We start from the raw sequence: 1,153,433 nt of genomic DNA, 5'->3' as shown, positions 1-1,153,433 counted from the left end.
CAACTGTGCTTAGACAGCAAATCCAGTAGTTGGGAAGTAAGGCTAGTGCCGCCCTTTCTTTCTTTCTTTCTTTCTTTCTTTCTTTCTTTCTTTCTTTCTTTCTTTCTTTCTTTCTTTCTTTCTTTCTTTCTTTCTTTCTTTCTTTCTTTCTTTCTTTCCTGTCAGTATCTATCTTGGTGAAAGCAAGTTCTGCGTGTGCTGAAACTGACAGCTGCTACCTCTAATTTTCTAACACTTGCCCTGCTTTACTACATATGAACATAAGAATAGCCATACTGGGTCAGACCAGTGGGTCCATTTAGCACAGTATCCTGCCTCCAGCAGTGACCAATCCAGGACACAAGTACCTGGCAGAAACCCAAATAGCAGCAGCATTCCATGCCACTAAACCCAGGGCAAGCAGTGGCGTCCCCCATGTCTATCTCAATAGCAGACTGTGGACTTTCCCTCCAGGAACTTGTCCAAACCTTTTTTAAACCCAACTATGTTAACTGCTGTTAACAAATCCTCCGGCAATGAGTTCCAGAGCTTAACTATTCTTTGTGTGAAAAAATATTTCCTCCTATTTGTTTTAAGTATCTCCATATAATTTCACTGAGTGTCCCCTACCCCCCTGTTTAGCAAAGTGACGCTAGCAGCTGCTGGTGCAATAATGTCAACACAGCCCATTCAGGGGGCTAGACTTTGTACTTTTTGAAAGAGTGAAAAATCAATTACTTTTACCCATTCTACACCACTCAGGATTTTATAGACCTCAATCATATTCCCCCTTCAGCCATTTAAAGGCTACATGTTAAAGGTGGTACACCTTTTTGCTCAAGTTGTAGGTCCTAAGCATGATCTTTACGCCAGCCCCTTGCCAAACATGCTTACCTCCGCTCTTCAACCTATCACTCTAGTCTCTCCATCATAAAATGGAGCATTTTACATCCTAAGTTGCACATATAGATAGGTGAATATATAAATAACTAAAAAAGAGTCAGGAGGATCAAGATGGTGTCCATGTGAGGGAGCGTTGCATGTGAGCTCCCGAACGCCAGGCTCCGCTCCAGCAGTGTTTACTTTCTTTCACCTGGGATGGTGAAAAGAAAGGGAAAAGTTGGGGCAAAAGCTGCTGCGAGCCCTGGCGATACTCCAATGCTCTGGCAGCCAACCCTGGAAACGTTTGGTCTCCACGCACGAGGAGCCAGGCCCTAGCCCTGGTTGGATCCCCAGGACAGCAGGGGGATCTTAGCGTAGAGGCGACATTTTTAAGTCCACTTTACCAGGCTGCCCCGCCGAGACCGAGCAGGGGGACGGAAACGATCGGAGAAACCCAGCCGGAGTCCTTAGAGGTTAGCGGCGGCCCAATCAGATCCTCTGACCCCTGGAGGATTGTCATCTGGAGATAGGGCGGGAGGTATTTCCTCCTGCCCTCCCCCACCCAGGAGGCCCTGCTCAGTGAACTCGGAGTGAGAAATAGACCGGCAGCTGTTACCCTTGAGGCCCTCTGGGAGGTGATCCAGACTATTAATTCGTCCCTACTTCAACTGACAAATTCCTTCAATTCTGAAGTAAAGGATTTAAAAACATTTCAGCAGACAATGGAATCGAAAGCCAAGGAGCAGGAAGAAAAATGTGAGTCAAATTTGCATGAAATAAAAAAGTTACAGACTGTAGTTGGTAACATGGGGACTGAGAAGAATTGACACAAAGGAAAATTGAATTTTTTGATAATCAACTCAGGAGTAACAACCTGAGATTTCCAAACTTTCCCAAGACTCCTTTGATATCTGTACGGAAATGTTGAAAAAATATTTTTTCGAAGTACTTGCTATTCCTAAGGAAACTATGCCTCCAGTATACAAGCTTATTACATTACAGGAGCTAACATAGCTCCGGAATTGAACTTATCACAATTTCTAGAAACATCTTCAGAACGATTACGGAACGTACAACTTTGCTAGCCTCTTTTGCATTCGAGGTCGGATAAAATCATGTATTCAGACTTTACTTCAGACATATTCAGCCCAATTTCTGGGATCAAAAATACAAATTTTTCCTGATCTTAGTAAAACTACTCAGAGAAGGAGAAGAGAATTTCTGGGACTTAGATCTCGGGTTCTCTCTCTAGGTGGCACTTTCAAGTTGAAATATGCTTGTAGATGTATTATTTCCTTAAATACAGTATTCTATGTATTTTTTGACTCAGAAAATTGAAGCAGTTTATAATTGCCAAAGAAAGTGGTGGCGAAAGAGATCTGGATATCCCAGAGGGGAGCTGAAACCGCTGGCAGGGAATGGTCTCTATCCTCACAAATGTTTTCTTTAAAGAGTTAATTCTAGAATCTGTATTTCCTTGTATCTTGATCAAATATATTGTGGACTAAGTAACAATGTAATTTCTAATATGTTCCTTGATGTAAAGGACATGACGTTTTCATTTAGATTTTTCCTGATTACCTACATTTATTTATGTAAATGTTTATTTTGAAAATGATAAATAAATTAAAAAAAGAGTCAGTCTCCTCCTGCCTATGATACAGCCTATAAGCAATGCATCCAATTTATAGAGAACAAGAGAACACGGAAGTGTGTGTAGCAGAGCAGAAAAGAGGGGAAATGCCGTGAACTGAAGAGGGTAATCAGATAGGCATGGAGGAGGAAAGTCCTTATCATAATCTTCCACAGTCAAACCTAAGCAACAACCAGAGCCAAAGGGATCTTATGGAAGACTCAGAACCCGAAGACAGTGCAGAACCTAGAGCTCCAGTAAAAGTGCTGCTGCAGGACTCATTAAAGGATAGTGACATTGAAAGGATAGTAGAGAGGAGCCAAACCTATATTTATTTATTTGTAACGCTTACACCCCGCACTTTCCCACTCATTAGCAGGTCAATGCAGTTTACATGGTACAACTGGTCTACAAATAAGTAACATAGAATGGATACAGCTGTAATAAAGTGAATAAAGAGGTGTTCGTTTTAGAAGTGGGTAGGTAAGAAGGGTAAGGAAGGAGAATGGTAGAGGTAGGGGATTGGGAGAGGGGTGGTTATGGGATTAGTGTATTGTTTAGTATGGGAGAGTATATTAGAAAGGTTATGAGGAGGGATGTACTTAGAAAGAATAAATAAGGGAGCAAATTCCAGGTTCTGTCGTCATAGTCTGATCTGGATAGCTCAGAAGGGCTCATAACCTTAAGTCGGGTCATTTGAGTAGGCTTGCTTGAAGAGGTAAGTTTTTAGTAGCTTCCGGAAGAGTAGATGGTCATTGACCATTCAAATGGATCTGGTAAGGTGTTCCAGATTTGGCTGCCTATAACGGAGAAGTGGATGCGTAATATGTTTTGTATTTAAGTCCTTTACAATTGGGAAGATGTAAGTTGAGATAAGTTCGAGAAGATTTTGAGTTGTTTCTGGCTGGAAGGTCAATCAGATTGTACATGTAGCCTGGGGTTTCTCCGTAGATATGTTGTGAATCAGCATGTGGACTTTGAAGTATATTCGTTCAGTAATAGGGAGCCAATGGAGTTTTTCACGGGAGGAGTTGTGCTCTCAAATCCCGACTTACCGAAAGTAAGTCTGGCTGCCGTGTTTTGGGCGGATTGAAGTTTTTTCAGGATTTGGGCCTTGCATCCAATGAAAATACTATTGCAGTAGTCAATGTGGGTAAGTACAGTAGATTGAACCAAGTTGTGGAAGGTTATTAGGGGAAGATTTCACGCGTTTCAGCATCCACATCATGTTATACATTTTCTTTGTCGTAGCTTTTGCGTGATTTTCCAGAGTTAGATGGTTGTCTAATACTACTCCTAAAATTTTTAGGTTGTCAGATATGAAAATATTGACGTCTGGGGTGGTGAGTGTAGTTGGAAGAAGTGTAGAGTATTGGGATGAGAGGATTAGACATTGTGTTTTCTCCTTATTCAATTTAATCTTAAAAGCGTTGGCCCAGGAGGCCCATTTATTATTTTCTCAGAGATTTCTGCTAAATTGGATTTGAAGGGGATGAATATAGTGACGTCATCTGCGTAGATGAAGGGATTGAGGCCATATTTAGATAGGGACTTGGCCAAAGGGGTCATCATGAGGTTTGAAGAGGATCGGGGATAGAGGCGATCCTTGGGGTACCCGCATATTGATGGCCAGGGAGATGAGGTGATGAGATTGATTTGACTCAATAGGATCTTGTGGTGATAAAACCTTTTATCCATTTAATGATGTTTTCCACCAATCCCTAGTTTATCCAGTAATTTTGTAAGAATATCATGGTTTACTGTCATGGGGAATTGTGTTGCATAGGTTGATCATTTTGTCTTTGAAGTATTTGACTAGTTGGTCAGCAGATGGACAGTTAGAAGATGAAATTGTGATTGGGTCGGAGTTGAGAAGATTTTTTATAAGTTGATATTGTTTTCTTATGTCTGTTCCGGTGGTTGTTATCTTCTTTGTGTAATAGGATCTTTTGGCTTGTTTGATGGCCTTCTTCTAGTTTTTTTGTGTCTGTTTCCATGCATGAAGGTGAGGTTGTTTTTTTGATTTACTCCAAATTTTTTTCAAGTTTCCTGGTTTGTGACTTGAGGTTTGTAGTACATTGGGCCTGGCAGATGTTTGGCGTGTGCTGCATCTGGGGGAAAGAGATTTACTCATATGTCTAGGGCACATCAGACACAATCTCGTATAGATTACATTTTGATAGTGGAAATCCTCTTTTCCAAAGTACGGTTGGCCTCCATTGGACTTACCGCTATATTGGATCATGCTCACACGTGTGTTGAGCTGGGAAGTGGGTTAATGGACTCTTCCTGTCGATGGTGGAGATTTCCTTTGGATCTCTATCATGAGGTTGATTTTAAAACCTATTTTAAAAACAAATGGCAGGATTACAGGGAATTCAATGCTCAACATAAGGATGATATTGTTTTGTTTTGGGAAGCTGCTAAAGCGGTTATGAGAGGGATATTATTGCATTTAGTGTGCAAAAGAAAAGAAGAAGAGATACGGCTATTCTGCAGTTGGAAAAACAGGTTGGTTCCGACAGCAATTTGGGTGGGTTCCCACGGTGGAAAATAGAGACAGATTTCTGGCGGCCCAGAATTCCATTAATGAGCTGCTTCATCAGAGAGCCAAGAAATCGTGCTCTGTATTATCAATTTCAACTTTATAAGTATGGCAATAAGGCAGGCAAACTGCTGGCGCGTTTGGTGCATTAGTCCATGGGTTCTAAAGGGTGTTAGCTGTACATAATGAATCAAGGTGTATGGTCAATACGGATGCGGAAATTGTCCAGGTGTTTCGTAATTATTATCAGTCCTTATATAGTTCTGATTTGACCCAGGAAATGGATTCCAATATTTACTTACGTAGTTTAGATTTACCTAGAATCTCCGATAATCAAACTCGCAGTCTTAATGTGCCCATAGGAATTGACGAAGTTGTTTGGGTAGTGGAGCAGAGTTTGCTTTGTAAGGCTCTGGGTACAGATGGTTACAGAGCTGAATTTTACAAATTATTATTATCTGACATTCAAACAGTTTTGGCTCGTCTATTCAATAGAGTTATAGAGAGTCAGCGATTGCCTGATTCTCTGAACTTGGCAGAGATTGTGGTGTTTTTAAAACTGGGAAAAGATCCAGAATTTCCTGAGTCTTATAGACCTATCTCGTTGATTGGCTATGAAGCGAAGTTATTAGCAAGGATCTTGGCAAATCGTTTGGCTCGTGTGTTGCCGACAGTGATTGTGGAACCGCAGGTAGGGTTTATACGTGGGAGGCAGGAGGTTAAGAATATTAGGACTTTATTGGCCACAATGGAGAAGGTTCATGAATTACAAATCCGTTGCTTATTATTAGCTTGATGCAGAAAAAGCTTTTGATAGGGTAACTTGGAATTTTTTGTTTGCGGTGTTATGTCAGTATGGCATAGAGGAATTTTTTGCGAAGGCTATTCAGACACTTTATGCTAAACCAATGGCTATAGTGATGGTTAGTACATTTGTCTTCACCAGTGAGCTCCTTATCCGCTCTGTTGGAGAGCTTTAGTGAGTATGGTTCTTTCTTGGGATTTCGACTTAATATGCAAAAGTCTGAAGGCATGCCGACTAGTCCAGCAGTTTCCTCTAGTTGGGAGGGTGAGTTTCCCTTGAAGTGGGCGTCGGGGTCTTTTCATTATTTGGGTCTTGACATATGATTCTTTGTATTGTACATTACTTTGTTCAATGTTTAAAGTCAATAAAAATTTTAAACATAATATGTCGTTTAAACCATGGAGAAGGGTTGCTTCTGCGTAAAGTTTTGGAGTGTAAAGGGGCTATTTCATCCAGAATGAGTTTGCACCTGTTATCCCATTCTGTGAGAAAATGATTTGAGTTGGGATGTGTTGACCAGTTGTTATTATAAATTTGGTGCCAGAATGTAAATGAATAGTGTAAATAGGTCACCGATATTCTGGTACACTGGGGTCTAGGAAAGTATAAGAGGAAAAATTCAGATTTTGACAGGCTTAAGCATCTAGCTTTGGGACCACACTATTATAAATTTGGCTCTCTCACCCACCCACCCACTCATATGAGTGGACAAGTGGCCTAGTGGTTAGGGTGGTGGACTTTGGTCCTGGGGAACTGAGAAACTGAGTTTGATTCCCGGCACAGGCAGCTCCTTATGACTCTGGGCAAGTCACTTAACCTTCCATTGCCGCCATGAGTGGGATAGTGCGGGATACAAATGTAACAAAAAATATATATATCAGTTTGTTAAAAGGGGTATAGAACAACTCTTTCGCTGTACCCCAATGGAAATATTTAGAACCATTTCACCTCTGCCCAATGATACATTAGAAAAGTTTGCATACAGAGTGTGGATGATGGAAGCAGTACTTAGAGAGCAGAAGTGTTGACCCAGTAGAGAACATCATGGCCAGAGACAGCATAAGGAATTACTGTCCTTTGAGGCTAAACACCTCCTTTTTTTTCAGAGGACCCTAAAGCAATCCATTTTGACACATTAATGCTCAGGATTTGGTCTGTGTGGAAGACCCAGCCATCACAGATAATTACAGTGTTAGAAGCAAGGAAGTGGCAAGCTGAGGGATCATCCAAATCCACAGAAAACCCAGACAAAAGAAACAGAGGACAGGCACCATGGAGAGGGCATCGCAGAGGTGATTTTAGAAATTCCTCAAGTTATATTCCTTTTCATGAGCTCAAACCATAGAGAAATGAATTAGAAAAGGAGAAAATTAAATGAGAACAGGACAAACACACTGTAAGTGGTATTATACAGATTAAAACATAACTTAAAAGTGGCTCAGGAACACAAGGCTAATGAATAGGGATGTCCTGACCTTCTGTGTCCAACTACAAAAATGTTTCAGCATGTCAGCATGACATTGTGCTGTTCAGGGTCTAACCTGAAAGTTCTCCGAAGACAAGCAGGCTGATATTCTCACAAGTGGGTGACGTCACGTCGGCCCCGGAGGATTTCAAAGCAAAATCTAAAATCTCTTTTACGGCGTTCCGTCGCGCGAGCGATCGCACTGCGCATGTGCGCACACATCTTCCCGCTCGCTGTGCGGACACGCCCCTCAGTTCTTCTTTTTCCGCGTCTGAGGAGACACGGAGTTCGTTAGTGCTTCGTGTTTTCTTCAGGTCCTCGGAGTTAAATCTCTTTTTATTTTACCCTTTTGGGTGTTCTTTTTTTATTTTACCCTGTTGGGTGTTCTTTATTTTTTCATTTGTACTTTCTCATGGCAGACTCATTGTGGCTTACATATACAGGTACTTTTTGTACCTGGGGCAAGGAAAGGTTAAGTAATTGCCAGAGTCACAAGGGGCTGTGCCTGAAATGAGAATCAAAACTTATAAGTTTTTCTTTATAAGTTTCTTTTTTTCTTTTTTCTTATTAAACAAGAGTGTGCTGGTAAATTGTTATCTGTGGGCTCTCTCTCGCCAGCAAAGTAAAACAAGCCCACATTTTAGGATCCATTTGTTAAAGTCCCAAAATTCTTTAAAACTTAACAAATGGCTCTCGAGAGCTGTGAGAGCCTGTTCCAGCACACCACTGTCTTTAAGCCTTGTACCCGCTGCAACCGGATGCGAGTGAGTCTCCACCCGCCTCGGCGCCTCCTCATTCGGGCGCATCAGCGGATGTGTCTTGGGCCGGATCATCTCCCTGAGAAGTGCAAGTAGTGTCTCAAAGACGAGACGTATGCTACTTGCCAGGGATGCCCAAAGGAGATCAATTTTTGAGTCCGATAGAGACCGATGCACGCTGGGTACAGTGATGCATCGAGTGGGTCTCCACCTGCCTAGGCGCCTCCTGCTTGGCAGGTCATTCGGGCGCATCAGCGGGTGTCGGTACCATCGGTGCCCAGAGCTTTGCTCCCTCTGTTATGGAGGTATCCTGGCATCGGACGTCGGTACCATCGGTACCAGGTATCATCGGTACCATGGGTCCCATCGGTACCAGGTATCATCGGTGCCATCGGTACCAGGTATCATGGGCACCATCGGTACCGGGTATCATGGGTACCATCGGTACCAGGTATCATCGGTACCAGGTATCATTGGTACCATGGGTACCATGGGTACCAGGTATCATGGGCACCATCGGTACCAGGTATCATGGGCACCATCTGTACCGGGTATCATGGGTACCATCGGTACCAGGTATCATCGGTACCATGGGTACCATCAGTATCAGGTATCATGGATACCATCGGTACATGGGTACCATCGATACCAGATATCATGACTATCATCGGTACCAGGTACCATCAGTACCATGGGTTCCATTGGTACCAGGTATCATGGGCACCATCGGTACCGGGTATCATGGGTACCATCGGTGCCGTCGGTGCCATCGGTACCGGGTATCATGGGTACCATCGGTACCATGGGTACCGTTGGTGCCAGGTATCATGGGTACCATTGGTACCGGGGGTCATCGGTACCATGTGTACCATGGGTATTATCGGTACCATCGGTCCCATCTTTGTTATGGACACGCAAGTCATCTGGCAGTCTGGTTTCGATTCCCCAGCATTTCCAGATTCTGCCCTCGGCTTCGGTACCATGGGTACCATCGGATGCCATTGGTGCTAGCGCCTTCTGCGGCATCTAGCTTTTCACCTGGGATTAGATCTCCTCACCGATGCTGCCTCCGGTATTGGTGTTCGCAGCCTACTGGGTCGATTCTCCTTCACTGGAGTCGTCTGGAGAGTCAACGTCTCGACCCCATCGTAGAGGTAACCGCGCCTCCATGTCGGACCGGGTTTGGATCTGAGCTGCTCTGTTTGAGTAGTTAGCTCAATTCAATGATGGCTCATCTGATGAACATGAAGGTCATGGGGTTTTCTCTGCTGAGAATTCTCTAGATCTTCTATCTGTCTCGACACATTACAGTGGAGATTGTGAATCAGCCCAAGGCCCCAGATGCTCGAGGTCCTGACTATCCATCTTCACCTAAGTCTTCTGCCACAAGAATCCCTCTATCGGATCCACGGGGAACCCAGTTTCATTAGGCCTGAGTTACTCATGATTCTGCGGTGTTGGATTCTGCTCTCAGAACAGATAGGAGTTCTAAGAACTTGCTTCGGCGCCCCAGGGGCCAGAGCATACATCCTTAGCCTCTTTTGGGAGAATGGCGTACCAGGCTGGCATGATCGCGTCCAAAATCAAGTCCTGCCAGATCTTAACATTCCCACCGGAGTAGGCTAAACCTTTTCACCAGATGGTCAGGTAGCACACGGTGTGTCGCAGGTTCCTGTCCAGGGGCATTTTCGACACTTGTAATGTAAATCTAGATTTCTGCTCTGGGTTATAGTGATGCGCAGACTCTCATGACTGTGTGCCTCTCACCTGGAGGAGGGGACTCAGCAGAAAATTGTAGATATTCTGTGTATACACTTCCTCATCTCGGAAGTTCTTTAAAGAGAAGAGTAGTTTCCTTGTGCCTTAAGGGATCGTACGTATACTCCTACTTCTCGACAGCCGGTTCAGGCTATGCCACAGCACGCTCGTTCTAGTCAACGGCGTGCACCTAATCAGGCCCCCTGCAGCTATTCCGCAAAACCAGGGAGGGGTTTTTGACTGGCTCCAATTCAGCATAGCCACCATAAAAAAAAATTAAAAAAATGTCCGTACCGGCCAATCTGCCTGTCGGGGGGAAGTTTAAATTTTCTCCACCAAAGGTGACTTCTTGTAACCTCCAACCGGTGGGTTTTTCAAATAGTCCGGTTAGGATACATTCTCAATCTGGAATCAAACCCTCCACATTGTCCATTGAGAGTTTAATCCTTAGCTTCCATCACAAGTGGGTACTTGCAGAAGAACTCTCTGCCTTTCTCAGCGCCAATGCAGTCGAGCCGTTCCACCAGGGCAAGAAGGGTTGAGATTCTATTCCAGGTGCTTCCTTGTGGGTTGCGTCCCATCCTAGACATAAGGGGCCTAAACAGATATTTGGTTCAGGATGCTTTCCCTGGGCATCCTTCTTCCCATACTTCAGGAAAACGATGGTTATGCTCTCTGGACTTATAGGATACTTATACCCAGTTTGCGTCCACAGTATGTTTTTCCTAGTGCCTGGATGTTGTTGCAGCGTATCTTCATGGTCTGGGAGTGCATGTGTTCCCTTAACATGATGATTGCCCGTCTCAACAGATTACAGCACAGTAAATATTGAGACTTCTAGGCACATGGCTTCCACAGTTCACGTAACTTCCATAGCACTTTTACACATGACATCTGCTCAGTGCATCCTAGCTTCCCAGTGGTATCAAGTTCAGGGTATCTAGAGGATGTGACCCAACTGTTCACCAGTTTTCGGAATTCCCTCAGAGGTGGTCAATTCTCTCCATTTTGATTCTGAGGCGTCCCGTCCAACTTCGTCAGTCACAAAAGCTGCTGATGAAGGTTGCATCCCTCCTGGCTATCCAACCAAATTATTTTAATTCAACCAAACAATCGGTTGTGATGTACTCAATAACAAAGGAGTACTGGATCTTGCCCTCTGAGTCAGGATGCCATGCAGATGTAGCGGTGGGGCCCATCAACGCGGCATGTTTTCTCCAAGCCACTTATCTAGTTGGCGTAAACAGCAGTCTGGCCGACAGGCTGAGCAGGATAATGCTACAGTCATGGTTGTGAGCATGGCTGTAGCTCGAGAGATCTTCCGGAAGTGAGATACCCCCTCAGTGGATCTTTTTGCTACTAGTCCAATCACAAAGTCCCTCAGTTCTGTTCCAGGCTGCAGGTTCACGGCAGGCTAGCATCGGATGCCTTTCTCCTTCATTGGGGGACAAGCTTTCTGTATGCGTATCCTCCCATACCTCTGGTGGGAAAGACTTTGCTGATTCTCAAGCAAGATTGTAGAGCCATGATTCTGATCGCTCCCTTCTAGCCGCGTCAGATATGGTTCCCTCTTCTTCTGGAGTTGGAATGTTTTCCAGCTCTCATTACGCAGAACGAGGGGGCACTTCTACATCTCAACCTCCAATCTCTGGCTCTCACGGTCTGGATGTTGAGAGTGTGGATTTCGTTGAGTCTTCCAGAGAGTGTCTCCCGAGTCTTGCTTGCTTCCAGAAAAGATTCCACAAAGAGGTGTTATTCTTTTCATGGAAGAAGAGGTTTGCCGTCTGGTGTGACAGCAAGGCCCTAGATCCTGCCTCTTGTCTTATACAGACCTTGCTTGAGTTCTTTCTACACCTGTCTGAGTCTGGTCTCAAGACCAACTCTGTCAGTGTTCATCTTCGTGCAATAAGAGCTTATCATCAATGTGTAGAAAGGTTAGCCTTTAGCTTGTCCACTTCATGAGAGGTTTACTTCTTCCCCAATATTGAGAGAATTCCTTGTATGTGTCTAGGGGGGGGGGTATTTCTGTTGGGCTTAGCACCCCCAATAATTTTGAAAGTTGGATCTTATGCTTCGGTCAAGGCCCCTATCACTCCTTATCCAGTATCTTGGGGTCTCAATGTCGTTTTCATCCAGCTGCTGCAAGCTCAATTCGGGCCACTGGATTCCTGCCATCTGAAGTATTGGACCTGGAAGGTCGTTTTCCTTGGTGGCTGTTCCTTCAACTCGTAAGGTCGGTGAGCTTCAGACTCTAGTAGCTCAAGCGCCTTACCTTACTTCTCATCTTAACAGAGTAGTTCTCCGCATGCAGCCAAAGTTCTTACTGGCGCTGGTATCAGAGTACCATCTGATCCAGTCAATTGTCTTGTCAACATTCTTTCTCCCTCATTTTACAAGCCCTGGCGAAAGCAAGCTGCGCACCTTTTACGTGGAGCGGACGAGCTCCCTCAGACAGTCCGCCCAGTTGTTTATTTCTTTTAATGCCAGTTGCTGTCGGAAACCGCACCATTTCTTCTTGGCTAGTAGATTGCATCTCCTTCGTTTTTGTCCAAGCTGGACTGACTCTAGAGGGCCATGTCACGGCTCACAAAATTAGAGCCATGGCTGAGTCGGTGGCTCATCTAAGATCAGTCACTATTGAAGAGATCTGCAAGGCTGCAGTGTGGTCATCAGTCCACACATTCACATTTCACTACTGCCTTCAGCAGGATAGCCGACGCGACAGTCGGTTTGGGCAGTCGGGCTGCAGAACTTATTTGGGGTTTAGAATCCAACCTCCAACCCTCCTAGGGCCCATTTTTGTTCTGTTCCAGGCTACACTCATTTAGATGTTTCTTCTTTTCAGGTCAATTTTTTATTCTGGCTCGCCGTTGCGAGACTCAATGACCACTGTTTGTTGTGTTGTGTAAGCCTGGAAGTTAGGGGATACCCCACTTGTGAGAATATCAGCCTGCTTGTCTTCAGAGAAAGAGTAGTTACTTACCTGTAACAGGTGTTCTCCGAGGACAGCAGGCTGCATATTCTCACAAACCCTCCACCTTCCCCTTTTGGAGTTGTCTCCTTCATCTTTGGATTTAACTGAGGGGCGTGTCCGCCCAGCGAGCTGGAAGATGTGGTGCGCACATGCGCAGTGCGATCGCTCGCGCGACGGAACGCCGTAAAAGAGATTTTTAGATTTTGCTTTGAAATCCTCCGGGGCCGACGTGACGTCACCCACTTATGCGAATATGCAGCCTGCTGTCCTCGGAGAACATCTGTTACAGGTAAGTAAACTACTCTTTATCCTAACTATGATCAGGGGCCTACACAGAGAGTTAGCCAAAGGCCTCTGGGAGATACTGTAGGCAGCTCTGAAACTTTCTTGATGCCCACCGTTTAGTCCTCCTATCCCCCAAACAGGCTCACTGTCTTTTCATTGTTTGAATCATTCGCAACATGGTTTTCAAAAGTGAAATTATTGTTAAGCCAGAAAATGTCATCAGTATTATTTAAATTTGACATTTTGGGAGCTTTTGATATAGATGATCATTCTTTGCTATTAAACAGATTTTCAGAATTGGGTATTTCTGGAAAAGTATATGCGTGGATTGGAGGGTTCCTTCAACATAGGGAATATTGTATTAAAAAGAATAATGCTTTTTCTAGCTGCTGGAGTTCAGTTTACAGGCTTCCTCAGGGCTCTCTGTTATTGCCAATTTTGTTTAATATTTTTTTTGAGCACATGTGATCTTTGTTGGAATCTTCTAATATTTTTTATTTTCCTACACTGATACTATTTTTATTTTAGTTCCATTGAATTTGAATACTGAGGTCTCTAATATTTTGATTTTGGAATGCATTGAGAAAGTGCAGGCTTGGGGAATTAGTAATTTACTAAAACTCAATACCAAAAATACTAGTTTATTATAATTTTAGTCATTCTCTGTTAGAGGTTCTTAAATACCTAAGGCTAAAATTGGGTAAATAAAATTGATTATGTGACATCAGCTAAAGTATTAGGGTTATTTTGGACTGTTAATAAAGAATGTTTTTTTTACATTCCGTCAACTAAGATCTATAAGATCCTTTTTTTATCCAGAGCACTTCCCACTGTTAGTTCAGGCAATATTGGTGTCTCAGGTGGACTACTGCAATGTTTTGTATATGGGTATTGTGAAGAAGGGGATAAGGGAACAGAGAGGGGGGGTAGTGGCGGAGGAGAAGATAAGGCCCAGAGGAGGGGACCAACCCAGATTCTTAGCTCAGGGAGTCCACATGTCAGGAGAAGGCATAGATCATTTTCCCCAGAGGGCTGGAGGCAGGGTAAAAACTATGATTCCCAGCAGCCCTTGAGGAGGTCTTACAACAGAATCAAAGACTTCCTATCCCAGCAACCCCAGTGGAGCCCAAGGGAAAGGCAGGTAAAGGTGAAACCCAAGACACAGTCGGGAGCCAGGAATGGAGGGGGAGCCTCTAAGCAGAACTGATCAGGGGAGGAGGATCAGCTGGAGAATGGGTGGGCAAGGAGCCCATGGAATGGAAGGGGGAAGAAAAGGAGGAGGAAGTGAGGCAGGAGGAGCCGATGGATATTGCAGCTCTGGCAAGATCCAAAGGTGGAAAGTTCAAACAGCAGGTAACTGCTTGGTGCGGGGTCTGGGTAAAAAGGGGAAGGCAGTGGCTATCGTGGAGGAGCCAGGAAGTCACGGGTCAATGGGAGGAAGTCAGGAGATAGAGTGGCCAGAGAAGGGTGGGACCCCTGGAGGCTCTCTCCCTCTGAACTGCTGGGGGGATTTTTTAAACTGCTTGTTTTGAACTGCCTGTTTGGAAGTGCTTGTTTTATTTGAACTGCTTGTTTTTTGGAATGGTTTTAGTGTTTGGGAATTGCTTATTTTGAATTGCACTCATTGTGACTGCTGAGATTCATGAGCTGTTTGTGTTGAACTGCATTATTGAAATGATGGGGGATTTCTGAGCTGGGTGTTTAGGAACTGCATTTTTGAAGCTGTTGAGATTCCTGACTGTTTTGCTTTTGGAACTGCATTATTAAAACCACTGGGGTTTTTTTTTGAACTGTTTGTTTTGGGATTACATTCTTAAAACTTGGGCCGGAGGCCAGAGGTTTCCTTAAAGGAGCGGAGGGATCCTTCACAGTATTGCTCATAAGAACAGAGCTGCAAGAATGATTTTTGGTTGTAAAAAATTTGACCATTTGACCCAGTTATTGAGGGATTTGCATTGGCTGCCAATTGATGCTTGTATTGAATTAAAGGTAGCATTATGTGTCTTTAAAATAATTAATGCTTGTTGCCCTCAAGTTCTTGTTCAGTTAGTTACTTTTCTATTATTCATTCTACTTCTCGCTTTAGATCTTTATTAAGACTGTGCAGTCCTTCTGTATCTCAGGTTCATTATAAATGCATTCATGAAAGCTCTTTTAACTATCAATCTAGTAGGACTTGGAATTCTATTCCAATTCAAATATGGATACTTCCTAATTACATGATGTTTAGGAAAGCGCTGAAAACCTTTCTCTTTAACAAATATATGGAAGATTAGTAGTATGCTTGGTATTATATTAGTTGTTGTTTTTCTGGATGTAATCCACTTCGATTCCAGGTTGATTTAGGTGGGATAAAAAAAACAACCCAGAAATAAATAGAAATCCACCAGATCCTCTGCATTCTTCTTTCTCGCCCCCAAACTTTAGAACAACTCCCATCGTACATCAGATTGTTACTTTCTCTGTCTAAGTTCAAGTTGCTCAAGAAAACTATTTCTTTATACTTGCTTTCAATTTGCCATTAGATTGATTTCTTGCTGTATGGTCTTTGTGAATGGGTTCTTTCCTGTTTTAATGGATTTCTTTTCTGAATTCCTTGAGTCTTAAATATTGCTTTATGTAACCCACTGCATAGCGAGGGCAGCTGACACCCGGGGCGGGTCGCTGCTGTGCACCCCCCCCTCGGGTGCAGCATGGAGCACCCCTCCCCTCGGCGCGCAAGCCCCCCCGGAGTTCATTCTTACCAGAGTGCACGTCGTCGCTGGGAGCTGCATTGGCTCCGCTGGTTCCTTGCTGTCTCTGCCCCGGAACAGGAAGTAACCCTGTTACGGGGCAGAGAGAGCAGTGAACCGCGGAGCCGACACCCCCCCCCAGCGGCATGCACCCGGGACGGACCGCCGCTGTGCACCTCCCCCCCTGGTGCAGCACGGAGCACCCCTCCCCTCGGCGCGCCCCCCCCCCAGAGTTCATTCTTACCACTGGCGCTCTGCCCGGAGTGCACGTCGTCGCTGGGAGCTGCGTCGGTTCCGCTGGTTTCTTACTGTCTCTGCCCAGAACAGGAAGTAACCTGTTCGAGGGCAGAGAGAGCAGTGAAACCAGCGGAGCCGACACCCCCCCAGCGGCGTGCACTTGGGCGGACCGCCCCCACTGCCCCCCCCCTTCCTATGCCACTAATGTAATCCACTTTGACCTTGTTTTAAGTGAAGATGGTATATCAAACTCTGAAATAAACATAAACACATAGTCAGGATGTCTCCCTACTTATACATAGGACTAAGTGCTCAAGGGTAGACAGACAGGCTAGCTCTTAGAACTGGGCCTTGGTTGTAAAAAATTTGATCATGTGACCCAGTTATTGAGGGATTTGCATTGCTGCCAATTGAGAATTGTATTGAATTTAAGGTAGCATGTTGTGCCTTTAAATAATTAATGGTTGTTGCCCCGTTTCCCCATAGTTTTTAAAGTTGAATTTTCTGCACACAGCATTAACAAATAGACTCCAGAAGGCATAGCAGAGCCTAGTTCAGTCTTAGAAAATTTAAATTAAAAAAGAGAGAAGCAGGCATTATTAACTAGTTTCCATAATGTACACCCCTTTTCCCCATAGTTTTAAACTGAAACTGTTTCTAGAAGTAGAAACTTAACAACTGAAGAACTTTAAAAGGATAGTAGGAAGGCTCAAATCTTTTTCTATAAGACAGTTATTTTCTGTTCTTTGGTTGCTGGAGAAGTAGCACTGCTACTGACCTTAATTGGTATAATTAAGGTGTGAGGAAGTAGAATATTTGCAAAGGTTACTAAAGGCAATCTGATTGCTTCAAAGGATTTGTTTGAAGCAGTATCTTTAGAATACAAACTATATAGGAGAGGAAAGGTCCCACTTAGATTTCTTTCTGAGAAGTTTTGAGAGAAGCAGACATTTCTCTGGGTAAGTGACATTCCGTGCTTGGTAACTTTAAAAGAGGAATTGTAGGATATTGATAAACACAGAATAAGAAAAAAAAAGAAGCAAACTTTATTAGCTAGTCTCCATACCCCTTTTCCCTATAGTTTTAAAACTTGAATTTTCTGCCACAGCATTAAGATAGACTCTAGAAGGCACAGGCAGGGCCTACTTCAGTCTTAGAAAAAAAATAAAATTAAAAGAGAGGAAGCAAGCATTATTACTAGTTTCCAAAGTGTATAACCCTTTCCCATAGTTTTAAGCTGAAACGTTCTCTAGAGGTAGAAATTTAACAGCACAAGAGTATAAAAAGGATAGTAGCAAGGCTCAAACTGTCCTACAAGAAAGTTATTTTCTGTTCTTTGCCTGCTGGGGAGGTAGCACTGACCTGAATTAGGTGTTAATTAAGGTTGAGGAAGTAGAATATTTACAAAGGTTATTAAGGGCAACCTGATTATTGGGTTAGTTGCAAACCGTTTGTTTGAAGCAGTCTCCTTAGAATCCAAACTATATAGAGAGGAAAGGTTCCACTTAGCTTTCTTTCTGAGAAGTCTGAGAGAAGAGGACATTTCTCTGGGTAGTAAGTGATTATTTTCCTCGTGGCTTGGTAACTTGAAGATTGGGTTTAAAAGAGTAATTATAGGATATTGATAAACAGAATTAAAAAAACAAAAGCAAACTTATTAGCTAGTCTCCATAAAAGTTTTCCTATAGTTTTAAAACTTGAATTTTCGGCCACAGCATTTAACAGTTAAGTCCTCATAACTGCCAGGAGGGAAGGGTAGGACAGCTGTTGTAGTTGGTGATTTGATTATTAGGCATGTAGATAGCTAGGTAGATGGTGGACGTGAGGATCGTCTGGTCACTTGCCCCCCTGGTGCGAAGGTGGTGGACCTCACGTGTCACCTAGATAGGATTTTAGATAGTGCTGGGGAGCAGCCGGCTGCCTTGGTACATGTGGTACCATGACATAGGAAAATATGGGAGAGAGGTTCTGGAAGCCAAATTTAGGTAGAAAGCTCAACTCTAGAACCTATAGGGTAGCATTTTACGAAGTGCCTACCTGTTCCACGAGCAGGGCCCAAGAGACAGGCAGAACTCCGGAGTCTCAATACATGGATGAGGTGATGGTACAGGGAGGAGATGGTAAAATTATGTCTTACCTAATAATTTTCTTTCCTTTATCTGCAGCAGATGAATCCATCAACTGGTGGGTTGTATCCATCTACCAGCAGGTGGAGATAGAGATCACTGACTTCAGCAAGTGGTGTACCAAGGGGTGGGGGCGGTTCCGCCCCGGGTGCATGCCGCTGAGGGGGTGCCGCGCGGCCTGTCAGCTCTTCGTTTTCATGCTCCCTCTGCCCTGGAACAGGTTACTTTCTGTTCCGGGGCAGAGGGAGCATGGAAACGAAGAGCCGACAGGCGCGCAGCACCCCCCCCCAGCGGCGTGCACCCGGGGGTTCTTTTGCCGGGGGGGTCACGCTGCACCCGGGGGGTTATTTCACCGGGGGGGGGGGCGCTGTTCCGGGGGGGGGGGCGCTGCACCCGGGGGTGGGGCGCATCGGGTGTCAGCGCCCCTAGGAACGCCACTTGACTTCAGTGAGTAGTATTGGACAACCAGCCCCTCTGTACGTTAGTATATGTCTCATGACAAAGCCAAATAGGTCCATACAAACAGGAACCTTCCTCACCATTAGAGAAACTTCAACAGAACAAAAATTGTAACTGAAGCTCTTTCCAAACTTTAAAATTCATATGCAAAACTGTCAGAAACAACCAGGAACAACAAACTCACAGATCAAATAGAATTCAGAAAAGCAACGGAAAAACCAGGGAGGGATGCTGGATTCATCTGCTGTAGCTAAAGGAAAGAAAATTATCAGTTAAGTCATAACTTTACCTTCCTTAGCGCAGGCAGCAGATGAATCCATCAACTGGTGGGATGTACCAAAGCAGTCTTTAGATAGGGCAGGAAACCGTGGCCCCTCTAGACAATACTGCCGTGCCAAACGAAGCATCAGATCTGGCAGCCACATTCCACTCTGTAATGCTTACAAAAGGAAGGTGGACAGAAGCCCAAGTAGCCGCACGACAATTTCTTGCAAGGTCAGAACTGAAGACTCTGCCCACGAAGTCAATTGTACTCTAGTCGAATGAGCCCGTAAAGGTGCTGGCTCTACCCTACCAGCCAACAAATACGCCGAAGAAAATAGAATCTTTCAACCATCGAGCAATCGTTTAGGAAGCTGCATGACCATGACGAGAACCTGACAGAAGCACAAATAAGTGGTCTGGCTGACGAAAGTCATTAGACATCGCCAAATAGCGAAGGTGAACCCAGCGTACATCCAAAGATGAAGACTTCGAAAGGACCCAAGAAAATCCTCTTTCCGAAAAGAAGGAAGAAAAGTGGCTCATTGAGATGAAATCCGAGACAACCTTCGGCAAGAAAGAAGGTACCATTCGCAAAGTGAAACTGCAAAAAAAGAGTCCCGACAAGAAAGGGCCTGAATTTCAGAAACTCTCCACACAGAAGCAATAGCCACCAAAAAATACTGTCTTCAGAGTGAGATCCTTCTCAGAAGCCTCAAGCAAGGGCTCAAAAAGGAGAACCCTGTAATGCTTTCAGAACCAGATTAAGAGGTCCAAGCCGGACAAGGTTGTCGCAATGGAGGGCAAAGATGAAGCGCCCCCCGTAAAAAAACAAACGATGTCCGGATGCATGGCCAAAGAGGATCCTAACACTTGTCCCTGAAAGCACGCCAGGGCTGCAACCTGAACTCGAAGAGAGTTATAAACCAAACTCTTCTGTAAACTGTCCTGCAAAAAGTCCAACAGTTGAGGCACCGAAGCCTGAAAAGGTGACCACGCACGGGCGCCACACCAAGCCACGAACGTGCGCCAAACATGGCATACGCATTAGAAGTAGACCACTTATGAGCTGCAAAAGAGTAGCTATGACAACATCAGAATAGCCCTTTTTCCTCAAACGTGTCCTCTCAATAGCTAAGCCGTAAGACCAAAGTGGGAGGGATCCTCCATGTTTACCGGTACCCTGATGAAGGAGATCGGTCAGCACTGGAAAAAGACGCAGTAGATCCTCATACCAAGGCCGGCGAGGCCAATCTGGAGCCACCAGAACTACCTGGCCCGGATGCCGAGCAATCCTGAGAAGAACTCGGCCTATCAAAGGCCAAGGAGGGAAAACACATAAAGAAGCACGTCCTTCGGCCACAGCTGAAGAAGAGCATCTAGACCCGCCATTTTTGGTTCTTTTCTTCTGCTGAAGAAAACTGGCACCTTGGCGTTGCTCTGGGTCACCCAGAGGTCTACCGACGGAATTCCCCACTTCTGACAGATCGAGAGAAACACCTCTGCCAAGAGCTCCCACTCGGCTGGGTCGATGCTGTGCCGACTGAGAAAGTCCGCATGAACATTGTTGATACCCACAATGTGGGCAGCAGACAGGACTTCCAGATGACTCTCCGCCCATAGGAGGAGACGCTCCACTTCCATTGCCAGAGCTGAACTGCGAGTGCGCCCTGACGATTGATATAAGCTCTACCGTTGTGTTGTCCGAGAAAACACGGACTTCCTTCCCCTCCAAAAGGGACTGAAACGGAAGGAAGGCAATGAATACTGCTCTGAGTTTCAGGCGATTGATCGGCCAACCGGCCTCGGTCAGCGACCAAGTCCCTTGGGCATACCGTTGATGACAAAGAGCTCCCCAACCCAAGAGGACTGGCCTCCATGACTACTACCACCCACTGCTTCTCCGCAAGTGGGGACTATGCAGCCACCAAGTCAGATTGCGCTTCACACTGTCGAACCAAGGAAGTCTGCACTGATAATCCTGAGAGCTCGGGACCATCTGCACAGAAGTGACGATTAAAGTGGTCTCATGTGAGCTCTGGCCCAAGGGACAACATCCAAGGACGCTGCCATGGAACCCAGGACCTGAACATAGTCCCAAGCCGGGGACTGGCCACCCGAAGGAGGCCGGCGATCTGAGACTTGCAGCTTGAGCACACGCTCCGCTGGCAGGAAGACTCGTCCAGCGCCGTGTCGAATCAAACTCCCAGATAATCTAACTGCTGAGACGGAATCAGATGACTCTTGGGGAAGTTGATCACCCAGCCCAACGACTGCAACAGACAAATGACTCAGTCGGTAGCCCTGTGATACTCTAGTGCAGAATCTGCCTGCAATCAACCAGTCGTCTAGGTAAGGATGAACTCTGATCCCTTCTTTCCATAGGAACGCTGCCACAACCACCATAACTTTGGAGAAAGTCCGAGGACCTGTAGCCAGACCAAAGGGGAGGGCTCGAAACTGGAAATGACGTCCCAGAACAGCAAAACGCAGGAAACGCAGATGTTGCTGCCAAATGGGAATATGAAGATATGCCTCCTTGAGATCGAGAGCCAAAATGCCCCTACACTCAACTGGCTAGCCCAAAACTAGCCCAGGAGAAGTCCCAAGTAGAAGAATCCAGGAGCTGGTAAGGAGACGTCCATAACCTGCTGGAGACAGAGATATACTAATGTACAGAGGGGCTGGTTGTCCAATACTACTCACTGAAGACAGTGATCTCTATCTCCACCTGCTGGTAGATGGATACAACCCACCAGTTGATGGATTCATCTGCTGTCTGCGCTATGGAATTTAGATTTGTTAGGAACTGGGCAACATTCTGGGGAAGGGGGAGCCTATTCAAGAAGGATGGGATCCACCTTAACCAGGGTGGACCAGGCTGCTGGCATCAGCATTTAAAAAGGATATATAGCAGTTTTTAATCTAGAACCTGGGGAAGTCTGACAGTTCAGAACAAGGTAGCTTTCAAAGATATCACCAAAAGAGGGAAGATAGGGTATCCCATTAGCAAGGTTGCAACAGAGTCCATAGTAGACCAGGTGTCTTTAAATAAAAAGCAGACAAAAGATTGCAAATTAAAACTGTCAACTGCTGAGCAGATGTAATAGGGACAACAAACATAGTTTGACAAAATCTATATGCGAATGCCAGGAGCCTAAGAAATAAGATGGGAGGAGGTTAGAATATATTGCACTAAATGAAAAATTAGATATAATAGGCATCTCTACTACTACTACTATTTAGCATTTCTATAGCACTACAAGGCGTACGCAGTGGGCAAACTTACAAAATCAGCAAGGGATCAAATACTTATTTCCACCACTGTAAATCAAAGAGTTCATGGTAAAGATGGTGAAGGGTGTGATTAAGTCCTCAACCAAATCAAGTATATGCAGAATCCTGGCTTGTAAGTAGGGGATGCGCACCTCTACTATTACTACTACTATAGCATTTCTATAGCGCTACAAGGCGTACGCAGCGCTGCACAAACATAGAAGAAAGACAGTCCCTGCTCAAAGAGCTTACAATCTAATAGACAAAAAATAAAGTAAGCAAATCAAATCAATAATGTATACAGGAAGGAGGAGAGGAGGGTAGGTGGAGGCGAGTGGTACAAGTGGTTACGATTCAAAAGCAATGTTAAAGAGCTGGGCTTTCAGTCTAGATTTAAAGTGGCCAAGGATGGGGCAAGACATAGGGGCACAGGAAATTTACTCCAGGCGTAGGGTGCAGCGAGACAGAAGGCGCGAAGTCTGGAGTTGGCAGTAGTGGAGAAGGGAACAGATAAGAAGGATTTTATCCATGGAGCGGAGTGCACGGGAAGGGGTGTAGGGAAGGACGAGTGTGGAGAGATACTGGGGAGAAGCAGCAGAGTGAGTACATTTATAGGTTAGTAGAAGAAGTTTGAACGGATGCGAAAACGGATAGGGAGCCAGTGAAGGCGACTGAGGAGAGGGGTAGTGTGAGTAAAGCGACCCCTGGCGGAAGACGAGACGGGCAGCAGAGTTTTGAACCGATTGGAGAGGGGAGAGGTGACTAAGTTGGAGGCAGCAAGAAGCAGATTGCAGTAGTCTAAACGAGAGGTGACAAGGGTGTGAATGAGGGTTTTGGTAGAGTGCTCGGAAAGAAATGGGCGGAGTTTACGGATGTTGTAAAGAAAGAAACGACAAGTCTTGGCGACTTCTGCTGGATATGAGCAGAGAAGGGAGGAGAGAAGAGTCAAAGATGACCCCAAGGTTTCGCGCTGAGAGACAGGGAGAATGAGAGAGCCATCAAACAGAAATAGAAACGGGGGGAGTGGGAGGGGGTCTCTGAGACCTGGTGGAAGGATGATAACCAGTGGGACAAATATCGTAGTGATAGGGTGGAATGAATTGGTGGAGGGGTAGCATTGTATGTTAAGGAGGGCCTTGAATAAAATAGATTGAAAATTCTGCAGGAAACAAAACACATCTTGGAATTCCTATGGATGAAATTCCATGTCTAAAGAGGAATAGGAGTGTACTACCATCCACCTGGCCAGGAAGAACAGACGGATGTAGAAAAGGTGTCAGAAATTAGGGAGGTTAACAAACTGGGCAACACAATAATAATGAGTGATTTCAATTAACCCTGATATTGACTGGGTAAATGTAACAGTGCATGCTAGGGAGGTAAACTTCCTTGATGAAATCAAGGACTGCTTATAGAGCAGCTGGTAAAGGAGCTAACTTTCACAGACTCAGGGAAAAACATGAGCTCTTGGGCCACTGCCAAGAACGGCAGCAGGCAGGCGAACCTTCCAACCAGGACTGGACTAAACAGGCAGGCTGGAACAGACTAGAAGTGCAATAAGCACACAGACAGGAATGGGGTACTGTAATATATGGTAACATATATTAAATGTTTTTTTCCTGGGGCTCTGGGGGGGGGGGGGGGTTGTTCCAGGGTTTTGGTGGATGCTGCTGGCTTGGAAAGGTTTAAAGTTAGTTGGCAATTTTTAATAGAGTTAGGTGAAGAAAGTGTGAGATGTTTCTTAAATATGGTTTTATTTTTCAAGGAATAAACCAGATTAAGTGGGGATTGTACTATAAAATGTTCCTGCTGTTTTGGGTACAAGTCAGGTTCAAATTTGACTTTAAAATTCTCTATATAGGAAGTTTGCAGTAACTTCTAGGGGGGAAGGGACAGCCTAGATTCTAAAACAAACAGCTCAGAGAACAAAAAACCTGTCTTAGCTGACAAGCTGATTGGTTGAGTGATGTCAGATGTTCCTCTAGGGGGGGCTGAGTTGCCAGGGAGACTGCTGAGTGAACTGAAGATGAGAGCAGGGAATGACTGGGAGAGAAAACGTATGCTGAGTGTGTGAAATGTAAGAAATAAAAGTATATTTTATGAGTTTAAAGTGAAATAAAAGTGACATTGAAAAAGGGTACTTTGATATTGAAAGTGAGCTGAGTGAGTGTGAATGTTCCCGTATAGCACTGAATTCCAGAGATAAGTGATTTACCATTTTAGGGTAACAGAGGCTTTGATTTGTGGTGGGAATTGTACTACACGAGAAAGCCTATAGGGTGTCAGGAAAAAAAATGTGTAAGGATTTTGGAAGGACTGAGAGGTGAATCTGATATTTGGAGAAAGTTGCTAGTAGGCAATGTCTGTTGTGGAAAGTGTGTTGTTTGTGAGTGCTCTGAGTTCAGTGCAAGGTTTGTCAGGTGGCAGAATTAAGCACTGCTTTTGTATGAGTGTGGCTGTATTTTCAGATTGATCTGATAGCTGTGCAGGGAAATGTTATGTTTTTATGTGAAGTCTGTGAGTGGAATGTTGTATTTACTATTTGAATATGGAATAGGTACTGTGTGAGATCCCTGAATGCAGTGCCAAAAGCCTTCTTCTGCAACAGTTTATATAGGGAATTAACAGTGAGAAATAGGCTGTGAAGTGAGTACTCCTTTAACTTATTTTATTTCAATTAGACAGTTTGGCCACAGTATTGAGAACTGATTAATTGTCACCAGGTGGAGTCATTCCTGGACAAGCAGGGAGTTTAAGGTTTTGCTTCCCTAATTATTTTCTTTATAAGTGAGGTTTAGGGAGAAGAGATCGGTGAATTATCCTCTGAAGGGTTCCGGCTGAGCTCCACCGCAAGAAAGACCTCACCTAAATAAATTCAAACACAGCTAAGTGAAATTGGCAAGGGTGTTGAAGGACATATATGTTTTTTGGTTTACAAACATTTTAAGGGAAAACTAAGAACAGAACAACATCAAATATAAAAAAAATCCATGTTTTCCTGACTTGCCTAAGTTTTCTGGGTTCAAGTGAGATCCCTCACAAACATCCATAATACCCATAAAGACTCAAATTCTGACATCAATAGCAAGGAAAGAGTATTAAAACAAATATCTGATTTTGATTAAAAGACAATTTAAATATTTATCGGAAAAGGTTCTTTTTCTGCCTTTTAGGTGATTTGTTGAAAGAAACAGAAAAGTTAAGGGTATACATGTAAAACTACATTTGAATGTTGAATATGTTATTTCAGTTCTATTAAGCCACACACTAATTGTGAATTTGAGTTTATTTGAATGAAAATTTGTTTACATTTGTATTCAATAAAGAAAAAGATAATTTACAAATCTGAAGGTGCGGTTCTTCCAGTTCAGAAACAAATCCTAAATTTAGCTTCTTTTTCTCCTTTATTCTTTGAGAGTAAAGGACAAGGTTAGTTTATTTGTTCCACTCCCTCGGCTGTGAGTGTGTGTTCCCTGGTTATTCACCACAACTACAACAATCAGGTATCTGGGAGCACATCACTACAGTCCAGCCGAGAGGGGTGGTAACAGTACACAGGAATTGAGCTTGACTAGAAGTGCAAGAAGCGCACAGACAGGAGTGGGGTACATGAGAACTGAGCTTGGCTAGGCAGGACTTGAACAGACTAGAAGTGCAATGAGCACACGGGTAGGGAACGGGGTACACAGGAACTGAGCCAAGTAAAGCTAGAGGAATTGCACTCAAGGCTAAACTGGAACTCGTGCACATCAGAACCCTCTCATATAGGCTACAAGGCTGAACTGGAACCCATGCGCAACAGCAGAAGGCAAAAGAGAAGGCACGTACACACAGGCAAGAGCAGACTAGGCAGAACACTAGGCAAGGCAGACTAGGCAGAGCACTAGACAAGGCAGAGCACTAGGCAAGGCAGACTAGGCAGAGCTCACGGCTGGGCCACACAGCCACAAGGGTAGAGGGAAGCCACACAGAAGAGCAAGGCTGTGCCACACAGCCACTCAGAATCAAGAACAGAGCAAACAGACAATAACCAAGACAGAAGTGCCACACAGGCACACTAACTAATAAAAGAAACTAGGCAGAAGTGCCCCAGCTGGCACACAGGCTAGGAAACTAGGCAGAAGTGCTACACAGCACACCGACAAACCTGGAGACCTTTGCGTTGCAAAGGCCCTGAATAAATGTCCTCACCTTCCTTATGAGGGCCTTCACTGATGATGTCATGAATACAGGAAAGAGGCTTGAACACACAGAATACCAGAGTGGAGGCTTGAAATACAGAAGAAGTGGTAGCAGAGGCAACAATGCAAGGAAAATATAGACTGGAGTCTTCTCTGAGCTGACCACCGGAAGACAGGATGAGACTGAAAGTGGAGTCACAACCACAGTCGTGATACTAACAAGAGAAGGCCTCACCGGCAGACCAAGGACAAGCGACAGCAGACTTCTTCCGACTGCCCTCCCTGGGCGGGCCGACGCCGGAGACGGTTTCCTCCCAGCTGGGATCGTGTGCAGCTCGGACAACGGCGGTGCGGCTCGGGCGGGGCGGCGGTGCGACTAGGACAACGACGCACATCCTCTGCCCCCGATATCGCGGCCACAGGCGGCGCCCCTGCACACATTGTGAGGCGAGGGAGCGTTGAGCAGCCGACCACCCACCATGATTACGTGGAGCATCGAAGACCACTACAATTCCATACCGATCGTGGAGGCTGTGGAGTGGGAGGCCCACTCTGGGTGGTCAGGGCCCCTGTACCTGCCTGCTTGAACCATTCTTAACCCTGCACTGAGGCCGTCTCACAGAGATCCCCACCTCCGAACAGTGACTCAACTCTCAGAATTATGGAACCTCAGTGCCCTGAGGAGATCCCTACCCCCAACCAATGACACAACTATGGAGCCTCTGCACCCTGGGGCAATCCTTCTGAACATCTAACCTTGAGTACCCATCTAACACGGCATACCAGCAGCCCTAAGCAAATTGATCCCATAATGAACACCGGCAAACTGATCCTAACAATCTACTCCTTATCCTTGATCCACCTAACACTAACCACCCCACTTGCTGAAAGCAACATCATACCCATATTACATAACCATCAAGTCTGACCAGACACACCACACCTCACCAAACTGACAACCACCAAAACAAAGGAAGAACAACAACATGCGGACAACCTCAACACAAGGGAAAGAAAGGTCATATCAAACCCATACCAACAAAGAATCGACAACTGACAAAAATCCACATAGTGTAGCATGATATAAGTTTAATTCTCAGAGTTATTGGGTTTTCCTGGATCAGATCCAAATCATATAAAATATACAGCTGCAAGAGACTTTACTTCCCCCCTCTCCTCTGGAAAACTACTAGCCTGGGTGGTTACCTAAGCCCATCAACACCTATCCAAAGAATCAATCACAGAGGCTACAGGCAACAAAAGACAGTGAAACTCCACCTATTACTCAGACTCAGAAGCCCATCTATCAGACAAAAGAAGCTCAATCACCCTCAGACAATGGACCAGCAGATGTTCCTTTCAAAAGACAGGTATCTCAGAGACTGCAGTACAAAAGACTACACCTCCACCTATTTTCAGACAAAGACTAAGCCCATCTAAGCTCAATCACTCTCAGACAATGGACTAGCAGATGTCCAGGCAGGAAGTCTTGTGATGTCATTGAGCATGTGACCTGTTGCCATGCTCCATCTCAAAGCCAGATGCCCAGAATTCAGCTACACAGGAGCTTTCTAATTGGACCAAGGGCAACCACCTGACCGATAAATGCCCAGTTCAGACACTTTAAAAGCAGGGGCTCTTTCTTTAGAAAGTTAGTTCTTCCTGTTCCTGGCTGTTCCTGATGCTCATGCTCCTGTCCTAGTCGCTGCTGCCCTGAAGTGATTAAATCTAAAAGCAAGCTAGAATCTCCTGGAATCCTGACTTCCCAAGCTGGACATCACATCCACCTAAAAGAAACTGCTTCAAGCTCATCAGACAGCAAATCTACGAAGAAACTTCCTGTTCCAGCAAGGATTCCTGCATCACTCCATAGCAGCCTCCATCAATGTGAGTTATCCAGCTTAATTTACAATCAAACCTGTTATTTTGTAGCATACTTCCATTGGTAAAAGATCCTCTCTAAAGCTGCCTTTCTATTGTAAACTTATTACCTTGACTGTACTAGAAATAAACATTTTCTTTTAAAGTTAACTATCTGGCCTTTATATTCACATGTGCAAGCTCCAAATGCTCTAAGCACATGTTACCTTTTAAAGTTACACTGATAGCACATGGTCGCTTTTTAAACTTAGTGCCATGCTTTGAGCACATGTTCCAAAACGTACAGTGCAGGTTAATGTAATTAATTCAAATTTAGTGTATTTACTTCCCCTTTTCCTTACCTTATAGGTAATTGGGGAATAATAAAACAGAATAGAATCAAAATATAAATACAGCACATGTTGCGATCACATGCTCTGAGCGATCCCCTCTATTCTTAAACATCATTTTGGAACTGTTAACATTTCCTGTAACAATAGCACCGAACATAGATGACCCTTACCTAAAAATTCAAGTGGGTTACATCAATGCCAGAACTGTAGTAAATAAAGCAGCAATAATAACAGACTGGATCATGTCAGAAAACCTCGACCTGCTTTGACAAAAATCCACATAACACAGAACATAGATGACCCTTACCTAAAACTTCAAGTGGGTTACATCAATGCCAGATCCGTAGTAAATAAAGCAGCAATAATAACAGACTGGATCATGTCAGAAAACCTCGACCTGCTTTCATCAATGAAACATGGATCCATGATCAAAAGGACCCATAATCCTAGACCTATGCCCCCCGGGATACAAAATCACTCACTGGACCAGAAAGGAAAAGAGGCTGAGGCCAGCACTAATCCATCAATCACACTTCACCACCGTAACCACTGCCGAGTCCATAACACTGTAACTTGAAATCGCCTCAATTAGAATCCACCACACTACCCTGCTCGACCACCTAAACTGTGTCTTGTTTTACAGACCACCAGGTAACTGGAACGAATGCCAATCACGCTTCATGGACTTCATATCAAACACCTGTGTAACCAACCCCAATATACTAGTACTGGAGACATCAACCTCCACCTAGAAGACCCAAACTCTACCAACGCACGTGAATGCAAGGATTCCTCCATTTATGGGACCTCAAATGGCCACACATTCAGGCAACACACACTTGATCTTATCTCACACAAACTGTCCACAGACCAGAGCCTAATAGTATTAGATATCAAATGGATAACACACCATGGTCAGACCACTACAAACTAAACCTATCCCTACTTTGGCGGAAAAAGGGTTCACACCGTATACAAGAACGCACAACCTACAGCACAAGAGGCCAAACAGATTCAGAAACATTCTGGCAACAGATGTACAATAATGAATGGACAGCACAAACAAACTCTACATACTATCTCTCAGAATGGGATAAAAGATGCAAAAACATATTAGATGAAATAGCACCCTTACAAACAAGAACCTCACGTAGGCATAACTCGATACCATGGTACAACGAAGAACTAAAAAAACTAAAACACAATCCAGGAAACTCGAATGAGCATGGAAAAAAATAAAAAGATACACAAACACTCAATGCATGGAAACAAACTCAAAGAAATACAAATATGCAATAAGACAAGCCAAAAGGTTATATTACAAAACCAAAATAGGGTATGACTACAAAGACACAAAAAAATTGTACCAACTCGTGAACAAACTACTAGACATCACCTTGGTCACCACAACCAACACAGATATCCCATCTGCAGACAAACTTGCCAAATACTTCAATGAAAAAAATTGTAAACCTATGCAACACGTTACCTCAGAACATCACCGCATCGAAAACTTCATCAAGTGTTTGGACCCAATCCTCGGTGAATACCCAGCGGGCAGACTCTGGACAAGGTTTGCTCCCCTCACCGCTAAAATAGTCAACCAAGCGATTAATAGGTTCGCCAAGACTCACTGTAAATTGGATACCTGCCCCAGTTACCTATTAAAATCCGCTCCCCACCGCTTCATAACAGACCTCACATCCCACTTAAACTACTGTAACCTAGAGGTTAATAAAATAAATAAAATTACCTGAGTTGTCCCTAGAGTTCCGTTGTGGCCAGCAGCGCAGGTCCTTGGAATTTCTGAGAGCTGAGCTTCTGTTGGCTTGGCAACAGCAGCTGGTAGTTAACAGAGGAAGCTGAGCACTAAGAGGGAGGTGTTTTGAAGGAGCATTGAGAGAAACAGGCAAAAGTGGCAAAGTGATTTGGGAAAAGTTTAGTATATGAGGGAATAATTGAGAATTAAACAGAGAGAGACTTGGAAGGAAGTTTGCTTGTGTCTCAGGATTGTAAGTACTCTGAGTGAGGAATTGTTAAGATTGATGAGTGGTGAGTAAAAGAGTAATGGTTTCTGAATGAAGACAGAGGAAAGTGTGAGAGTGTGAGTGTAAATTGAAAAGGAGGAAAACTGTTATTGAACCAGGTTTAAGTGTTGGTGAGTCTGAGGGTATGAGAGATCTAACCATAGTCTTATAAGTTTAGTGAGTGATGGAACGTTGGGTGTCAGACTGGGAATGGAATGTTACACTGTAAGTGAATCTCAACTGCTGTGCCAGAAGCTCTTCCAGCACCTTAGAATAGGGATTACCCAGTGAAGTATAGATTGAACAGTAGAAATATTTAGATTAATTTTGTTTAAATTAATTAGCAGGCCACAGTCTAAGTAATACTTTAAAGTCCCTATAACAGAATTCCTGAAAAAAAAAGAAAGGAAGTCAGGGTTTTGCCTCCCAAATTTGGTTTGTTATTAGAGAGGTTAGGAGGAAGAAAAGAGCTGCAAAGGAGCACCAGTGCCGAATCCAGTTCACTCAAGGGCCCCCACGCAAAGAAAGAGATTACTTCACTGAAATCTCAACGTCTGCTAAGTGAAAATGGACAAAAGAAACTGAACGTTACCAATGAGTGTGTATGTATTAAAGCAAAGAAAAGAATTGAAAATACTTACCTAAGCTGAAAGTTGAGGAGAAGTCTGTGCACTGAAAGAAAAGAATTACACACAAAGTATCAAATTCTTGTTACAACCTATAAAGAGGTGAAGCAAATATAGAGGCTAAATAGAAGGTGTTGGAAATAAATGTTGAACTTATCTGAGATTAGCCTTTGATGTAAAAAAGCGATCTTCCTGTTCTTAAATACAAATGAAACAAGTTAATAAAAAAGGGTTTTGCAGGTTAAACTTATATGTTCTGTCTAAGGAAGGAGAAACATTTATTGTAGGATTTGTTTAAACACAACTTATTTTGAGAGTGCAAAAACAATAAAAGAATTAATTCATTCAATTGCAGTTTGATCTTTTGGAATCTGGGGACAAATCCTGATATTAGTTTCTTTTCCTCTTCCATTTTCAGAAAGTGGGAGACGTGGTTAGTGTATTTGTTCCCTCACCACTCCTGAGTACTGGGTTTCTGGGAGCCACGACTACTAACAACAGGCGAACCAGGGGCCCAGTGCTTACCATACACCATACCCCGGAGCGGGAGAGGGGTAAAACTACATGCTCCAACATGGTCTCTTCCCTAAGGAAAACAGCAACATCCTACTCACCCCAATACCAAAAGATACCAAGAAAAAAACAGACGATATCACCAACTACCCGCCCAGTAGCATCAATCCCACTGGTAGTCAAACTGATGGAAAGCATGGTAAACCAAACAACTTACTGACTACATAAACAAATTCACAATACTACACGAATCACAATCAGGATTTCACTCCATCCACAGCACCAAAACAGTACTTATTACTCTCTTAGCATGGGCGTAGACTGGGGGGGGGGCGAGGGGGGGCATTGCCCCCCAAACGAAATGACTGACGTGATGTCACGAAGGCGGGGTGGTGGATGGGGGGGGGGGGGGTGCTTCCGCTGGCCCTGCAGTCAGCCGTCGTCTCCTGCCACCACCCTGATTTAAAGAAAAAGCTATGAAGCGGCGTGGAGGCAGCGCCTTGCTTCTGCCCTGCTTGTAAATGAAGTAAATCTCCACTCTCCTCATTGTCATCGGGCCTTCACTCACTGGGTCCCGCCCTCCTCTGAGGTAACTTCCTATTTACGCGAGGGCGGGACCCAGTGAGTGAAGGCCCGACGACGACGAGATTTACTTCGTTAAGGTATTTTTTGACTCTTGTGAGGGTTTTTCCTCTGATTTTTCTTCTCTGCCTATGGACTTCTTAGGTTCATTGTGGGTACTCCACACTAAGCACTGCTCTAGATTGATCAGCTCCCCTTTGTCCTTCTTAGCAGCCTTTCTCCCACCCCTGATATCACCCTGGGTCATCACCTACTGCACAAAGCTGAACACACCTGGTGCAGGTTTCCCTCTACTGTAGCTTTTATAGCATTTCAGAACATTTCCATTCTTTTTTTTTCTATTTGAATTATTTTATTTATTCATTTTATATTACATTATGTCCAATACATCATAGGCGTAGACTGGGGGGGGGGCGAGGGGGGGCAATGCCCCCCAACGACGATGAGGCGCCGCCGCGCCATTAGTTAAAAAAAAAAAAAAAAAAAAAACACATGCACGACGCGCTCCTCTCCGTCCGCTTGGCTTCCCTGCTCTCTGTCTGCGTCCGGCCTTCCTCTGACGTCAGAGGAAGGCGGGACGCAGACAGAGAGGGCAGGGAAGCAAGCGGAGTAGCGGACGGAGAGGGCGTGTCCATCTACCCCTCTCTCTTCCTCCTCCCTCACTCCCTCCCTCCGCCGCAGGCAGCAGTCTTTTCCAGCGTTCCTGGCAGCGGTAGCGTTGTACACGCTGCCTTCGGTCTGCCTGAAGCCTTCTCTTCAAGTTCCTGTTCCCGCATAGGTGGGACAGGAAACTTGAAGAGAAGACTTCCGGGCAGACCGAAGGCAGCGTGTACATCGCTACCGCTGCCAGGAACGCTGAAAAAGCTGAAGACTGTTGCCTGCACGGAGGGAGGGAGGGAGGAAGAGAGGGGGTAAACGGAGTCACCATCTTGGACCTCGCGGGGGGGGGGGGGGGGAGCAGAGGAAGATGGATGGGACTGGGAGGGGGGGGGAGCAGAGGGAAGGAGCAACAGATGGATGGGACTGGGAGGGGGGGGGAAGGCAGAGGGAAGGAGCAGGAGATGAATGGGACTGGGAGGGGTGGGGAGGCAGAGGGAAGGAGCAGGAGATGAATGGGACTGGGAGGGGTGGGAAGCAGAGGGAAGGAGCAGGGAGATGGATGGGACTGGGAGGGTGGGAAGCAGAGGGAAGGAGCAGGAGATGAATGGGACTGGAGGGGTGGGAAGCAGAGGGAAGGAGCAACAGATGGATGGGACTGGGAGGGATAGGGACTGGAGGGGGGTGGGAAGCAGGAGGGAAGGAGCAGGAGATGAATGGGACTGGGAGGGGTGGGAAGCAGAGGGAAGGAGCAAAGAGATGGATGGGACTGGGAGGGGTGGGAAGCAGAGGGAAGGAGCAGGAGATGAATGGGGAGGGGAGGGATGGGACTGGGAGGGGTGGGGAGCAGAGGGAAGGAGCAACAGATGGATGGGACTGGGAGGGGTGGGAAGCAGAGGGAAGGCGCAGGAGATGGATGGGACTGGGAGGGGTGGGAAGCAGAGGGAAGGAGCAACAGATGGATGGGACTGGGAGGGGTGGGAAGCAGAGGGAAGGAGCAGGAGATGAATGGGACTGGGAGGGTGGGAAGCAGAGTGAAGGAGCAACAGATGGATGGGACTGGGAGGGGTGGGAAGCAGAGGGAAGGAGCAACAGATGGATGGGACTGGAGAGGTGGGAAGCAGAGGGAAGGAGCAGGAGATGAATGGGACTGGGAGGGGTGGGAAGCAGAGGGAAGGAGCAGGAGATGAATGGGACTGGAGGGGTGGGAAGCAGAGGGAAGGAGTAACAGATGGATGGGACTGGGAGGGGTGGGAAGCAGAGGGAAGGAGCAGGAGATGGATGGGACTGCGAGGGGTGGGGAGCAGAGGGAAGGAGCAGGAGATGAATGGGACTGGGAGGGGTGGGAAGCAGAGGGAAGGAGCAAGAGATGGATGGACTGGGAGGGGTGGGAAGCAGAGGGAAGGAGCAGGAGATGGATGGGACCTGGGAGGGGTGGGAAGCAGAGGGAAAGGAGCAGGAGATGGATGGGACTGCGAGGGGTGGGGAGCAGAAGGAAGGAGCAAGAGATGATGGGACTGCGAGGGGTGGGGAGCAGAGGGAAGCCTACTGGAAAGAAGACACTGAAGTAAAACAGAAGACACTGGGACCAAAGCGAATAGAAAAACTAAATGATCAGACAACAAAGGTAGATAAAAGTATTTTATTCATAATTTATTAATTGAAATGTGTCAGCTTTTTGAAATGTGATCTGTGATATTTTGCCTGTAAATTCAATTCCTTCCTCCACATTAGCATATTCATTTGCATATGTATATATGCAAATGATATGCTAATATGCTCGCCATTCTTTGCCCCCCCCAAATGAAACAGTCAAACTACGCCTATGCCAATACATAAATGGGAAAGAAAAGAGAAAATATCAATTAAAACAAACATTAAGGAAAATATTATCTTTGTTAGTCCACATTATTGTCCACAATTGGGGGATCCAAGATCAGAAAAACAATCTCAAAGAAATAAGAAAAACCACGGCATGGTTATCTTACAATTCATATTTTCTGAGGGAGGAAGGTTAATCGGTAATTGCAGCCGGTACAGTGGTAACTTAAAGGAAGTTGCTGCAGAGGGTTCTTCATCTGTTCTTTTAACTCCACAAACTCTTGTAATTCCTGGGTTCAACAAATAAGTAATCAGGAAATAAAACACTTACAAGGGAATCGCTCTAGGAAGGTCTCACCTAGGGCAATGATTCTTGGCTTAAAAGCCAGAGTTCACACCTCCTAGTCTGCAATTCCCTTGATATGTCAGGAAATATATGTATCTTTGAACCCAAAAAAACTATCAGCCATATGTCGGAAATACAATTCAAAACATTGTTCCTATCTAAATCAAAGGCAAAAGTCACTAATAATATAACTCTATATACAGGGTATTTTAGGAAAATTTATCTTTCTCAAGTTATTTTTCCTTAATAGGTTCTCCAGAAGTTCCAATTTTTTATAAGAAACATAAATTGTCCTTCATTACCAGATTAACTGATTTTCATAGAGAAATCATTTCCGAAATCAAAGTCTTTATTTTTTTATCTTGGACTTCCACTTTGTTAGATAAGTATTGATATAATCACTATTTATTCCTAAAAAATTTTTGACATCTGAAGAAGAGAGTTATTCACACTCTGCAGCACTTCCCATAGTGCGTCCATTGTGACATTGTTTGGCTTCACCAGGTCCAATTTCTCCACAGAAACTGCTCCAGATATCTTCGGGGGCAGAGCTCACTCTCCATCCCCCAGTTGGTTTATTATCCGGAGTCAATGCTGTGCCAGGACCTCCTCGGATCGCGTGAAAATCCTAACCCACTTCGGGCATTTCCACTGTCGACCTCCATAGCGAAGCGTTACTGTTTCCGGGTCTTGGAGAGGTCATGCCAATAGGGGGACTCAAAATCACTCCCTCTCCACTGAGATTCGGCAATAAAGCCTTGCTGTTCCCCGAAGCAGGAACTGATATCCCCAACGTTATGACCCCGAATCTCTCCAAAGTAGACTGAGAAGTGGTGGGAACCCCAGCCGTGTTCGAGGAGGGCAACACCACGGCTTTGCCTTTCTTCTTCCCCATTCTCTGGAGAGCGCGCCTACTTCTTCAGGTATTCTGGTGTAAAACAGGAACTCAACTAACGTACATCCTCCCTCGATGCCATCTTGGATCCTCCAGTTTGGGACACTCTTTGTCTGGTTTCTCCTTCAGCATAGCCCTCTGAGTCATTGAAACACGGAAGCCCCTCCACCACTTACAAGGTGGTGTCCCTTCGGAGGGGAGAACATTTCCCATTCTTACTCACTTCGTTTATGCCAGGCAAAAAGATCGTATATATCTAGCCTTCTTTGTAGGATCAGACTTCCTCTCAACTCTTTCTTTCACTTACTTAATTAGCTTGCAAATTCCCCGGCTCCTGCACCTCCATCTTCATTGACTGCTGATGACTTTGCCTCTGGTTTCCATGATAAGATTGTCCTACTTCGGCAATTTTCCCCATCACTTGCAGCTGTCACTTTACTCTCCCCTCTGTTTTTTCCTTGCTTAGGATCTCCTGCTTCTACTGATTCCCTCACCTCATTTCAGTCTCCTATCCCTGCTCTTCTTCAGAAGACAGTTTCTTCTTTCGCTCGTCCTCCCCATTCACTGATTTATTCCAGCATTTCTTCTTAAGAAGCTTCTCAGTGCTCTTCTCTCTTTTCTGCTCTCTATGGTCTCTCTTAGTCTCTCTTCTGGTGTTTTCCCTTCTTCTTGGAAGCAGGCTTAAGGATTCTAAACTCAATTGCTCTATTGTGCAGAACTATCGGCCAATATCTAACCTTCCTTTTTATCTCAGGTTGTTGTGTTTTTTTCAGCTTTCCGATTATCTCACATTAACGCTCTTCGCCCCCATCAAACTGTGATATTATTGCATTTAAGGTTCAGTTTCTCTAGTATTGTTGCATGCCGAGTCAGACTACTAAGGTAGAAAAAAGTGTTTTATTCAGAATGTATTAATTGGAATATGTCAGCTTTTGGAAATGTGCATCTGTGATATTTTGCATTTAAGTTTAAATTCTCTAGTATTGCTGCATGCAGAGTCTGACTTCTTGAGGTAACTTTCCAATTCAGTATTTTGCCTTCATATTTTCTGATTTCTAGTTCCTTGTGTCATGTGTTTTTCATGTGTGATCAAGGTGCAGTATTCTGCTAGTGTGTAGTATTTGCAGCCCTTTTTGTTTTGTTTTTTTTCACGATGTAGTGTATTGGTGTTTCAGAGCCTGGTGTAATTACTGTTCTGCTTTTTTCACGCATAAGGTTGTAGCTCGTCCTATCCTTGCAATTAGTGCTGTCATGTTGGTAAGGTTACGAGTGTGTTTTTGTGTATAGTGTTTTGCAGTGGAGAGATTGTGTGTTGGCCTTACTGAGGTGGCACCAAAACATCAGAAAGGGTTTTAGAGCCTAAATCATGACATACTACCTCTTGAATGATCTACATAAAGAGCCTATGCATTTCTAAGGTCAACACTGGCATGGTATGGGAAAGGGGGTGGGAAAATACTACTGGAGAGGAAGAGGGAGTGCTGGGTAAGGAGGAAAAGGAAGGAAGGAAGGGAGAAAGAGCTGGCTTGATATCTCATACATATTTATTATGGTTATTCCCAAAAAAGCCAGCTCTTTTTCCCTTCCTTCCTCCATATTAGCATATTCATTTGTGTGTGTGTGTATATATATATATATATATATATATATGCAAATGAATATGTTAATATGCTCCGCCCCATCCTTTGCCCCCCCAAATGAAACAGTCAAACTACGCCCATGTCTCTTAGCCAAATTCAAACAAGAAATTGCAGCAGGCAAAAGCGTACTTCTCCTACAATTCGACATGTCTAGTGCGTTCGACATGATAAATCATAATATACTACTAAGCATCCTAGAATACTTCGGGGATTGGTGGAAGTGTACTTAGCTGGATCAAGGATTTCCTAACTACTAGAACATATAAAGTGAAATCGAATTCGAACATATCATCACCATGGAAAGTAGACTGTGGAGTACCTCAAGGATCGTCCATGCGTCATTGTTGTCCACATGGTGACCCATCATATATAGGGCCAGGACGTCCACGTGCTGAGCCATCCATATATGGGATGGTCGTCCATATATGGAACTGTGCACATAAGGATGTCCATCACGCAGGGGCGTCCATATAAGGCGATGCACATTTTCCAATGGTTATTCACTGAGAAACATGGCTTTAAGGTGCAAGCCAAATTTCAGCGAGGCTGAAAATTTGTGCCTAGTGCACCTGTGCATGAAGCACAGGCGCATTCTTTTTCACCACCACCACCACCACATGCCCCCCAGGACTGTCTCCATCCAAGCCTGGTGTGAAATAAGGGACAGGTTGGAAAGGTAAGTGTTTGCTTCCCTCCCCCCTCCTAGGCTATCAGGGCCCCCTCCTGTAGCTACACATATAAGAGCTCCCTCAGCAATGTAAGCACAAACTGTAGTCTGCATTCAAAGATAATCAGTGTTCTCCGAGGACAAGCAGGCTGGATATCATCACTGATGGGTCGTCGTCCACGACGGCCCAGTAGACCGGAAGTCTAACAACAAAGTTTTAGAAAGTTCGGGAGCAACGCGGCACGCGCGGTGACAAATGCACTGCGCATAGCGCAAGTGACTTCCTGCCAACGACATCCACGCACTTCCCTCAGTTTCTTTTTCTCCGCGACTGCGAACGGTGGTGTTTTTTGCTGCTCCTCGTCTGTTTTGCCCAGGATTTATTTATTTATTTATTGCATTTGTATCCCACATTTTCCCACCTCTTTGCAGGCTCAATGTGGCTTACAATACATCATGAATGGTGGACATAAATTAGAAAATAGACATTTAGTGATACAGAAGGATCTTGGGTAACATGATAATGATAGAACATGATAGTAGTATAACAAGCAACTATTATAAGACAGTTCTGAATAAGTGTGGAGGAGTTACGTGAATTCACATTGGTTGATCTTTGTGGTATGCCTTGTTAAAGAGATGGGTCTTCAGTAGTTTGTGGAAGTTCATTAGTTTGTATATCGTTTTTATGTTGTGCGGCAGTGCATTCCATAGCTGTGTGCTCAAGTAAGTAAAGTTAGACGCGTGCATCGCTTTTTTGCGTGTATTGCATCCTTTTTTCTTTTGTTTTCGATTACTTCAAATTTTTAAAAAAAGTAGTTTTTTCCCTTAATTTTTAGATTTTTCTCATTTTTCAAAGTTTCCTTTCTTTTCATTGCGGCCGCCTTTAGGCCGCTCGGCTGCGTCTTTTTTTTACCTTTTTTTGTGCCTTTTTAAGTGGCACCATCGAGCCGTTTGATTTCACGGATGTTATTTTCTCGCTTATGTCAATGAGGACTCCCAGCAGCTTCAAGCGCTGTACTCGCTGCAACCGGATCATCTCGTCTACCGACCCTCACGCCTCCAGTGCCCTCCAGTGCCTCGGGGCCGATCATCTTCCAGCTGCTTGCAAGCTGTGTAAATTAATGAACAAAAGGACCCAGGTGGCTCGGTTGGGCCGCTGGATGACCGAGGGGTAAAAGGGGCAATCAAGGAAGATAAAGACGTAGTGGAGAGATTGAATGAATTCTTTGCTCCGTTCTTCACTGAGGAAGATTTGGGTGGGATACCGGTGTCAGAAATGGTATTTCAAGCGGATGAGTCGGAGAAACTTACTGACTTCATGGTAAACCTGGAGGACGTAATGGGGCAGTTCAGCAAACCTCCTGGACCGGATGGTATTCATCCTAGAGTACTGATAGAACTGAAAAATGAGCTTGCGGAGCTACTGTTAGTGATATGCAATTTATCCTTAAAATCGAGCGTGGTACTGGAAGATTGGAGGGTGGCCAATGTAACGCCGATTTTTAAAAAAGGTTCCAGGGGAGATCCAGAAAATTACAGACCGGTGAGTCTGACGTCGGTGCCAGGGAAAATGGTAGAGGCTATTATCAAAAACAAAATTATAGAGCACATCCAAGGACATGGATTACTGAGACCAAGTCAGCACAGCTTTTGTGTGGGGAAATCTTGCCTGACCAATTTACTTCAATTCTTTGAAGGAGTAAACAAACATGTGGACAAAGGGAGCCAGTTGATATTGTGTATCTGGATTTTCAAAAGGCGGGTGACAAGGTACCTCATGAAAGGCTGCGGAGGAAATTAGAGGGTCATGGGATAGGAGGAAATGTCCTATTGTGGATTAAAAACTGGTTGAAGGATAAGAAACAGAGATTGGGGTTAAATGAGCAGTATTCACAATGGAGAAGGGTAGTTAGTGGGGTTCATCAGGGGTCTGTGCTAGGACCACTGCTTTTTAATATATTTATAAATGATTTAGAGATGGGAGTAACTAGCGAGGTAATTAAATTTACTGATGACACAAAGTTATTAAAAGTCGTTAACTCGCGACAGGATTGTGAAAAATTACAGAAGGACCTTACGAGACTGGGAGACTGGGCGCTAAATGGCAGATGATGTTTAATGTGAGCATGTGGGAAAAAAGAACCCGAATTATAGCTACATCATGCAAGGTTCCACGTTAGGAGTTACGGACCAAGAAAGGGATCTGGGAGTCGTCGTCGATAATACGCTGAACCCTTCTGCTCAGTGTGCTGCTGCGGCTAGGAAAGCGAATAGAAAGTTGGGTATTATTAGGAAAGGTATGGAAAACAGGTGTGAGGATGTTATAATGCTGTTGTATCACTCCATGGTGCGACCGCACCTTGAGTATTGTGTTCAATTCTGGTCGCCGCATCTCAAGAAAGATATATTAGAATTGGAAAAGGTGCAGCGAAGGGCGACTAAAATGATAGCGGGGATGGGACGACGTCCCTATGAAGAAAGACTAAAGAGGCTAGGGCTTTTCAGCTTAGAAAAGAGACGGCTGGGGGAGGCATGATAGAGGTATATAAAATAATGAGTGGAGTGGAACAGGTGGATGTGAAGCATCTGTTCACGCCTTCCAAAAACACTAGAACTAGGGGGTATGTGATGAATCTACAGTGTAGTAAATTTAAAACAAATCAGAGAAGATGTTTCTTCACCCAACGCATAATTAAACTCTGGAATTAATTGCCGGAGAACGTGGTGAAGGCGGTTAGCTTGGCAGAGTTTTAAAAAGGGGTTAGACGGTTTCCTAAAGGACAAGTCCATAAACCACTACTAAATGGACTTGGGAAAAATCCACAATTCCAGGAATAACATGTATAGAATGTGTGTACGTTTGGGAAGCTTGCCAGGTGCCCTTGGCCTGGATTGGCCGCTGTCATGGACAAGATGCTGGGCTCGATGGACCCTTGGTCTTTTCCCAGTGTGGCATTACTTATGTACTTATGTATGTACTTATGAGAGGCTCAAAGCGAGAGACTTTTTTCGGATCGGTCCAGTCCTTCGACGTCGGCATCGGCATCGTTAGCGAGGTTGGCGGCATCGGCGTCGACATCAAGGGAAGCAGCACCGAGAGTCCAGGTAATGGCTGCTGTATTTAATTTGCGTGTTCCCACCACCTATTCTGATCTCCTACTCCCCCAGACTGCTCTTACACAGTCCAGGAATTAACAAACTCCATAAGCAGAAGGACTCACTGGGATATAAGAAGATAGTTTATTACAATCTCACCAAATGTAGTACAAGCAGTTCAGTCACTCATATGGTTGAGCAGCAGTTCAGGACACATCTATCACCCGCCTTCTCTTGTAGCCTTCCTTGTGTTCTAATACCCTTCTGACTCCCATTTTTATACTATTCCAACCCCATTCATTCCAATGGACCCCAGCTTTGTCACCAGGGTTCTTGGCCCTTATCAGTTGATCAAAATGACTTCACATATTCTCAAGCTCTAAGTATAAACAAGTTCAGAGTGCATCTTGTTAGATGACTTTGCATGTTCCCCAAACTTTCCCCTAGCCCCCTCCTTTGGATGTTCTCACCCGGGATGCAGCTGACCCAGTACTATCTCTATGTAACCACAACAATCTTGTTCATGATGTCTTGTAGGTGCCAGTCTCCTCATTATCTACAGAGTAGATTCCCTCCACCCTCTTGCAGCTCTCTGAGCACTTACTTCAGCATTTGCTACAGTAAAATGTAACTGTGTCAAAGGTGATCTCTGATTCTTACAGAGGCCTAGCTCTCTGGGAACTCATTTCAGCTTGAGCTGCAGTGAAATATATTTTGTATCAGAGATGATTTTTGATTTTAAGAAGCCTAGCTCTTATTATGAGCCATTGGCCTGTATTTTACTGAGAGCTAAGGCTAGCATAACTCTTCATTCCCCTCTTGCCGGACCTCCAAAGGGCCGGCACACATGACTACTAGTGTGTGGCCATTCTTTCCAGAGGGCTCTTAGAGTCCTGTGTGGGGGGGGGGGGGGGAAGGTATAGCTTTGAGGTGACAGGGGTGCTCTGACATAGTGAGACAAGGCCATAGCATATATGCTGGATGAAATGCAGCGTTGGGATTCCCCCTTTATCATAACCAACCCAACCAACCCATAGTTCTAACTATCCTAGAACTACCCCTCTAGGGCGGAGCGAGACTTGGAAACATGAGCAGTCAATTAAGTCTAGGTACCATACAATGGAATCAATAAGGTCGAGTGTATATGATTGCAATTAACTAATATATCTTGATTACAAAGCTGATGTTGGTAGGCGGGGGAAAGAAAATTTTCAATCTAAGTTTGGCTAATGATAAGCTTTGATTGTATAAATATAGCTGAAACTGGTGTTAATAGGGAACAAATATTTCATTTTAGCATTTAAAAAGGATTAATATTGGCCAAATAATGAATAACTACCGCAAACTCAGGAGCATTATAATTATGAGTGTTGCACTGTTTAACCTGCAGTAGTTTTATAATTATGAGCAAGATAATAGTTTTGCCATTATCTTACTGCTGGGTATAATAGATCTAGATCATATATTGTATATATTGTATTATAGTGTTTTTGGAAAACACATAGGAACATGATCTTCTTCTTCCTTTGTACAGGAAATGAAGCAAATATATGTTAAAGAAATGAACTGATTTGCTTCATTTTTTCTTGAGGATAGAGTAATCATCAATAATAGAAAACAGTCTGCTTAGTTACTATTTGAGGTCCAGTGATGAAAGTTACAACAGTTTAAAAATGGAGAGAAAACAATCTAAACCTGTCTATACAAATTGGCAAAATATAACAAACTAAAAAGAAACGTATGATAGTTCAATTAAACAGCATAAGCAGAATAAATGTCTTCCTTAATAAAAGAGGTACACTTGCGTTACAGGCATTAATAGGTAAAATAAAAAAAACAAATAGCAGTGGTCCTACATTTATGGTGGAAATGTAGTTTGTCTTGTACTGAGAGTATTAACAAGGAGGCTTAAAACAAACCTCTGAACATAGGGAATAATGCACCAGACAACAGTATCAACACCTGATTTAGTAGCTAATTTTGCTGACTAAGGCAAAAAGATCTTGTAATGCCTTTATAATGGAATCATCAGTGTCAGTATTATTGGGAATGTAAATATAACAATGATTTCTGGCTTTAAATTAATCAAGTACCTCTCTTGACACTCCTATAGCATCTATAGTGATAATAGAGGTACGGCACCTGTCAATCCATATGCGGAGTAAAGTTTATAAATGTCAACATATATATTTCCAGTTTTCCGGACAAAGAACCAAGGATGCCACCCACTTTGACCAATGCTGTAAGTGACATACCAAAAATATACAGGTTCTCTGGTGGAAGGTCTGATTATTGGATGTGTGGTCTGTTCAACTTTAATTTGTTCACATCCCTGGAAAATTTCAAAGTTATCCAACACGGACCTATTAGATCCAGTAGCCCATGCATCAAATAAAGGATAACACAAAATATCAAATCTGGTTAAAGGGCCCCAGTCAGGATCATCATCCATTCCAGGGTCCCAATTTAGGGGATGAGTGGGACAGGCACCGTTCAGGAGCTCATTGGAGTGAGCACCAGCCATTTGATAGCCAGTCAGGTGTAATGCAAGAGGTATGGGATGTCAAGTCAAAAGGAAAATAATAAAACAAAACAAATGACGATTCGTATTGTCAGGAATAATAGAATTAAATAGAATTAAAAAGGGCAAGTAATGATTAGATACAGGATTTCAATTAAAACAGGGTAAGTCTACTGTTGGGGTACCTAGGGTGGATTCCTATGATTATTACTATGTACACTGAAGAAACCTGTGAGTCTTTTCAAACGTATAGTAGGTTAGTCACAAATAATATAGGTACAACAAGTCCCAACACAGTTTTTTTTTTAGTACAGAGTACAGTGTCCTCTTGTGGGTAGTTGGACTTGTGTCACCCGGTTCCACTGGAAAGATGGCAAGTACAGCGGTGGGCTTGCTTTGATGGGCAATGTTCCATTCAGGTGAGGTGATTTCTTCCTGTAAAGTAATATCTGTAGTTGTTATAGGACAGAATGTTTTAGTCCATCAGCATTAAATGGTAGTCAAAAAGACTGTATACAGTGGTGGAAATAAGTATTTGATCCCTTGCTGATTTTGTAAGTTTGCCCACTGACAAAGACATGAGCAGCCCATAATTGAAGGGTAGGTTATTGGTAACAGTGAGAGATAGCACATCACAAATTAAATCCGGAAAATCACATTGTGGAAAGTATATGAATTTATTTGCATTCTGCAGAGGGAAATAAGTATTTAATCCCTCTGGCAAACAAGACCTAATACTTGGTGGCAAAACCCTTGTTGGCAAGCACAGCGGTCAGACGTCTTCTGTAGTTGATGATGAGGTTTGCACACATGTCAGGAGGAATTTTGGTCCACTCCTCTTTGCAGATCATCTCTAAATCATTAAGAGTTCTGGGCTGTCGCTTGGCAACTCGCAGCTTCAGCTCCCTCCATAAGTTTTCAATGGGATTAAGGTCTGGTGACTGGCTAGGCCACTCCATGACCCTAATGTGCTTCTTCCTGAGCCACTCCTTTGTTGCCTTGGCTGTATGTTTTGGGTCATTGTCGTGTTGGAAGACCCAGCCACGACCCATTTTTAAGGCCCTGGCGGAGGGAAGGAGGTTGTCACTCAGAATTGTACGGTACATGGCCCCATCCATTCTCCCATTGATGCGGTGAAGTAGTCCTGTGCCCTTAGCAGAGAAACACCCCCAAAACATAACATTTCCACCTCCATGCTTGACAGTGGGGACGGTGTTCTTTGGGTCATAGGCAGCATTTCTCTTCCTCCAAACACGGCGAGTTGAGTTCATGCCAAAGAGCTCAATTTTTGTCTCATCTGACCACAGCACCTTCTCCCAATCACTCTCGGCATCATCCAGGTGTTCACTGGCAAACTTCAGACGGGCCGTCACATGTGCCTTCCGGAGCAGGGGGACCTTGCGGGCACTGCAGGATTGCAATCCGTTATGTCGTAATGTGTTACCAATGGTTTTCGTGGTGACAGTGGTCCCAGCTGCCTTGAGATCATTGACAAGTTCCCCCCTTGTAGTTGTAGGCTGATTTCTAACCTTCCTCATGATCAAGGATACCCCACGAGGTGAGATTTTGCGTGGAGCCCCAGATCTTTGTCGATTGACAGTCATTTTGTACTTCTTCCATTTTCTTACTATGGCACCAACAGTTGTCTCCTTCTCGCCCAGCGTCTTACTGATGGTTTTGTAGCCCATTCCAGCCTTGTGCAGGTGTATGATCTTGTCCCTGACATCCTTAGACAGCTCCTTGCTCTTGGCCATTTTGTAGAGGTTAGAGTCTGACTGATTCACTGAGTCTGTGGACAGGTGTCTTTCATACAGGTGACCATTGCCGACAGCTGTCTGTCATGCAGGTAACGAGTTGATTTGGAGCATCTACCTGGTCTGTAGGGGCCAGATCTCTTACTGGTTGGTGGGGGATCAAATACTTATTTCCCTCTGCAGAATGCAAATAAATTCATATACTTTCCACAATGTGATTTTCCGGATTTAATTTGTGATGTGCTATCTCTCACTGTTACCAATAACCTACCCTTCAATTATGGGCTGCTCATGTCTTTGTCAGTGGGCAAACTTACAAAATCAGCAAGGGATCAAATACTTATTTCCACCACTGTAAATCAAAGAGTTCATGGTAAAGATGGTGAAGGTGTTATTAAGTCCTCAACCAAATCAAGTATATGCAGAATCCTGGCTTGTAAGTAGGGGATGCGCACCTCTACTATTACTACTACTATAGCATTTCTATAGCGCTACAAGGCGTACGCAGCGCTGCACAAACATAGAAGAAAGACAGTCCCTGCTCAAAGAGCTTACAATCTAATAGACAAAAAATAAATAAAGTAAGCAAATCAAATCAATTAATGTGAACAGGAAGGAAGAGAGGAGGGTAGGTGGAGGCGAGTGGTTACAAGTGGTTACGAGTCAAAAGCAATGTTAAAGAGGTGGGCTTTCAGTCTAGATTTAAAGGTGGCCAAGGATGGGGCAAGACGTAGGGGCTCAGGAAGTTTATTCCAGACGTAGGGTGCAGCGAGACAGAAGGCGCGAAGTCTGGAGTTGGCAGTAGTGGAGAAGGGAACAGATAAGAAGGATTTATCCATGGAGCGGAGTGCACGGGAAGGGGTGTAGGGAAGGACGAGTGTGGAGAGATACTGGGGAGCAGCAGAGTGAGTACATTTATAGGTTAGTAGAAGAAGTTTGAACAGGATGCGAAAACGGATAGGGAGCCAGTGAAGGGTCTTGAGGAGAGGGGTAGTATGAGTAAAGCGACCCTGGCGGAAGATGAGACGGGCAGCAGAGTTTTGAACCGACTGGAGAGGGGAGAGGTGACTAAGTGGGAGGCCAGCAAGAAGCAGATTGCAGTAGTCTAAACGAGAGGTGACAAGGGTGTGGATGAGGGTTTTGGTAGAGTGCTCGGAAAGAAAGGGGCGGATTTTACGGATGTTGTAAACAAAGAAACGACAGGTCTTGGCAATCTGCTGGATATGAGCAGAGAAGGAGAGAGAAGAGTCAAAGATGACCCCAAGGTTTCGAGCTGAGGAGACAGGGAGAATGAGAGAGCCATCAACAGAAATAGAAAACGGGGGGAGCGGGGAGGTGGGTTTGGGGGGAAAATGAGAAGCTCGGTTTTGGTCATATTTAATTTCAGGTGGCGTTGAGACATCCAGACAGCAATGTCAGACAAGCACGCTGAAACTTTGGTTTGGATGCAAGGTGAGATATCAGGGGTATAGGAACCAGGTGGAGCAGTAGTGGTGGCGGCGGCTGCAGGGATGGCACCTGTGGAACTGGTGGGGGTGGCTGGTTTATTTGTGGTGATGGGTCTGGAATCATCAAGTGGCTTGAAAGGGTCTGAATCAGGAGCCTTGTAGATGCGAATGTCTTTTAGGTGGACCCAGGAAGTGTGGTCTTGCAACTTGACTAATTTGGAAGGGTCCTACGTAAATAAGGATGTAGTACTTCCGGTGAACCAAATCTCCAACTGTGAGAGCTTTTGGATGACCGGTGGCAGGGGAAGAGCTATCATTACCCTCCCCTCTTCTGACTGAGATTGCCTGTGAAATCAAAGACAGAAAAGTAATGATATTTGGTAACACATCCTAATATACAGAATATTGGTCAGGCAAATATGGGAATAATCCCTTTGATGCAAGGATAAGCTTCTATTCATTATTATTATTTTGTTTTAATTTTTTAGAAAGCATCCACGCAGACAAGCAGGTACCTTTTAACTTTGATAGGTATCTACATATCTGTAAAATCAGTGTAGGCCTGGCATTAGAGGAACTTTCTCTTGTTTTAATCAAATATGGTACCAGAAATTCTTATATACTGCCTAATAAAACATAAAAGCAAAGGAAGCAAATCTGGTCTCCCTAAACAGAAAAGCAGGAACGGAGCCACAGAGCTACTTTGAAATCTGGGCAACCAGCCAGGTCTGTAGAAAGAGAGAGATAGCTCGCTGTTATGATAAATTAGAGCAAGGACACAAGACCAATCCTGTTCATTTTAAAAAGAATAACTTGCACAATATATTTAAAAATTTAGCAAAAAACAAATCTATTACAGGGATTTCAGGAGTTGAAGAGCCTGATGAACTGGGACCATTTTATTCCTAGGTAAATACCAGATAAAGTAACGGCATTAAACCATGGCATGTTAGCATAAGATGTTAAAACAAAACCATACATGGATATATAATAATACAAGACAGTGTAGGACGTAACCACTATTTAGAATTAAGTCAGAAATAGCACAGAAAGTAGAATTTCCTAATCTTTAATCTAATAGCTAAGGTTCTTCAAATAGTACAGTTGAGCAAAGTGATTATAGGGTCCAAATAATAGTTACTGAGAACGGCGTCATTCCGGGTTCCACAAGGGGAACGATTGCTGGACAGGGGGATTATTATGCTGGGCATGCTTATGAAAGGACTGTCGACATATGGCAGCAAAATGACCCAGCCTATGACAGCGCCCACACCTAATATGCTCGCCACAATCTAGGCTGGCAACTTCTGGTTGTCGCAAGACATTGGGAGCCTTGTCTATTTTGTCAAGGGTAGTCACAGCGTTAATTTGTGACTGACCTGGATTAGCATTGTCTGAAGGGATAGGGAGTGACAGGGGGTTCATTGATTTAGAGGGCTGTTTAAATTTCACTGTTTTGGAGGGTTGTTTAAAGGTTACAGATTTTGGGACTGAAGGGCGGGTCTGGAGCCAGGATTCTGGTCCAGAGCTAGAAGGGATTGCAGTAGTAGGGACACTTGGCAGGGGTACAAGTTGAGGAAGAATGGGAGGAGGAACAGGTATAACAGCACCTGGGATGACAGGTTAAAGGATAATAGGGATAGCAGCACCTGCAACCTTGGTGGCGGCACCTGGAACAATGGTTGGAGGAATGGCAGGGATGGCAGCACTTGGATCAGTGGGCTGGGGGATGGCAGGGGCAACAGCACCTGGACTCATGGGTCCTGGACCGGAAGGAACAGGGACAGGGACAGGTGACAGATCTACCATACCGGAGATCTATACCAATGGCTTGTCCAGAGTGATGGGATGGGTGGGGGGAAGTGGAGGTGTGGGATTCAGAAGGTGGGGTGGTATGGGCATATAACCAAATGCAATGACACAATTTAAAAGTTTGTTGGAAAAACCTGGCTCATATGAAGGCAGAGTCCCCTCATATGAAGGTACAGCCATGGTGCAGTGTCATCCAAAGGTGGATGTGCTGGGCTTTGGGAGTTGAGCAGAGGATTAGAATTACCTTCTTGCTCCCCAATAAGAATAAATTTGTTTATGGCATTGAGATGTTTATCTCTGGACTTCCCTGTCTTATGGGAGTCGTTGTAGGCAAACAAGGAACGTAATGTAGCAATCAAGGAACGTAATTTGGCAGGTTCAAAGGAACCGGATGCAGGCCAAGCAAGGGTCTTATCATTGGCATTCCAGACTTTAAACCATTTCTCACAAATACGGGTGAGGGACTTCTTTTCATTAGGGAAGAACTTCAGAATTGTGTCTAAGGGCTTGGTCATGGTCAGAAAAGTATATGGCACAAAGTGTACTACAAATGGTGTTGTGTAATTAAGTGCTTAACTTTATTACAGTGTGAAAGGGGTTTAATAGAGTAGGTAACAGGTTTAATAGAGTAGGCAACAGTAAAGGAAAATGCAACAAGGCTGGCACTATGGCTAGATCTGCATTTAAAATTGATCCAAACAAAAATGAAATGAATTTTATACTTACCTGTCTTCAGAACCGTCCAGTGTTCAGGGATACTTCACAAAAGGAAGGAAACCTGTGAATAAGTCTATGTATATGTATGAGTCAAGGTACTTAGCAGACCCCACAGTCCAAACCTGAGTTATTAATTGATGCGTCCATCAACTATAACCTTTCGCAGCAGGAACCATTACAGGACACTAAAGACGCAGTCGCTAAAAAATACCTGTATCATTTAAAAAACGCGGTTCTCCTTGAACCGGACCCTCGGCACTCTAGACTGGACTAAACCCTTGGCGAATCTTTACACCACCAAAACACTCGGTCACTCTTTTAGATCGGAAAAAGAACCCTTGGTTAAAATTTAAACCGGACAACCCCTCAGTTAATCTTTACACTGGACAACAACAAAAAAAAACCCTTGCAGGTTGATCACTGCAAAACCTTTAAAAAAAAATTGTCAGCTAAAATTATAGTACCTGAATGAGGGCAAACCCAAAAAACCAGAGGGTCGTAACAGTTCTCTATAACAAGAGGAACTGGTAGACCCCAAGAGAAACCCACAGCTATGTACAAGGGCAGTAGGTAACAGGAAAGTAAGCCAAATTTTTACAGGTCTGTCAGGACAGAGCCGAAAACACACAGAAAATGATTTTTAAACTCAGTGTGACAATTCTGCTTCTGTAATCTCCGTGAACGGAGCATGCAGGGTAAATTGTGTAAACAATTTTACTATGGCAATTGTCCCAGAAACCTTGAGTTAGTTAGATTAGATTGCCTGCTGTTCATGTAACTGAAACAGTCAGAACGAAAAGGAAAAAAATTTTTTTTTGTTTTTTAAAAAGGAAAGCAAAGAAGGAGTTTCCCAGCAGATAGATACTGATTATATCCCAGCGTAGATCAGCAAAGGTGGGCTGCTTAAGGCACACATTCGGGATTCACCAAAATGTTATTATTATGCGTGTTCCCACCACCTATTCTGATCTCCTACTCCCCCAGACTGCTCTTACACAGTCCAGGAATTAACAAACTTCATAAGCAGAAGGACTCACTGGGATTTAAGAAGATAGTTTATTACAATCTCACCAAATGTAGTACAAGCAGTTCAGTCACTCATATGGTTGAGCAGCAGTTCAGGACACATCTATCACCCGCCTTCTCTTGTAGCCTTCCTTGTGTTCTAATACCCTTCTGACTCCCATTTTTATACTATTCCAACCCCATTCATTCCAATGGACCCCAGCTATGTCACCAGGGTTCTTGGCCCTTATCAGTTGATCAAAATGACTTCACATATTCTCAAGCTCTAAGTATAAACAAGTTCAGAGTGCATCTTGTTAAATGACTTTGCATGTTCCCCAAACATTCCCCTAGCCCCCTCCTTTGGATGTTCTCACCCAGGGTGCAGCTGACCCAGTACTATCTCTATATAACCACAACAATCTTGTTCATGACGTCTTGTAGGTGCCAGTCTCCTCATTATCTACACAGTAGATTCCCTCCACCCTCTGTCAGCTCTCTGAGCACTTACTTCAGCATTTGCTACAGTAAAATGTAACTGTGTCAAACGTTATCTCTGATTCTTACAGAGGCCTAGTTCTCTGGGAACTCATTTCAGCTTGAGCTGCAGTGAAATATATTTTGTATCAGAGATGATTTTTGATTTTAAGAAGCCTAGCTCTTATTATGAGCCAATGGCCTGTATTTTACTGAGAGCTGAGAGCTAAGGCTAGCATAACTCTTCACTGCCGAGAGACCACTTCGAGCTGGGAGCAGCGAGGCATCGAGTGGGTCTCCACCCGTCTGAAGGCCTACTGCTATGCAGGCCCCCCCCCCCGGGACCAACCTGAGTCGGACCCGGCCCAGAGGAGGCGTGAGGATTCCACATCCTCCTCATTGGTACCGAGGAGTGTCGATGACAGGCGTCGGGCAAAGGCTAAGAAGCATCGCCATTGAGCTCCTTCCAGACACGGTACTGAGAGCTCCTGGGAGCCGAAGGAGTTGGCACCCGAGAAGCGTCGGCACCGGGAGGACTGCTCACCCTCCATTCAGGAGGTGCCAATGCGTCGGTCATCCGGCAGCCTGCTACCGGCTCTCGAGCCCCCTCAGATTCTGGCACCGACTCCTGCACCGGCCCCACAGCCTTTTTCGATGGCAGCTCTCAATGAGCGTCTCCGGGCCATTCTTCCAGAAATTCTGGAAGGACTTCTCTATCCATCTGCTTCGGTACTAGAGGTGCTTGCGCCTCCCGTTCCTACTGCTGAGTCGGCGTCTGGCCCATCTCCTGTGAGGAGGTCCCCGCCCTCCGTACCGCTTGCGGTACCACAGCCGGTTGCCACCCGGGTCGAATCTCCCTTGACGTTGGTGGAGGAAGCTTCGCCGGAGTCCAGGCAGGGGTCGACTTCTCGACATCCCCCACGAGGACGTTGATCCTCGAAGTCGAGACAGGCTAGGGTTCGGGCTGCTGTTCGAGAGCTTCTGTCCGATGGGGAGAAGAGGAAGACCCCAGGTATTTTTCGGAGGAAGACTCCTGTGGGCTTCCTTCTGATCCTACTCCACCTATTGAAGTTAGTCTCCACCTGAGATTCTTACTTTTTCATCTTTTGTGCGGGAAATGTCTAAGGACATTCCATTTCCCATGGAGGTTGTGGATGAGCCCAGGGCTGAGATGCTCAAGGTCCTGGATTATCCTTTTCCACCTGCAAAGGTTGCAACGGCCCCCCTGCACAATACGCTCAGGGAAGCGATGTTACGGAATTGGTCTTGCCCTCTCTCTAATTCAGTTGTCAACAAGAAGTCCGAGTCCCAGTACAGAGTCCACGGTGAGCCTGTGATGGTGAAGGCCCAACTTCCTCACAGTTCTATGGTGGTGGACTCTGCTCTCAGAAGAGCCAAGAGTACTACAGACTATGCCTTGGCACCCCCGGGCAGAGAGTCTAGGACCTTGGATTCTTTTGGGAGGCGTATGTATCAGGCTGGAATGCTCGCCGCCAAGATCCAAACATACCAGCTATACACGAGCATTCACTTATGGAACTCAGTGAGGCAACTGTCCAGTTTAGTTGAAGCTCTCCCTCCGGAGCTTGCTGAACCTTTTCACCAGGTGGTCAGCCAGCAGAAGGCATGTCGCAAATTCCTGGCCAGGGGGGCTTACGACACTTTTGATGCCGCATCCCCGAGTAGCTGCTCAGGGTATCGTGATGCGCAGACTCTCATGGCTGCATGTGTCGGACCTGGATCAGAAGACCCAGCAGCGAATGGCGGATGTTCCTTGCCGGGAGGACAATCTTTTTGGAGAGAAGGTTGAGGATATGGTCGATACCCTCAAGAAGCATCATGATGCAATGGATTCTCTCTCCCGCCGGATGCCTTCTGCTATTACCTCCTCTACTAGGAGGTTTTTTGGAGGGAAAAGGAGTGCTCCCTTTTCCTATAATAGGCGTAGGTACACTCCTACCTCTCGACAGCCTGTTCAAGCTCGCTCCCAGCAGGCTCGCTCTCGTCAGCGGCGTGCGCCTAAGGCCCTTCCGGCTCCCCTGCAAAAGCAAGGGACAGGCTTTTGACTGGCTCCAGAGCAGCATAGTCGCGGTAAAAGTATCCGTGCTGGACGATCTACCTGTTGGGGGGAGGTTGATATTTTTTCACCAAAGGTGGCCTCTTATAAGCTCCGACAGGTGGGTTCTTCAAATAGTCCGGTTAGGATACGCTCTCAATCTGGTATCCAAACCTCCAAATTGCCCACCGGGAGCTCAATCCTTCAGCTCCCAGCACAAGCAGGTACTTGCAGAGGAACTCTCCGCCCTTCTAAAGGCCAATGCGGTTGAACCTGTACCACTAGGGGAAGAAGGGCTGGGATTCTATTCCAGGTACTTCCTTGTACAAAAGAAAACAGGAGGGATGCGTCCCATCCTAGACCTAAGGGCCCTGAACAAATTCCTGCTCTGAGAAAAGTTCAGGATGCTTTCCCTGGGCACCCTTCTTCCCATGACTCAAGAAAATGATTGGCTATGCTCTCTGGACTTAAAGGACGCCTATACTCACATCTCGGTGCTCCCAACTCACAGGAAGTACCTTTGATTCCGCTTGGGAACTCAGCTATTTTAGTACTGTGTACTACCCTTCGGTCTAGCATCTGCGCCCTGGGTCTTTACAAAGTGCTTGGCAGTTTTCGCAGCATCGCTACGCAGCCTGGGAGTGCATGTGTTCCCTTATATCGACGATTGGCTGGTGAAGAACACCTCGGAGGCAGGAGTTCTACGATCTATGCAGATTACTATTCAACTACTAAAGCTGCTGGGGTTTGTCATAAATTATTCCAAGTCCCATCTGATTCCAGTACAGAAGTTGGAATTCATAGGAGCTCTGTTGAACACACGGACGCCTCGAGCTTATCTCCCCCAGGTGAGGGCAGACAATCTTCTGGCCTTAGTGTCCTCAGCTTGAACATCTCAACAGATCACAGCTTGGCAAATGTTGAGGCTTCTGGGCCACATGGAGGGGAATAATCGAACGGCGCCGGCGAAATAGATTGCTGGCGATGTATGTTGGCGCCGCCGCAAACAGCTGGCCAAACCGTATTATCGAAAAAGATAGCCGGCCATCTTTTCTTTCGATAATACGGTTTGGCCCAGCCAAATGCCAGAGTTCGCTGGGTTTGAGATGGCCGGTTTTGTTTTTCTTTTTTTTTTTTAATCTTTTATTTATTTGCATTTACATTATATTCAAGTACATACTCTTGAAACAGAAAAGATGATTACAAGTCAATATATATATTAGGAAATTAATATCAACAATATTAAGTCTTAATTTGATCTATTTACTCATCTATTTACTCAACGAGTATATACAAAAATTCTCCATCCTTCATGAATCTCAATCGTGGTTCCGTCCTACCCATAGTACGGAAACAGTATTGCTTACTTTAATATCCAGATTCAAGCAAGTTTGATATTTGACATCGTTGACCATTGTATTCTTACTAGACTTCTGGATAAGTTGGGAATTGATGGCAATGTTATAAAATGGATTGAAGGCTTTATTACCTCTAGATCCTATCAAGTCAAATCATCTACTGCAATTTCATCTCCCTGGTCATCAGATTGCGGTGTACCTCAGGGTTCTCCTCTATCCCCAATTCTATTCAACCTTATGATGATTCCTCTGGCTAAATCCCTTTCCAAACCTGGTCTCAACCCTTTTATCTATACTGACGACGTTACCATATTTATTCCCTTCAAATCTAACCTGGCAGAAATTTCCGACAAAATAACTAATGGTATGAATATCCTAACTTCTTGGGCCAACGCTTTCAAAATGAAATTGAACAAAGACAAAACTCAATGCTTAATCCTCTCCTCCCAATATTCCACATTCCATCCAACTACTCTCACCACTCCTGATTTCACAATTCCTATATCCAACAATCTGAAAATCCTTGGAGTTACATTGGATAAATACTTATCCCTTGAAGACCACGCAACATCCATCACCAAGAAAATGTTCAACATGATGTGGATGTTGAAACGTGTGAAACTTTATCTCCCCTTGAATACCTTCCGCAATTTGGTACAATCCACGGTACTCACCCAAGCTGATTACTGCAATAGTATCTTCGTTGGATGTAAGGCCCAAATCATGACGAAACTTCAGACTGCCCAGAACACGTCAGCTAGACTTAGTTAAGGGAAGCCTAGATTCGAAAGTGCAACACCCTTCCGTATGAAACTTCATTGGCTCCCTATTAGAGAGCGAGTCAAATTTAAGGCCATCACACTAATACACAAGATCATCCATGGAATATCACCAAGTTACATGGTCAATCTATTAGATCTTCCATCCAGAAACAGGTCAACATCTTCACGGACATACCTTAACCTGCACCTTCCCAATTGCAAAGGACTAAAGTATAAAACATATCATGCATCTAACTTCCCCTACCTGGGATCCCAACTCTGGAATGCTCTACCCAGACACATTCAATCAACTAGTGAATACCTTCCCTTTAGGAAACTATTGAAAACCCATCTATTCAAACAGATTTACCCAAATGACTTGACTTACCATAAGCAAACATAAGCAACCCATCCATTTACTGGTTCATCTAATCATTAACAACAATGGCTCAGAAATTACCTCCTACCAATCTTCTTACCCTCCATGCTCTTCCCCTACCTCTTCTTCATCGCTCCACTTCCTTACTTATCCCTATCCTTTCTCTCATACCTCTTTTATCCCATTTACCCTTGTTCATTTGTCCTACCATACCTCCTTTGTTGATTCAGATACTACAGATTACATAGTAACATAGTAGATGACGGCAGAAAAAGACCTGCACGGTCCATCCAGTCTGCCCAAGAAGATAAATTCCTATGTGCTACTTTTTTATTTGTACTGTCCTCTTCAGGGCACAGACTGTATAAGTCTGGCCAGCCATATCCCTGCCTCCCAACCACCAACCTCGCCTCCCACCACCAGCTCTGGCACTCTCTAAAGTCTGTAATGACCTGTTCCTTGCCAAATCCAGAGGCCACTACTCCATCCTCATCCTCCTTGATCTATCCGCTGCTTTTGATACTGTCAATCATGATTTACTTCTTGCCACACTGTCCTCATTTGGGTTCCAGGGTTCTGTCCTCTCCTGGTTCTCCTCCTATCTCTCCCACCGCACCTTCAAAGTACACTCTCATGGATCTTCCTCCACCCCCATCCTGCTCTCTGTTGGAGTTCCCCAGGGATCTGTCCTTGAACTCCTTCTTTTTTCAATCTACACCTCTTCCCTGGGCTCACTGATCTCATCTCATGGTTTCCAGTATCATCTTTATGCTGATGACACCCAGCTATATCTCTCCACACCAGACATCACCGCGGAGACCCAGGCCAAGGTATCGGCCTGCTTATCCGTCATTGCCTGTATGGATGTCCAACCGCCACCTGAAACTGAACATGTCCAAGACCGAGCTTATCGTCTTTCCACCAAAACCCACTTCTCCTCTTCCTCCACTCTCTATCTCAGTTGATGGCACCCTCATCCTCCCCGTTTCATCTGCCCGCAACCTTGGAGTCATCTTCAACTCCTCCCTCTCCTTCTCTGCGCATATCCTCAGATAGCCAAGACCTGTCGCTTCTTTCTCTTTAACATCAGCAAAATTCGCCCTTTCCTCTCTGAGCACACCACCCGTACTCTCGTCCACGCTCTCATTACCTCTCGCCTTGACTACTGCAACCTACTCCTTACTGGCCTCCCACTTAGCCATCTATCCTCCCTTCAATCTGTTCAGAACTCTGCTGCACGCCTTATATTCCGCCTGAACCGATATACTCATATCACCCCTCTTCTCAGGTCACTTCACTGGCTTCCAATCAGATACCGCATACAGTTCAAGCTTCTCCTTCTTACCTACAAATGCACTCAGTCTGCAGCCCCTCATTACCTCTCTACCCTCATTTCCCCTTACGTTCCCATCCGTAACCTCCGCTCACAAGACAAATCCCTCCTCTCAGTACTCTTCTCCACCACCGCCAACTCCAGGCTCCGCTCATTCTGCCTCGCCTCACCCTATGCTTGGAATAAACTTCCTGAGCCCTTACGCCAAGCCCCCTCCCTACCCATCTTCAAATCCCTGCTCAAAGCCCACCTCTTCAATGTTGCTTTCGGCACCTAACCTTTATACCTTTCAGGAAATCTAGACTGCCCCTATTTGACTGACTGTACATTTGTCCTTTAGATTGTAAGCTCCTTTGAGCAGGGACTGTCCTTCTATGTTGAAATTGTACAGCGCTGCGTAACTTTAGTAGCGCTTTAGAAATGTCAAGTAGTAGTAGTAGTAGTAGTAGACTGTATAAATCTGCCCAGCACTATCCTCGCCTCCCAACTACCAGTCCCGCCTCCCATCACCAGCTATGGCACAGACCGTATAAGTCTGCCCAGCACTATCCCTGCCTCCCACCACTGGCTCTGGCACAGACCGTATAAGTCTGCCCAGCACTATCCCCGCCGCCCAACCACCAGCCCCGGCACAGACAGTATAAGTCTGCCCAGCACTAGTCCCGCCTCCCAACCAGCTCTGCCACTCATTCTAGGCTAAGTTCCTGAGGATCCCTTCTTTCTGCACAGGATTCCTTTATGTTTATCCCACGCATGTTTGAATTCTGTTACCGTTTTCATCTCCACCACCTCCCGCAGGAGGGCGTTCCAAGCATCCACCACCCTCTCCGTGAAAAAATACTTCCTGACATTCTTCTTGAGTCTGCCCCCCTTCAATCTAATTTCATGTCCTCTCGTTCTATACCGCCTTCCCATCTCCGGAAAAGGTTCGTTTGCGGATTAATACCTTTCAAATATTTGAACATCTGTATCATATCACCCCTGTTTCTCCTTTCCTCCAGGGTATACATGTTCAGGTCCGCAAGTCTCTCCTCATACGTCTTGTAACGCAAATCCCATACCATCCTCGTAGCTTTTCTTGTATCCTCTTGTTACTATGTAAGCCGCATTGAGCCTGTGATGAGCGGGAAAGTGCGGGATACAAATGTAATAAATAAATAATTCTTTAGCCCACAATAAGGAGGCATTACACAATTACAAAGGAAGCCTTCAAAAAATCCCTAAAAATAGAGAAAAAAAATAAGAAAAAGGCGGAAGAAAAGAGGTGTGAGTGATAAATACTTATTATGGCGTAGAAGTTATCACATTCCTTGATTGTGGCATAGGTGAGCTAACTAGCTTAGCTTCCAAAAAAGAATTCAATTGTTTAGCATCAAAGAAAATATATTTAACAGAATTAAGTTTTAAGACACATTTACAGGGAAATTTTAGCCAAAATAATGCGCCAAATTGTAATTTAAGAAACTCTTGTCTTTTCTTTTGTGTAGCTTTAGAGACATTTGGGTACATTCTTATTTTACAATCAAGACATTTTTTCTCTGTTTAAGAAATATTGCTTAAGTATCCAGTCTCTATCAGGTTGTAGAATGAAAGTTACTTTGAGTGTTGCTGTTGTCAATCCCACATTATCATCTTCTAATATTTGTGTTAAGTTCATATCCAAAGTTTCCACTGGCATTTCTGCTCTATGTTCTTGATGTAGATCTTTCTTCAGGAAAGGCGTTATATAGTAACTTTTTGATATAGGTGGATGTGACAGCTCTGGAATTTTCAAAGTCTCAGTTAAATATTTTTTGAAAGTGATAAGAGATGAGATTGAGAATTGCTTCGGAAAATTTATTAATCTAAGGGTACTCGAATGTTGATAATTTTCCAAAATTTCAATTCTATTGTGTAGAAAAAGATTTTCTTTAATCATATTAACTTGCACCTGTTGGCACTTTTGTATAATCTTAGAGTTATTTTCAATTTCTTTCTCCATTGTTGCAATCTTAATATCTAATATTTGTATTTTTCTCAGAGACAGAGTGGAATTGTTGATTTAAAGACATAACGTTTTGTAGGAAAAAAAGCTTCAAGGCCACTAGGGCTTCCCATATTGTGTCTAGTGTTATAGTCTCAGGTTTCGTGGGAAGAAAGGACTTACTTAATAAGCCTGGCAGCAAATTTGGATCCTCCGGTAGTTGTTTCTCCACGGCCACAGATTTTCCTCCAAGGAAGATTCTTCCCTCCTTCACCCGCTACTTCCAATGCAGGGATAGTCGGCGTCTCAACTTCCGAGATGGCGCCCGTGCCCGGAGACCCCGTCGCCGTCGAAGCATCCGGGTCTTCTGGAGCCACACTCAATGATTTCGCCGGCATAGGAGGAGGAATACGCGTCTCGGGGCTTAGTGATGTCTCAGCTTCTAGGTGGAGACTGGCTGACCTCTCCCTAGACCTCTCAGCAGCGAAGAAGAAGCTCCCGCTGATGCACTCATCAAGAAGCGATCCAAAGTCCCCACAGAGGGCAAAGGCAGCGCCGCAGGGCTAGCGTGTTGCCTGCCTCTCCTTTTGGGCATCAGGAAATAACAAGTTCAATAAAGTGTAAAGGTAAGTCCGGAGCAGCTTCCCTTACCTCTCATTCAGCCGCCATCTTGCCTCCAGGAATCCAGTTTGTTTTTCAGCGATAATGGAAACTAAAAGCAGCCATCTCAACCCTGGCTAAATCCAAGGCATTTGCTCGTGGGAGGAGCCAGCATTTGTAGTGCACTGGTCCCCCTGACATGCCAGGACACCAACCGGGCACCCTAGGGGGCACTTCTAAAAATTAAAACAAATATATACAAATACTTCCCAGGTACATAGCTCCCTTACCTTGGGTGCTGAGCCCCCAAATCCCACCCAAACCCACTCCCCACAACTCAACACCACTACCATAGCCCTTATGGGTGAAGGGGGGCACCTACATGTGGGTACAGTGGGTTTTGGGGGGGTTTGGAGGGCTCAACACTTACCACCACAAGTGTAACAGGTGGGGGGGGGGCTGGGTCTGCCTGCCTGATGTCCACTGCAACCAACAAAAACTGTTCCAGGGACCTGCATACTGCTGTCAGGGAGCTGGGCATGACATTTGAGGTTGGCATACAAGCTGGCAAAAAAGGTTTTTATTTTATTTTTTTTAGTGTGGGAGGGGGTTGGTGACCACTGGGGGAGTACGGGGAGGTCATCCCCCATTCCCTCCGGTGGTCATCTGGTCAGTTGGGGCACCTTTTGGAGGCTTGGTTGTGAAAATAAAAGAACCAAGTAAACCCGGCAAAATACTGATTAATGCTGCTTTTGTTTTTTCCATTATGCGCTGAAGCTGGCCATCTGGTAGCCATGCCCATGCCCGGCCATGTCCTGCCTTCGCTATGCTGCCGACATGCCCCCTTGAACTTTCGCCGGCTCGGCGACAGGAAAGCGGCGATGGTGTCAAAAAAGCAGCTTTCGATTATACCGATTTCGCTGCTTTTGAGAGATCGCTGGCCATCTCTCGATTTATGTTGGAAGATGGCTGGCGATCACTTTCGAAAATAAGCCCGATGGCCTCCACAGTTCATGTGATTCCCATGGCACTTCTACATATGAGATCAGCTCAATGGACCCTAGCTTCCCAATGGTGTCAGGCTACAGGGATCTAAAGGATGTCATCCATCTTTCCACCGATTTTTGCAGTTCCCTACAGTGGTGGACCATTCACTCCAATCTGACCTTGGGACGTCCATTCCAAATTCCTCAGCCACAAAAAGTGCTGATGACGGATGCATCCCTCCTAGGGTGGGGTCGCACTCAAGGAGTTTGATCTTTTCAGGAAACATGTCTTCAGATCAAACCTCCTGGAATTAAGAGCGATCTGGAATGCTAAAGGCTTTCAGAGACTCGCTGTCCAATCATGTTATCTAATTCAGACAGACAATCAGGTTGTGATGTATTACACCAACAAGCAGGGGGGCACCGGATCTCGCCCTCTGTGTCAGGAAGCCGTCAGGATGTGGCTTTGGGCGCATTAGCATGGCATGCTTCTCCAACCCACGTATCTGGCAGGCGTAAAAAACAGTCTGGCCGACAGGTTGAGCAGGATAATGCAACCTCACGAGTGGTCACTGAACATGGACGTTGTCCGCAAGATCTTCCGAGCGTGGGGCACCCCCTCGGTGGATCTTTTTGCCACTCAGACCAACCACAAGGTCCCTCAGTTCTGTTTCCAGGCTTCAGGCCCATGACTGACTAGCATCAGTTGCTTTTCTCCTACATTGGGGGACAGGCCTTCTGTATGCGTATCTTCCCATACCTTTAGTAGGGAAGACTCTGCTGAAACTCAGGCAAGACTGCGGAACCATGATTCTGATAGCGCCTTTCTGGCCCCGTCAGATCTGGTTTCCTCTTCTTCTGGACTTGTCCTCCTAAGAACCGTGGAGATTGGACTGTTTTCCGACTCTCATCACTCAGAACGAAGGGTCGCTTCTACATCCCAACCTCCAGTCTCTGGCTCTCATGGCCTGGATGGCATATTATATGCTGTTATATGTTTTTATAAATATGTTGCTTTAAAATCAATAAATAAAGTAAAAAAAAAAAGAAGTTGCCCTCTTTAGGCTTTTCAGAGGGTTGTCTCACGAGTCTTGCTCGCTTCCAGGAAAGATTCCACAAAAAAGAGTTATTCTTTTAAATGGAGGAGGTTCGCCGTCTGCTGTGACAGCAAGGCACTAGATTCCTTTTCTTGTCCTACACGGACCCTGCTTGAATACCTTCTACACTTATCAGAGTCTGGTCTTAAGACTAACTCAGTAAGGGTTCATCTTAGTGCAATCAGTGCTTATCATCAATGTGTAGAGGGTAAGCCTATCTCTGGACAGCCTTTAGTTGTTCGCTTCATGCGAGGTTTGCTTTTGTCAAAGCCCCCTGTCAAAACCTCCACCAGTGTCAATGGGATCTCAACGTCGTTCTCGCCCAGCTGATGAAAGCTCCTTTTGAGCCACTGAATTCCTGCCATCTGAAGTATTTGACCTGGAAGGTCATTTCTTGGTGGCTGTTACTTCAGCTCGTAGAGTCAGTGAGCTCCAAGCCCTGGCAGTCCATGCTCCTTATATTAAATTTCATCATAACAGAGTAGTCCTCTGCCCTCATCCTAAGTTCTTGCCAAAGGTGGTGTCAGAGTTTAATCTGAATCAGTCAATTGTCTTGCCAACATTTTTTCCCCGTTCACATACCTGCCCTGGTGAGGACAAGTTGCACACCTTGGACTGTAAGAGAGCATTGGCCTTTACGTGGAGCGGACAAAGCTCTATCGACAGTCTGCCCACCTGTTTGTTTCTTTTAATCCCAATCGGATGGGAGTTGCCATCAGGAAACGCACCATCTCCAATTGGCTAGCAGATTGCATCTCCTTCACTTTTGCCCAAGCTGGGTTGACTTTAGAGGGTCATGTCACGGCTCACAATGTGACACACGGCTCACAAAGTCAGCCTCTATTGAAGAGATTTGCAAGGCTGCAACATGGTCATCTGTCCACACATTCACATCTCACTACTGCCTACAGCAGGATACCCGACGCGACAGTCGGTTTGGGCAGTCGTGTTACAGAATCTGTTTGGGGTTTAGAATCCAACTCCACCCTCCTAGGTCCATTTCTGTTCTGTTCCAGGCTACACTCTCACTTAGTTGTGTTTGTTTTCAGGTCAATCTCAGTTATGTCCTCGCCGTTGCGAGGCCCAATTGACCAATGTTCATTGTTTTGAGTGAGCCTGGGTGCTAGGGATACCCCATCAGTGATGATATCCAGCCTGCTTGTCCTCGGGGAAAAATGAAGATACATACCTGTAGCAGGTATTCTCCAAGGACAGCAGGCTAGATATCATCACAACCCACCCTCCTCCCCTTTGGAGTTGTTCTTATCTTTTTGCTTTTTGTATACTGAGGGAAGTGCGCGGGTGTCGCCGGTGGGAAGTCACTTGCGCATGCACAGTGCGTTTGTCGCCGCACTTGCCGCGTTGCTCCCAAACTTTCTGAAACTTTATTGTTAGACTTCCGGTCTCCTGGGCCGTCGTGGACGACGACCCATCAGTGATGATATCCAGCCTGCTGTCCTCGAAGGATACCTGCTACAGGTATGTATCTTCATTATATGTGCACATTCATTAATAGAATCTATGCACTAGAAAGGAAAAACATTCCCACATCCTACAATACTGCACACGGTACTCTCTGTCCTCATGTCCACCTCAATGACATCATCTGTACCAATGTAATGTCCCCCCCCCCCCCCCCCAAAATCAGTGGTGTGAGCTCTCCTATTTGATTTCCAAATGATTTGTGTGCTGAAGGCAAGAATGACCATCCCCTGACTCCTGGTGTACAAACTTATATCTTGTAGAAGATTTGGCATTCGGAGGGACATCGGGTCCCTCCAGCGGAGGTTCCGCCAAATCAAGAGGGAGAGCTCTGACATGATCAGGGCACTGAGACGGCGCCTCAGTGCTCGACGTAAGTATTATAAACAGGGCCACCTGTACTCATTTGTAAATGTATTTATTAAATAATGCAAATGTCCTGTACAATATCAGTTTCCATGTGGCTAATAGGCAACTAGTAAGTCATAACACCTCTGTCCCGGATCAAGGCCTGAGGTTGCAGCTACCCTCCCATGAGTGTGGCTGCAACTTCCAACCTCCTCTGAGATGGATGAGATGACATGCCTCACTTCTGTATTCCCCTTTCTGGGGTGGATACTGTTTCATGGTATTCCTGCCTGAGATCCTACTCTTAGTGGATGTCATTGCCTCATATTAAAGTTATGTGCTTTTTTGTACATGTTTGTTTATGAAAATATATTATGATGTTACACTTTCTACCACCAGGGTCTGTGTGTGTACTTTGTGCACTACATGTGGTATTATCAAATACTTAGCGCATTCCCGCCCAGACTGGTAGTATAAATACCTTTGACAGCTCAGAATAGTCAGTTTTAATTTTTCCGCGTTGACGGAATGACCCGCAGTTGATTATCTGACTCAGTCAGTCAGTCAGTCATCTTTGTTTTCCTTCACTATTGTGATGTCTCACAGAAAAACGGCTTTAAAACCGTGTGCGACTTGTCCTCGTAACTTTCCCTCACGGATCCTCATTTTAGATGTGTGCGCTGTTTAGGGGAGTCACACGATACTAAAAATTGTTTTGCCTGTTAGAAGTATGTCCCAAAAGTCTTTGGACATCAGAGCATTTAAGCTGCAACAATATTTAACTTCAGCAGTACAATCGGAGTCGTCTTCTGTAAGTTCTCATAAGAATTCTGTAATGTCTGTGTCAGTGTCGGATGCACCAGCTCCGGTGGAAGAGAATATTACCCCTGCTCTCCCCCTTGCCTGGTGCCTGGGGATCAGGTGCCTTCCACTCCTGCTCTCCCCCTTGCCTTAACGGCCCGGGGATCAGGTTAAAGCTGTGTCTATGGGCACAAACAGAGCATGATGCTCGTCAGGAAGCTGTCAGCTCCAGAGCTCGACGTCGATATCGATGTTCTTCGAAATCAGCTGATCATCACAGTTGAGGTGGGAGGAGCCGATCTCGTTCACATTCTTCTGACTCAACTTCGAGCAGTGGACTCGATCGACACCGATGATTTTCTCGCATGGCCGATTACCTCCCGATGCCGTCATGATTCCAGACATAGCAATTTTTCAAGGCAAGTCTTTCTTCTTGTACTTCTCACAGAAATCGTCCGTAGGAGATCACCTTCCATTTCACATCATCAGATGTGCCTTTGAGGATACGTTCTAAATTACATTCTCATTCAGATCACAGCTCTTTAAGCATAGAGCTCTCGGCACTCAGTCTCTCATACTTCTCAAGAGCTCAATCAACCTCTTCTTCTGCTGCACAGTTGAAGATTTGGAGTTACTTACAAAACTGCTACATAATCAGCAGCAGTACAAGAGACTAACCAGGTGCAGTCACTTCAGACAGCACCAGTTCAAACAAATTCTATGACTCATTACAGATCACAGACAACGTTCATGGTCTGTGTCTCCATCTAGTTCAATACAAGAGTGTGCTTCAAATAAATCTTGTATAATTCTCCAGTACCTTCTTGTCTCACTCATTACATGTTGATGATCAGACTCAGTTAGATCAGGAATTCCTCTACTCCGCTCTTTCCAACCTATACATCAGGAAGAAAATTTATCTGTACAAGATGAGTCTTACCATAAATTTTTACAAAAGTTGGTGACGGTTTTGAACATAACTGTCTCTCCTCAGACTGATAGTGCTGTGGACAAACGCTCAGTCACGAAATACTTGAATGTATCTAAGCAATTAGTAGCTTACCATACCTCCAGTGCTTCAAGAACATCACAAATTAATTTGGAACACCCCTTATTCTATTATATCTACGCAAAGGTCATTAGAAAATAAGTACAGGGTGCCGGAACATGTTGGGTCATGGTATGACTCAGCTTCCGCATGTATCTTTAGTGGTAAAATCGGCCATTGAGACGACATAAGTTGCAGAAAGATATTACCAATCATCCACCAACTAAAGATTTAAAATTCATGGACTTATTAGCAAGAAAGAATTTTCAGTCCTCAATGCTCTCAATTCGTATAGCAATCCATATGTTTCATCAAATGGAATATTTGTATACCATCTTGGATGACTTGTCTAAATTACAGTCGTATTTCCTCAGCAGGAGGTTTCAAATTTTCAACAGATTCTTACCAAATTGGAAGAGAGTTCTAAACAAATGATTCGTACCACACATGACCAATTTGATACATCACTTAGAAACGCAGCTACTGCAATTGCATCTAGACGTTTCTCATGGTTACGGGCATCTGCATTAGGTGAAGATGTTCACGAAAAGGTGGCTGATGCTCCTTGTGTGGGTGACTCTTTATTTGGAGATCGAGTAAAACAGCTGATTGAAGGTCTTAAAGAGGACTGTACAACTTTGGACACTCTAGAGCAAGATAAACAGCAGCCTCCTAAATTGAATTATAAAAGATTACCATATTTTAATGCAAGGAATAGATTTCAACAACGAAAATCTTTTGGCCATCAGCGGTCTAGTTTTCCATTTAAATCTCAGCCTCAACGTTATAATTTTCAGGCTAGATCAGGTAGAGACCAGCGATCACAAAGACCTGCTCAAACAAACCAGCAACAAAAACTCAATCCGTCTTTTTGACCAGTCCTTGTCTCCGATTCCGGTGGGGGGCAGAGTTCAACATTTTTTCAACTCTTGGATGTCTATAACAACAGACAAATGGATTTTGGACATCATTCAACATGGATATTTTCTCAGATTTTCACAGCCCCCACCTATTCGATCACCTACACGTCTTCATGTTCCAAACTCGCAGATTCCATTTTTGCAACAAGAGGTCTCCAGACTCCTCAATCTCAATGCTTTAGAGATTGTACCTGCTCACGACATAAACAAAGGGTTTTATTCCCGATTTTTTCTCATAACCAAAAAGGATGGGGGTTACAGGGCAATCCTGGATTTACGACAACTCAACAAATTTCTTCCAAAACAACGTTTTCGGATGTCATCTTTACAAACGATACTTCCTCTGTTAAAACAAGGGGTATGGTTTTCAGCCATAGATCTGCAGGATGCTTACCTGCATATTCCTATTCATCAATCATCAAGACGATTTCTTCGATTTGTGTGCCAAGATCGACATTACCAATTCAAGGTTCTGCCTTTTGGTCTAACATCAGCTCCCAGAATATTCTCCAAGTGTGTCATATCTCCTGTGGCACACTTACATCGTCAGGGTATAATTCTTTTCCCATATCTCGATGATTGGTTGATTGTAGCACACTCTCCTCAGCAGAATCTTCTTCATTTGCAGAAGACCATGCTTCTTCTCGAAGAGTTAGGTTTAGTGATCAATTACAAGAAATCTCATTTGACCCCCACTCAGAGATTGACGTTTATAGGAGCAGATCTAGTCTCCTATCAAGCTTTAGCGAAACTGCCACTCAATCGGGCCCAAGTTCTGAATCAATTAATACAGTATTTTCTGTCAGCAAAGATCATCTCTGCTCGCAAAATTCTAGTACTTTTAGGCCATATGGCTTCAACAGTTGCTGTTCTACTCTCTTGCACGTCTACATATGCGACCCCTGCAGTGATATTTAAAGAGACGATGGAGTCCTATTCGACACTCCCTTCATTCAAGGATACGTCTGTCAATCGGATCAAACTACACATGTTGTGGTGGACACATCAACAACATCTGTTGGTGGGAGCTCCATTCCAATTACCACGTCCAACCAAATACTTACCACAGATGCATCCAAGATTGGTTGGGGAGCCCATTTGGATCACTTCTCACGCAAGGTCAGTGGACAATTCAAGAGAGTTGTTTTTCCATAAATCTTCTGGAATTGAGGGCAGTCAGATTAGCTGTTCAGGCTTTCCAACATTTCCTTCAGTCTCAGGTGATTCAAGTTTGTGTGGACAACCAAGTGGCAATGTTTTACATAACAAGGAGGTATGGGTCTCTAAGTCTGTGTCGAGAAGCAGTCAGACTCTGGTCAATAGTCCTGTCTCTACATTCGGTGATTCGAGCAGTGTATCTACCAGGACGACAAAATCACATTGCAGATGTCTTGAGCAGACAGCTTCAACCTCACGAATGGTCTCTCAAGATCACAGTTACTCACGCTCTTTTCGAAGATGGGGTTGGCCTCAGATAGATCTATTCGCATCCCCCAGACAACAAATGTCGCAAATACTGCTCAAGGTGGCCTTCAACTCAAAGGATAGCGACAGATGCTTTTGCCCTACCTTGGACAATTATCTGTTTTACTTGTTTCCTCCAATTCCCTCTAATTCCAAAAGTCTTGCAGAAAATTATTCAGGACAGAGGCGTCCATAATACTATAACACCTTATTGGCCGAGACAAACCTGGTTTCCGGTGCTCACACAGTTAGCTCTGTTCCAGCCTCATTTTCTTCCTCTCATTCCAGATCTCATATCTCAGAACAATGGTCAACTCCTGCATCCAAATCTCAACAACTTCATCTCACTGCTTGGTTTGTGTTCAAGTAAAACATTAGATTTTTCATTCTTTTTCTCAACCAGTTTTGGGATGTATTATTCTTCCAGAAAGCAATCAACTAGATTGGTTTATGCAGCTAAATGGAAAAGATTTCAATGTTGGTGTAGATCACATCATGTAAATCCTATTTCTTTGTCCTATTTCTGTATTATTGGAGTATTTTCCTTCATTTGTCTGAATCAGGCATGCCGTTCTTCAGGTAAAGTTCATGTGGCAGCTATTACTGTTTTTCATGATCCGGTTGATGAATGTACAGTGATGGCTCATCCTATCACTAAAAGATTTTGAAAGGTTTAATGAATCTTCACCCACTCACATACCTCCAGTAGCGTGGGATCTGAATCTGGTTTTGGAAAAACTTATGGATCCTCCATTTGAACCACTTACGTCAGTTTCCTTACAATTTTTGACTTGGAAAACTTTGTTCCTTATTGCAATTGCATCAGCTAAAGAATTGGAGAACTCCAAGCATTGGTTTATTATTCTCCGTATACTCAAATTTTACATGATAAAGCATATTACGACCTCATCCAAAATTTCTTCCAAAGGTTGTGTCGTCTTTTCATGTCATCAATCCATTATTTACCAGTCTTTTTCCACCTCCACTCATCATCTACTCTGCATAGTAGGTTACATACATTAGATTGTACCAGAGCACTATCAATCTTACAGAGAACGTGAACTATTCATAGACCATCACAGCTGTTCCTCTTCTTATCTACGAAGGACAGGCAACCAGTGTCTAAGAGAACACTTTCTTCTTATGTTCTACGGTATAAATTTTTGCTATCACAGCAAGAATCACATCCTCATGTAACAGCCCCCAATTTAAGAGCAAAGGCTTCTTCAACTGCATTTTTACATAGTGCACCTCTTTTAGATATTTGCAGAGCGGCTACTTGGTCATCTCTACACACTTTTTCTAAGCATTACTGTCTTGATACAGCATCTCGAGCAGATTCTCTGTTTGGGCTGTCGATCCTACAAGGCAATGTCGACACCTTCCTCCTCCCCTATCACAGGTAACATGTTATTAAATTAGGTTGGTGGGTGCTTCATATTGTAATTTATCACGTAAGATTACCTATGTATGCTTGGGAGTCTTCAGAAGGTGTGGCTAGAAGATCCTGTCCATGGAAAAAATCATAGTTTCTTACCTGTAACGGTAGTTTTCCGTGGACAAGGATCTTCTAGCCACACAATCCCTCCCTACCCTCCCTGGCTGTCATAGCTATTTTATGATATGACTATTCTGAGGCTGTCAAAGGTATTTATACTACCGTCTGGGCGGGAATGCGCTAATGCTATGTGTTTTTACTTTTAAAGCATTCCTATTGGATTCCGGTCTCGCACGTCACCGTGACGAATATTCAGAAGGTGTGGCTAGAAGATCCCTTTGTCCACGAAAAGTGAATGATACATACCTGTAGCAGGTGTTCTCCGAGGACAGCAGGCTGATTGTTCTCACGACTGGGTGACGTCCGCGGCAGCCCCCACCAACCGGAAGAAGCTTCGCGGGCTCCGCCGCACGCAGGGCACGCCCACCGCGCATGCGCGGCGTCTTCCCGCCCCTGCGTGACCGTTCCCGCCAGTTGAATGACAAGCAAAAATGATGAAACGCAACTCCAAAGAGGAGGAGGGTAGTGAGAACAATCAGCCTGCTGTCTCGGAGAACACCTGCTACAGGTATGTATCATTCACTTTCTCCAGGACAAGCAGGCTGCTTGTTCTCACAACTGGGTATCCCTAGCTCTCAGGCTCACTCAAAAAACAAGAACCCAGTCAATTGATTCTCGCAACGGCGAGGGTACAACAGAAAATTGACCTACGAAGACAACTAACTGAGAGTGCAGCCTGACCAGAATAAATTCGGGTCCTGGAGGGTGGAGTTGGATTACACCCCAAACAGATTCTGCAGCACCGACTGCCCAAACCGACTGTCGCGTCGGGTATCCTGCTGGAGGCAGTAATGTGATGTGAATGTGTGGACAGATGACCCGTCACAGCTTTGCAAATCTCTTCAATAGTGGCTGACTTCAAGTGGGCCACCGACGCTGCCATGGCTCTGACACTATGAGCCGTGACATGACCTCAAGAGTCAGCCCAGCCTGGGCGTAAGTGAAGGAAATGCAATCTGCTAGCCAATTGGAGATGGTGCGTTTCCCGACAGCGAACCCTAGCCTGTTAGGGTCGAAAGAAATAAACAATTGGGCGGACTGTCTGTGGGGCTGTGTCCGCTCCAAATAGAAGGCCAATGCTCTCTTGCAGTCCAATGTGCAACTGACGTTCAGCAGGGCGGGTATGCGGTCTGGGAAAGAATGTTGGCAAGACAATTGACTGGTTAAGATGGAACTCCGACACCACCTTCGGTAGGAACTTTGGGTGGTGCGGAGCACTACTCTGTTGTGATGAAATTTTGCATATGGAGCATGAGCTACCAGGGCTTGAAGCTCACTGACCCTACGAGCTGAAGTAACTGCCACCAAGAAAATGACCTTCCAGGTCAAGTTCTTCAGATGGCAGGTATTCAGTGGCTCAAAAGGAGGTTTCATCAGCTGGTGAGGACGACGTTGAGATCCCATGACACTGTAGGAGGCTTGATAGGGGGCTTTGACAAAAGCAAGCCTCTCATGAATCGAACGACTAAAGGCTCTCCAGAGATGGCTTTACCTTCCACACGATAATGGTAAGCACTAATCGCACTAAGGTGATTCCTTACTGAGTTGGTCTTGAGGCCAAGACTCTGATAAGTGCAGAAGGTATTCAAGCAGGTTCTGTGCAGGGCAAGAACGAGGTTTAGGGCCTTGCTCTCACACCAAACGAAAACCTCCTCCACTTGAAAAAGTAACTTTTTAGTGGAATCCTTCCTAGAGGCAAGCAAGACACGGGAGACACCCTCAGACAGACCCAACGCAGTGAAGTCTACGCCCTCAACATCTAGGCCGTGAGAGCCAGGGACTGAAGGTTGGGGTGCAGCAACGCTCCGTCGTTCTGCGAAATGAGAGTAGGAAACACTCCAATCTCCACGCTCTTCGGAGGACAACTCCAGAAGAAGAGGGAACCAGATCTGACTGGGCCAAAAGGGCGCTATCAGAATCATGGTGCCGCGGTCTTGCTTGAGCTTCAGTAAGGTCTTCCCCACCAAAGGTATGGGAGGATAAGCATACAGGAGGCCGGTCCCCCAATGGAGGAGAAAGGCATCCGACGCTAGTCTGCCGTGTGCCTGTAGTCTGGAACAGAACAGAGGCAGCTTGTGGTTGGCCTGAGAGGCGAAAAGGTCCACAGGGGGTGCCCCACTCTCGGAAGATCCTGCGTACCACTCTGGAATGGAGCGACCACTCGTGCGGTTGCATGACTCTGCTCAGTCTGTCGGCCAGACTGTTGTTTACACCTGCCAGGTATGTGGCTTGGAGGAGCATGCCGAACTGGCAAGCCCAACGCCACATCCCGACGGCTTCCTGACACAGGGGGCGAGATCGGGTGCCCCCCTGCTTGTTGGTGTAATACATTGCAACCTGATTGTCTGTCTGAATTTGAACAATTTGGCAGGACAGCCGATCTCTGAAAGCCTTCAGTGCGTTCCAGATCGCTCGGAGCTCCAGGAGGTTGATCTGCAGATCTTTTTCCTGGAGGGACCACAGACCCTGGGTGTGAAGCCCATCGACATGAGCTCCCACCCCAGGCGAGATGCATCCGTCGTCAGCACTTTCATGGGCTGCGGATTTGGAATGGACGTCCCAGGGTCAAATTGGTCCGAATGGTCCACCAGAGCAGTGAAGTGCGGCAACAGGTGGAGAGGCGGATGACATCTTCTAGATTCCCGGTGGCTTGAAACCACTGGGAAGCTAGGGTCCATTGAGCAGATGTCATGTGAAGACGAGCCATGGGAGTCACATGGACTGTGGAGGCCATATGACCCAGAAGTCTCAACATCTGCCGAGCTGTGACCTGCTGAGACGCTCTGGTCTGCGAAGCCAGGGACAGGTTTGGCTCTCGCTTCGGGAAGGAAGGCCCGAGCCGTCTGGGTATTCAGCAGAGCTCCTATGAATTCCAGAGACTGTGTTGGCTGGAGATGGGACTTTGGGTAATTTATCACAAACCCAGCAGCTCCAGGAGTTGAATAGTGCACTGCATAGACCGGAGGGCTCCCGCCTCCGAGGTGTTCTTGACCAGCCAATCGTCGAGATATGGGAACACGTGCACTCCCAGCTTGCGTAGATACGCCGCTACCACCACGAGGCACTTTGTAAACACTCGTGGGGCAGAGGCGAGCCCAAAGGGCAGCACACAATACTGAAAGTCCGTGCGCCCAGGTGGAATCTGAGATACTGTCTGTGAGCTGGCAGTATCGGGTGAGTGTATGCATCCTTTAAATCCAGGGAACATAGCCAATCGTTTTTCTGAATCATTGGCAGAAGGGTGCCCAAGGAAAGCATCCTGAATTTTTCTTTGACCAGGAATTTGTTCAGGCCTCTCAGGTCTAGGATGGGACGCATCCCCCCTGTTTTCTTTTCCACAAGGAAGTACCTGGAATAGAATCCCTGCCCTTCTTGCCGGGTGGTACGGGCTCGGCCGCATTGGCGCTGAGAAGGGCAGAGTTCCTCTGCAAGTACCTGCTTGTGATGGGAGCTGAAGGATTGAGCTCCGGAGGACAATTTGGTGGCAGGGGGCCAAATTCAGGGCGTATCCGCACCGCACTATTTGGAGAACCCTGGTCGGAGGTTATGAGAGGCCACCTTTGGTGAAAAAATTTTAACCTCCCTCCGACCGCGCAGATCGTCCGGTACGGACACTTTGAGGGCGGCTATGTTCCCGTGGATCCAGTCAAAAGCCCGTCCCCGGCTTTTGCTGTGGAGGCGCAGGGGGCTGCTTAGGCGCATGCTGTTGACGAGAACGAGCGCGCTGGGGCTGTCCCTGTGCCTGACGAGGCCTTCGGGCCGGCTGGGTGTACCTACGCTTGGCAAAAGGGCACAGCCTGCCGGGCCCGGGAAAAACGTCCACCTGCTGAGGTGGATGCTTAAGGCGCCCGGTGGGAGAGCTTGTCGAGGGCGGTTTCCCGCTGATGCAGTTGGTCCACCAGCTGCTCGACCTTCTCGCCAAAAATTATCCCCCCGGCAAGGGACGTCGGCCAGTCTCTGCTGGGTGCGGTTGTCCAGGTCAGAGGCACGCAGCCATGAGAGCCTGCGCATCACTATACCTTGGGCCGCAGCAGAGATGCCATGTCACAGGTGTCATAGATACCTCTGGACAGGAACTTTCTGCACGCCTTCAGCTGCCTGACCACCTCCTGATAAGGCCTGGACTGCTCCGGCGGGAGCTTGTCAACCAGGTCTGCCAGTTGCTTCACATTGTTCCTCATGTGTGCCTGTGTAGAGCTGGTAAGATTGGATGCGGGTCACGAGCATGGAAGATTGGTAGGCCTTCCTCCCAAACGAGTCCAGAGTGCGAGACTCCCGCCCCGGGGGCGCCGAGGCGGTATCCCTCGAACTCCGTGCCCTCTTGAGAGCAGAATCCACGACCGCCGAGTCATGAGGCAATTGGGGCCGCATTAACTCTGGGTCCGAGTGAATTCTGTACTGGGACTCTGCTTTCTTGGGGATGGTGGGATTAGATAATGGTCGCATCCAGTTCCGAAGCAGTGTCTCCTTAAGGACATGTGCAACGGCACCGTGGAGGACTCTCTAGGTGGTGATGGATAGTCGAGGAACTCAAGCATCTCAGCCCTCGGCTCATCCACAGAGACCACGGGGAAGGGAATGCAAATAGACATGTCCCTGACAAAGGAGGCAAAGGAGAGGCTCTCAGGAGGCGAGAGCTTCCTCTCTGGTGAAGGCGTGGGGTCAGAGGGAAGGCCCACAGACTCCTCTGAGGAGAAATATCTGGGGTCCTCCTCTTCCCCCCACGAGGCCTCTTCCTCGGTATCGGACATAAGCTCTTGCAGCTGAGTCCTCAACCGGGCCCGGCTCGATGTCGAGGCACCGAGGCCTCGGTGTCGTCGAGCGGTGGACTCCCGCGCCGGCGGGGACGAAGCTCCCTCCATCGATGTCGACGGGGACTCCACCTGCGTGGCGGTCAAGACCGGCCCGCAAGCGGCGGCGGTGTCGAAGGCCTCGGCACCGGGCTAGAGCTTGCCGGCGCCACAGTCAACGGCGCCGAGGGCACAAGCACCCCCGGCGCCGGCACAGCCTGACGCATCAGCCCTTCCAGGATCCCCGGAAGGATGGCTCGGAGGCACTCGTCCAGGCCCGCTGTCGGGAAAGACGGGGGCCGGTAGAGGCGTCGGTGCCGGAAGCTGCTCGGGTCCAGGAGACTGCATCGAAGTGCTGGGACCCTGATGCGTCGGTACCTCCACTACCGAGGGGGACCTTTCCTCTCGACGTTGACGCTTCGGCGTCGACTCCTCTCCGGCACCAAGGGCCGGGCGCACCGATGGGGACCGATGACGGTGCTTCTTCTGATTTTTGCGGTGCCCGTCATCGGCGCCAGGTGGAAAGGAGGAGGAGGAGGTCGATCCCCCGATCTCGAGGAGCCGGGTCAGACAAGGTTCGGTCCCGAGGGCCATGAGCAGAGGGAGTGACCGGGGCCGATTGCCCACGCGGCCTCTCACCCCTACCGTCACCGGAGGACCGGCGGGCCGACGGGACCTGTACTCCTGGGGTCGATGCCATCAGTGCCGATTTCGCGGACATCGATACCGGTACCGAAGAACCGGCCGTTGATACCGATGCCGTCGAGTTCCAAAAAGACGGTCCCGAAGAACTTGCCTCGCAACCTGAGTCCGTTTCCGGAGACCAAGACACAAAGAACACGACTTGATATCGTGCTCCGGCCCGAGGCACTGGAGGCACCAAGCATGGGTGTCGGTCTGCGAGATAGGCCGGCCGCACCGACTACACTTCTTAAATCCACTCGGGACCTTCGAGGACATCGACGGAAAAATCGCGTCGGCGAAGTTAAAGTCGTCGATGGTGGCGGTAAATCACACCTCGAAAAATAAATCGACCGCGCGGCCACAAGGCCGCAACACGATGCCCCCGCTAGAAAACGAGGGAAAATTCAGCGCGTTCTCTTCTTTTTTTTTTTTTTTTAAGAAAAAAAGTTTTGAAGGCGCGCTACAACAAAAAACAGAAAATAAGCGAAGATTCGCGGACAACGCGACAGTTTTCCGGGGCTGACTAAGAGAGAGCTGCGACGCACGACTCTCTCCAGCGCGGAAAAGAAAAGACTGGCGGGAACGGTCACGCACGGGCGGGAAGACGGCCGCGCATACGCGGTGGGCGTGCCCTGCGTGCGGACCGCCCGCGAAGCTTCTTCTGGTTGGTGGGGGCTGCCGCGGACGTCACCCAGTCGTGAGAACAAGCAGCCTGCTTATCCTCGGAGAACTACCGTTACAGGTAAGAAACTATGATTTTCTGATCTGAGAAGCAGGAAGTTCCAATACCATATATGGGAAGGAGGAGTGGGGGGGGGGCTTTGGGCTGTCAGTTCCATCAAATTAGTGTTCAAGATACAGAGAGCTAAGTGAAAGATAGCAAGCTGGAACGCAAGTATCCCAAGTGTTCCAGCAGAAAAGATGAGAGACAGTATGAGAGTTACAAAATTAAGCAGGCAGGCCTAGGGGTAACTTATGAAAGTAAAAGAATAGGACACACAAAATAGGGAGAAGAAGGAAGGAGGGAGAGAATTGAGAGGAGAAAACAGCCTGCACAATTATGTAGCCTGCAATGGTGAAGGGCCATATATGTAGGTCATAGATCAGAAATGCTGTTCTTTATAAGAGAACAGACTGGGAGAGATAGGCAAACAGTTGCCCTCTGCTGGGGCAGTAGGTAAGTAAGTGACGTATAACAACATACACACAACCCAGAAAAAGTTCAAAAGAGAAAAACACAAAACAAGACCTGGATCTCACTGAACCCAAGATCAACAAATCATGAGAGATAGGGGTGAGGTCGAATAATACAATAAGAGGGTTACGAGAATAGATAGCCAGTTGCCGGTGTTGACGCCGCAGAGCGGAGCAACAGGTAAGCGCTGGCCAAGAGGTGATATATATAGAGAAGAGACGGTAGGCAAGACACAGTTATTCAACGGTACTTCATGGTAATGAGGGCCACTTTGTATAGAGAAAAGCTGGTCTTATGGAGGGCCAGACTAGAGAGATAGAGAATACCTGCTAACGGGTTGTTACATCCTAGAGGATGAGCATAAGACCAAGTCCAAGAACAGGTGTAGAACCCATAGTGTTCAGAGTAGAAGACAGTATCAGTTAAAGGACTGGGAGCAGTCAACCCACTTTTCCAGCCTGGCGAGTGCAGGTTTCCCCACTTCAAACCAGAAGGGATATAAAAAGAAATAAAGTGTAATACCGGAAGACTGGAGGGTAGCCAATGTTACTCCGATTTTTAAGAAAGGTTCCAGAGGAGATCCGGGAAATTATAGACCGGTGAGTCTGACGTCGGTGCCGGGCAAGATGGTGGAGGCTATTATTAAGAATAAAATTGCAGAGCATATACAAAAACATGGACTGATGAGACAAAGTCAGCACGGATTTAGTGAAGGGAAGTCTTGCCTCACCAATCTAATGCATTTTTTTGAGGGGGTAAGCAAACATGTGGACAATGGGGAGCCGGTTGATATTGTATATCTGGATTTTCAGAAGGCGTTTGACAAAGTGCCGCACGAAAGACTCCTGAAGAAATTGCAGAGTCATGGAATCGGAGGTAGGGTATTATTGGATTAAGAACTGGTTGAAAGATAGGAAGCGAGAGTAGGATTGCGTGGCCAGTATTCTCAGTGGAGGAGGGTAGTAGTGGGGTCCCGCAGGGGCTGTGCTGGGTCCGTTGCTTTTTAATGTATTTATAAATGACCTAGAGATGGGAATAACTAGTGAGGTAATTAAATTCGCCGATGACACAAAATTATTCAGGGTCGTCAAGTCGCAGGAGGAATGTGAACGATTACAGGAGGACCTTGCGAGACTGGGAGAATGGGCGTGCAAGTGGCAGATGAAGTTCAATGTTGACAAGTGCAAAGTGATGCATGTGGGTAAGAGGAACCCGAATTATAGCTACGTCTTGCAAGGTTCCGCGTTAGGAGTTACGGATCAAGAAGGGATCTGGGTGTCGTCGTCGATGATACGCTGAAACCTTCTGCTCAGTGTGCTGCTGCGGCTAGGAAAGCGAATAGAATGTTGGGTGTTATTAAGAAGGGTATGGAGTCCAGGTGTGCGGATGTTATAATGCCGTTGTATCGCTCCATGGTGCGACCGCACCTGGAGTATTGTGTTCAGTACTGGTCTCCGTATCTCAAAAAGATATAGTAGAATTGGAAAAGGTACAGCGAAGGGCGACGAAAATGATAGTGGGGATGGGACGACTTTCCTATGAAGAGAGGCTGAGAAGGCTAGGGCTTTTCAGCTTGGAGAAGAGACGGCTGAGGGGAGTATGATAGAAGTGTATAAAATAATGAGTGGAATGGATCGGGTGGATGTGAAGCGACTGTTCACGCTATCCAAAAATACTAGGACTAGAGGGCATGAGTTGAAGCTACAGTGTGGTAAATTTAAAACGAATCGGAGAAAATTTTTCTTCACCCAACGTGTAATTAGACTCTGGAATTCATTGCCGGAGAACGTGGGAGGGGCGGTTAGCTTGACGGAGTTTAAAAAGGGGTTAGATAGATTCCTAAAGGACAAGTCCATAGACCGCTATTAAATGGACTGGAAAAATTCCTCATTTTTAGGTATAACTTGTCTGGAATGTTTTTACGTTTGGGGAGCGTGCCAGGTGCCCTTGACCTGGATTGGCCACTGTCGGTGACAGGATGCTGGGCTAGATGGACCTTTGGTCTTTCCCAGTATGGCACTACTTATGTACTTATGTACTTATCAGTAAGACAGGGAAAGATATGAGGTGTTTGTTTAACTTGTACCAGGTACCTTTAAAATAATACACGTAGAGCAATAGGATTAGTGTTACACGGGATTAGTGTCATTATGGATTAGAAACAACGTAAGCATGGGAAGCACCAGACAACCTCTGTTGGGCAGCAAAATCATCCACATTTCCTTGAGCTGGTATGGGGGGGGGGGGGGGGTAATAGAACCACATGTATTTTGGAAAAGCTTTGTTTTATGAAGAACGAAGGTTTGGGATTATAGTTGAAAAGGTATGAATAGTATCCTATATAATAAAACTCACCCTCAACGTTCTGAGGACACTGACGTCACTGTCAGGTCCTCCGGGCACTTCCTTCCGGTTCGAAGCCTTCGTGGTGGTGAAGCCACTGAAAACACTGTGTTGGGGCCCTGCCCTGGCGTCAAACGTGATGACGTTGAAGGCGGAGCAATGACAGCAGATTGAAAGTGGTGTGCAAGCTCAGCAACAATGGCGGACGAACGCCGACGGAGTGAGTACGGAGGGGGGGGGGGGGGGGGGTCCGGAAGGAAACAGTGCTAGCGCCCGTTTTATTGCTGCAAGAAACGGGCATGTTTTACTAGTAGTAGTATAACCAGAAAAGGGTGCAGAGATCAGACGAATCTGAACATATCAGAGGTGAAAAATGGAGGATAGAGTGAGGGGGTTAAGAAAAGAAGACAGGAAAAGAAAACAGTAAGCACTGCAGGCCGACTAGAAATACACGTTAGTAGAAATGGCATGAAAATCCAGGGCGTTAAGCCAGAAAGGTTAGCATCAGACCGCCCCATGGAGCACATACCGAAGAGAAACGCATCAACAGCGGCTAGGGCTCGGTCTCCCAGCCTAGAACCTCGCTGCCAGTCATACTCTTACACACACCAGGCGAATCAAAAGGACAGGAAATAGGTAAGTTGAAGGACAGGAAAAAACCATACAATTTCAGCAGGTTAGCGCAAGAGGTGCGCAGCATTAGACTGCATGCCGAAACGTATAGCTGAAAACAAAGAATACCCTCCCCATGTAGAAGGGGGTGGAAGTTTGGTGGTGAATATATAGTAAGAGATGGTTAGAAAGGAATTGAAAATTGATATATATAACAAGTAATGCCCGTGGGCAGGAGGTTGTTAAGGTACCAACAAACAGTATGACAGACAGTATGCCAAGCACCGTGAACAAGAGCTAGAGGGAAGGTGAAATTGGAGTAACAGGTAGACCAGAGAAGGGGTTAGAAAAGGGGCGGGCTGAATACCAGTTCTGGCTTCCATGAAATGGGCACGTTTCACCAAGGTATATGCCAATCCAGAGAAAAGAAGGAAAATGCATGTATAGGGACTGTTTTAACTTTACCAGCAGAATGTAACGCAGCACACCTGTATAGCAAGGAAAACAAAACACAAGTTAAAAGCAAAAACGAAGCCACAAATCAAGCGAGAGGACAGGGAAGCACCTGCATCTGGGCGACAAATTTAAAAGGAGAGATTGAAAAGAAAGCCAGAGAGACGAGGCAATAAACTAGAAGTGAGACGCAAGGCAAAAGGAGGAAGGAACTATTTCACATCAATTTTTTTGTTTTTTTTTTAAAAATCCAACTACAGAGCCCAAGAAAATAGTTTTAGAGAGCTAGCGTGAAAGAGAGTATGGAAAGACGAAGCCCAACAGAGCAGGGAGCCAAAAAGAGAGATTGATATGGTAGGGAAAATAGAAGGAAAAGTTAGTAAAGAAAAGAACAGAAAAAGAAGAAGGGAAAAGAAAGAGAGAATTTGAGAATAGGAAAGAAGACGAATGTGGCCGCATAATCCATGCAGACATATTCAGGGTTCGAAAGTCAGCAGACGGGCCGTCACCAATGAATTGATGTACCGTAGACTGTCCATAAAGTCCCTGGTGTTGAGGGGACATATGACCAGTCATCGGTACGATTGACAAGAAGGCTTTGTCTTTAAGATACCTATGGCCATCTGACTCCTTGTCACTGAGGGGATATCTGGACTCTTACTAGCAGGGGCGTATCTGACCTGCGGCGGTAGGGGGGGCCAGGGCCAGAGTGAGGGGGCACATTATAGCCCCCCCCCCCCGCCGCCGCCGCCGCCGCCGCCGCCATTGCCGATCCCCTACCCCCAGCCGCTGCCATTGCCAACCCTCCCCCTCCGTTGCTCGCCTACCTTCGCTGGCGGGGGACCCCAACCCCCGCCGCCAGGTCCGCGTCCTCCTGCCGCTGCCGGCTGCCTTTGGTCCTTTCATTTTTCCATTGAAGCTGGCGCCGCCGCCGACGAAAAAGTTTCTTTTGAATCTGACGTCGCTGCACGTTGCACGTTGTACGTGCAGGACGTCAGACTCAGAAACAATTTCTGAGTCTGACGTCCTGCACGTACAACGTGCAGTGACGTCAGATTCAAAAGAAACTTTTTCGGCGGCGGCGGCGCCGGCGCCAGCTTCAAAGGAAAAATGAAAGGACCAAAGGCAGCCGGCAGCGGCAGGAGGACGCGGACCTCGGCTGGCGGGGGTTGGGGTCCCCCCCAGCGAAGGTAGGCGAGCAACGGAGGGGGAGGGTTGGCAGCGGTAGGGGGGCCAGGGCGAAATCTGCGGGGGCCCAGGCCCCTGAGGCCCCACGCAGATACGCCCCTGCTTACTAGTACTCATGTCTGTCATAGGGTTACCATAAAATCTTAGATTTTCTACAGGAATGAGAGAAGACAGAGGGTAAAGATATATATTTTTTTGCTTACCAATACAAGGCAATGCAATCAGAGACATCAATTGACAAAGCGACAGCACCTCTGGCAGCATCTGGTCTTCTGCCAGCCACTCCCAGATTTAGCCCTGTTTTTATACCCTCTCTCTCCATTGAATGTAATGAGGCCCATAGACTGCTATGATAAACTTGTTTTTCAGAAACTTAGTCAATCGCAAATCCCCCTCTCACCCGCCTTTCTTCTATTTTAAGTTCCTTAATTTTGCACCTGGCATGATAAACAATTTTTTCTAACTGACACGTAGCCTTACAGTTTCCATTTCATAACTCATGTTGCAATTCATCTTCCATTTTGTATCTTCAGACTACAACTGAACTTCCATTTAATTACAGTCTCCTTGGTCTAACTTTTCCATTTCCAGTCATCTAGACCTCCTTTTAGGCTTAATTACTAGGCCATGCTTTTCCAACAAGGCCTCAATTATACCAGCCATTGATTTTTAATATTACCAGTTGTTTTTAAGAGTCTAAACTCCAAGGTTTTGCCTTCCACCATTCCAGTGGAGGCCCAAGGAGGGCTCCTAGCTGTACCATATCTCTACACACCTTATACAATTTTTAGACAGCAACCATGCTTTTTATTCTCTTGGATGCAGCCTGCTTATAATCTTGTACCATTCCTTTCACATTTATGGTTCTCTTCCGTTCCATGGTTTTGAGTAGTTTCCCTAATAATCTAATCTTTTCTCAGTTGAGAATGCTACTCTTCCAATTTTCTTAGCTAGCTTTTGCTCTTGTGACGCAATGTATAAAGATTCCATAATGTAAGCAAGTTTTTACCTTTTGTTTCATCTGAATTATTACTTGATGCCTCCTAATGACAGTGCACCTACTGCTGTTCCACTCTAATTTCTCGAGAAAGCAGTCATGCTGTTCTTTCCAACTACAATACCATGCTTCCACATAATCATTTTTGCTGTTGTGCTTCATTTCAACTACAGTTCTTTGCATCAACGATCAGGTAAGTTTCACATCCTTTATGGTAGGAGCAACTTTTATGTCCTGGAGAAGCAGGCCCTTGCTAGCTCATTCTGTAGCTTTTGATGTATTTACTATACGCTTATCTCTCTCTCTCTCTCTCTCTCTCCTCTCTCCAGTCATCTGTTAAGGGTTCGGCAACCTTTCTTTAAAAGGCAGTTTCTTTGGTTCTAGGTCATTTCCTATCTACCAATTCCCATCTGGACAATTCCCACTGAACCAATTCCCACCACACCAGGGAGGACAAGTCCCACCTATAACCTCTCAAAAATATACAAAACACTAGGAAAAGTAACTTCCCTCCCTTTTCTCTTCCAGATCATTTTTTTGAGGGGGCAGTACCCCCTCACCCCCCCCCCCCCCCCACAACATTATCATTTACATGGTTTCAACCTGATTCATGTTTAATCCGGGATCTAAATGTCATAAATAAATAGATAATACTGTGACAAGGTAGTAGCCAGGGCTTGTCACAAGAGCGGGGGAAAAAGCCTACTACACATCTCAGAAGAAACTGAGAACATCATCTCAAAACACTAGAGTGGGTGCCCTTAGGAATAAGACTCCAACCAAGGAGAAGTTAGATGGGGGAAAGCTACCCATTTGGACAGCCAGGGGGAGTCCTAGGGATATGTGCTAGTTCCCATAGGGGGAGAAAACCATAACTGGAAGCTCTCACAGAAGAGGGTGGGGTGTGGCCATTCTTAGCCATCTGAAGTATGCTGACTCTGAGCTGAGCAACAGGAGAGAAAAGAGCCCCAGAAAACTCTCACACAGAGAGAAAAGGACCCCAAAGCAAGGAGCTGTGCCAGGAGACTCTGAAAAGGAAATGTAGTTTGAGCACATAGAATCAGCCGAGGCTGGTGAACTGGAGTGAAGAGGAAACTCCCTTTTTTTTTTATACTAATCCCAAAAGGCACTGAGATAAGGTCCCTAAATAATATTGCATTGTTTGGGGTAGCAGTGCATAGGGCTAGCCACAGTGTACTATTTTCTCCTATGGTAGCTGGGGTGGGCAGTGTCTATGGAACACTGCAAGGAAGGTGGCTGCCCCAGCTCTGGTGGCAGAGGTAGGAAAGCCAGAGTTGGATATTTTCTGTTACTAATTTTGTTTGCAAAGAGTGGAAAGATAGTTTGGGGACTTTAATAGTGCTAAGACATGTTTGTGCTAGATGCAGTTGGACTGTAATAAACCCTTAAGAAGCCATGTAGGAGACCTTTTAAGAGCTGAGTACTGCCCGGTGAATCGGCTCCAGAAAGCTGTGCCTGTGTTTTGTTGGAACATTATTAATGCACTGCCAGGGCAGTGAGAAGCTACAAGACTGTGCTGGTGGAAGGTAGAGCTGGGAAAGGGGGCCCACATGAGCAAATTGTGGAAGCCTCGGGTAGGATACTGCAGAGCTAGAGGTTCATGAGAAGAAGGTGTTTTGTATGGGACACTGCAGTAAAATTTATGTTGAGCACTGAGAAAAGTGACTTCATACTTGTGCCGGGGGCGATTAGGTGGAGCAGGACGATGGCCCAAGGGGCCCATCACAATACAAACTGTACTTCATGTGGGGGAAGCAATGCCCTCCACACCCCCAAACTAGGTTTCAACCTAATTCAGCCCCCCTCAAAATGACACATTACGATTTATAACAAATTACTACTCCTACCTATGAAAAGTTATTCCATTATGATGATATGTCCTCTGTGTACATCCATATGCTGCTCTAACCTTCTTGTTCCAGATGCTGTAAGAAAAATAAAACACCGGGGGGGTGGGGGGGGGGGGGGGGGGGTGAATTGTCCCTAGGTGGGAATTGTCTCGGGGGGAATTGGTGGGTGGGAACTCGCCTGATACCGTTTCTTATACAGGGCCCATTGATTAGGTGCCTTGATATATATTAATATGATAAATTTCTATCTTGACACATCTTGATGACAATATGGAGCTCCCTCAGCTCTTAACGTTCTTTGCAGATGAATAGCCTGACTTTGGATCATAAAAACATAAACATTGCCATACTGGGAAATTAAAAAAAAAAAACATTGCCATACTGGGACAGACTGAAGATCCATCAAGCCCAGTATTCTGTTTCTAGCAGTGTCCAATCCAGGTCAGAAGTACCTGGCAAGATCCCAAAAGAATAAACAGATTTTGCGCTACTTATTCCAGGAACAAGCAGTAGATTTTCCCAAGTGCATCTTAATAATGGCTTATGGACTTCTGTTAGGAAGTTGTCCCAACCTTTTTATAAACCTTACTATGCTAACTGCAATGATTTCTAGAGTTTAATTATATATCTTTAATTTATTGCTTGTGCTTAGAATTAGAGAAGTGTTTTATCTCTTCAGTGGCTTTCTTATTGTTTTTTCTCTGGAGCATGTTATCTTGACAATTACCTGCCATCAGGCTGTCTCCTGGACTCAGATGGTACAGTGGTGACTGATTCTAATTCATGTAGTTCTAACTCCTTTCTTCTTTTCTTCGGTTTCCAATTTCTAAGAGGTAGAGTAGCTCTTCTTGGTTGGAGCCTGACTTCTATCATAGAGGTCACATGTTCAAGATAGTCTATGATTCCTTTTAATGCTGGAAATAGAATGCTGAACCTAAGGGACAAAGAGGTTTCTTAAGGCGTAGGTATATCCTACCAGTTTAGAGTGTCTGCTGGTGTATTTGGTTGGGCCTGGACATAATTGGCAAGTTTATTCAGCTATGTGAGCACATTCTGGTTTCTGTGTGTCTTCTAGTATGGCTGAGTATCACTTACTTACTGTGGGAAGGTTATAGCAATTCACTGCATTTTCTGATGTTTTTAGCCTAGCCTGAGAACAGACAATTAAAAACAATTCTCTATGACATCACGAAACATAGCTCCATAAAATAATATAAATGTTGGGTATAAAGGGTGAGACTTCTTTTGAAGACATCCATACCCGCGCACCTGTTCTAAGAATTGTATTAACTAAAATATTGTTCAGTTTTAATAAAAAAAGGTTTAAAGTAAATGTTACACTTTATAGGCGAAAGGGGAAAGATGGGGGGGGGGGGGGAAGGGGAGGTTGGCTGGGAGAAAATTGAAAACCACTTGACACTGGAGTAACACAAACAGTTGTTTGTTGTATTAGTTATGTAATCAATATTATTGACTGAAAGGTGGAAATTATATCTTAACCTGCATAATATGTCAATAAACAGATTTAAACAATAAAAACAATTCTCTTCTCTCCTCTCCTTCCAGGAATTATATGAATATAGGAGCCTGACACACCTGCGCCTAAGTTATGTCAGTTCATCAGGTTAAGTTAGTGCATTTTCCTCTATCTTTATTTATTTTCTCTATATTTATTATCTCAGCATAATAAATATAAACCTACCACTTTAAATATCCCCAACTACTCCCCTCCCCCATTTCGGATAGCCTAAAACTACTCGGAGTCACAATCGATCGGCACCTAACCCTGGAAACCCAAGTAAACTGCAACCACAAAGTAAATGTTCTATTCGATGTGGAGACTTAAATGTATAAAACCTTTCTTTCCACGAGATGTTTCCGCAATCTAATACAATCAATGGTATTAAGCCACTTAGATTACTGCAATGGAATCTATGCAGGATACAAAGAACATTTAATCAAGAAACTTCAGACTGCCCAGAACACTAGTGGCGAGACTGATCTTTGGAAAATCAACATTAGAATCTGCTAATCCCCTTCATGAAAAATTACACTGGCTTCCCATTAAAGAATGCATCGCCTTTAAGGTCTGTACCCTGATTCATAGGATCATCTACGGAGAAGTTCCCAAACACTGCTAGATCTAGTGAATCTACACCCAGAAACAGTTCCAGTTTCTCCCGATCCTACCTAAATTTACATTATCCAGATGCAGTGGCCTTAAATACAAATCTACCTACGCATCCAACTTCTCCTTCATAGGCACACAAACTATGGAATGCACTACCCAGAACCTTAAAATCAACTCAGAATTATTTAAATTTCAGAAAATTATTGAAGACCACCATGTTCAAAAAGGCATACCTTCCAGACTCAACCTAATCTTAATTTTTCCTGTTTTCAGCAAAATCCATGGACCTTATTATCTTGTATTACCCTGTACTATCTTTTGTTATCTCTGTTGTTTTATATGATACCTATACGCTTAATAACCTACTATTACATTGTTCATTTATACTGTCTGTATTGTAGCCTACCCTATGGTTTATGTGTAAGCCACATTGAGCCTACAACTAGTGGGAAAATGTGGGATATAAATGTATTAAATAACTACATAAATCTTAGTGTGCATGTCTAAAGCATAGCCACCACAGGTTTTCCTGTTGTGCTGTGTCCCGTAGGTTCTACATGGAGTTACACGGGTTTCTAGTGGAGGAGTGGCCTAGTGGTTAGGGTGGTGGAATTTGGTCCTGAGGAACTGAGTTCAATTCCCACTTCAGGCACAGGAAGCTCCTTGTAACTCCGGGCAAGTCACTTAACCTTCCATTGCCCCATGTAAGCCACATGAGCCTGCCATGAGTGGGAAAGCGCAGGGTACAAATGTAACAAAATAAATAATTTCACCAACCTTTCCTATTTCCACTATGTGTACAACTAACCATGCCTGCACCTTTAGCTCCCTTATTTTCCAACTGTTAGGGAAAGGAAGGTTCATGAAACTATATCCATTTTTGACTAGAATTTCGTAGCTCCAGTTTTCTACAAACTTAATAGGTCAGAGAGTGATATTACATTGATTCACAGCTCCTTCTTTTTTCCCCACCTTTGCTGTTTCAGGTACCTAGTGGAAATGGCCTACAAACCTAATTTTCAATCCCTCTCTCAGGACCTTTTCAACTTTTGTGCATGAAATTTTCTCTGGTATTTTTAGATGATTAATATAGGGTGCCACATAGCCTTTCCTTCATAGTGTCTCTAAACTTTATACTCCTGAGCTGCTAGCATAAGTCTTAAACACCTGTGTAGATGTGCATGAACTAGCATGCATTTTTAAGTCCCACCCAATTTTGGACCGATTTGCTACATTCCGGGTGTTTCTGGACTGGTCTGGTATGAGGCCGCTTTCAGTGGTATAAAGCGGGGTATAAATGTTCTGCATAAATAAATAAATAGTAAGGAAGGAATATATAGCACATTTAAAACCAACAAGGAGACTTCGTAAAGTGTAAAAATCAGGAAATATCTACAGTGATTGTTATTAAATGATGAGCTACTATCATAAATATTCCCTGATCTTCCAGCAGCTGTGTTATCTAAATCAAAGACTTGCAGTTCAATCTAGATTCGGGTACAGGAAAAGTAAGTGACTTTCTCAAGATCAAACATTAAATGATGAGGAGGGATTGGAATCTGGATCTGTAGGTTGCAGAAATATTTTCCTCATTTCAGCAGTGTCAGCTCTGCTAATTACATTTGAAAAACAACAGGTGTCCCAGTGAATTCCCTGACCAAAACCAGATGTTCTTGTTTTTTTTTTTTTTTTTAATTCCTTCTTGGTAGTTCATTAAACTTCCTTAATATTGATAAGGTGCTTTGGTATATATTGATGTGACACATTTCTATCTTGACACTTGATTTCTTGATGACAGCATGGAGCTCCCTTTGCTCTTAACGTTCTTTGCAGCTGCAGGTGAATATCCTGACTTTGGATCATAAGAATATAAACATTGCCATACTGGGACAGACTGAAGGTCCATCAAGCCTGGTATTCTGTTTCCAGCAGTATCCGATCCAGGTCAGAAGTACCTGGCAAGATCCTAAAAGAATAAAACAGATTGTGTGCTACTTATTCCAGGAACAAGCAGTAGAGTTTCCCAAGTGCATCCTAATAATGGCTTATGGATTTCTTTTAGGAAGTTGGCCCAACCTTTTTTTTAAACCCTGCTATGCTAACTGCAATAATTTTCAGAGTTTAATTGTAGATCTTTAAGTTTATTGCTTGGTGTTAGGATTAAGAGAAATGTGTATCTCTTCCAGTGGCTTTACCATTTGAAGATAAGATTGTTGGGGGTATGACTGTAAGCCCCATTCCCAGCCCTGGCAGGTATACTTTACTTACAATGGGAAACGCTGGTGTGGAGGATCTCTGATCAATGAGTGGTGGATCTTATCTGCGCTCATTGTTACAAACAGTAAGTAAATGTCATTGGACATATCATTATGATTGACGCTATGTGACTTCAAATGTTCCTTCTAAAATAGAAATAGAAATAGTCATTGTGTCGAAGCTTCCTTACATTGTTCAGTTTGACCTCACCAACTTTTTTCAAATCCTATGCAAAATTTAACTTGTTTGCACATAATTATGGAATCTAATCCTAGTATATGGGTAGCCACAGTGATGGATCGTTTGACTTTTGTTTTTTATTGTGACAGGAAAGCTTAATGAGATATTGTATTGTTTGATATTTGTATGATATCTTTCCTGCTATAAAACAATCTGTTTTATGGGGTTCTGAAATAAAAAAACATATGATAGTGTGATTTTTGTCTTGTTTGATGTTATATTCTTTCTATTGAATCTCTGATATATCATTTCTATCAATTCTGCAGACCCCAACTCTAGTGGCTCACCTTGGAGAGTATGATACCACTAAAGAGGAAGGGACTGAACAACACATTCAAGTGGATAAGGCGTATCAGCATTTCTACTATAACCCAGCCTATATTGACAATGACATCATGCTGGTGAAACTCTCCAAGCCTGCAAGTTCAATCAATATGTTCAACCCATCAAGATAGCCAGAAGTTGCCCCACTCATGATTCAGTGTTTGGTATCTGGATGGGGAAACCTCCTGTCCTCTGGAGTAAGAGCTTAAGCTAATTGCATCAGATAATGCACAGTGTTTCAATGTTTTGTACTATTGATTGATGGTAATGTCTTTCCTTTCTACAATGGATCTATGCTGGTAGACTTCTTTTATTACATATTTGCATATATTGGGGCAAATATTCAGCTGGCAGTGGCCACCGTTCAGCATTATGCCTGGATATTCAATGCTGGGCCATGTCTGGGCATCTGGGTTTATGCAGCAGCTACTCTTATCTGGCTAAGTGCGACATTCAGCACTAACCACCTAAGCAAAATCAGATAAAGATAGGACTGTCTTAAGCAGTCCAATTTGTCCAGTTACTTAGGCTTTCATAAATTCATATACAATCTTGGTCTCCACCACCTCCACCAGGAGGCCATTCCATGCATCCACCACTCTTCCATAAAGAAATAATTCCTTAGATTACCGAGTCTATCCCCTTTCATCTTCATCCTATGCCCCCTCATTCCCAAGATTCCTTTCACTTAAGAGACTCGCCTCCTTCATTTATGCCACAGAAGTATTTAAACATATCTCCCCATGTTCAATTAAGGTGTTTTATCAATACATTTCTTGTTTTGAACTGTGAGACTTCTCTTGGCTCCTTGTGGATTTCTATTGTCCTACCCTACTCCTCTTCTTTTTTTTTGATTTTTTTTTTTTTTATTTTTCTTTCCAAAGTATACAAACATCTTTAAGTCTGTCCCCATATGCTTTATAGTGCAAAGGATGTAGATCATATACAACTGGTCTCAAAAATGTGCCGTTATTGTCAAATACCCAACATTGTGTAATAAAAAGGCTTGCACCAAATTTGATAGAAACATCTCTCTAGTCTGTTGCTGCATGGAGTAGAGAAGTAGCTTAAAGATAAGTGCAGCAGCCTAAGAACCAGGTGGACTGGGTTCAATTCCCACTGCAGCTCTTTGTGATTCTGGGCAAATAACTTAACCCTCCATTGCCCCAGGTACAAAATAAGTACCTGTACATACATAATACATAAACCATTTTAATTGTAGTCACATAAAGGTGGTATATCAATCCTATCCCCTTAAATAAATTCTGTACCCAATATTGTGTCAGAGGACTTCCTTGAAACAAAGATATACAAGTGCAGTATTTAAAAAGAGCTGATGCAGAAACAGTGTTGGTACAGAGGAAGAGAGATGTTCCTAACAGATTTAGTGCAAGCCTTTTTATTACATCAGTAGTACTATTGACCCCCCTGAGGCAGCCCAAGAAGGATGTTATTGATAATAAATGGTGATTTGGACTTGTCTGATCATTGGTTTGCTCCCCTTTCTGCCAGTCTGGATTTTGCAGACTAACTGCCTACTTGTTATGTGGAAATACTGAACGTGACCACGTTTTGTCCAATACTGGGCTGCATCAAGGATAGACTGTAACATATATACTAAATCAATAAATATCATAATACACAATCAAAGTACAATAAAAACAACTGAAAAATGAAACAAATATAAGATATAATCAAATAATATAGCACATACATAGTGGACAGGTTCTAGTTATGGAATGTGGATAAACATGCTGTTATGTGTACAAAATGCTATGCATATAAATAAATGAGAAATAAATCACCATATCTGATGTTTAGGCATGCTCCAAGGTTCATAACACAATAAAGATATACCTCCCGATACTCAAAACCAGGAACAGCACCTGACAGGTTAAATGGTACTTAGCCGGCTATCCATGAATTTTCAGGGGGGACATGACCTGCTGAAAATTCATGGTTCAGCTAGTGGATAACCAGTTATATTGCATAATATAACCGGCTATCTGCCAATTTTCAGCATGAGTTTAGCAGCCATGTTTGGCTGCTTGCATACCAGGTATATCTTTGGCCAGTTTGAACTTGACCAGCCAGCGCCGAATATAGGCTTGGCCAGTTAAGTTCAAACTGGCCATAAATAACCCGGCTAACTCCCACAGTCCGTGGTGATGCCGGATATTCAATACCGGGCTGTTTCAGGTGACCAGCATTGAATATCTGGTTTAACTCCTGTGGTCTGAATATCGGCCCGAAAATGAAGAATCGTTATAGTCAGAATAAATATAGTGCTTATGCGTTCCTAATTAAAAAGAGCAAATATACTCTAAAAACTTACCATCCATATTCAAAGCAATTAGCTCCTGCCCAGTTAAATTGCTTACTGCCACCCAAGTAGTGATATTCTGCAGCACTTAACCGGACGGTGCCATTGAATATCACCATAGACCGCCCAGTAAAAAAATGGGCAGATCAGGGGTGGCACAAGGGTTGGCACTGGGGAAGAGCCAGGGGTAATGTGGAAGATCCCAAAAGAGTACATCCCTCTGATTTCCCCCCCCCCCTCCTATTCCCAGGATACTCCCAGGATAGGTCAATGCAGCCATTTTCATGAATCCGCTGCTAGGGGCAGGAGCAAGGGGTTCACTCATGTCCCCATCACCCACTGGACCATCATGGAAGTTGGGCTGGCCCAGAAGGACCTATCCTGACTGGGAGGTGGGGGTGAGTTTGTGAGGGGGTTATGCATGCCAAAAACTTTGTTGCCCTTAAAAGAGCTCCTTTCAGTTTTGTTCACTGCTTTTCTGCTTCCCCTAGATTTTCCCATCCAGCTAACAACCCCTTGAGTTATTCCCACTTTGAATAAACCCTCTCCACATGTGTCTTAATATTGAAGCAAACCTCTAGTGATCATTGGATCATTTCATAAACTGCTGCTCAGTTGGCTTCTAATGCATATACATTTGATAGTGACCCTTTTGCTGAAAGAGCTACATTGGCTCTCAGTGAAAGTTATGTATATTAATTTTTCAGATTTTATCAGGATTAACCCCAAGTTATATGGCATCTCTGATTGTTTGGCCTTCCTCAAATAGACCTCTGTGATGTTTATGTCTATGTTTATTGGTCACTTGATTAACTGCCTTTCACAATAAGCAAAGCAGTTTACAATACAAAATTAAAAAACAGGAAATAGAAAGGAATTACAAATTACACAAAGCAAAGAAGAGTAGAAGAAGAGAGAAAAAGTCACTTCATTTATATTTTCCTTCAGTGCCTAGGATAATATCCAAAATTAAATTGAATTCTTTGTTTTCTTTGCATATGGAACTAGGTAACCTATGAAGGTGTGCTTGAAAATTCTTTTTAAATCAAGCCTGTGGCATCCAAAATGATGGGAAATATTTCTGTAATTTTTGCCATATTTTCTTGGCCTCCAACTGCATTTCTTGACTTGAAGATCTTCTCTCTCTCTACACAATTCACAGAATAATCACTTGGCACTGACACCTGCTCTATTACAGATGTAGTATTTGTGTTTTTCTCCTTCACCACTGTCCAATTTTTTTTGCATCCAGCCTTTTTTATCATTTGGAATGGGGAGGACCAAAGTGATCATACACCCTCATTCTTTATAAATCTCTTCAGTTGAGGTCACGTGATGTGTTGAGAGCAGTACCTGTGTCTTAGCTGTGCTCCGGGGTCCCTGCTTCGTCTTTCACATTGCTGGTCCTCCTTAATTATCTCTAGAAAGAGTCCGGATCAAGAGTGGTTTTGGAAGAGTGCATGGACCAATATTTGGTTGCAATGCCGTCAGGAACATCAAAAAAGAACGTAAAAACCGAAAAGGAAAAATCTCCATCGATCGATGCGGAACCTAAGATGGCGGACAAACAGTCGGGGCTGGTCCGGAGTTCACCAAAAAGAAGCTGGCTCAGATCACAGCTGCAGTGGGAGCCGCATTGAAACCACGGTTGGACTCACTGGCGGGTCAACTTGGGAAATTAGATGCAGCACTAGCGGAGGCAGTGAAACGCACATCAGATTTGGAAAAATGTATGTTGGAAATGGAGGACACATGGAACCGAAGTGAGCCTACACTCACGAGTTTGAAAGAGAAATTGAGAGTCCAAAACGATAAAATAGAAGACTTAGAGAACAGAGCACAGCGCAGCAATTTAAGGATTGTTGGCCTTCTGGAATCAATGCCAGAAAGAAGTTTGGGCCTTCTCTTGGAAAATGGCTGACAAAGGAATTTGCGCTCTCAGATAGTAGTGGGCCTTTTTGCATTGAGCAGGCACACAGGATTGGCAGATTGCAAGCAGGAAAGCCTAAATCAAGAGTGGTGATTATAAAAATTCATAACTACATTCACAAAGAAGAGATTATACAGGGCTATAGAATGAAGAGGGACTCACTTAATTATGAAGGAGACCCGATCAAGATTTTTCCGGATTACTCAGCAAGTGTACAGGAGAAACAGCGGAGATTTCACCCGATATGCTCCACCCTCGTGGAAAAGAAGACCTGATTCATATTGATATACCCAGCGCTATTAACGATACAATTCGAAGGAAAGTGGAACTCTTTAGACTCGGCAACGACGGGAGGAACTATCTCTACATTCTGAAGTGAAACGACCTATTGTGGAGCGTGAATGAGAGGTCACACAGAGGAAAAGATGGACTCTCAGGGTTTGGAGGTAGCGGGGACACAGGTTTGAGGGCACGGGAGAGGAGTGGGTACCCCAGCATGTTTGTGATATCCCACGATGGCAAAAGGTCCATCGGGTAACATAGGTTCATGTTTGGGCAAAGGGATGGGAGGGAGGGAAGGGTTAGAGGGAGAGTGTTTTGACGGGATGCGGGGTGGGGGGAGGGTGGTTTCTCTGTGTTGGTTGGGACAGGGGAGGCTGGGGGAGAGGAGGAGGGTGGTTCTGTTAGGGGGGGGATTTACGCGAGCTGTAAAGACTTGAAACGGGAGGGCAGGGTCATCTCACTATTTCTTATTAAAACAGGTTGTCGGGAATTGGCATGGGAAAAAGAGAGTTATGTGTTGGAAATCTGGGGGATGGGCTGGGACCCCTGGATTTGGCATACGGAGAAATATATACTGATTCAAATAAATCTGCGGGGTGTCTCAATGTAAAATAATAACTTGGAACGTGGGTGCAATCACCTCTCCAGTGAAACGCAAGAAGATATTGACTCATTTAAATAGGCTCAAGGTAGACATTGCCTGTCTTCAAGAGACTAGACTTTCAGACACAGAACACAGTAAACTTAAGAAGGCATGGGTGGGTCAAGTTATTTATGCGTTGTTTAACGGGGCGACCTCTATGAACCCCAGACTCCAAGCTATCTGCCCTCCTTCATATATCAGAATACAAGTAATTTCATCATATCTAAGTGTCCACCACAGTAGTATGTAGAATTCCCATTACATCCCGCAAAGAAGGAGAGACAGAGACAGAAGGCTGTTTTCTAATAATGAGAAAAAGTATATTTTATTATAGGCTTACCAATGAGTGCAGTACAGCTAATCAAGGCAAATAATTCTTTGTAGGCCGCAGGCTTTTTCTCAGAGAGATGACACAGGTCTTCTAACAATGAATACACCGTAGAACATCTCTGAATCTAATCAATTTGACTGGATCTTATATATGTTTTTCATTCTATTGAAGTCTATGGAGGTCGCGTCATTTTACCTCACAAAGACCACCCCTTTAAAGTTCCTTTTTCCTTACTTTCGGCCTGTCTCTCAGGTTCTCTCTTTTACCATCTGGCTTCCTTTCATTAATGCTGATTTATGTGTATTTGCAATAAATCATCACTTTTCTGTGTAATCAAGGTCAGTAACATTTACATGGCTTAACCACAAGTTTCGTTTACCATGTCACTTCTGCATTCTTTTTACCGTTATCTGATTAAATGTCCATTTATTCTTCATGAAATATGCTATTGTACTCTAATTACCTATCTCTGTATTTAGCAAGCATGCTCAGTAGCTACATCAATCATGCTTCTATCTAATGAAAGTATCCAGCATTTTGCTGTTGTTAAGCAGAGTCTAATTTCAAACTTCTGCTTTCATGCATTACACAATGTTGAGCGCTGTGCAAGCAATATTCCCTTATACTTTGCAGTGCTAAAGCCTAGTTACACAGACATGCAAGCTGTTTCATCTTTCATATAAGGTTTCAGGTCATGGCCAGTATCAAACCTGGAGCCATTATATTAACAGTCCCCCCTTGAAGGCAGGCGAAAGCCGGGCCTTCACATGCAAATCAGGTGAGACTACAATGAGGTGCATTGCGTCGTGTTCCTGAGCTCAGGGGTGTGCATGTCTCTATAATAACCAGCCAAGGCAACTTACAAAGCCAGAGGAATAAATGGTAAAAGCTAGGCATGATTAATATATCTATAGCATAGCAAGTTATATAAAGCACCAAGGTTATATATATTTTGAAGGAGAGTACTGGATATTACACTGTACTTTCCTGAGTGACAACATTGTTATTGGGGTTCAATGAGAGCATTGACCTCAGTGGAGGCTGGGTTTTCTGTGGCAACATGAGTGGGACATAGTTCAGTCGCCTCATCTGGTGGTGTATCAGAATCCTGTGGTTTATCAGATCCAGTAGATATAGGAGACTTAATTGCAACCATTCGTTCATACATTACATATTGTCCTTGAGGGTCTCTCTTACTTACATAAATAATTCATTGTTATATATATATAGGGGGTAGTATCTGCATTTATTGTAAATCAAATTGATTCCATTCACAGGAATTCATATTCACCTTTATGCATTCATCCAGTATTATCTTTTAAGGGTGATGTTTTATTTTATGTTCACTCTGTTTATGTTGTGAGCTAAGCACAGTTAGTTTCCTCGGCTGGCACGACTACAATCCAGAGGCATTTTGATACTGTGTTGATGATACGTTGAAAACTTCGGCTCAATGTGCTGCCGCAGCTAAGAAAGCAAATAGAATGTTGGATATTATTAGGAAAGGGATTGAACACAAAAATGAGGATATTATTCTGCCATTGTATCGCTCCATGGTGCGACCGCACCTCGAGTAGTGTGTTCAGTTCTGGTTGCTGCACCTCAAAAAAGACATAGTGGAATTGGAAAAGGTGCAGAGAAGGGTGACAAAGATGATACAGGGGATGGGACGACTTCCCTATCAGGATAGGCTGAAGAGGCTGGGGCTCTTCAGCTTGGAGAAAATGCGGCCGAGGGGAGACATTATCTATAAGATAATGAGTGGAACGGAACGGGTTGATGTGGAACGTCTGTTTATGCTTTCCAAAAACACAAGGACAAGGACCCTTGCATGCGATGAAGCTGCAGTGTGGTAAATTTAAAACGAATCAGAGGAAAGTTTTATTCACTCAACACGTAGTTAAACTCTGGAATTCGCTGCCAGAAAAGGTGGTTAAGCCATAGAATGTTATTGAATGGACAAGGGAATAATACAGTATTTTTAGGATGGGCGGGACAAATTGATTGTTCTTTTGGCCGCTGTCGGTGACAGGGTGTTAAGCTTGATGGACCCTTGCCAGCTTATTTTCGAAGGAGATCGCCGGCCATCTTTCGACACAAATCAGGAGGTGGCTGGCGATCTCCTGAAGCCGGCCAAATCGGTATAATCGAAAGCTGATTTTGGCTGTCTTCAACTGCTTTCAGTTGCGGAGCTGGCCAAACTTCAAGGGGGCGTGTCGGTTGGGTAGTGAAGGCGGGACAGGGGCGGGATGGGGGCGTGCTCACGAGACGGCCGGCTTCACCTGAAAATGGAAAAAAGAAAGCCGGCCTTGACGAGCATTTCGCCAGCTTTACTTGGTCCCTTTTTTTTCACGACCAAGCTTCAAAAATGAACCCCAACTGACCAAATGACCACCTGAGGGAATCAGGGATGACCTCCCCTTACTCCCCCAGTGGTCACCAACCCCCTCCCACCCAAAATAAAATTAAAAAAAATATTTTTTTGCCAGCCTTAAATGTCATACCCAGCTCCATGACAGCAGTATGCAGGTCCCTGGAGCAGTGTTTAGTGGGTGCAGTGCACTTCAGTTAGGCGGACCAGGCCCATCCCCCCTACCTGTTACACTTGTGGTGGTAAATATTGAGCTCTCCAAACCCCCCCAAAACCCACTGTACCCACATCTAGGTGCCCCCCTTCATCCCTAAGGGCTATGGTAGTGGTGTACAGTTGTGGGGAGTGGGTTTTGGGTGGGATTTGGGGGGCTCAGCACACTAGGTAAGGGTGCTATGCACCTGGGAGCTATTTTTGAAGTCCACTGCAGTGCCCCCTAAGGTGCCCGGTTGGTGTCCTGGCATGTCAGGGGGACCAGTGCATTACAAATGCTGGCCCCTCCCACAACCAAGTGGCTTGGATTTGGCTGAGTCTGAGATGGCCAGCTTCGGTTTCCATTATAGGTGAAAACCATCTCAAACCCGGCGATCTCAACATTTATGTCGAGATTAAGCCGGCCCCAACCGTATTATCGAAAACAAAGATGGCTGGCCATCTTTTCCGAAAATACGGTTGGCTCCGCCCATTTACGGAGCCGGCCCCGGAGATGGCCGCCCATAGAGATGGCTGGCCCCATTCGAATATGCCCCTCTTGGTCTGTCCCAGCATGGCGATGCTTATGTAGTGTGTTTTGGGTGGGTTTTGGAGGGCTCAACAGACAAGATAAGGGAACAACAATGAGATGTGTACCTGAGAGCATTCATACAAGGTCCACAGCAGGGTGCCCCATTCCTGTCCTGAGATGTCTAGGGGACCAGTGTGCTAAAAATGCTGGCCCCTCTGTTTTTTAATTTGACTTTTTTTTTAATGGCCTGAAAAAATAAACACACAGAGCACAAAACCTTGTTACAAATGGTATTTTAAAAAAAGAAAAAAAATCGATGTCCACCAGGCCACTTCATTCATCTGATGACTGTCGACCTGGCCCTTCAGTGCTTGCCAGAGGCCTCAAGAGGCATTGAGGTATAGTCCAGGGTGGGTTCAATCATCGCCATTGTGCTACTTTCAGTGCTCCAAAGGCTGTTATTGCGAGACAAGGGCAATGTGGGCAGTTGACTTTGTGTAGGCTTTATATAAGGATAAGCAGGAGAAGTACCAGGAAGGAGACATGAGGCCCCCCTTTCCCACCCGCCTCTGCAGCTGGGATCTAGAAGGCTTGTCCAGCCTATTTCTAATGAGCAGACCATCTTCAAGGTTTTTCAGATGCTTTGCACGATGTCCTAGCCTTTTGCTATGACTAGAGTTGATGAACAATTTGTAAACCAATGCGTCCATTGCAGTGTAGTATACACTGAATGTGAAACATTAAAAAAAAATTGATGCTTATTATTGAACAGTACTGACCTTGCTGCATAGGGAGGTCAGATGCAGGAGCTCATGGGACCTCCCTGCATAATTGGGAGGTCATATTGAAGAGGTTGCTTATGCCTCCAGATTCATTGCATGCCATTTTGATGTGGTCTTTTGCTCCTACTTCCACAAAACTTTGTCTCTATTGGGAGGCCAGATGGTTATTATTAAAATGCTTCTCACAAAGGTGTCTATTTAGTGTTGTTTTACAGAACATTCCTTAGGCCATGAGAGCAGCGCCAACTTTGCGCTCCCAGTCATTGCATCGTGCGAAGGAACACCACATTGTCACAGAAAGCACCAACTAATGTCCTCCCATGTCTACAAGACAGATACCTAGCTTCATCTTCCTCTGCTAGATCACAGGTTACATTACATTACACTCTGGCTTATATCCCATTAACACCATCAAGTTCTAAGTGGGTTACATATAACAAGAGAACCAGAACATACTCCTGGGATATTAAATTAAGCTCATAAAACAGTAATTAAGAAACAAATTTTCTGAATAGAATGGTTTTCATATTATTCCTAAAGGAGAGATATGATTGGGAAAGCAAAAATTTCCCTGAAATGGAACAATCTAGATAAACTCCCAAGATTTTAATAATTGGAGAAAGTATAAAATCTACATTATCGATGGTGATCATCCAAGGATTTTATTTTGGATTACAATTAAAACATATGGATGCCTCCTTGTTTAACAATGCCTCTGGTTTACTTTTTGCCATATGCCATTAGGAAGGTAAGCAAGGCCTGCACAGTTCTGACTTGGTTGGCAATACTAATATAAGTCAGTCCAGGAGCACTTAATGTAGGGATTCCAAGCATAATAGCATCATGCTTCCTAAATCCCAAGCATATTTGTTTTGCTACCACAGATCCAACTTTATGGAATCATACTGAGCAGGACAAGTATCTGCCATGTCTATAGCAGCCTCTGATGCAAAAGGGGAAAATCTTATTCACATGCATCACAGTGTATTTTCACTAGAGAGCTGCACGGGAACGGGGTTTGCGGGAATCCCGCGGAACCCGCAGGATTCCCGCAAGGACGGAAGCAGTTCTGTGGGGTTCCCGCAGGGACGGAAGCAGTTCTGCGGGGTTCCCGTGGAAGTGTAAGCTACACCTGCACCAGCCTCTCATCTACCGAGTACCAGTGGCGTAGCAAGGGCGGGGCGGTGGGGGCGGTCTGCCCCAGGTGTCATTGGGTGGGGGGGTGCTCCGCTCCCACTGCTCCGCCTTAAAAAAAATTTTTCGAAGCGCCGGAGAGTGGCAGGCAGCGCGCCTCGCGTCTGTCTGCCCTGCTAGTAAAGAAGATCTCGCTGACGTCGTCGCCCTTCCCACATTGAGACCCGCCCCCCTCTGAGGCAACTTCCTATTACCGCGAGGGCGGGCGGGACTCAGTGTGGGAAGGATGACGATGTCGACGAGATCTTCTTTACTAGCAGGGCAGACGCGAGGCGCGCTGCCTGCCACTCTCCGGCGCTTCGAAAAAATTTTTTTTTAAGGCAGGACGGGGTAGGAGTAGCAGGAGAACGGATCTCAGCTGTGGGGTCGGCGGGGGGACTCAGGGGGGAGAAGGGGATTGGGGAGGGGTGGGGGAGCTCAGAGGGGTGCTTAAAGGGGATTAGGGAGGGTGGGGGAGTTCAGAGAGGGGAGAAGGGGATTGTGGAAGGGTGGGGGAGCTCAGAGGGGTGCTTAAAGGGGATTAGGGAGGGTGGGGGAGTTCAGAGAGGGGAGAAGGGGATTGGGGAGGGGTGGGGGAGCTCAGAGGGGTGCTTAAAGGGGTTTAGGGAGGGTGGGAGAGCATCAAGGAGGGGAGAAGGGAATTGGGGAGGGGTGGGGGAGCTCAGAGGGGTGCTTAAAGGGGATTAGGGAGGGTGGGGGAGCTCAGATGGGTGCTCAGAGAGGAGAGAAGGGGAGGGGAGTGCTCAGATGGGAGAAGGGGTCTGAAGCTGGAACTGGGGTCTGACAAGGGGGCAGGAGGGAAAATGGGTCCATGCCTGGGGCAGGTGGGAGAATGGGTCTGGGGCTGAAAAGGGGGGAAGCAAGGCATGTGGTGGATGAAGGGGGCTGAAATTGTGGGGACTAGGGGCTTTAAAGGGGACAGGGAGAACTGGCTGGGGCTGAAGCTCGGGACTGGTGAGAGAAAAGGGCTGGGGTTGAAACTAGGGGCTGAAAAGAGGACAGGGAGAAGTGGCTGGGGGCTGAAGCTCGGGACTGATGGGAGAAAAGGGCTGGGGACTGGTGGGATAGTGGGGCTGAAAAGGGGGGCAGGTGGGAGATGTGGGCTGGGGCTGGAACTAGGGGCAAGTGGAATAAGGGGGCTGGAACTGGGGGCTGAAAAGAGGGGGCAGACCCTGGATGGAAGTGGGGAGCGTGAGGGAGGGCAGACCCTGGATGGATGGTAGAGGGAGGGCAGACGGATTGAAGGGGCAGAGAGAAAGGGCAGATGGTGGGTGGAAGGGGAGAGAGAAAGAGGGCAGACTGGGACAAGTGGTGGATGGAAGGGGCAGAGATAGAGGGCAGATGTTGATGGAAGGGGGAGAGAGAGATGGCAGACTGGGGCAGATGGTGCATGGAATGGGCAGAAGTGGATGGAAGGGAGAGAGGGCAGACAGTGGATGCAAGGGGCAGAGAGAGAGGGCAGACACTGGATGGAAGGGGCAGAGAGAGAGGGCAGACACTGGATGGCAGAGAGAGAGCGAAGACAGGATAGAAGGAAGACAGTGAAAAGATGAGGAAAGCAGAAACCAGAGACAACGAACTGTAAATATATATTTTTATTGTTTTGCTTTAGGATAAAGTAGTATTGTAGCTGTGTTAATAAATGTTTATAATAGAACATGTAAATAAGGTAATGTTTTTATTGGACTAATTTTAATACATTTTACTTTTGGAGAACAAAACCCCCTTCCTCAGGTCAGGATAGGACACTGTAACAGTACTATACTGAATTGACCTGAGGAAGGAGGTTTTGGCCTCTGAAAGCTAAATGTATTAGTCCAATAAAATGATATTATTTGTTTTATTTCTATTTGTTAATTTGTAAAGTGGTGATTGGTATTTGTTAGTTTTTTTCAAATTTACATCTGCTGGGGGGGTGTGGCTAAGATGGCGATCTAACACACGGTAACGCTCCTGCTGCTCTCCGAAACTTTTGCTCGCTAACTATTGTTTCTTACCATGCCACACACAAAGAGAAAGGGGATAACTAAGGGCCAGCTGCCGGCGGCCAAGACGTCTTCCCCAGTGCAGCAGACTTTGGAGAGCTTCGGTGTGACTCAAACCCGCGATACCGGAATGGCGCGGCCTGAATTAGACGCCGTAGCAGGAGAGTTGGCGTCGGCGTCTCAGGGCCTTGATATTACACTCTCGCCCCCGGGGATTATTCCACCTCCATGCCTGGCCAACCTAAGGAGAATGCAAGGAGAGGTCGACGCAACGGAAGTCGTTAGCGGAACCACCCAGCCTGGCAGTGCAGCTCCTGTTCGGTTGACAGAGGAAAGCGTGGAGGAAGCTACTCCTACAGAGATAACGTTGACCTTAATCTGGAAAACTCTTCAAGAGCTAAAACAAACTGTTTCTCAATCCGCTCGAGAAACCACTTCAATTATGACTAAAATGGTTTCCTTGACAGAATCACTGGAAAAGGTACGAATTGACACTTTGGAAAAAATATCACAGAATCATGAAGAAATAAAAACTATACAGAATACGACAAACTCTTTGGTAAAGGACAAACTTATGGTTCACAAAAAAAAATTGAACAACTAGAAAACTATAATCGAAGATTAACATTGAGATTATTACATTTTCCCATTGTACCGGGGATAGTTCCTAATGACTTATTTAAAAAGTACTTAATGGAGAATTTGAATATATCCCCTCAAGCTATACCGCCTTGCAATAGAGTTTACTTCTTAAAATTGCCTTCAAAGAAAAATATACCAGCACAAGAGGGAAATGAAATAGATCTTCAAAACTTACCTGCTATTTTGGAAGATTCAATTACTGAAGTGGAGACTCGCGGTACGTTAATTGTTTCCTTAGTATTTGAGCAAGATTTAAGCTCATTGATGAGACTATACTTTAAGAACTCTAAGAAATTATTTTATGGTCAAAAAATTTGGATCTATCCTGATGTTACTAGAATAACGCAGGAAAGAAGGAGGAAATTTTTGTTGCTGAGGGAAAAAGTGAGAGGGATGGGGGCTACATTCCTACTCGCTTATCCCTGTAAATGTATAGTTAAATATTTGAGTAATAAGTATATTTTCTTTGAGCCAGAGCAGTTGCAGATTTTTGTTGATAGGAAAAGCTTAAACAAGGAATAATGGTAAATAGACTTAGACGGGTCAACATCAGAAGTTAAGCCACTTATTATATGTATATCATATATATGATGTTTTTCTTTTGTAATTTTTATTTATTACCTTTATCACCCTCCTCACCATCAATAGTAGTGGTCTGAGGAAGAGATAGAGTGTTTCATGAAAAACCTGTTTGGTTAGATTTATATTTTCATTGATTGTAATATGCTCTCTGTGTCTCAACAAGTGTGTTATTGCAACTTGTAAAATAATGAATAAATGAATAAAAAATAAAAAAATAAAAAAAATTTACATCTGCTGTCTTTATATTTTGCACAGTACTAGAGGACATTTTCTGTTTCTGTGGTGTTGCATTGTATGCAGAGTCTGGCATCGGGGGTTCAGTTTAATTTTTGTCTAAATAGAAAGTTTATGATTACTTATTCTATAGTGGATTAGGGTGTATCTGTATTTGTGAAAAAGACATTGCTTTCGGTTGGCATTGACTGTGCAGGATCGACGATCTGTACTAATCTGTCTGTTTTCATTTTATAATAGGTGAATTGATGTTCTAGTGCTCACTGTAGTGTTTAAGATGCTTTCCTTTTCCTTGTGTGACTCGTACAAATTACTGCTTATGGTGTGGTAGAATTGCTCTATAGGTCCTGAGTGTTTTGTATTCTCGGTATGCCTCGAATTGGGGGGGGGGGGGGGGGGGTTTAAAAAATGACCGGCCCCGGGTGTCAACTACCCTAGCTACGCCACTGCCGAGTACCAAGTTCTTTGAGTGCTGTCTCCTCCTCCTCCTCTTCCTCTTTGCTTTAACAGCACAAATGTGGAAAATTTTCCATTAAGGAGGTGGCAGAGACACAAATGTTGATGGAATTCAAAAAGGCGTGGGATGAACACAGAGGATCTTTAATTAGAAAATGGAAGTTATAAAAAACCTAACCTTAAATGGCTGCATGTGTGTGGATGTGTGAAGTAATGCTTAGATGGTGACTCTGGCTGTGATTAACTAGGGCCAATACCGGGCAGACTTTTATGGTCTATGTCTAATATATGGAAGTCTGGTTTAGGATGGTCTGGAAAGGGCTTAGACAGCAACTTCAGTGGCTGGAACATAAGGGCAGTTCTGGACAGATTTTTACGATCTGTGTCCCACAAATGAGAAGATGAATAGCCTGGAGTGGGCTTCAACGACAACTCTAGCAGTTGGAACATAAGGATAGGGCCAGATAGACTTCTATGGTCTATGTTCCAGAAACACAAAAGAAAGACCATAATCAGATATATAATATCACACTCATTGATTTAATCATGAATTGATAATGAGTGTGACTATTGGGCAGACTGGATGGACCATTCAGGTCTTTATTTGCTGTCACTTACTATGTTACAATTAATCCTCTTTGCTCCTGGGCTGATGAGCAGACCTCAGCTCTGACACAGGCATGAGCATCAGATGTCGCCTGATCTACTGGCACGTGCATGTGGTGACCTCTCAGCACACAGTGCCAGAAAATCAGAGACAAATCTTACATGTGCACACCTGAGTGTTCCAAGTTTCAGCTTCCATTCCTTCCTTGCCTACAGTGCTGTAGCTCAAATCCAGAGAGAGACTGAGGGAGCTGACTGGAATTTTCTTTTATGCACCATTAAAATCTTACCATGATGGGTGGGGATGGGTTAAATTCTTGCGGGGACGGGTGGGGATGGGTTACATTTTTGCGGGGATGGATGGGGATGGGTAAGATTCCAGTGGGGACGGGTGGGGATGGGTAAGATTCCAGCAGGGAGGGGCGGGGATGGGTAAGATTTCTGGCCCCGTGCAACTCTCTGATTTCCACTAACCAGCTTTCGTTTCTGTCCGCTCACAGACAAGCGTCACAGGGGCTTTATGCAATCACCTTATGCATTGTGCATTTACATCAGGTTTTTCCACCAAGACATCAATTTTCCACCAAGGCATCATTTTTCCCCAGACTATAAACACTGCTGTGTCAGATTGTTCATGGTAGAGATGCATGCGGACATATTGACTGCATTGCCTCAGGACTGTAGGCTAGGGAGCAAGGGAGCTTGAGAACCTTAAAGGTGAATAAGTAGCTCTCTCAATTGCTTCTGGGAGAATTACTCCATCAGTTACTTTCACTTACCTACTTTCATTCTAGGGTATTTGAGATAGAACTATACATAAAGGTTGTTTTATTGCATTTAAGCAGTGTTAACAGGCATTTTGTACTGGTTGTTCCTTACAGAAAGGCACAATAAAGTGGTGGATGTGCATCTACCTCAAGGAATTAGGTTAAGAGATTTGGCAGACATTGACTCAGCTATATCAGGGCAGAGCTCAATTTTGGAGTGGTGGCACAAACCTGCTGATTGTGTATGATGACAGATGCAGTGAATTTGGATGGCAAATTTGGATGGTGTACTTGTATCAGCAAAGTTGTTCAAGTTGGTAGTTACAGCAAAGAAGTAAACATCTCAAGTGTAAGTTGCAAGTCACGTTTGGAGTCTCAGTCTAGAAAGTAAGTGTTAATCATACTTTACGTTGTTAAAGATTTGCCTGGGGACAGAGTAAGCTAAAATACTATAGGAGACAAACAGCATCACAAGTGCTAGAATACACTCTCATGTGACTCCTTGGTAATGATGTTATATGATGCATGTAATAACAATACTGCACGCCCACTCATGCGTGCTCTTGCCATGCTAAGGTTGGAACAAAAAGACAGTTGTCGTGAAGGATTTTCAAAATAGTAGCATGCGATCCCACTACATCATAATGTGATACTAGGTTTGTCCTGTAACAATATCAAACATACAGTGGGGGAAATAAGTATTTGATCCCTTGCTGATTTTGTAAGTTTGCCCACTGACAAAGACATGAGCAGCCCATAATTGAAGGGTAGGTTATTGGTAACAGTGAGAGATAGCACATCACAAATTAAATCCGGAAAATCACATTGTGGAAAGTATATGAATTTATTTGCATTCTGCAGAGGGAAATAAGTATTTGATCCCTCTGGCAAACAAGACCTAATACTTGGTGGCAAAACCCTTGTTGGCAAGCACAGCGGTCAGACGTCTTCTGTAGTTGATGATGAGGTTTGCACACATGTCAGGAGGAATTTTGGTCCACTCCTCTTTGCAGATCATCTCTAAATCATTAAGAGTTCTGGGCTGTCGCTTGGCAACTCGCAGCTTCAGCTCCCTCCATAAGTTTTCAATGGGATTAAGGTCTGGTGACTGGCTAGGCCACTCCATGACCCTAATGTGCTTCTTCCTGAGCCACTCCTTTGTTGCCTTGGCTGTATGTTTTGGGTCATTGTCGTGCTGGAAGACCCAGCCACGACCCATTTTTAAGGCCCTGGCGGAGGGAAGGAGGTTGTCACTCAGAATTGTACGGTACATGGCCCCATCCATTCTCCCATTGATGCGGTGAAGTAGTCCTGTGCCCTTAGCAGAGAAACACCCCCAAAACATAACATTTCCACCTCCATGCTTGACAGTGGGGACGGTGTTCTTTGGGTCATAGGCAGCATTTCTCTTCCTCCAAACACGGCGAGTTGAGTTCATGCCAAAGAGCTCAATTTTTGTCTCATCTGACCACAGCACCTTCTCCCAATCACTCTCGGCATCATCCAGGTGTTCACTGGCAAACTTCAGACGGGCCGTCACATGTGCCTTCCGGAGCAGGGGGACCTTGCGGGCACTGCAGGATTGCAATCCGTTATGTCGTAATGTGTTACCAATGGTTTTCGTGGTGACAGTGGTCCCAGCTGCCTTGAGATCATTGACAAGTTCCCCCCTTGTAGTTGTAGGCTGATTTCTAACCTTCCTCATGATCAAGGATACCCCACGAGGTGAGATTTTGCGTGGAGCCCCAGATCTTTGTCGATTGACAGTCATTTTGTACTTCTTCCATTTTCTTACTATGGCACCAACAGTTGTCTCCTTCTTGCCCAGCGTCTTACTGATGGTTTTGTAGCCCATTCCAGCCTTGTGCAGGTGTATGATCTTGTCCCTGACATCCTTAGACAGCTCCTTGCTCTTGGCCATTTTGTAGAGGTTAGAGTCTGACTGATTCACTGAGTCTGTGGACAGGTGTCTTTCATACAGGTGACCATTGCCGACAGCTGTCTGTCATGCAGGTAACGAGTTGATTTGGAGCATCTACCTGGTCTGTAGGGGCCAGATCTCTTACTGGTTGGTGGGGGATCAAATACTTATTTCCCTCTGCAGAATGCAAATAAATTCATATACTTTCCACAATGTGATTTTCCGGATTTAATTTGTGATGTGCTATCTCTCACTGTTACCAATAACCTACCCTTCAATTATGGGCTGCTCATGTCTTTGTCAGTGGGCAAACTTACAAAATCAGCAAGGGATCAAATACTTATTTCCCCCACTGTATAAACGGCGAGTGACCGACTCACTCGCAAATGCGCAGTAGAGACTTCCCTCTCTGTCCCGCCCCCGCGTCAATACGTGATGACGATGGTGGGACAGAGAGGGAAACTGCGCCGCCGAGGTTGATACCACTCCCCCCCACCCGTCCACCCGAGGTCGCCGCTACCGTTACCCCCCCCCCCCCCCACCCGGCCCGGGCCCTCTCTCCGCTACTGAACTTACACATCCATTCGCCAGAACGCAGCACGCACATCAGCTGAGCTGCCGTCGGCCTTCCTTCCCTGCCTGTATCCCGCCCTCACAGGAGGGCGGGACACAGGCAGAAAAGGAAGGGCCGACGGCAGCTCAGCTGATGTGCGTGCTGCGTTCCGGCAAATGGATGTGTAAGTTTAGTAGCGGAGAGAGAGAGGGCTCGGGCCGGGTGGAGGGATGGCGGCGACTCCGGGGGGGGGGGGGGGGTAGCGGTGGCGACCTCGCGGGGAGGGGGGAGGGAGGGGGAAGGAAGGAAAACCCCAATACCAGCCCGTTTCTACGGGCTCAACTGCTAGTAAGTACATAAGTACATAAGCATCGCCATGCTGGGACAGACCAAGGGTCCATCGAGCCCAGCACCCTGTCACCGACAGCGGCCAAAAGAACAAGCAATTTGTCCCGCCCATCCTGGAAATACTATATTCCCTTGTCCATTCAATAACATTCTATGACTTTTTCCTCCAGGAAGCCGTCCAACCCTTTTTTGAAGTCTCCTACATTAACCGTCTTAACCACCTTTTCCGGCAGCGAATTCCAAAGTTTAACTACGCGTTGAGTGAAGAAAACTTTCCTCTGATTCGTTTTAAATTTACCACACTGCAGCTTCATTGCATGCCCCCATGTCCTAGTATTTTTGGAAAGCGTAAACAGACGCTCCACATCGACCCGTTCCATTCCACTCATTATCTTATAGACCTCTATCATGCCTCCTCTCAGCCACCTTTTCTCCAAGCTGAAGAGCCCCAGCCTCTTCAGCCTATCCTGATAGGGAAGTCGTCCCATCCCCTGTATCATCTTTGTCGCCCTTCTCTGCACCTTTTCCAATTCCACTATGTCTTTTTTGAGATGCGGCAACCAGAATTGAACACACTACTCAAGGTGCGGTCGCACCATGGAGCGATACAACGACAGAATAATATCCTTATTTTTGTTTTCCATCCTTTTCCTAATGATACCCAACATTCTATTTGCTTTCCTAGCCACAGCAGCACATTGAGCAGATGTTTTCAACGTATCATCAACGACGACACCTAGATCCCTTTCTCGGTCTGTGACTCCCAACGCTGAACCTTGCATGATATAGTTATAGTTTGGGTTCCTCTTTCCCACATGCATCACTTTGCACTTGTTCACATTAAACGTCATCTGCCATTTAGACGCCCAGTCTCCCAGTCTCGTAAGGTCCTCTTGTAATTTTTCACAATCCTCCCACGATTTAACGACTTTGAATAACTTTGTGTCATCAGCAAATTTAATTACCTGACTAGTTACTCCCATCTCTAGGTCATTTATAAATATGTTAAAAGCAGCGGTCCCAGCACAGAGCCCTGGGGAACCCCACTAACTACCCTTCTCTATTGAGAATACTGACCATTTAACCCTACTCTCTGTTTTCTATCTTTTAACCAGTTTTTAATCCACAATAGAACACTACCTCCTATCCCATAGGAGCCAATATCATGTTAAATAGTGCGATGCGACCCCATAATGAAATTGGTAGTGTTTGCCACAATGCCAACTTGTGCCTCGTCTGTTCTATTAGCGGATTTATGTTGACTGCATACAAAGAAGTTAAATCTTTTGGGATACATAGGCCCAAGTATTTCAAGGCCTTGTCTTCCCATCTAAGCGGGAATTCCCCTTTCCAGGAATGCCTCAAGCTGTCATCGATTGCCAAAGTGCAGGATTTTTTTTACATTTAATGAAAACCCCGATAAATTACCATACTGTCTCACCAGATCTAGCGCATACTGTAATGAAACCTGTGGTTCAGATAGAACAAGTAAAATACCAACTGCATAAGCTAGGGTCTTCACTTCCTCTGCTCCTATGTTCACACCCCGAATCTCTCTCAAATTATTCAGCAGCCACCCTCCAAGGAGAGATCAAACAAGAGGGGAGACAAAGGACAACTCTGCCTTGTTCCTCGTTGCACTGTAAACCACTCTGATCTACCTCCTTTTGCCACAATTTGTGCCCTAAGACCTGCATATAACACTTTTATCACCCGTAAAAAACACTCAGGTAGACCCAGCCATTCAAGTACATAAAAGAAATATCTCCACTCCACATGATCAAATGCCTTGTCTGCGTCTAAACTGGCCAACATGATAGGTTCTTTATTATATGTACTTTGTGCCATGGACAAGAGGATCCGCCGGACATGTAGAACTGAATGGCGTTTAGGTATAAACCCTACCTGTGCAGCACTTATCAATCCCGAGAGGTGCACTATCAATCTGCTAGCCAAAATCTTTGCCAGAAGCTTAATGTCCACATTAATCAGAGAAATAGGGCGATATGAATCTGGGTCTTCAGGAGGTTTACCCGGTTTAAGGAGTAAGGTTATCAATGCGGTATTTTCGTGCTCCGGGAACCCACCCTCCTTAACTGCTGCTTGATAATACTCAAGTAAGGGCCCCACCAGGGATATCTGCTAAATTTTATAAAATTCCCCAGAAAATCCATCAATTCCGGGCGCTGAGTATTGTCACCCTGTCTTTTGTAAGATCCCTTTCTCGGTCCGTGACTCCCAACGCTGAACTTTGCATGATATAGTTATAGTTTGGGTTCCTCTTTCCCACATGCATCACTTTGCACTTGTTCACATTAAACGTCATCTGCCATTCAGATGCCCAGTCTCCCAGTCTCGTAAGGTCCTCTTGTAGTTTTTCACAATCTTCTTGCGATTTGACTACTTTGAATAACTTTGTGTCATCATCAAATTTGATTACCTCACTAGTTACCCCTGTCATTTACGAATATGTTAAAAAGCAGAGGTCCAGCACCGATCCCTGAGGGACCCCGCTAACTACCCTTCTCCATTGTGAATATTGACCTTTTAATCCTACTCTCTGTTTCCTATATTTCAACCAGTTTTTAATCCACAGTAAGACACTACCTCCAATCCCATGTCCCTCTAATTTCCTCTGTAGTCTTTCATGAGGGACCTTATCAAATACCTTCTGAAAATCTAGATGCTCAATATCTACCCCCAACTGTACACCTGTCTTAGCAAAAAGCATGGGCATTAAGGAACAGAAGAGGAACCAGTAATCCAACTGGCTACTGTTTTATCAGAATTGAGAACTAGATAATGCTAATAGTGAATCTCGCCGGAATGCGTCAAAGCTAATTTGCATATTTTTGGCATGTGTCCATGCCCACTTCCAGTCCCAACAGCCAAGAAGGACATACCCAAGCCCCACCCACTTCGTCTAAGCTTCGCCCCTCCCTGCCCTGCCCCACCCCCTTTGGTGACATCACTGGATGTGAAATAGCCCCACCTTTTTGCATAACCCAACCTCTAACCCTGCCTTACTTGTTTAGCCCTACCCCAAACTCTGCCTCTTTTTGCATAACCCCACTGCTTTTGATGATATCACAGGAAGTGATATCATAGCCATGCCCCATTTCCATGATGGCGATCACCACTGGTCGCACTACATCACTTCCTGTTTCTACTACTGGTCATCATCTTGGATGGAGTCATGTGATGGGAAGTGATGTAAAAAACAAAAACCCTGACACCACCCACTACAGCGCTATTTTTCGTATGTTTACCGGTCATTTGTACCAGCAGCATGTATTCTTTCACGCAATGACTGTGTTTAAAGTCCAACTGAATAGGTTTTCATGGCACTTGTTCACCATCCACGTACAGAGCGGCAAAGTTGATGTTGTAATATTGAAAATTAAAAGGATTTTTACCATAGGGCCCACTGTAAGTGTCATCTACAAACCCCAGAACGAGTGGGGTGTGAGAGGTTTTTTGAGAAACAAGCTCTGCAGGGCATGATCTCATACAAATGTCTTAAACACAGGAGGGGTGTGACAAGGTATAGATGTGCACACTGGTAGGCTCTGTGTTCTATAAACAGCTGCCTGTAGGAAAAAAAAAGAAGAAGTTGTGGGTAGGGGTTTGTAGATTCTCTAACTCCATACTGTGTTGTAGGTTTGCTTTACATATTTAACACTGTTTTTGTTTTTTTTATTTCCTTTCAAATTGGCTACAGAGAAAACCAGCTGTTGCAGGTGGGGCTCGGCTCACGGGGCTTCTGCCTGTGTGAACGGATCTAAAAGCCTAAGGAATCAGACCCCCTACGGTTTCTTATCTATGTTAATCTTAAAACAGCTTAGCTTTTGTCTATATGTGCCCTTTAAAGCAAAGAGAAGGAGGGGTCAATCCTTTTGTTTTAAAACCTAAAACGGCTGTCATTCGGTAATCAGCCTATTGTTCTTAAAAGCAGCTATTCAGCTTCAAAAAATAAGCACAACGTATCCTTTTGAAAGAAAATATTATAAGAAAAAGAACACAAAATGTCTATTTTCTTTCCTGTGAGAAAAAAAAAAAGGTTAAACTGTGCATGCGCACACTTCTCAATGGCTGTATGGGGTGGTGTTGGGGTTTTTCTCTTGTCACATGACCCTATCTAAGATGGTGACCAGCAGTAGAAACAAGAAGTGATGTAGCTTGACCAGTGGTGGCTGTCATCTTTAAAAAGGGTGTGTGGCTATAACATCACTTTCTGTGATGCCACCAGAAGGGGTGGGGTTAGGGGTGAGAATATATAAAATGGGTGGGGCTATGCAAATAAGTCAGGGTTAGGGTTAGGGTTGGGTTATAGAAAAGGCAGGGCTATGGGCTCATATCTGGTGATGTGGGTATGGGTGGGGAGTTGGCAGGGCTTATACCAGAAATAGGTAGGGCTTGGGTTTGTCCTCACTTCTGATTGGCTGTTGGGACTGGACGTGGGCATGGCCGCCTATCAAAAATATGCAAATTAGCTTTGATGAATGCTGGTGAGTTTCACTACTGATGCTTATCTAGCCAGACTGCAACCTCCTGCAAACAATCCTGAAGGGTATGCAGATTGATAGACAATGAATCAGTATAATGAACTAAAAGGAAATTGTCAGCATAGTAACATTGTAAATGACAGCAAATAAAGACCTGTACAGTCCATCCAGTCTGCCCAACAAGATAAACTCATTTTACATGGTATGTGATACTTTATATGTATACCTGAGTTTGATTAGTCCATGCCATTCTCAGGGCACAGACCGTAGAAGTCTGTCCAGCACTGTTCTTGTACTAAGTTCTGAAGCTAACGTTGAAACCCCTTAAATTTTACACTCTAGCCCATCTATATGTATTCAGTCTCAATCATGGCGTAGACCGTAGAAGTCTGCCCAATTACTGGCATTGCCACCTAATCTCTGCTAAGATTCCGTGGATCTATTCTTTCTAAACAGCATTCTTTTGTGTTTGATTTCCAGTGGCGTACCTAGGGTAACTAGGCCGGTCATTTTTTAACACCCCCCCCCCCCCCCCCAAATCCAGTACTAGGCCTACCGAGAATACAAAACACTCAGGACCTATATAGAGAGCAATTCTACCATACCATAAGCAGTAATTTGTACGAGTCACACAAGGAAAAGGAAAGCATCTTAAACACTACAGTGAACACTAGAACATCAATTCACCTATTGTAAAACGAAAACAGACAGATTAGTACAGATCGTCGATCCTGCACAGTCAATACCAACCGAAAGCCATGTCTTTTTCACAAACACAGATACACCCTAATCCATTATAGAATAAGTAATCATATACTTTCTATTTAGACAAAAATTAAACTGAACCCCCGATGCCAGACTCTGCATACAATGCAACACCACAGAAACAGAAAATGTCCCCTAGTACTGTGCAAAATATAAAGACAGCAGATGTAAATTTGAAAAAAACTAACAAATACCAATCACCACTTTACAAATTAACAAATAGAAATAAAACAAATACAGAAAATAAAATAATACCATTTTACTGGACTAATACATTTAGCTTCCAGAGGCCAAAATCTCCTTCCTCAGGTCAGTACAGTATAGTGCTGTTACAGTATCTTATCCTGACCTGAGGAAGGGGGTTTTGTTCTCTGAAAGTTAAGTCAAAATGTATTAAAATTAGTCCAATAAAAAGATTACCTTATTTACATGTTCTATTTATAAACAACACAGTTACAATACTATATCCTAAAGCAAAATAATAAAAATATATATTTACAGTTTGTTGTCTCTGGTTTCTGCTTTCCTCATTTTCTTTTCACTGTCTTCCTTCCATCCAGGATCTGTCTTTGCTCTCTCTCTCTGCCATCCAATGTCTGCCCTCTCTAATGTCCCTTCCATCCACTGTCTGCCCTCTCTCTCCCTTCCATCCACCATTTGCCCCAGTCTGCCCTCTTTCTCTCTCCCCCTTCCACCCACCATCTGCCCTTTCTCTCTGCCCCTTCAATCCGTCTGCCTTCCCTCTCCCATCCATCCAGGGTCTGCCCTCCCTCACGCTCCCCACTTCCATCCAGGGTCTGTCCCCTCTCTCTCTGCCCCCCTTTTCAGCCCCCAGTTCCACCTGCCCCTAGTTCCAGCCCCAGCCCACATCTCCCACCTGCCCCCCTTTTCAGCCCCACTATCCCATCAGTCCCCAGCCCTTTTCTCCCATCAGTCCTGGGCTTCAGCCCCCAGCCACTTCTCCCTGTCCCCTTTTCAGCCCCTAGTTTCAACCCCAGCCCTTTTCTCTCACCAGTCCTAAGCTTCAGCCCCAGCCAGTTCTCCCTGTCCCCTTTAAAACCCCCAGTTTCAGCCCCTGCCCTGTTTCAGCCCACAGTTCCAGCACTAGCCCCCTTATCCCAAATACCCCAAGCCCACGTGCTTTGCATCCCCCCTTTTCAGCCCCAGACCCATTCTCCCACCTGCCCCAGGCATGGACCCATTCTCCCTCCTGCCCCCTTGTCAGACCCCAGTTCCAGCTTCAGACCCCTTCTCCCCTCTGAGCACCCCCACCCCTCCCCAATCTCCTTCTCCCTGTGAGCACCCCTCTCAGCTCCCCCACCCCTCCCCAATTCCCTTCTCCCCTCTGAGAACCCCTCTCAGCTCCCCCACCCCTCCAGATCCCTTCTCCCCTCTGAGAACCTCCCACCCCTCCCCGATTCCCTTCTCCCCTCTGCGAACCCCTCTGAGCTCCCCCACCCCTCCCCAGTTTCCTTCTCCCCTCTGTGAACCCCTCTGAGCTCCCCCACCCCTCCCCAGTTCCCTTCTCCCCTCTGTGAACCCCTCTGAGCTCCCCACCCCTCCCCCACCCGTTCCCTTCTCCCTTCTGCAAACCCCTCTGAGCTCCCCCCACCCCTCCCCAGTTCCCTTCTCCCCTCTGCGAACCCCTCTGAGCTCCCCCCTACCCCTCCCCAGTTCCCTTCTCCCCTCTGCGAACCCCTCTGAGCTCCCCCACCCCTCCCCAGTTCCCTTCTCCCTTCTGAGAACCCCACTGAGCTCCCCCACCCCTCCCCAATTCCCTTCTCCCCTCTGAGCTCCCCCACCTCCTTCTCCCATCTGAGCCCCCCCCCTCCGTGGAGAGCGACAGAGCCCTCTTCTCCTGCCACCACCCTGCGTTTTTTTTTTAATCCATGCAGCGACGCAGGCAGCGCCTCGTGTCTGCCCTGCTGTGAAAAAAGAAAATCACTTCCCTGGCGTCGGGCCATCTCTCGCTATGTCCCGCCCTCAAGGAAATAGGAAGTTACCTCAAAAGTGGGCGGGACATAACGAGAGAAGGCCCGACGCCAGGGAAGCGATTTTCTTTTTTCACAGCAGGGCAGACAAGAGGCGCTGCCTGCGTCGCTGCATGGATTTTTTAAAAAAACGTAGGGTGGTGGCAGGAGACGACGGAGCACCTCCCCACCCGCCGACACCTGGGGCGGACCGCCCCCACCGCCCCCCCCCTTGGTACGCCACTGTTCCTGCAGGAGGGCATTCCACATATCCACCACCCTCTCTGTGAAAAAATACTTCCTGGCATTTCTCCTGAGTCTGCCCCCCTTCAACCTCAATTCATGTCCTCTAGTTCTACTGCCTACCCATTTCCGAAAAAAGGTTTGTTTGCAGATTAACATCTTTCAAATATTTGAACATCTGTATCATGCCACCCCTGATTCTCCTTTCCTCCAAGGTATGCATGTTCAGATCAGCAAGTCTCTTCTCGTACGGTTTGCAACGCAAATCCCACACCATTTTTGTAGCTTTTCTTTGCATTGCTTCTAGTCTTTTTATATCTTTAGCAAAATATGGCCTCCAAAACTGAACACAATACTCCAAGTGGGGCCTCACCAACAACTTGTAGAGGGGCAGCAACATCTCCTTCCTTCTGCTTGAAATACCCCTCTCTATGCAGCCTAGCATCCTTCTGGCCACAGCCGTCACCTTGTCGCATTGTTTCTTCACCTTTAGATCCTCGGACACAAACACCCCAAGGTCTCTCTCCTGAGTCGAGCTTACTAATCTCTCCCCTCCTATCCAGTATCTGTCTTTTGGGTTTCTGCACCTCAAGTACATCACTCTACGCTTCTTGGCATTAAATTTTAACTTATCACAATAAGACTCCCACTGTAAATTTTTACAAAAACTCCTTTTATTACATTTACGTGCCCTTACAAAACCCTTGACACAAACAATCCACAAAAACATTCATTCATCATCATTCATCCACCACTTGACCATTACACCTACTTTGTTGACTTAACTATAAATAATCATCTTACATCTGCTGGAACACATAATAAACATGAAAACCCAACACTGTACTTGTTATGGGTCACTAATCAAAGTGTTTATTATGTATTCCAGCAGATATAAGATGATTATTTATACTTAAATCAATGAAGTAGGTGTAATGGTCGAGTGGTGGATGAATGAATGTTTTTGTGGATTATTTGTGTCAAGGGTTTGTAAGGGCACATAAATGTAATAAAAGGAGTTTTTGTAAAACTTTAAGTGGGAGTCTTATTGTGATAGGTTATAACTGTGTGACTTCGGTTTTTCAGTATTATCCCCTATTAGTAAGTTTATTAAATTTTAACTGCCAGACCCTCGACCATTCTTCTAACTTTTGGAGATCCCTTCTCATCGTTTCAGCTCCCTCCAGGGTATCCACTCTATTGACTATTTTCGTGTCATCTGCAAAAAGGCAGACCTTTTCTTCCAACTCTTCAGCAATATTTACCACAAATATATTAAACAGAATAGGCCCCAGCACCGACCCCTGAGGAACTCCATTGCTCACCTTCCTTTCCTCCAAGTGGATTCCATTAACCACCACTCTCTGCCACCTGTTGGTCAACTGGTTTCCTATCCAGTTCACCATTTTCGGTCCAAAGTTCAACCCTTTCAGCTTATTCACGAGTCTTCTGTAGGGGACCGTATCAAAGACTTTGCTGAAATTTGCTAAGGAGTGCAGTAATGACTGTTTCAGTGCTGTAGCTAGCTCTGAAACCTGATTGATGGGAGTATAAAGCATTTATTGGAGTTGCTGAAGGACTATAGGCTCAAGAATCTTTGACAAAAAGGGAGATTATTTGGTTGTAGCAGATCTAGACAAGACTTTTTCAAAAGAGGTTTAATAAGAGTATGTTTAAGTGATGTTGGAACTATACCTGAGATCAGACTGTGAGATATAATTTGGATCTGAAATACAAGGCCAAAATTTCAGAAGTGAGATAAACCGTTGTGCGACCAATGAATGCAGGGGAAATGAGAGAATTAAAAATCTTGAAAAGCTGCTTAGTGGAGATTCCTGCATCTTGAATCTGCTTAGAAAATAATTTTTTTTTTAGCTGTGTAGATCTGATCAATATAATATCGCTGAGTCTGTCGGCACCGTCTAAGCTAAGGGATTCATCTGACTTATGCTTGTGTCATAGGTGCTCAGCACTTCTCGCCTGATGTTTGCACAGATGTAGATTAGATGAAACCTAGGCAGATGGTATTTTTGTACGCTACTGAACAAATATTAAGTGTGCTAGCTGAACAAAAACCTGTTGTAACAAAGAGTTCAGGTGGAGACCTAATCATCAAAGTCTGCCAGGAAGGAGTCTTGGAGTGGCAGAACAGAGAACGGATCAATACAACCCAGATGCCTAGACCTGTAGAATTTGGGGAGGAAGAATTAAGAAAATCTGGAACAATAGACAAAGATGATCTGACCATGAGAGCAGAAGAGTCCTTAATGAAGAGACCCGAATAGAAGTACTAGGATCTGACATAACTAGATCAAGAATATGACCAGCAGAATGAGTTGTGACCTTGACAGTCAATGTCAGTAAAAAAAAAAAAGTAACACATCTGGCATGCGGATCAGATGGATTGTCTACATGAGTATTGAAGTCTCCAAGAATAAAGATTTGGAAATTTCATTGAAGCATCTGCTAAAGACTGGTAGACCTTATCCCGGTCTTCAGATTTTAGAGAAGGAGAACAATAGAAGAGAAGAATATGGACACATGAACTGGCAACTACCTCTAATAAAAGAAGTTCAGAGAAAGGTAAACCATAAGAGAGTGTCTCTTTGACTTGTAAGGATATGGGAAAGTAAACCACCAGGCCTCCCCCATATTTACCTACCCAAGATGAAAAATGAACAGAGTATTTTACAGGAAGGCTTGACAATAAATGGGCTTCTTCTCCAGGGAGGAGCCAGATTTCTGTTAGACAAAGAAAATCAAGATGGTTCAAATGAAGTCCTGAATGACAGCAGATTTGTAATCCATCGAGCAACAATTAAGAAGAGTAAAGGAAAATTCCTGAGCAGAACTGTTTACCACAGAAGAGTTAAGATAAAGAATAAGATTTCTAACCTGGGTGTGGCAAACAAATTCTAGGGAGGAGACGGTGGCCCCACCAAACAGGAATTGGGAGCGCATTAGGTGACATAAAGGGAACAGGGACCAACAGGCCTGCAGGAATAAAGAAAACTATAAGACACTTACAGTAGAACAGAGTAGATAAGAAACAGAAGGATTATACTAAGAGTTCCCAGCATTAAGATCGCAACAATAGGGGAGAATAGCTTACCAAACTGGTCAGAAAGCAATCTCCCGCCACTCGCCCCTCATCGCTCACCCCAAAGAGCTTGCTCAGGAGCAGGACCTGCTCCTTATTAGCTCTCCTTCGGCGCACACCACCATGGTACGAATGCTGCTAGAGGATAGATTTAAATAGCACTTGCTTTTTGAGGCAATTTGGGGATGCATGGATCCCCACGTACAGGAGCACGTCACTGAGAAAAGTTTCTGGTGAGCTCCTGCAACGAGAAGAAAAACCATAGAAAGTTCAAACAAATATAAGTACATAAGTACATAAGTAATGCCATACTGGGAAAAGACCAAGGGTCCATCGAGCCCAGCATCCTGTCCACGACAGCGGCCAATCCAGGCCAAGGGCACCTGGCAAGCTTCCCAAACGTACAAACATTCTATACATGTTATTCCTGGAATTTGGGAGTTTTCCAAGTCCGTTTAGTAGCGGTTTATGGACTTGTCCTTTAGGAAACCGTCCAACCCCTTTTTAAACTCTGCTAAGCTAACCGCCTTCACCACTTTCTCTGGCAACGAATTCCAGAGTTTAATTACACGTTGGGTGAAGAAAAATTTTCTCCGATTTGTTTTAAATTTACTACACAGTAGTTTCATCGCATGCCCCCTAGTCCTAGTATTTTTGGAAAGCGTGAACAGACGCTTCACATCCACCTGTTCCACTCCACTCATTATTTTATATACCTCTATCATGTCTCCCTCAGCCGTCTCTTGAAGTCGTCCCATCCCCGCTATCATTTTAGTCGCCCTTCGCTGCACCTTTTCCAATTCTACTATATCTTTCTTGAGATGCAGCGACCAGAATTGAACACAATACTCAAGGTGCGGTCGCACCATGGAGCGATACAACGGCATTATAACATCCTCACACCTGTTTTCCATACCTTTCCTGATAATACCCAACATTCTATTCGCTTTCTTAGCCGCAGCAGCACACTGAGCAGAAGGTTTCAGTGTGTTATCGACGACGACACCCAGATCCCTTCTTGGTCCGTAACTCCTAACGTGGAACCTTGCATGACGTAGCTATAATTCGGGTTCTTTTTTCCCACATGCATCACCTTGCACTTGCTCACATTAAACATCATCTGCCATTTAGCCGCCCAGTCTCCCAGTCTCGTAAGGTCCTCTTGTAATTTTTCACAATCCTGTCGCGATTTAACGACTTTGAATAACTTTGTGTCATCAGCAAATTTAATTACCTCGCTAGTTACTCCCAACTCTAAATCATTTATAAATATATTAAAAAGCAGCGGTCCTAGCACGGACCCCTGAGGAACCCCACTAACTACCCTTCTCCATTGTGAATACTGCCCATTTAACCCCACTCTCTGTTTCCTATCCTTCAACCAGTTTTTAATCCACAATAGGACATTTCCTCCTATCCCATGACCCTCCAATTTCCTCTGTAGCCTTTCATGAGGTACCTTGTCAAACGCCTTTTGAAAATCCAGATACACAATATCAACCGACTCCCCTTTGTCCACATGTTTGTTCACTCCTTCAAAGAATTGAAGTAAATTGGTCAGGCAAGATTTCCCCACACAAAAGCCATGCTGACTTGGACTCAGTAATCCATGTCCTCGGATGTGCTCTGTAATTTTGTTTTTGATAATAGCCTCTACCATTTTCCCCGGCACCGACGTCAGACTCACCGGTCTATAATTTCCCGGATCTCCCCTGGAGCCTTTTTTAAAAATGGGCGTTACATTGGCCACCCTCCAATCTTCCGGTACCACGCTCGATTTTAAGGATAAGTTGCATATCACTAGCAGTAGCTCCGCAAGCTCGTTTTTCAGTTCTATCAGTACTCTAGGATGAATACCATCCGGTCCAGGAGATTTGCTACTCTTCAGTTTGCCGAACTGCCCCATTACGTCCTCCAGGTTTACCGTGAAGTCAGTAAGTTTGTCCGACTCATCCGCTTGAAATACCATTTCCGACACCGGTATCCCACCCAAATCTTCCTCGGTGAAGACCGAAGCAAGAATTCATTCAGTCTCTCCGCTACGTCTTTGTCTTCCTTGATCGCCCCTTTTACCCCTCGGTCATCCAGCGGCCCAACCGATTCTTTTGCCGGCTTCCTGCTTTTAATATACCGAAAAAAAGTTTTACTATGTTTTTTTGCCTCTAATGCTATCTTTTTTTCATACTCCCTCTTGGCCTTCTTAATCTGCGCCTGCATTTGCTTTGACACTCCTTATGCTGCTTCTTGTTATTTTCAGACGGTTTCTTCTTCCATTTTCTGAAGGCGTTTCTTTTAGCCCTAATAGCTTCCTTCACCTCACTTTTCAACCAGGCCGGGTGTCTTTTGGACTTCCGTCTTTCTTTTCTAATTCGCGGAATATATATGGCCTGGGCCTCCAGGATGGTATTTTTGAACAGCGTCCATGCCTGTTGTACAGTTTTTACTCTCTCAGTTGCCCCCCTAAGTTTTTTTTTTACCGTTCTTCTCATTTTACACTTGCTCAGGCTATAGGTTAGTAAAAGTTACAGATGCCGCTAGAGGACAGCTTTAAATAGCACTTGCTTTTTCAGGCAATTGGAGATGCACAGGTCACGTGACCCCACATACAGGAGCACATCACTGAGAAAAGTTTCCGGTGAGATCTTTTGGGGGCAATTTGGGGATGCACGGTCAAGGAAGCACCAATATGTGGGTACAGTGGGTTTCTGGTGAGGTTTGGAGGGCTCATAGTTTCCACCACAAGTGTAACAGATAGGGGGAGGTATAGGTCCACCTGTCTACAGTGCACTGCACCCACCACTATGTTACTCCAGGGAACTGCATACTGCTCTATTGGACCTTGCTATAACTGTCATAGAGGCTGGCGAGAAGTATTTTTTTTTATACACATTTTTTGAGGGGGTAGAAGGGGCTCAGTGACCACTGGGGAAGTAAGGGGGTCATCCCTGAATCCCTCCAGTGGTCATCTGGTCATTTAGGGCACCTTTTTGTGTCTAGACCAAAACATTGAAGTGTTTGAACTAGACATTTTTGTTTTGTTCCATTATGGCTGTAAAACATCCAAGTATTAGGCACACCCTAAGCCCACCCTAATCTCGCCTTCAAAACACCCTCAGCATGCCCCCTTTGGAGGCACTGCAGACAAAATACAGAGAGACATCTGCAAAACAGGTTTTGAAAATACCGATTTGGACATTTTGAGAAGAAATTCATTCAAATTGTGCATTATGACACTTGGATGTTTTTATCTTTTGAAAATGAGCCCCAGAGTCAGCCTCCAAGGAAAATACTGCCACTCTGATTTTCTGTCTACTGCAATGTACTACCTTCCAGCAGCCGAATCTGGAATAAAGGAAGAGGTTAAGTGTTTCCTAGGATGTTCAGACACTTCCACAAACAGCTTGCTTGAATTTCCAAAAGTGGCAAAAGTTTTTTATCAAGTTTAATGCTGCACTTCCCAGCAGTACAGCAGTAGAACAGTTATTTAGTTGCTCAGGACAAATTTTAGTGCCACAACGATGCTTTCTTAGTGATGATAACTTTGGGAAACTGACTTTTCTGCGGTATAAGCTGAAGTAGCATATTGAGAATTCCGAGACTTTAAACATAAAGCAGAGTATTAAAGTATAGGGGGCGCTAGTGAGCTGCCGACTAAGATGGATGCCTGATTCCTCTCCTCCCACCAACAGGACAAGAAAATCGTATACACTTAACGGAAATTTCTTCGTTTTTTGGCTTTGGCGTCACAAATCAACTATGTCAGGCTCTAAAGCACCAAAATCAGACCCCTGTTCCTTTGCTGCATCAGGATAAAAAAGATCAAAACTGGACCCTCCGATGCCGGAGAAAATGGCGCCATGGAAACACTCTCCAGCATTAACGGAAGCAGCATTAGAGGAGCTTCAAGCACTGCGAGAACTTTCCTGAAAGCACTACGAAACCACTTGTGATCTGAAGATTGAAATTACAGCTATCACTAGCTCCTTGTCTGCTTTTCAAACTCGAGTGGAAGAATTAGAAAAACGATATGATCAAACAGCTTTGCAACTGACTCAATTGCAAGAAACAACAGCGACACGGTTCAGGAAAATAGAGCTGGAAATGGAAGATTTAGCTAATAGATCGAGGTGGAACAACATCAGAATCATGGGTCTGAAGGAAGGTTTAGAAGGAACTAACACTTTAGAATTCCTCAGTAAATGGATCCCGTCTGTACTCAATATTACCTTTGATCCTCCATTAGAGATTGAATGTGCGCACCGTGTGCCTTCATTTAAAAAACTTAATCAGCCTCATCCCAGACCCATCATAGCAAAACTTCTAAGATTTCAGCAAGCCTTGCAAATCTCATCTACTGCTCGTAATCATCCTGCCATTTACATCGATGGTAAGTCAATCCTCATCGTTCCGGATCTTGCTAATACAACAGCAAGGAAAGGAAAAGCTTTCTTGGATATGAGACCTAAGCTCAAATCGCTTGGAGCCAGATTCGGGCTGCAATACCCAGCTCGACTGACAGTCACATTGCATAACAATACTAAAACCTTTGACTCTACAGAACAACTGCAGGCTCATCTCGATCAACTTCAAACGCAAGGAATGTCATGATAAGTTTGATAAAAATGAAAGTTCTCTCCTCTTATGCCTTAATTAGCTACAGCAGTATATTCCAAAAGCTATACTGAGTTAACAAAATATGCTTTGATTTAACGTCTGATTACTCTATTAAGCTATTCATTGTCATCCTTATATTTTAGATGCTTATTTCTTGATGTTATAGGCTGAGGTTTTATAAATGTGTTATTCTAGCTTTTTTTTTAATGTTAAGCATTTCATGTTGGTAGGAAATACTACCTATGTTATTCCTTCACTTATCTTTCTTGGTCGGAGACATTGGCACCATTTAATAGGTCTGTTTAACTTGACTGAGCTACATTCTGTAGCCCTACATGTCTTTTGGTTTAACTATGCATAGAGAAGAGATTCCTTCCCATTTCTGCTTTTGTTACTATCATTAGTAGACCTTCCTGCTAGATTCATTAGGCATCACAATGGCTGATAATCCATCCAATACAGCTCTTAGGATTGTCTTCTGGAATGTTAATGGTTTAAAACATCCAGTTAAATGTAAGAAAATAGTCACACACCTTAGGAAATTTAGACCATCAATTATTTTTTTTGCAGGAAACTCACATTCCCAGTTTAAACAAAATGATCTCCCCTTACAAATGCTTATCGCAATCTATAGATGCCCCTTTAATAGGTAGAAGGAATGGAGTTTCGATACTCTTTCATAAAGATCTTTAACCTAACATAATTGAGCATATGGTTGATGTCGAAGGACGCTGGTTAATTGTAAGAGTAGAATTCGCCTCACAACAGCTCCTCTTGGTAAACATATATGCACCTAACATTGACTCTCCAGACTTTTTTCACACACTGTTCCATACAATCTCCTCTTTTGATTCAATTCCTCTACTTATATCCGGAGAGTTTAATTTCCCACTTGACAGATGGCTAGATAAATGTTCTCAGGCTACTATTACGCTGCATTCTGTAATGACTCAGTTTAATTTGATAGACCCTTGGAGGACAAAATTCCCTGACACAAGAGATTATACCTATTTCTCCTCAGCTCACAGCAGTTTCTCCAAAATTGATTACTTCCTTCTTTCTGCCATCCTGCTCCCTTCAGTCACAGATGCTTTAATACATCCAATTGTTATCTCTGATCATGCCCCCATTTCTTTAAGTATATCCTCTATACGTCAGTCCTCTACTAAGTCTCCTATTTGGCGCCTTAACACTAACCTCTTGCAGGACGATAATGTTAAGGCTCAAATTACATCCTTTATCTCTGAATTTTTCCATAATAATACAACAGAAGCTTTACCACTACTTACTATCTGGGAAGCCTTCAAAGCAACATTAAGAGGAGAAATAATCTCTAGAGCAGCCTTTAAAAAGAAAGAACAAAGTATTCTACTTGATAGTCTAGAAAAGTAAATTAAAGATTATTAAAACAAATTTATTGTTTCGCAAGATAAGCAGTTTTTAAACAAACTCTGTCAGCTCAAATATGAGTATAATAAAAGTGTAAGTTAATCGGCCTTGCAAGAGATCTTCCAAACCAAAACTCAATATTATATTGGAGGTAATAAAAGTGGCAAGATTGTAGCTAACTATCTTAAACATAAAAAAACTAAAATCCAAATTCCTTCTGTTAGGAATTACAAAAACAAAATGTCACCTTGGCCACTGAAATTCTAAATCATTTCATCAATTCTATAACGAATTGTACACATCAGAAATAGACACAGATTCTGGAAAAATAAGTAACTTTCTGTCTCAGCTTATACATCCACAATGGTCCCTCTCAGATAGGAAATTCCTTTCGGACCCATTCAGTGTGCAAGAAATTATGCAGGCTCTCAAAGATCTTCCTTCCCATAAAACACCTGGCCCAGATGGCATTCCCACTGAGTTTTATAAAATATTCTTAAATTCTCTCTCTCTCTGACTCACGCAATTATTTAGTTCACTAGCAGGCTTATTTTCAAAAGTCATCGCTGGCCATCTTCCGAAATAAATCGGGAGATAGCCAGCGATCTCTCAAAAGCGGTGAAATCGGTATAATCGAAAGCGGCTTTTTTGACACCATCGCCGCTTTCCCGTCGCTGCGCTGGCAAAAGTTCAAGGGGGCATGTCGGCAGCACAGTGAAGGCGGGACATGGGCGGGCATGGGCGTGGCTACCAGATGGCCGGCTTTCATGGATAATGGGAAAAAAAAGCAGTATTTCGCCGGGTTTACTTGGTCCTTTTATTTTCACGACCAAGCCTCAAAAAGGTGCCCCAACTGACCAGATGACCACCGGAGGGAATGGGGGATGACCTCCCCGTACTCCCCCAGTGGTCACCAACCCCCTCCCACACTAAAAAAATAAAAATAAAAACCTTTTTTGCCAGCCTGTATGCCAGCCTCAAATGTCATACCCAGCTTCCTCACAGCAGTATGCAGGTCCCTGGAACAGTTTTTGTTGGTTGCAGTGGACTTCAGGCAGGCGGACCCAGCCTTTCCCCCCCCCCCCCCCACCTGTTACACTTGTGGTGGTAAGTGTTGAGCCCTCCAAACCCCCTCCCCAAAACCCACTGTACCCACATGTAGGTGCCCCCCCTTCACCCATAAGGGTATAGAGTTGTGGGGAGTGGGTTTTGGGGGGATTTGGGGGCTCAGCACCCAAGGTAAGGGAGCTATGCACCTGGGAGGTATTTGTATATATTTGTTTTAATTTTTAGAAGTGCCCCCTAGGGTGCCCGGTTGGTATCCTGGCATGTCAGGGGGACCAGTGCACTACAAATGCTGGGTCCTCTCATGAGCAAATGCCTTGGATTTAGCCGGGGTTGAGATGGCCGGCATTTTTTTCCATTATCGCTGAAAAACAAAACCGGCGATCTCAAACCCGGCGAACTCTGGCATTTGGCCAGGCTAAACCGTATTATCGAAAAAAAAAAGATAGACGGCCATCTTTTTCTATAATACGGTTCCGGCCAGCTGTTGCGCCGCTGCCAAAATAGATCACCAGCAATCTATTTCGCTGGCGACGTTCAATTATGCCCCTCTAGATCCCTTCACTGTTTTGTCCAGTAGATTTACAGTAGCTATCATTACAATTTTTTTTTTTGTTACATTTGTACCCCATGCTTTCCCACTCATGGCAAGCTCAATGTGGCTTATATGGGGCAATGGAGGGTTAAGTGACTTGCCCAGAGTCACAAGGAGCTGCCTGTGCCGGGAATCAAACTCAGTTCCTCAGGACCAAAGTCCATCACCCTAACCACTAGGCCACTCCTCAACCTAATAAAGATCCTCAACTAGTACAAAACTATAGACCTATTTCTCTCCTTAACTCAGATTACAAAATTTATGCAAAATGACTAGCTAACAGACTGAAGAAAATTATCAGTAAGGTGATTTCTCCAAACCAAATTGGCTTTATGCCAAATAGATTAATATCAGACAATTCTAGATTATTCTTTCAGTTATTGCATATTGCTAAATCTCAAGATTGCCCTATCATAGCTAAGTCCCTAGATGCAGAGAAGGCTTTTGATAGGGTAGAATGGCATTACCCTAAAAAAACTCAATACCATGGTTCAATGAAGAACTGAAAAAACTCAAAACACAAGTTAGAACGTGCGTGGAACAAAAAGAAAGACGATCCCACTCTTAACGCTTGGAAACAACTCCGATGGAAATACAAATATACCATAAGACAAACCAAAAGACAATACTACAAAACTGAAGTTGGGCCAAACTACAAAGACACACACAAACTCTTCCAACTCGTGAATAAATTATTAGACACTACCCCAGTCACCAACAACAGCAAAGACACTCCAGGAGCCGACGACTTGGCGAAATACTTCAAGGAGAAAATCATACAACTGCGACTCAAAATACCAGCCAGCCCAATCGAATACACTACACTCCTAGAGTGCCTAGACCCAGACCCTGGAGTCTACCCATCAGACAGGATCTGGACTGAATTCTCTATACTACCAGAAGATCTTATCTCACAAACACTTAAAAGATTCGCCAAATCTCACTGCAAATTAGATATATGCCCAAACAACCTCATGAAGTCGGCCCCCCAACAATTTATAATGGACCTAACTAACCATGTGAACTTTATGTTACAAAATGGACTCTTCTCAGGGGAGAAAGGCAACATTTTACTCACCCCCATACCCAAGGATGCAAAGAAAAATGCCAATGAACTAACGAACTATAGACCAGTAGCATCTATTCCCTTAATCACCAAAATAACAGAAGGTATGGTGACCAAACAACTTACAGAGTATCTAAACAAGTTCTCAATACTACACGATTCCCAGTCAGGATTTCGCTCTAATCATAGTACGGAAACCGTACTAGTCACGCTTATTACCAAACTCAAACAATTGATAGCAAACGGCAACAACATACTACTGTTACAATTCGACATGTCAAGCGCATTTGACATGGTTGACCATGGAATTTTATTACACATCCTTGAATACTTCGGAATCGGAGGCAACGTTCTCAATTGGTTTAAAGGGTTCTTAACCACCCGCTCATATCAAGTGACTTCAAATTCGACTACATCAGCTACTTGGACACCTGAATGCGGAGTTCCACAGGGATCTCCCCTCTCACCGACCATATTCAACCTGATGATGACACCCTTGGCTAAACTACTATCGAATCAGAATCTAAACCCATATATATACGCTGATGATGTAACGATCTTTATCCCATTCAAACATGATCTAAGAGAAATCTCCTATGAAATCAACCAAAGCCTACATATTATGAATTCCTGGGCAGATGCATTTCAACTGAAACTAAATGCAGAAAAAACCCAATGCCTAGTACTCGCCTCGCAATACAACAAGAAGGAATTTACCACCATCAACACACCTAAGTCTACCAGTTTCGGACACCCTAAAAATTCTCGGAGTCACCATTGACCGACACCTAACACTCAAGAATCATGCGAAAAACATAACTAAAAAGATGTTTCACTCAATGTGGAAACTAAAAAGAGTCAGACCATTTTTTCCAAGGAATGTCTTCCGCAACCTGGTACAATCATTGGTACTTAGTCATCTGGACTATTGTAACTCACTCTATGCTGGCTGCAAAGAGCAAATACTCAAAAAACTCCAGACAGCCCAGAACACAGCAGCCAGACTTATATTCGGCAAATCAAAATACGAAAGCGCAAAACCCCTACGCGAAAAACTACACTGGCTCTCACTCAAAGAACGCATCACGTTCAAACTCTGTACCTTGGTCCATAAATTATCCATGGTGACGCCCCAGCCTACATGTCAGACCTAATAGAACTACCACCCAGAAACACGAAAAAATCCTCTCGCACATTCCTCAATCTTCATCCTCCCATGTGTAAAGGCTTGAAATACAAATTAATGCATGCATCAACCTTCTCCTATACAAGCACACAGTTCTGGAACGCACTGCCACGCAACCTGAAAACGGTCTATGAAATGACCAACTTCCGCAAACTGCTGAAAACTTATCTCTTTGACAGAATATACCACAAAGATCAACACGTGTAACTGTTCATTCTTTAAGATATCCAGAAATGTTCTTTATGCTCTTTAATGTCTTTGCTGTAACACTATCATGTATTTCACCATCATGTACCCAAAGCTTTCTATAAAACCAAATGTATATTCTTCTATTTCCAGTATCCACGATGAATTGTAAGCCACATTGAGCCTGCAAAGAGGTGGGATAATGTGGGATACAAATGTAATAAATAAATAAATTATCTATTCTCTGTCCTTGAACTGTTCGGTGCAACATCTGTACAATTAAAGTACTTTATTCTAAACCTACAGCCAAAATTATTGCTAATATCACTTATCAGAAGCCGTCTATCTACAAAGAGGGGGTAAGAAATTTATTGGAACAATACCCGACGTGGCCATGTTTCGCCCTCAGGCTGCGTCAGGGGTAAACTATAAAAACAAAATATAAACCATATATAACCATACATATGCATATATATAATTAATTACCCCATAATAACATATAGAAAAATCACATATATAATATAATTAATATCCAAAATGCTTAAAATCACATATATATAATTCATAATAATCAGTTTTAAATCAACATGTATAAAAACCAAATCAAATCAATAATATTGACATATTGCAAAGACTAAAATATGATAAAACATATATATTTTCAAAACATATGGGGGGGGGGGGGAGACATAAAAAGTCCCATTGTACATACCTAGTAGGAGTGAATCTAAAACCTAGTCACTCCTTAATTGTTCCTAAAAACAGTTCTAAAAGACAAAAAAAACAGAGCTATAAATTGTACAATGACACCATCTAATGCCTTAGTCATATTTAAAAAGAGATTCTTTACTAATATATGGGCAGTGATTTGAACCCCGTATACAATCAATTTCTGGACAGAATATATTCACCTAAGTGCTTATAAAACATTCATTTCAAATCGTGAGCTCTATGATGGGACTAATACTAACAATTCCTTCTAAACAGTAGCAGCGTATAGCTTAAGAATTTTACAGACCCAAAAACTAATAGGAAAACATGTTTTCAAAACAAAGTTTAAAAAGGATTGCTGCATTAATTAACTGTTAGCATATATCACGTGGTGGAGCATAACAACTAACATTAAATACTAGCTAGAGCATATAATCGGCAGCTAAGTGGCAGCTAAGTAGCAGCTAAACTTCAGTATAGTCGACTTTAAAGTTTGTAAAACCTGATTCTTACCCTAAAAATGTGTTCTCTCTTCTACTCCGAAAGTGCTGTAACATTCAATTGTTATGCTCCACCACGTGATATACGCTAACAGTTAATTAATGCAGCAATCCTTTTTAAATGAATGTTTATAAGCACTTAGGTGAATATATTCTGTCCAGAAATTGATTGTATATGGGGTTCAAATCACTGCCCATAGTAGGCAGAGGAGAAATGGGTAACAACCCCCAGGGCGGAACACAGGGCTCTCCAGAATCATGAAGTGAACTGGGCTCCTCGGTCGCTGATGATCCTGACTGGTAGCCCATGGAGCCGGAAAATGTGCTGGATGAATTGCTGGGCTAACAGTGCTGCCGACGGAAGCCCTGGCAGGGGAACGAAGTGTGCCATACGGGAGAACCGGTCTACCACCACCCAAATCACAGTGTGCCCCAGGGAGCGGGGAAGATCCGTAATGAAATCCATAGACAATTCCTCCCAGGGGACGGCTAGAATGGGCAAGGGCTGCAGATCCCCCCAGGGGCGCCCCACAACAGACTTGGTCCGGGCACAGGTGGGGCAGGTCGTGACAAACTGAAGGATATCTTGGTTCATACGAGGCCATCGGTACTGTCGAGAAATCAGACGGAGGGTTTTTTGAAACCCAAAGTGTCCGGCCCATACAGATGAATGTCCCCAGTGCATTACTTTTTCCCGGTTCTGCGGAGGTACGAATTCCCGCGTTGGGGTGACCCCACCTCGGGCCGCACAGAGGCAAGCCGGATCCTACATAGGATGAGGTTCCTCAATATCCTCTGGAACTTCGAAGGCTCTGGAGAGGGAGTCCGCAGGGGTATTCTGCGCAGCCGACCGGAACACAAGTTGAAACCGGAACCTGGCGAAGAACAACGACCAGCGGGCTGCCATGGATTCAGCCTTTGGGCCTCCTGCAGATGCAAGAGATTCTTGTGATCCGTGATCACTGTAAATCGATGCTCTGCCCCTTCCAGCAGATGTCTCCACTTTTGCAGGGCTAACTTCAAAGCCAGCAGTTCTCTATCTTCTACAGTGTAATTGCGTTCCACTGGGGAAAACTTTCGGGAGAAGAAAAACAGGGTTGACGCCGGCCCTTGGCGTTAACTTGAGAGAGGACTGCCCCGGCGCCCAAAGCAGAGGCGTCCACCTCTACCACAAAAGGTTTGTCCGGATCCGGGGCCTGAAGGATGGGAGCGGATTCAAATGCTTTCTTCAACTGACTGAACGCCGTTTGCGCCTCAACCGGCCAGTTCCTAACATCTGCATGCTTCTTAGTGAGCGCTGTCAGCCGGGCTGTCAATTGAGAATAATGGGGAATAAATTGACGGTAGTAATTAGCAAACCCCAGGACCGTTGCAGCGCCTTCAGGCCTTGGGGTTGGGGCCACTTCCGGATAGCGCGGAGTTTGTCTGGATCCATTCGCAGACCCCCAGGTAATAGAATATGTCCCAAAAAAAGGCAGAGTCTGCTGGTGAAAGAGCATTTGCTGAGTTTGGCAAACAAGCGATACTGCCGCAAGCGCTGGAGGACGGTCCAAACGTGGGCCACATGCTCCTGGGTATCTTTGGAAAAAATCAGGATGTCGGCTAGGTATACAATTACCGTAAAATAAAGCAGGTCTTCAAGGCCGAAGTTCATGAACCTCTGGAACACCGCTGGAGAGTTGCACAGGCCGAAGGGCATCACCCGGTATTCAAAGTGCCCCTCATGCGTATTAAACGCAGTTTTCCATTCGTCCCCCTGCCGGATATGGACCAAGTTGTAGGCTCCACGGAGGTCCAATTTGGTGAAGATCTGGGCCCACTGCAGCCGATCAAACAACTCTGGAATAAGGGGCAGAGGATATCGGTCTTTTACGGTGATGGCATTTTAAGCCCCGGTAGTCGATGCAGGGCCTCAAGGAGCCATCTTTCTTGGTCACAAAAAGAATCCTGCTCCGGCAGGGGACGTGGAGGGGCGAATGAACCCTTTCTGGAGATTCTCCCGGATGTAAGCTTGCATGACCTTTGATTCCTCTCGGGACAGTGTACAGAGTCGGCCCCGCGGTGGCATCTTGCCGGTCATCAGATTGATAGCGCAATCAAAGGACCGATGTGGGGGTAGCACATCCGCTTCCAAGGGATTCAATCCATGTGTTCAACACATCAGCGAAATCCCGGTACTCTTCTGGCAGAGCAGCTTGACAGACTGGCACAGTGCTAGGAGTGGCCACTACCGCGGGGCAGCTGGATTCCCGACCCTTCAAACAGGTCTCTTTGAGTAGGGACTGTCTTTCTTCTATGTTTGTGCAGCGCTGCGTATGCCTTGTAGCGCTATAGAAATGCTAAATAGTAGTAGTAGTAGTAGGCGCCACCCCAGGCTTGAATCTTCCCTAAAGTCTAATCTATGACAGGTGTGTGCCGCCGTAACCAGGGCAGGCCCAGTACCACGGGATGAATGGTACGGGGCAAAATCAGAAATTGAGCCTCCTCACGGTGGTCTTCCCCCACCTGGAGCCCCAAAAATGGAGTCACCTCAGTGATAGGCTGGGGTAACACTGTTCCCTGGATGGACGTCACTTGCAAAGCGGGCCGATAGGGCAGTATAGGCCATCCCATCTGCCGCAGGAGTTCCTGACAAATAAAATTTCCCCCGGCCCGGAATCCAATAAAGCTCGGGTGTGAACCACCGTCTCCTGCCACCGCAAGAGAGAGTAATCAGATTGTCTGGTAGGGGATTAGAGTGCCCCAAGACCCCTCCCCTCAGGGCACCTTGGGAGTGGCGTTTTCCGGCCGTGCGGGGCAAGAGCTGATGAAGTGACCGGCCTCGCCGCAATACAGGCAAAGGCCGCCCCGAAGGCCCCCTTCCCTAACCAAAAAGGCTCAGAATCCTACCCATTACCATGATTGACTAGAGGGGGGCACATACAGAGAGTAAACCCATTGACCATATTTCCCTCCCAACCTCGTCTTCCGTGTCACCAAAAGAAGAAACTCCCATTCAACCCTGTTGAATGCTTTTTTTCGCATCAATGGCCACACACATAGCCTTAAGTTTATCTTGATGAATCCATTCTATCAAATTAACTGCCCTCTGAACATTATCCCCCAGTTTGGTCACAGTGCACCAATTTGGGCATTTATTTTTCCAGTCGAGATGCTAATACCGTCGCAAAAAGTTTCATGTTGGTATTTGAGTGCAATGGGGCGATAGCTAGAACACTGTGAGGCATCCTTACTGGGTTTAGAGAGCATCACCACCCTTGCCTTTTACATGCTACTGGGTAGCAGAACCCCTCCCTTTTAGAATTAAATAATTTAGACACAAAAAGGGCCAAAACTCTGTATAGTCTTGTTTTGTTCCCTCCAGATATCCACTAACTTCCATTTAGCCAGAAGGGCACGAAGGCTTCTACTGTCTTTGGTATAAGCCCTGGACCCTTTATGAGATGAATCCAAAGGCCCAATAGTGCAATCAAAATCCCATGCAATAAAAAAGACCCCCATCTCCAGGTAGTAGAAATGTTTTAAATGCTTTCTCAAAAAATTTATCCTTTGATTCCGTTGGGGCATACAAATTTAAAATTGCAAGAGTCACATCATCTACTCTCCCCTTGATACAAATAACTATCCCTTCCTCATCTGTTTTAGAATCACATAAAACAAATGGAAGCATGTTCCTAATCAGAAGCGTGTTCATAATCAGAATAACTACACCTCTTTTTTTTTTTTTTTTTCCCCTGAGGAAAAGTAAACCTCTCCCCATCCCCCTCTTTTTAATTTAATCGATTTTTCTGGGGTAAGCTTAGTTTCTTGCAATAATGCAATGTCGATATGCTCATTTTTTAGAACTTCCAGAATCTGTTTCCATTGAACAGGACTATTCAGCCCCCTAACATTCCAGGATACAAATTTTGTGTGTTCTATAGGCATTAGGAAAATCCTCTACATCACATGCTGCGCTCAACTGTGCAATTACTATAATCCTTCATCTCAGCCAGCCATCCTGTAATAGCCAGAAGTTCCTTCCACACTCAGTCATCCATCTCCAACCACATTCCATCAATGCATCCCACCCTCTACCCCTTCCTCCCCAAACCTCCCATGCCCAACAACCTGACAAACCTGTCTATCCCCTACTAAGTAACCTCCAATCCCTGTCCTAACAGTGAAAACAGTTCTGTCAGTATAAAGCTGCCAACATTGTAGAGTAGAAGAATTAACACATCAACATTCTAAGATTTAGTAAGCACCTAACTTTGTAGCATATTGGGGGCCAAGCAGATCAGGTAGCACCATTATAGTATTCATCTGCTGCCCTGCGTAAGCCGATCACCAGTCATTGTGCATACCTCCCCATTTTTCCAAACCCTATAAAACAAACCTCCATTCCAGGTGGGAATAAACTGTCACGAGATCTCCATCCATTGGGAACTGCTGCCAAGGCCTCCATCCACCACATGTGCAGTTTGCTCTAGCAGTAGGCAGAGCCTTCCTCTGCATTGGAGGAGTTGTCTCCCTCTGACAATTCACTGCTCCTGGCTGATATCCTCAAGCTGCACATTGAAGCTCCAGTATGCTGATCAGCCCAGTTGTTGGAGAGCTCAGCCAGACCCAGCCTGTGTGTGCCGCCCCTTTCCTCCGTTCTTTTTGGCAGTGCACTCCATCTTAATCGCTAAGGTGAGGTCCTCTGTGACTGACTTCTCGCAGGCAGTGCCACAGCGCCATCTTGTCCAAGGGTTCTCAGAAAAGATTTTACATCTTTAGTTGTGGAGAGAAACCAGCGTTTGTCTTCTACTAAAACCATCAACCGTCTGGATACCACAAACCAACCTGGTATCCCTTAGCTTGCAAGTCCTGCTTGTATCCCTAGAGTTCTTTCCACTTATGGATAGTTTTCCAGACATAGATCTGGATAGACACAAATTTCCATATTGTTATACTGGGCTTTCTTGTCTTTGCAGACATCTGGATACTAGACGAATTTTACAATTATAGCTCTCGGAGGCAGGCGTAACTCCCTGTGCACCCGCTCAATTTTGTAGGAGGAGAACTAGGCAAATCCGAGAAGCAGGTCAGCAATAACTTTTTTCAATAGATCGCTGAAGATGTTTCTTCTGTACCTTCTGGCACTCCCACAATCCGAATACTGGTCCTTCTATTCCCATTCTCCTGGTCCTCAACCTAATCCTGCAACATCTTCATTCTCTGCAAAATTCACACCCGGTCACTGCAATCCCCAGCCGCTGCTTCCTCCGAGTCCATAATGCGCGACTCTGTTGCATCCATGCGTGCAGCCAGTATAGAGAGCTTGTCTTTTAATTTATCCACACAACTCAAGATCTCAGCCTTGGAGGGTTCAATCTCCAAAAATAATACACTGCCACCTGTCTGAAATGAGAACAGTGTGTTCTGTAGCGGCCACAGATGAACCTGGGCTGTTCTTTCCACCACTTCCTGCCATCACACACTCTTTGTGGGCCCTTAGAGGCTTTGCTGAGTACATGTCTTTGATCGAGGTAGATACTTCGGGTTTAAGTTGTTTTGGCATATCATTACCACCCCCAATCTAATTCTGTTCTACTGCTACTTTCGGGAGCACTAAAAAAACTCGATTTAACAGATCTCCGAGGGGGGAATTTAGGACGGGAATAACGGAGCTCCCTCGAGCATGTCCGATCCCCATGCGTCCCAACAGAAGTCCAATAATGCAAATATGGAAGTAAAACTGCCGTGCTAAAACTATCAGAGTAGAGCTAGATAGTGCCGTAATTGAAAAAAAAATTTTTTTAGACCAAGTCTTCTACATGTAACTCAAAGTTAGACCTGAAACAATTATAACCTCCTATACTTTTGAATGACCTTCAATCACTAATATCTCACCTATTCCAGTTCCAAACATTTCACTGGCAACATCTCATAGTCCCAAACCAAACACTTTAATCTATTCAATTAAAAAAATAACCTTAGCCCAATTATCAATTTTAACAACAATCTTTTTCAAGAATCTTCAAACTTTTCCTGGCTTCACAAAAAGAAAAATATCGTCAGCATACGAACAGATCAATACTCCCAAAGTAGGCAATATAATTTCCATTGAACTTAAATAGATATTAAACAAAGAGGGTGATAATGGTGACCTTTGGGGATCTTCACAATCTGCATTCCACTCTGAGGATATCTTAGAATCCTTTCTTAAGCTACAAATGATCATTTTTAAAAGTTCTTTAAAATTGTCTCATTCATTCTGCTAGTGGTTAGGGTGGTGGACTTTGGTCCTAGGGAACTGAGTTCGATTCCCACTTCAGGCACAGGCAGCTCCTTGTGACTCTGGGCAAGTCACTTAACCCTCCATTGCCCCATGTAAGCCGCATTGAGCCTGCCATGAGTGGGAAAGTGTGGGGTACAAATGTAACAAAAAAACAAAAAAAAAATCATGATTCACCACATCAAAAGCAGCTGAAATATCAATTGCAATAGAATATTTGCTTTCCCTGAGAACAACCTAATTTCTGTTACCATTTCCAGCAGCAAGTTTCAGTACTATGTTATGAAGTTTTGAAGAACTTGACAGGGGCTTAAAGGGGGGTCGGTGGAGGCCTGGGGTGAGTTACTGGACATGGAGGGGAGGATAGGGGGGGCAAAGGAGAATCACTGGACATGGAGGGGAGGGGAGAGAGGAGAAATCCAGTAGTGCTTCTCATTCATGTGTTTAATAAATGTATATCCCGCCTATTGTTTCTCTTGATTTGTTGCATATTCTTGATTCCAGTGGCCTCCCACTCATGATCTACACAGTCATTGGAGCCACTAAGCCTACTCAATCACAGAGTTAATTATTAACAACTAGTAAAAAAGGCCCGTTTCTGACACAAATGAACGGCGCTAGCAAGGTTTTCCTCGGAGTGTGTATGTTTGAGAAAGTGTATGTGAGAGTGACTGTGAGAGAGAGAGAAGAGTAATGTGTGAGTGTGTGTGTGTGTGAGAGAGAGAGAGAGTGAGTCTGGGTGTGAGTGTGTCTGTGAGAGAGTATGTGTGTGAGAATGAGAGTTTGTGCAAGTGCATATGCGAGACACAGTGTGAGAGAGAGTGGTTTTCACACAGATACAGTGTGTGCGAGAGAAAGAGTGTGTGTGAGACACAGACTCTCTGTGGAGACTGAGTGTATGAGACTAAGAGAGTGTGTGAGTGACTGTGTGACACATAGAGAGTGAATGTGATACAGTGTGAGAGAGAGTGTGTTGAAAGTGAAAGAGAGAAAGACATTGACTGTGAGAGAGAGAGTGTGTGTGTGTGACAGAGATACCTTCCCCCTCTCTGGTGTCAGGCCCCCCTCCCTCCCTCTCTCTGGTGTCAGGCCCCCTCTCTCTGGTGTCTGAGTGTTACTGTGCAGGACGCTGAGCTCTGACTGTGCTTCAAGGAACTGACCAATCCTATTTAATAGAATGCACCTCCAGCATTCTGAAGCCGAGAACCTTGTGTGGTTGGTCACTTCTGCTTGTGACGAACCCGGAAGTACATGATGTCAATTCAGGAGATGGATACAGAGAGCAGGAATGCCTCAGCCATGCAGTCAGCTTCAGAATGTTGGAGGTGCGTTTTATTATATAGGATAAATTCAATAAGTTTAGCAAACATGCTTGCCACAGGTCTATAGTTCTCGGTCTGTCTAAGACCGATAATGCCGGTAATGCCCCTAGACTGCTCCAACATTGCTAAGATAGTGCTAGGTATGAGCTGTTTCTACTTAAGTAGAGTGAATATTGACCCTCTATGGTTTTTAGTAATATAGGGGATCCTAAAACTCCCTTCTCACTTACTATTTACCTAAGTGCTTTCACAGGTATTTAACCAGTGTTATAATAGAGATGCATAGGGAGAGAAACATCTGTTAGCATTGAAACTAAAAGATTCTTTCTTCTTTAGCTCTCCTACAAAGAAGGTAGCTGGGGTCATGGATGGACGTCCCCCAGGCATTAGGAAGAGTGGGCAAAGATGAGTTCTAGGAGTTCCCAGAGAGGTCTAAAAACCAGAGCTGGACTTTGTGAGAGGAAAGTGAGATCTAAGAACTCTGGAGTCTACAGTAGAGATTACCAGTGTTGTTCAAAGTACTGGGTCAAAGTACATAAGTAAAAGTAGTATTAGACAGATCTGCCCCCATTGGTCAGGTATAGGTGTTAACATAAGGCATGCCAAATCAAGGGGCTAACTCCCAGCATTTAAATGGAATTAACAAACACTGTCAGCCAGACCACTATGTCAGATGGTACCGTCTTAAGTAAATAAGAAGGACACATGTCTAAGTAGTAGATTTATTAGAGAACCTCTGAAGGTAAGTATTTATAGTATTTTTCATTGAGCTTCCAAAATCATTCCCTATCCCCCCTCTCCTGCAATTGTGCTACCACTGATAATCACGTTCAGTCTCAATGAGACTTTGCCTAATAATGTTTATTTTAGTACAAAAATAATTCACAACTCATTTGCCGTAAGCTGTTATGTCATGTGAAATCATCTGTACCTTAACAGTTATTGTCAATGAGTTAAAATGTGAAAAAAGTGTTTTGATGAATTTTTCTGAGCAACTGGAAACAGGAAACTACGTCACAGGAAGGTGGGACACTGAGAGGGAACGAAGGGAAGGCAGGAGGAGGCGAGCCTAGTCCTCTCACTAACGCCGGCGCTGCGACTTCACGTAAAAAAAAATAATAAAAGATTTAAACGCGTCGTGGGGGATTGGGGCTGTCTGGACGCTAAGGCAGGCAGGTGGAGCTGGGGCGCTGGAACTTGACAGGGGGCTAAAAGGGGGGTTAGGTTGGAGGCCTGGGGTGAGGTACTGGACATGGAGGGGGAGGATAGGGGGGGCAAAAGGAGATACTGGGACATGGAGGGGAGGGCAGGGGAGGGGAGAGAGGAGGAAATCGTCTGTACATAGATCGGGAGGAGGGGAGGGCAGAGGAGAATAGCTGGATCATGGAGGGCAGGGGAGAGAGGAGAAATCGCTGGAAATGGATGGGAGGAGAGGGCAGGGGGAGAGAAGAGAGGAGAAATCACTGGACATAGATGGGAGGGGAGGGCAGAGGAGAATCGCTGGACAGGGAGGGGAGGGCAGGGCAGTGGAGAATCGCTGGACATGGAGGGCAGGGGAGAGAGGAGGAATCGCTGGACATGGATGGGAGGAGAGGGCAGGGGAGAGAAGAGAGGAGAAATCACTGGATATGGGAGGGGAGGTCAGTGGAGAATCGCTGGATTGGACATGGAGGGCAGGGGAGAGAGGAGAATCGCTGGACACAGATGGGGGGGCAGAGGAGAATCTGGACATGGATGGGAAGAGAGGGTTAGGGGAGAGAGCAGAGTTTCTGGACATGGATGGATGGAGGGAAGGGCAGGAGAAATGCTGGACATGGATGGAGTGGAAGGAAGACAGGAAGGAGATGCACACGGATGGAGGGGAAGAGAGGAGAAATGCTGGACATGGATCGAGTGGAGGGCAGGGAAGAGAGGAGAAATGTTGGGAGGGAAGGAAAGAGATGCACATGGTTGGCGGGGAAGGGAGAGAGGAGAAATACTGGGACAGGGATGGAGGGGAGGGAAGACAGGACGTAGATGCACATGGATGGAGTGGAGGGGGAGAGGAGAAATGCTGGACATGGATGTAGGGGAGGAAAGACAGAGGAGGAGATGCACATGGATTTAGGGGAGAGAGGAGAAATTTTGGACATGGATGGAGGGGAGGAGAGAGAGTTGAAATGCTGGACATGGATGGAGGGGAGGGAAGAGAGAAGAAGTGGGATGAACATGGATGGAGGGGGAGAGGAAAATGCTGGGCGTGATGGAGAGAGGAAGGAGATGCATACTGACAAGGTGAGGGAAAGGGAAAAAGTGGAGAAAATCTACACATGGATGATAGGCAAAAGCTGAATCCACTCTATACCTCCTCCAGTCAAGTCCGCAGAGGACCAGCTTTTACCTATGGATGTAGGGGCAAGAAATCAAGGAGGAAAGTAAAGAAATAAATGGAAAGGAAGCCCTGGAAACAGAGTTAAGGGATCAGATAAAGAGCCTCAGAATCAGAGACTAGGACCAACATGTTCAGAATAACAGTCACCGGACAACAAAGGTAGAAAAAATCATTTTATTTTCATTTAGTGTGTTAGAAGGTGTCCAATCTGAGAATTTACATCTGCTGTCTTATTTTGCACTGTGTATACTAGAGCTGTAACAGCTTATAGAAATTATTATAATGAAAAAAAATCACAAGTTATTGTTGCTCCTATACTGGTATAGTATTTTTAATGATATTGCTTATATGCGCCATGGCTGATATAAGGGGTGTGTCTACTGTGGGTGTGGGCTACCATAGGGGCAGGGCAATGGATGGTGGCCCCACCAATAATGAATACCGGTACCTTTTTTTCTACAAAAAAAAACACTGCATGTAGTTAAACTACTACAAGAAAAATGTAGTTAACCAGGTAGTTAAACAATAAAGCAATTAATGAAATAGAACTTTGTAGCATGCACACAATACAGCTAGTCAGACATTGAGAAAAAGGATCTATGGAATTGTCAAGGCCATCTCAGCTTAACCTTCGCCTTCTGGAAAGAGAGCAGATAGTTCATGTGCTGCCATCATAGCATCCAAAGTTTCAACTGTTGTATGAGCATTTGGAAACGGATTTATCTAGTGTCTCCAAAGGAGTCCACCTGGATTCCAGCAGAAGGTAAATTCTTCTCTTTTCTTGATCCAGTAGTGCTTCTCATTCATGTGTTTAATAAATATATATCCCGCCTATTGTTTCTCTTGATTTGTTGCATATTCTTGATTTCCAGTGGCCTCCCACTCATGATCTACACAGTCATTGGAGCCACTAAGCCTTTCAACTTAACATTTATGACCCTTCTTTTTAAAGGCATCCTGTAAAATATCAATCCCTACACTGTCTCCCTTCTTTGCTATGCTTTCCTTGTAGTCTCTGCTCTGTTTCATAATCTTCTTGTATTCCCATGTCCTTGCTGTTTTCACTGTCTGTTTCTTGCACCCTTTCCTTGGAACAAGCTTCAAAAGGCTTCATCCCTATTTTTATTCTGAGTTAGACATAAGAATCACTTACTATATCTAATCACTTATTTTCCTCTCTCTTGAATTCCTTGCCACTTCTCATTTACTTTGCACAGTTTAAAATTAAAGCTGAAATAAAATAACTAAATAATGTGCAGCGGCTTCCACAACACCATACCCGCGGCCATCGGAGAACAGTGCTATATAATGCCTAGCAGTATGTTTCAATGTCTTCAGTCTTTTGGTTTCATGGCAATATTATGATTTAGGTTTTAAGATCACATTTTGTCTTATCCACAGTCAGTACCCAGATGTCCTTCAGTGCTTGGATCTGCCCATTGTGTCTGATGTTGACTGCAAAGCATCTTATCCTAGCAAAATCACGAAGAATATGTTCTGTGCTGGTTTCTTGCATGGAGGTAAAGACTCATGCCAGGTAAGACGGGGAAGCTAAATAAACCCAAAAGCTTATCAACATTAAAATAAAAGCCATTATTATACATTCAAAAGTATACAATGTGCACAATAGTAACATGTATATGCACATTTTTCAGGTCTATGTGCTAATTATGTACTGTGTAATAAAACACATCAGAATGAAGGTTTAAACAGAAACCTTTTTTGATGCAGTAGCATTAGTTGGCATCAATTTATTTATTTATTAGAATTTATTAACTGCCTTTATGAAGAGATTCACCCAAGGCAGTGTACAGCAGGTACAGTTTAACATAAAGTTTACAATTTAATAGCATAACAATAGTAAAATTACCAAATATAAACATAAATACAATCAATGAAGAAAACTTGGAAACAGCAAATTGAAACCTAATAATAGGACTAACATGAAACAGTATCAAAAATATACCATTTAACAGCACTACAGAACAATCATATAACAAAATGTTAACTGTCAGTACAATACAAACAGTGCTATAATACACAACATGGAAGAACATTCCCAAACAACATAGATATAATACAATGTCAGTAAACTCTATTTTATTTGTTTTAAATATTTCTTTCAAAAACTAAGGGAATAATTTTATAAACATCTTGAACATGAAGAATTTTATACACTCAAGAAGATGTTTATAAAATGGCCCCAGTGAGTGAATTACAGTAGGCACTCAGAAAACATGGCACTTATTTCGCTTCAATTTCTACTGACTTTTTCCAAGATATTCAGATTTGAGGAAATTCTATAAGAAGTGGACATCACCTTTTAGTCATGCTGATGCTGCCTGGTGATAGCCTATTTTACAATGGTCTCTAGGCACCCAGATTCTGTTATAGAATAATAGGGTAACCTGGCATTGGCACATCTTACCTGTAGGCATGTGGAATTACACCTGCCATAGACCCAGTTTAACTGGGCACTACTAACTACAGTGAGGGCTTGTGTACCTTTTGTAGTATTCAATTATTTATGTGCATAACTAGGATGCACGCCCATGCTCCACTGACATGGTTGCTTCCCTTGCATTTGGGCACTATACCATTTGTGCACACCCTTACAGAATAGTATTTATGGATCTTAAGCCGCAGGTGCTAATTTGTGTCCAGTTATTTGTGTAAAAGGGTGTGACCATTGTGTGCCTTATTAATGAATTGCCCTTATTGAAATTTTTATTCATTGATTTTTCAGAGTTTATGATCTCTAATGATCCTGTGATAATTTACATAAGGTTGATAGTAGCATTTACTTACTAGAAAAAAATGATTACTGGTTAAGTTTCTGCTCTATCCTAACTCTGCCCCTGAACCACCCATAAACTAGCTGGTTTTGGCATAGGTGGTGAGAAACAATACTCAGCAGCACTATCCAGTTACGGTGCTGCTGATTATCCCCAGATAGCCTCTCCTGGCGTTTGAATTGCTTTGAATATCAACCCCTAGTTAAAAAGCAGAGGCAGTACCTGGAATAGAAGGAATAATGGCAAAATTCTACAAGGCGTGTTTAGATACATTAATGGATACAACTAAAAAGAACTGCTTAATTCCATGAGAGTAGGAGAAAGGATGCCACCCAATATTAAAAGAAGAAAAAGAACCACATTGTTACCCAATATTAAAAGAAGAGAATGAACCACAGAGTGTATCTTATATTACAGTGACAGCAGCGTACCAAGGGCAGAGCGGTCCACCCCGGGTGGACGCTGCTGGAGGGGTGAAGTGAACAGCCGTGCGCCTGTCGGCTCCGCTGGTTCCCTGCTCCCTCTGCCCCGGAACAGGTTACTTCCTGTTCCGGGGCAGAGGGAGCAGGCAGCCAGCGGAGCCAAGAGCCGTGCAGCTGCTCCCAGCAGGTAAGAAGGCACCCCGGAGGGGGGGGGGGGGTTGATGCGCCAGGGGGGGGGGTGTCATTGCTTAACACTTTACTCTTTCTGCACTTATCTTGGCTCTATATTTTGTTCCCCTCTATAGTTTTTCCCAGAAGTGTTCCACTTGTTTAATGCATTAGTTTTCAAGCTGCATTATAACTATATTGTGCACTGTAATGTGACTTACAGTAATACAACTTGTATTAGTGCTCTTTTGCAAAGGCAAATAAAACATCGACTTACAGTGAACAACACCGTGAGCTGAGTTATTACTGGAAGAGTAATGCCAGCAAAAGCCACTGCTCAATGCTCCTGATCAGTATCAAAGGGCCTGCCTATGATGTCCTGGTGCCCTGATCAAGACACCCAACTGGGCATTCCCCATTTTGCACCCTCCCCAGCTCCTCTGCACCTATCTCAGTTGTCCCCGGCAGGAGTGCTCCCTTGTCAGCAGCAGGATCAAAATGGTGCCAGTGACCCTTAGCAGTAGTCTCATGGTTTCCATATAAGGGTTTTTTGCTACTTCTAGGGGTCACCAGTGCCATTTTGATCCCTCTACTGGCAAAAGCAACAGCAACTAAGGATTACTTCTGCCCAGGACCAACCAGACCTCCACGAGTGGTGAGGGGGTCTGAATTGGGGGGTATGCCTTGATCAGGGAGGTCTAGATTGAGGGAATTCCTTGATTGGGCAGCTGGGGTTGGGATTAGAAAGGTGCCCTGATTGTGAAGTGAGGAGGATTGGGATCGAGGGGGTCCCTTGATTGGAGGGGTTCTGGATTGAGGGACCAAAACAGCAAAAGCAGGCCTATTCAGATGCTGGCTGAGCACCTAGGGTCATGACTTTGCAGCCTGATACTCCTGGGATGGTGGAATAATACTACTTGTGAGATGTCTCACAAGTAGTGATAATCAGTACCATAGGAGTCAGTAACCTGTAATACTAGCTACCGCTGGTTGCTGACTTTCCCCAGCGTACACACATGCTCCTCCCCCAGCACATCCTCCTCCCCCAGCACACACCACCACAGAAAGCCAATGATGTGGCTAACAAGCCTACATCCCCTTCCCCTCCCCTCCCCAATGATGTGCCTACTTCCCCCCTCCACCTTCCCTCTAGGATGCACCTCTCCCACCCCTCCTAAGCAGCCGGGGATGGCCTGGGCCTTGCTGCAGCCAATTCTGTGTCCGTCCTCCCATGGGGACTCCCATTGTCCTTACTGGATCCTACTGCCTCGGCTGCCCCCTGAAAATCAGACCACCGGGTTAGCTAGGTGTCCGCCCCACTGGCCTGGGGTGCTGAGGTTCCCAGCAGCTGCATGTACCTGTTTGGCAGGTGGTGGTTGCAGCTCAGTAGCTGAGGCAGCACTGGTGCACGCCTGTTTGGATTCAATGGTGGCAGGTGGATGATCAAGTGCCTACTGCATAGATGTCAGTGCCGTGGTGTACACTCTGAGATCCTGCAAGAGACCCAGAAGCTGCTGGCCACATATTTGGGCTGCCTGCCGGCTGTCTTCTTCTATTGCCCACAGAAGCTGTGCACATTGGTGCTAGACCTCCACACCCCTTCCTGGAGCAGCTGCATGTACCTACTTATTGTTTTAAAACTGAAACAATGAGACTGTGGAGGAAATGTGCAACTTTGAATGTCCCGGAGACTCCCACAACCAGTCCTCCCTGTGCAATTGTTGGGACATGGCCCCTGATCATCAGCATTTAAGTATAATCCTCTGGCAGGGCCGTGCCTAGGGTCTCTGGCACCCCCCTGCAGACTATCAGTTGGCGCCCCTACCCCCCGTGAAAATGATCACGCCCCCCCCCCCCCCCCCCCGGTGAAAATGATCGCTCACCACTTGCCACACTGACAGGAATTGTCAGCAATATTCTTAGAAACAAATTGCTATACATTGCAAAATAAGATAGCAGATGTAAATTCTCAAAGTGGACATATTCCAAACGCTAGACAAAAATAAACTGAACCCCCAAGATGCCAGACTCTGCATACAATGCAACACCACAGAAACAGAAAATGTCCCCTAGTACTGTGCAAAATATAAAGACTGCAGATGTAAATTTGAAAAAAACTAACAAGAACCAATCACCACTTTACAAATTAACAAATAGAAATAAAACAAATATAGAAAATAAAATAATACCATTTTATTGGACTAATACATTTAGCTTTCAGAGGCCAAAACATCCTTCCTCAGGTCAATACAGTATAGTGCTGTTACAGTATCCTATCCTGACCTGAGGAAGGGGGTTTTGTTCTCCGAAAGTTAGTCAAAATGTATTAAAATTAGTCCAATAAAAAGATTACCTATTATAAACATTTATTAACACAGCTACAATACTACTATATCCTAAAGCAAAAAAATAAAAGTAAATATTTTATTTACAGTTTGTTGTCTCTGGTTTCTGCTTTCCTCATCTTCTTTTCACTGTCTTCCTTCCTTCCATCCAGCATCTGTCTTTGTTCTCTCTCTGAAAGGCAAAACACACAGTGGATCCAAAAAAGTCCTCTCACAATGAGTGTCTTCCTGAACAAGGTCTTTATTGACAGTAGCAGAAAGTAGCAGAAATGACCCGACACGTGACGTGTTTCGGCCGTGAGGCCTGCGTCAGGGGTCTATAAAATAATATAATATACAAAGACATGCATAAAAATACAATTATAATTAAAAACATGAATAAAAACTTGAACATCCATATACAATTTCTTGTACAAATTTAGACAAATAAAACATCAGAATGAAAGATGCAAAGTATATATAATAAAAATATATGATAAAAATATAAGAGTATATGACGTCAGAAGAAGGCGGGACACTGAGGGAACCAAGAGCGCGGTGGGGGCGATGCGCCCCGGGTGTCAGCGGGTGGGGGGTGCGCCGCTCCCGCTGCTCCCACCCTACCTTCTTTTAAAAAAGAAATCAGTAAAGCGGCGTGGCAGGCGGCGCAGCTTCGCGTCTGCCCTGCTTGTAAAACAAGTAGATCTCCTCGTCGGGCCTTCGCTCACTGGGTCCCGCCCTCGAGGAAATAGGAAGTTACCTCAGAGGAGGGCGGGACCCAGTGAGCGAAGGCCCGACGAGGAGATCTACTTGTTTTACAAGCAGGGCAGACGCGAAGCTGCGCCGCCTGCCACGCCGCTTTACTGATTTCTTTTTTAAAAGAAGGTAGGGTGGGAGCAGCGGGAGCGGAGCACCCCCCCCCCCCACCCACTGTCATCTCGACGGAGCTGGTAGTCGGGTCGGATCAGGGGTGCCCAGATGACAGAAGGGAATGGGGTGGGGAGCCCAGATGGGAGAAGGGGATGGGGAGGGGAGTCCAGATGACAGAAGGGGATGGGATGGGGTGCCCAGATGGGGAGGGGAGCCCAGATGACAGAAGGGGATGGGGAGGGGAGCCCAGATGACAGAAGGGGATGGGAGCCCAGATGACAGAAGGGGATGGGGAGGGGAGCCCAGATGACAGAAGGGGATGGGGAGGGGAGCCTAGATGACAGAAGGGGATGGGAGCCCAGATGACAGAAGGGGATGGGGAGGGGAGCCCAGATGGCAGAAGGGGATGGGGTGGGGAGCCCAGATGACAGAAGGGGATGGGGTGGGGTGCCCAGATGACAGAAGGGGAGGGGAGCCCAGATGGCAGAAGGGGATGGGGTGGGGTGCCCAGATGACAGAAGGGGATGGGGTGGGGAGCCCAGATGGCAGAAGGGGATGGGGTGCCCAGATGGGAGAAGGGGATGGGGTGCCCAGATGGGAGAAGGGGATGGGGAGGGGAGGGGAGCCCAGATGGGGTCTGGGGCTGAAAGGGGAGGCCCTAATGCAAGGCATGTGGATGAAGGGAGCTGGAGCTGGAACTGGGGGCTGAAAAGGAGGGTAGGTGGGATAAGGGGGCTAGTACTGGGACTGGGGGCTGAAAAAGGGACAAGAGCTGAAACTGGGGGGACTGGGGGCTGAAAAGAAGACAGGGAGAAGTGGCTGGGGCTGAAGCTTGGGACTAGTGAGAGAAAAGGGCTGGGTTTGAAATTGGGGGCTGAAAAGGGGACAGGGAGAAGTGGCTGGGGGCCGAAGCTCAAGACTGGTGGGAGAAAAGGGCTAGGGCTGAAACTGGGGACTGGTGGGATAGTGGGGCTGGAACTGGGGGCTGAAAAAAAGGGGCAGAGAGAGGGGACAGATCCTAGATGGAAGGGGGAGTGAGAGGGAGGGCAGACCTTAGATGGATGGGAGAGGGAGGGCAAATGGTGGATTGAGCGGACAGAGAGAAAGGGCAGACAGTGGATGGAAGCGATAGAAAGGGCAGACAGTGAATGGAAGGGGGAGAGAGAGGGCAGACAGGGGCAGATGGTGGATGGAAGGTGCTGAGATACAGGGCAGATGTAGATGGAAGGGGCAGGGAGAGAGGGCAGACATTGGATGAAGGGGATAGCAGAGAGGGCAGACACTGGATGGCAGAGAGAGAACAAAGACAGATGCTGGATGGAAGGAAGGAAGACAGTGAAAAGAAGATGAGGAAAGCAGAAACCAGAGACAACAAACTGTAAATAAAATATTTACTTTTATTTTTTGCTTTAGGATATAGTAGTATTGTAGCTGTGTTAATAAATGTTTATAATAGGTAATCTTTTTATTGGACTAATTTTAATACATTTTGACTAACTTTCGGAGAACAAAACCCCCTTCCTCAGGTCAGGATAGGATACTGTAACAGCACTATACTGTATTGACCTGAGGAAGGATGTTTGGCCTCTGAAAGCTAAATGTATTAGTCCAATAAAATGGTATTATTTTATTTTCTATATTTGTTTTATTTCTATTTGTTAATTTGTAAAGTGGTGATTGGTTCTTGTTAGTTTTTTTCAAATTTACATCTGCAGTCTTTATATTTTGCACAGTACTAGGGGACATTTCTGTTTCTGTGGTGTTGCATTGTATGCAGAGTCTGGCATCTTGGGGGTTCAGTTTAATTTTTGTCTAGCGTTTGGAATATGTCCACTTTGAGAATTTACATCTGCTATCTTATTTTGCAATGTATAGCAATTTGTTTCTAAGAATATTGCTGACAATTCCTGTCAGTGTGGCAAGTGGTGAGCGATCATTTTCACCGGGGGGGGGGGGGGGGTGATCATTTTCACGGGGGGTAGGGGCGCCAACTGATAGTCTGCAGGGGGGCGCCAGAGACCCTAGGCAAGGCCCTGTCCAGCATGTCCTATATGATCCATATTAACAGACTGGTTTAAGCTGGTGTGCTTACAATGTTACTAACCAAGGACATAGGCTCCAAAAGACTTTGTGGAAAGGCCCAGGCCTCATGATCACATAAAGAACAATGGACAAAGGCCTATTCAGTGTCTGCATGTCCGTGGCAAAGCCTATAATGCAGTACATTAGAAATCCATGAAAGGATGGTTGTGATGCAATCAAAGTTTGGTTCATAGGCCTCAGTTAGGCTAATGCAGACCTTATGCACACAAACTGCTATGGACCGTTCATAAGTATTTGTAAATAAATGAATAAATAAAATATCACTACAGAGTTAAGGTGGATCCTGAGAAGTATACACGGGGATTTAATATATTAAATGGTTAAAGATTCCCTGCAACACCAGCCTATCAATCTGTAGGGAGATTTACTTTGAAAACTGACTTTCATGGCTGCAGGGAGTTTGACTTGGCTTCCTAAATAATGACTATTTTCTAATTTCATCATTGAAGAGGGAATGTCATTCAGAAGAAGGTCATTTACAATATACGTTTTGCCTATGATTTGGAAGCACTACACTTTCAGATTATAAAACACTGCTAACCTGCTTTCTGATATGCTGAAATATTTATTTAACAATACAATCTTCTGTTTGCTGTAGGGAGACTCTGGAGGCCCTCTGCTCTGTAATGGTGAATTGATGGGTGTGGTGTCCTGGGGTCAGGGATGTGCCCAGAAGAACTATCCTGGAGTTTACACCAAAGTCTGCAATTATATTCCTTGGATAGAAAACATGATTGAAAATTATTAAGTAACACAAATCTGACAAACTTTAAATTATAAGAGGCACAAAGAAGCCTAATTCTTGACTCTTTTCAGTTATTAAAATAATTAATAGCCAGTCTCTTTAAATTAGAATACTGATGATGGCTGAACACTGAGTGAAAAATACAGTGGGGGAAATAAGTATTTGATCCCTTGCTGATTTTGTAAGTTTGCCCACTGACAAAGACATGAGCAGCCCATAATTGAAGGGTAGGTTATTGGTAACAGTGAGAGATAGCACATCACAAATTAAATCCGGAAAATCACATTGTGGAAAGTATATGAATTTATTTGCATTCTGCAGAGGGAAATAAGTATTTGATCCCCCACCAACCAGTAAGAGATCTGGCCCCTACAGACCAGGTAGATGCTCCAAATCAACTCGTTACCTGCATGACAGACAGCTGTCGGCAATGGTCACCTGTATGAAAGACACCTGTCCACAGACTCAGTGAATCAGTCAGACTCTAACCTCTACAAAATGGCCAAGAGCAAGGAGCTGTCTAAGGATGTCAGGGACAAGATCATACACCTGCACAAGGCTGGAATGGGCTACAAAACCATCAGTAAGACGCTGGGCGAGAAGGAGACAACTGTTGGTGCCATAGTAAGAAAATGGAAGAAGTACAAAATGACTGTCAATCGACAAAGATCTGGGGCTCCACGCAAAATCTCACCTCGTGGGGTATCCTTGATCATGAGGAAGGTTAGAAATCAGCCTACAACTACAAGGGGGGAACTTGTCAATGATCTCAAGGCAGCTGGGACCACTGTCACCACGAAAACCATTGGTAACACATTACGACATAACGGATTGCAATCCTGCAGTGCCCGCAAGGTCCCCCTGCTCCGGAAGGCACATGTGACGGCCCGTCTGAAGTTTGCCAGTGAACACCTGGATGATGCCGAGAGTGATTGGGAGAAGGTGCTGTGGTCAGATGAGACAAAAATTGAGCTCTTTGGCATGAACTCAACTCGCCGTGTTTGGAGGAAGAGAAATGCTGCCTATGACCCAAAGAACACCGTCCCCACTGTCAAGCATGGAGGTGGAAATGTTATGTTTTGGGGGTGTTTCTCTGCTAAGGGCACAGGACTACTTCACCGCATCAATGGGAGAATGGATGGGGCCATGTACCGTACAATTCTGAGTGACAACCTCCTTCCCTCCGCCAGGGCCTTAAAAATGGGTCGTGGCTGGGTCTTCCAGCACGACAATGACCCAAAACATACAGCCAAGGCAACAAAGGAGTGGCTCAGGAAGAAGCACATTAGGGTCATGGAGTGGTCTAGCCAGTCACCAGACCGTAATCCCATTGAAAACTTATGGAGGGAGCTGAAGATGCGAGTTGCCAAGCGACAGCCCAGAACTCTTAATGATTTAGAGATGATCTGCAAAGAGGAGTGGACCAAAATTCCTCCTGACATGTGTGCAAACCTCATCATCAACTACAGAAGACGTCTGACCGCTGTGCTTGCCAACAAGGGTTTTGCCACCAAGTATTAGGTCTTGTTTGGCAGAGGGATTAAATACTTATTTCCCTCTGCAGAATGCAAATAAATTCATATACTTTCCACAATGTGATTTTCCGGATTTAATTTGTGATGTGCTATCTCTCACTGTTACCAATAACCTACCCTTCAATTATGGGCTGCTCATGTCTTTGTCAGTGGGCAAACTTACAAAATCAGCAAGGGATCAAATACTTATTTCCCCCACTGTATGTGTGCATGTGTACATGAAAAATCTCTCTCTGTGTGTACACATGTATGAATTTTTGTTCTAGTATATCTGTGTGTGAAGAACATATGAAACTTTTCTGCCATCCTCTTAAGTATGAAAAAATGAGTGTATTATTCAATGTGCTTGAGAACCATAGGTGTGTTTGTGAACATATTTAGCAATGTAGTCGGTCTACCATTTTGTGAAAGGAGGAACTACTCCTCTTTACCTTCTGGGTCCTGAAGGGTAGGAGAAGATTTGTTTCAAGACACAAACCCTTTAGTAGAAGATCAAGTAGTGGCCTGGGTTTACAGGCTCAGCACTGCTGGAATAGTGGCAGATTGAGCCAGGTATGTATGCACAGGACTAGATTAACACTGTATTGGGCACTAAGTGTGCACACATTTATGGAATCTCACTGCCCCCTTCCCCCTGCCCTACCACATTTCTCCAACTAGCAGAGAAACATGCACAGCCTAGTTGTGGGCACAAATAGTTTGTGAGTGGGCAGGCAGACTAGGCAAGCACATTCTTTGAATCAATTGGCAAAATGGCTAGAGATTGAGAGGTGCCAACTTAACCAATTTCAGAAAGAAGATCTTAGGCCTGTCCTGGATTTCTGATGACCCTATCAGGGGCGTAGCCAGATGGCCAATTGTGGGTGGGCTTGAGCCTAAGGTGGGTGGGCATGGAATTCATCCCACCCCCCCGTTTGCTCCTCTCTCCACCCCTCTCTGTCCACAAACCCCAAATATTAAATACTTGAGCTGGCTGGGATCCCCAAACCCTGCCAACTGACGATTTCCTCCTCCTCCTCCTCAAGCAGCCAGCACTCTTCCAAATGGCAGCCAGCAGCACTTGCTTCAAATTGATGCTGCTGCTGACAGGCCGTGCATGCTGTGCATACTCAGTGCTTTTGCTTGTGCGAAAACTGAGCATGTGCAGAAGGGCCAGTCTCAGCCTCAGTTCAAGGCAAGTGCTGCTGGCCAACATTTGGAAGAGTGGGGACTGCCCAAGGACAGAAAATCTTCAGCTGGCAAGGTTTGGGGATCCCCACCAGCCACAGCAATAGTGTCACAATTTTGGGTGGGCCTGAGTCCAAAATGGGTGGGCCCCGGCCCACCCAGGCCCACCTGTGGCTACGCCACTGGACCCTATTCTTGTTCAAAATGGGCCCTGCAGTCTTGATTTCAATGGGTAGAATCAGAAACTACAACCACCATACTAAAAGGTCAAGAACGACTGGCTTGTCTACCTCCTGAAACTGAGCAACCTGATAGTTCTGGTGCAGAGGGATGAGAATCAGGGAAGCTGGGCAAGTCATTTTCACCCCTCATTGCCTCCGCTAAACACCAGAGATGCCAAAGGTGTACTGCCTCAGAGTGAGATTTTCTGTCAATGTATCTGACGTATAAATTTACAAAGTTTTATATGTGACAAAAGCTTCACAAATGCAAGAATCAAAAGCAAAGAAGTATAATTAGCTTTTGTTCATGTTTCTGAAAGAATATAGACAAAGTGGACATAGTATTTGCCAGGCTGAAAACTTCCCTTCATTTATTATGTACACAGTAGACTTCACATCAGCTCAAATTTTCTAAAGATTGTTCTGCCCACACACACTCTTTCTCTTAAAAGGCGTGCACACTTGCTCACATACACATGCATGCACTCTCACTCCAGTCATACACACATGTATGCTCTCATTGATCAGACATATGCATACATACAGAGACATGCTGGCATACACTTGTTCTTCAGATACATGCATATGCACTCTGTCAGATTTCAGACTGACACACATACTGTTTTCTGGTGCTATCTGCTGTTCATGTGCCCAGCTATGCGTACTGTCACATAAAATGCTTGCATTTGCTGCCAGCTCTTTTTCTGCAACAGTAGACCCCTTACACTTTCCCCTATTCCGCTTAAATTCCTATACCTTCTTAACCAAACTGTCCCACAGGATACTCACTGATTTCACTGGCTCTCTCCAATGCATGGTGCAGAACTCAGTCTCCTCCATCCTGTGACTAGAAGGTGTGTGGGGCAGGGGCGTAGCTACGGGTGGGCCTGGACGGGCCCAGGCCCAGCCACTTTTGCTCCAGGCCCGCCCAGCCTCTTCTGCCCGCTCTCCCCGTCCGTGTGGTCTGCTGACTTTTACTGCCCAAAGCGCCGATCTCCCTCAAGCACCGGCGATTCCCATAGCCAGCCTTCTGCTAGCACGCGTCGTCAGGGCCTCTTCTCAGGTGCGTCCCGCCTACTTTGCAACTTCCTGCGTCCCACCTTTGCGGAAAACAGGAAGTTGCAGAGTAGGCAGGACGTGCCTGAGAATAGGCTCTGATGACATGCGCTGGCAGAAGGCTGGCTATGGGAATCGCCGGTGCTGGAGGGAGAACAGCGCTTCAGGTCAGTAAAAATGACCAGAACTGACCATGTGCAGGGGGCTGTCTGGGGGGAGGGGGTAGTGGGTGGAGAGGAAATGCGACAGCGGCGGGCGGATGGAGAGGAAATGCAGCGGCGGCGGGTGGGGGGTGGTAGCGGGTGGGGAGGAAATGCAAGGCCTGTGCCCACCCAGTCCACCTCCAGGCCCATCTAAAAATTGAAATCTGGCAACGCTACTGGTGTGGGGGTGGAGGGTTGGAGACATTAGTGCAGTTGAATCCTAAAAAAAGCCATACATCCAGGGCTTTTTTTGAGGGGGTACTTGGAGGTACTGAGTACCGGCACCTTTTCCGTTCTCTGCTAAAATTGACCCATGGACCCCAAATTTTAATGAAAGAGCTCAGGCTCTACACACCAATTCTGCCTTGTCATAGATTCTGTGACTAGTTGCAGGGGGCCTGGCTATTGTGGGGTGGGTCCCTCAGTGATCACCCCACCCCTGAAGGGTGGCCTGACATTTGAGTACCGGCACCTTTTGAAATACACACTGCATACATCTCACAGGGCTGCGCCCCCCCCCCCCCCCCCCACATGTCTAATTTGTCTATGCTTTTATCCAGCCCTGGGTACATGCGTGTGAGAAGGAGAAGCTAGGTTTGCAGGCCCTATGCTTTGGAAAGCAGGATTGGGCTGAACAAGTCTTCAAACATGTGAGAAAGGGAACAAATGCATGGGGAATGGCAGAGTCTGGTGTTTGCTCAACTAGAAGTGGCAAGTGAAGCAAGATTTTTGTTTCGTTTTATGTTTATAAGGTTTACAATATAAATCAAACATACTTATTTTGAAGAAATACAGTCAAAGTGTTCAAGAAACAGCAACTAAAAAACAAATATGTATATGAAAATCACAGAAATATGTCACAGAACTCCAACTTGTCAGTCCACAATTAAAGAGGGGATGGGGGGGGGGTGTTCAGAAATTTAGTGGAGATTATCTATCTATCTATCTATCTATCTATCTATCTATCTATCTATCTATCTAAGAGAGAGAGAGAGAGAGAGAGAGATGAAGGACCAGCACTACTTGGCTACTTTCAAAAGAGTACCTAAGGCCTCAGGGAGATTCCCCCAATCTAACCAGCTTTAGAAGACACAAAGGCAGATAGATGTCAAGTTTCAAGGAACAGATATCTATTACCACGGGGGGAGTGGAGAGAGGACCATAGGAGCCAACTTTTCAAAATGATTGGGGGTGCTGAAATATTTTTTTTTTTACAGGTGGTGCATTGCCCCTCCCTCCCTCCGTGTTCCAGCCCCCCCCCCCCTCTCCTCCAAGTTCCAGACCCCCCTCCCTCTCTCCCTATGCGTTCCAGGCCCCCCTCCTCCGAGTGCCAGTCCCAACCCCAGCTCGACCTCTTCTCCCACAACAGTCCTCCGCCCTCGCCTTCCTGCATGCCACCCAGAATTTAAAACTCATCTTACCTCGGGATCCTGGCGGCAGCAGTGAAAGGCGAGCAGGCTGCCTTTCACTGCTCGCCTTTCACTGCTGCCGCCAGGATCCCGAGGTAAGATGAATTTTACATTCTGGGTGGCACGCAGGAAGGCGAGGGCGGAGGACTGTTGAGGAAGAAGAGGGTGGGGTGGGCAGGTCGGGCTGGCTGGGAACTTCCAGCGGGTCAAAATATTGGGGGTACTCGAGCACCCACAGCACCCACAGAGTCGGCGCCTTTGGAGAGGATGGCGCCGGTGCGTATTTTAAACATGACAGATCGCGTGTAAAATAGGTGCTGGCACCATCGGAAGTCTGGGGGAGTGGCTGCTACACCTCAAGTGGCATCCAATTGTTCCAGCTTAGATCCAAGTCTCATGGCACACATCAAGAAACATTCTTATTTTAGAATTCAGAAGTAGCACATCACAAGCTTTAAAGAACATCTTAAGAAGCCAGTCCCAGTCAGAATCCAAGGCTGGTTGAATTAAAGTAGCAAAGGATACCAGCTCTGCTCCTGACTTCTCTAAGAAGTCCATTAACTCAAAACTATTCACTGCAATCTCTGAGCATGAATCACGTTATTGGTCATGCTTCTTTCCAATTTTTGAGACTGGTGGAAATGAAGCTTCTAGTACCTTTACAACTTCCAGAAGGTATCTTTTAAACATAACATATATGGAGAAACCAAAGGAATGTTTGGAGAATTAAGGATACTCAAATTACTATTTCAGATTTTCAATTTTCTGGTGAAGAACTACATTGTCTTTAACCATCCCCTCACATTGCTTCATGCGACCATCTAAAATTTTAAAATCTTAATTTAACTGAGGGAATTCACCAGATGGTAAAATTATGTATCATACCTGATAATTTTCTTTCCATTAATCATAGCTGATCAATCCATAGACTGGTGAGTTGTGTCCATCTACCAGCAGGTGGAGATAGAGAGCAGTCCTTTTGCCTCCCTATATGTGGTCATGTGCTGCCGGAAACTCCTCAGTATGTTGATATCAAAGCTCCATCCGCAGGACTCAGCACTTAGAGAATTACACCCACAAAGTGACACTCTGCCCAGCTCACCACCGCCGAAACGGGGGAGGGGAATTAACCCAGCTCATCCCCACACAAGTGGGGGAGGGGAATCCGTCCAGCTCATCCCTGCGGAGCGGGGGAGGGACACCACCCCGCCGATGCGGGGGGATCTGGCTTATCCTGCAACCGTGGGAGGAGCTGACTGACCCTAACACCGCCGAAGCGGGAGGGGTACAAAGCTGCCCTACAGCCGCACGAAGCGGGAGGGCGCCGGCAGAATTTAGGTCTCAATCCAGCCCCGTAAAACGGAGGGGAGAGGAATGCAGCAGCTCACTGTAACACAAAATCGTCTCAACTCCTGAAGAATCCAATTGAAAAAACTTGAACACGAAGTCCTCCTGAACAGGAACTGAAGACTAAACTTGAACCTGAAATGCAACCAGAATAAAAACAGTACAGATATCTGGGAGGGGCTATGGATTGATCAGCTATGATTAATGGAAAGAAAATTATCAGGTATGATACATAATTTTACCTTCCATATCATCATGCTGATCAATCCATAGACTGGTGGGATGTACCGAAGCAGTACTCACCCAGGGCGGGACATAGAAATCCCTGACCGCAACACTGAAGCTCCAAACCGGGCCTCCGCCCGAGCAGCCACAGTCAAGCAGTAATGCCTGGAGAAGGTATGAGCCGATGCCCAAGTTACTGCCTTGCAAATCTCTTCCAAGGAGACAGACCCGGCCTCCGCCATCGAGGCCGCCTGAGCTCTAGTGGAGTGAGCCTTCAGCCGGATAGGCGGCACCTTCCCCGCGGCCACATAAGCCGCTGCAATGGCTTCCTTGACCCACCTTGCAGCCTGCAGACCCTTACGAGGACCTGCAAACAGGACAAACAGATGATCCGACTTCCGGAAATCATTGGTCACTTCCAAGTATCTGATGATGACTCGTCTCACATCTAGATATTTGAGAGCAGAGTATTCCTCTGGGTAGTCCTCCCTACGAAAGGATGGGAGACAGAGCTGCTGATTCACATGGAAGCGAGAAACAATCTTGGGCAGGAAGGAAGGTACTGTGCGAATAGACACTCCTGCCTCAGTGAACTGCAGAAAGGGCTCTCGACATGATAGCGCCTGGAGCTCGGAAACTCTTCTGGCTGAAGTGATAGCCACCAAAAAGACTGCTTTCAACGTCAGGTCTTTCAGAGATGCCCTCGACAAGGGTTCAAAAGGCGGCTTCTGCAAGGCTCTTAGCACTAGATTGAGATTCCATGCAGATACCACTGAGTGCAGAGGAGGGCGCAGGTGATTAACTCCCTTGAGAAAGCGCACCACATCTGGCTGCGAAGCCAGGGAAGCACCCTTCAGGCGGCCCCTGAAGCAAGCCAGAGCTGCTACCTGGACTTTAAGGGAACTGAGCGACAGGCCTTTCTCCAGACCTTCTTGCAGGAACACCAACACTGAAGAAATTGGAGCAGTGAAGGGAGAAAGGGAGCCTGCCTCACACCACGATGCAAAGGTACGCCAAACCCTGGCGTAAACAGTAGAAGTAGAGCGCTTCCTCGCTCTCAGCATAGTGGCGATGACCTTGTCTGAGAAGCCTTTATTCCTCAGACGCTGCCGCTCAATAGCCAGGCCGTAAGACCAAAGGGGGAGGGATCCTCCATCACCACGGGACCCTGATGCAACAGGCCCTGCTCCGCTGGCAGTCGCAGAGGTCCGTCCACTGAGAGCCTGATCAAGTCCGCTTACCAGGGACGTCTGGGCCAGTTCGGACCCACCAGGATTACCCGGCCGGATGCTTTGCCACCCGGTCTAGTACCCTGCCCAACATGGGCCAGGACGGGAACACATAGAGAAGCTCCTGTGTCGGCCACTGTTGGAGAAGAGCATCTACTCCCAGAGATCGAGGGTCCCGTCCTCTGCTGAAAAAGCGCGGCACTTGGCAATTGGCCGATGACGCCATCAGGTCTAGGCTCGGCTGGCCCCAGCACTTTGTGATGTCCAAGAACGCCTGAGCTGATAGCTGCCACTCTCCGGGCTCCAAGGTATGGCGACTGAGAAAGTCCGCCTTGACATTCATGACTCCAGCAATGTGGGCCGCCGACAGCTGTTCCAGGTTCGCTTCCGCCCACTGGCATAGATTCATGGCCTCCTTGGCTAGAGGGGCGCTCTTGGTACCTCCCTGGCGATTGACATAGGCCACAGCCGTGGCATTGTCCGACAGGACCCGTACTGGCTTCAACGCCAGTACCGGGAGAAACTCCAAAAGCGCCAACCGAATGGCTCTGAGTTCCAGGAGGTTGATAGACCACTTTGCCTCTGCAGGAGAGCAGAGCCCCTGCGCTGTCCTTCCCAAGCAATGGGCTCCCCAGCCCGTCAAAGAGGCGTCCGTCGTGACGACAACCCACTCCAGGGTCAAAAGAGGCATCCCTGCAGACAACTTGTCTGTCCTCAGCCACCAGCTCAGCGCCTTGCGCACTGCTAGGTCCAAGGGAAGGTGCACAGCGTAATCCTCCGACACTGGAGTCCAGCGCTGCAGCAGAGAGAGTTGTAGTGGTCTCATATGAGCCCTGGCCCAGGGCACTACTTCCATCGTGGCCGTCATAGAGCCCAACAGCTGCACATAGTCCCAAGCCCGAAGAGGAGAGGCTACAAGGAACTGGTCCACCTGAGCCTGAAGCTTGACAATTTGATTGTCCGGCAGGAACACTCTGCCCACTTGGGTGTCGAAACGAACTCCCAGATATTTCAGGGACTGAGTCGGGCGCAGCTGGCTTTTCTCCCAGTTGATGATCCACCCCAGGGAGCTCAGAAGAGCAATCACCCGGTCTACCGCTCTGCCGCACTCTGCATAAGAGGGGGCTCGGATCAACCAGTCTTCCAGATAAGGATAGACTTGTACTCCTTCCTTTCGTAGGAAGGCCGCGATGACCACCATTACTTTGGAGAAGGTCCGCGGAGCAGTAGCCAACCCGAACGGGAGGGCTCTGAACTGGAAGTGTCGGCCCAGGACTGCAAAACGCAGAAAGCGTTGATGAGGAGGCCAGATGGGAATATGCAAGTAAGCTTCCTTGAAGTCCAAGGATGCCAGGAACTCCCCTGCCTTCACTGCCGCTATAACAGAGCGGAGAGTCTCCATTCGGAAGTGCCGAACTTTCAAGGTCCGATTGACCCCTTTGAGGTCGAGGATAGGCCGTACAGAACCTCCTTTCTTTGGTACCACAAAGTAAATGGAGTAACGTCCCTTGCCAAGCTGATCTTCTGGCACCGGAACGACCGCACCCAGGCGGATCAGACTGTCCAAAGTCTGCTGCACTGCCACAGCTTTGATCGGAGCCTTGCAGGGAGAGTGTACAAACCCATCTCTTAAGGGTCGGCAGAACTCTAGCTTGTAGCTGTCTCTGATGACTTCCAGCACCCAAGCGTCTGAAGTTACCCTGGTCCACTCGCCCAGAAACGAGGACAGGCGTCTTCCAATCTGCACTGGGCCATGGACAAGGGCCCCATCATTGGGTACGAGACCCTGGGGGAGGACCGGAGGAAGCACCTCCGGGACGGCGGTCTCTGCGAAAGGAATGCTGCTTGGGAGAGAAGTTCCTCTTGAAGGAAGAGGGGGCAGAGGAGCCCGACTTGCCCGGGCGATACCGACGGGCTTCCTGAAACCGTCCTTTGGAGTTACCGGGGCGAGCACTGGCCCGAGCCCTGACCTCTGGTAACCTCTTGCCCTTAGACGTGCCGAGATCGGTCACAGTTTTGTCCAGCTCGACCCCAAAAAGCAGCTTGCCTTTAAAAGGCAACTTAGCCAGGCGAGACTTAGAGGCGTGGTCCGCAGACCAATGCTTCAGCCAAAGCCACCGCCGCGCAGAGACTGTCTGAGCCATACCTTTAGCTGAGGCTCTCAAGACATCATACAGCAAGTCTGCCAAATAAGCCAAGCCCGATTCCAGGGCCGGCCAGTCAGCCCTCAGGGAAGGATCCGAGGGGGAAGCCCGCTGCACAATCGTCAGGCACGCCCTGGCCACATAGGAGCCGCAAACTGAGGCCTGCAAACTTAAAGCAGCCGCCTCGAAGGACGACCTTAAGGCCGCCTCCAATCTTCTGTCTTGGGCGTCCTTTAGGGCCGTGCCACCTTCCACCGGCAACGCCATTTTCTTAGTCACCGCAGTGATTAAAGAATCCACGGTAGGCCAAAGAAAGGCCTCCCGTTCACCTTCAGGCAGAGGATAGAGGCGGGACATAGCCCTAGCCACTTTGAGGCTTGCTTCTGGGACATCCCATTGAGCCGAAATCAAGGTGCGCATGGCCTCATGCACGTGGAAGGTTCTAGGCGGGCGCTTCGTCCCCAGCATAATGGCGGAGCCAACAGAGGCTGAGGGAGAGACGTCCTCTGGAGAGGAAATCTTCAAAATGCTCATGGCCTGCACTAACAGGTTGGGCAAATCCTCTGAGCGAAAGATCCGCGCTGCAGAGGGGTCATCCGCTCCATCCGAGCGGGAATCCGTCTCCTCCAAGGAATCCCCAAAGGACCGTTGGGAGAACTCAGATACACTGCCCTCATCTACATCAGAGGAGACAGAGTCCTCTAGGGCCTGGAAATCCACCCGAGGGCGTTTGCTTCTGGAGGCCTCAACCCCTTTATCAGACAGGGGGGCAGGGGCAGCGTTTTGCATAAGAAAAGCCTGATGCAGCAGCAAAATGAACTCAGGGGAGAAGCCCCCCGAACAGTGCACTTCTGCAGCTTGGGCCACGGCCCTAGCCGCACCCTCAACCGGCGCTCGCAAGAGCGGGGGAGAAACGTGCTGCGCATCTAAAATGGCATCCGGCGCGAAACTCCGAGAAGGAGCCGCGCAGGAAGAACGGCCCTTAACTTTGGCCGCTTTCTTACCGTCGCCCGAATCAAGGGCAACCATAGTATTAACGTCTCCCAGCTCGAGGGCGGCCCAAGAAGAAGCCGTACGAGCACAGTGGCCGGCCAACATGGAGTGGGCGAGCAGCGGGGGATGGGCGCTTATGGCGGGAAAAACCGCCGCACCGGAGGAAGAACCAGGACACTGACCGGCCTCCAAACTGATGCTTAACAAAGGCGATTCAGGTTTTGAAATCCCCGCTAGACGCACCCACGCGGTCCGGGGAGCGAATCCTCGCGCCCTCGCCCTCCGACGCCATAAGCCACGTGGAGACCGAACGGGGAATCCCCTGCCCGCTATAAAAAGGTAAAATTACCTGCTTCTCGCTCCGAGCTGTAACGAACTGGTGTCCCAGTGAGCAGCTGCAATAAACGTTGAAATAAACACCCTTAAAGACGTCCAAAATTTTTTTTTTTTTTTAACGGAGCCAGCGGGAGGGGGGAGAAAAGGAGGGACCTGGCACCACCAGGTTTGCACTTGCTCAAGAAGAGCCCTCAACCCCAGGTACTCAACAAAACCTAAAAATTAGGCTTGGAGACCTAGCCAGAGCTGCTGCTGTGTGTGACCACCACCTGCTGAGATAGAGAACATACTGAGGAGTTTCCGGCAGCACATGACCACATATAGGGAGGCAAAAGGATTGCTCTCTATCTCCACCTGCTGGTAGATGGACACAACTCACCAGTCTATGGATTGATCAGCATGATGATATAGAAGTCAAGTTTAATTGCTGGGAAAATGCAGAAATCTTGCCTGAGAGAGACTGCTGTAAATTCTGAATTGCCATCCAAATAGACTCTAAGTTGAAAACAGGAGGGTCCATCCAGTCTGCCCAACAAGAAAAACTCATATGTGCTAGTTTTTGTGTATATCTTACCTTGATTTGTAACTGTCATTTTCAGGGCACAGACCGTATAAGTCTGCCCAGCACTATCCCCGCCTCCCACCACCAGCTCTGCCACCCAATCTCAGCTAAGCTCCTGAGGATCCATTTATGTTTATCCCACGCATGTTTGAATTTCGTTACCGTTTTCCTCCACCACCTCCCGCGGGAGGGCATTCCAAGCATCCACCACTCTCTCCGTGAAAAAATACTTCCTGACATTTTTTTTTAGTCTGCCCCCCTTCAATCTCATTTCATGCCCTCTAGTTCTGCTGCCTTCCCATCTCCGGAAAAGTTTCGTTTGCGGATTAATACCTTTCAAATATTTGAACGTCTGTATCATATCACCCCTGTTTCTCCTTTCCTTCAGGGTATACATGTTCAGGTCAGCAAGTCTCTCCTCATACGTCTTGTAACGCAAATCCCATACCATCCTCGTAGCTTTTCTTTGCACCGCTTCAATTCTTTTTACATCCTTAGCAAGATACGGCCTCCAAAACTGAACACAATACTCCAGGTGGGGCCTCACCAACGATTTGTACAGGGGCATTAACACCTCTTTTCTTCTGCTGGTCACTCCCCTCTCTATACAGCCTAGCAAACTTCTACTTACGGCCACTGCCTTGTCACACTGTTTCGTCGCCTTCAGATCCTCAGATACTATCACCCCAAGATCCCTCTCCCCGTCGGTACCTATCAGACTCTCACCACCTAACACATCTCCTGTGGATTTCTACTCCCTAAGTGCATCACTTTGCATTGAATTTTAATTGCCAAGCCTTAGACCAATCTTCTAGCTTTCGCAGATCCTTTTTCATGTTTTCTACTCCCTCCCGGGTGTCCACTCTGTTACAAATCTTAGTATCATCCGCAAAAAGACAAACTTTACCTTCTAACCCTTCTGCAATGTCACTCACAAATATATTGAACAGAATCGGCCCCAGCACCAATCCCTGAGGCACTCCACTAGTCACCTTTCCCTCCTCCGAGCGAATTCCATTCACCACCACCCTCTGGCGTCCGTCAACCAATTCCTTATCCAGTTCACCACTTCGGGTCCTATCTTCAGCCCATCAAGTTTATTTAAGGTATGGATGGACTGGAGTGTAAATTTTAAGGGGCTTCGATGTTAGCTTCAGAACTTTTAGTACAGGAACAGTGCTGGGCAGACTTTTACGGTCTGTGGCAGGGACAAATCAAACTTGGGTATACATTTAAAGTAGCACATACCATGTAAAATGTGTTTATCTTGTTGGGCAGACTGGATGAACCGTTCAGGTCTTTATCTGCCGTCATTTATCATTAACTATCATTTCATCATCATCATTTTACTAAGACCTGAGTTTTTAATCTTGGTTTATTTGTGTCTTCTTTCCGGTGGAAAAGGCACACAGCCTATATGTACCCTCACAGTTGATTCCAACTATTACAAATGATGTATCCTGTAATCAGTCTGGACTATGTAGGAAAACCCAAACTACAAGGAGCCATAGCACTAGTTATCCTTGAGTGAGGGTTGACACAAGACCCAGAACCCAGCTCTAAGACCTAATCTGTGCCAGTCCGGGAAGGCTATGAACAACCTGAACACATCTACAAACTACCATTCTAGGTGTGAAGGGGACATGTTCCAGGACAAATAAAAAGATCAAGCAATAAAAGTGACCTGCCATGCTGTACTGGTAAAATACAGAGCTCAGCACTGTTAACAGATGTGACTACAATCCCTAAAGCCAGAACCTCTACAGTCAAGCCTAGAGAGACTTCCAGTAGGCCTTGTTTTATGCCCATCTACCATCAATATGTCTAACCCAAAAACATGGCCCATGTACATGGTCGGCAAATACATCTGATGGCTATTCTATCAGTGGCTCCAGCAAAGTGAATGCTTAGGTGTGTCTGCAGGCCAAAGTCCAGGCAGCCCCCCCCCCCCCTTGCTGGGGAAAGTCAATGTTACTCTATATGTAAAGTGTTGCTGCTGTTCCCTTGGATGGTCATTGGTGGAGGTCTGGACAAGAGAACAGATATTGATTAAACAGCAGAGGTGATCTCTATAAATACTCATTAACCCAAACCTTACACTAACCATGCTAAGGAACTACCTATGGAATGTACCATTACAACGTGCCTAACAAAGGGGTTCCTCTTTGACCCTAGCTACTATTGCTCACATCAAGGAGCCACAAGACATCCACCCAATGAGTATGCTGATAAAACGTTTCTGTCACCTCAACCTATGGACAGAAGAGCCCTAGATTACTGTTATTACATAGTAACATAGTAGATGACGGTAGAAAAAGACCTGCACGGTCCATCCAGTCTGCCCAACAAGATAAACTCACATGTGCTACTTTTTGTGTATACCACCTTGATTTGTACCTGTCATTTTCAGGGCACAGACCGTATAAGTCTGCCCAGCACTATCCCCGCCTTCCAACCACCAGCCCCACCTCCCACCACCGGTTCTGGCACAGACCGTATAAGTCTGCCCAGCACTATCCCCGCCTCCCAACCACCAGCCCCACCTCCCACCACCGGTTCTGGCACAGACCGTATAAGTCTGCCCAGCACTATCCCCGCCTCCCAACCACCAGTCCCGCCTCCCACCACCGGCTCTGGCACAGACCGTATAAGTCTGCCCAGCACCATCCCCGCTTCCCACCACCGGCTCTGCCACCCAATCTTGGCTAAGCTCCTTAGGATCCATTCCTTCTGAACAGGATTCCTTTATGTTTATCCCACGCATGTTTGAATTCCGTTACTGTTTTTGTTTCCATCACCTCCCGCAGGAGGGCATTCCAAGCATCCACTACTCTCTCCGTGAAAAAAATACTTCCTGACATTTTTCTTGAGTCTGCTCCCCTTCAATCTCATTTCATGTCCTCTCGTTCTACCGCCTTCGCATCTCCGGAAAAGGTTCGTTTGCAGATTAATACCTTTCAAATATTTGAACGTCTGTATCATATCACCCCTGTTTCTCCTTTCCTCCAGAGTATACATGTTCAGGTCCGCAAGTCTCTCCTCATATGTCTTGCAACGCAAATCCCATACCATTCTCGTAGCTTTTCTTTGCACCACTTCAATTCTTTTTACATCCTTAACAAGATACGGCCTCCAAAACTGAACACAATTGTTGTCCCAATTGCCAATTAATACCTAGTGAAGTGGAAGGCACACAGTGTGTATGACTGAATTTTAAATATTTTCTCTCTGCATATTGCAAACTTGGTTGCATCAAATTCTCACATGTATTCCACGTGCCTCCTATGAGTACATTACAATAGACAGAATAATGATTCAAGTTAGCAACACAACATTCATCACATCTCTATGCACATCTCGTATTCTGCTGGCAAAGTACTTGGCTGACAATAACCTCTTCCTACCCTTCACAGAGGGCTACTGCCAGTGGTGTGTGTCATCCAGCGGTGATCTCCATCATCCCCCTGTGAGAATCATGGAAATGTTACTCAACTGTGAACTGTCAGCAATGCACAACTATTTGTCTGACCTGGAAATTGAACTTGATATTCTACCAGACCACAGGATCCCAAACTTGTCCTAGATGAAACCCAGGCAGTTGGGTTGTCAGGATTGGCTACATGAACAGCCATGAGTTACGTGTGCATGCCTAGGATTACCATACGTCCGGTTTTACCCAGACATGTCCTCTTTTTGAGGATACGGCTGGGCATCTGGGAGGGTTTTGCCAGCCTGCCTGGATTTGCAGACGAACAAGAAGGTGGGCATCCTACCCTCCCCTCCCCAATGTGGTGCCCTGGTCGTCTAGTGACCTCTTCAGGGCAGGAAAGAGCCCCCTCTTTCCTGCCCAGCATGTCTGCAGACTGTCTTGCTCCTGGTGCCACTTCGAAATAGCTGCTGAGAGTTCAAGCAGAGGCCTCGCCAGACATCCGCAGAAGTCTTGCTAGGTCCCTGCTTGAACTTTCAGCAGCCATTTTGAATCAGCGCTGGGAGCAAGAGAGGTCTTCAGCTGTGCTGGGCAGGAAAGGGGGGGCTTTTCCTGCCCCAAAGAGGTCACTAGACCTAGGCACTATAATAAGGTACAGGAGAGGAAGGGAGGGGTAGTGAATCAAGTCATGTGGGTGGAAGGAGGGAGGCTGGAAAATTGGGGAGGGGAGAGATAGGGAATCTGGCTTTCGCTGGGGGGAGTCAAAATGACAGGGTGGGGATCTGATAGGAGGCAGGGCATGTGTCCTCTTTTTCCTTAGGGCAAATATGGTAACCCTATGCATGCCTAGGAGCCATTACATAAACACTAATTGATGAGTACTTAATATGCTGACATCCTGATTAACTGGAGTTTCCCCAGGACAGGCTGAAGATGGTTTGTACATCTGAATATGGGAAAATGATCTTGCAATTAGGTAGAACACAACACAGGTGAAGTACAGGTGTAGAAGATGGCGAGGTAATCTACTATCCCCACACTCCACAGTTTCAAAAAACACATTCAAACACACTCTTTTTCTAGAGCTAACAAAGCATGCAGAAAATTGTATCATGTACTGTGACTAAGCCTACCTGTCCCTAGTCCACTACTAGCATGCAACTGTCAGCCTGCTAGCCAAACAAGTGAAACATTAAATACTGCCTTCAACAAGCCACAAGTTTTCCTGGTCTGACCCTATTCCCTCTGTTAAGTGATGTTACTGTGGTGACACAAGGGGTGCCTATCAGCCACAGGTATCCAGGCCGCTGGTCCCAAATGGAATGATCTCATCCTGTCATACCCAATATGCCATATTAGCTTTCTTCTGTCACAAAGACCAGAGACCTCGGACCTCATTAGCAAGGTGTAGTGGAGTGTCCCTGGTCACCTTGAACAAAGGGAAGTTGTTACCCACTTTGATATTAATGGAGAGTGGAATATGTGAACCACTACTAGGCCTTCACATACAGTATATGGGCTTACCAGGTACCATATGCTGGCCCATTCACTGAGAAAGGCTCTGTATCTAGATACTGAAAACATGGTCATTTGTTCTGTAAACCACATAGGCCCTGACCTTTGACCTTCAGCCTACCCCCCCCCCCCCCCCATCGTTGTGGAAGAAGATTGTTTTTCAGTTAGAGACATTCCTTTAGCAATATATCAGGTACCAAGGGAGGAGGGGTCCACATTTCTCATTCACTGCTGTGAGCCAGTCAATTTGGGATGAGGTGGATGGAGCACTGTGTACCTTGCTGCCACCACTAGCAGAAAGTACACAATGAGAATGGGTTTTTCCAAATGTGATAGGAGTGAATTGGACCCTTGGGGCCAGCATGGATCACAGCCTAACTTTTCATAGGCATCAGTGCCCCCTACACATCATAGCACCTCCAAGATTGTCTGCCTGCACTTATGGGGTATTTTGGACATCTCACCACAGTGCAGTGTCTGATCTTTTGTACTGTGCTTCTGGTGTACAGAGGTACTACATCCCTTACAGATATATTAGCAGTAGAGACTTTATCAGATGGGAGCCTACCATAACTAAGTCTGAGAAACGTATCCTGCTACAAAAAGGACCATTGCCTACAACTGTAAGGCCCATTAGACTAAGGGGTTTACTGCTTATAGAAGGTGGGGACAAAGTCAGTATTCCACAGTCATGTAAATGTCAGACCTGTACAGTGAAGTCCCAAATGGCAGGAAGTTACAAAAGTCACAGTGGCCAGCTCCTAAGTGGTATTTTACATAGGAGTCAGGTACATATTTTGCAGCAATATATCTCACCAAAATAGATGTGGACACTGTGAATCATGCACAGTTGTCAAGATAACAACATACACTAGCTCTTATGTAATGGAAAGGCACAGGCAATAGAAACAGAGGGCTGATCTCTATCACATAATAGTTGCTTCCCCAACCACAGTATCCTCTTGCTGCTTGGGTCTCACCCAGCATACGCCAAAGGATAATTTTTTCAAAAAGGCACCATCCATTACAAAATAGAGAAGATCCTCACCTCTACCAACCTCACCTCTAAGGCACATGAAGTGATAAGAGCAATGGTACCAGCATTTAGGAGGTAGGGTAAAGGAACACTATGTGACTGATCCTGGCTGTTTTCAGGACTAGCAGAGGAAAGGGGTTATTAACAGAAAATGTTGAATTTGTGCTTCTTAGAAAGCTATATCTCCCAATTCAACTCCCAAAATAGTTTAATAGTAAGCCTAAAAATAAACTGAGCAAAGCCCATGCCACACATTTTAATGTGGGAAAATTCTCACATTCACTTCTATAACCCTCTTGGCCAAGTAGACATAGCTGCTGCTAGAGAAAAATAGTGCTGTATCTATTACTGATTCTGGTGTATGTAGTCTAATTCCAGCACACGGTCTTACATAAAAAAACATAGCATATGTGAAACAAGGAAGACTAAAAGAAACTGAACACAACAATGCACCTTTCAAAGACATTTCACATAGGGTTACCATACGTCCAGTTTTACCTGGACATGTCCTCTTTTTGAGGACACCATGGGACGTCTGAGCGGGTTTTGCCAGACTGCCCATTTGTCCAGGTTTGCATGCAGGCTGGCTTGCGGGCAGGCGAGCGAGTGGGCCTCAGGGTGTCCTGTCCTCCCCTCCTGTACCTTATTGTCATGCCCTAGTGATCTAGTGGACTGTTTGGGGCAGAAAAGAGCCAAGTGTTCATGCGGCAGCCTCGTAAGACTTCCACAGAAGTCTTGCGAGGTCACCACTTGAACTCTTGGCAGCCATTTAGCAGTGGCACCGGGAGCAAGAGGTCAGCAGCAGCGCTGAGCAGCAAAGAGGGGGCTCTTTCCGTCCCCAAAGAGGCCACTATACCACCAGGCACGATAAGGTATGGGACAGGAGGGGAGGGGATGTGAATGAGTGAGCTATAAAAAAAAGCAGATGGAGGGAGGTAAAAAGATTGGGGAGGGACATACATGGGGGACAGGGAGGGAATATGGCTTTCATGGGGGGCTCAAGGTGACACTGTGGTACAGGGGCATGGCGGGGGTGTGACAAGGGCATGGTCTAGGCATGGTGGGGGGTCCTCTTTTATATCATGCAAATATGGTAACCCTAATTTCACACATCATTGGCTAACAGCTGAAAGGAAAAGCAATAATAGGTACCTGCAAAAGACTATAGGAGGTGCACATAGTGCAAGGCTATATTGTTTTAACTTTGTCATGGGGACAGCCCTAGGCAGTAAATTAGTTTAAAGGACACCTACAGTAAATATGCATGAAAGAAATGCTTACCTTACCTTTAAGGCAGGCAAATATTTATAATGACATGTAGGTCAGGGGTGTATCCTGGAAACCTAACTGCCCAGGTAGGGCACCAGGACAGGCCTGAGACATCCTGGTGTCAGATAATATTACTATATCTGGTTAAGGTTCATGCTCTTCCCTATAAGACCTGCTGGTGCAGTCCTTTACAAACAAACTGAATGTGCTCTTGAGGAGGACACAGGGCTTAGCCTGAAAACCTTAAGGCACCAGAAAGCTCAGTTAAGGTGTCCATATTCCTTTGTGCACACCTGTGGAAGCTGCTATTACAATGGACTCACCACAGCTGACTGTCTGCTAGCTCCTACACCAAGATGCCACACTAGTAGGCAGCTTCTCAAATCTATCGAGACATTAGCAGTCTAGACTTGTGTCACTGATGTCTTCATAGGGAAATCATGGGGCTTTAATAAAGCACACAGTAATGATTTCCACAAGGGGGGGAAAGGCCCTCACTGCCGGAGAATAATCAAGGATATTACACATATTTCAATTTAACCTTTATTACACAACTCTGCTAGGAGCCTTAAATGGACTAGAGAAAAGTAGAAGACATCAAAAGAAGATGACAACTCCTAACACATGTTAATCACTCCAATTAACAGTTCCATGGCTAATTACTTAGCAAACAAGTGCTGCTGGAGGATTCAGACCACCTGTGACTGATCTTGTCTAGCTGCATCCAGATCTAAAAATCTATACAGGTGAGACATTTATTATAAATAGACACTATGGGATATAGGGGAAAAACAAGTACACCTTTCACCCACAGTTCAGCCAAATGATAGTGTCCTTATAGTGGAGCAATGCCTCACATTTAAAGGAGTCTGGAACACCAATTTTATCAGTACAGTGCAAAAAAGGTAACCACATCCACCCAGGCCATGATAGCATTATGTGAGCTTTAAGCTGTGTGCCACTCCTATATCAGATGTTTTGGCAGTAGGGAATGGTATAAATCATTGGTTAACATTGAGGAGAAGCAGGTGATGAGGGAAAGTCTCTAACACCTATAAGGTGAGCGGTTGGTTTTCACATACATTATTGGGGAGGGTGCCTCCTATTCCATAAAAATAGTGTCTGGAAACAGTAGTGACACACAGGTTTCCTACAGTCCTAGCTCATCACCCATCCCCTCCCCCCCCCACATGAGTATGTGGCACCATCTATCACCAATTAAGGTATACAGAGAGTTTGCTTCTTAGCTTCCTTAAACCTCCTTACTCAGATAGTGGTTCAGATTTTGGCCCCAAATACTAGGAGGACAACAGCAGGACACCTCAGTCATAAGTTATGTGGAATAAAAGAAGGACATAACCTTACTACACCCTACACTCTCTACCATTTCCTGACCCTTCAGTGCCAGCCCCACATGATTGGAACCCTAAATTGAATGCAACATTTATACACCTTACCAGCCTCCAATTGCATTGTCATAAAATTGTAAGCCACATTGAGCCTGCAAAAAGGTGGGATAATGTGGGATACAAATGTAATAATAATAATAATACATATCAGCACTGAAGGTCCATGCATTACATCCCTTTGTGTTGGTAAGATCACAGCCAGCCATGGTTTAACTCTGCCAAAACAGTCAAATGCATATCAATGTAATGGACATGTTTGGTACATGTTTATGTTGGGAAATCCAATATCATGAGCTGTAGGGCTACACGTGCTGTTTTATCAACCAAACAATAGAATTAACCTCCTACTCCCATTACTTATTTGACCATGTACGCATCAACACCTCCAGGGATACAACTTCCATACTTACACCTGACTCTTTGTATACCACAAATCCTAACAGATGGAAAGGTTAGTCACAGTATATAATAGCAAACACATTCACACTTCCACCCCTGTTTCCTGTCTAATGACCACACTCATTGCTACCTAGGTCACAGTGAGGGGTTCCTTAGCAGATTCTTTGTTCAGGGAATTCATGAAGCATATCTGAAGAGTTTTAGAGCCACCAAGGCACTCCTTACCAACATGCCCAGTCATTGTCCCAAACATAAAATTCTGACCATTTACCTCAAACATTCATCTCATCTGTGTGGGTGCCCTCTAAACTCCCACAAATTCATCTGTGCAGAGAAGACATCAGGTCACAGCTGCCAGCACACCACCTAAATTGCAAGTGAGGTGAGTGAAAGTAAAAGAACACAAAAAGGTTTAAAACATAACACCCATCTCCAGCATGAAAGGGCTATACCCTCCCCTCCCCAATTCTACAAACATGGGTCACAACCTTGCTGCAAACACTAACTCTAGTAACCTAGCATCTAATATATAAGTGTGTTTTTCAAGGCAACATCCAACCTGTGTAAGTCAAAGTAAGAAGACAAAGACAGAACTTGGTAACCTAAGGTTTAAGCAGAGAGAACTTACCTGGAGGCAGACAGCACAGCATGCATGCCATTCAGTCAAAAGGACCTGGTTTTGCCATGTGGCGCTTTATATAGATGGATGTAGGTAGATATAACGCCATCATAACTTGCCTATATGCTTTATGCACACACAGCATGAACGTGCCAGTATTCCCAACACAAAATCCCCCATCTGACTCCTAACTTCAGGAGATGTTATACAACTGTGCCTGTCTGGAGACACTTCACAATCCATATAATAATTGGAACACATGTTCCCCCCCCCCCCCCCCCCCCATTTCTTGAAATGCTGAAGTAACAGGTAAGATATGTTTGTAAAATGTCACCATGGGAGATGCAGAGATACACGATGCATCCTCCTGTGTGGTGTGAGCTGTAGCCTTCACATCCCATGCCATTATTTCTGGGCCAGAGAAGAAAGGGAAGCATCCTTCCAAGCGACCCAGCAGCATGAGCAGGAAGAGCCACAGGCTCCATGGTTCTCTGATGAGGAGAATAACCTCATCTTTCACATGGTCCTCGCAAACTTTTTGGAACTGTTTGGAGCCCTGAGAGTACGCCTATCCTCTGCCTCTAAGGACCTCATCTAGGACACAATCACCAGGGCAGTGAATAATATTGCTATGACTCCCCGGTCAACAGCACAAATAAAACACAGGTTCTGTGATTTAAAAATGAAGATCAAATGAAAGAGAGCCATCATCAAGGCCATTCAATGGTCACCAGGGGAGAACCACCCTGTGAACTGAGCCTAATGGCACTAGAGCAGAAGCTGGTGCAAAAACTAGGACCAGCTTACTTTGAAGGTCTCTGTGAGGAGCTGGATTCTGCCTATGAAGGCAAAATTATGTGTTATCATATCCTTTGGTAATAGTTATGGCCATGTTTTCTACCCTGTTTGCAAGTGATCACATAACCAGTATCCCTGAGCACATGTGAATATAATATCACATTTCCCCAACACCAACTACATTCAATAAAACACATATGTCTTTCATCTGACCTGTCACTTTTTCTTAATCCTCACAAACTTATGGCTCTGTTTACTAAGGTGCGCTAGTGTTTTTAGGGCGTGCTGTGTAGGTGCCCATAGGAATATTGTGGGCACCTACATAGTTAGCGCATGCTAATGGATAGCGCACGCTAAAAGCACTAACGTGCCTTTTGCGAGGCTTAGTAAACAGGGCCCTAAGTAATAATTCCAATAATATACACAAAATAATTAAAGAAAAGAATAAACTCCTAAAACAATAATAGGAATAAGTCATCAAATACAAGAAAAACAAAAACAAGCTGTAAAACTTTAAGGTTCAGTCCCACAAAACTGTGCTGCAATAATAGGCTAGTGATCCCAATGGCAGATGAGCCCACCACAGTCATTTGGTTCCTCATAAAAGGAGGTCCTGATGCTGTAAATCATGCAGATTCATGATAGGCCTCAGTACATTGGTCTTCTTTGTGTTTTGTATAAAGTTTCAGTGAAGACGTGCGTTGTGGCACCTTTCATGTAGTCTGGTCTCCAATGAAAAATGGATCATCATCCATTCCATGATCCCAATTTAGGGGATGAGTGGGACAGGTACCGTTCAGAGGCTCATTAGAGTGAGCACCAGCCATTTAATAGCCAGGCAGGTGTAATGAATACAACAAAACAAATGATGATTCATATTGTCAGGGATAATAGAATTAACTAGAATTAAAAAGGCAAGTAATGTTTTAATTAAAACAGGGTAAGTCAACTGTTGGGTACCTAGGGTGGATTCCTGTGATTATTACTATGTACACTGAAGAAACCTATGAGTCTTTTCAAATGTATAGTAGATTAGTCCTGGAACCAAAAATAAGAATAATATAAGTACAACAAGTCCCAGTACAGTTTGTGGAGTACAGAGTACAGTGTCCTCTTGTGGGTGGTTGGACTTGCATCACACGGTTCCACTGGAAAGATGGCAAGTGCAGTAGTAGGCTCTCTTTGATGTGCAATGTTCCGTTCAGGAATGGTAGTTTTCTTCCTGTATGTCTGTAGTTGTCAGATGCTTGGTCATGGGAGTGAGAAATCTTGGAAAATGTTCTTTTAGTCCATCAACTTGAAGTGGTGGCGGAGGCTGCAGAACCAGTGGTAACTGCTGAGCTGGTGGTGATGGCTTGAAAGGGACTGAATCAGGAGCCTTGTAGATGCAGATGTCTGTTAGGTGGACCCAGGGTGTGTGGTCTCATAACTTGATGATCCTAACTGAGACCCTTTAACTAGATTTGATATTAATAGGTCCATGTTTGATAACTTTGACATTTTCCAGGGATGTGGACAAATTAGAATTAACAGAGTACACATCCACCAATCAGACCCTCCACCAGAGAACCTGTATCTTTTTGGTATGTCACCTATAGCATTGGTCAAAGTGGGTGGCATCCTTGGTTCTTTGTCCGGAAAATTGGAAATAGATATGTTGAAATTTATAAACTTTACTGTGCATACGGTTTAACAGGTGCCGTATCTATTATCACTATAGATGCTATAGGAGTGTCAAGAGGGGTACCTGATTAATTTAAAGCCAGAAATCATTGTTATATTTACATTCCCAGTAATACTGACACTGATGATCCCATTATAAAGGCATTATAAGACCATTTTGCCTTAGCCTACAAAATTAGCTACTAAATCAGGTGTTGATAATGTTGTCTGGTGCATTATTCCCTATGTTCAGAGGTTTGCCTTAAGCCTCCTTGTTACTACTCTCAGTACAAGACAAACTACATTTCCACCATAACTTTTGTGGAGGACCACTGCTATTTATTTTACCTATTAATGCCTGTAACGCAAGTGTACTTCTTTTATTAAGGAAGATATTTATTCTGCTTATGCTGTTTAATTGAACCATCATATGTTTCTTTCTAGTTTGTTATATTTTGCTAATTTGTATGGACAGGTTTAGATTGTTTTCTTTCCATTTTTAAACTGTTGTACCTTTCATGATTGGACCTCAAATGGTAACTAAGCAGACTGCTTTCTACTGTTGATGATTTCTTAATCATCAAGAGAAAGTGAGGCAAATCAATTCATTTCTTTAACACACATTTGCTTTATCTTCTGTACAAAGGAAGAAAAAGATTATGTTCCTATGTATTTTCCAAAAACACTATAACGCAACAGTGCCTTCATATATGATCTAGATCTATTACACCTAGCAGTAAGATAATGGCAAAACTCTTATCTTGCTCATGATTGCAAAACTATTATCTTGCCCATAAGTATAGAACTACTGCAGGTTAAGCAGCAGGCCCTTCATATATAATGTAGGCCTATAACACCCATAGCTTACTTGTAATTATCATACTCATGAGTTTGCAGTAGTTATTCATTATTTGGCCAATATTAATCCTTTTTCAATGCTAAAATGAAATATTTCTGCCCTCTTAACACCAGTTTGACTAATGACAAACTTTGATTGAAAATTTTCTTTCCCCCGCCTTCCAACATCAGCTTTGTAATAATGATATATTAATTAACTACCATCACCCACTCAATTGATTCCATTATATGATACCTAGATTTGAATGAATTCACATGTTTCCAAGTCTAGCTCCGCCCTAGAGGGGTAGGTCTAGGATAGTTAGGCCCCTTGGTTATGATAAAAGGGGAAACCTAACGCTGCATTTCATCCAGCATATAATTATATATCCACATGCTGACTCTTGCTATAGCCTAAGTCCTACGTCATGACAGAGCACCCCGTCCCCTCACAGATGTATACATTCCCCCCCCCCCCACACAGAACTCTAAGAGCCCTCTGGAAAGGACGGCCACACCCACTAGTAGTCATGTGTGCCAGCCCCCCCTGAGGGGCCTGGCAAGAGGGTAATGAAGAGTTATGCTAGCGCTTGCTCTCAGTAAAATACAGGCCAATGGCTCATAATAAGAGCTAGGCTTCTTAAAATCAAAATCATCTCTGATACAAAAAAGAGCTAGCCTGTAAAAATCAGTGATCACCTTTGACACAGTTACATTTCACTGAGCTGGCAAAGGAAGGGGGCATTTGCTCTGGGACTGGCACCTGCAAGATGTCATGAGCAAGAGTTGCTATGGTTATGTAGAGATAGTACTGGGCCAGCTGCACCCCGGGTGAGAACATCCAAAGGGGGGGCTAGAGGAAGGTTTGGGAACATATGAAGTCATTCTGATCAACTGATAAGAACCAAGAGCCCTGGTGAGAGAGACTGGGGTCCATTGAAATGAATAGGGCCAAAATTGTATATCAGCAGCAGTTTGAGGGGCATTAAATCAGACAAGAGGAGAAGAAGAGCAGAGAAGGAAGACTCCAGAAGACTAGAGAGAGAGGACGTGCCATGATATGCTGCTCCACTATGTGAATGCTTAACTTGCCTGTACTACCATTGGTAAGATTGTAATAAACTATCTTATTATATCTACTACATACTGGGTTCCTTTCTAATTACAGACCTAGCTACAGCCTGGTCTATGCAGACCTGCCATGCGCAGATACAGGATTGGGGTAATTAAGCATCTAGAGGGGATTTGCAGTTCTCTCTAGGATAGTACAGAGAGCCCATGGCTTCCGCTGCCCAAATGGGAGGACTGCCTCACCCATTGGTGTATATAATTAGCACACCAATCAGGATTCACAGGAAGATAACCTTCAACATTTGAGGGATATAAAATAAAGTATAAAGACTAAAAATAAATTTTCTATTTATTTTATGCTGCAAAAGAGATCAAAGTACCTCTTTAAATCTACTCTAGGCAGGATGGCAACATAAAACTTAATTCACACATAACAGATTTAGGGGCATGTTTACTAAGCAGCGCTAATAAAAATAGCACGTTGTTTGATGCACATTAATGCCAACAACAATGCATGTCGACAATAGCATGGTGGGGCATTACTGTATGCGCGTTGGTGGCAGCGTTATTGACATTTGCGAATTGCATAGTGCCAGTAACGCACGTAAAAAAAAATAAATTAATGAGTGTTAATGTTGACAAGTATTCTTGTAGAGGAACTGGTGTGCTGTGAGATGGGGGTGAATGTTCTGTGGGTGTCACCCTGTTATCAAGGTTCCTTTTATAGGGATATGTTTAAAGGGGACCTGTACTGGTATCAGCATGTGTTTTTGTTGTGTGCTGAGGTTCCCGTTTACTACTGTGTTTTTTGAAGAAATGTCTGTGCAGCAAGTGATTCAGTTGCCATATGGACATGGGGGGGGTGAGCAGTACTTACCACCACCTATTGAGGTGGCAGTAGGTAAGGTTTCCCTTGCTAAGCTGCCGGTAACTAACGCAGGAAAAGGCACACGCTGGTGGTGGCAACTACCACCAGGCTGCTGCGGTAGTCTAGCAGTACTTATGTTTTAGTGAGCGGTAAGGCTGTTTTGGGTTTACTATTGTTTTGTAAAAGGGCCCACAAGCTGGGAGACAGAGGTGTTGTGCAGTAGTCCAAGTGTATAGGATTGCCACATGCCTACGGCAGGTTTACCCACTGGTGGTTAAACAGTAAATGTGTTGGTATTGTCAGTGATGCCTGTGGCCAATGTGTGCATTACTATGTGTGTAGTACTGTGTATGTCCCTTTTTCCTGTAGACATTAAAGGGGCTAGTCCTACTGTGCTCCCTATCAGACATTGTGTGAAGATAGGCGAATGCTGGCCGATGAGCACTGGCCACGCCTTCTCACTCAGACATCAAAATAGTTTTGTGTATACGGTAAATGGCATATATCTGGCGTAGCGCACGGCACACCTGTCAGTACTGCAGCTTTGACCCTTCCACCCTATCCAATGGCCCTGTCGCCCTTTCCTGTCCATCCAGTGGGTAAAACACATTGGCTACCTTATACAAACAGCTGCAGGCCTCACATCGACCACAGAACAGAGGATGAATAGAAATGATGTGCCAATGGAGAAGGTAGCTCACATTGTGGTCTGTATGGCGGCTGTACACAGTGGACGGTTGGAACTCTTTCATGTGGTATCGCCACACTGGGAGCATAACACCTGCACTTTTCTACTCCCTAACATTTGAAACGTGTAATGGTCTAACCTAGGCTGCCACCAGTCAGGTAGGCCCATCAGGTATGCACATCCAGTAAGCTACAACACTTCTCAAATCACTGCCATCAATTGTTTTAAAATGCAAGCAAGTCTTTCTCACACCATTCCCTTTGTGCACACAACATGGCCATCTGAACCGAAACCCTTACTTGAACCATTGCTCTTCACTATTGTGGATGTGTATAAAGAGCGTTACTTTACACATAACAGTTTTCTGTTATATTAAAAGGTCACACACTGTTCTGGTCTGCAGAGGTCTGCACAAACCTCAAACTACAATCTGTATGTCATGGTTGTGGCTGTTCAGACCTACTGTTTCTCTGTATCTAGCTCTGTGACCTCTCCAGTCTGCCTTTTTTCCTATTGTTGTTCTTCCTGTAAGCCAAGCCTCGCTTTGGTCTCCCTGCTTCTGCTTCATTTCCTACTTGTGACATCATCAGCCTACTCCTTTATAAGGACCCAGGGAGCTTTCCTACGTTGCCTTTGCAAGAGGTCTCTTGTGTTACCTGTTTAGATAATTTCCCTGCTGCTTGGCTTTGTTCCTAAGAATCTTACTCCTGAAGGTCTGTTCTGTGTTTCTTTGAGTCTTGTGTTTCAATGCTTTGCTTTGTTTCTGTGTGTTTGCTTTTGTACCTTGATCCTGAAAGCCTGGCTCTAGAACCACACCTTGCCCTTGGTGTCTGTATCTGTTTGACTCTACCCTTGGCTCCTGCTTTTGACTCTTGCTCTGTGTTTAAACCAATCTCTGTGTTTAGCCAAGCTCTGTTCCTGTTTTCCCTGTTCTGTTTCCTGTGTGTGTCATTCTTGTCTGTTAATTCTGAGAGTCTGTAGAAGCCAGCATTGTCCCTGATTACTTCTCTGCTATGCACCTGTGTCTGCTGCTTCTCAGTCTGCCTGGCCTTTCCCTTTCCAGCTGTAGGTGCTGGTAAGCACATTGTTTGTTTGTTTGTTTGTTTGTTTGTTTGTCTTCCCCTGGTCTGCTTAATCCATTGCCTGCCATGTTTGCTTCCTGGTTCTTGAACTTCTGCCAAGTTCTGTTCCTGTTGTGTGTTTGAGCCAGGTTCTGCTCCTGCTCTATGTTTGAGCTAGTTCTGTCCCAGTTCCCTGCTAAGCCAAGTCCCTTCCAGAATCCTGTTCCAGCCAAGCCAAATCGGTTCCAGATTCCTGTTCCAGCCAAGCCAAGTCTGTTCCAGAATGCCTAATCCTTTCATCACAACACGCTATGCTGCTCCCAACCACCCTGATCACCCCTGATGTTACAATCCCAATATCTGACAATCTAAAAATCCTAGGAGTAACATTAGACAACCACCTAACTTTGGAAACTCATGCAAATGCCATGACGAAGAAGATGTTCAATATGATGTGGGTACTGAAAAGAGTAAAACCATTCCTCCCACAGAAAACTTTCCGCAACCTAGTATAATCCACAGTACTCACCCATGCCGACTACTGTAGCAGCATCTTCATCGGTTGCAAAACCCAAATCATGAAAAAACTCCAAACCGCCCAAAACACAGCCGCCAGACTCATTTTTGGCAAATCACGATTTGAAAGTGCAACACCACTTCGCGAAAAACTTCATTGGCTCCCTATCAAGGAACGCATGAACTTCAAAGCCCACACAATGATCCACAAGATCCTCCATGGCAAATCTCCAAGCTACATGACCAACTTGATCAATCTTCCAGCCAGGAACGGGTCCAAATCTTCACTTACATATCTCAATCTTCATCTTCTCAATTGCAAAGGCCTCAAATACAAAACCTACTATGCATCCAACTTCTCCGTGATAGGCAGCCAACTCTGGAACGCAATATCTCGACACATCCCAACAACCAATGAACATCTACCCTTCAGAAAGCTGCTAAAAACTTACCTCTACAAACAAGGTTACCCAAACAACCCAACTTAATTCTCAAACTTAATCCACACCACTAGCACTACTCATACTCCAATCCTCTCCCCCACATCTCTTCCTATTGTCCTACTCTTTATAACTGGATCATCTCTTTACACTTTGTACCAGACTTTGTGTTATCTCTGTGATACTTTGCACCATACCTGTACCATACTTTGTGTTATCTCTGTGATACTTGTACCATACCTTTTAAGCTGCACTGAACCTGCTATCGAGCGGGAAAGAGCGGGGTATAAATGCTATAAATAAATAAATAAATCCTGTTCCAGCCAAGCCAAGTCTGTTCCAGAATCCTGTTTCAGCCAAGCCAAGCCCATTCCAGAATCCTGGTCAAGCCAAGCCTATTCCAGTCAAGCCAAGCCTGTTGGAGAATCCTGTTCCAGCCAGGCCTGTTTGAGAATCCTGAATCCTGTTCCAGCTAAACCTGTTTGAGAATCCTGAATCCTGTTCCAGCCAAACCTGTTTGAGAATCCTGAATCCTCTTCAAGAAACCTGAATCCTGTTCCAGCCAAACCTGTTCAAGAATCCTGAATCCTCTTCAAGAAACCTGAATCCTGTTCCAGCCAATCCTGTTTGAGAATCCTGATCTAGAATCCTGAATCCTGTTCCAGCCAAGCCTGTTCGAGAATCCTGAATCCTGATCAAGAATCCTGAATCCTGTTCCAGCCAAGCCTGTTCCTGAATCCTGTTCCTGTCTTGTTTATTGCTTCTGTAGTTCTCGTTGCCTAGCTCCTACCCTGTCTTGCCTATCTAGTTGTGCTTTGTCTTGTCTCTATCAGTTTAGTCCTCTCCAGATCCAGTCCTTGCCTTGTCTTGCCCTTTTCTGGACCCAGTTTTAATCTACTTCCGTCTTTTGCCTTGTCTTGCATTTCTGGGTCCTAGTCCCAGTTTTACTCCAGTTCCGAGTCTTGCCTTGTCCTGTCTGGGTTCCAGTTCTGGTCCTTTGCCTTCTTTTCCTTGCCTCGTCTGGATCCGGTTCTTGTGTTGTCCATTGTATTCAGTTACCTCTGTTCTGCCTTGTTGAGTCTATTAGTTTAGCCTAGTCCAGTCTGTTCTGATTCCTGCCTGTGCCAACCCAGGTGATTTGTCTGCCAAAGCTCCGGCTTTGGTCCACGGGCTCTGTAGGTAATCACAGGTGATACTTATCGGAGAAATCTCCCAACAGTCTCATCTGTGCCCAAGGTTCACGATACAGAATTATTTGCAAGCAAAATACTCTGTTTTTCTGTCTAGGGAAGGAGGGAACCTTGGATTGGCACCAAGCCAATATTTCCGATAGAAACGAAACTGAAAAAGCAGGCAAAACTATTTTATTATAGATATATTAGAACGTATACAAAATAGACTCTGTAGCAAAGTTGAGCAGTACAAATATATATAGAAAACTTGCTGATAAGAATTACAAAAGTATATTGTCACTCACTAAACACTCTGATCCTATTAGTTACTAGGTAAATTACACCACTGGATTTGTAACACTGAACTATGTGAGGTAAGTACGGTTATTAGCAGCAATCTCCTGACTACAAGTATGACGTAACCAGTCTTGGCTAAGACAACACTAACACTACTCCCAGACTAATAGGAAATAAATCTCTGTGTCTCACCAGGCTGTCTCTCCGGCAGTTAGGATGAGATAAGAGTGGATTCCTTCACAGACTCAAGCTGTCTCTCACAGCGAGTCTCAGTCTCAGAAATAGGACAGGGTCTCTGCAGCAAGCAGGGGTCACAGTCACCTCGTGCGGGTACAGCTGAACCAACCGGTACACTCTCCAGATAGACAGTTCACAAGGTTGTGGACCACGTCAGGTCTCACTAGTCTTCTTACCAGCTCCAACCTCTTTCATGGATTCCGAACAACTCCCTTCTTTCTGTTCCCGCTTTCCTTAGTCCCTTCTTCCCAGGTGACTAGATGGGCCAATCATGATCTTGTCCAGCTCATTCCCTTAGCAAGAAAACAGCCGTTGTTCATGACCTTGAAACTGTTACTTCTTGGTATCCATTTCTGTTTCTCACCCGGCTTGCTGGAGCCATGTCTCATTCCCTATTCAGCTTCTCAGGGAGATAAGGGTGGGGGTGATCGCCCACAGCATGTCCTTGGATATTACGTGACTGCCAGTGATTTTTCCACAAGCAGAAAGCTGAATATGCTAGCTCACTGACGTGCAGGTCATAGGTTGCAGACTCCATCTTGATGTATTAGGATTATACAGACCAGCAAGGTGAGATACACAGGGAAATATCCCTACCGATTCCCCCCCTTGGAGATGGAATTTACTACAAAGGAGTAAAAGCCTTCTCCAACCTAACTAGCAATACAACTAGACGGGTTAAATCAGGGCTCATGGTCAAGACTGAAGACATGTTAACTCAATACTAACACTCTATCAATGATAACTAGAAGCAAATACTTCCTAAAATTATACGCATTGTTCAAACGTAGTTTCAAAAATGCTAATACAGCAAACTACTAACACTAGAACACTCTTAGGGTGTTAGCAGTTATGTCTTAACACATGAAATTATAATCAACATCTAATCATCATGATACTATAAAATGTATGGCAAAAGCATCAGCAAAATTAGTACAGAATATGAAAATTAAACTAAGATGTTGCATAGTGGAGAGTTACTCATGGTTGACCTCCACAAAAATATAACAAAGTCAATGGTGGTGGACCTTGATGAATGATGAGGTGTAAAATGGACAACGTCTCACATCAAAAAGACATCAAACAGGAACAATAATGGTCCACGTAATGGTGATGATGAAGAAAGTCTTCAAACATAAGCATTGGACACAGTTCAAAAAGAAAGTCAATGAAATGTCCAAAACCAAACAAACACATCCAAAACTTCACTTTCAGGAACACTCGATTGAAATAAACATAAAACCAAACAAATTCCCCCCCAACAAGAAGAATGATTCTTGGGAAAAGAAAATCCAACAGTCATGACTAAACAATGGAAATCGTGAGGAACAAAGGGAAGGAATGTTGAAAACCACCAATGGATTAGGAAGCAGGGTGTCAGGAATATCTTGAAGAACGACATCAGGAACAGGAACAGGATTACTCCGGTTGGCACTGCACCAAATCTTCAAAATTTTGTTTTTTCTCTGTAGCTGAAAAACAAAAGAAGACGAAGCTATTCTGCTCCATGTTTAGTTTGGGTCATTTCAACAATGCATGTATCTGGAACCAAATGACGGGGATGACATGGTCTCAACTGATTGATGTGGACCCATTTAAGGTTATCTTCACCTTGAGAATTTTTCCTGATGCGAATTTGGTAAGCCACAGGTGAAGCTTTTCCACTATAGGGAAAGGACCATGCCAACTGGGCAGAAATTTCTTCTCTTATACCTTGTTTCTGGCAAAATTGAAATAGAATACATTCTTTGGAGGTAGTCCCTTGATCATAGTAGGCTTTTCTACCTCTGGCACTACTTTCCAAGTTCTTTTGGGCAAAGGCAAAAAGGATTTCTCACAGTCTGAATACTTCTTTTCCACCTCCGATAGGCCTTTGCTGGCATAGGCCACAACCCGCTTATCGGAATCATATTTCTGATATAAGACAGCGCTCATGGAGTGATTGGAGTATCCCAGGTCAACGTAGAACTCACGAACCCCCTCAAGGTACGCAAGGCATGGAAAGCGGCTAAGCTGATCTTTCAGCTCCTGCATAGCAGATTCCTGCTCTGGACCCCAAGTCCAGGGTGCATCCTTTCTCAATAACTTGACCAAGGGTCTGGTGATCTCCACATATTCATCTATGAACTGTTGGGAGTAATTGCATATTCCCAAAAAGTAACTAAGTTCTGTGAGATTGGTAGGGTGTTTCAGCTGTTGTAAGGCCTGCACTCACTTCTTCTGAGGTCTCAGACCCTCCGCAGAAATTTCATACCCTAAGTAATTCAGCGATTTCCTGCACCATTGTCCTTTGGCCAGAGTCAACTTAGCTCCAGCATCTGTCAACTGTGTGAAAACATGCTCAATCTCTGCCAGGTGATCTTGAAAAGTAGGGCTTTTGATCAGAATGTCATCCACGTATACCACAGTTCCTCGAGCTTCAGCATCTGGTAGTGCTTTGTGTAGGAAGATGTTGAATTCAGCAGGTGAATTGAGAAAACCAAAGGGAGTTCTGTTCCACGTATACTGTTTCTTTCCAAACGTGAAGGCCAATTTATACTGATCATGTGGATGTACAGGTACGGTCCAAAATCCTGATGCCAAGTCTAAGCTTGTGAAATACTTAGCCCCTTTGATGGTAGCAAGATTCTTGTCCAGCGGAGCCACAGGCCACCTGGACAACGGTACTCGCTTATTCAGGTGACGATAATCCAGTGCAATTCTCCAACTGTTGTTCTTCTTCAAAATGGGCCACAGAGGGGTGTTGTATGTGCTGTTGCATTGCCTAATGATGCCTCTGGCCTCCAAAGTATTGAGACTCTCTTGCACGGATTCGTAGGAAGCCAGCGGAATCTTATACTGGCGCACAAAGACAGGCTTACTATTCGGTTCCGTAGGCACTCAGGTGACATGCAGGTCTGTAAGGCCACAGTTATACGAGTCTACAGCAAAAAGCTCCTTGTATCTGTACAGCAACTCAGTCAACTGCAGTGCAAGCATCAAACTCTGAGAAAGGCTGATTGGATGTAATTTCCACTTCCTCTTCTATTTCCTCCTGCAGAGATGAAGTTTCAACAGAATTCACCACTCTAGACCTCTGGGGTAGAGACATCCTTCTGGACAAAATCAAGAAGTTGTCTTCCAACTGCACTTGTGAACCCATTGCATCATATGGCCAGACAAACTCCAAAGATATGAGGCCTTTGGGAGAGGTAAACAGACTCTCAGTCTCCCCCCCCCCCCCCCCGGCAGGTGTCCCAAGAGGAAGGCAGCCTGCCAATAATAGGCAAACGTACCTCGACATCAGGAAAAGACTCTCCCACCAGAAAAGGGTCTCCGTTAGACACAACAACTTCATCTGATTGCGGATTGGTAACCAACAAGTAAAAAGGAGCATCAGTTACCTCCAAACAAGGCAGAACACCAGTGGACAACCCTAGGTCACGAAAATGAGAATGAGGGTGGAAGAACACCACCTTGTCCAACAGACGTTGTCCCTGTGCCAGATGGAGCTGGATGGAAAAGTCCCTCACTCTTGCCAGAATGGTCACATCTTTATCACAGACTACTTCACAGACCTAGGGTATGGACTGTCCAGACTTCAAGTTCACAGGTGTTTGGTCAGATTCCACTGGGCTGCCATCCAGTCTGCTCCACAGGACAAGATTCACCAAGTCAACATAAACTCCCAGTCGCACAAGGCAATCAGAGCCCAGACATAAGGGCTGTTGTAGGCCTTTGACAATAGATAAGTGGTGGGTGAAAGACTTCTGTCCCACAGTCAAAGGGAGGCTGCACATTCCCACCAGCGGTTTGGCACCTTGTCCAGGTACTTGTACAGAAGTGGAGGAACACTTACTGAAAGGAAGTTGCACAGACTTGTGAAGACGGTAAAACAGAGTGTCTCATCTGGAGAGTGATTCTCCGTATCTGTAGGTGAGTTATACAAGACAATCTCCAAATTGTCATCCCGTAGAACAATGTCAGCTATCTGGTCTGTCTGGACATGGATTACTTCACCACGCTGTTCCCCCCCCCCCCCCCCCCGCCCCGGTGCACCACTCAACTGGAGCTCCCAGGTGTAAGGGTCTCCTGAATTCTGGAAATTAATTTGACTTGGGGAGTCCCTAAATCCCACAGAGCTGGAACCACTGACTCTGCTCATGTTTTAATTTCTTTATTACTTTTTCAAAATTTACAAGATAGTACTTATAAATCGGAAATACAGCAGAATAATTACAGAGATAGCATTACTCATCAATACACAGAAAAGAAATTTTTTTTTATCGCCACAACTAATATTTGCTTTCTCTGACAAAGGATAAGTAAAATAAACATAGAAGAAAAAATAAATTGCTTTCTTAGACCACAATCAATGTAGGGAGAGGAGAAATCTTTAAAGTATTACGTCTGTATTTCTCCTTTAAAATACAGACGTAATACTTTAAAGTAAATGGCCTGGCTTGTACACCCCCAGCTTTATATATTATTTCTTAATACTCATCAATCACTATCTGGACAGTTTCTTACTATCTATTGTAGCATGATATAAGTTTCATTCTCAGAGTTATTGGTTTTGCTGGATCAGATCCAAATCATATAAAATATACAGCTGCAAAGACTTTACGTCCCCCCTCTCCTCTGGAAAACTACTGAGAAGCTGGATGAATACCTAAGGCCATCAACACCTCTCCAAAAATAGCAGCACCTAACAAAAGACTATACCTCCACCTATTCTCAGACAAGGACTAAGCCCATTTAAGCTCAATCACCCTCAGACAATGGACCAGCAGATGTTCCTTTTCAAAGACAGCTATCTCAGAGACTGCAGTAACAAAAGACTACACCTCCACCTATTTTCAGACAAAGACTAAGCCCATCTAAGCTCAATCACTCTCAGACAATGGGCTAGCAGATGTCCAGGCAGGAAGTCTTATGATGTCATTGAACATGTGACCTGTTACCATGCTCCATCTCAAAACTAGATGCTACCCAGGAGCTTTCTAATTGGACCAAGGGCAACCACCTGACGCGAGTCTAAAAATAGCCTGGTAGATAAATGCCCAGTTCAGACACTTTAAAAGCAGGGGATCTTTCTTTAGAAGGATAGTTCTTCCTGGCTGTTCCTGATGCTCCTGTCCTAGTCGCCGCTGCCCTGAAGTGATTAAATCTAAAAGCAAGCTAGAATCTCCTGGAATCCTGACTTCTCAAGCTGGACATCACATCCACCTGAAAGAAACGGCTTCAAGCTCCATCAGACAGCAAATCTACAAAGAAACTTTCTGTTCCAGCAAGGATCTCCTGCATCACTCTCCATAGCAGCCTCCATCAATGTGAGTTATCCAGCTTCATTTACAATCAAACCTGTTATTTTGTAGCATACTTCCATTGGTAAAAGATCCTCTCTAAAATTGCCTCTCTAATGTAAACTTGTTACCTTGCCTGAATTAGAAATAAACATTTTCTTTAAAAGTTAACTATCTGGCCTTTATATTGGGAAAAGCACATGTCCTCACATGTGCAAGCTCCAAATGCTTTAAGCACATGTTCCTAAACGTACAATGCAGGTTAATGTAATTAATTCAAATTTAGTGTATTTACTTCCCCTTTTCCTTACATATGCTTATCTTATTACCTTATAGGTAATTGGGGGATAATAAAACAGAATAGAATCAAAATATATGTTAAAACTTAGAAATACAGCACATGTTGTGACCACATGCTCTGAGCGATCCCCTCTGTTCTTAAATATCATTTTGGAACTGTAACATTTCCAGTAACACTATAAATGTTTTAAGCTGACCTGGTCCAAAAAAGATGTACTTATTTCCCAGGTATTTAATACAGCATTTGCATGGATAAGCTAATACAAATGAAGCTCCCATTGCTTTAACCTCCTCTCTGTAGGCAAGAAATGCTTTTCTACGATCTTGTGTGGATCTGACCACATCTGGGAAGATCCAGATTTTTTGATCACAGAATTCTTTATTTGAATTCTTAAAATAAAGTCTTAATAAAGCCTTCATATCCAGGGCCGGACTTAGCAAGTGTGGGGCCCTATGCAGACCAATTTGGTGGGGCCCCATCCTAGCCCCGCCCCCACCCTGGCTCCGCCCCATTGATACGATTATTCCATTTTTAGAACATTTTTTTATTTATGAAATTTCAAATAAAGACAAATGAAGCTAAACTTGTACAAAAAAACTGATTGAAATAATAAGCACAATGCTATCATGAAACTACTACTACTACTATTTAGCATTTCTATAGCGCTATAAGGCATACGCAGCGCTGCACAAACATAGAAGAAAGACAGTCCCTGCTCAAAGAGCTTACAATCTAATAGACAAAAAATAAATAAAGTAAACAAATCAAATCAATTAATGTGAACGGGAAGGAAGAGAGGAGGGTAGGTGGAGGCGAGTGATTACAAGTGGTTACGAGTCAAAAGCAATGTTAAAGAGGTGGGCTTTCAGTCTAGATTTAAAGGTGGCCAAGGATGGGGCAAGACGTAGGGGCTCAGGAAGTTTATAACCTCCCCTCCCCAGAAATTATTCAGTTCAAGTCCACTACAATTAGTAGTTCCAATTCTCATAACAAAGGATAATAAAGGAAAAATATTAAGAAAAGATTCAGTACTTTCAAATTTCCCTATTACTCTGTAACCCATATATGCAATAAAATAAAAATGAAATGAAAAGATATACAATAAAATAAAGTGATGTGTAAAATATAATGTACATTATAAAAACATATAGACCACCAAGGTATTAAAATTGTTTTAAAATATATACCACAACTCTCTGACTCAAGAAGACTCCGACTCTGTCTGTCATCCATAATTGTTTGACAACACACAGAAAAAAAATAAGTAAAAATAAAATAGTCACAATTAATACCTTAAACACCAATATACCAGCCATATGGAAAATGCAGACCGTCAACAATATGAAGCTAGCAAGGGATCATAATATCACAATTCTCATGCAGAGCCACAAAACACCCTTTTAGAGGTAGTGTGTCATGATTTAGGCTCTACACCCTTTCTGGTGTTTGGTGTCACCTTAGTAAGGCCAACACACAATCTCTCCACTGCAAAACACTATACACAAACTTGTGCAAAAACACACTCATAACCTTAACAAACCATAAACAGCACTAATTCCAAGGACAGGACGAGCTACAACCTTATGCGTGGCGTGGAAAGGCAACTGTAATTACACCGGGCTCTAAAACACCAGTTCACAACCTAGTGGAAAAAAAACCCCAAAAAGGGCTGCAAACTATACGCTAGCAGAATACTGCACCTTCCTTGATCACACCTGAAAAACACATGAAGGCAAAATACTGAACTGGAAAGTTATCTCAAGAAGTCAGACTCAGCATGTAGCAATACTACAAAAATTGAAACTTGCATGAAAAATATCACAGATGCACATTTCCAAAAACTGACATATTCCAATTAATAAATCCTGAATAAAATAGTTTTTTTTACCTTTGTTGTCTGGTGACTTTGTTTTTCTGATCATGCTGGCTTAGTATCCGATTGTGCTGCTATCTGGCCTCTTAACTCAGGGCTTCCTTTCCATTTATTTCTTTACTTTCCGCCTTTCTTCTTCATTTCTTGCCCTACATCCGTAAGTAAAAGCTGGGTCCTCCGCAGACTTGACTGTCCAGTGGATCCAGCTTCTGCCTATTTTCTATATCCATGTGCACTTTTTCTCCACTCTTCCTTTTCCCTCACCTCATCTCCTTCCTCAGTCTTCCCTCGCCTCCATCCTTGTCCAGCATTTCTTCTCTCTCCTCCATCCACCCATGTCCAGCAACCCTCCTGTCCCCCCTGCCATCCATCTATGTCCAGCAACCCCCCCTGTCCCTCTGCCCTCCCCTGCAATCCACCTATGTCCAGAAACCCCCTCCCCTGCCATCCACCCATGTCCAGCGACCCTCCTGTCCTCCCTGCCCTCCCCTGCCATCCACCTATGTCCAGAAACCCCCTCCCCTGCCATCCACCCATGTCTAGTGACACTCTTGTCCTCCATGTAACCACAGTCGTTAATTGTTGAATGGCTGACCAAATGGATTGTAGAGTTACCGCTTGGGGAACCTTGGGTTCCATGATTGTAACGTCTGCTTCCTGGGGCAGAGTACCCTGCTCATATGCCTTACTTTCCCATATGGAAGGGGATCTGCGACTTGGGCCCAGATGACTTTGTGGCGATAATCCAAATCAGCCCACAATCTCTTCAGAAGATCATTTCCAATTAAGAATTCTTCACCAGACAGGTAGTAATTATGGCGGGGTGTTTGATATACATATCTCCGAGCTGTAAGGAAAGCCACACCCGACCCACAGTACCGATGCTCTGCTTGCCATAAGCCTCCAGTGAGAATTTGCATGGGGTGACATGCAGATGCCTCTAGTTTCTGAAACAGGGCTTGGGTAATTAAGGTCACCTCTGAGGCTGTATCCAGTAGATCCTGGCAGGAAAATGTCTGTTGAATCAACATATCCATGGTATATCTGGAACCTTTAGGAGTAAGTTTACCCATAAAGTACCTGGTTTCCTTAATCACATCGCATAACAGAGGCCCTTCCGGGTTCGAGGGTGGGGCATCAACCTTGGTCACAGAGGACTCCTCACTGACAGATGACAAAGCATCCACATGAACTGTGGGCAAGATGGTCGGTGAAGAAGGAGCCAAGTCTAGTCATGCCAGGTCTTCTTCTGACGACCTCTGGTGTTCCGAGATTTCAATGGACTTGACTCTAGGCCCAGGGTCTGGGTGATGCGATCGGGGACTTGGTCCTTATTCACTAAGTGTTTCCTCTCTTTTGTGAGGATGAGGGGTGGTGCGATGCTCCAGAATCTGAACCCTGCTGTTTAGCCATCATTGCTTTTAATTGTGCTTCTAGGGCCCTGATTTTTTCCTCAGGGTCAGGACTCTGATGTTTCGCTATCGTTTGCTCAAGCTGTGCCTGCAAAGTCACAGCTTCCTCTGATTAAAACTCCGGATCTTCTCCGCAGCCCACTTCCTCTGATTACAACGCAGGGGGCGCTGTGTCCCTTGGCTGGCGTGGTTGGTTACTGCCACCACGAGACTGTGTAGGAGGGCTTGCCACCTTGTTTTCCAGAGAAAGTGTGGAGGTAACAGCACAAACACTGGGTGGAGCCCCTGGGCTGCGATTCTTCGATGCTGGTTTGGGCATCGCCACCATGGGCTGGGCGCGACACATATCAAAAATCTCATCTGCCTGCTTCAGAAGTCGGGAATAAGGTTCTTTCTGTTGTCCTGCTAATTGAAACTTCACTCAGTCAGGCAGACCTTTCACAAAAAGATTTCTGAATTCACTAAATTCGAGATCTATTGCATCTGGCGGGGCCTGCCCCTGGTAAAAGGCTTGCTTCAAGTGAAAGCCCATTCACGCAGACTCTCCTTGGGACTGCAGCGCATAGTATAGGCTGCAAGTTTTGCTTCCGTGTCATCCGCAAACAGACCATAGCGCTTCTTTAAAGCTTGTTCCATGGTAAACAGGTCCGGGCTGTCTTCCACCATAGCCTCCAAGTACGCCTGGCATTCTTCGTCAAAAGTCCACTTAAGTAAAGCCAGTTTATCTGACTCTGTATGGACCCGTAAAGTCTTAGAGTTCATGGACTGACCGCAAATGAGCGTGTATTGATACCTTGGAAGACTCCTTAAAAGGTTTGATCATCATGTGGATAGTCTTCATTGTTTGGGAGTGTTCCCTAGATCAAGTGTTATTTTTGAGTGTCTGAGTGGAATACCGCTGCTCACCAGTAGGGGACGAAAATGATCGTGTGGGTGTGCTGTTGATGTCATCAGGTAGTGCAGAGGGCTGTGACCTTCTTGGGTGGGGCACAGGCCCACTGTGACTGGTGACATCATCAGGCGGGGCAGAGAGCTGTGACCTTCCTGGGCGGGGCCTATACACAATGGTACCGGTGCCGTCGTCAGGTGGTGCAGTAAGCTGTGACCGTCTTGGGCGGGGCATAGGTACCTCTGTTTTGTGGACCTCATCGGTTGGTACAGTGTTCCTTGACCTGACTGGGCGGAGCCTATGCTCCTGCATGCCGTCGGGGGCCTCAGGAACTATAGAACTGTACCTGGGAGGAGCTGACGTAGTTTGATCTCTAGGACCTAACTTAAAGCTATGAGGCTCCAGCTGCTGATCATATCTCAGGTACCGATCAGGCAGTCTGGCCGGCTCCAGTGTAGGACTGGGTGACCGGGAATCATCACTGTCTAGCAACCCCATAGGTGTTATAGTAGCGTCATAATCTATGCTACACATCTCCATTCTCATGGTGTCTAACTCTCCTTGGTACCGGTCTAAGGCATTTACACAGGCATCTTTATCCTGCAGGGCTTGGTATAGCCACTGCATGAGCTCTCTATTTTTCTCCCATAAATCAGTCACTTCTAGATTAGCTTTGTGCCTCTCCTGCTGAGCGGACTTAAGGCTATTTTTTTCCTATTTCAACTCTAGCCGCAGAGCGGCCATAGAACCCTCGGAGCTTTCTCTTTCTTCCTTATAGAGAAACCGAAGCCGTTGCATCAAGCCCAACTCGTCCTCCATTTCAGCTAACTGCTGAGCTTGAGAGCACAGAGATGAATCTTTCTGCCTCAGGTCACTCCGCAAGGAAAGAGCGTTTTTCTCCCACTGCACTTTTTCCTTCTCAATAGCAGAACATTTATCTTTAAGCAAGGTACATTCAGCGCTTGCCTGATCCTGGGTGGTTTTCGCCCCCACTCCCCTTTAGCAGATGCTTGAGCAATTAATTCTGCCTTCTCCCTTTCTAGAGTCTGTGCAGTGCTTTGCATTTGCTGGAGATTCGAACATAGGGAGTATGTGAGAATCATACTCTTTGATTGCCAGTAGGATGCAGGCTAGCTCCGCCAGGTCTACGACCGTTAGGCAGGCTTTATCCTTTATCACCCGGTTAATTGCCGCTGAGTAAGCTGCTCTGCTCTCTGGACTCTCCTTATGAAACAAGTTAAACAAAGAACTTGCTGTAAGATCATCTTTAGTCTTACTTTTAGTGATAGAAACAAGAATTTCTAAAGCTTCTAACTCCACATTTGTCAGCGTGACTTTAAGAGCCGTCATGGTAGCTGCTTATCTGTAAGCTAATGTAAACACTGCCTGTAATAAAACAAAAGTTTTGCTACTGCTTATCTGTAAGTCATGAGCCAGAAACAGCAGATTTATTGCTCAGCCACCAGCAGTCACGCTTCAGCACACAGAAACCTGAATTAGCAAAGATCCTCTCCCCCCCTGCACTTCTCTGTGAACACAGAGAGCAAGGACTCTCAGGTAAACAGCACGTTATACTACAGAAGGCAAATATAAACAGCCTGACAGGTCTGTCTAACAGAAGAAAAAAAAATGGAATGCGTTTTCTCAACTCTCTGAGAATCTAAAGATGAGCCCCCATATCTGTAGGTAGTCACAGGTGATACTTATTGGAGAAATCTCCCAACAGTCTCATCTGCGCCCAAGGTTCACGATACAGAATTATTTGCAAGCAAAATACTCTGTTTTTCTGTCTAGGGAAGGAGGGAACCTTGGATTGGCACCAAGCCAATACTTCCGATAGAAACGAGACTGAAAAAGCAGGCTGGAATATATTAGATTTCATTATAGATATATTAGAACATATACAAAATAGACTCTGTAGCAAAGCTGAGCAGTACAAATATATATAGATAACTTGCTGATAAGAATTACAAAAATATATTGTCACTCACTAAACACTCTGATCCTACTAGTTACTAGGTAAATTACACCACTGGATTTGTAACACTGAACTATGTGAAGTAAGTACGGTTATTAGCAGCAATCTCCTGACCACAAGTATGACGTAACCAGTCTTGGCTAAGACAACACTAACACTACTCCCAGACTAATAGGAAATAAATCTTTGTGTCTCACCAGGCTGTCTCTCCGGCAGTTAGGATGAGATAAGAGTGGATTCCTTCACAGACTCAAGCTGTCTCTCACAGCGAGTCTCAGTCTCAGAAATAGGACAGGGTCTCTGCAGCAAGCAGGGGTCACAGTCACCTCGTGCGGGTACAGCTGAACCAACCGGTACACTCTCCAGACAGACAGTTCACAAGGTTGTGGACCACGTCAGGTCTCACTAGTCTTCTTACCAGCTCCAACCTCTTCCATGGATTCCGAACAACTCCCTTCTTTCTGTTCCCGCTTTCCTTAGTCCCTTCTTCCCAAGTGACCAGACGGGCCAATCATGATCTTGTCTAGCTCATTCCCTTAGCAAGAAAACGGCCGTTGTGCATGACCTTGAAACTGACCTTGAAACTGTTATTTCTTGGTATGCATTTCTGTTTCTCACCCGGCTTGCTGGAGCCATGTCTCACTCCCTATTCAGCTTCTCAGGGAGATAAGGGTGGGGGTGATCGCCCACAGCATGTCCTTGGATATTACATGACTGCCAAAGTACTTGATTCGCCAAGTCCACAAACTCCAAGTCTAACAAGGTGATCTGATCCCAAACATAAGGGCTATTGCATGGTAGAATGACACTTGGTAGACAGGATCAGCATAGTTTTCACAAGGTGCCTGAACAGCGTTTCACTAATAGATTGAGTGAGATTGGTATTTCAGGGACAACTATGAAATGGTTTATATCCTTTCTCATGGATCGTTCATTTAAAGTAGTTCAGCAGCAATCTTGTTCTACATCATACAACCTATCATGTGGAGTTCCTCAGGGCTCAGTTTTATCTCCACTATCTGTCCCCTGGCGCTCCTCATTCAAACAATGGGTATCAGTTTTTATTCATATGCAGATGATTTTCTGCTTATTCATTATGTTAGACCATCGAACATAGATCTTACACCCATTCAAATATGCCTGGAAAAAGTGGCAGACTGGTTGACAACATATCAGTTGGTACTAAACCCGGATAAGACTATAACATCTTGGATAGTAGGGCAAGGCACATATCCCTCTGTGGTACCTATGCTATTTGGTCAGAATATTCCAACAGTTAAGTCCTTTAGATATCTCGGGGTCATTATTGATTCCGCATTGACTTTTGAGGAGCAAATATCCGATGTAGTGAAAAAATCTTTTTTTCATCTGAGGTGGCTTCGGTCAGATAGAAATTCAGTAAGTAAGGACTCTCTCAAAACACTGACATCTGCGTATATTACTTCACGTTTAGACTACTGTAACATTGTATATGCTGGGATTACTCAAGCCAATTTAAAGCGATTACAAAGAATTCAAAATACAGCAGCACGTATGATCTGCAGGGCCCGGAGGGATGACAGAGTAACACCTTTACTGCATCGTCTGCATTGGCTCCCGGTCGAAGCAAGAGTAAAGTTTAAGGCTCTTGTTCTGACTCACAAATCTTTTTACACATTAAATCCTAGCTACTTGTCGAATTTAACAATTCCCTACACCGCTATGTGAACTCTTAGATCCCTAACAGATAACAGGTTAGTTATTCCCCCTCTTGCTAAGGCTAGATGAGAATCTACACGGAGATCGGCTTTTTTCTATTTGTCACCCTCCCTTTGGAATGGCCTTCCAAAGGAGATCAGATTAGAGAAATCCTATCTCCATTTCCGAAAACGTTTGAAAACCTTTTTCTTTATAAGCTATGTAGAACAGAACTTAGCATAATGAGATAAGGTCAAAAAGAAAAAGAAAAAAAAGGGGTAGCTTAACTGTATATTAGATTTTTAATTTGTACTGATTTTATTATGTAGTTTATTCTGGGTTGCTGTGCTTTCCTGTCATGAATGGAATTCCTATGTTTGTTTATTTGTATACACTAATTGTTTTTATACATATGTAAACCGTTCTGTTTTGCAGTTGCAATAAGATACGGTATATAAATTAACATAAATAAATAAAAATAAATAAATAAATAATCAAGGAGATGTCACTGAGTAGCAACAGGTAGGCCTGAATTTGCTGGGTACCTATAATCAAAAAAAGTAGGGAGGGAGGAGATGACATAACTCGAGACTGGATACACTAGGGAAGAGGGGTAGAACTGTCCATCTCTTCCTCTCCCACCCTCTCTTCCCTGAGTTTGACATCTCTCCATCCCACCAACCCCTGATTCCCTCCTTCCCTTCTGTCACCCCCCCCCCCAACATCTCTCCCTCCCACCCCTCCCTGGAGTCTGCCATTTCTCCCTCACTACTTTCTAGCCCCCAACCTAAGGCCAACATCTCTCCCTTCCTCCTGTTGTCTAGCATCCCTCACTCACATGCTTCCCACTGCCCCCAGCCTGGTCATGGTCTGACATCTTCCCCTACCACCTTCAGCTTTCACTTCCCTCCTCCAAGTCTCTATCTCCCTTTCTCTATAGCTTCAGCTGCCATGTTGCACTCCTCCCCCAGCATCTCTCCTTTCATGCCCCAGGGCTGACATCTCCTTCTTCCCCAAATCTACCTTAATTTGTGTTGCAAAGGTTGCCAGTGGTGGTGGCAACGATTCACATAGGCTGTCCTGCCACCTGTATCTTCTTTCTAATACTGCGCACACTCCTGAGGAAACAGGAAGTTATTTTAGAGAGGGTGGGCACAGTAGTAGAAAGAAGACGCCAGGACTGACAACAGGGCAGCCTATGTGAATCACTGCCGCCACTGCTGCTGCTGGCAACTTTTGCAATGCAGATTAAGGTAGACTCAGGGGAAGGAAAGAGAGATGCCAGCCAGGAGGATGGAGGAAGTAGAGATGCTGAGGGAGGGGTGCAGCAGCTGAAGCTTCAGAGGGAGAGGTAGACTCAGAGGTCGGAAGTAAAAGATGACAAGTAGGCCATCTAGCCATCGGTAAGATGCTACATCCTGATGAGTGATGCCTCGGCCTCATTAGAGGACCATACCTACTCCTACCCTACCCTATTCCTTTTGGTGACATAGCCTCTGTTGCTATATGTTGCTATATGTTGCTATATGTTCCAATATGGCGGCAACTATGGGTTGGGTTGTACAAATCTAGGATGACAGTGCACATAGCATCATTTCCTGTTTCACACTACTCCTCATCCAATTTTCCATCTCCCCCTTCGGCCGTCCCCAAGTCCATTTCTCCCTCTCCCCTTTTGGCACCCCTCAAGGCCATTTCTCCCTCTCTTGCCATCACCTTGGATTAATGACATCATAGAAAGTCACATTGAAGAAGGCACACACACACACACAGGCTTTTGTTTTCACAAATGCAGAAGACCCCCTCCTAGGGTTACCATATGGCTCCAGAAAAAGGAGGACGGATTGAGCCAGCCGGGTTTTACTTCCATTGCTTTCAATGGAAGTAATTGAGCCAGCCATTGCTTTCAAACAGAAACCCGGCTGGCTCAATCCGTCCTCCTTTTTCTGGAGCCATATGGTAACCCTACTCCTGTAGGTGGTTATATATATATTTTGTAAGAGGCCAATTTCCTACCTATGTACTCGCTTATGTCTAGGGGGCGTGGCCTCTGCCCAACATTAGCTGCATGGAAAATAACGGACAGACCAATGGAATATATTAGTTTATTTATACAGCGTTATATACAAAAATATAGAAAACTCTTATCAGCTTATAGCATCAGCAATTCCTGATTGTATGCACAATGATACCAAAAATATATAGAGAATAACTATGATTATCCTATTGGCTAATCTGTAATGACAGATAAACACAATACCAAGATCCTAATGATTACCACACAAATCTTATACTAGGCTAACAGCAACTAGAGATCATAAATCCTGACGTCACACATCTGATGGGTCCGAGCACAGACTAATTATCTAACCCAGCCTGAAGGAAGTAAACTATGATCTCACCGTCCCGGTTTCCAGATCAGATTCCTTCCAATGCCTCAGCCGAAGGTCTCAGCGAGGTCCCACAAGCTCAGGTGATGCACTTGTCTTGATCAGCCACAGATGATACAGACTCAGTATAGATCCTGTAGACAGCTGTATCCTGGGGAAAAGCTTTGCCAGGTATTATCAGTAAGTCTCTCAGGTGGTCTTCTGTTCTTCTGTTCTTCTCTCTTCTCGGTTCTTCAGGAACTAGTCTCTTTCTGTTCCCGCTTCTCAGATCAATCAGTTTTCTGGGAGCCAATCAGAAATAATCCCACCATGTACTCCCAGCATCTGTATGAAGCTTCCTTTGTCCGTCTTATCTCGTAAGTTCTCTCTCACTCTCTCTCCCTCAGGGACATGCATTCTCCCCCGATACAGAGTGACCTTGGAGGTGGTGCAGGCTTCAGTAAATCTATTACAAGCTGAAATTCTGACTTCTGCACAGTTGGTAGTCAGACATATAGGTGAAAGGTTGCAGCGTCCATTTTGGCTGTAAAGGTGCTCTCATATGCACACAGGGTGGGCGAGATCACAGCAAATACTCCTACAGATTCCCCCCCTTGGAGATGGAAATTACTACAAAGGAGTAAAGGCCTTCTCCAACCTAACTACAAAAATAAGCCAGACAGTTCAGTCAGGATTCAGGTACAAACTTCATGGTCAAAACTACAAAAAGTTTCAAAGTAAATCTCAACTAATGCAAACTAATACTCTTCAAACAGTTCAATTAAGCAAAATAATGTTCACAAGGAAATCAAAAAGGCTAATACAGCAAAATACTGAATAATAGAACCCGCAGGTGCAGTTAGTTAAAAGTCTTAACACATGAAAATTAATCAAACAAATCATGAACCATAATCACATAGATCATGAAAATCACATCATGCAAAGCAAAGCATATCAGTACAGAAAAGTGAAAACGGAATAAATTGTTGGCAAAACTCTGGTTAGAGGTAACTACATAAAGTCTTGCAATCTCATTGCCGTAGGTGACAAAGTGTTTACGCGATAGCGTAAATGACGAAGGTCTCTCCAAAACACTACAGCACACAGGAGCATGATGACCCACGAGATGGTCAAAAGTGGGATGACAACGTGAGTGGACATGTGGAACTGGGTGACATCAGATGAACGACGTTTGTAATCTGCAACCTCGAGAGTCTCATGGTCAACAGATAATTCAACAGTGTGAGAGTCTTTGGACTGTAAAAATGGTATAAGGTCCATAGCAAAGTCAATAGGATGTCCACGAAATACATCAAGCACTTCCAACTCAGAAACAACCAGGTCTGTGTCAAGATAAAACAGGGAAACTCCTCCTACATGGGCAACAGCATACTTGGGTACAGCGATCACACAAACATTGCAAGGAAGAGTGTAACGGTTGATTACATCATGTTTCTGAAAGGTGACAGTAAGTTCAGTACTAGGTGTGCTAACTAACCATACCGTATCCAGTACAGCTACAGTGGTATCAGAAAAATCGTCATATTTTGATACGGTAACCTTACACTTCTCTTGGACATTCTCGGTGGACAAGCCACAAAGAGCTTCTGTTGTGTCTTTCAGGAAAGGTTTACCAGGGCATAGCCAATTAACATCTTTAGTTTTGTGGCAAAGGTCTAAGTTAGGGACCAAGTAATGTTGCGGAGCATCCTGTTGGTAAGCAACATACTTAGGTGTATCAACCTTAAGGTACAAATTCTCATGCCAGGTACCTACATTTACAACTTGTTTAAGCTGGTATACATTCTCAGGCATAATAAATGGCAAATTAAGGATGAAGGCAATTTCCATACGCTCCATATCCAAATAAAGGGGAAAGGCAGTACCTAAATGAAATGCGATTTGAATTTGAAAAGGTTCAATAGACAAACGGGTAACTTTGGCAAAGGCATCTTTAACAACATCAGATGGTATCAGGTACGTTGGTATCTGTCCCTGCATTAGCTTACTAACACTGGTATCTACTTCCCTAAATAAATCCTGGATAAGGTCCTTAACAGGTTGTATAAACACACGGTCTTCATTCATGGTACCTTTAATTGTCAACAAATCAGCTGTGTTAGCACTAATTTTATGTGTATGTAAATTCACAAGAGTGACCGTATCAGCAATAGTTTTACCTTGGGCCACAAGTTGGCTCTGTTGGACTACCAATCTGGTCTCAATGGCTTTCAAGTCTGCTTGGATGGCTTGTATATTGGCCTGCAGCTTTTGGACAGAAACTACGTTGGCAACAGACATGGAAATACCAAAAAGTGACCCAATGGCCGAAAAAATCAAACCACCGGCAAGACCCAGAAAACGCTTAGATCTGGACCTGGAATTATAAGGTTGCATAGGTTGTACCATGATTTTGTCCAGTTGATGCAAAATGTTCTTCACTTGTGCACGGGCATTTTGCATATAATTGAAAAACCAGGCATGGGTAACAGCAGTCAGAGATAAGTTACTCATATTGAAATGTTTCAGTAGTACATGCATTGGGTCAAGGGACACAACTACTTTCTGTGGAACAATCTGGGACTGGGTAATCAGGAAGCCAGGGGTATCTTGCAGAACAACTCCAGACATGGGACCAGGTTCGATCATCTTGGACCACGATCCCAGCAGCACGGAGATCCAGAACACGATCATCAGGGTTCTTTTCTGCATCTGTAAGGTACAAAGAAAACAGACTATGCTGTTGGGGTGTTAGTACAGTTCGTTTCATCAACACATACGTCTGGAACCAAATGACTGGGATGACGTGGTCTCAACTGATTGATGTGGACCCATTTAAGGGTGTCTTCACCCTTAGTATTTTTCTTGAGGCAAATTTGGTAAGCCACAGGTGAAGCTTTTTCCACTATTGGGAATGGACCACGCCAACTAGGCAGAAACTTCCTTTCTTTAACCTTGTTTCTGGCAAAATTGAAGTAGAATACCTTGTCGCCAATTGGTATTCTTTAGAGGTAGTCCCTTGATCATAATAGGCTTTTCTACCTCTAGCGCTACTTTCCAAGTTTTTCTGAGCAAAGGCAAAGGCACTTTGCAAATGCTTACGCAAATGGGTGACATATTCATGAGTGGAGGTAGCACTGGACAAGTTCACATCATTAGTCCTGTACAACAAATGAATTGGTAATGTCATTTCCCTACCTGTCATCATCTCAAAAGGAGACACTCCGGTGGAACGGTGGGGTGTGGAACGAATCGCCATAAGGACCAATGGTAGGACAATGTCCCAATTCTTACCTGAGGATGACACATACTTCTTCAGAATGGTCACGATGGTGCGATTAGCTCTTTCCACTTGTCCCGAAGATTGAGGTCTGTAAGCTATGTGCAACTTACTCTTTACTCCAAGCATCTTCCACATCTGTTGAATCACCTCTGCCGTGAACTGAGAACCTTGGTCTGAATCCACTCGCATAGGCAAACCCCACCGGCTGAACACATGATTCAGTAGTAAGGTAGCCGTGGTTTCTGCAGTGCAGTTGGGTGCAGGCAGACACTCCACCCACTTGGTGAACATGCAGGTGACAGTAAGCAAGTACTTGTTACCACGAGTGGATCGAACTACAGGACCAACCCAATCAATCTGGATATCCGACCAGGGCATGGTGATACCCTTCTTCCTAAGTGGTGCTCGGTGAGATGGTGAAGATGGCTGGAAACGACAACAGGTCAAACACCCTCGCGTGTACAACTGTACATCCTGTCGCATGTGAGGCCAATAAGCTACTTGCTTTAGGGTCTCATAGGTGATATTCTCCCCTCGATGTCCAGCACATGGTTCGTCATGGGCATGCTGCAACATAATGCCTCGATATTCTTTAGGCACCACCCATTGCTCAATGCCATGCTTACTCGTCCGAATAAGCAGGTCTTTGTGAAGTTTGAACTTCTCTCGGGAGGCATAGAGGATCCTCATTTCCTCATCTTGCTTGTCTTTTTCCGTCAGGGGACAGTCTTGCGGATTCCATATGGACTCATAAAATCTCCCGATCACCGGGTCGGATTTCTGTGCCATGACAAGATCAAAGGATGGGACTTCACTGCACCACTGGACCACCGGCGTGTCGTTGGACTGCTTCGCCTGTCGTCGGGTGACAGCATGGACAGTCGCAGTCTCCACTTCTGGGGGTCGCCATAATTCTCCGGTAAGCGCACCCTCCTTGGCCAGGTGATCGGCCAAGTCGTTTCCCCGCTTGTCGGGACTGTCAACTTTTGCATGACCCTTGACCTTCTTCCAATAGATGGTCATGTCATGGTCCTTTACCAGTTGATCTAAAATCCGGATCAAGTTTCCATGTTGTACTGGCTTTCCTTTGGAATTTAACATATTTTTCTGTTTCCAGATGGGCAAATGGGACACAAAATTCTGTCTCACATAGTCCGAATCCGTACATATGACCAACTGTCGGACTCCTTTCTGAATTGCAGACTGTACCGCCACCAGAGCTGCCACAATCTCAGCGTACTGATTAGTTCGCGAGCCCAAGCTGTGCTTCAGGGTCTCTTCAAGATTGGTTGGATCCCATACCACTCCTACTCCTGCAACCAATTCCTTGACTGTATCACGACGGTAAGCACAACCATCTACATAGACCTTAGGCATGGTAGCACAAGTCTGTTCATCATACAGATGGTGTCGATGAGGTTCTTTCTCTAGCGGGGGAACATCTGCTTCGGGAATACCTGCAATGGAATCCTGTTCTGCACAATCATGTAGGTCAGCCATACCTTGGGCTACTGCGTTACGATGTTTCTGAGCATACCTTACCTCCAGAGGCCAGCCTTGAAGAGCCAATGTCCAGGAGACTATTTTGCTGTTTGACACTCGACCGGTCTTAATTCGGTCACTACCCAAGAAACTGATGGGCTGGTGGCAAGTCTCCACAATTAGCTTCTCACCTTGGATGTAACTTCTGAAGTGTTGCAAAGCCCAAACGGTAGACAGGAGTGCTTTCTCACAGTCGGAATACTTCCTCTCCACATCCGTTAGTCCTTTACTGGCATACGCCACTACCCTCTTATCCGTGTCATACTTCTGATATAGGACAGCACTCATAGAGTGTTGGGAATATCCCAAGTCCACGTAGAACTCACGACCTCCCTCGGGGTATGCGAGGCATGGGAAGCAGCTAAGCTTGTCTTTCAGCTCCTGCATAGCAGATTTCTGTTCTGGCCCCCAGACCCAAGGTGTATCTTTCTTCAACAACTTGACCAACGGTCGGGTGATCTCCGCATACTCATCTATGAACTGTCTGGAGTAGTTGCAAATTCCTAGAAAGGAACGAAGTTCAGTGATATTGGTGGGCTGTTTCAACTGTTGTAAAGACTGCACTCGCTTCTTCTGGGGTCGCAGACCCTCAGCCGAAATTTCATACCCTAAGTAATTCAGTGATTTCCTGCACCATTGTCCTTTGGCAAGAGTCAGTTTAGCTCCAGCATCTGCCAACTGTGTGAAGACATGCTCCATCTCCTCCAGGTGTTCCTGAAAGGTAGGACTCTTGATCAGAATGTCATCCACATAGACCACTGTTCCTCGAGCTTCAGCATCTGGTAGGGCTTTGTGTAGGAAAATGTTGAATTCAGCAGGTGAATTGAGAAACCCAAAGGGTGTCCTGTTCCACGTATACTGCTTCTTCCCAAACGTAAAAGCCAGTTTATGCTGATCGTGGGGATGGACTGGTACTGTCCAAACCCTGATGCCAAATCCAGGCTGGTGAAATACTTAGCCCCCCTGATGGTTGCAAGGTTCTGATCCAGTGGAGCCATAGGCCACCGGGACAAGGGTACTCGCTTATTCAACTGACGGTAATCCAGAGCGATTCTCCAGCTGTTATTCTTTTTCAAGATGGGCCACAGAGGGGAGTTGTACGTGCTGTTGCATTGTCTGATGATACCCCTGGTCTCCAAAGTGTTGAGAATCTCTTGTACAGACTCATAGGAAGCCAATGGAATCTTATACTGACGCACAAAGACAGGCTTGCTACCAGGTTCCGTAGGCACTCTGGTGACATGTAGGTTCGTAAGTCCACAGTCATACGAATCTACAGCAAAAAGGTCCTTATAATTGTACAACAACTGAGTCAACTTCCTCTTCTCTGTGTGAGTAGTACAAGCATCAGCCTGTTCCACTTGCTCTTTCACCATAGCATCAAACTCTGAGAAAGGTTGGTTGGATGAAATTTCCACCTGTTCTTCAATGTCCTCCTGCAAGGTTGAGGTTTCCACAGCATTCACCCTTCGAGGCTTCTGAGGTACAGACATTTCCCTGGACAGAAACAAGAAGTCATCTTCCACCTGTACCTGAGCACACGTCGCATCATAGGGCCAAACAAACTCGAGAGATATGAGGCCCCTGGGAGAGGTAAACCAACTGTCAGTCGTCTCCCCCCCCTGGCAGGTGTCCCAAGAAGAAGGCAGCCTGCCAAGGATAGGCAAACTTACCTCGACATCATGGAAAGACTGGCCAACCAGAAAGCCAAAAGAATCTCCCGCAGATAGCTCAACTTCAGCAGACTGTGGATTGGTGACCAACAGGTATAAGGTGGTACCGGTGACCTCCAAACATGGCAGAACACCAATTGCCAATCCAAGGTCTCGAAAATGGGCATGTGGGTTAAAGAACACTACATCATCCAGCAGACGTTGTCCTTGGGCGAGGCGAAGCTTGAGGGAAAAATCCCGAACTCTTCCTGGAATGGTTACATCCTTGTCACAGACTACCTCACAGACCTGGGGAATGGTCTGTCCAGACTTCAAACAAAACAGCCGTAGGTTCAAGTTCCACTGGGTTGTTTCTGCATTCTACTCCATAGGACAAGATTCACCAGGTCCACATAAACTCCCAGTCGTGCAAGGCAATCTGACCCCAAACATAAGGGTTCCCTCAAGCCCCGGACAATAGAGAAGTGGTGAGTGAATATCTTCTTTCCCACAGTCAAGGGAAGGCCACATATTCCGTCGAGCGGCTTGGAGCCTTGTCCCGGTACCTGTACCGAAGTAGAGGAACATCTGCTGAAGGGAAGTTGTACAGACTTACGAATTTGGCTGTACAACGAGTCACTGATGTAGGAGAGATCACTAGTGAACAGTAAAGTAGCTTGAAGCAATTGGGTGTTAGCCACTTGAACTGGTATGGTGAATTCATCACCTTTCTGGGTGATGACAGTCACCTTGCAAGGATGAGCAAAATCAGGACCAGAGATAGGAGATGAGATTTCAAGTGATGCTGAGTCCTGTGAAACAATCTCTAGATGGTCCGCTTGTTGCACCAGCTCTTCATGCTTCTGACCCCCTTTTGGTGCATCTGTCAAAGGAGGGTCCCGCATGGGCGGATCCGCGGAACACCGGAGATCTGTCCGCAGGGGAGTGTCCTGTAGCTCCACAGAGTTGGCATCACCGACTGTACGCCAGTATCTCCCTCGCACATATTTAAGGGGTCGAGTGACCTTAGACCAGATCGTTTCCTCGTCATAATCCAAAACAGGCCGAAATCTCTTCAAAAGGTCATTTCCAATCAGAAATTCTTCACCCTCACTGGTAGTGATGATGGCTGGGTGCCTGACGGTCATCTGTCCAAGCTGTAAAGATAGCCAAACCTGTCCCACAGTTCCAATACTTTGATTGCCATAGGCCACCAGTGACAAGTCGCACGGTGTGACATGCAGCACATCCTGACCCCCCCCTAGAGATGCCTCTAGTTTCTGAACCAGGCCCTGGGTGACCAAAGTCACCTCTGAGGCTGTATCCAGGAGACCTTCACAGGAAAGTACTTGTTGAATTAACAACTCCACGGTATATCTGTAACCTTTAGATATAAGCTTACCTAGAAAATACCTGACTTCCTGGGATGAGTCTTTTGAAAGAGGCCCTTCCGGGTTCGAGGGCTGAGACGCAGCATGGTTCACGGGGGACTCCTCACTGATGGGCGACAACGCATCCACGTGGACAGTGGGGACGCTTGCGGTAACAGGTTTTGTGGCCACGTCTAGTCATGCTTGTTCTTCCTCCGAAGAGGATGGCTGTTCCACCTCAACAGATTTAACACTAAGCCCCGGAGGGGTCGGCGGTCTAGAAGACTGGTCCTTCTGCTTCTGGAATTTGACCTTTTTATGAGATGGAGGTGTCTTAGGTACATTGCTAGACTCCGCGATTGAACATCTTGCCATCAATTGGTCCAGCTGAGCTTGCATAGCGCGGATCTTCTCTGCATTCCACTTCTTTTGATTAAACCGCTTCTTTTTAGGTTGTTGCTGTCCCTCCTGTGCAATAGGAGGCGCTGCATCCCGCGGCAGGGCCTGAGAGCCCGGCGGCGTAGTTGGTCTCGGCGCTTTGTTTTCCAGAGAAAGCGTGGAAGTGACCGCACAAACAGCAGGTGGTATCACCCTGTTGCGACTCTTGGATGCCGGTTTTGGAGTCTCTGCGATTGGCTTGGCGCGGCAGATTTCAAAAATTCCTTCAGCCTGCTTGAGAAGGCTGGAATAGGGTTCTGCGTTTTTTCCTGCCAAGGGAATCTTTATCGGATCAGGCAGACCCTGTATAAAAAGTTCCCTGAAATCACCAAATTCAAGATCTTTAGAATCAGCGGGACCCCCCCTTGGTAAAATGCACGCTTCAAGCGATGGGCCCACTCCCGCGGACTCTCCTCCGGATTACAACTAATAGTATACGCTGCACGCTTAGCTTCCAGAGAGTTGGCAAAGAGACCGTAGCGCTTCGCTAAGGCTTGCTCCACTGACCGTAAATCAGGGTTATCGGACATGATCAAATCTAGAACTTCATGGCACTCGGTACTAAAGGTCCATTTGAGGAGGGCTCTGATGTCATCCTCAGAAGAGACGTGCATGGTCTGCAGGAGTTCATGCACTGCCTTAAGATGGGTTTCTATGGATACCAAGGCAGACTCTTTAAAAGGCGCTATTACGGTGCGTAGCATCTTTATAACATATGCCTGCCTCTCCATAGACATTCCTTTCTTGGGTTCCGGCTTGAAGTGCCGCTGATCACTACCAGGTGTAGAGAACCTCGGGGCAGGGGTATTGCTAAAACTGGGTGGATCTGCCGAAGGCTGAGGCCCTGAGCTAGGCACCTGACCAAGTGAGCTGATGATTTCAGCAGGCAGTCCCTGGGCCCGTGCCTCCAATGGGTGTGGCACTGTCTCGGGTCTGCTGCTTCGGTCACCAGCCACTATGGGGCTGAATTGTACAGAGGGGCGGGAAAGAGCCGGAGCCATGCCCCCAGTGGGTGTGTTTAACTCGGGTCCCTCCCGGCTCACGTAACGGTTCATTTCGGGAGCTGGGCTTGGGTGACCCACAGCAAAACTGTCGGGGAACTCTAAGGTATACGGTACTTCTTCCTGCGCCATTTGCGTAAGCTCTTGCTGCATTGTGGAAATCTTTACAGTGCACTCATCTAATGCTTTAGACAATGAATCTCTGTCCTTCACTGTACATTCTAATTGTAGTGAGACTGTCTCCTGCTTTTCTTTTACCTCCGCTAACTCTAGCTTGGCTGCGTGCCAATCTTGAAACACAGACACAGATTGTTCTTGAGTGGCCACTAGCTCCCTGCGCAACTCACTCTGAACACCTTCTGAGACCTGTTTTAGCTCCCGATTTAATGTCTGCAACTTATCTGTTTCCCTAATCTGGTTGTGTAATGCATCAGTCAACCGAGAAAATTTCTCTTGCAACGAATCAAAAGACTCGAGGTACTGGGCAATTTCTTGCTTTAATGTGGAATTAAGTGCTTCACAATCAGTTAGGTCACACTGCAAAGTTTTACACTTATCGTACAGTGTCTGGCACTCCGTACAAATCTCTTCAGAGGAGTCAGGTGGGGCGGGGCTTACATTGGTCCCTGCTAAAGCAGATTTGGCAGTGTCTAAATCAACTCGTAATGCAGCTAACTCACTGTCTCGCTCCTGGACAGTTTCCCTAGTCTGGGACAGATCTAACTGCAACTCTGCTATGCGATCTGTTAGAGGTACAGATATCTGTCTTATCTCATTCATCAAAGAGTCTTTGACTGCCAAAAGAGACACGCCCAGTTCACAAAGCATCCATTGTGACAAATGCTGTTTCTCTTTTATAATTGTATTTAAAACCGTAGCATATGCTTCTGAGCTATTCGGTGACCTGCTACCAAATAAAGCACGTACAGACTCTACTGTAGGAGGAGCTGGTTTCGCCTTACTATGAGAGAGTGGCAGTAATATTTTAAGCACGCCCCTCTCCTGTTCACTCAGAAGAATTTCAGGCAATGTGCCAACAGTGCCGGTCGCCATGTTAAAGACTAAACACACCCTGTTTTCCTTCCTTACAGAGAGTTTAGAGAAACCGTTTCTTTCTCTTTTGGAGCTCAGAGTAATAAATCTGTCAACCAATTACAGCAATAAAACACAGCTGTATAAACAAAGTCTGCCGTCAGCTAGGGTTAACTGCAGTTCGTGCAAAAAAAAAAAACAGAGAGTTAAAACAGCTTTCTGAAAAGCCCCAGAAAAGTTTTAACTTCTGATATTCCTTTTTGCCAACCGTCCCGGACGAGAGCCCCAATTTGTAGGTGGTTATATATATATTTTGTAAGAGGCCAATTTCCTACCTATGTACTCGCTTATGTCTAGGGGGCGTGGCCTCTGCCCAACATTAGCTGCATGGAAAATAACGGACAGACCAATGGAATATATTAGTTTATTTATACAGCGTTATATACAAAAATATAGAAAACTCTTATCAGCTTATAGCATCAGCAATTCCTGATTGTATGCACAATGATACCAAAAATATATAGAGAATAACTATGATTATCCTATTGGCTAATCTGTAATGACAGATAAACACAATACCAAGATCCTAATGATTACCACACAAATCTTATACTAGGCTAACAGCAACTAGAGATCATAAATCCTGACGTCACACATCTGATGGGTCCGAGCACAGACTAATTATCTAACCCAGCCTGAAGGAAGTAAACTATGATCTCACCGTCCCGGTTTCCAGATCAGATTCCTTCCAATGCCTCAGCCGAAGGTCTCAGCGAGGTCCCACAAGCTCAGGTGATGCACTTGTCTTGATCAGCCACAGATGATACAGACTCAGTATAGATCCTGTAGACAGCTGTATCCTGGGGAAAAGCTTTGCCAGGTATTATCAGTAAGTCTCTCAGGTGGTCTTCTGTTCTTCTGTTCTTCTCTCTTCTCGGTTCTTCAGGAACTAGTCTCTTTCTGTTCCCGCTTCTCAGATCAATCAGTTTTCTGGGAGCCAATCAGAAATAATCCCACCATGTACTCCCAGCATCTGTATGAAGCTTCCTTTGTCCGTCTTATCTCGTAAGTTCTCTCTCACTCTCTCTCCCTCAGGGACATGCATTCTCCCCCGATACAGAGTGACCTTGGAGGTGGTGCAGGCTTCAGTAAATCTATTACAAGCTGAAATTCTGACTTCTGCACAGTTGGTAGTCAGACATATAGGTGAAAGGTTGCAGCGTCCATTTTGGCTGTAAAGGTGCTCTCATATGCACACAGGGTGGGCGAGATCACAGCAAATACTCCTACACTCCTCATTGTCCTTCTCCTCCCCCCTCCGACCTGTGCCCATCCGATTCATTCATTCATTCAAGCTCCACTCTACAAATTACCCCTTCCCCTCTTCCCTCTCTCTGCATAAGCCTTAATGTGTTTTTTTAGAATGCAGAAAAAGACATTTTACACTGTTTCTGGAGGTTGCTTTTTAAAAGCTGCAACTTTCTCACCATCATTATCTCTTTTCTCACCGAGGTGCACGCGCTCATACACACACACTTTTGCAAAAGTATATCTGTGCAGGAAAAAATACATTTACACTATATTTTGGGTTTATTTTACTTGCTTACAGTCTGTCATGAGCCATAGCAGGCCCTCTGCAAAGCTCCCAATTCTCCCCTCCTCCTGTGTCCGTCCATTCATTCCTCTATCCCCTCTGCCTCTTACAACACTCTCCCTTTACATGTATCTCATGTGGTGCAGAAAACATTGTTTTATCAGGGGTAAAGTTTACAAAACTGAATCTGGTTGATTTTAAATGCCTGCAAGCAGGGGCTCACTGCTGGCCTAGCAATGAAGGATTTAAAAGGGGGGGGGGAGGAGGAGGGGTGCGAGGTGAAGGAGGAAGCTAAGAGACACCAGCTACAAACCAACTGTGCCACTGCTGGGTGGGTCTCAGGTCAAAGTGGGTGAGCCTGCAAGCAGAGGCGTAGCTAGGTTTTAAGGTCAGGGGGAGCAGACATTTGTAAAATAGGCGCCAGCAATGATCACACAACTAACTAGCAGAAGTCAAATTGGAAACCACAGGAAACAGTATGAGTATATGTCTACTTCCCTGGTAGTGGAGAAACGCATTGCACAATAGAAAAACTGCTATTATTTTTGTTATGGTTAGTTAGCTGATAGTCATCTAAGAATTCTGGTCGGTAACACATTATGAATTGCCCAAACATTTTTCACTGAATTTTTCCTGAACTATGAAGCAAAGTATTTGCAGTCATTTACCATTCACACTCTTAACTTACAGCATCCTCACCCCACATTGGCTCTTTAGCACTTAGCTGCACTTCATACTCTGTCAACCAGGAGTGCTCATGCTGCTAGTGTTGTCATGATCATGACTGAAGAGTGCAGTGCTGGTGCCACTGGCGCTGGCCCTTCCTCTGTGGTTCAGGAGAACCAACACTCCATTCTTCAGCCATGAGTCTGGTGACACCATTAGCAGGAATGCCCCTGTACTCTACCGAGGAACAGCTGTACCTGTAATACAAAGCCTACAAAAGTCACTCAAAATCTATATAATATACTTGACCATAAGACCACAGATTTACAGAAGTAACACAACAAAGACCTTATCTAGAAAAATGCAACACAGGAAATACTACAGTAGGAACTAGAACATCAATATGCCCATTAGAAAACTGGAACAAGTTGAATTCTTACAGATGCTTAAACAGAAACTAGGTGCAAACAGAGAACCTGGCCTCAGTCAAAAACACTGAACACCCTTGCCAGGTACAGAATAAATTACCACAAAGTTAAAATATGAATATGTAGACTAAACTTAAAACCCAAGAAGCCACACGGCAACACTAGAGAAAGAGAAATCAAAACAGCACTCTGCAAAATATAAAGAAAGCACTGTAAACTTACTGTAAAACTGACATTTTCCATTCAGTGAATTAAAAATAAAAAATTTTCTTTCTAACTTTTGTTGTTTGGTCATTTTGTTTTCTTTTTCCCATCATGTTTGTCTCAGTCTCCAGTTTCTGGCTTTTCTTAACTTTCTTCACATGATCTCCAGTTCATCTGCCACTTCTTCTCTCCCTTCCTGCCTTCTTCACTTTCTCTCCTCTGAACTGATCTTTTCCTTTCAGCTTTCCTTCATTTAGTTTTCTGCCTCTTAGACTTCATTCATTTTTACTACTTAGTCTTCAATCTTCCTTTTTATTTTTAACCACATCTGCCTACAGTTTTCATCTCCCTTACTCCAGCCCTCCCATTCTTCATCCTATTTCATAGGTTTTTTTTTTGCTATCCCCTCTCTTCCTTCATCGTCTCTTTCCTCTCTTCTGTACAGCACCCTTTTTCTATTTTTACTCCTCTGACCAGTATATTCTCTTTCGTTTTCTCTTACCCCCCTCCGTCCAGGATGTCCTCTTTCCCTCACCTCCATCCAGCATCTCTCCCTCAGTAACTGTCTCTTCCCTGACATCCTACTCCCCCCTCGTATGCAGCATTCCTGCTTGTCCTTCTCTCCTTTCCATGTCAGCATTTCCCCTTTATCCCTACTCCTCCCATGTGCAGCATACCCCTTCTTGGTCCTCATCCCTGTGTAATGTCCAGTACCCCCCTCTGTTTTTTTTATTCCCCCTTGTCCAACATCTCCCCCCTCTTCCTACTCACCTCATGTCTAGCATCCTCCAATATTCCCTCCCTCTTCCAAGCCAGCAATTGCCCTCACTCAACCCCTTTAGAGGCCTATCCCCTTCCATCCAGCTGGATGGAGTGTTAGGGAGAGATGCTGGAGGGGGTGAGAGAAAACAAGAGAGAATATACTGGGTAAAGGAGTGAAAATAGAAAGAAGGTGCTGTACAGTAGGGAGGAAAGAGAAGGTGCTGGAAAAGGGGGGAGAGTTAGCAAAAAAAACCCTGAAATAATAGGATGCCCCTCTCTCTCCCTCTTCCATCTAGTGTCTGCCCCTAACCCTCTTCCACCTAGTGTGTGCCTCCTCTACTTTTTCCATCCAGCCTGCACCCTTTCCCCTTCCATCCAATGTCTGCCCCCTTTCTCCCTTCTCTCTCCCTATTTTCCAGAGTCTGTCTCTTCTCTTCCACCTTCCTTTCGCCATCTGTCCCCTTTGTAACCCATCTCACTGACTCTTCCTTCCAGCACCTGCCCCTTCGCTCTGACCATTCCTTCTAGTATTTTCCCCCTCTATTCCTCCTTCCAACCAGCACCTGTGTCCCTTCCCACTCTCCATTCAGTAACTGTCTCTTCCAGATCTTTCTGACTGTTTCTTTCAGGATCCCATCCAGCCCCTCTCTTCCTCCTTCCAACCAGCACCTGTCCCTTCCCACTCTCCTCTCCTTTCTGACTGTTTCTTCCAGGATCCCATCCAGCCCCTCTCTTCCTCCTTCCAACCAGCATGTGTCCCTTCCCACTCTCCATTCAGTAACTGTCTCTTCCAGATCTTTCTCCTTTCCTCTCCTTCTTTCTGACTCTTTCTTTCAGGATCCCATCCAGCCCCTCTCTTCCTCCATCCAACCAGCATGTGTCCCTTCCCTTTCTCACTCTGACCCTCCCATCCAGCTCCCTGCCATCTTCCCCTTTCCTTCCAGCTAGATTGCAAATTGGCTTCGCCCTCTCTTCTGCGGCGCTCTCCCGTCTGTAGTCACTTTTACTTCCCGATGCGTCTCCCTCCTGCACTGGCAATTATCAGTCAGCCTGCCAGCATCGGGGCTTCTGCTGCTTCTCCTCCTCAGGCGCGTGTCCCACCTCTGCACAAAACAGGAAGTTGCTTAGAGTAGGCGGGACGCGCGCCTGAGGAGGAGAAGCAGCAGAAGCCCCGACGCTGGCAGGCTGACTGATAATCGCCGGCGCAGGAGGGAGACGCATCGGGAAGTAAAAGTGACTGCGCCGACGGGAGAGCGCCGGCAGAAGAAGAGGGAGCAGAAAAAAAAGATTTATCGCGTTGAGGCGCATAGGCGCCACTTTTTATGTTTAAATCTTTTTATTATGAAGCCGTAACAAAACTTTACCAGACATGATCCACATACAAACATCTCCACTGGTCCAATTATGTCTGACTAGAAACAATGTACAATTTTCTCCCAACCCCCACCTTCTCCCCCCTCCCTTCCCCCCTCCCCCCAAGAAAGCAGCCCCCCCCCCCACTTTACCCCCCCTTCCCGCCCGCAATACAAGATAACACTCAACAGCCTATCCTCCGTTCCTATGACACTGTCAATTCAAGAGTCTACTGCGTGCTAGGGGTTGCAATGTGTCCCAAAAGCTCGCCCATGTTTTTTGGAGCGCCCGACCCTCTTTGGAGTCCAGATCCTGAACTCCGCGTCTCTCCAGCCTCAGCAGTTCTATCATTTGTGACCTCCATGCTCCAATAGATGGTCCTCTGTGTTCTCTCCAATGGAGGAGGATGACCCGTTTTCCCATCAGGACAGCCCGCTGTACAAACGAACAAAAACCTGACAATGTGGGTTTAGTTTGTTTGAATTCTCCAAAAAGAAGTAGAGGTTGTCTCTGGATTGTGCGCCCCCAGTATTTCTTCGTCTCACCAAGAATGAGAGTCCACAATTTGGACACCTGGCGACAGAACCAAAACATGTGAGCCAGCGAGGCAGGGGCCACCGCACACCATGGGCAGGCATCTGATTGACCAAAGCCTGCCTTGAGGGCCCTCGTTGGGGAGACGTACAGTCTTAAAGCAAATTTATATTGCATCTCCCAGAATCGAGCAAAGAGAGATATGCCGAGTATGGAGGTCAAAAATCTGCTCAGTACTTCTCCTGTGATTTCAGCCTGCAAGTCAACCGCCCATTTTCGTGCTCTAGTATGATAGTCTATGTCCTCTGTTGAATCCTGCAGGAATCTATGATGGAATTTTAACGGCACTGGGTTTTGTGTTCCCAGTGTCAGAGCAGTATTTAAGGTATAGAACAAAACCATAGAACGAAAGCAGTAACTGTTAGAGCAAAAAAAGTAACCTAATACAAAAAGTAAAGCTCTAATGTCAAAATACGTGCTTGCGAAAAATGAAGAAAAAGCCCTCAGAAACCGTGGGTAAAATACCCAGGGTTTAGTGCGCGGTTATGTTATTTTTATAACACACGCCACAATTCTATCATAGGGCAAAAAACTTCATTTTTAGATGAATTCACAATTCAATAGTCTCTGATGAGGCTTATAGAATGTGTCTTTTTGTGGATATATTTTTCTCTTTTTTCAATAATTATTTAACAATCCAGCATTATCTAATGTACTTAGCTTGAAAAGCTGGGCACTCTTCAATTTCAATGTCTGTTCAACGCCCAAAACCTAGCTTCATCGGGAACGGAGTGCTTTAAATGTATTTAATGAAAGCGTGCAGCATTTCAAAAAATGGCGCCATTTCTTCATTTTTCGCAAGCACGTATTTTGACATTAGAGCTTTACTTTTTGTATACAGTATTTAAGGTATCCTGGACGTCCTCACTCAAGTTGCTCCAACCCAAGGCTGTGATATAGTGATGAATTTGTAAAGCAAACCGGTCGCGTTCAGTCAATCTAAATTCCTGTTGCAGCTCCGCAAATGGTCGTGTCTTGCCCTCCTCCGACACCAACTGATAAATGTATCATATTCCATTCCTCCGCCATCGGGCAAAGGCAGCTGAGGAAGTCCCCTCCGAGAAGTCCGGGTTGTTAAGCAGTGGTAAAAACGGGGTTGCCTTCCAGTCGAAATGGTGCCTCTTGCATAGCCACTGCCATGCTGCTCTGGCTGCTGTCATTAGCGGGTGCGTTCCTAACCCCTCCTCCAATCCCTGTCCTAAAGAATGTAATCCCCACCCCAGGTGTGCAGTGGGAGCCAGGCCCATCTCTAAGAGCGTAGCCGAGAAATCTTGCGTTCCAGTTAGCCAATCTCTGATGTGCCTCATGGCACACGCTATCGTTAGGTGTCGAATGCTGAGCAGTCCCATCCCCCCATGTGATTTCGGTTTCTGTATCACCTGTATTGGCAGTCTGGGTCTCCGCCGGTCCCACAGAAACTGCTGTAGCAGATGGTTAAGAGCCCGCTCCTCCCTCGACCTCAGATACAGGGGCAACATCTGAAACGTATAAAGCCATTTCGGGGCGATCATCATGTTGAAAAGACCCACCCGACCCGTGAGAGAGAGAGGACATGCACCCTACATCCGACATCCGTAACAATCTCCTGGTTGTCTCTAAAAGGGGAAGGACATTGAGCTCGTACAGTTTTTTCATATCTGCTGGTATGATTACTCCCAGGTATCTAATCTGGCGTTTTGCCCACAGTAGTGGAAACGGGCCCCTCCATGTGTGTTCCACTACCTCACTAAGTGGTAGGGCCAGGGACTTTGTTCGATTGAGTTTGTAGCCAGAGAGGTGCCCATAACCATCTAGGACGGAGAGGAGAGCTGGTAATGAACCCTGTGGGTCGCTCAGCAACATCAGCACATCATCCACATATGCGAGCACTTTTATTTCCTTCCCTGGATACCTGGATACCTTTTATGTCTTTGTTCCCACGAATCTCAGCCAGCAACGGCTCAAGCGTTAACAGGAAAAGCAATGGGGACAGGGGACAGCCCTGCCTAGTGCCCCTTTCAATGGCAAAGCTTTCTGTGAGGACCCCATTTACCCTAATCCTGGCCCGCGGATTTGTATACAATGACCCCACAGCTTGAAGGAACCACCCTGTCAATCCTCTGTTCTTCAGGACTTCAAACAAAAATGGCCATTCCACTCTGTCAAAAGCACGTTCCGCATCCAGGCTCGCAAGCATCTTGTCTGCCTCCGGATGTTCCCCTGAGAGCACGGCTAAAATTAGTTTCCTGGCATTAAGGACAGACTGGCGGCCCCTCACGAACCCTGTTTGTTCCTCGTGCACCAGTTGTGGCATTAGGGGCGCCAGTCTATCCGCCAGGATGTGGGACAATAATTTAACTTCCACATTTATGAGTGAGATTGGCCGATAAGAACTAGGTTCTAGGGGGTCCTTGTCTTTTTTGGGAATGAGGCAAATGGAGGCCATGTTCTCATGTTGTGGGAGGCTGCCCGCCTCCACCACTGAGTTAAGGTAATCCATCAGTGGGCCCAGAATCTGCATTTTTAGCATTTTATAGAATTCACCAGACAGCCCATCGGGACCCGGTGCAGAATGGTGTTTCAATGCCCCTATGGCCTTCTGCAGCTCCTTCGCTGCCACCGGCTGATTTAACAAGTCCCGGTGGGCTGTCAGGACATCCCCCAAGTCCCGTTTTTGCAAATAAGCCTTAATAGATGTCTTTTCACTCATGGGCTCTCGCTTTCCCCCATATAATGTGGCGAAATGGGTAAAAAAGGTCTGGGCAATTTCTTTTAAGTTATTGGTAATCCCGCCCCCCCCCTCCCCCTTCCTTCTTATGGCTGGGATAAAGTGTGGCTTCCGAGCGCCTTTCACCAGCCTGGCCATCATCCTGCCTGCTTTATCCCCAAACTTATAGAGCTGATATTTTCTAAATAACAGGGATTTCATAGTCCTTTCATGTATTAAGCTATTTAGGGCTGCCTTGTTGGACATAAATAGTTCATAGTGGGACTGAGTATGATCCCTGGTGTATTTTCTTCTTGCCCCTCTCAACTCCTTTTCCAGAGCCACTATTCTCTGTGTTATCTTTTTGTTTCGGTTGCTTACATAGGCAATTATCTCGCCTCTGAGCACCGCTTTGGCAGTGGACCAAAACAAGATAGAGTCATCTGAGTGCTCAGAGTTGTGTTCTTTGAATTCCTCCCATTTCTTATGTAAATATAATTGAAACTCATTTGAGGAGGACAGGTATGCCGGAAACCTCCACCCCGGCGCCCCTTGTGAGGATGCCCCGGACTCAATCTCTACCCAGATGGGGGAGTGGTCGGAGATCTCTTCTGGTCCAATCGTGGCTGACGTGATTTTAGCAAAGAGATCCTGGGATGCAAGGATGTAATCTATTCTCGATTGTGTTTGGTGTGCTCTGGAAGTATGCGTGTAGTCTCTCTCCTCTCCATGCAGAGTCCTCCAAGGATCTACCAATCCTAGCTCCTGACAGAAGAGTTCAAGAATGGAGGGGGAGAGAACAGCACTCTGCGCCGATGTGTGTGATCTGTCTAATTCTGCATCCATAACCAGATTCATATCTCCAGCTAGTATTAATGGCTGTATTCCCTGGCCCTGGCAGCGTGCTAATAATTGGGCGTAGAATTGTTGAGCAGATGTATTGGGCCCATAAACCGAGGCCAATAGAAACTCCTTCCCCTGTAAGTTAAGTTTGACCCCCACCAGTCTCCCCTCTCCGTCTCTGAACTGTAGGGTTGCGGAGCACATGAGCGTTTTGTGGATTAAAATGGCTACTCCCCCTCTGCGACCTGTGGCTGGGGAACAAAACACCTCTCCCACCCAGTGACGCTTAAGCTTTTCGTGTTCTTCCTGGGAGAGTCGCGTCTCCTGGAGACACCCTATTCCAACTTTGTGGCGATTAAGGGCTGCTAGGATTTTAGCTCTCTTGATTGGGGAGGAAATACCCCCCACATTCCAAGAGGCCAAGCGTACCCTACCCGTCGACATATATAACTGTGAGGTTCCCAAGTCGAGAAGGTTGGAAATGTTCTATTGCCCCAGGGCACCCAGCCTTGCTCCGGGGGTCTTCCTTTCCCACTGCACACCACTCCCCTGTGTGTCTCTCAGTTGCTTCCGGTGAAGCTATTTGATGTATAAGACTGACCCAATAGTATGTGCCTTCACGAATGTTGGTATCTTGTGTTGTCCCCCTATAGGATTCCTCCCCCCCCCTTCCTCCCCCCAGATCTGCCCCCCCCCAACCCCTTTCCTTCCCTATCTCCCTATCCATCTACCCGTTGTATTGATTGGGGAGTCCCTACCATGCACGAGGCCTCTCACCCTAGTGATGCTAACATGTTATCAGCTATCATTACTTACTGCACCAGAGTCAGAGTCAGCTCACGCTATGTCATTCCCAGCATTCTGGCCCTTCTGTTCAGGCCTCGCGTTCTCTAATCCAGAGATGAATTCTTTTGCTGCTTGATCAGAATCAAACGCTCTCCATCATCCATCATGGCGAATGCGTAGCACCGCTGGGTAGGTGAACATAAATCTTATCTGGAGGTCTTGCAGCCGGCGGCAAAGTGGGTTAAATTTCATCCGTCGTTCTTGCAGGGAAACTGAGTAATCTTGAAAGATTCGTATGAGATGTCCATCATACATTGTTGTCTCCCGCTTTAATCTATAGCCTCTCAAGATCTCCAGCTTATGCAAATAGTTGTGAACCTTTAGGATGACTGCACGCGGGGCCTGTCGGCCATCTTGTATTCTGCCCACTCTGTGTACCCGTTCCAGACATAGAGCCCCCGAATGGTCCGACAGGGCAAATTCTGACTACAGCCAGTTTTCCACTACAGTGGCTAAGGCAGTGTCGCTGACCGACTCGGGCAGGCCAATTAGACGCAAATTGCTGCGCCTAGACCTGTTCTCGAGATCATCTAGTTTTTCATTGAGCGCTTTCACCGTATCTTGCAACTGTGTGACTGACTGCTGTAGCGGGGGGTGGGAGTCTTCAAGCTCAGAGAGTCGATGCTCTAATTCACCCGCCTGCTTCGTGACATCTGTTAGCCTGGTTTCGAAGCTTCCGATCTGGGCTGATAGTTGTTCGAAGCGCGGTTCCAGTGCTCGAGTCACCGCGGTAGTTAATTGTAGGAGCTGCTCTTCTGTAAAGGAAGGCCCACCGCATGGTGCCTGACGCTCTGCGCCCGAATCTGCTGTTCGCGGTTCCTCTAACTCCTTTTTGACGCTCCGGGCACGCATTGTTTTACTCGGTTTTTCAACGAATTTGTCCATCCACGACTTCTCCTCGCTCTTGTAAAGTCTTTTCGGCTGACTCTGTGCAGTTTAACGCCGAATTATGTCGGTTTTAGGCGTTCGGCCTCGGAGAGCAGAGATTTGCGTCTTGCCCTCTCAGCGCATCACGTGACTCCTCAGGCGCCACTTTTTAAAACCGCTGCTTCCATATCATCATGCTGATCAATCCATAGACTGGTGGGCTGTGTCCATCTACCAGCAGGTGGAGATAGAGAGCAATCCTTTTGCCTCCCTATATGTGGTCATGTGCTGCCGGAAACTCCCCAGTATGTTCTCTATCTCAGCAGCAGGTGGTGGTCACACACAGCAGCAGCTCTGGCTAGGTCTCCAAGCCTAATTTTTAGGTTTTGTTGAGTACCTGGGGTTGAGGGCTCTTCTTGAGCAAGTGCAAACCTGGTGGTGCCAGGCCCCTCCTTTTCTCCCCCCTCCCGCTGGCTCCGTTAAATTAAAAAAAAAAAATTTTGGACGTCTTTAAGGGCGTTTATTTCAATGTTTATTTCAACGTTTATTGCAGCTGCTCACTGGGACACCAGTTTGTTACAGCTCGGAGCGAGAAGCAGGTAATTTTACCTTTTTATAGCGGGCAGGGGGTTCCACGTTCAGTCTCCACGTGGCTTATGGCATCGGAGGGCGAGGGCGCGAGGATTCGCTCCCCGGACCGCGTGGGTGCGTCTAGCGGGGATGCGGGGATTTCAAAACCTGAATCGCCTTTGTTAAGCATCAGTTTGGAGGCCGGTCAGTGTCCCGGTTCTTCCTCCGGTGCGGCGGTTTTTCCCGCCATAAGCGCCCATCCCCCGCTGCTCGCCCACTCCATGTTGGCCGGCCACTCTGCTCGGACGGCTTCTTCTTGGGCCGCCCTCGAGCTGGGAGACGTTAATACTATGGTCGCCCTTGATTCGGGCGACGGTAAGAAAGCGGCCAAAGTTAAGGGCCGTTCTTCCCGCCCGGCTCCTTCTCGGAGTCTCGCGCCGGACGCCATTTTGGATGCGCAGCACGTTTCTCCCACGCTCTTGCGAGCGCCGGTTGAGGGTGCGGCTAGGGCCGTGGCCCAAGCTGCAGAAGTGCACTGTTCGGGGGGCTTCTCCCCTGAGTTCATTTTGCTGCTGCATCAGGCTTTTCTTATGCAAAACGCTGCCCCTGCCCCCCTGTCTGATAAAGGGGTTGAGGCCTCCGGAAGCAAACGCCCTCGGGTGGATTTCCAGGCCTTAGAGGACTCTGTCTCCTCTGATGTAGATGAGGGCAGCGTATCTGAGTTCTCCCAACGGTCCTTTGGGGATTCCTTGGAGGAGACGGATTCCCACTCGGATGGAGCGGATGACCCCTCTGCAGCGCGGATCTTTCGCTCAGAGGATTTGCCCAACCTGTTAGTGCAGGCCATGAGCATTTTGAAGATTTCCTCAGCCTCTGTTGGCTCCGCCATTATGCTGGGGACGAAGCGCCCGCCTAGAACCTTCCACGTGGATGAGGCCATGCGCACCTTGATTTCGGCTTAATGGGATGTCCCAGAAGCGAGCCTCAAAGTGGCTAGGGCTATGTCCCGCCTCTATCCTCTACCTGAAGGTGAACGGGAGGCCTTTCTTTGGCCTACCGTGGATTCTTTAATCACTGCGGTGACTAAGAAAATGGCGTTGCCGGTGGAAGGTGGCACAGCCCTAAAGGACGCCCAAGACAGAAGATTGGAGGCGGCCTTAAGGTCGTCCTTCGAGGCGGCTGCTTTAAGTTTGCAGGCCTCAGTTTGCGGCTCCTATGTGGCCAGGGCGTGCCTGACGATTGTGCAGCGGGCTTCCCCCTCGGATCCTTCCTTGAGGGCTGATTGGCCAGCCCTGGAATCGGGCTTGGCTTATTTGGCAGACTTACTGTATGATGTCTTGAGAGCCTCGGCTAAAGGTATGGCTCAGACAGTCTCTGCGCGGCGGTGGCTTTGGCTGAAGCATTGGTCTGCGGACCATGCCTCTAAGTTTCGCCTGGCTAAGTTGCCTTTTAAAGGCAAGCTGCTTTTTGGGGTCGAGCTGGACAAAATTGTGACCGATCTCGGCACGTCTAAGGGCAAGAGGGTACCAGAGGTCAGGGCTCGGGCCAGTGCTCGCCCCGGTAACTCCAAAGGATGGTTTCAGGAAGCCCGTCGGTATTGCCCGGGCAAGTCGGGCTCCTCTGCCTTCCTTCAAGAGGAACTTCTCCCCCAAGCAGCATTTCTTTCGCAGAGACCGCCGTCCCGGAGGTGTACATAAGTACATAAGTAGTGCCATACTGGGAAAGACCAAAGGTCCATCTAGCCCAGCATCCTGTCACCGACAGTGGCCAATCCAGGTCAAGGGCACCTGGCACGCTCCCCAAACGTAAAAACATTCCAGACAAGTTATACCTAAAAATGCGGAATTTTTCCAAGTCCATTTAATAGCGGTCTATGGACTTGTCCTTTAGGAATCTATTTAACCCCTTTTTAAACTCCGTCAAGCTAACCGCCCGTACCACGTTCTCCGGCAACGAATTCCAGAGTCTAATTACACGTTGGGTGAAGAAAAATTTTCTCCGATTCGTTTTAAATTTACCACACTGTAGCTTCAACTCATGCCCTCTAGTCCTAGTATTTTTGGATAGCGTGAACAGTCGCTTCACATCTACCCGATCCATTCCACTCATTATTTTATACACTTCTATCATATCTCCCCTCAGCCGTCTCTTCTCCAAGCTGAAAAGCCCTAGCCTTCTCAGCCTCTCTTCATAGGAAAGTCGTCCCATCCCCACTATCATTTTCGTCGCCCTTCGCTGTACCTTTTCCAATTCTACTATATCTTTTTTGAGATACGGAGACCAGTACTGAACACAATACTCCAGGTGCGGTCGCACCATGGAGCGATACAACGGCATTATAACATCCGTACACCTGGACTCCATACCCTTCCTAATAACACCCAACATTCTATTCGCTTTCCTAGCCGCAGCAGCACACTGAGCAGAAGGTTTCAGCGTATCATCGACGACGACACCCAGATCCCTTTCTTGATCCGTAACTCCTAACGCGGAACCTTGCAAGACGTAGCTATAATTCGGGTTCCTCTTACCCACATGCATCACTTTGCACTTGTCAACATTGAACTTCATCTGCCACTTGCACGCCCATTCTCCCAGTCTCGCAAGGTCCTCCTGTAATCGTTCACATTCCTCCTGCGACTTGACGACCCTGAATAATTTTGTGTCATCGGCGAATTTAATTACCTCACTAGTTATTCCCATCTCTAGGTCATTTATGAATACATTAAAAAGCAACGGACCCAGCACAGACCCCTGCGGGACCCCACTAACTACCCTCCTCCACTGAGAATACTGGCCACGCAATCCTACTCTCTGCTTCCTATCTTTCAACCAGTTCTTAATCCATAATAATACCCTACCTCCGATTCCATGACTCTGCAATTTCTTCAGGAGTCTTTCGTGCGGCACTTTGTCAAACGCCTTCTGAAAATCCAGATATACAATATCAACCGGCTCCCCATTGTCCACATGTTTGCTTACCCCCTCAAAAAAATGCATTAGATTGGTGAGGCAAGACTTCCCTTCACTAAATCCGTGCTGACTTTGTCTCATCAGTCCATGTTTTTGTATATGCTCTGCAATTTTATTCTTAATAATAGCCTCCACCATCTTGCCCGGCACCGACGTCAGACTCACCGGTCTATAATTTCCCGGATCTCCTCTGGAACCCTTCTTAAAAATCGGAGTAACATTGGCTACCCTCCAGTCTTCCGGTACTACACTCGATTTTAGGGACAGATTGCATATTTCTAACAGTAGCTCCGCAAGTTCATTTTTTAGTTCTATTAATACTCTGGGATGAATACCATCAGGTCCCGGTGATTTACTACTCTTCAGCTTGCTGAACTGACCCATTACATCCTCCAAGGTTACAGAGAATTTGTTTAGTTTCTCCGACTCCCCCGCTTCAAATATTCTTTCCGGCACCGGTGTCCCCCCCAAATCCTCCTCGGTGAAGACCGAAGCAAAGAATTCATTTAATTTCTCCGCTACGGCTTTGTCCTCCTTGATCGCCCCTTTAACACCATTTTCGTCCAGCGGCCCAACCGACTCTTTGGCCAGTTTCCTGCTTTTAATGTATCTAAAAAAATTTTTACTATGTATTTTGCTTCCAACGCTAATTTCTTCTCAAAGTCCTTTTTTGCCCTCCTTATCTCCGCTTTGCATTTGGCTTGGCATTCCTTATGATCTATCCTGTTACTTTCAGTTGGTTCTCTTCTCCACTTTCTGAAGGATTGTTTTTTGGCTCTAATGATTTCCTTTATCTTACTGTTTAGCCACGCCGGCTGACGTTTAGTCTTTTTTCCCTTTTTTCTAATACGTGGAATATATTTGTCCTGAACCTCCAGGATGGTGTTTTTAAACAGCATCCACGCCTGATGCAAGTTTTTTACTCTGCGAGCTGCTCCTTTCAGTCTTTTTTTCACCATTTTTCTCATTTTGTCGTAATCACCTTTTCTATAGTTAAACGCTAGCGTACTTGATTTCCTAGTTTCACTTCCTTCAATGCCAATATCAAAACCGATCATATTATGATCACTGTTATCAAGCGGCCCTCGTATCGTTACCCCCTGCACTAGATCATGAGCACCACTAAGGACTAAGTCTAGTATTTTTCCTTCTCTTGTCGGCTCCTGAACTAGCTGTTCCATGAAGCTGTCCTTGATTTCATCAAGAAATCTTATGTCCCTTGCATGTACAGATGTTACATTAACCCAGTCTATATGCGGGTAATTGAAATCCCCCATTATTATTGTGTTGCCCAGTTTGTTTGCGTCCCTGATTTCCTTTAACATTTCCGCATCCGTCTGTTCGTCCTGGCCAGGCGGACGGTAGTACACTCCTATCACTATCCTTTTCCCCTTTGCACATGGAATTTCAATCCACAGTGATTCCAAGGAGTGTTTTGTTTCCTGCAGAATTTTCAATCTATTTGATTCAAGGCTCTCGTTAATATACAATGCTATACAGTGCTTCCTCTGGTCCTCCCCCAGGGTCTCGTACCCAATGACGGGGCCCTGGTCCATGGCCCAGTGCAGATTGGAGGATGCCTGTCCTCGTTTCTGGGCGAGTGGACCAGGGTAACTTCAGACGCTTGGGTGCTGGAAGTCATCAGAGACGGCTACAAGCTAGAGTTCTGCCGACCCTTAAGAGACGGGTTTGTACATTCTCCCTGCAAGTCTCCGGTCAAAGCTGTAGCAGTGCAGCAGACTTTGGACAATCTGATCTGCCTGGGTGCGGTCGTTCCGGTGCCAGAAGATCAGCTTGGCAAGGGACATTACTCCATTTCCTTTGTGGTACCAAAGAAAGGAGGTTCTGTACGGCCTATCCTCGACCTCAAAGGGGTCAATCAGGCCTTGAAAGTTCGGCACTTCTAAATGGAGACTCTCCGCTCTGTTATAGCGGCAGTGAAGGCAGGGGAGTTCCTGGCATCCTTGGACTTCAAGGAAGCTTACTTGCATATTCCCATCTGGCCTCCTCATCAACGCTTTCTGCGTTTTGCAGTCCTGGGCCGACACTTCCAGTTCAGAGCCCTCCCGTTCGGGTTGGCTACTGCTCCGCGGACCTTCTCCAAAGTAATGGTGGTCATCGCGGCCTTCCTACGAAAGGAAGGAGTACAAGTCCATCCTTATCTGGAAGACTGGTTGATCCGAGCCCCCTCTTATGCAGAGTGCGGCAGAGCTGTAGACCGGGTGATTGCTCTTCTGAGCTCTCTGGGGTGGATCATCAACTGGGAGAAAAGCCAGCTGCGCCCGACTCAGTCCCTGGAATATCTGGGAGTTCGTTTCGACACCCAAGTGGGCAGAGTGTTCCTGCCGGACAATCGAATTGTCAAGCTTCAGGCTCAGGTGGACCAGTTCCTAGTAGCCTCTCCTCTTCGGGCTTGGGACTATATGCAGCTGTTGGGCTCTATGACGGCCACGATGGAAGTAGTGCCCTGGGCCAGGGCTCATATGAGACCACTGCAACTCTATCTGCTGCAGCACTGGACTCCAGTGTCGGAGGATTACGCTGTGCGCCTTCCCTTGGACCTAGCAGTGCGCAAGGCGCTGAGCTGGTGGCTGAGGACAGACAAGTTGTCCGCAGGGATGCCTCTTTTGACAACGGAGTGGGTTGTCGTCACGACGGACGCCTCTTTGACGGGCTGGGGAGCCCATTGCTTGGGAAGGACAGCGCAGGGGCTCTGCTCTCCTGCAGAGGCAAAGTGGTCTATCAACCTCCTGGAACTCAGAGCCATTCGGTTGGCGCTTTTGGAGTTTCTCCCGGTACTGGCGTTGAAGCCAGTACGGGTCCTGTCGGACAATGCCACGGGGGGATGTCAATCGCCAGGGAGGTACCAAGAGCGCCCCTCTAGCCAAGGAGGCCATGAGTCTATGCCAGTGGGCGGAAGCGAACCTGGAATAGCTGTCGGCGACCCACATTGCTGGAGTCATGAATGTCAAGGCGGACTTTCTCAGTCGCCATACCTTGGATCCCGGAGAGTGGCAGCTATCAGCTCAGGCGTTCTTGGACATCACGAAGCGCTGGGGCCAGCCGAGCCTAGACCTGATGGCGTCATCGGCCAATTGCCAAGTGCCGCTCTTTTTCAGCAGAGGACGGGACCCTCGATCTCTGGAAGTAGATGCTCTTCTCCAACAGTGGCCGACACAGGAGCTTCTCTATGTGTTCCCGCCCTGGCCCATGTTGGGCAGGGTACTAGACCGGGTGGCAAAGCATCCGGGCCGGGTAATCCTGGTGGGTCCGGACTGGCCCAGACGTCCCTGGTATGCGGACTTGATCAGGCTCTCAGTGGACGGACCTCTGCGACTGCCAGCGGAGCAGGGCCTGTTGCATCAGGGTCCCGTGGTGATGGAGGATCCCTCCCCCTTTGGTCTTACGGCCTGGCTATTGAGCGGCAGCGTCTGAGGAAGAAAAGCTTCTCAGACAAGGTCATCGCCACTATGCTGAGAGCGAGGAAGCGCTCTACTTCTACTGTTTACGCCAGGGTTTGGCATACCTTTGCATCGTGGTGTGAGGCAGGCTCCCTTTCTCCCTTCACTGCTCCAATTTCTTCAGTGTTGGCGTTCCTGCAAGAAGGTCTGGAGAAAGGCCTGTCGCTCAGTTCCCTTAAAGTCCTGGTAGCGGCTCTGGCTTGCTTCAGGGGCCGCCTGAAGGGTGCTTCCCTGGCTTCGCAGCCAGATGTGGTGCGCTTTCTCAAGGGAGTTAATCACCTGCACCCTCCTCTGCACTCAGTGGTACCTGCGTGGAATCTCAATCTAGTGCTAAGAGCCTTGCAGAAGCCGCCTTTTGAACCCTTGTCGAGGGCATCTCTGAAAGACCTGACGTTGAAAGCAGTCTTTTTGGTGGCTATCACTTCAGCCAGAAGAGTTTCCGAGCTCCAGGCGCTATCATGTCGAGAGCCCTTTCTGCAGTTCACTGAGGCAGGAGTGTCTATTCGCACAGTGCCTTTCTTCCTGCCCAAGATTGTTTCTCGCTTCCATGTGAATCAGCAGCTCTGTCTCCCATCCTTTCGTAGGGAGGACTACCCAGAGGAATACTCTGCTCTCAAATATCTAGATGAGACGAGTCATCATCAGATACTTGGAAGTGACCAATGATTTCCGGAAGTCGGATCATCTGTTTGTCCTGTTTGCAGGTCCTCGTAAGTGTCTGCAGGCTGCTAAGCCTACAGTGACAAGGTGAGTCAAGGAAGCCATTGCAGCGGCTTATGTGGCCGCGGGGAAGGTGCCGCCTATCCGGCTGAAGGCTCACTGCACTAGAGCTCAGGCGGTCTTGATGGCGGAGGCAGGGTCCGTCTCCTTGGAAGAGATTTGCAAGGCGGCAACTTGGGCATCGGCTCATACCTTCTCCAGGCATTACCGCTTGACTGTGGCTGCTCGGGCGGAGGCCCGGTTTGGAGCTTCAGGGTTGCGGTCAGGGATTTCTATGCTTCGGTACATCCCACCAGTCTATGGATTGATCAGCATGATGATATGGAAGGTAAAATTATGTATCATACCTGATAATTTTCTTTCCATTAATCATAGCTGATCAATCCATAGCCCCTCCCAGATATCTGTACTGTTTTTATTCTGGTTGCATTTCAGGTTCAAGTTTAGTCTTCAGTTCCTGTTCAGGAGGACTTCGTGTTCAAGTTTTTTCAATTGGATTCTTCAGGAGTTGAGACGATTTTGTGTTACAGTGAGCTGCTGCATTCCTCTCCCCTCCGTTTTACGGGGCTGGATTGAGACCTAAATTCTGCCGGCGCTCCCTCCCGCTTCGGGCGGCTGTAGGGCATCTTTGTACCCCTCCCGCTTCGGCGGTGTTAGGGTCAGTCAGCTCCTCCCACGGTTGCGGTTGCAGGATAAGCCAGATCCCCCCGCATCGGCGGGGTGGTGTCCCTCCCCCGCTCCGCGGGGATGAGCTGGACGGATTCCCCTCCCCCACTTGTGTGGGGATGAGCTGGGTTAATTCCCCTCCCCCGTTTCGGCGGTGGTGAGCTGGGCAGAGTGTCACTTTGTGGGTGTAATTCTCTAAGTGCTGAGTCCTGCGGATGGAGCTTTGATATCGACATACTGAGGAGTTTCCGGCAGCACATGACCACATATAGGGAGGCAAAAGGATTGCTCTCTATCTCCACCTGCTGGTAGATGGACACAACCCACCAGTCTATGGATTGATCAGCTATGATTAATGGAAAGAAAATTATCAGGTATGATACATAATTTTACCTTAGGAGAGCGACCGCTCTCCCTGCGCCCCACCTGGCTACGCTTCCGCCTGCAAGCCTCTCACCTTCTGGTTTTACAATGTGTACTGTCAGACAGATAATTGCAAAATCTGTCGTCATCTCCCCTTCCCCCCCCCCCCCCCCCCCCCCCCCCCCCCCCCCCCCCCCCCCCCCCACCCTTCCCCAAGTATTCAAACTATTAACCGGCCAAGAAATGGGTCCTGGACAGTTAAATAGGGTTTAAGTGCCTAACTGTGGATATTCACTTGGAGATAACTGGTTATCTCCCCTGAATATCCTGGTTAGCGGCTGTGTCATGCAATATAGTCAGGAGCAATATTCAGTGCCTAATTGGCTATGTTGAGAGGTCAAAATAGGCCGCTTAAATAGCAGGCCTATCTTTGAATGCTAAAAGTTAACTGGATGGGTTATAATATCACTTCCTGCGATATCATCAAATGGGGGGGTTTAGGGAGGAGTTACTGGACTCACTTCTGTTGACAAAATCAAAAGGGGTGGGGGTGCTTGGGTGGATGCTGATTCTAATTGGCTGATGCAATTGGAAGTCGGTATGAGCACCTGTAAAAATATCCAAATAAGGTTTGACAAAAGTACCTTAATATTTTTATTAGTAATATTCCACCTTTTTCTAGTTTATGACATTGGGCCCTAAGAAGTAAGTTTTCAATAGGGGTTGCAGGTAAAATGTGTTATTTTACTGTTTTAACCCCAGTTATTAGTAACCAGGTCTCATTGTATAAAATGGAACCTGTGCTGTAATAGCATGAGTTAGTGGTAAAATGCCATGTCTTTTGGTAGCCCATATTTATTTATATTTGTTTATTTTAGTATTTATATACCACCTAGACCTAGAAGTGGTGTACAATTTTCTTGTTCAGGTACTGGTACTGTACCTAATGGGCTCACAATCTAAGTATTATATTGTACCTGGGCAATGGTGGGCTAAGTGGCTTGCCCAGGGTCACATGGAGCTGCAGAGGGAATTGAACCCGGCTCCCCAGGTCTGCAACCTGCTGCACTAACCATTAGGCCACTCCTCTACTATAATTGCATGAGTTAGTAGTAAAATACCATGTCTTATCTGTGGCCCACATTGATAACTACACCCCTAAGTTTTATTACTGTAAATCAAGATTATTGTTATGATTATGATGACCTATACACACGATTATTGGAAACAAAGTAAAGGTATTGTTGCCAAACTCACAGTATTACAATATGCTGACACCCTCTGTAAGACATTTCAGGCAGAAGCACCCCTGAGGAAGTATGATGTTGAATAGCATTATGATCAACAGCAACAGCTGAAAGGTGCTTTTAAAAATGCCAATACTGGCAGCCTTTTAGGAGATTCAGAACAATCTGATTCTATGGTATTACATAGTCAAAAGACAATAAACAAACCTAATACTGCACAAATAAATTATGCTAGCACTGCTGAAATGTTTCCCCTACAACCATTCCCGTCTGCCAAAGGGGAGATGGTGATGGTCCCGGTGAATTGGACCCCTCCTGAAATTTTCCATTTGGCTAAATCTTTTCCAAATCCCTGGGACAATCCAGTTTCTTTTATAGAAAATTGGAAACAATTGATGATTTCCTATAATCCTACTTGGGCAGACATGAGTTACGGACCAAGAAAGGGATCTGGGTGTCGTCGTCGATAACACACTGAAACCTTCTGCTCAGTGTGCTGCTGCGGCTAAGAAAGCGAATAGAATGTTGGGTATTATCAGGAAAGGTATGGAAAACAGGTGTGAGGATGTTATAATGCCGTTGTATCGCTCCATGGTGCGACCGCACCTTGAGTATTGTGTTCAATTCTGGTCGCCGCATCTCAAGAAAGATATAGTAGAATTGGAAAAGGTGCAGCGAAGGGCGACTAAAATGATAGCGGGGATGGGACGACTTCCCTATGAAGAAAGACTAAGGAGGCTAGGGCTATACAGCTTGGAGAAGAGACGGCTGAGGGGAGACATGATAGAGGTATATAAAATAATGAGTGGAGTGGAACAGGTGGATGTGAAGCGTCTGTTCACGCTTTCCAAAAATACTAGGACTAGGGGGCATGCGATGAAACTACAGTGTAGTAAATTTAAAACAAATCAGAGAAAAATTTTCTTCACCCAACGTGTAATTAAACTCTGGAATTCGTTGCCGGAGAAAGTGGTGAAGGCAGTTAGCTTAGCAGAGTTTAAAAAGAGGTTGGACGGTTTCCTAAAGGACAAGTCCATAAACCGCTACTAAACGGACTTGGAAAACTCCAAAATTCCAGGAATAACATGTATAGAATGTTTGTACATTTGGGAAGCTTGCCAGGTGCCCTTGGCCTGGATTGGCCGCTGTCGTGGACAGGATGCTGGGCTCGATGGACCCTTGGTCTTTTCCCAGTATGGCATTACTTATGTACTTATATGTACTTATCTCCTCAATACCCTATTTGTCAACAAATCAGATTACATTAAGATAACAAATAATGAAGAAACAGATACTAAGTGGCCCACTGAGGATCCTGTTGATGATTATACAAACCCAGGGGAGGTTAATGAATATATTGCCTTCAGAAATAAACTGACAGCTAGCTCAGAGAAATTTTGTGAACCCAGAGTGGATTGTCCAAAATTGATATCTCTGAGGCAGGAGAAAGGGGAAGATGTTACAACCTTCCATACTCGGTGTGCTAAATCGTTTTCCTATTTTTCTGGCCTTCCTGATGAAGGAACTGGAAAAGGGATGGTTGTTATGTTTGTAAATGGTCTTTTGCCACCCATAAAAGAGATGTTAGAGAATCCAGTCCTTGATTGGCCAACTAAAGACTCCAGTTCTATTTTAGTAGCTGCCAGACAGTGTGAAAGGAGAATTGAAGAAAAGAAAGAGCAGGAAAAACAGAAGAAGGAAAACCAGAAACAAAGACTGTTAGCGGGGCAACAAGAGGACGGGGGAGAGGAATAGGAGGAGATCACCTCCTAAAATAAAAATCCAGGACATAGGAGTGGTAAACTAACTTGTTATCGGTGTGGACAGGCAGGACATTTCAAGCGTGAATGCCCGAATAATCCTCAGGTGAATCCAGCCACTCCCTTATTGCCTTCCCTTCCGCCACCTCTCCCCGCTCAGAAACCAAATCCCACAGTCCACCGGCCTTGGCCCAAACCACCTCTGGCTGCTTACTATTCTGATGACATAAACATTGACTTTACAGAGGACTTACTAGGCCAGGATGCCCCAGTCCTTATGAATTTTCAACTCCCTTGCTCAGAAGGAGCGGAAATTGAGGGGGAGGTGGAAGGAAGAACCTGCAGGTTCATCTTGGATTCAGGAGCAACCTATTCAGCTCTCCGCTTCAAGGATGCCCCCATGTGGGTGTTCCAAAAATTAGAGGGAGCACAAGTTATATAGTGTGAAGGAATCGGAGGTACAGAAATCCCTCACTTCAAGTCACCACCCCTGAGATTGACCCTGCAAGGACACAAATACCACTTCCCCTTTCTGATTAGTACCCAGCTCCCAGTAAATCTGCTTGGCCGGGACTTTCTTAGCATGGTCAAGGCTAGTTTTAGCTGGGACCAGGACATATTAAAATGTTCCATTTATTTATTGAAGCCAGCAGCAGCAGAAGAAGAAGAAGATGAGTTGAAGGATATACCTAAGGACTTGTGGACTAGACCAGGAGCTAATGTTGGATTTTTAAAAGCCTCACCAGTAAAAATTGAAGTGGATCCAGAATTAGAATTACTCCACATTAAACAGTACCAGTTGAAGCCAGAAGCAATAGGGGGAATTAGACCAGTGCTACAAGACTTACTCAATCAAGGGGTTATATATCCTACTTCATCTCCTTTACCCCTATTCTGTCCGTCCTAAAGGCAAAACATACAGATTTGTTCAAGACCTTAGAGCTCTGAATAAAATAGTAGTGGCTAAATTTCCTGTGGTGCCAGACCCCCATGGCATATGGACCATGATTCCTGTGACATCTACCTGTTTTTTCTGTTAAAGACCTGAGCTCTGCCTTTTTTAGTATAGAGATCTATCCCCTTTCTCCTTCGAGGGGCAGCAGTACACCTGGCGGACCCTCTCGGAAGGATACACAGAGAGTCCTAGTTATTTTTCACAGGCCTTGAGAGCTGCCTCACAGAGATTCGATCCAATGCCTTCTACTCTGGTACAGTATGTGGAGGATTTTTTATTATCCTATATAATAATTTGCACCTCCAACGTTCCATCGCTGTCTGGCTGCCTGGGTTCATAACATCTCATGATGTCAGCCAGCCTCCAGTATTCCATTCCCCCTCACTGCCCCGCCCTCACGTCAAAACGTAATGACATCAGAGGACGGAAGAGTGAGAAGGAAGGGAACGCTAGAGGTGAGCTGATGTCAGGATGTTACCAACAGAAGGGAAGCCAGCCAGAAAACGATGAGGTACAAAGGAAGAAAGAATCGTGGCACATCGAGGGGAGGGCAGGGCAGAGCAGAGCAGAATCGCTGGACATGGATGGGATAGGATGGGAGGAGAGGGAGAAGAGAATCATGGGAGATGGATGGGAGCGCAGGAAAGAGGAGAATCGCTGGACATGGAGGAGGGGAGGGGAGGGGAGAGAAAAAAATCGCTTACAAGAGAGCCTTTCTAGGGCCCGTTTCATTGTTGAGGAAGCGGGCTGGGTTCCACTAGTGTGCTGATAATGTTGAATCCTGTAAAAAAGTCACTAAAGATCTGTTGTTATTCCTGTATAATATTGGGCTTAAAATAAACAGGGAGAAATTACAGTACTGCAAATCAAAGGTACTGTTTTGGGGGGTATGTTTAACTGATAAAGGAAGAGAAATTACACCCGAAAGAATTGCAACTATTCTGAATTTGTGTTTTCCAAATTTGAGAAGATTTTTGGGGTTAACTGTGTTCTGTAGACAGTGGATTCCTAACTTTACCCAGATAGCAGAGCCATTATATGCCATGTTAAATGAGGCAGATGGGGATTTTCCCAATCCAACAGAACAGCAACTCTTTGCCTTTGTTAACTTGAAGACAGCCCTACCCAAGGCTCCTTGCCTGACTCTGCCAGACTACAACTTAAGATTTCATTTATATGTGTACCATACCAAAACTTTTGCTACTTGTTTGTTGGCCTAGACTGGCCTTAAACCACTAGGATACTTCTCACACCAGTTTGACCCTGTAGCTAGGGGAATGCCATACAGTTTACAGAGTTTAATTTGTACAGCTTATGCTGTACAAATTACAGACTTTGTAGTTTTGCAGCATCCCCTGACTTTTCATACAGAGCACACAGTGTCACAGCTATTAGTTTTGGCAAAAACCCAGCATATTATGAACACCAGATTAATGCATGTTGAACTGATTCTGACCAAGGATCATATAATCATTACTAAATATACTGGCATTAATCCAGCAACCCTTCTGCCTACTGAGGAAGAGGTGGGAGTAGCTGAGGGGGACCATGACTGTATTCAGCATATTGCACTGGACACTAAGCCACGTCCAGATCTTTCACCAGTGCCTGATGCAGATTTGACTATGTTTACTGATGGATCTGCCGACATGGATCAACAAGGGACTATACAAGTGGGATATGAAGTATGTACTCAGGACAGAATAGTGGAAAAGGGATCCTTGCCTTTTTCCAGTTCTCAGCAAGCAGAACTATTTGCATTAATCCATGCATATGAATTGGAACAGTTTGCAGCTGTAAATATCTACGCTGACAGTGCATATGCTTTACGGGTTCTCTGGGACTTTGCCCAAATATGGAAACAGTGAGGTTTCCTGACCTCATCTAACAGGCCTATCAAATATGCTAAATATATACAGAGACTATTGGAAGTGATTAAGAGCAAAGGTAGCAGTTCTTAAGTGTGCTGCACATACTGGAGGAGTGGACCCTGTGAGTCAAGGGAATGTTTTTCTGATTAGACTGCAAAGGCAGCAGCTCTGGGTGAATCTACCCCTCTTTATTTGTTACCTATGTATCCTAAGCCTCCGCCTGAATTGACGGCATTGGAACATCTGAGAGAATCAGGCGACCCTCAGGGGGAGGAATGCTGGCTTCGGCCTAACCCCTGGTAAGCCTTTCCTCAGCTCAGAGGTGACTAGCTCTACCACCGGCTGCCTTTCAGGTGCTGTGGAGGACTTGCAGCTCATCTGCATATCCTTTACAGCCTTCTCCGGGGTGATCCCAGGTCCACTCCGATCCACTCATGGCCTCTGCTCTAGGTGCCCAGCACTCCCACCAGGTGCTATAGAGGACTTGCAGCCCTTCTGCATTTCCTCACAGTTGTATCCAGGGTGACTCCCAGGTCCACCCCGATCTTCCCAGGGCCCTCACTCCAAGTGTAGGGGTGAGTGCACTACTTGAATTGATGTATCTTTTATACCTGGACTTTGAATTGGACTTTGAATATACTTTTGTGTTTTAACCAAAGAATCACAGTTCCTCTAATGAGTCTAAACTAGAAACCTGACAGCTTGAACTTGTTAATAGTAAAACCTATTTGTTAACCAGCAGCTAGATAACAATTTGTAGTAGTCAGCACTTAGGGCTTGTAAGGGAGACAGCTGGCTCTGTCAGCGCAGCCTCGTGATCAATACACAGAGGCTGTATTATGTGGATGTGCTGAAACAATATAATAAGTTGCATTTTCTCTCAAAGTAACATTTTCTGTGAAACTGACGTATTCTTTCTCTGTGAGAACTACTAAACTGTACTTGTACTGCGCATCTACTTGTATTGCGCATGTGCTCGTGTAATGCTTGTGTGATGTATGACATGCGTTATGCGCATGAGCACTAATGATGTATAAGAATGAGTGTCAGATGACGCTTGGGGCGCAGTATCCTGAGTCTGAACTTAGTACTGTGTCAGCTAGCTAATAAAAGTTGCCTTGCTTTGGAAGTCAGCGTCTCAGCCTCCTGATTTACTTGCTGATCAGTCTGGTTACATTTTGGCGAGCCAGCCAGGAGGCGGGGCCGAGGACGAGGATATTTCCTCCCCTCCCTGATAGTGGCACGGCTGAGCTGAGACTGACGGTTCTCTCCAGCTGACCGGAGAGTGCGCATCGCTGAGTTCAGCGTCTGGCCGCTGTGAGAGAATTGCGCAGGGCTGGGTAGCCTGCACAAGGGGTGCGAGATCCAAGCAGGACAACTTTTGGGGTCTCCGGAGACTTTTGAATCCTGCAGCAGAATCAGGCGAGTATACTCGGGGTTGCAGCTGACCGACCCGGTAAAGGGTCGAAGAGGGGCTTGATCACCCCCTTGCCAGTGCCGAGTAGGGACTAGGTCCCAAAACCCACTAGGCTCCGGGCGGAAAACAGGAGGACGGGTTTCCTGTAAGTGTGAAAGCAGAGCGATTGGCCCTGCGGTTTCAAGCCGGGCGACCGCGTCTTGGCCAGGGCGAGTGTTGAACCTTCTGTGTTTGGTGGAGTGGGACCCCTTACCCCTCTGCTATCCTTTACCCTCCTTCTGTCTGTCTACTATCCTTTGGCACCGCCGGATAGGATGGGCGGGGGTGGGTCTATACCTTTGGATTTAATGACTGAGCACTTTAGCGAAGTGTTCGACCAGAAACAATGTTCCAGGGCAGGGATGATACAGCGTTGTCAGTTTATGTGGCCTGGGTTAGGTCGGTCTGTCGACTGGCCGCCAGAGGGCACCTTTGCCTATGAAAAAGTTGCCACTGTTCAGAACATTGTTATAGTTGATGGTAACCCCGGCTGTGGGCGGATATGGTTCGGAACCCGCCAGTATGGGCCCAAAGGAAAGTGGAGAAGGCAGCCTTAATGATGGTGGCCCAGAGAAAAAGCCAGAGGCCCAAGTTGAAATCCAGATCCCAGTCCCTACCTACGGCAGAGGGGGGAGGGGGGTTGCTGATGGTCACTGTGATGTTAGGCCCACTAGTTTTAAGAAGGTAGTCCCCATCTTGGAGAAACCGGAGGAGGAGGATCCCATGCCCGGCCTGGTGCCGCCCCCTTATAGTCCGATCTACCCGGATCTTACTGAATTAAGAAAGGGGGGAGTGGACACTGGGCCTAAATCCCAGGAAGAGAATTCAGACGGCCCACCTTCACCTGATCAGGCCGAGTTCCCGGTAGACCAAAAGCCCTCTAGGAAAAGCCAGAGAGTTCCCAAGGAACCTACCCGCTACCCTGCCATGAGCCCAGTTATAGTTTCATCGGACCGCCGAACCGCAGCCGACTTGTATCCCATCAGAGAGGCCATGGTACAATTACCAAATCCTGAGGATCCAGACCATCCGATTGAGTCAGTTGTCTATAATCATGTTCCTTTCTCGAGTTCGGACATTCTGAATTGGAAAAATCATGGGCCCACATATGAACAGAAACCTGAGCAGCTTATCGAATTAGTGGAGGGCATAATATTTAGCCACAATCCAACCTGGTCTGATTTGAGGCATCTGAGTTCCCATATATTAACTACTGAAGAATGCCGACAGTTGCAACAGAATATGGATGAGGCAGTTCGGCAGGCACATCCGAATGAACCAGATCTGGCCAATCGTGTCGCTGCCCTGGTGCCCACTACCCAGCCCGAATGGAATCACCGAACTCCAGCAGGCCGAGAGTCTTTACGTCAATATCAGCAGGCCTATTTGGCAGCCTTGAAGAAGGGAAAGCGGAAGATTACCAATATGGGAAAGATTCATGACATAATACAAAAGAAGCAGGAAAGTCCAGGTGATTTCCTGGAGCGGCTTATGGATGCTTATCGAAAATATAGTCCGATAGACCCTGAAGACCCAGCCAACCGTCCAATGATAGTAATGAGTTTTGTTACCCAAGCAGCCCCAGACATCAGAAAGAAGCTGCAGAAGACCGAGGGGTTTGAGGGCATGAATATCAGTCAATTGAAGGCGATGGCTAATCGTGTTTTTGGATATCGAGATCAAGAAGAGAAGAGTGAGGCCCGAAGGGAAGCAAGTAGACAGATGCGTGAGAATGCCACCTTGCTAGCTGCTGTGCTGGAAGAACACCGGGGACAAAGCAGAGGAGCGGCCGCACCGGAAGAACGCAGGGGACAGTACAGGGGCAGGGGTCGGAAGTTTCCCTTAGGGAGGAACCAGTGTGCATACTACAGGCAAGAAGGCCATTGGAAAGCGGAGTGTGGAGAAAGAGGGCAAGGCCGGGGTCGCTCAGAGCAGCAGGAGCAGCAGGAGTGGCAGATGGCTGTGGATGCTGTTCAGGCACATACAGCATGAAGACACCGGGAGGGGAGAGTCCCCGCTGACCCTCTGGTGGAAATTCGGGTGGGGACGCAATAAATGAGAGCCCTGTTAGATACAGGGGCCCAAAGATCTGTCATCACTACAGCAATAGCCCCCGAGACCAAGGAAACCATACCGATAGTGGGGGCTTTGGGGAAATCCCTTACTGCGCCTCTGTTGAAGGAACGTCAAGTCCAAATTGGAGGGAAAACAGTCTCTCACCAGTTCATCCATATACCTGGGTGTCCTGTTCCTCTTATTGGAAGGGACCTGTTATGTAAATTGCAGGCCACTCTGAAATTTAAACCCACTGGGGAGGTTGAGGCCACTTTTGAAGAGCAGCCAGTATCCCTCATTTGTCCTATCCAGGAAGAGTGGCGATTACATGCTCCTCTGGTTGTTACCGCTGCTGCCAGTCGATATACAGAAGATACTGCATTTGCACAGCAGAGGAGGACTCTTATGGCGGGAGTACCTGGGGTCTGGGCAGAATTGAATCCGGGAGGACTGGCCGTAAACGCCACCCCTATTTGGGTCGAATTAAAACCCAATGCTCAAATTGTTAACCAGGGTCAATACAGTATACCTTATGCTGCTCGACATAGTATGCAATCGCATTTGCAGAAACTCCTCCAACAAAGAGTCTTGAAATCTACTAGATCAGCTTGGAATACCCCATTACTTCCAGTCAAGAAGCCTGGGACCCCTGAATACCAACCTGTTCAAGACCTGAGAAAAGTCAATAACCAAGTTGTGGATATAGTTGCTCTTGTACCTAACCCTTACTCCATTCTAGCCCAAGTGCCGGCCCAAACTAGGTGGTACAGTGTCATAGACTTAAAGGATGCTTTCTTCTCCATACCTCTTGCTGAAGAGAGTCAGCAGTACTTTGCTTTCACATGGGAGGACCTACAGACCGGAACTAAACAGCAATTTACCTGGACCCGACTACCACAAGGTTTCAAGAATTCGCCCACTCTATTTGGGGAACAACTCGCCCAAGATTTGAAAACGTATCAGACTGAGTATGGGCCTGTTGTTCAGTATGTGAACGATCTGCTGGTGGCCAGGGAAACATACACTGATTGTGCAGTGGCAACTGTTCATCTTCTGGAAACTCTGGAAGCGCAAGGATACCGAGCTAGTCGGAAGAAAGCGCAACTGTGTGAAATCGAGGTTGAGTACTTGGGATTTCGCCTTCGGGAAGGTACCCGGAGGCTCAGTTCACCCCGTACTCAAGCTATTTGTAACCAGCCCATACCAACAAACAAAAAGGAACTGTGGGCATTGTTGGGAGCAGCAGGGTACTGCCGAATATGGATCCTCAATTTCGCTGTTTTAACCCAAGACCTGTATGCCAAACTGAAAGGGCCTGAACCCGAGGCCCAACCCTTCCAGTGGGAAAAACACGAATTGAAGGCGCTAGCAGATTTGAAGAAGGCCCTTGTATTCCCCCCCAGCACTCGGACTCCCAGACGTAACGAAGCCTTTCCACTTGTTTGTAGATGAGAAGAAAGGCCTGGCACTTGGAGTACTAACGCAAACAGTTGGTACTTGGCAACGACCAGTAGCATACCTTTCTAAAGGCATGGACAATGTAGCCAAAGGTTGGCCGGGATGTCTACGGAGCATAGCTGCTGCTTGTTTACTGATCAGAGAAGCCCATAAGCTCACTTTTGGCCAAACGCTACTCGTAACCGCCCCACATACCATCCGGGGCCTGTTAGAAAGCCATGGACCTCATTGGATGACTAACTCCCGGTTAGTCAAGTATCAGGCCCTACTGTGTGAAAACCCAGAGGTGCAGATTCAAGACACCACCAACTTAAACCCTGCCACTCTCTTACCAGCTCCCGAACCCAGGCTACATGATTGTGAAGAAGTGATGGGCACTGTCCATTCCAGCAGACCTGACCTTAAGGACCAGCCGTGGCAAGGGGGAATTACATTATTTACAGACGGGAGTAGTCAGGTGACAGCAGGGGTTCGACGAGCAGGATATGCTGTTGTGTCAGAGGACCACATAATAGAAGCAATGGCTTTACCACCCGGAACCTCTGCTCAGAAGGCTGAATTGATTGCCCTAACCAGAGCTCTTAAGTGGGCAGAAGGGAAGGTGGTTAACATTTACACTGACTCCAAATATTCTCTCTTAACCCTTCAGGTACATGGAGCATTGTATAAGGAAAGGGGATTCTTAACTGCAGAAGGAAAGGGGCTTGCACATGCTACTGAAATCTGTTGATTGCTTGAAGCGGTATGGAAGCCAAAGAAAGTGGCGGTGATGCACTGTAAAACCCATACCAGCAGGATGGACCCCATTGCTAGAGGCAATCAGCGAGCAGATGATGCAGCAAAGAAGGCGAGCCAACTTCCTTATTTCTCTGATTCTGGGATGCTACTCCTAATCCATTTACCAACCGAGACACCAACTTATGCTTCATCAGAGGAAGAATGGGCTCGACAGGAGACACTAGAACAGCGTAACGGATGGTGGGTGCTGCCAGATGGCCGAATATGGATACCGGAGACGTTGGCTTGGACTGTGGTCAAGGGAGCCCATGACCAGACCCACTTCGGCCGAGATGCCCTAGGTCGATTACTTGGAAAAATCTATTATATCAACAACCTGTCCCATTGGACCAAGAATGCTTCTAGACAATGTATTACTTGTGCCTGGAATAACCCACGGACGGGGCCAGGCCCAGTTCCTGGTAGCATCTTACGGGGCACCAGTCCTTTCCAAGTCTGTCAAATTGATTTCACACATATGCCCCCGGCCAAGGGATATACAGCTATCCTTGTAGCAGTATGTACATATACTGGATGGATTGAGGCCATACCTACACGGACTGAAATAGCTAAAGAAGTCACCTCTTTACTTCTCCATCATCTTCTTCCAAGGTATGGGCACCCTAAGCAAATCAACTCTGATAATGGTCCTGCCTTTACTAGCGAAGTAACTCAACAACTCTGCACGAGATTAGGCCTCGATTGGAAGTTGCATTGCGCATGGAGTCTGCAGAGTAGTGGGGCTGTAGAGAGGGCAAATAGATCCCTGAAGAATCAGTTAGCCAAGCTCTGTCAGGAGGCTAAAGCCAAGTGGCCTGATCTTTTGCCACTAGCCTTGTTACATCTCCGGTGTCTGCCCAGGACCACCGGTCTCACTCCCTATGAAATGATGTATGCCAGGCCTCCACCCATACCCTCATGTCCCATATCATTGCAAGTCCAAGGTGAGGGTACCCTTATGCGTCAAATGAAAGTGTTACGGAAGGTAGTGCAGGAAATTCAACAGTACACTGAGAGTGTAAGTCCACTAGTTTTGACCACCCCTGTACATCAGTTTCAGATAGGGGATGAAGTATGGGTAAAGGAATGGGATGATGCTGATTGTTTAAAACCTAAATGGCGGGGGCCCTCTCTCGTCATTCTAACTACCCCCACTGCTGTTAAAATTGCAGGAAATCCTGTCTGGATACATTCGACCAGAGTGAAACCTGCTGCTGCATCGCCACCACAGGGAAAGTGGACTGCCCATTCGAACCCGAATCACCCTCTGCGGTTGACTCTAAAGAAGAGTCGATAATAACTGTGCTCCACACATATGTCCAGAAATACAGCAGCCAACGTATAGGCTGATTCTGGAACAAGGAGAGTAACCCTTCACATAGTTTTCTTTTATCTCTTCCCTGCCATCAGATGATAGTCACCTAATCTGGGGGGTCTTCCTCTATAACTACCCCTGTCCTTCAGTAGTCCACACCCAGACATGCCAGAGTTGTGCCTCCCCGGTCCGAAGTGGACCACATACAGGGGGTAATATGTTTGTCGTCCATACTTCTGTTCACAAAGACTGTTGGTTTGCCCCCCCTACCGTCTACATAGAGGGCAACAAGAAATAATGGATGGGTGATCTTAAGCCCCATGCATTTAGGTTTGGTTCAGTGTGTTCAGGGGCTTGTCATACCTGTCCTAAAGGCAGAAAGAGGATTTGTGCCACTTATGCTGGACAGTGGGGTCTGTCTGATGGGGGAGGGAAACAGGACATGGTACAGGAATTGTTAGTGAAGAAGGCTGTCGCACGGCTTACCCGACCTGTCGTCCCGCCCCCCGTTAAGGGAACCAACAGCAGTACTACCTTATATGAATCTGTTGTCCACCTCACTTCTGATTTTGATGATTTTTTAAGCACGGGAAGAATTTGTTTATTGATCTCACTTCCCGAATAGGCCAGGCACTTAATGTTACCAAATGTTGGATTTGTGGGGGAGCCCTGATGGGAGAATCCTGGCCCTGGCGGGGTTCCCCAGTGACTCCGGAACAATTAGCGGCCTGGAATTGGACTAGACGCCCTTCATATGTACAGCGAACAGGACAATGGGCTCTTAGCTCCCTCGTGATAGGCCATGAATGTATTTCCCAATATCCTGATGACAATTTTACTAGCCCTGTGGGAGACACTCCATGTATATCCATCCTTACTGTTAATGGTTCCCAGGTATAATACTGGCCAGCACCTGTCACATGGTACCCCAGTCCTGTAGCCAATAAGTCATGTTCCCTTTATAATTTTACAGGTGCTATACAACTCTTTAATTGTTCTGGACCTAACCCCTTTCAAGGAGTATCTCAGCTGAGAGGACGCTGGAATAACCCAGGTCTCCGGAGTGCCCGACATTGGCAAGCACCCGATGGGTTATTCTGGATATGCGGGTACAATGCATATGCCCGCTTGCCAGGTAACTGGTCAGGCTGTTGCACAATTGGGTTAATCTATCCAGGTTTCTTCTTATTGCCTCACTCTGCAGCCGCAGATTTAGGTACACCATTGTATGATGATTTGAGTCATCACTCCCGTAGGTCCTTTCCCATAGGAGGGGAGCACAAGTGGGGATCTGATGAGTGGCCTCCAGAGCGGATCATAGAGACGTACGGACCCGCAACGTGGGCCCAGAATGGGTCCTGGGGGTATCGCACCCCTATTTATATGTTGAACCGTATTATACAGTTACAGGCAGTAGTAGAAGTCATTACTAATCATACAGCTGAAGCTCTTGAACTCATTGCTAAGCAACAAACCCAAATGCGAACTGCCATATATCAAAATCGTCTGGCGTTGGATTACCTTCTTGCAGAAGAAGGTGGGGTTTGTGGGAAGTGGAATACTTCCAATTGTTGCTTGAAAATTGATGATACAGGAGCTGCAGTAATGAATATAGCTACTGACATTCGAAAGCTTGCACATGTTCCCGTCCAGAGATGGACGTCTATCTTGGGTGATAGTTGGTGGGACTCTCTGTTTGGGGGTACTTGGTGGAAAAAATTAATATTTTTCGGGGTATGTCTGTTTGGAGGACTCATCTTTTTACCATGTTTAATACCCTGCTTTTTGTCCTTTGCCCGCAGAGCAATGGAGCGCATCGCAGACCAAAGAGCAGCACTACAAATTATGTCCTTGCAGATGTATTCTCCCTTACCTTCAGCGGAATCCGATCATGAGTCATATATGGATGAATCATAAATTAAGTTTACAGTACTAACCTCTCTGTCTCATTACAGATGCACCACTCCTGTCCTTGTTGTACATACCGATATTGGGCCAACCACACCTTTCCTGGCAAAGACCGGCTACAAAGGGGGGAGAGTCCAATAGGGGCCCTTTCGTCTCAATCCCGGTGAAGACCTCAACAGCCAAGAGAGGAGTCGTAGGGCCATATCTTCAAGAACTTCACCTTTTACTCACAACTCTCTGTTATTTGAACCTTTGGACTTCAATCCTATACCTTTCTCCACACTGACTATTTTACACTTGATTGTGATACTTTTCACTTGGACAATTGATAAAGTATCAAAGGGGGGATTGTAGGGGTGAGTGCACTACTTGAACTGATGTATCTTTTATACCTGGACTTTGAATTGGACTTTGAATATACTTTTGTGTTTTAACCAAAGAATCACAGTTCCTCTAATGAGTCTAAACTAGAAACCTGACAGCTTGAACTTGTTAATAGTAAAACTTATTTGTTAACCAGCAGCTAGATAACAATTTGTAGTAGTCAGCACTTAGGGCTTGTAAGGGAGACAGCTGGCTCTGTCAGCGCAGCCTCGTGATCAATACACAGAGGCTGTATTATGTGGATGTGCTGAAACAATATAATAAGTTGCATTTTCTCTCAAAGTAACATTTTCTGTGAAACTGACGTATTCTTTCTCTGTGAGAACTACAGAACTACTAAACTGTACTTGTACTGCGCATCTACTTGTATTGCGCATGTGCTCGTGTAATGCTTGTGTGATGTATGACATGCGTTATGCGCATGAGCACTAATGATGTATAAGAATGAGTGTCAGATGATGCTCGGGGCACAGTATCCTGAGTCTGAACTTAGTACTGTGTCAGCTAGCTAATAAAAGTTGCCTTGCTTTGGAAGTCAGCGTCTCAGCCTCCTGATTTACTTGCTGATCAGTCCGGTTACACAAGTGCCAGTGTTTCCAGGTGCCTTTTGGCTAGGATCAGGCGACCCTCAGGGGGAGGAATGCTGGCTTTGGCTTAACCCCCTGGTAAGCCTTTCTTCAGCTCAGAGGTGCCCAGCTCTACAACCGGCTGCCTTTCAGGTGCTGTGGAGGACTTGCAGCTCATCTGCATATCCTTTACAGCCTTCTCCAGGGCTCTAGGTGCCGCGCGCCGGGGCATTTTCTCTTTACATCTACTTTTCTTCCAGTTATTACTTATGGCTCCAGTACACTTTGTCTTTTTGGCACTGTCCCTTCCTAAGTTGTTTCTCCATCTTAAACCACTGTACACTGCAGGAACACATTGTCCACCATTTGTATTCATCATCTCACCATTTCTTTTATCCTCTTCCTTTTTCTCAGCTCTCAACCTTAAACAGTTTCTTCCTTCTATTCATCCATCTCCTTTCTAACTGAGTACATCTCGCCTTCGTCGCCATCATCGTACCTATCCTACTCTTCTCCGTACTCTCTTACTCCTTCTCCTGCTCTCCGCTGGGGACATTAATCCCAATCCTGGGCCTCCACATCAGCTCTCATCCTATTTGTGCAGGTCACACCGTGATATCTCCAATCTAATTTCAGTTTCTCTACTCCCCCCTCCTTCCTTGCCTTTATCTTGCGTTCTATGGAATGCCCACTCTGTCTGTAACAAACTTTCCTACATCCATGACCTCTTTATCTCTCGTACAATCCATCTGCTTGCCCTAATTGAAACTTGGCTTTACCCTGAAGACTCTGCTTCAGTTGCAGCCCTATGCCATGGAGGTTATCTTTTCTCTCATACTCCTTGCCTGGTTGGCTGCGGAGGTTGTGTCGGGCTACTACTTTCACCCTCTTGTAGATTTCAACATCTTCTTCTACCTCAGTCTCACTGTTTTTCTTCCTTCAAAGTCCACTCCATCCGTCTATTTGCTCCTCTGCCTCTCCGAGTAGCAGTCATTTATCGACCCCCTGATAAGTCCCTTTCTTCCTTTCTCACTGACTTTGATGCTTGGCTTTCCTTCTTTCTTGAACCTTCATCTTCTTCACTCATTCTTGGGGATTTTAACATTCATGCTAATGATCCCTCTGACTCTTATGCTTCGCAGTTTCTTGCTTTAACATCTTCTTTCAATCTTCAACTGTGCTCCACTGCCCCCACCATAGGCGCCGACTCCATGGGTGCTGTGGGTGCTCAAGCACCCCCAATATTTTCAAACCTGCCCTCCTTGCTTTCCTGCCGCTCAGCCAGCGCTTAAAACTAATTTTACCTGACTGAATGGCAGTGAAAGAAGCAGAGTACAGCCGGCTCCGTCTTCACCTTTCTCCTTCCCTCTCAAATGTGCTCCCGCCCTTGCATAAACAGGAAATGAGGGCGGGACCACAGCTGAGAGGGAAGGAGAAAGGTGAAGACGGAGCCAGCTGTACTCTGCTTCTTTCACTGCCTTTCAGTCAGGTAAAATTAGTTTTAAGAGGTAGGGCAGGAAAGAGGGGAGAAATTGCTGAACATGGGTGCAGGGCAAGGAGCAGGGGAGAGAGGAGAGTTGCTGAGCAGGGATACAGGGGAGGGCAGGGGAGAGAGAAGAGTTGCTGAACATGGATACAGGGGAGGGCAGGGGACAGAGGAGAGTTGCTGAACATGGATACAGGGGAGGGCAGGGGACAGAGGAGAGTTGCTGATCATGGATACAGGGGAGGGCAGGGGACAGAGGAGTTGCTGAACATGGATACAGGGGAGGGCAGGGGAGAGAGGAGAGTTGCTGAACATGGATACAAGGGAGGGCAGGGGAGAGAGGAGAATTGCTGAACATGGATACAGGGGAGGACAGGGGAGAGAGGAGAGTTGCTGAACATGGATACAGGGGAGGGCAGGGGAGAGAGGAGAGTTGCTGATCATGGATACTTGGGAGGGCAGGGGAGAGAGGAGAGTTGCTGAACATGGATACAGGGGAGGGCAGGGGAGAGAAGAGAGTTGCTAAACATGGATACAGGAGGGGGCAAGGGAGAGAAGAGTGTTGCTGAACATGGATGCAGGAGAGGGCGGGGGAGAGAGGAGAGTTGCTGGAAATGGATGCAGGGGAGACAGGAGAGTTGCTGGAAATGGATGCAGGGGGTGGCAGGGGAGAGAGGAGAGTTGCTGGACATGAATGCAGGAGAGGACAGGGGAGAGAGGAGAGTTGCTGAACATGGATGCAGGGGAGAGAGGAGAGTTGCTGAACATGGATATAGGGGAGGGCAGGGGGCAGTGGAGAGAGTAGAGCTGCTGAACATGGATACAGGGGAGGGAGGAGAGTTGCTGAACATGGATACAGGGGAGGGCAGGGGAGAGAGGAGAGTTGCTAAACATGGATACAGGGGAGGGCAGGGGAGAGAGGAGAGTTGCTGAACATGGATACAGGGGAGAGCAGGGGAGAGAGGAGAGTTGCTGAACATGGATACAGGGGAGGGCAGGGGAGAGAGGAGAGTTGCTGAACATGGATACAAGGGAGGGCAGGGCGGCAGGGGAGAGAGGAGAGTTGCTGAACATGGATACAGGGGAGGGCAGGGGAGAGAGGAGAGTTGCTGAACATGGATACAGGGGAGGGCAGGGGAGAGAGGAGAGTTGCTGAACATGGATACAGGGGAGGGCAGGGGAGAGAGGAGAGTTGCTGAACATGGATACAGGAGAGGGCAGGGGGGCAGGGGAGAGAGAAGAGTTGCTGAACATGGATACAGGGGAGGACAGGGGAGAGAGGAGAGTTGCTGGACCTAGATGCAGGAGAGGGCAGGGGAGAGAGGAGAGTTGCTGGAAATGGATGCAGGGGAGACAGGAGAGTTGCTGGAAATGGATGCAGGGGGTGGCAGGGGAGAGAGGAGAGTTGCTGGACATGGATGCAGGAGAGGACAGGGGAGAGAGGAGAGTTGCTGAACATGGATACAGGGGAGAGCAGGGGAGAGAGGAGAGTTGCTGAACATGGATACAGGGGAAGACAGGGGAGAGAGGAGAGTTGCTGAACATGGATACAGGGGAGGCAGGGGAGAGAGGAGAGTTGCTGAACATGGATACAGGGGAGGGCAGGGGAGAGAGGAGAGTTGCTGAACATGGATACAGGGGAGGGCAGGGGAGAGAGGAGAGTTGCTGAACATGGATACAGGGGAGGGCAGGGGAGAGAGGAGAGTTGCTGAACATGGATACAAGGGAGGGCAGGGGAGAGAGGAGAGTTGCTGAACATGGATCCAGGAGGGGGCAGGGGAGAGAGGAGAGAGGAGAGTTGCTGAACATGGATACAAGGGAGGGCAGGGGGGCAGGGGAGAGAGGAGAGTTGCTGAACATGGATACAGGGGAGGGCAGGGGAGAGAGGAGAGTTGCTGAACATGGATACAGGGGAGGGCAAGGGAGAGAAGAGAGTTGCTGAACATGGATGCAGGAGAGGGCAGGGGAGAGAGGAGAGTTGCTGGAAATGAATGCAGGGGAGACAGGAGAGTTGCTGGAAATGGATGCAGGAGAGGACAGGGGAGTTGCTGAACATGGATGCAGGGGAGAGAGGAGAGTTGCTGAACATGGATGGATGGGAGAGCAGGGGAGAGATGAGAGTTGTTGTGCATGGATGCAGGGGAGAGAGGAGAAATGTTGGACAAGGATGGAGGGGGGAAGAGAGGAAGTGAGATGAACATGGATGGAGGGACGGAGGGCTGGAAAATGGTGTACATGGATGGAGGAGTGGGAAGAGAGAGGAATGAGTTGCATATGGATGGAGGGGAGTGAAGAAAGAGGAAGAAGATGCATACTGACAGAGATGAGGGAAAGGGAAAAGAGGAGAAAAACTACACATGGATGGAGAAAATAGACGCTGGATGTAAAGAGGGAAGAGAGGGGGCAGATGCTGGATGGAAAGGAGAGAGAGAGGGGGCAGATACTGGATGGAAATGGAGGAGAGAGGGGGTAGACGCTGGATGGAAAGGGGGGAAAGTTAAAGATTGAGGAAAGAAGAAAGAAGAGACTGGGACCAAAACAATTAGAAACAGTAAACGGCCAGACCACAAAGGTAGGAAAAAATGAATTTTATTTTTAGTTTAGGATATAGTAGTGTGTTAGCTGTGTTAATAAATACAGAAAATGGAAGTAATGTTTACTGGACTAATTTTAATACATTTTTGACTAATGTTTGGAGACCAAACCCTCCTTTCTTGTGTCAGAACAGAATACCATAACAGCAGAATACTGTCCTGACCTGAGGAAAGAGGTTTTGGCCTCCGTCTGAAAGCTAATTGAAAACTGTATTTAGTCCAATAAAATGATATCATATTTTCCATTTTTTGTTTTATTTGTATTTGTTAACCTATAGTATAGTGATTGAAATATGTCAGTTTTTGAAATTTGCATCTCTTTATATTTGCACAGTACAAGGGGACTGAGAGGTGGGACTCTTCAGGAAAGAAGTCCTGGTGCAGGTTGCAGGCAGCCTATGAGTGGCGCTGCCACTGCCCAGGTGAAGACTGCAATAGATATAATTTTAAGGTATGGGGGGGGGGGGGGGGACGCACTGCCTGTAAAAAAAAAAAAAAATTTCAGCACCCCCCGATCATTTTGAAAAGTTGGCTCCTATGGCCTCCACTCACCAGAATGGCCACTGTCTTGATCTTATCCTCTCCTCAAACTTCTCACTCTCCAGTTTCTGTGCCACAACTCTTCCCCTCTCTGACCATCATCTGATAACTTTCACACTTAAACACCATCCTCCCCAGTCCCGTCCAATCTTAACCAATACATTTAGGAATCTTCAGGCTATTGACCCTTCTACTCTGTCCTCCAATGTTTCAAATCTCTTCTCTACCACTATATTATCCAAGTCTGTCAATGAGGCTGTCTCTTCCTATAATACTATTCTCTCCTCTGCTCTGGATACTCTCGCTCCTCTCATTCCCCGTTCTATAAAACGTACCAAACCCCAACCTTGGCCGACCTCTAGCATCCGCTACCTACGTTCCTGTGCCCAATCTGCCGAATGCCTTTGGCTGAAATCCCGTGCCCAAGCTGACTTCATACATTTCAAATTCTTGCTGACCTCCTTCCAGTCTGCTCTTTTACTTGCCAAACAGGACTATTACATCCAGTTGACTAATTCTCTTGGCTCAAACCCTCGTCGTCTCTTTGCCACACTGAACGCTCTCCTCAAAGTGCCTTCACCTCCAACCCCCCCCCCCCTTCACTTCTCCCCAGACTCTGGCTGAGTTCTTTCATGATAAGGTTCACATGATTAAACTTGAATTCTCAACCAGGTCACCTCCACCTCTCCTTCCCTTAGTCCATTCTTTCAACCCTCCAACCCCTGCCTCCTTTTCTTCCTTTTCTGAAATCACTGAAGAGGAAACTACACATCTTCTTTCCTCCTCGAAACTAACTACCTGTTCCTCTGATCCTATTCCCAACCATCTACTTAACACTATCTCTCCTACTGTCATCCCTTTTATCTGTCATATCCTCAATTTTTCATTGTCCACTGCGACTGTTCCTGATGCCTTCAAACATGCCATAGTCACACCACTCCTTAAAAAACCTTCATTGGACCCTACCTGTCCTTCCAACTATCGCCCCATCTCCCTCCTCCCTTTCCTATCCAAGATACTTGACCATGCCGTTCACCGCCGTTGCCTTGACTTTCTTTCCTCTCAAGCTATTGTTGATCCACTTCAAACTGGCTTTCGCTCCCTTCATTCAACTGAAACAGCACTTGCTAAAGTCTCCATTGATCTGTTCCTAGCCAGATCCAAAGGTCTCTATTCTATCCTCATCCTTCTCGATCTATCTGCTGCTTTTGACACTGTTGATCACAGCCTACTCCTTGATACGCTGTCCTCACTTGGATTTCAGGGCTCTGTTCTTTCCTGGTTTTCTTCTTATCTCTCCCAGCGTACCTTTAGTGTATACTCTACTGGATCCTCTTCTACTTCTATCCCACTGTTAGTTGGTGTACCTCAGGGATCTGTCCTGGGACCTCTTCTCTTCTCCATCTATACTTCTTCCCTTGGTACTCTGATCTCATCCCATGGTTTTCAGTATCATCTTTACGCTGATAACTCCCAGATCTACCTCTCCACACCAGAAATTTCAGCCAAACTCCAGGCCAAAGTATCAGCCTGCCTGTCTGACATTGCTGCCTGGATGTCTCAGCGCCATCTGAAACTAAACATGACCAAGACTGAGTTTCTTATCTTTCCCCCTAAACCAACCTCTCCTCCTCCCCCATTCTCTATTTCTGTGGATAACACTCCCATCCTTCCTGTCTCATCAGCTCGTAACCTTGGGGTCATCTTCGACTCCTCCCTCTCCTTCTCTGCACATATTCAACAGACTGCTAAAACCTGTCATTTCTTTCTCTATAATATCAGCAAAATTCGCCCTTTCCTTTCTGAGCACACTACCAGAACCCTCATCCATGCTTTTTTCACCTCTCGCTTAGACTATTGCAACTTGCTTCTCACAGGTCTCCCACTTAGCCATCTCTCTCATCTTCAATCTGTTCAAAATTCTGCTGCACAACTAATATTCTGCCAGGGTCGTTATGCTCATATTAGCCCTCTCCTCAAGTCACTTCACTGGCTTCCTATCCGTTTCCGCATACAGTTCAAACTCCTCTTATTGACCTATAAGTGCATTCACTCTGCAGCTCCTCAGTACCTCTCCACTCTCATCTCTCCCTACATTCTTCCCCGGGAACTCCGTTCACTGGGTAAATCTCTCTTATCTGCACTCTTCTCCTCCACTGCTAACTCCAGACTCCGTTCCTTTTATCTTGCTGCACCATATGCCTGGAATAGACTTCTTGAGCCGGTACATCAAGCTCCATCTCTGACCGTCTTCAAATCTAAGCTAAAAGCCCACCTTTTTGATGCTGCTTTTAACTCCTAACCCTTGTTCACTTGTTCAGAACCCTTATTTTATCATCCTCACTTTAATATTCCCTTATCTCTTGTTTATCCTGTTTGTCCTAATTAGATTGTAAGCTCTGTCGAGCAGGGACTGTCTCTTCATGTTCAAGTGCACAGCGCTGCGTAAGTCTAGTAGCGCTATAGAAATGATAAGTAGTAGTAGTAGAGAATGCTTTGCCCAGTCAGACCCACAGCAGGCTAGAAAGGGTCTTACCCCCATGAAATTTTAATGGGTAGACCCCTGGTGACCCCAGAAATGTTAGGGATCCTGCCAGATTCTGATTTACTGCGCAGCAATCTTCTAACCTTTTGTCAGTACTTGCATAAAGCATTTTCTTTTCTTTCTCCATTTCAGGTCACAGATTACAAAGTTGCTGGTGAAGCACAGAGCGAGTATCCTGTCTGGAACCTGGAGACTTTTGGGCTCATTTTCGAAAGAGAAGGGCGCCCATCTTTCGACACAAATTGGGAGATGGGCATCCTTCTTCCAGGGTCGCACAAATCGGTATAATCGAAAGCCAATTTGGGCGCCCAGCAACTGCTTTCCGTTGCGGAGACGACCAAAGTTCACGGGGTTGTGTTGGAAGCATAGCGAAGGCGGGACTGGGGCGTGCTTAACACATGGACATCCTCGGCCTATAATGGAAAAATGAACGGCGTCCCTGACGAACACTTGGCCGACTTTGGAGTTCCTCAGGGATCTGTCCTTGGACCCCTTCTCTTCTCAATCTACACCTCTTCCCTAGGCTCACTGATCTCATCTCATGGTTTTCAGTATCATCTTTATGCTGATGACACCCAGCTATATCTCTCCACACCAGACATCACCGCGGAGACCCAGGCCAAGGTATCGGCCTGCTTATCCAACATTGCTGCCTGGATGTCTAACCGCCACCTGAAGCTGAACATGTCCAAAACCGAGCTCCTCGTCTTTCCACCTAAACCCTCTTCTTCTCTTCCTCCATTCTCTATCTCAGTTGATAACACCCTCATCCTCCCCGTCCCATCTGCCCGCAACCTCGGAGTCATCTTCGACTCCTCCCTCTCCTTCTCTGCGCATATCCAACAGACTGCCAAGACCTGTCGCTTCTTCCTCTTCAACATCAGCAAATTCGCCCTTTCCTCTCTGAGCACACCACACGAACTCTCATCCATGCTCTCATTACCTCTCGCCTTGACTACTGCAACTTACTCCTCACCGGCCTCCCACTTAGCCATCTATCCCCCCATCAATCCATTCAGAATGCTGCCGCACGTCTTATATTCCGCCAGAACCGATATACTCATATCACCCCTCTCCTCAGGTCACTTCACTGGCTTCCGATCAGATACCGCATACAATTCAAGCTTCTCCTCCTTACCTACAAATGCACCCAGTCTGCGGCTCCTCACTACCTCTCTACCCTCATCTCCCCCTATGTTCCCGCCCGTAACCTCCACTCTCAGGACAAATCCCTCCTTTCAGTACCCTTCTCCTCCACTGCCAACTCCAGGCTCCGCTCATTCTGCCTTGCCTCACCCTATGCCTGGAACACTCTTCCTCAACCCCTATGCCAAGCCCCCTCCCTACCCATCTTCAAATCTCTGCTTAAAACTCACCTCTTCAATGCTGCTTTCGGCACCTAACCTTTCGAGAAATATAGTATGCCCTATCAGATTGACTCTACAACTTGTCTTTTAGATTACACTTGTCTCTAGATTGTACACTTGTCTTTAGATTGTACACCTGTCTTTTCGATTGTAAGCTCCTTGAGCAGGGACTGTCCTTCCATGTTAAATTGTACAGCGCTGCGTAACCCTAGTAGCGCTTTAGAAATGTTAAGTAGTAGTAGTAGTAAGTCTAATACTACTACTACTACTTAACATTTCTAAAGCGCTACTAGGGTTACGCAGCGCTGTACAATTTAACATGGAAAGACAGTCCCTGCTCGAAGAGCTTACAATCTAAAAGACAAATGTACAGTTAATCTGAAAGGTCAGGCAGATTGGGGCAACCTATATGTTCGAAAGGTTAGGTTCCGAAAGCAGCATTGAAGAGGTGAGCTTAAGCAAGGATTGAAGATGGGTAGGGAGGGGGCTTTGCGTAGGGATTCAGGAAGACTGTTCCAGGCATAGGGTGAGGCAAGACAAAATGAGCGGAGCCTGGAGTTGGCAGTGGTGGAGAAGGGTACTGAGAGGAGCGATTTGTCGTGTGAGCGGAGGTTACGGGCAGGAACGTAGGGGGAGATGAGGGTAGAGAGGTAGTGAGGAGCAGCAGACCGGGTGCATTTGTAAGTAAGGAGGAGAAGCTTGAATTGGATGCGGTATCTGATCGGAAGCCAGTGAAGTGACTTGAGGAGAGGGGTGATATAAGTATATCAGTTCTGGCGGAATATAAGACGTGCGGCAGAGTTCTGAATGGATTGAAGGGGGGATAGATGGCTGAGAGGGAGGCCAGTGAGGAGCAAGTTGCAGTAGTCGAGGCGAGAGGTAATGAGAGCGTGGACGAGAGTTCGGGTGGTGTGCTCAGTGAGGAAAGGGCGAATTTTGTTGATGTTGAAAAGGAAGAAGCGACAGGTTTTGGCAGTCTGCTGGATATGAGCAGAGAAGGAGAGGGAGGAGTCGAAGATGACCCCGAGGTTGCGGGCAGATGAGACGGGGAGGATGAGGGTGCCATCAACTGAGATAGAGAGTGGGGGAAGAGGAGAAGTGGGCTTAGGTGGAAAGATGAGGGCTCGGTCTTGGACATGTTCAGCTTCAGGTGGCGGTTGGACATCCAGGCAGCAATGTCAGATAGGCAGGCAGATACCTTGGCCTGGGTCTCTGAGGTGATGTCTGGTGTGGAGAGATAGAGCTGGGTGTCATCAGCGTAGAGAGTGATACTGGAAACCATGAGATGAGATCAGGAGCCTAGGGAAGAGGTGTAGATAGAGAAGAGAAGGGGGTCCGAGGACAGATCCCTGGGGAACACCAACAGATAGCGGGATGGGAGTGGAGGAAGATCCATGAGAGTGCACCCTGAATTGTCGGTGGGAGAGATAGGAGAGAACCAGGAGAGGACAGAGCCCTGGAACCCAAATGAGGCCAGAGTGGCGGAAAGTATATCGTGATTGACAGTGTCAAAAGCGGCAGAGAGATCGAGGAGGATGAGGATGGAGTAGTGGCCTCTAGACTTGGCCAGGAGCAGGTCATTGCAGACTTTAGAGAGTGCTGTTTCTGTCGAGTGGAGAGGGCGGAAGCCGGATTGACTGGGTTCGAGGATGGCATGAGAGGAGAGAAAATCAAGACAGCGTGCTATGAACGCGCGTTCAAGTATTTTGGAGAGGAAGGGTAGAGAGAGATGGGGCGATAGTTGGAGGGGGTAGGTAGGGGTCAAGTGATGGTTTTTTTGAGGAGAGGTGGGACTAGGGCGTGCTTGAAGGTATCAGGGACAGTTGCAGTGGAGAGAGAGAGGTTAGGATGCAACAGATGGAGGGGTTGACAGTATGGGCGATGGTGTTAAGTAGGTTGGTTGGGGATGGGATCAGAGGAACAGGTGGTGCATTTCGAGGAGGAAAGAAGGCAGGAGGTTTCATCCTCAGTGATCTCTGGAAAGGAGGAGAAGGAGGCCTGGGTTGGTTGGTTGAGGGAGAGGGTTAATGGGTGAAGAGGGGGGTGATGGCTTGGTAGTGAACTCAAGGTTGATCTTTTGCACTTTGTCATGGAAGTAATCAGCCAGTGATTGAGGAGAGAGTGAGGGGGGAGTGGGAGCGAGGGGTACCTTAAGGGTGGCGAAGAGACGACGGGGGTTGGAGCTGAGAGAATTGGTCAATTGGGTGTAATAGTCCTGTTTTGCAAGGAATAGGGAGGAGTGGAAGGAGGATAGCATGAATTTATAGTGAAGGAATCTGGATGAAGTACGAGATTTCCTCCAGAGACGTTCAGCAGATTGTGCGCAGGAGCAAAGGTAGCGGATGCAAGGGGTCAGCCAAGGCTGGGGATTAGTACGCTTTGTGGGACGGGTGGTGGAAGGTGTGAGGGTGTCAAGGGCAGAGGAGAGAGCGGCATTGTAAGCGGAGACCGCTTTGTCGACAGTCTCGGAGGACATGATGGATGGGAGGAGATTAGAGATACTAGCAGATAAGGGGAGGGGGTCAATGGCCTGGAGATTCCTGGATGTGGTGGTTAAGGTGGGCGGGGCGGAGGGGGGTGGTGGAGAATTGTGAATGTGATCAGGTGGTGGTCGGAGAGAGGAGAGCTGAAGCTTGGAAATTGGAGGGTGAGCCGGATGAGGAGAGGACGAGGTCAAGACAATGGCCGTCACGGTGAGTAGGGGTGGTAGAGCACAGCTGGAGGTTGAAGGAGGATGTTAGGTTGAGGAACTTAGAAGCGAGAGGGTCGGATGGGTCATCAGCATGTATATTGAGTCTCCGAGAATGAGAGACGGAGATGGGTTCAAGAAAAACAGAGAGCCAAGCATCGAAGTCGGTAAGGAAGGAAGAGAAGGATTTATTAGGGGGGCGGTAGATGACTGCCACTCTGAGAGGTAGCGGTAGAATAGCCGGATGGAGTGGGCTTCAAAAGGATGAGAAACAGTGAGACTTGCGGTAGGAGGAGGGGTTGGAAACTACAGGAGGGCGAGTAGTAGTAACCCAACACCTCCACTGCGGCCAACTGGGCGGGGAGTGTGAGAGAAAGAGGTAACCACCATGGCAAAGGGCTGAGGTAGAGTCGTCCGGGGAGATCCAGGTTTCGGTTAGGGCGAGCAGTTGAAGGGAGTGGGAGATGAAGAGATCATGGGTGAAGGGCAGTTTGTTGCAAACTGAGTGGGCATTCCACAAGAGCGCAAGAGAGGGGAGGGAGGGAAGGGGGGAGTAGGGGAATAGAGACGAGATTGGAGACGTCTCGGGATCGTCCGCGTGGATAGGATGGGGACAGATGAGGGGGGCCTGGATTAGGGTTAATGTCTCCCGTGGATAGCAGGAGGAGGAGCAAGAGAGAGCGGAGGAGGGAGGTCTGGAAAGCCTATCTGAGGATAGATACCCTCAGGCCAGGGTCGAGAATGACTATGAGGAACTGTCCTGTAATTCAATATAACAGTTAAACCAGGGGAGACAAAGCTTGCAGCTAGATGAAGCTTACAGCAGCTAAAATAATAATTACTGCAAATTAAACTAATGCTGCAATTACTGGAAATAAAAGCTATAAATAACACTTATTACTAAATCAACATCTGAGGTTAGCAGAATAATAAAGAACACGGAACTAGGCCATGTCCATGATCAGTAACTTTTTATTATAGCCTATTTATGAAAAATCATAGCTTTGTCAGCACTAAATGACCAAAGATCAGGAGCCTAACCATGTTGCAGGAAGGGCAAACAAGTGAATTTGATAGTTAAATATGGGTGGTGATTAGGCCTGTTGCTAATAGGTCGTATGGACAAATGCTGACATATCCTACTGTATGACCCATCATGCATGAATTTACTGAAACTGTCATAAGACAGGTAATGATTAATGAGTAATGCTTTCCGCATGATACTGATAACGTGTGATTGATTTCTGAAACTAATGATGATGTGGCATTGATTGCTTACCAATAAAAAGAGGGGCTAAAGCATACAATTGAGCCAGTCCTACAGAACCTTCGCAGGTTCAGAAGGTCTCAGGAGTTGCGTCTGGCATCGGCCTTTGCTTTTAGTCATATTTTATCTTGTGTGTGTTGTTGTGTGTTTAGTTCTCTTGACCTCTCCTGGGGAAAAGGACAAACGAACCGGTAGGGTCCTTGCTAGGGGGGGGGGGGGGGGGGGGGGGGGGGGGGGGGGGCTCAAAGTGTTCAATTGTGGCTTTGCTTCTTGTCAGTCCAGAGAGGCTCCCCTTTGCAATGGAGGTGGTTGAGCAACATTGCGCCGCCTGCTGGACTGTGTGCTCGGATAACTGCTTGTGGCTTTGCTTCCTGTCAGTCCAGAGAGGCTCCCCTTAGCAATGGAGGTGGTTGAGCAACGTTGCTGCACTGCTGGCACTGTGTGCCCAGACTGCTGGTCATGGCTTTGATTCCTTTAATCCCAGGGTGTGTGGTCCCCAATCACCCCCCTTGCTGGGCCCACAGGCATCTCCTTCAACTAAGCACCAGGTCCTGGTCCTGCCTCCTCTGAGCCTACTTCCTGTTCTCACAGAGGCAGGAGAAGACTTCGGGAGCCAGCTGGTAGTGGGTGCTTCAATTACTGATGCTACTAGTAACCTATTGGAAGGTTGGAGGATTGTCTGGGGGAGGGGAAAGACTAGAGAGAAATATGGGACCCTATTGGGGTGGGGGAGTGAAAGATGCTGCATCTATGGGGGAAGGAAGGAAACAGAAAACAGATTCCTGACTACAAGGGTGATGGTGGTGGGGAGACAGAGGGAGAGATGAGAGGATGGGAAGGTGTTGAGAGAACAGAGAGATTGGATGATGGATTAGGGAAGAGAGGGAGAGAGATACTACTAGAGCCACAGAAAGAAGGAGGGAGAGACAGAGATGCTAGGATGGGGGAAGGTGTAAGCAGAGGGAAAAGAAAGAGGCTGGATAGGAGAGGGGAAAAGTGGGAGAGAATCTGGACCTAAAAATGGAGAGGGACAAAGAGCTGGACGGCAGAGGCAGGGGAGAGAGAGGGAGAGATGCTGGCCCTGGGAGAAAAGGGAAGGGAGGGGGAGAAGCTGGATATAAGGAGGGTGATGGGAAACAAACAGTGCAGATGCTGAACATGGGGGAGGGTAGAGACAGGGACACTGAATGGTGGTAGACATGGAGAGAGAAGAAATGTCCAAATGTGTGGGAAACCGTTGGAAACAGCAGAAGATGGATGGGATTCAGGGGTTGAAAAACAGAGGAGAAGATGGATAGATGGGAGATAGAGGAACAGAGCAGGAAATGACTGGAACTTGGTGATTGAGTGGGAAATGTGGTGTGGGGAAAGGGGGCAGGGCCGGCTCAACCTATGGGCCAGGTAAGCTCTAACCCAGGATACCAGCCATAAAGGTGCCAAAATCCCAGTCGGTCTACCATCAGACTTCTAGAGGATAGATGCCGGACTGGGATTTTGGCACCCTTTATCATCAGTGCCCTAGGCCAGTGGCCTTCACCTGGTCCACAGGAGGAGGAGACTTGAGAGGACAAGGGAAGATACAGATAACAGATCACAGGTGAGGGGGGGGGGAGGAGAGAGATACCAGATTGCAGGGAGTTGAGGGAGTGCCAATGCAAAAGTTCTCTCAGGACGCTACAATTCTGGGGGGAGGCAGAGCAGGGCAGTATGAATGGGAGTGATGAAGAGGGGAGTAAGAAAAATGGATGCGTGGAGAAAGTTTGAAACATGGTTGAATGATCTGGAAGGTTGGAGAGAGGTGAAGACACTGAAAAGGATAGAGTAACTTGGAAGGGAATAAGAGGAAGGGGATCTCTGAGGGACTGAGTGAGGGTAGAAATGGCAATAGGAGATGGGGTAGAGACACATAAGAATGGCCTAGAGGCAACGGGAAGAAAGGAGAGACAGGGATGGAGCTAGTGAGGGGATGAGAGGGTGAGTCACAAAGGATGAGAATATAGGACTAGGAGTAGGTGAAAGATGGAGAGGGGAATAGACGACTGGGAAGGAGAGACAGAGGGGGCAGTTGAAGCACTGAAGAGGAAGAAGAGAGGGAGATGGGAAAAGTTGATAGATGAGAAGACTAAGAAGAGGGTGAAAGAAAGAGAGAATTAGTGTAAAATCAAATGGGCAGATATAAATGCAGAGAAGAGAAAAAGGGGGGGGGGGAAATATAAAAAGAAAGATTAGTGACAGACAGATTATAGAAGACAAAAAGAAAAAGACAAGAGGAGAGAAAGAAATGAAAAGGCAAACCTGAAATATTTAGGAGACCAACACAAGGAAACTGGAAAAGAGACTGGGATCCGACACAATTAAAAAAAATAAAATGCCCAGACAACAAAGGTAGAAAGAAAAAAAAAATATTAATACTTTTTAAGGATTGAAACGTCTTCATTGGGAAATGATCACAAGACAGCGAAGATTACTCAAAAAGTAAACGATGCTCCAAATGAGGATAACTATTTTATTGGATAGCAAACAAGACTCGACACAGCTGTGTTTTGGCCCACATAGCCTGCATCAGGAGTTCTATTACAAAAATAATAAAAAAATGAATAATAATAAACAATTTCTTTCAAATATATTACATGAATCATAAGAACAAATATAAAAATTTTTAAAAACTAAAATCTTGTAGAAACGTATTATAGAAAAGAATAAACTTATAACACAGTAACATATTGTACATTCAATAGTTAAAACAAGAGTGGTATTTATTTAATTTTTATTTACACATTTAACCCACATTTTCCCACTAGTTGCAGGCTCAATGTTAGCTTACACAATAACATGGGTAGCTACAGTTCAGTATAATATCATTAAACAATGTCATAGTAAAAAAACATTATCGTAAACGTATCGTTTAATACAACAAAGATAAATAAAGATGATGGGAAAACATTAGGGTCCATAAGTTTTGCTGAACAGATAAGAAAGAAACTAAGTAACGTCTGGATGGTACACCTTTCTTGAACAGGGTGGTCTTCAATAATTTCCTGAAGTTTAGATGATTCTGAGTTGATTTTAAGAGTTTAGGCAGTGCATTCCATAACTGAGTTCCTATGAATGAGAAGCTTGATGCGTAGGTAGATTTGTATTTGAGGCCATTGCAATCTGGGTAATGAAAATTAAATAGGATCGGGAAAGACTGGAACTATTTCTGGGTGGTAAATCTATAAGATTTAACATGTATCCAGGAACTTCACCATAAATGATCCCCTACTACTACTTAACATTTCTAGAGCGCTACTAGGGTTACGCAGCGCTGTACAAATTAACAAATAAGGAGGGGTCCCTGCTCAGAGAGCTTACAATCTAAAGGACGAAATGTCAAGTTGGGGTAGTTGAGATTTCCTGAGAAGAGGTGTAGTGATTAGGTGCCGAAGGCGACATTGAAGAGGTAGGCTTTGAGCAATGATTTGAAGATGGGTAGGGAGGGGGCCCGGCCTATGGGCTCAGGGAGTTTGTTCCAAGCATGGGGTGAGACGAGGCAGAAAGGGCGAAGCCTAGAGTTGGCGGTGGTGGAGAAGGGTACTGAAAGGAGGGATTTCTCTTGAGAGCGGAGGTTACGGGTAGGGACGTAAGGGGAGATGAGGGTAGAGAGGTAAGGAGGGGATGCAGATCGAGTGCATTTGTAGGTGAGTAGGAGAAGCTTGAACTGTATGCGGTATCTAATCGGAAGCCAGTGAAGTGACTTGAGGAGAGAGTATATCGGTTAAGGTGGAAGATAAGACGTGCAGCAGAGTTCTGGATGGACTGAAGGGGGGATAGATGGCTAAGTGGGAGGCCGGTGAGGAGTAGGTTACAGTAGTCAAGGCGAGAGGTAATGAGAGAGTGGATGAGAGTTCGGGTGGTGTGCTCAGAGAGGAAGGGTGTGAATTTTGCTAATGTTATAGAGGAAGAAGCGACAAGTCTTGGCTATCTGCTGGATATGCGCAGAGAAGGAGAGGGAGGAGTCGAAGATGACACCAAGGTTGCGGGCAGATGAGACGGGGACGATGAGGGTATTATCAACTGAGATAGAGAGTGAAGGGAGAGGAGAAGTGGGTTTGGGTGGGAAAACAATAAGTTCAGTCTTAGCCATGTTCAGTTTCAGGTGGCGGTTGGACATCCAGGCAGCAATGTCGGATAAGCAGGCCGATACCTTGGCCTGGGTTTCCGCAGTGATTTCTGGTGTGGAGAGATAAAGCTGGGTGTCGTCAGCATAAAGATGATAGTGGAACCCATGAGAAGAGATCATAGGGAGCCTAAGGAAGAGGTGTAGATTTGAAAAAAGAAGGGGCCCAGGACAGATCCCTGAGGAACTCCAACAGAGAGCGGGATAGGGGAGGAGGACGAACCATGAGAGTGTACTCTGAAGGTACGATGGGAGAGATAAGAGAGAACCAGGAGAGGACAGAGCCCTGGAACCAAAGGAGGACAGTGTGTCAAGAAGTAGGTTGTGATTGACAGTGTCAAAGCGGCGGATAGGTTCGAGGAGGATGAGGATGGAGTAGTGACTTTTGGATTGGTGAGAACAGGTCATTGCAGACCTTAGATAGGGCCGTTTCGTCGAGTGTAGGGGCGAAAGCCGATTGAAGCGGATCGAGGATGGCCATGAGAGGAGAGAAATTTTTTTTTTGTTTTGTTACATTTGTACCCCGTACTTTCCCACTCATGCAGACTCAATGCGGCTTACATGGGCAATGGAGGGTTAAGTGACTTGCCCAGATCACAAGGAGCTGCCTGTGCGTGAAGTGGGAATCGAACTCAGTTCCTCAGGACCAAAGTCCACCACCCTAACACACTAGGCTACCTCCGCCATCAATGCAGCAGCTGTGAATGGCGCGTTCATAGTGATCTTGGAGGAGAAAGGGTAGGAGGGAAATGGGGGCGGTAGTTGGAGGGACAGGTAGGGTCAAGTGATGGTTTTTTGAGGAGTGGTGTGGACCACAGCATGCTTGAAGGTGTCCGGGACAGTTGCAGTGGAGAGAGAGAGGTTGAGGATATGACAGATGGTGGGGGTGATAGTAGGAGTGATGGGTTAAGTAAGTTGGTGGGATGGGGTCTGAGGAACAGGTGGTGGATTTCGAGGAGGAGAGGAGATGGGCGGTTTCCTCTTCGGTGATAGCAGGAAAAGAGGAGGGGCGGCCTGGGTAGGTTGGATGAGAGAGTGGGTTATAGGATGAAGAGGAGGAGAAGGTTTGGTGGTGAATTCGAGGTTGATCTTCTAGACCTTGTCACTGAAGTAGTCCGGCCAGAGATTGAGGAGAGAGTGAGGGGGGGTGGAGTGGAGGGCACTTTGAGGAGGGAGTTGAGGGTGGCGAAGAGACGACGTGGGTTAGAGCTGAGGGAATTAGTCAGTTGGGTGTAATTAGTCCTGTTTAACGAGGAATAGGGAGGATTGGAAGGAGGATAGCATGAATTTGAAGTGAATGAAGTCAGTATGGTCGCGAGATTTCCCTCCAGAGGCGTTCAGCCGACGGGCGCAGGAGCAAGGGGTCAGCCAGGGCTAGGGATTGGTACGCCTTGTGGGACGGGAGATGGATGGTGCAAGGGTGTCTAGAGCAGAGGAGAGAGTGGCATTGTAAGTGGAGACAGCTTTGTCAACAGGTTGGAGGACATGATGGAAGGGAGGAGATCAGAGATACTAGAGGATAAGGTGGGGGGGGGTCAACAGCCTGGAGATTTCTGGACGTAGTAGTTAGTGTTGGGCGAGATTGAGGGGGAGGGTGCTGAAGTGTGAATGTGATTAGGTGATGGTCAGAGAGAGGAAGAGCTGAAACGCAGAAATTGGAGGGTGAGCAAGTAGAAGAGAGGACGAGATCAAGACAGTGGCCAGATTTGAGAGTAGGGTGGTGGGGCTCGGAGGTTGAAGGAGGAGGTAAGAGTGAGGAACTGAGAAACATAGGAGTCGGAGGGGTTATCAGTGTGAATGTTGAAGTCACCAAGAATGAGGGATGGGGATGAGGGCTCAAGAAAAATGGAGAGCCAGGCATCGAAGTCGGTAAGGAAGGAAGGGAGGGATTATCAGGGGGGCGGGTAAATGACTGCAACTCTGAGTGGCAGTGGGTGGAATAGACGGATGGAGTGAACTTCAAAGGATGAGAAGCAGTGAGACTGAGGTAGGTGGAGAGGTTGAAAACTGCAGGAGGGCGAAAGTAGTAGCCCGACGCCACCACCGCAGCCAACTGGGCGGGGGTGAATGGGAGAAAAGATAACCTCCGTGGCATAGGGCTGCGATTGAGGCAGAGTCGTCAGGGGTGAGCCAGGTTTCAGTTAGGGGCGAGCAGTTGAAGGTAATGGGAGATGAAGAGATCGTGGGTGAAGGGAAGTTTGTTGCAGATCGAGTGGGCGTTCCACAGGACGCACGAGAAGGGGAGGGAGGGGGGAGGAGGGGAATAGAGATGAGATTGGAGATATTGCGGGAACGTTTGAGATGAGGACGAGGACAGGTGTGGGGGACCTGGGTTGGGATTGATGTCACCCACAGATAGCAGGAGAAGGAGCAAGAGAGTGCGGAGAAGGGTGGGTGAGGAAGGGCGATGAAGACAGGATGCGCTTAGGAGGAAAGGGGAAGGGTTCATGGCAGGAAGGAGGTATTGAAGGTTGAGAGCTAGGAAGGAGGAGGACGACGACGACAGTAGGGATGGTGAGGTGGTGGGGGACAGGGGTAGGTAGGGTATTGCAGTAGTGAGCAGGACGGAAGAGGACAGGGATGGGTAGTGAGATCGTGTGGTATACAGCGGTGGGAGGGGGAAAAGATTAGGGAGGGACAGGCAAGGAATAGGATGTGAATGGGGGCCATGAGTAGTGACTGAGGTGTTCACAGGGCAGGTAGGTGGGCTGGGAGACAGGCAGGTGAGGGTGAGCAGTTGGGCAGGGGAGTGATGAGCTGGTAGGAAGATGGGCTGGGAGGCAGGCAGGTTTCAGGGTGGGTGGTAGTCAGTCAGTCAGGTGATTGGCTAGTAGGCAGGTTGAGTGGCAGGAGCAGGTGGATTGGGCAGCAGGCAGGCAGGAGCAGGTGAGTGCGGTGGAGAGCACAGCAGCAGTACTGGAACAAGCTGGAATGGTTTGAAGCAGGAGCTGGCGGACTAGAACAAGCTGAAGCAGACAGACTGGAACAGGCTGGAACAAGCTGAAGCAGACGGACTGGAACAGGCTGGAATGGTTTGACGCAGGAGCTGGCGGACTAGAACAAGCTGAAGCAGACAGGCTGGAACAAGCTGAAGCAGACGGACTGGAACAGGCTGAATCAGGCAGTCTGGAGCAAGCTGGCTGGAGCAGAATGACTGGAGCAAGCAGGGAGAAGCTGGATCAAGCGGACTGGAACAGGTTGGAGCAGATGGACTGGAGCAAGCAGGGAGAGCAGGATTGGGCGGACTGGAACAAGCTGGATCAGGTGGACTGGAACAAGCAGGAAGAAGCTGGATCAGGCGGACTGGAACAAATAGGAAGAAGCTGGAACAGGCGGACTGGAACAAGCAGGAAGAAGCTGGATCAGGCGGACTGGAACAAGCGGGAAGAAGCCGGATCAGCCGGATCCTATGAATCAAGGGCACAGAGTATACACAGAGAGCTTGATTGTAATAATATAAATTTTACAATTAAAAGATTAAAAATAAATTAAGGTGTACACAGAAACCTTTTTTTTTTTACAGTGAGAAGTATTCCCAACAAAAACCTCTATAGCAGATGAAAATATGAGTATGTACTAAAAGCTTTGTAACTGATAAAAATCTGGGTATGTACTAAAAGCTTTGGAATCTATGCTATCTCAATTATATAAAATGAAATAAGAATCCTTGAACAGTAACAAATTTATGGTACTGTTCCAAATTGATACATTAATTAAAACAAAGGATTATATACCAAAAGCTTTTATAAGAACAATTATGTTGTACAGTGACTGATTCAGAATTAATATTTACATTAATTAAAACTTACATTAATTAAAACAAAGAGGAGTCTACACAAACAGCTTTTGTAAAAACAGATAAATGTTATAAGTAGCTGATTCGGGAGAGTCACGTGATGCGCTGTGAGTGAAGGGTGCGTTGCAGCTTCGCTCCGAGGTCCCTGCTTTGCATATCGTTAATTGTGACTGAATACCAGCCATATCGGCGGTCTTTTACCTGTGATACGCTGTGGGAACAGTGTATGGAACAATATCTCATCTCGATGCCGGCAGGGAGCTCCAAAAAGACTGTGAAAGTGGAGAAGGAAAAGGTGGCGCCGACAGGCGGCGAATCTAAGATGGCGGGCGGAGCAATGAGCGCGGATGAAGAATTCTCCGCTAAACAAATGAACCAGATTACAGCCGCGATGGGAGCGGCTCTGGAGCCAAAATTTAATGAACTGAATGGGCGGTTTGAGAAGCTAGATGCCTTACTGCTGGATTCTAACAAGCGGCTGACAGAGACAGAGCGGAGAGTTTCTGATATGGAAGATACATGGAACCGCGTGGCGCCAGAGCTCGACCAACTAAAAGAGACAGTGCGAGTACAACAAGACAAGACTGAAGATCTAGAGAATCGGGCACGCAGGAGTAATCTGCGAATTGTAGGCCTGCCGAAAAGTTACCGGAAAAGAATTTAAGTTTTTTGCTTGAGCAGTGGTTCAATACGGAATTTGCCTTGTCTGATAGTTACGGCCCCCTGTGCAGGCTGGGCCGGTTGAAACCAGAGAACCAAAAGCACGTGTTGTCATCATCAAATTCATAATTATTCCCACAAAGAGGAATACTGCTTGGGTACCGTGCAAAGAGAGACACGCTGAAGTACGATGGCGCGCAGATCCGTATTTTCCAGGACTACTCTGCGGGGTGCAAGAGAGGAGACGCCGTTTTCACCCGCTCTGCACGTCCTTAGTAGAAAAGAAAATGCGATTCATGCCACGCTGAAGGTGCTGCATGAGGGAACATGGTCTTCATTGATTCGGTACAAGGGGCAACGGCGTTCCTGATCGCCACTGGAAGGTGGCTTTCACAACAGATAAGTGATGAAAAGATATCGTTTTGGAGGATTTGTTGCTTTGTGCAGACGGTGGGAATGAGCACTGACTGAATTAAGACTAACTGTTGAGTGTCTGGATACTGGCTGGAGACCAGAGTGATGGACGGTGGAGTGGGGGCCTCAGCATTTAGTGACTACCTCTGAGATGGACAAAGTTCCACTCAAGTCAAGGGTAACAGCAGGGGAAGTTTGGGGGAGGGGGGAGGGGGGGAGGAGGGGGGGACCTATGGGGATGAAAATAATGGTATCTTGACGATGTGGATGTGGGTGGTCGGTGTGTGGGTAGGGGGGAGGGGGGGAGAATCATGTGTGTATTGTGCTTTTCAAGGGGATGTAGTACAGGTCAATTTCTGTGGCAGTTCTGGCAGGCAAATGTTATATGCATGGGATCCGGGGGGGAGGCTGGGCCCCTGGATTCGCAGAAGTGGGTAACTGTGGTTCGAGACACATTCTGGGATGGGATGTCCAATTGTAGATTAGTAACTTGGAATGTGGGGGGAATCACATCCCCGATTAAAAGAACAAAAATCTTGGCTCATTTGAGGCGTCTTAAGGCAGACATAGCATGTCTTCAGGAGACAAGATTATCAGAGGAAGAGCATGCAAAGTTGTGCAGATCTTGGGTGGGCCAGGTTCACTCGGTATCATCAGGAGGGAGACGGAGTGGAGTGGCTATTCTGCTTCATAAGAAGTTAGTGGTCACATCTGAGGTACTTTTACAGGACCCCATGGGTAGATATATACTGATAAAGATGTGGCTGCAGGGTAGAGAAGTGTATTTACTAGCAGTATACGCCCCCACGCCCTATGATAGGAGCTTCTTCCCAGAGCTGCTTAGGGCTCTGGTACCCTATCAAGTTAAAAACCTTATTCTCACAGGTGACATGAATCTCTTATTAGATCCTGAGATTGACTGTACAGGCTCCCGCAGCGACGGGAGCTTGGAAGATCAGAGCAGGGATGTTGGAGGAGTTTGTGATCTTGTTGGATTTGGTGGATGCTTGGAGGGTATTACATCCTGGGAACGAGACTTTTCACATAGGTCCCAGGCCCATGGATCCTGGTCCAGACTGGACTATATATTTGTATCATCAGCGCTCTTCCCCTGTGTACTAGAATCCCGCATAGAGGAGGTGGTCGTTGCGGACCATGCGCCCATCTGGGTAGAATTGGAACCGCCGGGGAGCTTTAAACCTGTCCCGACCTGGCGATTCCCAGGATACCTGGTTAAGGATAAAGATTTTCAGGAATTTCTGAGGGGTCGATGGGAGGAGTATGTGTCCCACAATGAGCAGCACCAAACTAACCCTCAATTGTTTTGGTGTGCTGCGAAGGCTGTACTGAGAGGTGAGATAATATCATACACGGCGGCTCGCCGCAAGAAGGTGACCGCGAGCCTTGTAAATTTACAAAGACAATTGAGAAAGACTAAGCTTTTAAGTCTTCACTCCCCGACCCAAGCTAACAAGGACGCATATGTAGCATTGCAAGTGTCTATTAATACTCTGCTGCATGAGCACACACAGCGTAGGTGGTTATTTCAAAAGTTCCGCTTTCATAGATTTGGGAACCGCACAGGCGGGTTACTAGCTCGTTTAGTTAAGAGCAAGCGGGGCCCACGGACTATCGCGGCTTTGAAAGATAGTACAGGAGTGGTGGTAAATCGACCGGAACGTTTACTGCAGATATTACAAGACCACTTCCAGGCAGTTTACAGAGGGGGAGATCGGGCAGATAGAGATACAATGAATGGCCTTTTAGATCGGGCGGGTATGCCCAAATTGTCAGCTCAGGTGGTGATGGAGTTGGACATGCCGCTTCAGATGAGAGAGTTACAGAAAGCATTAAGGGATTGCGGCCACTAACAGCACCAGGAGAAGACGGCTTCTCGGGAGAGTTCTTTAAATTGATGCAGGCTCACATGGGGGGTGCATTGCTCGACTATCTGCAGGCAATCATACAGGAGGGCACGGTCCCGGGTAGGGAAAATACAGCTCTCATCTCGCTCATATTAAAACCGGGTAGGCCACCAGAAGATCCGGCATCGTATAGGCCTATCTCGTTGATCAACGTAGACATCAAACTCCTTGCAAAGGTGATGGCCAATAGATTGGCTACTCGGATTGCAGAGTTGGTGGGTGTGGCACAAGTGGGCTTTATTCCTCGCAGACAGTCAGTATTGCACGTTCGCAGAATCCTCCTGGCTATGGCACACAGCAAGTATACACAGTCACCGTTGCTAGTGGCAAGCCTAGATGCTGCTAAGGCTTTTGACCAGGTGGACTGGGGATATTTGTTTCATGTCCTGGAGTGGGTGGGGCTCCCCAAGGGGTTCTTGAGGGCAATTAAGGCGCTCTATTCAGGCATGATGGCGCAGGTTGTAGCGAATGGGAGTAGGTCGGCACCATTTGAAGGCAACGTGGCACGCGGCAGGGCTGCCCATTGTCCCCGCTTTTTATTTGACCTTTCTTTAGATCCCTTGCTGCGGATACTTAACAAGACGCGTAAGATTACAGGGCATTAATGTAGGGGGGAGGAGCTTCATGCACTGGCGTATGCGGATGACATCATGCTTTTGCTCGCAGACCCCCAAGCCTCTTAGAATACGTCTTAAAGGTAGTGGAACAATATGGAGCGGTGTCCGGGTTTTCCCTCAATCTTCAAAAATCATGTGCGATGGCACCGGATGATGACACTTTCCAAGAGTGGAGAGGTCAATTTCCCGCTTCGTCGGGAAGATGTAGCGCTAAAATATTTGGGGATTTTTATACCCCAGAGACTTAACATTATTATACGAGCAAAACATCAGAGTACTCTTGGAGACGACGAAAAAACAGTTACAGCTGTGGCAGGCCCTACCATTGTCGCTATGGGGAAGGATAGCGTTGTTTAATATGATGGTGGTACCAAACGGGTATATGTTTCCAGCAGCTCCCGCTCTTTCTAACGAAAAGGGAGGAGAGTAAATTGGGGAAAATGTTGCAAACATATTTATGGAAAGGGAAACGCCCAAGACTAAAACTCTCTATGATCTCTACCCCTAGAGAATATGGGGGTATGGGAATGTTAAATCTCCATTCGTTAACAGTAGCGTGTTCTATGCGACACATAAATGATTGGTTCCGAGGCTCCTCGGACTTCTCCTTGACGGCTATAGAGACTTCTATTTTCCCGGAGACCCACTTCAGTCACCTGTTACACACTGGGGGTAGCTTACCTAAGGCGGCGTTGAAACGCCATCCATTGTTGGGATCTTTGCGAGCAACCTGGAGGTGGCTTTGCCGTTGTCATCAGCTTTCAGCTAAAGTAACGCCATACCTCTCAATCTGTAATAATCCGGACTTCCCGCCGGGCCAAGGAGTTAGTGTGTTTCAACAATGGGGAAAAGAAGGGTATTATATATTTGGTGCACATTGTAGACGATGAGGGTCGGGTTCGGCCCTTTTGCCACCCTGCAGCAACAATATGGGATCCCAGCAAGGCATTTTTTTGCGTATCTCCAATTAAGGACATTATGTTAAGACTCTACCCTGGACGGACCTGATGGAGTATGTGTCTGACATTCTCTCCGAGGCTTATACGTTTGGGTGCTCAACTGTGTGTGCCATTAAGATTTCATCACCAGCAGCTCAAGGACACGACTGTGGAGTTGCATTATGCGTCCTTGGCAGCAGACTGGTCCAAAGATTTAAATTGTGAGGTGACAGAGGAGGTGTGCAAAGCATATTTAAAACAATTATATGCGCGGCGTTTGTCAGTAATACAGCGGCGAAAAACTATATAGATTCTTGTTAAGACTGCACATCTCTCCACTTCGGGCATTCAAAGCAAAAATTTCCAGCTCGGGGGTCTGCCCAAAGTGTGGGGCGGTTATGGCCTCCCTAGGGCATATGTTCTGGCTTTGCCCGCAGGTACAGAGTTTCTGGGGGGCAGTGCTCCAGACTATAGACTTGTGGTGGGGGTGTACTCTTACCTGTGACCCATTGCTGCTATTTCATAGCTTTAAATTTACAATACAACCTCCGGCGGGGTTTAAGAGATTCGTGCAATTAGCAACTTTTTGCGGAATCCATGCCATCTTGACAGCCTGGATGATGCCTCCGGGTCCTCACATTTGGAGGTGGAGATCACAGTTAATTCACCAAATGAGAATAGATAGGTGGGGGGTGCAAAACATGGATAGTGTTCCGGGCACCCGGTTTAGAGAAATGTGGGAGCCAGTATGGATCACCTTGCCACCTAAAGGGAGAAGTTACATCTTGAACATTTAAACATCACACATGAAGGGAGGGTGGGTAGGAGGAGGGGGTTGGGCGGGATGGGATAGAGGGAGAGTGTTTCAGTGCTGTACTCGCTTAGAGAAGGGGGGAGGGGAGGGAACGACTGGAATAACAGAGCAGTCGGCTCTATGCTTTCATTAGCACATATGGATAGGGGAGTTCGCCCCTGATGTTGGGGGCCGCACAAATACATTTGGTTAAATGAATTGTTAGGATTCGGCCCTCTTGTTCTGTGGTCGGGGAAGTGGGCTGGAGGCTATAAGAACCAAAGCCTCTGGTCTTATGTGCGGACACTAGAACACTGGTCCCTTGACTCACAAGGTGTAAATGGTTCCTTAAAGTTTCCACACGTGTTAGTTTGTCATGTTGTCTGTTGAAGTCCTTGTGGGACTGGAGAGAACAGTGACATTATTAGGGGGGTTACAGGGGATAGTGGAGGACATGGAGGCCAGGTACTGTTTAAATTATCGGCTGGATTAGCTATACTATGTTAGTTGTTCTGCTCCTATATCATAAGTACATAAGTACATAAGTAGTGCCATACTGGGAAAGACCAAAGGTCCATCTAGCCCAGCATCCTGTCACCGACAGTGGCCAATCCAGGTCAAGGGCACCTGGCACGCTCCCCAAATGTAAAAACATTCCAGACAAGTTATACCTAAAAATGCGGAATTTTTCCAAGTCCATTTAATAGCGGTCTATGGACTTGTCCTTTAGGAATCTATCTAACCCCTTTTTAAACTCCGTCAAGCTAACCGCCCGTACCACGTTCTCTGGCAACGAATTCCAGAGTCTAATTACACGTTGGGTGAAGAAAAATTTTTCTCCGATTCGTTTTAAATTTACCACACTGTAGCTTCAACTCATGCCCTCTAGTCCTAGTATTTTTGGATAGCGTGAACAGTCGCTTCACATCCACCCGATCCATTCCACTCATTATTTTATACACTTATATCATATCTCCCCTCAGCCGTCTCTTCTCCAAGCTGAAAAGCCCTAGCCTTCTCAGCCTCTCTTCATAGGAAGTCGTCCCATCCCCACTATCATTTTCGTCGCCCTTCGCTGTACCTTTTCCAATTCTACTATATCTTTTTTGAGATACGGAGACCAGTACTGAACACAATACTCCAGGTGCGGTCGCACCATGGAGCGATACAACGGCATTATAACATCCGCACACCTGGACTCCATACCCTTCCTAATAACACCCAACATTCTATTCGCTTTCCTAGCCGCAGCAGCACACTGAGCAGAAGGTTTCAGCGTATCATCGACGACGACACCCAGATCCCTTTCTTGATCCTTAACTCCTAACGCGGAACCTTGCAAGACGTAGCTATAATTCGGGTTCCTCTTACCCACATGCATCACTTTGCACTTGTCAACATTGAACTTCATCTGCCACTTGCACGCCCATTCTCCCAGTCTCGCAAGGTCCTCCTGTAATCGTTCACATTCCTCCTGCGACTTGACGACCCTGAATAATTTTGTGTCATCGGCGAATTTAATTACCTCACTAGTTATTCCCATCTCTAGGTCATTTATAAATACATTAAAAGCAACGGACCCAGCACAGACCCCTGCGGGACCCCACTAACTACCCTCCTCCACTGAGAATACTGGCCACGCAATCCTACTCTCTGCTTCCTATCTTTCAACCAGTTCTTAATCCATAATAATACCCTACCTCCGATTCCATGACTCTGCAATTTCTTCAGGAGTCTTTCGTTCAGCACTTTGTCAAACGCCTTCTGAAAATCCAGATATACAATATCAACCGGCTCCCCATTGTCCACATGTTTGCTTACCCCCTCAAAAAAATGCATTAGATTGGTGAGGCAAGACTTCCCTTCACTAAATCCTAGTAGGTTGAGTTAATGGGAGATACAGGGAAAGGGGGGGGGGGGGGGAGAAAATGGGAAAAAAGGCAACATTTGTTGTAATCATTGAGTGTTTTAGTATCTTGGATGCACATATGTTTTGTGTTCCGTGTTGAGACATGTACCTACAATCTATGTTGTTGTTTACCAATAAAAAGATTTAAACATAAGTAGCTGATTCGAAGCTAGTATTAGTATGGGTCTACATTGAAGACTATATTGTCTCAGAAAGGTAGTTATTATGTAATAAATCCCAACTATATATTTTTTTATTTATTTATTTTATTTACGTCAATTTATATACCGTATCTTATTGCTACTGCAAGACAGAACGGTTTACAATTTATAAAATAAAAGAAACAATACAATATGTACAGGTTGGACAAACATTAGAACTCCAGTCATTACAGGAAAGCACAGCAAAACCACAAACTAGCTACATAAGATGAAAAACAGTATAACTCATGATTTAGTATACAGGAGAGCACCGCAAATACAAGATTAAGTACATAATATAGTCTACACAGACAAACAATACAGTTTTGATTTAATATATATTACAGATGCCCATTTATAACCTTTCTTCCATTATTCTAAATTCTGTTCTACATAATTGATAAAATTGAAGGTTTTCAAAAGTTTCCGAAAATGGAAGTAAGATTTCTCAAGTCTGATCGCTTTGGAAGGCCATTCCAAAGAGAGGGGGACAAATAGAAAAAAGCCGAATTCCGTGTACATTCCCATCTAGCCCTAGCGAGAGGAGGAATCACTAACCTGTTGTCTGTACCATTATGCAATTATATTGCTGAAATAATAATCTCTTTAAGAATGTATAAAAGTCTTGTAAAAATGATCTAATAATTTTCTCCACCAATGATATCTCATAAAGAATGTATATTCTCTTTTAAAAAAAGATTGTAATGTATATGAGAACTCTAATAAAGAAGATTTTATGGTAAGTACCTTTAATGTACTGAAGTTGTGTCTGTTGTTGTCGATATCTCAATCAAAAACTTGCTATGTTGTAAGCACCAAAGTAGAACAGGGCTGTATATTAGAAAGCAGTAATGAATATAAAGTATGCTAGAAACAGCACCAAATAAACGAGATTGAAACATGGCTATAGGATATGTTAAAAACAACATCAACAAAAACATGGTCTGAATATTATTATGGCTTTGTTTTGGAATAAATATTACAATGTTTCCACTTTGAAGTTGTGTATTGTATTCTTTGAAGGATGGTAAAAGTTAGACTAGTTTGCAAAGATTGTGAGATACAATATTAGTGGACGAAACAGTACAATAAAATTCGTAAGATTAACCTTGAATTTTCATCCAAACCCTCCCCACCTCTCTCTCCCTTAGTTCTCACCCTCTATTCTTCCTCTTCTTCTTTTTCCTCCTTCTCAGAAGTTTCTACTGAGGAAACTGCCCTTCTTCTTTCCTCCTCTAAATGTACTACCTGTTCCTCTGATCCCAACCCCACTTATCTACTTAACACTATCTCTCCTACTATCATCCCAGTCATCTGGCACATCCTTAATCTTTCACTGTCCACTGCAACTGTTCCAATGGCCTTCAAACATGCTGTTGTCACTCCACTCCTTAAAAAACCCTCACTTGACCCTACCTGTCCCTCCAACTATCGCACCACCTCCCTTCTTCCTTTCCTCTCCAAATTACTTGAACGTGTCGTTCACCGCCGTTGTCTTGACTTTCTTTCTACATAACCTATTCTTGACCCACTCCAATCTGGTTTTCGCCCTCTTCACTCTACTGAAACTACACTTACCAAAGTCTCTAATGACCTGCTACTGGCTAAATCCAGAGGTCTCTATTCTATCCTTATCCTTCTTGACCTATCTGCTGCTTTCGACACTGTTGACCACACTATACTTCTGGATACGCTGTCCTCGCTTGGATTCCTGGGCCCTGTTCTTTCCTGGTTCTCCTCTTACCTCTCACTTCGTTCTTTCAGTGTTCACTCTAGTGGATCATCTTCAACTTCCATCCCGCTTTCTGTTGGTGTGCCTCAGGGTTCTGTCCTTGGACCCCTCCTTTTCTCCATTTATACCTCTTCCCTTGGTACCCTGATTTCATCCCATGGCTTTCAATACCATCTTTACACTGATGACTCTCAGATCTACATCTCCACCCCTGAAATCTCAACCTCGATCCAGGACAAAATCTCAGCCTGCTTGTCCGACATTGCTGCTTGGATGTCTCAACGCCATCTAAAGCTCAACATGACCAAAACTAAACTTCTCATTTTTCCCCCTAAACCCACCTCCCCTTTCTCTATCTCAGTTTATGGCTCTCACATCCTCCCTGTCTCCTCGGCTCGTAACCTTGGAGTCATCTTTGATTCCTCTCTCTCCTTCTCGGCGCATATTCAACAGATCGCCAAAACCTGTTGTTTCTTTATCTACAATATTAGCAAAATTCACACCTTCCTTTCTGAATACGCTGCCAGAACCCTTATCCACACCCTTGTCACCTCTCGCTTGGACTATTGCAATTTACTTCTCACTGGTCTTCAGCTCAGCCATCTCTCTTCTCTCCAATTTGTCCAAAATTCTGCGGCACGACTTATTTTCCGCCAGAATCGTTATACCCACACTAGCCCACAGGGACTTCAGGTGGAGCCAGGCAGCAAGATGGCCGGTGCTCAGTGAGCTCCGTCGAATCAGAGATACAGGCTCACCCGAAATGGCGAAGAACCTGCAATAAAACTAAACATTAGCAGCGCTCAAGCTCCGGACCCCGCGGGCAAAGCAGTTGCTAATCACCAGCAGCCCGAACGCCGGCAGCAAAAGAGCCACAGCACGAATACTGGATTCCAAGATGGCGCAGCAACAATGAGCGCCGGCGTAACCCCGAAAGATAAGTAGCACTGTGAGTGGCGAGCGATTGGAAGGATAATCTGAGCGAGAGTAAGTGGGGAAGACGAAAGAACCGAGAGACGGATGAATTGTCCACCTACCCCACCTCCCATTGAGTGCTGAGGCCCGAGAACCAGGCCCCTGTGCCGGCGCGTGCCCGAAAGCTGGAGGACAGCCAACAGAGAAACATACCTGAGACAAGAGAAGGCGTGCAGCCAATTTGATAGCCGATTTGAGGACCTGGAACAGGGTAGCCCCGGACATGGATAACGCGAACAGACGGCATGAACAATAATAGAATGTAAGCTACAAAGCAAGCCTGGACTTAAAGTCTTTGTCTCGTAACACAGTAAGAATCCCCTGCAGGTGTCTGAGGTGGCTCATGAGACAGAGGAGTTAGACAGTGCACGCTATACGGCGCGGGAAGGATGCAGCTCTAAACAGACCGTCAAACCGAAAGACCCAAAGTGCAATATACTCTCAGCTGAGAAGATCAAGGGATAGGCTTGCGCAACTTATGGAGCCTTTCCTATGGCCCATGCCAACAGGAACAACCCGCAGAGGAACAAAATTTGACAAAGGGAAAATTTCACCCCCCAAAACAGGTGACGGAGGGGAAGCAGGAAGAAGCAGGGGAGTTCAGTGAAAAGAAGTTAGCGCAAATCACGATGGCTGTCTGCGTAGCCTTAAACCTGAGATTTGATCTGCTGGTGAGTCAACTAAAAAACTTAGAAACTTCCAGGGTTGACACTGAAAAGAGACTGGGAGAAGTGGAGCAACAAATCTCGACCGTGGAAGACGAGAGGTCGCAGAATGAGCAAGAGCTTTCCCGGTTGAGGGAACAACTGAAGACACAACAAGAAAAAATGGAGGACATGGAAAACAGAGCAAAAAGATGTAATCTGAGGCTCGTGGGAATACCGGAAAATATTCCGGAACAATCCCTAGAAACTATCTTAGAACAGTGGCTGAAAAAAGAGCTGGCCTTGTCAGACAGCTATGGAGCACTTTGCATTGAGCGAGCCCACAGGCTGGGCAGACGAACACAAGGCCAGATGAGGCCGAGGATTATTATCAAAGTCTTCAACTACCTTCACAAAGAAGACATTTTACGGGGATATCAATCGAAGCGAGAATCATTAGCCTATGATGGTTCCCCGGTAAAGATTTTTCAAGACTATTCAGCAGGAGTCCAAGACCAAAGGCGCCGATTCCACCCCCTGTGTGCATCGCTGGTTCAGAAGAAAACCCGATTCATGCTGTTGTATCCTGCAGTTTTGAAGATGCAACAAGGACAACAATGGCGGACTTTTAAAACAGCACAGGAAGCACAACGGTTCATAGACACTGAACTGAAGGTGCCGGAGGACTGATACCTGAGCGTGGGGATACTCTGACAAATAACATAGAGGACCCCAATTGCAGCTGATTGTCGCTTCACCAGTGGGTGGAAGCGATTGGTAAGAATAAAAAGGTTTAAGTTGAAATGTACCACTGTTTATATTGGGGATAGTTATAAATCAGTTCAGAGTTATATTATTAAGTTTGCAAAGTTACATAGGCTGGGCCCATTGGGGGGGCCTGAGACTCGAACACACGGAGCGCACTAACAAGGAGAGGTGGGGGCCACACATAAAGAGTAGGTTCAACACTGCCAGGGACTGTAGACTGGTGGTAGAAGTTAACATGGAAGAAAAGGGACAAGGGGGTAAGGAAGGGGGGTGAGAGGGGGAGGGAGGGCTATGGGTGGGAAGAGGAAAGGGGAACATGGGAGAGCAATTCCACAAAGCACAAACAACAGCAGGAGACATGCCATCTAGAGATCGACAGTAGCACAGAGATCACAGAACAGTCTAGTAAAGTTGATCCAAAGGCGAATCCCGAGCTTCAAGGGGACCATAATGAGATCAATATGGAGAACCAGGGGAAGGGCTGGGACCCAGGACCTCCAGAACAACAAAGGCAATTGAGAAATTATAGACTCCCACTGAACTACACACTGTAGAATAACTACTTGGAATGTGGGAGGTATAACCTCCCAGATAAAGAGAAAAAAGATTCTAACTCACCTAAAGCGCATACATGCAGACGTTGCATGCCTACAAGAAACCAGGCTAACAGACCAGGAACATGAGAAACTTGCCCGGGGATGGGTGGGACAGATTCTTTATGCCTCATCTGATGGCCGTAGAGGAGTGGCGATTTGCTTACACAAAAATCTAGCTTATTCTGCCAGAAAGGTCTTACAAGACACTAAGGGGTGATATTTACTGGTTAAGCTGTGGCTGCAAGGCAGGGAAACATATATATTGAATGTTTATCCCCCACCCCAGGGGAACGTTCCTTTTTTCCTGAACTAGTAAAACGTATGCTCCCTTATCAGGGGAAACCATTGATTATTGTGGGAGATATGAACAGCCTGCTGGACCCAACCATAGATTGTACAGGGGCTCGAGGGGAGCCAAGGGGAGAGCAAGCTACTGAAGGAATTTAGGGACTCTCTCTCTCTGCGGTAGATGTCTGGAGGGTCTTGCACCCCGAGACTCGAGATTACACACACAGGTCCTGGGCACATGGCGCTTGGAGTAGACTAGACATAGGCGCCCGGTATAAGAGGCTCCCCAGCCAGAAGTCCGTCGGATTTTGATTGACAGCTCAGCTGGTCGGATTCGGACCACGACGACGCCGACATGACACACACCGCATCGGCATCAGCCCCCAGTTTCGCTCGCCGCTCGGCCCAGCATCGTCTTTTTAAGACCCGCCGAAGCGCGCGACCACGACGATGCCCACACACGGACGGACACATGCACCATCCTAAATTCAGCCCGCCCAGCCCCAGGCCCTTGAGTTCCGAACTTCCGCCTGCTCGGGCTCTCACCAGCGCGCCGGTTGGTCCTGTGCTGCTGCCTTACTGCGAATCAGAAGACAAGACGGACGTGCGGTGCGGCTAGCGGCTTCTTTTTCTTTCTTCGCCCCGCCCTCGGCTGGCCTCGCCCAGGTCCTCCTCAGCTCACGTCAGTCTTCTTCGCGCGCTGGCTCGCTCCCGTCCCATGGTGTACTGTTCCGCATAGGCGGGAACGCGCGGGACGGCACACGTAGTAGGAGAAGAAGAAAGACAGAGAGTACTCTCTGTCTGATGATCCCTCCCACTTCCTTCTAGAAATTTGCCCCGGGTCCGGGGGGCCGCTTGGATTTCAGGAGACAGAGAGGTAAGTGCTGCTCTGCTGTGCTGACTGACTGAAGGAAGGTTTTTTAAAACAAAAGAAAGAAGTAAAAAAAATTTAAATATTTGTTATTTTTGTAAGTTTCATGCAGATCTCTTTGTTTAAACATAACTTAGTTAAACAAAGAGATCTGCATGAAACTTACAAAAATAACAAATATTTAATTTTTTTTTACTTGGGCAGTATGTTATACAAGGCTCTATGTGAACCCTTGCTTGAGCAGTAATTTCAATATTATTTGGAGCAAGTGGTAGCCATTTGTAGATAGTTTCAGTAGAATTTATGACATAAGAAATATTGCTGTTGATTTCATATCTTTTTTGAAAGGTATATCATTTCACTAGCCATGGTAATATGGCTCAGGACATGTTCAGACTGAGCTGGAAAACCAAAAAGGAATTAAATATTTTCCCCGTTTGGAAAAAACATTCCTGTAACAGCTAGTGGATTTGGAAGCTGGTTTGAGAACAACCAAATAGGTCAAAGGGGATGAAGGAAATGCTGCATGTTGACAAGTAGCATTAGAATTCTTACAATTCTTTTTTTTTTTAATCATTTATATTGGTGTACTAGGTTCTGCCCAGAGTAATATTTATGGTTCTGAGTGTGTTTTTGCACAAAGTTGTGCATAGTGTTTTGCAGTTGAGTGATTGTGGTTAGAATATGCTTTGAGCAACCACTTTATTCTTTGACATATGATACATATCTAATATCTAAATTTAATAAAAGGTATTGTGACTTTTATTTTTATTTATTTTTTGTGTGTGTTATCAGACAATTATGGATTTAAGCTCCACCCTGGCCCCACCCCTAACCCGCCCCCTTTAGCCTCCCCAAACAATTGGGCCACCGACTAGACTATGTTTTCATGACAACAGATCTCTTCCCCAACGTCAAGAGACACAAATAGCAGAAATAATGATTTTGGATCACGCCCCGGTGTGGGCGGACTTAGGGGCCCCCAAAGAATATTTACAGGCCAGACGATGGAGATTCCCAAGTCACCTGGTAAAAGACAAGTCTTTTCAAAAGTTTCTAATTGCAAAATGGGAAGAATTTGTATCGTATAACAAAGATCATATGTCCAACCCGCAGCTAATTTGGTGCACGGGGAAGGCAGTATTAAGGGGGGATATAATAGCCTATGTGTCAGCTAGACGAAGGAAAAATGCTCTGAACCTTGCAATGTTAGAAAAACAGATGCAAAAGGCCAAATGCCGTTATGCGGCACAAGCAACAGAACCCAATAGAGCGGCATATTTAGCGGTTCAGGCAGCAGTAAATTCACTCCTACATGAACAAATGCAAAGAAACCAAATCTACCAAAAATATCGGTTTTATAGATTTGGGAACAGAGTGGGGGGACTATTATCAAGACTAATACAGAGTAAAAGGGGGAATAGGACAATCTCGACCCTGAAGGATAAGCAGGGGAACATCACAAACGCTCCAGACAAGATAATACAGTTACTACAGGAACACTTTAAAGAACTATATACCTCAGACCCACGTAGGGAAGGGACAGAGATAAGAGAATTCCTTCAACGGGCAGCTATGCCACGTTTAGGACCAGATGATGTCTCTTTTCTGGAAACCCCCATCCAGCCCTGGGAGCTACAAGATGCGATAAAAAGCCTAAAACCATTCTCAGCGCCGGGAGTGGATGGGTACATGGGGGAATTCTACAAGCTAATGCAGGCAGCCCTGATAGGCCCACTCTTCATTTACCACCATGCTATCATCCAAGACGGGCAAATTCCTCAATATGAAAACACTGCGAGTATCTCACTACTATTGAAACCCGGAAAGGTGGCGGATGAGCCAGAGTCGTATAGACCTATATCTTTAATTAATGTAGATATCAAACTACTAGCGAAAATATTGGCAAAACGACTAGCGAAGTGCATGCCAACTATTATTGACCCCGCACAGGTGGGTTTTATCCCAGGGAGGCACTCTGTGCTACACGTGCAGAGAGCTCTGTTGGCAATGGCCCACAGCCGCTACCAGCATATTCCAGGACTGGTGGTGAGCTTGGATGCTGCTAAGGCCTTTGATAGAGTGGGATGGAACTTCCTCTTTGAAATAATAGAGTGGGTGGGTTTCCCAAGTGAGACACAGCAGGCCATCAAAGCCTTATATACAAACATGACCGCGTACGTAGCGGCCAATGGCGGAATATCACAGAGATTTCAGGTGGAGCGGGGAACGAGACAGGGCTGCCCCCTCTCCCCTCTGTTGTTTGATTTGGCGCTGAGCCTTTATTGAGGCTGCTGAATTCGACGGCAGAGATCAAGGGGGTACGGATTGAAGATCGCGAGATACGAGCTTTAGCTTATGCAGACGATGTCCTTCTGATCCTCACAGAGCCCCAGGGCCCTGCGGCCCTGGGGGTCATAGAAGATTATGGCCGATTATTGGGATTTACCCTCAATTACAATAAATCAGGGGCATTGCCAGTAGAGGATGATACTCATACACATTGGAAAGGGGGGTTTCCCATTAAGTGGGTAGATTCCAAAATGAAATACTTGGGGGTATACCTTTCCAGAACCGGGGACTCCCTGTACCGGGATAACATTGGCCCGCTGCTGGATATGACCAGATGTAAATTGGCCATATGGAGGGAACTACCCCTCACATTATGGGGTAAAATAGCGTTATTTAACATGGTGATTGCACCAAGGTGGCTTTATGTGTTTCAATAATTGCCTCTATTCCTGAAACGTAAAGATGAGGAGAGGCTATGACGGTTGATACAAACATATCTATGGCAAGGGAAGAAGCCAAGGATCCCATATCGGCTGATCGCGTCACCTAGGGAGGGAGGGGGCATGGGCTTGCTGAACATCAAGTTTATGATGATTGCCTGCTCCATGAGACATATTAATGATTGGCACAGAGGGTCCTCAGAGTTTTATTTGACAGAGATGGAGACCTCTAGATTTCCAAGAACACATTTTAGTCATTTATTGCACACTGGAGGGGCTCTGCCCAAAGACGCCTACAAAATACACCCAGTATTACGGCTGTCCATCTGTAATAACCCGGCCTTTCCGCCAGGCCAGGGGAAAAGCGTGTTTGACCAATGGGCTGAGAAGGGAATAGTGTACTTAACACACGTAACGAATGAAGAAGGTAAAATATATTCCTATCCTGAGTTGCAAATGAAATATAAGATTCCATTCAACCACTATTTCGCATACTATCAATTAAACATTATATAGCCTCATTAGAGTGGACTGATTTAACAGAAGATGTTGTGGAGGTTATTTCGGAAGATTACACTTTGGGGGCTCAACAGCCTGTGCCACTGAGATTCCACCATCAACAATTAAAAGACATGACAATGGAATTAGATATGGCTAATTTGGCTTTAGAGTGGTCCAGAGATCTTAGGTGTGAAATCTCTGTGGGTACCTGTGAAATGTTTCTAAAATCATTATATAAGTGGAGGCTTTCCATACCGCAGAGATTATATAGGTGGATACTACGGACATACATATCTCCACACAGAGCATATTGGGCGGGGTTCGCGGAGAATGGTGACTGCCCAAAATGCCAAGGCAACTCAGCCACCTTAGGACATATGTTCTAGCATTGTAGATATGTGGAGCGCTTTTGGCGCAGGATATTAGGAAGAATAGAGGGGATGTGGAGCTGCACTGTCAGCTGGTATCCCCTGAAGTTATTTAATGTATTCACATACTCGAGGGTCCCCCCGGAAGGATTTAAGGCCTTCATTAGAATAGCAATTTATTTTGGGCTCACGACTATCTTACAGTACTGGAGAAAGAGGGAAGAACCACCACAGCAGATATGGAGATAACAGCTTATAAAGCAAATGCGAGTGGACAGGTGGTTCCAATGGGAACCTCTATGGGATACTGTGACCACTAGAGGGAGAAGCTTTCTATTGAAGTTTTAAGTATCTAGGGACCGGACACTGACATTGGCCTGGGGTGTAGACTGCTGGGAGGAAATTAAAGAACTAAAGACTGAAAAAGCAACTAGATTATAATAAAAAGACCGGAAACACGGGATAGAAGGGAGAATTTCAGCATTGCATGAAGCTAAATGGGGCTAAGCCCTAACAGACTCCTGTAGCATTTGGAATTGGCAGGGTAAGGGGGGAAGGAAAGGGAAGGGGGAGGGAGGAATGGGGGGTAGGCTAGGCATTTTATTAGGGACTACGTATATAGACCAGAGGCTGGAAACCGAAATATCCCATGACTATGAGAATGACTTACCCCTAGTGGGAGGTCATGTGGTTCTGTTATTTAAGTATCACAATTCCACTGATTGAACATAGTGATGCGAATGTTAAGGTAATAAAGGCGTAGTGGGGTTGAGAAGACAGCAACCTATAACAGGGTGGATTGTTGAAATTGTTTCGGTAATAAATGCATATTTAGCCGCCTGTTGGTTGTCCTTAAACTGTAAAGTTGAAGTATGATCACAGTTTACGATGGTACACAGATAATAGTTTTGGCTATACTGTAGCGTATCACCGCTCTGTTGGGTAAAATGGGTTTTCTATGTATCCTTAAGCGATGTTTCATCTTAATAATGTCTTGAAAATAAAGTCGCTAATACTTGATGGAATGTTGAGGGGCGGAGGGTGGGAGGGAGAAAATATAAATGCTTGATGATGCAATAGGAGAGACTTACTGATGTGTATAACATGAAACCAATGTCAATGATATTATGAGAAATGTCAGTTTTGTGTACTCTGCTGATCGTCAATAAAAACCTTTGAACCATACCCACACTAGCCCACTCCTCAAGTCACTTCACTGGCTCCCTGTCCGCTTCCGCATTCAGTTCTCGTACTGACCTTTAAATGCATCTACTGTGCAGCCCCCCATTACCTCTCCACTCTCATCTCTCCCTACATTCCTCCCCGTGAACTCTGCTCACTGGACAAATCTCTCTTGTCATCCCCCTTCTCCTCCACTGCTAACTCCAGGCTTCACTCCTTTTCTCTCGCGGCACCTTATGCCTGGAATAGACTTCCTGGACCTATACGTCTAGCTCCATCTCTACCTGTTTTCAAATCTATGCTGAAAACCCACCTTTTCACTGCTGCTTTTTAGCTCCCATTACTTCCCTCACCCGTAACTGTCTTGTCTGTCTGTATTATTTAGATTGTAAGCTCTTTTGAGCAGGGACTGTCTCTTTGTATCAGGTGTTCAGCGCTGCGAGCGTCTAGTAGCGCTATACAAATGCTAATAATACAATTTAAATGAAAAAAAGAGAAACGATATAAGGCTCCAGCAAAAATTATAACAAAAATTGCCTACTGTAAACTGGATATTCAAAAATAAGGGGATAAAAATCATATCTCTTAACTATAATCTCCTCCCAAACTGCAGCAGGATAAGAAGCAGGGTCCTGAGCATCGGGTCAGAGGCCCGAATCTCCTGATATAGGCGTCGGGATCTTAGTGGGATCTCAGCGCAGGCACGCAATGCAGCAGCCAGTGGTCCCAGGAAGACCATTGCACGACCAGCGCGGAGAACAGAACACGGTGAACAGAGAACACCCCTGGATAACTGGGATAGCAGCTGCATCACCCAACAAATGGAACAAAATCCCTATATGCATCATTGACAAATGACACTCCCATCATCAACTGGAAGAGCCTAAATGCAATCCTCACAACAAAACAGTGACCAACCAACAACCAATAACAACAAGCTAAGCCAAAATGACAATCATCAAGACCACAATCTTAAAACAGACAGATCACAAAGACAACTATAAACCATTAAATACACCAAAATCAATCATGATACATATGTCTTGATACCTATAGGTTATATAGATCGGTAGTCAAAAGTCAGCATTACTTACAGATTGGTTAGAAATGGAACAACTAGGATTATTGCTCATAACAGAAACTTGGCTTCACCTTGAAGACGACCCACCGGGATATAAAACAATATATATCAACAGAACTAAAAAGAAGGGAGTGGGGTTGCAATAACATGCAAATCCTCTCTCACAATAGAGTCTGTCACTAAACACATATCCTCAGTAATTGAAATTTTGGCATGCAAAATCACTAACAAAACACTAGCAGTATGTCTCATACTGTTCTACCGACCCCCAGGAAGCTGGACTATTGCCCAAGACGATTTTGTGGACTTGTATCAAACACCTGTACAAATCAACAAAATATCCTACTAATAGCAGATATTAATCTGCACCTAGAAAAACAACATGCCACCAACACCAGAACTCTAATGAACTTTCTAAACCAATGGAACTTCACAACAGCACAAGGCACCATATCTCACACAAAAGGCCACCTGTTAGACATACTAACTCACAGGTTCTCAGTAACAACAATCATATAGTAGAAACCACAAATGGGAAGAGGTATTATTTTATTATTATTTATTGCATTTGTATCCACATTATCCCAACTTTTTTGCGGGCTCAATGTGGCTTACAATTCATTGTGGATATGGGAAATAGAGGGGAACATACATTTATTATTAACAGAGTTTTGGGTTAAATGATAGTATTAAAGTAAAAGATAGTAAGAAACATTTCTGGATAAGTCAAAGATTAAACAGTTACATGTGTTGATCTTTGTTGTATATCTTGTCAAAGAGATAGGTTTTCAATAGTTTGCGGAAATTTGTCAGTTCGTAGACAGTTCTCAGGTTGCGTGGCAACGCGTTCCAGAGCTGCGTGCTCATATAGGAAAAGGTAGATGCGTGCATTGATTTGTAGGTATTATTGTCAGACCACTGTAAGCTTTTATATTATAATGGAAAGAGAACGACAAGAACAGAGAACCAAGGTTACCACACACACACACACACAACCAGAGGGAAGGTGGACAACCACACCATCTGGATAACAGCGATGGATGAACATTATATTTTATTACTCAATGACAACCACTTCGTGAGAAACTGGAATGAAGCAAGCAAAAACACACTGAACAATATAGCTCCACTTAAAATGAAAACAAAAAGCAACCATGTCCCTGGTTTAAAGATGAGCTACTACATATGAAAAAACTATGAAAGAACATGGGCTAAAACCAAAACAGAATTAAACAAAGCATATGGAGAAAAGCTATAAGAACATATAAACATAATATAAAGAAAGCTAAAGCTGAATACTACAGCACATATGCAAACCCAGAACAGATTAATACAAAAAATATTCAAACTCATGAACAATCTAATGATAACCCAGGATGTAGTGGCATCAACTGGAACACCACCACCAACAGCAGCAGATAAGCTCACACAATATTTGAACAAAAAAATAGCAAATACAAGATCAAACTTTGCAATATCACAAACCGCCATCATAAAATTCTTACGAGTGCAAAACAAAAATCATCCATACCATGACAGGCAGAATCTGGTCCTCCTTCAATTCACCCAAAATAAGCACAGTAAAGGCACTACTGACAAAATATGCACATGCAAACTGTCTGTTAGACAAATGTCCCAACTATATGATGAAAAACCCACCAGAATGGTTCATTGAATTCCTAACTAAATGCATCACATACATGCTGTCAAAAGGACAACAGATAAAGGAGAAATCATACTCACCCCTAGCCCTAAGAACACAACAAGTAAGATCAGTGATCTCACAAGCTACAGACCAGTGGCCTCAATACCATTATTGACCAAAATGATGGAGGATTTGGTAGCACAACTAATGGAATACCTGATAAAATTCTCAATCCTCCACAAATCCCAACCAGGGTTCAGACCACAGCATAGCACTGGGACGGTTATAACCACTCTGATAACGAAGTTCAGAACTTAATAATCCAAGGTCAGAATACAATTTGATATGTCAAGTGCATTCGACCTAGTAGACCACACAATACTAGTGGCCCTGCTCGATTGAATGGGAATCAGCGGTGCAGTGGCTGCATGGTTCAATGGCTTCCTAAAAACCAGATCCTACATAGTAAAGATGTCTAACCAGATATCAGTCTCATGGATACTGGTGCCAGAAATGATATTCGAAGCTGATGAGTCGGAAAGACTTATTCTCTGTAAACCTGGAGGATGTAATGGGGCAGTTCTACAAACTGAAGAGGGAAGGGGGGAGAGCCTATTCTGAAAGGATGGGCTCCACCTTAACCAGGGTGGGACCAGGCTGCTGACATCGGCATTTTAAAAGGAGATAGAGCAGCTTTTATGTTTCGACTGTTTTATTGACACCTCAATATGGTACAGCACAATTGTAAAAGCAGTATTACAGAATGTTTCTAATGTACAGTGCATAGATCTCCCAAAACTTAACCAGGGTCAAACTTTATTTTTTTTATCCCTCCACTCTTCCATAGAGCAGCTTTTAAACTAGAAACTGGGGGAAGGCTGACAATCGCTCAAAAGCGCATGGTTCTGGATAAGGTATCTTCCAAAGATATCACCAAAAGAGGGAAGATAGGTTCTCCGAGGACAAGCAGGATGCTTGTTCTCACTGATGGGTGACGCCCACGACAGCCCTGAGGTCCAGAAATCTACCCAGCAACGCGCGGGGACATCAGTTCTTTTTTGTCCGCGGTAGAGAGAGACTGTATTTTGTCCCTCTCACCACGTTCTGAGGAGCCTTCGGCTTTTTTCGTCGCGTTTTCGCGTTTTTTCTTCTACTTTTACTTCTCTTTCGCTCTGTTGAGCTGTTTCCTCTTATTTAAAAAAAAAAGATCCTTATAGTTTTAGATTTGGCCGCCTAAGTTTCGTTTCGTCGCCATTGCAGCCGTCTTAGGCCGCCATTTGGGGTTTCTTCTTTTTTTGTGCCTTTCTTTTGGCACTATTGACGATTTTGACCTCACCGCCGCTATTTTTCTATCCATGACATCGAGGATTCCCAGCGGCTTCAAGAAGTGCGGTCGCTGCAACCGGGCAATCTCAGGTACAGATCCCCATTCATGGTGTATCCAGTGCCTTGGGCCCGACCATCACCCAGACGCGTGTAAGTTGTGTCTTAGCCTTAAAAAGCGGACACAGGCGTCGAGACAGGCTCAGCGGGAACGTCTATTTTGAACTTTTGATGTTGCATCCAGGTCCGCTGCTCAAGGTATAGTGATGCGCAGACTCTCATGGCTGCGTACCTCTGACCTGGAGAGTAGGACTCAGCAGCGGCTTGCGGATGTCCCTTGCCGGGGGGGATAACATTTTGGCGAGAAGGTCAAGCAGGTTGTAGAGCAGCTCAACCAGCAGGTAACAGCCCTCGACAATCTCTCCCATCGGGCGCCTTCAGCATCTACCTCAACTGGTAGACGTTTTTTCCGGGGCAGGAGGAGTGTTCCCCATTCTTATAGTAGCGTAGGTACACTCCACCTGCTCGACAGCCTTCTCAGGCTCAGCCCCAGCGTGCTCGTTCTCGTCAACAGCGTGCGCCTAAACAGGCCCCTGCAGCTCCTCAGCAAAAGCAAGGGACGGGCTTTTGACTGGCTCCAGATGAGCATAGCCGCAGTAAACGTGTCCATGCTGAACGACTTACCAGTAGGAGAGAGGTTAAAAATGTTTCACCAAAGGTGGCCTCTCGTAACCTCTGATCGGTGGGTTCTCCAAATAGTCCGGTTGGGGTACACCCTCAATTTGGCTTCTACACCTCCAAATTGCCCACCGGGAGCTCAGTCCTTCAGCCAGTGGCGTACCAAGGGGGGGGGGGGGGCGGTGGGGGCGGTCCGCCCCGGGTGTCGGCAGGTGGGGGGGGGTGCTCCATTGTCTCCTGCCACCACCCTGCATTTTTTTTAAAATCCATGCAGCGACGCAGGCAGCGCCTCGTGTCTGCCCTGCTGTGAAAAAAGAAAATCGCTTCCCTGGCGTCGGGCCTTCTCTCGCTATGTCCCGCCCACTTTTGAGGTAACTTCCTATTTCCTCGAGGGCGGGACATAGCGAGAGAAGGCCCAACACCAGGGAAGCGATTTTCTTTTTTCACATCAGAGCAGACACGAGGCGCTGCCTGCGTCGCTGCATGGATTAAAAAAAACGCAGGGTGGTGGCAGGAGAAGAGGGCTCTGTCGTTCTCCACGGGGGGGGGGCTCAGATGGGAGAAGGAGGTGGGGGAGCTCAGAGGGGAGAAGGGAATTGGGGAGGGGTGGGGGAGCTCAGTGGGGTTCTCAGAAGGGAGAACTGGGGAGGGGTGGGGGAGCTCAGAGGGGTTCGCAGAGGGGAGAAGGGAACTGGGGAGGGGTGGGGGGGAGCTCAGAGGGGTTCGCAGAGGGGAGAAGGGAACTGGGGAGGGGGGGGGGGGAGCTCAGAGGGGTTTGCAGAAGGGAGAAGGGAACTGGGGAGGGGTGGGGGAGCTCAGAGGGGTTCACAGGGGAGAAGGGAACTGGGGAGGGGTGGGGGAGCTCAGAGGGGTTCACAGAGGGGAGAAGGGATCTGGGGAGGGGTGGGGAGCTGAGAGGGTTTCTCAGAGGGGAGAAGGAGATTGGGAAGGGGTGGGGGTGCTCAGAGGGGAGAAGGGGTCTGAAGCTGGAACTGGGGTCTGACAAGGGGGCAGGAGGGAGAATGGGTCCATGCCTGGGGAAGGTGGGAGAATGGGTCTGGGGCTGAAAAGGGGGATGTAAAGCATGTGGGCTTTGGGTATTTGGGATAAGGGAGCTAGTGCTGGAACTGTGGGCTGAAACAGGGCAGGGGCTGAAACTGGGGGTTTTAAAGGGGACAGGGAGAACTGGCTGGGGCTGAAGCTCAGGACTGGTGAGAGAAAAGGGCTGGGGTTGAAACTAGGGGCTGAAGGGACAGGGAGAAGTGGCTGGGGGCTGAAGCTCAGGACTGATGGGAGAAAAGGGCTGGGGACTGGTGGGATAGTGGGGCTGAAAAGGTGGGAGATGTGGGCTGGGGCTGGAACTAGGGGCAGGTGGAACTGGGGGCTGAAAAGAGGGGGCAGAGAGAGAGGGGACAGACCCTGGATGGAAGTGGGGAGCGTGAGGGAGGGCAGACCCTGGATGGATGGGAGAGGGAGGGCAGACGGATTGAAGGGGCAGAGAGAAAGGGCAGATGGTGGGTGGAAGGGGGAGAGAGAAAGAGGGCAGACTGGGGCAAATGGTGGATGGAAGGGAGAGAGAGGGCAGACAGTGGATGGAAGGGACATTAGAGAGGGCAGACACTGGATGGCAGAGAGAGAGAGCAAAGACAGATCCTGGATGGAAGGAAGACAGTGAAAAGAAGTTGAGGAAAGCAGAACAGAGACAACAAACTGTAAATATATATTTTTATTATTTTGCTTTAGGATATAGTATTGTAGCTGTGTTGTTTATAAATAGAACATGTAAATAAGGTAATCTTTTTATTGGACTAATTTTAATACATTTTGACTTAACTTTCAGAGAAGAAAACCCCCTTCCTCAGGTCAGGATAGGATACTGTAAAAGTACTATACTGTACTGACCTGAGGAAGGAGATTTTGGCCTCTGGAAGCTAAATGTATTAGTCCAGTAAAATGGTATTATTTTATTTTCTGTATTTGTTTTATTTCTATTTGTTAATTTGTAAAGTGGTGATTGGTATTTATTAGTTTTTTCAAATTTACATCTGCTGTCTTTATATTTTGCACAGTACTAGGGGACATTTTCTGTTTCTGTGGTGTTGCATTGTATGCAGAATCTGGCATCGGGGGTTCAGTTTAATTTTTGTCTAAATAGAAAGCATATGATTACTTATTCTATAGTGGATTAGGGTGTATCTGTGTTTGTGAAAAAGACATGGCTTTCGGTTGGCATTGACTGTGCAGGATCGACGATCTGTACTAATCTGTCTGTTTTTGTTTTACAATAGGTGAATTGATGTTCTAGTGCTCACTGTAGTGTTTAAGATGCTTTCCTTTTCCTTGTGTGACTCGTACAAATTACTGCTTATGGTATGGTAGAATTGCTCTATATATAGGTCCTGAGTGTTTTGTATTCTCGGTATGTCTAGTACTGGATTTGGGGGGGGGGGGGGGTGTTAAAAAATGACCGGCCCCGGGGTGGTCAACTACGCCACTGCCTTCAGCTCCCATCATAAGTAGGTACTTGCAGAGGAACTTTCCACTCTTCTCAGCGCCAATGCGGTCGAGCCCATTCCACCCGGGCAAGAAGAGCTGGAATTCTATTCCAGGTACTTCCTTGTGCAAAAGAAGACAGGGGGGATGCGTCCCATCCTAGACCTAAGGGCCCTGAACAAATTCCTTGTCCGAGAAAAGTTCAGGATTGCTTTCCCTGGGCACCCTACTTCCCATGATTCAGGAAAACAATTGGCTATGCTCTCTGGACTTAAAGGATGCTTATACCCACATTCCGATACTTCCAGCCCAAAGGAAGTATCTTTGATTTTGTCTTGGAACCCAACACTTCCAGTATTGTGTGCTGCCTTTTGGTCTGGCCTCGGCACCCCGGGTCTTTACAAATTGCCTGGCGGTGGTCGCAGCGTCGGTACGCAGACTGGGGAGTGCATGTGTTCCCCTATCGCGACGATTGGCTGATGAAGAGCACCTCAGAATCAGGAGCTCTACAGTCCATGCAGATGACTATTCAACTTCTGGAGCTACTCGGGTTTGTTTTAAATTACCCAAAGTCCCATCTCCTTCCAGTTCAAAGACTAGAATTCATAGGAGCTCTGCTGGACTCAACGACAGCTCATGCCTATCTTCCCGAGACCAGGGCAGACAATCTTACTGTCTCTCGTCTCCATGGTCAGAGCGTCGCAGCAGATCACAGCTCGGCAGATGTTGAGACTTCTCGGCCACATGGCCTCCACAGTCCATGTGACTCCCAGTGGACCCTAGCTTCCCAGTGGTACCAAGCTATCAGGAATCTAGAGGATGTGATCCAATTGTCCATCGGGTTTTGCAACTCCTCTTTGGTGGTGGACCATTCAATCCAATTTGACCTTGGGACACCCATTCCAAATTCCTCAGCCACAAAAAGTGCTGACAATGGATGCATCTCTCCTGGGGTGGGGAGCGCATGTAGATGGGCTCCACACTCAAGGACTTTGGTCCCTCCAGGAATCAGGTCTCCAGATCAATCTCCTGGAGTTGCGAGCGATCTGGAACGCTCTGAAGACTTTCAGAGATCGACTGTCCAACCAAATTATCCAAATTCAAACAGACAACCAGGTTGACATGTACTACGTCAACAAGCAGGGGGGGCCACTGGATCTCGCCCCTTGTGTCAGGAATCCGTCCAGATGTGGCTTTGGGCCCGTCGTCAAGCCATGTTTCTCCAAGCCACGTATCTGGCAGGCGTAAACAACAGTCTGGCCGACAGATTGAGCAGGATAATGCAACCTCACGAGTGGGTCACTCAACTTGCGTGTGGTGCGCAAGATCTTCCAAGCGTGGGGCACCCCCTTAGTGGATCTTTTTGCCACTCAGCTCAATCACAAGGTCCCTCAGTTCTGTTCCAGACTTCAGGCCCACGACAGACTAACGCCAGATGCCTTTCTCCTCAATTTAGGGGGAGGGTCTTCTGTATGCGTATTCTCCCATACCTCTCGTGGGGAAGACTCTGCTGAAACTCAAGCAAGACCGAGGAACCATGATTCTGATTTCTCCCTTCTGGCCGCGTCAGGTTTGGTTCCCTCTTCTTCTGGAATTATCTTTAGAAGAACCGTGGAGATTGGAGTGTTTTCTGACCCTCATAACTCAGAACGAGGGGGGCGCTTCTGCATCCCAACCTCCGGTCTCTGGCTCTCACGGCCTGGATGTTGAGAGCGTAGAATTCGCCTCTTTGGGTCTCTCCGAGGGTGTCTCTCGAGCCTTGCTTGCTTCCAGGAAAGATTCCACGAAGCGTTATTCTTTCAAATGGAGGAGGTTTGCCGTCTGGTGTGATAGCAAGGCCTTAGATCCTCGCTCTTGTCCTACACAGACCCTGCTTGAACACCTTCTACAGTTGTCAGAGTTTTGTCTCAAGACCAACTCCATAAGGGTTCATCTTAGTGCAATCAGTGCGTACCATCAACGTGTAGAAGGTCAGCCTATCTCTGCACAGCCTTTAGTTGTTCGCTTCATGAGAGGTTTGCTTTTGTCAAAGCCCCCTGTCAAACCTCCAACAGTGTCATGGGATCTCAATGTCGTCCTCACCCAGCTGATGAAACCTCCTTTGAGCCACTGGATTTCTTGGTGGCTGTTACTTCAGCTCGTAGAGTCAGTGAGCTTCAAGCCTTGGTAGCCCATACTAAATTTCATCACAATCGAGTAGTCCTCTGCACTCACAAGTTCTTGCCGAAGGTGGTGTCGGAGTTCCATCTGAACCAGTCAATTGTCTTGCCAACATTCTTTCCCCGTCCTCATACCCGCCCTGCTGAACGTCAGTTGCACACATTAGACTGCAAAAGAGCATTGGCCTTCTATCTGGAGCGGACAAGCCCATTCAGACAGTCCAGCCAAATGTTTGTCTCATTTGATCCCAACAGGAGGGGAGTCTCTGTCGGGAAACGCACCATTTCCAATTGGTTAGCAGATTGCATTTCCTTCACTTATGCCCAGGCTAGGCTGACTCTAGAGGGTCATGTCACAGCTCATAGTGTTAGAGCCATGGCAGCGTCAGTGGCCCATTAAGTCAGCCACTATTGAAAGATTTGCAAGGCTGCGACGTGGTCTTCAGTCCACACATTCACATCTCATTACTGTCTTCAGCAGGATAGCCGACGCGACAGTCGGTTTGGGCAGTCAGTGCTACAGAATCTGTTTGGGACTTAGGATCCAACTCCATCCCCCTAGGCCCATTTTTATTCTGTTCCAGGCTTCACTCTCAGTTAGTTGTTTTCTTCATAGGTCAATCCTTGTTATGTCCTCGCCATTGCGAGGCCCAATTGACCTTTCTTTGTTCTTTTGAGTGAGCCTGGGGACTAGAGATACCCCATCAGTGAGAACAAGCAGCCTGCTTGTTCTTGGAGAAAGAGAATGATACATACCTGTAGCAGGTATTCTCCGAAGACAGCAGGCTGATTGTTCTCACAAACCCGCCCACCTCCCCTTTGGAGTTGTTCCTTCTTTTCATCTTTGCTTTTTGATCTAACTGATGTCCCCGCGTTATGGGTGGGAAGATGGCCATGCATGCGTTGTGCACGCACACGTGACCGAAGTCTCTAGCAAACTTTGTTGCTAGGTAGATTTCCGGACCTCAGGGCTGCCGTGGGCGTCACCCATCAGTGAGAACAATCAGCCTGCTGTCCTCGGAGAATACCTGCTACAGGTATGTATCATTCGCTGTATCCCGATAGTGAGGTTGCAAAAGAGACCATAGTAGATGAGGTGTCCTTAAATAAAAATCAGACAAAAGATTGCAAATTAATACTTTCAAGTACTGAGCATGATGATGTAAATAGGAACAACAAACATAGTTTGAAATGTCTTTATGCAAATGCCAGAAGCCTAAGAAATAAGATGGGAGAGTTAGAATATATTGCACTAAATGAAATATTAGATATAATAGGCATCTCTGAGACCTGGTGGAAGGAGGATAACCAGTAGGACACTGTCATACCGGGGTACAAATTATATCGTAGTGATAGGGTGGATCAAATTGGTGGATGGGGTAGAACTGTATGTTAAGGAGGGCCTTGAATCAAATAGATTGAAAATTCTGCAGGAAACAAAACACATCTTGGAATCCCTATGGATTGAAATTCCATGTGTAAAGGGGAAAAGGATAGTGATGGGAGTTTACTACCGTCTGCCTGGCAGGATGAACAGACGGATGTAGAAATGTTAAAGGAAATTAGGGACACTAACAAACTGGGCAACACCATAATAATGGGTGATTTCAATTACTCCAATATTGACTGGGTAAATGTAACATCAAGGCATGCTAGGGAGGTAAAATTCCTTGACAAAATCAAGGACAGCTTTATCTAGCCCAGTATCCTGTTTTCCAAACAGAAGCCAAGCCAGGTCACAAGTACCTGGCAGAAACCCAAATCATGGCAACACTCCATACTACAAATCCCAGGGCAAGAAGTTGTTTCCCATGTCTGTCTCAATAGCAGACTATGGACTTTTCCTTCAGGAATTTGGCCAAACCTTTTTTAAACCCAGATATGCTAACCGCTGATATCACCTCCTCTGACAAAGAGTTCCAGAGCTTTACTATTCGTTGAGTGAAAAAATATTTCCTCCTATTAGTTTTTAAAGTATTTCCACATAACTTCCTTGGGTGTCCCTTAGTCTTTGTACTTTTGGAACAAGTAAAACATCAATTTACTTCTACTTGTTCTATACCACTCATGATTTTGTAGACCTCAACCATATCTCCCCTCATCTGTCTCTTTTCCACTGAAGATCCCTAACCTCTTTAGCCTTTCCTTATACGAGAGGATTTCCATCCCCTTTATCATTTAGTCGTTCTTCTTTGAACCTTTTCTAATTCCGCTATATCTTTTTAGAGATACGGTGAACAGAACTGAATGCAATACTTAAGATGCAGACGCACCATGGAGCAATACAAAGGCATTAAAATATTTTTGGTCTTATTCACCATCCCTTTCCTAATAATTCCTAGCATCCTGTTTACTTTTTTGGCTGCCGCCACACACTGAGCAGAAGATTTCAGTGTGTTATCTACACCTCTCTATCTTTTAGGGGTCCTAGGGGTCCTTTTATAAGCAGTGGTAAAAAGTGGCCTGCGGTAATGTAGGCACGTGTATTGGGCGCGCACTGGACCATGTCTGCAAAAAGGGCTTTTTTTTTAATGGGACAGGAAAAGGGTATGTAGTAAAACTGAATCTGGTGCATGTCTAAAACCGGCCTGAGCCCTTAACTCCAACCATTGATCTAGCAGTAAGGGCTCACGCGCTACACGTTCGGTGACCGGTCGGCGAGCGCCAACTGCCGATTACTGACAGAAATGATGCGTGTGGGAAGAAATAAATAAATCATCCAGATGTTAGGAGCGCGTGCCAAATCTAAAATTACCACCAGGGGGTGTGGTAGCCTGGCGGTAGTCTCATTTAGGTGCATGCTGCACACGCATAGTGCCTAACATGCCTTTGTAAAAGGGCCCTTAGTTAGCACACAGATAAAGGAAATGCCTGTAGTGATGTAACCAATTTTTTTTTAACTTGACTGCTCTGGGCTCTGATTGGCCCAGGAGTTTCTATTTTTTTTTTTTACTTTACAGGCTTTTTACCCAGTTTCATCCTGAGCCCTGGGGGAGCTGTAATGAGATCAGATGAGGAAATAGCAGAAACTTTTCGACAATACTATAGGGAGTTGTATGCCTGCCTGAAAGAGGATGACTTAGAGAGTAGGTCCTATTTAGAGGGGAGGGAATACCAGCTTTACGGGATTCACAACGATCTAGATTAAATCAACCGATCACAGAAGAAGAAGTGTTGAGAGTGATACAACAAGGGGCTCTGTTTAAAGCTCCAGGCCCAGACGGCTTTCAAGACGAATTCTACAAAGTGTTAACCATCAGATAGTGATGCCCCTGGCAGCTCTGTTTAATAAATTTGTAGAGACAGAGGACATGTCGGACTCTCTGAATGAAGTCCGGATGGTGGTATTGCTGAAGTCAGGCTGAGACCCTGAGCAGATGTCATCTTATAGACCATATCTTTGTTGAATGTGGAGGCCAAGATGTTTGCCAAAATACTGGCCAATAGATTGGCGGTGATATACCTTCTCTGATAGAGGATAGTCAGGTTGGGTTTGTGAGGGGGCGGACTATAGCTAAAAACATGCGGAAAATACTAGCCTCAATGGATGGGAGGAAAGGAAGGTGACACCTTCTCTGCTGATACGTTTTGATGCGGAGAAGGCGTTCGATAGAGTGAGTTGGATTTTTTGTTTGCGACCTTAGAGACTTATGGTTTTGAGGGGTCATGGATTAAAGCGGTGCGAACATTGTATAAAGCACCGCGGGCAGTAATATGGGTGAATGGGATTTTATCAGAATCTATTGCCATTCAACGGGGGGCACGACAAGGGTGCCGTTATCACCACTGCTGTTTGTTTTAAGCATTGATCCTCTGATAAGGGAGATATTGTCGAACCCAGATATTCGAGGAGTGGAAGTGGGAGGACAAGAATTTAAGATATCGGCTTTTGCCGATGATCTCTTAGTACATCTGACTAATCCCAGAGTATCCCTCCCTGCTTTGATGGATAGCTTTGACGAGTTTGGTGACTTTTCAGGGTTTAAATTAATTTGGATAAGTCTTTGGCCTTACCAACCAGTAGCTTGATGAAGTGGCAATGGGAAGGACAATTTCCTTTGAAGTGGGCTGGGTGTCACTTTAAATATTTAGGTATTAAACTCCCTTATAGGACGTTTCTGATACAGGACCTGAATGTGTCTGATTTGTTAGAGCAAACTAGCCAGCTGCTGTCACAGTGGACATCGCTACCTATCTCACTGTATGGGCGTATTCATATGATCCTGTTTCCCAGATGGTTTATACATGCTGCAATTATTGCCGATAAAACTCACTAGGAGGGAACTTATGCTCTGTACAGAATGATCTCAAACTTTTGTTGGCAGGGGAAGAAACCTAGAACCCCATTTAGATACTTGATCGGTATGTGGCGACAAGGGGGATGGGATTGCTGGATATTGGGCATGTCTGCTCCGACACCTAGGAGGACTGGGTGTTGGAAAGTCAAATGTACACACCTAGAAGGTTGGAGCAGGCAATGTATGGTAAATGGAACGTTTTTCGCTGGTCCACTGCCTTACGGCTAAACTTCCCGAAAAGTTACGTTCCAATTTTCTCCTGAAATCGATTCAGATGTAATGGAAGTACTTGATAACCTTGTTAGAAGGGAATCCGCAGCAGTCAGATCAGATACCCTTGGTGGGCAATGTAGATTTTGAACCAGGGAATGATAATATCTGTTTTAGACGGTGGAAAAGTAAGGGGGTTAGGTATGTTGGAGACCTTTGGATGCTGAGGGGGAGAGTAATGACATGGAAGGCAATGTTGTTGTCAGGGAAGGTGGACGGGCGAGATCTGTTTGCCTATAGACAGGTACAGCACTACATCCACAGTCTGGATTGGGAGGACACGCGATTCCTCCTTAGCCAGCGAATTTTAAACTTTTTAAGCCCATCCAAGATAAAGAGGTCACGGTGTCCACCTGAAACGAGCGTTGGAGGCAGTTCAGAAGAGACAGGAGAAAGAGGAGTTGCAGCGACGATGGAGTCAGGATTTGGGCATACCGGCCGCATTGATAGATCTGAATCAGTTAGTAGGGCGAATACCATCGGAGTCGGTGAGCAATGAGGTTAGAGAATGTAATTTTCGAGTGCTGCACAGAGCTTATTTTACACAGGAATGCCTTTTTAAAAGCGGGAGGAATAGAATCCCGATTTGCAAAAATGTAAGACTGAAGTCAATTCATTTATACATGCACTCTGGAAGTGCACGCGGATTCAAGATTTCTGGAAGGCTATGATATCTTATCTAGAGCTTGGGGGATAGGCCTATTAAGTTATCTCCTGCGGGATTTCTGCTAGATCAATACGAGGATTTTGGCCTGCAAGATAACATTTTAAGTTGTTGATCAGGAAGGCAGGGATGCTGGGCAAGAGAACTGTGTTCGGGGGTGTGGATCAGCGACCAAGCTCCATCATAATGGCAATGGAGGAATAAGTTACATGCCCTGATGCTGTTAGAATCACAATATGCTCGCTTAACATCAAGAGGAGGAAACAATTTTTGTCCATTTGGGATAAATATATCCAGCCCTTGTCCCACAGAGCCCATAGCTTGGTGTTGAATTTGTTTCCCTGAGGCAAAGAAGGGGGACCATTGGAATAGGATCTGGAGGACAGGGGATTTGCCTGGGGTGATCGAGGAGTTCCCGCGATTGGATGGTACAGAGCTGAAGGGAAGGGGGGAACGTGAGGGGGGACGGAAGAGAGGAAAGGGAGATAAAAATTTAAGCATTTGATGATGAATGGTACTACCGGGACATTCCCTATAAATGGGATGACAGTCCTATGCATTGTCATCAGCTAAAATGGTTGAGTTGTGCAAGAGAGTGGTTGGGGGGGAGGGGTAGAATGGGAGAAAAGACAGATGAAAGACTGTATTAATGTCTTGTTGGAGAGGAACAAAACTTCAGCTTTGCTCTCTGCATGTCTGCTGTATTTTGGAATGTTCTTTGTGAATTATCATCAATAAAAATGTTAAAACCTTAAATGAAGAGTTGTCCTAGGGGTGGGTGGGAAGACTAAACTGGATCCTGCAGTGCTGCTAGATTCTATCTGTTAATGCTGTGGTACAAAGTTTTTAAAACTAAGTGGAAAAGACTATGGAGATTAGTTGATAAAATTTGCTTTTTATATTTTTATTTTGCCTAACACTAACCTACAATTCCTCCTGTAAACCCCAATCTTTAAGTTCCCAAGCACAAAGCAATGTTCTCTTCTCTCGGAACTTCTCAGAAAGAAAGTTCAGTGGGACCTTCCTCTTTATATAGGTTTGAATCTAAGGGCCTCTTTTAAACAGGCTCTTTGAAGCTGACTCAGCAATAGAGAGCTGCATGGGAACGGAGTTTGCGGGAATCCCGCGGAACCCGTGGGATTCCCGCAGGGACGGAAGCAGTTCTGTGGGGTTCCCGTGGGGACGGAAGCAGTTCTGTGGGTTCCTTCGGGGACGGAAGCAGTTCCTGTGGGGTTCCCACAGGGATGGAAACAGTTCTGCGGGGTTCCCGTGGAAGTGTAAGCTACATCTGCACCAGCCTCTCATCTACCAAGTACCAAGTTCTTTGAGTGCTGTCTCCTCCTCCTCCTCTTCCTCCTTGCTTTAACAGCACAAATGTGGAAAATTTTCCATTAAGGAGGTGGTAGAGATACAAATGATGATGGAATTCAAAAAGGCGTGAGGTGAACACAGAGGATCTCTAATTAGAAAATGGAAGTTATAAAAAACCTAACCTTAAATGGCTGCATGTGTGTGGATGTGTGAAGTAATGCTTAGATGGCGACTCTAGCTGTGATTAACTATGGCCAATACCGGGCAGACTTGTATGGTCTGTGTCTAATATATGGAAGTCTGGTTTAGGATGGGCTGGAAAGGACTTAGACAGCAACTTCAGTGGCTGGATCATAAGGACAGTTCTGGACAGATTTTTACGATCTGTGTCCCACAAATGAGAAGACGCATAGACTGGAGTGGGCTTCAACGACAACTCCAGCAGTTGGAACATAAGGCTAGGGCCAGATAGACTTCTATGGTCTATGTTCCAGAAACACAAAAGAAAGACCATAATCAAGTATATATCACTCTCATTGATTTAATCATGAATTGATAATGAGTGTGCCTATTGGGCAGGCTGGAATGGACCATTCAGGTCTTTATTTGCTGTCACTTACTATGTTACAATTAATCCTCTTCCTCCTGGGCTGATGAGCAGACCTCAGCTCTGACACAGGCATGAGCATCAGATGTCACCTGACCTATTGGCGCGTGCATGTGGTGACCTCTCAGCACACAATGCCAGTAAATCAGAGACAAATCTTACATGTGCACACCAGAGTGTTCCAATTTCAGCTTCCATTCCTTCCTTGCCTACAGTGCTGTGGCTCAAATCCAGAGAGAGACTGAGAGAGCTGACTGGAATTTTCTTTTATGTACCATTAAATTCTTACAGTGATGGGTGGGGATGGGTTAAATTCTTGCGGGGACGGTTGGGATGGGTTATATTTTTGCGGGGATGGATGGGGATGGATAAGATTCCAGTGGGGACGGGTGGGGATGGGTAAGATTCCAGCAGGGATGGGTGAGGATGGGTAAGATTTCTGTCCCCGTGCAACTCTCTACTCAGCAACCTATGCAAGTATTCTACTTCCCACACCTTAATTAACACTTAATTGAGGTCACTGGATGAGCTACCTCTCCAGCAGCCAAGGATTTATGTATTTATTTATTTATTTGTAGCATTTGTATCCCACATTTTCCCACCAATTTGCAGGCTCAATGTGGCTACATTTGCCTTAATGGCGGTTGCCATTTCGGGTAACAGAATTACATATGGATTACGTTAGGTGCATACATACAAGGTAACATACATGGAACATAACATATATGGAGCAGATCATGGTATTTATATACATCATGAGCATACATACATGGTAAGGAAGAATAGATTATGGAATTGCATGAAGGTTCCAATTGGAATGTAACATACATTAGGTCATTGACTGTAGAGAGACCCTATTCAGCATAAGGCTTAAGGTGGTATTGCTTGATCATTAATATCAAAGAGGTCAATCAGTCATATGATAAGAGATCGGTTTTGTATAGATCATGTGTAGTATTATTATTTAGTATCTAAGATGGATGTTTGTGGTATGCCTTCTTGAAAAGATCTGTTTTCAGTAGCCTTCGGAAGATGGATAGGTCTTGTGTTGTTTTTATGGCCTTCGGTAGTGCGTTCCATAGCTGTGTGCAGATGTATGAGAAACTGGTAGCGTATGTGGATTATACTTTAGTCCTTTACAATTAGGATAGTGAAGATTGAGGAATGTGCGTGATGATCTTTTTGCATTCCTGATAGGCAAGTCTATAAGGTCTGACATATAGGTCGGAGCTTCCCATGAACAATTTTGTGGACTAGGGTGCAGACTTTGAATGCAATTCGTTCTTTTAGTGGGAGCCAGTGTAGTTTTTCTCTTAGGGGATTGGCACTTTCGTATTTCGCTTCCCAAATATGAGTCTGGCTGCTGTGTTTGAGCGGTTTGAAGCTTCTTAATGATTTGTTCTTTGCATCTGGCATAAATGGCATTGCAGTAGTCTAGATGACTTAACACCATTGATTGTACTAGGCTAGGAATACTTCCCTTGGGAAGAAAGGTTTGATTCTTTTAAGTTTCCACATTGAGTAGAACATTTTCTTTGCTGTATTTTTCGCGTGGTCTTCGAATGTGAGATTTCGGTCGATTGTGACTCCCAGAATTTTCAGGCTGTCTGATATCGGAAGGGTGTAATCTGGGGTATTTATGGTACTGGGTTTGTTTGTGTTGTATTGTGAAGACAGGATGAGACTTGGAGGGGCATAATCGAACGCCTATCTCCATGGGCGTCTATGTCCGAAAATGGGTACGTGAAGAGGCGGGACAGACCGTATTTTCGAAAAAATGGACGTTTTTCAGCTGGGTGTTTGTTTTTTTTTAGCGATAATGGAAGCTAAGAACGGCCCAGCTCAAAAACGTCCTAATCCGAGCCATTTGGTCGTGGGAGGGGCCACGATTCGTAGTACACTCGCCCCCCTGACATGCCAGGACACCAACTGGGCACCCTAGAGGTCCGTGCGGTGGACTTCAGACAACGCTCCCACATGCATAGCTCCTTTACCATGGGTGCTGAGCCCCCAACCCCCCTCCCCCAAAACCCACTACCCACAAATGTACAACACTACCATAGCTCTTAGGGGTGAAAGGGGCACCTACATGTGGGTACAGTGGGTTTTAGAGACCTCCCATTTACCAGCACAAGTGTTACAGGTAGGGGGGATGGGCCTGGGTCCACCTGGCTGAAGTGCACTGTGGTACCCACTAAAAGTGCTCCAGGGACCTGCAAACACACAGGCCTCTAGGATTTGTTGCTGCTATATAACATTGGCACACCAGTTGACACCTGAAGACTAATCTCTCCGAAAACGTACTTTATTGGAATAAGCACGCTTACTCACAGTTAACTGCAGATCAGAGGTTGTGCCCACTGGCAACGAGTCTCCCTGGTACTGAGATGAGCAGTAGGTCAGAGCTGGCAGAATGGTGTACAATGCCCTCTTTCAGCCACATTCAAGGAAAGAACTAAGTTCTGTAACGTGGCTAACACGTGAAAGGGATCTAAAGCTGGCTTACAAAAATGGCCACTACCTCATGGACTACCGGAAACAAACAGGGCACACTCTGACCCAGTAAGCAGGGGGAAAAGCACCATGGGAGTAGAGCCTACCAACTACCAACATCTTGAGCATTTGCAACAAGCTAGTGGAATCACGGATCCCAATACCCTACACCCACCACAATGCATTGCTGATGTGACTCTGCAGTGCGCATAACAGAAAAGGTGTCACACCCACCCGAGAGCCACATCAGAACCAGGGAAAGGCTGTCACAAGATAGAACACATTCTGCTGTCATGGAGGTGGGTATGACATTTGAGGCTGGCATAGAGGCTGGAAAAAAGTTTTTAAAGTGGGTTTTTTTGGTGGGAGGGGGTTAGTGACCACTGGGGGAATCCGGGGAGGTCATTCCCGATTCCCTCCGGTGGTCATCTGGTCAGTTGGGGCACTTTTTTGGGACTTGTTCGTGAAAAAAAGGGTCCACAAAAAGTGACCCAAAATCGCGGTAAAAACGCCTTTTTTTCGATTATCAGCTAAAGACGCCCATCTCTCCTCGGCCGATAACCACACCCCAGTTCCGCCTTCACCATGCCTCCGACACGCCCCCGTCAACTTTACCCGTTTCTGCGACGGATTGCAGTTGGAAATGCCCGAAATCGGCTTTCGATTATACCGATTTGGGCGCCCACGGGAGAAAGACGCCTATCTCCCAATTTGGGACGCAATATAGGCATTTTTCTCTTTCGATTATAAGCAGGATTGTGTTTTTTCTGCGTTTAGCTTTAGTTGGAATGCGTCCGCCCATGAGTTCATTATTTGGAGGCTGTGTGTGATTTCATTTGTGATTTCGGTTATGTCTTGTTTGAATGGGATGTATATCGTGACATCGTCTGCATAGATGTACGGGTTGAGTCCTTGGTTGGATAGCGACTTGGCTAAAGGTGTCATCATTAAGTTAAAAAGGGTTGGTGAGAGCGGTGATCCTTGTGGTACTCCGCATTCAGATTTCCATGGTGTTGACGTTTTTGAGTTTGAAGTCACTTGATAAGTTCTTGCTGTTAAGAAGCCTTTAAACCATCTTAGTACGTTTCCTCCGATCCCGAAGTAGTCTAGGATGTTCGAGAGTATTTGGTGGCTGACCATGTCGAACGCGCTGGACGTATCAATTGTAGGAGTAGCACATTGTTTCCAGTTGCAATTAGTTGTTTAAATTTGGTTATCAGAGTGGTTAGCACTGTTTCAGTGCTGTGGTTGGATCTAAATCCTGACTGTGATGCATGTAGTATTGTGAATTTGTTTAGGTAGTTGGTAAGTTGTTTGGTTACCATGCTTTCCATTAGTTTTACATTGAGCCTGCAAAGAGGTGGGAAAATGTGGGATACAAATGCAATAAATAAATACTATCAGGGGGATGGATGCGACTGGTCGATAGTTGGTTGTGTCATTTAGTTTTTCCTTTAAGTCTTTGGGTATGGGTGTCAGTAGTCCTTAGGGAAAAGTCCATATTAATTTATTCACAAGTTGGTAGAGTTTTTGTGCGTCTTTGTAGTCTGGTCCTATTTTGGTTTTGTAGTGTGCTCTTTTGGTTTGTCTTATTGTATATTTGTATTTTCTTTGTATTTGTTTCCAGTCTTTAAGTGTATGTTCATTTTTCATTTTTTGCCATGCGTGTTCGAATCTCCTGACTTGTGTTTTTAGTTTTTTCAGTTCTTTGTTTGAACCAAGGTATTGAGCTGTGTCTTTGTGTGGTTCTTGTTTGTAGTGGTGCAGTTTCGTCTAATATGCTTCCTGCATCTGTTGTCCCAATTTTGGAGGTAGTGTTTGGAGTCTGTCTGTGCTAGCCATTCATTCTTGTATATCTGTTGCCAGAAAGTAACAGGATCGATCTGACCTCTAGTGGTGTAGGTTGTGCTTTCTTGCTTGGGGTGCGTGTCTTTTTTTCTGCCATTATAGGGCTACGTTTAATTTATGGTGGTCTGACCATGGTATGGCCGTCCATTTTCTATCTGTTAGTATGAGGTTTGAGTCTAAGGATAGTTTGTGTGTAAGGAGGTCAATTGTGTGTCCTTTGACATGTGTGGCTTGCACACATGGTAAGTTAAGATCCCATAGGTGTAGGAATTCTTTGCAGTCACGCGTATTGGTTGCATTAGGGTCTTCCAGGTGTAGGTTTATATCCCCTACTATGAGTAAGTTGGAGTTGGACACACATGTATTCGATATAAAATCCATAAAGTTTGACTGCCTTTTAGAGGCAGAAAATAACTGCCTTTTAGAACAAGTGTTTTTGGCTGTTTAGTTTCTACCTCTAGAAAAGGTTTCAGTTTAAAACTATGGGAAAAATGCCTATTTCTAGAGAAAATTTCAGTTTAAAACTATGGGGAAAGGGTTTGCACACTATCCAGCTTATTTTCGAAAGAGATCGCCGGCCATCTTCCGAGAAATCAGTATAATCGAAAGCCGATTTTCGTCATCGCCAACTGCTTTCTGTTGCGGAGCCGGCGAAACTTCAAGGGGGCGTTTTGACAGGTTACAGAAGGCAGGACAAGGGGCGAGACGGGGGCATGGTTATGAGATGGCCGGATTGGAAAAAATATGGCCGGCTCTGATGAACATTTCGATGGCTTCACTTGGTCAATTTATTTTTACGACCAAGCCTCAAAAAAGTGCCCCAATTGACCAGATGACCACCAGAGGGAATCGGGGATGACCTCTCCTTACTCCCCCAGTGGTCACCAACCCCTTCCCACCCAAAAAAAAAAAAAAACACACATTTTTTTACCAGCCTCTATGCCAGCCTCAAATGTCATACCCAGCAGCATGCAGTTACCTGGATCAGTTTTTTTGTGGGTATAGTGCACTTCAGGCAGGTGGACATAAGCCCATTACCCCCCTATCTGTTACACTTGTGGTAGTAAATGGGAGCCCTCCAAACCCCCCCCCCCCCAAAATTCACTGTACCCACATGTAGGTGCCCTCCTTCACCCCTTAGGGCTATGGTAGTGGTCTAGAGTTGTGGGGAGTGGGTTTTGGGGAGATTTGGGGGGCTCAGCACCCAAGGGAAGGAAGCTATGCACCTGGGAGCAATTTTTAATTTTTTTTTTATTTTTAGAAGTGTCCCCTAGGGTGCCCGGTTGGTGTCCTGGCATGTCAGGGGAACCAGTGCACTACAAATGCTGGCTCCTCCCATGACCAAATACCTTGCATTTCGCTGGGTTTGAGATGGCCGGGCCCAGTTTTTATTATGGCCGAAAACCGAAGCTGGCCATCTCTAAACCCGGCGATCTCAACATTTTACCTAAATGTTGAGATTTAGCCGGCCCCAACCATATTATCGAAAGAAAAGATGGCCACCATCTTTTTCGAAAATACGGTTAGCTCCGCCCATTTACTGAGACGGCCCCGGAGACAGCCGGCCACTGAGATGGCCAGCGCCGTTCGATTATGCCCCTCCACGGCAACTAGTTAATGATGCTTGCTTTTCTCTCTCTCTCTTTTTATTCCCCCCTTAATACTAAACTAGGTCCTGCTTGCTTTTACCCCTCTCTCTCTCTCTTTTTATTCCCCCTTAATACTAAACTAGATCCTGCAGTGCCTGTTAGATTCTATCTATCTGTTAATGCTATCTGTTAATGCTGTGGTACAAAGTTTTTAAAACTAAGTGGAAAAGACTGTGGAGATTAGTTGATAAAATTTGCTTTTTATATTTTTATTTTGCCTAACACTAACCTACAAGTCCTTCTTTAAACCCAATCTTTAAGTTCCCAAAACAAAAAGCAAAATAGCGTTCACTTACCAGAGAAATGTTCTCTTCTCTCGGAACTTCTCGGAACTTCTCATGTTCTCAAGAAGACCACCTCCACCTTCCAATTCGGTCCAGGTATCCTGTCGGAGCTCCGTTTAAAAATCGCCAAAAATCACGATTTTCCCTGGAGCTCCAGCCAGGCAGGCCAAAAGTTGAGGCCCCGCCTTCAACCTCTGGCCTACGCGGAGCTCCGGAGCTATATTGAGCATATGCAAAGTTTGCACAAGCTCAGTAGCGCTCCACCCGGCAGGCTAGTCCCAAAGCTAGCCATTTTCCTGCCGGGTTGCTGCCTGCCTCTCCTATTTCGCGGCCAGTGCACCTTCATGGCTGGTCACGTTTTCTGCCGGCTCCCACCCCGATTCCACCAGAGGCCCTCTATTAGCCACTCGCCACCAGGGATTGGAACAAAAATGACCCGAAGAAAATCGGGACTGCCCTGCCAGCCTCTGGATCACCCCAGACTCCGAAAATGGGCCCCAACCAGACAAAAAGACTTGAATTAGCCCCAGACCCCCAAAACAGGACAAAAAAAAATCCTGGGCCACTGCTGAAGTCCCCAGAACCCAGAATGGACCCCAAAACAGTGCCTCCTCACCAAAGGTAAGGGGAAAAAAACCCTTTAAAAATATATATATACCCATGGCCAGACTGGCTACCAGGGGAGCCTTAAAACTGGTAGCAGAGAAGACATTTTGCTGCCTCAAATTCCATATTCCCTGCACCTGTGGTCCAACAGTGTTCCCTCCCTCTCTTCCTCTCCTCTGTCCCATGGGTCCAGCAGTTCTTCCTCTTTCTCCCCCCCCCCCCCCCCCCAGCTCCCACAGGTTTGGCGACATCTCCCCTTCCACAAAACCAGTGAGTCACAGGCAGTGCTTTACACTTGCTTCTGGCTGCACTGGTCCTTTATTGCTTGGTCCTGCCTTTTTTGATACAACTTCCTGTGAGAAGGGCAGCTGGAAGGAACATGTCTTTAGCACTGCCAGCAACTCACTGCAAGACTCGCGGAACGGGGGTGACAGAGAAGAAGAGATGATAGACCCATGGGGGGGGGGAGATGCCAGACCTGTGGGGTGGGTGGAGAGGGTGGGGGAAGAAGGAAGAGATGACAGATCCATCAGGGAGAGAGAAAAATGCCAGACCTGAAAGAGGAGAGCAGAGGAGAGAGAGAGGTACCAGACTGGGAGGGCCAGGGAAGAAGGGGAGAGATGCTGGACCCTGGGAGAGAAATAAGGAAAGAGAGTGAGAGACCAGACCATAGAGGGGGAGAGAAGCCGGACCCACGGTAGGGGAAGGGGAAAGAGGGGAAAGAGAGAGACAGACCAATGGAGGGAGAGGGGGAGAGAGAAAGATGCTAGACCATGAGGGGGCAGGGGAGAGAGAGGGAAAGATACTGACATGGGGTGGGGACTGTGGTAGGAGGAGAAAATATGCTGGACAAGGAATGGGACACCAATGAAAGATGCTGGGAGCATAGGGTCACAGAGGAGAAATACTGGACACTGGAGGAAAGGGAGATAGTGACACTGAGAAGACGATGAGGAACATTGCAGTCGCTCCATGGTGCAACCGCACCTCAAATATTGTGTTCAATTCTGGTCGCCGCATCTCAAAAAGATATAGTGGAATTAGAAAAGGTGCAGAGAAGAGCGACAAAAATGATAAACGGGATGGGACAACTTCCCTATGAGGAAAGGCTGAAGTGTCTAGAGCTCTTCAGCTTGGAGAAGAAACAGCTGAGGGGAGATATGATAGAGGTCTATAAAATAATGAGTGGAGCTGAACAGTGGATATGAAGCGCCTGTTTATGCTTTCCAAAAAGGTGGACAAAGCCATGGGACCGGACGGGATCCACCCCAGGATATTGAGGGAGCTCAGAGAGGTTCTGGCTGGTCCTCTTAAAGATTTAATAAATCTTTGGAGACGGGAGAGGTTCCGTGCGATTGGAGAACGGCGGAGGTGGTCCCTCTTCACAAAAGTGGTGATAGGGAAGAAGCTGGAAACTACAGGCCGGTAAGCCTCACTTCGGTTATTGGAAAAGTAATGGAAGCGATGCTAAAGGACAGGATAGTGAATTTCCTGAAAGCCAATAAGTTGCAAGATCCGAAACAACATGGTTTTACCAAAGGGAAATCGTGTTAAACGAATCTCATTGAATTCTTTGACTGGGTGACTGCAGAATTGAATCAAGGATGTGTTATGGACGTAATCTACTTAGATTTCAGCAAAGCTTTTGACACGGTTCCCCACAGGAGGCTCTTGAATAAACTGGACAGGCTGAAGATAGGACCTTAAGTGGTGAACTGGATTAGGAACTGGTTGACGGACAGAAACCAGAGGCTGGTGGTGAATGAAATTCGCTCGGAGGAGGGAAAGGTGAGTAGTGGAGTGCCTCAGGGATCGGTGCTGGGACCGATTCTGTTCAATATATTTGTGAGTGACATTGCCGAAGGGTTAGAAGGTAAAGTTTGCCTTTTTGCGGACGATACTAAGATTTGTAACAGAGTGGACACCAGGAGGGAGTGGAAAACATGAAAAAGGATCTGCGGAAACTAGAAGAATGGTCTAAGGTTTGGCAATTAAAATTCAATGCGAAGAAATGCAAAGTGATGCACTTAGGGAGAAGAAATCCACGGGAGAAGTATGTGTTAGGTGGGGAGAGTCTGATAGTTACGGACGGGGAGAGGGATCTTGGGGTGATAGTATCTGAGGATCTGAAGGCGACAAAACAGTGTGACAAGGCGGTGGCCGTAGCCAGAAGGTTGCTAGGCTGTATAGAGAGAGGTGTGACCAGCAGAAGAAAAGAGGTGTTGATGCCCCTGTATAAGTTGTTGGTAAGGCCCCACCTGGAGTATTGTGTTCAGTTCTAGAGGCCGTACCTTGCTAAGGATGTAAAAAAAATGGAAGCAGTGCAAAGAAAAGCTACGAGAATGGTATGGGATTTGCATTACAAGATGTATGAGGAGAGACTTGCGGACCTGAACATGTATACCCTGGAGGAAAGGAGAAACAGGGGTGATATGATACAGACGTTCAAATATTTGAAAGGTATTAATCCGCAAACGAACGTTTTCCGGAGATGGGAGGGCGGTAGAACGAGAGGACATGATATGAGAGTGAAGGGGGGCAGACTCAAGAAAAATGTCAGGAAGTATTTTTTCACGGAGAGAGTGGTAGATATTTGGAATGCCCTCCCGCGGGAGTGGTGGAGGTGAAAACGGTAGCGGAATTCAAGCAGCGTGGGATAAACATAAAGGAATCCTGTTTAGAAGGAATGGATCCTCAGAAGCTTAGCCGAGATTGGGAGGCGGGGCTGGTGTTTGGGTGGTGGGGCTAGGTCTGGGCAAGACTTCTACGGTCTGTGTCCTGAAAATGGGGCTAGTTCTGGGCAAGACTTCTACGGTCTGTGTCCTGAAAATGGCAGATACAAATCAAGGTAAGGTATACACAAGAAGTAGCACATATGAGTTTATCTGTTGGGCAGACTAGATGGACTGTGCAGGTCTTTTCTGCCGTCATCTACTATGTTACTATGTAAAAATACTCGGACTAGGGGGCATGCGATGAAGCTACAATGTAGTAAATTTAAAACGAATTGGAGAAATGTTTTCTTCACTCAACGTGTAATTAAACTCTGGAATTCATTGTCAGAGAATGTGGTAAAGGTGGTTAGCTTAGCAGAGTTTTAAAAAGGTTTGGACGGCTTCCTAAAGGAAAAGTCCATAGACCATTATTAAATGGTCTTGGGGAAAATCCACTATTTCTGGGATAAGCAGTATAAAATGTTTTGTACTTTTTTGGGATCTTGCCAGGTATTTGTGACCTGGATTGGTCACTGTTGGAAACAGGATGCTGGGCTTGATGGATCTTTGGTCTTTCCCAGTATGGCAATACTTATGTAACATGTGAGGAGGATAGAGATAGGGACATAAGAGGAGAGATGTTGCACAGGAATGGTAAGGAACACAGAGGGAAGATAGACGGTGGAAATGGAGAGAGAAAACATGTCAATGGAGAGGAGATCCTGGCCTAAGAATTAGGAAAAACTTTGAGAACAACAAAGAGACACTTGGACCAAAGCAAATGGAGAAATAAACTACTCTGACAACAACTGTAGAAAAAAAATATTTTACTCTGAATTTATTAATTGGAATATGTCAACTTTGGCAAATATACATCTGTAATAGCTTGGATTTCAGTTTCTATTTCTCTACCATTGTGGTGCATGCAAAGTTTGACTTTTTTTTTTTTTTGTTACATTTGTACCCCGTGCTTTCCCACTCATGGCAGGCTCAATGCGGCAGGCAATGGAGGGTTTAGTGACTTGCCCAGAGTCACAAGGAGCTGCCTATGCAGGGAATCGAACTCAGTTCCTGAGGACTAAAGTCCACCACCCTAACCACTAGGCCACTCCTCCACTCCAGTTTGACTTTTTGAAGTTTCCAGTTCAGTTTTTTGCCTTCTTATCTCTATTATTGATCTGTGGTCCCTTGTAACAAAAGAGAGGGTCCAAAAGTACACAAATCCAAACAACCAAACAAAGCACAAAAGGGCCTCCAAGGTTGAAACAGTGGTACAATCTTTAATGAGAATGACCCAATACAGGCGTGTTTCAGCACCACCTGCACCTGCCTCAGGGGTCAAAAGCCAATGATCTTAAGAAAAAATGGGTATTTCAAAACATCCTTTGTAGACGTCCTACAGATGATTGCAACAAATGCTTCTGAGCTCTATAGCTGAAGCGTTTGTTACAATCATCTGTAGAACTTCTACAAAGGACATTTTGAAATGCCCATTTTTTTCTTAAGAACATTGGCTTTTGACCCCTGAGGCAGGCGCAGGTGGTGCCAAAACACTGCCTGTGTCGGGTCATTCTCATTAAAGGTTGTACCACTGTTCCAACCTTGGAGGCCCTTTTGTGCTTTGTTTAGTTGTTCTGTGGTCCCTTGTTTCATATTTCTTGAGGGTGGGTCTGTGTTTTGCACATGTGACTAAAGTGCAGTATTCTGCTAGTATGTCATTTCTGTGAGGTTTTTAGTTTCTGTGTAGGGATCTTTAGCAATCTAATTTGATCTATTTTTTTCAGCAAGAAGTATATTGGTATTCTAGGGTGCTGCCTTTTTCTAGATAGGTTTGTTGCTATTTGAGTCCTGGCCATTAGTGCTGCTTTATTATGGCAAGTTTTCTATACAGGTCTGGAAAGTGTTTCTTTTTTTTTTTTTTTTTTTTTTGCAGGGTTTCATTACTGGAGCTCTATTTCTGTTATGTCAAATTTATGAAATAATTGTAGAACATAGGTATGTGTGTCTGGGGTTTTTTCTGGAAGGGCGACCCTAATGTGGACAGTTGGTTGAAAGGAATGGGGCAGTGATGGGTACAACAGTAGGTGTGATAGGGATTTGGGGCAGGAAAAGGGAGGACTTTGGAGTAGGGCAGATGTTGGGTTTTCCCAGAGTGTTGCCCAGTTCCTAAAAATCTAAATCCCTTATCCCTGCACCATCATCTCAACCATGTATTGAGTCCTTGGGTCCTTGTCCATGGAATGGGGAGAATTTCAGAAAATGCTTCCCTGAAGGACCTGGATTTCAACTCTCTTTCTAACTGCCTAAATTTGGCTTCCAGAACTTTGTTCTCACATTTTCCTATGCTATTAGTACACACAAGTACCAAGGCAGCTGGCTTCTGCAGCAAGGCAGCTGGCTTATCCTATCTAGGTGATGTGTGAGGTCTGCCACCGTCCATGCAGCTATCTACATGCCAAATATTGAATCCCCAACTTCAGTGACTTTCTTCCTAGGCAGAAGCCCCTGGAGACACATCCTCAGTGTGAGAGCATATTGCATCCCGCGCATCCCCTGGTTGGCTGGTCATGGCTACAGGATTACTTCCTATTTCCCCAAGGTGATGCTCTCCTTTTAGAAGACCTGTCTCCTCCAAGGCAGCACAGGGGCTGCCAGACTGGAGGTAGGACTTCTCTACTATGTCCCTGTAGATCTCCATTATGTACCTCTGTGTCTGTCTCAGCTCCTCCAAGTCTGTTACTCTAGCCTCAAGAGACCAGACTTGTTCTCAGAGTTAGAAGCTCTTTGCATCAAGCACCCATATATAACCTCTCACCAACTAGGAGATCACCATACATGCAACACTCAATGCAAAAGACTGGGTAGCACCCCTCTGGCTGATGGACTGCTATATGCATCTTAGTATTGTTGATTTAATTAAAACTTAAGGTACTAGGGACTAATAAAAAGTGACTTAAGATTATATGGTGTATGATAGGGCTCATTTTCAAAAGAGAAAAAGGTCTAAAAAGTGGCGTAAAGCAGCATTTGGACGTTTTTTCTCACCAAAATGTCCAAATCGGTATTTTCAAAGCCCATTTTCCAGATATTTTTCTATGTGATTTGTCTGCAGTCTGTCTAAATCTTAAGGGGGCTTGTCGGGGGGGGGGGGGGGGGGTTGTTAAGGGGGGGGGGATATTTGGGTGTTCTTAAGACCTGGACATTTTTCAACCATAATGGAACAAAATGAATGAAACAAAGCAAAAACGTCCAGGACTAAAACTAAGACGTTTTGAGCTAGACCTGTTTTAATGACTAAGCCACAAACGGTGCCCTAAATGACCAGATGACCACTGGAGGAATAAAGGAATGATCCTCCTTACTCCTCCAGTGATCACTGACCCTCCCACCCACCCCCTAAGATGTAAAAGACACAGTACATACCAGCCTCTATGATAGCCTCAGATGTTATAGCCAGTCCTATTAGAGCCGCAAGCAGGTCCCTAGAGTAGCCTAGTGGTTGGTGCAGTGCACTATGGAGAAAGGGACCCAGGTCCATAATCCACTCTAATTGTTACACTTGTGGTGGAAAGTGTGAGCCCTCTAAAACCCACCAAACACTTACTGTACCCATATCTCCCCATAAGGGCTATTGTAGTGGTATGCAGTTGGGTACAGTAGGTTTTTGGTGAGTTTTAGAGGGCTCACTACACAACATAAGGGAGTACATGTTCCTGGGGGCTTTTAGGTGAAGTCTACTGCAGTGCCCCCTAGGGTGCCCCACTGCTCTGCTGGGATGTCTGTGTGGCTAGTCTAAGAACGCTGGCGGCTCCTTCATCTCAATGGTTTGATTTTGTACGTTTTTCACTTAGAGTTGGGTTGTTTTTTTTCCAAAATGAACCCCAAAAATAAATGCACAGACCACAAACCTAGCAAGTGCCATTAACCCCCCCCCCCCCCTCTCCACATTTTGCTGTTTTGAAAATGGCTGTATTTGCTGTTCGAATTCTGGATGTTTTGAATAAAACGTCTAAAGTCAGACTTAGACATTATTTATTTATTTACAGCATTTATATCCCACAATTTCCCAACCATGGGCAGGCACAATGTGGCTTACAACAATCTACATAAACACACAGCAAGTCAGGGGTCAAACAATTAATGTCCTAGAAGTATAATGGGGAAAAGGCAAAAGTGAGGTAATGAGAAAGAGCAGTGAGTAATGTGACTCTGGGGTAAAGACAGATCAGAAGGTAGAGATGCCTGGCGGGAGTGGTGCGTATGCTTTGCCAAATAGAAAGGTCTTGAGGTGTTTTTTGAAAGTCGAGTGATCAGTAGTAAGTTTCACCAGTTTAGGCAGATCATTCCAGAGATGACTGCTAGTGTATGTCAAAAATACCCCTCTATGTGATTTAGTGTTTGCTTGTCACATAAAGAACACAACTAAGAAAATGTTCCACTCCATGTGGAAACTCAAAAGAATAAAATCTTTCTTCCCAAGAGCCATTTTTCAAAACCTGGTACAATCACTGGTATTTTATAATATAGTAATAAAAACAATTTGGGCATTCCTATTGTACATAGTCGCATATAAATGTTTATCAGAATAAGCTCCATATTAGTAGATCCTATTCTAAAAACTAGCAAATCTTGAGACATCCAACCTGGACATCTCAGTTGCAATTTGTACATCCTTTTTGAGTAGAGAGGTGGAAAAGAAAATATGATGATACCTTTTTTATTGGACATAGCTTAATACATTTCTTGATTAGATTTCAAAGGTTGCCCTTCTTCGTCAGATAGGAAATAAGCAAATGTTGATAGATGACACTATATAGGAGTGAAACATCAAAGCATTTCAGTGACAGTCTATATGCATGGAGATAGGGGATAAACATCAAAGCATTTTAGTGACAGTCTAACAGGATGACTATCACTGAAATGCTTTGATGTTTCACTCATCCCCTGTCTTCATGCATATAGACTGTCACTGAAATTCTTTGATGTTTCACTCATATATACTGTCATCTACCAACATTTGTTTATTTCTGATCTGACAAAGAAGGGCAACCTTCGAAAGCTAATCAAGAAATGTATTAAGTTATGTCCAATAAAAAAGGTATCATCTTATTTTCTTTTCCATGTTTTATTTTATTTCTATTGATTACATCCTTTTTAAAATGCTGTTCTGCATATAACTCCCACGAGGGATGGAGAGAAAGAAGCCATACAAGAAGTAATAAGTAGCAGCGCTGCGTATGCCTTGTAGCGCTATAGAAATGCTAAATAGTAGTAGTAGTAGTAGTAGTAGCTAACAGAAGAAGACATTTGAACTGTTATACTTCTCAAAAAATATTTTATTCAGATGAAACAAGCAGAATATTAGCAGCAACAGGAAAAAAAATCCTGACGGACTCTTTCTGTATATACTTTGCTGGAGGCACAGTTGTGAACAAGAGCAGCTTTGACTATTGTTTCTTGCCTTTAGCATATCATAGTGGAAAGATGGGCTATAAGCTCATTATACACAGTTGGAGAACAGTTGGAGAATAGGACAGTTAAATTCAGCAAAGTACTGTTAAAAACGTCATATGAAAAAAATAGATATTAATTGCACAGACTCTGGAACTCAGGTGAGCAAAGTTGTTATTGGAGAATGTTGAGTAATTTAGGCATTCCATCTCAGGCTGGGCTAACTTAGGCATTCCATCTCAGGCAGGTGCTGGCTGAATTCCTGTTCAATGAGTGAAATTGATGTGCCTCTTACCATTTTATTGCTTCTTCCCTTGCAGGATCTCCAGCAAGGCATGAACTTGATTGCGTATGCTGTCCACATAAGGAGTGAACCACTGGCGGATCTCATTGTTTTTTTCTTCTAAAGTTCCTCCAATCTCACCTACTTTCTTTTTCAGTTTCCCATGCAGCTCCTGAGCTCCAGAATTCAGGCGCTCATGGATGGCCTTAATCTGTTCATCCACAGCCTGTTTCAGTGTCCAAAAGTGCTGTTGGCCTTATTTCTAATGCCAGTAATGTAAGGCTCAAAGGTATCATGAATAGAGTCCATCTTCTGATCAGTGTGGGCACGAATCTCATCCACATAGATACTTATCTTCTTGCGCAGCTCCTCAGTGTCCTTGTTCATCTTCTTCTTTAGTTTTTTCATGTACATGTTGACCCGGTTCCTCACCTCATCCGCATTCTGGTCAAACATTGTACGGATATCCCCTGTGTACTGTACTATTTTGGTCTTTGCATCCTCCATATCAGCTTTCAGCTTCTCTGACAAGTCTGATATTTCTTGGCTGAAGCGCTGTTGGGTATCCTGGGCAAAAGGACCCAGCTTACTTTTTATATCATCACTGTAAGCTTTCAATTCATCCATTGTGCCTGTAATGAGACCCCTGTATAGCAAGGTGTGAAAAGGAGAGATCACAACTGAGGACATTTTCACATGTGGAAAATGGGACATCTAGGTTAGGACTTGCACATTTCCCTGAGTACTTTACAAAAGTATCTGCTGAACACAAGGTCTTTTGTAAAATAATGTATAAGGACATCAGCAAATACACATGCATTTCCTGGCACGTACAGCAGGAGCAGACATTTAAGAAACTTACACATGCAAAAAAAACACATCATCATTCAGCAGCTTCCACATGTAAGTGGCTGGCAATTATATGTGGAAGTACTAATTTTTTATATGAATAAGAGTTATATTCTAACAATCTAATATGATAATTTCGCAACGCCAACGTTCTGAAGCTGACTCCATGGCAGCATGGCAGTGAAGCAGGTAGGTGTTCCTGGGGTTCGTAATCACCCCGCCCTCAAGGGGAAAGGAGACACCAGACTGATTAACAGAGGAAGAGGGGAGGAGCCGCAATGACAGGAGCAGCGATTATCCGGACGAGTTGGGGCCGAGCCAGCGGTGAGGCCAGCTATGACGTGGAGCACCAAGAAAATAGCAAAACAGCCCCAGCCTGCTTGTGCCGGAGGTGCGCGCTGCATGGGCTACGGCAGCCCAGACTCCATGTTCCCAATGACGCCGCCTGGACATGGGTAGGACGGAGGGAGGGACGGAGGAGGGGCCCTGGACCCTTGCTAGCGCCCGTTTCCTTTTGTTCAGGGATCCTGGAACTCGAAGGGGAGGGGGGCCTGGAATCGAAGGGGAGGGGGGCCTGGAACTCAAAGGGGAGGGGGGAGGGGGCCTGGAACTCAGAGGGGAGAGAGATGGAGGGGGGGCCCTGGATATGGGTGGATGGAGGAGAGGCCAGGGGAGAATGCAGATTTGATGCACATGTAGAGGGGGAGGGCAAGGGACAGAGGAGAATTGCTGCACCACGATGGATGGAGGGGGCAGGGGAGAGATGCTGCACATGGATGGATGGATGGAAGGGGGCAGGGCACAGAGGACGTTTCCATATCATCATGCTGATCAATCCATAGACTGGTGGGTTGTGTCCATCTACCAGCAGGTGGAGATAGAGAGCAATCCTTTTGCCTCCCTATATGTGGTCATGTGCTGCCGGAAACTCCCCAGTATGTTCTCTATCTCAGCAGGTGGTGGTCACACACAGCAGCAGCTCTGGCTAGGCCTCCAAGCCTAATTTTTAGGTTTTGTTGAGTGCCTGGGGTTGAGGGCTCTTCTTGAGCAACTGCAAACCTGGTGGTGCCAGGTCCCTCCTTTTCTCCCCCCTCCCGCTGGCTCCGTTTAAAAAAAAAAAAAAATTTTAGACGTCCTTAAGGGCGTTTATTTCGACGTTTATTTAACGTTTATTGCAGCTACTCACTGGGACACCAGGTCGTTACAGCTCGGAGCGGAAAGCAGGTAATTTTTACCTTTTTGTAGCGGGCAGGGGGTTCCCCGATTGATCTCCATGTGGCTGATGGCGTCGGAGGGCTGAGGGCGCAAAGAATCGCTCCCCGGACCGCGTGGTGCGCGTCTAGCGGGGATGCGGGGGTTTTAAAGTCTGATTCGCCCTTGTTGGGTGTCAGTTTGGAGGCCGGTCAGTGTCCCGGTTCTTCCTCGGGTGCTGGCGGTTTTTCCCGCCATAAACGCCCATCCCCCGCTGCTCGCCTCCGCCATCTTGGCCGGCCACGCTGCTCGGACGGCTTCTTCTTGGGCCGCCCTTGAGGTGGGAGACGTTAATGCCACGGCTGCCCTTCATTGGGCGACGCAGAAAAGCGGCTAAAGTTAAGCGCCATTCTTCCCGCGCGGCTCCTTCACGGAGTGTCACGCCGGACGCCATCTTGGATGCGCAGCATGTTTCTCCCCCGCTCTTGCGAGCGCTGGTTGAGGGTGCGTCTAGGGCTGTGGCCCAGGCTGCTGAAGTGCACAGTCTGGGGGGTTTCTCCCCCGAGTTTAATTTGCTGCTGCATCAGGCCTTCTTATGCAAAACGCTGCCCCTTCTCCCTTGTCCGATAAAGGGGTTGAGGCCCCCGGAAGTAACACCCCTCGGGTGGATTCCCAGGCCTTAGAGGACTCTGTTTCCTCTGATGTAGATGAGGGCAGCGTATCTGAGTTCTCCCAACGGTACTTTGGGGATTCCTTGGAGGAGACAGATTCCCGCTCGGATGGAGCGGATGACCCCTCTGCAGCTCGGATCTTTCGCTCAGAGGATTTGCCCAACCTGTTAGTGCAGGCCATGAGCAATTTGAAGATTTCCTCGCCAGAGGACGTCTCTCCCTCAGCCCCTGTTGGCTCTGCCATTATGCTGGGGACGAAGCGCCCGCCTAGAACCTTCCACGTGCATGATGCCATGCACACCTTAATTTCAGCTCAATGGGATGTCCCGGAAGCGAGCCTCAAAGTGGCTAGGGCTATGTCCCGCCTCTATCCTTTGCCTGAAAGTGAACGTGAGGCCTTTATTTGGCCTACCGTGGATTCTTTAATCACTGCGGTGACTAAGAAAACGGCGTTGCCGGTGGAAGGTGGCACGGCCCTAAAGGACGCCCAAGACAGTAGATTGGAAGCGGCTTTAAGGTCGTCCTTCGAGGCGGCTGCCTTAAGTTTGCAGGCCTCAGTTTGCGGCTCCTATGTGGCCAGGGAATGCCTGACGATTGTGCAGCGGGCTTCCCCCTCGGATCCTTCCTTGAGGGCTGATTGGCCGGCCCTGGAATCGGGCTTGGCTTATTTGGCAGACTTACTGTATGATGTCTTGAGAGCCTCGGCTAAAGGTATGGCTCAGACAGTCTCTGCGCGGCGCTGGCTTTGGCTGAAACATTGGTCTGCTGACCACGCCTCTAAGTCCCGCCTGGCTAAGTTGCCTTTTAAAGGCAAGCTGCTCTTTGGGGTCGAGCTGGACAAAATCGTGACCGATCTCGGCACGTCTAAGGGCAAGAGGTTACCAGAGGTCAGGGCTCGGGCCAGTGCTCGCCCCGGTATCTCCAGAAGACGGTTTTCAGGAAGCCCGTCGGTACCGCCCGGGCAAGTCGGGCTCCTCTGCCCCCTCTTCCTTCAAGAGGAACTTCTCCACCAAGCAGCATTCCTTTCGCAGAGACAGCCGTCCCGGAGGTGCGCCCTCCGGTCCTCCCCCAGGGTCTCGTACCCAATGACGGGGTCCTGGTCCATGGCCCAGTGCAGATTGGAGGACGCCTGTCTTCGTTTCTGGGCGAGTGGACCAGAGTAACTTCAGACGCTTGGGTGCTGGAAGTCATCAGAGACGGCTACAAGCTAGAGTTCTGCCGACCCTTAAGAGACGGGTTTGTACTCTCTCCCTGCAAGTCTCCGGTCAAAGCTGTAGCAGTGCAGCAGACCTTGGACAACCTGATACGCCTGGGTGCGGTCGTTCCGGTGCCAGAGAATCAGATTGGCAAGGGACGTTACTCCATTTACTTTGTGGTACCAAAGAAAGGAGATTCTGTCCGGCCTATCCTCGACCTCAAGGGGTCAATCGGGCCTTGAAAGTGCGGCACTTTCGCATGGAGACTCTCCGCTCTGTTATAGCGGCAGTGAAGGCAGGGGAGTTCGTGGCTTCCTTGGACTTCAAGGAAGCGTACCTGCATATTCCCATCTGGCCTCCTCATCAACGCTTTCTGCGTTTTGCAGTCCTGGGCCGACACTTCCAGTTCAGAGCCCTCCCTTTCGGGTTGGCTACTGCTCCGCGGACCTTCTCCAAAGTAATGGTGGTCATCGCGGCCTTCCTGCGAAAGGAAGGAGTACAAGTCCATCCTTATCTGGACGACTGGTTGATCCGAGCCCCCTCTTATGCAGAGTGCGGCAAAGCTGTGGACCGGGTGATTGCTCTTTTGAGCTCCCTGGGGTGGATCATCAACTGGGAGAAGAGCCAGCTGCGCCCGACTCAGTCCCTGGAGTATCTGGGAGTTCGATTCGACACCCAAGTGGGCAGAGTGTTCCTGCCGGACAATCGGATTGTCAAACTTCAGGCTCAGGTGGACCAGTTCCTAGTAGCCTCTCCTCTTCGGGCTTGGGACTATGTGCAGCTGTTGGGCTCTATGACGGCCACGATGGAAGTAGTGCCCTGGGCCAGGGCTCATATGAGACCACTACAACACTCTCTGCTGCAGCGCTGGACTCCGGTGTCGGAGGATTATGCTGTGCGCCTTCCCTTGGACCCAGCAGTGCGCAAGGCGCTGAGCTGGTGGCTGCAGACAGACAAGTTGTCTGCAGGAATGCCTCTGGTGACCCCGGAGTGGATTGTCGTCACGACGGACGCCTCTTTGTCGGGCTGGGGAGCCCACTGCTTGGGAAGGACAGCGCAGGGGCTCTGGTCTCCTGCAGAGGCAAAGTGGTCTATCAACCTCCTGGAACTCAGAGCCATTCGGTTGGCGCTTTTGGAGTTCATCCCGGTACTGACGTTGAAGCCAGTATGGGTCCTGTCGGACAATGCCACGGCTGTGGCCTATGTCAACCGCCAGGGAGGTACCAAGAGCGCCCCTCTAGCCAAGGAGGCCATGAATCTATGCCAGTGGGCGGAAGCTCCCGGAGAGTGGCAGCTATCTGCTCAGGCGTTCTTGGACATCACGAAGCGCTGGGGCCAGCCGAGCCTAGTTCTGATGGCGTCATCGGCCAATTGCCAAGTGCCGCGCTTTTTCAGCAGAGGACGGGACCCTCGATCCCTGGGAGTAGATGCTCTTCTCCAACAGTGGTCGACACAGGAGCTTTTCTATGTGTTCCCGCCCTGGCCCATGTTGGGCAGGGTGCTAGACTGGGTGGCAAAGCATCCGGGCCGGATAATCCTGGTGGGTCCGGACTGGCCCAGACGTCCCTGGTATGCGGACTTGATCAGGCTCTCAGTGGACGATCCTCTGCGGCTGCCAGTGGAGCAGGGCCTGTTGCATCAGGGTCCCGTGGTGATGGAGGATCCCTCCCCCTTTGGTCTTACGGCCTGGCTATTGAGCGGCAGCGTCTGAGCAAGAAGGGCTTCTCAGACAAGGTCATCGCCACTATGCTGAGAGCGAGGAAGCGCTCTACTTCTACTGCTTACGCCAGGGTTTGGCGTACCTTTCCAGCGTGGTGTGAAGCAGGCTCACTTTCTCCCTTCACTGCTCCAATTTCTTCAGTGTTGGCGTTCCTGCAAGAAGGTCTGGAGAAAGGCCTGTCGCTCAGTTCCCTTAAAGTCCAGGTAGCGGCTCTGGCTTGCTTCAGGGGCCGCCTGAAGGGTGCTTCCCTGGCTTCGCAGCCAGATGTGGTGTGCTTTCTCAAGTGAGTTAATCACCTGCGCCCTCCTCTGCACTCAGTGGTGCCTGCGTGGAATCTCAACCTGGTGCTAAGAGCCTTGCAGAAGCCACCTTTTGAACCCTTGTCAAGGGCATCTCTGAAAGACCTGACGTTGAAAGCAGTCTTTTTGGTGGCTATCACTTCAGCCAGAAGAGTTTCCGAGCTCCAGGCACTCTCATGTCGAGAGCCCTTTCTGCAGTTCACTGAGGCAGGAGTGCCTATTCGCACAGTGCCTTCCTTCCTGCCCAAGATTGTTTCTCGCTTCCATGTGAATCAGCAGCTCTGTCTCTTCCTTTCGTAGGGAGGACTACCCAGAGGAATACTCTGCTCTCAAATATCTGGATGTGAGACGAGTCATCATCAGATACTTGGAAGTGACCAATGATTTCCGGAAGTCGGATCATCTGTTTGTCCTGTTTGCAGGTCCTCGTAAGGGTCTGCAGGCTTCTAAGCCTACAGTGGCAAGATGGGTCAAGGAAGCCATCGCAGCGGCTTATGTGGCCGCGGGGAAGGTGCCGCCTATCCAGCTGAAGGCTCACTCCACTAGAGCTCAGGCGGCCTCGATGGCAGAGGCCGGGTCCGTCTCCTTGGAAGAGATTTGCAAGGCGGCAACTTGGGCATCGGCCCATACCTTCTCCAGGCATTACCGCTTGACTGTGGCTGCTCGGGCGGAGGCCCGGTTTGGAGCTTCAGTGTTGTGGTCAGGGATTTCTATGTCCCGCCCTGGGTGAGTACTGCTTCGGTACATCCCACCAGTCTATGGATTGATCAGCATGATGATATGGAAGGTAAAATTATGTATCATACCTGATAATTTTCTTTCCATTAATCATAGCTGATCAATCCATAGCCCCTCCCAGATATCTGTATTGTTTATATTCTGGTTGCATTTCAGGTTCAAGTTTAGTCTTCAGTTCCTGTTCAGGAGGACTTCCGTGTTCAAGTTTTTCAATGGATTCTTCAAGAGTTGAGACGAATTTGTGTTACAGTGAGCTGCTGCATTCCTCTCCCCTCCATTTTACGGGGCTGGATTGAGACTTAAATTCTGCCGGCGCTCCCTCCCGCTTCGTGCGGCAGTAGGGCAGCTTTGTACCCCTCCCGCTTCGGCGGTGTTAGGGTCAGTCAGCTCCTCCCGCGGTTGCGGTTGCAGGATAAGCCAGATCCCCCCCGCATCGGCGGGTGTGGTGTCCCTCCCCCGCTCCGCGGGGATGAGCTGGACGGATTCCCCTCCCCCACTTGTGTGGGGATGAGCTGGGTTAATTCCCCTCCCCCGTTTCGGTGGTGGTGAGCTGGGCAGAGTGTCCCTTTGTGGGTGTAATTCTCTAAGTGCTGAGTCCTGAGGATGGAGCTTGGATATCGACATACTGAGGAGTTTCCGGCAGCACATGACCACATATAGGGAGGCAAAAGGATTGCTCTCTATCTCCACCTGCTGGTAGATGGACATAACCCACCAGTCTATGGATTGATCAGCTATGATTAATGGAAAGAAAATTATCAGGTATGATACATAATTTTACCTTGCTGCATATGGATGAATGCAGGGGAGAGAGCATAATTGGTGCACACGGGACACACACTACACTCTCTCACTCACACAGACACACACTCTCTCTCTCAATCACTCTCTCTCTCTCTCTCTCTCTCTCTCTCTCTCTCTCTCTCTCTCTCTGACACACACTCTTTCTCTCTCACACATACTCTCTCCTAACAGTTCCCTTAAAAACATAATTGCCATTAGAGGACAACCTTGCTAGCACCCGTTTCATTTCTTTCAGAAACGGGCCTTTTTTTTTTTTTACTAGTTATACATATAAATGCGGCCAATTAGGAAGCAAAGCTCCCATAGATAATTTTTGTATTTTAAAAGCTATAAAATGTAGAGGGGAGCAAAGCACAGCACATTTGCTCCCTCAATTATTTGATTCAAGTACTGGCTGGAATACATAAGTTTTAGCGTGTTTCAGCCAGTACTTGAAACAAATAATTGAGGGAGCAAATGTGCTGTGCTTTGCTCCCCTCTACGTTTTATAGCTTTTAAAATACAAAATGCATCTATGGGAGCTTTGCTTCCTAAATGGCTGCATTTATATGTATAATTTATAATGGAAATACATTGGTTTTTGCCCCTCCTCTGATGAATACATATCAGAGGAGGGGCAAAAACCAATGCATTTCCATTATAAATATTTTAGCCTTCCCAAACCATACCCACGTAATGTCCCTTTAAGATATGTGCATTCTGGGCTTCTGCATGTGTAGCTCAAGGTGAATTACATCCAGGTACAGTAGGTATTTCCTGTCCCAGAAGTCTTACAATCTAAGTTTCCCAAAACCAAATGACCCAATTGTTTTCTAGGGAGGAATATTTCCTTGGAAGTTATTAAGGCCTAATTATCTTCTACAATCAGTGGGGGCAATGAAAGCCTGATTATCTACTGAAAGGCTGAAGATTCATGGAGGCCTACTAGTTTTCCAATGGAGTTTTGAAGGAAGCCATCAATAGTAATCAAACAAAATAAAACATGGAAAAGAAAATACGATGATACCTTTTTTATTGGACATAACTTAATATATTTCTTGATCCCAAGAAAGGGATCTGGGTGTCGTCGTCGATAACACACTGAAACCTTCTGCTCAGTGTGCTGCTGCGGCTAAGAAAGCGAATAGAATGTTGGGTATTATTAGGAAAGGTATGGAAAACAGGTGTGAGGATGTTATAATGCCGTTGTATCGCTCCATGGTGCGACCGCACCTTGAGTATTGTGTTCAATTCTGGTCGCCGCATCTCAAGAAAGATATAGTAGAATTGGAAAAGGTGCAGCGAAGGGCGACTAAAATGATAGCGGGGATGGGACGACTTCCCTATGAAGAAAGACTAAGGAGGCTAGGGCTATACAGCTTGGAGAAGAGACGGCTGAGGGGAGACATGATAGAGGTATATAAAATAATGAGTGGAGTGGAACATGTGGATGTGAAGCGTCTGTTCACGCTTTCCAAAAATACTAGAACTAGGGGGCATGCGATGAAACTACAGTGTAGTAAATTTAAAACAAATCGGAGAAAGTTTTTCTTCACCCAACGTGTAATTAAACTCTGGAATTCGTTGCCGGAGAAAGTGGTGAAGGCGGTTAGCTTAGCAGAGTTTAAAAAGGGGTTGGACGGTTTCCTAAAGGACAAGTCCATAAACCGCTACTAAACGGACTTGGAAAAATCCAAAATTCCAGGAATAACATGTATAGAATGTTTGTACGTTTGGGAAGCTTGCCAGGTGCCCTTGGCCTGGATTGGCCGCTGTCGTGGACAGGATGCTGGGCTCGATGGACCCTTGGTCTTTTCCCAGTATGGCATTACTTATGTACTTATGTACTTATGATTAGCTTTCGAAGGTTGCCCTTCTTCGTCAAGCTAATCAAGAAATGTATTAAGTTATGTCCAGTAAAAAAGGTATCATCTTATTTTCTTTTCCATGTTTTATTTTGTTTGATTTCTATTGATAACCTTAAGAGTGGACTAACACGGCTACCACACTCCTCTACTGAAGGAAGCCATGAAAGCCCAATTCATTTCTTGGGGATGAAGGTGCTGAATATATGTAAACCGCTTTGAATGTAGTTGCAAAAACCTCAGAAAGGCGGTATATCAAGTCCCATTTCCCTTTCCCTTTACAGGCAAGAGCCAGAATGGCTGAATTACATCTTAGGGCTAGAGAGAGAGGGAGAGATTTCACTTCACTATTTGACCATTTTAATTTGAGCAGATTAATGCAGAAAAACCTCCTATGTAAAGTGCAGCAAGTCTTACCATAGTCATGAAGTTTGCTATATCTGACTTAAATGCTAATTTACCACTCAAGGAGAGCAATTAGAGCTGAGATATAGAAAACCAGTGTTCAAATCTTGTGATCATAGGCAAAACATTTAATCCTCCATTGCCTCAGGAGTAAACAGATTTAAGCCCTCTGGGGACAGAGAAATGCTTTGTGTACCTGAACATAACTCTCCTTCAGCTACTATTGAAAAGAAATGAGCTAAATCTAAAATTACTTCCTTACCCCACAGAAGGTTGGAATCAATGAATCTTAGGTCTCCTTTCAACCCAAGTATACAATTATAATTTATGGGGCGTTCACTTACTCCAATTCCTTGCTGATTTGTGAGCCTGTGATCTTTGTTGCCATGGCATCGGCAGTCTTTCCCACTTTGGTCACGTGTTCCCAAAATGTATCCATGGCTTCCTCCCATTTAGACTTGGGCTCATCCCTGAAGAGGAAGTTGGCCTGACACCCTGGAAAGTAGAACCATGAAAATAAATGTTTAAAAGCTGCTATTGTTGCAGTATAAAATGCTAAGGAGAAAATGCAGTGTTGTGTCTCTATTCTGAAAGAGTGCTACACTGATTTCTGAGACAGACAAAAAGGTTTATGAGAAAAGCCTACATTAACATAACAGCATGGTCCCAACTCCCACCATGGAAGAGCATGCAAGTGATCCTGCAAGTGATGCAGCATTTTCTCACAATGAGGATGGATCTCCAAGGAGTTATGCCTAGAGGGAACAGCAGGGGTGGCCATTTTATGTAGAGACTAGTAAAAAAAGGCCCGTTTCTCACACAAATGAAACGGGCGCTAGCAAGGTTATCATGTAATGGCGATTATGTTTTTAAGGGAACCGTTAGGAGAAATGTTCTGACATGATAAGTAATAATTGGGAAGGGTGTATAATGAGTAATATGCTCCAGGGGTATAAGATACGGATTGTTTTATCTATGTTTTTTTTTTTTTAAAATCTTTCTTTTTTTGTGATTTTTATTTATAGTATTTTTTAAAAGATAAAGAGTATGCAGACTCCATCCATGTCCAGCATTTCTCCTCTCTTCCCTCTCCTCAATACATGTCCAGCATTTCTCCTCTTTTCCCTCCCCTCCATCCATGTGCATCTCCTTCCTGACTTCCCTCCCATCCATCCATGTCCAGCAACTCTCCATTCTCCCCTGTCCTCTCCTCCATCCATCCATATCCAGCAAATTTGCTCTCTCCCCTGCCCCCTCCATCCATCCATGTCCAGCAATTATCCTCTCTCCCCTGCCCTCCCCTCCTGTCCAGCGATTTCTTCTCTCCCCCTGCCCTCCCCTCTTCTATCCAGCAATCTCTTCTCCCCTTGCCCTCCTGTCCAATTCCAGCCATCTCTTCTCTCCCCCTGCCCTCCCATCCATGTCCAGTGATTCTCCCTGCCCTCCCTCAGCTCCCTGACAGCCCTTCTCTCCGTTCCTCCCCCCCACGCGTTTAACCCTTTTACTTTCAGGCACACCAATGGCAGTGAAGAGGACAACACAGCGGGCTCGCATACAGCTTCTCCCTTCCCTCACACAGTGTCCCGCCCTCACGGAAACAGGAAATGCATCATTGCAGAAGGCGGGACACTCCTGTTGGAAAGGTGGCAGACCTCATGTATCATCTACATAGGATTCTAAACTTTGCTGGAGAGGAGTTAGTTGTTGTGGTGGTATATATGGGTACCAATGAAACAGAAAAGTGTGGAAAGGAGGTCTTGGAAGTCAAATTATGCAGCCATTTTGATAAAGGCATGGAATGGCGCCCCTATGAGGAAACACTATTCAGGTTAGGGTTCTTTGGCTTGGAAAACAGATGACTGTAATGTAGAAGTCCATGAAATCATGAGTTGAGTAGAACAGGTAAACAAATTGGTTATTTGTACTTTCAGAAAGTCAAAGTCTAGGAGATATTCTATGAAGTTACTAAGGAGCACATTTTAAAACAAATTTGAGAAAGTATTCTGATATTAACCCTTGTGGTGATCAGCAGGTTTAAAAAAAAATGTTAGTCACCATGTGCTAAAAAGATCCAGATTTTCAGTGGCAGTACCTGGATAGTAGCTACTGTAGAATATTTGGCAGAGTAGTGAGCTGGCAGCACTATCCAGAATGCAGTGAGATTCAGCCATACTTAGGATATCTTTTTTGCTATCCTAAATTCTCTGGAGAGCTATCCAGGTATCACTGTTGAATACTGTCTCTAACCAGATAACCTCTGTCTCCACCCAAGCTCTACCTATGGACCACGCTCACATTACCTGAATAATCTAATTTAATCTAATGCTTATAGTCCACAACCATCTTTTTTAGCTATATGCTGATTACATAAAAAAAGAGGATGGGCTTTCTGGAAATTACAAAAGAACTTTCTAGTACATAATCCTATCAAGAACAATTAAAATTAGGGCAGAAATTTCACAAACAACTACATTTTTTAACAAACAACTACATTTTTTAACAATCTCTGAAATAAAAAAGATGATTAATATGTCTTATTCTTATAGGCAGATTATTCCAAGATTTAACTCCAACAAAGGAGAAAGCAGACTGAAAAATGTTCTTAAACCTAATACATTTTGCAGAAGGTAGATGTAGAATCAGCACATCTTTCAACCACATGATATTTTCATCTCAACAGTGAAGTCATGTAGTGTGGCGCCAAACCATGTAGTATCCTAAAAATAATTATACCAGTCTTAAAACACATTGTTCTTGAATCAGCAACCAATGAGCTCCAATCAGTAAAGGGGGTTACACTATCACTACTTTTTGGGATTATGCAAGATACTTATGACCCTGATTGATCACTGTTGGAAACAGGATACTGGATCTGATGGGCCTGTCTCTCACCTAGTATGGTAGTTCTTATGTTCTTTCCTTACAAACACAAAACTCTATTTACCTTTCTTCAGAGATGCTAAAACACATGGATTAAATGTGTGATACATGCTTATAAAGGGCATCATACATTCTCATGCTGAGATCCCCTCATCTCATGCTCTGGGAACTGGTCTGACATAAGCCTCTACTTGGTGGCACTCTGCAGCCCTGGTGCTGCAGGCACCACATTCTCATCTTCTCCTGCAGATAGTGGCCAAGAACTCCAGTGAGGTCTCGGCATCATGGGAAGGAGGCAGCAATGTGGGATGATGAGAGGGAGGGTAGCATGGCTGTGGCAAACAAAGAACATAATAGTCTTATTGGTTTATGTAGCTCATCAACGAGGATAGGTATAAAGGGGTATTGGTATGAATTGCCTTATGTGTCAAAACTAGAATTTTAAATGGTATTCTATATTGAATGGGGGAGCCAGTGGTATTTCATAAGAAGTGGTTTCACAGAATCCAATTGGTGTGCATGACATAGAAGGCAAATGGGTTTGGGTTCAAGGCAATTTTGGGAGAAGCAGGTGGGGGGAAGGCAGAGGAAGGGAAATGTGGTGTCTAAACCTGCACCCAGAACAGGCTTTCCAATGATGATTAATGAACTCCAAAGTTTTACTTGCATGGCATTGGAACAACAGAACACAGAGGATAAAGGGGTGATCGATGCCCAAAGAAGGGATGCGGGGTGGGGGTGGGGGGGAATGTAAAGATTTATACACTGAACACACCACTGGTCCAACCCTTGGTGTCTGTTACTAGTTTATTTACAAAAAAAACATTTGGCAGCCAGTCATTTCCTGTCTGACAACTAATTCATCACTGAAACTGCACTTTGTACTGTCATAAGAATAAATGTTCACTGAAGATCTGGACATTACATTTGCAGAATTTTATCATAACAATGCAAGCGTATGGTTAGAGAAAAGTACAAAGTATAAAAGGGAAAGGGTGTGGAAAAACAAAGGTTGCGCATTTGGGCAAGGGAAAGATGCAATGTATAAGGTGATATTGATGAGATGGACAATTAGTTATAAGGGATATAGGTGGGGTGAGCATGTGTTAAGGACAAAGAGAAGGAGGGAAAGAGAGTGGACAGTATCTCCTGAAACCTTCAAGATGCCGGAACATTTTACAGCTACTTAATTATCAGAAAACTTAACCATAATCAGATCTTCCCTATCACTGCCAGACAATGAGAAAAAAACAAATGGGTGAAAATCCTTATCTAATACAAAAACTTCCAAACATATTTGTAATGATACAATTAATAACAGATATAATAATGCAAAAACCTCTAATAAACATCTAATTAGGACGAATGATAAAAGTAAATGGCCTAATAGGAAACCAAGAAAAGAACAAAATGATGGTAATAAGTATCAGAAGAGGATACCTATGAGCACAACTGAAATGATAAGCAGTGTGAAGGGCTTCATGCTTCTGCTTTCTCTGTGTCCTGAAACAGAGAGATGTTTACATTAGAGCAGGGCCCAGAATCAAAGGTAAACATGAAATTCATAGCAATGGACAGAGCCAGCTTCACACAGACAGACTTATCTCAGAGCAATGACCAGGGTTTTAAGCTGGTCTGCTGCACACATCTCCTCATTATAATCTCTCAAAATTCTGCTTCTTTACATTTTTTTCTGGATTACATAAATATTGGATTGAAATAAATATTTACTGCATAACACAACATTATAATATGCTTTTCCATAAAAATAAGTACATTTTCATTTTTATTTTTCCTTCTGTGTTTTCTTATTTTTCTTCTACATTTGCTTTTCTGTTTCCTTTCTTTCATCTCTCCTTTTCCTCTCCTTGGACCTCCTTACCTCTTCTTTCTGTCTTTTTCTTCTTGAAATGCTTAGGTCCCCTCCTTTCTCTCTTTAAATACCTCTGTTGATTCCCAACCCTAACATAAAACATAAGGTTACTTCTGGTTATTCTGGGGCAGATTTGCCATCAGCAGTGTCAGCTCTGGAGTGGTTGGAGGGGCAAAGTTTATTTCTTTTATTTCAGAAATCGAAACAGGCAGCACTTCGCCTTTCTGATACAGTTCTTAACTCTTTCTGTACTCCTGAGTTCCTTCCTGCAGACAGAAATCTCAATGAACATAAAATACTGCCATTGCTAATATCCAATGTTGCCCAAGTTACTTTGTAAAAGTAATATATTACACTTACTATGTACTTGTTTAATAAAAGTAATAAGTTGTTACTGTGACGTTATATTACTCGTTAGTTATTTCATTACATTTCCATGAATGTAATTGTTACAATTACTTGTTACTTCTAAAAGTAATATATTACCAGTAATATATTGCTACCCAATACTGCCAATGTCAGGGGGATATTAGAACATAAGGACAATAAGATTACTTACCTCTTGGGAGTCACGTGATACCTACATCCTGAGACAAAGTGGGAGTCCGAGCTCCATGAGAATTTGCAGAAATCAGCTTTATATCTTTAAATAGAGGGGATTTTCTAAAAAAAACAAACAAGCAAACCTCAGAAGAGCCATAGGAATACCTGGAGAGCCAGAGGCTGCAGTATCGAGCCGGGTTACCACGGTATGCCCGTGAAGACTATGAAATCTGCTCATCGGAAGATACAGACTGCACCTATCAAGATGGCGGAGCATGCTGCCCTGATAACCACACCAGCAAGTGAATGGGCCCAAGAGATTTTGAAGTCCGTGACTGCTGCACTGGAGGACAGGCTTAACAAACCCCAATCTGCGGTCGATGAAATTAATGAAAAATTCAACACCCACTCGAGGATTTGAGGAGGTGGAAAGACAAGTATCTGATTGAGAGGATGAGGCCACGTGGATGTCTAACCAAATCGGGCCATGAAGAAAGAAAAGGCCAAGCTTGGCGACCAACTTGAGAAGCAGGAAAACAGGACACGTGGGAATAACCTGCAGGTTACTGGTTTGCCAGAGGCAGTTACAGATCCAGAGTTATGTGCCTTTTTCTCCATGTGGCTTCCCAATCAGCTGGGTCTGGAAGACAACCACACCAAGTTTTGCTGTGAGAGGGCCCATAGAATCGGAGTGAGCAAAGACAAAGCTATTGCCCAATACCTGAATTGGGCTGATAAGGAGACTATCTTGAGAGCATATCGGAAGCTAGATGGACTGCTGTACCAACAATCTAAAATTCTTCTATTCAGTGATCACTCAGCTGGCATAACCGCAGCACAAAGAAATAGTGCAAGTCTGCTCAGCATTGTACTGTAAAAGAGTGCACTTTTCTTTGGCATATCCAGCCAAATTGAGAGTTTGGAATGAAGGGAAAGCTATCATACTATCAGATAAAGCTGCAGCTATCCGATTTTTGGATGGCCTGAACATACCAGGGGCACAATTGGGAGCATCATGTGGAGTAGATCCTGTACTGGGCCCAAGCGCTCGACTTGTCTGAATTAGAGGTGCAGAAGCAGCTATGGATGTCTGGGTGAGTGGAGACTGCTCTGGATCACGGATGTCATCGTCCACCCCTCAGATTCTTTTTGGTATTGAGATTAGTTGGCTCCAGTTGAACCTCGTTACTGCGTGTGTGTGTGTGGGGGGGGGGGGGGTCTCTTATGATACAAGCACACACAGAACTCTGACCGGACTTACAGACTGCGGCTTTATGACTAGGAAAAATGTGCTGCGCTCCCATCCTACTGCTAACTGATTTGTTTCTAAGGTTATACTATGTTAGAGACTTATCTTAGGGATAGAAGGGGAGAAGCAGTGTGATGGATTGCTATCTGCATGGCTGTGGGGAGTTTTGTGGTAACCTCAAGACTCAAAATTGGGGGAGGGGCAGCTACAGAGGCAAGGATTCCCAGGCTCTGAAGAAAATATATCTCTGCTTTCTCTTACCCTCCACATCGGGCAGGTGACTCATGAGGGTTTGTGTTACTTGCTAACAGTTCCATTATTCTTTGATCGGTGTAGAGATGGCAGAAGACAAGGAGGGTGACGTGGAGGGGCATTTTCGAATGGGGACGCCCATCTCAAAGGGCACCCATCTCTGAAGACGTCCCCACGAAGAAGCGTGGCATCCCATATTATTGAAACAAGATGGGCGTCCATCTTTCTTTTTGATAATGTGGTCGGGGATGCCCAAATCTCCACATTTAGGTCGACCTAAGAGATGGTCTACCTAAATGTTGAGATGGTCGACCTTAGAGATGGGCGACCTCGGTTTTCGCCGATAATGGAAACCGAGGATGGCCATCTCAGAAATGACCAAATCCAAGGCATTTGGTCGTGGGAGGAGCCAGCATTCGTAGTGCACTGGTCCCCCTTACATGCCAGGACACCAACTGGGCACCCTAGGGGGCACTGCAGTGGACTTCACAAATTGCTCCCTTACCTTGTGTGCTGAGCCCCCCCCAAGCCCCCCATCAAAACCCACTCCCCACAACTGTATACCACTACATAGCCCTAAGGGGTGAAGGGGGCACCTAGATTTGGGTGCATTTACCACCACAAGTGTAACAGGTAGGGGGGGATGGGCCTGGGTCCGCCTGCCTGAAGTGCACTGCAACCGCTAAAAAGTGCTCCAGGGACCTGCATACTGCTGTCATGGAGCTGGGTATGACATTTGAGGCTGGCAAAAAATGTTTTTAAATTTTTTATTTGGGTGGGAGGGGATTGGTTATCACTGGAGGAGTAAGGGGAGGTGATCCCCGATTCCCTCCGGTGGTTATCTGGTCAGTTCAGGCACCTTTTTGAGGCTTGGTCATGAAAAAAAAGGGACCAAGTAAAGTCGGCCAAATGCTCGTCAGGGACGCCCTTCTTTTTTCCATTATCGGCCGAGGACGCCCATCTCCTAAGCACGCCCCAGTCCCGCCTTCGCTACACTGCCGACACGCCCCCGTGAACTTTGGTCGTCCCCGCGACGGAAAGCAGTCGAGGGCATCTAAGATCAGCTTTCGATTATGCCGATTTGGCCGACCTTGCGAGAAGGACGCCCATCTCCCGATTTATGTCAGACGATGGGCACCCTTCTCTTTCAAAAGTTCAGCTGATAAGCTCATGAAGGGTAGTGGGTGGACTTTAGAGGGGAGGAGGAGGACGGGGGAATAGGATGAGTGAATGTGACTGAATGGTTGCATGGATGTTGAAGGGGTTCTATTGGGATGGGAGGGCTTCGGGGGAGAATCAACAATTAAGCCTAGAGGGGGTGGCAACAACTCTGTTCAGAAGGTAAATTCTTTCTCTGGAACTACCTTAGCCCAGGGAGCCCAGCTGGGGGGCATCTGGGGTAGTATATATCTCTTAATGTATCTAGTTTTCAAGCTTTTATATCTATTTAATGGTTAATTTGAAACTTGGTTCCAGAAAGCGGGGACAGATGTAGCCTATCTTCAGCCTTTGAACATGACAAACTGAAAAGGGGTTGGGTGGGAGATATAGGTTACTCTCCATACAGCGGGAAACAACAGGGAGTAGTCATTTTACTCCATAAAATAAATTCTTTTAAACTCCACAAAGTTTGTCAGGACAGGGAGGGCAGATATACATTGATGGCTGTGGAACTGTGGGGTCGCAAGTTGCTCCTCTAACATTTATGCACCAAATGTGTACAATAATAAGTTTTACTCTGCATTGGTGGCTTTAGTGCTGGCTTTTGAAGAATATGAACTTATTATGGGAGGGGACTTTAATATTACAATGGACCCACTCTTGGATTGTAATCCTCCTAAGCTGCGCCCCAAAGATCATACTGGAAGAGGAATTCCCTTCTTAACAACACATTTGGGTGCCCTTGATGCATCCTCCACCCGCAGAAGCGGAATTACACCTTTTACTCCAATCCACACAAAATATATAAGCGGTTGGATTAATTTTTGGTGTCTCAGTCATTGCTGTTGGTGTCATGGATGTGCGAATACTAGCACCGGAGCTTTCTGACCAGTCCTATTAACACTGTTTGTTACAGTGGAGCCTAAGGAGAGGGTGTGGCGATCCCCCTATCTTTGTACCAGGATTCTGAGTTTCAGGTTTATTTATGCGCATGCTGGGTAGATTACCAGAACTACAATGACACCCCAGATATAGACTCGTTTGTATTTTGGGAGACATCTAAGGTGGCCATAAGGGATCATATTGTATCATACACAAAGGGCACACGGAAGCGTAGAGAGTTGGAGATTCTTTGCTTATTAAATGAACTGACTTCCCTGAGACACACCCACCTGTCACGTACAGACGACACCACTAAACAAAAACTCACTGAAATCATAAAACAACTAAATTCTCTCTGAAATGATAGAGCAACTCAGGATCTTTATTTTCACCACTATCAATTTTATCGTGGGGGGGGGGGGGAGGCTGGCAAACTGTTAGCTAATTTGGTAAGACTCTATAGGAAAAAGCAGGTGATCCTATCTATTAAGGATAGTCAAGGCAGGAGCCACACAGGTGAAGGTCAAATAGGAGACCTGTTTCTCCAATTTTAGAGAGACCTATACACTAGGCGGCTGTTCACACAACAAGACCGAGATAGAACCTTTCAGGGACTCTCTTTGTCATCTTTATCTAACGAACAAGTGACTGCTTTGAACGCACCACTTAGTGTAAATGAGGTACGCATGGGAATTAAATTGCTGAAACTAGCCAAGTCTCCCGGGCCTGATGGCTTTGGCCCTAAATACTTCTGGGAGGCTTGGTGGCAGTACCATTGTGTCACATATTCAGTGATATGGAGAGACAGGCAACAGATTTCATACCCAATTTAGTCTATGTTATTTTACTCCCTAAACCAGGCAAAGACCCCACAGTGGGTTCAAATAGACCCATCTCCCTGCTTAATCAAGATGCTAAATTACTAGCGGCTATTATGGTACAAAGATTGAATCGATACCTGCCGCAGCTAATACATGCAGACCAAGTAGGGTTTGTCCCAGGCTGCTATCTTGAATTTGATTAAAGCATTAGTTGCCATCTATAAGCGCAGGAGCCAAGGAGGTCAGTCAGCCACTGTAGAATTAGACATGGAGAAGGCATTTGACAGCATCTCTTGGGAGTATTTATTTTGGGTATTGGGGAAGTATGGATTGGATGGATGATATTCATCCTGCGTACACAGTCTATAAACCAAGGCACAGGCTAGATAATTGATCAATGGAGTACTTACGAAGAGTTTTGACCTTCAGAGGAGAATAAGACAGGGATGCCCACTATCTTCCTTGCTCTTCCTATTGGCACTTGAACCTTTAGCGATCAAAATCAGGCCGTGTACAAAGATTAGGGGAATTATGGTTGGTAGCCTGGAATGTAGAATCAGCCTTTTTGCTGATGATATCTTATTATACCTAGATAGAGCCCCACAGCACTTAGGCGTTGCTTTGCAGATAGTGCAGGATTACGGAGTAATATCTGGCCTCAAAGTAAATTGTGCAAAATCTGAGCTGTTCCTCTGGCAGGAGGAGCTATGGATCCTTGGCAGGTGGATCTCCTCATCCCTACAGTGATAAAACTGATGTGTTACTTGGGAATTTACTTAAGTACCAGCACACATATCATGTACAAGCACAATATATTAGACCCCTTAGATAAAATTAAACAGCTATGTTGAATGTGGAAAGACTTATCTTTGTCTTTGAGGGGTAGAATAGCTCTTGTAAAAATGGTCCTACTACCCAAGCTTTTGTACCCTTTGCAGACTATTCCTATTTAGCTAACACGTAAAGATGAGGGTAGTTTCAGGAGTGTCATAAGTTTGTTCATTTGGTGTCACAAGCAGGCACTTATAGCCTATTCTACTTTGACTATGGGCAAAGGATGGGGGTTTTTGAATCTTCCAGATTTACGCTGATATAATGTAGCGGCATTGATGCAATTGATCTCTGAGGATATCACTGGCATCCGAAATTCACTCCACACAGTGGACAGCACCTCTTTGTTTCTGCAATATGTTACATATGACACCCACAGCAGGAGCAAGATTAATCTCCCGCCTCCAGTTCTTAAGACCAGTACGGCTGGCGTGGAGGTGGTGGCAGAAGACATAACATAAAATGGCAGAGGCTTCTTCCTTGCTTCAATTTCAAGGTATTTTTCAAATTCCCCTCGGGGTTGGGGGCTACGTGTTTCAGGGATTGGACTAGGAAGGGTTGTGGTTCCCTGGGACAATCTATGGAGGTGAGAGAGGGCCCTTTCCCCACTTTCCCAGAGGTGCAGGAGCACTGGCACATACACATTTCTATTACTACCTCCAGGCTCAACATTACTGGAACATACTCCAAGGGAAATACAGACCTACCTGGCAGAAGAGTCATTTGCACTCCTATCTTAGGAGGTTGTCATCTCACTTCAATAAACTTTCCACTTGGTACAAACTGTTGCTTGTTCCACTGGGGGTGGATCATCTTGTACAGCTATGGAATGGGGACCTAGGGCTGGAATACAATCGCCCACACTTTTTTGAACTTTTTACAACTCTCTATGATTTTGTTAAATCTGTGGACCTACAGGAAACACAGTTTAAGATATTACACAGAGCAAATTAGTCTCAGGTTCAGGGGGTGAAGTGTAGCCTGTGGGGAGACGATCAATGTCAAAGATGCAAGGGGCCCTCCTCCATTCTTTTCTAGAATGCCCAAGATTGGATATTTGGCGCACTTCACTGGCACTTTTGGAACAGATGGTGCCTGGCCAGATCACTTGGGATTGTAAGACCTTGTTGAGAGCCCAGGGGGGATTACTAGCCCAAATTCCAGTTTAATAGAGACACCTTATAATATTCCAAAGCCTGAGGTCATCTCTTTTATCTGCAGTGAAGGACATCTTTGTCAGGTTCTCAGGTTCAGAGCCCACGGGGACGGGCTCTGGCGCAAACGTGAGCCCTTGGGCTGCTGACGAGGAGTGACAGCAGCAGGCAAAACCCACCAACCAACACTGGGCTAGCACACCGGCACAGGCAAGGAATGCAGGCACCGCCCAGCAAGCCGGAACACATGGACTGGAACCCCCTGGACTGGAGGACACCGGACTGGTCCGCACTGGACTGGAACACACTGGACCAGAGTACACCGGACTGGTCCGCCCTGGACTGGAACGACTGGAACACACTGGACTGGAGTACACCGGACTGGTCCGCACTGGACTGGAACACACCCCACTGGAGCACACAGGACCGGAACACTCTGGACTGGAGTACACTAGACTGGTCCGCACAGCTTCACCTGCACTTAGCCACTGACCCCCCCCCCAGGAGTTGAGCTCCTGAGTTCGAATGGCTGGCAGGACTTACTGGATACAGGATAACACCAGGACCAGGATACTAGAACAAGCCTGAAACAGGAGTGCTCCTAGGTACTGAACTAACAGGGGTGCTCCCAACAGAAACCAACAAAAGTGCTCCTAAGCACTGAATTAACAAAAGGACTTCCTAAGCCCTATACTAACAGAAGTGCTACCAATAGCACCACTAGGGTAAACAGGGGAACCACAGGGAAAGAGCAGGGAACCCAAACACACAATCTAAAACAGGTGCTTCTAAGCACCAGGCTACAGCAGTGCTCCACAGCACTAAACTAACCAGGGGACAACAGGAAAGCCACAGGGAGAAAGCAGGGAACCTAAACACATAAACTAACACAGGTGCTTCTAAGCACCAGGCTACAGCAGGGCTCCACAACACTAAACTAACCAAGGTGCTTCTAAGCACCAAACTACCAGAAGTGCTTCCAAAGCACCAGACACAGAAATGCTTCCAAAGCACCAAAAGGAAAGCAGGGGAGCCACAAGGGAAAAGCAGGGAAGCTAAACACAAAGAAGTGCATACTGCACTAACACTAACCTGGACCTAAAGCAAGACGCAAACGTTGCAAAGGCCCTGAAGGGAAGAACACCACTTCCTTATCAAGGCCCTGCCTGATGATGTCACCACTACCAGACACAGGCAGACAGCATACTGAAACAGAGCTAGAGCTAACTCAGGCAACACGCACAGGTGCAGTATAGTGAAGCAATTAGAGTTATGCTGCTGGAAGCAGCCAGCACAGAGAGACAGAGCTAGCTCAGAAAGGACAGACAGAAGAAACAGAAGCCAGCTAAGAAGCTGACCACCAGAAATAAGGTACGTCTGGGAGAGGTCACGGCCACAATCGTGACAATATTTCTGTATTCTTGCCTCAAATTTACAGACATGGTGAAAAAAGTTATTAGAAAAATATAAAATTCACTAAAACTGAATAGCACAGAAAGCACATAAAATAAAAACAAAACAGAAAGTCTGACTAAATGAAAAAAAAAAGAAAAAAATGACGAGAACAGACAAAATAGAGAAAAAATTAAAGAGTATCAAAACACAGAACAGAAAGTAGAAAACCATAACAAAACCTGAACACACATGTAGCAGGACACCACAATGTGCCTTCCTATGCAGTAAAAAGGAAGAACATTCTGGGTCCCTGCTCCAGAGTAGTGCCAAACTATTGAGGGGTGGTCTATGTTACATCTGTGCTTTCCTCGCCCTCTGGTGGCCAGAATGGGTGGCTGCTATGGACCATCACCTGTTCCAGATTTCTGCTTAGTCCGGTCTGGATCTTCCAGGCTGCCAGGTTTGCTTGTGTCTGCCTGGTGATTGTTGCAGCTGAGCTCCAGGTTCTGCTGGGCTTATTAGCCATTTTGAAACTCTCTGCTTGGCCTTTGCATTGCCTTAGGCCCTGGTACATGGGTGCTTGTGCACTTCTGCCTGAGAGTCTTTGTCTGGACCTGATTCTGCTGTTGCTGGTTTCCTGCCTTTTGACCCTTTGCCTGGACCTGGACTTTGCTTTGCTTGCCGCCTGCCTTTTGAACCTTTGCCTGGACCTGTCTTCTGCTTGCTGGCTGACTGCCTAGAGACCTAGCCTGGATTTGCCGGTACGTCTGTTCTGCCTTGCTTCTGGGGTGGGGTGGTTTTGCCTGCCACTGCCGCTCCTCGGCAGTGGCCCAAGGGCTCACAAACCCAGTTCCTGCTGTGAAAACCTAACAGTCTAGACTGGGAAAACCCCTACAGTAGCTATGCCTAAGATTTTAGAGGGAAGTATAGGAACTTGGTGTTGGGAAGTTGCCCAGGGTCTTCCTTTTTTGCTTCCTATAGGGTCCAGTAACCATGTAATGGGAAGGGTTCTCCCAAATAGGGGCCCATTAACATCTTAAGAAACAGAAACAAAAATAAAATGAAGGCAGATAAAAACCATACGGCCTATACAGTCTGCCTGTCCATGCCATCTACTATCCCTTCCTCTCCCTTAGAGATGCTATGTACTTGTCCCAAGCTTCCTTGAATTGACATTTAGTCTTCATCTCTACCTCTTCCACTGTAAGGCCACTCCACAAATTCACCACACTTTGTGTGAAGCAGTATTTCTTCAGGTGTGTCCCCTTTCACGTTCAACCTATGCTTCCTCATTCCAGAGCTTCCCTTTGAATTGAAAGAGACTTGCCTCATGTTCATTTATGCCATGGAGATATTTAAACATCTCTATCATACCTCCCTGTTCCTGCCTTTTTATAAACATATACATATTGATGTCTTTTAGTATGTCCCCATATGCTTTGTGATGAAGTGACAAAGACCACTATTTTAGTATTTATTTATTTTATTGTATTTGATATACCACCAATCATCAGGTGGCAGCTAGGTGGTTAACATTAAAAAGTTCAGATGAGCAAAAGGAGGAGAGGGAAAAGGTGAGCCAAAATATTAAACAGGAGAATCTGAAGATACAGAGGGGAAAGCTTGACTGAAGAGCCAAGATTTGAGAAACTTTTTAAACGTGGAGTATGACTGTTCAGATTTAATATGAAAGGGTAAAGTATTCCAGAGTTTTGGACCCATGTATGCAAAAGCTGTTGTCCAGGTACTATCGAGGTGTATAATGGAATGAGGAGGAAGATGAAGAAGAAACTGGTGAGAGGAACACAGGGATTGGGGAGAGAAGTATGGGATAAGCAGCTCTGAAATGTAGTCAGGGGAAAGTTGCTGAAGACTTTTGTATACCAATAAGACCAGCTCCTAGGTGATTCAGTTTGAAACACGTAGCTAGTGTTCTTGTTTTAAAAAGGGTGTAACATGGTCAAATTTGCAAGCGCTAGGAGTTTGACTGCTGTAGATTGTACCAGTTGCAGATATTTTAGCAAGGATAATGGTAGTCCAGAAAATAGATAACAATAATCAAGATGAGTTATGACTAAAGACAGAAGAAGAGTGTGAATGCTAGAAGTAAGAAGCTAAGGTTTAACAGAACAAATATGCTGAAGAGCAAAGAAAGAAGACTGGATAATTTTGTTCACATGATGCTTAAATGAGAGTTTGGGGTCAAAAATGACTCCTAGTATGCGTAATTTCTCAGGTAATTTTTTTATCAATGAATATTTTATTTTCAAAAATGGCATTAAAACACAGCTCATAAACATAATATAAAGATAACACTATAAAAAGATATGAAAGCAATAACAAACAGCCACCACCCCCCTCAAATATCAATAAACCATACTGTCAATATTCCCCCTCCTCTTATATCACCCTCAAACCCATCCTTTGAACAAACCAGTTAACCTTTCCTCCAACTCTCCCAGAATTTCCAGTGGACTCTTCAAGACCCTCCGAATACGTCATACCCCCTTCCCCTCCCATCCCAACCCTCCACAATCTCCAAATCTAAGGACCCTCCCCCTCAACTCTTAATATCACAGATGAGTCAAACAATCATGAAGTCTATCCCAAACATGCTTGTGTAACCAATAACAGTCCTTGTGCCGAACGATGATGCGTTCCATCCAATACAATTGTCTCAGCCGCATTTTCTAGTCCTCCCGGATAGGTGGTGCTGCACTCTTCCAGTAAGATGCAATAAGACATCTCACAGTTGTGTATCCCCAACATAACGACTTGCTCTCCCACCAAAAGGTCTGAGCATTACTTAATCCCAGCAAACAATCCTGGGGTGTACATGGCAAGGAAGACTGTATAGACTTAGAAATGATCTGGACCACTCCCAATCAAAAGGGGCCTAGCAAAGAACATTCCCACCAAATGTACAGAAATGTACCCCTCACAATTCCACATCTCCAACATGCATCAGACATTGTAGGGTTCATATGCTTTAATTGTGTTTCTTAACTAACTGCGTAGTGGCTATTTCTAATTTCTAATTAATATCTGTAATCTATGTAACAGATTTTAAAACTGCTTATTGGCTATTTGTATTTGATAGTTGATAATCTGAGAACTGGATTTAACAAGTGCTTTAAAATCGGTATTAGTTCCTTTTTTCTGTTTCCATAGTGTGTGGAGCCCCTCCCCTCCCCCACCTGCTTTTTGTTGTAAGTCATTTGTAAAGCAGAGGTGTGGCTTCTCTCCATGAGGTTTTGTGTCTGCAAAGAAGCTGGAAGGATTTGGGAGCTCACAGATAAGACTATTTTCTGATTACCCCTATCTTAAAGCTGTGGCTCTGGGCATTTAATTGCTGTTCTAGAGATAGGTTACAGTAAACACATTCCACAGGTCTTAAGCTGTTTTCACTGAAGAAAATCCTGGAGAAGGACCACGATTAATTGGCAAAAGTACATATGAGAAGGGAGCAGATATACCGCCATTCACGGAAGTGAGTGTGTTTGTGTTGCAGGAATTACCACTAGTGTTAGCAGAATCTGTGGTACTTCAGGAGTCAAACAGCACACACCAGAATGAGGGAGAAATCTTCTTTATTTGCCAGCAAACAAAGTAGGACATCAGCATTAAGTCTCTTCTTCTCTTTCTCAGCTCTCTGTGTCTTTGTGGCTTCTGTCTGTCCTCTTCAGCTTTCTTCTCCTGTTGTCTGTCTTCTCTCTCCTTCTTCTGTCTGTTCCTTCTGACGTAAGCTGCTTCTGCTCCCACTTATATACAGTTCTATCCCCCTCCTAGCCCCCCTTACTCTCCAGATGGTAAAGAATAGATTAATTACCCTGTCTGAACCAATCATCTCTATACATATATTTCCAAAATATCAGTTACATAGGTTTGAGATGTCCTAAACTGACCTATGACCTGGGGCCCCTCACATTAGACAATATGGCACCAGTCTCTTACATTTTATTATGATTAACTTAGGTTCATTGAGGGGCGAAGGGGCCAGTCTTACATTTTGCTATAATCCCAGTCATAGCTCAAACTGCTAACTGGACTCTGGCATTCATTAAGGGGTCAAGGGCCAATCTTACTTAATGGCATACATATCAGTTATTACTTTCAGAAAACCAGTCCTACATTTACCTATAATCCATCAAGGAAGTAAGTTGACTTTTTCTGACCTTTTTCACCTATTAGCTTAGCCAAAGCTAGACTTTCTAAGTAATTAAATCCAGCTGGCATTCCTTCACTTGCAGGGTGAAAAGTTGAAATAAATTTTAAACATATATATATAATTATGCCCATGCTGCCTCATTCCCCCCTTTGAGACTAAAATCAGCTTATGCAGAGATAAGTCTCACAACTCAAACTCTGGAGATTATAATGATCCCAACTCCATACCTCCTCCTGGGGCATAACTTCTAGGAATAGGCTTGTGAATCACCATTACCCTACTCGTTAAGGTCCGACGGCATACTGCCGAAGCACATGAGGCCAGGAAACAAAACAACCCTGCTAAAACTAAAACTATTAAGGAAATGAACAAGGGACGTATCCATGAGGTCAATGACCACCACCAGGAGGTAAGGTCTAATCCTCCTCGGTAATCCTCCACATTAAGGCTAGCCAACTGTAGGACTTTATCCATGGCATGCCTAACTACATGCGTCCTATTTATGACAATGGTACAGCACTCTGAAGAATTTAGCACTGTGCAGAGGCCACCCTGGGCTGCAAAGAGGTAGTCAAGGCCCAAACGGTTATACCGAGAAACTATACTTAATTCATTAATTTGATCCTGCAATGCATTGACTACCATGTTCAGCTCATGAACTAAAACATGGAGTAGGGACTGAAGTCGCCAGGTAGCCATGCCTAGTTCAGTAATACCCGCTACCGGGCCCCCAATTGGAATCCAGGCCGTGGCAGAAAGGGCTACAAGTCTCTTTTTAGTCAGAGGATAAGTAGAGTTGATGTACTGGAGAGCTAATTCAATCGCCTCATCCTCTGTGGCAACGGAGGAAGGTAAGGACAAGGCCTCTCGCTTAGAGCGGTGCGGGGATAGTGGCTTGAGGAGAGGAATAACTTTAGGAAAATAATTCAAGGTTACCAATACACAAAAATCATATGTGGGGGGAAGAATCATGTGGAGGACATTATCACAGAGCCAGTAATGACCAAGGAGAGGGTGAGGGAAGCTCCCAATAAATGTTGGTTCAGGCTGGACAAGGTACTTAGGATGCCCATAGTGCAAGCCCCTATCCCAGGGGGAACGAAGACGAAATGGAGACTTTGCACACCATAGGTGCCAATCCCCAATTGTGACAGGCTGCTCATTTGTTATTAACTCTTCATACCCCGGGGACTTATGAAAGTAGAAAATAAGCTTGGACACTATAGTCCTCTTAGTGGTACGGTTAGGAGCCAGATAATCACCTGGGTCATAATCTGCAGGTACGGTAGTAGGGCACATAGGAGTACCTGGAGAAACTACCCACACAGATTCCCCTTTTTCTGGGAGAACATTAGTATAGTTACAGGGAATGGGAAGAACAGTTGAGATGTTTCTTGTTAAACAAAACACTCCCGAAGCTGGATAGGGAGACGTAAAGACTGGCCTTAGAGAAGATTCAGAGGGGGAGGTAGCATTATAAAAAGACCACCAAGTATAATCCTGGCTCCAAGGGCCTGAACTCGAAAAGTAGGGAGGTATAAGAGCTGTAAGTGGCACAGGGACAGGAACAGCTGGGACATCTGTGGTATAAGGAGAAAATCGGGAACACACAATACAAGGGGAAGTAATCTTTGCCTGGCTAATTAGTTCCTGGACAGAGTGTAACCAAAGGTTGGAGCGAGTTGGGGTATTAGGAACAAGGAGGCAAGGAGTAGAAAACAACAAAAGCACCCAAACTACTAACATTTTCTTTCTTCCTAATCTAAAACAAATACAGCAAACTAATTAAGCAATAATATTCCAACAGTCTGTGCTAATCACAGATTACTCTAATATAATGCTCTCAGTCTTTGAGTTCTTATACCAGTTGGGATAGACCCTCAACTGACAAGGATCAAGCTCTCAAATTCCAGGAAAGCCAGAATCTGGGCAAGAAAGAGTCTCAGTATGAAGCCGAAGTTCAGCAGCTCCTGCAGTATGCAGTTGACCCTTCTTTTCAGCTAGTGGATTCTTTAGTTCGGGTCAAGCGCAACTTCAATGGCTCCGCTGGATCACTTTCTGCTCGCCACTGTTTAGGCTCCGTCTGATCCGTACTGGGCTCAGTCTGGTCAGCAGACTTGATTCGAGACCAATGGACCCATGGAGTTATCCCTGCGACCTTCACAGCTGTAGGGGTAGAAAGCAAAACAGTAAAAGGTCCTTTCCATCGGGGCCCCAAAGGCTGGAGCCTCCAGTCTTTCACCCAAACTCTATCCCCTGGCAGGAAGGAATGTACCTGAGCCTGGAAGGGGACAGGGTTTATTTCTCTCACATAAGACTGAAGCTCAGAAATTATCCTGCCCAAGAGGGCTACCTGCTCCTGCACCTGGGCAGACCCTAAAATCCCTATGTCTCCCTTAATTCCCTGCAAAATGGCTGGGGGCTTCCCATACACAATTTCAAAGGGAGAGAGGGCTGTCCCTTTAGTTGGGGTACATCGGAGGCGGAAGAGGGCTAGTGGCAGTGCCTGTGGCCATTTCAGTTGGGTTTCCTGACAAATCTTTGCTAGGCTATTTTTCAAGGTTCTGTTTGCCCGCTCAACCTGCCCTGAACTCTGGGGACAGTAGGCACAATGCAATTTCCAAGTAATGCGCAATGCGCGGGACAGGGCCTGAAGTGTGGCTTCAACAAAGGCGGGACCATTATCTGAGCCTATGGCAAGGGGCAGTCCATACCTGGGGATGACATCCCTAAGGAGGGCTCGAGCTACTTCTGTGGCTTTCTCAGTGACTGTAGGATATGCTTCCACCCACCCAGAGAAAGTGCAAACCATGACCAAGAGGTATCGGAGCCTACCACTCCTGGTCATTTCTGTGAAGTCTATAACTAGGGACTCAAAGGGTGTTAGTCCCCTGGACTGAACTCCTGGTGGAATACGGGGTCCCTGACGAGCATTATTCTGAGCACAGAGAGTACATCGGGCAGAGGCAGTGGCAACCAGACTATCCAATCCTTCCAGCACCACTACTCGACTGAGTAGGCGGGCTAGTGCTGTTTTCCCTAAGTGTGATAGGTCATGAGCTTGAGACACTACAGGCCAAGCTAGGTGGCGTGGCACCAGAACTCTGGTATCAGGGAGATGTAACCAACCATCAGGTCTCCTTACTGCACCTTCCTCTTGAGCCCATTTCTCTTCCGTTTGGGTGTACATAGGCGTCCATTCTTGCAGTCGAATTTGGAACAGGGGAGTCACAGTACTTGCTGGGGGTCCTCGAGCAGCTTCCTTGGCCACCCGATCAGCATGGCGATTCCCTCGGGCCACTGGAGTATCTATCCTTTGGTGGCCCCTGCAGTGAATGACAGCTACCTTCTTAGGTGCCCAAACAGCCTCTAGCAACTGAAGTATTTCAGGTCCATACTTAACAGGTTGGCCTGCGGCATTTATGAGTCCCTTTTCCTTATACAAAGCTCCATGAGCGTGTAGAGTTGTGAAGGCATACTTGGAATCAGTATAAATGTTGGTCACCAGTCCTGCTGCTAGCTCCAGAGCTCGTATGAGGGCCACAAGTTCTGCTTTCTGGGCTGAAGTTCCTTGGGGCAGGGCCCTTGCTTCTATCACCTTGTCCTCTGTCACCACAGCATAGCCTGCCAATCGCTTGGAGTTCTCCACGTAACTACTTCCATCTGTGAAATAAATTACATCTGGGTCCCTCCACGGAACATCTTTAAGATCTGGTCGACTGGAGTACACTTCATCCATGGTTTGGATACAGTCATGATCCGGTGGTCCCTCAGATGCTGGCAAAAGAGTGGCAGGATTGAATGTAGCCACTGTTTCCAAGTGTATCCGTGGATTCTCACACAAGCTGGCTTGGTACTTAACCATGCGGTTATTTGTAAACCAGTGGTTGCCCTTATACTCCATAAGGGTGAGAACTGCGTGGGGGACTTTAACAACCAGTTCTTGCCCCAAGGTCAACTTGTCAGCTTTCTGGACCAGTAAGGCTGTTGCTGCAATAGCCCTCATGCAGGCTGGCCATCCTTTAGCCACTCCATCCAGCTGTTTAGACAGGTATGCAACAGGCCTCTGCCAGGATCCCATCATCTGGGTCAACACACCCAGAGCAACCCCCTGTCGCTCGTGGACATACAGTGAGAAAGGTTTCTCCACATCAGGAAGGCCTAACGCAGGGGCTTGGAGTAGGGCTTTCTTTATGGCAATGAAGGATTGTTGAGCTATAGGTCCCCATTCAAATGGTTCCTTTTCACCCCCCTTTGTGGCCTGGTAAAGGGGTTTCGCCATCAATGCAAAATTTGGAATCCAAATTCTGCAGAATCCGGCTGCTCCCAGAAATTCCCTAACTTCCCTTCTGGACTTGGGTTGGGGAATTGCAGCAACTGCTTGCTTCCTACTGACATCCAGTCTCCGACTTCCCTGGGAAATGCAGAAGCCCAGATACTTCACTTCTGACTGACAAAGTTGGGCCTTTGAGCGTGAGACCTTATAGCCTGCATCCAAGAGTAGCTCCAGCAATTCTCTGGTAGCCTCAAAACACTCTTCCTGGGTCACTGCTGCAATCAGGAGGTCATCTACATACTGGAGTAAAACTCGCCTGGAAGGCTCAGATTTAAAAGTCTTAAGGTCTTGTCCTAGGGCAGTCCCAAAAATGGTGGGGGAATTCTTGAACCCCTGTGGCAGGCGGGTCCATGTATACTGAAGCTTCCTTCCTGTTACTGGGTTTTCCCATTGAAAGGCGAAAAGCAGTTGACTGGCGGGGGCCACCCGAATACAAAAGAAGGCATCTTTTAGGTCTAGTGTTGTGAAATGGGTAGCTCCAGAAGGTATCAATCCCAGCAGGACATATGGATTAGGCACTACAGGGTGTAATGAAATAGTGGATTTGTTGACCACTCGTAAGTCTTGGACTGGCCGGTAGTCCTCAGTCCCTGGCTTCTGGACTGGCAACAGTGGCGTATTCCATGGAGACTGGCAAGGACGAATAATTCCATGGGATAACAAACGATTCAGATGTGCTTGAATCCCTTCCAGAGCCTTTCGGGGAATTGGGTATTGACGAAGATGGATTGGCCGGGCACTTGGAAGTAAGTCTACATGAACAGGGGGAATATTTCGGGCCAACCCTGGGGGATTATCTTCTGCCCATACCCCACTGACCTGAAAGCTGTCTGCCAGGGGTAGGTCAACTTGGCCATGCGACTGATGCAGCCGCCATTCTTCTTCAAGGGGGCAGCAGAAACTCAATATACCCTTAGGGCTGGATGTCGGGGGCCGAAAGGAGACTGAAGTCTGGCCATCAGAGTCAAAGGAAATTTGGGCCCTAAGCTTGGACAGCAGGTCCCGGCCTAACAAAGGGATTGGACAGTCTGGCATATACAAGAATTCATGAGTGACTGTGTGTGAGCCTAATTGGCATCTACGGGTCGTCAGAAAGGGCCTCCGGTTCTGCACCCCCGTGGCTCCCACCACTCGGACAGTTTTTCCAGACACAGGCGCTAATCGCTCCGTCACAACAGAATGTTCAGCTCCTGTATCAATCATGAATGGAATTGAACGGCTCCCTATGGTTAACTTGACCATGGGTTCCTGGGAGCCCAGTTTGTAGGAACCCGGTCTGTCCTATTCGTCCCATTCTGCCATCTCGGCTATCCTGATGATGTCAGATTCAGGAGGCTCATACCTTCCCTCTCGAACTCGGCCTCGGCTTCCTCGATCTCCTGGTCCCCTTCTCAGTCCCTGGCGCCTCTGGGGGCATTCATCTTTCCAGTGCCCTCTTTCCTTACAGTAGGCGCACTGATCCCTCTCCAATCTTGGTCTGGGATTCTCCCCCCGTGGCCGGGATTGATTGAAGGAATCTCGGGGCCTGGCTGGCGGTCCAGGGTCCCACTTTGGCTTCCCATTAGCTAGAGGTCGACCTCGGTTAAGGGTGGAATTAGTAATGGCTGCCGCTAAAAGGTCGGCCTTCTTCTGCATCTTCCGGTCAGCCTCTCGGCGCACCTCCTGATCTCTATTAATGAAAACCTTTGTTGCGATCTCAATTAGCTGGGTGGTATTCATCCCTGCGAATCCCTCCTGATGCTGCAACTTCTTCCGGATATCTGGCATACTCTGGGCCACCAATGCGCTATTCACCATTCTCTGGTTTTCTAGTGCCTCAGGGTCAAAGGGGGTGTATGTTCTGTAGGCTTGAATTAGTCACTCTAAAAAGGCCCCAGGGGATTCAGTTGCCCCTTGGAGAATTTCAGAGACCTTTGCCAGATTAATGGGCCTCTTTATGCCTTTCCTCATACCTTCCAGCAAGTCCTGGCAATAGCCAGACAACAGTTCATAGTGCTGCTCATTATTTGGATCCCAAGCTGGAGCTGCACGAGGGAACCGAGTTCTAACCCATTCCTCTGGGTTCTGTGTCCCCTCGGGGACACGCGCTTGCGTGATGGCCTCAGCATTTTGTAAAATCTTCCGCCTCTCCTCAGTTGTGAAGAGGGTCAGGAGAAGTTGTTGACAATCAGTCCAGGTTGGGTTATGGGTGGCCATAATGCTAGCCACTAGGTCCACCACTGCCTGAGGCTTTTCAGTATAAGAAGGGTAATGCGTCTTCCAATTCAGGAGATCGGTGGTTGTGAAGGGTACATACTGGTAGGCCTGTGCCTGTATAACCTGACCCTCATTATTAGGATCCGGTCGAGTGGTGGTTACCTGGCGGAGGGGCAGAACTCTCGAGGAGGTGGGAATGGAACCTGAGGTAGAGCTAGGAGCTACCCTCCTATCATGCTCAAAGGTGATTGCAGCAGGTCTAACCCATTCAGAGGAGGCGTGTTGAACCCCTGAGGGATGGGGAGGGGTACTCATAGACTGAGAGGTGGTCACAGGTGATTCAGTCCATTGAAAAGGATGCCGGGCCCCTGATGAGTGGGGAGGGGTATTAGAGGGAGAGGCTGGGCTGTTGGGAGTTGAGGAGTCAGGGAGTGGAGCCCGAAGCGGGTCTTTGGAGGTTAACAGGGAAGGATGTGGCAGAGGAGGGTAGAGGCTGGATGAAAAGTCCAACCTAGGGTGTGGCGGGTTTTGCACAGAAGGGGAGGAACTATCCGGAGAGGCTTGGGCTGGACGCCGTGGATCTCTAGGGGTGGCACGGAACCCCAACAATGGGCCATAAGGTGGTGGCTCAAGATCTGAGGGGTCATCAGAGAGTATGGGTTTTTCAGACAGGGTAGGGGCGGAAGCCACCGATTGGGTGGTAGGCTTCCTGGGGCTCTTTCCCTCTTCCAGTTTAGATTTTCTAATCTTTCTTTGAACGCGGCCCAACATGAATTTTACTGGGGATCCCATATAAGTTTTCAACCAAGAGGGAGGGTCAGTCACAAGGCTGTCCCAGGAATCTATATAAGGGAGTTGTTCAAGATATTCTGGTTCTCCTACAATTATGCTGTAGACCTTCCGGATTACTTCAATATCTAAGCTGCCACTAGGGGGCCACCCCACTCCCATAGATGGCCACTCAACTTCACACAAGGTTCTTAGAGTACTTAAGCTTAAAGTCTGTCCATAATCATTAATTAAAAATCCTTTCTTGAAATTCTTAAGCATACAATCTAGGGGAGTAGTAATTTGTCTAGATGATGTCCCTCCCATAATGCTTACAGTTACAACACACAAAAGGAAGGGAATTTTTGGAGGTGTGGTTAGGGGTCCACAGATCCAGAGACAAAATGGTAGACAGACAACAATCGCTTCCTTCCGTCGCTGGCCAATTGAACTCGCGTTAACTGGAAACGCAGCTATAAGAAGTCCGCACTCTTTAACATTCATTCATCACACACATTCAGTACAGAAAATCCCACCCAACAATTTCAGATTTCTAAAATACAGATTAGCTCAGGCGGTTTTGCTACTAGTCCCCACGACTAGAAGCTACTAAGGCCTTCGCTGAGAGTTGATCAGACTCCCCTTCCCTCAATTTTTGAGGGGCTGGTTTACAGTTTCCTAGCTAGGATTACAATACAGAATACAGAATACATACCCGGCTAATGTTCCTCAGTCAGTTGGGTGCCAGAGATTGATGCAGGGTCCGGGATCCCACCGCTGCCACCAAGAATTGTTGCAGGAATTACCACTAGTGTTAGCAGAATCTGTGGTACTTCAGGAGTCAAACAGCACACACCAGAATGAGGGAGAAATCTTCTTTATTTGCCAGCAAACAAAGTAGGACATCAGCATTAAGTCTCTTCTTCTCTTTCTCAGCTCTCTGTGTCTTTGTGGCTTCTGTCTGTCCTCTTCAGCTTTCTTCTCCTGTTGTCTGTCTTCTCTCTCCTTCTTCTGTCTGTTCCTTCTGACGTAAGCTGCTTCTGCTCCCACTTATATACAGTTCTATCCCCCTCCTAGCCCCCCTTACTCTCCAGATGGTAAAGAATAGATTAATTACCCTGTCTGAACCAATCATCTCTATACATATATTTCCAAAATATCAGTTACATAGGTTTGAGATGTCCTAAACTGACCTATGACCTGGGGCCCCTCACATTAGACAATATGGCACCAGTCTCTTACATTTTATTATGATTAACTTAGGTTCATTGAGGGGCGAAGGGGCCAGTCTTACATTTTGCTATAATCCCAGTCATAGCTCAAACTGCTAACTGGACTCTGGCATTCATTAAGGGGTCAAGGGCCAATCTTACTTAATGGCATACATATCAGTTATTACTTTCAGAAAACCAGTCCTACATTTACCTATAATCCATCAAGGAAGTAAGTTGACTTTTTCTGACCTTTTTCACCTATTAGCTTAGCCAAAGCTAGACTTTCTAAGTAATTAAATCCAGCTGGCATTCCTTCACTTGCAGGGTGAAAAGTTGAAATAAATTTTAAACATATATATATAATTATGCCCATGCTGCCTCATTTGAACAACTTGAAAATCTAAAGGTGGACAAAGCCATGGGACCGGACGGGATCCACCCCAGGATATTGAGGGAGCTCAGAGAGGTTCTGGCAGGTCCTCTTAAAGATTTGTTTAATAAATCCTTGGAGACGGGAGAGGTTCCATGGGATTGGAGAATGGCGGAGGTGGTCCCTCTTCACAAAAGTGGTGATAGGGAAGAAGCTGGAAACTACAGGCCGGTAAGCCTCATTTCGGTTATTGGAAAAGTAATGGAAGTGATGTTGAAGGACAGGATAGTGAATTTCCTGAAAGCCAATAAGTTGCAAGATCCGAAACAACATGGTTTTACCAAAGGGAAATCGTGTCAAACGAATCTCATTGAATTCTTTGACTGGGTGACCGGAGAATTGAATCAAGGATGTGCTATAGACGTAATCTACTTAGATTTCAGCAAAGCTTTTGACACGGTTCCCCACAGGAGGCTCTTGAATAAACTGGACAGGCTGAAGATAGGACCTGAAGTGGTTAACTGGATTAGGAACTGGTTGACGGACAGAAGCCAGAGGGTGGTGGTTAATGGAATTTGCTCGGAGGAGGGAAAGGTGAGTAGTGGAGTGCCTCAGGGATCGGTGCTGAGGCCGATTCTGTTCAATATATTTGTGAGTGACATTGCCGAAGGGTTAGAAGGTAAAGTTTGCCTTTTTGCGGATGATACTAAGATTTGCAACAGAGTGGACAGCAGGGAGGGAGTGGAAAACATGAAAAACGATCTGCAGAAGCTAGAAGAATGATCTAAGGTTTGGCAATTAAAATTCAAAGCGAAGAAATGCAAAGTGATGCACTGTGACCAGCAGAAGAAAAGAGTAACATAGTAGATGACAGCAGAAAAAGACCTGCACGGTCCATCCAGTCTGCCCAAGATAAATTCATGTGTATACCTTACCTCGATCCGTACCTGTCTTTCTCAGGGCACAGACCGTATAAATCTGCCCAGCAGTTTTTCCCGCCTCCCAACCACCTGTCCCACCTTCCATCACCGGCTCTGGCACAGACCGTATAAAAGTCTGCCCTCCCCTATCCTCGCCTCCCAACCACCAACCCCTCTTCCCCCCACTTGCTCTGCCACCCAATTGTAGCTAAGCTTCTGAGGATCCATTCCTTCTGCTCAGGATTCCTTTATGCACATCCCACGCATGTTTGAATTCTGTTACTGTTTTCATCGCCATCACCTCCCGCGGGAGGGCATTCCAAGCATCCACCACCCTCTCCGTGAAAAAATACTTCCTGACATCTTTTCTGAGTCTGCCCCCCTTCAATCTCATTTCATGTCCTCTCGTTCTACCGCCTTCCCATCTCCGGAAAAGATTTGATTGCGGATTAATACCTTTCAAATATTTGAACGTCTGTATCATATCACCCCGTTCCTCCTTTCCTCCAGGGTATACATGTTCAGGTCAGCAAGTCTCTCTTCATACGTTTTGGAACACAAATCCCATACCATCCTCGTAGCTTTTCTTTGCACAGCTTCCATTTTTTTGACATCGTTCGCAAGGTACGGCCTCCAAAACTGAACACAGTACTCCAGGTGGGGCCTCACCAACATCTTATACAGGGGCATAAAAACCTCCCTTCTTCTGCTGGTCACACCTCTCCCTATACAGCCTAGCAATCTTCTAGCTACGGCCACCGCCTTGTCACACTGTTTTGTCGCCTTCAGGTCCTCGGATACTATCACCCCCCTCTCCCCATCCGTGCCAATCAGACTCTCCCCGCCTAACACATACGTCTCCCTTGGATTTCTACTCCCTAAGTGCATCACTTTGCATTTCTTCGCATTGAATTTTAATTGCCAAACGTTAGACCATTCTTCTAGCTTCCGCAGATCCTTTTTCATGTTTTCCACTCCCTCCGGGGTGTCCACTCTGTTGCAAATCTTGGTGTCATCCGCAAAAAGGCAAACTTTACCTCGTAACCCTTCGGCAATGTCACTCACAAATATATTGAACAGAATCGGCCCCAGCACCGATCCCTGAGGCACTCCACTACTCACCTTTCCCTCCTCCGAGCAAACTCCATTCACCACCACCCTCTGGCATCTGCCCGTCAACCAGTTCCTAATCCAGTTCACCACTTCGGGTCCTATCTTCAGCCCATCTAGTTTATTCAAGAGCCTCCTGTGGGGAACCGTGTCAAAAGCTTTGCTGAAATCTAAGTAGATTACATCCATAACACATCCTTGATTCAATTCTGCAGTCACCCAGTCAAAGAATTCAATGAGATTCGTTTGACACGATTTCCCTTTGGTAAAACCATGTTGTTTCGGATCTTGCAACTTATTGGCTTTCAGGAAATTCACTATCCTGTCCTTTAGCATCGCTTCCATTACTTTTCCAATAACCGAAGTGAGGCTTACCGGCCTGTAGTTTCCAGCTTCTTCCCTATCACCACTTTTGTGAAGAGGGACCACCTCCGCCGTTCTCCAATCGCACGGAACCTCTCCCGTCTCCAAAGATTTATTAAACAAATCTTTAAGAGGACCCGCCAGAACCTCTCTGAGCTCCCTCAATATCCTGAGGTGGATCCCGTCCGGTCCCATGGCTTTGTCCACCTTTAGCTTTCCAAGTTGTTGATACACACTCTCTTCCGTGAACGGTGCTCTATCCGCTCCATTCTCAGGTGTACTTTTGCCAGTCCCTCGCGGTCCTTCTCCAGGATTTTCTTCCGTGAAAACAGAGCAAAAGTATCTATTTAGCAAATTGGCTTTTTCTTCATCATTTTCTACATAGCGTTTTGTTGTATCTTTTAGTCTCAGAATTCCGTTTTTAGTCTTTCTCCTTTCACTAATATACCTGAAGAAGTTTTTGTCTCCCCTTCTTACATTTCTAGCCATTTGTTCTTCCGCTTGCGCCTTCGCCAGACGTACCTCTCTCTTGGCTTCTTTCAGTTTCATCCGGTATTCCTCCCCGTGTTCCTGTTCTTGAGATTTTCTATATTTCTGGAACGCCAACTCTTTAGCCTTTATTTTCTCAGCCACTTGCTTGGAGAACCATATCGGTTTCCTTTTTCTTTTGCTTTTAGTTACTCTCCTTACATAAAGGTCTGTGGCCCTATTTATTACTTCTTTCAGCCTGGACCACTGTCCTTCCACTTCTCGTATGTCCTCCCAGCCCATCAGCTCCTTTCTCAGGTATTCGCCCATTTTACTAAAGTCAGCACGCTTGAAATCCAGGACTTTGAGTTTAGAGTGTCCGCCCTGCACTTCAGCCGTCATATCAAACCAAACCGTTTGATGGTCACTGCTTTTCAGGTGTGCACCCACTCTGACATTTGACACACTATTCCCATTTGTGAGCACCAGATCCAGCGTTGCTCCCTCCCTCGTGGGTTCCGTCACCATTTGTCTGAGCAGAGCACTTTGGAAAGCATCCACAATCTGTCTACTTCTTTCAGATTTGGCAGATGGAACCTTCCAATCTACATCTGGCAGATTAAAATCTCCCAACAACAGCACCTCTCTTTTCTTCGCCAACTTATGAATATCAGCGATCAGATCTTTATCTAGTTCCTCCAATTGTGTCGGGGGTCTGTAGACAACGCCCACGTGGACAGAGGTTCCATCCTCTCTTTTTAAGGTGATCCATATTGCTTCTTCCTTTCCCCAGTTTCCTGTCATTTCAGTCGCTGCGATATCATTTCTCACATACAGAGCTACTCCTCCACCTTTACGCCCCTCTCTGTCCTTCCTAAAAAGATTATAGCCTGGTATGTTTACATCCCATTCAAGGAAACCATTGAGCCATGTCTCTGTGACTGCAACTATGTCCAAGTCTGCCTCCAACATCAGGGCTTGAAGGTCATGAATTTTATTGCTTAGACTGCGAGCATTTGTGGTCATTGCTTTCCATGTACATTTCCTAGTATGTGTTTTGGTTTTAGTGATTTGGGGGTGTCTTTTCTCTTTGGGTACCTTCTCATATTTTTGTTCCCCCTTCCTTGGTTTTTGTTCTGCCTCAGTTTTATTTTCAGGAACATCGCAATGCTGTAGTGGAGCAAAAGAATTTTGTAGTGGCAACACTTGTGCGGGCGGATGCTTTTGTGTCACATGATGAAGTCTGCCTGAGCCTACTGTGAACCATCTGTTCTTATGTGGTTTTATTCTTTGAGGCAGTGGTGAGGTTATGATTCTGCACAGTCCTATAAGTTGCTTTAATTGCATCTAATTCTTGCATTACTTTACAGAGCTCTTGTTTTAAAGTAGATAGCTGAAGACAGATAGGACAAGCTTTCAGTCTCCAGATGATTTGCCTTGAAACTAAAGCACCACAATTATTGCAGAGAATAAAAGTCATCCTGATTGGTTGAAATGGGTATGAACAGGTGTACTATGTTGGAGTTAACAGGCTGCAAGACTGCCTGTGTATGATTGAGGAGTAAAGTTAATGAGGTTTGGTTTGGCTATAAATGAGTGGAAAACCCTGGGGTGGGTGGGATTATAAGTCCCCAAGTGTCAGCTAACTGCTGTTTTATCAAGGGAATTCTCTAGCTGGGTGGGACCAGGACCAAAGAATTTCCAATTGAATTAACCTTTAAAATTGTCTAAGAATTATAACTTTTTAATCTAAATATTCCCAATAATTACAGCTGTGTAAAATGTTACTTTTGAGTCTCAAATGAATTCAATGCTGTTTTAACAGCCTCTCCTCTCTCTTCCTATCAATCAGAGCTTGGCAGGACAAGATAGAAAGAAAGAAAAGGTTTCACAGGGCTAATTAATTAATTAATTAAGCAATAAGCATTAAATTTAAGAGAAGAATCAGGTATCTCACCTCTAGCCTGAAAGTTGAGAAGTTTGGACTTTATTTTAAAGTCAGAATTTACTTTAGTGTGCAGGGGTCCAATAACCTGGAAAAATTTCAAACACAATTGGTTTGTCTCCCCCTTCAAGGCCAATCTATCTCCTGTTGTTTAATGCCCCTGTATAACTCGTTGGTGAGGCCTCGCCTGGAGTATTGTGTTCAGTTTTGGAGGCCATACCTTGCTAAGGATGTAAAAAGAATTGAAGCGGTGCAAAGAAAAGCTACGAGAATGGTATGGGATTTGCGTTACAAGACGTATGAGGAGAGACTTGCTGACCTGAACATGTATACTCTGGAGGAAAGGAGAAACAGGGGTGATAAGATACAGACATTCAAATATTTGAAAGGTATTAATCTGCAAACGAACCTTTTCCGTAGATGGGAAGGCGGTAGAACTAGAGGACATGATATGAGATTGAAGGGGGGCAGACTCAAGAAAAATGTCAGGAAGTATTTTTTCACGGAGAGAGTGGTAGATACTTGGAATGCCCTCCCGCGGGAGGTGGTGGAGATGAAAACGGTAGCGGAATTCAAGCATGCGTGGGATAAACATAAAGGAATCCTGTTCAGAAGGAATGGATCCTCAGAAGCTTAGCCCAGATTGGGAGGCGGGGCTGGTGTTTGGGAGGCAGGGCTAGTGCTGGGCAAGACTTCTACGGTCTATGCCCTGAAAATGGCAGATACAAATCAAGGTAAGGTATACACAAGAAGTAGCACATATGAGTTATCTTGTTGGGCAGACTAGATGGACCATGCAGGTCTTTTTCTGCTGTCATCTACTATGTTACTATGTTACTATGTAATACCATCTTGTGATAATATTGTAAGCATTCTCTTGCACAAGCACAGAGACAGAAGCCTTCTGCATCTCTGCACACATACAGGTGAATTTTCGAAAGAGAAGGGCGCCCATTTTCCAACACAAATCGGGAGATGGGCGTCCTTCTCTCAGGGTCGCCCAAATCTGCATAATCGAAAGCCGATTTTGGGCGCCCTCAATTGTTTTCTGTTGCGGGGACGACCAAAGTTCACGGGGGTATATCGGCACCGTACCGAAGGCCGGATTGGGGCATGCTTAAGAGATGGGCATCCTCGGTCTATAATGGAAAAAAGAAGGGCGTCCCTGACAAGCATTTGGCCGGCTTTACTTGGTCCCTTTTTTTCACGACCAAGCCTCGAAAAGGTGCCCGAACTGACCAGATGAGCACCAGAGGGAATCGGGGATCACCTCCCCTTACTCCCCCAGTGGTCACCAACCCCCTCCCACCCAAATAAAAAATTTAAAAACATTTTTTGCCAGCCTCTATGCCAGCTTCAAATGTCATACCCAGCTCCATGACAGCAGTATGCAGATCCCTGGAGCACTTTTTAGTGGGTGCAGTGCACTTCAGGCAGGTGGACCCAGGCCCATCACCCCCCCTACCTGTTACACTTGTGGTGGTAAATGTGAGCCCTTCAAAACCCACTCGAAATCACCTGTACCCATATGTAGGTGCCCCCCTTCACCCCTTAGGGCTATGGTAGTGTTGTAAATTTGTGGGGAGTGGGGTTTGGGGAGGCTCAGCACCCAAGATAAGGGAGCTATGCACCTGGGAGCAATTTGTGAAGTCCACTACAGTGCCCGCTAGGGTGCCCGGTTGGTGTCTTGGCATGTGAGGGGGACCAGTGCACTATGAATGCTGGCTCCTCCCATGACCAAATGCCTTGGATTTGGTAATTTTTTAGATGGGTGTCCTCGGTTTCCATTATCGGCGAAAACCGAGGTTGCCCATCTCTAAGGTCGACCATCTCTTAGGTCGACCTAAATGTGGAGATTTGGGTGTCCCCGACCGTATTATCGAAAGGAAAGATGGACGCCCATCTTGTTTTGATAATACAGGATGCCCCGCCTCTTCACGGAACGTCCTTAGAGATGGGCGTCCCCGTTCGAAAATGCCCCTCATAGTATCCCATTCCAAAGAAGAAAAGCTACGTCCTAAATCTGCTTCCCAGCTGCACTTAAACTTAAATGTGGTGGAATTCCACCCCAAAATAAATTTATATATTACCGAGATGGGCCTATGAACCCTCTTTAACAATAACCAAAGGTTTTCCAGACACTCCTCGTTACAGGGGTCATCCCTCAACCACCCCTACCCAGACATAAAATGGTGAAGTTGCATATAGGGAAGAAAGTCCTCTAAAGGTAAATCATACCTAACGCTTAACACCTCAGATGTCATAATATGCTCCCCTTCCATAACATCCCTGAATCTGCTCAAGCCTACCTGATTCCATCTTTCTTAGGCCCTAGTTACCCTCCTGCTCCCAAACCCTGGTTCCCACTGCATTGCAGCCAGGGAGGATGCCCAATCCACTTGACCTCAGTGCTTATGCATCTTCCCCCATATCTCAAGCAGGTGCTGAACAAAAGGATTAGGGCTCCCAGAAGAGTCCCTGTGTCCCACCAGAGGTCCACAAAAGGGACCCCAGCAGGCATGTAGGAAAATATGATTGTTTTGAGCCGGTTTGAAAGTCCCTATCTCCCAATCCAGAACCAAAACGGGCCTGAGTGGCTACATAATACCAGTCAAGGTTAGGAACTCCCCTACCTCCTCGCTCCGGAGCCCCCCATAAAACCTGCTGCTCTAACTGCGGATGCTTCCCCTTCCAAATAAACTGTGAGATGAGGGCTTGCATGTGACGAAGAAGTCTGTGCAGAACCCTAAAAGTATCTGAAATTGAAAAAGCAATCTAGGCTTTTCACCTTCACTGCCGCAATACGCCCCCACCAAGACAATCATAACCCCTTCCATCTACTCAAATCCACCCAAATGATATCATAATTAAAAGTAGATAACCCCCTCCAAATCCCAGGTTATTTGAATTCCTAGATATCTAATGCTGTGACATGTCCAGTGAAATGAGAAGGCCTGTTGCAACCTATCCTTCTCCTCCTTCGATAGGACTATACCTAATAGCTCACTTTTATCCATACTAACCTTTAAGCCTGCTGCCTGTTCGAAATCCTGAAGTATCTCCAGAATAATAGGAAGGGTCAAATTCAGGTCGCAAATATAAATATAACCTGGTGGGTTATATTTATTTTTTTATTTTTACCTGGGGTCCGGGGGAGGCTCTGGGCTCCCAGAGATTGTTGGTGGCTAGTGCTGTGACTCCAGAAGCGGTTCTGGACTTCCTGCACAGAGCTGCGCTGTCTGCAGCTTGCCCCAATGCTCTGAGTGTTGGATTGTTTTTTTTATTTGAGTGGGCATCGCTTGGGCATGTATGTGGGGTGATGCAGCATTTGAGTGAGCATTTCTAGTTTTATAAGAGTTTTGACAGATTTATAATAAAGTCTGTAAATATATTTAAATGTGTGTCTAAACATATTAAAAATACACTGTAAGTATAGTTTGATGGCACCAATGATTGTAAGATATTTTGATCTGATTGTATAGAAATTTTATGGGTTTTTGTCTAAAAATATAACTTTTCTATTATTTCCTATGGAAAGATTTTTTCCAAAATGGAGATTATGAAATAATGTTAATTAGTGTCCATGAGACAAACCCTGTGTTCTGACACCTTATTGGCCAGCAGAGGTCAGCTGGTGACTCAGAGACCCAGTGTCCCTTGGCAACAGCTTGCCAGGAAGTGGAAGAGGGGCTGAAGACACTGAAGAGGAAAGATGTGTTTGGGAGAGCTCTGAGTGCATGATAAGATTTCTAGGCAGAAAAGTAAGTGAAGCGAATGCTACATACCTGTAGAAGGTATTCTCCAAGGACAGCAGGCTGATTGTTCTCACTGATAGGGTGACGTCCACGGCAGCCCCTCCAATCGGAAACTTCACTAGCAAAGGCCTTTGCTAGTCCTCGCGTGCCCATGCGCACCGCGCATGCGCGGCCGTCTTCCCGCCTGAACCGGCTCGTGTTCGTCAGTCCCATATGTAGCAAGACAAAACAAGGGAAGACACAACTCCAAAGGGGAGGCGGGCGGGTTTATGAGAACAATCAGCCTGCTGTCCTCGGAGAATACCTTCTACAGGTATGTAGCATTCGCTTTCTCCGAGGACAAGCAGGCTGCTTGTTCTCACTGATGGGGTATCCCTAGCCCCCAGGCTCACTCAAAACAACAAACATGGTCAATTGGGCCTCGCAACGGCGAGGACATAACTGAGATTGACCTAACAACTTATCCAACTAACTGAGAGTGTAGCCTGGAACAGAATAAACATGGGCCTAGGGGGGTGGAGTTGGATTCTAAACCCCGAACAGATTCTGAAGCACTGACTGCCCGAACCGACTGTCGCGTCGGGTATCCTGCTGCAGGCAGTAATGAGATGTGAATGTGTGAACAGATGACCACGTCGCAACTTTGCAAATCTCTTCAATAGTGGCTGACTTCAAGTGGGCTACCGACACTGCCATGGCTCTAACATTATGAGCCGTGACATGACCCTCAAGAGCCAGCCCAGCCTGGGCGTAAGTGAAGGAAATGCAATCTGCTAGCCAATTGGATATGGTGCGTTTCCCCACAGCCACTCCCCTCCTGTTGGGATCAAAAGAAACAAACAATTGGGCGGACTGTCTGTTGGGCTGTGTCCGCTCCAGATAGAAGGCCAATGCTCTCTTGCAGTCCAATGTGTGCAGCTGATGTTCAGCAGGGCAGGAATGAGGACGGGGAAAGAATGTTGGCAAGACAATTGACTGGTTCAGATGGAACTCCGACACAACCTTTGGCAAGAACTTAGGGTGAGTGCAGAGGACTACTCTGTTATGATGAAATTTGGTGTAAGGGGCCTGGGCTACCAGGGCCTGAAGCTCACTGACTCTACAAGCTGAAGTAACTGCCACCAAGAAAATGACCTTCCAGGTCAAGTACTTCAGATGGCAGGAGTTCAGTGGCTCAAAAGGAGGTTTCATCAGCTGGGTGAGAACGACATTGAGATCCCATGACACTGTAGGAGGTTTGACAGGGGGCTTTGACAAAAGCAAACTTCTCATGAAGCGAGCAACTAAAGGCTGTCCCGAGATCGGCTTACCTTCCAAACGGTAATGGTATGCACTGATTGCACTAAGGTGAACCCTTACAGAGTTGGTCTTGAGACCAGACTCAGACAAGTGCAGAAGGTATTCAAGCAGGGTCTGTGTAGGACAAGAGCGAGGATCTAGGGCCTTGCTGTCACACCAGACGGCAAACCTCCTCCATAGAAAGAAGTAACTCCTCTTAGTGGAATCTTTCCTGGAAGCAAGCAAGATGCGGGAGACACCCTCTGACAGACCCAAAGAGGCAAAGTCTACGCTCTCAACATCCAGGCCGTGAGAGCCAGAGACCGGAGGTTGGGATGCAGAAGCGCCCCTTCGTCCTGTGTGATGAGGGTCGGAAAACACTCCAATCTCCATGGTTCTTCAGAGGACAACTCCAGAAGAAGAGGGAACCAGATCTGACGCGGCCAAAACGGAGCAATCAGAATCATGGTGCCTCGGTCTTGCTTGAGTTTCAACAAAGTCTTCCCCACCAGAGGTATGGGAGGATAAGCATACAGCAGACCCTCCCCCCCCAGTCCAGGAGGAAGGCATCCGATGCCAGTCTGCCGTGGGCCTGGAACAGAACTGAGGGACTTTGTGGTTGGCTCGAGATGCGAAGAGATCTACCAAGGGGGTGCCCCACACCTGGAAGATCTGTCGCACTACACGGGAACTGAGCGACCACTCGTGAGGTTGCATAATCCTGCTCAACCTGTCGGCCAGGCTGTTGTTTACGCCTGCCAGATAAGTGGCTTGGAGCACTATGCCGTGATGGCGAGCCCAGAGCCACATGCTGACGGCTTCCTGACACAGGGGGCGAGATCCGGTGCCCCCCTGCTTGTTGATGTAATACATGGCAACCTGGTTGTCTGTCTGAATTTGGATAATTTGGTGGGACAGCCGATCTCTGAAAGCCTTCAGAGCGTTCCAGACTGCTCGTAACTCCAGGAGATTGATCTGCAGATCGCGTTCCTGGAGGGACCAGCTTCCCTGGGTGTGAAGCCCATCGACATGAGCTCCCCACCCCAGGAGAGACGCATCCGTAGTCAGCACTTTTTGTGGCTGAGGAATTTGGAAAGGACGTCCCAGAGTCAAATTGGACCAAATCGTCCACCAATACAGGGATTTGAGAAAACTCGTGGACAGGTGGATCACGTCTTCTAGATCCTCAGCAGCCTGAAACCACTGGGAAGCTAGGGTCCATTGAGCAGATCGCATGTGAAGACGGGCCATGGGAGTCACATGAACTGTTGAGGCCATGTGGCCCAGCAATCTCAACATCTGCCGAGCTGTGATCTGCTGGGACGCTCGCACCCGCGAGACGAGGGACAACAAGTTGTTGGCTCTCGTCTCTGGGAGATAGGCACGAGCCGTCCGAGAATCCAGCAGAGCTCCTATGAATTCGAGTCTCTGTACTGGGAGAAGATGGGACTTTGGGTAATTTATCACAAACCCCAGTAGCTCCAGGAGGTGAATAGTCATCTGCATGGACTGTAGAGCTCCTGCCTCGGATGTGTTCTTCACCAGCCAATCATCGAGATAGGGGAACACGTGTACTCCCAGCCTGCGAAGCGCCGCTGCTACTACAGCTAAGCACTTCGTGAACACTCTGGGCACAGAGGCGAGCCCAAAGGGTAGCACACAGTACTGGAAGTGACGTGTGCCCAGCTGAAATCGCAGATACTGTCTGTGAGCTGGCAGTATCGGAATGTGCTTGTAGGCGTCCTTCAAGTCCAGAGAGCATTGCCAGTCGTTTTCCTGAATCATGGGAAGAAGGGTGCCCAGGGAAAGCATCCTGAACTTTTCCTTGACCAGATATTTGTTCAGGGCCCTTAGGTCTAGGATGGGACGCATCCCCCCTGTTTTCTTTTCCACAAGGAAGTACCTGGAATAGAATCCCAGCCCTTCTTGCCCGGATGGCACGGGCTCGACCGCATTGGCGCTGAGAAGGGCGGAGAGTTCCTCTGCAAGTACCTGCTTGTGCTGGAAGCTGTAAGACTGAGCTCCCGGTGGGCAATTTGGAGGCATGGAGGCCAAATTGAGGGTGTATCCTTGCCGGACTATTTGAAGAACCCACTGATCGGAGGTTATGAGAGGCCACCTTTGGTGAAAAACCTTTAACCTCCCCCTGACCGGCAGATCGCCCGGCACTGACACGTTGATGTCGGCTATGCTCTGCTGGAGCCAGTCAAAAGCTCGCCCCTTGCTTTTGCTGGGGAGCCAAGGGGCCTTGCTGAGGCGCACGCTGCTCACGAGAGCGAGCGCGCTGGGGCTTAGCCTGGGCCGCAGGCTGTCGAGAAGGAGGATTGTACCTACGCTTACCAGAAGAGTAGGGAACAGTCTTCCTTCCCCCATAAAAACGTCTACCTGTGGAGGTAGAAGCTGAAGGCTGCAGGCGGGAGAACTTGTCGAAAGTGGTATCCCGCTGGTGGAGCTGCTCTACCACCTGTTCGACCTTCTCTCCAAAAATATTGTCCGCACGGCAAGGCGAGTCCGCAATCCGCTGCTGGATCCTATTCTCCAGGTCGGAGGCACGCAGCCATGAGAGTCTGCGCATCACCACACCTTGAGCAGCGGCCCTGGACGCAACATCAAAGGTATCATATACCCCTCTGGCCAGGAATTTTCTGCACGCCTTCAGCTGCCTGACCACCTCCTGAAATGGCTTGGCTTGCTCAGGAGGGAGCTTGTCCACCAAGCCCGCCAACTGCCGCACATTGTTCCGCATGTGTATGCTCGTGTAGAGCTGGTAAGACTGAATTTTGGCCACGAGCATAGAGGAATGGTAGGCCTTCCTCCCAAAGGAGTCTAAGGTTCTAGAGTCCTTGCCCGGGGGCGCCGAAGCATGCTCCCTAGAACTCTTAGCCTTCTTTAGGGCCAAATCCACAACTCCAGAGTCGTGAGGCAACTGAGTGCGTATCAGCTCTGGGTCCCCATGGATCCGGTACTGGGACTCGATCTTCTTGGGAATGTGGGGATTACTTAGAGGCTTGGTCCAGTTTGCCAGCAATGTCTTTTTTAGGACATGATGCATGGGTACTGTGGACGCTTCCTTAGGTGGAGAAGGATAGTCCAGGAGCTCAAACATTTCAGCCCTGGGCTCGTCCTCCACAACCACCGGGAAGGGGATGGCTGTAGACATCTCCCGGATAAAGGCCGCAAAAGACAGACTCTCGGGAGGAGAAAGCTGCCTTTCAGGGGAGGGAGTGGGATCAGAAGGAAGGCCATCAGACTCCTCGTCAGAGAAATACCTGATGCCCTCCTCCTCCTCCCACGAGGCCTCACCATCGGTATCAGACAGAAGTTCATGAACCTGTGTCTGAAGCCATGCCCGGCTCGACTCCGTGGAAACACGGCCACGGTGTGAGCGTCGAAAGGTAGACTCCCTTGCCCGCACCGGCGAAGCTCCCTCCGCCGACGTCGTCGGGGAGCCTTCCTGGGAGGCGACCGCAGTCGGTACCGCAAGCGGCACCGATGTCGGAGACTTCACCCCGGGCAAGGGGCCAGCCCGCGCCTCACTCGACAGTACCGGTGGCGCAAGTACCCCCGGTACCGGAGGGGAAGGGCGCAACAGCTCTCCCAGGATCTCTGGGAGAACGGCCCGGAGACTCTCGTGCAGGGCGGCTGTGGAGAAAGACATGGAAGCCGATGCAGGTGTCGAAGTCAGAGTCTGTTCCAGGCGTGGAGGCTGTTCCAGGCTGTCCAAGGTGGAGTGCATCGACACCTCCTGAACAGAGGGTGAGCGGTCCTCCTGGTGCCGATGCCTACTGGGTGCCGACTCCCTCGGCGACCCAGAGCTCTCGGTACCGACGCGGGAAGGAGACCGCTGTCGATGCTTCTTTGACTTTTTCAAACGAAGCATGTCACCGGAGCTTCCCGGTACCGACGAGGAGGACGTAGAATCCAGCCGTCGCTTCCTCGGGGCCGAGGCCGAAGAAGGTCGGTATCGGGGGGGCTGTACCGCAGGAGCCCTCAGGGTAGGGGGAGACCCACCCGAAGGCTCACCGCCACCAGCAGGGGAATGGACAGCCCTCACCTGCACTCCAGTTGAAGCACCACCGTCCGACGACATCAGCACTAGTGGAGGTCCCGGTACCACCGACGCCGACGCAGCCTTCCGATGTCTCGGCACCGACGATGCAGAGGGTCGATGCCTCGATGCAATCGATACAGTCACAGCCGAGGGCGGAGGTCTTGACGCTGTCGACGTCGATGCACTCGATACTTCCGGTGCCGATGCCGACGAAGAGCCCGAGAACAACACGTTCCACTGGGCCAATCTCGCTACCTGAGTCCTTTTTTGTAAAAGGGCGCAAAGACTAGAGGCCTGCGGGCGGTGCCCAGCCCCCAGACACTGAAGATACGACGCGTGCCTATCAGTGAGCGAGATTACCCGGGCACACTGGGTGCACTTCTTGAAGCCGCTGGGAGACTTCGATGACATGGGCGGAAAAATCAGGCCGGTGAAATCAAAACTCGTAATTGCGGTAAGGCACCAAAAAGAGAGGGAGAAAAAACTCGACCCGAGGCCTCAAAAGGGCCTACCCCGAAAACGAAAGAAAACTTAACGGGGCAAAAAACTGGAAATACGGGAAGGGGAAAAAGACCAAAAGGCCCTTCTCCGAAATCCCTTTTCTTTTTTAGAAGCGAAAGTCAAAAGACGCGCGAGGGTCAACTTAAGGGGCGCGAACGGCGCAAACACGACCGTACCGAGCGCGGACAAAAGAAGACTGATGAACACGAGCCGGTTCGGGCGGGAAGTTTTTCTGTGAGCTTTGAATCTTTGAATGCAGGTGAAGTGAGTTGAAAGAGAAAAGTGTTGGATTTGAGCAGCGAAAGAAAGTTCTAAAACTGGTGTGGTTTTTTTGTGTACTGTTTAAGTATCTGAAAGGGAATTTCTCTGCTAGTGTTTAGTGCTGAAACACTGAATGCAGGTGAAGTGTGCTGAAGGTGAAAGGTGTTGGATTTGAACAAGAGAAAGAAAGAACTAAACTGTTTTTTGTTGTTGTTTGTGTGCTGTTTAAAAGTTTTACAGTTAAGATTGTGGTGGAGAGACCCCGTGCAAGGTTGTATAAGACAGGTTTATGCAAGTGGATTAATCCCAGTTAAGCCACTAGGAAAACTGGTCTCCAAGCTTAAAGTTGGGCTTGCAGTATGTGTGTTCACATGCTGGTGCACTAGAGTGGAAGATTGCTTGATTTTGGAGAGACCAAGTTGCTGTGAGCAGTGTGACTACAAGATCCAATGAAGAGTGCCCTTCCTTAGTTAGGGAACTCAGTACAAGAACAGAGAAACTATTTAAGGTTAAACAATTACTATTTATTTTGTTAGTTAGCAAGCCACAGTTATCCCTGAATCCCAGATAGTGCTGTTCCTGCTGTTAGTCAAGAAGGAAGTTTTTTTTTTTTGTTGATTTCATTTAAAAGGTGAGGCAGTAGGTTCCTGTACTGAAAGAGAAGATCCTGAGCTCCAACATACAAGCAAGGAGAAGAAAGAAGAAGCTCCAAGAAGGGCCAAAGATAAGTCTTCACTCCTATGCAAAAGGACACTGAAAGGTCACAGTTTGCTAAATAGATACTTCTGTTCTGTTTTCACAGAAGAAAATCCTGGAAAAGTAATGGAAGCGATGCTGAAGGAAAGGATAGTGAATTTCCTGGAAGCCAATAAGTTGTAAGATCCGAGACAACATGGATTTACCACAGGGAAATCGTGCCAAAAGAACCTCATTGAGTTCTTTGATTGGGTGACAGGAGAATTGAATCAGGGACGAGCTATGGACGTAATCTACTGTTTAACCTACCCCTCTATAGACCCCCGTGGGATCCTTCCACACGGACGTGTACAGAGGGTCTGGTCTTCGAATATCTTTCTAACCGCCTCCCTGAATTCCAATGACATCCCTTCCCATGGGTATTGGTGCTGGGGAGGCATCAGAAGGCTCAGTTCAAATCTTATTCCCATGACCACAGCTTTCTATCTCTTTGGATCTAAATGAATCTTTGGCTATTTATGTTCAGTGAGAAATCTTACTTGTGTGTGTGTGTGTGTGTTAGTTTGCAAAACAGATAGAAGATAGAGAATAAATTGAAGCAAGGACAGAAACAGTGTAGTTAAAGAAATAGTCTTTTTATTCTTACCAAATCAGACTTTAATCAGATACATTCATCAGACAAATTCTGGATTCAGCTGACCGGAGCTCTGCGTCCTAGATGCGTTGGGGAGATCCTCCGAAATATGCTTGGGTGACCAGTCCTTATATACCATCTGGTCCCCATACAAGTCTATTGAGAGGGACTTTTTCTCTAATCTTGCTCAATTTCTCTGAATCATACCCGGTCAGGTGCCCATCTTTCCGTTTTAGCTATTGCAAGTTATTGTGTAATTTCCATTTCTGTCAACAACTTGTTCTTATGAAGATATCTAAATATGGATATATCAATTTCATAACATCTTGTGATCTGGGTGCCAACTTATTAAAGACAGACTCCGTGTTATGAACCAAACTTCTTATCATTTCTGTCTTTAATTTCTACATCATGTGTGTTACACTCAATTTGGAAGTTGCACCAGGTTTCATTAGAACTCACCAAACAGTCCTGCTCTTGCAGGCTCTCTGCTATAAGGCCATCAGCTGGTTATCATGCCTAATCAGTGCTCTTCAGCTGTTTAAAGCTATGTAGCTTGGCCCACCACTATTACAGTGGATAGGTCTCAAACTAGAACGCATATTAACCTGCAGGAAAAGCAAGTCCTTGCTCAGCCAGTCATAGATTTTTAAACCTAGCTGGTATTTTTACAGCCTGAGTCCTAAAATCTGGCCTTCCACCCTTCCGGTGGGCATCCAGTGAGGGCCTCTTGCTGTAGTATAATTATACATTCCCCACTTGTCACCCCCTCTGAGGAGGGGTGACACAAAGCTCGTCAAGCTTGTCATCATCCATTCCAGAAGGTGGCAAGCTATCAAACTAGAGGGGGAGTTTTGGTCTTACAAATTGCTAGAAGGTATGGTGCAAGACAGGAAACTTCATTCTTAGGTGGTATATTTTTGGGCATATGGAATTCCCTTTATATTACCCCACCCCTTGGGCTTAATCCTGATGTCATCTCTCTTGAGGTTTTATGAATGGGACAAATCCATGAGTTCATCTACAAAATCCCATGAAGTATAGGTATGCGGGTAATAGCAATTTCAGGTGGATCATACTAATAAACACTTTCAGGTCTTTCTATGGCTTCTATTATATCTGTTGCATAGCGCATGGAGAGATAATCTAATGTATCTATCTCAGTGGTCCTCGGAAGGAATAGTGGTTTTGATTAAGCATTGTTATGGTGGCTCAACAAATATATGGTTAGTACTCAGATTGCAGGCTGTTTTAGGTTGTAGGTATTCAGAATCCTTAAACAGGTCGGAATGCCTGGACCTTACTATTACTCATCATTAGCATCCAATCATGAGCACTAAAAAGTGGATAGCAAGTATGAGGTTGCCTCATACAGCAAAAAATGGTCAATCCTAGGAATATTTATATTAACAAAGGTCATGCATGGATTTTGACATATGCATAATGACCTGGAAGTATGGGAAGTATTTTATATATCCGTTACCCCACTTGGAGCTCAGTCAAACCTACAGAAAGACATGCAGCTTAAGTAAGCCTACACCAAAGTTAAACAATTGCATAACTGGTTGATACTAACAGGGTTTACACCTACATTATGATATCATAGCCAGTATTAGGGTTTGATGTTACCCCTGTGTCTGAGCAATATCAACTTCAATTTAAATTACATAAACAGAAATAACGGGGAAACTCTTAGAAAAACATTTAGAACAATAAAGGAAATAATAGGAAAATAAAAATAAAACCTTTTCAATATATAGACAGGATTACTGCTAAACTGAAAATAAAACAAAATATGAATCTATAATGTCCATAAACAGCAACAGTAAATCTCAAATTAAGTATCCGTTCTGAATTCTCTTTCATCGATCATGGTTGAGGCGGTGGAAGCGCTGAAGAATCTGGACGGAGATCTGGAAGATCTAACAGGGCTGGGTTTTCAGGCTGGCCTGCTGAAGGAAGTGGCCGGTCTTAAGATGGTTAGGCTGGTAACATCTGGTTCTGCGGCTGAGTAAACCCGTATATCTTTCACATGGACCCAAGACTTGTGGTCCAGTAGTTTGCAAGGTGTAAAGATTATTGCCACAACCTTGGGGGATCTAACATCATTTGGGCCTGGATAGATCTTGAAGACGTACTTGTGGTGTACATACTTTGATCTTTCCATGTCTTTATTCTAGGCATGCACCATCATAATCAGTCCATCAAGAGTCAGAGGCTGGCAAAGGAATAAGCAAAATAACTGTATGCCTGAATGATACATTGCTATATCTTGGTGGGCATAATCAGTGGGAATTGAATAAGCAAAAATAATATATAGATGTCATGAGACATGAAAGACAATGTAAACATGGAGAAAACAGTGCTAATTAAGTGCAAAAGCAAAAGGGAAACCATAAGGGTTCAATAACGAAAAGCCAATTTACATAAATAGCAATAGTATATATGAAATTATATCTCCTGATTGATAGGGGTCAGAGCTTCAACTTCAACCCTCTTAATACTAGGAATTGGGATTTGCATAATATATCCCCACTTCTGGCTTGCATAATGTGCAAGACAGATTGGTAATTATTACGAAGAGATGATCAAATAACAATGGTAAAGTATATGGAACAAAAGAAAAGAGTACAAAAAACCCACAATAATAATTGATTGTTCGAGTTATTGATGTATGGAGGGTCAGGCAGAAGGCACGGATAATGCGTTGCAATCTATGGCCAGTAGGTATGGAATCTTCACCTGCGATGACTACCATTCACCAAGGGTTGGGCCCTCAGCTGCAGGAGGCCAGCAGGACTTACGAGCTAGATGATTCAGAAAGAAGGGTAGAGGCCAAAGCTTCTTGAAACTCCAGTAAGTGGAGAGCCTGTCTCTTTCGCTCATGGACCAATTGATGCATCTGTTGAAACTCACGCTCAATAATGTCTCGTATCTCACACCGGGTAATGTTGGGGTCTGTGCATCTGTCCTTTAATCTAGCGATTCTTTGCTGCAACATAGCCTTCAGATCAGATACATTATTGGGTAGCTCTTCTTTGCTAGCAGTCGTCTCCTCGGTGAGGGACGTCAACGGGATTCCTGTATCCATCTGGGGAAAGGCAAAACTTAAACAGACCAGTAGTGCAATTTATGTGGTAAATTTATTGAAAGAAGTCATAATGTTAGGAGGCGTCATGAAGAACCATTGCGTAAATACAAGAATTAGAAACGAGCCTATTTCAGACAAGGGGTTAGGAGGCGAGTCGTGGGTATAAATGGGGGCCAGGAAGGAGGCAGGGTAAGAAACAAAGCATCGAGAATGAAAAAATTTAAAAAAAACAAAACAAAAAAAAAATTTTACAAAACCACCCTGAAGGGTGTAAGATAAAAATAGGCTTAAAAAAAAATAAAATAAAATAAAACAAAATATTATACATCTGAATTGCAGCAAGGCATATTCAGATGGCAATGCAAGAAAAAGGTTCCTTGAAAAAGATAAATGGAAGAAAAAATATTCAAAAGTGCAGACACCCTTGATTGACCTTCACATAGAGTTTAAGTAACCCTTTTCAATCAGTCAAAGAAGTAGGAAGAAGCATATCGCTTCAAGACAAAACCACCACGTGGCAAGAGTTAGTTGAAGCAAGGTGTTAGTTAAATACACAAAGCATAAATTCCAGGACCGCTGCATACAAATAGTTTACAAATAGTTTACACCAGTTTTTCTCACAATCACTCGCAGTGAAAGACAGAGAGATAAAAGGAGCAATAGTTGGCATTCAAGGGGTTATTGTGATAACCTGTTTTAAATAGAAAGGAATCAGAAAGTGGAGTGCATAAATTTCCTTATTTATGTCTGAAAGCTTCACCAACTCTCTGTTCAAGAATACTACAAAACCTATGATTAACGCAAAATGTTCCCCCAAATGGCCAGTTCAAGGGAATATTTCTCGCATTTATTCCATATAACGGATAATGGTTATTAAATATTTCTTCTGTCTTAGACAAAGAAATAATGAAAAGCTTTCAGATATCACACACACCATAAAGAGATTTTAAAAATGAAGGCTTTATAATCATGGGAAAAAACTAAAGAAGTGAATGTCACATCAATTTAAACAGCGCAACAGTTAAAGCAGAAAACATGTTAACAATGAGCAATACACAGCTTTTATTTAAAAGGGATCCTGTATAGCGTAAAATGGCATAAATAAGTCAGTGAAGGTATATATATAAAAAAACATAAAATGAACATCCTCTGGGGATCGCTCATCCCTGCAGTTGATAAGAACTCCCCAGGGAAGGTATGCATAAAAGCAAATAAATAACTTGTTGACTTAGTTAGGTCATTTGTATGGTACCATAAATATACACTTGCAATTAAACCTAGAGAAATATAAAATAAAGACATGTCACCTGTAATAGAAACAAAAACATCACACCAACACATATACAGATAAATGGTTTCTGGATACCAAATGAGGAGCTGAGTAGTATGAGTAATAGAGCAACAAAATCAGATCGGGTTCGGATTACGCCCAGTCAGTATGGATGGGTGGGGTGGGCGATTTTTATTCCTGGGCTAGCGTTGAACGGGTAGTAGACACTGCGATGCAGAATGGTCGATGTGATGGCAACGACAGTTCGTGGTCTTGGTGAATCTGTTTTTTTTTTTTTTTTTTTGGATCTATGTGTTCTAGGTACGCGTAGTCGTGAACAGACGGCTGCGTAATAGCCGCATTGCCCGAACTTGAGCTCGGGGCAGATTCCGTGGTGGTTGAGAACACTGAAAGGCATAATGGCCATATTGCTGGCAGCGATAACACTGGACATTGGCATAGCAATCAGGACTAGGGCCAGAATGGTAGTCTCTGGGTCGTATATTAGTGATGGGTGGGCCTTTTTTAGGTTGAGACCGGCGGCCATGATTATCAGGGTAATCATTCCTACAGTCTTGGCGATGTGGGTTATCTAGCGAGGGGAGGTCACTCGGTCGCCTGCGGTCTCTCTGTGGCTGTCGTATCTGCATCCGGGAGACACTTAGCGATGGGGAGTCTGAAGGAGGTTGACGGTATTGACTATGAGGAAAGTGCCGGCATGGACATTCCATGGCGTAATGTCCCAATTGGAAACAACGGTTGCACTGTACTTCAGCTCGGTGGCTGGGAGTAGGCTGAGAGCGATAGTCCCGGCACTGATTGTTAGCACTAGGAGCATTGGAGTTATGTGGAATGAGTGAATCGGCTCTTGCAGGGGGCCGTCTACTAGGCCGCGGATTAAGATTGACCTCACCAGGTATCAATAACGATGTCAGATCGACAGTGTCTGGGATCACGTGATCAGTGATAGTCGATACCCATCTACTGAGAATCTGATAGTGGAGATGACGGGTGGAATCGGGTGTGTATGTATAAATAAAGTCTAATAACCTTTTCAGAATTTTGGTATTAAAGGTGCCCTTACGGGGCCACGAGAGTCCAGGCTGAAACTTATTCCAGGAATGCCATATTTGGCAAAACTTTATAAGATTTATGTGGTCTCCTGGGAAGTGATTTATCACTCTCTCAAGAGGCAGCATAATGAATTGGGTACCAGAACACTGGTATGGTAGAACACCGATATCTGGGTTGTGTCAAATTGTACTGGCAAATCTAGTCTTGATCTTAGTTTTTCCCCAAGATCTACAGACAGATAAACATGGGGAAGGCGGCACAGAGAGTAAGCACTGCACAGCCCTAATACAGGTGCATTGGGAGGAGAACAAAGAATAAAGAGACAGAGATGGGGCATCATAGAACCTTACAGACAAGAAAAGAACAGGAAAAGACAGAGAGGGCAAGTAGGAAAGGTAAGAACTGCAAGAGTCAGAGAGAGACGTGGGAAGGAAAACAGGGAATAGGACGTGGACAAAAACGCAGCCAGAGAAGACAGCGAGAAAGTAGAAAACGCACAACCTCTAGGGATCGTTGAGCCAGAAGCTCGCATAAAGACCGATCTGAAGAATTGAACGCGAAAGAAACAGCCAGCAAACACGAGATCGGAGTCTCCTCGTCCCGTAGTAATGCACCAATCACGCAACAATCACACACTTACACGCATCACGCAAATCAAAAATGGACAGAGTAGAAGAAAGAAAAGGAGAATACTCAGAACAGAAAGGAGGGGAAAGAAAAAAAAGTAGATCTTGGACGCATAGAATCTCCCCTCTTGCGGCCAAGATGAAACATAAAGAAAGAGAAGGGGATAGGAAAGCATGGAACATGGAATAAGACCGGAGCGGACGGGAGTCACCACTGTTTAACCTACCCCTCTATAGACCCCCGTGGGATCCTTCCACACGGAGGTGTACAGAGGGTCTGGTCTTCGAATATCTTTCTAACCGCCTCCCTGAATTCCAATGACATCCCTTCCCATGGGTATTGGTGCTGGGGAGGCATCAGAAGGCTCAGTTCAAATCTTATTCCCATGACCACAGCTTTCTGTCTCTTTGGATCTAAATGAATCTTTGGCTATTTATGTTCAGTGAGAAATCTTACTTGTGTGTGTGTGTGTGTGTGTTAGTTTGCAAAACAGATAGAAGATAGAGAATAAATTGAAGCAAGGACAGAAACAGTGTAGTTAAAGAAATAGTCTTTTTATTCTTACCAAATCAGACTTTAATCAGATACATTCATCAGACAAATTCTGGATTCAGCTGACCGGAGCTCTGTGTCCTAGATGCGTTGGGGAGATCCTCCGAAATATGCTTGGGTGACCAGTCCTTATATACCATCTGGTCCCCATACAAGTCTATTGAGAGGGACTTTTTCTCTAATCTTGCTCAATCTCTCTGAATCATACCCGGTCAGGTGCCCATCTTTCCGTTTTAGCTATTGCAAGTTATTGTGTAATTTCCTTTTCTGTCAACAACTTGTTCTTATGAAGATATCTAAATATGGATATATCAATTTCATAACATCTTGTGATCTGGGTGCCAACTTATTAAAGACAGACTCCGTGTTATGAACCAAACTTCTTATCATTTCTGTCTTTAATTTATACATCATGTGTGTTACACTCAATTTGGAAGTTGCACCAGGTTTCATTAGAACTCACCAAACAGTCCTGCTCTTGCAGGCTCTCTGCTATAAGGCCATCAGCTGGTTATCATGCATAATCAGTGCTCTTCAGCTGTTTAAAGCTATGTAGCTTGGCCCACCACTATTCCAGTGGATAGGTCTCAAACTAGAACGCATATTAACCTGCAGGAAAAGCAAGTCCTTGCTCAGCCAGTCATAGATTTTTAAACCTAGCTGGTATTTTTACAGCCTGAGTCCTAAAATCTGGCCTTCCACCCTTCCGGTGGGCATCCAGTGAGGGCCTCTTGCTGTAGTATAATTATACACTACTTAGATTTCAGCAAAGCTTTTGACACGGTTCCCCACAGGAGGCTCTTAAATAAACTGGATGGGCTGAAGATAGGACCCGAAGTGGTGAACTGGATTAGGAACTGGTTGACGGACAGACGCCAGAGGGTGGTGGTGAATGGAATTCGCTCGGAGGAGCGAAAGGTAAGTAGTGGAGTGCCTCAAGGATCGGTGCTGGGGCCGATTCTGTTCAATATATTTGTGAGTGACATTGCCGAAAGGGTTAGAAGGTTAAGTTTGCCTATTTGCGGATGATACTAAGATCTGTAACAGATTGGACACCCCGGATGGAGTGGAAAACATGAAAAAGGACCTACGGAAGCTAGAAGAATGGTCTAAGGTTTGGCAATTAAAATTCAATGCGAAGAAATGCAAAGTGATGCACTTAGGAAGTAGAAATCCACGGGAGACGTATGTGTTAGGCGGGGAGAGTCTGATAGGTACGGACGGAGAGAGGGATCTTGGGGTGATAGTATCTGAGGATTTGAAGGCGACGAAACAGTGTGACAAGGCGGTGGCCGTAGCTAGAAGGTTCCTAGGCTGTATAAAGAGAGGTGTGACCAGCAGAAGAAAGGGGGTGTTGATGCCCCTGTATAAGTCGTTGGTGAGGCCCCACCTGGAGTATTGTGTTCAGTTTTGGAGGCCGTATCTTGTTAAGGATGTAAAAAGAATTGAAGCGGTGCAAAGAAAAGCTACGAGAATGGTATGGGATTTGCGTTACAAGACGTATGAGGAGAGACTTGCTGAACTAAACATGTATACTGTGGAGGAAAGGAGAAACAGGGGTGATATGATACAGATGTTCAAATATTTGAAAGGTATAAATCCGCAAACTAACCTTTTCCGGAGATGGGAAGGTGGTAGAACGAGAGGACATGAAATGAGATTGAAGGGGGGCAGACTCAAGAAAAATGTCAGGAAGTATTTTTTCACAGAGAGAATAGTGGATGCTTGGAATGCCCTCCCGCGGGAGGTGGTGGAAATGAAAACGGTAACGGAATTCAAACATGCGTGGGATAAGCATAAAGGAATCCTGTGCCGAAGGAATGGATCCTCAGGAGCTTAGTCAAGATCAGGAGGCGGGGCTGCTGGTTGGGAGACGGGGATAGGGCTGGGCAGACTTATACGGTCTGTACCAGAGCCGGTGGTGGGAAGCGGGACTGGTGGTTGGGAGGCGGGGATAGTGCTGGACAGACTTGTACGGTCTGTGCCAGAGCCGGTGGTTGGGAGGCAGGGCTGGTGGTGGGGAGGTGAGGATAGTGCTGGGCAGACTTATACGGTCTGGGCCTGTGCCAGAGCCGGTGATTGGGAGGTGGGGCTGGTGGTTGGGAGGCGGGGATAGTGCGGGGCAGACTTATACGGTCTGTGCCCTGAAGAGCACAGGTACAAATCAAAGTAGGGTATACACAAAAAGCAGCAAATATGAGTTATCTTGTTGGGCAGACTGGATGGACCGTGCAGGTCTTTTTCTGCCGTCATCTACTATGTTACTATGTTACTATGTATGTTAGTTTAACCTGACTTACCTATTGTAGAGATTGGATCTGGGTATTCACACCTAAAAGACATAAAGAGGCATATTTTCAAAGCACTTAGCCTCCCAAAGTTCCATAGAAACCTATGGAACTTAGCCTCCCAAAGTGCTTTGAAAATATGCCTCAAAGTAATTCAAAATAATTGATTCTTGAGACACACAATATAAAGGAAATTTATAGATTAGAGAGAACAAATAAGATACTTTGGTTAATACTTGTCTGTTGGTTTCACTGTTGTTGTTCTACTACTGCACCTGTTAGGAAAATGTATGTTATTAGTTTATGTTTAAATGTATTTGTATGTTACAAAGGAACCTAATTGTTAAGAACATCATATTTTCCATACCCCAAATTGGGTTTAAATAAACAACTAGTAACTTGTACTTACTATCTGTCTGGTTACTGGGTCCTAAAATCCTTTTAGTTTTCTTTCCCCTCCATGGTCTAGGACTTTGGAGGTGAGGTTAGTTTGTCTCCGAGCTCAGAGGTGAACTGCAGGCTTGAGGTATTCGGCCACGGGTAATAGTAGAGCTTGCAGGGCCTTCTGAGACAAGGAAGCTACATAAAGTAAGATGTCATCCACAAATAAAGCAATACAATGTTCCTTCTCTCCCACCCAGATCCCTCAAATATTCGGATGAGAACGAACCTTTATCGCCAGAGGCTCTATTTAGAGGGCAAAGAGAAAAGGCAACAGGGGACAGCCCTGACGTGCTCCCCTCCCAATGGGAAAAAAGACGTATAAGATCCATTAATTTTGGAGACAGGCTGCACGTGCAAAAAGAGGCTCCTAAGCCCATTCTGTCCATCACCCCTCTCAGAAAAAGCCAACTAACCCTGTCGAATGCTTTTTCTGCATCCACCACCAACAAGATGACACTCGACCAGGCCCTCTGCACCTCCCATATCAAATGTATTGTTCTCCATATATTATCCCCCACTTGATGTCTGGGTATAAACCCTGATTGATATGAACCAGCTTTGGTAACACCTGTGTTAGTCTATTGACCAGCACTTTTGCCAGTATTGTAGTATCCACATTTAAGAGAGATATGGGCCTGAAAGCCGTACATGTGGAGTTTCAGCAACACAGCCATAGATGGTGAGAGCAGATGACCCTCCAATACCCCATTACCGACACTTACCAATAAACTCCCTAGCTCCTCCACAAAGATTTTATAAAAGCACCCCGTAAAGCCATCAAGGCCATGGCCTTTCCCATTTTGAAGCTGATGCACTACCCTTAACACCTCCCCCATGCCAATAGGTGCACCCAAATACCCTTGGTCAGCCTCCGTGATCCTAGGAAGATCAGTCAAGTCTAAATATTGTTCTACAGTCAAGGAAGAATCCCCTTCAGCAGCTGTATAGAGCTCCTGATAGTACTGAAGGAAACATTGTTGGATGGCAGAATCCGTGTACTGCTAGTGTCTCCTGTGATCTCTAATCCTCTGAATATTAGAGTGTACTCTCCTCACTCTAAGGTACTGGGCCAACATCAAGCTAGATTTATTGACGAACTCAAAAAAATGCTGCTTAAGTTTGAAATGGAGGAAATCTACTTCCCGCATCTGAAGCTGAGAAAGCTTCCCCCTGACCATCCAGAGTTCCTGTAAAACTTGGGTAGAGATCTCTTATGCTGACGTTCCAACTCAAGTAGGTGGGTATGCAACCTGAGAGACACCTCCCCACGCTCCAACTTCCTGTGTGCCCCCCACTGGATAAATACTCCCCATATCACCACTTTAAGTGCATCCCAAAGGATGCCATCACTAACCTCTCTCCATTATCATTGATTGAGCTGCCTTCACTGCCCGACATACCTGCTCATCCCCCAGCAGAGATTTGTTAAGTCTCCAAAATCCCCTACCCCTTGGCCTTCCCAAGCCTCGAAGCATAATCCATACCAGTGCATGATCCAAAATCTACATTGAACCAATATCTGCCTCACCTATCATGCCCCACATGTTGCGATGTGTCCAAAGCCCATCAATACAAGTATAAGTTTGTGTAGCATGTGAGTAGAAGGTGTAGTTGCGCTATGTACCATGTAGGTGGCACCAACAATCTACCACCTCCAGACCCTTGTAGAGCTTTCTGATTGGGCCCACTATAGTATCCTCCCCCTGTAGAATGATCCAAGCGGGAATCTGGTGCCACATTAAAATCTCTTCCTACTATCACCACTCCCTGAACAAAACTCTGGAGTTCCCCAGGAGTGTCTGCAAAAAACTCAGCTGGCCCACATTAGGGGCATACACATTAATTAAAGTCAGCTCCCTTACCCTGTAACTGTCCTTTTAATGCTAAACATCTACCACTCAAGACCTTAAACACCTGCTATATAGCAAAGCCAAGTGTGAAGTAATATAGCAACCCAACCCTGATGGACCACTACCTCCACAAATGGGCGTTGATTCAATACATATGCATCCCTGGCACGGAGATGTGTTTCTTGGATAAATGCTACATCCCACTGCAATCTATCTAGTTCCTTGAACACAATACTTCGCTTCCCCGGGTTATTAAGTCTATTAACATTCCAAGACCCAATTAGCACTTTGTCCTCACTCTTGCTCATCCTCTCTCAATCCTTGTGGCCCCTTAAAACTCATTAATCATGAACCCCAGATATTGGCTCCCTCCTTACTACCTCCCCCAACTGGTCCACCCGTCCCTGTCATTCCCCCCCCCCCAACCTCCCCTTCCCCTCTCCGAGAAAGTGCTGATCTCACCCCACTTGAATCAGCCAACCATTGAGGAATAAACACCCTCCCCAGAAGGCGTCACACACATCCAAATTCCTGCTCTATAACTCATCCGAATCTTTCCAACCAACATTTTCCCAGCTCTGACAGTCATACATACCCCAACCCTACATTTATTCAATCCACATAACCATGGCTTCTAAATTGACAAAATGCAGCAGAAAAACAGTTTCCCATAAACATTCCAATTGAAATGCATAAATAAATAATGTAACTGATCCCTGTAAACAGCCCAATATCCCACTGCCCCCACACCCCCATACAACCTGAGAGAAAGAAATAAGAAAAAAGAAGGAAGAGGAGAGGAAAAATAGAAAGAGAAGAGGAAAGAGAAAGAAAAAACAAAACCTGGTACGGGGTGTAGAGAGCATAGCCCAGACTACAATTTCCACAATGAGGGGCATTTTCGATAGAACGTCTAAGTCAGAATTTGGACTTTTTACAAAAACATCCAAATTCTGAACAGGAAAGAAGGTCATTTTCTAAAAAGATAGACGTCTATCTTTTGTATTAGAGAATACTATGGATGTCTTGTGATTTGGACGTTTTTTTTTTGGTCCATTTTCAAACAAAAAACGTCCAAATGCAAAACATCTAAAACAGAGGAGGAGTGGCTTAATGGTTAGTGCAGCGGGCTTTCATCCTGGCAACCAGTGGCGTAGTAACTTTGGACTTAGGCCCACCTAGTAGCAGCACACCTATGATGTGGCTGGCAGGAATCCCCAAACCTCACCAGCCAAAAACTCCCAACAACTATCCCTCCTGCATACAGTACCTTGTAAATAGCAGATCTTCGCCTGCAGCTAGCAGCGACTGATACATACTATTCGCACCGACCCCACAGCCTTCCCTCTGATGTATTCCCGCCTATGCAGAAACAGGAAGTTGCATCAGAGGGAAGACTGTGGGGCCAACATGAGCAGTGTGTATTAGTTGTTGCTCACTGCCGGTGAAAATCTGCTATTTAAAAGGTATTCAGGTTAGGGGGATGTTTAAAAGATCATAAGGCATGCAGGCAGTGGTGTGCTGGAGCAGGCTCTTACAGGCTCTCGAGAGCCATTTGTTAAGTTTTTAAGAATTTTGGGAGCCGGTTCTCCATGGCTACTTTAACAAATGGATCCCAAAATGTGGGCTTGGGCCCCTCCTGAATTCTCTTTTACTTTGCTGGCGAGAGAGAGCCCCCTGTTAACAATTTACCAGCACACCCCTACATGCAGGCGAGAGAGGGAGAGACCAAATCACTTGTGGGACAGGGTGGAGTTCTTCTGCCCACCCATCTTGGGCCCAGGCCCACCCAAAATTGGGTGTCTGACTACGCCCCTGCTGGCAACATGGGTTCAATTCCCCTCTGCTGCTTATTGTGACTTTGGGCAAGTCAAATGCACAAGGGGCATTTTTGGACATGACATCTAAGTCTGAATTTGGACGTTTTTTGTCCATAATCAGAACAAGAAAGGTCATTTTCTACAAAAAAAAAAGTCTACCTTTTGAAAATGCTGTTTGGAAAAATATTTGTGATTTGGACATTTTATTGTTTGGTCCATTTTCAAACTAAAAACGTCCAAATGCAAAACGTACAAAATAGACAAGAAATTCTACAATGAAGAGAAACCATTCACGTGTTCTAATTGTGGTAAAAACTTTGGTTGTAATGTAAATCTCAAAGCACATCAGAAAGTCCACATGGGAGAGAAACCATTTGCATGTATAGAGTCTGGTAAAAGCTTTGGGCAGAAGGTAAACTTCACAATGCACCAGAGAATACACACAGGAGTGAAACCATTTACATGTCCTGAGTGTGGTGAAAGCTTTGGTTGGAAAGAAAGCCTCACACGGCATCAGAGAAGCCACACAGGGATGAAACCATTTACATGCACTGAGGAGGTAAAAGTTTCAGTTGTATTGGGACAGGTAATTAAGGAATGTACACTCTTGCTATGAAGTATGGAAAAATAGCACTCTGGTATTTAGATATATATAATGAGACCTCCTTTTTATCTATAGATCTGAATTCAAAGCCCAAATCTACTGATAAACAAGGCTCAGATGTTATTTAAAAAAAAATAGAAAGCTTGTCATCAGGTAGAATAGTGGAAATTGACATCCCAGGAAAGCAATAGGGCATTCTTGAGAGCACTGCAGTGGACTTTATAAAATGCCACCAGTTACATATCTCACCATTGCTCCCTTACCTCGTCTGCTGAGCCCTCCAAAACCCACCCAAAACCCACCACCCCCAACCGTACACCACTACCATAGCCCTTTCAGGTGAAAGGAGCACCAATATGTGGGTACAGTGAGTTTCTGGTGGGTTTTGGAGAACTCAGAGTTTCCTCCACAAATGTAACCGGTAGGGGGAGGTAGAAGCCTGGGTCCACCTGTCTGCAGTGCACTGCACCACTACTAATGGACCTGAGTATAACATCAGAGGCTGGCAAGTAATATTTTTAATCACATTTTTGGGGTGGGAGGGGGTTAGTGACCACTGGGGGAGTAAGGGCATCTTTTTGTGTGGAGTGGAGGAGTAGCCTAATGGATAGTGCAATGGACTTTGATTCTGGGCTAGTGGGTTTAATTCCCATTGCAGCTATTTTTTATAAAAACAGATCTAGCTCACAACATCTAAGTTTTAGTCCTGGACGTTTTTGTTTTGCTCCATTATGGCTGAAAGACATCTAAGTCTTAGGAACACCCAAGTCCCACCTAGAACACACCCCCTTGAGATTTAGACATCCTTCTGATGGACTTCAGAGAAAAACGTCTAAAAAGAGATATCGAAAATATTGATTTGGACGTTTTTGTGAGATAAACGTCTAAATGCAGATTTATGACACTTTTTTTTACTTTTTTCTCTTTTGAAAATGAGCCTGAGAGTCATTTCCAAAGTGGAAACTGACTTATCCATGTCCTTTGGCCCAGTTGATTCAAGTAGCACTCTTCTGTGTTCTCTTGCCCCGTCCTACCACTTGTTGCCATGCTGAATCCTTCCGTAGCCCCGATTCCGAGAGACGTTGCAGGGATGTTGACACAGACCAGGACTCATAGGGCAGACCAAGATTCCTCCACAGTTTTTACCTTCTTTGATTTCCCTGCCACATTAAAAGGAAAACACCATCGATATCTAGGCCCACGTGTTCTCATGTATTGCATGACCTCTCTGAAACATCTTCGTTTTTTTAAAGTAGACCATGTCAGATCCTGGTAACCTCCAATCTTACAGTTTTTCCACATAATTTCTGGCTGCTGCCTCGCTTTAGAGAGAATGCATTGTTTGGTGAGAAAATACGCAAAACAAACCACTGTCAGGCTTATTTTCGAAAGGGAAGGGCGTCCATCTTTCGACACAAATCAGGAGATGGGCGTCCTTCTCCCAGGGTCGCCCAAATTGACATAATCGAAAGCCGATTTTGGGCGTCCTCAACTGTTTTCCTTCACGGGGACGACCAAAGTTCCCGGGGGTGTGTCAGAAGCATAACGAAGGCGGTACTGGGGCATGCTTAACACATGGGCGTCCTCGGCCGATAATGGAAAAAAGAAGGGTGTCCCTGACGAGCACTTGGCCGAATTTACTTGATCCATTTTTTCTTGTGACCAAGCCTCAAAAAGGTGCCCGAACTGACCAGGTGACCACCGGAGGGAATCGGAGATGGCCTCCCCTTACTCCCCCAGTTGTCACTAACCACCCCCCCCCACCCTGAAAAAAAAACTTTAAAAATATTTTTTGCCAGCCTCTATGCCAGCCTCAAATGTCATACACAGCTCCCTGACAGCAGTATGCAGATCCCAGGAACAGTTTTAGTGGGTGCAGTGCACTTCAGGCAGGCGGACCCAGGCCCATCCCCCCACTACTACGTGAATAAGCTGAAAGGGTTGAACTTAGGACCCAAAGTGGTGAACTGGATAAGAAACTGGTTGACCGACAGATGGCAGAGGGTGGTGGTAAATGGATTCCGCTCGGAGGAAAGGAAGGTGAGCAGTGGAGTTCCTCAGGGGTCAGTGCTGGGGCCTATTCTGTTTAATATATTTGTGGGAGATATTGCTGAAGAAAAAAAGGTGTGCCTTTTTGCAGATAACATGAAAATAGCTATTAGAGTGGATACCCTGGAGGGAGTAGAAATTATGAGAAGGGATCTCCGAAAGTTAGAAGAATGGTCGAGGGTCTGGCAGTTAAAATGTAATCAAAAATATATATAAATGGAAGAAATTAGAAAACTTTCTAAGTCAAATAATTACTTACTACTAAATCTCAGAAAAACATAATAATCAAAAAATAATAACTCACTACTAGAGCTATATCTCACAATATGATATGTGTTTTAATGTGCTCAGTCCGTACCCATTCCAACCATTATATCCCCAAAAGGAATATGTGGTAGTGTCACAGATCACAGATGGAACCATCATAGCACATTAGGTGTTCCGCCTCCTTATAATATATATATATATATATATATATATATATATATATATATATATATACACACACACAAATAAACCCTCTATGGCTTCTTTCCTATAGATCTATAACGCATCAATACCTTCAACTATATGTGCACATATATACTGCAATGAGATAACATCTGATTCATGTATGTTAATCTATATACCAACACACTATTATACAGTATACTCGATATCACATATACACAGTATCAGCCTCTCCGCTCAGCCGAGTAATCGTTTCTCTCTCTCTTTCACTTGTCCGTGCTGTCCGCCACCGACTTCCCACTTGTCAGTGCAGTTTGCTCTTTTCTTCACCGTTCAGCTAGCCAGGCCTTTCTCCACAGTTCAGCTAGCCAGGCTTTTAAATACAGTTTGGCTAGCTGGGCTTTTAAACACAGTTCAGATAGCCAGGCTTTTATACTCAGTTTAACTCACCAGGCTTTTATCCCCAGTTCAGCCAGCCAGGCTTTTCTCCACAGTCCAGCTAGCCAGAGTTTTAAATACAGTTCAACTAGCTAGGCTTTTATACTCAGTTTAACTCGCCAGGCTTTTATTCACAGTTCAGACAGCCAGGCTTTTCTACACAGTTCAGTTAGTAAGGCCTCAGAAATCAGCAAGGCCTCCCAAAACTCCCTTTTAGCCAGCCCAGCTTTAAACACAGTTCCACAAGTCAGGCTAAACCGATCCACCACCCACAACTGTCAACAACTTATCTCTTGACATCCACCCACCGGATCTCCCCTGACTATTATGCTTTCCTTGTTACCTTGGGCTCCTCCAGCAATCACTCTTCTCCTCCAGCCACTTCCTCACCCACCTCCATCTCTTCTTCCACCACTTCTCCTCCTACCTCCTCCAACTCCTCCCATTCCATCCTCTCATTCTCCACCCCCTCACTCAGACGTTCCACCCTCTCCTCAGCTGATTCCATTTCTCAATCAGCCACCTCTCTTTTCCTTCTCCTGCCACTCCGGTTCTCGTTTGTCATGACCACCCTTATTCTTCCAGGCAGTCTGAAATCTGTGCTCTCTATGCTCCTGCCTCCTCCCCTCCCGCCGTGTATTCTGGGTTCTGTAGCTGTTCTGGACTTGTCTTTCCCTCCCCTGCAATGCATTCTGGGATCTGTAGTTTCTGTGCTTCTCACAACAGTTATACAAAATATGTATGATGCAAATGTCTACAAAACTGGAACAAAGGAGGAGTAGCTTGTGCCAGAAAATATTAGATGAATCACCACCTAATGATATGCTCAAACTTGAAGTAATTATTCTTGATTATCATTTCACTCATGTTGTTAAGCAATTACACCTTATCCCAGGAGATACACAATGGTGAAAGATATTCCCCTATGATCTTCAAAGCATCATCCTGGGGAATATTAGTGTACAATGCCACAACATCCAGGGTAGCTAATAATATTGACCTTCCAGATGGAATGTTGGTCTCTGCTAACATCTCCAGCAAGTGTGTAATATCTTTCACATAGGAATGCGCTTCCTCCACCCTGGGCTTAATATAGTAATCAACGTACTCTGAAAGGGGCTCCAAAAGGGACCCTCGTCCCGACACAATCGGGCGTCCTAGTGGGCGTATCAAGGACTTATGAATCTTTGGGAGAAAGTAAATGTATGGAACACAAGGGTGTTCCCTATACAGATATTTATATTCCTTATGGGAAATTATACCAGCCCGATTGGCTTCTGCCAGGAGATCAAAAACTTTTGATTTCACCTGCAGCATCGGATCAGAGGATAGCCTCCAATAGTGTAAAGTATTCGACAACTGCTCATGTGCTTCCTGTAGGTAAAGGCATTTATCCTGAATGACGACAGCTCCTCCCTTGTCAGCACGCTTGATGACAAGAAAAATGTCAGGAAGTATTTTTTCACAGAGAGAGTGGTGGATGCTTGGAATGCCCTCCCACGGGAGGTGGTGGAAAAGAAAATGGTAATGGAATTCAAACATGCGTGGGATAAACATAAAGGAATCCTGTTCAGAAGGAATGGATCCTCAGGAGCTTAGCCAAGATTGGGTGGCAGAGCCAGTGGTGGGAGGCGGGGCTGGTGGTTGGGAGGCGGGGATAGTGCTGGGCAGACTTATACAGTCTATACCAGAGCCGGTGGTGGGAGGCGGGACTGGTGGTTTGGAGGCGGGGATAGTGCTGGGCAGACTTATACGGTCTGTGCCCTGAAGAGGACAGGTACAAATCAAGGTTTAACCAAAAAGTAGCACATATGAGTTTATCTTGTTGGGCAGACTGGATGGACCATGCAGGTCTTTTTCTGCCGTCATCTACTATGTTACTTTGTTAATATGAGTGTAAATTTTAAGGTGCTTCGATGTTAGCTTCGGAACTTAGTACAAGAACAGTACTGGGCAGACTTCTACGGTCTGTGTCCTGAGAAAGGGAAGGACAAATCAAACTTGGGTATACATATAAAGTATCACATACCATTTAAAATGAGTTTATCTTATTAGGCAGACTGGATGGACCGTATAGGTCTTTATCTGCCGTCATTTACTATGTTACCTGTTACACTTGTGGTGGTAAATGTGAGCCCTTCAAAACCCACCAGAAACCCACTGTACCCACATCTAGGTGCCCCCTTCACCCCTTAGGGCTATGGTAGTGTATAGTTGTGGGGAGTGGGTTTTAGGGGGTTTGGGGGGGGCTCAGCACCCAAGGTAAGGGATATATGCACCTGGGAGCAATTTGTGAAGTCCACTGCAGTGCCCCCTAGGGTGCCCAGTTGGTGTCCTGGCATGTGAGGGGGACCAGTGCACTACGAATGCTGGCTCCTCCCAAGACCAAATGGCTTGGATTTGGTTGTTTCTGAGATGGGCGTCCTTGGTTTCAATTATCGCCGAAAACCGGGGATGACCATCTCTAAGGAAGACCATCTCTAAGATCGACCTAAATGTTAAGATTTGGGTGTCCCCGACCGTATTATCGAAATGAAAGATGGACGCCCATCTTGTTTCGATAATACGGGTTTCCCTGCCCCTTCCCGAGGATGTCCTGCAAGGACGCCCTCAGGAAAATTTGGGCGCCCCGTTCGATTATGTCCCTCTGTGTCACATGGTACATCTCCCCTTATCGGGCCAAGTCCCCTATGCGCTCTCTGAATATGCAAATCTTCCGGGTGCCCTTCACCCGTCAGCTTAAGCAAATAATTGCAAAAGTCTTGAATCACTGTTATACTCCGCAGTTTCCTGCATGCCTTTAAACCTCAAATTGCATCTTCTTGACCTATTTTCTAGGTCCCCAACTTGATCACACAGCTCCTGGATGGCCCAACTATCTTTAGACTCTGTTCTCTTTAGTCCTCCACCAATGCTACATGAGCACCCAGCTCTCCAAATTCATTTTTAATGTTGCCTACACGTTTCTACTTTTAATTTTTGGATCGAATCTAATTCTTGGATCAAACCTTCTACATTGGTGTTCGTCATCTCAGCCCGATCCACCGCGGTCATCACCTGCCCTTCTTCTGATTCAGAGTTAATCGGCCAAAGAACCACTCGCCTCCGTCTTCTTTTTATCACCCTGATCGGGTAGGAAGCGAAACTGCTCCAGATTCTTTTTAAGCAGCATGACTTCTCTTACTGATTCCACACACCAGTGCCTTGGCACTTCACACAATAAGTTCGGAAATTGCTTTTTTAATCAATGGTCCTACGGAGCTCCCCAGTTAAGCTGCCATTCTGGAACGTGACGTTCCTCCTATTTTGTGGTGTGATCTTGGAGAACAGGGTGTGACGGAATAGTACAGTAGGGGTTTGGAAAGTGCATCGCCTCAATTTTAGAGACGTTAAGGGCAAGTCTGTGATCCCACAGCCACCCTATGGACCAACTCCATCCTGTTTATACCTTTTTGAAGGTATGGTCTCCAAAATTGTACATAATATTCTAAATGAGGTCTCACCAAAGATTTATGCAGAAGCATTATCACCTCCTTTTACCTACTAGCCATGCCTCTTCCTATGCATTCAAGCATCCTTCTGGGTTTCATCGTTTGGCCACCATTAGATCATCACAAATGATCTCATCCAAGCCTTCTCCTATTTTGTACATACCCCCTACCACTCCAGTTTTTGCAGTCTAAAAGCATGACCCTGTATTTTTCAGCATTAAATATTAGCTTCCTGTCACGATTGTGACTATGTTCCCGGTTGGACTTGCTTTGGGGTTCCTCCAGCCACGCCAAGTCTATGTGTAAATCCTGAAGCCTGGGGGAAATCCTGAAATCCGGTCCAGTCCAGGCTAGTCCGTTCCTGGATCCTGTTCTTGCCAAGCCGTGCTCTGCTGTTCCTGCAATCAAGCCTCACCCTTATTCGTGACCTCAGCTGGGATTGCCTTTATCAAGCACCCGGAAACTTTCTGGTTTGCCTTTGCAACAGAGGTCATCTGATGAGCTTCTCATCGGTGAGTGTTGTTGCAGTGCTACCTTGTTACTTCTTATCCTGCCTTTGACCCTGCCTGTTTGCTGGAGTATTCTACTGTTTGCTGACTGCCTTTGACCCTGCTTGGCTCTTGGAGTATTCTACTGTTTGCTGCCTGCCTTTGACCCCGCTTGGTTCCTGGAATATTCTACTGTTTGCTGCCTGCCTCTGACCCCGCTTGGTTCCTGGAATATTCTACTGTTACTGCCTGCCTCTGTTCCTGCTTGTTTCCTGGGCTACTTGTCTGTTTTCTGGCCGCCTGCTGGACCCTGCAGTTCTGAATTTTCCCTTCTGTCTCATAGTCCTGCCGGCCGGCCGGCTGCCCACACCCGGGGGCTCAACCTCTGGGGAACGGCGGTCAAGCGCAGGTCAAGCCTAGCCATTCCTGCCTTGCCTGTTCCAGTCTGCTCTACTTCAGCTGCAGCTCCAGTCCAGCGGTTCCAGTCCTGTTCCTACCAGCCCATCTGAGTTCTGCCTGGTCTCCTGTTTGGGGTGGTTTTCCTGCCGCTCCTCGGCAGTGGCCCAAGGGCTCACAAATCCAGGTTGCCCTAGAAAGTCTGACACTTCCAAATTCTGGACCGTTCTTCAGTCTTCATTAGGTCACTCCTCATGTTATCTACACCACATCCTATTGCAAACCTTATCAGACACCCATTTGGCAATATTGCTACAAAATGTTTAAAAGAACCAGCCCAAGAATCAAACCTTGTGGTACACCATTGGTAACATTCTTTTCCTCAGAGTGAGCTCCATTTACCACTACCCTCTATCACCTTCCATTAAACCAGCTCCTAACCCAGTCAGTCACTTTAGGGCCCATACTGAGGGCACTCTGAGGCCAATATTCAGAAGGATATGGCCACTAAAATGACACTTAGGTGACTATTGGGTGCTGAATAATGCCAATTAGGGGCTTAATGATTGTAATCCATTGGGTTGGTCGTGAGCCCTTGAGCCCTGGCCGAGGCCAGCAGAGCGCTGACCCAGGCCTAGGGGAGACCGACCCACCACTGCACACCCCAGCTACTCAAACCCCTAATCTACCCTCCCCCGCAGCACCTCAGGAAGAAAGGGAAATAGGCATACAGGCAGGCCTCGCGGCCGAACAGGAACCCAGGCGCTCAGAGCCACTTATGTGGGCCTCATGGCCGAACTGGAACCCAGACACACACAGGAGGGGGTGAAAGAACCCAGGAGTCCCCCCCCCTGGGACCCCAAGGTGCCAGCCACGTGCTGAACACCAGCCACAGGGCAAAGGGAGTAACAAAGGAACCAGAGAGGAGCCACACACCCCCAGGGGACCAGCACAGGACATGGGAACTAATACAGGAAGCCCCCTACCCCCGCAGGCGGATGAAAAGACAACAGCCCAAAGAACCCCCCTCCCCCGGGGCCACGGGGAGAAGGAACACCCCACCCCCATAAGCCAGAGACAGGAGCAGCAAACAAAAGGAAAACCTAGGCCCCAGCCAAATGCCAGGGAAAAGACAACAGAAGAGAAAGGAAATCTCTGACAGAACACCCAGAAGACAGAGGCAGAGCCACAGCACACAAGGGGTTAAACTTACTGAACAAACACACAGCCGGCTTCCCACTGATAACTGCAAGCAGTGAGGGAGAGCCTAGCTGGAGGCAGTGAGCTGATTACAGCTCCACACACACACACACACACACGCTGAAACCAGCTAACATAAACAGAGGGCAGGGAATAGGAATCCCTGAACAGAAACACAGATCAAAGCCAGAGCACAAAGCACGTGCTGACTAAGAACTGTCCGGCTTTCTAGTCACAAAGAAATGTAACACCAAAGCAGGGAAGGCAGAAAGAAGCAGGCTAAAGTACACCCCCTGACGTCAATCAGACCCTTCCAGCCAATCAGGAATGAAGTCCACCCCCTTCCCCTGCCAAACCGGCAGAATCATAACAATGATAGCCAGTTGTTATATTGCATGATATAACCACTGATTTTAAAAGTCAAGCCAGTCAAGTTTGGCAGCCATATTTGACCACCACAATAGGTGTAATAACTTTGGACAGTCTGACTTTAACCAGCCAGTGCTGAATATCAGCTTGGCTGGTTAAAATCGGACCGGCCAAAGGTTAAACCAGATATTTAATGTTGGCCACCAGAAATGGCCCAGCATTGAATATCCGGGTTCAGTATGGACCATGGGAATATAGCCCATGGTCTGAAAATTGGGCAGTCTGTTTATTTAAAAGCATCTACAGTGGTGGAAATAAGTATTTGATCCCTTGCTGATTTTGTAAGTTTGCCCACTGACAAAGACATGAGCAGCCCATAATTGAAGGGTAGGTTATTGGTAACAGTGAGAGATAGCACATCACAAATTAAATCCGGAAAATCACATTGTGGAAAGTATATGAATTTATTTGCATTCTGCAGAGGGAAATAAGTATTTAATCCCTCTGGCAAACAAGACCTAATACTTGGTGGCAAAACCCTTGTTGGCAAGCACAGCGGTCAGACATCTTCTGTAGTTGATGATGAGGTTTGCACACATGTCAGGAGGAATTTTGGTCCACTCCTCTTTGCAGATCATCTCTAAATCATTAAGAGTTCTGGGCTGTCGCTTGGCAACTCGCAGCTTCAGCTCCCTCCATAAGTTTTCAATGGGATTAAGGTCTGGTGACTGGCTAGGCCACTCCATGACCCTAATGTGCTTCTTCCTGAGCCACTCCTTTGTTGCCTTGGCAGTATTTTTTGGGTCATTGTCGTGCTGGAAGACCCAGCCACGACCCATTTTTAAGGCCCTGGCGGAGGGAAGGAGGTTGTCACTCAGAATTGTACGGTACATGGCCCCATCCATTCTCCCATTGATGCGGTGAAGTAGTCCTGTGCCCTTAGCAGAGAAACACCCCCAAAACATAACATTTCCACCTCCATGCTTGACAGTGGGGACGGTGTTCTTTGGGTCATAGGCAGCATTTCTCTTCCTCCAAACACGGCGAGTTGAGTTCATGCCAAAGAGCTCAATTTTTGTCTCATCTGACCACAGCACCTTCTCCCATTCACTCTCGGCATCATCCAGGTGTTCACTGGCAAACTTCAGATGGGCCGTCACATGTGCCTTCCGGAGCAGGGGGACCTTGCGGGCACTGCAGGATTGCAATCCGTTATGTCGTAATGTGTTACCAATGGTTTTCGTGGTGACAGTGGTCCCAGCTGCCTTGAGATCATTGACAAGTTCCCCCCTTGTAGTTGTAGGCTGATTTCTAACCTTCCTCATGATCAAGGATACCCCACGAGGTGAGATTTTGCGTGGAGCCCCAGATCTTTGTCGATTGACAGTCATTTTGTACTTCTTCCATTTTCTTACTATGGCACCAACAGTTGTCTCCTTCTCGCCCAGCGTCTTACTGATGGTTTTGTAGCCCATTCCAGCCTTGTGCAGGTGTATGATCTTGTCCCTGACATCCTTAGACAGCTCCTTGCTCTTGGCCATTTTGTAGAGGTTAGAGTCTGACTGATTCACTGAGTCTGTGGACAGGTGTCTTTCATACAGGTGACCATTGCCGACAGCTGTCTGTCATGCAGGTAACGAGTTGATTTGGAGCATCTACCTGGTCTGTAGGGGCCAGATCTCTTACTGGTTGGTGGGGGATCAAATACTTATTTCCCTCTGCAGAATGCAAATAAATTCATATACTTTCCACAATGTGATTTTCCGGATTTAATTTGTGATGTGCTATCTCTCACTGTTACCAATAACCTACCCTTCAATTATGGGCTGCTCATGTCTTTGTCAGTGGGCAAACTTACAAAATCAGCAAGGGATCAAATACTTATTTCCACCACTGTATACTTTGCTAAAATCTAAGTATATCTTGCTGTCCCTCAATCCAACTCTCTGGTCACCCAGTCAAAGAAATTAATCAAATTTGTCTGACAATACCTGCCTCCAGTGAAACCATGCTGCCTTGGGTCCTATAATACATTGGATTCTAGAAATCTCACTATTCTCTATTTTAGAAGTGTTTCCATTAATTTACCTACTTCAGAGGTCAGACTAAGCAGCCTGTAGTTCTCATCCTACATCTTACTTCCACTTTTGTGGAGAGGGACCACTCGCAACTCTAGATAAGCATTGAAAAGGTCAGACAGCAGAGCCACCAAACTTCCCTAAGATCTTTCAGTACCATAGGATGTATGCCATCTGGTCCCATCAATTTGTTCACCTTTAGTTTAGTTAACTCCTCACAAACTCAGTCCTCTGAAAATCATTCAGGATCTACCACACTTCCATTCCTATTTGTTTGTGTTCTGCAATCCTACTCCCAGTCCTTCATATGTGAACATAGAACAAAAATATTTGTTAAGCAATTCCACCTTATTCTTACCAGCTTCTACATATTCTTCCCCTTCACTCTTCAGTCTCACAATGCCACTTTTGCACCTCCTCTTATCATTAACATACAGTGGGGGAAATAAGTATTTGATCCCTTGCTGATTTTGTAAGTTTGCCCACTGACAAAGACATGAGCAGCCCATAATTGAAGGGTAGGTTATTGGTAACAGTGAGAGATAGCACATCACAAATTAAATCCGGAAAATCACATTGTGGAAAGTATATGAATTTATTTGCATTCTGCAGAGGGAAATAAGTATTTGATCCCTCTGGCAAACAAGACCTAATACTTGGTGGCAAAACCCTTGTTGGCAAGCACAGCGGTCAGACGTCTTCTGTAGTTGATGATGAGGTTTGCACACATGTCAGGAGGAATTTTGGTCCACTCCTCTTTGCAGATCATCTCTAAATCATTAAGAGTTCTGGGCTGTCGCTTGGCAACTCGCAGCTTCAGCTCCCTCCATAAGTTTTCAATGGGATTAAGGTCTGGTGACTGGCTAGGCCACTCCATGACCCTAATGTGCTTCTTCCTGAGCCACTCCTTTGTTGCCTTGGCTGTATGTTTTGGGTCATTGTCGTGCTGGAAGACCCAGCCACGACCCATTTTTAAGGCCCTGGCGGAGGGAAGGAGGTTGTCACTCAGAATTGTACGGTACATGGCCCCATCCATTCTCCCATTGATGCGGTGAAGTAGTCCTGTGCCCTTAGCAGAGAAACACCCCCAAAACATAACATTTCCACCTCCATGCTTGACAGTGGGGACGGTGTTCTTTGGGTCATAGGCAGCATTTCTCTTCCTCCAAACACGGCGAGTTGAGTTCATGCCAAAGAGCTCAATTTTTGTCTCATCTGACCACAGCACCTTCTCCCAATCACTCTCGGCATCATCCAGGTGTTCACTGGCAAACTTCAGACGGGCCGTCACATGTGCCTTCCGGAGCAGGGGGACCTTGCGGGCACTGCAGGATTGCAATCTGTTATGTCGTAATGTGTTACCAATGGTTTTCGTGGTGACAGTGGTCCCAGCTGCCTTGAGATCATTGACAAGTTCCCCCCTTGTAGTTGTAGGCTGATTTCTAACCTTCCTCATGATCAAGGATACCCCACGAGGTGAGATTTTGCGTGGAGCCCCAGATCTTTGTCGATTGACAGTCATTTTGTACTTCTTCCATTTTCTTACTATGGCACCAACAGTTGTCTCCTTCTCGCCCAGCGTCTTACTGATGGTTTGTAGCCCATTCCAGCCTTGTGCAGGTGTATGATCTTGTCCCTGACATCCTTAGACAGCTCCTTGCTCTTGGCCATTTTGTAGAGGTTAGAGTCTGACTGATTCACTGAGTCTGTGGACAGGTGTCTTTCATACAGGTGACCATTGCCGACAGCTGTCTGTCATGCAGGTAACGAGTTGATTTGGAGCATCTACCTGGTCTGTAGGGGCCAGATCTCTTACTGGTTGGTGGGGGATCAAATACTTATTTCCCTCTGCAGAATGCAAATAAATTCATATACTTTCCACAATGTGATTTTCCGGATTTAATTTGTGATGTGCTATCTCTCACTGTTACCAATAACCTACCCTTCAATTATGGGCTGCTCATGTCTTTGTCAGTGGGCAAACTTACAAAATCAGCAAGGGATCAAATACTTATTTCCCCCACTGTATCTAAAAAATGTCTTGTCCACTTCCATTGTACCATATTGGCTATTTTTATTTCCCTTTCCATCTTTGCTTTCCTGACTATTTTACCAGATATTGTCACATGTCTTCTTTTTGTGATCTCTTGTAATTTATAAAGACTAACCTTTTTTTCCTTACCTTTTCAACTACTACTTTTGAGAACCAAAATGACCTTCTTTTTCTCTCACTTTGAAGTGTCTGTATTAGAGAGTTGCACGGGGACAGAAATTTACCCATCCTTGCTCACCTCCAATGGAATCTAACCCATACCCACCTGTACCTGCTAAGATCCATTCCATCTCCTCCAATCTCCACCCATACCTGCAGGAGTCGACATTATTATTTAATGCTTGTTGCAGTTTCTGCCCAACCCCAATATTCACTATTCAACCAATGAGTGTTCCAAGCCTCAGCTACCTCTCTGGGCATTCCAAGCCACATTCTGGCATTTCTACTGCCTCTCTCTGTATGTTCTGCTCCAAATTTGATCAATAGGAGAGTGATGAGGTCAGAAAGAGGGAGGAGGAGCTATCGCTGCTCCTGACATTGCTTCGAGGGAGACCCTCTCTCAAGCTCCTCAGGAGTTATTTTTGGGCTGGTTTTGCTGGGTTGGACGGGAAAATATTTTATCATCTGTCAGCCCTGTGGTCAATGTAATACCAATTTTTCAAGAGAGTTCATGGATGAACCAGGAAATTACAGTCCAAAATGAAAATGATAGAAACTGTTATAAAGAATAAAATTAAACACAAACATGATTTAATAGGACAGCGTCAACATGGATTCAGCCAAGGGAAATCATACTTCACCAATTTGCTTCATTTCTTTGAAGGAGTGAACAAACATGCAGATAAAAGTAAGCCAGTTGATGTAGAGTCTCTAGATTTTCCACAAGATTTTGACACAGTTCCTCATGAGAGACTCCTGGGAAAATTAAAAAAGCCTTGGGATAGGAGACAATGTTCTGTTGTGGACCGTGATCTGGTTTAAAGTTAGAAACAGAAGGTAGGGTGAACTGGCCATTTCTCCTAATGGAGTAAGGTGAATAGTGGAGTGTCTCAGGGATCTGTACTGGAACTGGTGCCATTTAACATATTTATAAAAGGTCTAGAAATGGGAACAATGAATGACATGATTAAATCTGCAAATATCACAAGAACTTTTAACAGTTTTAAATCACATGCAGACTGTGAGAAATTGCAAGAGGATCAAGTACAACCTATAAGATGTATGACAATTAAAAAAAGAAAACCTCTGAAAACGCTACTCTTTCAACAGGCATTTGGTACTAATTTATTCAATGTTTAAAATTTCTAGTACCCAGACAATTTCTGTTAGGACTCTTCTGATTTTAAAATCTGGATAATTTTGGATGAAAAAGTAACAATATATGTATGAATATATTTGTTTAATAATGTTGTAATGTTTAGAATGTTATGATAATGCAGAATATACATTTTTAGACACAAGTAAATAAGGACTTCTTTTACAAAGCCATGCTAGCGATGGCAAATGAGAGTAAGCCCATAGGAATTGAATGGGTTTCCTCTCATTTGCCACACCTAGCATTGGTAGCACGGCTTTGTGAAAGAGGCCGTAAATAAATAAGACCTTAGGAGATTGGCAGATGAAATTTAATGTAGACAAGTGCAAAGTAATGCACATTAGAAGAATATTCCAAATCAGTTACTGCTAGTGTCACAGGAAAATTGGGGGTTGGGGGGTTATCTTCACAGTAAGACCCCATACACACTTCCCCTTTTTGCAGGAAAGAATGATGTGTGTATGAAACCTCAAAACTGTGAGACATACAAAATCTAGCTGCAGAGTAACGGGACCTGTGTCGCCAGTAGAGTGATGTGTGTAATTGTGGTTTGGAGCAGAAGAATCAGCCAAAGATAAGATCACTTCGGTGTTCAGTATTTCCTGTCTCTGTCCTGTAGGGTTTCCACTTCCTCTGTGTTTCAAGCCTCACTTTGGGTTCTGTGTATTTCCTGTCTCTGTCCTGTTATAAGGAAGTGGGTCACCTTCATTCAGGGCCTTTGCAATGCCAAAGGTCCCCAGGTTAGTCTGTGTGCTTGTGAGCACTTCTGCCTAGATCCTTGTTGCTTTGTTCTTAGCCTGTGTGCTCGTGGGCAATTCTGTTTCTGTTCTTCTCTGTTTGTTTGCTTTGTGTCCAGCCTAGTCTGCCTTGCTTGTTCTAGTCCCTTCTACCTTAGCTTCAGCCTTGTTCTGTTGTTTGTCTGTGTGGGTCAGCTTTGTATTCTTGCTGTTGTATCTACCCTCTGTGTTTTTGCCTTCAGTTCCTTGCTGTTGTATCTGCCCTCTGTGCAGGGGCGTAGCCACGGGCGGGCCTGGATGGTCCCAGGCCCAGCCACTTCCCTCCAGGCCCGCCCAACCAACGTCCGCCCCGCCCCAGGTGTCAGCAGGTGGGGGGGGGGGGTGCTCCGCTGGCGCCACAGTCCTCACCTGCCTACCAGCTCCATCGATGGACGGAGAGATGACCCTCTTCTGTCACCCGGCACTCAGCCTTAAAAAAGAAAACCGAAGAAACGCCTCGCGTCTGCTCTGCGCTGCTAAGGCAAGCAAATCGCCTCGTCGCGTCGGCCCTTCAATCACTGTGTCCCGCCTTCTGATGTAACTTCCTATTTCCGCAACGGCGGGACACAGTGCTGGGGTTGGGACTGGGGGCTGAAAAGGGGACAGGGAGAAGTGGCTGCGGATTGAAGCAATGGAATTGTGGGAGAAAAGGGCTGGGGCTGAAACTGGGGGCTGAAAAGGAGCGGCAGGTGGGAGATGTGTGCTGGGGCTGGAACTAGGGGCAGGTGGGATAATGGGGCTGGAACTGGGGGCTGAAAAGGGGCAGCGAGAGGGAGGGCAGACCCTGGATGGATGGGAGAGGGAGGGCAGAGAGAGAGCAAAGACAGATGCTGGATGGAAGGAAGACGATGAAAAGAAGATGAGGAAAGCAGAAACCAGAGACAAACTGTAAATAAAATATATATTTTTATTTCTTTGCTTTAGGATAAAGTAGTATTGTAGATGTGTTAATAAATGTTTATAAATAGAACATGTAAATAAGGTAATCTTTTTATTGGACTAATTTTAATACATTTTGACTAATTTTTGGAGAACAAAACCCCCTTCCTCAGGTCAGGATAGGATACTGTAACAGCACTATACTGTATTGACCTGAGGACGGAGGTTTTGGCCTCTGAAAGCTAAATGTATTAGTCCAATAAAATGGTACTATTTTATTTTCTATATTTGTTTTATTTCTATTTGTTAATTTGTAAAGTGGTGATTGGTATTTGTTCGTTTTTTTCAAATTTACATCTACTGTCTTTATATTTTGCACAGTACTAGTAACATAGTAACATAGTAGATGACGGCAGAAAAAGACCTGCATGGTCCATCCAGTCTGCCCAAGACAAACTCATATGTGTATACCTTACCTTGAATTGAATTTGTACCTGTCCTTTTCAGGGCACAGACCATATAAGTCTGCCCAGCAGTATTTCCCGCCTCCCAACCACCAGTCCCACCTCCCATCACCGGCTCTGGTACAGACCGTATAAGTCTGCCCTCCCCTATCCTTGCTTCCCAACCACCACCCCCTCTTCCCCCCACCTGCTCCGCCACCCAATTTCAGCTAAGCTTCTGAGGATCCATTCCTTCTGCACAGGATTCCTCTATGCATATCCCATGCATGTTTGAACTCCGTTACCATTTTCAACTCCACCACCTCCCGCGGGAGGGCATTCCAAGCGTCCACCACCCTCTCCGTGAAAAAATACTTCCTGACATCTTTGCTGAGTCTGCCCCCCTTCAATCTCATTTCATGTCCTCTCGTTCTACCGCCTTCCCATCTCCGGAAAAGATGCGTTTGCGGATTAATACCTTTCAAATATTTGAACGTCTGTATCATATCACCCCTGTTCCTCCTTTCCTCCAGGGTGTACATGTTCAGGTCAGCAAGCCTCTCTTCATACGTCTTGGAACGTAAATCCCATACCATCCTCGTAGCTTTTCTTTGCACCGCTTCCATTTTTTTAACATCCTTCGCAAGATACGGCCTCCAAAACGGAACACAATACTCCAGGTGGGGCCTCACCAATGTCTTATACAGGGGCATTAAAACCTCCTTTCTTCTGCTGGTCACTCCTCTCTCTATACAGCCTAGCAATCTTCTAGCTACGGCCACCGCCTTGTCGCACTGTTTCGTCGCCTTCAGGTTCTCAGATACTATCACCCCAAGATCCCTCTCCCCGTCCGTGCCTATCAGACTCTCCCCGCCTAACACATACGTCTCCCTTGGATTTCTACTCCCTAAGTGCATCACTTTGCATTTCTTCACATTGAATTTTAATTGCCAAACGTTAGACCATTCTTCTAGCTTCTTCAGATCTTTTTTCATGTTTGCCACTCCCTCTGGGGTGTCCACTCTGTTGCAAATCTTGGTGTCATCCGCAAAAAGGCAAACTTTACTTTGTAACCCTTCGGCTATGTCACTCACAAATATATTGAACAGAATCGGCCCCAGCACCGATCCCTGAGGCACTCCACTACTCACCTTTCCCTCCTCCGAGCGAACTCCATTTACCACCACCCTCTGGCGTCTGTCCGTCAACCAGTTCCTAATCCAGTTCACCACTTTGGGTCCTATCTTCAGGCTGTCTAGTTTATTTAAGAGCCTCCTGTGGGGAACCGTGTCAAAAGCCTTGCTGAAATCTAAGTAGATGACGTCCATAGCACGTCCTTGATTTAATTCTCCTGTCACCCAGTCAAAGAATTCAATGAGATTCGTTTGGCACGATTTCCCTTTGGTGAAACCATGTTGTCTCGGATCTTGCAACTTATTGGCTTCCAGGAAATTCACTATCCTTTCCTTCAGCATGGCTTCCATTACTTTTCCAATAACCAAAGTGAGGCTTACCGGCCTGTAGTTTCCAGCTTCTTCCCTATCCCCACTTTTGTGAAGAGGGACCACCTCCGCCGTTCTCCAATCCCTCGGAACCTCTCCCGTCTCCAAGGATTTATTAAACAAGTCTTTAAGAGGACCCGCCAGAACCTCTCTGAGCTCCCTCAGTATTCTGGGGTGGATCCCGTCCGGCCCCATGGCTTTGTCCACCTTTAGCTTTCCAAGTTGTTGATACACACTCTCTTCCGTGAACGGTGCTCTATCCACCTCATTCTCAGGTGTACTTTTGCCAGTCCCTCTTGGTCCTTCCCCAGGGTTTTCTTCAGTGAAAACAGAACAAAAGTATATTTAGCAAATTGGCTTTTTCTTCATCATTTTCTACATAGCGTTTTGTTGTATCTTTTAGTCTCACAATTCCCTTTATAGTCTTTCTCCTTTCACTAATATACCTGAAGAAGTTTTTGTCTCCCCTCCTTACATTTCTAGCCATTTGTTCTTCCGCTTGCGCCTTCGCCAGACGTACCTCTCTTGGCTTCTTTCAGTTTCATCCGGTATTCCTCCCCGTGTTCCTCTTGAGATTTTCTATATTTCTGGAACGCTAACTCTTTAATCTTTATTTTCTCAGCCACTTGCTTTGAGAACCATATCGGTTTCCTTTTTCTCTTGCTTTTATTTACTCTCCTTACATAAAGGTCTGTGGCCCTGTTTATTACTTCTTTTAGCCTGGACCACTGTCCTGCAAGACTGCCTGTGTATGACTGTGGAGTAAAGTTAATGAGGTTTGGTTTGTCTATAAATGAGTGGAAAACCCTGGGGTGGGATTATAAGTCCCAATGGGTCAGCTAAGTGCTGCTATCAAGGGAATTCTCTAGTTGAATGGACCAAAATGGTAGTGTCTGATCCAGCACTTTACAATTTATTATACTTTTTAAAACTGCCCTAGATATTAATAACTTTCCTTTTAAATAAATCTAGATATTACCAATAATTATAGCAGTGTCAGCTATGTAAAAATGCCCCTCCCCTCTATCAGAGTTTGGCAGGAACAGAAAGAAAGAAAGAAAGAAAGAAAGACAGAAAGAGAGGTTTCCCAGTGCTAATTAAATTGATTAAGCAACAAGCCTTAAAAGTGACCATCAAACAGGGGGACATTTTTGGTTTCTGTGGTGTTGCATTGTATGCAGAGTCTGGCATCTTGGGGGTTCAGTTTATTTTTTTGTCTAAATAGAAAGTTTATGATTACTTATTCTATAGTGGATTAGGGTGTATCTGTGTTTCTGAAAAAGACATGGCTTTCAGTTGGCAATGACTGTGCAGGATCGACGATCTATACTATTCTGTCTGTCTGGTTTCGTTTTACAATAGGTGAATTGATGTTCTAGTGCTCACTGTAGTGTTAAGATGCTTTCCTTTTCCTTGTGTGACTTGTAGAAATGACTGCTTATGGTATGCTAGAATTGCTCTATAGGTCCTGAGTGTTTTGTATTCTCGGTATGCCTAGTACTGGATTTTGGAGGGGGTGTGAAAAAATGACCAGCCCCGGGTGTCAACTACCCTAGGTATGCCACTGCTTTGATCACTGTTGCTGCCTTTTCTCCCGCGGCTGATGCCAAACTATGGGGGAGGGGGAAGGGCAGGGTTGATGCCGGGCTACAGTTCCAGGCTGGAGATTTTGGGTCAGTCCTTCATTTCTGACCACCCCATTGTTATGGGACTTGCAGCACTGATTTCCATGGGCAGAATCAGGCACTGCAAATCCCACACTGATTTGGGTTATAAATGTCTAAATCAGGACTGCACAAAAGCCTGGAACTGGGTAATTTGCCATCTCTATCATTTCTAATTTTTTGTGTTTTATTCTGCAGTTGGTAAGGAGTTGTCTGTGTTCTGCATGTGAACAATGTAAAAGATTCTGTGTGCATGTAGTTCGTATGGGGATCTATATGAGTCTGACTTCTCTGGCTTTTTAAATGGGAATGTCAGTTTCAGAATTTACCTGTTTTATGAATACAGCTTAATCAGGCATTTGCATTTGTTACAAAGCAAAGTTTGAAGAATATGTGCCATTGACATGTTTGCCTTATAGCAGTCATATTTGGTCAAGTTTAAGATATGGGATAAAATCACTATATTTAAAAATGTTGGTGTTCCATGAACCAGGTATGTGGTTTGTGTTAATGCAGTAGAGCTGTTGCACAGACTGTTTACTTAGAAATCCATCATCAAGTGCACTCTAAGGCATTATTAAGGAGTATCCCAAGAAACACTACTCACACCTAGTGCCCACCCATATTAGTTCTGGGCCCACCCAAAATGTCAGGTCTGGCTACGCCACTGCCTCTATGTCTTTGCCTTCAGTTCCCTTCCTGCTCGAGTATCTTGAATCCTGTTTCTGCCAAGCTTGTTTGTAAATCCTGAATCCTGCTTGAGTATCCTGAATTTAGCCAAGCTTGTTCCTGAATCCAGTTCCAATCTAGCCAAGCCCAGCTTGTCCCTGAATCCGGTTCCAGCCAAGTCTGTTCCAGCCTTTGGTTCCAGTCAAGCCAAGCTTGTTCCAGTATCCGGTTCCTGTCCAGCCAAGCCAAGCTTGTTCCAGTATCTGACTCTAGCCAAGCCAAGTGCATCCTGAATCCTGCCCAGTCTTGTTTGGGGGGTTTTGCCTCCTGCTGCCGCTTAACGACAGTAGGCTAAGGGCTCACGTTGTTCCAGAGTTCATGCCTGGTTGTTCAAAGCCTGGGAACGTGACACCTACCAACCCAACTTAAATGCCTGAACCCTGCTACACAACGAAACCAAAGCTCATAATGGACATAACATAATTCTTCCTCTCTATGATTCCCAAATGTGTCTGTAACACATGAACCTTTTCTACCACAACATCACTTTGTATTTGTTCTTTACCGGAGAAATAAATAAAATAAAAATTAATGACACCTTGAACTTCTGTTCTGGTGAAGGGAGAGTTTAGTAAATATAACTAGTTCTATGACAAGCATGGCAAGTTCAATGATTGAAAAAAGTTTTTACATGCTTCCTCATTAAATGTCCCACAATCATAAAGGGACTCACAGAAGCTTTAAAATTCTTATTGTGTATCAGCCTGCCTAGTATGAAGCTTATTGCCCTTTTATTCGACTAATATAGTTTTTGGCTGAATGCTGTTGCACTAGAGAGAGGCCAAGAGCTTCCTGGTTTTATTGCCACATTTGTGCAGCTTATATTTGTACAGCTTTATACTATGCAGGGCTGTCTGGTACAATATGTTTTGTAGTTGTTGTCAAGCAGATAAATATTTCTGTCGGGAACTATCATCAGAGTAAGCCAGAAAAACCCACCTAGTCTCTCTTAGCTTTTTAGCTAGTTCTACAATATTCTGTCCCCTTGCTTTATTCACCTTTAAATAGTATTGAATTGCTGTGCTTTTCTCTACCCAATGAAGTAAGCCATTTCATTTGCATTAACAGATAGAGTCTAGCGGGCACTGCAGGATCTGGTTTTCGGTTTCCCCCCTCCCTCCCCTACGCCCACCCTCCCCTAGGACAACTTTACATTTATAGCAGGTGCTGTAATTAGGCTAATAAGCTAGGAGTGCTCTTACATTACTATACATTACCATTTAAGCAGGTAACACAACAGGGATAATACAATATCCTATATAAACTACAGAACACTTATCTTACTAACATTCTTAATACTATAGCTACTCGTATAAGATTTAAAAACACTAAGATGGAGTCAGCAGTCCAGCAGCGGGAGGGATGCTACCCAGTCGTTTGCATTGAGTGCCACATGTATGATTATCTCCCAGTTGGTATGAAGTCATATGTGTGTACCCGGTGCAAAGAGCTCCTAGCTCTCAGAGAGCAGGTCCATTCTCTCGAGGCTAGAGTACAAGACTTGGTAGAGATGAGGGAGATAGAGCAGTACATAGATGAGACCTACAGGGATATTGTAGAGAGGTCCCACCTCCAGTCAGGTAGCCCCTGTGCTACTTCGGAGGAGAGAGGTCTCCTGGAAGGACAGCATTCCCCTGGTGAAGTAGGAAGTACTCCTGTAGCTAGGACCTGCCCACCAGAGGATGTATTATCCTCTCGCACCGAGGATATGTCTCCTATTACAGCCCACAGGGGAAAAGACAGGACCGCTGTTTTAGTTGGCGACTCAATCATTAGGCATGTAGATAGCTGGATGGCTGGTGGATGTGAGGATCGCCTGGTGACTTGCCTGCCTGATGCAAAGGTGACGGACCTTATGCGGCACCTAGACAAGATTTTAGATAGTGCTGGGGAGGAGCCGGCCGTCTTGGTACACGTGGGTACCAACGATGTAGGAAAATGTGGGAGAGAGGTTCTGGAAGCTAAATTTAGGCTTTTAGGATGGAAGCTCAAATCCAGATTCTCTAGGGTAGCATTTTCTGAAATACTACCTGTTTCATGCGCAGGGCCCAAGCGCCAGGCAGAGATCCGGAGTCTCAATGCGTGGATGAGACGATGGTGTGGGGAAGAGGGTTTTGGATTTGTCAGGAACTGGTCAGCATTCTGGGGAAGGGAGATCCCATTTCGATCTGATGGGCTTCACCTTACCCAGGGTGGGACCAGGCTGCTGGCATCAATGTTTAAAAAGGAAATAGAGCAGCTTTTAAACTAGAAACGGAGGGAAGGCCGGCAATCGCTCAAAAGCGCATGGTTCAGGATAAGGTATCTTTTGAGGATATCACCCAGACAGGGAAGAAAAGGTTACTTGTAAGTAAGGATGTCAAATAAATCGTAGTAGATCAGATGGCCTTAAATAAAATTAATAATGACCAGACAGAAGATAACATATTAATAATGCCATGTATTAAACATAATATAAAACGGAACAACAAGCATGCATTGAAATGTCTATACTCAAATGCCAGGAGCCTGAGTCATAAGATGGGAGAGTTGGAGTACATTGCACACAATGAAAAACTGGATATTATTGGCATCTCTGAGACCTGGTGGAAGGACGATAACCAATGGGACACAGTCATAACGCCCGGGCTACAAATTATATCGTAGCGATAGGGTGGATAGGATTGGAGGAGGGGTAGCACTGTATGTAAATGAGAACCTTGACTCAGATAGGCTGCAAATATTGCAGGAGACAAAACCCCTATTGGAATCTTTGTGGATTGAAATTCCACGTGAAAAGGGGAAAAGGACGGTGATAGGAGTGTACTACCGTCCACCTGGCCAGGACAAGCGGATGGATGCAGCAATGTCAATGGAAATTAGGGAAGCGAATAAATTGGGTAATGTAATATTAATGGGTGATTTCAATTATCCACATATAGACTGGGTTAATGTAACATTGGTACACGCTAGGGAGGTGAAATTTCTTGATGAAATGAAGGACAGCTTCATGGAACAGCTGGGTTCAGGAGCCCACAAGAGAAGGAAAAATACTAGACTTAGTCATTACTGGAGCTCATGATCCGGTGCAGGGGATAACGGTGCGATAGCCGCCTGATAACAGTGATCATAATATAATCAGTTTTGATATTGGCATTGAAGTAAGTGAACTTAGGAAATCAAATACACTAGTATTCGGGATCCACCCCAGAATACTGAGGGAGCTCAGAGAGGTTCTGGCGGGTCCTCTTAAAGAATTGTTTAATAAATCCTTGGAGACGGGAGAGGTTCCGAGGGACTGGAGAATGGCGGAGGTGGTCCCTCTTCACAAAAGTGGGGATAGGGAAGAAGCTGGAAACTACAGGCCGGTAAGCCTCACTTCGGTTATTGGAAAAGTAATGGAAGCCATGCTGAAGGAAAGGATAGTGAATTTCCTGGAAGCAAATAAGTTGCAAGATCCGAGACAACATGGTTTCACCAGAGGGAAATCGTGCCAAACGAATCTCATTGAATTCTTTGACTGGGTGACAGGAGAACTAAATCAAGGACATGCTATGGACGTCATCTACTTAGATTTCAGCAAGGCTTTTGACACGGTTCCCCACAGGAGGCTCTTGAATAAACTAGAAGGGCTGAAGATAGGACCTGAAGTGATGAACTGGATTAGGAACTGGTTGACGGGCAGACGCCAGAGGGTGGTGGTAAATGGAGTTCGCTCGGAGGAGGGAAAGGTGAGTAGTGGAGTGCCTCAGGGATCGGTGCTGGGGCCCATTCTGTTCAATATATTTGTGAGTGACATTGCCGAAGGGTTACAAGGTAAAGTTTGCCTTTTTGCGGATGACACCAAGATTTGCAACAGAGTGGACACCCCGGAGGGAGTGGAAAACATGAAAAAAGATCTGAAGAAGCTGGAAAAATGGTCTAACGTTTGGCAATTAAAATTCAATGTGAAGAAATGCAAAGTGATGCACTTAGGGAGTAGAAATCCAAGGGAGGCGTATGTGTTAGATGGGGAGAGCCTGATAGACACGGACGGGGAGAGGGATCTTGGGGTGATAGTATCTGAGGACCTGAAGGCGATGAAACAGTGCGACAAGGCGGTGGCCGTAGCGAGAAGGTTGCTAGGCTGTATAGAGAGAGGTGTGACCAGCAGAAGAAAGGAGGTTTTAATGCCCCTGTATAAGACGTTGGTGAGGCCCCACCTGGAGTATTGTGTTCAGTTTTGGAGGCCGTACCTTGCGAAGGATGTTAAAAAAATGGAAGCGGTACAAAGAAAAGCTACGAGGATGGTATGGGAGTTGCGTTCCAAGACGTATGAAGAGAGACTGGCTGACCTGAACATGTATACTCTGGAGGAAGGAGGAACAGGGGTGATATGATACAGACGTTCAAATATTTGAAGGGTATTAATCCGCAAACAAATCTTTTCCGGAGATGGGAAGGCGGTAGAACGAGAGGACATGAAATGAGATTGAAGGGGGACAGACTCAGGAAAGATGTCAGGAAGTATTTCTTCACAGAGAGGGTGGTGAACGCTTGGAATGCCCTCCCGCGGGAGGTGGTGGAGATGAAAACGGTAACGGAATTCAAACATGCGTGGGATAGGCATAAAGGAATCCTGTGCAGAAGGAATGGATCCACAGAAGCTTAGCTGAAATTGGGTGGCGGGGGGAAGAGGGGTTAGTGGTTGAGAGGCTAGGATAGGGGAGGGCAGACTTATACGGGGTCTGTGCCAGAGCCGGTGATGGGAGGCAGGACTGGTGGTTGGGAGGCGGGATATACTGCTGGACAGACGTATACGGTCTGTGCCCTGAAAAAGACAGGTACAAATCAAGGTAAGGTATACACATATGAGTTTATCGTGGGCAGACTAGATGGACCGTGCAGGTCTTTTTCTGTCGTCATCTACTATGTTACTATGTTACTATGTTTAACTTTAGAAAAGGTGATAATGACAAAATGAGAAAAACGGTGGAAAAAAGACTGAAAAGAGCAGCTCGCAGGGTATAAAACCTGCATCAGGCATGGATGCTGTTTAAAAACACCATCCTGGAGGTAAAGGACAAATATATTCCGCGTATTAGAAAAAGGGGAAAAGACCAAACGTCAGCTGGCGTGGCTAAACAGTAAGGTAAAGGAAGTCATTAGAACCAAAAAACAATCCTTCAGAAACTGGAGAAGAGAACCGACTGAAAGTAACATGATGAAACATAAGGAATGCCAAGCTGAATGCAAAGCAGAGATAAGGAGGGCAAAAAAGGACTTTGAAAAAAAGTTAGCGTTAGAAGTGAAAATACATAGTAAAAATTTTTTTAGATACATTAAAAGCAGGAAGCCGGCTAAAGAATCGGTTGGGCCGCTGGACGAAAATGGTGTTAAAGGGGCGATCAGGGAAGACCAAGCCGTAGCAGAGAAATTAAATGAATTCTTTGCTTCGGTCTTCACCGAGGAGGATTTGGGAGGGACACCGGTGCCGGAAAGCGTATTTGAAGCAGGCGAGTCGGAGAAACTAAACAAATTCTCTGTAAACTTGGAGGATGTAATGGGTCAGAACCTGGCAGAAACACAAATCGAGGCAACACTCCATACTACAAATTCCATACTACATGCTTCCCATGTCTGCCTCAATAGTAGACTAAAAGCAGTTTACATATTATATACAGGTACTTATTTGTACCTGGGGCAATGGAGGGTTAAGTGACTTGCACAGAGTCACAAGGAGCTCCTAACCCTTATGCCAATGGCGTAGCCACAGGTGGGCCTGGGTGGGCTGGGGCCCACCCACTTAGGGCTCAGGCCCACCCAACAGTAGCACACATTTAGTGGTAGTTGGTGGGGATCCAAAGCTCCGTCAGCTGAAGACTTGCACCTAATGGTAACAAAAACGCTACTTTCAGCTATACCGGAACCTGCGCATGCTTAGTTTTCAGCACATGCCTTCTGCAGACTGCCAAGGTGGAAAGAAGCGTTTTCCTGCCAACTTAGATATTGTTTTGATGGTGGTGGTGTGGAGAACACTTGATGCCCACCCACTTCTTGCCTAGGCCCACCCAAAATCTGGCTACACCCCTGTATTATGCACTTGTTCAGAACCCTTATTTCATCATCCTCACTTTAATATTCCCTTATCTTGTTTGTCCTGTTTGTCTGTCCTAATTAGATTGTAAGCTCTGTCAAGCAGGGACTGTCTCTTCATGTTCAAGTGTACAGTGCTGCATACGTCTAGTAGCGCTATAGAAATGATGAGCAGCTAGTCAAGGAATTGTTTGATTTCCTAGGCATAGAACAGCAATTGCATATTTCGTACCATCCCCAAGCAACGGGGCAGGTAGAACGTATGAATCAAACAATCAAAGCACATCTCAGCCCTATGCTGACTCTGACAGGGAAAAATTGGTATCAGGCCCTCTCTTTGGTCCTTATGCATATCAGAGCCAATGTCTGTAAGTCCACAGGTTTTGCCCCCTATGAAGCCTTAATGGGAAGGCCAATGTCTCAATGGGAAAACCTGCTACATTCTTTTCTCCCAGAGGATCAGACTATAGTCCTTGCAAATGAGTGGATGAAATCTTACCTAAAAGAAATCCAGACCACAGTGCTGGCAAACACAGAAAAGTCTAGGGATTATCTACAGGAGGTGCAGGCCAAAGATTCTGATTTACGACTACTCAAAGTGGGGAGTAAGGTCATGCTCCTAAACCCTAGACCAAACCTCCCCTTTGGCACAGCAAAGTGGGATGGACCATACTTGGTTACAAATACCTTATGCCCAAGCATATATCAGATCCTAAGGCCAGACAACCAGCGATGCTGGAAACACATCACTCAGTTGAAACCATATGGATGGTGAGTGGTTACCAGTTAGACGGCTGATTCCTGAATACAGCACAGAAGGCTGCCCTCCGAACAAAAAGATGTTTGAAGAGTGGTAACTATAGTAGTCAGTCATGATGTATAGTAGTATAGTTGAGGAGTCCTATACACGCATTCAATAGTGATGATAATACTTAGTAAACAATAGTAAACATTATTTCTGTTGAGGTGGTATATAAGTAAGTTTATAAATAGGTTAGTTATTTTACTGTGATAGTCAGTGTGCTTCTAGTATGGCATGTTTTCTGTTTAGTGTGGTATGTGTTCTCCTTTACCCAAGTCTCATTACAGGAACTATCATCCCAATATGCACAATTGGTTGGGCCAATTCCACAGATGGGGTATATCGCTATCAAGAAATACCCCCACCATTCCCTGAAGGAAAAGACCGGGTTATCCTGAGTTTCTGTTCAGCGCAGGACAGACCAGCACACTACTCCTTAAACATCACTCACGCACAGTGGCCTCCACCAATTTTCATTTCCTAGGAAGAACACAAGAATTGATTGCACCCCCAGAGAAATACTTTCTAGGCCCTCCTGCCTTGATTCTGTACAATATTTCCTGTCAGGATAAAGGTACTTGGCAGATCACTTATACGTGGATTCAAAGTAATCAACGACACATTACTGAGACTTCTTTCTTTTCTGATGTACCTTGCTTACCTACCACCCCTCCTCCCACCTCCCCTACCACTTCAGCTCCTCCCATTCTGTACCTCTCAGATATTAATTTGTTCCAGAAGGGGAAACCATTTCAGATTAAATACGATGCACCCCATGAATTTTTTTTTATGATGTAGAATACCACTTTTTTACTTGGCATCTGTTTCCTAAAGTATTTCTAGTCACTACCAAATATCCAAACTGCTCTCAATTTGTTGCCAACCACATACATATGCTAAATACGTGGTTGGATATGCAGTCAGTCACACCCCCTGCCAATCCCTCTAGATATAAGCGGGAATTATTTTATTTATTACATCCCGCACTTTCCCACTAAAAGCAGGTTCAATGCGGCTTACACAGTAATAGGGAATACAGAATATTGTTAGATGAAGTAAGAAATTAGGTGTATATAGTAATAGAATAGATAGGTAGGTAGAGATACACAATGGAGAGGTGGGTCAGGTGGGAGATATGGTCTGGGTCAATGTCGTTGTCTCTTCGGTATATAGATTAGTCTGGGTCATTTGGGTAGGCTTGCTTGAATAAATGGGTTTTTAATGCTTTCCTGAATGGTAGATGGTCATAGATTGATTGGATAGGTCTAGGGAGGGCATTCCAGAGTTGGCTGCCTAGGAAGGAGAAATTGGATCCAAAATACCTTTTGTACTTGAGTCCTTTACAGTTGGGGTAGTGCAAGTTGAGGTGATTTCGCGAAGATACAGACGTTTCTTGCTGGGAGGTCAACTAGATTTATCATATAGTCCGGAGATTCTCCGTGGATAATCTTGTGGATTAATGTGTGGACCTTGAAGTGGATTCGCTCTTTGATGGGGAGCCAGTGAAGTTTTGCACGGAGAGGAGTTGCACTCTCAAAGCGTGATTTGCCACCATTTTAGGGGGCACAGGAACTGTTAATTAGTGTCCATGAGACAAACCCTGTGTTTTGAGTGAGCCTGGGGGCTAGGGATACCCCATCAGTGAGAACAAGCAGCCTGCTTGTCCTCGGAGAAAGCGAATACTACAAAACACGACCGTCCCGAGCGCGGACAAAAGAAGACTGATGAACACGAGCCGGTTCAGGCGGGAAGACGACCGCACATGCACGGTGCGCATCGGCGCGCGAGGGCTAGCAAACGTCTTTGCTAGTGAAGATTCCGATTGGAGCGGGTGCCGTGGACGTCACCCATCAGTGAGAACAAGCAGCTTGCTTGTCCTCGGAGAATAATCACTGCATTCTAGAGAACAAAATGGAGCAAGTTCCCACATGCTATCTTTTGCTTTCTGTATTCAGTAGCTGACAGGCTTGCTAGACTTACCTAAGTGGCTGCAGCTGCAATACACTGAAAAGAAAGAAAGGAAACCTATGAGACGTAGATACGGCCGTCCCCTTGGCCTCTGACGCTCCTCCTTTCTTCTATTTGACTTCCCTCTGATAGGTCCGTCATTCGGTGTGACGCTCCTCCCTTTTCCTGTTTCAGTTCCCTTTGATAGGTCAGAGCGGTGCAGCTGTGACACTCCTCCCTTCTCTGATAGGTCAGGGCGGGGCAGAGATGTAGTGGGCTTAAAAATGGTTACAGAGCTTCAAACATACGAACTGTTGAAGCCTCAGAGTGTGCTTTAGAATGTTGAGGGTGCTTTTTATGTGCAGATGGGGCGTGGCCTACAGCCCAGATGGGCGTGGCTGAGACTGAGGGTGAGTAGTTTGAATAGCCTAGCCTACCTGGAGGACAGGAGTTCAGGACAGATGGAGTGAGCTTCAGAACGTCTGAGGGGGGGATTTTATTTATATAGATAAGCATCCTTGAAGTCCAGACAGCATAACCAAACTTGTTCCTGAATCATGGGAAACTATCCTGAACTTTTGTTTTGCCAGGTACTTGTTCTGGGCCCTTATGTCTAGGATGGGAAGAAATCCCTGTTTTCTTTGCAAGAAGTACTTGAAATAATATCCCTTCCCTTTTCCTCTGGTGGTATGGGTTCAACTGCTTTTGGCCTGCAAAAGGGAGGAGAGTTCCTATGTAAGCAATTCCTGGTGCTGAGAGTTTAGTTTTGAAGCTCTTGGTGCACACTTTGGAGGCATAGTTTCCATTTGTAAGGTATTGCCTGTGCAGACTATTTGAGAACCCTCTGGTCTGAAGTTACAAGAGGCCACCTTTCCTGGAAAACATTAAGCCTCCCTCTTACTAATAGGTCATTTCACGACAGTTTTTATGGTGGTTATGTTCTCCTGGAGCCAATCAAAAGGTTGTCCCCTGCTTTGACTGGGGAACCAGTTAGGCTTTCTGAGCTCTCTGCTTCCCCAGAAGGAGCGAAAAATCTGAGCAGTCTGGGATGACTGAGGGAGAAGAGGGAACAGTATCTTCTGAAGGAAAAGGTTGAGGCAGGAGGGGGCTGGGATAGTAACTTAATAGTATCAGTATGCTTCTTGATGAGGTCAGCAACCTCTTCCACCTTGTCACCAAAAAGGTTCTAGGTCTGAGACATGCAGACAGGCGAGTCTGTGGATCCCAATCCTGATAACAGAGGTCCTGGACACCAAATTGGAAAGCATCAGAGGATGCCCAAGCTATGTGCTTTCTACACTCGTGCATTTTGGCTACTAGCTGACAAAGTCCTGCAGCTTTCTCAGCAGGTACGGTGTCGGCAAACTCTACCATACTGCTAAGATCCACAAGTACATGCTCACGAAGAGCTGGCAAGAATATAAGTAAGCACAGCATTCTGAAGTACGTTCCTCCCAAAAGATTCAACTTCCCTCCCCGGGGGCACCAAGAAGTGAGTCTTGGAGCTGGCTCTCTTGAGAGCGGATTCAACCACCACATAAAGGTGAGAAAGCTGGAGCTTCTTAAATCTGGGGACCCTTCTAGACTCTGACACTCTCTCTGACTCTGTCTCTCCATCTGTATATGGGCACTGTCACAGCTTCCTTTGGCAGGGAGTCAAACTTGAGGATGTCCAATAACTCCGCCCTGAGCTCATCCTCAGTTTCAACCTCAAATGGGATGGCCTTAGCTAGCTTGACAAAATCGGTAAAGGAGAGTTCCTCAGAGGGAGATCTCCTTTCATGTGGAGGAGAGGGGTCTGAAAGGATACCAAGGGACCCCTCCTCCAAGACAACCTATTGTTCCTCCTCAGACACCCAAGTGGTTTGTATTAGACTCATGAAAGTACTCCTTGCTGGGAGTTTGAGTATGTATCTGCCTCAGTCTGCTGACAGGTTGGTTAGACCTTAGGTGAGGGTGTCAAGAGACAGGTGACATCCAGTGTCCTGATGAAGCTTCTTCCCCGATGGACTGGAGACTGACAGTATCTTGACAGGCATCAATTCTGACACCCTGTTGGGCATCAGTGTCAATGTACATGTGACAGGCAGAGCATGGGTCTTTAGGATGGGCTGAAGCTCTAGCAGAACCGAACTCAAAACACTTGATACCTGAGCATCATGTCAAGCCAGTAGGTGTCCCAACTAATCCTGAAGAATGGCCAGGATCCACTTCTCAAGGGGAGTCATTGGCAAAGTTGTGGGCTCAGTCAGGTCTGTCAAAGTCATTAGGGTTAAATTCATAGCCTGGTCTGGATCGACAGAGCTTGTCATGTCTGCTCCATGTCCTTCAAGTGTGAGTGGCCATCTCAGTGCAGGCACTTATTGGGTATTGGTGTCTCAGTGTTCTTGACACTGCGCTTCATGGCCTCTGCCCATACATGGCATTGGGGGGGGGGGGGGTCCCTCGGCGTTGATAAGTTTAATCCTTCCTTGCCTTGGGGTGGGATTGGATGATGCTTGATCCCACTGGAAGATGGAGACCTTCTTGATGTTGATGCATCCCAAATGTCCACTGCAGCTCCAGCAGCCACTGGAACTGATGTCATCAATGCCAAAGTTAATGGACTGAACTTCTTGGCACCAAAAATAAATTCACTCTGTTTTCACAACCCCTAATACTTCTCCTTGACATCTAAAAACAGAGTTTACAAGGAGGATTATGGTCGGGCCCCAGACACTGCAGGAATCAGCTATGGTGTCCAGGAGGGACATGGTCCTGGAACACTGGGAGCCCGCACTTCCTAAAAATGCTGGGAGTTTTCTGTGACATGACTGGAAAAATAGCTGAAGCAAATCAAACAACTTTTTCTTGATAAAAGTTCAACCCTGGTCAGAATGCTCAAGGTGTAAGCAGGCCAAGGGAGCCAAAGCAAATAAAAAGAAACTGAAAAATGCCAAAAACCTAACTGGGACACTAAGGGAAAGGGATTTTATATACTTCCTTTCTGTGGTTCCAAAGAGGTTTACATAGTATATACAGTAATTATTTTGTACCTGGGACAATGGAGGGTTAAATGACTTGCCCAGGGTCAAAAGGAACTGCAGTGGGAATTTAACTCAGTTCCCCAGTTTTTCAGGTCACTGCACTAACCATTAGGCATCGTACCAACCCAAAAACTTACATCACTGGTATGATCTGTAGTTAAGAAGTCTGCAATAACAACTAGACACGACCTCTCTACTCCATAGAAAGATGATGACTGCCTGTACTTGTACAATGATGGCGGGCAGGATCAAGCATGCATGTGTGATGGAATGCTTCCAAAAGCTTCTGGAAATAGAAACTAGGGAGTGTCTCCACATTGGAGCTCCATCAATGATACCCATTAGTCGTATCCTGCTTGTCCTCAGAATAACAACACACAACTATACACAAAAACTCACAAAACAAAACCCCATAAATCCTGCATATAGGGCTCAACTCCCATAGGTCTTGGTAAACAGATGGGATTTCAAACCTTTTCACAACATTAAATCGTGGGCCTCTGAATGTAAGAAATCAAGTAAAGGATTCCACAACTTTGGCCAAATGATTAACCTCTCCTTTCTTGCCCTGTAGCTGATCTAGCCAACTGCTGACACAAACTCATCCCAACAGAGAGGAAGGGGAAAAACTCCTATGGGATGGACAGTAAAGGGAGGATCTGGGCAACACTTCACATATTATGATATATTTATACTACTGTGCTACTTATTACCAGGGTTTTTTTTTTTTGAGGGGGTACTGAGTACTGGCACTTTTTCCATTGTCTGCTAAAATTGGCCCATGGTCCCAATTTTAATGAAAGATCTCAGGCTCTACATACCAATTCTGCCTTGTCATAGATTCTGTGACTGGTTGCATGGGGTCTGGCTATTGTGGGGTGGGTCCTTCAATGATCACCCAACCCCTGAAGGGTGGGTGGCCTGGCATTTGAGTACCGGCACTGCTTATTACTGTGGTTCAGAAGAAGTTAGTTACTAATTCTCAGAAGATGAAGCGGCATTTCTCGCAGGTGCAGCTGTTAATCAAAAACTGATCCCCCTACACTTATAAAGCCATGTTGTGAAGACCCAGATGAAGAGTTGTTGACTTCAATAACAGAACAATTTGAAGAGATGCAAGATATCAACGCTGAATTTTTGTGGGTGAATAATAGAAGCCTAGGCGCCTTTAAATAAACAGCAGATAGGGCTAGTGAAAAAACTATTGGGCACTCCATCAACTAAATTGCCCTCCCCAACCAAGACTGATAATTGAGCTCAACACTAATGATCATCCCAACACCGTAATCAAGTAAAAGTACATAACTGGATATCATACTTCTAACTGATAAGAAGGTTGTAAATAAAAACAAAAAGCATACTTTCCTGTATACAAAGGCTAGATTATTTTGTAATGATAGGGTGGATTAAATTGCTGGAGGAGTGGTGCTACAGAAGCATCGAGTCAAACTAGATAAAACTTCTGCAGGCAACAAAATGCACTGTAGAATTTTAATAGACAGAAATTCTTTGTGAGAATGGAAAAGAATAGCAGCATGGATATACTATTGTCCACCTGGTCAGAATGAAATGCTAACAGTAATTAGGGAAGCTAACAAATTTGACAGCATCATAATAATGGGGGGGGGGGGGGGGGGGTATCAATTTCTATAACAAAGCAGAATACTACCGGGAGGCTACAGACTCTGGCTGATTATAGTGTCTGTAGCCTCACAGTTGGCCTGTTTGTTCTCTGAGGGAGGTGTTTAGCGCTGAGGTTACCCTTTTCATAATTATTATGATATTGTTTATAGTTCAGAGTGCTGAAATCCATGAAGAGTATAGGCTAGCAGCTGCTGTGTGCTAATGCCGATACTGCCCATTCACTTTGTAAACAGGGAGGTTTGTTTTTTCATAACATGCAGGCAACCTCCAGTCCCACTGGCTATATCTACTCCTTCCAAGGTTTGTTTAGTTCAGTAATTTGTAATACTGCATATAGAAGTAATTCTGTTATTTTCCGTTCAAAACATATTTCTTGTTGTATATCTTATATTTAATTTTCTTTTTCCTTTATTTCAGTGCTCTTCCTCATGAGCAACTGAATGTCGGTATTGTTGTCTACCTGTCTAATACAAGATATGACCTACTTATTTCTTGTATTTTTTTCATCTTTCTTCATAATTTCAATAAAATAAAAAAATATACATGAAATTTGAGAACATGATGAAAGTCTCAAGGGGAAAAGGGAGCGAAGGAGAACAGAGTAAGGAGAAAGGGAAAGGAGGACGGGTGATCAAGTGACAAAGCAGAATTTATGGTTTATAATATGATAGAAAATCACATTATCATATTATAATCTATAAATTCATATACTTTGTCACTTTCTGATCATCCACCCATCTCTCCCCCCGTTCTCCCGTCCTCCTTTTCCCTTCAGACTTTCATTGGAATGCTTTTTATGTTTCACTTATACTTTGTGATAGCTAGCAAAAAAATGTATTATGTTTAGACTAGGGGTGGGCAATTAATATTAGTAATGCTATTAACACGTTAATGCCTCACCATACAGGAAGTTGGGGAAGTCTTGTGGTTTCAAGTCCTGCGTGACTTCCAACTTTCTGAATAGTGTGGCTCAAGTATCTGCAGAGCCTGGTGCAGGGGAAGTAAAAGGACTTTGAGCCAGCGAGGAAGAAGAGAAAAGCCCGAACCTTGCTGTTGAGATAAATGCGGGGAGAAGGGGGTGGGTCTATATTTTTAAAAAATGGGGAGGGGAGGGATAAGAAAAACTGGGTGAAGGCTGGAGAGAGGGGCATGAGAGAATCCAAGTGGAGTAATGAGAGAAAGAAACAGAGGACGATAGAGAAAGGGAGAAATGATTGTGTTCAACAGGAGAGAGCGAGAGAAATGTCCAAAATGCATGTCGTGATTAAGCAAGTGATTAAATTTTTTAACAGTTGCCCCCTCCTAGTTTAGACTAATAAAAAGGTATGAATTTATTTTCCTTCTTTTTAAGTAGGCTAAAATGGCTTCCATACTACTTTAACTAAAAGCATGACAATTTAAAAATGCTTAGGCCAGACTTCCGGTGGAGCTGCCGGCCAAGATGGCCGTCGCAAGATGAGCTCCGCAAAGTCCTGATCGGGAACGCCGGAAAATCCAACGATTTAAACCCCATCCAGCACAGTTAGATGACAAGCACCGGTTGAAAAACCGAGAAGGTTCCGCCCCCGGAAACATAGAAACGGAGAAGGCAGAGCAGTGTGAATCGGCAACAGTGTACCACCCCTCCCCCACACCACGAGGCGAACGGCCACTACCAAAGAAAACCAGAGCAAAGAGCACTATCAGGTCGGAAGCCACACGCCGAACGAGTACAATTCCAGCATGCTGAACGAGTGCCATACCGAGCAAGTGGGTATAGGTAACGAAGGGTAAATTCATGACTAGGGGTGGGGGTGGAGCTGGAGCCGTAGCAAGCAAGAATGTAAGAGGGGGTCGGAGAGACGAACAGTAAGCACTGAAAGCAGCATGGACTTTATCATCCGATATCAGCAGAGATAAGAGTTGGAACAGCTGATCTAAATTGGCTCAGTAATAGCAAAAGAAGCCAGCAAAAGCAGGGCAAACTGGTGTCAAGTGAACAGCCCAGAAATTTAAAGAGACAGGGACACTTTTTTTTTTTTCAACTGATCCAAGTTCAGCCGAGGAACAGCTGCAAGAGACGTACAACAACTTAAGCCCCCGCAGGCAGGCTACATTACAGGTGCAGAACTTGCCTTATACTTTATTACAGAAACAGCAGTATTTGGGATGGTCTCAGGCAAAGAAACCAGATATCTCAACAGTGCTACTTTACTATACAGTGTATGGCGACCCGAGGGTCTAAAAAAGAGCCGGACAAATCCAAAGGAGGGGGCTCCAAGATGGCGGAGAAAAGCTCACCACCATCGCTATCGGTGAGCTCAGTTTGGGCCTCGGAAATCGTGGCGGAGGTTAAAATGGCGGTGGAAGAAACTATGAGTCACCAACTTCAACAAATAATAGACAAGCTGGACGGCATGGATCATCGATTTACAACCTTCACAAAAGACTTTCAAGAGGTTCAGCAGAGACTAGGAGAAGTGGAAACATCGACGCAGGAAGCCTCTACAGCTATAGTAGACCTTACAAAAAAAGTAGAATTAGAAGATAAAGTGGACGACTTAGAAAACCGCTCTCGACGGAATAATATCAGATTGGTAGGAATACCAGAATCCATAAAGGTCAGGGATTTGAGAGAATTTCTGGAACCCTGGCTAGCTAAGATACTGCACACTGCAAGCACAGCGGGCCCCCTCAAAATAGAGCGGACACACCGTCTGGGGCCCAGGAAAGCACCCAATGAACGGCCGAGGGTGGTCATAGCGCGGCTGCTCCATTACCAACACAAAATGGAGATCCTTACCGCTCTCAGGAAAGGAGCAGCACTTGAGATAGAGGGACGCAAGATATTATGCTTTCAAGATTATTCCACTAAAGTTTCTCTTCAGCGCAAGCTATATTCACAGGTCTGTGGGAGACTGCATAAACTACAAATCCGTTTTGGTCTGTTATATCCAGCGAAATTACGTGTCCAACACAATGGAGCTGTGAAGTTCTATGAGACTGTGGAGGCGGCCGAAGCGTTTGCAGACCAGATGGAGAGAGAAAGACCGAGTCCGTCTAAAAACAAATAGACTCCGTAAGGAATGATACTAATTCTGCTTACCTTCTGCCAGATAACAACACGTAATGGCACTTAAGATAGTGACATGGAATGTGGGAGGTATTTCCTCACCGACCAAACTGCAAAAGATATTACAAGCACTTCACAAACAAAAGGTTTCTATAGCCTTATTGCAAGAAACACATTTGAACGCTAAGGAACATGAGAAACTCCGTAGGTGGTGGGTGGGATTATACTACGAATCCCCGGCGCAGGCTAAGAAAGCAGGAGTTATAATTTTAATCAAGAAGGGGATCCATGTTCTTACTCATAAAATTATAACAGACACAGCGGGTAGATATGTGATAGTACAATTAACAGTAGACCGTCAACCAGTAGTACTGTGTAATCTGTATGCCCCTAATGCATACAATAAGATCTTTTACAAGCAACTTTTAAAACACCTAACGGGGTTTGATGGGCTTCCAGTATTGGTCGGTGGGGATTTTAATGCAGTGGATGATCCTAGTCTGGATAGGTCCCATGGGGAAAAGAGAGGATCGGGATCGGATTCACGGGGGATCAGGATACTGAGTGAGGTTTTGGACATGATGGATGTGTGGTGAACTATGCACCCATTGGAACGGGACTATACCCATCTGTCTCGTGCACACGCCACCATGTCCTGTATTGATTACATCTTTATATCCAGAGCCCTGCTCACAAGGATTCAAAAGACAAATAGGCCCCATAAAAATATCAGATCACGCAATGGTACTAGCAACTTTGGGGTTGTATCCTTGTATAGTCCAACCCGACTATACAAGGATACAACCTTTCTAGAATATATATCACAAAAATATAAGCAGTTCCAGGAAACCAATCAGGAGCATAAGGACACTCCAATATTATTCTGGGACACGGCTAAAGCCGTATTACGGGGGGAGATAATAGCATATACAAGTCATCAAAAAAGAACAAGGGAAAAGGAGATGCAGAGATTGGAAAAAGAAGTAACACGGTTGAGGAGCGCATATGGCCGCAGGCATAGTATACAGTTAAAAGCCCAACTTTTAGAATTGCAACAGACTTTAAATGAAAAGATTCAGCAACAAGCCCAGAAAAATTATGTATATTACAGATATCAATTATATAAATATGCTAACAACAATAGCAGGATGTTAGCAAGATTGTCAAAACCCAGACAAGGTCCGTCTAAAACAGCTGCCCTGTATTCCGCTGATGGGACACTAGTGAATGAGGATGCCAAAATTAATAAAGTCATGCTCGAATTTTATAAACACCTATATTCGGAACCAAACCCGCCCCCGCTAGATAGTGAGATGTACTTCAGTGGCCAAGACGTAAGGCGAGTGGACCAGAGGAGCTTGGCTAAGTTAAATGCTCCCATTACAGAAGGAGAAGTGTCATGGGCAATACAGCAGAGTCCCTTGGGAAAGGCCCCAGGCCCAGATGGTTACAGGGGGGAGTTTTATAAAATGATGAGGGAAGAAGTGGTGCCACCTTTGACAGAAATGTTTAATGTTCTAGCACGGGAGCAACAAATGCCGGCATCACTACGCCTGGCGCAGATCATAGTACTACCAAAGCCGGGAAGAGATGTAATGAAACCAGAATCATATAGACCGATTTCGTTGCTCAATTATGAAGCTAAGCTATATGCCAAGGTTTTAACGAATCGAATCTCTAGGATACTGCCGGATATAATAGAGGAATCTCAGGTAGGATTTGTACAGGGTAGAAATATTACGAAAAATGTATGAAGGATACTTACAACATTAGAGACAGTGTCAAATCAAGACATCCCATCGGTGCTAGTCAGTTTTGACACCGAGAAGGCTTTTGATAGAGTGTTCTGGGACTTTTTGTTTGGGACACTAGAAGCATATGGGATAAGTGGGTTCTTTCAAGAGGCGATTCGGGCGCTTTACTAGAAATCACAAGCACAGATATGGGCCAATGGTATACTATCTCCCCCCTTCTCTATATTTCATGGCACCAGGCAAGGACGCCCACTATCGCCTTTATTATTCATTTTAACATTAGACCCCCTGATTAGAGATATTCAGCGGACACCAGAAATACAGGGGGTAAAAATAGGTGATATTTTCAAAATTCCAGCTTTTGCCGATGACTTGCTAGTTCATGTGACCCAACCCAACACCTCACTGCCTGCTCTTTTGGAATGTATGGTAGAGTATGGAGATTTTTCCGGCTTCAAATTAAATTTAGAGAAGTCTGAAGCCAGGACAGGAGTGGCAAGAGGGGAATTGGCTAGAAAGGGTGTCATTAAAATGGGCAGATGAGTCTTTTCGTTATTTAGGAGTGAGACTGTCCATGGATGTAGATAAATTATACCAACTAAATATAGAGAAGCTGTTACGGGATACAGGATCCTCCTTGGAGCAATGGAACCATCTGCCTTTGTCATTGATGGGCAGAATCAACTTATTTAAAATGATAATATTCCCAAGATGGCTTTACATTTTACAAGTTATGCCAATACACTTATTACGAAGAGATGTACGGAAATTGAATAGAATATGTAGGAAATTCTTATGGGGGGGGGGGGGGAGAATCAAAGATGCGATTAGAATATCTATATGATAACTGGGAGCAGGGAGGTTTGGGTCTCCCAAATCTTCGACGGTACAATCAAGCAAGATCGGGAGGCGGGGCTGGTGGTTGGGAGGTGGGGATAGTGCTGGGCAGATTTATACGGTCTGTGCCAGAGCCGGTGGTGGGCAGCAGGACTGGTGGTTGTGAGGCAGGGATAGTGCTGGGCAGACTTATACGGTCTGTGCCAGAACCGGTGGTGGGAGGCGGGGCTGGTGGTTGGGAGGCGGGGATAGTGCTGGGCAGACTTATACGGTCTGTGCCAGAGCCAGTGGTTGGGAGGCGGGGATAGTGCTGAGCAGACTTATACGGTCTGTGCCCTGAAGAGCACAGGTACAAATCGAAGTAGGGTATGCACAAAAAGTAGCACATATGAGTTATCTTGTTGGGCAGACTGACTGGACCGTGCAGGTCTTTTTCTGCCGTCATCTACTATGTTACTATGTCTACTGAGGCACCTTCGGGATTGGATACTTAATACAGAACAATTTACTCCAGTCAGTTGGGAACAGGCACTATATCGCCCTTGGCATGTAAACTTTCTAATACAGGCCCAATCACAAAGTTTACCGCCAACATGTAAGAAAAGTATTCTGTTACAACCTTTAAGACAGGTCTGGCGCTTTCTCATTACAGTTTGGAATCAAAACCCAAATATTAGCGATCAGCTTCCGCTCCGGGGGAATGGAGATTTTCCACCTGGACTGGATGGGCAGACATGGGAATCAGCCTAATGGAACACATAGTAAATGAGGAAGGTTTGTATACATTTCAAGACCTAGGGCGGAGACTTTCTCTAACAAATATCACTTTACATACAGCGAATGATACATACCTGTTGCAGGTGTTCTCCGAGGACAGCAGGCTGATTGTTCTCACGACTGGGTTGACGTCCAAGGCAGCCCCTCAAACCGGAGTAAAAATCTTGCGGGAGGTCCCGCACGCAGGACACACCCACCGCGCATGCGCGGCCGTCTTCCCGCCCGTGCGCAACCATTCCCGCTCAGTTGAATGACAAGCAAAGAAATGAGGAAAAAATGCAACTCCAAAGGGGAGGAGGGAGGGTAGGTGAGAACAATCAGCCTGCTGTCCTCGGAGAACACTTGCTACAGGTATGTATCATTCGCTTTCTCCGAGGACAAGCAGGCTGCTTATTCTCACGACTGGGGTATCCCTAGCTCTCAGGCTCACTCAAAACAAGAAACTAGGTCAACTGAACCTCGCAACGGCGAGGGCATAACAGAAATTGACCTACGAATAACAACTGAGAGTGCAGCCTGAATAGAATAAAATCGGGTCCTGGAGGGTGGAGTTGGATTCAAACCCCAAACAGATTCTGCAGCACTGACTGCCCGAACCGACTGTCGCGTTGGGTATCCTGCTGGAGGCAGTAATGTGATGTGAATGTGTGGACAGATGACCACGTCGCAGCCTTGCAAATCTCTTCAATAGTGGCTGATTTCAAGTGGGCCACTGACGCTGCCATGGCTCTAACACTATGAGCCGTGACATGACCCTCAAGAGGAAAAGTAAAATGTATGGCATATTGAACGCATGTATTGTATTGATGTTAATAAAGACAAATTAAAAAAAAAAAAAAAAAAAAGAGCCAGCCCAGCCTGGGCGTAAGTGAAGGAAATGCAATCTGCTAGCCAATTGGAGATGGTGCGTTTCCCGACAGCGACCCCCTTCCTATTGGGGTTGAAAGAAACAAACAATTGGGCGGACTGTCTGTGGGGCTGTGTCCGCTCCAGATAGAAGGCCAACGCTCGCTTGCAGTCCAATGTGTGCAACTGACGTTCAGCAGGGCGGGTATGCAGTCTGGGAAAGAATGTTGGCAAGACGATTGACTGGTTAAGATGGAACTCCGACACCACCTTTGGCAGGAACTTAGGTGAGTGCGGAGGACTACTCTGTTATGATGAAATTTAGTATACGGAGCATGGGCTACCAGGGCTTGAAGCTCACTGACTCTACGAGCTGAAGTAACTGCCACCAAGAAAATGACCTTCCAGGTCAAGTACTTCAGATGGCATGAATTCAGTGGCTCAAAAGGAGGTTTCATCAGCTGGGTGAGGACGACGTTGAGATCCCATGACACTGCAGGAGGCTTGACAGGGGGCTTTGACAAAAGCAAGCCTCTCATGAATCGAACGACTAAAGGCTCTCCAGAGATGGCTTTACCCTCTACACGATAATGGTAAGCACTAATTGCACTAAGGTGATTCCTTACTGAGTTGGTCTTGAGACCAGATGATAAGTGTAGAAGGTATTCAAGCAGGTTCTGTGCAGGACAAGAACAAGGTTCTAGGGCCTTGCTCTCACCCCAAACGACAAACCTCCTCCACTTGAAAAAGTAACTTTTTAGTGGAATCCTTTCTAGAGGCAAGCAAGACACGGGAGACTCCCTCAGACAGACCCAATGAAGCAAAATCTATGCCCTCAACATCCAGGATGTGAGAGCCAGAGACTGAAGGTTGGGGTGCAGAAGCGCTCCGTCGTTCTGCGAAATGAGAGTCGGAAAGCACTCCAATCTCCACGGTTCTTCGGAGGACAACTCCAGAAGAAGAGGGAACCAGATCTGACGGGACCAAAAGGGCGCGATCAGAATCATGGTGCCGCGGTCTTGCTTGAGCTTCAGTAAGGTCTTCCCCACCAAAGGTATGGGAGTATAAGCGTACAGGAGGCCTGTCCCCCAATGGAGGAGAAAGGCATCGGACGCAAGTGAGGCGAAAAGGTCTACCGAGGGAGTGCCCCACTCTCGGAAGATCTTGCGTACCACTCTGGAATGGAGCAACCACTCGTGCGGTTACATGACTCTGCTCAGCCTGTCGGCCAGACTGTTGTTTACGCCTGCCAGGTATGTGGCTTGGAGAAGCATGCCATACTGGCGTGCCCAACGCCACATCCTGACGGCTTCCTGACAGAGAAGGTGAGATCCGGTGCCCCCCCTGCTTGTTGATGTAATACATTGCAACCTGATTGTCTGTCCGAATTTGGATAATTTGGTAGGACAGCCGATCCCTGAAGGCCTTCAGTGCGTTCCAGACCGCTCGGAGCTCCAGGAGGTTGATCTGAAGATCTTGTTCCTGGGAGGACCACACCCCCTGGGTGTGGAACCCATCGACATGAGCTCCCCACCCCAGGCGAGATGCATCCGTCGTCAGCACTTTTGTGGGCTCAGGAATTTGGAATGGGCGTCCCAGGGTCAAATTGGTCCGAATTGTCCACCAGTGCAGCGAATTGCGACAACTCATGGACAAGCAGAAGACATCTTCTAGATTCCCGGTGGCTTGGCACCACTGGGAAGCTAGGGTCCATTGAGCTGATCTCATGTGAAGACGAGCCATGGGAGTCACATGGACTGTAGAGGCCATATGGCCCAGGAGTCTGCCGGGCTGTGATCTGCTGGGACGCTCTGGTCTGGGAAGCGAGGGACAGAAGATTCTGAACTCTCGTCTTGGGAAGATAGGCCTGAGCCATCTGTGAATTCAGCAGAGCTCCTATGAATTCCAGAGATTGGACTGGCTGGAGATGGGACTTCGGGTAATTTATCACAAACCCCAGCAGCTCCAGAAGTTGAATAGTGCACTGCATGGACCGAACAGCTCCTGCCTCTGAGTTGCTCTTCACCAGCCAATCGTCGAGATATGGGAACACGTGCACCCCCAGCTTGCGCAGGTACGCCGCAATCACCACGAGACACTTCGTGAACACCCGTGGTGCAGAGGTGAGCCCAAAGGGCAGCACACAATACTGAAAGTGACATGTCTCCAGACGTGTGTGTGTGTGTATAAGCATCCTTTAAATCCAGGGAACATAGCCAATCGTCTTTCTGAATCATGGGTAGAAGGGTGCCCAAGGAAAGCATCCTGAACTTTTCTCGCACCAGATACTTGTTCAGGCCTCTCAGGTCTAGGATGGGGCGCATCCCCCCTGTTTTGTTTTCTACAAGAAAGTACCTGGAATAGAATCCCTGCTCTTCCTGCCCGGGTGGCACGGGCTCGACCGCATTGGTGCTGAGAAGGGCAGAGAGTTCCTCTGCAAGTACCTGCTTGTGAAGGGAGCTGAAGGATTGAGCTCCTGGTGGACAATTTGGTGAGGTGGAGACCAAATTCAGGGTGTATCCGCACCACACTATTTGGAGAACCTACTGGTCGGAGGTTATGAGAGGCCACCTTTGGTGAAAAACTTTCAACCTCCCCCCGACCGGCAGGCCGTCCGGCACGGCTACTTTGATGGCGGCTATGTTCCCATGGATCCAGTCAAAAGCTCGTCCCCTGCTTTTGCTGTGGAGGCGCAGGGGGCTGCTTAGGCGCACACTGTTGACGGGAACGAGCACACTGGGACTGTCCCTGTGCCTGAGGAGGCCTTCGGGCCGGCTGGGTGTACCTACGCTTGCTGTAGGCGTAGGGTGCAGCCTGCCGGGCCCGGGAAAAACGTCCACCTGCGGAGGTGGATGCTGAAGGCGCCCGGTGGGAGAGCTTGTCGAGAGCGATTTCCTGCTGGTGTAGTTGGTCCACCAACTGCTCGACCTTCTCGCCAAAAATGTTATCCCCCAGGCAAGGGACATCCGCCAGCCGCTGCTGGGTGCGGTTGTCCAGGTCAGAGGCACGCAGCCAGGAGAGTCTGCGCATCACTATACCTTGGGCCGCAGCTCTGGATGCCACATCACAGGTGTCATAGATACCCCTGGACAGGAATTTTCTGCACGCCTTCAGCTGCCTGACCACCTCCTGAAATGGCCTGGACTGCTCCGGGGGGAGCTTGTCAACCAGGGCCGCCAGTTGCCGCACATTGTTCCGCATGTGGATGCTCGTGTAGAGCTGGTATGATTGTATTCTGGTCACGAGCATGGAAGAATGGTAGGCCTTTCTCCCAAATGAGTCCAGAGTGCGAGACTCTCGCCCAGGGGGCGCTGAGGCGGTATCCCTCGAACTCCGTGCTCTCTTGAGAGCAGAGTCCACGACCGCTGAGTCATGAGGCAGTTGAGGCCGCATCAACTCTGGGTCTGAGTGGATTCTGTATTGGGACTCCACTTCCTTGGTAATGGTGGGATTAGTTAATGGCTTCAACCAGTTCCGAAGCAGTGTCTCTTTAAGGACATTGTGCAACGGTACCGTGGAAGACTCTCTAGGTGGTGATGGATAGTCAAGGACATCGAGCATCTCCACCCTTGGCTCATCCACAGTAACCACTGGGAAGGGAATGCTGATAGACATGTCCCGAACAAAAGAGGCGAAGGAGAGGCTCTCAGGGGGCGAGAGCTTTCTCTCCGGTGAAGGTGTGGGGTCGGAGGGAAGGCCCACAGACTCCTCGGAGGAGAAATATCTGGGGTCCTCCCCCGAGGCCTGCTCCTCGGTGTCGGACATTAGCTCTCTCAGCTCAGACCGCAACCTGGCCCGTCTCGACTGCAAGGAACCACGTCCTCGATGAGGGTGTCGAGAGGTGGACTCCCGCGCCGGCGGGGATGAAGCTCCCTCCATCGACGTTGATTCCACCTGAGTGGCGATTGACACCGGTGCTGCAAGCGGCACCAGCGTCGAAGACCGCATCATCGGACCAGAGCCCACTGGTGCCTCCATCAACGGCACCGAGGGCGCAAGCACCCCCGGTGCCAGCAATGCCTGGCGCATCAGCCCTTCCCGGATCCCCGGAAAGATGGCTTGGAGGCACTCGTCTAGGCTCGCTGTCAGGAGAGGCAGGGGGGCCGGTGCGAGCGTCGGTGCTGGAAGCTGCCCGGGTCCAGGAGACAGTACCAAGGTACCTGACGACCTGCGCATTGACACCTCTTCGATAGAGGGGGAGCGCTCCTCCCGGTGCTGCCGCTCCCTGGGGGGTCATCTTCTCTCGACATCCCGGAGCTGCCAGTCCCATGCGCCATGGGCGACCGATGACGGTGCTTCTTCGCAGCTTTCTTCCGTGGCATAGACGAGGAGGAGGTGGAGTCACCACGGCCTCTAGGGATCTGATCCGACAGGGTTCGGTCCCGATGGCCCTGAGCAGCGGGTGTGGCCGGGGCTGACTGCCCACGCGGCCGCCCACCGCTGCTGGCAGGTCGTCGGGCCAAAGGAACCTGTGCTCCTGGGGTTGATGTCATAGTCGGCGCCGAAGACGTCGACATCGGTACCGAAGACCCAGCCGTCGACACCGATGCCGTCGAGGTCAACGTCGAAGGGCCGGCGCAAATTCCAAAAAGACGGTCCTGAAGAACTTGCCTCACCACCTGCGTCCGCTTCCGCAAGCCGAGACACAAGGTGCACGCCTTGGAATTATGCTCCGGGCCAAGGCACTGGAGGCACCAAGCGTGAGGATCGGTCTGAGAGATCTGCCGGCCGCACCGACCACACTTCTTGAATCTGCTCGGGACCTTCGAGGACATCGACGGAAAAATCTCGTAGGCGAGATCAAAATCGTCGATGGTGGCGGTGAAAAGCACACCAGAAAAAGAAAGAAACGGCCGCGCGGCCACAAGGCCTCGACGAGGGGAAGGGAAAGGAAAAAAACTTTTTTTTTTATATAAATGGGCGCGCGAACACGCAAAAAACAAGAAAAGTAAAAGCGCGGACTAGGCCGCAAATCGGTTTTCCAGGGCTGACACAGAGAGGGACGAAGACGCGTCTCTCTCCAGCGCGGAAAGCAAAAAACTGAGCGGGAATGGTCGCGCACGGGCGGGAAGACAGCTGCGCATGCACGGTGGGCGTGCCCTGCGTGCGGGACCTCCCGTGAGATTTTTACTCCGGTTTGAGGGGCTGCCGTGGACGTCAACCCAGTCGTGAGAACAAGCAGCCTGCTTGTCCTCGGAGAAAGACAATTACATCACTATTGGTACAGCTTAGATCAAGAGGAATTGGGCACAAAATTAGGACAAAAACTCAGAGAATTCTTAAAAGGGGATGCATATGGTCACGTTTCCATATCTAGTTTTCACCGGGCCCTGTTGTCGCTCTGCCCTGAAACTATGCTCGTGACCTGGGATATGAATTGAAGGGAGTAAATTTTGCAAAATTGATAAAAGATATCCCCAGGCAAGTTAGCGGGGCAGAGCTACAGGAGAGCCAGTATAGGATATTACATAGGGGATACATGGCACAAACACAGGCAGCAAGAGCTGGCTGTGCACCGGATGCTCAGTGTGTAAAGTGTAGAAGAGGGAGAAATACACTTCTGCATGCATTTTGGAGTTGTATCAAAGTGAAAATATTCTGGAAAAGGATCCATAATTATCTTGGGACTCTTATAGGCCACAGACTAATTCCCTCAACGAGAGGGGTGTTATTAAACAAAAGGGGGGCCTATGAGACAAGAACATGGATCTATTACTGGGTAAAGCATACGCAGTGGGGAAAAATGTATACTGAGGCATTGGATGCAAGAGGAACCACCCACCATCTGGTTTTGGAGGAATAAATTTCATGAGTTGATGTTATGGGACAGTAGAGCGGCACACGGCACCCCAAAGAAAAGAAAAGCCTTTATTTCAATTTGGAACAGATATTTATACAGTATCTCACATAAAGCAAGAAGCGCAGTGCTCAATAATCTGCCCCTATTATAAGAGGAGCACAGTGCCAAAAGAAGCAAGACCAATATTTTACACTCTGGTAGTAATAACATGTGCAGAGGTAGAGGTAACTAACCATGATGTGTAGAGAACATTTTATGCGAGTAGAGGGGGAGGGAGGTTGGGGGGAGGGGGGTATAGGAATGGGAAGGGTAATGTTCAATGCATAATAGAGGGACATGTGTATTATTAGATAGGAGAACAATCCTTTGAAGGAGCACATTAAGAGGACCCACCAGTAAATACTGAGTAAAACACGAGTTATAAATATTGGAGTTTCATATAAAAGTTTATTGTTAATAGTTATGCAACTGCACAGTAATTATACATGTACACATTATAAATATAGGAGAAGACAAGAAGGAAGTGATAGGGGAGAAAAGTTTGGAAAACATTGATGGACGTTTCAGGTTTAGTAATGTGTCCTAGACTTCGCAGGTATACGATTTATATTGACTGAGATAGAATTGTATACCATGTGACCTCATCAATAAAAAATTGTTGAAACAACAAAAAAATGCTTAGGACAGCTAAGGAGCTGGTAACATGCAGAAGATATACTTTGGACAGTTTTGGAGTGGTGGTGCATGTAGGATTTAAGATGTTGGGTAGGTTTAAACAGTGAGAATGTATGTGCCTATGTGGCAGAAAACCATACAGAAGGAATCTCAGTGTGGGGGGGAGTTTGGTTTTATCTTTCATTATTTACTGTAATGTTAATTTTGCTGCTATTTTATTATGGGTGCACCATGGAAACCATGGAATTGCATTAAGAACAGTGAGTCAAGGGAATAAATGTAAACTGATGATGTGGCAGGAAAACGACAAAGAAGTTTACAACACAAATATTCTTTCTATATCTGAACAATCACTGACCTTTTATGCACTGATTTTTATCCCAGCACACCCTTATCGTGATTGGATATCCACATCATCGTACAACGTGGAGCTGAACAAACTGTTATAGTCCAGAGTCCACGGCCATCATTACAGCCAAGGACACCTCGTACCATGGTTACTCAAGAATCAACATATCGGTGATGGTAAAAGCGAAGCATACAAAAGAAGCTATGGGAGAGGAAGTGACAGAAAAGGCAGGAACAGAAAGGGTAGTTGACACTCATTTCTGGCAATGAAAACAGCAGCAGCTCCAGGCTTCAAAGTTCTGTTTTCTTATTCTAAATATACCAGTGAGCTCAAAGTATGAGAACACACACAGGCAGCTGCACATAGGTGACCTTTGGTAACAGAAAGATGTGATAGCACCAGCTGTCTTAACTACCAAGGAAAAAGGAGAATAAGACAAATAAGAAAAAACAGATTTTGCAAATCAAGCTCATGACCCAGTTTTAACAAATTATTGAAACAGCCAGCCCAACGTTAAAGGCTTGACTTTAACGTAGAAGAAAAAAATATTCCTTCAAATTGTGACACAAATTTTGGTGCACACCACCCGATATTCAAAGCCATTTACGCAGGCAGGAGAGGCACCCAGGGCCACCGAGAGACTGAGCTGGGCCCAGGGCAAGGCCACGCCCCCCCAAGGATCGCCCTCCCCCACTACTCAATTGCTACTGCTGTCGCCTCCCTCTCCTGCTCCCAGGCTGCCGGTGCCGCAGTTCTCAGTCTTCACCTATCTTCCCCCCCTGCTCCCTTCTGCCTGCCATCCGATCCCCTTCATTTAAATTTAAAAAAAAAAAATCTTTAAAGCACCAGGTGAAGCGTCTTCTTTGCGAAAGCGGCAGATCGCCTCGGGCGGGCCTTCCCTCACTGTAATAGGAAGTTACATCAGAGGAGGGCGGGACACAGTGAGGGACGGCCCGCCCGAGGCGATCTGCCGCTTTCGCAGAGAAGGCGCTGCTGCTTTAGAGATTTTTTTTTTAATGCAGGCGGTCGGATGACAGACAGAAGAGAGCCGAGGGTAGGCAGGTGAGACGGTACTGCAGCGCCAGCGGCCTGGGAGAGGGTGAGACTCCGGCGCCGGGCCCTCCGTGGTAGCACAGGCCCAGGGAGTTTTGCCTCCCCCCCTCGGTGGCCCTGGAGGCACTTGCCCGCTTTAATTACACAAAGGGCCAGCCACTGATATTCAGTGGCACTTAACCAGACAGTGCTACTGAATATCAGCTCTGACCAGCCATTTCAAAAGTGGGCTGGAAAGAGGTGTTCTGGAGGCAGAGTCAGGTGGTATGCAGGTGCTGGCAATATTCAGTACCAGCACCTGCATCGCTAAGCAACCAACTAGGACCGCATAAATAGCAGTCCTAACTTTGGTTACTTAGCTATTTGGGTGCTGACACTGAATTGTGGCCGGCATCTTCATAGCTTCCGAGTAGCTGCTGAAGCTGCTTCAACTCCCCTCTGTCCTGCACCCCCCTCCCCCAAGTAAAGTCCTACCCCTTTCCTAGCACCTTTCCCCAGTATTGCACCCCCCAGCACCTTCTAACAATAATGAACCCTGCCCTCCGATTCCAGACCCCATGCCTACCTCTAGCTCTTTGAGAAGTTTAGTTTATTAAAATTTGATATACAACCCTTCACAGGCATATCAGAGCAATACATAGTAACATAGTAGATGACGGCAGAAAAAGACCTGCACGGTCCATCCAGTCTGCACAACAAGATAAACTCACATGTGATACTTTTTGTGTAAAACTGACCTTGATTTGTTTCTGCCATTTTCAGGGCACAGAGCGTATAAGTCTGCCCAGCACTAGCCCCGCCTCCCACCACCGGCTCTGCCACCCAATCTCGGCTAAGCTTCCCCTACAGTGTTAGTATAACATGAAGAAAGAAATCCCTAAAACATTCAAAGTAATGAATCCATACAATTCAACATTGTAAAGCAATAATCAGTCAATAGAACATCCAGTTCAACAGGGATGTATAGATCATGAAAATGTGTGCTAGAACCAAAGCAGAAACAGTGGCCACAACTTGTCAAATTTCATCAGCTTACAGCGTTTTTGAGCAGTCAGCTAACACAAATAATAAGCTTCCCAAAGGGCATTTCTTACTTGAGAAGAGATAGGAAGGACCTTTGTACACTAACATTTAGCCCCCTCACGGCAGAGGACCACAATACAAGGCAATAGCAATTTAACAATCTCTGGTGGCACTGATGTGTGTGGCAAATGGAAAAGAAAAAGACTAGGATTAGCCATTATGGAAAACACAAAAACATAGAGGGGCATAATCGAACGGCGCCGGCCAAATCGATGGCCAGCTCCGCAAAGGGGAGGAGCAAACCATATTTTCGAAATACGGTTGGGGATGGCTAAATTGATCGCCGGGTTTAGAGCAGGATCGCCGGGTTTACATGAGATGGCCGGCTTCGTTTTCCAGCCATAATGGAAACCAGGGCCGGCCATCTCAAACCCGGCGAAATGCAAGCCATTTGGTCGTGGGAGGAGCCAGCATTTCTAGCGCACTGGTCCCCCTGACATGCCAGGACACCAACCAGGCACCCTAGGGGGCACTTCTAAATACTGAAAAAAAAAATAGGTGCCAGAAGTAATCAGCCAGTGATTGAGGAGAGAGCGAGGGGGGTGGGTGGGAGCGGAGGGCACTTTGAGGAGGGAGTTAAGGGTGGAGAAGAGACTACGGGGGTTGGAAAAAAAGGATTGTGAAAAATTACAAGAGGACCTTACAAGACTGGGTGTCTAAATGGCAGATGACGTTTAATGTGAGCAAGTGCAAAGTGATGCATATGGGAAAGAGGAACCCGAATTATAGCTACGTCATGCAAGGTTCCATGTTAGGAGTCACAGACCAAGAAAGGGATCCATGTGTCGTCATTGTACAGTACAATTAAAATAAGCCAGAAAAGAACTACAAAATATAATAGGAGAGGAAAAAAAACTAAGAAAAAAAAGATACTTAACATAAAATAAAACAAAAATCAGGTAGGCAGCAATTCTGACCCAGGGCTGTCAGAACAAGTAACAAAAGGAAAGGCTAATTTGAAGAAATGGGTCTTCAGCAGGGATTTGAAGTTGAGAAAGGCCTGCTCAGAGCGAAGGGCTAACAGTAGGGAATTCCACAGAGAAGGGACAAGGTACAAAAACAGACTAATGGGTAGTTTCAAGACATGAGAGGTGAATAGATGTTGATGTAATGTCAGATAACCTTTTGTTAGTTCCCAGATCTATGTGATCTGCGTTGGTTGTCAGTATGCCGATGCAGTAGGTTTAAAATGCTCTGTCTTATTTTTAAATCTATTTTTGGGTTGAATTTAGAGGAGCTAGGAAAACTGCTTGTTTTTCCACTGTCCGAAGGGAGTATAGGGTTTCTACAGACTTTGAAATTAGGTTTTCCATCTTAGAAAGTTTTGTTATAAAACAATTTATGAAGGAGCTTTTCCATTTTAATGGGGCAAGGCTGTGGAATATGTTGCCTTTAGACATAAAACATTTGTCATTTAGGAAACTTCTGAAAACGTTATTTGTTCAAACACTAATTAATGTTTTATAGTACTATGTATTTGTTATTCTACTCTGTTGTAAAGTCTTTCAGATTTATTAACCACTTTGCATCCTTCGGGAAAGGGTGGTATATAAAACTCCTCTAATGGGTGTTTGTGGAATATAAGAATTTTTATAATGCAAAGTAATGGTATGGGGCAATTTTACTTTTTCCGACAGAGAAAGAGGGAAAACATTTAGAAAAAGAGATAAGGAATAAAGGGAAAACTCTTTGATATGTCAAATTGGGGAGTTGGAAAAGGTTTATCAAACTTCGGGATTAAAAAGGGACAGGGTGCTACTGACAAACTGAAATATGAATTATAAACCCTATAAGGCAGGTACAACAAATTTTTTTATGATGGTGGAAATAAAATCAAGGAAAACTCCTAGGCTGGAAGTTTTACAGCAATCTCAATCCCATATTCTTAAAATTAGGGATGGCAGAGGAGCTCATTTATGTAAAGAAGCCCAAATTCAGAAGATTCTTAGAATTTTATAAGAAACTATATGCTAAGGACAAGAATATATGACATGATGATATCCAGCAATTTCTTTCACTACTCTTTTCCCAGGATAGGGGTAGAGATCCAGAAAGCCTTAGATAATATATGTTTCTCCTGGTGAGGTGAGATCAAGATCAAGAACCTACCCAGGAGAAAATCCTTGGTGTTAGATGGATTCCCTAATATTTTTTATAAATTATATTCAGATACCTTATCCCCTATTTTAACCCATTTCTTTAATTCCTTACAAAATGCTACACAGCTACTACAGCACAATACTGCAGGTATGACTATATTGTATAAACCTGGATGTGATAACACATGCTGTAGTTCCTATTATCCAATTTCCCTAGTGTGGATTTAAAAATATTAGGTAGTTGCCTATGAAAAATATCCGCTAAACTGCTTGTGGTAGATGCTGAAAAGGGATCTGACCATGCACAATGGCCACTCATGTCTGCTGTATTGGAAAAATTTGGAATTGAGAAGGGCTTTTGTACATGGATAGATACCTTATATTGAAATTCAATGGCCTGTATAAAGATTAATGGGTTTTATACTAATATTTTCCTATTTAGGAGAGGCACTAAAGCAGGTGTGTCTGCTTTCCCCATTATTTGCATTAGTGATGAGACTTTGTCCAGAAAATCAGGGATAATAGGGATATCTGAGGGATTCCAGGGGGTACTTCCGATCATAAAATTTCTCCGATGACATCATCCTATTTTCTGTCAACATATATCAGTTGTATTGCTTCTGAATGGAAAACGAATAATCCTATCAATTGATGATGCCAAAGACTATACTTATGGAAAAGCTAAGACTAATTCATTTGAGCACTCCTGGGAAATTGTTACAGAAATATTTCGACATGATGTCATTCTTAGTGTGGGAGGAACTGGGGCTTAGTCTATCATTTGTTACCTTCTATTATGTTTCTGTTTTTACTACTGTTATTGTTTAAAGATGAACCCATGTGGTGTCCCTGATGTGTTACTGAAAAACTTTAATAAAATTCAAGTTACAAAAATTAAAAGGAAAAAAAAACCCAGGGAAACATGGTTCAAATCCAACTGTAGCTCCCTATGATCTTGGGCAAGTCTTTTAGCATGTGCTAAATGCTAGAGACGCCCACAGGAATATATGAGCATCTCTAGTGTTTAGCGTACAATTATTTTTAGCCCGTGCTAAAAACACTAGACAACTTTGAAAAAGGGGCCCTTAATCCTCAATTGCCTCAGGTATAAATTTTGTGAGCCCTTCACGGACAGCGACATACCTAGTGTACCTACATTTAAACCACTTTGATAACTTTCAAGCTTGTAGGTGGTATATAAAATTAAATAAATAAAAATTAACATATTCAGTAAGATTTTCTCCTATACCCACAGAATGAACAAAAAGCCTCAGTAAATCGGGACCTTAATTTGCGAACACAAAGGTTTATTTTTGTCATTTACCTTCATTCTATCCCCATTCCTTTTCTTCTTTTAATTATAGTTGCAATTAACCACCCAATTAAAATTTTTAATTGCAGTTAATCACATTTTTAATCACTGTTCTAGACAGTACACTAACACAGTTAACTGGATAGTGGTGATATTCAGCTTGCTGCCCCAGGGGGAGGGGGTTGATGGTATTGATTTTGCTGAACCCCCACCCAAAGACCCTGCTGAACAGCATCCACTCCCTTCCAAAGAGGCCCCTCCAAGAGCATGCAACCACTCTAGGGCCTCCCACAGGCCTACCTTAAGAATGTCCTCATGTAGGGCGGACAGAAGCCAATCCCCAGTTGCTCATGCCCGTACTGTTTCCATCTTCAAACTGGCAGCTGTGATAGCTAGTAGTCTCGTAGTAGTACTGCTGACTGACATGGGTTGAATATAGACCCCAACAGCATTGCATTAGCAATGTAAATTTTAATTGCCTTTAAAATTGTGTTAACTGTGATAGTTAATGGCAATTATCACTATTTAATTATTTTTGTTTTTGTCCTTTTTCCATCTAACATATTGTATTCACTTTACTACTCTTCAACTATCCTATCCTAACCTATCAATCTCTTCACTTCTTTTGCTCCCCCCAGTGGAGTAGCCTAACGGTTAGTGCAGTGGGTTGAGGACATGGGTAACCTGGTTCAATTACCTCTGCAGCACCACATGACCCTGGACAAGTCACTTAGGGATTGAGACTAGGGGAAGGTAGGTAGAAAACGTTTATTTAGCTATTTCCCACCATTCCCTTACCCTCTCTTTTTCTACTTCCCTCTTCTTAATCCCAGAAATCCCTACCTTCCTTGCTTCCCTCTTACAATGAGCAGTTCCCAGTTTCCCATATTTGACTACTACCCTTCACATTTTCATTCATCCCCCAAATTATCCCATCTCTCTGACTGGTCATATACTGATCTGATGGAGATGGAATGTTAGAAGGTAGACAGGTTGATATGGGACAAGAGTCAGTCTGTTTATCCCAGAACATGCATTTTTTCTTTATATAAAAATCCTATAACGCCAGTAAAGGGGAGTTGCTATAGGGACAGCACATCCTGCATTATTACTGTCCCTAATCACAGGCTGCAATTAATTTGCTCCAGGGTCCTTAGTAGTGCACTTCCCTCTTGCTTCATGGTGCTACTGTGGCACTATCAATACGGAGGAGACCTGAAAGTAAAAGAGTTGGGAGAAGGCTGTGATGGAAATACTTCTAATACAAATATGAGGAAATATTTTTTTTCACTCAAAGAATAGTTAAGCTCTGGAACTCATTGCCGGAGGATATGGTAACAGTGCTTAGCATATCAGCTTTAAAAAGGTTTAGACAAGTTCCTGGACGAAAAATCCTTAGTCTGTTATTGAGATGGACACGGGGGAAGCCACTGCTTGCCTCGGGATTGGTAGCATAGAATGTTGCTACTAATGGGGTTTCTGCCAGGTGACCTGGATTGGCCACTGTTGGAAGCAGGGTATTGAGCTTGACAGACCATTGGTCTGACCAAGTATTACTATTTTTATATTCTTATGACAGCTAATGAATCTCTCAGATTGAGCAGGGAGACTTGGGCTATCTTCTAAAAACTAGTAATCTTACAAGAACCAAAGATACCATTGCTCAATCTATAGGAGCCCATAAGCAGAGGAACGAGCAAAGGTTCATGGAGAGCAGAGTCCAGGAGCCTGGTGTCCTCAGTAAACACTTAGTCTACATCTACCTATTAAGAAAATTCCTATACAAGTGTGTGCTCATAACTATTCTTATTTTAATAAACACATCCATTTTTTTAAAATGTAAAAGGTATTTAATATAAAACATTGTTTAAAAAAAAATCCCCCTTCTACAGCAGCATATTGTCAGTGCATTTCTTGCCTTCTAATACAAGGTTACTAAAAGATTTATGTTATGTTATTTATGGAGTATCTGTATAATCAGATATACCACTTGAAAAAAAGGTTCCTGAGCAGACAAATCTGTATACATTCATATTTAATGAAGCCAGGTGACTTCCAACACTTTGTTTTTAATTTCTGTAAGAGAATTATATTTCCATAACTTATACACATGATTTACATATACAGCCTCATGCAGAAGTTATCAATGGTAGCTGCAGCTTCCTGTATTTCTGATTCCCTCTAGTCATGCTCTCTTTTCCATTGCTGGACCACACCAGGATGCCATGCAGGCAGAATCAGTATAGGAAGGCAAGAAGACAGGGCAGGTATGGGTATTATATAGGTCCAATCCATCCTGGTATCAAAATCATGCCTTCATGTTGTATTTTCATGATAGAGTACTGGGAAGACAGAAACGATTAGACCTGGTTCCAAGAGACCCTAAGTCCCTGCATGTGTAAGAGTGACGTTCATTATTGTCATGGTATGTGCAAAACTAACCCATTTGGAGACACTGCCCCCACTTCCCAAGATTCACATATTAATAGAGATTAAGAAGGAAATCAGAGTATGTAAGACAAAAAGCAACATTTCTAAGAATAACCCCAACAATAAAATCTGATATCAGGTACTGCAGATCTAACATCATCTTGCTGAAAGCAGCCAAGATCTTTCACCATCAACCCTTGACATCCCCATTATTCTAGTGCAGTCTGTTCCTATTATTTAGGCAATCCAACATCCCATAGAGAAAGATCTTTCTTTAGATTAATTGTAAGATTTATTCTCATACAGGATGTTCCCTTTGTAATACTAGTGTAGGTACTGTCATAAGGAAAAGACTGAGTTAGTGCTAGCTTTATAGCTATTTTCTCCATGGATTTAAAGTTTCACCTCCTCTCCAAAAAGCAAATCCACAAAATACACTCACACAAAGGCAGACTTCCTAGCAACTTTAGAGGTTTACCACAGTGCAGTGATCATCATGCAGACCTCTCCTCTCTACTTTAACCAGGGCTTTGTCACTACACTAAAGGTTCTCTTACATTTCCAGCCTTCATTAGTATGAAGGCCTCTGTTGCAGGAACTCCGGGAGAGTGGCAGAGGGGAGTAAATATTGGGCTTAAGTTTTAAGCAGAAAGCTAAGAAATACATCTTAAAAGACACAACTAAAACTAGATTCTGGAATGTGAGTGGTAAGGAAACAGACCTAAGCATTAGAGTCTTCTAAGCTGTGAGTATGCAGAAAATTCTGTTACACACAGGGAACAGTATATTTAGCAGCCAGAAATGAACGTGTAGCAACTGCAAGTAGGTTCCAGGATCAATTGCAGAAGGCAGATAACAGATGAAATAAAAGCTAAAACTGAGGAAAGCAGTAGTGGAGCTTTTCAAATTTTCTCTAACGAATGTAATTAAGATAACAGAGACACTGTGCATGCAAGTTTTATGCATATTTGTTTTGATGATCCAGAAAACTAAACAAAAGTTAAGTGGGTGGCTAGCACTAGGTCAGGAAACACTACTCAAATGCTTGTAATTGAAAGCAAGGGGGAGAGAAAGGGTCCTTTCTGCTTATCCTAGCACAGGTTGCTATTGTATGCATCAGTTTTTAACCCTTTGTAGAATGGCAGTGTATGAATCCAGTCATGGTAATGGGAAGTCCAACAGGAACAGCAATCACAAATCAATTACCAAAGGGCAGAAAAGCAGCAGCTTCAGTTTTAAGAGTGTTCAAAGCTTAGGGAAATGACATCACTGAACACTAGGGCCCAACAAGCCCCACAGAAGCACACTAGAGTGTAAATAAAACACCGCCTAAAACACTTGGATGACATATGAGCTTGTCCTTGCCATTCTATATACATAGCTGCTAGATCCAAGGGCTCTCTCGCTCTATAAATTCAGATTATATAAAATAAAGATTGAAAATGGAGAAGCTAAGGAGGAAAGAAGGAGAAGAGCAACAGCAGCATCCAAGTTAACCAATAGTGAGGCCAAAGCCACACTGGAACTTGTTCTTCTTATGGTTGAGAAAGGCCCCCATCGCTAATGTCAGTGGCAATGGTAGCAACTTCTTCTCAAGCGTCGCTCCCACAACCCAGTTACTGTCCACAGAACCTGAGGACAATAGAGGGAAAAAGTTACAAATTAGTGACCAGGTAAATCATCATGTAAACCAAGCAAAACTACAAGGGAGGGAGGAATAGAGGAGAATAGAAAGGCATGCAAACACTTCATACAATGGAGAAGGCATAAACAAAAATCATGGATAAGAGAACATGGAAAAAATAAAAGATTTGCTAGAACAGTCACAAATGATATGTACTGATATTCAGGGAGTGCAACAGACCAGTGGCACTAAGCAGGATCATGCCCACAGCTAACACACAAAAACTAAACAACCCCTTCATAACACACTGGAATAACATTTTCTCCTAAAAAAAACATTTGTATAGAACTACTGACATAAGCAGAACTGTATAATAAGGCCAGCCCGAAAGAGCTTACAGTCTCTGTGGGTACCAGAGGCAATGGGACACAAGTTACTTGTAAGGGTAGAGGACAGCAGGGTTGTCGATGACCAACAATAAAACACAGTCAGTCATAAATGGGTAACAAAGATATTGTTTGTCAAATCATCACTGAGACTCAACACAGAGCCATGTTTCGGCATTACCGCCTGCTTCTGGAGTCTACCAGTGCAGATTAACAAAAAATACTTTTTCTTGTAGTGAAAGCAGTAAAATGGTATCAAATATAGAAATGCAGGTGTCCTACGTTTTTCACTTGGAGCGGTATAAGTAGTCTTGAGATGTAATCAGGGGCAGATTAAAGCAGGCCTTTGGCTACCAGTATCCTACTGGATCAAATACACAGTGTTCTTGTTGCAAAAGTGGGAAACATGATCCAACTTGGAAGCATTATATAAAAGTTTGACTGTCGTAGATTGTACGAGTTGTAAGCACTTTAATGAGGAAAGGGAAAGACCAGCCAGTAAAGAAATTGCTGTAGGTGAGATATGATGAGTGAAAGAAGAATACACATGGAAGAAGTAGAGAGGTAAGACTTAACTGATGGAATGTGCTGTAATGCAAAGAAGGTTAATTAGATAGTTTTGCCAATATGGTATTTAAAGGAGTTTAGGGTCAAATATAACTCCAAATACACAGATCTTCTCAGTAAATCCAGAAAAAAAGAACATATAGAGCTACAGTTCTGAAATATAACCAGTGTGGTAAATATAACTCCTCCCATTCCTTCCCCCTTTCAAGTGTTGCCTTTTTTGGGGGGAATTTTATTTTTTGGATACTTTTCTTCTTCTGACTAAAAGGAGGGATATGTGCCAAGAAAATGGAAAAACATTCTTGCAGTAACACTACCTCCCTCTCACTAACCCTTATTAAAAAAAAAAGGAAATAGATGTTTCAAAACTGAACCCACCTAATCTACGCCTAAGATTTAATTTCATAATTTCAAATTATGTAATAAACCCCTATTTTTCTTACTCTCCCAAAGCATCTAATTTTCTGAAAAATAAGCTCATAAAATTCTATTTGAAAAACACCTCCTGTGTCACACAGAGGTCCTCCTCCTCCTCCCCCCACGAGGCCTCCTCCTCGCTGTTGGACATAAGTTCTCTGACTTCTGTCCTAAACCAGGCCCGTCTCGACTCAGAGGAGCCACGTCCTCGATGATGGTGTCGAGAGGTGGAGTCCCGACGTTGATTTCACCTGAGTGGCGGCCGAGACTGGTGCCGCAAGTGGTACCGGTGTTGACGGCCGCATCACAGGGCCATAGCTAGCCGGCGCTTCCATCAACGGTGCCGAGGGCGAAAGCACCCCCGGCACCGGAAAAGACTGGCACAGCAGCCCTTCCAGGATACTTGGAAGGATGGCTCGGAGGCGCTCGTCCAAAGTCTCTGTCGGGGACAGGCTGAGGGGCGGTGCAGGAGTCGGTGCTAGAATCTGCACGGGGCCAGGAGACGGTACCGGACTGCCTGATGACCGACACCTCTTGAATGGAGGGGGAGTGGTCCTCCCAGTGTCGACGCTTCTCGGGTGCCGACTCTCTCGACGCCCCGGAGCTCCCGGTACCGTGTGAAGGGGTGACCAATGACGATGCTTCTTAGCCAACTTCCTTCGATGCACGTCATCGGCGCTCCGCGGTACCAACGAGGAGAACGTGGAATCCACATGCCTCCTCGGGGTCGGGTCCGAAAGGGGTCGGTCCCGATGGCCCTGCCCAGTAGGAGCCGCCGAGGCAGGTGGAGGCCCACTTGGCTGCTCGCTGCTCCCAGCGAAAGATGGTCATCAGGCCGGTGGTACGTTGCCATGTCCGGAGCCGAAGTCGACGCTACCGGTGCTGATGCTGTCGATGTCGACGCAGAAGGGCCGGCGCAAGCTCCAAAAATTCGGTCCCGTTGAGCTTGCCTCGCTACTTGTGTCCGCTACTTCAAGCTGAGACACAAGTTACACGCTTTGAGATTATGTACAGGCCCGAGGCACCAAGCATGGGTGTCGGAGAGCGAGATCTGCCAGCCGCACCGACCACACTTTTTGAAGCCGCTGGGTATCCTCGATGTCATCGACGGAAAAATCACGGCGGCGAGGTCAAAATCGTCAATGGTGGCGGCAAAAAGGGCCATGAGGAAGAAAAAACATGAACGCGCAGCCACGAGGCCGTGATGGCTGCGAAAGGAAAGGAATGGAAAAAGAATAAGAAGAAAGGGAACCTCTTTTTTTTTTTTTTTACGAGAAAGAAGAATTAAGAGAAAGAAGGTGTGAACGGCACCACAAAACAAAGAAAAAAGGGGACTAGGCTGCAAACTGGTTTCCGAGGCTGACAAGGGAGAGGGACGCAAAGCAGTCTCTCTCCAAGCGCGGAAAACGAGAAACTGAGCGGGAGCGGTCACGCACGGGCGGGAAGACGGCTGCGCATGCGCGGTGGGCGTGCTCCACGCGCGGGACCTCCCATGAGAAGTTTTTTCTGGTTGGAGGGGGCTGCCGTGGACGTCACCTGCAGCCTGCTTGTCCTCGGAGAATTATAGATAAACTGGACACAATGGAGCAGAGATTTACTGCACAGACAGGGTATGATACATACCTGTAGCAGTTGTTCTCCGAGGACAGCAGGCTGATTGTTCTCACGACTGGGTTGACGTCCGCGGCAGCCCCCACCAACCGGAAAAAGCTTCGCGGGACGGTCGGCACGCAGGGCACGCCCACCGCGCATGCGCGGCCGTCTTCCCGCCCGTGCGCGACCGCTCCCGCCAGTTGAATGACAAGCAATAAAGTATGAAACACAACTCCAAAGGGGAGGAGGGAGGGAAGGTGAGAACAATCAGCCTGCTGTCCTCGGAGAACAACTGCTACAGGTATGTATCATACCCTTTCTCCGAGGACAAGCAGGCTGCTTGTTCTCACGACTGGGGTATCCCTAGCTCTCAGGCTCACTCAAAACAATAACCCAGGTCAATTGAACCTCGCAACGGCGAGGGTACAACAGAAATTGACCTACGAAGAACAACTAACTGAGAGTGCAGCCTGACCAGAATAAATTCGGGTCCTGGAGGGTGGAGTTGGATTTACACCCCAAACAGATTCTGCAGCACCGACTGCCCGAACCGACTGTCGCGTCGGGTATCCTGCTGGAGGCAGTAATGAGATGTGAATGTGTGGACAGATGACCACGTCGCAGCCTTGCAGATCTCTTCAATAGTGGCTGACTTCAAGTGGGCCACCGACGCTGCCATGGCTCTGACACTATGAGCCGTGACATGACCCTCAAGAGTCAGCCCAGCCTGGGCGTAAGTGAAGGAAATGCAATCTGCTAGCCAATTAGAGATGGTGCGTTTCCCGACAGCGACCCCTAGCCTGTTAGGGTCGAAAGAAATAAACAATTGGGCGGACTGTCTGTGGGGCTGTGTCCGCTCCAAGTAGAAGGCCAATGCTCTCTTGCAGTCCAATGTGTGCAACTGACGTTCAGCAGGGCGGGTATGCGGCCTGGGGAAGAATGTTGGCAAGACAATTGACTGGTTAAGATGGAACTCCGACACCACCTTCGGCAGGAACTTTGGGTGAGTGCGGAGCACTACTCTGTTGTGATGAAATTTGGTATATGGAGCATGAGCTACTAGGGCTTGAAGCTCACTGACCCTACGAGCTGAAGTAACTGCCACCAGGAAAATGACCTTCCAGGTCAAGTACTTCAGATGGCAGGTATTCAGTGGCTCAAAAGGAGGTTTCATCAGCTGGGTGAGGACGACGTTGAGATCCCATGACACAGTAGGAGGCTTGATAGGGGGCTTTGACAAAAGCAAGCCTCTCATGAATCGAACGACTAAAGGCTCTCCAGAGATGGCTTTACCTTCCACACGATAATGGTAAGCACTAATCGCACTAAGGTGATTCCTTACTGAGTTGGTCTTGAGGCCAGACTCTGATAAGTGCAGAAGGTATTCAAGCAGGTTCTGTGCAGGGCAAGAACGAGGTTCTAGGGCCATGCTCTCACACCACACGACAAACCTCCTCCACTTGAAAAAGTAACTCTTTTTAGTGGAATCCTTCCTAGAGGCAAGCAAGACCCGGGAGACACCCTCAGACAGACCCAACGCAGTGAAGTCTACGCCCTCAACATCCAGGCCGTGAGAGCCAGAGACTGAAGGTTGGGGTGCAGCAACGCTCCGTCGTTCTGCGAAATGAGAGTCGGAAAACACTCCAATCTCCACGGTTCTTCGGAGGACAACTCCAGAAGAAGAGGGAACCAGATCTGACGGGGCCAAAAGGGCGCTATCAGAATCATGGTGCCGCGGTCTTGCTTGAGCTTCAGTAAGGTCTTCCCCACCAAAGGTATGGGAGGATAAGCATACAGGAGGCCGGTCCCCCAATGGAGGAGAAAGGCATCCGACGCTAGCCTGCCGTGTGCCTGAAGTCTGGAACAGAACAGAGGCAGCTTGTGGTTGGTCTGAGAGGCGAAAAGGTCCACCGAGGGGGTGCCCCACGCTCGGAAGATCTTGCGTACCACTCTGGCATGGAGCGACCACTCGTGCGGTTGCATGACTCTGCTCAGTCTGTCGGCCAGACTGTTGTTTACGCCTGCCAGGTATGTGGCTTGGAGGAGCATGCCGAACCGACACGCCCAACGCCACATCCCGACGGCCTCCTGGCACAGGGGGCGAGATCCGGTGCCCCCCTGCTTGTTGACGTAATACATTGCAACCTGATTGTCTGTCCGAATTTGGATAATTTGACAGGACAGCCGATCTCTGAAAGCCTTCAGTGCGTTCCAGATCGCTCGGAGCTCCAGGAGGTTGATCTGCAGATCCTTTTCCTGGAGGGACCACAGACCCTGAGTGTGGAGCCCATCGACATGGGCTCCCCACCCCAGGCGAGATGCATCCGTCGTCAGCACTTTCGTGGGCTGCGGAACTTGGAATGGACGTCCCAGGGTCAAATTGGTCCGGATGGTCCACCAGAGCAGTGGAGTGCGACAACTGGTGGAGAGGCGGATGACATCTTCTAGATTCCCGGTGGCTTGGAACCACTGGGAAGCTAGGGTCCATTGAGCAGATCTCATGTGAAGACGAGCCATGGGAGTCACATGAACTGTGGAGGCCATATGACCCAGAAGTCTCAACATCTGCCGAGCTGTGATCTGCTGAGACGCTCTGGTCTGCGAAGCCAGGGCCAAGAGATTGGTGGCCCTCGCTTCGGGAAGGTAGGCCTGAGCCGTCTGGGAATTCAGCAGCGCTCCTATGAATTCCAGAGACTGAGTTGGCTGGAGATGGGACTTTGGGTAATTTATCACAAACCCCAGCAGCTCCAGAAGTTGAATAGTGCACTGCATGGACCGGAGGGCTCCTGCCTCCGAGGTGTTCTTGACCAGCCAATCGTCGAGATATGGGAACACGTGCACTCCCAGCTTGCGTAGGTAGGCCGCTACCACCACGAGGCACTTTGTAAACACTCGTGGGGCAGAGGCGAGCCCAAAGGGCAGCACACAATACTGAAAGTGCCGTGCGCCCAGGCGGAATCTGAGATACTGTCTGTGAGCTGGCAGTATCGGGATGTGAGTGTATGCGTCCTTTAAATCCAGGGAACATAGCCAATCGTTTTTCTGAATCATTGGCAGAAGGGTGCCCAAGGAAAGCATCCTGAACTTTTCTTTGACCAGGAATTTGTTCAGGCCTCTCAGGTCTAGGATGGGACGCATCCCCCCTGTTTTCTTTTCCACAAGGAAGTACCTGGAATAGAATCCCTGCCCTTCCTGCCCGGGTGGTACGGGCTCGACCGCATTGGCGCTGAGAAGGGCGGAGAGTTCCTCTGCAAGTACCTGCTTGTGATGGGAGCTGAAAGACTGAGCTCCTGGAGGACAATTTGGAGGCAGGGAGGCCAAATTCAGGGCGTATCCGCACCGCACTATTTGGAGAACCCACTGGTCGGAGGTTATGAGAGGCCACCTTTGGTGAAAAAATTTTAACCTCCCTCCGACCGGCAGATCGTCCGGTACGGACACTTGTAGGGCGGCTATGTTCCCGTGGATCCAGTCAAAAGCCCGTCCCCGGCTTTTGCTGTGGAGGCGCAGGGGGCTGCTTAGGCGCACGCTGTTGACGAGAACGAGCGCGCTGGGGCTGTCCCTGTGCCTGACGAGGCCTTCGGGCCGGCTGGTTGTACCTACGCTTTGCAAAAGAATAGGGTGCAGCCTGCCGTGCCCGGGAAAAACGCCCACCCGTGGGGGCGGGTGCTGAAGGCGCCCGGTGGGAGAGCTTGTCGAGAGCGGTTTCCCGCTGATGCAGTTGGTCCACCATCTGCTCGACCTTCTCACCGAAAATGTTATCCCCCCGGCAAGGGACGTCGGCCAGTCTCTGCTGGGTGCGGTTGTCCAGGTCAGAGGCACGCAGCCATGAGAGCCTGCGCATCACTATACCTTGGGCCGCAGCACGAGATGCCACGTCACAGGTGTCAAAAATCCCCCTGGACAGGAACTTTCTGCACGCCTTCAGCTGCCTGACCACCTCCTGATAAGGCCTGGACTGCTCCGGCGGGAGCTTATCGACCAGGTCCGCCAGCTGTTGCACATTGGTCCGCATGTGGATGCTCATATAGAGCAGGTACGATTGGATGCGGGTCACGAGCATGGAGGACTGGTAGGCCTTCCTCCCAAATGAGTCCAGAGTGCGAGACTCCCGCCCCGGGGGCGCCGAGGCGGTATCCCTCGAACTCCGTGCCCTCTTGAGAGCAGAATCCACGACCGCTGAGTCATGGGGCAACTGGGGCCGCATGAGCTCTGGGTCAGAGTGGATCCTGTACTGGGACTCTGCTTTCTTGGGAATGGTGGGATTAGTTAATGGTCGCACCCAGTTCCGGAGCAGCGTCTCCTTCAGGACATTGTGCAGCGGTACCGTGGAGGACTCTCTAGGTGGTGATGGATAGTCGAGGACCTCGAGCATCTCGGCCCTCGGCTCTTCCACAGAGACCACGGGAAAGGGAATGCTTATAGACATATCCCGCACAAAGGAGGCAAAGGAGAGACTCTCAGGAGGTGAGAGCTTCCTCTCCGGTGACGGCGTGGGGTCCGAGGGAAGGCCCGTAGACTCCTCTGAGGAGAAATATCTCGGGTCCTCCTCTTCCCCCCACGAGTCCTCATCCTCGGTATCGGACATTAGCTCATGTAGCTGAGTCCGGTACCGGGCCCGGCTCGACGTCGAGGCACCGAGGCCTCGGTGTCGTCGAGCGGTGGACTCCCGCGCCGGCGGGGACGGAGCTCCCTCCATCGACGTCGACGGGGACTCCACCTGCGTGGCTGTCGAGACCGGCACCGCAAGCGGCGGCGGTGTCGACTGCCCCGGCGCCGGGCTAGAGCTCGCCGGCGCCACAGTCATCGGCGCCGAGGGCGCAAGCACCCCCGGCGCCGGCACAGCCTGGCGCATCAGCCCTTCCAGGAGCCCCGGAAGGATGGCTCTGAGGCACTCGTCCAGGCCCGCTGCCGAGAAAGGCGGTGGGGCCGGCAAGGGTGTCGGTGCCAGAAGCTGCTGGGGGCCAGGAGACGGCACCGAGGTGCCGGAACCCCGACGCGTCGGTACCTCCACCACCGACGGAGATCTCTCCTCTCTGTGATGACGCTTCGGCGTCGACACCTCCTCAGGCACCGAGGGCTCCCGGTGACGGCGCTTCTTGTCCTTCTTCCGGTGCACGTCACCGGTGCCGGAGGGCATGGAGGAGGAGGAGGTCGATCCCCCTCGGTCTCGAGGTACCGGGTCCGACAGGGTTCGGTCCCGTGGCTCACGAGTTGAGGGAGTGACCGGGGCCGACTGCCCACGCGGTCTCTCTACCCCACTCTCGCCGGCGGACCGGCGGGCCGACGGGACCTGTTCTCCTGGGGTCGCTGCCATCGGTGCCGATGTCTCGGGCATCGATACCGGTACCGAAGAACCGGCCTTCGATACCGATGCCGTCGAGGTCGACGTCGAGGGGCCGGCGCAAGTTCCAAAAAGACGGTCCCGCAGAACTTGCCTCGCAACCTGAGTCCGTTTCCGGAGACCGAGACACAAAGCACACGACTTGAGATTGTGCTCCGGCCCGAGGCACTGGAGGCACCAAGCGTGGGTGTCGGTCTGCGAGATCGGCCGGCCGCAGCGACCACACTTTTTAAATCCACTCGGGACCTTCGAGGACATCGACGGAAAAATCGCGTCGGCGAAGTCAAAGTCGGCAATGGTGGCTAAAATCACACCACGAAAATTGAAACCGACCGAGCGGCCACTAGGCCGCAACGAGGCGTCCCCGCTAGAAAGCGAGGGAAAAAGGAGGAGCGCGTGCTCCACACGCGCAAAATTCTTTTTTTTTTTTTTTTTTTGGATAACAAACGAAACTGAAAGAAGAAGAGGCCAAAAGGGCCAAGAGCGACGACCCGCGTAAACGCGGTCGAAAATTCCGGCGGCTGAAACGAGAGAGTTGCAAAAACACGACTCTCTCAGTCGCGGGAAAAAAGTAACTGGCGGGAGCGGTCGCGCACGGGCGGGAAGACGGCCGCGCATGCGCGGTGGGCGTGCCCTGCGTGCCGACCGTCCCGCGAAGCTTTTTCCGGTTGGTGGGGGCTGCCGCGGACGTCAACCCAGTCGTGAGAACAAGCAGCCTGCTTGTCCTCGGAGAATAAAGATATACAATTGCAGCATCGTGTTGGTTCTCTGGAGTACGAGCAGCATGTGTGGGATAATGAAAAACCTCAACTTGATTCTAAGTTCAAACAGTTGTACGAAAATCTTGATGAACTTGAAAATAGATCACGGAGAAACAATTTACGTTTTGTGGGAATACCAGAATCTCTTCCAGATAAAGAAATACGTCCCTTTGTAGAGAAATGGCTCCCAGACTCCCTCCATCTCACAATATTGGCGGGAACATTCAAAATCGAAAGAGCTCATCATTTGGGCCCCCGGAAGGGAGAATACTCAGAGACCCAGGGTAGTCATTATCAAACTACTAAACTATTTACACAAGCAAGAAATCTTATCAGCAATTCGTCAAGTATATAAAACTTTAATACAAGGGACAGAATGTTTTATGTTTTCAACATTACTTGGCAGTGGTATCGGCGGCTAGGAAAGCATTTGCACCACTGTGCACAAAATTGGTGTGGCACAAAATACAATTCGCTTTAACATACCCGGCGAGACTCAAGCTGATACATAATGGAGTTACAAAGCAATTTGACATGGAGTCAGATGCTGTAGGGCTATTTCCCTGTGTGCCTCACTCTGCTGATCTCAGCCTGTGTATACAACTATGTCAAGATGGAGTCTGTGAACTAAGACCCTGCACTTCAGTGACCAAGCAGATTTAACTTTCTGTTTGTACCAGAGCTCTGCTTGTGGTAAATAACTGGCAGGTCTGAAAAAAACTCAAGGATATGCAGTGGGCTACCTGACCCTTGCACCTCCCTGATGAGCTACAGGGGGGTAAGGCCATGGTGCCAGTGAGTCTGATGAGAGACAGGAATGCATACCACAATGTAACAACTGGAAGAAAAAAAGGTTTTTTTTTTTCTTGCTCAGGGAAGGAGCTGGACAAGATCCTGATTGGTTGCTGTCTGGTCACCTGGGAATCAGGGGCCAGAGAGTGGGAGACCAAAAAGAGAAGTACAGAGAGGAGACAGAAGAAGAAAGAAAAGAAGAAAGGGAGAATTTGTCTGGTTCTACAGGAAGAAGGGTAGCTGAAAAGAAGACCAGCGAGACCTGAAGTGGTCCACAACCTTGTGAACTGACCATCTGAAGAAAGGTAAAATTATGTATCATACCTGATAATTTTCTTTCCATTAATCATAGCTGATCAATCCATAGACTGGTGGGTTGTGTCCATCTACCAGCAGGTGGAGATAGAGAGCAATCCTTTTGCCTCCCTATATGTGGTCATGTGCTGCAGGAAACTCCTCAGTATGTCGATATCAAAGCTCCATCCGCAGGACTCAGCACTTAGAGAATTACACCCACAAAGGGACACTCTGTCCAGCTCACCACCGCCGAAACAGGGGGAGGGGAATTAACCCAGCTCATCCCCACACAAGTGGGGGAGGGGAATCCGTCCAGCTCAACCCCGCGGAGCGGGGGAGGGACACCACCCCGCCGATGCGGGGGGATCTGGCTTATCCTGCAACCACAACCGCGGGAGGAGCTGACTGACCCTAACACCGCTGAAGCGGGAGGGGTACAAAGCTGCCCTACAGCCGCACGAAGTGGGAGGGAGCGCCGGCAGAATTTATGTCTCAATCCAGCCCCGTAAAACGGAGGGGAGAGGAATGCAGCAGCTCACTGTAACACAAACTCGTCTCAACTCTTGAAGAATCCAATTGAAAAAACTTGAACACGAAGTCCTCCTGAAGGAACTGAAGACTAAACTTGAACCTGAAATGCAACCAGAATATAAACAATACAGATATCTGGGAGGGGCTATGGATTGATCAGCTATGATTAATGGAAAGAAAATTATCAGGTATGATACATAATTTTACCTTCCATATCATCATGCTGATCAATCCATAGACTGGTGGGATGTACCGAAGCAGTACTCACCCAGGGCAGGACATAGAAATCCCTGACCGCAACACTGAAGCTCCAAACCGGGCCTCCGCCCGAGCAGCCACAGTCAAGCGGTAATGCCTGGAGAAGGTATGGGCCGATGCTCAAGTTGCCGCCTTGCATATCTCTTCCAAGGAGACGGACCCGGCCTCTGCCATCGAGGCCGCCTGAGCTCTAGTGGAGTGAGCCTTCAGCTGAATAGGCGGCACCTTCCCCGCGGCCACATAAGCCGCTGCAATGGCTTCCTTGACCCATCTTGCCACAGTAGGCTTAGCAGCCTGCAGACCCTTCCGAGGACCTGCAAACAGGACAAACAGATGATCCGATTTCCGGAAATCATTGGTCACTTCCAAGTATCTGATGATGACTCGTCTCACATCCAGAAATTTGAGAGCAGAGTATTCCTCTGGGTAGTCCTCCCTACGAAAGGAAGGGAGACAGAGCTGCTGATTCACATGGAAGCGAGAAACAATCTTGGGCAGGAAGGAAGGCACTGTGCGAATAGTCACTCCTGCCTCAGTGAACTGCAGAAAAGGCTCTCGACATGAGAGTGCCTGGAGCTCGGAAACTCTTCTGGCTGAAGTGATAGCCACCAAAAAGACTGCTTTCAACGTCAGGTCTTTCAGGAATGCCCTCGACAAGGGTTCAAAAGGCGACTTCTGCAAGGCTCTTAGCACCAGGTTGAGATTCCACGCAGGCACCACTGAGTGCAGAGGAGGGCGCAGGTGATTAACTCCCTTGAGTAAACGTACCACATCTGGCTGCGAAGCCAGGGAAGCACCCTTCAGGCGGCCCCCTGAAGCAAGCCAGAGCCGCTACCTGGACTTTAAGGGAACTGAGCGACAGGCCTTTCTCCAGACCTTCTTGCAGGAACGCCAGCACTGAAGAAATTGGAGCAGTGAAGGGAGAAAGTGAGCCTGCTTCACACCACGCTGCAAAGGTACGCCAAACCCTGGCGTAAGCAGTAGAAGTAGAGCGCTTCCTCGCTCTCAGCATAGTGGCGATGACCTTGTCTGAGAAGCCCTTCTTCCTCAGACGCTGCCGCTCAATAGCCAGGCCATAAGACCAAAGGGGGAGGGATCCTCCATCACCACGGGACCCTGATGCAACAGGCCCTGCTCCACTGGCAGCCGCAGAGGGTCGTCCACTGACAGCCTGATCAAGTCCGCATACCAGGGACGTCTGGGCCAGTCCGGACCCACCAGGATTATTCGGCCCGGATGCTTTGCCACCCGATCTAGTACCCTGCCCAACATGGGCCAGGGCGGGAACACATAGAGAAGCTCCTGTGTCGGCCACTGTTGGAGAAGAGCATCTACTCCCAGAGATCGAGGGTCCCGTCCTCTGCTGAAAAAGCGCGGCACTTGGCAATTGGCCGATGACGCCATCAGATCTAGGCTCGGCTGGCCCCAGCGCTTCGTGATGTCCAAGAACGCCTGAGCCGATAACTGCCACTCTCCGGGATCCAAGGTATGGCGACTGAGAAAGTCCGCCTTGACATTCATGACTCCGGCAATGTGGGCCGCTGACAGCTGTTCCAGGTTCGCTTCCGCCCACTGGCATAGATTCATGGCTTCCTTGGCACCTCCCTGGCGGTTGACATAGGCCACAGCCGTGGCATTGTCCGACAGGACCCGTACTGGCTTCAACGCCAGTACCGGGAGGAACTCCAAAAGCGCCAACCGAATGGCTCTGAGGTCCAGGAGGTTGATAGACCACTTTGCCTCTGCAGGAGACCAGAGCCCCTGCGCTGTCCTTCCCAAGCAGTGGGCTCCCCAGCCCGTGAAAGAGGCGTCCGTCGTGACGACAATCCACTCCGGGGTCACAAGAGGCATCCCTGCAGACAACTTGTCTGTCTTCAGCGCCTTGCGCACTGCTGGGTCCAAGGGAAGGCGCACAGCATAATCCTCCGACACCGGAGTCCAGCGCTGCAGCAGAGTGTCTTGTAGTGGTCTCATATGAGCCCTGGCCCAGGGCACTACTTCCATCGTGGCCGTCATAGAGCTCAACAGCTGCACATAGTCCCAAGCCCGAAGCGGAGAGGCTACTAGGAACTGGTCCACCTGAGCCTGAAGTTTGACAATCAGATTGTCCGGCAGGAACACTCTGCCTACTTGGGTGTCGAATCGAACTCCCAGATACTCCAGGGACTGAGTCGTGCGCAGCTGGCTTTTCTCCCAGTTGATGATCCACCCCAGGGAGCTCAAAAGAGCAATCACCCGGTCCACAGCTTTGCCGCACTCTGCATAAGAGGGGGCTCGGATCAACCAGTCGTCCAGATAAGGATGGACTTGTACTCCTTCCTTTCGCAGGAAGGCCGCGATGACCACCATTACTTTGGAGAAGGTCCGCGGAGCAGTAGCCAACCCGAACGGGAGGGCTCTGAACTGGAAGTGTCGGCCCAGGACTGCAAAACGCAGAAAGCGTTGATGAGGAGGCCAGATGGGAATATGCAAGTACGCTTCCTTGATGTCCAAGGATGCCAGGAACTCCCCTGCCTTCACTGCCGCTATAACAGAGCGGAGAGTCTCCATGCGAAAGTGCCGAACTTTCAAGGCCCGATTGACCCCTTTGAGGTCGAGGATAGGCCGCACAGAACCTCCTTTCTTTGGTACCACAAAGTAAATGGAGTAACGTCCCTTGCCAAGCTGATTTTCTGGCACCGGAACGACCGCACCCAGGCGGATCAGATTGTCCAAGGTCTGCTGCACTGCCACAGCTTTGACCGGAGACTTGCAGGGAGAGAGTACAAACCCGTCTCTTAAGGGTCGGCAGAACTCTAGCTTGTAGCCGTCTCTGATGACTTCCAGCACCCAAGCGTCTGAAGTTACCCTGGTCCACTCGCCCAGAAACGAGGACAGGCGTCCTCCAATCTGCACTGGGCCATGGACCAGGACCCCGTCATTGGGTACGAGACCCTGGGGGAGGACCGGAGGGAGGACCGGAGGGCGCACCTCCGGGACGGCGGTCTCTGCGAAAGGAATGCTGCTTGGGGGAGAAGTTCCTCTTGAAGGAAGAGGGGGCAGAGGAGCCCGACTTGCCCGGGCGGTACCGACGGGCTTCCTGAAACCGTCCTCTGGAGATACCGGGGCGAGCACTGGCCCGAGCCCTGACCTCTGGTAACCTCTTGCCCTTAGACGTGCCGAGATCGGTCACAATTTTGTACAGCTCGACCCCAAAGAGCAGCTTGCCTTTAAAAGGCAACTTAGCCAGGCGGGACTTAGAGGCGTGGTCCGCAGACCAATGTTTCAGCCAAAGCCACCGCCGCACAGAGACTGTCTGAGCCATACCTTTAGCCGAGGCTCTCAAGACATCATACAGCAAGTCTGCCAAATAAGCCAAGCCCGATTCCAGGGCCGGCCAATCAGCCCTCAAGGAAGGATCCGAGGGGGAAGCCCGCTGCACAATCGTCAGGCACGCCCTGGCCACGTAGGAGCTGCAAACTTAAGGCAGCCGCCTCGAAGGACGACCTTAAGGCCGCCTCCAATCTTCTGTCTTTGGCGTCCTTTAGGGCCGTGCCACCTTCCACTGGCAACGCCGTTTTCTTAGTCACCGCAGTGATTAAAAATCCACGGTAGGCCAAAGAAAGGCCTCCCGTTCACTTTCAGGCAAAGGATAGAGGCGGGACATAGCCCTAGCCACTTTGAGGCTCGCTTCCGGGACATCCCATTGAGCCGAAATTAAGGTGTGCATGGCATCATGCACGTGGAAGGTTCTAGGCGGGCGCTTCGTCCCCAGCATAATGGCGGAGCCAACAGGGGCTGAGGGAGAGACGTCCTCTGGAGAGGAAATCTTCAAAATGCTCATGGCCTGCACTAACAGGTTGGGCAAATCCTCTGAGCGAAAGATCCGCGCTGCAGAGGGGTCATCCGCTCCATCCGAGTGGGAATCCGTCTCCTCCAAGGAATCCCCAAAGGACCGTTGGGAGAACTCAGATACGCTGCCCTCATCTACATCAGAGGAAACAGAGTCCTCTAAGGCCTGGGAATCCACCCGAGGGCGTTTACTTCCGGGGGCCTCAACCCCTTTATCGGACAAGGGAGAAGGGGCAGCGTTTTGCATAAGGAAGGCCTGATGCAGCAGCAAAATAAACTCGGGGGAGAAACCCCCCAGACTGTGCACTTCAGCAGCCTGGGCCACAGCCCTAGACGCACCCTCAACCGGCGCTCGCAAGAGCGGGGGAGACATGCTGCGCATCCAAGATGGCGTCCGGCGCGACACTCCGCGAAGGAGCCGCGCGGGAAGAACGGCGCTTAACTTTAGCCGCTTTTTTGCCGTCGCCCAAATCAAGGGCAGCCATGGCATTAACGTCTCCCAGCTCAAGGGCAGCCCAAGAAGAAGCCGTCCGAGCAGAGTGGCCGGCCAAGATGGTGGAGGCGAGGAGCGGGGGATGGGCATTTATGGCGGGAAAAACCGCCGCACCGGAGGAAGACCCGGGACACTGACCGGCCTCCGAACTGACACCCAACAAGGGCGAATCAGACTAAGACCCCCGCATCCCCGCTAGAAGCGCACACGCGGTCCGGGGAGCGATTCTTCGCGCCCTCGCCCTCCGACGCCATAGGCCACGTGGAGATCGATCGGGGAACCCCCTGCCCGCTATAAAAAGGTAAAAATTACCTGCTTCTCGCTCCGAGCTGTAACGACCTGGTGTCCCTGTGAGTAGCTGCACTAAACGTTTAAATAAACGTCGAAATAAACGCCCTTAAGGACGTCCAAATTTTTTTTTTTTTTTAACGGAGCCAGCGGGAGGGGGGAGAAAAGGAGGGACCTGGCGCCACCAGGTTTGCACTTGCTCAAGAAGAGCCCTCAACCCCAGGTACTCAACAAAACCTAAAAATTAGGCTTGGAGACCTAGCCAGAGCTGCTGCTGTGTGTGACCACCACCTGCTGAGATAGAGAACATACTGAGGAGTTTCCGGCAGCACATGACCACATATAGGGAGGCAAAAGGATTGCTCTCTATCTCCACCTGCTGGTAGATGGACACAACCCACCAGTCTATGGATTGATCAGCATGATGATATGGAAGTACCTGTTGGTTCAGCTCTACCGGTCAGAGAGACTGTAATCCTGCATGCTGCAGAGAGCCTGTGTTGTTTCCTAAGACGGGGACTCGCTGTGGAAAACAGCTGGAGTCTAAAGGGAAAAGCCTGTGTCCACTTCATCTGAGAGACCACCTAGAGTCGGCTCGGTGAGGATTACAGAGATTTATTTCCTATAGTCGGGGATTAGCTAGTGGGTTCTTACCTCAGCAAAGGCGGGTTAAGTCAGAACTTTGTGATCAGGAAGATGTGCTGCTAACTGTATTACTTCATGACCTAGTCAGTATTACTATTCAGGATTGTGTAATAACCTAGTAACCAGTGATATCAGTGTTTTAGTTAGACAATACATTCTACAGTTGCTTATCAGCATAAGGGAGCCACAATTGTACAGCTGAGCTGTAGTGTAGGGTGTATTATTCTATTTTCTTACCTATATAATAAATTAATATATTTCACAGCAGTGACTTTACTTTTATTCCAGTTCTCTCTAACAGAAGAAAAGTTCTGGTGTAGGCCCAGAACAGCTGGACAGAGCTAGGAAGTTGGTTTAGCCAGACTCCTGTAAACGGAACTTGGGAATTACTCATTGGGTAGCTTTGCCCAGAAGAGTTATTCATCCTATAAATGCTTACAATGCCTCTAAATACGTGGAACGCTTCTTTAATCTTCTGAGTGACTGATATGACATGCTCTAAGTTTGCCTGTCACGATGGAATTCCTGATCTGCATCCCAAAATCGTGGATTGCCTTGGACAGACAGTGTGATCAAAAATGGATCAGGATCAATGAAGAATTTTATGGATATAAAGATGACCTGTAAGGCGTTTTGAACGCTGAAGAACCTACAATTCCCAATCTGAGATCCAAGCCGGGAGCTGGACTCTTAAGAGAGCCTGGACGGGTTTTTTTGTGTGTGTATGTGTGTTTCAATATTGCTTGACAAAAGTGCTGGCATCTGGAAACGAGTCAACTTTACTCCATACAACACTGAAATAAGAATTGTGAGTGTTTTAGTTTCTGTGCTGTGCCTGACATTGACATAACGCAACTACAACATACTTTGATATAAGGCCCGTTGCTTCTCAACCTGTGCAATGTTAGCTTTTTTTTTTTTTGAAATCTCTTCTATCTCTGCGAGCCATTAAGGACACTTTGAATTGTGGGAATGACTCACATATGTAGACTTACATATAACTGACTAAGTGATCTGTCACTGAATAGGGGACTATGAGTTTTCCCTTTCTGGGAACATGGGGAGTGGAACCTTCACATAAGAACACCGAGATGGTGGTTCTAAGATCAGGAAGGGTAGGGGGAATAAAGGGCATACTGGGTATTAGAGCTGGATTATTTAGACAAAGGAAAATGGATGAGGGGGATGGAATTATAGGTAAGGGGATGGGAGAGTGTCGGTTGGCTGGGAGGGAATGTAAGAGAAAATATAATTCTGGGGGTTCTGTGAATTGGAGGTATCAAGGGAGTTTGAAATTGTTAACTTTAGTGGTTAACGGGACTGGGGGGGGGGGGGGGGGGGTGGATGCTGGGATACTCCTCAGGGAAATGTCTGTTACTCCCTGTGGGTTTTCTGACATTCAATCAGGTTTTATAGTGATAAAAGTTAGTACATGAAACGTAGGAGATATAAAAAAGACAAAAAAAAATTCTTCAGGCCCTGAAAAAAAAGAGAGGTGTCCAAAGCCTTTTTACAAGAGACCCATCTGACTAAAGAGGCACATGAGAAACTTTGCAAATGGTGGGTGGGAGAATACTTTCAAGCCCTAGCAGTGAAAAAAAGGCAGGGGTAATTATATAAATCAAAAAGTGAATTCAGGTGGTAACCCATAAGATATCTGCGGATCCAGGAGGCAGCTATATTATTGCTCTGGTGACACTGGGCCGCATAAAGTATGTATTGTGTTCTATTTATGCGCCTAATACTATGGAGAATGCATTTTATGCAACAATGTTAAAAGAGTTACATCAGTATGAGGAATATCCTATTATGGAAGGTGATTTTAATGAGGTGCGTGATGTTGATTTGGACTGTTCTCATAGCAGACAGGGTGGTATCAGAAATCAAATGTGAGGCATGTCCCAGGTTTGTGGAACACTAAATGTGGTGGATGTGTGGCAAACCTTACATCCATCTGATCGGGATTTTACCCATCCTTCCCACACTCACTCCACCATGTCCAGAGAACTGTTTACTAAAACAGAATCATCAGTAATAGGACCTACTGTAATATCAGATCATGCATGGGTAGAGACAAATACAATTATCAGTGGGCCCGGGCAAGAGCCTTCAATGGCAGTTTCCTACTAAATTGTATAGAGATTCACAGTTTCTGGAATATATAGTTGACAAAAGAAGGCTATATGAGAGAGAACCATGCCCATGTTCAGGACCCAATGTTATACTGGGAAGCTGCAAAAGTAGTTTTACGCAGTGAAATAATAGCCTATTCTAGTTTTCAAAAAAAAAAAAAAAGTTCATAACGGTGGAGTTAAGGCTAGAGACCAAAGTCAATTATTTTTGTAACATATATGCAAAATATCCTACCATCCAAAATATGGAATTACTGATGGAAGCCCAACAGGCCTTAAACTTCTTTATCCACCAGGCTCCAAAAAAAGTCACTAGAATACTATAAATATTGTTTATATAAACATGGAAATAAAAGTGGGAAGACTGGTGTGACGTTCTAGCAGACCCACAAAGATTTTAGAGACTCTAGGAAGGAGATATGTACACACCAGATGAGGGTATAAGTAATCTTTTTTGTGCCTTTTTTGCTGAATTATACTTGGATGACGGGACATCTCAGATGATTAGTGATATTTATTTATCCAATTTGGACCTACTGCAAATCTCTACTTCCCATTTAGACAAACTCAGTGAAAAAATCCAGGTTGAGGAGGTGGATTGGGCAATAACCCAGAGTTCCTTAAGTAAGGAACCAGGCCCTGATGGGTTTAGAGGAGAATTTTACAAACTGCTCTGTGTGCACATAGCGCCAGTTTTAACAAAGGCCTTTAATGCTCACATAGATCACGGTACATTGCCACCTTCCCTTCGCATAGCACAGATAATGGTTTTGTTGAAACCTGGGCAGAGTCCAGATCAACCGGGATCTTACAGGCCCATTTCCCTTCTCAATTTTGAAGCAAAGTTGTTTGCTAAAGTACTGGCTACACGCCTGGCATCCGTGCTACCAAATTTGCTCGCGAAGCCTCAGGAGGGATTCGTTAGGGGCTGGACTATTTTGAAAAATATATGAAGATGGCGATAGAAAGTGCAAAAGCAGGAGGAACTCCCTCACTTATTAGTTTTGATGCAGAAAAGGCATTGACAGGGTGGTGTGGGGATTCCTCCATGGGGTCTTAAGAAGATATGGGATAGAGGATAGGTTTGCACAGGCAGTTCAGGCTTTATACAACCATTCACTAGCTCAGGTCTGGGCTAATAATATCTCTGAATCATATGAGGTCCAGAGAGGTACGAGACAGGGATGCCCGTTATCACCACTTTTATTCGTACTCACTTTAGATCCGTTGATTTGAGAATACAAGACAATATAGAAATACTAGGATTACAAACGTGAGAGAGCCATTTTAAGATTGCAGCATTTGCAGATGACTTACTAGGAGCCCCATCACTCCCTTTCCATTCTCTTAGATAGTTTGCAAGCATACAGAGATTTTGCAGTCTTTAAACTCAATCTGGATAAGTCAGAAGTCTTGGCAAGTTCAGACAAATTAAGGAATTTGAGGGGAGGGAAATTTCCGCTTAAATGGGCATAGGGGTCCTTCTGTTATTTAGGAGTACAACTACCCATGGAGCCAGCTCGAATATACCGACTGAATGTGGATAAACTGATACAGGAGACTAAACAACAATTAGCTTTATGGCATCACTTGCCACTCTCGCTAATGGGAAGAATCCAATTATATCGTGTGGTCATAAATCCAATTATATCGTATGGTCATATTTCCCCGCTGGCTTTATTTGATGCAAATCTTGCCTATAAAGCTTCTTCGGTGGGACATAAAACAAACTGGTTACCACATTTTGTTGGGTTGGTAAACCCAAGCGCCGCTGGAATTTCTTGTCGGGTGGATGGAGGCAAGGGGGTTTGAGGATGCCCAATATAAAATTATATAATCAAGCATGTTTGATGAGACACTTGCGGGATTGGCTAGTCCGTCAGAGTAAATAAATGGATATTAAATATTTTAAACCTTAGTGCCCTATAGCCTTATTGCATGCTAAGAATATGTTGCTTTCCACGAAGGCTCAATCCAGGCTGCTGCTCAAACCTTTGTGGAAGGTGTGGCAAGAGTTGCTCCTGCTATGGGGACAAGATCCTAATAGTTGTTTATTACTTTCACTGATGGGAAACGTACAATTCTTGCCAAGTTTTAACAATGTAGCATTTAGACACTGGAAAGATCTACGTTTAAGCACCTTGGAACATTTCCTCAAAGGGGATGGATCCCTACTCACTTTTGAAGAACTGAAGCAAAGATTTTCATTTTCGATGTGAGATCATTTTGCCTATATGCAAATGATTACCTATATTTGGAGTTTAGCAGTAGATAGTTTAAAATCGCGTTTTTGCTTACAAATTTGATAATTTTTACAAGGGGATGTACTGGGTCAAATATTGGTCTCTTGGTATTATAAACAGCTCTGGCAGGTACTTGGTATTAAAGCAGAGTCCCCTGGGCATGGCGCTGGGACCCGATGGTATGAGTAATGAATTTTGTAAGTTGTTGCGGTCCGAGGTGGGTCCCGTGCTGACAGAGCTATTTAACCAAATCATCCAGCGGGGCCATATGCCGGCCCACTTAGGCCCACATAACGGTTATATTGAAAGCAGATAAACCAGCACAGCACCCAGAATCGTACCGCTCCATTTCATTACTAAACTCGGAAACGCAGGTGGGGTTCGTTAGAGACAGAAAGATAGCGAAAAACATGAGGAGGATACTGGGTGCAAAGGGATGGGGTACAAGCGATGCTAATCAGTTTCGATGCAGAAAAAGAGTTCGACAGGGCAGACTGGGGATTTTTGTTTGAGACACTAAAGGCTTATGGAACAACAGGGTTCTTTGAGAAGGCGGTTAAGGACTTTATATATTGATCCTAAGGCGAGAGTAAGTGTGAACGGACTGGTTCCCCATAGGTAGGGGTACCCGACAGGGATGTCCTCTCTCCCCACTTCTATTTGCATTGGCACTTGATCCACTGTTAAGGGAAATCAATAGCAATGCGGATATCAAGGGACTGCAAATCCGGGATAGGATGTTTAAAATAGCAGCCTTTGCGGATGACCTATTGGCCTTAATAAAAGGATCCGCAGAGCACTTTGGGGTACCTTATGGAAAGTCTCGCCAAGTATGGAGCCTTTTCGGGGTTCAAATTGAACCTGGCGAAATCTGAGGCCTTGGCGAGTGACGGGGTTCAGAAAGAGAGATGGGACCACTTTCCCTTACGCTGGGTGAACAGAGCATTTAAATACCTTGGGGTTCAGATGCCGATGAACCCAGCTCAATTATACATTTATAGTGTCCCACGGGCATTAAGGGAAACCAAGGCGCAATTGTCCACATGGATATCTCTGCCATTATCTTTTATGGGTCGGACGCATTTATACCGCATGATAATATTCCCGAAAAGCGAATGCTACATACCTGTAGAAGGTATTCTCCGAGGACAGCAGGCTGATTGTTCTCACTGATGGGTGACGTCCACGGCAGCCCCTCCAATCGGAAACTTCACTAGCAAAGTCCTTTGCTAGCCCTTGCGCGCCCGCGCGCATGCGCGGCCGTCTTCCCGCCCGAAACCGGCTCGAGCCGGCCAGTCCAGTATGTAGCAAGACAATACACTTTAAGGGAAGACACAACTCCAAAGGGGAGGCGGGCGGGTTGGTGAGAACAATCAGCCTGCTGTCCTCGGAGAATACCTTCTACAGGTATGTAGCATTCGCTTTCTCCGAGGACAAGCAGGCTGCTTGTTCTCACTGATGGGGTATCCCTAGCCCCCAGGCTCACTCAAAACAACAACATTGGTCAATTGGGCCTCGCAACGGCGAGGACATAACTGAGATTGACCTAAAAAATTTACCAACTAACTGAGAGTGCAGCCTGGAACAGAACAAACAGGGCCCTCGGGGGGTGGAGTTGGATCCTAAAGCCCAAACAGGTTCTGAAGAACTGACTGCCCGAACCGACTGTCGCGTCGGGTATCCTGCTGCAGGCAGTAATGAGATGTGAATGTGTGGACAGATGACCACGTCGCAGCTTTGCAAATTTCTTCAATGGAGGCTGACTTCAAGTGGGCTACCGACGCAGCCATGGCTCTGACATTATGAGCCGTGACATGACCCTCAAGAGCCAGCCCCGCCTGGGCGTAAGTGAAGGAAATGCAATCTGCTAGCCAATTGGATATGGTGCGTTTCCCTACAGCCACTCCCCTCCTATTGGGGTCAAAAGAAACAAACAATTGGGCGGACTGTCTGGTGGGCTGTGTCCGCTCCAGGTAGAAGGCCAATGCTCTCTTGCAGTCCAATGTGTGCAGCTGACGTTCAGCAGGGCAGGAATGAGGACGGGGAAAGAATGTTGGCAAGACAATTGACTGGTTCAGATGGAACTCCGACACGACCTTTGGCAGAAACTTAGGGTGAGTGCGGAGGACTACTCTGTTGTGATGAAATTTGGTGTAAGGGGCCTGGGCTACCAGGGCCTGAAGCTCACTGACTCTACGAGCCGAAGTAACTGCCACCAAGAAAATGACCTTCCAGGTCAAGTACTTCGGATGGCAGGAATTCAGTGGCTCAAAAGGAGGTTTCATCAGCTGGGTGAGAACGACATTGAGATCCCATGACACTGTAGGAGGCTTGACAGGGGGCTTTGACAAAAGCAAACCTCTCATGAAGCGAACAACTAAAGGCTGTCCTGAGATCGGCTTACCTTCCACTTGGTAATGGTATGCACTGATTGCACTAAGGTGAACCCTTACGGAGTTGGTCTTCAGACCAGACTCAGACAAGTGCAGAAGGTATTCAAGCAGGGTCTGTGTAGGACAAGAGCGAGGATCTAGGGCCTTGCTGTCACACCAGACGGCAAACCTCCTCCAATGAAAGAAGTAACTTCTCTTAGTGGAGTCTTTCCTGGAAGCAAGCAAGATGCGGGAGACACCCTCCGTCAGACCCAAAGAGGCAAAGTCTACGCCCTCAACATCCAGGCCGTGAGAGCCAGGGACCGGAGGTTGGGATGCAGAAGAGCCCCTTCGTCCTGCGTGATGAGGGTCGGAAAACACTCCAATCTCCACGGTTCTTCGGAGGATAACTCCAGAAGAAGAGGGAACCAGATCTGACGCGGCCAAAAAGGAGCAATCAGGATCATGGTGCCTCGGTCTTGCTTGAGTTTCAACAAAGTCTTCCCCACCAGAGGAATGGGAGGATAAGCATACAGCAGGCCCTCCCCCCAATCGAGGAGGAAGGCATCCGATGCCAGTCTGCCGGTGGCCTGAAGCCTGGAACAGAACTGAGGGACTTTGTGGTTTGCTCGAGCTGCGAAGAGATCCACCAAGGGGGTGCCCCACGCTTGGAAGATCTGGCGCACCACTCGGGAGTTGAGCGACCACTCGTGAGGTTGCATAATCCTGCTCAACCTGTCGGCCAGACTGTTGTTTACGCCTGCCAGGTATGTGGCTTGGAGCACCATGCCGTTCCGGCGAGCCCAGGTCCACATGCTGACGGCTTCCTGACACAGGGGGCGAGATCCAGTGCCCCCCTGCTTGTTTACATAATACATGGCAACCTGGTTGTCTGTCTGAATTTGAATAATTTGGTGGGACAGCCGATCTCTGAAAGCCTTCAGAGCGTTCCAGATCGCTCGTAACTCCAGAAGATTGATCTGTAGATCGCGTTCCTGGAGGGACCAGCTTCCTTGAGTGTGGAGCCCATCGACATGAGCTCCCCATCCCAGGAGAGACGCATCCGTGGTCAGCACTTTTTGTGGCTGAGGAATTTGGAAGGGACGTCCCAGAGTCAAATTGGTCCAAATCGTCCACCAATACAGGGATTCGAGAAAACTCGTGGACAGGTGGATCACGTCCTCTAGACCCCCAGCGGCCTGATACCACTGGGAGGCTAGGGTCCATTGAGCAGATCTCATGTGAAGGCGGGCCATGGGAGTCACATGAACTGTGGAGGCCATGTGGCCCAGCAATCTCAACATCTGCCGAGCTGTGATCTGCTGGGACGCTCGCACCCGGGAGACGAGGGACAACAAGTTGTTGGCTCTCGTCTCTGGGAGATAGGCGCGAGCCGTCCGAGAATCCAGCAGAGCTCCTATGAATTCGAGGTTCTGCACTGGAAGAAGATGGGACTTTGGGTAATTTATCACAAACCCCAGTAGCTCCAGAAGGCGAATAGTCATCTGCATGGACTGCAGGGCTCCTGCCTCGGACGTGCTCTTTACCAGCCAATCGTCGAGATATGGGAACACGTGTACTCCCAGCCTGCGAAGTGCCGCTGCTACCACAGCTAGGCACTTTGTGAACACCCTGGGCGCAGAGGCGAGCCCAAAGGGTAGCACACAGTACTGGAAGTGGCGTGTGCCCAACTGAAATCGCAGATACTGTCTGTGAGCTGGCAGTATCGGGATATGTGTGTAGGCATCCTTCAAGTCCAGAGAGCATAGCCAATCGTTTTGCTGAATCATGGGGAGAAGGGTGCCCAGGGAAAGCATCCTGAACTTTTCTTTTACGAGATATTTGTTCAGGGCCCTTAGGTCTAGGATGGGACGCATCCCCCCTGTTTTCTTTTCCACAAGGAAGTACCTGGAATAGAATCCCAGCCCTTCTTGCCCGGATGGCACGGGCTCGACCGCATTGGCGCTGAGAAGGGCGGAGAGTTCCTCTGCAAGTACCCTCTTGTGTTGGAAGCTGTAAGACTGAGCTCCCGGTGGACAATTTGGAGGTTTTGAGGTCAAATTGAGGGTGTACCCCTGCCGGACTATTTGCAGAACCCACTGATCGGAGGTTATGAGAGGCCACCTTTGGTGAAAAGCTTTCAACCTCCCTCCGACTGGCAGGTCGCCCGGCACGGACACTTGGATGTCGGCTATGCTCTGCTGGAGCCAGTCAAAAGCTCGCCCCTTGCTTTTGCTGGGGAGCCGCGGGGCCTTGCTGAGTTGCACGCTGCTGACGAGAGCGAGCGCGCTGGGGCTTAGCCTGGGCCGCAGGCTGTCAGGAAGGAGGATTGTACCTACGCTTGCCAGAAGAGTAGGGAACAGTCTTCCTTCCCCCGAAAAATCGTCTACCTGTAGAGGTAGAAGCTGAAGGCTGCCGGCGGGCGAATTTGTCGAATGCGGTGTCCCGCTGGTGGAGAGACTCTACCACCTGTTCGACTTTTTCGCCAAAAATGTTGTCCGCACGGCAAGGCGAGTCCGCAATCCGCTGCTGGATTCTATTCTCCAGGTCGGCGGCACGCAGCCATGAGAGCCTGCGCATCACCACACCTTGAGCAGCGGCCCTGGACGCAACATCAAAAGTGTCATAAACTCCTCTGGCCAGGAATTTTCTGCACGCCTTCAGCTGCCTGACCACCTCCTGAAAAGGCTTGGCTTGCTCAGGGGGAAGAGCATCAACCAAGCCCGCCAACTGCCACACATTGTTCCGCATGTGTATGCTCGTGTAGAGCTGGTAAGACTGGATCTTGGACACGAGCATAGAGGAATGGTAGGCCTTCCTCCCAAAGGAGTCTAAGGTTCTAGCGTCCTTACCCGGGGGCGCCGAAGCATGTTCCCTAGAACTCTTAGCCTTCTTTAGGGCCAAATCCACAACTCCAGAGTCGTGAGGCAACTGAGTGCGCATCAGCTCTGGGTCCCCATGGATCCGGTACTGGGACTCGATCTTCTTGGGAATGTGGGGATTAGTTAAGGGTTTCGTCCAGTTCGCAAACAATGTCTTTTTTAGGACATGGTGCAAGGGAACGGTGGACGCTTCCTTAGGTGGAGAAGGATAGTCCAGGAGCTCAAACATTTCAGCCCTGGGCTCGTCCTCCACAACCACCGGGAAGGGGATGGCCGTAGACATCTCCCGGACAAAGGAAGCAAAAGACAGACTCTCGGGAGGAGAAAGCTGTCTTTCAGGAGAGGGAGTGGGATCAGAAGGAAGACCCTCAGAGAAATATCTAGGATCTTCCTCTTCCTCCCACGAGGCCTCACCCTCGGTGTCAGACACAAGTTCACGAACCTGTGTCTGCAACCTCGCCCTGCTCGACTCAGTGGAGCCACGTCCACGATGGGGGCGTCGAGAGGTAGACTCCCTCGCCCGCATCGGCGAAGCTCCCTCCGCCGACGTAGTCGGGGAGCCTTCCTGGGAGGTGGCCGCTGCCGGCACCGCACGCGGTACCGACGTCGGGGACCTCAACCTGGGCGATGGGCCAGCCGGCGCCACGCTCGACGGTACCGGAGGCGCAAGCACCGCCGGTACCGGAGGGGTAGGGCGCAACAGCTCTCCCAGAATCTGTGGGAGAACGGCCCGGAGGCTCTCGTTTAGAGCGGCTGCAGAGAAAGGCTGTGAGGTCGATGCAGGCGTCGACGTCAGAACCTGTTCCGGGCGAGGAGGCTGTTCCGGGCTGTCCAGAGTGGAGCGCATCGACACCTCTTGGACAGAGGGTGAGCGGTCCTCTCGGTGCCGATGCCTGCTGGGTGCCGAATCCCTCGGCGACCCAGAGCTCTCGGTGCCGACGCGGGGAGGAGACCGGTGTCGATGCTTCTTCGACTTCTTCCGAAGCATGTCACCGGAGCTCCCCGGCACCGACGAGGAGGACGTAGAATCCATCCGTCGCTTCCTCGGGGCCGAGGCCGAAGAAGGTCGGTCTCGGGGGGGCTGTACCGCAGGAGCCCTCAGGGTGGGAGGAGACCCACCCGAAGGCTCACCGCCACCAGCAGGGGAATGGACAGCCCTCACCTGCACTCCTGACGATGCACCACCGTCCGACGACATCAGCAGACGAGGTCCCGGTACCACCGGCGTCGATGCAGCTATCCGATGTCTCGGCGCCGATGCAGAGGCCCGATGCCTCGATGCACTCGATGCAAGGGCGGCCGAGGAAGATGGTCTGGACGCTGACGACGTCGATGCACTCGAAGATCCCGGTGCCGATGCCGACGAAGAGCCCGAGAACAAAACGTTCCACTGGGCTAGTCTCGCTACCTGAGTCCGCCTTTGAAGCAGGGAACACAGACTACAGTTCTGAGGGCGGTGCTCGGCCCCCAGACACTGAAGACACGACGAGTGTCGATCAGTGAGCGAGATAACCCGGGCGCACTGGGTGCACTTCTTGAAGCCGCTGGAAGGCTTCGATGTCATGGGCGGAAAAATCACGCCGGCGAAATCAAAGTCCGAAATGACGGAAAAAGAGCACCAAAAACTTTAGAGGGAGAAAAAATCTCGACCGAGGCCGAAAAGAGGCCTACCCCGACGACGAAAGAAAACTTATCGGGGCCAAAAGCTGGAAATACGGGGAGGATTGAAACGGAACCCGGTGGAGGGGTTCCGGAGCACTTCCCGAGTAGAAGAAAAGCTTTTCCGAAGAAAAAACACGTTCAACAATATGGACGCGCGAGGTCGACTCTCCGGGGCTCGACACGGCGAAAAATACGACCGTACCGAGTGCGGACAAAAGAAGACTGGCCGGCTCGAGCCGGTTTCGGGCGGGAAGACGGCCGCGCATGCGCGGTGCGCGCGGGCGCGCGAGGGCTAGCAAAGGACTTTGCTAGTGAAGTTTCCGATTGGAGGGGCTGCCGTGGACGTCACCCATCAGTGAGAACAAGCAGCCTGCTTGTCCTCGGAGAATGGCTGTATATGTTACAGTCCCTACAATTAGGTTATTAAAGAAAGACTTGCCGGCACTTCAGAGGCAGGTAGCGCGGTTTTATTGGGCGGGGAAAAAATCTAAAATGAAGTGGCGACATGTGTGTGGAGCTCAGGTAAAGGGAAGGTTGGGCGTACCGGTGATGAGAGACTATGATCATGCATGTCTGCTATGGCATCTGAGAGATTGAATCCTAGGCACAACCACTTATACAGATATAATCTGGGAGACAAGAGTATTTTAGCTCCTGGACCGCAAACTATCTATTGCATGCCAAACCAAGTAGTATCCCAGAGCACCTAAAGAATAGCATTCTTTTAAAACCCTTGCGATTCCTACCGTGCAAAATATTGCAGCTCTGGGGACAAAGCCCAGAGAGCAGTGTACTGCTATCTATAACTGGAAATGTGGATTTTTCCCCTGGAAGAGATAATAAAATCTTTAGGGACTTAGAAAGGCAGGGAGTGACACTTTAAGAGAATTTTATACAAGCGGATGGAACCGTGCTGACATACCTAGAGTTTGAGAGGTGTTGTCCTGGAGGGCCACTGACGAGGCTTGCGTATCACCAGTTCTCATTACATTGGGGGGGGCTCCCTAAAATGAGTCTTTCATTGGATTTTGGGGAGAAAATCAGAGAATTCTTGGCTGGGGATGCAGTGGGGCAAACCTCGGTGTCATGATTTCATAAAAAGCTAGGGGAACACAGACCTCGCCGAGAAGTCAAGGAAGTGTCCGAGCGCTGGACCCGGGAGGTGGGGGGGGGGGGGGGGGGGAGAATAACAGAGGGGAGGATATTGGCAGCGCTTAAGGGGTCTACGTGGGTAGTACATAGTGCACAGCTGCAGGAATGCCACTTCAGGACCATACACAGGGCGTATTTCTCGGCTAAGCAAGCATGGTACGCAGGAGTAGTAGAAACGGATGCGTGCCCAAAGTGTGCAACAGGAAGTGCATCGCTTGCTCATGATGTGTGGCAGTGCAGGGTCATTTGCGTGTTCTGGTCGGCTCTCTCCCGCTTTCTGTCCTGGGGGGGTCTATCTTTCCTTTGAGCGGGTGATGTTTAGTTCGGTGGCAGTATGGGATAGGGGCTCCCAAGAACAGAGAATATTTCTAAGTCCTGTATTCTAGGGAAAAAGTGTATACTACATCACTGGATTTTAGACAAAACGCCATCATACTGCTATTGGAGGAACAGGCTGCATGAACTCATGCTTTGGGAAACGCGGGGAGCTCGCCAAACGGCAAAAAGACAGCAGCAATTAATTAGGGTTTGGGGGGCATATTTGAATAGAATCTCACCCAAAGCACGGAGTCAGGTTTTGAATGAGCTGGAATGAATGTAAGAGTGAATGGACTCTGAGGGGGGGGGGGGGGGGGGGGGGGGAGAATCGTGTTGGGGATTGAGGTGGGGGTCAGTACTGGTGGAACAGGTAACAGAGGGAGAGAGGTCTGGGGTGGGGATCAGAAGGGAAGGAAGGGGTCAACAACAAAAGGGCAGTATGGTTATTTGATTCCTGCCCGCTTTCAAAGGAATGCCTTCTGCTAAAGGATGTGGTATAAGGAGCATCGGAGGAGGGGAGGGCAGGGGAGGGGAAGGGTGGCAAAGGACTGTGCAGATGGTTAATTGGGGAGAGCAGTCCATTGTTGATGGTGTTACGTTCTGTAGCTACTGTTTGTGAATTTTTTAATGTCTACTGTTACATGACATATCCAGTATAGGGATGTTTGTTATCTTGTAAGATGGTTCTAAGCAATCCTGGGGAGAAGGGAGAAAAGTGTAAAAACTCTGGTGATGGAATCTAAAATCGGGTGTTATTCCATGTGATTTGATATTTCATTCGGTGTACATTGAACCTGTTGGTCATATTTAACATGTTGCATCACCAATAAAAATTGTTGAAACAAACAAAAAAAAAAACCAGCTCTGGAAATATTTACTAAGTCTGAATTTTCTGTCTCTACAAAACTCTTGGGTTAAAGAACTGTGTAGACCACTATGGATAGAAATACTAGTAACAATGTTTGCTGAGATACCAGAGATGGTGCATCAAGCAGAATTGCAGGAGTGCCGATACCGGATAATCCATTGAGCATATTTTTCATAGTGGTGAGACTTCTGTGCAGGATGTGTGGAAACACCTGTGTTCAAAGTGTGGGGCGCCCCAGAAAACCGACTCCTACATGGCCTTTGGACATGCTCAAAGATAAAAGCCTTTTGCAGATCAATTATGGTTTACCTCCAACGAATACCAAACCATAAACTCTCTCTATCGTTTGAAGGTGTCTTTTTTCATAGGGCCTCCTTCTTGGGATCCCAGGGCCGAGATGAAAGTCTATTTTTGTAGGACAAAAATGTATTTTTAGTTACTGGACTCAGGATACTTCTCTATCTTTCTGGATGTGGAGAAACAGGCTACACGCTTTAAGTCAAACTCCAACATCTCTCCACCCTGGGAAAACGACTGAGTACCTCAGGGATCACCTCTGTCACCCATCCTTTTCAACCTAATTTATTTTATTTATTTGCATTTGTATCCCACATTTTCCCACCTATTTGCAGGCTCAATGTGGCTTACATAGTTTTGTTATGACATTGTTATTCCAGGGTGTCAGATACAATTAATAATGTGCAAAGATTAAGTGAGGGAAGAAAGAAGGAAAGTATTAAGCGGGTAAGTGCAGAGGTGGACTTTCATAGTTGGTGGGTAGTGAAGTGGATTAGTAGGACTGTAGGTTCTCTTTGTAAGCTTTGTTGAAGAAATATGTCTTCAGAGATTTGCGAAAGTTGGTTATTTCGTTGATTGTTTTCAAGTCTGTTGGTAGTGCATTCCATAACCGAGTGCTCATGTAAGAGAAGGTAGTGGCGTGCATCAGCTTGTATTTTAGTCCTTTACAGCTGGGGAAGTGCAGATTGAGAAATTTGCGGGATGACTTTGTGGCGCTTCTGGGAGGTAGGTCCACGAGGTTTAGCATGTAGATTGGGGCATCTGCGTGAATGATTTTGTGACCCCCTTAGCCAAGTCTCTTTTCAATCAAGGCCTTAACCCTTTTCTGTATGCGGATGATGTCACAATATACATACCTTTCAAATTGAACTTTTCAGAAATCACCAATGTAATAAAAAACAGCCTAAGCCTAATGGATACATGGGCTATGACATTCAAACTAAAACTCAATAAAGAAAAAACACACTGCCATATTCTTTCATCTCAACATTTTACAAACTACTCCACAGCCATACATACCCCGGGAACACATTCTTCCAATCTCAGATAACCTGAAAATCCTCTGCATTATTATTAACAGCAACCTAACGCTAAAGAACCACGCCACCGCCATTACAAAGAAAATGTTCCACACAATGTGGAAACTCAAACGGGTAAAACAATTCTTCCTGAGGGAAACTTTTCGCAACATGATTCAAACAATGGTATTAACACATGTCGATTGCTGCAATGGAGTATATGCGGGTTGCAGGGAACAAATCCTAAGGAAACTACAAACCTCTCAGAATACGGCAGCCAGGCTTATCTATGGAAAATCTAAATTTGAAAGCGCAAAACCCCTCCGGGAAAAACTACACTGGCTACCAATCAAGGAATGTATCGCTTTTAAGATCTGTACCTTTGTTCACAGAATAATACATGGTCTAGCTACGAGCTATATGTCTGAACTAATCGATTTACCAATTAGAAACACAACTGAATCAGCCAGAACGTACTTAACTTCACTTCCCAAGTTGTAAAAGCCTGAAATATAAAACAAATGCCTGAAATCTACAAATCATCTAGAATTCTGAAAAAGAAACCTAGAAACTCATCTGTTCAAGAAAGCATACCCCACAGAATCTGACATAAATACCGAATAATGAAATATGGTATTTTAATCAGGAAACGGACAGTTTTCAAACCCCGACGCATGATCATACCCTAACATTTTGTCTGAATCACTCCAACCTATTTACCGATACTTCTGTACTGTATTTGTCACTGTAATAGTACCCCTATACTGTATTTGTTCACATCGGAGTCTGTAACCACCTCTCCGGAACTATGTAAGTCACTTTGAGCCTACTATTAAATGGGAAATGTGGGATACAAATGTAACAAATAAATAAAATGATTTGGGAGGCGTGGTTGACCAGGCCATACTGGAAGAGACAGGTTAAATTTCTTGCCATTTGGAGACCATATTTGCTACGGCCAGTGGCGATCCCAGGTCGGCTGCCACCTGGGGCGGATTGCCGCTGCGCACCCCCCCCCCCCAGGTGCAGCGGCGTCCGTCCCCACAGGGTGCAGCACGACACCCCCCTCCCCGGCACAAAGACACCTCCCTCCCTGGGGCATTCTTGGCTGCTGGAGAGTGCAGAGAGCAGCCACGCACCTGTCGGCTCTGCTGGCTCCCTGCTCCCTCTGCCCTGGAACAGGAAGTAACCTGTTCCAGCGCAGAGGGAGCAGGGAACCAGCGGAGCAGACAGGCACGTGGCTGCTCGCTGCACCCTCCAGCAGCCAAGAATGCACCCGAGGCGGACCACCCCTACCGCCCTTGCTACGCCACTGGCTGTGGCCCGGAGCAAAGTGCTTAACAAATTTCACAGAACTTAAAATCGTTTATACCTCTTAGAAAGGGGTGGAGGATAGGTAGATCAGTCCGGTATAGAGGGAGGGTCCACAGCCTAGATTTGGGACTATCAGAGTCAAGGTCTTATCTTTAGAACAGGGTTTAAAATCTACCTTTGAATGTGGGGATTGGGGACACATTATTACTAATCTTTATTTATATTGTTACTGTCCCAAGACGGGTTGATTCCTTATCACTGTGTTGCTGGTTTGTAATGTTTTGTTTATATATCAATAAACAGAATCTTTAATAATACAATACTGTGACTACATTTTAAAGTCACAAGCTTCACTGTTAAGTTATTATTGTAAATATTCTCATTTAGTTTATTATTTTCTTTAGAGCTACGATTTGCCAATACACTATCAGGCTTATTTTCGAAAGAGAAGGGCGCCCATCTTGTGACACAAATTGGGAGATGGGCATCCTTCTCTCAGAGTCGCCCAAATCGGCATAATCGAAAGCCAATTTTGGGCGTCCTCAACTGCTTTCCGTTGCAGGGACGACCAAAGTTCACGGGGGCATGTTGGCACTGTAGCGAAAGCGGGACTGGGGCGTGATTAAGAGATGGGCATCCTCGGCCGATAATGGAAAAAAGAAGGGCTTCCCTGACAAGCACTTGGCCGACTTTTCTTGGTCCATTTTTTCTTGCGACCAAGCCACAAAAAGGTGCCTGAACCGACTGGATGACCACCGGAAGGAATCGGGGATGACCTTCCCTTACTCCCCCACCCCCCCCACCCCCAGTGGTCACCAACCTCCTCCCACCCTAAAAAAAAAAAAAATTAAATTTGTGTTTTGCCAGCCTCTATGCCAGCTCCATGCAGATCCCTGGAGCAGTTTTAGTGAGTGCAGTGCACTTCAGCCAGGCGGACCCAGGCCCATGTAGTTGCAAAAACCTCAGAAAAGCGGTATATCAAGTCCCATTTCCCTTCCCTACCCTACCTGTTACACTTGTGGTGGTAAATGTGAGCCCTCCAAAACCCACCCGAAACCCACTGTACCCACATGTAGGTGCCCCCCTTCACCCCTTATGGTTATGGTAGTGGTGTACAGTTGTGGGGAGTGGGTTTTGGGGGGGCTCAGCAACCAAGGTAAGGGAGCTATGCACCTGGGAGCAATTTCTGAAGTCCACTGCAGTGGCCTCTAGGGTGCCCGGTTGATGTCCTGGCATGTGAGGGGGACCAGTGCACTACGAATGCTGGCTCCTCCCATGACCAAAGGGCTTGGATTTGGTCGTTTTTGAGCTGGGCGTCCTCGGTTTCAATTATGGCCGAAAACCGGGGACGACCATCTCAACATTTAAGTCGACCATCTCTAAGGTCGACCTAAATGTTGAGATTTGGGCGTCCCTGACCGTATTATCGAAACAAAAATGGACGCCCATCTTATTTCGATAATACGGGTTTCCCCGCCCCTTTGCAGGGCCGTCCTGCGAGGACGCCCTCATGAAAACTTGGGCATCCTGTTCGATTATGCCCCTCTATGTACCACCTAGTCGGCCTTAAGATCATTTTTGCCATTTGTGTAGTGAATCACTTTTTCATTTTATGTTTCAACAATTTTTATTGATGACATTAAAAAGGAAACATAACAATAAAATATACAAAGTGTCCAGTATCAGAACATGAAAAAAAAGGCAAGAAGAAGAAATCTGTCACCAAGCTTTTCATGTATTTATCCCTCATTCCCTACCATCATATTCTCCCCCTTGCCAGCTGTTTTTATATTTCAACTGTTGTATTGATGGCAATATAAGGTAAACACAATCTTTGACACAATCAATAGATACAAAAAGTCAATGATCACCACTCATATGAGAAAGACAAAGGATAAAATAAATCATCAAACTTTGAACAATGTTGCATCATTCAATTCCCAACAACCCCCCCCACCCTCCAGACATCAGAAAGGCCACTCCACCCCCCCCCCCCACCCCCCAAGACAGGAAAATTAGGTTCTTACCTTGGTAATTTTCTTTCCTTTAGTCATAGCAGATGAATCCATTACGAGTGGGTTGTGTCCATCAACCAGCAGGGGGAGATAGAGAGCACTGAAAAACCATAGTGCCTCATGGCCAGCTAGCTCCATTTGCCTCTTCAGTGTGCTGCTGCGGCTAGGAAAGCGAATAGAATGTTGGGTGTTATCAGGAAGGGTATGGAGTCCAGGTGTGCGGATGTAATAATGCCGTTGTATCGCTCCATGGTGCGACCGCACCTGGAGTATTGTGTTCAGTACTGGTCTCCTTATCTCAAAAAAGATATAGTAGAATTGGAAAAGGTACAGCGAAGGGCGACGAAAATGATAGTGGGGATGGGACGACTTTCCTATGAAGAGAGGCTGAGAAGGCTAGGGCTTTTTAGCTTGGAGAAGAGACGGCTGAGGGGAGATATGATAGAAGTGTATAAAATAATGAGTGGAATGGATCGGGTGGATGTGAAGCGACTGTTCACGCTATCCAAAAATACTAGGACTAGAGGGCATGAGTTGAAGCTACAGTGTGGTAAATTTAAAACGAATCGGAGAAAATTTTTCTTCACCCAACGTGTAATTAGACTCTGGAATTCGTTGCCGGAGAACGTGGTACGGGCGGTTAGCTTGACGGAGTTTAAAAAGGGGTTAGATAGATTCCTAAAGGACAAGTCCATAGACCGCTATTAAATGGACTTGGAAAATTCCGCATTTTTAGGTATAACTTGTCTGAAATGTTTTTACGTTTGGGGAGCGTGCCAGGTGCCCTTGACCTGGATTGGCCACTGTCGGTGACAGGATGCTGGGCTAGATGGACCTTTGGTCTTTCCCAGTATGGCACTACTTATGTACTTATGTACTAGTATTTGAAGCTTCAAAAGCAGTGTTACACCGCAAAGCATAATAACATGAACGTTCCTCACAGCGGATGAATGCCCCAAAACTGGAGCTATAAGTCAAAGGAGGGAATGGACTCATCCTCCTGGAGGGAATGGACTCATCCTCCTGTAACTGAACAGAAATCCTGAAGACTGTTTTCCAACTTCTCCCAATCTACAGGAAAAACTGAACATAAAAGTAACATGAATCGCATAATGAACCACTGAGGGAGGGCTCATGGATTCATTTGCTATGACTAAAGGAAAGAAAATTACCAAGGTAAGAACCTAATTTTCCCTTCCTTGTCATCAAGCAGATGAATCCATTACGAGTGGGATGTATCAAAGCAATCCCTAGATAGGGTGGGAACAAGCCACACCACGCGCCAGCACTTGTGCTCCAAAATGCGCATCCCTCCTGGCAGCCACATCCAGCCTGTAATGTCGGGCAAAGGAGAGCTTAGAAGCCCAAGTAGCTGCACTACATATCTCTTGAAGAGATAGTGCTCCAGCTTCAGCCCAAGAAGAGGAAATCACTCTTGTGGAATGTGCCTTAAAGGCTTCAGGCGGAGGCCGGCCAGATAGCAGATATGCTGAAAAGATAGCTTCTTTGAGCCAACAGGCTATAGTGGCCTTAGACGCTGGAGACCCTCTGCGCGGACCTGACAAAAGAACAAAAAGATGGTCAGAGGTCCTGAAGGCATTTGACATGTGCAGATATAGCAACAGAGCCCTTCGCACATCCAGAAGGTACAACTGCCCATAGGCTTCTGGAAACTCCTCTTTAGAAAAGGAGGGCAGGAAAATAGGCTGGTTTAGGTGAAATGCTGAAACCACCTTAGGCATGAAGGAAGGCACCGTACATACCATTACTCCGGACTCTGAGAATTGCAGAAATGGGTCTCGACAGGACAGCGCCTGGAGCTCAGATACCCATCTCACCGATGTCACGGCCACCAAAAAGACCGTCTTTAAGGTCACATCTTTCTCCGAAGCTCGCCTAAGCGGCTTGAAGGGTGAACACTGAAGGGCCTTTAAAACTAACCCCAGGTTCCAGGCCTGACACGGAGCCCACACGGGAGGACGGAGCCGAAGCACCCCTCTAAGAAACCGTGTCACATCCGGGCAAGCAGCCAGAGAGAGGCCAGCGACCTTCCCTCGAAAACATGCTAAGGCTGCCACTTGAACACGCAGGGAATTATAGGCCAAACTTTTTTGTAAACCATCCTGCAAAAAGTCAAGTATTGGTGAGACAGAAGCCCGCATGGGTGTGATCGCTTTAGAAGCACACCAAGCCTCAAATTGGCGCCAAATCCTGGCATAAGCCACAGAAGTGGAACGCTTGCGGGCCTGTAGGAGAGTGGAAATGACTTTACTGGAATATCCCTTGTCTCTCAATTGTGCCCTCTCAATAGCCATGCCGTAAGACCAAAGCGGCAGGCGTCCTCCATGGTCATCGGGCTCCGTGACAACAGGTTCGGTACCAGAGGTAACGGCAGGGGATCCTCTACCAGCATCTGCCGGAGGTCCGCATACCACGGCCTCCTGGGCCAATTCCGGGGCAATGAGAACCACCTCTCCTTGATGGAGCCGAATCCGCAGGAGTACTTGCCCTATCAAGGGCCACGGAGGGAACACATACAGGAGGCCCTGAGGCCAGGGTTGAGCCAAGGCATCCAACCCTGCCGAGCGAGGATCTCTCCATCTGCTGTAGAAGCACGGGACTTTGGCATTTGTGCTTGACGCTATAAGATCCATTACGGGCTTTCCCCATTTGGCACATATCTGCAGGAATACTTAGTCTGCAATTTCCCATTCCGCTGGGTCGATTTGATTCCTGCTCAGATAATCAGCTTGCATGTTGCTCTGACCTGCAATATGAGCTGCTAACAGAAACTGCAGATGAAACTTGGCCCAGTGGCAAATCTGCGCGGCCTGCACTGCTAGTGCTATGCACCGAGTGCCTCCTTGACGATTTATGTAGGCCACTGCTGTCGTGTTGTCCGACAGAACTCTGACAGCCAATTCCAGGGTCAATTGAAAGGCCAGAAGCGCCTGGAAAATCGCTTTCAACTCCAAGCGATTGATGGACCGCTTCGACTCCTCGGGTGTCCAAAGACCCTGGGCATGCCTTCCCCGGCAATGTGCACCCCAGCCCTTCAGGCTGGCATCTGTTACCACCAGGCACCAATCGGGAGCGCTAGCGGCATTCCTCGCCACAGCATGCTGTCTGAGAGACACCACTCCATACTGAGCCGGGCCACAGGGAGCAACGTGAGTCTGCATTGATAATCCTGAGATATTGGAGACCATCATTGAAGCAGGGAACACTGCAGAGGTCTCATATACGCTCTTGCCCAGGGAACCACTTCCAAGGTGGCCGTCATCGACCCCAGCAGCTGGACAAAGTCCTAAGCTCGCGGGCGAGGCATCCTCAGGAGCAGACGGACCTGGTTCTGAAGCTTGCACCGCCTTTGCTCGGGTAGGAAGACCATCCCCGAGGCTGTGTCGAACCGGACCCCCAAATATTCTAGAGATTGAGAGGGGGTCAGGTGACTTTTCGCTATATTGACGACCCAGCCCAGAGACTGCAGTACTGAGACCACTCTGGCTGTAACCTGATGACTCTCTTCTGCAGAGTCTGCTCTGATGAGCCAGTTGTCTAGGTACGGGTGAACCCAGATATCCTCTCGCCCGAGAAAAGCAGCTACCACCACCATTACCTTGGAAAAGGTTCGGGGAGCTGTGGCGAGGCCAAAAGGCAAGGCCCGAAACGGGAAATGTTTTCCCATCACCGCAAAACGCAGGAACCTCTGGTGCGGGGCCAAATTGGTATGTGCAAGTAAGCTTCTTTCAGGTCCAGAGACGTGAGAAACTCTCCTGGCTGTACCGCTGCTATGATGGAACGCAGGGTTTCCATGTGAAAATGCCGCACGTTCAGAGACTTGTTGACTTCTTTTAAGTCCAGGATAGGCTGAAAAGACCCACCTTTTCGCGACACCACGAAGTAAATGGAGTAACGGACAGAGCCGCATTCGGCGGGAGGCACAGGGGAACCACCCCAATGTGAATCAAGCCTTGCAAGGTCTCCTCTACCGCCGCCCGTTTGGCGGCAGAACCGCATCGGGACTCCACAAACACGTCTCTTATCGGGGCATTGAATTCTACTCTGTAGCCTTCTCTGATCAGGTCCAAGACCCACTGATCTGAGGTAATCTTGGCCCACTCCTCGAGAAAGAGGGAAAGTCATCCTCCTATCACAGGAATCGAGGAGGGGGCTGGCGCACCTTCATTGAGAGGGTCGCCCTTGAACTCCAGGTCTTGAGCCTGCTGCTGTGGAACGTTTGTCCGAGCAAAAGGAGTTCCTCTGCTGAAAATGGGCACGCGAAGTGAACCCAGCATAACGTCCTTGGCGGTACCTTCTAGCTTCACGGAAGCGAGGTCTGTAAGAGGAGGGAACCGCCTGACCCTTGGAAGAAGGCCGCGGCCTATCCTCAGGTAAGCGCTGGGGTTTGGCATCCCCCAGGCCTTTCACAATTTTCTCCAACTCCTCACCAAACAGAAGGCCTTGAAAGAGCAACTTCACCAACCTTTGCTTAGAGGCCATGTCAGCTGCCCAATGCCATAGCCACAGAAGACGGCGAGCCGCCACCGCTACAGCCATCTGTTTAGCCGAAGCTCTGACCAGATCATAAAGGGCATCAGCCAAAAATGACAAGGCCGACTCCATCCGCGGTGCCACCTCCGTAAGGGGCTCCGCTCCATCTCCGGGCTTTTCCACTGCCTGTTGTAACCAAGCGAGACAGGCTCGGGCAGCGTAGCAGCTGAATGCAGACACCCGTAAGGATAGGCCTGAAATTTCAAAGGACCGTTTCACAGCTGCCTCCAGGCAACGGTACTGCATGTCCTTCAGGGCAACTCCTCCTTCCACTGGGAGGGTAGTTTTCTTTGTCACAGCCGTGACCAGGGCATCCACTTTAGGCACTGCTAGGCGCGCCAAATGCTCCTCACTTAGAGGGTATAATTGCCCCATAGCCCTGGCGACTTTCAAAGGCCCCTCGGGGTCAGCCCTTTGAGCCGTGATAAGCTCTTGGATGGAGTCATGCAAAAGAAAGGCTCGAGCAGGCTTCTTAGTACTTGCCATCCTCGGATTACCGGAGGAGGTCTCAGTACTCCCAGGGTCTTCTATAGAGAAGACCTGCAAGGCATCAGTAATAAGCGCTGGCAGCTCATCGCGGTGGAAAATCCTCACCGTGGAAAGATCATCTGGATCCGGTGGCAATCCTGCACCTTCTTCTGGCTCTCCAGACCACGAAGGCCTGCCAGACCCCTCAGAGTCATCACATCCCAACCACCGGGGGGGGGGGGGGGGTTTCGCCACTCTTTGAAGGGGAATCCACCCTTCTGCGCTTCTGTTGCGGCCATCTGTCAGGGGAAAACGCGCCTGACGGTAATCCAAGGCCAGACTCCACTGGAGGGGATACAGAAAGCAGGGCTGCAGAGGACCCCTGCAGAAGAGCTCTTTTTAACATGTATGCATTATGCAGCAATAAAACAAATTCAGGGGAAAATGGCTCACCCTGGCCTCCCGGTTCCACTCCAGGGGAAACATCTCTTTTATTAGCCTCTACACGAGGCGCCCCCTCCAGGCTGAAACCCCTCCGCCTCAGTGGGGGTCGCGCCATGCTGTTCCAAAATGGCACTCGCTGCCAGCTCCACGGAGCGGGAAGGAACATCGCTCACCATGCTCGGGCCGGCTCTACCGTCTGAAAAGCACGCCTTAAAGAGCCCCGCTGCAGATTTGCGCTTGCCACAAACGGAACAGCGCTTTACTTTCTCAGCAGCCATCGCCGAAAACGGTGGAAATTCAAAATCGTCCCGAACGTGGGCCCTCCCCGGAGGAGCTACAAAATGCTCTTACCTTACCAGACTGAGTCTCCAAGCTCTGGTCTCCTGCACAATCAGAAGAAAACCTCTTTTCTGGGATCGCAACGCCAAAGCGCGACGCTTTTTTTTTTTTTATAAACGCTGTGAGGAAAGTTTGAGGCAACAGCGAAAGAGGCAAATTTCCAACTCCGGAGGATCAGCAGCGTGGGAAAGGCAGGGAAAGGGCGAACCTATGTGCCTGCATCCACAGCATGGGCAAAGATAGGGACAGGGCTTGCCTGTCTACTTCCACATCGGGGGCCGGGTAAGGCAGGGAAAGGGCTAACCTATTTGCCTTTAAAGTGGGCACCATCATCCACAACACCCCTGCTACAACTGGCAAAAGCACAGGAGCCACCCCAGGCAAATTTTCTGAAGGAGCTTGAACAAGCTGCAACCACGCTACTGGGGAGATAGAGAATACTGAAGAGGCAGATGGAGCTAGCTGGCCATGAGGCACTATGGTTTTTCAGTGCTCTCTATCTCCCCATGCTGGTTGATGGACACAACCCACTCGTAATGGATTCATCTGCTTGATGACAAGGAAATAGTAATAGTAACATAGTAGATGACGGCAGAAAAAGACCTGCACAGTCCACCCAGTCTGCCCAACAAGATAAACTGTTATGCGCTACTTTTTGTGTATAACTGACCTTGATTTGTTTCTGCCATTTTCAGGGCACAGACTGTAGAAGTCTGCCCAGCACTAGCCCCGCCTCCCAACCACTAGCCCTGCCTCATTATAAAACATTCTCACCCACTCCTTCCAAAAGTGGTAAACAAAAGCATATTCCCACCACATATGCCCTCCTGCCCACAGTCTCTCCATCACTGACTCCTCCAAGATGGGAAAATTCGAGCCAATCGTGATGGGGACATATATCACCCATAAAGAGATTTTATCCCATTCTCCACCAAGCTCACAGAGATGGAGAGTTGAAAGGTATTCTGAGAGATATGTGACCAGTCCTGATTAGAGAGTAAAAGGCCCAAATCTCTACCCCATACCTCTACAAACTTGGGTATACAAGGCCCTGAGTTCTCCATTAAAGTATACAGTTAGGATATCATTTTACCATGTCTTAGGTCAGTATTAAGCAATTCCTCAAAGGGAGTTAGGGCCCCCGCTAGCCAGGATTTAAAAGTTTCCCTTGAAGCAAATGTCACAACCGTAGATTAAAAAAAAAAAAAAAAAAGAACTCGGTATTAGGGATATGATAGTCACCTGCAGATCTTGAAATGAGCAAACTGTATTACTCACATAGAAAGAAAGCTTTCACAAAGGGTGCTAGTGCAGAATTTTTTTTTTTCTAAAATGCCGAGAAGGTAAATCTTATCCCAGTTGTACATGCAATGATAACATCAAGACTGGATTACTGCAATGCTCTATACAATGGTCTGCCAAAGGGCCAGCACCAGCTCCAGTTGATTCAGAATGCAGCAGCAACACTCATAGAAGGTTGCAAGCGATATGACCATATCACACCATTTTTGCAAAAACTTCATTGGCTACCAGTACAATACAGGGTTAAATTTAAAACTCTATGTCTGATCTTCAAGGCCCTAAAAGGAAATGGCCCCAAGAGTACCTGAAAAATAGGATGAACCTCCACACAGTGCCAAGGACACTAAGCTCCTCCCCAAGGACTTTCACTAACCACACCCTCTCCAAAAGACATTACATGATGTCGTACCCGCAAGCAAGCCTTCTCCGGAGTAGCCCCCACACTCTGGAATGCACTGCCTGAAAGGTTGCGCTTAACACAAGACTATCTCTACTTCAGGAAGCAGGTGAAAGCTTGGCTCTAAAACCAGGCCTTTACTAGAAGAAATAACTAACTCGTTAGTCTCACTCACACACACAAGGAATACTCAGGCTGCATATACTGCAGCAGGACATGTTTATCCACTTCTACTCTAGCTAAGATAACATTTAACCATTTCTCTGACCTCATGTGCAACTTTCTTTAAATCAATCACCTTACCTTCTAACTCTTCCTACTTTCTTACCCTTCTATACGTTACATCTTTGCTTTACCCTTCGCTACCACCTATAATGCTCTATTACGTATTGTGTTGACATTGTAAATAGTATACCATGCCATACTTTGTATTGTTTCACCTGAACTCAACCCGCATAACCCCCTCCCTTGATCACTCATGGATACACTTTAACAGAGTGAGAACTATGTTCTGAAGATGATAAAACAGAAAGATAGAATTCTCAAATAAGCAGACATCTCTGCATAAGCTTGGGAAAGAAAGAGTCATCCTGAGCTTCCCAAAGGTCTAATGTATACACCTGGTTCCTCCATCCCCAGAAAGGACTATCTTCCGAAACCCAAACCTGTAAAGAGCTATAAGCCTCAACTTGTGAAATGAAAGAAACTTCCCCTTCCCACCTATGGTCCCAGCAGCTACCACTCCAATAAACAAACCCATGAGAGTCAGAGGGATCAACAGGCTCATAGCACAGACAAAAAAAAAATCAATTAATTCACTCCAAAAGTCCTGTATCTTCAGACAGCTCCACAGAGTGATAAAGTGATAAAAAGTTTTCCTCTGCAGAACATTTAAGAGACAGTGCTTTGGGTATAAGGAAAATTGCAATGTTGGGGTAGTGTGTTTGGTGGATTTAATGATACATTTCCTACCCACAGTATGTTGGTTTTGACTGGGTTTATTTTCAGGTTCAGTGAATAGAACCAAGTGAAGAGTGTGTCAAAGACCTTATTCATTAATTTATTTTTTTTTGTTACATTTGTACCCCGCGCTTTCCCACTCATGGCAGGCTCAATGCAGCTTACATGGGGCAATGGAGGGTTAAGTGACTTGCCCGGAGTCACAAGGAGCTGCCTGTGCCTGAAGTGGGAATCGAACTCAGTTCCTCAGTTCCTGGGGAACTGAGGAACTATGCTAATATGTCTCGATATGGGAATAGTAAAATAATGTATTTATAAGAGAAGTATTTAATTCCAAATGGGTTCAGGATACTGCCCACATCTCTGAGGTAGAAGCTGAAGAGGATTTGAGATAAAGGGGAGCCTTGACGTACCCCATGTTGCATGGTCTATGATTTGGATGAGGCATTTTGAAAATTGACCTAGATAGATCTATGCTGCAAAAAGCCTGTGAACCACTTTAGTACTTCTACTGTGATTCCCACTTCATCCAGAATACCTAGCAGGGTGTTATGATTCACAAGGTCAAATGCCACTAATAGGTCCAGCTACATTACGAAGGCTTGGAATTTTATTGTCAAGTAGTAAAAGCAGCTCAGAGAGCAGCCCTGCCAGGACTGTGCTGAAAAGGGGGCAGAATCCTGATTGCATGGGGTCCAGTAGGTGATGGTATAGCTAGTCCTCAAATTGGGAAACTACAATTGCTTCCATGGTTTTAGTTAATGTAGGGTGTATTAGCCACTTGGCGATAACTGCTGGGGAGTGTTTTGTCAAGTGACTCTCCCTTTAAGAGAAGAGAGAATACAATCTGCCTGATTTTTCAACAGGGTTTCAACGAGGTCTTTTATGTGCATTTTGTTTGAGGGGCTAGTTTTAGCAGTTCTGCTATGCACGGATCCAAACTACATGAGCCCTTTGAGAATTTAGATAACACGGTCTATGCCAGAGCCGGTGGTGGGAGGCGGGGCTGGTGGTTGGGAGGCGGGGATAGTGCTGGGCAGACTTATATGGTCTGTGCCAGAGCCGGTGGTGGGAGGTGTGACTGGTGGTGGGCAGACTTATACGGTCTGTGCCCTGAAGAGGCCAGGTACAAATCAAGGTAGGGTATACAAAAAAGTAGCACATATGAGTTTATCTTGTTGGGCAGACTGGATGGACCGTGCAGGTCTTTTTCAGCCGTCATCTACTATGTTACTGTGTAATATGTTTGAATTCTCTGAAGGAGGTCCAGATACAGTCTGCTGCGTGGTTGTACTCTGTGGGTGGCTCAGGTCACATCAGTCTTAGTGTTGGTTTAAGGATGATTTTAGTAGATTTACCACTTTTTCTTGGAAATAGAGTGCTAAATCGTATGGTCTTAGGTTACATTTTTCTGACACAGTGGGTTGGAAAGGGATTTTACTAGCTGAAAGAGTGCATGTGAGGAGTTACCGTTTTCTTAATTTTCAGCGAGTAATATTTTCGTTTCTCAGTTCTGATCATTTCCTTGTATTTCTTAATCTGGGATCTCCAAAGGATTTTGTTTTGGGGTAACTGCATTTTTAACCAGGAGTGTTCCAGTTAGGTGTAGTAGTTACTGGGTATACCAAGGGCTTGTGATCATTCTGGAGATTTCTCTCTCTTTTATTGGTGCTATTTCAAGAGTAGTTTGAACTGACAAATTCCAGTTAATAAGTAGATCCTTTGGTGTTAAATCATAATTCTGTTTTCGTTTCAGTGATACTCCTTCCCAGAGTTTGTTACCAACAATTTTGCCTCTGGTTAGTATTGTTTCTCTGTTTATTTTGACCTGATTAATAGGTCATATAGGTAGGTGGAATTCGTGTAGTTTGTGGTCTGACCATATAAGGGTAGAAGATTTCCACATATGTTGTACTGAATTAAGGAGGTGCATTGGTGTGAAAACAGCATCTATTAAGTGAACTCCGCTGTGGGAGGTTCCCTCATTTAGCAGTTTTGAGGTTGAGCTCACTTAAGAAACATAGTTGGGTTTGGGCTTCCTGGCAGTTATCTTCGAGATGTAGATTTAAGTCTCCTACAAAAATGGTGGATGGGTAGGATGTTAGGGATTGTACAATAAATGTCTTGAGATCACCTCCTATGATCGCCCCAAGGACCTGGTGGGCAGTATAATACCAGTATAGTATAATCTCAAGTGTTCAGGTTTGTCTATACTTTGCAGAGGATCCCCTTCCAGGTCTTTGGTGTTCATGGTGTCTATTTATGTTACATGTGATGCTGACCAGTAGATTAATACCCCCCCCCCCCCATCTCTTTTGTCAGGTCTGTGTGTTTCAGGTAGTCTTGGGGGGGCACATTAATTTTTAATGACAGAGTCTTCTTTGGTCAGGCATGTATCAACTACACAGGCCAGGTCGTAGTCCTTTTCTGAAATGAAAATGAGATCATATTTGTTTCTTATAGATCTGGCATCCTAGGGAAATGGAGGACTTATTTGCGTCCGGAACAGATATTGTATTTTCAGATGGTGTTTTTGGGATAGGTTAATATGGTCTGTTACTGTTGGTGTGGGATTTTACTTCGTCTGGTCTTCTGGTGGAAACTATTGGTATTGGAATCTTTATCGTACTACAGTCAGCTAAGTTGAATAAATTTGCCTCTGTATGGTTCTTAGAACTTGAGACTCAGTGTATCTTCTGCTATTCCATCTTGGGATATGGGGGGGGGGGGGGGGGGGGCATTTTTGGTATGCGAGTTCAGTACCCCTGTTAGCCCAAGCAAGTAGATTATAATTATCATGGTCATTTTATTGTTATGGTACTAAATTCCGGTACATGAATTGGTCATGCTTGCATGCACTAGTACTTAGACTCACCTCCGGTCTCATGAAGGGGTGTGTCCTGCACTTAAGCACGCCCCTTAAGCACAACGCCTCAGGAGGGAGGGTTCTTTAGTGCAGACTTCCTAGTGTCTGACATCAATGAAGCATGACTGCTGTATGGACCTCCCATTCCAGCTTGTGATGGTTCCTTGTAAAGTGGGGGAGGTTCCCAGTAGAATTGGGGAGCTTCTGCGTGTTGTGAGCTGTGGGCACTTGGGTAAGAGTAGCTGCTGTTCAGTTCAGGACATCAGGTAATGCAGGCAACGCTTAAGGAGGGAGAGTTTTTTAGTGCAGTCTTCCTAGCATATAACATCAGTGAAGCGCGACTGCCATATGTACCTCCCGTTCCTGCTCTTGATGCCACATCTACCCACATCAATTTGTCCATATACGTTCTCTTTCCTCACTTATAACTGTTTTTTTACCTAATACTTATATGCACATTAACACATTCTGATGGGCGTTTTGTGTACACATTGTTTTATTATGTATTTATTGCAGACTCCTGATGCAGGCCATGCAGCCTAAATATGGCCTGTGATGAACCATTTTAGAAGTCCGTAAAGCCAGCTGTGCATTATTGATGGCTGAGGTATTTTCACTGGTCATCTCCACTGTGTCCTGTTATATATCCAGTTGGTGCCACTGAGGAATATCTGTAACTGGTATTGCTGCAGAAAATATCCAACTAGTGCCACTGTGAAACAGCTGGCTGTAGGAGCTGCACAACACAATTGGTAAGAACATCTGTACAATCCAGCTACCATGTAGTAATGCGACATACAGGCGACTTCCATAGCCTTGTAGCATAGACAGCTTCTTTAGATGATCAATATAGCTGATTTACTTGGCATGCTAAGCTCTACAGCCAAGCAATATAACCTGTTTTTCAAAGTAGGTTATATAGCATATCCAAATTGTTCAGTTTAGAGATATAGCTGATTACTTCAATTTTGAACTACAGCTGTGAGTGCAGGCAATCATGCAGCACTGAAACACCGCTGCCATCTGTAGCTAAAAATACAGTAGTCCTCATCAGCTCTGAGTTTTTTTGCTTTGTTTTTTTAAATTGATATGCTACACTTTTGTACACTAAAGAAATTGGTGTACAAAATAGTCAATTTCTTTAGCCTGGGATATAATGGGAAACCCCAGCTTATCACTAGCTGACCTTTATTAAGAACTGTTTAAGCTCTCATTGTCATTATGTAATATTTTGTTTATATTTTGTGACTGTTACAGCTTTTTAAAATTTATTGTAAGGTTTGTTTTTAATGTAAACCACTTTTAACATTTCCCTCTGTTATGTAGTATATGAAATCAAATCAGTCGTGCATAGATCTGAGCATGTCAGCTTTGTCATATAAGTGAATTCTTCAGGTGTGTTATACAGCTAACTCCGTTATCTTCAGCTCTGCCGATTTTCAGACAAGCCATAGATCTGGATAAACAGTAACTGCATACAAGGACTCCAGTAAGACAGCATAAGCTGCAGCAAGAAAACCCATGAAGCTAGCCAAGTTTCACAGCGCTCACGCCCGTGAAAATGCTGTCAGAAAAAAAACAACAACACAACTGGAATAACGCCGATTTTTAAAAAAGGTTCCAAAGGAGATCTGACGTCGGTGCCGGGCAAATTGGTAGAGACTATTATAAAGAACAAAATTACAGAGCATATTCAAACGCATGGACTAATGAGACAAACTCAACATGGATTTAGTGAATGGAAATCTTGCCTCACCAATCTACTATATTTCTTTGAAGGGGAGAACATGTGGATAAAGGTGAGCCGGATGATATTGTGTACCTGGATTTTCAGAAGGCGTTTGACAAAGTACCTCATGAAGGACTCCAGAGGAAATTGGAGAGGTAGTGTTCTACTGTGGATTAAAAACTGGTTAAAAGATAGAAAACAGAGAGTAGGGTTAAATGGTCAGTATTCTCAATGGAGAAGGGTAGTTAGTGGGGTCTGTGCTGGGACCGCTGCTTTTTAACATATTTATAAATGACCTAGAGATGGTAGTAACTAGTGAGGTAATTAAATTTGCTGATGACAAAGTTATTCAAAGTTGTTAAATACTACTACTACTTAACATTTCTAAAGCGCTACAAGGGTTACACAGCGCTGTACAATTTAACAAAGAGGGACGGTCCCTGCTCAAAGAGCTTACAATCTAAGAGACAAGTGAACGGTCAGTCCGATAGGGGCGGTCAAATTGGGGCAGTCTGGATTTACTGAAAGGTAAGAGTTAGGTGCCGAACACAGCATTGAAGAGGTGGGTTTTAAGCAAAGACTTGAATATGGGCAGGGAGGGGGCTTGGCGTAAGGGCTCAGGAAGGTTTTTCCAAGCATAGGGTGAGGCGAGGCAGAATGAGCGGAGCCTGGAGTTGGCGGTGGTGGAGAAGGGTACAGAGAGGAGGGATTTGTCCTGTGAACGGAGGTTACGGGCGGGAACGTAAGGGGAGATGAGGGTAGAAAGGTAGTGAGGGGCAGCAGACTGAGTGCATTTGTAGGTAAGAAGGAGAAGCTTGAATTGAATGCGGTATCTGATTGGAAGCCAGTGAAGTGACCTGAGGAGAGGGGTGATATGAGTATATCGGTTCTGGCGGAATATGAGACGTGCAGCAGAGTTCTGAACAGATTGAAGGGGGATAGATGGCTAAGTGGGAGGCCGGTGAGGAGTAAGTTGCAATAGTCAAGGCGAGAGGTAATGAGAGCGTGGACGAGAGTTCGGGTGGTGTGTTCAGAGAGGAAAGGGCGAATTTTGCTGATGTTAAAGAGGAAGAAGCGGCAGGTCTTAGCTATCCGCTGGATATGCGCAGAGAAGGAGAGGGAGGAGTCAAAGATGACTCCGAGGTTGTGGGCAGATGAGACGGGGAGGATGAGGGTGTTATCAACTGAGATAGAAAGTGGAGGAAGAGGAGACGTGGGTTTTGGTGGAAAGACGATGAGCTCGGTCTTCGACATGTTCAGTTTCAGGTGGCGGTTGGACATCCAGGGAGCAATGTCGGATAAGCAGGCTGATACCTTTGCTTGGGTCTCTGCGGTGATGTCTGGTGTGGAGAGATATAGCTGGGTGTCATCGGCATAGAGATGATACTGGAAACCATGAGATGAGATCAGGGAGCCCAGGGAAGAGGTGTAGATTGAGAAGAGAAGGGGTCCAAGGACAGATCCCTGGGGGACACCAACAGATAGCGGGATAGGGGTGGAGGAAGATCCATGAGAGTGAACTCTGAAGGTGCGGTGGGAGAGATAGGAGGAGAACCAGGAGAGGACAGGGCCCTGGAACCCAAATGAGGACAGTGTAGCAAGAAGTAAGTCATGATTGACAGTGTCAAAAGCGGCGGATAGATCAAGGAGGATGAGGATGGAGTAGTGGCCTCTGGATTTGGCAAGGAACAGGTCATTGCAGACTTTAGAGAGTGCTGTTTCTGTTGAGTGAAGAGGGTGAAAACCGGATTGAAGTGGATCGAGGATGGCATGAGAGGAAAGAAAAATCGAGGCAGCGGCTGTGAACGGCACTCAAGTATTTTGGAGAGGAAGGGTAGGAGGGAGATGGGGCAGTAGTTGGAGGGACAGGTAGGGTCAAGTGATGGTTTTTTGAGGAGAGGTGTGACTACGGCGTGCTTGAAGGTGTCAGGGACAGTTGCAGTGGAGAGAGAGAGGTTGAGGATATGACAGATGGAGGGGTGACAGTATGAGAGATGATGTTAAGTAATTTGGTGGGGATGGGATCAGAACAGCAGGTGGTGCATTTCGAGGAGGAAAGAAGGCGAGCGGTTTCCTCCTCGGTGATGACAGGGAAGGAGGAGAAAAAGGCCTGGGTTGGTTGGTTGAGGGAGAGGGTTGAAGGGTGAAGAAGAGATGGCTTGGTAGTGAACTCAAGGTTGATCTTTTGCACCTTGTCGCGGAAGTAACATAGTAACACTAGTAAAAAAGGCCCGTTTCTGACACAAATGAAACGGGCGCTAGCAAGGTTTTCCTCGGAGTGTGTATGTTTGGGAGAGTGTATGTGAGAGTGACTGTTTGAGAGTCGGAGTGAAAGTGTGATTGTGTGAGAGAGAGCGTGAGTCTGGGTGTGAGTGTGTTTGTGAGAGAGTGTGTGTGTGAGAATGAGAGTGTGTGCAAGTGTGTATGTGAGACACAGTGTGAGTGAGAGTGTGTGTGTGTGGGCGAGAGAGAGAGTGTGTGTGAGACACAGATTCTCTGTTTGAGTGAGTGTATGAGACCAAGCGAGTGTGTGAGTGACTGTGTGGCACATAGAGAGTGAATGTAATACAGTGTGAGACAGAGTGTGTGAGAGTGAGAAAGACATTGTATATGAGAGAGAGAGTGTGAGCCGTGCCCTCCCAATCCATGGCCATCTGTCCCCTGCCCCCTCCATTCATCCTTTTCCAGCAATTCCCCTCTGTCCCTGAGCCCTGACCTCCCAATCCATGGCCATCCATGTTTGTCTGTCACCTGCCCCCTCCATTCATCCCTATCCAGCATTTCCCCTCTCTGCTTGAGGCCTGCCCTGCAATCCATATCCATCCATGCCCATCTGTCCCCTCCATTCATCCCTATGCAGCAATTCCCCTCTCCCTGAGTCCTGCCCTTCCAATCCATGCCCATCCATGCTCCTCTGTCACCTGGCCCCTCCATTTTTCCCTATCCAGCATTTCCCCTCTCTGCCTGAGGCCTGCTCTGCAATCCATATCCATCCATGCCCATCTGTCCCCTCCATTCATCCCTATCCAGCAATTCCCCTCTCCCTGAGTCCTGCCCTTCCAATCCATGCCCATCCATGCTCATCTGTCACCTGGCCCCTCCATTTTTCCCTATCCAGCATTTCCCCTCTCTGCCTGAGGCCTGCCCTGCAATCCATATCCATCCATGCCCATCTGTCCCCTCCATTCATCCCTATCCAGCAATTCCCCTCTCCCTGAGTCCTGCCCTTCCAATCCATGCCTATCCATGCTCCTCTGTCACCTGGCCCCTCCATTTTTCCCTATCCAGCATTTCCCCTCTCTGCCTGAGGCCTGCTCTGTAATCCATATCCATCCATGCCCATCTGTCCCCTCCATTCATCCCTATCCAGCAATTCCCCTCTCCCTGAGTCCTGCCCTTCCAATCCATGCCCATCCATGCTCATCTGTCACCTGGCCCCTCCATTTTTCCCTATCCAGCATTTCCCCTCTCTGCCTGAGGCCTGCCCTGCAATCCATATCCATCCATGCCCATCTGTCCCCTCCATTCATCCCTATCCAGCAATTCCCCTCTCCCTGAGTCCTGCCCTTCCAATCCATGCCCATCCATGCTCATCTGTCACCTGCCCCCTCCATTCATCCCTATCCAGCATTTCCCCTCTCTGCCTGAGGCCTGCTCTGTAATCCATGCTCCTCTGTCCCCTGCCGCCTCCATTCATCCTTTTCCAGCAAGTCCCCTCTCGCCCTTCCATGACCCCCCCCCCTCGCATCCATGCTACGCTCTCTCCCATGTCCCAGCCTGGCCCGCCCTCTTCTTTCCCCCCCCCTTCGCATCCATGCCCCCCCACCCCTTCGCATCCATGCCCCCTCCTTCGCATCCATGCTTCGCATCCATGCCCCCCCACCCCTTCGCATCCATGCATCCCTTTTTTTTTTTTTTTTTAATTCTTTTTAACTTTACCTCCGTGGCGGTTCGTGCAGCGAAGCGTCAGGGAAGGAGGCGGCGCTCCCGACGTCTAGCTTTCCCTTCGCTGTGTTCCGCCTTGTTTTGAAGGCGGAACACAGCGAAGGGAAGGCTAGACGTCGGGAGCGCCGCCTCCTTCCCTGACGTTTCGCTTCCGGATTTGTTTGTTTTGTCGCGAGGGCGGGGCAGAGACGGCTGGCTGGCTTGAAGGCTTCACACCACGAATCCCCGAACCCTTCAGCCTCAGCCTGGGAGTGACGTCAGATGGCTTCAAGGCTTCAGGCTTCAGGCTTCAAGGCTTCAGACTTCCGGCTTCACAGAACGTTGTCCTGAGAGAACTTAGGCTTCCGGCTTCAAGCTTCCGGCTTCACAGAACATTGTCTTCAGAACGTTCACGGTGCGTTTTATTATATTAGATAGTAGATGACAGCAGAAAAAGACCTGAACGGTCCATCCAGTCTGCCCAACAAGATAAACTCACATGTGCAACTTTTTGTGTAAAACTGACCTTGATTTGTTTCTGCCATTTTCAGGGCACAGAGCGTATAAGTCTGCCCAGCACTAGCCCCGCCTCCCACCACCGGCTCTGCCACCCAATCTCGGCTAAGCTTCCCTTTCAGTGTTAGTATAACATGAAGAAAGAAATCCCTAAAACATTCAAAGTAATGAATCCATACAATTCAACATACTATAACACATTGTAAAGCAATAATCAGTCAATAGAACATCCAGTTCAACAGGGATGTATAGATCATGAAAATGTGTGCTAGAACCAAAGCAGAAACAGTGGCCACAACTTGTCAAATTTCATCAGCTTACAGCGTTTTTGAGCAGTCAGCTAACACAAATAATAAGCTTCCCAAAGGGCATTTCTTACTTGAGAAGAGATAGGAAGGACCTTTGTACACTAACATTTAGCCCCCTCACGGCAGAGGACCACAATACAAGGCAATAGCAATTTAACAATCTCTGGTGGCACTGATGTGTGTGGCAAATGGAAAAGAAAAAGACTAGGATTAGCCATTATGGAAAACACAAAAACAGAGGGGCATAATCGAACGGCGCCGGCCAAATCGATGGCCAGCTCCGCAAAGGGGAGGAGCAAACCATATTTTCAAAATACGGTTGGGGATGGCTAAATTGATCGCCGGGTTTAGAGCAGGATCGCCGGGTTTACATGAGATGGCCGGCTTCGTTTTCCAGCCATAATGGAAACCAGGGCCGGCCATCTCAAACCCGGCGAAATGCAAGCCATTTGGTCGTGGGAGGAACCAGCATTTCTAGCGCACTGGTCCCCCTGACATGCCAGGATACCAACTGGGCACCCTAGGGGGCACTTCTAAATACTGAAAAAAAAAAAAATAGGTGCCAGAAGTAATCAGCCAGTGATTGAGGAGAGAGCGAGGGGGGGGGGGGTGGGAGCAGAGGGCACTTTGAGGAGGGAGTTAAGGGTGGAGAAGAGACGACGGGGTTGGGAAAAAAGGATTGTGAAAAATTACAAGAGGACCTTACAAGACTGGGAGACTGGGTGTCTAAATGGCAGATGACGTTTAATGTGAGCAAGTGCAAAGTGATGCATATGGGAAAGAGGAACCCGAATTATAGCTACGTCATGCAAGGTTCCATGTTAGGAGTCACAGACCAAGAAAGGGATCTATGTGTCGTCATTGATGATAGCGGGGATGGGACGACTTCCCTATGAAGAAAGACTAAGGAGGCTAGGGCTATTCAGCTTGGAGAAGAGACGGCTGAGGGGAGACATGATAGAGGTATATAAAATAATGAGTGGAGTGGAACAGGTGGATGTGAAGCGTCTGTTCACGCTTTCCAAAAATACTAGGACTAGGGGGCATGCGATTAAACTACAGTGTAGTAAATTTAAAACAAATCGGAGAAAATTTGTCTTCACCCAACGTGTAATTAAACTCTGGAATTCATTGCCGGAAAATGTGGTGAAGGTGGTTAGCTTAGCAGAGTTTAAAAAGGGGTTGGACGGTTTCCTAAAGGACAAGTCCATAAACCGCTACTAAACGGACTTGGAAAAATCCAAAATTCCAGGAATAACATGTATAGAATGTTTGTACGTTTGGGAAGCTTGCCAGGTGCCCTTGGCCTGGATTGGCCGCTGTCGTGGACAAGATGCTGGGCTCGATGGACCCTTGGTCTTTTCCCAGTATGGCATTACTTATGATACGTTGAAACCTTCTGCTCAGTGTGCTGCTGCGACTAAGAAAGCAAATAGAATGTTAGGTATTATTAGGAAAGGAATGGAAAACAAAACTGAGGATGTTATAATGCCTTTGTTTCGCTCCATAGTGCGACCGTACTTCGAATACTGTGTTCAATTCTGGTCGCCGCATCTTGAAAAAGATATAGTGGAATTAGAAAAGGTGCAGAGAAGGGCGATAAAAATGATAAAGGGGATGGGAGGGCTCTTCAGCTTGGAGAAAAGGCGGATGAGGGGAGACATGATAGAGGTCTATAAAATAATGAGTGGAGTGGAACGGGTAGATGTGAAGCGTCTGTTTACGCTGTCCAAAAATACTAGGACTAGGGGGCATGCGATGAAGCTACAATGTAGTAAATTTAAAACTAATCGGAGAAAATGTTTCTTCACTCAACGTGTAATTAAACTCTGGAATTCGTTGCCAGAGAATGTGGTAAAGGCGGTTAGCTTAGTGGAGTTTAAAAAAGGTTTGGACGGCTTCCTAAAGAAAATGTCCATAGACCATTATTAAATGGACTGAAAATCCACTATTTCTGGGATAAGCAGTATAGAATGTTTTGTACTTTTTTGGGATCTTGCCAGGTATTTGTGACCTGGATTGGCCACTGTTGGAAACAGGATGCTGGGCATGATGGACCTTTGATGTTTCCCAGTATGGCAATACTTATGTAACATTGTTTTTTAAGAGCAGGATGATAATAAGCAGGGTGCTGAGAGCACGCAGTTTCTTGCCCATTGATCAGAACGCATCACAGTAAAGACTGAAGAACCGGAGAAAATTACTTCCTGGGTATTGCTGGGTGCAGACACAAATTACCACACTCCAAATCTAAGCGTCTGAAATATCAGTAAAGCAAAGTTACTTACCTGCAGCATGTGTTCTCCAAAAAACAGCAGTCCAAGTATTTTCACAGCTGGGTGACATCATCCGATGGAGCCTGGCACGGACACTGACTAGCAGCGTCCCACCACAAATGCACTGGTGTCTTCCTGCCCACTGCACAAGTGTGGGCATCTCAGTAAGATAAAACACCAAAGGAATACAACTCCTAGGGGAGGTGGGAGGGTATGTGAGAATACTTGGCCTGCTGTCCTCTGAGAATACCTGTTATAGGGTAAGTAGCTCGGCTTTCTCTGAGGAGAAGCAGGCCTTCATATTCTCACAGCTGGGAATCCCTAGCTACCAGGCTCACCGAAAACAACAAAGCTTGGATAACAGAGTCTCAAAATGTTGAGGGGTAAACATCAATTAACCTGAATATATATATACATACTAGCTGAGGAGATGCAGGAGGGTGGAGTTGGATTCTAAACACCAAACAAATTCTGCAGAACTGCCTTCCCGAACTGGCTATCATATCAGTGTTCTTAGCACCATATTAAGGCAGTAATGAGATCTGAATGTGTGGACAGATGACCATGTTGCTCTGCCTGGCCTGGGCATAAGCAAAGGAAACGTAATCTGCTAGCCAACTGAAAATAGTGTGTTTGCCGATGGCCACCCCCATCTGATTTGGGTCAAAAGAAACAAAAGGCTGGGTGGACTGTCTATGGCAGGGGTACGCAACTCCGGTCCTCGAGAGCTGCAGGCAGGTCAGGTTTTCAGGATATCCACAATGAATATGCAGGAGATAGATTCGCATACCATGGAGGCAGTGCTTGCAAATCTATCTCCTGCATATTCATTGTGGATATCCTGAAAACCTGACCTGCCTGCGGCACTCGAGGACCGGAGTGGCCTACCCCTGGTCTATGGGCTTTAGTCCACTCCAGATAGGAGGCTAAGGCTCGCTTGCAGTCCAAGGTATGAAGTACATGTTCACCAGGATGGGCATGTGGTTTTGGGAAAAACATTGGTAGAACAATTGACTGATTAAGACGGACAACACTACCTTAGGAAGGAACTTAGGGTGTGAGCGGAGAACTACTCTGTTGTGGTGAAACTTAGTATAAGGTGGATCAGCTACTAGGGCCTGAAGTTCAATGACTCTGTGAGCAGAAGTGACCTTCACCAAGAACACAACTTTCCAGGTCAAATACTTCAGATGATAGGAATCAAGTGGCTCAAAAGGATCTTTCATCAGCTGGGTGAGGACATCGTTGACATTCCTTGACACAATTGGAGGTTTCACGGGGACCCTGTTAACAAACCTCTCATGAAGTAAACAACTAGAGGCTGTACAAAGATGGACTACATGGTGATAAGCACCAACTGTACCGAGATGAACCCTTAAGAGAGTTGGTTTTCAAACCAGACTCAGAAGAGTGTAAGAGGGACTCAAGCAGTTTTTATATAGAACACGAGAAAGGATCTAGGGCCTTGTCCTCACACCAGATGGCCAATCTCCTCCACATAAGTAACACCTTTTAGTGCGAGAGACACCCTCCGGGAAATTCAAGGATTTGCAATTCTACATTCTCAACATCCAAGCCATGAGGGCCAGGGATTAGAAGCTGAGATGCAGAAGGGAACCCTTATTCTACACGATGAGGGTTGAAAAATACTCCAAACTCCAAGGTTCTTCGGAGGACACCTCCAGAAGAAGAAGGAACCAGATTTGCCTCGGCCAGTACACAGCGATTATGATCATGGTTCTGTGATCTTCCTTGAGTTTCAGCAAAGTCTTCTCTATGAGGGGTATTGGGGGATACGCATATAGAAAACCCTGCCCCCAACGGAGAATGATATCTGTCGCTAGTCTGCCATGTGATCCACGCCTGGAGCAGAACGGAGGAGCTTTGTTGTTGAAATGAGTGGAAAGAAAATACACAGAGGGAGTGCCCCACATTTGGAAGCTCTTGTGTGCTATGCCTACATTGAGAGACCACTCGTGGTAGCAGCACTCTGCTCAGTCTGTCCACCAGGTAGTTGTCTTTCCAGAGCAGGTATGTGGCTTGGTGGTTCATTCCATGAAGGAGGGCCCACTGCTTCCTGACACAAGGGGTAGGATCCCATACACCCCCCCTCACTTGTTCACATAGAACATTGCAACAATTTGGTTCTGCAGCCGATCTCTGAAAGCCTTTAGAGAATTCCAGATTGCTCTGAGCTTGAGAAGGTTGATATGAAGTCAAGTGTCCTCAGTAAACCACTTGGCCTTGAATGTGAAGCCCATCTACATGAACTCAACCCAGGTTGGATGCATCCGTTGTCAACACCTTCTGAGGTGGTGTGATTTGGAATGGTAGTCCCAAATTCAAATTGGACCAAACTGTCCACCAGAGAAGGGCCGAGTCAACTCTGGGGGAATCCGGATGACATCCACTAGATTCTCAGTCACCTGAGACCACTGGGAAGCTAGAGTCCACTGGGCCTCTCTCAGGTGGAGACATTCCATGGGAGTGATATGCACTGTTGAAGTCATGTGGCCTATCGATCTCAAAGTTTGCTTGCTGCTTTGCAAACCTGCTTGCTATAGAATTGCAAGGCAAGCAACACCAAGGTATCTGCCCTTGCTAGTGGAAGAAAAGCCTGAGATTGAAATGTGTCCAGCAGGACTCCTATATACTCCAATTGACAAAATGGATGAAGGTGGGAGAAAAACCTTAGGAGCTCCAACACCTAAATAGTTAGGTGCATTGACTGTTGCCCTTTCCTGCAGTGTGCTCTTGATCAGCCAGTGGTCCAGGTAGGGAAACACACCATCTCAGTCTGCGCAGATACATTGCAACATTTCAACTACTGCTAGACACTTGGTAAATACCCTGGGAGCTGATGAGAGGCCAAATGACAGAACGCGATACTGGTACTAGTGTTTTCTCCATACAAAATCAAAGATACTACCTGTGACTGGGAAGCATTGAAATGTGGGTTTAGGCATTTTTTTTTTTTTTATTTGCATGAAGTCTTTATTTAACAGGATAACAGTACAATATTGCCTCATACATATCAGGCAAGATAAACTACTACTATTCTTTAAAGAAACAAGTGTAAGATTCCTAACTCACCCCAGTACACCATCCATTAACACCATATATTAACCTCAGTAAACTTCAATGTTTTAAAGTACATTTTCTATAACTTTTACTTATCAGTAAGACCTCCATCTCCACCCTCCTCCCTGTCCCCCCAACTACCCTCCCTCCCTCCCTGACCACCCAAACCCTCCCATTCATTACCCTGCGTTACTTATTTTGTACAGTTCACAGGTTAGACAGTATATGCTTAATCCATGGAAAATGTTTCCCAAATAGATTGCCATCTGTTTAGCTGATGTTTTCTTTCAGCAAGCAGACGCTCCATCTCACAGATATATTTCAGCGTATTAAGCCATTTTTTAATTGAAGGGACCCCTGTCTGCTTCCAGTGGGATGCTATGACTATCTTTGCAGCGCCCACAGCCTGCTGCACCAGGATCCGCTGATGCAATTTTAGGCCTACCATCTTTGCAGTAAACAAGAAAAACTCAGGGGACCATGGAACCGCACATCCCACCCATTTCTGCAGCCTACTATGAACTGATTTCCAAAATGCTCGTGTTTTAACACAGCTCCACCACACGTGTCCCATAGTCCCTCGTTGACCACATCCCTCTCCAGCATAAGCCCGATGTGTCTGGGAAAATGCGCTGGATACGATCCAGAGTGAGATACCACCGAAACAGTACCTTCACCGCATTCTCCTTGAGGGGCACATGTAGAGACACACCTACCGCCGTTCTTTCTATTCTCTCCCACTCGGTCCCCCCCCAGCTCCCGCTCCCAGCTTGTCTTATGCAAAGTGTAGCAGGCAACCTGCGCATTAATGCTCTTGTATATATGGCCTATCAGTCCCCTTGAAGAAACAAATTTACCACAGATCTCCTCTAACTCTAGTGTTTCCCGCTGAAAGACCTGACTGACCGCTTTTGTTTTAAGGAAATGGTTAAGTTGATGATATGCAAATTCATCTCCTTCCCCGACAGTGTATCTGGCCTGCAGCGTCGTAAATGACAACAATGAGTCTCTCTCTACTAGCTGGCCCCAGGTCTTCAACCCCCCTTTATACCACCGTGTAAAAGGTCCAACTACAGTCCCAGGTAAAAACAATGGATTGAATGCTATGGGTGACATCCGTGTAAGGACACAGTGCCCCTTAGGAAATAGGCTACCCCAATAATGGAAGGTGACACATATGGATGGACCCGTCCCCTCCCCCATCTCCCGAAACTTCCTAGGCAGCCACATAAGCGCCCCCAATGGCGTCGATCCCAGTGAATGCTGTTCCATGGACCTATCAGGGTATTCCTGGTACCATTCAATAGCTGCCTTCCCCTGGGCGGCCCTATAGTACCAAGTAAGATTTGGGACACCCAATCCCCCTCTTTTCTTATCTTGATAGAGAAGCTTGTGTGCTAAACGTGGACGCCTGCCCGCCCAGACGAAACGCATTATAGAGTCCTGTAAGGAAGCAAGAAAACGCCTGGGCATCATCACAGGCAGTGCTTGAAACAAGTATAGCAGCCTCGGCAGCACGTTCATCTTAACTATTGCTATCTGCCCAAACCAAGAGAACTCCTGATCCCCCCATCTTTCCAGATCTGCCTTTATCTTACTAACCAGCCCCTTGTAATTAGCTGCAAATAGCTCAGAAAGATCGGATGGTATATTAACCCCCAGATATTTGATGCGCTTAGACGCCCATCGGAAAGGAGTCGATGCTTTCAAGGAAGCCACTACGTCTGTCGGGAGCGTAACATTCAAAGCTTCTGACTTGGTCATATTGACTTTAAACCCCGACACAGCGGAGTAGTCCTCCATAAGGTGCATTAAGGTAGGGAAGGTAGTCTCCAGGCGGGTAACATACAACAGAATGTCATCTGCAAAAAGGGCCATCTTATGCATGGTATCCGCTATTCGGGCCCCTGAAATGCCCGGGTCTGTCCGCATTCTTGATGCAAATGGTTCGATGACCATAGCAAACAGTAGCGGTGAGAGCGGGCACCCCTGTCTTGTCCCTCTGTGCAAAGTAAACAAAGCGGAGTTACTCCCATTCACTCTGACACATGCCCTGGGAGCTACATAGAATGCCCGAATCCACCTCCTAAATTGATCATCAAACCCCATAGCCTCCAGAACCTTGTACGTAAAAGGCCAGTGGACTCTATCAAAGGCCTTTTCAGCGTCCAGGCTAAGAAGGCACAATGGCTTTTGACTTTTCTTTGCAAAAAACATAAGGTCCAGAGTACGTCTGATGTTATCCATGGCCTTACGGTGAGCCGCGAATCCCACTGGATGAATGAGTGTCGGCATTATAGGTCCAAGTCTATTTGCCAGTACCTTTGCCAATATTTTGACATCTGCATTCAGAACCAAAATTGGCCGATACGAACCACAGTCCGCAGGGTCTTTGTCAGGTTTGGGCAACACCGCGATCCATGCCTCCATCATAGAGGGAGGCAAGGTCTCTCCACCTCCCACCTGATTAAAGAGATCAGCAAGTAACGGTGCCAGGTCAGAGGCGAACTTCTTATAAAATTCATTTGGAAGCCCATCTAGCCCAGGGGACTTATTTGATGGTAGGCCTCTAATGGCCTCCTGTACCTCAAGTGGCGTAACTGCTTCTTCAAGCAGATCCCTATGTCTACCTTCCAAAGGAGAAAGCGTGCAATTCTCCAAATATTCCTCAATATCGTCCATAGATGGGTGAATCTCCTGGGCATATTCCTGTGTAAAATTCCACAAAACAATTGCGGATCTGTTCAGATGTAAATAACACTGTACCGTGCTTGTCACGTACTTGCTTCACCATACGATCTACTTTTTGCCTACACAGTTTTATTGCAAGAAGCCGGCCTGCCTTATTGGATAATTCATAAGCTCCTGCCCTGTACCTTGCCCGCATCATACTAAGTTGTTCTGAGTAGATAGAGTCCAACTTCATCCGTTCCCCACTCAGCTGTTGCATAATCTGGGGTGACCAATCTACCTTATGCTGACCTTCTAATTGGTGTATGCGCTCCAAGCAGCATGTTATTTGTTGCCTGCGTATCCTTGCACGTTTGCTAGCAATTTGCAAAAAGTAGCCCCTAGAAACAGCTTTCAGGGCATCCCAAATGGTAGCAAAAGAGGGCCCTGATTCTATATTGAGCTCTAAGTACTCTTGCAACATTACTCGGTAACCTGCCTCCACCTGTGGCTCATGCAGTAAGCTGGTATTTAAGGTCCATCTCCTGTCTTTAGTTTCGGCTCTTATGGTTGGCAATGTGACCCATACTGGAGCATGGTCTGAAATTGTCACGCTGCCCAGACCCGCTGACGGTCCCCTCTCTACCAACACCACATCCACAAATATGTAATCTATGCGCGAGTATAAATCATGAACTCGAGTGAAATGTGTAGTCTTTATCCGCCATATGTGTCAACCTCCACAGGTCTAGGGTTCCCAGGGAATGCACCATGGATTCTAAGGTTAGCGCCTCTTTCTTCCCCCCATCAATTTTAGGAGATCCAGATCGGTCCAGAGCAGGGTTCATAACTGCATTGAAGTCACCCCCCATTATTAAAAAACCCCTTACAAACCCTGCCAGGGAGTTCTTCACCTTGACAAAAAATTCTACCTGCCCAGAGTTAGGGGCATACATAGATGCTATCGTTAAGTCCACCTGCTGAATTTGAACATGCATAAAGATAAAGCGTCCTCCCGGGTCTTTCTTAACTTCCATTACCTGCACCCCCACAGATGAATGAATCATAATTGCCACACCACAGGTTTTGGAAGCTTCTGTGGAAGCACAGTAGACCCCAGAGTAGCCCGAGCAGGAGAGAAGCTTTTTGTATCTACCCCGGAGGTGTGTCTCTTGCAAAAGAACCACGTGTGGCTTGAACTGTTGCATTTCTTTATATAATTTTTGCCGTTTTTGAGGCATATTAAGGCCCTTTACATTATAGGATAATACTTTTAAGTCCATATTCATTAGTTAACTCAAGATGAACACGTTTCTGAAATTTTCAGCTTTAACTGTGCAATCCAAATAACTATATATTTAATTGCTGTTTTCGAAACTGTCTTCCATGTCATATCCCTACTATCCCTATCCCCTGTCAACAACTCATCCCCCCTCTCCCCTCCCGCACCACCCTCATTCCACATCCAGCCACACAATGTACACCCCAGCCCCCTCCATTCTACCTCCCTCCCCCTTCCAGCCACCCACCAGACAATGCCTGCCGGCACTGAATGGGATGTGTAGAGAAAGTAATCCACTGGCCCAACTGACCACCAGGTACCCCCCCCCCCCCCCCGCATCAATCATACACCCACATCATCTTTTATCTATAGCACACGCTTCCAACTCATCCATTGCCCCTCCACCACAACAATAATAGTTACCACTGGTGCAGTGTCCAAAGTCCAAACTGCTTTACATGTCCCAAGGCTATAGTGCTACGCAAGTATGTAAAATCCATTGCTGCTCAAGCCAAATCAGGTCCCACGCTTCGAAGACTTCTGCCCAACTCGTATCCACTTCTGGAACTTTGCTTGTGTAGCTGGCGCCAGTCCCGCCGGTGGGGTTGCCGTTGCAGTTAAACCAGCTTCATGAAGGCTCTGCCATGCTTTCAGGACTCGGCGAAACCAGAGCTGTTTGCCTCTTAGCTCAAAGCACACCGCGAAGGGAAAGCTCCAACGGTAGGCGATCTTCTCTTTTTGCAAAATCTCGAAAACAGGCTTCATAGCCCCTTTGCGCCAGAATGTAAATCGATAGGTCCTGAAAGACAGTGACCCGCGTCTCATTGTATTCCAGCGTGTTACTTTTCCGGGTCTGCTGCCAAACTTGCTCCTTAAAAGGGTATGATGTGAAGCGCACCACTATGTCTCGAGGTCTGTTCCCCGGAGCCTTGCCCAAGGACCGATGTGCTCGCTTGATCTGTAACTCGCCTGGGACGATGGTTTCGCCCAGAATCTGCTCGCACAAGGTACGTACAATGATAGGGACATCCTCTCCGCCTCCGCTCTCCGGTACCCCGCGGAATCTCAGATTGTGCCGACGACCCCGATTTTCGAGGTTGTCTAGTTTATACTGTAGATCCTCTGCTTGTTCCGCTAATTGGGATACTCGTGCTTCCATCGCCACAGTAGTTTCAGCCTGTTCTTCCACTCGCTCCTCTACAGCCTCCACGTGTCCGCCCAACTCTCTCAGATCTAGGCTAATGACGTCCACATGCTCCAGGATCTCCAAACGTGAGGCCTTGATTTCCTCCCTAATTGCCTCCAGGCATTTCGTTAAGTCCTTTGGAGGATTTTTCTTTTTTGTAACAGTACTTCGGTGGTCAGTGTGGGAGGATGCAGTATCGGAATAAGACGATCTCCGCATTTCTGGGGACTCATGGCGGGATAGGCCCTTTGCCAACTGTCGAGTGGAATGCCGCTCCCCTTCTCGCTGCTGCGACCCCGATATTTTGCTCATCTTGTTCAGCAGTATCCACGCTACCTGCCAATGAGTTAAACTGCAAATTTTATGTTGGATTGGCTTGGATGGTGGTTCGATGGTGCAGGACAGTGCAGGAACTAGATATTCAGGCAGCCATCTAGCCCCGTGACGTCACTTCCTCCCACCGGGTTTAGGCATCTTTTAAGTCCAGAGAGCATAGCCAATCATTTAACTGAATCATGGAGAAAAGGGTGCCCATGGAAATCACAGAAACATGATGGCAGATAAGGGCTGTATGGCCCATCCAGTCTGCCCATCCTTCTTTTCCTAAGAGATCCTGTGTCTGTCCCACACCTTCTTAAACTCTGACAGTCTTCGTCTTCATGACCATTCCACGCATCCACCACCCTTTCCGTGAAAGAGCATTTCCTCAGATTCGTCCTAAGCCTATTTCCTCTTAACGTCAACTTATGCCCTCTCATTCCAGGTTTCCTTCATTTGAAAAAGGCTCACCTCTGTACATTAACGTCACTGACGTATTTAAATGTCTCTATCGAATCCCCTCTCTCCTGCCTCTCTTCTAGCGTATACATGTTGAGGTTCATGAGCCTGTCCCTATATGTTTTATGACCAAGACCGCTGACCAATTTTGTAGCCACCCTCTGGACTGACTCCATCTGGTTTATATCTTTCTATAAGTGCAGTCTCCAGAATTGCACAGTATTCTAAATAGTGCCCTTGTACAAGTCTCTGATGAGGACCTATCACCTCTTTTTTCCTGCTGGTCATCCCTCTCCTTGTGCACCAGAGCATTCTTATGGCTTTGAGCATTGCCTTTTCTACCTGTTTGGCCACATTAAGGTCATCAAACACAATCACCCCCACGTCCACCTCTTCTTTCGTACACAGAAGCTCTTCACCCCTATACTGTACCTTTCCCTCGGGCTCTTGTGACTCAAGTGCATGACCCTGCGTTTCTTAGCATTAAATCTTAGTTGCCAATTTTCAGACCATTCTTCAAGCTTCCTCAGATCCTTCCTCATGCTACCCACACCCTTCGGGGTGTCCACCCTATTACAGAGTCTGGTATCAACCGCAAAGAGCCAAACCTTACAAGACAGCCCTTCCATAATATCACTCTCATAGTAAATGACGGCAGATAAAGACCTGTATGGTCCATCCAGTCTGCCCAACAAGATAAACTCATTTTACATAGTATGTGATCCTTTATATGTATACCCAAGTTTGATTTGTCTTTGCCTTTCTCAGGGCACAGACCGTAGAAGTTTGCCCAGTACTGTTCTTGTACTAAGTTCTGAAGCTAACATTAAAGCTCCTTAAAATTTACACTCCAGCCCATCCCTATCTATTCAGTCACGATCAGGGCGTAGACCGTAGAAGTTTGCCCAGCTCCTGCTTTGTTTCTAATTACCAGCGATGCCACCCAATCTCTGGTAGGATTCCACGGAACCATTTCTTCTAAACAGGATTCCTATATGTTTATCCCACGCATGTTTGAATTCCATTACCGTTTTCATCTCTACCACCTCCCACGGGAGGGCATTCCACATATCCACCACCCTCTTCATGAAAAAATACTTTCTGACATTAGTCCAGAGTCTGCTCCCCTTCAACCTCAATTTATGACCTCTAGTCTCCGGAAAAGGTTCGTTTGCAGATTAATACCTTTCAAATATTTGAACGTCTGTATCATATCACCCGTTTCTCCTTTTCCTTTCCTCCAAGGTATACATGTTCAGGTCAGCAAGTTTCTCCTTGTACGGTTTGCAACGCAAATCCCATACCATTTTCGTAGCTTTTCTTTGCTCTGCTTCCAGTCTTTTTACATCTTTAGCAAGATACGGCCTCCAAAAACCGAACACAGTACTCCAAGTGGGGCCTCACCAACGACTTGTAGAGGGGCATCAACACCTCCTTTCTTCTGCTGGTTATGCCCCTCTCTACGCAGCCTAGCATCCTTCTGGCCACGGCCGTCGCCGTGTCGCATTGTTTCTTCACCTTCAGATTCTCCGACACCAACACCTCAAGGTCTCTCTGTGCTGTGATAGGAGGAGTCCTCACTGTGTATACGTGAGTCAATTTAATATATGTAGACAGGATTGAGCCTATTTAGTAAGCAGGAAGGATATGTATGTCGATTAAGGTTTTTAATAAACTGATTGATAACTGAAAAAGATCTCTGGAGCACAATTAATTGAGTTTAGAGTAAAGTGCTCTGGTTAAGAATAATATACCCCCTTTTTTTTGTTTAACTTAGAATATTAAATTTTAACTGCCAGACCCTTGACCATTCTTCTAACGTTTGGAGATCCCTTCTCATCGTTTCTACTCCCTCCAGCATATCCACTCTATTGACTATTTTCGTGTCATCTGCAAAAAGGCACACCTTTCATTCCAATCCTTCAGCAATATCTCCCACAAATATATTAAACAGAATAGGCCCCGACACCGACCCCTGAGGAACTCCACTGATCACCTTCCTTTCCTCCAAGCGGATTCCATTTACCACCACCCTCTGCCACCTGTCAGTCAACCAGTTTCTTATCCAGTTCACCACTTTCAGTCCTAACTTCAACCCTTTCAGCTTATTCACGAGTCTTCTGTGGGGGACCGTGTGAAAGGCTTTGCTGAAGTCCAAGTAGATTACATCTAGCGCACTCACAAAGATGTTAAAAAGAGCCGGCCAAGGACCAACCCCTGCAGTACAACACTTGTAACATCCTTTTCCTCGGAGCAAACATCCTGAACTTCTCTCTGACTGGAAACTTGTTCAGGGTCCTTAGGTCTTGGATGGGACAGAATCCTCTCGTCTTCTTGGGCACAAGCAAGTACCGGAATAGAATCCCTGCCAGGGTGGCACAGGTTCAACCACACTGGCCTCCAGAATAGTGGACATTTCCTCTATAAGTACTGATTGTGTTGAGAGCTGATGTAAGATACTCTTGGTGGGCAATTTGGTGGTCTTTGATGCCAATTCAGGGCATAATTGAAATAGACTATTTGAAGAACCCACCGTTTGGAGGTAAAAAGGGGCCACCAGTGAAGGTAAAAATTCAGTCTCTCCCCTACCGGTAAGCCATCTGGGATGATTACTTGGAGTGCTACTATTCCCATTCCCTGCTTTGACTTCTGGGGGCGGGGCTGGCAAGGCCTGGGTAGAGTGAAAGGGAGGCGGGAACCTATGCCTCAGAGTAGCAGGGTTGCCACCTAAGTCTACTCAAAAATCCTCTAGTGGAAAGATGAAGCAGATGGAGGGTGCTGACAAAGTTTAGATTGTGTCAGTATGTTTTTTGATGCAATCAGCAACCTCTTCCACCTTATCTTCAAAGGAACAGATTGTCCCCTCGGCACGTCCTCAAGTCTCATTCCCACACCCATGGTGGAGAATCTGGATGCAACATTTTAAAAAATCATAAGCGCCCCTGGCCAGATATGTTCTATACTCCATCTGTTTATTGGCCAGCTGGTGAAGCTCTATGGCCTGCTCCTGATGGAGAGAATCTGAAAAACTCAGTTTACTGTTAACCAAAGGCTCCAAGAATAGGTTCGTGTAGAGCTGGTAAGACTGGATGCGGCAACAAGCATTGAGGCTTGAAAAGTTTTCCTTCCAAACAAGTCCAAGATTCTAGCCTCTTTACCTGGGGGACCACAGGCATGAGACCTGAACTTCTAGCCTGTTTGAGAGTGGATTCGACCACAGAATGGTGTGGCAATTTCGCCCTCTTGAATCCGGGAACCTTCTAGATACGGTATTGGGTATCCACCTTCTTGGGCGCCACCTGCACTGACAGGGGAGATTCCCAGCTCTTTATCAGTGTGTCCTGAAGGATAGGATGCAATAGAAGAGTGATCCCTTCCTTAGTAACCCTTCCCTTCCCTTCCCTTCCTAATAACCCAAGATAGTCAACATCTCTGCCTTGGGCTCTTCCTCAGTCTCTAATTTAAATGGGACAGCAGCAGCCATCTCCTTTATTTATTTATTTGTAACATTTGTATCCCACATATTAGCAGGCTCAATGTGGCTTACAAAATACTGTAATGGTGAACGCCAAGTACGGTAGGTATTAAACAAATACAATTAGAAAAAGGGTCAGGTAAAGTAGGGGTAAATGGGTACAATAAGGGACAAGGAAATAAGGATCTGAATAGTCATCTACATGGACTCCCAACCACCCTGCTCTGAGGTGCTCTTTAGCAGCCAATCGTCAAGATACAGGAACACATGGGGCCCCAGTCTGCGTAGCACGGCAACTACCACTAGTCACTAGGTGAAGACCTTGGAAGCTGACACAAGGCCAAAAGGATACACAGGATACTGAAAGTCATGTGTTTCTAGTCGAAGATACTTCCAGAGGGCTGGAAGTATCGGAATGTGAATATATGCATCCTTAAGTCCAGAGAGCATTGCCAAATGTTTTTCTGAATCATTGGGAGAAGGGTGCCCAAGGAAACCATCCTGAACTTTTCTTGGACTAAAATTTTGATCAGGGCCCTTAGGTCTAAGATGGGACGCATCCCCCTGTCTTCTACTACACAAAAGTACCTGGAATAGAATCCCTGCTCTTCTTCCCCTGGTGGAACGGGTTCGACCACAAGGTCTTTTAGAAGGGCAGAGAGTTCCTCTGCAAGTATCTGTCTGTACTGAGAGCTGAATGAATAAGCTCTTGGCAGGCAATTTGGAGGTTTGAGATGTCAACTGAGGGCATATCCAAGACAGACTAGTTGAAGAACCCGCTGGTTGGAGGCTAAGAAGCCAATGTAGGTGAAAAGCTTTTTGCCTCCCCCCCCCCCCCCCAACTGGCAAGTCGTCCAAGATGGACACTAACTGTGGCTATGCTCTGCTGGAGCCAGACAAAAGCTCATCCCTTGCTTTGGGGAGCAGCAGAGCCTTAGGCGCATGCTGTTGACATGAACGAGTGCGCTGGGGCTGAGTGAGTAGGATGGCAAGCTGAAGAAGTGTACCTATGCTAGAATAGTAGTAGAGTCTGCTCCTTCAGCTTGCCAAAAACCTTCCTAGCTGAGGAGGAAGGTGCAGAAGACACCCAGCGGGAGAGAGAAGAAATTGTATCATTATGCTTCTTGATTTGGTTAGCAACCTCCTCAAACTTCTCTCCAGAAAGGTTATCCTCTCTGCAAGGAGCATCCGCCAACCTCTGCTGAACTGAGGCCCAGATGCATCAACCAAACGTAAAAAAAGCAAAATCGTTAAAGCCATTACCGAATTTTAAAAAACGACCAATGCTCCAAAAAAACAAGTCGCACAAGTTCGGTTCGGTATTGTAAAGAACGATGCACTAATCCCCGTCGGTAATCGGCTCGTAAAGCATGCGCAGAGCAGCCAAGCGTTATGCTGGCTGCTCTGCGCATGCCAGAAACGTAAGAAAAAAAAAGAAAACACAAACACGTGGCTCCCCACTTTCCCCTGCATGTTTCCACAAACATTAAAGGATCGGGAGGGGGCAAAGGCGCTCATCAGCAGCATCCTGTATGGACGGCCTTGCCCCCCCCCCCCCCCCCCCCGAAGTCCCCGTTTGTGAAATAAAAGCTTTTAAAAATGAAACCTTTGCAGTTGCTGGGCTCCCCCTCCCTTCCTGTCTCTCTCTTCTTCAGTCGGCAATGCTCCACCTCCTGCCCTCCTCCACCTCCGTGCCCCGCCCCCCCAATTTCGCCCCCGCCACTCCCCCCCCCCCACCGGACCCCCCCTCCACCATAATGGCCGGTGCAGCGCCTCTCACCTATGTTTGAAGGCGCTGCACAGGATGGATCAGCTGTTCTTGAGCTCTTCTGTCTCCTTCTTCTTCCTGTGTCCGCCCTCCTCTGACATCAGTTATCTACGTAGATAACTGACGTCAGAGGAGGGCGGACACAGGAAGAAGAAAGAGACATCGGAGGAGACAGAAGAGCTCAAGAACAGCTGATCCATCCTGTGCAGCGCCTTCAAACATAGGTGAGAGGCGCTGCACCGGCCATTATGGTGGGGGGGGGGGGGGGGGGGGGAGTGACGGCGGGGAGGGGGGGGGGGGCACGGAGGTGGAGGAGGGCAGGAGGCGGAGCATTGCCGACTGAAGAAGAGAGAGACAGGAAGGGAGGGGGAGCCCAGCAACTGCAAAGGTTTCATTTTTAAAAGCTTTTATTTCACAAACGGAGCAGCGGGGACTTCGGGGGGGGGGGGGGGGGGCAAGGCAAGGCCGTCCATACAGGACGCTGCTGATGAGCGCCTTTGCCCCCTCCCGATCCTTTTTTAATTGTTTTTTTTATTTTAGGCACAGGGAAGCAGGGAGCCACTTTTCTTTTAAAACATGCCAGCAATTTGGTTTTTCATCGTGCAGGGGGCAGTGGGGAGATGACAGCTCAGGCTTTAACGACAGGTCTGAGCTGACGTTAAATTTCTGGCAGTAAGTGAATCGTTGCTATCGTCGGTATGGTTAGTGCATTCCGAATTGTCTACATTTCAATGGTAGTTTCTCATTTGCATTCCAGTTTCGTTAGCTGCTAGCTTCCTCAGAAAATGGTCTTTGATGCATGCTACTTTGAAAATTTCTTCGTTAAGGGTCATTAAAAGGGTCATTCAGGTTTAGTGCATCTGGGCCTGAGTGTTTAAAGTCAGAAACACGCAGCCATGAGAGTCTGCACATTGCTATACTTTAAGCAGAGTTCCTGGATGCCACATCAAAAGTGTTGTAAGCGACCCTTGACAAGAACTTTTGACACGCCTTCTGCTGCTTGACCAACTGGCGAAAAGGCTCGGCCTGCTCCGGAGGGAGCCAAGTCCGACAGCTGTCGCACTGAGTTTCGCAAGTAGACGTTTGTGAAGAGCTGGGTAGGACTGTATATGGGAGATGAGCATTGAAGCCTGGAACATCTTCCTCTGAAAAGAATCCAGGGATCTAGCTTCTCTGCCTGGGGGCACCGAGGCACAGTCCCTAGTAATCTTGGCTCTTTTGAGAGTGGACTTCACCACTATGGTTCACTTTTGAACTGATACTGGGTGTCAATCTTCTTGGACACGACAGGGACCGATAGAAGGGACTCCTGTTCCTTACGAGTTCTTCCTTAAGTTCTTTGTGGAGAGGGGAGCATCTTGGCCCTGGGCTCGTCCTCCACTACCCAAGGAAATGGAATGGCATCAGCAATCTCCAAAACAAAAGATGAAAAAGAAAGGCTCTCTGAAGGAGACCGTCTTCTTTCAGGTGGAAGGGAGAGTTCAGAGGGGATCCCATAAGACTCATCTGAGGAGAAGTATCTGGGATCCACCTCTGAATCCCGTGAGCGCTGCTACTCGGTGTCAGACAGTATCTCCCTAAAGGGATCGCCAAGACCAAACCTGCCTCGATGCTGAGGAACCGTGCTCTTGAGAATGGCATTAATAAGTCTGCTCCCATCTGGACACCGGCGAAGTTTCTTCCTCTGACGTCAAGGGGGTACTGGCTTGGGTGGCAGTTGACACCATGGCCAAAAGCGGAGTTGGAGGCCGCATTGCAGGCTTAGGGCCAGGCAGGGCCACAACAGGAGGTATGGCAGGCACAAACACCCACGATATCGATGCACACTGCTGCATGAGGCCATCTAGCAGCTCTGGAAGCAAGGCCCGGATATGCTCATGGAGGGCCGACACCAGGAAAAGCTGGGGTGCTGGAAGCGCAGGTTACAGAATCACTGGGGTTGACAAAGGAACGGGATCTTGGCTGCTTGGAGACAGGTGCATCAGAACCTCCTGTATGGAGGGAGAGTGATCCTCCCGGCGCTGACGCTTCTCGGATGCCGAATCCTTCAATGCCCCAGAGCTCCCGGCACCATGTGTCGAAGGTAACCAACGATGATGCTTCTTGACCTTCGCCTGAAACATGTCACCAAGGCTCCTCGGTGCTGATGAGGATGTCAACATTGCCTCTGTGGTGGGTCTGAAACATGTCAACAAGGCCCCTCGGTGCCGACGAGGACGATATCAACGTCACCTCTGGGGCGGGGTCTGAAGCATGTCAGCAAGCCTCTTCGGTGCTGACGAGGACGATATCATCACCTCTGGGTCTGATCTGACCATTGTCAGATGGGCCTGCACAGCAGGAGGCCTCAAGACAGGTGGAGTCCCACTCGACACCTCACTGTTCCCAGTGTCTAAGGAGCCATGCTTACCTGCGCTCCCGATACCAGTGCGATGCAGACGTCGAGGAACTGGACTTGGCTCAGGCTCAAAAACTCTTCTCTCGTTGAGCCTCCCGGGAAACCTGCAGGGCCATGGTTGGGCCCAAGACACTGCAGACACCACGAATGGGTGTCCTTCCCTGAAAGAGTCCGATTGCACCGGGTACACAATACTGGGAATTGTTGTGGACATGAACGGAAAAACTTTGTCGATAGTGCCTGAAAAAGGGCAAGGAGCAGAGAAAAAGAAAGGGAAAGACCAAAGTCAGGGCCTAAAAATGGCCCGAAGACAACAGAACTTAAAGAAAACTAAGGAAACCTAAAACTAAAGAGAAAATAAAGGACAGGTTTGTAAGGACCAAGAAAAAGAGCCATAAGAGAAGCAGAAAAAATACCGAAAGGCACTAACAACTCTCAAAAAAAAAAAGAGAGAGAAATGAGACAGCATTCGCGCGACGGGCAGGAAGGTACTCGCACTCCACAAATCTCTCTCATTTTTACTATGGCAAAAGCCAGACCGGGCGACACGGATCAGAATCACCCACTTGTGAGAATATAGAAGCCTGCTTGTTCTCAGAGAAAAGTAGATTACATCTAGCACACGTCCTCGATCCAATTCTCTCGTCACCCAGTCAAAGAATTCAATCAGATTCATTTGGCATGATTTACCTTTGGTAAAACCATGTTGTCTCTGATTTTGTAATTTATTGGATTCCAGGAAATTCACTATCCTTTCCTTCAGCATCACTTCCATTATTTTTCCAATAACCCAAGTAGGCTTACCAGCCTGTAGTTTCCAGCTTCTTCTCTGTCACAACTTTTGTGAAAAGGGGACCACATCCGTTCTTCTCCAGTCCCATGGAACCTTCCCTATTTCCAAGGACTTATTAAACAAATCTTTTAGAGGACCTGCAAGATCCTCTCTGAGCTCCTGGGATGCACTTTCCCCATTTGGAAGCACCAGATCCAGAGTTGCTTCCTCCCTCATGGGTTCTGTCACCATTTGTCTAAGCAGAGCACTTTGAGGGGCATCCATGATCTTTCTACTTCTTTCTAATTCCACAGATTGAACTTTCCAATTCGCATCCAGCAGGTTGAAATCTCCAAGCAACAGCACCTCTCTTTTCTTTCCCAACTTTTGGATATAGTCGACTAAGGGACTATAATAAAAATACCACTAGGCCACTTCTCAGGGAACAACTGTAAGATATTCTTTTTGTACAACTAGACTTACATGGTAAGAAGGTAGATGATGGCAGATAAAGAGCAGTATCCAGTCTGCCCAAGATGAACTCATGTCATATGGTATGACACAACATATGCACACCTGATCTTGATCTGTCCTTGCCATCGTAGAAGTCTACACTGGCCTTATCCCCACTACTAGACTCAGTCATCAAAGCCCACTCCAGCCCATCCAGGTCTGTCTAGTCCTGGGGCACCAGAACTGTTGTGTGCTAGTGTGGTATAAAGAACAGACATACTTGACAAGTGTGAAGCATACTTCTATAAGGAAAGCACAGGCTGTGTTCACATCGGGTTCCCACAATTTAGGTTAAATAATACATTAATTGCCTATTTACTGCTCAAATTTTACATATTTCTGTTCAGTCTGTATTGAGGTACCAGTCCTGAATTCTATTTCGAGTTTCCTTCCATCACTTAATTTAATTTGTTTGGATAAATGCAGCTTTCTGCCTTCCTGCACTTTTCAAGCAAGCACCCTTTGTCTTTGCTTGTGATATGAGCTGGATCTACAACTAAAAACGCCTCCAGGGATCTACATCAATTACATCAAAGGACATCATGATCATAAATTGCAAACTGAAACCATCACTACAATTTGTGATTTGACATTCCTTATCTTTAACTTATATTACCTCTAAATTTCTGATATCTTGCTGAATCTTCCTCTGCATTAAAACTTCCAAATAATTTCACTGGAATAAAATACAGCCATCTGATGTATGTCTCTAATGAACAGAAGTACCTCTTAAATATTAGATACTGCACTTTAAAAGCTATTTTACCTTGTTCCAAAAGCACAAAATATAGATAGAATTAGCTGACTGACTGTATATCTCATGTTAAATAAGAAGTATTTATTGAAGCAAACAGAGCTCCTCTTCCTAGGAAGCTGACACTTCAAAGGGACTCAGACCCTCATCAAGAACTTTCTGCCTGATTAACACTCCACTGTTAATTGCTGCCAATGAAACTGGATTTTTGTTATACTGAACAGCTAGACAGCTCTAATTTTACTTTACACAAGAACGTGCTTTAGTACTGTAAACCAAAAATCTGCAGACATCCCAGTAATCAGGGGAAAAAGAAACAACAGACTCCCCCATCCGCCTAGAAGACACAAAACTCTTATCTAGCAATACCCAAACAAATACCTGCCCACAACATCAAGTAACCCCTACAACTACAACCACAAACAGACCAGTACTTAGAAACTTGGGCCTAGCAAATGCCAGATCAGCCAATAAAAAATTTCCTATGATCCATGATGTCATCAATGAATAACACTTAGACATCTTGGGACTGAGACCTGGCTGGATGAAAGTGCAGGAGTACCACTGGCTGAACTATGCCCCAAAGGATTCACTATCCTGCACCAACCAAGACAAAGGAAGCAGGAAGGAAGGATAGCAGTCCTGATCCGTGAGACAATCAAACTGCGCAGAGTCTCCATCCCCTACCTGTCTAAGTCAGAATGCCTGCTAATCCAGCTGGGAAACAGGGAACCAATGTGGCTGCTCGTGGTCTACACAGCACCTCGCAACACCACATCACCACAAGAACTGCTGAATCTGCTGAGATAACCTGGAGCTACCCTAGGTTACCGATCATGGGAGACAAACCTACACATTGAAATGCCAGACACCACTACTGCTGCCTTCCTTGATACGATGGCAGATCTAGGATTCATTCAGGTGATCAAATCTCCAACCCATGAAAAGGGTCATATGCTAGACTTGAGGTTATGCAATGGGGTTGACATCTTGGAACACAAGGCTCGTGGCATAGAGATAACACCCCTATCATGGACTGATCATTTCCAAATCAAATTTTCTATTAAGGACTACATAAAACAGATGGGCCAAACTATGGAAGGAAATCCAAGACATGAGAAATTTGACTGCTGAAAACTTCCTAGAAGCCTTGTCCTATCCCCATGTGGATGAAAAGATTAGGACAGTGTCAGAACAGGTTGATCTGGAATGCATGCTTAGCAATGACATTAGAAAAAACTCTCTAAAGAAGGTCATATGCTTCACAAACAAATGTTCCCCTTGGGTCTCCCCAGAACTGCAGATCCTTCAGTGTCAAGAATGTCAAATTGAAAGAAAATGGAAAACAAATCTCATCTAGATGAAGACAGGTTCAACGGTAAGAAACACATGACAATGAATCGCCAGACCGTAACAGACAAAAACCAATATTTTTCTCAACACATAGAACAAGCTGCAAATTCAACCACGCACCTATTTAAAATAGTAAACAGCCTACTGCAAACCCCACAAGAGAACAAGACTTTCCCAGTCACAACTAACCAGCAATGATTTTGTCTCTTATTTTGCCAACAAAATGAAAGGACTACATCAGGACCTACAGACAGTCCCTCCTACCAGCTAATGAAGAAAACACTCCATTCCTGTCATGCAGAGTCATCTGGGACTCGTTCAACAAAGTCACAGAGGAAGCTCTTGAAAATATCCTGAAAGGTCTATGGCCTACAGTGTGCCCCCTTGATCCCTGCCCAGCAAAGACTGTAAAATGAGTGAGCACAGACCTCATGGAAGGGGACACTAAATTAACTCCTCTCTTATGGAAGGGCAGCTGCCAACAACACTAAAAAGAGCTGTGGCACGTTCCCTACTGAAAAAGAGCTCACTGGACCAGGACAAACTCAACAACTACCGACCAGTCTCTAACATTACTTTCCTGGCAAAACTTAAAGAACAGACAGTTTGCAGTTAACTCGATGACAGGCTAATTTATTTATTTATGACATTTATACTCCACATTAGCTCAAAATAGACTCAAGTTCAATATGGCTTACAAACAAACAATAAAGTGAATAAAACATAATAATGTACAGAATATAACACAAATTACAATAAGTTCAAGAAGCAAATTAATACATGTGCAGGGATTTAGACTATCTCAAAGACAAACAAATAATTAAGGGTGGATAGATGAGAGCATAATTAGGCAGGACTAGACGGGAAACGAGATTAAGAAAAGGGCTTGGGTAAAATTCAAATAGAGTTCTTTGTATTCAGAAAGGCCAGACTGAAGAAATGTGTTTTTGGAAGACTTCTAAAAGTTAGTTAATCATCTGTAAACCTGACTGATTTAGGAAGAGAATTTCAAATTTTGGAGTCCTGATAGGAGAAATTAGCAGAGAATTCACACTCTTACAGATAAGGAAATGTAAGACAAGATATTCTCTAGATGATGAAACAGCATTACGAGGGAGTAATTCAGTAAGATTATTCATATATGGGGCTTGACCAAACAGTATTTGGTGAATGAAAACATATAATTTGAAATATATTCTCTCTTATTGGTAACCAATGTAGCTCATATAAAAGAGGAGTGGCTTTGGCGAAGCAAGGAGATCTATATATAAGACGAGCAGCAGTATTTTAGCTGTTTGTAATTTTTTGAGAGGACCACCTTTTAGTCCAGCATAGATAGAGTTGCAATAGTCAAATTTGGTGAGGACAAGGGATTGAACCAAAGTACAAAAGACAGATTTAGAGAAAAATAGCCTCAATCTCTCTAGCTTCTAAAGTGAGTGAAAGACACTTGAGGTGTACTTAGAGAATTGGTTTTCAAGGGTGAGGAAATGATCTATTGTGACTCCCAAGTAATTGGAAGTAATTAGCTAGACCCACGTGAATCTGGCTTCAGACCTGGGTACGGAACATAGAGAGTTCTTGTGTCCCTTCTTGATGATCTGCACAAAACCGTGACAGCGGATCTGCCTCGATAACTAGTGTTGCTCAACTTCTCGGCAGCCTTCGACACTGGAGGGCAGCGATCCAGCACTGGCATCTGGAGAGCGCTGCTGCAGCAGCAGAGATCCTCCTGGGGGACTGGCAGACAGGTTTTTGTGATCATTACTAATTATTAAGTGCTCCTTCAGTTGATGTATTGCTGAATCCTAATTGATTGACCCCTGAGGAAGGCTGATATAGCTGAAACACGGACCGTGTTGGGTCCTGATTAAAGGTTTTTTGGAGCATCTTACCCTTGTGTGTGGTGACTGATCTCTTGACATTGGGCCCTCTCCACCCTATTTCTACTGTTTTCATTTCTACCATCTCTTGTTTGGGGGGGGGGGGGGGGGGGGGAATTCCAGTTATCCATCACCCTTTCTAAGAAAAAGTACTTCCTGACATTATTTCTAAGTCAACCCCCCTGCAACCTCAATTTATGTCCTCTAGTTCTACCACTTTCTCCTCTCTGGGAAAGGTTTGTTTTCCCTGTCTCCATCTGCTTGTGGAGAAGCAAAAAAATGATAATTAAAAAAAATGAACATTTCTTCTTGCTTTAGTACTGCTGGTCAATAACGCTCCCCAAGTGTCAGAATTTAATGATACTGAAATGTTGGGAAGTATAGTTGAAGGGAAGGACACTAGAGGGCATACTGGGGCAATTCATACGCCATACCTTTAAAGAGGAGATTAGCTTTAGGTAGATCTAGCTGATACCCAAACGAGACACTGGTGTCCTGCATCCGTGTGCTGGCTTCAAATTCTACTCCAACCTGCAACTGGAAGAGAGAAAAGTGAGGATCCACTGCACAACCCACCAAGCCTACAGCAGCACTTTATGAAGACCACCAAATCTATATCCCAGCACCAGGCACTGAGCCTATAAGAGGAGAGATAATCCAATCCATAGAAGAAAGCTCAGGATGGTTTCCATGGGCACCCTTCTCCCAATGATTCAGACTCAGAATTGGCTATGCTCTCTGGACTTAAAGGATGTCTACACATGCAACCTGATAATTCCAGGAACATCCCCTGTATAGAACTAATAATGTGTATAAGTAGGGCTGTTTTATGCAACCTGATAATTCCAGGAATTTCCCCTGTATAGAACTAATACTGTGTATAAGTAGGGATGTTGTACGATTAAAAAATGTAATAGCAAGATTAATCACAATTAAAATTTTTAATATTTCACCTAACACAGCATCAGCAATTAGAGTATGGAGGCAAGACTGGAGCTAGGGTTGCTGGAGCCCCCTGCAGCTTTGCACCAGTGCCCCTCTTGGCCCACCACCACTTCCGCAATTGCTGCTGCAGCTGCTGCATTCCTCTGCTGGCCTCCACACCCTTAAGATCTCATGGATCCAAAGATGTTGCTGTGCTGGGCTACTTTCTGCCCTCCCTCCCCTTCCCCAGTTCCTGTGGGTCCAACACTGCGGCACAAACCATTACCTGAATTTTTTTGCTAGCCCCCAGCCCTCAGAAACAGAAGTTGCATCACAGGAGGAGGGATGTGATTGCAGGAAGGCTTTGGGGGCCAGCAGAAGAAGATAGGTTAACAGTATGCAATGCGATGTTGAACCCACGAGAGCTGAGGGAGGGAAAGTAGAGAATTAACACAAAAAAAAAATCACATTAATTGATGTGATTAATCCACAGCCCTACTATAAGATTCAACGACTACAGATGAAACACCAAGCACAAAAAAAAGTCCTGTATTTTTTCTGCACAATATTTTTAGTGCATTTCTTTGTGAGATTTTTAGTTTTTCCAACGTTGCAGAAAATGAAGACTAAGCAAGAAGGATTCTCTTCCTAGATACTAAAAAGTGTAAAAATAGATGTTTACTTTTCAGCTAATTAAGGGTCAGTTGAGAGTAAAAAAAAAAAAAAAACAACAACCCACGAACAAAACAAAAATGGTGGGGTTTTCTTGTGTTTTTGCACTGTAGGTACTATTGCTGCATCAAATATGTGCATTTGTGCAATTAAATGAAACTAATTTGTCTTGCTTATCTTATCTTGAACAGACCAACTCTGTAGAGCAGGAACTCTCTCTTTATGGTATAGTGCTGCATACATATAGTACTGCAATACAATTAATTAGTAGTAGTAAAATAAGAAGTCAAGTTACCTGCTCATTAGCTCTGTGGTAATATGTAGCGTGAGCTCCTGCCTGCCCCAACGTTAAGGTTGCAATCCAGTTTGGGGCTGTTAAACAAAAAAACACAACACTCAAACAAGAATGAACTCGGGGGGTAAAATGTGAATCATGTACTGTATATCAGTCATTCCCAACCTAGTCATCAGGGCACACTTAGTCCTATCAGGTTTTCAGGATATCCACAACGAATCTTTCCTGCATATTCACTGGGGATACTCTGAAAACCCATGACTAGGTGTGCCCCAAGGACTGGGTTAGGAATGGCTTGTATATATGACTGTGAGTCTGTGCATGGGACTGTTCCATTCATAGTACAAAGACCAGAGGTGAAATAGAGAGGCATATATATTATTCATGGGAGAAGTTCAACACACAAAAAAATTCTGAATAAAAATTGTGAGTGCAAAAATCCCCCATCATAAGGCCTGAATCCTCCCCAGCATTATTACTCTCCAATTTCGACTCTCCTCGGCTCTCTTGCCAACTTACTTTGAACTCCCTTTCCCTAGTAGGTTCAACCCCTACCTTTCTATGGCCCTTCTCTAGGGTGAATACCTCTCTGCTTTCTCTGCCTAAGTTCTTTCTTTCCCTAAATACATAAGTACATGCCATACTGGGACAGACCAAAGGTCCATCAAGCCCATCATCCTGTTTCCAACAGTGGCCAATCCAGGTCGTTCTGGCAAGATCCCAAAAAAGTACAAGACATTTTATGCTGCTTATCCCACAAATATGTAGTGGATTTTCCCCAAGTCCATTTTAATAATGGTCTATAGACTTTTCCTTTAGGAAGCCGTCCAAACCTTTTTTGAACCCCCGCAAAGCTAACTGCCTTATTCTCTTGCAACAAATTCCAGAGTTTAATTACATGTTGAGTCCTAGTATTTTCAGAAAGAGTAAACAGATGCTTCATGTCTACCCGTTCTACTCCACTCATTATTTTATAGACCTCTATGTGGATAAAGATTCTGGTAGTGTGCTCAGAAAGGAAAGGGTGAATTTTGGTAATATTATAGAGAAAGAAACAACAGTCTGCTGAATATGTGCAGAGAAGGAGAGAGAGAAGAGTCAAAGATGACCCCAAGGTTACGAGCTGATGAGAGTGTTATCCACAGAAATAAAGAATGGGGGAAGAGGAGAGGTTGGTTTAGGGGGAAAGATAAGAAGCTCAGTCTTTGTCATGTTTAGTTTCAGATGGTGGTAAGACATCTAAGGCAGCAATGTCAGACAGGCAGGCTGAAACTTTGGCCAGGATTCCTGCTGAGATCTCTGGTGTGGAGAGGTAGATCTGGGAGTCATCAGTGTAAAGTTGATACTGAAAACCATGGGATGAGATTAGAGTACCAAGGGAAGAAGTATAGATGGAGAAAAGAAGAGGTCCCAGGACAGAGCCCTGAAATCCAAGTGAGGACAGCATACCAAGGAGTAGGCTGTGATCAACAGTGTCAAAAGCAGCAGATAGATCGAGAAGGATGAGGATAGAATAGAGACCTTTGGATCTGGCCAGGAACAGGAGACCTTAGCAAGTGCTATTTCAGTTGAATGAAGAGGGCGGAAGCCAGACTGAAGTGGATCAAGAATAGCCTGAGATGAAAGAAAGTCAAGACAAACACAGTGAACAGCACGTTCAAGTATATTGGATAGGAAAGGGAAGAGGGAGATGGGGAGATAGTTGGAAGGGGAGATAGTTGGAAGGAAAGGTAGGGTCCAATGAAGGTTTTTTTTTTTTTATTGTTGCATGAAGTCTTTATTAACAGGTTAAACATACAAGAAAAGAAAGAAGTAAAGCACCAAGCCACTGAAAATCCTTCGAAATTCACAGTAACTGTTTGGTACATGACAAAAACAATCCTCGTTAACCTTCCCTTTGAGAACTCAAAGCACTCCAAAATTTATATAACATTTTTATATTTAATCAACCCCCCCCCACTACCCCGATTAAGTCCCCACCTCCCGTAATAACGCTTGGTCTCCCCTATGCCTCACTGACTCAGTACGTTACTGGTAAAAGGGACCCATATTGAGTGCCACCTTTGCTGTTGATTACGCCTTTCCGCTAAGAGCCTTTCCATTTCACAAACATGCCTCGGTTTACTAAGCCATCTCGCTAATGGAGGTGTCAAGGCCTTCTTCCAATAGGTTGCCACCACTCTGGCTGCACTTGTAGCATGTCTCAGCAAGGTCTGCTGGGCCTGTAAAAGACCAGCAGCCCTGGCAGAGAATAGAAAAAGGGATGGGCTCCACAGGACCTCACATCCCAGCCACTTCTGTAACCTGCTATGTACCGATTTCCAATAGGCCTGTATTTTCCTGCAGGTCCACCATACATGTCCCATCGTGCCCTTAACCCCGCAGCCCCTCCGGCACAAGCCCGACGATGCGGAGTATATGCGCTGAAGGCGCTCAGGCATCAAGTACCAACAGAACATCACCTTCACCGCATTCTCCCTAAAAGGTACATGTGAGGACACCCTCGCCGTAGCTTTCTCCATCCTCTCCCACTCCGCCTCTTCCATGGTTATACCCAGTTCCCTCTGCCAACTCCTCCTATGGAGAGTGTAACTAGGCTCCCGTAGGTTAATGATACTGTATAAACGCGATATTAAACCGCTAGTCGTGGCGGACCCCTCACAAATTTCCTCCAAAGTGGTTTTTTCCCTGGTTACCACCTCTCGAACAGCTCGTGTTTTAAAGAAGTGTGACAATTGGAGATAAGCAAAATCAACCCCTTGCAAATTTGGAAAAGTCCCCACCACAGCATTGAAAGGTAATAGAGCATCTCCTTCAAACACTTGACCCCACATTTTTAAACCTTCCTCGCGCCACTGCGTAAATACCCCCTTCTCTGTCCCAGGGTAAAATAGTGGATTGAAAGCTACAGGAGATAAGCGCGACAACACACACTTTCTATTGAGAAACAGACTATCCCAGTAGTGCAGAGTGACATGGATAGAAGGGCATAACTCTTCCCCAAGGGACAAGGACTGGCTGGGGAGCCACATCACTGCTCCCAGGGGTCTCTGACCCATAGAGTATTGCTCCAAATGCACCCACTGTCTGTCAAGGTATTCCTGAAACCATTCGATTGCTGCACGGGCTAGGGCTGCTCTGTAATACCAACTCAAGTTGGGGACCCCTAGACCTCCCCTCCTCTTAGCCTGGTATAGATATGAACGCGACAGGCGTGGCCATTTCCCCGCCCAAATAAATCGAACAATACAGTCCTGCAAGGCCGAGAGGTATTTTTTAGGCATCTTAAGCAGGAGGACCTGAAATAAGTAGAGCAACCGAGGCAAAACATTCATTTTAACAACAGCTATTCTGCTAAACCATGAAAGCCCCAGGTCACCCCACCCATCCAGGTCTGCCGAGATAGCCTGTGCTAGCCCCTTATAATTTGCTGTAAAGAGGGCTCCTACATTTGCTGTCAAATTTACACCCAGGTACCTAATCTGCTGAGGTGCCCATCTGAAGGCAAAGGAGGATTTTAGTAACTGTACCAGCTCATCGGGGAGAGATATATTCACGGCCTCGGATTTTGTCATATTCACCTTAAAGCCAGACACTGCCGAGTACTTGCTAATTGCCTCCAACAAACTAGGGAACGTAACCTGGGGACTCGCAACGAACAAGAGCACATCGTCTGCAAAGAGTGCCATTTTGTGTTCTCTCCCCGCTATAGTAACTCCGGTGATGTTCAGGTCCGCCCGTATTGTGGAAGCAAAAGGCTCCACAGCCATGGCGAATAGCAGAGGGGATAGTGGGCAGCCCTGGCGAGTTCCTCTATACAAATTAAACATAGCTGAGTTTGCCCCATTGACTCTCACACATGCTTTGGGTGACTCATAAAAAGATTGGATCCAGCTACGAAACTGAGGACCTATCCCAAATGCCTCCAACACTTTATACATATATGGCCACTGGACCCTATCAAAGGCCTTTTCAGCATCTAGGCTGAGAAAACACATTGGCCTCTTCACCCTCCCAGCCAGATGTATTAGATCGACTACCCTCCGAGTGTTGTCCATAGCCTTTCTATATGGCACAAAGCCCACTTGATCAGGATGAATAATCGCCGGAAGCAATGGCGCCAGTCGATTAGACAACACTTTAGCTAATATTTTTACATCGGCATTTAAAACTGAGATTGGGCGATAAGAGCCACACTCCGCGTGGTCCTTGTATGGCTTGGGTATGATAGCGATCCATGCTTCTAGCATGGTAGGGGGCAATACCTCACCTCTCCCAACCTGATTAAACAGATCTGCCAACAGGGGTGCCAGCTCCAAAGCAAATTTCTAGTAAAATTCGTTAGGAAAGCCATCCAACCCCGGGGATTTGCTCGAAGGCAGATGCTGGATGGCCTTTTGTATCTCCAACGGAGTGACCGGCTTATCCAGGTCTGCCCGTTGCTGGAATGTCAGGGAGGAGAGGTCACTCTCTGCCAAATACTCGGCAATGGACTCTGGGGAAGGATTTTCTTCCTGTGCATACAAGGCTTGATAATATTCCCCAAACGTCCTACGTATGTTCTCAGATGTGGTGAATATACCACCCGTGCTGTCCCTCACCCGGGGTATCGTATGATCTATTTTTTGCCTGCGTAGTTTCATAGCAAGCCCACGTCCTGCTTTATTGGTAAACTCATAGGCGCTACTTTTAATTCTCGATTGTAACAAGCTTAGCTGCTCTGAGTAAATGGAGTCCAGCTTAAGTCTCTCGCCCCTCAGCTCTTCAAGTACTGCTGATGACCTCCCCACATTATGTTGCGCCTCTAAGCACTGAATATTCCCTAAACAACTCGCCACTTGAGCTCTGTAAATTTTCACTCTCTTGCTAGCTAATTGTAGAAAGTGACCTCTCATAACTGCCTTCATAGCATCCCATACCATATTGAGGGGGGCCCCGATTCCATGTTAAGCTCCAAATATTCTGTCAAAACTCTCCTGCAACCCTCCACCACCTCTTCCTCTTGGAGCAGACTCGTATTGAGCGTCCACTTTTTCTCCTTAATCTCAGCCCTGATGGATGACAGAGTTACCCAGACTAGGGCGTGATCAGATAAGGTCATACTACCTATCCCTGCTGTCGGGCCCCTTTCTACCACCCAATATCCAGAAAAATGCAATCAATACGGGAGTAGGAATCGTGGACGAAAGGAATAACATGTATAGTCCCGCTCTCCCCCATGGCTCACCTTCCACACGTCCAACACCCCCAAGGAGTATGCCAATGCTCCCAATGCTGTTGATTCCCTGTTTTCCCCGGTGCGACTAGCTCCAGACATATCTCATGCTGGGTCCATTACTGCGTTGAAGTCACCACCCAAAATCAGGGAGCCCTGTACAAAAGTGGCAAGTGTATGCTTCACTTTAGTAAAAAAGGCCCCTTGGTGCTCGTTCGGGGTGTACACAGAAGCCAGTGTTAGGTCTACTTGGTCTAGCACTATGTGCACAAATAAGAACTGTCTCCCTGGATCTCTTTTAATCCGCAGTATCTGCGCCGCCACCGATGCATGTAGCATCACCGCCACCCACCTCTTTGAACCTTCGGTGGAAGAGGCAAAAAGAATGTGCGGGTAGTTGGGGTGAGAGAGTAGTTTCTCATGCTTACGGTGCGTCTCCTGTAACAAAACTATTTGTAGCTTTAGGTGCAGCAGCTCCTTAAAAATGTTTTGCTGTTTGAGGCATGTTCAGGCCCCTAACATTATAGGACATAATCTTTAAGCCAGCACTCATGTATATTTGGTGACAAGGTCCCCCACCAGTCCTGCAAGGGGATCCAGCCCACATCGTGGTGACAGACCACGTTTTCCATGCGATAGATCGGACTTAACCTGCCCTCCCCTCCCCCCACTACCCCTCCCCCCCACAGAAACACCAATCAGAGGACACATATCCCCTAAATGGGAATGGAGAAAGCAACCCATCAACTCCTGACAACCCAACCCACTACCCCCCCCATCTCCCCCAACCCCGCCCCCTTCTTCCATCCCGTAACTCCCCAGTCCCGTACCATAGCCCACCACAGCATACTACAATCAAACTTACACCATTCATACATTCCCCTCCCTCCCTCCGCCCTCTATTCCCTCCCCCCCAGCACACTCTCCCCAGAACTCTCTTACAGTCCCAGTACTTGTACCCAATTGTACCCCAAAACCCTGGCTCCACACAGGGCGTTACCCTACGCGACAAAACAGTTCAAGTCTCCCCAAGTAGAACTTCAGTCCCCTCCACACTGTTCAAAAGCTCACAAAACCTCAATTCAGGCTTGTCATGTGGACTAACAGGTTCTTTAAACCTTCCTTGGGATAATTCAGGTGTCCTCTGCCCCTACACATTTTTTTCGGGTTGCGCCGGTTGGCGGACTCAGGGACCCGCTTCCATTTTTGTAGCTTTGCCTTTGTAGCTGGCGCCAGAGCCCCTTGCGGCGCACTTGTTGAGGCCAGTCCCACTTCATGGGTTTGGTCCCCCATGCTTCTTTCAACGACTGAACTCTGTGCTTAGTTCCTTGCAGCGTATACAACAGCGAAAAAGGGAAACCCCATCTGTAAGGGATGCGCTCTTTGGCTAATATGTCCAGAGCCGGCTTCATCAGACGTCTTTGTTGTAGTGTGAATTGCGAGAGATCCTGGTAAACTGATATTTTAGCTCCACCATACTCAAAGTCCTGCGCCTTCCGCGCTAGATTAAGGATCTTCTCTTTCACCTCATATTTGTGAAATCTTGTGATGATGTCCCACGCTCTGTTGTCCTGCCTCTTGCCAAGCGCTCTATGTGCCCTGTCCAGAATAATCTCCACCTCTCCTTCCTCCGGGCCCAGTAGCGCCGCACACATGGTTCTCATGATCTGTGGGACATCCTCGGTCTCCCCGCCTTCAGGCACTCCTCTGAATCTTAGATTGTTCCTCCTGCTTCTATTTTCTAAATCGTCGATTTAATATTCCAGTTCAGCGTTTTTCTTTGCCAAATCTTGGAAATTTATCTCATGGGCGCTCAGGGTTTCAGCATGCTCGTCCATTCTCATCTCAACATCCTCTACCCTGCCCTCCAACTCATGCAAATCTATGCTTAGCCTTCCAAGCGGTTGAGGATCTCGTTCTTTGATCCCTTAATATTGTCTTGTATTTTGGAGAGAAGCTGGTGGAGCTCGGCGGAAATACCCTTTTTAGTGGGAGGCTGCCAAGATTTGGCCAAAGATAATGCCGAATCCGAGTCGGATGGAGACGCTCGAGCTGCCGATTCATGGCGCTTAGACATCCTGCTGGGCCCTCCTCCCGGTAGCTGCTCCGATTCTTTATTTCGCTCTGTAGCGGATTTACTCATTTTTACTGGCGCTTTAGTGATCGGGTCTCCCGTTTTTCAGCCCACTACGGAACCGGGGACCGCTGATAATTGCTTTTTGGAAGTCCGGGGAGCGGGAGCTCGAGAGCTAGGCTGCCATTCTGTGAGATGACATCACTTCCTTCCCCAATGAAGGTTTTTTTTAAGGAGTGGTATGACTACGACATGTTTGAAGGCATCAGGAACAGTTGCAGAGGAAAGTGAAAGGTTGAGGATATGACAGTAGGAGAGATAGTGCTAAGTAGCAGTAGGAGAGATAGTGCTAAGTAGATGGGTGGGATCAGAGGAACAGGTAGTTAGTTTCGAGGAGGAAAGAAGATGTGCAGTTTCCTCTTCAGTGATTTCAGAAAAGGAAGAAAAGGAGGCAGAGGTTGGAGGGTTGAGAGAATGGACTAAGGGAAGGAGAGGTGGAGGTGACCTGGTTGAGAATTCAAGTTTAATCTTGTGAACCTTATCATGAAAGAACTCAGCCAGAGTCTGGGGAGAAAGTGAAGGGGGAGTTGGAGGTGAAGGCGCTTTGAGGAGAGAATTCAGTGTGGAAAAGAGACGTTGAGGGTTTGAGCCAAGAGAATTTGTCAACTGGATGTAGTAGTCCTGTTTGGCAAATAAAAGAGCAGACTGGAAGGAGGTCAGCAAGAATTTGAAATGTATGAAGTCAGCATGGGATTTCAGCCAAAGGCGTTCGGCAGAGCGGGCACAGGAACATAGGTAGCGGATTCTAGGAGGTCAGCCAAGGCTGGGGTTTGGTACGCCTTACAGACCGGGAAATGGGAGGAGCGAGAGAATCCAGAGCAGAGGAGAGAATAATATTATAGGTAGAGAGAGCCTCATTGACAGACTTGGATAACATAGTGGTTGAGAAGAGATTTGAAACACTGGAGGACACAGTAGAAGGGTCAATAGCCTGGAGATTCCTAAATGTGTTGGTTGAGATTGGACAAGACTGGGGAGGAGGGTGTTTAAGTGTGAAAGTTATCAGATGATGGTCAGAGAGGGGAAGAGCTGAGGTACAAAAACTGGAGAGTGAGCAGTTTGAGAAGAAGATAAGATCAGAACAGTGGCCATTCTGGTGAGTGGGGGCAGTGGAGCACAGTTGAAGATTGAAAGAGGATGTTAAAGCGAGAAACTGAGAAGCATAAGAGTCAGAGGGATCATTAGCATGAATGTTAAAATCCCCAAGATTGAGGAAGAAGATGAAGGTTCAAGAAAGAAGGAAAGCCAGGCGTCAAAGAAAGGAAGGAAGGGACTTATCAGGAGGTCGATAAATGACTGCTATTTGGAGAGGCAAAGGAGTGAATAGACGGATGGAGTGGACTTTGAAAGAAGAAAAGCAGTGAGACTGAGGTGGAAGAAGAATCTACAGGAGGGTGAAAGTAGTAGCCTGACACCACCTCCATGGCCAAACGGGCGAGGAGTATGGGAGAAAAGATAACTTCCATGGCACAGGGCAACTGAAGCAGAGTCTACAGGGCAAAGCCAAGTTTCAGTTAGGGCAAACTGATGGAGAGTACGTGAGATAAAGAGGACATGGAAAGTTTGTTACAGACTGAGCGGGCATTCCACAGAGCACACAAAAAAGGCAGGGAAGAAGGGGGAGGAGAGGAACAGAAATTAGATTGGAGACATCACGGTGTGACCTGCACAAATAGGATGAGAGCAGATGTGGAGGACCAGGATTGGGACTGATGTCCCCAGTGGAGAGCAGGAGAAGGAGCAAGAGAGTATGGAGAAGAGTATGAGAGGCATGACGACAGCGACTAAGGCGAGATATATTCAGATAGAATGGAGATGGTTGAATGGAAGGAAGGAAATATTGAAGGTTGAAAGCTGATAAGAAGGGAGAGGACAACAGAGATGGTGAGATAATGAAAGCAGAGGGTGGGCAATGTGTTCCTGCAGTGTACAGTTTTTTAGATGGGGAAACAAATTAGGAAGGGACAGTACCAAGAAGAGAAAGTGTACTGGAGCCATAAGTAGTAACTGGGAAAAAATGTAAAATGTATATAGAAAAGCTCCACGTGCCTCACCTGGAGCGAGGGCCCTGGGAGGATTGGGGTGGCCCTGGGAGTCACCCCAGAGAAGGCTGTGGGGATATGCAGTACGGCTGCAAGTCCTCCACAGCACCTTGGAGAAAAGACTGCAAAGGGAAATATGATAGAGGTCAACAAAATGAGTGGCGTGGAACGGGTAAACGTGAATCACTTGTTTACTCTTTGTACTGTTTTGGGATCTTGCCAGGTACTTGTGACCTGGATTGGCCACTGTTGGAAACAGGATGCTGGGCTTGAGGGACCTTCAGTCTGTCCCAGAATGGCAATACTTATGTACTCATTCTTCCCCCCCCCCCCCCCCAACTCGAAGCACATATCCCTAAACTTCTTCTGTTTCCCCACCAACCACAGTACAAACTTTCCCATAGCATGGATCCCCCAGTTGGTCCAGTCCCCTTGATCACACTATTAAAAAAAAAACTTTCTATTCCACACCACCCCTTGGTTACACTATTTGAAAAAAAAAAAAAAAAACATTCTATTCCACACAATTAAAAATTCCTGATGGATTATAAATCACTAGTAAAAAAGGCCTGTTTCTGGAACGAATGAAACGGGCGCTAGCAAGGTTTTCCTGGGAGTGTGTATGTTTGAGAGAGAGAGCCAGAGTGAATGTGCGGGTGTGTGACAGAGTGAGACTGTGTGACAGTGTGTGTGTGAGAATGAGAGTGTGTGACAGGGCCCCCCCTCCCCTGTTCCTAATGCCCCTCACCCCGTTCCCTCCCCTCCTTTTCCTCCTCCTTCCCACACTTTGGGTTCCTTAAGGCTTTCAAAAGTCTATGTACCCCGTGGCCCTAACGCCCAGTATCCGGATACCCCACCGCTTTGCTCCTCACCCCTCCCCCAAGATGTAACACTTTCACGTCCTTCATTTTTTTAAAAAAGTGTCCTATCTACCCTGTGTACAAATGCCCGGCATTCAGATTGTGTTCCTCTCGTAAATTTTCATTTCTTTCATTCATTCAGAACTCCCACCCCCCCGAACACTTTTGGTTCCTTCAGTCTTTTAAAACTGTCCTATGTACCCTGTGTGCTAATGGCCAGCATTGAGATTGTTTTCCTTTCCCAAATTTGCATGTCTTTCAGTCGTTCAGAACTCCCCCCTCCCCCCATTTAACACTTTCGGTTCCTTCAGTCTTTTAAAACTCTCCTTTCAACCCTGTGTCCTAATGGCCAGCACTCAGATTGTTTTGCTTTGCCAAATTGTCTGTCACTGATGTCACTGAGGTCAGTGCGTGCCTGCCTAGCAGACCACTTCCGGCAGGCACGGTCCCAAGCACATCCTGTTGGAGGTGAGAATTATTATATAGGATAATACACAAAAAACAATGAAATAAGACTTAAAACAAAACTAAAAGGTTAAAAACGATTCAATACAATCAGAGTGTTTAGCCTCACTCCCAGGTCTCATTTAAATTCCATACAGATAACTCCATTTATTCCAGGTGATTCTATTCTACTGTTAGAAGAAAAAGCCTTATTGAACAGATACACCTTTAATGCTCCAGTTCTTCTAGGGTCACGTGATGCGGTGGGAGCAGTAGCCAAGCTTCAGCGCTGCTCCGAGGTCCCCGCCTGATCCTCGCCTGCCAAAAACCTCTAAACCCTCCGAAATAGAGTTACCTGAATTCCTCCTGAATGAAAAAGAGTGCATGGACCAATACCTTCAATCCATGCCGTCTGGAACAACGAGGAAAGGCACCAAAAATGAAAAAGAAAAAACGGCTGTGCCCGGCGGCAATTCCAAGATGGCGCCCGGAACGCCGCGAACTGAGGTAGAGTTTTCGACCCGCCAGCTGACACAGCTGGCGGCTGCCGTTGGAACAGCGCTCGACCCTCGATTTGCCTCGCTGGATGGGCAGCTCAGTAAATTAGATGGGCTAATTGGCGGAACTGGTGAGCCGTACCGCGGAGGCGGAAAAGAGGGTGTATGACTTGGAGGACACATGGCAGCGTTGGGAACCCGAAATAACCGGCCTAAAAGATAAGCTGGCTCAGCAAGCAGAGAAGTTGGACAAACTAGAAAACAGGGCCAGGCGCAGCAATCTCAGGTTGGTGGGGCTGCCTGAAACCATACCGGATAAGAACTTGAGTTTCATACTAGAAGAATGGCTTGTGAAAGAATTTGCGCTGACAGTAGAGGCCCTTTCTGTATAGAAAGGGCCCACAGGATTGGGAGGCAGAAACAGAACAGCCAGTGCCCCAGGGTTGTCATCATCAAAATCCACAATTACATATATAAAGAAGAGATCCTACGAGGCTATCGCCTGAAAAGAGAGTATCTAGCTTATGCAGGCGACCAGGTTCGAATATTTCAGGATTACTCGACCAATGTCCAAGAGAAGAGGCGGAAATTCCATCCGATTTGCACAACACTGGTGGACAGGAAAATACGCTTTATGTTGCTGTATCTGGCTACTCTGAAAATACAACAAGAAGGGAAATGGACCTCCTTCACATCGGATCAACTGGCTTTACAGTTTTTGAATCGAGAAACGAAAGGATCCGAGGGCCCTACCTGATGTGGTGACACTGTTTCTGTCTAACAGAAATGGAGGATTCCGCAAATTTGCTGAATACGGGGGCCACTTTGGTTTGTAGACTTTGAGTTATGGAGGTTATGTACGGTATAGTAAGGGATGCTGAAGAATGAGGTGGGGGTCGGAGGGTCAGGTGGGGACCCCAGCACTTTGTGACTTTGCCTGGATGGGGGCAGCCCTGTCGAGGGTTGGGGGGGTTTAAGGGGGGTAGAGGAAGGGGGGCTGTGGTGGGGTTGTGGGAAGGGAGGGAGGTTGGTGGGGAATGTACCGAGTTTGGAGAATGAGGGGTGGGTTTGTCAAAGGAAAGAATACACTTGATTGTTTGGGTTGCTGCGTGCTGCGGTGGAACGTTGAGAGATTGTGACTCCTGGGTGGGGGCTGGGCACCCGGGGGCCTTAATAGTTTCAATGATCTTGACAGGTTACGAGGTGGAGTCTTGGGATCCGGGTTAAATGCAAACACCTAGATTAATTTCCTAGAACATATCTGGTATTGGGTCGCCTGTAAAACGAGCAAAAATTCTAAAAGCCTTGCAATGTCACAGGGTTTCTACTGCATGTCTACAAGAGACAAAATTGTCTGATACAGAACACCTAAAACTTAGACAGCGATGGGTGGGGGAATATTTTTTCTCTTCAGCACAAGGGGGAGGGAGGGGGGGGGGGAAAGGCATGCGTAATGGCGCAAGATAGCCATGGGCGGTATATATTGTTACACTTGAATATCATGGGTCAAGACATTTTTTTTTGCTTAATATATATGGGCTGAATGTATATGATCACTCCTTCTTTCAACACATAGTGCGTTTGGGCATCCAACATTCTTCCGCCCCCTGGCTCCTAATGGGAGATTTCAATCAGGTGATGGATGGCCAACAAGATAGGTCGGCTCCCTTGGCGGGGATGGCGATGGGTAGGGGCAGGGGCCTACAATATCTGTGTAAGGTGCTGAACCTGGTAGATCCTTGGCGCCTGGTCATAGTTCATCTGGAACATAAATTTAAGATAACAAAACGAAAATACCTGCAGACTCCCTCCCTGGCGTTTAGAGAGGAGATGGTGTCGACACTTGCCGCTTTAAACTCTAATACATGAACGTACTAAGAAACAGCTTTTTCACCACTCTTTCATCTTTCATAGATTTGGTAATAAGTCAGGGAAGCTACTGGCTAGAGTTACGAAGAATTGGGGTGGTAACAGATTTGTTTCTTCTCTAATGAAGCCGGACTGTACGAGAGAAGTTCAGTCAGCGGGAATCGTGCAGATTTTGAATGATTTTTATGCGTCTCTATATGAAAAGCCAGAAGCCCAGAGTGGACCTTCAATAGTGGATTACCTAGAGGACTTGGGCATACCGCGATTATCAGCAGAGGTGGTGAGTCAGTTGAATGCCCTCTTGAGAGCCAAAGAAATCCAGAGGGTGGTCAAGGCACTAAAAAGAGGTACCGCTCCAGGACCAGATGGATATACAACAGAATACTATAAAATACATGCTGCCCCAGATTTGTGGTGCCTTGAGCTCCTTTTTTGAAGCCTCAGTGACAGAGGGCATGTTTCCACGGAACACTAATGAAGCGTGGATTACACTCATACCAAAACCGGGTAGGCAGCCAGAACACCCGGAATCATATCGGCCAATCTCACTTATTAATGTAGACTTAAAGATACTGGCTAGGGTATTAGCAGAGCGGTTAGCCCCTTACATGGCCACCCTGGTGGGGGAGGGACAGGTGGGGTTTGTTAGAGGTAGACATTCATCTATCAATGTGCATAAAGTCTGTATGGCCATATAGCATTTTGGAGTTGCCTTTACTGTTGGTTAGTCTAGACGCTGAAAAAGCGTTTGATAAAGTAAATTGGGATTATCTTTTGGGGGGTTTGGAATATGTGGGCCTAAAAGGTTGGTTTGGACGTACAATCTCAGCCCTGTATTTCCGGCCAAGGGCCTCTCTAGTAGAATATGTTCATCTCCATTCCCTAAGAAATAAGATGGGAGAGTTGGAATATATTGCACTAAACGAAATATTGGATATAATAGGCATTACTGAGACCTGGTGGAAGGAGGATAACCAGTGGGACACTGTCATACCGGGGTACAAAGTATATCGTAGTGATAGGGTGGACCGGACTGGTGGAGGGGTAGCATTGTATATTAACGAGAGCCTTGACTCAGATAGATTACAAATTCAGCAGGACACAAATCACACCTTTGAATCATTGTGGGTTGAAATTCCATGTATAAAAGGGAAAAAAACAGTGATAGGAGTGTACTACCGTCCACCTTGCCAGGATGAGCAGGTAGGCACAGAAATGATAAAAGAAATCAGAGATGCGAACAAAATGGGCAATGTGATAATAATGGGTGACTTCAATTATCCAAATATAGACTGGGTAAATGTAACATCGGGACACGCTACAGAGATACAATTCCTTGATGAAATCAAGGACAGCTTTATGGAGCAACTGGTGCAGGAGCCGACGAGAGAAGGAAAAATTCTAGACTTGGTCCTTAGTGGAGCGCATGATATGGTGAGGGACGTTATGGTACTTGGGCCGCTTGATAACAGTGACCATAATATGATCAGTTTTGATATCGACCTTGAAGTAACTGTACACAGAAAGTCAAATACGTTAGTGTTTAACTTTAAAAAAGGAGACTATGATAAAATGAGAAGAACGGTAAAAAAAACACTTAGGGGGGCAACTGAGAGAGTAAAAACTGTACAACAGGCGTGGACGCTGTTCAAAAATACCATCCTGGAGGCCCATGCCATACATATTCCGCGAATTAGAAAAGAAAGATGGAACTCCAAAAGACAGCCGGCCTGGTTGAAAAATGAGGTGAAGGAAGTTATTAGGGCTAAAAGAAACACCTTCAGAAAATGGAAGAAGGAACCGCCTGAAAATAACAAGAAGCAGCATAAGGAGTGTCAAATCAAATGCAAGGCACAGATAAAGAAGGCCAAGAGGGATTACGAAAAAAAGATAGCATTAGAGGCAAAAAAACATAGTAAAAATTTTTTTCGGTACATTAAAAGCAGGAAGCCGGCAAAAGAATCGGTTGGGCCACCGGAATACCGAGGGTAAAAGGGGCGATCAAGGAAGACAAAGACGTAGCGGAGAGACTGAATGAATTCTTTGCTTCGGTCTTCACCGAGGAAGATTTGGGTGGGATACTGGTGTCGGAAATGGTATTTCAAGCGGACGGAGTCGGAGAAACTTACTGACTACACGGTAAACCTGGAGGACGTAATGGGGCAGTTCGGCAAACTGAAGAGTAGCAAATCTCCTGGACCAGATGGTATTCATCCTAGAGTACTGATAGAACTGAAAAATGAGCTTGCAGAGCTACTGCTAGTGATATGCAACTTATCCTTAAAATCGAGCGTGGTACCGGAAGATTGGAGGGTGGCCAATGTAACGCCGATTTTTAAAAAAGGCTCCAGGGGAGATCCGGAAAATTATAGACCGGTGAGTCTGACGTCGGTGCCGGGGAAAATGGTAGAGGCTATTATTAAAAACAAAATTACAGAGCACATCCGAGGACATGGATTACTGAGACCGAGTCAGCACGGCTTTTGTGTGGGGAAATCTTGCCTGACCAATTTACTTCAATTCTTTGAAGGAGTAAACAAACATGTGGACAAAGGGGAGCCGGTTGATACTGTGTATCTGGATTTTCAAAAGGCGTTTGACAAGGTACCTCATGAAAGGCTACAGAGGAAATTGGAGGGTCATGGGATAGGAGGAAATGTGCTATTGTGGATTAAAAACTGGTTGAAGGATAGGAAACAGAGAGTGGGGTTAAATGGGCAGTATTCACAATGGAGAAGGGTAGTTAGTGGGGTTCCTCAGGGGTCTGTGCTAGGACCGCTGCTTTTTAATATATTTATAAATGATTTAGAGATGGGAGTAACTAGCGAGGTAATTAAATTTGCTGATGACACAAAGTTATTCAAAGTCGTTAACTCGCGACAGGATTGTGAAAAATTACAAGAGGACCTTACGAGACTGGGAGACTGGGCGGCTAAATGGCAGATGACGTTTAATGTGAGCACGTGCAAGGTGATGCATGTGGGAAAAAAGAACCCGAATTATAGCTACGTCATGCAAGGTTCCACGTTAGGAGTTACGGACCAAGAAAGGGATCTGGGTGTCGTCGTCGATAACACACTGAAACCTTCTGCTCAGTGTGCTGCTGCGGCTAGGCAAGCGAATAGAATGTTGGGTATTATTAGGAAAGGTATGGAAAACAGGTGTGAGGATGTTATAATGCCGTTGTATCGCCCCATGGTGCGACCGCACCTTGAGTATTGTGTTCAATTCTGGTCGCCGCATCTCAAGAAAGATATAGTAGAATTGGAAAAGGTGCAGCGAAGGGCGACTAAAATGATAGCGGGGATGGGACGACTTCCCTATGAAGAAAGACTAAGGAGGCTAGGGCTATTCAGCTTGGAGAAGAGACGGCTGAGGGGAGACATGATAGAGGTATATAAAATAATGAGTGGAGTGGAACAGGTGGATGTGAAGCGTCTGTTCACGCTTTCCAAAAATACTAGGACTAGGGGGCATGCGATTAAACTACAGTGTAGTAAATTTAAAACAAATCAGAGAAAATTTGTCTTCACCCAACACGTAATTAAACTCTGGAATTCGTTGCCGGAGAAAGTGGTGAAGGCGGTTAGCTTAGCAGAGTTTAAAAAGGGGTTGGACGGTTTCCTAAAGAACAAGTCCATAAACCGCTACTAAACGGACTTGGAAAAATCCAAAATTCCAGGAATAACATGTATAGAATGTTTGTACGTTTGGGAAGCTTGCCAGGTGCCCTTGGCCTGGATTGGCCGCTGTCGTGGACAGGATGCTGGGCTCAATGGACCCTTGGTCTTTTCCCAGTATGGCATTACTTATGTACTTATGTACCATATAAATAGCCTTTTTTTTTTTGTCCACCAAAAAACTCCCAAAACACTCTAGAAGGCTGGAAGATCCGGACCGGACCAGCATATCTTCTGGAACATAGGAAACGGTAAGTCATCAGTTCCCAGCACCCGCCAGGTTTAACCACCGGGGTCGAGGTGTCTGTAAGCAAGGAACCTGGGCACAACCGTGACAGCAGGAGCCCTCGAGGCAGGTGGAGACCCACTCGATGGTTCACTGCTGCCAGCATGTGATGGTCTCTGGACAGCCATTACCTGTGCTCCCAAGGTCAATGCACTCTCTGGTGCCGACATCGACACCGCCGACCTCGGTACCGCTGTCGACGCCGAAGTACTGGGCAAAGCTCCAAACAGGCGTTCCCGTTGAGCTTCTCTCGACGCTTGTGACCGTTTTTTAAGGCGGAGACACAACTTACATGCGTCTGGGCGATAGTCGGGCCCAAGGCACTGGATACACCATGCGTGAGGGTCGGTGCCTGAGATTGCCCGGTTGCACCGAGTGCACTTCTTGAAGCCACTGGTGAGCCTCGATGTCATCGACTGAAAAACAGCGGCGGCGAAATAAAAATTTGCGATGGTGCCAAAGGAAAGGCACAAAAAAAGGGAGAAAACCCGTACGGGCGGCCAAAATGGCCGCACACAACGACGAAAGGAAACTTGAGGGCAAAACTAAAGAAACTAAGGGAAAAACTTCCCGAGCACAAACGGAGAAGAAAAACGAAGGTGATTCTTTTCTGGGGCACAGAACTGCCGTAAACAGCTGCTCTTGACTGCAGAAAAAAGAAGACTGAAGCGGGACTCTCGTGCGACGGGCGGGAAGATGGCCCCCGCGCACCCGAAGGCTTTAAGCAACTTTTGTTGCTAGGAAGATTTTCCGGACCTGGGGCTGCCGTGGACATCACCCATATGTAAGAAAAAGCAGCCTGCTTGTCCTCTGAGAAATACTTTTCCACTGATTATTAATGTTCTTTAATGTGGAAGCTATGACTAATGGTGTTTCATTGTTTAAAATAACCTTAAATTGAATCTGCCACAAAACAGGGAGCCAATGAAGATTATTAAAAACATAGGCGTGATATAGTCATAATTAGAATGTCCTGATACAAAATCTGTTGCATGATAAGCAGCAAACGTCTATATACTCGGCTGCATTTTCCTCCACTGCCACTGTGCTTCTGACTGCTTATTTGAAGTGCATGGTTGAAGAGATTCCTGTACACTTTAAATCAGCAATCAGACTCGGGACAACCATTCACCTCCACCACTACCTCTTCTTTTCCACGCACAACTGCAGTTGGGGATGGAGGAAGAGAGGTGATACAGGACAGTCACTATCTGTCAGATCTACCTTTTGTTCTCTGTGCAGAATTCTGTGCAAATTCTGCACTGCATACTTGAGAAATCACAAAAGGCTACATACCTGTGTACCTGCCAGCTAATGACATGACAGATCCTTCTTCTCCTGGGCGACGATGGTAAACCAGCTCCCCTCCAAGAGCCAAGCTGGGTGTGATACTCTGCAGATAGTGCGTCACCAAGATACCTGGAAACACAGAATAGAAAGGACACATGAACAGAGTACTGCTCCACTAGTAACAAAACAGAGTGACACTCCACAGAAAACTAAAACACCGAACTATCAGGAAAAAGTATGCTCCAAATAAATGTGTTTTTTTTTTTTTGGGGGGGGGGGGGGGGGGGGGGGGGGGGTCATTTCTCCTAACAATGTTGACTCTAAAGAAAGGGAAGGAAATGGCCCTTTTGTGACCTTTCATAACCTGGAATATAGGGTTTATTGCTGTTTGAAGACTGAGCCTACCATTTTCTAAACTAGCTGTTTATAAAATTTACTTATAAGCCTAATGCTTGTCATGTTTTATCTAAATTTTCCACTGAATCCCTCTGCATCCCTTCAATAAGAGACTTGTTTCATTTATAGGTCATTTTATGTGTTTAACAAGACTAAGTATAGGGGTAAAGAGATGAGTTTCTGTTTGGTATGCATTTATGGATTACTCAGTCACAAAAATTATGGGAATTTTCCACATTTTGATATTCCTGCCCTTTTGTGTTTTCATGATCTGGAATACAGAAGAATTGCCTACCTGCTTTGGAGGCACAGCGGGGTAAGGGTGGGGGGTGTGATGCCACAGGGTGATATGATCCAACATCACCAGCTCAGATTGTATGCAACGAAGAAATGTTCAAGACCCTGTGGGCCCTCTTGAGGCGGGGCTCTTCACAGTACCAACAGATACGCTCTCACCTCAGTCCATAACACTATTTAAATCCCAATACTGAGGGGAAGAGGGCAGGCTTGTGTGGCTATATTCCCTTCTTGTCCACAGGTAAGTAATTCTGTTTACTCTGAGGATGACATCCCACAGATGACGCCACAGAACTAGATAATTCTAGAGCTGAGGAACTTTAGTCTCGTACGATCCTGCGAGATTGCAAGTGGAAGGAACTAAGCATTCTTTATTACAGATTGTCTAAACACACTGCATCTGAAGGAAACAAGAGTTCAAGCTATAGTGTTTGGTGAAGGTATGGGCTGATGTCTATGTTGGGTTTTACAAAAGTTTATGATGGGAAGTAATCTGAGACTGATCATAGTGGTGGATTTCACTTGAAGATTGTGAACTATGATTCAACCAGGCCTTAAAGTGATTACAAAGTTTGTTTCGTTACTGACAAGTCTGGGCTGTCTTCTAGAATCCGAACAATGCATCCAGATGTCCTGGATTGCCCCCAAATAATAAAGGAGGGCTCTCTTGCAGTCAAGTATACGTAGGGTGGTTTCCTTCAGGCGGAGTAGGCCTTGGGGAAGAGGACCAGAAGGACGGACTATAGCCTGATTTTGGTAAAAGCTGTGATGCATTCAGAGAACTACTTTTTTGAAGAAATAAGCATAGGAGAGGTGCAGCACAAGGTTAGAAAAGAGAAACTGGCTAGATCCATGTCAATCTGGATTCAGACCTGGTTATGGTACAGAAACAGTCCTTGTATCCCTACTAGATGATCTTCACAGAAACCAAGACAAGGGATTCGCCTCGATTAGTATTGCTTGATTTCTGTGCAGCTTTTGACACCGTGGATCATGATATCATGCTAGCACGACAGTGACAGGTATCAATGGAACAGTACTTGCCTGGTTCAGATCCTACCTATCAGACAGGCAACAATCCATAATGTTTGGCAGCAACTCATCCCCACCATGGACACTGATCTGCGGGGTACCACAAGGATCAATACTGTCACCTATTCTGTTCAATATCTACCTCAAACCACTAGCTGAGCTGATTCGGTCAATAGATACTCAGTTCCACATCTATGCGGATGATGTGCAACTACTCATACCCATTGAACCTGACTTACCTATAGCCTTGAATAAACTGATTACCTGTCTAACATCAATTCAAGAATGGGCTAAACACAACAAACTCTGCCTGAACCCAAGTAAAACCGAGCTTCTCTGGGTCCCTAACACAAGTGGATACATACCTGACATCAAAATCCCTTTTGGGAAGTATGAACTTCCCCTCCAATCACAAGTCAGAAACCTTGGAATACAGTTAGATTACTAACTACATTTCTAAAGCTGTTTCCCCAAATCCAAGCAACCTTCAAGAGCTGCTTCTACTATTTGTGACAGTAAGCTGCCTCTCTCCTTACATCATAGTAACATAGTAGATGACGGCAGAAAAAGACCTGCACGGTCCATCCAGTCTGCACAACAAGATAAACTCACATGTGCTACTTTTTGTGTAAAACTGACCTTGATTTGTTTCTGCCATTTTCAGGGCACAGAGCGTACAAGTCTGCCCAGCACTAGCCCCGCCTCCCACCACCGGCTCTGCCACCCAATCTCGGCTAAGCTTCCCCTACAGTGTTAGTATAACATGAAGAAAGAAATCCCTAAAACATTCAAAGTAATGAATCCATACAATTCAACATACTATAACACATTGTAAAGCAATAATCAGTCAATAGAACATCCAGTTCAACAGGGATGTATAGATCATGAAAATGTGTGCTAGAACCAAAGCAGAAACAGTGGCCACAACTTGTCAAATTTCATCAGCTTACAGCGTTTTTGAGCAGTCAGCTAACACAAATAATAAGCTTCCCAAAGGGCATTTCTTACTTGAGAAGAGATAGGAAGGACCTTTGTACACTAACATTTAGCCCCCTCACCACAATACAAGGCAATAGCAATTTAACAATCTCTGGTGGCACTGATGTGTGTGGCAAATGGAAAAGAAAAAGACTAGGATTAGCCATTATGGAAAACACAAAAACATAGAGGGGCATAATCGAACGGCGCCGGCCAAATCGATGGCCAGCTCCGCAAAGGGGAGGCGCAAACCATATTTTCAAAATCCGGTTGGGGATGGCTAAATCGATCGCCGGGTTTACATGAGATGGCCGGCTTCGTTTTCCAGCCATAATGGAAACCAGGGCCGGCCATCTCAAACCCGGCGAAATGCAAGCCATTTGGTCGTGGGAGGAGCCAGTATTTCTAGTGCACTGGTCCCCCTGACATGCCAGGACACCAACCAGGCACCCTAGGGGGCACTTCTAAATACTAAAAAACAAAAACAAAAACAGGTGCCAGGAGTATAGCTCCCTTACCTTGTGTGCTGAGCCCCCCAATTCCCCCCCCCAAAAAAATCCACTCGCCACAACTCTACACCATTACCATAGCCCTAAGGGGTGAAGGGGGGCACCTAGAAGTGGGTACAGTGGGTTTTGGAGGACTCAATATTTATCACCACAACTGTAACAGGTAGGGGGGAGGATGGGCCTGGGTCCACCTGCCTGAAGTGCACTGCATCCACTAAATACTGCTCCAGGGACCTGCATACTGCTGTCAAGGAGCTGGGTGTGACATTTCAAGCTGGCATACAGGCTGGCAAAAAAATGTTTTGTTTTTTTTTTGGGTGGGAGGGGGTTGTTGACCACTGGGGGAGTAAGGGGAGGTGATCTCCGCTTCTCTCCGGTGGTCATCTGGTCAATTGGGGCACTTTTTTGAGACTTGGTCCTAAAAATAAATGGACCAAGTCCAGCCGGCTAAATGCTCATTCGAACCGACCACTTTTTTCCCCATTATAAGGCGAAGCCGGCCATCTTGTACCAACGATCCCGCCCCCATCCCGCCTTCACTACCCCAACACGCCCCTTGAAGGTTGGCCGGCGCCGCGACGAAAAAGCAGTTGGGGCCGGCCAAAATCGGCTTTCGATAATACCGATTTGGCCGGCGATCTCCCGATTTGTGTCAGAAGATCGCCGGCGATCACTTTCGAAAATGAGCTGGATAGTAACAAAGTAGATCATGGCAGAAAAAGATCTGCACTGTCCATCCAGGCTGCCCAACAAGATAAACTCATATGTGCTACTTTTTGTGTATACCTGACCTTGATTTGAATCTGCCATTTTCAGGGCACAGGCCATAGAAATCTGCCCAGCACAAGCTCCACCTCCCAACCACTAGCCCCGCCTCATTAGAAAACACTCTCACCCACTCCTTCCAAAAGTGGTAAACAAAAGCATATTCCCACCACATATGCACGTAGGTGCCCTCCTGCCCACAGTCTCTCCATCACTGACTCCTCCGAGATGGGAAAATTCGAGCCAATCGTGATGGGGACATATATCACCCATAAAGAGATTTTATCCAATTCTCCACCAAGCTCACAGAGATGGAGAGTTGAAAAGTATTCTGGAAGATATGTGACCAGTCCTGATTAGAGAGTAAAAGGCCTAAATCTCTACCCCATATCTCTACAAACTTGGTTATACAAGGCCCCGAGTTCTCCATTAAAGTATACAGATAGGATATCATTTTACCATGTCTTAGGTCAATATTAAGCAATTCCTCAAAGGGAGTTAGGGCTCCCGCTAGCCAGGATTTAAAAGTTTCCCTTGAAGCAAATGTCACAACCGTAGAATAAAAAAAAAAAAAAAAAAAAAAAGATGTAATTTTTTTCTTTGCGGGCTTTCAGATAATTAGCTAGGAGGTGTCCTGCTTTATTACCTTCATAGTAGTATGATGCATTGTTATTAAAAATATCTTTGCTAGCTTTACTACCTAATATTGTATTATATTTGAGTTTGGATGCCTTAAGCTCTTATAAGTGATACTAACAATATACCCATATTAGATGTATTAGTTCTAAAGATTTTATTTTATTTTCTAATTCCAATCATTTCATTATTTAATTCTTTATTTCTAGAGGCTGTAAATGTTATTATTTCCCCTCTTATAAACGCCTTAAAAGCATCCCAAAAATTATTCCAAGAAGTGTGATTTGGCGAGTTGAAGTGAAAATATTCTTACATTGCTTTTGATATATATTCTATGAAATTAGGATATATTTTTTGTAGCACATGATTTTTTTTTGTAGACACATTATGGTTAATCTCTGGATGTAGACTCATATACAGACGCTTTAGCAAGCATATGCTAGGTTATTTTGAATGTGACGTTTGATTTGCATGTATCAAAGATGATTCACAATTGACAGTTCTGTGAACTTGTTAGAGCATCATTGTATTATATATAGTTTACACATTTGTTGTTGGTAATATAATGATGATTCAATCATTTTGAAAGACCATTATTCACATCACTTATATATTGTATTGCACATTAGTCCATAATATATCAGTTTTCCTCATACATTTGCTTTCACTTCATTATTTATTTATTTTTTCATTACTATTTTGTCACTATCATTTTTTAAAAAGAATTTCCTTTTTTTATTTTTTATTATTTATAATTTTTTATTATTTTTACATATCCAGGGATATTCTATTTTATGCTGCTCATGCTGGTTTTTTATGAAGAAGGTTCCTTATATCCTTGCTTTGACATATAATTTGATAGTATTTTACATTTATTTGTTTGGCATTTTTTATTATTATTTTTTTCATTTTTAATTTTTTTTAATTATTCTGATTTTCTGAGCCGTTGTTTTACTATTCCTAAATATTTGAGATAATTATGGGTGCTCTATTTATTTGTTCCTTTTCCAGCCGATCTTATTTAAGAAAGATACAGACTAGGTAGGTGTCCTCAATTTTTGTTTTTTTCTAATGGTTTTGTTGTTTTTTTAATAATGTTTTCTAATGGGTTTATTTTATTAATCAATTTTTATGTTTGTGCTCTTCTTTTACTGGTATTTTGGAATATATATGTAGTACATAAGTTCTTATCCTGTTGGTTTTTGACAGATTTATATATTTAATGCATATTCTTATATATTTTTATATTATATTTTCAAATATTAATTTGATGTCTAATGTTATTTTAGAGGTTCACTGTATATATTGTATGCATATGTATTTTTATATTATCAAAATTTTCTCTGATATATTGTCCTATGTTATTTTATGACATTTTCAAATAGAAATTTTTTAATGTTTTTGAATTAAAAAAAGAACTCAGTGTTTATAATTCACGTCTATGTTTTACACGTACAGTATAATTCATGTTTTATATTTTATATATATATTTTATGTAATTTTATGTTTTATAATTTCATATGTTTCTAATTTTATATGTTTGTTATTTTATAGCCCCTGACGCAGCCCTATTGTTGGGCGAAATACGGCCTGTGTCAGGCATTTGTTTCATACACGGTATCCTCAATAAAGTCTTTTTGGATATTATACTGATCTGCTGGTTTGTTTTCCACGTTGGATTTTGCAGATCGTTTGCCTTGTTGTTTTCTGGGCATCTCTAATTGGCTGACAGATTGCATTTCTTTCACTTATGCCCAAGTCGGTAATGTTAGAGCCATGGTTGCGTTGGTCTTCAATCCACACATTCACATCTCACTATTGCCTTGAGCAAGATACTCAGTGCTATAGTCGTTTTGGACAGACAGTTGTGCAGAATTTGTTTGGGGTCTAGAATCCAACTCCACCCTCCTAGGTCCATTTTGTTTTGTTCAAGGCTGCACTCTCACAGTTTTTTATTAATTAACATTTTGAACTTGCTGTTGCGAGATTCTATTGTCCTGCTGCTGTTTTGGTGAGTCTGGTAGCTAGGGATTCCCACATGTGAGAATCAACTGGCCTGCTCATCCTCAGAGAAAGTGAAGATACTTACCCTGTAGCAGGCCTTCTCAAAGGACAAGAAGGCCCATCTTTTCTCAAGTGGGTAATGGTCCGGATTTTGTGACAAGCATAAGAAGAGCTTTGTAGAGCATGAGACACACTCCACCGTGCATGTTTGAATGCCTTCCCGCCCACTGCATGAGCACAGTCACCTCAGTTGCTTTTTACTATGGTGAGGAGAGGATGTACTTTTTTTTCACAGTCTCCACTTTGCTCTGGCCAAGAACCTGTGTGCCTCCAGCATGTTTTTCTTCACTTTTTTGGTGGTCTTTCTGTTCGCGGAACATTGTTTTTCCCTCCCTATTTTTTTCGAGTGCCTCATCCCTTTTCCTGGCACCATCACTTCTTTTATGTTTCAACTTTTTTATTGATGACAATTTGAAGAAACATATCCAACAATATGAGTGTACAGAACTTCAAATATCAAATGTACACAATAAAAACATCATATTAAGGCAGTCATCAAACTTTTAACAATTTTTTCCATCCACCCCTACCCTCTCTTTTTATATTTCAACGTTTATTAACTTTTCAACAGTTTTTATTGATGACATTGCAACACAATACATTCAAAAGCATATATTCATATCGTTTAGCTAGTGACTTATCTTCCTTGTAAATATGCTTACCATCCGTCAGCAACTTTTATATGTATAACTCTTCCACCCCCCCTCTCCATATGGTTATAAACCTGGTCCATTAAATGCTTAGTTGCTCTTTAATACTAAATCTGTATACCTTACTCAATCTTATACCACCAATTACCCTTCCCCCCCCTTCTTCAACTCAACAACTATCTGACCTTTCGAAAATTCTTGAAGGCTTTTCGTTTCAATAAATTCCTTCACCAGATGCTGAAATCAGTTATAGCCAAGATCTTTCTCCACACCGCTACTTTTTCAAGAATGTTCCTTTACCTCTTACAGTTTTCAGAACATGTATTATACATTAACTTGTACTGCTTATTACTTATGTAAGCCACATAGAGCTGAATAATTATATTAGGGATAATGTGGGATACAAGTATCAAATATATAATATAAATAAATAAATAAAATATAAAAACAAAGACTTAACGCCCCCCCCCCCCAAAAAAAAAAAAAAAACAAAAAAAAAAAACAACAACCCAGAAAAGGCCCCAAACACACACCCAAGCAAAATCATAGCCCCTACTCACCGTATGCTTGCATAAACAAATACGTTTTCAGCTGTTTATTAAGACTTATACTATCTTTAACCAGTAGTAGCAGTACAGGCAATTTATTCCATTCAATTGGACCAGCTATTGAAAATGCAAACTCTAGTTTCTGCCAAAGCGAAGATACTTACCTACAGCAGATATTCTCCAAGGACAGCAGAACATTAATTCTCACATGTGGGTGACGTCATCCATGGTCCCAGTGTGGAACGCTTTTACAGCATACTTTCTCTTTTAAGAGCTTGCAGCAGCACTCCCACCACACATGCACAAGTGGTTTCCGCCCGCAGCTATACAACTCCATGGGGAAGAGGGAGGGTATGTGAGAATAAACGGCCTACGGTCCTCGGAGAAAGCAAAGACACTTACAGGTATTATCAGAGGACAGCAGGCCTTATGTTCTCACAAGTGGTTAACACAGGCCGTGTTGCCCGGTCTGGATCTTATGACAAGCATAAGTGCTTTGTGGAGCACCACCGCGCAAACACGGTCACCTCAGTTGAGTACAATAGCAAAAAAGTAAAAATAAAGGAGACAACTCCAAGGGAAAATGGAAGGGATTGTAAGAATATAAGGCCTGCTGTCCTCGGAGAATACCTACTACAGGTAAGTATCTTCGCTTTCTCCAAGGACAAGCAAGCCTATCTATTCTCTCAAGTGGGGAATACCTAGCATCTAGGCTCACCCAAAACAACAAACATTGGTCAACTGGGCCTAGAATGGCAAAGACATTAACACAGATAAACCTGAAACTATACACAATCTGAGTGTGCAGACTGGTACAGAATAAAATGGGCCTAGGAGGGTGGAGTTGGATTCTAGACCTCAAACAGATTCTGCAACACTATCTGCCCCGAACACGATATAGTGGAATTAGAAAAGGTACAGAGAAGGGCGACAAAAATTATAAAGGAGATGGGACAACTTCCCTATGAGGAAAGGCTGAAGTGTCTAGGGCTCATCAGCTTGGAGAAAAGGCGGCTGAGGGGAGATATGATAGAGGTCTATAAAATAATGAGTGGAGTGGAACGGGTAGATGTGAAGCATCTGTTTACGTTTTCCAAAAATACTAGGACTAGGGGCATGCGATGAAGCTACAATGTAGTAAATTTAAAACGAATCGGAGAAAATGTTTCTTCACTCAACGTGTAATTGAACTCTGGAATTCGTTGTCAGAGAATGTGGTACAGACGGTTAGCTTAGCAGAGTTTAAAAAAGGTTTGGACGGTTTCCTAAAGGAAAAGTCCATAGACCATTATTAAATGGACTTGGGGAAAATCCACTATTTCTGGGATAAGCAGTATAAAATGTTTTGTAATTTTTTGGGATCTTGCTAGGTATTTGTGACCTGGATTGGCCACTGTTGGAAATAGGATGCTGGGCTTGATGGAGCTTTGGTCTTTCCCAGTATGGCAATACTTATGTATTTATGAACCATCTGTCGCGTCAGGTATCCTGCTCAAGGCAGTAGTGTGACGTGATAGTAACATAGTAACATTTAATGTGAGGACTGAAGACCATGTCACAGCCTTGCAAATTTCTTCAATGGATGCTGACCTCTACGCAGTGATGGTAATCACTAATTGCGCCAAGGTGAACCCTTACGGAGTTGGTCTTGAGAACAGACTGAAAGGTATTCAATCAAGGTCTGTGTAGGGTATGCAAGGGGATCTAGGGCCTTGCTCTCACACCATATGGCAAACCTCCTCCATTTGAAAGAATAGCACCTCTTACTGGAGTCTTTCCTGGAAGCCAGCAAGACTTGGGAGACACCTTCCGAAAGACCCAAGGAAGCAAATTCTAGGCTCTCAACATCCAATCTGTGAGAGCCACAGAATGGAGGTTGTGATGTAGAAGAGACCCCTCATTCTACGTGATGAGGGTCGGAAAACACTCCAATCTCAATGGTTCTTTGGAGGATAACTTCAGAAGTAGAAGGAACTATATCTGCCGTGGCCATTACAACGCAATCAGAATCACAGTTCCATGGTCTTGAGTTTCAACAAAGTTTTCCCCACTAGAGGTATGGGAGGATAAGCATACAGAAGACCTGTTCCCCAATTGAGGAGGAAGGCATCTGACGCTAGTCTGTCATGAGCCTGATGTCTGGAACAGAACTGAGGGACCTTGTGGTTGACTTGAGTGGCAAAGAGATCCACCGAGGGGGTGTCCCATGCTCAGAAGATCTTATGGGCAATACTCATATTGAGAGACCACTCGGGTGGTTGCATTATCCTGCTCAGTCTGTCGGCCAGGGTGTTGTTTTTGCCCGCCAGATAAGTGGCTTGAAGAACATACCATGCTGGAGAGCCTAATGCCACATCCGGATGGTCTCCTGACAGAGAAGACGTGATCCAGTGCCCCCTTGCTTGTTGGTGTAATTCATGGCAACCTGACTGTCTGTCCGGATAAGCACACTTTGATGAGATAACCAATCTCTGAAAGCCTTTAGAGCATTCCAGATTGCCCGGGTGGACCAAACACTCCGGGTGAGAAAACCCATCTACATGAGCCCCACCCCAGCCCCGGAAAGATGCACCCGTCGTCAGCACCTTTTGTGGCTGAGTAATTTGGAATAGAAGTCCCAGAGTCAAATTGGATCAAATGGTCTACCACCAAAGGGAGAATACAATCTCTTGGCACCCTGTGGCTTGAAACCGAGAGGCCAGAGTCCATTGGGCTGATCTCATCTGAAGACATGTCATGGGTGTAACGTACACTGTGCAAGTCATGTGGCCTAACAATCTCACCATCTGCTGAACTGTGACTTGCTTCCAGGGTTTGAATCTCTCAGCAGGTGTGACAAGAGTGTCCGCTCTCACTTTCCGTGTTGACCAGGGATCCTATGAACTCCAAATCATTGGGCTAGGCAAAGATTGGACTTGGGGTAGATTAAAACGAATCCTAGTAGCTGAAGCACCCGAACTGTCCTCCGCATGGACTCCTGAGCACTGTCCTCTGAGGTGCTCTTTACCAGCTAATGATCAAGATATGTAAACACAAGACTCCCAATCTGTGCAGCAATGCTGCAACTACTGCTAGACATTTGGTGAACTTCTCTCAGACTAGGAATTTGTTCAGGGCCCTTAGGTCTAGGATGGGACGCATCCCCCATTTTCTTCTGCTCAAGAAAGTGCCTGAAATAGAATCCCCGCCCTTCCTCCCCTGGTGGAAAGGGCTCGACTGCATGGAACTTCAGAAGGGCTGGGTTCCACTAAAAGTACCTGCATGTGCTGAGAGAGCTGAATGAGCGAGCTCTCAGTGGGGAATTTGGAGAATTCTGATACCTACTTAGGGCATATCAGAGACGGACTATCTGAAGAGCCCACCAGTCCGAGGTGATAAGGGGCCACCTTTCTTGAAAAGATTTCAGCCTCCCCCTAACCGGCAAGTTGCCCCGGACAGACACTTTACTGCGGCTATGCTCTTCTGGAGCCAGTCTAAAGCTTGTCTCTTGCTTTGCCTGGGGAGCAGAAGGGGTCTTAGGCGCAAGCTCTTGATGTGAACGAGCGCGCTGGGGCCGAGCCAAGGGTTGTACCTACGTCTTTGATAGCAATAAGAACTTCTCCTAGCCAAAAGTCCTTCTAGCTGAGGAGGTAGATGCAGAAAGCGCCCGGCGGGAGAGAGAACAGATGGTATCCATATGATTGATTTGGTCTGCAACCTCCTCAACCTTCTATCCAAAAAGGTTATCCCCCTGGCATGGGTTATCCGAGAACAACTGCTGAACACAATGTTCCAAGTCAGAAACATGACACTTCTGACGTGGCATCCAGGATCTCTGCCCAGAGTATAGCAATGCGCATACTCTCATAGCTGCGTAAGTGCCCCTGGCCAAGTACTTCTGCTGCTTAGCCAACTGGTGAAGTGACTCAGCCTGCTCCATAGGAAGCATCTCAGCCAGGACCATCAACCTGCCCACCAAATTTCACAAGCACACGCTCGTGAAGAACTGGTAGGATTGTATTCGAGAGATGAGCATTGAGGCCTGGAACATCTTTCTCCCAAAAGAATCCAGGGTTCTAGCTTTTCTACCTGGGGGCACAGAGGCATAGCCCCTGGAACTCCTGGCTCTTTTGAGAGCACATTCCACCACCATGTGAGGCAACTGAGGCTTATCAAATCCAGGTGTGCTGTGGATTCAGTACATGGAATTGATGATCTTGGGAAGTACTGGGACTGACCGAGGGGACTCCCAATTCCTTACGAAGACTTCATGGAATATCTAGTGGAGAGGAACAGCCACAGCCTCTCTAGGAGGGGACATGCAGTCCAGGACCTCAAGTATCTTAGCCATGGGCTCATCCTCCATAAAGGAAATGGAATGGCATCAGCCATTTCCTTTACAAAAGATGGAAATGAAAGGTTCTCTGGGGAAGACTTTCTCCTTTCATGTGGAGGAGAGGGTTCAGAGAGTATCCCATAGGACTCATCTGAGGAAAAGTACCTGGGATCTTCCTCTGACTCCCATGAGCGCTCCACATCTGTGTCACACAAAACCTCTCTATGAGAGTGTTGATACCAAGGCTGCCTCGATGCAGAGGAACCATGTCCTCGAGAATGGCGTCGAGGAGTTGGTTCCCATCTTGACGCCAGCAAAGTTTCCTCCACCGACGTCAAAGGGGTCCCGGCTTGGGTGGCAGTCGATACAGGGGCTGCATGCAGTACCAGTGTTGGAGGCTGCACAACAGGTGGAGGGCCATGCAAGGCCGCAACGGGAGACAGGGTAGGAGCAAGAATCCCTAGTGCCGATGCACACCGTAGCATAAGGACATCAAACAGCTCAGGAAGCGAGGTCCGGATGCACTCATCGAGGGCAGACATCGGAAAAAGCTGGGGCTCCGGTTGAAAGACAGTTTGCAGGACTGTCAAAGGTTGATACCGGAGCCGGCTGGTGGCTACTGGTAGAAGAGCACATCGGTACCTCCTGTATGGAGAGAGAGCAGTCCTCCCAATACCGACATTTCTCAGGTGCTCAATCCCTCGACACCCCAGAACTCCTGGCACCATGTGTCGAGGGGGATCAATGACAATGCTTCTTGGCCTTAGCCCTAAGCTTGTCACCCGAGGCTCCTGTGTGCCTATGAGGACATCAAATCCTCACGTTGCCTCGGGGTTGGGTCCAACAATGGACGGTCCCCGGGAGCTCTTAACAGCAGGCCTCGAGACAGGTGGAGACCCACTCGATGCGCCATTGTTCCTAGTGTCTGCAGGTCTCGCATCAGCCATGCTTACCGATGCTCCCGATGTTGGTGCGATGCTGAGTCTCTAACCTAGATGTTAACGCAGAGGAACCGGACTTTGTTCCAAAAAGTTTCTTGCGTTGAGCCTCTCTGGAAAGTTGGGTCCTTTTCTTCATATGAAGACAAAGGTTGCAGTTTGCAGAGCTATGGTCAGGCCCTAAACACTGCAGACACCAAGAATGGGTGTCTGTTCTAAAGATTGTCCGACTGCACCGGGTACAGCGCTTGAAGCCACTGGGAACTTTAGTGGATGGGAAAACTGTCGGCTAAATTAAAAGAAGTGATGGTCTTCCGGTGGGGGCATGGAGTGGTGAAGACGCAAGAACGCACTGCTACGGGGCGCCTCTATAAATCAGCGCTAGTAGAATTGTGTACCCATCCAAACTTGAAATAAAATTCAGCGGAGATACGCTGTGCATGCTCGACGGCTTGTGGCAACTGAGAAGACACGGATGGCAGCGAAAACAGGCTGTAAAGACCCCAAAGACAAAAACCGAGCCGCGGAAAACAAAATGGCGGACAGGGCATCGCCGTCGACTAGCTCATTGTGGGCCGCTGAGATCACAGAAGAGGTGAAGGCGGCAGTAGAACAAGCGGTGGGAGCTAAGCTGCAGCTCATACTGGACAAACTTGAAGGGCTGACTGAGAAACATACACAGTTGTTCAACGAACTTCAAGTGGTGCAGCAGAGGATCGGGCAGGCAGATGAGGATATTCAAAAAGTCTCAGAAGAACAACCTAGAATGCAGACGCACCTTGCGGAGGTGGAGGCAAAGCTCGACGATCTTGAAAATCGACCGAGAAGGAATAATCTACGCCTCGTGGGGCTGCCTGAAACCTTGCCTGAGCAGAATCTTTGTGTATTTCTGGAAAAATGGCTACCGGAGGCGCTTGACAACGCGGAGCTGGCGACAGCGTTGCGGGTGGAAAGAGCGCACAGACTTGGGCAGAGAAAGGAGGACACAGGAAGATCCAGAGTTATGATTTTTAAGATATAGAACTATGCCCACAAAATGCTTATATTACAGGAGCTACGCGCAGGCAAACAGCTCGAGTATAAAGGAAAGAAAATCCTATGCTTTCAAGATTATTCCACTGCAGTGTCTGCAGCGCGAAAAGGATTTGCACCATTGTGCACCAAACCTTTTGGGCTCAAGTATAAATTCAGTCTCCTTTACCCAGCCAAACTCAAACTGATGGAAAATGGGCAAGCAGTTTATTTTGAGAAAGTGGAAGATGCAACTACATATGTAGATCGAATGCTGGCCACAGGACGTGAAGGCTGAGATTAAACAGGATAGCTGATGAAGGGTGAAGAATCTTTTCGGGAACCGTAAGTTGCAGCTATGTTTGAGTTGCAGGATTAAAGTTATAAAAGTTAAAAGTTGCAGTAGAGTTTGCCTGACATATATGATTGGAGTGGATGGAGAGTTAACGGCTAAGGAGCTGCTACTTCAAGGACTGATGTCACCTGCTGCTGTTTGTTTATTGAAAGTTCGGGGTTGGCCTAGTCGTTGGAGGGTGCCGGGCCATTTGGTATAGTAGAGTGACAATAAAAGGCACCAGAGTGGAGAGCTTTGGACATAAATGATGTGGACATGGAATGTCTAGAAATATATAGGGGACTGCACCTAGTTCTCAGAAGACTGGTGAGCAGAGCGATACATGAAAAAGACAGATGGGTAACGAACAGACACTACTTAAAGAGGCGCCCGAGCCTTGGAAAAACAGGAAATTATGCCTAGTGGCATGAAGGGATGGCAAGAGGGGCACACAGAATTTATTTATTTATTTGTAGCATTTGTATCCCACATTTTCCCACAGATTTGCAGGCTCAATGTGGCTTACATTTGCCATAATGGCGGTTGCCATTTCCGAGTGGCCTAGTGGTTAGGGTGGTGGACTTTGGTCCTGGGGAACTGAGGAACTGAGTTTCATTCCCACTTCAGGCATAGGCAGCTCCTTGTGACTTTGGGCAAGTCACTTAACCCTCCATTGCCCCATGTAAGCCGCATTGAGCCTTCCATGAGTGGGAAAGCGCGGGGTACAAATGAAACAAAACAAAACAATTACATTAAGGTGTATACGTACATGATAAAGAGGATTGCAAAAGAATACAAAAGAAGAGTACAACCGGCATTTCATTACGTTGCATACATACTTGATAAAGAAGGGTATATTGTGGTAGTGTGTATTGGTTTCTGCGTGATAGATAGGATTGTAATATACATTAGATCATCGGCTGTAGAGAAGCCATATTCAACATAGGGTTAAAGTGAAAGAGGTTAGTTAGTCATGTGATACGAGTTCGATTTTTCTAGATCATGTGTAGTTTTATTATTTAGTGTTGAGGATGAATGTTAATGGTATGCTTTCTTGAATAGATCAGTTTTCAGTAGCCTTCTGAAGATAGTTAAGTCTTGCGTTGTTTTTATGGCCTTTGGTAGTGCGTTCCAAAGCTGCGTGCAAACGTAGGAGAAACTGGTTGCGTATGTGGATTTATATTTTAATCCCTTACAGTTGGGATAGTGGAGATTGAGGAATGAGCGTGCTGATCTTTTTGCATTCCTAGTAGGCAAGTCTATAAGATCTGACATATAGGCCGGTGCTTCCCCATGAACGATTTTGTGGACCAGGGTGCAAACTTTGAACGCAATGCGTTCTTTTAATGGGAGCCAGTGCAGTTTTTCTCTTAGGGGTTTGGCGCTTTCATAACTCGTTTTCCCGAATATGAGTCTGGCTGCTGTATTTTGAGCGGTTTGAAGCTTCTTGATGATTTGTTCTTTGCATCTGGCATAGATGGCATTACAATAGTTTAGATGGCTTAGCACCATTGATTGTACTAGGCTTCGGAATACTTCCCTTGGGAAGAAAGGTTTGATCCTTTTAAGTTTCCACATTGAGTAGAACATTTTCTTTGCTGTATTTTTCGTATGTTCTTCAAATGTGAGATTTCAGTCAATTGTGACTCCCCAAATTTTCAGTTTGTCTGATACCAGAAGGGTGTAGTCTGGGGTGTTTATTGTATTGGGTTTGTGTTATATTGTGATGATAAGATGAGACATTGAGTCTTTTCTGCGTTTAGCTTTAGTTGGAATGCGTCCGCCCATGAGTTCATTATTTGTAGGCTGTGTTCAATTTCATTTATGTCTTGTTTGAATCATGGGTAGTCCAAATAATGCTGGCACCAGTGGTACAAGGGGCTGAGAGGGTGGAGCTGGGATACTCTCTTGGTGAAAATAAATGACAGCAGCTGGTGGGATACCGCAGGGCAGAGAGAGGAGTGACATGACAACATTGCAGATAATGACATGGAATGTAGGGGGTATACACTCACCGGTCAAGCGACAAAAGATATTGAAAACACTAAATGATAAAAAAGCTGAAAACATGGTGGGTGGGAGAACTATATGATGCTCCAGCGGTAGGAAAAAAGGGAGGTGTAGTGATTCTAATAAGAAAAAACATTAATGTGGAGGTTAAGAAGGTGGTGGCAGATGTGGGGGGAGGTATGTCCTAGCATCAGTGATAGTGGAACATCAACCACTACTGCTTTGCAATATTTATGCTTCAAATAATCATGATAGGCAAATCTTTGCACAAATCATTCAAAAAATATACGTAATGGGAGACATACCTGTGGTGATGGGAGGTGATATGAACGATGTCATGGACCAAGCGTGGGATAGATCTAAACCCACGGGGAAGGAATTAGCAAGAAAGGAAAAGAGTATTACTAGGGTATGTGACGCTCTGGAGCTGGTGGATGTGTGGAGGACGCTGCATCCTGTAGATAAAGATTACACCCACCTATCCAGAGCTCACCAAACAATGTCTAGAATTGACTATATATTGATTTCACGGGAATTAATGACAAAGGTGGAGGAGGCCCAGATAGGCCCCATTATGATATCAGATCATGCTTGGGTGAGGCTACAACTGTGGATAGGTGAGGGGAGAATACAATTTGGGGCTTGGCGTTTTCCAACTCATTTGTACCGGGATGCCCAGTTCCTGCCTTTCCTGCTGGAGAAGTGGAAAGAGTATAGTAAGCATAATGAACAACATAGGGCAGACTCAGTCCTTTTCTGGGAGATGGCAAAGGCGGTCCTCAGGGGGGACATCAAACATATAAATGGCAAGAGGCATACTCACTCGCAAATGCGCAGTAGAGACCCTCTCTGTCCCGGCCCCGCGTCAATACGTGATGACGGGGGCGTGACAGATGGAACCTGCGCACCTGCGAGTGAGGGAACCACCGTCACCACCGCTCCCCCCCCCAGGGTTGCCCCTACCGCTCCCCCCACCCACCTGGAGTCGCCGCCGCCACCACCCACCCTCCACCCGGCCCGGGTACCTGGCTTCACTATTCAAACCGCTGGAACGCAGCACACAGCTCATCTGAGCTGCCGTTGGCCTTCCTTACCTGCCTGTGTCCCGCCCTCGCCGACGTTACGTCACACGAGGGCGGAACACACGCAGAGAAGAAGGAAGACTGACGGCAGCTCAGATGAGCTGTGTGCTGCGTTCCGGCGGTTTGAATAGTGAAGCCAGGTACCCGGCCCGGGTGGCGGAGGGGACTTCGGGGGGGGGGGGGGGGGGGGGAGGGGCGGCGGCCTATCCGGGGGGGGGGGGGCTTTCAACCCCCCCTTCCTTTACTAGCCCGTTTTTACGGGCTCAACGGCTAGTCATCTCATATCTGGCCCATAAAAAGAGGGCTAGGGACGGGGAGGTGATCAGATTGGAAAGGCAAGTGGTGGTCCTGCGGAAGAAATATGGCCAAAAACATGATCTAGGAATTCGCAGACAGCTGTTAGAAACACAACAGACCCTAAATGAAATATTACAAGAGAGGACACAGAAATCGACCTCATACTATAAATATCAACTTTATAGGTTTGCCAATAAGAGCGGGAGGTTGTTGGCTAGATTAGCACACAGGAGGCTTAGTTCCAAGAAAATACTAACCATGGAGAACAGCACGAGAGGGAGAGTACATAAGTACATAAGTAATGCCATACTGGGAAAAGACCAAGGGTCCATCGAGCCCAGCATCCTGTCCACGACAGCGGCCAATCCAGGCCAAGGGCACCTGGCAAGCTTCCCAAACGTACAAACATTCTATACATGTTATTCCTGGAATTGTGGATTTTTCCCAAGTCCATTTAGTAGCGGTTTATGGACTTGTCCTTTAGGAAACCGTCCAACCCCTTTTTAAACTCTGCTAAGCTAACCGCCTTCACCACTTTCTCCAGCAACGAATTCCAGAGTTTAATTATACGTTGGGTGAAGAAAACTTTTCTCCGATTTGTTTTAAATTTACTACACTGTAGTTTCATCGCATGCCCTCTAGTCCTAGTATTTTTGGAAAGCGTGAACAGACGCTTCACATCCACCTGTTCCATTCCACTCATTATTTTATATACCTCTATCATGTCTCCCCTCAGCCGGACGAGGGTATAGTTAATATATTACAAGAGTTTTTTTGGACATTTGTATATGCAACAGGAAGATCTGGTGCGACCTAGTGGGGCCTACCTCCAAAGTGTGGACCTACCACAGTTCTTGGTGGAAGAGGTGGAAGTGTTGAATGCAACAATTGCTGAAGAGGAGGTGGAATTAGTAATTAAATGGAGTAAGCTAGGCAAGGCACCAGGGCCGGACGGCCTCAGGAATGAATTTTACAAAATCTTAAATACAGAGATAAGCCCTCTGCTTGCAACAGTGTTTAATGTAGTCAGGGCCGTGCCTAGGGTCTCTGGCGCCCCCCTGCAGACTATCAGTTGGCAGCGGCGGCGGCCCCCCCCCCCCATGAAAATGATCGCTCACCACTTGCCACACTGACAGGAATTGTCAGCAATATTCTTAGAAACAGATTGCTATACATTGCAAAATAAGATAGCAGATGTAAATTCTCAAGGTGGACATATTCCAAACACTAAAATGAAAATAAAATGATTTTTTTCTACCTTTGTTGTCTGGTGACTTTCTTTTTCTGATCATGCTGGCCCAGTATCTGATTCTGCTGCTATCTGTCCTCTTAACTCCGTTTCCAGGGCTTCCTTTCCATTTATTTCTTTCCTTTCCTCCTTTCTTCTTCATTTCTGGTCCTCAGCTTCTGCCTATTTTCTTCATCCATGTGCAGTTTTTCTCCTCTCTTCCTTTTCCCTCATTTCATCTCCTTCATCTTTCTTCCCTCCCCTCTATGTCCAGCAATTTCTCCTCTCTCCCTGAGCCCTGCCCTCCCAATCCATGCCCATCCATGCTCCTCTGTCCCCTGCCCCCTCCATTCATCCCTTTCCAGCAATTCCCCTCTCTCCCTGAGCCCTGCCCTCCCACTCCATGCCCATCCATGCTCCTCTGTCCCCTGCCCCCTCCATTCATCCCTTTCCAGCAATTCCCCTCTCTCCCTGAGCCCTGCCCTCCCAATCCATGCCCATCCATGCTCCTCTGTCCCCTGCCCCCTCCATTCATCCCTTTCCAGCAATTCCCCTCTCTCCCTAAGCCCTGCCCTCCCAATCCATGCCCATCCATGCTCCTCTGTCCCCTGCCCCCTCCATTCATCCCTTTCCAGCAATTCCCCTCTCTCCCTGAGCCCTGCCCTCCCAATCCATGCCCATCCATGCTCCTCTGTCCCCTGCCCCCTCCATTCATCCCTTTCCAGCAATTCCCCTCTCTCCCTGAGTCCTGCCCTCCCAATCCATGCCCATCCATGCTCCTCTGTCCCCTGCCCCCTCCATTCATCCCTTTCCAGCAATTTCCCTCTCTCCCTTCCATGACCGCCCCCCCCTCGCATCCATGCTCTCGTCTCTCCCCTGCCCTCCCGCTCCCACTGTTCAATTCAACTGCCCGCCCTCTTCTCTCCCCCCCAACATCCCTTTTTTTTTTTCTTTTTAAATTTACCTCCATAGCGGTTCCGGCAGCGTCAGTGAAGGAGGCGGCGCTCCCGACGTCGCTAGCCTTCCCTTCGCTGTGTTCTGCCTTCTTCTGACATCATTTCCTTGACGTCAGAAGAAGGCGGAACACAGCGAAGGGAAGGCTAGCGACGTCGGGAGCGCCGCCTCCTTCACTGACGCTGCGCTGCCGGAACTGCTACGGAGGTACATTTAAAAAGAAAAAAAAAGAAAAGCGATGTTGGGGGGAGGGCGAGCGAGGTGAGCATGGTGCGGCGGCACCCCCCAGAGGGAAGCGCCCCCCTGCCATGCTTACCTCGCTTACCGTGTTGGCACAGCCGTGAATGTAGTCATTCAACAGGGACAGATGCCAAGGCATCTTAATAGAGCCCAAATTAGTGTGTTGCCGAAACCAGGTAAACCAGCAGATAGACCAGATTCATATAGGCCGATCTCTTTGTTGAATGTCGAGTTAAAATCAGTTAGCGAGGTTTTTACCGGACCTGGTTATGGACTCCCAAGTGGGATTTACATGTGGGAGAGTGATCGCAAAGAATATGCATCGGATATGGGTTGCCTTAGAGAGGGTAAGAATCAAACAGACTCCGGCCTTGCTAATAAGCTTTGACGCCGAGAAAGCGTTCGACCGAGTAGACTGGAACTATTTGTTCGGAGTAATGAGGGCTTATGGTATCATGGGTTTTTTTGCACAGGCTGTTCGAGCTCTGTATGCAAACCCACTAGCTCAAATACATGCGAATGGGCTCCAGTCTGCTTGGTTTCCGATACGGAGAGGAACGAGGCAAGGCTGTCCACTATCACCACTTCTTTTTATCTTGACGCTAGATCCTCTCCTGAGAGAGATCCATAATAATGCAGATATTAGAGGGGTCAGGGTTGGAAAATTCATTTTCAAGACAGCTGTGTTCGCAGATGACTTGTTAGTCCTTCTCACAGACCCTGGGCGGTCACTTCCATATCTTATGGAAAGTTTAGAAGAATATGGGAGTTTTTCGGGGTTTCGGTTAAACCTTCTGAAATCTGAAGCTCTAGCTAGCACCGACAAGCTTAAACAGGAATGGGGGGATAGGTTCCCATTAAAGTGGACGCAAGGAGCTTTTAGATACTTGGGAATACAGCTCCCCATGGACACCAGGCAAATTCAAGACCTGAATGTTACCCAGCTATTGAAGGATACAAGAGAACAGTTATCAAGGTGGGCAATGTTGCCTGTGTCCCTCATAGGCCGCATACAGTTGTTTCGCATGATAGTTTTTCCACGGTGGCTTTATGTATTACAAACACTGCCGTTGAGACTGACCAAGTGGGAAATAGTGGCGTTGAGGAGAATGGTGGTTAAGTTTTGTTGGGCGGGGAAGAAACCTAAAATGAAATGGCAATACCTAATGGGGAACTGGAGGAAGGGGGGATTGGGGATACCAGATATGCGTGCGTATAACCAGGCTTGCCTCTTGAGACACCTGCGGGATTGGATTTTAGGCACAACCACATACACAGATGTGGAATTGCAGCGAGCGTACTTCTCTCCCTGGCATCTAAACTATTTATTGCACATTAAGCGGAATGGACAAATACCTGAAAGAATTAGAGACTGCATATTGTTGGAGCCGCTATGGCACATGCGGAGGGAATTATTACTTACGTGGGACCAGGACCCGACCTTTAGCATATTCTTGCCATTAGACGGTAATGATGACTTTACGCCAGGCAGAGATAATGCAGTATTTCGCAAGCTACAGGAACAATGCGTAGAACTGTTAGAAAGTTTCATTCAGGAAGATGGTACCTTGATCCCCATCTCTGATTTCCAGCAAAGATGTTCAGGGGGCTCAGCTGAGATTCTAGCTTATCACCAACTATTCCACTATGTGCACAGCCAACCGAAAGAGAGCTTGGCCCTGGGATTTGGGAGAAAGATCCGAGCTTTTCTGGAGGGGGATGTATTGGAAGAACAACAAAGAGAGTCCAATTCTCCCGCAAACACACACAAGGAAAGTACATAAGTACATAAGTAGTGCCATACTGGGAAAGACCAAAGGTCCATCTAGCCCAGCATCCTGTCACCGACAGTGGCCAATCCAGGTCAAGGGCACCTGGCACGCTCCCCAAACGTAAAAACATTCCAGACAAGTTATACCTAAAAATGCGGAATTTTTCCAAGTCCATTTAATAGCGGTCTATGGACTTGTCCTTTAGGAATCTATCTAACCCCTTTTTAAACTCCGTCAAGCTAACCGCCCGTACCACGTTCTCCGGCAACGAATTCCAGAGTCTAATTACACGAAGGGTGAAGAAAAATTTTCTCCGATTCGTTTTAAATTTACCACACTGTAGCTTCAACTCATGCCCTCTAGTCCTAGTATTTTTGGATAGCGTGAACAGTCGCTTCACATCCACCCGATCCATTCCACTCATTATTTTATACACTTCTATCATATCTCCCCTCAGCCGTCTCTTCTCCAAGCTGAAAAGCCCTAGCCTTCTCAGTCTCTCTTCATAGGAAAGTCGTCCCATCCCCACTATCATTTTCGTCGCCCTTCGCTGTACCTTTTCCAATTCTACTATATCTTTTTTGAGATACGGAGACCAGTACTGAACACAATACTCCAGGTGCGGTCGCACCATGGAGCGATACAACGGCATTATAACATCCGCACACCTGGACTCCATACCCTTCCTAATAACACCCAACATTCTATTCGCTTTCCTAGCCGCAGCAGCACACTGAGCAGAAGGTTTCAGCGTATCATCGACGACGACACCCAGATCCCTTTCTTGATCCGTAACTCCTAACGCGGAACCTTGCAAGACGTAGCTATAATTCGGGTTCCTCTTACCCACATGCATCACTTTGCACTTGTCAACATTGAACTTCATCTGCCACTTGCACGCCCATTCTCCCAGTCTCGCAAGGTCCTCCTGTAATCGTTCACATTCCTCCTGCGACTTGACGACCCTGAATAATTTTGTGTCATCGGCGAATTTAATTACCTCACTAGTTATTCCCATCTCTAGGTCATTTATAAATACATTAAAAAGCAACGGACCCAGCACAGACCCCTGCGGGACCCCACTAACTACCCTCCTCCACTGAGAATACTGGCCACGCAATCCTACTCTCTGCTTCCTATCTTTCAACCAGTTCTTAATCCATAATAATACCCTACCTCCGATTCCATGGCTCTGCAATTTCTTCAGGAGTCTTTCGTGCGGCACTTTGTCAAACGCCTTCTGAAAATCCAGATATACAATATCAACCGGCTCCCCATTGTCCACATGTTTGCTTACCCCCTCAAAAAAATGCATTAGATTGGTGAGGCAAGACTTCCCTTCACTAAATCCGTGCTGACTTTGACTCATCAGTCCATGTTTTTGTATATGCTCTGCAATTTTATTCTTAATAATAGCCTCCACCATCTTGCCCGGCACCGACGTCAGACTCACCGGTCTATAATTTCCCGGATCTCCTCTGGAACCCTTCTTAAAAATCGGAGTAACATTGGCTACCCTCCAGTCTTCCGGTACTACACTCGATTTTAGGGACAGATTGCATATTTCTAACAGTAGCTCCGCAAGTTCATTTTTTAGTTCTATTAATACTCTGGGATGAATACCATCAGGTCCCGGTGATTTACTACTCTTCAGCTTGCTGAACTGACCCATTACATCCTCCAAGGTTACAGAGAATTTGTTTAGTTTCTCCGACTCCCCCGCTTCAAATATTCTTTCCGGCATCGGTGTCCCCCCCAAATCCTCCTCGGTGAAGACCGAAGCAAAGAATTCATTTAATTTCTCTGCTACGGCTTTGTCCTCCTTGATCGCCCCTTTAACACCATTTTCGTCCAGCGGCCCAACCGACTCTTTGGCCGGTTTCCTGCTTTTAATGTATCTAAAAAAATTTTTACTATGTATTTTTGCTTCCAACGCTAATTTCTTCTCAAAGTCCTTTTTTGCCCTCCTTATCTCCGCTTTGCATTTGGCTTGGCATTCCTTATGATCTATCCTGTTACTTTCAGTTGGTTCTCTTCTCCACTTTCTGAAGGATTGTTTTTTGGCTCTAATGATTTCCTTTATCTTACTGTTTAGCCACGCCGGCTGACGTTTAGTCTTTTTTCCCTTTTTTCTAATACGTGGAATATATTTGTCCTGAACCTCCAGGATGGTGTTTTTAAACAGCATCCACGCCTGATGCAAGTTTTTTACTCTGCGAGCTGCTCCTTTCAGTCTTTTTTTTCACCATTTTTCTCATTTTGTCGTAATCACCTTTTCTATAGTTAAACGCTAGCGTACTTGATTTCCTAGTTTCACTTCCTTCAATGCCAATATCAAAACCGATCATATTATGATCACTGTTATCAAGCGGCCCTCGTATCGTTACCCCCTGCACTAGATCATGAGCACCACTAAGGACTAAGTCTAGTATTTTTCCTTCTCTTGTCGGCTCCTGAACTAGCTGTTCCATGAAGCTGTCCTTGATTTCATCAAGAAATCTTATGCCCCTTGCGTGTACAGATGTTACATTAACCCAGTCTATATGCGGGTAATTGAAATCCCCCATTATTATTGTGTTGCCCAGTTTGTTTGCGTCCCTGATTTCCTTTAACATTTCCGCATCCGTCTGTTCGTCCTGGCCAGGCGGACGGTAGTACACTCCTATCACTATCCTTTTCCCCTTTGCACATGGAATTTCAATCCACAGTGATTCCAAGGAGTGTTTTGTTTCCTGCAGAATTTTCAATCTATTTGATTCAAGGCTCTCGTTAATATACAATGCTACCCCTCCACCAATCCGATTCACCCTATCACTACGATATAATTTGTACCCCGGTATGACAGTGTCCCACTGGTTATCCTCCTTCCACCAGGTCTCAGAGATGCCTATTATATCTAATTTTTCATTTAGTGCAATATATTCCAACTCCCCCATCTTATTTCTTAGGCTCCTGGCATTCGCATATAGACATTTCAAACTATGTTTGTTGTTCCTAAGTACATCATGCTTAGTACTTGACAGTATTAATTGGCAATCTTTTGTCTGATTTTTATTGTTATTTAAAGATACCCGATCTACTACAATCTCTTTTGCAACCTCACTATCAGGATACTCTATCTTCCCTGTTATGGTGATATCTTTGAAAGATACCTTATCCCGAACCATGCTCTTTTGAGCGACTGTCGGCCTTCCCCCCATTTCTAGTTTAAAAGCTGCTCTATCTCCTTCTTAAACGCTGATGCCAGCAGCCTGGTCCCACTCTGGTTAAGATGGAGCCTATCCTTTCGGAATAGGCTCCCCCTTCCCCAGAATGTTGCCCAGTTCCTAACAAATCTAAAGCCCTCCTCCCTGCATCATCGTCTCATCCATGCATTGAGACTCTGGAGCTCTGCCTGTCTCTTGGGCCCTGCGCGTGGCACAGGTAGCATTTCAGAAAATGCTACCCTGGAGGATCTGGATTTCAGCTTTCTACCTAAGAGCCTAAATTTTGCTTCCAGAACCTCTCTCCCACATTTTCCTATGTCATTAGTACCCACATGTACCAAGACAGCCGTCTCCTCCCCAGCACTATATAAAATCCTATCTAGGTGACGCGTGAGGTCCGCCACCTTCGCACCAGGCAGGCAAGTCACCAGGCGATCCTCACGTCCACCAGCCACCCAGCTATCTATATGCCTAATGATCGAATCACCCAGTACAACAGCTGTCCTAACCTTTCCCTCCCGGGCAACAAGTCAAGTGGAAGATATTCAGAAGGACCAGACTGAAGTCACAGATGTTAACAGTCAAAAATGATGTATTGGGCCAGGTCTCGGTGTCCTGGTTCTGTAGGGAGTTAGAGAAAGGCCAGCAGGAGAGGCAGGTAACTGAGGTGGCGGCAAAGTGGAGCGCAGAAGCACGGCATCAAATCTCGGAGCGTCACATCCAACAATCAGTGGTGGGAACCCCGGGAATAATTCATAATGCGGAATTAAAGGAATGCCATTACAGAATTCTGCACAGAGCCTATTTCTCTCCTAGACGGGCATTCCATGCAAAAGTCATACAATCAGATAATTGCCTAAAATGTAAACAGGGGAGTGCAACCATAGCTCACTGTATTTGGCAATGTAGATTCATACAAACCTTTTGGGGGAGATTAGGCAAATTCATGGGAGATGTGCTGGGATCTCGGATCAGCCTAACCTTTGATAGAATGCAACAAAAGGTAAAATTATGTATAATCATACCTGATAATTTTCTTTCCATTAATCATAGCTGATCAATCCATAGACTGGTGGGTTGTGTCCATCTACCAGCAGGTGGAGATAGACAGCAAACTTTTGCCTCCCTATATGTGGTCATGTGCTGCCGGAAACTCCTCAGTATGTCGATATCAAAGCTCCATCCGCAGGACTCAGCACTTAGAGAATTACACCCACGAAGGGACACTCTGCCCAGCTCACCACCGCCGAAACAGGGGAGGGGAATTAACCCAGCTCATCCCCACACAAATGGGGGAGGGGAATCCGTCCAGCTCATCCCCGCGGAGCGGGGGAGGGACACCACACCCGCCGATGCGGGGGGATCTGGCTTATCCTGCAACCGCAACCGCGGGAGGAGCTGACTGACCCTAACACCGCCGAAGCGGGAGGGGTACAAAGCTGCCCTACAGCCGCACGAAGCGGGAGGGAGTGCCGGCAGAATTTTAAGTCTCAATCCAGCCCCGTAAAACGGAGGGGAGAGGAATGCAGCAGCTCACTGTAACACAAACTCGTCTTAACTCTTGAAGAATCCAAGTGAAAAAACTTGAACACGAAGTCTTTCTGAAGTAACTGAAGACTAAACTTGAACCTGAAATGCAACCAGAATAAAAACAGTACAGATATCTGGGAGGGGCTATGGATTGATCAGCTATGATTAATGGAAAGAAAATTATCAGGTATGATTATACATAATTTTACCTTCCATATCATCAAGCTGATCAATCCATAGACTGGTGGGATGTACCGAAGCAGTACTCACCCAGGGCGGGACATTGAAATCCCTGACCTCAACACTGAAGCTCCAAACCGGGCCTCCGCCCGTGCAGCCACAGTCAAACGGTAATGCTTGGAGAATGTATGAGCCGAAGCCCAAGTTGCCGCCTTGCATATCTCTTCCAAGGAGACGGATCCGGCCTCTGCCATCGAGGCCGCCTGAGCTCTCGTGGAGTGAGCCTTCAGCTGGATAGGCGGCACCTTCCCCGCGGCCACATAAGCCGCTGCAATGGCTTCCTTGACCCATCTTGCCACTGTAGGCTTAGCAGCCTGCAGACCCTTACGAGGACCTGCAAACAGGACAAACAGATGATCCGATTTCCGGAAATCATTGGTCACTTCCAAGTATCTGATGATGACTCGTCTCACATCCAGATATTTAAGAGCAGAGTACTCCTCTGGGTAGTCCTCCCTACGAAAGGAAGGGAGACAGAGCTGCTGATTCACATGGAAGCGAGAAACAATCTTGGGCAGGAAGGAAGGCACTGTGCGAATAGTCACTCCTGCCTCAGTGAACTGCAGAAAAGGCTCTCGACATGATAGCGCCTGGAGCTCGGAAACTCTTCTGGCTGAAGTGATAGCCACCAAAAAGACTGCTTTCAACGTCAAGTCTTTCAGAGATGCCCTCGACAAGGGTTCAAAAGGCGGCTTCTGCAATGCTCTTAGTACCAGGTTGAGATTCCACGCAGGCACCACTGAGTGCAGAGGAGGGCGCAGGTGATTAACTCCCTTGAGAAAGCGCACCACATCTGGCTGCGAAGCCAGGGAAGCACCCTTCAGGTGGCCCCTGAAGCAAGCCAGAGCCGCTACCTGGACTTTAAGGGAACTGAGCGACAGGCCTTTCTCCAGACCTTCTTGCAGGAACGCCAACACTGAAGAAATTGGAGCAGTGAAGGGAGAAAGTGAGCCTGCTTCACACCACGCTGCAAAGATACGCCAAACCCTGGCGTAAGCAGTAGAAGTAGAGCGCTTCCTCGCTCTCAGCATAGTGGCGATGACCTTGTCTGAGAAGCCCTTCTTGCTCAGACGCTGCCGCTCAATAGCCAGGCCGTAAGACCAAAGGGGGAGGGATCCTCCATCACCACGGGACCCTGATGTAACAGGCCCTGCTCCACTGGCAGCCGCAGAGGATCGTCGACTGAGAGCCTGATCAAGTCCGCATACCAGGGACGCCTGGGCCAATCCGGACCCACCAGGATTACCCTGCCGGGATGCTTTGCCACCCGGTCTAGCACCCTGCCCAACATGGGCCAGGGCGGGAACACATAGAGAAGCTCTTGTGTCGGCCACTGTTGGAGAAGAGCATCTACTCCCAGGGATCGAGGGTCCCGTCCTCTGCTGAAAAAGCGCGGCACTTGGCAATTGGCCGATGACGCCATCAGATCTAGGCTCGGCTGGCCCCAGCGCTTCGTGATGTCCAAGAACGCCTGAGCAGATAGCTGCCACTCTCCGGGCTCCAAGGTATGGCGACTGAGAAAGTCCGCCTTGACATTCATGACTCCGGCAATGTGGGCCGCAGAAAGCTGCTCCAGGTTCGCTTCCGCCCACTGGCAAAGATTCATAGCCTCCTTGGCTAGAGGGGCGCTCTTGGTACCTCCCTGGCGGTTGACATAGGCCACAGCCGTGGCATTGTCCGACAGGACCCGTACAGGCTTCAACACCAGTACCGGGATGAACTCCAAAAGCGCCAACCGAATGGCTCTGAGTTCCAGGAGGTTGATAGATCACTTTGCCTCTGCAGGAGACCAGAGCCCCTGCGCTGTCCTTCCCAAGCAGTGGGCTCCCCAGCCCGACAACGAGGCGTCCGTCGTGACGACAATCCACTCTGGGGTCACCAGAGGCATTCCCGCAGACAACTTGTCTGTCTGCATCCACCAGCTCAGCGCCTTGCGCACTGCTGGGTCCAAGGAAAGGCGCACAGCATAATCCTCCGACATCGGAGTCCAGCGCTGCAGCAAAGAGTGTTGAAGTGGTCTCATATGAGCCCTGGCCCAGGGCACAACTTCCATCGTGGCCGTCATAGAGCCCAACAGCTGCACATAGTCCCAAGCCCGAAGGGGAGAGGCTACTAGGAACTGGTCCACCTGAGCCTGAAGTTTGACAATCCGATTGTCTGGCAGGAACACTCTGCCCACTTGGGTGTCGAATCGAACTCCCAGGTACTCCAGGGACTGAGTCGGGCGCAGCTGGCTCTTCTCCCAGTTGATGATCCATCCCAGGGAGCTCAAAAGAGCAACTACCCGGTCCACAGCTTTGCCGCACTCTGCATAATAGGGGGCTCGGATCAACCAGTCGTCCAGATAAGGATGGACTTGTACCCCTTCCTTTCGTAGGAAGGCCGCGATGACCACCATTACTTTGGAAAAGGTCCGCGGAGCAGTAGCCAACCCGAAAGGGAGGGCTCTGAACTGGAAGTGTCGTCCCAGGACTGCAAAACGCAGAAAGCGTTGATGAGGAGGCCAGATGGGAATATGCAGGTACGCTTCCTTGATGTCCAAGGATGCCAGGAACTCTCCTGCCTTCACCGCCGCTATAACAGAGCGGAGAGTCTCCATGCGAAAGTGCCGCACTTTCAAGGCCCGATTGACCCCTTTGAGGTCGAGGATAGGCCGGACAGAATCTCCTTTCTTTGGTACCACAAAGTAAATGGAGTAACGTCCCTTGCCAAGCTGACTTTCTGGCACCGGAACGACCGCGCCCAGGCGGATCAGATTGTCCAAGGTCTGCTGCACTGCCACAGCTTTGACCGGAGACTTGCAGGGAGAGAGTACAAACCCGTCTTTTAAGGGTCGGCAGAACTTTAGTTTGTAGCCGTCTCTGATGACTTCCAGCACCCACGCGTCTGAAGTTATTGTGGTCCACTCGCCCAGAAACGAGGACAGCCGTCCTCCAATCTGCACTGGGGCGTGGACCAAGACCCCGACATTGGGTACGAGACCCTGGGGGAGGACCGGAGGGAGCACCTCCGGGACGGCGGTCTCTGCGAAAGGAATGCTGCTTGGGGGAGAAATTCCTCTTGAAGGAAGAGGGGGCAGAGGAACCCGACTTGCCCGGGCGGTACCGACGGGCTTCCTGCAACCGTCCTCTGGAGGTACCGGGACGAGTACTAGCCCGAGCCCTGACCTCTGGTAATTTCTTGCCCTTAGACGTGCCGAGATCGGTCACGATTTTGTCCAGCTCGACCCCAAAGAGCAGCTTGCCTTTAAAAGGCAACCTAGCCAGGCGGGATTTAGAGGCGTGGTCAGCAGACCAATGTTTCAGCCAAAGCCACCGCCGCGCAGAGATTGTCTGAGCCATGCCTTTCGCTGAGGCCCTCAAGACATCATACAGCAAGTCTGCCAAATAGGCTAAGCCCGATTCCAGGGCCGGCCAATCAGCCCTCAAGGAATGATCCGAGGGGGAAGCCCGCTGCACCATAGTCAGGCACGCCCTGGCCACAGAGGAGCCGCAAACTGAGGCCTGCAAACTTAAAGCAGCCGCCTCAAAGGACGACCTTAAGGCCGCCTCCAATCTTCTGTCTTGGGCGTCCTTTAGGGCCGTGCCACCTTCCACCGGCAACGCCGTTTTCTTAGTCACCGCACTGATTAAAGAATCCACGGTAGGCCACAGATAGGCCTCACGTTCACTCACAGCCAAAGGATAGAGGCGGGACATAGCCCTAGCCACTTTAAGGCTCGCTTCTGGGACATCCCATTGAGCTGAAATTAAGGTGTGCATGGCATCATGCACGTGGAAGGTTCTAGGCGGGCGCTTCGTCCCCAGCATAATGGCAGAGCCAACAGGGGCTGAGGGAGAGACGTCCTCCGGAGAGGAAATCTTCAAAGTGTCCATGGCCTGTAACAACAGGTTGGGCAAATCCTCTGGGCTAAAAAGCCGCGCTGCAGAGGGGTCATCCGCTCCATCCGAGCGGGGATCCGTCTCCTCCCAGGAATCCGCAAAGGACCGTTGGGAGACCTCAGACACGCTGCCCTCATCTACATCGGAGGAGACAAATTCCTCCAAGGCCTGGGAATCAACCCGAGGGCGTTTACCTCTGGGAACCTCAACCTCTTTACCAGACGAGGGAGCAGGGGCAGCGTTGTGCATGAGGAAGGCCTGATGCAGCAGCAAAACAAACTCGGGGGAGAAACCCCCCAGACTGTGCACTTCCGCAGCCTGGGCAACAGCCCTAGACGCACCCTCAACCGGCGCTCGCAATAGCGGGGGAGAGACATGCTGCGCATCCAAAATGGCGTCCGGCGCGAAACTCCGCGAAGGAGCCGCGCGGGAAGAACGGCTCTTAACTTTAGCCGCTTCTGTGCCGTCGCCCAAATTAAGGGCGTTCATGGCATTAATGTCTCCAACCTCAAGGGCGGCCCAAGAAGAAGCCGTCCGAGCCGCGTGGCCGGCCAAGATGGCGGAGGCGAGGAGCGGGGGATGGGCGTTTATGGCGGGAAAAACCGCCACGCCGGAGGAAGGACCGGGACATTCATCGGTCACGAAACTGTCACCCAACAAGGGCGAATCAGGCTTTAAGACCCCCGCATCCCCTCTAGAAGCGCTCAAGCGACCCGGGGAGCGACCCTTTGCGCCCTCGCCCTCTGACGCCATATGCCACGAGGAGAAGAATCGGGGAACCCCCTGCCCGCTATAAAAAGGTAAAAATTACCTGCTGTCCGCTCCGAGTTGTAACGACCTGGTGTCCCAGTGAGTAGCTGCAATAGACGCTTAAATAAACGTCGAAATAAACGCCTTTAAGGACGTTCAAAATTTTTTTATTTTTTTTTTTTAACGGAGCCAGCGGGAGGGGGGAGAAAAGGAGGGACCTGGCACCACCAGGTTTGCACTTGCTCAAAAGAGCCCTCAACCCCAGGCACTCAACAAAACCTAAAAATTAGGCTTGGAGGCCTAGCCAGAGCTGCTGCTGTGTGTGACCACCACCTGCTGAGATAGAGAACATACTGGGGAGTTTCCGGCAGCACATGACCACATATAGGGAGGCAAAAGTTTGCTCTCTATCTCCACCTGCTGGTAGATGGACACAACCCACCAGTCTATGGATTGATCAGCTTGATGATATGGAATAAATAAATAAATGTTGTTGGGTATACCTGGGCATTGGGGTATAGGCACACAGGGAGAAAGATTATTTTTGAGCAAGGCATGCATAGAGGGAAAAAAGTGTGTTCTTAATCACTGGATAATAGACGTGCCTCCCTCTTACTGGTACTGGAGGAATAAGCTTCATCAGCTAATGCTGTGGGAAGCGAGAGGAGCAAGGTTAACCCCAAAAAGACAAATGAGGTTCCTGAGTATCTGGGAAAAATATTTAAACATGATATGACCCCGCGCGCGCAGTCACGTGCTTAACAGACTACCTTGGGAGACTGGAAGAGACCGGATAAACTAAAGTATGAAGCATGCAACAGGCAAAGGGGGGGGGGGGGGGGGGGGGGGAAGGGAAGGAAGAAGAGGGGGGGGGAGGGTAATTGGTGGTATAAGATTGAGTAAGGTATACAGATTTAGTATTAAAGAGCAACTAAGCATTTAATGGACCAGGTTTATACCCATATGGAGGGGGGGGGGGGGGGCAAGAGTTATACATATAAAAGTTGGTGACGGATGGTAAGCATATTTACAAGGAAGATAAGTCACTAGCTAAACGATATGAATATATGCTTTTGAATGTATTGTGTTGCAATGTCATCAATAAAAACTGTTGAAAAGTTAATAAACGTTGAAATATAAAAAGAGAGGGTAGGGGTGGTGGAAAAAATTGTTAAAAGTTTGATGACTGCCTTAATATGATGTTTTTATTGTGTACATTTGATATTTGAAGTTCTGTACACTCATATTGTTGGATATGTTTCTTTCAAATTGTCATCAATAAAAAAGTTGAAACATAAAAGAAGTGATGGTGCCAGGAAAAGGGATGAGGCACTCGAAAAAAAATAGGGAGGGAAAAACAATGGTGGAGGCAAGATGGCGTCTGAATAGGGCGTGTGTGAAACAGCTCCTCACTCAACTCCCTCTTGCTGTTTTTTTTCCTCAAAAAAATACATTTCCATGCCCAAGAGAAGGGGCAAAAGAGGACTTACCCTGCTCCCTCTGCAAGACAGAAATTGGGACAGATTCCTGTTCCCCGAGTAGAACTGACTGGGCAACAACCCTTGCTGTAGGAGGGATCGATGAGAGGAGAACCGACCTACCTGTCTGAGGGAGAGACCACTCTGAGCCCAGAGGAACGGAGTCCTCCTTCGATGCCGGCAATGCTGGCAGACCAGAGCCCTGGATTGACTAGACCCGATGAGGAGATGTCTGATCTGGGAGCAGGGGCAGACTCTGCTAGCAGAATGCCGAGTGCAGCAGTGCTGTTGGTTACTGCTGAGAATACTGAAGGAGCAGCTGAATCACAGGAGAGCAAGACTGGCTCTGAGAAAGGAGCTCAGGAAAAGGTAACCTTGAAATTATTTCCTAAAAAACTGGAGAAAATAACCCTAGAAAAAATTTGGGATGCTTTGGAATGTTTAGAAGATTCTTTAACCCAGAAACTATCTTCAATAGTTAAAGTCACTCAATCAAATCAAGCTAAAATAGCAGACTTGGAAAAACAGTTGGCACAATCTAAAACTTTTGAACAAACAATTATACTTGAAACAAATCAAATTAAAGAGAGTCAAATAACTTTAACAAAAGAAAATGTATACTTACATAGGAAAATAGAAACTTTAGAAAATTTACAAAGGATGAAAACATTGAGATTTATAAATTTTCCTAAAGTTCCAGCAGTGGCTTCTTTAATAACATTCAAAAGATATCTTTCTGAAGTATTAAAAATTGCTGAACAGTTGTTTCCACCTGTAGCAAGGATTTATTATTTGGCTCCCTATGTTAAGAAACCAAGTGAGCGCATAATACCATCTATGGAAACCCCACTTGATGAGCTAAATTTGAATTTATCACAAACAATTGAAGATGAACTATGTGGAGAACAACCTGCCACATTAATTCTAGATTTTGTTCTACAGCCGGATCGGGACTGGATCTTGAAAACTTTCTTTAAACATAGACATGAAGTCTTTCTGAATTGCAAAGTCAAAGTATTTCCTGATATTGCTAGACAAACTCAGAAAAGACGTCAGTATTTTTTGAAACTTCGTGATCATGTATTGTCACAGGGGGGAATTTTCTGGCTTAATTTTCCTTGCAAATGTCATTTATCTACACTAAATTATTCATTGTGATTTATTTATAAAATTAATCAAATTGTTACGTTTTCAATTTTTTGCTTCTATTCAGCTCTAGTTCACTAAGTATTTTTGATATGGGTTTTGAACAGTATATAAGGTAATTCATGCACATAACTTTTAATTTATGGTGAGGTTTTTACTTTCACGAACACTTTTCACATCTCCTATATACACATATATACATATTTTTGGTGTTTTTTTCTTTTATTATATTTTTTTCACATATCATTTCAATGATCCCACTTTTTTCAACTTCAATATGATATAAGATTTCACCACTTATGCACTGCATCTCATTTACATATGGTTCTAATTGTATGTAATATTTTCTAATCAATTCTATACACTATTATTTTAGTGATTCTTCAGTTAGTTGTCTTTTCAAATTCACATTATGATATCATTTAGATCATTACACATGCACGTGATTTTTGAAGCAACATTTTTTTAAATCTAAACCGGAAATGCGTTATTTAAGGATGTGTTTGGATTTGCAACGGTTTTTCCAGTCCTCGTTAGCAGGCTATTCATTGTCTATCTGGCGTCATCCAGTGAGTATCTCCCCCCTTTTTTGTATAGCTTTAAATGATGGTTTTTATTTAAGATCGTATCGCTGTGGAGGTTATTTTCAGTAGTATCGGAGAATAAGACCATCTGCTTGTTAGATATTAGTTAGCCTTTTTTTACCCAAGTTGTCAATACAATGAGCTAAACGCTGTCTGCATGTATCGGAATGCTTATTTAATGCTGCTCATGGATGTCGATTTATGATAGGTAGTTCATAGACATCTCCACATTTCTAATAGAGTTTGAGCTAGCACACGTCAGGCGATTTCAAGCGGCAATTTGATTTGTGATAGCTGTTTTTCAGCAGGAGCCCCTTGTCCTTAGCAATGGATTGTGTACATTTCAAGCGGCAATTTGATTTATGATAGTCAGCTGTTTCTCAGCAGGAGCCCCTTGTCATTAGCAATGAATTGTGTACACATCACTCTCTGATGTTGTTTGCTCCTACTATAGGGACTAAGATCAGCACATCAATATATTTTTTGTAGCACATGATTTTTTTTTTTAGACACATTATGGTTAATCTCTGGATGTAGACTCATATACAGACACTTTAGCAAGCATATGCTAGGTTATTTTGAATGTGACGTTTGATTTGCATGTATCAAAGATGATTCACAATTGACAGTTCTGTGAACTTGTTAGAGCATCATTGTATTATATATACAGTGGTGGAAATAAGTATTTGATCCCTTGCTGATTTTGTAAGTTTGCCCACTGACAAAGACATGAGCAGCCCATAATTGAAGGGTAGGTTATTGGTAACAGTGAGAGATAGCACATCACAAATTAAATCCGGAAAATCACATTGTGGAAAGTATATGAATTTATTTGCATTCTGCAGAGGGAAATAAGTATTTGATCCCCCACCAACCAGTAAGAGATCTGGCCCCTACAGACCAGGTAGATGCTCCAAATCAACTCGTTACCTGCATGACAGACAGCTGTCGGCAATGGTCACCTGTATGAAAGACACCTGTCCACAGACTCAGTGAATCAGTCAGACTCTAACCTCTACAAAATGGCCAAGAGCAAGGAGCTGTCTAAGGATGTCAGGGACAAGATCATACACCTGCACAAGGCTGGAATGGGCTACAAAACCATCAGTAAGACGCTGGGCGAGAAGGAGACAACTGTTGGTGCCATAGTAAGAAAATGGAAGAAGTACAAAATGACTGTCAATCGACAAAGATCTGGGGCTCCACGCAAAATCTCACCTCGTGGGGTATCCTTGATCATGAGGAAGGTTAGAAATCAGCCTACAACTACAAGGGGGGAACTTGTCAATGATCTCAAGGCAGCTGGGACCACTGTCACCACGAAAACCATTGGTAACACATTACGACATAACGGATTGCAATCCTGCAGTGCCCGCAAGGTCCCCCTGCTCCGGAAGGCACATGTGACGGCCCGTCTGAAGTTTGCCAGTGAACACCTGGATGATGCCGAGAGTGATTGGGAGAAGGTGCTGTGGTCAGATGAGACAAAAATTGAGCTCTTTGGCATGAACTCAACTCGCCGTGTTTGGAGGAAGAGAAATGCTGCCTATGACCCAAAGAACACCGTCCCCACTGTCAAGCATGGAGGTGGAAATGTTATGTTTTGGGGGTGTTTCTCTGCTAAGGGCACAGGACTACTTCACCGCATCAATGGGAGAATGGATGGGGCCATGTACCGTACAATTCTGAGTGACAACCTCCTTCCCTCCGCCAGGGCCTTAAAAATGGGTCGTGGCTGGGTCTTCAGCACGACAATGACCCAAAACATACAGCCAAGGCAACAAAGGAGTGGCTCAGGAAGAAGCACATTAGGGTCATGGAGTGGCCTAGCCAGTCACCAGACCTTAATCCCATTGAAAACTTATGGAGGGAGCTGAAGCTGCGAGTTGCCAAGCGACAGCCCAGAACTCTTAATGATTTAGAGATGATCTGCAAAGAGGAGTGGACCAAAATTCCTCCTGACATGTGTGCAAACCTCATCATCAACTACAGAAGACGTCTGACCGCTGTGCTTGCCAACAAGGGTTTTGCCACCAAGTATTAGGTCTTGTTTGCCAGAGGGATTAAATACTTATTTCCCTCTGCAGAATGCAAATAAATTCATATACTTTCCACAATGTGATTTTCCGGATTTAATTTGTGATGTGCTATCTCTCACTGTTACCAATAACCTACCCTTCAATTATGGGCTGCTCATGTCTTTGTCAGTGGGCAAACTTACAAAATCAGCAAGGGATCAAATACTTATTTCCACCACTGTAGTTTACACATTTGTTATTGGTAATATAATGATGATTCAATCATTTTGAAAGACCATTATTCACATCACATATATTGTATTGCACATTAATCCATAATATATCAGTTTTCCTTATACATTTGCTTTCACTTCATTATTTATTTATTTTTTCATTACTATTTTGTCACTATCATTTTTTAAAAAGAATTTCCTTTTTTTATTTTTTATAATTTTTTATTATTTTTACTCATCCAGGGTTATTCTATTTTATGCTGCTCATGCTGGTTTTTTATGAAGAAGGTTCCTTATATCCTTGCTTTGACATATAATTTGATAGTATTTTACATTTATTTGTTTGGCATTTTTTATTATTATTTTCATTTTTAATTTTTTTAATTATTCTGATTTTCTGAGCCGTTGTTTTACTATTCCTAAATATTTGAGATAATTATGGGTGCTCTATATATTTGTTCCTTTTCCAGCCGATCTTATTTAAGAACATAGTAAACATAGTAGATGATAGCAGAAAAAGACCTGCACGGTCCATCCAGTCTGCCCAAGAAGATAAATTCATATGTGCTACTTTTTTTTATTTGTACTGTCCTCTTCAGGGCACAGACCGTATAAGTCTGGCCAGCCCTATCCCTGCCTCCCAACCACCAACCCCGCCTCCCACCACCAGCTCTGGCACAGACTGTATAAGTCTGCCCAGCACTATCCTCGCCTCCCAACTACCAGTCCTGCAGAGCTCCCACCACCAGCTCTGGCACAGACCGTATAAGTCTGCCCACCACTATCCCCGCCGCCCAACCACCAGCCCCGGTACAGACCGTATAAGTCTGCCCAGCACTAGTCCTGCCTCCCAACCACCAACCCCGGCACAGACCATATAAGTCTGCCCAGCACTAGCCCCGCCTCCCAACCACCAGCTCTGCCACCCATTCTAGGCTAAGCTCCTGAGGATCCCTTCCTTCTGCACAGGATTCCTTTATGTTTATCCCACGCATGTTTGAATTCTGTTACCGTTTTCATCTCCACCACCTCCCAAGGGAGGGCATTCCAAGCATCCACCACCCTCTCCGTGAAAAAATACTTCCTGACATTCTTCTTGAGTCTGCCCCCCTTCAATCTCATTTCATGCCCTCTCGTTCTACCGCCTTCCCATCTCCGGAAAAGGTTTGTTTGCGGATTAATACCTTTCAAATATTTGAACGTCTGTATCATATCACACCTGTTCCTCCTTTCCTCCAAGGTATACATGTTCAGGTCCGCAAGCCTCTCCTCATACGTCTTGTAACGCAAATCCCATACCATCCTCGTAGCTTTTCTTTGCACCGCTTCAATTCTTTTTACATCCTTAGCAAGATACGGCCTCCAAAACTGAACACAATACTCCAGGTGGGGCCTCACCAACGACTTGTACAGGGGCATCAACACCTCTTTTCTTCTGCTGGTCACACCTCTCTCTATACAGCCTAGTAACCTTCTAGCTACGGCTACAGACTAGGTAGGTGTCCTCAATTTTTGTTTTTTTCCTAATGGTTTTGTTGTTTTTTTAATAATGTTTTTTAATGGGTTTATTTTATTAATCAATTTTTTTGTTTGTGCCCTTCTTTTACTGGTATTTTGGAATATATATGTAGTACATATGTTCTTATCCTGTTGGTTTTTGACAGATTTATATATTTAATGCATATTCTTATATATTTTTATATTATATTTTCAAATATTAATTTGATGTCTAATGTTATTTTAGATGTTCACTGTATATATTGTATGCATATGTATTTTTATATTATCAAAATTTTTTCTGATATATTAATGTCCTATGTTATTTTATGAAATTTTCAAATAGAAATTTTTAAATGTTTTTGAATTAAAAAAGAACTCTTAGTGTTTATAATTCACGTCTATGTTTTACACGTACAGTATAATTCATGTTTTATATTATATATATATATATATATATATATATATATTTTATGTAATTTTATGTTTTATAATTTCATATGTTTCTAATTTTATTTGTTATTTATTATAGCCCCTGACGCAGCCCTATTGTTGGGCGAAACACAGCCTGTGTCGGGCATTTGTTTCATACACGGTATCCTCAATAAAGTCTTTTTGGATATTATACTGATCTGCTGGTTTGTTTTCCAAGCCAATTAGAGATTACATGTTTCCAATGGGGACCCCCATCCTGTTTGGATCAAGAGAAACAAAAAGCTGGGTGGACCGTCTATAGGGCTTAGTTTGCTCCATGTAAAAGACCAATGCTCACTTGCAGTACAAGGTGTGTACTGCGCTTTCGCCAGGATGGGCATGAGGTTTGGGAGAGAATGTTGGAAGAACGATTGACAGGCAGGAACTTGGGGTATGTGCAGAGAACTACTCTTATGATGAAGTCTCGTGTAAGGTAGATCCGCGACTAAGGCCTGAAGCTCACTGACCCTGCGAGCTGAATTAACAGCCACCAAAAACAAGACCTCCTAGGTTAAGTACTTCAGTGAACAGGAATCTAGTGGCTCAAAAGGAGCTTTCGTCAGATGGGAAAGGATGATGGTTCAGGTCCCATAAGAGGCGGAGTTTTGACATGTTTGTCAAAAGCAAACCTCTAATGAAGAGAACTACAGGCTATCCAGAGATGGGCTTACCTGCTAAACGGTGATGGTAAGCACTAAATTACACTGAGGTGAAGCCTTACACAGTTTGTTTTAACATCACACTCTGAGAGGTGTAGAAGGTATTCAAAACAGGGTATGTGCTGGGCAGGAAAGAAGATCTAGGGCCTTGCCCTCGCACCAGACGGAAAACCTCCTCCATTTGAAAGAATAACATCTCTTCGTAGAATCTTTGATGGAAGCCAGCAAGACCCTGGAGACACCCTCTGGAAGATGGAAAGAAGCAAATTCTAAGCTCTCAATGTCTAGGCTGTGAGAGCCAGAGATTCCAGGTTGGGATACTACTACTACCACTTATTTCTATAGCACTACAAGGCATACGCAGATGAGATCCCTCGTTCTGCATCATGAGGGTCAGAAAACAATCCAATCTCCAATGTTCTTCGGAGGATAACTCCAGAAGAATAGGGAACCAGATCTGTCTAGGGGGGAGATCAGAATCACTGTTCCCCAGTCTTGCTTGAGTTTCAGCAAAGTCTATCCCACGAGTGGGATTGGAAGGATACGCATAAAGGCAGCCATTGCTCCAATGGAATCACACCTTGAATCATTGTGGGTTAAAATTCCATGTATAAAAGGGAAAAGGACGGTGATAGGAGTGTACTACTGTCCACCTCGCCAGGATGAACAGGTAGACGCAGAAATGATAAAAGAAATCAGAGACGCAAACAAAATGGGAAATGTGACAATAATGGGTGACTTCAATTATCCAAATATAGACTGGGTAAATGTAACATTGGGACACGTTAGAGAGGTACAATTCCTTGATGAAATCAAGGACAGCTTTATGGAGCAGCTGGTGCAGGAGCCGACGAGAAAGGAAAAATTCTAGACTTGGCCCTTAGTGGAGCGCATGATCTGGTGAGGGACGTTATGGTACTGGGGCTGCTTGATAACAGTGATCATAATATGATCAGTATTGATATCAACCTTGAAGTAACTATACACAGGAAGTCAAATACGTTAGCGTTTAACTTTAAAAAAGGAGACTATGATAGAATGAGAAGAACAGTTAAAAAAAACTTAGGGGGGCAACTGAGAGGGTAAAAACTGTACATCAGGCATGGATGCTGTTCAAAAATACCATCCTGGAGGCCCAGGTCAAACATATTCCGCGAATTAGAAAAGAAAGACGGAAGTCCAAAAGACAGCCGACGTGGTTGAAAAGTGAGGTGAAGAAAGCTATTAGGGCTAAAAGCAACGCCTTCAGAAAATGGCAGAAGAAACCGTCTGAAAATAACAAGAAGCAGCATAAGGAGTGTCAAAGCAAATGCAAGGCGCAGATAAAGAAGGCCAAGAAGGATTACGGAAAAAAAGATAGCATTAGAGGCAAAAAACATAGCAAAAATTTTTTTCGGTATATTAAAAGCAGGAAGCCGGCAAAAGAATCGGTTGGGCCGTTATGATGACCGAGGGGTAAAAGGGGCGATCAAGGAAGATAAAGATGTAGCAGAGAGATTGAATGAATTCTTTGCTTCGGTCTTCCCTGAGGAAGATTTGGGTGGGATACCGGTGTTGGAAATGGTATTTCAAGCGGACGAGTCAGAGAAACTTACTGACTTCACAGTAAACCTGGAGGACGTAATGGGGCAGTTCAGCAAACTGAAGAGTAGCAGATCTCCTGGACCGGATGGTATTCATCCTAGAGTACTGATAGAACTGAAAAATGAGCTTGCGAAGCTACTGTTACTGATATGCAATTTATCCTTAAAATCCAGCATGGTACCGAAGATTGGAGGGTGGCCAATGTAACACCCATTTTTAAAAAAGGTTCCAGGGGAAATCCGGGAAATTATAGACCGGTGAGTCTAACGTCAGTGCCGGGGAAAATGGTAGAGGCTATTATCAAAAGCAAAATTACAGAGCACATCCAAGGACATGGATTACTGAGACCAAGTCAGCACGGCTTTTGTGGGGGGAATCTTGCCTGACCAATTTACTTCAATTCTTTGAAGGACTAAACAAACATGTGGACAAAGGGGAGCCGGTTGATATTGTGTATCTGGATTTTCAAAAGGCGTTTGACAAGGTACCTCATGAAAGGCTACAGAGGAAATTGGAGGGCCATGGGATAGGAGGAAACGTCCTATTGTGGATTAAAAACTGGTTGAAGTACAGGAAACAGAGAGTGGGGTTAAATGGGCAGTATTCACAATGGAGAAGGGTAGTTATTGGGGTTCCTCAGGGGTCTGTGCTAGGACCGCTGCTTTTTAATATATTTATAAATGATTTAGAGATGGGAGTAACTAGTGAGGTAATTAAATTTGCTGATGACACAAAGCTATTCAAAGTCATTAACTCGTGACAGGATTGTGAACAATTACAGAAGGACCTTACGAGACTAGGCAGCTAAATGGCAAATTACGTTTAATGTGAGCAAGTGCAAGGTGATGCATGTGGGAAAAAAGAACCTGAATTATAGCTACGTCATGCAAGGTTCCACGTTAGGAGTTATTGACCAAGAAAGGGATCTGGGTGTCGTCGTCGATAATACACTGAAACCTTCTGCTCAGTGTGCTGCTGCAGCTAGGAAAGCAAATAGAATGTTGGGTATTATTAGGAAAGGTATGGAAAACAGGTGTGAGGATGTTATAATGCAGTTGTATCGCTCCATGGTGTGACCGCACCTTGAGTATTGTGTTCAATTCTGGTGGCAGCATCTCAAGAAAGATATAGTAGAATTGGAAAAGGTGCAGCAAAGGGCGACTAAAATGATAGCGGGAATGGGACGACTTCCCTATGAAGAAAGATGAAGGAGGCTAGGGCTTTTCAGCTTGTAGAAGCGACGGCTGAGGGGATACATGATAGAGGTATATAAAATAATGAGTGGAGTGGAACAGGTGGATGTGAAGCGTCTGTTCACGCTTTCCAAAAATACTAGGACTAGGGGTCATGCGATGAAGGTGGTTAGCTTAGCACAGTTTAAAAAGGGGTTAGAACAAGTCCATAAAGCACTACTAAATGGACTTGGGAAAAATCCACAATTCCAGGAATAACACGTATAGAATGTTTGTACATTGGGAAGCTTGCCAGGTGCCCTTGGCCTGGATTGGCTGCTGTCGTGGACAGGATGCTGGGCTCGATGGACCCTTGTTTTTTCCCAGTGTGGCATTACTTATGTACTTATGTAAGCATTAGATGTTCTACTCCATGTGGAAATTGAAAAGAATAAAATCATTCTTTCCAAGCTCTGTCTTCTGCGGCCTAGTGCAATCACTCGTACACAGTCACCTGGACTACTGCAATTCACTATACGCAGGCTGCAAAGAACAAATACTGAGGAAGCTTCAGACAGCCCAGAATACAGCAGCCAGACTCATCTTCGGAAAACCAAAATACGAAAGTGCAAAACCCTTACGTGAGAAACTACACTGGCTCCCACTCAAGGAACGTATCACTTTTAAAGTATGCACCTTAGTCCACAAAATCATTCATGGTGAAGCCCCTGCATACAGTGGTGGAAATAAGTATTTGATCCCTTGCTGATTTTGTAAGTTTGCCCACTGACAAAGACATGAGCAGCCCATAATTGAAGGGTAGGTTATTGGTAACAGTGAGAGATAGCACATCACAAATTAAATCCGGAAAATCACATTGTGGAAAGTATATGAATTTATTTGCATTCTGCAGAGGGAAATAAGTATTTGATCCCCCACCAACCAGTAAGAGATCTGGCCCCTACAGACCAGGTAGATGCTCCAAATCAACTCGTTACCTGCATGACAGACAGCTGTCGGCAATGGTCACCTGTATGAAAGACACCTGTCCACAGACTCAGTGAATCAGTCAGACTCTAACCTCTACAAAATGGCCAAGAGCAAGGAGCTGTCTAAGGATGTCAGGGACAAGATCATACACCTGCACAAGGCTGGAATGGGCTACAAAACCATCAGTAAGACGCTGGGCGAGAAGGAGACAACTGTTGGTGCCATAGTAAGAAAATGGAAGAAGTACAAAATGACTGTCAATCGACAAAGATCTGGGGCTCCACGCAAAATCTCACCTCGTGGGGTATCCTTGATCATGCGGAAGGTTAGAAATCAGCCTACAACTACAAGGGGGGAACTTGTCAATGATCTCAAGGCAGCTGGGACCACTGTCACCACGAAAACCATTGGTAACACATTACGACATAACGGATTGCAATCCTGCAGTGCCCGCAAGGTCCCCCTGCTCCGGAAGGCACATGTGACGGCCCGTCTGAAGTTTGCCAGTGAACACCTGGATGATGCCGAGAGTGATTGGGAGAAGGTGCTGTGGTCAGATGAGACAAAAATTGAGCTCTTTGGCATGAACTCAACTCGCCGTGTTTGGAGGAAGAGAAATGCTGCCTATGACCCAAAGCACACCGTCCCCACTGTCAAGCATGGAGGTGGAAATGTTATGTTTTGGGGGTGTTTCTCTGCTAAGGGCACAGGACTACTTCACCGCATCAATGGGAGAATGGATGGGGCCATGTACCGTACAATTCTGAGTGACAACCTCCTTCCCTCCGCCAGGGCCTTAAAAATGGGTCGTGACTGGGTCTTCCAGCACGACAATGACCCAAAACATACAGCCAAGGCAACAAAGGAGTGGCTCAGGAAGAAGCACATTAGGGTCATGGAGTGGCCTAGCCAGTCACCAGACCTTAATCCCATTGAAAACTTATGGAGGGAGCTGAAGCTGCGAGTTGCCAAGCGACAGCCCAGAACTCTTAATGATTTAGAGATGATCTGCAAAGAGGAGTGGACCAAAATTCCTCCTGACATGTGTGCAAACCTCATCATCAACTACAGAAGACGTCTGACCGCTGTGCTTGCCAACAAGGGTTTTGCCACCAAGTATTAGGTCTTGTTTGCCAGAGGGATTAAATACTTATTTCCCTCTGCAGAATGCAAATAAATTCATATACTTTCCACAATGTGATTTTCCGGATTTAATTTGTGATGTGCTATCTCTCACTGTTACCAATAACCTACCCTTCAATTATGGGCTGCTCATGTCTTTGTCAGTGGGCAAACTTACAAAATCAGCAAGGGATCAAATACTTATTTCCACCACTGTACATGTCTGATTTAATAGACCTGCCACCCAGAAACGCTAAAAGATCATCCCAAACTTTCCTCAATCTCCATTTCCCTAAGTGCAAAGGCATAAAATACAAAGTACTGCACGCATCAACCTTCTCATATATGAGCACGCAATTCTGGAATACACTACCACGCAACCTGAGAACGATTTACGAATTAACCGACTTCCGCAAACTATTGAAGACTCATCTCTTTGAGAAAATCAATTGCAAAGATCAAAACACATGAAGTCTATACACACTAATAGAAATGCATCAATACACTCTCTTCCCCCGTATTTTCACCACACTTAAAACTCTACCCACAGATAAAATTGTTATACCCCAATGTTCTTTTGCTATTGTTTTATCACCCTATCAATTCCCCATTTTAACACTCCATTGTTCTATTCCCTAATGATATTTTGACTCTGAATTTGTCTTCACATAACTCTTCACAATGTAACCCATAATCGCACTGCTACAAATTGTATTTCCATTAATCACAATGTATTGTAAGCCACACTGAGCCCGCAAATAGGTGGGAAAATGTGGGATACAAATGCAATAAATAAATAAATAAATAAATAAATAAATAAAATAAATCCGATGCTAGTCTGTTGTATGCCCTGACCACTGGAACAGTACTGAAAGACATTGCGATTGTATGGAATGGCAAACAGATTCATCAAGGGAGTGCCCTACGCTGAGTGACAACTCATACGGTTGCATTACCTTGCTCAGTCTGTCGGCCAGGCTGTTGGATCTGCCCACCAGGTATGTGGCTCACAACTATCCTGAGCGGCCTCCTGACACAGAGGGTACCCCTGTGCTTGTTGGTGTAATACATTGGCCCAGCTAAGTGAGCTCCCCACACCAGGTGGGATGCATCCGTCGTCAGCACCTTTTGGGGCTGAAGAATTTGGATTTAAAGTTCCACCGTCAAATTGGATCAACTCGTCCACCAGAGAAGGGACTGAACCAACACTGCTATCACCTGGATGACATTCACTAGGTCCCCAGAGGCTTGATACCACTAGGAAGCTAGGGTCCACTGAGTAGTTATGTGAAAATGTGGCAAGGGAGTGACATGCACAGAGGCAGCCATGTGGCCTAGCAACCTCAATATCTGCTGAACTGTGATTTGCTGGCTGGCTCAAACCTAAGTGGCAAGTGCGACTAGAAAGCCCGCCCCAAGTACAGGGAGAAAGCCTTGAGCCTGCAGTATGTCTAGCAGGGCTCCAATGAATTCCAATTTCTGAACCAGTTGCACATAGGACTTGGGGTAGTTTAAAACGAACTCTAGTAGCTCTAGCACCCGAATAGTTCTCTGCATGGACTCCTGAACACCGTCCTTCAACGTGCTCTTCACCAACCAATCGTCCAGACAGGGGAAATACATGAACTCCCAGTCTATGCAGCAATTCTGACTACCACTAGACATTTGGTGAAAACCCTTGGAACTGACGCAAGGCTAAAAGGCAACATGCAATAATGAAAGTAATGTAATGTAATGAAACATTTATACCCCGCGCTTTCCCACTTATTAGCAGGCTCAATGCGACTTACATAATATAACAGGTATACAAGATAACACAAAAAGAATAAAACAGCTAAATATAGTATATAAAGAGGTGGACAATAAAAGTGGGTAAGTAAGATGGGTAAGGGAGGAAGGTGGTAGAGGGAAGAGTGGGAAGAATCTGTAAATTGGGATAGTGTGTTGTAAATTAAGGAAGAATGAATAATGATGGTTGGGAGAGGGATGAATTTAAAAGGATAAATGAGGAAGCATATTTCAAGTTCAAATAGTCAGAACAGGGTATCTCAGATGGATTTCAGTTGGGAACACAATAACCATTTACCCTTCCGGAAGCTGCTAAAAACTCACCTTTTCAAGCAAGCCTATACAAATGACTTAAATTAGGAATCCAAGATACCTCCTGTTACCTGGAATTATCAGGATATGGGTGTAGGCATCCTTTAAGTCTAGAGAGAACAGCTAATTTTTAACCTACTACTACTACTATTTAGCATTTCTATAGCGCTACAAGGCGTACGCAGCGCTGCACAAACACAGAAGACAGTCCCTGCTCAAAGAGCTTACAGTCTAATAGACAACAATAAAGTAAGCAAATTAAATCAATTAATGTGTACAGGAAGGAGGAGAGGAGGGTAGGTGGAGGCGAGTGGTTACAAGTGGTTATGAGTCAAAAGCAATATTAAAGAGGTGGGCTTTCAGTCTAGATTTAAAGGTGGCCAAGGATGGGGCAAGACGTAGGGGCTCAGAAAGTTTATTCCAGGCGTAGGGTGCAGCGAGACAGAAGGCGCGAAGTCTGGAGTTGGCAGTAGTGGAGAAGGGAACAGATAAGAAGGATTTATCCATGGAGCAGAGTGCACGGGAAGAGGTGTAGGGAAGGACGAGTGTGGAGAGATACTGGGGAGCAGCAGAAGGTTAGTAGAAGGTTAGTAGAAGAAGTTTGAACAGGATGCGAAAACGGATAGGGAACCAGTGAAGCGACTTGAGAAGAGGGGTAGTATGAGTAAAGCGACCCTGGCGGAAGACAAGACGGGCAGCAGAGTTTTGAACCGACTGGAGAGGGGAGAGGTGACTAAGTGGGAGGCCAGCAAGAAGCAGATTGCAGTAGTCTAAACGAGAGGTGACAAGGGTGTGGATGAGGGTTTTGGTAGAGTGCTCGGAAAGAAAGGGGCGGATTTTACGGATGTTGTAAAGAAAGAAACGACAGGTCTTGGCGATCTGCTGGATATGAGCAGAGAAGGAGAGAGAAGAGTCAAAGATGACCCCAAGGTTTCAAGCTGAGGAGACAGGGAGAATGAGAGAGCCATCAACAGAAAACAGGGTGAGTGGGGAGGTGGGTTTGGGGGGAAAATGAGAAGCTCGGTTTTGGTCATGTTTAATTTCAGGTGGCGTTGAGACATCCAGACAGCAATGTCAGACAAGCACGCTGAAACTATGGTTTGGATGAAAGGTGAGATATCAGGGGTAGATTTGGGAGTCATCAGCATAGAGATGGTAGGAAAAGCCATGGGATGAGATTAATGAACCAAGGGAAGAAGTGTAGATAGAAAAGAGGAGGGGACCAAGAACAGAACCCTGAGGTACGCCGACAGGCAGAGGGATAGAAGTAGAAGAGGATCCACCAGAGTGAACACTGAAGGTGCGGAGGGAGAGGTAGGAAGAGAACCAGGAAAGGACAGAGCCCTGGAATCCAAGTGAGGACAGGGTATCGAGGAGTATGCTGTGATCGACAGTGTCAAAAGCAGCAGAAAGATCAAGAAGAATGAGGATGGAATAGAGACCTCTGGATTTAGCCAGTAATAGGTCATTGGAGACTTTAGTAAGCACAGTTTCGGTTGAGTGGAGACGGCGAAAACCAGATTGTAGTGGGTGAAGAATAGCATGTGAGGAGAGAAAATCAAGGCAGCAGTGGTGAACAGCACGCTCAAGTAATTTGGAGAGAAAAGGGAGGATGGAGATGGGTCGGTAATTAGAGGGACAAGTAGGGTCGAGTGAAGGCTTCTTAAGGAGAGGTGTGACCACAGCATGTTTAAAGGCAGTAGGGACAGTTGACGGAAAGTAAGAGGTTGAGAACGTGACAGATAAAAGGAATAAGAGCAGGTGAGATGGCATTAAGAATGTGGGTGGGAATGGGATCAGAGGAACAGGTGGTACATTTTGAGGAAGAAAGGAGAAGTGTAGTTTCCTCTATAGTAACTTCAGGAAAAGAGGAAAAGGAATGAGGGGAAGGAGCGAGAGGGGAACGGACTAGTGGAGGGAGAGGTGGCGAGGTAGAGAATTCAAGGTTTATCTTGGGAACCCCAATAAGTCAAGCTAGGTAGACACCACAATATTGGAGAAATAAAAACAGAAATGTATTTCCTCTTGTATTGAACAAAATACAAAAAGGAATATTTTCAAAGCACTTGGCCTTCCAAAGTTCCATAGGTTTCTATGGAACTTTGGAAGGCTAAATGCTTTGAAAATGAGCCCCAAAGTCATCAGTGATGCATATTTCCCAAAGCTAACATATTCCATCTAAAAAATTAAAAATAAAACACTTTTTCTACCTTTATTGTCTGGGCACTTCATTTTTCTAAGCATGTTGGTACTAGTTTCTCTTTTCTGCTTTCCTGTCTTCTGATCTCTTTCCAGTGTGTGCTGTCCATTTGTCCTTTCTCCATTTTCCTCCTTTCTTCTTCCTTTCCCTCACTTCATCCACCTGACATTTCCTCTCTTTTCTGTCTGAACAGTACGATGGTAAGATTTAAGGGGCAGTCTTCCACCTATATTTCACTTAACTATAACTTTCCGTCTCCTCCTCTCATCCCTGTTCCCTTCTTTCACAATTACTATACTTCTACCCTCTATACTCAGCATATTCCTATTACTCATCTCCTTGAGCGCCCCTATGGACTCTCCCATATGGTTCCACCATGACAAGCATCTCCCTTCCCTCACCATTCTAAGCTCAGCATCTCCTCTCGCTTTCTCCACTCAAACTTGTAGCCTAGCAGCACCCGGCCCCTTTCTCACTTCTGGACTAGCAGATTCTGGTTTTCTCTCCCCCTTATGGTCCTGTAGCTCCCAGTCCCTTCTCGCTTCCATCTCCCAACCCCCACCCCAAAATGTACAGCTTGTAGCAGCTCTGAGGGAAGAACTGCTGCAGGAAAGCCAGTCTTGAGGCAGAAGACACAGATGCACAAACCATATGCTGTGCTCTTTCCTAGGTAACTTAAGTGGCAAACTGTCCACTGGAATTGAAAGCCTGCTAAGTGCGGCTTACCACCTACACAAACTGGGAAGGAGCGTGCTTTCAGGATTTGTGTAGCCACATCTCCTGCGTCTCCAGCACCACTCTCCCTCCCCTTATGGGTCCAGCACCTCCCCCCTCAGCCATCCAGACCACTCCCCTCCTCTTCCCTCAGTCCCCCCTGCAAGTCTAGCATGTCTCTCCATCCACTCCCAATGCCCACTCACTGCTTTGCTTCTTTTGCTGGCAACAGCAGCCATAACAAGCTGCCTTTTCCTCTGCCACATCTTGCCCTCACCTAAATAGGAAGTTGCAGCAGAGGGGCAGGATGTAGTAGAAGGCAGGCGCTGGGCTGGCCCAGGCAGCCTGTTATGGCTGCCAGTAAAAAGTGAGGCTTCACAGACCAGGGGCTGGGGCAGGACAAGGGAGATGTGCTAGATCTGTTGTGGGAGGGGAGGGGAGGGGAGGGAAGAGAGACCATGCTTCAATCTTTATTTAAAAAATAATGCTGCTCTGAGCACTGTCCCTACGACACACTGGTTAGGAACCACTGCTTTACATATAAGATGACATCTATATAAATAAATCCCACCTTGAACGTTCTGAAGCTCCCTCCAACTGTGGCAGTGAGTCCTGAACTGCTGTAGTCCTCCTGGCTATTCGGACTACTCACCACCGCCCTAAGCCACGCCCCATCTGCGACCTACGCCACGCCCCAACTGGACATAAAAAGCACCATGAACGTTCTGAACCACACTTTGAAGCTTCAAAAGTTTGAATGTTCGAAGCTGTGTAACCACTTTTAACCACAGTACATCTGGGCGCCGCCATGATCTGAAACGAGCGTCACAGCTGCAACACACCAATAGGAATACAACAAGGGAGGAGCGTCTGAGGCGAAGGCGTCAGTTGCCGTTGCCACGCAACGGAATGCAATCACGGGTCATGCACCTATCAAACAAAAGAAGGGGCGGACCTACGGCTCATCTAATCTTCTACTATAATAAAAGGCAACCTCAACGTTCTGAGGACACTGACGTCACTGAAGTCAGTCAGAGTCCCAGAACGGTTCGTAAGTTCGTGGTGGTGAAGCCACTGAACAACTTGCTGCCCCGCCCTCGCGTCAAACGTCATGACGTCGAGGGCGGAAAACCAACATAAAATGAAAGAAGGGACCGCATCAAGGAAGGGGGAGGAGTAGGGAAACACGCGGAGCGTGTTTCCCTACTCCTCCCCCTGCCAAGGAAACGCTGGCTAGAAAACCACCCAAAAGCTACATACATAAAATGGAGCCCCGCCAGAGAATGACCGAGGTCCAACGCCCCCCCCCCCCCCCAAAACAACCAACAAACCTCAACAGAAGAAAAGAAATCCCACAAAAGACAGGAGGTGCAACACCCCCCCCCCCCCCCAAGCCACCCACCGTTGCGTAGTGTTGCTGGCGGGGGACACGAAACCCCGCCAGCATAAGTCCTGTCTTCAGACTCCGGCTTGATCTTCAGCATTACTAGCCTCTGCAGGCAGGGCTTCTGTGCGTCTGACGTCTTGCACGTACAGGACGTCAGACGCACATAACCCCGCCCAGCAGAGGCTAGCAATGCTGAAGATCAAGCCGGAGTCTGAAGACAGGACTTATGCTGGCGGGGTTTCGTGTCCCCCGCCAGCAACACTACGCAACGGTGGGTGGGATGGCGGCGACAGCGGGACTATCGTGCTGGGTGGGATGGCGGCGGCGGCGGCGGCGGCGGCGGGGGGGGGAGGGGGAACATCGCGCCGAGGAGGCAGTGAAGGCAAAAAAACAAACCCCTGCAATCTAGCAGCGCTTCCTTCACTCATCTTCAAAGCACCGCTTCCAGAAACCCCTGCCCCCACACACTCACTCACTCACTCATCTGGCAGCGCTACCAGACCCCCCCCCCCCACACCCCTCTTCATCCAAGTTGAACACCACAACACACCCCCCACAACCCTCCAACACTCACACTCTCTCTCTAAAAATCTCATCTGCCAGCGCATCCTGAACCCCCCCCCCCCCACACACACACATACACTCTGTCTCATATGGCAGCGCTTCCAGAAACCACGTACACACACACACATACATATACATATACACACACACACACACACACACTCACTCATCTGGCAGCGCTTCCTAAAACCCCTGCCACACCCACACACAGTCACTCACTAATCTGGCAGCTGTTGCTGAACCCCCCCCTCCCCACACACACACACACACACACACACACACACACACACACTCTCATTTAGCCACACTTCCTGAACCACCCCACCACCACCACACACACACACTCACTCTCATCTGGCAGTGCTTCCTAAAACCCCTGCCACAACCACACACAGTCACTCACTAATCTGGCACCTGTTCCTGAACCCCCCCCCCCCCCCCTTCACACACACACACTCACTCACTCTCATTTAGCCACACTTCCTGAACCACCCCACCACCACCACCACACACACACACACACACCTCTCTCATCTTGCAGCGCTACCTGAACCCCCCCCCCCCCCACACACAAACTCACTGTCATCTGCAAAAGCTTGATAAACCACCCCCACACTCATCTGGCACCGCTTCCAGACCCCCCACACACCCCTCTTCTTCCAAACTGAACCACCCAACACACCCCCCCACACCCCTCCAACATACACACTCTCACAAAATCTCATCTGCCAACGCTTCCTGAACCCCCCCCTCCACGCACCCCACCCCCACACAATCACTGTCTCATCTGCCAGTGCTTCCTGAAACCCCTGCCACCCCCCCCCCCCCCACAGTCACTAATCTGCCAGCCGTACCTGAACCCCCCCAACACACACACACACTTACTCACTCACTCTCATTTAGCCCTGCTTCCTGAACCCCCCCCCCCCCCTACACACACACTCACTCACTCTCTCATCTGCCAGTGCTTCCACAAACACTCACTATCATCTGGCAAAACTTGAAAAAACCGCCCCCCCCCCACACACACTCACTCATCTGGCAGCGCTTCCTGAACCACCCACACCCCTCTTTTTCCAAGCTGAACCCCCCCAACACACCCCCCACACCCCCAAAACACACACACCCACACTCTCATCTGGCAGCGCTTCCAGAAACCCATACACACACGCACTCACTCTATCTCTCATCTGGCAGCGCTACCTGAACCCCCCCCTACCCCCCCCCCCACACACACACACTCACTCTCTCTCAACTGGCAGCGCTTCATGAAACCCCATACACACACACTCACTCTCTCTCTCATCTGGCAGCGCTTCCTGTACCCCCTGCCCCCCCCACACACACACACACACTCCCTCACTCTGTCATCTGCCATTGCTTCCTGAACCCCCCCCCCCACACACACACACACACTCACTCTCTAACTTTCATCTGGCAGCGCATCCTGAATCCCCCACACCCCTCTTCTTCCAAGCTGAACCCCTCCAACACATCCCCCCCACACACACACTCTCTCTCTCTCTTCCTCTCCTCCAGCACACCAATTGCTTAGGTGCAGTGGCAGCAAACTCAGACACCACAGAAAGAGGGGGGCCTGACACCATAGAGAGAGAGGGAGGGAGGTATCTCTGTCACACACACACACACTCTCTCTCTCTCTCTCTCTCTCTCACACACTCTCTCTCTCCCACAGACAATGTGTTTCTGTCTCTCACTCTCATACACTCTATGTCTCACAGTGTATCACATTCACTCTCTATGTGTCACACAGTCAGTTACATACTCGCTTGGTCTCATACACTCAGTCTCACAGACAATCTGTGCCTCACACACACTCTCATTCTCGCACACACTGTATCTGTGTGAAACACACTCTCTCTCTCTCTATCACACTGTGTCTCCCATACGCAATTGCACACACTCTCATTCTCACACACACACACTCTCACACAGACACACTCACACCCAGACTCACTCTCTCTCACACACACACACACACACACACACACTTGCACTTTCACTCTCTCTATCACACACAGTCACTCTCGCATACACTCTCCAAAACATACACATTATGAGGAAAACCTTGCTAGCGCCCGTTTCATATGTGTCAGAAACGGGCCTTTTTTACTAGTGATTACATAATATCCAATTCCTCCCTGCTGTGCCCACAACCATCTGAAGTTGGCGCAACAGTTATACTGGTTTGCAGCAATATACTTCTGAACAAAGCATCATGTTTTCAAGCCTTTCCTAAAATGCAGGTTATTTCTATTGTTTTGTTGGCCAAAAAGTAGTCTGCTCCAAAGTAATGAATCAGTATAACAAAAAGTACAGCTGCATACAATACTCAACCAAGCTTTTGACAAGAGACAATTCTACCAAATCTTTTTTGGATAGAACCCATTATTGAGCAGAAGCAAAATCTGTTAAAGCGATTGGTCAGATAATGCAGTAGACCTTAGAAAGAGCTCTGAATTTTAAACATAGTAGTTTTAATTCAGACTGCTCCAAAACTAAAAGCCAGGGCATAATGTAAAATAGTTATGTGATCAAATTTCTCGGCCCCAGTTAACAAGTGGGATGCTGTATTTTACACAAACTGAGGCAACGTGGAGGGGCATTTTCGAATGGGGACGCCCATCTCTGAGGACGTCTCCGCGAAGGGGCGGGGCATCCCGTATTATCGAAACAAGATGGGAGTCCATCTTTTGTTTCGACAATATGGTCAGAGACACCCAAATCTCAACATTTAGGTCGACCTAAGAGATGTTCGACCTAAATGTTGAGATGGTTGAGCTCAGTTTTCGCCGATAATGGAAACCGAGGACGCTCATCTCAAAAACGATAAAATCCAAGGCATTTGGTCGTGGGAGGAGCCAGCACACGTAGTACACTGGTCCCCTTCAGATGCCAGGACACCAACCGGGCACCCTAGGGGGAACTGCAGTGGATTTCACAAATTGCTTGCAGGTGCATAGCTCCCTTGCCTTGTGTGCTAAGCCCCCTACCCCCCCCCCAAACCCATTCCCCACAACTCTACACCACTACCATAGGCCTAAGGGGTGAAGGGTGGCACCTACATGTGGGTACAGTGGGTTTCTGGTGGGTTTTGAAGGGCTCACCACAAGTGTAACAGGTAGGGGGAGGGGTGGACCTGGGTCCGCCTGCCTGAAGTGCACTGCACCCACTAAAAACTGCTCCAGGGACCTGCATACTGCTGTGATGGAGCTGGCATAGAGGCTGGAAAAAAAATGTTTTTATTTTTTATTTTTTTTGGGTGGGAGGGGGTTGGTGACCACTGGAGGAGTAAGGGGAGGTGATCCCCGATTCCCTCCGGTGGTCACCTGGTCAGTTAGGGCACCTTTTCGAGGCTTGGTTGTGAAAAAAAAATGGACCAAGTAAAGTCGGCCAAATGCTCGTCAGGGACGCCCTTCTTTTTTCTGTTATCGGCCGAGGACGCCCATCTCCTAAGCACGCCCCAGTCCCACCTTCGCTACACTGCCGACATGCCCCCGTGAACATTGGTCACTCCCGTGACAGAAAGCAGTTGAGGGTGCCCAAAATCGGCTTTCGATTATGCTGATTTGGCCGACCTTGCGAAAAGGACCCACTTGACCCACTTCAATCCGGATTTCGCCCTCTTCACTCTACTGAAACTGCACTTCCTAAAGTCTCTAATGATCTGCTTCTAGCTAAATCCAGAGATCTCTACTCCATCCTCATCCTTCTTGACCTTTCTGCTGCTTTCGACACCATTGACCACACATTACTCCTTGATACGCTGTTCTTGCTTGGATTCCAAGGCCCTGTTCTTTTCTGGTTCTCTTCCTATCTCTCACTCCGTACTTTCAGTGTTCACTCTGGTGGATCCTCTTCAACTTCCCTCCCACTTTCAGTAGGTGTGCCTCAGGGTTCTGTCCTTGGACCACTCCTTTTCTCCATCTATACCTCTTCCCTTGGTGCCCTGATCTCATCCCATGGTTTTCATTACCATCTTTACGCTGATGACTCTCAGATCTACATCTCCACCCCTGAAATCTCAACCTTAATCCAAGACAAAATCTCTGCCTGCTTGTTTGACATTGCTGCCTGGATGTCTCAACGCCATCTCAAATTAAACATGGCTATAACTGAACTTCTCATTTTTTCCCCAAAACCATCCTCCCCTCTTCCCCCATTCTCTATCTCTGTTAATGTTTCTCATATTCTCCCTGTCTCCTCAGCTCGTAACCTTGGAGTCGTCTTCGACTCTTCTCTCTCCTTCTCTGCTCATATTCAACAAATCGCCAAAACCTGCCGCTTCTTTATCTTCAACATTAGCAAAATTCGCCCCTTCTTTTCTGAACATGCCACCAAAACCCTTATTCAGACCCTTGTTACTTCTCGCTTGGACTATTGCAATTTACTTCTCACTGGTCTTCCACTCAATCATCTTTCTCCTCTCCAATCTGTCCAGAATTCTGCAGCTCGACTTATTTTCCATCAGAATCGTTATGCCCAGACTAGCCCACTTCTCAAGTCACTTCACTGGCTCCCTGTCCGCTTCCGTATACAGTTCAAACTTCTCTTACTGACCTTTAAATGCATCCACTCTATGACCCCTCATTACCTCTCCTCTCTCATTTCTCCCTACATTCCTCCCCATGAACTCCGCTCTCTGAGCAAGTCTCTTGTCGTCCCCCTTCTCCTCCACCGCTAACTCCAGACTTCGCTCCTTTTATCTTGCTGCACCTTATGCCTGGAACCGCCTTCCCGAGCCCATATTTCTAGCTCCATCTCTACCTGTTTTTAAATCTATGCTGAAGGCTCACCTTTTCACTGCTGCCTTTGGCTCCTAGCCACTACCCATTTGTCCTCCTCCCTGTTCCTCTTTACCCTGTAATTCCCTTGCCCGTAATGTCTTGTCTATTTTACCTAGCTTGTAAGCTCTTTGAGCAGGGACTGTCTCTCTATGTCAATTGTTCAGCACTGCATGCATCTGGTAGTGCTATATAAATGCTAATAGTAGTAGTAGTAAGGGTGCCCATCTCCCGATTTGTGTCGAAAATTCACCTGTTAGTGCCTAATTTAGTAAGATCAAAATATAAGAAACTGAATAATGTAACCCCCACCAACCTGGAAAGGGTACCTCACTTACTTGTATTCAACTGCTTAAAATATGTCACAGTGACAATTTACCTCAGGCAAGTATCTTTGTTTATTTTACAATTTTATATCCCCATGTTATCAAAAAGTTTAAGAGGGTAACATAATACACATTCACAATTACAAAATACACATTCACAAAATAAACTCAGTCACTTGATTATAAGTACATAAGTAATGCCACACTGGGAAAGACCAAGGGTCCATCGAGCCCAGCATCCTGTCCACGACAGTGGCCAATCCAGGCCAAAGGCACCTGGCAAGCTTCCCAAACGTACAAACATTCTATACATGTTATTCCTGAAATTGTGGATTTTTCCCAAGTCCATTTAGTAGTGGTTTATGGACTTGTCCTTTAGGAAACCGTCTAACCCCGTTTTAAACTCTGCCAAGCTAACTGCCTTTTCCACGTTCTCCGGCAACGAATTCCAGAGTTTAATTATGCGTTGGGTGAAGAAATATTTTCTCCGATTTGTTTTAAATTTACTACACTGTAGTTTAATCGCATGCCCCCTAGTCCTAGTATTTTTGGAAAGCGTGAACAGACGCTTCACATCCACCTGTTCCATTCCACTCATTTTATATACCTCTATCATGTCTCCCCTCAGCCGTCTCTTCTCCAAGCTGAAAAGCCCTAGCCTCCTTAGTCTTTCTTCATAGGGAAGTCGTCCCATCCCCACTATCATTTTAGTCGCCCTTCGCTGCACCTTTTCCAATTCTACTATATCTTTCTTGAGATGCGGCAACCAGAATTGAACACATGGAGCGATACAACGGCATTATAACATCCTCACACCTGTTTTCCATACCTTTCCTAATAATACCCAACCTTCTATTCGCTTTCCTAGCCACAGAAGCACACTGAGCAGAAGGTTTCAGTGTATTATCGACGATTTGCTGGATGACTTTTAGATATTGACATTTGGTAGCTTTACTACTGCAGAAATTAACTCAAACCAAAACTGGAAAAGATTGCTAACCGGTTAATTGAACATAAAATGAAATTAAACCTAGTGAAAACAAAAGGCATTCAGATGGCAAATGCTCCATGAAAATATTAGGAGTGATCCTGGACAAAGAGCACTCATTCAGGACATACATCTCTTACAGCTCCAAAAAACGCTTTTTTAAGATGCATATGATTCGTTCAGTGAAATCTGTATTCTTTTGAAGATCTAAGAATAATGGTTCTCTCTATGATAAAATCACCAACATCAATTATTGCAATTCACTCTGCTGGGATTCGAAGCACAGAACTAGTTGACTACAACTTTTACGGAACACTGCAGTAAGGCTTATAAAAGGAACTAAGACGAGGGGCCATGTAACACCCCTGTTTCTAGAGGAATATTGGCTTCCTATGGTATATAAAATTAAGTTTAAACTGCTGATCATGGTTTATAAAAGAAAAAAATTAGTTACCTGATCATTTTTTCCCTTTTAGTCCCAACAGCTTAATCCAGACATGTGTGGGTTATATCTATCTACCAGCATGTGAAGATAGAGCTCTGGTGTTCTCTGTGCTATAAAGGATACCATGCAGCATCCTCACTTTCAGCATTTTTGATAATAAAGCAGTAAGGAGACAATGGAACAATGCAGAAAACACCTACCTCAAACAAAAAGAGAAAAGCAGTGGAAACTGTGGCAAACCAACAGGACAAACCACTTGTTCTCTTTTCCCTGCTTCTCATTTCCTTTGAAAACGGCTTCTGCAAACAAAGATCTAATAACTCAGAAAACAACATACATACAACTGCATACAGCCAAGGAACCCAAGGGCGAGCCTCTGGACTGATCTGTTGGGACTAAAGAAAGAAAACCATCAGGAAAAGGACTCATTTTTCCTTCCATTTCGACCCACAGATCAATCTAGAGACACTTGGGACATACCAAAGCAGTCCACAAGTGGGGTGGGACATCACAATCCCTGTAGAAAACACTACAGCCCTCCTGGCCAACAACATCCAAACGGTGCCAATGCTTCTGAGAAGTGAAAGCAGAAAACCAAACCACAGGGCAGCACATGTTGACAATGAAAAAAAAGTGCGACTCAGCAAAGGAAGAAGCTCAAGCCATCATGGAAAGCACCTAGAAATCTAAAGGATGGCTCCTACCAGCCAATATGTAAACCAAAAAAGGTGTCACAAGCCACCTAGCAATTGTAGACAGGAAGCCCCGTTCACCAATCCTAGCACCAGAAACCCAGACAAAGAGATGAGCAGAACACCTGAACTCACTGGTGCCCGTCAAGTATGTTTGTGTTTATTCCATACTTGATATACCGCCTTTCTATAGATACAGAATCCCATATATAACCAGACACCAAAGCAAATGAACTTGATCAGATAACCCTTCCTACTACAAGAAGAGAAACTGGCCAATTGAGAGAAAGGTGAAAAACATCTGAGGAAGGAAGGACAGAGCTGTTCTGATATAAATGCCCGCCACTGAAAAACAGTAGGAAAAATCTCAGTAAGATAGTACCTGCAACTCTAATACCCATCTTGCCGAGTACTGGCATCTAAAAAGATCACCTTTAGATTGAGAATCGTCCAATGCCACCGTAGATGAGAGGCAAAGAGTACAGCAAAACTAGATAGGGTGTGAAGAGCCACTACAAAAAAAAAAAAAAAAAAAAGTGCTACTCATACAGTTTGCCAGTGAGCCAAGGACTAGCTGGAGTAGCATATCCCCATAGCTGAAAAAGCTGGGCAATGGAGGTGAGAATCCTCGAGAGACAGCTGCCACAGCGACAACAAGCCAACTAGGTGAAGCAACCATCAAGTGGCCAAATTCCCTGTGCCACACAGCTGGCTACTGCTGCTCGTTACTCAAGGAGGAGAGCCAGTATGTCTTCCAGGCAGCCGCTGCTGCTTGTCAACCAAGGAGCTGAGCCTATGTGTCTTTCAGGTGGCCACTGCTGCTCGTCAACCAAGCAGCTGAGCCAATACGTCCTTCAGCCGCAGCTAGGCCTGCAATTGAAGAGGACAGCAGGCTGATAGCTGAGTGATTTGTGGCAGCTAGAGAGACAGTCAGCTGATGCAACTATGCTATATAGCCTGCTGAAATAGGTTAACTGAACCTCTGGCTGGTGCTTACATGCAATGCAGTTGGGTGTTGCATTAAGAACATCCCGGTGACACATGACACATACATGTAAGCAAGGCAGACAGCTAAGCCCAGTAACCATGCTAAAGGAGACTGACTAATGTCACAGTACACACGAACTGGCATATGGTGAAAAGGGTAAGAGGTACATCCCGATCCTTGGACCATGAGTCCATGGGGGCAATCAGTAGGCTAAACTGCTTAAACAGCGAGGTGATACACGAGGACCTTACGCGACTGGGAGACTGGGCGTCTAAATGGCAGATGACGTTTAATGTGAGTAAGTGTAAAGTGATGCATGTGGGAAAGAGGAACCCGAATTATAACTATGTCATGCAATGTTCCACAGTAGGGGTCACCGACCAAGGGATCTATGCGTCGTCGTTGATGATACATTGAAACCTTCTGCTCAGTGTGCTGCTGTGGCTAAGAAAGCAAATAGAATGTTAGGTATTATTAGGAAAGGAATAGAAAACAAAAATGAGGATGTTATAATGCCTTTCTATCACTCCATGGTGCGACCGCACCTCGAATACTGTGTTCAATTCTGGTCGCTGCATCTCAAAAAAAGATATAGTGGAATTAGAAAAGGTGCAGAGAAGGGGAGATATGACAGAGGTTTATAAAATAATGAGTGGAGTGGAACGGGTAGGTGTGAAGCGTCTGTTTACGCTTTCCAAAAATACTAGGACTAGGGGGACTGCGATGAAGCTACTATGTAATAAATTTAAAACGAATCGGAGAAAATGTTTCTTCACTCAACGTGTAATTAAACTCTGGAATTCGTTGCCAGAGAATGTGGTAAAGGCAGTTAGCTTAGCAGAGTTTTAAAAAGGTTTGGACAGCTTCCTAAAGGAAAAGTCCATAGACCATTATTAAATGGACTTGGGGAAAATCCACTATTTCTGGGATAAGCAGTATAAAATGTTTTGTAATTTTTGGGAATCTTGCCAGTTATTTGTGACCTGGATTGGCCACTGTTGGAAACAGGATTCTGGGCTTGATGGACCTTTGGTCTGTCCCAGTGTGGCAATACCTATGTACTTATGACCAATAGCCATGCAGAGACATCAAAACTGAACCTTGAGCACAATTTAATTTTGTGCAACTCAACAGCCCAATGACTAGACCAAACGCAGCCAACAGCTTATCTGATCACTGCCCGGACAATGAAATGGAGAAATAAAAGAGACGAAGTTCTCAGCGCTGAAGATGAACTGTCAGCTGCAAAACCGGGTGAAGCCCTCAGTTCTGCACTGAAAATGACTGTTTAGTCTGAAAAATTGGATGATCTCTTTAGCTGCACAGGGAAAAAGATTCCCCAGCAGAGAGATACAACATTCATCTTGTACCAAGACTATCAAAAAGCACCTCGAGATAGATAAGAAATAAGAAGAGATAGTAAAGTCATTCCACCCTGGATAAATATGCAGACGTAAACAGATGACACCTGCATCAAGGAAGCTAGCACAAAGGGTCTTAGGAAAAGGTTGGCGCTGGAAGACCTATAGGTAAGGGATCCAAGCCTAAAATAACTGATAGGAGCAGGCTGCAGCTCAAAAGACAGATTGATAACAAAGCTTCTACAGCTGCCAGCAGTAGCGCAGACCTCCAAGAAGGTTAACTGTAGCTCATAAACCAAAGCCTCAAAAGCTGCCAGCCTTAGACAGAAGGTCTATATCTAACAGCATCAGAAAAAAAAAGTGCACATAGCTGACAATGCCTGTAATGGAACCCCACAGCTGAAACAAACCCGTCCAAGAAACACTTCAGATAATGGGTGCTATTGATAAACCACATAAGCAGACTGATGCTGTTGAAAATTTCCACAGTTGAAGACTCATTTGAGAATCTCTGTCACAGACCTAGAGAAGGTAAGGTTGACACAGCTGCAAAATAACATGCATTACGGAGAGACAAGTGATGGGCCACATAGGCTAGAATGACAGATGAGGGAGGAACCTCCACAGGTGAAAGTGAACCGAGAACCTTTATAGGAGACACACAGGCTTATTTTCGAAAGAGAAGGACGCCTATCTTTCGACACAAATCGGAAGATGGGCATTCTTCTCACAGGGTCGCCCAAATCAGCATAATCGAAAGCCAATTTTGGGCATCCTCAACTGCTTTCCGTCACGGAGATGACTAAAGTTCACGGGGACGTATAGGAAACATAGCGAAAGCGGGACTGGGGCGTGCTTAACACATGGGCGTCCTCGGCCGATAATGGAAAAAAGAAGGGCGTCCCTGACTAACACTTTGCCAACTTTACTTGGCCCATTTTTTTCTTGCGACCAAGCCTGAAAAAGGTGCCCAAAATGACCAGATGACCACTGGAGGGAATTGGGGATGACCTCCCCTTACTCCCCCCAAAGTGGTCACTAACCCCCTCCCACCCTAAAAAAAACAAAAAACAAACTTTAAAAATATTTTTTGCCAGCCTCAAATATCATACCCAGCTCCCTGACAGCAGTATGCAGGTCCCTGGAGCAGTTTTAGTGGGTGCAGTGCACTTCAGGCAGGCGGACCCAGGCCCATCCCCCCCTACCTCTTACACTTGTGCTGGTAAATGTGAGCCCTTCAAAACCCACCACAAACCCACTATACCCACATGTAAGTGAACCCCTTCACCCCTTAGGGCTATGATAGTGTTGTACAGTTGTGGGCAATGGGTTTTGGGGGGGACTCAGCACACAAGGTAAGAGAGCTATGCAACTGGGAGCAATTTGTGAAGTCCACTGCAGTGCCCCCTAGGGTGCCCGGTTGGTGTCCTGGCATGTGAGGGGGACCAGTGCACTACGAATGGTGGCTCCTCCCATGACCAAATGCCTTGAATCTGGTCGTTTCTGGGATGGGCATCCTCGGTTTCCATTATCGCTGAAAACCGGGGACGACCATCTCTAAGATCGACCTAAATGTTGAGATTTGGGCATCCCCGATATCAAAACGAAAGATGGCCGCCCATCTTGTTTCGATAAAATGAAGATACATACCTGTAGCAGGTATTCTCCGAGGACAGCAGGCTGAATATTGTCACTGATGGGTCATCAGCTGCGACGGCCCAGGAGACCAGAACAAAATCTTCAAAGCAAAAAGAAGCCTCTAGAACGCTCCGTTGCGCGGGCCGAATGCACCACGCACGTGCGAACGGCTTCCCGCCCGCGACGTGAGCGTGCCCCTACTCAGTTTAATAAAAAAGCAAAATATAGAACTGTAACAACTCTAACAGGGAGGAGGGAGGGTTTGTGAGAATATTCAGCCTGCAGTCCTCTGAAAATACCTGCTACAGGTATGTATCTTCATTTTCTCTGAGGACAAGCAGGCTGAATATTCTCACTGATGAGGTATCCCTAGCCCCCAGGCTCACTCAAAACAATGAACGTTGGCCAATTGGGCCTTGCAACGGCGAGGACAAAATATAGATTGACCTATAAAGAAACACAACTAAGTGAAAGTGCAGCCTGGAACAGAACAGAAATGGGCCTAGGAGGCTGGAGTTGGATTCTAAACCCCGAACAGATTCTGCAGCACTGACTGCCCAAACCAACTGTCGTGTCGGGTATCCTGCTGAAGGCCGTAATGAGATGTGAATGTGTAGACTGATGACCACGTTGCAGCCTTGCAAATCTCAAAGAAGCTGACTTCACATGAGCCACTGACGCAGCCATAGCTCTTACATTATGAGCCGTGACATGGCCCTCCAGAGTCAGCCCAGCTTGGGCATAAGTGAAAGAAATGCAATCTGCTAGCCAATTAGAGATGGTGCGTTTTTCGATGGCAACTCCCCTCCTGTTGGGATTAAAAGAAACAAACAGCTGGGCAGACTGTCTATAGGGCTTTGTCCATGCCACGTAAAAGGCCAATGCTCTCTTAGAGTCCAAGGTGTGCAACTTGTCTTCACCAGGGCGGGTACGAGGACGGGGAAAGAATGTTGGCAAGACAATTGACTGGTTGAGATGGAACTCCCACATCACCTTCGCAAGAACTTAGGGTGAGAGCGGAGGACTACTCTGTTATGATGAAACTTGATAAAACGTGAATGCACTACAAGGGCTCGGTGCTCACTGACTCTACGAGCTGAAGTAACAGCCACCAAGAAAATGACCTTCCAGGTAAAGTATTTCAGATGGCAGGAATTCAGTGGCTCAAAAGGAGCTTTCATCAGCTGGGTGAGAATGACGTTGAGATCCCATGACACTGGAGGAGGTCTGACTGGGGGCTTTGACAAAAGAAAAACCTCTCATGAAGCGAACAACTAAAGGCTGTCCAGAGATAGGCTGACCCTCGACACGATGATTGTATACACTGATTGCACTAAGGTGAACCCTTACAGAGTTGGTTTTCAGACCAGACTCTGATAAGTGTAGAAGGTATTCAAGCAGGGTCCGTGTAGGACAAGAAAAGGGATCTAGGGCCTTGCTGTCACACCATATGGTAAACCTCCTCCATTTGAAAGAGTAACACTTTTTCGTGGAATCTTTCCTGGAAGCAAGCAAGACTCGGGAGACACCCTCTGAAAGACCTAAGGAGGCAATTTCTAAGCTCTCAACATCCAGGCCGTGAGAACCAGAGACCGGAGGTTGGGATGCAGAAGCGACCCCTCGTTCTGGGTGATGAGGGTCGGAAAACACTCCAATCTCCACAGTTCTTCGGAGGACAACTCTAGAAGAAGAGGGAACCATAACTGAAGGGCCAAAAAGGCGTAATCAGAATCATGGTTCCACGGTCTTGCTTGAGTTTCAGCGAAGTCTTCCCTACTAGAAGCATGGAAGGATACGAATACAGAAGGCCTGTCCCCCCAATGAAGGAGAAAGGCATCCGACACTAGTCTGTCGTGGGCCTGAAGTCTGGAACAGAATTGATGGACTTTGTGATTGATCTGAGTGGCAAAAAGATTCACCGAGGGGGTGCCCCATGCTCGGAAGATCTTGTGGACAACATTCATGTTGAGAGACCACTCATGAGGTTGCATGATCCTGCTCAACCTGTCGGCCAGACTGTTTTTTACACCTGCCAGATACGTGGTCTGGAGAAGCATGCCGTGATGGTGCGCCCAAAGCCACATCGTGATGGCTTCCTGACACAGAAGGCGAGATCCCGTGCAACCTGTCTGAATTAGAATGACTTGGTTGGACAGTCAATCTCTGAAAGCCTTGAGAGCGTTCCAGATCGCTCGTAATTCCAGGAGGTTGATCTGAAGATCTTTTTCCTGAAAAGACCAAGCTCCTTGAGTGTGAAGTCCATCTACATGACCTCCCCACCCCAGGACGGATGCATCCGTCAGCAGTTTTTGTGGCTGAGAAATTTGGAATGGACGTCCCAAGGTCAAATTGGATCGAATGGTCCACCACTGAAGGGAACTGCAAAACTCAGTGGAGAGATGAATTACATCCTCTAGATCCCCTGTGGCCTGACACCACTGAGAAGCTAGGGTCCACTGAGCTGATCTCATATGTAGACGTGCCATGGGAGTTACATGAACTGTGGAGGCCATGTGTCCTAAGAGTCTCAACATCTGCCGAGCTGTGATCTGTTGAGACGCTCGAGCCATGGACACGAGGGCCAGGAGATTGTCTGCCCTTGCCTGGGGAAGATAAGCTCGAGACGTCCGTGTGTCCAACAGAGCTCCGATGAACTCCAATTTCTGTACCAGGACAAGGTGGGACTTGGGGTAATTGATTACAAACCCCAGTAGCTCCAGGAGTCGAATAGTCATCCGCATGGACTGTAGAACCCATGCCTCCGAGGTGCTCTTCATCAGCCAATCGTCGAGATAAGGGAACACATGTACCCCCAGTCTGCGTACCGATGCTGCGACAACTGCCAGGCACTTTGTGAAGACCCTGGGCGCAGATGCGAGACCAAAGGGCAGTACACAGTACTGAAAGTGCTGAGTTCCAAATCGAAGATACTTCCTGTGAGCTGGAAGTATCGAGATGTGCGTATAGACATCCTTTAAGTCCACAGAACATAGCCAATCGTTTTCCTGAATCATGTGAAGAAAGGTGCCCAGGAAAACCATCCTGAACTTTTCTTGGACTAGGAATTTGTTCAGGGCCCTTAGGTCTAGGATGGGACGCATCCCCCTGTTTTCTTTTGCACAAGAAAGTACCTGGAATAGAACCCCAGCCCCTCTTCCCCTGGTGGAACAGGTTCGACCGCATTGGTCTTCAGAAGGGTGGAGAGTTCCTCTGCAAGTACCTGCTTGTGCTGGGAGCTGAAGGAGTGAACTCCTGGTGGGCAATTTGGAGGCTTGGATATCAGATTGAGAGTGTATCCTAACCGGACTATCTGAAGAACCCATCTGTTGGAGGTTATAAGAGGCCACCTTTGGTGAAAAAATATCAACCTCCCCCCGACAGGCAAGCCGTCCGGCACGGACACTTTTTCTGAGGCTATGCTACACTGGAGCCAGTCAAAATCCCGTCTCTTGCTTTTGCTGGGGAGCCCTAGGGGCCTTAGGTGCACGGCGTTGACGAGAACGCGCATGCTGGGACTGAGCCTGAACCGGCTGCCGAGAAGCAGGAGTGTACCTATGCCTATTATAGGAATAGGGAGCACTCCTCTTCCCTCCAAAAAACCTCCTGGATGAGGAGGTGGTAGCAGAAGACGCCCAGCGGGAGAGAGAATCCATAGCATCATGGTGCTTTTTGATCTGATCGACCATGTCCTCTACTATCTCTCCAAAAAGATTATCCACCTGGAAAGGAACATCCGCCGTCCACTGCTGGGTCTTATGATCCAGGTCAGAGACACGCAGCCATGAGAGTCTGCGCATCAGTATACCCTGAGCAGCTACTCGGGATGCTACGTCAAAAGTGTCCTAAGTCCCCCTGGCCAGGAATTTGCGACACACCTTCTGCTCCCTGACCACCTGGTGAAAAGGTTTGGCGAGCTCCGGAGGAAGTGCTTCAACCAAACTAGACAGTTGCCTCACCGAGTTCCGCAAGTGGATGCTCGTGTAGAGCTGGTAAGTTTGGATCTTGGCGGCGAGCATAGCGGCCTGATACGTTCTTCTCCCAAAAGAATCCAAGGTCCTAGACTCTCTGCCTGGAGGCGCCGAGGCATAGTCCCTAGTACTCTTGGCTCTTCTGAAGGCAGAATCCACCACCATGGAATCGTGAGGAAGTTGGGTCTTCACCATTACAGGCTCTCCATGGACTCTGTACTGGGAATCAGATTTTTTGGGGACCACTTAGTTAGAAAGAGGGCACGACCAATTACGCATAAGTACTTCCCTGAGAGTATTATGCAAGGGGGCCTTGCAACCTCAGCAGGTGGAGAAGGATAATCCAAGACCTCGAGCATCTCGGCCCCGGGCTCATCCACAACCTCCATAGGGAATGGAATGTCCTTAGACATTTCCCGAACAAAAGATGAGAAAGAAAGACTCTCAGGTGGAGACATTCTACTCTCAATTGGCTGAGTAGGATCAGAGGGAACCACACACGGCTCTTTCTCCGAAAAGTATCTGGGGTCTTCCTCCTCTTCCCACAAGCGCTCCTCTTTGGTATCGGACAAGAGCTCCCTAAGAGCAGCCCGAATCCAAGCCTGTTTTGACGTCGAGGATCGATGACCTCGTAGCGGGTGTCGAGAAGTCAACCTCTGCCTGGACTCCGGCGAAGTTTCCTCCACCGACGTCGAGGGGGAATTGACCCGGGTGGCAACAGACGCCAGTACCGCAAGCAGCACCAAGGACAGGGACCTCACTACAGGCGATGGCCCAGATGCTGCCTCCGCAGTCGGTACAGAAGGCGCAAGCATCCCCGACACCAAGGCAGATTGGCGAAGCAACCCTTCCAGAAGCTCCGGAAGAAGGGCCCTGATGTGCTCGTCGAGAGCTTCCATCGGAAAAGGCTGGGGGGGCCGGTGCAGGAGTCGGTTGCAGAATCCGAGGGGGTTCGAGAGCCGGTACCAGGCTGCCAGATGACAGACACATCGGCACCTCCTTTATGGAGGGTGAGCGATCCAGCGCCAATGCTTCTCGGGTGCCGACTCTCTCGGCTCCCTGGAGCTCTAGGTACTGTGCGTGGAAGGACAACGATGATGGTGCTTGTTAGCCTTCGCTCACCGCCCGTCATTGAGACTCCTCACGCCTCCTCGGGGCCGGGACCGACGAAGCTCGGTCCCGGGGGCCTGCATAGCAGTAGGCCTCGAGATAGGTGGAGACCCACTCGATGCCTCACTGCTCCCAGCACGATGCGGTCGTTCGGTAGCCATTACCTGCGCTCTCGATGTCGCTGCTTCCCTCGACGCCACCAACCTCGGTACCGATGTCGATGTTGACGTCGAAGGACCGGACCGATCAGAAAAAAGTTTCTCACGTTGAGCCTCCCGAGCCACTTGGGTCCGTTTCTTCATCAGCAGGCACAGTCTACAGGCAGCTGGCAGATGGGCGGGCCCAAGGCACTGAAGACACTATGGGTGGGGGGTCTGTGCTCGAGATGGTCCGGTTGCAGCGAGTACAATGCTTGAAGCCGCTGGGAGTCCTCGATGACATGGACGGAAAAACAGCGGCTGTGAAATTAAGAGTCGATGGTGCCAATTAAAAAGGCACAAAAAAAGGGAAGAAACCCCGGCCGAGCAGCCTAAAAAAGAGCCGCGACGGAAAAGGAAAGGAAACTTTAACAAGTGACAAAAAATAAGAAATATAAAGGAAAAATTAACTTTTCTTTTTAATCGAAAAAACTACAACAGCTGAAAAGAAAAAAGAAGAAAAGTAAAGCGGTAAATGCTAATTGAGTCTCCTGGGCACACAAGAGAACAGCAAAAAATCGCCTCTCTCAGACCGCGGAAAGAAAAACACTGAGTAGGGGCACGCTCGCATCGCGGGCAGGAAGCCATTCGCTCGTGCACGGTGCGTTTGGCCCGCGCAATGGAGTGTTCCAGAGGCTTCTTTTTGCTTTGAAGATTTTGTTCCGGTCTCCTGGGCCATTGCGGACGACGACCCATCAGTGAGAATATTCAGCCTGCTTGTTCTCTGAGAATACAGGTTTTCCCGCCCCTTCGCGAGGACGCCCTCAGGAAATCTTGGGCACCCCCCCGTTCGATTATGCCCCTCACAGTGACCTCCTAGGTGATGAACAACTCTGTAGGAAACAGATTCAGCTGAGAACTGCCATAGAACAAAGAGTGAACTGAGAACTTACATAGGTGACAGATTCAGTGAAGAATCGCCACAGTTCTATAGATGACACAGAGAACTGAAAGCCTCTACAAGAGAGTCATATGAGAACCGCTAATGAGACGGGTCAACATAGCTGACAGACTGAGCTCCTTTAACATATTTATAAATGATCTACACATGGACATAACTAGGGAGGTAAATTGCTTGCTTACTTTCCAATTTTTATAGCCCGCAGATACCTGCACAGTTTAAAGTGGGTCATATAAACAAAAAAAAAAAGAAGCTAGGGACGCCCCAGGGGAAAAAAATATTGACAAAGAATTCAGTTAATATTGTATCTACAAAATAGTTTGCCATCAATCCAATATTCCCTAAACAAAGAGTTTTAATTGCTTGTCTAAACAGATAAAGAAAATCTTATAAAGAAGCTTCAGACTGCTCAAAATACGGCAGGCAGGCTTGTATTTGGAAGACCGCGATTTGATAGGGCCAAACCCCCTCGTGAAAAATAGCGAAGGTATTCTCCGAGGACAGCAGGCTGACTGTTCTCACATGTGGGTCGTCGTCGTTGTCCACAGCGGCCCCAGGAACAGAGATTTTCTCTAGTAAAATCCAAAAGAGTATAGCAAATCATGGGACGGATGCACTGCGCATGCGCGGCCATCTTCCCGCCCGTGCGCGTCCGTTCCCGCCTCAGTTATATCAAAAGTAAATAAAGAATAAAACAACTCCAAAGGGTAGGTGGGCGGGTTGGTGAGAACAGCCTGCTGTCCTCAGGTAAGTATCTTCGCTTTCTCCGAGGACAAGCAGGCTGCTTGTTCCCACATGTGGGTTTATCCCTAGCCTCCAGGCTCACTCAAAACAAAGAAAGGTCAATTGGGCCTCGCAATGGCGAGGACATGAAAGAGATTGACCTACAAAGTAAACATCTAACTGAGGGCAAGATGCACTAAACTTTAACCAGCTTTTAACGAACAAGTTTTTAACCCTGGCATATATTAAAGCCCAATTTCCGACGACGGTAGCAGCAAACAAAAACGGAATGCAGATGAGCAAATTGTGTAGAAACCCTATTGAAATGAGATGCACTAAGGTTTTCCACTTGCCCTAATGCTGGCAAACTCCAGGAAAGCTAACGAGAGGTCTGTACCTCTCGTTGGGGCTCCCGGCTTCCAAAACAATGTGAAAAAAAAAAAATCAAGAGGGGGCAAAAACGCTCATCAGGAGCATCCTTTATGGACGGCCTTGCCCCCCCCCCCCCCCCCCCCAGCCCGAGGTCGCCGCTGCTCCCTGCTCCCCCCTGCATTAAAATCGTGACTTTTTTAGGCAGCCCCGGCCCCCCTCCCTTCCTTCCTCTCTTTCTCCATTTTTAGAAAAAACAGCTCCCGCCATCCTCTGCCCCCGTGCCCCACCCCCGCCGCCCTCCCTGAGGTCGTCGCCGCCACCCCCCCCCCCCCTCCACCGGGCCCCCCTCCGTGAAACCGGGCCCGTGCAGCGCCTCTCACCTCTGTGTGAAGGCGATGCACGGGCAAGAATAGCTGATCGCCTCCTCCGACGTCCCTCCGTTCCTCCTAGGCCCGCCCTCGTCTGACGAGCCCATTGCCACATCCCGATGGCTTCCTGACACAAGGGGCGAGATCTGGTGCTCCCCTGCTTGTTGATGTAGTACATCGCAACCTGATTTTCTGTCCGAATTTGGATAACTTGAGGACAGATGATCTCTGAAAGACTTGAGCGCATTCCAGACAGCTCAACTCCAGATTCCTGGAGAGACCACAGTCCTTGAGTGTGAAGCCCATCGACATGGGCTCCCCACCACAGGAGAGATGCATCTGTCGTCAGCACTTTTTGCGGCTGATGAATTTGGAATGGATGTCCCAAAGTCAGATTGGACCGAATTGTCCACCAGTGGAGTGAATTGCGGAAACTGGTGGGCAGTCGGATTGCATCTTCTAGGTTCCCCGTAGCCTGATACCACTGGGAAGCTAGCTGATCTCATGTGAAGACGAGCCATGGGAGTCACGTGGACTGCAGATGCCATATGGCCCAAGAGTCTCAACATCTGCCGAGCTGTGATCTGCTGGGACGCTCGCACCCGGGAGGCAAGGGACAGAAGATTCTGCGCTCTGGCTTTGGGGAGGTAGGCGTGAGCCGTCTGTGAATTCAGCAGAGCTCCTATGAATTCAAGTGACTGAACTGGGCGGAGGGGGGACTTTGGGTAATTTATCACAAACCCCAGTAGCTCCACAAGTTGAATAGTCGCCTGCATTGACTGAAGAGCTCCTGCCTCCGAAGTGCTCTTCACCAGCCAATCATCAAGATAAGGGAACACATGCACCCCCAGCTTGCGCAGCGACGCCGCAACCACCACAAGGCATTTGGTGAACACTGTAAGCATTTATAGATCCGTGGCGCAGAGGCGAGCCCAAAGGGCAGCACACAATACTGAAAATGCTGTGTTCCCAGACGGAATCGCAGATACTGTCTGTGAGCTGGCAGTATCGGGATGCGAGTATAAGCATCCTTTAAATCCAGGGAGCATAGCCAGTCATTTTCTGAATCAGGGGAAGAAGAGTGCCCTGGGAAAGCATCCTGAACTTTTCTCGGACCAGATATTTGTTCAGGTCCCTCAGGTCTAGGATGGGACGCATCCCCCCCCCCCCCCCCCCCCCATTTTCTTTTCCACAAGGAAGTACCTGGAATAGAATCCCAGCCCTTCTTGCCCGGGTGGTACGGGCTCGACCGCATTGGCGCTGAGAAGGGCGGAGAGTTCCTCTGCAAGTACCTGCCTGTGCTGGAAGCTGAAAGACTGAGCTCCTGGTGGACAATTTGGAGGTCTGGAGATCAAATTGAGGGAGTACCCCAACCAGACTATTTAAAGAACCCACCGGTCGGAGGTTATGAGGCCATCTTTGGTGAAAAATTTTTAACCTCCCTCCAACCGGTACATCATCCGGCACAGGTACATTTATGACGGCTATGCTCAGCTGGAGCCAGTCAAAAGCCCGTCCCTTGCTTTTGCTGGGGAGCTGCAAGGGCCTGTCTGGGCGCATGCTGTTAACATGAACGAGCGTGCTGGGGCTGAGCCTGAGAAGGCTGTCGGGAAGGTGGATTGTACCTACACTTATTGTAAGCATAGGGAGCAGTCCTCTTTCCCCTGAAAAATAGTCTACTTGTTGAGGTAGATGCTGAAGGCGCCCAGTGGGAGAGTTTGTCGAGGGCGGTTTCCCGCTGGTGGAGCTGCTCTACCACCTGCTCGACCTTTTCACCAAAAATATTATCCCCCCAGCAAGGAACATCTGCAAGCCACTGCTGGGTCCGATTGTCCAGGTCAGAGGCACGCAGCCATGAGAGTCTGCGCATCACTATACCTTGAGCAGCAGATCTGGATACAACATCAAAAGTGTCAAACACCCCTGGACAAGAATTTATGACACGCCTTCAGCTGCCAGACCACCTCCTGAAAAGGCCTGGCGTGCTCCGGAGGGAGCTTATCCACCAAGTCCGCCAGTTGGTTAACATTGTTCCACATGTGAATGCTCGTGTAGAGCTGGTAGGACTGAATTTTGGACACAAGCATAGAGGACTGGTAGGCCTTCCTCCCAAAAGAGTCTAAAGTCCTAGCCTCTCGCCCCGGGGGCACAGAGGCAAAATCTCTAGTACTTCTGGCTCTCTCGAGAGCGGAATCCACAACTGCAGAGTCATGAGGTAACTGCGACCTCATCAACTCTGGTTCTCCATGGATCCGATACTGGGACTCTGCTGAGGAATTGGATGAAACCATTATCTAATCCCACCATCCCTAAGAAAGCGATGTCTCCTTAAGGACATTATGCAGAGGGGCAGTGGATGACTCCTTAGGTGGCGAAGGATAGTCCAGGACCTCGAGCATCTCAGTCCTGGGCTCATCCTCATTTACCACAGGGAAGGGAATGCCCACAGACATTTCCTGGACAAAGGAGAAGGACAGACTCTCCGGTGGAGAAAGCTTCCTCTCAGGTGAAGGAGTGGGATCAGAAGGAAGACCACAAGACTCCTCGGAAAAGGAGGTCTTCCCCTTCATCCCAGAAGGAATCCTCCTCAGTATCGGACAAGAGTTCACGAACTACATTCCGAAACCGGACCCATCTCGACGCTGAGGAACCATGTCCTCGATGGCGATGTGGAGAGGTCGACTCCCATGCCGGCGGCAATGAAGCTCCCTCCATTGACGTCGACGGGGAGTCAACCTGGGTGGCAACCAGGCCGATGCCGCAAGCGGGTACCGGCGTCGGGGACCTCACCACAGGCACAGAGCCAGCCGCCGCTTCCATCGACGGTACCGAGGGCACAAGCACCCCCAGTACAGGAACAGAGTGATGCAGCTGCCCTTCCAGGAGGCCTGGAAGAATGGCTCGATTGCTCTCCTCCAGAGTCGCTGTCAAGGAAGGCTGTGGGGCCGGTACCGGAGTCAAAGTCAGAATCTGCGAAGGCCTGGGAGGCAGTACCGGGCTATCCGAAGACCGACACCTCTTGTATGGAGGGTGAGCGCTCCTCCCTGCGCCGGCGCTTTCCGGGTGCCGAATCTCTCGACGTCCCAGAGCTCCTGGTACCATGTCTGGAGGGAGATCGGTGCTGATGCTTCTTCGCCTTCGCTTGAAGCACATCACCGGTACTCCGCGGTACCGACGAGGATGTGGAATCCACACACCTCCTCGAGGTCAGGTCCGGTAGGCCTGCACAGCAGGAGCCTTTGAGACAGGTGGAGACCCACTCGACGGCTCACTACTTCCAGCTACAGGGGAAGTTCAGACAGCCATTACCTGCGCTCCCAATGTCAATGCCATCCCCAGTGCCGGTACCGATGTAGACGCCGAGGAATCAGTCGGAGCTCCGAAAAGGCGGTCCCGAAGAGCTCTTCTCGACGCCTGTGTCTGCTTTTTCAAGCTAAGACACAACTTGCAAGCATCTGGGCGATGGTCGGGCCCAAGGCACTGAATGCACCAGGAGTGCGGGTCAGTGCCCGAGATCGACCGCTGGCACCGAGCACACTTCTTGAAGCCGCTGGAAGGCTTCGATGACATCAGCGGAAAAATTGCGGTGGCGAAGTCAAACGGCTCGATTGTGCTGACTCAGGGCACAAAAAAGGGAACCGCGAACGGGTGGCCCAAAAGGCCTCAATGGAACCGAAAGGAAACTTAGTAAGGACAAAAAAAGAAAATCTTCTTTTTTGCCTTAATTAACTAGAAAAAAAAACAAGAAAAATGCTGCAAACAGCACGCGAAAAGGCGCCTACGTTTTTCCTGGGACCTAAGGGAGAGAGACCGCAAGTAGCCACTCTCCACCACGGAAAAGAAAAAACTGAGGCGGCAACGGACGCGCGCGGGCGGGAAGATGGCTGCGCATGCGCAGTGCATCCGTCCCGTGCTTTGCTGGCTGTCGCATAGCTCTTTTGGATTTTACTAGAGAAAATTTCCATTCCTGGGGCCGCCGTGGACGTCGACGACCCACATGTGAGAACAAGCAGCCTGCTTGTCCTCGGAGAACACATTGGCTACCAATTAGAGAACGTATTACTTTTAAAATTTGAACCCTGGTCCATAAAATTATATACAGTGATACCCCAGGATATATGTCTGACCTCATAGACCTACCAACCAGAAACTCAATCAGATCACCACGCTCTTATTTAAGTCTCCGCCACCCTAGTTGCAAAGGACTCAAATACAAATCAGTTCATGGATCCAGCTTCTCATATATAAGTACACAACTCTGGAATGCACTCCCAAAAACCGTGAAAACTACGTACGACCACCTCAACTTCCGGAAATCACTAAAGACTTACCTGTTCAAAAAGGCATATCCTAAGGACCCAACTTAATTACCTGAATCCAGTAACTCAAAGAAACCCAAATTTGTTTGAACTTAATGAACTTTATATAACTTCCCTCTCTCTGTTACCCTATTGTGTCTGTTTCATTTAAAATAACATCACTCTATATTTGTTTCTTCACCGGAGGAGGCTTTCACCCCACATTGAGCACATTGAGCCTGCAAATAGGTGGGAAAATGTGGGGTACAAATGTAACAAATAAATAAATAATCCGTTAAACATCTAATTTCTTCTGGAAGGGAATTCAAAATCAAAACCATTCAACACACAACTGATGAATTAACATGTTTAAGAGATTTAATCCCGGTAACAGTAGGAAAATTTAACTTCATCAGATTCCATATAGTATTGCAAATTCTCGTCTATACTGAGATGGCGCTCAAAGAAGCTACACAAAATTATTCAACGTTGTTAAATCACAAGAGGATTGTAAAAAATTGCAAGAGAACCTTATGAGACTTGACATCCAAATGGCAGACGTCATTTAATATGATCAAGTGCAAGATGATGCATGTGGGAAAGACAAACCCAAACTATAGCAATGTGATGCAAGGATCCATATTAGGAGTCACTGCCCAGGAAAAGGATCTAGGTGTCATTGTTGATTATACGTTGAAATCCTCTGCACAGTGTGCAGCACCAACTAAGAAAGCAAAATAGAATGTTAGGAATTATTAGGAAAGGAATGGAAAACAAAAATGAGAATGTTTTAATGTCTTTGTATCGTTCCCCGGTGCGACCGCACCTCGAACACTGTGTGTAATTCTAGTCCCCGCATCTCAAAAAAGATACAGCATAATCAAAAGTAGTAAAAGAAGGGTGAAGAAAATGGTAACGGAGACAACTTCCCTATGAGGAAAGGCTAAAGCGGCTCAGGCTCTTCTGCTTGAATAAGAGATGACAGAGAAGATATGACAGAAGTCTATAAAATACTGAGTGGAGTTGAGGAGTGAATCGCTTGTTTACTCTTTCCAAAAACACTAAGACTAAGGGGCACATGGGAAAATTAGGTTCTTGGTAATTCTCTTTCCTTTAGTCACAGCAGATGAATCCATTACGAATGGGTTGTGTTAACTTACCAGCAGGGGGAGATAGAGAACACTGAAAACCATAGTGCCTCTAGGATGGCTAGCTCCATCTGCCTCTCAGTATATTGAAGCTTCCAAAGCAGTGTTAAACCGCAAAGTAGCATAGCATGAACTTTCCTCACAGCGAACGAACGCCCCAGAACAGGAGCAATAACACAAAGGAGGGACAAACTCAACCTCCTGTAGTAGAACAGAATCCTGAAGACTGTTTTCCAACTTCTCCCAATGAGGGAACATGTCTGCAGGAAAAACTGAACACAAAACAGAGTCAATCGGGGAGGGATCATGGATTCATCTGCTGTGACTAAAGAAAGAAAATTACCAAGGTAAGAACCTAATTTTCCCTTCCTTGTCATCAACAGCAGATGAATCCATTACGAATGGGATGTATCAAAGCAATCCCTAGATAGGGCGGGTACAAGCCACACCACGCGCAAGCACTAGTGCTCTAAAAAGCGTGTCCCTCCTGGCAGCCACATCCAGCCTGTAATGACGAGCAAAAGAGAGCTTAGAAGCCCAAGTAGCTGCACTACATATCTCTTGAAGCAAGAGTGCTCCCGTCTCAGCCCAAGAGGAGGAAATCACTTTTGTAGAATGTGCCTTAAAGGCGTCAGGCGGAGGCCGGCCAGATAGCAGATATGCAGAAAAAATGGCTTCCTTAAGCCAACGAGCTATAGTGGCTTTAGACGCTGGAGACTCTCTGCGAGGACCTGACAATACAAAAAGGTGATCAGAGGTCCTGAAAGCATTTGACATCTGCAGATACTGCAACAGAGCCCTGCGCACATCCAGAAGGTGCAACTGCCCAAAAGATTCCGGAAACTCCTCCCTAGTAAAGGAGGGCAGAAAAATAGGCTGGTTTAGGTGAAACGCTAAAACCACCTTAGGCAGGAAGGAAGGCACAGTACGTACTGTAACTCCGGACTCTGAGAATTGCAGAAATGGGTCTCGACGGGACAGCGCCTGGAGTTCAGACACACTGGAGTTCAGACACACGTCTCGCCGATATGATGGCCACCACAAAGACTGTCTTTAGAGTCACATCCTTCTCCGAAGCTCGCCTCAGTGGCTCGAAGGGCGAACACTGAAGAGCCTTTAATACTAGCCCCAGGTTCCAAGCCAGACAAGGGACCCGCATGGGAGGCTGGAGCTGAAGCACCCCTCTAAGAAACCGTGCAATGTCCTGTTGCGCAGCCAGGGAGAGGCCCGATACCTTCCCCTGAAAACATGCCAACGCTGCCACTTGAACACACAGGGAATTAATTATAAGCCAAGCCTTTTTGTACACCATCCTGCAAAAAGTCAAGTATCGGCAAGACAGAAGCGCGCATGGGTGTGATCGCTTTAGAAGCACACCAAGCCTCAAACTGGCGCCAGATCAGAGCACAGGCCACGGAAGCGAAACGCTTGCGGGCCTGCCAAGAGAGTGGAGATGACCTCATCAGAATAGCCCTTGTCTCTCAACTGCGCCCTCTCAATAGCCATGCCGTAAGACCAAAGCAGCATGGATCCTCCATGGTCACCAGGTCCTGCGTCAACAGGTTCGGAACCCGAGGCAAGGGAAGGGGAGTCTCCACCAGCATCCGCCGGAGGTCCGTACACCATGGCCACCTGGGCCAATCCGGGGCAATGAGGATCACCACTCCTTGATGCAGCCGAATTCGTAGGAGGAGTCACCCTATTAAGGGCCAAGGAGGGAACACATACAGGAGGCCCGGAGGCCAGGGTTGAGCCAAGGCATCCAACCCCGCCAAGCGAGGATCTCTCCGTCTGCTGAAAAAGGACGGGACTTTGGCATTTGTGCTTGAGACCATAAGATCCGCTAAGGGCGTTCCCCATTTGGCACAGATCTGAAGGAACACTTTGTCTGCGAGTTCCCACTCCACAGGGTCGATTTGATACCTGCTTAGAAAATCCCCCAGGTCTTTAACAATCTTCTCCAACTCCTCTCCAAATAACAGAAGGCCCCGAAAGGGCAACTTCACCAGCCTTTGCTTAGAGGCCACGTCAGTCGCCCAATGCCGTAGCCATAGAAGGCAGCGGGCGGACACCAGAAGCTCTGACCAGATCATAGAGGGTGTCAGCTAAAAATTACAAGGCTGACTCCATTCGCGGTGCAACCTCAGCGAGGGACTCCGCACCATCAGCGGGCTGTTCCACTGCCTGTTCTAACCAAGAGAGGCAGGCTCGAGCAGCATAAGAACTGCAAACAGACGCCCTTAAGGCTAGGCCCAAAATCTCAAAGGACCGTTTTAGCGCTGATTCCAGCCACCGCTCCTGAATGTCCTTCAGGGCGACCCCTCACTCTACTGGGAGGGTGGTCTTTTTTGTCACCGCCGTGACTAAGGCATCCACTTTAGGCATCCCAAAACGGGCCAAGTGCTCCTCACTCAGAGGGTAAAGATGCCCCATCACCCTGGTCACTTTCAAGGGCCCCTCAGGGTCAGCCCATTGAGCAGTAATAAGCTCTTGGATGGAGTCATGCAAAGGAAAGGCTTGAGTAGGATTCTTAGTACTTGCCATCCTCGGATTACCAGAGGAGGCCTCGCCTTTAACAGGATCATCAATACAGAGGGCCTGTAAGGCATCAGAGATAAGTGCTGGCAGTTCATCGTGGTGGAAACCGCAGTGGGATCATCTAGATCCAGTGGCAAACCGGCACCTTCCTCTGGCTCCTCAGACCACAAAGGCCTGCCAGATCCCTCAGAGTCCCCCACAGCCCGAGCACAGGGGGGAAAAGGGGGGTGCGCCACTCTCCGACGGGGAATTTACCAGTCTATGCTTAGTGTGCATCCAACGCTCAGGGGAATCCACGTCTGACATCAGCCCCGGGCCATCATCAGTCGGAGGGGGACCAGGTAGCAACGCAGTGTCAGACACCTGCGGCAGAGCTCTTTTCAGCATGAAGGCTTTATGTAAAATAAGCACAAACTCGGGGAAAAAAACTCACCCTGACCTCCCTTCTCGGATTTAGGAGCCACGGGGAACGGAGCTCCTCTGGTAGCCTTGGCCCGAGGCGCCCCTCTGCTCTCAGACTCCTCCGCAACCGCGTGGGTTGAGCCACACGGCGCTTCCAAGATGGCGCCCGCTGCCAGCTCCATCGAGCGGGAAGAATCATCACTCGCCATGCTCGTACTGGCTCTACCAACTAAACAGCACGTTTTACAGAGCCCCGCTGCTGATCTGCGCTTGCCACAATGGGAACAGCGCTTAACTCCCTCAGCAGCCATCGCAGAAAAACGGCAGAATAAAATTCAAAATGGCAGCTTCGCACCAAAATCACCTTGATCGGATCGCCGTCCGCAGGCCCTCCCCGGAGGAGCTGAGTACCGCTCTTACCTCAAAGGACCGAGTCCACGAGCTCCGGTCACGCTGCACAGTCAGGAAAAGCCTCAGAAATAGCAGCGCTGTCAAAGCGCTATTTTGTTTTTTTAATGCTATGAGGAAAGTTGGAGACAAACAGCTACAGAGGCAGAAGAGGGTGGGAAAAGCAGGGAAAGGGCGAACCTATATGCCTGCATCCACACAGGGGGAAGGGTAAGGCAGGGAAAGGGCGAACATATGTGCCTTTAAAGTGGGCTCCACTTAGCCACAACACCCCTGCTACAACTGGCAAAAGCACAGGAGCCACCCCAGGCAGAATCTTCAAGGAGCTGAACAAGCTGAACAACCCTGCTGGGAGATAGAGAAATACTGAGAGGCAGATGGAGCTAGCCGTCCTAGAGGCACTATAGTTTTCAGTGTTCTCTATCTCCCCCTGCTGGTAGATGGACACAACCCATTCGTAATGGATTCATCTGCTGCTGATGACAAGGAAAATCAAGTTAGTAAGTAGTAAATTTAAAAGAAACCAGAGGAAATATATCTTCACTCAACATGTAATTAAACCCTGGAATTCAGTGCCAAAGAACATGGTAAAAGCAGTTAGCTCAGTGGCTCCCAAACCTGGTCCTGGAGGCACCCCAGTCTGTCAGGGTTTCAGGATAACCACAATGAATCTTCATCATAGAGATTTGCATACACTGCCTCCACTGCATGCAAATGTATCTCATGAATATTCATTGTAGAAATCCTGAAAACCTGACTGCCTTGGTGATTCCAGGACCAGGTTTCGGAACCACTGAGTTAGTTTATAAGGGTTTAAAAAAAAAAAAAAAGGTTTGGATAATTTCCTAAAAGAAAAGTCCATAAGCCATTATTAAGATGGACTTGGGAAAACAGTAACATAGTAAATGACGGCAGATAAAGACCTGTACAGTCCATCCAGTCTGCCCAAGATAAACTCATTTTACATGCTATGTGATACTTTACATGTATACCCAAGTCTGATTTGTCCTTGCCATTCTCAGGGCACAGAACATAGCCCAGCACTCTTCTTGTACTAAAAGTTCTGAAGCTAATGTCAAAGCCCCTTAAAATTTACATTCAAGCCCATCCATATCTATTCAGTCACAATCTGGGATTAGACTGTAGAAGTCTGCCCAGCACCGGTTTTGCTTCCCAATTACCAGCATTGCCACCCAACCTGTGTTGATTCCTAATCTCCACTAAGCTTCTTTGGACCCATTCCTTCTAAACAGGATTCCTTTGTGTTTATCCCACATATGTTTGAATTCCATTACTGTTTTCATCTCCACCACCTCCTGCAGGAGGGCATTCCTCTCTGTGAAAAAATACTTCCTGACATTACTCCTGAGTCTGTACCCCTTCAACCTCAATTCATGTCCTCTAGTTCTACTGCCTTCCCCTCTCCAGAAAAGGTTCATTTGCGGATTAATAACTTTCAAATATCTGAATGTCTATCATGTCACCCCTTTTTCTCCTTTCCTCCAATGTATACATGTTCAGGTGGGCAAGCCTCTCCTCATAAGGTTTGCAACACAAATCCCATACCATTTTCGTAGCTTTTCTTTGCACCGCTTCCAGTCTTTTTACATCTTTAGCAAGATACGGCCTCCAAAACTGAACACAATACTTCAAGTGGGGCCTCACCAATGACTTGTAGAGGGGCATCAACACCTCTCTATGCAGCCTAGCATCCTTCTGGCCATGGTTGTTGCCTTGTCACATTGTTTCTTCATCTTTAGATCCTCGGACACCAACACACCAAGGTCTCTCTCCTGAGTCGAGCTTACTAATCTCTCCCCTCCTATCCGGTATATCTCTTTTGGGTTTCTGCACCCCAAGTGCATCACTCTATACTTCTTGGCATTAAATGTTAACTTAAGCATAACAACTGTACTCCAATATTATCCTAAACCGGATTTTTAATTTACTAATACATATACATATAATAACAAACCCACATTAGGTTTCCAGAGCTCCCTTACTTCTGTCTTGCTTCCACTCAAACACTCACCCCCATACGTCCTAATTAATCATTCAACCCCAAACAGCATTAGTTACTAAGTGCACATTAACTAGAACTTATAAAAATTCAATCTGCTTCACTAAACAGTGATCAAATTCAGAGATCGTAACAGTTCAAAATCCAAAAACAAAGGGAAATTACTCCCGCTAAGTTTCTTCACTAGTGGTGAGAAGATGAATGCATAAAATTTCAAGCCTTCACAGTTATTCGTTACAAAAACCTTTAGATGACTTTAGTTCAAAACAAGGTCAGCTTGAACGGATGTAGCTCCAGCTTATATTCGTGCTTGGCAGTTCAGCTTGACTGGAGGAGAGGCTCTGTGAGACTCACCAAAACCCAGCTATTCAGCATGAGTTTAATTATTTCCGTTCAATGCGAGACCGCATTTCGGTAATCCTTCATCAGGAGGAACTTATTCTCGAAACCTACAACATTAATCAAACCATGTCTAAACCCTCAAATATCACAATTACAAAAATCCATATCATGTTTAATTCTATTAGTGCTATATTTTATGGCTGCTTACCTTCGAGACTGCTGTCTAAGCGGGGTGTCCCAGGCACCGCACCTGAACGTTGCTGATTAACTTGCGCTCTTAAGGAATTTAAATGCCTGAACACACCCGCCCACCCTGTTCATTTCCAACCTCTATATCCATTCTACTTCGAGGTTGAGTCCCCTTGGGGCTACCGTACCCCATGTAAAAATAAAGCGTTGCTCAATAGTAAATAATTGGCCACTGACGTCACCACCTCTTTTCAGGGGGGGGGGGGGCAACTTGTACTAACACTAAGCATTTTAAATCCTCCAATGTGTGCCGCTGACTGATCCCAGTAGGCTACCAACAGAGCCTCTCTTTTCTGAGTTCTAAGGTTACTAGTGTGTTCTGCAAGCCTGTATTTAAGTTGTCTCTTAGTATGTCCAATATAATATAACTGACATGGACAAAATATGCAGTAAACTACACGTTCACTTTTACAGGAGGTAATAGCTCTCAAATAAAATTTATATGTAGATCCTGGAATAATGATCCACTTTGTGGTAACTGAATATTTACAGTAAATACAGTTGCCACACGGCGAATGGCAACCATCGAATCCTTCAGGGCTTGTTCTTTTAAGTAACTCACCCAAGTTTGCCTTGTGGCGATATGCAATTTTCGGGTGCTCATTGAATACAGAGTGCACAGTTGTTATGCTTAATTTAAAGTTTCGTACTCTGATTTGAGGCATTATTCCTCTGTGTTAACAGGTTGTTATTGATAACTAAGGGGCAATGGCTGCAGCCTATTGGGAGTCTAAGTCGGAATTGTCCGAGGACCGCATCTCTGAACTGCTGGGGGGTGCTCGGTTGTTTTCAGATTCAAAGCAGCAACATACCTGTGGATGGGATGAGGTGCTTAGAGCACATAAAACATTAGAGCAGAGCTACATTCAGCTGCATTAATTATGTTCATGTTCAACGAGTCCCAGATTAAAGGGAGAAATGGGGTTATTCACCCTCACATTTCTCAAAGGTGGCATTTCTGGGGTTGAAGTAGCGGCAGGACCTCCTCCAGCTGCCTGAAGACTCGACTCTTCGGACGGTGTCTCCTGCTGCGCCTCTGCCGAAATCAAACTGCTTCCGGGTCGCGGGGGGGGGGGGGGGGGGGGGGGCTATGTGCAAGGGCGGCCACAACGAAGTTGCCTCTTTATGCTTCGATCTAGCTGAGATTCGTCGGATCTAATCAACGCAGGCATCTGTGTTTCCAGTTTCTGAACGCCAAATTTCTCCAACGTCGGCTGTCGAAGAGCAAAACTTTCAGGGTTGGAGGAGGGCATTACCCTGGTTTTCCCTTTCCTCTTCCCAAAAATAACTCTGGGGTATGAGTACTGCTTCCTTAATAACGTCCGTTGGGAATCTCGAGCTCAGATATACATGACCTCTCTAATCGCCATCTTGTCAATGGCAAACCTTTCCTTCCAACCCTTCAGCAATATCTCCCACAAATATACTAAACAGAACAGGCCCCAGCACTGACCCCTGAGGAATTCCACTGCCCACCATCCTTTCCTGCGAGTAGATTCCATTTACCACCACCCTCTGTCACCTGTTGGTCAAACAGTCCAATCCAGTTCACCACTTTTGGTCCTACGTTCAACCCTTTCAGCTTATTCAAGAGTCTTCTTTGCGGGGACTGTATCAAAGGCTTTGCTGAAATCCAAGTAGATTACATCTAGCGAACGTCCTTCATCCAGTTCTTTGGTCACCCAGTCAAAGTACATAAGCACATAAGCATCGCCATGCTGGGATAGACCAAGGGTCCATCGAGTCCAGCACCCTGTCACCGACAGCGGCCAAAAGAACAAGCAATTGGTCCCGCCCATCCCAGAAATACTGTATTCCCTCGTCTATTCAATAACATTCTATGGCTTTTTCCTCCAGGAAGCCGTCCAACCCTTTTTTGAAGTCCACTAAGTTAACCGCCTTAACCACCTTTTCCAGTAGCGAATTCCAGAGTTTAACTATGCGTTGAGTGAAGAAAAATTTCCTTCGATTCGTTTAAATTTACCACACTGCAGCTTCATCGCATGCCCCCTTGTCCTAGTATTTTTGGAAAGCGTAAACAGATGCTCCACATCGACCCGTTCCATTCCACTCATTATCTTATAGACCTCTATCATATCTCCCCTCAGCCGCCTTTTCTCCAAGCTGAAGAGCCCCAGCGTCTTCAGCCTATCCTGATAGGGAAGCCGTCCCATCCCCTGTATCATCTTTGTCGCCCTTCTCTACACCTTTTCCAATTCCACTATGTCTTTTTTGAGGTGCGGCGACCAGAATTGAACACAATACTCGAGGTGCAGTCGCACCATGGAGTGATACAACGGCAGAATAATATCCTTATTTTTGTTTTCCATCCCTTTCCTAATGATACCCAACATTCTATTTGCTTTCCTAGCCGCAGCAGCACATTGAGCAGAAGTTTTCAACATATCATCAATGACAACACCTAGATCCCTTTCCTGGTCCGTGACTCCCAATGCTGAACCCTGCATGACGTAGCTATAGTTTGGTTTCCTCTTTCCCACATGCATCACTTTGCACTTGTTCACATTAAACGTAATCTGCCATTTAGATGCCCGGTCTCCCAGTCTCGTAAGGTCCTCTTGTAGTTTTTCACAATCTTCCCGCGATTTGACTACTTTGAATAACTTTGTGTCATCGGCAAATTTGATTACCTCACTAGCTACCCCCATCTCTAGGTAATTTATGAATATGTTAAAAAGCAGAGGTCCCAGCACCTATCCCTGAGGGACCCCCCTAACTACCCTTCTCCATTGCGAATATTGACCTTTTAGTCCTACTCTCTGCTTCCTATCTTTCAACCAGTTTTTAATCCACAGTAAACACTACATCCGATCCCATGTCCCTCTAATTTCCTCTGCAGTCTTTCATGAGGGACTTTAAACGCCTTCTGAAAATCTAGATACACAATATCAACTGGCTCACCTTTGTCCACATGCTTGTTTACCCCTTCAAAGAAATGCAGCAGATTGGTGAGGCAAGACTTCCCTTCACTAAATCCATGTTGATTTTGTCCCATTAGTCCATGCTTTTGAACGTGCTCTGTAATTTTGTTCTTGATTATAGTCTCTACCATTTTGCCCGGCACCGACGTCAGGCTCACCGGTCTATAATTTCCCGGGTCTCCTCTGGAACCTTTTTTAAATATCGGCATTACATTGGCCACCCTCCAATCTTCCGGTACCATGCTCGATTTTAAGGACAAATTACAAATCAATAACAGTAGCTCCGCCAGCTCATTTTTTAGTTCTATCAGTACCCTAGGGTGAATACCATCCGGTCCAGGAGATTTGCTACTCTTCAGTTTGCAGAACTGCTCCATTACGTCTTCCAGATTTACAAATATTTCAATATGTTTTTCCGACTCTTCAGCTACAAATACCCTGTCCGGTCCTGGTATCTCACCCAAATCTTCCTCGGTGAAGACCGAAGCAAAGAACTCATTTAGTTTTTCTGCTTATTCTTTGCCTTCCTTGATCGCCCCTTTTACACCCCGGTCATCCAGTGGGCCAACCAATTTTTTTGCCAGTTTCCTGCTTTTAACATATATAAAAAAATTTTTACTAGCAGTTTTCACCTCTAACGCTATCTTTCTTTCAAAATCCCTCTTTGCCTTTCTTATCAGAAGTCAATAAGATTTGTTTGGCAGGATTTTCCTTTGGTAAAGCCATGTTGAATCTAGAAAGTTAACTATCCTTTCTTTTAGCAGCGACTCCATTATTTTTCCTACCACTGACGTGAGACTTACTGGTCTGTAGTTTCCCACTTCTTCCCTGTCTCCACTTTTGTGAAGAGGGTCCACATCTGCTCGTCTCCAATCCTGCGGAACTTCTCCCTCTCTAAAGATCTATTAAATATTTAAGGGGGTCCCACCAGGACCTCTCTGAGCTCCTTCAGTATCCTGGAATGTATCTCATCCAAATCTTTATTCTTACAGACCCAACGTGGCCACATTTTGCCAATAAGGCTGCATCAGGGGTATTGAAAATAAAACAGCTAACAAAGAAATAAAAAGATATATCATAACAAATATATATACATAAAAACCAATGATAAGCCAACTTTAAGATATACAAAAATATTTCAATGAAAAAATTATAAACCTATGCAAAACCCTACCTCTGGACAACACGGACATAGGAAACTTCATTAATGGGCTAGACCCAACCCCTGGCGAATACCCAGCGGACCGATTATGGTCAAATTTCACTCTCCTCAGCGCCGACACAGTTACCCAGGCGATTAAAAGATACTCCAACTGCCACTGTCAACCGGACATTTTCCCCAGCTACCAAATACAATCTGCCCCCCACCGCTTCATAACAGATCTCACATGCCACTTAAATTTCATGCTTCAACAGGGTATATTCCCTAAAGAAAAAGGCAACATCCTGCTCACCCCAATACCAAAAGACACCAAAAAAAGAAAACCAAGCGATATCACCAACTACCACCCAGTAGCATCTATCCCATTAGTAGTCAAACTTATGGAAGGACTGGTGACCATACAACTCAATGACTACATAAACAAATTCACTATACTACATGAGTCACAATCAGGATTCTGATCCCAACTAAATTCAAGCAGGAGATAGCAATAGGAAAAAGCATTATCCTCCTCCAATTTGACATGTCTAGTGCGTTCGACATGGTTAACCATAACATATTACTAAGACTCCTAGATTACTTTGGAATCGGTGGTAACACTCTCAATTGGATCAAGGGCTTTCTAACCACCAGAACATATCAAGTGAAATCATGCACAAACATATTGTCAACCTGGAAACCAAATTGCGGTTCACCGCAAGGATCACCACTATCACCAATTCTTTTCAACCTCATGATGGTCCCACTAGCCAAAGCCTTATCCACCCAAGGCCTTAATCCATTTATTTATGTTGATGACGTTACATTATACATCCCATACAAACATGATCTGGCAGAAATCACCAATAAAATCAAGCTCAGCTTAAACATCATGAACTCATGAGCAAATGCATTCCAACTAAAACTCAAACAGAAAAAAACACACCGTCTCATCATCTCATCCCAATACAATACATACAAACCCACAAACATCAACACTCCAGGATACACCCTCCCTATCTCAGACAGCCTGAAAATTCTCAGAGTAACAATCAACCGAAACCTATCACTTGAGACCCAAGCTAAATCCACCATAAAGAAAATGTTTCTCTCAATATGGAAACTCAAATGCGTGAAACCATTCTTCCCGAGGGAAATATTTTGCAACCTGGTACAGTCAATGGTACTAAGCCACGCAGACTACTGTAATGGAATCTATGCGGGATGCAAATAAATTATAAAGAAATTTCAGACAACCCAAAACACAGCAGCAAGGCTTATATTTGGAAAAACGCGTTTTGACAGTGCCAAACCACTCCGAGAAAAACTGCACTGTCTTCCAATTAAGGAACGTATCGTTTTCAAAATCTGCATGACAGTTTATAAAAAGCGTTAAAATTGTATGTGTTCCAGTGGCCAACTTGGAAGCGTTCCAGTGACGTCATTGGGGCGTCTCAGAAGCTGGGATGCTTGCAAACATGTACAAATTTTAAATCCAAAGCCATCAGAGGTTCAAATTATTGTTAAAAGCTTAAAAATAGTCTATAATGCATCTACTCTTCTTAACTGATGTTAAACACTGTCAATATGTGATTTCCATGTAAATCAAAGAATGTATATAAAAGATGGTACATATGAGAAATAAATACATACATATATACAACTATATAAAAGCAATCAAACCATAAAGAGTCAAATATAAACAAAAAAAAATCATATATAAAAAGTTTACATTAAAAATTAATAACAAACATTCAAAAAATGATTAAAAACGAGTGTACAAAATGGCACATCTACTATAATAAAAAGCACCCTCAACGTTCTGAAGCTGACTCCTTGGCTTCAGTGAAGGGCTCGTAAGTGTGTCACCATCTCTCTCTGCCCCGCCCTCGCATCAAAACGTGATGATGTCGAGGGCGGGTAATGAGAAAAGAAAAGTTATATTGGCTTCAAAGAAGTGCGCCACTCGTGTGCCTACACCAAGTGCGCGGCCTCAAAGAATCATGCCACTCACGTGTCCACACCAAGCGCACCTGAGCAGCGCCTACCATCACTCTGTCTTGCACAGTGCACCGGCTGTCCTTTTGCGGTCTGAGGTAGTCGGCCATTGGTTTTTGACTAGGCAAACAAGAAAGGCGGTGTGGTGGTGAAAGCCGGATGGAATTATCTGACAGCTGTAGCTGAAGGAGAGCAGCATATGCAGAGACAAGACCAGGAGGCAAAGTTTATCCTGCTGAGTGCCCACACTCTCACACACACATGCTGCTACACTGTCCATCCCCCCCCCCCCCCCCCCCATCATACACAAACTCTGACACCCTCCCCACCCACCCCCAACACCACCACCCACCCACATCACACACAAACTCTCTAAGGGACAATCAACAGACATACATTCCTTCAAAACACCCCCCCCCCCAAATCATCATACACACACTGTGCCATGAAGAAACAGCATCTCTGTCACTCACACCCACACACTCCCCTCCCACCCCCCCTAATACACACTCTAAAATGGAAAATCAACATCGCTATCTCTCACACACTCCCCCTAACCACCTCCACAACATCATACACAAACTCTGCCACGGTGAATCTAGATCTCTGTCTCTCACTCACACCCCCCCCCCCACACTAAATACACAAGCTGTACCATGGAGAATCACCATCTATCACTCACACCCACAACCAAACTCCACCCCCCCCCCCCCCCACAAGAACATACACACACTCTGCCATGGAGAGACAGCATCTCTCTCACTCACACACACACACTCCCAGCCTCACCCCCCCTTAATACACAAACTCTACCAAGGAAATTCAACATCTCTCTCTCTGACTCACACACACCCACACCCCTTCCCCCCAAAAACACAAACACATACACTGATGTGGAACACCACTACCACCCCCCCCAAGAATGACAATGCAGATTGGTCATGCAACTCACACACTCCCAACCAAATCAATAACCAAGCCCCCCCCTTTCTGGTACGGGGTTAAGGAAAGGGAAGTTCAGGGGAAGAAAGGCAATTGTCCCCCCTGCAAACACTCTCACACACAGACGCCGCTACCCTCTCCACCCTCCCCCCCACATCATACACAAACTCTGCCACCCTCCCCACCACCCCCAACACCACCCACATCATCTCCAAAGGACAATCACCATCTTTCTGTCTGACACAGACACACATTCCTTCCACCCTCCCCCAACATCATACACACACTGTGCCATGGAGAAACAGCATCTCTCTCACTCACACCCACACACTCCCCTCCCACCCCCCTTAATACACAAACTCTAAAATGGAAAATCAAGATCTCTCTCACTAAGACACACACACACATTCCCCCCAACCAGCACCACAACATCATACACAAACTCTGCCATGGTGAATCAAGATCTCTCTCTCTCACTCACACCCACACACTCCCCCCCCCCAATAAATGCAGAAGCTCTAACATGCAGAATCAGCATCTCTCACTCACTCTCACCCACACAACCAACACAAAGAAAAAAAAAAACAGAACAACAACAAAAAAGATATTACACATAATACAACAACGTAAATTATTCATTAGCATGACAACACATTTCTCCTTACAATCCCTTTCAAAACATTAATTGCAGGAAGCCAATACCTTGCTAGCGCCCATTTCATTGGTTTCAGAAACGGGCCTTTTTTCCTAGTAAGAACAATAAGTCCGGAAACAAATCTTTCCTTAACAACGTGTGAACTTAAGACATCTTACTTAGTCAAACTATATAAAATGCATAGATAAAAACAGGTAATCAAAAACAAAAGTGTGCAGAAGGCATGTCAGTGCAAGATTGTCATATACAGGCAGGCTACAAGATCCAAATCCTTGTTCAAACCATGTGGCTGTACAGTGTTAAAATCAAAAATAAACTTTTGCTCTGTTTTCAAGAGGATTTTGTCCTCATTTCCACCTCGTCATGAAAGTTTGATTTACAGATAGCAAAAAAATTGTATTCCTCAAATTTATGACCATACTAGCCGTTGAGCTCATAAAAACGGGCTAGTATAGGAAAGGGGGGGGGGGGTTTTGAAAGCCCCTTCCAGTCGCCGCTGCAAGGCCCCCCCCCGCCGCCGAGCTCGCCTCCCCTCCCAAGTCGCCGCCACCCCTCCATCCGGCCCGGGCCGTCGCTCCGCTATTCAGCGAGGGAACGCAGCACACAGCTCTGCTGTGCTGAGCTGCCATCGGCCTTCCTTCTTCTCTGCCTGTGTCCCGCCCTCGTGTGCTGCATTCCCTCGCTCTTTCAATAGCGGAGCGAGGGCCCGGCCGGGTGGAGGGAGCGTTAGCGACGGCGGTTTCGTCCCTCGCAAATGCGCAGTACAGACCCTCTCTGTTCCGCCCCCATCATCACGTATTGACGCAGGGGCGGGGCAGAGAGGGTCTCTACTGCGCATTTGCGAGTGAGTACGACACTCCCCATTTATATGTTTGATTATAACGAATGTTCCACCAGGGGTTTCTCTGAGATACTTCTCTTGATGGCACTTTTGTTTTCTATTATTCTCTTATTGAGTGCTCTTTTAGTTTTGCCTATATACATAAGATTGCACGGACAGATACAAGCATATACAACACAACTGGATTGGAAATTTGAAAAATGTCTTAAAATATATGGTTTCTTGTTAACAGGGTGAATGATGAATTTAGTTTGGAGACTGACTGGACAGACTGAGCATTTACCAGAAGGGTAGTGACCAAGAGGAGTGGTTTTCTCATATATCACATTTTTGTTATAGTCTGATGACACTAGAACGTCCTTCAATTCTTACCTCTCTTATAGGAGACTAAAATATCCTTATTAGAAAAGGCTTCGTTTGTTTGTACTGTCAATGTTTTTTCATTATCCTTATGATCTCATTGGACAGGTGGTTAAATACTAACGTACAAACCACTCTATCACCAATTTGCCTCTCTCTTTAGTTTAGTAAATCTTCCCTGGTATACTTAGGTTTCTTACTCGTATTTACTTTTTAAACATTTATATAATAATTGTTTCTGTCACACCGAAAGCATATAGTATGCTATGTATACTGCAGAAAAACTAATATTTTAAATTGTGATTTTTTTAGATCACAGAATGTGTATGGCATATTACATTGCTTTTCTCCAGCAATGGCTACCTTCTTGCTACTCTCCCACACATGCCATACTGGTGGAGTAATCTTGAAGGGTGTGAAGACTTTTAACAGACGCTTTTTCTGAGAGTAGCACTGAACTGGACTTGGAAAATGTAGGAATCTTAAAAAGGGTATTTCTATCCAACTCATTAGAAGATGAGAAGGAAATTCCTGTTTTGTTGCATCTAACTATGTGGATCGATGGGAACTCTCCTTATTCTACCTGATCCTGTGAGGATATCCGGGTTTCCTAATGTGATGGCTCCAGTGAAATCATCCCCTCGATATTCTGCATCAACCTGCCAGTTCACAAATTTAGACTGTTGTGTCTGCAATGAGAAAAAGAGTTTCTAAGACAATGGCAGAAAGCAATTGGCAATGGGATGGAAACTAGACAGAAGTGGAACAACGGAGTAGAGATCAGATCCTTACCTACATAGCCAACATATTCAAACCAAAATACAGCAACATAAGTGTCAAGGGTCAGACGAAGGCCGAGTACACCATACTGAATGACAGTAACCAAACTATGTCATTTGAAAGTACCTCAAATACCAATTTTCTGTTACTCATTTCCTAACTAATAAATACTAATAGACTTGTCTTCCAGAAACTTATCCAAAATTCTTACATTTTTGAACACATCCTCTATCATAGTACAAAAAAAATGCTGAATTTTAAAAATGGTAATCAAAAGTTACATTTTCTTAAAATGACTTGTAAGAAATAAAAATAAGACCTGAACATAGTATAAAGTTATCACCATGAACAGTAATCATAGTTTCTAATTATACTGTATAAATATGTTTGTTAAAATAGTATATGGAGATTAAAGATAATAAAGCTGTTCAGGCCTTGCAGGTGTGGACACACACACACACAGTCAACTCTTACCTCTCTCAAAGTGCAAAGAGAAAAGTGGTCAACAAATGGAGGATTTTGAGTTATGGATAAGATCAGGGTAAGGAAAAGAAGTCTGAAAACAAGTGCAAGGTGAAGAGAGAGGAACACAAAGTAACCAAAAAGTGAACATATTCCTGCTTAAGGAATAATGTGCAAGTCTGTAGTTTGTTTTATTGATTTGCCATAAATCATAACTTGAAGATTCTACTTGTTCAGACATGCTCCCTTCAGTATTTTTCAAAGCAGAAGCAAGTTTTCTGATGTTGTTTCACATGGGCAACCAGACACTGCATTTCTTTGTAATTGTTAATAATATGTAATTTGTCTTTAAAATCAAGCACGAAACCAGAAGATTGGAGGGTGGCAAATTAAATGCCAATTTTTAAAAAGGGTTACAGAAGTGACCAGGAAAATTAAAGACCAGTGAGTCTTGACATCGGTGCAGGCACAATGGTAGTTACTATTATAAAGAACAAAATTACTGAACATATACATAAGCAGTGGTGTGCTGGAGCCGGCTCCATTACACGAGGTAAGCATGGCAGGAGGGCGCCATCACAGGCCATGCTTACCTCCCCTCCCAAACATTTCCAGCGATTGTCCTTCGTCCTCACCCTCCCCTCCCGCTCCCATCCAGCTTTTTCCATTACCTCTGTTGAAGCGCCGCGTTATTTAAAGCCCTGCTGCCCGTCTCTAGCCTTCCCTGTTTGCTTCTGATGAGTTTGTGCCCTTAGTCCTGCCTTCTGACGTCATTTCCTTTTTACGCGAAGGCGGGACTGAGGGCACGAACTCATCAGAAGCAAACAGGGAAGGCTAGAGACGGGCAGCAGGGCTTTAAATAACGCGGCGCTTTAACGGAGGTAATAGAAAAAGATGGATGGGAGTGGGAGGGGAGGATGGGGCCACGGAGAATCGCTGGACATGGATGAGAGCGGGAGGGGAGGATGGGGGCAACGGAGAATCGTTGGACATGGATGGGAGCAGGAGGGGAGGGCAGGGAAGGGAGGAGAATCGCTGGGTATGGATGGGTAGAGGGGGACAAGGGAGAGAAGAGAATTGTTGGGCATGGATGGGTAGAGGGGGGCAGGGGAGAGAAGAGAATTGCTGGGCATGGATGAGTAGAGGGGCAGGGGAGAGTAGAGAATTGTTTGGCTTGGATGGGTAGAGGGGAGCAGGGGAGAGAAGAGAATTGCTGGGCATGGATGGGTAGAGGGGGGCAGAGGAGAGAAGAGAATTGCTGGGCATGGATGGGTAGAGGGGGGCAGGGGAGAGAAGAGAATTGCTGGGCATGGATGGGTAGAGGGGGGCAGGGGAGAGAAGAGAATTGCTGGGTATGGATGGATAGAGGAGGACAGGGGAGAGAGGAGAGTTTCAGGACATGGATGGAGGGGAGGGAAGGGAGAGAGAAGAAATGCTGGATATGGAGGGAATATATAGGAAGGAGATTTGTACATTTGTCCTTTAGATTGTAAGCTCCTTTGAGCAGGGACTGTCCTTCTATGTTAAATTGTACAGCGCTGCGTAACCCTAGTAGCGCTTTAGAAATGTCAAGTAGTAGTAGTAGTAGTAGTAGTAGAGGGGGGCATGGGAGAGAAGAGAATTGCTGGGCATGAATGGATAGAGGGGGGCAGGGGAGAGAAGAGAATTGTTGGGCTTGGATGGGTAGAGGGGAGCAGGGGAGAGAAGAGAATTGCTGGGCATGGATGGGTAGAGGGGGGCAGGGGAGAGAAGAGAATTGCTGGGCATGGATGAGTAGGGGGGCAGGGGAAAGAAGAGAATTGCTGGGTATGGATGGATAGAGGAGGAGAGGGGAGAGAAGAGAATTGTTGGGCATGGATGGGTAGAGGGGGGCAGGGGAGAGAAGAGAATTGCTGGGCATGGATGGATAGAGGAGGACAGGGGAGAGAGGAGAGTTTCAGGACATGGATGGAGGGGAGGGAAGGGAGAGAGAAGAAATGCTGGATATGGAGGGAATATAGAGGAAGGAGATTTGTACATTTGTCCTTTAGATTGTAAGCTCCTTTGAGCAGGGACTGTCCTTCTATGTTAAATTGTACAGCGCTGCGTAACCCTAGTAGCGCTTTAGAAATGTCAAGTAGTAGTAGTAGTAGTAGTAGAGGGGGGCATGGGAGAGAAGAGAATTGCTGGGCATGAATGGATAGAGGGGGGCAGGGGAGAGAAGAGAATTGCTGGGCATGGATGGGTAGAGGGGAGCAGGAGAGAGAAGAGAATTGCTGGGCATGGATGAGTAGGGGGGCAGGGGAGAGAAGAGAATTGCTGGGTATGGATGGATAGAGGAGGACAGGGGAGAGAGGAGAGTTTCAGAACATGGATGGACGGGAAGGGAAGGGAGAGAGAAGAAATGCTGGATATGGAGGGAAGATAGAGGAAGGAGATTAGATGAGGGAAAAGGAAGTGAGGAGAGAAACTGCACATGGATGGAGAAAATAGGCAGAAGCTGGATCCACTGTACAGTCAAGTCTGCGGAGGACCAGAAATGAAGAAGAAAGGAAGAAAGAAAAGAAATAAATGGAAAGGAAGCCCTGGAAACGGAGTCAAGGGAACAGATAGAGAGCAGCAGAATCAGATACTGGGCCAGCATGATCAGAGAAACAAAGTCACCAGACAACAAAGGTAGAAGAAAAAAAATTTATTTTCATTATAGTGTTTGGAATATGTCCACTTTGAGAATCAGGTGCTGAACGTTAAAAGTTTATATTTATTTACTTATTTATGGCATTTTATCCCATATTAAACATGAATTAGATTGGAACCTGGGATCATTTAATTATTTTTTCCTGGAGAGAGTAATGCATTGCCCCCCCCCCCCCCCCAGCTATAGCCAGCTCTGCAATTTTGGGGGGGGGCGCAGAGGTGGACCGGGGAGAGAGCCTGTTAAAAATTTACCAGCACACCACTGTACATAAGCATGGATTAATGGGGAAAAAAACAACATTGATTTAATCAAGGGAAATCTTGACTAAGTACAACAAAAAGGAAAAACCAAACATTCCCACAAAATCAAAGGCAAACAAAAAGGAGTGGGAAGACCAATGAGATATGCCAGGATAAAAACACAAGTCTTTTTTTTCCTCACTGAGTGATGCACTAAAATATCTACAATTTGCTATTCGGGAGTTCCGTTTGGGGTTTCACATTCGCTCTCTTGGCACACCAACACACTAGTGCTATTGACAATAGCTACTTACTGCCCAGGCATGATGTATATTTTTATTTAAATATATTTCTTCGTTTAGAATTTCTTTGTGGTCACATATTTGGTTTGCCTTATGCACAAGTGACTAATACATTATCCATACAAGATGCACACATTTTTTATATGCACCAGACATTAGCACTCTCCATAGTTGCTTCCGTGTTTAGAAACGCTATGGGGCTCATTTTCAAAGCACTTACAAAGCTCCACTAGTTACTATGCAACTTTGTAAGTCTAAGTGCTTTGAAATACACCTCCACATGTGGCGATGGTTTTGTCTTTTGTGCTACCCTTTTATAGTTACATACTGGAGAATACAGTTGAAGAGACTGAGCTAAACTGTTTTTCAGTTCACTCCCTAAAATGGGATTTTGCACCAAAGGATTTAGTTTTGACGCTATGTATTTGTACTGCATATTGCAATGGGGCAACAGATTTATTTCTTTGAAGTCAGAAGCCTTATGAGTTGTTTTAATATACAGTTTTATATAATTTTTATAAGGGTTAAATATGGCTTTTTAATGCATGTCTGAATTTTAAATTACCATTAAGACTACTGATGTATATGTGCTATTTTTTGGTCTGTCTGCCTTTGGATAACATACTCTTATATTGTGATCCAGGTCCATAGGTGCCTGGTATAAGAGGCTTGGGGAGGATAAGCCTCCCCAGCCACAAGTTACAAACAGCAGCAGGATGGATCAGCAACTGTTTCTCATTCTACGACGCAGTCTTTATTCTTTTCCGTTCTCCGAGTCCTCCTCCAGACCAGTCCTGACTGACTCCAGTCCTCTCTCTTCTTTGCAGTGCTGCCGGCCCCACCATCATCTGAGCGCTATGCCCATTTCCGCCCGCCCGGGGCTACTCAGTCTCTCACCGGCGCGCCACGTCCCTCCTCCTCCTCTTTTTGCCTCCACACCGCCGATCCACCTTCCCAACGTCACTGATCGTCGTCATGTGCTTCTTCGCCTCAGGCGCAGCTAGTCAGCCTTCCCTACGAGAGCTCCCGTCATGATGCAACTTCCTGTTCCCTAAAGGCGGGAACGCGCGGGTGGGGCTGTCACTGAGTAGGGAATGAGCCTTCCCTACTCAGTGACAGCCCCACCCGCGCGTTCCCGCCTTTAGGGCTAAGAGTGGCTGTTTGAGGTGTTCCCACTTCCTTCCCAGACCATAACAATTCAAGAGCAAATTGTGGCACGCACGTTGGATTTCAGGAGAGGTAGGTGCTGACTCTGAGGCAGGTTTTAAGTCAAAATAAAAAAATAAATATTTTGTTTCATGCAGATCTCATTCTCAGCACATTTGAGTCTCTTACATAACTAAATGGGCTATAACTATAAGCCCCTAATGCAGTCCATTGGTTTTCTTATATTTTGTTTGTGATTACTTACAGTATACTGCTGTGCCAAAATTGAAATTTGAAAACGCTTATCAATCAATCTATCTCTATCTGGTCTTTAATAAAAGGAGTTCATTGTTGTGAATACTACTCCACCCAGTGTGGCTGTCAGCTTGAATACTAGTGTTCCCAGACCTAAATTGTGACAAGCCGCACGTTGGATTTCAGGAGAGGTGCTGACTCTGAGGCAGATTTTATATTATAAGTCAAAATAAAAAAATAAATATTTTGATTCATGCAGATCTCTTTTGTTTAAACATAACTAAATGGCCTATAAGCCCCTAATGCTTTTGGGTTTTTTTATGTTTTGTTTGTGATGACTTATTCTGTGCCAAAATAGAGATAAGAGTTTTCAAATTTCAATCTGGTCGTTAATAAAAGGAGCTCATTGTGAATACTATCCACCCTAAAAGGATGTTTTGTGGCTGTACATGAGAATTGTGATATGATCCCTTGTTTCATATTGTTGACGGTCTGTGATGTTCGTTTGGGTGGTATATTGTGTTGTCAGACAATTATGGATGTAAGCCCCACCCCCTTTAGCCTTCCATAACAGTTGGGCCACTGACCGCCTATGTCAGAGGCACAGAAATGTTCTAATCCAGTATGCTCAGAGTAATCCAGTACATAACCTGAGGCGGAGCATCATGTCTTAGACATATGGAGACCCAATGAGTGCTAGTCAAACGTCCTTTAACGATGTTTATCCATCGACCGTAGTGCATGGGGGTAGAAGATTCGTCCCTGATGCAATATTTAAAGTTAACAACCAGAGCAGCAGAGAAGATGTATCCATCTGTAAATTCGCTACCTCCAGGTCTGGCCTGTACCAACAGTCTCCTGATGTTAAAATCTCATGGAGGAGGAAATGAAGAAATGCGATCCACATAGTGTGCAGCTTCAGCAGTAGATTCAAACACCGATGCAATGCCATTGTGGTTTATTCTCAATTTAGCCAGGAACACCAGCTTAAATTTTATGCATCTCTGAATCAGTTTTGAGCAGACTGGAGAGAAGGCCCGCCTGGCTATGGAGACTGCTGCTGAATAATCTTGAAAGCAAAGAATATCCGAGCCATCATGTTAGGTTTTAAGCCCCTCCGTATCACCTGGAAAACCTCCAGTTTTTATGCATAATTTAAAAGAATATTACCACTAGGTTTCGCCTGGTTTTCTTTGCGGGCTTCCAACTGATGGGCCCTCTCTATCCTGAGAGGGCTTGAATTCTGAGCCAGTGCTCCAAAAAAGAGCACAAGTCTTTGCCCAGGATAGACTCGTGCCCCACTAAACGAAGATTGTTCCTTCTGGAGCGATTCTCCAGGTCTTCTAATTTGTTTTCTATTATATATGTGGGCCACATGTTATGGAGGCAGTGGTGTTTCCAGATTGTGTACCGTGTCTTCCACTTCACTAACACGCTGCTTCAAGGTCTGGAAGTCCTTGTATGAAGTAGTAAATTGAGCTTCCATCTGGTTCAATTTATCCATGACTTTTTTGAATTGTTTCCCCATAGATGCCTCAAATGCCGCACTGACCTCTGTTACAATTTCAGCCGCCCACACAGCCAGCAGGCGGCAATGGCGAAGCTGGTGTGTCCGCCATCTTGAAGTCCACAGCACAGTCTTTCTGGTAATTGATTCTTGCCGGTTTGGACACCATCCAAGCAACTACATCCTTCTTTGAAGGTAGGTGTCAAGCGGGGAGAAGATGAGCAGTGTAGTTATATTTATGAATTACAAGGGTAACGCCGATCAGTTAGCAGGATAAGTAAAAAGGAGCAGGAGCCTCTCTGACCTCTGTCTCACTCCAGCATCTCCAAACCGAAGTCCCTCTTATTTTCTTGTGTTTTTTTGGCACACTACTTTTAAGAGTTATTTTTCTTCTTGTGGGTACTTAAGTATTATATTTAGATATGAGTTATACTGCTTAGCTTTCCAATATGATCTATATGTTTTTAGGCTGCTATAATATCTGGTTGCGTGGTGACACTGTAGCAGTGCTTTGTATCATTAGCTCTGTGCTGTTGCTATGTGTTCTGTTTGCTAGATTTCTGCATTGGGTTAGTAATTTTAATTGGGTAGGTGTCAGGATGGGAGATCTTATTTACTTAAATGTCCCTTTGCACTCTCTATATTTCTTTTCTTTTTCAGTTTTGAGTATGATTTGATGTACCATCCTTGGTAATGGATCTTATTTTATTTTTTCATGTGATCCAGTTTATGTATATATTTGTATTTGTAGATATTTATAGATTTTTAAAAAAATATATTATTTGTATATTTTCACTATGTATTATACGGTACTTTTTGTTCCTATCTGTATATTCATATATTATTTGTATGTTTTCACTATGTATTATACAGTACTTTTTGTTCCTATCTGTATATTTAATATCTAATATGTTTGTAGGCAGTATGCACATTTGTACATTCTTTGTGACAATGAAGGTTTGTGCATTTAGTAATGTATTGGTAATGTTTCGACATTTTCCTATAAATATATTACTTTTTATATTTGAATTTTGTATATCTTATTTGTATTTATTTATTCATTTATTGTTCTGTAGACCCTTGATGAAGGTGTAAGTGCCAAAGCTTGGCCAAGTCAGGTCACTATCCAATAAACTTTGTTTGTGGATGAAGAAAGTTTCCCTTCCATGGACTTTCTCTACTGTATTCTGGTTGCCTGTGGTGCTTTTGCAGAGGATTTTGCTTCTGCTTGTGGTGTTGTATTATATCTACCTCTTCATTTAGTACTATATCTGGTTCCATCCCGGTTAAGATGGAGTCCATCTTGCCAAGTTCCTAACAAATCTAAATCCCTCATCTCTACACCATCGTCTCAACAACACATTGAGACTTCGGAGCTCTGTCTGTCTTTTGGGTCCTGCAAGTGGAATGGGGAGCATTTCTGAAAACGCTACCCTGGAGGATCAGGATTTCAGCTTTCTACCTAGGAGCCTAAACCTGGCTTCCAGAACCTCCCTCCCACATTTTCCTACGTCATTAGTACCCCCTATACCAAGGCAGTGAGCTCCTACCCAGTACTATCTAAAATCCTATCTAGGCGACGCGTGATGTCCGCCACATTTGCACCAGGCAAGGTGATCCTCGCATCAACCAGCCACCCAGCTACCTACATGCCTAGTAATCGAGTCATCAACTACAACAGCCATCCTAACCCTTCCCTCCTGGGCAGAAGCTCCTGGAGATACATCCTCGATGAGAGAGAATATTGCATCCTCTGGTCCTGGTTATAGGATTACTTCCTACTTCACCAGGGTGATGCTCTCCTTTTAGAAGACCTCCCTCCTCCAAGGCAGCACAGGAGGCTGCCAGACTGGAGGTGGGACTTCCTTACAACATCCGTGTAGGCCTCCTTACTACTACTACTACTTAACATTTCTAGAGCACTACTAGGGTTACGCAGCGCTGTACAATTTAGCAAAGAAGGACAGTCCCTGCTCAAAGAAGCTTACAATCTAAAGGACGAAATGTCAAGTTGGGGCAGTCTAGATTTCCTGAATAGAGGTAGGTGGTTAAGTGCTGAAAGCGACATTGAAGAGGTGGGCTTTGAGCAAGGCTTTGAAGATGGGCAGGGAGGGGGCCTGGCGTATGGGCTCAGGGAGTTTATTCCAGGCATGGGATGAGGCGAGGCAGAAAGGGCGGAGCCTGTAGTTGGCGGTGGTGGAGAAGGGTACTGAGAGGAGGGAGGGGCTGCAGATCGAGTGCATTTGTAGGTTAGTAGGAGAAGCTTGAACTGTATGCGGTACCTGATCGGAAGCCAGTGAAGTGACTTGAGGAGTGGGGTGATATGAGATAAGACATGCAGCAGAGTTCTGAACGGACTGAAGGGGGGATAGATGGTTAAGTGGGAGGCCAGTGAGGAGTAGGTTGCAGTAGTCAAGGCGAGAGGTAATGAGAGAGTGGATGAGAGTTCGGGTGGTGTGCTCAGAGAGGAAAGGGCGAATTTTGCTAATGTTATAGAGGAAGAAGCAACAGGTCTTGGCTATCTGCTGGATATGCACAGAGAAGGAGAGGGAGGAGTCGAAGATGACTCTGAGGTTGCGGGCAGATGAGATGGGGAGGATGAGGGTGTTATCAACTGAGAGAGTTGAGGGAGAGGAGAAGTGGGTTTGGGTGGGAAGACAATAAGCTCGGCCATTTTCAGTTTCAGGTGGCGGTTGGACATCCAGGCAGCAATGTTGGATAAGCAGGCCGATACCTTGGCCTGGGTTTCCGCAGTGATGTCTGGTGTGGAGAGATAAAGCTGGGTGTCATCAGCATAAAGATGATATTGGAAACCGTGAGATGAGATCAGGGAGCCCAGGGAAGAGGTGTAGATTGAAAAAAGAAGGGGACCAAGGACAGATCCCTAAGGAACTCCAACAGAGAGCGGGATGGGGGGGTGGAGGACGAACCATGAGAATGTACTCTGAAGGTACGGTGGGAGAAATAAGAGGAGATCCAGGAGAGGACACAGCCCTGGAACCCAAATGAGGATAGTGTGGCAAGAAGTAGATTGTGATTGACAGTGTCAAAAGCAGCGGATAGGTCGAGGAGGATGAGGATGGAATAGTGGCCTTTGGATTTGGGAAGGAACAGGTCATTGCAGACTTTAGATAGTGCCGTTTCTGTTGAGTGAAGGGGGCGAAAGCCGGATTGAAGCGGATCGAGGATGGCATGAGAGGAGAGAAAATCAAAGCAACGGCTATGAACGGCGCGTTCAAGTATCTTGGAGAGGAAGGGTAGGAGGGAAATGGGGCGGTAGTTGGAGGGGCAGGTAGGGTTAAGTGATGGTTTTTTGAGGAGTGGTGTGACTACAGCATGCTTGAAGGTGTCAGGGACAGTTGCAGTGGAGAGAGAGAGGTTGAGGATATGACAGATGGGGGGGTGACAGTAGGAGAGATGGCGTTGAGTAAGTTGGTGGGGATAGGGTCAGAGGAACAGGTGGTGCATTTCAAGGAGGAGAGAAGATGGGCGGTTTCCTCTTCGGTGATATCAGGAAAAGAGGAGAAGGAGGCCTGGGATGGTTGGTTGAGGGGGTGGGTTAAAGGGTGAAGAGGAGGAGATGGTTTGATGGTGAATTCGAGGTTGATCTTCTGCACCTTGTCACGGAAGTAATCAGCCAGTGATTGAGGAGAGAGTGAGGGGGGGGGGGGGGGCTGGGAGTGGAGGGCACTTTGAGGAGGGAGTTAAGGGTGGCGAAGAGACGACGAGGGTTAGAGCTGAGGGAATTAGTCAATTGGGTGTAATAGTCCTGTTTGGCGAGGAATAGGGAGGACTGGAAGGAGGATAGCATGAATTTGTAATGAATGAAATTAGTGTGGGTGCGAGATTTCCTCCAGAGGCGTTCAGCCGATCGGGCGCAGGAGCGAAGGTATCGGGTGCAAGGGGTCAGCTAGGGCTGGGGATTAGTACGCCTTGTGGGACGGGAGATGGATGGTGCAAGGGTGTCCAGTGCAGAGGAGAGAGTGGCATTGTAAGTGGAGACAGCTTTGTCGACAGACTCAGAGGACATAATGGAAGGGAGGAGATTAGAGATACTAGAGAATAAGGTGGGAGGGTCGACAGCCTGGAGATTCCTGGAAGTAGTGGTTAGTGTTGGGCGGGACTGAGGGGGAGGGTGATGAAGTGTGAAGGTGATCAGGTGATGGTCAGAGAGAGGAAGAGCTGAGGCGCAGAAATTGGAGGGTGAGCAGGTAGAGGAGAGGACAAGGTCAAGACAGTGGCCAGATTGGTGAGTAGGGGTGGTGGAGCTCAGTTGGAGGTTGAAGGAGGAGGTTAGAGTGAGGAACTGAGAAGCGTGAGAGTTGGATGGGTCATCAGTGTGTATGTTAAAGTCCCTAAGAATGAGTGAAGGGGATGAGGGCTCAAGAAAAACAGAGCCAGGCATCGAAGTCGGTAAGGAAGGAAGAGAAGGACTTATCAGGGGGGCGGTAAATGACTGCAACTTTGAGTGGCAGCGGGTAGAATAGACGGATGGAGTGAACTTCAAAGGATGAGAAGCAGTGAGACTGCAGTAGGAGGAGAGGTTGAAAGCTGCAGGAGGGCGAAAGTAGTAACCCGACGCCGCTACAGCGGCCAATTGGGCGGAGAGAATGGAAGAAGAGATAACCTCTATGGCATAGGGCCGCGACTGAGGCAGAGTCCTCGGGGGTGAGCCAGGTTTCAGTTAGGGCAAGCAGTTGAAGGGAATGGGAAATGAAGAGATCATGGGTGAAGGAAAGTTTGTTGCAGACCGAGCGGGCATTCCACAGGGCACACGAGAAGGGGAGGAGGGGAATAGAGATGAGACTGGAGTCATCACGGAAACGTTTGCATGGATGAGACGAGAACGAGGACAGGTGTGGGGGGGCCTGGGTTGGGATTGATGTCTCCCGCGGATAACAGGAGAAGGAGCAAGAGAGTGCGGAGGAGGGTGAGGGAGGTAGGGCGACAAAGATGGGATGCGCTTAGGAGGAATGGGGAAGGGTTCATGGCAGGAAGGAGGTGTTGAAGGTTGAGAGCTAGGAAGGAGAAGGAAGACAGTAGAGATGGTGTGGTGGGGGGGACGGGGGGTGGGTAGGGTATTGCAGTAGTGAGCAGGCCGGGAGAGGACATGGATGGGCAGTGAGTTCGTGTGGTATACAGCGGTGGGGGGAGGGGGAATAGATTAGGAAGGGACAGGGCAATGAAGAGAATGTGTAAGGGTGCCATAAGTAGTGACTGAGGTGTTTACGGGTGCATATGTAGTGATGGTGGTTTGACAGGCAGATTGGCAGGTGGGAAGGTAGGTAGAGGGGCTGGGGGGCAATCAGGCAAGTAGGTTGCTGGGCTGGGGGGCAGACAAGTAGGTAGATGGACTGGGAGGCAGGCAGGTTGAAGGGTGAGCAGTCACGGACTGGAACGAGTTGGATCAGGCGGACTGGAACAAGCAGGGATAAGCTGGATCTGGCGGACTGGTACAAGCTGGAGTAGATGGACTGGAACAAGCAGGGAGAAGCTGGATCGGTGGACTGGAAAAAGCAGGGAGAAACTGGATCAGGCGGACAGGAACAAGCTGGTGAACCTGGATCGGGCGGGCGGGCGGACTGGAACAGGCTGGTAGAAGCTGGAACAGGCGGACTGGTAGAAGCTGGAACAGGCGGACTGGAACAAGCAGGAATAGTTGAACTGGAACAGCTGGAGCAGAGGAGAGCTGCGCAGCAGGGCTGGAACGAGCGTCAGGCGGACTGGAACAAGCTAGCAAAAGCTGGAACAAGCTGGCAGAAGCTGGAACAAGCTGGAATAGATGGACTGGAACAGATGGGGCAGCAGGGCTGGAACAACCATGAGGAAGCTGAAGTTGAATTAGGCAAGCTAGAGCAAGCAGGGGCAGATGGACAGGAAAAAGCTGGGGCAGAGGAGAGCCAAGCAGTCTGGAGTAGAAAAGAGAACAGTGGAGCAACAGGACGTAGTAACATAGTAGATGACGGCAGAAAAAGACCTGCACGGTCCATCCAGTCTGCCCAAGAAGATAAATTCATATGTGCTACTTTTTTTACTTGTACTGTCCTCTTCAGTGCACAAACTGTATAAGTCTGGCCAGCCCTATCCCCGCCTCCCAACCACCAACCCCGCCTCCCAACCACCAGCTCTGGCACAGACCATATAAGTCTGCCCAGCACTATCCCTGCCACCCACCACCGGCTCTGGCACAGACCGTATAAGTCTGCCCAGCACAATCCCCGCCGCCCAACCACCAGCCCCAGCACAGACCGTATATGTCTGCCCACACTAGCCCCGCCTCCCAACCACCAGCTCTGCCACCCATTCTAGGCTAAGGACCGGAGCAAGGCCCTCTCTAGTGGCTTCAGCAATGCGCCGACAGTTGGAGGCCAGCAGGAACGGGATCAGGGTGTGCTGTCCAGCAGCAGCAGGAGCGGAGGCAGGGTAGCGGTCCTTTATGTACCTCTCTGTCTCCCTCAGCTCCTGCAAGTCTGCTACTCTAGCCTTAAGAGAAAAGACTTGTTCTCTAAGACCTAGGAGCTCTTTGCATCGAACACGCACATATAACCTCTCACTAACAGACGGGATAGCACCCTTCTCGCTGCTGGACTGCTGTCTGCATCTTAGTATTATAGAGTTATTTAACAAAAACTTCTTAAGGTACTAGGGATAATAGATTAATACAAAGAGCCTTAAGACTATATGGTACAGTGTGTGAGTTATTTCATGTTTGCTTCTCAGAAACGCATTAAATGTAATTAAAACTTCTGAAAACTCTTCTCTCGTTATCCTAATTAATATAATCTCTCTATATAAAACGCACCTCCAACGTTCTAATGAAGCCTCACTTTCCCAACGTTCTAAAAGTGAAGTGGCTGAGATAGGCATTCCTGCTCTCTGTATCCATCTCCTGAATTGACATCACGTACTTCCGGGTTCGTCACAAGCAGAAGTGACCAACCACACGAGGTTTCTCGGCTTTAGAATGTTGGAGGTGCATTCTATTAAATAGGATTGGTCAGTTCCTTGAAGCACAGCCAGAGCTCAGCATCCTGCACAGTAATGCTCAGACACCAGAGAGATAGAGGGGGGGCCTGACACCAGAGAGAGGGAGGGAGGGGGGCATCTCTGACACACACACACTCTCTCACCGTCAATGTCTTTCTCTCTCTCTCACACACTATCACATACTCTATGTCTCACACTGTATCACATTCACTCTCTATGTGTTACACAGTCACTCACACACTCTCTTGGTCTCATACACTCAGTCTCACTGAGAGTCTGTCTCTCACACACAATCACTCTCTCGCACACACTGTATCTATGTGAAACACACACTCTCTCTCACACTGTGTCTCACATACACACTTGCACACACTCTCATTCTCACACACACACTCTCTCTCTCACAGACACACTTGCACCCAGACTCACTCTCTCTCTCACACACACACTCGCACATTCACTCTCTCTCTCTCACACACAGTCACTGTCACATACACTCTCTCAAACATACGCACTCCGAGGAAAACCTTGCTAGCGCCTGTTTCATTTGTGTCAGAAACGGGCCTTTTTTTACTAGTTGACTATAAATGAAGAGCTGTGCTAAGGGTGGGTGGGAATAGAGACTGAATTAGGCCCTGCTGTGGCAGAAAATTCAAGTTTTAAAAGTATGTGGAAAAGGGTATGGCGACTAGTTAATAAAGTTTACTTTTCTTTTTTTATTCTGTTCTGTCTTTATCAATGATCTACAATTCCTCTTTTAAACTGCAATCTTTAAGTTACCAAAGCACAGAGCAAAATAACATTCACTTACCCAGAGAAATGTCCTCTACTCTCAGATCTTCTCCAAAATTACATAGCACTACAGTTGGGGGCTCCCTTCCATGTCAGAACAGTTTGTTGAAGGTTTTGTGTGGTAATTAGTGAAATGGCTCTACCTCTCCTTCACCTACAGTTTTAAAGCACAGTTTTCCTGTGCACACTTAATTCCCCCAAGCCCTCTCAAGAAGTTTGCCTCTCACAAGGATACCATGTAATGTACTACTTGTTTGTGTGCAAACACAGCATTATAGTCACCCTCTCTCACTTCCACCCCTGGGAAGTGTGATAGCTGTAAAACACAACCATTTTCCCTGAGGACTTATTAAAAACATGTTTTTAATCCTGCCTGAACCCATCGCCTAAAGATCAAATTGTCCATACCTGGTTTAAAAGCTACATTACCCGTGAAGGGGAGAATACCACTAACCTGAGGATTAACCCCCCCCCCCCCCCCAAAAAAAAAAAAAAGTCACAGGAGCTGTCCCCAAGTTTCCCTAAGTGGGCCACAAACTAGTTCTTAATAAGGAAATAAACAGTAGCCTGCTGGTTCACCGGCAGTCTTCCCACACCCGCCCTTACGCTCCTTCTACCTGTCGATTAATTTCAGATTTCCAGAGTGTAGAGACCTGACCTGATGTCAAGCAACTATTGATTAAAAAGAGTTTCCTGGTTAAGGGTGCTAATTCAGGGATCTTTAAAAATGGGACAGAAAAGAATCAAATGGACATGAGGTAGTCTTCATCAAGGATAGAATTTTGATTATGAGTGCAGAGTTGAGGATGAAAAGAAAACCATGTTGAGGAACTTGAACTTACGGGGGAATCAAGAGATAAAGGGGTCTGGGGATGACAAGAGCTAGGTGAGTCCAGGATATATGTAATTGAGAGAGAAGAGTGGAGCAAGCAAGATGCTCAGAAGATCAGTAATTTTGTTGATAAAGAATTGGGCGAGGATATTTGCTGAAGGCATCACATTATCGAGAATGGAAGACAAAGGAGAAGTAAGAGAATGAAAAATGGAATAAAGTTCTTTAGTTAGGTTAGAGGCCTTTTTTATTTGGTCTGAGTAGTATTGTCTCTTAGATTTCTTCAACTGGAAGTTATAATCCTGAAGTATAAGCTTAAGGTACTCCGTTTTCATTTCCTCCATATGCGTTCAGCACGGTGGAACTGCTGTTTTAGTAATTGTAGACCACTATGGTATCAGGATTTTTGAAGGGAGAAAATGTATGTTGAATAGCTCTCATGGGGGTCAATACACTGAAGAGCATCAGAAAGACCTGAGTAAAGGCAATCTGCCTACTTATCCACTGGAAGGGCTTTATAGTCAGAGGAAAAACAAAAAATAGTTAGGACAAGTTTAGAGGGATCAATCCGAGAAAGATGTCTGGAACATTTCTGAGTGGTAGACCCAGCTGGAACTGGGGAGTCAAGAGACGGTGAAAAATGGATAGCTAAGTGATCAGACCACGGGACTGAAGTACAGAAGAAATGAGAAAAGGAAAGAGGGAATCCCTTGGAGAGAGGATCAAGTCAAGGGTGTAACCAGTTTGGTGTGTGGGACCAGAGACCCACTGAAAAAGGCCAAGGTCTGAAAGGAAAGATAGAATAATCCTAGGGCGAGGAAGATCAGGGGCGTCTACATGGATTAAAGTCACCCAAGAAGATGACGTTGGGGTATTGAACTGAAGCATCAGCAACAGTCTGATAATAAGAATCTCACTGCATTTGTGTAAGAGATGGAGTTTGAATTTGGTAGAATAGATGATGGCTAATCCACCTCCGGATCTAGGTGGTCTGGCCAGATATAGAACATCATAGCCTTCAGGGAGGTACTAAAGTAAGAAAGATTCCTCACCATTCCTAATCCAGGTCTCAGTGAGGCAAAAGACATCCAATGAGTGTGAAATAATTAAGCCACAAATTAAGGAGAATTTTGAATTCAGCGAATTACAGTTCAAGACACTCCTACACCAGATCAACTGGAATATAGGGATTGCAGAAATCTTTTTCTGAAAGACTTGAATGATCTCTTGTGCTCTCTTTTAGAAGGTAAACGTAAGGAATCCTTCTCCAGCCTCCTGAAGTAAGCAGAGGATATATTTTTTTGATGCATCTCCTAGAAGTTCAAAGTCTCATTCTAAGAACAAGCCTAAACAACAGTGTCTGTGCTATTCAAATGTCCTGGTCTCTTCCAAAAGCGAGATTACTAACCTGTAGCAGGTATTCTCCTCTCCGAGGATAGCAGGCTGATTGTTCTCACGATTGGGTGACGTCCATGGCAGCCGCAGGATCGGAAGATCTTCCTAGCAACAGAAGGTTGCTATCTCTCGCGTGTCCCGCGCATACGCGACCGTCTTCCCGCCCATAGCGTGAACGTGCTCCCCAGTCCAGTGAAAAGCAAAAGATAAGGGAAGACAAAACTCCAAAGGGGAGGAGGGCGGGTTTGTGAGAACAGCTTGCTGTCCTCGGAGAATACCTGCTACAGGTTAGTAACCTCACTTTCTCCGAGAGCAAGCAGGCTGCTTGTTCTCACGATTGGGGTATCCCTAGCCCCCAGGCTCACTCAAAACAACAAACAGGGTCAATTGGGCCTCGCAACGGCGAGGACATAACTGAAATTGACCTAAACAGAAACAAATAACAGAGTGCAGCCTGGAACAGAATAAAAATGGGCCTAGGGGGGTGGAGTTGGATTCTAAACCCCAAACAGATTCTGCAGCACCGACTGCCCGAACTGACTGTCGCGTCAGGTATCCTGCTGTAGGCAGTAGTGAGATGTGAATGTGTAGACAGATGACCACGTCGCAGCCTTGCAAATCTCTTCAATAGTGGCTGACTTCAAGTGGGCCACTGAAGCTGCCATGGCTCGAACACCATGAGCCATGACATGGCCCTTAAGAGTCAGCCTAGCTTGGGCATAAGTGAAGGAAATGCAATCTGCTAGCCAATTTGAGATGGTGCGTTTCCCGACAGCCACTCCCCTTCTATTGGGGTCAAAAGAAACAAACAATTGGGCGGACTGTCTATGTGGGATTTACGCTCCAGATAGAAGGCCAATGCTCGCTTGCAGTCCAATGTGTGCAACTGACGTTCAGCAGGGCGGGTATGAGGACAGGGAAAGAATGTTGGCAAGACAATTGACTGGTTCAGATGGAACTCCGACACCACCTTTGGCAAGAACTTATGGTGAGTGCAGAGGACTACTCTGTTGTGATGAAATTTGGTATAAGGAGCATGAGCTACCAAGGCTTGAAGCTCACTGACTCTACGAGCTGAAGTGACTGCCACCAAGAAAATGACCTTCCAGGTCAAGTACTTCACATGGCAGGAATTCAGTGGCTCAAAAGGAGGTTTCATCAGCTGGGTGAGAATGACAATGAGATCCAATGACACCGTATGAGGCTTGATAGGGGGCTTTGACAAAAGCAAACCTCTCATGAAGCGAACAACTAAAGGCTGTCCCGAGATAGGCTTACCCTCTACACGATAATGAAAAGCACTAATGGCACTAAGATGAACTCTAGTTGGTCTTAAGACCAGCCTCAGACAAGTGCAGAAGGAATTCAAGCAGGGTCTGTGTAGGACAAGAACGAGGATCTTGGGCCTGGCTATCACACCAGACGGCAAATCTCCTCCATTTGAAAGCATAACACCTCTTCGTGGAATCTTTCCTGGAAGCAAGCAAGACTCGGGAGACACCCTCCGAAAGACCCAAGAAGGCAAAATCTATGCTCTCAACATCCAGGCCGTGAGAGCCAGAGACTGGACGTTGGGATGCAGAAGCACTCCCTCGTTCTGAGTGATGAAGGTTGGAAAACACTCCAATCTCCACGGTTCTTCGGAGGACAACTCCAGAAGAAGAGGGAACCAGATCTGGCGCGGCCAGAATGGAGCGATCAGAATCATGGTCCCACGGTCTTGCTTGAGTTTCAGCAAAGTCTTCCCTACCAAGGGTAGGGGAGGATACGCATACAGCAGGCCCCCCCCCCCCCAATGTAGGAGAAAGGCATCCGACGCTAGTCTGCCATGGGCCTGAAGTCTGGAACAGAACTGAGGGACCTTGTGATTGGTCTGAGTGGCAAAAATATCTACCAAGGGGGTGCCCCACGCTTGGAAGATCTTGCGGACAACTCTCAAGTTGAGGGACCACTTGTGAGGTTGCACTATCCTGCTCAACCTGTCGGCCAGACTGTTGTTTACGCCTGCCAGATACGTGGCTTGGAGCAACATGCCATGACGGCGAGCCCAAAGTCACATCCCGACGGCTTCCTGACACAGGGGGCGAGATCCGGTAATACATGGCAACCTGATTGTCTGTCTGAATTTGGATAATTTGGCTGGATTGCCGATCTCTGAAAGCCTTTAGCGCATTCCAGACCGCTCGTAACTCCAGGAGGTTGATATCTCCTGGAGGGACCAACATCCCTGGGTGTGAAGCCCATCGATATGAGCTCCCCACCCCCGGAGAGACGCATTTGTGGTCAGCACTTTTTGCTGTTGAGGAATTTGAAAGGGACGTCCCAAGGCCAAATTGGAGCGAATTGTCCACCAATGTAGGGATTTGACAAAAACTGTGGACAACTGGATCACGTCTCCCAGATCCCCCGCAGCTTGATACCACTGGGAAGCTAGGGTCCATTGAGCTGATCTCATGTGGAGACGGGCCATGGGAGTCACATGAACTGTGGAGGCCATGTGGCCGAGCAATCTCAACATCTGCCAAGCTGTGATCCTCTGAGACGCTCGTACCCAGGAAACCAGGGACAGAAGATTGTCTGTCCTGGCCTCGGGGAGGTAGGCATGAGCAGTCTGGGAGTTCAGCAGAGCTCCTATGAATTCTAGTCTTTGAACTAGAAGAAGGTGGGACTTTGGATAATTTATCACAAACCCTAGTAGCTCCAGGAGTTGAATAGTCACCTGCATAGACTGTAGAGCTCCTGGCTCCGAGGTGTTCTTTACCAGCCAATCGTCGAGATAAGGGAACACATGCACTCCCAGTCTGCGTAGAGACGCCACCACTACTGCCAGGCATTTCGTGAACACTCTGGGTACAGAGGTGAGACCAAAGGGTAGCACACAGTACTGAAAATGCCATGTTCCCAGACAGAATCGAAGATACTGCCTGTGAGCTGGCAGTATTGGGATGTGAGTATAAGCATCCTTTAAGTTCAGAGAGCATAGCCAATCGTTTTTCTGAATCATGGGAAGAAGGGTGCCCAGGGAAAGCATCCTGAACTTTTCTCGGACCAGATATTTGTTCAGGGCCCTTAAGTCTAGGATGGGACGCATCCCCCTTGTTTTCTTTTCCACAAGAAAGTACCTGGGATAGAATTCCAGCCCTTAGGTGGCGAAGGGTAGTCCAGGACCTCGAACATCTCAGCCCTGGGCTCATCCTCAGTAACCACTGGGAAGGGAATGGCTGTAGACATTTCCCGGACAAATGACGAGAAAGACAGACTCTCCAGGGGAGAAAGCTTTCTCTCTGGCGAAGGAGTCGGATCAGAAGGAAGAAATATCTTGGGTCTTCCTCTGCCTCCCACGAGGCCTCACCTTCGTTATCGGACACCAGTTCATGAACTTCAGTCCGAAGCCGATCCCGTCTCGACGCCGAGGAACTAGGTCCTCGATGGCAGTGCCGAGAAGAAAACTCCTGTGTCACCGGCGACGAAGCTCCCTCCAGCGACGTTGACGGGGAGTCAACCTGGGTGGCAGCAGAAGCCGATGCCGCAAGCGGTACCGGCGTCGCTGTCCTCACCATGGGCGTAGAGTCAACTGCCGCATCTCTCGACAGTACCGGCGGCGCAGGCACCGACGGTACCAGAACAGATGAACGCAGCAGCCTTTCCAGGATCCCTGGAAGAATGTCCTCGAGGCGCTCGTCCAGAGTGGCTGTCGAGCAAGGCAGTGGGGCCGGTACCGGCGACGAAGTCAGAACCTGTCTGGGGCGCGGAGGCGGTACCGGGCTGTCCGGAGCAGAGCGCATCAACACCTCCTATATGGAGGGTGAGCGGTCCTCCCGGTGTCAACGCTTCGCGGGTACCGAATCCCTCGGTGTCCCGGAGCTCTCAGTACCGTGACGGGAAGGTGACCGATGGCGATGCTTCTTCGCCTTCGCTCGAAGCACGCCAGCAGTACCTCCCGGTACCGAAGAGGAAGACGTGGAATCCAAACGTCTCCTCGGGGCCGGGTCTGAAGGTAGCCGGTCCCGGGGGGGGGGGGGGGCCTACACTGCAGGAGCCCTCGAGGCAGGTGGAGACCCACTCGATGGCTCACTGCCACCAGCATAGGACCTCTGGACAGCCATCACCTGCGCTCCAGACGTCGATGCACCCTCTGATGCCGACATCGATACTGGCGATGACCTCGGTACCTCTGGCTCCGTCGAAGGACCGGACGATGCTCTGAATAGAATGTTCCACTGAGCCAATCTAGCTGCCTGGGTCCTCTTCTTCAGCTGGAGGCACAAAGTACAGGCGTTAAGGCGATGACCGGCCCCAAGACACTGAAGACACGAAACGTGCCTATCAGTAAGCGAGACTGTCCGGCTGCACCGCGTGCACTTCTTGAAGCCACCAGCAGGCTTCGAGGACATGGGCGGAAAAATCACGCCGGCGAGGTCAAACGCGATGATGCCGAAAAAAGGGCACCAAAAAAGGGAAAAGAAGGCCCGTACGGGCGGCGAAAGAAGTCACTTACGCCAAAGAAAGGAAACGTACGGGGAAACTTCTACGAAGTAACAGAAAACAAACTTTTTTTTTTTTTTTAAGAAATACACGAGAGTTGAAGAAACAAGCCGAAAAGGCGAAAAACGCGGCGAAGAACGCACGAAGGCCTCTCAGGGGCAGAGAACAAACGATACACGGCTGTTCTGAACCATGGAAAAAGAGAGACTTGGGAGCACGTTCACGCTACGGGTGGGAAAGATGGTCGCTCATGCGCGATTCGCACGGGACACATGAGAGCTAGCAAACTTCTGTTGCTAGGCAGATCTTCCGATCCTGGGGCTGCCGTGGACGTCACCCAATCGTGAGAACAAGCAGCCTGCTTGTCCTCGGAGAATAATGCTTCTTCTCATTTAAAGGAACTTGCTGGACACACTCCACAGACTGGAAAGCACAGCTACCCAGAATGTGGCGGATAACCAGCACCAGACTAAAAAGAAGCACTTCAACAGGAGGAAGTGGGATGCAGAAAGAATATGGCCCCTATAAGCAGTTAGCACAATTTTCAGCTGTCCAAAAGCCCGCCTCTTCCCTGAAAGGCCTATACCCACTACTGGGCCTAGTGTTGTCAACTCTGTTGAGGTCGCAGCCTTGTCTGATGAGAATAAAGAATGGCTAACTGCCTTTGCTTTCCCTTCGCAGGTTGTATCCAGTGTTTACAACTCACCACCTGTAGCAATCATGGAGATACTCATCTACCACACATGACTTGTCCACAGACTCAGAGTGATCCCTTCCAAGGGCTCTGTCCAGAAACAAGTGTTTTCTGGGAAAATAGAACCTAAGGGGCAAAGACATACATTACTCATTGCCATTTTAAAAAGGGTTTCCCTGTGAAGATCTGAATGATAGCACTCCAAGGGATTGCTTCACAGGATTGAGTCTTCCTTGAGGGATCAGGACACTTGGGGTTACATCCTGTGATTTGTAACTAGGGGCTTATGGCAATCAAAATATTAAGACTGTAGAGTAGGTATGGCTTACTTTATTACCAATCAAAAATTTTGTCACTTGGACATTTATCACAGGATATTCTACTAACCATTTTCCCAGCTGTAAACTCTTGGAGATTGTGGCCTACACCAGATGCAGACCCTGCTGTGAGAACACAGAACGAGATTGTCTGAGCGCCTTGACTCCTCCCTTGAAAAAACCGGAAGGCGAAACGGGTCCCCGTCAGGAGTCTTAAGACTGGGTGTATGATAGCCAGTCCTGCGTTTGGCACGCAGAGACTTAAAAACTAAGTTATTGCATTTTCAATGTTTTGCTAAGAAGATTTGTGGATAACTATGAATGATTATGAGCAAGAAGTAAAAAACAAAAAAAGAAAAAGAAATAATATAGATTTGATAAATAATAAAAGGAATAGGTTTTTGGTCTGTGATGAGCCACAGGCCAAAGTGTGCCTTGAGAAGATATTGATGACCAAGTTCATCCTGGCACCTGGGCATTTTTGAGACCTTTTCCTCCCAATTTTAATTTTATGTTGATTTTGTATTTTGATCCTTCAACATACAGAGTGTGAATATCTACAGTTGGTTGTTATTATTGCTTGAAATTCTGTAGAGGAGTTTGGTGGAAGTGATCTATACTGGACAATTTCCAGCAGGTGGTCTGGGCACAAGTTAACTGTCCAATTCCTTAAGGGAGAGTGAAACAAGACAGTAGAGTCAGTGTTCCATCTCTGTAGAGCTTAAGGAGACTTCCATTCAAATAAATTTTCAGAGAGCAGAAGACCCACAATATTGAAGCTTACGTATGATACCACTCCGGGGGGGGGGGGGGGGGGGGGGGGATTGGTCAGGAAAACAGTGAAGTGATTACGGTCAAAAGGGATCCATTGCTAACATTGTTCTGAAGGACTCGCCTACTACTCAGGACCAGCCAGCTGCTGTCACCTTGGACACAATCCAGGTAAACTCTTCTTTTTCAGTCTTCACAAGGCACACCCTTGACTGTTGACAACTATCTCTTAGGAGGGGGATGTTCTTTCAGTCATCGTACATGTGTCACTGCAGGTCTCCCTGTTATCCAGCGATATTTCCATGATTAACGAGACCCTCTAATGGCAGCTGGTACACGATATGCAGATTCCATTTGCCAAGCGTCCCTCCACTTTGGTGCAGGTACCTGGACAAGGTGTCAAGTATCATGAAGGGACTTGCAGATTACCTTTAAAGTTGTGGACTAAGACTTGTCTACAACAGCCCTTGAATTCAACTGGGAGTTTATGTGGACCTGGTGAATCAAGTTCTTTGAAGCAGAATGCAAGGCAACGCTATGGAGTCCATTACCACGCATGATGGCCTTACTTATGGTCAGACCATACCCCAGGTTTGTGAAGTGTGTGTGCAGCAGCTGTTAGGATTCCAAGGAGTGTACGAGATGTCTCTCCAGCTCGGTTTGGCTCAGGTCCAGAGATTTTAGATGCAGTGGTATTCTTTCATCCTCATTCTTGTCTTCATGAATTAGGATTATCCACTTGTGCCTTGCCTTTTCTTGAGGGCACTGGTATCACCTTCCACTTGCTGGTCATTAATTCCCAAACTGAACACGTGGTCATTGCTGCTAGACATCATCTCTTCAGGAAGCAACTGAGGAGAAAGTGGAGATTCTGGCCGTCTACAAATCTAGGCTAAAAGCCCACATTTTTGATGCTGCTTTTAACTCCTAACCCTTACACACTTGTTCAGTATTTTATCATCCCCACCTTAGTAATTCCCTTATCTCTTATTTGTCCTGTTTGTCTGTTCTAATTAGATTGTAAGCTCCGTCGAGAGGGACTGTCTCTTCATGTTCAAGTGTACAGCGCTGCGTACATCTAGTAGCGCTATAGAAATGATAAGTAGTAGTAGTAGATTCTATCCTATCAACTTTTTCCTGGGTTTGAAAACATGGAACAAACTGATCAAGCCAATGCATGTACCATGAAAGAAGAGAAAAGACTCGGTTAAGAGAATTGTTGCACAATTACAGGGACATCTTTGCTGTAGATTCCTATGACTAAGGGCTTACTGACCTGCATGTCACCAAGATACCTAGTGATCCAAACAGCAAGTCAGTCTTTGTGTGTCAATACAAACTTCCATTGTCATCCTATGAGTCGTACCAAAAGATCCTCAACATCTTGGAGGCCAGAGGCATCACTAAGGTTTAACAGCACCTATAACATGCCTCTGTGGTCTACTCTAAAAAAGAACAGCTGAAGAATTGCACTGGACTATCGCCAGCAAAACAAGCTGGTGCCTCTAGACCAGAACCTTGCCACCAAAGGAGCCAAGTATTTCACCGGTTTTGGATTTGGTGCCTGGATTTTGGACAGCGCCAGTACATCCTCCTGACCAATACAAGTTGGCAGGACAGTGCCAGTACATCCTCCTGACCAATACAAGTTGGCAGAACAGTGCAAGTACATCCTCCTGACCAATACAAGTTGACAGGACAGTGCCAGTACATCCTCCTGACCAATACAAGTTGGCAGAACAGTGCAAGTACATTCTCCTGACCAATACAAGTTGACAGGACAGTGCAAGTACATTCTCCTGACCAATACAAGTTGGCAGAACAGTGCAAGTACATTCTCCTGACCAATACAAGTTGGAATTTACCTTTGGGGGGGGAGAAGCAGTACACGTAGAATAGGACACCCTTTAGTTTTCTCAATCCTCCTGTTGAATATGTTGGCAGAACAGTGCAAGTACATTCTCCTGACCAATACAAGTTGACAGAACAGTGCAAGTACATTCTCCTGACCAATACAAGTTGGCAGAACAGTGCAAGTACATTCTCCTGACCAATACAAGTTGGAATTTACCTTTGAGGGGGGGAGAAGCAGTACACGTAGAATAGGACACCCTTTAGTTTTCTCAATCCTCCTGTTGAATATGTTGAATTGTCTGTTTTCCGATTAGTGATACACACTGCTATGTTCTAAAATAGATTATCGTAATGTTGTTTATATAGACTATAACAACCTGCTTATGAAAATGTTGCAAACGATCCAAAATTTAGCGATCAGAGCGATATATTCTGTTAGAATGGATGAATCAGTAACACCGTATTTTTATAAAATTCATTGGCTGCCAGTGATGGCGAGTTCTTATTTTAAGTTATGCAGTATGGTTTATCAATCTTTCAATGGCAATGCACCTTTGAACCTGGGTAGGATATTTTTCTCTTTTAAATAGACATTTATTGCGGGGCAAGGTTTTATTAAGATTCCTATTTGTCCTTGCCTTATCAGGTAGCGTCAGTCTGGAACTCTCTCCCTTTGAATAATTATATGTTGCGGCGTAAGTCTTTTTATTTAAGAAATATGTGGGATGAATTATAGTCTAGAATTTGAAATGTGTTGTAATTCCTGGATAAACTGATCTGGTTATTTATTTTAGGATCCACATAGCATTGTGGCGGTGTTTGCAGAATATAAGACCGAAACATAATATTATGTTCTTGGATGCAGAAACAAGAGCAACTCTGATCTCTATAGATGACATCCTAATCAACAACCCTACCTTCCAAGACCACTTGGAACATGTTTTCCAACCGTTGAAAGCAGCAGGAGCAAAATAGACACTGGCAAAGGGATAATGGTGTAGGAAATCTCTAAACTACCTAGGGTGTGAAATTTCTGCTTAGGAAGGAAAGAGTTCAGGCTTTACAACAACTGAAAAAAACAGACCAATCTCGCTGATACATTTCCTGGACTATGGCTCTCCAAAGATGGCCTTTAGCGGTAAGGTATGCTCAGAAACATCACAATACGGTAGCTTTGTTAAGTGTGCAGAGAATGATTCCCTTGCAGATACTCCAGAACCTGACTCTCCACTGGAAGAAGTGGAACCTCATTATCACCATCTGGACAATGAGATCTATGCAGATATTACCAAGGTTCATGTGGCTAGCTGTGCCTTCCACCAAGAAATGGACCACAAGTTGGTTGCTGGGATCAAACCTTGAAGTACAGACTGGGTTCCCATACCAATCAATATGTTGAGACTTGTTAATATATGTTGTAGCCAGAGCCCCCTTCACTGGAATAGTGGTGGGCTCTGTCATGAAGCCTAGGCCCTGAGAGGCACTGGCTAGGCGGGTAAAACTGAGATAAGACTTAACACTGGGCACCTGCTGAAGCAGTGTCTAGTTGGCAAGTTAAATCAGGATCTGACCTAACAAGCAAATGCAGTTTTAAAGCTTAAATGAAGAATTAGATAACCTGAATTGACAAGTTAGGTTAGGATAAGATGGAATCCTTTTTTAAGATGGATGCCTATGAAGATAGGAAAAGAGGGAAAAAATTGTTTATCACAAGAAGGTATTGCAGAGGATTGGGAAATGTGTAAGGGGGGAGATTTGGGCTTCCGATCTAGCTTGTGGTTAGCTTGTGGTCAGCTACTGTAAGAAAACAAGATTTGCATATAATTATACAGTTTTAATGAAGTGAATAATGAGGAAAAAGGGTATATAGGAAAGGTGAATCTGGGAGGAGTTTGGACTCGATCCCCAACTCTCCAGAGATGTAAAGCTACGGACGGATGTCCTAAGACCCTGTGATGAGCATACCAGACTGATGTAAGAAATAAAAGTTTCTACATATCTGAACTTTCAGCTGTATCTTGGTATTACTCAAAGTTTCACTCCTTTTATTTCCTACAGTGATAGAATAATTTCTTTCATAAATCTACTCTTCACTAAATACCATTCACCAGACACATTATGGGGAAAAGAATTCACACACTGATATCCATAAGTGACAGGAGTCAGGTAATAGAGGTCCTATTGGTGGGATATATTCCAAGCCTTCTGAAAGACCCTCTTCACCCTCCTGGACCGGTGTCCGGCAAGGGTCAAGGGGGTGGGGGGGCTCCCTAAGGGTTGCTGTACAGTCTGTAGTCCAAAAAGAGATCTGGGACTCGAACATTTGCACAGATTACATTAGGCAGATTTTCGTCTCTCACCTACCCGTTTGGTAAAACAACAAGTTAAACTCCAAAAGAAAACCTGTTTAACACAAAGATCTAATTTTGGCTCTAGATCAATTAGTAAAGGACAATGACATGACTATCTACTGGAAGAAGGTGAAAGGCCATGCTAAGGTCGATTGTCCCAACAAACAAGGGAATGATCTAGTGGATCGATTTGCAAAAGAAGGTGCCCTGATGGGGGGATTATAGCAATTTCCCAAACCCAAACCCTTGGCAGTATATGCCGTCACCCGATGGCAAACAAAGCAAGCTGCAGAGGCTCCCGTCTTGCAATGGTGTAGTGAAGCCCCGCCATTTGATCTGGTAGCAGCTCAGAAAGAAGATCCAATCATTGGAAGGTTTTACAACTTCATCCTGAAATGCTCAGCAACATCCTTTGTCAGAAGATAAATGTTGGTCTGAAGAAAAACTAAGAATACATCTCCAGAGACCAATATAAGATCCACGAGGACCTAATCACTCAAATAAGCATGGGATTATGCAACAGGTTGTAGCTGTACCCCATGCATATCAGGGCATTATGTTGCAACATGTTCACGATGAACCCTGTACAGGACACCGAAGGTGTTATCTATGAAACCCTGAAGTAAGATGCCTACTGGACCCATATGCAGTAGGATGTGAAGTTGTGCACCAAAGATTTAACCTGTCATTTCCAACCATATTCAACATCTCAGACTGAATGGATCGGCCCTGTCATGCGATCCACGAGTGGCAATAAGTACATGCTGTCACTTGTCTCTTTACCAAATGGGTGGTGTGCTTGCCTGCACCCAATTGCACAGAAGAAACCACGATTACCTTGCTACAGAATCATATGCTCAGTAGATGGGGCCTGCCTATGCATATAGACTAAGATCAAGGTTCACAATTCACTGCAGAAGGGATCCACCATATGTGGAAGAGGCTTGGCATGAAGATTGAGCTCTACATCGCATACTTTCTGAGAAGTTCTGAGAGGACATTTCTCTGGTAAGTGAACACTATTTTGCTTTGTGCTTTGGGAACTTAAAGATTGGAGTTTAAAGGGGGAATTGTAGGTTAGTGATAGGCAGAATAAAAATAGAAAAAAGCAAATTTTATCAACTAATCTGCATAGACTTTTCCCCTTACTTTTAAAACTAACTTTGTACCACAGCATTAACAGATAAACTCTAGCAGGAAACACTAAATAAATCATACAATATACTAAATCATACAATATAAAAGACATTTTATATTAGGCTAATATCTTTAATACTGTAGCAAGTTTTAAATTATTGAAAAATTCAAAAATACTAAGATGGAGTCAGCAGTCCAGCAGCGAGAGGGATGCCATCCAGTCTTTCGCATTGAGTGTCACATGTATGATTATCTCCCAGTTGGTGAGCGGTTATATGTGTGTGACCCATGCAAAGAGCTCATAGCTCTCAGAGAACGTGTCCGTTCTCTTGAGGCTAGAGCAGCAGACTTGGTGGAGCTGAGGGAGACAGAGAGGTACATAGAGGAGACCTACAGGGATGTTGTAGAGAGGTCCCACCTCCAGTCTGGTAGCCCCTGTGCTACCTTGGAGAAGGGAGATCTCTTAGAAGGAGAGCATCACCCTGGTGAAGTAGGAAGTACTCCTGTAGCCAGGACCTACCCACCAGGGGATGTACTATCCTCTCACACCGAGGATATGTCTCCAAGTGCTGCCCAGGAGGGAAGGGTTAGGACAGCTGTTGCAGTTGGTGATTCGTTCATTAGGCATATAGATAGCTGGGTGGCTGGTGAACGTGAGGATCACCTGGTGACTTGCCTGCCTGGTGCAAAGGTGGTGGACCTCACACGTCACCTAGATAGGATTTTAGATAATGCTGGGGAGGAGACGGCTGTCTTGGTACATGTGGGTACTAATGACATAAATTTAGGCTCTTAGGTAGAAAGCTCAAATCCAGAACCTCTAGGGTAGCATTTTCTGAAGTGCAACCCGGTCCACGCGCAGGGCCCAAGAGACAGGCAGAGCTCCGGAGTCTCAATACATGGATGAGACGATGGTGCAGGGAGGAGGGCTTTAGATTTGTTAGGAACTGGGCAACATTTTGGGGAAGGGAGAACCTATTCCGAAAGGATGGGCTCCACCTTAACCTGGGTGGGACCAGGCTGCTGGCATCGGCATTTAATAAGGAGATAAGCAGCTTTTAAACTAGAAATGGGGGTGGGGGGAGGCCAGCAATCACTCAAAAGCGCATGGTTCAGGATAAGGTATCTTTCAAAGATATAATCAAAACAGGGAAGAAAGAGTATCCCGATAGTGATGTTGCAAAAGAGACCACAGCCGATCAGGTGTCCCTAAATAAAAATAAAAATCATACAAAAGATTGCAAATTAATACTGTCAAGTACTGAGCATGATGTAAATAGGAACAACAAACAGTTTGAAATGCAATAAGCCTAAGAAATAAGATGGGAGAGCTAGAATATATTGCACTAAATGAAAAATTAGATATAATAGGCATCTCTGAGACCTAGTGGAAGGAGGATAACCAGTGGGACACTGTCATACCGGGGTACAAATTATATCGTAGTGATAGGGTGGATCGAATTGGTGGAGGCAGTGGCGTACCTAGGGTAGTTGACACCCTGGGCCGGTCATTTTTTAACACCCCCCCCCCCCCCCCACAAATCCAGTACTAGGCATACCGAGAATACAAAACACTCAGGACCTATAGAGCAATTCTACCATACCATAAGCAGTCATTTCTACGAGTCACACAAGGAAAAGGAAAGCATCTTAAACACTATAGTGAGCACTAGAACATCAATTCACCTATTGTAAAACGAAAACAGACAGATTAGTACAGATCGTCGATCCTGCACAGTCAATGCCAACCGAAAGCCATGTCTTTTTCAAAAACACAGATACACCCTAATCCACTATAGAATAAGTAATCATAAACTTTCTATTTAGACAAAAATTAAACTGAACCCCCGATGCCAGACTCTGCATACAATGCAACACCACAGAAACAGAAAATGTCCCCTAGTACTGTGCAAAATATAAAGACAGATGTAAATTTGAAAAAACTAACAAATACCAATCACCACTTTACAAATTAACAAATAGAAATAAAACAAATACAGAAAATAAAATACCATTTTACTGGACTAATACATTTAGCTTCCAGAGGCCAAAATCTCCTTCCTCAGGTCAGTACAGTATAGTGCTGTTACAGTATCTTATCCTGACCTGAGGAAGGGGGTTTTGTTCTCTGAAAGTTAAGTCAAAATGTATTAAAATTAGTCCAATAAAAAGATTACCTTATTTACATGTTCTATTTATAAACAACACAGCTACAATACTATATCCTAAAGCAAAATAATAAAAATATATATTTACAGTTTGTTGTCTCTGGTTTCTGCTTTCCTCATCTTCTTTTCACTGTCTTCCTTCCATCCAGGATCTGTCTTTGCTCTCTCTCTGCCATCCAGTGTCTGCCCTCTCTAATGTCCCTTCCATCCACTGTCTGCCCTCTCTCTCTCTCTGCCCCTTCCATCCACTGTCTGCCCTCTCTCTCCCTTCCATCCACCATTTGCCCCAGTCTGCCCTCTTTCTCTCTCCCCCTTCCACCCACCATCTGACCTTTCTCTCTGCCCCTTCAATCCGTCTGCCCTCCCTCTCCCATCCATCCAGGGTCTGCCCTCCCTCATGCTCCCCACTTCCTTCCAGGGTCTGTTGTCCCCTCTCTCTCTGCCCCCCCTTTTCAGCCCCCAGTTCCACCTGCCCCTAGTTCCAGCCCCTGCCCACATCTCCCACCAGCCCCCCTTTTCAGCCCCACTATCCCACCAGTCCCCAGCCCTTTTCTCCCATCAGTCCTGAGCTTCAGCCCCCAGCCACTTCTCCCTGTCCCCTTTTCAGCCCCTACTTTCAACCCCAGCCCTTTTCTCTCACCAGTCCTGAGCTTCAGCCCCAGCCAGTTCTCCCTGTCCCCTTTAAAGCCCACAGTTTCAGCCCCTGCCCCGTTTCAGCCCACAGTTCTAGCACTAGCCCCCTTATCCCAAATACCCTCCTTTTCAGCCCCCAGTTCCAGCCCTCTTCATCCACCACATGCTTTGCAACCCCCCTTTTCAGCCCCAGACCCATTCTCCCACCTGCCCCAGGCATGGACCCATTCTCCCTCCTGCCCCCTTGTCGGACCCCAGTTCCAGCTTCAGACCCCTTCTCCCCTCTGAGCACCCCCACCCCTCCCCAATCCCCTTCTCCCCTGTGAGCACCCCTCTCAGCTCCCCCACCCCTCCCCAGTTCCCTTCTCCCTTCTGCGAACCCCTCTGAGTTCCCCCCACCCCTCCCCAATTCCCTTCTGCGAACCCCTCTGAGCTCCCCCACCCCTCCCCAGTTCCCTTCAACCCTCTGCGAACCCCTCTGAGCTCCCCCACCCCTCCCCAGTTCCCTTCTCCCCTCTGCGAACCCCTCTGAGCTCCCCCACCCCTCCCCAGTTCCCTTCTCCCTTCTGCGAACCCCTCTGAGTTCCCCCCACCCCTCCCCAATTCCCTTCAATCCTCTGCGAACCCCTCTGAGCTCCCCCACCCCTCCCCAGTTCCCTTCAACCCTCTGCGAACCCCTCTGAGCTCCCCTCACCCCTCCCCAATTCCCTTCTCCCCTCTGAGCTCCCCCACCTCCTTCTCCCATCTGAGCCCCCCCCCCTCCGTGGAGAGCGACAGAGCCCTCTTCTCCTGCCACCATCCTGCATTTTTTTTTAAATCCATGCAGCGACGCAGGCAGCGCCTCGTGTCTGTCCTGCTGTGTGCTGTCAAAAAAGAAAATCGCTTTGCCGGCGTCGGGTCTTCTCTCGCTATGTCCCGCCCACTTTTGAGGTAACTTCCTATTTCCTCGAGGGCGGGACATAGCGAGAGAAGGCCCGACGCCGGCGAAGCGATTTTCTTTTTTGACAGCACACAGCAGGGCAGACACGAGGCGCTGCCTGCGTCGCTCGCTGAATGGATTTAAAAAAAAAAAAGCAGGGTGGTAGCAGGAGACGACCGAGCACCCCCCCCCCACCCGCCGACACCCGGGGCGAACCGCCCCCACCCCCTTTGGTACGCCACTGGGTGGAGGGGTAGCATTGTATATTAACAAGAGCCTTGAATCAAATAGATTGAAAATTCTACAGAAAACAAAACACATCTTGGAATCACTATGGATTAAAATTCCATGAGTAAAGGAGAAAAGGATAGTGATAGTGTACTACCGTCCCCCCTGGCCAGGATGAAGAGACGGATGTAGAAATGAAAGGAAATTAGGGACACAAACTGGGCAATTACCCCGATATTGACTGGGTAAATGTAACATCAGGGCACGCTAGGGAGGTAAAATTCCTTGATGAAATCAAGGACTGTTTTATGGAGCAGCTGGTACAGGAGCCAACAAGAAAAGGAAAAATTCTAGACCTACTCGGATTTGATATTAGCTTTGAAGTATATATGGAGGGGCATAATCAAACGTCGCCGGCCAAATAGATCACCGGCGATCTATGTTGGCGGCGGCGCTACAGCTGGCCAGAACCGTATTATCGAAAAAGATGGCCGGCCATCTTTTTTTCGATAATACAGTTTAGCCCGGCCAAATGCCGTGGAGTTCGCCGGGTTTGAGATGGCCGGGTTTGTTTTTCAGCAATAATGGAAAGTTGTGTCGGCCATCTCAAATCCCAGTCAAATTCAAGGCATTTGGCCGTAGGAGGAGCCAGCATTTTTAGTGCACTGGCCCCCACTGACATGCCAGGACACCAACCAGCCACCCTAGGGGTCACTGCGGTGGACTTCAGAAAAGCTCCTACGTGCATAGCTCCCTTACTTTGGGAGCTGAGCCCCCCAAACCCACTACCCACAAATGTACTGCACCCACTAAAATTGCTCCAGGGACCTGCATACAGCCTCTAGGACTTATTGCTGCTGTATAACTTTGGCACACCAGTTCACACCTGAAGACTAATCTCTCTGAAAAAGTCCTTTCTTGAAATAACCACGTTTACTCACAGTTAACTGCAGATCAGAGGTTGTGCCCCACTGGCAAAGAGTTCCCTAGTACTAAGATTAGCAGTAGGTCAGAGCTGACACAATGGTGTACAATGCCCTCTTTCAGCACCATTCAAGGTAAGAACTACATTCTCTAACGTGGGTAACACAGGAAAGGGAACTAAAACTGGCTTACAAAAATGGCCACTACCGCATGGACTATAACAGGAAACAAAACAGGGCACACTCTGACACAGTTAGCAGGGGGAAAAGCACCATGGGAGTAGAGCCCAGTACCCTACACCCACCACAATGCATTGCTAATGTGACTCTGCAGGGCACCTAACAGAAAAGGTGTCACACTCACCCGAGAGCCACATCACAACCAGGGAAAGGCTGTCGGAGGATACAACACATTCTGCTGTCATGGAGGTGGGTACGGCAGTTGAGGCTGGCATACAGGCTGGCAAAAAAAGTTTTTAGTTTTATTTTTTTTTTAGTTTGGAAGGGGATTGGTGACCACTGGGGGAGTATGGGGAGGTCATCCCCCATTCGCTCCAGTGGTCATCTGGCCAGTTGGGGCACCTTTTTCAGGCTTGGTCGTGAAAATAAAAGGACCAAGTAAAGCCGGCGAAATACTGCTTAACGCCGCTTTTTTTTTTCCATTATCGGCGAAAGTCGGCCTTCTGGTAGCCACGCCCATGCCCGCCCATGTCCTGCCTTCGCTTATCTACCAACACGCCCCCTTGAACCTTCACCGGCGAAGCAACGGGAAAGCGGAGATGCTGTCAAAAATGCCGCTTTCGATTATACCGATTTCGACGCTTTTAAGAAATCGCCAGCCATCTACCGATTTGTGTCGGAAGATGGCCGGCGATCACTTTCGATTATAAGCTGGATAGGAAATCAAATACGTTAGCATTTAACTTAAAAAAAAGGAGACTATGATAAAATGAGAAGAACAATGAAAATACAACTTAGAGGAGCAGCTGCGAGGGTCAAAAATTTACATCAGGCGTGGATGCTGTTCAAAAACACCATCTTGGAAGCCCAGGACAAATATATTCTGCGTATTAAAAAAGGAGGATGGAAGACCAAACTACAGCTGACATGGTTAAAAAGAGAGGTGAAGGAAACTATTAGAGCTAAAAGAAAATCCTTCAGAAATTGGAAGAAGGAATCGACTGAAAGTAATAAGAAACAGCATAAGGAATGCTAAGTCAAATGCAAAGCGCTGATAAGGAAGGCTAAGAGGGACTTCGAAAAAAAGATTGTGTTTAAGGCAAAAACACATAGTAAAAATTTTTTTAGGTATATTAAAAGCAGGAAGATGGCAAAAGAATCAGTTGGACCGCTAGATGACCGAGGAGTAAAAGGAGCGATCAGGGAAGACAAAGCCGTAGCATCGGTCTTCACTGAGGAAGATTTGGGTGAGATACCAGTGCCAGAAATGGTATTCAAAGCTGACGAGTCGGAGAAATTGAATGAATTCTCTATAAACCTGGAGGATATAATGGGGCAGTTCTACAAATTGAAGAGTAGCAAATCTCCTGGACCGGATGGTATTCATCCCAGAGTACTGATAGAACTGAAAAATGAACTTGCGGAGCTATTGTTAGTAATATGTAATTTATCCTTAAAATCGAGCATGGTACTGGGTGGCCAATGTAACGCCGATTTTTTAAGAGATCCAGGAAATTATAGACCGGTGAGTCTGACGGTGCCAGGCAAAATGGTAGAGACTATTATAAAGAACAAAATTACAGAGCATATTCAAAAGCATGGATTAATGAGACAAAGCCAACATGGATTTCGTGAAGTGGGCTCTTGAACGGTCTGGAGGATGTAGAGGAAAGAAAATTAGCAGGTAAGGCCTAATTTCACCTTCCTCAGCAATCTTCCAGACTGTTCAAGACACTTGGGGTGTACCAAAGCAGTAAACACATCTAAGGGTGGGACCTGCTAAGCCCAGAGGACAGGACTGCAGCTCCAAAACTGGCATCCTCCCTTGCCTGTACATCCACTCTGTAATGTTAGACAAAAGAATGCAGGGAGGACCACACCGCCACTCTACAAATGTCCACCGGTGGAACAAAACTACTCTCTGCCCAAGAAGCCACCATCCCCCTAGTGGAATGTACCTTGAGCCCCACCGGCACCGTACGGCCATGCAATATGTAAGCCGAAGAGATGGCATCCTTCAACCACCAAGCTATAGATGCCTTAGAAGCAGCCGCTCCCTTCTTGGGCCCCCATGAAGGACACGAAGACCTGAATTTCTCCGACCTGCGCAAGTAAACCTTCAACACTCTGCGCACATCCAATTTCGCCAAACGATGCTGAGAAGCATCCCCCGTCCGGTCCCCCAAGACCGGCAACTAAATCACCTGATTGACATGAAAGGAGGATACCATCTTAGGCAAAACGAAGGCACTGGACGCAGCGAAACCTTTTCCTTAGAAAACCACAGAAACGGAGGCCTACATGAAAGAGCCTGAAGTTCCGAAATCCTTCGAGCAGACGATATAGCTACCAAAAAGACCACCTTCATAGTAAGGTCTTTTATCGAACAAGAATGTTATTAAGATCCCACTGGGGCACTACCGGCCGCTGAGGAGGACGAAGCAACTTCAACCCCCTCAAAAAACGGACCACATCGGGGAAGACGCAACCGACTTGCCCTGCACCTTACCCCGAAAACACGCCAAAGCAGCCAGCTGCGCCTTCAAAGATGACAATGAAAGGCCCTTCTCAAAACCATCCTGCAAGAAATCTGAAATGCACAACACAGAAGCTGTCGAAGGGACACACGCCCGGTCCCCACACCAATCTTCAAATATGCGCCACACACGCACATAGGCCAAAGACATCGCATGTTTGCGAGACTGCAGCATCGTCTGAATCACATGAGGGGGAAACTCTTTCCTTCTCAACCGTTCCCTCTCAAGGGCCACACCGTAAGAGAGAACTGAGCCGGATCCGGCATGACAATTGGACCCTAACACAACAGCACCGAGCCCCCAAGCCGCAGAGGCTCGCCTTCTAACAAGCGCATCAGATCCCCGAACCACAGCCGACGTGGCCAATTCGGAGCCACCAACACCACCAGACCCGCATGATATTTTACCCTCTGTAGGACTCGACCTATCAAGGGCCACGGGGGAAACACGTACAGTAACACCCGCTGAGGCCACGGAAGGACCAACGCATCGATCCCTTCCACTCGCGGATCCCGACGCTGACTGAAATACCGAGAAACCTGAGCATTCCAGGCAGACGCCATGAGATCCACTTTAGAACTATCTGGTCGAACACCGACCGGTGCAGAGATCATTCTCCGGGGTCCAACATGTGTCTGCTTAGAAAATCTGCGTTCACGTTGTCCACCCTGGCCACGTGCGCTGCCGAAATCTGCACTAGATGCCTTTCCGCCCAACTCATGAGCAGAGCCGTCTCGATTGCCAACCGCGGACTCTTTGTACCACCCTGCCGGTTGACATACGCTACCCACCTTTCCGACCACACTTGAGCGAAACGCCAACAGAGCTATACGAATCACCCTCGTCTCCAACCGGTTGATAGACCACTGAGCTTCCTCCATCGACCACCGCCCCTGCGCGGACCGACCGAGACACTGAGCTCACCAGCCCAGCAGACCGACATTTGTTACCAGAATCACCCACTGAGGAGGTTCCAACGGTATGCCCTTTTTTAGATGGGCCGAGCACAGCCACCACTGGAGACTGCGCCGAGAAGCCCCCCTCAATGGCAACCGCAACTCCAAACTGTGTACCTAGGGAGACTACCGGGACAACAGAGTCGCCTAAAGCCGACGCATATGCACCCTGGCCCATGGTACTACCTCTATTGTCGCTGCCATGAGGCCCAGAACCCAAAGGTACATTCGAACCGTCGGACTCTGAACGGACATTAACAGCTGGACCTGCTGCTGAAGAGAGGCGATCCAAGAATCCGGCAGAAAAACACGACCCACTGCCGTGTTGAACCGCACTCCCAAGTACTCCAGACTCTGCGATGGGATCAACTGACTTTTGACTACATTCACTACCCATCCGAGCGATTCTAGAAACGCGACCACCTGAGCCGTCGCCGCAACACTGTGAGCCCGAGACTTCGCCCGGATCAACCAGTCGTCCAGATACGGATGCACCAGAATTCCCTGCCTCCGCAAAGCTGCTGCTACCACCACCATTGTCTTGGAGAAGGTGCTTGGAGCTGTTGCCAGACCAAAAGGCAGAGCAGAGAACTGAAAGTGCCTCCCTAAAACAGCAAAACGAAGGAAACGCTGATGGGCCTCTCAAATCGCCACGTGCAGATACGCTTCTGTGAGGTCCAGTGATGTGAGAAATTCTCCCTGACGAACAGCCACTATCATCGAGCACAGAGTCTTCATGCGGAAGGATGGTACCTTGAGCGCCCCATTGTCCCTCTTGAGATCTAAAATGGGTCGAAACTGGTCCTCCTTCAGTACCACAAAGTAAATGGAATAACAGCCCATTCCCAGCTCGTGCCGAGGAACGGGTACCACAGCTCCCAACTGGATTAAGCAACCCAGAGTCTCTTGAATAGCCTTTAACTTGGCTCGAGAGTGACAAGGAGAGGGAAGAAACAGATCTGGCAGCGGGTGCTCGAACTCGAGCGCATAACCGTCGCAAATGACCTCCAGCACCCACTGATCTGAAGTAATTTGGGTCCACCCCTGATAAAACAGACGAAGTCGCGCCCCGACCTTCACCAGAGGTTGGACCCGCACACCTTCATAAGGAGGACTTATTACCATTTCCGGCACCTCCGGAGGAGTCCCGACCTCCTCGACGACCCCCTCGAAAGGACTACGTCCGCTGGAAAAAACGGCTTTTAGAAGGAGATACAAATCTGCCCGGCTTGTACCACCTCGTGTCCTTAAACCAACCTCTAGCCGAACCACCTCGACTAGCCGCCTTAGGCCGTAACTCCGGCAATCGTGAGACCTTGGTATCCCCAAGACCACTCATCAGTTTATCCAAGTCCTCTCCAAACAACATAGAACCTTTGAAAGGTAGAGAACACAACTTTGCTTTAGAGGCCGCATCTGCCACCCAGCCCCTAAGCCAAAGAGCCCTGCGAGCCGTCACCACCAGAGCCATATTCTTAACCGAAGCCCTTAGCAAATCATAAAGGGTGTCCGCCAAAAACGAAGACCCCATCTCCAATTTGGCCAGGTCCTGAACCAAACCTATCTAACGCAGGCTTATCCAAGAGCTTCTCCGCCCAACGGAAACAAGCTCTGGCTACCAAGCGACCACACACAGAGGCTTGCAAGGCCAAAGCCGACAAATCAAAGCTGCGCTTCAGAAAGGACTCTAGCTTCCTATCCTGAGGATCCCGTAAGGCTGTACCGCCATCCACCAGAATGGCCGCAGCCTTAGTAACCGCCGTAACCACCGCATCCACAGTAGGTGGTTTCAGCAGGGCCAAATCTTCCGGAGGCAAGGGATACAGCCGCGCAGACACCTTACAGCCCTAGACACCTTACAAGCAGCCTCCGGCACAGACCATTCCTGAAAAACCATGTCTCTAATGTCTGAATTCATGGGAAAGGAACGGGAGACTCTCCAAATCCCCTTAACTAAGGGATCTACCTGGAGTCCCTCCGCAGAGGGAGTGGCCGCCGGAGCAAACTTCAGAGTAGAGATCACGTGATCAATGAGCTCTAACAACTCCTCCTTATGAAAAATGCGAACCACTGAAGAATATTCCCCAGGCCTTAGCCCATCCTGATCCTCAGACTCATCTAACAGATCCTCCTCTCCTGGGTCACTCCAAACGTCCGACCCAGGCAGAGAAATTATCTCCATAGGCTCCGAAATATCCACCCGTGGGCGCTTAACTCCCACTGAGCTAGCAGCCTCCGGGGAACAGCCTGAGAGGGGCCAGCTCTCCAGGCATTATACAGAGACCAAACAAACTCAGGGGGGAAACCAGACCCCCCCCCCCCCCCGACACTGCTGAAGCCCCAACACTTCCCACAGTCTCCGCGACAGACCCCCCTCGTTCCCGAGGCGGCAGGTCCATCGCGTGATCCGCGACTAAACTAGGCGTGCTTCCCGCCACACACGGGTCCTACGGCGCCGGTATGGAATGCTCGGTCAAAAGGGCCGTGCTTCCTGCCAAAAATGGCTCCGTCGAGGCCGATCCGGGATGCGCAGCCAAAATGGCCGCGTTTCCCGCAAAAACCGGCCCCGCCGTTGCCAGCTCGGAGTGTGCGGTCAAATCACCGCCCAACACCTCCGCCGACTCAGGGGAAAGCACGGGGGGCAAGCCGCTGACAACGTAGGCTCCCCACAAAATTTACATTGGCCACCTTTCACTTCAACGCTGTGCTTCGCGCAAAACCGACACCTCACCGGCTTAGACATAATGGCCGCGAACACAATAAAAAACAAACAGTTGCTTTGTGCTCTGACAGACTAATAGGCAAAACCGCCTAAGGCAAGAACGCCCTTGAAGACGTTTTCTCTGGACTGCCACAAGAACGGCTAAAATAGCCGCCTTTTAAATACGTTTATTTTTTTTTTTTAAACCTCGTTGCTGATGCCTAAACGCCTCAAGGGTACAGAACGAGGTCTGTAGCCAAGGTCAAGCAGTCCTCCAGAGGAAGAGCACAGGGGAAGGAACCCGGCCACCCGGGTGTGACACCCCATAGGGAATAAGAAGCCCCTTAGGACTTACACCCTGTAACAGAGATCCAAGTGTGGGTTCTCTAACATTTACAACCCAACCTAGAAACCCCAAACGGGCCTACCAGACTGAGTACACTGCACAGGCTGCACACATCTACCCTCTGCTGAGACTGAGAAAATACTGGTTAGTAGAAGGTCTGCACAGGCTACTTTGTATAAGAAGTTTTGGTGTTCTCAGTCTCCCTCTGCTGGTAGGAGTGCATAACCCAAGCATCTTGAACGGTCTGGAGGCTTGCTGAGGAATTTTTTGTTAACGCTATGGCGCAAAGGTCACTATTTAGATTGTAAGCTCCTTTGAGCAGGGACTGTCCTTCTATGTTAAATTGTACAGCGCTGCGTAACCCTAGTAGCGCTTTAGAAATGTCAAGTAGTAGTCAAGTAGTAGTATTAAATAATTAGGAATGTGATGATATGAAATTCTCCCTTTCAAGATGTCTTCAATATTCAAATTCAGATAGCTTTCCATTTAGGTATTGCCATTCCACTATATGCATATTTAGAACGCATGGAAATGGCTTTTCTACTAAATTTGCCTTTCATTTTACCCGAAAGTGTTTACCAGCTGAAAGAAGTTTTAATAATGTTGGCACTCGGAAACTTGAAAGCTTGGAAAATTCTTCAAGAAACTTAAATTTACGCTTGCTAAATTTTCCTCAAACACAATTTATGACTGGTAGAGAACTGTTCAATAAATTTTTGAAGGAGACTTTTAAGTATCCAGAAGATTCGCTTCCTCCTTTGCAGAAGTTATATTACAATCTGGGAAAAGTTCTCAATTGGTTTCTACTCAATTACAACCACCTCCTGAATCTTTGGATATATCCGAATTCTTGGAACGATCTCAAGAAGAAATTAAGACTCGTGCAACTTTGATAATTTCCTTTGTCTTTATACAAGACAAAGAAGCACTACTGAGACAGTATTTTAAGAACTTACAACCTCAGTTTATGGGAGATAAGATTTTGATTTTCCCAGATATTTCAAAATGGACTCAGCAAAGAAGAAAGAAATTTCTGGAACTGAGGCAAAAATCCTTGGAAATAGAAGCTACTTTTCAGTTGAGATTCCCATGCAAATGTTTAATAATGTTCAAGAATACCAAATATATATTTTATGAACCTGAACAATTGTCTAGATTTCTGGTTGCGCAAGGGGAAAAAACACCGGCCAAATAAATATTGGTTCAAATGTAAAATGATACCACCTGCTCTAAATTTAAATGGTTAATTATTTCCACTTTAACCAACTTCCCTTGGTGAAAATTGGATTCTCTTCATTTTGTGGACTGTTGTAATCAATGTTTGTTTATATTCTGGAATTAGGACTTCAGAATAATTTCCTTTAAAGATGTTACTTAAACATTGATGTATCCTTCAAAGAGTGTTATCTTTGATAAAATGTGAAATTAATAAAGAATAAATGAAAGAAAAAAATAATGTTGGCACTTTATGTTGGTCCATCGCCTTTATGCTTATCCCCGCCTCCCAACCACCGGCTCTGGCACAGACCGAATAAGTCTGCCCAGCACTATCCCCGCCTCCCACCACCAGCTCTAGCACAGACCGTATAAGTCTGCCCAGCACTATCCCTGCCTCCCACCATCGGCTCTGGCACAGACCGTATAAGTCTGCCCAGCACTATCCCTGCCTCCCAACCACCAGCCCCGCGGTGTACAGTTTACTCAGTAAAATTATAAAACCTAAGAAAAAGGGAAAAGGAAGTTGGAACACCATTATAAGATAGGACAGCACAGCATTCACACCAAGGTAAACCATTCAGCTTAAGTATTCTTGGTTACTCTCATAGGCAGAGTGGCTTACCAAGATCCACAATCATATCTAGATCCTAATTTGGCTCTGTTAGAGAACCAAGGACATTTACTGGTTGTGCCCTGATAAACCTTTCCTGAAACATCACTGAAGCTTTATGTGGTTTGTCCACCACAAATGAGCAAGAGAAATGTAAGGTTACTATGATCAAATATGAGGATTTTTCAGACACTATTTACAATTGCAACAAGTAATGTTTGGTTGGTTAGTACTCCCCAAAATGAGCTTACAGTCACTAGTTATAAACAACATACCACCAATCATTTTCCACTACCCAGTAAAGTTTGTTTGATTACTGTCCCCAACTTGGTGGAGTTTCTTTATTTTATCTTGAAGCAGATCCTGTATATACTGTATATAGTTGAGACAAACTAAATGAATTCCCTAGTCATCCCATTGATTTTTCTCTAAAATGAATCAGTTGCTTTTTACAGACTCTCATACAATTGAACTTGCTGTTGACTGTGCAGACATGCAGGTTACCGACTACAACCAAGATGTGTCCGGTTCGGATGCTGCTGCTGACAATTTCACTACCACTTTCATCACTCCTGTTTTCACTGCCCTTTGGGCCCTTTTATTCCTGATCTTATTCATTCTAGTGCGAAATGTTTGTGCTCTCCATCACATTCACTAACTCCAGTGACCATGAGTTTGCAAAATTTTGTGGCGGCTAAGAGATTAATCCTTCCACTATGATTCTTTATATTTTTCGCATCAGTTTATGCTGTGCCATGCATTTATTTTTCATATTATAAAGTTATGAGAAGACTTAACACCGTTGCTGCTCATGTATATTTATCTGCTGCATAAGCTCATTTATAAAGTTTTGAACATTATTGTATGATTTGCTAAACTTACTCTTTTGTGGTATGTAGTTATAGTTTTTTTTTTTTAAATTGCAGTTGGTTTTCAGTTTGCTTAAGTATATCCATTTTGCTTACCTTAATAAATCCCAATAAATAAAATGTATCCGAATACTAACTGCCTTTATGAAGATATTCACCCATGCTGGTGTACAGCAGGTACAGTTTAGCATAAAACTTACAATTATCTTAACAGTATAACAGTACAAATTGTCAAATATACACATGAATACAATAAATGAGGTAAACTTGACAACAGCAAATTAAAACCTAATAATAGGACTACCATGAAACAGTATCAAAAATATACACATTTAACAGCATTTAACGTTGCCGGAGAACATGGTGGAAGCGGTTAGCTTGGCAGAGTTTAAAAAGGGGTTAGATGGTTTCCTAAAAGGACAAGTCCATAAACCGGTACTAAATGGACTTGGGAAAAATCCATAATTCTAGGAAAAACATGTATAGAATGTTTGTACGTTTGGGAAGCTTGCCAGGTGCCCTTGCTGGATTGGCCGCTGTCATGGACAGGATGCTGGGCTCGCTGGACCCTTGGTCTTTTCCCAGTGTGGCATTACTTATGTACTTATGTAACCTGTCATGGCTGCTCCAGTACTTCCTGTATCTCTTGACTTGCAGCACAGGACACTGATATTCCAAAGGAACTTGTTTTGTCTCCCATTTGAAGCCGATAACAGGACAAATTTACACTGACAAAGGAATGAGATAAGCCTTGTCAACAATCCTTCTAGATGCCAGCCCTGATGAGAAGGATCTCTGAAAGGACATGGGCCCCACTGTTCTCCAGGGCTGCACATCATCTGCTGGACAGATAGGAATGCGAGATTCGATTGGCCAAAACAGTCACAGGCTTGGTAAAAGGAATAAGAAAAAAAAACTTTTGGCACAGGACCAGAAGTGAGGAAAATCTGATAGCTCTCCGACAGACCGTGTCACTCATGCCTAAGTGCCGAACCCATACAGAAAAGCCTTGGCAAATATTTATGGCTTATCACTCTGGGAGAAGCCAGTAACCTGTGTCAAGTAGAGACTGTAAACAAACTTATGACACCCTTCAGCTGCACGCTGGGGTAGCTAGCTCACTGGGAATCCGGCTCGAGCTGTAGGAAGGAACCCATCCATAACCACGTGGATGATGCTCCGAAGGATAGTCAAGTCAAAAGTATGGTGAGAATCAGGCACCTCTATGGTCGTGAGTTAGTCTTCATTTTGCTTGCAAAGTGTTATGGTTTATGAGCCTAATATTTGCTACTTTTACAAATAATTATTATTCATGAATTAAGAATTATTCTCAGGAATAATTATTAGTATTTTAACAGAATATAGTCAGATATCTATTTTCATTTTAATACTTACCAATTCTTTGGTATAATCTTGTTGTATTTATTTTTGCCAAGTCTGCTAATTATCATTATTATTCTATAATAAACTATATATCTACATAGTATACTGCATAAACCAGGCAAGTGGATCTATTTATATTTATTTCCACATTGGCATACTCCTTCATTGGGGGATAACCACCGCTGAACCTCTACATTCCCAAATAGTACTATCTACCCCTAGACACTGTTTATTTGGGACATGCAGGTTATGAACTATAAAATAACTTTGCAACAGTAACTGAGAATTATGAGCACAGCTATGCCTCTGTGAACAGGCTATGAACAGGTTAAGAATCACTGAGATGATGATCACGTGATGCACAGCTAGAGAGAGGCCGTCGTCGTGCTGAGCTCCGACCTCCCCCGCTATAATTTTGGCCCAAACGCCCTGTTTTCAGCTGCTGTTGAGAGCGGAAAAGGTGGAATTGGACTGCTCACTGGTTGGGGAGTTGTCCAGTGGGTTTGGAGCGATTGATTAAAGCGAGATGGCGGCAAAACCTGCAAAAAAGAAAGGGACCCGAGGTCGAGCTGCAGAATCTAAGATGGCGGATGGAGCGGGAGATAGCCCGAAGTCTATGAGCTCCACATAGGCGGCAGAGGAGGTATCAGTGATGTTAGAAGCCTCGGTAGATGTAAAGCTACAAAAGATCGCGGATCAGCTGGTGGACATTAACGAGAAGTTGGGCAGCATTCATTCGGAGTTCTCCCTCTGCAAACAAAGGATTTCGGACGTAGAAGATCAAATGCAGAAGCAGGAGACCGTGCAGCAGACTCTGCAGCGCACAGTGAACCGTCTGGAGGCCAAGGTGGATGATTTGGAAAATCGGGCCAGAAGAAGCAACATTAGAATGGTGGGCCTTCCTGAAACGATCAAAGATTCTGAGCTGCAAGAATTCCTGGAAAGCTGGCTACCTAAGGTACTAAAGTTGCAAACGATGGCGGGCCCTTTGCGGGTGGAGCAGGCACATTGTTTGGGGTGTGGAGGCTCGAGAGATCCAAGACCCAGAATGGTCATTTTCAAAGTTCTTAACTTTGTCCACAAACAGGATATTTTCCGAGCCTTTAGGAGAGCTAGGACAGTACAATATGAAAACTCTACGGTGAGATGTTTTCAGGATTTTTCGGTGGGAGTATCTATGCAGTGGAAAGCGTTTAGAGAAGTGTGTCAACTGCTGTTTTATAAAAAAATACAATTTGCCTTGTTATACTTGGCTCGTTTAAAGATTTGGCATAATGGGAAGCAAACCATATTTACTTCAGCTGAGGCGGCGCTACAATTTGCGAATCGGGATGTAAAAGCTGAGAGACCAGGGTGAATTGAAGTCTGTTGGGCAGTAGACAGAGTGGAGAGAGTTGCAGGCTTATGAATGCTGAAGCGGAGTATGGACAACCAGGACTCCTCTGACATAGACATACAAATGTGAAGACTCTTGGGGGGCGAAGGCTCCTGGGGAGATGTGAGAATTGTTAGAGATTAGGTTGTATGTTATATGTAAAGCTTTAAAATATGGGCTAGGGAGATATCTCCTAATTATTATTTCCAGAGGGACAGAGGAGGGTTCTGTGAAAGATCTAACAGATGGGTTTTTTTTTTTGTTTTTTTATTTTTATTTTTCTGTTATTGGTAAGCTGAATATTTGATGTTTAAATTGGCTTATTGAGTCTGAGACCTGAAAAGGCAAAAGGCAATGTTTTATATGCTGTTATAATTAGTCTGTATGCACAGGTATATAAGACGCAATGACAGAAGAATGTTGTTGATACATATTGCGAGGGTTTTCCTACTTTTATGTCAAGTGAGGGGTGATTTACATTTAAAGGTAATGAGGGCGGTGGGGTAGATCCTTGAAATAGGGTATTAATTGAGATGCATGATGTTATGGAAGTGTTGAGGGTTCTAGTACAAGATAGAGGTTGAGGATGAGGAGTGGGTGTGTTATTCCTTATTTCTAAGATGTTTGGAGGCAGGGGAGGGGGGCTCACGTGATCTTGGACCATGGTAATTCTGTGGGGATATTTAGGGGCGGGAAGGGGTGGGAAGAAGGTGCCTGCAGGTGATGGCCGATAGAGGGAAGGGATTTTGGGGAGGAGGCCCAAGGGCTGGGGGGGGGGGTGTCCTTCCTTTTTTTCTGAGCGAATAGGCTTTGTTCTGATAATATGGGATTTCTGGAATTTTGGGATCACTTAAAATTGTTTCTTGGAATATAGGAGAGGTTTCTTCCCCGGTAAAGAGGACTAAGGTATTACAGGCTTTGCAGAGACAAAAGGTGGATATAGGATTGCTGCAAAAGACACATCTTTTGTCAGGGAAGCATGCTAAATTTAGAAAAGGATGGGTGGGATCTTTATTAGAGGCCCCAGCAGTAGGTCGGAAAGCGGAGGTGGTGATCCTTTTTAGAAAGGGTTTACAAATTAAGATTATATCTAAGATAGTGAGTCTGGAGGGTCGTTATATTGTGGCCTCGGTGGAGGTAGAGGGTTGACATCTGGTGATTGGAAATGTATGTGCCCCAAATGTTTTTGATAAAGGGTTTCTTCAAGGGTTGATCTCTAAGTTGTCCTTATTTAAAGATGGAAATATTATTCTGGGGGGGGGGGGGGGGGGGGGGGGAGACTTTTAATCTGGTGTTTGACCCGTCGCTCGATAAATCAAGTTCAGGTGCCGGGAGTTCGGGGGGTGGGGGGCCTTGTCATTTGCTCTGTGAGGCGTTAGACTTAGTGGACGTATGGCGTGTATTGCATTCGTTGGAAAAGGATTTCACCCATCTTTCGAGAGCTCATGCATCTCAATCTCGTATAGACTATCTATTTGTTTCGAACCCCCTTTTTTCTCAGATAACTCAGGGGAAAATCGGCTCTTATGCAGTTTCTGATCATGCACTGGTCTGGTTGTTGTTCGCCAGGTTATCATGGGGAGACAGAAGTCGCTTATGGAGATATCCTTTGGAATTGGTGGGGGATCAGAGATTTCAAGCATTCTTGGAGGAGAGAATAACAGATTATGAGTTTCATAATGGCATTCACAGACAGCAGCCAGGTATTTATTGGGAAGCGGAGAAAGCTGTGTTATGCGGAGATATTATTTCTTAGTGTGCACGGGTTCGTAAGCTCAGAGATAAGGAGATTCTCCGGTTGGAGTAGCTGGTTAGGAGATATCGAAGGCAATATGGGAGCCATGCTTCTCCTGCGAGTCGGGAAGCCTTATTGGTAGCGCAGAAAGAATTAAACGAGTTGTTACATCAGCGGGCGGTTAAGATAGTTTTATTATAAATATAAATTGTTTCGTTATGGTAATAAGGCTGGGCAATTGTTGGCAAACATGGTGAGGAAAAGAGGGGGCTCTTCTAGAGTTTTGCAGTTGAAGACGTTGGATGGAAAGATACTTAGATTGGATAAGGAAATAACGGATCATTTTGGTCAGTTTTATGAGGCCTTGTATGCTAAGCCTGATAAGGAGGAGTTGAGCAGTGAATTGTTTTTAGATCCTCTGGACTTGCCTAGGCTTTCTCCTCGGCAGTTGAAGTTGTTAAATGGCCCAATAACAGAAGGAGATCTTATGTTGGCTTTACAGCAGAGTGCTTCCCATAAGATGCTGGGTCCGGATGGTTATCGTATAGAGTTCTATAAGCAGTTTTATGACCGAATTAAGGTGCCGTTGTTAACATTGTTTAACTCGATGGTATTGGAAAAGACTATCCCAGAGACGATGAAGATAGCTCAGATTGTAGTGATAGCTAAGGAAGGGAAGAACATGACGGACCCGGGGTCGTATAGACCCATATCTCTCCTTAATGTTGATGCTAAGCTATATGCGAACATTCTAGCACACAGACTGGCTAGGGTGCTCCCTGAGTTGGTGCATGAGGCTCAGGTAGGGTTCGTGCGGGGGCCGACTGCAGTTAGGAATATGCGAGCAATTTTGACTTCTTTGGAGGTGGTAGCGTATAAAAATTGATCTTCCCTCTTAGTTAGCTTTGATGCGGAGAAAGCTTTTGACCTGGTGCGTTGGCCTTATTTGTTTGATACCATAAGTATGGTTTCCAGGGATTTTTCCTTGATGCTCTTCGGGTCTTGTGTACATAGAGCCTTTGGCGTATGTTTGGGTAAATGGGGTATGTTCCCGTTCGTTTAACATCTTTAAAGGCACAAGACAGGGATGTCCATTGTCTCCTTTATTGTTTGTTCTATCCCTGGATCCCATGATTCGAGCGATACAAAGATCTGGGGTTTGCCGATAGGTGCTTCGCAGTTTACGTTGTCGGCTTTTGCGGATGACCTGGTGGTACATCTTACGCAGCCTTTTCTGTCACTTCCTGCGTTGTTGGAGCTCTTTCAGGAATTTGGAGATTTTGCGGGGTTTAAGCTTAATTATACTAAATCTTTAGCACTGGCTTCCAGAGAGGATCAGAGAGGGGAATGGGGTATGGACTTTCCGCCTCAAAGAATAAGACTTTCCGCCTCAAAGAATAAAATTACCTAAGAACAGATGGTTCACAGTAGACTCAGGCAGACTTCGTCATGTGACACAAAAGCATCCAATCACAAGTGTTGCCCCTACAGAAATCTTTTGCTCCATTACAACATGGTGATGATCCTGAAAATAGAGCTGAAGCAGAAGAGAAAGCAATGAAGTTGGAACAAAAGGATATGAAGGTACCCAAAGAGAAAAAACAACCCCAAATCACAAATGTTGAAGCACATACCAGGAAATATACATGGAAAGCGATGGCCACAAATGCTCGCAGTCTAAGCAATAAAGTTCATGACCTTTAAGCCCTGATGTTGGAGGCAGACTTAGACATTGTTGCAATCACAGAGACGTGGCTAAATGGTTCCCATGAATGGGATGCAAACATACCAGGCTATAATCTATTTAGGAAGGATATAGAGGGTTGTAAAGGTGGAGGAGTAGCTCTATGTGAGAAATGATATCACAGCGACCGAAATGACAGGGACCTGGGGAAAGGAAGAAGCCATATGGATCACCTTAACTACTACTACTACTACTACTATTTAGCATTTCTATAGCGCTACAAGGCGTACGCAGCGCTGCACAAACATAGAAGAAAGACAGTCCCTAATCTAATAGACAAAAAATAAATAAAGTAAGCAAATCAAATCAATTAATGTGAACGGGAAAGAAGAGATGAGGGTAGGTGGAGGCGAGTGGTTACAAGTGGTTACGAGTCAAAAGCAATGTTAAAGAGGTGGGCTTTCAGTCTAGATTTAAAGGTGGCCAAGGATGGGGCAAGACGTAGGGGCTCAGGAAGTTTATTCCAGGCGTAGGGTGCAGCGAGACAGAAGGCGCGAAGTCTGGAGTTGGCAGTAGTGGAGAAGGGAACAGATAAGAAGGATTTATCCATGGAGCGGAGTGCACGGGAAGGGGTGTAGGGAAGGACGAGTGTGGAGAGATACTGGGGAGCAGCAGAGTGAGTACATTTATAGGTTAGTAGAAGAAGTTTGAACAGGATGCGAAAACGGATAGGGAGCCAGTGAAGGGTCTTGAGGAGAGGGGTAGTATGAGTAAAGCGACCCTGGCGGAAGATGAGACGGGCAGCAGAGTTTAGAACCGACTGGACAGGGGAGAGGTGACTAAGTGGGAGGTCAGCAAGAAGCAGATTGCAGTACTCTAAACGAGAGGTGACAAGGGTGTGGATGAGGGTTTTGGTAGAGTGCTCGGAAAGAAAGGGAAGGATTTTACGGATGTTGTAAAGAAAGAAACGACAGGTCTTGGCAATCTGCTGGATATGAGCAGAGAAGGAGAGAGAAGAGTCAAAGATGACCCCAAGGTTTCGAGCTGAGGAGACAGGGAGAATGAGAGAGCCATCAACAGAAATAGAAAACGGGGGGAGCGGGGAGGTGGGTTTGGGGGGGGGAAATGAGAAGCTCGGTTTTGGTCATATTTAATTTCAGGTGGTGTTGAGACATCCAGACAGCAATGTCAGACAAGCACGCTGAAACTTTGGTTTGGATGCAAGGTGAGATATCAGGGGTAGAAAGGTAGATTTGGGAGTCATCAGCATAGAGATGGTAGGAAAAGCCATGGGATGAGATTAATGAACCAAGGGAAGAAGTGTAGATAGAAAAGAGGAGGGGACCAAGAACAGAACCCTGAGGTACGCCGACAGGCAGAGGGATAGAAGTAGAAGAGGATCCACCAGAGTGAACACTAAAGGTGCGGAGGGAGAGGTAGGAAGAGAACCAGGAAAGGACAGAGCCCTGGAATCCAAGTGAGGACAGGGTATCGAGAAGTATGCTGTGATCGACAGTGTCAAAAGCAGCGGAAAGATCAAGAAGAATGAGGATGGAATACTGACCTCTGGATTTAGCCAGTAATAGGTCATTGGAGACTTTAGTAAGCGCAGTTTCGGTTGAGTGGAGAGGGCGAAAACCAGATTGTAGTGGGTGAAGAATAGCATGTGAGGAGAGAAAATCAAGGCAGCGGCGGTGAACAGCACGCTCAAGTAATTTGGAGAGAAAAGGAAGGAGGGAGATGGGTCGGTAATTAGAGGGACAAGTAGGGTCGAGTGAAGGCTTCTTAAGGAGAGGTGTGACCACAGCATGTTTAAAGGCAGCAGGGACAGTCGCAGTGGAAAGTGAGAGGTTGAGAATGTGACAGATAAAAGGAATAAGAGCAGGAGAGTCTGCTGGGCTGGGGAGCTCAGTGTCTCGGTCAGTCCGCGCAGGGGCGGTGGTCGACGGAGGAAGCTCAGTGGTCTATCAACCTTTGGAGATAAGGGCCATTCGGCTAGCTCTGTTGGTGTTTCGCTCAAATGTGGTCAGAAAGGCGGTAAGAGTCATGTCCGACAACGCAACAGCGGTAGCGTATGTCAACCAGCAGGGCAGTACAAAGAGTCCGCGGTTGGCAATCGAGACGGCTCTGCTCATGAGGTGGGCAGAAAGGCATCTAGTGCAGATTTTGGCGGCGCACGTGGCCGGGGTGGACAACGTGAACGCGGATTTTCTAAGCAGGCACATGTTGGACCCCGGAGAATGGTCTCTGCACCGGTCGGTGTTCAACCAGATAGTTCTAAAGTGGGGAATGCCAGTAGTGGATCTCATGGCGTCGGCACGGAATGCTCAGGTTCCTCGGTATTTCAGTCGGCGTCGGGATCCGCGAGCAGAAGGGATCAATGCGTTGGTCCTTCCATGGCCTCAGCGGGTATTGCTGTACGTGTTTCCCCCGTGGCCCTTGATAGGTCGAGTCCTACAGAGGGTAGAATGTCATGCGGGTGTTACGTCTGTGCTTTCCTCGCCCTCTCGTGGCAGAACAGGTGGCTGCTATGGACCATCATCCGTTCCAGATTTTAGCTGAATCCAGTCCGGATCTTCCAGGCTGCCAGGTTTGCTTGCTTGAATTAAGCCTGCACAGCCACCATAACTTCCTGGTGATTGCTGCAGCTGAGTCTTTCCTGTCTGGGCTTATTAGCCATTTTGAAACTCTCTGGCTTGGCCTTTGCATTGCGTCTTAGGCCCTGGTCGTGGGTGCTTGTGCACTTCTGCCTGAGAGACTTTGTCTGGACCTGTTTCTCTGTTTGCTGGTTTCCTGCCTTTTGTACCTTGCCTGATCCTGGACTTTGCTTTGCTTGCAGCCTGCTTTTGAACCTTTGCCTGGACCTGGACTTTGTTTTCCTTGCCGCCTGCCTTGGTGAACCTTGGCCTGGACCTGTCTTCTGCTTGCTGGCTGACCGCCAGAGACCTAGCCTGGATTTGCTGGTACGTCTGTTCTGCCTTGCTTCTGGTGTGGGGTGGTTTTGCCTGCCAGTGCTGCTCCTCGGCAGTGGCCCAAGGGATCACAAACCCAGTTCCTGTTTAGGGAACGTGACAGCGGGTCCGGTGTTGTTGGTGGCTCCGAATTGGCCGTGTCGGCCGTGGTTCGGGGATCTGATGCGCTTGTCAGAAGGCGAGCCTCTGCGGCAGGTGATTCAGACGATGCTGCAGTCTCGCAAACGTTCGACGTCTTTGGCCTATGTGCGTGTGGTGCATATTTTAAGATTGGTGTGGGGACCGGACATGTGTCCCTTCGACAGCTTCTGTGTCGTGCATTTTAGATTTCTTGCAGGATGGTTTTGAGAAGGGCCTTTCATTGTCATCTTTGAAGGTGCAGCTGGCTGCTTTGGCGTGTTTTCGGGGTAAGGTGCAGGGCAGGTCGGTTGCATCTTCCCCAGATGTGGTCCGTTTTTTGAGGGGGGTGACGTTGCTTCGTCCTCAGCGGCCGGTAGTTCCTCAGTGGGATCTTAATATCGTTCTTGACTCTTTGGCGGGTTCTCCTTTTGAGCCCTTGGAGTCTTGGTCGATAAAAGACCTTACTATGAAGGTGATCTTTTTGGTAGCTATATCGTCGGCTTGTCGGATTTCGGAATTCAGGCTCTTTCATGTAGGCCATGAAAAGTGAAAAGACTACCCGGGTCAATACCATGCGCGCACACAAGCAAATCTGATTTCTCCCCAAATCAAAAAGTTAAAGTTGTACGAGCTCAAGTTATACAGAGGGACCCTCCCGCCCACAATTTCCAGCCTAACTTTCAGGAAACTGGCCAATTAGACGGGGAGAGCGGAGTCGCTGGCCTGCGGAGTGGAGGTACCGGGGCAGTGGATTCAGCGGATTGCGCAGCCTCCCAGAAATTTGACTTGAACCATCTCACTTATAGATATTGCATTATATTGAATACACTTTTCTATGAGTTCCTATGTGGATTGTCTTCCCCCTATTTCAGATTCCACTATGTCCCCCTCCTCATCCCCTAGTCCCCTGGAAAGAGTCCTTAATTTCTTTCCCGCTGATAGAAAAGAACTTACCCGTTTATGTCAAACCTGGCATACCGCTTGGTCCGCTAAGGATCAAGGACTGGAATGGCCATCAAAGGGCTCATTTGATCAGGGCAAGCTCCAAGCCTTGGTCTGCTACAATGAGTCCAACAAAACAGGAAAATCTAGGGATAAACATTTAGCTGCTATTAATAAGTTCATACTTATTGCACGAAATCAGCATGATAGAGCACTGGCTAATGCTGATTGTGACCAAGCCCCCTACCAAGATCCAGTGACACCTACTGCCCCACCACCTTATGATGCAGCTGCTGCCGCAAGCACTACTAAGCTACTACCATGTGCAGTGGGATATACCCCAATACCCCCAGGATATTGTGATAAACCTATCACTGATCCTCTGCTACAGAATTCCCAGGGATCTCAGACGGAGACCTCCTCGTCCCAGGGATCACAAACAGTGACACCTTCGCTGACTGCGGGATCTCTAGCTCCTGCGATTTTCGACCCACCTACCACTGTGCACATTGCTGGTGTTGTTGATATATCTCCTCTTTCATCTCAAAAGAACCCTCTCCCTATGTCCCAGGGGTCGGCACCAACTCAGCCGCCCATAACCCCCGCAACAATACCAGTGGCTCAGACTATCGCTCAGTCGCCCACTGTCACAACTGCTCCAACGATGCAAGTAACTACTCAGACCCAGACTCTTACCCCACAGACACGTCATGTCTATCGTACTATCGACGGTTATGAGATTGAGATACCCCCTCCCATTATTGAACAATATCCTTGTGTCCAGAACCCACCGGTTCCGGTCAACATCCAACGCCCAGCTACCAGTCAAACTGACGCGGCTGCCCAGACCTCCCTCTGTCCAGCACTTGGATCAGGATTTACCTCACACATGACCACCCAAACGACTACCTACCCATATATGGCACATACAACTCAGACATCACCCTTGCTACCATGTTGGGACTCCGCCACCCAAACTGGTCCCATGCCCCCGCCATCATTACCGTGCCCTACTCTGTCTCAGTTACGACAGATGGGTTTTGTTCCATGCAGTCCTGCTACACAGACACGGGCTATTTGTCAGGAACTCTATGACCGCGGTTTCATTAAAGCGCCCCCTGTTCCAGTGAACCCTTCCATGCCCACTTTAGAACCTGAGTGTTCTACTCCACCTAGATGGGATCAATTGGGTGCGCGACCAAAAGTTAGACCCTCCCCATTAGAAGAAGCATGGGAAGTTTTAAAGCAACAACTCCCAACTAAATCTGACGTGGAGGATATTCGAAACGAACCTCCCCCGGTGCTAAGTTTCTCCTCCTCAGTGGAGGGTGGAGCAATTACTTCCTTTCGGGAAGAAGAATCATCTCACCTTGCACTACCCAAGACCCTTCCCCTTGACACTCCGATTCCTTCAGGGGCATGCCGTATGCCACCACATGGCCTCACATTGGCCAGTATGGGAGATGACCTCGCGTTCGTTTCAGAAGGACTTCGTTCCTTACGCAAGTCCCTGTCAACACAACCGCACCCTGATATCCCGGACACTGTTGCATCTGTTGCACCAAGATCCGAATTACCCCAACAACATGATGTTATTTCTCATCATACCAGACAGCGCCACCCTCAAAGTTATCTTACTAATGAGGGATCCAGCCGCTGCCTTGCAGTCACTGACAGTCCCCGTCACCCTACAGGTCTGAATATCAGTACAGAACCTATCTTATCTAGTCCGCCTAGCACACCTGCCCAATATGTCGCCTTACATGAGAACTCATGGCATTATGTTCAGCCATGGATTGATAATCTTGCAGGATGGTCTGAGGCTCTCCAGCCCCAGTCCGCCCTTTTCCCACGTGAAGGATCCTTGCGGTCTGACAAGCTCTCGTTAGTGCGAGACCTTATCTATGACCACCCTGACCCCCATTGGGATCAGAAAACAACCCTTTACCTAATCCAGGGTCTTCAGGTTTGGAAAAAGTATGAGAATCAATTTCCCCCAAATGTCGCGATAGGGCCCTCTACATCCTCAACTGTCAAACTCTTTCCCCTGTTGAATAAGATGTCAGGTGGTGTCCCTCATACGGAGTACACCCCACTTTCGGCTGTTGAATTAAATAGCCTCATACTACAACTCCCAGATATTGCAATGGGAGGCAACCGATGGTTAAAGAAATTACAGGACATTACACTGGGTACCACCCTGTCAGTCGGTGATATGAAAGCGCTTTTGGGCAGAACCCCACACGCCAGTGTCACTGACATATTTACTCAATCAGGCTATGCCAAATTTGTAACTGATACCCAGTATGATGGCAACCCTTTAACAGAGATTCAGACCAAGGTATTTCAGGAAATCCGGACCATGTATCCGGCTCTTAAAGATTTTTCAGTTATCACTTCCCAAAGATGGGAAATGGATTCAGAGCCTATTGAGGCTTACTTGCTCAGACTCCAAGATCTCTTTAAAGAAGAGACGGAGGAAAAATTTGACTCTGATAATGCCCTTCCAGTGTTCTACCATTTACTTAAGGGAACCTTACCTGCAGAGATTAAAAATAAATTTGAGAACACAGTTGGCCTCCAATTGGAAAAATGGCCAAAAATTCGTGAACACATCCTTCATCATTGTAGACGGCTTATTAAAAGCAAGCAAGATGAAGCTCAACATCGTAAGACAGTACGTACTAACTTAGAAGTGCTACAAACTGAAGATCTCAAAGAGAAAAAAGCCGCTAAAAGCTCTGACACAGATCCCAATACCCCCGAGACCTCTCCCCCTGTTATTGTTATGTATGCTGACCAACGCTATGACAATAACACCCGAAATCAGGGCCCACGGCCCTACCGCCCAGACCGTAGAACTGATTACCCTGAAGAACGTGGTCGTCGTCCTCAACCTCAAAGAGGCCCCCCAAGGGGCCCACCTGATTCCAATAGACGACCCAGAGACTACCGTTCCCAGCCTAGCCCTGATCGCTATGCTAATATTCAGTGTTACCGCTGCCAACAATTTGGTCATTATGCGGCAGAGTGTCCTCAGCCACCACCCCATAGAGTTATGAGACAGCTCCGCCAACATCCTCCAGAACGGCAGTCATTCCCTTTATGGAACCCAGATCAACGCCACCCACAGTGACTAGGCGTGGTCCGCACTGCAGCAGGATTGGACGATCCTATGATCACCTTGCTAATCTGTGATGTTCCCGTTCCCTTTTTAATTGACACAGGCGCTTCTCGCTCTGTGCTTGCCCATGTTCCGCATAAACTGCAAAAATTTCTCAAAGTTTCCCCAAACAATATTACCACCACAGGATTTGATGGTGTCCCTACGGACACACCACTGCTGGAGTCCCTGCCAATTAAATATGCCGATCTACAACTATCGGCTCCTTTTTTGTATGCTCCACTATGTCCTGTCAATTTACTTGGAAGAGATCTGTTGACATTGTTTCACTTTGAAATTCATTTTGATCCTTCCCCTAATGAAAGCACTTCACTTATGATGGCTGTCACTTCTATGGTTGAGAAACAAATAGAGGTAGCGCTGAATTATTTGCCGGGTTTCCTTTGGGCCACACCTGATAAGCCCTATGGTGAAGTAACAGGTCCTCCCCATCGTATCCAGCTCTTACCTGGCTGTAAAGGCCCCAAAATCGCCCAATATCCACTGAAGCCTGAAGTTATTGCTGGAGCTCAGGAACAAATTGATTCCTTGTTACAGCAGGGTATTATTGAAAAGTGTAATTCGCCATACAACACTCCATTATTCCCAGTTCCAAAGAAGGATCCTGGAACCTTCCGTATAGTGCAGGACTTACGAGCACTAAATGACCTCACTTATGCTACCTTCCCAAATGTGGAAAACCCGACTACACTCCTCAATAGCATCTCCTTGCAGACATACCATTCCACTATTGATTTATCCAACGCCTTCTTTTCCATCACTCTCGACCCTGTAAGCCGTCCGCTAACGGCCTTCCAATTCAATAACACAACATATCAGTGGACTCGCCTTCCCCAGGGATTCACTGACAGTCCTACCATCTTTTCCCAAACTCTAGCAGAACACATACAGGAATTTAAACGTGACAGGTATGTTCTCCCACCACATACTTCTATTGTTCAGTATGTGGATGACATGCTTATCACATGCCCTGACTTTGACACTTGTGTTCAAGTCACCTGTGACTTTCTAGGCTTTCTTGCTACGAAGGGCTACAAAGTTAACAGAAAGAAATTAAAAGTTGCTCAGACACGTTACCTTCCTTGGCCATCACATTGGCCCCCGTCAGAAGGGCCTAGGTCCCGATACCCTGCAACACGTTTCTTCTTTGCGTATGCCCACAACTGTTTCTGATCTCAGAGGTGTCCTTGGCATGCTAAACTTCTGTCGCCTTTGGATACCCAATTATTCCGCCCGGACTCAGCCATTTTACATGAAACTACAAGGTAAACAGAAAGTGAAACATGAACCCTTACACTTTACAGCTCAGGAAACAGCTGATCTTATGGCCCTTGTGAAAGATGTTATGCTTTCCTCACCGTTGGCAACTATTGATGTTTCTCAGGATGTGCACCTTTGGGTTGTGCATACTGAGGATACTTGGTCTTGCCTAATCACACAAGAACACGATGATCTTGCATGTGGTTACCTTTCAGGAACTTTTTCACCCGTTGAAAGAGCATTTGCAACTTGTGAGAAAGGTCTTGTTGCCGCCAGTACTGCTGTTACCAAACTATACAGCTACATTCCTCACCTTCCGGTGATTCTCCACACGTCCCATGATGTTAAATATCTATTAGACAAACAGATTAGTCACATGACTGTCTGCCGTTTGCAAAAGTATCAAGTACTTTTGTTTAGTGTAGTGCACTCCATTCACCCATTAACCTTAACTGACCTTCAACGTCTGGATCCACTGCTCACTGTAACACAGACAGCACAGAATGCTATCTTTCCCCATGAGTGCACTACCCAATTATCTGTACCCGAATCTCTCCATGTACATTCTGAAATCTTGCAGAGTGGCGAGGTTTGGTTTACAGATGGTTCTCAGCAAAACGGGGTAGCCGGTTTTGCCGCCCTGCGCTACACACCCGAAGAACATATACTCGACCCTGTACAATTTAGACTGCCAGAGGCATTTACAGCCCAAACTGCAGAACTTGCTGCTGTTTTGTACGTTCTGCTATTCAAAGCACTACACTCAGATTTGAGCATTGTCACCGACTCAGACTATGTTTTTGCTTCCTTGCACTCCCATGTTCGCAAATGGAACCAGAGGGGTATGATTTCCTCAACTGGACAACCCCTAAGTCACTTACCGTTGTGGACTGCTCTTTTTGACGCGCTGGAGCTGCGTCATCAAAAAGGCCTCCGCACCAGTATCTCCTGGATAAAGGCACATCAGGAGACAGTCTTTTCTTTCGCCATCAACGGCAACCATGCTGCTGATGAACTAGCCCGTGAGGTCACTTCCTTTTCCAGTCCTCCTTCCGGTACCGCTGCCGATGCGGCACTTCCGGTCATTGTGTCTGAGGCACCACTTCTTGACACGCCTCCTTCAACTCCTTCCGATTCCACACAATCTGATTCCTCCTCTCCAAGTACCCCTCCCCTTTTTCATACTCCTCCCATCATTACACCTCCCTTATCTCCAGTACAGCAGTGTCCTCGGAACGAGCCTACTCCTCCTGTAACCTCTGAATCCCTAACTTCTGACTTCTCTTCTACCCTCACGTCCTCACTTACACAAGCAGAAATCACCTTGTGGAAGCAAGCAGGCTGTTTTCTTAATCCTAATGGTATTTGGACCCATCCCAACGGTCAATTATGTGTTTCACAGCATGTTTTCTCTCTCCTCCTGCATGCCCTCCATTACCCTTTGCATTTGAATGCTAATACATTGTATGATCAACTGTCTTCCAAATTATGGGCTCCCCAAATGATGCCTATGTGTCACACTGTGGTTCATAATTGTTACAAATGTTTTCTGTATACACCTAAACGAGGACCTGTCATTCCTTCAGGTCATTTACCTGTTGTCCAGGGACCTGGCCAACATTGGTATATTGATTTCACAGATATGCTGACACCTGTTCGTGGTAAACGGTATCTGCTTGTCTGCGTGGACGCTTTCTCTAGGTGGGTGGAAGCTTTCCCTTGCTCTAGAGAAACCGCACAAACTATGGCACAATCACTGTGCAATGAAATTATTCCTCGATTTGGTATTCCTGGCAAAATAACCACAGATAATGGTACACACTTTGTAAATGAACTGCTGCAGAATCTCCTTCCAGCACTTGGCATTACTCACAGAACTGTCTGTGTCTACAAACCCACCAGTAATGGTTTGGTAGAAAGATACAATGGATTGCTGAAAACCAAAATGCGTCAGCTTATGGCAAATGGGATAAAGAATTGGCTTGATGCCCTCCCACTGGCACTCTTATCACTTCGTGCCACTCCATCCTCTTCCCTTAAACTGACGCCTTTCCAATTATGTACAGGTCGCCCAATGCGACTTCTACCTGGCAATCCAGACACTCAAGTGCCCGATCAATACTCAGTATATTGGGATATCTTGCAGACTATTGTAAGTTCTCTGTCCTCAATTCCACAGGCCATTTCGGACAGAAGAGGGGATTGTGATGCCAATAGATCCCCCCCTTACAAAGTGGGCGATCTAGTGCATCGGCGTTATTATACGGACAAAACTTGGCGAGATCCCATCTACGTTGGCCCCTTCAAGATAGAAGCTCTGTCAGCTACAGCTGCTAAGCTTGAGGACCACACATCCTGGGTCCATCTGAAAGATATACGAGTCTATCCGAATACCGAATCAGGCCTCCTGGATGTTTCCATTGATGTTTCCAGCACAGCAGCCACTGGAGAGACCTGTCCCACCACGAACCCCATCTCCACCGCCACTGAGCCCAAGACCACCGACCCCACATCCAACACTCTTAAACCATCTTGATCAACTCGACCAAAGACTTAACCACTTAATCAACTTAGACCATCCATCTCCTGAATCGCACCTCCTTGATCTGGCTGACATAGTCATCCAAACCTTCGCAGAATCTCCAGAGTCACCATCTGAACAACCACCTGTATTTGAACCAGCTTTTGAGTTGCCATCCTCACCTCCACCTCCCACTGTTCCAGCATTCCCACTTCCCTACGTTGATCTTCGCATCCGTCTCATCCGAATCCGTAACCTTGCAGAAGATCTCACCCAAGTCCGCAACTTAGCAGGACAGTTGAATCTGGAAGAACAAGAGTCTGTTGCGTTTTCAACAGTACAGAATTTGCACAGCAACATCAGTGAGCTGCTCGACATTCTACATTTGTACTTCCCGAATCAAGCCAGATAAATGCCACAGCAAGTTCCGCCGCTGTTCACTCCAGAAGAGCTCATTCCCTTACAGACTATTTCTCTACATAAAGTTCCTATTCCAATACCACCTTTCCCAACCACTCCTGTGAAAGTTTTAATACCACCACCCTCCCCCGCTGGTAAAGTTCTCCGCAGGGAACCAACTGCTGAGAACCTTGCTGCCCTTGACGATATCACGGAACCAGATCCACCAGACCCACAGAACACTGGACTTTACCCTGTTGATAAGTGTGACTCTGAGCAGTTATCTGAAACCAATTCCCATTGGTCCAACGACTTTGACGGCACTTATTTGGAAGACGACACCATTCCTGACGACAAGGACGGAACCAGCACCCGCCCAAGTGTTGTCTCAGCAGCAGTAACGGTGTTACATCAGTACACCCTCTTCTTCTGCTTCCCATCTGCTCGATTGTTTGCTGTTGGACTTGTGTGCATGATCCTACTTTGTATAGGTTTGGTTTTGTTTTTCACTACCCTGTTTACCTATACTGCTGACAGTAACCTCTTAGATCTTTGGATCTCACTCACTGCCTTTCCCACTGGCAACGTTACTTTGCCCGTTGGAAACGCCACGGTACTTGCAACTACTTCGGTACTTGCGACTACTTCGGTACTTGCAACTACCCCAGCAGTACTTGCAACTACTTCTGTACTTGCAACTGCTCCTGCTTCTCCACCTACTACAGCAGCCTACACAGAACCCCAACAGTACACCACATTCACACGCTTGTTTGGACACACATCCCTCCAAACGATCAAAAAAATCAGTCCCCTTGCCACCAGTATTCCCACCCCCTGGGCAGACACATCTGCCACAACAGACTTTTCAACTGGCAATCCTACAGTGCCTATTGAAAACGCTGCGACTATTCCTGTCCTTACTGATTCTCCTGTTTTGCATTCTACAAGTGTTTCCGATACTAACAGTAGCTCGGACAATATTGTCCCCACTATTACAAATACTTTTGAGGATAATATTACCTTGTTTGAATTGCGAACCTCCCCTCCTCCTTATCCTGTGGTTCCTACTAGTGACGTTCCTCCTCCCACGAATACTACCTTAGCCACTTCGAGTACCAAAGTCCCCGCTACTCGTCCTCCCAGATAGCTCACCATCCCAAAGTAGCTATCAATATATGTCCCAGAACAGACCAGATAACCAGCCTTCTCCACCTGATTCTCCCCCACCGTCGCCTTTAAATTTAAGTGAACAGTTAATCCCTGAACCCCCAGAGTACCTTTTTGATCCAAGAGAATTGATACATCCCCATTGGGACCCAGCTCCAGAAGACAATCCCAATTGGGACCCCTTCACACGATTTCAAACATTGTGTGAACCCTTATTTGAGAGTTGGACACTAGGTCCTAGTCGAACGGTCACACACACTCTGGTACTGTTTGGAGGAACCTTAGGTTTACAAGTTGAACAAACCGACGACCTCCTAATAAGACCAGAAACTGGTGACGTTGTAGATTTTTGGTTAATCACATACGCCGTACTGGGCACTGACTGGATACCCTTCCTGTTCATTAGAGAGGTTGGATTGGGACCTTTGGAAGTATATAGCCTTTTTGAAATCCCCGACCCTACTGAAAGAGGAGCTATTAGAATTTACCCACCCTACCCAAATTCTTCCTCATGATATATCAAGCATTGGTATACCTTGGAATACTAACTATAGCAATTGCAGTTCTGGTTAAGACCCTAGGATTAATTTTGTTACTCATTTTCATTAACCGCCAATTGCCTTTGGTACAGTCCAGATCTTACATTTAACCATGAAAACTACCAACATGAAGTGCCTAGCCCTTCTGTTGTGTGTGCTCACCATGCCTATGGTACAAGGAACAAAGGATCTAGAAAGTTTTCTGCAACAGTTTATTACCACCCCCGAAATAACATTACCCACAACTAAAGACACGACCACAATCACCCTTGATGTGTGTGCTTACACAATGTGTGGGGAACACCCTGTGCAGCAATATTTGTCAGCTTTTGAAGTATACCTGTGTCCCTTCTCCAATTGCGGAAGTTGGGCACAAGTATGGTGGTACACAGGTTCATGGATTCCCTACTCAGGTAGCGAAATTCCAGATCTCAAAAAGAGCATTTCCATTATGAAATTGCGAGTGACTGGCCTCTGTTCAATGACCAAATGTAATCAAGTGGCTATCACTTTCAGAGCAGTAACGGCTGTTACATACAGAACTTATTCCTTAGGAATTGACGCCTCAGGTAGAGACCCTGTTGGAAAATTTAAGATTGTTCCACCCCCAACCCAACCAGAAAATAATCCTTTGATGCCAACAAAAATCCCAGAAGTAAAGATTCCTTACCAGATTGTGCCGATTAATAATTCTAAAGATTTAGTGGCACTAGAAACAGGATTTGGAGAGACAAACCTGTGGCTCGAATGGGCGCATTATACTACAAAGAGTTTGAATGTCTCTAATTGTTATTTTTGTGCCCATGCAAGAGCAGAACCAACTGTAGTTCCCTTTCCTTTGGATCTGAACAATGATCCAGATGGTTTTTGGTGTATGTTAGAGTTATTACAAATGAAAGATGATATCAACCAGACTTGTCAACATCTTAACGAGCACCACCCCTACTTACCCCCTCGGCTGAGGGTTCCACCCGCATTCAGGATTCCAGATCCTGCTACCAGATATCATACATGTCTGGAACGATATGGGGTGAAGAATACACGGTTTCTAGGAAATTTGACCAATTGTAATACAACCCTAGAAAAAGGGACTCTACGAAATCTAAATCTCACAGACTTTTCACAAGCTAGAGCAGACATATGGTGGTACTGTGGAACCCACACTATCTACCATACACTCCACAGGAGTTGGACAGGCAGATGTGCCTTAGTCAAATTGGTAATTCCAATTATAATAGCATCTTTGCTCCCTTCTCATGGCAGCTCTTCCTCACGAGTGAAGAGAAATGCAATGCCTGGATCTTTTGATGATCGGGTCTATATAGATGCAATTGGAGTTCCAAGAGGGGTTCCTGATGAGTTCAAAGCCAGAAACCAAATAGCTGCAGGATTCGAATCAGCTTTCTTTTGGTGGGCTACTATAAATAAAAATTTAGACTGGATCAACTATATATATTACAACCAGCAGAGATTTGTGAACTACACTAGAGATGCAGTTCAAGGAATTGCAACACAATTAGACGCCACCAGCAGGATGACGTTGGAAAACAGATTAGTGCTTGACCAACTTCTGGCAGCAGAGGGCGGAGTGTGCCGGAAAATAGGTACACAGTGTTGCACCTTTATCCCCAACAACACTGCTCCAGATGGATCAATCACCAGAGCTTTGGAAGGCTTAACCTCACTGTCACAAGAGTTGGCAGAGAACTCTGGTGTTGACACATCCTGGACTGGTTGGATGGATAGAGCTTTTGGTAAATGGAAGACATTTATCATTTCAGCAGCCACTACTATAATTATAGTGGTAGCAATTTTTGTATTAGTAGGATGTTGCATAATCCCTTGTGCTAGAGGCTTAGTAGAACGCTTAATTGAAACTGCAATAATGAAAAAGACAACAGCAGGACAATATGCCCTGTACGAAAATCTCCTTCCCAACACCACAGGAGATAACACATTGGACTATCTCCCTCTGAGAAGGACCAATCGCTATGCAAATGCTAGAGACACTAGAGAGATGTCTGCAACTGTATAATCAGTTAATAGCACACAGGGATACAATATAACCATATAAAGCTTTATAAGATGATGTGATACATGAGCAAAATGTCTACATAACCTATGCAAATCTATGCAAATGTATACTCAAGAAATAATCAGTATATAACCAAAGAATTTATGATTGATAACAATATATACTCACATAGGTAAGAATAAGTTAGAACCTGCATATTAAAGGGTTGAATCAAAAATATTATTATAGTAATTATAAGTTTTTGTATAACCATAGACATAGAGAAGTAAGATTGAAATAAATGAAGTGGTGCCAAGATGGTAATCTCAAACCAAAAACCAAATTTGACTGTACCAGTTAACCGTAAGACTCAGAAAATTTGATGGCCTTATAGGATACCTTCTGGAATGGATGGTACCATGGTGTATTAACCCTGGTGTCACCCTATGGGATAGGGTGAAGAGGGGAATGTTAATATATGGCCTGGCTTCAGACCTACCACTGGAATAGTGGTGGGCCAAGCTACACAGCCTAAAGCAACTGAAAAGTACTGAGTAGGCCAAATAACAAGCTAATGATGTCATATTTGAGAATCTGCAAAAAGCAGGTCTGAACAATGGGTCTTAACAGAACCAGGTACAACTTTCTAATTGAATATAGCACCTATAATGAAAGAATAATGGGTAAAAGGAATAAAATGAGGTTTTTAAAGTGGGACTTATTTTCCATCAGATGGCACACAGATCATAAGATGTTATGAAAGGTATTACAAAAGGAAGATGTGAAACTGATAAAGATATTTTGGTAAACGAGAAAAAACAAAATGTTCCAAAAACATGTTGACTTTGACGGATATGGGGCAATCTCTTGAAATAGCTAGAACGGAAAGACAGATGGTACAGATGCGCATCTGGCCGGATACGAAAGTATGATCTCAGAAATTGAGAAATATTAGAAAAAAAAGGTACCTCACAATAGACTTGTATTGGGACTTGGGGCTAATAAAAGAGATAAGATTTTGAGAGAGAGTTGGAGTCCTCCCCAACGCTTTCTCGGACGGCGGAGCCCTATGCGATTGAAACCAGAATGTGTTTGATGTCTGTACTTTATTGAAAAACTTGGTAAGAATAAAGCCTTCTCTCTGAAATCTATCTCTGTCTTTATTTTCAAGTATTCTTCACCTTTCATTGATACTACAAACTAAGCCACACACACAACTAACACTCAATGTCTATATAAATTACTGTTGCATTTTAATAGAATACATGTAGCTACATAGATGACCAAGGATTCACTTAGATCCTGATAGACAGAAGGCCATGGTCATGGACAGTATCCTAGACTTACGCCTTCTGATATCTACACAACAGAGATATCACTGGGATGGAATATCAAAAGGATTTAGGCAGGCGGCCCAACATATAGTGGAGGCGCAGACCCTTTGTCCCTGGAGAAGGGAATTCCTGGGGCGCAAAGAGGGCCTGTAAAATTTACAAGGGCCTTTCATTGTCATCTTTGAAGGTGCAGCTGGCTGCTTTGGCGTGTTTTCGGGGTAAGGTGCAGGGCAGGTCGGTTGCATCTTCCCCAGATGTGGTCCGTTTTTTGAGGGGGGTGACGTTGCTTCGTCCTCAGCGGCCGGTAGTTCCTCAGTGGGATCTTAATATCGTTCTTGACTCTTTGGCGGGTTCTCCTTTTGAGCCCTTGGAGTCTTGGTCGATAAAAGACCTTACTATGAAGGTGATCTTTTTGGTAGATATATAGTCGGCTTGTCGGATTTCGGAATTCAGGCTCTTTCATGTAGGCCATGAAAAGTGAAAAGACTACCCGGGTCAATACCATGCGCGCACACAAGCAAATCTGATTTCTCCCCAAATCAAAAAGTTAAAGTTGTACGAGCTCAAGTTATACAGAGGGACCCTCCCGCCCACAATTTCCAGCCTAACTTTCAGGAAACTGGCCAATTAGACAGGGAGAGCGGAGTCGCTGGCCTGCGGAGTGGAGGTACCGGGGCAGTGGATTCAGCGGATTGCGCAGCCTCCCAGGCCCAGCGCTCGGCACGCCGTGTGGACACGACCTACCCGCGAGGTGCAGGCCCGTAAGCGAACTCGAGTCTGCTGAACTCGCGGGATTTGCTGCCTGCATCTGGATTTGCCTCAGACCCAGATGAGTGACTCCATCGCTGGCCCATGTCTGCCTGAGCCCGTCCGGGAGATTCCACTGCCGACCCACCTCTGCCCGTGCCCGTTGAGGGATTCCACTGTCGGCCCTGTACCGACGTGGCCAGGCTTGTTCCGGTGAGCCTGGTCTGGCTTTCCAGTCCTGCTGCTCGGCTCTCCTCTGCTCTGGCCTGTTCCAGTCCAGCTGCTCTAGCTTGTTCCTCTGCTCCAACTTGTTCCAGTCCATCTGCTCCAGCTTGTCCAACCCGTCTGCTCCAGCTTGTTCCGGCCAGTCTGCTCCGGCTTGTCCCGGTCCTGCTGCTTAGCTCTCCTCTGCTCCAGCTTATATCAGTCCATCTACTCCAGCTTGCTCAAGTCCGCCTGATCCAGCTTGTTCCGGGCCGTCTGCTCCAGCTTGCTCCAGCTGTTCCCTCCTGCTGCTCTGCTGTCATCTGTCCCAGCTTGTTCCTGCTGTTCTGTCTGTTATGTTCCAGCTTGTTCCAGTCCGTCTGCTCCGACTTGGTCCAGTCACATTGCTTCAGCCCCAGCCTACCTGCCTGCCTGCTAGCCCATCAACCAACCCGCCTGCTGCCTGCTAGCCCATCAACCAATCCGTCTTTTCTGTTCCAGCTTGTTCCAGTCACATCGCTTCAGCCCCAGCCTACCTGCTGCCTGCCTGCTAGCCCATCAACCAACCTGCCTGCTTGTCAGCCCACCAACTTGTCTGCTTGTCAGCACATCAACCACCTGCCTGCCTTCAAGCCTGCACAATTACCTACCTGCCAGCCCTTCAACTTACCTGCCTGCCTCCCAGCCCATCTAACTGCCTGCCTCTCAGCACATCAACTACCTGCCAGCCTGCCCTCAAGCCTGCACAACTACCTGCCTGCCTTCAAGCCTGCACAATTACCTACCAGCCTGCCAGCTCACCCATCAACCTGCCTGCCTGCCTCCCAGCCCATCAACCTACCTGCCTGCCTGCTTACCCGCCAGCCCATCTCTTCCAAGTTGTTGCCTGTTGTTCCAGTCTTTAGCCTCCAGTCCTGCCTTCCTGCTCTGTTGCTTAACACCTCACTCACTACACATGTACCCGTAAACACCTCAGTCACTACTTATGGCCCCTATACACATTCTCTTCCTTGCCCTGTCCCTTCCCAATCTATTCCCCCTCCCCCCACCGCTGTCTACTGCAGAAACTCACTGCCCACCCATGTCCTTTCCTGTCCTGCTTACTGCAATACCCTACCCACCCCTGTCCCTCACCACCTCTCCTGTCCCCCTCCTTCTTCCTAGCTCTCAACCTTCAACACTTCCTTCCTGCCATTAACCCATCCCCATTCCTCCTAAGCGCATCCCGTCTTCGTCGCCTTACCTCCCCCACCCTCCTCCGCTCTCCCTTGCTCCTTCTCCTGCTATCCGCGGGAGACATCAATCCCAATCCAGGTCACCCACACCTATCCTCATCCTATCCCTGCAAACGATTCCGGGATGTCTTCAATCTCATTTCTATTCCCCTCCTCCCCTCTCTTCCCTCCCCTTCTCGTGTGCCCTGTGGAATGCCCGCTTGGTATGCAATAAACTTTCCTTCACCCACGATCTCTTCATCTCCCGTTCCCTTCAACTGCTCGCCCTAACTGAACCCTGGCTCACCCCCGACGACTGCCTCAGTCGCGGCCCTAAGCCATGGAGGTTATATTTTCTCCCACACTACCCGCCCAGTTGGCCGCGGAGGCGGCGTCAGGTTTCTACTTTCGCCCTCCTGTAGTTTTCAACCCCTCCTCCTACCGCAGTCTCACTGCTTCTCATCCTTTGAAGTTCACTCCAACCGTCCATTCTACCCGCTGCAACTCAGAGTTGCAGTCATTTACCGACCCCCTGATAAGTCCCTCTCTTCCTTCCTTACCAACTTTGATGCCTGGCTCTCCGCTTTTCTTGAACCCTCATCTCTGTCCCTCATTCTTGAAGACTTTAACATACACGCTGACGACCCATCCAACTCTTACGCTTCTCAGTTCCTCACTCTGACATCCTCCTTCAACCTCCGGCTGAGCTCCACCACCCCTAATCACCAAACTGGCCATTGTCTTGACCTCATCCTCTCCTCTACCTGCTCACCCTCCAATTTCTGCGCCTCAGCTCTTCCTCTCTCTGATCATCACCTGATCACCTTCACACTTCATCACCCTCCCCCTCAGCCCCGCACAACACTAACCACTACTTTCAGGAATCGCCAAGGCTGTCGACCCTCCCACCTTATCCTCTAGTATCTCTAATCGCCTCCCTTCCATCATGTCCTCCGAGTCTGTCGACAAGGCTGTTTCTGTTTACAATGCCACTCTCTCCTCTGCTCTGGACACCCTTGCACCATCCATCTCCCGTCCCACAAGGCGTACTAATCCCCAGCCCAGGCTGACCCCTTGCATCCGTTACCTTCGCTCCTGCGCCCGATCTGCTGAACGCCTCTGGAGGAAATCTCGCACCCATACCGACTTCATTCATTATAAATTCATGCTAGCCTCCTTCCAGTCCTTCCTATTCCTTGCAAAACAGGACTACTACACCCAATTGATTAACTCTCTCGGCTCTAACCCTTGTCGTCTCTTCGCCACCCTTAACTCCCTCCTCAAAGTGCCCTCCACTCCCACCCCCTCCTCACTCTCTCCTCAATCACTGGCTGACTACTTCCGCGTCAAGTTGCAGAAGATCAACCTTGAATTCACTACCAAGCCAACTCCTCCTCTTCACTCTTTAACCCACTCCCTCAACCAACGCCTCCTTCTCCTCTTTTCCTGATATCACCGGAGAAAACCGTCCACTTTCTTTCATCCTCGAAATGCACCACCTGTTCCTCTGATCCCATCCCCACCAACTTACTAAACACCATCTCTCCTACTGTCACACCCCCCCATCTGTCATATCTTCAACCTCTCTCTCTCCACTGCAACTGTCCCCGACATCTTCAAGCATGCTGTAGTCACACCACTCCTCAAAAAACCATCACTAGACCCTACCTGTCCTTCCAACTACAGCCCCATCTCCCTCCTACCCTTCCTCTCCAAGATACTTGAACGCGCCCGTTCACAGCCGCTGCCTTGACTTTCTCTTCTCTCATGCCATCCTCGATCCGCTTCAATCCGGTTTTCTCCCTTTACACTAGACAGAAACGGCACTCACTAAAGTCTGTAATGACCTGTTCCTTGCTAAATCCAAAGGTCACTACTCCATCCTCATCCTCCTCGACCTATCCGCCGCGTTTGACACCGTCAACCATAATTTACTTCTTGCCACTCTGTCCTCTTTTGGGTTCCAGGGCTCAGTTCTCTCCTGGTTCTCCTCTTATCTCTCCCACCGTACCTTCAGAGTACACTCTCATGGATCTTCCTCCACCCCAATCTCGCTCTCTGTTGGAGTTCCTCTGGGATCGGTCCTCGGACCCCTTCTCTTTTCAATCTACACCTCTTCCCTGGGCTCGCTGATCTCATTTCATGATTTCCAATATCATCTTTATGCTGACGACACCCAGCTTTATCGCTCCACACCAGACATCACTGCGGAAACCCAGGCCAAAGTATTGGCCTGCTTATCCGACATTGCCGCCTGGATGTCCAACTGCCACCTGAAACTGAATATGGCCATGACCGAGCTTATTCTCTTTCCACCCAAACCCACTTCTCCTCTCCCTCCACTCTCTATTTCAGTCGATAACACCCTCATCCTCCCCATCTCATCTGCCCGCAACCTCGGAGTCATCTTCGACTCCTCCCTCTCCTTTTCTGCGCATATCCAGCAGACAGCCAAGACCTGTCGCTTCTTTCTCTATAACATCAGCAAAATTCGCCCTTTCCTCTCTGAGCATACCACCCGAACTCTCATCCACTCTCTCATTACCTCTCGCCTTGACTACTGCAACCTACTCCTCACTGGCCTCCCACTTAACCATCTATCCCCCCTTCAGTCCGTTCAGAACTCTGCTGCACGTCTTTATCTTCCGCCGTGACCGATATGCTCATATCACCCCTCTCCTCAAGTCACTTCACTGGCTTCCGATCAGGTACCGCATACAGTTCAAGCTTTTCCTACTAACCTACAAATGCACTCGATCTGCATCCCCTCATTACCTCTCCACCTTCATCTCCCCTTACGCCCCTACCCGAAACCTCCGCTCTCAGGACAAATCCCTCCTCTCAGTACCCTTCTCCACCACTGCCAACTCCAGGCTCCGCCCTTTCTGCCTCACCTCACCCTATGCTTGGAATAAACTTCCTGAGCCCATACACCAAGCCCCGTCCCTGCCCATCTTCAAATCCTTACTCAAAGCCCACCTCTTCAATGCTGCTTTCGGCACCTAATCATTATATCCTATTCAGGAAATCTAGACTGCCCCAATTTGACTGACTGCACACTTTGTCCTTTAGATTGTAAGCTCCTTTGAGCAGGGATTGTCCTTCTCTGTTAAATTGTACAGCACTGCGTAACCCTAGTAGCGCTTTAGAAATGTTAAGTAGTAGTAGTAGGCCTCCGTTTCTGTGGTTTTCTAAGGAAAAGGTTTTGCTGCGTCCAGTGCCTTCGTTTTTGCCTAAGGTATACGGTATCCTCCTTTCATGTCAATCAGGTGATTTCGTTGCCGGTCTTGGGGGACCGGATGGCGGATGCTTCTCAGCGTCGTTTGGCGAAATTGGATGTGCGCAGAGTGTTGAAGGTTTACTTGTGCAGGTCAGAGAAATTCAGGTCTTCGGACAGGTTATTTGTCCTTCATGGGGGGCCCAAGGAGGGAGCGGCTGCTTCTAAGGCATCTATAGCTCGGTGGTTGAAGGATGCCATCTCTTCGGCTTACATATTGCATGGCCATACAGTGCCGGTGGGGCTCAAGGCACATTCCACTAGGGGGATGGCGGCTTCTTGGGCAGAGAGTAGTTTTGTTCCACCAGTGGACATTTGTAGAGCGGCGGTGTGGTCCTCCCTGCATTCTTTTGTCAAACATTATAGAGTGGATGTACAGGCAAGGGAGGATGCCAGTTTTGGAGCTGCAGTCCTGTCCTCTGGGCTTCGCAGGTCCCACCATTAGATGTGTTTACTGCTTTGTGTTACGATTGTGGCCGTGACCTCTCCCAGACTTACCTTATTCTGGTGGTCAGCTTCTGTGCTGGCTTCTGTTTCTTCTTTCTGTGTTGCTAGAGCTGGCTCTATGTCTGTGGGCTGGCAGCTCCCAGCATGAGTCTAATTGCTTTAAAATACTGCAGCTGTGTGTGTTACCTGAGCTAGCTGCCTCTGTGTGCTGGTTGCTTCCAGCGTGGCTCTAATTGCTCTGCTATACTGCAGCTGTGGGGGTTAAGCCTGAGTTAGCTCTAGCTCTATTTCAGTATGCTGTCTGCCTGGGACTGATAGTGGTGACATCATCAGGCAGGGCCTTGATAAGGAAGTGGTGCTCCTCCCTTCAGGGCCTTTGCAACGTTTGCGTTTGCTTAGTCGTTTGCTTTAGGTCCAGGTTAGTGGTAGTGCAGTGTGCATTTTTGATCTGTGTTAGCTTCCCTGCTTTTCCCTTGTGGCTCTCCCCTGCTTTCCCTTTTGGTGCTTTAGAAGCACTTCTGTGTTTGGGGCTTTAGAAGCTCTTCTGTGTTTGGAGCTTTAGAAGCTCTGTTGTGTTTAGTGCTTTGGAAGCACTGCTATCTTCTGTGTTTAGCTTCCCTGTTTTTTCCCTTTTGGCTCCCCTGTCGTCCCTTTTAGTGCTAGGAGCTCTGCTGGTAGTGTGGTGCTCAGGAGCACCGTAGTTAGTTTAAGGTTGTAGAGCTGTTGTGCTGGGTACTTAGGAGCACCTTTGCTAGTTTATGTGTTTAGGTTCCCTGCTCTTTCCCTGTGGCTCCCCTGCTTTTCCTAGTGGTGCTATTGGTAGCACTTCTGTTAGTATAGGGCTTAGGAAGTCCTTTTGTTGGTTTATTGTTAGGAACACTTTTGTTGGTTTCTGTTTGGAGTTCTTCTGTTGGTTAGGGCTTGGGAGCACTTATGTCAGTTTAGGATTTAGGAGTACTGCTGTTTCCAGCTTGTTCTAGTCCTGGTCCCTGTGTCATCCGGTATCCGGTAAGTCCTGCCGGCCACTTGAACCCAGGGGCTCAACCCTTGGTGGGCAGTGGCTAAGTGCAGGTGAAGCTGTACGGACCAGTCCAGGGTGCTCCGGTCCAGTGTGTTCCGGTCCGGGGTGCTCCAGTCCGGGGGATTCCTGTCCGTGTGTTCCGGCTCGCTGGGCGGTGCCTGCAGTCCCTGCCGGTGCCGGTGTGCTTGCCCAGTGTTGGTTGGTGGGTTTTGCCTGCTGCTGTCGCTCCTCGTCAGCAGCCCAAGGGCTCACGTTTGCTCCACCTGAGAACCTGACACTTTGGTACGTCCCAAGCGTCTTGAACGGTCTGGAGGATTGCTGAGGAAGGTGAAATTAGGCCTTACCTGCTAATTTTCTTTCCTCTACATCCTCCAGACCGTTCAAGAGCCCACCCCATGTATCGGACAGTTCAGTATGATCATTTCTTTAGACTTCAGTTGCTGATATTTGTAGTAGCTCCTGTGATTTGGGTCCTGGAGTTTTACTAAGGGCAGTTTGTGGTACCGTTTGTGCCCCTCTGCAGTTGAATTCCCCCGTCTTAAGGGGAGGAGATCTGAGGGCGGATTCAGTGGTTTTGTTTAGGTGGAGGTGTTTTGTTCCTCTGCTTTGTTACTGTTTTACTGGTAAGTAGAAGGTCTGCACAGGCTACTTATATAAGAAGTTTTAGTGTTCTCAGTCTCCCTCTGAGTGAATAACCCAAGCGTCTTGAACAGTCTGGAGGATCTAGAGGAAAGAAAATTAGCAGGTAAGGCCTAATTTCACCTTTCTTACTATGTCAAAATATGAGAAAGAACAGAGGAAAGGCTTGTTTTGGGGCAAGGTGATCCAGAGGGCAACTGGGATGAGCTTACCTGGAAAGCCACTTTTGATCTGACTTTACTTGCTAATTGGTGGATAATCTGTGCATTGAGACTGCCACTATTGTCCATGTCCCCAACTAACACAGGAAAAGCCTAAATTTAAAATATAAAAAAAGAGAAAACAGAACACACATGAAAGAACCACTTTTGTTTAAATAAAAGTGCTTATATACAAAGCTTCATTAACTTTTAGAAGATCCTGCAGATTAGTCAAAAAATATTTTTAAACTTTTCTTTCAATAAAATCATTCCAACTGGTTGCCTGATTATTTTTCCAGTTCTGCTTTATCCATTACCTATGTTCCTTCCTTTCTCTTCCTTCCCACATTGTTTCCTTTCCTTTTCCAAACCCTGTGTCCTCTCCTCTCTTACAGTTTGTTTATAAGTCCTCCTTATCAGTGATACATAGCCCAATGAGAATAAATTACTTCTGGGTTTAATAGCCGGGGCAGAAATATGTGGCACTTCAGGACCGGTGCAAGTGACCAACCTGCACTAACATCAACAGATTTAAGTAGCTGCAAGATTGTTGGTTTTTATCTTATTATAGAGATTCTGTGGCAGCTACGATAGTGAACCCAGCCTTTCCTTCTCTTCCTCCCATCTGCTCACATCACTTCTGCCTCTCTCTTCCTCCTACAACCCTCTCCTCTCTACACCCCAACTTAAAAGCCACCTTCTCTTTTCCATCCAATTTTATTTAGTGTACAACTGTATTCTGCAGATTCACAATCTGCCAGTGGTGGTAATAAAATTAGTAGATCACTCCCCACTGAAATCCCCCACACCAACTGGCTCACATCCAGTTCAATCCGATTCTCTCACCCCTCAGCCTCACATTTCCACCTGTTTCTCTCCTTCTCTGGTTCACACCCATCTTCACCTACCAATTCCCTCCTATCAGCACCCCTCCCTCTCCCTAGTTATACCTACCTCTCGCTCCCTCCTTCCCCTGCTCCTAGAAGTCTGCATTTCTGTATTTTGTTTGTGTATTGCTAATCTCACCTCTGTGGGGCTCAACTGCTTTGTCCCAACGTACGTGGCCCCAAAATGATAATTTGATTCTCCTATGGTGCTCAATACAATGGTGTGATTCACCTAATAAACAGTGAAAAACAAAAAACACATACACACAGTAATTCCACAATCTTTATAAATGTATGCATGATATTCTGCTCACATTCCAGAAAATTAAATCAGGGCATTAAAATTTCAGGTTTATCTCCACCTTCAATTCCCAAAACACTCACCAGATTTGTTCTCCCCAAGATTGATGAGGAGGAGAGAAATAGGAAAAAAAAAAAATCAGCCAGCATTTTCAGGTACACAACAGTGAAAGAAAATACCAGCTAGATGAAAGGGGGAGGGGGAAGACCTAGCTTATTACTACTACTATTTAGCATTTATATAGCGCTACAAAGCGTACGCAGCACTGCACAAACATAGAAGAAAGACAGTCCCTGCTCAAAGAGCTTACAATCTAATAGACAAAAAATAATAAAGCAAGCAAATCAATTAATGTGTAGAGGAAAGAGGAGAGGAGGGTAGGTAGAAGCGAGAGGTTACAAGTGATTACAAGTCAAAAGCAATGTTAAAGAGGTGGGCTTTCAATCTAGATTTAAAGATGGTCAAGGATGGGGCAAGACGTACGAGCTCAGGAAGTTTATTCCAGGTGTAGGGTGCAGCGAGACAGAAGGAGCAAAGTCTGGAATTGGAAGTAGTGGAGAAGGGAACAGATAAGAAGGATTTATCCATGGATCGGAGCGCACGGGAAGGGGAGTAGGGAAGGACGAGTGTGGAGAGATACTGGGGAGCAGCAGAGTGAATACATTTATAGGTTTGTATAAGAAGTTTAAACAGGATGCGAAAACGGATAGGGAGCCAGTGAAGCGACCTGAGGAGAGGGATAGTATGAGTAAAGCGGCCCTGGCGAAAGACAAGACAGGCAGCAGAGTTTTGAACCGACTGGAGAGGGGAGAGGTGACTAAGTGGGAGGCCAGCAAGAAGCAGATTGCAGTAGTCCAAACGAGAGGTGACAAGGGTGTGGATGAGGGTTCTGGTAGAGTGCTCGGAAAGAAAGGGAAAATTAGGTTCTTACCTTGATAAGTTTCTTTCCTTTAGTCATAGTAGAAGCAGCCATTACAGATGGGTTGTGTCCATCAACCAGCAGAGGGAGATAGAGAGCACACTTTTTTCAGTGCCTCATACCAGTTTGCTCCACTGCCTCTCTTCAGTATTTGAAGCTTCCAAAGCAGTATGGCAAACCGCAATGGGAATAACATAAGCTTTCCTCACAGAGAACGATGGCCCTACAACAAAGGGCATTAACTCAGAATGGAGGGAATGAAACATCCTCCCGGAGGGCATAAACTCATCCTCCACTGAGACATAACTGGAGGGAATAAACTCATCCTCCCGGAGGGAATAAACTCATCCTCCAAAACATGAAACTGGAGGGAATTAAGTCATCCTCCTTTAATTGAACAAGAATCCTGAAGACTGTTTTCAGACTGTCTCCCAAGGACGGAATCTCCAGGAAACACGAACAGAACCTGAAATAGATTTACAGCAGATAGCATCAGACAGGGAGGGATCATGGCTGCATCTGCTATGACTAAAGGAAAGAAAATTATCACGGTAAGAACCTAATTTTCCCTTCCTTGTCATCAAGCAGATGCAGCCATTACAGATGGGATGTATCAAAGCAATCCCTAGATAGGGTGGGAACAAGCCACACCACGCGCCAGCACTTGCACTCCAAAATGTGCATCCCTCCTGGCAGCCACGTCCAGCCTGTAATGTCGGGCAAAAGAGAGCTTAGAAGCCCATGTTGCTGCACTACAAATCTCTTGAAGAGAGAGTGCTCCAGTTTCAGCCCAAGAAGAGGAAATTCCTCTAGTGGAATGCGCCTTAAAGGCATCAGGCGGAGGCCGGCCGGCAAGCAAATAAGCTGAAAAGATAGATTCTTTAAGCCAGCGAGCAATAGTGGCTTTAGACGCTGGAGACCCTCTGCGAGGACCTGATAGCAAAACAAACAGATGATCAGAGGTCCTGAAAGAGGTAGTAACTCGCAGATACTGCAGCAGAGTCCTGCGCACGTCCAACAGGTGCAATTGCCCAAAAGATTCTGGAAACTCCTCCTCAAAAAAGGAGGGCAAGAAAATATGTTGGTTTAGGTGAAACGCTGAAACCACCTTAGGCAAGAAGGTAGGCACGGTCCGAACCGTGACCCCGGACTCTGAAAACTGCAGAAAAGGGTCTCTACAGGACAGCGCCTGGAGCTCTGACACCCGTCTCGCCGAAGTAATGGCCACTAACAAGACGGCCTTCAGTGTCAAATCTTTCTCTGAAGCACGCCGAAGCGGTTCAAAGGGAGCACCCTGAAGGGCCTTCAGCACTAGCCCCAGGTTCCAAGCTGGACAAGGTGCACGCACGGGAGGATGGAGCCGAAGCACCCCTCTAAGAAACCGTGCCACATCCGGATGAGCAGCTAAAAACACGCCTTCAACCTTGCCACGCAGGGAGGCCAATGCTGCCACTTGCACCCGCAGGGAATTATAGGCCAAGCCTTTTTGTACACCATCCTGCAAAAAGTCCAGAATCGGCGAAACAGGAGCCCACAGGGGTGTGATCTCTCTGGAAGCACACCAGACTTCAAACTGGCGCCAAATCCTGGCATAAGCCACGGAAGTGGAACGCTTGCGGGCTTGCAGGAGAGTGGTAATTACTTTATTGGAATAGCCTCTGCCTCTCAATTGCGCCCTCTCAATCGCCAGGCCATAAAACCAAATCGGCCGGCGTCCTCCATGGTCACCGGACCCTGTGACAACAGGTTGGGAACCAGAGGTAACTGAAGAGGATCCTCTACGAGCATCTGTCGGAGGTCCGCATACCAAGGCCTCCTGGGCCAATCCGGGGCGACGAGAACCACTTCTCCTGGATGCAGCCGAATCCGCAGGAGCACTCACCCTATCAAGGGCCACTGAGGGAACACATACAGTAGGCCCGGAGGCCAGGGTTGAGCCAAGACATCCAACCCCGCCGCGCGAGGATCTCTCCGTCTACTGAAGAAGCACGGGACTTTGGCATTGGAGCTTGTCGCCATTAGATCCATCACGGGCTTGCCCCACTTGGCACATATCTGCAGGAACACTTCGTCTACAAGTTCCCACTCCGCTGGATCGATCTGATGCCTGCTTAGATAATCGGCTTGCACGTTGCTCTGACCTGCAATGTGAGCTACCGACAGAAACTCTAGATGTAGCTCGGCCCAGTGGCAAATTTGTTCGGCCTGCGCGGCTAGAGCTCTGCACTGAGTGCCACCTTGTCGATTTATGTAGGCCACTGCTGTCGTGTTGTCCGACATCACTCTGACAGCCAATCCTTCCAGGGTCACTTGAAAGGCCAGAAGTGCCTGAAACACCGCTTTCAACTCTAGGCGGTTGATGGACCACTCCGACTCCTCGGGTGTCCATAGACCCTGGGCATGCTTCCCATTGTAATGTGCGCCCCAGCCTTTCAGACTGGCATCTGTCACCACTAGGCACCAATCGGGGAGCGCCAGTGGCATTCCTCGCCGCAGCATGCTGTCTGAGAGCCACCACTCCATGCTGAGTCGGGCCGCAGGGAGCCAAGAGAGTCTGCATTGGTAATCCTGAGATACTGGAGACTATCTTTGGAGTAGAGCATACTGTAGAGGTCTCTGGTGCGCTCTCGCCCAGGGCACCAGTTCCATGGTGGCCGTCATCGATCCAAGCAGATGGACAATGTCCCAAGCTCGCGGGCGTGGCATCCTCAGGAGCAGACGGACCTGATTCTGAAGCTTGCACCGCCTTTGCTCGGGTAGGTACACATACCCCGAGGTTGTGTCGAACCTGGCCCCCAAATATTCTAGAGACTGTGAGGGGGTCAGGTGACTTTTGGCCAAATTGACGACCCAGCCCAGAGATTGAAGTACTGACACCACTCTGGCTGTTACATGCTGACTCTGCAGCAGAGTTTGCAGTCGTCCAGGTACAGGCGAACCCGAATACCCTCTCGCCTTAGAAAGGCAGCTACTACCACCATAACCTTCAAAAAGGTGCGGGGAGCTGTGGCGAGGCCAAAAGGCAAGGCCCGGAACTGGAAATGCTTTCGCATCACCGCAAACCTCAGAAACTTCTGGTGCGGGGGCCAAATTGGAATGTGCAAGTAAGCTTCTTTCAGGTCCAGAGACGTGAGAAACTCTCCTGGCTGTACCGCCGCAATGACGGAGTGCATGGTTTCCATGTGAAAATGCCACACTCTCAGGGACTTGTTTAATTCTTTTAAGTCCAGAATAGCGCGAAAAGACTCTCCTTTTCGCGGCACCACAAAGTAGATGGAGTAGCGGCCGCAGCCGTGTTCGGCGGGAGGTACCGGGGACACGGCCCCTATCTGAATCAGACCTTGTAAAGTCTCCTCTACCGCCGCCCGTTTGGCGGCAGAACCGCATCGGGACTCCACAAACACGTCTCTTACAGGGGCGTCGAATTCTATTCTGTAACCGTCTCTGATCAGGTCCAAGACCCACTGATCTGAGGAAATGTTGGCCCACTCCTCGGCAAAGAGGGAAAGACGTCCTCCGATGACAGGACTCGAGGAGAGGGCTAGCGCACCATCATTGAGAGGGTCGCCCCTGAACTCCAGGCCTTGAGCCAGTGGCTGTGGAACGTTTGTCCCAGCAAAAAGAGTTCCTCTGCTGAAAATGGGCACGAGAAGTGAACCCAGCAGAACGCCCCGGGCGGTACCTTCGAGCTTCACGGAAGCGAGGTCTGTAAGAGGAGTGGACCGCCGCACCCTTAGAGGAAGGCCGAGGCCTATCTTCGGGCAAGCGCTGGGGTTTAGCCTCACCCAGGCCCTTCACAATTTTCTCCAACTCCTCACCAAACAGGAGAAGGCCTTGAAAGAGCAACTTCACCAACCTTTGCTTAGAGGCCATGTCCGCCGCCCAATGCCATAGCCAAAGAAGACGGCGAGCCGCCACTGCTACTGCCATGTGTTTAGCCGAAGCTCTGACAATATCATAAAGGGCGTCAGCAAGAAAGGACAAGGCCGACTCCATCCGCGGAGCCACATCTGAAAAGGGCTCCGCTCCATCACCGGACTGTTCCACTGCCTGTTGCAATCAAGCCAGGCAGGCTCTAGCAGCATAACAACTGCATGGAGACGCCCGAATAGTGAGACCTGCAATTTCAAATGACCGTTTAAGTGCTGATTCCAGTCTACGGTCTTGAATATCCTTCAGGGCAACACCTCCTTCAACAGGGAGGGTAGTTCTCTTTGTTACAGCTGTGACTAGGGCATCCACTTTAGGCATAGCAAAGCGAGCCATATGCTCCTCACTCAGAAGGTATAATTGCCCCATAGCCCTGGAAACTTTCAAAGGTCCCTCGGGGTCAGCCCATTGAGCCGAAATAAGCTCTTGGATGGAGTCATGCAAAGGAAAGGCTCGAGCAGGCTTTTTGGTACTAGCCATCCTAGGATTCACAGAGGAGGCTGTGCCACTGGCAGGGTCCTCAATAGAGAGAGCCTGCAGGGCATCAGAAATAAGCGCTGGCAGCGCATCACAGTGGAAAATCCTCACCGCAGAGGGATCGTCCAGATCCTGAGTCACTTCTGCACCAGACTCTGGCTCCTCAAACCATGAAGGCCTGCCAGAGTCCTCTGAATCCTCGCAGCCCAACCACGGGGGGGGGGGGGGGGGGGGGGGGGGGGGAAAGGAGGTGCAGCACTCTCTGAAGGGGAATGAGCCCTTCTGCTCTTCATATTCTGCCAATTATCAGGGAATAACGCCTCAGAGGGCATACCTAGGCTAGAATCCACCGGGGGGGGGGGGGGGGGGGCATTAGAAGAGGCCCGTGCCGGGCTTTGTGGGAGAGCTCTTTTAAGCATGTATGCTTTATGCATTAATAAGACAAAATCAGGGGAGAAAAACTCACCCTGGGCACCCGGATCTCTGCCGGGGCTAGTAGCTCCCATATCAGCCTCACTCCAAGGCCTCCCCCCCCCCCCCCCCCGGGCTCAGGACTCTCCATCTCAGCGGAGGTCGCGCCATGTGGTAAATTCAAAATGGCGCCCGCTGCCAGCTCAGAGCGCGAAGAATCGTTGCTCGCCATGCTCGGGCCGGCTCCAACGTCTGTACAGCACGATTTACAGAGCCCCGCTGCTGATCTGCGCTTGCCACACTTGGAACAGCGCTTTACTGTCTCCGCAGCCATCGCCGAAAATGGCGGTAAAATTCAAAATGGCGGTTCGCGCCAAAATCACCCCGATCGCGGGCCCATCCCGGAGGAGTCAGAAAACACTCTTACCCTCACTGGACGACTATCACAGCTCCGGTCCCACAGAAAAAGGCAAGGAAAAAACCTCTGTTCCCTTTTTTTTTTTTTTAACGCTGTGAGGAAAGCAGAGGTAAATAGAACTCCGGAGGCTCAGGTGAGTGGGAAAGGCAGGGAAAGGGCGAACCTATGTGCCTGCATCCACTGTTGGTGGGGAAGGACAGGGAAAGCTAAGCAATGTGTCCACATCCACGGAGGTATGGGTAAGGCAGGGAAAGGGCAAACCTATGTGCCTTTAAAGTGAAGCTGCTATAGCCTCCAACACCCCTGCTAACAACTGGCAAAAGCACAGGAGCAACCTCCAGGCACATTTTAGATGGAGCTCGAAGCAGCTGCAGCCACTCTGCTAGAGGAGATAGAGAATACTGAAGAGAGGCAGTGGAGCAAGCTGGTATGAGGCACTGAAAAAAGTATGCTCTCTATCTCCCTCTGCTGGTTGATGGACACAACCCATCTGTAATGGCTGCATCTGCTTGATGACAAGGAAGGGGTGAATTTTACGGAAGAGAGGCAGTGGAGCAAGCTGGTATGAGGCACTGAAAAAAGTGTGCTCTCTATCTCCCTCTGCTGGTTGATGGACACAACCCATCTGTAATGGCTGCATCTGCTTGATGACAAGGAAGGGGTGAATTTTACGGATGTTGTAAAGAAAGAAACGACAGGTCTTGGCGATCTGCTGGATATGAGTAGAGAAGGAGAGAGAGGAGTCAAAGATGACCCCAAGGTTACGAGCTGAAGAGACAGGGAGAATGAGAGAGCCATCAACAGAAATAGAAAAGAGGGGAGTGGGGAGGTGGGTTTGGGGGGGAAAAATGAGAAGCTCGGTTTTGGTCATGTTTAATTTCAGGTGGCGTTGAGACATTCAGACAGCAATGTCAGACAAGCACGCTGATACTTTGGTTTGGATACAAGGTGAGATATCAGGGGTAGATAGGTAGATTTGGGAGTCATCAGCATAGAGATGGTAGAAAAAGCTTATTGTTGGAACCTACTTACAAATAAGGTGCACTGGAATAAAAGCAGCAAATGCTAGCATCTCATATTTCCCAGCAAACATACAAAATGATGGTAGCTAAAGATCATGTGGAAATCCAAATTGCTCTCTAGTGTCCCTTTTTTCCCCTTCATATATCCCTTGTGCTTTTCACATGGCAATCTTGATTTTAGATATTGTCCCTGCCTCCATCACCTCTAATGGAAAGCTGTTCCATGCCTCCAGTACTCTCTCTACAGAAATATTTCCTTAGATTAACTCATCTTATGCCCCTTCATTCCTGTTCTTCCTGTAGAAAAAAAAACCAGAAAAAGACTGCAGATAAAGCGAAGCAGGACTTTTTATCCCTGCCAATTGTGCACTGCACTTTTGGGCACTACAATAGCAGTGCCAAAGTCCTCTCAACTTCTTCCTCTACCCCTCCCCCCTCCACACACACACACACACACAATAACCTACAGTACAGGGTGCTCAGGCCAGAATCTGAGGAACAAAAGTTAACAACTCATCAGAAGGTCCGCCTAAGGAAGCGATTTGTGAGGACGAGTGTCAGGTCCTCGGAGTAGAAGAGAAAACTGCTCCCCAGGCAATGAAGAAGGACAGAACGGGCCTCCATATGAAGGCAATGTTCCACTACCCCTGGAGAAACTCCTGGACTTAAGTGTCCATGTGGCATGGGGTCTCTGGGGAGCCTGTGTCTTCAGCTGCACAAGCCCATAGAGAGGCAGCACAGATCTCCCTTCTCCTCCACAGACTGCTGCCTCTGCTGGCCCAAGGTATTACTGCTTCTTTTCTCTCCTACTCTCTCCCCATAACTATCTTTTTTTTTTCTATTTCTTGATTAGATTTTCCAAATACAAATTAGAGTAATCACTTAATATTAACATATTTAAAATAAAAGAGTCCCCCCCCCCCGAGAGACTTCCAGTGATGTCATGACCGAGAGAGTTTGAGTGCAGCAATCTCTCTGGCTCCCGACCTCCCTCCATGTCATCTATACCATGGCTCCAGAACCGCAAGTACCTCATACCACTGCCTAAAAGCGTCGTCTGGCTGACGAACATTGTTTAAGCCCCCCCCCCCCCCCCAGTAGTGAAATGGCAACGAAAAGCACCCATAAAGACAAGCCCAGCACTAGGGGTGGCGAGGACCAAATGGCGCCACCCGCAAGCCCGTCCGGCCCGACGGTCTCCTCAACGTGGATTGCCGATGAAAGAATTGTTAGCTCGCAGATTGGCGCCTATAGACTCAAAATTGGAAAAGTTGCAAACTCAACTCACTGACCTTTCCAGAGACTGTGCAGCGTTCCAGACACGGGTGGGCGAGGTCGAGGAGCGAGTCACCGCGGTCGAGGGCACCCAGCAGCAATTACAAAAGAAAATGCAAGTGCTGGAAGAAAAAGTCGAGGACCTCGACAATAGGTCCAGGCGCAACAACATCCGAATGGTGGGCCTCCCGGACAGCATTGTAGAATGAGGCCTGGAGACCTTCCTATCCCGCTGGCTCTCTACGGAACTCCAACTCCCAGACACCTTAGGGCCATTACGTATAGAGCGGGCCCACCGACTGGGAACAAAAGCCACATGAGCAAATAAGCCCAGAGTGGTCATTTTACGCTTTTTGAACTATGCACAGAAGCAGGAAGTCCTGCAGCAACTGCGAGCCGGGAAGTCCTTGGCATATGATGGCGTACCAGTCCGGTGTTTCCAGGACTATTCCACTGGAGTAGCGGCAAAGCAGCGCACGTTTTCGGAGATCTGCTCCAGGCTCTTTCAGAAAAAAATTAGATTCGCACTGCAATACCCTGCAAAGCTGCGCATAACACATAACGGCACTACTAGAGTTTATGACACCGCACATGCAGCGCAAGATTTTTTGCAGCAGCTGGAAACAACCACCCTAGAGGACCGCTGAGGTGGTAAGAAGACAAGAGCTACTTGCAAGCATGGGTGTGAACAAGCGACGATGGGTTGCAAGCAAAAATTGAGTGTTCTTTTGAATCTAGCAGCCATAGAGTTGGCAGAAGTTTAGCCAAATGTAAAGCACGGAGAGGGAGTAGTTGGACAGTTGCGGTTAGAATGTTCCTGTTTAAGCAGTTTTGTTGGACAAGTTTGTGAGACCAAGGCAAACAGCATACAAGATGGATTTCCGGAGGAAAAGGGGTTCAAAGCTGGACAGTATTGGGTCAGGAATGTAGGGTGGGTTTTTTTTCTCTTTACTTTTTCTTCTATTTCTCCTGTATTATGGAGGGAGGGACGTAGGAAGTGATGGCCCAAGTTTCTAGGCCTGGGTGCAAAGGGAAGGGGGGAATTTGGGGGGAGGGGGGATGGGTGAGAGGGGGGATGGGAGGGTAGGAACAGGCAGGCCAGAGGGCGACGGGGGATCAGAGAAGGATCGAGGTGTAGGGGCCACTGGAATTTCAGAACACAGATCCTGTTGGGAGGCTTAAAGGTGGGAGTGGGGCGGGAAGGAGACCATGCTCAGGCTGCAAAGAAGATAGCAACTGAAGTAGTAGAACAAGTTTGGAGGGGACAGAGGCTGGGCTGTCCCGCTCCAATTCCAGTACAGGATTTCAAGCTAGTGCTTATCTCACTACAATTTACATCATAGTAAAAATTATATCATGGAATGTAGTTGGGGTGAATTCACCAATTAAACGGTCTAAGATATTGCAACAATTAAATAGGCAGAAAACAGACATTGCATTGCTGCAGGAGACACACTTGTCTCAGGTAGAGCATGCCAAACTCAGCACCTGGTGGGTAGGAGACTGTGTAGCGGCGCACGAGCAGGGAAAAAAGGGAGGGGTTGCGATATTATTTCAAAAAGGTGTTGCCACGGCGATAAATCCACTCTTAATTGATGCTGCAGGCTGCTATGTTATTTTGGAAGCAATAGTGGGACGACAAAAATTGCTTCTATGCAATATCTATGCCCCCAATAGCTATGCGGAAATTTTTTCAACCAGTGATAAATTTTCTACTCAGGCAGCCGCACACAGCGCTAATAGTGGGAGGAGATTTCAATGCAGCTTGGGTCCCCTCCTTAGACAGGTCAGCCCCAGGCGCCTCTTCGGTATACTATAACAATAGAGGCCTGCTACAGATGAGCCAGCTGTTAGATTTGATTGATGTATGGCGGGTGCTACACCCGGGACTGAAAGACTATACACATCTTTCGAGGGCCCATTCGACTCAATCACGTATCGACTATGTTTTAACTTCGCGTCACTTGTTCGGGGAGGTTACAGCGGCGGAGATTAGGCCATACACGGTGTTCTATCACACGTGGGTATCGATGGAATAGAAGCCACGGGGTCAGGTCCGGAAGGATAACAGGTGGCATTCCCATAGAGTTATATACAGACCCGGTATTAAAGGGATGCTTACATGCCAGCTGGGAGGCATATAAAGAGCATAATCATGAACATCAAAATGATCCAGTTTTATATTGGGAGACAGCCAAAGCGGTGCTCCGCGGTGAAGTTATCAGTTATGCACATTTTGTGCGGGTATCGCGGGACAGAGAAATTTTAAGATTCAGCAAACAACTTTGTCACGCACGGAAACGGTTTGGGGAGACACATACAGAGACCCACAAACAACAAGTGCTAGATTTTCAGTCCGCGTTGAATGAGCTTTTACATAAACGAGCACATAAGTCCCAACTTTATTACCGTTATATGCTTTACAACCACAGGAATAAGGCGGGAAAATTGCTGAGGACGGGGTGCACGGGGCTAGTCCGCGTGCTGAGTTGGCCCCAGCGACAAAGGCGAGACTCCAGAAACGGCAGCGCACTACGAAGTCGTCCAAGGCACAACAGTTGCTAGACTTGGAAAGTGGAGTTTGAACTGGACTCTTGAGTTGGTTTATTCTGGTAAATGATCTGTGATTTGAGAAAATATGAAGAAAGCAGGTTGAGTGTTTTGGTATAATATGGGTAAAAGGGGTTCAGGATGGCAGGGATTTGTTGTGGGCTCTATAGCCTTATGCAGAGTTCTTTGGGGTTTTTTTGTTTTGTTTTTCTTTCATTTAGCATTGGGAGTTAATTGGATATGAGCCTGAGGACTATGGTAGATTAGTTCAAAGTTGGGAATTGTTAAATTTTCCTTAAGGGGTTGATTAAGGATGTATTGTTTACTAGTTATAAGGGGCAAGGGGTCTTGGGGGGGGGGGGGGGGAGAGTTGAGTCAGTCATGGGTGTGGGGACTAACTTCCTGGATTCCCACTCAGGGGCATTGCTCTTCTGTTTGGAGGTGTTTAGGGGGAGGGAGAGGGGGGGTTTGGTTATGGGAGGGGGGTTAGGGGAAGGGTCCGCCTTTCATCATTGCAATGGGTGCGCACAACATTATAATTATGGGTGACTGTAAGTTCTTAACATACAATATTAAAGGTTTAAATTCTCCATACAAGAGACATTCCCTACTCAAGGAATTGAATATGGTGGGCCCACAGGTTGTTTTCTTGCAGGAAACACATTTTGTGAGAAAAAATGAGGGTTTACTATCCTCCACTCAATACCCGATTGTGTATTTTGCCTCTGATGCGCGGGGTGCAAAAAAATGGGGAGTAGCTATTATGTTTCACAAGGACCTTCAGGTGCAGCTCTTGCATGTTAAGGGAGATCCTGAAGGTTGGTTTCTCTTTTTACATGTAATGTTGGAACAGGAGGAATACACTTTGGTTTGCATTTATGCACCAAATGAGCATCAAGAAGTTTTTTTTGATCGCATTCAGCGAGCTCTGCAATCTTTTATGCAGGGTAAGCTAATAGTGGCTGGGGACTTCAATGCTACTATGCAACCTACACTTGATCGCTCTGCTACTCCTGTCCCAGCAGACCATAGACTATCTCGGGCTTTGGGAGGTTTTGTGGACTCTCTGGGGCTTTGTGATGTGTGGAGACTTGGGCACCCAAAAGAGAGGGACTATACTTTCTACTCCCCGGCTCATCTGACCCATTCACAGTTGGATTATATTTTTATTGATAAAACACTATCAGGGGGTGGAGGGGATTCACCCATAGGGCATATCACAATCTCGGACCACGCTCCGGTCTGGGCTACTCTTCCGGATTTAAGGGAGGAGACTCGAGATCGGAGATGGACGTTTAATAATTGCCTACTGCAGGAACCAGAGATTGTTTGGGACTTTGTCCCCATCTTGAGAGAGTATTTTGATATTAATGTGGACTCGGGCCCGCCTTTGGCTGTAGTATGGGATGCGTTTAAGGCAGTCTCCAGAGGATATTTTATGAAATGTGCGAGTCATTGAGCACGGATTCAGAGGGCACGTATGGCTAACTGTACAGAGCGATTGGGAGAATTGGAGGGTAAATATAAGGCATTTGGCTTGGCGTCGGATTATCAGAAGCTACAGGCGGTTCATCTAGAGATAGCAGCGCTCCATGAAGAGAGTTTGAAATTTGTTCACGATCGTTTACGTCAAGTACGTTATGAAAGTACCAACAAGCCTGGGCGTTTGCTGGCATCTAAGCTCAGAAAGGTTAGAGTGGATAGGCAAATCTTGCGGATTCGAGATGAAGGGGGAGACCAGTTACGGAAATCCACGAGTATCCGAGATAGGTTTGCTCAGTTTTACGAGAAGCTATATAAGCGAGATACTAATGTAAAGGTCGCAAATATAGATAGCTATTTGAAAGCCCGTGATCTGGCGGCCCTGTCAGAAGAACAGAGGAGGGAGTTAGATGACGCAGTCACAGTAGATGAGGTATTGGGGGTCATTAAAGAGCTACCGAACAATAAGGCCCCGGGATTAGACGGATTCACCTCCGAATTTTTTAAGGCTTTTGCGGGAGAGCTGGCACCATATTTGGTGCAGCTTATTAACTCGGTGAGAGGAGCACCTTTGCCCCAGTCCATGATGGAGGCCTGGTTGGCAGTTATCCCGAAGCCCGATAAAGATGTCACTGAATGTGCATCGTACCGCCCGATCTCCATTTTAAATACGGACGTAAAAATTTTGGCGAAAGTGATGGCCAATCGATTAGCTAAATTGCTCCCTAGCCTGATTCATCCGGATCAGGTGGGGTTTGTGGCGGGAAGACAGGCTATGGATAATATAAGACTAACTCTGGACTTACTGTACGTTTCGCAAAAGAGAGGGCTCCCCATGGTCCTGTTGGGGCTAGATGCTGAAAAGGCCTTTGACAGGGTCCATTGGGGGTTTCTCGATAAGGTTTTGGAAAGATTTGGAATGGGACCGGTATTTCGGCTGTGGATTAAAGCATTCTATACTTCTCCTAAAGCTTGTGTTAAAATAAATGGGGGCTACTCGGGGAGTTTCTCTTGGAAAGGGGCACTAGACAGGGGTGTCCGTTATCGCCCCTTCTCTTTGCTCTGGCTATGGAACCCTTGGCATCGGCAATTAGAGAGAACGTGGATATCACTGAAGTGAGTGTTGGGGGTGAGGATTTTAAAATTGCACTCTTCGCTGACGATGTTCTCCTTTCGTTGACGCGTCCGCTGGTGTCTCTTCCTAACTTAATGAAGGAAATTGATGTATACTCGGGGGTGTCGGGGTATAAGCTCAATGTCAGCAAATCTATAGGAATGGCAGTGCGTGTACCTTCAGGATTACTGGAAACGCTGCGGTCATCCTTCATATTTAAATGGGCGTTAAGGGATCTTAGATATTTAGGGGTTCAGATTCCCTGGAATTTGTCTGAGTTATTTGATCTTAATTACCCGGCTATTCAGAAGGCGATTCAGAGTGATTTGGATCGTTGGAATTCTATTGGCCTATCTTGGTTTGGGCGGATAGCGGTCATAAAAATGAATGTTCTCCCTAGGTTAATGTACTTGTTCCAAGTACTTCCTTTGCGTCTTTCCAGGTCTTTTCTATCTAACTTACAAGCCAAACTAGTCAGTTTTATATGGCACCAGAAGCATCCGCATCTGCCGAGAAACTTCCTGTACAAAAGTCGGTGAGACGGTGGGTTGGGGGTCCCTAGTCTATATTGGTATCACTGTGCTGCCCAGGCCCGCTCGGCCACAGAATGGTTTCGAAGGGAGAGTCACAAGATGTGGGTACATATTGAGCAATCTCTGGTAGGTTCACGTAGGTTGAGACAGCTAATGTGGCTTCCTAGTAAGCACAGGGGTCGGGTGGAGTGTTTTCCACCTGTCGTTCAGAACACCTTTTATTACTGGGATCTTTGTTTCCCGGCAAGTCAGCAATATTTTTCACGACTTGTGCCAATTGCAGATAATCTACTGTTTGAGCCGGGGGTAGGAGTGACGCCCTTTCAGAATTGGGCGGAGTTGGGATTGGAGATGTGGGGACAGTTGTATGAAGGTAACAAGCTAGTTCCCTATGAGAAGCTCGTTGACGATTTTAGGCTACGGGTAAAGGACAAGTATGCCTATTTGCAATTACAACATTTTTTGCATACTCCAAAATATAAACAATGCCTGCTACAGGAGGTTGATCTTTTGGAAGAGATGTGTGTTAAATTGGGAAGTACTAGGGGGATGATCACTTCTTTATATGGCTATGTGAGCCAAAGACACAAGCCTTACTTGTTGCATAGGCAGAATTGGGAGAAAGAACTAGAATTTACCTTATCAGAAAATACATGGGTGAGGTTGGAGAAGAGGCTTATGAAGTCAGCTCTATCTGTGGCAGTGAAAGAGAATGTGATTAAAGTTTTTTATCGCTGGTATTTGACTCCAGCACGACTAAAGCATATGTTCCCTGAGGTCTCCGCTAACTGTTGGAGGGGTTGTGGTGACCTAGGTACTAAGGGACATATTTGGTGGAAGTGTTCTAAAGCAAAGGCATATTGGAGGGCTATACAATCAAGATTGCAGGTTTGGCTGGGAGTCCTGGTGCAGTGGCATCCAGCGGTCTTCCTCCTGGGAATGAAGCCGGGGGGATGTAATGAGATGCAATTCAAATTGGTGAGGGTGGTCTTACAGGCGGCTCGCATACACATGGCGAGGTGCTGGAAGACGCCTGGTGTTCCAACGCTGAGTGGGTGGGTGGCTAAGGTGAGGTATTTATGTGAGATGGAACGCTTGACAGCGGTGAAAAAGAAACAACTGCCCAGATGGGAACAGATATGGGAACCATTTACTCACCATTATCCTGTATGATTGGATGGTGTAACCAATGTACTTTATTGTTCTTTTTGCTTTCTTTCATTTTCTCACTTACTGTTGCCTAACGATGGATGAAGGGTGGGGGGGGGGGGGGGTGGAGGGGGGGAGGGTAGTTTGTGAATTAAGTAGATTTGATTTGGATAAGATAGTTTAATGGGAGGGGTGAATATGTAAATGGAAAAATTAAGAATACTGATTGGATCTTATAGCTGCATTGAAGAAGTATTTAGGCAGCTTATTGAGATGTTAATCATGATGTTTGCGTGGATGTACTTTTGCTTATTTGTTGCTGTCATATTTGTACTTTTGAACAGTTGTATTGTTATTCAATGCTCAATAAAGATTCTTATAAATTTAAAAAAAAAAGAGGAACTCAAATTACAGCTTTGTCATGCAAGGTTCCGCATTAGGAGTCACAGACCTAGAAAGGGATCTGGGAGTCATCGTTGATAAGATGTTGAAAACTTCTGCTCAGTGTGCTGCAGCAGCTAAGAAAGCTCACAAAATGTTGAGTATTATTAGGAAAGGGATGGAAAACAAACACGAGGACGTTATAATGCCGTTGTATCGCTCCATGGTGCGACCGCACCTCGAATATTGTGTCCAATTCTGGTCACCGCATCTCAAAAAAAGATATAAAGGAATTGGAGAAGGTGCAGAGAAGGGCAACGAAAATTATAAAAGGGATGGAACAACTTCCCTATGAGGAAAGGCTAAGACGGTTAGGGCTCTTCAGCTTGGAGAAAAGGCGGCTGAGGGGTGATATGACAGAAGTCTACAAGATAATGAGCGGAGTAGAAGCGTTTGTTTACACTTTCAAACAATAATAGAAAAAGGGGACACAAGATGAAGCTAGAATATGGTAAATTTAAAACAAATAGGAGAAAAGTTTCTTTACTCAGCGTGTAGTTGGACTCTGGAACTCGTTGCCGGAGAATGTAGTGACAGCAACTGGCCTTACGGAATTCAAAGGGGGTTTGGATAGATTCCTGAAAGAAAAATCCATTGAACATTATTTTTAAAAAAATTGGGGGGGGGGGGTTGCCGGGTTCTTGAAGCCTGGATTGGCCGCTGTCAGAGACAGGATGCTGGGCTTGATGGACCCTTCGTCTTTTCCCAGTATGGCGGTGCTTATGTACTAAACCATGCTCTCACTGTTGATATAATCAGGCCCCTGAGGGATGCTGCAAAAGTGCAGGTTGTAGCACCGACTGCAGCTTTCTAGGTCTATTTTATCAAGCAAGTAATTTGTCATTGCTTTTTCATCCTGCATTCTTTTATCTACATTCAATAGTGCTTCTTCTAGGTGGGTTTCTGACTCCTTGATGCGCTTATCCAATTCCTTTATCTTTCCCAATAAATCTGCGCTCATGGCCGAGAAGTCAGCTCGCATCACTTTCAAGTCCTCCTTTATTTCTTTTATCCAAGTACGGACTTCCAGCATTGGGTCTGGTAGCTGGTCAGACTTTTTGGGGAGGTCCATGCAAGCCTTGATGAAGTTGCTCTCTGTGGCCCACGATGCGGTCCCCGCATCATTCATGCTTTCCTCTAACAGGCTTGATGCCACAGCTTGCCAGAAATCAAGTTCTTTCAGTTTCACTGCCTTCTGGTGGGTTCCACTCATTTTATTTGATCATTTGCTGCTCTAACTCTCAGCCTACTCTGAGTTCACGTTATTAACACAGTATAGTTGAGATGCACACAGATTAAACTTTAGAATGCACCAAGCTTCTCTCTCAAGCAGCCATTCATCTTGATGTCACTTCTGCTCCCCCATCACCTTCTCTACTTTTCTTTCCTTCTTCCTCTTATGCAACACCTTTTTCTTCATCCTCTGTCAGTGCCGGATTTCAGCATAAGCTAAAGAAGCTACAGTTTAGTGCCTCACAATCTGCAGGACCTCACAAAATTTCAGAATTTGTTTGGCTTTTAGAATTTTATGTGGCTTTTTATGTGCACAGCAGACATTCACAGTTGAAAAAAACAATAAAATTCACAATATTGCCTGAGTCAGCAGTGGGTTGAGATCCTAGGGAACCAATTTCAATTCCCTCTGCAGCTCCGTGTGACCCTGGGCAAGTCAGTCACTTAGCCCTCCACTGCCCCAGGTACAATATATAAAACTTAGATTTTAAGCCCATTAGGCAGTGCAAAGTACCTGTAATAAAAATTGTAAACTACATAGTTGCCTCAGGGATCAACTGCGGTATATCAAGTGCTATAAATAAAATAGAATAAATAAATACCTTGCTATTAAATAATTAAAAAGCACATATATGTTATCAACTTTTTGGGGCAATGCACTTTTGCGAGACCTTCTGGTGTAATTTCTTTTAACAAGGAGCATCAAGGCTTTATATAGCTTAGGGCCTCACTAAGTCTAAATCTGACACTGCCCTGTGTTGATCCCCAGTTTTCATTGTGCCAGTACCTCACTCTTTCTACCCCAGCATTTCTGTACTACCCTCCATCTTCATTACAGTCCCACTGTGCTATTTAGAAGGTATGCCACAACCACTAGGAGTAGGAGCAAAAACACCTTAAGGACTGATTCTCCTCCTCTCTCGTTTGTGATCATTTATACTGATAACCAATACACTGCAGGACAGTAGCTGCTAAGGAAAAAACTTTCTGCCTGCTCTTGCTTGCTCTGGAGTGCTGGCCAGTGTTTTTATTTTCCCAACAAGACAGACTGTGCATGGAATTCTATAAAGAGTGCCTTGAAAGAAAGATTCAAAAATCAGCCTATACCTTTGTAGGCTGATTGACCAAAAGTAGTTGTACTGCCAATCCCAATATAATTGGCTCAAGAGCAAAAAAACACAATTATTAAAAGACATAAGGGGGGAATCCAAGATGGTGGCACGCTCTAATCACACTTAAGCCTCTCTGAGTTAAGCTGCAAAAATCGATTCCTCAACGAATATGCCCCATACAAAACGCAAGGGACTGGTTAAAGCTGGAGCCTCGGCGACCAGAACCTCTTCACCAGGGCAATTTACCTTGGAACGGTTTGCGGTGAAAGCGCCAGATCTCAAGTCTGGGAGAGAACCCGCTGTCCCAGGAAGAGGAGAACCCTGCAATCAAGGGTTAGATGTTACACTGTCTCCCCCGGAAGTCAATCCACCACCTCTGCCCGCAACTCTCCTTCCACAGCTGAGGTCGTCGGAATTGGAAGGCGATGAAGAAAGGCCTCGGATAAGAGGCCCTGTAGGTGGGAAAGCAAGCGGAGACCTGAGGCTTTTGAGTCCTCAGATGTTTGAACGACCAGTTCCACTGGAGCCGGTAACTTTGGAGAACATTTGGCAGGCTCTCCAAAGTCTTGATGTTAAACTGACAAATTCTACGAGAGAGATCTCTACACTAGTAAGTACAGTGGACACCCTATCTAAATCCCTTGAAAAATTAAGACAAACTAAGTTAACAAATAATGGATTTTAAAAGATGTTAAAAAAACTACAAGATATTTCAGCGGCAACAATTAAAGACAAAAATATAATTCACAGGAAAATAGAACAGATTGAAAACTTTAATCGTAGATTGAATCTTCGTTTTTTAAATTTTCCAAGAACTTTGGGTGTCACAGCACTTGAAGCCTTTAAAAAGTATCTGGTAGAAGTTTTGAAATATTCCCCAGACCTTATTCCTCCAATTAATTGGATTTATTATATTCCAACAAAGAAGACACAAGAGGAGGAAAAAGAACAAGCGCAATATAATCTTAATTTAACAGAAATTGAATCATCTTTAACTGAGGACTCGGAGAGAGTGACTTTAGTAGTTTCCTTCATTTTCGAACAAGATATGGAAGCAGTAAAACGTATGTTCTTTAAGAAGTCCCAAACCCTATTTTATGGGAAGAAGATATGGATGTACCCCGATGTTACTAGACAACCCAAGAGAGAAGAAAAGCTTTTTTAGCCCTAAGGAAAGAGACCCTATCATTAGGTGCCTCTTTCTATTTAAATTATCCATGTATGCCTGATAAAATATCAAGGGCTTAAATATATTTTTTTCTTCCAGAACATTTAAAATCTTTTATAGATCAAACAAATTTATGTAAAGTTTAACGCCAGTAGAGATTGAAGATACAGAGTTAAGAAATGGTGTAGCGTGTAAATGCCAGAGAAAAACCACACGGAGTGTGGAGGTGCACTTGATCCCCACAGGACAAAAAAGCGAAAACAAAAAAAGGGGTGGGGAAAATAGGCTCTATTCAAACAATGGGGCAGATGTATAGATTAGTTAAAACAATGATTCTTATTGTGAATAGGTGACTCACCTATTCACAATAAAAATCATTGTTTTAACTAATCTATACGTCTGCCCCATTGTTTGAATAGAGCCTATTTTCCCCACCCCTTTTTTTGTAGCGTGTAAATGCTAAATACTTTTCTTTTATTCCTAATCTGTTTTCTCCTGAACAAGTGGTTTCCCCCACTTTATATTGTTTTTGTGGTCTAAAGAAGGAATAACATTTTTTTCCTCTGTTAAATCATTGTTTTATTTTTGATTTGTTGTATAACAATATGAGCCTGTATTTCCAAATTCAAGTTTTGTACTTAGAGAATTTATTATAAATAAATAAATAATGACATAAGGGACAATGTGTTAAACATTAAAAAAAAAAAGTGAAATAAATGAAATTTTTTCAAATGTTAAAGAAAATTAAGAAATTTACAAAATTAAGCAGTATATAGTACCAAAGTTATAATGTTTGGAAGATAGTCAATCATTGACAGACAAAAGGCTAACAATGTTAAACTGTCTCATGCCCTTCATCCCATTTCTTGAGGAGTTTTAGAGCTTAGTAATATTTTTTTTAATGAATTTTCAAGCTTTTTGTTGGCCCTAACAGTAAGTTAACTATATTTCTGACTAAGCAATTAAAAAATCTTTCAGCAATCATTAAAGTCACGTTCTTTAATACAGAAGTTGTCATTTACCAGCATATGCCCTAAAGCTTCACTAGAACCGACCTGGTTCATGACATTGAAGAAAAGTGACCAATTTACTTCAATTCTTTGAAGGAGTAAACAAACATGTGGACAAAGGGGATCCAGTTGATATTGTGTATCTGGATTTTCAAAAGGCGTTTGACAAGGTACCTCATGAAAGGCTACAGAGGAATTGGAGGGTCATGGGATAGGAGGAAATGTCCTATTGTGGATTAAAAACTGGTTGAAGGATAGGAAACAGAGACTGGGGTTAAATGGGCAGTATTCACAATGGAGAAGGGTAGTTAGTGGGGTTCCTCAGGGGTCTGTGCTAGGACCGCTGCTTTTTAATATATTTATAAATGATTTAGATATGGGAGTAACTAGCGAGGTAATTAAATTTGCTGATGACACAAAGTTATTCAAAGTCGTTAACTCGCGACAGGATTGTGAAAAATTACAGAAGGACCTTCGAGACTGGGAGACTGGGCGGCTAAATGGCAGATGACGTTTAATGTGAGCAAGTGCAAGGTGATGCAGGTGGGAAAAAAGAACCTGAATTATAGCAACGTCATGCAAGGTTCCACATTAGGAGTTACGGACCAAGAAAGGGATCTGGGTGTCGTCGTCGATAATACACTGAAACCTTCTGCTCAGTGTGCTGCTGCGGCTCGGAAAACGAATAGAATGTTGGGTATTATTAGGAAAGGTATGGAAAACAGTTGTGAGGATGTTATAATGCTGTTATATCACTCCATGGTGCAACCGCACCTTGAGTATTGTGTTCAATTCTGATCGCCGCATCTCAAGAAAGATACAGTAGAATTGGAAAAGGTGCAGCGAAGGGCGACGAAAATGATAGCAGGGATGGGACGACTTCCCTATGAAGAAAGACTAAGGAGGCTAGGGCTTTTCAGCTTGGAGAAGAGACGGCTGAGGGGAGACATGATAGAGGTATATAAAATAATGAGTGGAGTGGAACAGGTGGATGTGAAGCATCTGTTCACGCTTTCCAAAAATTCTAGACTAGGGGGCATGCGATGAAACTACAGTGTAGTAAATTTAAAACAAATCAGAGAAAATTTGTCTTCACCCAACGCGTAATTAAACTCTGGAATTCGTTGCCGGAGAACGTGGTGAAGGCGGTTAGCTTGGCAGAGTTTAAAAGGGTGTTAGACGGTTTCCTAAAGGACAAGTCCATAAACCGCTACTAAATGGACTTGGGAAAAATCCACAATTCCGGGAATAACATGTATAGAATGTTTGTACGTTTGGGAAGCTTGCCAGGTGCCCTTGGCCTGGACTGGCCGCTGTAGTGGACAGGATGCTGGGCTCGATGGACCCTTGGTCTTTTCCCAGTGTGGCATTACTTATGTACTTATGTGACCTATGAGACTAATATAATAACAGAATTTCACCTTCAGATGTTTTCAACTCCTGAAAAACAAGCCAGCAGGAAACAGAAACCATGCAAGTATATTCAATTGGTTTTGCCAAACCTCCACTATTTACCTCTTCTCAAATCTGAGATGTACTATATTACAAAACTCTGGTCCAATTCTAGTATTTCATGCTCTCCTCTACTGATCAGCAAGTCCTTACATGAATCTCTTTTGTTAGACACTGCAATGGATTTTGAAAAAGAATCATTTGATGATGGATAATCTGGCTACACTATCTGCTAGTGGGTCATCCAAAGAATTTGCTAAATATTCTTCATCCACGGCTGTCAAGGACCTGTAAAGTTAAGTGAACTAACACATATTTAAAGGATCTGGATGTTTGCTTGTGCTGAGGGAAAGAAACTCATTGCTTTCATGTGAGAAATATCTAAAAAATATTTTTGCAAGAAACTGCTTTAGACAGCAGAAATTTTTAATAGTCAAAGCTCTCACTTCATTAACTTGTTCTGGAAACAGAGGAGCATCTTTGTAAAACGTCCAAATTCGGAGGAGGGGAAAAGGTCATTTTCGAAAAAGATGGACATAAGTACATAAAGTAATGCCACACTGGGAAAAGACCAAGGGTCCATCAAGCCCAGCATCCTGTCCACGACAGCGGCTAATCCAGGCCAAGGGCACCTGGCAAGCTTCCCAAAGTACAACATTCTGTACATGTTATTCCTGGAATTGTGGATTTTTCCCAAGTTCATTTAGTAGTGGTTTATGGACTTGTCCTTTAGTAAACCATCTAACCCCTTTTTAAACTCTGCCAAGCTAACCGCCTTCACCACGTTCTCAGGCAACGAATTCCAGAGTTTAATTATGCGTTGGGTGAAGACAAATTTTCTCTGATTTGTTTTAAATTTACTACACTGTAGTTTCATCACATGCCCCCTAGTCCTAGTATTTTTGCAAAGCGTGAACAGACGCTTCACATCCACCTGTTCCACCCCACTCATTATTTTATATACCTCTATCATGTCTCCCCTCAGCCGTCTCTTCTTCAAGCTGAAAAGCCCTATCCTCCTTAGTCTTTCTTCATAGGGAAGTCGTCCCCTCCCTGCTGTCATTTTAGTCGCCCTTCGCTGCACCTTTTCCAATTCTACTATATCTTTCTTGAGATGCGGCGACTAGAATTGAACACAATACTCAAGGTGCGGTTGCATCATGGAGCGATACAACGGCATTATAACATCCTCACACCTGTTTTCCATACCTTTCCTAATAATACCCAACATTCTATTCGCTTTCCTAGCCACAGCACCACACTGAGCAGAAGGACGTCCTTGGATTTGGAGGTCTTTGGTTTCGAAAATCGCCGAAAATCAAAGACATCCAAGACTAAAACATCCAATGCAAGCCATGGATGTGGGCGGAGACAGCATTTGTAGTAAACTGGTTCCCCCTGATATGCCAGGACAGCAATGGGGCAACCTAGGGGGGACTGCAGTAGACTTCATAAAATGCTCCCAGGTACATGGGAAAATTAGTTTCTTACCTTGGTAATTTTCTTTCCTTTAGTCACAGCAGATGAATCCATTAACTGATGGGTTGTATCCGCCTACCAGCACGTGGAGAGAGAGAACACTGAAAGATCACAGTGCCTCTAGGACGGCTAGCCCCAACTGCCTTCGGTATTTGAGAGTTCCAAAGCAGAGTGAACCATAAAGCTATAACAACAAACTTTCCTCACAGTGAACAATTGCCCCATAACAGGAGCATCAAAGAAGGGACGATCTCAACCTCCTGTATTAGAACATCATGTAGAAATTCTGATAACTGTTTTCCAACTTCTCCCAATGAGATTTATATCTGCATGAAAGATCTGAACAAAAAACAAAGTCAGGCAGGGAGGGATCATGGATTCATCTGCTGTGACTAAAGAAAAGAAAATTACCAAGGTAAGAACCTAGCTTACCCTTCCTTGTCATCAGCAGCAGATGAATCCATTAACTGATGGGATGTACAAAAGCAATCCCTACTTAGGGTGGGAACAGGCCACACCACGAGCCAATACTTGAGCTCCAAAAACAGCGTCCTGCTTCGCTGCAACATCCAGCCTGTAATGCCGGGCAAAAGAGAGCTGAGAAGCCCAAGTAGCTGCACTACAGATCTCTTGAACAGAGAGTGCACCCGTTTCAGCCCACGAGGAGATGGCTCTCATGGAATGCGCCTTAAACGCTTCAGGCGGAGACCGACCTGAAAGCACATACGCAGCAAAAATGACTTCCTTGAGCCAACGGGCTATAGTGGCCTTAGACGCTGGACCTCCATGCCGAGGACCTGACAACAAGAAAAAAAGGTGATCAGAAGTCCTGAAGTCATTTGACACCTGTAGATACTGCAACAGCGCCCTGCGGACATACAGAAGATGTAACTGCCCAAAGGAGTCCGGGAACACTTCCCTAGAAAAGGAAGGAAGAAAAATGGGCTGGTTCAAGAGAAACGCTGAAACCACCTTAGGCAGAAAGGAAGGCACTGTACAAACCGTTACTCCGGACTCCGAGAATTGCAGAAAAGGGTCCCGACAGGACAGCGCCTGCAGCTCAGACACGCGTCTAGCCAATGTCATGGCCACCAAAAAGACTGTCTTGAGAGTCACATCCTTCTCCGAAGCTTGCTTAAGCGGCTAGAAGGGCGAACACTGAAGAACCTTCAACACTAGCCCCAGGTTCCAGGCCGGACAGGGCAACCGGACAGGAGGACGGAGCCTAAGCATCCCTCTGAGAAATTTGGCAATGTCTGGATGAGAAGCAAGGGACAAGCCAGCAACCTTCCCTTGATAGCATGATAATGCTGCCACTTGCACCCGCAGGGAATTGTAAGCCAGGCCTTTTTGTAAGCCCTACTGCAAAAAGTCCAGCACAGTTGAGACTGTAGCTCACGTGGGTGTGATCGCCTCTGAAGCACCCCACGCCTCAAATTTGCGCCAGATCCAAGCATAAGCTGCAGAGGTGGACCGCTTGCGGGCCTGCAAGAGAGTGGAGATGACCTTATTAGAGTAGTCCTTGTCTCTCAACTGCGCCCTCTCAATAGCCAGGCCGTAAGACCAAATCAGCAGGGATCCTCCATAGTCACCAGACCCTGAACCAACAGGTTCAGCACCAGGGGCAAATGCACCGGCGCGTCCACCAACATCCGGCGGAGATCCACATACCACGGACGCCTTGGCCAATCTGGAGCAATGAGAATCACCAGACCTTGGAGCTGTCGAATCCGCAGTAGGACTCGTCTTATCAAGGGCCAAGGAGGGAACACATACAGGAGGCCCGAGGGCCAGGGTAGAGCCAAAGCATCCAACCCCGCCGAGTGAGGATCTCTCCTTCTGCTGAAAAAGCGAGGTACTTTGGCGTTTGCACTTGACGCCATTAGATCCATTCCGGGTGTCCCCCATTTGGCACAAATCTGAAGAAAAACCTTCTTCTGCCAGTTCCCATTCCGCCGGGTCGATTTGATGCCTGCTGAGAAAATCGGCTTGCACGTTGCTCTGACCTGCTATGTGAGCTGCTGACAGAAGCTGCAGGTGGAGCTCGGCCCAGTGGCAAATCTGCGCGGCCTCCGCGGCCAGGGCCCTGCACTGAGTGCCGCCCTGACGATTTATGTACGCGCCACCGCTGTCGTGTTGTCTGACAGAACCCGGACAGCAAGCCCCTTCAGAGTCTTTTGAAAGGCCATAAGAGCCTGGAATATCACTCTCAGTTCCAAGCGATTGATGGACCACCCCGCTTCCACGGGTGTCCACAGACCCTGAGCATAGCTTCCTAAGCAATGAGCTCCCCAGCCTAGAAGGCTGGCATCTGTTATCACCAGGAAGGAAGCGCCAGACGCATTCCTTGGCGCAGCATCCTGTTGGAGAGCCACCACTCCAAACTGAGCCGGGCCGCAGGGAGCAACGTTAGTCTGCATTGATATTCCTGGGACATCGGAGACCATTGTTGAAGCAGGGCAATCTGCAAAGGCCTCCTATGCGCTCTCGCCCAAGGCACCACCTCCAAGGTGGCAGTCATCGACCCCAGCAGCTGGACAAAGTCCCACGCTCGCAGGCGAGCCATACGCAGGAGCAGAAGGACCTGATTCTGAAGCTTGCACCGCTTTTGGTCGGGGAGAAAGACAAACCCCGATGCCGTGTCGAACCGGACCCCCAAATACTCGAGAGACTGAGAGGGGGTCAGGTGACTTTTGGGTATATTGACCACCCAGCCTAGCGCCTGCAGGACCGCCACCACTCTGGCTGTGGCAAGACGACTCTCGGGTTGCCGAGTCTGCTCTGATGAGCCAGTCGTCAAGATAAGGATGAACTCTGATACCCTCTCACCTGAGACAGGCAGCTACTACCACCATCACCTTGGAAAAGGTACGGGGAGATGTGGCTAGGCCGAAAGGCAAGGCCTGAAACTGGAAATGCTTTCCCAACACTGCAAAGCGGAGGAACCGCTGGTGTGGAGGCCAGTTAGGAATGTGCAAATAAGCTTCTTTTAGGTCCAGAGACGTGAGAAACTCTCCTGGCTGTACTGCCGCAATGACGGAGCGCAGGGTTTCCATGCGAAAATGTCGTACTCTTGAGAGCCTCGTTTACTCTTCGTAAGTCGAGGATCGGCCTGAAAGACCCGCCTTTTCGAGGCACGACAAAATTAATGGAATAGCGGCCGCAGCCACGTTCAGCGGGAGGCACCGGGATCACCGATCAGAGGTGCAGCATGTCTTTTAAGATCTCCTCTACGCCGCCCGTTTTACGGCAGTGCCACATTGGGACTCCACAAACACGTCTCTCACCGGGGCACCGAATTCCAGTCGGTAACCTTCTCTGATCAGGTCCAGGACCCACTGATCTGAAGTAATCTTGGTCCACTCCTCTAGAAAGAGGGAAAGACGTCCTCCTATTGCAGGCAAGGAGGAGTGGACCGGCGTCCCATCATTGTGGAAGATGCCCCTGAATTCCTGGCCTTGAACCGGCCCCTGCGGAACGTTTGTCCGAGCGAAAGGAGTTCCTCTGCTGAAAACGGGCACGTTGAGTAAACCAAGCAGAGCGCCCCGAACGATACCTTCGAGCTTCACGGAAGCAAGGTCTGGAAGAGGAGGGAAACAGAACCCCTGGAAGAAGGCCTCGGCCTATCCTCAAGTAACCTCTGGGGTTTATATTTCCCCAGGTCCTTTACAATCTTCTCCAAAATCCTCTTCAAATAACAGGGGGCCCCAAAAGGCAAGCCTCACCAGTCTTTGCTTAGAAGCCATGTCAGCCGCCCAATGCCGCAGCCAAAGAAGGCGGTGGGCGGACACTGCCACAGACATCTGTTTAGCCGAAGCTCTGACCAGATCATACAGGGCGTCAGCCAAAAATGACAGGGCCGGCCTCATCCGCGGGGCAACCTCAGAAAGGAGGCCCGCACCATCGGTGGGCTGATCCACCGCCTGCTGTAGCCAGGAAAGACATGCCCGGGCTGCATAGGAACTGCAAATAGACGCACTCAAGGCAAGGCCCACAATTTCAAAGGACCACTTCAGCGTGGACTCAAGCCACCGGTCCTGCATGTCTTTCAAAGCAACTCCTCCCTCTACTGGGGGAGTGGTCTTTTTTGTCACCGCCGTGACAAATGCATCCACTTTAATCCCCAAAGGGACCAAGTGCTCCTCACGCAGAGGGTAAAGCTGACCCATTGCCCTGGCCACCTTCAAAGGCCCATCGGGGTCAGACCATTGAGCAGAAATAAGCTCTTGGATGGAGTCATGCATCGGAAAGGCCAGAGAAGGCTTCTTAGTACTCGCCATCCTAAGATTAACAGAGGAGGCGTCGCCTTCAGCAGGATCATCAATCGAGAGGGCCTGCATCAGTAATGAGAGCTGGCAGCTCGTCGCGGTGGAAAATCCGGACCGCATTGGGATCATCCAAATCCAGTGGCAAACAGGCACCCTCCTCTGGATCATCCGTCCCTGAGGGTCTGCCAAATCCCTCAGACTCTCCACAGCCCGACCACGGGGGGAAAAAGGATATGCGCCACTTTCAGACGGGGAATTTACCCGTCTATGTTTAGCGTGTTTCCAACGCTCGGGGGAGGAAATAACCTCTGAAGTCATCCCTGGGGCATCAACACCCGGAGGTAAGCCAGGATGCAACACAGTGTCAGACACCTGCGGCAGAGCTCTTTTCAGCATGAAAGCCTTATGCATTACTACTACTATTTAGCATTTTTATAGCGCTACAAGGCGTACACAGCAAAGAAAGTCCTTGCTCAAAGAGCTTACAATCTAATAGACAAAAAATAAAGTAAGCAAATCAAATCAATTAATGTGTACAGGAAGGAGGAGAGGAGGGTAGTTGGAGGCGAGTGGTTACGAGTCAAAAGCAATGTTAAAGAGGTGGGCTGTCAGTCTAGATTTAAAGGTGGCCAAGGATGGGGCAAGACGTAGGGGCTCAGGAAGTTTATTCCAGGCGTAGGGTGCAGCGAGATAGAAGGCGCGAAGTCTGGAGTTGGCAGTAGTGGAGAAGGGAACAGATAACAAGGATTTATCCATGGAGCGGAGTGCACAAGAAGGGGTGTAGGGAAGGACAAGTGTGGAGAGATACTGGGGAGCAGCAGAGTGAGTACATTTATAGGTTAGTAGAAGAAGTTTGAACAGGATGCGAAAACGGATAGGGAGCCAGTGAAGTAACTTGAGGAGAGCGGTAGTATGAGTAAAGCGACCCTGGCGGAAGACGAGACGGGCAGCAGAGTTTTGAACGGATTGGAGAGGGGAGAGGTGACTAAGTGGGAGGCCAGCAAGAAGCAGATTGCAGTAGTCTAAACGAGAGGTGACAAGGGTGTGGATGAGGGTTTTGGTACAGTGCTCGGAAGGAAAAGGGCGGATTTTACGGATGTTGTAAAGAAAGAAACGAAAGGTCTTGGCGATCTGCTGGATATGAGCAAAGAAGGAGAGAGAAAGAAGAGTCAAAGATGACCCCAAGGTTTTGAGCTGAGGAGACAGGGAGAATGAGAGAGCCATCACCAGAAATAGAAAACGGGGGGGAGTGGGGAGGTGGGTTTGGGGGGGAAAATGAGAAGCTCGGTTTTGGTCATATTTAATTTCAGCTGGCGTTGAAACATCCAGACAGCAATGTCAGACAAGCACGCTGAAACTTTGGTTTGGATGGAAGGTGAGAAATCAGGGGTGGAAAGGTAGATTTGGGAGTCATCAGCATAGAGATGGTAGGAAAAGCCATGGGATGAGATTAATGAACCAAGGGAAGAAGTGTAGATAGAAAAGAGGAGGGGACCAAAAACAGAACCCTGAGGTACGCCGACAGGCAAAGGGATAGAAGTAGAAGAGGATCCACCAAAGTGAACACTAAAGGTGCGGAGGGAGAGGTAGGAAGAGAACCAGGAAAGGACAGAGTCCTGGAATCCAAATGAGGACAGGGTATCGAGAAGTATGCTGTGATCGACAGTGTCAAAAGCAGCGAAAAGATCAAGAAGAATGAGGATGGAATATTGACCTCTGGATTTAGCAAGTAATAGGTCATTGGAGACTTTAGTAAGCACAGTTTCGGTTGAGTGGAGATGGCGAAAACCAGATTGTAGTGGGTCAAGAATAGCATGTGAGGAGAGAAAATCAAGGCAGCGGTGGTGAACAGAACGCTCAAGTAATTTGGAGAGAAAAGGGAGGAGGGAGATGGGTCGGTAATTAGAGGGACAAGTAGGGTCGAGTGAAGGCTTCTTTAAGGAGAGGTGTGACCACAGCATGTTTAAAGGCAGTAGGGACAGTTGCAGTGGAAAGTGAGAGGTTGAGAATGTGACAGATAAAAGGAATAAGAGCAGATGAGATGACATTAAGAAGGTGGGTGGGAATGAGATCAGAGGAACAAGAGCAGATGAGATGGCATTAAGAAGGTGGGTGGGAATGGGATCAGAGGAACAAGTGGTACATTTTGAGGAAGAAATGAGAAGTGTAGTTTCCTCTATAGTAACTTCAGGAAAGGAGGAAAAGGATTGAGGGGAAGGAGAGAGAGGGGAATGGACTAGTGGAGGGAGAGGTGGCGAGGTAGAGAATTCAAGGTTTATCTTTTGAACTTTGTCGTGAAAGAATTCAGCAAGGGTCTGAGGAGATAATGAAGGGGGAGTTGGGGGACGGGGCACCTTGAGGAGAGAGTTCAATGTGGTGAAGAGAAGTCGAGGGTTAGAGCCAAGAGAGTTGGTCAGTTGGATATAATAATCCTGTTTGGCGCGTAAAAGAGCAGATTGGAAGGAGGTCATCATGAACTTAAAGTGTAAGAAATCAGCAAGGGCCCGAGATTTCCGCCAGAGGCGTTCGGCGGAGCAGGTACAGGAACGTAGGTAGCGAATATTAGAAGTCAGCCAAGGTTGTGGTTTTGTACGCCTTATAGGGCGGGTCATCAAAGGTGCAAGAGTGTATTGTTGTAAGAAGAAACAGCCTCGTTGACAGACGTGGATGGTGCCACAATAGAGAGGAGGTTTGAAACATGGGAGGATAGAGATGAAGGGTCAATATCGTGAAGATTCCTAGATAAATTAGATAAGATAGGATGGGACTGGGAGGGAGGAGATTTAAGTGTGAAAGTTATAAGATGGTGATCAGAGAGGGGAAGATCAGAGGCAAGGAAACTAGAGGGTGAACAGTTGGAGGAGAAGATGAGATCAAGACAGTGACCATTTTGATGAGTGGGGGAGGTGAAGCATAGTTGGAGATTAAAGGAGGATGTTAAAGCGAGTAACTTGGAAATATAAGAGTTAGAAGGATCATTAGCAGGAATATTAAAGTCACCAAGGATGAGAGAGGGGGAGGAAGGATCATGGAAGAAGGCAAGCCAGGCGTCAAAGTCACTGAGAAAGGATAAAAGGGACTTATCAGGGGGAAGATAAATGACCGCTATTCGAAGAGGCAGAGGAGAGAAAAGGCGGATAGAGTGGACTTCAAAGGAGGAAAAACAGTGAGAATGAGGTGGAAGAAGGGGTTGAAATCTGGAGGAGGGAGAGAGAAGTAATCCAACACCGTCCCCGCGGCAAGCAGGGCGAGGAGTATGTGAAAAAAGATAACCGCCATGGCAGAGGGCTGCGACTGAAGCAGAGTCATCAGGGCAGAGCCAGGTTTCTGTTATGGCGAGCAGATGGAGGTGACGTGAGTTAAAGAGGTCCTGGATATAGGGGAGTTTGTTACAGATAGAGCGGGCATTCCATAGGGCACAAGAGAAGGGCAGAGAAGAGGAGAGGAGTACAGGAATAGAGATGAGGTTAGAGAGGTCGCGGTGAGATCTATAGAGTTGGGATAATAGTTGGTGAGGAGGGCCAGGATTGGGATTGATGTCACCGGCTGAGAGTAAGAGAAGGAGTAAAAGAGATCGGAGGAGAGTAGGAGAGGTGTGGCCACGAAGGCGTCGAAGGCGAGAGGTATTTAGGTGGAATGGGGAAGGCAAAATGGAGTGAAAAAAGAGACAGAGATTAAAAGCCAAGAGGGAGGAAGAGGGTAGGAGAGAAGGTGAGGTGATGAAGTCGATGGATGGGCAGTGAGTCCCTGTAGCGGAGAGAGGTAGGGGGTGAGGGAAAAGATTAGGAAGGGACAGGGCTAGGAAGAGAATGTGAATAGGGGCCATAAACGACTGAGGTACTTTAGCAAGTGGGAAGAAAATTAGATGTAAAGAGAAAAAATGCCCCGGCGTGCGGCACCTAGAGCAGAGACCCTGAGTGGATCGGAGTGGACCTGAGTGTCACACCGGAGAAGGCTGTAAGGATATGCAGATGAGCTGCAAGTCCTCCACAGCACCTGAAAGGCAGCCAGTGGTAGAGCTTGGCACCTCTCAGCTGAGGAAAGGCTTACCAGGGGTTAGGCCGAAGCCAGCATTCCTCCCCCTGAGGGTCGCCTGATCATAGCCAAATAGCACCTGGAAACTCTGTGCACTTGGAGCGAGGGCCCTGGGAAGATCGGAAGCCTTATGCACTAAAAGCACAAACTCAGGGGAGAAAAACTCACCCTGACCCTCCGCCTCCAAATTAGGAGGAACGGATGCAGTAGCTCCTCTGGCAGCCTCTAAACGAGGTGTCCCCCTGCACTCAGACTCCTCCGCAACCGCGAGGGTCGAGGCATGCGGCGCTTCCAAAATGGCGCCCGCTGCCAGCTCCATCGAGCGGGAAGAAACATCGCTCGCCATGCTCATACCAGCATGAGCGTCCAAGGATCACGTTTTACACAGCCCCGCTGCTGATCTGCGTTTACCACAATGGGAGCAGCGCTTAACTCCTTCAGCTGCCATCATCCGACAGGATGGGAATATAGCAATAAAATAGAGGCTTCGCGCCAAAACTTACCCCGATCGGAACGGCGTCCGCGGGACCTCCCAGGAAGAGCTGGGCACCACTCTCACCTTCAGAGGGCCGAGTCTACAACGGTCAAGCTGCACAGAACCAGAATCACTGGAAAAAGCCTCAGAACAGCCATGCAATGAGGAAAGTTGGAGGCAGGCAGCAACAGAGGGACTCCGGGAGGCGGGGGAATGGGTAAGGCAGGGAAAGGGCGACCCTATATGCCTTTAAAGTGGACATCACCAGCCACAACACCCCTGCTCAACTGGCAAAGCACAGGAGCCACCCCAGGCAGTCTGCAATCCAGGAGCTGATCAAACTACATCCACACCTGCTGGGAGATACAAAAATACTGAAGGCAGTTGGGGCTAGCCGTCTTAGAGGCACTATGGTATTTCAGTGTTCTCTATCCCCACCTGCTGGTAGGCGGATACAACCCATCAGTTAATGGATTCATCTGCTGCTGATGACAAGAAAAGCTCCCTTACCTTGTGTGCTGAGCCCCCCCAAAACCCACTACCCCCAACTGTACACCATTACCATAGCCCTTACGGGTGAAAGGGGGGCACCTATATGTGGGTACAGAAGGTTTCAGGTGGGTTTTGGAGGGATTGCTGTTTCCTTCACAAATGTAACAGGTAAGGGGGGTATGGGCCTGGGTCCGCCTGTCTGAAGTCCACTGCACCCACTAAAACTGCTCCAGGGACCTGCATGTGCTGTCATGGACCTGAGTATGACATCTGAGGCTGGCAATCAATATTTTTAATGATGTTTTTTGAGGGTGGGAGGGGGGTCATCCCCGATTCCCTCCGGTGGTCATCTGATCATTTCGGGCACCTTTTTGTGCCTTATTCACAATAAAAACAGGTCGAGGTGAAAACGTCCTAAGTTTTAGTCTTTGATGTTTCTGCTTTTTTCCATTATGGCTCAAAGACGTCCAAGTCTTAGGAATGCCCAAGTCCCGCCTTCACCATGCCTCCGATATGCCCCCCTCAGATTTGGACGTCCTTGCGACGAACTTCCGTTAGAGACATCCAAAATCGGGTTTGCATTATACCGATTTGGACGTCTCTGAGAGATGGACGTCCAAGTGCCGATTTATGTCGGAAGATGGACGTCCATCCCTTTCAAAAATGAGCCTGTTAGGAACATAGTAGATGATCGCAGCTAGACCTGTATGGTCCATCCAGTCTGCCCAACAAGATAAACTCGTATGTACCTGACTTTGATTTGTCCTTGCCATTTTCAGGGCACAGACCGTAGAAGTCTGCCCAGCACTAGCTTTGCTTCCCAATTACCAGTGTTGCCACCCAATCTCTGCTAAGCTTCTGTAGATCCATTCCTTCTGAACAGGATTACTTTGTGTTTATCTCACGCATTTTTGAATTCCGTTCCGTTTTCATCTCCTCCACCTCCTGCAGGAGGCCATTCTAAATATTTTCCTGAGTCTGCCCCCCTTCAACCTCAATTTATGTCCTCTAGTTCTACCGCCTTCCCATCTCTGGAAAAGGTTTGTTTGTGGATTAATACCTTTCAAATATTTGAAAGTCTATATTATATCACCCCTGTTTCTCCTTTCCTCCAGGGAATACAGGTTCAGGTCAGTAAGTCTCTCCTCATACATCTTGTAAAGCAAATCCCATACCATTTTTGTAGCTTTTCTTTGAACTGCTTCAAGTCTTTTTACATCCTTAGCAAGATAAGGCCTCCAAAATTGAACACAATGGGCATCAACACCTCCTTTCTTCTGCTGGTTACGCCTTCCTATACAGCTTAGCATCCTTCTGGCTACAGCCACCACCTTGTCACACTGTTTCGTCACCTTCAAACCCTCAGATAGTATCACCCTAAGATCCCTCTCCCTATCAGACTCTCACTGCCTAACACAAACGTCTCCCTTGGATTTCTGCTCCCTAAGTGCATCCTTTGCACTTCTTTGCATTGAATTTTAATTGCCAAACAGACAATTCTTCTATCTTCTGCAGATCCTTTTCCATGTTTTCCACTCCCTCCGGGGTGTCCACTCTGTTACAAATCTTGGTATCATCCGCAAAAACGCAAACATTTACATTTGACAATGTCATTCACAAATATATTGAACACAATCTGCCCCAGCACCGATCCTTGAGGCACTCCACTACTCACCTTTCCCTCCTCCGAATGAATTCCATTAACCACCATCTTCTGGTGTCTGTCAACCAGTTCACCACGTTGGGTCCTATCTGGATTAGGAACTGGCAGACAGATGCCAAAAGGTGGTGGTTAATGGAAATATATACTGGACTGAAAGGTCAGATAGAAAAGCTAGGTTAAGAGGAAGCAACTCCTGTAAAAAAAAAAAAAAAAAAAAAAAATATATATATATATATATATATATATAAATATTTTTAAAAGTTTTATATTTACTGGGATTTATTAGTCACCTTTATTAAGAGAGTCACCCAAGGAGGTATAGCAGGTACGGTTTAATATAAAACTTACAATGTTAACAGCATAACAATAGTGAAATGGTCAAGTATAAACATAAAAAAAAATAAGTGAGGAAAACTTGTAAACAGCAATCTGAAACCTAATAATAGGACTACCATGAAACAGGATCAAAAATATACATATTTAACAACACTGAAATTCAAATAAGCCACATAATATGATGTCAGCACAATACTTATGAAACATCTAATAAGCACTTCCTATTTAATAAAAAGCACCTCCAACGTTCTGAAGCTGACTCCATGAAAGTGAAGCCTTGAAGCATTCGAGCTCCTGCTGTATCTATCTCCTGAATTGACGTCACGTACTTCCGGGTTCGTCACAAACAGCAGTAACCAACCACTGGAAGGGAACTCTGCAGAGTTGCCAGGCCATGGAACACGACATCACACGCATGAGGGTGTCGTCGTCGCTCCCTTCCAGTTCCAGGCCCCCTCCCTCCAAATTTTAAGTCATCTTCACTTACGAAGTCCAGTTTACGGCGGCCGGCAGCAGCGGTAAAAGGCGTGCAGGCTCGGCCCTTCTCTCTCTCTCTGAGCTCTGGTTCCGCCCTTGCGGAAACAGGATATGACGCGTGACCAGAGCTGAGAGAGAGAGAAGGGCCGAGCCTGCACGCCTTTTACCACTGCTGACGGCCGCCGTAACCCTGACTTGGTAAGTGAAGATGACTTCTAAAATTCGGAGGGAGGGGTGCTGGAACTGGAAGGAAGGGAAGGAGGAACCTGAAACTCTGAGGGAGGGAGGGGGGAGACGACCCTGGAACTCGGTGTGAAGGAGGGCGGGAGGGGACTACCCTGGAACTCTGTGTGAGGGAGGGAGGGCGGGGACGACGACGACCCTGGAACTCTGTGTGAGGGAGGGAGGGGACGACGACCCTTGAACGGTGTGAGGGAGGGAGGGGGGACGACAACCCTGGAACTCGGTGTGAGGGAGGGAGGGGGGACGACAATGACCCTGGAACTCGGTGTGAGGGGGGGGGGGGCGACCCTGGAACTCAGAGGGAGGGATGACCCTGGAACTCGGAGAGAGGGAAGGAGGGGGGACGACAACCCTGGAACTCGGAGGGAGGGAAGGAGGGAGGGGGGACAGACGACCCTGAAACTCGGAGGGAGGGGGGACGGACGACCCTGGAACTCGGAGGGAGGATGACCCTGGAACTCGGAGGGAGGATGACCCTGGAACTCGGAGGGAGGGAGGGCCCATGGCACACACTCATTCTCTCTCTCACAGACACACTCGCACCCAGTCTCACTCTCTCTCTGTCACACACAAACACTCGCACATTCACTCTCTCTCTCTCTCTCACACACACACTCTCTCAAACATACACACTCCGAGGAAAACCTTGCTGGCACCCGTTTCCTTTGTATCATAAACAGGCCTTTTTTTTTTTGTTTGTTTTTACTAGTGATAGAATATTCAAATAACTATGATACTAATGCTTTTCTACAATATAGCTTGCGATAGATAGATAGATAGATAGATAGATAGATAGATAGATAGATAGATAGATAGATAGATAGAATTATTTTTCTGTCTCAGAAATGGTAATGAATTGATTTCAGAAAGCTGGATCCCTGCAGCTGTTACAACATTAAGAATGGAAGCAAACTAGTCAGTCTACTAAGTACAGATAATTAAGGTAAAATTATGTATCATACCTGATGATTTTCTTTCCATTAATCATAGCTGATCAATCCATAGACTGGTGGGTTGTGTCCATCTACCAGCAGGTGGAGATAGAGAGCAATCCTTTTGCCTCCCTATATGTGGTCATGTGCTGCCGGAAACTCCTCAGTATGTCGATATCAAAGCTCCATCCGCAGGACTCAGCACTTAGAGAATTACACCCACAAAGGGACACTCTGCCCAGCTCACCACCGCCGAAACGGGGGAGGGGAATTAACCCAGCTCATCCCCACACAAGTGGGGGAGGGGAATCCATCCAGCTCATCCCCGCGGAGCGGGGGAGGGACACCACCCCGCCGATGCGGGGGGGATCTGGCTTATCCTGCAACAGCAACCGCGGGAGGAGCTGACTGACCCTAACACCGCCGAAGCGGGAGGGGTACAAAGCTGCCCTACAGCCGCACGAAGCGGGAGGGAGTGCCGGCAGAATTTAGGTCTCAATCCAGCCCCGTAAAACGGAGGGGAGAGGAATGCAGCAGCTCACTAACACAAAATCGTCTCAACTCCTGAAGAATCCAATTGAAAAAACTTGAACACGAAGTCCTCCTGAACAGGAACTGAAGACTAAACTTGAACCTGAAATGCAACCAGAATAAAAACAGTACAGATATCTTGGAGGGGCTATGGATTGATCAGCTATGATTAATGGAAAGAAAATTATCAGGTATGATACATAATTTTACCTTCCATATCATCATGCTGATCAATCCATAGACTGGTGGGATGTACCGAAGCAGTACTCACCCAGGGCGGGACATAGAAATCCCTGACCGCAACACTGAAGCTCCAAACCGGGCCTCCGCCCGAGCAGCCACAGTCAAGTGGTAATGCCTGGAGAAGGTATGAGCCGATGCCCAAGTTGCCGCCTTGCAAATCTCTTCCAAGGAGACGGACCCGGCCTCCGCCATCGAGGCCGCCTGAGCTCTAGTGGAGTGAGCCTTCAGCCGGATAGGCGGCACCTTCCCCGCGGCCACATAAGCCGCTGCAATGGCTTCCTTGACCCATCTTGCCACTGTAGGCTTAGCAGCCTGCAGACCCTTACGAGGACCTGCAAACAGGACAAACAGATGATCCGACTTCCAGAAATCATTGGTCACTTCCAAGTATCTGATGATGACTCGTCTCACATCTAGATATTTGAGAGCAGAGTACTCCTCTGGGTAGTCCTCCCTACGAAAGGATGGGAGACAGAGCTGCTGATTCACATGGAAGCGAGAAACAATCTTGGGCAGGAAGGAAGGCACTGTGCGAATAGACACTCCTGCCTCAGTGAACTGCAGAAAGGGCTCTCGACATGATAGCGCCTGGAGCTCGGAAACTCTTCTGGCTGAAGTGATAGCCACCAAAAAGACTGCTTTCAACGTCAGGTCTTTCAGAGATGCCCTCGACAAGAGTTCAAAAGGCGGCTTCTGCAAGGCTCTTAGCACTAGATTGAGATTCCACGCAGGTACCACTGAGTGCAGAGGAGGGCGCAGATGATTCTCCCTTGAGAAAGCGCACCACATCTGGCTGCGAAGCCAGGGAAGCACCCTTCAGGCGGCCCCTGAAGCAAGCCAGAGCCGCTACCTGGACTTTAAGGGAACTGAGCGACAGGCCTTTCTCCAGACCTTCTTGCAGGAACGCCAACACTGAAGAAATTGGAGCAGTGAAGGGAGAAAGGGAGCCTGCCTCACACCACGATGCAAAGGTACGCCAAACCCTGGCGTAAGCAGTAGAAGTAGAGCGCTTCCTCGCTCTCAGCATAGTGGTGATGACCTTGTCTGAGAAGCCTTTCTTCCTCAGACGCTGCCGCTCAATAGCCAGGCCATAAGACCAAAGGGGGAGGGATCCTCCATCACCACGGGACCCTGAAGCAACAGGCCCTGCTCCGCTGGCAGTCGCAGAGGTCCGTCCACTGAGAGCCTGATCAAGTCCGCATACCAGGGACGTCTGGGCCAGGCCGGACCCACCAGGATTACCCGGCCCGGATGCTTTGCCACCCGGTCTAGTACCCTGCCCAACATGGGCCAGGGCGGGAACACATAGAGAAGCTCCTGTGTCGGCCACTGTTGGAGAAGAGCATCTACTCCCAGAGATCGAGGGTCCCGTCCTCTGCTGAAAAAGCGCGGCACTTGGCAATTGGCCGATGACGCCATCAGGTCTAGGCTCGGCTGGCCCCAGCGCTTCGTGATGTCCAAGAACGCCTGAGCCGATAGCTGCCACTCTCCAGGATCCAAGGTATGGCGACTGAGAAAGTCCGCCTTGACATTCATGACTCCAGCAATGTGGGCCGCCGACAGCTGTTCCAGGTTCGCTTCCGCCCACTGGCATAGATTCATGGCCTCCTTGGCTAGAGGGGCGCTCTTGGTACCTCCCTGGCGATTGACATAGGCCACAGCCGTGGCATTGTCCGACAGGACCCATACTGGCTTCAACGGCAGTACCGGGAGGAACTCCAAAAGCGCCAACCAAATGGCTGAGTTCCAGGAGGTTGATAGACCACTTTGCCTCTGCAGGAGACCAGAGCCCCTGCGCTGTCCTTCCCAAGCAATGGGCTCCCCAGCCCGTCAAAGAGGCGTCCGTCATGACGACAACCCACTCCAGGGTCAAAAGAGGCATCCCTGCGGACAACTTGTCTGTCCTCAGCCACCAGCTCAGCGCCTTGCGCAACGCTAGGTCCAAGGGAAGGCACACAGCGTAATCCTCCGACACTGGAGTCCAGCGCTGCAGCAGAGAGAGTTGTAGTGGTCTCATATAAGCCCTGGCCCAGGGCACTACTTCCATCGTGGCCGTCATAGAGCCCAACAGCTGCACATAGTCCCAAGCCCGAAGAGGAGAGGCTACTAGGAACTGGTCCACCTGAGCCTGAAGCTTGACAATTCGATTGTCTGGCAGGAACACTCTGCCCACTTGGGTGTCGAAACGAACTCCCAGATATTCCAGGGACTGAGTCGGGCGCAGCTGGCTTTTCTCCCAGTTGATGATCCACCCCAGGGAGCTCAGAAGTGCAATCACCCGGTCTACAGCTCTGCCGCACTCTGCATAAGAGGGGGCTCGGATCAACCAGTCGTCCAGATAAGGATGGACTTGTACTCCTTCCTTTCGTAGGAAGGCCGCGATGACCACCATTACTTTGGAGAAGATCCGCGGAGCAGTAGCCAACCCGAACGGGAGGGCTCTGAACTGGAAGTGTCGGCCCAGGACTGCAAAACGCAGAAAGCGTTGATGAGGAGGCCAGATGGGAATATGCAGGTAAGCTTCCTTGATGTCCAAGGATGCCAGGAACTCCCCTGCCTTCACTGCCGCTATGACAGAGCGGAGAGTCTCCATTCGGAAGTGCCGAACTTTCAAGGCCCGATTGACCCCTTTGAGGTCGAGGATAGGCCGAACAGAACCTCCTTTCTTTCGTACCACAAAGTAAATGGAGTAACGTCCCTTGCCAAGCTGATCTTCTGGCACTGGAACGACCGCACCCAGGCGGATCAGATTGTCCAAAGTCTGCTGCACTGCCACAGCTTTGACCGGAGACTTGCAGGGAGAGTGTACAAACCCGTCTCTTAAGAGTCGGCAGAACTCTAGCTTGTAGCCGTCTCTGATGACTTCCAGCAGCCAAGTGTCTCAAGTTACCCTGGTCCACTCGCCCAGAAACGAGAACAGGCATCCTCCAATCTGCACTGGGCCATGGACCAGGGCCCCGTCATTGGGTACGAGACCCTGGGGGAAGACCGGAGGAAGCACCTCCGGGACGGCGGTCTCTGCGAAAGGAATGCTGCTTGGGGGAGAAGTGCCTCTTGAAGGAAGAGGGGGCAGAGGAGCCCGACTTGCCCGGGTGATACCGACGGGCTTCCTGAAACCGTCCTTTGGAGTTACCGGGGCGAGCACCACTGGCCCGAGCCCTGACCTCTGGTAACCTCTTGCCCTTAGACGTGCCGAGATCGGTCACAATTTTGTCCAGCTCGACCCCAAAAAGCAGATTGCCCTTAAAAGGCAACTTAGCCAGGCGAGACTTAGAGGCGTGGTCCGCAGACCAATGCTTCAGCCAAAGCCACTGCCGCGCAGAGACTGTCTGAGCCATACCTTTAGCTGAGGCTCTCAAGACATCATACAGCAAGTCTGCCAAATAAGCCAAGCCCGATTCCAGGGCCGGCCAATCAGCCCTCAAGGAAGGATCCGAGGGGGGAGACCCGCTGCACAATCGTCAGGCACGCCCTGGCCACATAGGAGCCGCAAACTGAGGCCTGCAAACTTAAAGCAGCCGCCTCGAAGGACGACCTTAAGGCCGCCTCCAATCTTCTGTCTTGGGCATCCTTTAGGGCCGTGCCACCTTCCACTGGCAACGCCGTTTTCTTAGTCACCGCAGTGATTAAAGAATCCACGGTAGGCCAAAGAAAGGCCTCCCGTTCACCTTCAGGCAGAGGATAGAGGCGGGACATAGCCCTAGCCACTTTGAGGCTCGCTTCTGGGACATCCCATTGAGCCGAAATCAAGGTGCGCATGGCCTCATGCACGTGGAAGGTTCTAGGCGGGTGCTTCGTCCCCAGCATAATGGCGGAGCCAACAGAGGCTGAGGGAGAGACGTCCTCCGGACAGGAAATCTTCAAAATGCTCATGGCCTGCACTAACAGGTTGGGCAAATCCTCTGAGCGAAAGATCCGCGCTGCAGAGGGGTCATCCGCTCCATCCGAGCGGGAATCCGTCTCCTCCAAAGAATCCCCAAAGGACCGTTAGGAGAACTCAGATACGCTGCCCTCATCTACATCAGAGGAGACAGAGTCCTCTAGGGCCTGGAATTCCACCCGAGGGCAGCAGCAAAATGAACTCAGGGGAGAATCCCCCCGAACAGTGCACTTCTGCAGCTTGGGCCACGGCCCTAGCCGCACCCTCAACCGGCGCTCGCAAGAGCGGGGGAGAAACGTGCTGCGCATCCAAAATGGCGTCCGGCGCGAAACTCCGAGAAGGAGCCACGCGGGAAGAACGGCACTTAACTTTGGCCGCTTTCTTGCCATCGCCCGAATTAAGGGCGACCATAGTATTAACATCTCCCAGCTCGAGGGCGGCCCAAGAAGAAGCCGTCCAAGCAGAGTGGCCGGCCAACATGGAGTGGGCGAGCAGCGGGGGATGGGCGCTTATGGCGGGAAAAACCACCGCACCGGAGGAAGAACCGGGACACTGACCGGCCTCCAAACTGATGCTTAACAAAGGCGATTCAGGTTTTGAAATCCCCGCATCCCTGCTAGACGCACCCACGCGGTCCGGGGAGCAAATCCTCACGCCCTCGCCCTCCGACGCCATAAGCCACGTGGAGACCGAACAGGGAACCCCCTGCCCGCTATAAAAAGGTAAAATTACCTGCTTCTCGCTCCGAGCTGTAACGAACTGGTGTCCCAGTGAGCAGCTGCAATAAACGTTGAAATAAACGTTGAAATAAACGCCCTTAAAGACGTCCAATTTTTTTTTTTTTTTTTTTTTTTTTAAACAGAGCCAGCGGGAGGGGGGAGAAAAGGAGGGACCTGGCACCACCAGGTTTGCACTTGCTCAAGAAGAGCCCTCAACAAAACCTAAAAATTAGGCTTGGAGACCTAGCCAGAGCTGCTGCTGTGTGTGACCACCACCTGCTGAGATAGAGAACATACTGAGGAGTTTCCAGCAGCACATGACCACATATAGGGAGGCAAAAGGATTGCTCTCTATCTCCACCTGCTGGTAGATGGACACAACCCACCAGTCTATGGATTGATCAGCATGATGATATGGAATATATAATCTGCTTATGTTGTACCACAGAAAGGTAGTATAACAAATCAACATAAAGAGAGACTGTTAAGGGAGGGGGTAGTATTTAAAAGCCTGCCTTTCTTTGCTGTTTGATGCTGTAAGCTGCACAACAAAATGTTTTCTCTCGTTTAAAGTTCACATTTTGAGACTTTAAAGCATATCCACACTAAGAGGCTAGCCTGGATTTCCCCTGAATGAACTGATCCCAAAAAGGGGAAGGAATATCATGGCAAGCTGAGAAAGAAAGCCAGGAAGAAAAGGGACTTTTGTGGATCCTTATAAGATTCTTTTTAGAATTCCCAAGAGTGACTATCGATAGCCCTCCTACTAAGGCAGAGGAGGGACAAATATTGTCAATGACAAACAAATAAAAGCCTGAAACCATCTGTTGGAGTTCCTCAGGGATCTGTCCTTGGGCCTCTTCTTTTTTCAATCTACACCTCTTCCTTAGGCTCCCTGATCTCTTCTCATGGTTTCCACTATCATCTTTATGCTGACGACACCCAGCTTTATCTCTCCACACCAGAAATCACTGCGGAAACCCAGGCCAAGGTATCTGCCTGCTTATCCGACATTGCTGCCTGGATGTCCAACCGCCACCTGAAACTGAACATGGCCAAGACTGAACTTATTGTTTTCCCACCCAAACCCACTTCTCCTCTCCCTTCACTTTCTATCTCAGTTGATAACACCCTCATCGTCCCCGTCTCATCTGCCCACAACCTCGGTGTCATCTTCGACTCCTCCATCTTCTTCTCTGCGCATATCCAGCAGATAGCCAAGACCTGTCGCTTCTTCCTCTATAACTTTAGCAAAATTCGCCCCTTCCTCTCCGAGCACACCACCCGAACTCTCATCCACTCTCTCATTACCTCTCGCCTTGACTACTGCAACCTACTCCTCACCGGCCTCCCACTTAGCCATCTATCCCCCCTTCAGTCCATTCAGAACTCTGCCGCACGTCTTATCTTCCGCCTTAACCGATATACTCATATCACCCCTCTCCTCAAGTCACTTCACTGGCTTCCGATCAGATACCGCATACAGTTCAAGCTTCTCCTACTCACCTACAAATGCACTCGATCTGCAGCCCCTCATTACCTCTCTACCCTCATCTCCACTTACGTCCCTACCCGTAACCTCCGCTCTCAAGACAAATCCTTCCTTTCAGTACCCTTCTCCACCACCGCCAACTCTAGGCTTCGCCCTTTCTGCCTCGCCTCACCCCATGCTTGGAACAAACTCCCTGAGCCCATACGCCAGGCCCCCTCCCTACCCATCTTCAAATCATTGCTCAAAGCCCACCTCTTCAATGTCGCCTTCAGCACCTAATCACTACACCTCTTCTCAGGAAATCTCAACTACCCCAACTTGACATTTCGTCCTTTAGATTGTAAGCTCTTCTGAGCAGAGACCGTCCTTATTCGTTAATTTGTACAGCGCTGCGTAACCCTAGTAGCACTCTAGAAATGTTAAGTAGTAGTAGTAAACCATCACTTTACCGGGTACCTAGCAGAATTACTCCTGCCTTGGAGTGGGAGCTTTTAAGTAGACTATTTCATAAAGGCATGGTAGTAGCTTGGGTGACGGCCAGCTGCAGAATCTCAGAATCAGGCAGCAAAATATGAAAAACTAAAAGAAAGTCCCTCTTTATGACCAAAAAATACCCAAAGTCCGTTACTGTCAGAGATCTGGTATGCAAACATAGGCAGGAAGTAACTTAATTTCAAACAAAAGAACTTAAAATCTCAATAAACCTAAAGCCCAGCATAAGTCATACTTGCTCATACCCACAGTGACTGCTCCCAGCAGGCTCACTTCAGTGCTTCACTTGTGCTCAAATCTTCCTACCTACCAGTCTTCCAACATTACAGTCAAAGGCTAGGACAGGACTCTTCTGGCGGACCCCTTCCTCCGGCCGAGGCCTGGAATCTGTTCTGAGCCTCTGTTTTATGCCAGAGGGTTTTAAACCAGTGGCATAGCCAGCCAGCCAATTTTGGGTGGGCCTGAGCCCAAAATGGGGGGGGGGGGGGGCACAAACATTTTCTCTCTACCCCCACTCCCTTCTTCCCCTCAATATCCACTCCTCCCAACTCAAAATATACTTTGGCTCATGAGGATCCCCAAGCTCTGTCAGCTGAAGACTTCTTCCAAAGACAGCCAAACTCCCTTTTACCAAGCATGGTAAGCAGCAGTAGTATCAATGCTGGCACCCAAGCATGCTTGGTTGTCAGTGGCTCAAGGATGCTGCCACCATCTGACAAAATTAGTAGAAGGGAGTTTTGGCTGCCTTCGGAGCAGGACCTCAGCTGATGGAGCTTGGGGATCCCCACCAGCTTCAGCAAGGGTCAGGACTAATGTTAGACCTGATAGGGCACAGGGCAGGAAATAAAGTGCCCCCCCCCCCCCCCCCCCCCCCGCAATTCTCTTTTCCCTGCCTCCCCTCCAATCTTCCCACCTACCATTACAATCACATTGACAGACCCTCATCAATTATAGAACAAGGGATCACAAATTAGAAATAAAAGTAAGTAGACAAAAACTGAGCTCTGAACCTCGCCGTGTACTGCAACAGTGGAGAAATAAAAACAGAAATGTATTTCCTTTTCTACTGAACACAATGAAATGACATACACTATGCACATTTCTCAAGCTAACATATTTTAGTTAATAAATTCAAAATAAAATAACTGTCCTACCTTTGTTTGGTCATGTTTTAACATTTTAGTTCCAGTTTCTCTTTTCCACTTTCTTTCTGTTTTCAAGCAGCTGCTGTTCATTTGTCTTTTCACCTCTCTTGTTCCATTTCCTCACTACACTTGCCTCTAAAATACTGATTTTTCCATTTTAGTTCTTTCCTCTTTTTTTCATTCCTGCTCTCTGTCCACTCAATTTCACCCTCTTTCTAATCCTTCCTTCTATAGAAATGATTTATAGTAGTAGTAGTAGTACTTTTCAGATACCTATCAAAATTCCATCTCCTCCTTTCACCCACTAGCTCTCCTATTTCTCATCTCACTCCTTCCCCAACTTTCCATTCACTTCCATCACATTTCTACCCCCTGTAATCACTATCCTCCTCTCGTTCATTTCCTTACCACGACCACCCCAGTCTCTCCCTCCTTCCAACCCTTAGCCCAGCAGTTGCTCCCTCTTTCTCCTCCCCCACCCCCTCCCAGCATCCTTCTGTCCCTTCTCTCTTTCCTCCTCCCCTGGGGGCCAGCATTTCTCCCTCTTTCCTCCCATTCATAGTCCAGCATTTCTCCCTCACTCTCTTCTACCCCTGTATCCAACATCTCCCTCCTCCTTCCCTCTTGCTCCACCCTCATGCTCAACAATGTTCCTTCTTTTTCTCTTCCCTCTCTTCCACATCCTTGCATCCTAACATCTCTCCCCCCCCCCCACCCCCAGGCATCTCCATCTTTCCCTCCCCTCCACCACTCTCTCTCTCATCCCTCTCTCCCCTGTGCAGTCCTTCTCCCTCCCAGGTCCAACATTTCTTCTGCACTCTTCACCCCTCCTGTGCAGCATCTCTCCTTCCCTTCCCACCCTACATCAAACAATTATCCCACTCTCTTCCCCTCTCCTTGCAGCATTTCTTCCTCTCTCCCCCTCTCCTTGCAGCATTTCTTCCTCTCTCCCCCCATGTCCAACCATCCTTCTCTTCTACCTGCCCATGAAGCATTTCTCCCTCCCCTCCACTCACATGCCCAACAATTTTCCCTCTCTCCTACACCCCCGAGCAGCATCTCTTCTCTCCCTTGCTTCCACTCCCATGTTCAACAAGTTTCCCTCTCTCCAACCCCCCATGCCCAACAAGTTTCCCTACCTCCTACACCCCTCCTTCTCTCCCTTCCCTCCACTCCCATGCTCAACAATTTTCCCTCTTTCCTACACCCCCTCAACCGGTGCAGCATCTCTCCTTTTCTCCCTCCCCTCCACTCCCATGCCCAACAAGTTTCCCTCTCTCCACCCCCTCACCCCATGCATTGGGAGCACCACAGCACATCAAACTTTGAAATTCAAAGGGTCACCAGCAGTGTATAAAAATCGCTGTGCTGCTGCTGGCTGACCCAGAAACCTTCCCTCTGCCATGTCTTTCCTCCCAGGAAATTACATCATAGTTGGGGGGAAAGACAGCAGAGGGAAGGCTTCTGTTTCAGATAGCAGCAAGTCTTACATGCTGCCAGCGACCCTTTAAATGAGCACAGCGGAAGAGGGAAGGCTTCCGGGCCCGCCAGTAGTGATTCTTACATGCTACCAGTGACCCTTTTGAACAGGAACAGCTACAGAGGGAAAATAGATGCAGGAGCCTAGCTTGCTTCAGTGTTGGCAAGGGTGCACCGCTGCTGGGTGGGCCCAGGCCCACCCATGGCTACGCCCCCTGTTTTAAACTTCCTACTCTCTGCATGAGTCCCACCCTCCTGGCCATGATACTACCCATATTCTTAAGGTAGTTCTGCTTTTTTTAAAGAAACCCAATCTTAAACCACCCACTTCCTCACAGACATTTAATCATGTACGTACAACATATGTTCCCTGCTTAGATGGTGTACAAAATTATCCTCCAAGTCTGAATTGTGAGCCATTACTAGCAAGCTTCTGACCCAGAAATTGCACACATTGTTTATCCCCATCCTGCTCGTGTTTACCTCCTTGAGCCCCATAAAGAGCCCCAGGCTAAAGCGGCCAGGGCTCTTTAGCTTGGAGAAAAGGCGGCTGAGGGGTGATATGATAGAGGTATATAAAATAATCAGTGGAGTGGAAAAGATAGATATGGAGCCTTCCAAAAATACTAGGACAAGGGGGTATGCGATGAAGCTGGAGTGCAGTAAGTTTAAAACAAATAAGAGAAAATGTTTCTTTACTCAGCGCGTAATTCGACTCTGGAATTCGTTGCTGGAGAATGTGGTTAAGGCGGTTAGCTTAGCAGAGTAAGAAATGTTTGGACGGCTTCCTGAAGGAAAAGGTCATAGAATGTTATTAAATGGACGTAGGGAAAAATCCACTATTCCTGGGACAAGCAGTACAAAATGCTTTGCTCCGTGGATCTTGTCGGGTGATTGTGAATCTTGTCGGGTGATTGTGACCTGGATTGGCCACTGTTTGAGACAGGGTGCTGGGCTAGATGGACCTTTGGTCTGTCCCAGTGTGGTGATGCTTATGTCTTATGTCTTAACATATTCAACCGAGTTAACGGTTTTACCATTACCTGGAAGTGATTACTGAGGCCCTTGTTGACTGTCAACTTCACTCCTTCCATTTGTGCAGGATACAAATCTAAAGAACACAAAAAGGGATTTTAGGAAAAATCTTACAAAAACAGTCAAAATTGTGGGCACAGTGGTTCCCAAACCTGTCCTGAAGACCCCCAGCCTGTCTAATTTTCAGGATATCACAATGACCATACACAAAACAGATTAGCATGCAGCGTCTCCACTGCAGACCTCTCATGCATATTCACTGTGGATTCCTGAACATGCTAACATTACGGAATACTCTTCCATTTGAGCTACGGATGGAACCTTCAGTATCTTGGTTTTAAAAAGCTATTAAAAACATTGTTTAGACAATTTTTTTTTAAGTTAGAAATTTTTTTTATTGAAAACAGAGCAACAACATACAAACAGAATGACAACAATGGCAAAAAGTTTACAACTCTGATGATGGTAAAATCCCTCCCCAGCCCCAAGTACCACCATCCACCTCTCCCCCCCCTTTCCCGGCTTCAGATGTCTGTACAACTAAATAGGTGGATGAGTGGGATAACGAAACGCAAAGTCAATGTTTCCTAGAATCTAAATACCCATCATGCAAGAACCACAGAGTAAGTTCATAATGAGTCCAAGAACTTCTATGTAGCTTGCTTCCTAAGTGCCGTAAGCCTCTCCATCAGGACTACAAATTGGAGCTTCTGATGCCAAGCTCTAATTGTTGATGGAGTAATAGTCTAGAGACTTGCTTGGGAACGGGGTCCATGGGAACGGAAGCCGTTCCTGCAGGGGTCCTGTGGGGATAGAAGCCATTCCTGCAGGGCTACCGTGGAAGTGTACGCTGCACTTGCGCCAGCCTCTCACTTACCGAGTACCAAGTTCTTTGAGTAACATAGTAACATAGTAGATGACTGCAGAAAAAGACCTGCACGGTCCATCCAGTCTGCCCAACAAGATAAATTCACATGTGCCATATTTTGTGTGTACCTTACCTTGATTTGTACCTGTCTTTTTCAGGGCACAGACCGTATAAGTCTGCCCAGCACTATCCCCGCCCCCCAACCACCCGCCCTGGCACAGACCGTATAAGTCTGCCCAGCACTATCCCCGCCTCCCAACCACCAGCCCCGCCTCCCACCACCGGCTCTGGTACAGACAGTATAAATCTGCCCAGCGTTATCCCCACCTCCCAACCACCAGCCCTGCAACACAACACAACACAAATTCAGGAGGAAAATCCCCTTGAAGTTCTCCCCTCTGTGACGACCCAGGCAGATGATCAATTAAAACATTTGAGATTATATATTCTCTGTCACCTCTACATATTATATCCAATTAATGTAGCTCCATTGTTGACAGACAGTTGCAAAAAGTGGCATAATTTACCAATGATATGGTGGGGTAGGACACAATTGCTAAAGATGTATCCTTTGCAAATTCTTACCTAAATGGATGTATCCTTTGCAGCACCTTTACCTAATTTTAAAGTCAGCAGACTTCCAAAAACAGAATAAGGTATTTCAGAAGAAGCCAAGATTAAGCTTGCAACACATGCAGTTCCTGAGAAGGGAGGGTGTGGAGCCCTAGGTCTACCAGATTTCCAAGCATATGGAGTAGCCTGTCACCATAAAGGGGCATGATCTGACCAGATAATATTTTCTATGCAGACTTTATCAACCTGAGCTAGCCAAAACCATCCCCCAATATCAGATCAATCTGGGAGTAGCTTCTATGTACCAAGGAATAAGCCAAATGTCAGGCAGCTTCAGCCTCCTGGTCAAGCAAAGGAAAGCCTTCCCCGGGCCAAAGCCTATCCATCTTGGGATTAGGAAATTAAAATCCTCCACCATAAGAATGTGCCCAGTAGCCTGTTCTTCTATAGACCCACTCGGTGCCCTCCAAAAGATATTGTGATTGTCATTGCGACCGTAGATGTTAGTTATAGCTTCCACATGCAAAGTACCATTAATTAGCAAGAACCTACCCCCTCTTCATCCTTGTGCAAACTGTCAACCTGAAAAGTTTGGTGGCGATGCACCAAAATGGCAATTCCCCTCTTTTTAATTCCTTCCTTGGACGAGCTAAACAACATGCGAGGGTTCCTGTGCACAAGCAGTTTTTCCCCACTACACTTTAGGTGGGTCTCCTGTACAAACACAATACCCAAGCTTAACTGTTTGCATTCTTTAAACATAAGGGTCCTCTTTAAAAGAGAATTAAGGCCCTTGACATTAATGGTGCCTATGTTAGCTTTAGCCATTTATCTGTCCCAGAGTTAGCTCATGAAATGCTCATAACTCAATAATAATAGTAAAAAAAAAAAAAGGTAGACAAATAGAAAACATAAAAATATAAAATCATTTATTGATATGAATTATAAAACAAACCCGATGTGGCCATATTTCGCCCTCAGGCTGAGTCAGGGGTCAAAACTAAGAAATAAAAACATAGATATGAAATCATCAAACTTATTTCATATATATCAACTATCCTCATAAACATTCTCAAATAAATAGACAACATCCATATAAATATACAGTCAAACAAGAGAATCAAATAATTATAATAAAAACTCATACGTGTCAATCGTAGAAAACATTCATATATATCATTAATAATTAAAAAACTCAACTAATTCAGTAGCACTTAAAAATCTTCATAACCTAGCATATATAAATAAAACATGAGTATCAGAGAATTCCCTCCAAAAGCGAATGCTACATACCTGTAGAAGGTATTCTCCGAGGACAGCAGGCTGATTGTTGTCACTGATGGGTGAGGTCCACGGCAGCCCCTCCAATCGGAACACTTTCTAGCAAAGTCCTTTGCTAGTCCTCGCGCGCTGATGCGCACCGCGCATGCGCGGCCGTCTTCCCGCCCGAACCGGCTCGTGCCGGCCAGTCTCATATGTAGCAAGACAAAGAGAAGGGAAGACACAACTCCAAAGGGGAGGCGGGCGGGTTTGTGAGAACAATCAGCCTGCTGTCCTCGGAGAATACCTTCTACAGGTATGTAGCATTCGCTTTCTCCGAGGACAAGCAGGCTGCTTGTTCTCACTGATGGGGTATCCCTAGCCCCCAGGCTCACTCAAAACAACAACCATGGTCAATTGGGCCTCGCAACGGCGAGGACATAACTGAGATTGACCTAAAAAATTTACCAACTAACTGAGAGTGCAGCCTGGAACAGAACAAACATGGGCCTAGGGGGGTGGAGTTGGATTCTAAACCCCAAACAGATTCTGAAGCACTGACTGCCCGAACCGACTGTCGCGTCGGGTATCCTGCTGCAGGCAGTAATGAGATGTGAATGTGTGGACAGATGACCACGTCGCAGCTTTGCAAATCTCTTCAATAGTGGCTGACTTCAAGTGGGCTACCGACGCTGCCATGGCTCTAACATTATGAGCCGTGACATGACCCTCAAGAGTCAGCCCAGCCTGGGCGTAAGTGAAGGAAATGCAATCTGCTAGCCAATTGGATATGGTGCGTTTCCCCACAGCCACTCCCCTCCTGTTGGGATCAAAAGAAACAAACAATTGGGCGGACTGTCTGGTGGGCTGTGTCCGCTCCAGATAGAAGGCCAATGCTCTCTTGCAGTCCAATGTGTGCAGCTGACGTTCAGCAGGGCAGGAATGAGGACGGGGAAAGAATGTTGGCAAGACAATTGACTGGTTCAGATGGAACTCCGACACAACCTTTGGCAAGAACTTAGGGTGAGTGCGGAGGACTACTCTGTTATGATGAAATTTGGTGTAAGGGGCCTGGGCTACCAGGGCCTGAAGCTCACTGACTCTACGAGCTGAAGTAACTGCCACCAAGAAAATGACCTTCCAGGTCAAGTACTTCAGAGGGCAGGAATTCAGTGGCTCAAAAGGAGGTTTCATCAGCTGGGTGAGAACGACATTGAGATCCCATGACACTGTAGGAGGCTTGACAAAAGCAAACCTCTCATGAAGCGAACAACTAAAGGCTGTCCTGAGATCGGCTTACCTTCCACACGGTAATGGTATACACTGATTGCACTAAGGTGAACCCTTACAGAGTTGGTCTTGAGACCAGACTCAGACAAGTGCAGAAGGTATTCAAGCAGGGTCTGTGTAGGAGAAGAGCGAGGATCTAGGGCCTTGCTGTCACACCAGACGGCAAACCTCCTCCATAGAAAGAAGTAACTCCTCTTAGTGGAATCTTTCCTGGAAGCAAGCAAGATGCGGGAGACACCCTCTGACAGACCCAAAGAGGCAAAGTCTACGCTCTCAACATCCAGGCCGTGAGAGCCAGGGACCGGAGGTTGGGATTCAGAAGTGCCCCTTCGTCCTGTGTGATGAGGGTCGGAAAACACTCCAATCTCCACGGTTCTTCGGAGGACAACTCCAGAAGAAGAGGGAACCAGATCTGACGCGGCCAAAAAGGAGCAATTAGAATCATGGTGCCTCGGTCTTGCTTGAGTTTCAACAAAGTCTTCCCCACCAGAGGTAAGGGAGGATAAGCATACAGCAGACCCTCCCCCCAGTCCAGGAGGAAGGCATCCGATGCCAGTCTGCCGTGGGCCTGAAGCCTGGAACAGAACTGAGGGACCTTGTGGTTGGCTCGAGATCTACCAAGGGGGTGCCCCACACCTGGAAGATCTGTCCACTACACGGGAATTGAGCGACCACTCGTGAGGTTGCATAATCCTGCTCAACCTGTCGCCAGACTGTTTACGCCTGCCAGATATGTGGCTTGGAGCACCATGCTGTGACGGCAAGCCCAGAGCCACATGCTGACGGCTTCCTGACACAGTGGGCGAGATCCGGTGCCCCCCTGCTTGTTGATGTAATACATGGCAACCTGGCTGTCTGTCTGAATTTGGATAATTTGGTGGGACAGCCGATCTCTGAAAGCCTTCAGAGCGTTCCAGACCGCTCGTAACTCCAGAAGATTGATCTGCAGATCGTGTTCCTGGAGGGACCAGCTTCCCTGGGTGTGAAGCCCATCGACATGAGCCCCCCACCCCAGGAGAGACGCATCCGTAGTCAGCACTTTTTGTGGCTGAGGAATTTGGAAAGGACGTCCCAGAGTCAAATTGGACCAAATCGTCCACCAATACAGGGATTTGAGAAAACTCGTGGACAGGTGGATCACGTCTTCTAGATCCCCAGCAGCCTGAAACCACTGGGAAGCTAGGGTCCATTGAGCAGATCTCATGTGAAGGCGGGCCATGGGAGTCACATGAACTGTGGAGGCCATGTGGCCCAGCAATCTCAACATCTGCCGAGCTGTGATCTGCTGGGACGCTCGCACCCGCGAGACGAGGGACAACAAGTTGTTGGCTCTCGTCTCTGGGAGATAGGTGCGAGCTGTCCGAGAATCCAGCAGAGCTCCTATGAATTCGAGTTTTTGTACTGGGAGAAGATGGGACTTTGGATAATTTATCACAAACCCCAGTAGCTCCAGGAGGCGAATAGTCATCTGCATGGACTGCAGGGCTCCTGCCTCGGATGTGTTCTTCACCAGCCAATCGTCGAGATATGGGAACACGTGTACCCCCAGTCTGCGGAGTGGCGCTGCTACTACAGCCAAGCACTTTGTGAACACTCTGGGCGCAGAGACGAGCCCAAAGGAAGTGACGTGTGCCCAGCTGGAATCGCAGATACTGTCTGTGAGCTGGCAGTATCGGGATGTGTGTGTAGGCGTCCTTCAAGTCCAGAGAGCATAGCCAATCGTTTTCCTGAATCATGGGAAGAAGGGTGCCCAGGGAAAGCATCCTGAACTTTTCTTTGACCAGATATTTGTTCAGGGCCCTTAGGTCTAGGATGGGACGCATCCCCCCTGTTTTCTTTTCCACAAGGAAGTACCTGGAATAGAATCCCAGCCCTTCTTGCCCGGATGGCATGGGCTCGACCGCATTGGCGCTGAGAAGGGCGGAGAGTTCCTCTGCAAGTATCTGCTTGTGTTGGAAGCTGTAAGACTGAGCTCCCGGTGGGCAATTTGGGGGTTTTGAGGCCAAATTGAGGGTGTATCCTTGCCGGACTATTTGGAGAACCCACTGATCGGAGGTTATGAGAGGCCACCTTTGGTGAAAAGCTTTCAACCTCCCTCCGACTGGCAGGTCGCCCGGCACTGACACTTGGATGTCGGCTATGCTCTGCTGGAGCCAGTCAAAAGCTCGCCCCTTGCTTTTGCTGGGGAGCCGAGGGGCCTTGCTGAGTCGCACGCTGCTGACGAGAGCGAGCGCGCTGGGGCTTAGCCTGGGCCGCAGGCTGTCGAGAAGGAGGATTGTACCTACGCTTGCCAGAAGAGTAGGGAACAGTCTTCCTTCCCCAAAAAAATCTTCTACCTGTAGAGGCTGAAGGCTGCCGGCGGGAGAACTTGTCGAAAGCGGTGTCCCGCTGGTGGAGCTGCTCTACCACCTGCTCGACTTTCTCTCCAAAAATATTATCCGCACGGCAAGGCGAGTCCGCAATCCGCTGCTGGATTCTATTCTCCAGGTCGGAGGCACGCAGCCATGAGAGTCTGCGCATCACCACACCTTGAGCAGCGGCCCTGGACGCAACATCAAAGGTGTCATACACCCCTCTGGCCAGGAATTTTCTGCACGCCTTCAGCTGCCTGACCACCTCCTGAAATGGCTTGGCTTGCTCAGGGGGGAGCTTGTCCACCAAGCCCGCCAACTGCCGCACATTGTTCCGCATGTGTATGCTCGTGTAGAGCTGGTAGGACTGAATTTTGGCCACGAGCATAGAAGAATGGTAGGCCTTCCTCCCAAAGGAGTCTAAGGTTCTAGAGTCCTTGCCCGGGGGCACCGAAGCATGCTCCCTAGAACTCTTGGCCTTCTTTAGGGCCAAATCCACAGCTCCAGAGTCATGAGGCAACTGAGTGCGCATCAGCTCTGGGTCCCCATGGATTCGGTACTGGGACTCAATCTTCTTGGGGATGTGGGGATTACTTAACGGCTTGGTCCAGTTCGCCAGCAATGTCTTTTTGAGGACATGATGCATGGGTACTGTGGACGCTTCCTTAGGTGGAGAAGGATAGTCCAGGAGCTCAAACATTTCAGCCCTGGGCTCATCCTCCACAACCACCGGGAAGGGGATGGCCGTAGACATCTCCCGGACAAAGGAAGCGAAAGACAGGCTCTCGGGAGGAGAAAGCTGCCTTTCAGGAGAGGGAGTGGGATCAGAAGGAAGACCCTAAGACTCCTCGTCAGAGAAATATCTGATGTCTTCTTCTTCCCACGAGGCCTCACCCTCGGTGTCAGACACAAGTTCACGGACCTGTGTCTGCAACCGTGCCCGGCTCGACTCCGTGGAACCACGGCCACGGTGGGAACGTCGAGAGGTAGACTCCCTCATCCGCACCGGTGAACTCCCTCCGCCGACGTAGTCGGGGAGCCTTCCTGGGAGGCTACCGCAGTCGGTACCGCACTCGGCACCGACGCCGGAGACCTCACCCCGGGCAATGGACCAGCCGGCGCCTCGCTCGACGGTACCGGTGGCGCAAGCACCCCCGGTACCGGAGGGGTAGGGCGCAACAGCTCTCCCAGGATCTCTGGGAGAACGGCCCGGAGACTCTCGTTCAGAGCAGCTGTAGAAAAAGGGATGGAAGCCGATGCAGGCGTCGATGTCAGAGTCTGTTCCGGGTGTGGAGGCTGTTCCGGGCTGTCCAAAGGGGAGCGCATCGACACCTCTTGAACAGAAGGCGAGCGGTCCTCTCGGTGCCGATGCCTACTGGGTGCCGACTCCCTCGGCGACCCAGAGCTCTCGGTGCCGACACGGGAAGGGGACCGGTGACGATGCTTCTTCGACTTCTTGGGACGAAGCATGTCACCGGAGCTTCCCGGCACCGACGAGGAGGACGTAGAATCCAGCCGTCGCTTCCTCGGGGCCGAGACTGAAGGAGGTCGGTCTCGGGGGGGCTGTACCACAGGAGCCCTCGGGATGGGGGGAGACCCACCCGAAGGCTCACCGCCACCAGCAGGGGAATGGACAGCCCTCACCTGCACTCCAGACAAAGCACCACCGTCCGACGACATCAGCAGACGAGGAGGTCTCAATACCACCGACGCCGACGCAGCCTTCCGATGTCGCCCCGATGCAGAGGGCCGATGCCTCGATGCACTCGATGCAATCGGGGGCGAAGATGAAGGTCCAGGCGCCGACGACGTCGAAGCAGTCGATACTCCCGGTGCCGATGCCGACGAAGAGCCCGAGAACAAAATGTTCCACTGGGCTAACCTCGCTACCTGAGTCCGCTTTTGTAAAAGGGAACACAGACTACAGGCCTGAGGGCGGTGCCCAGCCCCCAGACACTGAAGACACGACGCGTGCCTGTCAGTGAGCGAGATTACCCGGGCGCACTGGCTGCACTTCTTGAAGCCGCTGAAAGACTTCGATGTCATGGGCGGAAAAATCGCGCCGGCGAGATCAAAACTCGAAATGGCGAAGATGGCACCGCAAAAATAGGGGGAAGAAAAACTTCGACCGAGGCCTAAAAGGGCCTACCCCCACGATGAAAGAAAACTTACCGGGGCAAAGACTGGAAGTACGGGAAGGGAGAAAACCATAAAGGTCTCCTTCCGACACCTTTTGTTTTTTTTTTGTTTTTTTTAGAACGAAGTCGATAAACGACGCGCGAGGTCAACTTTGGGGCGCGAACGGCGAAACACGACCATACCGAGCGCGGACAAAAGAAGACTGGCCGGCACGAGCCGGTTCGGGCGGGAAGACGGCCGCGCATGCGCGGTGCGCATCGGCGCGCGAGGACTAGCAAAGGACTTTGCTAGAAAGTGTTCCGATTGGAGGGGCTGCCGTGGACGTCACCCATCAGTGAGAACAAGCAGCCTGCTTGTCCTCGGAGAATACTACTACTACTTCTTGACATTTCTAAAGCGCTACTAGGGTTACGCAGTGTAGCAAACAAGAAATCCCAATGGACTTGATAAAACATTTTCTCTGTGTTGAAGCTGACTAAAAGAGAAGGGACCCCTTCCCTCTGAACTTTCTCCAAGATCAAGATTTTTCGCAGGTTTTCACAACAGCCCTCCCCTGCACAAAGCCCACCTGGGATTCATATATCAGAGCAGCAAGACCTGAGACAAATGATTAGCCAGAATTTTTGCTAAGATCTTAACCTCTACATTCACCAGTGAAATCGGTTGATAAGAATCAAGTAGCAAGGGCGCCCTGCCCTGTTTTGGGAAAACCACTACTTGAACGGTATTAAGAGCTTGAGGTATAGCTTCTGCCTCCACCATGAAATTAAATACCTTAGCTAAGGGAACCCCAACGTCCTTACCAAAATGTTTATAGAATTCCGTGTGCATAACAAGGCGCTTTACCCAAAGAACCCCATTGTACCACCCAATACTACACCTCCGGTTGGATGGGAGCATTCAGCAAGTCTACAGCTGCTTGATCTAGTCTGGGTAAACATATATTCTCCAGGTATATATGGCCTCTAAGTCCTCCATTGTCTGACTCTGAATAAAGCTGCTGTTCCCGAAATAATTTACAAATCACTACATCAATGACAGGCTTACCCCATTCTGTTTCCAGCAGTAATACTCTTTTTGGCCCTTCTCTGTGAGTGATTAACTTAGCAAGGATCTTACCCCACCCCCCCCCTCTTATTTCCATATTTATAAAGTTGATACTTATAAATTGAATTTTTTCACCTGCTGGTGTAACAATTCATTGAGCCTTATCTGGTACTCTGAAACCTGTTGTCTGTGAGTGTGTCCTGCCAAATGCCTGTCGGGCAGCATGAGGACATCCTTCCAGTCTCAAAATTTCCGTCCCGGGCTATGCGAGCATTGCTAGTGTAACTAATGATCTCCCCTCGCAAGACGGCCTTTGCCACTTCCCAATGGTCCTCATGGGCCTTATTGTGAAGATTGTATTCCCTCCACCAGTGCAAGAATTGCTCCCAAAAATGAGCATCATGATAGAGGGACAAAGGAAACACCTAACGCAAATTTCTCCTCCTGGTTCCCCTGGAACACCAATCCACACTCACAGGTACATGATCCGAGAGCGCGTAAGGTCCAATGTTTGCTGCAGTAAACCCTGATAACAAAGAAGTGGTGACAAGCAGATAATCAATGCATGACTGGATCGAATGAGCTCTTGAAAGATGACTGTAATCTCTCTCTGGGGGGTGGAGAGCTCTCCAAATATTCACTAAGGTAAGCTGCTTAGACAACAAGATTAACCCCTGTCCCTCTGGGGTTATGAGATTTATCGAGGGTGGGATCACACACTGAATTAAAATCGTCCCTCCACTATAAAGGGGTAGTCACTATATGTAAGCAAACGAACAGTTAGGTTTTTATAGTAACCCCGGTCAAAGTGGTTAGGCCCATAGACACTGGCAATAACAGACTTGCCGTTCAACAGTAACTTTGGCTATCAAGAAATGGCCCTCAGGGTCTGCAACCCTATTCGCCATGTCTCTATGGACCAAAAGTACTACCCCCCCTTTTTTTTCCCCTTTAGCAGTAGCAGCAACACATTCCCTAACCCACTAGCACTTTAGATTGGTACTCTTACCAGCTGTTAGTTGCGTTTCCTGAAGCAAGGCAATGTTAGCTTTTAACATTGCAACTGTTGTAGTATTTTGGTGCGTTTAATGGCGGAACCAATGCCCCCCACTTCTGGCGAAAATTCAAAAGGAAAATGTGGCTTTATTGGTGGGAAGGCAGAAAAGCTGAACAGGCACCTCCGCTCCTGTTCTAGGCGTCATGTGATCCCTCCAGATCATTTATAAAATGTATCTAAGCCCCATACCATTTTTGTCACCTTCCTCTGGATTGCTTCAAGTCTTTTTACATCTTTAGCAAGATATGGCCTACAAAATTGAGCACAATACTCCAAGTGGGGCGTCACCGACTTGCAAAGGGTCATCAACACCTCCTTTCTCCTACTGGTTACGCCTCTCTCTATACAGCCACCAAGAAAATGACCTTCCAGGTCAAGTACTTCAGATGACAACGACAACAAGAATTCAGTGGCTCAAAAGAAGCTTTCATCTGTGGGGGACGTTGAGATCCCATGACACTAGCGGAGGTTTGACAGGGGCTTTGACAAAAGCAAACCTCTCATGAAGCAAACAACTAAAGGCTGTACAGAGATAGGCTTACCTTCTACATGCTAAGCACTAATTGCACTAAGGTGAACCCTTACAGAGTTGGTCTTGAGACCAGACTCTGATAAAGTGTAGAAGGTATTCAAGCAGGGTCTGTGTAGGGCAAGTAAGGCATCTAAGGCATTGCTCTCACACCAGAGTGCAAACCTCCTTCATTTAACACTTCTTAGTGGAATCTTTCCTGGAATCCAGCAAGACTCGGGAGACACCCTCCAAAAGACTCAAGGAAGCGAATTCTAGGCTCTCAACATCCAAGCTGTGAAAGCCAGAAACTGGAAGTTGGGATGTAGAAGTTACACCTCGTTTTGTGAGATGAGGGTCGGAAAACACTCCAATCTCCACAGTTCTTCGAAGGATAATTCCAGAAGAAGAGTGAACCATACCTGCCGCGGCCAGTACAGCGCGATCAGAATCATTGTTCCATGGTCTTGCTTGAGTTTCAACAAAATCACTAGAGGTATTGGAGGTATTGGAGGATACTCATAGAGAAGACCTGTCCCCCAATCGAGGAGGAAGGTATCCAAAGCTAGTCTGCCGTGGGCCTGAAGCCTGGAACAGAACTGAGGGATCTTGTGGTTGATCGGAGTGGCAAAAAGATCCAACGAGGGGGTGCCCCACGCTCGAAAGATCTTGCAGGTCATGCCCATATTGAGGTTGCAATATACTGCTCAGCCTGTCGGCAAGGGTGTTGTTTGCGTCCATCAGATAAGTGGGTCTAAAGAACATGCCATGGTGGCGAACCTAATGCCACTGCCAGACGGCATCCTGACACAGAGGGAGTGATCTGGTGCCCCCCCTGCTTGTTGGTGTAATACATTGCTACCCAATTGTCTGTTTGAATGAGAACAATTTGGTGAGACAGCCAAACTCTGAAAGCCTTTAGAGCATTCCAGATGGAGGTTGATCTGAAGATCAGTTTTCTGGGAGGACCAAGCTCCTTGAGAATGAAGCCCATCTACATGACCTCGTCAGCTCAACAGCTCGATGGTGCCATAAAAAAGGGTAAGGCAACGAAAACCAGACCGAAGTCAGGGCCTAAAAACTGCCCGATGACAACAAAGGGGAAAGGGAACTTAAACCCGGGCAAAATAAGGAAAATAAGGGATGAGATTGAAAAAAAAAAAAAAAGCCCAAAATAAAGGAGCCAGCAGAAAAAGAAAGAAAAAATAGCCAAAGGGCACTGAAAAAAGCTCTCAAAACCGGGCAAGTGAGAAGAGGTTAAAAAAGAAAAAAAAAAAAAAAAAAAAAAACACACACACTCCTTCTCCTCACGCGGAAAAAACAGAACTGGAAACTGTGTTCGTGAGACAGGCAGGAAGGCGGCTCACGCTCCACAAAGCTCTATTTTTAGTTTTGGCAAAATGCCGGACCAGACGACACAGATCGGTATCACCCAACTTGAGAAGATTGAAGCCTGCTTGTCCTTGGAGAATATGATGCACTTGTGTTTTAAGAGGAGCTAAGGAGTTATAAAAACAGTTGTGTTCCACAAGATTACCTTCTCTTTTAAAGAAAGAGCTGAAAAAGACTCAACATGCAAGTTGACAGATATTTATTTAAAAACATTTATATCCCGCACAGTCTCCAAATCTGAGACATTCTTCAAAAGATTTGCATGTAACATAGTAACTGAACTACAAAGATCCCCACATGCACAAGTCTTATAGGCAAGGTATCTAGGTTTTCCTTAGCATTCACATTTGAAAGTAATCAAGTGGTGATCCAATCAAGGTTCAGGAAGCAAAGAGAATAAATTCAACAGAAAATTAGTGTTCTCTGCTGCCATCTGCTGTTTGGGAGAACAAAACCCACTAGTCTGAACTGGTCTAGCAAGAATATGGAGAAATTAGGTCTTACCTGATATTTTCTTTCCATTAGTCCCAACAGATCAGTCCAGAGACTTGTGGGTTAATGTCCCCCTACCAGCACAGGTGGAAATAGAGAGAACGCCAGAGCTCTGTCATATAGTACCCGCGCTGCAAACCCTAAAGTCCTCCGGGTAATCCTCCAGGCGAAAGGCAAAGAGACATTGGCTGGCTCAGGTGGAAACTGGAGACCACCTTGGAAAGAAAAGAGGGAATGCTCCAAAGCTGAACCCCAGCCTCTGTAAAAGAGAGTGTAAGGGATTCCTAACTGGCCACCAAAAACACTGTTTTCAAGGTCAAATCAAAAACTGGAAGGCCCACTGGAAGGCCCGCAACACCATGTTGAGCTGCCAGACAGGACAGATGGGTTGCCTAGGTGGGCACAGATGGTTGACGCAGGGGCGTATCTGCGTGGGGCCTCAGGGGCCTGGGCCCCCGCAGATTTTGCCCTGGACCCCCTACCGCCATCAACCCTCCCCCGCTGCCGTTCTTACTTTTGCTGGCGGGGGACCCCAACCCCCGCCAGCCGAGGTCTGCTTCCACCTGCCGCTGCCTTCAAAACTTCTTCTTCAGCCGGCGGGGGACCCCAACCCCCCGCCAGCCGCCCCGCGCTGTTTAAAATTCATCTTCGGCCTCCGTGGCCGTGCTGCTGGGATAGGCGGCGCTGTTGAAATCCACTTCGGAGTCTGACGTCGCACAACGTACAACGACGTCAGACTCCGAAGTGGATTTCAACAGCGCCGCCTATCCCAGCAGCACGGCCACGGAGGCCGAAGATGAATTTTAAACAGCGCGGGGCGGCTGGCGGGGGTTTGGGGTCCCCCGCCGGCTGAAGAAGAAGTTTTGAAGGCAGCGGCAGGTGGAAGCAGACCTCGGCTGGCGGGGGTTGGGGTCCCCCGCCAGCAAAAGTAAGAACGGCAGCGGGGGAGGGTTGGCGGCGGGAGGGGGGTGGAGAGACTAAGTCATTGGTGGCGGTGGGGGCTCGGCGGTGGGGGCGGCGGCGGGGGGGGGGGGCGCTAAAATGTGCCCCCTCTCTCTGGCTCTGGCCCCCCCTACCGCCGGAGTCCAGATACGCCCCTGGGTTGACGCCATGCAAAAATCACACCACATCCAGATGCGCCACCAGGGATACAATGTGTAGCAGACCGTAAAAAAGGCCAAGGCGGACACCTGCATCTTCAGGGAACTCAAAGCTAACCCCTTCTCCAAGCTGTCCTGCAGGAAGGCAAGATGGTCACCCATCATGGCAGAAGGCGCACGAAGCACCCAGGACAGGACAGGACTCAAAGGTCTTCCAAACACGAGCATAAGCTGCTGAAGTAGACTTCTTCCTGGCGTGAAGTAAGGTAGCAATTACAGCTGCCAGGTAGCCCTTCCATCATAAGCATGCACTCTCAAGAGCCAAGCCTTAAGGCCAAAGGGGAAGGCTCCTCCATGAGGATGGGGCCCTGCCACAGGAGACCCCTCCCATCTGGGAGAAGGGGATGATCAACCAAGAGGCGAATCAGGGTGCGTACCAGGGCCAGCATAGCCAGTTCGGTGCCACCAGCACCACAAGCCCGGGGTGCCAGGCGATGTGACCCAAGAGGCAGCCGATCATCGGCCAAGGTGGAAACACGTACAATAGGACCTCTGTCAGCCAAGGCTGAAGAACAGCATCCAGGATTTCCGCCCCTCTGCGCCTGAAGAACCAGGAGACCTTATTGTTGTGCCATGTCACCATGAGATCTAATTCCAGCCATCCCCAACGGCTCGTTATCAGTCAGAATACCAACAGATTGTGGCTGAGGAAGTCTGCCCGCACACTGAGGTCGCCTGCAATGTGGGCAGCTGACAGAAGGTCCAGTGGATGGAGAGACTGACGGAGGTGTCAGTCTCTCCGTCCACTGACAGCTTTGCCTTCCAGGCCAAGGGAGCACTCTTCGTGCTCCCCCCCCCCCCCTCTGCCTGTTGATGTATGCCACCTGCCATGGTGTTGTCAGACAAGATTGGCAGGCTTGCAACCCATCAGATTGAATAAGGCAAGCAAAGCCTTCCGCACAACCCTCAACTCTAAGCAACTTATGGACCAGGAAGCCTCCACAAGCGACCAATGCCCTCACGCTGCCCGCCCCAGAGAGTGGAGCCTCCAGCCCGAGAGGATGGCATCTGTTGTCATCACCAGCTAATCCAGGGCAATGAGGGAGGCACCCTTTTGCAGGTTACCAAGGCACAGCCACCACCGCATGATGAACCTGGCCCGCGCAGTCCACGGATGACACAGCAAATACTTGCTATCCAACAGCGACCAGTAGCTCAACAGTGACCACTAAAGATCTCCAATATACACCTGAGCCAACAGCAGTATGTCCAAGGTTGCCACAATGGAACCCAACACTTGCACATTATCCCATGCCCGAGGAGCCGGAGTCAGCAGGAGATTGGAAACCTATGAGCGCAGTTTCAGCTATCGCCCCTCCAGAATGAATACCTTTCCCACCTAGTTGTCAAAGACCACACCGACATCCTCGAGGGACTGAGGAGTCAGACTCTCGTCCAGGTTTATCACCTTCCCCAAAGTATGAAGCAGACAGACGACCCAGGCAGTAGCCTGAACACTCTCCTCCTAAGAGGCGACCCGGATGAGCCAGTCTTCCAGGTAGGGATGGACCCGTATGCCCTCCATCCTGAAAAAGGCAGTTTCCACTACCATCACCTTGGAGAAGGTCTGTAGTGCAGTGGCAAAGCCAAAGGGCATGGCCCAGAACCGATAGTGTGCTCCACACACTGTGAAATAAAGGAAACACCAATGATGTGACCAGAACAGGATGTGAAAATATGCCTCTTGAGAGCCAGGGAAGATTCCCACTGCTGCACCGCCGCAATCACCAATCGCAAAAGATCTCCATGTGGAAATGACATACCCTGAGCACCCGATTGACCAACTTGAGATCTAACACCGGGCGCCAGGTGTCATCAATTTCGGGACCATGAAGTAAATGAAGTAGTGACTCCGACCGTCCTCCTTCAGAGGCACCCCCCTGCACGGCCCTCAAGAGGAAAAGCTCGCACATGGTACTGAGGTCTGCCTAAACCTTGGACTGAGACTTGCATGGTGATTCCAGAAAAAGATTCTGGGAGCTCCCACACCAACTCCAAGTAGTAACCGCCCCGGCCCCGTACCACATCCAAGACCCACTGGTTTGATTTTGGCCCACTGCTCCAACGAGAGAGAAACGCCCTCCAACGGCAGTCTCAAGGAATGGACTGAGACCCCATTATTGCGAGGCACGGAAGGCCTGAGCTGCATGGGGAGAAGATGCTGCAGAGCACCTGTCCCCGCGAAAAGGGCGGCTGCAATTGCCGATAGGGCTGCTTCGTGAAAGAACCCAATCTCCCAGGCCCTCTACCTCCTGGCCTCCCAACTGGGAAAACTGGCCCACGGACTGTGAATAACTAGAGGAAGGCTTCACCTTGTCCTCCAGAAGTCTCTAACCCTTAGAATCCCTCCAAATCCAAAATCCTTAATCTTCACCAGATCTTTTCCAAAAGAGAAGCCTCGCCAGATAATCCTTTGATGCCACATCTGCTGCTTATGACACTGCCAGAGCCACCTGTACGCCGTCACGGCCAGGGACAACTCCTTTGCTGAAGCATGGAGATCATACAACAAGTCAGCCATATAGGCCAGACCACACTCCAGGAATGGCAAAGATTGCACCAGATCCTCTTCCGCTGTGGCTCCTTGCACCCAGCTCAACAAGCCCAAGCAACATTAAGAGCTGTAGACCGCTGCCTGCAAGCACAACACAGCCACTTCAAAAGATGACTTAAGGGACGACTCCAGGCACCTGTCCTCAACATCCTTTAATTACCTTACCAGTTACGCCCATCACTAGATCATTTATAAATATGTTAAAAAGCAGTGGTCCCAGCACAGACCCCTGGGGAATCCCACTATCTACCCTTCTCCATTAAGAATACTCTCTGTTTTCTATCTTTTAACCAGTTTTTAATCTACAATAGGACATTGCCTCCTATCCCATGACCATCTAATTTCCTCTGGAGTCTTTCATGAGGTACTTTGTCAAACGCCTTTTGAAAATCCAAATACACAATATCAACCGGCTCACCCTTATCCACGTTTGTTCACCCCTTCAAAGAAATGTAATACATTAGTGAGGCAAGATTTCTCCTCACTAAATCCATGTTGGCTTTGTCTCATTAATCAATGCTTATGAATATGCTCTGTAAATTTGTTCTTGACAATAGTCTCTTCCATTTTGCCCAACACCGACGTCAGGCTCACCTATCAATAGTTTCCCGAATCTCCCCTGGAAAAAAAATCGGAGTTACATGGGCTACCCTCCACTCTTCCAGTACCAGGTTCGATTTTAAAGATAAATTACAAATTACTAACAATAGTTCCGCAAGTTCATTTTATCAGTACTCTGGGGTGAATACCATCCGGTCCAGATTTCAATTTGTCAAATTGCCCCATTACATCCTCTAGGTTTATAGAGATTTCATTCAGTTTCTCCGACTTGTCAGCTTTGAATACCATTTTTGGCACTGGTATCTCTCCCAAATCTTCCTTGGTGAAGAACGAAGCAAATAATTCATGTAATCTCTCTGCTATGGCTTTGTCTTCCCTGATTGCCCCTTTTACTCCTCGGTCATCAAGCGGTCCAACTGAATCTTTTGCCGGCTTCTTGCTTTTAATATACCTAAAAAAAATTTTACATATACGTTTTTGCATTCATCAGCGTTTTGCATTTGACCTGACATTCCTTATGCTGTTTCTTATTATTTTCAGTTGGGTCCTTCTTCCATTTTCTGAAGGATTTTCTTTTAGCTCTAATAGCTTCCTTCACTTCACTTTTTAACTATGCCAGCTGTCGTTTGGCCTTCCTTCCTCCTTTTTTAATACGCGGAATATATTTGGCCTGGGCTTCCAGGATGGTATTTTTGAGTAGCATCCACACCCGATGTAAATTTTTGACCCTCGCAGCCGCTCCTCTAAGTTGTATTTTCACTGTTCTTCTCATTTTATCATAGTCCCTGAAAAAGACAGGTACAAATCAAGGTAAGGTACACACAAAAAATGGCACATGTGAGTTTATCTTGTTGGGCAGACTGGATGGACTGTGCAGGTCTTTTTCTGCCGTCATCTACTATGTTACTATGTATGTCTCCTTTTTTTTTTTTTTTTTTTTAAGTTAAACGTTAACGTATTGGATTTCCTGTGTATACTTACTCCAAAGCTAATATCATATCTGATCATAATATGATCAGGTCTAGAATTTTTCCTTCTCTCATCAGCTCCTGTACCAGCTGCTCCATAAAGCAGTCTGATTTCGTCAAGAAATTTTACCTTCCTAGCATGCCCTGATGTTACATTTACTCAGTCAATATCAGGGTAATTGAAATCACCCAGTATTATTATGTTGCCCAATTTGTTAGCCTCCCTAATTTCCGATAACATTTCTCCAACTGTCTGTTCATCCTGGCCAGGCGGACAGTAGTACACTCACTATCCTTTTCCCCTTTACACATGGAATTTCAATCCATAGGGATTCCAAGATGTGTTTTGGTTTCCTGTAGAATTTTCAATATATTTGATTCAAAGCCCTCCTTAACATACAATGCTACCGCTCCACCAATTCGATCCACCCTATCACTATGATATAATTTGTACCCTGGTATGACAGTGTCCCACTGGTTATCCTCCTTCCACCACGTCTCAGAGATGCCTATTATATCTAAGTTTTCATTCAGTGCAATATATTCTACCTCTCCCATCTTACTAATTAGGCTTCTGACATTCACATATACACATTTCAAACTATGTCTGTTGTTCCTATTTATATCATGCTCAGTACTTCACAGTATTGGAGTGGAGGAGTGGCCTAGTGGTTAGGGTGGTGGACTCTGGTCCTGGGGAACTGAGGAACTGAGTTTGATTCCCACTTCAGGCACAGGCAGCTCCTGGTGACTCTGGGCAAGTCACTTAACCCTCCATTGCCCCATTGAGCCTGCCATGAGTGGGAAAGCGCGGGGTACAAATGTAACTAAAATAAATAAATATTAATTTACAATGTTTTGTCTGATTTTTATTTAAGGACACCTGATCTACTATGGTCTCTTTTGCAACCTCATTATCGGGAAATCCTATTGTACTAGGCTGCATATTTTGGTTTGCTATTCGCTAAACTTATGAAATTTTATAAAATAGTTCAGAAATAATTTACAGGAATTAGAATTAATTGTCTTTAATTACTCACCCCCCATCACAGCTTCAGACATCAGTTGTAAAATTATAACAAAACTTATAAAATCTATCATCAGTACCTCTGGTAATTATAAGTAAACTAATTATATAAAGAAGAGAAAAAAGGAATAAGAGTTTGTTCCTCATACAAAAGTCACAGAACAGAGAGAAAGCAGAGAAAGAAAGAATAAATGAAAGAAAGATTCTTACCATAGGCCATTGGACGGATCTGAAATGCTCTCCCCAAACCTAGTTTTTCAGAGTTCCTTTGTCTGCAGCGTGGTTTTATCCACCTCTCCTCTACCCTGGACAAATCATAGGTGCTGCATATGGGCTGGAGGCTTGCAATTGGTCCTTGCCATACCTTTTCTCACTAAATTACTTTTGTAACAGGATATACCAGGTATCTGAGTTGCCTTAACAACATGAGGCCCCATCAGAGCATGAAATTCCTTCATGTGGCTGATAGGAAAAGAGAGATGAGGGATGGGAAATAGTGCATTATACCTGAAGTAAAACTTTATAGCTTATAGGTAAAATTAGAGACAATATCTTTTCTGTTTTGGTGATATCTTTAAGAGATACCTTATTCCAAACCATGCGCTTTTAAGCGACTATCGGCCTTCCCCCAGTTTGTAGTTTAAAAGCTTTTTAAATGCTGATGCCAGCAGCCTGGTCCCACCCAGGTTAAGGTGGAGCCCATCCTTTCAGAATAGGCTCCCCCTTCCCCAGAATGTTGCCCAGTTCCTAACAAATCTAAAACCCTCCTCCCTGCACCATCATCTCATCCACGCATTGAGACTTCGGAGCTCTGCCTGTCTCTTGGGCCCTGCGCATGGAACAGATAAGCACTTCTGAAAGGAGTGGAGGAGTGGCCTAGTGGTTAGGGTGGTGGACTTTGGTCCTGGGGAACTGAGGAACTGAGTTCGATTCCTGGCACAGGCAGCTCCTTGTGACTCTGGGCAAGTCACTTAACCCTCCATTGCCTGCCGCATTGAGCCTGCCATGAGTGGGAAAGCGTGGGGTACAAATGTAACAACAAAAAAAAAATGCTACCCTAGAGGTTCTAGATTTGAGCTTTCTACTTAAGAGCCTAAATTTGGTTTCCAGAATCTCTCCCTCACATTTTCCTATGTCATGTACCAAGACAGCTGGCTCCTCTCCTGCGTTATCTAAAATCCTATCTAGGTGACGCGTGAGGTTCGCCACCTTCGCACCAGGCAGGCAAGTCACCAGGCAATCCTCACGTCCACCAGCCACCCAGATATCTACATGCCTTATGATCTAATCACCAACTACAACAACCGTCCTAACCTTTCCCACCTGGGCAGTAGCTCCTGGAGACACATCCTTGGTGCGAGAGGATACTGCATTCCCTGGTGTGCTGGTCCTATCTACAGGATTACTTCCAGCTACACCAGGGTTATGCTCTCCTTTTAGAAGGCCTCCCTCATCCAAGGCAGCACAGGGGCTGCCAGATTGGAGATGGGATTTCTCTACAACATCCCTGTAGGCCTCCTCTATATACCTCTGTGTCTCCCTCAGCTCCTCCAAGTCTGATACTCTAGCTTCAAGAGAACAGACTCACTCACTCTCTGAGAGCTAGGAGCTCTTTGCATCGAGCACACACATATAGCATCTCTCCAAATGGGAGAAAATCATACATGTGACACTCAATGCAAAAGACTGGCTAGCACCCCTCTCGCTGCTGGACTAGTGTCTGCATCTTAGTATTACAGAGTTGTGTAATTAAAATAAGGTACTAGGGATATCACATGAATATGATGAGCCTTAAGACTGGTGTAATTTGTAATTTATTTAGGGTTTGGTTCTTAGAAACTAATTAAACGTAATTAAAAACACTAATGAAAACTTACAAAATTCCCCTCTTGCAGTCTTATTTAGAATAACTGACTATAAATTTAGAGTTGAGCTAGGGGTAGGAATGAGGACTGAACTGGGCCCTTCTGTGCCTTCTAGAAAATGTTAATGCTGTGGCAGAAACACATTTTTTCAACTATGGGGGAAAGGGTATGGAGACTAGCTAATACAGTTTGCTTGCTTTTTTTATTTTAAAATTCTGTGTTTATGAATATCCTACAATTCCTCTTTTAAACCCTAATCTTTAAGTTACCAAGCTCAGAATAAAATAATGTCACTTACCCACAGAGATGTCCTCTTCTCTCAGAACTTCTCAAAAAGAAAGTTACGTGGGACCTTTCCTCTCTATATAGTTTGGATTCTAAGGAGACTATTTCAAACAAACCTTTGAAGCTAGCCAGTAATCAAATTGCCCTTAGCAACTATTCTACTTCCTCACACCTTAATTAACACCAAACTCAGGTCAACTGCAGTGCTACCTCTCAAGCAGGCAAGAACACAAAATAAGTTTCTTTTAGGACAGTTCAAGCCGTGCTACTATCCTTTTTATACTCTTGGCTGTTAAGTTTCTACCTCTAGAGAAAGTTTCAGTTTAAAACTATAGGGAAAAGGATTGTATACTATGGAACTGCTGGTAGGGGGACATAACCCACAACTCTCTGGATTGATCTGTGGGACACTATAGAAGAGAGATGTATTTATCTTATTCATATATTTTTATATCATTATAGCAACAAATCCATTCAAAATAATTTATAATTAAAAAAAAAAAAAAAGACAGCAGAGAAATAAAAAGGAAAAAACCAAGCAGATACTATTAAAATCAAAGCTGGGCTCAGTAGGCCTGAAAAAAAACAACAAGATTTTCAATTTCTTCCTAAAGAAATTTTATGTTTCATTTTATTACAAAGGGAAAAACATGAGAAAAACTAGGATAGGAAGGTTGAGCTCTTACCTTTGCACTTCCTGTGACATTCTTCAAAAGTGCCTGGGTTAGGTAATTTGTCTGTCTTTTCATTTTGTTGTTTGTCCTGTGCTGTAAGACCAGTTATAGGAGGAAGTGTGAATCCAGGCGGAACGGGCACCAGGCCAGGACTGGGTCCTGTTGCTGTTGAAGATGGGCTCAAAGAACTAGCTGCTAGCACATTACCCATTGTTAACTGAGAAAAGAAATATTTTTTAAAAAAAATTAAGAGAGAGAGACTAATAGTCAAAAAAAGATTCTCACTTCATCCAGTCTTCCAGAGATGTACATAGTGGCTTTGTACTATAAGTAACTGATCTAAAGCATACAAGGTTTCACATTTCTAAGGGCCTCTTTAACTAAGCCATGCTAGCGATTCCTGCACAGCAAATGCGGCGCAACCCATTCAAAATGAATTTGCCATCCCAGGAATCGCTAATGCAGTTTACTAAAAAACGGCATTAGTCTATCTAGCTGGTACTGCCATGACTTATCAAAATAAGTTAGTGTATATTGGTATAACATTGACCACAATATCATTGTTGCACAATACTAACGAAAGGACCCTGACATGGTACATTCAGCAATCCGTGGACAGCTAGAGTGATCATATAACGGTAATGGGATTTGATATATTGCCTTTCTGTGGTTACAATCAAAGCAGTTTACATGTTATATACAGGTACTTGTTTTGTACATGGGGCAATGGAGCGTTAAGTCACTTGCCAAGAGATACAAGGCGCTACCTGGGAATCAAACTGTAGGAGTGACGGCTGGATCTGGCCTGCATCGGTGCCAGATCAGGACTGATGGGACTACCTCAAGACCTGTGCATATTTAATCAAGGACTTTGGCTTCTTTATACTACAGTTCAAACCAGAGCTTTTATAGAACTTTTATATTCTCTTGCACTGTGCCTTAACTACAAACTGTCAGCTTCTGCTTGCAATATACCAAAGATGCTGCAATAACTGTTTCAGACAGGATAGGATGCAGGGCAGTAGATAATCGCTTGTAACATTTAGTAGCCAAGACTTGTACAAAAAATCAGCCTGCACGTAGTCGCTACATGAATAAAAGATAATCTGGGAGTGTAGCCACCCCCACCCTGCATCTCTGAGCCTTAAGCTCCATTGAGCCTTATCAACTCTGTGAAAGAAGCATTGTGTGATTATGTGTGTGCGCTAGAACGGGGAGATAAGTTTCGTTTTCCCTGCCAGTGTCATTTCAGTGTTATGACGTGTGTATGTACTGTAAGAACTACAAGAACTACAAACGTTTACTGCGCATGACAACTGTGATGTATAAGGGGCCTAATGCGCAGGCCCAGAGGGGAGGTATAAATGTAAGTGTCAGCTGGTTTCTGACACACAGTATTCTGAGACGGAACTCAGTGCTGTACATTGCTAGCAATAAAGCTGTCTTGCTGGAACCAGTTACCTCTTGTCTCCTGATTTACTCAGCTGAGGGTCCTGTTACATCTGGCGAGCCAGCCAGGAGTATATAGAGGGAAACGGATTATATTCTTTCCCCTCCCCCGCCGCAGTGGGTCGGGTGATCGGCTCCACCCCGAGCGGGTGGTGAGTGGCCACCGCTGAGTTCAACGTCCACCACCGAGGGAGGGCGGATAGACGCCGGCTGGCTGGCGGCAGGGCTGTGTGGGTCCAGCAAGACACCTTTCTAGAACTCCGGAGGAGAGCGCACCAGCAGGCCACGTCCGAAGACGGCGGACAGGCGAGTATACTCTGGGTAGTGACCGACCCGGTAAAGGGTCGAAGAAGAGGCTTGATCTCCCTCTTAGCCAGTGTCTAGTACGGACTAGGTCCCGAAACCCACTAGGCTCTGCGAAGGAACCGAACGGGAGGGTTTCTTGTGGCGTGTGAAAGTTGAGTGAGTGGGCCTGCAGTTTCGGATCGGGCGACCGCATTCCGGTCAGGCCAACTGTTGACCCTTTTGTGTCCGGTGGAGCGAGACCCCTTACTCCTCCACCATCCCTTTCCCCCTCTGTCTGCTATCCTTTGGCACTCAGGTTAGGATGGGCGGGGGTGGATCTACTCCATTAGATTTAATGACTGAACACTTTAGCGAAGTGTTTGACCAGGAACAATGCAGTAGAGCCGGGATGATACAGCGATGTCAATTTATGTGGCCCGGTTTAAGGAGGTTTGTCGACTGGCCTCCGGAGGGCTCATTCGAATATGAGAAAGTGGCTGCAGTTATGGATGTTGTTATAGTTGAGGAAAACCCAGGCTGTCCTGAGGATATCCCATATGTGGAGGGGTGGCTTAACGTGGTCCGGAACCCTCCAGCCTGGGCCCAGCGTGAGGTAGAAAAGGCTGCCCTTATGGTATTAGGCCAGAGAAAGGGTCATAAGACCAAGTTGAAAGCCAAGGCCACGGCCAAGACTTTTAAATCCCCGGTTACACTGGCCGTCACGAAGGCCGTAGGAAACACCCCTACCAGTGTAGCCACGCCCAGCACCACTAGTACCCTCCCAAGACCCTCGAAGGATAGCCGAGATAAGGCCCAGGGCTCCCTAAATACTGGAAAGGATCAGAAGGCCCCTATACTCAGTACGGCAGAGGCCTACGAGGAGGACCCGGCGCCACCTCCCTACAGTCCCATATACCCCAACCTCGCGAATTTGGCCGAGGGCCAGAGTACCGCCGGAGCCTCCGCCCCAGGGTCGGACGCTGAAGGAACTTCCGAAACTGAACCCGCAGCCCCCGGAACTTCCAGGAAAAGTCAGAGGGTTACGAAACCGGTAACTCGATTTCCCCAGTCAAGCCCAATAAGTACCCTCCCTCCAAGCCAACGAGCGGATGTCGCCGACCTGTTTCCAATCCGACAATCAACGATGTACACTCCGACCCCGGAAGGCCAGCCCATTGAATCAACAGTCTACACCCACGTTCCTTTCTCCAGTGCTGACCTGTATAACTGGAAAGTGCATGGACCTTCCTACGAACAAAAGCCTGAGCAACTTGTAGAACTGGTGGAAGGCATAATATACAGCTACAACCCAACCTGGGGTGATCTCAGACAGTTGAGTGCCCACATCCTGACCACTGAAGAACGCCGCCTGCTACAACAGAATATGGAGGAAGCAGTCAGAAGAGCCCACCCAGACGAAGCGCAGATAGAAGATCGCATACGAAGGGAGGTGCCCACCGCACGCCCCGATTGGGATTACCGGACTGAAGACGGTCAGAACCGCAACCGCCAATATCAGCAGGCCTATCTAATGGCCTTGCAAAAGGGAAAACAGAAAATAATATGGGAAAAATCCACAACGTTGTCCAGCAGAAACATGAGAGCCCAGGGGATTTCCTAGAACGCCTTATGGAAGCATTTAGAAGACACAGCCCAATAAATCCCGAGGATCCAAAGAATGTCCCCACAGTGGTTATGAGTTTCGTTAGCCAGTCGGCGCCAGACATCCGGAAAAAACTTCAGAAGACCGAAAGATTTGAGGGGATGAGCATAAGCCAACTGAAGGCTATAGCTGATCGCGTGTTCGGATACCGCGACCAGGAAGAGAAATCTGAGGCCCGAAAAGAGGCAAGTAGACGGATGCGTGAAAATGCGGATGTGCTGGCTGCTGTGCTTGAGGAGCGCTTGGGGTCAAGGCCACGCGGCAGGGGAAGGGGCAGAAGGGGTAGGGGAACGAGGTCCCCTATAGGACGGAACCAGTGCGCCAACTGCCGACAAGAAGGGCATTGGTGGGCGGAATGCCCAGAGAAGCCACGAGACCAGAACCGAGAGGCGGTGGATGACGACCGCCCAAGAGGCCCCAGACAGGGGCAACGAGGCCGAGGTTGAGGCCGGGGACACATCGAACAACAGGAGTGGCAGATGGCCATCGATGCAGCCCAGGGCTACTCCGCATGAAGTGACCGGGAGGGCAGAGTCCCCACTGACCCTCTGGTGGAAATCCGGGTGCGGACACAACAAATGAGGGCCCTATTAGATACCGGGGCCCAACGATCTGTTATCATCACTGCCATAGCCCCTCCCACGAAAGAAACCATACCGATTGTGGGAGCCCCGCTCCTCAAGGAACGACATGTCCAAGTCGGAGGAACGATGGTGTCCCACCAGTTCATACATATCCCTGAGTGTCCAGTCCCCCTGATTGGCCGGGACCTAATGTGTAAGCTCCAAGCCACCTTAAAATTCAAGGCTACGGGAGAAGTAGAAGCCCAGTTCGAAGGCCGACCAGTAACACTTGTCTACCCTGTGCGAGAAGAATGGAGACTACACGCCCCCCTGATCACAGGCCCCGACGACTGCCACTATTGCCAGGATACCCCTTTCGCACAGCAGAGGAGAACCCTCATGGCCGGAGTGCCCGGCGTGTGGGCAGAATTGAACCCCGGAGGATTGGCGGTTAACGCCATCCCCATCTGGGTCGAACTCAAACCAAATGCCCAGATCGTCAACCAAGGACAGTACCACATCCCCTATGCAGCCCGACATAGTATGCAAACGCACCTACAGAAACTCCTTCAACAAGGGGTCCTTAAACCGGCCAGATCTGCCTGGAACACCCCATTGTTGCCCGTCATGAAGCCAGGGACATCAGAGTACAGACCAGTCCAGGACCTGAGGAAGGTCAACAACCAGGTGGCCGACATAGTGGCCCTCGTACCCAACCCGTATTCAATTCTAGCCCAAGTGCCAGCCCAAACCAAGGTGTCATTGATCTGAAGGACGCCTTCTTTTCCATCCCTCTTGCTGCTGATAGTCAACAGTTGTTTGCCTTCATGTGGGAAGACTTACAAACCGGGAGCAAGCAGCAATTTACATGGACCCGGCTCCCTCAGGGGTTCAAGAACTCACCCACTCTCTTCGGAGATCAACTAGCCCAAGACCTGAAGTCTTACCAGTGCGAGTACGGGCCTGTCGTCCAGTATGTAGACGACCTGCTGGTGGCCCGGGAAACGTACACGGAGTGTGCAGAAGCTACCCTCTACCTCTTGAAAACCCTGGAAGCCCAAGGGTACCGAGCCAGCCGAAAGAAAGCCCAGATATGTGAGATCGAAGTCGAGTATCTGGGATTTCGCCTTCGAGAAGGAACCCGAAGGCTCGGTACACCCCGTACCCAAGCTATCCGCAACCAACCCATTCCTGCAAATAAGAAAGAATTGCGTGCACTACTAGGAGCAGCTGGATATTGCCGGATCTGGATCATTAATTTCGCTGTTTTGACCCAGGACTTATACACCAAGCTGAAGGGACCTGAGCTCGAGGGCCAAACCCTCCAGTGGGAGAAACACGAACTGAAGGCTCTCGCGGACCTCAAAGAGGCCTTCGTGGCCCCGCCAGCGCTCGGATTGCCAGATGTGACTAAACCGTTCCACTTGTTTGTCGACGAGAAGAGGGGTTTGGCACTTGGGGTCCTCACCCAAACAGTTGGCACCTGGCAACGACCCGTAGCGCATACCTTTCCAAGGGCATGGACAACGTGGCACGAGGGTGGCCGGGGTGTCTCCGAAGCATTGTGGCTGCATGTCTGTTAATACACGAGGCCAACAAACTCACCTTTGGCCAGACGCTCCTCGTGACAACGCCCCATTCCATCCGTGGCCTGCTCGAGAGCCATGGGCCCCGATGGATGACTAACTCCCGACTAGTCAAGTACCAAGCCCCTCCTATGCGAGAATCCGGAAGTGCGAATCCAGGACACCACCAACCTAAACCCTGCTACCCTTCTCCCGGCTCCAGAACCACCACTCCATGACTGTGAAGAGGTAATGGCCATTGTACATTCTAGTAGACCCGACCTTAAAGACCAGCCCTGGCAAGGGGGAATCACTTTGTTCACCGACGGAAGTAGCCAAGTGATCGAAGGAGTTCGGAGAGCTGGCTATGCCGTCGTATCCGAGGATCATGTGATCGAAGCAATGGCCCTGCCACCCGGAACATCAGCCCAGAAAGCCGAATTGATCGCCCTCACCAGGGCCCTCCTATGGGCAGAAGGGAAAATTGTGAACATTTATACTGATTCCAAATATGCTTTCCTCACCCTCCAGGTACACGGGGCCTTGTACAAAGAAAGAGGATTCTTAACAGCTGAGGGAAAAGGACTCGCAAACGCCACTGAGATCTGCCAACTACTCGAGGCTGTATGGAAGCCAAAGAAGGTAGCTGTGATGCACTGCAGGGCTCATACAGGCCGGACGGACCCCATTGCCCGGGGAAATCAGCGGGCGGATGATGCAGCCAAAAAGGCGAGTCAACTCCCTCATTCCTCTGACCCCGTGCTTTTTGTCCATCTCCCCACAGAGGCCCCCATCTATGCCCCACAAGAAACCGAATGGGCCCGGCAGGAGGGCCTGGAATCGCGCAATGGGTGGTGGCTACTACAGGATGGCCGAATATGGATACCCGAAGCCCTGGCCGTCCTGTGGTTAGGGAAGCCCACAACCGCACCCACCTGGGCAGAGACGCCTTGGGACGCCTGCTCGAGAAGTCCTACTACATCAACAAACTATCCCTCTGGACCAAGAATGCTTCCAGTAGGTGCACAACTTATGCCCGGAACAACCCGCGAGCAGGCCAGGTCCTGCTCCCGGTAACATCCTCCGAGGCACCAGCCCATTTCAAGTTGTCAAGTTGATTTCACGCACATGCCCCCGGCCCGGGGCTACAAAGCTATCCTTGTGGCAGTGTGTATGTACAACGGATGGATTGAAGCCATACCCACCAGGACGGAGATGGCTAAAGAAGTTACTTCCTTACTTATTCACCACATCCTGCCGAGATATGGCCTCCCCAAACAGATCAACTCTGGTAACGGGCCTGCATTTGCCAGTGAGGTGACCCAGCAACTCAGTATTAGATTGGGCCTCAATTGGAAGCTGCATTGCGGCTGGAGACCCCAGAGCAGTGGGGCAGTGGAGAGAGCCAACCGATCCCTGAAGAACCAGCTAGCTAAACTATGCCAAGAAGCCAAAGCCAAATGGCCCGACTTGCTCCCACTAGCATTGCTGCACCTTAGGTGCACGCCCAAAGCTACTGGTCTCACCCCTTATGAAATGATGTACGCCAGGCCACTGCCTCTGCCTTCCTTTCCCGACTCCTTGCAGATACAGGGTGAGAGTTCCTAGTAAAACAGCTAAAGCCTTACGCGATGTAGTGCAGGACATCCAACAGTACACTGAGAGTGTAGGCCCCTTAGTCCTTACTAGCCCTACACACCAGTTTCGGGTGGGAGATGAAGTGTGGGTGAAAGAATGGGACGAGTCTGATTGCTTGAAGCCCAAGTGGAAGGGGCCCTTCCTTGTCCTCTTAACCACCCCGACCGCTGTTAAAATTGCAGGCAGTCCAGCTTGGATACACTGGACCAGACTGAAGCCGGCTGCAAAAACCGACAGCCCACGCAGGCAGTCCAGCTTGGATACACTGGACCAGACTGAAGCCGGCTGCAAAAACCGACAGCCCACCCGGGAAGTGGACAGCCCATAGCCACCCAGACGCTCCGCTATGGCTAACCCTGAAGAGGCGGTGAACTACTTCCATGCCTAGCCAACAGCTCAGCCCCTGGACATTTATTGGAGCAGTCATCCTCAGCCTCGTCCTCTTCTTGCTGCAGCAACTCGGATACCTCTTCTCCCAACCATGATGCTCGGCCTGCTCCTCATTCTCAACTCCTGCCCAGTCCCGGTGGAGATGACTCCCCTTAGCTCGAATTGTTCCGAGTGTCTGCGGCTGGTGCGTCACCGAACGGCTGAAGGATATAACCTTACCACCACGCTCATCCACCAGTCCCTTCCCCCGGAGAAGGGCTGTAACCCCATCGCTTCCTGCGTTATCACCACACCGGATGGCCCTATGCAACTTCATCGGTGCCTCCAGAAAAACCTCACTATCTGCCACAGCCCGGTCAAGCCAAGGTATTACGTCACCCTTAGTGTGGGGTTGCCCCAGTATGTCATGTCTATGGGGGTCCAGGGAGACGGCATCTTGTATTACGTAAACTCTACCCTCGTTCTTGCAGGAGGTGCTCAAACCGTGGCCACCCTCATCTTTGATGTCTGTGTTGCTATGGACAAACACCCCTTGTCCCACAAGTGTGGAAGTAAAGCTTGGCGCAAGGCCTATGCAAATGATCACAAGTATGTTTGCCCCCTTACTCTAGATGGAAGATATGGTTCTCCTTGGTCTTGGCTACCCTGTGCAGCGGATACCCCGGGTGTACTGGTCTGGGTGAATTTCGCAGAGGTCCCGGCAACACTGTCCTCTTGGACTGGCCTATCAGAGAACATGGGGTCCCCTGGAGAGAAACCTGGGCCCTCGGCATCGATGGGGCCGGAATGGATCCGCTTACTTACATCACCGTACGCCAGAGCCTCGATGCTAAGCTTCCCACGCATTACCAGACTACGATCGTGGGATTCCAAGAAGTTTATGATGAGATTGCCCGCACTGAGCACGTGGCTACCCAGTTCCCTGTTTCACCCGAAGCCCAGAACATGTTCCTGAACCTAGCCGAGAACATAGCCCTCCTCCCTCGGGATTACTGTTTTGTCTGTGGCGGCACGGATATGGGGGAGCAGTGGCCGTGGGAAGCTAAGGAGATTACCCGTGCTATGTGGGATGCCCTAAATTTCACCAACATCACCTTTCCTCACCGACCCCGTCCATATGAGTGGGCGCTGAGAACGAATATCATTGGTACTCTGTGTGCCAGTCGGGCTCCCAGTAAACGATACCCCGTCCCGGATGGCGACTCGGCCTGCACGGGAGTTATCCTATATAACGGCAGCTCAACCACCTGGTGGCACACAGATAACCAGTCTATGCCGACACCCTTATGGACTGTACCTACTCTGAACAACACCTGGACACGTGGGGGTAACACCTCCATTCGGTGGATAGCCCCAGAAGGGTACTATTATATATGCGGTCGCAGGGCCTACGAACAGCTCCCTGCCCGCTGGTTTGGTACCTGCCTTCTGGGCACAGTACGACCCAGCTTCTTTCTCCTACCCCTTCGGGTGGGTGAAACGTTAGGCATCCCTCTCTATGTCGAACAGGGGTATCGGAGTCGGAGGAAGCGGGTTGCACGAGGAACCAAAGTCCAGATAGGCGATTGGAAGGACACCGAATGGCCGCCGGAACGCATCGTCCATTACTACGGGCCAGCCACCTGGGCTGAAGATGGAACAATATGGATACCGTACCCCCATCTATATGCTGAACCGTATCATTCGTTTGCAAGCAGTGCTCGAAATGCTCACGAATGACTCTGCAATGGCACTCAACATCTTGGCTAAACAAAACACTAAACTGATTACTGCGGTTTACTAGAACCGCCTAGCTCTTGATTACCTGCTGGCACAAGAGGGGGGGGGGGGGGTTTGCGGGAAGTTCAACCTCAGTAACTGCTGCCTGCAGATAGACAATCAAAGTCAGGTCATCAAAGAGATCACCGACCGTATGGTCAAGTTGGCCCATGTCCCTGTACAAACTTGGAACAGCGCTTGGGACTGGACGTCCTCCCTTACCGACTGGTTGCCCAGTTTAGGAGGACTAAAGGGCATCCTTGTCATGGTGGGCCTCTTCTTTTGTCTTGTTTACTAATTCCCTTATCTCTTCCCTTCATTTTCAGATGTCTTCGCTCCACCATGGAGACCATTGCTGACCGCCGTGCTGCTGCTCATATCATGGCCCTACAGATGTACTCCCCCATCTCGGCAACCGACTTGGATGAGGCAGATATTTCTTCCTCTGAGGAGACCTAAGGCCCAACTCCCTTGTCACAGCAAAAGTCCGGCTACAAAGGGGGGGGGCTCCCCTAGGGACCCTCCGTCTCAACCCCGGCGAAGCAACCAACGGCTGCGCAAGGGCCTAGGGTCCTCTTCTTGCCTCCTCATGCTAACTCTCCTTGTCTCTCTTCTTTTTCAGTACTCTTGAAGTTGATACTTTCCACCGCAGCGGATTTCAAGTATCAAAAGGGGGGAATTGTAGGAGTGACGGCTGGATCTGGCCTGCATCGGTGCCGGATCAGGACTGATGGGACTACCTCAAGACCTGTGCATATTTAATCAAGGACTTTGGCTTCTTTATACTACAGTTCAAACCAGAGCTTTTATAGAACTTTTATATTCTCTTGCACTGTGCCTTAACTACAAACTGTCAGCTTCTGCTTGCAATATACCAAAGATGCTGCAATAACTGTTTCAGACAGGATAGGATGCAGGGCAGTAGATAATCGCTTGTAACATTTAGTAGCCAAGGCTTGTACACAAAATCAGCCTGCACGTAGTCGCTACATGATTAAAAGATAATCTGGGAGTGTAGCCAACCCCACCCTGCATCTCTGAGCCTTAAGCTCCATTGAGCCTTATCAACTCTGTGAAAGAAGCATTGTGTGATTATGTGTGTGTGCTAGAACGGGGAGATACGTTTTGTTTTCCCTGCCAGTATCATTTCAGTGCTATGATGTGTGTATGTACTGTAAGAACTACAAGAACTACAAACGTTTACTGCTCATGACAACTGTGATGTATAAGGGGCCTAATGCGCAGGCCCAGAGGGGAGGTATAAATGTAAGTGTCAGCTGGTTTCTGACACACAGTATTCTGAGACGGAACTCAGTGCTGTACATTGCTAGCAATAAAGCTGTCTTGCTGGAACCAGTTACCTCTTGTCTCCTGATTTACTCAGCTGAGGGTCCTGTTACAAAACCAAGTTCCCCTGGGTCTCAGACCACTGCACTAACCATTAGGCCATTCTACTCAATGTGAAATAGACTAATATTTGTTAGTTTTGACCAAAGATTTTTCCTAACTCATAACTAGGTTTTGCATAAACTTGATTTACCTCCTCTTGCAAGCAATGGGCTGGCTGGCCCATGCCTCCTCTGGGCCCCCTTTCTTTTTGCTTGCCTGTTTATCCCAACTGGACCTAGGCAACCCTCATGATGAGTGAGCTAAGACAAAAAGATTGAACTGATTATAAACCAACATCACTGAGCAGAATTTTCTACCACTCGGGGAAGGGATAATTCTCATCAAACTTAAAATAAGCCATTTTCAAACTTGAGTCTATGGCTCAAGTTATTCTATCCCTAACTTCCACACCTTTCTTTGGTCTTCTATAAGCTTAACCACATTTCTCCTCTTTTCAAACTGCTCTCATTTTCCTGTCTTCATCTTCAACCTTTCTTGTACCCTTTTCACCCTTTACGTGGAAGGAGTACACCTTATGAACAATTAGTCTTATTAGAGAACAAATATGTCACACTGGATCACACCAAAAGGTCCAAGTCCAGCATCCTGCCTTACACCATGATAAATGCAGACGGCTTAACCCCACTTTCTCCGGGATCTTGTCCAAACCCCCTTAAAGATCAGTTATGCTAGATGCCGCTACCATATCCTCTATAAACAAATTCCACACCTTAATTATACACAGAATAAAGAATTACTTTCTCCAATTTGTTTTATTTATAAAATTTAATACACCATCCTTCAATCAGAGTGGTTTACACAAAAAAATCCAAGATACAAGGTCAAAGCTTTAGTCCTTCTAAAACTTCATACAACTCCCCTAAATATACATGACAATGAATCAACAAAAACATCAAGTAAAATCTTGAGGCTACCTCAGCATGCCCTATTTTATAATGGAGGAGTAGCCTAATGGTTAGTGCAGCAGACTTTGGTCCTGGAGAACTGGGTTCAAATCCCACTGCAGCTCCTTGTAACTCTGAGCAAGTCACTAAACCCTCCATTGCCCCAGCTATAAAAATTAAGTACCTGTGTATAGTATGTAAACCACGTTGACTGTAACCACAGAAAGCCACTGTATCAACTCCCATTCTCATTCAGAAAGGGTGTTCTGTTCCATAAAGAAAGTGCCCTAAAGAAAAATACTGAGTTTTCTGTGAAATCCAGTATTAATCCAGTAATATACACAGTAAATAACAGCAGATAAAGACCAGCACAGTACCTCCCAGTCTGCCCAACAAGGAAAAGTTGCAACCGCTAATCTGTGCAGATTATACTCGTCATGCCTAAAAACTGGACGGCAATTTCCAACCACATATAGGTAGTTAAATACGATGTAGTCTTGGGATAATGTTTTAACATCAAAATTATTGCTAACAGTATTTAACTTGTTAATCTCTACATTAACCCATTAGTGCCCAATGTTCCAATATAAGCCATTATTATGGGAACATTGGGCACTAATGGGTTAAGATGTATTCCCCTCCCTCTGGAGATGCATAACACTCAAACATAGGGGTCATTCCATGTCAACTGGTCTGATTTCAGAGAAGTGCCCTGCTCGACCATCACGGATTTCGATGAAATTTTCTGTGAACATTCATATATGTCCCCAATGAACATTGGTAAAGTTTTACGTTCGCTGATGCAATACTTGCTGAGATATAGTAATCTGTTTGACCCCATACTGCAGCCTTCTATGGTATGACTCCAAGATTTCGGCAACTTTGAGACACTATCTCCGGCAATATTTTGTTGAGAGAAACAAAACTTGGCCATCTTGTACAACTTTTTGCACTCTATTAAACAAAATAATAAAAACATCTTCATGAGCGATTTCCATGAAGAAAACTTGGAGCAAACTTGGTCCAAAACATTTGCGGCATGAAAAAATTGAAAAGTTTGGCTTTTTATATCTCTGGAATTAAAGGTGTGATAAACGTGAAACTTTGCACACAACAACTTCTCAACACAAGGTTTTCAAATATAAAATTTCATTCTCCTAATATTTTCCATTAGTTCACAAATTGAGTGTAAAGTTGATGAATTTTGCAGAAACGCCAAAAATAGCCCACTTTTACAAAAAACAAAAAAAAAAAAAGACCTTCTGGAAACTTAATCATTTTCATTAGAAAGAGCATGTTTCAAACCCCTTAAAAAAAGTAGAGTTGGTTTTTCATCGCTGGCATATAAGGCCCTAGAAATAGGGACAAATTTGAGGACGTTGCTATCGAACGCTGCTATCACAACATCACATGCATTCCATTATTTTTGTTTTATACAGACATTATTAGTACCTAAATTGTGTTGGTCCATGATGACATTGTCACTACCAGTTCAGGAACTTGAACCAGTAACCCCATCGCCATAGGGGTCACACCCGATAGCTATGCAATACCAGCCACGGGTGGGTTTCTTGGATAAGGATCCCAAGCCTCTAGTTTGGTTTCTACATCAAGGTTCCAAAGCTTTGTCTGGGTATCTGTCCAGTTCCCAAGCCGACAATTGGGCAGCTTATCCTAGGTTCCTAAGTCCGTAATATTTGTATGAACTGCCAAATTCCAACGATTGCTAATTTATTATTGAATTTACGAGCCACTTTCTTTAGTGTCACTTCTGGGAATTGATACTGGCGGCCTGACGACGTAACTGATGGTGCTGGAAGCACACAAATAAGATGTCGTGCTGGAACCCAACAAACATATTTTCTTTCAGGCCAATAAAATGAATGAGCCGGGTCTGGTGGATGCATGAATGAGAAAATTAGGTTCTTACTTTGGTAATTTTCTTTCCTTTAGTCATAGCAGATGAATCCATTACAAATGGGTTGTGTCCACCTACCAGCAGGGGGCAATAGAGAGCACTGAAAACCAAAAACCATAGTGCCTCTTGGTCAGCTAGCGCCATCTGCCTCTCAGTATTTGAAGCTTCCAAAGCAGTGTTACACAGCAAAGTAGAAAAACGAACTTTCCTCACAGCGAACGAACGCCCCAGAACAGGAGCAGTAATTCAAAGGAGGGACGAACTCAACCTCCTGTAACAGAACAGAAATCCTGAAGACTGTTTTCCAACTTCTCCCAAGAGGGAACATATCTACAGTAAAAACTGAACCCAAAACAGCATTAATCAAACAATCAATCAATCAGGGAGGGCTCATGGATTCATCTGCTATGACTAAAGGAAAGAAAATTACAACGGTAAGAACCTAATTTTCCCTTCCTTGTCATCAAGCAGATGAATCCATTACGAATGGGATGTATCAAAGCAATCCCTAGATAAAGCGGGAACAAACCACACCACACACCAGCACTTGTGCTCCAAAATGCGCATCCCTCCTGGCAGCCACATCCAGCCTGTAATGTCGGGCAAAAGAGAGCTTAGAAGCCCATGTCGCTGCACTGCATATCTCTTGAAGAGAGAGTGCTCCAGTTTCAGCCCAAGAGGAAATCGCTTTTGTGGAATGTGCCTTAAAGGCTTCAGGCAGAGGCCAGCCAGATAGCAGATATGCTGAAAAAATAGCTTCTTTGAGCCAACGAGCCAAAGTAGCTTTAGACGCTGGAGACCATCTGCGAGGACCTGACAACAAAACAAAAAGGTGATCAGAGGTCCTGAAAGCATTTGACATGCGCAGATATTGCAACAGAGCCCTTCGCACATCTAGAAGGTGCAATTGCCCAAAAGATTCCGGAAACTCCTCTCTAGAAAAAGAGGGCATGAAAATAGGCTGGTTTAGGTGAAACGCTTAAACCACCTTAAGCAGGAAGGAAGGCACAGTACGTACCATAACTCCGGACTCTGAGAATTGCAGAAATGGATCATGACAGGACAGCGCCTGGAGCTCAGACACCCGTCTCGCCGATGTAATGGCCACCAAAAAGACCGTCTTTAGGGTCACATCCTTCTCCGAAGCTCACCTAAGCGGCTCGAAGGGCGAACACTGAAGGGCCTTTAAAACTAACCCCAGGTTCCAGGCCGGACACGGAGCCCGCACGGGAGGACGGAGCCGAAGCACCCCTCTAAGAAACCGTGCAACATCCGGATAAGCCGCCAGGGAGAGGCCAGCCACCTTCCCTCGAAAACATGCTAAGGCTGTCACTTGAACACGCAGGGAATTATAGGCCAAGCCTTTTTGTAAACCATCCTGCAAAAAGTCAAGTATTGGCGAGACAGAAGCCCGCATTGGTGTAATCGCTTTAGCAGTACACCAAGCATCAAACTGGTGCCAAATCAGAGCATAGGCAACGGAAGTGGAATGCTTGCGGGCCTGAAGGAGAGTGGAGATCACCTTGTTGGAATAGCCCTTGTCTCTCAATTGCGCCCTCTCAATAGCCATGCCGTAAGACCAAAGCGGCAGGCGTCCTCCATGGTTACCGGCCCCTGTGACAACAGGTTCGGTACCAGAGGCAAAGGAAGGGGAGCCTCCACCAGCATCCGCCGGAGGTCCGCATACCTCGGCCGCCTGGGACAATCCGGGGCAATGAGAACCACCTCTCCTTGATATAGCCGAAACCGCAGGAGTATTCGCCCTATCAAGGTCCATGGAGGGAACACATACAGGAGGCCCTGAGGCCAGGGTTGAGCCAAGGCCGAGCGAGGATCTCTCCGTCTGCTGTAAAAGCATGGGACGTTGGCATTTGCGCTTGATGCCATAACATCCGCTACAGGCTTCCCCCATTTGGCACAGATCTGAAGGAACACTTCATCTGCTAATTCCCACTCCGCTGGGTCGATTTGATGCCTGCTCAGATAATCGACTTGCACGTTGCTCTGACCTGCAATGTGAGCTGCTGACAGAAACTGCAGATGCAGCTCGGCCCAGTGGCAAATCTGCACGGCATGCACAGGCAGTGCTCTGCACGGAGTGCTGCCTTGTCGATTTATGTAGGCCACTGCTGTCATATTGTCCGACAAAACTCTGACAGCCAGTGCTTCCAGGGTCAAGTGAAAGGCCAGAAGCGCCTGGAATATCGCTTTCAACTCCAAGCGATTGATGGACCCCTCCGACTCCTCGGGTGTCCATAGACCCTGGGCATGCCTTCCCTGGCAATGTGCTCTCCAGCCCTGCAGGCTGGCATCTGTTACCACCAGGCACCAATCGGGAAGCGCTAGCGGCATTCCTCGCCGCAGCATGCTGTCTGAGAGCCACCACTCCATACTGAGCTGGGCCACAGGGAGCCACGTGAGTCTGCACTGGTAATCCTGAGATATTGGAGACCATCGTTGAAGCAGGGAACACTGCAGAGGTCTCAGGTGCGCACTCGCCCATGGCACCACTTCCAAGGTGGCCGTCATCGAACCCAACAGCTGGACTATGTCCCAAGCTCACGGGCGAGGCTTCCTCAGGAGCAGACGGACCTGATTCTGAAGCTTGCACCGCCTTTGCTCTGGTAGAAAGACAAACCCCGAGGCTGTGTCGAACCGGATCCCCAGATATTCTAGAGATTGAGAGGGATCAGGTGACTTTTGGGTATATTGACGACCCAGCCCAGAGATTGAAGTACTGAGACCACTCTGGCTGTTACACGATGACTCTCTTCTACAGAGTCCGCTCTGATGAGCCAGTCATCGAGGTACGGGTGAACCCGGATACCCTCTCGCCTGAGAAAGACAGCTACAACCACCATTACCTTGGAAAAGGTTCGGAGAGCTGTGGCGAGGCCAAAAGGCAAGGCCCGAAACTGGAAATGTTTTCCCAACACCGCAAACCAGAGAAACCGGTGGTGCGGGGGCCAAATAAGAATGTGCAAGTAAGCTTCTTTCAGGTCCAGAGACGTGAGAAACTCTCCTGGCTGTACCGCCGCAATGACGGAGCGCAGGATTTCCATGCGAAAATGCTGCACTCTTAGTGACTTGTTGACTTCCTTTAAGTCGAGGATGGGCCGAAAACACCCTCTTTTTTGCGGCACCACAAAATAAATGGAGTAACGACCGTAGCTGATCTCGGCGGGAGGCACAGGGACCACCGCCCCGAGGTGCAACAAACCTTGCAAGGTCTCCTCTACCGCCGCCCGTTTGACGGTAGAGCCGCATCGGGACTCCACAAACACGTCTCTCACCGGGGCGTTGAATTCTAATCTGTAGCCATCTCTGATCAGGTTCAAAACCCACTGATCTGAGGTAATCTTGACCCATTCCTCGAGAAAGAGGGACAGACGTCTTCCCACTGCAGGAATCGAGGAGTGGGCCGGCGCACCATCATTGAGATGGTCGCCCATGAACTCCAGGCCTTGAGCCGGCCACTGCGGAACGTAGTCAGAGTGAAAGATCCCCTGCTGAAAGCGGGCACGTGAAGTAAACTCAGCAGAACGCCCCGGGCGGTACCTTCTAGCTTCACAGAAGCGAGGTCTGGAAGAGGAGGGAACCGCCTGACCCTTGGAAGAAGGCCGCGGCCTATCCTCGGGTAAGCGCTGGGGTTTGGCATCCCCCAGGCCTTTCACAATTTTCTCCAACTCCTCACCAAATAGAAGAAGGCCTTGAAAGGGCAACTTCACCAACCTTTGTTTAGAGGCCATGTCAGCCGCCCAATGCCGTAGCCATAGAAGGCGGCGAGCGGCCACCGCCACAGCCATCTGTTTAGCCGAAGCTCTGACCAGATCACAGAGGGCGTCAAACAAAAATGACAAGGCCGACTCCATCCGCGGTGCCACCTCTGCAAGGGGCTCCACTCCATCCCCGGGCTGTTCCACTGCCTGTTGCAGAGCAGCATAACTGCACACAGATGCCCGTAAGGCTAGGCCTGAAATCTCAAAGGACCATTTGATTGCTGATTCCAGCCCTGCATGTCCTTCAGGGCGACCCCCTCCCTCTACTGGAAGGGTAGTCTTTTTCGTCACAGCCATGACTAGGGCATCCACTAGACACGACCAAGCGTGCCAAGTGCTCCATTACCCTGGCAACTTTCAAAGGCCCCTCAGGGTCAGCCCATTGAGCCAAAATAAGCTCTTGGATGGAGACATGCAAAGGAAAGGCTCGAGCATGCTTCTTAGTACTTGCCATCCTTGGATTATCAAAGGAGGCTTCGCCCATCACAGGATCTTCAATAGAGAGGGCCTGTAAGGCATCAGAAATAAGCGCTGGCAGCTCCTCGCGGTGGAAAATCCTAACCGCAGTGGGATCATCTGGATCCAGTGGCAATCCTACACCTTCCTCTGGCTCTTCGGACCATGCAGGCCTGCCAGACCCCTCAGAATCCCCACAGCCCAACCACAGGGGGGTGGGGGTGGGGTGCGCCACTCTCTGAAGGGGAATTTACCCTTATGCGCTTGTCTTGCGGCCAACTGTCTGGGGAAAAAGACGCCTGATGGCAATCCCGGGCCGGTCTCCACCGGAGGGGAACCAGGTAGCAGTGCAGAGACAGACATCTGCGGCAGAGCTCTTTTTAACATGAACGTTTTAAGTAAAAGCAACACAAACTCAGGGGAGAAAGACTCACCCTGGCCTCACGGTTCTAATCCGGGGTAAGCAGCTCCTCTGGTCGCCTCCATCCGAGGCTCCCCTCCGGCCTCAGACCCCTCCGCTCCTGCGGGGGTTTAGCCATGCGGCGCATCCAAGATGGCGCCCGCTGCCAGCTCCACCGAGCGGGAAGAAACATGGCTCGCCATGCTCGGGCCAGCCCTGACGTCTGAAGAGCACGATTTACAGAGACCTGCTGTGGATCTGCGCTTGCCACAATGTGAACAGCGCTTAACAACCTCCGCAGCCATCGCCAAAAACGGCGGAAAATTTCAAAATGGCGGATTCGTGCCAAAACGTCCCAATCGTGGGCCCTCCCCAGAGGAGCTACAAGACTCTCTTACCTCACAAAACCGAGCCCCAGAGCTCCGGTCACGCTGCACAAACAGAAGGAAGCCTCAGAATCGCAGCACTAACAAGCGCGTCGCGTTTTTTTTTTTTTTTACGCTGTGAGGAAAGTTAGAGGCAACAGCTACAGAGGCACTCCGGAGGTTCAGAAGAGTGGGAAAGGCAGGGAAAGGACGAACCAATGTGCCTGCATCCACATAGAAGAGTGTGGGAAAGGCAGGGAAAGGGCGAACCTATGTGCCTTTAAAGTGGGCACCACCAGTCACAACACCCCTGCTACAACTGGCCAAAGCACAGGAGCCACCCCAGGCAGATTTCTGAAGGAGCTTGAACAAGCTGCAACCACCCTGCTGGGGAGATAGAGAATACTGAAGAGGCAGATGGAGCTAGCTGGCCAAGAGGCACTATGGTTTTCAGTGCTCTCTATCTCCCCCTGCCTTTCGTAATGGATTCATCTGCTTGATGACAAGGAAGTTACCAATGCATCATTTTGTTCGATGGAAATTTCTACAACGTTGCCTACCCACCACTTATTGTCATAAATGCAGGCAACAAAACAACCAGGCAATAGTTTGGCCAATTTTAAATCAGGATCGACGATATTGGAAATTTTGGCCACAAAGTTAATCGTGTCATTTGAAACTTTGCTAACAAAAATCGAATTCGAATCAACTGGCACAAACTGGTGATGATCTCTTGTGCCAGCTATTGTGCAGCAGCCAAAAGAAAGCGTCTCTGGTCCGCCATAACCCAGTTTCTGATATTGATCCTTCTACTCTGGTTTTTGAATACCGCCTCAGACTTCTCGAGGAGCCAGCTCTGCGGGATACTCCTGACGCTGAGGCCAAAAGAAGACGCCTTGGGATTCCTCCGCTCAGGACTCCTCAGCAGAGCAGCCTGCGTTACCATAGCGGGTTAGTTCCTATTCGGGATTCCAGTCCGCCGGCGCTAAAGTCCAGTCCGAGGGGAGTTTCAAGCGAAGCCTTCGAATCCCGTTCGAGTGAAGCCTCCAGTTAAGCCTCAGTCCGAGGGACGGTCCTGACCAGTTCTCCGAGGTCAGGCAGAGTGGGACGTTGGACCAAGCCTCTGATTCCAGTCCAAGCGGTGCCGCCACCTAGGCGCCTGAGTGCAGTCCAGGGGGTGCTTCATACTGAGCCTCCGATTCCAGTTCAAGTAACGCTTCCAGTTAAGCCTCTGAGTCCAGTCCGAGGGAAGCTTTCGATTGAGCCTCTGATTCCTGCTCGAGTGGCGCTTCTGGCCAAGCCTCCAGTCCTCGTTCAAGTGGCACACCCATTGAAACCCCTGAGTCCAGTCCGAGGGGTGCTGCTGACGGAGCCTCCGAGGCCTATGCAAGTGGCGCTCCAGGTCGAGCCTCTGAATCCTGTTCGAGTGGCGCTTCAGACCGAGCCTCTGATCCCTGTTCAAAGGGTATATTCTGCCAAGCCTCAGCTAAACTCCAGTCCGGGTCCCAGTCCCGGTTCAGCTCCTGTTCAGAGTTCCTGTTCCAGTCAAGAAGCTGATTCCAGTCAGGGTCCCAGTCCAGCTCCTGTTCAGAGTTCCACTTCATACTTTGATGCCAGTCCGGGTCCCAATCCCGGGACTGCTCCTGATACCAGGCTGAGCATCCAGCCTATAAAGGTTTCTTCAGTTTCTGCCCTTAATGATGAGATGATGCTCCAAGAGTACCGTGATAGACATTGTTCTGATCCAGCCTTGGAAAATACCCCCGAAGCTGTAGCTAGTTCAGCGGCTTGGGGTCCAGAGAAACCCAGTTTCTGCAATTGATCCTGCTATCACGCTCTGTGAGTACCGCCGCAGTCTTCTCTTGGAGCCTGCCCTGCAGACTACTCCTGAAGCCAACATCAAAAGGAGACAGCTTAGAAGGTTGTTGCGGTCCAACCAGAAGAGCATCAGTTCCAGCCAAGCTGTTGCATCTATTCTAAGTTCTAGACCCATCCCCGCAGCTGAGCCCGCTCCGAGTTCCAGTTCCAGCCCAGATGCTGAGTCTGCTCCAAGCTCCAGTTCTAGCTCAGACACTGAGTTTACTCCAAGCTCCAGTTCTAGCTCAGACACTGAGTTTACTCCAAGTTCCAGTTCCAGCCGAGGTGCTGAGTTTACTCAGCGTTCCAGCTCCAGCCGAGATACTGAGTCCGAGGTGAGTTCCAGCTCCAGCCAAGATGCTGAGTTCACTCCGAGTTTGAGTTCCAGCCCAGATGATGCTGAGTCCACTCCGAGTTCCAGCCAAGATTATGTTGAGCCCAATCCTGAGTTCCAGTGCCAGCCAGGATGCTGAGGCCGTGCTGGGTTCCAGGTCCAGTCAAGCTCCTGATCCCAGTCCAGTTCCTGGTTACAGTTACAGTCAAGCTTTTGATTCCCATTTGGGTCCCAATCCCAGCCCAGCTTTGGATGCTAGCCCTGTTCCTGCTACTAGGTTGATATGCCAGGAGGCCCAAGAAGTTGTGGATCCCCTCAGAAAAGGGCTCCGGTTGAGTAGGACTCCTCTTGCTGCATCCAAGATTCTTATTGTGTCCAGCGGTGGTTCGAAAGAGCCTCCTGTTTACAAGACCCGCTCCTGGCCGCAAGTGCTGGACTTCTTTGTTGCTTCCAGACCAGGGATCCATGTTACCCCTGGACACCTGAACCCCCCGTGGAGACCGGAAGGGGGGTCTTGAGGGGGAGGTACTGTCACGTCTGTGGCCGTGACCACCTTCAGACTTACCTTATTTCTGGGGGTCAGCTTCTAAGCTGGCTTCTGCCTACCCTTTCTGGAGTAATTTTCCTTCTGTGTGCTGGCTGCTTCCAGCATGGCTTTAATTACTCCACTCTACTGCACCTGGGGGTGCTGCCTGAGTTAGCTCTACCTCTGTCTCCAGCCTGGCTCTGTTTGCTCCTCTGTGCTGCACCTAGGTATTCTAAATCTCTCTATGTTCTGTGTGCGCTCTGCCTGCTCCTTGGTTTGTGCTCCTCTCACCCGCTGGTGGCCAGAGCCAGTGGCTGCCATAGTTTGTCTTGCTGTCCCTACCCGTTCCAGACTTTAGCCCAGTCCGGTCCAGTTCTTCCAGGCTGCCGGACTTCTCTCTTGTTTGTGCCTGACAGACTCCATAGTTGCTTACTGATGGCTGCAGCTGCTCCTCAGGTGTTGAAGGGCTTTTTTAATCACTTAGAGACTGCAGCCTTGGCCTTTGCATCGTCTAAGGTCCCTGGTATGTTAGAGTGCTCTGTGCACTGCTACCTTGTCCAGTTCAGTGTGAGTTTCTAGCTTGTTACTAGTAGCTTGGGCATAGCTTTTCTTGTTGGCTTGTGTACAGCTTTACTAGTTCTCCTGTGTGTTGTGTTGTGTGAGTTCCTAGCGTGTGACTAGTTAGCTTGGGCATAGCTTTGCTTGTTAGCTTGTGTACAGCTTTACTAGTTCTCCTGTGTTTTGCTTAGTGTGAGTTTCTAGCTTGTGACTAGTTAGTTTGGGTATAGCTTTCTTGTTAGCTTGTGTACAGCTTTACTAGTTTTCTTATGTTTAGCTTTCTGGTTTTCCCGTATGTGTTTTCCTTTGCTTCTGGAGCTTCAGCCCTAGTCCTGTCCGCTGCCAGTACTCCTTGCTACTGGAGCTCCAGCCGTAGTCTTGCTACTTGACCTGACAATTGCCTGAATCGGACTACTCTCTGCCTGCTGCCTGACCCGACTACTGCCTGAACCCCGATATTTGCTGCCTGAACCCGGATATTCTCTGCCTGTGGCCAGACCTATTGCCGGAACCCGGACATTCCCTGCCTGTCTGCCTTGCTTTCGCCTAGGTGCCTGGGGGCACTGCTGTATCCTGATTCCTGTTGTTCCTGCTTGCTAGTTCCGGTTTTCCTGTAAGCCCTGCCGGCTGCCCGAACCCGAGGGCTCAACCCTCGAGAAACGGTGGCTAAGCATAGGTAAAGCCTAGGTCCAGTGTGTTCCTGTCCAGCGGGTTCCGGTCCCGTGTGTTCCAGTCCAGTGGGCTCCACTCCAGTGTGTACCAGTCCAGTGGGTGCCAGTCCAGTGCGCACCCGTCCGGTGCGTTCCAGTCCTGTGTATTCCAGTGCAGAACGCCAGTCCGGGGTTCCAGTCCAGCCTTGCCTCGTCTCTGCTTTGAAGGTGACCTTGCCTGCCTCTGCCGCTCCACGGTAGTGGTCCAAGGGCTCACAAACCCAGTGCTTCCAGGGAAGAAGACTGACACAGGGTTTGTACTGACATCAGTGGGTAGTACTTAAGCCTGCGTGTTGCTACTTTCTTTGCTTTAGCGTTACACTTGTGGTGACTAGAAAGCCGCGCAGTTCTCTGTCAGAACGTGCTCTGTGCTTTGATCTGAGTTTCCTGTTCAGGGATTTCTTTCCTTCCCCTTTGTTTGTGTTAGCTGGGGGCAGCATGTGTGCGCGTGTGTGTGTGTGTGTGCGTGTGTGAGTAATTAGTTCTCTTGCCTCCAGCTGGGCTTCCCTTCGCTGCCTGCAGTACTCTGTGTGAAGCCAGCTGCTTGTTTGTCAGTGGGGGCTGGGCTTTGTTCAGCCTTCGTTTCAGCTAGGCTGCTTGTCTGAGAGCGTCCTCTCCAGTTGTTTGTTTACTCTATTTCTCTTCCCCGTGTTCCGGCCTGCTGGCTCAGTGAGTTTCCCTTTGTGTACTGTGTGTGTATTGTGTCCCTGCCTCTGACAGTGTGTTTTTGTTCAGTAGGCCGTGCTCCCCTTCCTCGGGAGCTCTCTCTATGATTGTTTGTTGATTTAAGGAGCTCTCTCTCTCCCTCCTGTGCCTGCTGGCTCAGCAAGCTTAACCCTTTGTGTTCTGTGTCTCTGCCTTCAGTGGGTTTGAGGCAAAGGCTTTCTGCCTCCCTTTTGGGTCTTGTACCTCTGGCTGGGGGCTATCTCACCCTTTCCTTTGGTTTGCTGTATCTATTTCTGGCTTTTGTGGCTTTTAGGATTTCTTTTCCCCTCTGTCCCGGGGGGGACCTGGCTGCGGTGTCTTGGGGAATAGCCCGGTCCTCTGGTGGCCCTCCCCTTGTCTTCCAGGGGTTTCAGAGCTTGCTGTATTAGTTCCCCTGTCCTGCGCTAGTCCCCTGGGAGGGCGTGGCTCCGCTCAGGTTCTTTTGTTACTCCCTCTGCCCTATCACTGGTGTTTAGCGCGTGACTGGCATCTTGGGGTCCCAGGGGGGGCCCTCTGGGTTTTCACACCTCCCTGTGTTTGGGTTCCTGTTCGGCCGTGAGACATGCACGAGTGGCTCTGTGCGCCTGGGTACCGGTTTGGCCGCGAGGCCCGCCTGTATGCCTATTTCCCTTTCTTCCTGAGGTACTGCGGGGGAGGGTAGCTTAGGGGTATTGTGTAGCTGGGGCGTGTGGTGGTGGGCCCAAGGGCTCACGACCAACCCAACGGATTACATTTGCCAACTTTTGCATCCGGTAGTGTACAAATGCCTCTCTCTTGCTTTAATTTTCACGCTGTTTTAACCATACATTGTGAAACACTAAACGTTTTTGCTTTCACTGGTATTGACCAACTCTTTGGGGCCAAAGTCAATAATTGAATTTTCATGGATCTATTGGATATTTTAATTTTTGTTTTCACATCTTCGATTAGGTCAGTGTAATCTTGGCATGACAGGCATTCCTTAGCAGCCGACTTGCTAGTTTGTCCAATATCTTCGGCTGATACTGCAGCGGCTACCATTATTTTTTCTGCTACCACTTTCTGCACGCGTTCAATTTTTCGTTTCACATATCCAGTTTTATCCCTACTAGCCAACCTCCGAATTTTTAATGAAGAAGTCCCCAAATCAGTCAAACTTTAAGATCAAAATCAAGAGTGTCTGAAATGTCCATATCGTAATTTTCTGATGACGATGACTCTGCCTTGCTTGACCATAGAAATATATTTGGCTTTACATTTGGAACACATTTTTGGCCCGGCTTCACATTTGTTTTCAATTTTTTCAAATCATTAGACATGGCTAGATCGACTTTCAACAGTCCATGTTTAACTATGTGATTTTGTTTGTCGAATGGGTTGCAGCACGACTTTTGCTTCATTTTGTACTTTTCCAAATATATCGCTTTGTGAAGCAGGCAGATTTGGTCGTAGTCTGTGAACTCAACCTCCGATCGCCAAGTAATGAGCATTTTTTCATTGGCGGACAAGCTGTGCACATAATGCAGCCCAATTTCTTTAGAATAAAATGAACCATGGTGGCAAGTTGACAACAATTTTTTTCCAACAACGCAAATGGGCAAAGTGGGATTGTCAGTTGACTCTGACATTCATTTTTCGCATATTAAGCAAAATTGCAATAATTAATAATATGAAGTGTATTAAATTAATGTGACTCTGAAAAAGAGAAGTTATAAAGATTCTTAATGTTATGCCAGAAACATACAACTACACCTGCAGAGTACAGAATCCTATAGCTGAAACATGCTAATGCGCGGCATCAATAAGGTACTTACAGAATATTTAACCAATGTCATTAGTGTAGAAGCACCACTAGTAGACTAACAGATTCATATAGCATACAAAAATTTAATTATACACTTTAAACTTCAGCAGAAATGGAAAGAAAACGACAATATAGAAAAATGCATGTTGAAGTATATGACGTTGCGATAGCAACATCCTCAACTTTGTCCCTATTTCTAAGGCCTTATATGCAGTGATGAAAAACCAACCCTACTTTTTTTTAAGGGGTTTGAAACATGCTCTAATGAAAATGATTAAAAAGTTTCCAGGACATTTTTGTTTTGTAAAAGTGGGCTAAAAATACCCTATTTTTGATGTTTTTGCAAAAATCATCAACTTTACACTCAATTTGTGAACTAATGGAAAACATTAGGAGAATGAAATTTTATATTCGAAAACTTTGTGTTGATAAGTTGTTGTGTGCAAAGTTTCACGTTTATCACACCTTTAATTCCAGAGATATAAAAAGCCAAACTTTACAATTTTTTCGTGCCGCAAATGTTTTGGACCAAATTTGCTCCAAGTTATCTTCATGGAAATCGCTCATGAAGATTTTTTTATTATTTTGTTTAATAGAGCACAAACAGTTGTACAAGATGGCCAAGTTTTGTTTCTCTCAACAAAATATTGCCAGAGATAGTGTGTCTCAAAGTTGCTGAAATCTCGGAGTCATACCACAGAAGGCTGCAGTATGGGGTCAAACAGATTACTATATCTCAGCAAGTATTGCATCGGCTAACGTAAAACCTTTACCAATGTTCATTGGGGGCATGTATGAATGTTCACAGAAAATTTCATCAAAATCCATGATGGTCGTGCCGGGACCACCAGACTACTTGACATGGAATGACCCAGAGCCTTTGATAATAAAGTGATATACCAGTGGTTCCGAAACCCATTCCTGGAAAAGCCCATAGACAGTCAGGTTTTCTGGATATTCACAATGAATATTCAAGAGATTTGCATGCACTGACCCCAGTGAATACAAATTCATTGTGGATATCCTGAAAACCGACTGGCTGGGGTACCGACTGGCTGGTATATCACTTTATTATCATAGGCTGTGTGTGAGTGTTATGCATCTCAAGGGAGAGGGGATCTTCGCCTGCTTTTGCCATATCTGGGACACAGACTGTAAATTCTGTCTGGCACTAGTTCTCAACTACTCTTGTCTATCATAATACCTCAACAGCCATGTGTTGTTTCTATCCTCTTTCTATTTAGGCAACCCTTGTGTTTACCCCACACATTTTTTAATTCCCTCATTGTTTTATATTCCAGCAGCTCTCCTGGAAGGGCATTCTAGGCATCCACTAGCCTCTCTGTAAAAGTATTTCCTGAGAGAAAGGCTTCTGGTGATGTCTTCGGTAGATGGATGCTTCAGCCTGATGCTCCATGCTGACTCAGAGTTAATTAGGTGAAATTCGCATCTTTGCCCTGCTAAGTCCACAACATTGCCAGCATTACTTGGTATGGCACATAAGAAGCCTACTAAAATCAAATAGTATTTTCAGGCAGCAGATCAAGAGAAGCATGACTGACCACATTGCAAGGCCGATTCCGCAGTATCACCAATTCCAGACATTGTACAGTTGAATTCAGATCCAGATTTGGGGGCTGATGAGCCTTTGGAGTCCAGTGCTCCACTTATGTTTATTAATACAACTTGATAGATCACCAAAATCTGGACAATAGGTGATGTACAATAAAATATCAAAGAAAAAATTGAAAAGAACTCCAGGATGTAGTGACCACTGGTACCACTCATTGTCCCATATCTCCACGAGGCAGTAAAAACTACAGAGAAAAGCTGGGTCTTCAGACCTACTTTAAAATTTTTATAGGAAAGTTCATAATGAAGCTGCTGAGGCAACCTATTCCATAAGGCAAGAATCAAAAAAAAAAAAAAAAAAAGATGCTGAGGAATGGGTAGACTCCCAGTTGGCTTGCACTGGGGAAGGAAGGATCAGATGGTCATGCAGATAACGCAGTATGTGGGAGGGTGTATACGGTACTGTGAGACTGGTCAAATAATCTGGAGTACCCTCAAGCGGGGCCCAAAATGTCAACAAAACTTTGAACCGTATTCTCAGGGAAATGGGAAGCCAGTATAAGGTTAGAAAAAGAGGCAACATGATTCCTACACTTAGCTTTGCACAAAAAGCACACTGCCATGTTCTGAAGAGATTGCATGCATTTTATGGCAGACTGCAGGCCTGCATATAAGATGTTACAATAATTCAACCTTTACATCACAAAATGCATGGTAAAGCATATGCAGTGTATCAGAGCTAAGGAAAGGGCGAACGATGCAAAGCTGCTGCAATGCCAGAAAACCAGATTGGAGAAGAGATATATGAACTGAAGATAAGACGAGAATTAATCAGTACTGCTAGATACTTAAAAGAGAAGATTGGTAGCTGTGGGGCGCCAAAAAGAAAATCGGTGGAACAGAAGGAGTAGGCAAATGGCTGGAAATCTAGCTTCTTAACAGCAAAAAGCAGACTTAAAAGTTAAGCTTTTGGAAATTAAAAGAGCATTGCAAAAAGACAGCAAAGAGAAGCTGAATTAAAAATGCTCAATGGGGACCTGGAGCATCGAGTGGAGGAAGCAGCATACCAGACAGAGGAGCACACCAACACCTTGAGAGAACAAGGGAGATTAGACGCCAAAGATAATCTCCTGGAGACTTTGATGCAGAAAGCTGAAGACACATTGAATCACTCCAGGAATCACAATATCCATAACCACAGCGTACCATAGCCCAACAGTAAAGAGAATTTTGCTCGGACTGTGCAGATTTGCCAGAAACCTCTTCAGGGAGTGCAAACATGTGTAACCTCATTCCCCAAGGTAAAAATTGACCGAGCTCACAGAGCATTAGGCTCGACAACAGGCCATTGGACATTATAGCTGGTTTGTATGCCTTTGCAATTAAAGAATTGAGCTATAAAAAGTGTACCGGATAAGGAATATAAAGTAAGATGAACAAATAGAACTATATTAGGATCTCTCTGCAACCACTTTGCAGAAAAGGCACGACTTCAAAGAGATAACCACTTTTCTGCAGAGGGAACATATAAGATATAAATAGCTCTTTCCATTTGGCTTATCCTTTCTAATTAGTGATAAAATGTAGAGAGTTAAAATTGTGATGGAAGCAAGAAGGTATCTTAGGAAAACAGGGCTCTGGAGAGACTTAGAACCTACTCGTGTGCAAGAAACAGCTTCCTGCCTGACCACTCCATGGTGGCACAGAGTGCTAGAGAGGACAGAGATTAAAAAGAATCTACTGAACTTTCTGGAGATTCCCTCCGTAATCATTAAGGATACCATTATAGTAGAAATGTCACTTACTGAGAACTGACTTTATTATAGCTCACAGGGCCTGCACACATGATTACTTCAGAATACTCATGGGTGAATGAAAAAGTGAATGAGAGGCTGATTTGCAGCTACTCCAGTTGGATGTTTTCCAGCCACAGTTCTTTATAGCGATTGTTGCAAGATTGTGCACACAGCCTTTTTAAAGGTTGAGTTATTGCAATAAGGTATCGTTTGACAGAACATTCTTCACATAAATATTGATACAACCAGAGAATATATACATGGTGTAACAGACTCCTGAACGTAGGCCAGTTGGGCTGAAACACAGCTGTGTCGAGTCATATCACCCTAATAAATTTGAAGTTTTATTATTATTTTTGTGTCATCTGTTTTTGATTTTATTTTTGTATTCTATTTTTATTTATTTTTTCTTCCTTTTTTATTTTTTTATTATTATTTTTTTCCTTTTTTGGTGTCATCTTCGCTGTTTTTGGCAATTGTTTTTTTGCAAAGACTGGTTTCTTCTGTGTTTTGGTCACTTTATACTGCGACATCACCTTGAGTATTGTGCTCAATTTTGGTTGTCTATCTCAAAAAGGATACAGCAGAATTAGAAAAGGTTCAGAGAAGAGTGACCAAAATGATAGAGGGGATGGAACTTCTCCCATATGAGGAAAGACTAAAGAGATTAGGGCTCTTCTGTTTGGAAAACAGACGGCTGAGGGGGGATATGATTAAGGTCCCCTCCTTCTGCTGTGCTTCAGGGATCACCGCTTTCTCCAATATTATTTTATTATTTTATGTTCTTATGTCTTCTTTCAGCATCAATTGGAAAAGGCAAGATTTAAAAGTTTAATTTATGCAGATATCACAATCAGCCTACAGGCTTTGCATAATGATGTTTCCTATTGTCTTTCTATAATTTCAAACTGGATGAATTCTCATTATTTGAAACTGAATAGAGATAAAAATAAATTTATGTTTATGGGAACAATCAGGATTTGATATCAAATCTGACAATAGATTGGTCTAAAATGAAACATTCCCCAACTATTAAAATCTTAGGTATTACTCTCCATGGAACCACAAAGTCACTAATCAAAAGTTTGTTTCATGAGAAAGTTAAGGGCTATTCATAAATATCATCCAGTAGAATTATTTCAACTGGTGATTCAGTCTCTGATTCTTAGCAAACTGGATTACTGCAACATTGTCTATTTGGGGTTGCCAAAAATATTTGTTGAAAAGCCAGACTATCCAGAACGTAGCAGTTCATTTAATCTTATCACTAAAGAAATCAGAGTCATGGATTATTTTATTAAGCTTCATTGGCTTAAAGTTGAGGCGAGAATTATTTTTAAATTAGGATGTCTTTTGTGGAGTGGAAGATAACCCAGGGTATAGTACCACAATATATGATTTCTTTGGTGTATTATTCTTTAAACAGATCAATGTTATAATACTCACAAGCATTTTCTATTTGCTTTTCCAAGTCCCCGGGGCATTATTTCCAAGAAGCCTTTATCAGGTCTATTTGCATATCAAGCAGCTAGACTCTGGTAATTCTTACCATCTACTTTGAAATTGTTACCCAGTTACGGTCTGTTTAAAAAGAACCTTTAAAAAAAAAAAACTTTACTGTTTAATATAGATCAATAAATAATTTTATAGCTATTAATTTTAAGTATTATTTGATCTTTTCTGGCCAAATTGTGACATCCTAGGCAAATTATGTCCTATTGTCTTGCTGTAACCCGCTGTGAACTATTTGATATGGTATTAGCTGATTAACTGCAATTGTCTACAAAATCCTGAGTGGTGTGAATCGGATGGAGGTGAATCGATTTTTCACTCATTCAAAAAGTACAAAGACCAGGGGACACTCAAAAGTATTCCCATGCAATTTCATGCAAACAAAACAGGAGGAAAACTTTTTACTCAAAGAATAGTTAAACTCTTGAACTTGTTGCCAGAGGATGTGATAACAGTGGTTAGCATATCTGGGTTTAAAAAAAGATGTGGACAAGTTCCTTGAGGAAAAGTCCATAGTATGTTATTCAGATGGACATAGGGAAAGCCACTGGGAGCATGGAATGGTACTACTAATTGGGTTTCTGTCAGGTACTTGTGACCTGGATTGGCCACTGCTAGACGCAGGATACTGGGCTAGATGGACCAACCATTGGTCTGATCCAATATCGCTATTCTTATGTTCTTAGGAGGGAGGGGAGTCTTTCAGTAAAGCCTTCAGCTTTGACATCTTCTGTGACATATTGGTGATAGCACCCCCTGAGTAAACAAGAAAAAAAAAAGAGCTATGTTATACAACACTATGCTTGCACAATGTCAGCCATGTAGATTACTGGGTGAATTACAGGGCGTACCTGTTATTTATTTGCCAAGATGAGTGTCTCCAATGTTATTACATACAGAATACTCTCAATCACTAAGATGACCCATATACTTAAAATGGTGAAGATACTTTACACAAGTAAATTCACTTTTATTAATCTTTTATCAAACAACCATTAAATATAAATACACTGAAAGTGTATAAAATTTTGATCACTTAAGATCACTGGAGTCAAGTCGTCCTAATAAAATGTGAACAGTTCATCCTTGTAGGTGATATTGAAATCACTTGACCAAAAGTCGGTCCTCAGCCTCACTGTTTTTCTTCCTTCAAAGTCCACTCCTTCCGTCTATTTGCTCCTCTGCCTCTCCGAGTAGCAGTCATTTATCGACCCCCTGATAAGTCCCTTGCTTCCTTTCTCATTGACTTTGATGCTTGGCTTTCCTTCTTTCTTGAACCTTCATCTCCTTCCTCATTCTTGGGGATTTTAACATTCATGCTAATGATCCCGCTGACTCTTATGCTTTGCAGTTTCTTGCTTTAACATCCTCTTTCAATCTTCAACTGTGCTCCACTGCCCCCACTCACCAGAATGGCCACTGGCTTGATCTTATCCTCTCCTCAAACTGCTCACTCTCCAGTTTCTGTGCCTCAACTCTTCCCCTCTCTGACCATCATCTGATAAACTTTCACACTTAAACACCCTCCTCCCCAGTCCCGTCCAATCTTAACCAATACATTTAGGAAACTTCAGGCTATTAACCCTTCTACTCTGTCCTCCAATGTTTCAAATCTCTTCTCTACCACTATGTTATCCAAGTCTGTCAATGAGGCTGTCTCTTCCTATAATATTATTCTCTCCTCTGCTCTGGATACTCTCGCTCCTCTCATTCCCCACTACCTACGTTCCTGTGACCGCTCTGCCGAATGCCTTTGGTTGAAATCCCGTGCCCATGCTGACTTCACACATTTCAAATTTTTGCTGACCTCCTTCCAGTCTGCTCTTTTACTTGCCAAACAGGACTATTACATCCAGTTGACTAATTCTCTTGGCTCAAACCCTCGTCGTCTCTTTGCCACACTGAACTCTCTCCTCAAAGTGCCTTCACCTCCAACCCCCCCCCCCCCCCTTCATTTTCCCCCCCAGACTCTGGCTGAGTTCTTTCATGATAAGGTTCACAAGATTAAACTTGAATTCTCAACCAGGTCACCTCCACCTCTCCTTCCCTTAGTCTATTCTCTCAACCCTCCAACCCCTGCCTCCTTTTCTTAAATCACTGAAGAGGAAACTACACATCTTCTTTCCTCCTCAAAACTAACTACCTGTTCCTCTGATCCTATTCCCAACCACCTACTTAACACTATCTCTCCTACTGTCATCCCGTTTATCTGTCATATCCTAAATCTTTCTCTGTCCACTGCGACTGTTCCTGATGCCTTCAAACATGCCGTAGTCACATCATTCCTCAAAAAAAACCATCATTGGACCCTACCTGTCCTTCCAACTATCGCCCCATCTCCCTCCTCCCTTGTTGGGCAGACTGGATGGACCATGCAGGTCTTTTTCTGCCGTCATCTACTATGTGCTGTTCACCGCCGTTGCCTTGACTTTCTTTCATCTCAAGCTATTCTTGATCCACTTCAATCTGGCTTTCGCCCCCTTCATTCAACTGAAACAGCACTTGCTGAAGTCTCCAATGATCTGTTCCTGGCCAGATCCAAAGGTCTCTATTCTATCCTCGATCTGCTGCTTTTGACACTGTTGATCACAGCCTACTCCTTGATACGCTGTCCTCACTTGGATTTCAGGGCTCTGTTCTTTCCTGGTTTTCTTCTTATCTCTCCCAGCGTACCTTTAGTGTATACTCTAGTGGATCTTCTTCTACTTCTATCCCACTGTCAGTTGGTGTACCTCAGGGATCTGTCCTGGGACCTCTTCTTTTCTCCATCTATACTTCTTTCCTTGGTACTCTGATCTTATCCCATGGTTTTCAGTATCATCTTTACACTGATGACTCCCAGATCTACCTCTCAACACCAGAAATCTCAGCCGAAATCCAGGCCAAAGTATCAGCCTGCCTGTCTGACTTTGCTGCCTGGATGTCTCAGCGCCATCTGAAACTAAACATGACCAAGACTGAGCTTATCTTTCCCCCTAAACCAACCTCTCCTCCTCCCCCATTCTCTATTTCTGTGGCTAACACTCTCATCCTTCCTGTCTCATCAGCTCATAACCTTGGGGTCATCTTCAACTCCTCCCTCTCCTCCTCTGCACATATTCAACAGACTGCTAAAACCTGTCGTTTCTTTCTCTATATCATCACCAAAATTCGCCCTTTCCTTTCTGAGCACACTACCAGAACCCTCATCCACACTCTGACTATTGCAACTTGCTTCTCACAGGTCTCCCACTTAGCCATCTCTCTCCTCTTCAATCTGTTCACAATTCTGTTGCACGACTAATATTCCGCCAGTGTCGTTATGCTCATATTAGCCCTCTCCTCAAGTCACTTCACTGGCTTCCTATCCGTTTCCGCATACAGTTCAAAGTCCTCTTATTGACCTATAAGTGCATTCACTCTGCAGCTCCTCAGTACCTCTCCACTCTCATCTCTCCCTACATTCCTCCCCGGGAACTCCGTTCACTGGGAAAATCTCTCTTATCTGCACCCTTCTCCTCCACTAACTCCAGACTCCGTTCCTTTTATCTTACTGCACCTTATGCCTGGAATAGACTTCCTGAGCCGGTCTGTCAAGCTCCATCTCTGGCCGTCTTCAAATCTAAACTAAAAGCCCACCTTTTTGATGCTGCTTTTAACTCCTAACTCTTGTTCACTTCTTCAGAACCCTTATCATCCTCACTTTCATATTCCCTTATCTCTTGTTTGTCCTGTTTGTCTGTCCTAATTAGATTGTAAGCTCTATCAAGCAGGGGCTGTCTCTTCATGTTCAAGTGTACAGCGCTGCGTACGTCTAGTAGCGCTACAGAAATGATTAGTAGTAGATAGATATTTGAGCTGGTGAAAATGGGTTACATCTTACCAGAAGGGATAACCTATCTTTGTAGCATATGCCTCAATGTTTATTTGAGGATGAAGATTTTCACAAGACCCTAGTCTCTACATGGGACAAATTTGGTGTTAACCGAAATGATGCCCAAATTCCTGCTAAGGTTGTTTTGAGGGAATAATCTCATATTTGAAATTTTGCTCAAAAAGCCTTCATCGCTTAGATAGATTAGTATGAACTATGTCAAGCCCTTGCTTTGTGCGTATTTGTGATGCTCGTGTATCCCATCTGACTGCCAACTGGGCAGTTTGTCAAATGTTTCTTAATTATTTTAAGACCATATATACTGCTCAGGACTATGGCGGGGGAAATTATTAATCCTTTTTTGCAAACGTGAACTTGCCTGCATTAACAGAGGAGGATTTGGCATTATTAAATGCTCCTCTGGACCCAGGGGAGTTGCAATGTGCAACATAAACATCTGCTAATAAGAAAACCCCAAGTCTAGACAGCCTTCCTCTTAAATTTTATAAGATCTTGAATCATTGAGTGTTGCCTGTATTGTGAAGAAGCTTTTGAGAAGGGTGTGCTTCCTACTTCTGTATTTCACAACCATACCAAAACCAAAGAGGGACCCACAACTAACTAGCTCTTACAGGACTATTTCGCTCCTTGATATGGATATGAAATTATTGGCTAAAATATTGGCAAATAGGCTGCTTGATATGGGAAAATTAGGTTCTTACCTTGGTAATTTTCTTTCCTTTAGTCATAGCGGATGAATCCATTATGAGTGGGTTGTGTCCATCAACCAGCAGGGGGAGATAGAGAGCACTGAAAAAAACATAGTGCCTCATGGGCAGCTAGCTCCATCTGCCTCTTCAGTATTTGAAGCTTCAAAAGCAGTGTTACACTGCAAAGCATAATAACATGAACTTTCCTCACAGCGGATGAACGCCCCAAAACTGGAGGGAATGAACTCATCCTCCTGTAACTGAACAGAAATCCTGAAGACTGTTTTCCAACTTCTCCCAATGAGAAAAACTGAACATAAAAGTAACAAACCACATAATGAACCACTGAGGGAGGGCTCATGCAAACGAGAGCTTAGAAGCCCAAGTAGCTGCACTACATATCTCTTGAAGAGAGAGTGCTCCAGTTTCAGCCCAAGAAGAGGAAATCGCTCTTGTGGAATGTGCCTTAAAGCCTTCAGGTGGAGGCCGGCCAGATAGCAGATATGCTGTAAAAATAGCTTCTTTGAGCAAACAGGCTATAGTGGCCTTAGACGCTGGAGACCCTCTGCACGGACCTGACAAGAGAACAAAAAGATGGTCAGAGGTCCTGAAGGCATTTGAGATGCACAGATATTGCAACAGAGTCCTTCGCACATCCAGAAGGTGCAACTGCCCAAAGGCTTCTGGAAACTCCTCTTTAGAAAAGGAGGGCAGGAAAATAGGCTGGTTTAGGTGAAACGCTGAAAGCAACTTAGGCATGAAGGAAGGCAGCGTACGTACCATTACTCCGGACTCTGAGAAATGCAGAAATGGATCACGACAGGACAGCGCCTGGAGCTCAGACAACCGTCTCGCCGATGTCACGGCCACCAAAAAAACCATCTTTAAAGGTCACATCTTTCTCCGAAGCTCGCCTAAGCGGCTCGAAGGGCAAACACTGAAGGGCCTTTAAAACTAACCCCAGGTTCCAGGCCGGACACGGAGCCCGCACGGGAGGACGGAGCCGAAGCACCCCTCTAAGAAACCGTGTCACATCCGGGCAAGCAGCCAGAGAGAGGCCAGCCACCTTCCCTCGAAAACATGCTAAGGCTGTCACTTGAACACGCAGGGAATTATAGGCAAAGCCTTTTTGTAAACCATCCTGCAAAAAGTCAAGTATTGGCGAGACAGAAGCCCTCATGGGTGTAATCGCTTTAGAAGCACACCAAGCCTCAAACTGGCGCCAAATCAGAGCATAGGCAACGGAAGTGGAATGCTTGCGGGCCTGAAGGAGAGTGGAGATAACCTTGTTGGAATAGCCCTTGTCTCTCAATTGCGCCCTCTCAATAGCCATGCCGTAAGACCAAAGCAGCAGACGTCCTCCAAGGTCACCGGGCCCTGTGACAACAGGTTCGGTACCAGAGGTAACGGCAGGGGATACTCTACCAGCATCCGCCGGAGGTCCGCATACCACGGCCTCCTGGGCAATGAGAACCACCTCTCCTTGGTGGAGCCGAATGCACAGGAGTACTCTCCCTATCAAGGGCCAAGGAGGGAACACATACAGGAGGCCCTGAGGCCAGGGTTGAGCCAAAGCATCCAACCCTGCCGAGCGAGGATCTCTCCGTCTGCTGAAGAAGCACGGGACTTTGGCATTTGTGCTTGATGCCATAAGATCCATTACGGGCTTTCCCCATTTGGCATATATCTGCAGGAATACTTCGTCTGCAAGTTCCCACTCCGCTGGGTCGATCTGATTCCTGACCTGCAATATGAGCTGCTGACAGAAACTGCAGATAAAGCTCGGCCCAGTGGCAAATCTGCGCGGCTTGCACTGCTAGTGCTATACACTGAGTGCCTCCTTGGCAATTTATGTAGGCCACTGCTGTTGTGTTTTCCGACAGAACTCTGACAGCCAATCCTTCCAGGGTCAATTGAAAGGCCAGAAGCGCCTGGAAAATCGCTTTCAACTCCAAGTGACTGATGGACCACTCTGACTCCTCGGGTGTCCAAAGACCTGGCAATGTGCACCCCAGCCCTTCAGGCTGGCATCTGTTACCACCAGGCACCAATCGTGGAGCGCTAGCGGCATTCCTCGCCACAGCATTCTGTCTGAGAGCCACCACTCCATACTGAGCTGGGCCACAGGGAGCCACGTGAGTCTGCATTGATAATCCTGAGATATTGGAGACCACCGTTGAAGCAAGGAACACTGCAGAGGTCTCAGGTGCGCACTCACCCAAGGCACCACTTCCAAAGTGGCCGTCATCGACCCCAACAGCTGGACTATGTCCCAAGCTCACGGGAGAGGCATCCACAGGAGTAGACGGACCTGGTTCTGAAGCTTGCACCGCCTTTGCTCAGGTAGGAAGACCATCCCCGAGGCTGTGTCGAACCGGACCCCCAAATATTCTAGAGATTGAGAGTCAGGTGACTTTTGGCTATATTGACGACCCAGCCCAGAGATTGCAGTACTGAGACCACTCTGACTGTAACCTGATGATTCTCTTCTGCAGAGTCTGCTCTGATGAGCCAGTCGTCTAGGTACGGGTGAACCCGGATACCCTCTCACCTGAGAAAAGCAGCTACTACCACCATTACCTTGGAAAAGGTTCGGGGAGCTGTGGCGAGGCCAAAAGGCAAGGCCCGAAATTGGAAATGTTTTCCCATCACCGCAAAACGCAGAAACCTCTGGTGCGGGGGCCAAATTGGTATGTGCAAGTAAGCTTCTTTCAGATCCAGAGACGTGAGAAACTCTCCTGGCTGTACCGCCGCTATGACGGAACGCAGGGTTTCCATGTGAAAATACCGCACTTTCAGAGACTTGTTGACTTCTTTTAAGTCCAGGATAGGCCGAAAAGACCCTCCTTTTCGCGGCACCACGAAGTAAATGGAGTAACGGCCAGAGCCGCATTCCGCGGGAGGCACGGGGGAAACCGCCCCAATGTGAATCAAGCCTTGCAAGGTCTCCTCTACCGCTGCCCGTTTGGCGGCAGAACCGCATCAGGACTCCACAAACACGTCTCTTATCGGAGCATTGAATTCTACTCTGTAGCCTTCTCTGATCAGGTCCAAGACCCACTGATCTGAGGTAATCTTGGCCCACTCCTTGAGAAAGAGGGAAAGTCGTCCTCCTATCACAGGAATCGAGGAGGGGGCTGGCGCACCATCATTGAGAGGGTCGGCCTTGAACTCCAGGTCTTGAGCCTGCTGCTGCGGAACGTTTGTCCGAGCAAAAGGAGTTCCTCTGCGAAAATGGGCACGCAAAGTGAACACAGCAGAACGCCCCGGGCGGTACCTTCTAGCTTTACGGAAGCGAGGTCTGTAAGAGGAGGGAACCGCCTGACCCTTGGAAGAAGGCCGTGGCCTATCCTCAGGTAAGCGCTGGGGTTTGGCATCCCCCAGGCCTTTCACAATTTTCTCCAACTCCTCACCAAACTGAAGGCCTTGAAAGGGCAACTTCACCAACCTTTGCTTAGAGGCCATGTCAGCTGCCCAATGCCATAGCCACAGAAGACGGCGAGCCGCCATCGCTACAGCCATCTGTTTAGCCGAAGCTCTGAACAGATCATAAAGGGCATCAGCCAAAAATGACAAGGCCGACTCCATCCGCGGTGCTACCTCCGTAAGGGGCTCCGCTCCATCTCTGGGCTGTTCCACTGCCTGTTGTAACCAAGCGAGGCAGGCTCGGGCAGCGTAGCAGCTGCATGCAGACACCCGTAAGGATAAGCCTGAAATTTCAAAGGACCGTTTCACAGCTGCCTCCAGGCGACGGTCCTGCATGTCCTTCAGGGCAACTCCTCCTTCCACTGGGAGGGTAGTTTTCTTTGTCACAGCCGTGACCAGGGCATCCACTTTAGGCACTGCTAGGCGCGCCAAATGCTCCTCACTTAGAGGGTATAATTGCCCCATAGCCCTGGCGACTTTCAAAGGCCCCTCGGGGTCAGTCCATTGAGCCGTGATAAGCTCTTGGATGGAGTCATGCAAAGGAAAGGCTCGAGCAGGCTTCTTAGTACTTGCCATCCTCGGATTACCGGAGGAGGTCTCAGTACTCCCAGGGTCTTCTATAGAGAGGACCTGCAAGGTATCAGTAATAAGCTCATCGCGGTGGAAAATCCTCACCTGGATCCGGTGGCAATCCTGCACCTTCTTCTGGCTCTCCAGACCACGAAAGCCTGCCAGACCCCTCAGAGTCCTCACATCCCGACCACCCGGGGGGGGGGGGGGGTGCGCCACTGTTTGAAGGGGAATCCACCCTTCTGCGCTTGTGTTGCGGCCATCTGTCAGGGGAAAACGCGCCCGACGGTAATCCAAGGCCAGACTCCACTGGAGGGGATACAGAAAGCAGGGCCGCAGAGGACCCCTGCAGAAGAGCATTATGCCGCAATAAAGCAAATTCAGGGGAAAATGGCTCACCCTGGCCTCCTGGTTCCAGTCCGGGGGAAAACAGCTCTTTTATCAGCCTCCACATGAGGCGCTCCTCCAGGCTCAAACCCCTCCGCCTCAGTGGGGGTCGGCCATGCTGTTCCAAAATGGCGCCCGCTGCCAGCTCCACGGAGTGGGAAGGAACATTGCTCGCCATGCTCGGGCTGGCTCTACTGTCTGAAAAGCACGCCTTACAGAGCCCCGCTGCAGATCTGCGCTTGCCACAAACGGAACAGCGCTTAACTTTCTCAGCAGCCATCGCCGAAAGCGGCGGAAATTCAAAATGGCGGATTTGTGTCAAAATCGTACCGAACGTGGGCCCTCCCCGGAGGAGCTACAAAGTGCTATTACCTCACTAGACCGAGTCTCCGAGTTCCGGTCATGCTGCACAATCAGAAGAAAACCTCTTTTCTGGGATCGCAGCGCCAAAGCGCAACGCGACTTTTTTTTGTTTTCTTTTTAACGTTGTGAGGAAAGTTTGAGGCAACAGCGAAAGAGGCAAATTTCCAACTCCAGAGGATCAGTAGCGTGGGAAAGGCAGGGAAAGGGCGAACCTATTTGCCTTTAAAGTGGGCACCATCAGCCACAACACCCCTGCTACAACTGGCAAAAGTACAGGAGCCACCCCAGGCAGATTTTCTGAAGGAGCTTGAACAAGCTGCATCCACCCTACTGGGGAGATAGAGAATACTGAAGAGGCAGATGGAGCTAGCTGGCCATGAGGCACTATGGTTTTTCAGTGCTCTCTATCTCCCCCTGCTGGTTGATGGACACAACCCACCCGTAATGGATTCATCTGCTTGATGACAAGGAAATTTACTTTATTCATGTACTTAGCCTGCTCCACCAATAACACCCAGTTTACAAAAATACATACACAAATCATGAAACATATACATCAGACAAATCCTGCAAAAAAATAGTATCTCATTTGGAGGTCTCCAATCAAATGAGCTTTGTCAAGGGTAGGAACGCAGTAATATCCAATGGCTGTTGTGTACAGTAGAAACAGCACAAGCTGAGGTGTTGGAGACAATTTTGGTAAGCTTCGATATAGAAAAAGCTTTTCATACCGTCTCGGCTATATCTTTGAGAAGTGTTGCGTCAACTTACAGGGCCCATATTAAGTTGGATTCAATTTTATACAGAGCCTCTGGCTTTTAGTTAATACATAAGTACATAAGTAATGCCATACTGGGAAAAGACCAAGGGTCCATCGAGCCCAGCATCTTGTCCACGACAGCGGCCAATCCAGGCCAAGGGCACCTGGCAAGCTTCCCAAACGTACAAACATTCTATACATGTTATTCCTGGGATTTTGGATTTTTCCAAGTCCGTTTAGTAGCGGTTTATGGACTTGTCCTTTAGGAAACCGTCCAACCCCTTTTTAAACTCTGCTAAGCTAATCGCCTTCACCACATTCTCCGGCAATGAATTCCAGAGTTTAATTACACGTTGGGTGAAGAGAAATTTTCTCCGATTTGTTTTAAATTTACTACACTGTAGTTTAATCGCATGCCCCCTAGTCCTAGTATTTTTGGAAAGCGTGAACAGACGCTTTACATCCACCTGTTCCACTCCACTCATTATTTTATATACCTCTATCATGTCTCCCCTCAGCCGTCTCTTCTCCAAGCTGAAAAGTCCTAGCCTCCTTAGTCTTTCTTCATAGGGAAGTCGTCCCATCCCCGCTATCATTTTAGTCGCCCTTCGCTGCACCTTTTCCAATTCTACTATATCTTTCTTGAGATGCGGCGACCAGAATTGAACACAATACTCAAGGTGCGGTCGCACCATGGAGCGATACAACGGCATTATAACATCCTCACACCTGTTTTCCATACCTTTCCTAATAATACCCAACATTCTATTCGCTTTCCTAGCCGCAGCAGCACACTGAGCAGAAGGTTTCAGTGTGTTATCGACGATGACACCCAGATCCCTTTCTTGGTCCGTAACTCCTAACGTGGAACCTTGCATGACGTAGCTATAATTCGGGTTCTTTTTTCCCACATGCATCACCTTGCACTTGCTCACATTAAACGTCATCTGCCATTTAGCCGCCCAGTCTCCCAGTCTCGTAAGGTCCTCTTGTAATTTTTCACAATCCTGTCGCGAGTTAACGACTTTGAATAACTTTGTGTCATCAGCAAATTTAATTACCTCGCTAGTTACTCCCATCTCTAAATCATTTATAAATATATTAAAAAGCAGTGGTCCTAGCACAGACCCCTGAGGAACCCCACTAACTACTCTTCTCCATTGTGAATACTGCCCATTTAACCCCACTCTCTGTTTCCTATCCTTCAACCAGTTTTTAATCCACAATAGGGTTCTTTCTTCTCCCTTCTTTATCAGCTGTCCCTTGTCCCCAATCCTTTCTGTAGTGTATTAAACCCTTGCCTCTGAAGCTGTTAGGGTGGCGTTTTCTGAAATTCTACCAGTTCCACGCGCAGGGCCCAAGAGACAGGCAGAGCTCCGGAGTCTTAATGCGTGGATGAGACAATGGTGCAAGGAGGAGGGTTTTAGTTTTGTCAGGAACTGGGCAACATTCTAGGGAAGGGTGAACCTATTCCGAAAGGATGGACTCATTTAAAAAAAAAAAAAAGAGAGAGAGCAGCTTTTAAACTAAGAATGGGGGGGGGGGGGGGGGGGGGGGGGGGGAAGGCCGACAGTCGCACAAAAGCGTATGGGTCGCAATAAGGTATCCTGCAAAGATATCGCCCAAACAGGGAAGACAGGGTTTCTTGATAGTGAGGTTGCAAAAGATACTGTAGTAGATTCAATGTCCTTAAATAAAAATAATAAAAACAAGACAAAAGATAGTAAAATAGTACTGTCAAGTAAACAACATGATGTGATAAGGAATAACAAGTCTAGCTTGAAGTGTCTATATGCAAATGCTAGAAGCCTAAGACATAAGATGGGAGAATTGGAATATATTGCAATGAATGAAGAAATAGACATAATAGGCATCTCTGAGACCTGGAGGAAGGAGGATAACCAGTGGGACACTGTCATACAGGGGTACAAATTATATCTTAGTGATAGGATGGACCAGACTGGGAGAGGAGTAGCATAGTACGTTAACGAGAGCCTTGAATCAAATAGACTGAAAATTCTGCAGGACACAAAAGACCTCTTGGAATCATTGTGGATCGAAATTCCATATGTAAAGGGGAAAAGGACGATGATAGGGGTGTACTACCTTCCACCCGAAACAACAAGAAAAGCGGAAGAAACCCAAAAAGCCCAGACTGAAACCACAGATGGTAAGAGCACCAAAAGAAGTTTTATTGGGACCCAATAAAACTTCTTTTGGTGCTCTTACCATCTGTGGTTTCAGTCTGGTATTTTTGGGTTTCTTCCGCTTTTCTTGTTGTTTTGTGTGTTTTTGTGGGAGATTTGGACTCTCTTTTTGTCCTCCTCTACCTTCTGCCCGACCAGGATGAGAAAACGGACGCAGTCATGTTAAAGGAAATTAGTGAGGCAAATAAATTACGCAACGCAATAATAATGGGTGATTTTAATTACTCTGAACGTTCCCCCATATAGACTGGGTTAATGTAACATCAGGGCACGCTAGGGAGGTAAACTTCCTCGATGAAATAAAGGACAGCTTTATGGAGCAGCTGGTACAGGAGCCGACGAGAGAAGGAAAAATTCTAGGCTTAGTCATTTGTGGAGTGCATGATCTGGTACTGGAGGTAGCGGTCCGGGGGCCTCTTGACAACAGTGATCATAACATAGTAACATATATAGATGATGGCAGTAAAAGACCTGTACGGTCCATCCAGTCTGCCCAACAAGATAAACTCATATGTGCTACTTTTTGTTTATAACTGACCTTGATTTGTTTCTGCCATTTTCAGGGCACAGAACGTAGAAGTCTGCCCAGCACTAGCCCTGCCTCCCACCACCGGCTCTGCCACCAAATCTCGGCTAAGCTTCCTCTACAGTGTTAGTATAACATGAAGAAAGAAATCCCTAAAACATTCAAAGTAATGAATCCTTACAATTCAACATACTATAACACATTGTAAAGCAATAATCAGTCAATAGAACATCCAGTTCAACAGGAACGCATAGATCATGAAAATGTGTGCTGGAACCAAAGCAGAAACAGTGGCCACAACTTGTCAAATTTCATCAGCTTACCGTGTTTTTGAGCCGTCAGCTAACACAGATAATAAGCTTCCCAAAGGGCATTTCTTACATAAGAGGTAGGAAGCACCTTTGTACACTAACATTTAGCCACCTCACGGCAGAGGACCACAATACAAGGCAATAGCAATTTAACAATCTCTGGTGGCACTGATGTGTGTGGCAAATACAAAAGAAAAAGACTGTTTTCCATAATGGCTAATCCTAAACACATTAGAAAACATTCTCACCCACTCCTTCCAAAAGTGGTAAACAAAAGCATCTTCCCACCACATATGCACGTAGGTGCCCTCCTGCCCACAGTCTCTCCATCACTGACTCCTCTGAGATGGGAAAATTCGAGCCAAATCGTGATGGGGACATATATCACCCATAAAGAGATTTTATCCCATTCTCCACCAAGCTCAAAGAGATGGAGAATCGAAAAGTATTCTGAGAGATATGTGACCAGTCCTGATTAGAGAGTGAAAGGCCCAAATCTCTACCCCATATCTCTACAAACTTGGGTATACAAGGCCCCGAGTTCAACATTAAAGTATATAGTTAGGATATCATTTTACCATGTCTTAGGTCAGTACTAAGCAATTCCTCAAAGGGAGTTAGGGCCCCCGCTAGCCGGGATTTAACAGTTTCCCTTGAAGCAAATTGTTACAACTGCGAGAGTGAGCCCTTGTGCCCCGACAGAGCACGGTGGACAGAAGAGTAACGCCGCACTCGGTCGGGCAGCCGAACAACCCCAGCTTCACCTGGGAGCGACCACCGTTCCCCAGGAGTTGAGCCCCCAGGTGCAGGTGGCCACCAGGACTTCCGGAACGAACAGGGTCAAGCAGCCGCCGGCCGTGACAGGCAGAGGCAAGGAGAACAGGGAATTACAGATCCAATCCAAGGTCAGGGCAGGCAGCAGAGCAGAGAATAGTCAGGTCAAGCAGAGAAGCAGACAGAGGAACGGACAATCAAACGCACCAGACCTCTACAGAGAAACCGAAGCAAAGCATGGAGGTAACTGCTGTACTTAAATAGTCCCCTCGTCAGCAGTAACCTCAGTCAGCTGGGGAGACCGATCTTGGGTTGGTTGGTCGCGGGAGAGGGGTTGAGCAGAAGTGAGAAGCGGCCACTCCCGCACAATCAGGCGAGGCGAAGGATCCTGGGCACCGCGCCGGAAGGGAGCCCCACCTCCTCAGGATGCCGACAGCCAACATGGCCGGCCACCGAGGTGAAACGAGCAAGATCGAGATAGAGCCCAGAAGCGGACCGGCCGTGTGGACCACACCGCAAATGTCACAACCGTAGATTTAAAAAAAAACAAAAAAAAACACAGTATTAGGGATGTGATAGTCACCTGCAGATCCTGAAATGAGCAAACTGTATTATTCACGTGGAGGGGCATAATCGAAAGGTCGTCCAAGTACACATTAGGACGTCCTTACGAAAACGTCCAAAATCAGGCATGTATAATCGAAAAATAGTATGGGCGTTTTTTCGATAATCAATTATCCCTGTTGCAAAACGACCAAATGAGAAACGTGACTATATAGGGCGCCCTAACACGTTCGATTATCGCAGGTGCGAACGACCAAATCAGAAAGTGTGTAAAAGAATGTACATAGGTGTACTGCAAGTACAGTACATGCTGTTCTGGACATCCAGGTAGGGAAAATATGAGGGACGTTTATACGCGTCAACTACAGAAAGATCATGCTGCTCCACCAATATATTCCTCATATGTGCCCTATCTGGATGTCCGGAACTGCATGCACTGTACACCTACTGAGCATGCAGCTATATGCATATTGTGTATATGTGAAAAGGGTCAGGTGCTTCATACTCATCTATATAAGGCAAGTTCTGCACGCATAACAACCAGGCATGCACGTCAAAGACGTCTATGCTTACGACGGCGTCCACGTGCTGATAGGGCCATATATGGGATGGTAATCCATATATGGAGCTGTGCACGAAACGACGTCTGTCACGCAAGGACGTCCATATAAGGCACTTGTTTTCCAACACCTATTCTCTCACTCACTGAAAAAATGGCGCACCGACATGAGCCAAACTTCAGCCACGAGGAGAGCCTGCTGCTGGTGCGGCTGTGCCTTAGGCACCGCCATAGGCTGTTCATCCAGCACCACCACCCCCCCCCCCCCCCCCCAGGCTCCAGGCCATGAGAGCCTGGTCCCGCATCAGGGACAGGCTTGAAAAGTAAGTGTTTGGCCCACACACCCCCCCCCCCTCCTGTACCTACACATATAACAGCTCTGTCATCAATGTAACCAGTAACTGGAGTGTGCATGCAAGGATAATGAGTAATATGGGTACATGCACTAATAAAATGTATGTTTCGTTATTTAATTATTTCTTGCATGTGTATCCCACATTTTCCCAACCCTCTTTGCAGGCTCTATGTGGCTTATAACACATCGGAATAGTGGAAACATTATACCAATTAAACGTATAGCATACTTGATAACAGGGTAATGATAACACATATAAAGTAGTTTTACAAGCATAAATTATAATGCATACAAACGGTACTTTCTGGCCTCATGGCCACATCTATGGCATCATCTGCATAGGAGCCAACTCGGTGGCTGCTGTGGATGCTTGAGCACCCCCAATATAGAATAAATGCCTTGTATGTATCCAAGGAGGGGTGATCTCCACTGGGGGTAGCACCCCCAAAAAGTTTAAAAAGGTGGCTCCTATGAATCTGCACCAATGGAGGTGGTCCCCCCACCCCCCAACAGTGTTAACCCTCTCTCTGCTATTTGAATAACAAATGAATGTGTGTACAGAGGGCAAGGAGGACCATCCCCTGACTCCTGCTCTACAAACTTATATCTTACAGACGCTTCAGGGTTCACAGGGACCTCGAGTCCCTGAGGAGGTGGTTCCGCCGTGTGAGGCGGGAGAGGCCCGAGCTCATCCGGGCAGTGCGACGGCACCTCAGGGCTCACCGTAAATATTCAAAAACAGGACACCTGTACTGATTTGTAAATATATTTATTGAATAATGCAAATGTCCTGTACAATATGTGGCTAATAGCCAACTACTAAGTAATAACATATTTATTGGTCCCAGATCAAGGATGCAGGTTGCAGGTGCCCTCCCATGACTGTGGCTGCAACTTCCAACGACCCCCCCCCCCCCCACCCCCCACCGAGATGAATGAGATGACATGCCTCACTTTACTCTCCCCCTTTCTGGGGTGGGTGGATAGTGTGTCCTGGTAGACCTACCAAAGGCCCTACTTTTACTGGATGTCATGGCCTCCCTCACATAAAAGTAATGTGCTGAACACCATTCCCACCGCCCCCTCCCCCTTTAAAACAACAAAAACAGGTCACCAAACCCTCGTTGCATCTCACAATGCAAACATGCTGGTCACGAATGAGTGTGGTCTGCCAACATGTCCTGTGTGTTTTGTGTCAGTGCAGCTTCCAGGGTTCCCTGTCATGTCATCTGATGCATCTCAGTCCCCCACGCCTCCTCACACCTTCCCCCATCCCCTGGCTCAGGCCACCCAGCTACTGCACTATGCAAGCCATGTTGCATGTGCTCATCTCATCCATACTCTGTTTACATACACAGGGCTCCAGCACCAGCAGAAGGAGCAGGCAGATGAGGAGGGCCACCTGGAGGAGGAGGAGGAGGAGGAGTCAGCCCAGGAGGGCTACAAACAGGAGGAGGAGGAGCCGGCCGAGGAGGCCCATGATGAGGAGTCGTCGGACTCGTTGGAGGGGGTCCTCATCATTGATGAGGACATTATAGAGGACCCCTCCCCACCTGCAGCTCCATCATCAGTTGAACCATCTCCCTCCCCTCGGCCATCTCCATCCCCTGGGCCACCTCCATCTGAGGCCTCTCCATCCCCTGGGCCACCTCCATCTGAGGCCTCTCCATCCCCTGGGCCATCATCTGCATCCCCTGGGCCCAGCGGCAGTTCTGCGCCTCCTGCAGCACCTGGTAGATGGCCAGAACCAGGTGCTGCAGCAGCTACGAACCATTAGGCAGGGTAATGAGCAGCTGCACGGCCCACTGAGAGTGATCCTGCTGCTGCTCATTACCCTGCTACAGAGGGCCTTGATAAGAGACCATGGCCACCCGTCCTAGACTTGGGGGGGGAGGGGGTGATAGTTTATATTTTGTGGGGGGGGGGGGGTTGTTGGGTGATTTGTTTGTATGTTGGAGGGGGGGTTGGGGGGATATGATTGTAAGCTCTTTGAGCAGGGAGGTAAAATTATGTATCATACCTGATAATTTTCTTTCCATTAATCATAGCTGATCAATCCATAGACTGGTGGGTTGTGTCCATCTACCAGCAGGTGGAGATAGAGAGCAATCCTTTTGCCTCCCTATATGTGGTCATGTGCTGCCGGAAACTCCTCAGTATGTCAATTATCAAAGCTCCATCCGCAGGACTCAGCGCTTAGAGAATTACACCCACAAAGGGACACTCTGCCCAGCTCACCACCGCCAAAACGGGGGAGGGGAATTAACCCAGCTCATCCCCACACAAGTGGGGGAGGGGAATCCGTCCAGCTCATCCCCGCGGAGCGGGGGAGGGACACCACCCCGCCGATGCGGGGGGAATCTGGCTTATCCTGCAACCGCAACCACGGGAGGAGCTGACTGACCCTAACACCGCCGAAGCGGGAGGGGTACAAAGCTGCCCTACAGCCGCACGAAGCGGGAGGGAGCGCAGAATTTAGGTCTCAATCCAGGGGAGAGGAATGCAGCAGCTCACTGTAACACAAAATCGTCTCAACTCCTGAAGAATCCAATTGAAAAAACTTGAACACGAAGTCCTCCTGAACAGGAACTGAAGACTAAACTTGAACCTGAAATGCAACCAGAATAAAAACAGTACAGATATCTGGGAGGGGCTATGGATTGATCAGCTATGATTAATGGAAAGAAAATTATCAGGTATGATACATAATTTTACCTTCCATATCATCATGCTGATCAATCCATAGACTGGTGGGATGTACCGAAGCAGTACTCACCCAGGGCGGGACATAGAAATCCCTGACCGCAACACTGAAGCTCCAAACCGGGCCTCCGCCCGAGCAGCCACAGTCAAGCGGTAATGCCTGGAGAAGGTATGAGCCGATGCCCAAGTTGCCGCCTTGCAAATCTCCTCCAAGGAGACGGACCCGGCCTCCGCCATCGAGGCCGCCTGAGCTCTAGTGGAGTGAGCCTTCAGCCGGATAGGCGGCACCTTCCCCGCGGCCACATAAGCCGCTGCAATGGCTTCCTTGACCCATCTTGCCACTGTAGGCTTAGCAGCCTGCAGACCCTTACGAGGACCTGCAAACAGGACAAACAGATGATCCGACTTCCAGAAATCATTGGTCACTTCCAAGTATCTGATGATAACTCGTCTCACATCTAGATATTTGAGAGCAAAGTACTCCTCTGGGTAGTCCTCCCTACGAAAGGATGGGAGACAGAGCTGCTGATTCACATGGAAGCGAGAAACAATCTTGGGCAGGAAGGAAGGCACTGTGCGAATAGACACTCCTGCCTCAGTGAACTGCAGAAAGGGCTCTCGACATGATAGCGCCTGGAGCTCGGAAACTCTTCTGGCTGAAGTGATAGCCACCAAAAAGACTGCTTTCAACGTCAGGTCTTTCAGAGATGCCCTCGACAAGGGTTCAAAAGGCGGCTTCTGCAAGGCTCTTAGCACTAGATTGAGATTCCACGCAGGTACCACTGAGTGCAGAAGAGGGCGCAGATGATTAACTCCCTTGAGAAAGCGCACCACATCTGGCTGCGAAGCCAGGGAAGCACCCTTCAGGCGGCCCCTGAAGCAAGCCAGAGCCGCTACCAGGACTTTAAGGGAACTGAGCGACAGGCCTTTCTCCAGACCTTCTTGCAGGAACGCCAGCACTGAAGAAATTGGAGCAGTGAAGGGAGAAAGGGAGCCTGCCTCACACCACGATGCAAAGGTACGCCAAACCCTGGCGTAAGCAGTAGAAGTAGAGCGCTTCCTCGCTCTCAGCCTAGTGGAGATGACCTTGTCCGAGAAGCCTTTATTCCTCAGACGCTGCCGCTCAATAGCCAGGCCGTAAGACCAAAGGGGGAGGGATCCTCCATCACCACGGGACCCTGATGCAACAGGCCCTGCTCCGCTGGCAGTCGCAGAGCTCCATCCACTGAGAGCCTGATCAAGTCCGCATACCAGGGACGTCTGGGCCAGTCCGGACCCACCAGGATTACCCGGCCCGGATGCTTTGCCACCCGATCTAGTACCCTGCCCAACATGGGCCAGGGCGGGAACACATAGAGAAGCTCCTGTGTCCGTCACTGTTGGAGAAGAGCATCTACTCCCAGAGATCGAGGGTCCCGTCCTCTGCTGAAAAAGCGCGGCACTTGGCAATTGGCCGATGACGCCATCAGATCTAGGCTCAGCTGGCCCCAGCGCTTCGTGATGTCCAAGAACGCCTGAGCCGACAGCTGCCACTCTCCGGGATCCAAGGTATGGCGACTGAGAAAGTCCGCCTTGACATTCATGACTCCAGCAATGTGGGCCGCCGACAGCTGTTCCAGATTCGCTTCCGCCCACTGGCATAGATTCATGGCCTCCTTGGCTAGAGGGGCGCTCTTGGTACCTCCCTGGCGATTGACATAGGCCACAGCGCATGGTTCGGGAAAAGGTATCTTGCAAAGATACCTCACAAACAGGGAAGATAGGGTTTCTGGATAGTGAGGTTGCACAACAGACCGTGGTAGGCCAGGTGCCCTTAAATACAACTAAAGATCAGACAAAAGATGTCAAATCAATAGTGTCAGGTACTAAGCATCATGCAAATAAGAACAACAAACATACTCTGAAATGTCTATATGCAAATGCTAGGAGTCTAAGAAATAAGATGGGAGAGTTGGAATATATTGCACTAAATGAAAAATTGGATATAATAGGCATTACTGAGACCTGGTGGAAGGAGGATAACCAGTGGGACACTGTCATACCGGGGTACAAAGTATATCGTAATGATAGGGTGGACCGGACTGGTGGAGGGGTAGCATTGTATATTAACGAGAGCCTTGACTCAGATAGATTACAAATTCAGCAGGACACAAATCACACCATTGAATCACTGTGGGTTGAAATTCCATGTATAAAAGGGAAAAAAATGGTGATAGGAGTGTACTACCGTCCGCCTCGCCAGGATGAGCAGGTAGACACAGAAATGATAAAAGAAATCAGAGACGCGAACAAAATGGGCAATGTGATAATAATGGGTGACTTCAATTATCCAAATATAGACTGGGTAAATGTAACATCGGGACACGCTACAGAGATACAATTCCTTGATGAAATCAAGGCCAGCTTTATGGAGCAACTGGTGCAGGAGCCGACGAGAGAAGGAAAAATTCTAGACTTGGTCCTTAGTGGAGCGCATGATCTGGTGAGGGACGTTATGGTACTGGGGCCGCTTGATAACAGTGACCATAATATGATCAGTTTTGACATCGACCTTGAAGTAACTGTACACAGAAAGTCAAATACGTTAGCTTTTAACTTTAAAAAAGGAGACTATGATAAAATGAGAAGAACGGTAAAAAAAAAAACTTAGGGGGGCAACTGAGAGAGTAAAAACTGTACAACAGGCGTGGACGCTGTTCAAAAATACCATCCTGGAGGCCCAGGCCATACATATTCAGCAAATTAGAAAAGAAAGACGGAAGTCCAAAAGACACCCGGCCTGGTTGAAAAGTGAGGTGAAGGAAGCTATTAGGGCTAAAAGAAACGCCTTCAGAAAATGGAAGAAGGAACCATCTGAAAATAACAAGAAACAGCATAAGGAGTGTCAAAACAAATGCAAGGCGCAGATTAAGAAGGCCAAGAGGGAGTATGAAAAAAAGATAGAATTAGAGGCAAAAAAACATAGTAAAAAATTTTTTTGGTATATTAAAAGCAGGAAGCCGGCAAAAGAATCGGTTGGGCCGCTGGATGACCGAGGGGTAAAAGGGGCGATCAAGGAAGACAAAGACGTAGCGGAGAGACTGAATGAATTCTTTGCTTCAGTCTTCACCGAGGAAGATTTGGGTGGGATACCTGTGTCAGAAATGGTATTTCAAGCGGACGAGTCGGAGAAACTTACTGACTTCACGGTAAACCTGGAGGACGTAATGGGGCAGTTCGGCAAACTGAAGAGTAGCAAATCTCCTGGACCGGATGGTATTCATCCTAGAGTACTGATAGAACTGAAAAACGAGCTTGCGGAGCTACTGCTAGTGATATGCAACTTATCCTTAAAATCGAGCGTGGTACCGGAAGATTGGAGGGTGGCCAATGTAAGGCCCATTTTTAAAAAAGGCTCCAGGGGAGATCCGGGAAATTATAGACCGGTGAGTCTGACGTCGGTGCCTGGGAAAATGGTAGAGGCTATTATTAAAAACAAAATTACAGAGCACATCCGAGGACATGGATTACTGAGACCAAGTCAGCATGGCTTTTGTGTGGGGAAATCTTGCCTGACCAATTTACTTCAATTCTTTGAAGGAGTGAACAAACATGTGGACAAAGGGGAGTCGGTTGATATTGTGTATCTGGATTTTCAAAAGGCGTTTGACAAGGTACCTCATGAAAGGCTACTGAGGAAATTGGAGGGTCATGGGATAGGAGGAAATGTCCTATTGTGGATTAAAAACTGGTTGAAGGATAGGAAACAGAGAGTGGGGTTAAATGGGCAGTATTCACAATGGAGAAGGGTAGTTAGTGGGGTTCCTCAGGGGTCCGTGCTAGGACCGCTGCTTTTTAATATATTTATAAATGATTTAGAGATGGGAGTAACTAGCGAGGTAATTAAATTTGCTGATGACACAAAGTTATTCAAAGTCGTTAAATCGCGACAGGATTGTGAAAAATTACAAGAGGACCTTACGAGACTGGGAGACTGGGCGGCTAAATGGCAGATGATGTTTAATGTGAGCAAGTGCAAGGTGATGCATGTGGGAAAAAAGAACCCGAATTATAGCTACGTCATGCAAGGTTCCACGTTAGGAGTTACGGACCAAGAAAGGGATCTGGGTGTCGTCGTCGATAACACACTGAAACCTTCTGCTCAGTGTGCTGCTGCGGCTAGGAAAGCAAATAGAATGTTGGGTATTATTAGGAAAGGTATGGAAAACAGGTGTGAGGATGTTATAATGCCGTTGTATCGCTCCATGGTGCGACCGCACCTTGGGTATTGTGTTCAATTCTGGTCGCCGCATCTCAAGAAAGATATAGTAGAATTGGAAAAGGTGCAGCGAAGGGCGACTAAAATGATAGCGGGGATGGGACGACTTCCCTATGAAGAAAGACTAAGGAGGCTAGGGCTATACAGCTTGGAGAAGAGACGGCTGAGGGGAGACATGATAGAGGTATATAAAATAATGAGTGGAGTGGAACAGGTGGATGTAAAGCGTCTGTTCACGCTTTCCAAAAATACTAGGACTAGGGGGCATGCGATGAAACTACAGTGTAGTAAATTTAAAACAAATCGGAGAAAGTTTTTCTTCACCCAACGTGTAATTAAACTCTGGAATTCGTTGCCAGAGAAAGTGGTGAAGGCGGTTAGCTTAGCAGAGTTTAAAAAGGGGTTGGACGGTTTCCTAAAGGACAAGTCCATAAACCGCTACTAAACGGACTTGGAAAAATCCAAAATTCCAGGAATAACATGTATAGAATGTTTGTACGTTTGGGAAGTTTGCCAGGTGCCCTTGGCCTGGATTGGCCGCTGTCGTGGACAGGATGCTGGGCTCGATGGACCCTTGGTCTTTTCCCAGTATGGCATTACTTATGTACTTATGACCCGTACTGGCTTCAACACCAGTACCAGGAGAAAGTCCAAAAGCGCCAACCGAATGGCTCTGAGTTCCAGGAGGTTGATAGACCACTTTGCCTCTGCAGGAGACCAGAGCCCCTGTGCTGTCCTCCCAAGCAATGGGCTCCCCTGCCCGTCAAAGAGGCGTCCGTCGTGACGACAACCCACTCCGGGGTCAATAGAGGCATCCCTGCGGACAAGTTGTCTGTCCTCAGCCACCAGCTCAGCTCCTTGCGCACCGCTAGGTCCAAGGGAAGGCACACAGCGTAATCCTCCGACACTGGAGTCCAGCGCTGCAGCAGAGAGAGTTGTAGTGGTCTCATATGAGCCCTGGCCCAGGGCACTACTTCCATCGTGGCCGTCATAGAGCCCAACAGCTGCACATAGTCCCAAGCCCAAAGAGGAGAGGCTACTAGGAACTAGTCCACCTGAGCCTGAAGCTTGACAATTCGATTGTCCAGCAGGAACACTCTGCCCACTTGGGTGTCGAAATGAACTCCCAGATATTCCAGGGACTGAGTCGGGCGCAGCTGGCTTTTCTCCCAGTTGATGATCCACCCCAGGGAGCTCAGAAGAGCAATCACCCGGTCTACAGCTCTGCTGCACACTGCATAAGAGGGGGCTCGGATCAACCAGTCGTCCAGATAAGGATGGACTTGTACTCCTTCCTTTCGTAGGAAGGCCGCGATGACCACCATTACTTTGGAGAAGGTCCGCGGAGCAGTAGCCAACCCGAACGGGAGGGCTCTGAACTGGAAGTGTCAGCCCAGGACTGAAAAACGCAGAAAGCGTTGATGAGGAGGCCAGATGGGAATATGCAGGTAAGCTTCCTTGATGTCCAAGGATGCCAGGAACTCCCCTGCCTTCACTGCCGCTATAACAGAGCGGAGAGTCTCCATTCGGAAGTGCCGAACTTTCAAGGCCCGATTGACCCCTTTGAGGTCGAGGATAGGCCGAACAGAACCTCCTTTCTTTGGTACCACAAAGTAAATGGAGTAACGTCCCTTGCCAAACTGATCTTCTGGCACCGGAACGACCACACCCAGGCGGATCAGATTGTCCAAAGTCTGCTGCACTGCCACAGCTCTGACCGGAGACTTACAGGGAGAGTGTACAAACCCGTCTCTTAAGGGTCGGCAGAACTCTAGCTTGTAGCCGTCTCTGATGACTTCCAGCACCCAAGCGTCTGAAGTTACCCTGGTCCACTCGCCCAGAAACGAGGACAGGCGTCCTCCAATCTGCACTGGGCCATGGACCAGGGCCCCGTCATTGGGTACGAGACCCTGGGGGAGGACCGGAGGAAGCACCTCCGGGACAGCGGTCTCTGCGAAAGGAATGCTGCTTGGGGGAGAAGTTCCTCTTGAAGGAAGAGGGGGCAGAGGAGCCCGACTTGCCCGGGCGATACCGACGGGCTTCCTGAAACCGTCCTTTGGAGGAACCGGGGCGAGCACCACTGGTCCGAGCCCTGACCTCTGGTAACCTCTTGCCCTTAGACGTGCCGAGATCGGTCACAATTTTGTCCAGCTCGACCCCAAAAAGTAGCTTGCCCTTAAAAGGCAACTTAGCCAGGCGAGACTTAGAGGCGTGGTCCGCAGACCAATGCTTCAGCCAAAGCCACCGCCGCGCAGAGACTGTCTGAGCCATACCTTTAGCTGAGGCTCTCAAGACATCATACAGCAAGTCTGCCAAATAAGCCAAGCCCGATTCCAGGGCCGGCCAATCAGCCCTCAAGGAAGGATCCGAGGGGGAAGCCCGCTGCACAATCGTCAGGCACGCCCTGGCCACATAGGAGCCCCAAACTGAGGCCTGCAAACTTAAAGCAGCCGCCTCGAAGGACGACCTTAAGGCCGCCTCCAATCTTCTGTCTTGGGCGTCCTTTAGGGCCGTGCCACCTTCCACTGGCAACGCTGTTTTCTTAGTCACCGCAGTGATTAAAGAATCCATGGTAGGCCAAAGAAAGGCCTCCCGTTCACCTTCAGGCAGAGGATAGAGGCGGGACATAGCCCTAGCCACTTTGAGGCTCGCTTCTGGGACATCCCATTGAGCCGAAATCAAGGTGTGCATGGCCTCATGCACGTGGAAGGTTCTAGGCGGGCGCTTCATCCCCAGCATAATGGCGGAGCCAACAGAGGCTGAGGGAGAGACGTCCTCCGGACAGGAAATCTTCAAAATGCTCATGGCCTGCACTAACAGGTTGGGCAAATCCTCTGAGCGAAAGATCCGCGCTGCAGAGGGGTCATCCGCTCCATCCGAGCGGGAATCCGTCTCCTCCAAGGAATCCCCAAAGGACCGTTGGGAGAACTCAGATACGCTGCCCTCATCTACATCAGAGGAGACAAAGTCCTCTAGGGCCTGGAATTCCACCCGAAGGCGTTTGCTTCCGGAGGCCTCAACCCCTTTATCAGACAGGGGGGTAGGGGCAGCGTTTTGCATAAGAAAAGCCTGATGCAGCAGCAAAATGAACTCAGGGGAGAATCCCCCCAAACTGTGCACTTCTGCAGCTTGGGCCACGGCCCTAGCCGCACCCTCAACCGGCGCTCGCAAGAGCGGGGGAGAAACGTGCTGCGCATCCAAAATGGCGTCCGGCGTGAAACTCCAAGAAGGAGCCGGGCGGGAAGAACGGCGCTTAACTTTGGCCGCTTTCTTACCGTCGCCCGAATCAAGGGCGACCATAGAATTAACGTCTCCCAGCTCGAGGGCGGCCCAAGAAGAAGCCGTCCGAGCAGAGTGGCCGGCCAATATGGAGTGGGCGAGCAGCGGGGGGATGGGCGCTTATGGCGGGAAAAACCGCCGCACCGGAGGAAGAACCGGGACACTGACCGGCCTCCAAACTGATGCCCTCGCCCTCCGACGCCATAAGCCACATGGAGACCGAACGGGGAACCCCCTGCCCGCTATAAAAAGGTAAAATTACCTGCTTCTCGCTCCGAGCTGTAACGAACTGGTGTCCCAGTGAGCAGCTGCAATAAATGTTGAAATAAACGTTGAAATAAACGCCCTTAAGGACGTCCAAAATTTTTTTTTTAACGGAGCCAGCGGGAGGGGGGAGAAAAGGAGGGACCTAGCACCACCAGGTTTGCACTTGCTCAAGAAGAGCCCTGAACCCCAGGTACTCAACAAAACCTAAAAATTAGGCTTGGAGACCAAGCCACAGCTGCTGCTGTGTGTGACCACCACCTGCTGAGATAGAGAACATACTGAGGCGTTTCCGGCAGCACATGACCACATATAGGGAGGCAAAAGGATTGCTCTCTATCTCCACCTGCTGGTAGATGGACACAACCCACCAGTCTATGGATTGATCAGCATGATGATATGGAACTGTCTTTCTTCTATGTTTGTGCAGCGCTGCGTATGCCTTGTAGCGCTATAGAAATGCTAAATAGTAGAAGTAGTAGTAGTAGTAGGATATGTAGGGGTGTGCACATAAAAATATTTTTTCACATTTAAACTAACAGTGTGTGCGTTATGCATTACATATAACCAAATGGTGCTGTTGATGTGAGATGAGGCAGCAATATGCATTGCATGAAATGTGAAGTGTGAATGAGAAAGTTGATGAATGTCTGTGATAATGGTGCCCATACAGAAGCCCACCTGTTCATTCCAACCTCAATGGCCCTATGTGCAGGGGGGTGGGCCGCGGAGGCTGGATGGCTATTTACTGTTGAGGAACACAAATGGCCATCCAGCCTCTCTCCCTCCCCCTTACCATACAGCCCCACAGCACAGAGTGGCATTAATAATAGATTTGTTGTCTAGCACTTGTGATCTGCCAAGTACACTCTTGCACATAACCCTAGGTAGCACATACATGATGTTTTCTCTGTGTGATCACCAGACACCCTTACCCACAACCATACCAAATTGGTGGGGGGGCCCACCAAGGACCTACAAACAGCTGCCTCATCTTTTCACATTCTATGCATCTGCAATGGTATATAGTGCTGAGGAGAAAAGGGAAAACAATGGGAAAACCATTAGATGGAGGCTTACTGCATCACAGTTGCAATATAATACAAGCGTTACAGAAGGGCACAAATAAATATGGTGTTCATTTGGTGTTTGCTCACACCTTTTTCAGTAGTAGGTCAAGGTGACCTACATTCCAGGTCTTTCCCTGTCCCAGGAGGACTGTAAGTTTGTACCTGAGGCAATGGAGGGTTAAGTGGCTCGCTCTAGATCACAAGGGGCAGGAGTGGGAATTGAACCAGCAACCTTGTGATTACAAGGCCTAACCACTAGGCCACGGCAGCCACCAGGTTGTAGCTACCTGCAGGTAATTTGGGTTTGGACCTGTAACCACAAACTCTCTCCCTCACCATGTCTTAACGGCTCAGTAGGCAGTACCTGTGGCCACCTTGAAACTAGTTTGCAGCCTACATGTTAGAAATGTTGTTGTTCCAGAACTATGGAGGATTGTAGGACTGTGCTCAATACTGTGCTAAAAACATGAATTGCCTATATTGTTCCCCCTCCCCCTCCTATCAAAAGTGAGAATGGGTGGCCATTTCATAAATGGGGACTGGGGTTCAGCACACAAACAAGGATTGAACCTACCGAGAACCAATACAGCAGCTGCAACAGCTGGCCCACAGCATTGAGGACCTGGCAGAACCACACAGTACGGAACTGATGGCCTCCAACCAGTGCACAGGAACCTGGTGAAAAGAGAGCTAAGAGATGACTGCAGACTACATACAGTGAATGCACACTCCTTGATGATGAGCAGAAAGAGAAGAGGTGGCAGAGAAACAAGAGCTTACCATGAACGTCTCTTTCAAAAATGTGTAGTGCGCCTTCTATCTTCTGGAACATTAGCTGGACATCTGCCTCAGTGAAATGACCCTTACTGAGGGGTGCTTGATTTGGTGCAATTGTAGCAATTTCTCAGCTCCCACAGACTGCCTGCTACAATCAGGCAGAGAGAATGGGAGACAGGAAGAGGCTCAAAGGATGGAAACGGAAGGGTTGTGGGCTGAGGGCAACCACAAATAACAACCCCCCAAAATACACAGGTGTACCGAAGCATACCTTGCCAAACACAAACCTTAATATAAATGTGGGTAACACGTGTGAACTCACGTGAATCAGAACTGCCAAAGTCCCAGCGCATAAAATGGCGGTTTAAATGACAATCAAGAAGGGGAAGGCAGGTGGGGACGCCCAGTTATCTACCCATAATCGAAATCACGTGCTCCAAAAATCGCTACCTCAGCTGGGCACGTTTAGGAATTGTGTGTATAATCGAAATTAAAGCGCCCATATCAGACACGCCTATCCCCCGTCCAAAATGGGCGTTCCTGGCGACGATATAAACGCCCACTCCATATTTTTGAAACCCCATTGGTACAATGCCGCCATGCCAGGCCCCAACCCGGAAGGGTAATTTTTCTGATGCCGAGGTGGAGCTCCTGGTGCAGGAGATAGAGCAACGGCACACCAACCTGTTTGCTCCCACAGGGCAGAGACTGGCTGCGACCACCAAGCAGCGGGAATGGGAGGCAGTACGTGACAGGGTGAATACAGTCTTCCACTGTGCAAGGGACGTGGAGGACTGCAAGCGCAAGTGGCGCAAGCTGAGGAGGGATGTGAGGAGGAAGGCTGGGGCCAATCCCGCATCACATGACACAGCCAACCTCACCCCCATGGAGCTGATGGTCCACGCCCTCCTACCCCAGGAGGGCATCCACGGGATCGGGTCCCTTGACACCTCGGCCCAGCCTGAGGGCTCAGGTAGGTTGTCCATTATGATGTTGGGATATCTGTTGTGCTGCACTACACTGTGTTATACAAGTTGGGGCCAGGGGGAGGAGGGAGGTGGGGGAGGAGTTTCACCATGGTGTGTCTCAGGCTGTCTTCATATGTGGAATAAACGCCCACCTTTATGATGGTGTCCTCACCTCCTACCCCCTACTCAGTTGCTCTGTACCCTTACTCTCTATTCCTACCGTAGTCATTGGCTTCCCTCTTACTTGTCCTGTGTGTGCAGCTAAATTACAGTGTAAGGTCTCTGAGTAGTGGTAGTATTAATGTGTGTCATAGGAGCAGACTCAGTGGGTGTTTGAGCACCCCCAATATTGAGGAAATATCATGTAGGTGTCCAGGGAGGGCTTGTTTGCACTGGGCTTAGCACCCCCAATAATACTTTACACTTGGCTCCTATGCTATGGGTGTGTGTAGGTTACTACTGTGGCACAACTTTGGGGCTCTTCCTTCCCTACTCCCTCCTATTTTCCCATCACCAAACTGTGCCTATTTCCTTCTGTCACCTTTGTGCTCTAGTTAGTGTGGGCCACATGCATGCAACTTAAGGAGCCTGTAATCGAGGTCATAAAGCAGTTCTAGGCAGTGTACCAAGTCAGTAGTAACACATGCTCAAATGTCCCTTCACTTTAACTAATATACAACAAACAGCTTGTCCGGGTCCACAAAGTTGTGAGCGGTGTCCTTGTCTTGGCTGTCCGTCCACCAGCTGTACCCAGCTGCCTGTGGGGCTGTCATTCACATGGGTCTCAAACCCATTCCTCCTCACCATCTCTTTGCAGTGTCATCAAGTGTGGGGCTATGTAGATGAATGCTAAAAGACAAAAGTGGGTTATTTTCACCAACACACACTTCCTCACCCTTGTGCTATACAGGTGATGACTCTTATGAGGCTGGCCCTAGTGGCTTCCAATCACAACAAAGGCCTACACCAGCAGGACAGCCTCAGCCTCCACCGCCTGCAGCAGCAGTCCAGCCTCTACCACCACCACCACCAGCAGTCCAGCCTCTACCGCCACCACCTGCAGCAGCAGAACCAGCACTAGAGGCCCAACCTCCACCAGCACCACTGGCAGAGGCGGCACCTCCACCACCGGTTGAGTTTTCTGATGCGGAGGATGCATATAGGGGGCCAGCTCCTCGCCAGAGGCCTTCCAGGCAAAGGAGGCAACTCCTGCGGCTGGCCACTGATTTGCTGCAGCACAATGTGCGCTTGGAGGAGTACCAGCAGCAAAAATTAGAGCTGCAGCGGGAAGCACTGCAGGCGCAGCGCCAAGCCCACCAGGAATTGCTCCAGGCACAGCGCCAAGCCCACCAGGAACAGCTCCAGGCGCAGCGCCAAGCCCACCAGGAGGTGCTCCAGCAACTCCAACAGCTGCAGCACAGCATTGAAGGCCTGCGCCCTCAGGTCACAGTACCTACTCCAGCGGTGGTGGTGCAGCAAGACCTGCCATCCACTTCCTCCTCCAGTGGGCAGCAACCACCAGCTAAGAGGTGGGCCTTGAGATCGGGCACCTCCGCAACCACTAGTGCAGCACCCACCAAACCAGCTCCCATTCTGGGTCCTGTGGCCAGGCTACAGCCAACAAGGTGGCCGGATTTCCACAGCGCAGCCAAAGCCGCAGGCTGCTGTGTGGATACGGAGGAGGACAGTGGGAGTAGCCCATCAGAGGAGTCTGAACAGACTCTATGCCTGGAATAGACTCCCTGAGCCAGTACGTCAGGCTCAGTCTCTGGCTGTCTTCAAGTCTAGGCTTAAAGCCCACCTCTTTGCTACTGCTTTCGACTCCTAACCATGACTCTCTTACTCAACACCCTCCACTTATCACCCCTACCACTACTGTTTCCCCACCCCTAGCTGTCTGTTCGTCTGTCCAATTTAGATTGTAAGCTCTGTTGAGCAGGGACTGTCTTTTTCATGTTGATTTGTACAGCGCTGCGTAAGTCTAGTAGCGCTATAGAAATGTTTAATAGTAATAGTAGACTTCCCCTGCAGCACTAGCTGCAAAGGAAGCCCATGGGAGGGGTAAGAGGGGACGGGGAAAGTGATGGCACATGCTGGAGGGTGAGGGTTGGAGGGTGGTGGTGGGTGTGATGGTAACACTTATGTGAGTATTACAAATAAATGTGCACTTACTTTCACAGAAAACTTGTTTCTGTGAGTCTTTGTCTGGCTCTGACGCCAAGCTGGTAAGCAGTGAGCTCTGCTCTGTGGGGTGGAGGGGGCTCCTCTTTCCTGCTCATCTGGGGCCTCCTCTGGTGGCTGTGGCTCCTCTGGAAGGGCCTGTCCTCTGCGCTGGGCCAAATTGTGCAGCATGCAGCACGCCACGAAGATCTTGGCCACCTTTTCTGGACTGTAGAGCAGCTCTCCTCCAGACCGGTCCAGACAGCGGAACCGTTTTTTCAAGAAGCCAAAAGTCCGCTCAATGATCCCCCGGGTGCTCCGATGCCTCCTGTTGTAGGTTTCTTCTGCCCCTGGTTGTGGATACACCACAGGGGTCATGAGCAACGCCCTCTGCGGGTAGCCTCGGTCAACTTTGGAGAGAAGCAGAATGAGATAGATGAGTGTGTATTGCTTGGAGCAGGTACGGGGGGGGGGGGGGGGGGGGAGGGGGGATTAGGATAGTGGGTTGTGGAGTGAGGTGGAGGAAGGCAGGGCGGAGGGTTGCCCAGTGGAAGAGGTATACATGGGTACATCCATGTTGCACTTGCCTAGTAGCCATCCACCAGTGAACTCCCCTCGCTCAAACCTGCGGAAGATGCCCGAGTGCTGTAGGATGTAGGCATCGTGGGTGGAACTGGGGTACCTGGCACACACGTCTAATATCTCCCCCTGGCCATCACACACAACTTGCATGTTCATCGAATGAAATGCCTTCCTGTTTCTGTAGGTGGCTTCGTGTGGCCAGGGGGGGGGGGGGGTCTGAGTGGGACGTGTGTGCAGTCAATCACACCTATGACCGAGGGGAATCTAGCAACAGCATAGAAGGCGGCCATGTTGTTGTGCAGGGCCTGGGGGGTGGTGGGGAAAGTGATGTAGTGAGAGGTGTGAGTTAGAAAGGCATCTAGGAACTGGGTGAGACAGTGTGAAATAGAAGCCTGGGTGAGCCCTGTGTTAGCAGCTAATACAGATTGAAAACTCCCAGTGGCCAGGACAGAGAGAGAGGCAGTGATTTTGAGGTGGACAGGGATGGGGTTATTCCTACGGGTCTGGGGCTGAAGGAGGGGTTTCAGCTCCTCACAAAGCTGCACAATGGTCGCCTTATCAAACCTGAACCTTGTCAGACACTGCTGGTCAGTGAGTTGTAGGAAGGTGGTGCGGGGCCTGAACACTCGAGGCCGTGAATACCTCCTGCAGTGTGTGGCCTCTTCCTCTAACATGGAAGCCGCCAGTGAATTTAGTGCATCCATTTCCCCACCAGTGCAAGTATTAGTAGTAGTACTGAAACAACAGCAGCACACAGAATCTCACTCCGAACACACCCTCTGGCCACTCACTCGCCTAACAGTACAGGGAACAGAGACAAACGGAGGTCAGGGAATACAATATACACGTGGGAACAGTGAATGGAGAGGGATAGGGGGAGGGGAAGGGACCGATAGAGCAAGGAGGAGGAGTAGGGAAAGGTCAAAAGGTAAGACACAAAAGAGGCAGGTGAGGGTGACAACGTTCCGACTAGGGCAGACAGACAAACGTAACAGGTACTCCACACACTCAGCTTTCTCTGCAACCAACAATTCAGCTCTCCCAACACCGATCTCGCCACTCACCAACTCCACACAATCGCTAATGGGTCTAAAGACGATCTCCCCCTTGCTCTGGTCGCTTTTATTTCGGGTCTAAGCAATGACGTCCATGTTCGCGCCCACCCAAAATCATTTCGCTATCCGTTATACGTTGTAGACGCCCACCTCGTAACACCGCCCTTAACACGCCCCCCGACACACCCCTTATTTGGGCGTCTGTATCTGAGCGTACGAGCAAAACGGATGCACTGAAAGTTTTGTTTCCATTATACTGATTTATTCGTTTTTGTGAGATAAACGTCTATCTCCCGATTTAGGTTGCACTATAGGCGTTTTTCTCTTTCGAAAATAAGCAGGATAGGGTGCTAGTGCAGAATTTTTTTTCTTCTAAAATGGTCCCAAAACAAAAATGCACAGAGCACAAAACATCAAGAAAAAGGCAATTTTTGAACCAAAAAGACAGACCTTTTTCAGGTTTGAATATGGCTATGGTCACCACTCAACATGATCGCCTTTGAAATTTGTTTTCAAAAAGGTAAACATAGGAAGTCAAATATGTTAGCGTTTAACTTAAAAAAAGGAAACTATGATAAAATGAGAACGGAAAAAAAAAAAAACTTAAGAGGAGTGACTGAGAGGGTAAGAAACCTACAACAGGCGTGGATGCTGTTCAAAAACACCGTCCTGGAGGCCCAGGCCAAACATTCCACGTTATCAGAAAAGGAGGACAGAAAACCAAACGACAGCCGGTGTGGTTAAAAAGTGAGGTAAAGGAGGCTATTGGGGTTAAAAAGGAATCCTTCAGAAAATGGAAGACTGAACCGAATGAGGAAAATAAGAAGCAGCAAAAGGAATGTCAAGTCAGATGCAAAGCACTGATAAGAAAGGCAAAGAGGGATTTTGAAAGAAAGATAGCGTTAGAGGCGAAAACGGATAGTAAAAAATTTTTTAGATACATTAAAATCAGGAAACCGGCAAAAGAATCAGTTGGCCCGCTGGATGACCGGGGTGTAAAAGGGGCGATCAAGGAAGACAAAGAAATAGCAGAAAAACTAAATGAGTTCTTTGCTTCGGTCTTCACCGAGGAAGATTTGGGTGGGATACCGGTGCCGGACAGAGTACTTAAAGCTGAAGAGTCAGAAAAACTTATTGAAATATCTGTAAATCTGGAAGTCGTAATGGAGCAGTTCTGCAAACTGAATAGTAGCAAATCTCCTGGACCTGATTGTATTCACCCTAGGGTACTGATAGAACTAAAAAAATGAGCTGGCAGAGCTACTGTTATTGATTTCTAATTTATCCTTAAAATCAAGCGTGGTACCGGAAGACTGGAGGGTGGCCAATGTAATGCCGATATTTTAAAAAGGTTCCAGAGGAGACCCAGGAAATTATAGACCGGTGAGTCTGACGTCGGTGCCGGGCAAAATGGCACAGACTATTATCAAGAACAAAATTACAGAGCACATTCAAAAGCATGGACTAATGGGACAAAGTCAACATGGATTTAGTGAAGGGAAGTCTTGCCTCACCACTCTGCAGCATTTCTTTGAAGGAGTAAACAAACATGTGACAAAGGTGAGCCGGTTGATATTGTGTATCTAGATTTTCAGAAGGCATTTGATAATGTCCCTCATGAAAGACAACAGAGGAAATTAGAGGGACATGGGATCGGAGGCAGTGTCTTACTGTGGATTAAAAACTGGTTGAAAGACAGGAAACAGAGAGTAGGATTAAAAGGTCAATATTCGCAATGGAGAAGGGTAGTTAGCGGGGTCCCTCAGGGATTGGTGCTGTGACCTCTGCTTTTTAACATATTCATAAATTACCACACTAGTTACCCCCATCTCTAGGTCATCAAATTTGCCGTTGACACAAAGTTATTCAAAGTAGTCAAATCGCGGGAAGATTGTGAAAAACTGCAAGAGGACCTTACGAGACTGGGTGTCTAAATGGCAGATGACGTTTAATGTGAACAACTGCAAAGTGATGCATGTAGGAAAGAGGAACCCAAACTATAACTACGTCATGCAAGGTTCAGCGTTGGGAGTCACGGACCAAGAAAGGTATCTAGGTGTCATCATTGATGATATGTTGAAAACTTCTGCTCAATGTGCTGCCGTGGCTAGGAAAGGAAATAGAATGTTGGGTATCATTAGGAAAGGGATTGAAAACAAAAATAAGGATATTATTCTGCCACTGTATAGCTCCATGGTGCGACCGCACCTCAAGTATTGTGTTCAATTCTGGTCGCCACACAGGCATATTTTCTAAGCACTTAGCCTTCCAAAGTTCCATAGGTTTCTATGGAACTTTGGAAGGCTAAGTGCTTTGAAAATATGCCTCATAGTGGAATTGGAAAAGGTACAGAGGAGAGCGACAAAGATGATACAGGGGATGGGATGACTTCCCTATTAGGATAGGCTGAAGAGGCTGGAGCTCTTCAGCTTGGAGAAAAGGCGCCTGAGGGAAGATATGATAGAGGTCTATAAGATGAGTGGAATGGAACGGGTTGATGTGGAGCGTCTGCTTACGCTTTCCAAAAATACAAGGACAAGGGGACATGCGATGAAGCTGCAGTGTGGTAAATTTAAAACAAATCGGAGGAAATGTTTCTTCAGTCAACGCGTAAACCCTGGAATTTGCTGCTGGAAAAGGTGGTTAACTTAACGGACTTCAAAAAAGGGTTGGACGGCTTCCTGGAGGAAAAAGCCACAGAATGTTATTGAATGGACGAGGGAATAATACAGTATTTCTAGGATGGGTGGGACAAATTGCTTGTTCTTTTGGCCGCTGTCGGTGACAGGGTGCTGGGCTCGATGGACCCTTGGTCTGTCCCGGCATGGCGATGCTTATGTACTTATGACCATGACATCAAGGGCGTCCCTATTAGCCCTAGAGAGGTGAAGCTAGCTCTTTTTGCAAATGACTTGCTCTCAATGTTTACAAAGGTGCATGCTTCACTAACTTTGGCTTTGTTAAACAATTTTGGACACTTAGCATGTTTGTGGATTAATGTGGATAAATCAGAGGCCTTGTGTCTAACAAAAGGCTGCAAAGGTGGACAGACTGTATTCCCATTTAAATGGGCAAGTAACATTGTAACATAGTAGATGACGGCAGAAAAAGACCTGCATGGTCCATCCAGTCTGCCCAACAAGATAAACTCACATGTGCCATTTTTTGTGTACACCTTACCTTGATTTGTACCTGTCTTTTTCAGGGCACAGACCGTATAAGTCTGCCCAGCACTATCCCCGCCTCCCACCACCGGCTATGGTACAGACTGTATAAGTCTGCCCAGCGCTATCCCCACCTCCGAACCACCAGCCCTGCAACACAACACAACACAAATTCAGGAGGAAAATCCCCTTGAAGTTCTCCCCCCTGTGACAACCCAGGCAGGTGATTAAAATATTTGAGATTATATATTCTCTGTCACCTCTACATATTATATCCAATTAATGTAGCTCCATTGTTGACAGACAGAGATCTTGCAAAAAGTGGCATAATTTACCAATGATATGGTGGGGTAGGACACAATTGCTAAAGATGTATCCTTTGCAACATCTTACCTAAATGGATGTATCCTCTGCAGCACCTTCCCCTAATTTTAAAGTCAGCAGACTTCCAAAAACAGAATACGGGGGGAGGCAAGATGGCGGCCGAGTAAGTCGCAAGTGAAGCAGCTCCAGTTCTGTATTTTGAATTACCTTGTAATCGAGTTCCTGATGCCTAAAAGAAGAGGTAGACAACGCACCTGCCCGGCGGTGCAGTCTATACCCTCTGCTGGAACTTTGGACCGCTTCATGGTGCCGAGTGTGATTTCGGGAGCATTGTCTTCGCTGCCGCTGAATATGGAGGGAGGTCTCCCATTTCCGCGGCTTGAAGCTGAAACATCATGGAGCCCCGGCGGAAATCCCGGAAGCAACTCAGGAGACTCAGGACGCTCGATCGTCAATGGGGTCTCCTGGCACGGGCACTGCTACAGGATTACAGCCGCTGATGGTCCCCGCGATTGTATAGGCGGGAGAACAGGGGGAGAGTGCCTTTGGAGAAAATCTGGCGATAGGAGGGCGCCAACTACCGAAGAATCCAACTGAATTTGGCTTACCAAGTAAGTCTTTATTACCCCAAAAACCGAAGGAGATAACTTTAGAATCAATCTGGGAAGCTCTAGTTTGTCTAGAAGCTTCTTTTGGCTTGAAATTCACATTTGTTAATCAGCAGATTGAATCCTTGTCTGGAAAACTACCTTCTTTAGACCAAAAGATAGAAACTTTGAGTAAAGATAATGAAAATAATTCTAAAGCTATACAAAGCTGCCAACAGCTACAAATTAATCTGATCAAGGAAAATTTGTATTTACAAAATAAGGTTGAAATGCTTGAAAATTATCAACGTTCAAACACGCTTAGACTGTTGAATTTTCCAAAGCAGCCGTTAATATCACCTCTCATTACCTTTAAAAAGTATCTTACAGAAGTATTGAAAGTACCTGAACAGTCATATCCTCCTATCTCAAAGATATTTTATATAACACCTTTCTAGAAGAGAGACTCTGAGCAAGGAGAAAGAGTAATACCCCCAGTAGAGACTGGAGATATAAACCTGACACAAATGATAGAGGATGATACGGCAGGCCTTACAGCAGCAACACTCAAAGTTACATTTATTCTGCAGCCCGACAGAGATTGGATACTAAAGCAATATTTTCTACATAGAGAACAGGATTTCCTAGGTTATAAAATAAGAATGTATCCAGATGTCTCGAAGGCAACGCAGAAGAAAAGACAAGAATTTCTTAAACTTCGCCCAAAAGCATTGCAATTGGGCGCGTTGTTTTGGTTAAATTTTCCATGCAAATGTGTTTTAAAATTAAATTCTGTTAAATATATATTTTTTGATTCTAAACAACTGACCTCCTTTTTGGAATCCAAGTTAGCTGGCTCATCCGTTTCGCTACCAAGACCTGTGATAACTTCTACGCCGTAAAAATTTAACACTTGGATCGTCTGCTTTGCCACCTTTTTCCTTAGCAAATATTAAGATAATTTCCTGTAGTATAGTTTTGTATTGCCTCCATATTGTGGACTAAAGATGAGCAATAGATCATGATGTGATTGAATTTAGATTGTTTTCTGTATTTCCTGTATATTGTTATGACTAATAGTCATCTTTACTGATCTCAAGATTGTACTTGATTTAAACTGTAAAAGTGATAAATAAAATAAAAAAAAAAACAGAATACGGTATTTCAGAAGAAGCCAAGATTAAGCTTGCAACACCTGCAGTTCCTGAGAAGGGAGGGTGTGGAGCCCTAGGTCTACCAGATTTCCAAGCATATGGAGTAGCCTGTCAATTATATTAGAGATTGGTTCTTTGGCTTTTCTAATTGAGAACTGGAGCACCCTGGGTGGCTCTTTTAGTCCATGGTAAAACACATATCCTCCCCTTGTCATCTTAAAAAACACTATTCTGCTTAAACCGATTAGATGGACATGGGGTCTTATAAGCTAAAATGGCCGCCGCCTAAGGGACACGCAAGCAGCTAGCTCCGACGGCCTCAGCTGGAAATCGACTAGAAACCTGGGCTGGAAATCAACCCACGCAGACAGACCTACCCGACAGTGGTTGGAGCTAAAGGTGAGCTGGAGGTCTCCTGCAGGCATCCAACTGTGGTGCGACTGTGGTCGATCACCGTGCCTGACCTCCACCCCGACTCCACCCTGTTCAGGGCCACAAGCATCCCACAGGTACCTGGTCGCGGTGTGGCCGCCGCCGAGCATTGTGTGTGACATCCACCCTACCTAAAGCCGCTGCCGTAGCTTAACAAGAGACGCTGTACTTGCTACTGCTAGTGTTGCGGAGCGCCGCCGCCGAGGCATCCACCCTGTCGATTGAGACTCCCGCCGCCACCTTCTCAAGAGGCCCATAAAGGCGGACCGGACCAACCCAAGAAGAGCTACCACCCGACTGGATGCTTGTTGAAGGTAATGAAATGAAAGGAGGCACGAAAAGCGAAAGTGTAGAGTCCGCGAGCACAGCCGTTGAGCCAGTAAGTGCAGACGAGCAAATCAACGGTTGCTCGTGCTCACGAGGCTGACCCACGTGGCGCTAAACTGCCAACGCCGCTGGTGGAGGAGCACACTTATCCAAAGGAGGCAGCTTTGGTATTGCTGCAAAAGAACCTACAAGTTGATCCAAAGATCTTTAGGCCTTGACTTGCCTCCCTCTTCTAACCCCCATCAAAACGTTCTCCGTGTCCTTTGCCTTTGACTGGCTGAGGCTTTCTATCCATCATCTACATTTCACCGTTATCCCAGCTTCCATAATTGTCCTATTTATAGCAATACAAATGATATACCCACAGTTCTTAGTCCTTGCGGATTACCTAAATAAAATTCTCCTCACCAGAAGAACAACAACCAATTAAAAGGAAAAACTACTTCATATGGTTACAATCAACTTCAAGGAAAGAGAGGACAAAGCAAGCCCAGATTCCAAGAGGACAGACAACTAATAAAAATTAATACATCTTCGATCCTAACCGAATCCTACCAATCAATCCAACTGGGATATATAAATGCCAGATCAGTAGTCAATAAAACAACAATAACTGACTGGATCGTTTCAGACAATCTTGATCTTTTTATTAGCGAGACCTGGATTCATGATCCTAAGGACCCCATAATTTTAGACTTATGCCCCCCTGGTTACCAAATTTCTCACTGGACAAGGAATGGAAAAAGAGGAGGAGGCATAGCTATAATTCACAGATCCCACTTCACTGTTACTACCATAACCTGTAAGGAGGTTGGGGAATCTAGGCAGGTTAAGATAAGGTATGGGTCAAGACTACATCCCCCACAAGACACTGAGAGAAGGAATCAGGGTGGTAGGATCAAAAACCTGTTCGGGACTCCACATGGAAGGGAGGGAGGTAAAGACTGGCAAGAGCAGCTGCTATGGCAGACAAGGGCCAGAAGGGGGAGCAGTGATGAAAAAGCTCAATTTCCTTGGGTTAAAAATCAGTACAAGGTTCCTCCCACCTGGGAGGAAGGGGCGAGATCAAACCAACAAACTGCCAGAGAAGCAGAGTTAATGGAGTGCTTGGAGGAAGGAGAGTCCGGGAGTTCCAGCACACCAGGTTTGGAGGAACAGATGGACTGTAATTACATCTACTATGTTACTTAATTACACAGATTAAAGAATAAACATGAATTAAACAATAGCATACCATTCACAAACAATATATATATATATGTATATGTATTGATAAGCAAAGATCAAATGAAATATGTATTATAATAATAAATATTAATCAAAAATAAATAACATACATTTTATTTTCATTTGTTTTTATACTTGTTCTAATTGTTATACGATTGTTTGTTTTGTAGCACCTGATGCAGCCCAGTGGGGCGAAACACGGCCTGTGAGGGAGGTGAACTGCCAGCCTGCAACCACCTAATAGGACAGACTTTAAAACTGAAAGCCAGGAGGCATGGACTTTTTTGGGGGGAGGGTTTGAAAAGAAAGGAAGTTTGGGGTTTTGATTTTTCTTTTGGCAGTGAATGAGACTGTGACCTATTGGGACTGAGTTTTCAGCTTGGGACATTCAAGGAATGGACATTTGGGGGGAGAAAGAGAAAAAGAAAGGAGAATAAACAGTTTTGTACTAAAAGCAGTGCTGTCTTGAGAAACTTTGTGGGTTGACTGTTGGAAGAAGACTGGAGCCTACCACCATTTCCAAAGGGATATATGCGGCCTTGTTACAAACCAAATCCTTACTTCCCCAACTCGAAATTGCCTCAGTCAGTATTAATCATATAAATCTGCTTGACCAGCTTAATGTAGTCCTCTTTTACAGACCACCAGGAAACTGGCTTGATTGCCAAACACACTTTATGGACTTTATATCGCGCAAATGAGCTTCTACCTCCAACCTTATTATAGTAGGGGATATTAATCTTCACCTTAAAGACCCTAACTCTATTAATGTATGTGAATGCATGGATCTCTTCCTACTATGGGACCTTCATTGGCCAAATATGGAACCAATCAATATTAAAGGACACACACTTGACATCATTACATATAAATTCTCATCAGACTTAAATCTATTACTAACAACTACAAAATGGACAGCTATACCATGGTCTGACCACTACAAATTAAATCTTCTTCTCCAATGGCGAAAAAATGACTTACATCATATCAAAGAACGCTTATCCTATACCACGAGAGGCCAAATTGACCCGGTTATATTTTGGCAACAATTCTATAATACTGGACAGCTCAAACAGATTCAACTCACTTCCTTCAAGAATGGGACAACAGGTGCAGAAGCATTTTAGACAACATAGCACCTTTACAAACTAGAACCTCATGAATAAAGAACTCCATACCTTGGTTTAATGCAGAACTGAAAAAAAAAACTAAAAACCTAAGTTAGAAGGTTAGAATGAGCATGGAATAAAAAGAAAGACGACTCCACACTCAACATTTGGAAACATTTACAAAGGAAGTGGAGGAGTGGCCTAGTGGTTAGGGTGGTGGACTTTGGTCCTGGGGAACTGAGGAACTGAGTTCGATTCCCACTTCAGGCACAGGCAGCTCCTTGTGACTCTGGGCAAGTCACTTAACCCTCCATTGTCCCATGTAAGCCGCATTGAGCCTACCATGCGGGGTACAAATGTAACAAAAAAAAAAAAATATATATATATATATATATACACACCATCAGACAAACCAAAAGAACATACTACAAAACTAAAATTGGGCCAGACTACAATGACACACAAACTCTTCCAACTTGTGAGCAAATTATTAGATACCACACCGATTACCTCTAACAGCACAAATACCCCTTCAGCAGATAATCTTGCGAATTACTTCAAAGATAAAATTATTAAGCTACGACTCACATTACCTATTAATTCCACAGACTACATAAAATTCCTTGATTGTCTAGACCCAATCGCCGGTGAACATCCAGCAGACAGAACCTAGACTAACTTTGATACACTCCCGGATGATTCCATCTCCCAAGCGCTCAAAACATTTGCCAAGTCCCACTGCAAACTAGATATGTCCTAACATCCTTACAAAATCCGCCCCTCAACAATTCATATCAGACCTCACGTTACATTTGAATTATATGCTACAAAATGGACTATTCACAAAGGATAAAGGAAATATTTTACTCACCCCTATACCCAAGGACTTAAAAGTACAAATGACTTAACCAACTATCGTCCAATAGCGTCTATCCCTCTGACAACCAAACTAATGGAAGGTATGGTGACCAAACAACTTACTGAATACTTAGATAAATTCTCAATTCTTCAAGACTCTCAATCAGGATTTCGATCTAATCACAGCACCGAAACAGTATTAACTACTCTTCTTACTAAATTTAAACAAACAATTGCAACTGGTAACAACATACTCCTCCTACAATTTGACATGTCTAGTGCATTCGACATGGTTAACCATAAATTATTATTAAACATTCTTGAATACTTTGGAGTTGGAGGTAACGTTCTTAATTGGTTTATAGGATTCCTAAATACAAGATGATACCAAGTAAAATCTAATTCAAATACGTCAGTTCCATGGATACCGGAATGTGGAGTTCCCCAAGGATCTCCACTCTCCCCCGACCCTCTTTAACTTAATGATGACACCCTTAGCCAAGTCATTATCCAGTCAAGGCTTCAATGCCACCTGAAATTAAATATGACCAAAACCGAGCTTCTCATTTTTCCCCCCAAACCCACCTCCCCACTCCCCCCGTTTTCTATTTCTGTTGATGGCTCTCTCATTCTCCCTGACTCCTCAGCTCGAAACCTTGGGGTCATCTTTGACTCTTCTCTCTCCTTCTGTGCTCATATCCAGCAGATCGCCAAGACCTGTCGTTTCTTTCTTTACAACATCCGTAAAATCCGCCCCTTTCTTTCCGAGCACTCTACCAAAACCCTCATCCACACCCTTGTCACCTCTCGTTTAGATTACTGCAATCTGCTTCTTGCTGGCCTCCCACTTACTCAGCTCTCCCCTCTCCAATCGGTTCAAAACTCTGCTGCCCGTCTCGTCTTCCGCCAGGGTCGCTTTACTCACACTACCCCTTCTCCTCAAGTTGCTTCACTGGCTCCCTATCCGTTTTCGCATCCTGTTCAAACTTCTTCTACTAACCTATAAATATACTCACTCTGCTGCTCCCCAGTATCTCTCCATACTCGTCCTTCCCTACACCCCTTCCCGTGCACTTCGCTCCATGGATAAATCCTTCTTATCTGTTCCCTTCTCCACTACTGCCAACTCCAGACTTCACGCCTTCAGTCTCGCTGCATCCTACGCCTGGAATAAACTTCCTGAGCCCCTACGTCTTGCCCCATCCTTGGCCACCTTTAAATTTAGACTGAAAGCCCACCTCTTTAACATTGCTTTTGACTCGTAACCACTCGCCTCCACCTACCCTCCTCTCCTGCTTCCTGTACACATTAATTGATTTGATTACTTTATTTTTGTCTATTAGATTGTAAGCTCTTTGAGCAGGGACTGTCTTTCTTCTATGTTTGTGCAGCGCTGCGTACGCCTTGTAGCGCTATAGAAATGCTAAATAGTAGTAGTAGTAGTAATCCATACATATATGCAGATCACGTCACAATTTACATCCCATTCAAATATAATCTAACGGGAATTATGGACGACATCAGCCACAGCTTCCAAATCATGCATTTATGGGCGGATGCTTTTCAACTAAAAGACAACGCTGAAAAAAAACACGCCATACTTACTTCACAATATAACACAAACAAATTCACCACCATAAACACACCAAACTTTTTCCTTCCTGTTTTAGACACCCTGAAAATTCTTGGAGTCACCATTGATTGAAATCTCAACCTTGAAAGTCATATGAAGAACACAACCAAGATGATGATCCAGTCAATGTGGAAACTTAAAAGATTAAAACCTTTCTTCCCAAGAGGCATTTTTCGCAACCTGGTACAGTCGATGGTGCTTAGTCATCTAGACTATTGCAATGCACTGTATGCTGGCTGTAAGGAGCATATCATCAAGAAACTTCAGACAGCCCAGAACACCGCAGCCAGACTCATATTCGGAAAGAGAAAATATGAAAGTGCTAAACCCCTGATAGAAACGCTACACTGGCTTCCAGTTAAAGAACATACTGTGTTCAAGGTCTGCACACTGGTTCATAAAATTATTCATGGATATGCACTGGCCGACATGTCAGACCTTATTGACTTGCCACCTAGGAATGCTAATAATTAGTTCAGCACGCACATTCCTAAATCTTCTTCCCAAGCTGTAAAGGTCCAAAATACAAACTAACACATGCGTCCAGCTTTTCCTACGTGAGTGCGCAGCTGTGGAATGCATTGCCTCTTGACCTGAAATCTATTCACGACCTACTCAACTTTCGAAAATCACTAAAGACTTTTCTTTTCAACAAGGCATATCATAATGATCTATAATAGGAATTTTAGCACATCACTACTTCCTGATACTATGACTGTTATCTTATATACCAATTTGCTTATATCTATTATGTTACACTTGTTCTTTATGTAATACCAACTGTTTCTTTACTCTTGTATTGTGATTGCCATGATGGAATATTGTAAGCCACATTGAGCCTGCAAATGGGTGGGAAAATGTGGGATACAAATGCAACAACTAAATAAAAATAAATAAGGAAGAGGCTTGGCTTGCATTCTCATTGTTCCAAGTACTTACCTATTATAGGAATCGCAGATTTCCAGCTGGAAGTGACTACCAACTATAAACGTTTGGTGGGGGGGGGGAATGGCCTAACTATGGTTTGCCATTTGATAGAGGATGAGGCTACGCAAATACTATAACAAGTACTTTTGGTCTACGTCCTGAAGATTGGTATTCATATTTATGTTTTGAAGCCAGCTTGTGCGCTTGTGCTCACGTTGGGAGTGAGAGAGAGTGAGAGAGAGTGAGAGAGAGAGAGAGAGAGAGAGAGAGAGAGAGTGAGAGAGTGAGAGAGAGAGAATTCCTAGCATGAGCTTGATTGCCTCAGTCCCCTACACCTGGTCTAACGTTGTGCTGTCTGTGGTAAGCTTATGCCTTGTATTGTTCCAGGTTATTTGTTTAGTTTTCTTTTTCTGTGTGTTCCCTTTGTTGTGCTGAGCTGTTGCTCTGCTCCCTGTGGTTCTGCCTCCATTTGGCAGTCCCCCTGTCCATGTATACTGCTCCTGTTTGTTGGTTTTAGTTCTCTTTGTTTGCTGAATCTGTCTCCTGTTCCCGGTGAGCAGTGCTCCTTTTCTGGTCTGTGTGTGTCAAGGCAGCTTCCTGTGTTTGCTTACTGTTCCCTTTTTTGTTGTGGGGCCAGCTTTGTGTATTCTTATAGGTAGTTTTCCTTTGTGCGCTGTATGGTACAGCCTAGTGTGTTCCTTGTAGGGCTTCCTGTACCGTTGTATGCTGTAAGGTGTAGCCTAGTTCCCTTGAGTGCTGTGGGGCACAGCCTAGTGTATTCCTATGAGTGGTTTCCCTTTTTTCCTTGAATGCCTAGTAGCATAACTTAGAGTATTCCTTTGAATGGCTTCCCCTTTCCCTGAGTGCTGAATGGCTCAGTCTAGAGTGTATTCCTACAGTTGGTTCCCTTTTTCCCTTGAGTGCTGTATAGTACAGCCTAGAGTGTTCCCTTCTGGGGCTTCCTGTATTCTTGATCATCCCGTGGCACAGCCTGGGGTTTATAAGTACATAAGTAATGCCACACTGGGAAAAGACCAAGGGTCCATCAAGCCCAGCATCCTGTCCACGACAGAGGCCAATCCAGGCCAAGGGCACCTGGCAAGCTTCCCAAATGTACAAACATTCTATACACGTTATTCCTAGAATTATGGAATTTTCCCAAGTCCATTTAGTAGCAGTTTATGGACTTGTCCTTTAGGAAACCGTCTAACCCCTTTTTAAACTCTGCCAAGCTAACCGCCTCCACCACATTCTCCGGCAACGAATTCCAGAGTTTAATTACACGTTGGGTAAAGACAAATTTTCTCCGATATGTTTTAAATTTACTACACTGTAGTTTCATCACATGCCCCCTAGTCCTAGTATTTTTGGAAAGCGTGAACAGACGCTTCACATCCACCTGTTCCACTCCACTCATTATTTTATATACCTCTATCATGTCTCCCCTCAGCCGTCTCTTCTCCAAGCTGAAAAGCCCTAGCCTTCTTAGTCTTTCTTCATAGGGAAGTCGTCCCATCTCCGCTATCATTTTCGTCGCCCTTCGCTGCACCTTTTCCAATTCTACTGTATCTTTCTTGAACACAATACTCAAGGTGCGGTCGCACCATGGAGCAATATAACAGCATTATAACATCCTCACACCTGTTTTCCATACCTTTCCTAATAATACCCAACATTCTATTCGCTTTCCGAGCCGCAGCAGCACACTGAGCAGAAGGTTTCAGTGTATTATCGTTGATGACACCCAGATCCCTTTCTTGGTCCGTAACTCCTAACGTGGAACCTTGCATAACATAGCTATAATTCGGGTTATTTTTTCCCCACATGCATCACCTTGCACTTGCTCACATAAACGTCATCTTTACCTTTAGAGGTTCTGTCTCTCGCCCTTTTCCTTGTGTCTCTACCCTGCACTGTGTGCGCTGCTTGTGCTAAGTCCCTTGGGGACCCTTCGTTGTTCTTTCTACCCTCCCAGAGTGTGACTGGGTTCTCGGACGGCCGTGAGGCCCACTTGCTTGGACTCTGCGCAAGTGGGTTCCCGATCAGCCATGAGGCCCGTCTGAATGTTCTATCTCCCATTTTCTGGTGGTGCCTGTTAGCTGTTGTGTGTGTGCCGGGCATGGTGGCTGGGGTGGTGCGTAGGACCTGTTCGGTCTACCCTAGGCCTTGGCTCACGTCCAGAATAACAATTTACAAGTCAGACATTATGCTCACTCGTTATTACAGACTTATAGCAATCATTTTCAAGATTCTGTTTTTGATGAATGTTAGCCCCTCCCAGCTATTACAAAAGGGTTGGTGGGTAAGGGAAATGGAAATGGGACTTGATATACCGCCTTTCTGAGGTTTTTGCAACTACATTCAAAGTGGTTTACATATTCAGGTACTTATATTTTTTTGTACTGGGGCAATGGAGTGTTAAGTGACTTGCACAGAGTCAAAAGGAGCTGCAGCGGGAATCGAACTCAGTTCTCCAGGATCAAAGTCCACTGAACTAACCACTAGGTATGAGTGGGTAAAGATAACTGATCCATTACAATTTATGGTGGATAAATGGAACCAGTACTTTGGATTTGTTTCCAAAAAAATAATTTCCAGTTTACAGGAAGGCCACAAAATAGCCTAAAGTGTACAGCTTCGAGAATTACATTATAAGTGTCTTTTGCATTTATATATCCACCCCTCAAGAGCAAAGAGAATGAGATTTCCTATATGTGGAGTTTCAACATACAAACTGCCCATTGTTTTCTGACTTTTGGAAGAGCAGATGTAATTATTTGAGCCATACGAACCACCAAACTTGGTACCAACTCCAAGCAAAAGTCTACTGGATTGTATGGATGATACTGTAGAGGGAGCCTGTGTTCTTAAACTATTCTTTCCAAAGAATGTTGGATTGCTAGAAGGTGCATCTGTTATGATTGGGGTCTGAACCCCTCTCAAACTTACCTCTTTCCTGGGGGTCAGCTTCTTAGCTGGCTTCTGTTTCTTTTCTCTGTCCTTTCTGAGCTGGCTCTGTCTCTCTGTGCTGGCAGCTTCGAGCAGCATGGCTCTAATTGTTTCACTACACTGCACCTGTGGGTATGTTGCCTGAGTTGCTCTACCTCTCTTTGGGTGTACTGGCTTCAAGTGTTTCACAGTTTTGCATTGGTGTGGGTTGGGCCTCTCTGGGTCAGTGTGCTTTTGCCTAGGTCTAGGGAGTGTGACATCATCAGGGAGGGCCTTGATAAGGAAGTGGTCTTGTTTCCTTCAGGGCCTTTGCAACAGTTGTGTTTGCTTTAGGTAGGGTGGTGCAGTGTGCACTTCTGACATTGTGTCTAGTTTCCCTGCTTGCTTTTGCTAAGGTCCAGGTTAGTGTTAGTGCAGTGTGCACTGGTGTCTATGTGTTTAGCTTTCCTGCTTTTCCCTTTTGGTTCCCTTCTGTTCCCTTTTGGTTTTGGTAGCATTGCTGTGTGTAGGGCTTTGGAAGCTCTGTTGCTATTAGAAGTACTCCTGGGTTTGGTGTTGTTAGGAACACTGCAGAGTTTGCTGTTAGAAGTACTTCTGGTGTTTGTGCTATTAGGAGCATTGCAGTCTTTGCTGTTGGTGTTTGGTGCTTTAGAAGCACTTTTGGCTTATGTGTTAGCTTCCCTCCTTGTGGCTCCCCTGTCTTCCCTTTTAGTGCTAGGAGCTCTTCTGGTTGCTTGCCAGAGTAGTGCTTAGGAAGCACCTTGTTAAGTTGTATCTAGCTTGCTAGAGCAGTGCTTAGGTAGCTGGTTAGTTCTGTGTTCAGCTTATTAGTGTAAAGCTCTGCTTGTAGCTTGGTGCTTAGTAGCACCTGTGTTAGCTTTGTGTTTAGTTCCCTGCTCTGTTAGTTTAGGGCTTAGGAAGTTCCTTTCTTGAGCAGGGATTAGGAGCTCCTGTTTAGTATAGGGCTTAGGAAGTCCTTTTGTCAGTTTACTGTTAGGAACACTCCTGCTGGTTTAGGGCTTGGGAGCACGTAGATCAGTTTAGGGTTAGGAGCACTTCTGTTTCCAGTCCTGGTCCCTATGTCATCCGGTATCCAGTAAGTCCTGTCGGCTACTCGAACCCAGGAGCTCAACTTCTGGGGGGCTTAGTAGCTAAGTGCAGGTGAAGCTGTGTGGACCAGTCCAGTGTGCTCCAGTCCCATGTTCCAGTCCTGTGTCCTCCAGTCCGGGGGACCAGTCCAGTGTGTTCCGGTCCGGTGTGTGTTCCAGTCCTGTGTCCTCCAGTCCGGGGGATTCCAGTTCATGTGTTCCGGTTCGCTGGGCAGTGCCTGCAATCCCTGCCGGTGTGCTTACCCAGTGTTGGTTGGTGGGTTTTGCCTACTGCTGTCGCTCCTCGTCAGCAGCCCAAGGGCTCACGTTTGCTCCAGAGCCCGGCCCCGCGGGCTCTGAACCTGAGAACCTGACAGCATCTTAGTGCAACGGATACACCATATCCCACCAACTCTACTCCTTTGGCGTTAATCAGATGCATAAATTATTGAGAAGACTGTTGAAAATATGAGTCTCAAAACAAAGAAGCTATTCGTGAAGGCATGGAATGCCTTCCTCTGTACGACAATGAGGGTACGATCTGCTTTATTGAACACTTTTGGATTTCTAATGGATGGTTCCTCTATTTACCCGGCATAGTGAACTCCGCTCACTGGACAAATCTCTCTTGTCGTCCCCCTTCTACTCCACTGCTAACTCCAGGCTTCGTTCCTTTTCTCTCACGGCACCTTATGCCTGGAATAGACTTCCTAGACCTATATGTCTGGCTCCATCTCTACCTGTTTTCAAATCTATGCTGAAAACCCACCTTTTCACTGCTGCTTTTAGCTCCTAGCCACTACTCAGTTGCCCTCCTCTTGTCCCTTCCTTCTTCTCACCATGTACTTCCCTCACCCGTAACTGTTTTGTCTGTCTGTATGGGAAAATTAGGTTCTTGCCTTGGTAATATTCTTTCCTTTAGTCATAGCAGATGAAGCTATTACGTATGGGTTGTGTCCATCAACCAGCAGGGGGAGATAGAGAGCACTCAACTTTTCACAGTGCCTCATGGCCAGCTAGCTCCACTGCCTCTTCAGTATTTGAAGCTTCCAAAGTAGTATGGCAAACCGCAATGGGAATAACATGAACTTTCCTCACAGCGAACGATGGCCCCTTAACAAGGGCATGAACTCAAAAAAGGAGGGAATGAACTCATCCTCCTGGAGGGAATAAACTCATCCTCCACTTTGTATAAACGGAGGGAATACTTGCATCCTCCTGGAGGGAATAAACTTATCCTCCCCAAACATGAACTGGAGGGAATGAACTCATCCTCCTATAACTGTAACAAGAATCCTGAAGACTGTTTTACGACTCCCCAAGGAAGGAATATAACTTCAGGAAACAACAGCACCTGAAATCAGAATCACTGCAATACAGACAGACAATCATACAGGGAGGGCTCATGGCTTCATCTGCTATGACTAAAGGAAAGAAAATTATCATGGTAAGAACCTAATTTTCCCTTCCTTGTCATCAAGCAGATGAAGCCATTACGTATGGGATGTAACAAAGCAATCCCTAAATAGGGTGGGAACAAGCCACACCACGCGCTAGCACCTGTGCTCCAAAACGCGCATCCCTCCTGGCAGCCACATCCAACCTGTAATGTCGGGCGAAAGAGAGCTTAGAAGCCCATGTTGCAGCACTGCAAATCTCCTGAAGAGATAGTGCTGGAGCACTGTTTCCGCCCAGGAAGAGGAAATCGCTCTTGTGGAATGTGCCTTAAAGGCTTCAGGCGGAGCCCGGCCAGACAGCAGATATGCTGAAAAGATAGCTTCTTTGAGCCAACGGGCAATAGTAGCTTTAGACGCTGAAGACCCTCTGCGAGGACCTGCAAACAGCACAAAAAGATGATCACAGGTCCTGAAAGCATTTGTAATTCGCAGATACTGCAACAGAGTCCTGCGCACATTCAAAAGGTGCAACTGCCCAAATGAATCTGGAAACTCCTCCTCAACAAAGGAGGGAAGAAAAACAGGCTGGTTTAGGTGAAACGCTGAAACCACCTTAGGCATGAAGGAAGGCACGGTCCGAACCGTGACCCCTGACTGAGAATTGCAGAAAAGGGTCTCTACAGGACAGCGCCTGGAGCTCTGACACCCGTCTCGCCGAGGTAATGGCCACTAAAAAGACGGCCTTCAGTCTCAAATCTTTCTCTGAAGTACGCCGAAGCGGTTCAAAGGGAGCCCCATGAAGGGCCTTCAATACTAACCCAGGTTCCAAGCTGGACAAGGTGCCCGCACGGGAAGACGGAGCCGAAGCACCCTCTAAGAAACCGTGCCACATCTGGATGAGCAGCTAAGGACACGCCTTCAACCTTGCCACTTGCACCCGCAGGGAATTATAGGCCAAGCCTTTGTGTACACCATCCTGCAAAAAGTCCAGAATCGGCGAGACAGGAGCCCGCAACGGAGAAAGTGCTCTTGAAACACACCAGACTTCAAACTGGCGCCAAATCCTGGCATAAGCCACGGAAGTGGAGCGCTTACGGGCCTGCAGGAGAGTGGAAATTACCTTATTTGAGTAGCCTTTATCTCTCAATTGCGCCCTCTCAATCGCCATGCCATAAGACCAAAGCGGCAGGCGTCCTCCATGGCCACCAGACCCTGTGACAACAGGTACGGAACCAGAGGTAACTGAAAGGGAGCCTCCAACAGCATCTGTCGGAGGTCCGCATACCAAGGCCTCCTGGGCCAATCCAGGGCGATCAGCACCACCTCTCCTGGATGCAGCCGAATCCGCAGGAGCACTCGCCCTATCAAGGCCACGGAGGGAAGACATACAGCAAGCCCATGGGCCAGGGTTGAGCCAAGGCATCCAACCCGGTAGAGCGAGGATCCCTCTGTCTGCTGAAGAAGCACGGGACTTTGGCATTGGAACTGGTCGCCATAAGATCCATCACTGGCTTGCCCCATTTGGCACATATCTGCAGGAATACATCATCTGCTAGTTCCCACTCCGCTGGATCGATCTGATGCCTGCTTAGATAGTCGGCTTGCACATTGCTCTGACCTGCAATGTGAGCTGCTGACAGGAACTGTAGATGCAGCTCGGCCCAGTGGCAAATTTGTTCGGCCTGCACGGCTAGAGCTCAGCACTGAGTTCCGCCTTGTCGATTTATGTAGGCCACTGCTGTCGTGTTGTCCGACATCACTCAGCCAGCCAATCCTTCCAGGGTCACTTGAAAGGCCAGAAGAGCCAGAAACACCGCTTTCAACTCCAGGCGGTTGAAAGACCACTCCGACTCGTCTGGCATCCACAGACCCTGGGCATGCTTCCCCTGGCAATGTGTGCCCCAGCCCTTCAGGCTGGCATCTGTCACCACCAGGCACCAATCAGGGAGCGCCAGCGGCATTCCCCGCCGCACCATGCTGTCTGAGAGCCACCACTCCATACTGAGGCGGGTCGCAGGGAGCCAAGAAAGTCTGCACTGATAATCCTGAGATACTGGAGACCATCGTAGAAGTAGAGAATACTGTAGAGGTCTCAGGTGCGCTCTTGCCCATGGCACCACTTCCAAGGTGGCCGTCATCGATCCCAACAGCTGGACAATGTCCCAAGCTCGCGGGCGGGGCATCCTCAGGAGCAGACGGACCTGATTATGAAGCTTGCACCGCCTTAGCTCGGGTAGGAACACATAGCCAGAGACTGTGTCGAACCTGGCCCCCAAAACCTCTAGAGATTGTGAAGGGGACAGGTGACTTTTGGCCATAGTGACGATCCAGTCTAGAGATTGCAGTACTGAGACCACTCTGGCTGTAGCTTGTAAGCTCTCTGTTGCAGAGTCTGCTCTGATGAGCCAGTCGTCTAGGTGAACCTGATACCTTCTTGCCTGAGAAAAGCAGCTACTACCACCATTACCTTCGAAAAGGTTCGGGGAGCTGTGGCGAGGCCAAAAGGCAAGGCCCTGAACTGGAAATGTTTTCCCAACACCGCAAACCTCAGAAACTTCTGGTGCGGGGGCTAAATCGGTATGTGCAAGTAAGCTTCTTTCAGGTCTAGAGACGTGAGAAACTCTCCTGGCTGAACCGCCGCAATGACGGAGCGCAGGGTTTCCATGTGGAAATGCCACACTCTCAGGGACTTGTTCACTTCTTTTAAGTCCAGAATAGGGCGAAAGGACCCACCTTTTCGCGGCACCACAAAGTAGATGGAGTATCGGCCGCAGCCTTGCTCGGCATTAGGCACCAGGGTCACTGCCCCTAACTGAATCAGACCTTGTAAAGTCTCCTCCACCGCCACCCGTTTGACGGCAGAACCGCATCGGGACTCCACAAACACGTCTCTTACTGGGGCGTTGAATTCTATTCTGTATCCATCTCTGATCAGGTCCAGAACCCACTGATCTGAGGAAATCTTGGCCCACTCCTCAACAAAGCGGGAAAGCCGTCCTCCGATGACAAGCATCGAGGAGAGGGCCGGCGCACCATCATTGAGAGGGTCGCCCCTGAACTCCTGGTCTTGAGCCACCGGCTGCAGAACGCTTGTCCGAGCGAAAGGAGTTCCTCTGCTGACCACGGGCACGTGAAGTGAACCCAGCAGAACGCCCCGGGCGGTACCTTCTAGCTTCACGGAAGCGAGGTCTGTACGAGGAGTGGACCGCCTGGCCCTTAGAGGAAGGCCTCTGCCTTCTTCGGGCAAGCGCTGGGGTTTTGGATCACCCAGGCCTTTCACAATTTTCTCTAACTCCTCACCAAATAGGAGAAGTCCTTGAAAAGGCAACTTCACCAACCTTTGCTTAGAGGCCATGTCCGCTGCCCAGTGTCGTAGCCACAGACGACGGCGAGCCGCCACTGCTACTGCCATTTGTTTAGCCGAAGCTCTGACAAGGTCATAAAGGGCATCAGCCAGAAAGGACAAGGCCACCTCCATCCGCGGAGCCACATCCAAGAAGGGCTCCGCTCCATCTCCGGGCTGAGCCACTGCCTGTTGCAGCCAAGCTAGGCAGGCTCTCACAGCATAACAGCTGCATGCAGACGCCCGAACAGTGAGACCTGCAATTTCAAAGGACCGTTCAACGCTGTTTCCAGCCTACGGTCTTGAACATCCTTCAGGGCAACACCTCCTTCAACAGGGAGGGTAGTTCTCTTTGTCACCGCAGTGACTAGGGCGTCCACTGTAGGCATTTGAAAACGAGCCATATGTCCCTCACGCAGAGGGTATAACTGCCCCATAGCCCTGGAAACTCTCAAAGGTCCCTCGGGGTCAGCCCACTGAGCCGAAACAAGCTCTAGGATGGAGTCATGCAAAGGGAAGGCCCGAGCAGCTTTCTTGGTACTAGCCATCCTGGGATTACCCGAGGAGGCCATGCCACTGTCAGGATCTTCAATCGAGAGGGCCTGCAGGGTATCTGAAATAAGCGCTGGAAAATCCTCACCGCGGAGGGATCATCCAGATCCTGTGGTAAATCCGCACCTGACTCTGGTTCCTCAGACCAAGAACATCTGTCAGAGTTCTCCGAATCCTCACACCCCGACCACGGGGGGGAAAAAGGTGCACCACAATCTGAAGGGGAATTAACCCTTCTGCGCTTATCTTTAGGCCAAGCATCCGGAAAAAAAGCCTCACTGGGCAGTCCCAGGCCAGAATCCATCGGGGGGGGGGGGGGGCAATCAGAGGAGCCTCAGGCGACCCTTGAGGAAGGGCTCTTTTCATCATGTATGCTTTATGCAGCAAAAGCACAAAATCCGGGGAGAAAATCTCACCCTGAGCACCCAAATCCTGTCCGGTTCTAGCCACTCCTGAAATAACCTCATCTCGAGGTGCCCCACCCGGCTCAGGTCTCTCCGTGTCCACGGAGGCCGCGCCATGCGGTGTAAGCAAAACGGCGCCCGCTGCCAGCTCAGAGCGGGAAGAAACATCGCTCGCCATGCTCGGGCCGGCTCCTACGCCAATACAGCACGATTTACAGAGCCCTGCTGCTGATTTGCGCTTGCCACAAGAGGAACAGCGCTTTACATTGTCCGCAGCCATCGCCGAAAAACGGCAGTAAAATCCAAAATGGCGGTTTCGCGCCAAAATCGCCCCGATCGCGGGCCCACCCCGGAGGAGTTGGAAAACACTCTTACCTCAAAGTATCTAGTGTATAACTACGATACTGCTGAAAATCAGGTCAAAAACCTCTGTTCCAGCGTCTCTGCGTTTAAAAACGCGACGCGACTTTTTTTTTTTTTTTTTTTTTTTTTAAGCTGTGAGGAAAGCAGAGGTATTGAAGACTCCGGAGGCTCAGATGAGTGGGAAAGGCAGGGAAAGGGCGAACCTATATGCCTGCATCCACTGTTGGTGGGTAAGGACAGGGAAAGCAAGGCAATATGTCCACATCCACAGAGGTATGGGTAAGGCAGGGAAAGGGCTAACCTATGTGCCTTTAAAGTGAAGCTGCTATAGCCTCCAACACCCCGGTTAACAACTGGCAAGCCAGGAACCACCTCCCGGCAGATTTTTCTGGAGCTCGAAAAAGCTGCAGCCACCCTGCTAAGGGAGATAGAGAATACTGAAGAGGCAGTGGAGCTAGCTGGCCAAGAGGGCACTGTGAAAGTTTGAGTGCTATCTCCCCTGCTGGTTGATGGACATAACCCATATGTAATGGCTTCATCTGCTTGATGACAAGGAAAGTGCTGTTCTTTGTATTAAATTTTAACTGCCAACATTAAACCACTCTTTTAAATTTTTATAGACCCCTTCTCAAGTTATCCAATCCCTCTGGACTGTCCACTCTGCTGCACATCTTGGTGTCATCACTGGCAAAATGACAAACTTTTCCTTCTAAACCTTCAGCAATGTCACTCACAAAAATGTTGAATAAAACCGGCCCCAGAACCTTGAGGCATTCCACTACTTACTGTTCTCTCCTCTAAGAAAACTGCATTCATCTGTCAGTCAAACCAGTTTCCAAACCACTTCACAACTTTGGGTACTAACTTAAGCCCGCTGAGTTTATTCATAAGCATCCTATAAGGTACAGTGTCAAAGACTGTACTGAAATCCAAGTAAACTACATCTAATGTATGTCATAAATACTGCCATACTGGGACAGACTGAAGGTCCATCAAGCCTGTTTCCAACAGTGGCCAATCCAGGTTACAAGTACCTGGCATGATCCCAAAACAGTAAAATACATTTTATGCTGCTTATCCTAGAAATAAGCTGTGAAATTTCCCCAAGTCCATTTTAATAATGGTCTACAGACTTTTCCTTTAAGAAGCTAGCCAAACCTTTTTTTAAAACCCCGCTAACTGTTTTTACTACATTCTCTGGCAACGAATGCCAGAGTTTAATTACATGTTGAGAAGAAATATTTTCTCCAATTCATTTTAAAATGTACTACTTTGTAGCCTCATTGCATGCCCCCTTGCCTTAGTATTTTTTGAAAGAGTAAACAAGCGATTCACATCTACCCATTCCACTCCACTTATTACTTTACAGACCTCTATCATATTTTATTTTATTTTTGTTACATTTGTACCCCACGCTTTCCCACTCATGGCAGGCTCAATGCGGCTTACATGGGGCAATGGAGGGTTATGTGACTTGCCCAGAGTCACAAGGAGCTTGTGCCTGTGCCTGAAGTGGGAATCGAACTCAGTTCCTCAGTTCCCCAGGACCAAAGTCCACCACCCTAACCACTAGGCCACTCCTCCACTCTCCCTTCAGCCATCTTATCTCCAAGCTGAAGAGCACTTGCCGCTTTAGCCCTTTCCTCATAGGGAAGACGTCCCATAACCTTTATCATTTTCATCGCCCTTCTCTGTACCTTTTCTAATGCCACTATATCTTTTTTGAGATGCGGTGACCAGAATTGCACACAAATTTCAAGGTGCGGTTGCACCTTGGAGCGATACAAAAGGCATTATAAAATGTCCTCATTTTTGTTTTCCATTCCTTTCCTAATACCTAACATTCTATTTGCTTTCTTAGCCGCTGCCGCACACTGAGCAGAGGGTTTCAAAGTATCATCAACGATGATGCCTAGATCTACTACTACTTATTTCTATAGCGCTACTAGACGTACGCAGCGCTGTACACTTGAACATGAAGAGGCAGTCCCTGCTCGACAGAGCTTACAATCTAATTAGGACAAACTGATCTCTTTCCCGGTCGGTGACTCCTAATGTGGAGCCTTGCATTACATAACTATGATTTGGGTTCCTCTTCCCCACATGCATCTCCAATTTCCTCTAGAGTCTTTCATGAGGTACTCTGTCAAATGCCTTTTGAAAATCCAGATATACAATAATTGACCCGGCTCACCTTTATCCACGTTTGTTCACCCCTTCAAAGAAATGTAATAGATTGGTGAGGCAAGGCAAGATTTCCCTTCACTAAAATCGACAGACTCTAGATTACATTGTGGAGTAGACTGTTTCCTGGCCTGCAGTATGGTCGCAATAGCCGAACTGGGATACCTCTTCTTTCTTAAACATGCCCTCTCGTAAGACTAAAGTGGGAGGGATCCTCCATCCGAATTGGTCCCTGGAACAGAAGCCCTCTCTGAGCAGGAAGATGCAGTGGCCAGTCCACCAGCAGTCTGATCAGATCCAAGTATCGATCGAGCCTGTCAATCTGGCACTACTAATATCACCATGCCAGGATACCTCACGATTCAACCTTCCACTCGACCCACTATGGGCCACTGAGAGAACACAGAGTAGTCCAATAGGCCAACTCTGAAGCAGTGCATCGATCCCTTCAGATCCATACTGTCTTCCCCTGCTGAAGAAGCGGTCCACTTTTACATTGACCCTGCTGGCTATGAAATACATCACCAGGACCTCCCAGCAGGTTGTGATGAGCTTGAACGCCAAGGGCAAGAGATCCCACTCACCCGGATCCAACACATTGTGACTGAGAAAGTCTGCCTGCACATTCGTTGATCCCGCAATATGCGCCGCTGAAAGCAGAGAGTAGTTCCACCTCTCTATGTTCCTCCCTGTCTCCTTACATATACTAGTACCGTCACACTGTCTGAGACCACGCGTGCAGGGCACCCCCACAGGATGCCCAGAAACTACCGCAGAGCTCCAACCGGTTGATCGACCAAGACGCCTCCACCTGTGACCAAGATCCCTGGGTCAACCGTCCCAGGCAATGAGCTCCCCAAACTGGTAAAGCGTTTGTCTTCACGACCACCCAGTCCACAGTCACCAAGGAAAACCCCCTCTGGATATGATCCGGGGTCAACCACCACTGCATTGCCAACCTGGCCCCTAGTGACCACGACACACGGGCTTTATAATTTCTAGACAGGGGAGACTCTGAGCAGAGTCAACTGAAGGGGCCTCATGTGACTCCTGGCCCACAGCACCACATTCAATGTAGCAGGGATAGAATCCAGCACCTGCACATAATCCCATGCCAGTTGTGCCAGCTTCCGAAGAATACTCTTCACCTGTGTGTGGCGATGCAGCCTATGCACTTCTGACAGGGACACAGTCCTTGCCTGGGTGTCAAAAATCACCTCCAGGTACTCCAGAGACTGACGGCACAAGATGACATCAGCACACTGATCATCCAGCCCAAGGACTGTAGGAGATCGATCACTTGTTCTGTGGCAGTCAGACTCCCCTCGCAGGATGGAGCTCGAATGAGCCAATCGTCCAGATAGGAGTGTACCTGAACTCATTCCCAAAGTGCCGCTGCTACTACCACCATGAGCTCTGAAAAGGTCCTGGGCGCCATAGCATGCCCGAACGGCATGGCAGGTGCTGTCTGAGCACCGCGAACCGAAGAAAACTCTGATGAGGGGGCCAAATGAAAATGTGTAGATGGGCCTCTTTTAGGTCGAGTGCGGTCAAGAACTCCCTCGGCTGTACTGCTGCAATGACCGCTCTTAAAGTCTCCATACAGAAACGTCGAGCCCGCAGGGCCTTGTTAATGGATAGGCGATCTAGCTCCGGACGGAAGGACCCACTCTTTTTGGGTACCACGAAGTAAATAGAGTAAGAAAACACTGCCCCCCTCTCCCTGGGGCACTATAAACTGCTTCGAGGTGCTACAATTACGGGATCAACGAATGTGCAGGCAGACTTTCTCAGTCACAATGTGTTGGATCTGGGTGAGTGGGATCTCTTGCCCTTGGCGTTCAAGCTCATCACAACCTGCTGGGAGGTCTTGGTGATGTATGTCATAGCCAGCAGGGTCAATGTAAAAGTGGACCGCTTCTTCACCAGTGCTATTTTTACCGCTGCTTTGCAGATAGATTCCAGAAAGAAGTCTGCCAAAGGCCAGGCAAACTACAGTTTGTACCTGTCCCTTATTACTTCCAAGACCCATTCGTCGGAAGTCACCCTGGCCCATTCCCCCCAAAATTGGGACAGCCGTCCCCCAACAATCTGTAGGGGATGGACCAGGGCCCCATCACTGCTTACCTCTTGCAGCAGGCTGAGACCAGGCTGAGGAGAATGCGTCTTCTGCTGAAAGCGAGGCATCTGAAAAGACCAAAACTGAGAATGGGCCAGGCCAGGTCAAGCTCCAGTCTTTGTCCTAACTTCTGGCAAGTGCTGCCCCTTGGAATCACCCAGGGCTTTAACTATCTTTTCTAGCTCTTCCCCGAAGAGAAGCCTCCCCTTGAAGGGTAACCTTGCCAACCTCGAATTGGAGGCCACGTCCGCTGCCCAATGCCTCAACCAAATCCAGTGACGGGCCATGACAGCCAAGGACAGCTGCTCCACAAAAGATCAAATAGCAGATCTGCCAAATAGGCCAATCCTGACTCCAGGGCCGGGATACAAGGTCCTCTGTCGAGGAGGCCTTCTGTACCCTGAAAGCTACGAGGATGGTATGGGAGTTGCGTTCCAAGACGTATGAAGAGAGACTTGCTGACCTGAACATGTATACTCTGGAGGAAAGGAGGAACAGGGGTGATATGATACAGACGTTCAAATATTTGAAAGGTATTAATCCGCAAACGAATCTTTTCCGGAGATGGGAAGGCGGTAGAACGAGAGGACATGAAATGAGATTGAAGGGGGGCAGACTCAGGAAAGATGTCAGGAAGTATTTCTTCACAGAAAGGGTGGTGAACGCTTGGAATGCCCTCCCGCGGGAGGTGGTGGAGATGAAAACGGTAACGGAATTCAAACATGCGTGGGATAGGCATAAAGGAATCCTGTGCAGAAGGAATGGATCCACAGAAGCTTAGCTGAAATTGGGTGGCGGGGTGAAGAGGGGTTGGTGGTTGAGAGGCTAGGATAGGGGAGGGCAGACTTATACGGGGTCTGTGCCGGAGCCGGTGTTGGGAGGCGGGACTGGTGGTTGGGAGGCGGGAAATACTGCTGGACAGACTTATACGGTCTGTGCCCTGAAAAAGACAGGTACAAATCAAGGTAAGGTATACACACGAGTTTATCGTGGGCAGACTAGATGTACCATGCAGGTCTTTTTCTGCCGTCATCTACTATGTTACTATGTTACCCAAGACAGACATGTCCTGGCCACGTAGGATCCACACACAGACACCTGCAAACACAACGCTGCCACCTCAAACTCCAGTTTGAGGGACACCTCCAGCTTACGATCCTGAGGGTGCTTAAGGGTCATGCTGCCTTCTACTGGTAAGGCAGTCCTTTTGGTCACTGCCGTGATCAACAAGTCCACGGTACGGAGCTTCAGAGACTCCAAATCTGATGCCAGCATTGTATATAGGCGTGCTATTGCCCTTGCCACCCTCAGGCTCACATCCAGCACATTCCATTGCACAGAGATAAGGACTTTCATTGCTTTGTGAATGTGGAAGGATTTTGCGGGAGTCTTAGTCCCATAATAGAGGGGGGCTGGCTGTGACCCGACCGTGTGGCCAGGGGAAGAAATATCTAAGATCTGCAGCACTTTGACAATTAAGGCATGGAGTTCCTCTTTTTGAAACAGCCATGCCGCTGTGAGGTCATCACCCTCTTCAGTGTGTAATTCCCCTTCCTCACCAAGGTCTGTGTCCCTAATGGGGGACCCAACAGAAGGAAAGACATCTTCAAGGAGGCATCAAAAACAAAAGGCTCCACCTGTGGCCACTTAGCCATGAGCAGCCCTGCTGGAGAATTAGGCCACGAGGGGGGCCCAACTCCCCGACTGTTTTAATAAAAAGGCCTGGCATATGCAAAACAAACTCCGTGGAAAACAAGGAGCTTCATCACTGCTCAATGCCTGTCCCATAGCCTGGGACTGCTCGGACTCCAATGCCCCATCAGCTCTAACAGGTCTTGTGTCCCCCAACACCATTTGTGACGCTGAAGTCAGTAGAGCCAAAACAATGGCACCCACAGCAGGGAACTTCACTACCATGCACAAAGTTCCAGACAAAACCATCACAGGCTCTTCAGCGCTGCCAGACAAACCCGGATCGCCCAAAACCACCAATGCCGCGTCCAACACGCTTTGATGTATGCATGTTTCACTGCCTCTGGCTGCTGCTCTCCGGTTCCCACACCAGGAGCAATGCTTTGCAACCTCAGACGCTAACATCACAGCAGTGAGAGAAACGCGACCAAGAAATTGCCCCCTGGAACAGAGCACCCACCAGCAGTAAGCACTGCTCCATCCAGCTCCCCTGCTAAATAAAAATGCCTACCAGTGCTTACCTTAGCTGCCGAAAGCTTCACTTTGTTTGTTTTTTTTTTGGTGGGGGGGGGGGGGTTCTGAGCAGGAGAGAGAAGCTAAGGCTAAGATGCAGGGTCCATTGGAACCCATGAGCGGGCAAGGAGCCGGATCAATCCAAAGCTGTGCTTATGACCCTCCACCTGCTAGAGAGAATACTGGGGAGAAGATGGCTGCGCATGACCACATATAGCTATTTCTGACGTTCTCTATCTCCATCTGCTGGTGCAGGGACATAACCCACAAATCTCTGGATTGATCTGATAATGCTATGGAACATGGAATTTTTCCCTAAGCCAACAGAAGGAGAAGTCAGGTCAGAACACAGGGAGGGAGAAGGACCACTAGAATACCAGGGAGACTGAGGTGGACACAGAAAGTTATGTTAGGGGCAAGGGGTTGGGGGCCAGGAGGCTCTCCTTACCCTTCAACGCTGCCCAAGACCTAGTGGTACATTTCTCACCTTGCGCTAGCCCAGCAGACATCAGTGCAAAGTTTAAAATTTTCTCTGCACTGCAGCAGATTAAATAGCAGCCTCATCATACATTTTAATATACTTTGTTAATGTATGAGTTAACTTCAGAGCTGAAACCCTTTCTACATCGTGCGACTAGTAACGAGTAAATGCCAGATCAGTAGTAAATAAAACAGAGATTATAACAGATTGGATCACCACAGACAATCTTGACCTCCTATTCATCACTGAAACCTGGATCCATGACCTTAAAGATCCCATAATCTTAGATTTATGTCCACCAGGATACAAAATTATCCACTGGACAAGAAACGGAAAAACAGGAGGAGAAATAGCCATAATATACAAATCCGAGTTCACCATCACAGCCACAGTCGAATCCATTCTACCACAACTTGAAATCGCCTCAGTAAGAATTAAATCACCCTAAACTGCAGAAACACCTTAACGCAGTCCTGCTCTATAGACCACCAGGCCAACTGGCAAGACTCCCAAACACACTTCATGGACTTTATCTCGAACACTTGTGTCTCCACCTCAAATCTTATCATAATAGGAGATATCAACCTGCACCTTGAAGATCTCAACTCAACAAACACCCAAGAATGCGAAGAATTCCTACAACTATGGGATCTTCACAGGACAAACACGATGCCAACCCACAAAGGACACACACTAGACATTGTCACACACAAATTTGATCCCGACTCATACCTTATACTAACAGACACAAAATGGACACCCGCACCATGGTCTGACCACTATAAAGCAAACCTCTCCCTCCAATGGCAAACGAAAGACTCACCAAATAAACAAGAATGAAAAACCTATACCACGAGAGGAAAAATAGACCCAGTAATATTCTGGCAACAGATCTACTACAACGAATGGACAATAAAAGCAGATACAATCCAATTCCTCTTAGAATGGGACGACAGATGCAAATCCATATTAGACAACATTGCTCCAACCCAAACCAGAACCTCACACAGAAAGAATTCAATACCATGGTTCAATGAAGAGCTGAAAAAACTTAAAACACAAGTTATAAGGTTAGAACGTACATGGAACAAAAAGAAAGACGACCCCACACTTAACGCCTGGAAACAACTACAAAGAAAATATAAATATACCATAAGACAAACTAAAAGATTATATTACAAAACTGTAATTGGACCAAACTACAAGGTCGCACATAAACTCTTCCAACTCGTGAATAAACTACTAGATACTACACCAGTCACAACCAACAGCAAAGACACACCAGGAGCAGACAATCTCGCGAGATACTTCAACGAGAAAATCGTACAACTGCGACTTAAGATACATGACAGTACCATCGACTATGCTAAACTCCTTGACTGTCTAGACCCGGACCCTGGCATTCACCCAGCAGACAGAAGCTGGACCAACTTTGAGACACTAGCAGAGGATATCATCTCCCAAACGCTCAAAAGATTTGCCAAATCTCACTGCAAACTAGACATTTGTCCAAACAACCTTATGACATCTGCTCCTCAACAATTTGTAACAGACATAACGAAACACTTGAATTATATGTTACAAAATGGGCTCTTCCCAAAGGAGAAAGGAAATATTCTGCTCACCCCCATACCCAAAGACGCAAAGAAAAGCGCCAGTGAGCTAACCAACTACAGGCCAGTAGCATCCATTCCCTTAATAACCAAACTAACGGAAGGGTTAGTGACCAAACAACACACAAACTATTTAAATAAATTCTCAATACTCCACGACTCCCTGTCAGGATTTCGGTCCAACCACAGCACTGAAACAGTACTAGTTACTCTCATGACCAAATTCAAACAAATGATTGCAACTGGAAAGAACATACTACTTCTACAGTTTGACATGTCAAGCGCTTTCGACATGGTTGATCATGGAATACTACTACACATCCTTGAGTACTTCGGAATTAGAGGTAATGTTCTCAATTGGTTCAAGGGATTCCTAACCACACGATCATACCAAGTGACATCTAACTTGATTACTTCAGCCACATGGATACCTGAATGCGGAGTCCCACAGGGATCTCCCCTCTCGCCGACTCTATTCAACTTAAATGATGATACCCTTGGCCAAACTATTATCAAACCAAAACCTCAACCCATACATATATGCAGACGACGTAACGATCTACATCCCATTTAAACAAGATCTAAAGGAAATTTCCAATAACATCAACCAAAAGTCTCCAGACCATGCATTCATGGGTGGACGCATTTAGGCTGAAACTTAATGCAGAAAAAACCCAATGCCTAATACTCACCACTCAACATAACAAGAACAAATTCACAGTCATCAACACACCAAATCTAAACCTTCCAATTTCAGACACCCTAAAAATTCTTGGAGTTACTATCGATCGACACCTAACACTCAAGAGTCACGCGAAAAACACAAACAAGAAGATATTCCACTCAATGTGGAAATTAAAAAAAAGAGTAAGACCTTTCTTCCCAAGGACTGTTTTCCGTAACCTGGTACAATCAATGGTGCTCAGTCATCTAGACTACTGCAATGCACTCTACGCCGGCTGTAAAGCGCAAATAATCAAGAAACTTCAGACAGCCCAGAACACTGCAGCTAGACTCGTATTCGGTAAAGCAAAATATGAAAGTGCTAAACCCCTACGAGAAAATCTGCACTGGCTCCCACTTAAAAAACGTATCATTCAAAATATGCTCCCTAGTCCACAAAATCATTCACGGAGATGCACCAGCCTACATGTCAGACTTGATAGACCTACCACCCAGGAATGCCAAAAGATCATGCCACACATTCCTTAATCTGCACTTCCCTAACTGCAAAGGTCTAAAATACAAACTAATGCACGCGTCAAACTTTACCTACTTGAGCACACAGTTATGGAACGCATTCCCGCGCAACTTAAAAACGATTTACGAACTTCCGCAAACTATTAAAGACCCATCTCTTTAACAAAGCATACCACAAAGATCAATCAACGTAAATATACACAACTCCTCCACATATATTCAGAACTGTCTTACAATGTCTGCTGGTTATACTTCTATCATGTTTTATCATTATCATGTTGCCTAAGATCCTTTTGTAACACTAAATGTCTATTTTCTAATATATTTTCACCTTTCTTGATGTATTGTAAGCCATATTGAGCCTGCAAAGAGGTGGGAAAATGTGGGATACAAATGCAATAAATAAATGAATAAATAGACCGCTCATTAACTATGTGTTTTTGCCTACAGCAGCTTTCTACATCAGTCCCTCAGTGCTGTACATCCTAACTCTACAAACTATTCAAAGTGCAAAGTATATGAATACCAATCACCCATGAGCAAATAAGCAAATATTGTTTAAAAAATAAAAAAAAGAGGAAGAGAGCTCAGATCTCAAGTTCTTCAAATTTAACATACTCTCTTTCACTGATCAAAAACCTCCCGAAAGCTTATAACACTTAATTCGTGAATTTTTGTACTTATCTTTTTTTTAACTTCTTTAATAAAAATATGAGCTAACTTGATTAGCAGTCGAGAATAAACAAATGAAAATAACTTATCTTAAAACTCAAAAGGGCGCCATTTCTCCACACAGCTTCTTCATAAGTGATAATGTGTTGTTTGGAACCATACCACTAAACGTGTCATTTACTGCATTCAATTACAAAGCAGATACTAACAGTGTTGCTGTTTCACTTTGAGGCTTCTTCGAAGTGATAATGTACTCTGTTTGCAATCATACTACTGACCATGCCATTTGTTGCATTCAATAGCACAGCAGATACGGTCTTAAATGCCAGTGACACTGGGTCTGCTCGATAATGTCCCTGAAAATCTCCATCTGCCTGAGCTCCTCCGTCAGTTTAGCCTCTACAGATTGAGCTCACTCTCTAACAGGCCAACGATCAGAAGCAAACGCGGGCGCTAAAGGCTATTAGCGCCATACTAGCGTGAAATAACATGCTCGCCAGCTTTGACCGCAAGCAGCATGCAAATGCAGAGCATTGAGGAAGAATGAGGAGCCCTGTCCAGCATATATTCACATGCTTACAGCCCCCCTAACCCCTACAGAACAAGTTTTGTCTCCCCCCAACCCCTCCTCAACACCAAAAATAACTGTCCCTGGTGGCCCAATGGGCAACCCTACCCCCACTTCCTACACACCCTGGTAGCCTAGTGCCCTCCCAACTCCTGGGATCAAATGTGCAGGGCTTCAATACCATGCAGGAGAAAAACATCCTTAATATGGTACTGAATACCTGTCCAGTGCACCCCATGATGCCACCATTTTGAAGGTAGTGTCCCAGGGGGAAGGAGTGCTACTCCCTCCTAAAGGTTATGTGAGGGTTGGGGGGCACTAGGCCACTAGAACAGGTGAGGCTTGGGGTAGGGTTGCCCACTGGACCACCAGGGACAGTTTTTTGGTGTGGGGGAGTAGGAAGGCTAGAGGTCCATCGGACCTCATGCCCCCTTGTGCCAGGAGACCTCCAGCCATCTGGGGGTGGGGGGAGAGTTAAAGCCACTGGGCCACCAGGGAAACTTGTCCGAGAAATGGGGGTTAGGGGGACCTCCTGTTTGACAAGTGAAGGCTCTTCTTTTTTTTTTTTTTTGATGGCGCAGACCTGTCAAAATTTCTGGAGGCTTGTGCCTTGAGCACATGAACAGGCACAAACCTCCCGCAGAAGCACCCACATGATCAAAATTAATAGTGCGCATAAGTTTGCATGCTATTAGTTTTCATCATTGGGGCTTTAATTCCCCATGCTGCTCCGGCACAAATTTATCAGTGCTGTTCAGAATAGCGCGGGGAATTCAATCATCGGCCCCCAAGTGCTAGGAGCTCTTTGGGGGCAGTTTCTCTAACACATATAACCTTTCACCAACAATAAATCGTATATATGGCATGGTAAGAGTCATGGGATAGGAGGCAAGGTTCTGGTGTGGATTAGGAATTGGTTATTGGACAGAAAACAGAGGGTAGGGTTAAATGGTCATTTCTCTCAATGGAAGAGGGTGAACAGTGGAGTGTCACAGGAATCTGTACTGGGACTGGTGCCATTTAATATATTTATAAATTATATGGAAATCGGGACGAGTGAGTTGATCAAATCTGCAGATGATACAAAACTATTCAAGGTTGTTAAACACGTGCAGACTGTGAAATATTGCAGAAAGACCTTAGGAAATTGGAAGACTGGGCATCCAAATGGCAGATGAAATTTAATGTGGACAAATGCAAGGTGATGCACATTGGAAAGAATAATCTGAATCATACTTACCTGATGCTAGGTTCCACCTTGGGGGATCAACGCTTAACAAAAAGATCTGGGTGTCATTGTTGATAATACGCTGAAAACTTCTCAGTGTGCGATGACAGCAAAAAAAAGCAAACAGGATGCTAGGAATTATTAGGAAAGGGATGGTGAATAAGACCAAAAATACTATAATGCCTTTGTATCGCTCCATGGTGCGTCCGTACTTCAAGTACTGCGTTCAGTTCTGGTCACCCTATCTCAAAAAAAGATATAGCGGAATTAGAAAAGGTTCAGTTACCAAAATAATAAAGGGGATGGAATGCCTTTTGTATGAGGAAAGCCTAAAGAGGTTAAGGCTCTTCAGCTTGGAAAAGAGACGATGAAGGGGAATATGACTTAGGTCTACAAAATCCTGAGTGGTGTAGAATGAGTAGAAGTAAAATCGATTTTTTACTCGTTCCAAAAGTATCAAAACTAGAGGAAACACGAGGAAGTTACATGAATATACTTTTAAAACAAATAGGAGACAATATTTTTTCATTCAACAAATAGTTAAGCTCTGGAACTCTTTGCCAGAGAATGTGGTAACAGCGCTTAGCGTATCTGGGTTAGCATATCTGGAGGAAAGTCCATAGTCTGCTATTGAGGCAGACATGGGAAGCAACTGCTTGCCCTGGGATTTGTTGCCACAATTTGGATTTATACTAGGTACTTGTGACCTGGCTTGGCCACTGTTTGGGAAACAAGATACTGGGCTAGATGGACCATTGGTCTGACCCAGTATGGCTACTCTTTATGTTCTTATGGTACAAAACCCTAGATGGCCCCCATCTGGCTGCTGAACCTAATATTCAGTTAACTATTTAAGATGCCCCCAATCTCTTCCACAGTACCACCCAGAAAGGCCAGTAGACACATCTTCCTCCCTCAAACCCGTTTAAGAACATGAAAAACTAAAACGGCATTGCAGTCTTCACACTTCATGCAAACTTCTAACCCCCCCCCCCCCAACAACTTCTACCAGTTTCCTCACTTCATCATAGTTTCCTCTAAGACATTCTATTTATTATTTCCCTTAAAACTGACTACACTGGCATTGTTGCCAAGCAGCTCCACCACTATCACACATTAAGAACCAAATCCAAATCAGCCTCCCCCATCTTGTGCAGACCCTAACACAGTGATTCCCAAACATGTCCTGGGGGAACTCCAGCCAATTGGGTTTTCAGAACAACCACAATGAATATGCATGAGATCGATTTGCACACACTGCCACCTTCATACGCAAATCTCTCATGCATATTCATTGCAGATATCCTAAAAAAAACCAACTGGCTGGGGTTCCCCCAGGACAGGTTTAGGAATCACTCCCCCCCCCCCCAAAGCAAACACACACACCCAACACTAGGCAAATTAAACCTTCCATCACTGCATCCACATGACCAGTGACCTACCTATCTTCCGCCAGCAACCCAGAATCCTACCTTGGTGAATGGCATCTAACTTCCACTACTATAGCCTTCCCCCCATCACAGAACAAACCTCAATTCACAGAGATACCACGGTACAATCTAATGTCAATACAACTGTCCCACCAGATCCCATGGAATCTTCAACCACAGTCTGGGCTGGTAGACATTCAGGGGCCAAGGCCAGAAACTGGGGAGGGGGCCCCAAAACTGGCTCTCAGCCTATGCCTTCTTCAGCTTGAGGCAATCTTGGGGATCCTTGTAGTATGGAGGGGTCCAGAGCAATTGCCCTATTTACCACCCCCTAACACTGGCCCTGAACACAGTGTCATACCATCACCAGGTCCAGCTCCCACTGGCCATCCCCCTCCACCAGCTCTCAGATATTCACTATGTCAAAATCCCCAGCCAAGCATCCCATCCCACCTCCTAGACCTCTACCACATTCACAGAGCCATCCAAATGCATCTCCTTTGCAACTCACAGTCACATCTCCTGTGGATAGTCTACCCCAAGCCATGCAACCCTCCATAATCTACCTCAAAAACTAGTTTCTCCCTAATTACCAACACCAACAGATAGACCAGACTTTAGCTTCTCCTTCCCAAAAATGCTTCCCAATTTTCCACAGATCCAAAGTCTCCTTCCTTGAACCATTATCCCATCCATGCATCAACCATTATCCCATCCATGTTTGAGCCTGCCATGAGTGGGAAAGTGCGGGGTACAAATGTAACAAAAAACAAAAAAAAACTTCAGTGTCCACTCAACCCATGGCATGCAAAAACAGAACCAGGCCCACACTAGAGACCGCCACTCTCTATTTTCAACCACCCAATTCTTTATCTTCTGCTTTTGTCTATTCCGGTCCCTTCTGATACTGTGATAGGCAAAATTTTAGCCTGGCCACGATACCAGCATCCCACACCATTCTACTCCCTATGGCATTAGAGCAGGTGAAAAGCAAGACTCTGCAGCTTATTTAGCAATCTATACAGAACCAACACCAATCATAACCATTAAACAGTAACCTAAGCAGGGCGTTTTTTTGAGGAGGTACTGAGTAACTGCACTTTTTCCATTGTTTGCTAAAATTGACCCATGGTCCCCAAGTTTTAATGAACGAGCTCAGGCTCTATACACCAATTCTGCCTTGTCATAGATTCTGTGACTAGTCGCGACTGGTAGCGCTATAGAAATGATTTATAGTACCGTAGTAGTAGTTGCAGGGGACCTGGCCGTTGTGGGGCGAGTCTCTCAGTGTTCACCCCACGCCTGAAGGGTGGCTTGGCATTTGAGTAGCGGCACTATTTTTGCTTGAAAAAAAAAAACCACACTGAGCCTGCCTAGGGCACCCGTGGGGGTGGGTGGAGAAAAAGGCATCAAAGAACATGGCAACCAAAAGGGTGGATAATTTTCAAATAGTCAAAAAATCATTTAGTCAACTACATGGCTTTTGAAAATCACCATCATACACAAATATACATGAACAAAAGTGTAAAAAGTATGAAATATCAACTAAAATCTCAAGCTGCACCACGGGGCCTGAAAACTAACTAGGGTGGAACAGAAAAGGAGCAAAGCTAAGAATTTCCTTAGGGCAAAAATAATGCCTTTGCAGCAACCCTAAAATAATCCTACTTCGGAACTACTACAAATCGTTTCTATAGCGCTACCAGTCGTAAGCAGCGCTTCACAATTGAACATGAAGAAAAGACTGTCCATGCTCAAAAGAGCTTACAATCTAAATCAGGGCAGTAACAGCCTATAAAGCAGAGAAAATCCCAAGCAACTAAGACAAAGAACCACTGAGTACAAAGCCGAAACTACGCTTTCATCTCTGCTGTAAACCCTGCAACTCACAGCACTCTTCCCCTTACCGGTCTGATAATGCTCCAGAAGGTAAAACACAACCCAGTTGCTCACAAACAATGTGCACCACTACCTAACCCTATTAACAAAAGATCATGACCCTTTACAGCATCATTACTTTTAACCAAGGAGATTGGACCTCCTTGGTTTTACCCTTCGATTAAACATAAGCAACTTCAAATTTCAATAGGTTACTTATGTTGTCAATCACTGCTTACACTGGTTGCTTTGAAAGATCCCTGCGAAGTCGTACAAGCTTGTTACCCTGGCGCTTAAATTTAGTGGCTGTTACGAACTGCCCGTCCCAAAGTCATTTAAAAGTAAAAGCTCATTGAAGGCGGGTCTTCTGTAGGATGTCGGACTGCTATAGGCTGCATCTCCCCCATTCATTATCCTGATTTTTATTGGTTGCTATTTTTGCTCTAGAAATGTTAAGTAGTAGTTTCAGAATTGTTTCGGCGTAGGTAAGAGTCCTTTTGTGGTGGAAGACGTCAAGGTCAAATGTTCATTTACTTGTCAAGCTGCAGGAGGGAAGAGAGGTTTAGTCCGCATGACGTCAAAAAGTTGAAGCCGTTCCCCCACTCCCTTCGCCGCCATATTGGCCAGAAGAAAACAATTGTTATCGTTATTAAAAACAATAGCAAACGTGTGTTAAATTTTATTAAACCTCCTAGATTTTGCATTGTCTCCTTAAATCCCCCTTTCCGAACCCCGTCTAACAAAGAGACGAGGTTCGGAAAGGGGGATTTAAGGAGACAATGCAAAACCTAGGAGGTTTAATAAAATCTCACACAAGTTTGCTATGCAATAGCGATTGCGAAAGAAATCAGACTGAGGGGACGCCGGTAGCGCATTTTCTCCGAAAACAAGCAGGCTGATATTCTCACAAGTGGGTGACGTCACGTCGGCCCCGGAGGATTTTAAAGCAAAATCTAAAAATCTCTTTAACGGTGTTCCGTCGCGCGAGCGATCGCACCGCGCATGTGCGCACACATCTTCCCGCTCGCCGTGCAGACACGCCCCTCAGTTCTTCTTTTTCCGCGTCTGAGGAGACACGGAGTTCGTTAGTGCTTCGTGTTTTCTTCAGGTCCTCGGAGTTAAATCTCTTTTTTATTTTACCCTTTTGGGTGTTCTTTATTTTTTTTTTCATTTGTACTTTCTCATGGCAGGCTCATTGTGGCTTACATATACAGGTACTTTTTGTACCTGGGGCAAGGAAAGGTTAAGTAATTGCCAGAGTCACAAGGGGTTGTGCCTGAAATGAGAATCAAAACTTATACGTTTTTCTTTATAAGTTTCTTTTTTTCTTTTTTCTTATTAAACAAGAGTGTGCTGGTAAATTGTTGTCTGTGGGCTCTCTCTCGCCAGCAAAGTAAAAGAGAATTCAGGAGGCCAAGCCCACATTTTAGGATCCATTTGTTAAAGTCCCAAAATTCTTTAAAACTTAACAAATGGCTCTCGAGAGCTGTGAGAGCCTGTTCCAGCACACCACTGTCTTTAAGCCTTGTACCCGCTGCAACCGGATGCATCGAGTGAGTCTCCACCCGCCTCGGCGCCTCCTGCTTTGCAGGTCATTCGGGCGCATCGGCGGATGTGTCTTGGGCCGGATCATCCTGAGAAGTGCAAGTAGTGTCTCAAAGACGAGACGTATGCTACTTGCCAGGGATGCCCAAAGGAGATCAATTTTTGAGTCCGATAGAGACCGATGCACGCTGGGTACAGTGATGCATCGATTGGGTCTCCACCTGCCTCGGCGCCTCCTGCTTTGCAGGTCATTCGGGCGCATCGGCGGACATCGGTACCATCGGTGCCCAGAGCTTTGCTCCCTCTGTTATGGAGGTATCCGGGCATCAGACATCGGTCGGTGCCGAGAGCGTTGCTCCCTCTGTTATGGAGGTATCCTGGCATCGGACGTCGGTACCATCGGTACATCGGTACCAGATGTCATGGGTACCATCGGTACCAGGTATCCTCGGTACCATGTGTACCATCGGTACCGTCGGTGCCATCGGTACCAGGTATCATGGGTACCATCGGTACCAGATGTCATGGGTACCATCGGTACCAGGTATCATGGGTACCATCGATACCAGATATCATGACTATCATCAGTACCAGGTACCATCAGTACCATGGGTACCATTGGTACCAGGTATCATGGGTACCATCGGTACCGGGGGTCATCGGTACCATGTGTACCATCGGTACCGTCGGTGCCATGGGTACTATCGGTACCATCGGTCCCATCTCTGTTATGGACACGCAAGTCATCTGGCAGTCTGGTTTCGATTCCCCAGCATTTCCAGATTTTGCCCTCGGCTTCGGTACCATGGGTACCATCAGATGCCATTGGTGCTAGCGCCTCCTGCGGCATCTAGCTTTTCACCTGGGATTAGATCTCCTTCACCGATGCTGCCTCCGGTATTGGTGTTCGCAGCCTACTGGGTCGATTCTCCTTCACTGGAGTCGTCTGGAGAGTCAACTTCTCGACCCTGTCGTAGAGGTTACCGCGCCTCCATGTCGGACGGATTTGGATCTGAGCTGCTCTGTTTGAGTAGTTAGCTCAATTCAATGATGGCTCATCTGATGAACATGAAGGTCATGGGGTTTTCTCTGCTGAGAATTCTCTAGATCTTCTATCTGTCTCGACACATTACAGTGGAGATTGTGAATCAGCCCAAGGCCCCAGATGCTCGAGGTCCTGGACTATCCATCTTCACCTAAGTCTTCTGCCACATGATACAAGAAGACTGAATCCCTCTATCGGATCCACGGGGAACCCAGTTTCATTAGGCCTCAGTTACCTCATGATTCTGCGGTGGTGGATTCTGCTCTCAGAACAGATAGGAGTTCTAAGAACTTGCTTCGGCGCCCCCGGGGCCAGAGCATACATCCTTAGCCTCTTTTGGGAGAATGGCGTACCAGGCTGGCATGATCGCATCCAAAATCAAGTCCTGCCAGATCTTTACGAGCATTCCCACCGGAGTAGGCTAAACCTTTTCACCAGGTGGTCAGGTAGCACACGGTGTGTCGCAGGTTCCTGTCCAGGGGCATTTTCGACACTTGTAATGTAACATCTAGATTTCTGCTCTGGGTATAGTGATGCGCAGACTCTCATGACTGTGTGCCTCTCACCTGGAGGAGGGGACTCAGCAGAAAATTGTAGATATTCTGTGCATACACTTCCTCATCTCGGAAGTTCTTTAAAGAGAAGAGTAGTTTTCCTTGTGCCTTAAGGGATCGTACGTATACTCCTACTTCTCGACAGCCGGTTCAGGCTATGCGACACCACGCTCGTTCTAGTCAACGGCGTGCACCTAATCAGGCCCCTGCAGCTACTCCGCAAAAACCAGGGAGGGGTTTTTGACTGGCTCCAATTCAGCATAGCCACCATAAAAATAAAAAAAATGTCCGTACCGGCCAATCTGCCTGTCGGGGGGAGGTTTAAATTTTCTCCACCAAAGGTGACTTCTTGTAACCTCCAACCGGTGGGTTTTTCCAAATAGTCCGGTTAGGATACATTCTCAATCTGGAATCAAACCCTCCACATTGCTCATTGGGAGCTTAATCCTTTAGCTTCCATCACAAGTGAGTACTTGCAGAGGAACTCTCTGCCTTTCTCAGTGCCAATGCAGTCGAGCCCGTTCCACCAGGGCAAGAAGGGTTGAGATTCTATTCCAGGTGCTTCCTTGTGGGTTGCATCCCATCATAGACATAAGGGGCCTAAACAGATATTTGGTTCAGGATGCTTTCCCTGGGCATCCTTCTTCCCATACTTCAGGAAAACGATTGGTTATGCTCTCTGGACTTACAGGATACTTATACCCAGTTTGCGTCCAGAGTATGTTTTTCCTAGTGCCTGGCTGTTGTTGCAGCGTATCTTCATGGACTGGGAGTGCATGTGTTCCCTTATCCCGATGATTGCCCGTCTCAACAGATTACAGCTCAGTAAATATTAAGACTTCTAGGCACATGGCTTCCACAGTTCACGTAACTCCCATGGCACATTTACACATGACATCCGCTCAGTGCATCCTAGCTTCCCAGTGGTATCAAGTTCAGAGTATCTAGAGGATGTGACCCAACTGTTCACCAGTTTTCGGAATTCCCTTCAGAGGTGGTCAATTCTCTCCATTTTGATTCTGAGGCGTCCCGTCCAACTTCCTCAGTCACAAAAGCTGCTGACGAAGGTTGCATCCCTCCTGGCTATCCAACCAAATTATTTTAATTCAACCAAACAATCGGGTTGTGATGTACTCAATAACAAAGGAGTACTGGATCTTGCCCTCTGAGTCAGGATGCCATGCAGATGTAGCGGTGGGCCCGCCAACGCGGCATGTTTTCTCCAAGCCACTTATCTAGTTGGCGTAAACAGCAGTCTGGCCGACAGGCTGAGCAGGATAATGCTACAGTCATGGTTGTTGAGCATGGCTGTAGCTCGAAAGATCTTCCGGGAGTGAGATACCCCCTCAGTGGATCTTTTTGCTACTTAGTCCAATCACAAAGTCCCTCAGTTCTGTTCCAGGCTGCAGGTTCACGGCAGGCTAGCATCGGATGCCTTTCTCCTTCATTGGGGGACAGGCTTTCTGTATGCGTATCCTCCCATACCTCTGGTGGAAAAGACTTTGCTGATTCTCAAGCAAGATTGTGGAGCCATGATTCTGATTGCTCCCTTCTATCCCCGTCAGATATGGTTTCCTCTTCTTCTGGAGTTGGAATGTTTTCCAGCTCTCATTACGCAGAACGAGAGGGCACTTCTACATCCCAACCTCCAATCTCTGGCTCACACGGTCTGGATGTTGAGAGTGTGGGTTTCGTTGAGTCTTCCAGAGAGTGTCTCCCGAGTCTTGCTTCCAGAAAAGATTCCACAAAGAGATGTTATTCTTTTTCATGGAAGAGGTTTGCCGTCTGGTGTGACAGCAAGGCCCTAGATCCTGCCTCTTGTCTTATACAGACCTTGCTTGAGTTCTTTCTACACCTGTCTGAGTCTGGTCTCAAGACCAACTCTGTCAGTGTTCATCTTCGTGCAATAAGTGCTTATCATCAACGTGTAGAAGGTTAGCCTTTAGCTGTCCACTTCATGAGAGGTTTACTTCTCCCCCAATATTGAGAGAATTCCTTGTATGTGTCTAGGGGGGGTTATTTCTGTTGGGCTTAGCACCCCCAATAATTTTGAAAGTTGGCTCGTATGCTTCGGTCAAAGCCCCTATCATTCCTTATCTTGGATCTCAATGTCGTTTTCATCCAGCTGCTGCAAGCTCAATTCGGGCCACTGTATTCCTGCCATCTGAAGTATTGGACCTGGAAGGTCGTTTTCCTTGGTGGCTGTTCCTTCAATTCGTAAGGTCGGTGAGCTTCAGACTCTAGTAGCTCAAGCGCCTTACCTTACTTCTCATCTTAACAGAGTAGTTCTCCGCATGCAGCCAAAGTTCTTACTGGCGGTGGTATCAGAGTACCATCTGATCCAGTCAATTGTCTTGCCAACATTCTTTCTCCCTCATCTTACAAGCCCTGGCGAAAGCAAGCTGCGCACTTTTTACGTGGAGCGGACGAGCCCCCTCAGACAGTCCGACTAGTTGTTTATTTCTTTTAATGCCAGTTGCTGTCGGAAACCGCACCATTTCTTCTTGGCTAGCAGATTGCATCTCCTTCGTTTTTGTCCAAGCTGGACTGACTCTAGAGGGCCATGTCACGGCTCACAAGATTAGAGCCACGGCTGAGTCGGTGGCTCATCTAAGATCAGTCACTATTGAAGAGATCTGCAAGGCTGCGGTGTGGTCATCAGTCCACACATTCACATTTCACTACTGCCTTCAGCAGGATAGCCGACGCGACAGTCGGTTTGGGCAGTCGGGGCTGCAGAACTTATTTGGGGTTTAGAATCCAACTCCAACCCTCCTAGGCCCATTTTTGTTCTGTTCCAGGCTACACTCCTTTAGATGTTTCTTCTTTTCAGGTCAATTTTTATTCTGGCCTCGCCGTTTTGAGACTCAATTGACCACAGTTTGTTGTGTTGTGTAAGCCTGAAAGCTAGGGATACCCCACTTGTGAGAATATCAGCCTGCTTGTCTTCGGAGAAAGAGTAGTTACTTACCTGTAACAGGTGTTCTCCGAAGACAGCAGGCTGCATATTCTCACAAACCCTCCCACCTCCCCTTTTGGAGTTGTCTCCTTCATCTTTTGGATTTAACTGAGGGGCGTGTCCGCACGGCGAGCGGGAAGATGTGTGCGCACATGCGCGGTGCGATCGCTCGCGCAACGGAACGCCGTTAAAGAGATTTTTAGATTTTGCTTTAAAATCCTCTGGGGCCGACGTGACTTGTGAGAATATGCAGCCTGCTGTCTTCGGAGAACACCTGTTAGAGGTAAGTAACTACTCTATATGGGTTGAAGCCAATAGGCGGAGCTTGTTGGCAGAAGGCGGAGATAGCTGCCACATTAGGTCACCCAAAAGAGTAGCAAAGGTTATGTGCCAGTTGGATAGGTAGTGCCTTAAAAGCATAGGCCCTGGGTGGCCCAACTGTTTGGGGAGGCTAAAGGGGGTGGGGTTAGGGGTGGAGCTTAAATCCATAATTGTCTGATAACACACAGAAAAAATAAATAAAAATAAAAGTCACAATGAATACCTTTTATTAAATTTAGATATTAGATATGTATCATATGTCAAAGAATAAAGTGGTTGCTCAAAGCATATACTAACCACAATCGCTGAACTGCAAAACACTATGCACAACTTTGTGCAAAAACACACTCAGAACCTTACTGTACCATAAATATTACACTGGGCAGAACCTAATACACCAATATACCACCCATAAGGAAAATGCAGACCATCAACAATATGAAACAAGGATCATAATATCACAATTCTCATGTAGAGCCACAAAACATCCTAATTCATGTTTAATGTGGGATAAAATGCCATAAATAAGTAAATAAATATAAACTTTTAATGTTGAGCACCTGATTCTCAAAGTGGACATATTCCAAACACTATAATGAAAATAAAATGATCTTTTCTGCTTTCTCTCCATTCAGCTCCCTCTGGGGTCGATGCAGAATGCATTACCGTGGGTTTAACCTGGTTTTATTATGGTTTCAGCACAGGTGTTAATTCATGCGGAAACCATTACCGCATACCACATTAAAATGCATGGTAATGCAGTTATTAACAATACTGAGGCTGTGCAAAAAAATGGTTTTTGACAGCAGCGTACATGGGGAAACTTTTTGCTAAGTCTGGGGCAGCGTAGAAGAGTTAGCCAAGAGTGGAGGCCGTATCTTGCTAAGGATGTAAAAAGAATTGAAGCGGTGCAAAGAAAAGCTACGAAAATGGTATGGGATTTGCGTTAACAAGATGTATAAGGTGAGACTTGCGCACCTGAACATGTATACCCTGGAGGAGAGGAGAAACGGGTGATATGGTACAGACGTTCAAATATTTGAAAGGTATAAATCCGCAAACGAACCTTTTCCGGAGATGGGAAGGCGGTAAAACGAGAGGACATGAAATGAGATTGAAGGGGGGCAGACTCAAGAAAAATGTCAGGAAGTATTTTTTCACGGAGAGAGTGGTGGATGCTTGGAATGCCCTCCCGCGGGAGGTGGTGGAGATAAAAACGGTAACGGAATTAAAAAATGCGTGGGATAAACATAAAGGAATCCTGTTCGGAAGGAAGGGATCCTCAGAAGCTTAGCCAAGATTGGGTGGCAGAGCCGGTGGGGGGAGGCGGGGCTGATGGTTGGGAGGTGGGCCTTGTTCTGGGCAGACTTCTATGCTCTGTGCCCTGAAGATGGCAGAAGCAAATCAAGGTCAGGTATATACATAAAGTAGCACATATGAGTTTAAATTGTTGGGCAGACTAGATGGACCGTGCAGGTCTTTTTCTGCCGTCATCTACTATGTTACTATGTTTTCTACCTTTGTTGTCTGGTGACTTTGTTTTCTGATCATGCTGGCCCAGTATCCGATTCTGCTGCTATCTGTCCTCTTAACTCAGTTTCCAGGGCTTCCTTTCCATTTATTTCTTTACTTTCTGCCTTTCTTCTTCATTTCTTGTCCTCGCTCCCCTGCCCCCCCCTCGTCATCCATACCCACCCATTGATTCTCTCCTCTCCCCTGCCCCCCCTCCAGTCATCCACACCCACCCACCCATTGATTCTCTCGTCTGCTCTCTGTTCCTGGGCAGATTTTCTAACAGGAGCTGCTCATCCAATCAGAGAGCTCTATTTGAATGCAGATTAACATACAGACACTCTAATGGGAATTTTTAGTCAAAAACACTAGCTAAACCCTTCGTTTTTGGATCAAACTTCACATTTTTGAACAGAGCCATGCCCTAACATTAAGGCTGTAAACATTTCCAACAATTTTTACCCATAAATATGCAAATGAGAACCTCCCAAAAACGGACTAATTTGCATATGGCTTGAGCAAATTTGAGTACAGTACATAGCATACCAATCCCACTTCCTAGCACCTAAATTCTGCAATTAGATTTAATGCAAATACTTTTAAAACTTATTTTTAGCACTTTTAAAATTTCAGGGGTCAGTCCAAGTCTCTTTGATATGAAGTGCTCATGTGCAGGAATTCATCCTAGTTAAATATCTCCCTGGCAACCCAGGACACCTCCAGCCAACCCCCCTGCTCTGCTTTCCCAGTAGTAAGGTAATCAAATTACAACTGGTTACACAAGGCTAGAGAAGGCTTTCACTGCAGCTGCTGCTGGCTGGAGAACTACTACTACTACTATTTAGCATTTCTATAGAAACAGCTGATCCATCCTGCTGTGGCAAGCCTCTTATACCGGGCGCCTATGGTGGAGAGCTAAAGCTTTTTTTAACTTATTTGACAGTTTTAATTTATTTGAAAGCTTGTCAGATGTAGATATAGATATCATAGTAACATAGTAGATGACGGCAGAAAAAGACCTGCACGGTCCATCCAGTCTGCCCAAATGAAATAAAAACTGAATATCAGCTTTAAAAATGATTGTAGCTGGTAGAAACATCACTAATAAAGGCTGTATTTTGTGCTCATTTTTCTACACTGTTCTATACAATACAGTAATACATGACCAAATTTCAGTGAGGATATTCTGCTTACTGATAGGTTCATCTTAACTGTTGTTGTAAACTGCCTTGGGAAGCCTGATGTTATAAAGATGGGAAGTCAAAAGTACTAAAAATATTTTCTTTCATGCCGATTTGTCATTTGTTTAAACATAACTAAATGAGCTATAGGCCCCAAATGCAGTACATTGATTTTCTTATATTTTGTCCTTGTGATGACTTATACTGTACCAAAACTGAAAATACAGTGAGACAGAATAATAGAATTCAATAACATCCAAAGCTTATTCATTAACATTATAATTGTGTTCGCATTTGGGTAATAACTAAGAAAATGCTGTTATCAAATCATATTAGGAAGCTCAATGTCGACTTGGTTAAATTCTACTACTACTACAAATCATTTCTGCTGAATATCCCAAATTGATTTTGTTCGCTGAACTCATGCTGACTCATTTCCCCTCCACCAGATTTATTCCTCCTTGGTTAATTTTAAACAAAAAGCTTAAGAAATGATTTACTCTGGTTTTAAAACAAGGGCATCCTATCAAGCTATGCATCACCATTTGCAAAACATAAATGTCATTCCCTATCATCAAGCCGGTGGGTTGTGTCCATCTACCAGCAGGTGGAGATAGAGAGCAATCTTTTGCCTCCCTATATGTGGTCATGTGCTGCCGGAAATTCCCCAGTATATTCTCTATCTAGCAGGTGTGTAGTCGCACAGCAGCAGCTCTGGCTAGGTCTCCAAGCCTAATTGTTTAGGTTTTGTTGAGTACCTGGGGTTGAGGGCTCTTCGTCAGCAAGTGCAAACCTGGTGGTGCCAGGTCCCTCCTTTTCTCCCCCCTCCCGCTGGCTCCGTTTTCAAAATAAAAAAAACCCAGAAAAATAGACGTCCTTGAGAGAAAGACGTCCTTGGTTGCAGCTACTCACTGGGACTCCAAATCGTTGCAGCTCGGAGCGAGAAGCAGGTAACTTTACCTTTTCCTAGCGGGCAGGGGGTTCCCCGAACGGTCTCCACGTGGCTATGGCGTCGGATGGCAAGGGCGTGAAAAGACGCTCCCCGGACCGCGTGCGCGCGTCTAGCGGGGAAGCGGGGTGTTCAAAGGCAGAGACGCCTTTCTTGGGCGCCTTTTCGGAATCGGGAGAGTTCCCCGGGTTTTCCTCCAGTGCGGCGGTTTTTCCCACCTTAGGCGCCCATCCCCCCGCTGGCCGCCCTCCCGGTTGTGGCCGGCCAAGCTGCTCAGTCGGCTCCTTCTTGGGCCGCCCTTGAGGTGGGAGACGTTAATGGTATGGTTGCCCTTGACTCGGGCGACGGTATAAAGTCAGCAAAATTAAAGCGCCATTCTTCCCGCGTGGCTCCTTCGCGGAGTGTCGCGGTGGATGCCATTTTAGATGCACGCCTCTCCCCCGCTTTTGGGAGCGCAGGTTGAGAGTGCCTCTAGGGCCGTGGCCCAGGCTGCAGAAGTGCACAGACTGGGGGGTTTCTCCCCTGAGTTTATTTTACTGCTGCATCAGGCTTTCCTTATGCAAAACGCTGCCCCTGCTCCCCTGTCTGATAAGGGTGATGAGGCTTCCATGATCAAGCGCCCTCAGGTGGATCTCCAGGCCCTAGGGGACTCGGTCTCCTCTGATGTGGATGAGGGCAGCGTATCTGAGTTCTCCCAAAGATCCTTAGGGGATTCTGTGGAGGAGACCAATCCCCGCTCGGATGGAGCGGATGACCCCTCTGCAGTGCGGCTTTTTCGCTTAGAGGATTTGCCCAACCTGTTAGTGCAGGCCATGAGCATTCTGAAAATTTCCTCTCCGGAGGAAGGCCCTCTCTCAGCCTCAGCTGGCTCTGCCATTATGCTGGGAACTAAGCGCCCGCCCAGAACCTTCCACGTTCATGAAGCCATGCAGACTTTAATTTCAGCTCAATGGGATGCCCCTGAAGCGAGCCTTAAGGTAGCCAGAGCCATGTCCCATCTGTACCCTCTGCCTGAGGGTGAACGGGAGGCCTTTCTCTGGCCTACAATAGACTCTTTAATCACTGCGGTGACTAAGAAGACGGCTCTGCCAGTGGAAGGTGGCACTGCCCTGAAGGACGCTCAGGACAGGAGATTGGAGGCGTCCTTAAGGTCGGCCTTTGAGGTTCTTCCTCCGGCCCTCCCCCAGGGTCTCGTACCCAATGACGGGGCCCTGGTCCATGCCCCAGAGCAGATCGGAGGACGGCTATCCTCGTTTCTGGGCGAGTGGACCAGGGTAACTTCAGACGCTTGGGTTCTGGAAGTCATCAGAGACAGCTACAAGCTAGAGTTCTGCCGGCCCCTAAGAGACGGGTTCGTAAACTCTCCCTGCAAGTCTCCAGTCAAAGCGGCGGCAGTACAGCAGACTTTGGACAACCTGCTCCGCCTGGGCGCGGTGGTCCCAGTGCCAGTAGATCAACTTGGCAAGGGACATTACTCCATTTACTTCATGGTGCCAAAGAAGGGAGGTGCTGTGAGGCCTATCCTCGACCTCAAAGGAGTCAATCGGGCCTTAAAGATACGGCACTTCCGGATGGAGACTCTCCGCTCCATAATAGCTGCAGTGAAAAAGGGAGAATTCCTGGCATCCCTGGACATCAAGGAAGCTTACCTACATATTCCCATCTGGCCGCCTCATCAGCGCTTTCTGCGCTTTGCAGTACTGGGCCGACACTTCCAGTTCAGAGCCCTCCCGTTCGGGTTGGCTACGGCTCCGCGGACCTTCTCCAAAGTAATGGTGGTCATCGCGGCTTACCTCCGCAAGGAGGGAGTGCAAGTCCATCCCTATCTGGACAACTGGCTGATCCAAGCCCCTTCCTATGCGGAGTGCGGGAGAGCTACAGACAGGGTCATTGCTCTTCTGAGCTCCCTGGGATGGATCATCAACTGGGAGAAAAGCCAGCTGCGCCCGACTCAGTCCCTGGAGTATCTGGGAGTTCGATTCGACACCCAAGTGGGCAGAGTGTTCCTGCCGGACAACCAGAGCGTTAAGCTTCGGACCCAGGTGGACCAGTTCCTAGCCTCCTCTACTCTTCGGGCTTGGGACAATGTGCAGCTGTTGGGCTCCATGACGGCCACAATGGAGGTAGTGCCCTGGGCCAGGGCTCATATGAAACCACTACAGCACTCTCTTCTGCGACGGTGGACTCCAGTCTCGGAGGATTACGCTGTACGCCTTCCTTTGGATCCAGCGGTGCGAAAGGCGCTGAGTTGATGGCTGAGGCCAGGCAAGCTGTCTACAGGAATGCCTCTTACGACCCCGGAGTGGGTTGTCGTCACAACGGACGCCTGCTTGACGGGCTGGGGAGCCCACTGCCTGGGACGGACAGCACAGGGGCTCTGGTTTCCTGCAGAGATGAAATGGTCCATCAACCTCCTGGAACTCCGAGCCATTCGGTTGGCGCTTCTAGAGTTTCTCCCAGTACTGGTGCTGAGGCCGGTGCGGGTCCTGTCGGACAATGCCACAGCTGTGGCCTATGTCAATCGCCAGAGAGATACCAGGAGCGCCCCTCTAGCCAAGGAGGCCATGAAGCTATGCCTGTGGGCGGAAGCGAATCTGGAACTGCTGTCAGCGGCCCACATTGCGGGAGTCATGAATGTCAAGGCGGACTTTCTCAGTCACCATACCTTGGATCCCGGAGATTGGCAACTGTCTGCTCGGGCGTTCTTGGACATCATGAAGCGCTGGGGCCGGCCGAGCCTGGATCTGATGGCATCCTCGGCCAAGTGCCGCGTTTTTTCAGCAGAGGACGGGACCCTCAATCTCTGGGAGTCGATGCTCTTCTCCAGCAGTGGCCGGCACAGGAGCTTCTCTACGTGTTCCCGCCCTGGCCCATGATGGGCAGGGTGCTAGGCCGGGTGGCAAAGCATCCGGGCCGGGTGATCCTGTTGGGTCCGGATTGGCCCAGACGTCCCTGGTATGCGGACTTAATCAGATTCTCGGTGGATGGCCCTCTGCGGCTGCCAGCGGAGCGGGGCCTCTTGCATCAGGGTCCCGTGGTGATGGAGGATCCCTCCTCCTTTGGTCTTACAGCCTGGCTCTTGAGCGGAAGCGGCTAAGGAAGAAGGGCTTCTCAGACAAGGTCATCGCCACTATGCTGAGAGCGAGGAAGTGCTCTACTTCTACCACTTACGCCAGGGTTTGGCGTACCTTTGTGTCGTGGTGCGAGACAGGCTCTGTATCGCCCTTCACTGCTCCAATATCTTCAGTGTTGGCGTTCCTGCAAGAGGGGCTGGAGAAAGGCCTGTTGCTCAGTTCGCTGAAAGTCCAGGTGGTGGCTCTAGCTTGCTTCAGGAGCCGTCTAAAGGGTGCTTCCCGAGGTCACGTGATGCATTGAGAGGAACAGACGTGTGTTGGTTCCTCTCTGAGGCAACCCCGAACCTAAGCGCCCGAAATCACCTTGAAATAAACAACGGAGCGCCCAGACCGAGAAGGAACAGCGAGTCTAGTGTATGGACCCCTTCGTTATCAGGGGAAACGCCGAGATGCCTGGAAAAGCGGGAAAAAAGAAAATGACAAACCGCATGCAGCAGGCGAATCCAAGATGGCGCGTAGCCCAGGACCGGGACAATCATCGCAACCGCCATTCACCGCCTTGCAGCTTCAGCAAATCACGGAGGCGGTAAAAGGGGCTATGGAACCCCAATTAAAACAATTATCAGACCAAATTGCGGGGCTTGAGGAGCGATTGACAGACACAGTTCATCGCACCGGCGAATTGGAGAAACGGATGTCCGATAGCGAGTATAGAGCGGCGGAGAGACAGATGACAATGGAGGCGCTGCAAAAACAAGTTCGCCTGCAGGACTACAAAATTGATGACCTGGAAAACAGGTCACGGAGATCGAACATCCGCATCGTTGGGATCCCAGAAACAATCACCGACTCGGTGCTGCCTACTATCCTCGAACGATGGCTGAAAACGGAGTTCGCCCTCTCAGACAGCGTGGGCCCACTGTGTTTGGAGAGGGCCCACAGGATGGGCCGCAAACAAGAAGGAATGTTGCGGCCACGAGTGGTCATAGCGAAAATTCATAATTTTATTCATAACGTGGAGATCATGAGAGGAGCCAGGCAGAAACGAGAAACGTTGCAGTATGAGGGATCCCCGGTAAAGGTCTTTCAGGACTACTCCCCTGCACTCCAGGAAAAGAGGAAGCAGTTTACTCCTTTATGTAAAGAGCTCTTTGAGACTAATAATAGATTTATGCTTATTTATCCTGCACTACTAAAAATACAGCACAAAGGAGCCTGGAAAACATTTGATACGCCTGAAGCAGCAAAGAGGTTCATGGCAACTATGGAGAGGAGCACGAAAGACCAAACCTGAAAACCAAGATGGTTGCAGAGCAGTGAGAGGTACAAGCTTTCAATGGCACGGTGAGACAGTGCTATGTCAGGGCTGAGACTGCAACTTAGAAAGGACTTTAAACTCTTAGTTATATTGACATTATGAAAGAATGTTTAAAATATTTAAGAGATGTTAAAACTGTTCTCAATAGGGCAAGAACTGAATGGCTTAACAGAGGAATGGTAGAAGGGAAAGGAGATATTAAATAATGTAAACTCGGTTGGAACGAAAGGTCGGGCTGGGGGGAGGGGTTGCCATCATCACACAAGACTTCTTCTTTTCAAATAGGGAAGAGATGGGGATATATGGGGAGTTACAAGGGGAAGCAGAAGAAAGGAGGGAGGAAGTGGGTGGGAGGGGGGACACACAGAGGGTAGGGGAGAGGGGTTTAGATGGCATAAAGTATGGTACAAGGTTGATGAAGTTGAATAAAATATTTGACAAGGTGCATTCCCAGATTATGCCAATGAGGCACAAATAATCTTGTTGTTAAAACCTGGGAAATCAGCAGATAAGGCAGATTCATACAGGCCAATCTCCCTGCTGAATGTTGAAGTAAAGATATTGGCAAGAATACTGGCAGACAGACTTGCCTGTATTTTACCTGAGTTGATCGGCCAGGAACAGGTGGGATTTGTTCAAAACAGACAAATAGTTAAAAACATGCGAAAATTGTTACTAGCCATGGCACACTGCCAACAGCGGGAAACACCAGCTTTGGCGGTTAGCCTCGACGCCGAAAAGGCTTTTGATAAAGTAAACTGGCAATATATGTTCGGGGTGTTGGGTCACTTGGGATTTCGAGGCTGGTTCCTGCAGGCGATTCAGACACTATATGCAGATCCCAAAGCATTAATAAATATCAATGGAGTGAAAACAGAAGTGTTCCCAGTGAGCAGAGGTACCAGACAGGGGTGCCCCCTCTCTCCATTACTATTTATACTAACAATAGAGCCTATTATCCAGACTATCCAGAGGGGAAGAGAGGTGGAGGAGATAGAAGTGGGTTGAGAGCTGGTAAAAGTGTTGGCGTTTGCGGACGACCTTCTGGTGGAAATGCAAAATCCTAGAGACTCCCTACCGAATCTGCTTTCCATCATAGAGGGTTTTGGGGTACTATCAGGTTTCACCCTTAATGTTCAGAAAACACAGGTACTCAACATAACGGGGGAAAACAATGCATCTTGGAAAAATCAATTCCCCTTATCATGGGTGGAGGACTCTTTTAGGTATTTAGGAGTCCGGATCCCAAAAGATCTTTCCAGGCTGTATGAAGTCAATGTTACAAAATTAATGACTGACACAAGCGCAGCATTACGTACCTGGTCCACATACCCATTATCACTACTAGGCCGGATAGCGCTATTTAATATGATCATTATCCCCAGATGGTTATATATTTTCCAGGTCTTACCATTATACTTAAAAAGTAAAGATGAAAATCAGTTGAATCGAGTCACGCAAACATTTTTGTGGAAGGGCAAGAAACCAAGAGCTCCTTTAACAATATTGCAGATCCCGGCAGAATAGGGGGTCTGGGCTTCATCAGTTTGAGGCACATTACGGTAGCAGGAGGGATGAGGCATATAACAGATTGGTATAGTCCGTTCCCCTCTCTCTCCTTCCCCTCATTCCCTTTCCTCCTTTCCTGAAGTTACTATTGAGGAAACTACATTTCTCCTTTCTTCCTCAAAATGTACCACCTGTTCCTCTGATCCCATTCCCACCCACCTTCTTAATGCCATCTCTCCTGCTCTTATTCCTTTTATTTGTCACATTCTCAACCTCTCACTTTCCACTGCGACTGTCCCTGCTGCCTTTAAACATGCTGTGGTCACACCTCTCCTTAAGAAGCCTTCACTCGACCCTACTTGTCCCTCTAATTACCGACCCATCTCCCTCCTTCCTTTTCTCTCCAAATTACTTGAGCGTGCTGTTCGCCGCCGCTGCCTTGATTTTCTCTCCTCACATGCTATTCTTGACCCACTACAATCTGGCTTTCGCCCTCTCCTCTCCACTCAACCTAAACTGCGCTTACTAAAGTCTCCAATGACCTATTACTGGCTAAATCCAGAGGTCAATATTCCATCCTCATTCTTCTTGATCTTTCCGCTGCTTTTGACACAGTCAATCACAGCATACTTCTCGATACCCTGTCCTCACTTGGATTCCAGGGCTCTGTCCTTTCCTGGTTCTCTTCCTACCTCTCCCTCCGCACCTTTAGTGTTCACTCTGGTGGATCCTCTTCTACTTCTATCCCTCTGCCTGTCGGCATACCTCAGGGTTCTGTTCTTGGTCCCCTCCTCTTTTCTATGTACACTTCTTCCCTTGGTTCATTAATCTCATCCCATGGCTTTTCCTACCATCTCTATGCTGATGACTCCCAAATCTACCTTTCTACCCCTGATATCTCACCTTGCATCCAAACCAAAGTTTCAGCGTGCTTGTCTGACATTGCTGTCTGGATGTCTCAACGCCACCTGAAATTAAATATGACCAAAACCGAGCTTCTCATTTCCCCCCCAAACCCACCTCCCCGCTCCCCCCGTTTTCTGTTTCTGTTGATGGCTCTCTCATTCTCCCTGTCTCCTCAGCTCGAAACCTTGGGGTCATCTTTGACTCTTCTCTCTCCTTCTCTGCTCATATCCAGCAGATTGCCAAGACCTGTCGTTTCTTTCTTTACAACATCCGTAAAATCCGCCCCTTTCTTTCCGAGCACTCTACCAAAACCCTCATCCACACCCTTGTCACCTCTCGTTTAGACTACTGCAATCTGCTTCTTGCTGGCCTCCCACTTAGTCACCTCTCCCCTCTCCAGTCGGTTCAAAACTCTGCTGCCCGTCTCATCTTCCGCCAGGGTCGCTTTACTCATACTACCCCTCTCCTCAAGACCCTTCACTGGCTCCCTATCCGTTTTCGCATCCTGTTCAAACTTCTTCTACTAAATGTACTCACTCTGCTGCTCCCCAGTATCTCTCCACACTCGTCCTTCCCTACACCCCTTCCCGTGCACTTCGCTCCATGGATAAATCCTTCTTACCTGTTCCCTCCTCCACTACTGCCAACTCCAGACTTCGCACCTTCTGTCTCGCTGCACCCTACGCCTGGAATAAACTTCCTGAGCCCCTACGTCTTGCCCCATCCTTGGCCACCTTTAAATCTAGACTGAAAGCCCACCTCTTTAACATTGCTTTTGACTCGTAACCACTTGTAACCACTCGCCTCCACCTACCCTCCTCTCTTCCTTCCCGTTCACATTAATTGATTTGATTTGCTTACTTTATTTATTTTTGTCTATTAGATTGTAAGCTCTTTGAGCAGGGACTGTCTTTCTTCTATGTTTGTGCAGTGCTGCGTACGCCTCGTAGCACTATAGAAATGCTAAATAGTAGTAGTAGTAGTAGTATAGAGATACACAACACTACACAGCAACAACCATGGAGTTACAATTGACTGGGGAGACTCATTTTAGCCATATGTTGCATTCAGGAACCAGTGTTATCCCAGAGGTTCTTGAATTGACAGGGATTATACCCACCGCGCGAGCGGTGTGGCGCTGGGTGTGCAGGTTGCATCAGTTCAAACACACAGTCACACCATTTCTGGCGCTCTGTGGGAACCCCTCCTTCCCGCCGGGAAACCTGTACCCTAGATTTGTAGTGTGGAAGACTAAAGGGATCACTTACCTGTATCATGTACTGACTGTAGAAGGGAAGCTTAAAACATTCCCCGCTTTGCAGAAGGAATTCTCCCTGCCGGATACTGATATATTTCATTATTATCAACTGCGGCACTATGTGAACAGTTTGGAATGGGAAGATCTAACGGAGGATGTCCAAGAAGAATTAGCAAATGCCTTTTCACTCCCTGCACAACAGAAGGTGCCGCTATCCTTCCACCACAGGCACATCAGAGATACAGCACCAGAATTACAATATAATGCTATAGCTCAAGCATGGAATATGGACTTGGGACTATCTCTACCTGAAGAATTATACAGAACGCACATTTTGTCAATAAGAAGGACAATGTGGGCACAGTCACACTGGGAGTTACAATATAAATTTGCTCTACGCTGGTATATCCCGCCCAGAAGAGCTTTTCACATGGGAATATCACCAGATGGCGCCTGCCCTAAGTGCCAGGGCCGTGCTAACACGGTAAGCGAGGTAAGCATGGCAGGGGGGCGCTTCCCTCTGGGGGGCGCCGCCGCACCATGCTCACCTCGCTCGCCCTCCCGCAACATCCCTTTTCTTTTTTTTTTTCTTTTTAAATTTACCTCCATGGTGGCGGTTCCGGCAGCGCAGCATCAGGGAAGGAGGCGGCACTCCTGACGTCTCTAGCCTTCCCTTCGCTGTGTTCCGCCTTCTTCTGACATCAAGGATGACGTCAGAAGAAGGCGGAACACAGAGAAGGGAAGGCTAGACGTCGGGAGCGCCGCCTCCTTCCCTGACGCTGCCGGAACCGCCACGGAGGTAAATTTAAAAAGAAAAAAAAAGAAAAGGGATGTTGGGGGGAGAGAAGAGGGTGAGCAGTTGAACAATGGGAGCGGGAGGGCAGGGGAGAAACGAGAGCATGGATGCGAAGGGGGGGGGGGAGAAGAGGGCGGGCCAGGCTGGGACATGGGAGAGAGAGGAGCATGGATGCGAGAGGGGGTCATGGAAGGGAGAGAGGGGAATTGCTGGATAGGGATTAATGGAGGGGGCAGGGGACAGAAGAGCATGGATGGGCATGGATTGGGAGGGCAGGGCTCAGGGAGAGAGGGGAATTGCTGGATAGGGATGAATGGAGGGGGCAGGGGACAGAGGAGCATGGATGGGCATGGATTGGGAGGGCAGGGCTCAGGGAGAGAGGGGAATTGCTGGATAGGGATGAATGGAGGGGCAGGGGACAGAGGAGCATGGATGGGCATGGATTGGGAGGGCAGGGCTCAGGGAGAGAGGGGAATTGCTGGAAAGGGATGAATGGAGGGGACAGGGGACAGAGGAGCATGGATGGGCATGGATTGGGAGGGCAGGGCTCAGGGAGAGAGGAGAAATTGCTGGACATAGAGGGGAGGGAAGAGAGATGAAGGAGATGAAATGAGGGAAAAGGAAGAGAGGAGAAAAACTGCACATGGATGAAGAAAATAGGCAGAAGCTGAGGACCAGAAATGAAGAAGAAAGGAGGAAAGGAAAGAAATAAATGGAAAGGAAGCCCTGGAAACGGAGTTAAGAGGACAGATAGCAGCAGAATCAGATACTGGGCCAGCATGATCAGAAAAAGAAAGTCACCAGACAACAAAGGTAGAAAAAAAATCATTTTATTTTCATTTTAGTGTTTGGAATATGTCCACTTTGAGAATTTACATCTGCTATCTTATTTTGCAATGTATAGCAATTTGTTTCTAAGAATATTGCTGACAATTCCTGTCAGTGTGGCAAGTGGTGAGCGATCATTTTCACGGGGGGGGGGCGCTGCCACCGCCGCCGCCAACTGATAGTCTGCAGGGAGGGCGCCAACTGATAGGCTGCAGGGGGGCGCCAGAGACCCTAGGCATGGCCCTGCTAAGTGTGGGGGGGAAGGTGCAACTTTAGGGCACATGTTTTGGAACTGCCCACATATTAAACATTTTTGGACACAAGTTACACAGCAAGTGAGCAGATGGTGGACGGCAAATTGGCAATTGGACGCCAAACTGTTGTTCGGCCAACCGGCTTTGGGAAAACCAACACCAAAAGGTCTGCGAGACTTTGCAGTGCGGACCACTGTCATGGCAAAAAAGGTTATCCTTATAAATTGGTGGTCTGCAACAGAACCAAGTGTCCAGCAATGGCGCACACAAATGATAACATTGTTGCGCCTGGAGAGAGTTGGAGTGGGAGACATTTCATCACCAGCAGGAAAGAGATTTAAAACACGATGGGCTCCATTTTGGATGACCTTGCCCCCGGCGGCAAGAGGCCGCCTGTTGAACATTTGAACTTTTTATTGATCTCTACATTGATATTCAAGTCTGTAGCAACATTGAACTGTAAAACAATAGGGGAAGTGGGGAGGGGAGATAAAGGGGAGTGTAAGGTTGAAACACCAACAGGATTACAGGGGATGGGAGAGCAGGGGAGGGGAGAAAAAGGGGAAAAAAATTTTATGATGTTCTAGTTGAGTGAGTTCTGTTTATGTATACTTAAGTGATACCAAAATTGTGGATAAAACAGAAATGTTATGATTGTTTGGACAGTTGAATATTAATAAAAATGATCGAACCATAAAGGGTGCTTCCCTGGCTTCGCCCTCCTCTGCACTTGATAGTGCCTACGTGGAATCTCAATCTGGTGCTATGGGCCTTGCAGAAGCCGCCCTTCAAGCCCTTGCCAAGGGCATCGCTGAAGGACCTGACGTTGAAAGCGGTCTTCCTGGTGGCTATTACCTCAGCCAGAAGAGTTTCCGAGCTCCAGGCGCTCTCGTGTAGAGAGCCATTCCTGCGATTCACTGAGGCAGGAGTGTCGATTCGCCCAGTGCCTTCCTTCCTGCCCAAGATTGTTTCTCGATTCCATGTGAATCAGCAGCTTTGCCTACCCTCCTTTCATAGGGAGGATTACCCAGAGGAGTACCCTGCGCTCAAATACCTGGATGTTAGATGGGTCATCATCTGATACTTGTAAGTGACCAATGATTTCCAGAAGTTGGATCACCTGTTCGTCCTGTTCGCAGGCCCTCGTAAGGGCCTGCAGGCATCTAAGCCTACGGTGGCACGTTGGGTCAAGGAGACGATCGCGGCAGCTTATGTGGCAGCAGGGAAGATTCCGCCTATTCAGCTGAAGGCACACTCTACTAGAGCACAAGCAACCTCGATGGCGGAGTCCAGATCTGTCTCCTTGGAAGAGATTTGCAGAGCGGCTACTTGGTCGTCGGCTCATACCTTCTCACGACATTACCGCTTGGATGTGGCTGCTCGGGCCGAGGCCCAGTTTGGGGCTTCAGTGTTGCGTTCAGGGATTTCCATGTCCCGCCCTGGGTGAGTACTGCTTCGGTACATCCCACCAGTCTATGGATTGATCGGCTTGAGATAGGGAAGGTAAAATTATGTATCATACCTGATAATTTTCTTTCCCTTAATCATAGCCGATCAATCCATAGCCCCTCCCAGATATCTGTATTGTTTGTGTTCTGGTTATATTTCAGGTTCAAGTTCAGTCTTCAGTTCGTGTTCACGAGGACTTTGTGTTCAAGTTCTTCCAATTGAAGTTTCTTCGAGTTGAGACGATTTTGTGTTACAGTGAGCTGCTGCTTCCTCTCCCCCCGTTTCGGCGGTGGCTGGATTGATAACTAATTTATGCCGGCGCTCCCTCCCGCTTCGTGCGGCTGTAGGGTAGCTTTGTATCCCTCCTGCTTCGGCGGTGTTAGGGTAAGCCAGCTCCTCCCGTGGTTGCGGTAGCAGGATAAGCCAGTTCCCCCCGCGTCGGCGGGTGTGGTTTCCCACCCACCGCCCCGGCGGTGGTGTGCTGGAATATTTCCCCTCCCCCGCTTCGGCGGTGGTGAGCTGGGCAGAGTGTCCCTTTGTGGGTGTAACTCTCTAAGTGCTGAGTTCTGCGGATGGAGCTTTGATATCGACATACTGAGGAATTTCTGGCAGCACATGACCACATATAGGGAGGCAAAAGATTGCTCTCTATCTCCACCTGCTGGTAGATGGACACAGCCCACCAGTCTATGGATTGATCGGCTATGATTAAGGGAAAGAAAATTATCAGGTATGATACATAATTTTACCTTCAGCTTCATCTGTTCTACTGCTGATTTCCCTTAGCCATCATTATTCCCAGGACTTATCTCTATACAAACACACAGCCAGGAGTCAAAATTAACCCTCCCTAATACCTTTTATAATGAACACACTTGAAGAAGAAATAAATATATATCACAGAGCTGGAAAATGTTGGCACATTTAGACTGACTCTGGACTTCTGCATGAATGTACATCTGCACTCATTATTTAATATCTCTCTTTTAAATAGTAGTAATAAACAATATTAAGTGCATTTTTATAATATACCACTGCATTCAACAACACAAAAGGAGCAAGTTCCCACAAACCATCTTTCTCTTTTGAGCTAGGCACAGAAAAACATTTTTTTAATGCTCCCAGGTTTCAACCTAATTCATGTTTAATGTGGGATTGTTATGATCGTGGTCAGAACCCCTCTCAAACTTACCTTTTTCCTGGGGGTCAGCTTCTTAGCTGACTTCTGTTTCTTTTGTCTGTCCTTTCTGTGCTAGCTCTCTCTCTCTCTATGCTGGCAGCTTCCAGCAGCATGACTCTAATTGTTTCACTTTACTACAGCTGTGTGTGTGGACTGTGTGGGTGTACTGGCTTCAAGAGCTTCACGGTGCTGCATTGGTGTGGGTTGGGCCTCTCGGGGTTTCAGTGTGCTGTCTGCTTGGCTCTAGGGAGTGAGACATCATCTGGGAGGGCCTTGATAAGGAAGTGGTGTTCTTCCCTTCGGGGCCTTTGCACAGTTTGCTTTAGGTAGGGTGGTACAGTGTGCACTTCTGACTTTGTGTCTAGTTTCCCTGCTTGCTTTTGCTAAAGGTCCAGGTTAGTGTTAGTGCAGTGTGCACTGGTGACTGTGTGTTTAGCTTTCCTGCTTTTCCCTTGTGGTTCCCCTGCTTTTCTCTCTTGTTTTTGGAAGCATTGCTGTGTGTAGGGCTTTGGAAGCTCTGTTGCTGATAGAAGTACTTCAGGGTTTGGTGTTGTTAGGAACACTGCAGAGTTTGCTGTTAGAAGTACTTCTGATGTTTGTGCTGTTGGGAGCATTGCTGTCTTTGCTGTTGGTGTTTGGTGCTTGGGAAGCACTGCTGTGCATAGGGCTTTGGAAGCTCTGTTGCTGATAGAAGTACTTCAGGGTTTGGTGTCGTTAGGAACACTACAGATTTTGCTGTTAGAAGTACTTCTGATGTTTGTGCTATTAGGAGCATTGCAGTCTTTGCTGTTTGTGTTTGGTGCTTTGGAAGCACTTTTGGCTTACGTGTTTAGCTTCCCTGTTTTTTCCCTGGAGGCTCCCCTGTCTTCCCTTTTAGTGCTAGTTGTTTGGTGCATGGGAGCACCCTAGTTAGTTTAGAGTTGTAGAGCTTCTGTAGCTTGGTGCTCAGAGCACCTGTGTTAGGTCAGTGCCTAGGGGCACTCCTGTTAGTATAGGGCTTAGGAAGTCCTTTTGTTAGTTTGCTGTTAGGAACACTTCTGCTGGTTTAGGGTTTGGGAGCTCTTAGGTCAGTTTAGGATTTAGGAGTACTTCTGTTTCCAGTCCTGGTCCCTGTGTCATCCGGTATCCGGTAAGTCCTGCCGGCCACTCGAACCCAAGGGCTCAACCCTTGGGGGGGCAGAGCTAAGTGCAGGTGAAGTTGTACGGACCAGTCCAGTGTGTTCCAGTCCAGTGTGTGCCAGTCCAGTGTTCCAGTCCAGTGTTCCAGTCCTATGTCCTCCAGTCCGGGGGATTCCAGTCCGTGTGTTCCAGCTCGCTGGGCGGTGCCTGCAGTCCTGCCGGTGCCGGTGTGCTTGCCCAGCATTGGTTGGTGGCTTTTGCCTGCTGCTGTCGCTCCTTGTCAGCAGCCCAAGGGCTCTCGTTTGCTCCAGAGCCCAGCCCCGCGGGCTCTGAACCTGAGAACCTGACAGGGATATAAATGTCATAATTAATTAATAGAAACTCTGAATGTTGAGCACCTGATTCTTATAACATGATGTCTGTTTTAGTGGCCCTTTACCAGGAGAAAAAAATCTCTGCACAAATATAACACGTGCTAGAGTGACCCTATTAACCATCCCCTCCAAATTACTACTCTACCTATGAAACGTTATTCCATTATTATACTTCCTCTGTGTACATCTGTATGCTGCAGAAGCTCATATGTTTGAAAATATAAAGATTAAATAAAAATGCTACCAGTAATAAAGAATGACAATGTCTCATTTGCTTTGTTTTGAGTGTATATGGAAGATGGCTGCGTGGGGGGGGGGGGGGGGGGGGGGGAACTGAGACAAACCTAATTGGATTCCACTTTTTTACATCATTCCATCTCCTGTTCTAAATCAAACCTCCTCAGCAATTGCTAATGTTTTGTTCTTACTAATATGGCGGCAATTCTGCCCACTGCCTTCAGCCCAAATAATGGACCGGCTCATGTCATTAAACTGAGGACTATAGAGTTTTGTTTTTCACTTTTCAATTTCACAGAGTAGTGGCAGGCTGTAATCTGTTGAGTCAAGCAGTTCTGAGGTGTCGAACCTGTGGACTGGAGGTCACTTCAATTCCTGGCCCCATCATCATTCAAATGATCGTTCTGGGACGGGGATGATTTTTTTTGCCCTCTGGCTTAAAAAAGCTCAGACCATTTGTTTCAAAGAAGCCTCTTGAAGCCATGTACAAACCCATGTCACTGTTTCTTATTTGGGTAAAAACAGTTGCCAACTCTTGCATTTCTGGTTGGGTATTGTTACGTCCCTCACCTGTACGACGCTCCTCCCGGCTAGGATGAGGATCAGTCTTGGGAAGGTCTGTTTCGGTTTCCTAGTCTGGCAGCCGTCATCTGACTTAGAGCAATGGTACAGCCATCTTGGATAGATCATATCCCAGGAAGCCATCTTGGACTAACGAGGACAGGAAGGAAGCCCATATTTGGTCCTTAGAGCTCTGCTGATGGGGGCAGCCATCTTGGTTCAGCTGCACATGCTTTAGCCTAATTCCTCCTCTACTTAAGGCACTGCCTCCAGCCCTTCAGTGCTTCGGCTTCTGCTGCGCAGAGGTTGTGGTCTGCATCCGTGTTCCTTACCTGATTCCTGAGTTTCCTGTGTTTCAACCTTGGCTTGTTTCCTGACCTTGCATTGTGTTGCTGCCTGCCTTTTGACCCTGGAATGTGTTTGCACTATTCTCAGCTGTACTGTTTTCCTGGCTCTTGGACTGTGTCTGTTGGCTACCTGTCTGGTCGGTGGTCCTGCAACCCCGCCGGTTCCGGAAGTCCTGCCGGCCGCTTGAACCCAGAGGCTCAACTCCTGGGGAATAGTGGCTAAGTGCAGGTGAAGCTAGGGGTTGTCTGGCTGCCTGACCGAGTGTGGTGCACTCCATCTTCGCCGTACTCAGTCGGGGCACAAGGGCTCACATCCCCAGTCATAACAGGTATCTCCATTGTATTCTAACTTCCCAGGGCTGTCAAGAGATAGGGTTACCATATGGCTCCAGAAAAAGGAGGACGGATTGAGCCAGCCGGGTTTTACTTCCATTGCTTTCCAAGCAATGGAAGTAAAACCCGGCTGGCTCAATTACTTCCATTGAAAGCAATGGAAGTAAAACCCGGCTGGCTCAATCCGTCCTCCTTTTTCTGGAGCCATATGGTAACCCTATCAAGAGAGAAAATATTAGGGGTGTAATGTGGCATCTTGACCCCCACCACCACCTGTCATGACTGTGGCCGTGAAACCTCTTTGACTCACCTTATTTCCGATGGTCAGCCTCTGAGCTGGCTCCTGTCTGCATTATTGTTTCTTTCCTGTGTGTTTCAAGCCTCACTTTGGTGTTCAGTGTATTTCCTGCCTCTGTCATGTAGGGTTTCCACTTCCTGCGTGTTTCAAGCCTCACTTTGGTGTTCAGTGGGTTTCCTGCCTCTGTCCTGTTTATAAGGAAGTGGTGGACTTTCATTCAGGGCCCTTGCAATGCCAAAGGTCTCCAGGTTAGTCCGTGTGCAGTGAAGCACTTCTGCCTTGTTCATAGTCTGTGTGCCTGTGGGCACTTCTGTCTTGATTCCATGTTTAGGGTGCCTGTGTGCACTTCTGCTTCTGTTCTTCTCGGTCTGTTTGTGTGCCAGGTTCAGCCTTCAGCCATAGTTCTGTTTGTCTGTGTGGGTCAGCTTTGTATCCTGCTTGTGTCTGCCCTGTTTGTCTTCAGCTCCAGTTCCCTTCCTGCTTGTGTCTGCCCTGGTTGCTTTCAGCTTCCATTCCAGCCTAGCCTGTTGGAGAATCCCGAATCCTGCTTGAGTATCCTGAATCCTGTTCCTGCCAAGCTTGTTTGAGAATCCTGAATCCTGTTCTAGTATCCTGAATCCTGTTCCTGTCAAGCTTGTTTGGGAATCCTGAATCCTGCTTGAGTATCCTGAATCCTGTTCTTGCCAAGCTTGTTTGAGAATCCTGAATTCTGCTTGAGTATTCTGAATCCTGTCCAGCCTTGGTTGGGGGGGGTTTGCCTCCTGCTGCCGCTCGACAACAGTAGGCCAAGGGTTCACGTTGTTCCAGAGACCGTGACTGTTTGTTTTGAGACTGAGACCGTGACACCACCAAACTACCAGAATTATGGTGGGCAAATCTGAACAATGTCTGCCAAAGCCATTGCTGCCAGCTGCCCCATTTTATGAAAATAGTGCCTGCAGGGCAGAATTACAGCATATGTAAACCAGGGAAATTGCTAATTCAATAGCTCATAAGGCAAATTTTTGACCTGGGAAGTCAGCTGTTGGGAGAAATAAGGAGGGTAGAGGGAATCACAGATACCACAGTAGTCTGTTTATTTTCCCCATCCAGGGCAGAATTTATTTATTGGGATTTTTATTTTATTTATTTACTTAGATTTTGCTCACACCTTTTTCAGTAGTAGCTCAAGGTGAGTTACAGTCAGGTGCCAGTTTGAAAGAGAATACTTTGATATTGAAAGTGGGCTGAGGTGAGTGTGAATGGTGTTCCAGTGATAGAACTGGATTCCAAGAGATAAAAAGTGAGTTACAATTTTGGGGATACAGGACTAAAAGAGCCTTGGTACTGATAATGAGGTGATTTGGGCTAGAAAGTGAGTAATTAAATAAACAGACAGCCCCTTGACATAGCTGTATTGCTGCCTGTTTCCTAGATGACTTGACGCTACAAGCCATGGTAAGAAAGAAAATGTTCACAATGATGTGGATATTGAAATGCGTAAAACCATATCTACCCCAGAAAACATTCCAGAATTTAGTGCAATCCACGGTACTTACCCATGCTGATTACTGCAACAGTATTTTCTTAGGCTGCAAAGCCTATATCCTAAAAAAACTTCAGACCGCCCAAAATACAGCAGGAAGACTCATCTTTGGCAGATCACGTTTTGAGAGTGCAACTCCTCTCCGTGCAAGACTGCACTGGCTCCCAATCAAAGAACGTATCAATTTCAAAGCCCAGACTTTAATCCACAAGTTAATACACAAAGAATCTCTGAACTATATGATAAATCTGGTCGACCTTCCAGCAAGAAACATGTCTGTATCCTCACGAAAGTACCTCAACCTGCACTACCCCAGTTGTAAAGGTCTCAAGTACAAAACTTATTATGGATCCAATTTCTCCTTCCTGGGCAGCCGTCTATGGAATGCTCTCCCTAGACCTATCCGAGCAATCCATGACCACCTACCATTCAGAAAAGCACTAAAAACCCATCTATTCAAACAAACCTACCCAAAAGACCCAGATTAATCTCATGAACCCATCTACCTTACATATACTGAAGAGAAAACAACATTGACCCAGAATCTATCTCCAAACTTACCCTCCTCTCTCTATCACCTGTCTCTACCTACCTACCCATCCATTTACTACCCATCCATCCTTCTATTATGTTATACTTAATTTCCTACTTTACATAACAAAATTCTGTGTTACCTATTACTATGTAAGACGCATTGAGCCTGCTTTTAGTGGGAAAGTGCGGGATACAAATATAATAAATAAATAAATAAATAAACGTCTTGCTTACCCCGGTACCTAAAGACGCTAAGAAAAAAAGTAGTGATCTGTCCAACTACCGGCCAATAGCATCTATTCCCCTTTTCGTAAAACTCATGGAGAGCCTGGTGAATAAATAACTTAGTGAGCACCTGAACAAATTTAATATTCTACATACCTCACAATCGGGATTTCGACCGCTCCACAGCACTGAGACCATACTTGTCACTCTCCTATCCAACTTCAAGAGGGAAATAGTTGAAGGAAAGAGCATTTTACTCCTGCAGTTCGACATGTCCAGTGCCTTTGATATGGTGCACCACGGTATACTTCTGTGGCTCCTAGACTACTTTGGTGCAAGTGGTACTGTACTAGCCTGGCTGAGAAGTTTTCTTACATCCAGGTCCTACCAAGTACACGCCAACTCTAATCTATCATTTCACTGGAAAGCAGACTGTGATGTGCCACAAGACTCCCCACTATCACCTACCTTCTTCAACGTGATGTTGATCCCTCTGGCAATGGCTCTCTCCAAACTGGGACTAAACCCGTTTATCTATGCAGATGACATCACTATTAGTTGGTAATATACAACATTAGTTATACAACTATTAGTTATACAACTATTAGTTGGTAATATACAACATCAGGATTTTGTTGTTGTTTTTCTTTTTGTGTGTGGTGTTTTCATAACCAAAACCACAATTCATTCACATCATCCTCTCTTTCTCTACTCCTGTGGGTCAGGTCTGCATCTCTATACTTTGCGCTCATCCTGCCACATGCAAGTCTTCTGGCCTTCTGTTGGGGTGCTGTCAGTGCTTTTTCCACTCACCGAGACCTTTTCCCCCCACAACATTGGTTGTGCCCTCCCTGTTTTTTTTTAGATTGTAAGCTCCTTGAGCAGGGACTGTCCTTCCATGTTAAATTGTACAGCGCTGCGTAACCCTAGTAGCGCTTTAGAAATGTTAAGTAGTAGTAGTAGTAGTATCTTCATCCCTTTTGAGAAAGACCTAAATGAAATTACCTGTAGGATTCGGCAAGGTTTTAACACCATGCTCGACTGGGCCAATTCTTTTCGGTTCAAACTCAACGCCAAGAAAACGCACTGTTTGATTCTCTCCTCTCCCTAAAACAAACTCAGGCCTCCTACACTAATTACTCATGAGCTCGCCCTGCCTATCTCGGTCTCCCTAAAAATCTTGGGAGTCCTGGTTGACAGATCTTTGACATTGGAGCAGCATGTGAACTCTACAGTCAAACAAATGTTCTACTCTCTTTGGAGGCTTAAGCGTATTCCGCAATCTAGTCCAGTCTCTGGTAATTAGCCGTCTTGATTATTGCAACAATATCTACGAGGGATGCACAAACATGCTCCTAAGAAAATTGCAAACTGCTCAGAATACAGCAGCTCAACTCATCTTCGGCAAATTGAGATTTGAAAGTTCGAGACCAGTACTTGAGCGGCTGCACTGGCTTCCTGTGAAGGATCGCATCGTGTTCAAGATCTGCGCATTGGTGCACAAAATCATCTATGGAGAATCCCCTTCCTATATGGACACTCTCATTAACCTCCGCCAAGGAACTCCCGAAGGTCAGCCCGCTGGTATCTCAATCTTCATTACCCAGCTCCTTGTGGCCTCAAATATAAGACCATCTATAGTTCCTCTTTCCCTTATCTCAACACTCAATTGTGGAACGGGCTGCCCCGAGAGGTCAAATTCACTCCAGATCACCCGACCTTCAAGAAGCGACTCAAGACCTTCCTTTTTGGCAGAGCATACGCTACGAGCCCTTCTGGTGCCACACCCTTTTAACCCACGGCTCTCTCTGTGATAATTTATCACCTCCCCTTTCTTCCTTTTCCTCCTCAGTTATTTCTTTCTTCCTCTTGTGACCTTGTATACTGTATTTTGTACTATTGTTTGCTTATTAACTATTGTACTCCACATTGAGCCTGACCATGGGCGGGAATACTGTGGGTTATAAATGTCATAAATAAATAAATAAACCATATTTAATTTGGTTTGGAGTGAAAAAAAGGTATGTCCCTGCATACAGTGAATGGAATGGTTAAGATATAGGGAACTTAAGGTCATGAAAAGTTGAATGAGAGTCTGTATGCTAAGGTACTAAGTGGACACACGGCTGCCTACTCTTTTTAGAATAGGGAAAAACAGTGCAGCACAGGTTTGAAAGAAAATGATATTTTGTTAAGTTTATTTTGATTAGTAATTAAGCCACAGTATTACTATTCCTTAAATGTCCCAGAGGAAAGAGCGGAATAATTAGGTAGTCAGGGTTTTGCCTCCTATTTGATTTCTTTAAAGTGAGGTTTAGGAAGAAGAAATCTGTGACATGTCCTCTGAAGGGTTTCCAGCTGAGCTCTAACGCAAGAGAGAAGTCACCCAAATCAATTCAACTACAGCTAAGTGACATTTGCAAAGGGTATTGAAAGAAATATTTTTTTTGTTACAACATTTTAAGGGAAAAGAGGAAAAGAACCACATCAAATATCAAAAATCCATACTTACCTGACCTGGTCTAAGTGTTCTGGTTCCATGGAGATCCCTGCAAAAACATCAATAATACACACAAAGACTCTAATTCTTAAATCAATAGCCAGGAAAGGAGAATAACAACAAATATCTGATTTTGATAAAAGACAATTTAAATATTTATCTGAAAAGGTTCGTTCTGCCTTTTTAGGTGATTCTGTTGAAAGAAACAGAAAAAGTAAAGGGTATACATGTAGTTCTACATTTGAATGTTGAATATGTTATTGCAGTTCTATTAAGCCACACACTAATTGTGAATTTGAGTTTATTTGAATGAAAATTTGCTTGCATTTGTACTCAATAAAGAAAAAGATAACTTGCAAATCTGAAGGTGTGGTTCTTCCATATCAGGGACAAATCCTAAATTTTAGCTTCTTTTCCTCCTTTATTCTTTGAGAGTAAAGGACGAGGTAAGTTTATTTGTCCTACCCCCTCTGCTGTAGCGGTGTGTGTCCTGGATATTCGCCACGACTAAAACAACAGGTATCTGGGAGCACACCACTCAAGTCCAGCCGAGAGGGATAGTTACATTATCTTCTCTCTCTTTTCGTTCTCCTACAGCAGAGCTTCCCAAACTGTGAGTCATGACCCCTTCATAAGATATCACTGGCTGCGTGAATGGTCATGATCACAAGATTGATAACTACAGTTCTACAGTTTCTCCTTTCTTCCATTTCTCATCCCCTTCATCCTACATTATCTCCCTAGATTCCTTCCTTATCTCCACCAATCCATCGTCCCGGGTCTTCTCTCTCCATCACTCTCTCTTCTAACCAATCCTAGTCCTTTCCATTTATTCTGGTCTTTTTTCTCTTCCTCACATCGATCCAGTCTCCCTCAATGGCTTCACCAAACAGAAGAAATATAGAGGGCAACTCTATACAAGGCACCTAGCTTATGGTGTCCAGAAAGTGCAAGCTAGGAGCCTATTTTATAAAGGAATGTAGGTTCCCATGTTCCTTTTTAAAACATTAGTGTAACCAGGTATCAACATGCCTAACAATTTAAGCATGGTCAACTGCCAGTCATAGATCTATTTGAAGTGTGAGCACCTAAGTGCAGCAAGCCATGCATGTAACTTATAGTATTCTGAAAGTTACCTGAGTAAATGGGAGCCCTACTCGTTCCCTGCCCCTGGGCATGCCTCCCTTGCCAATACGCACTATAGTAAAATTAAGTGGGTATTTGCAAAAGAGCACTAAGGTGGCATGCTAGCATTTATGCATAAATGCTACTATTCTAAACATTTATATGAACAACATACATGTACATGTGAGCACCTAGGATATAGAATTGCCCTGATAGTGACATTAGATGACAGCAGTCTACCCAGTAAGTATAACTACCACTTCATGCAGGTTATCCTGCCAATCTTCCCACACATCATCATGTTGGGATAGACCAAAGGTCCATCAAGCCCATTATCCTCTTTTCAACAATGGCCAATCCAGGTAGGTGGCAAGATCCCAAAAGAGTAAAACAGAAATAGGCATATTTTCAAAGCACTTAGACTTGCACCGTTATATAGAACACCGCAGCCAGACTCATCTTTGAAAAAAAAACCCACTACCCACAACTATACACCACTACCATAGCCCTTACGGGTGAAGGGGGCACCTATATATGGGTACAGTGGGTTTGTGGTGGGTTTTGGAGAGCTCGCTATTTCCTCTACAAATGTAACAGGTAGGGGGGGTGTGGACCTGGGTCCACCTGTCTGAAGTGCACTGCAGTACCCACTAAAACTGCTCCAGGGACCTGCATGCACTGTCATGGACCTGAGTATAACATCTGAGGCTGGCACGAAATATTTTTAAAGATGTTTTTTGACAGTGGAAGGAAGTTAGTGACCACTGGGGGAGTAATGGTAGGTCATCCCTGATTCCCTTCGGTGGTCATCTGGTCATTTCGGGCACCTTTTTGTGCCTTATTCGTAAAAAAAAAGACGTCTGGATGAAAACGTCCAAGTGTTTGTCAGGGACGTCCTTGCTTTTTTTGATTATGGGTCAAAGACGTCCAAGTGTTAGATACGGCCAAGTCCCGCCTTTGCTATGCCTCTGACATGCTCCCTTGAAATTTGGACGTCCTTGCGACGGACTGCAATTGGACACGTCCACGGGTTTTGATTATACCAATTTGGACGACTCTGTGAGAAGGACGTCCGTCTTCCATTTTATGTCGAAGGATGGATGTCCTTCTCTTTCGAAAATGAGCCTGATAGTAACCTATGGAACGTTGTAAGTCTAAGTGCTTTGAAAATGAGCCCCATAGTCTGCTTATCCTAGGAATAAATAATGGATTTTTCCAAGTCCATCTTAATGTTTATGAACATTGCTTTTGAAGGACCTTGGGCAAACCTTTTTTTAAACCCTGCTATGCTAACTGCTTTTACCATATTCTCTAGCAATGAATTCCAGAGTTTAATTACATGTCTAGTGAAGAAATATTTTCTCCAATTTGTTTTCAATTTACTATTTACTAGCTTCATTGTGAGACTAAAAGATACAGCAAAACGCTATGTAGAAAATGATGAAGAAAAAGCCAATTTGCTAAATAGATACTTTTGTTCTGTTTTACTGAAGAAAATCCTGGGGAAGGACCGAGAGGGACTGGCAAAAGTACACCTGAGAATGAAGTGGATAGAGCACCGTTCACGGAAGAGAGTGTGTAAACAACTTGGAAAGCTAAAGGTGGACAAAGCCATGGGGCCGGATGGGATCCACCCCAGAATACTGAGGGAGCTCAGAGAGGTTCTGGCGGGTCCTCTTAAAGAATAGTTTAATAAATCCTTGGAGATGGGAGAGGTTCCGAGGGATTGGAGAACGGCGGAGGTGGTCCCTCTTCACAAAAGTGGGGATAGGGAAGAAGCTGGAAACTACAGGCCGGTAAGCCTCACTTCGGTTATTGGAAAAGTAATGGAAGCCATGCTGAAGGAAAGGATAGTGAATTTCCTGGAAGCCAATAAATTGCAAGATCCGAGACAACATGGTTCACCAAAGGGAAATCGTGCCAAACGAATCTCATTGAATTCTTTGACTGGGTGACAGGAGAATTAAATCAAGGACGTGCTATGGACGTCATCTACTTAGATTTCAGCAAGGCTTTTGACACGGTTCCCCACAGGAGGCTCTTGAATAAACTAGAAGGGCTGAAGATAGGACCCGAAGTGGTGAACTGGATTAGGAACTGGTTGACGGGCAGACGCCAGAGGGTGGTGTAAATGAAGTTCGCTCGGAGGAGGGAAAGGTGAGTAGTGGAGTGCCTCAGGGATCGGTGCTGGGGCCCATTCTGTTCAATATATTTGTGAGTGACATTGCCGAAGGGTTACAAGGTAAAGTTTTCCTTTTTGTGGATGACACCAAGATTTGCAACAGAGTGGACACCCCGGAGGGAGTGGAAAACATGAAAAAAGATCTGAAGAAGCTGGAAAAATGGTCTAACATTTGGCAATTAAAATTCAATGCGAAGAAATGCAAAGTGATGCACTTAGGGAGTAGAAATCCAAGGGAGGCGTATGTGTTAGGTGGGGAGAGCCTGATAGACACGGATGGGGAGAAGGATCTTGGGGTGATAGTATCTGAGGACCTGAAGGCGATGAAACAGTGCAACAAGGCGGTGGCCGTAGCGAGAAGGTTGCTAGGCTGTATAGAGAGAGGTGTGACCAGCAGAAGAAAGGAGGTTTTAATGCTCCTGTATAAGACGTTGGTGAGGCCCCACCTGGAGTATTGTGTTCAGTTTTGGAGGCCGTACCTTGCGAAGGATGTTAAAAAAAATGGAAGCGGTTCAAAGAAAAGCTACGAGGATGGTATGGGAGTTGCGTTCCAAGACGTATGAAGAGAGACTTGCTGACCTGAACATGTATACTCTGGAAGAAAGGAGGAACAGGGGTGATATGATACAGACGTTCAAATATTTGAAGGGTATTAATCTGCAAACGAATCTTTTCCGGAGATGGGAAGGCGGTAGAACGAGAGGACATGAAATGAGATTGAAGGGGGGCAGACTCAGGAAAGATGTCAGGAAGTATTTCTTCACAGAGAGGGTGGTGAACGCTTGGAATGAAAGCGGTAACGGAATTCAAACATGCGTGGGATAGGCATAAAGGAATCCGGTGCAGAAGGAATGGATCCACAGAAGCTTAGCTGAAATTGGGTGGCGGGGGGAAGAGGGGTTGGTGGTTGAGAGGCTAGGATAGGGGAGGGCAGACTTATACGGGGTCTGTGCCAGAGCCGGTGATGGGAGGCGGGACTGGTGGTTGGGAGGCGGGAAATACTGCTGGACAGACTTATACGGTCTGTGCCCTGAAAAAGACAGGTACAAATCAAGGTAAGGTATACACATATGAGTTTATCATGGGCAGACTAGATGGACCATGCAGGTCTTTTTCTGCCATCATCTACTATGTTACTATTTTACTATGATTGCGGATTGGTGACCAACAAGTGGAAAGGTGCGTCAGATACCTCCAAACATGGCAGAACACCGATGGACAACCCTAGGTCACGAAAATGAGCATGAGGGTTGAAGTACACCACTTTGTCCAACAGACGCTGTCCCTGAGCAAGACGGAGCTTGATGGAAAAATCCCTCACTCTTGCCGGAATGATCACATCTTTATCACAGACTACTTCACAGACCTCGGGTATGGTCTGTCCAGACTTCAGGCTAACAAGCGTTACCTCGGATTCCACGGGGCTGCCATCAAGTCTACTCCATAAGACAAGGTTCACCAGATCCACATAAACTCCCAGTCGCACAAGGCAATCAGAGCCCAAGCATAAGGGCTGTTGGAGGCCTTTCACAATAGAGAAGTGGTGTGTGAACGTCTTCTGTCCCACGGTCAAAGGGAGACTGCACATTCCCACGAGCGTCTTGGCACCTTGTCCAGGTACCTGCACCGAAGTGGAAGAACACTTACAGAAGTGAAGTTGCACAGACTTGCACAGACGGAAGAACAGAGTGTCACTGATGAAGTAGACATCGCTAGGCAACAGCAAAGTGCACTGAAGTGTTTGGATGTCAGCTATCTGAACAGGAATGGTGAAAGCATCATCCTTTTGCTGGATGTCAGTCAACCGGTGAGGATGTGGTGTCTCATGACTGGAAGAGGATGCTGTGATCTCTTGAGGTATGTCTGTAGCATCATCTGGAGTGTCATGCGTGGTAGGCGGGTTATTCAAAACAATCTCCAACTTGTCATCATGGATGACAATGTCAGCTATCTGATCTGTCTGGACTTGGATTACTTCAGCATTCTGGACTTCCCCCCCTGGTGTACCACTCAACTGGATCTCCCAGGTGAGAGGGTCTTCTGTAGTCTGGAAATTAATTCGACATGGAGAATCCCTAAGCCCCACAGAGCTGGAACCACTGACTCTGCTCATATGCCATACCTTCCTATATGGAAGGGGACCTGTGACTTGAGCCCAGATGACTTCATGGTGATAATCCAACTCAGGCCGCAATCTTTTTAACAGATCATTGCCAATTAAAAATTCTTCGCCAGCACTGGTGGTAATGATGACAGGGTGTTTGATACTCATCTCACTGAGCTGTAAGGAAAGCCAAACCTGTCCCACAGTACCGATGCTCTGGTTGCCATAGGCCATTAGGGACAAATCGCATGGAGTGACACTCAGCACATCCCGCCCCCCCCCCCCCCCCCTAGAGATGCCTCAAGTTTCTGAAACAGGCTTTGGGTAATCAAAGTCACCTCTGAGGCTGTATCCAGCAGACCCTGACAGGAAAATGTCTGTTGAATCAACAGCTCCACGGTATATCTGTAACCTTTAGGAGTAAGTTGACCCATAAAGTACCTGGTTTCCTTAATCGAGTCACATAATAGAGGCCCTTTCGGGTTTGAGGGGTGGACATCAGCCTGGGTCACAGGAGACTCATCATTGACAGCCGACACAGCTTCCACCTGCACTGTGGGCATGGATGGTGGTGTAGGTGGGTTCGAGCCTAGTCATGCCTGGTCGTCCTCAGGCATGGACAGAGGATCCACGTCAATGGAGTTGACACTAGGCCCAGTCGTGGGTGGCCCGAAAGGCTTCTTGTTCTTCGAAAAGTTGCCTCCTCTGTTTTGTGAAGAGGATGGCTGAGGTGCGGTTTCAGCATTTGTTCATCGCAGTTGCACCTACAATTGCTCAATCTGTGCTTGCTGCTTTCTGATCTTATCCTGAGCCCACTGCCTTTTGTTAAAATGCTTCTTATTCGGGTCTTGTTGTTGTCCTTCATGCGCAGCAGGTTGCGCGGTGCCACCTGGCTGGCGAGGTTGGGTATTGCTAGGCCGCGATTGTGTCGACGGACTTGACACCTTGTTTTCCAGTGCAAGGGTGGAGGTGACTGCACAAACACTGGGTTGAGCCCCCGGGCTGTGATGCTTTGATGCGGGTTTGGGTGCCTCCACCGTGGGCCGGGCGCGACACATATCAAAAACCTCATCTGCCTGTTTCAGAATCTTGGAATAAGGTTCTTTCTGTTGTCCTGTCAAGTGAAATCTCACTTGTTCAGGCAGCCCTTTCAGAAAAAGATTTCTGAATTCACCAAATTCAAGATCCTTTGCATCTGGTATGGCCTGCCCCTAGAAAAAGGCTTGCTTCAAGCAAAAGGCCCACTCACGCAGACTCTCCTTGGGACCACAGAGCATATTATAGGCCGCCCATTTTGCTTCCGTGTCATCTGCAACCAGACCATATCGCTTCTTCAAAGCTTGTTCCACAGTAAACAGGTCTGGGCTGTCTTCCACTATAGCCTCCAAGTACACCTGACATTCTTCGTCAAACGTCCACTTAACAGTGGCGTAGCCACAGGTGGGCCTGGGTGGGCCGGGGCCCACCCACGTAGGGCTCAGGCCCATCCAACAGTAGCACATGGTAATGAAAATGCTGCTCTCCACAATACTGGCACCTTTGCATTGTCAGTTTTCAGCGCATGCTTGCTGCACACTACCAAGGTGGAGAATGGAGAGAAGCATTTTCCCACCAGCTGAGATATTTTTTTGTGGAGGTGGGGGAGAGAATATATGGTGCCCACCCACTTCTTGCCTAGGCCCACCCAAAATCTGCTGTCTGGCTACGCCCCTGCCACTTAAGTAAAGCCAGTTTATCTGACTCTGCAGTGACCTGTAAAGTCTTAAAGATTTCATGGACTGACCGCAAATGAGCATTTATTGATACCTTGGAAGACTCCTTAAAAGGTTTGATCATAGTGTGAATAAGTCTTCATTGTTTGGGAGTGTTGTTCCCTAGATAAAGTGTTATTTTTAAGTGTCTGAGTGGAATACCGCTGCTCACCAGTAGGGGATGAAAATGGTGGTGCGGGTGTACTGTTCATGTCATCAGGTAGTGCAGAGGGCTGTGACCTCCTTAGGTGTGGCACAGGTCCACTGTTCCTGGTGATATCATCAGGCAGGATAGAAAGCTGTGACCTTCCTGGGCGGAGCATAGGCCCAATGGTACCAGTGACCTCATCAGTAGTTGCATTGTGCTGTGCCCTTCCTGGGAGGAGCATAGGATCAATTGTACCATGACTGTCATCAGTGGGCATAGTATTCCAGGACCTGACTGGTGGGAGTCTCTGATTACCAGTGTCAGTGTCCTCATCGGGGGATACAGTGTTCTGTGACCGGACTGGGCGGAGCCTGTGCTCCGGCATAGGGTTACCATATGGCTCCAGAAAAAGGAGGACGGATTGAGCCAGCCAGGTTTTACTTCCATTGCTTTCCGAAAGCAATGGAAGTAAAACCCGGCTGGCTCAATTACTTCCATTGAAAGCAATTGGAAGCAATGGAAGTAAAACCCGGCTGGCTCAATCCGTCCTCCTTTTTCTGGAGCCATATGGTAACCCTACTCCGGCATGCTGTCAAAGGTCTGCGGACCAAGAGTACTGTACCAGGGAGGCGCTGTCAACTGAAAAGGATTAGACTTCTCTCTAATTCATTACAAGGGACCCATTCAGGCAGGCAAAATTGTTCTAGCACAGGGCTGGGTGATCTCACGTCATCCCTATCCTGCAACTCTGTGGGTGTAGCAGTAGCCTCATCCACCAAGTCACATACCTCCTTTCGCAACATAGAGATGTGCTTTTATACACATCTCTTTATCCTGCAAAGCCTGAGATAACTGCAGTGACAGTGTATTATTTTTCTCCCAGGACTCCGCTAGTTCTCCTTTATGCCAAGCCTGCTGAGTAAAGCTATGACTCCCTTTCTCATGTTGTAACTCCCTACGCAAAGCAGAAATCATATCCTGATGCATTTCTCTCTCCTCCTGTTGCCGGGAGTGAGTGTGATTTACTTCTTTCGTTCGCAAACTTAAAGTTTGCATCACCTCCTCTAATTGATATGATTTAGCAGAGAGGGAATCATTTTTCAGCCTCAAATCAAACCTGTAATTGAAATACATATGTTAAATTTGCAAGTTGGTAAGATTTCATTAGCATTTAAATATAATTCAACTAATAAAAAAATATTTTGTTTTTATTGTTAAACTCCCTGGTTGGTGTTGAGTCATTTTGGGGAAACACTGTGACATATTTGGTACCATCATTTAATACCTTGTTCTGCTACCAGGGGGTTTACAGTAAGGTCTGCTATGAAGCAGTCAGGGGCGGATTTCATTAGGTAGCTGGGACAGGTATCTAGTTTACAGTGAGTGTTGGAAAACCTAATAATCGCCTGGGTAACTGTTTCGATGGTAAGGAGGGCGAAGTTTAACCAGGTCCGATCAGCCGGGTATTCTCCAATGGTTGGGCCCAATTCATTAAGGAAGTTTTCAATGTCGGTGTTGTTCTGAGGTAGCGTGTTGCGTAGGTTTACAATTTTTTCATTGAAGTACTTCGCAAGTTTATCTGCAGATGGGATGTCTGTATTCGTGGTGGTGACCAAGTTGGTGTCTATGAGTTGGTATAATTTCTTCATGTCTTTGTAATCTGTCCCTATTTTAGTTTTATAGTATGATCTTTTGGCCTGTCTTAGTGCGTATTTGTATTTTGTATGTGTTGAGTGTATGTTCATCTTTTGTTTTATTCCATGCTCGTTCGAGTTTCCTGGTTTGTGTTTTTAACTTTTTTCAGTTCATCGTTGAACCATGGTGTCGAGTTATGCTTGCATGGGGTTATTGTTCGTAAGGGCGCAATTTCATCTAGTATGCTTTTGCATCTTTTGTTTCATGGAGTCTTTTGGGCTGCCCATTCGTTATTGTATATTAGTTGCCAGAATGTTTTCATGTCTACTTGACCTCTTGTGCTGTAGGATGTGTGTTCTAGTATTTGTTATATACCCTTCTTCCGCCAATCCACAGAAAAACTTGCCAAATACTTCAATGAAAAAATAATAAAATTACGCAATACACTTCCTCAGTACAACACCGACATTGAAAACTTCATTGATGGCCTAGACTCAATCCCTGGAGAATATCCAGCAGACCGCATCTGGTCAAAATTTGCTCTCCTCACCGCTGAATCAGTTACACAGGCGACCCATAGGTTCTCCAATACCCACTACAAACTGGACATACTTAAATCCACCCCCGAGCACTTCTTACTAGACCTCACATCCCACCTAAACTACATGCTCCAAGTAGGTCTCTTCCCTGAGAAACATAGTAACATCTTACTCACCCGAATACCAAAAGACACCAAGAAAAAAAACAAACGATCTCTCCAACTATCGCCCAGTTGCATCTATCCCACTAGTAGTCAAACTGATGGAGAGCCCGGTGACCAAACAGCTTACTTAATACATGGACAAGTTCTCCTTACTACACGAATCACAATCAGGATTCTTCCCCCTCCATTGTACTGAAACGGTGCTAGTCACTCTCCTGACCAAATTCAAGCAGGAAATAGCTACAGGTAAAAGTATACTTCTCCTCCAATTCAATATGCCAAGCGCATTCGACATGGTAAACCACAATATACTACTAAGACTCATAGACCATTTCGGGATTGGTGGAAATATACTTAACTGGATCAAGGGCTTCCTAACCACCAGAACATACCAAGTAAAGTCTAATTCAAACATATCACCACCGTGGAAAGCAGACTGCGGAGTACCTCAAGGATCACCACTATCACCTATACTCTTCAACATAATGATGATCCCATTATCCAAGGCCTTATCCAATCAAGACCTCAACCCGTTCATCTATGCAGACAATGTCACAATTTACATCCCCTTCATACACGATCTGTCAGAAATCATCAATGAAATCAAGCTCGGCTTGCACACCATGGATTCATGGGCAAACTCATTTCAGCTGAAACTGAACACCGAAAAAACACACTGCCTCATCCTCTCATCTCAACACAATAAGTACAAACCCACAACCATAAACATCCCAAACCATACCCTCCCAATCTCAGACAGCCTAAAAATACTCGGCGTCACAATCGACCGTACCCTTACTCTTGAGAGCCAAGTATACTCCACTACAAAGAAAATGTTCCACTCAATGTGGAAACTTAAACGTGTAAAACCTTTCTTCCTGAGGGAAATATTTCGTAATCTAATACAATCAATGGTACTAAGCCATGCAGACTACTGCAGCGGAATCTATGTGGGATGTAAAGAACAACTCATAAAGAAACTCCAGACCGCCCAAAACACAGCAGCCAGACTGATATTCGGCAAAACACGATTCAAAAGTGCCAAACCCCTCCGAGAAAAACTACATTGGCTCCCAATTAAAGAACGTATTACCTTCAAAATCTGCACCCTGGTCCACAAAATTATCTACGGCAATGTCTCCTACTAACCTACAAATGCACTCGATCTGCAGCCCCTCCTTACTTCTCTACCCTCATCTCCCCTTACGTTCCTACCCTTAACCTCCACTCTCAAGACAAATCCCTCCTTTCAGTGCCCTTCTCCACCACTGCCAACTCCAGGCTCCGTCCTTTCTGCCTCGGCTCACCCCATGCTTGGAATAAACTCCCTGAGCCCATACGCCAGGCCCCCTCCCTGCCCATCTTCAAATCCTTACTCAAAGCCCACCTCTTCAATGTTGCCTTCAGCACCTAACCACTTTACCTCTATTCAGGAAATCTAGACTGCCCCAACTTGACATTTCGTCCTTTAGATTGTAAGCTCCTTTGAGCAGGGACCGTCCTTCTTAGTTAAACTGTACAGCGCTGCGTAACCCTAGTAGCGCTCCAGAAATGTTAAGTAGTAATAGTACATGACAGACCTCATAGATCTACCAACCAGAAACAGAACCCGGTCATCACAAACATACCTAAACCTCCACTGCCCAAACTGCAAAGAACTCAACTACAAAACAACCTATGCATCCAGCTTCTCCTATATAAGCACACAACTATGGAACGCTCTACCAAAAGCAGTCAAAATAATCTATGACCATCTAAACTTCAGGAAATCACTAAAAACCAGCCTGTTCAAAAAGGCATACCTTACTGACCCAACATAAATGCCTACATTCTGCAACACAGCAAAACCAACGATCGTACTGGACATTATATAATCTTCCCTCTCTTCAAACCCCTTTGTGCCTGACTCTAATGTACCCTATTGGACCACAACATCACCTGTATTCGTTTCTCTGCCGGACTTGGCTAATGCCTTATGGCACTATGTAAGCCACATTGAGCCTGCAAATAGGTTGGAAAATGTGGGATACAAATGTAATAAATAAAATAAAAAAAACGTAGGAATAAGTTTAGTTTGTAGTGGTCAGATGTCCATTTCGTATTTGTTATTGTTAGGTTCTGGTCTGTTGAGAATTTGTGTGAGATGAGATCAAGTGTGTGCCCTTTAACGTGGGTTGCTTGCATTTGTGGCCATTTGAGATCGCATAAATGGAGGAATTCCTTACATTCTTGTGCGTTGATAGAGTTCAGGTCTTCTAAGTGAAGGTTGATGTCTTCTAGTACTAGTGTATTGGAGTTGGTTCCACATGTGTTTGAAATGAACTCCATGAAGTTGGTCTGGCCAACTTCAAGACACAATTCAAATGATCGCGTATTATTTATTTATTACAGTTGTACCCCACGCTTTCCCGCTCATCGCAGGCTCGCAGGCTCAATGCGGCTTACATAGTAACAAGAGAATACAATCTATAGTAAACAAATCAACAAAGGGGGTATGTGATAGGACAAATGAACAAGGAGTAAGTGGGATAGAAGAGGTATGAGAAAAAGGATAGGGCTAGGTAAGGCAGTGGAGCGATTAAGGAGAAGATGGGAAGAGCATGGAGTGTAAGAAGGTTGGTAGGAGATATTTCTGAGTCATTGTAGATAGTGGTTATTTGAACCGGTAGGTAGATGGTTTGCTTATGTTTGTTTATGATAGGTCCAGTAAACCTGTTTGAATAGATGGATTTCTTACTATTGTTCTATCGCCTTATCATTTTCACATTGTTACACTCCATTGTTCTATTTTCCCTAATGATATTTTGACTTTGTCTTCCTATAACCCTCACAATGTAACCATAACTGAATTGTAACAAAATGTATTTCCATCATTCACTATGTATTGTAAGCCACACTGAGCTCGCAAATAGGTGGGAAAATGTGGGATACAAATGCAATAAATAAATTGTTTCCTAAAGGGAAGATATTCATTAATTGACCGAATGTATCTAGGTAGAGCATTCCAGAGCTGGGATCCCAGGAAGGAGAAGTTAGATGCATGGTAGGTTTTGTTCTTTAGTTTTTTGCAGTTGGGAAGGTGAAGGTTAAGGTATGATTGTGAAGATGTTGACATGTTTCTGTATGGAAGGTTTATTAGATTGACCATGTAACTTGGTGACACTCCATGGATGATCTTGTGGATTAGTGTGATGGCCTTAAAGTTGGCTCGTTCTCTAATAGGGAGCCAATGAAGTTTCATAGGAAGGGGTGTTGCACTTTCGAATCTAGGCTTCCCATAAATAAGTCTAGCTGCCGTGTTCTGGGCAGTTTGAAGTTTTTTCATGATTTGGGCTTTACATCCAACGAAGATACTATTACAGTAATCAGCGTGGGTGAGTACTGTGGATTGTACCAAGCTGCGGAAGGTATTCAGGGGGAGATAAGGTTTCACACGTTTCAACATCCACATCATATTGAACATTTTCTTCATGATAGATGTTACGTGATCTTCAAGGGATAAGTGTTTATCCAAGGACTTTCAGATTATTGGATATAGTGTCACGCTTCTCATGGATCCTTGGGGTTAGTGAGCCCTTGGGCCACTGTCGAATGGCGGCAGCGGCAGGAGGAATCACCCAAACACAGACAAGGCAGAACAGACGTACCAGCAACTTCAGGACAGGAACTACCAGGCGAGGACTTCAGCCGAGGCAACGCAAGCTGGAGCAAGCAGGACAGGAATTCAGCCCAAACTTCACCTGCACTTAACCGCCGTTCCTCAGGAGTTGAGCCCCTGGATGCAGGCGGCAGACAGAACTTACCGGACAGGGCAAGAAGGCAGAACTGCAGGAACAGCAGCCGGCTGGCAAACAGCAATTACTTCCAGGAAACACACCGGGGTTCCAGGCAGGCAGCAAGCAGCAGACAAAACCAGAAAACAAGCCGGGTCTGGGCGGGCAGCAGACAGAAGAATAAACCAGGAGACAAGCAGGGTCAAAGCCACAATCAGGAAATAGCACAGCAGCACTGCAACAAACTCTCACCAAAGAAAACTCCTCTGAGGACCTCTGTTGCAAGGGAAACTAGAAACCTTCCCAGGTGGTTAATAAAGGCAGCATACAAGGGAGTTCACCAGGTACGGGTACTGCTTAGTTCCAAAAAACTCCCCAAACAATCTGGAAGGCTGGAAGATCCGGACCGGATCAGCATATCTTCTGGAACATGGGAAATGGTAAGCCATCAGTTCCAAGCAGCCACCAGGTCTAACCACCAGGGGGCGAGGTGACTGAGAGCAAGGAACCTGGGCACCACCGTGACATCAGGAATTGTGACATCAGGAGTGGTGAGATTCGTTGGATAGGATGTGGAATATTGGGAAGAGAGGATTAGGCATTGAGTTTTGTCTTTGTACAACTTCATTTTGAAAGCATTGGCCGAAGAAGTTAAGATATTCATACCATTGGTTATTTTGTCGTAAATTTTTGCCAGGTTAGATTTGAAGGGAATGTATATGGTGACATCGTCAGCATAGACGAAGGGGTTGAGACCATGTTTGGAAAGGGATTTAGCCAGAGGAATCATCATAAGGTTGAATAGAATTGGGGATAAAGGAGAACCTTGAGGCACACCGCAATCTGATGACCAGGGAGATGATATTGCAGTAGATGACTTGACTCGATAGGATCTAGAGGTAATAAAGCCTTCAATCCATTTTATAACATTGCCACCAATTCCCAACTTATCCAGAAGTCTAGTAAGAATACAATGATCAACCATGTCAAATGCTCCAGACATGTCAAAGGAGTACTTTATTTCGGAATGATATTTCTTGTTTAAATTTGGATATTAAAGTAAGCAATACCATATCCATACTGTGGGTAGGACGGAAACCCGATTGAGATTCATGGAGGATGGAGAATTTTTGTATATATTCATTGACTTGAAAGGTCACTCTATTTTCCATCAACTTAGTTAATAGGGGAATGGAGGCCACTGGTCTGTAGTTGGTAACATCACTTATAGGTTTCTTAGAGTCTTTAGGTATAGGTGTGAGTAATATGTTACCATGTTCAGTAGGGAAGGAACCTTGTTGCAACAAGAAGTTGATGTGGGCGGTGAGATCAGTGATGAAGCGTTCAGGGGCATCTTTTATTAAATGGCTGGGGCAGGAATCAAGATGACAATGGGAACTGGAGAGTTTGGAGATCGTCTTTGAGGTGGGTAAAACTTGTCCATGAGCGTTCAACCAGAGTTTCATCAATGTTGGCATCCAATTCATCGAGAAAGGAATCAAGGTAATTGCTATCATGGGGAATCGATTTACAAAGATTAGTGATTTTATTATAGAAGTGCATAGCCAATTGGTCTGCAGATGGGCTGTTTGAAGGTGAGCGGGTAACTATATTGGTATTAAGGAGGCTCATTATGTGTTGATATTGTTTCTTTATATCTGTGCCATTGGTTGTGATTTTTTGAGTATAGTAGGTTCTTTTTGCTCTTTTAATGGCGTTCTTATAATTTCTCTGTGATTGTTTCTAAGCATTAAAGGTGAGGTTCTTTCTTGATCTACTCCATGCTTTTTCTAATTTTCTGGTTTGTGATTTTAGGTTTTTTAGTAGGTCATTAAACTATGGTGATGATTGACCTCTATATAAAGTTCTGGAATGAAGAGGGGCAATTTCGTCTAGGATGAGTTGGCATCTGGTGTTCCAATCTGTGAGGAAGGAGAGAGAGTTAGGTTGTGCTGACCAATTGTTGTTATATATATGTTGCCAGAAATTGTCTTTGTCAATCCGTCCTCTAGAAATGATTATTGAAGGATTTTGAGTTATAAACTTATCCTTTTTGCGCCAGTATAAGGTTAGTGTTGATTTATGATGATCAGACCAAGGGATGTTAAACCATTTGATATCAGATATAGTTATGTTTTGATTGGTGGAGAGTTTGTAAGAAATTATGTCAAGCGAGTGACCTTTAATGTGAGTTGGTTGCACTGGAGGAAGGTCAGTATTGCAGCGTTGAAAGAAGTCCATGCAATCGCGGGTATTTGGGAAGTGGGAGTCTTCTAAATGTAGATTTAGGTCTCCAATTAGTAATACAATGGAATAATTGTGTCATGGTTGTGCCCGTGTTTCGTGCTCTCCTTCCTCTCGCCACCTGGTGGCCAGACCTGGTGGCTGCAATGGACTGTCTGGTTATTGTCACCCATTCCAGATTTCAGCACACTCTGGACCGGATCTTCCGGGCTGCCAGACTTGCTTGCTTGGATTGAACCTACACAGCACCCGTAGTTGCCTGGTGATTGCTGCAGTGAGCCTCAGATGCGGGGCTTATTAGTCAGTTGGAAATTCTCTGCCTTTGCCTTTGCATCGCCTTAGGCCCTGGTATGTTGGTGCTTGTTGCACTTCTGTTTTAGTTCTTGCCTGAGATTCTTGTTTGTTTCTAGTTAGTCTGTGTGTAGTTTAGCTTCGGTTGTTGTTTGTTTGCTAGTCCTGTCTCTGGGTTATAGTTTTGTGTTTAGTCTTTGTCATGTTTGTGTCTTTGTGGTTGCTCTGCAGCTTTCAATTCTGTGTCTTGTTATCAGTGTTTTGTTCCCTGTTGTAGTGGCTGCTTGCAGCTTTCAGTCCTGCCCTTTAGCTTTCCCTTCCTTGCCCTGCTGCCCCTGTATGTTCCTTTCCCCTCTGACCCTCCATCCTGGTTCAGCCTAGTGGGTATCCAGTCCTGCCTTGCCCAGTAAGTCCTGCCGGCCACCTGCAGTCAGGGGCTCAACTCCTGGTGAAAGGCGGCCAAGTGCAGGTGAAGTTTAAGTGTGCCTGCTCTGCTTATTCCTGCTTGTTTGCAGTCCGGGGTTCCAGTCCTGTTCTGCCTAGTCCTCCGGTGTGGGGGTGGTTTTGCCTGCCACTGCCGCTCCTCGGCAGTGGCCCAAGAGCTCACAAACCTAGGTCCAGCATTGAAAACATGACAAATTGGTGCAGGTATCTACTATAATAAAACTCACCCTCAACGTTCTGAAGACAACGTTCTGAAGTCACTTAGTCACTCACTGAAGGGTTCATAGATTCATGGTGGTGAAGCCACAACACTGACCATGTCTCTCTGCCCCACCCTCGCATGATGGACCAATCAGAAAAAACACCCTCAACATTCTGAAACACAAAGGACCATCACAACACCGTTCCCAGGCAACACTAGGCAACGTAAGACGGACCAATCAGAGGAAACTACGTGACAATAAGGGAGGAGCATTCCCCAGCAGAATGGCTCACTATCTGTGCAGCACGGAGAGCACAGAACCACCGCTGGAACGAGAGAAGAATATTCCTGCTGTGGGTATGTGCAAAAATAGACCGGGGGAGGGGGGGAGAGAAATTTTTAAATGCCTAATGCCAGTACTGAAGAGTGCCAGAGGGCCTATAGCACAGACTATATTGGGATCGCTTGACATGGAGTCAGAGGAGCCGGAAAACAACGTGCCCGTCACCATCTGGGACATGGGTGAACAGGGCAAGCTGCGGCCCAGCTGGAAGGATTACCCGCGACCCAGCCAGCAGCAAACAGCGACCAAGGAAGGGGGAGGAGTACTCCTTCCCTGCCTAGGAATCGCTGGAGACTGGCTGCCAAACTAATGAAACAACCGCACACCAACGCACCACCTCCATCATTCGAAAGGCATCCACTCTTTCTTCAACAGAAATGCAAACTAATAATACAAAACAAACAAAGAATACATGGTTTCTCAGGCGGCTGCAGGTAACTCCCCACCCCCTTCCTCTTCCCCTTTTGCCGAAGCGGCCGTGCCCAACCATCCCCAGCCTCAGGCAAGCTGTCTCCCACCTCGGGGATTCCCCGAACACCCGGAAAAAGGCGGCGCTGATTCCTGCAGCGCATAAATGTTGCAGCATTCCCCTGCAGCCGGCCTGAAATGGACCAAACATACCGGATCACCCCCCGACGTCCTGAGACCGTGCTCTTCTCCCTTCCGCCAACTTAAAACAACCATCCCCGTCCTCAGGCAAGCCGTCACCCACCTCCAGGATGCCAAGAACCCCAGCCCAATGGAAAAAGATGGCGCTGCTTCCAACAGCACATTTCTCTTCCAGCATTCCCCTACAGCAGCCCTGAAACGGCCAAAAAATACCGACAAAGAACGTGCTCCTCTACCTTCCGCCCATCTAAAACAACACTGCTGCCTCAGCACAACACAAAAAAAAAAACCATGGAAAAAAAAAACAACACTCAACAAAGGCTGACCCCCCTACAACCACATTTACATTTCACCAACAGAAAGACCCCCCTCCACAAACCTCCTGACAGACAAAACCACACACACACAATACAACAGAAACACACCCTCAAAGCCACACACCAATCCAACCCACTTTGCCAGCACAGCACAGCACATCCCCCAACCCCCAAGCAAAAAACAAAACAAAAAAAGACACCATTAACAACCTCCACACACACACCGCACCCTCACACACTCACACACACACACACACACACACACACACATAAAATAACTCTGTGACACATACACACACACAAAAAAAAAACACATGCTAGCGCCCGTTTCATTGGTTTCGGAAATGGGCCTTTTTACTAGTTTGCAATAAAGTCCATGAAAGTGGATTGACTATTATTCCAGTTTATTGGAGGTCTATAAAATAAAATGCAAGTTAGTTGGTCGCATAGTTTGGGACTATGGAGTTTGAATGAAGCAATTTCAAGGTGAGGTGAGATTAATTCTGATATAGATTCGGGGGAGAAGTATGATTTGTAAATAAGTGCTATCCCTCCACCTCTTTTTTCTTTTCTTGGCCAATGTATGATCTTATATTCAGGAGGGCATAAATCAGTTATGATGGGGTCATTTGCACTATGGGTCCAAGTTTCTGTGATGAATAGTAGATCAAGTTTGTCAGATTTAATCCAGTCTGTAAGGATTTCGGTCTTATTAGCTGCAGATCTGGCATTGACAATAGAAAAGGTGCAATATTCGAGGTTGAAGATTGAATGTTGATAATCTGCCTTGAAATGGGTGTTCTGGTGAAGGAGTTTCATTGTTTATTGATGATTGGTAGGGTTGAAGGGAGAGTTTTTTTGAAGTCACCAGTTCGATGGGATGAAATTAATCTGGATGTTTTTTTAAGGTGGTAAAGGACTGGAATAATGTTGACTTCTGATGGTGAGGGATCAATAAGTGTTGCAAAGAAGATGGCAAGTGAGTAGAAAATGAAAAATATTTTAAAGAAGAACATGTTTGAGAAGTGTAATTTGGATATCTGTGAGAGGATTGAAATCTTCTTGAGTTGCAATAACACCGAAAAGTGTTAGGAATTGTATAGGTAAAGAAAGTAAAAAAAGACTGCAGCCTCTAGCATACAGCAGGTTTTTTTTTTATTTAAATGTCTTTATTAATTTCAAATTAAACAAAGATACTCCTCTTTGAATAGATACATCCATTTCAAACATAAAAAAAAACATATAAAGAGCCTTATTACAAAGAAATTAGCCTTGAGAAATGGAATTATAGTCCACTAATAAATATGGTAGATTCAAGATGGTATATAAGCCAAAGGAAGTTAGCATAACAATAAGTAAGTTAAAGGAATACAAGCAGCAGTTCCTAAATTTTTTCGGGACTCGGCGTTTGGGTTAAAGCCTGGTTCCTCTTCGTATCAAGGAAGGACAGCAATTATTCAGGTTCAAAGAATATATATTTTTTCTCCTTTAATATCAACATGCATTTACACTGCAATCTTAACTGGAAGACCGCCCCAGTAGCAAGAGATTCCTGTTTCATATCCAGGAATTTTTTTTCGCCTCTGCTGTGTCCATCTTGCAATATCTGGAAATATAGAGACTTTGCTTTCTTTAAAATCCGGATGAATATTTTTGAAATAAAGTCCCATTAAAGATTCTTTATCTTGTAGGAAAACAAATGTTACAATTAAGGTTGCTCTAGTCTCTGTATTATCCATTGATTGCTCCAAAAAATTAGTTAGATCCAGTTTCTCAGATGAAATAGATTTAGAAATATCCTGTTGTGGGGTAGTTTTCATTTCCAGATAATGAATTTTTTGAAGTGGAGTTAGTGATTGCTCAGGGTATTTGAATACCTCTTTCAAGAATTTTGCAAACATATCCTTGGGAGTGACAAATTTAGACTTTGGAAAATTTAGCAATCTTACATTCAGGTTTCTTGATTGATTTTCAAGGTTCTTTAGTTTCCTATGAATTAATATTCGATCCCCTGAAGTTAACGCTTGATGTTGAGAAATTTTTCCTATTTGTCCTTCCAAGTCAGTTTGCTTTCTCAACAACCCTTCAGTTGACTTTTAAAGAGTTTATCTGCGTTGCATTTTTCAGGGAGACAGTAATAAATGAGGTACAGACCTTGTGAAGAGATTCCAGAGCAGTCCAAATCGTCTCCAGTGAAACCTCTTGAGGTTTAACCAGAGGCTGCATCGCCAAAACACAAGAAGTAATTTCCTCTTGTGTTGCTGTTAATGGCGGTTCCTCCAAGGTTTCCTCCACTGTTATTCCGGGCGTTCACTGGGTTCCCTTAGCTAGCCCTAAGATAGTATCTGGCGTCGCGATTGCCTCCGGAGCACACCACTCCTTTGATTCCGCTCTGTCTTCGGCGGTCGGTACAGCGCTTCCAGGTGCATGCGGCAGCATCGGGATCAATGGTCCCAGCGGGCTGAGCGAAAGATCACTCTCCTGAGCAGGGCTCTTCCTTTCCCCACTAGTGGAAGCGCCCGCAGTTGGAGTGGAAACCAAAAATGCTGACAAAGACTGCTGCCCAGGCAAGGAAGGGGTCTGCTTCGGGAGGGGTGGTCCCTCGGCTTCCTTTCCTTTTCGGCATAGTTCAAGTGGAAAAGGTACGTTGTAGAGTAATCTCAGGAGCGTCTTTGTCGTACGTACTGCTAGGTCGCCATCTTGAATCATGGTCTTGGACCACATAGAGCAGGTTAATAAAACAAGTAGTTGGAACAGTAGGGCAATTAGCTTATTATTTAGATTAGCTGTAACTGAGAATACTAAGCAGAGGGGAAGTGACAGTACTTAATAATTGAGCAACAAAAATTGAAGGTTTGCAGTAGATACAATGAAACAATAAGATAATCAACTACTTACATAAATTAGCTGTGGCTAATGGCGGATAGCTTAAAACATAAATTGGCTGTAATTGAGAAGGCTAACAATTGAAGGTCTGCAGTTGTACAATGAAACAGTAAGCTACTTACATAAATTAGCTGTGGCTATTGAAGGATAACTTATTATATAAGTTGGCTGTACTTGAGAAGGCTAAGCTGAAGGATAGTGAAAGAATCTAATAATTGAACAATGCCAATTAAAGATCTGCAGTGAATACCGTGGGACAGTAGGACAAAATTAGCTGTAATTGGAATTTTGTAATTACAAAGTTTTGTAATCACAGAGATTAGCTGTAATTGGAAATCTAAACAGAGTGAAAGTGGTGATGCTTAATTAGGTAACATCGAATAAAGGTTGTAGTGAAAACAGTTAAATTTTATGGAGAGATAATGACACGATGCAGGCTGGGGGAGACAATGTAGACAGGAACAGATGAAGAAGGCTGGAACTGACGTTGCAGGTCAGGTCAAAGGATATAAGCAGGAACAGATGATTCAGGCTAGACCAGACGATGCAGGTTGGGGCAGAGGATGTTGATGGATAAAGGAGTAGAGGTTGCGGACGATGCAGACAAGCAGTCAGTAGCAGGGGATGCAGACAGGAACAAATGATGCAGGCGAGGCGAGGGATGCAGGCAGGAACAGACGATGCAGGCTGGAGTCAAGGATGCAGGCTGGGGTCAAGGATGCAGGCAGGAACAGACGATACAGGCTGCAGCACACGATGCAGGTTGGAACAGACGATGCAGGTTGGAGCACACGATGCAGGCTGGGGTCAAGGATGCAGGTAGAAACAGATGATGCAGACTGGGACAGACCGGATGAAGGCAGGAACAGACAATGCTGGCTGGAGCATAATATGCAGGCTGGGGTCAAGGATGCAGGCAGGGATAGTTGATGCAGACCAGATGCAGGCAGGAACAGATGATGTAGGCTGGAGCATACGATGCAGGCTGTGGTCAAGGATGCAGGCAAGAACAGATGATGCAGACAGGAGCAGAGGATGCAGGCAGGAACAGATGATGCAGGCTGCAGCACACGATGCAGGTTGGAACAGACGATGCAGGTTGGAGCACACGATGCAGGCTGGGGTCAAGGATGCAGGTAGAAACAGATGATGCAGACTGGGACAGACCGGATAAAGGCAGGAACAGACAATGCTGGCTGGAGCATAATATGCAGGCTGGGGTCAAGGATGCAGGCAGGGATAGTTGATGCAGACCAGATGCAGGCAGGAACAGATGATGCAGGTTGGAGCATACGATGCAGGCTGGGATCAAGGATGCAGGCAGGAACAGATGATGCAGACAGGGGCAGAGGATGCAGACAGGGGCAGAGGACGCAGGCAGGAACAGATGAAGCAGGCTGAAGCGTACTATGCAGACCGGGGCAAAAGGACGTAGGCTGGAACGAAGGACGTAGGCAGAGACAGAGGGCAGAAGTTGTAGTAGAAGATGTAGGTTGGATGCAGGTTGAACAGAAGATCGGAATTCAGACCTGGTGATCAATGTTGGATGTAGGCTGGGCAAACGACATAGGTATTCAATAAAGTGCTAAATTCTAGAGATCCCTTATCAGAATCGCTGGAAGCAGGCCTGGGACAGATGATGCAAATATTCCAGCAGAATGCCAAACTTAAGAACTCCCCCACCTGAGCTGCAGCCACCTGGTAGGGCCGGTCGGGCAGCGCTAGAATCGCAAGGCAGGAAGAAGCCTCGGGCTGCCTTCTATGCAAATTGGCCCAAAGTGGGAACCTGTTTGTATAATGGCAGTGCCTTGATCACAGCAGTAGAACTTCAGACTCAGTTTGACGGATTGTCCGATTATGGTTCGACCTCAGCAGGGTCTCCAAGGTGGAAATAACTTCCTGACCCTTTAATCACAGCGTAAGATTTTGTTGTGGATTCTGATTGAGGCAATTTCAAGTTGAAGTGTTATTGACTCTGCAGTGGTTTCGGTGGTAAAGTGGGACCGATAGATTAGTGCTATGCCTCCGCCTCTCTTTTCATTTCTGGTCCAGTGTGTGATTTTGTATCCTGGAGGGCACAGGTCTAGGATTATAGGGTCCTTTTGGTCATGGATCCAAGTTTCAGTGAGGAAGAGTAGGTCGAAGTTTTCTGACATGATCCAGTCTGTTAGTATTGCTGTTTTATTTACAGCGGATCTGGCGTTAATGTTGGATTGTTTGGAATGGGTCTTCTGTATTTGGTGTTAAGTGGATTTTTGTTAGTTGTCATTTCTTTGTTGAGGTGAGTTTGTTTGTCTTAAACGCTCGGTACGTCCTCTGTGTCTGGATTGGAACCTCAACTTGATGCTTCAGGCACTTCAGAAGGCACCCTTTGAGCTGTTGCTTCAGGCATCTTTGAAGGATCTGATTCTCAAAACAGTTTTTCTCATTGCCATCTCTTCAGCATGCTGAGTGTCGGAGCTTCAGGTGTTGTCATGTCACAAACCTTTTCTCCATTTTTCTTTCGACTGGGTGATGGTGCGCACAGTTCCGTCCTTTCTTCTTAAGGTGGTGTCCATATTTCACCGTAATCGACCATTGTTCCTTCCTACATTTTGAGAGGCAATTTTCCTTTGCTACGCCGTCTAGATGTCTGCTATGGATGGAAAATTTAACAAGTGCAAATTCTGCATACGATTAAAGTTCTCAAAATGTTCCAGTTTCTTATGTGTTTTATGTAAGTTATCTTTAACCAAAGTAGCAGTCAATTCCTGAGCAGATTTTTCTTCATCTTTCACTTGTATCTGTATGGAAAAGTCCATCATGACCGTCTCTACATTTTTTGATAAAGCATCAATCTTAGTCACAAGTGATGATAATTCAGCTGTAGTCTTGGACATCTAGGCCTCCATCTTCACCAGCACCCTCCAAATGCCCTTGAGTGCCACTCCGTTCAGGACTATGGATGACTTGGTGCCTCCAATGAGTAAGCCCTTAACAGAGCTAACATTCGGGGGCTCCCTCTGATTTCAACGACACTTCTGCTGGGCAGGGGGATGATTGGCAGACAAGAGGAGACAAAAGATAAATCCAGGCCCAAAGTTTCCAATGCTCCTTCTTCAGAAAAGTGTGCAAGCTCTCCAACTCCAGATAACACAGGAGTACTGGTTACACTGGAGAAAATGTATGTCTGGCAAAAGGACCTGACATTACCACTCCTTTTCACTTGGTTTGGGGCATAGAAGATGAATAAAATTAGCTACCAAGATCTTAAGACTCTCCGAGATGTATTGCTGTCATCTTTACCCCGCCCCCATTCTGTCGGCTTTTGCAATTCAGTGTGATGCAATCAGTTTTCCGTCACCCTCTTCTATAAACTACAGTAAGTGCTTGTTAATTTTCTATCTGTGCAATAAAGAACTGTCAGCGGGAGGCAAGTCGGCTAAGTCAGCGGTTGGTGCTGAGCCCAGATATTGAATTCCAGGCAATTTCCAGTAACCAGCATTGAATATCCAGTTTCTTTTAGCCACTGTAAACTTAACAGGCTAAGTTAATATTAATCGCTGGCCAGTTAAATTTATAGCATCCAAAGATAGGTCTGCTATTTAGGTGGCCCAATTTGGCTGTATAACCTGGCCAGCGAAGTGCTGAATATTCACGGATAGCCTGTTATATCGTGCAATATAACCAGTTGCTTACCACAAATATTCAGCGGGAGCAGTGCCGTAGCGAGGGCAGCTGACACCCGGGGCAGGTCGCCGCTGCGCACCCTCCCCCCTCTGGACCGCACCCCCCCCCCCCGGAGCGTGTACTTACATCGCAAAGTGGCGAAGGACGGGGCGGTAGGGCCTATCCGCCCCTACTGCACATTGCTGGGAGCTGCATAGGCTCCGCTGGTTCCCTGCTCTCTCGGCCCCGGAACAGGAAGTAACCTGTTCCGGGGCAGAGCGAGCAGGGAACCAGCGGAGCCGACACCCCCCTGCGGCGTGCACCCGGGGCGGACCGCCCAACCCCCTCTTCCTATGCCACTGAGCGGGAGATAACCGGCTATCTTCCACTGAATATTTGCGGATTGCCAGTTAAGTGCTATTTAACCAGCCAGGAGCCATTCCTATCTGATTAAATAACACTGAATATCGGCCAAGGTGTCTTTACTGCAGATTGGTACCTGGTTTAACTGAATGATTAGCAGTGCATAGACGCTGTGAGATCACTGACAGTAAAAAAAAAAAAAAAGCAACTGTAGAGGATTCAGGAGGGATATACAGTGCAGCATTATTTAGTGGAGGGACATCAGTAAAAAGAACTGAATTTCGTACAGGAGTTTCTAAGCAAGTAAAAACTTGTTGGGAAAAGACATTACTTCAAGGCAGCCTTTTGGCCTTAAAACATTTATTTTGTGAATAGATTGTGCCAGTCAGAAAATGTGCATTGCCATTCATGAACAGAGCTGCACCTAGCTGGAGTTGTTATTTTTGATACATTAGTCAACCCACAGCTCTTGCAAAGTTGCATTGGCAAAGAGCATAAACCAGCTACTTTAGCTCTGATTAATAAAGTTTAAAACCCAGTCTTGTCACTGCAGGGTCAGTAAACAATTTTGGCATAAAGCACCAGTCTTGTCACTGCAGGGTCAGTAAACAATTTTGGCATAAAGTCAAGGTTCATACACTGACCGCAAAGATTCCAAGGAAAGTATTTATTTCTATAGTTGATTTGGGAAGACTGCCTGGTGAGCTTTTCCCCTCACCAGCAAGACACTAACTTCCTGAATAGCAAAGACAAGTCGAGGATGGGGAAGATAGAAAATGAATGCCTTTATTATTCTCACAATAAATCAACTCTGTTATTACATCACTGGAAAATCATAACATAGTAAATGACGGCAGGTAAAGACCTGAACGGTCCATCCAGTCTGCCCAACAAGATAAACTCATTTTACATGGAATGTAATACTTTATATGTATATCCGAGTTTGATTTGTCCCTGCCTTTCTCAGGGCACAGACCGTAGAAGTCCGCCCTGCACTGGTTTTATTCTCCAAATACTGACGTTGCCACCCAATGTCTGCTAAGATTACATAGATCCATTCCTTCTAAACAAGATTCCTCCCGAGGGAGGGCATTCCACGTATCCATCACCCTCTCCGTGAAAAAATACTCCTGAGTCTGCACCCCTGCAACCTCAATTCATGTCCTCTAGTTCTACCACTTTCCCGTCTCCAGAAAAGATTCATATGTGGATTAATACCTTTCAAATATTTGAATGTCTGTATCATGTCAGCCCTGTTTCTCCTTTCCTCCAAGGTATAAATGTTCAGGTCGGCAAGTCTCTCCTCGTACAATTTGCAACGCAAATCCCATACCATTTTTGTAGCTTTTCTTTGCATCTTTAGCCAGATACGGCCTCCAAAACTGAACACAATACTCCAATGGACACCCATACTCCAGTGGACACCCAAACTTCCACTGGTCCGTCTAGGGGGAGGCACATGTTCCCAACTACTCATGGCCCCCTTGCTTACCTCCCCTAAAGCATTGGCTCTTATACAAGGATCTACCTCTGATATCCGTTTCTTGTATCTCTGAGCACCTCTGCAACAACCCCTAGCTGAAGGTGTTCAGGAACAAGATAATTCTCCAAAAGTCTGGGAAAGAGAAATTAGGTCTTACCTGCTAATTTTCTGTTAGTCCATCCAGACTTGGCAAATGGGTTATGCGCTCCTACCAGCAGATAGAAACAGAGAACCACTAACTTCTAAGTAACCTGTAAGTAGACTGTGCAGTCCCCCTAGAGTCAGTCACCCAATAGCCAAACAGATGTCCCCGTTAGAACACCACTGCACGTATTGGGTCCCTCTCAGCATTGCCTAGCCATTCAGCTAACCCAGATAATTGTATGTTGCTGCTGCCCTTCAATAAAACAAAGAATCTCCCTTGAACAAGCAGAGAAATTGTCTGGCTTTGCTTTGAAAATTTTTTTTTTTGCCTTTAAAAAAAAAAAAGCCATAGTATAATGTAGCAACCTACACATCTCAACCACGAGTATGTACAAAAATTCTCTTCTTCGGAAAGACCTACACTGACCACGCAGACCAGAGTGCTCTGTGGCGGGCTTGAGGGACTAAGTTAAGATCTAATTTCTGTTTTTATAGCATCCCTCCAGACCAGCACAGACAATGGAAGTACCAAACAGTTATCATTAAGAGTGGGACCCCCAAAACCCGACCTTTAACACATGCACCCCAAAAGCCACATCTGCAAATCTACATGACATGACGACCACACTGCCACTTTACAGATTTCCTGAAGAACAAGAACTTTCTGCCTACAAGGAAGCCTGACTTCCGATGGAATGAGCTTAAGGGGGGAGCCAACTTCCCCTTCAAAAATGTTAAACAAACAACAACCTCTTTGATCCATCGAGCTATAGTAGCCTTCAAAGCTGCCTCACTTTTCTTATATCCACCCACAAGGACAAAGTCGGTCGAAACTCTCCTGTCTTCACAAAACACATGTAGAGGCCTGCAAACATCTAGCTTCTGTAGGCGCTGCTGCTCTGCCCAGCCTCCCCGCTCCCCCAGGACCAGCAATGTCAGACTGGTCAAAATGAAACTCCGACAGTACCATGAGAAGAAAGGAAGGCATAGACTGGAGAATGGCACATTGCCTTGAAAAAAATTAAAAAAGGAGGAAAGATTCCCAGCACGAGGAAGTCTGCAGCTACGAAATCCAACAAATGGAACAACCAAGAACACTTTCTTCAGTGTAAGATCCGAGTGTACAACCCCCAGTGGTTCAAAAGGAGAAGAAACTAAACACCAACACCACCAAATTCAAATCCCGGCAAGGAAGAGAATCCTCAGAAAACACGAATGACATCTGGGTGAGAAGTCAAACCTCCTGCCCTGAATTAACCCCCAGAAAACACACAAGAGCTTGACTTGAACCCAAAGGGAAGCCAAAGTGAACCCTTTGTCCAGTCCATGCTAGGGAAAAAAATCCACAATCTGAGGCAGGGAAACATGATGTGACAATGCCGCCTCGCTCACCACACCAGTACCTGAAATTCACAAACTCCAGACAAGAACATATGCAAGAAGTAGACCACTTGGAGATGACCTCTCTTAAACAGACCCTTTCAAGAAGTTGGCTGTAAGACAAACCTGAGCTGGATCTGGCAAGCGCACTGGACCCTGTATCAGAAGATCCTCCAAGAGTGGCAGATGAATAGGCTCCTCCACTTGAAAGATCCATGTACCATGGCCTGTGAAGCCAGTGCGGAGTGACCAACACTACTGGACCATCATGAAGCTTGAACACCTGCAGAACTCTGTCCACAGAGGGCATGGAGAAAACACAAAGGAGCCCCAACAGCAACCCTTGCACCAGGTCCTCTGCCCGAGGATCCCTGTGTCAAATAAAAGTCAAAAGGGAACTTGGCACTGTACAACATAGCCCTCAAATCCATGATGGGAGATCTATTCTACCTGGTTCTTATATACTGACCATTATTCCAAAAATTAGATTCACAGCGGTTTATAAAAAAGAATCTCAACAAAAGAGGGAGATTACAAAACCCAGAAACTCAGTACAAAAACACAGGGTTAATCATCATAAATGGGTCTTAAGCAACTTCCTAAAATGTGTTTTTTTTCAGGACCAAAGGCAGCACATATTCCATTGACATGCCCCCTAAAAAGAAAATGATTTTTCAAAGTTGGATTTTAATCTAACATTTTTTCATAGAAGGAAAGCCTAATCTTAAGGTCCAATAATAAAGATTTCTCTTAAGAGATTGCCAACAAATCCACCAGCCTGCCTGTATTAGACCCAAACAGAGCCATAAAAACCACACACCATCATTTTAAAGTTAATACATTGTACAACTGGTAGCTCCTCAAATACAGGTGAGACACTATCAAATGTTTGATGCCTGCAACATGCACTACAGATAAATAACGCTCTGCCCACTCCATGATTAGAGCTGTCTCCTGCACCACCGAAGACTCTTGGTGCCTCCCTGACAATCCACATAAGCCATCACATTGCTGGATAGAATTCAAACTGCCTGCCCCAGAGCCAGACAAATCACTCTGGTTTCCAATCAACCAACGGGCCTCTTCGGCAGACCATCGACCCTGAGCCATCTGCTGCAAACAATGAGCTCCCAAAGCTCAAGAGACTGGCATCCGTCATCAATGTGATCCACCGAGATTTGAGGCTCTAGCCACCAGCACAAACTCTCACACACACCACTGCGGAGGCAAGGAGCATCCAAGGCACAAGACTGGGGAAACAACCTTGAAAGGAAGAGCAGCCAGTAGCATCTGATGTGGTACCACCTCTAAGTTTGTTGCCATAGAGTCCAACACCTGAAGATAATCTTGGAGCCAGGGGGCATCGCGAGCACAACAGCAGCCAAATGGGAATTTGAAGCTTCTGTATCCTGGCATCTAGAACACACACACTGAATGATGCAAAACGGTGGCTAAAATACACTCCTGCCAAGACTTCTCACAAGAATCAGCCAAATCGTCCAAATAAAAAGGTGATGATGCCTTCTGTTTATAGTGCTGCTAACACTACTACAAGTTAGCAGAGCCATGACAAACCCAAACAGAAGTGCAGAGAACAGATAATGCTGTCCCAAAACTGAAAAGTGCAGAAGTCTGATGAGCCTGCTATATGGGAATACGGACATAACAGCCAAGGAAGTAAGAAACTCTCTAGATTTCACTACCACTATTGACCATAAGGTTTCCATGTGAAGAGGGGATGTGAAGGGCACTACCAAGAGGGTCCTCCCCTGGGGCAGATTCTCTTGCCAGGTCTTGTACCCCAAAGAGAGCTCCTGGTCCCCGAGATTACAATATACCGAGATTACAATATGCCAAAATCATACTCATATAATAAAACAAGCTCTCTCCTTTTTGCCTCGGCACAGCCAGTAAGCACAGAACTCTGTTCTCTGAAAGAAAGAAAAAAAAACTTTTTACTAACTGTTTCAGTTATCCCTCTAAGTACACACCCCTCCCTATTCTCTTAGATAACAAAATTTAAGCCTGCTTGTGGTAAAAAAAATCCACCCCTGAAACTTTACCAGAACAAATAAACTATGTGTTTTCAAAGTCCAGTTTGGCTGATTGGCAAAAGGGAGTGGGGTGGGGGGAGTCAGTGGCTATCTCTCTCAATTGTTGGGAAATTCAAGGACTACTGAAGTGCACTACTGCCCCTCAGATCAGGTTCTGCCTGTCATTCCCTAGGCCCTTGGCCTTTTTTTCCCTTTAGTCACTTCATAGACTACTAACTCTTGCCAGCTAGTCTCCAGTCATTCAGCCTCGAAAATCCACCCTTCTCTGCCCACTTTTTTTTTATGATTCAGTCCATTATGATATTAAGAATGTATTATAAAAATAATAGGACCTCCCAGCTCAGAGGGGGAATATCAGGAGTTAAGCATTAAAATGTGAAAATCAAGATAATTTCAAAACAGAGCAAGACAGATGCATTTAACCTAGTTACAGTTTGTTGACTTTGCTGAGCTAACAGTTTAATGTTCTGTTCAGACGCTGGGAAGTGTCACTAAGAACATGTATGTGTTAGTAAGAACAGGGGAACCGAAAACAATTTGCATATTTGAACACACAGATGTATGCTGAATATGTATGCCTATTGCTTAAAAGTTCTTTGTTTATAATCTCCTCCAATTCAGAAAAGAAATGAAAATCTACCTCTTAAAAAAATTCTACAGCTAATCACAAAGATACCCTTCAAAAACTATATGAATAAACATCACCAAAACTCCATTGCTAGGGAGGACATGGGGGAGTGACCCAGCCATCTGAGTGTGACACCCCTGAGGCTGCTAGAGACCCCCATGGGAGCCAGTGAAGTGACTTGAGGAGTGGGCTAGTGTGGGCATAACGATTCTGGCGGAAAATAAGTCAAGCTGCAGAATTCTGGACAAATTGGAGAGGAGAAAGATGACTGAGCGGAAGACCAGTGAGAAGTAAATTGCAATAGTCCAAGCGAGAAGTAACAAGGGTGTGAATAAGGGTTTTGGTGGTGTGTTCAGAAAGGAAGGGGCGAATTTTGCTAATGTTGAAGATAAAGAAGCCACAGATTTTGGCAATTTGTTGAATATGAGCAGATGACTCTAAGGTTACCAGCCGAGGAGACAGGGAGGATATGAGAGCCATTAACAGAGATAGAGAACGAGGGAAGAGGGGAGGAGGGTTTAGGGGGAAAAATGAGAAGTTCAGTTTTAGCCATGTTTAATTTGAGATGGCGTTGAGACATCCAGGCAGCAATGTCAGACAAGCAGGCAGAGATTTTGTCCTGGATTAAGGTTGAGATTTCAGGGGTGGAGATGTAGATCTGAGAGTCATATGCGTAAAGATGGTAATGAAAACCATGGGATGAGATCAGGGCACCAAGGGAGGAGGTATAGATGGAGAAAAGGAGTGATCCAAGGACAGAACCCTGAGGCACACCTACTGAAAGCGGGAGGGAAGTTGAAGAGGATCCACCAGAATGAACACTGAAAGTACGGAGTGAGAGGTAGGAAGAAAACCAGGAAAGAACAGGGCCCTGGAGTTCAAGTGAGGACAGCGTATCGAGGAGTAAGGTGTGGTCAACAGTGTTGAAAGCAGCAGATAGGTCAAGAAGGATGAAGATGGAGTAGACGGAGACCTCTGGATTTAGCCAGAAGCAGATCATTAGAGACTTTAGTAAGTGCAGTTTCAGTAGAGTGAAGAGGGCGAAATCCGGATTGAAGTGGTCAAGAATAGGTTGAGAAGAGAGAAAGTCAAGACAATGGCGGTGAATGACGTTCAAGTAATTTGGAGAGGAAAGAGAGAAGGGAGATGGGGCGATAGTTGGAGGGACAGGTAGGGTCAAGTGAGGGCAGGGCCGTGCCGATTCGGTAAGCGAGGTAAGCGCCGCAAGGGGGCGCCCACCTCTGGAGGGCGCCGCCGCGGTGCTTACCCTCGCCCCGCCGAGGACTTTAAATCTTTTGGCACCAGAGAGGGGGGTGCCGCCGCTCCCGCTGCTCTTCATCCTGGCACCCCCCCTCCCGCACCAGCCCTTTAAATTTATTTGCCGAGCGAGCGCAGCACCTCGTGTGCAAGTAAAAGAAGCGGATCCGATCATCTCATTGGGCCTTCCCTCACTGTCCCGCCCTCCTCTGACGCAACTTCCTATTTCCTCTAGGGCGGGACAGTGAAGGAAGGCCCAATGAGATGATCGGATTCGCTTCTTTTACTTGCACACGAGGTGCTGCGCTCGCTATCGCGTCGGCAATTTCTTTTTAAAGACGGGTGGCAGGGAGAAGACGAGGCAGGGTGAGGGTGGGGGACAGATGGGGTGACCGTGAAGGTGGATAGCAGAAGGGACTGGGTGGGAGACAGATGGGGTGAGGGGGACTCGGATGGGCAGAAGGGACTGGTTGGGAGCCAGATGGGGTGAGGGGGACTCGGATGGGCAGAAGGGACTGGGTGGGAGACAGATGGGGTGAGGGTGGGGGGCACTTGGATAGCAGAAGGGACTGGGTGGGAGACAGATGGGGTGAGGGGGACTCGGATGGGCAGAAGGGACTGGGTGGGAGACAAATGGGAGAAGGGGCATGGAGCTGGAACTGGGGTCTGAAAAGTGAGCAGGAGGGAGAATGGGGTCATGCCTGGGACAGGGGTGGATGGGAGAATCAATGGATCTGGAACTAGGGGCAGCCGCAGGTGGGAACTGGGAGCCGAAAAGAGGGGGCAGTGAGAGAGAGGGGATAGATCCTGGATGGAATGGGGAGTGAGAGGGAGGGCAGACCCTGAATGGATGGGAGGGCAGAGAGGCATGGATGGGAGGGCAGGGCCCAGGGAGAGGACAAATTGCTGGAAGGGGAGGGGAGAGAGGATTGCTGGCTATGGATGGAGGAGGGAAGGGCAGAGAGGGACAAGGATGGACATGGGGGCCCAGGGAGAGGACAAATTGCTGGAAATGGAGGGGAGGGGAGAGAGGAGGATTGCTGGCTATGGATGGAGGAGGGAAGGGCAGAGAGGGACAAGAATGGACATGGATGGGAGGGCAGGACCCAGGGAGAGAGGAGAAATTGCTGGAAATGGATATAGAGCAAGAAATGAAGAAGAAAGGAGAAAAGTAAAGAAATAAATGGAAAGGAAGCCCTGGAAATGGAGTTAAGAGGACAGATAGCAGCAGAATCAGATACTGGACCAGCATGATTGAAAAAAGAAAGTCACCAGACAACAAAGGTAGAAAAAAATTATTTTATTTTCATTTTAGCGTTTGGAATATGTCCACTTTGAGAATTTACATGTGCTATCTTATTTTGCAATGTATAGCAATTTGTTTCTAAGAATATTGCTGACAATTCCTTTCAGTGTGGCAAGTGGTGAGCGATCATTTTCATGGGGGGGGGGTGATCATTTTCACGGGGGGGGGGGGGCGCCAACTGATAGTCTGCAGGGGGGCGCCAGAGACCCTAGGCACGGCCCTGAGTGAGGGTGTTTTAAGGAGTGGAGTGACAATAGATTTCAGATTTCAAAACTGCCAGAAAGTATTAGAACTCTCTTTCTTTTACTGAAAGTGTGCTGAGCTCTCCCCCTCCCCCATCCCACCTGTTTTTTTCTTTTTTTTTAAACTTTGTTTATTGCATTTTGAAAAATACCAAGAACAACATAATGTCTTTTCTATACACTAATAACAATACCCCCCATAGTATCCCCTTACATCAATATTAACACATTGTTAACATTTTTGTTGGAATGTAATTGTGTTTTGCATGCATTGCCTGTCACCTATTATTTCTCTGTGATTACTCTGTGACCTCTGATGTGAATTACTTAGAGAGGTCACACAGCTATGCAACTTCCTGTGGGGGTTAGACACAGCAGATGCAGCAGATGCAGCACATGGAGCACATGGAGCTCATGATCTCTCCTAACCTGAGAGGATCTATGGTGGTGTGAGCATCCATTACCATCTAAGCACATGGAAGGAGCTGATAAGACAAATGTATAGTAATATGTAAATATAAGCCTGTCTGATTATAATCTAACTACAAACTGTGAGTAAACAGATGTTTTGTTACTTCAACTTTAAAGTGACTCAGCAGTGAATTATTCAGGGGTGAATGAGAGAGAGATGAAGAAAGAAATTAACATTTCTAAAGCTGAAGCTGTGTGTACTAAAATCTGCTAATTATTTACTACAAATAATCCAACAAAAGGGTTATGGGCCCAGGGTCCAGGAATTGAAAAAGAAGAGAAATATTACCAGGCAGAAAAAAAGGCCACATTTTTCTCTTAAGTTTTAAAGGAAAGATTCAGTCTGTCTCTCTCTCCCCCCACACAGCAGACAGAAGGCTAAGAAAATGGCTGAGGGAAGAAATTCACCATTTTTCTATTCTCTCAAGGTGCCTAGATTAACTGAGTTTAATTATCAGCAGTGGGAACTAAGATTCATATGTCTCCTTCGAGCAAAAAGATTAAATATATGCTTAGACCAAGACAGAACAGATGAAAATATGGCTGAATGGGACAATGCAAACTATTATGTGAAGTGCATGCTTTTGGAAGCTCTCTCAGAGAAACAAGCCATATTAGTGGAGGGAAAAGATACACCAAAGGACATTTTATATAAACTGAGAACTATGTATGCAACTACATATGCAAAGCAGCAACCAATTTGGTTGGCAGAGTTGAATGAAACCAAATTAAGGGATAAAAGTAAATGTAATGATCACATTATGCATCTTATGTCTTCATTTCAAAAGTTAGAACTTTCTGGAATTCCCATGTGTGATGCATTGAAAAGAGCATTTCTTTTTACCTCACTATCAAAAAAGTTTGATGTTTTTAGGTCTGTAAATGAGGCCATTGAAGGGCAATCTTTTGAACAGACAACATCAAAACTAAGGCAGGAATGCATAATAAATGATTCTGAGGAGATGTGTTCTCAAAGTCAGTCAGAGAGAAATGAAACAAATTTCTTGGCAAAGAACAGAGGAAGGCGGAGCTATGGGAAAACTCCACCCAAGGGCAAGCTGATTTGCTACTCATGTGGAAAGGAGGGACATGTATCTAAATGGTGTAAGGAAACACAAAACACTCCCTCTAGCTCACCTAAGCCAATGGAACTAAAGAATTTTCAAACCAGGAAATGTATGAAGGACAAAGATAAACACAAGGGCTTTCTAATGGCAGAAAAATCTTTGACTATGGTAAATAATAATTCAAATGAAAGTACTTGGATTTTGGATTCGGGGAGCACATGCCATTTAACCAATTGTAAGGATTTCTTTCAGGAAATGTGTCCAGAGGAAGGTATTCTTAAAACTGCAAACGCAGGGACTGCTAAGATCCAAGCAAAAGGTATTGGATTCTTAAAATGCAAAGTGTCTAATGAAGTTAAAGAAATTCCTGTAAGTGATGTCTTGTATATTCCCCAAGCAGTTTGCAATATGCTTAGTGTATCTACATTAGATAAGAAGGGATTTGTGATTCATTTTGAAAACAGTAAGTGCACAATCTCTAAAAATGATGAAGTGTATGCTGAAGCTTTTATGCATAATGATGTTTATAAACTGAGCATTTCAGGTGAAGCCTCACATATGGCGCAAGTAAGGAAGAATGATGGTAAATGTAGTCTGGAAATCTGGCACCGCCGCCTGGGACATCGTGATTTTAAGGTGATCCAGGATCTTTACAGTAAGCAACTAGCCACTGGCATTCAGATAAGTGCAGATGCTGGTAAAATGGAGAAATGCATAGACTGTGTTACTCAAAAAGGTGTAAGACCCTCATTTCCTGCATACACAGGAAATAGGAGTAATAAAGTGCTGGACTTAATACACAGTGACTTATGTGGACCGTTTAATATCCCATCATTGGGAAATAACAGATTTGTGCTAATATTCTTGGATGATTTCTCTAGATATTGTGTGGCCTATTTGCTGAAAGAGAAAAGTCAAGTCACAGACATGCTGAAGAAATACGTAGCCATGGTGAGAAATAAATTTGAAAGAAAACCAAAGGTTCTTCAGACCGACAATGGTGGTGAGTTCACTTCACAAAGCATGCGCACATTTCTAGAACAAGAAGGCATTCAGCATATCACAACAGTAGCTTATACACCAGAGCAAAATTCTGTTGCAGAGAGAAAATTTAGGTCAATTGTGGAAATGACCAGATGTATGCTGTCAGATAGCAATCTCCCTAAAAGACTATGGGGGGAAGCCATTCTCACAGCAGTGTACCTACAAAACAGAATGCCAACTAAAGGCGCTGAGCGCACACCACATGAGACATGGCATGGTAGGAAGCCAAACCTGTCACACATAAGAACATTTGGAAGTACAGCATATGCTCATGTACCAAAACAAAGAAGGCATAAGCTGGATTCCACAACAGAAAGGGGCATTTTAGTTGGCTATGCTCCAGGACACAAAGGATATAGAATTTTGAATCTGAAAACTGGCATTGTTGGCATAAGACATGTTACATATTTTGATGAAAACAAAAGGGTTGATAAAGGCTGGATTATCCCAGATGAGCCTTATCATCCAGAATATGAAACTAGAACCATAATAGACATGCCAGTGTATATAAATGCCATACCAAGGCAGATGTCTGAAAGCAACTCATCTGTATCTAACGAGGAACAGGCAGAGGAAACAGACACAGAAAGGATCATTGAAGAAGACAGTACAGTTGGAGAAGGGGAATCAATTGGAGAAGGACTCTCAGATTTAGAGGATGCGGAAAGGTCAGACCAACCTGTTGTCAGACGCTCATCCAGGGAAAACAAAGGTGTTCCACCCCCAAGACTGTCTTACCTAACAAAGTCAGCAGAAGCTCAAGAGCCCTTAACATGGGATGAGATTGAGAAAATGCCAGCAGAAGAAGCTGCTGAATGGCGTAAAGCTGCACAAGAAGAAATTGATGCATTGGATAAAAATAATACTTGGATTCTTACAAAATTACCTCCTGGCAAGAAAGCTATAGGATGCAAATGGGTATTCAAGTTAAAAAGGAATGCACAAGGAAAAGTGGAAAGGTATAAAGCCAGATTAGTCGCAAAGGGATATCTTCAAAAATATGGAGAAGATTTTGATGAAGTGTTTGCACCTGTAGTGAAACACACGACAATCAGAACACTTCTGAGCATTGCAGTCTCAAAAGGCATGCAAGTCAACCACATTGATGTGAAAACAGCGTTTCTTCACGGAGATATAACTGAAGACTTGTACATGGAACAGCCAACAGGTTTCATAAATACAAAACAAAGACAGCTAGTGTGTAAATTAAACAAAGGTCTTTATGGATTAAAGCAAAGTGCAAAATGTTGGAATGAAAAATTGCATGAAATATTGACAAATTTAGGATTTAAGCAAGGTGAAGCAGATAAATGCTTGTACACTAGGTGCACAAATGGACAATATGCATACATTTTAGCTTTTGTTGATGATCTGCTCATTGCAAGCAAAAGTGAGCAAGAGTACAAGGACATTGTAAAGTGTTTAAACCACAATGTTGAGATAAAAGAACTTGGTAATGTGTCATACTATCTTGGTATAGAAATTGAGAAACAAAATGATGGTTCTTATTTTCTAAGCCAGAAGCAGAAAATAAATGAGCTTATTGAAAGTTTAGGTATGCAAGATGCCCAAGTTGTAAGCACTCCCATGATCACTGATTTTCTGAAGGATGAAACAGTAAGAGAACCTTTACCAGATAACATCCAATATAGATCAGCCATAGGTAAGCTTTTATATCTAGCTACCACATACAGGGCTGATATAGCAAATGCAGTAGGAATTTTGAGCAGAAGGGTCAGCTCACCTACCAAATCAGATTGGACTGCAGTTAAAAGGATGGTAAGGTATTTAAAGGGTACCATTGATTGTAAATTAAAGATTTCAGCCAATAGTAATCCAAAACTAATATGTTACTGTGATTCAGATTGGGCAGGGGATCATTCTAATTATAAATCCACAAGTGGATATGTGTTTATGTATGGAAATGTACAAATTTCATGGGCCAGTCATAAACAAAGTATTGTGAGTTTGTCTTCTACAGAAGCTGAATACGTGGCCGTATCGGAAGCGTGCAGAGAACTGATGTGGATTGAAAAACTTTTGCTGGATTTCGGAATAGCTGAAAAGAGACCAATCCAGTTAATGGAAGATAATCAGAGCTGCATCCGACTGTCACAGAATGACAAGGTTCAGTCACGCACCAAGCACATCGCAACGAAATACCACAACGTGCGAGAGTTGGCGAAAGAAGGGGTCATCAGTCTACACTATTGTCACACCAGTGAGATGACAGCTGACATCATGACCAAACCGTTACCCAGAGAACATTTTGTGAATCTGCGTATAAAGCTTGGACTTTGTATGAATAAATAATTGCATGACAGTAATGCATGAGAAGGGGTTTGTTGGAATGTAATTGTGTTTTGCATGCATTGCCTGTCACCTATTATTTCTCTGTGATTACTCTGTGACCTCTGATGTGAATTACTTAGAGAGGTCACACAGCTATGCAACTTCCTGTGGGGGTTAGACACAGCAGATGCAGCAGATGCAGCACATGGAGCACATGGAGCTCATGATCTCTCCTAACCTGAGAGGATCTATGGTGGTGTGAGCATCCATTACCATCTAAGCACATGGAAGGAGCTGATAAGACAAATGTATAGTAATATGTAAATATAAGCCTGTCTGATTATAATCTAACTACAAACTGTGAGTAAACAGATGTTTTGTTACTTCAACTTTAAAGTGACTCAGCAGTGAATTATTCAGGGGTGAATGAGAGAGAGATGAAGAAAGAAATTAACATTTCTAAAGCTGAAGCTGTGTGTACTAAAATCTGCTAATTATTTACTACAAATAATCCAACAATTTTTACATAGCTGACACTGCTATAATTATTGGCAATATCTAGATTTATTTAAAAGGAAAGTTATTAATATCTAGGGCAGTTTTAAAAAGTAAAATAAATTGTAAAGTCCTGGATCAGACACTACCATTTTGGTCCATTCAGCTAGAGAATTCCCTTGATAGCAGCACTTAGCTGACCCATTGGGAGCTGATGGGCTGCGAGAACGCACAACATGTGGAAGGACAGTGGTCCAAGCTGAAAGAAGTAATAAACAGGGCAACAGACCTTTATGTAAGGAGAGTAAATAAAAGCAAGAGAAAAAGGAAACCGATATGGTTTTCAAAGCAAGTGGCTGAGAAAATAAAGGCTAAAGAGTTAGTGTTCCAGAAATACAAAAAATCTCAAGTAGAGGAACACGGGGAGGAATACCGGATGAAACTGAAAGAAGCCAAGAGAGAGGTACGTCTGACGAAGGCGCAAGCGGAAGAATAAATGGCTAGAAATGTACGGAGGGGAGACAAAAACTTCTTCAGGTATATTAGTGAAAGGAGAAAGACTAAAAAGGGGATTGTGAGACTAAAAGATACAGCAAAACGCTATGTAGAAAATGATGTTCTGTTTTCACTGAAGAAAATCCTGGGGAAGGACCGAGAGGGACTGGCAAAAGTACACCTGAGAATGAAGTGGATAGAGCACCGTTCAAAGAAGAGAGTGTATATGAACAACTTGGAAAGCTAAAGGTGGACAAAGCCATGGGGCCGGACGGGATCCACCCCAGAATACTGAGGGAGCTCAGAGAGGTTCTGGCGGGTCCTCTTAAAGATTTGTTTAATAAATCCTTGGAGACGGGAGAGGTTCCGAGGGATTGGAGAACGGCGGAGGTGGTCCCTCTTCACAAAAGTGGTGATAGGGAAGAAGCTGGAAACTACAGGCCGGTAAGCCTCACTTCGGTTATTGGAAAAGTAATGGAAGCCACGCTGAAGGAAAGGATAGTGAATTTCCTGGAAGCCAATAAATTGCAAGATCCGAGACAACATGGTTTCACCAAAGGGAAATCGTGCCAAACGAATCTCATTGAATTCTTTGACTGGGTGACAGGAGAATTAAATCAAGGACGTGCTATGGACGTCATCTACTTAGATTTCAGCAAGGCTTTTGACACGGTTCCCCACAGGAGGCTCTTGAATAAACTAGAAGGGCTGAAGATAGGACCTGAAGTGATGAACTGGATTAGGAACTGGTTGACGGGCAGACGCCAGAGGGTGGTGGTAAATGAAGTTCGCTCGGAGGAGGGAAAGGTGAGTAGTGGAGTGCCTCAGGGATCGGTGCTGGGGCCCATTCTGTTCAATATATTTGTGAGTGACATTGCCGAAGGGTTAGAAGGTAAAGTTTTCCTTTTTGTGGATGACACCAAGATTTGCAACAGAGTGGACACCCCGGAGGGAGTGGAAAACATGAAAAAAGATCTGAAGAAGCTGGAAGAATGGTCTAACATTTGGCAATTAAAATTCAATGCGAAGAAATGCAAAGTAATGCACTTAGGGAGTAGAAATCCAAGGGAGGCGTATGTGTTAGGTGGGGAGAGCCTGATAGACACGGACGGGGAGATGGATCTTGGGGTGATAGTATCTGAGGACCTGAAGGCGATGAAACAGTGCGACAAGGCGGTGGCCGTATCGAGAAGGTTGCTAGGCTGTATAGAGAGAGGTGTGACCAGCAGAAGAAAGGAGGTTTTAATGCCCCTGTATAAGACGTTGGTGAGGCCCCACCTGGAGTATTGTGTTCAGTTTTGGAGGCCGTACCTTGCGAAGGATGTTAAAAAAATGGAAGCGGTACAAAGAAAAGCTACGAGGATGGTATGGGAGTTGCGTTCCAAGACATATGAAGAGAGACTTGCTGACCTGAACATGTATACTCTGGAGGAAAGGAGGAACAGGGGTGATATGATACAGACGTTCAAATATTTGAAAGGTATTAATCCGCAAATGAATCTTTTCCGGAGATGGGAAGGCGGTAGAACGAGAGGACATGAAATGAGATTGAAGGGGGGCAGACTCAGGAAAGATGTCAGGAAGTATTTCTTCACAGAGAGGGTGGTGAACGCTTGGAATGCCCTCCCGCGGGAGGTGGTGGAGATGAAAACGGTAACGGAATTCAAACATGTGTGGGATAGGCATAAAGGAATCCTGTGCAGAAGGAATGGATCCACAGAAGCTTAGCTGAAATTGGGTGGCGGGGGGAAGAGGGGTTGGTGGTTGAGAGGCTAGGATAGGGGAGGGCAGACTTATACGGGGTCTGTGCCAGAGCCGGTGATGGGAGGCGGGACTGGTGGTTGGGAGGCGGGAAATACTGCTGGACAGACTTATACGGTCTGTGCCCTGAAAAAGACAGGTACAAATCAAGGTAAGGTATACACATATGAGTTTATCGTGGGCAGACAAGATGGAACGTGCAGGTCTTTTTCTGCTGTCATCTACTATGTTACTATGTTATACTCTTCATACCTTACCCGCAACACCCCCCCCCCCCCAAAAAAAAAATTTTTTTTACTAATTACCCCCTTCCCTCCCTTGACCGTATCATGGTTTGGCTATGTTTTGTGATTTCCATTGTTCATATAATTGCCAAGTCTTTTGAAAGGCTCCCAACTTGCTCTTCTTCATTGCTGTTAGATTTGACATTAAGTAAAGATAGTCCACTTTATGCAACATCTTCTGCATATCTGGTGGCTTTTGCTGTTTCCATTCTTTTGCTATTGCAATTTTTGCAGCTGTTAGATATTGGCATGCAAGTCTGTGCCGCTCCTCTGCCAGTGCCCCCGGCTTGAAATTGAGCAGACAATTTTCCGCTTCACATGGATATGTCTGTTGGAGGACTTGACTAATCATTGCTGTCACCGAGCTCCAGTAATCCTGAATCTTTGGGCAGTCCCATCCCACCAGATATGCATAAACGTCCCCTTCAGTCCACAACCCCTCCAGCATGCATCCGAGGCATTCAGATATATGCATTGCAGCCTATCTGGCGTATAGTACCACCAGTAGTACATTTTGTATCCATTTTCAATCATGGATTGCGCCATTGATGGTTTAAAGAGATACCTATAGCCCCTCCTCCATTGTGTCTGTGTGTATATGTTCTGCAGTGCTTGTTCCCATCTACCTGTATACTGCATTTGGGGGGCTGATTTTTGCAAGAGAGCTAAGTACAACCTCGATATACACCCCCTTCCGCTCCCTTTCCGTAGGGCCTGCTCTAGCGATGTCTCTGCTAATTCCAATTCCTCACGGGCCCTCTTGTGTATGAAATTACGTATACAGCAATAAAACACTTGATCTCTTAGTGGCAACCCATATTGTTCCCACAGGTAGTCAAAGCTTACCATACTCTCTTTATCCCACAGTTGGCCAAGTGTGAACAGCCCCCCTGTGCCCATTCCCGGTAAACCCTCTCCATTTCTCCCCATTGAAAACCTGGGGCCTTACAGATTGCTGTTTGCAAGAAGTACTTTCAGTCTGGAAACCATCGTTTCCTCAGTTGGTGCCATGTAGCTAGAATATGACTAATCCCCACTGGCACTCAATGCCCTACCTCCTTTAACTCCTTTTCTGTAGCCCAAAGCACGTCCCCTAACGATCGTCTTCCCAGCCACGCCTCCTCCCAATGCAACCATTTCTTCCTTTCTCTTGGATTCCAATCCGCTAATATTCACAACTGGGCCGCCTGATAATATATGAAAAAATTTGGGACTCCCATTCCTCCCCTTCCCTCGGCGGACGCTTTTTCCAAATGTAAGCAAAAAGTTTCCGATTTAGTTGTTGAAAAAATCTTTTAGGAATTGGTATAGGTAATGCCATGAATAGATATAGAATTTTTGGGAGCATCATCATTTTTACGGCATGGATACGCCCCATCCAAGATATGTTCAGTCCCTCCCAGCGTTCCATTTCCGCAAAACTTTCTGCCACCTTCTTTGGAAAATTTGCTCCATTTTTTGTGTTATCTGAACCCCCAAATATTTTACCGACTCTGACGTCCATACGAAGGGGAACGCCGCACGCATCTGTGATATTCCCTGTGGAGGGACCGTGAGGTTGAATACCTCTGTCTTTGTTATATTTACTTTAAAGCCCGATCTCTCTCCATGTTGCTTCATAAGTTCTAACACTCTCGGTAGCGATGACGCAGGAGATGTTAGCGTCAACATGATATCATCCGCAAACAACATCAATTTATGTTCCAGCTTCACTCTACACACTCCCTTCACTCCTATGTCTGCTCGAATATTACAGGCCAAGGGCTCAATAGATAGGGCAAACAAAAGAGGAGATACTGCACACCTCTGCCTTGTCCTCCTCTGGAGTGCTATTGGATTTGTGTAGGTCCCATTTATTTTTAGCACCGCTAATGGGGCCTGATATAATAACTGTAACCATTTCAGATATCTCCCTTCTATACCTATCTTTCTGACCACTGCGAATAGAAATGACCATTCCACGTGGTCAAATGCCTTTTCGGCATCCACCAACAACAGGACCGCTGGTTCTTGTTCATCTCTGACTTGCTGCACCACATGCAGTAAGCATCGTATATTATCAAACCCTTGGCGCCCTGCTATGAATTCTGCCTAGTCATCATGTATTAAAGTGGGAAGGACCCTTTGCAACCGTTTCGCCATTATTTTTGTGAATATTTTATAATCCACATTGAGGAGCAAGATCGGTCTATACGACCCACAGTGCTGCGGGTCCTTCCCCGGCTTTAACAGTAGCGCCAGCCGCCATGTGTATGGTAGTTCTACAGCCTGATCGAACGCATTAAAGTGGCATAGAAGCAGCAGCGAAAGAACTGACTCATATAGTTTATACACTCTTGCAGGATATCCATCTGGTCCCGGTGCTTTAGCTAATGGGAGCTCAGAGATAGCCCATTTTACTTCCTCTATCTCAATGGGTGCCGATAGCCTATCACTTTCCCCCTCTGCCAGCTGCGGCATGGTCACTCCCTGCAGATATGCTTCTATGTTGTGTAGTCCTACCCCTAATTCTGACTGGTATAATTTAGAATAGTAGTCATGAAGGGTCTCTTGAATTTTCTCCACCTGATACACTGTCTGCCCCTGAGAATTTTTTAGGCTGTTAATTTGGTTTTGAGTCACTTGTTTCTTTAGCTTGTTTGCTAGCAACCTACTTGCTTTGTCCCCATATTCAAAATATTCCTGTTGTGTTTGTTGCAATTGGGTGGCTAATTCAGCTAGTTGTATTTCATTAAGCTGTATCCTATTTCTGTGAAGTTCCTCCAATACCCTTTGATCAGTGGGGTTTGCTTTATGCTGTTTTTCATTCTTCCTAATATTCTACCTCACTGCAGTCTCCGACTCCATCTTCTGTTTCCCCAAATGGGCGCGCAATGCAATCAGTCTCCCCCGCAATACTACCTTTAAACCCTCCCATAAGCTTATTGGGTGAATATCTCCTACATCGTTAAATTCAATATATTCCTGTATATATTTCCCTATAGTCGCTACATTTTCTGGTTCTCTTAGTAAGGACTCATCCATTCGCCAGTAACGCACTCCCCTCCCTTTCCCTCCCATTTTAAATCTCAGTACCACCGGGGCATGGTCTGACCCTGTATAAGTCATTGGTGAGGCCCCACCTGGAATATTGTGTTCAGTTTTGAAGGCCGTATCTTGCAAAGGATGTAAAAAGAATTGAAGCGGTGTAAAGAAAAGCTATGAGAATGGTATGGGATTTGCATTACAAGACATATGAGGAGAGACTTGCTGATCTGAACATGTATACCGTGGATGAAAGGAGAAACAGGGGTGATATGATATAGATGTTCAAACATTTGAAAGGTATTAATCCGCAAATGAACCTTTTCTATAGATGGGAAGGTGGTAGAACGAGAGGACATGAACTGAGATTGAAGGGGGGCACACTCAAGAAAAATGTCAGGAAGTATATTTTCACAGAGAGAGTGGTGGATACTTGGAATGCCCTCCCGTGGGAGGTGGTGGAGATGAAAGCGGTAACGGAATTCAAACATGTGTGGGATAAACATAAAGGAATCCTGTTCAGAAGCTTAGCCGAGATTGGATGGCGGGGGCTGGTGCTTGGGAGGCAGGACTAGTGCTGGGCAAGACTTCTACGGTCTGTGCCCTGAAAATGGCAGATACAAATCAAGGTAAAGTAGCACATATGAGTTATCTTGTTGGGCAGACTGGATGAACCGTGCAAGTCTTTTTCTGCCATCATCTACTATGTTACTACTATGTAAAAGTAAATACATAAATAAAATAAATATATGATAACCACAAAAACACATGATGTGACATTCAAAGGTTTTGTGCAATTGTAATATATAATAAACCATTTGGGTAATAAACATACAAAAACACATGATGTGACATTCAAAGTTACAATCGCAGACATTATAAATGCATAAAAAGCACATAAAGTTGATCCATAAAAAATGTTTTGTGCAATTATAAACCACGAAAAAAATTTAAACTTATAATTTGATTTATGTTGGGGGGGGGGGAGATGGGAGGGGGGTGGGAGGTAAGAAGAAGTTGGGGTAAGGGGGAGAAATGTGAAATATCCTGGTTTTTCATGACATTGGTATGTTGATGACATTTTGTTCCTATGCTGCAAATCTGCAGAATTTTCAGCTGTTATCTTCTGTTAATGTTAATAAACAGATTTAAACATAATTTGATTTATGGATTACATAGTAACATAGTAGATGACGGCAGAAAAAGACCTGCATGGTCCATCCAGTCTGCCCAAGACAAACTCATATGTGTATACTTTACCTTGAATTTGTACCTGTCCTTTTCAGGGCACAGACCATATAAGTCTGCTCAGTGTTTGACAAGGTACCTCATGAAAGGCTACAGAGGAAATTGGAGAGTCATGGGATAGGAGGAAATGTCCTATTGTGGATTAAAAACTGGTTGAAGGATAGGAAACAGAGAGTGGGGTTAAATGGGCAGTATTCACAATGGAGAAGGGTAGTTAGTGGGGTTCCTCAGGGGTCTGTGCTAGGACCGCTGCTTTTTAATATATTTATAAATGATTTAGAGATGGGAGTAACTAGCGAGGTAATTAAATTTGCTGATGACACAAAGTTATTCAAAGTCGTTAACTCGCGACAGGATTGTGAAAAATTACAAGAGGACCTTACGAGACTGGGAGACTGGGCGGCTAAATGGCAGATGACGTTTAATGTGAGCAAGTGCAAGGTGATGCATGTGGGAAAAAAGAACCCAAATTATAGCTACATCATGCAAGGTTCCACGTTAGGAGTTACGGACCAAGAAAGGGATCTGGGTGTCGTCGCGATAACACACTGAAACCTTCTGCTCAGTGTGCTGCTGTGGCTAGGAAAGCGAATAGAATGTTGGGTATTATTAAGAAAGGTATGGAAAACAGGTGTGAGGATGTTATAATGCCGTTGTATCGCTCCATGGTGTGACCGCACCTTGAGTATTGTGTTCAATTCTGGTCGCCACATCTCAAGAAAGATATAGTAGAATTGGAAAAGGTGCAGCGAAGGGTGACTAAAATGATAGCGGGGATGGGACGACTTCCCTATGAAGAAAGACTAAGGAGGCTAGGGCTATTCAGCTTGGAGAAGAGACGGCTGAGGGGAGACATGATAGAGGTATATAAAATAATGAGTGGAGTGGAACAGGTGGATGTGAAGCGTCTGTTCACGCTTTCCAAAAATACTAGGACTAGGGGGCATGCGATTAAACTACAGTGTAGTAAATTTAAAACAAATCGGAGAAAATTTCTCTTCACCCAACGTGTAATTAAACTCTGGAATTCATTGCCGGAAAATGTGGTGAAGGCGGTTAGCTTAGCAGAGTTTAAAAAGGGGTTGGACAGTTTCCTAAAGGACAAGTCCATAAACCGCTACTAAATGGACTTGGAAAAATCCAAAATCCCAGGAATAACACGTATAGAATGTTTGTACGTTTGGGAAGCTTGCCAGGTGCCCTTGGCCTGGATTGGCCGCTGTCGTGGACAGGATGCTGGGCTCGATGGACCCTTGATCTTTTCCCAGTATGGCATTACTTATATACTTATGTAATAATAAAGAAAAAAGAGAAACCTGGTCCATAGGTAAGAAGAGGTATCGAAATGCAGTGGAATGTTACAAGGTTGTAATGCCTAGAAATTACCTTGGCAAAGCAGAAGAATAAGCAGTTTGATGTAGGCAACATACGTATGCCTAAAGAACAATTATAGCAGTTGGAAGCAAATGAGCAAGAAAGCAGATATTGAAAGGGAAGAAGTTGCTGTAAAAATGCCATCTAAAGTAACTAGTATTTTCTCAAGTGGAGATCTTTTTGAAGCACCCATGATTTGGAGAGAAGAGCCAAGGAGTAGCTAAACAAGGTTTGACATCCACCTTTGTTTTTTTTTTTTTGTCTGAAACTGCCAGTTGAAAATACATTCAGTGCTATGTAGATTTCAATGGAGCACCATAGGTGAGAGGAACAGAGGAATATTACAAGGTTGGAATGCCTAGAGTTTACCTTGCTAAACAGCAGAACCATCATCAGAACCATCATTTTGAAGTACTGAATAAAATATACCTAAAATAGAATTATAACAATTGGAAGCAAACGAGCATGAAAGCAGATTTTCAAAACATTGAAGGATCTGTAACTTACAGTAGCCAAAGTCACTGGAATTTCTGAAGTGGAGATCTTTTTGAAGAACCCATGATTTGAAAACTTCATTTCAGTCTACAATTACTAATTTTGGAGAGAAGAGCCAAGGAGTAAAGCTAAACAAGGTTTGACAGCCACCTTTGATTTTTTTCTCTCAAACTGCCAGTTGAAAATACATTCAGTGCTCTGTTGACTTCAATGGAGCACCATAGGTGAGAGAAGCAGAGGAATGTTACAAAGTTGGAATGCCTAGAATTTACCTTGGTAAACAGCAGAATCATCATTTTGAAGTACTGAACAAAATATACCAAATGTAGAATTATAACAATTGGAATCAAACGAGCAAGAAAACAGATTTTGAAATTACAACAGGAGCTGTAACTAACGGTAGGCAAAGTAACTGGCATTTTCTGAAGTGGAGATCTTTTTGAAGAACCCATGATTTGAAAACTTCATTTCAGTCTACAATTACTAATTTTGGAGAGAAGAGCCAAGGAGTAGCTAAACAAGGTTTGACATCCACCTTTGTTTTTTTACTTTAACACTGCCTGTTGAAAATACATTTAGTGCTCTGTAGATTTCAATGGAGCACCATAGGTGAGAGGAGCAGAGGAATGTTACAAGGTTGGAATGCCTAGAAATTACCTTGTTAAACAGCAGAATCAACATTTTGAAGTACTGAACAAAATATACCTAAAGTAAAATTATAACAATTTTGAAGCAAACGAGCATGAATGCAGATTTTGAAATTACAACAGGAGCTGTAACTAACGGTAGGCAAAGTAACTGGCATTTTCTGAAGTGGAGATATTTTTGAAGAACCCATGATTTCACTATACCTCACTCGGACAGATCTCTGTTGTAGCAAACTCTTTGGCACTTTTAAGATTCAGCAAACCTTCGTTTCTGTACAGTTCTGCACATCTCTTGATACTTCAGGTTTTTTAATTCATATGTTATGTTTCAATCATTTTTATTCAAAACTTAAGAAGAAAAGTTAACATCATCATGTATGAACGTCTGATATTTTCCCCCCATGTGGCTAAACTAACACATAGTACTTCTACCCCAACAAATATGACTTAACCTTCCCTCCCATTCCCTTCCCCTCCCACCCCCCTCCTTTGTTTCCTTGCTATGGCATCAAATGAAAATAATAACACAGGGTACAGGGCAATATCTAGAAGTTTAACAGTCTACTCCTGGCAGTTGGAGTCAGAGTATTCCAAAAGTTGGAAACGCACTGCAGTCTTCATTTTAAAGTCTGTAATTCCCACCCTCCTATCATACGCACACGCCACTGCGCTACTGTAGGGTAGTTGTATGTAAGCCATTCTGAGAGTATTGCTTGTTTAGCCACTACAATAGCTTTGCGTACAAAAGCGGTAAATCCTGATGGGACAGGGTGTATGAGAACAGGATGGCCTAGGAGCAGCGCCGAGTCATATTTCCAGCCCACCTGCCACATCTCAGAAACATATTCCAAAATCGGACTATGCCCTTGCAGGACCAAAACATGTGCCCGAGGGTGGCCCCCGGATCTCTGCATTTGAGGCACTTTCCCCAAGGCGAGTGTCCCATGTGAAAGGCTCTTCTGGGAGAAATGTAGAGTCCAAGAGCAAATTTGTATTGTAGCTCCCAGTGCTGCGTCATGTTCATTGTTTTGCACATTGTAAGCACATGGGACTTGAACTGAGGCAATGTAAGGGCCATGGGGATATCTCGTTTCCAGGCAGCCAGTAACTTGGCATAGTCCAGTTCGGTAACTGTGTCCCTGATGTGCCTGTGATGGAACGTGAGGGGCACTTTTTGCTGTGCCTCTAAAGAGAATGCTGTTGCCAACTCCTCCTGGACATCCTCCGCCAGCGCCTCCCAGGACAAGGAACGTATATAATGCTTTAGCTGTGCATAATAGAACTCATCGGAGGGCGGCAGGGCGTATTCAGCACAGAGCTCCTGAAACGGCTTTATCTGTCCTTCATGGGTAAGTACTTGTAACAAGTATACTATCCCTTTCCTTCTCCATCTGCGGAACACCGAATATAGCCTTCCAGGTGCAAAGGCAGGATTCCCGCATATTGGCAAGTATGGTGTAACATTCGAAGAAAATCCGTGTAATTTACAGATTCATTTCCAAGTTGCTTTTGCTGATGTCATTATTCCTGTATGCTTCAGTAGGGGTAGCAATGGTAGTCCCATCGTGTGCAAATAGCTGCTGAAGTGCATTTCTGGGTATAATTGTAATTCCAGTTCTGTATTTGTATGGTCCTGTGTTCTGCGAAACCAGTCGGTGATGTGGCGCATGCCACTAGCTATTGTTAGATATTTCACGTTCAGTAGTCCCAACCCCCCATATTCTACCGGTATACTCAGTGTTGGAATGGAAAGGCAGGGTTTCTTCCCACTCCACAAAAATTTTTGCATTAACCTCATTAATTTCTTTTCCTCCCTCCTCTTTAAGTAAAGCGGGAGAGTTTGAAAAACGTAGAGCCACTTTGTAACTACAATCATATTGTACAATGCAATATGCCCCAGGAGAGAGAGTGGAAGGGATCCCCATGCCTGCAATTGTTTTTCAGTGTCTTTTAATAAGCGTGGTATATTTAGCTCATATAACTGGGACAAATCAGCTGGAATACATACTCCTAAATACTTAATCATGCCCTGCGCCCACTGTAAGGGAAACTGTCCAGGCCAAGATGTTTTGATGTCTGGTAGAATGGGAAGTGCAATGGACTTGTGTAAATTTAATTTAAAGCCAGAAAATTTCCCAAATTGTTCAATTATCTGCAGCAGCCTGGGTAGGGTTTTTCAATAGTACCAGCAGATCATCTGTGTAGGCCAACGCCCTGATGTCATGACCTGCCAAGGTGACCCCCTCAAGGTCCTGGGTAGATGCAATGATCCTCAGCAGTGGCTCCAATGACAAAACAAAAAGTAGCGGGGAGAGTGGACACCCCTGTCTCATTCCACGACATATTTAGAACTCTGACTCTCTTGTGCCATTTGCAAGAACCCTTGCCGTGGGCTGGCAATATAGAGTACGAACAGCCTGCAGGAACCACCCCACTATACCCATGCTTTCTAAGGTCTGAAACAAGAAGTCCCACCTGACCCGGTGAAAGGCCTTCTCCGCGTCTAAACTTACTACTAAGGAGGGCCCTCCATCTTGTTTACATGCTGCAATTGCCAGCAAGAGTTTCCTGACATTGTGTACCGAATGCCTGCCTCTCACAAACCCTACCTGTTCTGCGTTGATCAACTGCGGTAAGAACTGGGCCAATCTCTCCGCCAACATTTTAGCTATTATTTTAATGTCTACATTGAGGAGAGAGATTGGCCTATAAGACTCAGCCCTGTCATGGGGTTTACCCGGCTTAGGTATTAACGATATGAGAGCCGTGTTAGCATATCTTGGAAATTGTCTCATTTCTATAACCTCATTGTAATAGAGCTGCCAGGGCTTCCCCAGGTAGACTTTTGTAATATTCTCCTGTGAAACCATCAGGGCCTGGAGCCGAGCGCAGCTTTAAGGACTTAATCACCTGCTGTAGTTCTCCCAGCCCTAAGGGCATATTCAAGGCCTAAAACTCTTCTGCTGTGATTTTGGAGAGCCCCGCATGGTGTAGGTACTCTTGCATGGCCTGCTCTGGGGGGGGGGGGGGGGGGGGGGGTGCCTTTGCCATATATAGGGTAGCAAAATACTCTGTAAATACCTGACCTATCTGCTCTTTCTCTGTTGTGGGCCTACCTTTTAAGTCTTTTAACATTGTAACCGTACGGGGATCCCCCCAGTTCTTGATTAAACGGCTCAGCATTCTACCAGTCTTATTACCGAATCTCTGTAGTTTATATTTGTAATAGAGGGCTGACCTGGTCTCTTTCTCATGTAACAAACTATTCAGTGCTACCTGTGTGGATTTTAAGGTTTCAAAGGTAGCTTTAGATGGGTGGTGTATGTAGATTCTTTTAGCCCTACTCAGTTGTCGCTCTAAATGTAGTATCCCCGCCGCCCTCTTCTTATTCTTGAGGCTGCAGTAAGCTATAATGGCGCCCCTTAATACCTCTTTAGATGCAGACCAAAACAGTTCGGGTTGGCTTACGGCATGCTCCCCATTGAAGCGTACATAGTCTGCCCAGCTCTTGTGGATATGGCTCTTTAAATGTGGGTCTGAGTGTAAGTAAGCCGGGTATCTCCATCCATTCGCACCCTCTTTGCCAGCTGTAACATTCAACTCCACCCATATTAGAGCATGGTCCGAGATTTCTTCTGGCCCTATAGTGGCAGTATTGACTAGGTGAAATATGGATCGGTCTAATAATATATAATCTATCCTGGCACACGATCCATGTGCCCTCGATCTATGTGTGTAGTCCCTTTCTCCATAGTGTAGGATCCGCCAGGGGTCCACCAAATTGAGTGTCTTGTTAAATGCTTGGAACTCTTTGGAGCGTGCCCCTCTATATTGTGATTCCCTCGGGTTGGAACAATCCTGACGGGGGTCCATTACCGCATTGAAATCTCCTGTCACTATCAACCTAGCATTATGGTGTTGTAAACAAGTTCCAGCCAAGGACTTAAAGAAAGTTGAATCATAATTGTTAGGGCCATATTGTACTAGCAACAAAATAAACATCCTTTGCAGCCACACTCTAAGTAATATGTAGTCTCCTTTACTCCCTTTACCCATTAAGGTTACCTTGTATGGGAGTCCCTTCCGAAACAACACTGCCACCCCTCCTTTCCTCCCTTGGGATGAGGCCGCATACACCTCACTCACCCATAATTTCTGTAATTTAGCATGTTCTAGATCGGTAAGGCTCGTTTCCTGGAGACACGCAATATCCGCTTTTTGCCTTTTCAGTGCTGCTAAGATTTTAGATCTCTTTATCGGGGAGGTAATGCCACCCACATTCCATGAAATTATTCTAGCAGACATATCCCTTGGGATGAGGCCGCACACCTCACTCACCTATAATTTCTGTAATTTAGTATGTTCTAGATCAGTAAGGCGCGTTTCCTGAAGACACGCAATATCCGCTTTATGCCTTTTCAGTGCTGCTAAGATTTTAGATCTCGTTATCTGGGAGGTAATGCCACCCACATTCCATGAAATTATTCTAGCAGACATATGTTATACGCAACTCATTTACTAGTGTTTGTTGACTTCTTATAGTATCTGGCTTCTTGCCAGCACAAGTTGACATGGAGGGGCATAATTGAACGAAAACGTCTATCTCCATGGGCGTTTATCTCCGAGAACGGGTCCATGAAGGGGCAGACCAAACCGTATTTTCGAAAAAAATAGACCATGTTTGTCCATGTTTTATTCGACAATTTGTGAGCTGGGCGTTTTTGTTTTTCAGTGATAATGGAAAATGAAAGCGCCCAACTCAAAAACGAATAAATCCAAGGCATTTGTTCGTGGGAGGGGCCAGGATTCGTAGTGCACTGTCCCCCCTCACATGCCAGGACATCAACCGGGCACCCTAGGGGGCACTTTTACAAAAAAAAAAAAAAAAGGTAAAAGAGCTCCCAGGTGCATAGCACCCTTCCCTTGTGTGTTGAGCCCCCCAAATCCCAGTCAAAACCCACTGCCCACAAGTCTACGCCATTACTATAGCCCTAAGGGGTGAAGGGGGGCACCTACATGTGGGTACAGTGGGTTTGGGGGGTTGGATGACTAATAAGCATTAAGCAGCACAATTGTAACAGGTAGGGGAGGGATGGGCCTGGGTCCACCTGCCTGAAGTCCACTGCACCCCCTAATAACTGCTCCAGTGACCTGCATACTGCTGCCAGGGAGGTGGGTATGACATCTGAGGGTGAAAATAAACAGTTGTGAAACGGCATATTTTGTGGTGGGAGGGGGTTTGTGACCACTGGGGGAGTCAGGGGAGGTCATCCCCGATTCCCTCCAGTGGTTATCTGGTCATTTAGGGCACTTTTTGGGGCCTTATTCGTGGACAAACAGGGTCCAGGAAAAGTGCCCTAAATTCTCGTTAAAAACGCATATTTTTTTTCCATTATCAGCGAAAGGCGCCCATCTCTGATCCGCCGATAACCACGCCCCAGTTCCGCCTTCACCACGCCTTCAACACCCCCCCCCCCCGTCAACTTTGTACGCTTCCGCGATGGAGTGCAGTTGAAAACGTCCAAGTTCGGCTTTCGATTATACCGCGTTATTCGTTTTTGGGAGATAAACGCCTATCTCCCGATTTAGGTCGCAATATAGGCGTTTTTGTCTTTCGATTATAAGCTGGATAGCATCTTTACCATTCCAGCTCTGTTCTCCCTCCTGCCCTTTCCAACCCGTCCAAGCAAATTGAGTAAGCCTAATACCCTGCCGCATGCCAAATCCCACCCCCAACTTCCATATCAAACTAATAACAAAACCCAAACCCAAATCCCCTCCCCTCCCAAACACGCAATCAGACCCCCAACCATCTCCAGGCCGAGGCCTGGCGATGCACAGAGTCACCTGGCTTGCAGAAAGCCCGCGCCCTGGACTCTGATTTGTTCACCACTCACTATAGTTACTTGTGCAAACCTCGTATGCCCAACAGCACTTACTAAACACATCAGTCTCCTTCAATAATGTTGTGTTCTTGCAGCACTGTTTTAGCGCCTGCAACTGATTTATAAACTCGCCACTGCCCTTGGATATGGATTTTCAAGTGTGCTGGGTATTGAAGTGGGAATCTTATTTGTTTCTGCACCAGCTTAGCGCACATGGGATGAAATTTTCTCCATTGCTCTTGTACTCCCACAGAGTAATCTTGAAACATCATGCCGTCCCTCATAGGTTAAGTCCGCTCGACGTATTTTGAATCCATTTAGAATTTCAACTTTGTGTCGGTAATTAAGCAGCTTTGCTACTATCACTCTCGGCCTATTTTGCAGGTCTGATTTGCGGCCTACTCTGTGCGCCCTCTCTATCACCACAGGTCCCAAGGAATCAGAAAGTGCCAGCTCCATAGCCAGCCAATCCGTCAGCCATGGCACCAAGTTTCGTTCAGGTATGCTTTCTGCTAGGCCCACTATTCGGATGTTATTCCGCCGAGAGCGATTTTCTAAGTCTTCTAATTTTTCTGCTTGCTCCTGCAATTGCTGTTTGATCACAAGCAAGTCTGTGCTGTAACCATGGGAATCATCCTCTAGGGCCGAGACTCTTGTTTCAAGGTCCTCTGTTCTAGTCTCTAATCCCTCTAATTTTGTGTGAAACAGATCCAATTTTTGGTCGAAAGCTTCCCATTTAGGTTTCCAAGCCTTTTCAACTGCTTCCGTTAGCTGCACAAGTTGTAACTCAGAGAAGGACTGCTCCGTCGCCATCTTGGCTTCCGGGGTGAGGAGCTTGCTTTTATCTTTCTCCTTTTTTGCAGCTCTAAGTGTCATCCCAGCTGGAGTTTTATTGAGGTCCATAGAAGTTAATTAGGGTTAACAGCCTCAGTAATTAAAGTTAATGGAGCGGTTTCCAGCTTTAACAGGGCGAGGGCTCTCGAGCTCCAGCTAGACACAGCTGCTCAGCTCATTGCACCACGTGACTCCCCTAATTCATATGTTATGTAATTGCTTTACTACGTTCCCAGTTGCGATTTGTGTATGCGGCGCTATTTTTCCCCTCTCGTGTCTTTTCATCTGTGATTGCTAAAAGCACTTCTCTTTTTTTTTTTTGCCCCAGTAAAAAGGTTCCTATAGCATCCACTTACCAGGTAACCAGGATTTCCACAACAAAGCCCAGCGTGCTTTTCTCCTTTCCCAGCCAAATGCTGCTTGGCTCTAGAATGACAAGTGGCCAAGGGACTGTTGTACAATAATTAGCAACTTTTCTACATGGCACTTCAGCCCATGAAACTCAGCCAGTCTGAGACTTCAAATGGGTAAAGAAAGAATGTTTGGGGATCACTCGCCTTGTTTTTCCAAAACCAGTTTATCAAATGTCAGTGTCCCTCTTCTCAATGCCTCGTCTGTAATAGTTGTCCATGTGTTACAAGAAATTATTTATTTTGGGGGAAAGAGCTCTAGAGCACTCGCTACTGTTCATAATTTAAGAGCAGGCACTGTATTTATAAGTTTTAGGATATTAATTTCTCCACCAATCACCAAAGGTGATAATTGCAATAAATTAAATAAATTAAGTATATATAAAAGATACCATATACTCAGAACACAAAGAGACTGTATTTTTAGCTTCAAAAAGGTTGATTTAATATACAATTGCACACGAGAGGTAGGTTTTTAAAAGGATCTTAGAACAGAGAATTTGTGCATAAAATAGAACAAAGTAACAGGTAGGTTAACTTACAGTCCTTGTTACAAGCATGCTGTGGTCCAGCTGATTGATGAGCACATGGTTAGGACAGGAGCAGGGGTTCTGCAGTGAGTGGATCTGAGTTGCTTGCAGCTGAAGAGAGAATCTGAATCTTGGGGAAACAGCTTTTGCTTTTATATCTTGCAAGCTGCAGGAGGATATGATCACAGAGTCCCAGCACCTGCTTCCTGGTTTGCACTGGATAACTTGCAAGGCATTATGGTTATTGTAGTCTGTTCACATGATCTGCATTATAGGTCTCTCCTTTCTGCAGATGTCCTGGCGTCCATTTGTCTGATAGATGATGGGAGGGACAGGTATACCTCTGATGACAGGCAAATGTTTTGTTTATGGTTTCCCCTCTAAAGTCTTTGTTATCAATAGCTGGAGTTATGCCTTTTTCAGACTATCTGTCTGCTGGTGGAGATATCTATGTGATTCTTCAAGTATCCACCTTAGTCATGCTTTTGTTCAGTCTTTTTAGGTGGGAGGGCAGAGAGAGTTTTATTTCTCTTTGAAGCACAGTACCCTTTTGTCTCTTAAATGTCTTTTAAATGTTCCCCAAAGGGAGAGGGAAGAGGGCTTTTGGAATGAAAGCCAGTTCTGCTGCAGTGTCAAATATATATTTTTAAAAGCTGCACAAATATATTGGTGTATATATATGTATGCTACACATTTGTAATGAGCAGTCACATATACTTTATGAAGCCCTGTTCATAAAACTTTGATGAATACTTCTCCACATATCTTCTGTAATGTAATTATCCATATATACATAATTAAGGATCCTCCTTTGATGGCATACACCACTATAGGTATTATTTCAAAATGTCCATTCAGCTTTTTTGTAAACTCCAGCTGACGAGGGCGCTGTTAAATCCTACAACTGCTTCTTTCCTCTTTTATTCGGGCAAACTATAAGGGGCATAATCGAAAGGGGCACCCAAGTTTTCCTGAGGACATCCTCACAGGAAGTCCCAGTGAAGGGGTGGGGAAACCCATATTATCGAAACAAGATGGGCGTCCATCGTTCGTTTCAATAATACGGTTGGGGACGCCCAAATCTTGAAATTTAGGTCAACCTTAGAGATGGTCGTCCCCGATTTTCAGCCATAATGGAAACCGAGGACGCCCATTTCAGAAATGACCAAATACAAGCCATTTGGTCATGGGAGGAGCCAGCATTCGTAGTGCACTGGTCCTCCTGACATGCCAGGACTAGGAGGCACTGCAGTGGACTTCAGAATTGCTCCCAGGTACATAGCTCCCTTACTTTGGGTGCTGAGCCCCCCAACCGCCCCCCCCCAAAACCCATTCCCCACAACTGTACACCACTACCATAGCCCTAAGGGGTGAAGGGGGGCACCTACATGTGGTACACTGGGTTTCTGGTGGGTTTTGAAGGGCTCACATTTACCACCACAAGTGTAAGGTGGGGGAGGATGGGCCTGGGTCCGCCTGCCTGAAGTGCACTGCATCCACTAAAACTGCTCCAGGGACCTGCATACTGCTGTCATGGAGCTGGGTATGACATTTGAGGCTGGCATAGAGGCTGGCAAAAAATATTTTTAAGTTTTTTTTTTAGGGTGGGAGGGGGTTAGTGACCACTGGGGGGAGTAAGGGGAGGTCATCCCCGATTCCCTCCGGTGGTCATCTGGTAAGTTCGAGCACCTTTTTGAGGCTTGGTCGTAAGAAAAAATGGACCAAGCAAAGTTGCCCAAGTGCTCGTCAGGGACGCCCTTCTTTTTTCCATTATCGGTTGAGGATGCCCATTTGTTAGGCACGCCCCAGTCCCGCCTTCGCTGCACTTCCGACACGCCCTCATAAACTTTGGTCGTCCCCGCGATAGAAAGCAGTTGAGGATGCCCAAAATTGGCTTTCGATTATGCCGATTTGGGCGACCCTGGGAGAAAGACGCCCATCTCCCGATTTGTGTTGAAAGATGGGCGCCCTTCTCGTTCGAAAATAAGCCTGTATGTCACCTCAATAATATCTTATCTGTTAGTATGTTTTCAACATTTTTGCACTACTGTGTCAACTCTGATTTTCTTGTTTTGCAGTCACTCCCTTGTTCGTGAAAGCTGACACTGTCATTGCATTTGCCCGAATAAAAGAGGGAAGAAGCCGTTGTAGGGTGTAACTGTGCCCTCGTCAGCTGGAGTTTACAAAAAAGCTGCATGGACATTTTGAAATAATACCTATAGTGGCATGTGCCGTTGAAGGAGGATCCTTAATACTGTTTAAGTATACATGGATAATTACATTATAGAAGATATGTGGAGGAGTATCCATTGAAGTTTTATGAACTGCATTATACAGATAGATGCATATTAATACATGATTTTATTAGATTGGTGTGAATGAGTGGAGTGTGTGGTTAAGATTGTGGGAAGGTATTTTTATGTAAATTTGAGTTTTTGAATAAAGAGATTTTGATACATCAAGCAGAGAGTAATAGTTACTATATTGATAAGTATTTAAAAGAAGATACAGTGATAATTTTCCTGTCAAAGAGTATGGGGCTTAAAATTGCTGGAGATAGAGAACCAGTAATCCAACATACTGTTGTTTTATCTGGATTAAGAACCAAATGCTGAACTTTAAACCATCGAGCGACCTCTCGAAGATATTCCTGTAATGGTTGCAGATCAATAGAATAGGGGTTTGTGTAGTGTATCAATAAAAAACCATCTGTATATGAGTATGAACTTATGTTAAATGATTGGATCAGTAGAGCCAACTGGCTAACATATAAATTTGAAAAGAGACGGTGAGAGGACAGACCCCTATGGGAACCCACAAGTAAGAGGATAAGAAATAGAACTGGATGACGACTGGGTGACTTTATCGTTCAATCATTTTTATTGACAACCATAACAAGAACATAGTAACATAGTAACATAGTAGATGACGGCAGAAAAAGGCCTGCACGGTCCATCCAGTCTGCCCAAGAAGATAAATTCATATGTGCTACTTTTTTTATTTGTACTGTCCTCTTCAGTGCACAGACCATATAAGTCTGGCCAGCCCTTTCAAATATTTGAACGTCTGTATCATATCACCCCTGTTCCTCCTTTCCTCCAGGGTATACATGTTCAGGTCCGCAAGTCTCTCCTCATACGTCTTGTAATGCAAATCCCATACCATCCTCGTAGCTTTTCTTTGCACCGCTTCAATTCTTTTTACATCCTTAGCAAGATACGGTCTCCAAAACTGAACACAATACTCCAGGTGGGGCCTCACCAACGACTTGTACAGGGGCATCAACACCTCTTTTCTTCTGCTGGTCACACCTCTCTCTATACAGCCTAGTAACCTTCTAGCTACGGCCACCGCCTTGTCACACTGTTTCATCGCCTTCAGATCCTCAGATACTATCACCCCAAGATCCCTCTCCCCATCCGTACCTAGCAGACTCTCACCGCCTAACACATATGCCTCTCTTGGATTTCTACTCCCTAAGTGCATCACTTTGCATTTCTTCGCATTGAATTTTAATTGCCAAACCTTAGACCATTCTTCTAGCTTTTTCAGATCCTTTTTCATGTTTTCCACTCCCTCTGGGGTGTCCACTGTGTTACAAATCTTAGTATCATCCGCAAATAGGCAAACTTTACCTTCTAACCCTTCGGCAATGTCACTCACAAATATATTGAACAGAATCGGCCCCAGCACCGATCCCTGAGGCACTCCACTACTCACCTTTCCCTCCTCCGAGCGAACTCCATTCACCACCACCCTCTGGCGCCTGTCCGTCAACCAGTTCCTATTCCAGTTCACCACTTTGGGTCCTATCTTCAGCCCATCCAGTTTATTTAAGAGCCCCTGTGGGGAACCGTGTCAAAAGCCTTGCTGAAATCTAAGTAGATTATGTCTATAGCACGTCCACAGTTCAATTCTCCGGTCACCCAATCAAAGAATTCAATGAGATTCGTTTGGCACAATTTCCCTTTGGTAAAACCATGTTGTCTCAGATCTTGCAACTCATTTTCTTCCAGGAAATTCACTATCCTTTCCTTCAGCATCACTTCCATTACTTTTCCAATAATCGAAGTGAGGCTTACCGGCCTGTAGTTTCCAGCTTCTTCCCTATCACCACTTTTGTGAAGAGGGACCACCTCCGCCGTTCTCCAATCCCTCGGAACCTCTCCCATTTCTAAGGATTTATTAAACAAATCTTTAAGAGGACCCGCCAGAACCTCTCTGAGCTCCCTGGGGTGGATCCCATTCGGTCCCATGGCTTTGTCCACCTTTAGTTTTTCTAGTTGTTGATACACACTCTCTTCCGTGAACGGTGCTATATCAACTCCATTCTCAAATGAACTTTTGCCAGTCCATCGTGGTCCTTCTCCCGGATTTTCTTCAGTAAAAACAGAACAAAAGTATCTATTTAGCAAATTTGCCTTTTCTTCATCATTATCTACATAGCGGTTTGCAGTATCTTTTAGTCTCACAATTCCCTTTTTAGTCATTCTCCTTTCACTAATATACCTGAAGAAATTTTTGTCACCCCTCCTTACCTTTCTAGCCATTTGTTCTTCCGCTTACGCTTTCGCCAGACGTACCTCTCTCTTGGCTTCTTTCAGTTTCCTCCGGTATTCCTCCCCGTGTTCCTCGTCTTGAGTTTTTTTGTATTTCTGGAATGCGAACTCTTTAGCCTTTATTTTCTCAGCCACTTGCTTGGAGAACCATAGCGGTTTCCTTTTTCTCTTGCTTTTATTTACTTTCCTTACATAAAGGTTTGTGGCCCTATTTATAGCTTCTTTCAGCCTGGACCACTGTCCTTCCACTTCTCGTATGTCCTCCCAGCCCATCAGCTCCCTCCTTAGGTATTCCCCCATTTTACTAAAGTCAGCACGCTTGAAATCCAGGACTTTGAGTTTTGAGTGGCAACCCTCCTCTTCAGCCGTCATATCAAACCAAACCGTTTGATGGTCACTGCCGCCCAGGTGGGCACCCACTCGGACATTTGACACGCTATCCGCATTTGTGAGCACCAGATCCAGCGTCGCTCCCTCCCTCGTGGGTTCCGTGACCATTTGTCTGAGCAGAGCACTTTGGAAAGCATCCACAATCTCTCTACTTCTTTCCGATTCCGCAGACGGAACCTTCCAATCTACATCCGGCAGATTGAAATCTCCCAGCAACAGCACCTCTCTCTTCTTTCCCAACTTTTGAATATCTGCGATCAGGTCTTTATCTAATTCTTCCAATTGTGTTGGAGGTCTGTAGACAACACCCACGTGGACAGAGGTTCTATCATCTCTTTTTAAGGTGATCCATATCGCTTCTTCCTTACCCCAGGTCCCTGTCATTTCGGTTGCTGTGATATCATTTCTCACATATAGAGCTACTCCTCCACCTTTACGACCCTCTCTATCCTTCCTAAATAGATTATAGCCTGGTATGTTTGCATCCCATTCATGGGAACCATTGAGCCATGTCTCTGTGATTGCAACAACGTCCAAGTCTGCCTCCAACATCAGGGCTTGAAGGTCATGAACTTTGTTGCCAAGACTGTGAGCATTTGTGGTCATCACTTTCCATTTACATTTCCTAGTATGTGTTTCAACATTTGATATTTTGGTGTGTTTTCTGTCTTTGGGTCCCTCCATATCTTTTTGTTCCACCTTAATTTCTTTTGCTGTTTCTTCTGGCTCAGTTCTATTTTTAGGAACCTCACAGAGCTCTAATGGAGCAAAAGAATTCTGTAGGGGTAACACTTGTGAGGGTGTATGCCTCTGTGTCACATGACGAAGTCTGCCTGAGCCTACTGTGAACCATCTATTCTTAGGAGGGTTTTATCCTTTGAGGCAGTGGTGTGAATTTGGTTTGATTTTGTGCAGTCTTAGAAGTTGTTTTAAGTGCATCTAATCCCTGCTTTAATTTACTGACCTCTTGTTTTAAACTAGCGAGCTGATTACAGATAGGACAAGCCTTAAGTTTCCAGATGATTGGCCTTGAAACTAAAGCTCCACAATTATTACAGAGAATAAAAGTCATCTTGATTTGTTGAATGGGTATGAATAGGTATTTTATGATGAGGCTTGACAGTGTACAAGATTAACTTTACTCCTCAGCAATTTGAGACAGTTGTAATTCGGGTGGAGTTAAGTTGTGATAAGTAGTATAGTTAGAATAGGGATTTAGGAAGTGTCAGTCTTGGGGTGGGTGGGTATAAACCTAAACTTGTGGAATGTGTTTGCTGTAAAACCTATCTTAGGCCTGTATTAAGCCTCTTTTCTACAAAGCTGATTGGGACAAGGGGAGGACAAGGATAGTAGGTAGAGATGTGCAAAAAAACCCACAGTTCTAGGGTAGGAAAAGCCACAAATATAGCCAGCACAAATCTTATCTGAGTTTCTCCCAGCCAGAGACCAGCAACACAGCTCTCCACAGAAAACACACTTGTGCTTTTAAAATGGCTGCAGAAAAAAAACCAGGTGAACTGAGATAGATGGGGTGGGGGAAGGAAGGAGCTCAGAAACTTGGCAAAAGAAAGGGGGGAGGGGGGACACAACTTCTATCCTAAGTCTAACATGTTGCTTCCTCAAATTCAAATAACAATGCAGCATAGTCACAGTGTACAGTTGTCATTTTGTATTATAATCCTCCCCCTCCCCCCTTCCCCCCCCCAAACCCCCCCTTTCCTTTGACCCTTATTCCAGTCCTTCCGAGAGCACTTTTCCTTTTCCTCATCTATGACCTTAAATATTCAGTAAATATCCTCTTGCTGTTGGTGTTAAGGTCTGCCAAAATGCAGACCATCTCTGTTGAAATTGTTGTCCTCTTGTCGTTTCCATGTTGGTTGTTTCTAATCTTTCCATTCGCATTAAGTGTATCATCTGGGCTCTCCACTGAGGTATCGTGGGTGCCTGTCTTGACAGCCACTCCAACAAAATCACCTTTTTTGCTACTATTATAGCCCTTCTCGCCAAATCTTTAAACCCTCTGGGTGACCGCGTTGGAGTGATTATATGGTCATGCAGTTCAGGTTCCACTGTATCCCCCACATCTGGGAAATTCTTCGTGTCAGTATCCTCCAGAACTGGGTTATGCGCAGACATGTCCAAAACATATGTCCTAGTGTTGCCCCCAGCACATTACATTTTGGGCATTCCCCCGCCGGGGACAACCCCATGTGGAAAGTTCTCCGTGGTGCTGTTGCAGGAATTGAGATAGGAATTTGTGATACTTCAGGAGTCAGACAGCACACACCAGTATGAGAGAGAAATCTTCTTTATTTGCCAGCAAACAAAGCAGGACATCAGTTCTAGCTCTCTTCTCTTTCTCTCAGCTCTTTTGTATCATGTGGCTTCTGTCTCAGCTACTTCTCTTCTGCTGTCTCTCCTGTTGTCTTCCAGCTTTCTTCCTTTCTTCTGACGTAAACTGCTTCTGCTCTTACTTAAATACAGTTTCTATCCCCCTCCTAGCCTAGCCCCCCCTTACTCTCCAATTGGTTAAGGAATAGATTGGTCACTTTGCCTCAACCAATCATTACTTTTGAAATATCAGTTACATAGGTTTGGTATTCCTCAAACTGACCTCTAACCTGGGGCCCCTCAAGCCAGACAATATGGCACTAGAACTCTTATATTCTCATCATGATTGATTTCTCAGCTATAGCTTAAATTGCTTACTGGACTCTGGCATTCATTAAAGAGGTCAAAAGTCAGTCTTACTTAATAGCATACAGATATACTTTCAGGACTATTCCTACAGTTACCTATAATTAATCAAGACTTTTCCTGACCTTTTTCACCTATCAGCTTATACACAGAACTTGCTAGGACCACAGAAAACTCAAAACACATGTTGGCCTCTTCACTGCAGTCTTTGCTTAGAAAATACAGCAGAGAGTAACATTAGATTTAAAAAGGTATTCTACATTTAACTACACAGAGTAAACATATTCTAAAATGAGCATCCTTATAAGACATATTCTAAATATCAAAAACTTGTAAATACTAATCTATTGCCTCTCTCTCTAAATAGTATTTTCTATTTTGTAAACTACAATATATCTGGCTCATGCCAGAGCTTACAAAGGCTGCTCAGCATGCCTAATAATATACAGATGTTGAGCTAGCTTTCATCATTCACCAGGGTGAAAGAAATTCCTGTCTCTGACCTTTCTGCCCTTTATCCTGGCAAAGCTAGATTTAATCCAGATGGCATTCCTCCATCTTGCTTGCAAGGTAAAAAGCTAGAATCCAAATTTCAAGCTTTTAACAGAATTAACCCTTCATATGATTTCTCAGAATTAATCAATTTCTTTTGCCCACTGCCTCATTCCCCCCTTTGAGACTAAAATCAGCTTATGCAGAAATAAGTCTCACAACTCAGACTCTGGAGATTATAGTGATCCTAACTAGGAATAGACTTATGAACCACCATTACCCTACTTGTTAAGGTCCGACGGCATACTGCCGAAGCACATGAGGCCAAGAAACAAAACAACAACCCTGCTAAAACTAAGACTATTAGGGAAATGAACAAGGGACGTATCCAGGAGGTCAATGACCACCACCAGGAGGTAAGGTCTAATCCTCCTCGGTAATCCTCCACATTAAGGCTAGCCAACTGTAGGACTTTATCCATGGCATGCCTAACTACATGCGTCCTATTTATGACAATAGTACAGCACTCTGAAGAATTTAACACTGTGCAGAGACCACCCTGGGCTGCAAAGAGATAGTCGAGACCCATACGGTTATACCGAGAAACTATACTTAATTCATTAATTTGATCCTGCAATGCATTGACTACCACGTTCAGCTCATGAACTAAAACATGGAGTAGGGATTGAAGTCTCCGGGTAGCCATACCTAGTTCAGTAATACCCGCTACCGGGCCTCCAATTGGAATCCAGGCCGTGGCAGAAAGGGCTACAAGTCTCTTTTTAGTCAGAGGATAAGTAGAATTAATATACTGGAGGGCTAATTCAATCGCCTCATCCTCTGTGGCAACGGAGGAAGGTAAGGACAAAGCCTCTCGCTTAGAGCGGTGCGGGGATAGTGGCTTAAGAGGAATAACTTTAGGAAAATAATTCAAGGTTACCAATACACAAAAATCATATGTAGGGGGAAGAATCATGTGGAGGACATTATCACAGAGCCAGTAATGACCAAGGAGAGGGTGAGGAAAGTTCCCAATAAATGTTGGCTCAGGCTGGACAAGGTACTTAGGGTGCCCATAATGCGAGCCCCTATCCCAGGGGGAACGAAGACGAAATGGAGACTTTGCACACCATAGGTGCCAATCCCCAATTGTGACAGGCTGCTCATTTGTTAGTAACTCTTCATACCCCGGGGACTTATGAAAGTAGAAAATAAGCTTGGACGCTATAGTCCTCTCAGTGGTACGCTTAGGAGCCAGATAATCACCTGGGTCATAATCTGCAGGTACGGTAGTAGGGCACATAGGAGTACCTGGAGAAACTACCCACACAGATTCTCCTTTTTCTGGGAGAACATTAGTATAGTTACAGGGAATGGGAAGAACAGTTGAGATGTTTCTTGTTAAACAAAACACTCCAGAAGCTGGATAGGGAGACGTAAAAACTGGCCTTAAAGAAGATTCAGAGGGGGAAGTAGCATTATAAAAGGACCACCAAGTATAATCCTGGCTCCAAGGACCTGAACTCGAAAAATAGGGAGGTATAAGAGCTGGGAGTTGCACAGGAACAGGAACAGCTGGGACATCTGTGGTATAAGGAGAAAATCGGGAACACACAATACAAGGGGAAGTAATCTTTGCCTGGCTAATTAGTTCCTGGACAGAGTGTAACCAAAGGTTGGAGCGAGTTGGGGTATTAGGAACAAGGAGGCAAGGAGTAGAAAACAACAAAAGCATCCAAACTACTAACATTTTCTTTCTTCCTAATCTAAAACAAATACAGCAAACTAATTAAGCAGTCTGTGCTAATCACAGATTACTCTAATATAATGTTCTCAGTCTTTGAGTTCTTATACCAGTTGGGATAGACCCTCAACTGATAAGGATCAAGCTCTCAAATTCCAAGAAAGCCAGAATCTGGGCAAGAAAGAGTCTCAGTATGAAGCCGAAGTTCAGCCGCTCCTGCAGTATGCAGTTGACCCTTCTTTTCAGCTAGTAGATTCTTTGGTTCGGGTCAAGCGCAACTTCAATGGCTCCGCTGGATCACTTTCTGCTCTCCACTGTCTAGGCTCCGTCTGATCCGTGCTGGGCTCAGTCTGGTCAGCAGACTTAATTCGAGACCAATGGACCCATGGAGTTATCCCTGCGACCTTCACAGCTGTAGGAGTAGAAAGCAAAACAGTAAAAGGTCCTTTCCATCGGGGCCCCAAAGGCTGGAGCCTCCAGTCTTTCACCCAAACTCTATCCCCTGGCAGGAAGGAATGTACCTGAGCCTGGAAGGGGACAGGGTTTATTTCTCTCACATAAGACTGAAGCTCAGAAATTATCTTACCCAGGAGGGCTACCTGCTCCTGCACCTGGGCAGACCCTAAAATCCCTATGTCTCCCTTAATTCCCTGTAAAATGGCTGGGGGCTTCCCATACACAATTTCAAAGGGAGAGAGGGCTGTTCCTCTAGTTGGGGTGCATCGGAGGCGAAAGAGGGCTAGTGGCAATGCCTGTGGCCATTTCAATTGGGTTTCCTGACAAATCTTTGCTAGGCTATTTTTCAAGGTTCTGTTTGCCCGCTCAACCTGCCCTGAACTCTGGGGACGATAGGCACAATGCAATTTCCAGGTAATGCGCAATGCGCGGGACAGGGCCTGAAGTGTAGCTTCAACAAAGGCGGGACCATTATCTGAACCTATGGCAAGGGGCAGTCCATACCTGGGGATGACATCCCTAAGGAGGGCTCGAGCTACTTCTGTGGCTTTCTCAGTGACTGTAGGATATGCTTCCACCCACCCAGAAAAGGTACAAACCATAACTAAGAGGTATCGGAGCCTACCGCTCCTGGGCATTTCTGTGAAGTCTATAACTAGGGACTCAAAGGGTGTTAGTCCTCTAGACTGAACTTCTGGTGGAATACGGGGTCCCTGACGAGCATTATTCTGGGCACAGAGAGTACATCGGGCAGAGGCAGTGGCAACCAGACTATCCAATCCTTCCAGCACCACTACTCGATTGAGTAGACGGGCTAGTGCTGTTTTCCCTAAGTGTGATAGGTCATGAGCTTGAGACACTACAGGCCAAGCTAGGTGGCGTGGCACCAGAACTCTGGTATCAGGGAGATGTAACCAGCCATCAGGTCTCCTTACTGCACCTTCTTCTTGAGCCCATTTCTCTTCCATTTGGGTATACATAGGTGTCCATTCTTGCAGTCGGATTTGGAACAGGGGAGTCACAGTACTTGCTGGGGGTCCTCGAGCAGCTTCTTTGGCCACCCGATCAGCATGGCGGTTCCCTCGGGCCACTGGAGTATCTATTCTTTGGTGTCCCCTACAGTGAATGACAGCTACCTTCTTGGGGGCCCAAACAGCCTCTAGCAGCTGAAGTATTTCGGGTCCATATTTAACAGGTTGGCCTGCAGCATTTATGAGTCCCTTTTCCTTATACAAAGCTCCATGAGCATGTAGGGTTGTGAAGGCATACTTAGAATCAGTATAAATATTGGTTACCAGTCCTGCTGCTAGCTCCAGAGCTCGTATGAGGGCCACAAGTTCTGCTTTCTGGGCTGAAGTTCCTTGGGGCAGGGCTCTCGCTTCTATCACCTTGTCCTCTGTCACCACAGCATAGCCTGCCAGTCGCTTAGAGTTCTCCACATAACTGCTTCCATCTGTAAAATAAATTACATCTGGGTCCCTCCACGGAACATCTTTAAGATCTGGTCGACTGGAGTACACTTCATCCATAGTTTGGATACAGTCATGATCCGGTGGTCCCTCAGATGCTGGCAAAAGAGTGGCAGGATTAAATGTAGCCATGAGGGTGAGAACTGCATGGGGGACTTTAACAACCAGTTCTTGCCCCAAGGTCAACTTATCAGCTTCCTGGACCAGTAAGGCTGTTGCTGCAATGGCCCTCATACAGGCTGGCCATCCTTTAGCCACTCCATCCAGCTGTTTAGACAGGTATGCAACAGGCCTCTGCCAGGATCCCATCATCTGGGTCAGCACACCCAGAGCAACCCCCTGTCTCTCGTGGACATACAGTGAGAAAGGTTTCTCCACATCAGGAAGGCCTAACGCAGGGGCTTGGAGTAGGGCTTTCTTTATGGCAATGAAGGATTGTTGAGCAGTAGGTCCCCATTCAAATGGTTCCTTTTCACCCCCCTTTGTGGCTTGGTAAAGGGGTTTCGCCATCAGTGCAAAATTTGGAATCCAAATTCTGCAGAATCCGGCTGCTCCCAGAAATTCCCTAACTTCCCTTCTGGACTTGGGTTGGGGAATTGCAGCTACCGCTTGCTTCCTACTAGCATCCAGTCTCCTACTTCCCTGGGAAATACAGAAGCCCAGATACTTCACTTCTGACTGACAAAGTTGGGCCTTTGAGCGTGAGACCTTATAGCCTGCATCCAAGAGTAGCTCCAGCAATTCTCTAGTAGCCTCAAAACACTCTTCCTGGGTCACTGCTGCAATCAGGAGGTCATCTACATACTGGAGTAAAACTCGCCTGGAAGGCTCAGATTTAAAAGTCTTAAGGTCTTGTCCTAGGGCAGCCCCAAAAATGGTGGGGGAGTTCTTGAACCCCTGTGGCAGGCGAGTCCATGTATACTGAAGCTTCCTTCCTGTTACTGGGTTTTCCCATTGAAAGGCAAAAAGCAATTGACTGGCTGGGGCCACCCGAATACAAAAGAAGGCATCTTTTAGGTCTAGTGTCGTGAAATGGGTAGCTCCAGAAGGTATCAATCCTAGCAGGACATATGGATTAGGCACTACAGGGTGTAATGAGATAGTGGATTTGTTAACCACTCGTAAGTCTTGGACTGGCCGGTAGTCCTCAGTCCCTGGCTTCTGAACTGGCAACAATGGCGTATTCCATGGAGACTGGCAAGGTCGAATAATTCCATGGGATAACAGATGATTCAGATGTGCTTGAATCCCTTCCAGAGCCTTTCTGGGAATTGGGTATTGGCGAAGATGGATTGGCCGGGCACTTGGAAGTAAATCTACATGTACAGGAGGAATATTTCGGGCCAACCCTGGGGGATTATCTTCTGCCCATACCCCACTAACCTGAAAGCTGTCTGCCAGGGGTAGGTCAACTTGGCCCTGCGACTGATGCAGCCGCCATTCTTCCTCAAGGGGGCAGCAGAAACTCAATATACCCTTAGGGCTGGATGCTGGGGGCCGAAAGGAGACTGAAGTCTGGCCATCAGAGTCAAAGGAAATTTGGGCCCTAAGCTTGGACAGCAGGTCTCGACCTAACAAAGGGATTGGACAGTCTGGCATATACAGGAATTCATGAGTGACTATGTGTGAGCCTAATTGGCATCTACGGGTTGTCAGAAAGGGCCTCCGGTTCTGCACCCCCGTGGCACCCACCACTCGGACAGTTTTTCCAGACACAGGCGCTAATCGCTCCGTCACAACAGAATGTTCAGCTCCTGTATCAATCATGAATGGAATTGAGCGGCTCCCTATAGTTAACTTGACCATAGGTTCCTGGGAGCCCAGTTTGTAGGAACCCGGTCTGTCCTATTCATCCCATTCTGCCATCTCGGCTATCCCGATGATGTCAGATTCAGGAGGCTCATATCTTCCCTCTCGAACTCGGCCTCGGCTTCCTCGATCTCCTGGTCCCCTTCTCAGTCCCTGGCGCCTCTGGGGGCATTCATCTTTCCAGTGCCCTCTTTCCTTACAATAGGCACACTGATCCCTCTCCAATCTTGGTCTGGGATTCTCCCCCCTTGGCCGGGATTGATTGAAGGAACCTCGGGGCCTGGCTGGTGGTCCGGGGTCCCACTTTGGCTTCCCATTAGCTAGAGGTCGACCTCGGTTAAGGGTGGAATTAGTAATGGCTGCCGCTAAAAGGTCGGCCTTCTTCTGCATCTTCCGGTCAGCCTCTCGGCGCACCTCCTGATCTCTATTAATGAAAACCTTGGTTGCGATCTCAATTAGCTGGGTGGTATTCATCCCTGCGAATCCCTCCTGACGCTGCAACTTCTTCCGGATATCTGGCATACTCTGGGCCACCAATGCACTATTCACCATTCTCTGGTTTTCTTGGGCTTCAGGGTCAAATGGGGTGTATGTTCTGTAGGCTTCAATTAGTCGCTCTAGAAAGGCCCCAGGGGATTCAGTTGCCCCTTGGAGAATTTCAGAGACCTTTGCCAGATTAATGGGCCTCTTTATGCCTTTCCTCATACCTTCCAGTAAGTCCCGGCAATAGCCAGACAACAGTTCATAGTGCTGCCCATCATTTGGATCCCAATCTGGAGCTGCGCGAGGAAACCGAGCTCTAACCCACCCCTCTGGGTCCTGTGTCCCCCCGGGGACACGCTCTCGCGTGATGGCCTCAGCATTTTGCAAAATCTTCCGCCTCTCCTCAGTTGTGAAGAGGGTCAGGAGAAGTTGTTGACAATCAGTCCAGGTTGGGTTATGGGTGGCCATAATGCTAGTCACTAGGTCCACCACTGCCTGAGGCTTTTCAGTATAAGAGGGGTAATGCGTCTTCCAATTCAGGAGATCGGTGGTTGTGAAGGGTACATACTGGTAGGCCTGTGCCTGTATAACCTGACCCTGATTATTAGGATCCGGTCGAGTGGTAGTTACCTGACGAAGTGGCAGAACTCTCGAGGAGGTGGGAATGGAACCTGAGGTAGAGCTAGGAGCTACCCTCCTATCATGCTCAAAAGTAATTGCAGCAGGTCTAACCCATTCAGTGGAGGTAGGTTGAAATCCTGAGGGATGGGGAGGGGTACTCATAGACTGAGAGGTGGTCACAGGTGAGTCAGTCCATTGAAAGGGATGCCGGGCCCCTAATGAGTGGGTAGGGGTACTAGAGGGAGAGGCTGGGCTGTCAGGAGTTGAGGAGTCAGGGAGTGGAGCCCAAAGTGGGTCTTCGGAGGTTAACAGGGGAGGATGTGGCACAGAAGGGTAGAGGCCAGGTGAAAAGTCCAACCTAGGATGTGGTGGGGTTTGCACAGAAGAGGAACTATCCGGAGAAGCCTGTGCTGGAGAAGCTTGGGCTGGACGGCGTGGATCTCTGGGGGTAGCACGGAACCCCAACAATGGGCCATAAGGTGGTGGCTCAAGGTCTGAGGGGTCATCAGAGAGTATGGGTTTCTCGGACAGGGTAGGGGCGGAAGCCACCGATTGGGTGGTAGGCTTCCTGGGGCTCTTTCCCTCTTCTAGTTTAGATTTTCTAATCTTTCTTTGAACTTGGCCTAACATGAATTTTACTGGGGATCCCATATAAGTTTTCAACCACGAGGGAGGGTCAGTCACAAGGCTGTCCCAGGAATCTATATAAGGGAGTTGTTCAGAATATTCTGGTTCTCCTACAACTATGCTGTAGACCTTCCGGATTACTTCAATATCTAAGCTGCCACTAGGGGGCCACCCCACTCCCATAGATGGCCACTCAACTTCACACAAGGTTCTTAGAGTACTTGAGCTTAAAGTCTGTCCATAGTCATTAATTAAAAATCCTTTTTTAAAATTCTTAAGCATACAATCTAGGGGGGTAGCAATTTGTCTAGATGATGTCCCACCCATAATGCTTACAGTTACAACACACAAAAGGGAGGGAGTTTTTGGATTTGCGGTAAGGGGTCCGCAGATCCGGAAACAAAAGGGTAGAACAAACAACAATCGCTTCCTTCTGTCGCTGGCCAATTGAACTCGCGTTAATTGAAAACGCAGCTATAAGAAGTCCGCACTCATTTAATCATTCACGCATCACACATTCCATACAGAAAATCCCACCCAACAATTTCAGATTTCTCAGATACAGATAAGCTCAAGCGTTTTCGCTTCTAATCTCCTCTAGATTAGAAGGTACTAGGGCCTTCGCTGAGAGTTGATCAGGCTCTCCTTCCCTCAATTTTTGAGGGGGCTGGTTTACAACTTTCTAGCTAGAATTATAATACAGAATACAAAATACATACCCGGCGAATGTTCTCCAGTCAGTTGGGTGCTGGGATTAATGCAGGATTCATCCCACCGCTGCCACCAAGAATTGTTGCAGGAATTGAGATAGGAATTTGTGATACTTCAGGAGTCAGACAGCACACACCAGTATGAGAGAGAAATCTTCTTTATTTGCCAGCAAACAAAGCAGGACATCAGTTCTAGCTCTCTTCTCTTTCTCTCAGCTCTTTTGTATCATGTGGCTTCTGTCTCAGCTACTTCTCTTCTGCTGTCTCTCCTGTTATCTTCCAGCTTTCTTCCTTTCTTCTGACGTAAACTGCTTCTGCTCTTACTTAAATACAGTTTCTATCCCCCTCCTAGCCTAGCCCCCCCTTACTCTCCAATTGGTTAAGGAATAGATTGGTCACTTTGCCTCAACCAATCATTACTTTTGAAATATCAGTTACATAGGTTTGGTATTCCTCAAACTGACCTCTAACCTGGGGCCCCTCAAGCCAGACAATATGGCACTAGAACTCTTATATTCTCATCATGATTGATTTCTCAGCTATAGCTTAAATTGCTTACTGGACTCTGGCATTCATTAAAGAGGTCAAAAGTCAGTCTTACTTAATAGCATACAGATATACTTTCAGGACTATTCCTACAGTTACCTATAATTAATCAAGACTTTTCCTGACCTTTTTCACCTATCAGTTTATACACAGAACTTGCTAGGACCACAGAAAACTCAAAACACATGTTGGCCTCTTCACTGCAGTCTTTGCTTAGAAAATACAGCAGAGAGTAACATTAGATTTAAAAAGGTATTCTACATTTAACTACACAGAGTAAACATATTCTAAAATGAGCATCCTTATAAGACATATTCTAAATATCAAAAACTTGTAAATACTAATCTATTGCCTCTCTCTCTAAATAGTATTTTCTATTTTGTAAACTACAATATATCTGGCTCATGCCAGAGCTTACAAAGGCTGCTCAGCATGCCTAATAATATACAGATGTTGAGCTAGCTTTCATCATTCACCAGGGTGAAAGAAATTCCTGTCTCTGACCTTTCTGCCCTTTATCCTGGCAAAGCTAGATTTAATCCAGATGGCATTCCTCCATCTTGCTTGCAAGGTAAAAAGCTAGAATCCAAATTTCAAGCTTTTAACAGAATTAACCCTTCATATGATTTCTCAGAATTAATCAATTTCTTTTGCCCACTGCCTCAGTGCTATATGCATTCTCAACGCCACCTTATATTGTATTTCCCAGCACCAAGTAAAGTTGGTGGATCTCCTCATTTTTTGTATATGGTTTGTAAGTCTTTCTATGGGTACAGTGATGCCTAGGTCCACTGACCAGGCCTGAGCCAGTTGTACATAGTTCACCTCTCTTGCCGTGTCTATTATGTGTCTATGGTGTGCTGAAAGAGGAACTTTCTGTTGAGCAGACAATGAGTATGCTGATGCAATCTCTTCTTGCACATCCTCAGCCAGGTTTTGCCATTTCAAGCTTTCAATATAGTGTTTCAATTGATGATAATAAAACAAATCCGAGTTTGGTAATCCATAGGTATGTTGTAAGTCCAAGAATGGTTGTAATCGGCCCAGTGGCGTAGCCAGACCTGACATTTTGGGTGGGCCCAGAGCTAGTATGGGTGGGTACTATGTATATAGGTGTGAGTAGCATTTCTTGGGATACTCCTAAATAATGCCTTAGAGTGCACTTGATGAAGGATTTCTAATGAACAGTCTGCCCATCAAGTGTCTTGCATCAACATAAACCACATAAATACTTGGAGCCTATGTTGCAAACCTTAACACCACCAATTCTGAACACACAAATATCAATAACAGCACCTTGAAAAAGGCAGCGGTGAATATACACAACAGCAATACGTGTCCCATTGGAAAAGCCAAACAAGCCACATGCCAGAAGAATCTTTCACCTGGGTCACATGCAGAACACAGACCAACCCTCATCAATTACAGAATAAAGGACCAAAACTTTTAAATTGTCCTGTAACTCAGGTAACAGACAGAACAACTGAAGGGTAAGGGGAATTAAAGAGGAGGGGATAAACATCTCAAAAAAGATATAGTGGAATTAGAATATATCTGCCTGCAAAACATAAATACAAACTTTTCAAGGCATGCAAAGTTCTATACGCCACATCTGACAATTGAATTTTAAGTATAGCAAGGACAACCCTATTTAAACACACAGCACTCATCCTTTTAGGATTGCCCCTGGAAAAAGTAGTTTACCTTTAAAACAAAAAAAGGGGGGGAAAAAACCCCAGCAATACCATCTCTGCACAATATTATGTAAAACTGTAGGGAAGAGTTATACAAACTGAAGCAGCTTGGTTTCATGGGATTTTCGGAAGCACTTGCTGGAAAAAGTCATATAATCTACAGGATTCTAAGAAACTGACTCTCTTCCAAAGAGATTGTAGAGATTGAAGGCTTAAAGCAGGTTTTAGCTTTAAACTATAGAGTTTTTATCATATTTTAATTAAATCTACAGGCGCTTGATGAGAATAGCAACTATTTAAGACGACATTTATGCTTACATCTGTTAATTAAACAAGAATCATTATTAGAATCTCATCACTTGTGTAGACTTTTTGTACAGAATAGTGTTAAATCAAATTTGTATTACTGAGTAACACTGTTCGAATGCCTGAAGTTTTGACACTTTGGTAACCTGCAACTACAGTTCTAGAAAAGCCAGGTAAAAATTAAGCAGGCTTTCAAAACAAATTAGGGTATATATGGGGGGGGGGGGGGGGGGGGGGGAGAAGGGGGGGTGTACATACACACACCAACTTACTGTTGTGTATTTTGAGAATTCAGGTTGGAAACCTCAATAAAAGATTAAGAATTAAAAGTTTCAGGTACTCCGGCTCTTCTACCCATATTTCACATTTTTGTAAGGTTGATAATACACAGTCAATTAAAAAAAAAAAGGATTCATTGATAAATGATTTTTGCTACTAGCACAGAAAGCCCCCAAATAGGGCCCAAAGATAATGAGCCATTAACAGGATGATGTTAGCAAATTCCTAAGGTTTTACAATTGGAGAATGCATTTGGATTCAATTAGTGCAGCTACAGTGGAAACCATAGCCTGCAAATTCACTTCTCAGGCTGTGTTTACAGCAGAGGAACTGCCTGTTGTAAACTTAATTACCGCTCCCATTCTTTTCTTTTCCTTCTCTTGCTTACCTTGAGCTCGATCTGCTGGGGTCAATTTAGCAGGTTTAGGATCCGTCAGTCGCTCCACAAATTTGTCCATAGTTTCAGCAAGCTTTGTTGAGAGAAATCCGTGCTCAAGACAAAATGCTGATAAATATGAAGGGGAGCCCAGGAGCTCGGCAGGCACATGTCCTCCCACTACTATAACTACTACTGACACGTGCGAGGGGTGGGGGCAGGAAGGAACGAGGGGGAAGCCTGTCCGGGAGCTGAGGGCAGGAAGAGCTGCCTACAGCTTTGCTCCAGCCATGCGTTTGGGGGGGAGGCAATGCCCCCCCTCGCCCCTCCAAACTATGCCAGAGCTTCCGGAGGACTAAAATCTGGTGAGCTGCTGTTTTTTCTGCCAGCTTTAGACATTGCTGCTGCAGCTGCTCAGATGGGGCAGAAGACTGTTCACTCTCTCTCCTGCTGCAGCCTAATCAGCGCCTAGAGGACCGGCACCGATTGGAGGAGCAGGACAAACTGGGTGGGCCTGAGCTGAGATTGGGTGGGCCTGGGCCCACCCAGGCCCACCCGTAGCTACGCCCCTGAATCGGCCTTCCTCTGTCAAGATCTGGTGTAGATATTGGATCCCTTTCTGTCGCCATCTTTTAAAGGAATAATACATATCCCCTGGAGGGAAAGCTGGGTTCCCACAGATGGAGAGAAACGGAGTGGCCCTTGCTGAAAAATTGTATAGTCTGCATATCCACCGCCAGACTTTCCTAGCTGTTGGTAGAATTGATGTGTATACTAGTTCTTGTGGAACAGGGCCTCCTGTTTCATGTAGTAAGTAGCTAAAGTGTACTTTCCCAGTAAGTTCTAGTTCAATTGGTGTTGCTGTAAAGTCCTGCGATGCTCTGTACCAATCTGTGATATGTCGCATTCCGCTAGCTACCGTGATTTGTCGTAGGCTCTGTAGGATAAATCACAGATAATAAATTACCTGTGTCCAGGTTCCCCTAAGCAGAACTATCTGCAAGCAAATAATCCTGAATTAGGTCTAGGGGTGGGAACCTTGGAACCTAGCCAAATACTTCCGTTAGAAAGAACTGTAGCTGAGACTGTAGGCTGAGATAAGAAAATAGAGCTAAGGTATACAAAATAGAACTCTGCAAGCTTTGGCTGAATACAAAATCACTGGCTGATAAAAATTACACTCATACGTCACACTACTAAACACTAATTCTTACTGGTTACCAGGTAAAATTACACCACTGATCAGTCACACTATGTTATGAGGTAGTACAGTTATTAGCAGCTTCTCCTGATCACAAGTACGACAGCACCAGCCTTCTGCTCAGGTAAATACCACTAACTAGCCCCCGACTAGTAGGAAATGAATCACCGTGTTTCTCACCAAGCTTAGACCTCAGGGTCGTCTCTCTCGGGAGCTGGCACGGGACACCTCACAGACTCAAGCTGGATTCACAGCGAGTCTCAGTCGCAGCTGGAAGGGAACTCTGCAGCAGATAAGGAGGTCACAGGTCACGCAGGTACAGCTGAACCACGATACTTTCCTTCAGATACACAGTTCATCAGTTAGTGGACCTTATTAGGTTTCACTGGTCTTATTTTCACCTCCACCTCCTTCCAAGGCTTCCGAATAACTCTTTCTTTGTTCCCGCTCTCCCCGTACCTCTTGGTCCGGTGGCTGCAGGAACCAATCTGGATCTTCCTCAGCTCACTGCCTGGCAAAAACAGTCCATTGTTCTTGACCTTCAAGTTGTTACATTTTGGTATGCATTTTCTGTTTCTCACCCGCCTTGCTGGAGCCAGCCTCTCAGGGAAATAAGGGGGCCTGCTTTGCCCACAGCATGTCCTTGGTGTTGCTTCTGCTGGAATTTTCCACAAGCTGCAAAGCTGTTACTTGCTGACATAGAGATGTGTGGGTCAGAGTGTACAGCCTCCATTTTGCTGTCATAGGATTATACAGGCCAAGGCCCGCAAGGTGAGACACATAGGGAAATACTCCTACAGCTCAATAACCCCAAACCATCATATTCTGTTGGTGTTTGCAAGACAGTTAGGGGGGTTCTAGGCTTTTTCCCATTCCATAAAAATTGCTGGAGCTGCCTGTTGAGTCGTTTTTCATCTTTGCAAGAAAGGTATAAGGGAAGAACCTGGAACACATATAGCCAGTGGGGTATGATGATCATATTGTACAATGCTATACGTCCCATTAGGGAGAGGGGATATCTTTGCCTTGCCCTCAATCCTTCTATTGTATCATTCATTAATCTGTTCACATTCATTTCATATAACTTAGTCAGATCTTGCATAATGTATACTCCTAAATATTTAAGTGGCTCCCCTTTGTTCAATATTGTAATTCTCCCAGTCCCTTCACCCGTAACCTCTCCATGCACTAGTAGAGCCTTTGTTTTCTGTATGTTTATTTGAAATCCAGAATGTCTCCCATACTCTTGTATTACGCTCAACAGCCTAGATAGTGATGTCTGCGTATGTTGTATCAGAACTAATAAATCATCGGCAAAAGCCAACATCTTTATTGTTCCTCCCCCCACCTCTACCCCCTGAATCCCCTCTGTCTCCTGTAAAATTCTGATTAGTGGTTCCAGCGACAAGAGGAACAACAGCGGGGACAGGGGACATCCCTGTCGTGTGCCTCTGGCGATAGGAAACGCCTGTGTTTTGATCCCATTCATGAGTATCACTGCTGAGGGGTCTGTGTATAAGAGTGGTAAGGCCTGTACAAACTATCCCTCGAAGCCCATCACCTGGAGTACTTTAGACAGGACGTCCCAACGTAGCTTGTCAAAAGCTTTTTCTGCATCTATACTTACGGCCAGGGACTGCCTATCCTGTGTCTGACAAGCTGCCATACCCAGTAATAACCTCCTAACATTTCCCACTATCTGCCGAGTTTTGACAAAGCCCACCTGTTCCGTACTAATTAACCGAGGCAGTATCTGTGCTAGTCGGGATGCCATAATTTTTGCTAGTAATTTAAGGTCCAAATTTATTAATGATATCGGCCAGTATGAATCCAGGAGGTTTTCTTCTCTACTGGGCTTTTTAAGTACAATGATCAGAGCTTCATTTGCCCATCTAGAGAACCGCCCTTTCCTTATTGCCTGGTCATAGTAAGAGACCAGGGGGCCCGTGATCTTGTCACTTAATAATTTATAAAACTCCCCTGACAGACCATCTGGCCCGGGGGCGGAGTGTAACTTTAATGTTTTCACCCCCTCCTGCAGTTCTTTCCCTGAAATAGGGGCATTTAGCAGTTCTAACTCCTGTTCTGTCAGAGTTGGCAATTTTACCTTTGCTAAGTAATCATTTAGGGTCACCCCATCTCCTCCCTCCAGGGCCGCATACAATTCTGTAAAATGTTGCTTAAAGAGATCTGCTGAGGGGAAGTGACGTCACGCTACTGAATGGAGCAGTGAGAACGAAGCTCCCGCAGAACAGCACTAAAAGAAGCATTTAAGTAGCGATCCTTACCCCGCAAATCGGCTGAAAAGCATAGCGACTGACTGGTGAAGAAGAACGAAATCAAAGGATGTCGCAAGCGAAGGCAAAACTCCCGGACCTAGCAGCGTTCTCATATCAGCAACAGAAAGGGAGAACGGAACAAAATGGCGCCCGCAGCACGAGGGAAGAACAGGAAAACACAGAGCGAGCACGCGATGAACCTTCAAATGAAAGAATGGAGGTAGAACCAGAAATATGGGCGAAGCTCTGCTCATGGTTTCAAGAGATCAAAACGGATCTCAAAGAAGTGCGAAGGGACTTTGCCCAGCTGAGCGCGGAGCTGCGAGGGGAAATCACTGAGCTAGGAAATCGAGTCCTGGAGGTAGAAAACGAGCAAGAGGAGCAGGGAGAAGCGTTAAAAGCTATGGAGCAACAATTGGAAGAGAGGAAAAATGAAGCCAGATACCTCATAGACAAAGTTGAGGACCTAGAGAATAGGAGCAGACGCTCCAATATAAGAATCCGGGGGATACCTGAGGTGCCTGAATTTAACAATTGTGAAGAGGTGGTGAGATCCATTGCAGCGCAATTATTATCTACTGAATCTGAATGCTATGATAAAACAACAATAAGCATTGAACGTGCCCATAGGGCACTGGGTGTGCGAAAACAAAACCAGCCGAAAGATATAGTGGCATGTTTTACAAAATTCACAGTGAAAGAAGCAGTGATGAAGAAGGCAAGAGGGGCGGCCCCTATAACTTGGGAGAGCTACCCGATTGAATTATACCAGGACATATCAGCATTGACCCTTAAACGAAGGGGAGAACTCCGCCCGTTGACTGCACAGTTGAGAGACGAAGGAATATCATATAAATGGCAGTACCCATTTGCCTTAACCTTTTTTCAAGAGGGAAAGCAAAGGAGAGTGGCGTCAATTGAAGAAGCGCAGGAGTATCTGAAACGAAGGGAGACTACAGAGGATCCTCCACAAGATGGGCAAGGAGCGGTAGTCTGCCCTCCAAAACCTAAATGGCAAAGGGTATCACAAGGCCGAGGACGCCTCCGACGACAAATATCGGGCAAGCAAGTGCATTCACGAACGGGAAAATGATATGGACAACAGACTGACTGGATGATCGATCACTGGAACAGGTTGGCAAAGAACTATATCAATAGGAGGGGAAGGAGAAGTCTCTAGAGCGAGCTGTGAGACGGGAGATGACGTCACTCCTCTCAGCTAGAGGCATGTACCCAAAGGAGAATGGGACATGTCTTTTGTGTGAAAGGGGGGGAAGGGGGGGAGGGAAGGGGGGGGGTCAAGAGGGGAGTATCTGGTGGTTGCTGACTAGGCTAGCTTATAGGGGAAAGAAATGTATAACATGTTTCAATGTGTGACCTGGAATGTTAAGGGCCTCAACTCACCCATTAAGCGTAAGCGCATATATACAGAACTGTTAAAAATGAACGGTGATATAATTATGTTGCAAGAAACGCATGTAAAAAAATGTCATGAGAAAATGTTAGCCCACAAAAGATATCCAGTAATGTACCACGCTGCGAACAGGCAGCATCATAAAAAGGGAGGAGTGTTGGTGGCCTTCTCAGATAAACTGCCATGGCGCATTATTAAAACAGTAGAAGATAAGGGAGGCAGATATCTTATGGTGATAGCCTCACTGTATAATACTCAATATACATTTATGACAGTGTATGCACCCAATGAAGGGCAAGGTAAATTTATAGAAGAACTTGAAACAGTGATACAAGAAAACATGCAAGGCCAATTATTAATGGGTGGGGATTTCAACCTGACCCTGAACCCGATAATGGATAATTCAAAAGGGCAGGTGGGATATGCTAGAAAAGATAGAGAAAAGATCTCTAGTTTTATGCATAGATGGGGTCTAATAGACTTATGGAGGGTGTCACACATGCAAGAAAAAGACTACACATACTATTCAGCACCGCATAATTCATACTCACGGATTGATCTCTGGCTTGGGGATGGGCTGGTGGCCAGAACTGCTCAAAAAATAACAATAGGCATTCGCATATGGTCTGACCATGCTCCAGTCCGGTTGACTATTGAGAGTGGACATACAGAGGGAGGCAGAAAGTATTGGAGGTTGGACGAAGCTCTACTTCATGACCCGGAGAATGTGGGAAAGGTAGAACAATACATAAAAGATTACATTGAGTTTAATGATGTGGCAGAAGTCCGCCCAGAGAGCCTATGGGAGGGGTTAAAGGTGGTATTGAGAGGGCAGCTGATCTCCCTCAGGGCCCACTTAAATAAACAAAAAGCAGCCAAAGAGAGAGAACTTAGAAAGGGGATAGCGCAGCTAGAACAGCAACATAAGGCGAACCCTGAAGGTATAAATCTCCAGAATGAACTTCATAAATATAAAATGCAGCTTAATGAACTGCAGTTGGCAGAAATGGCGAGTCAATTGCAACAAGTTCAACAGGAGCAATATGAGCTGGGGGATAAAGCAAGTAGATTGTTAGCAAACAAGCTGAAAAAGCAGATGACACAAAACCATATTCATAGTATCAAAACACAACAAGGCCAGGCAGTCACGGAAACAGGGGATATACAAGAGACATTCCATAATTTTTACACAAGTCTCTATAAATCAGAGGTGGACGCTACAGCTGGGGAGATAACTACATATCTACAGGGGGTAGAGCTACCACAATTGACACAGGGAGAAAGAGAGCGCTTATCGGAGCCAATAGGAATAGACGAGATAAAGGAAGCAATTAAGAATTTGCCACATGCCAAGGCTCCAGGGCCTGATGGGTATCCCGCAAGATTTTATAAGCTATATGCATCGCTGCTGGCCCCACTTTTGCGGAGACTGTTTTTGGCATATGATCAGGCACAAGAGTTGCCCTATACGTGGCGGCTGGCGGCAATCACCCTTCTGCTTAAACCGGGGAAGGACCCGCAAGAATGTGGGTCATATAGACCTATCTCCCTACTAAATGTAGATTATAAAATATTTACAAAAATATTAGCCAGCAGACTACAGGTGATGATGCCCAGACTGGTACATGAGGATCAAGTGGGATTTATTACAGGGCGCCAGGCATTTGACAATACTAGGTGCCTACAACATCTCATTCAGCAGGTCGGGGATGAACAGGTACCGGCAGTGGTTCTCTCGGTTGACGCTGAAAAGGCGTTCGACCGAGTAGAATGGCCTTTTCTATTTGCGACACTTGAGAAGATCGGAGTGGGGGGGAGGTATCTAAAATGGCTGCAGCTCTTATATCAGGCTCCCCTGGCGATCCTGAAAGTAAATGGGTCTTATTCTGAGCCAATACATCTTAAGAGAGGTACTAGACAAGGATGTGCAGTGTCACCATTGCTGTTCGCACTAACAATGGAGCCATTAGCATGCACTATCAGAAGGAAGGAAGGAGTTAAGGGGATAGTGCGTGGGAAAAGGGAACATAAACTGATGTTATTTGCAGACGACATCCTTTTGACGCTGACAAGCCCAGAAACTTCCATAAAACAGGCCATAGAGATAATGAAACAATATGGGGCGCAATCGGGCTTCAAGGTAAATATTAATAAAACAGAGATTCTAAATCTCACAGTCCCGAATCAGGAGGTAGTACGGCTCAAAGCTGATCTCCCCTTTATATGGGCCACTAAGTCTATAAGGTATCTCGGGATACAGGTTACTCCTAAGTTGGAGGAATTATATGAGGCCAATTATCCTCAAAAAGTGAAAGAACTATTTGGTGAACTGGATAGATGGGAAGGTTTAAATATATCCTGGACGGGGCGCATTAATGCGATAAAAATGATTATTCTACCAAAGATCCTATATCTTTTTATGGCACTACCCATCCCTATCCCTCGAAGCTTTTTTAAGCATTTAAACAGAAAAATGTTCGCTTTTATATGGCGAAAGAGACCACCGAGGGTGAAACGCAATATTATGTACCAACCAAAAGAGAGAGGAGGGATGGGAGTGCCCAATTTCCTATTATACTATCAGGCTGCCCAACTAAGAATTCTAGCCGATTGGCACCCGGCGGTTACCAAGAAATGGCTGCATTGGGAGAGAGCATGGTTGGGAATGAGAGAAATAGGAGACATTCTATGGTCTTTGGACAAGGAGCTTGGGAGTTTAGGTAGAAGGGCGCCCATAGGAATTAGGCACATTTTAACCACATGGCATCAAATTAGGAGGAAATGGTTTCCTGAAAGAAAATACTTTCACAAGACAGGAATAGGTAGGGCTCCTGGGTTTCCGCTTGGAGGGTCAGAAATTAGCTACAAACAATGGGCACGCGCAGGGCTCTACAATTTAGGTCAATTATGGGATGAGGACAAAGTGGTAGACTTTCCAATATTGCAGGAGGAATACGGGCTGCAAGCCAGAGATCAAGTATATTACTGTTGTATCCGTAATTATATCCTTAGCAAGGCACGAGAAGAGTTGGAACTGGGGAAAACATCTCTAGAAAATGCATTAGAGAAGGGCGGGGGTAGAGGGAGCATATCGCGTCTATATCTAGCTCTGTTAAGTCATACTGACCCCCAAACAATGTATGTGAATAGATGGGAAACAGCATTGCAAACCACAATAACTAAAGACTGTTGGAAGAGAGGATATAGGTATCTCTTTAAACCATCTTTGGCTCAGAGTGCAATCGAGAATGGATATAAGATATATTACTGGTGGTATTATACGCCAGAGAGATTGCATCGTATATATCCAGAGGTATCAGCAGACTGTTGGCGAAACTGTGGAGAGAAGGGAACATTTATGCACATCTGGTGGGAATGCCCCAGAATACTGGATTATTGGAAGGCAATTATCACAATAATTTCTAAAGTGATCCAGCAACCCTACCCATGCAAGCCCGAAAATTGTTTGCTCCATATCAAGCCGAGCTCAACGACGGGGGTGCAGCATAGACTGGCGACACAATATCTGGTCGCGGCAAAAATTGCTATAGCAAGAAATTGGAAAAAACAACAGACGCCGGATATGCAAAAAGTGTTGCAGAGAGTGGACTTTCTGTATCAAATGGCTAAACTGACAGCTATCAGAAGAGGAAGAATGGGACCCTTTGGCAAATTATGGCAGTCCTATGAACAATTTAAGGAACAGCAAGCAGCACCACCATGATACGGGAGGGGGGGAGGGGGGAGGGGGAGGTTGGGACGGGAAGGTATAGGGATAGTTTCAGATGTTAGACAAGTAAACCAGACATGATGTGTAATGTTGTTTTATTATCTAGCTTTGCGTAATGTAAGATAAATCTATACCAATAAAAAAAGAATTGGAAAAAAAATAAAGAGATCTGCTATCTTCAGTGTCTTATGTTGTATGTGACCATGTCTGTCCTTCATTGCTGTATTCACTCCCTTGTCTCCCCAAGTTTTGACCAATCCAGCTAGCATGGGCCCCACCTTGTTCCCATACCTCTGAAGTTTGTATTTATTATAGAGTATCCCTCTCGTTGCCCTTTCATGTAACAGAGAGTTTAAGGACACCTGTATCGCATGCAAGTTCTCTCTATGTACCTTCGTCGGTGACCTAATTAGTTTTCTCTTTGCTACTACCAATTTCTTTTCTAGGTCGAGGATTGCCTTAGATATTCTCTTATTTCTTGCATGCACGTATGCCATTACCTCGCCCCTCATGACCGCTTTCGCAGTTGCCCAAAACAGGGTAGGGTTGTCTTTATGTGGTTCATTGAATTTTTCATACTCCTCCCATTTTGCTTTAATATATTTCACAAATGCTGGACTTTTATACAGATATGCTGGGAATCGCCATCCCCTCCCCTGCTGTTGATAGTAAGTGGGCGCCTCCAGGTCCAGCCATACCATCGCATGGTCAGATATGTCTGCCACACCTATTTCTACTAGTCTCACCTCCGGGAACAGCGTGCGTGCCACTAATATATAATCTAGCCTTGCATAGGTCCCATGTACCCTGGACAAGTGAGTAAAAGCTTTCTGGCCCGGATGTAGTGCCCGCCAAGTATCTACTAAGTCCAAACTTCTCATAAAAGTGGACATGGTTCTCGCCCTAGGTCCCCCCCTATGTGCCAGGCCTGGTGCAGAGCAGTCCTCCACAGGTTGTGCGATCAAATTGAAATCTCCCATTATCATAAGTTTTAATGACCGATAGGGCCTACACAACTGCACCAAGTCATTATAAAATTTCCGGTCTCCAGTAGTAGGCCCATATAACGCTAACAGGAGTATTTCTCTTCCCTAGAGCCATAAATGAATTAGTACGTATTTCCCTTTGGGATCGAACATTAGCAATTCTGTTTTTGCTGCTAATCCTTTTCAAATTAGGATTGCCACCCCTCCCTTGCGTCCATCTGCCGGGGAGGCATATACCTCCCCCACCCAATTCCTCTGCAACTTGGTGTGTTCTTCTTGGGACAAATGTGTTTCTTGTACACAGGCTATATCAGTTTGCTTTCTACGCAATGCAGTTAGAACTTTTGTGCGTTTAATAGGTGTCAAAATGCCACCTACATTCCATGTTGTAAATCTAACTGTCCTAACTGCCATTCGAGATCTCTCTAACACCAGGGGCGTTTCTGCGTGGGGCCTCAGGGGCCTGGGCCCCCGCAGATTTTGCCCTGGACCCCCCTACCACCATCAACCCTCCCCCGCTGCTGTTGCTTACTTTTGCTGGCGGGGGACCCCAACCCCCGCCAGCCGAGGTCCGCTTCCACCTGCCGCTGCCTTAAAAACTACTTCTTCAGCCGGCGGGGGACCCCAAACCTCCGCCAGCCGCCCCGCAGTGTTTAAAGTTCATCTTCGGCCTCCGTGGCCGTGCTGCTGTTGAATACACTTCGGAGTCTGACGTCGCAGCACGTACAACGTACAACGACGTCAGACTCCGAAGTGGATTCAACAGCTCCTATCAACAGCAGCATGGCCACGGAGGCCGAAGATGAACTTTAAACACCGCGGGGCGGCTGGCGGGGGTTTGGGGTCCCCCACCGGCTGAAGAAGTAGTTTTTAAGGCAGCAGGAGGTGGAAGCGGACCTCGGCTGGCGGGGGTTGGGGCCCCCGCCAGCAAAGGTAAGCAATGGCAGCGGGGGAGGGTTGGCGGCAGGAGGGGGGTGGAGAGAGTCACTGGTGGCGGTGGGGGCTCTGACAATGGCGGGGGGGGGGGTCAGTGGCGGTGGGGGGGGGGCTAAAATGTGCCCCCTCCCTCTGGCTCTGGCCCCCCCTACCGCCGGAGTCCAGATATGCCCCTGTCTAATACTCTCACATGATAAGCTGTTTTGGTGGGGGTCAGACGCCCAGCCTCGCCCAACTCCCCTTCACGTCTCAGCCCGTATCTTTGTAAAGGTCAATGTCTCTTGTGGTGTGTTTGTTATGCGTGTCTGTTGGAAAAGGAACCATATCTTAAGTGTCGTTATCTGGGTTCTTGTTACTCTCTTACCCCCTCCTTCCCTTCCCTGCTCCCTCCCTCCCCCCTTACCTTCCCCCCTATACCTTTCTATTCTCTATGATGTAATCTCCAATTCCCGCAAAACACCCTCTTCATCTCCCCTCTGCATCGAGGAAATCAGTAATCACCGTGATAATCCCCCCCCAGTCCCCCCTCCCGTCTTTAGCACACTCTTATCACACTCTTATTTATCATGTAACTTTTAACATTTAACTATGCAACACAGTCTATCATTGAACTGATCTGCATTCATTTATCGTCACCTTATTTATTGTACAGCTCTGTTGTGTGCAAGTCCTTTCTCTACTGAAAGTCATATTTTCATCAGGTATCCAGGGTAGCAGTCTCTGGGACCCTACTCATTGTCGCCTTGTGTTGGATCCACACAATCCAAATATTCGTGCGTAGCCAGCACTTCGATTATTTAAAGTCTAAGGCAGCCAGCATCCTTTTTCATCTCGTCAACGGTTCACAGGCATTCCCTCAGGAAGTTCTGCTTTGATATGCATAGAGGGGCATAATCGACCAGAAACGCCTATCTCCATGGGCGTTTATCTCCGAGAACGGGTCCGTGAAGGGGCGGAGTGAACCGTATTTTCAAAACAAATAGACGCCCATGTGTTATTCGCCAAGGTGTGAGCTGGGCGTTTTTGCTTTTCAGCGATAATGGAAAATGAAATCGCCCAGCTCAAAAACGAATAAATCCAAGGCATTTGTTCGTGGGAGGGGCCAGGATTCATAGTGCACTGGTCCCCCTCACATGCCAGGACACCAACCGGGCACCCTAGGGGGCACTTTTACAAAAACAAAAAAAAAGGTAAAAGAGCTCCCAGGTGCATAGCACCCTTCCCTTGGGTGTTGAGCCCCCCCAATCCCCCTCAAAACCTACTGCCCACAAGTCTACACCATTACTATAGCCCTAAGAGGTGAAGGGGGGCACCTACATGTGGGTACAGTGAGTTTGGGGGGGTTGGACGACTAAGCATTAAGCAGCACAATTGTAACAGGTAGGGGGGGGATGGGCCTGGGTCCACCTGCCTGACGTCCACTGCACCCCCTAACAACTGCTCCAGGGACCTGCATACTGCTGCTTGGGAGGGGGTTAGTGACCACTGGGGGAGTCAGGGGAGGTCATCCCCGACTCCCTCTGGGGGTCATCTGGTCATTTAGGGCACTTTTTGGGGCCTTATTCGTGAAAAAACAGGGTCCAGGAAAAGTGCCCTAAATTCTAGCTACAAACGTATCCATTATCGGCGAAAGGCGCCCATCTCTGTTCGGGTGATAACCACGCCCCAGTTCCGCCTTCACCACGCCTCCGACACGCCCCCGTCAACTTTGTCCGCATCCGCAACGGAGTGCAGTTGAAAGCGTCCAAAGTTCGGCTTTCGATTATACCGCTTTATTTGTTTTTGTGAGAAAAACGCCCATCTCCCGATTTAGGTCGGAACTTGGGCGTTTTTCTCGTTCGATTATAAGCAGGATAGTGCGCTGAAAAGCATCGGCTTCCCGGGCCGATGTAAAGACATGCCATTTTCCTTTAGAGAGAATTTTTAGCGTTGCCGGGTACATTAGTATAAACTTATCCTTATTAGCGAACAATGCGCTGCATATTGGGGTAAATTCCTTGCGGCGTTTCTGCAATGCCAGTGAATAATCCTGAAAGATTCTGACCGGTTTGCCATCATAGCACAAACTGTCCCTTTTTTGCCATGCCCCTCTCAAAATTTCTACTTTATGCAGAAAGTTATGTACCTTAGCTATAATTACTCGGGGCCGCATGTTGCCATCCTGCCTTCGCCCCAGCCGATGTGCATGCTCCAAGCATAACTTTCCCATACTGTCTGTTAGCGCTAAGTTCGCACTCAACCAACGCTCCAGAACTGTGCTCAGTGATTGATCAGGCACTGTTTCAGGGAATCCTACTATTCTTATATTAGAGCGGTGAGACCGATTCTCCAGGTCGTCGATAACTTGGCCTTGTTCTTGCACTGTTTTTTGAAGATCTCGCACTGAGGCCGCTATGGCAGTTTCCCGCTCTTCAGTTTCTGTTACCCGCTTTTCTAGGTCTCCTGTGCGGCGCGCCGTTTCATCCAGTGCCTTCTCTATTATAATCATTTTCTCTGATAATTGGGCAAACTGCAGCTCCACCACTCCTCGGATCGCCACTGTGATCTGCTGCATCTGGAACTCACTAAACAATTGTAGCTCCGGGTCAGGGCTCTGCGCCATCTTGGATTCTGCCTGCCCTCGCGTCTTTGTTTGCTCTTTTTTCCCGGTTTTGCTTGACATTCCCGGCTCTGCTCTGGTAACAAAAGGATCCATAAAGCACTCACTGCTCTTGTGCGATGGTTCCATGCTTCCTATTTACATTTCTGCCCCTGGGGGTCGTGGAGACTGGGAGAGGGCTTGAGAGCAAAAACAACCTGCTGCCGTTCCCCTCTAAGGCATCACGTGATCCAACTGGGTGACTTTAAAAGTATGATCTGTTAAGAAGAAGGAGAACCATTTGTACACTGTGCCTTTTTATTCCAAGGGTATATAAACGCTGTAAGAGGAGCTCATGATCAATTAAGTCAAATGCTGCTGACAGATCTAAAGATACCACAAGTGCAATTTGACCTCCATCCAAGTGAGAATGTAACTCACTTAGCAAGGCTGTAAGAACTGTTTTTGTACTGTATTCTGATCTAAAACCAGACTGACGTGGGTGGAGTGCATTTGTGGCTTCTAGATGTGATTGAAGTTGGGAGAATACCAACGTTTTGAGAATTTTGGCCAAGAATATGAGATTAGATACAGACTGATAGTTATTGGGTACCAAAGGATCTTACTTAGATTTTTTTAATATGGGTTTGACCACAGCTGTTTTTACAGCAGGTGGAAAGTATCCTTCTGTTAAGCTGGAAGAGAAATGAGAGAAGTTCCAGGATGAGATTTTTAACCAATCAGAGGGAAAAGGGTCTAATGGACAGTACATAGGATGCAATTGTGTCAAAATCTTCTGAAACGATTCAACTGAAGGAAGGTTGAAGGAATCCTAGGTGGCCGATTAAGTTACTGGGTTAGGTGACATAGGTGAAGACAGGGTTTCAGTCTTTACAGAGCATGTCGATCACAGAAACTCAGTTTTAGAGACAAAATGAGTAGCCAAGATATCAGTAATTGGCAGTTATGCATTTAAGTTCTAGGTGCTGTGTTATAAACAGTGCACCTAAATTGCTTAGCATGCAGCCCTGGGGGGGGGGGGGAGGGGGGCGATGGCATACACATGGGCATTTCGCCAAGAGACACACACAACTTATAGATAGAATACTATCAGTTGTGCACATTGCATGCACACTTTGGCACACACACTTATGCCAGCCGTTGACCTGTCATAAGTAAGCATGCCTAATTTTTAGCATTCCAGTGCAGCTTTGTACTAATATTCTATAACAGCATAGACATGCCCTTAACCATTATAGAATTGGCACTAAGCACACCCCTTGTGGTACATAACAGGAGGTGTCAATTTATAGGATTGCTACCAATGTTTTGTCTTTTGTTACATGTGTAGGTGATATTTCTTTGTGTAAAGTTTTTTAAGAATTTAGGAGCGTTTTGAGGTTCAGATTTTGTATTAGAGGATCAAATAACATCTATGTCAGAACTTCCTTTGCGAGTTGGACATTGCTTTGGCAGAAGCTAACACTGTTATATTTTGATGATTTGGCAACCTTGATACACTGTTTTGTAACCCGTTTCTGCATACTGTTCAAACTCCTCTTACAAGTGCATTCACTCTGCAGCTCCTCAGTACCTCTCCACTCTTATCTCTCCCTGCACTTTCCTCTGGGAACTCCATTCACTGGGTAAATTTCTCTTATCTGTACCCTTCTCCTCTACTGCTAGCTCCAGACTCCATTCCTTTTATCTTACTGCACCTGGAATAGACTTCCTGAGCCAGTACGTCAAGCTCCATCTCTGGCCATCTTCAAATCTAAACTAAAAGCCCACCTTTTTCATGCTACTTTTAACTCCTAACCCTTACTCACTTCTTCAGTACCCATGTTTTATCATTCCAACCTTAGTAATTCCGTTATCCCTTATTTCTCCTGTTTGTCTGTCCTAATTAGATTGTAAGCTGTGTCGAGCAAGGACTGCATGACCCATGTACAGGGCTGCGTACGTCTAGTAGCGCTATAGAAATGATAAATAGTAGTAGTAGTACTGCCTGCGAAGCAGCTGCTTTTGAAACTGAGCATGCATGACGTGAGAGAACAAAAGCAGCCGCAGGAGCAGGGCAGGCAATGCGGCGGAGTGAAGAGCAGCACTGGAGGAAGACTTATTCTGTTGGCGGGGACTTGGGATTCCTGCCAGGCAAAGTATTTGGAGTTGCGGTGTGGGGAGGGGGCAATGACAATGATCTGAGGGGGCGGCAGCCCTGCCCCGGGCCCAGCTCAGTCTCTCGGTGGCCCTGATCTATTCTGCCCCTCATTTACCCCACTCCTGCCTCTGTACTGTTATGGTGGGTGATTTACCTGCTCAGCAGTGTGAATGGTCACTACTAGAATCCAAGGAATTAAGCTTTCCTGTTACACTGAACCAGTATCAAAGGATAGAGACTGCAGCTATGACTGGGACAGAATTAGAGAATAGAGAGGCTGAATAATGGGGGACAGAAAGACGGCACATAAAGGTCATACTGAAAACCATGGTATGAGATCAGAGTGCCAAGGGAGGAAGTATAGATGGAGAAAAGAAGAGGTCCCAGGACAGATCCCCGAGGTACACTAACTGATAGTAGGATAGAAGTGGAGGAGGATCCACCAGAGTATACACTAAAAGTACAATGGGAGAGATAAGAAGAAAACTAGGACAGAACAGAGCCCTGAAATCCAAGTGAGGGCAGTGTATCTAGGCGATGATCAACAGTGTCAAAAGCAGCAGATAGATCGAGAAGGATGAGGATAGAATAAAGACCTTTGGATCTGGCCAAAAACATGTCATTGGAAACTTTAGCAAGCGCTGTTTCAGTTGAATGAAGAGGGCGAAAGCCAGATTGAAGTGGATCAAGAACAACTTGAAAGTCAAGACAATGGCGGTGAACAGCACATTCAAGTATCTTGGATAGGAAAGAGAGGAGGGAGATGGGGCGATAGTTGGAAGGACGTGTAGGGTCCAATGAAGACAGAGTGAAGAGCAGCACTGAAGGAAGACCTCTTCTGCTGGCAGGGCCTGGGAGGAACCTCTGCCAGCCAAACCAGAGGACCTGACCTGAAGTCCTGCTGTGTCTGCTCCTCCCCAGCCTCCAAGAGGGGCCCTGCGCCAGAGTTTTCTCTCTCCTGCTCCTGTCGGCCCTGGAATAGATCTCTGGTCAGAATTCGTCCTTTGTATTTTTTTTCAAGTGCTTTGCCCTTTTTTTCAGGCACCATTGAGCCATTTGATTTGACCACAGCAGTTTTCCCTACCATATCATTCAAGGTTCCCAGTGGCTTTAAGCACTGTACCCAGTGCAATAGGACCATATCTGGCAAAGACACTCCTTCTTAGTGTCTTCAGCATCGAGGGCCTGAACTTACCCCTTCCAGCTGTGTTCTGTGTCTTCGTATGAAGAAAAGAACCCAGCTGGCCAGAGAGGCTCAGCGAGATAAACTTGCCAGCCGAGGGTGGAGCTGACACCTTGATGCCCATCTCGAAAATATGGTTCCTCCCTATCGAGACAGGCTCGGTCTCGGCCCTTGCATGAGGAGTTCTTAGCCAGCACTGATGAGGTGTGCTAATGGGAGTCTGATGAGGATCCACGGTACTTCTCAGATCCCATCTAAGCCCTCTCCTCCTGAGGACAGAAGAAAAACACCTGAGAGCCTTTCCTTTCCATCTTTTGTCAGGAAATGGCAGCTGCCATCCCAGTTTCTTTAGAGATAGAGGAAGAGCCCAGGGCTGAGATGTTTGAGGTCCTGTACTACAATTCCCCTCCTGTGATGGGGGAGTGTGAGGCTGTGATGGCTGAGTAGATCCTATGGGACATTCAGGTGAAGAACTGGGAGTCCCCTCTATCAGTCCCTGTCCTGCCCAAGAAGATAGACATGATGTATCAGATCCAGAGCTCCCCTGGATTTGAATAGCCCCAGCCACTCCTTGGTGGTGGAGTCTGTGCTCAAAATAGCCGGGAGTTCTAGGGGCTATGCTTCGGTACCCCCTGGCAGAGAAACTAAAATCCTGGATTCTTTTGGGCGGAAGATGTATGAGGCCTCTATGCTCATCTCCCGCATTCAATCTTACCAGCTCTACATGAGCTTATACTTGCGGAAATTAGTGCACAGTATGTCTGATTTGGTGGATTGTCTCCCACAGGAGCAGGCTGAATTTCTTTGCAAGTTGGTGAAGCATCAGAAGGCGTGTAGAAAGTTCTTGGCCAGTGGCACCAATGACACCTTTGCGACACCAGGATCTCTGCCCAAAGTATAGCAATGTGCAGACTCTCATGGCTGAGTATCTCTGACTTGGACCTGGCGGTCCAGCAGAAGTTGGTGGATGCCATGTGCCGGGGGATAACCTTTTTGGAGAGAAGGTGGAAGAGGTCACTGACCTCATCAAGATAGATATTCTCTCCCGCCGGACTTCATCTGCAACTTCCTCTTCATCCAGAAGGTTTTTGGGCTAGTCAAAGAGGAGTCCATTCTACTCTCAGAGACCTAGGTATGCTCCTTCTTCTCACCAGCCTCAGCTCTCCAGTCAAAGCTGGGGATGAGCTTTTGACTGGCTCCAGCAGACTATAGCTGCAGTAAAAGTGATCATCCTGGATGACCTGCCGGTTGGAGGGAGACTTGTTTTTCCAAGAAAGGTGGCCCTTTGTAACCTTAGACCGGTGGGTTCTTCAAATAGTCTGTCTCGGTTACGCACTGCATTGCCATCAAAGACTGCCAAATTGCCCACTCAGCAAAAGCAGGTACTTACAGAGGAACTATCCACCCTTCTAAAGGCCCATGCAATCGAACCCGTTCCACCAGGGAAAGAACAGAAGGGATTCTATTCCAGGTACTTCCTTGTGCAATAGAAAACAGGGTGTGGGGGGGGGGGGGGGGAATGCCCTGAACATATTCCTGGTCAAAGAAAAGTTCAGGATGGTTTCCCTGGGCATCCTTTTCCCCATGATTCAGGCTATGCTCTCTGAACTTAAAGGATGCTTACACTCACATTTATTTATTTATTTATTTATTTTATTTGTTGCATTTGTATCCCACATTTTCCCACCCCTTTGCAGGCTTAGTGTGGCTTACAATACATCATGGATAGTGGAAATAAGAAGAAAATAATCTTTTGGTATTACAGAAGATACTTCCAGGTCATAAGAAGTATCTTCGATTTCGGTTGGGGACACATCACTTCCAGTACCACGTATTGCCTTTGGCCTCGCGTTGACTCCTAGGGTTTTCACCAAGTGTCTTGCAGTACTTGCAACGTCACTACAAAGACTGGGAGTCCATGTGTTCTCCTATCTGGATTATTGGCTGGTGAAAGAGCACATTGAAAGACGGTGCTCAGGAGTCCATGTCGAGAACTATTCGAATGTTAGAGCTACTAGGGTTTGTTTTAAACTACCCCAAGGCCCATCTCCATTCTGTTCAGCAGTTGGAGTTCATCAGAGCACTGCTAGACATGCGGGATTTTCTCCCTGTGCCGAGGGTGGACATTCTTGTTACTCTTGCTACTCAGGTCTGAGCCAGCCAGCAGGTCACAGCTCGGAAGATGTTGAGGTTGTTAGGCCACATGGCCTCCACTGGTCATGTCACGCCCATGGCACTTCATCACATGAGAACTGCCCAGTGGACCTTAGCTTCCCAGTGATATCAAGCTTTGTGGATGTCATCCGAGTGAAGCCACAGTTGATTCTCTCTCTGCTGTGGTGGACAATTCAGTCCAATTTGACTGTGGGTCTTCCATTCCAAATTCCTCATTCCCAGAAGGTGCTGGTAATGGATGTATCCCAATTGGGCTGGGTAGCTCACATAAACTGGCTTAACACCCAGGGTTTTTGGTCAACCCTGGAGATGGAGCTCCACATCAACCTTCTGGAGCTCCAGCAATCTGCAATGCTCTAAAGGCTTTCAGAGACAAGTTCAACCAAATTGTGCTCATTCAAACAGACATTCAGGTTACGATGTACTACACCAACAAGCGGGGGGACCGGATCATGCTCACAGTGTCAGGAGGCCGTTCATATGTGGCACTGGGCAGTCCAGCATGGGATGTTCCTCAAAGCCACTTACATGTTGGCAAATCCAACAGCCTGACCGACAGACTGAGCTGGGTCATGCAACTCAGTACGAGTGAGATCTTCCAAGTATTGGATACCCGATCAGTGGATCTCTTTGCCACTCAGTTCAATCACAAAGTCCTTCAGTACTGCTGCAGGCCTACAACAGTCTAGCATCGGATGCCTTCATTGGGGGAGCAGTCTTCTGTATGCATATCCTCCCAGCCTGGATGTTGAGAGTGTAGAATTATTTTCCTTGCATCTTTCTGAGGGTGTCTCCAAGGTCCTCCTGGCTTCCAGTAAAGATTCCACTAAGATGTGTTGTTCTTTCAAATGGAGGAGGTTTGCCATCTGGTGTGAGGGCAAGGCCCTAGATCCCCTTTCTTGCCCTACACAGACCCTGCTTGAATACCTTCTACACATCTTTGAGTCTGGTCTCAAGACCAACTCTGTAAGAGTTCACCTTAGCACAATTAATACCTATCAACATGTAGAGGATAAGCCCATCTCTGGACAGCCTCAAGTTTGCTTCATGAGAAGTTTGCTTTTGACAGAGCCTGTCATGGGAGCTCAACCTCGTCCTCACTCAGCTGATGAAAGCTCCTTTTCAGCCACTCGATTCTTGACATCTGAAGTACTTGACCTTTTAGTGGCTGTTTCTTCAGCCTGCAGAGTCAATGAACTTCATGCCCTAGTGGCGGACTCACCTCACACAAAGTTTCATCACAATAGAGTAGTTGTACACACTCAGTTCCTGCCTAAGATGGGTCAAAGTTCCATCTGAACCAGTCATTTTTCCTTCTAACATTTTCCATACCTCATGCCCATCATGGCAAAAGCACACTGCACACCTTGAAATGCAAGCGAGCACTGGCCTTTTACTTTGAGCAGACTAGGCCCTACAAGCAGTCCACCCAGCTTTGCATTTCTTTTGACCCCAACAGGATGGGGATCACCATTGGTGATATCATTTCATTTGCTTATGCCCAGACTGGGCTGACTCTTGAGGTCATGTCAAGGCTCATAATGTCAGAGCCATGGCGGTGTTGGTAACCCACTTGAGGTCAGCCTCCATTGAAGAAATATGCAAGGTTGCAATGTGGTCTTCAGTCCACACAATCACATCTTATTACTTATTAATGTCTGTTTGGACAGACAGTACTGCAGAATCTGTTTGGAGTCTAGAATCCAAATTCTCCCCCCAGGCCTGTTTTGTTCTGTTCCAGGCTGCACTGTCACGCAGTTGTATATAGTTTCAGGTTAATTAGTATTTTGACCTTGACATTGCAAGATCCAATTTACCAATGGTTGTTGTTTTCGGTGAGCCTGGTAGCTAGTGATTCCCACATGTGAGAATATGGCCTGCTTGTCCTCAGAGAAAGCAAAGATACTTACCTGTAGCAGGTATTCTCTGAGTACAGCAGGCCATTCAGTCTCTCATAAACTCCCACCTCCCCTTTGAGTTGATTCTATGCTATAGTATTGTACTGCTGGTCCCGCACTCTTGCAGCGGGTGGGAAGTCACTCATGCATGTGCGGTGGGGACGCTGAACGTGCTCTTAAAGCAATATTAGCTTTTTAATGCTCCGCAGCGGGCAACATGACCCACATGTGAAAATGAATGGCCTGTTGTCCTCAGTGAATATAGGTAAGTATCTTCTCTTTTTCAGCAGCACTAACCAGCCAGGAGCCATTTCTGGTCAGTTAAATCGCTTTGAATATTGACTCCCTAGTTTCTGATGTAGAACAGGCCACGTTTTAAATAAGAGTCAGATCTTGTAGCTCCACCCTTAGATCATGAGCCTACTAGAGACAGAGAAAGTTTCTGAATGTAATATGTAAACCGCTTTGATCATACCACAGAAAGGCGATAAATCAGTGACCCTATACCCCCCCACATGACCCTTCTTTGAAATAATAATGGGGTAAATATTCAGCTAGCGGTGGTCAGTGATTTTATTTTATTTTATTTTGCGACTGCCAGTTTTATGACTGGATATTCAGTGCCAGGCCAGTCCAAGCGAATGGAAAGCATTAAGTGCAGATATTCAGCCTTAACCAGTTAAGACTGCTATTTATGCAGCCCTGTGTGGCTGGTAAACTTAACTGGATAAGGGCTGAATATCAGCACTTAACCGGTTAAGTGCCAGCTGTGGCCTGACTGCCCCCCCCCCCCCCCCAACTATTAGCAGGTTTCAACTTTTCAGCAATACTATCCAGTTAAGTACCACTGCCTATCAACGGATAGCCCTGCACAGGCGATTTAACCAGAAAGGAGCCTCTCCTGCCCAGTTAAATTGCTTTGAATATTGACCTCCATGTTGTTGTTCATATAGTTTCTTTTTGTTGTCTCCTGCTTGTTTTTAGATACATACATATGATTTGCGAGTTAGCTAATGGCAGTATAGCAAACCTAAATAAGCTATAACTATAAACATTAAGAAACCCTCACAGATTATACTGTGGGGGTGATAACGTTGACTGAGGCAGTCAGGCAGCAGTGTGAGGAGAAGAAGCAGGGGGGAGGGGTAGGAATAGTGGGAGGGATAGGTGAGGGATAAATAAGGTAAAGTTAGGAAGGATGGCAACTAAACGAAAAGAAGGGGATTGGCTAATGCAGAGAGATAAGGATTGGTGAAAAAAAAAAAAAAGGGGAAGATAGGGTAAGGAGTTTTGGCGCTCAAAAGTATTGGGTGGGTAGGTAGGAGAGGGTGAGGGTGAATAGGAGATAGTTTTGCTGAAGTTCTGCTGAAGAAATTTAAAAAAATAATAAAATAGAACAGTTTTTGGGTACCTGGTTAGATGATAGCGTTCTTCGTGGCTGTGGGGCTGGGGCGCGATCCACTTCCGGTTTGCAAAGAAGCGCTGTGACGAGCGGAGTTGCAGGTTGGTGGGGCTGGAGTGTTTGTGTTTGGCGGGGTGAAAGTTGCTGGTCGGGTGGTTAGGAGAGTGTCGACGGTGACGGGAGTTGAAGCGGGAGAAGGGGGCGTTAGTGTGGGGGAATCGGAAGGTAGGAACGGCGGGAGTTGTAGCGTGGGTTTTTGGGCCTCGGCGTGTGTGTGCAGGGTGAAGGGCGATGAGCGGAGGAGAGTGTTGAGACGGACGGGAAAGTTTAGTAGGGGATTGTGTGAGTAGGGAGACGGGCCATTTTGAGCGGGAATTGTGGGTAAGAATAATAAAAAAAATAGTAGGAGGGTGGCGATTTTGACATCGGGTGAAAAGGGGGTTTGAGGGTTAGGGTGCAGGCATAGGGCTGTGGTGGGAGTGTGAACGGCAGTGTGGGGGGGGGAATGAGTTGGCGTTTGGGCTGGTGATTGATAAGGGGTGAGGTTGTTGATTGTATAAAGGATTTAGGGGGTGGGGTGAGTTCTTTGGGTAAAGATAGTGTTTGAGGGAGGGGAGTTATTTGGATACAAGCTTGAGAGTGGAAGGATGTCTCTGAAGAAAGTGGGAAAAGGTGGGGGTAAAGTGAGTGCAAAGAAAAAACATAATATAGGAGTGGCTGATGGAGTGGGTGCAGGGGGGTGGTATAGCAAGTTTGGTCAGTGAGGCGGATGGTGGCTCACGGGACGCTGTGGTGTCACAGGGGGAAATGAGGGATGCAGAAGGATGGAACCGGGTGCAAAAAAGAGCTGCACTGGTGGAAGGTGGCAATTTTCTGGGGCATGAATGGTCCGGTGGTGTCCTGAGGCGCTCGGATGTGCCAGTGCATGAAGGAGTTGGCGAGGATCCTTTAGAGGGGCCTTCGGCTGAGAGAGCCACTGGTGAGTTGGATGATATTTGTATGGCGGTGTCATCAGTTGGGAGTGAGGGAGGGGGGTAGGCAAAGGGGTAGGCATGTAAAAAGGGTTAGTGGTAAGAGTTTGAGGAAGAAATTAAAGAATAAAAAATTTTTGCGTAGTTTGTGTCATATTGTAAAGAGATTGGATAAGGAAAAACGGCAGAGGAGGGGTGGGGCAGGAGACCCCATGCAGGTTTGGGAGTCGTCTGACTCTTGGGAGTCATCAGGTTCGACTTCTTCTTCTTCTTCCGAGGAGGAGGATAATAATATGGGGAATAATTTGATGGCAGGCGGGTGTGCGGTTTCACCGAAGGGACACACATTAAGTAATATTGCGCCGTTAGATTGTTCTATATCTGTAAAGTGGCGGCAGAGAATTTTGCGGGGTAAATATATAGATTTATTTGCGTTGATTGCGCATGATAAGGATGGTTATGTGGGTAAGGAAGGAGGAAAAGAGGAGGGAAAAAAGGGAGAGTCCCGAAGACGATTATGAATTGGTTGCTGAGTTTTCATGTATTTGCGAGTGTGCTTGGGGGTCAAAAACTGGCTCTGTATCCAGGTTTATTGAGTTATTGTGATCTTATTCTAAGAGTGTACAAAATGTATGGAGGTTGGGCTTGGGCTAATTATGATGAGCAGTTCAGAAGGAGTTTGGCAAAAGACAAATCAGAAATTTGGGGTGTTCGTGATGTGGATTTATGGATTGCTAACTTTACCCCCTTTCGTTCGGGAGCCCCTGCCGGATTTCCCGGGTATGGGAGTGGCTCAGTGGCAAGCCCCGCGGGAGTTGGTGGGTGGCGAGCCAGTACTTTTGGCACAGCAGAAGGAGGTGGAATCGGGCAGAGTGGTGTTGGGGGAAGAGGGGGTATTCCCAGTAATGCTTGTTTCCAATTTAATGCAGGACGATGTAGTAGGCCTTTCTGCAGATTCAAGCATTGTTGTAGCGGCTGTCAAGGTTTGCACCCCGTATTTAAATGTCCAAAGGGGAGAGTTGCGAGTCGAGGACGATTGGGGCGTGGAGGAATCACGAGTGGAGCCGGTTTGGGAATGCAAGGCCCCTTCTCCCATTAAATTGTCGGCTTTGGAAAAATGGTTGTTACGGTATCCATTGGGGGGTGATGCATATTTATTGTGGGTGGGTTTTGCGGAAGGTTTTCCGATTCCGTTTGAAGGTCCAATTTTGGATCATAAGTGTAAAAATTCGGTATCGGTGAGTCACAATGCTGAGGTGGTTAGGAGGAAGTTGTCGAAGGAGTTGAGTCTCGGTCGGATAGCTGGGCCATTTGAGAATCCACCAATTAAAAATTTAGTGCTCTCCCCATTGGGTGTGATACCGAAAAAAGCTCCGGGTACCTTCAGGTTAATTCATAATTTATCATACCCGGAGGGTTGTGGGGTTAATACCTTCATAGATCCCGAGTTGTGTACGGTGCAATATGCGACTTTTGAACAGGCTGTAGATTTGTTGCGGCAGTTGGGACGGGGTGCCTTGATGGGAAAAGCGGACATTGAGTCAGCTTTTCGTTTGTTACCAGTTCATCCGTCAGCATTTTGGTTGCTGGGGTTTACATTTGAAGGTAAATTTTATTTTGAGAAATGTTTGCCAATGGGGTGCTCGATTTCTTGCAATTATTTTAAGCATTTGCGACATTTTTACACTGGGTGGTGGAACAGGTTAGCGGTTTGGATTCTATAGTTCATTACTTGGATGATTTTTTATTTGTGGGTCTGGAGAATTCAGATCCGTGTACTTCGCTGATGTCAGCATTTAGTACAGTGGCCTTTGGCACTGGATAAAAGTGAAGGACCTGTTACCAAGTTGGTATTTTTGGGAATTGAGTTAGATTCGGTACGGATGGAATCGCGTTTGCCGGACAATAAAATCATTGCTTTGAAGGAGGAGATTGATCGGGTATGTAACAAGGGTAAGGTGACCTTGAGAGAAATTCAGTCATTGCTGGGTCATTTTAATTTTGCAACGCGGATAATTCCAATGGGAAGGATATTTTCCAGACGGTTAGCATTATTGTCAATTGGTTTGAGAAAGAAGCATTTTAAGGTGCGTTTAACGCAGGCAGTGCGGGCAGATTTAAGGATTTGGAGGCAATTCTTGTCAGAATTCAATGGAATCTGCATATGGCAGGAGGCTCTAGTTTCTAATGTGAATTTGCAATTATTTACTGATGCTTCGGGGGAGAGGGGATTTGGAATTTATTTTGGAGGTGCTTGGTGTGCGGAAGTTTGGCCTTCATGGTGGAAGGAGAATGGTTGGTGTGCAAATATTGCACTGTTGGAATTATTTCCGATCTGGGTGGCACTGTGTTTATGGGGAATAAGATTGAGCAATAAAAGGATTGCCTTCTATTCGGATAATATGTCAGTGGTATGGGCGATTAATAGGCAATCTTCACGTTGTCCTTTGTTAGTGGAATTGTTGAGGCTGATTGTGCTAAAATGTCTGCAACTTAATGTGTGGTTAACTGCCAGGCATGTGTCAGGAGTTTGTAATGAGATTGCGGATGCTTTATCTCGTTTACAGCTGCATCGTTTCAGAGCTTTGGCGCCGTTAGCAGATTGGGAGCCTACAAGGATGTCAGAAGATTTGTGGTCAAATTTTCGGGAGGTTGTGAAGCTCTGTTGATGAAGGCCTTAGCTCCGAATACTTGGAAAGCTTATGGAGCGGGCTGGCGTCGTTTTCTATCATTTTTGGAAGATAATCATTTAGAACTGGTTCTGCCAATCGAAAAGGAGAATGTGGTCAGATTTCTTGGTTGGGCAGTGACTAAAAAATGGTCGTTTGGGATAGTTTCTCAGATGATGGCTGCGATTGCATTTGTGTCTAAATTGCTAGGTTGGAAAGATCCAGCTGGGTCCTATTTGATTCGCAAGTTATTGTGTGGTTATTACAGAGACAAAAGGAGTTCAGGCGTTGCACGGTTGAGACGCCCTTTGTTTTATGGACAAGTTGTGCAGTTATGTAAGAGTTTACCGCACATTTGTTTCTCGAGATATGAAGTGCTGCTATTTCAGGTGGCATTTGTAGTGGCCTTCTTTGCAGCTTGCAGAGTGGGTGAATTGGTGGTTCCTTCTAAGAGGGTAAGGGATGATAGGGGTTTGCGCAGCAGAGATGTAATGGTGGAGAAAGGTCTGTTGCGTTTATATTTACGCAAATCAAAGACAGATCAGGAGGGAAAGGGAACATGGATTACTTTACGGGCAGCCAAGTGCTTGGAATTTTGTCCGGTTCAATGTGCAGTTGATTACCATGGAGTACGGCCACTGGGTGGGGAGATTTGGTTGGTGCATCAGACTGGTTTGCCATTGACTAGGTACCAGTTTGCAGCAGTATTGAAGAAAGGTCTAAAGTATATGGGTTTGGAGCCTAAGGATTATGGGACGCACTCCTTTAGAATTGGCGCGGCTTCCAATGCAGCGCAGGAAGGGGGCTCTGTGGAGTTAATTCAGCGTTTAGGGAGGTGGCGTTCCAATAGATATAAAGGTTATGTGCGTACTCTGAAAGGGAGTGTGGTATGTTAATTGTTTTAGTTTCTTTTTGCAGATGTATTGCCTCCAGATATATGTGTGTGGATTTGTGGCCATTCATACGTCTTCTGGGTGCACAAGCATGCTCTGGAGTCCAAGTGGGGATCCAACTTGGGACTGGTGGAGTTTGGTATCCGGATCCGCTGGTTGGCCATATGAGGCATGACTTGGCAGCAGATGTTACCAACATTACTGCAAGCAAGGAGATTTTCATCACCAGTTTTGATTTGTATACATTTGGGGGGCAATGATTTGTGTAATGTAAAGGGTGTGGATTTAATTCGTGTGATGAAAACTGAATTATTAGCTGTGATGTCATATTTCCCAGAAGCGTTGCTGGTTTGGTTACACATAATCCCACGACATGTTTGGAAGGGGGCACATAATCAAAAGGGTATTGAACGTTTACGGAGGAGAGTTAATAGTGAAGTTTCTAAATTTCTGGGGCGAATGGGTGGTTTGGTGTTGGTGCATGAATTGATTTCTGCGGATTGTGCAGGATTATATAGAAAGGATGGGGTGTATTTGTCTGAAATTGGATTGGATATATTTTTGAGTACTATCCAAGATCTTTTGGAGGATTGTTTAACAAAGGATTTGGTTGCAGCTGCTGTTATGGGGAGCGGTGACAAGATATAATCTATCACCGCTTGTGGCCTGTAAGAGGGGTAGAGGGGCACCAGGGACGGTTACATGAATATTTGGAAGGAATATTGTGAAATATTTGGAAGTAAAGGAACTCGTGTGCGGAACCGCCATGGGTAAGATGTGGCTTGACGGCACCGTAAGTCACAGGGTAGAAGGGGATAAGGCGGAGAAAGGGAGAGCCAGTTTCGTTACCGAATGGCTTAGCTCTATTAAAATCCGATCTGGGAAGTTAACCTTCTGATGAAAGATTTAGGTTGCTCAGAAAATGTTAAGTGTTGAAGTTGAATTATTTATTGATGTTGTTGAATAAAGCTGCAGCCAAATTTTATTCCACATAAAATGTGTTATGGTGTTTATTAATATATAAAGAATGTTGCATTAAATGAGCTGACTGAGGTGCGAATGTCAATGTTATGCAGCAATATTATGAAAAAGGAATGATTGCCAGCCGTTTACATTGCAATCTTATCAGTAGGATTAGTAGTAACATAAATAAGAACATAAGAATTGCCATAATAGGGGGTCCATGCAGAAAGCCTTAAGACAGAGTCTGCACTCTACTGTGAAATTAGTGCCACAAAAATACCACGGCATACTATAATCAATGATCATGCAAATAAAAGCTGTGCTAAAAATGCAGCAGTAATCTATGGCTCTCTGATAAATGTCAACTTTCCTGTCAGTGCCTTAGTGATTGGCTCAGTCTAGGTCACAAATTCCTTTGCAGAGTCCTATAAAGTAACAAGATTCCAAGCTACTTAACCTCAGGGATAAACTGTGGCTTTCCCTAGGTCTGCATTATGGGTTATGTACTATTTTAAATTCAGCTACATTAACTACTTTTACCATTTCCTCAGGCAATGAAAGCCCAGAATAACATACTTGTCTTTTGTGTTATTCCAATCCTCGTATGCCCATTAAAAAGTGCTCATTTTGGCAAGAGCTTTACATGAGGTATTAAGGGATTAATTCTCCTCAATCCCAGGTATGTTTATGTTTAGTAGATTCTTGGTATAACCAAATCGGTTTATATATTACGTAGATACAAGTTTTGTACCTGGAGCATTGGAGGGTTAAGTGACTTATCAGGGGTTACATGGAGCCATAGTGGGAATTTAAACCAGTTCCTCCATTAGGCTACTCATCCATTCTTAGTAGCTTATTTTCACCACTAAAATGAAGCCAAGTTAAAACAGCAACCTCACTACTTAATTGGTGGGACTTATACATATAGGTTTCAAAATGGGGCACTTCTATATGGATGCTGCTAGGACTGTGCCATTCATTTTTCCAATATGTATATTTGAAAAAAGGCTGCTCCCATTCCAGATGCAGGCACATACATGTCCACCCCTGTGGGTATCTTAGAAAAGGCTCGGCATATGCAGAATTGAGCACATCCTGACTAATGTGTTACAAGATTAGTGTGCTCCTGTTATTCATTTTGTTTATGATAGTAATTTATAATTGTACTCTGATGGTTATACTCTTAACAGTATCTGTGATGTGACGGGCAATTGTCTAATTCAGGTGCTCGCATTTATATGCCACTTGCACACGTAAGTATATAGAGCACCATTCTGTAATGGCACGCCTAAGGGGGTATAAACATGGAGGCAATTCTCAAACAGTGAGCCTCCTTTTAGGCACCCCAATGCTTCATGGTGAGAACATATTCTAACGGCATCTGGGTGGCCAGATTCCATTAGAGAATCTCTACATAACTCAGTATTTGCATGCCTAAGATTTAGGTACTCACAGCTAAACAGCCATAGAGCTGATTTAACTGGGGGTATGCAAGTGCTGCAAGGGTACATGTAAATTACTGTACTGTTTTAGTTACAGATGTAAGTGGCAGCCCCGCCCATGCTCCTCCCAGGTTTTGTCCATGTAAACTCCCACCCCTTGAATTTATGCACTATCCCATTAATGCATATCCTTACGCAAAAGTGAGTGTTCTGTGCACTTATATGCCCAAGTGGCACATAAACATGGGCACCCTGTTACGGAATTAGTGGTTTATGTATAATTAGAGGTGATTGCTTTTTAGAACCATATCTCCTATTATTGCTGACAAATCAAGTGGTTATGTAATCCAAACCTTAAGTTGTGTTTATGTACTGTTACTCATACTTTTGGTTGTGATTTTAAATATATTTGGAACAGTCAAAGGAGTAGTGTGGCACTTCAAAAAATACGAGGAAGTCACAGATTGGTCATACACAATTTTATTCTTAGAGTACACCTTATAGACTCGACATGGAACAATGTTTTGATGCTTAATGTGCCTGCCTCAGGAGTCTTTTTTTTGGTGTCTGGTGGACATTGTGTAAAACCACTTTATGTAAAATGAAGGTGATAAATCATCAGTTCTGCAGAGAAAATCTCAGACAATCAAAAAATCAGCTTTCTAAGACAATAATCTTTCCATTCTGCTTCCTGAAATTTTGGCAATGCCATTTGGTTTTAAAACTTCTTTGCTGTGGGGTACAAATGCAGCAAATAAATAAATAGCACCTGTTCGAAGAGACTTACAATAAAAATCCTCCTTAATGACTTGATTCCATTCTACATCTAAACCAACTAATACTGATCCCTTCTAATTTGATTATGTTAATCACATTATCACTATTGGTCATTATATCTTACCTGTTTTATTTTGTGTTATGTAAATAATTCTACTGACCTATCTACCTAGTTTCTTACATAGTAATATGTTAAATTAGACAATACCTCTTACTCTGTTTATGATTATACCTTTTGCAACATAGTGTAAGCCACATTGAACCTGCAAATAGGTGGGAAAATGTGGGGTACACATACAGCAAATAAATAAATAAATAAATAAATAAAACTATTTTTGGATTTGCCTTTAAAAAAAAGAGAGAATTTCATTTTGACTGATCAACTTCATGGACTCTCAACTGTTACTCTTGTTGGGGAATTTTTGGACAAAGTTCCTGTTCTGCTAATAGCTTATAAAGAATTTCCTTCTGTTTACTCAAATTGTACTGTTCACCTTATGAACAGGGCCTACTACTAAGATGCTAGTATGTTGTTTTATCCCATCAAATGCATATTCTTTGCGTACATGAATCTCTGTTGTCAGATATCACATCATGTTCTTTAGTTCCCTTAGATTGAGGAGTAGTACAATATAGCTTATGTTGCAGATTAGCATGAATGAGTCCTAGTTAAGCTAAAGTAGCCACGTTTTCCTGGGCTTTGTACCACAGAGTCTGGACAACATAATGATGTCTGCCAAATATCTGCTAGAGAAAATCTGCTAAGCAACACCATTATTTTATCTGTACATATAAAGGACAATTCTATAAACAGCCATTCACATTTATTTGTGCATTACATGCGTAAATGTATAGAATACATGCATATACATGCATATATGGCACCTAAGTGCTGTTCTGTAAATATGTGACTATCTTGCATATCATGTATTTGCAAGGAGGCTTCAACTAATGTGTGTACCTTACAGAGTACTGCAATTTAAGTATGTCCCTGCTACATTTAGGTACCTACACATACACCAGCCCTATGGTTTGTTTAAGTGTGGGTGCCTAAATGTTAGGTGTCTCAATACCAGGTTATGTTAGTATTGTAAAACAGAATCCCCACTTAGCTTCTGTTATAAAATATGCTCCTACTGCTTGCCTTATTATAGAATTGCCCCAAATAGCCAACAAGGATATCCAGGGAGAACTGACCATCTACCAGAACTCCATTTATACATGTGCATATCAGCAAGAAGAGCCACAATGAACAGAACCAGAGAAATTGAATTACAAACCCAAGGATATCAATGTTCCAGACACAAAAGTCTTAATTTCAACCTACTTAGGAACAAGGTTTTGCTGATGTTTGCAAAAACAAGATGAGACTTCCTTGCCCCAAATGTAAAAAGTAATAAGAACTATCCTTCATGCATCTCAGACTTATACTTCTTCTTGGCAAGCAAGCTGACCAGTTCCAAGAGCACCAGTACCCAAGTTCTGACTCTTGACCAAAGCAAGGAAGCAGCCAAGTGAGAGGCATCTAGTTCTTTTTTGGTAGCTAGGTATAGAAAAACATTGTTATGTGAGCTAGCTCACTGAAAGTTCCTTTTCTATGTATACCAGAAGTTGCAATAAATTTGTATTACTTCTGGTTGTGTCTCTCTGATCTCATTTTGTTTCCACACACATTTCCTATTAATCTCATGGGATTCAAGATTCAGCCCACGGCAGAGAGTGGCTTATAAGCTGCTACCAGCCACGGGCTAACTTAAACCGGGATATTCAATGCCAGGGTGTGTGGAGCTCCTAGCATTGAATGTCCAGGTAACTGGGCACTGGCCAATGTTCAGACTGGTGCCCAGTTAACTTGGTGCATAAAGTTAGGACAGCTGTTCTGCTTTCCTAACTTTATGCGGTTACTGGGTGTTGATGCTGTGGCCTAACTCTACCCCCAGCTCACCCCTGTCCAGCCAATTAGGAGATGGCTGGTTAATGGTGATATTCAGCAAACTACCCAGTTAAGTGCTGCTAAATATCAGCAACCAGCTAGCTCAGTGTGGTTTAACAGAGCGGGTGCACTTTTGCATACTTATTCCATGATCTTTATAGGAACATCAACAATCCCTACTTCCATCTGCCCACCAGGATCACTTTAGAAAACAGCACCAGCAGAGAGGATTGAGAAGGAATTTGAAGGTAATGTGTAGGAGGGGACCAAGGAGAAGTAGATGGGGATAGTTTTTTCACAGGAGGTAGGGAGTTTAAGATATTGTATTTTCATGGAAGGGCTGAGCGTGCAGGGGATATGGGGAGCCCCAGGAACTTTTCCACATGGGGGAAGGAAATAAGTGAATGTACTTTTTTTGGTAAATTATAGGCATTGCATCCTTGTAACATTACTCTGCTCCTCTCACCTATGGTGCTCCATTGAAATCTACAGAGCACTGAATGTTTGATAGACAGGCAGTTTCATAGGAAGAAACAAAGGTGGATGTCAAACCTTGTTTAGCTACTCCTTGGCTCTGCTGTAGACTGAAATGAAGTTTCAAATCATGAGTTCTTCAAAACGACCTCCACTTGAGTGGACTAGTGGTTAGGGTGGTGTACTTTGGTCTTGGGGAGCAGAGTTCAATTCCCACTTCAGACACAAACAGCTCCTTTTGACTCTGGGCAAGTAACACTACTTTCATGCTGGTTTTCTTCCAATTGTTATAATTCTACTTTAGGTATATTTTGTTTAGTACTTCAAAATGAGGATTCTGCTCTTTATCAAGGTAAATTATAGGCATTTCAACCTTGCAAATTATTCTGCTCCTCTCACCTACGGTGCTCCTTTGAAATCTACAGAGCACTGAATGTTTGTTGGACAGGCAGTTTCATAGGAAGAAACAAAAGTGGATGTCAAATCTTGTTTAGCTACTCCTTGACTGTTCTGTAGACTGAAATGAAGTTTCAAATCATGAGTTCTTCAAAAAGATCTCCACTTCAGAAAATGCCAGTTGCTTTGCCTACCCTTAGTTACAGCTCCCGTTGTAATTTCAAAATCTGCTTTCATGCTCGTTTGCTTCCAATTGTTATAATTCTACTTTAGGTATATTTTGTTCAGTACTTGAAAATAAGGATTCTGCTCTTTACTAAGGTAAATTCTATGCATTCCAACCTTGTAACATTTCTCTGTTTCTCTCACCTGTGATGCTCCATTGAAATCTACAGAGCACTGAATGTTTGCTAGACAGACAGTTTCATAGGAAGAAACAACGGTGGATGTCAAACCTTGTTTAGATACTCCATGGCTCTTCTGTTGACTGAAATAAAGTTTCAAATCATCAGTTCTTCAAAAAGAACTCCTCTTCAGTGAAGGAGTGGACTAATGGTTAGAGTGATAGACTTTGGTCTTGGGGACCTGAGGAACTGTGTTCCTTTCCCACTTCAGACACAAGCAGCTCCTTTTGACTCTGGGCAAGTAACACTACTTTCATGCTGGTTTTCTTCTAATTGTTATAATTCTACTTTAGGTATATGTTGTTTAGTACTTCAAAATGAGGATTCTGCTCTTTACTGAGGTAAATTCTAGGCATTCCAACCTTGTAACATTTCTCTGCTTCTCTCACCTATGGTGCTCCTTTGCAATCTACAGAGCACTGAATATTTGTTAGGCAGTTTCATAGGAAGAAAAAATGGAGGATGTCAAGCCTTGTTTAGCTACTCCTTGGCTCTTCTGTAGACTCAAATGAAGTTTCAAATCATGAGCTCTTTGAAAAGATCTCCACTTCAGTGGAGGAGTGGACTAGTAGTGAGGTTGGTGTACTTTGGTCTTGAGAAATGATGGAATGGAGTTCAATTCCCACTTCAGACACAAACAGCTCCTTTTGACTCTGGGCAAGTAACACTATTTTCATGCTGGTTTCCTTCCAATTGTTATAATTCTACTTTAGGTATATTTTGTTTAGTACTTCAAAATGAGGTTTCTGCTGTTTACCAAGGTAAATTATAGGCATTCCAACCTTGTAACATTATTCTGCTCCTCTCACCTATGGTGCTCCTTTGAAATCTAAAGAGCACTGAATGAACTTTCAACAGGCAGTATCATAGAAAGAAACAAAGGTGGATGTCAAACCTTGTTTAGCTACTCCTGTAGACTGAAATGAAGTTTCAAATCATTAGTTCTTCAAAAAGACCTCCACTTCAGTGGAGGAGTGGACTAGTGCTTAGGGTGGTGAACTTTGGTTTTGGGGAACTGAAGGACTGAGGAACTGAGTTCAATTCCCACTTCAGACACTGGTAGCTCCTTTTGACTCTGGGCAAGTAACACTACTTTCATGAAGGTTTGCTTCCAATTGTTATAATTCTATTTTAGTTACATTTTGTTCAGTACTTCAAAATGAGGATTCTGCTGTTTACCAAGGTAAATTATAGGCATTCCAACCATGTAGCATGGTGCTACTTTGAAATCTACAGAGCACTGAATGCTTGTTAGACAGGCAGTTTCATAGGAAGAAACAGAGATGGATGTAAAGATCTCCACTTCAGAAAATGCCAGTTACTTAACCTACCCTTAGTTACAGCTCATGTTGTAATTTCAAAATCTGCTTTCATGCTCGTTTGCTTCCAATGTTTATATTTTCTACTTTAGGTATATTTTGTTTAGTACTTCAAAATCAGGATTCTGCTGTTTACCAAGGTAAATTATAGGCTTTCCAACCTGGTAACATTTCTCTGCTCTTCTCACCTATTGTGCTCCATTGAAAGCTAAAGAGCACTGAATGAACTTTCAACAGGCAGTTTCATAGAAAGAAACAAACCTTTTCATAGAAAGATGTCAAACCTTGTTTAGCTACTCCTTGGCTCTTCTGTAGACTGAAATGAAGTTTCAAATCATGAGTTCTTCAAAAAGAACTCCACTTCAGTGGAGGCAGGGCCGTGCTAACCTGGTAAGCGAGGTAAGCATGGCAGGGGGGCGCTTCCCTCTGGGGGGGGCGCCGCCGCACCATGCTCACCTCGCTCGCCCTCCCGCAACATCCCTTTTCTTTTTTTTTCTTTTAAATTTACCTCCGTGGTGGCGGTTCCGGCAGCGCAGCGTCAGGGAAGGAGGCGGCGCTCCCGACGTCTCTAGCCTTCCCTTCGCTGTGTTCCACCTTCTTCTGATGTCAAGGATGACATCAGAAGAAGATGGAACACAACGAAGGGAAGGCTAGACGTCGGGAACGCCGCCTCCTTCCCTGACGCTGCGCTGCCAGAACCGCCACGGAGGTAAATTTAAAAAGAAAAAAAAAAGAAAAGGGATGTTGGGGGGAGAGAAGAGGGTGGGCAGTTGAACAATGGGAGCGGGAGGGCAGGGGAGAACCGACAGCATGGATGCGAAGGGGGGGGCATGGATGCGAAGGGGGGGAGAAGAGGGCGGGCCAGGCTGGGACATGGGAGAGAGAGGAGCATGGATGCGAGGGGGGGGGGTCATGGAAGGGAGAGAGGGGAATTGCTGGAAAAGGATGAATGGAGGGGGCAGGGGACAGAGGAGCATGGATGGGCATGGATTGGGAGGGCAAGGCTCAGGGAGAGAGGGGAATTGCTGGAAAGGGATGAATGGAGGGGGCAGGGGTCAGAGGAGCATGGATGGGCATGGATTGGGAGGGCAGGGCTCAGGGAGAGAGGAGAAATTGCTGGACATAGAGGGGAGAGAAGAGAGATGAAGGAGATGAAATGAGGGAAAGGAAGAGAGGAGAAAAACTGCACATGGATGAAGAAAATAGGCAGAAGCTGAGGACCAGAAATGAAGAAGAAAGGAGGAAAGGAAAGAAATAAATGGAAAGCAAGCCCTGGAAACGGAGTTAAGAGGACAGATGGCAGCAGAATCAGATACTGGGCCAGCATGATCAGAAAAAGAAAGTCACCAGACAACAAAGGTAGAAAAAAAATCATTTTATTTTCATTTTAGAGTTTGGAATATGTCCACTTTGAGAATTTACATCTGCTATCTTATTTTGCAATGTATAGCACTTTCTTTCTAAGAATATTGCTGACAATTCCTGTCAGTGTGGTGAGCGATCATTTTCATGGGGGGGGGGGCGTCGCCACCGCCAACTGATAGTCTGCAGGGGAGGGCCAACTGATAGGCTGCAGGGGGGTACCAGAGACCCTAGGCACGGCCCTGAGTGGAGGAGTCGAATAGTGGTTAGAGTGGTGGATTTTTGTCTTGGGGAACTGAGGAACCGAGTTCTATTCCCACTTCAGACACAGGCAGCTCCTTTTGACTCTGGGCAAGTAACACTACTTTCATGCTGGTTTTCTTCCAATTGTTATAATTCTACTTTAGGTATATTTTGTTTAGTACTTCAAAATGAGGATTCTGCTGTTTACCAAGGTAAATTATAGGCCTTTCTACCGTGTAACATTATTCTGCTCCTCTCACCTATGGTGCTCCTTTGAAATCTAAAGAGCACTGAATGAACTTTCAACAGGTAGTTTCATAGAAAGAAACAAAGGTGGATGTCAAACCTTGTTTACCTACTCCTGTTGACTGAAATGAAGTTACAAATCATAAGTTCTTCAAAAAGATCTGTACTTCAGAAAATGCCAGTTACTTTGCACTTTGCCTACCGTTAGTTACAGCTCCAGTTAGAATTTCAAAATCTGCTTTCATGCTCGTTTGCTTCCAATTGTTATAATTCTACTTTAGGTATATTTTGATCAGTACTTGAAAATGAGGATTCTGCTTTTTACTGAACGAAATTCTAGGCATTACAACTTTGTAACATTACTCTGCTCCTCTCACCTATGGTACTCCATTGAAACCTCAGAGCACTGAACGTTTATTAGACAAGCAGTTTACCTATTCCTTAGCTGTTCTGTAGACTGAAATGAGGTTTCAAATCATGAGTTCTTCAAAAAGATCTCCACTTGAGTGGACTAGTGGTTAGGGGGGTGGAATTTGGTATTGGGGAACTGAGTTCAATTCCCACTTGAGACACTGGTAGCTCCTTTTGACTCTGGGCAAGTAACACTACTTTAATGAAGGTTTGCTTCCAATTGTTCTAATTCTACTTTAGGTATATTTTGTTTAGTACTTGAAAATGAGGATTTTGCTCTTTACTGAGGTAAATTCTAGGCATTCCAACTTTGTAACATTTCTCTGCTTCTCTTAACTATGGTGCTCCATTGAAATCTACAGAGTACTGAAAGTTTGTTAGGCAGTTTCATAAGAAGAAACAACGTTGGACGTCAAACCTTGTTTAACTACTCCTTGGCTCTTCTGTAGACTGAAATGAAGTTTCAAATCATGAGTTCTTCAAAAAGATATCCACTTCAGTGGAGGAGTGGACTAGTGCTTAGGGTGGTAAAGTTTGGTCTTGAGGAACTGAGTTCGTTCCCACTTCAAACAAAAAACAGCTCCTTTTGACTCTGGGCAAGTAACTCTACTTTCATGCTGGTTTTTTTCCAATTGTTATAATTCTACTATAGGTATATTTTGTTAAGTACTTCAAAATCAGGATTCTGCTGTTTACCAATGTAAATTATAGGCATTCCAACCTTGTAACATTCCTCTGCTCCTCTCACCTATTGTGCTCCATTGAAATCTAAAGAGCACTGAATAAACTTTCAACAAGCAGTTTCAAAGAAAGAAACAAAGGTGGATGCCAAACCTTGTTTAGCTACTCCTGTAGAATGAAATGAAGTTACATATCATGAGTTCTTCAAAAAGATCTCCACTTCAGAAAATGCCAGTTACTTTGCCTACCCTTAGTTACAGCTCCTGTTGTAATTTCAAAATCTGCTTTCATGCTCGTTTGCTTCCAATTTTTATAATTCTACTTTAGGTATATTTTGTTCAGTACTTGAAAATGAGGATTCTGCTCTTTACTGAGGTAAATTCTAGGCATTCCAACTTTGTAACATTTCTCTGCTTCTCTCACCTATGGTGCGCCATTGAAATCTACAGAGCACTGAATGTTTGTTAGACAGGCAGTTTCATAGGAAAAAACAGAGATGGATGTAAAGATCTCCACTTCAGAAAATGCCAGTTACTTTGCCTACCCTTAGTTACAGCTCCTGTTGTAATTTCAAAATCTGCTTTCATGCTCGTTTGCTTCCAATTTTTATAATTCTACTTTAGGTATATTTTGTTCAGTACTTGAAAATGAGGATTCTGCTCTTTACTGAGGTAAATTCTAGGCATTCCAACTTTGTAACATTTCTCTGCTTCTCTCACCTATGGTGCGCCATTGAAATCTACAGAGCACTGAATGTTTGTTAGACAGGCAGTTTCATAGGAAAAAACAGAGATGGATGTAAAGATCTCCACTTCAGAAAATGCCAGTTACTTTGCCTACCCTTAGTTACAGCTTCTGATGTAATTTCAAAATCTGCTTTCATGCTCGTTTGCTTCCAATTGTTATAATTCTACTTTAGGTATATTTTGTTCAGTACTTGAAAATGAGGATTCCGCTCTTAACTGAGGTAAATTCTAGGCATTTCAACCTTGTAACATTACTCTGCTCCTCTCACCTATGGTACTGCTCAGCTAAACTTGTGATCTCATAATCTGTGTTTCCTAACTAACTGCTTAGTGGCTATTTCTAATTGATATCTGTACTCTATGTAACTGATTTTAAAACTGCTTATTGGCTATTTGTATTTGATAGTTGATAATCTAGGAACTGGATTTAACAAGTGCTTTAAAATCGGTAGTAGTTTTTCTTGTATTTTTGTTTCCCCTCTGCTTCCATTCTGTTTTTGTCTCTACACAGAACAGAAGCTGGACGGATCTTACACTTGTGGCTCTGGGCATTTCAATGCTGTTCTAGAGATAGGTTACAGCAAACACATTCCATAGGTCTTATGCTTAAGCCCACCCACCCCAAGACTGACACTTCCTATATAGCTTTACCAAATATACTACAGATCATAAATTAACCCCACCCTAATTACAACCCCATCATAGTACACCTGTTCATACCCATTTCAACAAATCAAGATGACTTTTATTCTCTGTAATAATTGTGGTGCTTTAGTTTCAAGACCAAGCTTCTGGAGATTTAAAGCTTGTCCTATCTGTCTTCAGCTTACTAGTTTAAAACAGGAGCACAGCAAAGTAATGCAGGAATTGAATGCACTTAAAGCAACTTCTAGGACTGCACAAAATCATACTGCACAGAATCATACCAAATTCTCACCACTGCCTCAAAGGATAATACCACCTAAGAATAGATGGTTCACAGTAGGCTCAGGCAGGCTTCGTTATGTGACACAGAAGCATCCGCCCTCACAAGTTTTGCCCCTACAGAATTCCTTTGCTTCACTACAGCACTGTGATGCTCCTGAAAATAAAACTGAGGCGGAAGAGAAAGAAAAAGCAAAGAAGGTGGAACAAAAAGATATGAAGGTACCCAAAGAGAAAAGACACCCCCAAATCACTAAAACCAAAACACATACTTGGAAAGGTAGATGGAAAGTGATGACCACAAATGCTCACAGTCTAAGGAATAAAGTTCATGACCTTCATGCCCTAATCTTGGAGGCAGACTTGGACATAGTTGCAATCACAGAGACATGGTTCAATGGTTCCCATGAATGGGATGCAAACATACCAGGCTATAATCTTTTTAGGAAGGATAGAGAGGGGCGTAAAGGTGGAGGAGTAGCTCTGTATGTGAGAAATGATATCACAGCGACTGAAATGACAGGGAACTGGGGAAAGGAAGAAGCGATATGGATCACCTTAAAAAGAAAGGATAAAACCTCTGTCCATGTGGGTGTTGTCTACAGACCTTCGACACATTTGGAGGACCTAGATAAAGATCTGATCGCTGATATTCAAAAGTTGGGGAAGAAAAGAGAGGTGCTGTTGTTGGGAGATTTCAATCTGCCGGATGTAGATTGGACAGTTCCGTCTGCGAAATCGGAAAGAAGTAGAGAGATCGTGGATGCTTTTCAAAGTGCTTTGCTCAGACAAATGGTGTCAGAACCCACGAGGGAGGGAGCGACGCTAGATCTGGTACTCACAAATGGGGATAATGTGTCAAATGTCCGAGTGGGTGCCCACCTGGGCAGCAGTGACCATCAAACGGTTTGGTTTGATATGACGGCTGAAGAGGAGGGTGGCCACTCAAAACTCAAAGTCCTGGATTTCAAACATGCTGACTTTAGTAAAATGGGGGAATACCTGAGGAAGGAGCTGATGGGATGGGAGGAAATACAAGAAGTGGAAGGACAGTGGTCCAGACTGAAAGAAGCTATAAATAAGGCCACAAACCTTTATGTAAGGAAAGTAAATAAAAGCAAGAGAAAAAGGAAACCGATATGGTTCTCCAAGCAAGTGGCTGAGAAAATAAAGGCTAAAGAGTTGGCGCTCCAGAAATACAAAAAAACTCATGAAAAGGGACACGAGGAGGAATACCGGATGAAACTGAAAGAAGCCAAGAGAGAGATACGACTGGTGAAAGCACAAACGGAAGAACAAATGGCTAGAAATGTAAGGAGGGGTGGCAAAATTTTCTTCAGGTATATTAGTGAAAGGAAAATGACTAAAAAGGGAATTGTGAGACTAAAAGATACTGCGAACCGCTATATGGATAATGATGAAGAAAAAGCAAATTTGCTAAATAGATACTTCTGTTCTGTTTTCACAGAAGAAAATCCTGGAGAAGGACCGCGATGGACTGCAAAAAGTACAAATGAGATTGAAGTGGATAGAGCACAGTTCACGGAAGAGAGTGTGTATGAACAACTTGAAAAGCTAAAGGTGGACAAAGCCATGGGGCCAGATGGGATCCACCCTAGGATATTGAGGGAGCTCAGAGAGGTTCTGGCGGGTCCTCTTAAAGATTTGTTTAATAAATCCTTGGAGATGGGAGAGGTTCCGAGGGATTGGAGATCGGCTGATGTGGTCCCACTTCACAAAAGTGGTGATAGGGAAGAAGCTGGAAACTACAGGCCGGTAAGCCTCACTTCGGTTATTGGAAAAGTAATGGAAGCGATGCTGAAGGAAAGGATAGTGAATTTCCTGGAAGCCAATAAGTTGCAAGATCCGAGACAGCATGGATTTACCAAAGGGAAATCGTGCCAAACGAACCTCATTGAGTTCTTTGATTGGGTGACAGGAGAATTGAATCAGGGACGAGCTATGGACGTAATCTACTTAGATTTCAGCAAGGCTTTTGACACGGTTCCCCACAGGAGGCTTTTAAATAAACTGGATGGGCTGAAGATAGGACCCGAAGTGGTGAACTGGATTAGGAACTGGTTGACGGACAGACGCCAGAGGGTGGTGGTGAATGGAATTCGCTCGGAGGAGCGAAAGGTAAGTAGTGGAGTGCCTCAAGGATCGGTGCTGGGGCCGATTCTGTTCAATATATTTGTGAGTGACATTGCCGAAGGGTTAGAAGGTAAAGTTTGCCTATTTGCGGATGATACTAAGATCTGTAACAGAGTGGACACCCCGGAGGGAGTGGAAAACATGAAAAAGGACATACGGAAGCTAGAAGAATGGTCTAAGGTTTGGCAATTAAAATTCAATGTGAAGAAATGCAAAGTGATGCACTTAGGAAGTAGAAATCCATGGGAGACGTATGTGTTAGACGAGGAGAGTCTGATAGGTACGGGCGGAGAGAGGGATCTTGGGGTGATAGTATCTGAGGATTTGAAGGCGACGAAACAGTGTGACAAGGCGGTGGCAGTAGCTAGAAGGTTGTTAGGCTGTATAAAGAGAGGTGTGACCAGCAGAAGAAAGGGGGTGTTGATGCCCCTGTATAAGTCGTTGGTGAGGCCCCACCTGGAGTATTGTGTTCAGTTTTGGAGGCCGTATCTTGTTAAGGATGTAAAAAGAATTGAAGCGGTGCAAAGAAAAGCTACGAGAATGGTATGGGATTTGCGTTACAAGACGTATGAGGAGAGACTTGCTGAACTAAACATGTATACTCTGGAGGAAAGGAGAAACAGGGGTGATATGATACAGACGTTCAAATATTTGAAAGGTATTAATCCGCAAACAAATCTTTTCCGGAGATGGGAAGGTGGTAGAACGAGAGGACATGAAATGAGATTGAAGGGGGGCAGACTCAAGAAAAATGTCAGGAAGTATTTTTCACGGAGAGAGTAGTGGATGCTTGGAATGCCCTCCCGCGGGAGGTGGTGGAAATGAAAACGGTAACGGAATTCAAACATGCGTGGGATAAGCATAAAGGAATCCTGTGCCGAAGGAATGGATCCTCAGGAGCTTAGTCAAGATCGGGAGGTGGGGCTGGTGGTTGGGAGGCGGGGATTGTGCTGGACAGACTTGTACGGTCTGTGCCAAAGCCGGTGGTGGGAAGCAGGACTGGTGGTTGGGAGGCGGGGATAGTGCTGGGCAGACTTATACGGTCTGTGCCTGTGCCAGAGACGGTGGTTGGGAGGTGGGGCTGGTGGTTGGGAGGCGGGGATAGTGCGGGGCAGACTTATACGGTCTGTGCCCTGAAGAGCACAGGTACAAATCAAAGTAGGGTATACACAAAAAGCAGCAAATATGAGTTATCTTGTTGGGCAGACTGGATGGACCGTGCAGGTCTTTTTCTGCCGTCATCTACTATGTTACTATGGTACTCCATTGAAATCTACAGAGCACTGAATGTTTACTAGACAGCCAGTTTGAGAGAAAAAAACAAAGGTGGATGTCAAACCATGTTTACCTACTCCTTTGCTGTTCTGTAGCCTGAAATGAAGTTTCAAATCATGAGTTCTTCAAAAAGAACTCCACTTCAGTGGAGGAGTCTACTAGTGGTTAGGGTGGTGGATTTTTGTCTTGGGGAACTGAGGAACCGAGTTCTATTCCCACTTCAGACACAGGCAGCTCCTTTTGACTCTGGGCAAGTAACACTACTTTCATGCTGGTTTTCTTCCAATTGTTATAATTCTACATTAGGTATATTTTGTTTAGTACTTCAAAATGAGGATTCTGCTGTTTACCAAGGTAAACTATAGGCCTTTCTATCTTGTTACATTATTCTGCTCCTCTCACCTGGGTTGTTCCTTTGAAATCTACAGAGCACTGAATGTTTGTTAGACAGGCAGTTTCATTGGAAGAATCAAAGGTGGATGTGAAACCTTGTTTAGCTACTCCTGTAGAATGAAATGAAGTTACAAATCATGAGTTCTTCAAAAAGATCTCCACTTCAGAAAATGCCAGTTACTTTGCCTACCTTTAGTTACAGCTCCTGTTGTAATTTCAAAATCTGCTTTCATGCTCGTTTGCTTCCAATTTTTTTTTTAAATTCTTTATTTATCATTTCATTAATTTACAAGAATATATCTTGAACAAGTAAAGAAGTTTAACAGGTTACAGGCAATTTTCTCTAAAGAAAAAATTAAGTAAGGAAAATATAGATTATCAACTTGTATTAGACCCCAAATTAAAGGGGCTGGAACTTAGTACTACTCAGGAGATTAGTTTCAAATATCTTCCAAAAATAAGAGGTAAAGGCTTAACAGTATATACCGTGCACTTTTACTTTTTCATTAGTCTCTTTTTCCAAGGCTAATCAGACCTACTAAACTCCAACATAAATTATAAAACCTTTTTCTGTGTAATAAACTGTTTCAGGTGCTCAGAAACAAAAAATACATATTTAACACCTAAATATTTCACATTACATTTACATGGGTAATTGAGATTAAAAGAGGCTCCCAAAGCTAATGTTGCAGATCTTAATGCCAAAAACTTTTTCCTTCTAGCCTGAGTCTGTTTAGTGACATCTGGAAAGACTAGTACTTTTTTCCCATAAAATGGGGTTTGTAAATGCTTTAATGCAGTTTTTCTAACCAGTTCCAGGTCCTGTTGAAAAATGAAAGATACCAAAAGAGTTTGTCTTTCAGTTATTTCAGTCAAGGAAGATTCTAATAATTCCGAAACATTTAAATCAGGTTCTGTTTGTGGTAGTTCTTGGGGGCCATCTTTCAATTTTCTTGCTGGCAGATAATATACTTTATTAAGTGGAGGTATTTTATCTTTTGTAAATTTCAAATTTTCCATCAAATATCGTTTGAAAATATCCAAAGGAGAATAAACTAAAGTTCTTGGAAAATTCAACAAATGCAAATTGAGCCTCCTGTTGTAATTTTCAAAATACTCCAGTCTGGTATGAATCAATGTATTGTCATGTATAAGCTTTGCTGAAATTTCTTTCATTTTTACATTTTCATCAGATAAATGATTCATTCTTTCTGAGACTTCATTTTTCATTGCTGTAAGGTCTTGAGACAAAGTCTGAACGTTACTCACAAGAGAGTCGATCTTGCTAGTTGAGGTTAAGACCGTCTGAAGTATCTCCCATATAGCCTCTAGTGATACTGGCACTTTCTGGGCCTTAGATGAAACACAGGCATCGACTGGGGAAATCGCTATGGGGCCCAGTTGACTCACCGCTTCGCCATCGTCGCGGTTTTGCGGGTCGCCTCCATAATAGGCCCCAGTCAGTTGTGGCGGTTGAGATCGCGTTGGAGGGGACAACGAAATATCCTGTCCCAAGAGGTCAGCCTCTCCCGGCGCTGCAAACTCAACGGGACCTCCAAACGCCGTCGTCACGGTTCTCGCGAGAAAACTATCGAGCGTCTGCTGGGTAGGTGTAGAAGTTAGAGCTGCCTGGGCCGCAGCTCTAACAAACGCCTTTCTCTTTGTATGCGGCATATTTCTTTACAGATAAAACAAAATTTTTTTAGGTAATAGAGAAAGGGTTTGTGCTCCTGCTGACTACTCGATGTTACTCGCGAGGTGATGTTACTGCCGCCATCTTGCTCCCGGACCCCTTCCAATTTTTATAATTCTACTTTAGGTATATTTTGTTCAGTACTTGAAAATGAGGATTCTGCTCTTTACTGAGGTAAATTCTAGGCATTCCAACTTTGTAAATCTACAGAGCACTGAATGTTTGTTAGACAGGCACTTTCATAGGAAGAAACAGAGATGGATGTAAAGATCTCCACTTCAGAAAATGCCAGTTACTTTGCCTACCCTTAGTTACAGCTTCTGATGTAATTTCAAAATCTGCTTTCATGCTCGTTTGCTTCCAATTGTTATAATTCTACTTTAGGTATATTTTGTTTAGTACTTCAAAATCAGGATTCTGCTGTTTACCAAGGTAAATTATAGGCATTCCAACCTTGTAACATTCCTCTGCTCCTCTCACCTATTGTGAGCCATTGAAATCTAAAGAGCACTGAATGAACTTTCAACAGGCAGTTTCATAGAAAGAAACAAAGGTGGATGTCAAACCTTGTTTAGCTACTCCTGTAGACTGAAATGAAGTTACAAACCATAATTTCTTCAAAAAGATCTGCACCAGTAAATGCCAGTTACTTTGCACTTTGCCTACCCCTTAGTTACAGCTCCTGTTGTAATATCAAAACCTGCTTTCATGCTAGTTTGCTTTCAATTGTTATAATTCTACTTTAGGTATATTTTGTTCTGTACTTGAAAATGAGGATTCTGCTTTTTACTGAAGAAATTTCTAGGCATTCCAACCTTGTAACATTACTCTGCTCCTCTCACCTATGGTACTCCTTTGAAATCTACAGAGCACTGAATGTTTATTAGACAGGCAGTTTCAGAGAAAAAAAACAATGGTGGATCTCAAACTATGTTTACCTACTCCTTGGCTGTTCTGTAGCCTGAAATGAAGTTTCAAATAATGAGTTCTTCAAAAAGATTTCCACTTCAGTGGATGACTGGACTAGTAGATAGGGTGGTGGACTTTGGTATTGGGGAATCGAGTTCTATTCCCACTTCAGACACAGGCAGCTCCTTTTGACTCTGGGTAAGTAACACTACTTTCATGCTGGTTTTGTTCCAAATGTTATAATTCTACATTAGGTATATTTTGTTTAGTACTTCAAAATGTTACAAGGTTAGAATGCCTATAATTAACCTTGGTAAACAGCAGAATCCTCATTTTGAAGTACTAAACAAATTATACCTAAAGTAGAATTATAACAATTGGAAGCAAACGAGAATGAAATCAGATTTTGAAATTACAATAGGAGCTGTAACTAAGGGTAGGCAAAGTAACTGTCATTTTCTGAAGTGGAGATCTTTACATCCAACCTTGTTTCTTCCTATGAAACTGCCTGTCTAACAAACATTCAGTGCTCTGTAGATTCCAATGGAGCACCATAGGTGAAAAAAGCAGAGAAATGTTACATGGTTGGAATGGATAGAATTTACCTCAGTAAAGAGCAGAATCCTCATTTTCAAGTACTGAACAAAATATACCTAAAGTAGAATAGAATTATAACAATTGGAAGCAAACGAGAATGAAAGCAGATTTTGAAATTACAACAGGAGCTGTAGCTAAGGGTAGGCAAAGTAACTGTCATTTTCTGAAGTGGAGATCTTTACATCCAACCTTGTTTCTTCCTATGAAACTGCCTGTCTAACAAACATTCAGTGCTCTGTAGATTCCAATGGAGCACCATAGGTGAAAAAAGCAGAGAAATGTTACATGGTTGGAATGGATAGAATTTACCTCAGTAAAGAGCAGAATCCTCATTTTCAAGTACTGAACAAAATATACCTAAAGTAGAATTCGAAGCAAACGAGCATGAAAGCAGATTTTGAAATTTCAACAGGAGCTGTATCTAAGGGTAGGCAAAGTAACTGGCATTTTCTGAAGTGGAGATCTTTTTGAACAGCCCCTTGGCTGTTTGACATCCACCTTTGTTTCTTCCTATGAAACTGCATGTCTAACAAACATTCAGTGCTCTGTAGATTTCAAAGGAGCACCATAGGTGAGCAGAGCAAAATAATGTTACAAGGTTGGAATGCCTATAATTTACCTTGGTAAACAGCAGAATCTTCATTTTGAAGTACTATACAAAATAAACCTAAAGTAAAATTATAACAATTGGAAGAAAACCAGCATGAAAGTATTGTTACTTGCACAGAGTCAAAAGGAGCTGCCTATGTCTGAAGTGGGAATTACATAAAACATAGTAACATAGTAGATGACGACAGAAAAAGACCTGCACGGTCCATCCAGTCTGCCCAACAAGATAACTCATATTTGCTGCTTTTTGTGTATACCCTACTTTGATTTGTGCCTGTGCTCTTCAGGGCACAGACCGTATAAGTCTACCCCGCACTATCCCCGCCTCCCAACCACCAGCCCCACCTCCCAACCACCGTCTCTGGCACAGGCACAGACCGTATAAGTCTGCCCAGCACTATCCCCGCCTCCCAACCACCAGTCCTGCTTCCCACCACCGGCTCTGGCACAGACTGTACAAGTCTGTCTAGCACAATCCCCGCCTCCCAACCACCAGTCCCGCTTCCCACCACCGGCTCTGGCACAGACCATATAAGTCTGCCCAGCCCTATCCCCGCCTCCCAACCACCAGCCCCACCTCCCGATCTTGACTAAGCTCCTGAGGATCCATTCCTTCGGCACAGGATTCCTTTATGCTTATCCCACGCATGTTTGAATTCCGTTACCGTTTTCATTTCCACCACCTCCCGCGGGAGGGCATTCCAAGCATCCACTACTCTCTCCGTGAAAAAATACTTCCTGACATTTTTCTTGAGTCTGCCCGCCTTCAATCTCATTTCATGTCCTCTCGTTCTACCACCTTCCCATCTCCGGAAAAGGTTTGTTTGCGGATTAATACCTTTCAAATATTTGAACGTCTGTATCATATCACCCAGTTTCTCCTTTCCTCCAGAGTATACATGTTTAGTTCAGCAAGTCTCTCCTCATACGTCTTGTAACGCAAATCCCAAACCATTCTCGTAGCTTTTCTTTGCACCGCTTCAATTCTTTTTACATCCTTAACAAGATACGGCCTCCAAAACTGAACACAATACTCCAGGTGGGGCCTCACCAACGACTTATACAGGGGCATCAACACCCCCTTTCTTCTGCTGGTCACACCTCTCTTTATACAGCCTAACAACCTTCTAGCTACTGCCACCGCCTTGTCACACTGTTTCGTCGCCTTCAAATCCTCAGATACTATCACCCCAAGATCCCTCTCTCCGCCCGTACCTATCAGACTCTCCTCGTCTAACACATACGTCTCCCATGGATTTCTACTTCCTAAGTGCATCACTTTGCATTTCTTCGCATTGAATTTTAATTGCCAAACCTTAGACCATTCTTCTAGCTTCCGTAGGTCCTTTTTCATGTTTTCCACTCCCTCCGGGGTGTCCACTCTGTTACAGATCTTAGTATCATCCGCAAATATACAAACTTTACCTTCTAACCCTTCGGCAATGTCACTCACAAATATATTGAACAGAATCGGCCCCAGCACCAATCCTTGATGCACTCCACTACTTATTCAGTTCCTCAGTTCCCCAAGACCTAACTCCAACACCCTAACCACTAGTCCACTCCTCCACTGAAAAAGGAGATCTTTTTGAATAACTCATAATTTGAAATTTCATTTCAGTCTACAGAAGAGCCAATGAGTAGCTAGTCAAGGTTTGACATCCACCTTTGTTTCTTTCTATGAAAGTGCCTGTTGAAAGTTCATTCAGTGCCCTTTAAATTTCAAAGCAGCAAAATAGGTGAGAGGAGCTGAATAATGTTACAAGGTTGGAATATCTAGAATTTACCTCAGTAAAGAGCAGAATCATCATTTTCAAGTACTGAACAAAATATACCTAAAGTAGAATTATAACAATTGGAAGCAAACGAGCATGAAAGCAGATTTTGAAATTACAACAGTAGCTGTAACTAAGGGTTTGCGAAGTAACTGGCATTTTCTGAAGTGGAGATCTTTACATCCACATTTGTTTCTTCCTATGAAACTGCCTCATAAAGAGCTGCCTGTGTATAAAGTGGGAATTGAACTCAGTTTCTCAGTTCCCCAAGGTGAAAATTCAACACCCTAACCACTAGTCCACTTCTCCACTGAAGTGGATATCTTTCTGATTTTCATGATTTGAAACTTCGTTTCAGTCTACAGAACAGCCAAGGAGTAGCTAAAGAAGGTTTGTATCCATCTTTGTTTCTTCCTATGAAACTGCCTGTGTAACAAACATTCAGTGCTCTGTAGATTTCAATGGAGCACCATAGGTGAGATAAGCAGTAGAAATGTTACAAGGTTGGAATGCCTAGAATTTACCTCAGTAAAGAGCAGAATCCTCATTTTCAAGTACTGAACAAAATATACCTAAAGTAGAATTATAACAATTGGAAGCAAACCAGCATGAAAGTAGTGTTACTTGCCCAGAGTCAAAAGGAACTGCCTGTGTCTAAAGTGGTAATTGAACTCAGTTTCTTAGTTCCCCACTAAACCACTCCTCCACTAAAGTGGAGATCTTTTTAAAGAACTCATGATTTGAAAATTAATTTCAGTCTACAGAACAACCAAGGAGTAGCTAAAAAAGGTTTGCATCCAACTTTGTTCCTTCTTATGAAACTGACTGCCTAACAAACATTCTGTGCTCTGTAGATTTCAATGGAGCACCATAGGTGAGATAAGCAGAGAAATGTTACAAGGTTGGAATGTAAAGAGTAAAGAGCAGAATCCTCATTTTCAAACACTGAACAAAATATACCTAAAGTAGAATTATAACAATTGGAAGCAAACGAGCATGAAAGCAGATTTTGAAATTACAACAGTAGCTGTAACTAAGGTTCTCCGAGGACAAGCAGGCTGCTTGTTCTCACTGATGGGTGACGTCCACGGCAGCCCCTCCAATCGGAATCTTCACTAGCAAAGTCCTTTGCTAGCCCTCGCGCGCCCGCGCGCACCGCGCATGCGCAGCCGTCTTCCCGCCCGAAACTGGCTCGAGCCGGCCAGTCTTCTTTCGTCCGCACTCGGTACGGTCGTGTTTTCGCCGTGTCGAGCCCCGGAAAGTCGACCTCACGCGTCCTTTTTTCGACGTGTTTTCTTCGGAAAATCCAAACTGCTTGGGAAGTGCTCCGGAAGCCCTCTCGGGTTTCATTTGCCCCTTCCCGTATTTTTCAGATTTTGCCCCGGTAAGTTTTCTTTCGTCGTCGGGGTAGGCCTCGTTTCGGCCTCGGTCGAGATTTTTTCTCCCTTAAAGTTTTGGTGCTCACTTTCGTCATTTCGGATTTTGATTTCGCCGGCGTGATTTTTCCGCCCATGACATCGAAGCCTTCCAGCGGCTTCAAGAAGTGCACCCAGTGCGCCCGGGTAATCTCGCTCACTGATAGGCACTCTTCGTGTCTTCAGTGTCTGGGGGCCGAGCACCGTCCTCAGAACTGTAGTCTGTGTTCCCTGTTACAAAGGCGGACTCAGGTAGCGAGATTGGCCCAGTGGAACGTTTTGTTCTCGGGCTCTTTGTCGGCATCGACACCAGAGTCATCGAGTGCATCGACGTCGTCAGCGTCCAGACCTTCATCCTCGACCGCCAGTGCATCGAGTGCATCGAGGCATCGGCCCTCTGCATCGGCGCCGAGACATCGGATAGCTGCATCGACGTCGGTGGTACCGGGACCTCGTCTGCTGATGTCGTCGGACGGTGGTGCATCGTCAGGAGTGCAGGTGAGGGCTGTCCATTCCCCTGCTGGTGGCGGTGAGCCTTCGGGTGGGTCTCCCCCTACCCTGAGGGCTCCTGCGGTACAGCCCCCCCGAGATCGACCTCCTTCGACCTCGGCCCCGAGGAAGCGACGGCTGGATTCTATGTCCTCCTCGTCGGTGCCGGGGAGCTTCGGAAGAAGTCGAAGAAGCATCGACACCAGTCTCCTCCCCGCGTCGGCACCGAGAGCTCTGGGTCGCCGAGGGAGTCGGCACCCAGCAGGCATCGGCACCGAGAGGACCGCTCACCCTCTGTTCAGGAGGTGTCGATGCGCTCCACTCTGGACAGCCCGGAACAGCCTCCACGCCCGGAACAGGTTCTGACGTCGACGCCTGCATCGACCTCCATGCCTTTCTCTGCAGCCGCTCTGAACGAGAGCCTCCGGGCCGTTCTCCCAGAGATTCTGGGAGAGCTGTTGCGCCCTACCCCTCCGGTACCGGCGGTGCTTGCGCCTCTGGTACCGTCGAGCGTGGCGCCGGCTGGCCCATCGCCCGGGGTGAGGTCCCCGACGTCGGTACCGCGTGCGGTGCCGACTGCGGCCACCTCCCAGGAAGGCTCCCCGACTACGTCGGCGGAGGGAGCTTCGCCGATGCGGGCGAGGGAGTCTACCTCTCGACGCCCCCATCGTGGACGTGGCTCCACTGAGTCGAGCCGGGCGAGGTTGCAGACACAGGTTCGTGAACTTGTGTCTGACACCGAAGGTGAGGCCTCGTGGGAGGAAGAGGAAGACCCCAGATATTTCTCTGACGAGGAGTCTGAGGGTCTTCCCTCTGATCCCACTCCCTCCCCTGAAAGACAGCTTTCTCCTCCTGAGAGTCTGTCTTTCGCTTCCTTTGTCCGGGAGATGTCTACGGCCATCCCCTTCCCGGTGGTTGTGGAGGACGAGCCCAGGGCTGAAATGTTTGAGCTCCTGGACTATCCTTCTCAACCTAAGGAAGCGTCCACTGTTCCCTTGCACCATGTCCTGAAAAAGACATTGCTTGCGAACTGGACCAAGCCATTAAGTAATCCCCACATTCCCAAGAAGATCGAGTCCCAGTACCGGATCCATGGGGACCCAGAGCTGATGCGCACTCAGTTGCCTCACGACTCTGGAGTTGTGGATCTGTCCCTAAAGAAGGCTAAGAGTTCTAGGGAGCATGCTTCGGCGCCCCCGGGCAAAGACTCTAGAACCTTAGACTCCTTTGGGAGGAAGGCCTACCATTCCTCTATGCTCGTGGCCAAAATCCAGTCTTACCAGCTCTACACGAGCATACACATGCGGAACAATGTGCGGCAGTTGGCGGGCTTGGTTGATGCGCTCCCCCCTGAGCAAGCCAAGCCTTTTCAGGAGGTGGTCAGGCAGCTGAAGGCGTGCAGAAAATTCCTGGCCAGAGGGGTGTATGACACCTTTGATGTTGCGTCCAGGGCCGCTGCTCAAGGTGTGGTGATGCGCAGGCTCTCATGGCTGCGTGCCTCCGACCTGGAGAATAGACTCCAGCAGCGGATTGCGGACTCACCTTGCCGTGCGGACAATATTTTTGGAGAGAAGGTCGAGCAGGTGGTAGAGCATCTTCACCAGCGGGACACCGCATTCGACAAGTTCTCCCGCCGGCAGCCTTCAGCCTCTACCTCTACAGGTAGAAGATTTTTTGGGGGAAGGAGGACTGTTCCCTACTCTTCTGGCAAGCGTAGGTACAATCCCCCTTCTCGACAGCCTGCAGCCCAGGCTAAGCCCCAGCGCGCTCGCTCTCGTCAGCAGCGTGCGCCTCAGCAAGGCCCCGCGGCTCCCCAGCAAAAGCAAGGGGCGAGCTTTTGACTGGCTCCAGCAGAGCATAGCCGACATCCAAGTGTCAGTGCCGGGCGACCTGCCGGTCGGGGGGAGGTTGAAAGCTTTTCACCAAAGGAGGCCTCTCATAACCTCCGATCATTGGGTTCTGCAAATAGTCCGGCAAGGATACACCCTCAATTTGGCCGCAAAACCTCCAAATTGTCCACCGGGAGCTCAATCTTACAGCTTCCAGCACAAGCAGGTACTTGCAGAGGAACTCTCCGCCCTTCTCAGTGCCAATGCGGTCGAGCCCGTGCCATCCGGGCAAGAAGGGCTGGGATTCTATTCCAGGTACTTCCTTGTGGAAAAGAAAACAGGGGGGATGCGTCCCATCCTAGACCTAAGGGCCCTGAACAAATATCTCGTAAAAGAAAAGTTCAGGATGCTTTCCCTGGGCACCCTCCTTCCCATGATTCAGGAAAACGATTGGCTATGCTCTCTGGACTTGAAGGATGCCTACACACACATCCCGATACTGCCAGCTCACAGACAGTATCTGCGATTTCAGCTGGGCACACGTCACTTCCAGTACTGTGTGCTACCCTTTGGGCTCGCCTCTGCGCCCAGGGTGTTCACAAAGTGCTTGGCTGTAGTAGCAGCAGCACTTTGCAGGCTGGGGGTGCACGTGTTCCCATATCTCGACGATTGGCTGGTGAAGAACACGTCCGAGGCAGGAGCCCTGCAGTCCATGCAGATGACTATTCGCCTCCTGGAGCTACTGGGGTTTGTGATAAATTACCCAAAGTCCCATCTTCTCCCAGCACAGAGACTCGAATTCATAGGAGCTCTGCTGGATTCTCGGATGGCTCGCGCCTATCTCCCAGAGACGAGAGCCAACAACTTGTTGTCCCTCGTCTCGCGGGTGCGAGCGTCCCAGCAGATCACAGCTCGGCAGATGTTGAGATTGCTAGGCCACATGGCCTCCACAGTTCATGTGACTCCCATGGCCCGCCTTCACATGAGATCTGCGCAATGGACCCTAGCTTCTCAGTGGTTTCAGGCTGCTGGGGATCTAGAAGACGTGATCCACCTGTCCACGAGTTTTCTCGAATCCCTGTATTGGTGGACGATTTGGTCCAATTTGACTCTGGGACGTCCTTTCCAAATTCCTCAGCCACAAAAAGTGCTGACCACAGATGCGTCTCTCCTGGGATGGGGAGCTCATGTCGATGGGCTTCACACCCAAGGAAGCTGGTCCCTCCAGGAACGCGGTCTACAGATCAATCTCCTGGAGTTGCGAGCGATCTGGAACGCTCTGAAGGCTTTCAGAGATCGGCTGTCCCACCAAATTATCCAAATTCAGACAGACAACCAGGTTGCCATGTACTATGTCAACAAGCAGGGGGGCACCGGATCTCGCCCCCTGTGTCAGGAAGCCGTCAGCATGTGGCTCTGGGCTCGCCGTCACGGCATGGTGCTCCAAGCCACATATCTGGCAGGCGTAAACAACAGTCTGGCCGACAGACTGAGCAGGATTATGCAACCTCACGAGTGGTCGCTCAACTCCCGAGTGGTGCGCCAGATCTTCCAAGCGTGGGGCACCCCCTTGGTGGATCTCTTCGCATCTCGAGCGAACCACAAAGTCCCTCAGTTCTGTTCCAGGCTTCAGGCCCCCGGCAGACTGGCATCGGATGCCTTCCTCCTGGATTGGGGGGAGGGCCTGCTGTATGCTTATCCTCCCATTCCTCTGGTGGGGAAGACTTTGTTGAAACTCAAGCAAGACCGAGGCACCATGATTCTGATTGCTTCTTTTTGGCCGCGTCAGATCTGGTTCCCTCTTCTTCTGGAGTTATCCTCCGAAGAACCGTGGAGATTGGAGTGTTTTCCGACCCTCATCACGCAGGACGAAGGGGCTCTTCTGCATCCCAGCCTCCGGTCCCTGGCTCTCACGGCCTGGATGTTGAGAGCGTAGACTTTGCCTCTTTGGGTCTCCCGTATCTTGCTTGCTTCCAGGAAAGATTCCACTAAGAGGAGTTACTTCTTTCTATGGAGGAGGTTTGCCGTCTGGTGTGACAGCAAGGCCCTAGCTCCTCGCTCTTGTCCTACACAGACCCTGCTTGAATACCTTCTGCACTTGTCTGAGTCTGGTCTCAAGACCAACTCTGTAAGAGTTCACCTTAGTGCAATCAGTGCATACCATTACCATGTTTCCGATCTCAGGACAGCCTTTAGTTGTTCGCTTCATGAGAGGTTTGCTTTTGTCAAAGCCCCCTGTCAAGCCTCCTACAGTGTCATGGGATCTCAATGTCGTTCTCACCCAGCTGATGAAACCTCCTTTTGAGCCACTGAACTCCTGCCATCTGAAGTACTTGACCTGGAAGGTCATTTTCTTGGTGGCAGTTACTTCAGCTCGTAGAGTCAGTGAGCTTCAGGCCCTGGTAGCCCAGGCCTCTTACACCAAATTTCATCATAACAGAGTAGTCCTCCGCACTCACCCTAAGTTCTTGCCAAAGGTCGTGTCGGAGTTCCATCTGAACCAGTCAATTGTCTTGCCAACATTCTTTCCCCGTCCTCATTCCTGCCCTGCTGAACGTCAGCTGCACACATTGGACTGCAAGAGAGCATTGGCCTTCTATCTGGAGCGGACACAGCCCAACAGACAGTCCGCCCAATTGTTTGTTTCTTTTGATCCCAATAGGAGGGGAGTGGCTGTAGGGAAACGCACCATATCCAATTGGCTAGCAGATTGCATTTCCTTCACTTACGCCCAGGCGGGGCTGGCTCTTGAGGGTCATGTCACGGCTCATAATGTTAGAGCCATGGCTGCGTCGGTAGCCCACTTGAAGTCAGCCTCCATTGAAGAAATTTGCAAAGCTGCGACGTGGTCATCTGTCCACACATTCACATCTCATTACTGCCTGCAGCAGGATACCCGACGCGACAGTCGGTTCGGGCAGTCAGTTCTTCAGAACCTGTTTGGGCTTTAGGATCCAACTCCACCCCCCGAGGGCCCTGTTTGTTCTGTTCCAGGCTGCACTCTCAGTTAGTTGGTAAATTTTTTAGGTCAATCTCAGTTATGTCCTCGCCGTTGTGAGGTCCAATTGACCATGTTTGTTGTTTTGAGTGAGCCTGGGGGCTAGGGATACCCCATCAGTGAGAACAAGCAGCCTGCTTGTCCTCGGAGAAAGCGAATGCTACATACCTGTAGAAGGTATTCTCCGAGGACAGCAGGCTGATTGTTCTCACAAACCCGCCCGCCTCCCCTTTGGAGTTGTGTCTTCCCTTGTATCTCTTTTGCTACATACGAGACTGGCCGGCTAGAGCCGGTTTCGGGCGGGAAGACGGCCGCGCATGCGCGGTGCGCGCGAGCGCGCGAGGGCTATCAAAGGACTTTGCTAGTGAAGATTCCGATTGGAGGGGCTGCCGTGGACGTCACCCATCAGTGAGAACAATCAGCCTGCTGTCCTCGGAGAATACCTTCTACAGGTATGTAGCATTCGCTGTTTGCAAAGTAACTGGCATTTTCTGAAGTGGAGATCTTTATATCCACCGTTCTTTCTTCCTTTGAAACTGCGAGTCTAACAAACATTCACTGTTCTGTAGATTTAAATGGAGCACCATAGGTGTGATAAGCAGACAAATGTTACAAGATTGGAATGCCTAGAATTTACCTCAGTAAAGAGCAGAATTATAACAATTGGAAGCAAACGAGCATGAAAGCAGATTTTGAAAATACAACAGTAGCTGTAACTAAGGGTAGCCAAAGTAACTGGCATTTTCTGAAGTGGAGATCTTTACATCCACATTTGTTTCTTCCTATGAAACTGCCTCTCTATCAAACATTCAGTGCTCTGTAGATATCAATGGAGCAACATAGGTGAGAGAAGCAGAAAAAGTTACAACGTTGGAATGCCTAGAATTAACCTCACTAAAGAGCAGAATCCTCATTTTCAAGTACTCAACAAAATATACCTAAAGTAGAATTATAACAATTGGAAGCAAACCAGCATGAAAGTAGTGTTACTTGCCCAGAGTCAAAAAGAGCTGCTGTGTCTAAAGGGGGAATTGAACTCAGTTTCTCAGTTCCCCACTAAACCACTCCTCCACTAAAGTGGAGACCTTTTTGAAGAACTCATGATTTGAAACTTCATTTCAGTATACAGAACAGCCAAGGAGTATTTAAAAAAGGTTTGTAGATCACGTGGTGCCATGGGAGAGAGCAGTCGCTGAAAAGCGAAGCTCCCAATCCTCCAGAGAATCTAACTCACTAATCGAACAATAGGGGCTTGATCCGACCCGAGGAAACAACTGGAACAGTGAGAAAAGATACAGAAGAGACATCCAGCACTTATTGGGCAAAAATCGCCATAATGACCTCCAGAATACCGAGGAAAGACAAAGACTAGCACAAGAGCGTGGAAAACAAGATGGCGGACGAACCTTGCTCCTCGGTGTGCTCGGCATGGACGGCGGAGATAACAGCGGAGGTAACCGCTGCAGTAGAAGCTGCGCTAGATAAAAAGCTGCAAGCTCTATATGATAGAGCGGAAGAAGCCCACGAACGGCTGGACGGCTTTCACTTAGATCTAGATCACCTGCAGCCCCTTGCTGAATTCTTTCACAACAAGGTTCAAAAGATAAACCTTGCTTTCTCTACCTCACCAGCTCTCCCTCCACTAGTCCGTTCCCCTCTCTCTCCTTCCCCTCATTCCCTTTCCACCTTTCCTGAAGTTACTATTGAGGAAACTACACTTCTCCTTTCTTCCTCAAAATGTACCACCTGTTCCTCTGATCCCATTCCCACCCACCTTCTTAATGCCATCTCTCCTACTCTTATTCCTTTTATCTGTCACATTCTCAACCTCTCACTTTCCACTGCGACTGTCCCTGCTGCCTTTAAACATGCTGTGGTCACACCTCTCCTTAAGAAGCCTTCACTTGACCCTACTTGTCCCTCTAATTACCGACCCATCTCCCTCCTTCCTTTTCTCTCCAAATTACTTGAGCGTGCTGTTCACCGCCGCTGCCTTGATTTTCTCTCCTCACATGCTATTCTTGACCCATTACAATCTGGTTTTCGCCCTCTCCACTCAACCGAAACTGCGCTTACTAAAGTCTCCAATGACCTATTACTGGCTAAATCCAGAGGTCAATATTCCATCCTCATTCTTCTTGATCTTTCCGCTGCTTTTGACACTGTCGATCACAGCATACTTCTCGATACCCTGTCCTCACTTGGATTCCAGGGCTCTGTCCTTTCCTGGTTCTCTTCCTACCTCTCCCTCCGCACCTTTAGTGTTCACTCTGGTGGATCCTCTTCTACTTCTATCCCTCTGCCTGTCGACGTACCTCAGGGTTCTGTTCTTGGTCCCCTCCTCTTTTCTATCTACACTTCTTCCCTTGGTTCATTAATCTCATCCCATGGCTTTTCCTACCATCTCTATGCTGATGACTCCCAAATCTACCTTTCTACCCCTGATATCTCACCTTGCATCCAAACCAAAGTTTCAGCGTGCTTGTCTGACATTGCTGCCTGGATGTCTCAACGCCACCTGAAATTAAATATGACCAAAACCGAGCTTCTCATTTTCCCCCCCAAACCCACCTCCCCGCTCCCCCCATTTTCTATTTCTGTTGATGGCTCTCTCATTCTCCCTGTCTCCTCAGCTCGAAACCTTGGGGTCATCTTTGACTCTTCTCTCTCCTTCTCTGCTCATATCCAGCAGACCGCCAAGACCTGTCATTTCTTTCTTTACAACATCCGTAAAATCCGCCCCTTTCTTTCCGAGCACTCTACCAAAACCCTCATCCACACCTTGTCACCTCTCGTTTAGACTACTGCAATCTGCTTCTTGCTGGCCTCCCACTTAGTCACCTCTCCCCTCTCCAGTCGGTTCAAAACTCTGCTGCCTGTCTCATCTTCCGCCAGGGTCGCTTTACTCATACTACCCCTCTCCTCAAGACCCTTCACTGGCTCCCTATCCGTTTTCGCATCCTGTTCAAACTTCTTCTACTAACCTATAAATGTATTCACTCTGCTGCTCCCCAGTATCTCTCCACACTCGTCCTTCCCTACACCCCTTCCCGTGCACTCCGCTCCATGGATAAATCCTTCTTATCTGTTCCCTTCTCCACTACTGCCAACTCCAGACTTCGCGCCTTCTGTCTCGCTGCACCCTACGCCTGGAATAAACTTCCTGAGCCCCTACGTCTTGCCCCATCCTTGGCCACCTTTAAATCTAGACTGAAAGCCCACCTCTTTAACATTGCTTTTGACTCGTAACCACTTGTAACCACTCGCCTCCACCTACCCTCCTCTCTTCCTTCCCGTTCACATTAATTGATTTGATTTGCTTACTTTATTTATTTTTTGTCTATTAGATTGTAAGCTCTTTGTGGGTGGCTGTCGGAAGGCCAGTACTGGTGGGGATGGGAATATCTCTTTCAGTAATTCATCCTCCTGGAGTATAGGTTGTAGATCTCTTATGATTTTCCTCAGTTTTTCCAGCTCTGGATTGTATGTCACTACAAGCGGGATTCTGTCTGTGGATTTTTTCTTTTTGTACTGTAGCAGATTCTCCCTGGGTGTTTTGAGGGAGGAGGCAATATTCTTGGAGATTATTTTGGGGTTGTAGCCCTTCTGTTTGAAGGATTCAGTCAGGGTTTTAAGGTGTCTGTCTCTGTCCCCTGGGTCAGAGCAGATACGGTGGTATCTTGTGGCTTGGCTGTAAATGATGGATCTTTTTGTATGTGAAGGATGGAAGCTGGAGTTGTGGAGATAGCTACATCTGTCTGTGGGTTTCTTGTATACAGATGTTTGTATACAGCCATCACTGATTGAGACCGTGGTGTCCAAAAAATTGACTTTTTCTGGGGAGTAGTCAATTTTGAATCTGATTGTAGGATGGTATGTATTGAATGCAGAATAAAATTGTTTCAGAGTTTCTTCACCCTCCGTCCAAATCATAAAAATGTCATCGATGTACCGGTAGTATTTTAGAGGTTTGGTCTGGTGTGTATTCAGAAATGTCTCTTCCAGCTCAGCCATAAAAAGGTTGGCATATTGGGGTGCTGTCCTGGTGCCCATCGCAGTGCCCATTATTTGCAGATAGATATCATTGTTAAAGTGGAAGTAGTTGTGAGTTAAGATGAATTTGATTAATTTTGTAATAGTTTCTTGTGAGTATTGATGGTCCAGTGTGGATTTTTTTAGGAGTCTTCCACATGCAGCTATGCCATCCGCATGTGGAATGTTGCTGTATAGTGATTCTACATCCATCGTGACCAGAAGGGTGTTAGGTGGTAGTTGCTTGATATTTTTCAATTTATTCAGAAAGTCTGTGGTGTCTTGTATGAAGCTGTAAGTTTTGTGTACGAGAGGTTTCAGAATTCCCTCTATGAAACCCCACTAAACCACTCCTTCAGTAAAGTGGAGATCTTTTTGAAGAACTCATGATTTGAAACTTCATTTCAGTCTACAGAACAGCCAAGGAGTAGCTAAAAAAGGTTTGCATCCAACTTTGTTTCTTCCTATTAAACTGCGAGTCTATCAAACATTCAGTGCTCTGTAGATTTCAATGGAGCACCATAAGTGAGATAAGCAGAGAAATGTTGCAAGGTTGGAATGTCTAGAATTTACCTCAGTAAGAGCAGAATCATCAAGCATATTTATACCTAATCTAGAATTATAACACTTGGAAGCAAACAACCCTGAAAGCAGATTTTGAAATTACCACAGGAGCTCTAACTAAGGATTTGCAAAGTAACTGGCATTTTCTGAAGTGGAGATCTTTACATCCAGCTTTGTTTCTTCCTATGAAACTGCCTGTCTAACAAACATTCAGTGCTCTGTAGATTTCAATGGAGCACCATAGGTGAGAGAAGGAGAAAAATGTTACAAGGTTGGAATATCTAGAATTTACCTCAGTAAGGAGCAGAATCCTCATTTTCAAGTACTGAATAAAATATACCTAAAGTAGAATTATAACAATTGGAAGCAAACCAGCATGAAAGTACTGTCACTTGCCCATAGTCAAAAAGAGCTGCCTGTGTCTAAAGTGGGAATTGAACTCAGTTTCTCAGTTCCCCAAAACCAAGCTCTAACACCCTAACCACTAGTCCACTCCTCCCCTAAAGTGGAGATATTTTTGAAGAACTCATGATTTGAAACTGCATTTCAGTTTACAGAACAGCCAAGGAGTAGCTAAATAAGGTTTGTATCCACCTTTGTTTTTAGAGCTCTGTAGATTTCAATGGAGCACCATAGGTGAGAGAAGCATAAAAATGTTACTAGTTTGGAATGCCTATAATTAACCTCACTAAAGAGCAGAATCCTCATTTTCAACTACTGAACAAAATATATCTAAAGTAGAAATAAAACAATTGGAAGCAAACAACCATGAAAGCAGATTTTGAAATTACCACAGGAGCTCTAACTAAGGATTTGCAAAGTAACTGGCATTTTCTGAAGTGGAGATCTTTACATCCACCTTTGTTTCTTCTTAAGAAACTGCCTGTCTAACAAACATTCAGTGCTATGTAGATTTCAAAGGAGCACCATAGGTGAGAGAAGCAGAAAAATGTTACAAGGTTGGAATGCTTAGAATTAACCTCACAAAAGAGCAGAATCCTCATTTTCAAGTACTGAACAAAATATACGTAAACTAGAATTATAACAATTGGAAGCAAACCAGCATGAAAGTAGTGTTACTTGCCCAGAGACAAAAAGAGCTGCCTGTGTCTAAAGTAAGAATTGAACGCAGCTTCTCAGTTCCCCATGACCAAAATCCAACACCCTAACCATTAGTGCATTCCTCCACTAAAGTAGAGCTCTTTTTGAAGAACTCATGAATTGAAACTTCATTTCAGTCTACAGAACAGCCAAGGAGTAGCTAAAAAAAGTTGGTATCCACTTTTGTTTGTTCCTATGATACTGCCTGGCAAAAGCAAAAAGCTAAGCAGGTGCAACCCTGGTCAGCCACTGGACGGGTAACATAGGGAACCAAAATCAGAGGTGTAACCTTTTGCTGTATTGTCCATGTGAAAGTGATTGGAGGGCATAAAAAGAAACTATCTCAAGAGCCCAATGGAGAGAAAGACCCCAACCCAATTGGATAATATATGAATGGGATCAGTCTCTTTCTCTCTCTCCCCCCTCTCTGGAGGCCAAATGCCTGGTGGAGGTGTGTATCCCAGATTAGATAAATGGCAAGTTAAGCCCTCCCTATGTGGGGCCACCCAAGTGGCAAAGGTGTATGTCACATGGCAAAAGCAGGAGGCTAAGCAGCTGCAACCCTGGTCAGCCACTGGATGGGCAACATAGGGAACCAAAATCAGTGGTGTAACCTTTTGCTGTATTGTCCATGTGAAAGTGATTGGAGGGCATGAAAAGAAACTATCTCAAGAGCCCAATGGAGAGAAAGACCCCAAACCAATTGGATAATATATAATATATGAATGGGATCAGTCTCTTTCTCTCTATCCCCCCTCTCTGGATGCCAAATGCCTGGTGGAGGTGTGTATCCCAGATTAGATAAATGGCAAGTTAAGCCCTCCCTATGTGGGGCCACCCAAGTGGCAAAGGTGTATGTCACATGGCAAAAGCAGGAAGCTAAGCAGCTGCAACCCTGGTCAGCCACTGGATGGGCAACATAGGGAACCAAAATCAGTGGTGTAACCTTTTGCTGTATTGTCCATGTGAAAGTGATTGGAGGGCATGAAAAGAAACTATCTCAAGAGCCCAATGGAGAGAAAGACCCCAACCCAATTTGGTTAATATAAAATATATGAATGGGATCAGTCTCCTTCTCTCTATCCCCCCTCTCTGGATGCCAAATGCCTGGTGGAGGTGTGTATCCCAGATTAGATAAATGGCAAATTAAGCCCTCCCTATGTGGGGCCACCCAAGTGGCAAAGGTGTATGTCACATGCCAAAGCAGGAAGCTAGGCAGCTGCAACCCAGCTGCAACCCTGGTCAGCCACTGGATGGGCAACATAAGGAACCAAAATCAGTGGTGTAACCTTTTGCTGTATTGTCCATGTGAAAGTGATTGGAGGGCATGAAAAGAAACTATCTCAAGAGCCCAATGGAGAGAAAGACCCCAACCCAATTGGATAATATATAATATATAATATATGAATGGGGTCAGTCTCTTTCTCTCTCTCCCCGCTCTCTGGAGGCCAAATGCCTGGTGGAGGTGTGTATCCCAGATTAGATAAATGGCAAGTTAAGCCCTCCCTATGTGGGGCCACCCAAGTGGCAAAGGTGTATGTCACATGGCAAAAGAAGGAAGCTAAGCAGCTGCAACCCTGGTCAGGAACTGGATGGGTCAAAGTAGGGCACCAAATTCAGTGGTGTGACCTTTTGCTGTATTGTCGATATGAAAGTGCATGGGGGGCATGAAAAGAAAGTATCTCAACAGCCCAATGGAGAGAAAGACCCCAACCCAATTGGATAATATATAATATATGAATGGGGTCAGTCTCTTTCTCTGTCTCCCATCTTTCTGGAGGCAAATGCCTGGTGGAGGTATCTATCTCATATTAGATAAATGTCAAGTTCACATGAACAGTACAGCAAAAGGTTACACCACTGATTTTGGTTCCCTATGTTGCCCGCTTCCTGCTTTTGCCATGTGACATACACCTTTGCCACTTGGGTGGCCCCACATAGTGTGGGCTTAACTTGCCATTTATCTAATCTGGGATACACACCTCCACCAGGCATTTGGCCTCCAGAGAGCGGGGAGAGAGAGAAAGAGACTGACCCCATTCATATATTATATATTATCCAATTGGGTTGGGGTCTTTCTCTCCATTGGGCTCTTGAGATAGTTTCTTTTCATGCCCTCCAATCACTTTCACATGGACAATACAGCAAAAGGTTACACCACTGATTTTGGTTCCCTATGTTGCCACCCACATGGTGAAGGTGTATGTCACATGGCAAAAGCAGGAAGCTAAGCAGGTGCAACCCTGGTCAAGAACTGGATGGGTCAAAGTAGGGCACCAAATTCAGTGGTGTGACCTTTTGCTGTATTGTCCATGTGAAAGTGTATGGGGGGGGGCATGAAAAGAAACTATCTCAACAGCCCAATAGAGAAAAAGACCCCAACCCAATTGGATAATATATAATATATAATATATGAATGGGGTCAGTCTCTTTCTCTCTCTCCCCGCTCTCTGGAGGCCAAATGCCTGGTGGAGGTGTGTATCGCAGATTAGATAAATGGCAAGTTAAGCCCACCCTATGTGGGGCCACCCAAGTGGCAAAGGTGTATGTCACATGGCAAAAGCAGGAAGCGGGCAACATAGGGAACCAAAATCAGTGGTGTAACCTTTTGCTGTATTGTTCATGTGAAAGTGATTGGAGGGCATGAAAAGAAACTATCTCAAGAGCCCAATGGAGAGAAAGACCCCAACCCAATTGGATAATATATAATATATAATATATAATATATGAATGGGGTCAGTCTCTTTCTCTCTCTCCCTGCTCTCTGGAGGCCAAATGCCTGGTGGAGGTGTGTATCCCAGATTAGATAAATGGCAAGTTAAGCCCTCCCTATGTGGGGCCACCCAAGTGGCAAAGGTGTATGTCACATGGCAAAAGCAGGAAGCTAAGTAGGTGCAACCCTGGTCAGGAACTGGATGGGTCAAAGTAGGGGACCAAATTCAGTGGTGTGACCTTTTGCTGTATTGTCCATGTGAAAGTGTATGGGGGGCATGAAAAGAAACTATCACAACAGCCCAATAGAGAGAAAGACCCCAACCCAATTGGATAATATATAATATATGAATGGGGTCAGTCTCTTTCTCTCTCTCCCCCCTCTCTGGAGGCAAATGCCTGGTGGAGGTATCTATCTCATATTAGATAAATGTCAAGTTATGCCCTCCCTATGTGGGGCCACCCACATGGTGAAGGTGTATGTCACATGGCAAAAGCAGGAACCTAAGCAGGTGCAACCCTGGTCAGGAACTGGATGGGTCAAAGTAGGGCACCAACTTCAGTGGTGTGACCTTTTGCTGTATTGTCCATGTGAAAGTGTATGGGGGGCATGAAAAGAAACTATCTCAAGAGCCCAATGGAGAGAAAGACCCCAAACCAATTGGATAATATATAATATATGAATGGGATCAGTCTCTTTCTCTCTATCCCCCTCTCTGGATGCCAAATGCCTGGTGGAGGTGTGTATCCCAGATTAGATAAATGGCAAATTAAGCCCTCCCTATGTGGGGCCACCCAAGTGGCAAAGGTGTATGTCACATACCGAAGCTAGGCAGCTGCAACCCTGGTCAGCCACTGGATGGGCAACATAAGGAACCAAAATCAGTGGTGTAACCTTTTGCTGTATTGTCCATGTGAAAGTGATTGGAGGGCATGAAAAGAAACTATCTCAAGAGCCCAATGGAGAGAAAGACCCCAACCCAATTGGATAATATATAATATATGAATGGGGTCAGTCTCTTTCTCTCTCTCCCCGCTCTCTGGAGGCCAAATGCCTGGTGGAGGTGTGTATCCCAGATTACATAAATGGCAAGTTAAGCCCTCCCTATGTGGGGCCACCCAAGTGGCAAAGGTGTATGTCACATGGCAAAAGAAGGAAGCTAAGCAGGTGCAACCCTGGTCAGGAACTGGATGGGTCAAAGTAGGGCACCAAATTCAGTGGTGTGACCTTTTGCTGTATTGTCGATATGAAAGTGCATGGGGGGCATGAAAAGAAAGTATCTCAAAGGCCCAATAGAGAGAAAGACCCCAACCCAATTGGATAATATATAATATATAATATATGAATGGGGTCAGTCTCTTTCTCTCTCTCCCCCCTCTCTGGAGGCAAATGCCTGGTGGAGGTATCTATCTCATATTAGATAAATGTCAAGTTATGCCCTCCCTATGTGGGGCCACCAACATGGTGAAGGTGTATGTCACATGGCAAAAGCAGGAAGCTAAGCAGGTGCAACCCTGGTCAGGAACTGGATGGGTCAAAGTAGGGGACCAAATTCAGTGGTGTGACCTTTTGCTGTATTGTCCATGTGAAAGTGTATGGGGGGCATGAAAAGAAACTATCACAACAGCCCAATAGAGAGAAAGACCCCAACCCAATTGGATAATATATAATATATGAATGGGGTCAGTCTCTTTCTGTCTCCCATCTTTCTGGAGGCAAATGCCTGGTGGAGGTATCTATCTCATATTAGATAAATGTCAAGTTATGCCCTCCCTATGTGGGGCCACCCAAGTGGCAAAGGTGTATGTCACATGGCAAAAGCAGGAAGCGGGCAACATAGGGAACCAAAATCAGTGGTGTAACCTTTTGCTGTATTGTTCATGTGAAAGTGATTGTAGGGCATGAAAAGAAACTATCTCAAGAGCCCAATGGAGAGAAAGACCCCAACCCAATTGGATAATATATAATATATGAATGGGGTCAGTCTCTTTCTCTCTCTCCCCGCTCTCTGGAGGCCAAATGCCTGGTGGAGGTGTGTATCCCAGATTAGATAAATGGCAAGTTAAGCCCTCCCTATGTGGGGCCACCCAAGTGGCAAAGGTGTATGTCACATGGCAAAAGCAGGAAGCTAAGCAGCTGCAACCCTGGTCAGCCACTGGATGGGCAACATAGGGAACCAAAATCAGTGGTGTAACCTTTTGCTATATTGTCCACATGAAAGTGATTGGAGGGCATGAAAAGAAACTATCTCAAGAGCCCAATGGAGAGAAAGACCCCAACCCAATTTGGTTAATATAAAATATATGAATGGGATCAGTCTCCTTCTCTCTATCCCCCCTCTCTGGATGCCAAATGCCTGGTGGAGGTGTGTATCCCAGATTAGATAAATGGCAAATTAAGCCCTCCCTATGTGGGGCCACCCAAGTGGCAAAGGTGTATGTCACATGCCAAAGCAGGAAGCTAGGCAGCTGCAACCCTGGTCAGCCACTGGATGGGCAACATAAGGAACCAAAATCAGTGGTGTAACCTTTTGCTGTATTGTCCATGTGAAAGTGATTGGAGGGCATGAAAAGAAACTATCTCAAGAGCCCAATGGAGAGAAAGACCCCAACCCAATTGGATAATATATAATATATAATATATGAATGGGGTCAGTCTCTTTCTCTCTCTCCCCGCTCTCTGGAGGCCAAATGCCTGGTGGAGGTGTGTATCCCAGATTAGATAAATGGCAAGTTAAGCCCTCCCTATGTGGGGCCACCCAAGTGGCAAAGGTGTATGTCACATGGCAAAAGAAGGAAGCTAAGCAGGTGCAACCCTGGTCAGGAACTGGATGGGTCAAAGTAGGGGACCAAATTCAGTGGTGTGACCTTTTGCTGTATTGTTCATGTGAAAGTGATTGTAGGGCATGAAAAGAAACTATCTCAAGAGCACAATGGAGAGAAAGACCCCAACCCAATTGGATAATATATAATATATGAATGGGGTCAGTCTCTTTCTCTCTCTCCCCCCTCTCTGGAGGCAAATGCCTGGTGGAGGTATCTATCTCATATTAGATAAATGTCATGTTATGCCCTCCCTATGTGGGGCCACCCACATGGTGAAAGTGTATGTCACATGGCAAAAGCAGGAAGCTAAGCAGGTGCAACCCTGGTCAGGAACTGGATGGGTCAAAGTAGGGCACCAAATTCAGTGGTGTGACCTTTTGCTGTATTGTCCATGTGAAAGTGTATGGGGGTCTGTAACATTTGTCTGCTCTATTTAAATCTACAGAGCACTGAATGCTTGTTAGACAGGCAGTTTCATAGGAAGAAACAAAGGTGGATACAAACCTTGTTTAGCTACTCCTTGGGTGTTCTGTAGACTGAAATTAAGTTTCAGATCTTGAGTTCTTCAAATAGATCTCCCCTTTAGTTAAGGAGTGCACTAGTGGTAAGGGTGTTGGATTTTGGTCTTGAGAAAGTGAGTTCAATTCCCACTTCAGACACAGGCAGCTCTTTTTCACTCAGGGCTAGTAACACTACTTTCACGCTGGTTTGCGTCCAATGTTTATAATTCTACTTTAGGTATATTTTGTTCAGTACTTGAAAATGAGGATTCTGCTATGTTCTGAGGTTCATTCTAGGCATTCCAAACTTGTAACATTTCTCTGCTTTTCTCACCTATGCTGCTCCATTGAAAGCTTTAGAGCACTGAATGTTTGTTAGACTGGCAGTTTCATAGGAAGAAACAAAGGTGGATATTGAGATCTCCACTTCATAAAATGCCAGTTACTTTGCAAACCCTTAGTTAGAGCTGCTGTTATAATTTCAAAATCTGCTTTCATGCTTGTTTGCTTCCAATTGTTTTAATTCTACTTTAGGTATATTTTGTTCAGTATTTGAAAATGAGGATTCTGCTCTTACTGAGGTAAATTCTAGGCATTCCAACTCTGTAACATTTCTCTACTTATTTCACCTAGGGTTCTCTATTTAAATCTACAGAGCACTGAATGCTTGTTAGACAGGCAGTTTCATAGGAAGAAACAAAGGTGGATACGAACCTTGTTTAGCTACTCCTTGGGTGTTCTGTAGACTGAAATTAAGTTTCAAATCTTGAGTTCTTCAAAAAGATCTCCACTCTAGTGAAGGAGTGCACTAGTGGTAACGGTGTTGGATGTTGGTCTTGAGAAAGTGAGTTCAATTCCCACTTCAGACACAGGCAGCTCTTTTTGACTCTGGGCAAGTAACACTACTTTCAATGCTGGTTTGCTTCCAATTCTTATAATTCTACTTTAGGTATATTTTGTTCAGTACTTGAAAATGAGGATTCTGTTATGTACTGAGGTTCATTCTAGGCATTCCAAACTTGTAACATTTTTCTGCTTCTCTAACGAATGGTGCTCCATTGAAATCTACAGACCACTGAATGTTTGTTAGACTGGCAGTTTCATAGGAAGAAACAGAGGTGGATGTAGAGATCTCCACTTCAGGAAATGCCAGTTACTTTGCAAACCCTTAGTTAGAGCACTGAATGTTTGTTAGACTGGCAGTTTCATAGGAAGAAACAAAGGTGGATGTAGAGATCTCCACTTCAGAAAATGCCAGTTACTTTGCAAACCCTTAGTTAGAGCTCCTGTTGTAATTTCAAAATCTGCTTTCATGCTTGTTTGCTTCCAATTGTTATTATAGTTCAATATTTTTATTGATGAAATAACAAAACATGTAACCACCGTTTACAGCATAATTCTGATACTTTACCAATCCACGGTACAAATGACTAGAATACAATTGTTTCATCATCATTTATCCTCATTACCCCATTCCCATCCCCCTATCTCCCTTCCCATCTCTTACAACACTCTACTGTGTCACTATTATGTAACTTTCCAATCAATGAAACCAATAAGTGTCAGTGTATTATATATACATTTACGTTTAACAGATATACTGGAACATAGAGAGCTTTATATCTTATAGCTCTCCACCCTTCATGTTAAAACGTATTTACCCTAAGAGCAGTCCCTCCCCCCCTCCCTTCCCAGTCCTTCAAATATAGATGTGGTTGGCATCAGCACACCGCTATTTGCTTCCAATTGTTATAATTCTACATTAGGTATAAATATACTTGATGATTCTGCTCTTACTGAGGTAAATTCTAGGCATTCCAACTCTGTAACATTTCTCTGCTTATTTCACCTAGGGTGCTCTATTTAAATCTACAGAGCACTGAATGCTTGTTAGACAGGCAGTTTCATAGGAAGAAACAAAGGTGGATAAGAACCTTGTTTAGCTACTCCTTGGGTGTTCTGTAGACTGAAATTAAGTTTCAAACCTTGAGTTCTTCAAATAGATCTCCACTTTAGTGAAGGAGTGCACTAGTGGTAAGGGTGTTGGATTTTGGTCTTGAGAAAGTGAGTTCAATTCCCACTTCAGACACAGGCAGCTCTTTTTCACTCAGGGCTAGTAACACTACTTTCACGCTGGTTTGCGTCCAATTTTTATAATTCTACTTTAGGTATATTTTGTTCAGTACTTGAAAATGAGGATTCTGCTATGTACTGAGGTTCATTCTAGGCATTCCAAACTTGTAACATTTCTCTGCTTTTCTCACCTATGCTGCTCCATTGAAAGCTTTAGAGCACTGAATGTTTGTTAGACTGGCAGTTTCATAGGAAGAAACAGAGGTGGATGTAGAGATCTCCACTTCAGAAAATGCCAGTTACTTTGCAAACCCTTAGTTAGAGCACTGAATGTTTGTTAGACTGGCAGTTTCATAGGAAGAAACAAAGGTGGATGTAGAGATCTCCACTTCAGAAAATGCCAGTTACTTTGCAAACCCTTAGTTAGAGCTCCTGTTATAATTTCAAAATCTGCTTTCATGCTTGTTTGCTTCCAATTGTTATAATTCTACTTTAGGTATATTTTGTTCAGTACTTGAAAATGAGGATTCTGCTATGTACTGAGATTCATTCTAGGTATTCCAAATTTGTAACATTTCTCTGCTTTACTCACCTATTCTGCTCCATTGAAATCTTTAGAGCACTGAATGTTTGTTAGACTGGCAGTTTCATAGGAAGAAACAAAGGTGGATGTAGAGATCTCCACTTCAGAAAATGCCAGTTACTTTGCAAACCCTTAGTTAGAGCACTGAATGTTTGTTAGACTGGCAGTTTCATAGGAAGAAACAAAGGTGGATGTAGAGATCTCCACTTCAGAAAATGCCAGTTACTTTGCAAACCCTTAGTTAGAGCTCCTGTTATAATTTCAAAATCTGCTTTCATGCTTGTTTGCTTCCAATTGTTATAATTCTACTTTAGGTATATTTTGTTCAGTACTTGAAAATGAGGATTCTGCTATGTACTGAGATTCATTCTAGGTATTCCAAATTTGTAACATTTCTCTGCTTTACTCACCTATTCTGCTCCATTGAAATCTTTAGAGCACTGAATGTTTGTTAGACTGGCAGTTTCATAGGAAGAAACAAAGGTGGATGTAGAGATCTCCACTTCAGAAAATGCCAGTTACTTTGCAAACCCTTAGTTAGAGCACCTGTTGTAATTTCAAAATCTGCTTTCATGCTTGTTAGCTTCCAATTGTTATTATAGTTCAATATTTTTATTGATGAAATAAAAAAACATGTAACCACCGTTTACAGCATAATTCTGATACTTTACCAATCCACAGTACAAATGACTAGAATACAATTGTTTCATCATCATTTATCCTCATTACCCCATTCCCATCCCCCTGTCTCCCTTCCCATCTCTTACAACACTCTACTGTGTCACTATTATGTAACTTTCCAATCAATGAAACCAATAAGTGTCAGTGTATTATATATACATTTACGTTTAACAGATATACTGGAATATAGAGAGCTTTAGATCTTATAGCTCTCCACCCTTCATGTTAAAACGTATTTACCCTAAGAGCAGTCCTCCCCTCCCTTCCCAGTCCTTCAAATATAGATGTGGTTGGCATCAGCACACCTATATTTGCTTCCAATTGTTATAATTCTACATTAGGTATAAATATACTTGATGATTCTGCTCTTACTGAGGTAAATTTTAGGCATTCCAACTCTGTAACATTTCTCTGCTTATTTCACCTAGGGTGCTCTATTTAAATATACTTGATGATTCTGCTCTTTCTGAGGTAAATTCTAGGCATTCCAACTCTGTAACATTTCTCTGCTTATTTCACCTAGGGTGCTCTATTTAAATCTACAGAGCACTGAATGCTTGTTAGACAGGCAGTTTCATAAGAAGAAACAAAGGTGGATACGAACCTTGTTTAGCTACTCCTTGGGTGTTCTGTAGACTGAAACTGTTTCAAATCTTGAGTTCTTCAAAAAGATCTCCACTTTAGTGAAGGAGTGCACTAGTGGTAAGGGTGTTGGATTTTGGTCTTGAGAAAGTGAGTTCAATTCCCACTTCAGACACAGGCAGCTCTTTTTGACTCTGGGCAAGTAACACTACTTTCACGCTGGTTTGCTTCCAATTGTTATAATTCTACTTTAGGTATATTTTGTTCAGTACTTGAAAATGAGGATTCTGCTATATACTGAGGTTCATTCTAGGCATTCAAACCTTGTAACATTTCTCTGCTTATCTCACCTATGCTGCTCCATTGAAATCTACAGACCACTGAATGTTTGTTAGACAGGCAGTTTCATAGGAAGAAACAATGGTGGATGTAAAGATCTCCACTTCAGAAAATGCCAGTTACTTTGCAAACCCTTAGTTAGAGCTCCTGTTATAATTTCAAAATCTGCTTTCATGCTTGTTTGCTTCCAATTGTTATAATTCTACTTTAGGTATAATTTGTTCAGTACATGAAAATGAACATTCTGCTCTTTACTGATGTAAATTCTAGGCATTCCAACTCTGTAACATTTCTCTGCTTAGTTCACCTAGGGTGCTCTATTTAAATCTACAGAGCACTGAATGCTTGTTAGGCAGTTTCATAAGAAGAAACAAAGGTGGATACGAACCTTGTTTAGCTACTCCTTGGGTGTTCTGTAGACTGAAATTGTTTCAAATCTTGAGTTCTTCAAAAAGATCTCCACTTTAGTGAAGGAGTGCACTAGTGGTAAGGGTGTTGGATTTTGGTCTTGAGAAAGTGAGTTCAATTCCCACTTCAGACACAGGCAGCTCTTTTTGACTCTGGGCAAGTAACACTACTTTCACGCTGGTTTGCTTCCAATTGTTATAATTCTACTTTAGGTATATTTTGTACAGTACTTGAAAATGAGGATTCTGCTCTTTACATAGGTAAATTCTAGGCATTCCAACCTTGTAACATATCTCACCTATGCTGCTCCATTGAAATCTTTAGAGCACTGAATGTTTGTTAGACTGGCAGTTTCATAGGAAGAAACAAAGGTGGATGTAGAGATCTCCACTTCAGAAAATGCCAGTTACTTTGCAACCCCTTAGTTAGAGCTCCTGTTATAATTTCAAAATCTGCTTTCATGCTTGTTTGCTTCCAATTGTTATAATTCTACTTTAGGTATATTTTGTTCAGTACTTGAAAATGAGGATTCTGCTATGTACTGAGATTCATTCTAGGTATTCCAAATTTGTAACATTTCTCTGCTTTTCTCACCTATTCTGCTCCATTGAAATCTTTAGAGCACTGAATGTTTGTTAGACTGGCAGTTTCATAGGAAGAAACAAAGGTGGATGTAGAGATCTCCACTTCAGAAAATGCCAGTTACTTTGCAAACCCTTAGTTAGAGCTCCTGTTATAATTTCAAAATCTACTTTCATGCTTGTTTGCTTCCAATTGTTATATTTCTACTTTAGGTATAATTTGTTCAGTACATGAAAATGAACATTCTGCTCTTTACTAATGTAAATTCTAGGCATTCCAACTCTGTAACATTTCTCTGCTTAGTTCACCTAGGGTGCTCTATTTAAATCTACAGAGCACTGAATGCTTGTTAGGCAGTTTCATAGGAAGAAACAAAGGTGGATACGAACCTTGTTTAGCTACTCCTTGGGTGTTCTGTAGACTGAAATTGTTTCAAATCTTGAGTTCCTCAAAAAGATCTCCACTTTAGTGAAGGAGTGCACTAGTGGTAAGGGTGTTGGATTTTGGTCTTGAGAAAGTGAGTTCAATTCCCACTTCAGACACAAGCAGCTCTTTTTGACTCTGGGCAAGTAACACTACTTTCACGCTGGTTTGCTTCCAATTGTTATAATTCTACTTTAGGTATATTTTCTAAAGTACTTGAAAATGAGGATTCTGTTATGTACTGAGGTTCATTCTAGGCATTCCAAACTTGTAACATTTTTCTGCTTCTCTAACGAATGGTGCTCCATTGAAATCTACAGATCACTGAATGTTGTTAGACTGGCAGTTTCATAGGACGAAACAGAGGTGGATGTAGAGATCTCCACTTCAGAAAATACCAGTTACTTTGCAAACCCTTAGTTAGAGCTCCTGTTGTAATTTCAAAATCTGCTTTCATGCTTGTTTGCTTCCAATTGTTATAATTCTACATTAGGTATAAATATACTTGATGATTCTGCTCTTACTGAGGTAAATTCTAGGCATTCCAACTCTGTAACATTTCTCTGCTTAGTTCACCTAGGGTGCTCTATTTAAATCTACAGAGCACTGAATGCTTGTTAGGCAGTTTCATAGGAAGAAACAAAGGTGGATACGAACCTTGTTTAGCTACTCCTTGGGTGTTCTGTAGACTGAAATTAAGTTTCAGATCTTGAGTTCTTCAAATAGATCTCCACTTTAGTGAAGGAGTGCACTAGAGGTAAGGGTGTTGGATTTTGGTCTTGAGAAAGTGAGTTCAATTCCCACTTCAGACACAGGCAGCTCTTTTTCACTCAGGGCTAGTAACACTACTTTCACGCTGGTTTGCGTCCAATTTTTATAATTCTACTTTAGGTATATTTTGTTCAGTACTTGAAAATGAGGATTCTGCTATGTACTGAGGTTCATTCTAGGCATTCCAAACTTGTAACATTTCTCTGCTTTTCTCACCTATGCTGCTCCATTGAAAGCTTTAGAGCACTGAATGTTTGTTAGACTGGCAGTTTCATAGGAAGAAACAAAGGTGGATGTTGAGATCTCCACTTCAGAAAATGCCAGTTACTTTGCAAACTCTTAGTTAGAGATCCTGTTGTAATTTCAAAATCTGCTTTCATGCTTGTTTGCTTCCAATTGTTATTATAGTTCAATATTTTTATTGATGAAATAACAAAACATGTAACCACCGTTTACAGCATAATTCTGATACTTTACCAATCCACGGTACAAATGACTAGAATACAATTGTTTCATCATCATTTATCCTCATTACCCCATTCCCATCCCCCTATCTCCCTTCCCATCTCTTACAACACTTTACTGTGTCACTATTATGTAACTTTCCAATCAATGAAACCAATAAGTGTCAGTGTATTATATATACATTTACGTTTAACAGATATACTGGAACATAGAGAGCTTTATATCTTATAGCTCTCCACCCTTCATGTTAAAACGTATTTACCCTAAGAGCAGTCCCTCCCCCCCCTCCCTTCCCAGTCCTTCAAATATAGATGTGGTTGGCATCAGCACACCGCTATTTGCTTCCAATTGTTATAATTCTACATTAGGTATAAATATACTTGATGATTCTGCTCTTTCTGAGGTAAATTCTAGGCATTCCAACTCTGTAACATTTCTCTGCTTATTTCACCTAGGGTGCTCTATTTAAATCTACAGAGCACTGAATGCTTGTTAGGCAGTTTCATAGGAAGAAACAAAGGTGGATACGAACCTTGTTTAGCTACTCCTTGGGTGTTCTGTAGACTGAAATTGTTTCAAATCTTGAGTTCTTCAAAAAGATCTCCACTTTATTGAAGAAGTGCAATAGTGGTAAGGGTGTTGGATTTTGGTCTTGAGAAAGTGAGTTCAATTCCCACTTCAGACACAGGCAGCTCTTTTTGACTCTGGGCAAGTAACACTACTTTCACGCTTGTTTGCTTCCAATTGTTATAATTCTACTTTAGGTATATTTTGTTCAGTATGTATAATTATGGTACAGCCAGAGACCCCCCCCACTGGAATGGTGGAGGGCCCAGTCATAGAGCTCAGGCTGTTACAGACCTTGGCTGAGTCAGAAATCTGATGGCTGACATAACTGGGAGCTTACTGGAAAAGTATGGCCTAGTTTGTAGCCCAGATTGAGGCCTTAAAGTTAAGTTATTATAGTTACAAAGTGGAATTTTCTCTAATGTAAGTTAGAAAAACAAGTTGAGCAATGAGTGAGTCATGCCAGGTGCAAAGAAAATAGGGAACTAGCTGTTCAAGAGAGGAGGGAGACTTTCCTGTGAGCAGCTGGTGTGAGAAAGGAAAGGCGTAGCAAGATAGAAGCTACTCATTAGCATGAGCCAATCAGTGACAACCATGACATTAGCATAGATCCAATCAGGTATATCTACTGTCATATTATCCATATCCTGAGGGCACCTATAAAAATCAGGGTATTTCCTGGTTTAAGTTAGAGAGACAAGGGTTGCCACTCTCTCTCCAAGGGAAACCAATGTGTCCAGCAGAATTAACAAATTACCTAATTGCTTTCCCTTGTAAAACCCCTAATTGGTAGAAGAAATTATAAACATTAGCAAATAATTAACACCTGTTTGCAACTTATTATATTCCTATAAATAATTGATTGTACATGCCTGTTGTCAATCACTGATTTGACTTATACCTTAGCAAATAAACTCCTCATTCCAAATGATGATTTGTGGGCTTCACTTAATGATGAAAGGATGTAAGTATAAATGCATTGTATAACTTGTAATCTAAATCTCCCTTAGAGGCAATAACTCCTTGATTACCCCAGTACTAGTGTTATTTAGAGATGGAGTCAGATTAAGGTCACTCAAGCCTTCTTGGGGGGGCTCGGGACCCCTAAATTCTCAACATTGGTGACCCTCCGTTCGATTTAAACACGCCATGAGAATTTTTGTCAAAGTGGGGGTTGATTCTAGCTCTTGACTAAAATTCTGTTGTTTTATCTTCCAATTGATTGCTGTCCTTTTCTTGCCTGTAAGGGTTCTATGATGCCCCATCTCTGTCTTTCTTTATTCTCTGTCCTCCTCTTACTGCACCTGTATTAGGGCTGTGCAGTGCTTACTCTCTGTGACGCCTTCCCTATGTTTATCTGTCTGTAGATCTTGGGGAACACTAAGATCAAGAATTTCCTCCCCGTTGTCTCATGTCCCTTATAATAGCATTCTGCTCTTCTCTCTCTAAGTTTTCACTCTTTTCTGTGGTTAAGCCACTGCCAATTTCCTTTATCCCTGTTAGAAACTTTCCTGATGTGTTTTTGTGAAAGATTTACAATTTTTTTTGTTTGCCAGCTTCTTAGCTGTACGTTGGCTTCGCATTTAAAACTGCGTAGTAAGTCTTGCTTCCTTATCTTTCTGTTACTGCCAAGCTCTATGGGCACTCTTTCTCCGCCCCCCCTTCCTTCCTGTCATACAGCTTTCATAGCATAATTTTTGGCTGAATTTATAAACTGCTGTTTTATTTTTGCTTTCTAAAACTGTTTCTGAGACTTTCAGAATTAAGATGCTTTATTTGGCAATCTAATCTGTTGCCCGGTTTCGTTACAACTCAGAGACAGGTTTTTTTTTATGCTGCCAGAGACAGCCTGGTAGATCTTATCGTGTTCCATAATGTGGTTATGAAGTTTTAAAAGTTTGCTTAATAGAGGAGTTCTCGATACTAAATCTTATCTCTATTTCTCCTGCGTAGTCCCTTTTCTTTTTTTTACTGCAACATTTTTTTTCACTTCCCCTTTTCTCGCTTGGGCGTAAACTTTTTTCTGTTGTACTCCTGTAGAGACTGTTTCTAAGATGTTCATTATTGCTTGGCAACAGTTTCCGGTGCTTGTTTCCTGTTTCACTGAATCTGAATCTATTGGCAGTCTGCCATTTCTCTTTGAGACTTCAATGCTAGAATAGTAATGCTCACTATTGTATTTAGATTTGTTGCTAAGCTGCAAAGTTTTTTCTTTCCTTATCTTTCCTAAATAGTTTCCTTCTTTTACTACAGGTATAACTGCATGAACAATTTGATGATTGCTTTTAACATTTAACATTTAGCTAGTGATTGTTTTAGTAGTTTTTTTCAGCAGGTGCCTAGCCGTCCTTCATATTAACACTTTCTTCTCTTACTTACTCTCCTCCAGCACTGCCCCTGGTTGCTCTGTCTCACAACTCTCACTCTATCCCTTGCTATTTCTTAATTCAGCTTAAATAAGACTTGCTCACCATGCTGTTACAGGGCTTTTAAAATTTATTTTGTGTATATCTCATGGACTGCTTATTGATTGGTATGTTAAATCCATTTCTCTGAGCTATCTGCCAGCGTTAAGTTTAGCTCAGCCTTATACAACTGCTTACTCATTGGTTTGCAATGCTTGTCTATCAATCTCTAAGTCCCACCCACTTCCCCATTTTCTGCATGTCAGATATTTTTCAAACTTTTATGCTTGCACTGCGGTGCTCAAGTTTTGTGTTTTAATTTGTGGTCATAGCTACACCACCTTTTTCTATTTCTCCACTTTATCTTTAAATACAACATGCTTTCCTGTTATACTACTGGTATAACAGTATGAATGAATTTATTTTTATTGTTAGCCCCGGCCTTACTCATTTTTTTTTTTTTTTGTTTTGTCACTGCTCTCCTCTTTAATGCTTTTGAGTTTCCTTCTTGTGATTTGTTGAGTGGAAAATATATTGTCTAGTGAATGATGAACGTGGAATTTTTCACATTTTTTTTGTTCTGGCTAATGTGTTCCAACTAATGACTTTTTTTTATGGTTGTACCTTCCCCGAAGAGCTTACATGTGTTTTATTTCTCTTTTTTTTTTTTATTATTTCATATATTATCCTTTCTCGCTACCTCTGAAGTAGGTTTCAGGGGTTCTTCCTAGGGATATGTCATACTTTTACTCTTTCTTTTTCCTTTTATTTTACCAGTGTTATGCTATAACCATTGGGCTTGATACCGATGCCTGGGGCTTACACCCATCGGAGGTGATCCTTCAATGGATGACGGTATCTCAATTAGTAGCTGCAGATTTCCATTCCATTTTCGGAGTGGCTTGCGGATTCGGCATTATTGCCCACGTAGGAGTTACTTGTATAGATGATCGCCGTGACAATAAAGGGACGCCTAAGGCATTGGTTGAGATTGTGTACCGGTTGACTCGGGCATTTGAACATTTTAGAAATGGTTAGTTGTATACGCGGGAGAGCCTAACCTATAAAATTTTTATTTTACTGCGTTGTAGCGCTACGGGTTTGTAGACCCCTGAGTGGTTTGTAGACCACTTAAGGTTCATTGGGGTGATTATGTTGTAGCTAATCAGCGGGACCCTTTGGACCGCTGCTCCTCGACTCAGAGGACCTTATTCGCAGGTTCTTTGAGTTCTTTTTGGGAGTGTTTGCAATGTCCCTTTTTGGGGACTCTATCATAGCGTTGTAGCCCATGGCCGATAACCGGGAAAAGTTGTTGGCAGGCAAGTTGTAGCTGTCTTTAGAAGCACACTCTGGGGAGTAGTATTTATTAATTTGGGATAGAGTAGTATAAATATATAATAGCTGACACTACGTATTTATTTACTTTTGTACTGTCTCTCTAGTCATATTTCTGTTTACAGTTTTTGTCTTGCTTTCTCCTAATGTCACTTGCGGTCAAAGCGTCGAGCTTTCCGCCAATTAGTAATTTTTATTTTGGGTCCCTATGTTGGAATACATTAGCAGATGCGTGAGTATGAATGTCTCTTTCTAGGTCTCCTTGTTATCCCTGAAGCTGCCTTTTGAACCACTGACCTTGTACCGGGTGCTAGATCTGGTCAATATATATATTACTAATCTAGTTCATTTTTCTATAGCAAATTACAGGTCTGGAGCTTATTTGTAGACCACTTGCTTACCAGGTCCCGTCATTATACATATTGGGTGATGTTGTTCACTACCCGTTATATCATATCTTCCTCTCCGCACTGGTGCTCTAACATCTATTCAGATCTCTGGTAAGGACTTTCTGAAATAAACCTTTCTATTTTGCGGTTGACCTCCCTATACCGAAAGTTCGGAAGGGCATAGTGATCCCGCCAACTATTCTCTTTTTCAATTGATTTTCTGCGCTGGAGATTACATTGCACGAATCGTGAGTATATTTTCATGTATTGTATGTGTTACTATTGAGCTTGTCGTTGTATACTTTCATGGTCTGTTGGATTAACTCTAATTTAAATGTTTTATTTTACCAAATTTAGGATTAAGATTTTGTCCTCAATACACAGGAACACCTCTGTATGAGGGACAATAACTGTGTATGTGTATGAGTGTGGTTTTCCTTTTCTGTCTGTGTGCTGTGACTTATGATTGGCTACTGGAATATTTATTTTTATATTTTTTGTTTTAAAACCGTAAAGAATTGCTTAACCGTGCACAATTCCAATGATTGGTTTTGAACTACATTTAGAAATATCTTGCTTCCTCTTCTGAGTTTTAAGTTTTCTACTTATCAGGATTAGGTTACTATTTTAATTTTATGCCTATATGTTCCCATGTGTCCTGTGATAAATGGCATAAATTTCACCAGCTAGTTATTAAGGAATCATTTCTTTAGTTTTAAATTAGTGCTTTAAGGTTACTCTGAGAGATTGCCTATCAACTGCAGTGGTAGTAAATCTCAAAGGAGTGTTTTTTTCCAGGATTGTATATTATTTCATTTAAGCAATGTTTGTTTGATTTGTGACGTGATGTTAAATACCTGATTGTTTTTGACTTCTGGTAAATTGCTTTCACTAGAAATGCAAGCACTTTTTAGTTTTAATTTTATAGGTGTGCGTCCGTGTATGTGTTCTTTGAAAATTGCATAATTGTTTCAGATATTTCCTATGAAAGGTTCTATATTATATGCCATCTAAAACACTGTTTCTTTGTGATGTTGGTTAAAATAACTAGTGCTGATGTTCACTTCCTGGTTCTCTATTGGGGATGTGTTCCGTAAGAATGAATTAACTGTTTTAATTTTTCTTTTCACGTCTTATCTACTATTTTCAAACTTCCTTCCCTGCCTCTTAAAGATTTATAGTTTTAAGATATATTATTGTATAGAGTTCCAGCATTTCTGGTTCTCAATAGGGTTTAGAGATTAACCCTTGCATAACATAACTAACTGTTAAATCAGCACTAAAGAAATTCAGGTTGCTATTATTTTCGAGTTATGTTCAGATAACACTAGCTACAATTGCCAATTTCCTTTTTATTGAGACCCGTACCTATGGAAAACAGATAAAGTAATGACCTTCTCCTCTTTTCCTCTCCTGAAGTATTAATTCTATGAAGACACCAGCATGAAGTTTTAATACGAAAACTTAAACTTACAGTTTTCGTCTGATGTATAGTCCTATTTTCAGTCACCATAATATCCACTGCTTGCAGTGAGCAGTAAACTCAAATTAGACACAGGAAGCACCGTTATTTCGTGATTTCCTTAAGACTGAATGACAGAGATTAACCCTTGTAGTTCTTATTTTCTCTAGCGTTCATCTTTACAAATGCTTTGGACTCAGTATATGATACAGGAATTCATTACGTGTTTCAGATTTTTAATAACCAGATGGATTTTTCTATGATTCTGTGTTATCCTTGCTACTCTTTGTTTAGAATTCAATTTAGAATGTAGGTTTACAAGCTGTTCCATTTATCATACTGGTCTATATGAACATATCCTATTGGCCAATTGTCTGCTTATCCTCTGTAATTTAAAATATACTCTAAATTGTGAATTGATTCCTGGGAATATATAAGCTTATTTTTAGCTATCCCTCTGAATGTGAATCTTGATATGCTGTCATAATTTAGGGCCCAAATTGTGAAAGCATAGAAAGGATCAGTTTAAAATTTAATATAATTTTCATTTTCCAAATTGGCTCTGAGCTATTACAGAGGACTGTAGGTTATTGTCCTTCTCATTTGACCTATTTAAACCTTGTAAAGGTCACGTGAGGAGCCCTCATAGAAATATATAGTTTTTACATTTCTGATATTGGCTTTTCTCTATCTCTCTAAATATCATATTAAAGGCTGTATTTTCCTGGAGCAGACTCTGACCACAATGTTTCCTCAGACTCTGCTGACTTCCTGTGCCAGCAACATCTAATCTACAGAGGAAAAAAAATTGTTTTCTACTTGTAACTTGTGATTTTATATATTGAGACTATGCTCCACCTACTGGTGCCCCAAGGAACTAACAATGCATTCTTTGACTTTTCTTTCTAATGATCCTGTACTAAGATTTAACTACTAGGCATTACTTGTATCTCATCTCTATTTATTAAGTCCTGTAGGTTGAGTGAAGACTGCTAATCCAATTCCTGATCTACCGCCTCTATTCCAGTTTGATACTTCTGCTACAACTGACCTCTGGCATGAAAAAGAAGCGCCACCTCCTCTAATGAGAAATTTCTTTTGTCCAGATGATGTCATTAATTTAGACCTTCTTGGTTATGCTCTTAAATATTCTGCTGTATTAAATATTTTTGCAGGCTCATCTTTTCCAGAACCTACATGTCACTTTACGTATGAGCTCTCTATTACAACAGACAGCGACCGTGATTCCAGAAGATACTTCCAACCTGGACTAGTTATGAGTTTTAAATTTCTGCACATTAGTCTTCTGCTTTGATTATGACTATTTTCTAAGCTACCCTTCTTTCTGGATCATCTAACTCATAAGTCCTGCTGGCCTCCTGCAGCTGAGGGCCCAACCCTTGGTGAATGTTAGTCATCGCAGGTGAAGATTCCATACCTATTGGCGATAGATTGCAACGCATTGCCCTCCATACATCAATAACTTGAACCATCAACATCATCTCTTAATTTTAATTTTTATTGTTTTTTTGTTCCCTTTTCTTTTGTTCCATATACTTACCTATTGTTATTTGATCATCTCTTTGTAATAATTACCAATCTGTCTTGCACATTATGCAAGCCAGAAGTGGGGATATATTATGCAAATCCCAATTCCTAGTATTAAGAGGGTTGAAGTTGAAGCTCTGATCCCTACCAATCAGGAGATATATTTTCATATATACTATTGCTATTTATGTAAATTGGCTTTTCATTATTGAACCCTTATGGGTTCGCTTTTGCTTTTGTACTTTTCTCCGTGTTTACATTGTCTTTCATTTCTCTTGACATCCATATATTATCTGACTCTTGATGGACTAATTATGATGGTGCATGCCTAGAATAAAGACATGGAAAAATCCAAGTTTGTACACCATAAATACGTCTTCAAGATCTATCCAGGCCCAAATGATGTTAGATCCCCCAAGATTGTGGCAATAATCTTTACACCTTGCAAACTACTGGATCACAAGTTTTGGGTCCATGTGAAAGATATACGGGTTTACTCAGCCACAGAACCTGAGGTTACCAGCCTAACCATCTCAAGACCAGCCACTTCCTTCAGCAGGCCAGCTTGAAAACCCAGATCTCAGTCCAGATTCTTCTGCACTTCCACCGCCTCAACCATGATCGATGAATGAGAATTCAGAACGGATACTTTATTTGAGAATTACTGTTGCTGTTTATGGACATTATAGATTCATATTTTGTTTTATTTTCAGTTTAGCAGTAATACTGTCTATATGTATTGAAAAGGTTTTATTTTTATTTTCCTAATATTTCCTGTATTGTTCTAATTGTTTTTCTAAGAGTTTCCCCGTTATTTCTGTTTATGTAATTCAAATTGAAGTTGATATTGCTCAGATACAAGGGTAACATCAAACCCTAATACTGGCTATGATATCATAATGTAGGTGTAAACCCTGTTAGTATCAACCAGTTATGCATTTGTTTAACTTTGGTGTAGGTTTACTTAAGCTGCATGTCTTTCTGTAGGTTTGACTAAGCTCCAAGTGGGGTAACGGATATATGAAATGCTTCCCATACTTCCAGGTCATTATGCATATGTCAAGATCCATGCATGACCTTTGTTAATATAAATTTTCTTAGGATAGGCCATTTTTTGCTGTACAAGACAACCTCACACTTGCTATCCACTTTTTAGTGCTCATGATTGGATGCTAATGATGAGTAATAGTAAGGTCCAAGAATTCCGACCTGTTCAAGGATTCTGAATACCTACAACCTAAAACAGCCTGCAATCTGAGTACTAACCATATATTTGTTGAGCCACCATAACAATGCTTAATCAAAACCACTATTCCTTCCGAGGACCACTGAGATACATACATTAGATTATCTCCCCATGTACTATGCAACAGATACAATAGAAGTCATAGCAAGACCTGAAAGTGTTTATTAGTGCGATCCACCTGAAATTACTATTACCCGCATACCTATACTTCATGGGATTTTGTAGATGAACTCATGGATTTGTTCCATTCATAAAACCTTTCTCACTACAGGTTTGAGTAAGTCTCAAGAGAGATGACATCAGGATTAAGCCCAAGGGATTGGGTAATATAAAGGGAATTCCATATGCCCAAATAATATATCACCTGAGAATGAAGTTTCCTATCTTGCACCATACCTTCTAATTTGTAAGACCAAAACTCCCCCTCTAGTTTGATAGCTTGCCACCTTCTGGAATGGATGATGACAAGCTTGACGAGCTTTGTGTCACCCCTCCCCAGAGGGGGTGACAAGTGGGGAATGTATAATTATGGTACAGCCAGAGACCCCCCCCCCACTGGAATGGTGGAGGGCCCAGTCATAGAGCTCAGGCTGTTACAGACCTTGGCTGAGTCAGAAATCTGATGGCTGACATAACTGGGAGCTTACTGGAAAAGTATGGCCTAGTTTGTAGCCCAGATTGAGGCCTTAAAGTTAAGTTATTATAGTTACAAAGTGGAATTTTCTCTAATGTAAGTTAGAAAAACAAGTTGAGCAATGAGTGAGTCATGCCAGGTGCAAAGAAAATAGGGAACTAGCTGTTCAAGAGAGGAGGGAGACTTTCCTGTGAGCAGCTGGTGTGAGAAAGGAAAGGCGTAGCAAGATAGAAGCTACTCATTAGCATGAGCCAATCAGTGACAACCATGACATTAGCATAGATCCAATCAGGTATATCTACTGTCATATTATCCATATCCTGAGGGCACCTATAAAAATCAGGGTATTTCCTGGTTTAAGTTAGAGAGACAAGGGTTGCCACTCTCTCTCCAAGGGAAACCAATGTGTCCAGCAGAATTAACAAATTACCTAATTGCTTTCCCTTGTAAAACCCCTAATTGGTAGAAGAAATTATAAAACATTAGCAAATAATTAACACCTGTTTGCAACTTATTATATTCCTATAAATAATTGATTGTACATGCCTGTTGTCAATCACTGATTTGACTTATACCTTAGCAAATAAACTCCTCATTCCAAATGATGATTTGTGGGCTTCACTTAATGATGAAAGGATGTAAGTATAAATGCATTGTATAACTTGTAATCTAAATCTCCCTTAGAGGCAATAACTCCTTGATTACCCCAGTACTAGTGTTATTTAGAGATGGAGTCAGATTAAGGTCACTCAAGCCTTCTTGGGGGGGCTCGGGACCCCTAAATTCTCAACAAGTACTTGAAAATGAGGATTCTGTTATGTACTGAGATTCACTCTAGGCATTCCAAACTTGTAACATTTTTCTGCTTCTCTAACGAATGGTGCTCCATTGAAATCTACAGATCACTGAATGTTTGTTAGACTGGCAGTTTCATAGGACGAAACAGAGGTGGATGTAGAGATCTCCACTTCAGAAAATACCAGTTACTTTGCAAACCCTTAGTTAGAGCTCCTGTTGTAATTTCAAAATCTGCTTTCATGCTTGTTTGCTTCCAATTGTTATAATTCTACATTAGGTATAAATATACTTGATGATTCTGCTCTTACTGAGGTAAATTCTAGGCATTCCAACTCTGTAACATTTCTCTACTTATTTCACCTAGGGTGCTCTATTTAAATCTACAGAGCACTGAATGCTTGTTAGACAGGCAGTTTCATAGGAAGAAACAAAGGTGGATACGAACCTTGTTTAGCTACTCCTTGGGTGTTCTGTAGACTGAAATTAAGTTTCAAATCTTGAATTCTTCAAAAAGATCTCCACTCTAGTGAAGGAGTGCACTAGTGGTAACGGTGTTGGATTTTGGTCTTGAGAAAGTGAGTTCAATTCCCACTTGAGACACAGGCAGCTCTTTTTGACTCTGGGCAAGTAACACTACTTTCAATGCTGATTTGCTTCCAATTCTTATAATTCTACTTTAGGTACATTTTGTTCAGTACTTGAAAATGAGGATTCTGTTATGTACTGAGGTTCATTCTAGGCATTCCAAACTTGTAACATTTTTCTGCTTCTCTAACGAATGGTGCTCCATTGAAATCTACAGACCACTGAATGTTTGTTAGACTGGCAGTTTCATAGGAAGAAACAGAGGTGGATGTAGAGATCTCCACTTCAGAAAATGCCAGTTACTTTGCAAACCCTTAGTTAGAGCACTGAATGTTTGTTAGACTGGCAGTTTCATAGGAAGAAACAAAGGTGGATGTAGAGATCTCCACTTCAGAAAATGCCAGTTACTTTGCAAACCCTTAGTTAGAGCTCCTGTTATAATTTCAAAATCTGCTTTCATGCTTGTTTGCTTCCAATTGTTATTATAGTTCAATATTTTTATTGATGAAATAACAAAACATGTAACCACCGTTTACAGCATAATTCTGATACTTTACCAATCCACGGTACAAATGACTAGAATACAATTGTTTCATCATCATTTATCCTCATTACCCCATTCCCATCCCCCTATCTCCCTTCCCATCTCTTACAACACTCTACTGTGTCACTATTATGTAACTTTCCAATCAATGAAACCAATAAGTGTCAGTGTATTATATATACATTTACGTTTAACAGATATACTGGAACATAGAGAGCTTTATATCTTATAGCTCTCCACCCTTCATGTTAAAACGTATTTACCCTAAGAGCAGTCCCTCCCCCCCTCCCTTCCCAGTCCTTCAAATATAGATGTGGTTGGCATCAGCACACCGCTATTTGCTTCCAATTGTTATAATTCTACATTAGGTATAAATATACTTGATGATTCTGCTCTTACTGAGGTAAATTCTAGGCATTCCAACTCTGTAACATTTCTCTGCTTAGTTCACCTAGGGTGCTCTATTTAAATCTACAGAGCACTGAATGCTTGTTAGACAGGCAGTTTCATAGGAAGAAACAAAGGTGGATACGAACCTTGTTTAGCTACTCCTTGGGTGTTCTGTAGACTGAAATTAAGTTTCAAATCTTGAATTCTTCAAAAAGATCTCCACTCTAGTGAAGGAGTGCACTAGTGGTAACGGTGTTGGATTTTGGTCTTGAGAAAGTGAGTTCAATTCCCACTTCAGACACAGGCAGCTCTTTTTGACTCTGGGCAAGTAACACTACTTTCAATGCTGATTTGCTTCCAATTCTTATAATTCTACTTTAGGTACATTTTGTTCAGTACTTGAAAATGAGGATTCTGTTATGTACTGAGGTTCATTCTAGGCATTCCAAACTTGTAACATTTTTCTGCTTCTCTAACGAATGGTGCTCCATTGAAATCTACAGACCACTGAATGTTTGTTAGACTGGCAGTTTCATAGGAAGAAACAGAGGTGGATGTAGAGATCTCCACTTCAGAAAATGCCAGTTACTTTGCAAACCCTTAGTTAGAGCACTGAATGTTTGTTAGACTGGCAGTTTCATAGGAAGAAACAAAGGTGGATGTAGAGATCTCCACTTCAGAAAATGCCAGTTACTTTGCAAACCCTTAGTTAGAGCTCCTGTTATAATTTCAAAATCTGCTTTCATGCTTGTTTGCTTCCAATTGTTATTATAGTTCAATATTTTTATTGATGAAATAACAAACATGTAACCACCGTTTACAGCATAATTCTGATACTTTACCAATCCACGGTACAAATGACTAGAATACAATTGTTTCATCATCATTTATCCTCATTACCCCATTCCCATCCCCCTATCTCCCTTCCCATCTCTTACAACACTCTACTGTGTCACTATTATGTAACTTTCCAATCAATGAAAGCAATAAGTGTCAGTGTATTATATATACATTTACGTTTAACAGATATACTGGAACATAGAGAGCTTTATATCTTATAGCTCTCCACCCTTCATGTTAAAACGTATTTACCCTAAGAGCAGTCCCTCCCCCCCTCCCTTCCCAGTCCTTCAAATATAGATGTGGTTGGCATCAGCACACCGCTATTTGCTTCCAATTGTTATAATTCTACATTAGGTATAAATATACTTGATGATTCTGCTCTTACTGAGGTAAATTCTAGGCATTCCAACTCTGTAACATTTCTCTGCTTAGTTCACCTAGGGTGCTCTATTTAAATCTACAGAGCACTGAATGCTTGTTAGGCAGTTTCATAGGAAGAAACAAAGGTGGATACAAACCTTGTTTAGCTACTCCTTGGGTGTTCTGTAGACTGAAATTGTTTCAAATCTTGAGTTCTTCAAAAAGATCTCCACTTTAGTGAAGGAGTGCACTAGTGGTAAGGGTGTTGGATTTTGGTCTTGAGAAAGTGAGTTCAATTCCCACTTCAGACACAGGCAGCTCTTTTTGACTCTGGGCAAGTAACACTACTTTCAATGCTGGTTTGCTTCCAATTCTTATAATTCTACTTTAGGTATATTTTGTTCAGTACTTGAAAATGAGGATTCTGTTATGTAACGAGGTTCATTCTAGGCATTCCAAACTTGTAACATTTTTCTGCTTCTCTAACGAATTGTGCTCCATTGAAATCTACAGATCACTGAATGTTGTTAGACTGGCAGTTTCATAGGAAGAAACAGAGGTGGATGTAGAGATCTCCACTTCAGAAAATGCCAGTTACTTTGCAAACCCTTAGTTAGAGCTCCTGTTATAATTTCAAAATCTACTTTCATGCTTGTTTGCTTCCAATTGTTATATTTCTACTTTAGGTATAATTTGTTCAGTACATGAAAATGAACATTCTGCTCTTTACTGATGTAAATTCTAGGCATTCCAACTCTGTAACATTTCTCTGCTTAGTTCACCTAGGGTGCTCTATTTAAATCTACAGAGCACTGAATGCTTGTTAGACAGGCAGTTTAATAGGAAGAAACAAAGGTGGATACGAACCTTGTTTAGCTACTCCTTGGGTGTTCTGTAGACTGAAATTGTTTCAAATCTTGAGTTCTTCAAAAAGATCTCCACTTTAGTGAAGGAGTGCACTAGTGGTAAGGGTGTTGGATTTTAGTCTTGAGAAAGTGAGTTCAATTCCCACTTCAGACACAAGCAGCTCTTTTTGACTCTGGGCAAGTAACACTACTTTCACGCTGGTTTGCTTCCAATTGTTATAATTCTACTTTAGGTATATTTTCTTCAGTACTTGAAAATGAGGATTCTGTTATGTACTGAGGTTCATTCTAGGCATTCCAAACTTGTAACATTTTTCTGCTTCTCTAACGAATGGTGCTCCATTGAAATCTACAGATCACTGAATGTTTGTTAGACTGGCAGTTTCATAGGACGAAACAGAGGTGGATGTAGAGATCTCCACTTCAGAAAATACCAGTTACTTTGCAAACCCTTAGTTAGAGCTCCTGTTGTAATTTCAAAATCTGCTTTCATGCTTGTTTGCTTCCAATTGTTATAATTCTACATTAGGTATAAATATACTTGATGATTCTGCTCTTACTGAGGTAAATTCTAGGCATTCCAACTCTGTAACATTTCTCAGCTTAGTTCACCTAGGGTGCTCTATTTAAGTCTACAGAGCACTGAATGCTTGTTAGGCAGTTTCATAGGAAGAAACAAAGGTGGATACGAACCTTGTTTAGCTACTCCTTGGGTGTTCTGTAGACTGAAATTAAGTTTCAGATCTTGAGTTCTTCAAATAGATCTCCACTTTAGTGAAGGAGTGCACTAGTGGTAAGGGTGTTGGATTTTGGTCTTGAGAAAGTGAGTTCAATTCCCACTTCAGACACAGGCAGCTCTTTTTCACTCAGGGCTAGTAACACTACTTTCACGCTGGTTTGCGTCCAATTTTTATAATTCTACTTTAGGTATATTTTGTTCAGTACTTGAAAATGAGGATTCTGCTATGTACTGAGGTTCATTCTAGGCATTCCAAACTTGTAACATTTCTCTGCTTTTCTCACCTATGCTGCTCCATTGAAAGCTTTAGAGCACTGAATGTTTGTTAGACTGGCAGTTTCATAGGAAGAAACAAAGGCGGAAGTACAGATCTCCACTTCAGAAAATGCCAGTTACTTTGCAAACCCTTAGTTAGAGCTCCTGTTATAATTTCAAAATCTGCTTTCATGCTTGTTTGCTTCCAATTGTTTTAATTCTACTTTAGGTATATTTTCTTCAGTATTTGAAAATGAGGATTCTGCTCTTACTGAGGTAAATTCTAGGCATTCCAACTCTGTAACATTTCTCTACTTATTTCACCTAGGGTGCTCCATTGAAATCTACAGACCACTGAATGTTTGTTAGACAGGCAGTTTCATAGGAAGAAACAAAGGTGGATGTAGAGATCTCCACTTCAGAAAATGCCAGTTACTTTGCAAACCCTTAGTTAGAGCTCCTGTTGTAATTTCAAAATCTGCTTTCAATGCTTGTTTTCTTCCAATTGTTATTATAGTTCAATATTTTTATTGATGAAATAACAAAACATGTAACCACCGTTTACAGCATAATTCTGATACTTTACCAATCCACGGTACAAATGACTAGAATACAATTGTTTCATCATCATTTATCCTCATTACCCCATTCCCATCCCCCTATCTCCCTTCCCATCTCTTACAACACTACTGTGTCACTATTATGTAACTTTCCAATCAATGAAACCAATAAGTGTCAGTGTATTATATATACATTTACGTTTAACAGATATACTGGAATATAGAGAGCTTTATATCTTATAGCTCTCCACCCTTCATGTTAAAACGTATTTACCCTAAGAGCAGTCCCTCCCCCCCTCCCTTCCCAGTCCTTCAAATATAGATGTGGTTGGCATCAGCACACCGCTATTTGCTTCCAATTGTTGTAATTCTACATTAGGTATAAATATACTTGATGATTCTGCTCTTACTGAGGTAAATTCTAGGCATTCCAACTCTGTAACATTTCTCTGCTTATTTCACCTAGGGTGCTCTATTTAAATCTACAGAGCACTGAATGCTTGTTAGACTGGCAGTTTCATAGGAAGAAACAAAGGTGGATACGAACCTTGTTTAGCTACTCCTTGGGTGTTCTGTAGACTGAAATTAAGTTTCAAATCTAGAGTTCTTCAAATAGATCTCCACTTTAGTGAAGGAGTGCACTAGTGGTAAGGGTGTTGGATTTTGGTCTTGAGAAAGTGAGGTCAATTCCCACTTCAGACACAGGCAGCTCTTTTTGACTCTGGGCAAGTAACACTACTTTCAATGCTGGTTTGCTTCCAATTGTTATAATTCTACTTTAGGTATATTTTCTTCAGTACTTGAAAATGAGGATTCTGTTATGTACTGAGGTTCATTCTAGGCATTCCAAACTTGTAACATTTTTCTGCTTCTCTAACGAATGGTGCTCCATTGAAATCTACAGATCACTGAATGTTTGTTAGACTGGCAGTTTCATAAGAAGAAACAGAAATTCTAGGCATTCCAACTCTGTAACATTTCTCTGCTTAGTTCACCTAGGGAGCTCTATTTAAATCTACAGAGCACTGAATGCTTGTTAGGCAGTTTCATAGGAAGAAACAAAGGTGGATACGAACCTTGTTTAGCTACTCCTTGGGTGTTCTGTAGACTGAAATTGTTTCAAATCTTGAGTTCTTCAAAAAGATCTCCACTTTAGTGAAGGAGTGCACTAGTGGTAAGGGTGTTGGATTTTAGTCTTGAGAAAGTGAGTTCAATTTCCACTTCAGACACAAGCAGCTCTTTTTGACTCTGGGCAAGTAACACTACTTTCAATGCTGGTTTGCTTCCAATTGTTATAATTCTACTTTAGGTATATTTTGTTCAGTACTTGAAAATGAGGATTCTGTTATGTACTGAGGTTCATTCTAGGCATTCCAAACTTGTAACATTTTTCTGCTTCTCTAACGAATGGTGCTCCATTGAAATCTACAGACCACTGAATGTTTGTTAGACTGGCAGTTTCATAGGAAGAAACAGAGGTGGATGTAGATATCTCCACTTCAGAAAATGCCAGTTACTTTGCAAACCCTTAGTTAGAGCTCCTGTTGTAATTTCAAAATCTGCTTTCATGCTTGTTTGCTTCCAATTGTTATATTTCTAATTTAGGTATAATTTGTTCAGTACATGAAAATGAACATTCTGCTCTTTACTGATGTAAATTCTAGGCATTCCAACTCTGTAACATTTCTCTGCTTAGTTCACCTAGGGTGCTCTATTTAAATCTACAGAGCACTGAATGCTTGTTAGGCAGTTTCATAGGAAGAAACAAAGGTGGATACGAACCTTGTTTAGCTACTCCTTGGGTGTTCTGTAGACTGAAATTAAGTTTCAGATCTTGAGTTCTTCAAATAGATCTCCACTTTAGTGAAGGAGTGCACTAGTGGTAAGTGTGTTGGATTTTGGTCTTGAGAAAGTGAGTTCAATTCCCACTTCAGACACAGGCAGCTCTTTTTCACTCAGGGCTAGTAACACTACTTTCACGCTGGTTCGCGTCCAATTTTTATAATTCTACTTTAGGTATATTTTGTTCAGTACTTGAAAATGAGGATTCTGCTATGTACTGAGGTTCATTCTAGGCATTCCAAACTTGTAACATTTCTCTGCTTTTCTCACCTATGCTGCTCCATTGAAAGCTTTAGAGCACTGAATGTTTGTTAGACTGGCAGTTTCATAGGAAGAAATAAAGGTGGATGTAGAGATCTCCACTTCAGAAAATGCCAGTTACTTTGCAAACCCTTAGTTAGAGCACTGAATGTTTGTTAGACTGGCAGTTTCATAGGAAGAAACAAAGGTGGATGTAGAGATCTCCACTTCAGAAAATGCCAGTTACTTTGCAAACCCTTAGTTAGAGCTCTTGTTGTAATTTCAAAATCTGCTTTCATGCTTGTTTGCTTCCAATTGTTATAATTCTACATTAGGTATAAATATACTTGATGATTCTGCTCTTACTGAGGTAAATTTTAGGCATTCCAAACTTGTAACATTTCTCTGCTTAGTTCACCTAGGGTGCTCTATTTAAATCTACAGAGCACTGAATGCTTGTTAGGCAGTTTCATAGGAAGAAACAAAGGTGGATACGAACCTTGTTTAGCTACTCCTTGGGTGTTCTGTAGACTGAAATTGTTTCAAATCTTGAGTTCTTCAAAAAGATCTCCACTTTAGTGAAGGAGTGCACTAGTGGTAAGGGTGTTGGATTTTAGTCTTGAGAAAGTGAGTTCAATTTCCACTTCAGACACAAGCAGCTCTTTTGACTCTGGGCAAGTAACACTACTTTCACGCTGGTTTGCTTCCAATTGTTATAATTCTACTTTAGGTATATTTTCTTCAGTACTTGAAAATGAGGATTCTGTTATGTACTGAGGTTCATTCTAGGCATTCCAAACTTGTAACATTTTTCTGCTTCTCTAACGAATGGTGCTCCATTGAAATCTACAGATCACTGAATGTTTGTTAGACTGGCAGTTTCATAGGAAGAAACAAAGGTGGATGTAGAGATCTCCACTTCAGAAAATGCCAGTTACTTTGCAAACCCTTAGTTAGAGCACTGAATGTTTGTGAGACTGGCAGTTTCATACGAAGAAACAAAGGTGGATGTAGAGATCTCCACTTCAGAAAATGCCAGTTACTTTGCAAACCCTTAGTTAGAGCTCCTGTTGTAATTTCAAAATCTGCTTTCATGCTTGTTTGCTTCCAATTGTTATTATAGTTCAATATTTTTATTGATGAAATAACAAAACATGTAACCACCGTTTACAGCATAATTCTGATACTTTACCAATCCACGGTACAAATGACTAGAATACAATTGTTTCATCATCATTTATCCTCATTACCCCATTCCCATCCCCCTATCTCCCTTCCCATCTCTTACAACACTCTACTGTGTCACTATTATGTAACTTTCCAATCAATGAAAGCAATAAGTGTCAGTGTATTATATATACATTTACGTTTAACAGATATACTGGAACATAGAGAGCTTTATATCTTATAGCTCTCCACCCTTCATGTTAAAACGTATTTACCCTAAGAGCAGTCCCTCCCCCCCTCTCTTCCCAGTCCTTCAAATATAGATGTGGTTGGCATCAGCACACCGCTATTTGCTTCCAATTGTTATAATTCTACATTAGGTATAAATATACTTGATGATTCTGCTCTTACTGAGGTAAATTCTAGGCATTCCAACTCTGTAACATTTCTCTGCTTAGTTCACCTAGGGTGCTCTATTTAAATCTACAGAGCACTGAATGCTTGTTAGGCAGTTTCATAGGAAGAAACAAAGGTGGATACGAACCTTGTTTAGCTACTCCTTGGGTGTTCTGTAGACTGAAATTAAGTTTCAGATCTTGAGTTCTTCAAATAGATCTCCACTTTAGTGAAGGAGTGCACTAGTGGTAAGGGTGTTGGATTTTGGTCTTGAGAAAGTGAGTTCAATTCCCACTTCAGACACAGGCAGCTCTTTTTCACTCAGGGCTAGTAACACTACTTTCACGCTGGTTTGCGTCCAATTTTTATAATTCTACTTTAGGTATATTTTGTTCAGTACTTGAAAATGAGGATTGTGCTATGTACTGAGGTTCATTCTAGGCATTCCAAACTTGTAACATTTCTCTGCTTTTCTCACCTATGCTGCTCCATTGAAAGCTTTAGAGCACTGAATGTTTGTTAGACTGGCAGTTTCATAGGAAGAAACAAAGGTGGATGTAGAGATCTCCACTTCAGAAAATGCCAGTTACTTTGCAAACCCTTAGTTAGAGCACTGAATGTTTGTGAGACTGGCAGTTTCATACGAAGAAACAAAGGTGGATGTAGAGATCTCCACTTCAGAAAATGCCAGTTACTTTGCAAACCCTTAGTTAGAGCTCCTGTTGTAATTTCAAAATCTGCTTTCATGCTTGTTTGCTTCCAATTGTTATTATAGTTCAATATTTTTATTGATGAAATAACAAAACATGTAACCACCGTTTACAGCATAATTCTGATACTTTACCAATCCACGGTACAAATGACTAGAATACAATTGTTTCATCATCATTTATCCTCATTACCCCATTCCCATCCCCCTATCTCCCTTCCCATCTCTTACAACACTCTACTGTGTCACTATTATGTAACTTTCCAATCAATGAAAGCAATAAGTGTCAGTGTATTATATATACATTTACGTTTAACAGATATACTGGAACATAGAGAGCTTTATATCTTATAGCTCTCCACCCTTCATGTTAAAACGTATTTACCCTAAGAGCAGTCCCTCCCCCCCTCCCTTCCCAGTCCTTCAAATATAGATGTGGTTGGCATCAGCACACCGCTATTTGCTTCCAATTGTTATAATTCTACATTAGGTATAAATATACTTGATGATTCTGCTCTTACTGAGGTAAATTCTAGGCATTCCAACTCTGTAACATTTCTCTGCTTAGTTCACCTAGGGTGCTCTATTTAAATCTACAGAGCACTGAATGCTTGTTAGGCAGTTTCATAGGAAGAAACAAAGGTGGATACGAACCTTGTTTAGCTACTCCTTGGGTGTTCTGTAGACTGAAATTAAGTTTCAGATCTTGAGTTCTTCAAATAGATCTCCACTTTAGTGAAGGAGTGCACTAGTGGTAAGGGTGTTGGATTTTGGTCTTGAGAAAGTGAGTTCAATTCCCACTTCAGACACAGGCAGCTCTTTTTCACTCAGGGCTAGTAACACTACTTTCACGCTGTTTTGCGTCCAATTTTTATAATTCTACTTTAGGTATATTTTGTTCAGTACTTGAAAATGAGGATTCTGCTATGTACTGAGGTTCATTCTAGGCATTCCAAACTTGTAACATTTCTCTGCTTTTCTCACCTATGCTGCTCCATTGAAAGCTTTAGAGCACTGAATGTTTGTTAGACTGGCAGTTTCATAGGAAGAAATAAAGGTGGATGTAGAGATCTCCACTTCAGAAAATGCCAGTTACTTTGCAAACCCTTAGTTAGAGCACTGAATGTTTGTTAGACTGGCAGTTTCATAGGAAGAAACAAAGGTGGATGTAGAGATCTCCACTTCAGAAAATGCCAGTTACTTTGCAAACCCTTAGTTAGAGCTCTTGTTGTAATTTCAAAATCTGCTTTCATGCTTGTTTGCTTCCAATTGTTATAATTCTACATTAGGTATAAATATACTTGATGATTCTGCTCTTACTGAGGTAAATTTTAGGCATTCCAACTCTGTAACATTTCTCTGCTTAGTTCACCTAGGGTGCTCTATTTAAATCTACAGAGCACTGAATGCTTGTTAGGCAGTTTCATAGGAAGAAACAAAGGTGGATACGAACCTTGTTTAGCTACTCCTTGGGTGTTCTGTAGACTGAAATTGTTTCAAATCTTGAGTTCTTCAAAAAGATCTCCACTTTAGTGAAGGAGTGCACTAGTGGTAAGGGTGTTGGATTTTAGTCTTGAGAAAGTGAGTTCAATTTCCACTTCAGACACAAGCAGCTCTTTTTGACTCTGGGCAAGTAACACTACTTTCACGCTGGTTTGCTTCCAATTGTTATAATTCTACTTTAGGTATATTTTCTTCAGTACTTGAAAATGAGGATTCTGTTATGTACTGAGGTTCATTCTAGGCATTCCAAACTTGTAACATTTTTCTGCTTCTCTAACGAATGGTGCTCCATTGAAATCTACAGATCACTGAATGTTTGTTAGACTGGCAGTTTCATAGGAAGAAACAAAGGTGGATGTAGAGATCTCCACTTCAGAAAATACCAGTTACTTTGCAAACCCTTAGTTAGAGCTCCTGTTGTAATTTCAAAATCTGCTTTCATGCTTGTTTGCTTCCAATTGTTATAATTCTACTTTAGGTATATTTTCTTCAGTACTTGAAAATGAGGATTCTGTTATGTACTGAGGTTCATTCTAGGCATTCCAAACTTGTAACATTTTTCTGCTTCTCTAACGAATGGTGCTCCATTGAAATCTACAGATCACTGAATGTTTGTTAGACTGGCAGTTTCATAAGAAGAAACAGAGGTGGATGTAGAGATCTCCACTTCAGAAAATGCCAGTTACTTTGCAAACCCTTAGTTAGAGATCCTGTTATAATTTCATAATCTACTTTCATGCTTGTTTGCTTCCAATTGTTATATTTCTACTTTAGGTATAATTTGTTCAGTACATGAAAATGAACATTCTGCTCTTTACTGATGTAAATTCTTGGCATTCCAACTCTGTAACATTTCTCTGCTTAGTTCACCTAGGGTGCTCTATTTAAATCTACAGAGCACTGAATGCTTGTTAGGCAGTTTCATAGGAAGAAACAAAGGTGGATACGAACCTTGTTTAGCTACTCCTTGGGTGTTCTGTAGACTGAAATTGTTTCAAATCTTGAGTTCTTCAAAAAGATCTCCACTTTAGAGAAGGAGTGCACTAGTGGTAAGGGTGTTGGATTTTAGTCTTGAGAAAGTGAGTTCAATTCCCACTTCAGACACTAGCAGCTCTTTTTGATTCTCGGCAAGTAACACTACTTTCACGCTGGTTTGCTTCCAATTGTTATAATTCTACTTTAGGTATATTTTCTTCAGTACTTGAAAATGAGGATTCTGTTATGTACTGAGGTTCATTCTAGGCATTCCAAACTTGTAACATTTTTCTGCTTCTCTAACGAATGGTGCTCTATTGAAATCTACAGATCACTGAATTTTTGTTAGACTGGCAGTTTCATAGGACGAAACAGAGGTGGATGTAGAGATCTCCACTTCAGAAAATACCAGTTACTTTGCAAACCCTTAGTTAGAGCTCCTGTTGTAATTTCAAAATCTGCTTTCATGCTTGTTTGCTTCCAATTGTTATAATTCTACATTAGGTATAAATATACTTGATGATTCTGCTCTTACTGAGGTAAATTCTAGGCATTCCAACTCTGTAACATTTCTCTGCTTAGTTCACCTAGGGTGCTCTATTTAAATCTACAGAGCACTGAATGCTTGTTAGGCAGTTTCATAGGAAGAAACAAAGGTGGATACGAACCTTGTTTAGCTACTCCTTGGGTGTTCTGTAGACTGAAATTAAGTTTCAGATCTTGAGTTCTTCAAATAGATCTCCACTTTAGTGAAGGAGTGCACTAGTGGTAAGTGTGTTGGATTTTGGTCTTGAGAAAGTGAGTTCAATTCCCACTTCAGACACAGGCAGCTCTTTTTCACTCAGGGCTAGTAACACTACTTTCACGCTGGTTTGCGTCCAATTTTTATAATTCTACTTTAGGTATATTTTGTTCAGTACTTGAAAATGAGGATTCTGCTATGTACTGAGGTTCATTCTAGGCATTCCAAACTTGTAACATTTTTCTGCTTCTCTAACGAATGGTGCTCCATTGAAATCTACAGATCACTGAATGTTTGTTAGACTGGCAGTTTCATAGGAAGAAACAAAGGTGGATGTAGAGATCTCCACTTCAGAAAATACCAGTTACTTTGCAAACCCTTAGTTAGAGCTCCTGTTGTAATTTCAAAATCTGCTTTCATGCTTGTTTGCTTCCAATTGTTATAATTCTACATTAGGTATAAATATACTTGATGATTCTGCTCTTACTGAGGTAAATTCTAGGCATTCCAACTCTGTAACATTTCTCTGCTTAGTTCACCTAGGGTGCTCTATTTAAATCTACAGAGCACTGAATGCTTGTTAGACAGGCAGTTTCATAGGAAGAAACAAAGGTGGATACGAACCTTGTTTAGCTACTCCTTGGGTGTTCTGTAGACTGAAATTGTTTCAAATCTTGAGTTCTTCAAAAAGATCTCCACTTTAGAGAAGGAGTGCACTAGTGGTAAGGGTGTTGGATTTTAGTCTTGAGAAAGTGAGTTCAATTCCCACTTCAGACACTAGCAGCTCTTTTGATTCTCGGCAAGTAACACTACTTTCACGCTGGTTTGCTTCCAATTGTTATAATTCTACTTTAGGTATATTTTCTTCAGTACTTGAAAATGAGGATTCTGTTATGTACTGAGGTTCATTCTAGGCATTCCAAACTTGTAACATTTTTCTGCTTCTCTAACGAATGGTGCTCTATTGAAATCTACAGATCACTGAATGTTTGTTAGACTGGCAGTTTCATAGGACGAAACAGAGGTGGATGTAGAGATCTCCACTTCAGAAAATACCAGTTACTTTGCAAACCCTTAGTTAGAGCTCCTGTTGTAATTTCAAAATCTGCTTTCATGCTTGTTTGCTTCCAATTGTTATAATTCTACATTAGGTATAAATATACTTGATGATTCTGCTCTTACTGAGGTAAATTCTAGGCATTCCAACTCTGTAACATTTCTCTGCTTAGTTCACCTAGGGTGCTCTATTTAAATCTACAGAGCACTGAATGCTTGTTAGGCAGTTTCATAGGAAGAAACAAAGGTGGATACGAACCTTGTTTAGCTACTCCTTGGGTGTTCTGTAGACTGAAATTAAGTTTCAAATCTTGAGTTCTTCAAAAAGATCTCCACTAGTGAAGGAGTGCACTAGTGGTAAGGGTGTTGGATTTTGGTCTTGAGAAAGTGAGTTCAATTCCCACTTCAGACACAGGCAGCTCTTTTTGACTCTGGGCAAGTAACACTACTTTCAATGCTGGTTTGCTTCCAATTCTTATAATTCTACTTTAGGTATATTTTGTTCAGTACTTGAAAATGAGGATTCTGTTATGTACTGAGGTTCATTCTAGGCATTCCAAACTTGTAACATTTTTCTGCTTCTCTAACGAATGGTGCTCCATTGAAATCTACAGACCACTGAATGTTTGTTAGACTGGCAGTTTCATAGGAAGAAACAGAGGTGGATGTAGATATCTCCACTTCAGAAAATGCCAGTTACTTTGCAAACCCTTAGTTAGAGCTCCTGTTGTAATTTCAAAATCTGCTTTCATGCTTGTTTGCTTCCAATTGTTATATTTCTACTTTAGGTATAATTTGTTCAGTACATGAAAATGAACATTCTGCTCTTTACTGATGTAAATTCTAGGCATTCCAACTCTGTAACATTTCTCTGCTTAGTTCACCTAGGGTGCTCTATTTAAATCTACAGAGCACTGAATGCTTGTTAGGCAGTTTCATAGGAAGAAACAAAGGTGGATACGAACCTTGTTTAGCTACTCCTTGGGTGTTCTGTAGACTGAAATTGTTTCAAATCTTGAGTTCTTCAAAAAGATCTCCACTTTAGAGAAGGAGTGCACTAGTGGTAAGGGTGTTGGATTTTAGTCTTGAGAAAGTGAGTTCAATTCCCACTTCAGACACAAGCAGCTCTTTTTGACTCTCGGCAAGTAACACTACTTTCACGCTGGTTTGCTTCCAATTGTTATAATTCTACTTTAGGTATATTTTGTTCAGTACTTGAAAATGAGGATTCTGTTATGTACTGAGGTTCATTCTAGGCATTCCAAACTTGTAACATTTTTCTGCTTCTCTAACGAATGGTGCTCCATTGAAATCTACAGACCACTGAATGTTTGTTAGACTGGCAGTTTCATAGGAAGAAACAGAGGTGGATGTAGATATCTCCACTTCAGAAAATGCCAGTTACTTTGCAAACCCTTAGTTAGAGCTCCTGTTGTAATTTCAAAATCTGCTTTCATGCTTGTTTGCTTCCAATTGTTATATTTCTACTTTAGGTATAATTTGTTCAGTACATGAAAATGAACATTCTGCTCTTTACTGATGTAAATTCTAGGCATTCCAACTCTGTAACATTTCTCTGCTTAGTTCACCTAGGGTGCTCTATTTAAATCTACAGAGCACTGAATGCTTGTTAGGCAGTTTCATAGGAAGAAACAAAGGTGGATACGAACCTTGTTTAGCTACTCCTTGGGTGTTCTGTAGACTGAAATTGTTTCAAATCTTGAGTTCTTCAAAAAGATCTCCACTTTAGAGAAGGAGTGCACTAGTGGTAAGGGTGTTGGATTTTAGTCTTGAGAAAGTGAGTTCAATTCCCACTTCAGACACAAGCAGCTCTTTTTGATTCTCGGCAAGTAACACTACTTTCACGCTGGTTTGCTTCCAATTCTTATAATTCTACTTTAGGTATATTTTCTTCAGTACTTGAAAATGAGGATTCTGTTATGTACTGAGGTTCATTCTAGGCATTCCAAACTTGTAACATTTTTCTGCTTCTCTAACGAATTGTGCTCCATTGAAATCTACAGACCACTGAATGTTTGTTAGACTGGCAGTTTCATAGGAAGAAACAAAGGTGGATGTAGAGATCTCCACTTCAGAAAATGCCAGTTACTTTGCAAACCCTTAGTTAGAGCTCCTGTTATAATTTCAAAATCTACTTTCATGCTTGTTTGCTTCCAATTGTTATATTTCTACTATAGGTATAATTTGTTCAGTACATGAAAATGAACATTCTGCTCTTTACTGATGTAAATTCTAGGCATTCCAACTCTGTAACATTTCTCTGCTTAGTTCACCTAGGGTGCTCTATTTAAATCTACAGAGCACTGAATGCTTGTTAGGCAGTTTCATAGGAAGAAACAAAGGTGGATACGAACCTTGTTTAGCTACTCCTTGGGTGTTCTGTAGACTGAAATTAAGTTTCAGATCTTGAGTTCTTCAAATAGATCGCCACTTTAGTGAAGGAGTGCACTAGTGGTAAGTGTGTTGGATTTTGGTCTTGAGAAAGTGAGTTCAATTCCCACTTCAGACACAGGCAGCTCTTTTTCACTCAGGGCTAGTAACACTACTTTCACGCTGGTTTGCGTCCAATTTTTATAATTCTACTTTAGGTATATTTTGTTCAGTACTTGAAAATGAGTGTTCTGCTATGTACTGAGGTTCATTCTAGGCATTCCAAACTTGTAACATTTTTCTGCTTCTCTAACGAATGGTGCTCCATTGAAATCTACAGATCACTGAATGTTTGTTAGACTGGCAGTTTCATAGGAAGAAACAAAGGTGGATGTAGAGATCTCCACTTCAGAAAATACCAGTTACTTTGCAAACCCTTAGTTAGAGCTCCTGTTGTAATTTCAAAATCTGCTTTCATGCTTGTTTGCTTCCAATTGTTATAATTCTACATTAGGTATAAATATACTTGAATGATTCTGCTCTTACTGAGGTAAATTCTAGGCATTCAACTCTGTAACATTTCTCTGCTTAGTTCACCTAGGGTGCTCTATTTAAATCTACAGAGCACTGAATGCTTGTTAGGCAGTTTCATAGGAAGAAACAAAGGTGGATACGAACCTTGTTTAGCTACTCCTTGGGTGTTCTGTAGACTGAAATTGTTTCAAATCTTGAGTTCTTCAAAAGATCTCCACTTTAGTGAAGGAGTGCACTAGTGGTAAGGGTGTTGGATTTTAGGTCTTGAGAAAGTGAGTTCAATTTCCACTTCAGACACAGGCAGCTCTTTTTCACTCTAGGGCTAGTAACACTACTTTCACGCTGGTTTGCGTCCAATTGTTATAATTCTACTTTAGGTATATTTTGTTCAGTACTTGAAAATGAGGATTCTGCTATGTACTGAGGTTCATTCTAGGCATTCCAAACTTGTAACATTTCTCTGCTTTTCTCACCTATGCTGCTCCATTGAAAGCTTTAGAGCACTGAATGTTTGTTAGACTGGCAGTTTCATAGGATGAAACAAGGTGGATGTAGAGATCTACACTTCAGAAAATGCCAGTTACTTTGCAAACCCTTAGTTAGAGCACTGAATGTTTGTGAGACTGGCAGTTCATACGAAGAAACAAAGGTGGATGTAGAGATCTCCACTTCAGAAAATGCCAGTTACTTGCAAACCCTTAGTTAGAGCTCCTGTTGTAATTTCAAAATCTGCTTTCATGCTTGTTTGCTTCCAATTGTTATTATAGTTCAATATTTTATTGATGAAATAACAAAACATGTAACCCACCGTTTACAGCATAATTCTGATACTTTACCAATCCACGGTACAAATGACTAGAATACAATTGTTTCATCATCATTTATCCTCATTACCCCATTCCCATCCCCCTATCTCCCTTCCCATCTCTTACAACACTCTACTGTGTCACTATTATGTAACTTTCCAATCAATGAAAGCAATAAGTGTCAGTGTATTATATATACATTTACGTTTAACAGATATACTGGAACATAGAGAGCTTTATATCTTATAGCTCTCCACCCTTCATGTTAAAACGTATTTACCCTAAGAGCAGTCCCTCCCCCCCTCCCTTCCCAGTCCTTCAAATATAGATGTGGTTGGCATCAGCACACCGCTATTTGCTTCCAATTGTTATAATTCTACATTAGGTATAAATATACTTGATGATTCTGCTCTTACTGAGGTAAATTCTAGGCATTCCAACTCTGTAACATTTCTCTGCTTAGTTCACCTAGGGTGCTCTATTTAAATCTACAGAGCACTGAATGCTTGTTAGGCAGTTTCATAGGAAGAAACAAAGGTGGATACGAACCTTGTTTAGCTACTCCTTGGGTGTTCTGTAGACTGAAATTAGTTTCAAATCTTGAGTTCTTCAAATAGATCTCCACTTTAGTGAAGGAGTGCACTAGTGGTAAGGGTGTGGATTTTGGTCTTGAGAAAGTGAGTTCAATTCCCACTTCAGACACAGGCAGCTCTTTTTGACTCTGGGCAAGTAACACTACTTTCAATGCTGGTTTGCTTCCAATTCTTATAATTCTACTTTAGGTATATTTTGTTCAGTACTTGAAAATGAGGATTCTGTTATGTACTGAGGTTCATTCTAGGCATTCCAAACTTGTAACATTTTTCTGCTTCTCTAACGAATGGTGCTCCATTGAAATCTACAGATCACTGAATGTTTGTTAGACTGGCAGTTTCATAGGAAGAAACAGAGGTGGATGTAGAGATCTCCACTTCAGAAAATGCCAGTTACTTTGCAAACCCTTAGTTAGAGCTCCTGTTGTAATTTCAAAATCTGCTTTCATGCTTGTTTGCTTCCAATTGTTATATTCTACATTTAGGTATAAATATACTTGAATGAATTCTGCTCTTACTGATGTAAATTCTAGGCATTCCAACTCTGTAACATTTCTCTGCTTAGTTCACCTAGGGTGCTCTATTTAAATCTACAGAGCACTGAATGCTTGTTAGGCAGTTTCATAGGAAGAAACAAAGGTGGATACGAACCTTGTTTAGCTACTCCTTGGGTGTTCTGTAGACTGAAATTGTTTCAAATCTTGAGTTCTTCAAAAAGATCTCCACTTTAGTGAAGGAGTGCACTAGTGGTAAGGGTGTTGGATTTTAGTCTTGAGAAAGTGAGTTCAATTTCCCACTTCAGACACAAGCAGCTCTTTTTGACTCTGGGCAAGTAACACTACTTTCACGCTGGTTTGCTTCCAATTGTTATAATTCTACTTTAGGTATATTTTCTTCAGTACTTGAAAATGAGGATTCTGTTATGTACTGAGGTTCATTCTAGGCATTCCAAACTTGTAACATTTTTCTGCTTCTCTAACGAATGGTGCTCCATTGAAATCTACAGATCACTGAATGTTTGTTAGACTGGCAGTTTCATAAGAAGAAACAGAGGTGGATGTAGAGATCTCCACTTCAGAAAATGCCAGTTACTTTGCAAACCCTTAGTTAGAGCTCCTGTTATAATTTCATAATCTACTTTCATGCTTGTTTGCTTCCAATTGTTATATTTCTACTTTAGGTATAATTTGTTCAGTACATGAAAATGAACATTCTGCTCTTTACTGATGTAAATTCTAGGCATTCCAACTCTGTAACATTTCTCTGCTTAGTTCACCTAGGGTGCTCTATTTAAATCTACAGAGCACTGAATGCTTGTTAGGCAGTTTCATAGGAAGAAACAAAGGTGGATACGAACCTTGTTTAGCTACTCCTTGGGTGTTCTGTAGACTGAAATTAAGTTTCAGATCTTGAGTTCTTCAAATAGATCTCCACTTTAGTGAAGGAGTGCACTAGTGGTAAGGGTGTTGGATTTTGGTCTTGAGAAAGTGAGTTCAATTCCCACTTCAGACACAGGCAGCTCTTTTTGACTCTAGGGCTAAGTAACACTACTTTCACGCTGGTTTGCGTCCAATTTTTATAATTCTACTTTAGGTATATTTTGTTCAGTACTTGAAAATGAGGATTCTGTTATGTACTGAGGTTCATTCTAGGCATTCCAAACTTGTAACATTTTTCTGCTTCTCTAACGAATGGTGCTCCATTGAAATCTACAGATCACTGAATGTTTGTTAGACTGGCAGTTTCATAGGAAGAAACAAAGGTGGATGTAGAGATCTCCACTTCAGAAAATACCAGTTACTTTGCAAACCCTTAGTTAGAGCTCCTGTTGTAATTTCAAAATCTGCTTTCATGCTTGTTTGCTTCCAATTGTTATAATTCTACATTAGGTATAAATATACTATGATGATTCTGCTCTTACTGAGGTAAATTCTAGGCATTCCAACTCTGTAACATTTCTCTGCTTAGTTCACCTAGGGTGCTCTATTTAAATCTACAGAGCACTGAATGCTTGTTAGGCAGTTTCATAGGAAGAAACAAAGGTGGATACGAACCTTGTTTAGCTACTCCTTGGGTGTTCTGTAGACTGAAATTAAGTTTCAGATCTTGAGTTCTTCAAATAGATCTCCACTTTAGTGAAGGAGTGCACTAGTGGTAAGGGTGTTGGATTTTGGTCTTGAGAAAGTGAGTTCAATTCCCACTTCAGACACAGGCAGCTCTTTTTCACTCAGGGCTAGTAACACTACTTTCACGCTGGTTTGCGTCCAATTTTTATAATTCTACTTTAGGTATATTTTGTTCAGTACTTGAAAATGAGGATTCTGCTATGTACTGAGGTTCATTCTAGGCATTCCAAACTTGTAACATTTCTCTGCTTTTCTCACCTATGCTGCTCCATTGAAAGCTTTAGAGCACTGAATGTTTGTTAGACTGGCAGTTTCATAGGAAGAAACAAAGGTGGATGTAGAGATCTCCACTTCAGAAATGCCAGTTACTTTGCAAACCCTTAGTTAGAGCACTGAATGTTTGTGAGACTGGCAGTTTCATACGAAGAAACAAAGGTGGATGTAGAGATCTCCACTTCAGAAAATGCCAGTTACTTTGCAAACCCTTAGTTAGAGCTCCTGTTGTAATTTCAAAATCTGCTTTCATGCTTGTTTGCTTCCAATTGTTATTATAGTTCAATATTTTTATTGATGAAATAACAAAACATGTAACCACCGTTTACAGCATAATTCTGATACTTTACCAATCCACGGTACAAATGACTAGAATACAATTGTTTCATCATCATTTATCCTCATTACCCCATTCCCATCCCCCTATCTCCCTTCCCATCTCTTACAACACTCTACTGTGTCACTATTATGTAACTTTCCAATCAATGAAAGCAATAAGTGTCAGTGTATTATATATACATTTACGTTTAACAGATATACTGGAACATAGAGAGCTTTATATCTTATAGCTCTCCACCCTTCATGTTAAAACGTATTTACCCTAAGAGCAGTCCCTCCCCCCCTCTCTTCCCAGTCCTTCAAATATAGATGTGGTTGGCATCAGCACACCGCTATTTGCTTCCAATTGTTATAATTCTACATTAGGTATAAATATACTTGATGATTCTGCTCTTACTGAGGTAAATTCTAGGCATTCCAACTCTGTAACATTTCTCTGCTTAGTTCACCTAGGGTGCTCTATTTAAATCTACAGAGCACTGAATGCTTGTTAGGCAGTTTCATAGGAAGAAACAAAGGTGGATACGAACCTTGTTTAGCTACTCCTTGGGTGTTCTGTAGACTGAAATTAAGTTTCAGATCTTGAGTTCTTCAAATAGATCTCCACTTTAGTGAAGGAGTGCACTAGTGGTAAGGGTGTTGGATTTTGGTCTTGAGAAAGTGAGTTCAATTCCCACTTCAGACACAGGCAGCTCTTTTTTCACTCAGGGCTAGTAACACTACTTTCACGCTGGTTTGCGTCCAATTTTTATAATTCTACTTTAGGTATATTTTGTTCAGTACTTGAAAATGAGGATTCTGTTATGTACTGAGGTTCATTCTAGGCATTCCAAACTTGTAACATTTCTCTGCTTTTCTCACCTATGCTGCTCCATTGAAAGCTTTAGAGCACTGAATGTTTGTTAGACTGGCAGTTTCATAGGAAGAAACAAAGGTGGATGTAGAGATCTCCACTTCAGAAAATGCCAGTTACTTTGCAAACCCTTAGTTAGAGCACTGAATGTTTGTTAGACTGGTAGTTTCATACGAAGAAACAAGGTGGATGTAGAGATCTCCACTTCAGAAAATGCCAGTTACTTTGCAAACCCTTAGTTAGAGCTCTGTTGTAATTTCAAAATCTGCTTTCATGCTTGTTTGCTTCCAATTGTTATAATTCTACATTAGGTATAAATATACTTGATGATTCTGCTCTTACTGAGGTAAATTTTAGGCATTCCAACTCTGTAACATTTCTCTGCTTAGTTCACCTAGGGTGCTCTATTTAAATCTACAGAGCACTGAATGCTTGTTAGGCAGTTTCATAGGAAGAAACAAAGGTGGATACGAACCTTGTTTAGCTACTCCTTGGGTGTTCTGTAGACTGAAATTGTTTCAAATCTTGAGTTCTTCAAAAAGATCTCCACTTTAGTGAAGGAGTGCACTAGTGGTAAGGGTGTTGGATTTTAGGTCTTGAGAAAGTGAGTTCAATTCCACTTCAGACACAAGCAGCTCTTTTTGACTCTGGGCAAGTAACACTACTTTCACGCTGGTTTGCTTCCAATTGTTATAATTCTACTTTAGGTATATTTTCTTCAGTACTTGAAAATGAGGATTCTGTTATGTACTGAGGTTCATTCTAGGCATTCCAAACTTGTAACATTTTTCTGCTTCTCTAACGAATGGTGCTCCATTGAAATCTACAGATCACTGAATGTTTGTTAGACTGGCAGTTTCATAAGAAGAAACAGAGGTGGATGTAGAGATCTCCACTTCAGAAAATGCCAGTTACTTTGCAAACCCTTAGTTAGAGCTCCTGTTATAATTTCATAATCTACTTTCATGCTTGTTTGCTTCCAATTGTTATATTTCTACTTAGGTATAATTTGTTCAGTACATGAAAATGACATTCTGCTCTTACTGATGTAAATTCTAGGCATTCCAACTCTGTAACATTTCTCTGCTTAGTTCACCTAGGGTGCTCTATTTAAATCTACAGAGCACTGAATGCTTGTTAGGCAGTTTCATAGGAAGAAACAAAGGTGGATACGAACCTTGTTTAGCTACTCCTTGGGTGTTCTGTAGACTGAAATTAGTTTCAAATCTTGAGTTCTTCAAAAGATCTCCACTTTAGTGAAGGAGTGCACTAGTGGTAAGGGTGTTGGATTTTGGTCTTGAGAAAGTGAGTTCAATTCCCACTTCAGACACAAGGCAGCTCTTTTTGACTCTGGGCAAGTAACACTACTTTCACGCTGGTTTGCTTCCAATTTTATAATTCTACTTTAGGTATATTTTGTTCAGTACTTGAAAATGAGGATTCTGTTATGTACTGAGGTTCATTCTAGGCATTCCAAACTTGTAACATTTTTCTGCTTCTCTAACGAATGGTGCTCCATTGAAATCTACAGATCACTGAATGTTTGTTAGACTGGCAGTTTCATAGGAAGAAACAAGGTGGATGTAGAGATCTCCACTTCAGAAAATACCAGTTACTTTGCAAACCCTTAGTTAGAGCTCCTGTTGTAATTTCAAAATCTGCTTTCATGCTTGTTTGCTTCCAATTGTTATAATTCTACATTAGGTATAAATATACTTGATGATTCTGCTCTTACTGAGGTAAATTCTAGGCATTCCAACTCTGTAACATTTCTCTGCTTAGTTCACCTAGGGTGCTCTATTTAAATCTACAGAGCACTGAATGCTTGTTAGGCAGTTTCATAGGAAGAAACAAAGGTGGATACGAACCTTGTTTAGCTACTCCTTGGGTGTTCTGTAGACTGAAATTAGTTTCAAATCTTGAGTTCTTCAAAAAGATCTCCACTTAGTGAAGGAGTGCACTAGTGGTAAGGGTGTTGGATTTTGGTCTTGAGAAAGTGAGTTCAATTCCCACTTCAGACACAGGCAGCTCTTTTTGACTCTGGGCAAGTAACACTACTTTCACGCTGGTTTGCTTCCAATTGTTATAATTCTACTTTAGGTATATTTTGTTCAGTACTTGAAAATGAGGATTCTGTTATGTACTGAGGTTCATTCTAGGCATTCCAAACTTGTAACATTTTTCTGCTTCTCTAACGAATGGTGCTCCATTGAAATCTACAGATCACTGAATGTTTGTTAGACTGGCAGTTTCATAAGAAGAAACAGAGGTGGATGTAGAGATCTCCACTTCAGAAAATGCCAGTTACTTTGCAAACCCTTAGTTAGAGCTCCTGTTATAATTTCAAAATCTACTTTCATGCTTGTTTGCTTCCAATTGTTATATTTCTACTTTAGGTATAATTTGTTCAGTACATGAAAATGAACATTCTGCTCTTTACTGATGTAAATTCTAGGCATTCCAACTCTGTAACATTTCTCTGCTTAGTTCACCTAGGGTGCTCTATTTAAATCTACAGAGCACTGAATGCTTGTTAGGCAGTTTCATAGGAAGAAACAAAGGTGGATACGAACCTTGTTTAGCTACTCCTTGGGTGTTCTGTAGACTGAAATTGTTTCAAATCTTGAGTTCTTCAAAAGATCTCCACTTTAGTGAAGGAGTGCACTAGTGGTAAGGGTGTTGGATTTTAGTCTTGAGAAAGTGAGTTCAATTCCCACTTCAGACACAAGCAGCTCTTTTTGACTCTCGGCAAGTAACACTACTTTCACGCTGGTTTGCTTCCAATTGTTATAATTCTACTTTAGGTATATTTTGTTCAGTACTTGAAAATGAGGATTCTGTTATGTACTGAGGTTCATTCTAGGCATTCCAAACTTGTAACATTTTTCTGCTTCTCTAACGAATGGTGCTCCATTGAAATCTACAGATCACTGAATGTTTGTTAGACTGGCAGTTTCATAGGAAGAAACAGAGGTGGATGTAGAGATCTCCACTTCAGAAAATGCCAGTTACTTTGCAAACCCTTAGTTAGAGCTCCTGTTGTAATTTCAAAATCTGCTTTCATGCTTGTTTGCTTCCAATTGTTATAATTCTACATTAGGTATAATATACTTGATGATTCTGCTCTTACTGAGGTAAATTCTAGGCATTCCAACTCTGTAACATTTCTCTGCTTAGTTCACCTAGGGTGCTCTATTTAAATCTACAGAGCACTGAATGCTTGTTAGGCAGTTTCATAGGAAGAAACAAAGGTGGATACGAACCTTGTTTAGCTACTCCTTGGGTGTTCTGTAGACTGAAATTAGTTTCAAATCTTGAGTTCTTCAAATAGATCTCCACTTTAGTGAAGGAGTGCACTAGTGGTAAGGGTGTTGGATTTTGGTCTTGAGAAAGTGAGTTCAATTCCCACTTCAGACACAGGCAGCTCTTTTTGCACTCAGGGCTAGTAACACTACTTTCACGCTGGTTTGCTTCCAATTTTTATAATTCTACTTTAGGTATATTTTGTTCAGTACTTGAAAATGAGGATTCTGTTATGTACTGAGGTTCATGCTAGGCATTCCAAACTTGTAACATTTTTCTGCTTTCTCTAACGAATGGCTGCTCCATTGAAAATCTACAGATCACTGAATGTTTGTTAGACTGGCAGTTTCATAGGACGGAAACAAGAGGTGGATGTAGAGATCTCCACTTCAGAAAAATACCAGTTACTTTGCAAACCCTTAGTTAGAGCTCCTGTTGTAATTTCAAAATCTGCTTTCATGCTTGTTTGCTTCCAATTGTTATTATAGTTCAATATTTTTATTGATGAAATAACAAAAACATGTAACCACCGTTTACAGCATAATTCTGATACTTTACCAATCCACGGTACAAATGACTAGAATACAATTGTTTCATCATCATTTATCCTCATTACCCCATTCCCATCCCCCTATCTCCCTTCCCATCTCTTACAACACTCTACTGTGTCACTATTATGTAACTTTCCAATCAATGAAAGCAATAAGTGTCAGTGTATTATATATACATTTACGTTTAACAGATATACTGGAACATAGAGAGCTTTATATCTTATAGCTCTCCACCCTTCATGTTAAAACGTATTTACCCTAAGAGCAGTCCCTCCCCCCCTCCCTTCCCAGTCCTTCAAATATAGATGTGGTTGGCATCAGCACACCGCTATTTGCTTCCAATTGTTATAATTCTACATTAGGTATAAATATACTTGATGATTCTGCTCTTACTGAGGTAAATTCTAGGCATTCCAACTCTGTAACATTTCTCTGCTTAGTTCACCTAGGGTGCTCTATTTAAATCTACAGAGCACTGAATGCTTGTTAGGCAGTTTCATAGGAAGAAACAAAGGTGGATACGAACCTTGTTTAGCTACTCCTTGGGTGTTCTGTAGACTGAAATTGTTTCAAATCTTGAGTTCTTCAAAAAGATCTCCACTTTAGTGAAGGAGTGCACTAGTGGTAAGGGTGTGGATTTTGGTCTTGAGAAAGTGAGTTCAATTCCACTTCAGACACAAGGCAGCTCTTTTTGACTCTGGGCAAGTAACACTACTTTCAACGCTGGTTTGCTTCCAATTGTTATAATTCTACTTTAGGTATATTTTCTTCAGTACTTGAAAATGAGGATTCTGTTATGTACTGAGGTTCATTCTAGGCATTCCAAACTTGTAACATTTTTCTGCTTCTCTAACGAATGGTGCTCCATTGAAATCTACAGATCACTGAATGTTTGTTAGACTGGCAGTTCATAGGAAGAAACAGAGGTGGATGTAGAGATCTCCACTTCAGAAAATGCCAGTTACTTTGCAAACCCTTAGTTAGAGCTCCTGTTGTAATTTCAAAATCTGCTTTCATGCTTGTTTGCTTCCAATGTTATAATTTCTACATTTAGGTATAAATATACATGAATGAATTCTGCTCTTACTGAGGTAAATTCTAGGCATTCCAACTCTGTAACATTTCTCTGCTTAGTTCACCTAGGGTGCTCTATTTAAATCTACAGAGCACTGAATGCTTGTTAGACAGGCAGTTTCATAGGAAGAACAAAGGTGGATACGAACCTTGTTTAGCTACTCCTTGGGTGTTCTGTAGACTGAAATTGTTTCAAATCTTGAGTTCTTCAAAAAGATCTCCACTTTAGTGAAGGAGTGCACTAGTGGTAAGGGTGTTGGATTTTGGTCTTGAGAAAGTGAGTTCAATTCCCACTTCAGACACAGCAGCTTTTTTGACTCTGGGCAAGTAACACTACTTTCACGCTGGTTTGCTTCCAATTGTTATAATTCTACTTTAGGTATATTGTTCAGTACTTGAAAATGAGGATTCTGTTATGTACTGAGGTTCATTCTAGGCATTCCAAATCTGTAACATTTCTCTGCTTATTTCACCTAGGGTGCTCTATTTAAATCTACAGAGCACTGAATGCTTGTTAGGCAGTTTCATAGGAAGAAACAAAGGTGGATACGAACCTTGTTTAGCTACTCCTTGGGTGTTCTGTAGACTGAAATTAAGTTTCAATCTTGAGTTCTTCAAATAGATCTCCACTTTAGTGAAGGAGTGCACTAGTGGTAAGGGTGTTGGATTTGGTCTTGAGAAAGTGAGTTCTATTCCCACTTCAGACACAGGCAGCTCTTTTTGACTCTGGGCTAGTAACACTACTTTCACGCTGGTTTGCTTCCAATTCTTATAATTCTACTTTAGGTATATTTTGTTCAGTACTTGAAAATGAGGATTCTGTTATGTACTGAGGTTCATTATAGGCATTCCAAACTTGTAACATTTCTCTGCTTTTCTAACCTATGCTGCTCCATTGAAAGCTTTAGAGCACTGAATGTTTGTTAGACTGGCAGTTTCATAGGAAGAAACAAAGGTGGATGTAGAGATCTCCACTTCAGAAAATGCCAGTTACTTTGCAAACCCCTTAGTTAGAGCTCCTGTTGTAATTTCAAAATCTGCTTTCATGCTTGTTTGCTTCCAATTGTTTATAATTCTAATTTAGATATATTTTGTTCAGTCCTTGAAACATGAGGATTCTGCTATGTACTGAGATTCATTCTAGGTATCCCAAATTTGTAACATTTCTCTGCTTTACTCACCTATCTGCTCCATTGAAATCTTTAGAGCACTGAATGTTTGTAGATGGCAGTTTCATAGGAAGAAACAAAGGTGGATGTAGAGATCTCCACTTCAGAAAATGCCAGTTACTTGCAAACCTAGTTAGAGCTCCTGTTATAATTTCAAATTCTGCTTTCATGCTGTTTGCTTCCAATTGTTATTATAGTTCAATATTTTTATGATGAAATAACAAAACATGTAACCACGTTACAGCATAATTCTTATACTTTACCAATCCACGGTACAACATGACTAGAATACAATTGTTCATCATCATTTATCCTCATTACTCCATCCCATCCCCCTATCTCCCTTCCCATCTCTTACAACACTCTACTGTGTCACTATTATGTAACTTTCCAATCAATGAAACCAATAAGTGTCAGTGTATTATATATACATTTACGTTTAACAGATATACTGGAACATAGAGAGCTTTATATCTTATAGCTCTGCACCCTTCATGTTAAAACGTATTTACCCTAAGAGCAGTCCCTCCCCCCCTCCCTTCCCAGTCCTTCAAATATAGATGTGGTTGGCATCAGCACACCGCTATTTGCTTCCAATGTTATAATTCTACATTAGGTATAAATATACTTGATGATTCTGCTCTTACTGAGGTAAATTCTAGGCATTCCAACTCTGTAACATTTCTCTGCTTAGTTCACCTAGGGTGCTCTATTTAAATCTACAGAGCACTGAATGCTTGTTAGATGGCAGTTTCATAGGAAGAAACAAAGGTGGATACGAACCTTGTTTAGCTACTCCTTGGGTGTTCTGTAGACTGAAATTGTTTCAAATCTTGAGTTCTTCAAAAGATCTCCACTTTAGTGAAGGAGTGCACTAGTGGTAAGGGTGTTGGATTTTGGTCTTGAGAAAGTGAGTTCAATTCCCACTTCAGACACAGCAGCTCTTTTTGACTCTGGGCAAGTAACACTACTTTCACTGCTGGTTTGCTTCCAATTGTTATAATTCTACTTTAGGTATATTTTCTTCAGTACTTGAAAATGAGGATTCTGTTATGTACTGAGGTTATTCTAGGCATTCCAAACTTGTAACATTTTTCTGCTTCTCTAACGAATGGTGCTCCATTGAAATCTACAGATCACTGAATGTTTGTTAGACTGGCAGTTTCATAGGACGAAACAGAGGTGGATGTAGAGATCTCCACTTCAGAAAATACCAGTTACTTTGCAAACCCTTAGTTAGAGCTCCTGTTGTAATTTCAAAATCTGCTTTCATGCTTGTTTGCTTCCAATTGTTATAATTCTACATTAGGTATAAATATACTTGATGAATTCTGCTCTTACTGAGGTAAATTCTAGGCATTCCAACTCTGTAACATTTCTCTGCTTAGTTCACCTAGGGTGCTCTATTTAAATCTACAGAGCACTGAATGCTTGTTAGGCAGTTTCATAGGAAGAAACAAAGGTGGATACGAACCTTGTTTAGCTACTCCTTGGGTGTTCTGTAGACTGAAACTTAATTTCAGTCTTGAGTTCTTCAAAAAGATCTCCACTTTAGTGAAGGAGTGCACTAGTGGTAAGGGTGTTGGATTTTGGTCTTGAGAAAGTGAGTTCAATTCCCACTTCAGACACAGGCAGCTCTTTTTCACTCAGGGCTAGTAACACTACTTTCACGCTGGTTTGCGTCCAATTTTTATAATTCTACTTTAGGTATATTTTGTTCAGTACTTGAAAATGAGGATTCTGCTATGTACTGAGGTTCATTCTAGGCATTCCAAACTTGTAACATTTCTCTGCTTTTCTCACCTATGCTGCTCCATTGAAAGCTTTAGAGCACTGAATGTTTGTTAGACTGGCAGTTTCATAGGAAGAAACAAAGGTGGATGTAGAGATCTCCACTTCAGAAAATACCAGTTACTTTGCAAACCCTTAGTTAGAGCTCCTGTTGTAATTTCAAAATCTGCTTTCATGCTTGTTTGCTTCCAATTGTTATTATAGTTCAATATTTTTATTGATGAAATAACAAAACATGTAACCACCGTTTACAGCATAATTCTGATACTTTACCAATCCACGGTACAAATGACTAGAATACAATTGTTTCATCATCATTTATCCTCATTACCCCATTCCCATCCCCCTATCTCCCTTCCCATCTCTTACAACACTCTACTGTGTCACTATTATGTAACTTTCCAATCAATGAAACCAATAAGTGTCAGTGTATTATATATACATTTACGTTTAACAGATATACTGGAACATAGAGAGCTTTATATCTTATAGCTCTCCACCCTTCATGTTAAAACGTATTTACCCTAAGAGCAGTCCCTCCCCCCTACCTTCCCAGTGCTTCAAATATAGATGTGGTTGGCATCAGCACACCGCTATTTGCTTCCAATTGTTATAATTCTACATTAGGTATAAATATACTTGATGATTCTGCTCTTACTGAGGTAAATTCTAGGCATTCCAACTCTGTAACATTTCTCTGCTTAGTTCACCTAGGGTGCTCTATTTAAATCTACAGAGCACTGAATGCTTGTTAGACAGGCAGTTTCATAGGAAGAAACAAAGGTGGATACGAACCTTGTTTAGCTACTCCTTGGGTGTTCTGTAGACTGAAATTAGTTTCAAATCTTGAGTTCTTCAAAAAGATCTCCACTTTAGTGAAGGAGTGCACTACTGGTAAGGGTGTTGGATTTTGGTCTTGAGAAAGTGAGTTCAATTCCCACTTCAGACACAAGCAGCTCTTTTTGACTCTGGGCAAGTAACACTACTTTTCAATGCTGGTTTGCTTCCAATTCTTATAATTCTACTTTAGGTATATTTTGTTCAGTACTTGAAAATGAGGATTCTGTTATGTACTGAGGTTCATTCTAGGCATTCCAAACTTGTAACATTTTTCTGCTTCTCTAACGAATGGTGCTCCTTGAAATTACAGACACTGAATGTTTGTTAGACTGGCAGTTCATAGGAAGAAACAGAGGTGGATGTAGATATCTCCACTTCAGAAAATGCCAGTTACTTTGCAAACCTTAGTTAGAGCTCCTGTTGTAATTTCAAAATCTGCTTTCATGCTTGTTTGCTTCCAATTGTTATTATGTTCAATTTTTATTGATGAAATAACAAAACATGTAACCACCGTTTACAGCATAATTCTGATACTTTACCAATCCACGGTACAAATGACTAGAATACAATTGTTTCATCATCATTTATCCTCATTACCCCATTCCCATCCCCCTATCTCCCTTCCCATCTCTTACAACAGTCTACTGTCACTATTTAACTTTCCAATCAATGAAACCAATAAGTGTCAGTGTATTATATATACATTTACGTTTAACAGATATACTGGAACATAGAGAGCTTTATATCTTATAGCTCTCCACCCTTCATGTTAAAACGTATTTACCCTAAGAGCAGTCCCTCCCCCCCTCCCTTCCCAGTCCTTCAAATATAGATGTGGTTGGCATCAGCACACCGCTATTTGCTTCCAATTGTTATAATTCTACATTAGGTATAAATATACTTGATGATTCTGCTCTTACTGAGGTAAATTCTAGGCATTCCAACTCTGTAACATTTCTCTGCTTAGTTCACCTAGGGTGCTCTATTTAAATCTACAGAGCACTGAATGCTTGTTAGACAGGCAGTTTCATAGGAAGAAACAAAGGTGGATACGAACCTTGTTTAGCTACTCCTTGGGTGTTCTGTAGACTGAAATTGTTTCAAATCTTGAGTTCTTCAAAAGATCTCCACTTTAGTGAAGGAGTGCACTAGTGGTAAGGGTGTTGGATTTTGGTCTTGAGAAAGTGAGTTCAATTCCCACTTCAGACACAGGCAGCTCTTTTTGACTCTGGGCAAGTAACACTACTTTCAATGCTGGTTTGCTTCCAATTCTTATAATTCTACTTTAGGTATATTTTGTTCAGTACTTGAAAATGAGGATTCTGTTATGTAACGAGGTTCATTCTAGGCATTCCAAACTTGTAACATTTTTCTGCTTCTCTAACGAATTGTGCTCCATTGAAATCTACAGATCACTGAATGTTTGTTAGACTGGCAGTTTAATAAGAAGAAACAGAGGTGGATGTAGAGATCTCCACTTCAGAAAATGCCAGTTACTTTGCAAACCCTTAGTTAGAGCTCCTGTTATAATTTCAAAATCTACTTTCATGCTTGTTTGCTTCCAATTGTTATATTTCTAGTTTAGGTATAATTTGTTTAGTACATGAAAATGAACATTCTGCTCTTTACTGATGTAAATTCTAGGCATTCCAACTCTGTAACATTTCTCTGCTTAGTTCACCTAGGGTGCTCTATTTAAATCTACAGAGCACTGAATGCTTGTTAGGCAGTTTCATAGGAAGAAACAAAGGTGGATACGAACCTTGTTTAGCTACTCCTTGGGTGTTCTGTAGACTGAAATTGTTTTAAATCTTGAGTTCTTCAAAAAGATCTCCACTTTAGTGAAGGAGTGCACTAGTGGTAAGGGTGTTGGATTTTAGTCTTGAGAAAGTGAGTTCAATTCCCACTTCAGACACAAGCAGCTCTTTTTGACTCTGGGCAAGTAACACTACTTTCACGCTGGTTTGCTTCCAATTGTTATAATTCTACTTTAGGTATATTTTCTTCAGTACTTGAAAATGAGGATTCTGTTATGTACTGAGGTTCATTCTAGGCATTCCAAACTTGTAACATTTTTCTGCTTCTCTAACGAATGGTGCTCCATTGAAATCTACAGATCACTGAATGTTTGTTAGACTGGCAGTTTCATAGGACGAAACAGAGGTAGATGTAGAGATCTCCACTTCAGAAAATACCAGTTACTTTGCAAACCCTTAGTTAGAGCTCCTGTTGTAATTTCAAAATCTGCTTTCATGCTTGTTTGCTTCCAATTGTTATAATTCTACATTAGGTATAAATATACTTGATGATTCTGCTCTTACTGAGGTAAATTCTAGGCATTCCAACTCTGTAACATATCTCTGCTTAGTTCACCTAGGGTGCTCTATTTAAATCTACAGAGCACTGAATGCTTGTTAGGCAGTTTCATAGGAAGAAACAAAGGTGGATACGAACCTTGTTTAGCTACTCCTTGGGTGTTCTGTAGACTGAAATTAAGTTTCAGATCTTGAGTTCTTCAAATAGATCTCCACTTTAGTGAAGGAGTGCACTAGTGGTAAGGGTGTTGGATTTTGGTCTTGAGAAAGTGAGTTCAATTCCCACTTCAGACACAGGCAGCTCTTTTTCACTCAGGGCTAGTAACACTACTTTCACGCTGGTTTGCGTCCAATTTTTATAATTCTACTTTAGGTATATTTTGTTCAGTACTTGAAAATGAGGATTCTGCTATGTACTGAGGTTCATTCTAGGCATTCCAAACTTGTAACATTTCTCTGCTTTTCTCACCTATGCTGCTCCATTGAAAGCTTTAGAGCACTGAATGTTTGTTAGACTGGCAGTTTCATAGGAAGAAACAAAGGTGGATGTAGAGATCTCCACTTCAGAAAATGCCAGTTACTTTGCAAACCCTTAGTTAGAGCTCCTGTTGTAATTTCAAAATCTGCTTTCATGCTTGTTTGCTTCCAATTGTTATTATAGGTCAATATTTTTATTGATGAAATAACAAAACATGTAACCACCGTTTACAGCATAATTCTGATACTTTACCAATCCACGGTACAAATGACTAGAATACAATTGTTTCATCATCATTTATCCTCATTACCCCATTCCCATCCCCCTATCTCCCTTCCCATCTCTTACAACACTCTACTGTGTCACTATTATGTAACTTTCCAATCAATGAAACCAATAAGTGTCAGTGTATTATATATACATTTACGTTTAACAGATATACTGGAACATAGAGAGCTTTATATCTTATAGCTCTCCACCCTTCATGTTAAAACGTATTTACCCTAAGAGCAGTCCCTCCCCCCCTACCTTCCCAGTGCTTCAAATATAGATGTGGTTGGCATCAGCACACCGCTATTTGCTTCCAATTGTTATAATTCTACATTAGGTATAAATATACTTGATGATTCTGCTCTTACTGAGGTAAATTCTAGGCATTCCAACTCTGTAACATTTCTCTGCTTAGTTCACCTAGGGTGCTCTATTTAAATCTACAGAGCACTGAATGCTTGTTAGACAGGCAGTTTCATAGGAAGAAACAAAGGTGGATACGAACCTTGTTTAGCTACTCCTTGGGTGTTCTGTAGACTGAAATTGTTTCAAATCTTGAGTTCTTCAAAAGATCTCCACTTTAGTGAAGGAGTGCACTAGTGGTAAGGGTGTTGGATTTTGGTCTTGAGAAAGTGAGTTCAATTCCCACTTCAGACACAAGCAGCTCTTTTTGACTCTGGGCAAGTAACACTACTTTCACGCTGGTTTGCTTCCAATTGTTATAATTCTACTTTAGGTATATTTTCTTCAGTACTTGAAAATGAGGATTCTGTTATGTACTGAGGTTCATTCTAGGCATTCCAAACTTGTAACATTTTTCTGCTTCTCTAACGAATGGTGCTCCATTGAAATCTACAGATCACTGAATATTTGTTAGACTGGCAGTTTCATAGGATGAAACAGAGGTGGATGTAGAGATCTCCAATTCAGAAAATGCCAGTTACTTTGCAAACCCTTAGTTAGAGCTCCTGTTGTAATTTCAAAATCTGCTTTCATGCTTGTTTGCTTCCAATTGTTATAATTCTACATTAGGTATAAATATACTTGATGATTCTGCTCTTACTGAGGTAAATTCTAGGCATTCCAACTCTGTAACATTTCTCTGCTTAGTTCACCTAGGGTGCTCTATTTAAATCTACAGAGCACTGAATGCTTGTTAGGCAGTTTCATAGGAAGAAACAAAGGTGGATACGAACCTTGTTTAGCTACTCCTTGGGTGTTCTGTAGACTGAAATTAAGTTTCCGATCTTGAGTTCTTCAAATAGATCTCCACTTTAGTGAAGGAGTGCACTAGTGGTAAGGGTGTTGGATTTTGGTCTTGAGAAAGTGAGTTCAATTCCCACTTCAGACACAGGCAGCTCTTTTTGACTCTGGGCAAGTAACACTACTTTCAATGCTGGTTTGCTTCCAATTCTTATAATTCTACTTTAGGTATATTTTGTTCAGTACTTGAAAATGAGGATTCTGTTATGTAACGAGGTTCATTCTAGGCATTCCAAACTTGTAACATTTTTCTGCTTCTCTAACGAATTGTGCTCCATTGAAATCTACAGATCACTGAATGTTTATTAGACTGGCAGTTTAATAAGAAGAAACAGAGGTGGATGTAGAGATCTCCACTTCAGAAAATGCCAGTTACTTTGCAAACCCTTAGTTAGAGCTCCTGTTATAATTTCAAAATCTACTTTCATGCTTCTTTGCTTCCAATTGTTATATTTCTACTTTAGGTATAATTTGTTCAGTACATGAAAATGAACATTCTGCTCTTTACTGATGTAAATTCTAGGCATTCCAACTCTGTAACATTTCTCTGCTTATTTCACCTAGGGTGCTCTATTTAAATCTACAGAGCACTGAATGCTTGTTAGACAGGCAGTTTCATAGGAAGAAACAAAGGTGGATGTAGAGATCTCCACTTCAGAAAATACCAGTTACTTTGCAAACCCTTAGTTAGAGCTCCTGTTGTAATTTCAAAATCTGCTTTCATGCTTGTTTGCTTCCAATTGTTATAATTCTACATTAGGTATAAATATACTTGATGATTCTGCTCTTACTGAGGTAAATTCTAGGCATTCCAACTCTGTAACATATCTCTGCTTAGTTCACCTAGGGTGCTCTATTTAAATCTACAGAGCACTGAATGCTTGTTAGACTGGCAGTTTCATAGGAAGAAACAAAGGTGGATACGAACCTTGTTTAGCTACTCCTTGGGTGTTCTGTAGACTGAAATTGTTTCAAATCTTGAGTTCTTCAAAAAGATCTTCACTTTAGTGAAGGAGTGCACTAGTGGTAAGGGTGTTGGATTTTGGTCTTGAGAAAGTGAGTTCAATTCCCACTTCAGACACAAGCAGCTCTTTTTGACTCTGGGCAAGTAACACTACTTTTACGCTGGTTTGCTTCCAATTGTTATATTTCTACTTTAGGTATAATTTGTTCAGTACATGAAAATGAACATTCTGCTCTTTACTGATGTAAATTCTAGGCATTCCAACTCTGTAACATTTCTCTGCTTAGTTCACCTAGGGTGCTCTATTTAAATCTACAGAGCACTGAATGCTTGTTAGGCAGTTTCATAGGAAGAAACAAAGGTGGATACGAACCTTGTTTAGCTACTCCTTGGGTGTTCTGTAGACTGAAATTGTTTCAAATCTTGAGTTCTTCAAAAAGATCTCCACTTTAGTGAAGGAGTGCACTAGTGGTAAGGGTGTTGGATTTTGGTCTTGAGAAAGTGAGTTCAATTCCCACTTCAGACACAAGCAGCTCTTTTTGACTCTGGGCAAGTAACACTACTTTCACGCTGGTTTGCTTCCAATTGTTATAATTCTACTTTAGGTATATTTTCTTCAGTACTTGAAAATGAGGATTCTGTTATGTACTGAGGTTCATTCTAGGCATTCCAAACTTGTAACATTTTTCTGCTTCTCTAACGAATGGTGCTCCATTGAAATCTACAGATCACTGAATGTTTGTTAGACTGGCAGTTTCATAGGACGAAACAGAGGTGGATGTAGAGATCTCCACTTCAGAAAATACCAGTTACTTTGCAAACCCTTAGTTAGAGCTCCTGTTGTAATTTCAAAATCTGCTTTCATGCTTGTTTGCTTCCAATTGTTATAATTCTACATTAGGTATAAATATACTTGATGATTCTGCTCTTACTGAGGTAAATTCTAGGCATTCCAACTCTGTAACATTTCTCTACTTATTTCACCTAGGGTGCTCTATTTAAATCTACAGAGCACTGAATGCTTGTTAGACAGGCAGTTTCATAGGAAGAAACTAAGGTGGATACGAACCTTGTTTAGCTACTCCTTGGGTGTTCTGTAGACTGAAATTAAGTTTCAAATCTTGAGTTCTTCAAATAGATCTCCACTTTAGTGAAGGAGTGTACTACTGGTAAGGGTGTTGGATTTTCGTCTTGAGAAAGTGAGTTCAATTCCCACTTCAGACACAAGCAGCTCTTTTTGACTCTGGGCAAGTAACACTACTTTTACGCTGGTTTGCTTCCAATTGTTATATTTCTACTTTAGGTATAATTTGTTCAGTACATGAAAATGAACATTCTGCTCTTTACTGATGTAAATTCTAGGCATTCCAACTCTGTAACATTTCTCTGCTTAGTTCACCTAGGGTGCTCTATTTAAATCTACAGAGCACTGAATGCTTGTTAGGCAGTTTCATAGGAAGAAACAAAGGTGGATACGAACCTTGTTTAGCTACTCCTTGGGTGTTCTGTAGACTGAAATTGTTTCAAATCTTGAGTTCTTCAAAAAGATCTCCACTCTAGTGAAGGAGTGTACTACTGGTAAGGGTGTTGGATTTTCGTCTTGAGAAAGTGAGTTCAATTCCCACTTCAGACACAAGCAGCTCTTTTTGACTCTGGGCAAGTAACACTACTTTCAATGCTGGTTTGCTTCCAATTCTTATAATTCTACTTTAGGTATATTTTGTTCAGTACTTGAAAATGAGGATTCTGTTATGTACTGAGGTTCATTCTAGGCATTCCAAACTTGTAACATTTTTCTGCTTCTCTAACGAATGGTGCTCCATTGAAATCTACAGACCACTGAATGTTTGTTAGACTGGCAGTTTCATAGGACGAAACAGAGGTGGATGTAGAGATCTCCACTTCAGAAAATACCAGTTACTTTGCAAACCCTTAGTTAGAGCTCCTGTTGTAATTTCAAAATCTGCTTTCATGCTTGTTTGCTTCCAATTGTTATAATTCTACATTAGGTATAAATATACTTGATGATTCTGCTCTTACTGAGGTAAATTCTAGGCATTCCAACTCTGTAACATTTCTCTGCTTATTTCACCTAGGGTGCTCTATTTAAATCTACAGAGCATTGAATGCTTGTTAGACAGGCAGTTTCATAGGAAGAAACAAAGGTGGATGTAGAGATCTCCACTTCAGAAAATGCCAGTTACTTTCCAAACCCTTAGTTAGAGCTCCTGTTGTAATTTCAAAATCTGCTTTCATGCTTGTTTGCTTCCAATTGTTATTATAGTTCAATATTTTTATTGATGAAATAACAAAACATGTAACCACCGTTTACAGCATAATTCTGATACTTTACCAATCCACGGTACAAATGACTAGAATACAATTGTTTCATCATCATTTATCCTCATTACCCCATTCCCATCCCCCTATCTCCCTTCCCATCTGTTACAACACTCTACTGTGTCACTATTATGTAACTTTCCAATCAATGAAACCAATAAGTGTCAGTGTATTATATATACATTTACGTTTAACAGATATACTGGAACATAGAGAGCTTTATATCTTATACCTCTCCACCCTTCATGTTAAAACGTATTTACCCTAAGAGCAGTCCCTCCCCCCCCCTCCCTTCCCAGTCCTTCAAATATAGATGTGGTTGGCATCAGCACACCGCTATTTGCTTCCAATTGTTATAATTCTACATTAGGTATAAATATACTTGATGATTCTGCTCTTACTGAGGTAAATTTTAGGCATTCCAACTCTGTAACATTTCTCTGCTTAGTTCACCTAGGGTGCTCTATTTAAATCTACAGAGCACTGAATGCTTGTTAGGCAGTTTCATAGGAAGAAACAAAGGTGGATACGAACCTTGTTTAGCTACTCCTTGGGTGTTCTGTAGACTGAAATTGTTTCAAATCTTGAGTTCTTCAAAAAGATCTCCACTTTAGTGAAGGAGTGCACTAGTGGTAAGGGTGTTGGATTTTAGTCTTGAGAAAGTGAGTTCAATTTCCACTTCAGACACAAGCAGCTCTTTTTGACTCTGGGCAAGTAACACTACTTTCACGCTGGTTTGCTTCCAATTGTTATAATTCTACTTTAGGTATATTTTCTTCAGTACTTGAAAATGAGGATTCTGTTATGTACCGAGGTTCATTCTAGGCATTCCAAACTTGTAACATTTTTCTGCTTCTCTAACGAATGGTGCTCCATTGAAATCTACAGATCACTGAATGTTTGTTAGACTGGCAGTTTCATAGGAAGAAACAAAGGTGGATGTAGAGATCTCCACTTCAGAAAATACCAGTTACTTTGCAAACCCTTAGTTAGAGCTCCTTTTGTAATTTCAAAATCTGCTTTCATGCTTGTTTGCTTCCAATTGTTATAATTCTACATTAGGTATAAATATACTTGATGATTCTGCTCTTACTGAGGTAAATTCTAGGCATTCCAACTCTGTAACATTTCTCTGCTTAGTTCACCTAGGGTGCTCTATTTAAATCTACAGAGCACTGAATGCTTGTTAGACAGGCAGTTTCATAGGAAGAAACAAAGGTGAATACGAACCTTGTTTAGCTACTCCTTGGGTGTTCTGTAGACTGAAATTGTTTCAAATCTTGAGTTCTTCAAAAGATCTCCACTTTAGTGAAGGAGTGCACTAGTGGTAAGGGTGTTGGATTTTGGTCTTGAGAAAGTGAGTTCAATTCCCACTTCAGACACAGGCAGCTCTTTTTCACTCATGGCTAGTAACACTACTTTCACGCTGGTTTGCGTCCAATTTTTATAATTCTACTTTAGGTATATTTTGTTCAGTACTTGAAAATGAGGATTCTGCTATGTACTGAGCTTCATTATAGGCATTCCAAACTTGTAACATTTCTCTGCTTTTCTCACCTATGCTGCTCCATTTAAAGCTTTAGAGCACTGAATGTTTGTTAGACTGGCAGTTTCATAGGAAGAAACAAAGGTGGATGTTGAGATCTCCACTTCAGAAAATGCCAGTTACTTTGCAAACCCTTAGTTAGAGCTCCTGTTATAATTTCAAAATCTGCTTTCATGCTTGTTTGCTTCCAATTGTTATATTTCTACTTTAGGTATAATTTGTTCAGTACATGAAAATGAACATTCTGCTCTTTACTGATGTAAATTCTAGGCATTCCAACTCTGTAACATTTCTCTGCTTAGTTCACCTAGGGTGCTCTATTTAAATCTACAGAGCACTGAATGCTTGTTAGGCAGTTTCATAGGAAGAAACAAAGGTGGATACGAACCTTGTTTAGCTACTCCTTGGGTGTTCTGTAGACTGAAATTGTTTCAAATCTTGAGTTCTTCAAAAAGATCTCCACTTTAGTGAAGGAGTGCACTAGTGGTAAGGGTGTTGGATTTTAGTCTTGAGAAAGTGTGTTCAATTCCCACTTCAGACACAAGCAGCTCTTTTTGACTCTGGGCAAGTAACACTACTTTCACGCTGGTTTGCTTCCTATTGTTATAATTCTACTTTCGGTATATTCGCTTCAGTACTTGAAAATGAGGATTCTGTTATGTACTGAGGTTCATTCTAGGCATTCCAAACTTGTAACATTTTTCTGCTTCTCTAACGAATGGTGCTCCATTGAAATCTACAGATCACTGAATGTTTGTTAGACTGGCAGTTTCATAGGATGAAACAGAGGTGGATGTAGAGATCTCCACTTCAGAAAATACCAGTTACTTTGCAAACCCTTAGTTAGAGCTCCTGTTGTAATTTCAAAATCTGCTTTCATGCTTGTTTGCTTCCAATTGTTATAATTCTACATTAGGTATAAATATACTTGATGATTCTGCTCTTACTGAGGTAAATTCTAGGCATTCCAACTCTGTAACATTTCTCTGCTTAGTTCACCTAGGGTGCTCTATTTAAATCTACAGAGCACTGAATGCTTGTTAGGCAGTTTCATAGGAAGAAACAAAGGTGGATACGAACCTTGTTTAGCTACTCCTTGGGTGTTCTGCAGACTGAAATTAAGTTTCAGATCTTGAGTTCTTCAAATAGATCTCCACTTTAGTGAAGGAGTGCACTAGTGGTAAGGGTGTTGGATTTTGGTCTTGAGAAAGTGAGTTCAATTCCCACTTCAGACACAGGCAGCTCTTTTTCACTCAGGGCTAGTAACACTACTTTCACGCTGGTTTGCGTCCAATTTTTATAATTCTACTTTACTTGTTCAGTACTTGAAAATGAGGATTCTGCTATGTACTGAGCTTCATTATAGGCATTCCAAACTTGTAACATTTCTCTGCTTTTCTCACCTATGCTGCTCCATTGAAAGCTTTAGAGCACTGAATGTTTGTTAGACTGGCAGTTTCATAGGAAGAAATAAAGGTGGATGTAGAGATCTCCACTTCAGAAAATGCCAGTTACTTTGCAAACCCTTAGTTAGAGCACTGAATGTTTGTTAGACTGGCAGTTTCATAGGAAGAAACAAAGGTGGATGTAGAGATCTGCACTTCAGAAAATGCCAGTTACTTTGCAAACCCTTAGTTAGAGCTCCTGTTGTAATTTCAAAATCTGCTTTCATGCTTGTTTGCTTCCAATTGTTATTATAGTTCAATATTTTTATTGATGAAATAACAAAACATGTAACCACCGTTTACAGCATAATTCTGATACTTTACCAATCCACGGTACAAATGACTAGAATACAATTGTTTCATCATCATTTATCCTCATTACCCCATTCCCATCCCCCTATCTCCCTTCCCATCTCTTACAACACTCTACTGTGTCACTATTATGTAACTTTCCAATCAATGAAAGCAATAAGTGTCAGTGTATTATATATACATTTACGTTTAACAGATATACTGGAACATAGAGAGCTTTATGTCTTATAGCTCTCCACCCTTCATGTTAAAACGTATTTACCCTAAGAGCAGTCCCTCCCCCCCCTCCCTTCCCAGTCCTTCAAATATAGATGTGGTTGGCATCAGCACACCGCTATTTGCTTCCAATTGTTATAATTCTACATTAGGTATAAATATACTTGATGATTCTGCTCTTACTGAGGTAAATTCTAGGCATTCCAACTCTGTAACATTTCTCTGCTTAGTTCACCTAGGGTGCTCTATTTAAATCTACAGAGCACTGAATGCTTGTTAGACAGGCAGTTTCATAGGAAGAAACAAAGGTGAATACGAACCTTGTTTAGCTACTCCTTGGGTGTTCTGTAGACTGAAATTGTTTCAAATCTTGAGTTCTTCAAAAAGATCTCCACTTTAGTGAAGGAGTGCACTAGTGGTAAGGGTGTTGGATTTTAGTCTTGAGAAAGTGAGTTCAATTTCCACTTCAGACACAAGCAGCTCTTTTTGACTCTGGGCAAGTAACACTACTTTCACGCTGGTTTGCTTCCAATTGTTATAATTCTACTTTAGGTATATTTTCTTCAGTACTTGAAAATGAGGATTCTGTTATGTACCGAGGTTCATTCTAGGCATTCCAAACTTGTAACATTTTTCTGCTTCTCTAACGAATGGTGCTCCATTGAAATCTACAGATCACTGAATGTTTGTTAGACTGGCAGTTTCATAGGAAGAAACAAAGGTGGATGTAGAGATCTCCACTTCAGAAAATACCAGTTACTTTGCAAACCCTTAGTTAGAGCTCCTGTTGTAATTTCAAAATCTGCTTTCATGCTTGTTTGCTTCCAATTGTTATAATTCTACATTAGGTATAAATATACTTGATGATTCTGCTCTTACTGAGGTAAATTCTAGGCATTCCAACTCTGTAACATTTCTCTGCTTAGTTCACCTAGGGTGCTCTATTTAAATCTACAGAGCACTGAATGCTTGTTAGACAGGCAGTTTCATAGGAAGAAACAAAGGTGAATACGAACCTTGTTTAGCTACTCCTTGGGTGTTCTGTAGACTGAAATTGTTTCAAATCTTGAGTTCTTCAAAAAGATCTCCACTTTAGTGAAGGAGTGCACTAGTGGTAAGGGTGTTGGAGTTTGGTCTTGAGAAAGTGAGTTCAATTCCCACTTCAGACACAGGCAGCTCTTTTTCACTCATGGCTAGTAACACTACTTTCACGCTGGTTTGCGTCCAATTTTTATAATTCTACTTTAGGTATATTTTGTTCAGTACTTGAAAATGAGGATTCTGCTATGTACTGAGCTTCATTATAGGCATTCCAAACTTGTAACATTTCTCTGCTTTTCTCACCTATGCTGCTCCATTTAAAGCTTTAGAGCACTGAATGTTTGTTAGACTGGCAGTTTCATAGGAAGAAACAAAGGTGGATGTTGAGATCTCCACTTCAGAAAATGCCAGTTACTTTGCAAACCCTTAGTTAGAGCTCCTGTTATAATTTCAAAATCTGCTTTCATGCTTGTTTGCTTCCAATTGTTATATTTCTACTTTAGGTATAATTTGTTCAGTACATGAAAATGAACATTCTGCTCTTTACTGATGTAAATTCTAGGCATTCCAACTCTGTAACATTTCTCTGCTTAGTTCACCTAGGGTGCTCTATTTAAATCTACAGAGCACTGAATGCTTGTTAGGCAGTTTCATAGGAAGAAACAAAGGTGGATACGAACCTTGTTTAGCTACTCCTTGGGTGTTCTGTAGACTGAAATTGTTTGAAATCTTGAGTTCTTCAAAAAGATATCCACTTTAGTGAAGGAGTGCACTAGTGGTAAGGGTGTTGGATTTTGGTCTTGAGAAAGTGAGTTCAATTCCCACTTCAGACACAGGCAGCTCTTTTTGATTCTGGGCAAGTAACACTACTTTCACGCTGGTTTGCGTGCAATTTTTATAATTCTACTTTAGGTATATTTTGTTCAGTACTTGAAAATGAGGATTCTGCTATGTACTGAGGTTCATTCTAGGCATTCCAAACTTGTAACATTTCTCTGCTTTTCTCACCTATGCTGCTCCATTGAAAGCTTTAGAGCACTGAATGTTTGTTAGACTGGCAGTTTCATAGGAAGAAACAAAGGTGGATGTAGAGATCTCCACTTCAGAAAATGCCAGTTACTTTGCAAACCCTTAGTTAGAGCACTGAATGTTTGTTAGACTCGCAGTTTCATAGGAAGAAACAAAGGTGGATGTAGAGATCTCCACTTCAGAAAATGCCAGTTACTTTGCAAACCCTTAGTTAGAGCTCCTGTTGTAATTTCAAAATCTGCTTTCATGCTTGTTTGCTTCCAATTGTTATTATAGTTCAATATTTTTATTGATGAAATAACAAAACATGTAACCACCGTTTACAGCATAATTCTGATACTTTACCAATCCACGGTACAAATGACTAGAATACAATTGTTTCATCATCATTTATCCTCATTACCCCATTCCCATCCCCCTATCTCCCTTCCCATCTCTTACAACACTCTACTGTGTCACTATTATGTAACTTTCCAATCAATGAAACCAATAAGTGTCAGTGTATTATATATACATTTACGTTTAACAGATATACTGGAACATAGAGAGCTTTATATAGCTCTCCACCCTTCATGTTAAAACGTATTTACCCTAAGAGCAGTCCCTCCCCCCTCCCTTCCCAGTCCTTCAAATATAGATGTGGTTGGCATCAGCACACCGCTATTTGCTTCCAATTGTTATAATTCTACATTAGGTATAAATATACTTGATGATTCTGCTCTTACTGAGGTAAATTCTAGGCATTCCAACTCTGTAACATTTCTCTGCTTAGTTCACCTAGGGTGCTCTATTTAAATCTACAGAGCACTGAATGCTTGTTAGGCAGTTTCATAGGAAGAAACAAAGGTGGATACGAACCTTGTTTAGCTACTCCTTGGGTGTTCTGTAGACTGAAATTAAGTTTTAGATCTTGAGTTCTTCAAATAGATCTCCACTTTAGTGAAGGAGTGCACTAGTGGTAAGGGTGTTGGATTTTGGTCTTGAGAAAGTGAGTTCAATTCCCACTTCAGACAGAGGCAGCTCTTTTTCACTCAGGGCTAGTAACACTACTTTCACGCTGGTTTGCGTCCAATTTTTATAATTCTACTTTAGGTATATTTTGTTCAGTACTTGAAAATGAGGATTCTGCTATGTACTGAGGTTCATTCTAGGCATTCCAAACTTGTAACATTTCTCTGCTTTTCTCACCTATGCTGCTCCATTGAAAGCTTTAGAGCACTGAATGTTTGTTAGACTGGCAGTTTCATAGGAAGAAACAAAGGTGGATGTAGAGATCTCCACTTCAGAAAATGCCAGTTACTTTGCAAACCCTTAGTTAGAGCTCCTGTTGTAATTTCAAAATCTGCTTTCATGCTTGTTTGCTTCCAATTGTTATTATAGGTCAATATTTTTATTGATGAAATAACAAAACATGTAACCACCGTTTACAGCATAATTCTGATACTTTACCAATCCACGGTACAAATGACTAGAATACAATTGTTTCATCATCATTTATCCTAATTACCCCATTCCCATCCCCCTATCTCCCTTCCCATCTCTTACAACACTCTACTGTGTCACTATTATGTAACTTTCCAATCAATGAAACCAATAAGTGTCAGTGTATTATATATACATTTACGTTTAACAGATATACTGGAACATAGAGAGCTTTATATCTTATAGCTCTCCACCCTTCATGTTAAAACGTATTTACCCTAAGAGCAGTCCCTCCCCCCTACCTTCCCAGTGCTTCAAATATAGATGTGGTTGGCATCAGCACACCGCTATTTGCTTCCAATTGTTATAATTCTACATTAGGTATAAATATACTTGATGATTCTGCTCTTACTGAGGTAAATTCTAGGCATTCCAACTCTGTAACATTTCTCTGCTTAGTTCACCTAGGGTGCTCTATTTAAATCTACAGAGCACTGAATGCTTGTTAGACAGGCAGTTTCATAGTCAGAAACAAAGGTGGATACGAACCTTGTTTAGCTACTCCTTGGGTGTTCTGTAGACTGAAATTGTTTCAAATCTTGAGTTCTTCAAAAAGATCTCCACTTTAGTGAAGGAGTGCACTACTGGTAAGGGTGTTGGATTTTGGTCTTGAGAAAGTGAGTTCAATTCCCACTTCAGACACAAGCAGCTCTTTTTGACTCTGGGCAAGTAACACTACTTTCAATGCTGGTTTGCTTCCAATTCTTATAATTCTACTTTAGGTATATTTTGTTCAGTACTTGAAAATGAGGATTCTGTTATGTACTGAGGTTCATTCTAGGCATTCCAAACTTGTAACATTTTTCTGCTTCTCTAACGAATGGTGCTCCATTGAAATCTACAGACCACTGAATGTTTGTTAGACTGGCAGTTTCATAGGACGAAACAGAGGTGGATGTAGAGATCTCCACTTCAGAAAATACCAGTTACTTTGCAAACCCTTAGTTAGAGCTCCTGTTGTAATTTCAAAATCTGCTTTCATGCTTGTTTGCTTCCAATTGTTATAATTCTACATTAGGTATAAATATACTTGATGATTCTGCTCTTACTGAGGTAAATTCTAGGCATTCCAACTCTGTAACATTTCTCTGCTTATTTCACCTAGGGTGCTCTATTTAAATCTACAGAGCACTGAATGCTTGTTAGACAGGCAGTTTCATAGGAAGAAACAAAGGTGGATGTAGAGATCTCCACTTCAGAAAATGCCAGTTACTTTGCAAATCCTTAGTTAGAGCTCCTGTTGTAATTTCAAAATCTGCTTTCATGCTTGTTTGCTTCCAATTGTTATTATAGTTCAATATTTTTATTGATGAAATAACAAAACATGTAACCACCGTTTACAGCATAATTCTGATACTTTACCAATCCACGGTACAAATGACTAGAATACAATTGTTTCATCATCATTTATCCTCATTACCCCATTCCCATCCCCCTATCTCCCTTCCCATCTCTTACAACACTCTACTGTGTCACTATTATTTAACTTTCCAATCAATGAAACCAATAAGTGTCAGTGTATTATATATACATTTACGTTTAACAGATATACTGGAACATAGAGAGCTTTATATCTTATAGCTCTCCACCCTTCATGTTAAAACGTATTTACCCTAAGAGCAGTCCCTCCCCCCTCCCTTCCCAGTCCTTCAAATATAGATGTGGTTGGCATCAGCACACCGCTATTTGCTTCCAATTGTTATAATTCTACATTAGGTATAAATATACTTGATGATTCTGCTCTTACTGAGGTAAATTCTAGGCATTCCAACTCTGTAACATTTCTCTGCTTAGTTCACCTAGGGTGCTCTATTTAAATCTACAGAGCACTGAATGCTTGTTAGGCAGTTTCATAGGAAGAAACAAAGGTGGATACGAACCTTGTTTAGCTACTCCTTGGGTGTTCTGTAGACTGAAATTGTTTCAAATCTTGAGTTCTTCAAAAAGATCTCCACTTTAGTGAAGGAGTGCACTAGTGGTAAGGGTGTTGGATTTTAGTCTTGAGAAAGTGAGTTCAATTTCCACTTCAGACACAAGCAGCTTTTTTTGACTCTGGGCAAGTAACACTACTTTCACGCTGGTTTGCTTCCAATTGTTATAATTCTACTTTAGGTATATTTTGTTCAGTACTTGAAAATGAGGATTCTGTTATGTACTGAGGTAAATTCTAGGCATTCCAACTCTGTAACATTTCTCTGCTTATTTCACCTAGGGTGCTCTATTTAAATCTACAGAGCACTGAATGCTTGTTAGACTGGCAGTTTCATAGGAAGAAACAAAGGTGGATACGAACCTTGTTTAGCTACTCCTTGGGTGTTCTGTAGACTGAAATTAAGTTTCAAATCTTGAGTTCTTCAAATAGATCTCCACTTTAGTGAAGGAGTGCACTAGTGGTAAGGGTGTTGGATTTTGGTCTTGAGAAAGTGAGTTCAATTCCCACTTCAGACACAGGCAGCTCTTTTTGACTCTGGGCAAGTAACACTACTTTCAATGCTGGTTTGCTTCCAATTCTTATAATTCTACTTTAGGTATATTTTGTTCAGTACTTGAAAATGAGGATTCTGTTATGTACTGAGGTTCATTATAGGCATTCCAAACTTGTAACATTTCTCTGCTTTTCTCACCTCTGCTGCTCCATTGAAAGCTTTAGAGCACTGAATGTTTGTTAGACTGGCAGTTTCATAGGAAGAAACAAAGGTGGATGTAGAGATCTCCACTTCAGAAAATACCAGTTACTTTGCAAACCCTTAGTTAGAGCTCCTGTTGTAATTTCAAAATCTGCTTTCATGCTTGTTTGCTTCCAATTGTTATAATTCTACTTTAGATATATTTTGTTCAGTACTTGAAAATGAGGATTCTGCTATGTACTGAGATTCATTCTAGGTATTCCAAATTTGTAACATTTCTCTGCTTTACTCACCTATTCTGCTCCATTGAAATCTTTAGAGCACTGAATGTTTGTTAGACTGGCAGTTTCATAGGAAGAAACAAAGGTGGATGTAGAGATCTCCACTTCAGAAAATGCCAGTTACTTTGCAAACCCTTAGTTAGAGCTCCTGTTATAATTTCAAATTCTGCTTTCATGCTTGTTTGCTTCCAATTGTTATTATAGTTCAATATTTTTATTGATGAAATAACAAAACATGTAACCACCGTTTACAGCATAATTCTGATACTTTACCAATCCACGGTACAAATGACTAGAATACAATTGTTTCATCATCATTTATCCTCATTACTCCATTCCCATCCCCCTATCTCCCTTCCCATCTCTTACAACACTCTACTGTGTCACTATTATGTAACTTTCCAATCAATGAAACCAATAAGTGTCAGTGTATTATATATACATTTACGTTTAACAGATATACTGGAAAATAGAGAGCTTTATATCTTATAGCTCTCCACCCTTCATGTTAAAACGTATTTACCCTAAGAGCAGTCCCTCCCCCTCTCCCTTCCCAGTCCTTCAAATATAGATGTGGTTGGCATCAGCACACCGCTATTTGCTTCCAATTGTTATAATTCTACATTAGGTATAAATATACTTGATGATTCTGCTCTTACTGAGGTAAATTCTAGGCATTCCAACTCTGTAACATTTCTCTGCTTAGTTCACCTAGGGTGCTCTATTTAAATATACAGAGCACTGAATGCTTGTTAGACTGGCAGTTTCATAGGAAGAAACAAAGGTGGATACGAACCTTGTTTAGCTACTCCTTGGGTGTTCTGTAGACTGAAATTGTTTCAAATCTTGAGTTCTTCAAAAAGATCTCCACTTTAGTGAAGGAGTGCACTAGTGGTAAGGGTGTTGGATTTTGGTCTTGAGAAAGTGAGTTCAATTCCCACTTCAGACACAGGCAGCTCTTTTTGACTCTGGGCAAGTAACACTACTTTCAATGCTGGTTTGCTTCCAATTCTTATAATTCTACTTTAGGTATATTTTGTTCAGTACTTGAAAATGAGGATTCTGTTATGTAACGAGGTTCATTCTAGGCATTCCAAACTTGTAACATTTTTCTGCTTCTCTAACGAATTGTGCTCCATTGAAATCTACAGATCACTGAATGTTTGTTAGACTGGCAGTTTCATAGGACGAAACAGAGGTGGATGTAGAGATCTCCACTTCAGAAAATACCAGTTACTTTGCAAACCCTTAGTTAGAGCTCCTGTTGTAATTTCAAAATCTGCTTTCATGCTTGTTTGCTTCCAATTGTTATAATTCTACATTAGGTATAAATATACTTGATGAATCTGCTCTTACTGAGGTAAATTCTAGGCATTCCAACTCTGTAACATTTCTCTGCTTAGTTCACCTAGGGTGCTCTATTTAAATCTACAGAGCACTGAATGCTTGTTAGGCAGTTTCATAGGAAGAAACAAAGGTGGATACGAACCTTGTTTAGCTACTCCTTGGGTGTTCTGTAGACTGAAATTGTTTGAAATCTTGAGTTCTTCAAAAAGATATCCACTTTAGTGAAGGAGTGCACTAGTGGTAAGGGTGTTGGATTTTGGTCTTGAGAAAGTGAGTTCAATTCCCACTTCAGACACAGGCAGCTCTTTTTGACTCTGGGCAAGTAACACTACTTTCACGCTGGTTTGCGTGCAATTTTTATAATTCTACTTTAGGTATATTTTGTTCAGTACTTGAAAATGAGGATTCTGCTATGTACTGAGGTTCATTCTAGGCATTCCAAACTTGTAACATTTCTCTGCTTTTCTCACCTATGCTGCTCCATTGAAAGCTTTAGAGCACTGAATGTTTGTTAGACTGGCAGTTTCATAGGAAGAAACAAAGGTGGATGTAGAGATCTCCACTTCAGAAAATGCCAGTTACTTTGCAAACCCTTAGTTAGAGCACTGAATGTTTGTTAGACTCGCAGTTTCATAGGAAGAAACAAAGGTGGATGTAGAGATCTCCACTTCAGAAAATGCCAGTTACTTTGCAAACCCTTAGTTAGAGCTCCTGTTGTAATTTCAAAATCTGCTTTCATGCTTGTTTGCTTCCAATTGTTATTATAGTTCAATATTTTTATTGATGAAATAACAAAACATGTAACCACCGTTTACAGCATAATTCTGATACTTTACCAATCCACGGTACAAATGACTAGAATACAATTGTTTCATCATCATTTATCCTCATTACCCCATTCCCATCCCCCTATCTCCCTTCCCATCTCTTACAACAGTCTACTGTGTCACTATTATTTAACTTTCCAATCAATGAAACCAATAAGTGTCAGTGTATTATATATACATTTACGTTTAACAGATATACTGGAACATAGAGAGCTTTATATCTTATAGCTCTCCACCCTTCATGTTAAAACGTATTTACCCTAAGAGCAGTCCCTCCCCCCCTCCCTTCCCAGTCCTTCAAATATAGATGTGGTTGGCATCAGCACACCGCTATTTGCTTCCAATTGTTATAATTCTACATTAGGTATAAATATACTTGATGATTCTGCTCTTACTGAGGTAAATTCTAGGCATTCCAACTCTGTAACATTTCTCTGCTTAGTTCACCTAGGGTGCTCTATTTAAATCTACAGAGCACTGAATGCTTGTTAGACAGGCAGTTTCATAGGAAGAAACAAAGGTGGATACGAACCTTGTTTAGCTACTCCTTGGGTGTTCTGTAGACTGAAATTGTTTCAAATCTTGAGTTCTTCAAAAAGATCTCCACTTTAGTGAAGGAGTGCACTAGTGGTAAGGGTGTTGGATTTTGGTCTTGAGAAAGTGAGTTCAATTCCCACTTCAGACACAGGCAGCTCTTTTTGACTCTGGGCAAGTAACACTACTTTCAATGCTGGTTTGCTTCCAATTCTTATAATTCTACTTTAGGTATATTTTGTTCAGTACTTGAAAATGAGGATTCTGTTATGTAACGAGGTTCATTCTAGGCATTCCAAACTTGTAACATTTTTCTGCTTCTCTAACGAATTGTGCTCCATTGAAATCTACAGATCACTGAATGTTTGTTAGACTGGCAGTTTCATAAGAAGAAACAGAGGTGGATGTAGAGATCTCCACTTCAGAAAATGCCAGTTACTTTGCAAACCCTTAGTTAGAGCTCCTGTTATAATTTCAAAATCTACTTTCATGCTTGTTTGCTTCCAATTGTTATATTTCTACTTTAGGTATAATTTGTTCAGTACATGAAATGAACATTCTGCTCTTTACTGATGTAAATTCTAGGCATTCCAACTCTGTAACATTTCTCTGCTTAGTTCACCTAGGGTGCTCTATCTAAATCTACAGAGCACTGAATGCTTGTTAGGCAGTTTCATAGGAAGAAACAAAGGTGGATACGAACCTTGTTTAGCTACTCCTTGGGTGTTCTGTAGACTGAAATTGTTTCAAATCTTGAGTTCTTCAAAAGATCTCCACTTTAGTGAAGGAGTGCACTAGTGGTAAGGGTGTTGGATTTTAGTCTTGAGAAAGTGAGTTCAATTCCCACTTCAGACACAAGCAGCTCTTTTTGACTCTGGGGAAGTAACACTACTTTCACGCTGGTTTGCTTCCAATTGTTATAATTCTACTTTAGGTATATTTTCTTCAGTACTTGAAAATGAGGATTCTGTTATGTACTGAGGTAAATTCTAGGCATTCCAACTCTGTAACATTTCTCTGCTTATTTCACCTAGGGTGCTCTATTTAAATCTACAGAGCACTGAATGCTTGTTAGACTGGCAGTTTCATAGGAAGAAACAAAGGTGGATACGAACCTTGTTTAGCTACTCCTTGGGTGTTCTGTAGACTGAAATTAAGTTTCAAATCTTGAGTTCTTCAAATAGATCTCCACTTTAGTGAAGGAGTGCACTAGTGGTAAGGGTGTTGGATTTTGGTCTTGAGAAAGTGAGTTCAATTCCCACTTCAGACACAGGCAGCTCTTTTTGACTCTGGGCAAGTAACACTACTTTCAATGCTGGTTTGCTTCCAATTCTTATAATTCTACTTTAGGTATATTTTGTTCAGTACTTGAAAATGAGGATTCTGTTATGTACTGAGGTTCATTATAGGCATTCCAAACTTGTAACATTTCTCTGCTTTTCTCACCTCTGCTGCTCCATTGAAAGCTTTAGAGCACTGAATGTTTGTTAGACTGGCAGTTTCATAGGAAGAAACAAAGGTGGATGTAGAGATCTCCACTTCAGAAAATACCAGTTACTTTGCAAACCCTTAGTTAGAGCTCCTGTTGTAATTTCAAAATCTGCTTTCATGCTTGTTTGCTTCCAATTGTTATAATTCTACTTTAGATATATTTTGTTCAGTACTTGAAAATGAGGATTCTGCTATGTACTGAGATTCATTCTAGGTATTCCAAATTTGTAACATTTCTCTGCTTTACTCACCTATTCTGCTCCATTGAAATCTTTAGAGCACTGAATGTTTGTTAGACTGGCAGTTTCATAGGAAGAAACAAAGGTGGATGTAGAGATCTCCACTTCAGAAAATGCCAGTTACTTTGCAAACCCTTAGTTAGAGCTCCTGTTATAATTTCAAATTCTGCTTTCATGCTTGTTTGCTTCCAATTGTTATTATAGTTCAATATTTTTATTGATGAAATAACAAAACATGTAACCACCGTTTACAGCATAATTCTGATACTTTACCAATCCACGGTACAAATGACTAGAATACAATTGTTTCATCATCATTTATCCTCATTACTCCATTCCCATCCCCCTATCTCCCTTCCCATCTCTTACAACACTCTACTGTGTCACTATTATGTAACTTTCCAATCAATGAAACCAATAAGTGTCAGTGTATTATATATACATTTACGTTTAACAGATATACTGGAAAATAGAGAGCTTTATATCTTATAGCTCTCCACCCTTCATGTTAAAACGTATTTACCCTAAGAGCAGTCCCTCCCCCCCTCCCTTCCCAGTCCTTCAAATATAGATGTGGTTGGCATCAGCACACCGCTATTTGCTTCCAATTGTTATAATTCTACATTAGGTATAAATATACTTGATGATTCTGCTCTTACTGAGGTAAATTCTAGGCATTCCAACTCTGTAACATTTCTCTGCTTAGTTCACCTAGGGTGCTCTATTTAAATATACAGAGCACTGAATGCTTGTTAGACTGGCAGTTTCATAGGAAGAAACAAAGGTGGATACGAACCTTGTTTAGCTACTCCTTGGGTGTTCTGTAGACTGAAATTGTTTCAAATCTTGAGTTCTTCAAAAAGATCTCCACTTTAGTGAAGGAGTGCACTAGTGGTAAGGGTGTTGGGTTTTGGTCTTGAGAAAGTGAGTTCAATTCCCACTTCAGACACAGGCAGCTCTTTTTGACTCTGGGCAAGTAACACTACTTTCAATGCTGGTTTGCTTCCAATTCTTATAATTCTACTTTAGGTATATTTTGTTCAGTACTTGAAAATGAGGATTCTGTTATGTAACGAGGTTCATTCTAGGCATTCCAAACTTGTAACATTTTTCTGCTTCTCTAACGAATTGTGCTCCATTGAAATCTACAGATCACTGAATGTTTGTTAGACTGGCAGTTTCATAGGACGAAACAGAGGTGGATGTAGAGATCTCCACTTCAGAAAATACCAGTTACTTTGCAAACCCTTAGTTAGAGCTCCTGTTGTAATTTCAAAATCTGCTTTCATGCTTGTTTGCTTCCAATTGTTATAATTCTACATTAGGTATAAATATACTTGATGAATCTGCTCTTACTGAGGTAAATTCTAGGCATTCCAACTCTGTAACATTTCTCTGCTTAGTTCACCTAGGGTGCTCTATTTAAATCTACAGAGCACTGAATGCTTGTTAGGCAGTTTCATAGGAAGAAACAAAGGTGGATACGAACCTTGTTTAGCTACTCCTTGGGTGTTCTGTAGACTGAAATTGTTTGAAATCTTGAGTTCTTCAAAAAGATATCCACTTTAGTGAAGGAGTGCACTAGTGGTAAGGGTGTTGGATTTTGGTCTTGAGAAAGTGAGTTCAATTCCCACTTCAGACACAGGCAGCTCTTTTTGACTCTGGGCAAGTAACACTACTTTCACGCTGGTTTGCGTGCAATTTTTATAATTCTACTTTAGGTATATTTTGTTCAGTACTTGAAAATGAGGATTCTGCTATGTACTGAGGTTCATTCTAGGCATTCCAAACTTGTAACATTTCTCTGCTTTTCTCACCTATGCTGCTCCATTGAAAGCTTTAGAGCACTGAATGTTTGTTAGACTGGCAGTTTCATAGGAAGAAACAAAGGTGGATGTAGAGATCTCCACTTCAGAAAATGCCAGTTACTTTGCAAACCCTTAGTTAGAGCACTGAATGTTTGTTAGACTCGCAGTTTCATAGGAAGAAACAAAGGTGGATGTAGAGATCTCCACTTCAGAAAATGCCAGTTACTTTGCAAACCCTTAGTTAGAGCTCCTGTTGTAATTTCAAAATCTGCTTTCATGCTTGTTTGCTTCCAATTGTTATTATAGTTCAATATTTTATTGATGAAATAACAAAACATGTAACCACCGTTTACAGCATAATTCTGATACTTTACCAATCCACGGTACAAATGACTAGAATACAATTGTTTCATCATCATTTATCCTCATTACCCCATTCCCATCCCCCTATCTCCCTTCCCATCTCTTACAACAGTCTACTGTGTCACTATTATTTAACTTTCCAATCAATGAAACCAATAAGTGTCAGTGTATTATATATACATTTACGTTTAACAGATATACTGGAACATAGAGAGCTTTATATCTTATAGCTCTCCACCCTTCATGTTAAAACGTATTTACCCTAAGAGCAGTCCCTCCCCCCCTCCCTTCCCAGTCCTTCAAATATAGATGTGGTTGGCATCAGCACACCGCTATTTGCTTCCAATTGTTATAATTCTACATTAGGTATAAATATACTTGATGATTCTGCTCTTACTGAGGTAAATTCTAGGCATTCCAACTCTGTAACATTTCTCTGCTTAGTTCACCTAGGGTGCTCTATTTAAATCTACAGAGCACTGAATGCTTGTTAGACAGGCAGTTTCATAGGAAGAAACAAAGGTGGATACGAACCTTGTTTAGCTACTCCTTGGGTGTTCTGTAGACTGAAATTGTTTCAAATCTTGAGTTCTTCAAAAAGATCTCCACTTTAGTGAAGGAGTGCACTAGTGGTAAGGGTGTTGGATTTTGGTCTTGAGAAAGTGAGTTCAATTCCCACTTCAGACACAGGCAGCTCTTTTTGACTCTGGGCAAGTAACACTACTTTCAATGCTGGTTTGCTTCCAATTCTTATAATTCTACTTTAGGTATATTTTGTTCAGTACTTGAAAATGAGGATTCTGTTATGTAACGAGGTTCATTCTAGGCATTCCAAACTTGTAACATTTTTCTGCTTCTCTAACGAATTGTGCTCCATTGAAATCTACAGATCACTGAATGTTTGTTAGACTGGCAGTTTCATAAGAAGAAACAGAGGTGGATGTAGAGATCTCCACTTCAGAAAATGCCAGTTACTTTGCAAACCCTTAGTTAGAGCTCCTGTTATAATTTCAAAATCTACTTTCATGCTTGTTTGCTTCCAATTGTTATATTTCTACTTTAGGTATAATTTGTTCAGTACATGAAAATGAACATTCTGCTCTTTACTGATGTAAATTCTAGGCATTCCAACTCTGTAACATTTCTCTGCTTAGTTCACCTAGGGTGCTCTATCTAAATCTACAGAGCACTGAATGCTTGTTAGGCAGTTTCATAGGAAGAAACAAAGGTGGATACGAACCTTGTTTAGCTACTCCTTGGGTGTTCTGTAGACTGAAATTGTTTCAAATCTTGAGTTCTTCAAAAAGATCTCCACTTTAGTGAAGGAGTGCACTAGTGGTAAGGGTGTTGGATTTTAGTCTTGAGAAAGTGAGTTCAATTCCCACTTCAGACACAAGCAGCTCTTTTTGACTCTGGGGAAGTAACACTACTTTCACGCTGGTTTGCTTCCAATTGTTATAATTCTACTTTAGGTATATTTTCTTCAGTACTTGAAAATGAGGATTCTGTTATGTACTGAGGTTCTTTCTAGGCATTCCAAACTTGTAACATTTTTCTGCTTCTCTAACGAATGGTGCTCCATTGAAATCTACAGATCACTGAATGTTTGTTAGACTGGCAGTTTCATAGGACGAAACAGAGGTGGATGTAGAGATCTCCACTTCAGAAAATACCAGTTACTTTGCAAACCCTTAGTTAGAGCTCCTGTTGTAATTTCAAAATCTGCTTTCATGCTTGTTTGCTTCCAATTGTTATAATTCTACATTAGGTATAAATATACTTGATGATTCTGCTCTTACTGAGGTAAATTCTAGGCATTCCAACTCTGTAACATTTCTCTGCTTAGTTCACCTAGGGTGCTCTATTTAAATCTACAGAGCACTGAATGCTTGTTAGGCAGTTTCATAGGAAGAAACAAAGGTGGATACGAACCTTGTTTAGCTACTCCTTGGGTGTTCTGTAGACTGAAATTAAGTTTCAGATCTTGAGTTCTTCAAATAGATCTCCACTTTAGTGAAGGAGTGCACTAGTGGTAAGGGTGTTGGATTTTGGTCTTGAGAAAGTGAGTTCAATTCCCACTTCAGACAGAGGCAGCTCTTTTTCACTCAGGGCTAGTAACACTACTTTCACGCTGGTTTGCGTCCAATTTTTATAATTCTACTTTAGGTATATTTTGTTCAGTACTTGAAAATGAGGATTCTGCTATGTACTGAGGTTCATTCTAGGCATTCCAAACTTGTAACATTTCTCTGCTTTTCTCACCTATGCTGCTCCATTGAAAGCTTTAGAGCACTGAATGTTTGTTAGACTGGCAGTTTCATAGGAAGAAACAAAGGTGGATGTAGAGATCTCCACTTCAGAAAATGCCAGTTACTTTGCAAACCCTTAGTTAGAGCTCCTGTTGTAATTTCAAAATCTGCTTTCATGCTTGTTTGCTTCCAATTGTTATTATAGTTCAATATTTTTATTGATGAAATAACAAAACATGTAACCACCGTTTACAGCATAATTCTGATACTTTACCAATCCACGCTACAAATGACTAGAATACAATTGTTTCATCATCATTTATCCTCATTACCCCATTCCCATCCCCCTATATCCCTTCCCATCTCTGACAACACTCTACTGTGTCACTATTATGTAACTCTCCAATCAATGAAACCAATAAGTGTCAGTGTATTATATATACATTTACGTTTAACAGATATACTGGAACATAGAGAGCTTTATATCTTATAGCTCTCCACCCTTCATGTTAAAACGTATTTACCCTAAGAGCAGTCCCTCCCCCCCTCCCTTCCCAGTCCTTCAAATATAGATGTGGTTGGCATCAGCACACCGCTATTTGCTTCCAATTGTTATAATTCTACATTAGGTATAAATATACTTGATGATTCTGCTCTTACTGAGGTAAATTCTAGGCATTCCAACTCTGTAACATTTCTCTGCTTAGTTCACCTAGGGTGCTCTATTTAAATCTACAGAGCACTGAATGCTTGTTAGGCAGTTTCATAGGAAGAAACAAAGGTGGATACGAACCTTGTTTAGCTACTCCTTGGGTGTTCTGTAGACTGAAATTGTTTCAAATCTTGAGTTCTTCAAAAAGATCTCCACTTTAGTGAAGGAGTGCACTAGTGGTAAGGGTGTTGGATTTTGGTCTTGAGAAAGTGAGTTCAATTCCCACTTCAGACACAGGCAGCTCTTTTTGACTCTGGGCAAGTAACACTACTTTCAATGCTGGTTTGCTTCCAATTCTTATAATTCTACTTTAGGTATATTTTTTCAGTACTTGAAAATGAGGATTCTGTTATGTAACGAGGTTCATTCTAGGCATTCCAAACTTGTAACATTTTTCTGCTTCTCTAACGAATTGTGCTCCATTGAAATCTACAGATCACTGAATGTTTGTTAGACTGGTAGTTTCAAAAGAAGAAACAGAGGTGGATGTAGAGATCTCCACTTCAGAAAATGCCAGTTACTTTGCAAACCCTTAGTTAGAGCTCCTGTTATAATTTCAAAATCTCCTTTCATGCTTGTTTGATTCCAATTGTTATATTTCTACTTTAGGTATAATTTGTTCAGTACATGAAAATGAACATTCTGCTCTTTACTGATGTAAATTCTAGGCATTCCAACTCTGTAACATTTCTCTGCTTAGTTCACCTAGGGTGCTCTATTTAAATCTACAGAGCACTGAATGCTTGTTAGGCAGTTTCATAGGAAGAAACAAAGGTGGATACGAACCTTGTTTAGCTACTCCTTGGGTGTTCTGTAGACTGAAATTGTTTCAAATCTTGAGTTCTTTAAAAAGATCTCCACTTTAGTGAAGGAGTGCACTAGTGGTAAGGGTGTTGGATTTTAGTCTTGAGAAAGTGAGTTCAATTCCCACTTCAGACACAAGCAGCTCTTTTTGACTCTGGGCAAGTAACACTACTTTCACGCTGGTTTGCTTCCAATTGTTATAATTCTACTTTAGGTATATTTTCTTCAGTACTTGAAAATGAGGATTCTGTTATGTACTGAGGTTCATTCTAGGCATTCCAAACTTGTAACATTTTTCTGCTTCTCTAACGAATGGTGCTCCATTGAAATCTACAGATCACTGAATGTTTGTTAGACTGGCAGTTTCATAGGACGAAACAGAGGTGGATGTAGAGATCTCCACTTCAGAAAATGCCAGTTACTTTGCAAACCCTTAGTTAGAGCTCCTGTTGTAATTTCAAAATCTGCTTTCATGCTTGTTTGCTTCCAATTGTTATAATTCTACATTAGGTATAAATATACTTGATGATTCTGCTCATACTGAGGTAAATTCTAGGCATTCCAACTCTGTAACATTTCTCTGCTTAGTTCACCTAGGGTGCTCTATTTAAATCTACAGAGCACTGAATGCTTGTTAGGCAGTTTCATAGGAAGAAACAAAGGTGGATACGAAGCTTGTTTAGCTACTCCTTGGGTGTTCTGTAGACTGAAATTAAGTTTCAGATCTTGAGTTCTTCAAATAGATCTCCACTTTAGTGAAGGAGTGCACTAGTGGTAAGGGTGTTGGATTTTGGTCTTGAGAAAGTGAGTTCAATTCCCACTTCAGACACAGGCAGCTCTTTTTCACTCAGGGCTAGTAACACTACTTTCACGCTGGTTTGCGTCCAATTTTTATAATTCTACTTTAGGTATATTTTGTTCAGTACTTGAAAATGAGGATTCTGCTATGTACTGAGGTTCATTCTAGGCATTCCAAACTTGTAACATTTCTCTGCTTTTCTCACCTATGCTGCTCCATTGAAAGCTTTAGAGCACTGAATGTTTGTTAGACTGGCAGTTTCATAGGAAGAAACAAAGGTGGATGTAGAGATCTCCACTTCAGAAAATGCCAGTTACTTTGCAAACCCTTAGTTAGAGCTCCTGTTGTAATTTCAAAATCTGCTTTCATGCTTGTTTGCTTCCAATTGTTATTATAGTTCAATATTTTTATTGATGAAATAACAAAACATGTAACCACCGTTTACAGCATAATTCTGATACTTTACCAATCCACGGTACAAATGACTAGAATACAATTGTTTCATCATCATTTATCCTCATTACCCCATTCCCATCCCCCTATCTCCCTTCCCATCTCTTACAACACTCTACTGTGTCACTATTATGTAACTTTCCAATCAATGAAACCAATAAGTGTCAGTGTATTATATATACATTTACGTTTAACAGATATACTGGAACATAGAGAGCTTTATATCTTATAGCTCTCCACCCTTCATGTTAAAACGTATTTACCCTAAGAGCAGTCCCTCCCCCCTCCCTTCCCAGTCCTTCAAATATAGATGTGGTTGGCATCAGCAAACCGCTATTTGCTTCCAATTGTTATAATTCTACATTAGGTATAAATATACTTGATGATTCTGCTCTTACTGAGGTAAATTCTAGGCATTCCAACTCTGTAACATTTCTCTGCTTAGTTCACCTAGGGTGCTCTATTTAAATCTACAGAGCACTGAATGCTTGTTAGGCAGTTTCATAGGAAGAAACAAAGGTGGATACGAACCTTGTTTAGCTACTCCTTGGGTGTTCTGTAGACTGAAATTGTTTCAAATCTTGAGTTCTTCAAAAAGATCTCCACTTTAGTGAAGGAGTGCACTAGTGGTAAGGGTGTTGGAATTTAGTCTTGAGAAAGTGAGTTCAATTTCCACTTCAGACACAAGCAGCTTTTTTTGACTCTGGGCAAGTAACACTACTTTCACGCTGGTTTGCTTCCAATTGTTATAATTCTACTTTAGGTATATTTTCTTCAGTACTTGAAAATGAGGATTCTGTTATGTACTGAGGTAAATTCTAGGCATTCGAACTCTGTAACATTTCTCTGCTTATTTCACCTAGGGTGCTCTATTTAAATCTACAGAGCACTGAATGCTTGTTAGACTGGCAGTTTCATAGGAAGAAACAAAGGTGGATACGAACCTTGTTTAGCTACTCCTTGGGTGTTCTGTAGACTGAAATTAAGTTTCAAATCTTGAGTTCTTCAAATAGATCTCCACTTTAGTGAAGGAGTGCACTAGTGGTAAGGGTGTTGGATTTTGGTCTTGAGAAAGTGAGTTCAATTCCCACTTCAGACACAGGCAGCTCTTTTTGACTCTGGGCAAGTAACACTACTTTCAATGCTGGTTTGCTTCCAATTCTTATAATTCTACTTTAGGTATATTTTGTTCAGTACTTGAAAATGAGGATTCTGTTATGTACTGAGGTTCATTATAGGCATTCAAAACTTGTAACATTTCTCTGCTTTTCTCACCTCTGCTGCTCCATTGAAAGCTTTAGAGCACTGAATGTTTGTTAGACTGGCAGTTTCATAGGAAGAAACAAAGGTGGATGTAGAGATCTCCACTTCAGAAAATACCAGTTACTTTGCAAACCCTTAGTTAGAGCTCCTGTTGTAATTTCAAAATCTGCTTTCATGCTTGTTTGCTTCCAATAGTTATAATTCTACTTTAGATATATTTTGTTCAGTACTTGAAAATGAGGATTCTGCTATGTACTGAGATTCATTCTAGGTATTCCAAATTTGTAACATTTCTCTGCTTTACTCACCTATTCTGCTCCATTGAAATCTTTAGAGCACTGAATGTTTGTTAGACTGGCAGTTTCATAGGAAGAAACAAAGGTGGATGTAGAGATCTCCACTTCAGAAAATGCCAGTTACTTTGCAAACCCTTAGTTAGAGCTCCTGTTATAATTTCAAATTCTGCTTTCATGCTTGTTTGCTTCCAATTGTTATTATAGTTCAATATTTTTATTGATGAAATAACAAAACATGTAACCACCGTTTACAGCATAATTCTGATACTTTACCAATCCACGGTACAAATGACTAGAATACAATTGTTTCATCATCATTTATCCTCATTACTCCATTCCCATCCCCCTATCTCCCTTCCCATCTCTTACAACACTCTACTGTGTCACTATTATGTAACTTTCCAATCAATGAAACCAATAAGTGTCAGTGTATTATATATACATTTACGTTTAACAGATATACTGGAAAATAGAGAGCTTTATATCTTATAGCTCTCCACCCTTCATGTTAAAACGTATTTACCCTAAGAGCAGTCCCTCCCCCCTCCCTTCCCAGTCCTTCAAATATAGATGTGGTTGGCATCAGCACACCGCTATTTGCTTCCAATTGTTATAATTCTACATTAGGTATAAATATACTTGATGATTCTGCTCTTACTGAGGTAAATTCTAGGCATTCCAACTCTGTAACATTTCTCTGCTTAGTTCACCTAGGGTGCTCTATTTAAATATACAGAGCACTGAATGCTTGTTAGACTGGCAGTTTCATAGGAAGAAACAAAGGTGGATACGAACCTTGTTTAGCTACTCCTTGGGTGTTCTGTAGACTGAAATTGTTTCAAATCTTGAGTTCTTCAAAAAGATCTCCACTTTAGTGAAGGAGTGCACTAGTGGTAAGGGTGTTGGGTTTTGGTCTTGAGAAAGTGAGTTCAATTCCCACTTCAGACACAGGCAGCTCTTTTTGACTCTGGGCAAGTAACACTACTTTCAATGCTGGTTTGCTTCCAATTCTTATAATTCTACTTTAGGTATATTTTGTTCAGTACTTGAAAATGAGGATTCTGTTATGTAACGAGGTTCATTCTAGGCATTCCAAACTTGTAACATTTTTCTGCTTCTCTAACGAATTGTGCTCCATTGAAATCTACAGATCACTGAATGTTTGTTAGACTGGCAGTTTCATAGGACGAAACAGAGGTGGATGTAGAGATCTCCACTTCAGAAAATGCCAGTTACTTTGCAAACCCTTAGTTAGAGCTCCTGTTATAATTTCAAAATCTGCTTTCATGCTTGTTTGCTTCCAATTGTTATAATTCTACATTAGGTATAAATATACTTGATGATTCTGCTCTTACTGAGGTAAATTCTAGGCATTCCAACTCTGTAACATTTCTCTGCTTAGTCCACCTAGGGTGCTCTATTTAAATCTACAGAGCACTGAATGCTTGTTAGACAGGCAGTTTCATAGGAAGAAACAAAGGTGGATACGAACCTTGTTTAGCTACTCCTTGGGTGTTCTGTAGACTGAAATTGTTTGAAATCTTGAGTTCTTCAAAAAGATCTCCACTTTAGTGAAGGAGTGCACTAGTGGTAAGGGTGTTGGATTTTGGTCTTGAGAAAGTGAGTTCAATTCCCACTTCAGACACAGGCAGCTCTTTTTGACTCTGGGCAAGTAACACTACTTTCACGCTGGTTTGCGTGCAATTTTTATAATTCTACTTTAGGTATATTTTGTTCAGTACTTGAAAATGAGGATTCTGCTATGTACTGAGGTTCATTCTAGGCATTCCAAACTTGTAACATTTCTCTGCTTTTCTCACCTATGCTGCTCCATTGAAAGCTTTAGAGCACTGAATGTTTGTTAGACTGGCAGTTTCATAGGAAGAAACAAAGGTGGATGTAGAGATCTCCACTTCAGAAAATGCCAGTTACTTTGCAAACCCTTAGTTAGAGCTCCTGTTGTAATTTCAAAATCTGCTTTCATGCTTGTTTGCTTCCAATTGTTATTATAGTTCAATATTTTTATTGATGAAATAACAAAACATGTAACCACCGTTTACAGCATAATTCTGATACTTTACCAATCCACGGTACAAATGACTAGAATACAATTGTTTCATCATCATTTATCCTCATTACCCCATTCCCATCCCCCTATCTCCCTTCCCATCTCTTACAACACTCTACTGTGTCACTATTATGTAACTTTCCAATCAATGAAACCAATAAGTGTCAGTGTATTATATATACATTTACGTTTAACAGATATACTGGAACATAGAGAGCTTTATATAGCTATCCACCCTTCATGTTAAAACGTATTTACCCTAAGAGCAGTCCCTCCCCCCTCCCTTCCCAGTCCTTCAAATATAGATGTGGTTGGCATCAGCACACCGCTATTTGCTTCCAATTGTTATAATTCTACATTAGGTATAAATATACTTGATGATTCTGCTCTTACTGAGGTAAATTCTAGGCATTCCAACTCTGTAACATTTCTCTGCTTATTTCACCTAGGGTGCTCTATTTAAATCTACAGAGCACTGAATGCTTGTTAGACTGGCAGTTTCATAGGAAGAAACAAAGGTGGATACGAACCTTGTTTAGCTACTCCTTGGGTGTTCTGTAGACTGAAATTAAGTTTCAAATCTTGAGTTCTTCAAATAGATCTCCACTTTAGTGAAGGAGTGCACTAGTGGTAAGGGTGTTGGATTTTGGTCTTGAGAAAGTGAGTTCAATTCCCACTTCAGACACAGGCAGCTCTTTTTGACTCTGGGCAAGTAACACTACTTTCAATGCTGGTTTGCTTCCAATTCTTATAATTCTACTTTAGGTATATTTTGTTCAGTACTTGAAAATGAGGATTCTGTTATGTACTGAGGTTCATTCTAGGCATTCCAAACTTGTAACATTTTTCCGCTTCTCTAACGAATGGTGCTCCATTGAAATCTACAGATCACTGAATGTTTGTTAGACTGGCAGTTTCATAGGATGAAACAGAGGTGGATGTAGAGATCTCCACTTCAGAAAATGCCAGTTACTTTGCAAACCCTTAGTTAGAGCTCCTGTTGTAATTTCAAAATCTGCTTTCATGCTTGTTTGTTTCCAATTGTTATAATTGTACATTAGGTATAAATATACTTGATGATTCTGCTCTTACTGAGGTAAATTCTAGGCATTCCAGCTCTGTAACATTTCTCTGCTTAGTTCACCTAGGGTGCTCTATTTAAATCTACAGAGCACTGAATGCTTGTTAGACAGGCAGTTTAATAGGAAGAAACAAAGGTGGATACTAACCTTGTTTAGCTACTCCTTGGGTGTTCTGTAGACTGAAATTAAGTTTCAGATCTTGAGTTCTTCAAATAGATCTCCACTTTAGTGAAGGAGTGCACTAGTGGTAAGGGTGTTGAGTTTTGGTCTTGAGAAAGTGAGTTCAATTCCACCTTCAGACACAGGCAGCTCTTTTTCACTCAGGGCTAGTAACACTACTTTCACGCTGGTTTGCGTCCAATTTTTATAATTCTACTTTAGGTATATTTTGTTCAGTACTTGAAAATGAGGATTCTGCTATGTACTGAGGTTCATTCTAGGCATTCCAAACTTGTAACATTTCTCTGCTTTTCTCACCTATGCTGCTCCATTGAAAGCTTTAGAGCACTGAATGTTTGTTAGACTGGCAGTTTCATAGGAAGAAACAAAGGTGGATGTAGAGATCTCCACTTCAGAAAATGCCAGTTACTTTGCAAACCCTTAGTTAGAGCACTGAATGTTTGTTAGACTGGCAGTTTCATAGGAAGAAACAAAGGTGGATGTAGAGATCTGCACTTCAGAAAATGCCAGTTACTTTGCAAACCCTTAGTTAGAGCTCCTGTTGTAATTTCAAAATCTGCTTTCATGCTTGTTTGCTTCCAATTGTTATTATAGTTCAATATTTTTATTGATGAAATAACAAAACATGTAACCACCGTTTACAGCATAATTCTGATACTTTACCAATCCACGGTACAAATGACTAGAATACAATTGTTTCATCATCATTTATCCTCATTACCCCATTCCCATCCCCCTATCTCCCTTCCCATCTCTTACAACACTCTACTGTGTCACTATTATGTAACTTTCCAATCAATGAAACCAATAAGTGTCAGTGTATTATATATACATTTACGTTTAACAGATATACTGGAACATAGAGAGCTTTATATCTTATAGCTCTCCACACTTCATGTTAAAACGTATTTACCCTAAGAGCAGTCCCTCCCCCCCTCCCTTCCCAGTCCTTCAAATATAGATGTGGTTGGCATCAGCACACCGCTATTTGCTTCCAATTGTTATAATTCTACATTAGGTATAAATATACTTGATGATTCTGCTCTTACTGAGGTAAATTCTAGGCATTCCAACTCTGTAACATTTCTCTGCTTAGTTCACCTAGGGTGCTCTATTTAAATCTACAGAGCACTGAATGCTTGTTAGGCAGTTTCATAGGAAGAAACAAAGGTGGATACGAACCTTGTTTAGCTACTCCTTGGGTGTTCTGTAGACTGAAATTGTTTCAAATCTTGAGTTCTTCAAAAAGATCTCCACTTTCGTGAAGGAGTGCACTAGTGGTAAGGGTGTTGGATTTTGGTCTTGAGAAAGTGAGTTCAATTCCCACTTCAGACACAGGCAGCTCTTTTTGACTCTGGGCAAGTAACACTACTTTCAATGCTGGTTTGCTTCCAATTCTTATAATTCTACTTTAGGTATATTTTGTTCAGTACTTGAAAATGAGGATTCTGTTATGTAACGAGGTTCATTCTAGGCATTCCAAACTTGTAACATTTTTCTGCTTCTCTAACGAATTGTGCTCCATTGAAATCTACAGATCACTGAATGTTTGTTAGACTGGCAGTTTCATAAGAAGAAACAGAGGTGGATGTAGAGATCTCCACTTCAGAAAATGCCAGTTACTTTGCAAACCCTTAGTTAGAGCTCCTGTTATAATTTCAAAATCTACTTTCATGCTTGTTTGCTTCCAATTGTTATATTTCTACTTTAGGTATAATTTGTTCAGTACATGAAAATGAACATTCTGCTCTTACTGATGTAAATTCTAGGCATTCCAACTCTGTAACATTTCTCTGCTTAGTTCACCTAGGGTGCTCTATTTAAATCTACAGAGCACTGAATGCTTGTTAGGCAGTTTCATAGGAAGAAACAAAGGTGGATACGAACCTTTTTTAGCTACTCCTTGGGTGTTCTGTAGACTGAAATTGTTTCAAATCTTGAGTTCTTCAAAAAGATCTCCACTTTAGTGAAGGAGTGCACTAGTGGTAAGGGTGTTGGATTTTAGTCTTGAGAAAGTGATTTCAATTCCCACTTCAGACACAAGCAGCTCTTTTTGACTCTGGGCAAGTAACACTACTTTCACGCTGGTTTGCTTCCAATTGTTATAATTCTACTTTAGGTATATTTTCTTCAGTACTTGAAAATGAGGATTCTGTTATGTACTGAGGTTCATTCTAGGCATTCCAAACTTGTAACATTTTTCTGCTTCTCTAACGAATGGTGCTCCATTGAAATCTACAGATCACTGAATGTTTGTTAGACTGGCAGTTTCATAGGACGAAACAGAGGTGGATGTAGAGATCTCCACTTCAGAAAATACCAGTTACTTTGCAAACCCTTAGTTAGAGCTCCTATTGTAATTTCAAAATCTGCTTTCATGCTTGTTTGCTTCCAATTGTTATAATTCTACATTAGGTATAAATATACTTGATGATTCTGCTCTTACTGAGGTAAATTCTAGGCATTCCAACTCTGTAACATTTCTCTGCTTAGTTCACCTAGGGTGCTCTATTTAAATCTACAGAGCACTGAATGCTTGTTAGACAGGCAGTTTAATAGGAAGAAACAAAGGTGGATACTAACCTTGTTTAGCTACTCCTTGGGTGTTCTGTAGACTGAAATTAAGTTTCAGATCTTGAGTTCTTCAAATAGATCTCCACTTTAGTGAAGGAGTGCACTAGTGGTAAGGGTGTTGGATTTTGGTCTTGAGAAAGTGAGTTCAATTCTACCTTCAGACACAGGCAGCTCTTTTTCACTCAGGGCTAGTAACACTACTTTCACGCTGGTTTGCGTCCAATTTTTATAATTCTACTTTAGGTATATTTTGTTCAGTACTTGAAAATGAGGATTCTGCTATGTACTGAGGTTCATTCTAGGCATTCCAAACTTGTAACATTTCTCTGCTTTTCTCACCTATGCTGCTCCATTGAAAGCTTTAGAGCACTGAATGTTTGTTAGACTGGCAGTTTCATAGGAAGAAACAAAGGTGGATGTTGAGATCTCCACTTCAGAAAATGCCAGGTACTTTGCAAACCCTTAGTTAGAGCTCCTGTTATAATTTCAAAATCTGCTTTCATGCTTGTTTGCTTCCAATTGTTTTAATTCTACTTTAGGTATATTTTCTTCAGTATTTGAAAATGAGGATTCTGCTCTTACTGAGGTAAATTCTAGGCATTCCAACTCTGTAACATTTCTCTACTTATTTCACCTAGGGTGCTCTATTTAAATCTACAGAGCACTGAATGCTTGTTAGGCAGTTTCATAGGAAGAAACAAAGGTGGATACGAACCTTGTTTAGCTACTCCTTGGGTGTTCTGTAGACTGAAATTGTTTCAAATCTTGAGTTCTTCAAAAAGATCTCCACTTTAGTGAAGGAGTGCACTAGTGGTAAGGGTGTTGGATTTTAGTCTTGAGAAAGTGAGTTCAATTCCCACTTCAGACACAAGCAGCTCTTTTTGACTCTGGGCAAGTAACACTACTTTCACGCTGGTTTGCTTCCAATTGTTATAATTCTACTTTAGGTATATTTTCTTCAGTACTTGAAAATGAGGATTCTGTTATGTACTGAGGTTCATTCTAGGCATTCCAAACTTGTAACATTTTTCTGCTTCTCTAACGAATGGTGCTCCATTGAAATCTACAGATCACTGAATGTTTGTTAGACTGGCAGTTTCATAGGACGAAACAGAGGTGGATGTAGAGATCTCCACTTCAGAAAATACCAGTTACTTTGCAAACCCTTAGTTAGAGCTCCTGTTGTAATTTCAAAATCTGCTTTCATGCTTGTTTGCTTCCAATTGTTATAATTCTACATTAGGTATAAATATACTTGATGATTCTGCTCTTACTGAGGTAAATTCTAGGCATTCCAACTCTGTAACATTTCTCTGCTTAGTTCACCTAGGGTGCTCTATTTAAATCTACAGAGCACTGAATGCTTGTTAGACAGGCAGTTTAATAGGAAGAAACAAAGGTGGATACGAACCTTGTTTAGCTACTCCTTGGGTGTTCTGTAGACTGAAATTAAGTTTCAGATCTTGAGTTCTTCAAATAGATCTCTACTTTAGTGAAGGAGTGCACTAGTGGTAAGGGTGTTGGATTTTGGTCTTGAGAAAGTGAGTTCAATTCCCACTTCAGACACAGGCAGCTCTTTTTCACTCAGGGCTAGTAACACTACTTTCACGCTGGTTTGCGTCCAATTTTTATAATTCTACTTTAGGTATATTTTGTTCAGTACTTGAAAATGAGGATTCTGCTATGTACTGAGGTTCATTCTAGGCATTCCAAACTTGTAACATTTCTCTGCTTTTCTCACCTATGCTGCTCCATTGAAAGCTTTAGAGCACTGAATGTTTGTTAGACTGGCAGTTTCATAGGAAGACACAAAGGTGGATGTAGAGATCTCCACTTCAGAAAATGCCAGTTACTTTGCAAACCCTTAGTTAAAGCTCCTGTTATAATTTCAAAATCTGCTTTCATGCTTGTTTGCTTCCAATTGTTTTAATTCTACTTTAGGTATATTTTCTTCAGTATTTGAAAATGAGGATTCTGCTCTTACTGAGGTAAATTCTAGGCATTCCAACTCTGTAACATTTCTCTACTTATTTCACCTAGGGTGCTCTATTTAAATCTACAGAGCACTGAATGCTTGTTAGACAGGCAGTTTCATAGAAAGAAACAAAGGTGGATACGAACCTTGTTTAGCTACTCCTTGGGTGTTCTGTAGACTGAAATTAAGTTTCAAATCTTGAGTTCTTCAAAAAGATCTCCACTTCAGGAGTGCACTAGTGGTAACGGTGTTGGATTTTGGTCTTGAGAAAGAGAGTTCAATTCCCACTTCAGACACAGGCAGCTCTTTTTGACTCTGGGCAAGTAACACTACTTTCAATGCTGGATTGCTTCCAATTCTTATAATTCTACTTTAGGGATAGAGGTCACGTGATGGTTTGAGGGAGGAAGTCGCGTCTTCCATCTCTCCGAGGCTACCCCCTCTCTGAGCGATAATAACGGCGCAAAAACTTGTTGGAAATAACCTGCTGAATAAGGGAGAGCAAGAAGAAGTAATGGACTCATTTGTGACGCGAGAAATGAGGGCGACGCCGAGCAGACTCGCGTAAAAAAGCGCAGAGAAAAAACGAGGGCTCGAAGAAAACAAGATGGCGCTCGGCCCAGCAGACGGCGTGACTCCAGAATTCCACCCGAAACAACTACAACAGCTGGTAGAAGCAGTAAAGACCGCACTCGCGCCACAACTAAATAAAGTATTGGAACAGCTAGCAGCATTGGAATCCTCGCTGGGAGACACTACGAGAAGAACGGGGGAGTTGGAGGTCCGGGTATCCGAGCTGGAGGACTCGGAAACAAACAAGAACAAGGTGATAAAGGAGCTGCAAAGAACAGTGAAAACGCAAGCGCAGCATCTTGATGAGATGGAGAACCGTGCCCGGAGATCGAACCTACGCCTAGTAGGTATACCAGAGACAGTGCCAGACCGATTACTTCAGACACAATTGGAAACCTGGCTAAAAACAGAGTTTGCGCTGTCGGATAGCTTTGGCCCCTTATGCTTGGAAAGGGCACATAGACTGGGAAGACGACTGACAACTGGAAACAGGCCCAGAGCAGTAATAATAAAAGTTCATAATTACCTCCATAAAGAGGAAATTTTGAGAGGTGCGAGGGCAAAATGGGACGCCTTGAGCTATGATGGCTTAGGAGTTAAAATATTCCAAGACTACTCAGCTGCATTGCAAGAACGCAGGAGAGCCTTTGGCCCAATATGTCGTCATCTGGCCAAGAAAAAACAAAGATTTATGCTCTTGTACCCTGCCCAACTAAAAGTCCTACAAGAGGGAGGATGGCAGACTTTTCAGGCCCCAGAAGAAGCGCAGGGACTGTTGGAGTCAAGAAACCCCTCAAATGGGGAAAGGGACACTTGAAGAACATGGACATTTCAAATGAAACCGCAAGCCTTGATGGAGAAATTAACCTCTTGGAACGCAAACGAAGGCTGGTAATATGGCACAGAATTAATTACTTAAAGGAGCACATATGATTTTGAACCCACAGTTTAGTTCAAAGGGATAATGGGAAGGAGAAGGAGGAATGTGAGCACAGTGTGAATGTTATACTTGGGGTTCAGCTGGGAAGAACACAAGAAGGGGGGCAAGAACATAAGAGCAGGCCTGAAGGGATCTCACAGAGGGTCACGATATGTAAGGCAGGCAGGTTAGGATACGAGAGGGGGAGCCTACACTCACACGACCTTAGCCTACTACAACAGTGGGCCACCTTAGGATTACAAGGGGGGAGTTTAAGGTAAAGGGAGGGGTAAAAAAGGGGTTAAGAATAAGAGGGAGGATAAGGGATAAAAGGGGGGGAAGGGAGACAGGGAGTAAGAAAGGCTATATCCATGACTTCGCAAGTCCTTTGTATTTAGATGCAAGTAACAAACGCGCAAGTGTAGAGCAAAATCAGGTGCGGGGGAGGGTGAGGCTGGGCACCCAAAACCCAATTAATAATTTCAAAACCGAACTATGTCACACCAACCATAATAAACGTAGATGACAAAAGCAACTCGAGTGGTATCCTGGAATGTAGGGGGTATAGCAACGCCCATTAAGAGGACAAAAATATTGCAGGCGCTAAAAAGACACAAAGCGGATGTTGCGTGCCTCCAAGAGACTAGATTAACGGAAGCTGAATACCAGAAATTGCAGAGACAGTGGGTGGGGCAGGTGTTCTCAGCCTCCGCAGAAGGAAGAAAGCGGGGCGTAGCAATTTTAATACGTAAAGGGCTAGCAGCTAAAGCCGAATTACTGAAAGCAGACCCTCTAGGGAGATATGTGATAATACACCTTTGGCTTCAACATAGAGAATTTTTGGTAGTCTCGTTGTATGGCCCTAATGAATATACGCCATCTTTTTACCAATCAATAATAAAACATTGCGCTTCCCATGAATCATTGCAGCTACTGGTGTGTGGAGATTTCAATTTAGTGGCAGATCCCCAGGTTGATACTACAAATCCTAGGGAGGCCCCGCAGGGAGGTAGCAAGCAAAAAGCTCTGCCCACATTCATGCGTACCCTAAACTTAGTGGACACCTGGAGAGCGCTACACCCAGAAACCAAAGACTATACACATATGTCTAGGGCGCACGGTACAAGCTCTAGAATAGACTACATTCTCATAGATAGACAAGCATTCCACTGGGTGAGCGGAGCAGACATAGGCCCGACAGAGATATCAGACCACGCGATTGTGTGGATAGAACTAGAGGCCCCTGAGCAATATCAACGAGCAGGGGGTTGGAGGTATCCGTGTTACCTATATGAAGATAAAGAGTTTACAAGATATTTAAATGATAAATGGGAAACATATGAGAGGTTCAATAGCCAACACGCAGAAAATCCCAGTCTTTACTGGATGGCCTCCAAAGCGGTGATAAGGGGAGATATAATAGCTTACGTGCAACTGAGGAAAAAAAGACAGGCTAAGGCAATCTTGAATTTAGAGCTTCAACTCCAGAAAGCTAAGCGGAAATATATAAACTTCCCAACAGTAAAAAACAGAGAACAATACTTGACAACCCAAGTGGTACTGAACTCATTAATTCATGGGCAGACAGTGAGGTCCTTGATGTATTTTAAGTGCCGAATGCAAAGATTTGGTAATAAATCAGGCACGCTATTAGCGAGGATGATAAAATCAGAAGGCCCTGAACGGGTGATCACAACGCTGCGGGATGCCCAGGGGATATTAAAGACAAAAAGCGGAGATATAGAGCAGATCTTTCACAATTATTTTAAGGAGCTTTACAAGGGAGCGCCTGCAAAAGACTTGAGCAACCTGGCCAATTACTTAGACAAAGTGGGATTTACTAAGCTTCAACAACCACAGATAGACAAACTAAATCAGCCATTTTCAGGAAAAGAACTGCAGGAGGCGATAAAAGTCCTGGCTCTTAAATCTGCCCCAGGGCCAGATGGTTTTATGGGAGAATATTACAAATCCTTGCCAAGGGGAGGGATAAAGGCGCTCGGGAACTATCTAGAACAAGTTATAGCGGACAAACAATTCCCCATGCATGCTAATGAAGCCTTAATCACGTTGCTGCCGAAACCTGGGAAAGATAAGACACACCCAGGCTCATACAGACCTATTTCATTGATTAATGTTGATACCAAAATTTTGGCCTGGATGCTAGCCACACGATTGGGAACATTACTACCAGAACTTATTGGGGAAGAACATGTAGGCTTTGTTAAGAACAGACAGGCGGGTAGTAACGTGCGGCGATTGCTATTAGCCATGGCAAAATGTCAGAAGGAACAGAGGCCTGCATTGATCCTTAGCTTGGATGCAGAAAAAGCATTCGATAAGGTGGATTGGGGGTATCTGTTTGGGCTTTTAGATTACATTGGAATCCAGGGATGGTATGGGGATGCTATAGAGGCCTTGTACAGCTCTCCTCAGGCAGCTGTATTAGTGAACGGAGTGAGGGGAGACAAGTTTCACATTCGACAAGGGACAAGGCAGGGCTGCCCACTTTCACCCCTCCTGTTTGTTTTAGCAATGGAACCTTTGCTTAAAGCTTTGAAGGTAGATGACGGAGTAGGGGGGGTAGGCCTGGCAGGAGGCACGGTTAAGGCCCTTGCCTTTGCAGATGACCTGCTGGTGGTGGTTCAAGAACCAGAACACTCAGTACCTAGGGCTTTGCAGTTAATCCAGGAATATGGGGCCCTGTCAGGATACACACTAAACATCCAGAAATCTAGAGCCCTAGAAATAGTGCCTGGGGATAACATAAAAAGTAGATTACAACTTCCTATAGAGTGGGAAGAAGAGACTATAAAATATCTAGGAGTCACAATACCACGGGAGCTCCCACAGGTGTATGGATGGAATGTGAGAAAGCTATTGAATGACACAAAGATAAACCTGCAACTCTGGCAGGGCCTCCCTCTGTCACTCATGGGGAGAATAGCGCTGTACAATATGGTAATTGTACCGAAGTGGCTATATGTGTTCCAAACCATACCACTATACCTGTCCAAGACCGATGAAAAGAGACTTAATAAGACACTGCAAACATTTCTATGGGTAAAGAAGAGACCTAGAGTGGCGTTGTCCACACTTTACTTACCTGTGGAATATGGAGGTCTAGGGCTCCTGAACTTGCGTTATATGACCATAGCAAGTGGAATGAGACACTTAAATGACTGGCTGCGACGCACACAATATTTCACGCCCTCCCGCCTCGAGCTACAGGAGACAGAGCAGAAACACATTGGCTACCTACTACATAAGCAAAGCAAAGCAGAAACCAGTCTATTAGTCCAGGCGCAATTATTACCGGCAGCGCAGGACACCTGGCGCTGGCTGTGCAGATACCATCGTTTTTCACCAAGGACAACCCCATACCTCCCAATATGCGGCAACCCGGACTTCCCACCGGGCCAATTATATGAAGTGTTCAAAAGATGGGAAGGTGTGGGGTTGGAATATGTACTTCACGCAATAGACGAGAATGGAACAGTTGTGTCCTGGGAGAGTCTCCGGGACCGATTCAAGCTGAACCAAGCGGATTGGTTCCACTACTACCAACTACGGCACTACATACTGAGCTTACCCCGTGAGGAACTGGCGGAGGATGTGCAAGAGGAACTAGGGGTGGCACTCTCATTGGGAGCGCAACAAAAGGTGCCACTCACCTACCACCATAGACATTTAAAGGACATGGCTAAAGAACCAGACTTTGAGAGACTGTCTGCCCAGTGGAGTACAGAACTGGAGATCAAAATAACTCCTGCAATGGTCCGTGAACACCTCCTGGGATATCGCAGGAACACCGATCAAGCAGTTTATTGGGAATTACAATTTAAATTCGTATTGAGAGCATATATACCGCCTAGGAGGGTGTTCCACATGGGGGCATCGCCGGACGGAGCTTGCCCTAAATGCGTAGAGGAAGGAGCAACGCTGGGACATATGTTTTGGGGCTGCCCCTGCATCCAACAGTTTTGGAAGGCCATAAATGGACAAATACGAGCTATGTGGCACTCGAATTGGATTCTGGACGCAAGACTCCTCTTTGGACACCTGAGGTTTACAGGGCCTCCAGTTAGAGGACGCCGAGCATTTACGCTACGCACAGTGATGGTGGCCAAGAGAACAATTCTGAGGGCCTGGATGACTAAAGAGGGCCCTACAGTGGCTCAATGGAGGGGGCAGATGATTCACCTGCTACGCACTGAGAGAACAAGAGTGAGAACTCAACGACCCCCCCATGCCCGGATCTTCTGGGCTTGTTGGACTCCGTTTTGGTTGACACTGACCAATCGAGCTAAAGGACAAATAATGAACATGTGAAACTGCTTAAGCACACTTAGACAATGGGACCTGCGAAGTAAGAGACTGTGATGATAATGAGAAGGGGGGAAGGGGATGAGGGAAGTAAAGGGAGGGCAAGGGATAAAATGTAAAAAGTTACTGGGGAGAGAAACAGTTGTATAGATCTTGAAAGATATTTGCTAGTACAGATATGTGGTTTATTTCGCAAAGCAAGAGAAGTTAAGCACTGTTGAAATCTGTTGATAAGTTCTCCTGAATAAAAATTATTGAAACATAATTCTACTTTAGGTACATTTTGTTCAGTACTTGAAAATGAGGATTCTGTTATGTACTGAGGTTCATTCTAGGCATTCCAAACTTGTAACATTTTTCTGCTTCTCTAACGAATTGTGCTCCATTGAAATCTACAGATCACTGAATGTTTGTTAGACTGGCAGTTTCATAGGAAGAAACAGAGGTGGATGTAGAGATCTCCACTTCAGAAAATGCCAGTTACTTTGCAAACCCTTAGTTAGAGCTCCTGTTGTAATTTCAAAATCTGCTTTCATGCTTGTTTGCTTCCAATTGTTATAATTCTACATTAGGTATAAATATACTTGATGATTCTGCTATGTACTGAGATTCATTCTAGGTATTCCAAATTTGTAACATTTCTCTACTTTACTCACCTATTCTGCTCCATTGAAATCTTTAGAGCACTGAATGTTTGTTAGACTGGCAGTTTCATAGGAAGAAACAAAGGTGGATGTAGAGATCTCCACTTCAGAAAATGCCAGTTACTTTGCAAACCCTTAGTTAGAGCACTGAATGTTTGTTAGACTGGCAGTTTCATAGGAAGAAACAAAGGTGGATGTAGAGATCTCCACTTCAGAAAATGCCAGTTTGCAAACCCTTAGTTAGAGCTCCTGTTATAATTTCAAAATCTGCTTTCATGCTTGTTTGCTTCCAATTGTTTTAATTCTACTTTAGGTATATTTTCTTCAGTATTTGAAAATGAGGATTCTGCTCTTACTGAGGTAAATTCTAGGCATTCCAACTCTGTAACATTTCTCTACTTATTTCACCTAGGGTGCTCTATTTAAATCTACAGAGCACTGAATGCTTGTTAGACAGGCAGTTTCATAGAAAGAAACAAAGGTGGATACGAACCTTGTTTAGCTACTCCTTGGGTGTTCTGTAGACTGAAATTAAGTTTCAAATCTTGAGTTCTTCAAAAAGATCTCCACTCTAGTGAAGGAGTGCACTAGTGGTAACGGTGTTGGATTTTGGTCTTGAGAAAGAGAGTTCAATTCCCACTTCAGACACAGGCAGCTCTTTTTGACTCTGGGCAAGTAACACTACTTTCAATGATGGTTTGCTTCCAATTCTTATAATTCTACTTTAGGTACATTTTGTTCAGTACTTGAAAATGAGGATTCTGTTATGTACTGAGGTTCATTCTAGGCATTCCAAACTTGTAACATTTTTCTGCTTCTCTAACGAATGGTGCTCCATTGAAATCTACAGATCACTGATGTTTGTTAGACAGGCAGTTTCATAGGAAGAAACAGAGGTGGATGTAGAGATCTCCACTTCAGAAAATGCCAGTTACTTTGCAAACCCTTAGTTAGAGCTCCTGTTGTAATTTCAAAATCTGCTTTCATGCTTGTTTGCTTCCAATTGTTATATTTCTACTTTAGGTATAATTTGTTCAGTACATGAAAATGAACATTCTGCTCTTTACTGATGTAAATTCTAGGTATTCCAACTCTGTAACATTTCTCTGCTTAGTTCACCTAGGGTGCTCTATTTAAATCTACAGAGCACTGAATGCTTGTTAGGCAGTTTCATAGGAAGAAACAAAGGTGGATACGAACCTTGTTTAGCTACTCCTTGGGTGTTCTGTAGACTGAAATTGTTTCAAATCTTGAGTTCTTCAAAAAGATCTCCACTTTAGTGAAGGAGTGCACTAGTGGTAAGGGTGTTGGATTTTAGTCTTGAGAAAGTGAGTTCAATTCCCACTTCAGACACAAGCAGCTCTTTTTGACTCTGGGCAAGTAACACTACTTTCACGCTGGTTTGCTTCCAATTGTTATAATTCTACTTTAGGTATATTTTCTTCAGTACTTGAAAATGAGGATTCTGTTATGTACTGAGGTTCATTCTAGGCATTCCAAACTTGTAACATTTTTCTGCTTCTCTAACGAATGGTGCTCCATTGAAATCTACAGATCACTGAATGTTTGTTAGACTGGCAGTTTCATAGGAGGAAACAGAGGTGGATGTAGAGATCTCCACTTCAGAAAATACCAGTTACTTTGCAAACCCTTAGTTAGAGCTCCTGTTGTAATTTCAAAATCTGCTTTCATGCTTGTTTGCTTCCAATTGTTATAATTCTACATTAGGTATAAATATACTTGATGATTCTGCTCTTACTGAGGTAAATTCTAGGCATTCCAACTCTGTAACATTTCTCTGCTTAGTTCACCTAGGGTGCTCTATTTAAATCTACAGAGCACTGAATGCTTGTTAGGCAGTTTCATAGGAAGAAACAGAGGTGGATGTAGAGATCTCCACTTCAGAAAATGCCAGTTACTTTGCAAACCCTTAGTTAGAGCACTGAATGTTTGTTAGACTGGCAGTTTCATAGGAACAAACAAAGGTGGATGTAGAGATCTCCACTTCAGAAAATGCCAGTTACTTTGCAAACCCTTAGTTAGAGCTCCTGTTATAATTTCAAAATCTGCTTTCATGCTTGTTTGCTTCCAATTGTTATTATAGTTCAATATTTTTATTGATGAAATAACAAAACATGTAACCACCGTTTACAGCATAATTCTGATACTTTACCAATCCACGGTACAAATGACTATAATACAATTGTTTCATCATCATTTATCCTCATTACCCCATTCCCATCCCCCTATCTCCCTTCCCATCTCTTACAACACTCTACTGTGTCACTATTATGTAACTTTCCAATCAATGAAACCAATAAGTGTCAGTGTATTATATATACATTTACGTTTAACAGATATACTGGAACATAGAGAGCTTTATATCTTATAGCTCTCCACCCTTCATGTTAAAACGTATTTACCCTAAGAGCAGTCCCTCCCCCCCTCCCTTCCCAGTCCTTCAAATATAGATGTGGTTGGCATCAGCACACCGCTATTTGCTTCCAATTGTTATAATTCTACATTAGGTATAAATATACTTGATGATTCTGCTCTTACTGAGGTAAATTCTAGGCATTCCAACATTTCTCTGCTTAGTTCACCTAGGGTGCTCTATTTAAATCTACAGAGCACTGAATGCTTGTTAGGCAGTTTCATAGGAAGAAACAAAGGTGGATACGAACCTTGTTTAGCTACTCCTTGGGTGTTCTGTAGACTGAAATTGTTTCAAATCTTGAGTTCTTCAAAAAGATCTCCACTTTAGTGAAGGAGTGCACTAGTGGTAAGGGTGTTGGATTTTAGTCTTGAGAAAGTGAGTTCAATTCCCACTTCAGACACAAGCAGCTCTTTTTGACTCTGGGCAAGTAACACTACTTTCACGCTGGTTTGCTTCCAATTGTTATAATTCTACTTTAGGTATATTTTCTTCAGTACTTGAAAATGAGGATTCTGTTATGTACTGAGGTTCATTCTAGGCATTCCAAACTTGTAACATTTTTCTGCTTCTCTAACGAATGGTGCTCCATTGAAATCTACAGATCACTGAATGTTTGTTAGACTGGCAGTTTCATAGGAAGAAACAAAGGTGGATGTAGAGATCTCCACTTCAGAAAATGCCAGTTACTTTGCAAACCCTTAGTTAGAGCACTGAATGTTTGTTAGACTGGCAGTTTCATAGGAAGAAACAAAGGTGGATGTAGAGATCTCCACTTCAGAAAATGCCAGTTACTTTGCAAACCCTTAGTTAGAGCTCCTATTGTAATTTCAAAATCTGCTTTCATGCTTGTTTGCTTCCAATTGTTATAATTCTACATTAGGTATAAATATACTTGATGATTCTGCTCTTACTGAGGTAAATTCTAGGCATTCCAACTCTGTAACATTTCTCTGCTTAGTTCACCTAGGGTGCTCTATTTAAATCTACAGAGCACTGAATGCTTGTTAGACAGGCAGTTTAATAGGAAGAAACAAAGGTGGATACTAACCTTGTTTAGCTACTCCTTGGGTGTTCTGTAGACTGAAATTAAGTTTCAGATCTTGAGTTCTTCAAATAGATCTCCACTTTAGTGAAGGAGTGCACTAGTGGTAAGGGTGTTGGATTTTGGTCTTGAGAAAGTGAGTTCAATTCTACCTTCAGACACAGGCAGCTCTTTTTCACTCAGGGCTAGTAACACTACTTTCACGCTGGTTTGCGTCCAATTTTTATAATTCTACTTTAGGTATATTTTGTTCAGTACTTGAAAATGAGGATTCTGCTATGTACTGAGGTTCATTCTAGGCATTCCAAACTTGTAACATTTCTCTGCTTTTCTCACCTATGCTGCTCCATTGAAAGCTTTAGAGCACTGAATGTTTGTTAGACTGGCAGTTTCATAGGAAGAAACAAAGGTGGATGTAGAGATCTCCACTTCAGAAAATGCCAGTTACTTTGCAAACCCTTAGTTAGAGCACTGAATGTTTGTTAGACTGGCAGTTTCATAGGAAGAAACAAAGGTGGATGTAGAGATCTCCACTTCAGAAAATGCCAGTTACTTTGCAAACCCTTAGTTAGAGCTCCTGTTGTAATTTCAAAATCTGCTTTCATGCTTGTTTGCTTCCAATTGTTATTATAGTTCAATATTTTTATTGATGAAATAACAAAACATGTAACCACCGTTTACAGCATAATTCTGATACTTTACCAATCCACGGTACAAATGACTAGAATACAATTGTTTCATCATCATTTATCCTCATTACCCATTCCCATTCCCATCCCCCTATCTCCCTTCCCATCTCTTACAACACTCTACTGTTTCACTATTATGTAACTTTCCAATCAATGAAACCAATAAGTGTCAGTGTATTATATATACATTTACGTTTAACAGATATACTGGAACATAGAGAGCTTTATATCTTATAGCTCTCCACACTTCATGTTAAAACGTATTTACCCTAAGAGCAGTCCCTCCCCCCCTCCCTTCCCAGTCCTTCAAATATAGATGTGGTTGGCATCAGCACACCGCTATTTGCTTCCAATTGTTATAATTCTACATTAGGTATAAATATACTTGATGATTCTGCTCTTACTGAGGTAAATTCTAGGCATTCCAACATTTCTCTGCTTAGTTCACCTAGGGTGCTCTATTTAAATCTACAGAGCACTGAATGCTTGTTAGGCAGTTTCATAGGAAGAAACAAAGGTGGATACGAACCTTGTTTAGCTACTCCTTGGGTGTTCTGTAGACTGAAATTGTTTCAAATCTTGAGTTCTTCAAAAAGATCTCCACTTTAGTGAAGGAGTGCACTAGTGGTAAGGGTGTTGGATTTTAGTCTTGAGAAAGTGAGTTCAATTCCCACTTCAGACACAAGCAGCTCTTTTTGACTCTGGGCAAGTAACACTACTTTCACGCTGGTTTGCTTCCAATTGTTATAATTCTACTTTAGGTATATTTTCTTCAGTACTTGAAAATGAGGATTCTGTTATGTACTGAGGTTCATTCTAGGCATTCCAAACTTGTAACATTTTTCTGCTTCTCTAACGAATGGTGCTCCATTGAAATCTACAGATCACTGAATGTTTGTTAGACTGGCAGTTTCATAGGACGAAACAGAGGTGGATGTAGAGATCTCCACTTCAGAAAATACCAGTTACTTTGCAAACCCTTAGTTAGAGCTCCTATTGTAATTTCAAAATCTGCTTTCATGCTTGTTTGCTTCCAATTGTTATAATTCTACATTAGGTATAAATATACTTGATGATTCTGCTCTTACTGAGGTAAATTCTAGGCATTCCAACTCTGTAACATTTCTCTGCTTAGTTCACCTAGGGTGCTCTATTTAAATCTACAGAGCACTGAATGCTTGTTAGACAGGCAGTTTAATAGGAAGAAACAAAGGTGGATACTAACCTTGTTTAGCTACTCCTTGGGTGTTCTGTAGACTGAAATTTAGTTTCAGATCTTGAGTTCTTCAAATAGATCTCCACTTTAGTGAAGGAGTGCACTAGTGGTAAGGGTGTTGGATTTTGGTCTTGAGAAAGTGAGTTCAATTCTACCTTCAGACACAGGCAGCTCTTTTTCACTCAGGGCTAGTAACACTACTTTCACGCTGGTTTGCGTCCAATTTTTATAATTCTACTTTAGGTATATTTTGTTCAGTACTTGAAAATGAGGATTCTGCTATGTACTGAGGTTCATTCTAGGCATTCCAAACTTGTAACATTTCTCTGCTTTTCTCACCTATGCTGCTCCATTGAAAGCTTTAGAGCACTGAATGTTTGTTAGACTGGCAGTTTCATAGGAAGAAACAAAGGTGGATGTAGAGATCTCCACTTCAGAAAATGCCAGTTACTTTGCAAACCCTTAGTTAGAGCACTGAATGTTTGTTAGACTGGCAGTTTCATAGGAAGAAACAAAGGTGGATGTAGAGATCTCCACTTCAGAAAATGCCAGTTACTTTGCAAACCCTTAGTTAGAGCTCCTGTTGTAATTTCAAAATCTGCTTTCATGCTTGTTTGCTTCCAATTGTTATTATAGTTCAATATTTTTATTGATGAAATAACAAAACATGTAACCACCGTTTACAGCATAATTCTGATACTTTACCAATCCACGGTACAAATGACTAGAATACAATTGTTTCATCATCATTTATCCTCATTACCCCATTCCCATCCCCCTATCTCCCTTCCCATCTCTTACAACACTCTACTGTTTCACTATTATGTAACTTTCCAATCAATGAAACCAATAAGTGTCAGTGTATTATATATACATTTACGTTTAACAGATATACTGGAACATAGAGAGCTTTATATCTTATAGCTCTCCACACTTCATGTTAAAACGTATTTACCCTAAGAGCAGTCCCTCCCCCCCTCCCTTCCCAGTCCTTCAAATATAGATGTGGTTGGCATCAGCACACCGCTATTTGCTTCCCATTGTTATAATTCTACATTAGGTATAAATATACTTGATGATTCTGCTCTTACTGAGGTAAATTCTAGGCATTCCAACTCTGTAACATTTCTCTGCTTAGTTCACCTAGGGTGCTCTATTTAAATCTACAGAGCACTGAATGCTTGTTAGGCAGTTTCATAGGAAGAAACAAAGGTGGATACGAACCTTGTTTAGCTACTCCTTGGGTGTTCTGTAGACTGAAATTGTTTCAAATCTTGAGTTCTTCAAAAAGATCTCCACTTTCGTGAAGGAGTGCACTAGTGGTAAGGGTGTTGGATTTTGGTCTTGAGAAAGTGAGTTCAATTCCCACTTCAGACACAGGCAGCTCTTTTTGACTCTGGGCAAGTAACACTACTTTCAATGCTGGTTTGCTTCCAATTCTTATAATTCTACTTTAGGTATATTTTGTTCAGTACTTGAAAATGAGGATTCTGTTATGTAACGAGGTTCATTCTAGGCATTCCAAACTTGTAACATTTTTCTGCTTCTCTAACGAATTGTGCTCCATTGAAATCTACAGATCACTGAATGTTTGTTAGACTGGCAGTTTCATAAGAAGAAACAGAGGTGGATGTAGAGATCTCCACTTCAGAAAATGCCAGTTACTTTGCAAACCCTTAGTTAGAGCTCCTGTTATAATTTCAAAATCTACTTTCATGCTTGTTTGCTTCCAATTGTTATATTTCTACTTTAGGTATAATTTGTTCAGTACATGAAAATGAACATTCTGCTCTTTACTGATGTAAATTCTAGGCATTCCAACTCTGTAACATTTCTCTGCTTAGTTCACCTAGGGTGCTCTATTTAAATCTACAGAGCACTGAATGCTTGTTAGGCAGTTTCATAGGAAGAAACAAAGGTGGATACGAACCTTTTTTAGCTACTCCTTGGGTGTTCTGTAGACTGAAATTGTTTCAAATCTTGAGTTCTTCAAAAAGATCTCCACTTTAGTGAAGGAGTGCACTAGTGGTAAGGGTGTTGGATTTTAGTCTTGAGAAAGTGATTTCAATTCCCACTTCAGACACAAGCAGCTCTTTTTGACTCTGGGCAAGTAACACTACTTTCACGCTGGTTTGCTTCCAATTGTTATAATTCTACTTTAGGTATATTTTCTTCAGTACTTGAAAATGAGGATTCTGTTATGTACTGAGGTTCATTCTAGGCATTCCAAACTTGTAACATTTTTCTGCTTCTCTAACGAATGGTGCTCCATTGAAATCTACAGATCACTGAATGTTTGTTAGACTGGCAGTTTCATAGGACGAAACAGAGGTGGATGTAGAGATCTCCACTTCAGAAAATACCAGTTACTTTGCAAACCATTAGTTAGAGCTCCTGTTGTAATTTCAAAATCTGCTTTCATGCTTGTTTTCTTCCAATTGTTATAATTCTACATTAGGTATAAATATACTTGATGATTCTGCTCTTACTGAGGTAAATTCTAGGCATTCCAACTCTGTAACATTTCTCTGCTTAGTTCACCTAGGGTGCTCTATTTAAATCTACAGAGCACTGAATGCTTGTTAGACAGGCAGTTTAATAGGAAGAAACAAAGGTGGATACTAACCTTGTTTAGCTACTCCTTGGGTGTTCTGTAGACTGAAATTAAGTTTCAGATCTTGAGTTCTTCAAATAGATCTCCACTTTAGTGAAGGAGTGCACTAGTGGTAAGGGTGTTGAGTTTTGGTCTTGAGAAAGTGAGTTCAATTCCACCTTCAGACACAGGCAGCTCTTTTTCACTCAGGGCTAGTAACACTACTTTCACGCTGGTTTGCGTCCAATTTTTATAATTCTACTTTAGGTATATTTTGTTCAGTACTTGAAAATGAGGATTCTGCTATGTACTGAGGTTCATTCTAGGCATTCCAAACTTGTAACATTTCTCTGCTTTTCTCACCTATGCTGCTCCATTGAAAGCTTTAGAGCACTGAATGTTTGTTAGACTGGCAGTTTCATAGGAAGAAACAAAGGTGGATGTAGAGATCTCCACTTCAGAAAATGCCAGTTACTTTGCAAACCCTTAGTTAGAGCACTGAATGTTTGTTAGACTGGCAGTTTCATAGGAAGAAACAAAGGTGGATGTAGAGATCTCCACTTCAGAAAATGCCAGTTACTTTGCAAACCCTTAGTTAGAGCTCCTGTTGTAATTTCAAAATCTGCTTTCATGCTTGTTTGCTTCCAATTGTTATTATAGTTCAATATTTTTATTGATGAAATAACAAAACATGTAACCACCGTTTACAGCATAATTCTGATACTTTACCAATCCACGGTACAAATGACTAGAATACAATTGTTTCATCATCATTTATCCTCATTACCCCATTCCCATCCCCCTATCTCCCTTCCCATCTCTTACAACACTCTACTGTTTCACTATTATGTAACTTTCCAATCAATGAAACCAATAAGTGTCAGTGTATTATATATACATTTACGTTTAACAGATATACTGGAACATAGAGAGCTTTATATCTTATAGCTCTCCACACTTCATGTTAAAACGTATTTACCCTAAGAGCAGTCCCTCCCCCCCTCCCTTCCCAGTCCTTCAAATATAGATGTGGTTGGCATCAGCACACGGCTATTTGCTTCCAATTGTTATAATTCTACATTAGGTATAAATATACTTGATGATTCTGCTCTTACTGAGGTAAATTCTAGGCATTCCAACTCTGTAACATTTCTCTGCTTAGTTCACCTAGGGTGCTCTATTTAAATCTACAGAGCACTGAATGCTTGTTAGGCAGTTTCATAGGAAGAAACAAAGGTGGATACGAACCTTGTTTAGCTACTCCTTGGGTGTTCTGTAGACTGAAATTGTTTCAAATCTTGAGTTCTTCAAAAGATCTCCACTTTCGTGAAGGAGTGCACTAGTGGTAAGGGTGTTGGATTTTGGTCTTGAGAAAGTGAGTTCAATTCCCACTTCAGACACAGGCAGCTCTTTTGACTCTGGGCAAGTAACACTACTTTCAATGCTGGTTTGCTTCCAATTCTTATAATTCTACTTTAGGTATATTTTGTTCAGTACTTGAAAATGAGGATTCTGTTATGTAACGAGGTTCATTCTAGGCATTCCAAACTTGTAACATTTTTCTGCTTCTCTAACGAATTGTGCTCCATTGAAATCTACAGATCACTGAATGTTTGTTAGACTGGCAGTTTCATAAGAAGAAACAGAGGTGGATGTAGAGATCTCCACTTCAGAAAATGCCAGTTACTTTGCAAACCCTTAGTTAGAGCTCCTGTTATAATTTCAAAATCTACTTTCATGCTTGTTTGCTTCCAATTGTTATTATAGTTCAATATTTTTATTGATGAAATAACAAAACATGTAACCACCGTTTACAGCATAATTCTGATACTTTACCAATCCACGGTACAAATGACTAGAATACAATTGTTTCATCATCATTTATCCTCATTACCCCATTCCCATCCCCCTATCTCCCTTCCCATCTCTTACAACACTCTACTGTGTCACTATTATGTAACTTTCCAATCAATGAAACCAATAAGTGTCAGTGTATTATATATACATTTACGTTTAACAGATATACTGGAACATAGAGAGCTTTATATCTTATAGCTCTCCACCCTTCATGTTAAAACGTATTTACCCTAAGAGCAGTCCCTCCCCCCCTCCCTTCCCAGTCCTTCAAATATAGATGTGGTTGGCATCAGCACACCGCTATTTGCTTCCAATTGTTATAATTCTACATTAGGTATAAATATACTTGATGATTCTGCTCTTACTGAGGTAAATTCTAGGCATTCCAACTCTGTAACATTTCTCTGCTTAGTTCACCTAGGGTGCTCTATTTAAATCTACAGAGCACTGAATGCTTCTTAGACAGGCAGTTTCATAGGAAGAAACAAAGGTGGATACGAACCTTGTTTAGCTACTCCTTGGGTGTTCTGTAGACTGAAATTAAGTTTCAAATCTTGAGTTCTTCAAAAAGATCTCCACTCTAGTGAAGGAGTGCACTAGTGGTAACGGTGTTGGATTTTGGTCTTGAGAAAGTGAGTTCAATTCCCACTTCAGACACAGGCAGCTCTTTTTGACTCTGGGCAAGTAACACTACTTTCAATGCTGGTTTGCTTCCAATTCTTATAATTCTACTTTAGGTATATTTGTTCAGTACTTGAAAATGAGGATTCTGTTATGTACTGAGGTTCATTCTAGGCATTCCAAACTTGTAACATTTTTCTGCTTCTCTAACGAATGGTGCTCCATTGAAATCTACAGACCACTGAATGTTTGTTAGACTGGCAGTTTCATAGGAAGAAACAAAGGTGGATGTAGAGATCTCCACTTCAGAAAATGCCAGTTACTTTGCAAACCCTTAGTTAGAGCACTGAATGTTTGTTAGACTGGCAGTTTCATAGGAAGAAACAAAGGTGGATGAAGAGATCTCCACTTCAGAAAATGCCAGTTACTTTGCAAACCCTTAGTTAGAGCTCCTGTTGTAATTTCAAAATCTGCTTTCATGCTTGTTTGCTTCCAATTGTTATAATTCTACTTTAGGTATATTTTCTTCAGTATTTGAAAATGAGGATTCTGCTCTTACTGAGGTAAATTCTAGGCATTCCAACTCTGTAACATTTCTCTACTTATTTCACCTAGGGTGCTCTATTTAAATCTACAGAGCACTGAATGCTTGTTAGACAGGCAGTTTCATAGGAAGAAACAAAGGTGGATACGAACCTTGTTTAGCTACTCCTTGGGTGTTCTGTAGACTGAAATTGTTTCAAATCTTGAGTTCTTCAAAAAGATCTCCACTTTAGTGAAGGAGTGCACTAGTGGTAAGGGTGTTGGATTTTAGTCTTGAGAAAGTGAGTTCAATTCCCACTTCAGACACAAGCAGCTCTTTTTGACTCTGGGCAAGTAACACTACTTTCACGCTGGTTTGCTTCCAATTGTTATAATTCTACTTTAGATATATTTTCTTCAGTACTTGAAAATGAGGATTCTGTTATGTAACGAGGTTCATTCTAGGCATTCCAAACTTGTAACATTTTTCTGCTTCTCTAACGAATTGTGCTCCATTGAAATCTACAGATCACTGAATGTTTGTTAGACTGGCAGTTTCATAAGAAGAAACAGAGGTGGATGTAGAGATCTCCACTTCAGAAAATGCCAGTTACTTTGCAAACCCTTAGTTAGAGCTCCTGTTATAATTTCAAAATCTACTTTCATGCTTGTTTGCTTCCAATTGTTATATTTCTACTTTAGGTATAATTTGTTCAGTACATGAAAATGAACATTCTGCTCTTTACTGATGTAAATTCTAGGCATTCCAACTCTGTAACATTTCTCTGCTTAGTTCACCTAGGGTGCTCTATTTAAATGTACAGAGCACTGAATGCTTGTTAGGCAGTTTCATAGGAAGAAACAAAGGTGGATACGAACCTTGTTTAGCTACTCCTTGGGTGTTCTGTAGACTGAAATTGTTTCAAATCTTGAGTTCTTCAAAAAGATCTCCACTTTAGTGAAGGAGTGCACTAGTGGTAAGGGTGTTGGATTTTAGTCTTGAGAAAGTGAGTTCAATTCCCACTTCAGACACAAGCAGCTCTTTTTGACTCTGGGCAAGTAACACTACTTTCACGCTGGTTTGCTTCCAATTGTTATAATTCTACTTTAGGTATATTTTCTTCAGTACTTGAAAATGAGGATTCTGTTATGTACTGAGGTTCATTCTAGGCATTCCAAACTTGTAACATTTTTCTGCTTCTCTAACGAATGGTGCTCCATTGAAATCTACAGATCACTGAATGTTTGTTAGACTGGCAGTTTCATAGGACGAAACAGAGGTGGATGTAGAGATCTCCACTTCAGAAAATGCCAGTTACTTTGCAAACCCTTAGTTAGAGCTCCTGTTATAATTTCAAAATCTACTTTCATGCTTGTTTGCTTCCAATTGTTATATTTCTACTTTAGGTATAATTTGTTCAGTACATGAAAATGAACATTCTGCTCTTTACTGATGTAAATTCTAGGCATTCCAACTCTGTAACATTTCTCTGCTTAGTTCACCTAGGGTGCTCTATTTAAATGTACAGAGCACTGAATGCTTGTTAGGCAGTTTCATAGGAAGAAACAAAGGTGGATACGAACCTTGTTTAGCTACTCCTTGGGTGTTCTGTAGACTGAAATTGTTTCAAATCGTGAGTTCTTCAAAAAGATCTCCACTTTAGTGAAGGAGTGCACTAGTGGTAAGGGTGTTGGATTTTGGTCTTGAGAAAGTGAGTTCAATTCCCACTTCAGACACAGGCAGCTCTTTTTCACTCTGGGCTAGTAACACTACTTTCACGCTGGTTTGCGTCCAATTTTTATAATTCTACTTTAGGTATATTTTGTTCAGTACTTGAAAATGAGGATTCTGCTATGTACTGAGGTTCATTCTAGGCATTCCAAATCTTGTAACATTTCTCTGCTTTTCTCACCTATGCTGCTCCATTGAAAGCTTTAGAGCACTGAATGTTTGTTAGACTGGCAGTTTCATAGGAAGAAACAAAGGTGGATGTAGAGATCTCCACTTCAGAAAATGCCAGTTACTTTGCAAACCCTTAGTTAGAGCACTGAATGTTTGTTAGACTGGCAGTTTCATAGGAAGAAACAAAGGTGGATGTAGAGATCTCCACTTCAGAAAATGCCAGTTACTTTGCAAACCCTTAGTTAGAGCTCCTGTTGTAATTTCAAAATCTGCTTTCATGCTTGTTTGCTTCCAATTGTTATTATAGTTCAATATTTTTATTGATGAAATAACAAAACATGTAACCACCGTTTACAGCATAATTCTGATACTTTACCAATCCACGGTACAAATGACTAGAATACAATTGTTTCATCATCATTTATACTCATTACCCCATTCCCATCCTCCTATCTCCCTTCCCATCTCTTACAACACTCTACTGTGTCACTATTATGTAACTTTCCAATCAATGAAACCAATAAGTGTCAGTGTATTATATATACATTTACGTTTAACAGATATACTGGAACATAGAGAGCTTTATATCTTATAGCTCTCCACCCTTCATGTTAAAACGTATTTACCCTAAGAGCAGTCCCTCCCCCCTCCCTTCCCAGTCCTTCAAATATAGATGTGGTTGGCATCAGCACACCGCTATTTGCTTCCAATTGTTATAATTCTACATTAGGTATAAATATACTTGATGATTCTGCTCTTACTGAGGTAAATTCTAGGCATTCCAACTCTGTAACATTTCTCTGCTTAGTTCACCTAGGGTGCTCTATTTAAATCTACAGAGCACTGAATGCTTGTTAGGCAGTTTCATAGGAAGAAACAAAGGTGGATACGAACCTTGTTTAGCTACTCCTTGGGTGTTCTGTAGACTGAAATTGTTTCAAATCTTGAGTTCTTCAAAAAGATCTCCACTTTCGTGAAGGAGTGCACTAGTGGTAAGGGTGTTGGATTTTAGTCTTGAGAAAGTGATTTCAATTCCCACTTCAGACACAAGCAGCTCTTTTTGACTCTGGGCAAGTAACACTACTTTCACGCTGGTTTGCTTCCAATTGTTATAATTCTACTTTAGGTATATTTTCTTCAGTACTTGAAAATGAGGATTCTGTTATGTACTGAGGTTCATTCTAGGCATTCCAAACTTGTAACATTTTTCTGCTTCTCTAACGAATGGTGCTCCATTGAAATCTACAGATCACTGAATGTTTGTTAGACTGGCAGTTTCATAGGACGAAACAGAGGTGGATGTAGAGATCTCCACTTCAGAAAATACCAGTTACTTTGCAAACCCTTAGTTAGAGCTCCTGTTGTAATTTCAAAATCTGCTTTCATGCTTGTTTGCTTCCAATTGTTATAATTCTACATTAGGTATAAATATACTTGATGATTCTGCTCTTACTGAAGTAAATTCTAGGCATTCCAACTCTGTAACATTTCTCTGCTTATTTCACCTAGGGTGCTCTATTTAAATCTACAGAGCACTGAATGCTTGTTAGGCAGTTTCATGGGAAGAAACAAAGGTGGATACGAACCTTGTTTAGCTACTCCTTGGGTGTTCTTTAGACTGAAATTAAGTTTCAGATCTCGAGTTCTTCAAATAGATCTCCACTTTAGTGAAGGAGTGCACTAGTGGTAAGGGTGTTGGATTTTGGTCTTGAGAAAGTGAGTTCAATTCCCACTTCAGACACAGGCAGCTCTTTTTCACTCAGGGCTAGTAACACTACTTTCACGCTGGTTTGCGTCCAATTTTTATAATTCTACTTTAGGTATATTTTGTTCAGTACTTGAAAATGAGGATTCTGCTATGTACTGAGGTTCATTCTAGGCATTCCAAACTTGTAACATTTTTCTGCTTCTCTAACGAATGGTGCTCCATTGAAATCTACAGACCACTGAATGTTTGTTAGACTGGCAGTTTCATAGGAAGAAACAGAGGTGGATGTAGAGATCTCCACTTCAGAAAATGCCAGTTACTTTGCAAACCCTTAGTTAGAGCACTGAATGTTTGTTAGACTGGCAGTTTCATAGGAAGAAACAAAGGTGGATGTAGAGATCTCCACTTCAGAAAATGCCAGTTACTTTGCAAACCCTTAGTTAGAGCTCCTGTTATAATTTCAAAATCTGCTTTCATGCTTGTTTGCTTCCAATTGTTATTATAGTTCAATATTTTTATTGATGAAATAACAAAACATGTAACCACCGTTTACAGCATAATTCTGATACTTTACCAATCCACGGTACAAATGACTAGAATACAATTGTTTCATCATCATTTATCCTCATTACCCCATTCCCATCCCCCTATCTCCCTTCCCATCTCTTACAACACTCTACTGTGTCACTATTATGTAACTTTCCAATCAATGAAACCAATAAGTGTCAGTGTATTATATATACATTTACGTTTAACAGATATACTGGAACATAGAGAGCTTTATATCTTATAGCTCTCCACCCTTCATGTTAAAACGTATTTACCCTAAGAGCAGTCCCTCCCCCCCTCCCTTCCCAGTCCTTCAAATATAGATGTGGTTGGCATCAGCACACCGCTATTTGCTTCCAATTGTTATAATTCTACATTAGGTATAAATATACTTGATGATTCTGCTCTTACTGAGGTAAATTCTAGGCATTCCAACTCTGTAACATTTCTCTGCTTATTTCACCTAGGGTGCTCTATTTAAATCTACAGAGCACTGAATGCTTGTTAGGCAGTTTCATGGGAAGAAACAAAGGTGGATACGAACCTTGTTTAGCTACTCCTTGGGTGTTCTGTAGACTGAAATTAAGTTTCAGATCTTGAGCTCTTCAAATAGATCTCCACTTTAGTGAAGGAGTGCACTAGTGGTAAGGGTGTTGGATTTTAGTCTTGAGAAAGTGAGTTCAATTCCCACTTCAGACACAAGCAGCTCTTTTTGACTCTGGGCAAGTAACACTACTTTCATGCTGGTTTGCTTCCAATTGTTATAATTCTACTTTAGGTATATTTTCTTTAGTACTTGAAAATGAGGATTCTGTTATGTACTGAGGTTCATTCTAGGCATTCCAAACTTGTAACATTTTTCTGCTTCTCTAACGAATGGTGCTCCATTGAAATCTACAGATCACTGAATGTTTGTTAGACTGGCAGTTTCATAGGACGAAACAGAGGTGGATGTAGAGATCTCCACTTCAGAAAATACCAGTTACTTTGCAAACCCTTAGTTAGAGCTCCTGTTGTAATTTCAAAATCTGCTTTCATGCTTGTTTGCTTCCAATTGTTATAATTCTACATTAGGTATAAATATACTTGATGATTCTGCTCTTACTGAGGTAAATTCTAGGCATTCCAACTCTGTAACATTTCTCTGCTTAGTTCACCTAGGGTGCTCTATTTAAATCTACAGAGCACTGAATGCTTGTTAGGCAGTTTCATAGGAAGAAACAAAGGTGGACACGAACCTTGTTTAGCTACTCCTTGGGTGTTCTGTAGACTGAAATTAAGTTTCAGATCTTGAGTTCTTCAAATAGATCTCCACTTTAGTGAAGGAGTGCACTAGTGGTAAGGGTGTTGGATTTTGGTCTTGAGAAAGTGAGTTCAATTCCCACTTCAGACACAGGCAGCTCTTTTTCACTCAGGGCTAGTAACACTACTTTCACGCTGGTTTGCGTCCAATTCTTATAATTCTACTTTAGGTATATTTTGTTCAGTACTTGAAAATGAGGATTCTGCTATGTACTGAGGTTCATTCTAGGCATTCCAAACTTGTAACATTTCTCTGCTTTTCTCACCTATGCTGCTCCATTGAAAGCTTTAGAGCACTGAATGTTTGTTAGACTGGCAGTTTCATAGGAAGAAACAAAGGTGGATGTAGAGATCTCCACTTCAGAAAATGCCAGTTACTTTGCAAACCCTTAGTTAGAGCACTGAATGTTTGTTAGACTGGCAGTTTCATAGGAAGAAACAAAGGTGGATGTAGAGATCTCCACTTCAGAAAATGCCAGTTACTTTGCAAACCCTTAGTTAGAGCTCCTGTTGTAATTTCAAAATCTGCTTTCATGCTTGTTTGCTTCCAATTGTTATATTTCTACTTTAGGTATAATTTGTTCAGTACATGAAAATGAACATTCTGCTCTTTACTGATGTAAATTCTAGGCATTCCAACTCTGTAACATTTCTCTGCTTAGTTCACCTAGGGTGCTCTATTTAAATGTACAGAGCACTGAATGCTTGTTAGGCAGTTTCATAGGAAGAAACAAAGGTGGATACGAACCTTGTTTAGCTACTCCTTGGGTGTTCTGTAGACTGAAATTGTTTCAAATCTTGAGTTCTTCAAAAAGATCTCCACTTTAGTGAAGGAGTGCACTAGTGGTAAGGGTGTTGGATTTTAGTCTTGAGAAAGTGAGTTCAATTCCCACTTCAGACACAAGCAGCTCTTTTTGACTCTGGGCAAGTAACACTACTTTCAATGCTGGTTTGCTTCCAATTCTTATAATTCTACTTTAGGTATATTTTGTTCAGTACTTGAAAATGAGGATTCTGTTATGTACTGAGGTTCATTCTAGGCATTCCAAACTTGTAACATTTTTCTGCTTCTCTAACGAATGGTGCTCCATTGAAATCTACAGACCACTGAATGTTTGTTAGACTGGCAGTTTCATAGGAAGAAACAAAGGTGGATGTAGAGATCTCCACTTCAGAAAATGCCAGTTACTTTGCAAACCCTTAGTTAGAGCACTGAATGTTTGTTAGACTGGCAGTTTCATAGGAAGAAACAAAGGTGGATGAAGAGATCTCCACTTCAGAAAATGCCAGTTACTTTGCAAACCCTTAGTTAGAGCTCCTGTTGTAATTTCAAAATCTGCTTTCATGCTTGTTTGCTTCCAATTGTTATAATTCTACTTTAGGTATATTTTCTTCAGTATTTGAAAATGAGGATTCTGCTCTTACTGAGGTAAATTCTAGGCATTCCAACTCTGTAACATTTCTCTACTTATTTCACCTAGGGTGCTCTATTTAAATCTACAGAGCACTGAATGCTTGTTAGACAGGCAGTTTCATAGGAAGAAACAAAGGTGGATACGAACCTTGTTTAGCTACTCCTTGGGTGTTCTGTAGACTGAAATTGTTTCAAATCTTGAGTTCTTCAAAAAGATCTCCACTTTAGTGAAGGAGTGCACTAGTGGTAAGGGTGTTGGATTTTAGTCTTGAGAAAGTGAGTTCAATTCCCACTTCAGACACAAGCAGCTCTTTTTGACTCTGGGCAAGTAACACTACTTTCACGCTGGTTTGCTTCCAATTGTTATAATTCTACTTTAGATATATTTTCTTCAGTACTTGAAAATGAGGATTCTGTTATGTAACGAGGTTCATTCTAGGCATTCCAAACTTGTAACATTTTTCTGCTTCTCTAACGAATTGTGCTCCATTGAAATCTACAGATCACTGAATGTTTGTTAGACTGGCAGTTTCATAAGAAGAAACAGAGGTGGATGTAGAGATCTCCACTTCAGAAAATGCCAGTTACTTTGCAAACCCTTAGTTAGAGCTCCTGTTATAATTTCAAAATCTACTTTCATGCTTGTTTGCTTCCAATTGTTATATTTCTACTTTAGGTATAATTTGTTCAGTACATGAAAATGAACATTCTGCTCTTTACTGATGTAAATTCTAGGCATTCCAACTCTGTAACATTTCTCTGCTTAGTTCACCTAGGGTGCTCTATTTAAATGTACAGAGCACTGAATGCTTGTTAGGCAGTTTCATAGGAAGAAACAAAGGTGGATACGAACCTTGTTTAGCTACTCCTTGGGTGTTCTGTAGACTGAAATTGTTTCAAATCTTGAGTTCTTCAAAAAGATCTCCACTTTAGTGAAGGAGTGCACTAGTGGTAAGGGTGTTGGATTTTAGTCTTGAGAAAGTGAGTTCAATTCCCACTTCAGACACAAGCAGCTCTTTTTGACTCTGGGCAAGTAACACTACTTTCACGCTGGTTTGCTTCCAATTGTTATAATTCTACTTTAGGTATATTTTCTTCAGTACTTGAAAATGAGGATTCTGTTATGTACTGAGGTTCATTCTAGGCATTCCAAACTTGTAACATTTTTCTGCTTCTCTAACGAATGGTGCTCCATTGAAATCTACAGATCACTGAATGTTTGTTAGACTGGCAGTTTCATAGGACGAAACAGAGGTGGATGTAGAGATCTCCACTTCAGAAAATGCCAGTTACTTTGCAAACCCTTAGTTAGAGCTCCTGTTATAATTTCAAAATCTACTTTCATGCTTGTTTGCTTCCAATTGTTATATTTCTACTTTAGGTATAATTTGTTCAGTACATGAAAATGAACATTCTGCTCTTTACTGATGTAAATTCTAGGCATTCCAACTCTGTAACATTTCTCTGCTTAGTTCACCTAGGGTGCTCTATTTAAATGTACAGAGCACTGAATGCTTGTTAGGCAGTTTCATAGGAAGAAACAAAGGTGGATACGAACCTTGTTTAGCTACTCATTGGGTGTTCTGTAGACTGAAATTGTTTCAAATCGTGAGTTCTTCAAAAAGATCTCCAGTTTAGTGAAGGAGTGCACTAGTGGTAAGGGTGTTGGATTTTGGTCTTGAGAAAGTGAGTTCAATTCCCACTTCAGACACAGGCAGCTCTTTTTCACTCTGGGCTAGTAACACTACTTTCACGCTGGTTTGCGTCCAATTTTTATAATTCTACTTTAGGTATATTTTGTTCAGTAGTTGAAAATGAGGATTCTGCTATGTACTGAGGTTCATTCTAGGCATTCCAAATCTTGTAACATTTCTCTGCTTTTCTCACCTATGCTGCTCCATTGAAAGCTTTAGAGCACTGAATGTTTGTTAGACTGGCAGTTTCATAGGAAGAAACAAAGGTGGATGTAGAGATCTCCACTTCAGAAAATGCCAGTTACTTTGCAAACCCTTAGTTAGAGCTCCTGTTGTAATTTCAAAATCTGCTTTCATGCTTGTTTGCTTCCAATTGTTATTATAGTTCAATATTTTTATTGATGAAATAACAAAACATGTAACCACCGTTTACAGCATAATTCTGATACTTTACCAATCCACGGTACAAATGACTAGAATACAATTGTTTCATCATCATTTATACTCATTACCCCATTCCCATCCTCCTATCTCCCTTCCCATCTCTTACAACACTCTACTGTGTCACTATTATGTAACTTTCCAATCAATGAAACCAATAAGTGTCAGTGTATTATATATACATTTACGTTTAACAGATATACTGGAACATAGAGAGCTTTATATCTTATAGCTCTCCACCCTTCATGTTAAAACGTATTTACCCTAAGAGCAGTCCCTCCCCCCTCCCTTCCCAGTCCTTCAAATATAGATGTGGTTGGCATCAGCACACCGCTATTTGCTTCCAATTGTTATAATTCTACATTAGGTATAAATATACTTGATGATTCTGCTCTTACTGAGGTAAATTCTAGGCATTCCAACTCTGTAACATTTCTCTAATCTACAGAGCACTGAATGCTTGTTAGGCAGTTTCATAGGAAGAAACAAAGGTGGATACGAACCTTGTTTAGCTACTCCTTGGGTGTTCTGTAGACTGAAATTGTTTCAAATCTTGAGTTCTTCAAAAAGATCTCCACTTTCGTGAAGGAGTGCACTAGTGGTAAGGGTGTTGGATTTTGGTCTTGAGAAAGTGAGTTCAATTCCCACTTCAGACACAAGCAGCTCTTTTTGACTCTGGGCAAGTAACACTACTTTCAATGCTGGTTTGCTTCCAATTGTTATAATTCTACTTTAGGTATATTTTGTTCAGTACTTGAAAATGAGGATTCTGTTCATTCTAGGCATTCCAAACTTGTAACATTTTTCTGCTTCTCTAACGAATGGTGCTCCATTGAAATCTACAGATCACTGAATGTTTGTTAGACTGGCAGTTTCATAGGACGAAACAGAGGTGGATGTAGAGATCTCCACTTCAGAAAATACCAGTTACTTTGCAAACCCTTAGTTAGAGCTCCTGTTGTAATTTCAAAATCTGCTTTCATGCTTGTTTGCTTCCAATTGTTATAATTCTACATTAGGTATAAATATACTTGATGATTCTGCTCTTACTGAAGTAAATTCTAGGCATTCCAACTCTGTAACATTTCTCTGCTTATTTCACCTAGGGTGCTCTATTTAAATCTACAGAGCACTGAATGCTTGTTAGGCAGTTTCATGGGAAGAAACAAAGGTGGATACGAACCTTGTTTAGCTACTCCTTGGGTGTTCTTTAGACTGAAATTAAGTTTCAGATCTCGAGTTCTTCAAATAGATCTCCACTTTAGTGAAGGAGTGCACTAGTGGTAAGGGTGTAGGATTTTGGTCTTGAGAAAGTGAGTTCAATTCCCACTTCAGACACAGGCAGCTCTTTTTCACTCAGGGCTAGTAACACTACTTTCACGCTGGTTTGCGTCCAATTTTTATAATTCTACTTTAGGTATATTTTGTTCAGTACTTGAAAATGAGGATTCTGCTATGTACTGAGGTTCATTCTAGGCATTCCAAACTTGTAACATTTTTCTGCTTCTCTAACGAATGGTGCTCCATTGAAATTTACAGACCACTGAATGTTTGTTAGACTGGCAGTTTCATAGGAAGAAACAGAGGTGGATGTAGAGATCTCCACTTCAGAAAATGCCAGTTACTTTGCAAACCCTTAGTTAGAGCACTGAATGTTTGTTAGACTGGCAGTTTCATAGGAAGAAACAAAGGTGGATGTAGAGATCTCCACTTCAGAAAATGCCAGTTACTTTGCAAACCCTTAGTTAGAGCTCCTGTTATAATTTCAAAATCTGCTTTCATGCTTGTTTGCTTCCAATTGTTATTATAGTTCAATATTTTTATTGATGAAATAACAAAACATGTAACCACCGTTTACAGCATAATTCTGATACTTTACCAATCCACGGTACAAATGACTAGAATACAATTGTTTCATCATCATTTATCCTCATTACCCCATTCCCATCCCCCTATCTCCCTTCCCATCTCTTACAACACTCTACTGTGTCACTATTATGTAACTTTCCAATCAATGAAACCAATAAGTGTCAGTGTATTATATATACATTTACGTTTAACAGATATACTGGAACATAGAGAGCTTTATATCTTATAGCTCTCCACCCTTCATGTTAAAACGTATTTACCCTAAGAGCAGTCCCTCCCCCCCTCCCTTCCCAGTCCTTCAAATATAGATGTGGTTGGCATCAGCACACCGCTATTTGCTTCCAATTGTTATAATTCTACATTAGGTATAAATATACTTGATGATTCTGCTCTTACTGAGGTAAATTCTAGGCATTCCAACTCTGTAACATTTCTCTGCTTATTTCACCTAGGGTGCTCTATTT

General features: G+C 45.6%; 2 protein-coding genes and 1 pseudogene across 5 annotated transcripts; 1 reads left to right on the top strand and 2 right to left on the bottom strand.

The window, feature by feature from the left end:
• Positions 1-69,757: 69,757 nt before the first annotated feature.
• Positions 69,758-148,433, top strand: LOC115476627 (annotated as a pseudogene).
• Positions 148,434-311,495: 163,062 nt separating this feature from the next.
• Positions 311,496-326,546, bottom strand: APOE (apolipoprotein E). Its single transcript, XM_030212507.1, is given in 5 exon segments — positions 311,496-312,171; positions 312,174-312,562; positions 321,978-322,128; positions 325,954-326,016; positions 326,396-326,546. Coding segments are annotated over 5 exon segments (936 nt in total). The 5' UTR covers positions 326,490-326,546; the 3' UTR covers positions 311,496-311,932.
• A 105,767-nt stretch (positions 326,547-432,313) lies between these two features.
• On the bottom strand, positions 432,314-993,869 carry TOMM40 (translocase of outer mitochondrial membrane 40). Of its 4 annotated transcripts, none has more exons than XM_030211383.1 (10): positions 993,556-993,869; positions 766,276-766,480; positions 744,201-744,268; positions 696,919-697,011; positions 695,905-696,006; positions 622,827-622,932; positions 531,499-531,621; positions 513,176-513,252; positions 511,719-511,821; positions 432,314-434,820 (listed from the first exon to the last, which is right to left on the bottom strand). In XM_030211383.1, the coding sequence occupies exons 2-10, from the start codon at positions 766,472-766,474 to the stop codon at positions 434,681-434,683; spliced, it is 1,011 nt and encodes a 336-aa protein (XP_030067243.1). In that variant the 5' UTR covers positions 766,475-766,480; positions 993,556-993,869; the 3' UTR covers positions 432,314-434,680. The 4 variants fall into 4 exon arrangements, with proteins under 4 accessions (XP_030067243.1, XP_030067242.1, XP_030067241.1 ...); XM_030211382.1 differs by lacking the exon at positions 993,556-993,869 and adding an exon at positions 866,276-866,396; XM_030211381.1 differs by lacking the exon at positions 993,556-993,869 and adding an exon at positions 866,066-866,130.
• Between the last annotated feature and the right edge of the window lie 159,564 nt (positions 993,870-1,153,433).

The sequence above is a fragment of the Microcaecilia unicolor genome, chromosome 8 (assembly GCF_901765095.1).
Source record: "Microcaecilia unicolor chromosome 8, aMicUni1.1, whole genome shotgun sequence".
Taxonomy (NCBI): domain Eukaryota; kingdom Metazoa; phylum Chordata; class Amphibia; order Gymnophiona; family Siphonopidae; genus Microcaecilia; species Microcaecilia unicolor.
Note: the sequence above shows the minus strand (reverse complement) of the source record. Positions and strands in the feature narration are given on the sequence as shown.

Coding starts and splice junctions, on each gene's coding strand:
- TOMM40 (XM_030211380.1), bottom strand. CDS start 777,147: ATGGGCCAGCCAGCCCATTGCTTGCAAGAGGAG. Junction 766,481..777,114: donor CCCATTGCTTGCAAGAGGAG/GTAAATCAAGTT, acceptor TTCTTTTCTCAG/TTAACAATGGGTAATGTGCT. Junction 513,253..531,498: donor ATTAGCTGGCAGGTACACAG/GTATGTAGCCTT, acceptor TTTGTTTAACAG/CCCCAAACTGGATTGCAACC.